The 946,249-nt window shown below is 47.3% G+C and overlaps 2 protein-coding genes across 3 annotated transcripts; one reads left to right on the forward strand and one right to left on the reverse strand.

Moving 5' to 3' along the window:
• The first annotated feature begins 17,043 nt into the window (after window positions 1-17,043).
• On the forward strand, window positions 17,044-63,751 carry LOC138514246 (carboxypeptidase A1-like). The gene is made up of 11 exons (XM_069629611.1): window positions 17,044-17,121; window positions 26,106-26,187; window positions 27,508-27,642; window positions 33,234-33,332; window positions 35,201-35,302; window positions 48,495-48,593; window positions 50,890-50,991; window positions 52,673-52,763; window positions 54,251-54,450; window positions 60,942-61,026; window positions 63,437-63,751. The coding sequence occupies exons 1-11, from the start codon at window positions 17,057-17,059 to the stop codon at window positions 63,622-63,624; spliced, it is 1,248 nt and encodes a 415-aa protein (XP_069485712.1). The 5' UTR covers window positions 17,044-17,056; the 3' UTR covers window positions 63,625-63,751.
• A 128,345-nt stretch (window positions 63,752-192,096) lies between these two features.
• On the reverse strand, window positions 192,097-754,878 carry CEP41 (centrosomal protein 41). Of its 2 annotated transcripts, none has more exons than XM_069629612.1 (11): window positions 754,532-754,878; window positions 590,554-590,617; window positions 526,165-526,212; window positions 516,518-516,579; window positions 461,817-461,886; window positions 364,444-364,606; window positions 331,216-331,385; window positions 289,048-289,115; window positions 248,864-248,978; window positions 247,402-247,623; window positions 192,097-192,317 (listed from the first exon to the last, which is right to left on the reverse strand). In XM_069629612.1, the coding sequence occupies exons 1-11, from the start codon at window positions 754,562-754,564 to the stop codon at window positions 192,178-192,180; spliced, it is 1,155 nt and encodes a 384-aa protein (XP_069485713.1). In that variant the 5' UTR covers window positions 754,565-754,878; the 3' UTR covers window positions 192,097-192,177. The 2 variants fall into 2 exon arrangements, with proteins under 2 accessions (XP_069485713.1, XP_069485714.1); XM_069629613.1 differs by lacking the exon at window positions 754,532-754,878 and adding an exon at window positions 664,407-664,529.
• Between the last annotated feature and the right edge of the window lie 191,371 nt (window positions 754,879-946,249).

The following is a 946,249-nucleotide window of genomic DNA, read 5'->3' on the forward strand; positions in this document are numbered from 1 at the left end:
AACCGGTGTCGGCTGATGTGTCCACCCAGACCGACACCCCCTTACCATCTGGTGTTGCCATCCAGGATTATGTGCTACCCCTGCTGGCTGGGTCGGCGAGGCAGACAGCTGTCCTTCGTGAGGATGTGCAGTGTTAGGCCCAAAGACTAAAATCAGAAGTGGTGGCTTGACACATCGTGAAGGAATTGAGTCTTTCTGACAATATACCCCTCAAGAGTATAAAAGGACAGATTGAGGTGAATATTGTCCGTAAATATTTGGTACACCCTGGTACCCACACAGCTGGCTGCAAAAGAAAAACCAAGGATTAATGACAGTTCAAAGCAATGATGGAACTTAGACATAAATAGTAGTCGTTACTCACAAGTAAAGAATGAGAGATTTGACTAAGGTTTTCCAAACTAGGATGATGAGTAACCTTGGGAAAGATAGAGGTAGCGATTACTGAGGGAAAACAAGGTATGGAATAAAAGAAGACTCAAACAGTAGTTTGCTTAGCAATAGAAGGATGTTATATGTCTTGGGGTGTTTCTTAAGGAAGATTGCAGCAATGGAATTCCGGGAATACAAAAGTCTTGTTTGCCTATTCCCGCCGGCAGGAGGATGCCTGAACAAAGTTTTTGATCCTTGCGCCGTTGTGCTAATGAGTTTAAGTCTTTAGGCTAGAGAAGAAGTGAAGATGTGATGAACAGTTGAAAGTTCCAGATTCGTGACGATCCGGTAAACATTTGCAGTCCAAAAAGCATTCCGAGTCAGCAGCAGATAGGCGAAGTGTAGCGTGCTTGAGCGGGTGCAGTCCAGTAAGCGTTCCGAGTTGGCAACAGGAAGGAGAAACGTAGCGGCCTTAAGCGAGTGCAGTCCAGTAAGCGTTCTGAGTCGGCAACAGGCAGGCTGAGAGTAGCGGGCTTAAGCGGGTGCAGTCCAGTAAGCGTTCTGAGTCGGCAACAGGCAGGCTCAGAGTAGCGGGTTCAGCGGATGCAGTCCAGTAAGCGTTCCGAGTCGGCAACAGACAAACAAGTTAAAGCAGAATCAGGAGACTAAAAAAGGGAAGTCGAAATGCAGGCCTGTGGATCAAAAAAACAGGAAACAAGGTAGCAACAAGACATGGGAGCTTTTAGAACAAAATTCAGAAGCAGCGTCATGCAGGGTTTATATTACAAACAGCTGACTGCGCGCACCACATGCCGCCGTACTCTTGATGGTATACGTGTATGCAATGGAAGCCAGCATTTCCACGGCAACCCATAGCGTTCTCTGATGGGACGCATGCTTCCTGACAAACGTGTTTTCTGAGGTTTTTGTAATTGGAGTTTGAGTCCCAAGTTCTTAGAAATACAGGCAGATTTGCTGGAGGCATGGAAATGGTTCCTGTTGTGTGTACCAGGTTCAGGACATGATGAGGAAGCTTGCTTGCAACATGCCTGTTCCTTGGTGTCCTCCATGGGATGTTCACTGCTGCAACCACCTCCTCATCTTTCTCCTCTGTGCACCAGTCATCCTCCGGGGTGCCTTCCGGCCCAGACACCGACAGGGCCCCCTGTACACCAGTCCCAACCACAATGCCCGTCTGGTGGAGATCACATCCCTGCACGAGTTGGAAGTCCAAGGCAAATCAGCTGAGGTGGTCACCGTGCCTACCTAGGCACCAACAGGGGCACCAGCAAAGGAGGGACAGCAGGCACCCATTAGCAGTGCAGGTGCCGTACCCCCCTGGGCATCATCATCTTCTCAGAGGGTGTACCCACATAGCAGGCACTGTGGCAGCAGGTGGTAATGAGGAGGAGGCAATTTGTTTCAGAGCAGACCACCATAAGGAGGCAGGTGCGAAATGTGAGGCAGGAGGCACACGTGGACCTGAGGGACAGGATGTCTTCTGTGTTCCGTGGATATGAAGTGCAGATCGGAGCAGAGAGGCAGCGGGCTCGGAAAGCGAGGGTTGTGATGGCCAGGGCTGAAATTGCGCTGTGTCGGACAAGGAGGCGGGCTGCCATCCTGGAGGCCACTTGCAGGGACGCCCGAGTGATAGAGACACAAATGCTGGAGACCCTGCAAGCCCTCAGCTAACAACAGAGGCCCGCCTGAGGGGTGAGGACGTGATGCTGGACTCAGCCTTGATGGAAAGGCTCAGTGAGATTGAAGAGGAGGACTGGCTCGCTGCCTTTGACATAGTTAATTAGGTGTAGATTTTCTTTTTTATTTATTATTTTCGCCAGAGTTTGAAGACTTTTCTTCCCTGTTTTTATTGTATATAGTTGTTTAGGCATAGGATATTTGTTTTATTTCAATTTTCCCCTGGACTACTTTGAGCTTGATTTCCCATTTATGTTTGTACATATTTATGTCCAGTACATTGTTCTGTTTGTTACATTCCACGCCTCACGCAGTTCATTTGTGTGTCTGCCTCTTTGATAGTTCTATTTTCAGCAAGTGCATCGCTGCATTGCAAGTCATGTGTCTTGTGGCGTGCTTGCTTGTGTGTTGTTGTTGCTGGGATGGTTGCGGATGGTAGGATGCACATGAGCCTGACATGTGGGTGTGGGTCCATCAGACGACTGGGTCTGCACTGTATGTGTACATTAGCATTTACCTGTGCAGCATAACTGTGTGTTTGGCATCAGTGTGGTTGGGGTGGAGGGTGGTGTGTTCACTGTGGTGGAGTTCCATGATCATGTTAATAGCAGGTTTCTTTGGCATTGTTGTGTAAAACCCATGTCGTTCAGACACGCCCACCAGAATGTGCAGTCATACACTGCCTTCTCTCATATGTCGCTCCACCTCTACCACTGGAATGCAGTAGTGTTATGTCATGTTATGTTATGTTATTTTGCATTTATATAGCGCCTTATATACCATATGGTATGGTATGGTCTGAAGGCGCTGGTAGGTTGAACACCCTTGGGAACCGAAGTTCAGGTCAGTAGAGAGAGTAGAGAGAGTCCAAAGGTGCGTGTGCGCACCAGGTATGTGTGCAGCTGGTGTGGAATTCGTGTGGTAGCTGCTTCTTAGCGGTAGGTGTGGTGGTTGAGAGATCAGGAGTATGTGTTCGCTCTGGCAGGATTTATCCAGACCGAGTGTGGCTGCGTTAGGCCTGAGGAGAACGCCTGGCTGGGGGTGTGAAGCCAGCAGTGTTTACTTAGAGTGATGGGGAGTGAGCGGGAGATGTTGATATGAGAACAGTTATACCGAATGGTGTCATAGTATCACTGTGTTCTAGTTGAGTGGTGGTGTAAAGAAGCGAGTAAGCGTGGGGTGTGGTATGATATATGCTCTTTCAAATGTTCCCTGCATTCCAAAGCATATTATGTGCGTCACGCAATTCTATGTGATCAGGTCCGTTCTATGCATTTTATTCATTTCAGGCGTTCAAGATTGCACTACACACTCCTGTCTGCTCGACACACCATGTTTGCTCTTCCGGAGTGGCTGCACAATTCTCCTGTCTCCATGAGTCATGCTCTCTCTGACTGCCCTACATACAGCCATGCATGTGATAGTTCCCTGAAAGGTATTTTGCCACCCATTCCACCCAGGTCACCGATGCTCAGGCTGTGACATGCGTTGCCATTGTTTGTGTATTTTGCAACATCTTTTGGTAGGTTTGCTTCTGTCGTGGGCACACGTTCAGTTACTGTGCTTTGATGCCTTGGCTATGTGCTATGGACAACATGCACATGGATTTGCATTCACTTATCACATGTGTGTGGGGGTGGCTGATGAAGGCCTGGAAGGGTGTGTGAGCAGATGCTCCACTCATGGATGGACCGCCAGTGCTTCCAGTTGATCTCTTTTGCAGTGTACATGTTGGTGTTGCCCTTCATGGTGCTGTCAGAACACGTAAGTTCAGGTGAGCTGCAGACATGCATTTCACTGATATTGTGGGAGACTGTGAGGGGGCTGCCTGGGAGGGGTGTCCAGTCTGGAGTGGGCTTCCTGTGGGGGTGTCCAGTCTGGAGGGGGTTGCCTGGGGGGGGTCCAGTCTGGAGTGAGCTGCCTGTGTGGGGTGTCCAGTCTGGACATAGGCTGCCTCTGACATAAACAGGGAGGAAGGCAATGACAGAGTCCATACAACATTTAGCCGAGTCTCAATGCAGCCAAGGGAAGCAGTCCGAGAGGAGCCGTACGTTGGGAGCCAAACAGGGATGAAGCAAAGGCATAGTCCGAAGCGAAAGCACAGGTCAGGATGAAGGAACCAAGCAAGCAGAACGAGGTTACAGAAACACAAGGCAGCTTAACCTTGTAAAAGCATTAACGGTTTAGGAGCACCAGCACCGAGTCAGTGCAGGCAAGCGTCTAAGTACTGTGCTTCTGGATGAGGCGTGGAACGCAGAAGACACAGGGGCACCAAGATTCATGGGGGATGTAGTTCCTGGTATACGCCGGGCACAGCGGTGTACCAATCGCCATGCCAACCTCCACTCTATGCCTTTTCGAAAACGGGTACGAACCGGGAGGCCGCGAGACATGACACTTCCCCAGGGCATTTGATGTACCAGTGGTTTAGCATTCTCCCTTTGCGCCAAGGTAGGTGCACCCACACATGTGATGGACCGTTTTCATTAGAACACCTGTGGGAAAGTGGGAAGGTAGGACATTTGTTGTTTTCTCTTGGTTTTGATAACATTTTCATACATTTGTAACCTACATTTAGTCGCTGCTTTAGGCACTGTACGCTTTTGTAACCTGCACAAGTCACCTGTCCTTCAAAAGGTCTGCCTGTGCTCTTTTAGAAAATGTATGCTTGCCATTCCTCACCACATTTGTTTTCCTTATTTTCACATGCTAAATTAATCCTTTTTTGGCCGTCAGCATAATAATCATGTGTATCATGGCCGAGTTTTCGGCTTGTGGTATTGCTTGTTTTGTGAAACATTATGAATAATGTGTGATTTCCTAACTAGGAGAGTTGGGGGAATGTAGCAGTGCATTGCTTTTCTCAATAGTCACAGAAGCCATTACCTTACAGGTCCAAACATGTCCAGTACAAACCTTATTTTCAGTTATTTTTCCAATTTTTCCCCAAACTATGTGAATTTTACCTACATAGTTGTTGCCTGACCTGTGCAAGTGACCCCTTCCTAAACTTGGGATTTTGTCTACTTTTCAGAAATGTATGCCTTTCTGTCTTCCCATTCAGCTTTCCTACCCTCCTCTTCCATTCCGTCCATGCATGTCTTATTGGAAAAAAAGGTAAAAACTGCCTACCTCTAACACAACTGATGGTAACCTTATAAAAATATGTTATTGTTGTTTCCCCTCAACCTGTTCTTGAAAACCTGGAAAATGGCAAATTCAGAACAGCAAACCATGTGTTCCTAGCTCTTACAAGGAAAAAAAACACAGGCTTATTTGTACATCATTTTATCGAAAGTTTCTGAAAAAACACAACATTTGCTCTCTTTTTTGCTATTTTCTCTCACCCCCATACAACAAACTAGGATTCCGTGGTGGCGTTATGACCGCTTACATGTGGGAAGAAAAGGGGCCAAATTTGGCCAAGATATCAGATGTAACAAAAACATTGCAAGAGATTGAATGGCGACATACCGAAATCACCAAAAAAGGGTTCAGCACTAGGAGGGAAAACCCTCAGCAGTTATGGGGTTAAAGAATAAAATGTGGCATCAGCACATGAAGGAGGTGGGGAGGAGAATGTCAGATGAAAGCTGCTACATGTGTTCTCTCATCCCTTATGCCATAAGCACAGCCAGAACATTAATTGCAAGAGAAATACCTATACATAATGCAAGGTGTCTCAGTCATCTAGCAGCTTGCACAACAAAAGGACAATTCCAAAGAAAATGGGCAACCCTACTATAGAGGTCAAAGAAGACATTCCCGTATGAAGATGAATACATAAAAACACTACAAATGGAAAAAGACCCAGCCTGGATAAACCGCATGCTCTTGTACACACTCAGTGCTATAACTGGAGACCAAATAAGGTTATGGAAAAAGAAAATATGAATTGTGCAAAAAACTGGGAAATGCCAGGGTTGCCATAATGCTGGGAGATACCTCAGCTATTGGTATATGGACGAGTAGCAACCAGCACACGATGGGAAGATGGAATGCTAGCCTGTCATGCACATTTATTGATGATAGCACTGGTGCAGATAGTGCAAATAGTGAATGATGAATGTCTAAAATCATGTGTTAATTAGGTGAAATTATTGACATGGATCAAGAATGAAGCAGGATCTGTATCCATACTTCCAAGGAAGAACGCCACATTGTGCTTCAGAAATAGGGGTGTGATTAAAGTTGGAGAAAACAAGGAATTCAAGCAAATAATTGATGTACCCGGATTGAATAGAGGAACTGCTATGAAAATGGACCACTATTGGGCCTGTGGATCCAGAGCTCAGATGCAGATGCCCAAAAATTGGGTAGGAATATGCTCTTTAGTGATCATATATGTTCTTGCATTGGTAACTCCCCAAAGTGATTTGCATATTGAAGATTTTCTGAAAATGGTTGCACACCAAAGAAAGAAGAGGTCTCTTAACTTCCTTCGGCTGAAGGGACAGAACTATTTCTCAGCAAAATCAATAGAAGCCTTTGATAATATTCCAGCTGAGCATAAACTGTTCAGTACAGCGACAGTGCTATTTACAGCTATATTCATGCCAGGAATGCAGACTGCAGTGAATGCCAAATGGTTACAAATAACTGTCATGATCCCGGTTAGCACACATAGGGCCTCATTACAGGTCGGGCGGTCCGGAAATAACAGTTGCGGTAAATCCGCCGCCACTGTTAATTCCGGACCGCCCGATCCCGACTCCTGCAGGCGGGAGGTGATGTTCCCGCCAGGTCTGACCTGGCGGGTTTAACACTGCCCGCCTGCAGGCGGACGTGGAAACACCAGCACCATCACGAGATGGTGCCGGTGTTTCCTCTTCCCCATTCCCATTGAGTCCTATCAGACTCAATGGGAATGGGGATTTACCGAATTCCGCCTCCGGAATTCCCAGGACACCAGGGTCGTAATGCCCTGGTATTTCCGGGAGTCACGGAGGCAGAATGGTAATACGAGTCAGGCGGTAACCAGATGGTTTTACCGCCTCGGGTTACCGCCGGACTCGTAATGAGGCCCACAGTCTTCACTCTGATATTCAGGCTGGGCAGAACCCATTACATCAATCAGCAGGTCAATGGTGGGTGTTAGCCTGCCACACATGGCATTTAGACCATTCACAGCATCCAATCCAATAGACTTCCATGGGTTTCATAGTAATGCCATACTCATAAGATGGCCCCCAGAGGATCCATTTACAAGCAGCAGCACAGGACTAATCATTTGCCATAGGAAGCTGCTTAATTCCTCCTCAGAGTTCCAAAACCCTGCAGAAAGTCCAAAGGGTATTTAATTATAAGAAATGAAATTTACAGATTCAAAGAGAAGACGTTTTTTAATGCGCTTACGTACCTGAAGTTTCATTGAGTTATCACCTCACAGTTGTTTCCATTCTCCATTCTTTTGTAGGTTGCAGTTATTCTGAATTGGCGAACTCACGTATCAAAATGTTCTCATCCTGAGTAACTCTGCAGCCATTCTGCATCCATAGTTCCTTCTTCACAAAGAAGACTCATCCTTAACAGTGCACATCATTTGTAGTTTGCGCTCCAAATACCTATAACCTGCAAAAGGGGGAAAAGACAAAAGTAATTAGTACGAGAGATCTCTTCAACGTATGAATCATTTAAAAACTCTTAAGGACTACAGCAACTTCATCTGCTTACCCACCCAAAGACTCATTCTTTAACAAGAAAAGCACTCTTCTTCAAAGGATTATCGTGTCCCTCGGCGTTCCAAATTTGCCTTTGTTTCGCCATCTCAATGCTCCCCTGTTAAAAGCAGGATGGAGAGCTCCACAATTACAAAACACAGGTGAGAAGGAAATTTAGCAATAGAGTTAGAGGGGAGTAAATGTCTAGGTGTTTATACACACCTCATCTAGTTATCACATTTAACAGTTTTTATAGCATATCTATTGTTGTTATCTGTCTGTCCTAACGGAAAAAGAATCCTAAAGGTTTCAAGGTACCTGGTCTACAGGCTGAAGGGATATTATGCTCCTGAGGAGTAAGCATTACAATAACCATGTGGGAGCTGTTGCAAACAATAAACACGACAATCAAAGGATGTAATGCGATTGAGAATAATTGAGGGCTATCAGACTCATGGCCCTCCAGAACAGGTATGTGTTGGACTTCATTACAGCACTTGAAGGTGATATGTGCGCCAAGATCGGGCCTTCCTGTTGCACATGCACACCTGCCCATGATGAAGAAAATTGAACCCTGACAAAGGCAATAACTATGCTGTCAACTCTGCATACGAAGGTGGTGGAAGAAGTAGACGAGACTGAAGAGGATGACTGGTTCTCGTCCCTGTTCTTGTGGATTCCAACCTGGATGGCACATGCATTCAAGTTGTTTGAAGCAATACTAGTGCTAGAATTGCTAGGATTCTGTCTTGTAAGAATAATTTTAGGGCAGCGCAAGAAGACAGCAAAGAAAGCTATTGGGATGAAGATAATGATCAATGGGAATGGCGAGGCTAGAGAGCACATACAGAGTGGAAGCACCACTGGTGAACACCTGAAAGGAGGTCCCCTGGCACCCCCAGGAATGATGAAGTCTTATTACCCAAAGGATCATAAGAACTATGTAGGACCTTGGGTATTCTGTCAACCAACTGGGAGTGTTCCATATGGCCTAGAGTGTGCACGAGCACATAAAGAATGCAGGTGACCTGATGGGGGTGACAAAGATATGGATTCAGAAGAAAGCAAAGTTTGAAGAACTTGTGGAAACATGTGGAAACTAGCCGCCACGTCTTGATGCACTGTAGTGTTCTAGAATTGCAGTATCACAAGGCCTATGCTGTTTTTGTGACGAAATGTGAAAATATATACACTGATCAATTTTGGAGTACTTTATATAGCGCAAATTCGCTTGTCATTACTGGCGCTGGGGTCTACGTCTGGAAGGAGGCTGTGAAGCGCTTGCTGGTAGGTGAATAATAGATGGCAGGCACCATACAGAGTGGGAATTTTACCTATTCCTTAGAATGTGAGTACTGCTTTGCATGCTGACCAATGGATATCTTGTAAAAGTCTAGCTAATTTATTTATGTTTTAAAATGTTAGGGTATGATTGTAATATGATAATCATGGAAACTGTTTAATTGTCATTTTCTTTTCATATTTTGATAAAAGTTTGTGTTTAAGGTTTGTGTTAACCAAAATGCACAATAGAAAACAAACTAAATAAGTTTGAAGAATAGATGAAGAAGATTTAGGAGGAGGTGGTCGAGGAGTCTACCAGAGGGGGGAATGCAGAGAGGCAGATTTACACATCATCTCTAGTTCCCACCCCTTCCACTCTGTCATATTGGAAGAACAGCAACAAATCACTGTGTGTGACACCAGGTATCGCCCAAATACTGCATCGAGGATACGAGAGACGTTATGAACTCAGACAACCGTATTGGAATGTACCCTCGCACTGACATGGTAGAAGGATGTCCGCATTCACCATTAGATATAGAAGAGCTACAAGTGAAAACTGACAAGAGTAAAGTGATGTCATAAAGAGAAGTCACAAGGACGCATGGAAATGATACACAAGTACTTATAGAATGAAGATATAACTAAAGTAACAAAGTAATTAAACATGTAAACACAAAGAAATCATATATGCTGAGAAGATAAGTGAGAAGAAACACAATAAATGTACAAATGCAGAAACGCAAGGTATGGAAGACATATAGAAGCTTGCTGCGGGAGAAACTATAACATGAGTAAAACAGCCATGTTGGAAAGATTGACATCGGAATTGTGTTAATTGTAAACAAATTACCTCAAAGACAGACCAGGTCTGTAGAGCTGAAAGGCACTGGAAAACAGCTTTGTGCGAGGAACAAAAAATATGTGTCTGGCTCAAGGTCAAGGATGAGATAATGAGAAATAATTGCAAGACACAAGGGGAGTCAAAGAGGATAAACTGAGAAACGTCTGCAGGTGCCATGTATTGGACAATTAAAGATGCAGAAAGCACTTGTAAAATGGAGCAACCAAGTCTGCAGAGGCCAAGAGGAGTAATAGCACCCAGTATAAGTGAATTAAATAGCACTAAATAGAAGGTCAAAATGGACAAATTAGTGGTCTCCTCACACGTGATTCAAGACTGGAAAACAGGGCCTATTCATTAAGCTGTAGACAAAGATTGCGATGTACCTACACTCCCTTAAAAGTCCAAGAGAAGAGAACAGTCAACAAGGTCCATTACAAAGACGAAGCCTTGGCTTGTGGCCTAACTGATGAGAGATGGTAGGCTAATTGATCAAGTGGGTAGTAGTCTGACCTTGTTCCGTGCACCTGGGTTTTGTTTTGCGTGCGTGTTGCTAATAAACTGAATGTCCAAGGTTGGGAGAGAATGCCAACCAATCATAAGTGTCTATGTAGCAGTGTACTATGCAATGTTGTAGAAGCCAATCCGCTGCTGTTATTCTGCTAATAATCTGTATTACACTTATTTAGAGGTAGTTCAACTCATGCCTATTAGACAATGGGCAGCCAATTATATCACTAACACCTAATCAAAGTATAGCTATATGTGCCCCCTTAACCAATCCCTTGTTTCGGTAGGTTTTTACTGTTTGCCCGTAGTATGACATCATAGCTGACGGACATCGAGGCATAAAGACTTTGTGTAATCGAAATGTAGATGAGAGTGCATGAGCTGCAATTTGTTTGTTCACCAGGTCTCCCTACTTTATTTGAGCTGATAATAAAGTAGAATTTTGCCGTATTCTTTGAGTCTGCCCAGTTAATTGGGTCTGAGATCGTTTATTGGTAATTCCATCTAGCACTTGGAATGCTCCAGGTGCTACTACACACCCCTGCGTCTACCTTACATCCTTCCTTGCTCTGGTTTGACTCTGACCTTCACCCTGCCCTTAATAAATCAGCTTTTGAGCTCCTAAAATTGATTTCTTTCTCAGACTTACCCCTTCCTTGTATCTGGGGGTCCTGTACTCCTTCCACTGGTGGCTGATTTACTTTCTCCTCCGTTATCTCCTTTTCCCATTTCTGCTTTTCCCTCTCTGCTTTCTACTTCCTCCTGGTCATTCTCCAGCTTCCATTTTCCTCTCTTTTGATATTCCATCTGCTCTCCCCTCTACCTCCTTAGTGCACATTCCCCCCCTCACTCTAAGCTCCCCTCTATCTATTTGCCTGCTGTGCTCTACGTCCCTCCCTGCCTGTGCTCGAACCTCTCCTTCCCCTCTCCTCCTTCTAGCACCCTGTCCATCTCCCGCAATAAATATCCATCTCCTAACACCAACACCTTTGTTCTGGCCTTCCCATTTTTAATTTGGGCTATTATGTGGCAAGGCCACCTATAAGCCGAAACGATTGCATTAACAGTGCAGCTAGGCATAAATGGCATCTCACGTGGAACACAAACTTGTAGGTGTTGTTTGGTTATTTAACTTGCCCATAGCCATTGCTGCCCGTTTCCTACCCCTCCCCCGACAAAACACTCCTCATGGGAACTCTTTGAGCTAGCTTTTTCAAGCCATACCATCAAACGATATTCTCAAAGTGCATGCCAGTGTTTTCAAAGCATTCTTCTGAGAGTTAATGACTTAATTGGTACTGGACGCCTGCTACTGGTGTAATAAAAATGGCTTGCCTTCCTCTAGCTTCAGCCAATTGATCTATGGGTGTCCTTCACTGAGGTCCTAATAAAAACCAACATTGGCAAAGCCAACAGTTTTTGCTTGAGTATACATATTTGGGCATTTGCCAGGGTCTGCTATTAGATGCCCAGGTACCCACAACAGTTTGCACCTACTACCATCAATGGCCAGTTAATACCACTACGGAAGTGCCTAGGAAGTGCCTTTCCCATGCCTGCACAAAAGCCCAAACTATTGGCATTGCCAATGCTTGTTAATATTCTTATGGGGCTGGTAATTTGCCCTGTCACAGTAGGTTGCATACCAGCAGTACAGGGGTTAGGAGGAGGGCTCTGGGTTTCCAAATCCATCACGTAAGCTAAATGGTACAGCGACCCAACTTTCTCTTTCACACAACTAAGTTATATAATCTCTGGTCACCCTTTGAAAAGGGATGCTTGTTCTTTCCCAGTTGTTCCACCACCCGAGCAGTCCCACTGAGTCTGCGGTAGCCCAACTCCTATTGTCCTACGATTCCATACCTGTCTGCGAACCATATCCTATGCCAATTATACGCATGGAGTCTGGCCAAATATCCATGAACACAATGGCAGCGTAGAGAAAATTGGCCTTGTATCGAAAATCTGTCAATCAAAAGATTGTTCACTTTATAATGACTCGAGACAGATTTATTAAAATAAAACCTCAATGACGGTTACTAGATGCATGTTTAAATGTGAAAGGATTATTTTAGACCTCGGAATATTATTCGTTATTGCTATTAATAACATTACTCTTGAAAAGGAAACTATGGGACTGAGATTGGAAGACTAATATTAGAATTGTCTCTAAATACCTAAGAGCATAAGAATACCTTAGGCTTCCATTACTCCGTGGTACGATTTAGAGTTATTTGGAAAGATTCCCTTCGAATTTGCATAGAAGTATATTTTTGAGATGGTGTTGGGATTTACCTCCCACTCATGAGGTTATGGGCCCTCGTCGAGGCCAACTAAAAGAAGTGCGTACATGTAGATTCTGTTCAATTGATGGAAAAATTGAAACTCTGAAATATTTGAGGATAGAATATAATGCTAGCGGAAGCCTGTGAAAAAACTATTTTTAGACGATACATACCTAACAAGGATTTTATAGCAATCAAACATTTTTGGTTTAGAATGTTGCAAAGGCATTGGGCCTCATTACGAGATGAGCGGTAGCCATGGTGCTATTGGAACCATGGCTACCTCCCATACCTCCCATACCTCCCATACCGTGTCCGAGTCCGGTGTTGTTCAATGGGGACTTACCAGTGCAGTCCGACCCTGGCAGGACCGGTAAGTTCCCATTGAACAAACCATTCCCTATTCCCATTTGAGCCCCCATAGGGCTCATAGGGAATGGGGAGGGCACTAATAACGGGCTTGCGAATGGAAAGCCCGTTTTTAGCGCCCTGGTCCCTTAGCGGGACCCGTAAGGGGCATGTGGTCTGACCACACGTTCCTTACGGTTCCCTCCAAGGGACCTCGGAATCGGGCAGTAAGGGATTACCGGCACCGGTCTCCTTACCGGTGCCCGGTATCCCTTACCGCCCAACTCGTAATGACCCCCATTAAAATGTAATTAACTATTGCTGTTACAAATGTTATGTTTAACTGATCTAAATTATTGAATGAATAATTGTATTTGGAATAATAGGGGAGGAAGGATAGCTCAGGGGCAACGCGTTTGTCTTGGAAGCAAGACAACGCAGCACAACACAGGTTAGAATCACAATCCTGCACTTAGTAACCACTCCTGGTATTAAGCGTGTTATAAAAGAACAATTATAATAATATAACTTTATTGTTTTCATGAGGGACCTCTTTTAATCTTCTCTACCTCTTTTTTGTATTCATTCATGTTATTGTGTGAGGTTTGTTTCAAACCAAATACATAAATAAATAATGAAAAAAGAATACCATTCATATGTCTGGCCTGGGTTAGTCTTTGAAACGAGGCTGGGGATGTGATGGGGGCTACAATGGTCCCACACACACCTTCTCTGGGACCAGCATTGTTGAGCGTATGGCAAACCCCGGCACGCAGGTTCTCTCAAGCCTCACCTCCCAGACTCCATCCACCTAACAGAAACTAGTACTTTAGCACCCCATACATCTGTCTTATCACTGGACAGGGAAGACCATCCTGTTAAGTGTTATTTCAATTGCTTTTAACCATTTCCTAATTTGCCTGCACAAACCTTCAATTCCTTGATCATTCAGCTGTTCTTTTTTTCTTTTAACTGATGTACTCTAAGCTCATTGCACAAGGACCTGGATATTAAAGGCATTCTTCTTTTGTTGGTTCTCTGTGAAGCATCCAGTGTCCACTGTCTATGACCTGCATCATAAAAAACAAAATACATATAAATAAAAATGGATCACAACATAGTTAATAATACATCATTTATTTGGCAATTTGCTAATCCTCTTGAAGTTTCCATCTCCATGTGTACTTAAAAGACCAGTCATTACCAGGTTGATAGTGCTGTGTTTTCAATATGCAAATTCGTTTTTTGTATGCCTCGTGAACGATGTACTGGAGCAGCAGAGACATTGGAAGGTATAGTGCCGACCAGAATAACACCTATTAAATCTATGAAATCCCGGATGAGCCCCCAAAATACAGCGTCAGATAGCAGCCACCAAAGAATTTAACATAGGCTATTGCTGGAAGAAGTCCAGATATTGCAACTCTATACACACATTTGTGATGATTGACAAATGTTCTTACTTGAAGCAGGCCCTGATGGTTCAGGAAATTTACACTATGGGTGGTAATGTCTCACGCCACAGTAAAACACATGAAAACTGCTATTTTCTGGATTGAAGACTTGTTAAGAATTGTCTCAAAAATGTCCTGTATGTCCAGTGATTGACAGACTGGATACAATGTTTATGAAGGTGTCCAGTCATTAAGCATGTCTCTAGTGAAAAGTTGGATCATCAAATAACATGTGGTTTAATCCAGGGATCATTTTAGTCACATGTCTCTAGATGCCTATCAGCCTGCCCCCATCTACCTGGTAATGTGCTTTCCACAATGGACTACAGGGCAGACCTCAACAAGGTTTTATGAAATGATGAAACAGCTTCTGCTGTCCTTCTGATGGCATGTAACCCTGTTAATGCCAGCACTGCATTTACTCTGCTACTATCCTCCGATGACACGTTGCATTCATGAACCAGGACAACCATTAACTATTTTTAATGTAGTTTGCAAATTCTATACTAAAAACGGATTCCTCTCAGTGCACAGACACCTTGCACGAAAAGTATAGATCGAGGATGGTGCATCACGCAGTAACATGCAGTTTAAGGGCTTTCATGAAAAAGGAATAAACAGAATCTGACTTTTGATGGGCAGATGGTACAATATAGTGTAGGCCTAAAATAAGTATCTGTTACTGCACCCCGTGAATTTCCTGGAGGGGATGCACATCACAAGTTAGTTGATGAATCCTAGTGGTCTTTTAGAAGTACAAATCAGAAAGTTTTAAAAGCACTTTGGTGATTGTCCTTGGTGCACACCAGTGAGGCACTAGCCCTTAGTAGGGGCCAACGGAATAAGCCAGTTCCAGATCAGAATCCAAGAAGGAGAAGAGTAGACAGTAAGCACCGTTCTCCTGGATTAGCATGACTACAAACTTCAGGTTGGATCCTTCCTTCCTGGCCTCCAGGAAGGAAACGAAAACCCTGCCCTACACTGAATGATGTTGACAGGCCACTTACAATGATGCCCCCTTCTGTACCCCCAGCCTTCTGCAATGTCTCCCTCCCTCTGCAACACTCTCTTGCTTTCTACCAGACTCTGGTCTAAATAAATACCCTACTAACATACATTCACACATTCATACAGACACCGTTTTTTAAACTGGTCCAGCTACTGTGTGTGAGGAAGGGTCTGCAGGAGTTCATGAGTTTAGACGTGTAGGACAGTAGGACATGGCTGAGGTGGTGGCGTTCACTTGTTTAGCTAAGTTGAGGGAGGAATCTAAGTAGAATCCTAAAGTTTTAACCTGGTTGGAAGTTGTGATAGTGTTGCCATCAATGGTGAAGGATTGAAATGCAGTGCTGAGTTTGGCAAGCGTGAGTTGAGAGCCTATGAGGAACAGCTCCGTCTTGTCGTCGTTGAGGCACAACCCGTGATGTGCCATCCATGCCTGTACTGTTAGATGGCATTGAATGTGAGGGTGTCAAAGGCATGGTCTCCTGTGATGGGTATGAGGACCTGGGTGTCGTCGGCGTAGTTTGTTTAGGTGACGGCCAGGCCATCAAGGTGGTCAAACAGGGGCTTTGTAAATATGTTATACAAAGTGAGAGACACGCATGAGCCTTGTGGTACTCCTCAGGTGACAAGGGAGCGTGCTGTTCTGCCTTAGGTGAGAAGACCTTCATAGTTCTTTCAGAGAGGTAAGACTTTATCCATTGGGTGGCGTTGGGTGAAAATTGTGCAGCTGTGGTTGGGTGGTTGCATAGAATACTATGGTCTACCAAATCGAAAGGCAGCCGAGAGGTCCAATAGGAGGAGCAGGGCAAGCTTTCCTTTCAAGTCGTCCATTGAGACTTTTAAATCTAATAGGGCCGTTTCGGTCCCATGTCTGGGGTGGAAGCCGGATTGTCTAAATCCCAGAATGGTGTTTTCTTCCAAGTATTTCTGAATTTGGAGGTAGGCAACTCTGTCAAAGATTTTTAGTAGGAATGGGACGGTTGTGATCGGGCGGTAATTTGTAATCTGGTCCACATGCACATCTGTGCATTGAGATTTCAACCCACTTCAAACAGGTATGCTGTTGTTTCACAGACTATCCGGTGGGACCACCATAACAAAAAACTGAAAAGGTCGAAAATATGTTGACCAAATTGTAGTTTATCAAGGGTATGTCGATAAATAAAATCCATCTGCTAACCCTTTGTGCTCAGATTTAAACAAATTGGTGGTCCCTCAGCACCACAACGTTTGGCATCAATGTACAGTGGGACTTATGGAAATATTGGCCCCAAACAAGAAGGTCGACTGTGTCCAAACCAGGGAAGGAAACTTGCTATGATAAGGAACGTGCACAGGGTTGATGCAATGCCGCAGCAGGTGCTTGCTTCCCACTCCCCGATGCCTACGGCGTGACCGTGGGCCCCTGGGCAGTGGGAAGCAGACCAGCTGTGGTCCCCAGGTCCTCCAGCCGCCACTCGTCCTGCCAGCACTGCTGCCAGCTTCCTCTGCTGACGGGGCAGGGGAAACCGCCAGCGTGAAGAGAGATAAGGGGTGGGGTGCTAGAGTATTTAAGCTGCCTGCAGAGGCCCCAGTGCACTTCCTGATCGGATCAGAATGAAGGGGCTGCTCGTCTTCTGCGCGCTTCTGGGCGCCGCGCTCGCCAAGGAGAATTTTGTCGGGTAAGCTGTTTCCCCGGGTCTTTCACTCTCCCCAACCCCAGCGTGGCTGCCTATAGAACGCTGGAGTCTGCATTTCTGTTCTCTCAAAATAAAAAGACCCCACGTATTGCAAAAACAACACACGTATATTTTGTTTGGAGGCAGCTGACGCAACCCCTAAGGTCACTGGCCAATTCTCGCACAATGTCGTCACTGCACCAGTGGGAGTTCCATAGAATCCGAGTCTTGTAGCAGCGTTTTGCAAATTGTGCGAATCCACCTTCCTCTCTAAATACTCGGCTTTCAGCGCTACCCTGCTGGAAATTGAAGTTGACTGTTCTAAGTGACTTCTACTGGATCCGGTTGTCGGTTTAAGGTTTTTTAGACATCCAGTATACTTCTCTATGAGGATAAGTCAAATCTTCTGTCCCATCCCACACAACAGCAGGTTGCATGTCTTTGCCAAACAATGACTACAAGTATGTTCCCATAGTACACTGCTTCTGTTGATGTGTGCCCTGAAGGTACAGTAGTAAAACTCAAAGGAGGTGGTTTTTTGGGCTCGCATCACTTTGTTTTCTGGTCCAATGGAAGTGGCATCTGGTTGTATTGTGTCTTTTAACGAGTTAATAGTATTCAATAGATTACAAAAGTGCAACATGTGGCCTGATCTGCGTGTGCATGCTAAGAAAATGCCCAGAAAATTTAGCATACATCATGTATTGGGTTAAGCTGCATGGACTCCTTCCCTGGGCCCACCTATATGATGTGCAGACCCTCCCTGGCAAGAAGTCCTGGCTGCACCAATATACACCCCCACAGGCCTGTTTTTTAACTCGGAGCATAGATAACCCAAATACACCTCTGCGCCTCTTTTCACGTTGGCACATCACTGCTGCATGTGGCATTGCCAGGCCACCGATGCCACTTCACCTCTCTTTGGCTGTAGAAGGTGATAAGGGGACACGTGGGAGATCCCCAAGTTTATTTGGAGTGTCGTAAACTAACCCAGCCCATCTCCATACCCACCATCTGGCTTGCAGGATGCCAATCCATTTGGGTGCAAGGAAGCAATCTAGTGACGGGTCACTTGGCAGTTGGGAGCATTTAAGTGCACAGCGAAGGGTCATGGTCCGGGGTACCCCTTGCTTTACATATAAAGAGGTAATGCTGCTTCAGGCCAGGTGGAGCAAATCTGGTCTAGTAGTGAATTTGCTGACTTTGGAGCCTGAAAACCTGGGGTCCAAATTTCAGCGTTTGGCACGTGTCCTAACACTGTGGGCCTCATTACGACCCTGGCGCTAAGGGGTCTGCGCCAGCGTTAGCTGCGCGGACCCCTTACCGCCAACTACGAGTTTCTGGAGCGCCATGGTCATTTTTCCGCCCGCTTTTTGCGGGCGGAAAAATCCATGGCGCTCTGGGACCTTGGTGTTAATTACGCCACCGTATTTTACGGTGGCGTAATTAACTCCTTCCCCACTCCCATTGAGCCCTATGGGGCCGAAATGGGAATGGGGAAGGGTAAATGGGTCAATGGGGACTTACCGCCCCGCCGACCTCGGAATGGGGCGGTAAGTCCGCCATCCGCCATGGCGTAAAGGGACTTTGCGCCATGGCCGGAAAGTCCGTCGATGGCGGTAAAAATCCGCCAGGGTCGTAATGAGGGCCTGTGTGTGATTTTGGGCAGATGCCTTTATCTACCTATGCCCTAACGTGTAAATATATATGCAATGTTAATATCTTAGAAGCAGCTGTAGAGTATGACCTTTGGTGACATCCCAATTACATGGCCTCTATCCGCAGCAGACCGACGTTCACATCCTGGTTTCTGCAGCCGGGTCTCAGCTGCCCGACTCACACTGATCCTTTGTAAAGTAGTACTCTGCTCCTTGTAAAGTGGCACTCTGCTCCTTGTAAAGTGGCACTCTTCTCCTTGTAAAGTAGTACTCTCCTCCTTCTAAAGTGGCACTCTGCTCCTTGTAAAGTAGTACTCTGCTCCTTGTAAAGTAGTACTCTGCTCCTTGTAAAGTGGCACTCTGCTCCTTGTAAAGTAGTACTCTGCTCCTTGTAAAGTGGCACTCTGCTCCTTGTAAAGTAGTACTCTGCTCCTTGTAAAGTGGTACTCTGCTCCTTGTAAAGTAGTACTCTGCTCCTTGTAAAGTGGTACTCTGCTCCTTGTAAAGTGGCTCTCTGCCACTTTGTAAAGTAGTACTCTGCTCCTTGTAAAGTGGTACTCTGCTCCTTGTAAAGTGGTTCACTGCCCCTTTGTAAAGTAGTACTCTACTCCTTGTAAAGAGGTACTCTGCTCCTTTGTAAAGTGGTACTCTGCTCCTTGTAAAGTGGCACTCTGCTCCTTGTAAAGTGGTACTCTGCTCCTTGTAAAGTGGCACTCTGCTCCTTGTAAAGTGGTATTCTGCTCTTTGTAAAGTGGTACTCTGCTGCTTGTAAAGTGGTATTCTGCTCCTTGTAAAGTGGTATTCTGCTCTTTGTAAAGTGGTACTCTGCTCCTTGTAAAGTGGTACTCTGCTCTTTGTAAAGTGGTTCACTGCCCCTTTGTAAAGTAGTACTCTGCTCCTTGTAAAGTGGTACTCTGCTCCTTGTAAAGTGGTATTCTGCTCTTTGAAAAGTGGTACTCTGCTGCTTGTAAAGTGGTATTCTGCTCCTTGTAAAGTGGTATTCTGCTCTTTGTAAAGTGGTACTCTGCTGCTTGTAAAGTGGTATTCTGCTCCTTGTAAAGTGGTACTCTGCTGCTTGTAAAGTGGTATTCTGCTCCTTGTAAAGTGGTATTCTGCTCCTTGTAAAGTGGTACTCTGCTCTTTGTAAAGTGGTACTCTGCTGCTTGTAAAGTGGTACTCTGCTCCTTGTAAAGTGGTATTCTGCTCCTTGTAAAGTGGTATTCTGCTCTTTGTAAAGTGGTATTCTGCTCTTTGTAAAGTGGTACTCTGCTGCTTGTAAAGTGGTATTCTGCTCCTTGTAAAGTGGTACTCTGCTGCTTGTAAAGTGGTATTCTGCTCCTTGTAAAGTGGTATTCTGCTCCTTGTAAAGTGGTACTCTGCTCTTTGTAAAGTGGTACTCTGCTGCTTGTAAAGTGGTACTCTGCTCCTTGTAAAGTGGTATTCTGCTCCTTGTAAAGTGGTATTCTGCTCTTTGTAAAGTGGTATTCTGCTCTTTGTAAAGTGGTACTCTGCTGCTTGTAAAGTGGTATTCTGCTCCTTGTAAAGTGGTATTCTGCTCTTTGTAAAGTGGTATTCTGCTCTTTGTAAAGTGGTACTCTGCTCCTTGTAAAGTGGTACTCTGCTCTTTGTAAAGTGGTTCACTGCCCCTTTGTACACTGTAGTGGCTCGAACTGAGTTGAGTGAGGTGTCTCAAGGTGATAAACAGGCTGTAACCTGCTTCTGAGCTGCAGAGTTACTGTGAGGCCCAGTCGAGGGTCTCCAGGGACAAGGTGAGTCGTTTGTTTCTCTGCTCCTTCTCCAGGTAGCGTCTGTGACATGCATGGGGTCCTTCACCTCCAGTGAGCAGGGCCCTGATTCCAGTGCCCAGGCATCAGAGAAGTCTTGTCCCTCAGCAAGTTCACCCCAAATGTTCCATTGAGATGGGTAGTGAGACAAGCTTTCCTCTTCCTTGGAGCCTTTTGTCTTCATCTCTATGGAGCAGGTCTTTGGAATAGACTGTATTGCCAACAGGATTCCAGTGATCCGTTGTGCCTTGAAGTCCCAAGATGAAACAACTAAGGGGAGGTTTCCCCCTTATAAAAGAAAAATGCTGGTTCAGAGCATGCCTGATGTCAAATGTCCAATCAAGGCTGCTGTAACAAGTGTCCTGATGTCATACCCAGAGTGCTTTGACTGAAGGAAGAGGGGAGGAGGAAGGAAGTTTGTGGAGCCCTAACAGAATCCAAGATGCAGGAAAGCCTCTCAGGGCTTAACCTAGCTTCCTGGCTACTCAAACTCCTCCCCTTCCTTTGTCTACCTACATCAAAAGGATTCCAGCAATCGACAACTGCGTCCAAGGGGGCTTTTATCAAGACAAGGATGTCTATGAAACACTGGTTTCCAGCCAAACCCCCCTGGACCCCAGGGAGTGTTCCAACAACAAGGAAGATGTGAATCAAAGAGAGGATTTTCCTTGGTGGGCCCTAAACTCTGTTGTGAGTTCAGCAACCATGACAAACTATATACACACCAGACATTGCCATGGATGAGTCACCTCACCAAGCTGAAAATAATATGGAACCCAAAAGCGTGTGGCTCTATAACTCTGCGATCCCAGGAGCCACCTTGTGAAACCAGGCATGCCTTTTATTTAATTATCATTGACTACCACCAGGCTGATGGGTGTACACAATTATTATATTTTGAATCAGTGGTGCTTGCAGTAAATAGGCCATCTCTGCATGTTGGAACTTTGGTATTCAGCAGCTGAGTTCAGGAATGTACTTAGGATCGATGAACCTGCCCTGTTGCCCGCGCAAGGCAGCTCCTGGTGGATGTCAGTAGGCAGTCACGCCAGGCACGTGGTACATTGTGCTTTTTGGCATACAGCATTTATGAAAGTGAGTCTGATTAGCAGAACTCGCTTTCAGAGACAGAATTACTTGCATCATTGTATTACTAAAAATCACCCAAAAGCTCTGTCTTTTCCACCCTCGCAAATGGCATTCCAATACAGAGCGGTTTTACAATTATTTTGCAGTAATACAAGGGATCAATGTACAAGTATGCCATCCTCTTGTATTAGTTTGTTGTACATGTGACTCCTGAAAGGTAGAACAAGTTAAACTTACTTATCCCCTATGGAAAGAGGACCTTAATCTAATCCAGCCAGAGAGGGACTAGTGGATATCCAAAATGTTGCGGTGCATATATGAGCAGGTAAGAGGGAGCTGGAGAGGATGGCATGGCCATATGAAAGGTGTTCCCCGCCTCATCTTCCTCAATACAAGCTGTGCTAAAAGTGATACCAGGCTGGTCTGTGCTGCCCACAGGTGGTGGCTTTGACGAAGGACAAGCTAGCCCATTGTAGACCACCACCCATCCCCTCTTGCTATACAGGGAGGTGGAGTAATTGGCATGTTAGTGGCACCGGGAACACTAAGTGGATATTCCCTTTTCAGGACGTATGCTGTGCCAGTGCCCAAAATGCAGTTTGTGTGTCTAGCTTGAAAACCCAGAGTGGGTTTGCGCTTCAAGATCTAACTTGGAGATTCTTGAGTAGGGAGTTAAAACAGGAAAAGTGTATGGACTTTGAGTGACAAGAAAGAGTTTTCTAGGGGTAAAAAAACAGGGCACAAGGAAGAGGGCATGAAGATTGGTGACACGAATGGAAGCAGAGAGTAGTGTGAGGAGTCAGAAATGAAGGTCGGATACAAAGGTTTTGGTTAAAGATTTTGTTAACAAAAATGGGTTAGGAAAATGCCCCTCTTACCCTGCTCTAAGAGGAATTTCCCTACCTAAAACCAAAAACTTAGGGTCTTCCCACGTCAGGATGTCAAAATCAAAACTGTCCTTGTGTCCAAAACGTTCTATCCTGACCCTCACACTACAAACCAAATCATAAGGTCAAAAGGGAAATGTCTTTAACCTGGTGACTGCAAAAAGAGTTCATAAAGGAAAAACAGAATAGCTCCAACATAAAAGTTCTCCAAGGTAAAAGAACCTTGGTTCCATAGGGTGATTCTATTCCCCGGGATTCTTCAATACTATGCCAATGACTCTTGGTCTAACCGTTTTTTGTGTCTTTCCTGGTGCACAACAATCCTTTTTGTTACAAAGCTCCTTGGCCTTGTGGTTCCTTCTTCCTAAAGTTCCTTCTTTGATTTAACAAACACAGTCCTTTCTTGGGATTTCCTGTAGATTTACATCTGCCTGGTATACTCCCATGCCAGGACTTCTTATGCACTTGTGACAGCCTGATGTACTCCCCTGCCAGGACTTCTTATGCACTTGTGACAGTCTGGTGTTCTCCCCTGACAGGAATTCTTATGCACTTGTGACAGCCTGGTGTACCCCCCTGCCAGGACTTCCTATGCACTTGTGACTGCCTGGTTTACTCCCCTGACAGGACTTCTTATGCATTTGTGACTGCCTGGTTTACTCACCTGACAGGACTTCTTATGTACTTGTGACAACCTGGTGTACTCCCCTGCCAGGACTTTGTGTGCACTTGTGGCTGCCTGGGTTACTCCCCTGACAGGACTTCTTATGCACTTGTGACTGCCTGGTTTACTCCCCTGACAGGACTTCTTATGCACTTTTGACTGCCTGGTTTATTCCCATGACAGGACTTTTTATGCACTTGTGATAGCCTGGTATACTCCCCTGCCAGGACTTCTTGTGCACTTGTGGCTGCCTGGTTTACTCCCCTAACAGGACTTCTTATGCATTTGTGACTGCCTGGTTTACTCACCTGACAGGACTTCTTATGTACTTGTGACAGCCTGGTGTACTCCCCTGCCAGGACTTCGTGTGCACTTGTGGCTGCCTGGTTTACTCCCCTAACAGGACTTCTTATGCATTTGTGACTGCCTGGTTTACTCACCTGACAGGACTTCTTATGCATTTGTGACTGCCTGGTTTATTCCCATGACAGGACTTCTTATGCACTTTTGACTGCCTGGTTTATTCCCATGACAGGACTTCTTATGCACTTGTGATAGCCTGGCATACTCCCCTGCCAGGACTTCTTGTGCACTTGTGGCTGCCTGGTTTACTCCCCTAACAGGACTTCTTATGCATTTGTGACTGCCTGGTTTACTCACCTGACAGGACTTCTTATGTACTTGTGACAGCCTGGTGTACTCCCCTGCCAGGACTTCGTGTGCACTTGTGGCTGCCTGGTTTACTCCCCTAACAGGACTTCTTATGCATTTGTGACTGCCTGGTTTACTCACCTGACAGGACTTCTTATGCACTTGTGATAGCCTAGTATACTCCCCTGCCAGGACTTCTTGTGCACTTGTGGCTGCCTGGTTTACTCCCCTAACAGGACTTCTTATGCATTTGTGACTGCCTGGTTTACTCACCTGACAGGACTTCTTATGTACTTGTGACAGCTTGGTGTACCCCCCTGCCAGGACTTCCTATGCACTTGTGACTGCCTGGTTTACTCCCCTGACAGGACTTCTTATGCATTTGTGACTGCCTGGTTTACTCACCTGACAGGACTTCTTATGTACTTGTGACAGCCTGGTGTACTCCCCTGCCAGGACTTCGTGTGCACTTGTGGCTGCCTGGTTTACTCCCCTAACAGGACTTCTTATGCATTTGTGACTGCCTGGTTTACTCACCTGACAGGACTTCTTATGTACTTGTGACAGCCTGGTGTACTCCCCTGCCAGGACTTCTTGTGCACTTGTGGCTGCCTGGTTTACTCCCCTAACAGGACTTCTCACATTCATAGGTAAACAGTTCCTCTTTTAATTCCACAATCGCATATATCTTCGTTGGTTCAGTATATCTGATTGTTTCAACATTCGCTCTTGGTTTTCCCCAAATCTACATTCCATATTCTCATGTATGGCTGGGGCTCGTATTTGCAATGTCCCTTCTTGATTTTCAAACAATCTATCCAATGTCTTTGTGGCTTTGAAGTTTACATGTTTGGCGCGATTGCCGAAATGCCCCGGGGTTCCCAATTTCCTTTGCTTGACTCACCGGCTCTGTGTGGCATCTTTGGTTGTCCCATTCGCGCTTACGCGTTAATGCTTTGACTCCCATTTTCCACTCTCGACTGCTTCCATGTAATTGCGGTTCCTCTCACCGCGTCCCTTCAGCACGCCTCCCTACCTTCAGTCCTGGTATTAAAGCATTGCTTTCTCTGACTGCCGAACGCTTAGGAGTCTTCCCTCTGTTCCTGGCGTGTCTGTGGCACATCCTGCCCGCGCAACATTTCTCAACCTCCTTGCTGGCGAGCCTATTGGCTCGCCACACTGGTCTGTGCTGCCAGGACCCACGTGCCTTGCAGAGGGGTATGACTTCTTCCAAACAGGAACCTCTTGCACTTGGTTTTCGATCTTTAAATGTCCCACACATAGATGCACTGTGAAAACAAATAGCATGCTCACTGTAATTGAGGCTCTTTCCGCTCTGTATTACTCCCTTCTTCCTCCTCCCAGTAATTGGGTAATTGTGGGAGATGAAGCCCATTGATGTTGACTGAGGCGAATGACTTGACAAATTACTTTCAATCTTTCTAAATGAAGAGCCAGTTCTACGTGATAATTAGAACTGGAAAAGATAGGCTTGGAGATTTGACCCTTTTGTCCCTGGATGGAAATTTGGTTAAAAAGGCTTTGGGAAAAGGTTTCTAAATGTTCCCTAAAAAGGGGTAGAGACACGTGGCGATAGGTCATTAGGGTATTGGGTATCAAGGGGTCTTCTTCATGGGAAAATAGGGATACCATGTCTCATCCAATTAAGCCATAACATCTCCCCGGTGGCTATCCTCTCCCATGTGTTCCTCCCTCATATAACCGTCCCCACGGTCAGGATGAGGTAGCGGCTGCCGTCCCCTGGCCACATGGGAAGAGGTTACCACCGGGGGATTCGTGATGACTCCATTGGACTCATCACAGTAGACAGGGAACCCTGAGGTCTGTCGACTACACTCATTGTTAGTGTTGTGTTTTATGTCAGTGGAACACCTGAGTGTGTTCAGCTGTAATATAGTCTTATTACTTAGGGCCCCTCATTGTGTTTGCACACTGTGAATACAAGGCCTACTTTCCAAGCCAGATATTATTAAGCTTTGTTGGTATTCAAACGTGTGACCTTCAGGTTGTCTCCAGGTCTGAACAGCTGGCACCATAACCAGCTGAGCGTGCATACATTCCTAACCAATGTATGTGGTAGATATTCTGTGGTCGAATACATCCTAGGACTAGAAGCATGCACATTTGATAGGACTAAGGATACTGGCAGTACACATATTGTTCCTATTTCCCTTTTGGTGCCACTTCCCAATTGTCACCAATTCCATCTCAACACGCCTCTTTCTTTCTACAGACACCAGGTCCTTCGAATTTTCCCGGCGGATGAGGCGCAGATGTCCCTGGTGCAGTCCCTGGAGGAGCTGGACCACTTGCAGGTACTGTGAAAGTTCTCGAGGCAGCTGCTCTGGCCTGATGCTTAGCTGCTGTCTTGGGAGCAGCAGACATTGGTTTGAATCCTGCTGTCGCCATTTTAGGTGTTCTCTCTGGTCACAGCCGTCTTTCTTACAGCCCACACCCGTGACCATTGGATCCAACAGATTTAACTAAAAGACCTTCACAGGTAGATTGCAGGGGCTACGTACCTTACACATAGTATGTATATAGAAGTGAAGAGATGGGTAACTATCAATAAAAGGAATATATTCCATAGAATGGTTCCACGTGATAACTTCTAGTCAACAGATAAAATTTGAGTTGTCTTTGATGTCGCTCAGTCGGAACCCCAAGGTGAAACAAGCCCTGATGCTGATTGGTGCCCAAATACAATTTTAAGTTGTGTATGCCCCCCCTCACCGTTCATTGTCCACCACTGCCCTGTTCCTAGGCACCATCACTAAGGGGGGAAATAAGACATGAAGGATACATAGGCAACATGGCCCAAAAGAGATTACCTAGGAGCTCCTCTTGCTCCTAATCGTAATTTGACAGTGGGGCCTGGTACGTTTGCACTCAGGCGTAGCCAGGTCCCCCCGCCAAATGTTTGCCATTTGCACGGCAGCACTCTGATGTGCAAAGTGAGTAAACGCTGCCTAGCTTGCTCACATAGCGGGCAGCATTTAATTCTAATTGTACACGTTGCCTAATGTGCAGGCATGTCAGGCAGCGTGTACAATGGATCCCAATGGGGTCCACCTGCTTTATGCTGCATCATAAACAGGTGGACCCCATAGGGATCCACAGCATTTGCGCCGGCATGAAAATCGGTGCCGGCGCAACTGCAAGAGCATTTGTCTGGCGGAGAGGAAGGAAGGTGGTGGAAATGGAGGCTGCGTTCCGCCCCTCCACTCCTCCTTACAAATGGTGGTAAATGAGCCGTGGCGTGACTGAAAGTCTTTCATTCACCTTACGTCGCTTTAGAACATGAGCTCCCTAGAGTCCTGCCACCCTCCCCCACCTCCCTCTACTTTTACCTTCCTTACCTCTCCACAAATCTGGAGACCTGGTAAGGCAGAGAACAGTCTGCATTCCCCTCGATATTCAATTGGTGTGATGTCATTGTAGTAGGATACAGCCTTTAGAAACATCTTTATGCCCTAATGGCCTCACACAGCAGAACAATCTTCTCCCACCCCTCCACCCCCGCTTGAGGTATCGCCCTCTGTCTTTTCCAAACATTTTTGATATTGTCTTTACTTCAGGTGCACAGTAATTAATCGCATTCTTTTTCCCTCCCACCCCTCTCTGTCCCTTTGTAGCTGGACTTTTGGAAGACCCTCACACAGCCTGGAAGTCCTGTGGATATTCGGGTTCCCTTCCCCAGTGTCCAAGCCGTCAAAATCTTCTTGGAGTCCAACAGCATCCAGTATGATATCATGATTGAGGACCTGCAGGTTAGTGCATGCATGGCTGAGTATTGCGGTGGCGCGCGGCACGTGGCGCGCTGCTGACTAGATCAGCGGAAGAGTGCAAATTCTAGGGCACTGAACAATGCACCTCGTGGCTGTTCCAAGGCCAGTGCAAAGGGAGTACTGCACAATGTTATGTCTTGCGGGGCCAATGGTAGCATGTAGAGGGCGCTATATGATGGGCGTACTGACTTGACCAACTGTAGTGCCATGGGAGTGCTGTGAAATGGGCCTAGTTGCTGAATCAAGCATAGAGTGCACTGCAGACGGTGCTGCACAGTGGAGCTTCGGCTGGACCAGTGCTAGTGAGCAGACAGGATTAAACAAGGGGACTTCTGACCAGTGGACAGGCAACACAGAGGTGCTGTGCAATGGGCTTGGTTGCTGGAGCAAGGGTAGGTCACGGTGGGTCCCATCTAATTGTCCTCATGTTCGGGCCAACGATAAGAGGGTCTTGGTCCAGGGCAAGATTGCAGCTGCATCCCTCTGCTGCACATCTGCAGCAGAATTGAATGCCTCTTGGCCACAGCAAACCTGCATCATTGAGCCTGGAAATTACTAGGGCATAGTTGGCTACAGTTCAGGATTCAAAAGAGGTGGTGGTTTCATTCAAGTACCAGTTCTCTGTGCTCCTCCCTTTGTGCATGTCTTTGTGTACCTCTGACTAGGATCTGTATGTTAAATCTGTGTGTGCATTAATTCATTTGATCTCTAGGGTTAACCCTGCGTATCGCTGTACACATCTCTATGCAGTTCTAATGCCTGTGGTCAGCTCTGGTTCCGAACTCACTACTGCCTGTGATGAGCTCTGCGCTTTCCAGGGTTTTTTGCTGACTCTATGTTCTCATGATCACGCCCATCATGCCCATGGGTAGCTGCATGTCTCCAGGCCCATGAATCTGTTGTCTATGGTTAACTCTTCATTTCTAGGCTCAATGCTCTAATGTCTATAGTTAGGTCTGTATTCCCAGGATGACTCCTGTAACGTGTATAGTTAGCCCTGGGTTTCCAGGCTCACTTACCTGATGTTTATAGTTAGCCCTGTGTTTCCAGGCTCACTTGTCTAATGTCTATAGATAGCTCTCAGTTTGCAGGCTCACTTACCTGATGTCTGTAGTTAACCCTGTGTTTTTCAGGCCCACTTATTTAATGTCTTTAGTTAGCCCTGGGTTTCCAGGCTCACTTTTCCTGGTGTCTATAGTTAACCCTGGGTTTTCAAGCTCAGTTACCTGATGTTTACAGTTAGCCCTGTGTTTCCAGGCTCACGTGTCTAATGTCTATAGTTAGCCCAGAGTTCACAGGCTCACTTACCCGATGTCTATAATTAACCATGCGTTTTCCAGGCTCACTTATCTGATGTCTATAGTTAACCCTATGTTTCCAGGCTCCCTTACCTGATGTCTATAGTTAGCCCTGGGCTATTAGGCTCACTTACCCGATGTCTATAGTTAGCCCTGGGTTTCAGGCTCAGTTACCTGATGTTTATAGTGAGCCCAGTGTTTCCAGGCTAACTTGTCTAATGCCTATAGTTAGCCCTGAGTTCTCAGGCTCACTTACCTGATGTCTATAGTTAACCCTGTGTTTTCCAGGCTCATTTATCTGATGTCTATAGTTACCCCTGTGTTTCCAGGCTCACTTACCCGATGTCTATGGTTAGCCATGGGTTTTCAGGCTCACTTACCTGATGTTTATAGTTAGCCCTGTGTTTCCAAGCTCACTTACCTGATGTCTATAGTTAGCCCTGGGTTTTCAGGCTCACTTACCTGATGTTTATAGTTAGCCCTGTGTTTCCAGGCTCACTTGACTAATGTCTATAGTTAGCCCTGAGTCTGCAGACTCACTTACCTGATGTCTATAGTTAACCTAACCCTGTGTTTCCAGGCTCACTTACCTGATGTCTATAGTTAACCCTGTGTTTCCAGGCTCACTTAGCTGATGGATATGGTAAGCTTTGCTTTCCCAGGAATATTCTCTAATTATCTCTACGTTTCCAAGCCCACACCTCAGTTGCCTATAGTTAAACCTTCATCTCCAGGTCACGCCACTAATGGCCACGGCCACGTCTGTATTTCAGGGATATTCCTCTAACGTCCATAGTTAGGTGTATGTTTCCAGGTGCACACATCGTGTGTGTCTAGCTAACTCTCTGTTTCCAGGCTCACTCATCTGCTGTCTATTGTTAGCTGTATCCAGGCTCACAGTGCTAATATCTATTTATAACTTTTGGTTTCCAAGGGACTCCTCTAACGTCTATAGCTAGGTCTATGTTTCCAGGTGCACACCTATGATGTGTACAGTAAACTCTGAATTTTCAGACCACCTCCTCTATTTTCTAGTGTTAGCTCTGTGTTTGCAGGGACAGCCCTTTAATATCCGTAGTCCTCACTGTGATTCCAAGTTCGGTCCTCTGATATCTATAGTTAAGTGCAGGCCCAAACTCCTAAGGGCAGATTCTCCAAATGGGCCATCTAAAAATGGGGCTGAGGATGTGCTGTTTTTCGATGCCGAATTTTGGGAAATGTGAAGGCCTACTTTTGCTCAAAGGTGACCTGCGCATTTCCAGGGGGCTGAGCTGCAGGGTAAATGATACGCTGGCCAGCCCACGTGCCTACATTAGTGTCAGAAGCACGCTCCCAACATTAATGGATTACAGGAGCCCATACGCATGTGGGTGGTGGGAGCGCTTCTGACCATGGTAGGCCCTTAAAGGGTCTGTCGCTATTAAATGTCAACCAAAAGAAAAACATTCCTATCAGTGTTTGAGGGATAGAAATGTAATTTGGAAAGCCAGTGGTGCAGACTACTGCTGTGACACTCAATAAATATGCATGTCAGGGTAAGAAAAGTCTTTGTCATGTAATTCACAACCACTGCGCCTGGTACAAACATGCGTGTTTTCTGCACATTTTAAAGTGCATCCAGTTTGTGAATGTGGGATGCACTTTAAAAAGCACAGAAATGCCCCATGATTTTCCCAAGTACGCAAAGGCGTATTCAAGGGTAATAGAATGTGCGCATGTTAACATTGCACATTCTGATGGCTTTTGTGAATTTGTGTACCTATCCTTAACTGTGTATTTCCATGCTCACTTATCTATTGTCTATGCTTAACTCTGCATTCATATGCCTTGCCATCTATTGTCTGTGCTTAGCTCTGCATTTTCAGGCTCACTCATCTAATACCTATTCTTAACTCTGTATTTCCATGCTCACTGATATATTGTCTATGCTTAACTCTGCATTTCTATGCTCTGTCATCTACTGTCTATGCTTAGTTCTGCAATACCAGGATCACTCATCTGTCCTCTATGCTTAGCTCTGCAATACCAGACTCACTCATCTATTGTCTATGCTTAGCTCTGCATTGCCATGCTCACTCATCTACTGTGTATGCTTACATCTCCATGTCCATACCCCCTCATCTAAAGTTTATGGTTAAATCTGCATTTCCATGCTCCCTCGTCTTAAGTCTATGCTTAGCTCTGCATTTCCACGATCCCTCCTCTGAGGTCTATGTTTAGCTCTGCATTGCCATGCTCCATCGCATAATATCTATGCTTAGCTCTGAATTTCCATGTTCCTTCATCTAAGGTTTATGCTTAACTATGCCTTCCCATGCCCCCTCAGCTAATGGCTATGTTTATCTCTGTATTTTCATGCTCACTCAGCTAATGTCTGTGCTTAGCTCTCCATTTCCAGGCCCCATCTTGGCGTCGTTCTGTGTTTCTAGGCTCACTCACTAATTTCTGTGCGTAACTCTGCAATTCCATAGTCCATCTTGTAAGGGATATGATTAGCTGTGCATTTACATGCTCCCTCATCTAAGGTCTATGCTTAGCTCTGTATTTATATGCTGCCTCATCTAAGGTCTATGCTTAACTATGCCTTGCCATGCTCCCTCAGATAATGTCTATGCTTAGCTCTGCCTCTGCATTTTAATGCTCACTCAGCTAATGCCTGTGCTTAGCTCTGCATTTCCAAGCTCATGTCTATGTCTATGTGTCGTTCTACATGTCCAAGCTCACTCGTCTAATTTGTGTGCATAACTCTGCATTTCAATGCTCCATCATCTAAGGTCTATGCTTAGCTGTGTATTTCCATACTCCCTTAGCAAATGTCTATGCTTAGCTCTACATTGTAATGCTCACTCAGCTAATGTTGATGCTTAGCTCTGCATTTCCAGGCTCACTCAGCTAATGTCTGTGTGTAGTTCTATGTTTCCAGGCTCACTCGTCTAATTTCTGTACATAACTCTGCATTCCCATGCTCAGTTATGTAATATGTATGCATAATTATACTTGTCTAGACTCACTTGTGTAATTTATGAGCATAATTCTGCATTTCAATGCTCCACAAGCTACGCTCTATACTTAGCCGTGAATTTCCATGCTCCACCATCTAAGGTCTGTAATTAACTATGCCTTTCCATGCTCCCTCAACTAATGTCTATCCTTGGCTCTGCATTTTAATGCTCACTCAGCTAATGTCTACGCATAGTTCTACGTTTCCTGGCTCACACATATGATTTGTGTGCATAACTCTGCATTTCCATACTGACTCATCTAATATATATGCTTAGCTCTGCATTTCCACGCGCCTTCATCTAAGGTCTATGCACAACTCTGCATTTCCATATTCCTTTATCTAAGGTTTATGATTAACGATGCCTTTCTATGCTCCCTCAGCTAATGGCTATGCTTCATTGTATTACTCACTCAGCTAAGATCTGTGCTTAGCTCTGCATTTCCAGGCTCACCTAGCTAATGTCTATGCTTAGATCTGCATTGTAATGCTCACTCAGCTAATGTCTATGCTTGGCTCTGCATTGTAATGCTCACTCAGCTAAGATCTGTGCTTAGCTCTGCATTTCCTGGCTCACTCAGCTAATGTCTATGCTTGGCTCTGAATATTAATGCTCACTCAGCTAAGATCTGTGCTTAGCTCTGTATTTCCAGGCTCACCTAGCTAATGTCTATGCTTAGATCTGCATTGTAATGCTCACTCAGCTAATGTTTATGCTTGGCTCTGAATATTAAATCCCACTCAGCTAAGATCTGTGCTTAGCTCTGCATTTCCTGGCTCACTCAGCTCATGTCTATGCTTGGCTCTGAATATTAATGCTCACTCAGCTAATGTCTATGCATCGCTCTGAATATTAATGCTCACTCAGCTAAAATCTGTGCTTAGCTCTGTATTTCCTGGCTCACTCAGCTAATGTCTAGGCTTAGCTCTGAATATTAATGCTCACTCAGCTAATGTCTGTTGTTAGCTCTACATTTCCGGGCTCACTCAGTACACGTCTATGCGTACTTGTACATTTCCAGGCTCACTCATCTAATTTATGCGCATAACTCTGCATTTCAATGCCAACTCATCTAAGGTCTGTGCTTAGCTCTGCGTTTACAGAATCAATCTTTGAATTTCCATAATAAGCTACGTTTTTCCCAGCTCGCTTAAGTATTGTCTGTGGTTTGCACTATGTTTCAGAGTTCACACATCCAATATCTATGATTAATCCATGTTACTTTGCTCATGTTTGACCATGGACAATTCCCTGATCTTACTGTGTTTTACAGACACTGCTGGACGAGGAAGCGAACGAGATGGTCTCGTCGCGGTGGCTGGACCGCTCCACGGCATCCTTTAACTATGCTGCTTATCATACCCTGAGTGAGGTAAGTTTCTTTATGTTGAAGCTACAGCAGGGGTGAGAAGGCAAAAGCTAGAGGAGGCCAGGGTCCATTCCAAAGAAAAACTGGGGACATCCAGGGGTTGCGATAAACCCACTGAGCAAGCGGAAACCATGCACCACTGACTCAGCCAACTGCAAAGCAGAAACAAACTGACTGAGAAGTTATGCATCTGAACGGTTGGTTGGGCTGGTCAACATCAAGCATGATACAAGCAGTAACAACCAGCATGAGGGCTTAGGAGCTCTTCCTGCAGGAATAAGGAAAAACACAAACAATGGAACCGATCGATTCACAGAGGGAAGGAAAATGATAAATGACTTGCGGGTAGAATGTGCTAAACCTGTATCAGTGATATGGGTCACCTATGGTATGATAGGTTATTTATAACGTGCTTAATACCCAGAGGTTTCTAAGCGCGGACCAGAGGATCGAACCTGTTGTGCTCCGTGTCATCCTGCTTCCAAGGTGAGCACGTTGCCCCTGAGCTTTCCTCCTGAGACTTGGGGATGGTGGGGATGTCCAGCTCCTAAATTATACTGGAAGATAGGGCATAACACTCCCCTAGGATCCCCTAATCATAAATTTGGGAGAGGCTGATGAAGATGGCCTGGTAGGATAGCATCCCTTATTACTCGTGTAATGTCTGCAGCCCAGATATCTTTAGGCCAACTCTGAAAGAATCCTAAAGTTTCTGTGGTTACTAACTGGTGGCTAAAAGTGTGGGAAATGTTTTCAATGGAAAGGATTTCAGCTATATTGGTGAATCAAACCACCAAGTTTGGAAACATAAGGAATCCATGTATCCCGTATGTGTGCATGCCAAAGTGCAGGTTTTCATTGACACAGTAGGACCATTATATATCCTAAACCAACAGTTTCCTCTAGCGGTGACCACACAAAGCTATGTGAATTGGACCACGGGATATCCTATTTTAAGGCAACAGCTCCCTCTAGCAGTGACAACAGGCAAAGCTACTGCATCGGACAAACATACATCTGGCCTTTTATTATATTGTTAGATCAGATTTTAAGGATCTCAAACATCTATTCTATAGCCTTCTCCCCCTGTTATAGATACTTATCTTGGACTTCTTTAGTAACGTTAAAGTAGGGTCTTTTACAGCTAATAATGAGTGATTTTTCTGGGAAGCAGCAGTAGCCCCATCGGTTACTCAGACTCTGAGTTATATGTTTTAGATTCCTTATTTGGAATGCAATTCTTGTAGTTTGGTCGTGTGCTATATTACTATGTTTGTTAAGTGCATGCTTAATTATTTTACAAGGAACATATTTACTCTTCTGTTATTTCGTTTGAATATTTGTATAACCCTAATATGAAAGAAATAAAGCTTGAAAAAAAGAATGGGCGGCACCTGGGCCCCATTATGTGCCTGCCCTTTAAAAGTGGTGCCATATCGAATACATTTAATACTAGATTTCTGTACATTGCTACTCGTAAAAGTTAGGGATTGTTTTCCTATAAAAAGTAATACAAAATGTCACTGATTTCTTTAAGCATGTCTATGTAAGGCTTTTGTGGTTACAAAGATATGCACCACCTTAGTCATGTTCCATTTCAGAAAATTGTCAGACTTGGTTTCATTTTGACATATTTTAAGCTGTGGGGAAAGGTGTGTTTTTAAATGAGTCGGCATTTGTTTCATGCCCACATGGCACTTCTTCAGGACTCACAATTACATTTAGTATCTGTGTATCAGAGGGTGGTGCTTGTGAATGCTGTCTCCTTGTGTCTCAGTTGGCTGCTATTTAGACGTTTAGAGGATTAAACGTTCCTAGTGTATGGAGTGTGCCATATCTACCTAATCCCAGGTCCTTCTCTCTATGCACAGATCTACGCTTTCATGGATTCGTTGACAGCAGAAAACCCAGGCTTGGTCAGTAAAATCCAGATTGGCAACAGCTATGAGGGGCGCCCAATTTACGTCTTGAAGGTAAGAGGCCACCAAGGAAGGATCCGCTGCTGCTCAGACAGCTAGCTACGACTTCTGGTTGAGCATACCCTGATTAGTTTTGACTATGATGTGTCACCATAAGCGCTGCCTATAAGTCAAACCTATTTTATTTGGACCTGAAAGTAGGTGATAGATGGCATCTGAGGAGAGACAGAAAGGGCCTCATTACAAGTTTGCCGGTGGTACCCGCAATTCCGCCACTTGGTCTGCCGGAATTACTGGCAGATTCCAAGTGGCGGAAATGCCGGTAAATCCCCATTCCATGGAGTGCGATACTCATGAACCTACCATCTGAGAACCTAAAAAATTCCTCTCAAAGCCTTATCCTAGGAGACTTCAATCTCGGATTCAGTGACCCGCTGGACCCTAATGCCTCACAAATCAATAACGCCCTCGTAGAACTAGGATTCACCCGAAAGATTACAGAACCCACACATATTAAAGGTAGGACCCTCGACTGGATCGCTGAACACAACTGCCCAATTACTATCACTTCCGTAATGCCTCAGTCCTGGTCCGATCATTACCTGATATCCTTTACCTTAGAAGTCACACCACACTTGAATACCAGCAACATAGCTCCTGCCGCTCCCACTAGAAATAAAATAAATATTACTCCTGAAAATCTCATTCCACTCATCCTCCCCACATTAAACTCCATCCCAGACCAGACTGACCCTGACACCATAGTGGAAACGTTCAACGAAATAATGCTCGCATCCCTAGATGCCATTGCACCACTTAAAATCAGAAAAACAAACCCCGTAAACATCTAAACACCTGGTATATGCCCCACTTGAAAGCTATCAGACATGAGAAACGTCTAAGCGAAACAATCTGGAGATCAGACCCTTCAGAGCTTAACAAAAACAAACTGAATAAACTAGCTACCCTTTACAAAAAAGAAATTATCCTAGCTAAACAAACTTCCTATAACTCCTGTATCTCTCAAGCTAAATCCAATACTAAAGAATTGTTCACCATCCTGAGAGAGGTAGAATCCCCCATTCAAGCTCCTGACTCTTGTCTTTAAGACAAGAATTGGTGCACAAGCGTACAAAATGCTTTGGCCAACAAGATAACAACGCTCCAGGCAAAGATTAACAATTAAAAAGATACCATTAGTGCATCTAAAACTGATATTAATGGTACCTACCCTATGACTGCCACAGATATCCCACCACTACAGCTTCCCACTGTAACACCTCCTTGAGCACAAGCCACTAGCTTCCACTTCCGCAAAGTATCTACCAAAGAAGTTGAGAAAGGTATCCTCATCCTCAAACCTTCTAACTGTCAAGGTGGCCCATGGCCAGCCCAAATTATAAAAGACGCTGCCCACAAACTCTCCCCCTTTATCACAAAGCTTATAAATGCCTCATTTACATCAGGCACCATACCTAGCAACCTGAAACATTCCTGGGTCCTCCCCCTCCTCAAAAAGCAAATCCTTGACCCCTCCATCCCAACCAATTACCGCCCCATAACTACAGTGCCATTCTTACTTAAAATCTTGGATAAAGTAGCTTACCTACAAATCCAGCACCATCTAGAAAAATACCACCTCCTAGGTGTTCGTCAGTCAGGCTTCAGACCCTAGCACGGGACCGAGATCGCACTCCTAGACCTTAAGGCACAAATAGACACCTTAAGAGACAAAGGTAAAACGGCACTCCTACTACTACTCGACCTCTCAGCTGCGTTTGATTTGGTGGACCACTCAATACTTTGCAACCATCTGGTTTCAGCCAGATGGTTGCAAAGTATCCAAGCAGCCTGCTTTTCTCAGGAGGCAGTCGCTTGGATCCAGTCTTTCCTTGACAACAGGACAATGCAAGTCTTCTCTCCCCCAGCAGCTGCGGACCGCATGCCCATATCATGTGGTGTACCCCAAGGCTCCGGCGTATCGCCCACACTGTACAACATCTTCACAAAGCCCCTTTTCGATGATCTAGATGGTCTAGCTATCACCTACACTAATTATGCTGATGATACACAGATCCTCATCCCGTTGCCGGGAGATTATGACAAGGATTTGGCCTTTGTGAACAGAGTTTACCCCATCATCCAGGCATGGATGGCCTCTCACGGTCTATGCCTGAATGACGACAAAACAGAACTCCTCATTCTAGGTACACCTTCCAACATTAAAAAACTAGGTCCTAACTACACCTCCCTCACAATCGACAATAATAACATCACCGTGGCTAAGGTAGTAAAGACTCTTGGTTTCTACTTAGACTCCACGCTCACTTTTGTCAAACAAGTAAATGCTATGGCTTCAGCCACATCCCACACCTGTAAACTAATGAGAGCAGCCAAACCATTCCTTTCATCCAACAACTGCATTACCATAGCGAGAGCCCTAATCATATCAAAACTGGACTATTGCAATGCCTTATACATAGGTAGTAACAAATACATTACATCTAAAATCCAGACTTTGCAAAACAATGCCCTGAGAGCTGCCTTAAGTCTTCCCAAAAACGCCCACATATCTGATATCAAGAGATCTGTCAACTGGCTCTCCACAACAGATAAAATCCTTTTAAAAACCGCATCTCTGACACACAAATGCCTGAATCACGCTGCCCCACAATACCTCATAGACAGATTCCTCAGGCAAACAGCTTTTCGCCCTCTTAGAAAAGCTAATTCGAACCTCCTACTAGTACCTAGATTTAAGCTCACCAAATTGGGTGGGAGTAGTTTGCCTGTCAAAGCAGCACAATATTGGAACTCCCTTCCCCCTGCTGTAAGGGAAGATCTACCCTACTTACAATTTAGATCTAGTCTCATTCACCGACTAAAAGAACACAACGTTTGACCCCACCTAACCTGCTTCAACCTGCTTCATCCTAGGATCTACTGTTTATACGAAACCTTACCGGCTTTTTATATTTATGTGCTATATTTATGTGCCTCATATTTTCTTGTCACCTATTGTATTTACCTGTTCGCTTCACTTGTTGTCTCATACATACAGCATTGTAACCTCAGCTGTACTCTTCCTGTCCACTCTGTAACTTAAGCTTAACATCCCTCTTTATGCTTTTGCGCCCGAATACCTCTGGGTCTGGTGCGCAATATAAATAAACAAACAAACAAACTCCATGGGGGGATTTGCCAGTATTACCCATACTGGTATTACCGGACAAATAATACCGGCAGTTTTTTGTTGGTAGGGTGGCAGATATACCTCCAACTTAGAGCTGGAGGTAAATCCACCAACCTACCAGCAAACCTGGAGTGTGCTGTTGCAGTAACGGGCCGGTATTCGATAATACCGGCACGTAATTACTGCACTGGCACACTCGTAATGAGGCCCAAAGTCTGTGGTGTTTGGGCTTCTACCCACCCATTGGCTGCCCGTGGCCATGCTAGGTCCTATGGCCATTGTAACTCACTAGTTGCCATTTCCCCCCAAAATATGTCCCCTGGGATTTCTTTGATCTAGCTCTGTGCTTTTAAGTGTTATTGCTAAGCAGTCTTCTGAAAGGTGATGGCTTAATTGAAGCTGTTGACCAGCTCCTGGTGTAATAAAACTGTCTTAACCAAGTGTATGTTCAGTCACTTGATTTATAAGCATCTCTTAAATTTGGCTTTTCTTTTCATTTTTATGCTCATGATACACAGTTCTCCCTCCCCTTTTCTGATTTTTATGACACTGTTCATACTTCTCTTACCACGTCTGACCACAATCCAAAAATTAGTGGATTCTCGATTTCTTCATCTGATTCGCTTCAAGACAGAGGTTCTTTTCTTCCTGGCTTCTTCTACTCTTTCACTTCCAGTTTCTTCCCTCTCTTTTCCTTTGGCAATCCAGGCATAACATTTGATTTCTCTCTCTCTTTTTCTCAACACATTAAATCTACTGACCTTAGTTACCGGTTCCATCTCTCTAAGATCTGCCCTTTATTTTCTTTGTCTGCTTCTAAAACCCTCACCTCTGCTTTCATTTTCTCTCGCCTTTTTTACTATTCTTCTACTGTCTGGTCCCCCTACCTATCAACTCACCCCACTTCATTCCATCTTCCATCTCTCAATTTGGACCTTGCTTTCACTTCCTCCACGTTCAACAATTTCCTCGGCTATTCTCTCACTGTCCTGGTTGTCTTTTAAATCACGGCTCCTCTTTCATTTTTCATGCATTGTATTTAAATCTCTCTATGGTCCTGTGCCATCTTATCTGTCTTCTATTATTTCCTGCTATTCACTGCCCTGTTCTCTCTGGTCTCAGTCTTTATTTCTTCTTGCCATGCCAAAGCCTCCTTGTGGTGCCTCCTCCCAGTTTCAATCATTCGCTCAACTTGGCTCCCAGTTTCAATCTTTCGCTCTTCTTGGCTGCAAGTACTGGAACTCCCTTCCTTGTCCAATTTGTTCTTCTCCCTTTTTACCTGTCTTCCGCTCTCGGCTTAAATCTTTTCTTTTGTCTGCTCCTCCATAATTTCATTTGCTTATCTTCTTGATCTGCATTTACAACTATTATTGTGCAGTTTTTCCTTTTGTTCAGCAATTAGGCGTAAGCGCTTTATAAATACATAAAAATACCATTACAAAAATGGCTAAAGGTAAATGGGAAAGGCCACCAAACCATGGATTGTTGCAACCGCAAGTCCTATAATGATAATGTAATTCTCATATAGAGATTATTATCTGACAGAGTAGGACTCAATTTATCGACCTCAGAAGGATGAAAGGCTGAGTTGACCCAGACAGGATTCGGACATGGCGCAGGACGCTGCAGACAAATTACAGGGGTACGTGATTAACTCACTGTGCTATCTGACAGGCTATTCGCAGAGTCTCGAGGACATTTGCCTGCAAGGTAGCACAGTGAGTTAAGCGCTTTCCCCACACATTGGTGTTTAGCCTGCAGAAGACAATTTCGAATCCCAGCAGGACTGACTCAGCCCTTCATCCTTCCAGGATTACTTGTAACTTGTAATTGGTTATTTATAACATGCTTGATAACCAGCGGTTTCTACGCGCAGACCCGGGGATCGAACTTGTGTTGCTCCGAGTAGTCTTGCTTTCAAGGCGAGCACGTTTCCCCTGAGCTAAATCCTATTTTGATATCAATTAGAGATCACCAAGATAGTTTTGTCTGATAGGGGCACATATTTATCAATCTTCCGTGCTTGAGCTGGGGAGCAGGGGGAGGTAAGGATGCAGTTGCTGCTCTTGTCCTTTCTCATGTCCTGGTGTGCCTCCTACCCCTCTGCCGCTCACTAGTGTGGTCTTGGTCCCTAGACTTTCATTTTAAAAAAGACATTTGAGAATAAAACAGTTCACCGCAGCTGTGACTTGAAGGGATGCTTCCTGCATCCTGGGCAGAGCTTGCTTGGCAGCCAAACTCAGATCTCCACTGTATGTTTATGAGGGCTAATGATACATGAATGTGTTTAGGAGGGTAGGGGGCTGCACCGGTATCATCAAAGTTAAGTATAGTTTCAATGACAGCATATATTTTGCACACAGCCTTATGAACGCAATTTACAATATGAATGTTGGCTTATTTTGTGGGCAGGACGCCATATTGATTGATAGTGAGAATGTTGACATTCATTGTGGGCACCGTATCATGAAAGGGATTTACAGTGTCACTAGACACAATGGCATATATTTTGGGCACTGCAACATCAACGTGATTTACAGTGGGATTGCAGGCATATATTGTGGGTGCAACAGATCACAAAAGTGATTTACAGTGGCAATGCTGGTACATATTTTGGGCGCATTATCATGAAAGTGAGTTGCAGTGGCAATACTGGCATATATTGTGGGCAAAGCATTGTGAAAGTAGTGCTGGAATATGCCTTGTGTTCCTTGGATTTGGAATCCAGCAAAAATCTTCTCCACCGATTTTGAATATAAGAGTACCAAAAGTCCTTTCCTAGGCCCAAGCTACCACACACTGTATGCACAATAATAAGCTGCTCCCAGTGCTCTGAGACATTCCAAACTCAAATGACCTTGGCACCAGCTTGTCTTTTCTACATTTTGTTTTGACCTTAAGCACATGAAAGTGCAATTAACTGTAGATGGTTACAAGCCAACAGACTGTGAATAATTCAGGGTGGCTGGTGGCTGATTAAAAATGGGTGACATGCATAAAGCTGCATGCTATGCAACACAATTTCCAGTGGGAACTTTTTTAGGATTGCCGTAGTTTATATACTGGTTATTCCATTCGGGATTGGGAAACTAAAGCTAAACCCATACTCTTGGTTTATTATGTTATTTATGCACATTTCAGGTAATATCTCTAAAATGTAGTGTTATTTTTTGTCTAGGTTGTATACATTTTACAAGATTGTCACTCAGGTACCATGACTCTGCACCTAGCTACATCTCCCATCCCTCTGCCACCAAGGTGGAATCCCAGATTTATTATTGGCATTCATTATGGCTGTGACATCAAAGTGATGTACAGTAAGAATGTTAGCATATACTATGGCCAGCAGATTGTGAAAGTGATCTACAGTGGTAATGCTGGCATATTATGGTGCAGCATCGTGAACATTTTTTAAGAAGGCAATTCTGGCATATATTGTGGGCACATCATATTGCCTTACAGCAAGTGAAACAAACTGTTGAGTGCCACTAACATTCCAGTGAGTGAAACTTCTAGAAAGAGAAACAATCTCGCAGTGAGTGAGGCAATCCTCCCGTTAGTGAGAGACCTTCTAGCAAGTGAAACAATGTCATAGCGGGTGACACCAACATTCCAGTGAGTGCGAGAAACGTCTAGAAAGAGAAACAATCTCCTAGTGAATGACACAATCTTCCAGTGATTGGGAGACCATCTAGTAAGTAAACAAATTGCCTAGTGAGTGATACCAACCTTCCAGTGAGTGATTTAAAATTGAAGTGCTGCCATATATTTTTGGCCAGCTTCATGAAAGTGATTTACAGTGCCATTGCTGGCCTTTATTGTGGGCATGACATCAAAGTAATTTACAGTAGGAATGCTGGCATACATGGATGCAGCATCTTGAAAGTGTTTTACCGTGCCAATGCTGGCGTATATTGTGGGTTCATCATGAAATAGATTTACATTGTGGATTCTGGCATTTATTGTGGGCATGACATCAAAGTGATTCACAGTGGAAAAGCTGGTTTATACAGTGGACACAGCAGTATGAAAGCAATTTACAGGGGCAGTACTGGCAGAAAATGTGGGTGCACCATCATGAAAGTGTTTTACAGTGGGAACGCTGTCATAAATTGTGGACACAGGCAACATGAAAATGTTATAAATGTTCCTGTTTACTGTTGGTGAATTAGCAATGTGTTACCCTAAAGATACAATTGGACATTTCATGACATTTCACTGAATATTTTTCTCAGAAATGGTGCTGTAAAATGCACAATTTCAACCAAATATTGAAACAGAATTCTAGGGGACAGAACACCACTGGACAGCCCTACATTACTTAGGGCCTCCTTGCAATACTCAGTCTTTTGTGCTAATTCGAATAAAATATGAATTCCCCTCCACTCTAAATATTTACCAGCGTCACCTTGATTCATTTTGAACAGAGGTCTGCAACCTTTGGCTGGCAAGATATTTGGGACTTATGAGAAACCTGAAGGTATTCTCACTCCTACTCCCCTTAGATTCTTTGCTCAGGTGGCCAGGGAAAGGCCATCACTCTTGGATTTTGCCCCTGGTGTTGGAGAAGCAAGGGAGGATCACCAGGGTGGAGGGTCCTTGGGGTTTGGGAGTGGGGTACACACAAGCGAGAAATGGTAACCTCCTTTTCCTGTAGAAGACCAACCTAACCCTCACCCGACCTTTATGGGTTACTGTAAAGCTGTTCCCCTTATTTCCCCATATATGACACTTGACAGTACTTGGAAAAGGAAGAGGCAACTAAGAGTAATGAAGACTATACCATTTCACCACTCTAATACTGCGACGAAGAAGATGCCCAGCAGAGTGCTGCAAGAGTCAGGCATGTCCTGCCCCCCAGTGAATTTTATAAAACTTATAGGCAGGAAGTACTTCCCCCCTGCTGACCATGCTAAACGAAGCGTTCAAAAGGGGAAGGCTGCCGGAATCCCTAAGAGAAGTGATGATTATCCCGCTTCTGAAACCCGGTAAATAAAGGACAGACTGCAGGTCATACAGACCCCTATCGATGTTAAACCAGGACAGCAAAATCCTTACGGCAGTGCTGGCAAATAGGCTAAAGAGGGTAATCAATAAACTCATACACCCCGATCAAACCGGATATGTCCCTGGAAGGAACATCACTGATAACCATAGGAGACTCCACCACATAATAGAACAGACAAGCTCGACGAAATGGCAATAGTCTCTCTGGATGCAGTAAAAGCCTTGGAATCTGTGAGGTGGCCTTGGATGATGGAGGCCCTAAAAGAATATGGGATAGGTCCTGGGTATCTGAGGTGGGTGAAGATGGTATACAGTTCCCCAGTAGCCAGGGTCAAAACGGGCGCAATTATCTCTGACAAATGGCAACTTAGCAGAGGCACAAGACAGGGCTGCCTTTGTCCCCCATGCTATATATACCGGCATTAGAACCATTAGCAATCTGCCTTAGACAACAATATGGGGAGATAGGCATCCATACGAAGGGGGGACCGCACTTGATATCACTATATGCTGATGATATGTTGCTATACTTACGCTACCCAGAAGAAAATTTGCAGTACGTCCTAGAAGTGATGAAACATTACGCAACCCTCTCCGGCATAGCAGTAAACCCTAAAAAATCCAGCATGTTTCCTTTGGGGAGATACAGAGGGTCCCCTCCGAGAGACCTGCCCGCCTTGCAAATACCCTGGCAGACCAAGACATTTAGATACCTGGGGATCGAAATATACCATAAGGCCACAGATGAATATAAAAATAACATAGAGAAGGCTGTGGAGGGCATCAAAAATAGCATGGGGTTTTGGGTGAAACTCCCCCTGGCCATGGTGGGTCGGGCGGTCTTGCTCAAGATGGTGGTTCTGCCCAGACGGTTACACTTCTTCACGAATATTCCATACATGCTCCCCAAATGTTTTTTCACGAAGCTCCAGAGCTTATACAGGGGCTTCATATGGCATAACTCCAGAAACAGGGTGGCCCTATGGAAGCTGCAGAACTCATATGATAGGGGAGGGCAAAAACCTGCCGAATTCCGAGATATATCACCTGGCAGGGCAGCTTCAGTACATGGCCAGATGGCTATCAGGAGAAGAGACAGCAGAATCAAGGTAGCTGAGTAAGGACTGCACCCCATACTTCCTAAAGGAGCTCATATGGCTACCTAAACCAGAGATGCAAGGACGAACGAGATTGCTGGAACTACGCTGGAAAGTATGGCACAAAGTGTGCTAGGTGCTGGGGAACCCGACCCTGTGCTCCCTGCAGGTACCCCTGGTAGCGCTATGCAGCGAGGGCATGCAAATGGTAAAAGGGATCCGTAAATTCTGGGAACCTATGGGCCTGGTGACGCTCGGGGACATATGGCAGGAAGGGGAGGCACTAGATTTTCAAGAGATAATGGAAGACACCGGGGTACACCCAGGACAACACATAATATATACCAGATTGATTAAACGAATAGGAAGGATGTGGCCCGTGGCAGTACTAACAGAACAACCCGATGCAGTCATTGAAACGATGTATGACATCTCAGAGGGCGGGCACGAAATATCCCAAATATACAAACTATTGATGACCAGAGTAGGCAAGGAGCTGTTCCAGTTGAGGCGGGATTGGGAGGAGATGGGAGAACCTATGCAGGATGGGCAGTGGGAGAGAGCCCAGAGGTATCACAAGAAAGTGTCCTGGAATGCACGGCTGCAGCAGATCCAGCTGTACATTACCCACAGGGCAAATATGACTCTGAGCAAAATCACCAGGTTTGGAAACACCGGGACGCAGAAATGCCCCAAGTGCCGGGAGGTGGATGCCGGGATGATTCACATGTTCTGGGCGTGCCCGGAGGTAGGTAGGTTCTGGGAGGAGGTCAAACAACACCTGGCCCAGAAGGAGATTAAGCTGGAGGTGGAATCAGCGTGGGCATGCATGTTGGGGGGATTTGCTAGACCACGTAATTTAAAACACATTAGCAAACTGAAAGACCTGGCGTATATACTGGCCAAAAGGAGAATAGCCATGGGCTGGAAAGCAGCCCATAGACCTAGGCTAAAAGTGTGGTGCAACAACCTCCTAAAGTGGGTAGAGGCAGAGACGATGGCATGATATGAAGCAGCCAGCAGGGGAGGGGAGGAGGAAACAGGGTCCCTGATGGCATGGAGGCAAATGATAGCCAGGATGTCGGGACTTCCCGAAGCTGAATCCAGTGAAGATGACATACCCGAAAACAATAATGATGATAAACCCTAAGCAATGAACTTTAAGGCATCGAATAAGGGGCTCAAGTTAAGGGAGAGTGAGGGGGGAGGACTGTAAAGCACAAAATGTGAATGTAACACAAGACGTGTATTGACGTGTCCTAAATGTTGGTTATTTTTGATGTGTTGTTTAAAACAATCAAAACATTTTTTTTTTTAAAAAGAGTCAGGCATGTCCCCTTAATCAAAGTCAGGCAGACCCAACTGAGAGAGCATACCTACAACCTTTTAATTGATTGCAGGTGTATAAAATGAGAGGGACAGAACACCAAAGGGAGCAACAGGGAGGCCTGTGTGGGAGACTCCAGCAGGGGACCCTTGTTAAGAGGATGCCGCTGTGGTGGGACTGGAGAAGGTGCCAGGAAACCAGCATATATCCCAGAGGACTTGTCAGACCCAGAACAAGTGGGCCTTGTGATTGCTGCAGGTCTGCAAGCCTCTGTAATAGAGGGAAGGCAGCAGGAGTTGCAGGAATGTCCAAAGGAGAGAGGAGGCTGCCCACGTCCGTGAAGAAGCATTCAGGTAGCCAGCGTGCTGAGAGAAACACCCAGCTGACAACCTGGGCTCGTAGCGGTAGACTTTCTGGTTTCTGAAGTGCAGAAGAAGCAGCAGGAGGCGCCAAGAAGAGACGCCTGAAGCTGTTGAGTGTCAGGGAGGGCACTCGAGCATCGGGGTGCACCTATGAGACCAAAATTAAGTAAAAGTCCATGCAAGTAAGTGAAACAAATGCATAAATAATGAATGCCGAACTGAATGGGAACTTTAAATTAAGCAAAACAAATACATATTGAATACTGAACTGAGTGTAAACTTTAAATTAAGGCATATTGAATACTGAATATATAGAACAACAAATTGAGTGACATCTTGAAAGTAAACATTTTAAGCATTGAATGGAATAAAACCTTATGGTAAAAGCAAATGACAGAGAACCGCCCAAGTGCCCATGTGAAGGTGAATGACAGAAAAGGGTGCAAGTGTGAAAGAGTGCCATAAAAGATGGGGTATGAACAAATCCCTCTCCCCCAAAGTGGACCTTTATGAGTGAATGTAGTGCAGCAAGGCCCAAGACTTGCAACCGGTGATTGACATGTGATGGCAGAACCACAAGGCTGACAAAGGGAAGCCAGAAGAGTGTAAAGCAGCGCATCAAGCCAGAAGGCAAGTAATAAGTGGCAGGCTATTATGCAAGCATAGGCTAAAGGACATACATACTCGTCCTTGGTACGTAAGGGGTTAAGGATGAAATACATTAAGGTGATTTAGTACACAGGAGCTAGTGCCAAAGAACCTTTGTGGGCTGAATAGCCCCAGGAACCTGGTTGCGCGACTTTTTATGGGTGGACAGTGTGGTCTGACAACTGCGCCTAGACCAGTGAGCCCGGAATGATAAAAACTAAAGACATTGTGAAACAACCCAATAAAAGCATTGTAAGTTAACTGGTGAGGCAAACCAGAAGGAGGTCAAGTGGACCCTAAGTTCGGTGAAACCTTTTGAAGAGACTGAAGCAAGTATAAGTGGTGAAGATAAAGGGCCTCATCACAAGTTGGGCGGTATCCCGGCACTATTACTGCCGGTATACCACCCGGGCTTATAGCATTACTGCCAACCGGTCTGGCGCTATTAGCGCCAGATCTAGGTTTGGGCGGTAATGGGTATTCCCCTTTGGTTCCATTGGACCAAATGGGGCATTTTTGGCGCAATTAACACACGCTAATAGCGCCCGAAAATGGGCATTACATTGGCACATTTACCCCAAGTTTAGAGCTAGGGGTAAATGCTGCCAGACTCGTGATTGGGTGGACCCTTAAATGTGGCAGTAATAGCGTTACCGCCACATTTAGGGGCTACCGTCCAACTCACAATGAGGCCCAAAGTCTTGTAGAAGGGAACCCTGAGACTTGAGAAACCACATGTATTGTCTTGAGAACAGAGCCTCAAGATCCTTTGGTTTTGAACTGTTCTGATTGGAACTTCTGGAAGGGAACCCCAAGGATTGTTTGGAACTGTATTGCCTTAAACCTAAGAGAGGTAATCTTGAGACTTTTTTATGGAGCTTTCTTACACTTGGGGAAGGGGAGCTGAAAGAGAGCTGGGAGCTGGAAGAAGCTCAGAACTTTGAGTTGAACACTATTTCTTTTATTATTGACATCCCTACACATTGTTTAGCTTGAGTTGTAAGGGCAAGAATCAGTTTTGGACACATACAGACTTTTAAGTTGAGTTCTTTGACTCAGACTTTCGTTAGTTTAATTCAGGTAGGGGAACCCCACCTTAGCATAGGGCAAGTTAGGCCTTCTACCATCCTGACATTTGATTTAATAAAGTATCTTTTTTGAACTTTAAGTCTGTTCTCTGTGTCCTGCTGCATGATGCCCTCACAGACTACAACCCTCATCAGTTGTAACCAGCATAGTCAATAGGGAGGGACGAGTAGTCTAAAACATCTGGAGAGCTGCAGGTTGCAGAACCCTGATTTAGAATGACATCCTCACTTTCCCTCAGTATGCACTCTCCCATGACCTGGCCCCAAACTCTCCCTCCATCACTGGCTCTTTTTCCTCCATCCCCTCTATGAAAGGTATTGTTTGTATTCACTTCCAATGCTTTACACATTCAGCATCTGCTATCTTGTGTGGAATTACGGGGTTGGTTCAATTGAGATATTTAGTAGCTCAGCTGGGCATTTTGGTGGCTTCATTTTTGGCTTTGATGGTTTCATCATATTAGATGCTCCCACTAGGCAATCCGCATCGCCTAAATCAAACAGGTTCTCCTTTTTCTCCACAGTTCAGCACTGGTGCCAACCGCCCAGCCTTCTGGATCGACACTGGCATTCACTCTCGAGAATGGGTCACACAAGCCAGTGGAATCTGGTTTGCCAAAAAGGTATGGTATGATGGGATGGCAGCAAGCTGGGTGGACACTATTTGGTCTACGAAAGAATGCACATCTACCGTATCTCATCCACTGAGTAAGAGTAGGAATCGCGAGGTTAGAACGTAACCTATGGATTGGCTAGTCGGGGAAATCAATTGTAAAAACGACCGTTGGTGATAAAGACATTCCAAAAGAGGATCAAGATGTTTGATGCAAAGTAAAATAATACATTTAGCATTGATTATTGTGGGTTATCGCTTTTCAGATGTTCTCAGAGCTAGAACTGTGGTGTAAAGTGAGGGTGGAAGGGAAAGGTTAGAAGGGGTGACCAGTAAACAGGAAGCCCACCTGTGCATTATGAGACAATGCAATGTATCATTGAGGGCCTCAATCATTTTGTGGATTTGTTAACTGGATTTTAGCTGTGCAGTAATCACTATTACCAAATGCGGTAATCTGGGAAGTCCACCTGATTTTAGTTATACCGCTGGTGACTGAGGTGCATTTCCTATTAGGAAATTCACGTGCAGCATTGTTCATTTTTTATATCCAATCCCACATTTGTTTTGAGGACAGAGATGCAGTGGGCACAGTGGCGGATCATAGAGGTACTGCACTATTTTTAATAATGCACACAATGATACGTGCGGATCCATCTGTGCCTTACATTGTAAATGGGGTGAGAGGGTAGGTATCTGGGATTCCCACTTTGTCATCCTCTTATAGGGTCCCCCTGCAGAGTTATTTATCCAGCAGTGAAGGCAAGTGAAAGCACATCATCATCACCATTTTTACATCTACCTTCATGGAGGTAAAAACTGGAGGATTATTCATGTAATATTTAATCTCATAATCATACAGTATCCACCAGTCAGGTGGTAAAAACAGATACTTGCAAATGAATCAAATTAGGTACCCTGGATGGCACTGATCACGATGCTGATAGCCTAAATCTTATTATAGACACAGACAACTCGAGTAGTGTGTATAGAAAGGTGCTTTTTATTTCATCAATGGGCCCCAATGGTGACACGTGTTTCGACCCTAACAAGGTCTTTCTCAAAGCAGGCCACTTGTGTGCAAACTGTTGAAGGCGATCCGTGCGAGAGGCTTAAAAGCTGTATGTAGGGTGAAGTACCCAAACCTTAATTGTCGTCCATGTGTCCCCGTCAGTACGGGATCACAGTGCCTATTGGCGCAACGTGGCCCGTTTGGTACCAGTGCAAATTCTTTGTGTCTATAATAAGATTTAGGCTATCAGCATCATCACTTGTGCGACGTGATCAGCACCATCCAGGATACCTAATTTGATTCAGTAGCACGGTGCTTAGACTTTGGGTATGCCTCCAAGGTTCCTCAGGCTGCTTATAATCAGAGGCTACATATTAGATTAGACTAATCCCAGGCACAATTTTTAATAAGTGTTTGACGCAGACAGCGCAGAATTGCCCAACCTTTTTTTCTCCTGGATACTTGCAAATGCTACCTTTTTTTTACCACTACCACCAAACTCAAAGGGCAACTTAAAAGCTAATTCCTTATACCCATAAAATGAATGCCATATGGAAGTTTTATTTGGTGGCATGATTCACTTTCATTGGTGTACATTCATTGACTGGGAAAGAGCCTGCCCTAGCCTTCTTGCAGATTCCCTGCGGAAGAAGAATCTGCCGACGAAGTCCTACAAAGATGCCAAGTTGCCCATGTCATCTGTGAGACCTTCACCCAGTCCTGACAGCAGCACTTTACATTCTGTAGCCTACATGTTAGCTTTTTCCATTCTAAACACGATGTTCAGGTCTCCACATGCAAAGTGCTGATGGTGGCAAAGCCAAGAATGTCTGAAAGAATCACCAGTGGAGTGGGGCCACTTGGCAATTGTGGTCTTTGATGACGTTGCATAACCATTAAACATGCCTTAGTAGTGCTTGAACACATGGTGCCTATGATCCTACTTGGAAGCCCCATTCCAAACAGATGGAACCCATATCATGGGATGATAGATGCCTATGGCAACTTCTCTGTTCTACCATTACGGTCAGTTAGGAACCACATTCTTTGATATTAGTTCATAGAAAGGTAGTGTATTGGGGGATTTTACATATAAATGAAACAATTTACAAGAGAAGTGTAAGAGGAGAGTTGTAAGTAACAACATGAGGGAGTAGGTAGAAAATACCCACAATAGCTATTGATGTCTATCACCGAGAGTTGGGCATTGAGGGAGGGCATGGAGTGGAATCTGGGTATTTAATGATGGCTTGACTGATGGCCTGCTGATGTGTGCTTGATCCCTTTCCTTCAGATTGTGGATGATCACGCCAAGAATCCATCTCTCCTGAACAGCATGGACATCTTCTTGGAGATCGTCACCAATCCTGATGGCTATGCCTTCACCCACTCCTCGGTAAGAGGCCTTGCAAGCAGCATGTTTCTGGTTGACATTATTCCTAAGGGAATTCTTTGGGTTACAGCTCATGTGGGCTGGAGGCATGGGCATCCATGACCTTAGTTTTCCACACTTACTGGCACAAGCATAGGTGACTGTGTAAGCATTTGACTGGGATGCAGTGGGAGAGAGAGGAAAGATATGCTTGTTTCCCATCCCTTGACACTGACATGTCCAGCTTTGTTGTTCAAAGACATGTCCTCCAATTGAAGAATGAACAGGCTGGAAATCACTTGAAGGTTGCTGCTTGAACACAAGGGGCGAGAAGAGTTTAACACTGCCCACTTCCATGTTTGATGCTCATTAACCGCAGGATCCAAATTTGCTCAGTGCATTAAAATGCCCGATCTGCTCATCTGCTTCGCCCACTAGACCTCTGGGTTCCAAATCCGGGACATGGTTAGTTTGGCATTCTATCCCTAATGTTTAGTTGTGCCCTCAAGCACAGAGGAATACTTGGACAAGGAGGGAGGTCTTAGATTTCTGAAGTGGAAACCAAAACATCACATCTTTGGCAGGTAAAATTCCTCTTTGGAGTATAATAGGTTTACTCAATGATGAGTCTGAGGCTAAGTGGTTTGGCACAATGCCAGAGAGAGTTTTGACTCTCATATTACATGATTACCGAACACATTCCTTAACATTTGCAACAAAGAATCTCTGAAGGACCGGTCACCAGCAGTGAGTTATGAGTATAGGGATAAATACAAGCAATGACTATCTGGAAACCCAACGTAGATCAGTTGGATCCTTCCTTGATACAATCCATCGCGCATCTTCATACCGCCTCCCCCAATCCAACGTACTATGGCTACCACACCAGACGATCAACACTGAGATCTTCCTGGACCCCACAAGAGGGACTAAGATCACACGCTTACCTTGTCCCAATGCACTGATGCAAATGGTCTCTAAGTTCATTACAAGTATTGAAATTATGTCTGTCATCTCCATAAGTACATGTTCAATGGTATGTCGATATGAACTATGACGCAACCTCGATCTGCTGAGAAAAGATTCTTTGAACCCTTCTGGCCCTCACACCACTTTTCTTCCACCTTACTAACTTTCCCATCTTTTCATCTCCTACTGTACCACAACAAAATTAAAATTAAATAAGACAACACTGACTGTTCGCTAGGCTCTGCTCTTCAACCTAATTTAATGTAAAATTAATTTAGGGAGACCAGGTGCACTCAGGTGTTTTCTTGTCTCAACCGTTTGTCCTGGCCAAAGATCACATATAGATTTGATAGGAAATCAATTTCTAGGTAGATTCACTTGTTAAGGTGTGCAACCACCTTAAATTTCCCAAAATTCAGTCAGGATTCTGAATGATGTAATATCTGCCATGACATTTACATGGATCGAAACATGTACATGCCGTGGGCGATATTATTTTAACATTCTACTTCAGTTACTGCATTCATGACAATAAAATCACACAAACTGGAAATCATATAAGAATCATGACAGAATTTTGGGACTATTAAAGGGGTTGCACCCCATAACAAGTGAATCGGCTCTTTGACTTTACTTGTGCCTGGGGGTATATGGGGAGGGGAAAAGCTAAAGGCAGAGGGATGTCCACACATTGTACAGGAGTAACACTGGTCATCTGCTCCACCGTTATTTACAGAACCGCATGTGGCGTAAAACTCGATCCATCAACGCCGGATCCTCTTGCATTGGCGTTGACCCCAACAGGAACTGGGATGCAGGTTTTGGAGGTAAAATGCACTTTAACAGTTTAATTGTATTGCATTCAAGCCTGTTATCTGAATGTGAAATGTAATACTGACCATTAGAACTGTATGGGCTCAGGGAGCCCAACGCAGGTATTGCTACTCACATTTGGAACAAGGTTCACAAAACAGCAAGGACAATGGTGATGTGTTCCAGGATTGAGCTCCAGTTTGAAAAATAGAGTTCTGGGAATGTTTTGGTCCCCCTCACTACCTACAGTGAGCACTGGCATGTGTCATTGTGACAATGGAGGGCCGAAAGTTAATGTTTGAACAGAAGCAACACAACAATTATGCACCAAACCTAGGTTATAACTAAACAATTGTGTATGTGGAAAATTGATAACACTGCCTTCCCGTGAGTGAGACAACCTTCCAGAGAGGGCCTCTGCCTTCCCATCCATAGCACCAACTCTTAATGATTGAAGAAAACCTCTAGGGAGTGAGATAACCTTCCAGTGAGTGAGACAACCTTCCAGTGAGTGTCCCCTTCCAGTTCATAGAACCAACTTTCTTGGGGAAGCAACCCTCCAGTAAGTGATGCCACCTTCCAGTTCATAGCACCAACTTTCAGTGGGCGAAGCACACTTCCAATAAGTGAGATAACAGTCCAGTAAGTGCCACCACCTTGCAATGTGTGACTGATCCTTCCAATTGTTGAGGTAACCTGCCAATGCGTGAGACAATCTTTCAGTGAATGCTATTTTCTTACGGCAAGTGAGACAACCTAGTGAGTGACATCAAAGTTCCAGTGAATGACAGAAACTTCTAGAAAGAGAAGCAATCTCCCAGCAAGTGAGACAATCCTCCAGTGAGTGAGATACCTTCTAGCAAGTGAAACAATCTTTGCATGAGTGACACTAACATTCCAGTGAGTGAGAGAACCTTCTATAAAGCGAATCATCTCCTAGTGAGTGAGACAATCTTCCAACAGTTGCAACTTATGACATTGCCTTCCAATGAATGAGACACATTTCCGACAAGGAAGGCAAATCACACAGAAATTAAGCAACCCTCCAGTGATGGCCATTGCCTTCAAATGTGAGGTGAACTCTCACTAAGTAGCAGCACCATCCAGTCAGTAATTCCAATAATTGACTTCTCATGCACACAACTACATTGCAGTAAGTGTTGCGGCTTTCAACTAAGCAGGGTATCGTTTTGGTAAGGGACACTGCCTACCATTAAGTGACCCGAAATTCCAATTCCACTGAGTAACAGTGAGGGTGCGGAGGGGAAAATGCCTCTCCAAGGGTGTTGTCACCTTCTCATAAGTAAGACAATCCACCAGAACAGCTCACAAGGTGTCGCCGGTTTCCTCATTAAGGTGACCTCACATGTGTTGGATTCCCCGTTTCCACATAAGCCTGTTTGTGCTCTAATCCAAATCAAGGAAAATCCCAAGTGATAAATTGTTGTTTGCACTCCATCGAGAGAACTCTTAAGGGCAACATACCATTTTTGATCCTCAGGTGCTGGTGCCAGCTCCAACCCCTGCACTGAGACCTACAGAGGCCCGAGGGCAAACTCCGAGCCCGAAGTGAAGGCCATTGTGGACTTTGTGAAGGCGCACGGCAAAATCAAGGGCTTTGTCTCCATCCACAGCTACTCCCAGCTGCTGCTGTACCCCTACGGGTACACCACCGCCCGCGCTGCTGACTACCAGGAGCTGGTAAGGCTTGCATGGTTATTTCCGCTTACCCGGTCTTTGTTTAGTGCCACTATGCCTCCCAAAACAGCTTCAGGGCACTATGAGCAACGTAAAAAGACTGGTCAGTAGTCAAATAAATGTTGGAATACAAGCAAGATGTCTGTTCTGCTAACAAACTCTAAAATTGCTGGGCTTCCAACTTCTCATAAGAGTATTAAGAATTTAAATAAGGGTTGTGAATTGTTGGGTGGGACCCAGATCACCTTAATAGCACTTCATTCCAGAATGAGGGCTGCAAAATCTAGGATCCAGCAAAAGGTTAGAGGGGTTTCAGTAGGAGGATGGCTTCTGGAGCAATACCCACTATACCTTCACATCGCTCCTCTAGAAACCATGCATGGACCCTTGCATTGAGATTGCCACATTGTGTTGGGATGGAGGGAGCTCGCATCAGATGGGAGAGGAACCGCAGACGATTTCTTGTAAAAAAAGAATGAAGTGTAATTTTCGTGTTTTGTTATGGGAACATATGTATATGTAAAGTGACATATAACCAGTAATTTAGCTTTTAGGGTGGGAAAGGATCTGCTCTACAGAAAATAGTTTATAGATCATGATTGAGCCAGAAATTAAATACACTTGTACCAGTGAAAGAACAAATGTAAATTGTGTCCATTGTGATGAATAGGGTATATTTCATGATGTAGGGGTCTATAGTAAATATTGCATGCCATAAAACGGTTCCATGTTATATTGTCCCTGCAAAAATGTCGTCTGACAAAAATGACACCAAATAAATGGCCATGGTTTACAGGGACATTATCACATTGAGCATATGGTGGATAGGCCCCAAACCCAAAACCGTTTTTTTTCTTTCAAGGGGAGCAGGGGACACCCCCACAACCTCTGCTCTCCTTGACCCTATATAAATGGTCACCATATATAATGTTGCCACAGCCTTTTCATGGCAAACATTTGCATGGTGACCATATCTATGGGAATAATATTACCGGATACCCATAAAACCAAGTTTCTTTGTCAAAAAGCGATCTTGGACAAATGAGTGGTTCCCACAGTAACTGTGACATGCACTTATAATGGTCAGGGCTAACCTCAAACCATTCTGAAAAGGTATAGCAACATTGGTTTGACTTCCATGTGCAGCTGTCAGCTCCCTACCCAAGGCATGTCTTTCCAGTACTCGCTATCACATGACTCTGCTCAGAAAGGGAGGGAAGTGTTCCCGGTACCGTTGATAATGCTGTTTAACACCATAGACACCACCAGTCTAGGGGCCTCATTATAAGGTTGGCACTCTTGGAATGAAGGGGGCCGGTACAGCATTGGCCCCCTTCATTCCGGGACTGTCGATTACAAGCTTCCCATCGCGGGACCCGGATCGCACGCCTGGTAAAACCAGGTGTGCTTTCCGGGTCCCACGAGGGGAAGAGGGAGGCAATAACGGATATAATCTGCCCGTTATTACCTCCCTCCCCATTCCCATTGAGCCCAGGGGATGGGTTCCTGCATGGAGGACTTACCGGGTCCTCCTATCTCGCAGTAACCCGGTAAGTCCCCATTGCAGGAACCCGGTAATGGAGCCGGGAACGGAGGCAGCCATGGAGCTAGTAGCTCCATGGCTACTTCCGTTCTCGTAATGAAGCCCTAGGTCCGAGGTGGACCAGGTGGATGAAAAAATGTTGATGCCTACTTGAACGCAGTGGGCCTACAAGAGGATAAATGTATCGTTGGATTGACATCAATTTTGAATTACCTGAAGATGTGGAGTATAAATATGAAGACATCAAGAAGATAGTGAAGGAGCATTTTGCCACCCACAGAAACGTTGATTATGAAAGACACATGTTGCACAACATGACAGAACTCCCAGGCGAAATCCTGGGCAGATTTGTAACATGCCTCAGATCCAACAACAACAAAGAGGCCATCAAGTCCCAGGTAATCGCTAGTTGTGAGTCCATGATACTAAAGAGAAAACTGCTACAGGTACTGCATACGCTAGCTGAGATTCTGGTCATGGCAAGAACGTTGTCTGCTATGGATTTCCAGGTATCCACGCTGAGCAAGACCCACATTTCGACAACACAAACCATCAAAGAAGAAAGGAGAGACAAACGTATGTCTCAACAACCCTCACACAAGACCCCCGGCTAGAAAAATGACAGTGTTTTCAGTGTGGGTATGATCTCCCTCACGATGGATCATGCCCGGCCATCAGCCAAATATGCTCTGCATGTGGGGGTGAAGACCATTTTTGCACCATGTGCCAGAACCAAAAGCAGCGAGAGCCAGCTCATCTGAAAGGAAACCTCAGCGGCACAAGTCACCACCCCATCATCACCTGGAAGGGCGAACGAGGATCCCTGAGAGAAGACATTATAGGGGGAGATGCCACATGAGATGAAAGAATTCTCTGTCACCAGATAATCACTGCAAGGGTAGAAGTCAGATCCACCACCGCCACACAAGCACGCCGCCCACAAGTGGGTCTGAATCATATTCTAGCACGAACAGGAAGAAAAGAGGATAGTTATACCCTGGGCAATCCCACTGCATCTGAACATAGTCCCAGTCTATCACTAGCCCTACTAGGTCAAGAATTTGAGTTCCTCGTTGACTCAGGGGAGACCATCAAAGTATCTGAAACTCACAAGCAAACCCAAACTGGAAAGAGCGCAAAAGGCCATTAATCCATATGGAGTCAAGGAACCTCTCCCGTGCCTGCGTGCCTTTAAAACCCCTTGCCTGCATATAGATAAATGAGATTGCATACTAGCCCACGAGCTAGCGACAGAAGCTGTAAGTGGATGTATGCTAAGTTTCAAGTCTGCTGTTCAAATGTGATTGATAAACATTATATATCAGATTATGGCAAAAAAAAAAAATCTCGCCCACGGCCAAGATAACAATGAGCTTTCCAAAACTTTTCAAAGGAATTGGGAAGCTGAAAGGGCAGAGAATCCGGCTGCACATTGACTCAAGAGTAAAACCCATCGTCCATCACTTCAGGGGTATCCCTTTCAATATTCAACACCAGGTGGAGAAAGAACATTTCGCTCTTGTGGAGACTGACATAATTGAACCTGCATCAGGACTCACACCCTGGGTCTCTCCGGTGGTGCCAGTATGCAAAAGGAGTCCGGAAGGCCAAATAAGGCTCGGTGTGGACATGAAGGCACCCAATCAAGCCATCCTCAGGGAGCACCAGCAGTCACTACGCATCACCGACTTGATGCATCTACTCAATGGGGCCACAGTCTTCTCTCGCCTGGACCTAAACAAGGGCTACCATCAGATTGAATTTAGTAAATAGTCGAGGTGCACCATGACCTTCAACACCCACATAGGACTATTCCGCTACAAACTCCTGAGTTTTGGGATTTCATCGACCATGGATATTTTCCAGGAAGAAATACGCAAAATCATCTGTCACATACCGCACTGCATAAACTACAGTGACAATATCTTGATATTCGGACACACCCAGGAAGCCCACGATGCCACACTGATCAAAGTCTGTGCAGCACTCAACGATGCCAACCTGACACTTAACAAGGACAAATGTGACGTTAACAAAAGCACACTAAACATTTTTTGCCACATCTTCTCTGAAAAAGGTATTCAACCCGATCCAGACAAGATCCATGCGTTGACAGAAGCCCCCCCGATGTAAGCTACTTATAGAATGTTTCCTGTAAAGGGTTATGTTTGCTTCTTTGTTATTTTACAGAAGCAAAGCAAAGGTCCTTCGACTTGAATGATCAATGATTACCTTGTAAATGGACCAGTCATGTGCTGGAGACTTGGTCACAAGCAGGACCAAGGACCATGTACCTGATGTTTTTTGCCATTTGTGTTTGTTTGGTCTGTCCTGGGGGTCAAGCCTCCGTTAGGCCATTATCTTCAAGTATGAATTATATTGCTGACTTTTTTTCTTTTTGGTACCCTTGCTTTTTTTAGGGTTTCAGATCCATTAATCTCAGGTTGATTTTAGGATTCAGACTCTTTGGGCCTCATTACGAGTATGGAGGCAGCCATGCCCTTAATAAGGGCATGGCTGCCTCCATACCGTGTTCCATTTCCAGGTTCCTTCAATGAGGAAAAACCAGGTCATTCCAACATTGGAGGACCCGGTAATTCCTCCTTGAATTAACCGATCCCCATTCCCATTTGAGCCCCCATAGGGCTCAATGGGAATGGGGATGGAGCTAATAACGGGCCCGTTAACAACCAGACGTCTGTTCCGGGTCCCGCAAGGGAACCTCGTAATTGCGCATCCCGTAATGAACGGTGCCGGTCCCCTACTGGCACCCTTCATTATGGGAGCGAAAGCCTCGTATGAGGCCCTTTGGGTCTTAATCTGCGGTAGTGAACTGCAGCCCTTTCTTCTGTGAATGGTATCTGTATTTATTTGGTACAAATGACTGGCATTGAGTAACTCGTTCAAGGCTTCTGCAGAGTATTGAGCGCAGGAGGTCTCCCGTTCATCCTGGGGTTCCGAATTGGGATCTCCCGCTAGTTCTTCAGGGCCTCCGCGGAGTTCTGTTCGAGCCACTCTCTGAGGTCCACTCCTCACAACCCTGGTGACCTTTTTGCTTGCCATTACCTTGAGTCAGGGAGTGGGAGACATTGGGGCCTTGTGTGGGGAAAACCTTACCTCCCCATTTTCAGAGATGGAGGTTTTCTGCACCTCCCCCCATCATTTCGACTGAAGTTGATGTCTTAATTTCATATGAAACTGGAGGTTGTCCTTCCAGCTTTGCAGCAAGCGTTTGGGGAGTCACATGCCACGGATTTAGCAGAGCTTTTGTCCATTAACACCCAGTGCACAGAGGAATTTCATCAGTGTCGGTCCTAGTTGGTTACTTCTCGATCGGCTAGACCAGCAGGTAAGTCATCTGTTTCCACTGCATGTCAGTGGATTACGCTCACAATTGCTTCCACATGTGGGCATGTAAGTCTTCTCCTTCCAGTGTCAATTGAGATTTCCTCCACCCCGGGAAGATCATTGCTGCCGCATTCTCTGAATCGGGTGGGGGAGACCTCCATTCAGGATATCTGCCGTACTGCGAACTGGGCTGTGCTCTCTATATTCTTCAAACAATACAAACTGCAATTTGGAGGACATGCTTGTATTCACTTTGGGGCAGTGGTTTGGTTGCCAATAATCACTGAAGTTTTTTATTGTTATTCAATAAAGGGGTATGCAACATCATTTGGTGTGATCCTCTTTTTTGGTCAGGGGAGCTTGGTAAGTCCTCTTTTGATTAGAAATCTGACAAGGAAGATGGACGAGAATGTAATGGCTAGTTTACTTACCGGTAATCTTCATTACTCCAGATCCTGGTTTCTTCGTCACAGACCCCAGTTAAATCCCACCCACCCACCCTGGGCTTGGGTCAGCATGACATCATAACAGGCAGAGTGGTGAGGGGAGGCGCCTTTTAAAATACATGTTATCAAACATGGAGAAGGGACTATAGATGCTGGTCCTCCATGCTTGATTGAGAACGGAATTATGGAAGGTCTACCTCGCAAGGCATAGCCTCATATGATTAGAACTCTGACAAGGAAGATGGACGAGAAGGAATGTCTAGTTTACTTACCAATAATCTTCATTACTCCGGATCCTGGTTTCCTCGTCACAGACCCCAGTTAAATCCCACCCACCCACCCTGGGCTTGGGTCAGCATGACATCATAACAGGCAGATTGGTGAGGGGAGGCGCCTTTTAAAATACAAGTTATCAAACATGGAGAAGGGACTATAGATGCTGGTCCTCCATGCTTGATTGGGAAGGGAATTATGGAAGGTCTACCTCGCAAGGCATAGCCTCATATGATTAGGACTGTGACGAGGAAGACCGTGACTCTGAGTATTGAAGATTAACAGCAAGCCATCAGGCCATTCTCACGCTACAAGGCAAGCACACATAGAATAGATATTGTCAGAGGCAGTGTTATGGGCACGGATGCAGTTTGAATGTAACCTCTGGCCTAACCAAAGAAAAAGTTACGCATAGCTTTACAAAGCTTTAAAATGGAATCGCCAAGAATGCATGCCATGAAGTGTCATTATGTGGCTGTGAAACACCTGAACACCAGGTCCATATTTTAGCCACCAATGTTAAAACTATGGTCAAGAGCTATGGGCTCTTGAGTCAGCAGCAATGCTCGTGGTGACATCACCGATGGGATTGAGAGTAGTATTTCTCCAATCTGGTGCTTGTTGGGAAAATACCTAATACCTTTAGCAAATCAACCCTTGGAATATAAATTCAGGAAAGAGGGTTAAAATAAGGCAAGTGCTTCAATCACTAAAATCCAGGAGCCACAAAGACACCAGATATTGTCAATGTTTTTGCAGAACGTTCGAAATGTGACCTAAGCAAATTAATCTGACGCTCCTGAAAGGGAAGTTGATTTTGGAAACTGCCAGATGAAATATGGAATAATATTGAATTCTAATTTGTTGTCTGGTTCTCTCTGCAGGATAATTTGGCTAAGTCTGCCGTTTCCGCCCTGTCAGCTGTATACGGGACAAGGTACCAATATGGCAGTATCATCACCACCATCTGTAAGTGTTTCCAAGTCATTGGAACATCATATTTTGGAGATTGGTCATTGGCAGGTCCCAACTGTCAGTGCTGGAAATGGAAATGATTTACTGTGGGATCCAACCAGCGACTGGAGTGTGTGTGGGGAATGGATGGATGGATGGCTCTGCTAACCCTCCCCCATCGCTGTTGGCCTCCCACAGTAAATAATGTTCTCATGACCTTGGTACCAATAGAAGTCATCACTCCCGCTTTAAATCATAGCCCCTAGCCTTGCCTCGGGCCAGGGCTCATCTTGCCATGCTTCCCTGACCCTGTGCACCTCCGCACAAACACACACGCACATATGTGTGCGTACATTCATTTACACGTTTACCCGCACACATGCAGATTCGTGCCCCTCTCACTCAGGCTCCCACATACACACGCGCACACACACACACACACACACACACACACACACACATACATACACACACACCAACACACACTTACCGAGGCCTGCACCTCTTACTCACCAGCTTACACATGCTCAATAGGAGGCAATCCAGCCAAGATCAGATTTGCGAAACCCAAGGTCCTGGAGAGCGAGGAGGAAAGAGGTGTGGTTGACAGCAGCAAAAGCGTCAGAAAGGTCCAAAAGGATGAGTAAAGAAGAGAGTTTGGAGTGTTGAGCATTAGAGAGAAAGTTGGAGACATGCACAAGTGCAGTCTCGTTGGAATGTTTACTACAGAAGCCTATTGAAATGTATCTCCAAGGCCATTATCCTCAAGGTACTTAGTTATCCGGTTGAAGACCGCCGGCTTAAGGACTTTTGAATAATGGGTAAGGAGAGAAACTGGGTAATAGTTTTCTGGGACTGGGCAATGCTCTTGGAGCACCTTTCTAGGGCTTTGTAATGTATTCTCTAAGACCTTGGTTTGGTTTGCAGCAATATCAGAATAAACACTTCTAATACAATGTGAATGAAATTGACTCTTGTTATAACAAACCATTTGTTTTTCCTTTCTAGTATTGCGGGTCTGCCTAGAGAGAACTCCAGGCTCTTTCTGTTGGGGAGCATTACTGAAGCAGGGATTTCTCAGACTGTTGAATACTGGCCTGCTGGGTAGAACTGGGGGGCAGGGTCTGGGAGGGGTTGAGTTCACCAGGTTTATCCTGCCCTGATGAACTGTGGGCTGGAGAGGGCTTAGGTCACCAAGAACATAATTTCCCGATTTCCCTGCAGGGCTAGGGAGGGTTAGGGTCACCTGAACTGTCATTCCATGATTCTCTGCGGTTGTCCCCTGGCCTCTGATTAGGGTCAAGGGAGAGGAAACCAGGAGATCCTCCCCTTGCTACCCCTGGGCCCATGATCCACTGGCTCTGGGAGGCACCTGGTCCCCTGAATGACCCCACTGTCTCTGCCCAGAACCAACCAGTGAACCTCATCACAATACCCTGTGGCTCCCCCCACAAATACACATCTCACTCAAAGCATCCACCACTGCAGTCACCAGCACCACATATCCAGGCATCCCAGCTCAACCCTGAACATGATAGGCAGCAAAGTATCAAACGACCCCACACATACAACACCCCTTGAAGCCTGGCCCCTCCCGCCATTGGACAACACATGCGCCTCTGCTTCCACCACCTTCAATACACTTTCCTTCTCCAGTGAGACTCCGGTCTCCATGAACCCCTGGAGCTAAGTGCGCATTCCAGACAGCCCACGGTAGTAAGACACCATGCCAATGGCAGGTGTGCCCTATACACTTATCAATGACATACATTAGACTGGTTGCCCGCTTACAAGCTTTCCCCCTTGTGGAACTTGATGGTACTTACATCTCACAGATCTAGCAAAGTTGAGTGTCCTTGCTCAACTGAAATGTGCCACCTACTCTGAACGAGAACCACCTTTCAATGTGCCACCTACTCTGAACGAGAACCACCTTTCAATGTGCCACCTACTCTGAACGAGAACCACCTTTCAATGTGCCACCTACTCTGAACGAGAACAACCTTTCAATGTGCCACCTACTCTGAACAGGAACCACCTTTCGATGTGCCACCTACTCTGAACGAGAACCACCTTTCATGTATTTTAATTATGACATAATGTTATAGGTTCAATCCAAGCAAAGTCAGATCGAGGAGCAACATTGACGCAGTTGAATTGTATTTAAGCTTTATAACACTACATCTAATGTAACTGATATGGGCACCAGAGCCGGGAGTAGGTGCTCTCTTTGATGTATGTAACTGATCCCTACTCATGATGCCTACGCAATCGTCGCACCTCAACCATCGGGGCATGTTGAGTTCCAACTGGCGTTGTCATGTCATGGCATTAGGCAAATCCCCAAAATGAATAGGCTCTGCTCATCATAACTACGCAGGTTTCTATAGGGAGATTAATACTTCTTGTTTTACTTCTAACCTAGATCAAGCAAGTGGAGGTACTATTGACTGGACGTACAACCAGGGCATCAAGTACTCGTACACCTTCGAGCTGCGCGACACCGGCCGCTACGGATTTGCCTTGCCAGCCAATCAGATCATCCCAACCGCAGTGGAGACCTGGGCGGCCCTTCTTAAGATCATCGAGTATACCCGGGACCACCCCTATTAAGCAAGAAGACTATCGCACCCTGGAGGCAGAGAATACAGCAGCAATTCAACCTCAGATAGAAAGTTACTTCTACTCTACCTAGTTGACTATTGTATTACAACAATTAAAAATCCCATCCAACATCACACTTTTATTGTATCTTTGCTTTGATGTTTGTTATATTAGCCTTACATGTGAAACATGTTGCATTGGGGTCAACCTCGTTCAAAATGGGTCAGAATCACCAAAACACAAGTGGAACTAAAAAAAACAACATGCAATTGTTTTTCTAATGCGTGGAAGTGACCACAAGAGAATTATGAATTTCTTTTTTTTTTGTTATACTTTATTTATAATTTTCATAAACATATTACAATCAATCATTGAAATCAAAGAATATAAAGAGTACAATAAAACAATAAAAGGAAAACAAAAAGTATCTAATACCACACAGAAGTAAATAATCACTCCCTCAAGAATCTTTAAAATATTATGAAACAATAAAGAACAACAAAACCACAAAACAAATCAAGACAAAGACAAGGCATAAAACACACACCCATCTCCCAACCAGCTCAGAATGAGAAAACACTCATACCTTGACTTATAATCATTCACTTCCATAAAATTCATTAAAAGGTTCCCAAAGTTCCTCATAAATTGTTCCTTTTTGCTGTTTACGTAATAAGCACTTCTCATATTTTGAAAGAATCCTCATATCACATAGCCAATTGTCCAGAATAGGTTTCTTCCTCGTTTTCCACACCTTTAACACCTGTTTAACAGCTACCAATAATCCTTTATTACTCCAATTCCTAACCACATAAGCAATATCACGCCCGCATCTTGGAGACAGCAGGAGCACAGACAATGGGCTCTGCGGGAAATCAATAGTCCAAATTGCATCAATCCTATCCAGCACATCCTTCCAATAGTCCCTCACCCTATCACAGTACCACAACATATGTAACAGAGAACCCTTCTCCTTCCGACACCCCCAACAAGCATCATTGTCTAGCAATCCAAGACTACACATACGAAGCAGAGTCCAGTAAATTTTACCCAATACCCTTTGATGAACATAACGCAAATTTAAGTCGATTCTCGCTTTAACTGGGACCCTCCAGATCTGTTCCCACTCCTCCATTGGAATGTCATTGCCCAACTCTTCAGACCAATTTGTTCTTAGTTTCTCCCATGAGGCCAACCAAGCATTCTCCAAAGGAAGAAAGTTCATAATATTCGACACCTTCAGTTACATCACAGAAAACAACCCACATATCTCTGGCCTAGCTACAAATCCAGAGTTTAACATCTGTCCCCGTTCAAAAAGCAAATCCTTCAGTATTCTATACCTTCCCTGTTCCCTCCTACTTAGTCCATATTTAAAACATAGATCATCAAAAGGAATCATTTCATCATTATCATTCCAAACATCTCCAATTTCCAGAACACCTCTATTACTCCAACTCTTCCAATGCAACAGCATATTATTAACCTGAAAACCAGGATTACACCATAAAGAAGCCTCTTTATACATATGCAATCCCTGACCATTAGTAGTAACCAACGAGATCAAAGTGTCCTTAGTAACAGCAATTGATCTCAGATTCATAGCCCAAGGAGGTAATCTCCCAAGGGAATACAAACTTCTTGCATTGTACGGTTTCAACATTTCTCTCTCAATTCTCACCCACCAGGGCACTAAGTCTACATCATCATTCAAGAAAATGAACAATTTTTTAAGTAAGAAGCCTTTACAATAGTTCCCCAAAACTGGATAACCAAACCCACCATCCGAGTCATAATATAACGTGGGATCCTAGCCCTTTTCCCAACACCCCACAAAAAGTCCTGAAAAACGTTATCAATACGTCCCAGTATTTTCTTCGTGAACCATAATGGAATGGACTGTAAGAGGTACAAAACCTTAGGAAGCAGCATCATTTTAATTGCATTAACTTTCGCCCAGATACTCAAGATCGTACATCGCCATTTCCTAATGTCTTTTTGGAGAACCTCTATTATTTTATTCACATTAAACTCAACCATTTTGTTAACATCCCTAACCAGATGAACACCCAAATATTTGACACAATCCCTTTCCCATTTGCAATACCAACCCAACAATCTATCACAATCAAGAGTAACACTCAGAGGAAAAACTACTGATTTTCCCCAATTGATTTTATAACCTGACAATCTCCCTACCTCCTCCACCATATTTCTCAAAATAGGTCCACCCTCCCTCGGATTATTCAGGATTACCACCACATCATCCGCATATGCCAAGACTTTGATTTCCTCACCCCCTACACGCAATCCTTTTAAAACAACATTTTGTCTGATATAGGCTAACAAGGGCTCCAGAACCAAAAGGAAAGGAGGCAGGGGACAGCCTTGTCTTGTGCCCCTAAATAAACGGAAGGGCCCCGAAAATCCCCCATTCACCGAAACCTTGACTGATATATCCGATTGCAGAGTCCCAATAGCATTGATAAATAGAGGCCCAAATCCCATTTTCTGAAGAGTATAATTAAGAAACGTCCAATTAACTCTATCGAAAGCCTTTTCGGCATCCAAAAAAATCAACAAAGTCTCATTAACTACAGGTTCTGGCAAGTGCATAATATCTAGAAGAGTCCTAATATTACCATATCCATGTATCTGTCTCATAAATCCCACCTGAGCCCTATCAATCAGCCTTCCCATTTGTTTATCTAACCTACTTGCCAAAATCTTAGAACATTTTTTAATATCCACATTTAGCAATAAGATAGGCCGATAATTGCAGCAATAAGCCGCATCTTTCCCAGGTTTTGGAACAACTGTTACAACAGCCTCCTTCATTGATGGGCACAGAACACCTTCCAATAAGAATCGATTATACAACTCACATAACTCTGGCGCTAGCTGTACATCAAAACATTTATAAAATTCGGTAGATAAACCATCCATACCTGGAGACTTCCCATCCTGCAATCCACCAATTGCAAACAACACATCTGACACAGTAATTGGTGTGTCAAGCAAATTTCTGCCTTCCTCAGACAAGGATGGAACATCAATTTTCCCAAAAAATTCATCCAGGTGTTGCAATTGCGGTGCAAGCTCATCAGTGTATAAACCAGTATAAAATAAACGAAAGCATTCACCTATCTCTTCCCTCGTTACCGTTACACCATCAGTACCCTTATCAATTTTACGTACATGGGATCTTTCTAAAAAACCCTTCAGTTTGTTTGCCAACAGTTTCCCTCCTCTATCTCCTCCCTCCCAATACCTTTGCCTCATATAAAACAAACCTTTCTCCATTTGTGACTCAGTCTCCAGTTTCAGAGCATTCTTCACCACATTCAATTCCATTCTATCCTTATTACTATTAGATAAAGCATACTTCTGTTGTAGATCACCTAAGGTAGTATGGAGTTCCAATATCTTTGTTTCCCCTTTCTTCCTTGCCCTAGCAGTCCAGCACATCTACTCCCCCCTAATAAAGGCCTTAAAGGAGTCCCAAACCACCAGACCATCTGATGAACCTTTATTATCTTCAAAAAAATTATTAATGGAAATACTCAACGCTTTGGAAGCATTCTCCTCTTTCAAAATAAAGGGCTTAAGACGCCATCTATAATTTCCTTTTCTCTCACTACCAAAATGTAGCTTAATTTTCACTATTGAGTGATCAGATAGATGGTGTTCCCCAATACTTGCTTCCACTACCGATTCCATCAAGACATCAGAGATTAGAACATAATCTAGTCTCGAAAATGAATCATGCACCGGGGAATACAAAGAATAACCAACATCTCTTGGATGGATGAAAGTTTCTCCAAGTGTCCACAAGGTCATGGACATCCAAAAAAATCATTAAATTCCGTGCTGGATTTCTGCCCAGAAAAACTACACGTAGAGGACCTATCCCTCCTATGATCTAATATACAATTAAAGTCCCCCCCACGATAATAGATTCTCCCCTCATATCACGTAACATTGTTTCCAAAGATTCAAAGAATTTACCACTACGAACACATGGACCATAAACAGAACCAATAGAAAGCACTAGCCCCAGGAACTTGTTTCAACCCCAAGGAACACACGTTTGGATCCAGACTAGGCCCACTCTGCACGTCACCCTTCTGAAGTAAAGAAATTGAGTACAATTGAATTGGTTAACAGAGCCTATTATTACAGCGCTTAGTAGTGGGAGGAATCCGGCATGAAGCGCTAGATGAAAAAGTGTCATGGTTAGTATTAAAGGCTCTTCTCCTGCCTGCCAGAGTACCGTAGTGTGTGCCTGCTTCCTGCACCATTTTACACTTCCTGCAGTTTCAGTCCTTTGCCCATCTGCACCCCTGTTCCCCCTCTCAACTCAATACTCCTGAACCTCGGTCATCCTCTGACCCGGCCCTCTCTTCTGTTCTCGTGTCGTTCAACCCTTTGCCCCCATCTATATGGTCTGTGATCCCCCTCCCCCTACGCGTTCACTCTTGCAATCCTATCTACTCTGCTCAAGGTTTTCTCATTACCTCCACGTCCACTCTTCCTCGTCCCAGTACTTACTTCATGAGGCACCTGCCTCCGACACAGGACCTTCTTCTATTTCTTTAAATCTCTATAACTCCTCCCCCACATCCATGTCACTCAGTTTAATTTTTCCTGCCTTCGGCAGGTTGGACTTTTTCTTCCCGGTGCGGGGCACCAGGGAGCACCGATTGCTGGCCCCCTGGTGGGGGCTGTGTGGCGGGGCCCTCGGCTCCCTCAGGTGCGGCGCTGCTCCTGGGCCCCCTGCGGGGCTTGGGGTCACAGTTGAGCTGGATTTCCTCACTCGGTTCTTTGCTGGGCTCCGGACCGCAGCGTGAGCATTGTGTCCCGGGTCCTGCACGGCCCTGGGAAGGTAAGGAGAGGGGAGGACTGGGCTTTATGTTTTTCCCCTCTCCTCCTGTTTTGGCCGTCTTGATTCGACTTGGCAGTATGGGCTAGCCTTCCCTTTTGTTGTGAGGCCTCTCTGCTTCTTGTCGTGGGGTGACAGTGGCAGAGAGTCTTTAGGAGTGCGGGGGCTCTGTTCTGTCGCAGGCATGTCACATACCACCTGCTCCTCAGACACACGGCCCAGGATGCACCGGATGTTAGCTGCATTATCTGGGGGAAGGTAAGGAGAGGGGAGGACTGTGCTTGACATTTTTCCCCTCTCCTGCTGGTATGGCCATCTTGACTCCTTCAACATGCCGTTTTCCTCATGCCTTGTGTGCACATCTTTATTGGAAATGATGGCAAGCACTTGGCAGTATGGGCTAAGCCTTCCCTTTTGTTGTGAGGCCTCTCTGCTTCTTGTCGTGGGGTGACTATGACAGAGTATTTGAAAGTGCGGGGGCTCTGTTCTGTCGCAGGCATGTCACATACCACCCGCTCCTCAGAGACACACGGCCCAGAATGCACCGGATGTTAGCTGCATTATCTGGGGGAAGGTAAGGAGAGGGGAGGACTGTGCTTGATGTTTTCCCCTCTCTTGCTGGTATGGCCATCTTGACTCCTTCGAAAGGCCGTTACCTCGTGCTCGGTGTACACATCTTCATTGGAAATGATGGCAAGCACTTGGCAGTATGGGCTAGCCTTCCCTTTTTGTTGTGAGGCCTCTCTGCTTCTTGTCGTGGGGTGTCTGTGACAGAGTATTTGAAAGTGTGGGGGCTCTGTACTGTCACAGGCATGTCACATACCACCCGCTCCTCAGACACACACAGCCCAGGATGCACCGGATGTTGGCTGCATTCCTTGCGTGCTGCCTGTGAATACGGCGCAGATTTGGACACGTCTGCAAGCGGCCGGAAGGGTACCGGCCTGGCATAGTCTACACTTCGGGTTCGAGTATCAGCGGTGCTGACTCGGTCCTTCAACCTTCCTAGACCGACGCATTGGAACGATCTAGAGCATGGGGCTACAAGCTACTGGATACAGGGCCCAAGCCACCTCTCAGTCATGTGGCGTGTTAGTGGTGTGTTTGGGTCTGTGCTAGCTATGGACGCAGACTCCTTGTCCTGTCCTCTTCCTCTAAACTGCGCGAGGGAAAGTCGAAGGAGTTGATTTGCTTTTCCCTTGTCCGGCATGGGATTATGGAAAATGCATCATGGAAGTAACGGCCATGCAGGGGGTTCCCACTGTCTCTTCTTTTAGGGCCTAGGTCCTCCGGTGCCGACATGTTGCTTTCACGCCTCCTCTCAGACTTGTGGGAAGTGATAGGGCACATGGTGGCACATGTCTGTGCTTAGAGGGGTTCTCAGAGCCCCTGGTGCCGGTGGAGGGGGATGTCACTTCAGTGGGTTTTCCAGTATAGGCATACCTCAGGTAGGGGGTTGCCTTTGATGTCGGCTATCCGGGATGGATTGCTTTGCCCCGCTTTGTGACAGTACTCTGCCCTTTTGACGCCAGCCTGGTGGCTCCTCTGTCAGCTGAGGGGGCCATAGTCTGCTGGACTTCTGGGCTGTCCAGTATCTTCCTTTTGATAGGTAAGATCTTTTTGTGGGCTGGCAAGCATGCTGTTATATTGTGGCGCAGGCCTGTTTTCAACGTCCTGTGATTTCCCTCTGGTGCAAGTGCAGTGACTGGCGGTTTTCCCTGGCTCCTCGTCTCTATCTTCTCGGAGGTGTATGGGACCGGTGGGGTTCGGCTTCCTGAGTAATGGGCTCCTTCTGGAGGGGGTATCAGTTGCCGTTCCTGTCTCCTCCTGTCCAGGTTTGCATGGTTAGGACTTTGGTACCCAGCTCACGGTCCAAGTAGTTGGCCATGGGATCCGTTCTCTCCGAACGGTTGTTGTGGGTTACCCTCTTGCCCGTTCCTCTCCCTGTTCAGGGTCAAGTTTTCTACTTGCGGGTGTTCCTGGTCCCTATGCCTTCTAGGATGTGTCACCTGCTTATGGGTCTCAAGACCCTGCACTGCTTGTCCGGACGTCTGGGGAGAGCGTACTCTGGATGTTGTGCAGGGGGGGCGCTTGCTGGCTGTTCTGGGTTGGGTTCTCAGAAGGCAGTATGTCTCGGCTCGCCTGTTGCTGAAGTTACGGGGCACGTGGCGTCTTGCATGTTTTCCAGTTGCTTGAGCCCGTCTTCGGTTACGTCTCCTGGTGTCTTATACTCTCTCCCACTGGCTCCCGGCATCTCAGCTTTCGTAGTTTTGTTTTCAGTGTCCCCAGCGCTGCGAGTGTCCCTGCTATGGTGGCGGGGGGTTTCAGGTCTACAGGCTGAGGTGTGCATGGTCCTTCCTCCTGTGGCCTCTCCTACTACCAACACCAGCAGAAAGGGTCTACATTGGGGGTCCTCTCAGCTCAAGGGTTGTGAGATCTGGGGAGAGCCGGCGATCATCCAATTGGCAAGAGTTGTGCCATTGTCCAAGCTCTGGTGTACTTCGATGAGTTGCTGGACGGTCGGCGGTTTTTGGTCCGATCGGACAATACGACGGCCTTGGCATATGTCAACTGCAAAAGGGGTTCCGGCCACTCCTTGAATGCTCTGGCAGCGCTGATGGGCACCTGGGAGGACTCTCATCTGGTGTCTCTGGTGGCCTCACGTATCAGAAGGGTGGACAATGTTCAAGCGGATCTTCTCAGACGCCGGTTTTCACTCCTCTGCGGAACTGGTCCTGTTGGCCCAGGTCTTTGCGGTGACCTGTGTCAGTTTAGGGTCCCTGGTTCTAGACCTGTTTGCATCCCCGGCCTCAGCAGAAGTTCCCCTCTTCTGCTCTAGGTTTCAGGCTGAGGGGATTGGGGGATGGACGCCCTCTCTGTACAGTGGCCTTGGGGTTTTCCTTTATGCCTTTCCGCCTATTCCCCTTCTGCCCCGGGTGGTTTGGCGCATCAGAGTGTCCAGGGTGACTGTGTTGTTGTTAGCTCCGTTCTGGTCCCGCCGGAGTTGGCTCCCCTCTCTGTTGGAGCTTCGGTCCTAGGAACCTTGGCTGGTTCCGAGGTGGCCGTGTCCCCTTCAAGGGGATCTGCGGTTGGAATTCCACCAGATGCAATGGGCGGTGTGGCTATTGCTCAGTCTAGGTTGATATCTCAGGGGTTCTCAGATCCTGTAGTTGGGTCCAAATGGATGCTCTTAGACCCTCCACTCTGAAGGTGTTAGGCAGACACTGGGGCCATTTCCGAGACTGGTATGGGCGGTCTGGGATCCCTCCCCTGCGTTCTGGCCTCTGCTATCCTTCAGTTCCTCCAGGAGGGGTTTTGACAGGGGCCTGGCAGTTTTTCCAGGCTTCGCTCTCAGTAGGCCTCCATGAAATTACTTTTGGGGGACTCTGACGGTCACTTGGATGGGGAGGTGTTGGTGGGGAAATTGATCCAGGGTTTTTCTTCTTCCCGTCCTTGTGCTGATAAAGGGCTTTCCTCTTGGGATCTCCCTCTTGTATTACGGTTCCTTCACGGGCCTCCTTTTGAGCCCATTTCCGAGATTGATATCAAACATCTTACACTGAAATCTGCTTTTCTTATTGCCCTCACTTCTGCCCGTAGGCTTGGGGAGATTGGGGCTCTCTTATGTCACGCTCCTTTCCTGAGGGTGCTGCCAGACTCGGTGGGGCCGGGGTGTGGTCCGATGTTTCTCCCTTCAGTTGTCTCTCGGTTTTCACACCTCTCAGGGTCTGGTTCTCCCTGACTTCTTTCATGATCCAAGAACGCCTGAGGAGGTGGCTCGGCTTAACATTGATGTCCGACGGGACGCGTTGGAGTATTTGGCTTGGTTTGCTTTTTCCACCAATCTGATAGTCTTCTGATTGCTTGTGGTCCGGCTGGGGCTGGGCATAACGCATCTGTGGTTTCCATTTTCCGGTGGTTCCGGGTTGTGATCTCTAGGGCCTATGTGGCTTCTGGCCTGCCTGTGCCTGCGCACAATCGGGGGCGGTCTGCCAGGGGTTTGGCGGCTTCCTGGGCCGATGCAAGGAGGGTTTTTCTCTGCAAGAGATTTGTATGGCTGCCGCCTTGGCTGGTCTAGGCATTTTCATCAACCGCTATGGGTTGAGTTTCTCCCACTCGGGGGTTGGTTCCTTCGTGGTTGGAGTTTTGTCTGTGGGGATGTGATTTAAGAGTTATTGTGGGTGTGTTTTGCTGCACTGTTTTTGGCTCTGTGTCTCATTGGGACCTTTTCCCCGTTGCTGCTTTGGTATACCTCATGAAGTAAGTACTGGGACGAGGAAGAGTGGACGTGGAGGTAATGCTCTGATTACTTATCAGTAATCTTCATTACTCCTAGTCCTACTCTTCCTCGTCACAGTACTGACGACCCTCCTCACCCTCCCTCCGGGGAAGGTCCCATGCTCCGGCTTGGTAATATGAAACTGAGTGACATGGATGTGGGGGAGGAGTTATAGACATTTAAAGAAATAGAAGAAGGTCCTGTGTCTGAGGCAGGTGCCTCATGAAGTAAGTACTGTGACGAGGAAGAGTAGGACTAGGAGTAATGAAGATTACCGGTAAGTAATCAGAGCAGTTCTGCTCACGCTACACTCCCCTCATACTGCAGCACATCTGAGGCTCAATTTTCTGCTTAGTGTTATTAGTTGTCTGTGTTCATCTCTCTCTTTTGCACCCCAGCGCCACTTTCATCCGTACTGCGCCCCTTCCCTGCCCTTCCCTCCCATGAATCCCTGTCTGCTCCTCTGCACACACCCTGGGACCTCATCCCTTTAACCTCCGCACTTCTCTCATCTCCTCTGGGCATCCCCCCTGCCTGCACACCCCCTTTGTCAGTGGTAGAAGGGTATAAAAAAAAGTAGTGGAGCTGTGACCCTGGCAGGAACAGAGGAGGCAGGAAAGGAGCAACCTGCAACGCATTTTCCAAGGGTTGCAGCCATGCTGGTTGACAGCCAATTGAGTAGAAACACTGCTATTGGGTGTTAAAGTGGAGAAGTGTGAAAAAGTAGTCGAACTGTTAACAGTAACAATTAAAAGTAGTGGAACAGCGGTCCCGACCGTTCTCGCTCACTTCAACCACTGCCCTTTGTTCTCCACTTTCAGTTTCTCTCTGCACCTCAGTCACTCCTCTGGATTGTCCTCAAACTCTCCCCGCCACTCCCCTATCTCTTGGTGGTCTCAAAGTAGGGATTTCTTTAGAAGCAATGTTTGGATGGTGCCTCAGGTGCCCACACAGTAGGGGACTAATAAATAAGGCGAGGGGCATCAGCTAACAATGACCAATTCTGAAGAATGGTTATATGTGCTTATTTGTAACACTTTTAAGGTGTACCATAGCATATGTTTAACTCATTAATGGTTATAGGTCCATGGCTTAGGCGCATGTCAACATGCAAGAGTCAAGAGACAATGGGCCTCATTACGTCTGTGGCGGTAAGGCAACAACAGCGCCGCATGCCGCCACATTACGAGTTCTGCTTGTAGGTGCCACTCTGCACGTGTGGTCAGACCAGGCGTGCAGAGCGGCACCCGCGAGCAGAACAGGATGGTAGCAACGGTACTGTTATGAACGGTCCCGCTGCTACCATCCTCTCCATTCCCATTGAGCCCTATGGGGGCGTACCAGCTCCGGTCCCGCGAAAGGGAATTACCGGGCCCTCCAAGGTCGGGAATGACCCGGTAATTCCCCTTTCGTGGGACCCAGAGCCGGACCCGGGTTTGGGGGTAGGCATGCCCTTATTAAGGGCATGGCTATCTCAAACCTCGTAATGAGGCCCAATTTACGGTATGGTATGTACGCTATGTTAGGGGTCCCTAAAACTCCCTGCATCACTCTTAGGGATAAAGGTTTATAGTTATACTTCATATGGTGTTGAATAAAACCCATATGTTGGTTTTGCAAAATACATTTAAAAAAATGTATTCACGATATTTCATTTCCTATTGCCAAATCGGGCTAGCGCCTCGAGGGTTTGCGGAAGCACTTCATGCAACTTTAAACTCATTCACACACTATGCCAGTCGTTAATGCAGAAACACTAGTCTGTTGGTCTGTACCTGAATTAAGCTTTTGTTTTTGCAAAGCGCATACTGCACAATCGTGAGTACGCGATTAATGACCGTAGAAAGCCAACATTCTACGCTCCAGTTTTCAACACCGCCATTCAGAGTTGGGTGGAAAGACTGGGGAGGAGGTGTCATGCTTTCGAGCTGTAAAACCTGCCAAAATCCCTCTTTAGTAGTGTCACTGCACGCATTTCTTAAAAAACTGCCACTTTTCTGATTCACAAAAGTGCCCTTAAGCTTTCAGTAAATTAGAACAATAGGTGCTGCAGTCTGGGAAATGCAAGGGCAAACATGAACAGTGGGTGTTAAGGGCACCTCACAGGAGTAGTATTTGAATTGCTGTTTTGTACATGCAAAGTAGGGCCCTGTCAGGAGAAGCCCCTTGTTGTCCCTTTCTCGCATTCCTGATGGTTACCAGGGCCTTATGAGGCCCTAAATCAGAGGCTTTCATGTCCTTCACCAAATTCATTCCGTGTCAAAATATGCACACTCATTCGGGGAGTGCCTTCGTAGAGTGCTGTTACGCTGCCGTCTTGCCTGAGGGTTATATCGTGTTTGAATTTGAAACGCAAGATCCAGCGTATGTTATTTATTCAGAACGAGACGGTACGGAATTACACACTACTGACTCTGGACTTTAAATTTAGCACTGTGGACTCTGAACAAACATCATGACAGTGCTTTCTAATAGCCACTCCCCCTGAGCAAAGAACGTCTCTATTTAAACAGCAGCGTGCGCGCATTCGCAGAGTGCCTTTGTAGATTGCTGTTCTGCTGTTTCACGTCTCACTACTAACATGCCGGACACAACTAGTTTGCTGGTAATCCCTCCCCAATCTACCCGTAAAATACAAATGCGAGCTTCTGGCCAACTTCAAGGAAAAAGACTGAAGGCATTAAGCGCGGACATGAGATACTTCTGTAATGCACATAAAGACCAGCCGTTATTACCAACAAGGTCTTTACTGGTACAGCCAGTCGATAGTATTGGGGAAAGGAGAATAGCCTCCGACCCCGAAAAGTCGCTTCAAGTACCTAAGCAATAAACTGTGGAGAGGGAGAAACAAATGACTAACATAACAGACAAAACCCTCCTTACCTGTGCTACCCAAATAACGGCAGATGGAGGAAAAGGTCCACAAAGCTCACTTGACATAGAAAGCCTGAGCAAAGAAGTGAGTCCTAGGGAAAACATGGTTCATGCCCCGGAACATCTAACATGTCCATTATTATACTCACAAGTTGCCAGTATCCCTAGTCAATCCAGTAGAATACAAATTGATTCTACTGAAATCTAATCTAGCAATTGTAACAAAGACACTCCAGAGAATGATACAGGCAAAGAAAGTGAAGTCGAACGTACTGTAATTAGCAACCCACCCACCCCCCAACACTGTACTTCACTGCAAGACACAGCAAATGAGGGGCAAGTGACGGAATCTCGAGCCGGGGCTTCCCAAGTGGAGGAACTCAATTACCAATTAGATTTGATCAAAAAAAGGCTCACATTTGGACAAACGAGCAGAACATAAGAAACAAACTTTAAATTTGATAATAACCAAGCTTGATTGGTTAGTACATAATGTAACCCAAATACCTAATAATGATGGAATAAACAGAATACTAATCCAAACACAAATCGAGCCAGAGGCTCAAACATGGGAACCAGAACCTGAAAGGATGGTACTGGAAGTTCTCCCTGCCGAGAGCATGCCATCATCACACACTCAGAAATTGAATGAAGGGATGGCCAGGGGTTCGAAAAAAGCAGAGGCTAATAAGGATAGCAACTTGAACTTGAATAACAGTATTTTAATGACTAATGAGCTTCAGGCGGAATTTGATGAACAACAATTGGAAGCTCCAGGCCAAATCCCGGTTTTTGATCTTTTCCATAAAAAAACAGTGCAAGAAAAGAAAAAAAACAAGAAAAACCCAATGAAGCAGCCAAGTAAACTGCTAAAAAAGACAAACTATCAGACTCAGTCAATAAGACAGAGCTCAAATAGAGCAAAAAAATGTACAGAAAACCTAACTACCCCTCCATTATCTCCCAAGGTTCTTCCTGCTAAAAAGAGAGAGAAAGAAACATCACAACCTCAAGAAGATAAACAGCGTCACCATAATCAGCGCCTTGGTGTAAGGCGCTCTATAAATAAATAAATAAATAAATAAATAATAGAAAACTCTGTAGAAGGTGTGAATATAATAAGAACTATTGATGATATTGATGATGAGCTTTTAAATCTATCTACCTACTCCACCAACACCTTGCCAAACTCTGGCTTTCAAACTAGTCCCGCTGGTCAAGTGGCACAGCGAGTACAGCGCTCGCTTTGACATCTGTGCAGAGCTTGCTAAAGCAGGTTTGAATCCCGGTAGGGCCAAACTCAGCCTTTCATCCTTCCGAGGTCGATAAATGAGCACCACACACCGGGACTGCGTGGCAGATAGACAGTTCAGGTTGATGGAGGATGCAAGAGGGTCAGCAGGAAGTTTGAAAAAGAGTTGTGTGTCATCTGCATAACACTGGAAGTTGGAGAAGAAGGAAGAAATAAGGATTGCCAGCTGAGCATGCTATGTGTTAAAGAGCCAGGGGGACAGGTTTGAACCCTGGGGGACACCACAGGTGGAGAAGGAGGTAGGTGAGGAGAAGTTGTCCAGAATGACCTGGGACGAACGGTTAGTTAGGAAGGTCAGCCAGTCCAGTGCCCGCACTGAGATAACCAGGGTCTCATGGAGTCGTTTTATGAGGGTGGAGTGGTTGACTGTGTCAAAGGCAGAAGAGAGATCTAGTAGAATGAGGTATCTAGTAGATACCACATAGTATCTTGAATATACTTCTTGATTTACTTGGGACAGAGGTACCCTTTCCATACTTCCCTTGCATAGAAGAATATTAGCTTCTTTCTTTAGGGTATCCAAATGTTTCTCCAGCCTGTGAACCAGTGGTTTTTGTTGGGGGGGGTTACACAAATGTCAGGATATGTCTGTATTTGAGCAATGTGAGCACCCAATGGTCTGTCTGAACTTATGCAGTCCCCCTAGGGAATGTCGTAGGACAAACACCCCATCACAGGCGTGCGTGGGAGTCATTTCTGCTTTAAAGCCTCACCTTAGACTGGGATGGCCGTCACTTCTTGGTGGTACCACAGTAACTGTGAGATCAGGACTGTATTATTGCCTTGCACCATAGGAGGACCTTCTATAACAGCAGGACCAGGGCTCTCCAGCAGAGTCCCTGTATCATACCATACAATTACTAAAGGCGTGACAGTGGCAATGTTGGTGAGAAGATCCCATTGAATGGGCTGTTTCAGTGTTCATTTTGTAGGTTTGAGTTTTTTTCAAAAAGCTTCTCAGCACCAAAAAACATATGAAATTCTTTTGCCTAAACATTATGCCTGAAATTAGAGGATTTTAGCCACCTTAGGCACTTAAGGAGTGCCCAATTTCCTGCCTCCATTTCATCCATGGCTAAAGATATGGCATGGCCCGATGGTGCTTTTCCTTGCTTCTTAACTTGGAGGTGGACAAGGATAGCACCCTACTAGTGCCACATTTCCCCATCGTATTGTGCAAGGATCCCTAGGGTGTTTGCAGCCTTCAATGTGGTGGCGGAAGTGGTAATAACCCTTTACCAAAGGCAAATTACTGCTTTCCATCTCTATCTGGTGATACTGAAAAGGGGGAATATGGGTTAGAAGAGAGCTTCCTAGCTGGCGCAGATGCAATGGAGTCAGGGATTGGCTAGCATGAAGGTATTTTGTTGAGTTGCTAGGGACATGTATGTTTCTCACTATAATCACACTTGGACAGGTATTCCCAGATGTTTGCACGAGAGGGATTGTCGAAACTGTTGTGTATGCCTTTTCCCTTCTCTTTTAGAGGAATCAGCACTTCTTCTCAATTGGCAAGAGGAATAACATGTTCTCAACCTAGACTATGGTACAGAGGCAAGCCTACTTTTCTGTGCATTTGGGATGCTCTTTTGGCTCAGCATCTTCTACAATGTAATAGTTTCATGCGAGTGATGGGGGGTTTCCAACCCACACACTATCGCCCCTCAAAGGACCGCCCAGTCTGCCTTTCTTGGTAATGTCATGTTAATGCAAATGTGTAAATTGTACCTGCAAATACTCGTCCTAGACCTTAAATGTTTATGTTCTGTCCCCTAGTCATGGATATGTTATGTTAATAATCTCTTATAGAGCGCAACACGCCCGTAGGCCTCAGTGCGCTAAAAGTAAAGAGTCCAGGGAACAAGATCAGAGGTCAGCAGAAGGAAGTGAGAGGGGCAGGAACAGGATCTAGTCATTAGAGTTAAACAGAAATGTCTTAACCGCCTTTTTAAATCCTGTGTTACATTATGCATGAGGCACAGATACAGGTAGTGTGTTCCATAGGATAGGAGCCTGAACAGCAAAGCAGTGGTCACCAAAGCTCTTAAGCGTGATCCGCGGCACGGAGAGCCTCAGTCCCTTGTCTATGCATCTCTACCTTACAACTTGTCAAGGCTGTGGGATCAACAGAGGCACTGAGACACAGGGAGGGTTCACAAATCGGTTTATTGGTTTCAGAGGATGCTATACTATAGTCAGGATAAGCATTCCTTTGAAGACGTACCACCTTCCCTCTACCCCCAACGGGTGACCCACAAACCTTAGTCCTCCTTTGACTCCTTTGATTGGTTTTGTTTCCTTTTAGTAAACAGTCACACCCCGATGTAGGGGTTGTAACTATTCCACACATTACCATCTGTCTGGTGTCGGAGCTTGATGTGAAAGTGTCTGTGGGGTTTATGACCCTCTTGAGGACACCACCAATGTTGTCCTGGAGTAGTTTTGGCAGGGGCAGATATCAGAGACTTCAGTTGTCATTGGACCCCAGGTTACTGGATCTTTTCCCAACCTTGTAGGTCCAGGAGTTCCATCTGCCTTAGGCACCACATACGTTTAGCTCCTGGGTGACCTAACACAGCATTTTCAGTAGAGCCACAGACGCATTAGCATATGCCAGGCCTAGGTTTCTTTTCAGTTATTGGTCTCATTCATCCTGTTGCTTGGCAGCTTCTTTTACTCTACCTCTTTGAGGGGTTCTTTACGTTTGTCTTCGGTCTTATACCCTGCCCAACCAGGGGTTCGTTTCAGCGTCCTCCTTATTCTATTTACTCCTCAGTGCTCCAATTATATCATTTAACATTCATCTCCTCTCTGTAGCTTTGCTCTGTACAACTTTTATTTCCCTTGGGTCATGCACCATTTTCTGTGATTTTAAGTCCCCTGTCTCTAAAAGTGATTCCCTTTCCTCCTATCACCAGGTTCTCTTCCTTCCCTAGTTATCCATCAGTCATTCCTTTTCCTGTGCTTGTTCTTCTGAACTTCCTTCTTACTGGGCCCGCTTCCTCTCCGGGATTTGTCTCTCATTCCCTATTATTCATGCATGTTTCCTGCTCTGGGAATTCGCTTTTGTCTTTTCTGTTTGTTCCCCCTTCTTTTTCCACCTCCTCCCTCCATTCCCTGATGTTGCCTTTGACTTTCATTCCTTGTCTCACTTTCTGTTCATTCTCTTTGCTATCCCACAATGTTCTCTCCCATACTTTTCCTTCTCCTACTTGACTCCTTCCTCACCCCCTCTCCTATTTCTTTCCTTCCTGTTGTGAGATTCCTCGTTACCACGACACCTACCTTCACCTTTGCACTTCTCCTGATTCTTTCCGTATTTGCAAAACCATTTCTCCCTCCTTGTTGCTCTGCAACATTCCCTCTTCCATTATTTGTGTTCTTCCTTTTCTTCTACTCTTTCATGTTTCTGTTTTTGCTTGACATTCTCTTTTCCTCCTTTTCTCCACTCCCCCTCTTACCCACCTGTCTCCCTACTAATTCCATTGCACTTTTTACTGCTGCACTTTGCCATTCTTTTACAAGCAGGGTGATCCCTACTTCTTTGAAGCATGCCATGGTGAGGCCACTTCTGAAGAAGTCCCAGTTGAATCCTTCGTCCACGGCTAGCTATCTCCCTATTTCCCTCTTGCCAGCCATGATGAAGCTGATGGAAACTATTATGACTTTACAACTTGCAAGGTTTCTCCAAACAAATATATTCTCCACTCATTTTGAATTGAGATTTAGGCTGCTTATAAAGACTGAGTCAATGATGATATCGATCTTGGATGATATGGCTTTAACTCCAGGACTGTTGGGAGGTTGGAGTGTTGATTCTCCTTGACCTCTCTGCGGCATTCGATACTGTTGACCACAAGATTTTGCTACAACGCTTGGAGCATGCAGGATTGATGGTCCTGGTTTTGGCATGGTTTTCCTGTTTCCTGTCAGACCGTATGCAAACTATATCATTTCCACCCTGTTGTGCCCCTTCCACTTCTACTCTATGTAGGGTCCCCAGGGTTCTTCTTTATCCTAAATACTTTTCAATCTCTATCTGCCTCTGCTGGCCGACCTTATTTCATCATCTGGTGTATGTGTCTATACCTATGCTGACGATACGCAATTTATCTTCAAGCTTAACTCCCCGTGTTAGAATCACCATTGAAGCTGAAATCCTGCCTGGAGAAGATAGGTCGCTGCACTGCCTAAAATTGGTTCAGTCTAAATGGCGGCAAACCTGAAATCCTAGTGGTCGGTCCTCCACAGGCCAGTTCACTTTGGCATGCTGATTTCTGGCCATAATCCTTAGGGCCCTCTGCAAGACCGTTTTTTTCAAATTGAGACTTAGGAAAGTGCTTCCTTTTGTTCCGTTGCAAATACGTGCCACAGTAATCACATCCTCCATAATGGGGGTATTCAACTACTGTAATAGTATCTACAACTCGGACAGCTGGATTTTTTGATCCAACAACTTCAGAAACTACAGAACTCTGTAGCACAACAGGCATTGAATGCGCCTAGACGGTCCTCTGCCTCACTTCTATTGACTAAACTCCACTGGATATCGGGTTTACTTTTTGATGAGGGACAGATTTTCTTCAGTCAAAACCTACTCGCTATGTGCCTTCTCCCACTTCACGCTCAGACTCTGCAAATTTGCTGCAAGTGCTGCATTTTTGTAAAGCTTGAGCAGGGGGTAGTTCTTTCTCGGTCTTGGTACCGACACTTTGGAATTCGCTACCAACATATCTGCTGGAGATTTTGGACCATTTCCGCTTTCGGAAGGCCCTTAAGACACTGTTGTTTTGAGGTGATGTGGCGTTATGTTTGGTCCTTCTTCATGGTTTGGCTTCTTAGCGCCCAGATGCCTTCTGGCCTTGTTGAGCTCAATACATTTTTATACATACATATATTCACCACTGTTGCATCCTGTTAGAGATGTTTTGGGGTTATATCTAGTTTTTGTGGTATTTTGTGGTATTTTTGCTATGGTAGTATTTTTATAGTGGTGAGACTAATTTCAGAATACTGCCTAATCATTATTTCACCACGGACACTAACCGTAAACAAGTACTGAACTTAATGCACTCTGAATAAATGGCTCATGCTCTCCTGTGATGTTTTATCTACAACATCACTTTTGTGCCCTTTTGGCTGTGTTTTGAAATATTTAAAGCATGCAAATGAAATACAAAACATTCATTCAGCCTCTCTAATTTTTTGTGACTAACTTTGCTTTGAGATTTTTCTTACCGCACGTTTATCTCTTTATGCACACCAAACCAATGAGACAGATTGCATAAAAATATAATTAGAGTAAATTACCTTTTCAAATTAATATTCTTTATCATAAATTAGAAGTATGAAAGTTACACAGAATGATACGTGCGCCCATGTTATGAATTCGAACATAAACACAGTTTTTCCTTCAATGGATTTTGACGCTCTATCTGTGATAATGTGCAAAGCTCTGCCTGTTATCAGCATTTATTTCGCAACAAAGGTTAGCAGGATAAATATACTCTGACTTGCAGCACATTTTAGAGAAATAGGAACACTATTTTACATGCATGTTTAACTTCTCATTGATAATGCAGCTCCTAAAAATGAACTGAATTATTTTAGCTATGCTACATAGTATCAAAATTCACTTCACACGCTCCTCAATTAACGTCGTAATTACCTAGGTTAAGCTGGCGATATTCCCCGACTCAGCTTGGCAGCAACCCAGGGTCATGAGGATCTGCTTGAAGCCCAAAGCCAAGTTCAATTCCTGGTACGACTCAGAACTCGTCACCCTTAAATGCAAGTGCAGGTGGCTGAGAGGAAATGGCATGCTTCCTGTATATCCTCTGACAAACTGGCCTGCCGCCTGCTCCAAAGGCAATACCGGCTCTCTGTCCACACCAAGAAGAGAGCCCTCATCCAATCCTGCGTCTCTGCAGCATCCAACAACTTGGCTGAACTCTTTCAAATCTGCAAGGAGCTGGCCAATACTGCTGCAACCTCTACCTCATCTGACCCCTCCCAGGCCGTCTGCACGGCCCTGGCTTCTCATTTCATCTCTAAAACTCAGGATATCCTGTCCTCTCTCTCTTCCTCTCCTCCTCCTACCTCTACTCTCGTCTCTTCCTCTGTCCCTTCTGTGGCCAACTCTCCTCCCTCCTTCTCTGCCTTTCCCCCGGTTCTCCCCAGACAAGGTTTCTAGACAACTGATCTATTAAAGTCTTGTCAAAACAGGTTCTCCCCTGTTCCTCTAGAACCATCAAGGACCACATTGACACCTTGGCTCCTGCTTTGGCTAACTTCGCAACCACTCCTTCGCCACTGGAGTCTTCCCTTCCACCCTGAAGCACTCCCTTGTGCACCCTCTTCTTAAGAAACACTCAGCCAACCCCTCCTGTCCTGCTAACTACCACCCAATCTCCATCACTCATTTCCTGGGCAAACTCCTGGAAAAGCTGGCCATCTCCCAGCCTAATCTTCACACTGAATTGGTTGGTTGTTTCCGTGATCATCAGTCTGGCTTCATAGCTGCCAGAAGCACGGAAACTGATCTCCTGAACATCTTTGAAAACCTGCTATCCAACCTTGACTCCAATACCCCTGGGTCCTCATCTTACTTGACTCTCTTCTGCCTTTGACACAGTAAACCATGCCATCCTGCTCAACCGGCTCTGTGATAACCTGGGTATCACCGATCAGGCCCTGGCTTGGCTGACCTCGTTCCTCTCAGATAGACCCTCCCAAGACCAACTTGGGTCCTTCCTCTCCTCTATCTCTGTCTCTACTTCTGGTGATTCCCAGCGCTCTAACCTTTCGCCGTGGCTGTTCAAACAATACCTGGCACTTCTTGCCCACTGCATTGACGCTCTCTGCCCCCAACCTTCAGTGCTATGCGGATGACACTAATCTTATTTTCAGGCTTCCTTTGGCCAACTCTTCTCCTTCTCTCATCTCTGACTGTCTGTCCGCTATCCAGGAGTTGTGTACCGCCAATGATCTCTGCCTTTATGCCAGTAAGACTGAGATTCTCCTCATCGGCACAGCTGCTCCCTCCTTTCATGTCTCTCTGGCCGGCCTCTCTAGGCCCTCTTCCTTCTGCCACCTGTCAGGCTAAAAACCTCAGGGTCATCTTCGACTCCCCTCTCTCCTTCTCTCCTCACATCTCTGACATCTCTAAGAAGCCACACTACCAGCTGCATCCCCTCAGAATTATTCTTCCTTTCCTCTCCTTCCCCCAGAAGCTCACTGTCTCCAGAGGTCTGGTTCTGTCTAGGCTGGTCTATTGCAACAGCCTCTTTTTAAATAAGCCTGCTTCTACTCTCCGCCCTCTGCAACTCATCCAGAACAGGACTGCGAGACTTGTCCTTGGCCTCAAGCCCAGGGATTGTATCTCTCCAGGACTGACATCTCTGCACTGGCTCCCAGTGGCTGCGAGGATTAAGTTCAAACCCCTCTGCATTGTCCACAAGGCCTTCTGGGGCCTGGGGCCTCAATACCTCCAACTCTCTCTTCCTAAATATCTTCCTTCTCGAGCCCTTCTCTCATCCGCCTCCAACTACCTCAGGGTCAGTCGCTTCTCCACGAGTTGGTGGTAGATCTCTTTCTTCGGCTGGGGCCTCCCTCTGGAACAGTGTCCCTGCCACCCTGAAACTTGAGTAGAACCATCTCCGGTTCCGGAAGCACCTCAAAACCTTCCTCTTTGCTTCTACTGTCTCTCCTCCTCTCCCCTGCTGAACTCCTTACTGAACCTGCACTGGTCACCTGGCTACCCTCTGATCTCAGGCCCAGGTGCCCCCCAACAGCTGCACACCTGCACTGCCTCCCAGGCAACCCCTGCACTTGGAGTCTGTTTCTGTATCCCTACAGTCCCCACCAGCTCTTCACACTTGATGTCTGCACTTACCCCTGCACTTGCCACTAGCTGGCCACACTTTTACCTGCTGTTTTTATTTATTATATTTATTTTTTACTGTTGATCCTATGTATTGCACTGCCCCTACCCGCACTTTCCCTTTCCCCCCTCCTCTGCACTTGCGCAATCTCAATGCCACCTGGCTTAGTCAGATCGTTGTCTCTGTCTTCCCTCTGTTCCCCCTTCCTTGCCTCGTCGCGCTTTGAAACACTTGTGTATAGGCGCGTTACAAATGCCATATCGTATCATTCACAGAGAAGGTCACTCGAGATGTCACAGCTCTTCTAAGGATTGCCAACCGATGAGAGAAACAGACTCCGCCCAGCAGACAGTCAGCCCAGGAACCAGCCTTCTGCTCCCTCCATCAGTGAGTGCAAGAATGAATGCCCAGCCCTCTCTCTTCAAACCTTTTTCACAAAACCCCCTGTCGCTCAAAACTACCTTCCTTCAACAAGATCTTCCCACTAAAACAGCATGTGATTTACTCTGTGCCTTTCTCATTGTGCAAACTGCATTGCTGAAGAGAAAATTATATATCTTTCTTGCACTTCCTGCACCAATACAATGTAATGCCTTTAGGAACTGATTTTCACATTCCTATCTTACAACATACCGCAGATTCAGCCTGCATGGTTAAAATGTATTTTTCTTTCCGGACCACCATGCATTTCCATTATTTGACATCCAGTTTATATAATGGATTGATTTGCACTACATGTTATTATGGGAATTATATGTTAAATGGGCAGGGGTAAATTAGTATATTAGTTTCATGTAAGTATTATTTTTTTAGTGAAACTCAGCCCATTAAAATGGCATCATGGAGCAAAGTGATAATTTTCAAGCATGTGTTCTGTGCATTGGCATCTATTTAGATTCAGCCTGAGACTCATACCTTTGAATTCGTCTATGAGTCTCACACCCTTGGCTCTAGTTAGAATTCAAACCTCCCCTTAAATGGGAATGATGAAATGCAGAGTCTGGATGTTGAAATGCAAAGCCTAATGATGAAATGCAGAGCCTACATTCCTACACTCCCCTCTCTCCTTCTGGCCTCTTTACCCAAACTTGCTCCCCCTAGTGCCCTCTTTGCCCATCACCCTGTGCCTCTTTCCCCAAACTTGCTCCCCCTAGTATCCTCTTTGCCCATCACCCTCTTTTACATGCCTCCTTCCATTCTCCCACTCTCTTCTTCCACTTGGCCTTGTTCATTTGATGTCTTTTTTATGCTTCAGACATCCTCAGCTTCTTTTTTCTTGTCCCCACTATCTCCTTCACTCCTTTGTCCTTCAGCTCCTTCACTTTACTCCCATGCTTCACCACCTCTCCTTTCCATCCTCACTGCGACCTGGTCATTCTTCCTCTCTCCACCTCCTTGCCAGGCTCTTGTGCCAACCGGCTTGATTTAGCGGCCTACCATGTTGTCCTGATCACCTTTTCAGGGTGGTGGCAGACACTTCTGATCTGCCTGTTGATTGGTTCATACAATTCACTCCAAACCCTGCCAGGAAGAAGCACCTGACTCGGGTGATGGGGACCTGTGGCGGATTAGATGGACACAGAGGTTGGGAAGACATTTTAAGTATGGGATTTATTCTAAAATAAAATAAGGCCTAACTCTCCCTATAGCTATGGGGTGTTCCCTGCTTTATTTATGAAGGTTCTCGTCAGTCAGGATGGATGCCCAAAAAACAAGTCTGTCCACTGCCCAAATCTAACCTATCTGATCCTACAACTAATGTAACTAACTTAGGCCAGGAGAATGACTCCCTTCCCCTGGTTGCAGTGTGTTGTCACAGGGTTTTCTTATGTTCTTTCGTTCCACTCAATAGACTATATGCAAATAGTCTCTTTTTATCCTCTGGATTAAGTTCTGTAATTCATGTAGGTGACTGATGGTTCTCCTCTCCCCTAATCTTCCTTTTGTACAAGTTCCTTCTCTCTTTCTTGTCAGGTTGTAGCCTCTCTTCCCAGAGTGTTGTTTCATGCATGAGCTTTGTCTATTTGGTTTCCTGGGTGTTTGTTTCCCAAATATCTTCATTATTTTCTCTCTGTCATCTTCGTGACCTGGGCTGCCTTTTCCCTTTTCCCAAGGCAACAAGTTTTCAACTCTACTCCTCTGCCACTTGGTGTGTTTCATGTAGCTCGGCCTTTCATGAACATAGTTCTCATTCCCCGGCTAATTTCCAATACCTTTCTCATTAATACTGGGAGGGGTGTTGCTTGAGTTATAAGGAGTCCCTCTTAACTTTGCGGTAATCCAGTTCCCTGTATCATTTTATATTCCAAGGGGTAACATCACCACTACCTGTAAGGCCTTGGATTATCTTTCTGCTTCTTCTTGCTTTGTGTCTCACTTGTCATGCCTTCTGTTTCACATGCATTTCATTCTCGTCTTTCAAGTCCAACTTGCGCTGTATCTTGGGTTGGAGTTGTTTTCTACCGTCAGTGGTATTGGCGCTGTTCTGCAGGCGGAATGCCCACCACTGTTGCTGTGTGATCACGCCACCACCAAACTCTCTCTTCCATTGCATTGCGTTTTCTTCCGTTCTCACACGCTTGTCACCCAGCATCTTTGACTCTGTGCCAGAGCTCGACTATCTTACGCGGGCTCTGTGTTCTGCGAGAGCTTTGCCTCCTTCCACGCTGCCAAGCAAAGGATGGCTACCCCTAATTCTCTCTGCTTATTGGCTTCTCTCGGCTTCTTAGTTTCCAGTTGTGGATAGCATAAATTCACTTAATCTTTATGGAATTGATAATGTTCCATTATTTTAGACAAATCCATATATTCCATCACTTTGAGGGCATCAGGGCATTCCACACTGGAACTGGAATCCTTGTCCCCAAGGGGAGAGTCTCTCCCAGTGAGGTCCCACTTGCCTCTAACCCTAGGGAGGGTGTTGCAGAGCGGGCTCACCTCCCTAGCCACACAAGGTGGGGGGCTTCCCCTTGGGGAGAAGGGACGAATTCCCTCAATTCATCACATAACTCAATTGGTTTTGCTGGAAAACCTTTCCTCTCCCTCTAGGGTATTGCAGGTCATGCAAAGGCCATCGCTATTAACACAAGCATCATGCATGGTGCCGCCATCTTGGAGCCAAGAAACTTGCATAAGAACAGTGCTTGACTCAAACAGGGAGACCCTCTTCCATAGAGCGCGAGGTCTGCTCTACCCAGCCTTCCAGGTTGTAAAAGCTTGCCCCTCTGTGGCCCAGGCTCCTCCTCCTACCTCCATGACACCCTGGGAAGGTCAGTCTAGTTATCAGGATTCTGTGGCCAGCTCACATAAAGGCTCCCTCAGTCACCATCCGCCTCAACAACTGCCATAGGATATTCCTCCGCCCAAGACAGCATGCCAGAGGTTAAGAGTCTGACTGGGGAGTGGGCCCCAAGAAAGGACCTGTATAGTCATTTATAGAGTTTTATCCTGGGCTCACCCTCAGGGGGAGGATAGCTAGAGTAGTTGATTTGCTCCATTTACCAGGCCCCTTGACCCCTTAACTCAGGTTTTCTACCTGACACTTTTATCACACACTCAACCACCGGGTTTTACTCCATCTATACAAGCACCGTAACTTGTAAGCGCACCCTATCTAGGGTCAGCCATATATAATGCAGCCTCTGAACATAATTTTTGCTACAAATGACATCCCTACTACCAATGAAATACAAACATAAATTGACAGAACCATCTAACTGCAATGGGGGTGTGAGCAAAGTCTGGGGAGGATCTGTCAAATCTTACAGACACTTAAGGCAGGCAGAGGTAATTCATAAGGTTGGTGGTTTTCTTAATCGGAGGGTATTGTGGGCTATGCCTTTATTACCTTACTTTGGTTCTGGTGAGAGGAGACACATGCTTGTGATCTGACCACCAGGCAGTATAGAAGTCTCTCATTATAGAACGGCTTCTCCTTCTCTGTCCATCCTGAGAGTAGGTTCTTAACTGCAGTCCTGTGGAATTCTGGCCTATCAGGGAGCACAATCGGTTTCTTGAATGTTCATCTTGAGCAAGTCCATAGGACAGGTACCTGGTCACGCTGTGGGGTGCAGTTTTAAGATGTTTGGGCTGCTAGTCTCTATCTGGATGAATAGAGTAGGGGTCAAGTAGCTTAATCTGACTGTTTTAGTGGTGAATGAAAAACTCTGCATGTGCAGAGACTATGCACTCATCTATGCAGTCTAAAGGGCAGCAGTGCGTCCCTGGCCTCTGACCTAGCAAAGACTGAAGTACTTCTGGGAGCACAGCAGCACCTATCCAGAATGCCAGACAGGGCACCCAAGTGAAGGGCGTGTTTCTACAGCCTTAGAGCGAGCATTGTAGTTTCTGTATGTACACTGCTGGTAAAAGAGGTGTAGTATTGCTTCAGGAGCCATTTACCACACAGCAACAGGTGTTGCCAATGCGCTCTCAGACCGAGGCTTCAAACACTGCATCACAACCCCTACACATCTAAAAGGCAGAACCCTGGACTGGATAGCCAACATGAACAGCCAAATCACCATCAACTCAAACAATCCTTGCCCGTGGTCGGACCATCACGTCATTGCCTTTACCTTCCCCTTACTCAAACAAGCTCCACCCTCCCCACCACCACCACCACCCACTTGGTCACGAAGCTCTAAAGAATTCCCCAAAAAATCTATCTCACCATACTTCACACCCCTAGCTCTGGAAAACCTAGCCTCAAAAACCCTAAACATTAAACTGAGATCTACACAAGCACCTTAACCAAAGCCATATCAGTAGCCCCACTCCTTCACAGAAAAACGAAACCCACAGACCACTGCAACGCCTGGTTCACCCCCGAGCTCCAAGAACTTTGCTCACAGAAAAGGCAAGCAGAAGCTCTCTGGAAAGAAACCCTGTAGAACACCCCAGACTGGCCTTCAATAAGGTTGCTAAAGAATATAAGCAAGCCATTACAGCAGCTAAAGCAGCAATCTGCAATGCCAGAATAGGCAAAGCGAATTCCAGATCCCAAGAACTGTTCAAAATACTTGAGAACTTGAGAACCCAGTATCACAACCCTCACCAATCAACAAAGATGAAACATGGTGCAGATGAACAAATCAAGACTAGTCCTATCACCCCTCCATCATCACTTCTCACACTACACCCTCCTTTTGCTTTAGAGAAGTCACTGAGTTTGAAACAGCCAATATCCTCAAATGCCTGAAACCAACCAAATGCAAAGGAGACATATGCCCAGCTTCAATCATAAAAAACTGCTCAGCAGCCTAGTCCCCTTCATCACAAAATTCATCAATGCCTCATTCGCCACAAATCTTGTCCCAACAGAATTCAAAGAATCCTGGGTCCTTCCACTACTGAAAAACCCTCACTAGACCCAACACTGCCCAACAACTACTGCCCCAACACCACAGTACCTTTCCTGCTAAAAATCCTAGACCAAGCGGCCTACAACCAGATCCAACATTACCTAGAATCCAATCACATCCTTGGGATGCAACAATCAGGATTACGTCCTGGCCATGGCACTGAAACCGCACTACTTGACCTTAAGATCCAAACGATGCCTTCAAGGATGAGAGCAAACCAGCACTCCTCCTTCTACTAGACCTGTCGGCCGCGTTCGACCTAGTGGACCACAAATGTCATCACCTTACCGCCTCAGCCAACTTCTCCAAGAAAGCCTCACTTTGGATCGTCTCCTTCCGAGAATGAAGAACCATGAGAGTTTTCTCTGACATGACTAGCGCCTCACCCATCCCCATACGAAACTGCACTTATCGATCTCTGAGAGATCTTGGAAAAACTGCCCTACTCCTCCTATTGGACCTCTCAGCGGCATTTGACTTGGTGGATCATGATGTACCTTGTACCCATTTGGAAACAGCAGCCAACTTCTCCACACAAGCCATTGCATGGACCAGGTCATTCCTAAGTGGCAGAACCATGAGGGTTTTCTCCACCTCCGCAGCGGCTGACCCAGTACCTATCACATGTGGCGTCCCCCAGGGATCCTGTGTCTCTCCGACTATGTATAACATCTTCACGAAGCCCCTGTTCGATGATCTGGACCTTCTGGGTGTCACCTACACAAACTATGCAGATGACACTCAGATTCTCATCCCACTTTCGGGGGATTATGAACAGGATTTGGCCTTGGTGAACAGGATATACCTTATCATCCAGGCATGGATGGCCTGTCATGCTCTATGCCTGAATGACGGCAAAACAGAACTCATCGTACTGGGGAACACACAAAATATCAAAAGACTGAACAATGACTACTCATCATTTGTCATAGATGACAACACCATTAAAGTAGCGAAAGAAGTAAAAACACTAGGTTTTTACCTCGACTCTTGCCTCTCCCTAACAAAGCAGGGGAATGCAATGGCCTCTAGCACCGCTTACACCTGCAAGCTGATTAGAGCAGCTAAACCATATCTATCCACCGCCAGCTGCCTCACCCTATCAAGAGCCCTGGTATTATCCAAATTGGACTATTGCAATGCACTATACATAGGGTCCAATAAACACACACTGCAAAATATCCAAACCCTGCAGAACAATGCCCTTAGAGCCGCCCTAGGAATCCCAAGAAGAGAGCATATCTCAGACGTCAGAAGACAATGTAACTGGCTCTCTACAGTTGATAAAATTAAACTCAAAACAGCATCATTGACTTTCAAAAGTATTAATGACCTAGCCCCCAAATACCTAACAGAAAGATTAAAAAAAAGAACCTCTAACAGACCTACCAGAGAAGCATACACCAACCAACTAGCTGTGCCCCCATTCAAGCTGAGCACAGCCGGAGGCACCAGCTTCCCTGTCAAAGCGGCCCAGCTGTGACACTCCCTCCCATTTTACTTAAGGTCTGACCAATCTTATCCACACTTCAGATTTCATTGCATTAAATGGCTAAAAAAAATGACCTATAACTGACTACACTAGGACCACTCACGCCTGACCCACCTGTTAATCTACAGCGAAACGCTTACTTCCTTGCTCATCACCCCCGCGTAATCCACCTCTGCTCCTCGACTCTCAATGTATACTGTGTATACACCCCTGTGTACAATCACCTGTGTACAATCACCCGTGTATGTAACCATGTATATTGTCATCACTTACTGTCAAATGCACCCTATAACTTTCCTGAAATGTGTAACCGTAATATGTAAGCTTAAAGTATTCTTGAACACGCGCCCGGATACCCTCGGGTCTGGGGCGCGCTATGAATAAATAAACAAACAAACAAACAAACAGACCATGCAGTGTCCCTCAAGGATCATGTGTTTCCCCATCCCTTTATAAGATATTCACCAAATCCTTATTTGACCTCCTGGACGATCTCGGCATATCCTACACAAACTACGCAGACGACACCCAAGTCCTTCTCCCCCTGACAGGCTTCTACGACAAAGACTCACTAATGCTCAACAGAGTTTACCTGACAATCCAGTCCTGGATGGCATCTAATTACTTGTGCCTAAACAACAACAAGACTGAGATCCTACTGGTAGGCTCCCCCGCAGTACTAAAGGAATTCAGTCCGCAATTCACATCCTTCCTAATAGATGGAATCCAAATCCCCGTCTCAGAAGCAATAAAAACCCTAGTCGTGTATCTAACGCATCCTTATCCCTAAACAGAAAAGTCAGTGCTATTGCCTCATCAGCAGCGTATACAGCAAAACAAATCGACGCAACCATCCAATTCCTCAATTCAGATAGCTGCATGACCATTGCCAGAGCAATCACGGGGATGAGACTGGACTACTGTAACATCCTTTTTGCAAGCACATCCAAAAGGAACTTAAATAAACTGCATGTAATACAGAATAATGCCCTCAAGGCAGCACTGAACATCCAGAGAAAGGACCGCATCACAGCCACCAGAATCAAAGGCTCAATGGCCCCCTATCAAACAAAGGATTATCTTCAAAACTCTCTCTGTCACCCACAAATGTTTGAGCAAGACTGCCCCCCAGTACCTGTCACAAAAAAACGAAAGAACAAAACCCAACAGACCAATAAAATCCATCCATGCCCACAAACTGACCATACCAAGAGTGAAAAGAGCCCAGGGGGAGGTAGGATAAGCTTCCCAACAGTCACGGTTAACCACTGGAACTCCCTCCCAGCAGATCTAAGAACAGAGAATTCATACTGGGCTTTCGACAAACCTTGACAACCTGGCTCTTTGCCTAAACTCTCGCCTGCCAGGATGTCACCCTGCATGCACCCCATATCCTGAATGCCCTTTTCTCTCCTAACTGTATGTCCGCTCTCAATGTACTACTGTTATACCCCCTGTTATGAATCAAGCTTGTGCATAAATGTAACTGGTCTGCGAGGGTTTAGGGGCTCTACAAATGAAATAAATAAATAACATTTAGAGGAAGCTGTCATGCTTAATCCTTCCTATTTACCAGTGACTGGGAAGAGCACTTGATGTCATGGGTGGAGCACATAGGCAGAAAGAAGGCGAGTAGCAACCGAAGCAGGTCTTGCGATGCTCCTGTTCCGCAGACTAGATGCATCGCCACCACCCTATGCAGTCTTGCGTGAGGCTGTAAATAAAACCAAAAGCATGAGCCTATAAGATCATTGTGGGAGAAGATTTCTTGAGAGCGCTTCACATTGCTGAACTTGTAAGAAAGGGGATGCTATGGGAGCCTCCCTGATTTCTATTCTGCAGAGAGAGCAATGATAGCACTCAATCACAATGGAAAATATTCAAGGGATTCAAAATCATATTAGAAGACACAGTACTGACTTAACAGTGAAATAACTTCAAACTTAATGAAAATTAGAATTATGTTAGTTTTCGAAGGGCTAGGAGAATTAGTGATCAAATGTGTAGCTATAGTTGTGTTTCATTTAAAAAGGAAGCAGGTTACATCTCAGAGTAATTTACATTATACGGATTCCTCATATTGCAAGAGGCTTCCCAGTGCAGTTTGAAGTTTGCTGTTGAATATTCATTAAAGAGAACTTTTCACACTGTACAAGTAACCTCCTAAAAAATAAGTGCATTAAGTGCATTTCTTCTGTAAGAGCTACATAATCCAGTGATCAAGCACTGGGAGGATAGCTCAGCGGCAACGTGCTCGCCTTGGAAGCAAGCCGATGCGGAGCAACACAGGTTTGATCCCCGGGTCCGCGCTTAGAAACCTCTGGGTATTAAGCACGTTATAAATACCCTACCCTATCATATTACCAGGGAAGAAGTCCCAATGAATTTTTAAATTTCCTTCTTTACTGATCTTGAAAAGCTGACCAATGTCTAGATTGTTATTTTGAGTGCCCTTACAGCCAAGGGTGTTAGGAGTGCTGAAGGATCATCAAGATTGATGCCCATGAGATGCTCACAATCCCTGCAGCTAGAAGCTCTTGCAGAATTGTCAGGACCGGGACTTGATCAGAAAATTTGCCTCAATGTTTATCTATCCTGTTCTTCTCATGAGATTATAATTATAATGGTTCTTTTATAACCAGCTTAATACCAACGAGTGGTTTTGGATTGTGATTTAAACCTGTGTTGCGCTGCGTTGCTTTCAAGACAAACGCATTGCCACTGAGCTATCCTTCCTCGGCAGGATGCAGATAACAAGTGATCCACTTCCCTTGTGCTGGTTCAGTCACATGGTGGAGGTGAATCTGAGATTCCCAGGCATTCTGGTGCTCATCTTGGCACTGGAAGATCACAGCAGAGCGCCGGGACACATCTGATACCCTACTCCGCAGTTCAGTGACATAAGTTCAACAAGTAATGTGCTTGTGGGTCTGCAGCAGCTGGTGGTGGTCTTGGTGTCAAAGGCCCTAGTAGCTCATAAAATGTGGCCTCCGCCCCCTTACCTGGAAAGAGATCCTCTCTGCATTCAAACTTAAAGTCTAGCTGATGCTCGAGGTTCCTATTGCAGAATACAGGGAACTTGAGGAATGCTGAACGTTCAATAAGGCACTAAAGAATAAAACCATGGGCCTCATTACGAGTTGCCCGGTAAAACCGGGTTCATTACCAGCATGACGGAATGAGCGGGTCTGTGCTCGTATGAACCCGCTAATAGCGGGCGATTACGAGTGCGCGAGCACGCTTGTCCCCCCATGCCGGTAGTGGCAATACCGCCATGCCGCTAAAGGGCCTCCAACTCCCCTATACTGGCATTGCGGGACCTGCCCATAGCGGTACCGCCTCATACCAACCCCTAAATACCGGCATGATAATACCAGCATGGTAATACCGTGTTCACCAAAAAACGGACCCGGAAATTACGTCATCGCGCAGGAACGGGAAATGGGCTGGCGACCATCTTTAAAAACACAATCCATTGCCATCCTCCATAACCACCAGCCGATACTCGGAGAGCACAGTGGAAATCCATAGAGGATGTCAAAGGCTACCAGGAAGACTACCCCCCGGCTGCGTAAACAGCGTTACTCAGACGCAGAGCTCACCATATTAGCGGACACTCTAGCTGCACATGCAGACACAATACAATCCCACGACAAGAAGCGGGAGGTGCAGCAACAAAAGAGGCAAATCTGGCAGGAGGTAGCCCGCAAGTTATCAGCCGTAGGTCCCACCCCGCGCAGTGTGAGGGACTGCAGGAAGAGGTGGGATGACCTCCGGTTGAGGGTACGCAATATCATGGCCACCAATCAGAGGGAGGCCATGGCCACAGGCGGGGATGCCCATCCCCCTGCCAAATTGATGCCCTGGGAGGAGACGGCCAGCAGATTCATCAGTCCTGAGTCCATCGAGGGATTATGCGAGATGGAGACGGGTGCGGCATCAACCGCGGAAGGAGGTGAGTGACCCTGCAGATCCCTGTAGGGGAGACCATGAAGCAGCACAAGTGAAGTGGTAGAGAGTCTAGGCAAGGCAATGCATGTCCCAACACCCACATGACCATACCCAAATACAGATGGCGGGCCAAACGCTGCCACACTGAAATGCATGCTGAGTGCCCATCCCTTAACTAACACACAACCAACATACCTGGAGCTTGCCCATGTGATACTTCACACAAACCCAAAATCAACGGCATGCCACCTGCCATGCAGTGAATGCTTACATGCCCCCTCTGAATACCCTGCGTGACACACCTGTAAGACATGAAAGCATGATCAAATGAATAATGAACAGCACCACCACTGCCATGTCACGCCATCACTGATGCCCTGCATCTCTTCTACCCCCCCAGGCACTGATGAGGAAGAAGCAACCCAGGAGACAACTGCGAGGGCATCCACCTCACACCGTAAGAAGAGGGCAACCACCACCTCCGCTGAAGACAAGCAGGCCACACCCACACCTCTCCAAGGGGAGTCCCTGGAAGCACCCGCCCCCACTGGTGAAGAACTTGATGCCAGTGTGGAGCCTGAAGGAGACACCGAGGTGACATGCCCGGCCACCCCGAGCCCCGTGCCCCAACACCTGCAGTCACCCACCTGCAGTGAAGTTGTTCCCTGCCTCCGTGACTGTGACCTGCCCACCTCTGAGGAGTCCAGTCCCGAAAATGCCATCCACGTGACTGCACAACCCACCACTCCCGCCCCCTCGAGAACCCTTGAGACACGATTGTCGATGGTGGAGGCCCAACAGGAGGCCATGTTAGACCTACTCCGCCAGTACATAACGGACGGGGAGGAAACCAGGCGGGGTATTGCCACAGCAATTGCAGGGACCACAGCGGCCATCGAAGCAAACACAGCCGCTGTCAATGCATTGGCTCGGCTAATGAGGCACTGCCTGGGGGCGGTGACACAGGTGCTGACCTCAATGCTGCTTCATATGCAGTGGCCACAGCTTGCAGGAGGTGTGGAACCTGCCAGCGAATCACCTACTACCTCCACACCAGCTTCATCTGTCCCCACCAGCCCAGTGCGCCACACACGTAGGAGTGCAAGGCACACTGAAATGCCGCCTCTGGACAGGAAGAAGTCCCGGAAGTAGTGTGGGGGGACAATGGTAGTGGGACACAAGGTTGGGGGTGAAGGGGTGCATCTTGTGGAGTCTATTGGGGGTGTTGGTGTTTGTTGGGGGGTCAGGGAGTTTGTTGGGGGGACTAGGAGTTTGTTGGGGGGTCAAGGAGGGGGGAGTGGGCACATTTTTGCTGTTGTAAATAATACACACGTTGTGATAAGACAAATCCATGGCTGGACATTGTTATTTTTGTGTGCATCCATTTAATGTGGTACGGTGTTCAGTGCCCAACTCCCAACATTCCCTGTGTGCATTTCCACATTGGCCCAGTGTCTGACTGACACAAGTCTTTCGTAGTCCCTGTGTTTCAGAAGTATTCGTGAATTAGTGCTTGGCGTACAGCATGGCCATCCCGTGCATCACGTACTGGCAGGGGGGCTACTTCACCTCCGTCTCCATCCTCATCATCCTCACCCGGCCCATGCATGCCAATGTCAGGTGGCAGTGGTACATTTCTCCAGACGCACATGTTGTGCAGCATGACAAAGGCCATGGCGATCTTTGCCACCTTCTCAGGCCTATATAGGAGTGCCCCACCAGACCTGCTGAGGCAGCGGAACTGCCCCTTCAACAGGCCAAAGGTCTGCTCAATCACAACACGGGTACGGGTGTGCACAGGATTGTACTCCTCCTCATGGATGTTCTGCGGGTTACGCACAGGGGTGAGTAGCCATAGCCTCAAGGGATATCCTCCATCACCTGCAAGCAGATTCAAATAGGTGTGTGTCACTCTGAACTGCCACATTCAGGGAGCACAGTCATGGCGGCAGCTATTTGGTGTGGCCATGCACATGTCCCTGTAAGCATGACATTTTTTTTATTTAGGTGCAATCTATACTGTCTTGAGGTGTGGTAGTCTGGTTGGCGTTCAATAGATGATGCAGGGTGCAATCATGCATGTTGAGGCAGATATGCTGTGGTAGTGCAACAATGTTTTGACTCCAATTCATGCTGTTCATTATTTACTATGCATGGTCACACTGCCCACATTGCCACACTTGCCATCCTGTTCATTCATGCATTGCTTGCCATCACCCTGGTGGCCTGGTTGTGCCTCTTACTTGTTCTCATCGATATGCATTATTTGTGATATGTGGCCCAGTGAAGTGTCATGTACCGTTTGACTGGTTCAGGTCAGCAGTGTTTGGCTCTGCATGCATTCTCCAATCACCGGCTATTCCCACCTAGGTGCAGTATTCCCCCCCTTTCCCACCCAGGTGCAGTATACCCCCACCCCTATGCATCCGTACACATCAGTACCCCAAAGCATTGCCATGGGACGGTTGTGCAACTCACCAAGCAGCCAGGCACGTGGTCCGGCATGCCGCTCCATTTGATGGGGTAGCATGGAATTACCCAGTAACATGGCATCATGTGTTGATCCAGAAAATCGGGCGCAGCAATGGGTGATGATCTTCCTGGAGTCACATACCATTTGCGCATTGATGGAGTGGTATTGCTTGCAATTGCGGCACACCGCCTCTATGGGATGGGGGACTACCAATTCCACATGGGTGCAGTCGATGGCACTGACACAATTGGGCATGCCTGCCAGTGCATGGAAGCCTACTTTGGTTTCGGTGTCATGATCTCTGCTTCCAAAAGATCAGGACTTGCCCGACTCCCTTTGAAGAAGACCCATAACCCCGGTTCCGAGTGGCAGCCAGTCCCAATTGGGACCTTTTGGACCCTGTCCTGGCGCCAGTGGCACCAGGCTCATAAAGATGCCCAGTCCCAGCGCTGGAAGCGCCGGGCTCATAATGCTTGGGTGGACTTACCTGCAGCAGACCATGCTGCTTACTTACCTGCCAGTTGAACCCCTGATCCTCTTCTGTTTGGGACTACTTTTCCTGTTGGGTCGGGCAGGAGCCACTCCCTAGGTTCAGAACACTGGAACTCTTCTGGAAAGCAGGAACTCTTTTCTTACCTAGGCGTGGCTGTGGAAGGAGACATCTAAGCACTACAGGAGGCTATTTAAACCACACCCGATGGATGAATCTTGCTTTGCGTTATTCTGCATTCTCTGCAGCAGAACGCTCATTGTGTCTTCTGCTTCTGATCCTGGGCCTAAGGGAACAAAGGCTTACCATCCTGGAATCCAGTCTTGAGAAGGACCTGTAAAGACAAAGAAAGAACAGGTTAGCACTACGGTCTTCAGTGGCAGCGCATCTCTTACCTGGTCCATCGGCTGTCACCAACACCTCGCGCTGCATTCCGGCATCTGAAAGACAAAGGCTTACCTACTCTTCGCATGCCCCGGAGGTCTTCGCACTGCATTCCGTCATCTGAAAGACAAAAGCTTACCAGCTCTTCGCACGCTCCGGAGGCCTTCGGCGCTGCATCTCGCATCTGAAAGACAAAAGAAGGTGCGTTTAAAGACATTGGGCAACTTTATTACTCACGTGCCATTACTCCTTCCCACGCCGAATCCAGTGGGTATTCCAGCACCCTTCCGCTTCTCTAAAGCTCCGAACTTGTACCTGCAAGATAAAAGGGACAGTTAGTGCGCATCGAGAAGCAGGCTACAAGCGCTTACTTACGTGCTTCCAGGCACTTCTATTCCTCACCCGGGTTCGATCCTCAACTCTCATCAGCCCACCATCCGCCATCGCCGGAACCCTGCAAAACAAGAGATATCATTACAAAAGACTTTTAAGACATTTGAAGTGCCCAGAACTTACCGTTCGTGCAGTTAACGACGGACAGCAGTCCTCTGAGGTCAAGAGGCCTGCACCCTTATCCAGTGAAGAAACTGGTTACGGCACCCTGCCCCGAGGCAGATGGAGAGCTCGGCGTTCACTTACCTAAGGTGAGGGTGTTAACCTTTGGGGTCCTACAGGAGAAGAGAAAGGGAAGAGGAGAGAGGCACCCAATAACCCCAGTTCATTAATCCCATATTTTCTATCTGCAGACATCTTACTCTTCGAGTCAGACATACAGTGCACAGAGGGCCAGCCCAAAGAGCCAACCGTGTGTTACACATCACCTTTGAAGATACGGCATTCACCCAGTCAAGACCGGCACCTCTGCAGGAATCAGGTGAGCGTTACATTCGGCTATCTCCTGGGCAGTCCGTGGTAGGGATATGTGGGTGCTTGAGTGCTTCAGGAGGGCATCCAGCACTTGGTTCAGCATGCGTGAAAATAGTGGTTGTGAAATGCCATGCAGCTGGCCCACTGTGTGTTGGTAAGTGCCTGTGGCCAGGAAGTGTAGCGCAGACACCAGCTTTAGTAGTGAGGGGATGGCAGTGCATATTCCTATGTGGCTGGCAATGTCGTTCTGTATCATGTCCACTATGGTGCTGATGGTGTCACAGTCCAACCGGTACAGGGTGTGGATCTGCTCAGGGGTTAGGTTGAATGGACTGGGTCTGGTGCGAGGGATTGGTGGGTGCCTACGAGGCACTGGTGGTTGCGCTGGTAGTAATTGCTGGGCCTGTCTCACCCTCATTCTCCTCCTGCGTCTCCTCTGTGCAGCCTGTTCTTGATGCTGTAGTTGTTGCTGTTGTTGCTGTTTTTGCTGTTGTTGCTGTAGTTGTAGCAGTATAGGCATGTCCTCCAGTGCCATGATTGCAACTGTTAGTGGTAGCATTTTGGTGTAGGAAGGGGTGTGGTGTGTAGCTGTGCTCCTTTTGTACTGGGCCACTCTACATTTCCTACACCTGTCGGGGGGGGGGTTGTGGTGTGTGGGTGTGCTCAGTTTATACTGGCACAGCCTCCATTGACTCCACCTGTGGGGATTGTGTGCACCTGTGGCAGCTGCCTTGTATCCTGCTTGCTGTTTGCGGGTGGTCTGAGATGCCTGTATGGCCGGCATCGTGCAGGCTGTGATTACCGGGTTTGCGATGCCGGTATTTGCATGTATGCGTGGGTTGGAATTACCCCCTATTACCGGCATGCCGGTATTTGCTCCCTGAAGGGGCGCGTGTACGCGCCTATGCCGCTATTAGTGGCACCGTTGTTTAGTGTGCCGCTAATACCGGGTTTGCGGGTCGGAATGCAACGGGACGGTAAACGATGCCGGTTACCACACCAGCATCGTTTTTGCCTTACCGGCATACCTCGTAATGAGGCGGTCTCAGGAGAAAGTACAGGATTAGAGGCAGGATGAGCAATGCTGACAAAGGGTGGTCCATCATCACCAATGACGCTGATTGTGGAACTGTAGATATGCTCATTGATTAGCTGCAGATGAAGGTGTAGTAGGCAGGACCTCTATAGCCCGTGACCATCAACAGTACTGTCAACAGATAGGACCCAATTGGCCAAGTGGGTGGAAGGGCCCACTGACTAGGATTTCATCAATGAATGTCTTGTATGCAGTGTAATGGAGGAGGCCGTTGTAGACTACAGGCTTGTTGACAAGGATCATTTATTAGGGATTATATATCGGCAGCGTTGCTGTTGGTGGGTTCGTCATCAAAGGTGTTAATTTCATTGACAAGGTCAAAGATGTAGGAGCCATGGAGGTGAAATGAAGGTCTCTGAAGTGTCTCTAGCCTCATTGAAAGGTGTAAACTCCTCACATGCTTATCCTAGCCTTTCAGCGATCATAATACCTCCCCCTCTTTTAGAAACCAGTTTCTGAAGCGCCTCCTGCACTCAAATCCAGACTCATCATCCTGGCCGAGATAGACCATCTCACACTCGGTCATGGTCTTTTCTGTACCAATATAAAAACAACAGGGTAGGTTCAAAGACACAAAGGGAGGTCAATTGCCTTTGCTTCCAGGCACTTCTATTCCTCACCCGGGTTCGATCCTCAACTCTCATCAGCCCACCATCCGCCATCGCCGGAACCCTGCAAAACAAGAGATATCATTACAAAAGACTTTTAAGACATTTGAAGTGCCCAGAACTTACCGTTCGTGCAGTTAACGACGGACAGCAGTCCTCTGAGGTCAAGAGGCCTGCACCCTTATCCAGTGAAGAAACTGGTTACGGCACCCTGCCCCGAGGCAGATGGAGAGCTCGGCGTTCACTTACCTAAGGTGAGGGTGTTAACCTTTGGGGTCCTACAGGAGAAGAGAAAGGGAAGAGGAGAGAGGCACCCAATAACCCCAGTTCATTAATCCCATATTTTCTATCTGCAGACATCTTACTCTTCGAGTCAGACATACAGTGCACAGAGGGCCAGCCCAAAGAGCCAACCGTGTGTTACACATCACCTTTGAAGATACGGCATTCACCCAGTCAAGACCGGCACCTCTGCAGGAATCAGGTGAGCGTTACATTCGGCTATCTCCTGGGCAGTCCGTGGTAGGGATATGTGGGTGCTTGAGTGCTTCAGGAGGGCATCCAGCACTTGGTTCAGCATGCGTGAAAATAGTGGTTGTGAAATGCCATGCAGCTGGCCCACTGTGTGTTGGTAAGTGCCTGTGGCCAGGAAGTGTAGCGCAGACACCAGCTTTAGTAGTGAGGGGATGGCAGTGCATATTCCTATGTGGCTGGCAATGTCGTTCTGTATCATGTCCACTATGGTGCTGATGGTGTCACAGTCCAACCGGTACAGGGTGTGGATCTGCTCAGGGGTTAGGTTGAATGGACTGGGTCTGGTGCGAGGGATTGGTGGGTGCCTACGAGGCACTGGTGGTTGCGCTGGTAGTAATTGCTGGGCCTGTCTCACCCTCCTTCTCCTCCTGCGTCTCCTCTGTGCAGCCTGTTCTTGATGCTGTAGTTGTTGCTGTTGTTGCTGTTTTTGCTGTTGTTGCTGTAGTTGTAGCAGTATAGGCATGTCCTCCAGTGCCATGATTGCAACTGTTAGTGGTAGCATTTTGGTGTAGGAAGGGGTGTGGTGTGTAGCTGTGCTCCTTTTGTACTGGGCCACTCTACATTTCCTACACCTGTCGGGGGGGGTTGTGGTGTGTGGGTGTGCTCAGTTTATACTGGCACAGCCTCCATTGACTCCACCTGTGGGGATTGTGTGCACCTGTGGCAGCTGCCTTGTATCCTGCTTGCTGTTTGCGGGTGGTCTGAGATGCCTGTATGGCCGGCATCGTGCAGGCTGTGATTACCGGGTTTGCGATGCCGGTATTTGCATGTATGCGTGGGTTGGAATTACCCCCTATTACCGGCATGCCGGTATTTGCTCCCTGAAGGGGCGCGTGTACGCGCCTATGCCGCTATTAGTGGCACCGTTGTTTAGTGTGCCGCTAATACCGGGTTTGCGGGTCGGAATGCAACGGGACGGTAAACGATGCCGGTTACCACACCAGCATCGTTTTTGCCTTACCGGCATACCTCGTAATGAGGCGGTCTCAGGAGAAAGTACAGGATTAGAGGCAGGATGAGCAATGCTGACAAAGGGTGGTCCATCATCACCAATGACGCTGATTGTGGAACTGTAGATATGCTCATTGATTAGCTGCAGATGAAGGTGTAGTAGGCAGGACCTCTATAGCCCGTGACCATCAACAGTACTGTCAACAGATAGGACCCAATTGGCCAAGTGGGTGGAAGGGCCCACTGACTAGGATTTCATCAATGAATGTCTTGTATGCAGTGTAATGGAGGAGGCCGTTGTAGACTACAGGCTTGTTGACAAGGATCATTTATTAGGGATTATATATCGGCAGCGTTGCTGTTGGTGGGTTCGTCATCAAAGGTGTTAATTTCATTGACAAGGTCAAAGATGTAGGAGCCATGGAGGTGAAATGAAGGTCTCTGAAGTGTCTCTAGCCTCATTGAAAGGTGTAAACTCCTCACATGCTTATCCTAGCCTTTCAGCGATCATAATACCTCCCCCTCTTTTAGAAACCAGTTTCTGAAGCGCCTCCTGCACTCAAATCCAGACTCATCATCCTGGCCGAGATAGACCATCTCACACTCGGTCATGGTCTTTTCTGTACCAATATAAAAACAACAGGGTAGGTTCAAAGACACAAAGGGAGGTCAATTGCCTTTCCAAACCGTTAAACAAATCTATGCATTTACACAAAAACAACGGTTCTTTGGGTCAAGAATGAATTACAATGCGCATATCAATCATAAGTGAACACTCAGTAATTAGAGAAACAATGTGCTAGGTGTCCCTAAAGGAAGTACACCCTATCCCTGACAGGAGTGCCTGGCCCTAGGTAGCGTGTGGTGTAACCCCTATCTAACAGGGATAGCTAAGAAGGTCTGTCCCTCAACGCTAATAATTGTAGCATGTGAATCCAGGAGAAAAACACAATTTATCTCTAGACAAGAGCACAACCGATCGGCTGTTAATACCGCAGCAGGACTGGTAATTAGATTATGCCGAAAAACAGCTCAGAATGCTGATGCAGCAGTTTTGTCACCTGGAGGATTGCGTACTTTAATCCACCCTTGGGTATTAGAATCACCAAGTGCGACCAGTGTGTTCCACAAAATATACTGTTTAAAAATGGGCATTGTTGTCCAACATGTTAAAAAAACATTCACTCTGCGTGTGTATGGGCTGTATTTGATCTATGGGATGTCCCTGTGTTGTTGTTCGGCATATCTATAGGGTCATGAGAGCCCTCTTGACCCGTGTGGTCGACTGGTTTCGATGGCAAGAGGAGTTAAGCCATCTTCTTCAGGACCGTTGTTGTACATGGGAACTGAATTCCGGTTTCCGCGCGCCTAAGCCTTAAGTGCCATGGGCGAACACCTTCAGCCCCTGCTGATCGAGTTATTGGAACGCAATGATGCGGCGGGGGGAAGTGGAGGACAAGCTCGAAAGTGTTGTCCATTGCTTGCCTGTTGCCCTGCTGGCCGTGAACGCCTGTACTGCAGTTCAGGGCGCTGGATGTGCAGGTTCTGTACCAAGACAGTATAGACTCTCCTCATGGCAGTCAACCACACACACATTTGTTAAGTGACATGTGGAGTTCACTCCCAGAGGAAAGCAACCTGTGAGAGACAAACATCCCACAACCCCTCCCTCCAACAACAAATGCCTTATCTGGACCAAATGTCATTTTGTTGAAGCTGAAAAGTCTGTTGGAAGGTGAACACATCAAATGAAGAAGAGATGTACTAATGACGCACACAACAGGCATTAAAGGAATCTGAAGATGATCTCTGGGGCTGGAGCTTAAGGGCTACCCTCATTGGCAGGAACACACAAGCCCAAAATGAGGTGGCTATAGCACTGAAATGAGTACAGTTTTTGGTTTACATGAATGTAAACTGCTTTTACTGAGTATTCCCATCCAGATAAAGGGTGATATTTAACAGCATGTAAAGCTATGCACAATCCAACAGTTCAATTCTGAAGACCGAACTTCATTATCCAACTGGTTATTTCCATTCTACTGATTTATTGCTGTTCCCCAGAATCTTCTAATCTATTGGTTAGATTAATGTCTCGTCTGCAGAACTTGCCTGCCTTCACCTGCACACGTACCTGCCTGCTGGGCTACTTGTCATGTGTGGTAAGTGAGAAATAGGAGACAGCGACAAAGACATGATTCAACCAACTCTTTATTGGGAAACGTAAAGAAAACCCTACTCTAGTCCCTAATACTAAAATGGATTCCCTATGCTACAAAATAATAAACATGTGCTCATCAGGATGTCGCAAAACAAAAACTGTCCCCAGTCCAAAACCTAAGCTGACCTATCACTAACTTACTCTAGTAGAAAGAAAATAGAAAACAACCCTAAGCGTGTGCTTAGTTTAGTGTTACTCCACCTGGGGAACTAATGGAGGCTAGTTTCTGACCCCTCCCCCACCTCATTGGTGCATTACCAGAAAGTTCATAAGTGGGATTTCTTCAAAATAACAGAAAATCTCTTAAAGTTCCAAAGAAAAAGGAAACTGTTTTTACACCCAAACAAAAAATGACGCTAAGAAGTTCCCTCAATAAGGTCTTAGATCAGTACCTGAGTTTTATCCTGTCCCCAAGGATAGTGCAACTGGAACAGGGTTGCTTGGTAAGTCAATTTCCAAGAATGCTGGTCTCTGAGCCTTCCTGGGGTCTCTGGTTCTTCAGTGTCTAAGTAGGCTGAAACAGCCCGATTCTCTCTCTCTCTCCCCTTCTCTCTTTTTGGCACTCCTGGGCTGTAGGTTTCTTGGTTTATCCATTTTTGGTTATGGGCTTCTCTCGCTTTTGTGGTTTCTCAGTTATCCCTTCGCAAGCTATTGTTGTATTCGGCCCAGGTGATTTCTCGGCTTGTCGCTTATGGATGATGGGCTTCTTCGCCATTATTTCTTGGCTTGCCTCTCATGGGCTGTAGGTTTGCATGCCTCTGCGGTTCTTTATTTGCCCCTTCTGGACTATGGGGCTTCTCTCCCCACTCTGGTTTCTCAATTCACCCCTTGTGGGCTATAGGCTTCTTCAGCAGTTGTGGTGTCTTGGTTCACCCCTCGTGGACTGTAGGCTTCACTCGCCTTCGTGGTTCTTCGTTTTGGGTGGTCAGGAAAGGTCCCCATGATGAAGAGGGGTTCATGTTGCACGCGCAATATTTAAAATGGGGGATGCGGCGAACTGGGCGCAATCTTGCCACTTCATATGTACCCAGTATAGTTAATTGTGAATGAGATATGTTACCTTAGTGTTACTTTTGGTTTAAATTAATACATATTAGATTTGCACGCTCGTAGAAAGATAAAATGCTAAAACCACCAAATTAAATATAAATACGATTCACACATGGTGTGCTACGAATTACTTAGAAACGGAGAGACAGGGACTTTTTTGATGCACATGCAAAGAAGGCACCTGTCCTGAAGAACCATTCTAAAGGAGAGATGATATTTATTAAACATGCATGCACACTGAGGAACATACATAGGGAATTTATAAATCTGCAAGTAGTGGGCTTTTTTATGAATTAATTCAGACTTTGCAGCCAACAGTTTGTGCGATGAATTTCAGGTGGCTGGGAAAATCTAGTTCTGCAGGATTGAAAGCTGGGAGGGGAACAATGATTAACCAAGCAGATGGGACAGCCGTTGAGCAGAACAATGTTTTTGGCTTAGTAGTTTCACAGGAGGCAGATGTAATCTCTTTCAGTGCATTGAAGTCTTGCAGATGGATCTGGCATTTGTTTTTCACCAGCAATAAAACACGGGGTGAAGTAACACTCAAGGCCAAAGTAATTGATACCTAAGGGTTTCCATTGTTTTTTCAGATGTCCTGTGTGTGTTGAAATGGTAAATATTTAGATTAGAATGTTTCAACCGAGCCAGTAAGCCAGGGTGGATGAGATAGGTATCGCCAGTTCAAAGAGAACCTGCTTACTCAGCTTTTCCTCATGTTGTTAAAGTATCCATGCAGACCATGTGCAATTATGTTTAAGGTTAAAGGGCTCAGGCCAGTTGTTACTAGTATTGAATTATGTTTGTATGTGAATATTTTATTACGTCATGATGTAACGACCTACCAAGGATGAATCCCAAGAAAGGGTGTGCTATGAATATGGTCTGAAGATGGTAGCTAAGATAACAAGTGGCCAATGAGAATGGAAGAATTGGAGAAAGATGGGATTTCTTTGTAGAGGTTTTGTCCAATCACATGTGGAGGGTGGATTGTAATAAAATATATGGGAGTGTTTTAACTGTTGGAAAAATGTATGTAATGTGTTAACTTTTGCGGTTCGATGAGACTTGGGTTAGTTTGACTCTACGGCGTCATCTAGATTCTCTCCCAGACCATTGTACAATAAACTTGCTTTACGTACAAACGTGCACTCCTTCCTTAAGTGGGGGGCACACTTTGGGTTAAGTTGATTAGGGGCCCTTCCTTACAAATTTGGTGACCAAGAAGAGACTCCAGGCTTACTGAAATGTTGGGGGTCTTCTGTCTGCACAACTCAGCTGCGGCACTTATCTGCGTGGACCAGTCGTCCATGCATGGTAAAAAAAAAAGAGAGGTTTGCGGATGCCATATTGGTTAAAGGCCCATCTGTTCCCAGTAGGTGTGGTACCATCCTATAGCTGTGCAGGACGGCTTAACGGAGCACCACATCTGATCGCTTCGGGTTCACATGAGTGCACTTTTGGGGGGTAAAGCAAGAGGGGAACTAGGGGTAAAAGAGGGTTGTTTCCTTGAATTAAGCGGTCTGGTAAGGGTAGAATTGGAGTGTGTGCATGGATTTAGTCTAGGTTGCAGGGATTGAAAGAGTGAATGCTTTGAATGAGTGAGTGAACTGTCTTACGTTGTAAGTCCTTGTATATATTTTTTACCTAGTTTGTTATTTTAGAGGTGTAAGGTGGTATCCTACCCAGCATGGCCATTGTGCGTTTTGTCTTGATACCCTTTAGTTTGCTTGTCTGGAGCCCTCACCTAGAGGTGGGGTGGCATCTTATGGTAAGTCCAACCATATATACCTTCCTGAAGTATACCCTTGGCATTCTTAATTCTGTATTGACTGTGCGGGCAGAGCCCTCACCTCGCTTTTCTTTGTTAGTCGAAGTAGTAAAGGGGAACCTTCCTGTAGTCAGAGAAAGACGGTTGTGTAGTAGAGAAGACTGTACTACTAATGAAGAGAGCGAGAGCAGCAGTATTGTAGTGAAAAGCATTGCGCTCCTTCTATGCTTAAGTGTAGGAGACATCTCGGAAATATTTGCTGGCGTTTTTTGATAAGATGATGACTTTTGTGTAAGAGTGAGAAGTAAAATTAAAGCAAGTAGCTGAGCTAAGTGATCGCAGTGAAAGCTAGTGCAGTGAGTGATTGTGGGTAATGACTAAGAAACCGGGAAGGGGAAAGAAGGTGGTTCCTTGGGTGGAAAATGTTTTGTGTGCTGCAGGTTCGGCTTCAGTGCTATTTTTGTGAAAACGGTTTGGGTAAATTCGGTTGGAGTATGGAGTCTCCGTTGAATCATTTGTGTCAGGTACTTCCTGGCTATAAGGCAACATTTTTAAAATACCATTGGGAATGGCTGAGGGAAACTAAGGGTAAAATGCTACATTCTTGGCCTATCGAGGGGACCTATGATACAGGGATGTTGGAGAACCTGCATACTTTTTTAACTACAAGGCACAAGGGCTCGAAACTAGAGAAGCGGATAAATATTTTAGAGCTATGGAGGATGTATGAAAAAGGCAGGAAGGGCCATAGTGTTAAAGTACACCATAGAGTCTTAGGATGCGCCAGGGTAGTCGCATGACTGTAGCAAGTAGCAGGAGAGAGATGAGGGAAGCCCCAGTAAGAGTGGGTGTAACTCAGTTTCCGTTACTCCAGAACGGTCAGGGAAGGGCGTATAATGTTCCATGGTCAAACATGGACTGCAATAACTTGATGAAGACACTCCCTTCGCTCACTGAAGGGGCGGGGAAGTGAATTTATGCATTGGAGAAACACATCACTGGTGTCATGTTGGCCATAGGGAATATGAAAAGGCTATTCACAGCTCTGATGGGGGAACGGTCAGACGAGCTTTGGAGGAGAGCGGGGTATCCGGGAGTTCAGTTAGATACAAATACCCACGATGGAGCAGCTTTTAATAATTACAGAGCACAGATTTGGGGGACCCTGCGGATTATGTATGCCAATATGCCGGATATAAATTCGATCTTAACAAAAACGATAAAATTGGATGATGATCCTGCTGCATGTAATACTGGGTATTGATAGACTGTCATAAACTGATTCAAAATTGAAGTTCACCTACCTGGATCAGAAGCAGCAGCTGGGATGTGTGGAGAATCCACCTGGTCACCCTATTCCACCTGAAATGCAATATCAAGAAGGAATTGGGTTTCCAGGGAAACCATCTAGGAAAGAAAACCCTGTTGTTGGTTCTTGCTGGGTTGTCACCTCCTGGCTATTCATTATGCTGCAGGACTGCTGTTTTGGATATACTGCAGAGTTTCTAGTAGTGGGGACTCACACTGTTCTTGCCTACTGGATCTGTTAATACAATGTGTCTGATTAGAAACAGAACTATAGCTGCGGGTCTGGACTAAACCTAAAAGAATTACGCTTACCCTTCGAGAAAGACTCAGAGGAAGAAAGGCTGAAGGGAGGAAAGTGCTGGCATCATGTAGGAACACCAGAGGAGATTGTATGCATGGCTGGGTTTAGAAAATTAATCGTTAGAACAAAAGAAGTGAACAGTGTGCACCAGAAATAATAAATGTCAGAAATGAATTTGGATTCGCAGTATGGGAGCGTTGTCGAGAAGCCTGCGGTAACGGCAGGGACCTTGCAGCCTTCCGGGTCTGCGGAAAATGATTCTGGCTGCTATGGAAACCGCATAGCATCAGCCGGTTGCTGCTGAGTGTTAGAAAGCAGAATATTAGCCAGAACGCGGATGGGTGACTAAGAATAGAAGTATGTAAGCTTTTGTCGAGAGATTGATAAAGATCACAACGTGCCCTTAACTGATATGAATTTAGAGAACAAGAGAGAGGCTCAGAGCTGTCACAGGAAACCAGATCGCCGCAGCGGATGGCAGAAATCACTAAAGGAGAGAGAATGAGATATTAGATCAGCAAAGGAATAGATGAGAAATTAGCATGAATTACTGGGAATACAAAGGCACGAAACTCACGGAGCGTAGCTACGGGGAGATTAGCAATGCAACGTTGCTTTGTGTCCAGTGCATGATATCTGTTCCTTGACAACGGAGGCGGAGTCAGCCAATGCGAAGTGCTGTGAGAAGCTAGAACACAGCTTATTCTCAGAAGCGCCATCTTGGGGGAACCACAGCTGACCAATCCAATCCTTTTCCACCGCTGCCACAAGGACTTACTGCGCCCGCGGGACATGACACACATCCAATTAATTCAGGAGATGTGGAGGGCAGAGATGGGAGAAGCGTGGGTCAAGAGTTTACCAACTTGTTAACCACATGCTAAAGAAGGGACTCCCCAAGGAAGTCCAGCATGATTTAGAGAAGGTGGTAGGTATGGAGGCCAATAGTTGGCTGGAAATTCAAGCACACATTGCGCATTTTTGTAAAAGGAGGAAAGAAATAGAAAAGGAGGGTATAGAATAGGCACATAAGGCAGTAGATGAGCTTGTTCAGAAAAAATAGATCTGTTTGTTTAGAAGGGGCAGTAATTACTAACTCTATGGAGGGACACCAGGGGCAATTGGTACACCAGGGACATGGTGAATCGGGTATGGCACAGTGGTGGATGGACGGGTATGCTCCCGGTCGAAGGCAAATAAAAAGGATTTCCAAGGAGCTGGGGAGGATTTCCACAAGGAAGCAGGTCATTTGGTGGGCTCAGAGGAATGAGGCCCTGGTTTAATGGACAAGTGGGAAATAATTATGGAGGATTTTACAGTATTCAGTGTTGGTCCTGCTTGTCATGATCTCTGCTTCCAAAAGGTCAGGGTTTTCCCAACTCCCTTGGAAGCAGATCCATAACCCAGGTTCCGAGTGCCAACCAGTCCCAATTGGGACCTTTTGGACCCAGTCCTGGCGCCAGTGGCACCAGGCTCATTAATATGCCCAGTCCCAGCGCTGGAAGCGCCGGGCTCATAATGCTTGGGTGGACTTACCTGCAGCAGACCATGCTGCTTACTTGCCTGCCAGTTGAGCCTCTGATCCTCTTCTGTTTGGAACTACTTTTCCTGTTGAGTGGGGCAGGAGCCACTCCCTAGGTTCAGAACACTGGAACTCTTCTGGAAGGCAGGAACTCTTTTCTTACCTAGGCGTGGCTGTGGAAGGAGACACCTAAGCACTACAGGAGGCTATTTAAACCACACCCTATGGATGAATCTTGCTTTGCGTTATTCTGCATCCTCTGCAGCAGAACGCTCATCGTGTCTTCTGCATCTGATCCTGGGCCTAAGGAAAAAGGCTTACCATCCTGAATCCAGTCTTCAGCAACACCTATAAAGACAAGAAAGAACAGGTTAGCATTACGGTCTTCAGTGACAGCTCTTCACTTACCTGGTCCATCGGCTGTCACCAACGCCTCGCGCTGCATTCCGACATCTGAAAGACAAAGGCTTACCTACTCTTCGTGCGCTCCGGAGGTCTTCACTCTGCATTCCGGCATCTGAAAGACAAAAGCTTACCAACTCTTCGCACGCTCCGGAGGCCTTGGGCGCTGCATCCCGCATCTGAAAGACAAAACAAGGTGCGTTTAAAGACATTGGGGAACTTTAATACTCACGTGCCATTACTCCTTTCCACATCTAACCCAGTGGGTATTCCGGCACCCTGCAGCCGCTCCGAACTTGTACCTGCAAAATAAAACGACAGTTAGAGCGCATCGTGAAGCAGGCAACAAGCGCTTACTTACGTGCTTCCAGGCGCTTCTATTCATCACACGGGCTCCATCTTCAACTCACTTCAGCCCGTCATCCACCATCGCCGGAACCCTGCAAAACAAGAGACATCATTACTAAAGACTTTAAAGACATTAGAATTACTCGAAACTTACCGTTCGTGCAGTAAACGACGGACAGCAGTCCTCTGAAGTCAAGAGGCCTGCTCCCCTTATCCAGTGAAGAAACTGGTTACAGCACCCTGCCCCGAGGCAGATGGAGAGCACGGCGTTCACTTACCTAAGGTGAGAGCGTTAACCTTCGGGGTTCTACAGGAGAAGAGAAAGGGAAGAAGAGAGAGACATTCAATAACCCAGTTCATTAATCCCATATTTTCTATCTGCAGACATCTTACCCTTCGAGTCAGACATACAGTGCACAGAGGTCCAGCCCAAAGAGCCAGCCGTGTGTTACACATCACCTTTGAAGATACGGTATACGCCCAGTCAAGACCGGCGCCTCTACGGGAATCAGGTGAGCGTTACAGAACGCAAAGCCTACCACAAAACTCCCCTCCAGGTGCTATGGAAACCTCGGATACCGACCAACTAGCCCAGTTACTTGGGGAACTAAGGGCAGAAGTGCATGCAGCCCGTCAGGAAACGAACGCTCTAAGAAGGGAACTGATTATTTCCAAGGAGCGAACAGATGATCTCGCTAGACAATTGCTACAGTCACAAGCCGGACAGACCCCGTTACCCGCATCTGGGGGAAATCTTCCTTCTACATCCTCTATGAATCCAGTGCAGATCAACCTACCTGGGAATGTACCTCTGGCTCCGCCCGAACGATTTTCTGGTGACCCAAAGAGGTTTGCAGTATTTATCAATCAGTGCCGGTTGCATTTCTTATGCCGGCCAGCAGCCTTTCCAACTGATCAAGCTAAAGTAGCTTTCGTGCTTTCGTACCTTAGTGGCAATGCGGCAGACTGGTCGATCCCTCTAGTAAATCAAGATGATCCGGTCCTCCATGATTTTCAAGCTTTTCAGCTCAGTATGGAAAAACTGTTCGCAAGACATTCACAGGGGCAGGCCTTGGACAATGAGCTTCTTTCGTTGCGACAAGGTAATCAAGACCTTTTGGCTTATATTGCGTCTTTCAACAGACTGATAGTGGAAACTCAATGGCCTGAGGACAAAAGGATTACGCTGTTTTATAGAGGTCTACATGGAGAGCTCAAAGATGTGTTAGCCCAAGTAGTGAATCCCCCACAAGATTGTTCGGACTATATAGACTTAGTCGTTCAAATAGATCACAGACTGCAGAACAGGAAGGCCGATCGTTCCAAGTTTGATGCTCGAGTATTTTCCAAACCTCCAACTCCTTCCAAAGGAGTAGACTCCGGGGAACCCATGCAAATAGGGGGTCTGAAAGGTCCTCTAACACAAAAGGAGCGGGAAAGGAGAAAACAGTTGCAATTATGCCTCTATTGCGGAAACTCAGGGCACTTTCTTCGAGACTGTCCGGTGAAACCTGCCAGGAAGGCAGTCGGAGCTGCAGTTACCAAAGTTACAAACTCTGAGCAGGGAAACGACCTCGCCCGACAAGAATAGAGGTCCTCTTGCCGAGCGTGAAAACCAGTTCCGTGACCTCGCATTTCGTGATACCTATGGTCCTCATTAGCCCTGATAATCCGGATCGGTTACATGCAATTGAAGCTTACGTCGACAGCGGTGCCATCGGCAATTATGTGGATCATTAAATGGTTTTGAGGATGAATCTAACTCTTTGTCCCAAGGCTGTAAAGGACGCCATTACTACGGTGGATGGTACGGAGATAGCCTCCGGGCCAGTAACGCATACCACTCAAGAAGTGACGCTAGTAAGTCAAGATGGACACCATGAGAAGATCGTGTTCGATGTGATCAAGGCCCCTCAGTTTCAGATTATTCTAGGAATACCTTGGTTAGAGAAACACAATCCTCTGATCGATTGGCGAGCAAGAACGGTCCAGTTTCCAGAATGTGTCTCCACTTGTCACCCTCCACCTGGTGTTGCACTGGCAGCAATTTCTTCAGAGACTCCCCAGTTACCTCCCGAATACCTAGAATACCAAGATGTTTTCCGGAAGGATCAGGCTAACTCTCTACCTCCTCATAGGTCTTATGACTGCCAGATAGACCTGATACCTGGATCTACTCCTCCTTGTAGTAGAATTTATGCCCTCACCGAGCCTGAGAACCTTCACCTTCGACAATACCTGGACCAATACCTGGCAAATGGGTTTATTCGTCCTTCCAAGTCCCCTGCTTCTTCAGCTTTGTTCTTCGTTCCAAAAAAGGAAGGAGACCTTAGAACTTGTATAGATTATCGCTCCCTGAACCAGATCACCGTTAAGAATAGATATCCGTTACCTTTGATCCCTGAACTCCTGGACCAAGTCAGAAAAGCATGCATATATACAAAGCTGGATCTTAGAGGAGCTTACCACTTGGTATGAGTAAAAGAGGGCGATGAATGGAAGACGGCCTTCCGCACCAAGTATGGGCTATTTGAATATCAGGTCATGCCCTTCGGACTTTGCAATGCCCCGGCCGCCTTTCAATATTTTATGAACGATGTCCTCAGAGAGCTCATAGATGTGTGTGTTGTTGTTTACATTGACGACATCCTCGTTTATTCTTCATCGGAATCTGAACATCGGAAACACGTGAAAATGGTCCTCGATAGATTGCTTCAAAACACAAACTTTTCGCTAAGTTGGAAAAATGTGTTTTCAACATGACTGAAGTTGAATTCTTGGGATTCATATTATCACCTGGCGGAGTGCGTATGGATTCAAAGAAGGTCGATGCAGTTCTCAAATGGCCATCACCATCCTCCGTAAAAGGTGTGCAAAGCATGTTAGGCTTCGCTAACTTTTACCGCAGGTTTATCCCCGAATTCTCTCGAATAGTCCAGCCCATCACTGCCTTGTTAAAGAAAAACAAACGTTTTGAATGGTCTACCGAGGTGGAACAAGCTTTCCAGGATTTGAAGACTAAATTTATCTCTGCACCAATCTTAAAACACCCTCGCCCCGAACTCCCCTACATCGTGGAAACTGATGCTTCAAGCCTTGCCATGGGGGCAGTTCTATCACAAAAGGACCCGGTAACCAATCAGTTGCATCCCGTGGCATTTTGGTCCCGCAAATTCTCGCCTCCTGAAATCAATTACACGATTACTGACAAGGAACTTCTGGCTATCAAGTCTGCCTTTAAGGCTTGGCGGCATTATCTGCTGGGGGCCCGACACACCGTTACTGTGATTACGGATCACCGAAACCTGGAATATTTGAAAACCGCAAAAGCCCAATCCTCTAGACAACTCCGTTGGGCATTATTCTTTGCCGAGTTTGACTTCATAATTACCTATCGACCTGGTACAAAAAACGGTAAAGCTGATGCCCTTTCTCGGATGGGAGTGGAAGAACACTTGATCAACCCTAAACCTGTACCAATCATTCCCGAACAAAGAATTCTGGGTGTAATCGCCACACAATCCATAGAGGAAGTTAAGGATAAATCCAGGCAACTTGTAACCCCAGCAGACATACAGAATTGGCATCTGCAGGGAAAGGACTTTGCAGTAAAGGACAACTTATTGTATTTCCAAGAACGATTATACCTACCCAGCACAGATTTACAGAAAAAAGTAATCTCTTGTTATCACGATTCTTTAATGGAAGGACATCCCGGTATAGCCAAGACCTCAGAAAAGATCAAGCGCTACTTCTGGTGGCCGTCTTGGAAAAAAGATATCAGAGACTTTATAATGTCCTGTGGAGTATGCGCCCAAAACAAGAGTCAAAAGGAAAGACCAGCAGGCCTCTTACGCCCTATTGACATCCCACCTCGCCCTTGGCATACGCTTTCTATGGACTTCATCACCGATCTACCTCCATGCTCCGGATACAATACGATTCTAGTAATCGTGGACTTATTCTCCAAGATGGCGCATTTCATTCCGCTCAAAGGCTTGCCAACAGCAGCAACTCTGGCCCGAGAATTTCTCGAAAACATCGTCCGACTGCACGGTTTTCCTTCGGTTCTAATTTCGGATCGAGGTAGTCAATTTATTTCTCATTTTTGGCAAAGTTGCTGTCGGTCGGCTCAAATTGATGTGAGACTATCGACCAGTCACCACCCTCAGACCGACGGACAAACCGAGAGGACCAATCAAACTCTGGAACAGTATTTACGCTGCATGCTGCAACAAACTGAAAAAACTTGGAAAGACATCCTTTGGATAGCCGAATATGCCTACAATAACTCTGTCCATTCGGGAACTGGGAAAACCCCGTTTTTTCTTTTGTACGGCAGTCACCCTCGAACCTCGGAGTTGGATCCCCTCCAAGATCTTGAAACACCAGCAGTAGACTACCTGCATTCTACAATCACCCAAGCCTTTAAGGAAGCTGTTTCTCACCTTCAAAGGGCTAAAGAACAATAGAAGAAAGGAGCAGATCAACATGGAAGGAAGCCCCTCAATATCAAGTAGGGGATCAAGTCTGGTTATCCACCAAATATCTACCTCTAAAAGGGCCACGCACATTCAACCCAAGATACCTTGGTCCCTATTCCATCACTACCATAGTAAACCCAGTAGGGGTCAAGTTGGACTTGCCCCCGCACATGAAGATACATCCGGTCTTCCACGTCTCTCTATTAAAACCCGTGCAACCTCAAACCCGACTAACTAAATCTCCAAAACCTATCCTAGTTGATGGAGAACTCGAGTTTGAAGTCAAAAGCATTCTGGACTCCAAGATCTCCAAATCTAAACTATTTTACCTAATTGACTGGAAAGGCTACGGCCCCCAAGAGAGATCCTGGGAACCTGCTGAATATGTCCATGCTCCTCGCCTAATCAAAAGATTTCACCGAACATTTCCTGACAAGCCAAAACCCCCGGAGAAGCCCGGTTTGGGAGGGGCCTTGAGGGGGGGTACTGTCATGATCTCTGCTTCCAAAAGGTCAGGGTTTTCCCAACTCCCTTGGAAGCAGATCCATAACCCAGGTTCCGAGTGCCAACCAGTCCCAATTGGGACCTTTTGGACCCAGTCCTGGCGCCAGTGGCACCAGGCTCATAAATATGCCCAGTCCCAGCGCTGGAAGCGCCGGGCTCATAATGCTTGGGTGGACTTACCTGCAGCAGACCATGCTGCTTACTTGCCTGCCAGTTGAGCCTCTGATCCTCTTCTGTTTGGAACTACTTTTCCTGTTGGGTGGGGCAGGAGCCACTCCCTAGGTTCAGAACACTGGAACTCTTCTGGAAGGCAGGAACTCTTTTCTTACCTAGGCGTGGCTGTGGAAGGAGACACCTAAGCACTACAGGAGGCTATTTAAACCACACCCGATGGATGAATCTTGCTTTGCGTTATTCTGCATCCTCTGCAGCAGAACGCTCATCGTGTCTTCTGCATCTGATCCTGGGCCTAAGGAAAAAGGCTTACCATCCTGAATCCAGTCTTCAGCAACACCTATAAAGACAAGAAAGAACAGGTTAGCATTACGGTCTTCAGTGACAGCTCTTCACTTACCTGGTCCATCGGCTGTCACCAACGCCTCGCGCTGCATTCCGACATCTGAAAGACAAAGGCTTACCTACTCTTCGTGCGCTCCGGAGGTCTTCACTCTGCATTCCGGCATCTGAAAGACAAAAGCTTACCAACTCTTCGCACGCTCCGGAGGCCTTCGGCGCTGCATCCCGCATCTGAAAGACAAAACAAGGTGCGTTTAAAGACACTGGGGAACTTTAATACTCACGTGCCATTACTCCTTTCCACATCTAACCCAGTGGGTATTCCGGCACCCTGCAGCCGCTCCGAACTTGTACCTGCAAAATAAAACGACAGTTAGAGCGCATCGTGAAGCAGGCAACAAGCGCTTACTTACGTGCTTCCAGGCGCTTCTATTCATCACACGGGCTCCATCTTCAACTCACTTCAGCCCGTCATCCACCATCGCCGGAACCCTGCAAAACAAGAGACATCATTACTAAAGACTTTAAAGACATTAGAATTACTCGAAACTTACCGTTCGTGCAGTAAACGACGAACAGCAGTCCTCTGAAGTCAAGAGGCCTGCTCCCCTTATCCAGTGAAGAAACTGGTTACAGCACCCTGCCCCGAGGCAGATGGAGAGCACGGCGTTCACTTACCTAAGGTGAGAGCGTTAACCTTCGGGGTTCTACAGGAGAAGAGAAAGGGAAGAAGAGAGAGACATTCAATAACCCAGTTCATTAATCCCATATTTTCTATCTGCAGACATCTTACCCTTCGAGTCAGACATACAGTGCACAGAGGTCCAGCCCAAAGAGCCAGCCGTGTGTTACACATCACCTTTGAAGATACGGTATACGCCCAGTCAAGACCGGCGCCTCTACGGGAATCAGGTGAGCGTTACATGCTGAAGGTTGGGACATGTGTCACGAGATTGTCAAAACAGAAACAGTATTTTAACATGGGAGCTCAGCAGATGCAATCTTCAACCCTGTCATATTCTCCAGGCTCTGTGCAACCGCAGCAGGCACGGGTTGAACAGAACCCAGCCACTGGGGCTGCACAGACCTATGGGATCCCACTGACCATGCCTGCACAAGCATCGGTACAGACATGGGAGAAAAATCCTTTACCCCAAGGAACACTGGAGCAAGTGTTTATGGAGGGAGCCCTTTTTTGCTGCCCGATGGCAATATGTAGCAATAGTAGGACAGCCCACAAGGGTCTCTGATATGTCTGGTCCTGTCCATTACCATCGATCCGGAAGAGGAACCCCAAATAGGTGTACAGGGAGGTGACTGAATGTGCTCATTCATGGTTGACACAGGGGCTACACAATATTGTATTAAGGACGGTGAGTTCCTCTTGTCAGGCAAAACGATGGGCACACAGGGATTCTCTGGGGCTATCCTGTTGGTTCCTTATACTGAAAATCTATGTATTAAGGTAGGTACTCAAAATGTATCTGCTCCTTTATTGTATTGTGCAGATACCCCATTGATTCTTCTGGGTAGAGACCTCTTGAACTAGTTGCGGATGTCAATTGCTTTCACTGAGAAAAGTATAGTATGCTCAACTACAGGTTTGTATCCGGGTAAGAGAAGCAGCGCATTTGCATGCATATTGTAGTGACAGCACGATCAGGGGGGTGCCTGTACATTCAGCTTTGTTTCTTTATGGGGTAATGGTTTTGTTGAGTTGTGTCCCGGGGATCAGAAATCAGACATGGCAGGTAACAATTGAGTTGTTGTTTTGGCCTGTTGTGCCGCAGGAAGTAAGACCAGGCACCATTGTTACGATTCTTTTAGAGGCAGTAATGATCAAGAAGAACAGGGTGGTTCTCTCAAGCACAGGTGAGGAAGGCGGAGATTGGTGCACAGTGCTGTGCATCGTTCCGACCTTATCGCTAAGGGACATGTCCGACGAGCTATTGTTCGAAAACACCTAAGACACAGGAGAGATGGTCTTTGAGATTGGGGTCCCTTGCCAGATAGCGATAGAGCAAAGGGAAGTACCACAGACTATGCTCATCGTTAGAAATACATCGCCACATTGAAAAGAGGATTTGGAAAAGGTGCAAGACCATTTATGGACAAGCAATCCTCATGACGTGGGGCTGCTAAAGGGTGTTGGAATAGTGCAAATAAAATTGAGACCTGGTCAGTATTACCACGGGCTAAGCAGTACCCCATATCTAGAGAGGTGGACAAAGGGATTTATGAGACCATTATGGCATTGCTGAAGCAAGGCATAATACATCATTCTGTGTCCCCATGCAACACGGCCATTTACCTTGTGAAGAAAGCAAAGGGAGCTCAGGACTTGCACCCCCTCAATAACATGTTGAGTCAAAATTTCCAGGGTTACCAAATCCTACCATTCTCTTTAACATCCCGAATGGGTCGACTTCAGGGACGTCATTTAGAGGGTTCAACTGCAACCCCTGTGGTCTCCCTTGCTATCCCTAAAGATTTGTTATTTTTTAACTTTTCTTTCTTTTTTTTTTTACAAACGGAAACTCCTGGGCTTTGGCCAGCACTATGTGGCTCTATGTTTCTGGAGTGGCTGGCTTTCTTGTTCAGGCCTCTGAAAAAAACAGAGTGTTCCACAGATGTAACAGTGACCCTAAATTAGAAAGAATAGGAATAGTAAATCATTTGTCTTTCTGAAATTCTACACAATAAATGCTAGACTCATTAAAGGCTTATTTTAGGCACACTTCAGGGGTTGAGTCACTGATTTAGTCTGTTGTTAAACACCTCAAATTCACAATGCAGACAAAAACTTCCAAAAAGTATTTAGAGTAGAATAAGCATCAATTTTGGACTATATCTTTTGCTTTTTGCAGGTTGCAGTTATAGCCTGTTTTTTTCTGCCGTTGTCTCCGTTACGATCATTACAAGACATTCTATTGCAGTGTCCTTGTTCACTTGAGAAAATCCTTGTGCCTAAAAGCCTGGGTATAGTGTAGAAATCTTTTACCATAGCTCAGAAAGTGGCCCTTGATTTCATTGTGCCACAATTATTGCTTAATTTTAATGTGTCTATCTTTCCTATCTCCCTGGCATGTTGTTCAGGATGTTTGTTTGTATCTATCAGGTATTGAGTGGCCAGAGTACGAGATGCCGTGTGAGTGCGCTGCTTTCCCTGCGCTACTCTAAATTCTTTAATACACAGTTATGAACACTCCCAACAGTATGTATTTTGCCAACCTATGAAGCCTGAAAAGTAGATCCACGCATGCATGACATGTGGCCAAATTTGCACCAGACCTGCAGATGACCTGGCCTGCTGTTCACAGTTACCAGCTTAATTGTATCCACTGAAGAGTGCAATTTGCTTTCTGACTTTGAGAACATTCACGCCTGTAACTGCTAATTTTACCATAGCCGGTAAGATAGCTAAGTGCTCACTTCTGCGATGTGTGTGTGATCTGCATGTTGCAGGTTGGAATCTTAGCAAGGCCAACTCAGCCTTTCATTCTTTTGAGGTCGATACAGGAGTACCAACACAGGTAGGGCGATATTGTATGTACATTTGTTCTATATAAAGCGCTTAAGCATAAGTGCTGTACAATAACACATCATTATCATTTGGCCTTGGATGTCTGCTTGCATTCACAGTAATTTAGTAATATGGGCCTTTACACACTGATATTAACGATACATGTGGTGATACATTCTTGTATGAAATGTATATCACATTGCAGTGATATCATAACCATATTTTTCGTAGTGTACTTAGGAACAATGCTGTGTGATGCCCGTTCCTTTTTTTGTCAAGAGGTCAAAGGTCATGTGCCATAGCATCCTGTGATGTCACTTTGGGGTGGGGTCAAATGACATCACTTCCGGTGATGTCATCAGAGGTCATGGGTTGTGTGATGTCACTTCCGCTACCCCTGGCATTTTGATTAAATGACGTCCCTGGTTGATTCACTTCACAGTGATTGACTTAAAAAATGCTCATACCCCTTAAACCCAGATTCTCAGTACCTCACAGCGTTTATGTATCGTGGTCAGAGATTTGAGCACACAAGGTTGCCTCAGGGGAACTGTGAATCTCTGAGTGTTTTTAACTGGGTGGTTTATATCATAGGGTGCAACGCACATAGACAAAACCTTATTTATGTTCACATCAAAAGGGCTGCAGCTTTCTCCTCCTTGATCAGTCATCAATTGTCTCAGTTCTAATGATAACATTCCAACCTGCTGTAGTTCTTACTGATGTCATAGCAGTGTTTTCCATTGAAGGTGTTACATGTGAGCTGCAGTATCTGTATACAGTGCATGCTGGAATAACTATCTACAACACAAAACACACCTCCTTCCCTTCCAAACAGAAAGAGAAAGGAAGGAAAATAAAATCTAAAAATGAAACAACAATTCTGTGAAAGAACAAACAGGAGGTTAAGCTGAACATGTGTAAGAAACAAACATTCAGCAACCAATATATGCAGGAAATGAAGCATGGCGATATGTTAATGAGATGATACAGAGGGTTTGTGAAAACAATGTATAAGCATTGCAAATTGATCTCTTCACTACCTCTCCTTATTCCAGCATACTCCTTCTAGCATTTGAGTATTTGAAATCAGTTTTTCTTGTCCATTTAGGAATTTAATCTTTACTTCATCACCTGTTCTGACATTCATCAATCTACATGCATGTTTCTTATCATACCACCTTTTTGATTCCTCACGTTCAATTTCATCTTGTCCTGACAAGTTTGACATCCACGTCTACCATATTTGAGTGACCCATCCACCCCGGCACTAGTAATGTGTTGGGTTTGCAACCTCGCCTTATTCAAAAGGAGTGACACCCCTCACCGGATGGGGAGTACTCCTACATTGGAATACTCTCCAAAGCAACTCCTTTGCCAGTCACCACCAACCTGCATGGACATTCATATCCCTTCCATAAGCGTTCTGTTAAATCGCTCAACGCTTCCATTTCTCTGTGGGTGGTATAGAGCTGTGCTTTTATGTTTAACATCATTTTCTAGTGCGCATGACTGGAACTCTCTAGAAATGAAATAGGGACCATTGGCACTCAACAATTCTGCTGGCCACCCTTTCCTCCAAAATATATTCTCAAGAAATCTGATCACATTCTTCGAACTGATATCTTTGATAACTCCAACTTACGGGCACTTCGTAAGCAGGTCCATGACAACCACAACATTAAAATCTTGTGTTCCTCGAAAATGTAAAGGTCCCACCAAAGCTATGGCAATTGTGTCCCAATGCACTTTGGGCACATCTGGTATCATCATGGGAGGGGTTCTCGTTTGCAACACTTTATCACTATGTTTGCACTGTTCACATTCTTTTACCCTCAACTCAATAGACGTATTCATCCCTGGCCAACAAAAATGTATTCTGATTAGGGCTTTGGTCCTACAAATTCCCATGTGCGCTTTGTGCCCCAAATCCACCACATTCTCACACATACCTTCTGGTACCAATAATTACTGACACCTACATAGTAGTCCATCAGCTATACACAAATCATCTTTGACCTTCCTATATTCTTTAAGCTGATCCCCTCGACTCTCATCAACACTACAATTCCACCCATCTTGTGTCATCCTCATCACCTGCTGATACAAACCATCCTCCTGACAGAGGATTGCTTCTGGGCAATCCCTCTCCTGAAGAGACTCCTCTACGATAAAAATGTCCTCGACACCTTTGTCTCCCTAAATTTCAAACTCATCATCATCCAACAATGTCCGCCTGGACAACGCACCTGCCACCACATTGTCCCTACCATTAACATGCCCTACAATGAATTATAATCCTTGCAACCTTGTAATCCATTTTGGAAATGCACCTAGAGACGCCATCCAACCCCTTTCTGTTAAATATCACAACCAAGGGTTTGTGGTCGGTGCGAACGGTACATTTCCTGCCAAACAAGAACACCCTGAATTTATATATTTTTATGAAGATATATGGTTTATGCATAAAAAACCTTTATCCACAATTGTCATTCCTTGTGAGTATCTAATATAGTTCAAAGAGGGAAACAGTAGAGAGGGGGAACACAATTGGAGTCAGAAATATTATAAAAGACAATGCATCAGAGTCTTTGAAGGTTTTAGGAGCACATTTCCATTATTAGCTCTTTACTATGTAGGTCCTGCCCCCAGACTCTAATTCTTTTCCCCAGTTAAAGGAACCTCCTTCATGAAGTTTATTTATTTATTTATTTATTTATTTATATATTTATAACGCGCCGCAGCTCGCGAGCATCAGGGCGCGACAAGAACACGAAAAGACAGAGGTCACAGGACTACGTAAAAAGAAAAAGGGGAGGACTCAGAGGAGTCCAGGCTGAAAAATTAACGAATTACCGGAAAAGTAACGTTTTCAGCTGCTTCCTGAATAAGGAGTGACTGCTTTCCAGTCTGAGGTTATCTGGAAGCTCGTTCCAGAGTGCAATAGCTTTGGTGGGAAAAGCTCTCCCAAGTCCAGTAGCTTTGATTCTGGTGTGGCTAACTTTAAGTAGCCCTTTTTTGGCTGATCTTAGGCAATGGCTTGGTTCATACCAGTGAAATTCCCTTTTGAGGTAGGATGGGGCCGTGCCGAATAGACAGCGGTGGACAAGAGTCAACGGTTTGAATTTAATACGCTCCTCTATGGCGAGCCAGTGGAGACCTATTCGATCGTGGGTGATGTGCTCGCGCTTGGATTTCCCGTGATAGTTCTAACAGCGTTGTTCTGGATTATCTGGCATTGTTTGATGCAGGAGTTGCTTGAACCAAGCATCAACGTATTCCCATAATCCAGACGGGACAAAATCGTGGCTCTAGCGATGGTGGCGCTGTTTTTGGCGTTGAGATATGGCCTAATACGGCGTAGTAATCTCTGGTAGTATTGGCAGTTCTTTTTAAGGTATGAGACCTGTGCGTCTGCTCCTAGTGAGGATTGCAGATATATGCCAAGTGTTTTCACTTTACTTGAGACCACAATGTTGGAGTCCTTTATAATGAATGACGAATAGACTGGGCCTAGATTGGATAAGGCTTTCGTAGATCCAAATGTCATGAGTTCTGTTTTTGAACCATTCAGACACATCCAGTGGGCCTTCATCCAGCATTCTATAGTATTATAGATTGCTGACAGCTTGTTGTTGTCTGTAGTGTGGTCTCCGCTGAGTTCTATAATCAGTTGTGTATCATCTGCGAAGTTGGTAAAGTAAATTCCCAACTGCGAGAGAAGGGCGCAGAGGCAACGAATGTATAGATTAAACAGAAGAGGGGAGAAGCTGGTGCCTTGTGGGACGCCGCAGTCCACAGGGTTCGTACTGGAGGAATAACCACCCCAGTTTGTCAAGGCATGAATTAGTTTAAAGTATTCCCCATGCAGATAGTTCTCCACCAATCTTCGGTGGTGTACCAATCTCTTGCCCTTATCATCGAGCCCAAGTAATTAGTTCTTAGGCGTGTGAGGCTTGTGCAACTTAAAGTTATATGTTTCAACAATTCTGAAAGGCCATTCACTTGACAAAATCTGCACGTGAGGTCAACTGTGAGTGTCGCAAATATTTTCGATTCCTGCGTTGAAGGGATATTCAGGCTGAATTTCAAGAAGATGTTCCGATGGGATCGGCTTGGGAATTTAACCAAGTACTTCAGTGGGTCATTTTATGCTCTGGGTTCTATCCAGGCCTTTTGATGCAGTCTATAGTGGGGTCTTGCTTGCTCTGTCCGGAGCCAGTCCTTCTGCCATAGCTTTCGTTTGGCTAGATCCAAGTTGGCAATCAGGGTCTCCTCCATGATTCCTATTGATGTCATAATTTCTTTTCACCCTTCCTTCCAATACATTAGCAAGGGATCTTCAGTCATATTGTGGTTTTTAAATATGAGACACGGACCTGGGATTTCGGGCATAATGCATTTCCTGTACAATGCCAAGGTTTTCCAGGCAGCTATTCCATGAATAGAAATGAAGGCCATTTAGTGTCGTATGGCCTCTGGTGACACTATTCTTGGTATTTTTAAGACCCATCTCCGGAATAGGACTTCTGATATTGTCCATTTTTTCCATTTGAATGACAGCTGCACCTCCGCCCCATATGTCAGTAGAGGGACCACTTTCGTCTTATAAAAATCTAAGACTGGTCGAATCATGAACTTACCATATTTCTTATCGATTGCCATGGCCTGCGTGGCAAGGGTTTTTACCCATGACCTCAGTTCTAACTGTCTGGCCTTGTCTTCCATAATTGGACTTATAGAGATTTCACAGATAGACCGTCTCATTACCTACTGGGAGCTCAACCTGTTTCAGAGTTTTTTTTGCCTTCCCCTCATTTATTTGAAGATCATAATATTGGATTTTCCCTCATTGATTTGTAGTCCATTTTTGAGGACATATTCCTGAAGACTGGCCACCATTCTCTGTAACCCGATTGGTGTCTGATCCATCAGCACCAGATCGTCAGCAAAGACAGCCCATGCAAAGGGGTCTCCATTGACTCTTGTGGGGGAAAAGCCCTAACGCTATTGAAGCATTCAGTAAGTCTGAGAGGAAAAGACTGAACAGTGTTGGGGCTAGAGGGCAGCCTTGTTTTAATCCTCTCAGTGTTGTAAGTTTTCATGATAGCATGCCCTCAGAGCACAGTCTTATCTGGGCATTGGTGTTCATATAAAGTGCTTTTATTGCACCTAGTAAATGAGGAGGGCAATTCCAGTTTGCCAATTTTTCCCAGAGACAATCTCTTTCGACGCTGTCAAATGCCTTTTTGAGGTCTATAAAGTCCACATATTTTTTGGTTTCATTTTTCATTGCCTTTAATTTTAAGAGATTGATCAGGAATAAGTTGAGGTCTGTTACAATGCCCTTGGTAAAGCCTGATTGTCGATGATCTTGTCTTTTTAACTCTATTATCCATGCCTGAAGAGGTTTCAATATCATGGTTGCAAAAAGCTTGCCTAGGAAGTCTAGCAAGGCAATTGGACGATAATTGTTTGGGGCCGATCTGTTTCCTTTCTTATAAATTGGGACTACTATGGCTTTTTCCCAAGAGTCTGGTATCTTGCTCTTCCTCAAGACATCCTCAGACAGTCTCGAAATGAATGGCATCCAAGCTGCAGGATCTGCTTTGATAGATATATAGGACACGGCGTCCGGGCCAGGGGCGGTCGCTCCATTTGCTTTTTTTATTAGGGCTTCCAAGTCCATCTCATCAAACGGTATGTTCCAGTTTCCGCCTGGTTCAGGCATGAGATCTTGTTTTGATGTTTCACTTGATCCAAATAGATTGTGGTAAAAGAGTACCCAGTTCTCTTCCATCACTGCATTTGTCAATATTGCATCCTGAGCTGTTGATGTCTTGTTTATTAGCTGCCATATGCGTCTGATGTTTCTTGATGCCATTGCTCTAAGCATTGACTCTGTGTCAGTCTGATTTAATTGTGCTCTATGCACAATTTGCCAATTTGTATACGTTTGCCTTCTTTTACTTAAGGCTTCTGTTTCCCGCTTGGGTCTACAGCTCGAATGTTTCGGAAATCCGATCTTAATAGCGATTTCTTTTCCGCAACAGCCTAATCCTGTATATGCTTTTGTATATTCTGCTTTTCCCAGATGTATTGGGGAAAACCTTGACGTCTAGCAGCAGGGGGAGATAGTTTACTCAATCCTGCTGCTCATTCTGCATAATGTATCTACGCAGCAGTTTGTTAGCACCATTCAAAGGAATGTAGCTTTTATTTCTTCCTTCAGATGTTGCTATGACCTTATGAGGAGAACTTTTTATTATTTGTGCCAGTTTTATGTCCATTGTCAGTTTCAAAAGTGAATGATTGCTTTTTGTTGTTTTGATTACTTTCAAGTATTTTACATGGTTTCTGGTGTCCTGGCAAACAAAGAAGTAGTCTAAAGTATTTGACTTAGTTCCGTTTGACCAGGTGGGTCTCCCTGGAGTGTCCCCACTTGTTTGTCGATTGAGCATATGGAGATTCCTAAATTCCATAGCCGCTGACCAAGCTGCTGCTCTTGCCTCGGTCATGCTATCAAAATATATTATGGAATTTCCCCTCTCATCCAAACAAGACATTTTTAAATCTCCACGAATTAATATTTGCAGGGGGGTTGGTTGGGTGATGTATTCATCTAAGATGCCAGTGATGCTTTGCATACATTTCTAAGCTTGGATTCCAATATAAATCTGGGTTCCAATATAAATTAAGTACTAGAATTCTTTGTTGGTGCATTTTTGAACTTTTGGGTAGTGACAGAAGGGTCCCTTCTATAATGGGATTCACATTCCTGGAGGACATAATCCCTATGCTGCTTGCTGATTTGATACAGGTTAGCAGGCCAGATGCAGGTCTCCCCTTTTCTCCCCTGTATGCAGGATTTAAGTACACTGTATAACCATCCACAAATGGGGGAATTGTGATCCAAGTCTTTTGTAAACACAGGATTGTATGTGTTTTCAGATTAATTTCACTAGGATTATACAGATGCTGAAATCCTCGTGTATTCCAAGAGATCTTTGTAAGCCGGTCCCTCCCATTTGAATTAATGAGCTATTTTCACTTTTCGTCAATTAGTTTTACTGATCGTGAGCTCCAATTTCCCTTATTTACTTTGCCTTGTTTATTCACAAATTCTTTCTCTGATCTAGTCTCCTTCCTGTTATAACTGAGGGTAATTCTTAGCGGCTGGAGTGTCTATTTTCCCATCCTCCTGGCTCAAAAGGATTACTTGGGGGGTTTGTTTGCTACATTTCTGAGCTCCGTACTGTTGGCTGGTTGGTTTTATTTCATTCTGATCCTACAGCATGCCATTTCTCAAGATATGCTTCCTTTTGGTTGGTAAGCTTAAGTCCAATGAGCTCTTGCATGTTTCCTCGTATAACTCAAACCCCAAAGGCAGAAGAAGGTTGGCCGTTTCCAGTTAAGAAGTTTTAACACCTTTTTAGTATAACTGAAGAATTACTTTGTACATTTTTTGTTTGGAAATTCCACAGTTATAATATCTGCTGTTTTCATAAAGCGGTATACCGGGATCTGATGTAATAATTTAAGAACATTGTAGCGGTTCCGAATCAGTCGATCATCTGCAGTGAGAAGGCGATTTAGCTGAAGGCAGTTTCTTCTTTCTTCAGTCTTCTTTTTCCTGTTGCCTGGTTTTGTATTATCGTATCTCAGGAATGCAAGGTTGTTATTCAGTTCTTTACAGTTGGGGTGTTCACGTCTTTGGGGTTTTCCAAGTCCCATCTCTGTCGTCATTCTGTGTTTATCTTCTGTTTCCATTTTTCCAGTTTATCAGGATTTAAAGTTATTTGTTTTTCATCATCTCTCTTCTTGGGTACAACTTCCTCCCTCTCATTATTGTAGCCAATTTTTGCCTTGGCTTGGAGTGATTCCTTTATCTTTTATTTATATATATTGTCTGTTATAATCTGCTTTTCTGCCATTGTCATAAAGGGTGTAGATGGTCCCGCAGATCTTTTTTCTTCCTCATAAGATTGTTCCCAAATTTCAGGAGTATTTTCCTTATGCACACTTTGATCAAAGGTTGGGATGCCTTCCCTTTCATCCACAACATCATCTGTCTAGTATGCTGAGAGGTTCGTTAAATCCATTTCTTCAGCATCATTTTGCTGCTCTGTTTTTCTCATATCCTGTGGATTTAGTAAAGGCATAGAGCCTGTAGCCAAAGCCTCATATTGTGGAGCCTTACTAGATGTTTTTATCTTCTGAAGCTCAGGATTTATGTCTTAGGGTGATATGATATGATATGGCATTTGTAACGCGCCTATACACAAGTGTTTCAAGGCGCGACGAGGCAGGGAGGGGGGATCAAGGGGAGACAGACAAACAATCCTACTAGGCCAGGTGTCATTCAGATCGCGCAAGTGCATGGGTAGGAGGGACGGGAAAAGTGCAAGGGGGAAAGGGAGAGGGGAAAGTGCAGTACAAAGTGATTAGTAAAATACAAGATAAATAATAAGGGCAAGCTGGTGGCAAGTGCAGGATAAGTGCAGACAAGTGCTGGGAAGGGGGACTGTAAGGATACAGAGACAGTCCCGCAGTGCAGGGGTTGCCAGGGAGGCAGTGAAGGGGAGAGTGGCTGGGCCAAGGGCCGAGATTGGTGAGTGGCCCAGTTGCTGATTCAGTACAGTTTCAATGATTTAGCAGGGGAGAGGGGGAGAGAAAGCAGAAGCAAAGAGGAAGGTTTTGAGGTGCTTCCGGAACCGGAGATGGTTCTCCTCAAGTTTCAGGGAGGCAGGAAGGCTGTTCCAGAGGGAGGCCCCTGCTGCGGAGAGAGATCTGCCCCCAACTCGTTGCCTGGAGAAGAGGCTGACCCTGAGGGAGTTGGAGGCGGATGAGCGAAGAGCTCGAGAAGGAAGATATTTAGGAAGAGAGAGTTGAAGGTATTTTGGCCCAAAGCCCCAGAAGGCCTTGTGGACAATGCAGAGGGTTTTGAACTTAATCCTCGCAGTCACAGGGAGCCAGTGTAGCGATTTCAGTCCTGGAGCGGTACGGTCCCTGGGCTTGAGGCCAAGGACAAGTCTCGCAGTCCTGTTCTGGATGAGTTGCAGTGGGCGGAGAGTAGAGGCAGGCAGATTTAGATAGAGGCTATTACAGTAGTTCAGCTTCGAGAGAAGCAGGGATCTGGAGACAGTGAGCTTCTGGGAGAAGGAGAGGAAAGGAAGGATACCTCTGAGGAGGTGCAGCTGGTAGTGTGACTTCTTAGAAACGTCAGAAATGTGAGGAGAGAAGGAGAGTGTGGAGTCGAAGATGACCCCGAGGTTTTTTGCCTTGCAGGTAGGAGCAGGAAGAGGGCCAAGATAGGCCGGCCAGAGAGCTGCAGGGAAGGAGGGAGTGGGTGTGCCGATGAGTAGAATCTCAGTCTTACTGGCATTAAGGCAGAGGTCGTTGGCGGCACACCATTCCTGGATAGCAGAAAGACAATCAGAGATGAGGGAAGGAGCAGAGGAGGCCGAGGGTAGCCTGAAAATGAACTGGGTATCATCAGCATAGCACTGAAAGTTGGGGCAGAGAGCAGCGATGCAGTGGGAAAGAAGTGCCAGATACTGGTTGAACAGCCAGGGAGAGAGGTTAGAACCCTGGGGGACACCACAGGTAGAGAAAAAGATGTCAGAGAGGAAAGACCCCAGTTGGACCTGGGAGGGTCGATTTGAGAGGAAAGAGGTCAGCCAAGCCAGAGCCTGTCCAGAGATACCCAGGTTATCACGGAGACAGTTGAGCAGGATGGTATGGTTGACAGTATCAAAGGCAGAAGAGAGATCAAGCAAGATGAGAACACATGGAATGTTAGAGTCAAGGTTCGAGAGTAGATCCTCACGGATGTTCAGGAGAGCAGTTTCCGTGCTTCTGGCAGCTCTGAAGCCAGACTGATGGTTATGAAGGCTACCAACAGATTCAGCATGGAGATTAAGCTGGGAGATGGCCAGTTTCTCCAGGAGCTTGCCCAGGAAGGGAGTGATAGAGATTGGGCGATAGTTAGCTGGGCAGGAAGGTTCGGAAGAGGGTTTCTTAAGAAGGGGGTGCACAAGGGAGTGCTTGAGAGGGGATGGGAAGACTCCAGAGGTGAAGGAGTGCTTGCAGAAGTCAGCAAGGGCAGGAGCCAAGGCATCAATGTGGTCCTTGATAGTTTTGGAGGAACAGGGGTGGACTTGTCTTGACGAGACTTTCATAGATCTGACTTGTCTCGAAACCTCGTCAGCAGAAAAAAGGGGAAAGGCAGAGAAGGAGAGAGGAGGGGTGGCTGCAGAGAGGCCAGAGGACGGGCAGGGAGTAGAGGGGGGGAGGTGATAGGAGGAGAGTGAGGACAGGATGTCCTGAGTTTTTGAAATGAAGTGGGAGGCCAGTGCCGTACAGAGGGCCTGGGAGGGGATAGGAGAGGTAGATACTGCAGGAGGATTGGCCAGCTACTTTCAGATTTTAAAGAGTTCGGCCGAATTGTTAGATGCTGCAGTGATGCGGGCTTGGATAAGGGCTCTCTTCTTGGTGAGAACGGAGAGCCGGTATTGCCTTTGGAGCAGGCGACAGGCCAGTTTGTCAGGGGATGAAGATGAAGCACGCCATTTCCTCTCTGCCACCCTGCACTTGCGTTTAAGGGTGACGAGATCAGAGTCATACCAAGAGTTGCATTTGGCTTTGGGCTTCAGGCGGATTCTCATGACAGGGGCAAGGATATCAAGAGTATCAGATATAGCAGAGTGGAGAGAGGAGAGGGCTCTGTCAGGATGGGAGTCAGCCGAGGGGGGAAGAGGGGGCGAGAAGGTGGCAGCAAAAGCCTCAACTGACACACGCTTCATGGGTCAGATGACCGAGAAAGAAGGTGGCAGTGATGAGGATGGCTTTGCCAGTGGTGTAGGGAGGGTGAGGTGGGAAGAAAGGAGAAAGTGATCACTCCAGGAGAGAGGAGTGGAGAGAGGGACAGAGAGGGGAAGGTCAGAAGAGATCAGGGCATCTAGAGTGTGCCCTGTAGAATGGGTCGGCCCAGACGGGAGAATAGAGAGTGAGAGAGAGTCGCAGAGGTCGCAAAAGAGTCCAGAGACAGGAGGCATCCAGGTGGATGTTGAAGTCTCCAAGAATGAGGAGTTGAGTGGTTGAGGACAGGAGTGAGGAGGAGGGGTCCGCCCACTCGGACAGGAAGGAGGAAATTTGACCAGGTGGCCGATAGATAGTAGCCACGGTGAGGGAATGGCTAGGAGAGAGAGAGAGTCGGCAGACAAGACATTTGCAAGAGGAGTAGGTCTGCGTGGGAATAGCCGTGGCAGGAATCCACTCTGGGAAGATAAGGGCCAAAACCCCCCAGCACGGCTGGGCCTGGGCACAGAGAAGATCTTGTAGCCGTCAGGTAGGAGTGTGTCAAAGCTGGTGACAGAGCTGGCTGTGAACCATGTCTCAGTGAGACCGTGTATGTCAACGTCCAGTTCCTCAAGAATGCGGCAGATATCAGAGGAATGTTTGACGGCAGAGCGAGAGTTAAGAGTGGCAATGTGGAGAAGGTTGCCATCTTTAAAGGACTTCTGGGGAGGGGTACAGATCAGAGGTACGCCCTGCGGAGGTGAAGAAGGAGCAAGGGAGGGGGCAGTGAGGGAGGGTAGAGGCAAGGTAGCCGAGGACAGAGAAGGGGGGACAGCAGGGGAGGAAAGGAAGTTGATGAGGCGCGGGAAGCGTCTATCAAAGAGGTGAAGGTTGGCCTGAGGGCCTTGGACCAAGACGGTCCCATTAGCGTAGACATTAATGATGGCCTTAGAGGAGTGGAAGGAGGCCAGGAGGACATCCCAACGGGTACCACCATTAATGGGAGAAGAGGAGAAAGGAGAGAGCAAAGAGACCATATGAAGGGTCCATAGGTCAGGTGAAGGCACGAAAAAGAGGATGTCAGTGAGAGTTTCCTTAGATGAGGCACTGGTGTAGGTGTCAGCGATAGGGAGGCCTGGGTTGGAGACCAGGATGTCCTTTTTAAACTTTTTCCTACCAGTTTTAGTGAGGAGAGCAGGATAGACAATGGAGAAGCAGTTAGAAAAAATAGGAGAGATAGAGAGCACCATGGGATAGGAGGGGGGGAGGACAGGACAAGCGCAAGCAGACAGAAAGAGAGCGACAAGCCCTGGTTTACCACAAATTCACGACACAGTGAACACAGTAAAGCATAACAGGTGGAGAGGCCACCTAAGTTTGAAAATCCTGCGAGGGGAGAAAAAGTCCCTAGTTTACCACAAATTCAGGACACACAGTGAACACAGTAAAGCATAACAGGTACCCGGTGGAGAGGCCATATGAGATGTTTTGAATGAAGGCTTGTGCCCCATTAGATTTTGATTTTTTTTAATTGTGAGAGGTTTTGATTTACTTACTGCCATTTAGTTTTCTTCATCAATTTAGTTTCCTTCATTCTTTCAGTAGGTTCCCCCTTCTCATTTTTTGCAACACAAGAAAATGGTTCAGCTCTATAATTTCTACGAATTCAGTCCCCCTTGAAGATGTTGTAGTTGAGTGTTTTTTTTGTGCCTTAGTACACCTTGGATCCTAAGGTAAGATTAATTTGCTGTTTTTATGTTTTCTTGGCAAAGAGGTTCTTTCAGGTTTGTCATTTATTTTTCACTAGGCACAACATGTGGGGATTGGCCAGATGTATTCAATCCCTGTCCTGTGGTGATCCCATCTGAGGTTTCCCTAGTTAAGTTGGTACTTTTCATGGTTGTCCATTTTGTCTGTTGGATGTCTATTTTCCTTTTTTCGAGATTTGTGTTTTCACGCTCCTTTAGAATTTCTAATAATGTACCCAGCAGAAGTTTCTTATAATTTCTCTCTATGTTGAGAGCTTCCTGTAGCTTGTTTTGCAATCGAGCTGAGATTGCTGCTTCCTGGTCACCTCTGGAATGTAATAATGTTATATAGGTCTCTATAAGTATTAACTTCGAATGGATCATTGCCAATAGAGTCGCTTGATCTTTAAAATTCTCATTGATCACCTCATACAACTTTATGAATGGGGCCAAGACGATGTTCAATGCCGCCATCATATTGCAGTGTGTTTGAAAGGGAGTTGAGTTTAATGGATTTCGACTATGGTTTACATTGCGTGCGGAGAAGACAGAGTCGTCAAGAGAAGATGGTGATGAAATGGAAACCATATTGTTACTATTCCTTTCCTTATTAAGGGATCCAAGTCCTTCCTTTACTTGTTCTTGTGTCATTAGCTTTTCCATGATATTGGGGTGTTTACATGTTGAGGTTTATTGACTGTGGTCATTGTGTTCCCTTTTTTCTTTGGCAGGTCAAAGTTCTCCAGGAAGCTATTTGTGCCTGGTGCCTCCTTCGATAGGTCCTGGATTTCAGTTACATTGTTCTTATTTTTGCTGGTATTAATAGTGCTATTTTGCTTTGGAATTGGGCATGAAGCCGGTTTCCTTGCAGCTGCTATCTGTATTTCATTCGCTTTTATTATAGCCAAGGTCTCCTTTTTCTCTCTGTGTTGTTCAATCAAGTTTGTCTTGAATTTTTTTGATTTGGGTCTGCACTGGGTCACTGAGTTCAAAGTTGCCCACCTTTCCCACACTATGTTTTTGTTCAGGCTTAAGTGGAAAGTTGTCCGCTGGGGCTGTGTCTGTCCATACGTGGGGCTTTGTTATTTGTTCTTTCTTGAGGGGGATTTAAAGCCCACTTTTCTTTTTTTTTCTCCTCCACTGATAGATCGAAGCCCAGAATTTCTGCATCCGTCAAATCATTGGGTCCGGAGATTGTGGTCTTGTTTGGAGGATTGCAGTCTGATGTTAATGCACCATCACTGCTCCTTCCGACTCCTTGCGTTGTTGTAAAATTTCATATATATATGCGTTAGATGCCTGCGGATGGACAGGGTTTGCCGATGTGTTTCCAGAGTCAGGTTTTTTGCTTTGAGAACTTTGCTCAGATTTTCACACTCAATTCTGTTATCCAAGTTTCCCTGCCATGCGGCTGCATCTTATACTGGGATTTTCATGAGATGTATCTGTCATCAAGCGTGCTTGACGTCTCGTGCGGGGGTTTGTCGACTTGACTTCCAAAGCCAAGTCTTGAGACATATTTATGCTATTTATTTGAAGCCCCCCCCTCTCTATAAATAAGCACTTTGCACCTCTCCATTAGCGGATCCATAGATACAATTTTCTGGTGGTGCCTATGTGTTTTTTCTTTCTTTGTGTCTTATAATGTAATTTTCTTTTCCCAGGAGTGCTTACTTACTTGCTTGCACATCTCTTCTTCCTGTGGAAAAACGTTGCTGTGCTACACTACCTGGCAGCTCGGGAGCACAGGGAGCACCAGGGAGCACCAGGGAACACAGAGCACACAGCCACTCACTGCACACATGGCACCAGCAATGTGCTTTTAAAGACTATGCTGACTGCGCCTTTCGGCACACTCCTCCTCAAGAAAGGAAGAAAAATTAGGAATGCTGGATGCCGATAAGTCTGGGGCACCAGTACGCACCAAGACACACTGTCGCTCCCCACCTTGAGGGAGCTGCTGATTAAAAACGTAATTTAAATGAAAACCAGCCAAATGCTGCTTTATGCGGATTGGGAAAAGGCCTAATCTAAACCTAAAACTAAGATGGGAGCAAGCTACGACCATCAAATAATAAGGCACTCCTATTGCCGTCTGGTCAAATAGAAAGGCCTATACTAAGAAAACCTATTGCCAATCCTTACAACTAAATACAAAAAGAGTGTAGGATAGGATTCACAAGCAAGAAAGAAGAGTTCGCAAATGATAAGTCAGAATGTGGTAGCAGGGGGTCTCCCTTACCGGCGTTTTGAGCACGGGACAAGGCGAGACTCCTAAGCACAGCACACGCTCAAGCTTCCCCAGCACGAGACAACAGTTCTGCTCTGAGATATCAGGACCTTCAGTGGTTACGTCTCTTTTCTTATAAAAAAGTCTCTTGCTCCGAGGACCTGATGTGTTCCAAAATAATAAACAAAAGCTCCTTTCTGCTTGCGCGTTGGGTGATGCCTTTTCATCCCTGGATCCCCCTTTTCCAGTCTCTGATCCACAAACAGTTCCTTTCTACAAAAATCATAAACAAAAGTTATTTTCTGATTGCACTTGGATGATGATTCTTCACCCCTGGGTCCTCCTCTTACGGGCTCAGACCCCCCTCAAATATCAGCCTTCCTCCGTCGTTCACTCTGGCTTGTATTCAAAAGATTTCTTCTATCGCATTCATATGTCAGTGGGGTGATGGTTTTTCACCCCTGCAACCCCCTCTTCCAGGCTCAGACTCTTCTCAAATGTTTGCCTCCCTCTGTCGGGTTCAATACAGCTTTTGTCAATTCACTTTTACTTAAGGCATTCACAAATATGAATGTCTTTTTAAACAGTTCACTGTGGGTTTCCCTCTGTCGGGTTCACCTGTGTCAACACACTATTAACTGGTACTTTAGGCTTCGCCCCTTTCCATCAGCTTCCTGCCATTAGGTTCACTCTTGCCAACGTTTGCCAATCACACAGTTCCTTCTACTTTCTTATGATGTGGGATTCACTTTGCTTAGCTTTACAATGATCTGCCTGTCAAAGACTTTCGACTGTACAAAGCATTTTGCTAGACCCCTGTATGACCACTTTGACTCATTCATAGCACCTTTCCCACAGCCTTCTGGTAATGGTAGTTTCAACAATAGGGTAATCGGCCACAGTTTCTCGAGTGAGCACCCACGTGGTGCCGGAATCCTCTGTAGCTGGTTTTCCCCTCTCGTAATAACAGTTCTTTGTACTTTCTTCAATTAGCAGTTTGCTAGTTTTGTTCAACACAGTTCGGTTTCTTACCATCTCTTCCTTCAACTCACCAGCTGTGATGACCCGCTTGGCTTTTCTTGTCTCTGGAGTCAAGGACAGTAACATGGTGGCAAGATTCTCTCCCTGGCTTGATAATCAGCGGAGGATGGATCTGTGTACCGTTGACATCTGCTGCAACACATGCTGGCTATTGTTCACAGTCTTACAATTCTTTCTCTGGAGGTTTCACGGGTCTGGGTCGGAAAGGGCAAGGTCACTTCTCTCCTTGTCACCCTTTCGGTTCTGGCCACCTTGCTCCTCCTCTTGAACTGCTGTACTTGGATAGCTGTGTCGTTGTTTGGTCTGCCTGGCCCGTATTGTGCTCCTGTGCTCCACCTTTTATCCCTGTGGGGAAAGGAAAGGGCCATCAGGTGTGTGCCATTCTGGTCAATTGCCTGACTTTACCTGACCCTTGGGTTGGGACAAGTCAGGTTAATGGCTTAATTGTTAGTCCATTGTGTTTCGTGTTGGGAGAAAGTGTTCGTGACGGAAAAGGGGGCGTCTCTAAGTATTTTATGTGGTAGGATGGGGAGGCGTTATAAGAAGGGGACATTATATTCTTTGTTCTCGGGGGGTAGGTGAATTTAGAAGGGTATGTTTGGTAGGGTTGGTGAAATGAACAGGGGGATTATGTGAACAGTAGTGTTTTGTTAATGATGACTGAGAGTTCGGAAAATAATAACCAGAGGGACTTGGAAAAGAATGCCCGGGAGTATTCGGGTAGGACATAGGAAAACAGGTATTCTAGGAGAGATCATTTCTGGGTGCAACCGGGTTTGGGATGCTAGGGGGTTGGCTATATACTGAGGGGTATTTGGATCTGGGCAAGAGAGATTCAATGGGAGGACGGGAGGCAGAGGTAGTACAGCCTACAAAGGCCTCATGGATTTCATCCTCCTGTTCTTCTTCCCTGGTATAATACTGTGTCGCACCTGGGGTATTTCCCCAAGCACAACTCCAGGCTTCCCCATACAGGTGATCCTCTCTCGCTCGTCCGTCCCTAGGGTTGGGGTCTGAGAGTGTCGTCTCTTCCCAGGCCACCTGAATAAGGGATTCTTGAGGTCTGCTTGGGAGAATACCTTCAGGTTTCACACATCACCCACTCTGAGGCTTCTGACCCCTCAATTATGCCTTCTTTGCACATCCTTTCAATTTCCAATTAAACATCCTGTTTGCATGCCCTTGGAACTGGCCGGCCTCAGTTTTGCAACAAATGGCACAGCAGATTGTTTTAGTTTTATCCTTTAAACATCCAACACCACTCTGGGATCCCATTTGGCCATGATAGACACACTCATCTCTATATTATTTCTCAACACTTCCTTGGGTTCCTCTACCACCAAATTGCATCCATTATATACTTGTTCTTTCTCTTTGGGGTCTAGTTTCCTACCGAGAGCAGCCTGGCAGCTCCAAGATAAAAAATTCCCCCAACATGTGTCACATATATCATGCTAGAAGTAGATTTACCTTTGAAAGACAATTCAACATCCAACCCACCAATTATCCTAATGGGGTTTTCACCATAGGCATTTGTCTTTAGCTTTGCCTCCTCTAACACACAATTTCCCAAATTCTCCTCCCACGACTTCTTGCTGATCAAGATATAATCTGTACCACTATCAACCAACATTTCATTTGGAATAGCATTGACATCAGTTAAGAGTTCTGGGTTTCTCAATCCTAATCTCGCAGACGGCATCCACCACCTGTATTACATTCAGTCCTTCATACTAATCTGCTACATCATCACCATCCTCTTCAATAGTTCCTACGTTGCCACCCCAAAACCTACAACATTTAGATACATGTCCCTTCCTCCCACAGCGTCCATATTCCACAAATATGGCTGTGCACTCTCTATCTCTTGCCAGATGGTCACTGTTTCCACATCTGTATCAACCCCTAAAGAATCTGTTAACTCCACGACCACCAGATGATTACATGCGATACGTTTGGAAAACTCTCGCTCTTGGCCTTCACTCCATAGGCCTCCACTCAGTATCTTTGTCTCTTCCTTTGTTCTTCCAGTCACTCTCTTTATTTCTGCCATAAGTATCTCCTTTTGCAGGTGCTTTGTTGCAAGACCTTTCTTTCCTCAGAAGGCTGGTCTCAGTCTGCGCAAGACCTTTCTTCGTATGGTTAGTAGCATTTACTGCTCTCCCTTCTTTGGCCAATTCTCTAATGCACGCTGTGGCATGTTCGGCATTCTCCGCCATCTCAACAGCCCTATCTCAATCTGGGTCCTTTTCTTTCCATAACTCTTCACGTACTTTGTCTTCAGTACATTTTATCATTAGTTGATACCTTAGATGTTCTTCTCGACAACATGGTTTGAATTGGCCCTTGACTGCTAAACCTTGCAACTCTGAAAGACATTCTTCAATGGTTTCTCCTCTCTTTTGATCCCTTGTGGCAAAGCGATATTTCGACAGTATCTTGTTCCCTTTAACCTCATAGTGTTGGTCCAGCTTTGATAAGATTATGTCAAATGTAGTTAAAATTGTTCCTTCTTCCACCGTTGGTTTTTAATAACTCCTGACCACCATGCCCCAAACAATGCAATAGGAGAGCATCCTTTCTCTCCATAGAGTAGTTTGGACCATAAACTGCAAGGATGAATTAAAAGAAATCTTCCTTCCACTCTTTCCATGTAACAACTGTCTCTCTGCAACCTTGAGGCAAGAAGAATGCTGGACCTGGTAGGTTTGCCATGACACTTTGTGTTTTCTTACTGACTTAAACAATGGCAGTGTGATACCAGGCAAAAAAGCACTCACTTCGCAAAATGTTTGGCTTTGAAGAGGTTTTAACTTGTCATTATACATGAGTGAGCATCTTCGCTTTAATCACTGTAGCTGCAGGCTGCTTGAGTGCTGCCTTGAGAACATGTGTGCCCCTTGTTGTGCTTCTTAAATTCAATAACTTTGTTTTGTGTGCATTTCTCACTAACTTTACATTGCATGCAACAGCACTTTATTTATTTCCATCACTTATAAATGTAACCAACTTTGCTTCATGCGCATCAACTTTCCTTTCTCTTTTGTCTTTATTTTTTTGAGGGCAGGGGGAGTTGCTCTAACTCTGTGTGCCCAAACAAAATAACTCTTCCTCTTCACTCAGTTCGAAGCGCTGCCGAGCGATGTGCCACTGTTTGCAACAATAGACTCCAATTAGCTTGTTTTGTGGATGCGTGATGCAACAATACCATGCCTGTCACTATGGAAACGGTAAACACATAACAAAATGGCTGGCACGCTAGTGCACATTCAAGGGTCCTTTCCTCCGACGATGCTTTCGCACGTACTTTTCAAGTTGGTGATGTTCGTCTCGAGGCAGGGCTAACGCCTCGAGCCTCATGCAGGAGCCACCACACTCACGCACCCGCAATGCATATATGATTATGGGCATGAATTGTAATCTTTTCGATATTAGTCCGGGGCCTGATCTATGTGCTCCAAACCATGCGCTCTGCTTTTCCTGCACTACGCATTGTTGGTGCGCTCCGGGTCAGCTCGGCTCATCTAAGAATGCTCGCGTTGCACCTCACCTGGAAGCATGAAGGCGTCAGACCTCTCCCAGCACGCCTTTCATAATCACATCAAAGAATAAGGTTCTGAGGCATTCACAGCTTCAGTACACAATGTGCATGAAAGTGAGACCTCTGGCTTGTCGTAGTCTGTATTTCAAACTGCAAGGTGGGTTAAGTTCAGCCACTTCCACCATCCATTGCAGCCCATGCAGTGGTTCGCCTCGTCGCCAATATTAAAAGGTGCAACACGCACACAGATGAAGGGTGCGTGAACAAAACTTTATTTATGTTCACATCAAAAGGGCTGCAGCCTCCCAGTCCTTGATCAGCCAACAACTGTCTCAGTTCTACTGATAACATTCCAACCGGCTGTAGTTCTTACTGATGTCATAGCAGTGTGTTCCATTGAAGGTGTAACATGTGAGCTGCAGTAACTGTATACAATGCATGCTGGAATAACTATGTACAATTCATAACAGTACAGTAATTCAGTATGTGGACGATTTGCTCATTTGTAGTACTTCAGAGAAGCAGTGTCAAGGAGATTCAATTACACTCCCCACCCTGCTTGCGAATAAGGTGGACAAAGAAAAATTGCAGTACCACCAGACAGAGGTAGTATATTTGGGGCAAGTGATATTGCCTGCAAGAAGGAAGGTAATGGCAGAGAGAGCCACTGCAGTTCAAAATACGTCTCAGCCAGTCACAGTGAAACAAATGCAGCAGTTTATCGCGCTCTGTAACTATTGTAAAACGTGGATCTTTGACTACTCTAGTTACGTGAAGCCCTTAGTGCAGGAACTTTAGGATGTGGAGAAGGTGAAGGGTCCAATAGAATGGTCTGAGGAAATGGTGACTTGCTTTCTGGAACTCAACACTGCGATCAACAAGGCTCCAGTCATGGCAACCACGAATTACTAGAAACCATTTTATTTGTTTTCTCTTTCAAATGGGCAGGTGATGGCAGTGGTCCTGTCTCAGCAAACATTGCTAGGCCACAAATCTTTAGCGTACTATAGTGGCCTCCTAGACCAAGTGATGCAGGGACAGTACCCTGGTGAGCAAGCTTTAGCAGCAGCAGCTTTTGCAATCCAAAACGTCTTCACCATTACCATGGGTTACCCGGTGACACTGTATGTGGAAGGAGAATGTTTCGTACCTGGAACGCCTGTTCTCCAGCATTGGTATCTTTCAAAGATTCACATGCTATGAATATTCCCTGGTTTCAGGCTGGGAATCCTCGGTTATCTTTTCTTTGACTTGCTAGAAGCAAGAAAAACCTTTAATTTGTCGCCTAACACCATTGTTATGTGTGGTTTTGGTCTCAGACCTCAAGTAGCTAGAGACTAGTCTTCCCTCCTATTCCCTTAAGATTCTAACGCTAGTTGAAGCTGAGGGAGTACTCTTTTTTTATCCACATAGAATCTAGGTCATATTTCTTGGAAATAGCATTTTCTTCTTATTCTAAAGATTTGGATCAACAGGTCTACAAGCAACAGTGTGTGGCAGATCTGTGGTGTGAGAAACCAGAAGGTGTCTCACCCACTAGTCCCTGGGGATCTGTCATCCAGGTGACCAGGACATGGCCATCACTTTTCGATCCAGTTCCTGGGGGTGAACCAGTGCAGGAGGATCACTTGGGTGAGGGATCTTCAGGGAGTGGGAGACTGGATTGTGAGGCACAGTATCCCTTTTCCATTAACCCTTTTACCCCATCGTACCACGTAGGATATTTAGGAACTCTACCCCCGACCCCCTTTACAATACAAACACTTTCTCACGACAGCCCACTATGAGAGAAAACGGACTAACACCTGAGCCGTATACCTAACATGTCCCAATACAATGGCTAGGCAAGGTCAGGCCATTATTGACCATCACACACACCTGACTTCCATTAAGATTCCCCACACGGATAAAAGGCGGCGCATGAGAGAAAACTCTCAGCGAGGCAAAACACACAAGGAAACAGCAGTTCCAAGATGGCAGTTTAACGAAAGAACAAAGACGGCAAAACAGAAGGGGACTGCAAGGAGGGAAGTTCCCTTGACCTTTTCAGGAGGGAAGTTCCCTTGACCTTTTCGACAAGGAACCATTGCTCTCATGAACCCTCAAGATTGGAACTTTGAAACCAGGAAACAATACCTTTGACAGAGTGGTCCAGCACCGCGTGTGTGCTCAATTGGAGGTCTCTGTAAGATGCCCAGCTGAAAAGTGGAAGAGCTGTAGAGAATTGTGAATCAAAGTGGTCCTGCGACGGGTAAAGCTAAAACCCACGCACAGTCAAACGTCTTCGATGTTGATACAGTAAAGAAAGTTTGTGACAAAGTAGATAAAGTTGGTCCGAGCCTGGCAAAGGGAGATCAATTGAAAGCTTTGTGTTAAAGTGGGTCTGAGCCGTGGGTCTGAGCCCGGCAGAGGGGGGAAACGGGGTGAAGCAAAAATCACCCAAGAAGGTTTTGTGTTAAAAGTGGGTCTGAGCCCGGCAGAGGGGCACCCGTGGTGAAGCAAAAATCACCCATGAAGGTTTTGTGTTAAAAGTGGGTATGAGCCTGGCAGAAGGGGACCTGGGGTGAACAGAAAATCAGCAGAGAATTTGTACATATGAAATCCTAAGAAGAAAGGAACTTTGATGTTTGTCGTGTTGCATCATGATGTAGAAGTTTTAAACTGCACCCTCGTGCTAGAGAAGCCAGAGACTGTGCTAAGCTCGAGTGTGCCGCCTTGTCCCGTGCTGAAAATGTGGGAAGAGAAGCCAACAGCTTGAATATCCTGACATATCAGTTCTTGAGCACTTTCCTTTTGTATAACATTGTTTCCTACATTATTTGTATTTAGAAGCAAGGATTGGCAATAGGTTTACTAGTATAGGCCCTTTTATTTTGACAAGACACCACTAGAACTGTGTTATTATTTGATGGTCGTAGCTTGCTCCCATCTTTAGTTTTATGATTAAATAGGCATTTTTCACACTGGATTGAAGTTCAAAAAACACCCTTCTATTGTGATCGCTTGTGTCTGTCTTACTGTTTGATACCATGCCTTTGTTACAGTGGGGATGGAGGGCAAAAGGGACCCCTTGGCAGGGCCTGTGCCACTTGTGGCCTAAAGAATGTAAATGAGGGAGATAAACACTCCGACTGCATATACTGCTTATACCCCCACCACACGGTTGACAATTGTAGAGGTCTTAGCTCCAAGACACTCAAAGATAGAAATCGGAGCCTCGTCTGTTGGCTCAACGAGGGGCACTACCTCGAATCGACCAGGGGCATGGACACCCCTGCAGAGAAACAACTGCGGTCAAGGGAAAGCGCCAGTTCAGAGGAAGGGCCGCTGAATAAGACCAAGCACTGGGTCGCCCAGGGCTACGAACCGTCAACGTTGGGTGAGTAGAGACCCTCCAAGGGGGGGAAAGGTCATCATCGCCTGGAGAGGAGTGGTTGTTACCAGGGCGAAAGTCGACGACGGAAGATGGAAACCGGAGAGCCGATGGAGAAACTGAAGCACAAGCATAGAGCCAGGTCAGTGGAGGAGGCTAAGGTGGCCTCATCTAAAACATTGCCCATCTAGTTGGGGGGTACGTAGGGAACATCCAAAACCACGGGGAAAGCCAGCTACAAGGTCCCTCCGGCATCGCCGTCAAACTACCATAACCGCAATACAAAATAAACACTGACTCTGAGTGCCAGTATCAGCAGCCAAAAGCATCAGACTCAGATGAGTCAGTCATAATGCAGGAGGAGGCCCCAAGTAGGCCACACACCTAAAGGCCCAGCAAAGAGAGGTGCTGGCACTGCTATCAAACCCAAAAGCCTGGTTGTCCAAGCAAGTGCTCTCTTCGTTGCAAAAGGTAATCACTCAACTTGACGCAGCACTAATGAGGACAGTAATACCAGCCTTACACCCTCCTCCCCAGCTACCTCCACCGCAGCCGGCTGCACTGCGGCCTTCACCGCCCAGGTCCAGATCTACTCCAGGGGAGGTTCACGATCCAGATCAGTCTCTCGATCTCCCCCAGCAGCCTCTACGGCCCGGCCAGGTCACAGGGGCAGCAGTACATCACCGGCGCTAACCTCGTCCTCATGTAAAAGGATCCTCTAGCGCGACCAGTCCCGGAAGAAATCTGACAAACAGAGATGTGCAGTAACTCTGGACAACGAGATGCGTAAACAAGATGTGCACGCCGAGGCAAGGACCGACAAGGACCACTCTGCCACGGATGCAGCTTCCTGAAGATTCCAGTTGTATGTCTCCAACCCCTTCTGGAAAGGTGATTCCTTCAAGGACATTTGTATAAATACATCTAGCATATATATCTGCTAACAGATACTTATATTTGTATATTTTCTTTGTTTTAGGCATTCATAATACTTTCACTAGCCATGCCCCTATTTGGCGCTTACTTTGCACGCACCAAGGCAAGGACCGACAAGGACCATTTGCCACTTCGCTGCGGCGTCGTGTGCGCGTGTGGCTTGCTGATAGTCCTCGTCTTGTGAAGAGACTAGCCTTGGTGTAGCATTGCATATATTCATTTTCTAATCCTACTTTAATTAATTACTGATGGCCCAATCCGTATGTTCACACGTATCTATTAACTGAAAACTGGTATGCCAGTGCATTTGAAGACACATCATAAAATGGCTGCGGCATCGGTTGATCGAGGTCTTGCTAGACGCACGTCACATAAGGTAATTGTACTTACCCCAATTGCTCATAGCCGTCCCCGGATTGTAAAGCATGACATTCGTGATTTTTTTTCCCGATAATGTACGTCAGACTCCACTCAACAACGCAAAAGTGAGGCGTACTGATGATGATAGTACACCATATTTAAAAACAACTAGCATGCCCCGCATACTATATCCATGCACGCCCACTCGATTGCCATCTATAGGTAGAACGACTCCAGTACACGTCGTATCAGACAAGACGTTGTTAGGAATAACCTTAGTACCTCCCTGCATACCTCTATCGAAGTTCCTATGCAGGGGGTAGTGGATGAGAACCCTAACACACGTTTTATCATTCCAGATATATCAATCCACGCTAGTGCTTGTGATCTGTCCATTAACCCGGAGATTACATCTGCCTCTACCCCAGGCATTAACTGCTCAAGAGACTCTACTGCACTGTCAATCTCCTATGTACAGCCAACGCTGCGCAAGCGAACCATGTCACAGGGTCTGCTCGAAATCACGCTAGCAGCAGTGAACATGACTATAACTAGTTTATTCAAACTATTCAAGTCACTTGACGCTAAGATTACCCTGTAGACAAAACAGATTCAGCAGATCTTGGACTGGATCGCCGATGAAATGAAAGCAAAAAAAAAAAAAAAGCAAACCTAATAACCAGTGCCACCACCCCAAATCCAATCCACACTCAAATCCAGTTGCAATTATACCTGTGACCCCAGTGTTGATGCCTCTGGCTGTGTCTTTATTTGAGCTTTTGATTCCACCGGCCAGTGACTTCGACAATAATGGGGGGAGGGATGGGGGAGGCGGAGATTGAAAGGCACAATTCTTGGATAAATATAGAGCAGACACCCAAGACAACATGATAATTTCTCAGTTATCTGAACATTTTGACAACTTTCTAGATAGAAATGTGCAGATAAAAACTGCCACTTCCTTGAATTCCAAAAATAAGCAGATTGGAGAGCAAAAACGGAAACACATTAAAAACATAAATCAGTCCCTGACTATAAGACTTAAAAAACGTATTCAAAAGCCAACACAAACAATTAACTTCCAATTAGATCAAAAGCATAACAACCACTGGTCACTAACCGAAAACATATAAGCTTGGCCTCTTGGAACACTTGTGGGCATTCCCATCTACAATCTGGTATAGAAAATACAATTGACAAATACGACATAGTGGCACTCCAGGAAACATGGTTAATTCACACGCGCGTTTGGAATGATCATGATATTGAACTATTACCAGCCAAGACTTTCCTGAAAACTAGACCAACTTCAGGACTTCTAGTAGCAGTAAAAAAAAAAGCATGGGAATGGCCATCGAACCTTGGGCTGCTCCAAATAATTTCTTACTAAAGGTTAAAATTAAACTTCAAGAAATAATATTGCATTGGTAAACAGGGATTCCCGATGAGACATTCTAAACTGCTCTCTCTCAACTCTTGGACTTAGCTATTGTCTCTTCTGACATTACAGCCACTATAAGTGTAGGGGACATTAACATGAACTGTCTCAAAACAACTCCTAGATCAAAATTGTAACATGTTAATAGGTGGATAGAGTTTATGGCTGAAAGGAACTTTAGACTAGCCAACGGCTCTCTACCGGGTGATGTACATCCCCAGAATACGTGGCATCGAGGTTTGTCGGGCAATATTATGACTATATATATGTGGATGAGAAATTAATTAATATTGCTGAGTTTTAAAATCATAAAACAAAGTTATAGTGATCATCACATGCTCACCATGTCATGGATATGGGACCTAAAAAACCCTCTCAATACATTACAATGGGCCACCCAGAACCTAACTGTTAATAACGAGAAAACCTGCTTCCGCTGGTCTGAAAATAAGTTACAAATGTAAATTCTGACCTGCAGGAAAAACTACTGCATAATAATCAATCATCTTATTCGATAATCTTGAACAAATATAAAAGCAATTTGATCAAGGTGGGCATGAAAGCTTTCAACCATAAACACCAATTTGATCCGGTGTCGAAACAACGTTAAACAGATTTCAGGTGGGACAAAAAATGCAATCTTAAAACTCCCAGGTTTGGAACGGTTTGGAGCACTTGCTAAAGCCAAATGCAAATTTAGGAATTGGACTAGAGGCAGACTATCTCTTATGTATCAAAGAGATAGCGAACGCATGTTACAATCATTACAAAATAAAAACACAGCACAAACCTGAACATTGATTAATAATACAGAATATGACAGGCAATATAGCTGTCAAATTAATGGTATGATGGAATGGCAATGGCTAAAACACTTCAATGAGCTATATACCGATCCCGAATTTGACACCTTAGAACATAATTATCCAGAGGCTGATTCGTGCGATATTAATGTATCATCAGAAATAATGGAAGACTTAATAAAAAGATCTAGCTGCTCGAGAGCTGGAGGTCCAGAAGGCCTGAGTAATAGTATGTTTAAGGCTCATAGGCTCATCCCAATCATTGGGCAATCATTTTGAATACCATCTTTCAATACATCGTACTAAATCGCCTTATACCAGCCTTGTGGTGCAAATCGATAATAGTACCAATTTTTAAAAAAGGTGATAGATCTGTTCCCAACAATTACAGGCCAATAGCATTGTTGGACGCACCAGGAAAGATCTTTGAGTAAATAATCCTGAGGGAATTCAATGCCTGGACTGACGCGCAGCAAAAACGTGACACAAATCAAACCAGCTTTTTCTCTGGCATTGTCATGATGCCTACCCCGGGGGAACCAGACCAGGTCTAGCAACCCTGGAAGCAGGCATCAGGTTATTTTGAGCAAGCCCAAAAACCCCTGCTAGGGACTGTTTGGGGCTCATAGAGTAGAACTTACCTGATGCAGACCTTGCTGCAAGCTTACCTGATGCAGACCATGCTGCAGAGCTCCAAGCCAAATGAGGCTTGGAAGGGACTATTTTACCTAGGGACTATTTTTTACTCGGGTGGGGCTCGGGAGGAATACTTACCTCGGACTACTTTGATGGTTATTTAAACCACGCCTGAAGAGCAGCACACGCTTCGCGTTATTCTGCATCCAGCAGCGTAACGCTCACTGTGTCTGCAAGCTTGCATCCAGTCTTCTGCCACGCCCGCCTTGAGTCTGCAGCTCCTAGAAAAAGGGAGGAACAGAAGGATAAGAGGTTAGAATAAGAGCAAAACCTTTGATCCTTACCTGAATTCCGGATCCACCGCGCCTTCGAGCTGGAAGAAAGAAGCATTTTACGCGCGCCGCCTCGCCTGCTGCAGCGCCGCGCTGAACTCACCGGCCTTCGCAGCATCCTCACGATCCACCGCATCCTTCTGCACGTTCCCGCCGCACTCTGGCACCTAAGGGGAACACAAGAACAGCAAAGGTGAGCCAAGGGAATAAACAGAGGCAATAGTAACTACCCCCATAGACTTACCTGATTACCACCGGGGGTACTATTCCTCTTCATGGGTCGGCGCAGTCTCCATTGCATCCTCGCCGTACCCCGGCCCCTAAGGGGAACAAAAGGACAACAAGGTGAGACGAAGGGACAAACAAGGGGAACTCTTCTCACCACAATAGACTTACCTAATTTTACCGCCGGAGGCATTATTCCACAAACTTCATATTTTCTCTCCATACCTGAATAAGGGAGCAAGGCACATGTTACATTCTGGCCTTATTTTATTGAACTGTGTAAGATAAGCCAAATCCTTACCTGAACTTCGTCAGCTACCACGAGGAACTCTTCGCTGGGGTCAAGCTGCAAACTGCAAGGAATCGGACAAGAGTGAAAGTCAGACATGTGAACTCTTACGAACTACATACTTTTCGGAGTCAATATTGTTCTGGAACTCACCAATTCCTTCGAGCCAGTGAAGCAACTGGTTATCAACGCGCCCCTGCGCTCAATGCAGGATGGAGAGCTCCTCTTTTCAAACCATCAGGTGAGACTATGAGAGGGGACATCAAAGGTGATCTGTGGGGAGAACAGCGGGGGTGGGGGGATTTACGCTCAACCCCACGGGTGGTTAATTCCCTTTCTCCATTTACAGAAGAATATTCCTACGGGCCAAGCAAACGAAGCTAGGTGGGCCAGTCCAGTCCGTCATCTCGGCACTACGCGTCACACTGGTGGAGACCGCAGCTGTCAAGTTCAGATCGACGCCTCTGTGGGAGCCAGGTGAGCATAACAGGCATGGGAACTACAATAAATCTTCTAAGTCTAAGTTCAATAAAAACGCAAGCATGTGTTAATAAACAACATATCTATTTCACCTTTGTAGATTTCAATTCGGCATTTGATTCTGTATCTCAAAAACTTCTTATGGCTAAGTTATCCATAGCAGGTTGTCCAGGCACTTATCATCTTTGCCTTTCATTTGGATACCTCTGTACAAATCAGACTTACAACAGAGGGACTTTGATCGTCATCAATCAAGACAGCGAAAGGTCTCAAGCAGAGGTGCATTCTTGTGTCTGCCTTATTCAGTTTCTTCATACATGACATCAAAAATGTGTTTGAAGCTCTGGTTACAGATGCCCCAAAATTGAATGACATATCAGTACCTACATTACTATATCCCGACGACGTAGTCCTCATATCTAAAACCCCAATAGGACTTCAAACTTTGCTATGTGCACTTACACAAAATATTGAAATCAACCAACGGAGTATACATTGGCAAAAGACAAAAATACTAATGTATTCCCCGAACCATCTGTCTCGTAACAAGACGGATTGGGCCATCAAGAATGCTAGTATAGAAGTTGTTTGCCAATATACTTACTTGGGGATTTTTGACATAGAACCCCAGAATATGTGCCATTTGCAAAAATTGGAGCAGAAAATAACAACAACTATATCCCAAACGAAAATCATTTTCAAAAGATAGGACACATTGTCCATCTTACCTGCGTGGACTTACTACACACAAAAATGCACCCGTGTCTTGCTGTATGGCATAGAAACTATGACACTACTACCAAATTGCTTCTTTGACAAACTAGAAGCGAAATATTGGAGACAAGTTCTGCAACTTCCCCAGTGTGTGCCAGTTTCGTGGTTGCGATATGAGCTGGGATTAATTTCCTTCACTGCATTATATGACTGGCGCATATGCGCCCTATTCAGAAAATGTCTGATGTCAAAAAACACTAAAACCCTTCTAAAGACATTGTCTAGCTATATGTTCTCTTCTAACCATGCCTTTGCTCGGGATTGGATAAGAAATACCTGTAGCCTCCTAGTTACTGCAGACATTACAATTGATCTTCTTGTTATGAATCTAGAAACAGCAAAACAAAAAATCTATATGACAGACTGGGTAGCAACCAGAAGACTTTGTCTCCAGTATAAACATTTTGATGGCAATTGCTTTATTGGCAAAAAGTTCTGAATAATGGCATCATATTTAGTAAGATGTCCTTCACCTGCTATTAGATCTGCGATCATGCGCCTAAGATTTAACTTATAGCCAACACGAGAGGTCTTAGCCGATCGAAGAATCATAAAGCCAATGAAAATGTTTGTCATTTTTGTCATGCACAAGCTGCAAAGGAAACGTTGCAGCATTTAATTATAGACTGTCCAAACCTGGTGTCCATCAGGAGGATTTATTTTGCCAATCATTACCAACATCTACGAGATGTGAATCCAGATTTGCGTTGGTGGGTAATTGTAGCCTCTCAGTTTATGGGTATCAGTATAGCTACTGTGATTTTTTTGTCTGCTCTTGAACCGCATAAAATCGAAGATACATAATATGAAACATCAATTTGTATACACTTGTGAACATGAACTCAAATGTAACATGTATACTGCATAATAGATTAACATGTTCCATTATGAAATAACTTATTACTGACAATAAAAACAAAGTTATTCACTAAATATGATAAACTATAAAATCTAACTGTTGAAGGATAATCAATGTATTTAACGATTATGAGGGTCTACAAAATCAGACATCAGGTCGCATTCTAGATCAATGGTTAGACATTGTGACATGTGATGAATGATTTGTACTGTAAATATGAGGAATTTCTTATGACTGATTTGTTAAATTTTGTGTGTATTTGGAGTCTTCCTTGACAACACAATTTTGATATAATAGAACTATCTCTCGATTCAATTTTCCTTTTTTATTTAAATTGTAAATGACTGATTTTATATGTTAACACTATGTAAAGGTATGTATTTGTCAATTATTTTATGTACTTGAATTTTTAATTTGTTATACTATTGAAAAGTTGAATATTTTGGCTAAATAAATAAAAATAAAATTTAAAAAAGATGCATTTGGGAAGAAGGTCCTGGTAATAGGGGCCACAACGGTGAAGGGAGCGAACTCCCTGGCTATTATCGCCAGGTTTGATAGGGAGATGTGGCACAAACTGACGATCTTAGAACATCTTCCGGAGGAAAAACGGAAGGAAGCAAAGGCAATCTTCAAAGAGGGGGAGGAAACCTCCAACTTGGGTATATACATGGCAGAGGACATTGCAGAAACAGGCTCCTAAGGAGGCAAGAATGGCTCAAATGCACAGACTTCCGCGCATACGTCCACCACAGAGTGGTGGACATGCCATTTGAGGGAGACAAGCTTTTTGGCCCAAAGATCGATGAAGCTCTCAAAGCCATATAAACGGACATGGAAACGGTCAGATTCTTGACGTCCCTGCAGAACCGCCAGCCTTCTCATCCATTCAGGGGAGCTGCTGGCAAAACATCCACATCGTCTTCGAACAGAAGAAGACAATACCCAAGCAGGTCTTCATATTATTCCCAGGGGTACAAAAGGGCACACCAAGAATACCATAATCCCAAGTACTATAGACAGAGTCAGCGCCGCAAGCAGCCCTCCGGATCCCAGAGAAGGCAAAGCCCAACAGTGACTACACACCGCGCAGCGCCATAGGAGGGATGATTTCCAGGTTTGCCCGGAACTGGAGACAGATAACAACAGCCAAATGGGTTCTAGATGTGGTGTCATGGAGGCATCTATTAGAATTTACGAGATCACCTCCTGCCATGCCTCCAGAGTACCGACCTCAAATGCACAAGAACACGCTCCTCATAGAAGTGCAGCTTATGCTGCGAAAAGGGCCATAGATAAAGACCTCAGGGGAAAGGGAGTATACTCCCGGTACTTCATCAACCGCAAACCAGGCAGAAAATGGAGGTCCATTCTAGACTTGCGGAAGCTAAATAAGTATATCAAGTGCCAAAGGTTCACCATGGTTACATTACAGCACGTAATAGAGGCAATGCAGCACCTAGCGTCCCTGGATCTCCAGGATGCATACTTCCACGTCCCCATCCCCCCAGGGCACCAGAAGTATCTCTGGTTCATGGTCGGCAAGTCGCACTACCAATTCAGAGTGCTTCCATTCAGCCTGAAATCGTCTCTCTGCACCTTTACAAAATGCCTGGCAATGGTGGCAGCCAATCTCCACAAACAGAGCCATCACGTCTATCCCTATTGAGACAACTTGCTAGTGCATGTCCCATCGCAGACAAGAGCAAAGCTCTCCATGGCAGCAGCAATGAGTCTCCTCCAAACCCTAGGCTTCGCCATCAATTACAGGAAATCCTTCTTGCAGCCATCAACTCATATTCCTTGGAGCAGAATTCTCAACCCAGGAACCCAAAGAGTACCCCTCGCAGGACAGAATAAACACCCTCGGGGCACTGCTGAAAATGTTCACACCGAACAAAATATAAACAGTGAGCCACTGCATGCAGCTGCTCAAGAGAATGGCACTGTGCATACCCCTAGTCCCTTTATGCAGGAATTGTTGGTGGTGAACTGATCCCAAGTATCCGGGTCATAGGGGGGACTAGGTACAAATCCCCATCAGACTGTACTCGCAGCTCCAATGATGGGCCAACAAGGCCAATGTCAGCAAGGGGAAAGACGTTCCAGGAACCTTCTCCCAAAAGAAGGCTGGTAACAGACGCCTCCCTGCAGGGATGGGGCTCACATGTGGATCAGCTACACATAAGAGGGCTATGGACCCCACCCCGCAATGTGTCCCTTTATATCAATGTACTCGAGCTCAGAGCGGTCCGGTGGGCACTCGGGTGGTTTCTTCCAATACTAAAGGTCCAGGCAGTCAAAGTCCTAACATACAATACCACCCTGAGGGACGATGTCCAAGACGCTGTCCAAGGAAGCCCGACTGACCAGGCATTGGGCCATTGCACACAACATCACCATACACATGTTCCACCTTCTAGGGGTACAGAACCAGACTGCAGGCAACCTCAGCAGGTGGACATCGCAAAACCACGAATGGGAGCTGAAACACTCAGCACTGCAATCACTAATCCGGCACTGGGGCCACCGATCAGTTCAACTATTCACCACAGTCCACAACAAAAGGTACACCAGGTACGCAAGCAGGATGCCCCAACAGGGCTCAATGGGAAACGTGTTCGCTTTTCCATGGGAAACGTGTTCGCTTTTCCATGGTTCGGCCTTTTTGCAAAAATTTTTCCTCCATTCCCAGTCCTTCACAGAACAATGCAGATGATCAAGAGACACCCATGCAAAATAATTCTCATTGCCCCAAATGGGCCACGCCAGACCTGGTACTCAGACCTGGTCCAGCTCTCCAGGGACAAACACATCTGGCTCAGCGATCGCACAGACCTCCTCACCCATGGCCAAGGGAAAATACTACATCATGACCTTCATTCACTCCGCCCAATGGCATGGTTCCTGTTTTCAGCGAGTTTGAAGGGTTAATTATATCGCAAGAATGCAGGGACATTTTGGCGGCAGCATGGGCGCCGTCCACCAATAAGTCTTATAGTCTGAAGTGGAAGCTGTTTTACAAGCGGTGGGAAAACCAATGTAGGGCAAACCAGCAGAGGCTTAACCCGTTCTGTGTGATGCCAGAGGACATACTGCCAGATTAGTCAAGCACTTCTTGAGAGGCTTGTTTAGGACTGTTCCCCCTGTCAAACTGATATTGCCAGTGTGGAGCCTTAACACCATACTTTCAGGGCTTATAAAGAATCAGTTTGAGTCGATGGCCACTACATCACTCAGATATCTGTCATGGAAAGTTTCTGGTGGGGATGACATCGGCCAGGAGGGTATCCGAGCTGCAGGCCCTTGCAGTCACCCAGCCTTACATGCGTTTTCTAAAGGGCAAAGTACTTTCGATGACAAACCCACAGTTTATTTCCAAAGTCCCCAAGAACACGACCATCACCTTTGCCAGTCTTCATCAGCAAGCCTATGTCCCCATCGGAGGTAGCTGTGCATTCACTGGACGTCAAGTGAGCATTCAAATACTACATTGCTCAAACTTGATCCTTCCGGAACTCAACATAGCTTTTTCTAGCATATGGTCCGACTAACAAAGGCAATGCACTCTCGAAGCAAAGCATAGCGAGATGGATTTCCTCTGCCATCGCATTCTGTCAGAAATCAGCGAGGAAGTCTCTCTAGGTGCCCCCACATGCACACTCCACAAGAGCAACGGCAGTCTCTGCAGCGTGGTGGTTGAGGGTTCCAATCCCAGACACCTGCGCAGCTACCTGGTCAGTGCCTCATACTTTCACAAGGCACTACTCCCCAGAGAAGCAGCACGCTGAGGATGTGGAAGCGGGGAGAGCAGTCCTGCAATGCCGGTTTCAATATGGTTTACTGACTGGTAACGTATTGGTTTCACCTTAATACATCTCCATCTACTGTGTACTGCTACATAATCTATTCATAGCATGTGAATCTTTAAAAGATCCAGTGCTGGAGGAGGAGAACGTTTCTTACCTGTAACTCCTGTTCTCCAGCATTGGTATTTTCATAGATTCACATGCGCCCTCCCTTCCACCCTGTCTGATAAAACCATATTCCATATTCACCATGTGGGCGGCGATCACCATGGGGTCTCAAGGTCCCACTGGCTGGGACCAAGACTACAAATTAAAGATTTTTCTTGCTTCTAGCAAGGGAAATCAAAAGGTATTGGAGGCTTCTCAGCCTGACACCGGGGAATATTCATAGCATGTGAATCTATGGAAGAACCAATGCTGGATAACATGCGATTTTAGAAACATCCAAGCTGACTTTGACGAACCAAAGAGTTTCGGGATACGAGGTAATTCTGTTAAATGCATCAATACATCCCGTGTGGTGTCACTTAGTCAATCCTGCGACATTTGTAGCCAATCCAGTGAAACCTGATGATATTGTTTGTGATTGCGTCACTTATGAGGGAGAAGAGGAAGAGAGGCTGAATATTAAAGAGGATGCCTTGGAGGGAGGATGAGGTACTTTTCGTTGATGGGTCTTCAACAATTAATCAGGACAATGGTGAAAGGCGTATGGGTGCAGGCGTTGTGGGCTTTGTGGACGGGGAAAACAGGGTCAGACTGAAGAGACGGTTGCATTTGCATTACTCTGTGTAAGCGGCAGAACTAGTGGCACTTATAGAGGTGCTAGAAATGAGTAAGAGGAAGGCAGTCACAATTTATTCTCACTCTGCGTATGCCATCTGCACTGTGCATTCAAGGTTATCAAGATGGCAGAGAAGAGGGTTTAGGAGATCTGACGGAACCCATGTCCAGCATGCTGCATTGTGATCCAGACTAATTGAAGTGTAGCCTTGTCCACAGCTACAGGCATGGCTGACTGCGCTGTGCACACTGACTGTACTAATCCAATAGCCCTCAGGAATGTTGCCTCAGGCAAGGCAGCAAAGGATGGAGAGTATTTACAATTCACACATTCCCTGAAAATGGAAACCCTTCCCCAATAGGTAGAGTTGCCAGCCCCATACACAGCAGTCCAGGTACTTCAAATCATAGAGATGCAAGGAAAAGCCCCTACAGAAGAACAGGAGCTCTGGAAAAAGAGAGGATGTGTCTTCTCACCTACAGGTTTTCTGTGGAGACCGGAGTTGACGGGTAAGGTAGTAATGCCTGCAGAGCTGCTCCTTGCAGCGATAGTGCAGCTACATTATCCGTTGCACACTTCTCTGCGACAAATTACAGCAGAGCTCGAGGAAGAATGGTTCATACCGAACCTCCAGGAACAGGTAAGTAGATTCGTAGGAAACTAGGTCGTTTGCAAAGAATTCAATCCTGGAAAAACCATGAGGTCAGTAAGGGGAGTCTTGCCTAAGTCCTCTGGGCCATTCAGGAAGCTCCATATAGATTTTGTGGACATGCTTACGAGATGTAACAACTACCAGTATCTGGTAGTAATTGTCCATTTGCCCGGTTGCTTGAGGTTGGTCCCTACGTACATCCTGATGCCAAGTCCGTAGCAAGATTCCTGGTGATTGAGGTATTTCCACAGTGGGGAATTTGCGAGGTCTTCCAACAATGTAAACATATTTTTGAATGCCTTTTTTGTAGAAATGAGTTTGCTTTTGTCAATCAAGCACAGGTTGTGCTCGGTATACCACCAGCTGGCCAACAGGATTGTAGAAAGATTAAATGGCGTCCTTAAGGCCCAGTTGGCGAAAATATGCAATGATTTTAAAAAGTCGTGGTACTGTTGTCTGGCCCTAGCACTTTTTATTTGAGAAATCATCCAAGAAAAGAGCACCACTTCAGCCCCCACGAGATTGTGATGGGCCGTAGGCTATACACACCTCTCTCACCTGGATACATTGTATCATCACACAAGACCACAGAGGTCCTAGGAGACTTGTTTAGGGAGTACCTTGGAGCTTTTATCAAGGGTGTCAAGATTATATCTTCACAGGTTGGTGTCTTCTTACCAACAGTTTACAAGAGAAAGAGTAAGGAAAGTGACCACCAGCACAAGCAGAAACTGCTCCCAGGAGACCAAATTCACACCCAGACCTTTGGACGCCATTAGAATGATCAGCGTTTCCATGGCCCGCACCAAGTTATTTACGCAACTCCTACTGCTGTGAAGGTGGAGGGCAACAAGAGTTGGATCCATGTCAGTGATACCCAAAGCGATACCAGCACCCCTCCACTAGCACAGGCTAAAAGTAAAGTATGCCCTTAGGATCTGCAGTTCATTCCAGTGGAAAAGGGGTGTGTGAATGGAAATCTGGGACTTGAATCTCTTGGTTTAAGAAAAGAAGAAAACATTTGAAGTCATGTTGTATGTTACATTGCCGGTCCGGAAACAACTGTGCCGGTAAAGCTGCCGCCACCATTGTCTCCGGACCGGCAGACTACAAGTTCTGCAGGCGGGTGGTGTCACTCCCGACAGGTGTAACCTGGAGGGAGTAATGTCACCCTCCTTCAGACAGAAATGGAAACACCAGCACCGTTATTTACGGTGCGATTTTTTCCATTGAGGAAATGGGTTTAATGGAATTAGGCCTCCGGAATTACCGGGTCACTGGGGATGTAATGCACCAGTGATTCTGGCAATCGCAGAGGCGGTAATTCATTCCGGGTCTGGCAGCAGCCTGCCGGTTTTTCCAGCATGACTACCGCCAGACTCGTAATGAAGCCCATTGAGTGTTTATATGTTCTTTGTGTTCCTTTTGTCATAATTTTCGAAGATGGTAACAAGTGTAAATGCAGAAGGTTTAAATGTTTCTTGTTTTATAGAATCTGAGGATGCATTATCAAGATTAAGACGAAGTATTGATGTTGATATTTTGGATAATGGGGATGACGAAATAGATCCTACAACAAATGCACATGATTTTGCAGTAGATAATGTATGGTACAGCTATAGGAGGAAGGTTGGGAGATAGAGATCAGTAGGATATTGCTACATTTCCTCTCTCATCCCCCTCGATTCGTATCCCTAGGGTGTTTATCCCAAACAAAGTAGAGGTAGCAGATGCACTATGTCTAGTGCATCTAGCATTGTGCAGGGTCCGAGGGCAGTATAAAGGACAATCAGTTACAGCATCCGTTTTGCCTATCGATGAAGAATGTTCAGTTGTAGATCGTAAAGAGCAGAAGAATGTCCGGTATACACAAAGAGCCCGATTGAGTTTAGAAGGGGCTATTTTTAGCAAAAATCGATGGGTGCAAGGGGTGAAAAGTTGCAGAGCTGGAGGAATGTGGGAATTCTCAGAAGGGGTGGCTGGTATAAACCAAGAATGTGGCAGGTTATTTACAGCATCTGATATGGCTCAAAGAGACAGAAAAACCTGCTAACATGCAGACACCAATTTTCCTCTGTGTTTTAAGGGCATGGCATGGTGCTGTTGGCACAAATGGGAACTGCAGTCGCCCGCTTCTCATCGCTGATCTGGCTGGAGGTACAGCTGCCCCTTTGGACATTTTTTAGACCTGTGGGTCATATGCCTATAGCCGGGCAGGGTGTGTGCAGTTTTGCTACACTGCACATGCCAATCCTTATAATCCCTAAGGAACACTGATCCTGGCCCGCCCAGTGTCTAAAGTTGCATGTGTGCCCTCTCTGTCCCTCTTGCGTCCCCTTCATCATCACATATGGACAAATCAATGACTTTTTTCGACAACAGGAAACAGGAACTATTGCAACGGACTAAGCGTTCCAACTATCTTTCAGCTGCATCATCAAAAGTCTTAATGGACATTCCTGAGTAGTACCGACTGTTTAGTCATACAGAGAAATGTTTCTCTTCTCTCCAGGCACCTAGTGTCCAAACTGTGGCAAATGTCAAGGGGGAGCTACGGGCCTTGAGGCTCATGACAATACAGAATCAGTACATCCTCAACCTCCTGATAGCTATGGAGGAGGGGGTGTGCCAGAAAATTGGGAGTGTGTGCTGCACAAGAGAATGGGACCTTGATGCAAACTATCGCTGCCTTGCATAAGCTCAGAGTGATCATGGAAAATGAGGCAGGAATTACAAATGATTCATGGTTAGATTTGCTTCTGTTCTTGCCAAATGCACTTACGATGTTGTTCTGCCCAGGTACCAAAAGCAGCTGCTATGAGGACTGTGACCCTGTCCAAAGCTAGAATCACTACCATTTCATCAAACATGGGTACTCACTGACTTTTATGTCCTCCAGCAAGTTGTGATGATTGGGTGGAGCAACGGGTAAATTGCAAAAATGGTGGTGGGACGAGTTGTGTTTGTTCAGCAGAGGAGTATGGCTGTCTCCTCTGGCTGTAAACTCCTTACTGGACCTTAGTCGCCAAGAGGAAGCTCTAACGCGTCAAAACGTGGTGAAACTGCTCAGAACAAGATTCCAACGTTTCCACTGCTCCATTGGTCTTGCCCCCCCTATCCCAACAAACCTACAACAGGTGTAGGCACGCAAAACTGTGCGGGCACCCAAAGTGACCACCAAGTGTGAGCTGTTTGGCTGTGTCCCCTGGCCGTGAACTCCTCGCCAGACCTTAGTGGCCAAAAGGAAGCTCTATTGCGTCAAAACACAGCGAAACTGCTCAGAACAAGATTCCAAGCAATTGTGGACTTTAATGTGATGTAGTCTTGGGACTCTGTTGGTACCGTGTTGGGACTCTGTAATAGTCTCATTCCACGCTCATACTGCTTTTGCTATCTAATTGCAGTGTTTCCACTGCTCCATTGGCCCCACCTCACCGCGTATCGATCTGGTTTGAATGAGCTCTCATGCTGTAGAGCAGCAGGTGGACAAGATACTTTTCTGTTAATATCTGATGCTTTTTTGATTATCTGTCTACAACCCTGCTTTTCTACATTGTACGTTACTCAAACTGCCACTAGGTACAGTGCCACTTTTTCTGTACTGCATTTTTTTCCACTATAATATGCAGAATAAGTCAAGCCCACGAACACGGAGTGTGAAGTTACAGGGGGCGCGGATGTATGATGATATCTTATCCGCGCCACTAGCCTTCACACCCATAAAAGGTACCATGCACAAGGCTCTCACTATGCAGCAATTACGGACTCATTGATGCTGGAATATGCGGATGGGTTGCGTTCACCCATTCTGGGGTACCAATGAATGGGGCGGAGGTTCCGCTACCCCGTGAGGTGTGTGACAAACAGATTAAAAATCCTAATCTTGACCTCATGGACCGCTCCTTTCTCAACACCCCTCGAGTATTCCAGGAAGGGGAGGTGTCTCTTTTGGCCCTCTCCCAATATCCATTGAGAACCGAAGAGATGGGTGACGATCTTTCCTAGGCTCAATCTCATGCAAACCTTTCCAGTGATCCTGGATTAACTGGAGACCCGATATTTCTAATAACGATTCTCACCGAACTGAGACTCCACACCTCCTGTTTGCAACATCTTACAACTTGTATGGGTGACCTCACAGTTCTAGTTAACACAATAGACAAAAGATTTACTGGTGCTAGTCTGTTAGCAACTTCCGAAGGGGGCAATCGGTCATTGAAATTCAACAAAGTCCTCCCATTGAAATTCCCGAACATGAAATCCCCCGTCATTGAACCTGTGCCTAATATCCTGGCCATGACAGCCCTGGAACCCTTTATTAAAAAAAACCTTAAAAAACAATAAGAAAAACCAACAACAATTACAAAATTGTCCTCCTTCATTATACAAAGGAGGGAAGAAAAACCCGAAGAAAAACTGTCGATCCTTTGTCACAGTGGAGGTGGAGGTTATCACATCATTCAGGTTGGGCTTGGACCTTGAATTAGAAGCCAAACGGAATACTGACCAGGGGGAGGGGTTTTTGGCAACTAATACTCTTACAGACGAAATGACCCACAAAGGATCAGTAAATAAAAAAAGGTTGCAAAAGCACCAATAAGGAAAATATTATTAACAAGAATAGGCTTCTTTACATAGAGGATGTAGTGACGAAGTGCAGGAACATTCCCTCATCTGTGACAACGGAAGGCCAGGTAACTGAGAAGGAAATCTATAAGTTATTTGCTAAAAAGCAGGGTAAACTTTCGGTCCCACAAACATCCAAACACCAAATCCATGATAAAGATGATTTGGGAAATGACATGAAACTAGGCCCTTCCACCTTTGCTGAGATATTTTGAGAACAGATAGATGCTGCCCAAATTCGGTTAGAGTGCCAGTCTCATAAGGGCCAAATCACAGCAAACCCCTTGTCATTCCCTGTAATCCTGGAAGACTCTCTGACTCCAAAGGGGAAGACTATTGTAATCTCTCCCGAGGTTACAATTAAGGTGCAGGGACGGATTTTAAATTTTATAATGAAGAGTTACAAATTGATAAACCTCTAGAGATTAACAGTGCATAAACGACTCTGATTCGATCTACCATTATGGAAATTCTGCAACTATAGTCAAGCCATAAAAAAATTTCCCAGTCATTTCCATCCGTCACTCTGAATACTCAGGCATTGCAGGTGGCGGTAACAACAGAGACCAAGATTACACCTGCTAATCGAATAGCTTCAGACATGAAAGATCCCGATTTAGAGAAGTGGGGACCGCCCAGTCGGGAGGTAAGCCTAGCGCCATTATCATAAATGATCAAGATCTAGGACCTCCATGTCCGGAACTAGCAGATAAGTGTCCTAATACGGTCTGTCCAGTGGCGTCAAACAGCCCTCACTGATAATCCCAGTATTCTTCTATATTACTTGTTTGATTACGGAGGACCCCCCTCATTGAACAGGGAGTGAGTACTGACCTTGTTCAACGAGAGTCCATCCCTTAGACTAAGCTCATCAGCCGACCTAAAGCTAAATCGACTTTATACATCCCACACATTACGACCACGTTAGATTGGTTTTTCACAATAGATCGGTCTATGAGGCAATCCTGAGGGAGGCCTCATAGTTCAATTGTATGGGATATGATATCTTGATCTTCAGCCCAGGCTTAGTGCAATCAAATTCCACAGAGACAGAGTATACATTTCCAACTGAACATCAAGGTGGGAGAGGACCTAGGAGTCCTGCTCGTAGATCGCCTAAGGTAGAAGACAAACAAAGCTGGAGATGGCTTGCTTTAACATTAAGGGATTCTATTACTCAGCTAAAATCCCTGAGAAAGGACCTTTAACATAAATGTCCAATTTAACAATCTATGTCTGGTTTCCTGGAATTCGAGGGGCATGTCACATCTTTCTTCTTCGGAAGCATGTTCAAAACAAAAAAAATATCAAGTGATATGCATCCAAGAATCTTGGAGACCTCAGAATAACAGATACATGGATTCCTGTGTGTTCATCAATTGGCTAAAAGGTTGCAATAAAGAACGGTGAAGGCATTCACATTTTGGAAGAAATACATATTACAATGGGCGCTCTGGCGGTAGTCCTGAAACTCCATACCGCAAATACACCTTCCTATATCCTAGTTCTATATATTTATTGGAATCCGGTCTTTGAATTTAGTTTCACTATAGAAAGAATGAATGCTTGTTTAATGAACCGGATGGTGATATTTTGTGGCCTACATATGGTTATAGTGGGCAACTTGAATGCGGAGATGCCATATGCTTTAGGAATACATAAAAATGTGGGATCAGCTACAGTCCTCAATAGCGATAACAATAAGACAATTGAGGGGGCACCAACTGGTATGTCTCGGAAATATATTCTGGGATATATCTGTTATAACTTTTTTATAGATTGGGGTCTTTTATACACCAACGTAATTCAGAATCATGAACTGGACTCTCATACTTGGTCAGATGGTATAAAGGCCTCCACTACTGACCACATATTTGTATTTCAAAGACTGTTTGAGGCCTGCCACACATTAATATTATATCCACAAACTTAAGTAACCATTCAATTCTGGAGGTTACTATTAGGATGGAATTGAGAAACACTATGACCAGCAGATACACTCACCAGCTAGTTGTAAATTCCTCCAGGATTACAATCAAATGGCATGATGGAAATGTGGAAAACTGAATGTTGTCTTTTTATCAGATTTCCATAAAAACTCTTTAGACAGCAGACGTCGGCTATTTACGCCTGCTGCCTCCCCACATATATGAATATATTGATTAATAACTCCATCACAGTAAGGGGTGGTCCCCCTCAGAACTATATACGTTTGCATGTCTTCGATCCCCAAGTTTCTCAACACAAAAATATAAATAAAAGAGATTTGCAGGGTCATGAACAGTTCATTATCCTGGGAAGAAAAGATCCCAAGAATACGTAGACTCAAAAAGTCTCTGAAAAACTGGATAAAAGGTCACAAGATACATATGCTTCAGGCTGACAATGAAGCCATGTTCTTAGCCCTTAAAGACTGCTCATCCAGAGACTTCTGGCATTTGATTAACCTAAAAGAGTCCTCTCAAATGTCGGCTCAATCAAACTGTATACCAGAGGGAGTGTGGGCTGACCATTTTGGCCACTTATACTCCAAAAAATTCCATAAATTCCACAAATTAACTTTATTAAGTGGACAAACATGTGAATTCAGTTCTTTACGATATCAGATATCAAAAATCAAATTAAAAAATCTAGTTTGTCTAGAGCATGTGGTCCGAATGGCCTGGCAAATGTCATCCTGAAGGCCAATCCCGAAGTTTGGGCAAAATCATTATTCATGCTGTTCTCTGAGATTACGACGACTATGCAAATCCCTAAATCCTGGCAAATCTCATAGGTTATTCCAATTTACAAAAAGGGGGATAGGAATGCACCCGAGAATCACCGTCCCTTCTCTCTGATGGACGCTGAGTCCATGATCTTAGTGGGCCTAGTTCTAAAATAACTTGTGGAATGGTTTGAGTACAATAAAATTCTCTTGTATAGACCGTTTGGCTTCCATAAGGCCATGAGAATGGAGATTGGGGGTTGCTGTGTACCTTAATCCAGGAAAAAGCTCGCAGGAAGGAGGCCGCTCCATTATATGTAGCCACCATTGATTTGTCATTAGCTTTCGACCTTGTTGATCGTTCCTTATTATGGTCGAAACATTTTTCCATGGGGATTCCACTAGGCATTTTTTCCATTTTGATCCATCTCCATGAAGACTGCGTAGTGCAAGTGAGACTAAATGCTGAGGGGCAATTATCTTCCCAGATAAAAACTATGAATGGTTTATACCAGGGGTGTATTTTTGCCCCTACACGTTTTAACTTGTGTGTATCGGATGCGGGACAGGGCCTCAATATCGCTGAATTGGTCTCTCCTAAAATTGAGGGTGCGAAAATCAATTGGTGTGCATACACCGACGATTTCCTCCTGATAGACAGCACCCCCATTGGCCTACAGTGGCAAATAAAAGCTTTCTCTGATTATGTCACCACAAACGGCCTTGAGATAAACGAGAGGAATCAAAAAAAAACTCATTGTTTAATTTGTTTTTGAAGAACCATAAACTCACGAAAATGAGATCTCTGCGATATCTCAGCTTTCACATCTTTGATACCCTGAAAAAGTATCTGAATTGTATTAAGGAGCGGACAAGTTATTTGATTTTACAAAATGCAAAAGGTTGCCCAGAAGTACTGCAAATACTCTATACTCCCTCCGATTCGCTTCTACAAGCTAAAGGTCATCCCCAAGTTATGCTATGGTTTAGAACTGTCTCCTTATCATCTGCAATTAGATCTGCAGAAAACGGAGGCCAAAATGGGGAGATCATTGTTGTTCTGTTTACCAAAATACATACCATTGGCTGCTTTGAGATACGAATTGGGTTTACAATCGTTGGGAAGTTTGGTAGAATGGAAGAGAATCTCCTTGTATAGAAATGTAATCTTGTCAGTAGAGAACAGTTTATATGCACATTTGAGAGCCACATTTAAAACTGGGAATGCAGATTCTCTCTGGTTGTCTTCCTTACAGGAAATCCTTTCCTTGGCCTTGAGAAATATTGCAGTATTGCTTGAAGATCTTCTGAATAATCCTTTGCGAGCAAGTAAAACAGTTTACTACAAAATCAATATTGGATAAACACCATGGAAGCCGTGCTCAATTCACCAATATATTTTCATCTGTTATCAAATTGGAAACACATGGGTAATCCAGAATCATATTTGATTAGATTTCCCGAGCCCCAAACGGCGAAATGCTGATATGTGTTTCCGCTTTAACGCTTTACTAACAAGTGAGATTATACAAATTAGGGATCCTAAAGGCAGGAGGACAGTGTCATGCCGCTTTTGCCAAAGTCTAGAACATAAGGAAACCCTGAGACATCTTCTCTTAGAATGTGACTCCATTAGTCTCAAATGTTTAGACTACTTTAGAACATTTGTATCAAACCCTGAGAGGGTGTTTCCTGACCTAGTATGGTGGGCCGAAGATGCATGGGAATTCTGGGGCCCTAAAGCTGGCATTGATCAGATTCCTTTCGGAAGTATGTGGCCCAATTACTTTATGATTCTGTATTTCACTCAGAGATAATATGTCACAGATGAATTAAAATGCATATGGGGCTCGTATTATCTATAAATAGGGTTGGGATTGGGCAACTCATCAGTTAAGGCACCTTCGATGTTTTGCTTTTTTTAATATTGATTAAATCTTTGTATAAGAATTGTTTTATTCATTTATTGTGCAATTCTTCTGTGGCTTAATTTTATTCAGAGATAATTTTAATTTTTGCTTTTTGTTAATTTTTTTCCAGTCATGAAACGTCTAATGAAATTCGTTATTGCTGAAGTTTTGCAGAGGGATCCAGCCATTTGTTTTTGACCGGCAATACAACATGAAGTGGCGCTCGAGGCCAAAGTATTTCATACCCTGGGGTTTCAATTGTATTTTCAGATGTGTTGTGCACATTGAAATGGTAATCATTTAGATTACGTTTCAATGGAGCCAGTAAGCTGGGGTGGATGAGATAGCTGTTGCCAGTTCAACGAGAACCTGCTTACTCAGCTTTTCCTCATGTTGTTAAAGTACCCATGCAGACCATGTGCAATTATGTTTACGGTTTAAGGGTTCAGGCCAGTTGTTACTAGTAAAGAATTATGTTTGTATGTGAATATTTTATTATGTTATGATGTCACGACCTACCATTGACGAATCCCAAGAAAGGGTGTGCTATGAATAGATATGATCTGAAGATGGTAGTTAAGATAACAAGTGGCAAATGAGAATGGAAGAATTGGTGAAAGATGGGATTTCTTTGTAAAGGTTTTTTCCAATCACATCTGGGGGGAGGATTGTAATAAAATATATGGGACATGATGATAGTTTATTTATATAGCGCCTATACACAATGTGTTTCAAAGCGCTTCAAGGCAAGGGAGGAAACAAGGGAAAATACAATGACATTCTTACAAGCCATGAACAGTAATGATGTGAAATTATGGGAGTGTTTTAACTGTTATAAAAATGTATATATTGTGTATGTGGTTCAATGAGACTTGGGTTTGTTTGACTGTACGGCGTCATCTATTATTATAATCATTATTATGGTATTTTGTGAGCCCAGGCCTAGCTTCAAGAAGTGACAGAGCGATTTACAGAGGTACCCACCAATACAGATATCAAACAGAGCGCTTTGCACAGGTGTGCAACATTACAGATGTTTAACGGAGCACTTTTCAGTGGTAACAACAGAACAGATATACAGAGGGGGGGTATGATACAGAGGGGCAGAGGAGGGGTACATCTGTACCGGTTGGCAGGGAGGAGAGGGTTGGGCGGGATGTAGCGATTCAAGTGGCGCAAGGGGCGACGTGATGGGCTAGGTGTTCAGGAGGAGAGACTCCTTGAAGAGGTGGGTCTTGAGTTCTCTGATTCATAGGAGTGCGGCGGCAAGTCTGATGTTGACAGAGAGGAGGTGCCAAAGTCTTGGGGCATAGGCAGAGAAGACTTCTTTTCTGGTCCTTTACTTTTTGCAGCAGCAGATTTCAAGTTTACCTTTGAGGTAGCTGGGTCACTTGAGGGCGACTACCTTATAGATGATGCAGCAAACATGAAGGTGATTCGTGCGTGCAGCGATAGTCTGTGAAGGTCGATCAGGACCGGGGTGATGTGGTCGTAGCTGCATAGACTCTTGAGGCATACAGCCGCATGTAGGACACTTCTCAGGGGCACAAGGGAGGCTGGCTGGAGGCCTTCGAGGAGTGCATCATCCCCATCCAGGTGGGATAGGACCAGTGCTTGAATGGTGGATACGGAGGAAGGGCTTGACCTTTCGCAGGAGAGAGAACCGATACCAAGCTGTCTGAGTTTTCTGAACTGTGTGTGTCTTGAAGGAGAGGTTTTTGTCGATGTGGAACCTGAGGGACTTGGCGCAGGAGGTGAGCTTGGATGTGAAGCCCTCAGAGTTCATGGTTGTTAGCCAGGTCTGTATGTCTGGGTGTTCGGTGTTGTTGGTGAGGAGTAGGAATTTGGTCTTGGAGGGGTTGAGCTTCAAGCACGCACTGGACATCCAAGAGGCAGGTATTAAGCCTATCAATGTCCTTGATGGAGTCTATCTTGAGGTATAGCTGTGTGTCGTTGGCGTATTGGTGGATGTTGTGTGTGGCTAGGAGGACTCCCAGCGGCTCCACGTATAGATTGAAGATCACTGGGCAGAGGATAGAACCCTGCGGGACTCCACAGGTGACGGGTAGCATTGGTGATCTAGGAGTCCACCTGAACTGTTTGTGGGTGCCGAGGTAGGACTTGAACCAGCATAGGACAAGGTTCCTGATCACCATGAACCGATGTAGGGTGTCCATAAGCGCCTGGTTGTCTACTGTGTCGATAGCGGCAGAGAGGTCGAGTAGAACCAGGAGGCAGGGGTGGCCATCATTAAGGATGTTGAGGGCATCGTCGACCACCTATATGGTTGCTGTCTCGTGCAGCATCTGGGTCTGAATCCGGATTGGTTAGGTTTGGAGATTGATGGTGTCGATATGTTGCTGCAGTTGTGCGGCTACAGCTTTCTCGATGATCTAACCTAGGAAGGGAAGCTGGGGCAATAGTTACATAGGTTGGTGGGATCCAGAGTGGGTTTCTTTAGCAGACGGAGGATTTGTCCTGTTTTTAGAGTGCATGGGAAGGTGTCTTCAGTTGGGGAGCTGTTAATACTCTCCAGGTAGGGACGGAGAGCTTCTGTGAGGAGGGGCTAGATGATGGATGCTGGGAGGATGTCATCTGTATACAATGTGGCTTTGTGGGCAGCCATGGTTCCTACCAGGCCCTCTGTCAAGAGTGTCTTGAATGTTGTCAAGGGTGTGGAGATTTCACAAGGAGGGACGTGAGGTGGGTCTGGGGATTGTGAGGGGACAACTGCTTGGGCTTTTCTCAAGATTAGACATTTGGTATAATTGTCAGGATGCTTCTCTTTGGGTTGTTGCTTTCCTCTTGACAACCACCCTTCTACTAATGTTACCGTGGAAAAAGCCTCCATCGTTCCACAGTATGCTACTACTTCAACCAACTTCAATGTGACATTCGCTGACAGTTTATACACCACCACAGTTCAGGAACTTCTGCTTCTTCTACAACTTTATACTTCAGAATTAATAGGCACATGAAGACAAGACACTTCCACGTCTAGGGTAGGCAAGGCACTCTTCTCCCCTATACTCCAAGAAAAGGGCAGCCTCTTTGCCTCTTCTGTCTGCCTCACTGCCCCAAGTATAACCTGCCTCTGCTCCAAGACTGACTTTCTATCAACTTCAGTAGTCTTCAGCATTACAGATTACCTTCTGCTGCACAACTCTTTTACATGCAACCAGCTCCCCTTCTCCAGCTTTGTTCACACCTTCTTGGTTCTCGTAATAACCCTGAAGCTGTATTGCAACTCTTCCAGCTTCAGGTAACAATGCCACACTTGTATCAGAGGACAATGGACCTTTAATAAAACCTTTAATAACCTCGGTTTCACTATGGAAAGGGTTTGCCTCTTGGCTTGGGTAATGTGTGTTCTTCGAGTCAGTACAGCAACTTCGGGATTTAAAGAATAAATGTTCTGAACACTACAAAGTTCAGTCTTCAAAGGAGAAATAGATTTAAGCACACACAGCCACTCTTTAGGATAGATCTTTAAGCTTAAAGCGATACCAGAGATTGTATTTGTATTCAATATCACAGAGACGGTTTCAGACTCCTTTAGGGAATACAATTGGCCACATGTGACCTTCCTGTGATGCTGCATTCATTCGTTACATTTGTGAAAGTCATTAGCTTTCGGAATGGTTTTTAACAGGTGTTGTCCTTTTAATAAGAGACATGCGACCACTTCGGCAACAGTTCATCGTTCAACAATGGAAATAATAGGTTTTTCTCCTTACGCAAGCACTATTGCTCCCACTAATAGTGCAAGTGTTACATTTCCATTAAAAGTAAGTTCCACAACGGCAAACAGTTTGTGCTCGCTTTTAAACACAAGTTACTTCTGAGTTGGTAACAGTTACTGGCAAGGCTTGCTGAGTGAACCTGAACACCGAGCTTCACTCACGGCTCCAGGAACTGCTTCACTTTCCAAACTTCAACTGCTACTACTGCTTTGGCACTCTTGGGACCCACACCCTTCTGCAGCATGAGTCCCTCCGGTCCGGCCCTGCCAATTGGGAATGTCCTTTACTCCTAAGTCCCTCGGCTTGCCTTCCGCTACAGGCCATGGGCTTCAGCGCAGTCACGGCTTTGCAATCCCAGCTACATGGCGGCATATGGGTAAAGCTCCACTCTCAGCACATCTTCCTCAGTGCAGCCACAGAAATGCAGGTTTTGAGACCACAGGACCCTCTCAGAACTTGCAGGTGAAATCTGCTGTCACCACGCTCTGGTGCCCTTTCAGTGATCACACTTCCTCATGAATTGCCAGACTTGTGCTCGTCTACTACCGCTACTTCTCCCAGCCTCATGCTCCAGCTCCTTCCTTTTCCCCTCTCCTGCTGCAGCCTTTTATGACTCACAGGTTTGGCAAGTGGCATCAGGTGTGAGCCATTGCTTTCAACTGCCTGACACTTGCAAAGGATGTTAGGCCTGATTGCCTGACTATTACATATAATACATGCTTCTTTAGGTCTCTTCTTCGTTTCAGTCCCTATAGGATTCTGGGACATGTAGTCAAAGTCAGGTTTTATAACAAAGGGGCTGTAGGTTTTTAACTTTGCTAGAGGAAAATGATTAAGAGATTTCCATCACTCCTTGTAGTGTACCTTTGCTATTGAATAGGACATTTAGGAACCAAACAGATTCTTTCTTTTGGTATAATATGCTTTGGTGTTACAACCTTACGCTTTACCATCTTAGATTTAATAGGGGGTTTAGAGACATTACCATGACAGTAAGCCATAACCTCTCCCAGTACAGTAGTGCGAGTCTCCCTGTTAGAGGAAGAGAACTGTCTCATCCCACAGACTCTCCCCACTATCGTGGGCCTGGCCTCCACACAGGTGATTCTCACGCAGTACACCACCCCAAGGTTGGGATCAGGAAGTGTCTGCCTTCCCCAGGCCACCTGGGAGGAGACCTTAGGCAGGGTTTAACTGAGGGATCTGCAGGAGTCTCCACAGGATGCAGAGCTGTGTCTGTGCTGCGGAATCTTGCTGATTCTGTTGATTGTGGTGGATTTTCCAATGGAATGTGGTATGGCAGGGTTGAGTAGCAGGTTGGTGCACTACCTGACCGCTTTAAGGGGGGAGGGGTCTGCTTTTGTTGTCTTCTACTATGGTATTCTTTTTTTTTTTTTTTTTTTTTACTTTTCTTTATTGCCAAGAAGCAGCAGCAGCAGGCACAAAACACAGTACATCGGCAATCAGCATTTCACAATTAAATGAATGCACGAAACGTGAAGGGGCATATTGGTGAGGCGGCAGATTGAGTCGAGCGGGTCTATACAAAGTCCAGGTTAAGTTTCCGCCTGTTCCGCCGGCGGAGGCGAGGATAACAGTTCCAAGTCAACTTTATTGTTGAAATAGCTACAGAACTCAGTCCACACATTTTATGGGCGGGAGTTCGTAGGTAAGGAGTTGATGTAGTCCTCCTCACACATTTGGGTCCAAGTGAGGGCCTTTAGCCACATCTTAAATGGGGGGGGGGGTTAGTGGCACTTCCAGCACTGTAAGATACATCTTTTGGCCACCATTGCCCCGACGTTTAAAAACTTGGCTACTTTCTTAGCCCCAGGCCCCTCCCAGAGCCCAAACAGCAAAGCAAGGGGACCAGGACCAATCTGGAACCCTACAATCTCCGAGAGGGCCTCCAACACGGTCTCCCAGAACGGGGCCAATGCCCTACAGGACCAGAACATATGGGTATGTTCAGCTTCTTCAGATCTGCACCTCGGGCATACATGGGGTTGGTTATGTGCAAATTTCCCTACTCTGTGGGGGGTGTAATACAAGCGGTTAAGGAGCTTATATTGCATGCATCTGAATCTGGAGTTGAGGGAGACCTTACATGTATGTGAGCACAGCTTGATCCACATGGCATCAGTGATCACCAATCCCAGTGCACTGCTCCATGTGTCCCGCAGTTTGTGGGGTAGGTCTGCCGATTTTGCCATCAGCGTTTTGTATAAGGCGGATGTTATGCCCTTACCTCTGGCAGCGTTAGATATATAGCAGATCTCGGGAGAGTCAGGGGGCTTGTCTGGGTATGAGGGCCACATGGCCAGAACTGCCGCTTTTAATCTAAAATATTGTAATAGCTCCAGGGCTGATCTCGAGTGTCCCAGTCACCATGTCTGCGGGGTAATAAATTCCCCTTCTGGGAATAGGTCAGAGAGCGCCAGATACCCTAGGTCTAGCCAGTGTCGCATGAGGAATTTGTCCTGTGTGGGGGCGAGGCCCGGAAATAGCCAAATGGGTAACCACTTGTAATACGGGTGGCATTCGGGATGGGATTGCAGGATTAGTTTCCATGCCATGATCATGGTGGCTACGGGATCAGCCGGGGCATCCGTCTGGTATGAGTGATAAAGGATCACGGACATAATATTCACCTCCTCACTTGCAAGGATCTCCAGCTTTACGTGGGGGGGGTCTTGGTGTTTATACCAGTGTGTAGCATGCTGGGCTTGAGCAGCGATCCAATAACGGGAGAGGTCCGGGGCATTGAAGCCCCCTTTCTCATAGGGTAGAGTAATGTGTTGACACTTCTTGCGAACGGCACCGGAGTGCCACAAGAATTGAGCGCACACAGAGTGCAGGTTTGTGAAGTACTGCTTCCTGGGCCAGATCTGGACATTTGTGAATATGTATAGGAGCTTAGGGACTATTATCATCTTGATTAGAGACAGCCTGCCCGATAAGGATAGCGGAAGGTTACGCCATCTAGACATCTTGGACTCCGCATATTGCGCGGTAGCAGTGTAGTTTTCAGACAGTATCTTAATATGGATACCTGGACCCTGAGGTATTTGATGCCTCCAGGAGACCAACGAAGTGGGAATTCGCATGACGGTTGGGGGCTGGGGGGGGTTGTAGCAGTAAGGGGGAATATCTCGGACTTGTTGTAGTTTATGGTAAAGCCCGAAAATGTGCCAATTTTATATCATGGATGATCATGTCTAGATGGGCGGAAGGGTCCTTGATGTATAGGAGTACATCATCCGCGTATAGCGATATTATTTCGGGTGTGTTGCGCATTTGTATCCCCTTGCGTGTATGTTTGCCCCTCACACTGTCCGCCATGGGCTCGATGGCGAACGCAAATAATATGGGGGACAATTGGCGCGTTCCCCTGTAGAGTGTGAAGGGAGACGACTTTAGGGAATTAATTGGGACTCTGGCCACAGGGTTTGTATACAACAGTTTGATTTAAGATAGCATGTGTGGACCAATTCCCATTTTTTCCAGTACCGCCCACATATATTGCCAGGAGACCATGTTGAATGCTTTTTGGGCATCTAGTGTGACTGCGACCGCGTTAGCCTTAGCATCAATTCCGGACATGCCGTTAAAAAGCCGGCAGATGTTGAGGGCAGTAGAGCAGGCATGGACGAAGCAGCTTTGGTCTGGGTGGACCAGGTGTGTCATTATGGGGAGGAATCTGTTCGCAATTACCTTGGCAAATATTTTGGTGTCTGTGTTTATAAGTGACAGGGGTCTATAGAAGCCACATTCGTCCGGGGGTTTGCCCGGCTTAGGGAGCACAGTTATAATGGCTTTGCGTAGGGATTGGGGCAGGGTGGCTAGGCGGAGTGATTCGGTCCAGACTTCGTGTAGGCGCAGGGTCGACAGGGCGACATGTTCCTGGTAAAATTCAGAGGTGAGGCCGTCCGGGCCGGAAGCCTTGCCCTTTGGTAGGGCTGAAATGACCTCAGCTATCTCCTCAGGGGTGATGGGGGCGTCGAGCTGCTCTTTAGTGGCGTGGAAGATGTAAGTCATGGGAATTTGGTCAAGCAGGAGGTTCATGTCATGGGGGTTGTGCTCACGCTGTGGACCATAAAGGGCTGCATAGACTTTCGGGAAGGTCTCCAGGATGAGCTGGCCAGACCTCCCTCATCCCTGATGCTGTCGATTCGTGTTCTGCACCCCTCAGTTCGGGCCTGTCAGGCCAGAGTGCAGCCTGGTCTTTCCCCCTTGCCGTATTTCCACGCCGCCATGGGTCGGGCATAATATTGTACCTCCCTGAGGGCATGCCACTCGAAAGATTCCAATTCTGACCTTATCTGTGCCAGTTTGGTTGGGGAGGGGGCAGAGATGTATTCCCGTTCTAGTTCCTTGAGTTTCGTCTCGGAACGTTGTAGGGAGTTCTTTATATCTTTTAGGACCCCAGCTTCCCTAGAGATGCACATACCTCTGATAAAAACCTTGAATGCCTCCCATCAAGTGTGTCATGACGCTTGTTGCATTTGAAAAACATGTTAATATCTGCCAGGATGTCAGCCTTGAAGACTATGTCATGCAGTGCCTCAGATTTGAAACACCAGGTGGAGTGGTGAGGAAGGGCGGGACGCAGTGTGATCGCCAGTATCACTGGGGAATGGTCCGAGAGCGTGCGTGCTAATATCTGTGTGTCCGAAGTTTTCCCCATTAGCCCAGCTGATATGAGGAATAGGTCAAATCTGGAATGGCTATCATGTACAGAGGAGTAAAATGTGTAGTCGCTGGTGAGTGGGTGGAGTGTTCTCCAGGCGTCGCGCAAGCCAAGTGTGGCCATGTGTGTATGGAGTCGGTGGGCAGCTCTGGACGTGGGTCTGCTAGCGGTGCCCGATCTGTCCAGGTTGTTATCTAGGATCAAGTTCATGCCCCCCCCCATATGATTGGGACCCCGATGTATCTCATGAGTACGGTGGTTACTTCACCGAAGAATTCAGGGGCATCTGTATTTGGGGCATAAGTATTCACCAGTAAACACTCGCTGTTAGCTAATAGGCAGTGGAGGATCATGTATCTACCCCCTGGGTCTGTATAGCTTTTGCGCAAAGAGAATTCCACTGACTTGTGGATCAGGGTCAGGACTCCCCTGGACTGGGAGGAGTAACTGGTGTAAAACCTGTTGGCGCCCCATGTCGCAGCCAAGGATGAGAGGTGGGCAAGGGCGTGCGTTTCTTGTAGGAGAAGTACTTTAACCCCATGCCTCTGGGCGAATGCAGTTATCCACCGGGCTTTTGTTAAGTTACTTAGCCCCCAGACGTTCAACGACATTAGTCTAATGGCCATGATACAGTTTTATGGAACGTACCAGCAGCGTATGTCAACCATTATCGGCCATGTATTGACTGCCGATGCACTGCAGTACCCATTCGCACCTACAACCGCCGCTGCCCTGCCATTTCTAACATAACATCCTCCAACTGTACCCCCCACCACCCTCACTGCCCACCCCAACCCAGCAGTGTAATAGTACCCACCCAAAAACCACACACAGGCGTGCCATACCCAACAAGGCAGCGCCTGCCCATCAGCCCAAATGGGGCATAACCAATAATAACCTGCCAGAATTGGCATTGCAACTGCAGCGGGGGTCGCAACTGCCGTGTACCCAACTTAGCTAGTAGATTGGTGCAAGGAGCACCATGACTCTGACCTAGATACACTTAAACGTAAGTGTAGGGCGGCTGAGAGGACATGGAGGTCTTCTTGCCCATCACCTGACAAACTGGCCTGTCGCCTGCTACAAAGGCAATACCGACTCTCTGTCCGCACTAAGAAGACAGCCCACATTCACGCCCGTGTCTCTGCAGCATCTAACAACTCGGCCGAACTCTTTAAAATCTGCAAGGAGCTTGCCAACCCTGCGGCAGTCTCCACCCCTCTGTCAGGCTGAGAGGTCCTGTGTCCGCGGAAGCTGCTGAACCCCCGACAATCCCTCTGAAATGTAATTCTCAGAACTAGATTTAAATTCAGCTCTGCAAACTACACCCCAAAGGGAAAGGGGGAAGTGGATAACAAAACAACACCAGGCAGACTGCGTCAAGGCTAACCAAAGCTGAACCTGCAGAGGATATAAGAAAAGCAGATACAAATCCTTTTATTACTTACTTAACCTTAAGAGTGGGAAAGACTTTAAATCCTTAACTAATAATTAAGAATCATACCTGGTCCTTCTCTTGAAATTTCTTAGAGAAGCTTGTAAAGAAGCTGAAAATCACTCTTACTTGAGTCTCTTGAAATTCACAGCAACTTCTTAATTTGGGCAAACCTGGAAAGTTTTGCTCTTTGACTTTTTTCCAAAATTCACTAATTGTCCAGTTAAATGGTCTTTACTTTTTCTTTCTTTTTCTTTCAAACTTTTCTTTTGTTTTTTCAAACTTTTTACAATTCAATACAGTTTGTGTATTCTTGAAGAAACACGTGCAAAACACACACGCGGATAATCTCAATTCAGAAGATTTGCACGTTAAAACTTCCTGCGTTGAAGAACACATGCACTGTAAGAAAAGACCACGCGCAAAAACACACGCGCTTGTAAAAACATGCGAAGCAGAATTCACGCGCAAAAGGAATCACGCGCAGATAACACGCGCACGCTTGTAAACTCCCCGCAGATGAATTTCCGCACCTATTCACACGCGCCTTATAACCCACGCGCAAAGAGTTCACACGCGGTCGAGTACACGCGTGAAAAAAGCACACGCGCGGATAATCACACGCGCAATTGAGTTCTCGCGCTGAAGCACACGCGGTTGAAAACACACGCGATGTAGAGTTCTCACGCGGCAAACAGATCCTCGCGCTTGGAAACACACGCACTAAGAAAACACACGCGCTATAGAGTTCTCGCGCTGAAGCACACGCGGTTGAAAACACACGCGCTGTAGAGTTCTCACGCGGTAAATAGATCCTCGCACTTGGAAACACACGCGCTAAGAAAACACACGCGCTATAGAGTTCTCACGCGGCTAGCCAATTCTCGCGCTAGGAATTACACGCGCTGGAAACACACACGCACTGTAGAGTTCTCACGCGGTGAGCCGATTCTCCCGCTAGGAATTACACGCGCTGGAAAACACACGCGCTATAGAATTCTCACGCGGTGAGCCGATTCTCGCGCTAGGAATTACACGCGCTGGAAAACACACGTGCTATAGAATTCTCACGCGGAGAACAGATTCTCGCGCCAGGAAGCACACGCGCTAGAAACACACACGCGCAAAGGTTCAACGGTTAGTTTCAGACTACACGCAGTACGCGTTTCTTTCAAATAGCGTTCAAGCGCACTCAGAAAGTTTCAAAAGAATATAAATTCAAAGGTAAAACTCCACGAGTTCTCACTTAAATGTCATTAAGATAAACAGAGCTGCAGTTAAAACAAAGTCACTTATCTCCAGAACAATTTCTTAAAGATCTTCAGAGTTTCCTGTCTTCAAAACGAATTCCTGACAGCTGATATCTTCTCCTGAAACCCCCAAGAAAGTAGCCGCTCAAGTGCTAACGCCTGAAGGATAAAATCCACCAGGCCCAAGTCTAAAGCAGGAGCAGCCACTAAACACGTCCTCTCAGCTGGGGTTTAGATGATGAAAGGCAAAGCGTGACAGTTTAGAATGTTCATTGTTGTTCAGCAGTGTTTTCTAACCAATCAGAGCTGTCACTGTGAAACTCCATTTTGCCTTGGGTCAGAACCAGGATTCTGAATCAGGAAGTTAAGGCCAAACCAACTACAATAGAAAACTTCCCACCCACACAAGGCTAATCTAAAAAGGATAATAAAAGAGAAATAATGGGAAAGAAACTTAAAGGAAAATAGCCTGAATAGGGGACGGAAACCTGACAGTACCCCCCTCCTAATGCCCAGTCTCTGGGCCTACCTTATGTGGATTTTTAGCATGAAACTTAGCGACTAAACGGGGAGCATGTACATCAACTGAATCTTCCCATGATCGTTCCTCAGGTCCATATCCCTCCCAATCAATTAAATACTGCAACCTTCCCCTCACTTTCCTGGAATCCAAAATTTGTTTAACCACAAATTCCTCAGATGAGTCCTCCAAAATCACAGGGGAAGGTGGTGTTCTAAATCTAGTTCCTGAACAAACCGGTTTTAAAAGGCTAACATGGAAAGTAGGATGTACCTTCAAATGCTTGGGTAGTTTCAATCGTACTGCCACAGGGCTGATTCTATCTACCTCGAATGGGCCTACAAATCGTGGACTGAATTTATTCTTCCCCTTAATTTTTAGGTACCGGGTAGAAAGCCAAACTAAGTCTCCCACCTTATACTCAGGACCAGCCTTCCTTCTCAAATCAGCACACCTTTTATATTTCAACTTTTTTTCTCCTAGCACCTTTTTTGCTCTATCCAAGTTATTCTTCATTACCAACAAACGATCTTCCACGCTAGGATTCCCGGAATCCTCCAACACCTCAAAACTCAGAAAGCGAGGATGAAACCCACGACCCAAAAATAAAGGGGATATAGAAGTAGCATCTTTACCACAATTGTTGTAATAGAATTCTGCCAACCATACCAAATCCACCCATTCCTCTCCAGCTTGTAAATAACACCTTAGAAACTTCTCCAATTCCTGATTTACTCTCTCCACTTGTCCATTAGTCTCCGGATGATACCCAGAAGTCAAACTAACGTCTACCCCAAGTTTCCTACAGAAGGCCCTCCAAAATTTTGAAATAAATTGAGATCCCCTATCAGAGATAACTTGACTTGTGAGTCCATGCAGTTGAAGCACACCTTGCAAAAAACTATGAGCCAGTTTTTCCGCGGTAACCCCTACCTCCATTGGTAAAAAATGCGCTTCTTTAGTAAGGAGATCCACCACAACAAGAATGGTAGTACAACCCTTATCTTGAGGGAGATCAACAATGAAATCCAAAGAAATAGTGTGCCAAGGACGAGGAGGAACAGGTAATGGCTCCAATAAACCATGCAGCTTCCCAACTTGACTTTTTGCTTGTGCACAGACTACACAAGTTTTAACAAAGTTCAATGTGTCTTGGCAAATTTTTTCCCACCAAAAGTTCCTTCCAACCAATTCCAGAGTTTTTCTGAAACCAGGATGTCCTGATAAAATGGATTCATGGCAATTTCTCAAAACCTTTTCTCTTAACTCTTCAGTAGGTAAATAAAGCTTGTTATCAAAAAATGGAAGACCGTATTTCAAACTTCTGGCTGGATCCAGTCTCACCCACTCCTCCATCTTCTGCAAGGACATATTCTGGCGAACTTCGTTCAAAAAATCCATTTCTTTAATGGCTCCTGCTAACAAAAAAACGTTCTGGAGCAATTAGAGGTTCTGGCTCCAGAATCTTTCTCTCCTCACTACCAGGATATTGGCGGGATAAGGCATCAGCTTTTTTGTTCTGACTTCCGGGTTTAAAAGTCACAACAAAATCATAATCGGCAAAGAATAAGGACCAACAAAGTTGTCGTGGAGTCAAGGTTCTTGCAGATTTTAAAAACAATACATTTTGATGATCAGTAAGAACCGTTACCGTATGTCTTGCCCCTTTCAGAAAATGCCTCCATTCTTCAAAAGCGGACTTTATTGCTAATAGTTCACGATCTGCAATTGTATAGTTCACTTCAGCAGCAGAAAACTTCCTAGAAAAGAATGCAACTGGATGTAGTTGACCAGTAGTTTCATTCCTTTGAGAAAGCACCGCCCCTAACGCTAAATTTGAAGCGTCCACCTCCACAAAAAAAGGTTTAGAGAGATCAGGATGAATTAGAATCGGACTAGAAGTAAATTTTTGTTTTAACTCTTGAAAAGCTTTTTCTGCTTCAAGGTCCCAGTCAAATTTCACTCCTTTTTTTCAAAAGTCTCGTTATAGGAGCAACCAGCCGAGAAAAACCTTCGATAAATCTCCTATAAAAATTGGCAAACCCTAAGAAACTTTGTATTTCCTTAACCTTAGTAGGAGAGGGCCATTCAAGAACTGCTTGCATTCTTTTAGGATTCATTTCTAAACCCTTAGGTGAAATTATAAAATCTAAAAACTCCACCGAATCTGTATGGAATTGACTTTTTTCCAATTTGGCAAACAAATGGTTTTCTCGCAGCTTTTGTAAGACTAAGCGAACATGTTTCTGATGTTGATCCTGGTCAGAAGAGAAAATCAAAATATCATCGATGTACACGACCATAAAAATATCCAGGTATTCTCTAAAAACCTCATCAATAAAAAATTGGAAAGCCGCTGGAGCATTAAATAAACCGAATGGCATAACTTGGTATTCAAACAGCCCAAACCTGGTCTTAAACGCTGTCTTCCATTCGTTCCCTTCCTGCACACGCACAAGATGGTAAGCTCCTCTGAAATCTAATTTAGAGAAAATATTTGCTCCTTGTATTTGATTAAGCATTTCCGAGATGAGAGGAAGAGGATACCGGTTCTTAACAGTGACTTTGTTAACTGCTCGATAATCTATGCAAGTTCGAAGTGTTCCATCCGGTTTTGGTACAAAAAATAAAGGAGAGGCCTCCGGTGACTTAGAGTGACGAATAAACCCTTTGGCCAAGTTTTCTGTCAAATATTCTTTTAAATAATCATTCTCTTTCTCTGTAAGAGCATATACTCTACTACTAGGCAAAATTGTTCCTGGCTCCAGCTCAATTTTACAATCAAAGGACCTATGGGGTGGTAATTCTCCTGCCACTTTCTCATCAAATAAGTCCCAAAAATCTTTATAACACTGGGGAAGTTGACCCACTACAGCTCCCACATCATGACATCCAATTCCAGTCTCAGCCAGAAAACTAGACACTGAATTACTTTGTTTGACATCTTCCTCAAAGAGACTTCCTGAAAAGCAATTCTCTTTACAGAAATCTGACTGCATGTCAATTGTCCTAGCTCTCCAATCAATCAGAGGATTATGGAGAGTAAGCCAAGGCATCCCCAAAATAATCTTTAACAAAGGAGCATCAATTAACTCGAACAAAATTATCTCTCTGTGACCTCCTGATAACTCCAAAGTTAAAGAACCAGTTCTGTGAGTAATAGGACCAGAAGATAGAGACGTACCATCAACAGCCCTAGCTTGCTCTACAACCTCTTTCTGAAGAATTGGAATTCCCAAAGATTTTGCCAGACCCCAATCCATGAAATTCCCGGTGGCACCTGAGTCAAGCATAACGGGACCATTTCCCTTACACTCCAACTCAAAGAACAAGGATACATTTACGGTTATATGGGGAACCGCTGTCTGCACAGTATTGGCGATCTGTTGTACCTTGACTGCTGAAGTAGAAGTCTTCTTGGGAGTGTAAGGACAGTTCCCTAAAAAGTGCCCATCTCTTCCACAATATAAACACAGAATGTTATCTCTCCTCCTAGCCTTTTCTTCCACAGTTAAAGGACCTCGGCCCCTGGGAGGTGGATTATTCCCTTTGGATCTACTCTCTACTTTAGATCTATCCACTCTAACTAGAGACTTTACGTCACTCTGACAATGACGCCTCTCTGCCTTCCTTTCACTCAAACGAAAGTCCAATTGAATAACCAAATCAATTAGACCTTCACAAGTAGAAGGGCGTTCAACCACTCCAGACAATGCATCCTTTAACTCACCTCTAAGGCCCCGATAAAACAACGAGGCCTGTTTATCCTCGGGCCACTTGCTTTCTAACACAAGGGACTTAAATTGTGTTATATAAGCAACCAAGGCTCTATTACCTTGTTTGAGTTCTAAAAGTTCACCATCCACTTCCAGAGATAACTGTCTTCTATCAAACATCTTTCGGAATATCTCTAAAAAACTGGTGCAATTTCCTAAAACCGTACTCTTTTCACTCACCAACAACCCAGCCCAAGCAGATGCCTCCCCAGAAAGATAGGACAACATAAAAGTTATCTTAGATGCATCCGAGGGAAATAATTCTGGTCTACTCATAAAATGTATAATTCACATTGCGTCAAAAACACCCTAAACCTCTTGGGGTCCCCATGATAACGTTCTGGAGGCGCCAAAGGAACTGGCATAATTAAACTCCTTACCCCTTCTGCCACTGGAGGGGCCCGTTGTATTTGTGGTAATTGATCTCCACCTTCCCTTTCTAACTCAGGTGGAGAACCAGCACCCCCTGAAACCTCATCCTCTCTCCTTTCTCCCCTCTGCTGAATTTGTGTTACTTTAACACTCAAGTCATCCACCTTTTGACTAAGTAATGCATTTTCATCTCGAGATATTTTTAGCTCCTCCCGTAACTCCCTGATCAAAGATCCTAACGCCTCCATGGATTCGTCGGGGTTCATGACAGCTCGGGCGGACAAAATTATTGGCCTTTCATTCTGTCAGGCTGAGAGGTCCTGTGTCCGCGGAAGCTGCTGAACCCCCGACAATACCCCTGAAATGTAATTCTCAGAACTAGATTTAAATTCAGCTCTGCAAACTACACCCCAAAGGGAAAGGGGGAAGTGGATAACAAAACAACACCAGGCAGACTGCGTCAAGGCTAACCAAAGCTGAACTTGCAGAGGATATAAGAAAAGCAGATACAAATCCTTTTATTACTTACTTAACCTTAAGAGTGGGAAAGACTTTAAATCCTTAACTAATAATTAAGAATCATACCTGGTCCTTCTCTTGAAATTTCTTAGAGAAGCTTGTAAAGAAGCTGAAAATCACTCTTACTTGAGTCTCTTGAAATTCACAGCAACTTCTTAATTTGGGCAAACCTGGAAAGTTTTGCTCTTTGCCTTTTTTCCAAAACTCGCTAGTTGTCCAGTTAAATAGTCTTTACTTTTTCTTTCTTTTTCTTTCAAACTTTTCTTTTGTTTTTTCAAACTTTTTACAATTCAATATAGTTTGTGTATTCTTGAAGAAACACGTGCAAAACACACACGCGGATAATCTCAATTCAGAAGATTTGCACGTTAAAACTTCCTGCGTTGAAGAACACATGCACTGTAAGAAAAGACCACGCGCAAAAACACACGCGCTTGTAAAAACATGCGAAGCAGAATTCACGCGCAAAAGGAATCACGCGCAGACAACACGCGCACGCTTGTAAACTCCCCGCAGACGAATTTCCGCGCCTATTCACACGCGTCTTATAACCCACGCGCAAAGAGTTCACACGCGGTCGAGTACACGCGTGAAAAAAGCACATGCGCGGATAATCACACACAGATAATCACTTGCGCTGAAGCACACGCGCTGTAGAGGTCTCACGCGGCAAACAGATCCTCGAGCTTGGAAACACACGCGCTATAGAGTTCTCACGCGGCTAGCCAATTCTCGCGCTAAGAATTACACGCGCTGGAAACACACACGCGCTATAGAGTTCTCACGCAGTGAGCCGATTCTCCCGCTAGGAATTACACGCGCTGGAAAACACACGCGCTATAGAATTCTCACACAGAGAACAGATTCTCGCGCCAGGAAGCACACGCGCTAGAAACACACACGCGCAAAGGTTCAACGGTTAGTTTCAGACTACACACAGTACGCGTTTCTTTCAAATAGCGTTCAAGCGCACTCAGAAAGTTTCAAAAGAATATAAATTCAAAGGTAAACTCCACGAGTTCTCACTTAAATGTCATTAAGATAAACAGAGCTGCAGTTAAAACAAAGTCACTTATCTCCAGAACAATTTCTTAAAGATCTTCAGAGTTTCCTGTCTTCAAAACGAATTCCTGACAGCTGATAGCTTCTCCTGAAACCCCCGAGAAAGTAGCCGCTCAACTGCTAACGCCTGAAGGATAAAATCCACCAGGCCCAAGTCTAAAGCAGGAGCAGCCACTAAACACGTCCTCTCAGCTGGGGTTTAGATGATGAAAGGCAAAGAGTGACAGTTTAGAATGTTCATTGTTGTTCAGCAGTGTTTTCTAACCAATCAGAGCTGTCACTGGGAAACTCCATTTTGCCTTGGGTCAGAACCAGGATTCTGAATCAGGGGGTTAAGGCCAAACCAACTACAATAGAAAACTTCCCACCCACACAAGGCTAATCTAAAAAGGATAATAAAAGAGAAATAATGGGAAAGAATTTTAAATAAAGGAAAATAGCCTGAATAGGGGAAGGAAACCTGATACCCTCCTCTTGACTCCCAGGCTCTCTGCAATGCCCTTGCATCACACTTTATCTCAAAAACCCAGGACATCCTGTCCTCCCGCTCCTCCCCTGACCCTCACAAACCCTCTCAGTCTGTGCTTGCAGACCCCCCCCCCCCTTAGCCACCCCCACCGTCCTTCTCCTGTTTCCCATTTTCTCCCCTGACGAGGTCGCTAGAGAAGTCCGATCTATGAAAGCCTCATCCAAACAGGTTCATCCCTGCTTCTCTAAAACCATCAAGGACCACACTGACACCCTCACCCCAGCCCTTGCTGATTTTTGCAACCACTCCTTTGCCTCAGGATCCTTCCCCTCCCCTCTGAAGCACTCCCTTGTGCAGCCTCTTCTCAAGAAACCCACAGCTGATCCTTCCTGTCCGACTAACTACCATCCAATTTCCATCCCCCCCTTTCTGGGCAAACCCCTGGAAAAGCTGGCCATCTCTCAGCTTAAACTTCACTCAGACTCTGTTGGCTGCCTTCATGACCACCAATCTGGCTTCAGAGCGGCCAGAAGCACGTAAACTGCTCTCCTGAACATCCGTGAAGATCTGCTCTCCAACCTGGACTCCTCTGTCCTCATTCTTCTTGATCTCTAATCTGCCTTCGACACAGTGAACCACACCATCCTGCTCGACCGTCTCCGTGATAACCTGGGTATCACTGATCAGCCTCTGGCCTGGCTGACCTCTTTCCTCTCTGATCGGCCCTCCCAGGTCCAACTGGGGTCCTTCCTATCATCTATCTTCCCCTCCACCTACGGGGTTCCCCAGGGGTCTAACCTCTCACCCTGGCTCTTCAACCAATACCTGGCAACTCTCGCCCACTGCATTTCCTTTTTCTGCTCAAATTTCCAGTGCTACGCTGATGACACGCAACTGATTTTCTGACTGCCCTCGGCCACCTCCTCGCCCTCTCTCATCTCTGACTGCCTAACTGCCATTCAAGATTGGTGTGCCGCAAATGACCTTTGTCTGAATACCAGCAAGACTGAGATCCTCCTCATCGGCACACCATCTGCATCCTTTTCCCTCACTCTCTGGCCGGCCTCCCTGGGCCCTCCTCCTACCCCTACCTGCGAGGCTAAGAACCTCGGGGTCATCTTCGAATCCACACTTTACTTCTCCACCCATATCTCTGAGGTCTCTAAAAAGTCTAACTTCCTACTGCACCTCCTCAGAGGTACTCTGCCTTTCCTCTCCTTCCCTCAGAAGCTCACTGTCTGCCAAGCCCTGGTTCTCTCTAAATTGGACTATTGTAACAGCCTCTTTCTAAATCTACCGGCCTCTAATCTCCGCCCTCTACAACTTATCCAGAACAGGACTGCGAGACTTGTCCCTGGCCTCAAGCCCTGGGATCGTATCTCTCCAGCTCTGAAATCACTCCATTGGCTCCCAGTGGATGCAAGGATTACATTCAAAACCCTCTGCATCGTCCACAAGGCTTTCTGGGTCCTGGGTCCAAAATACCTTCAGCTATCCCTCCGCAAATACCTCCCCTCTCAAGCTCCTCGCTCCTCTACCTCTAACTCCCTCTGGGTCAATCATTTTTCAAAGAAACGTGCTGGGGGTAGATCTCTATCTTCAGCTGGGGCCTCCCTCTGGAACAGCCTCCCTGCCACTCTAAAACTTGAGGAGAACCATCTCCGGTTCCGGAAGCACCTCAAGACCTTCCCTCTTTGCTTCTGCCTTCGCCCCCCTCTCCCCTGCTGATCTGCTCTCTCTTGGCACTGTGCACCTGGCCACCCTCTGTCCCCTAGGCCCAGGTACCTGCTCACCCTGCCACCCTCCTGCACTGCCTCCCAGCCACCCCTTGCACTGGGGACTGCATCTGTACCCATACAGCCCCCCCATTTTTCTTCTTTTTCTGCACTTATCAGACTACCCAGTCTGCTGCCTTAAACACAGCACTTGCCACTTGCCGGCTGCACTACCACGGTTTATTGCCTCTATTTATTATTTATTCTGCTCTCCTCTGCTCCAAACCTTCCACTCTCCCCCTTCCATGCACTTTTCCCTTTTTCCATTTCCCATGCACTTGCTTGTTCTCAATGTCACTGGGCCTAGTAAGATCGTTGTTGTGTTATGTTCTCCCGTGTTCCCCTCCCTTGCCAAGTCGCGCTCTGAAACAATTGTGTACGAGCGCGATACAAATAAAATATCATATCATATAACATGCAGCAGTAATTGATAACTCAATTGCAAGGAAACCATTATGATAAATTGTGACTGGCAAAGGGTGACAGAATATGAAGGCCACGTGAGTTGTAGTAGGGGTCTCCCGGGGAGCGAGGAGGCGATGTCTGCTTACGTCGCCGTATAATGTGACACAGTTGGTTTAACTAGATGCCGGCATATCAAGAAGGGAGACTTGTTGACATACTTGGTGGCGCCCGAAGGGGCCCACCCACGGGTGCCGGCACCCATCTCCTTAGTCGTTGTCCATTAGTTTGTCTACCGGGTTGGAGAGCGGGATCTGTGATTTGATAAATTTCACTGCTTCATCCGGGACCATGAAGAAGTATAGTTTATTGTGGTGGGTGAATTTCAATCGTGCCGGGAAGAGCCTTGCGTATTCAATTTTCCTTTCCCTAAGCATCTTATTCACACCGTTGAACTGCCTACGCTCCATCTGGGCCCCAACGGAGAAGTACAGGAAAATTTGGATGACTTGTGACTCCAGTCTCAGTTCCCCCTTCTCACGAGCCAGGCGCAGTATGTGGTCCCTGTCCCTGTAACTGAGGACCTTAGCAATAATTGGTCTGGGGAAGTCACCCGGCTTCGGGCAGGGAGCCAGTGCCCCGGTGAGCGCGCACAATCATGAAGAACGGCGAAAGCTGGGGGTTATCCAGGAGGTCCCTGAGGAGTTTTTCAACGGCCAGTACCATTTTATCACTAAGAGTGGACTCCAGAACCCCCACAATGCAGATGTTGTTCCTTTGGGATCTGGAATCTAAATCATTGCATTTCGCCTTAACTTGTTTCATATCGCGCACCAGGTCGGAGACTGTGTTCTGTAGAGAGTGCACCCCGTCCTTGTTGAGCCCGATTCTGTTCTCCGCCTCAGTCTAGTCCCGTATTGGTCTAGTTTAGTTCTCATGGAGGCCACGTTTGCATTGATGTCATCGAGCATCTCATGGAATGAGGCAAAGTTCTTTGGCATGGTCTCCATCATTGCTGTCAAGTCGGGCTGAGGAGGGTCAGGTAGTGGAACCGCGTCGTCGTGGGTCGAAGCGGAGCCCCCCCCGCTCAGGCCTTTGAAGAGTTTTGGCATACTTGTCCATTGCTCCCATTTTGTTGGTGCGGCGTGATCTGTATGACATATTCCAGGAGATTAGAGGAGTAAGCCGGAGCCAATCACGGTGGGCTGTGTAGTTGGAGAGAGTTGGATCTTCTGGCGACACTTGTGTATAACCGGTAGGGGGAGAAGGCTCTCCGTCTCACCAGGGGGCAGATCAGAGGTGTAGGGGCTCAGCGTTAGATAGTTTTCAGAGTTGCATTGCCATTAGGATGCCAGTTGTGTTGACAGGGATGGGTCACCGCTCTGGGTATCGTGAACAGGCGCCGAGGTGCAAGTGGGGACCAGGCCAGTCAGGGCGCAGTGTAGGGTGAGATGTGTCACGTACCAGTGGAGTCACCCGTTGCGGCGGTTGGGGAGATCCACCGGCTGTCTGTCTCCAAAGATGGAAGTTAATGTAGCACAGGGCGGCACATTGGAGAGAGCAGGAGGTTGCTGTGGTGCGGGGCTCCCCAGACGCTCGAGCAACTTGTGGAATGAAGGAGACAATCAGTCCCAGGTGGCGTAGCCTGATGGGGTGGAAAATGCACCCCTGCACAGTCTGAGGTGAAGTACCTGGCGCAGTACCTTGAATGCGGGGTTGTGGTCCAGAGAGAGCGGGCAGCTTGCACCTCCAATGTGCAAAGCCCATCCAGGGCGTGGAGGCCGTGGGAGGAGGACGTCGCTGTAGGGCGCCCTTGGCGTATGCTGGCGTTCAGGCCCAAAGTGGTCGCTCCAAGCAGGAGGGCCCCTGGGAAGTTGAGGCGGCGCAGGGATGCTGGCAAGGCAGCAGAGAGCAGTCCGGGCTGCCAGTGCAGAGTTTTATGTGGCCAGTAGGAGTGGAGGCACAGGCCAGGCCCAAGAGCGCTGAGAGGGGGGTGGGGGGTGAAGGGCGCACTGTAATTCTCTCCCCAGATCCTCACCTGCAGCAGGGATGGTGCAGGATCATGCATCCCGTTGAGTGCCCCCACCCATCTCCGGATTCCACCCCGAACCGCGGGGAGGATTGGCCCGGGTGTGCAAGGTGGCAAGGCTCAGGGCCGGGATCGCGATGGCCGGCCTCAAATGCGGTGACTGCTGCAGCAGGGTGTAGGAGGCCAATGGTGCAGACGGCTCTGGCTGCGATGTGATCAGTGGACCCAGGGGCTGCAACTGCAGCAGCGGGGGGGGGGCCGGGCTTGCAACACCAGTACGTGGCCCGGCGGAGAACCAGCAGCACAGGGCCGCCGGCGGGGAAACAGAAAAGCAGTCCCGATTTGGCCAGGGGGCACCGATTTTCATCAATGATGGGTCTATCTGCAGCCCTGAATCTTATCTTCATCAGGCGATGGGTTCAGTCACTGGATTAGGTGTAATGCCGCTGATGATGGCGGATGCGCAGCAGTTGGGCACGGAGCTCGAGGCTAGGCAGCCATCTTCCGGGCTGCTCAACAGCGCCCCCCTACTATGATAGTCTGATAGTAGGAGGCCTTGCTGTGTTGATTAGTTGTAGGCCGGTTGCTTGGAGTTCCTCAAGGACTGCCAGGTTGCATGCAGTCCTGGTGCAGCGGTAAGTTTCCTCTGGTTTCCTGTGGACTCTTTTGCTGAGGTTGAGTTCTTGCGTGTACCAGGCTGATGACAGCTTCAGTTTGCAGGTGCGTTGTTTCAGAGACACGTGTTGATCGATGGAGGCTAAGAGAGTGGCGTTGAGTGCTTCCAGAAGAGAGTTGCAGTACAGTTGGTGCTGTACGGTCCATGCAAGGTGTAGGTTGGGAAGGTATTCTGTGAGGGCTTCCACTGTGGAGTTCTTGAAGGCCCTGAAGGTTTGTCTGCTGGGAGGCGCTTGACTGGGGTGGTGAAGGATGTTGAAAGGCACATCTAGGTGGTGAGACCAGTCAAGCAGGAGAGGAGAGCTGTAGTGGACGGAAGACAGTGTGGTGATGATTAGGTTGAGGATGTTACCTTTCTCTTGGGTCTTTCGTGTGCTGTGTTAGGTGGAGGGTGTTGCGAAGACTGATGAGCGCTTCCTTCATCAGTTTGGTGGCCTTGTTGCTTGGGAGGTTGAAGTTTCCTAGGAAGAGGTTTGCGTGCATGAGGGACATGGTGGTGACCAGGTCGTGAAGTCTCCGATGAAGGCAGTGTTGGGTTTGGGTGGTTTGTAGATGAGATAGAAGGTGACTGTTCGTCAGGGAGAGCGGAAAGTGGTAGGAGAGGACTTTAAAGGAGCCAATGTTGTTGGTGTCAAGTCTGGTGCAGGGCCACAAGGTCTTGTGTATGACTGTACTTCTGCACATCTTGTTCAGCCGGTCTCTGTGTTGGATGCTGTACGCTGTCGTGGACAAGGACGTTTAGGATGTGGGTGTCAGCCAGGTCTCGTGATGAAGATGGCACCAAAGTCACGTGTAGTGGTAAAGTCGGCGATGTCTGCTGCATGGCTAATAGCTGAGCGGATGTTGGCGAGTATCAACTTCCATGCTGTGGACAGTGTTGATGGGCTTGAGACTGAGGTGGAAAACTTATGTCGGCGCATGCTTACCTACTGTCAGAGCAGGGGTTTGGGCACTGGGTCCTGCCGATCTGAACAGGTCCAAACAGGAATTTCCCTTTTCTTCGTCTGCCCTTCACATTTGATGCCCAGGCAAGAGACGCCCTTGATCTAAGAATTAAGAGCAGAAAGGAAGAGGCAGGGATCGGAAAGTAGGTGAGCTTAAGCCAGGTGACCTAGATCCACTTGCACCTGCTCACCAACTCATCATCTAGCTACTCCCCGGATGATTGTATAATACACTTGCTTTACGTACAAATGTGCACTCGTTCTTTAAGTGGGGGGCCTGCTTTGGTTTAAGGTGATTAGGGGCCCGCCCTTACACGGGCCATGGGCATCTCTCGCCCAGGTGGTTCCTCGGTACACCCCTCATGGGCTATAGGCTTCTTCATTCCTTGTAGTTTCACAGTTCACCCTTTGCGGGCTGTAGGCCTCCATCACCTCAGTGGTTCTTCATTTGGCCCCCTCACAGGCTACAACTTCCGTTGGCCTCCACGTGTGGGTAGCCTCAGTGTCAGTGTTTCCAGAATTTGGTTCTCTTCACCTTTGGTGGTGCTCCCTGCCTCAGCGGCACCTGTAGCACTTGTGGACTTCGCCTTCATCAGAGCTGCGGCCTTCTCCACCTACCTCGGCCTGTGTCCTGAACAGGATTCCTCTCTGGCACGGCTACGCTTCATGCTCCTCAGCGGATGCATCTCTCTCCTGTCATCCGGTTCGCTTTAGATCTCTTCCTGGGAAGGCAGGAACAATCTGGCTGGTCCTGTGTTCGGCAAAAGATGCCACCATATGAAGGTCGGAAACCCAGTCTCTCACCTTTAATGGACGCTGTAGATGATGGTCCTGATCAACCCCTATACCCCCCCCATGAACATGTCGGGCAGTGAGGAAAGGAGAGATGAGTTGTTGGTGTCATTGGGGCCTTCCTTGTCCTCAAAGCAGGTGGTCACCCCCAGTGGGATCCTGCTTGCCCGTCCCCTATGGAGGGTACTGTGTAGTGCGCTCACCACCATAGTTCCATAGGGGGTGGCTTGCCCTTTCGGAAGAAGGGTCAAACTCCCTGGATTCGTCATACTTGATTTAAGCTTTGTCAAGTACAGACAATAACGATTGGTGGAGTGCTCCTTATCAGAGGCAGGACTGTGCCAACCTGGTGCTTTCAAGAGACCTGGCACCCTGTGGAGTTCCCATCCAATCTCAGTCCACAACTCTGCTTCCAATGCACTGGTAACACAGTGTTCACCAACCCCTGACAGTAAATAAAAAGATACATCAGAAATGAACTTCTCCAAGTAAAATCACCCCTTCTTTAGATACAGTAATTGACAACTCTTACAGAGAGATCGCAGAAGACCTTGCCTTCCGACTCATACAGGACATTCAGTTAACCCTGCGCATAGGGCAGGCCTTGCTTGGACAACACATTATTCCAGAATGTGCCTTTGTGTTTACATTCTTAGCTGATGGATGGCAATGGGAGGAAGCTCATCAAGGAAAAACAACATACATCATTGGACTCACTAACAAAGGAATCAAATTAAATTGATGGGCAAATTGGCATGCTTCATAATTGTTACCAACTTTAAGAATCTTGCTGCCTCATTTAATTCCATCCTCTACCACAAACAACAGCTTAGTAAACAAAACATAAGCATGTGCCCACATTTCATACCAGGCACTTGATGATGTTCAAGTCATAAACACTTAGCTTTTTTTTATATACTTTATTGAAAACAGTTCATGACATAAAAAGGAATGTAACAGCGAAGGTTTTTAATTTAGAAGTGAATGTCTTGGCTGAGCCCGAGGGATGCCATCAGACAGGCTGTGCTGGCTTCGGCTCCCCGGCCGGTCAAGCTTGAGGCACTGCTGGAGAGGTACTTACCACTTCTGGGAAAGAGGAAGAGCCACATAACCAGGGATTCACAGCTACAGGAAAGACAACCATCAGTGCCTGAAGATCGTAGGAGACGTTCTATGAAGGAATATTATCAGAAATACTGTGGATTGCGTGGTGTGTGCATAAGTTGCTAAAATACCAAGAGTTTTGAAAGAAGCACCCATCAAGTCTATTTACATCAGCTCAACTGTCACAGGTATTACGTGTGTAGTCCAAAGAGATGCAAAAGAAACAGGACTGAACATGGAATTTTTGGGGCCCTTCACCACAAACATCTGCCCTGGAGAATTGACCAATAACCATGTGAAGCTGGTAGCCATGTTGAAATGGACATACGTCCAAAGAACAGAAAAGAGTGGACTCCAAGAACATGGCTCTGATTGGATGATACATTATATGAAGAACAGAGTATTGGATGCCCCCACCCAAGAAGTAGTAAGACAGTGTAAAACACGTTACTGAAAGAAGTTAAAGGAGAGAAGGTACTCAAACAAATTCACATGTATGTCCTTCAATTACACAGCGCAGTACCTCTTTTTCTTTATGTGCCATCAAGTCAATCATACTCTATTTACAATGGGGTCCAATACAACAACATTGTAACACCATGTGCATTGCTTGCTCAATGCATGGGAGTTCCATATGAGACAAGATTCCAGGTAGCATCATTGCTTTCTAAAATCAATTAGTGTTTCATAATACATAAGACAACATACAGTAAAGTGTTCCCAGGCACAATTAAAGTGCACACAAGGTCTGGACTTAAAAATAATAATAATAAAAAAAAAAAAAGGTAAACTAGACAAATACAGTACTCTATTGACACTAAAGGAGGATTCACTGCAAGGGACTGCAGTGGTCAAGTTCTGTTAAAAGCAAGTGGCATGCTTGTTGGCTCCAGTGTTAAGTGGTTGTTGGTCTGATCGCAGGAATCCCTCTGCAGCGATACCTGCATGATTGAAGCCAAAGCCTATTCCATTGGGTCACTGATATTTCATCTACTTGTATCCCAAAAAGAAAATAAATGAGTGATGGGTAAAAAATCTAAATAATTTATGGGCTATGATTCACAAAATACTATCACCATGTCTCATTAATTATCTTTTTTTCATGAAATAAACAATGTAATGCTGGGTATTTTGTAGCCTGCCCACCAACCCCACCATTTCAGAGAGTGGGAGGACTTCCTCTTAAATTTAAAATCGTTTTACTTGTCAATGTGAATTTCCAGATTGGGGAAGCATATTTATTCTGGTGATAACACATTCCTTCTATTTCCATGGTTTGGTTGGGAGTCCGGTGCTGACAAGCGAGCGGGCACTCATTGAGCTGGCGGAAGAGGGAGATTGGTTGGTCCACAAGTTGGAAGCCTTGGAGTCCTGCCTTCCTGATGAAAGTCGACTGAGGCGGCCTGAAAGTAAGAAAAACCAACACAGGTTTGTATAAATCTATCTTGAAACAAGGGAATGTCAATCGAGAAGGGCTACAAAATGTACAAAACATTCCCTTAAGCATAAATCTCCCAAACAACCCATCATAAATGCCATTCAACCCAATGCCTGCTCCTCACTACATGTAACAGAAAGGTCTGATCCTACAGAGTTGTTTTTTTAGGCCCTGCAAACATTGAACATGAATCCCATGTTGTTCTTTTTTACCTAAACTCATTTGTCTTCTAAGTAAAACCATTGTATTAACACCTCCCTGGTTTCCCAACTAAACCTACCCATTTGTCACCCTGTACTCTGGTGCTGTGGCTTTGGGGGTAGGTGAAAGTAAAAGGGGGTTATTTAAAATGTGCTTTTTCAACAACTCATTTATAAACACCATTACTTGTGGGCAATGCTGCAGGGCCTCCCAAAGCGAGGCAGGGTAACTGCTCGTACCATCCGGCAGGCCCAGGAGAGGGGCAGCTCCTTCCCCCCCAATGCCTGGCCCCCTCATCCGCTTACACAGAAACACACACTCTCTCCAATAGAAAGCAAGGGAAGGGTGAGGTGTGAACAATCACATCAACCTTCCACAAAGCAACAGGGTGCTAAGGACCCAGAGGAAACCACTAGTCAAAATCTGAAATCTTTCCACTCAGAAATTCTGAATAGATACAAAAGATGTTTAGCATGGAACATAGACAATACAATCAAAGAGGCCATATGTGCAAAATAATTCATCGAAATCTTTTCACTGATAGAAGCCCAACGAAAGGGGAGAGATGCCTTTAGGGACCCCAAGAAAATAGAGGAAAAGGCGATAGCGAGGAACGCACAGGTAGAGCAGAACTGGGACAACTGGGTGAAATCCTTCGCCATTTTAGCAACTATATATTTAGAAAAAGTTGCTGGGGCCGGTGCCAAGCTATGGGCTTACATGGCCAAAGTCAGAGAAGTAACAATCGCCCAAAAAGGCAGAATCTGGTTAGCATACAATATCAGATTCAGACTCAGTATGTCAGAGAGGCCAGCCATAGAATGGGGTGAGGTGCAGAATGACCTATACACATTAAACGCTGAGCTACCATCTGAGGAAGAAGTTACCCAAACAACAGCTAAATCCAATAACATTTCTGAAGGGGCCAGAAGCTCTGACAATGAGAAAAATAAGAAAGGGGAGCAGCCCTTTTGGAAAAACCAGCCCTGGGCGGCTAAGTCAAATGCCCACGGACAGAACAAAAATCACCCCGCTTCCAAAGCCAATATTCCATGCAGGAATTTTGGAAAAAACCTATGCACCTGGGGTAAGGAATGCTGGTATAAACACAGCTGTACAAACTGGAATGGCGACCACCCGGCAAGCAATTGCACCAGACTACCAGCCAAAAATACGAAAGATTAGCAACAGCAGTGTACAGCCAACACCAGAATACCACCCTAAACCACGCCAGAGTAGCAACAGCATGGACCAACCAGTGTTAGAACCAGGCAGAACCCCCATCAACCCCAACATCAGCAAAGCATTGCTGAACTACCCAGATAGCGAAACCAGCACTGCAATCCATCAAAGTTTCAGAACAGGTTTCATCATTCCTTTCAAGGGAACAGGGTCCCGCAAAATCCCAAAAAACCTGAAGTCTGCCAGGGACAACCCAAAAGTGGTAAAAAACGAATCAGAGAAAGAGTTAAGCCTGGGCAGGAACGCAGGCCCCTGGGACTCCGTGCCATTTGCAGACTACCTAGTATCACTGCCAGGCCTGGTTCCCAAAAGAGAACTAGGAAAAATAGGTTAATTCACCACCTTTCCTACCCAAAAGGCCAATCGCTGAATGGCGGCATTCCGCACACTGAATCGGCTGTTTACTACACACATTTCCAAGAAGCATTAAGACTTATACAGGAATGCCCTGATGGCCAAACTGGACATTGAATCTGCCTTTAGACTCTTACCAGTCCACCCAGAATCACAGCAATGGCTAGGGTTTACCTTTGAAAACAAATGTTATGTTGACAGATGCCTCCCTATTGGATACGCAGTTTCCTGCGCACTATTCGAGCAGTTCAGCTCATTTTTCCAATGGGCATTTCAAAAACAAACACCAGGGGTCAAAGTAGTACACTATCTCGACAACTTCATGGTGATGGGACCAGCAGAGTCAGGAGAAGGCAAGAGGGCACTGGCAGCGCTAGAAAAGATGGCCACAGAGAAGACAACCAAACCATCCACCAACATAATATTTTTGGGGATTGAGATAGATTCAGCGGAGGGCCTTTGCAGAATCCCTAAAACAAAGATAACAGAACTCCTGGAGAAAATACAAAACGTAAGTACTAAAAACAAGGACACAGTTTAGGAATTTCAATCACTGGCAGGCAGCCTTAACTTTGCAGCCAGAATCAACACGCAAGGGAAGGTATTTTCCAGGTTTAGAGTTTAAAACCAAATCATGCACCAAACCCCACCTACACATCTGGCTAGTCAAAGAAGTGAAAGAAGATCTGAAAGAATTTCAATGGGATCACACTTTGGTGCACGCCATTTAACACATGGGTAAAAAGGGTCCTCTTCACAGATGCAGCCGGGAGCAAGGGTTTTGGAGCCATTTTAGATACAGAATGAGTGGCTGGACATTGGCCCAAGACATGGCAAACAGAGGATGGACCAAAAACATTATGCTTTTAGAAATATTTCCCATCTGGCTAACCATACGCATCTGGGGCAGGCGGCTAGCTAACACGGAACTCTTGATTTGGTGCGACAACACAGCTGTGGTAGGCATCATAAACAGAAGAACTACCAAATGCCACTTGGTGCTAAAAGTACCAAGAGGCATTACAGCATTCCCACTGCAGGAAAACATAGTTGTTAAAGCCAAACACATCACTGGAAAGGTTAATAACATTGCAGATGCCTTATCTCGCTTTCAGTGGACAAGATTCCGGGAGCTAGCACCACACGCCCAAGAAAGGATGACGTTAATACCAGCGGACTGCTGGGCAATAATGGGAATGTAAAAGAAATTGCATCAACGCCAGCGACAGAGAGCCAAGGCTGGGATGTACACCGAAAACCAAGCACCTCAAATATAGGTTCCAACAGCATTTTACCCACAGAGATCATGAACCCTGGCACGGGGTTCCTTGCAGAGATGGCAGAGAAAGCATGGCAAGCACCACGGCTCAGTATGGGAAGTGCCTGCAAACAGTCTTTAGAGCAACAGGTGTAGATCACGTAGAACTAATAACTATAAAAGATATAGAAATATTTTTAAAAATGGACCCACGAGCAGGGTTTCAAGAAGGATTGGGCAAAAAGACACCTAGTAGCAATATCCTATGACTCAAAACTGCGGGGGGACTTAGATCCCACCCAGAGCACCCTTATCTCTTATGCCATGAAAGGCTGGGGCAAAATGGAGGGACCCCAGGTAGACACCCGCCGCCCGCTAGATTTTGACAAACTGATAAAGATAACAAGCCAGCTAGACAGCATATACTGTCACCCATATGAGACCATGTTATTTAAAATGGCATTTTTTGTGGCATATTTTGGGGCATTTCAAATAGGACGAACAGGAGAGCTCATTGCCTCATGCACCAAAGCCAACAATGGTTTAGGGATCATGGAGACCAGGGTCAGACATGACAGCGTCAGCATAGACATACAACAGTCCAAAACAGGGACCAAAAGAACCATCAACATTTGCTGCATCGACGATGCAACAAACTGCCCGGTGTGCATCACCAACCTTTATTACGCACAAAGGCCCAAAGTGGGGGCTGGGGGGTTTAATCCACAGGGATGCCACTGCATTAAGCCGCTATCAATTTAAAGGGGTGCTGACAAAAGCAATCAGCAAAGTAGGGTGGGACCCAAAGGAATTCGGCACCGACTCTTTTAGAATTGGGGCCGCAACCTCAGCATGGCAAGGGGGTTTCGCCCCCTAGCAATTAAAAAACATTGGGGGCTGGAAGTCATACTGTCACAGAAGATATATGAGACCAGAAATAATATAGTTCTCCCTGCCCCTGATGGGTGGAAGGCCTCACTCCGATCTGGGTGGATAGTTGGACATTCGTTCGTTTTCAGGACAGGGCGATGGGCAGAAGTAATCAAGGTGGGCCCCCCATTCAGGAACACTATTGCATCCTGGTGGAGATGCAGAGGCCTCCTTTGGGCAGACATCCATGATAAACTAGCGGAGCTAGTAGCATATAGAGATCCACAAGAATTCCTGATTATACACCTAGGTGGGCAACAACCTGGTGTCCACAGGAAGACGAAGCCTACTCTAAGAAATGTGCACCTCGTTAGCAGGCATCTCACACAACTGGAGTGACACTGAAATCTACTTCTCAGCAATCCTGCTTAGAAGAAAATGGCAGGGGGGCACCTGTTATAAATCAGTGGATATTTCCAGAAGGAAACTGAACAGAGGGCTAGAGAAATTCTGTATAGCAAGAGGCCTGGGTTTCATAAAACACCCGGCCATTATTCTGGGGGACCCCAACCTCCCCCCCCCCCCCCCAAGAACGGCACCCATCTATCAAGACATGGCATGGAACATTTATTTCAAGAAATCTTCACCTTAGCCACCAGGGGGTGCATATAACCAACTTTTGGTGGAACACAGACAGCCAATAACCTGTCCGTGTGTGGCGGCACGGGCCAGAGGGTGTTACCTCAGGACCCAGCGCCCAAAAGTATGGCATTATTAGGATATGCGATTATTGTTATTGTTTCCATAACCATATCTGTAACAATAAAATCCTACAGCCTTTTATTGCCAACACTTGAAAACTGTGTAGTCTAACTTTTCTCTTGGGGAGGGTAAGGGTCGGATACTGAACTTGCATGCATATGGATCCAGCAGTTATGGGCAATGCTGCAGGGCCTCTCAAAGCAAGGCAGGGTAACTGCTTGTACCATCCGGCAGGCCCAGGAGAGGGGCAGCTCCTTCCCCCAATGCCTGGCCCTCTCATCCACTTACACAGAGACATGCAGTCCCTCCAATACAAAGCAAAGGAAGGGTGAGGTGTGAACAATCACCTCACCCTTCCACAAATCAACAGGGTGCTAAGCACCCAGAGGAAACCACCAGTCAGGCAGGGAGAACACAATGACCTGCCCCCCACACGAGGGTACAGACAGTCGGCTGCAGCCGGCCTGAGGGTTGGGCCTCAGCCCCCACAGCCACACATCAAAGACGAAGCGCTACCCCTGGGTATTATAAAAAGAGCTGCCCAGCTCACAGAAAGTACAAACTGTTTGTGGACCCTGAACGGGGACCCAAACAGTCAGGAGGTATGCTGTTCACTCAGCGTCTTCCACTCTCTTTCTTCCTTTTCCACAACAACCTCCAACCCTAGAAAAGAAGGGAGAAGAACAAGGAAGAGAAGAACAGGGCACTGTACGGTGACCACAACAAGTCGTGGGACACCTCAGGACCCGGTGCCCAAAAGTATGATATTATTAGGATATGCGATTATTGTTATTGTTTCCATAACCATATCTGTAACAATAAAATCTTATGGCCTTTTATTCCCAACACTTGAAAACCGTGTTGTCTATCTTTTCTCTTGGGAGGGTAAGGGTCGGATATGGAACTTGCATGCATATGGGTCCAGCAGTTATAGGATCTCACTTAATTGATGAGATCTACTGATGTAGGTCACCTCGCAGTCTGAGGATTTAAGAGAAACCACAAGGAATACACCCTGCCAGTCCTCACCATGTAGCCCTGAAGACTGCCATGGCATCCCAAGTCATTCATGGCTCCTGTGGTCTGCCAGCCTCCTGCTGCTACACTAGTCATAGTCAACTCCCATGGTCTGCAGCCATCCTGCTTCTACCAGAGTCATAGTCTGCTTCAGTGGTCTGCCGTCATCCTGCTGCTACTCGTGTAATAGGCAGCTTCAGTGGGTTGCAGCCTCCTGCTGCTTGTCTAGTCATAGTCTGCTCCTGTGGTCTTCTGGCCTTCTGCTGATGCCCTAGTCAATAGTCGGCTCCTGTAGTCTGCCAGACTCCTGCTGCTACCCTAGTCATAGTCGCTCCTGTGGTCTGCCAGCCTTCTCTTGCTATCCTAGTTATAGCCAGCACCTGTGCTCTGCTAGCCTCCACTTGCTACCCTAATGATAGTCATCGGCTCCTGTGGTCTGCCAGCCTACTCTTGCTATCCTAGTTACAGTCAGCTCCTGTGGTCAGCCATCCCCCTGCTGCTACCCTAGTCATAGTTAACTCCCGTCATCTGCCACATCATGCTGCTACTTGAGTCATTCAGTGGTTTGTAGCTTCTTGCTGCTTGCCTAGTCACAGTCGGTTCCTGTGGTCTGCTGGCCTTCTGCTGCAGCCCTAGTCAGAGTTGTCTCGTATGGTCTGCCAGATTCCTGCTGCTACCCTAGTCATATTGTCAGCTACTGTGTTCTGCTAGCCTCCTCTTGCTACCCTAATCATAGTTGCTCCTGTGGTCTGCAATCCCCCACTTGCTACCCTAATCATAGTGAACTCCCGTGGTCTGCCGCCATCCTGCTGCTACCCGGGTCATAGGGGGCTTCAGAGGTTTGCAGCCTCCTACTTGCCTAGTCATAGTCGGCTCTTTTAGTCTGCTGCTGCCCTAGTTATAATCAGCTCCTGTGGTTTACCAGACTCCAGCTGCTACCCTAGTTAAAGGTCTACTCTTGTGCTCAGTCGGCCTCCTGCTTCTACTAGATTGAGGAAGACAGACTTCTCGAACCAACAACGGCCTCTACTTGTGCAATGCACTTGCTGATGCGTTACATTATTTGGTGTAGGAGAATGGCACGATTAATTAGTGAATATCGCTTGTATTGTCCTTCACACAGAAGAAAGCTGCCTTAAAACACACTGTCAGTGCAACTGTTGATTTCCCAAATCAGTTTACAGAATGTATTTCTGCTTGGAATCCACAGGGCCAGTGACCAGCGTTCAATTTCCCCGTTTGGGTGCATCACATTAAATGTCCTTTAACAGCAAACACAGGTTTAAAGATCAGTCATTCACTTACGACTTTTTGTTGTTACTTACATCCAGAAAAGGTCCAAGAGACGCCAGGCTACAAAGATTTCCATGTACTGCACTTGTTTAAAGTCAGACTTCCAGTTCTGGAGCCTGAGAAGTATTGTTCAACTTTCCAACTACTCGGTGTGCCCAGCATGAGATTCAATCAAATCTAATTGGCTACTTTATCTGTAGTTTTTTTCCCCCAAACATTAAAAACAGAAGACAGGACGATTCTATCAAGCTCCTTATCAAACACACTAACTTGCATTCATGTGTGCGTTGGGAATGTTTTATTACCAGCATTTTAAATCTGTGTATTTTGACTTCCTAAACATTAAAGAAGTTCCACTTTTTAGACATGAAACATTAGGAGTTCCTCACCAAATAAAGTGAATGAGACTCAGTTGTGATACATATGTGCTGGTGATGGATGAGCTGTGCATTGCCGAGAGATTTATTGCAATGCCTTTTCTCCAAAATGATCAGTCTACCTCTGCGACTGCAACTCTGCCTGTACTAGTGGAGATTGTGTGCTGTTGTCAAGAGGACTTGAGCTCTTCTTGGACGGAATTGAAGCCTTTTCACAAGGGCCTTAGCATATCATGAACGGGTTTCAAGTGAGCCAATAAGAAGGCATGGGGTGAATGTTCTTGAAAGTGTAGGAAAACCTAAAGACCTACATGTGATGGGTTGTAACGAGCTTTAAATAGCGCCCTGCTGGGTCAGGATATAAACAGCCTTGGTGCAGATAAAGATAATTTCAATGTTTGATGAATTAAAGGAAAGGGGGTTCACAAGTTTGACATCAGCCCCTATATCCGACATAAGTAGAGATATAAAATATTAGGCCGTACTGACATAGCAGTGTTTCCTATGTAAAATAGACTTATGCTAATAAATAATGACAAAATAGTAAGACTGGAGAATCTATGCTGTCAAAATGGTATCAGGTAATATTATCCCCATATATATGGTCGCCTTAAATAATATCGCCGGGAAAAGGTCGCAGCGATATTATATTATATGGGTGACGGGGGCAAAATTTTTTTTTACAAAAGTTTGGGGGTAGCGGGGGTGTCCCCACGCATGTTCCATGCAATAATGTCGCCACAAAAAATGGCAATTTTTCGGCAATATTTTTGCATGGCAAGATTTTTGTGGCAACATTATTACATGGAACCGTCAAAATGGTGAATAAACATGATCAATACATCAAAGAAATTAGCGACGTGCTTACCAATAATTACTGTGGATGTTTTAGTACAGCTCTATTTCAATGTACACTCTGCACATAAAATCCACATCTGATCAGTGGCAGTAAAACGGAAACGGGAGGGGAACAAACAGCCTACATAACTCGTTTTCATAACTTCATCCATTCATTAAAGTGCCTTCATGATGCATCATGAAGATTAACCCTACTTTAGTAAATGGAGATGCATGTTCCGTTAATCTGCTTTTATATTGTGCCAAATGACCACCGTTGTAGTTTCAAAGTGAATATCCTTGCCCATAATTTAGCATTTTGTGACCCCCACCTAGGCAAACTGGTTCTTAGTTTGATGGAAGAGAACATGACGAAGAATAGGGTCAGAGGGTGGGAAAGCGGGGAAAGAAGCTGCAGAAGGAGAGTATGCTGCGGGTAGAATGTTTGGTATTGGTGTTCGTTAGTCCAAAATATGACAACCAAATTCTAGAGAGAGGCAGTGGTATGTTGCGTGGGTTGTGAAGTACATAGATTTTGTTTCCAAGGAGGCTATGGAGAAGTATATGATCAAATAGTGTATGTTCAGTGAGTAGGCTCGGGCACTTAGCCCAGGTGATGAAAGGTAAATGATGTGAGTGTTGTTAATGTAAAGACGTATTATAATTTGCTCCCTTAATGAAGAGGGCCACAATTTAAATAAACATACAAACAATGTCAATCAGCATTGGAATGATTATCCAGATAATGTTTGGCATGCTGCTTATATTCCATTAGCTAGTCAATCATCTTCCTCTGATGGCGGACTTGAATGGGCAGTGAAAGCCCACGTTCGGAGGGAGCTGCTGGTTCCCCATGCTAAGAGCTCCATTGTCCCCCCACACCCTCCCACCGGGCCCGGCTCCACCATTCCCTGCCGCTTCCTCTCCATGTACCTTCCTGTCCTCCAGCCCATCTCCAGCTCCATCCACTTACCTTCTCCGCCAGCTGCTGCAGTATTCCACCTGCCAGGTGGCCACCGTAGAGAGCCACATAGGACTCATTCCTGAGCCCCCTCTTTTCTTGTAGAAACCTGCCCTTTCCTTAATGGGCGCTCAACCGCATGTGCCGCTTCATCAAATGTAATGTTTCTCTTTCGTTTATTTGTTTTACATTTATTTGTACAGAAAACATGCTTTCAGCACACCAGTACAAGGCCAGGGTGCTAATGGCGTAAAGACCCACATTTGTGGGTGCACTCTGTTAAAAACAACCTGCATTGGCTCGGGCTGGCAGGCTACTGATGGTCAAGCCCACCAGCAACGCGAGTATTAATGCCACAATAATGTGGAAAGGTAATAATACAGGATAAGGAGTCCAAAATACAATGGGAACAATGATGAATATTAAAATGACTTAATAGAAGAATTGCCAACTTGCTCTGGGTATATTGCACTGAAATGTATTGCACATGAAATTCAAATTCTAAATTAACTTCAATTACATCTCAATACATTTTATCTTCATCCAAGTTATTGCATGATTTTACAATTTGACATCCATCGTGAACAATCTGTTTGATCAGTCAGTCACTTTGCTTTATTCAGCGTTATACCATCAGCATACAATAAAATAATTACAGAGTACCCAATTTATATCATAAAAACCATTGCAACGCATAAATATTTAAGAGATATAAAATAAGAAAAAAAGCCCCAAGCAGATCAACCAGAGTGCAAATGCATGATACAAAAATTCCTAGGCTCGATGAATACATTGTGTGACAAAGTACACGTCATTAATCAGTACAGCTGATTTGCACAATACAACAATTTTCGTAGCACGGGTGACACCAGCTTTATTTTTTTATGAGTGGCTGTAAATACGCTCTCCTGAAGTCTTTATAGGCATCACAAAAAACAAAGTGGGTCACACACTGGCTACGCGCACCACAAAGCAGACAAAGTTCTGAATTCCCATGTTTCCAACCAAAGGTACATTTTGCCGTCCTAAGGGTGCCTGTTCTAAACTCCATAAAAAGAGTATGAGAATATGCTGGCGCAATCAAGTGCAAGTACTCCTCTGTACCTTTTGCCACTTTCATAAGTAAATAATCGGGCCCAGTTTTTACCTTTAAGCAGTTACTGATGAGTAACTCATACCAGAGTTGTTTGACAGCGGATTTCACCTTTTCCTTAGCGCTAGGTGGCAAGTTCACGGGACGCTGCCACAAGTTGCCAAAACCCAGTGCTTCCAACTGCCCCTTTTCATAAATCACCCCGGGGAATGCAAAGCCCCCAGGGTAAATCAGAAAGTTAAGGTAGGCGTCACGAAACTTTGCAAGCTACGGCATCACCCATAACCGGATCTAGTAGAAAACCGGATTCCAACCGGATCGTTAGACTATAGGCTCAAAGATGCATTCCATCAACAGAGGGGCATTTGGGAAACCTCGCAGAAGCGTCAGGAGCATTTTAAAAAACGTAGTCTCAGGAACCCCCAGTTTCTGACAGTTGACATGCCCCCATAGCTCAGCACCATAGACAGCTGCAGAAGCCGACTGCGTTCTATAAATGCTGATCGCAGGTAACACAGCCCATTCACTGCTATCCAAGAACAACTTCCTCAAACCACCACTGTTTTTCCCCAAACTAACCTGCGCTTTGTCCAACTGAGCAAGCCATGTCCCAGTGTCAGGGAATCTGACGTTGATATAGTCATAGTAGAAGACTTGTTCAAATTATGAGCCATGAACTTTCAGAGGGATTACACAGTACCTGGATCGCCTTGGCCTGAAAACGAGGACCTTTGTCTTGCTTTTATTTAATGTCAACCCTAGTGCTGTGCATTGGTTGAAAAAAATACTCCAAAGAGAGCCTAATCTCCATAGGAGATGTACCTAACAAAACAGCATCAATGGTGAAAAACAGTGCCACGTACACGTCACAGCCCAATTTCAGGGGATCAAACCTATCGACTTAACATCTCATCAACAGTTCTATGATTATCTCATTGATGTACAGGCAGAACAGGAGTGGAGCAAGGACACAGCCCTGTCTCACACCCATGTCCACCCTGAATTTACTCATAGTTTCACCTCCGAGAACCCATCTTCCAACTGCAGAGTTGCTTGTATATAATTCTCTCATTATTCTGACCAACTCTACAGGAACCCCTAGCTCAGATAAAACATGCCACAGTTGATCTTTGCATACGGAATCAAATGCGGTCTGGAGATCAACAAAGACTGCATACACTTTCATCCCCTTCTACACTGTATATTTATGAATGATCAAGGATAAACAAAAGCATTGATCTATAGTACTGATCCCAGTTTGAAACCCCGCCTGTAGATGAGTGATGAGATGCCCAAAATTCCCGCAATTCTGGAGCTGCTTTAGAACCACTTTGGCAAAAAGTTTACCGGTTGCATCGAGCAGAGATATAGGCCTGTAATTACTGGGCGTATCCCTACCCCCTTTGTTATATATCAGAACTATTTCAGCGGTTCTCCAGGAGTCGGGAACTGTATTAAGTTGGGCAATAGTTTGAAAGAGTTTGGTCAGAACGGGAGACCAATCATCCGGCTCATCTTTTAACAAGTTGGCGGGAATCCTATCTGGACCAGGCGCTTTCTGAGATTTATAACTCAGTATTGCACTTTTAACTTCCTGAAGTGTGATAATCATTGGGGGGCAAGCATGTTCAAGCAGCTCAACACCATTTGTGTATGCACCTTCTCCCCCCTCCATGTCCTTGTATAACCCCTGGAAGTGATCAAACCAATCCTCGGATGGATAAGACAATAAATCCCATTGTCATTACTGTTTTTATCCGCAACCAAGGCCCAAAAAGACATCTTTCATCAAGACCGCCTTTCAGAGTTCATCCCACTCAGCCTTCTAGTATTCCCCCCTTTTTGGCACAGATAATGCTCTTATATTTTAAACTACAGTGATGTAATTTCTCTCTGCTTATCGTACTGTTGGGATGGTTCTCTGGTATGCCAGAGGTCGTCTGGCCCGTCCGACTCCTAAGGTCCCACACCCTTCCCCAGAATAAACGGAGGGCTCAGCCAACGGCAAGTTAGAACTGTGGTTTATTACAAAAACCAACAGGGATCATAAAAGACAATCAGGAATCTCCAGTACATCCCAACTTTCCAATGCGTGCTCCTCAGTTTTGATGCGGTTTGTCGTCATCACTTGGGCCCTTCCCTAAAAACCTACCCCCATCACTGATTGGGTGCTGAGAGTGGTAACCCATATAGACATCCCCTATAGAGGTTATTCTACTGGTCTTCGCATGTCAGGTGGCGGACCTGCCCCATCCCTGAGAAACGATTACATTGTTACAGAGTAGTGGGCTTACCATTGATTCTTGCCCCTTGCCATTCCCAGCCCTGAATTTCTATCTCGTGATTGGCTGGAGCTGGTCTCCCCAGGCCTGGGACCGAGTTCGGTTCTCAGCCCTCGGTGCACTTCAAGGTGATGTGAAACCACTATGTGTCTGAATTGTATCTAGTAGTGTACCACCTTTGCCTATGAGAGTGCGCTCTCCGTTGCAACAATTGTTTCACTCTTTGTCTGGGTGGCTGGGACCAGCTCGTCTTCCCACAAGTGAATGCCCATTGTCTAGTTCGGCTGCATCACGTTTGTGGACCACAAAATCGAACTCTTGAGTTTGTATTTATAGGGATTTATTCAATTTTCCTGCAGCTGGTCCCCTTGTCTGGAGTTTGGAATGTGACCGTTTATCTCTGACCTTGGCTGTGAGCTTGCGCTGCGCTTCATGCAGCCTGAGCCAGCTCCCCTTGTCTTGTGTTCTGTGGCTGGAGGCCTGTAGGCTTTTGATGTGATTTCCACATGCTCTTACTGTGCCATGTTACCTATATGTTAGTCATATGTGGTCCTGCCAGGCTCCATATATACTCCTGTAGTCCCATAGGGTTATTTGCCATAAACATATGCAGCTTGCTCAGGATCTCTTGCTGCCTTGAGTTTCTGCGTTACCGCATTGGGCTAATGAGAAAAATAATAAAAGCTTTGACAGTATGTATATGTGTCCGTCCTCTACCCATAGAACTGTGTAAGCATGTTCTTTGTGTATGTGAGTGTGTTCGTGTAATGCTGTGCAGGGCTGCAAGTATTCTTCATGACGAACGGTGCTACGTTGTTGTGTCACTAGTGACGTCCGCAGAGTGGCTTCTTAGCGCTTAATCGAGGCAGTGCATTAGGGTATTTACATCCACAATCTCTGTGGAGTCCCCGGTTTCTGAAAGGACATGCACTGGATTAGGTCTGAATGGCTAACTGAGTGGATACCTTTGTGTATGTGTCAGCCAGTGGTGCACTTGGGGCTCTTCCGAAATAGGATGGGTGACTTCGAGCGTTCCTGGCCTTTCGGCCTGTCATGTTAATGGGAGTGAGGAGGGGAATCCCTGGGAGCCTCTCTTCAGTACCCACACCCTGGACTCAATCTAATACTGCTGTTTTGGCCTTCCTACACTCCATCAAACCGGGGATTCCAGACCACCATAATTCGCCTTAAATCCATTGCCGGTTTAAAAAATAAAGGGTCAATGCTCGCAACCAGAGGGTCATACTCTGTCAACACTTCTTCATCACTCAACCTCCCCCTACAGATATTCTTGAAGCCTGATAATGCTCCAAGATAGACTCCAGGCTTCATCCAGCTTCCTCAATTTTGTCCCATTTGATAGTATGTCTAGCGTTCCCAGTGATAGTCAACGGAACACTTGGTACTATGTTATTACAGTTCACGACACTTAGTCTCACTTCCAGAAGCAATGGTTTATGGTCACTGTCCTGTGATCAAGGATGGAGAACTCCTCTAACAGTTCCTCCCAATCACCAACTGCTACAACAACAAAATCAATCTTTGAGGAGCTAGTAGGGCCATAGATAGTATTCCTGGCCGGGCGATCCACGCCACTTCTCCCATTACAGCCCCTGAGATTAAGCCCAGACAAAAGACGTGCAGAGTCTCGGACATATTTATGTGCTCTTAACGTATAACCTGCATCCAGATCAGGAGTATCCCAAGCCTGGTCAACTTCATCCCACAGGCCCCTCAATTCCCTTAAGGGTTCAAACTGCAGGTTGAAGTCGCCCCCAACGAGAACATGCAACGTACCAGTTGCTGAAGAAGCATAACTAGAGATCAAATCCTGGAGGAGAACCAAAGTTCCTAGAAGCCAAATGCCATACGGCCTATTATATAGATTGAACAGGAGCAAAGTATGCCCATCCCTACTTCTGCCATTGACCATTTGCAGATCTAAACTGCTCTGGTCACTTAGCTCAGTCACCAAACCTCATTGGCAATTAGAGTTATAGGACCCCCACCTCACCCCATGGCACCCTTATGCCTTGAAACCTGGGATCTCAATTGTTGATAGGGCCCAGGTATCCTGGAAACAGACAATCGTGCTGGTGGATATGACATCCAACCAGTCCGTGTCATTCATATCCCAGTCAATCCCAGCGATATACCATGACAAGACTCTGGCTGCTTTTGGTTTGACCAGGGCCATGGGACTACGGGAGATATCCCATCTGTCAACCTCCTCAATCGGACAGGGGATTACTCACAAATTCACATCCCTGCTGCGGACGAGGGCCTAAACAACTTCCACTATTGGGAGAGGACTGCAAGGAAATTGCAGTCCCGGGGGTGGGGAAGTGGGGGGGCTATCTTTAAATGTTAGCTGGATGTAATGATTCAAACCATTGGACATGGATCCTCTGTTACACATAATAATGTCCTCCCTTATCACCGAGGTGCACCCTCTAACGTGGCACACCCAGTGAATACTCTTGTTAGTTAACATCTCTGTGGTTTCATATGACCCGACCTTAGCTTTGGGACATTACACATATAAATTCAATCTTCCCTGTCCATTCTCCCTGGAATAGACCCTACAGTCAAGGGGGCAGGTCGATTTACTTGTGGGGGATGGTTTCGACTACCGTTACCAATACTAACAGGGGGATGATTAGACTCATGTCTAAATAATATCAGTTATGGGTTTGACCCAATCAGCTACATCCCTCCCCATCCTGGACCCCCACAACCCTCTGCACTTCTCTCCCATAAGTGCCAGATACCTTCGGTCCAACTTAAAACAATCCTGGGTGCTCCCCCTTCTCAAAAAGCCGACACTTGATCCTCTCATCCCCACCAATTACCGCCCTATCACCACGGTACCCTTTCTACTGAAAGTCCTGGACAAAGTGGCCTACGTCCAAATCCAAAAATACTTAGAACTACACAAACTACTAGGCTCCAGACAATCAGGTTTCCGCCCTTTACACGGTACGGAAACAGCCCTCATTGACTTGAAGACCCAAATCGATGATCTGATGGACAAGGGTAAGACAGCACTCCTCCTCCTACTTGACCACTCAGCGGCATTCAATCTTGTCGACCACAAGGTCCTCTGCAGACACCTGGATTCAGCTGCTCATTTCTCCCCAGAAGCCATCAGATGGATTGAATCCTTTCTGAGTGAGAGAACAATGAGAGTCTTCTCCCCATCAGCAGCAGCAGACCCCTCTCCTATTACGTGCGGAATCCCGCAGGGCTCATGCGTCTCCCCCACATTATACAACATCTTCACCAAACCTCTGTTCGACGATTTGGATCTTCTGGGTGTCACCTACACTAACTATGCAGATGACACTCAGATTCTCCTCCCCCTTTCAGGGGATCACAGTAAGGACAGAGAGTTGGTGAATAGGGTGTATCTCATCATTCAGGCATGGATGGCATCTCATGGCCTATGCCTGAATGATGACAAGACAGAGCTCATTATCCTGGGTACCCCCGCCAACATCAACAAACTAGGCCTTGAATATGCCAAATTCAATATAGACGGCAATATCATCAAAGTATCCAGGGATGTAAAAACCCTCGGCTTTTACCTGGATGCCACTATGTCATTCACTAAACAGGTCAACTCACTAGCATCTAGCTCCCAGTATACCTGCAAATTAACAAGAGCAGGCAGACCTTTCCTATCCAATGATAGCTGTATGATCTTGGCAAGAGCACTCATACTTTCCAGGCTCGATTATTGTAATGCCCTATACAGTGGTGCTAACAAAGCTATAACCCATAGGCTACAAATCCTACAAAATAACGCCTTGAGAGCTGCCCTCGACATCAATAAAAGAGAACACATCTCCAGTACCAGACGCCAACACAAATGGCTCTCCACTGACAGTAAAATCAAACTAAAGGTGGCCTCCCTAACCCATAAAGCCCTCAAAAATGCTGCCCCGAGCTATCTGATGGATAAAGTAAAAAGAAAGTCATCCATCAGAGAAACAAGAACCATCAATTCCAACTGTCTGATAATTCCCAGATTCAAACTCTCCACCATCGGAGGTAACAGCTTCCCTGTGAAAGCTGCTACATTTTGGAATTCTTTGCCACACAACTTGAGAGCCGATCAACCTTACTTGCTTTTTAGAAAGAATCTCATCAGTCACTTGAACAATTCTTGTATTTAACTGTACATCTTAAACCTCTGTATAGATACTGATACTCTCTGCTTGCTTTCTTACTTTTCTGCAAACAGCATGTACATACATGTATATTTCACTCCTTTGTATAGATATTGATATTTATTATGTGTGAAGATTTTGCATATTTCTTATTCCTGTAATCCTTAATTTCATATATCTACAACTTTTACCTCAACTGTATATTTCTGTAACATTGTAAGCTTTGAATATTCTTCCGCCTGCGCCCTGCTGCCCCTGGGTATGGTGCGCCATATAAATAAACAAACAAACAAGGCAAAGGAGCTTTTGAAACCCCTACTGAATGCGTAGCTCGCCCACCAAAACCAGTGGGTGCTTTGGGGAAGTAGGGGGACACACCCTGTGCAACCTAGATAATTTTTCCCCCTGAGTGATGGTTATGTTAGTCAAGGTAATCACTAAACTTCCCTACTTCACACATCAAATCCTTCAGGTCAATACCAAAATTGCATTTAGATCCACTGCCAAAAGAACCATCCATCAAACCAGAAATCAAATTTGGCTTTTCCCAAATACTTGCCCCAGTGGTTTGAAATCCAAGGCAAGTCACATGGGGCTTACCTATGGGACTCTGTACCACCCCCAGGGGGTCTCTCGCAGTACATTTACAGCCCTTTCCTTACTCACATTGGACAGTACATTAGAGTCCTCGGCTCTGAAGACACTACCCGAGAGTCCTTGACCATTAATGGCAGAAACCTCTTGTTAAGGGGAATGTCTGATGAAACGGAAACCAACCCAAGCGATCCATCAGCGACTACTGGCTATCGCAGGCTGACTAAGTCAGCAGCCACACCCGCCATGAGAGTCCCCTCAGTAATACAAGAGGTTAAATCTATCAAACCAACCAATGGGTGCACAAGGATTTGACTATCCTGAGTCCTGGCTTGGTTACCATAGATTTCCACCCTATTCCCTGAGTGGAGCCCATGGACCTCAAGCTGTGGACTGGAATACAGTAGTTCTTTGCCCCACCTAGACCGGAGGGATTCACCACCAAAATCTGGTCTTAAGGGTTCTGGTTACCCTGTCTCTTAGAGCATATGGGATACTGGCCCCCGGGGGGCGTTGTCTAAGCTCATGCAGTAAGACTGACTGCTTGGAGCTCCCACTGCGATCCTTCACAGATCCTTCTAGCGGTGACTGGCTCTGTCTCCCTTTGCATCTGCTAATATCTACCTATAGAGGAGATTGGTGCTTGCTGATACAGCTTTTAGCCATTGAGAATCGGACCCAGGAACTTGGAGCACTTCGGTACGAAACTTGGGACTCGTGGAATCCAAGATGGCGGCTGCAGCGATTCCGTAAAGCCATTCTGGTGGCTTATAACACGGCAGCACGGTTTTTGACTGAAGGTGGGTAATTCCTCACTACCTTTTATCTTTGTGGGATAAAGCACCTAGTGGAGGCGACGACCGGTGCAGACAATTGGGCTAGTCCTGTGACTTTGCCTGCAGCACTGTCGGGTGCGCGGGCTGAAAAGTGTGCCCTGCCTCCATAGGAACGGAGGAGTGTGGCGAGAGCGGGTATTGGCCGCACCTCCGGTGCTGCAGCTTACCCAGGAGACCTGCCTGCATCTTGGATGCCTGTGCGCTGAGCGGGATTGCAGCTTGCTGCTTGTGCGCTGGGGCTGACTCATCTGGTCCTCTGTTGAGCTTGTGAGACACCGACCGCAGATGTTTTTTTTGGAGGAACGCGGCCCCTGCCTGGGGGGACTTCAGGTGTTGGCACCGATTACCACCTTGGGAGCTCTCGCTGGCATTGCCTGGCTGCCCTGTTGACCGTGACCACTCTGGCCACTTTTGCTAAACACACGCTGCCCTTGTGCCTTCTCTGGGAAGCACTGGGACACGGCATGGTGGGGGGACTCCCTGTGATCTACTGAGAGCCACCATCAGGCCCATACAGGCTCTTAAGATCCTTGTAAGGTACGTTCGCCTCATCCCTCGAAATTGCACGTATATGAGCATCTGGGAATTGAGTTGCACCTAACTTTGAAATGCCAGCAAATTAATTTCGTGGTGATAGCAACTGTGTTTGGGAATCCCTGACATTATTTCCCTGGCTTGTAGGGGACACATCCTGCACTGAAGTGGCAACAGGACAACTAATCTGTAATGAGTAGACAAGGCCTAATTATCCAATCCTTCATCAAACAGAGATATTGTGTCCACGCAGTGTGGCACTACACATCCTAATCTGTCCCTCTTACAGTCTTCCACAATGTCACTGACCAAGAATAAGGGCAAGTCAACCATTATGGACTAGTTTGCTGGCCAAAGTAAACATTGCAAAACTCGCCCAGTCTGAGGATACTACACAATATGGCCTGATCACCCCTGTAAAGAACCCTCAAGAGGATCTGGTTCTTGCTGCAATAGCTGCCCTGCAGTCCTCACTGGAGAATAAAATCGACAAGGTTAAGGTAGATGTCCAACTTCTCCAGTAAGACATCAGACAATTGGCAGGGAGGGTTACAACTGTGGAACCGGTTAAAAGAAACTGCAGGTGCCATTAAAGATCTTGTGACGCGGGTCAAAGAATTGTAAATGACAGATACCAAAATGGAATTATGCGCAGAGGACGCCGAGTGCAGATCCTGCAGGAACAATATACGCGTGCTCGGCTTACCGGAGAAGGCAGATTGCCCGGACCCAACCTCATACATTGAGAAAATGTTTTGCTACAAGAGATTGGGCCTGGCAAGCTGTCACAGGATTCTGCCATTGAAAGAGCTCACCAATCACTACAAAAAGACCACTGCCTGGATCCCACCCCAGACCGGTTATAGCCAGGATCCTGAATTTCCCTGATAGTAATCCTGAAATATTCGAGAGAAGGAGGTGAGATACAGAGGAACAGTTCTAAGGTAATTGAAGATCCTTTACAACAGCAAATCACACTTTGATAGTCCTGCGGTGGCGCAAAACAATTTGGCTAGCAAGAAAAGTGCTGACACCTAAATGACTGCATTATTTCACCAATTCCCACGATGCTACTTCAGAACTCTTTGCTTTGTTTTCACCTTGCTGCTGCAGGGAGGTTTTATGTGAAGCTGCGGGCCAACAGGGGACCCAGGTACTGTACAATCTGAAAGCCCATAAACAATGGTGTATTGATGATGGCCTGAAACCGCTTAAGGCACAGTTTCTTTCAGTGGGGGCAATGTCCAGTCACCCACTGTTGGTCTTATCCGTCCGCTCTAAGTTGATACTGGGAGCGAGCCTGTTGCTGGTTCCCCTACCTTGGACTCCATGGCCAAATTTGGCCTGGGGGGTACGGGAATGCCTGAGCAATATGTTTTTGTTGGGCAGTGTTACATAGTTATTATTCATTTTTTGTTTGTTTACTCCATGCATTGATCTCACAAGGTGCTACTTTTGGGTAAGCTGTGGGGCGATGAAGATGTGTTTATGGACTATTTGCAACCACACTGATTGCTTGGGTAACCAAGATACTGGTTCTACTATGCTGTTGGGAAGTGTGTTGCGTGTGGTTGTTTTGACAGGCTGAGGCCACTTGAGCTCTGTTGGGTTTACTTACCACTTTACACGACTATGGCCCTATTAGAATATTAACCTGGAATGTGCGCGGGTTGGGTTCTTACCTTCGCAGAAACAGAGTGAAATATTACCTAACGCGTAAAAGAATATCCATAGCTTTAATCCAAGAGACCCACCTGCTTGCTGACGAACAGACAGTTTTGAATCGCTGGGACGGGACGGGACGGGCTATGACGCCACACATTCCAAATTCGCCAGGTGAGTGCTCACATGGAAAGATGGTTCGCTACCCGTCCAACTATTAGAAGTGGAAAGAGACAGGGAGAGGTGGTTCTTAATCTTACAGGGTTGACCTCAAAGAAATGTGCATTGTGAACTCATTTTTCCGAATCACAATATCCCATTCCATGTACGTACATTATGTAGCTATGTTGCGTCAAGGTGCGAGCGATTTTTTTTCTATGCAGGGAGATTTTAACTGTCAGAGATGCTGCAATTGATAGATCCTCCTCTCCCCGCACGGGTCCATCCCCAGCTACCATTGCTTTGAATGCAGCACTAACCGATTTAGAGGACATCTGGAGGGAACGGCACCCAAACACTAGAGGTTATTCCTTTAACTCATCCCCCCACAAGCTACACGTCATAATTGACGATTTTGTCGCTGTGCTGGGACAAGTGGCTGAACTCTGTAGTGCTGAATATATGGGCACAACGATATCCGACCACTCCCCCTTGGTAATTGAATAGAACGTCGTGAGTCCTAGAGCCCCTTTCCCGCCGTGGCGCAGGCCTGTTGGCGCTTTGACTGATGAAGCTTTCAAGAAAGCGCTCGAAGGCTCTCTGATTTTTTAGAACATAATGTCGGAAGCGTGGATAAGTGGAGCACTATTTGGGAAACTATGAAGGTGGTGACCAGAGGCGAAGTTATAGTGAGTGCTGGCAGCATTCGCCGGAAACTACGGGAAGACTCAGAGGCTATGGAGGAAGACATTCAGACTCAGAAGGCCTGACACATGGGCCTGCGGTCGGCTGAGGAAAACACTAGCCGAGACCCGGTCCCGTTGCCTAGAGTCATGGGAGAGGCTGTCCAAATTTAACTACGTCACACGAACCACCTGGGCACATGTGGAGGGGGACAAGCCTGGGAGATCACAAACGCGCCTCGGCAAACGAGAATACCTAGACCCCTGGCCATGTTACTTTATGATGAATGCAGGGCCCAGTGGAGATCCCAACTTTCAATTAATTAGATCTTCACTGCATAGTTATACAGTCACGACAAACAGGTACCCCAGGGGGACGTGGCTGAGACGCTTTGCTAATTTCACTCCCGAAACGTATTGTTGAACAACATGCTCTTCTAGACCAGCCCATTACTGTGGAGGAATTAAGCGACGTAATTACCTCCCTCTCTACTAGTAAAATGCCTGGAAATGACTGACCCCCTCCACCAAACAGAAATTTACAAAACATACAGCTCCACCTTAGCCCCACTATTGCTTAAGGTCTTTGAGGAAGCTTATGAGAAGGGTGTGTACTCCCAGCTAGCATGAGGGAGATCTTGGTAATGCCCATTCCTAAACCTGGGAAACCAATGGACAGGTGCGACTCATATCACCCCCCTGGCTATGCTAAATTATGATGTGCATATACTTACACCGGTGTTGGCGGTGCAACTTCATAAAGTTATCATCTCCTTAATACATACGTAGTGTGTCTGGACGCAGCACCGCCCTGAATCTCTGTAGGCTGCAGCACATTATTGATCAGACCAACCCCTGCAAAGAGCATTATGTAGTGGGGTCTCTGGACGTAATCAAGGCCTTCGACTCAGTCTATTGGGAATTGTTGCGTGCCTCAATGCAGAGATTTGGGATGGGGGAAGAGTTGTACACTTCCCCACCTGCTAGGGTGAAATCAGGTGGACTGATATCTGGAGTGTGGAATAAATAGTGGGGCACTCGCCAGCGATGTACGTTGTCACCCATGCTATATATATTGTCTCTGGAGCCCTTGGTCACACCTACGCCAGGAGTACCTGGTTGCAGGTATCACGATTGATGGATCTAGATATTTAATATCGCTATATGCGGACAACGTTTTGCTGCATCTGTGTGAACCACAGCACAACCTATACATGGTGTTATACATACTGGACAATTTTGCAGCACTATCCGGGATTATTTTCAAAAGGCAGAAGTCCTGCCTTTTCCCCTTGGCTCGCCTTCATGGGGCGAGTGTGGCTACTTTGCCTGACTTGGGGCTCCCGTGGGAGGCGTACCTCTTTAAATATTTGGGAATTCACATTAAGCATACACCAAAAGGCATGCACACCAATAACACTCTGAGTGGTGGGGGCCTTAAGAAATCCATGTCCTTTTGGACCCAGTTGCCACCGTCGCTCAGGGGCATAATTGCAATTGTTAAAATAATTGTTCTCCCTAGATTTCTGTACTGTTTCATTATTGTATTGGGGCCCCTTTCTTTCGCCTTCTTGACACAATGATTCAAAATTTTCTGTGGGGCCCAAATTGACACAAGCTTGCGCTTAATGTGCTATGCCTACCATATAAGGACGGCCGAGCACAGCTACCAATGCTGGAACTTTACTATCTAGCTCCCCGGCTAAACTTTGTCTCGAAATGGTTATCCGACGACCCCACCTCTGAATCAATCCTGTTCCAACATCTGTCGAATTGCCATGTCCTGGAAGCTCACGGGGGGGGGGCCCGCAATACAAACTGTGGTATCGCGAACTTATTTGGTGTGATGCCAAAACGAAGGCATGAATTGGGTCACTACAATGCCTTGACGAGGTCCTTGTTGAAACCTACGAGTCCGGGAAAACACTTGTTTTCACCATGTTCCACCGTCCGATGATAAACCACTGTCAACATTTATTCAATTATAGATTATATTTAATATACATGAATGTGTATCCCCACTGCCCACTCCTGAGCCCCTTTTTTGGTTCACTAGTTTTGACTCCTTGGTTGCCCAACCCATTGTGCCCAAGACGACACCCGGCTTTCATAATAATGATAAGAGCACAGTTGCTATGCCTGGAGATTTGTTTTTTTTGTTGTTGAGAACAGCACATTAACGTCTATAATGGGCTCAAAAAGCATATAGACCCATTTGCAATCAATTCCAGGCAAAATATTACATTGAGCCTTGCGCTTTGCCATCTTAATGACTATGCCAACACTAAGCCTGCACCTCATGCTCGGATTCACACCGCCCCAGACCCAGTTTCTCAGCCAAAAAAACAATAGCGGGGGGAAAAGGAGTGTTGCTAAATACAAGAGTGTACACGATACACAAGGTAAACAAAGGTCCAGTAGAAAAAGAATCCCAAGTATGATGCAGCAGATAAAGGTACTGCTGCTACTACAAAGTGCAAAGTACAGAAATGCAAATGCAATCATGCAAGATCAAAATAGCAAGTGCAAACGCGCATTAATAAGATGCGAGTGTAGGGGTGCAAACACAAGTGCAAAAGTGCAAGTGCAGAAAAAATATATGCAGAAGGCAAGATGCACAGTGCAATACAAAATACAATTCCACAATTTAGAAAGGAAAGAGTTGAGTTAAATGAACGCAACTTAATAAGATGCCAGTTGGGGCTTAGTAAAAACCTGATAATACCCAGTAAACACCCGATCAATCCCAATAAGAAGCTGATAAAAATAATCCTAATTAAAAGGTATCATAATTAAAATCAGGATACACAGTTAACCATAAAATAGCCAAATAAATTAGGCTGCGATTGCCAAGAAATCATAGAGAGAGCAGGGAATGCCCGACTGCTCAGGGGGCATCCATAGACCGTCTTCCCTCCCCGCGGCACAAAAATAAGAGAAAAATAACTGTTTGGTTCATTAAGTTGACTTCAATTAGCATTGTTCATTTTGTTCATTTTGATGTAGTCCGTCCTCATACCATCCTAAAGAGACTTGGGATAGTATGAAAAAGTTGAAGATGGCTTGGAATGAGTTGTAGCAGACTTGTTACAGAGTCCAGCGGTACACGATAAACCCCACGTGATCTCAAAAAGGGGAGATTACAGATGTCGGCCAACTGTCATTGAGAGCCAATATCAGCCAATTAGCCAAACAGTTACAAGGTGGAATCTAGTAAACTAGACTGAACTATTGAGCTGGTCTAAATATAATCATGTAGTGCTGAAGGGTGTGTGCTGCTGGCTACAAGAGAACAATGGAGTTAAGTTTAAAGGTCACATGGAGGTTGATTTAGAGGACACGTTTTTGCCCCAGACTTCCCAAGATTTCAAAGGCCATAAAGCCAGGCCAGGCCAGGCCAAAACTCAGTTCCTCCACCGGCTCCGCCTGCTGGCCCAAACAGCCCTGCTGCACCTCCCACTCCAACACTAGCTCCAGTATCCCACTCAAGCTCCATGAGCAGCACAGAGCAGAATGTGAAACAGAAGCAATATGTTCACTTACTGTGCAGTGTGGCGAGTCTCTTCCCCAGCTCCCAAGGCCACTGCAACAGCTCAATTCACTCAACCGGCTTGATATACTCAATTAGTCACACCCCCAGCTGTCGTCACTCCAGCACTCCAGCTCTCTCTCTTCAACCCACAGAGACATGCGGGAGCAGCCCACCTCGCCCAAAAGAGTGATTTAAGGCAGCAGCAGGTGTGGTGTGGTGTTGAAGTCTCCTCCTCCCCTAATATGGCAACGTGATGAATGCAAAATAGAAAGCACAGATGGGAGCACACACAGCAGGAACCTTTATCAGAAAATCATGCTTTGTCTACACATATACCCTCATTACGAGTTCGGTGGTATCCCAGCGTTAATTCCGCTTGACAGAATTACTGTTACTGCTGTGTACGGCAGTATGCCCAGCGAATCATGAGTAGGTGCATGCGCGCACCACCCATCAACGGTAACGATAATTTCCTTGGCAGAATTACTGCTGAAAACCACAAACCCAATGGTAATACTGTTGAAATTGGTGGGCGGAATTATTATATTAGAGGCCCTAGCAGGAGTCAGGAACCTGTAGGAAGGCTGATGGGCTTCTGCTCCCAACGAAGACGTGATGGAAATCCCATCCTCAGTTAAATGTGCACATATTTTCTTCCAGTGTTTCCATATTTAGAACCTGGGCGTGCAGAGTTCAGGGGATTAAGTAGAAGGGCTTTGAACAGTGTGTATTCCTGGGAATGGTTTTCTACATACCTTGGATCACCATGACAAATTGGAAGGCCGGGGGCGTGGCCAAGCAGCCATGTAACAGTACGTGCATCTGGATGAGCTCCTGGTGATCCTGCAATGATTCTCTGAATAGACTGGCAAAGAATGATCCTAGACGGAAAGAAAAACAAGAAGCAGCCCATGACATACTAGGGCACAACTGGTAACGGTTATGAACAGAACGTTGGTGCGGCGCGTGAAGACACATCGAGAGAAACCTTCAAGCGGACAGTGCGCGGAGATCCCAAAATGGCAGACGCTGTGGATCAAAGGGACTGCCCGTGAGTGACAACTGGCTCACTTGAAGACGAGCACTTAGGGAGGCTGAAGTGCCTGAGGGATTGGAGACCTTGGGGAGTCGGATGCCGAAGAGCCGCGAGGTACAGGGGCTGGAAATTGCAAAAAGCGCCCTGTGCGAGCAGGGCAGTGGCGCAGTAACGAATGATCGAGCTCCAGAAGGAGCATTACGAACACAAAGCGAACCGTGCCACAAACGGATCGGAAGTAGAGGAGGCGTAGACAGGAGGACCGGGACTCATTGTAATGAACGAGCAGGGCGGCTACCAGGAGCTGTATTACGGCGAGATGCCGCACGCAGTATCAGGAAAACAAACAGTGCCTGCAATAGCGCTGCCTGAGTACGCAACCAGCAGGGACACAGAGCGCGCCCGAAACGACAAAGAACAGATGACGCTCGTCACTACCAGGACCTAACTGACCATAAAGCAGTGTATATAAGTGAACCAAGATTATAAAGAATAGACGCAATACACGTGTGACAATATACAATGCACAAGGGCTGCAACATTGAAGAGAGGGACCACAGATGGCTATATATGAACCTCATGAACATATCTAGGTGCATGCTATGTTAACCAGGTCAGGAAGTGAAATACAAAAACCCATGAGAGATGTTGGAAGCAGGCCATGCGAAAGCAGCTGATACATGGTAGAGCTGGGAAATCCTGGAAGCTCGCACAACGCCACTGGCAGAGGGAGAGAAAGTGGTGGCTGAGGCCCAACGCAAATATGCAAAGCTGCGCAGAAACTCCCTCAAGACAAGAGTGGAACGCTAGTCAGCACGCAGCTCCTTGATGAACCCGTGGGAAGGCTGGACACTGACCCACTGCACTGTGGAGCCCAGACGAGTCATCCAGGCTAAAAGGGACAGAACCACAAACACGGCTGAGGCGGTGATGTGAATGCAGGGCCGAAATAACGCAGCTCCACACTAGACAGCACGAAACCCGTATAGGGAGGCGAACTAAAGGATATAACAAGAAGCTGAGCCAGGAAGAAGCTGCAGAAAGAGAAGCCTACCAACGACAACCATAGATAAGGATTCTGGCTGCATTGGGACAACATAACATAGTGCGGTAGGTGATCAGGGCTAGTGAAGTGATGGGAGAGATGGCGCTCAAAAACAGCAAAACTAAAAGGGAAACAGCCCATGATGGACATCTTTGCCAAAACACCATTCTCCCTGAACATATCCTCACAAGCAAAGGTTGATACACAAGGGACGACCCGACCCCCCTGCCGTGTAACGGTCATCTGATCCTGGACGCCATAACAGAGCTGAAATCCTCATGGGGGAACAAGATCGATGCGGTCATGGTGGAACTAAAAACAGCACTGGAACTCAACATCGACGCAGTCGGAGTGGACATCAACCTCTTGAGATAGGATGTGAGAGCGTTGGCAGAACGCACAAGCGGCCTAGAAAGTGCAGTGAAAACCAACACAGACGTTAGCACGGCTAACGCCAAGGAGGTTCATATATTACAACAACAGGTACACAACTTGGAAAGCCGAGCAGAAGAGGCTGAAGGGCGGACAAGATGCAACAACATTCGAGTAGTGGGGCTGCAAGAAGGAAAGGAAGGCTCAGACCTGACAAATTATGTGAAAAACATGCTAATACAAGAGATAGGAGTAGGCGTGCTCACCCAAGGGTTCAAAGTTGAGGGGGTGCCCAGAGCCCAGACCATGAGGCCCCAACCGGGAGCTCCTCCTCAAGCAATCGTCACTAAGATATTGAGCTATAAAGATAGAGAAAAGATCCTGGAATATTTTCGCAAGGGTGGAACAATAAATAGAGCATCAGCGACAGTCACAGCGTACCCAGATTACACTATGCTGGTGCAGAGGCAATGTCTGAACTGGCTGTGAAAAGGCGGCTGAAGGCATCTGGCTTTAAATACATGCTCTTGTATCCTGCAAAACTCAAGGTCCTACACAAGGGCAAGGCATTCTTTTTTGAGACACCTGAGGAGAAGGCGAGCTGGTTGGATGCTCAAGGCTGCTCGGAGGATGCAGATGGCCGGGATAGGAGTGGACAGGATAAGTGAACCTGAGTCTCACTATTGAATAACCTGTAGATGTTCTTTTTGCGGCTCCGATATTGACATGGTAATGGGATAGCACTAAAACCCAGGGGGGTACACTGGGTATGTAAGTGGGAAGTGAATATTCACCGCTAAACATGCTCATCATGTGGACTTTTTGGACTGGAATATACACAAGGAAAATGTCCTGCATAAGTCAGGCGTGCCAGCATACTGGGGCATTATATCGGGAGTTACAAAGGAAGCGTGTTCTTACCTCCAATAGTTAGATTAGTTTATACACCAATAGGGTGCATAAACAAATGCACCCCCTGCTGTGTTCTGTACACTGGGTATGTAAGTGGGAAGTGAATATTCACCGCTAAATATGCTTATCATGTGGACTTTTTGGACTGGAATATACACAAGGAAAATGTCCTGCATAAGTCAGGCGTGCCAGCATACTGGGGCATTATATCGGGAGTTACAAAGGAAGCGTGTTCTTACCTCCAATAGTTAGATTAGTTTATACACCAATAGGGTGCATAAACAAATGCACCCCCTGCTGTGTTCTGAGTACCGGTGAAAGCCGAGAAAGGGTAAGATGCGGGGTAGCCTGAGATCCAGGGATGGAGCTGGGCATCAGTTGGGGCTTCGGGAAGGAGTTGGGGGAGTTTTGAAAGGGTGTTAAAGAGAACCGAGGAACGAGCCAACACCTATAATCCACTGCGCATGAGAAGGACAAATGGGGACAGGGGCGGAATGGAGTATGGATGAGATGGGGGACCTTAAGATAGCGACCTGGAATGTCAGGGGGCTCAATAGTTATTAAAAGAGGAATAAGGTCATGATGTATCTGAAGCGACAGAATAGATTTTGCTTTGTTGCAGGAAACTCACTTGACAAAAGAAAAACAAGAAGTGGTAGGGAGGAAATGGAGAGGGACCACCATAGGAGCAACTTATTCAGCGTATGCCAGAGGGGTGATTATATGGATCGCACCACACGTCCCTTTAAAGCTGCTACAGTCTACCATAGTGCCTGATGGGAGGATGGTGATCGTAAGAGGACTAGTAGAAAATAGAGAGCTGAGCATTATCAACACGTATGTCACGAACCAAGACGCCACTAGTCATTTCAGTACTCTATAAAGCAAGATTAGCCCATATGTTGGGGGGATAGTTATACGGGGAGGGGACTTCAACTGCACGTTAGACCCCAGAGTTGATAGATCAGATGAGAAGCTAGAGAAGCCTACCCCGGTAGCTAGAGCCCTGAGGACCATAATAAGTGACTTTCGTCTAGTAGGTGTCTGGAGGATGCACCATCCACAGGATAGGCAGTATTTGCACTACTCAGCCCCACAAAACCTACACACGCGGTTAGATTACGTATTTGCGACATCGGAGATGGTGTCGGAACTAGTACAGTCAGAGTATAAAGCCAGAGTCCTCTCAGACCACTCGCCATTGACTAACATGGCAGTACTTGCCACCCAGAGCACGGAACCCGACATGGAGACTTAGAGCCAAAGCCTTGAAAGGTACAGTTTTCAGGGAGGATTTGCAGAGGGAAATAGTGAAATACTTCAAACACAACACCGGGAGTGTAGAATCGGTTGGCACGCTATGGGAGGCATTCAAGGTGGTGATGAGGGGTGCAGCAATATCTAAATCTAAAGGCCTGCAATGCGGGATAACACACAAGCTACACGAAGCAGAAAAGAAACTAGAGACACTTACGCATACAAGTGGACATTCCCCTGAGGAGGTTGCAACCATAGTACAATTGCAAAAAGATTGTGGGGAGTATTGGGAGAGATTATGCAACCTTAATTATAAAAAATATGTGGAGAGACAACACGCAGAGGGAGATGAGCCGGGCAGGCTGTTAGCCTGGTTATATAAGAGTGAGACACCCAGACAAACAATTAGGGCAATACAGGGAATGAATGGACAAATACTAGATACTCAAGAAGGAGTGAAACAGAGGCTTTTCAGAGTTTTATCAACAACTATATGGAGATGTTGAAGGGCACGAAGAGATTGATGCGACGGAAACATTGGAGGATATCGGCCTTCCCAAATCAGGGACTGCAGAGAGAGAGAATTTAGAGGCTCCGATTACGCTAGAGGAACTAGAAGCAGTGATCAAGCTTCTACCTACTGGTAAAGCTCCGGGGGCGGATGGACTCCCTAGCGAGTTCTACAAAGCATACAAGGCGGAGCGTGTCCCTCCGCTACTAGCCATGTTAAATGAAGCGTTGTATAAGGGGAAGCTGCCGGAATCTCAGAGAGGCGATTATTATCCCGCTTCTTAAGGCCAACAAACCATGCATGGACTGCGGGTAGTATAGACTGCTATCCATGCTTAACCAAGATAGCAAAATACTCACAGCAGTTCTGGCGAACAAGCGGAGACTGGTCATCAACAAACTCATACATCCCCATCAGACCAGGTATGTTCCGGTTAGAAGCATATCTGACAATCTTAGATGTCTCCATCATGTTATAGAACAATCGGAAAAAAGGGCCCATACGAGATTGCAATAATTTTGTTGGATGCAGTGAAGGCCTTCGACTCTGTCAAATGGCCTTGGTTGATGACGGCCCTGAAGGAATATGGGGTTGGGCCCACGTATTTGAGGTGGGTACAGCTGCTGTACAGTACGCCACTAGCTCGAGTTAGGACGGGAGCAATCATCTCAGATAGATAGCAACTCAGTAGGGGTACTAGACAGGGGTGCCCGTGGTCCCCGATGCTGTTTATTTTAGCACTGGAACCCCATGCGATATACTTGAGGCAAAAATATGAAGAGGTGGGTATCAGCACGAGAGGGGGGGCAGCACCCGACATCGATGTATGCTGATGATATGTTGTTGTATTTAAGATACCCTGAGGAAAACCTACAATATATTTTGGAAGTAATGGGACGATACATGAGGTTGTCTGGTATAACAGTGAATCCCAAGAAATCATGTATGTTTCCGCTGGGTAGATATAAAGGGATACCACGAGAGAAATTACAGGTATTACAGATACAGTGGGAAACTAGGACCTTTATATACCTGGGAATTGATGTGTATCACACGGGCGAGGCCGAATACAAACAAAACACCGATACGGCGGTGGTTAACATTGAGAACAGTATGAGGTTCTGGGCCAGACTCCCCTTGACCATGATGGGGAGGGTGGCATTATTAAAGATGGTGGTGCTGCCTAGGTTATTGCACTTCTTTGGGAACATACCACACATGATACCCAAGCGATTCTTTATTAAACTTCAGAGTATATGTAGGGGGTTCATATGGCACAATACTAGAAACAGAATAGCACTATGGAAACTGCAAAACCCATATGACCAAGGGGGTATTAAATTACCCAACCTTGAAATCTACTATCTGGCCAGCCAACTACAATATGTGGCTAGGTGATTATCGGAAGACTCGACATCTGAGTCCAGATTGTTGAGGGCTGAAGTTTCCCGTTTTTTCTTAAGGACTGGATATGCGTGCCGAAACCACAGCAAGACGAGAGGACAAGAATGTTGGACTTGGGATTGAGGATTTGGCGAAGGGCTTACCGGGTCATGAAGAACCCGACCCAGTGATCCCCACAAATGCCACTAGTGGCACAGAATGGAGTAGACGGGCAATTGAGGAAGATAATCCGTAGGCATTGGGAACCGATTGGCATAGCAACGCTAGGGGATGTATGGAAAGACAGGAAGGCGACAGAGTTTGACACACTAGTGGAAGACACCGGTCTACACTGGGGACAATTTATCACTTATATTAGGTTGGTGCGGAAGATAAAAGACACTTCGTCAGAAATAGTGTTAGAGGATCAGTCCGACACGGCTATAGAAACATTTCATGATATATCAGACGGAGGCCACAAGGTCTCCCGAATTTACGAACTACTGATGTCAAAGGTGGGAAAGGAGGTGCTTCAGTTGAGAAGGGACTGGGAGGAAGAAGCCGGGGAAAGTATGAGTGACTGAGTGTGGGCGAGGGTTCAGAGATATCACAAGGTGTCTAGAAACGCAAGGTTGCAACAAATCCAGCTATATATTACCAAAAGGGCATACATGACCCCCTCAGAGGATTGGACGTTATAAGAATGCAGGAATACAGATATGTCCTAAATGTGGGGAGGTGAACGTAGGAATTGTTAGGGAGAATTCTCTGTTTAGGCTGAATTTCCTAACCTAGTGAGTCCCCCAGCAGCTTTGCTGGATTTTTTGGGTTTATTTTTTTCTCCTGCCAAGAGTGAGACTCTTTTACCCTCACTCTTGGACATGACTTGAGTGTTTCTGTGACTTGCTATGTGCTTATGGGCTATGGGGTATTTTTTCCCCATAGGCTATCATTGGTTTTTGAATGTGTGTTACACAGCACCCTCAGTGCAGTAACACAGGGGTGTCATAGAGACCCCCAAACATAGACTCCACACCCTGGGACTGACTACTGTCTCCCTGGGTCTGTAAAGCCACCATTGACTTTACTAGTCTTAACTTAGGAACTTAACCAGTACAAACCATCATAGTGTGGAAGTACTGGTAGGGGCAATTAGATTGCCCCTGGGTCTGTTGTCCAGGGGGTACTGTCCCGTCCCCCCTCGCCGAGTTCTGGCTGGTGGCAGTGGATACCACGGAAATATTCCACCGGAATATTTCCCAATGGGAGTTCCCATTGATTTTAATGCACCACTTTTTGGTGCGATGTTAAAGATACCGCCGGTTTATTTATTTAATATAAATTCACCGGTTGGGATTTTTTGCCAGAACTCGCTGCCAAAATGGCATCTAGGTTCACTTCAGTAACCCTGAACCCGAGTCGAGCCTTTGTTCCACTTTTGACGGGCTTCTGCACAGAAGCCCTCCAAAGTGGTGCCATTCTGTCTGGGTACTACAGGGGGTGTGGGAGGGGGTTTAGGCACCCTGGACTGAGTTGCCTTGCCAACTCATGTCGCACTCTGGTGTGATTGGCCCAAGTGGTGAGCCGCCCCGCTCACCACTTAGCATGTTTGAGTGACAGCTAGGCTGTATGAATGGGGGTTTGCTGTATAAAAGCAGGGTTTTTGGGACTGGTGCTTCAGAAGCCGCCACAGGACCTAAGAAGCCAAAGAGGGAGAAGCCGAGCCGACCTGCCAAGACGACACCACGGGTGGAGCCCTGCGGAACCGTCTCACCACTTTTCCCAACGACAGAGGAGATCTCCAGCCGGGAGAGTCTTCTTCCCTTGACTGGTGGGGACAACCAGTTTCTGCCTTCTTTTCACCGCCCTGAAGCATCTCGTGGCCGCCTTGCCTGTGCCAAGCACCCCGGCAACCGGGATACCACTTTTTACCTCAACCGCGAAAGAGGGGTAACATCCTTTTAACCGGAAAACTCCATGGCTGGTTTCTTCCCTGGTAGTGCAACGACCTTCAGCTTTCCTCCACGTCGAGATCTTCTCTTCCTCTGGACGACGCCGCAACTTGCACCCACTACCAGGAACAACTGCCACCGCTGGAGGATCCTTTCCATTTTAAAGGTACCGTGTTCCGCCCGGCTTCCCTTGCCACCGATTGTACGGGGTAGATTTAGCCCTCGGCTCTCGAACCTGGGTAAGCCTGGGACACCCTAACTAAACTTTTCTAAACTTAGTAAAACCTTTTCTACTCACCTGTAAAGACTTGTGACATTGTGTGATCTTGGACATATTTTCGCCTGGCTCTCCCTAGAGTGGGCCTGGCAACCGAACTTCCTTGCTCCACAATAGACTGCCTTTCTAAACTTACTGTGAATCTCTGAAAAGTGTTTTACCTTGCTGTTTTCCGTCCCTTTTTAACTAACTTGTTGGAGTGCCATTTAACGTTAAGCGCTCACCTCTGTTTAGAAATAAGTGGTGTTAACTTAGACTTGTCCAACAAATAACTAGGGATGTACATATAAGTAATAGTGACTGTGTTTTGACTTACTTACTTTTTCTGTGCTAGTGTAATTTATGAGTGTGTCTTTTAAATAAATAATTATATACTTTTACACCTAGCTCTGGTCAGTGTTTGCTTGTACTACTGTGCCTCTGTACCTATTATGTATGCTCTATATACTGCCTAACTCTTCTTGAGGGAAGTCTGATTGCTCAGCCACAGCTATACAGGTAAATCTGGGTGGTACAGACTGCTACCAAGTGGGTTTACTGCCAAACACCTGTAGTCTTAAATCTTTTGCAGTGGTCCCAGAGGGAACTGCACAGGTTTCTGCCTAACACTGGTGTACAGCGGTGGGATTTGTATTGAGCATACACGTTAGTGTACTTTTGAGATACCTTAGTGCAACTAACCACAAAGCTTAAAGCACAAAAAGAAAAAGTCATTTTCTAACATGTCTGCTATGGAAAGTTATAGTCAAGAGTCCCTTGCTACAAAAACTGCTGATTGTTTAAGAGTTCTCTGTAAGCATAAGAACCTCATGACTAAAGGCAAGAAAATGGAGCTAATAGAAAGGTTGTTAGAAAACCAAAGTCTGGATGATTGTTCAGAGGTACCTACCACTCCAGCAAACGTAGAGAACAGCAATGATATTGACATTGAACAAAGTATTGATGATCTTGGGTCAGAACCAGAAGAGGAAGATGAAACTGTTGTAGATGTCCCCTCTAGACCTCTGTCTGCTCTACCAGCTGTACCTACTGGGCCTTTGCCAGGTCCCACATTTAGTCCTCAGTACTATGAGCTGGAGAAAATGAAACTTGAATTAGAGTACAAGAAACTTAATGCTCAAACTGACAAACAACTAAGGCTAAGAGAAATGGAGCTCAAGTATGAGCTAGAATTGAAGAAATTGTCTGTTGAGAATGCTTCTCTCTCTGGCTCCTCTAGAAGTTCCAGTCCTAAAAGACCCCGGATGCCTAAAGAATTGATTGGTATGTATGAGTCTAGGTTGGATGTGTTTGATTGGTTGTCTATGTTTGAGTATAATTATGGGCTCCAGAACATCACAGGTAATGAGTTACTCACCTGGTTGTTCTCTCGGCTCCCCCCTGTTGCGACTGATGCAGTAATGGAGTTGGGGGAGGAGGATAGGAAAGAGTATGAATGTGTGAAACTAGCTTTGATAGCTAGGTTTGGGAAGACCCCTTCCCAGTATCTTAGGAGGTTTAGAAGCCTCAAAAAGCATGATGGTACCCCTTGGGCTACCTGGGTGTGTGAAGGGTTGAAAAACTTACAGGGATGGATTAAGGGTTACAAAGTGAACACTTATGAAGGAATGAGAAATCTTGTAATGATGGAGTCAATTTATGATGCCTGCTCTCCTGAGCTCAGACAGCACTTGGCTGATTCACAGGAATTAGATCCTAGAAAGCTAGCTAAGGCTGCTGACTTGTGGGTTGCCGACAGGGCTACTCACAAGGATTCTGGGGTAACTCAGAAGAAGGATGAGGGGAGACAGCCTAAGAAAGACTCCAAAGAGAATTCTAATAATTCCAATTCCAAAGAGGGCCCCAAACCACACCATAAGGGTAAGCCACCTGGGAAACCACAGCAGAGTAGTATACCTTCTGGTGCCAAACCAGAAGGAGGTCAGAACAAGCCTCCATTCCAAAGGACCTTTGGATCCTGTTATGTTTGTAAGGCTACTGACCATGTGAAAGGAGATCCCAGATGTAAGGGTAAACCTTCAGGGATCCAGCTTGTCTCCTTAGCCTTCGCTCCTGAGGAGGAAGTCCCTATGGCAAGTGGAAACTTTCTACTACTGGCTGATGAACCCACTGGAGTCTCAGCCAGTGTTTCTTTAGTCTCTCTGGGGTTGTGGGAACAACAGAATTTAGATGTCTATAATTCTATCCCAGATAATACTAAAGAGTATTATAAGGACAGTGTCCACGTGAATGGTCAGGAGACTCCTGCCATCAGGGACACTGGGGCCAGCATAACTGTGGTGGATGAATCATTTTTCAAGGCAGAGGATGTTGCTAAGGCACCCAAATGCCTCACCAAGTTAGCTGGAGGGCCTGTGCAGATGTGTCCCCAGTTACCAGTTCTCATCCAATGTAATGATATGGCTGTGAAGATACCTGTCAGTATACAATGTGAAGTACCAGGAAGGGTTCTGTTGGGTAATGACCTGAAAGCTCTTGGAGTTGTGTCACATACCCCCAGACCTCCTAGTAAAAGGTTACAGGAGCTCACAAAACCTGCAAGAGAGAAAACCTTGCAAGGTTTATCTCAGGAGATGATGACAGAAATCACTCCTCTCCCACTGGAGCAACTTACTGCAGTGACTACCAGATCAGGAGCTAAGGGGCACCCCAAGACTCCTAGGAAAAAGCCTACAACAAGCACTCCAGTGCTTCCAACAAGGACTTCCCCGAGGTTGTCCAAAGTTACACCTGTAACTCCACCTCTAGCTGAGGCTGAGAGGGAGGTACAACCCTGTCTGGTTGAACTAGACTCTGAAGAAGAGCTAGTAGGAGGCCCAGAACTTATTGGAGACCTGGACCCGGCTGACCATCCTGAGCTGCAGTCTTTACTGGCAGAAGGTGGACCCAGCAGGTCAGCTTTTCGTAAGGGACAAAGAATGTCCAACTCTGGAGGGCCTTCGCCAACAGGCAGCTTCTCAGGCTGATGGGCAAGAGCCTGGGAAGTATAGGTTACACTGGGAAGATGGCCTCTTCTACAGTGAACCAACTGGATCTGAACCTGGAGCCTACCAACGCCTGGTAGTGCCCCAAGAGAACAGACAACAGTTCTTGCAACTAGCCCACGAGATTCCTTTGGCTGGTCACTTGAGTTTCAAGAAGACCAAGGAAAGGCTCTCTCTCTACTTTTATTGGCCAAAGATGGGGGCTGAAGTAGATAGATATTGCAGGAGCTGCCATACCTGCCAGACTTCTGGTAAGGTGGGTTCCAAGAATGTGGCACCTTTAGTGCCTCTCCCAGTTGTGGGAGTCCCATTTGAGAGGGTAGGGATTGACATTGTTGGTCCCCTTGATCCTCCAACCTCCTCAGGCAACAGGTTTATCCTTGTTGTAGTAGACCATGCTACTAGGTACCCTGAGGCAATTCCTATGAGGACTGTTACAGCTGCAGCTGTAGCTAAGGCCCTCCTTGGTATTTTTACCCGGGTTGGGTTTCCTAAGGAGGTGATCTCTGACAGGGGGTCAAATTTTATGTCCCACTACATGAAAGCCATGTGGAAAACCTGCGGAGTTACCTACAAGTTCTCAACCGCATACCACCCTCGGACAAACGGGTTGGTAGAAATATTTAACAGAACCATGAAGAGCATGATAGGTGCTTTAGAAGAACCCCTTAAAAAGAAGTGGGACCTTCTACTGCCATGCCTTCTATTTGCTTATAGAGAAGTCCCTCAGGAGGGAGTAGGTTATTCTCCCTTTGAAATTCTCTATGGCCATCCAGTCAGAGGCCCCTTGGCCCTGATTAAGGAGGGGTTGGAGAGTGCTCCTTCCCCCAAGCCAGTCAGAGTGACTGACTATGTGATAGGTCTCCGAAGGAGAATGTCACACATGATGGCAGAAGCAAGTGACAACTTGAAAGCTGGACAAGCTCTGATCAAACATTGGCATGATCAGAAGGCTAACATGGTTGAGCTTACTCAAGACCAGCTAGTTCTAGTTATGCTTCCAACAAGGCAGAGGGCCTTGCAAGACAAATGGATGGGACCCTTCAAGGTTGTGGGAAAACTTGGAGAGGTCAACTATCTGGTGGATCTGGGCAAACCCAGGGAAGCTCCCAGAGTCTTCCACACCAACCGCCTCAAAGCCTATGTCTCTAGACCAGAAGTAGGAGCATTGCTTCTAGCTTCATCAGAAGAGGAGGAGGAGGAGAGTGAAGCTCTACCTGACCTCCTGAGAGGCTTACCTTTGGACGAAAAGGTTGAAGGAGTTAATCTCTCTTCAGATCTGACACCTGAGCAACAGGAGGAGTGCAAAGCTATGTTAAATCAGTTTGCACCTCTGTTCTCACTTTCACCAGGCTTGACCCCTTGGGGAGAGCATGATATACTCACTGGTGACTGTCTGCCAGTCAAAAGCAGAGGATACAGAATGTCAGAACATGTCAGAACCCACATCAAAGGTGAGGTCAAGAATATGCTTGATCTCGGGGTAATAGATCCCTCTACTAGTCCATGGTCTAGCCCAGTGGTGTTAGTACCAAAGGCAGGATCCAAAGAGTTGAGATTCTGTGTGGACTATAGAGCTCTGAATGCAGTCACCAAGACTGATGCCCACCCTTTGCCAAGGACAGATGAGTTGGTGGATAAACTTGGTGCAGCCAAGTACCTCAGCACACTGGACCTTACGTCAGGCTATTGGCAAATAGCCCTGACAGACCATGCCAAGGAGAAAACTGCATTTTCTACCCCAGTTGACCTATACCAATTCAAGGTTATGCCTTTTGGACTAAAAAATGCACCTGCAACATTCCAAAGGATGGTGAACCAAGTTCTAGCTGGGATGGAGGACTTCTGCATGTCATACTTGGATGACATTGCAGTCTTCAGCCACTCCTGGGAGGAACATGTGAACCACTTAGGACATGTTTTGCAGGCTCTTGAGCAGGCCAATCTGACCATAAAGGCAAGCAAATGCCAAATTGGACAGAGTAAAGTGGTCTACCTTGGACATGAGGTAGGAGGTGGAGAGATAAGGCCTTTGCTCAGCAAGATTGAAGCTGTGCAGAATTGGACAACACCTACTACTCAGACCCAGGTGAGAGCCTTCTTAGGCCTCACTGGGTATTACAGGAATGTCATTGAGAACTACGGGACCATTGCTTCTCCTCTGAATGTGATCTCCTCTCCAAAATTCCCTAAGAAGGTCAAATGGAATGAGGAATGCAATCAGGCCTTTGAAAACCTGAAGAAAGCTCTTTGCCAAGCTCCAGTACTCCGAGCTCCTGACTACCACCAAACTTTCATTGTACAAACTGATGCTTCCAATGTAGGTATAGGTGCAGTTCTTAGCCAACTGGATGAGAAGGGTAGGGAACACCCCATTTGCTTCATCAGTAGAAAACTGAAGGATCCTGAAACAAGGTGGGCAACAATAGAAAGAGAATGCTTTGCTATTGTGTGGGCACTGAAGAAGTTTAGGCCATACTTGTATGGTTCTACTTTTGTCATTCAGACTGACCACCAACCCTTGCGATGGTTAATGCAAATGAAAGGGGAAAATCCAAAACTATTGAGATGGTCAATCTGCCTCCAAGGGTTTGATTTCACCATTGAGCACAGGTCAGGGTGTCACCATCAAAATGCTGATGGACTCTCTAGGATGTATGTCATCGACTAGAGGTATGAGGTTCATCCAGGAGTGGATTAAATCCTCCTGTCCCTTAGTCTGGGGGAGAGCGAGTGTTAGGGAGAATTCTCTGTTCAGGCTGAATTTCCTAACCTAGTGAGTCCCCCAGCAGCTTTGCTGGATTTTTTGGGTTTATTTTTTTCTCCTGCCAAGAGTGAGACTCTTTTACCCTCACTCTTGGACATGACTTGAGAGTGTTTCTGTGACTTGCTATGTGCTTATGGGCTATGGGGTATTTTATCCCCATAGGCTATCATTGGTTTTTGAATGTGTGTTACACAGCACCCTCAGTGCAGTAACACAGGGGTGTCATAGAGACCCCCAAAGATAGACTCCACACCCTGGGACTGACTACTGTCTCCCTGGGTCTGTAAAGTCACCATTGACTTTACTAGTCTTAACTTAGGAACTTAACCAGTACAAACCATCATACTGTGGAAGTACTGGTAGGGGCAATTAGATTGCCCCTGGGTCTGTTGTCGAGGGGGTACTGTCCGGTCCCCCCTTGCAGAGTTCTGGCTGGTGGCAGTGGATACCACGGAAATATTCCACCGGAATATTTCCCAATGGGATTTCCCATTGATTTTAATGCACCACTTTTTGGTGCAATGTTAAAGATGCCGCCGGTTTATTTATTTAATATAAATTCACCGGTTGGTATTTTTTGCCAGAACTCGCCGCCAAAATGGCGTCTAGGTTCACTTCAGTAACCCTAAACCCGAGTCGAGCCTTTGTTCCACTTTTGGCGGGCTTCTGCACAGAAGCCCTCCAAAGTGGTGCCATTCTGTCTGGGTACTACAGGGGGTGTGGGAGGGGGTTTAGGCACGCTGGACTGAGTTGCCTTGCCAACTCATGTCGCACTCTGGTGTGATTGGCCCAAGTGGTGAGCCGCCCCGCTCACCACTTAGCATGTTTGAGTGACAGCTAGGCTGTATGAATGGGGGTTTGCTGCATAAAAGCAGGGTTTTTGGAACTGGTTCTTCAGAAGTCGCCACAGGACCTAAGAAGCTGAAGAGGGAGAAGCTGAGCCGACCTGCCAAGACGACACCACCGGTGGAGCCCTGCAGAACCGTCTCACCACTTTTCCCAACGACAGAGGAGATCTCCAGCCGGGAGAGTCTTCTTCCCTTGACTGGTGGGGACAACCAGTTTCTGCCTTCTTTTCGCCGCCCTGAAGCATCTCGTGGCCGCCTTGCCTGTGCCAAGCACCCCGGCAACCGGGATACCACTTTTTACCTCAACCGCGAAAGAGGGGTAACATCCTTTTAACCGGAAAACTCCACGGCTGGTTTCTTCCCTGGTAGTGCAACGACCTTCAGCTTTCCTCCACGTCGAGATCTTCTCTTCCTCTGGACGACGCCGCGACTTGCACCCACTACCAGGAACAACTCCCACCGCTGGAGGATCCTTTCCATTTTAAAGGTACCGTGTTCCGCCCGGCTTCCCTTACCACCGATTGTACGGGGTAGATTTAGCCCTCAGCTCTCGAACCTGGGTAAGCCTGGGACACCCTAACTAAACTTTTCTAAACTTAGTAAAACCTTTTCTACTCACCTGTAAAGACTTGTGACATTGTGTGATCTTGGACATATTTTCGCCTGGCTCTCCCTAGAGTGGGCCTGGCAACCGGACGTCCTTGCTCCACAATAGACTGCCTTTCTAAACTTACTGTGAATCTCTGAAAAGTGTTTTACCTTGCTGTTTTCATTACTTCTGCCTTTCCCCCCCCTTTTTAACTAACTTGTTGGAGTGCCATTTAACGTTAAGCGCTCACCTCTGTTTGGAAATAAGTGGTGTTAACTTAGACTTGTCCAACAAATAACTAGGGATGTACATAGTGACTGTGTTTTGACTTACTTATTTTTTCTGTGCTAGTGTAATTTATGAGTGTGTCTTTTAAATAAATAATTATATACTTTTACACCTAGCTCTGGTCAGTGTTTGCTTGTACTACTGTGCCTCTGTACCTATTATGTATGCTCTATATACTGCCTAACTCTTCTTGAGGGAAGTCTGACTGCTCAGCCACAGCTACCAGGTAAATCTGGGTGGTACAGACTGCTACCAAGTGGGTTTACTGCCAAACACCTGTAGTCTTAAATCTTTTGCAGTGGTCCCAGAGGGAACTGCACAGGTTTCTGCCTAACAGGAATGATACATATGTTTTTGGCGTGCCCGGCAGTGGGGAGATTCTGGAGGTGAAGAGGCCCACCTCTTGGCTCGAGAAGGGGATTAAGCTGGAAGTGGAATCTTTGTGGGCATGCATGGTGGGGGGGCGGGGGGGGGTGTGTTTCTAGGCCGCATAAATTGGAGCATGTAAGAAAACTCAAAGACCTTGCTTACATACTGCCCAAACGCAGAATAGCCATAGGCTGGAAAGCAAGCAATAGACCAAGGGCAGAAGTCTGGTGGCATGACCCTCAGAAATGGGTGAATGCGGAAACAGTGGTGTGGAGTGAAGCAGTTAACAGGGTGGTAAGATGATAAAGCAGAATAATTGACGGCCTGAAGACATTTAGTGGCTACACTGTCTGAGACTGTGCCAACACACGATGACTCCTTGGAGGGTGTGGAGATGAGAGTACCCCCGAATAGAGCAGTGGAAGGTGATGAGGTGAAGTAGGCTCGAGAAGGGGGCAGGGGTAACCGGGAAGCAGTGGACATGTCACGATACAGTACATAATCCTCAAAAGCATTGATTGATGTTCACTGTCTAGTTTTATTTTTTGGTTGTTTTGTTTGTTAAAACCAATTTTAAACATTTTTTAAAAAATACTAATTGGAAGGCCCAAAGTCTGGCCATAAACACTTGGCGCACAACCCTAGAGTTTTGGTAACCATGACATAAATGAGGAAAGCAAGAAATGGGAAGGGTTTTTGCTCACTTTTCAGGGAGCATTTGCAAAGTTGCCAAATTTGGATTTCTGACATACATACAACCCCCTCCCAGATGATATTGGGGGCCTAGGAAAATAAGCGTAAGTGCTTTGCCACATATGTTTTCTTTGGCATGGCTTCAACATGCCCAGGCTCACCATGCAGTCTGTAATTTTCAAACATATACCCCCCTTGCACAGAGAACACCACCTCATTAGCTATTCCTCCTCTTTGTGTAGCTTCCAATATAGTACAGTGGAGTCCCACTATAAATTCGGTCAAATTGTACACATAGCTCCTCTACCCTTTCCTTCTCATGCCTTACTGTGCATCTTATCTAACCCTTGCCCTCATCCCAACTATCTACCCAACTTTGCTTCTCCCTACCACTACTGAATGTTCTATCATACTCCTCCTTTGCCTCTCTGACGTGCAAACCGCTTCGAAGCCATAAACTCTGGCAGGTGGTGCTATACAAATGCAAGATACCACACATCATAAACATTGGATATTTTTCTCCCATGTCAACAACTACTCATTATTCCATAGCCTACACGTGTTTCTCTCCTAGGCCCCGACTACCAATCACAGGCCTTTAAATTAGCTTATTCAGGGCTTTCAGATGGTAACTTTCTTAGATGGTAACCCCCCTCCATTCAGCAATATCCCTCTGATGAGCCACTGCCCAGGTGGTAAACCTCCTGCTTCCAATAACTCTTTTTTAAGATGGTAACCCTTTCTCCTTCCAAGGAAACCTCTATCTCCCAACCTCCAACTATCGACACCAACCTTGCCACTTGTTAGTATTCCTTTTGCTCACTGCTCTCCTTCAAACGCTGAATTCCGGCTCTTACTCCAACACCCCACACCTAGACACTGGTTTGCAAAGCTTTTATATTCCCCTTCACACTCCCCTAGGGTGGGACCTCAGACAACCTGTTGACCTGGGTAGTGGGAGCTGGCCTTGAATGAGCCATGTACCTGGGCTAAGGCGGTCTCAGAGGGGCCTGGCTTGAGTTTACATTATGGCCTGTTGCCATTTTTGGATTTCACACTGAGCCAGGATGTGTGGGAGTTCTCGACTCCCGCGAGAACTCAGTGAGGCCCAAGTGAGGCAGTCTTCTTTTTCTTAAATTGCGGTCTTCCCTTAGCATCTTTAACAGCAGTTGATACATTGATACGAGTCAGGTGAGCCTTTCTGCGTCAGAAAGCTTCTGTTATAGGAGAATTGCCACTTCGTATCCCTCATGTTGCAGGTTTGACGTGTGGAACAATGGAGAAGAAAAAAGTATCAGTGTCGGACTACACAGAGCGTGTTTTTGTCTGGTTAGAAACTGAATCTATGCTGGTACTGTGGATAGGGCTGGTTTGTTTACTCTGTTCGAGTGATTTCTTCAGCAGTGTTGTGTAAGGAATGCATGGTACCAACAGAAAGACAGCCACAAGTGACCACAGTTCAAGGGTGTTTATTGACCTTCAACAAGGGTATGATAAATGCCTATCTAATCCTAAATCTACAGATGGGAGCAAGCTACAAGTGTCTTGTCAAAATAAAAGGGCCTATACTAAAAAAAAACTATTGCCAATCCTTACCTCTAAATACAAATGGTGTGGGGTAGTGTTTATGAAAAAGAAAGGAGTGTTCACAAAAATGATACGTCAGGATGTTCAGGCCGTTGGCCTCCCTTCCCCACGTTTTCAGCATGGGACAAGCCAGTTCACTCCAGCATAGCACAATCTCTGGCTTCTTCGGCACGAGCATACAGTTCAATCGCTAGCATCAGGACCTTTGGTGCCCAAGTTTCTTTACTTATCAAAGTCTCTTGATTCAGAGGGCCTGATGTACCAAAAAAAACAAAAAGTTATTATCTTCTTACAAGTACTCAATTCAGGTGATTCACACTTCACCCCAGATCCTGCTCAGCTGGGTTCAGATCCCTTTAATACAACCATCGATACTTTGGATCCCCCTGTTCCGGGCTCGAAATTCCCTTATACAATGTTCATAGAATATTCTTTCTAGGGTGAATCACAGTTCACCCTGGATCCCCCTCTGCCGGGCTCAGATCCTTCCTCTTACACAATAGTCTCCCTCAGCCAGGTTCGGAACAATTTCAGTTATTATCAACTATTGAAGACTTTCGAATGTGCACAGGATTTAGCTTGACCCGTTGCAGGACCACTTCGATTTCACAATTCCTTTTTACTTTTGCCACCTCTCAGTTTGATACCTAACATAGATCTTCGAATGAGCACCCATGTGGCGCTGGACCACTGTGTTTACGGTATCTGTCTTGGTTTCAAAAGTTCAGTCACTCATCTGCTGTTTAATTATTGACGTTGCTCGTCACATACTGTTCTCTTCACATTTCTCTATACAATGTTGCTGCTTGCAACCGTGGCTCTAATACAGCCCGGTCTGGTATCAGTCTCTCCGACACACCGGCAGTGCGGACTCTACTGGCGCTGCTTTGTTGTAGGAGCCAAGGACAGTACCACAACAGCAAACTATTCTCCCCGCCTTGACCATCGATGCAGGAGAGCCCCGGGTACCTCCGACACACAATGCAGGTTTCTTCAGCTTTAATTCCAGGTCTTATGTTTCTTACTCTATAAGGCTCATGAAAGTAACGGTCTTTCTCTGAAAAGGTCAAGGGCACTCCCTCCTTGCAACCCTCTCCGGTCTTGCTGTCTTTCTCCTCGTATTAAAGTGCCATCTTGGAACTGCTGCTTCCTTGTGTGCTTTGCTTTGCTCAGAGTGTGCTTTCATGCTCTGCCTTTTATCCGTGTTATGTTATGTTATTTTGCATTTATATAGCGCCTTATATACCATTGGTATGGTCTGAAGGCGCTGGTAGGTTGAACACCCTTGGGAACCGAAGTTCAGATCAGTAGAGGGAGTAGGGAGAGTCAAAGGTGCGTGTGAGCACCAGGTATGTGTGCAGCTTGAGCGTGTAATAGCTGCTTCTTAGCGATAGGTGTGGTGATTGAGGGGTCAGGAATATGTGTTCGTTCTGGCAGGATTTATCCAGACCGGATGTGGCTGCATTAGGCCTGAGGAGTACCGTTAGCTGGGGGTGTGAAACCAGCAGTGATGTGGAGTATGTGGGGGTTGTAGGTATGAGAACAGTTATACCGAATGGTGTCATAGTATCTCTGTGTTCTAGTTGAGTGGTGGTGTAAAGGAGAGAGTAAGCATATGGTGGGTTATGTGATCATTCGAACGTTTTCAGCATTCCAACTATCCTTTGTACTTCACAACATCCGTTCCATGCACGTAATCCACTCCATGCACCCAGTCTGTTCCCAACATTCCGGTCCGCTCCACGCACTCATGCATTCCAGTTCGCTCTGCGCGATCCAGTCCGTCCCGAGCGCTCCAGACTGTCCCGCGCTCACGAGTCTGGACCACGCAAGCCCAACGTCATCATCCATTCTACGCAACTCATCTGCTCTACGTGGCACATCGGTTTGTTCCAGGCACTCCTTTGCTCGAGGTACTGCACTCCTTCGCTCCAGGCACTCCATTGCCTTATGCCCTTACATGCACTACGCATTCATTCCCTCTCCGCACCCACCCGCTCCCCGCACCCACCGGCTCCCCGCACCCACCGGCTCCCCGCACTCATCAGCTCTATGCATCTATGCATCTGTTCCCATGCTCATCTGCTCCCCGTGCTCATCTCCGCCCCGTGCTCTTTTGCTCCCCGCGCTCATCCGCTTTATGTTCTCATCACTTTCCGGGCATTTAACAGCAATATCCCGTTCTACATTTCATCTCTACACTCATCCGCTCTACACACTCCTCTTCCCAGCGTTCTACACATTCTTTTGCAGTCACTCGGTCTACACACTCATCTGCTCTACGCACTTCTGCATTCTACGTACAACTCTGTACTTACGCACTTATCTGCTCTACGCATTCATCCATTCTGCACATCCAGCCGCTCTACACACTCATCCGTTCAACATATTCATCCGTTCTATACACTCCTCATATCTACACACTAATCCGATCTGCACACTCATCTGCTCGCCGCATTCATCCACTCAGCGCATTCATCCGTTTCACATGTTAAGGCAAAGAAGGTCAAGCTGATGGGACACATTAGGTTCTGGCAATCTATAGAGTGGGCCACCAGGGACAGAGTGTTTAGCAGGCCACCTTTCAGGCCTGCCGCAGGAGAGATGTTGGATTGGATAGGATGCTTAATAAAACCTATAGGGAAGATAGTATTGCACCAACTCTTAAGATACCCATACATCTTTGTGGCAGATTAAGATGTCCAAACTCTGACCTCAGAAGCCATGCTGCCAAGTTCATGGAGAGAGGTTGAGGGTGCACTGCAAGTCCCCCCCGCCCCCATGCTGAGTGAGCAGATTGTACGGGCAAAGGAGTTTGTTGGGATAGCACATTGCCAGTTGCACAGATGTGTATACCAGGGTTGTTTTGTCCACATAGGAGCAACTAGGATGAGCGTCACCTGTTCCTTGTGGATCTTGTTCACCACCTTCCTCATTAGAGGCATGGGGGTGTGGGGGTGGGGGAGCGTGAGCAAATTTCCCTGACCAGTTCATCCATAGGGCGTTCCCCTTGGAGCCTGGCTGGGGGAACCTGGACGCGAAGTCTGGGCATTTTCTGTTTTCGCTTGTAGTGAACAAGTCTGTTGTGGGGAACTCCACTGAGAGAAGAGGTGTTCTACTACCTCTGCATGTAGTTGCCACTCGTGTTATTGTGGTAGGGGATCTCTGCTCAATGAGTCTGCAAGAGAGTTGAGTTCCCCTGGAACGTGCTGGGACGATAGGAATATTTTCAGTTCGAGTGCCCATTTCCAAATTTGTTGCGCAAGCCTGAACAGATTTGGCGAATGTGTGCCCCCCCCCCCTGCTTGCTGATGTAAAACATCGCTGTAGTGCGGTCTATCAGGATTTGCACAGATTGGTTCGCTAGGTGAGATTCTTGGGGAAGTGTAATGGAAGTCAGGTGTGTGTAATGATCAGTAATTGCCTGACCATTGTGTTGGGACATGTCAGGTATACGGCTCGGACATTAGTCCGTTTTCTCTCACAGTGAGCTGTGAGAACGTTTTTGTGTCAGGAAAGGGGGATGGGGGAGTGTAGTTCCTAAATATCCTACCTGTTAGGAGGGGGAAAAGGTGTTGCAGGGAAGGGGATACCGTGTCTTGCCGTCCGGTGTCCCACTTCCACTCCCCGAAGACCCCTCATCCAGGTGATCCTCCCTCACTGGTCCACCCCAGGAACTGGTTCCAAAAGCGATGGCCGTGTCCTGCCCACTTGGATGACAGATCCCCAGGGGCTAGCGGATGAGACACCTTCAGGTTTCTCACAGTTGCCAGAGAAATACAAGCAAGAGAAACTTTAGTTTGAAGCTCATTCAGAAAAAGAAGAAAAAAATCAATATTACAGTCGGCAATCATCACTTATTCGTAACTGGTGCCGAGAGGAACATTGAATCTGTGTCGGTTTGTTTCTGAGAGGTGCTGCAGCCTGGATTAATCAAATGGACAAGCACCATCTTGGATATCAGGCTGTAAGCCTTGGTTATCAGGAAGAGGCCACCTCCCTGATGGCAGGGAAGTACAGCTAGAACTGCCGATACTGTAACCTCTCACCATATACATCAACCAAGCCTTGAAGGACCCATTATTGGTTGGGAGTAAAAACACTGGCCAATTTAACATACGGTTGTCAAGTGACTCCCTGTAAGGATGGACCCATATCCCAATACTGAGCATTCACTTCTATCAATTGCCTGCGGAGAGGTGTAGGATGGGGTCAGTTCAATTAGATCAAATTAGTTGAAGAAAAACTAAGGTAAAAGCAAAGCTCAGGAGTGGAGTAGGGTGTCCCACTTGACATGGAGTCAAGTGGCACCCTAGTTTAACTAAAATGTGACATGGGAAGATAAGATAGGATCACACTATTCTAGTTAAATTATGCCACCTAAAGAGTTCAGAAGTTGCTGTAAAAAGACATAGGCAGTTGCCATGCAGGCTACTTCCAACCTTGTAAAAAATAAAAAATTAAACATTTTTAAAAAAGGGGACTGTGCATGCATGCGCCGCGCATGGAGAGCTAACTGCATCGGCTCCAGGCGGCCGCGGTGATTATCCTGATCACCGGGACGCGGTGGTGTGCTTGATGGTGAAAGACGGCCGTGCTTCACCAGCGCAGCCGGACCGCCACCCAGGGTGTCTCCCACCCGCCTGATTCCTACATCCACACGTGCACTGGACGGGTGCTCTGGATACGAACGCTGCAGCTGACGCCATCCTGCATTAACGAGAAACAGCACGTTCTCCCTACGACAGATTCCAGGACCACGGTGCCCAAGATTGGGGGCCTGGAACCAACTTTTCAACAATTGGGACGCGGAGCCCCACTGACTGAAGCCGTGGACCTGAACGGGAAGGGAACAGCCCGGAACGTATACTGGACAGACATCCATAACGCCGCATCCTGAGGACCGGACCCTGGTGGTGGGCGCGTGGCAGCGAGGTGCCCGGGCTGCACAGGTGAGGTGGACATAAAGAGCCCCCCCTGCTGCCTGACCCAGCAACTGCAAAAGACGAGACCCCCCCACAGTCATCCGCAGACAAACCCGACCTGCAGCGGGGAGCTGAACTGGGGTGTGTCTCTCCCTGCCCCCACCAGCAAAACTACAGCACCCGGGGTCGAGATGCGGCAAGGTGAAGGGACCTAGGTGCCGCACTCCCCTGACGGCGTAGAGCACGGCAAAAGCAGGCCCAGCACCAACAAGGTACGTGCAGGGGAGGTGCCCCTCCCCCCCATCCCCTCCACAACCCTGTGCGAGATTAGACAATCAACAGGGTCCACGGGACCCGCATAGCGAACACGGCATAGCGAACATGACGCACCCCCCTGAAAAGAACTGTGGGACAGGGGAACAGTGCTGGATAACGCCTACCCTGCTGGGGACACTGACCGGGTTGGGTGGCCCGCTTGAACTGGTCCCGGTACGTCACAGAGCATTACCCTACAACAGTGGGGGTGACCCCCCCTCCGTGAAGACCACATACACTGGGGGTGGGGCGGAGTAGCAGTGACTGGGGACGCCTCTCCTCCCCCAGCCAACGTAAGCACGCTAGGCCCACGGCAGAGCCACAGACTTCCCCCTCCTCCGCCACGATGCTGGCTAGTGGCTGAGGGGACAACCAGCGGAACACCACCTGTGGGGCTCTACTATCAAGGGGACGGAGACTCCCAAGGCACAGACCACAGCTCCGGCAGGAAAAGACAGCCTCGGAGGAAGGACCCACGGGTGGCCCACATAAAAGAAATAGACACTGAGGCTACAACAAGCTTCCCCAGAACGGGGGTCGGGGTCGCAGAGGACAAACGCATGACAAATCTCGACTCTAGCACTAACCCTCTCTGGGACCCCGACACGACCTACCTTGACCCAACACTTCACTGGGATCACCGATTGCACTATGGGCAAGGACAAGGCCAGAAGAGAAACCCTACAAAGTAAAATGGACCTCTTCACAGTAGGGATCCCTCATCGCCTCGAGACACAGACCCTGGAGGAGGAAGACATCAGAGAAGAAGCCCATGATCCTACGATCTCACTGAGCGACTTAATGAAAGCAATTGGAGATCCAAGAACATCTCTGGAACTCAAAATTGGTGGGGTATCCACAGAAGTGTCCCTCCTTCGCCAAGACCTTCGCAACCTATTGTCTAAAGTCGGCGAAGCAGAATAAAGACTGTCAGATACAGAGAACACAGTTCACCGACTGGAACAGCAACTAGCGCTCAGAAGGTCAACCAACTTGAATACTGCGCCGAGGACAGCGAAGGAAAGGCGCGTCGCAACAACCTTAGGATTCTCGGGATCCCGGAAAGAGAAGAGGGCCCCAGTGTCAAACTCTTTCTGGAAGATGGTCTGGCCCACGTCTTCGCCCCTAAAAAACTGTCAAAGTTCTTCTCCATTGAAAGAGCAAACAGAGTGCCCACAGGGCAACCCACTCCTGGAGCCCCGCCAAGAACAATAATCGCACGCCTCCTGAACTTTTGAGACCGAGACGCTATCCTCCAGATGGCACGGGCCTCGGGCCTAATCACATACAACGGATACAGAGTGGGGTTCTACCCGGATTACACCAAGTAGTTTCAGAGGGCCCGCCAGTCGTTTGACTCGATCAAGAAGAAACTCCAAGCCCTCTCAATCAAGTACGCACTTTTCTTCCCATCAATGCTCAAAGTCCATCACAAGGGCACTACCCATCTATTCCACAACCCTAAGGAGGCATGGGAGTGGCTTGAAAGGCAAATCCTCAATGGTCCCGGAGCCCGACACTCGCCTTCTGGACCACCTGTATGGAAACCCAAGCCCGGACAGCTCTCGCCATCCTTAACTCCAGTAGGCCCGGAAGCTGAGACGCCACAGTGCCCCGCCAAAAGCACTACAGAGAATGGATGAGACCTCGGCATCATGGGGACAAACCCGCAATGTAACACTATGGGAACTCTACCTTAGCGGCCGCCACCCTCAAGGCGGTGCAGTCGCGTTTAAAGTCTGGGTCAACCCGAACGAGTTTTATAGTTAAAAGTTTAATGTTTTGGCGACAGGTGCTCCCAGTTGGAGGGAATGTACAGGGTGGGGGGGTGGGGGGTTCACGGTTGTAGGCAATCTGAAACACAGTACAAGATGGCAAGACATTCAATCCTATTGGCGCAGGAAACACAAACAGCCCACGTGTTGGGCCAGAGAGTCCCGCATTACGCATGCTCGATGTGCAGAGTCATATGACAACCCTGGGACAAATCCTTCCAAGATACACACCTGGATGCCCCGGGTGTACACCACGCATCCAGGGGCAACGAGGGATCCTGACAGGGGACACATCAGACAGAGCTCGAGAGAACACTACATACGACCCAGGAGGCTACTGAGTCATCAGATCCTACGTGATGCCCTACAACGAGACCCACGCAGTTAAAACAAACACAGACAGGCTATCCTTACTGACCTGGAATGTCAACGCCTTGGTTCCAGCGTAAAACGAAGATTGGTGCTCCAATATCTCAACCGATACTCACCAGACATAGCGTTCCTCACGGAAACACACCCGATTGGAACCGGTAACTGCTTCTTTCGAAGATCCAACTATCTGCATACTTACCAAGCTGGGTTTACAAAAGGAGCCAGGGGGACAATGATACTCATCCATAAACGAGTCCCCCTACAGGTTAAGAAAATACAGACCGACCCCAGGGGCCGAATCGTGATATTGCTTGCAGATATCTGGAGCGAAAAGTGGGGTCTTGTCGCGGTCTACGCTCCTCCCACACTCACGAAGGAACTACTGGGTGAACTGCAGAACATACTCCTAGAGGAGGATACCAACCTATGGGCTATAGGGGGGGGAACTTCAACGAAGTTATGGATGTCATTGCCGACAGGTCCCACAAAAGGGCAGGAACTCGACCCGCCCCGACAGCCTTGTATACGTTTGCCGAGACAATGGGACTATCGGACGCTTGGCGATCACTGCACAACAGCGAGGCTGGATTCTAATTTTTCTCCAGTGCGCACAAAACATTTTCTAGGATCGACTACGCCTTCATCCCCTGCAACATTTCCCACAGGCTTGTATCAGCGGAGTTCCTGCAAGAGGTATCTCGGACCACTCCCCGCTCCTCATAACCATGAAAAATGCTTGCCACTGCCCAGCCACCACCTGGCGACTGAATACATATCATGTGCGGCTTCCCAAAATTGCTGAAGAGTTCGAGAAAAAGACTACGGAATACTTTGAAATATACAAAGGCGCAGTGGAATGTCCGATTGTGTTATGGGAAGCATATAAAACGGTCCTCTGTGGGGAGGCCATCTCTGCGGTATTGGCCTATCGGAAGCGACACACAAATAATCGTGGAGGCCGAGAAGCAGGTACTGAGTGTAAGGGACACCTTCTCACACCCGGCACCCAAAGCGCGAAGGAAGCCCTGATAACAGCGCAAGAAGCCCTCAGTAACATAGACCTGGATAATGCACGGGCGGCGCATTGGTCAGTCCGGAGTCAAATTTATGAGAAAGGAGACAAAGCAAATAAAATCCTCGCCTGGTTGGAGCGACGTGAGCAAGCTAAAGGGCACGTGCGAGCCATCCGATCCCCGGAGGGAGTGCTGCTAATCGAAGATTCTGACATAGCGGAGACATTAGCTGCCTATTATGAGAATCTCTATGCCCCACCAACCGGGAACCCCACATTGCCGCCCTCCAGCTTCCTGGACAGGATTGAGATCCCGAAACTGTCCACACAACAAACAGATTTCTTAGACACTGAAATTACCGAAAACGAAGTTCAAGAAGAGCTTGGAAATGCTTAGGTGGAACACTAATGGGTCATATGCACCGAATGTTTCTCCGCAGCAAGGAACATGGCACACTCCCTCCGGACCTTAGAAGTGAGAGCATTGTGGTCATACAAAAAACTGGAAAGCCCCCGTAGGAATGTGCCTCTTACCGCCCTATTTCGCTAATTAATGGGGTAGCCAAGGTCCTTGCCAGGGTACTTGCTAACAGACTGCTCAAGGTGATAGAGGCAATCGTCCATCCAGATCAATGCGGATTTATGCCCAACAAATCTACCTGCATGAATCTACGCAGGATCCAACTTGCCCTTGTCAGAGCCTCGGAGATATCGGACCTGCTGGCCCTCCTGGCGGTGGACTTTGAGAAGGCGTTCGACTCTGTGGGACACGAGGCCCTATGGGAAATAATGGCTCAAATGAACTTTGGGCGGAGCTTCATCTCCTGGGTTAGACTCCTTTATGCATCCCCAGAGGCCACCGTGAGGGTGAATGGTAACTCCTCTAAATCATTTACCCTGAGCTGAGGCAGCAGACAGGGATGCCCCCAGTCCCCACTTTTGTTCCTGCTCGCCATCGAGCCACTAGCAATCGAACTTAGATCAAACAAAAGATGGTCCGGATTCACCTGGCCAGGGGGAGGAGAAGATCGGCTCCCGCTGTACGCGGACAACCTCCTCATATATCTTAGCAACCTGGCCACCTCATGCCCGATAGTATCCCTCATCCTCAAGGAATACCAAATCTTTGCCCGCCTGAAGGTAAACTAGTCCAAAACTATTTACTTTCCGATCCAAGACGGCGAAGCGGGAATTCCCGAGTCCTGCCCCTACCACGTTTGCATCAGGGAGTTTAAATACCTTGGCATACGCATTGGCCCGACCCCAGACGGTTTTCTCCAACTTAACCTACAACCTGTACTAGACAGGTTTATTAGGGACGTCTCCCACTGGCAATCGCTCCCCCTGTCATTAATGGGTAGGGCAGCCCTGTTTAAAATGATGACACTGCCTAGACTCCTGTACATTCTCCAAAATGCTCCACTCCCCATCCCCCACATCATAAATAGGAACCTCCGCACGTTGCTCTGGGGAGGCAAACAGGCCAGAATTGCCCTCACTACACTCGAGCGATCAGTGTGGGAGGGAGGCATTGGACTACCTTGCATACGCACATACTACCTCGCAACACAGATTGGGGTGGTGAATGATTGGCTACACGCTGACCCCACTCTTCCGCACATCCGCATTGAAACAGAGACTAGGCTCTCAGTCCCGCCCCTACAGGTCTTACACGCCGCCACCAACCAATTCCCTAGATTACCAAGAATGACACGTCACATCCATCTTGCCTGGCGGGACGCAGATAAGCTTGTTGGCTGGAAGGCAAAACCAACACTTGCCCAACCCATATGGCATAATGTACATCTCCCAGAAATAAGGAAAATGGACTGCTTTGGGAACTGGGGAACTAGAGGAATAACCACACTAGCTCATGTGATCCAAGAGGGACGCCTCCTAAGCTTTGATAACCTCCAAGGAAAATATAGTTTGGCACCTATAGACCGGTTTCGGTATGCACAGCTTGCTCACGCCATACATGTCCAATTTCCAGACATAACAATCATACCTCACTGCACCCCCATAGAGACCAACATCATCCCACAGCGTATCCCCTCCAAGGTCACCTCCACACTTTACCTAGGCCTCAACTCCTTCGGTGTCAAAGAATTAGATACGCTGAAAGAAAGGTGAGAAAGAGCCCTGGGGGATCTGGAACCAGAGGACTGGACAGATGCACTTCCCCCGAGAGATAGGCATTGAGGCCAAACTTGGACTGATACAACTCAGAATACTTCATCGCTCATACTACTCTCGTACCTCCCTGGCCAGGTGAGGAGGGACCAGAGATGAGATATGTATCCAGTGCAAACGGGAGGCGGCCACCTTCTTTCATATGATCTGGGACTGTCCGGTCTTCTGGGGTGGGTGTGTGGATAGGATCTCCACCATATTCGGACGCCAATTCCCAAGGGTCCCAAATTAGCACTTCTGGGAATCTGGGGCGAGGTTGACCTCACTAAACATGAAAAAACATTTACAGCTGTGGCACTGGGAGCTGTGAAGAGACTTATTGCTGCAAACTGGGGCTCAGTGGACCCAATAAGTCTGAACCGTTGGACCAACAAACTGAGTAGGTGCGCATCTCTGGAACGCTGCATCTACAATGCGCGGGGTTGCCCTGAAAATTTGAGACGATATGGGGGAATTGGTTGGATACTTGCAGAGACACACCCTCGCCCCACTCGCCCCCCCTCGCTCTCTCCATCACCCTCCTCCTACATTCCAAAGATTTGAGACATAACTAAAACCTCTAACTATTATCTGCTCTGCGGATGAAATATAGTTTTCTGTGCCTGCGCCACCTCTTTTCACTGACAATGCTGATGTGATTTCCTGATGATTGCCTACCTATGTTTGTGTTCATGTTGTTTTGTTGATAAAAATCCAAATAAAGTTTTTTTTAAAAAAAAAAGAAGAACAAAAAAAAACTGTCAGAATTTTGTAGTCATAATGAATCTGAAACGCATCAGCAGCCCAGATTAGAAAAAAAAGAAAAGAAAAAAAAAATACTTGTGATCTTGCACCCTGTATGCTGGAGTGGATGTTAGTGGCAACTTACTGGCACTGTCTGAGGGCATCAACATCTGTTCCAGCTGCTGTTCTATCTTTTGCAGATCCCCCGTAGAAAACCTCCACTTGTTCTCTGCAGGGGAGGCTGGCGGTCTTGGAGTTGGGCGTTTTCGAGCAGATGTCACCTGGGGTGGTGGCGGTGGCAGGCAAGATGTGGGGAAGGACCCTGTGTTAAGACCTTCTGGAAACTTCTGTGCAATGACCTTCAGACCTGCCAGAGGTAAGATTGTATTTCAGATATTGTTAAATTCATTGAGGTACTGCATTAGAAACACTGTTGTGATGAATTACATATAGTGTTGTCTCTTTGTCTACCTAAAGTAGACACACACACACATGCACACACACACAAGCCCTTAGCACTTGTGCCACTTAGACTGTAATAGAAGTGTGAAAAGCGTTCTATTAACAGTATCAAAGAAGTTGACTTAGATGTTGGAGGTCATGCTTACTGAGGAACCGTCTGTCATTCATGCTCCAAGAACATGGAAGCTGTTCAGATGACTCAGGAGCCACACTACCATTTGCAGCACCTCTCCCAAGAGTACCATGGAAGAGAAATCAATGGTCTTTGTAAAGTGTGAGACAAGGGTAGGCCTTACAACTTTGACTTATCAGGCACCATGGGTGTAAAGTTGAGCTATTTGTGTCAATAGAGGAGAGGGAGAGGCACAGAATTTCAGGATATCTATGATTTCCAAATAACAGTGAAAGAAGACACAGCTAAGCTAATAAATCTAAAGACTTAGTTGGGCGTCTAGGTGCGGAATACGGTGGGGAAATGAGCAGATAATAGTTATGGTCACAAGAGGACTTTGTCAGAAATCACTCTGCATGAATGCTGGTATATTGCAAGAGGATTTGAACATCCTTACAGCCTCAGATCTCTGCCTAGGTAATGCCCTTTGACGCACAGTGCTCCCTTACTATAACTGTTCTTTTTCAGACCATTTTTCAGGCCATTTTCTTTGCAATATTGCATATTTAAAATGCCTCAAATGGCCCCAAAGCTACCACAAAGCAGCAGGCTGGCACTATGCATAACACCTACCAAAGTAAATCAATGATCGTCCGAGTATGGGCTTAATAGGTGAACATGATGTTTTAGATAGTAATTTCTTGAACACCACTAAAAAAAATAATTAAAAAAAGAAATATATATATATATATATATATATATATATATATAGTTATCTTCCTGATAACCAAGGCTTACAGCCTGATATCCAAGATGGTGCTTCTCCATTTGATTAATCCAGGCTACAGCACCTCTCAGAAACATATATATATATATATATATACATATACATATACATATACATGCCTTTCCATTCAGCAATTCCTTAGTTAATTCCTCAGGAGAAGATAAAATTCACTTATTCCAGGGACACCCTGAATCACAACACTTAAGTATTACTGAGCAAAGCATAAAGAAAAAATAACAGTCTCACCTCCAGACAGCATGAAGACGTTCTCAAACCCTCGCTCGCACATAGTGGTGGCCGCTTGGCTGGATATCCGCTCATCTTCGTCGTACAGGATGATTATCTTGCCATGGGCATTTTTCTAAGACCAAGGGCATTAAGGATTTTCTTTTCCATAAAAAGAAAATTACATTTGAATCTGTGTGCGAATGAATACAAATTGTGCTGTACAGCTCCATGAACTACATCGCCTCGTGGAACAGCTCTAGATTCAGAAAAGCAGGGCTGGGAGGATAGCTCAGGGTTAACACCTTTGTCTTGGAAGCAGGACAAGGCAGAGGAACACAGTTTTGAATCCGGTTGCACACTTAGAGACTGATCTTCGGTATTGAGCGCGTTGTAAAACAATTAATGGCTAAAAAGAGCCTCACATTCCAAAGTATAATGCTTCTCAATAGATACAGCATTTTATAAATTCTTGGAGAGATTCAAATGCTGCAATATAAAGCCCTAGATGAAAGGATCTCCCAGCTGACTAAGCACAGAGTGCTTCGATCCATGTTTAGGGTGATACAGTCTATAGTCCAGAAGATCATTTGAAAAAAATCCAAAATTAAGAAGGAACAAACCCATTAAAGAAGAGCTATCATGTGCCTTTTTCTTTTCAAAACATTGAAGTAATCATCAATGGCACCTTGGAAAATTGCAAATGACCATAAGAAACTACACAAAATAGCCCCCAAAATGTGCCCAAATGTGGACTCCTGCGAGGAGTTGTGGGCAGCCATTTTAGAATTAATTGTTGCTACACTGCAGGAACTGTTCCAAAGTAGCAATGGTAGAGGGACGACTGGAAGTCTGACATTGATTAGCTGCGGCTACTTCCTGTCCGAAAGTAAACACTGAGCAGCACTTTATCATTGTGTGCAGTAGCACCTGGAGCGTATCAAGCGCTGGACGGGATTACCATAACAACTAATTACGGGCCAAAATAACCAGACAGATTCAAAGAATATGGCAAAGTACTACTTTATTATCAGTTCAATAAAGCAGGGAATCTGGCAGGCATAACAAATCGCTGCTTACCCACTCTCAAATACATTTCCATTACAGAAACGCTTTATACCTCAATATGCGTCAGCTATGATGTCATCCTATATGGCAAATAGTAAAAACCTAATGGGCGGAGGGATTGGTTAAGGGAACATATATACGTATAGCTTATTTAGGTGTTAGTAATATCATTGGCTACACTTTATCTGGTAGGCACACCTTAACAAACCTTTAACTACTTATAATACAGATAATAGTAGAATAACAACAGCGGATTGGCTTCTGCAACAATATATGGACCACCATTGCATAGGCCATTCTGATTGGTTGGCATCCTGTTCCAAACTTGGACATTTGGCTTGTTAGCAGCACGTAAGCAAAACAAAAACCAGGTGCAGGGAACAACATCAGACAACTGCCCACTTGGCCAATTAGGCTTACCATCTCGCATCAGTTAGGCCCTAAGCCAAGGCCTCTTTGTAGTTGACCTTGCCTACTGTTCTCTTCTCTGGAACTTTTAAGGGAGTGAGGGGTATATTGCTATCTTCGTATGGAGCGTTATGAATAGGCCTTGTTTTCTGGTCTTGCACCACGTTTGAGGAGACCACGATTTGTCCATTCTATCCTTTTATTTAGTGCTATTTGATTCAATTATACTGGGTGTTATTACTCTCTTGGGCCTCTGGAGACTTGGTTACTTCGTCTTCCATATGCTTTCATTTTGAATTGTACAATACTTGGCACTTGCAAATGTTTACTCCTTTGCATAATCTAATAGAAATATGTGTTATCTACATGGCTTTTCCTCCAAGACTCCTTTTGGACTTTGCAGTTGCTTCTCACTGTGGCATCCTTGATCCTTAGCCAAATTTTCTTTGTTCTTGCACAATTTTGTATTTCAGTGCCTGTCAGTTCTGCAGCTTTGGCCTCTCTCAAGTTTTAAGCTTACTATTACACAAAACCGACATCCATCTTCTCAATATGACTGCTTTACCCGCGTTATATTTTCTATTGTAGCAAGCTTCTATATTTTTCATCTACCTTGCGTTTCTGCATTTCTGCGTATGTACGTTTACTACATCTCTTCTTACTTCTCTTCTCAGTATACAGGATTTCTTCGTACTCGCATGTACATTCACTTTACTACTTCAGTTAAATCTTTGGGTATGTGTATGCTGTTTCAGTACGTCATTGTGTCTTCTCTTTATGACATCACTTTACACCTGTCAGACTTTACTTCTAATTCTTCTACATCTGGTGTTGTCTGCAGACTTCCTTCAACCACTTCAGTTCGAGGGTACTTTCGGTACGGTTGTCTGAGCGCATAACGTCCTTCATAGCTTCGATGCAGTATTGGTACAGTACCAGGTGTCATGCACAGTGCTATCCTACTGCTATTCCAATAGGACAGGGGTGAGAGGGCGGGCTTCATGAGTGACATGTACATCTCCTCTACTCCCCCTCCACCCCCTCTCGAGTCCTCAACCACATCCTCAATCATATTCCCTTTTTCTTCACACTGTGGTTTCTTTGGAATCCATTTCTTTGTCACACCAACAGGTCACCTGCATTCTTTATATGTTCATCCACACTAGAGGTCATGTGGCAACAGTCTCCAGTTGGTTGACAGAATACCCAACGTCCCCCATATTTATGATCCTTGGGATAATAAAACCTACTTCCTGGAGATGCCAAAGGCCTTCCTTTAAGGTGCTCACGGGTGGTGCCTTCAGTCTGTGTATGCTTACCAGTTACAGCATTCACATCAATCATTATCTTCATCCCAATAGCTTTGTTCGCTGTCTTCTTGCACTGTCCTATGATTATTCTTACAAGACAGAATCCTAGCAACACTAACACTAGTATTGCTCTCAATAATTTGAAGGCATTTGCTACCCAGGTTGGAACCAATGAAAACATGGATGAAAACCAATCTTCATCTTCGGTCTCATCTACTTCTTCCACCATTTTCGTATGCAGGTTCGACAGTATAGTTATTGTAGTTATTGCTTCTGTCAGGGTTCCATTTTCTCCATCATGGGCAGGTCGTGTAAGTACAGCAAGAAGGCCCGATCTTGGCGCAAACATCTCCTTCCATTGCTGTAATCCAGTCCAAGACATACCTGTTCTGGAGGGTCATGAGCTTAATGCCCTTCAATTCTTCTCTAACCGCATTAAATCCTTTTATTATTATGTTGATTGTCTGTACCAGTTCCCACCTAGTGATTAGTAACCGCTTGGCGTTCACTGAAGTTTGAACTCCTGGCATGAATATGGCTGTGAATGGTCACTGCTGTTTTACTAAACAATCTGTGCTCATTTGGAATATCATGATATGCTGCTACTGATTTTGCCGATAAATAGTTCTCTCTTCTGTTGGATGAGGTTGAGCGACCTCTTCTTCCTCTGGTGTGCACCCATTTTCAGAAATTCAGTGATATGGAGATCCCTTTGGGGAATCAGCAATGCAGGAACATGTATAATCACTATAGAGCATATGCCACCCCAATTCTTAGTTAGTGGCATATAAGCTTTGGCTCCACAGGGCCAATAATGATCCATTAGCACAGCACTTACTCCATTCATTTCTTGATCAATAATTTGCTTGCATCCTTTATTTGCTCCAACTGTGCTCAGTCCCCTGTTTCTGAAATACAGTTTTGCATTCTTCAAATGGTAGTATGGACACAGGCACTGCTTCATTTTCAACCAATGTTAATAATTTTGAATATATGGCCCATTACTTTAGGCATTCATCATTCACCATTTGCACTATAAGTGTGCGCTGTATGCTAACATTCCGTCTTCCCATCCTGTATTGGTAGCAACTCATCCATATACCAATAGATGAGGGCTCTCCCTGCATCCTGGTGTTTCCCATACATCTGCAAAACTCAGTCTCTTTTGTTCAACAGTCTTAATCTGTTCTCCAGTCATACCAGTGAATGAGTATTGGAGCATTCTACTTTTCCAAACCAGTTCTTTTTCAACTTTCTTCTTTTTTCTGTAATCATCTTCATACGGAAATGTTCTTTTCGACATTCATTGGGGGGTTGCCCATCTTCCTTCGAATTGTCCTCTTGCTGTGCATGCTGCTAGATGGCTGAGACACTTCACATTATGGATAGTTATTTCTCTTGTGTGACAAACCTGAAGATATTCTCCCACCTACTCCTCAGGATCCTCTGCTCGGGTGGCCAGGGCACGTCATTGCTGGTGGATCCAGAACCTGAGGGTAGACAAGCAAGGGAGGATCACTTGAGTGGAGGGTCCTGAGTTGGGAGAATATCCAAGGGCGAGACATGGTATTCCCCCTTTGTCAATAGTATACCAACCCACTCTCCCTCAGCCTTAATGGGGTATTTCCAAACACACCCCATTTCCCTCCCCCACATTTTCCCTCTGAAACCCCATCCTCAGCTCTCATGGGATATTTACAATGCCCACTCCCCAAGTTTAACTAGTACTGGGAAGAAGAAGAGACAGCCAAGAGCAGTGAGCATTACCCATGAGAAACATCTTAATAAACAGAGGAAAGACTAACACCAAATACCATTAGGTTGTCCATAAATAGAGTTTTTGTTTCCTGTTCTTTGTTTTGGCTCTTGGTAGCCGATCTCGTCTGTATGCGCAGAACTTCTTCTCTTGCTTCACTGTCAGCGGATGCAGGAGGGTTTAGGGTCTCTCCTTTGTAGAGCTTAACGTCATACAAATCTTCTTCCTCTGAGTTTCACAGCAGTAGGAGTGACCTCTACTAGGTACGGTCCCTCAAAGCAGGCTTATTCCAAGTGCGCACAAAACTCTTTAAAAGTATTTGGTCCCCTGGGTACAAACTAGGTTGCTTTAGCAAGTCAATAGGATAACTGTTTGCTGTCTTAATCAATTTTCTGCGGCCCTCCCCTCCAATGTTTGACCTGTTGAGGAATAAAAGAAACACTAGAGGCCATATTTGTTAAATAATCATGCAGCTCATCCCCTAATATCTTCGCTACACTATGGGCATCAGTTTTTATTCGAGTGGGAGGAGCAAGGGGTACTCTCATGCGGCTTCCAGTCACCAACTCATGAGGCGTCAGGTGGTTATCCGAGCCAGGCTGATTCCTCAGAGCAAGGGGTAGGCAATGAAGCCATCCCTTCTTTAAGGTAATTTTCATTTTTGCCAGTTTAGCCTCTCCAAAATAACATTTGACGGTGGGCGATACGCAGACTAAAACTCTTTTATTAGGCATAAAGCATAAGTTATTTGTTCGAACTATTAATTTACAAAATGCAGCCCATTATCAGTCTGCAGGACTTCTCACACACCTCATCTAGGAAATATCTGACATGCAACTTGGCAGCACATGCAGCATCGGGGTGTGTACATGGACCTGCCTCAATCCATCTGGAAAAGGGACATACTACTACTAACATTATCTGCAGCCATTGCATACTTGCAACATATCCACATAGTCTATATTATAAGAAGGGCATGGTATCAAAGCTAGACAGACACAAGTGATCTCAGTTCAAGAGTGTTTATTAAACTGTGTAAATGGGTGAGAAACGCCTAATCTAAACCTAAATCTAAGGTGGGAGCAGGCTACGACCATCAAATAATAATAATACAGTCCTAATGGAGTCTAAGATAACCTATTGCCAATCATTGCTGCTATGCTACAAAATAGTGTGGGATAATGTTCACAAGAAAAGAAAGAATTGTTCACAAATTGGTAAGTCAGGATGTTATGGCCGGGGTCTCCCTTCTCCACGTTTTTAGCACGGGACAAGGCAGGACTCTTGAGCACAGCACACTCCTAGGCTTCTCTGGAACAAGCTCATAGTTCCTTTTCTCCGATATCAGGGCCTTTTGTGCCCAAGTCTCTTCTCATGCAAAGTCTCTTGCTTCAGGGGGCATGATATGCCAAAACAACAAAACAAAGGTTCCTTCTGTTAACCTTCACATTTGGCGATTACCCTTCACCCTTGCATCCCCCTCCCCTGGCCTCCGATCCTTTTTTAATTCGTTATCCTCCCTCAACCGGACTCAGACCAACCACTCACTGTGGACATCCCTCAGTCGGGTACATACTTGTCATCACAATGTTGTTCACTTGGCTTCTTTGCACATTTCTCTTGACGTCCCTCAGTCGGGTTCACTACCACCTTTCACTCACAATCTCCATATTGTAATATTGAAAAGTCGCAATTTCTTTTTAAACAACCGCCTAGGTTTAGTTAGGTCCCCCTCATCCGACCTTCCACAGCACTTGCCAACTTTAAACAAAGACTTCCGAATGGCAATCACGTCTCGGTGGGTCACTCTGTTAGCCTGTGGCAAATGCGTGTTTATTCACAAAATCACAGTTTGCACGGCGTTCCCCTCCGCCAGGCGCAAATGCCTGTTTCCCAATTCCCTCAGTTGGGTTCACAGTTTTACCATCGTCAAAACGTCTGCAACGTGTCAAGGACTTTCGATTGTACAAGGGGTTTGGCTTGGTCCTTGTATGACCACCTTGACACCCGTCAGCCTTCCCTATGGCCTCTTGGTACTTGCAGTTTCTTTTCCCTTTTAGTTCAACACATTCTCTTTGTCCAGGAGAGGGGTACCAGCCAGAGACCTCCGTATGAGTGCCCACGTGGCACCCGTCCACTCTATCTCTGGTACCAAGTTTGTTAACAAAAGACTTCTGTATCTTAATCTTCTTAATTTTGCCAATGCAACCTTGAGCCTAACACAGTCTGGCCCACTATCAGGTTCTTCCGACTCCCCGGCTGGGCTGAACTCCTTGGCCTTTTTTGTCGCTGAAGTCAAGGACGGTACCTCAATGGCAACCGCGTCGCCCCACTCTGGCTATCCGTGCGGGAGGGTTCCATGTACCGCTGACATCCTCACACGATTTGCCAGCTGCGATTCCCATTCTTATGTTTCTTTTGTCTGAGGCTTCGCGGGTCTGGGTTCAAAAGGGAAAAGGCAACTCCCTCCTTGACATCCTTTCAGGTCTCACCGCCTTTCTCCTCTGCTTGAACTGCCGTCCTGGAATAGCGGTTTCCTTGTGCGTTCGGCCTTGCTCAGAGTGTGCTCTTGTGCTCTGCCTTTTCTCCCAATGGGGAAGGGAAAGGGCAGTCATGTGTGTGTAGTTGTCGGCAATTGCCTGACTCTGCCTGACCCTTATGTTGGGACATGCACAGGCCATCCTCACCTCTGGTCCCCACGTGATGTTCCGTTGTGCCACCCCTTCTCGCATACAGGTGTTGCCTGTTTTGCTTGATTCTTCCACCCTGCTTCCCCTTCCCCCTCCAGTTCTCCCGCCCCCCATACATCCTACCTTTGTAGGAGTGTGTCCTAATACATTCTGGTTTCACCATCAATGCCTTTTGCCAATGCTTGGATTTGACTTTTATGGACTACATTGCCTCACGGTGCGTCACCCTCTCTCAACTCTCATGCTGGAATTCCCCTGTATCTTGTACTCATGGTGTCCCTGAATCATGCTGTTCCATTTTCATCATGAATCCTGGCTTGCATTTGCTGTTCTCTCGCAACATTATGTGTTACTACTGACTTCTGCAATTGTATTCACTCTATCCTCTTGCTTCTCCACTTTTTCACTGCTCACTCTGTTCTCTCCTCCTCTCCCTTTCCTATCCTTTTCCCTTCCTCCGCTTACTTTCTTCTATGCACTTACTATATCAGTATTGTCCTTGACCTAACATGATAGCAACCTTGTTTGTCGCCTCCTCCTCGCCTACTTGTTTTCTCACCCCCCCCCCTCATCCAGCACTATCTGAAATGTCGTCAGGCCTAGTACATTAGTCGCTTGTTTTGTTCCTCCCCTCCTTTTTTGCACCCCTCTCCCTCACCTTTTGTTAATCCCTGGCTCTACCAGAAATGTCGTCAGGTCTAGTACGGTAGTCGCCTGTCTGTTTCCATTTTTGTCCCACTCTCCCCTTCCCTTCCTTATCTATGTCTTAGCTCTTGTACTATCTGAAATGTCGCCAGGCCGAGTACGATAGTTAATTTAACATTCTTATTGTTCATGGCCTGTAAGAATGGCATGTATTTTCCCTTGTTCCCTCCCTTGCCTTGAAGAGCTTTGAAACACATTGTGTATAGGCACTATATAAATAAACTATCATATCATGTTGTCAGGTCCCTGGGAAAATAGATCTCTGGTTTAGTTACTAATATGTTTTCATGTTTTATTTCTCATTTGGCTGTGCAGTACTTTATTCATTTTGAGCTTCATTGTTTATTTACTATTTGTAATTATTGAAGTTGCTTGTAGGAGTTGGTTAGGCCTTAACCTTTGCTCTCAGAATGCTGGTGAGAGCCCAAGCCAAAATGGAGGGAAGGAGCAGAATCGTGATTGGGTAAAGGCAGAACAAAGGATTGACTTGAACATTCTAAACTGCCTTTCATTGAGTAAATCCTGTGAGCAAGTCATGTTATCTGTTTTCGCCTGAGAATTTGGGCCTAGGAACTCCAGTGAAGATATCTGGTTTCAGAAATCTGATTTTGGTCAATAAGAAACTTTCAAGAAAGAAGAATGCTGGAAGTTAAAAGATTCATTTAAAAGCTTCAATATCCAAATCTGAGCCAAGTACTTTTCTATCTCTTCTGATGAAGGTTCCCCAGCTTGTAAATATTTTTTCCCCTTTAGTAGGAATGAAACCGGAGTCTCTGAAAAAGTTCAAGGATCCGGTTGTGAAAGAGTTAATGTTTTGACGAGTGAGTGCGCACGCGTTATTTCATGAGAGAATCGTGTTCAGACTATCTCTCACGTATTCCGCTTACCTCTTCAGGAGCCTTGTTCATTCTCTTCCTCGTTTCCGACTGACAGCAGCAGAGGCGTCGCATACGTGCAGAATCCTGTGAAGAAGTTATTGCGGACCGCAGAGGTTTTCAGCGCCAGCGGTGATTCGAGGTGAGAGAGGGGAGTTTCCTTACGGGCTGTTTCTTCAGGATACGAAGGTAAGCGGTGCACGTGTAATTGTTTTCCCTACGCTGTGCTTCTCGTATTCTAGTTCCGGACCGAGACACTCCATTTGAAGTTTTACTCCGCACACGTAGGTTTTCTTTTGTTTTTATTGCGCGGAGTGCGCAGTGACTGACACGTTGCACTGAGAATTGTTAATATAAGCCTGAGAACCTTTAAAAAGCATCTATTAAAAAGGGAACACTGCATACAATTTAACGGAAGCATCTGAAGTTTAAGTTCTTCCCATTTTTAAGTACGTAATTAGTATCAAGACTTTCTTTAAATAAACACATTTTCTTTATGTAATTTATGGCTAGAGAGCATGAATATCAATCCATGAGGGAGTAAAGACATTTGTTATGAAATGCTTACTTCATCCTAAAGCAGCAATAAGGGAGCCCATGTGTGAAAAGACACTTTTTGAAAGTCATTACTGAAGAAGTTAACTCAATTTTCTGCAATACTGAGTCTTGGGTCAATGTGCTCAAGTAGAAGAGATTAGTCAAAGACTGAGAATAAACTCTTGAATCCTCTGGCCTGAACTTATACTCATTCTGAATTAAAGGTTGCACACTAATTCAAAAAGTAAGGCAACAATTGAGTTTTGAACTATCAGCTACGGATCTCTTGAAAATAGCTGGAAGGTTAAACTCTTGTGTTACTCAAAAGACCTTTCCTCTAAGCTATTGCAGAGGAACTCTCAGGTATTTTCAGTTATGTTATTGGTAATTTAGTAGCCAATAGAAATGTTATGTATGAACAAAATCCTGTGAATCTCTCACCTATGCAGATACCACCTCAGAAGGAAGTAGCAGTTCCAGTGTCTGACTTTTTTAATGTTCTCCACTTCCCCTTTCCCTCCAGGGTGTCACAAACTCAACTGGTTTAATAGTTAGGTGAGGACGCTACGCTTTAGTGGGTCTGTGGGGTTCAGCAGCTCCTGCGTTGGATAGAAGACAAGACCTGACACATGTCAGGGGAACGGCTCTGGTATTAGTCAGTTGTCGCTCAAGTGTCGGAATAGGGGGTAGTTTCCAAATATCCTACTGGACAGGATGGGGATAAGGTGTCATAAAGAAGGGAAATACTGTCACCCTTTGGTGTCCCACTTCCACTCCCCGAAGACCCCCTCATCCAGGTGATCCTCTCGCACTGGTCCACCCCCAGGAACTGGATGCAATAGTAATGGCCATGTCCTGCCCACCTGGATGACAGATATCCGGGGACAAGTGAGTGAGACTCCTTCAGATTTCTCACAATATGTAGATGCAGAAAGGGACCACTGGGTCTGGATATTGCTTCTCTTACTGTTTGCAAGGTATGCCCTGCTGTGAACCTCTGGCAAACAATGTAGTTCACAATAAACTGTGCAACATGTTCTAATAAATTTGCTGAAAACAGTGTTCTGCAATCATGGCAACAAAATTCTCTCTGGTTGTATGCGCAGGACAGTGAAGCTGATTCAGCACAACTTTCAATAATGCTAGAGGCATAACTGGCTTTTCCGATGCTATTATGTCTCCATAGAGCCTTAGTGGGGGATTAAGAACACCCCTGTTGCTTCCATACATCCTCTTCTTCCTGTGGTGCTTGACTTTGCAACTCAATTAACTGTACAATGGATAACATTAAATCGTCCTTCAACATGCAGCGTTCTGACATTTGCTTAACATCATCTACTTCAAAATTTGAAATATTTGGAAAATATGCTGCTCCTTTGGCTTCTACATCTGCGGCTTTGTTACTGCGTCATGTCTGCCTTTTTAGTATGGGCTGTACATTTCACTACTGCTATAGCCAATGGGAGTTTTAGTACTTTAATAAGCTTGTCCAATAAAGGCGTGTGGTGTACTGCAGCCTGTGCTGAGCAGTGTGAAGGCAATCTTGCACTTGTCACTACTTCAAATTCACCATCACGGTTTAAATTCACTACTGCCGATCCTGTATGTCTTTCTACTGTTTGATCAGTTTTTGAAGAACCATCAATAAATAGATTTTCCCCTTTTCTGAGAGCATTTTCTCTAACATGGGGAATATCGTCATAACACTCAGTATACGTTGTACAGTCATGTACATATAGGTCCTTCTCTACTGGTTCAGCAATAAATGTAGCTCGATTCACTATTCTACATCTAAGAATTTTCATCGCTGGATTAAAAATAATCACTTTATACCCCGACACTCTTGGTGTAGTCAATGTACTTTTGGTTTTCTCCAAAATAGCAAATAAGGAATGCTTGACAAATAACATCATTGAACACCCATTGTAATATTTGCAGCTTTTCCAGTCGCGAAAGCAGCAGCAGCTAACATGCGTTTGCAAGGGTAATTTCATTACTGGGTATAAAATCCCACTATAGTAGGCAAATGGTTTATGTCCATGTCCTAACGTCATTTTCTGTGTGAGCACTGCTGTCATTACTTCCCCATTTGAATGTGAGAATAAGTAAAACTTCTCAATGTAGTCTGGAATTCCGAACACAGGGGCTGTAAAGATTGCCCTTTTTTATTCTTCGAATTCTTCAGTCATCTCATCTGTCTGTGTTATTGAACTTTGACCTATCTGTACTTCCTTAAGTCCTTTTCAAAGTGGTCGAATATATGTACTGTAATCAAAAGCCAAGGCCCTGCAATAATTTCACAGGCCTAAACATCTTTGCATTTCCCTCACTGTCTTGGGTGTTGAACTTTTCATGATCACTTCCGCTCTCTCAGGTATCACCTTTCCCCCCTCTTGAGAGATTAATTGTCCTATGTACAGCGCTTCTTCCTGGCAATATTGTAGCTTCTCTTTGTCTACCTTGGATCCTTTTGCTGCTAGTACTATCATTAGTTGAACCGAATCTTCTCTGCATCTTTCCTCTGTCTCATTGCACACTAATAGGTCATCTACATACTGAATTATTGTGCTCTCAAGTTGTACGTCACCTAGATACATCTGAAGAGGTGTTCAGTCAAATGGTCAACAGGACAAATGGTCGACACAATTTGGTCGACAGGTCAAATGGTCGATTTTTTTTATATATATATATATATATATATATATATATATATATATATATATATATATATATATATATATATATATATATATATATATATATATTTTAGGTTTTCGTTTAGGGAAAAAAGGGGTTTTTAGCAAAAAAAAAAAGGTTCGGGGGGACCCCCCCCCAAAAGAAAATAAAATGTGAATATACCAACAAACAAAAAAATTCAACCATTTGACCTGTCGACCTTTTGGTGTAGACCATTTGTCCTGTCGACCATTTATTTTCGACCAAATGACCTAGAACCCTATTAAAGATTGAGGGAGACTCACAGTACCCCCTGAGGTAATCTTGTACGTTTCCAGTGCTGTTTTCTATATGAAAACAAAATCAAATCTTGTGAGTCTTGATGAAGGGGAATTGAAAAAAAAGCGCTTTTTAAATCTATGACTGTTAAATATTTGGCTTTAGCTGCAATGTTACATAATATTGCAGTTGGATTCGGAACCAGCGGACACTCTGCTTCAACAATATTGGTTAGAGGGCTTAGATCCTGAATACATCTCTACAAGCCCCCTGTTGCTTTCTTCACCGGGGACACAGCCGTGTTACATGGACATTCTGATGGTACCAATATTCCCTGCTGTATTAAAACAGAAATGGTTTCCAATATGCCTTCATCTGCTTCTCTGGACATGGGATGCTGTTTTGCTTGTGGCAACATTGCTCCTGGTTTGAGTTTTATTTTAACTGCTGTTGCTCCCACATCATGGACTACTGGTCCATAAGATGCTTGGCACCTTTTCTAAATCTTCCTGAAAAAATGATGGTTTCTTTTTCAACAATGCCATTTTCTGTGGCATCACTCTATTCTCAACTTTAATCCAATAAATGAGACTTATAAAAAAGACTAATTCATCATCTGAATAATCACCTCTGAACAATTCTTCATCTGCCGCGTTTGTTAATCTGTATCCTTGACCAAGATTGTCCCATTAACAACCACCCTTTCCTCTCTTACCACTACTGCTTATAGTTCAAAGGGGATAGATAACCTGTCCTTCCTCGTCATCCATATGTATTTCTGGCCTAAACAAACATTTGTCAGGTATTCTTAACAATTTACCTACCAGTCTAGGCATCCATGTCAACAAAATATTTACTCTATACAAAAATACTTCTGGGTCTAAAGGAATCCCTCGTAATGCTTTATGGCCTGTGAATGCCAATATGAATTCTCATACATTTATGTAGCGTATGCCTGGAGTAGAACACACTATCCCTTTATCAGTGAAAGATATCGTCATGTTCAGGTTGGTCATCAAGTCACGCCCTAATATGTTAACTGGTGTCTGCCGAGAATACAATAGTAGCATAGACACATCATGTTCTCCTATGGAAAGTGGTAATTTGTCAGTAAAAGGAAACAAACTTGTAGCCCCAGAGAATCCCTGCGCATTTATGGGAATCCCAGATATTGGGTACTTTCCCTCTCGAAAACAGGAACAAGTTGCTCCTGTGTCTGGAGATGGGAGGCGAACATTTCTTGCCTTCCATTATTACCCTGACCATGGATTCCTCTTGTGGATCTGGTGTCACAGATACTACTGAAGACATCAAGTCGCTCTGCGGGCTCTCCTATTGTGGGTATAAATGCATCCCTTGCCTGTAAAAGGATTTTCTCCCACTACGGTCACACTCCCTATCCTAGGTAAGGGTACTTGTGGGACATCTGTATTCGCTTTTTATTATGGCACCAGTGGCTTGTTGCATCGGAGCAAACTGTGGTTGTTGCATCTGTACTTGTTGTGTTTGCATAGGCGCTTGCTGGGATACCCTAGTGACGATTGTGTTTGCAGCGGGACCTGCTGCGTTTGCTGTGTTGGTGGCACACCCGTCTAATACTGCATGTGATCTTGGGCAAAAAACTCCTGCGGTTCAGTACTATACTGTGGAGAATAGCCCATCCCCCCTCTTGCAGCTTGCCAACTCTGCTGCATGCCCCCTCTGCTTCTACACATGCAGGCTATATGTCCTGTCCTCTCACAGTTCCAACATTGCTGCAATTGTCCTCTATTAAATCCCCCTCCCCCTTGAGGGTTTTGAAATCCACCTTGTCCTATAGGTCCATTCCATCTACCTTGTGGCCAGAAATTGTACCCACCTTGATCTTTAGGGCAACCTGCATTACTTCGATGCGCTGGCTGTAACTCGTGTGGCCACGCCTTCACTGCTTGTCAATACTGCTCCTTCTATGGTGAACTTTGACATCTTTTACTCCTATGTCCCGTCCCCTTTCCTCCATATTGTATGGGCGTCCCTTGCTAGGGACGGGAGACAGAACCCATTTCACCAGAACAAAATCATCTACCCCTTTAAATTTAGATGCACGGGGGGGCGCGGTCCTAGGAGCATGCGCTCCCCTGAATCCACCCCCCCAGCGCCACTCCCCAGTCCTCTTTTCCACGTCGACAGGAACGGACCGCTTTCACCACCGCTCCTTTGTTACGCTTCCGGTCTAGTAATTCCACACGCTCTTCACTGGAGAAGTACTTGTGTCTTCTTTTTTCTTCTTTCCTTAATCAGATACCTCTGTCATCTGGCAGCACGCTCCTCCCTCGCGGAGGTCGACATCAGCAGGCTTCAGCAGGTGTCCAGCCTACGAGGGGCTCTTCCCTATGTCTGACCCCCATGCTCTCTGTCTGTGCTGCCTTGGCCCCGACCAACATTGGGGGGGCTGTACCGCGTGCAATGCACTGACACCACGCCCTCAGAAGAACAGGCTAGCTCAGTGGAGGGAGCTCTTCAGAAAGTTGCCTCCAGAGGACTTCAAGGAATTCATCAAGCCAAAGTCCAGGCCGAAGGTAGGGACAATTTTTTCATCCGCACCCTGCAAAGGTGACTCCTTCCCCAGGAAGCGAATGAGCGGGAGGGACCTATCAGGATCTAATACCAGTACGGGCAGAGGGGTTGCGAGATCCTACCGGTGACGCGGAGGGAACGCAATGTTCTATTACCGGGTTTCCAGCAGAGGGGCTACACCCTAGTACTAGACAGATGTCTGAGGGGGCGCCTGTACGCAGCACTACTGGCGACACAGCCGAGGGCAATTCGCCTACCAGGCCCTGTCCTGTGGTGCTGGGAAGGCCTCAACCTCCATAGCCAAGAGCCTTGGAAGAGGCCGGGCCGAGTGCAGCAATTGCCATGACACAGGCACGTGGCATGCAGCCTGACAAGATGGCCGCCGGGCCAGTCATAATGGCAGCTCGCCCGACACCATTCCCCTTCGGGAACCAGTTAGGGGAACGAGTTACACGGTGGGACTGGCCTTCACCGGGCACGTGGCCCACGGCATAACCAGCAACGTGGCAGGGAAGATACATCCCGCAGTCAGCAAGGCAGAGTGTGCCCAGGTCTCAGCACCCTCAGGGTTTGGCTCCCATGGCCGCACCACCAAGCGCTCCACCGGCCTGTGAGGACAGCCTTTTGAGAAATTCCTGACTCTTTGAGGTCTCCGCAGATGGGCATCATCCTCAAGGATGTGATCAGGGACATGCTCTCTCCAGTTCTGCCGCTTGCACCGACGGCCACTACACCCTTGGTTCCAGTGGCTCCAGCCCCCATGCAGCTCCAGCAGCCCACGCCAGTTCCCACTACACTGGCTCCCATGCCTCCGGCAGTCTTGGCAGCCCTGTATCCGCTTCCGCTGCTGCTGCTGCAGCAGCCGGCAGATCCTATCAGTATGCCACAGCCCCCAGCACTCCTCCACCTGCACCTAACCACAGCCGGTCAAGTGGCACAGCGAGTAGAGCGCTTGCTTTGACATCCGTGCAGAGCCTGCTAACACAGGTTTGAATCCCTGCAGGGCCAAACTCAGCCTTTCATCCTTCCGAGGTCGATAAATGAGCACCACACACCGTGGGTAATAATAAGCAGCACTCAGATACCTGAGGGTTCGTAGCGCTATATAAATGCAAAATTATTATTTATTATTTTAACCAACAGGGCACATTGGTGGACACTGATGAAGGGGAGAACCCCAACACACCTTCGACGGCCAAGGCCTTTCATGAGCAGCTTGAGGGCCTGGCCGAATACTTGGGGCTTCCACAGTGTGAGCTGGAACAACCAGAGGCAGGGCTCTTGGCAGCGGTCCTCATTCCACGCCCCACGGCTAGAACGGGGATTCTGATGCAAAAGGATGCAGTGGCTCTTGCCAAAAAGGGCTGGATTAAACCTAATTCTGCACAGTCTACCAAAAGGGGCCTCAACGCCAAGCTTAGGCAGATGGAGGGAGACCCCCTCTTGCTGTCGGCACACCAACAGCCACACTCCTCAGTGATCACTGCAGCTTCAATCTACTCCAAGCCACAATCGTCCTCAGCTACATTCGCTTTTGCACTCCTGGGTAAGCAGGAGAAGATCCTGGAAGCATATGGAATGAAGATCTATTCCAACACTTCCCTTCATCTTCGTCAGTCCAACACGTACGCTATGCTAGCTGTCAACCAAAGGCTCTGGTGGGAAATCGCTGACTTCCTTCCGGAACTTCCGGTGCAGATCCAGGCACTCTCCAAGGCGGGGCTGGCAGAAGCCAAGATTGTAGTGCAAGACATAATGGAGTCAGCGGTGGTGCACATTGACACCTCAGTGCGTGCCATTTGCATTGCTACAGACATGAGAAGGACGGCCTTGCTACGGGCGACCAAGTTTGTATTTGTATTTTATTATTCATATAACGCTTTACACCAAAGCGCTTTACAGCATAACAACCAGAAAACATTAAACATGGAATATAGAAGCAATAAAATATACATGAGTCAAACCAGAAAAACAGCATGTGGAACAATTTGCATTTGGGAAGGAAGAGAAGAGGAGAAGTATGGGAAGGAGGAAGTCAAAGGGGGAGAAAGGAAGAGAAAGAAACAGGAAGATGGAGTGGGGAGGAGTAAGAAGAGGAGGCAGGGGAGAGAAGTCAGGGAGGGGGGTGAATGAGTGTTTTTAAGGAGGAACGCAAGGCGAAATAAGTGGAAATGGAGCAGATAGAGAAGGGGAGAGAGTTCCAATGTAGGGGGGGCAAGGAGTTGGAAGGAGCGGAAACGAGAGGAGGCACAAGGAGGGGGGACAGTAAAAAGTGATCAGCAGAGCGTAGAGAGCGAGAGAGGGCATAGAAAGAGAAGAGAGGTAGGGAGGGGCAAGGTCATGAATAGATTTTAAAAAACTAGACAAAGGAAGTGGTATTTAAGTTGGGAGTGGAAGGGAAGCCAGCCTAGGTTGGCAAGTGAATTGGAGATGGAATCATAGGGAGAGAGAAGACAGAGGGTACGGACGGCAGAGTGGTAAAGGAATTTAAGGGGGCGAGATGGGAAGAGGGGATACCGAAAAAGAGAGAAGAGCAGTAGAAAACGCGAGAAAAGATGAGGGAAGAGATTAAGAGTTTAGTAGCATGGAAATTGAGACGAGCGGACTTTACGGATATTAAAGAGGTGATAGCGACAAGAGTGAGTAGTGAGGGAAATGTGGTGAGTGAAGGAAAGGGAAGAGTCAAAGTAGATTCCTAGATTCCTCGCATGAGCGGAAATTGGAAGATCGGCTGGGGGGAAATGAATGGAAGGGGGGGAGGGAGGAGGAAGTGTGTTTGAAGGGATGAAAAGGACTTCAGTTTTGTCTGTATTGAGAGAGTTCAACCCGGATGTCCAGGAGCGTATAGTGGACCTTCCCTTCGAGGGGAGCAATCTGTTCCATTCCACTACAGACGAGGAACTGGATAAGAAGAACAGTTTTCAGACTGCCAAATCATTATCCATCCCCACTAAGGCCACACCCAAGGCATATAGCCAGGCGCACCAGCATTCAGACAAGTGTCAGTCTTTTGTTGGTTTCCGAGGCTTCCAAGAAAGATGGTCCCAGGCAACCGGACAGATCGCCGAGCCAGCACCGGCGCAAGCAGCACAAGGTGGCGCACAAGGGCTTTTTGCAGTCCCCCTCCTCAGCCCCAACCCAGCCTCAACCTCAAAAGGCAAAAAGGTATGACACGGCCATCCAGATCCACGAGTCTCCGGTGGGGTGCAGGCTTGTCCTTCACTCCGAACGCTGGCATGCAAGGTTCGCTGAGCCCTGGATCCTCTCCGTAGAATGCACAGGCTTCCGGCTACCTATCCCTTCCTCTCCCCTCACCTCTCCTCCCCTCCTGCAGGCTGGGACAGCAACTCTGTTGGCGGCAATTCGCTCGCTCGTAGAGAGTCAGGCAGGAGAGGAAGTCCCAGCCTCCCAGCGTGTTCTAGGCTTCCATTCACAGATTTTTGCCACATAGAAGAACCAGCAGGCAGGCCTGAGAATTGTGTTGGACCTTTCCACCTTGAACCTTTCCCTTTCAAGATGGTTACCCCAGCGCTTATAGCAGATACATTGGTCATGGGAGACTGGAGGTGCTTCGTGGATCTGAAGGATGCTTACCTACACGTCCCGATCTGGCAACCCCATCGGTCCTTTCTGAGGTTCAGGATCATGAGTTTTCATTTCCAATATAAGGTTCTATGCTTTGGCCTCAATTCTGCCCCCAGGGTCAAGACTGATGAACGCGGTGGCAGCCCTGGTCAGGGCCCAGGGCCACCACGTCTATCCATACCTAGATGACTGGTTTGTCAGGGTAAGGACTCCGGAGGCAGTCCAACACCCCGCCTCCGCCCTCATTAATACACAACACGCGTTGGGATTTTCCATCCATCTCAAGAAGTCACAGCTGGAGCCCACACAGAGTCTAACGTTCCTGGGCCTCATCTGGAATGCAAGTTCAGAGCGGATTTTCCCCTCAGAGGACAAGATCACAGGCATCAAGAAGGCCACAGGGCATTTTCTCAGCAAAGCAGTAACCTAGGCATGGTGGTACCAACACCTCTTGGGCATCATGGTAGCTTGTCTCCTGGCAGTGTTGCATAAAAGGCTCAAAATGAGGTGATTGCAGTTGCACGTAACAGCATCCTGGAGTCAGGAGAAGGGTTCCCAAGCAGAGCTGGTCAGCATCCCACTTCATCTCCACCAGGACCTAGTCGGGTGGAGCACAGAAAGCAACCTGCGGATAGGCAGGCCCTTTCGGCAACCGGCACCTCAGGTTACTATCACCACTGACTCATCCCTAGAGGGCTGGGGAGCCACCTTGGACAGCCACAGTGTCCATGGGGTATGGTCCCGTCAGGAGCAGGTGGCCCACATCAACTGGCTCGAATTGATGGCCATCTGGTTCGCCCTCAAAGCCTTCCTCCCGATGGTCAGTGGCAAGTCGATCGCATTCAGACGGACAGCTCCACCAGCACGTATTACATCAACAAGCAGGGTGGCACCAGGTCTCCTCGCCTCTGCACTCTAGAAGTGGAGTGGGCTCTGGTGAACAACATGCACTTGGCAGCAATCCACCTCCCAGGGGAGTGCAACCTGGAGGCCGACAGGCTCAGCAAGTTAGGTGCGGGAAACTACAAATGGCAGTTGGACGAACAGGTCCTTCAGGGGATCTTCGATAGATAAGGTCATCCTCATCTAGATCTCTTTACCATATGGTCCAACAGGTGGTGCCCCCAGTTTGCATTCTGGCAGGGATAGGGCTGGGGCTTTCTGGGCGACGCGGTGCAGATCCAGTGGAACAACATGAACGCGTATGTCTGCCCTCCCACTCCCTCGGTCCACAGGGTAATCTGCAAGATTCGGGAGGCTAGGCACCTACGTATCATCCCGATAGCTCCATGGTGGCCAGCAAGACCATGGTTCTCAGAACTTCTCAGCCTGTCAGATCAGGCCCCGGTGCACTTTCCGCTGGGCCCAGCTCACCTACTCTCACAGCAGGGAGGCATGGTCATCCACCCCGACCCCGAGAAGTTACCCCTCACAGCATGGTTCCTGAACAGGTCACACTAAGGCATCTGCATCTGTCCCAAGCTAACTTAGACATTATACAAGGCGCTAGGAGCAATGCTACCGGAAGCCAGTACAAAAGCAAGTGGACTAGGTTTTGTCACTAGGCGGAATCAAAGACGGTCGATCTACTGACCTGCACGTTGGACGACGTGCTATCCTTCTCTGCACACCTCGCGCACTCAGGTGTGCAGGTAGACACATGCTGCACTTATCTGGCGGACATTAGAGCCTACCGGAACTCGAAGGAGGAGGTGTTTTCATCCTCTAATCTGGTGGTTAAAAGACACTTGGTGTGCCTGATCAGCCTTTACCCGCCTATCAAGAAGCCACGACCGGTGTGGGACCTCAATGTGGTCTTGGGCGCCTTGGTGCATAAACCATTCAAACCTATGGCATCCGCGGCAAGCCATCAGGCTAGTCACCATTAAGACAGCCCTCCTGGGGGGGGGGGGGGCTTTACATCTGCATGCAGGGTCAGTGAAATCCAGGCACTGGTGGCTTCAGAGCCTTACACTACTTTTCATTAGGACAACTCACTTCGCATTCTTACCCAAAGTGGTCTCCTCTTTTCGCCTGAATGAGATTGTGCTACCTACTTTCATTGCGGTCCGTAAGGATGACGTGCAGAGGGTACTGCACTGTCTAGATTTTAGGCGTGCGCTACAATTCTACCTGGAAAGAACCAAGAGCTTCCGCCAATCAGATGCTCTTTTTGCCACCTTTGGTGGGTCAAAGCCCGGCTATCAGGCATCCAAGGCCTCCATGGCAAGGTGGATGTTGTTAAGATGGATTTCTGAACTCTGACCTGGTGGGCAGAGGTTCAGGAGGCCAGCCTAGTTTCCTGAAACAGGGTAACCTTCTGGACAAGCCAGACCAATCAAGGTAGATTGGCGGCGGTCAAGACTAGGTTTCAGGAGGGGTGAGGGTGACTGAAAGACCTCAATGAGCACACAGAGTAAAAGACACTTATAAATCACTCCCAGTCAGGTGTAGATATATAAAAAATACTTATACATTTATTTCAAGGCCTTTGAGTTTCAACACACAAATCAAATCACAGTAATACTATTAAGCCAACACAATCCTATCTAAATACATATATAGAGGACCATTGGGGTCTAAAGGGTAAATGCACGAAATGGGTCCACAACCTAAAAGGGGAAGCAAACAGGCAGTGCAAATAGTCTTTAGTCCCTTCCACATCCAACACACTCCTAAGAGGCAGTCCAATCCCTAAGAAGAGTGGCGCCTACTGCTCAAATGTATATGCAATGCCAGCGCAGGCAGTAGTTAAAATGGGCAAAACGGGGTCTCTTAGGGTCTGTAGCAACTCAGGAAGGTGGATGAGGCAATGAAGAATAGGTTCGCACTATTCGAGGAAGGTCTCCACTTGAGGGCAGAGTCTATTCCAAGAGTTGGGAATAGTTTAGTTTGCTAGTTCGCACTAGCAGTGGAAAGGAGAGGACCCCAGGGGCCACTTGTGTGTAAAAATGGATGGAGGCGCTAGGGGCCACCAGTTAGGGTTGCGATTACTCACCGACTCCCAGCACACTCCAGACCAAACTTCAGCAGTCGAGTCCACTTCAGTTGCAGGTTCAAGTGCAGCAATTTGGCAGCTCTGTGGCTTTCATCGACGATGATACAGCGATGATTCCCAAACGGGACAGTGGCGATTTCTCCGCTCCTGGTGGATGGATCAGGCCAGTTTCACTGCAGCAGGCTTCAGGGGCAAGAAGGCAGAAATGCAGCGCACCCGCAAAGGTTGTCACCACAGCTGGGCGACACGGTAACCGCGTATACGCCGGTTCGGGCGCACTCGTCTCACTTCCGACATGGGAATGCCAAGTGTACAAAATTCGGTGTGAGGGTGCCGTGATCACAGAGCTAGCGATATGACAAGTCTCGAGGGCCTGGTATCGGGGCAAAGAGTCTGCGTAAGCTGGTCAGCCCACTGGTTGGCCCAGGGACACTTCCGTGAAGTCTTACTTGCAGGGTTTGATGAAGGTGTCGAGAATAGTTGGTCCCATTTTTCCAATGGGTCGAAGCGTCTTTGCAGACATTCTAGGACGACCATATACAGAGGGGTCCAATGGGACGACAGCGGGCTCAGGGTGCCAAACCTTCCAGCAGGTTACCAGTGGTTCCTCGATTCGGCTTCTTAGTTTCAGGATACTTGGATACTATCCTTCATTCAGTGAGAACTCCAGAGATCAACATGGTATGGGTGTTTGGGGCCTTCTCTTGTCCAGAATCTCCTTCACACCAAAACGAAGAGGACCCAATGGGAGATCTGATCACATACAGGCATACCATACGTGGACCACAGTGGTCCCAGGCATTCACAGCACTCCAGACTCTGGCACCCAGGTTGTATATTGGAACCAGACGTTCCAGCCCATATCCTGGAGGCTCACACACAAGGCATGCAGAAGTCAAGGTGAAGGGGCAAGATGGCCAATGAACCTCGTGGCATGGCCATTTTGGAGCCAGGCCACCTATTAGTGCCAAACGCGGTAATCATGGTTTAGCTGACAGGAAAGGGGTAAAAATATAGGAAATGATAAGCAGCCACCAGTCCTGTCCAAGTCACATCTGCACTTCGAGAGTATCTAGGGCATTTGGAAATGACTAATAGACCCAAGTGTACTGTACTGGAAGGTACACTGTACACTTGTTACATGTTGAGGAAAAGTTGCAACATTAGAAAAGATTAGGGGAAACAAAGTGTCCCAGTACTGACTGCCTTAAGGGCATGTCAGTTTCCACATAAGTGAGCGAAAATCCAGGAGTGCAGCAGAAGGCTGGGCTCCTCTGGTAAAGTCAGACTATGGTGTTAAACATCAGCAAAATGTTATAGGGGTTCACAACTGGAGGGAAATTTACACATAAATGGGAATCTTTCCTAACAGATGGTTACGGCCATCAAGGAGGTGTATGATGGGTAGCACAAACCCCTTCCAGCAAATATGCATGCCTATGCTATCGGAGCAAAGGCCACAGCGGTCGCTTTCCAGAGGCACATCCGTTAGCAGGTCAACAGTAAGGCGGCTACATGGGCTACGCCCTCGGCCTTCTGCAAACACTACTGCTTGGATGCCAGCTCCAAGTCGGACGCAGCATTTGGTCAGGCAGTGTTAAGGAACATGTTTTCTTAAGAGGGGCAACTTCCACCCTGGACGTACTTCTAGTCCCTAGTCCCCTTTCCTCCATACGTCCCACCATCCGCCCCCATAATAAAACTAGTGTCATTAGGCAATGGTAATATTGTTGACGTGTCAAAGGGGACTGAGGAGTGGTGCTGGTGGGCGGACTCAAAGGAGCGCATGCTCCCAGGGCTGCGCCCCTGCGCGCATGTAATTTGAAGGGGAAGATTATTTTTTCTGGTGAAAAAGGTTCAGTCTCCCGTCCCTAGCAAGGGACACCCATACAGTATGGAGGAAAGGGAACTATGGACTAGAAGTATGTTAGTCACTAAGGTGAGTAACTTAAAATTTCTGAACCAATTTTACATTCTCCTGATTTCCATTCTCAGTTTTCGTATTCTTCTCTTACAATAGTCGACAATGATGTACGACAGTCAACTGCATTTCTGGCCATGGCTTCGCTTCCATCCCTACATGTTTCTTCATCTGCCGTTGCAATGGCAGTCCCTGACATACAATATGATAAAATAATACTACTGTTTAATCCCATGGTTTTCTCGCCTCAAGACGTCAACGTTCTTGAATCTCCTGAATAAAAGCAACAAGATCTTCGTCCTCACCCCTTTTCCTGGTCATGATCGCACACATATCTGATCTATCGGGATATTGTACTCTGCGCGCCCTCCATGTGTCTGCTCTACGATTATTAAATGGTGCTCCATCATGTGTTGTGTTTCGTACTGTCACACTCGCATAACCCGATCGTCTCCAAATGTCGTAAGCTCTTTCCCCTAGGATAGCTGCTAGTAGCACTTTACGTCACCCAAAGTCTAACGTCATTCCAGCTGTCATTCTTTCCAACTCATAAATCCATTTCCCGCGCATCTGCAGTCAAACTATATAATTTGCATTTCAAATGTTATTTATCCATTTGTGACCACGGTTTAAATTGTGGTCGTCCTTCCCTTTTCTCTAATAATGGGAATTATGTTAATCCTGGTCCACAATCATATCCACCTATTCTCCTGGTCTTCCGGGTGGGGCTACCTTTGCCTGTTCGTCTTTGCAGTGACCTTAATCTACTTACATCAGGCAGGGATATTTCCCCTGCACTACGCGACCATGCTTGTGGTCATTCAGAATATGTCGTCGTTTCTGGTGTTTTTTCTTTTGGATCCTCTAAGTCGGACCACTTTACCCCCTTTTCCTACGTCTATATCTGTCAAAAAACCAAATGCGCCTTCCCTACGCGCGCTCCCATTTTGTTCCCTTTTTTTGTCGGACATCATTATACCCCAACTGGTATGACTGTTGTCCCTTTCCTCATCATAACCATCTAATCTGCTTAAGGGCAGCATTTTATACGTGTCCATCATTACGTCTTCTGATCGATCTCCCTTTAGTCTCGTAACCATCTTTCTCTCTAATTTGCCTATATAGGTCCCCAATCCTTTTCCCTATACCTTCTGCCTAATGCACATTAGCCCATGTCTGTGTTTTCGGTATCACCTGCAGCTCCCTACGAGGCTGCTGTGACCCTCTCTTCTTCCCATCATTCTCCTGGTTCAATTGGTATTATACATCTTTTTGACAATGTGACCTACTTGGTCATCCCTTTGTAACCTGCTACTTCTCATTTCTTCTTCCCTTCTCATCTCCCTTTTCTCTTCTTCCTTTCACCTTCTTTGCAACCTATGTTCTTACAATCTGTGTTTATTTCTTCACATTTCTTCTCCTCTGTTCTCTTTGTTCTTCATACCTTCATCTTTCTTCCTTTAGCTTCCTCTCTTTTTCCTTCTCTTTACAAAGCCTTTCTTGTTCATTTTCCTGTTCCTCTCTTTCTTTGACTTCATCAATACCCATTCCGTCTAATTTGAGTAGTATCTGTCCTCCCATCCACTCGTTCTGTATTATTGTCACTCCACTAGCTCCGTCTTTCTCACCTTTTTGTCTCATGGCTTCTTCTTCTATCTATCTGTATGCCCCTTCTATCAACACGCTCTTTATGTTCATCGCGTGTGGATATATATTTTATGCTCTTTTATTTTGCTCTCTTCTAGGTTAACCACACTACTAAAAGCAGGGGGCGCATATGTTGGATTAACATACCCCACAGCTGCCTTTAACTCCTTTAAGGGATAAATCCTCTGCTTATCTTCAATTGTACTATGATTTTTAGGAGGAGAAAGAGGAGCCGAAAGTGTGAAGTCCTCCTCTTTATGCTGATTAAGCATCCACTCCTTCTCAGGCGGGTCTTCTTTCTCACTCCGATACATCTTTCATAGCTCTAAAACAGCCAACCTTTTCTGTAACCTCTTTACTGAGTATGCAGCATGTAAGTATGTTGTCATGTGTTGTAATAATGTTCTTGATAGTGACCCTTCTTGACGCCAAGGCATGAACATTTTATCAGCTGTGTCTTTTAACCACCCGGCATAGTATTTCCTAATCTTAGGTGTGTATCTCAGTAATACTTTGCACAGATGTAAAAGGGGAGTGTCCCCCATGATGACAAGTTGTCTTTGACTGTCAGTACTTACCAGCTCTCTTATTCTGTTATTACTTTATTTAATTGCACCATAACAATCAAGTCGGGCAAGCACCATCAACTGCTGCCCATTTCCCACAAAAATTCTCCAAACAGTTTTCAAGCTTAAACGCCTGCGGGGTCCGGACAGGAATTTCTTCAAAGGGGCACCTGCCGACCGTCTCTGGTTACATGTGTATTTTTTGCTCGCTCTCCAAGGGAAACTCAGCCGTTTTCCGGCTGATGGTGGCAGACGGCAATAATTTGAGGTTTTGGATCTTGAACCATCCGCACTGCTACCAAAATGCACATTGGGCATATCAAGTACTGGATGAGATTTACCATAAATACTAATTTTGGGCCCAAAGAACCGGAGAGACTTAAAGAATATGGAAAAGTACTACTTTATTATTAGTTCAATAAAGCAGGGAAATCTGGCAAGCATAACAAATCATACCTTACTCACTCTCAAATACATTTCTTTACATAAAGGCTTTATGCCTCAATATGCGCCAGCTACGACGTCATCCTACGTGGCAAATAGTAAAAACCTATTGGGCGGAGGGATTGGTTAAGGGAAAATATATACCTATAGCTTATTTAGGTGTTATTAACATCATTGGCTGCACTTTATCTGGTAGGCACGCCCAGAACAACCTCTAACTACGTATAATACAGACATGTATATATGTAATATGATATATACTTATAAATTCAACATTATATTGATAAAAAAAAACACAAGTTCCTTCTAATCTCTTTGAAAGTGCCATGAGGCAATTAAGATTGCATTATTTCACATGAATTCAATCATTCAAAGTCTATATCACTAGAACCAGGTGTCATTAACACACATTTCATGATTAATCGGTTGAAGCTCGGTTATCCCTCCTTAACTACCTGCACTGCCCACCACTCAAACAGCAAACTATCACCCCTCAGTTGGAATGGGAAATTTGGGGCCATGAGGTGAACTTTCAGGATGGGGTGGGGAATGCCTACATTTTTGTGTGATTTCACTCCTCTTTTTAGGCTCAATGGTCATGCTGTCCTCTTCCAAGAACCTCACTTCTGCCAACAACGCCCCGCCAGTGAACGGTCTTATTCCTTTCACACCACCCCATACAACTACACCATCGATAGAAATGTCTGTTCATCCCAAACACAAGAATATGCAATTGAAACATTCCAATTCAGCAGAGGATAGTAACCACCTCTACTCCAACACCCAAGCCTAAAAGAGCAGGTTTCTGAATAAGATCATGTAAGGCCCTTGTGGGACCAATGTTCACTGCTGCACAGCAGGTTGGAAGAGGCTACATTATACAGGTGCAATCTTGCTTTGAGTATCCCCAGATGGTTAGTGGGATGTGCTAGGGCGCTGCCCTGTACAGGAGAGGGGTTGTCGTTACCAATAGTGGTGTACCATCTCAATCCTTTTGTAAAACAAAAACCCCATGGTGAGTTTACGGCATACCCCCCAACTTGGATTATTGAGGGCCTCTTTAAGTAACCCTTCAGCAAGACACAGAGGGCCTCATTAAGAGTTGGGCTGTATTCTGGCAGTAAATCCGCTGGAATACCGTCCAACTGAATTACTGTAAATGCCACTTGGTCCAACGGCATTTCCACAGGACTCCACGGGGCTTTTTTGGCATAGTTACTGTGGCAGTAATGCATTGCTCTGATTATGCCGATTTTGTCAATTTTTTAGCAGAGACTTGGAGGATTTACCTCCAGCACGATGCTGGAGGTAAATCCTCCACTCCAGGGCCGTACCTGTAGTTTGGCGGAGCGAGAATATTGGCAGTAATTTCGTTACCGCCAATTCTTTCCTGCTCTGCCATACTTCTAATGAGGCTCAGAGACTCCATGAATGACTCTTGCACATAATGCTGGTTTAAAAACATGTTTACAAAACAACCATACACAAGAAAAATGTAAAGCTGAACTATTAAAACACCAAGAAAGTTATGATGGGTTTAAAAAGGCTTGAAACAAAAACCCTTTCACCTGAGATGTGAAAGTAGGATAGTCCTTTTGAGCTAAGTCACACATTCCCCAACGCCACTTAGTAGCCATTGCTGGAAGTTCACCTCCAGTTCTGAGCCACATCAGCAAGGCATTGTGGTATGCCAATTAGGCAAAATGCAAGCCTTTTTCTCAAGGAAATTGTCTTCGTCATAGAGGGCAGTGCTACTTTATGCATAACTCCAGGAGGCACATTTTGCACCCTGGTTCTTGGATCCTACTAGGCAGTGAGGGCACTGCATCTCCACAACTTGTGCCGTGAGCATCTCTGCCACGTAATGAAGTTCCCTGCCTAACCATGGAGGTGGAGCCGCCAAAGTGGCCGGGTGCCGCCACAAACAAGATGATTCTGGGCAATGGGGAGACATGGCAGAGGATCCCCAAGATTCCCTCATAGTGCCACCTGCATGGAACCGCCAGGGTCTACCGTTCCTTTAAGGGTCAAGAGTTTGCATTCCACAGAAACTATGCATCTCACCTTTTGAAATCTAGGTGACAGGGAATAGTGAACACCTCAGTTTTGTAAACATGCACTCAATATTGTGGAGACTGCAATCCATACCGGACTGTAGAACAGGCAGCATGCGAGTAAAAGCAATCTCTGGTTCGCCTCATTAGTTTGCAAGAGCCGACATGTAGAAAGGTTTTTTTGCACGCTGCGCCAGAGTGAGGGAGAGATGGAGCTTATGTGAGCAGACCATGCAGTAACACCAGAAAAGGGAGAATCCAAGATGGTGGCCCAATACTTAGCAAATCTGTCCGCAAAACTGCAATGTGGGGGTCTGCAGAACCTTGCACCTGTGGAAAGTATGCACCCTCTTCCGCTCAGCCAATTTAGATATCCCACATTACAAGTGTCACGAAGATCAACAGCGCAATGTGGGTGGTTGGAGATGAAGCAGGAGAGTTTGGAGCAGGTTGTAGCAGTGCAAAGAAGCAGATAAGAGTTTGAGGAGGTGACCAGGAGAAGAAAGGAGGGGGGCGAGAGTTAGGAGCAGGTGTAGAACAACATCAAAAGGAGGGAGAACGAGGCTGACCATGTTCAGGAGCAGGTAGACAAAAACATCAGAAAGAAAGAGGAGGATGAGCATCAGGTGGAGGTGGAGGGAAACAGACGAAGAGAGGAGGAAGGTGAGCATGATCAAGAGGAGAAAATATGAGGGAGAGGGTTATATGGAGGATGACATCAGGTGGTGAGAGGAAGATTAGAGTTGACAAGAGGAGCTGAAGAGTATCAAACGAATAGAGAAAAAGGAGGAAGAACTTGTTGAAGAGGGGAAGTCGCGCCCTGATAGGTAGGAGGCAATTGGGGGAGTTGCAGAGGTGAATCCTGAAACTAACCAGGGGATGCCTGGGACTGGCGAAGGAATTAGCACATGGAGAAGCATGGAGACAATGAAGCCAGTAGACAGAGAGGAGGAGCAAAGGGGAGGTAAAGGAACGTCCTACAGGTGGAAGCATGTGGCAAGGAGGCATGAAGGAGATAAGGTAGACTGGTGGGCCAGTGTCAGAGTTCCCCACCATTCACATAGAAGACAGAGAGTCAGGGTATCTAGGAGGGTCAGGCTGTCTAAGGCTGGGGCTGGAAATAAAGGGTGTATTATTCGTTAAGTCTGTGGATCGCAAGGGGTGTATCTTTCTGTACACAGAATCGTTTCCTTAATACTCTTTGCAAGAAACTAGTGTTATCCCAAGACAAGTTGGAGACTTTGTTATTCAGCACTGATTGGCCTTCGGTAATTGTGAGGTAGTTTGGAATCTGAGCTGAGGTAATAAACTGCTTTTCATTCAACAGAATCCCCAGGCAGGTCACAGCAGTTAGGAGCTCCAGAAAGAATTAATCACAGAAAGCAAGCAACACGACTTCTTAGGCCATTTCCACTTTGAGCAGCTTCTTAGGAAATTCCAGTCATCAACCAGAGAATAGCTTCAGAGGAAAATTGAGAAAGTTCCTTCATGAGAAGCTTCATTGTCAAGTCAAGCAGTGAGAGAAAGTCAAATCAACTGCAGCAACTAAAGACTAAGTGAAGTTTTTCCTGAGAAAGAAATTTTAAAAAGGAGGAATTGATGTGCATTATATTTTATAAGTTTGCAGAAGTTATCTCCAACAAGTCACTTTGTGCGTTGGAGAGATTAATGTTTCCATAATTTGTGCATATGAACTTTCATTTGTGTGTGGTTAGATTTGAAAAGAAGCATAATTTTAGTGTGCGTGTTTACTGAACTAACATTGGCGCGCAGCCTAGTCGCTCATTAACTAACATATGTGCACGTCCCGGTCTGCAGAAAAAGTAAAGCTTACTCGCATGAAAGACTTATCAATCGCATTAGAGGTTCAGCGCGAGGAAGAGTTTCTTCGTTGGATTCAAGTTAAAGGAAAGGACTCATTTGTGTGTGTGTGCTTAATGCGGGTAATCATCCGAAGGCTTTTCCTGAGAGAAAAATCATTCTGCTTTCAACGTGGAGTGTCAGGCAACGAGCCTCAAGGATTCCAGCCCGTGCTTATGAAGTCAATAAGCGCAACGTAATTTGGGAAGTTTCCTTCATCTTCTCTGAAAGTGTAACGCAAGTTCATGTTATTTGAAAAAGAAAGCAAAGGAATTATTAGTAAACTTGTTTCATTTATAGGGATGGACAAATTAATAATTGACATTAGCAAATGATCCACTCAGTTCCCATCAGAGATGTAAATAGTTTGTATGAAAAACAAATAAAATAGAACTGAATTGAAAAATAATCCACTGGAGGCGTGGATTGCGTACAGCCAGACGAAAGTTGCAAAGTTATAAGATTTACAGTTACTTTTAAAGAAAAGGGTTACAGCAACACTAACAATGTTTGCATGAGCCAATCAGCAATACAGCTTAGACACAGGTACAGGAAAAGTTTCAAGGGAGATTCATTCAGTGAATTGCTAGAGCTGAGCTGAGTAAGGTGAAAAAGGCGTTCATTATTTCCTGTGTTCATTTCTAGGTCAGCTGAGGAACATAGCCCATATCAGTGAAGGTTCCAGAAGGCAAGGGCTATTGGCTGAGACCTGTTTGTAATTTTATCCACTTCCCCTTTCCCCATGGTTTGCCTGCCTAGCAATTGATATTTTCAGAATTGTTTGCCCACCAGATCACCAAAGCCTGCGCGCCAATCTGCACTCCTGCAGGAATGATGAGCCGGGACCCAATAGCCAGTGAGAGAGGACCCCCACAAAGGGAGGTGTGAGAGGCCTAGAGGGGAGAGGCCTAGAATGAAACCAGTGGTAGTTTTGTGGTGGCCTCCTGCCCGTCTACATTTCTGGGATTGTGAGACCAACAACTGACCACCAATCTAGACCAGAGAGGCCAGGACCTTGTGCAAGCTACACAAGACAAATACAAGAAAGCAGTAAGGAAAAGAGAATGTTTCCTTTTCTCGTCAAGGACCATGAGTGATGGAGAGAGACCTCAAAGTGTGAGATGTTCACCTTTGAGTTCCTTCAAGCTTTGTTATTGGCAAATCCACATAAATACAGACACAAGAAAGCCACATGAGGAAGTTGACCACAGACTTGGGAACTGTCAGGTTTCCCAATCTGATTTCCCATTCCCATTCTGAATTCTCATTCTGATTTATGTCAGGCTACTGTGACTATTAGCTGCATTCAATATTCTAACACTCTTTAGTTTTCTCTTATTTTCTTTGTGAGTCTATATTTGAACTTTAGTTGGTTTGGCCCTTAACGCTATTGTTTTAGAAGGAGAGTTCCCCAAGCCAACATGGTGCTGAGGAAGCTGGCAATTGATTGGAGAAGAAGAAACTGGAAGCTGATTGGAGGTTGTGGGTTCTAAGAAACAAAGGGCATTCTAAACTGCTGTTCATTGTCCTTCACCAAACAGGAAGGTCCCGTTACAGTAAACTCTTAATCTTAAGGCCTATTTGAGAGTTGCAGATATCTTGGTCAGGTATTTTGGGAAGTTCAAGTTCCCCTAGGAGCACGACGTGGGACAAGACGAGCTGATTGACAGCTGGCAGCGCAGCGCTCTAGTTTATTAACTGGACTAATTTCTGAAAGAGCAACTAAAGTGAAGAGAAGTTACAAATAATTTTCATTTAAAATAAGTTCAGGTATTTGGTGAAGCTTTAAAGGTTCTTTGTTTGTTTATCGTAAGGAGAGAGCATTTCACTACACTTCTTTGCTTGAAACTGTTTATTTGTGAAACTGAAGAGAAACCGTTACACACGCATACATATTATGTAACGACATGAAATAAGGAATTCTCATTCTACTGAACATTTTGAAGCTTTGTTTCCGTAAATGCAGTGACGTGCAACGAGCGTTTCAATGGGCCGCCGTGCCAATGCGGTGTTAGGGAGAATTCTCTGTTTAGGCTGAATTTCCTAACCTAGTGAGTCCCCCAGCAGCTTTGCTGGATTTTTGGGGTTTATTTTTTTTCTCCTGCCAAGAGTGAGACTCTTTTACCCTCACTCTTGGACATGATTTGAGTGTGTTTTTTTGAATCTAGATGTGTTTAATGGGTTATGGGGTCTTTTACTCCATAGGGCTTCATGTGTTTTTGTGATGTGTGTTGCACAGCACCCTCAGTGCAGCAACACAGGGGTGTCATAATGACCCCCCAGTATAGACTCCATACCCTGGGACTGACTACTGTCTCCCAGGGCATGTAAAGTCACCATTGACTTTACTAGTCTTAAATTCTGAACAAAACCAGTACAAACCATCATATTGTGGACGTACTGGCTGGGGCAATTCAATTGCCCTGGGGTCTGTTAGTCGAGGGGGCACGTCTCCGTCCCCCCCTGCTCGAGTTTTGGCTGGTGGCAGTGGATACTACTTTTTATATTCAACCGCGAATATTTTCCTATGGGATTTCCCATTGTTTTAGGCTACTATCTTTATTTAATTATTTACGGTAGCCTTGAACATACCACCAGTTTATTTAATTAATATTAATTGTCCGGTTGGTATTTTTTGCCAAAACTTGATTCTAAAATGGCATTTGTGTTCTCTTCTGTGACTCCAACCCAAGTCGAGCCCTTTGTTCCTCTTTTTGGCAGGCTTCTCCACAGAAGCCCTCCAAAGTGGTGCCACTCTGCCTAGGGTACTTAGGAGGGTGGAGGGGGATTTAGGCACCCTGGACTGAGATGCCTAGGCAACTCAAGTCGCACTCCGTCCTGATTGGCCCAAGTGGTGAGCCGGCCGGCTCACCACTTAGCATGTTTGACTGACAGCTAGGCTGAGTGAATGGGGGTTTTCTGCATAAAAGCAGGGCTTTGGGGACTGGAACTTCAGAAGTCGCCACAGGACCTAAGAATCCGACGAGGGAGAAGCTGAGCCGACCTGCCACGACGCCACCACCGGTGGAGCCCTGCTGGACCGTCTCACCACTTTTCCCAACGACAGAGGAGATCTCCCGCCGGAGAGTCTTCTTCCTTTGACTGGTGGGGATAACCAGTTTCACCGTCTTTTCACCTTCCCGACGTACCTCGTGGCCGCCTTGCCTGTGCCAAGCACCCCGGCAACCAGGATACCACATTTTACCATGACTGCGAACAAAGGTACCACCTTTAACCGGAAAACTCTGCGGCTGGTTTCTTCCCTGGTAGTGCAACGACCTTCATCTTTCCTCCAAGTCGAGATCTTCTCTTCCCCTGGACGACGACGCGGCTTGCACCCACTGCCAGGAACAACTGCCACCGCTGGAGGATCCTTCCCACTTAAGGTACCATGTCCCGCCAGGCTTCCCTTGCTACCGACTGTATTGGGTAGATTTAGCCCCCGGCTTTTGAACCTGGGTTAGCCTGGGACACCCTGGCTAAACTTTCCTAAGCCTCTCTAAACTCTTTTTGAACTCTCTGCAAGACTTTCTAAGCCTAGTGTAACTGTGTGATCTTGGGCGCATTTGTGCTCCGCTCTCTCTAAGAGTGGGCCCAGCCTTTGGACTTTGGCTCACCAGTAACTTGCTCTTCTGCCTTGCTAACAGTGTTCCTAAATCTTAGAGTGGTGTACCTTTCCATATTCTGTATTTTCCCTCCCTTTCTCACAAACTTAATGGAGTGCCATCTAGTTAAGCGCTCACCTCTGTATGAAAATAAGTGGTGTTTTACTAAGACTTATCTGATAAGGAAAAAGGAGTGTATATATTACAATAGTAACTGTGTTCAGAATATTTTACAACAAGAGTGTTGGAGTGTTTCAAACAGTGTGTTTTTAAATAAATAATTATATACTTTGATACCAAAGCTCTGGTCAGTGTTTGCTTGTATTGGTGTGTCTGAGTGCCTATTGTGTATACTTTGCATACTGCCTAACTCTTCTTGAGAGAAGTCTGACTGCTCAGCCACAGCTACCAGGTAAATCTGGGTGGTACAGACTCCTACCAAGTGGGTTTACTGCTAACACCTGTAGTCCTAAATCTTTTGCAGTGTTCCCTAAGGGAACTGCACAGGTTCTGCCTAACATGTGGTTCAAGACTAGTGCCTCCATTTTCAATGCACTTTCATAGGACATTAAGTTGGGCAAGCCTGGAGGGGAATAGTCTCTCTCTTAGACAATTGCCAACTGAACATGCGCTTGAGTGGTTTTTCAGTGCACTATCTAATGTAACAAGGTGCACACGCTTCAGACGCAGGAGGACAGAGCGCATAATAAGAGAAAGCACATTTGGAACACTAAGTAGTAAAAGACTTTGGCCTTCAAAATTCAATTTGAAAGAATTACATTTAAAACAATAAGAACGTTACATTCCTGCAGGAAAATAAAGGAGTTGGTAATAGCACTTTAAGGTCTCATGAAATGAACATTGCTCCGAAAGTCTACGCAATTTTATAGTATTCAGGGAAAAATCTCTTCAGTCTAAAGACACAGGGCCTCATTACGAGAATGGAGGTAACCATGCCGCTATTTGCAGCATGGCTACCTCCATTCCGGGTACTGGGTCCGGGTTCCCTGAATGGGAAAATACCGGGCCATTCCGACCTTGGAGGGCCCGGTATTTTTCCATTCAGGGAACCCGGACCCGGTACATTCCCATTCCCAGAGGGCTCAATGGGAATGGGGAGCATGCTAACAATGGGCCCGTTAATGACGGGCAGGTTGTTAGCATACTGGGCCACTCGCGAACGACCTCACCTCGTCAGGTGGAGACACCCTAGGCTGCGGGGATCCGCAGCCTGCTCCGACGATATTGTCACTGTCCATCTTCGTGGCCGTATCTGTCCCTGTACCTGTGTCCTGGTATGCTGGGGGAAATGGGACCAGAAGCGGGTGTAAAGGCTGAAAAGGGGGCATCGAATGACGCTTTCTTTTCTTCGTAGGCGGTTGATAGAAGCCTGGGGGACGTTGGAACAGGCCCTTGTGGCATCCTCTTCTGGATCTCCGACACCAAGGTGTGCAGGATTGATAGGATGTCCCATGACACATCCCTCGGAGGAACTGGCGTCATTGGAACACTGGGCCGTGCACCCTAGATGCCGTCGCCTTTGGCGTCATCCTCTTCCATATCCTTGTGGACCGTATTAAGGGACTCCATATCCTCGTCCTCCGTGGATGAAATTTCGATGGCTTGAGCCCCACCTGGGACTGATCCGGGACCTCCTTGCCCCCCCTTTTGGGCATCGTGAAGTGTGTTTTAAGATGGCATTGCTGGCCTATATTTTGAGCATTGTGAAAGTGCCCTTTACAGTGGAAATGATATCATGTATTGTAGGCGCAGGCATCATGAACATGTTTTGTAAAAACAATCCCAGCTACTGTTGGTGACCTGGTCTCTCTCTTCTATTCAGGTGTTAACAAACAGAACCAACTGCAAATTGTATTGCTCATTCCCTATTGTCCCGACCACTACCCCTCTTCCGTATAGCAAACCTTGGTGAGGGAACTACTCGGTGATGGCTGGAACGCTGGGGTGAGAGGGTCTCAGACTCTAGCGACACTACTGCTTGAAGGATCACCTGCAAAAACACAAAAGATATTACTGCGCTTTCCTTCTTCACTAGGATTGTCAGTTTTAATCTCCCTGATGCCAAAGGTCACCTGTTCTGAAATGTACAAAGGCTGTACCACATCAGGTTCCGGACGCCTTGGATCATTGTGCTGGTTCCGGGAATTCTCACTTCAGAAGGGAAAAGCTCCTAAAGTCTCTGGATAAAAACCTTATTAGAAATGGCAGGTACACAGAGGAGGGAATGCCCAGGCAAAACGCTGGGAGCATGACCTGAGCACCACACACCGTGGGTAATAATAAGAAGCGCTCAGATACCTGAGGGTTCGTAGCGCTATATAAATGCCTGATTATAATAATAATTATTATAATTATTATTATGAAATAACAGCAGCAGACACTGACAAAGGTGTCACAATATTACATCTATGTTCAGACCGACCACCAATAGGAATCCATAATGTGTGAACAGCAAGGGGCAAACTTAGGGGGTTGCAGATAACAAAACAAACTGGGCGGCGCAATGGCACCAGTCCTGCCCTCAACCACAGATGAAGGTACGAACTGTGCCGAAGAGCAGGAAAGCGGGACGCACCCCTTAAGAGGAGCACTGTGCGAGGAGGGGACCGGGCTAGACGAGGCCTGGGGCAAACAACATGTTGACAGAATGTGGGGCGGGGAGGAACAGAGACACAAAAGGTAATGGAAGTAAGCACACTGCAGGGGGAAGCACGGCCCGTGAAGGCCGCGATTGTCCATCTTTAACACATTTTGCACAGTAATGGGTACCAAGACCTTAGACTAGGGCTACGCTGCCAAGCAACCATTACCTGTCTTCTGACCTCCTTTAAACCCTCCCTTCTATAGTTTGCCCCGGCAGGACCCTTCACTTCCCATTTCATTGTGTCCCAAACCTCTGCCATCTTTAATAGGAATGAAAATGTCCCCATCTCCACCTATAATACAGTCTCCACTTCGTTAACCTTCCTTCCTTAAACCTGACAATCTTTTAGAAAACCTGTGCTGTAATAATGCACCTTTTCAATTAATTCATATTATGCCTCACGACTGAAATAAATACACCAACCACTAGTACACAGTACTCTTCATCTTCAATTAACTGTTTTGCTAAGTTTTTGCTTGGTTTTGATAATTGTTTGGTTATATTTGTTGCCTCAGTGTAACGTATATGCCAACATGTTCGATTCCATATTGGAGATGCCTGTTCAGTCCCGTTTGTTCTCTGTAATCTGCCACACGCTGAGGGGGGGATCAGTAGATGTTTTGAGGGGCAGTAGGTTGCAAAAAAGGTATACTTCAATTCAAAACAACATACAGGTTGGAGCAAGGATGTGGATTGAAACAAAGGAAGTCTAGATCTCCATCTAAGAATGTGAGGTTTAAGGAGAATGAGAGGTGAGAGGAAATTTCAAAGAAACCCATCCTAATCTACACTAGGACTGTGGTCCAAAGTTCAAATGCCTTAGTCTACAACAGCTTGTGTTCATGGTTAGCTTGCCTTGAAGGAATCGTTAAGTCACTCACCATTCTTTTGAGGTCCCCAAGGAGGACCCTTCCATAGAGGTTGTTGGTTAATCATGACCCTCCTGGGCTTTGGTTGCTTGGCATCCAGATGACGTATTTTTTACCTGCATATCCTGGGTGGATATTCAGTCCACAGTCATTATTGTTGCCCCTCCTGCCAGCTCAGAGCACTGTGCTCAAGCTTCTAGGTATGCCCTCCTGCCCTGAATTCTCAGAGATCCTTCTTGGCCCAGGGTCACAACGAGCTCAGCTGGCTCGTTTGGTCCACAAGCTAGTCTAATTTATCTTCTTTGGGTTTGTTAGCCCCAACAGAATCCAGATGTCGTCCGGCTAGCTTATATCTCTTCCTCTTTGTCTCCCTATCCGTGTTTCTCTGTAGCAAGCTTTCTTTTTTCCTTGATGGGCTTGCTAGTACCACCAGAGTAAGGACTAAGGCTCCCAGATAGCCTAGTGCTTACCCTTTCCTTTGCTCTCTTTCGCTTTTTCTGTCTCCCTCTCTCTTAGGGTCTTTTGGCACTGCCAATAATCAGTGTGTATGATCGGGCATAGGGACGGAGCACCAACAAACTAAGGTAGCATATGCAGGGGAGGTGGTTTATGTGCCTGCAAGCATTATTTTAAATAATGGGTTTGGACAGGGTGTGGGTTGTTGGGTTGTCTATCTTGAAAGGCATCAAGATGAACGATTGGCCTAGCAGCTCTGCAAGACTGATGATGATGTAATCATCCTCTGCAGGTTAAATTATCGTCTTCTTATTAATCAAGTCAGGGAACTTGATTAGGATGGCTTTTGGAGTAATAGGTGGTCTCTTGATTGGCACAGGTGGTGTAGGACGACCTCTGACTGTCAGGTCAGCTTAAGTCCCATCCAAGGCAAAATGGCAGCGTGTAGTAGGTGAGCTGTTGCAGCACAGTCATGAGTTTTCGACTGGGGTCCCCAACTGTAAAATTCTGATTGAGCCAGAGTAAATGACTGGTGAGGGGGAGAGGAGTTGAATTGGGGACTTACGGACATTGAAGGTCTCGACGGATGGAGGATTCCTATGCCTATATCTGCAACCCCCTAAGTTTGCCCCTTGCTGTTCACACATTATGGATTCCTATTGGTGGTCGGTCTGAACATCGATGTAATATTGTGACACCTTTGTCAGTGTCTGCTGCTGTTATTTCATAATAATAATTATAATAATTCTAATAATAATTATTATTATAATCAGGCATTTATATAGCGCTACGAACCCTCAGGTATCTGAGCGCTGCTTATTACCCACGGTGTGTGTTGCTCAGGTCATGCTCCCAGCGTTTTGCCTGGGCCTTCCCTCCTCTGTGTACCTGCCATTTCTAATAAGGTTTTTATCCAGAGACTTTAGGAGCTTTTCCCTTCTGAAGTGAGAATTCCCGGAACCAGCACAATGATCCAAGGCGTACGGAACCTGATGTGGTACAGCCTTTGTACATTTCAGAACAGGTGACCTTTGGCATCAGGGAGATTAAAACTGACAATCCTAGTGAAGAAGGAAAGCGCAGTAATATCTTTTGTGTTTTTGCAGGTGATCCTTCAAGCAGTAGTGTCGCTAGAGTCTGAGACCCTCTCACCCCAGCGTTCCAGCCATCACCGAGTAGTTCCCTCACCAAGGTTTGCTATACGGAAGAGGGGTAGTGGTCGGGACAATAGGGAATGAGCAATACAATTTGCAGTTGGTTCTGTTTGTTAACACCTGAATAGAAGATGATGCCTGCGCCTACAATACATGATATCATTGCCACTGTAAAGGGCACTTTCACAATGCTCAAAATATAGGCCTGCAATACCATCTTAAAACACACTTCACGATGCCCACAATAAATGGCAGCACTACAATAGCACATGCTCAAAAATGTCCACATTATATACAGACACACATTCACCAGCACGGACACGGAAAGACAAATTCATGATCCCTGCGAACACAAAATATGCCACCACTGCCACTTTAACATAACATTTATAATGTATGTGCTCCCAATGTATGTCAGTGCTGCCACAGTAAAGGACATGTTTATGATATGGGAGCACCCACAAAATAGGTGAGCATTGCCACTGTACAACACTTTTATGTTTGCACCTACAATAAATGCCAGCATAGCCCTATAAATCACATTTTCATGATGCCTGTGAATGCAAATATATGCTAGTACTGCAACTGTAAAACATATTCATGCTGCCTGTGCCCAATGTATAACAGTTTTGCGTCTGTAAAAAACAATTCAATGTGCCTGTGCCCAGAGGTACAAGTCAGCATTACCATAGTAAAAATGTGTTTCGTCAGAGGTCTGCCCACAAATGCCCAAACGAGAGACCAGGTATCCTACAACACCAGCGTGCCCAGGAGCACTCAGCTTAGCTGCTCCCTGGAGCTAAAGGAGCGCTCAGGGTGCACTGGGCCAGTCTTACTGGCTCCTCCATAATTGATGTCAGGGTACTGCCCTGTTGACATTATGGATGAGCAACCACTGGTACTATACATTGTTTATTGTTCTAGTGTGTAATCATTCACAAAACATCAATTAAAGAACTTGAATTGAAGTCTGTGACAAGGTGCTGTAAGGCAGCATGGGTGGGACTATACAAAATGAGAAAATGAAATACTCCAGTTAACAGTTTTTTGGATGCTTCACTTAATGTGGCTATGTGTTTCTAAAGGAGTGTGAGAACAGCAGGTTTCAAAACATTACAGAAAGGCTGTGCCGCCTTGTTGCTTCATACTCAAATGTGTCCTACTCTTGCTTTGCTCAGTTTTTGCAGTCATGCCATGTCAGTGCAAAATAGAACGATGGTGGGGGCAACACAGCAAATTTAGATTCTTTGTTCAGTCTTTTCTCCATGGGACTTGTGTGTGAAAAAGGATCACTTGCTGAATGTTGAAGGCAATGATCTCAGCAAAGTGCAGGTAGAAGGAAGCAATGATGAGACCACAGTGTAATGATTCAACCAGGTGCTCTAAACACGTGTGTAGAAGTCAGCTTCTGAACCATAGGTGAGGAGGATGAACATAGCCCACAAGGTGAGAACTACTCAAAGCTGCAGATGGTTTTACCATCAGGCAGACATGCAGTTATGAAACCAGTGTAAAGGATACAAACTCAAGGATTTCGTTTGAATAAGGATTCATAGTCCTGGACAGCATTGCAATTGGGTAATTGTGAGCTGCAGAAATAAGAAAGAACGAAAAGTTACCCTTGTGTATTCCTAGTTTTACATTGAGTATTTTCATTTATTGCACATACGTGGGCTCTCAGAACCCTGTTTGACAAAAGAATAAATGCTTGTTTATGCCGATCTGGCATTACTTTTAATAGGTTATCGATTTCACAACTTAAAATCCCACTAGTGCTGCATTTGCACCGATTTTCAGTTCTGTTGAACAGGGGAAAAAGAAAACATATATGCAGGCATGTTTAATGCGTACAAGAATGACTCACCTAAAAGGCAGCCAGGCTGATTCACAACCCAACAATGGCTTGCACTGTCAGAGTGCATTATGTCTTTAGCAAGGATTTTCACATTCAATCCAGGGAGTGAAGGAGGGGAAATTAGGAAAAAAGATACAGAAAGAGAAAACAAAAGAACACTCCCTTGACCTCCACTAAGCAAATGGGTGCATTTAAGAAGCTTGGGTGACATGAGCATCCACTACGGCATCCTGGGCGTCCAGCAAATCTGAGAACATACTCCCATGAAGTGGCTGCGCTGATTTATAAACAACTTGCTGGTATCTCCGGTCCTGCCCAAATAGTGCCAGAGAGCGGTTTTAACATCAACTGTGCCAAGCTCCGCTCTACCAGTTGGTACACACGTGAAATCAACGGACGATTCACAACCATATAAAAGTTCACAAGAAAAAGGTTTAATGGTGTCACACTTAGAAAGAATAGGGTTAAAAACTTCAGGTTTCGGGTCACCTGCAACCTCCTTCAGCCAGTCTTCCAACTCCTTCCATTACCTCCTGGTTCAAAGATGCCTCCTCAGTTGGAAAACAGTCACACATAATCCTTGGGATTCATAGGGTCCCCACACTTTTCTCATGCCCGTTGTGCCATCAGGATCCGGCATTGGTCTTCTTGGACTCTACAGGCACTACACCTGGGGCTCCTTTGTCTCCCAGCAGCTCAGGCTGTGAGGTTCTGTTGTTGCTTGGACGAGTCTATTGGTGTGCTGGGTGGTTATACCTCCATATACCTCCTTCGTAGCTTGCATCATGGAGCTGGAGGCAGTCTCAGACTCCCCGCCACGCCCCGTCACTTCAGTTAAATTCAATCCCTCAACCTCAAGCATTGGACTTTGTCCCACACTGTAGACGGGTTTGAGGAAGAAGATGGTAAAGAAATAATCCCAGGTATGTGAAAGGATGATAGTGCCTTAGGAAAGAAAGAATTAAGTATTCTCAATGCTCACTTGTTCTTGCGAAAATTGGGTAAAGCTCATTAAAACTGGATTTGGCTAACCCTTTCAGTGGATGACTTTATGTTTGTGCCCCAGTGCTCCAACCACAAGGACGTCAGACTAGAGACACACTAAGTTGGTCTGCTCGATTGTGTCCACCTTTGATTGTTATGTTACTTTGCATTTATATAGCCCCTTATGTACCATTGGTATGATCTCAAGGCGCTGGTAGGTTGAACGCCCTCGGGAACCGTAGTTCAAGTCAGAAGGGGGGGGGGAGAAGAGAGAGAGAGAGGGAGAGGGAGAGGGGGAGAGAGGGAGAGAGAGAGAGAGAGAGAGAGAGAGAGAGAGAGAGAGAGAGAGAGAGAGAGAGAGCTCGTATGATAGCTGCTCGATAGCGGTAGGTGTGGTGGTTGGGAGATCAGGAGTATGTGTTCGGTCTGGCAGGGTGATACCAGACTGATTTTGGCTGCATTACGCCTGAGGGAAACTCCTAGGCTGGTGGGTGTGCAGCCAGTTGTGTTTAGTTAGGATGATGGGGAGTATGTGGCAGGTGTTGATATGAGAACCACTATACCGAATGTGTCATAGTATCGCTGTGTTCTAGTTGAGTGGTGGTGGTATGGAAGAGAGTAAGCGTGGTGGTGATATGATGGTTTTCTGTAGGTGCTTGAGATCGAGCGCCTTTATGTTCCATGCACGCCAACCGTTCCATGCACTCCAAACCGTTCCACGCACTCCAAACCACCAGTCCACGCATTGTGTAGGCTGAATAGTTCTATAGTACCTCACAGATGGGTGTTTTAGAAATAGTTGCCTAGCATGTGCTGGTGTCTCCCCTCTCAGGTCCACCTCCTCTGATCTGGCTCCAGGCTACTATGCCACAAGCACATTCTTCCACAAATTTCTAATGCCTACCTTTGGCTAGCCTGGCGTTCTCATACATTTTTAGCCTGTCTGGTTAACGGGTCTCTGCATACCTTCTGTGCTATGTGATATCTGCTCTACCCCTAACATTCCTCTGCCTCCTGGTCACCTAAGACTTGATCCTTGCCGCCAACCTCTTGTTCAGCTCTGACTAGCTCCTCCTTTACCAACTCTGACCTCAAGATATTTCTCCTTCAAAACTTCAACTGTCTCCTGCCTTTCCTCTCCATTACTTGCAATATTTTCCAACACATTCCTTCTATGTGCTCCAACTTGCTTCGCCAAACGCTCACCCCCTGCAATGAACAGGAGCTTTTTATTCCCTAGTGCTCCCTCCTTCAAACCCAGGTTACTTGTAAGGGTCTGAAACTGTGGGAGCAAATAACTAGAGCAGTCTGACTGGTTAAGGGCAATTGTATCTTCTGAATGTGCTGGCAAAGTTGGGGTTGTGTAACTTTGTATATATGTGTTCCACCAGACTCTCACTTTACAATTCGACATGTCTAGTATGAGGGAATGCTGAGAGTGTCAGTTCTTCGGTCGAGTCTATGATAGGATATTTCAACAGAGTAATAGCAAGAGTTTTAAACGGAGTATAATACAAAGCGGAATCTCTACATTTTGGGGTGTTTGTCTATCCCTTCTGAGATTTTACACAGTCAACAGCCGTTTCCACATGGAGAAGGGGCTGGGTTTGTTGTTCCTTGTGACAGGAATCTGCCACACTGTGGGGACCAATGGAGGGTGTCCAGCGGATCCCCTCCACGCACTTCACTTTGGGTAAAGCTCATTAAAACTGGATTTGGCTAACCCTTACAGCGGATAACTTGTGCCCCAGTGCTCCAAACACAAGGACGCCAGACTAGAGAGACACTAAGTTGGTCTGCTCCATTGTGTTCGCATAGTTCTACAGCAGCTCACAGATGGGTTGTGAAGTGAAGCAGATCCCCCTCCACTGCCTCCGAATCCATCCTTAGCTAGCATGGGGTTGTACCGAGCCCTCTTTGTCAGTCCCCCCACCTTAGTATAACAGAACTTTCCCATTCCAGGATGGAGGGGAAAGTCCCGAGAATGGAACCGGCATGTAATGCAAGGCAGTATAGAACATCGACAAGAGTTCTAAAACTGCCCATCAACAACTGAGCCAGGAGCAGGACCTATAGCTGGACCTCTGTAAAAACTAGGGCCTAATGCAGAGGGCTTCAGTTGAATTACAAGCACCTCTGAAGGAAGAACATGGAGTTGATTTCCAGCTCTCCTCTGGAGCTAGTCTGTGATTCAGAGAGCGAGTTGGCAGTGCACCTGCACTGTTTAAAAATGTTGGTCAGTGCTCCCTGTATGGCAATGCCACCTGGCATCTGCAGCAACGACTTGATTATTTTGGGTACTGCGCAGGCTTCGCTCAATAATAGTGCACTAGCCTGAGGACAATCTAGGACCTGCGCAGTGAAGAGCAAGACGCTGCTCTTGCACTGTGATTAGTCCTCCTTCCTCCGGGTTCAACAGTGTCATTATTCAGTTAGTATTTGATCAGTTTCAAGATGGAGATACAGAGCAGTGTTCTCCAAATATCAGAGTAATGAAGCAAATGTAGACATTCCCTCTTTCTTTAAAGAATAGTTACATCAAGTCCTGCAAGACGTTATATAAAGCTAATAGCCATTGTAGAAGACAGACCTTTTAGAGTGGATTTACAAGTTATTCGGAGTGCAATTAGTTATATGGGCATAGGGCATGGTCAGTTGCATAGTGGGAGACACTGTTTTTTAGGTTCTGCATTTAGTGTAGTTTAAAAGAATAAAGTATCAAAAAAAAACAACAAGAGAATGATCTCTGCTAGAACTAACCAGAGTCTAAAAGAAGAGCTCATGCATGTTGAAAATGGCTAATCCCGATATAAACATTCTGGACTTTAAGCAAACAAGGCAGAACACCAGAGACAAAAGCACAGATCCTTGCTTCCTGGTTCTTAGTGGAGGCATTCAGATGTAGAGGAATTCAGGGAGGGGTAAGCAGTCCTAAGAAAGACAACTCGGGTAGTGATTACTGATCACAGTCGTTTTTTCTTTCCTTGCGGATCCCTAATGTTGGAGTGCCTGATTTGTTATTTTATCTACTTCCTCTTGCTATGTCAGGTCTCTGCCCAGAATTAAGAGGACTGTGCGTAAACTGGGGGGTGTACGTCAGGGAATTGAAAGGAATGTGTATTGAGTTGTTTTGATGGTGCCTGTGGTTGTTTGGGATTGTGTAGGGCTCCGTTATATTCCTTAACTTTAGTTCCTAGGATAATGGAGTCAATCCCATTCCAAGCTGGTGAGGGGGTAACTCCGTGATTGGCTATGGGGCAACCTGTGACTATTTGGAACACTCAACAGGGTTATAAACTGCCTGTCATCCTCTGAAGTTAACAAGGAAGGTCACAGCAACTGAAGTTCCTGAATCAAGCCAAGTGTTGTGAAACTTTAGGAGACTGCAATTAGCCGCTTTTTGTCTAGTAGTGTACATTTTTGAGAGAAGACTGCAGCGTTGAAGTGATTTCTTTAGTGCGATTGCTACATTCAACAGCGTTCAGCTGTTAAGGAAACCTGTGAGCCTGAAGCTTTTGTTAGCCTCTTGCGGCAAGACCAAATCCAGACTGCTTTTATAATTTGTTTTCAAGAGGTCAGCAGAGAATGTGCGCCACGCCCAGGTCAGTTTAAAGGAAAGAACCTGGATTCGTGAGAGTGTGGAATGTCATCATTAGGATTTGCCTGCATGTCCATGGCAACGGCACATAACGCGTGTCAGTGTCAGGAGCGTGGGAATGCAGTGACAAGGATTACATTTTAAGCGTGGGTGGCGCAGTGATTAAACTAAAGCATTCAATGCGCATCAACTGACCCTACCAAAAGTGAAAAGAGCCAAAGGAGGGGGACGAGGGGCAGGGGGTGGCAGTTTCCCTTCTGTAGCTGCTTCCCGTTGGAACTCCCTCCCCCCAGACCTAAGAGCAGAGAACTCCTACTGGTCCTTCGGCAAGGCCTTGAAAACCTGCCACTTTGACTAACGGACCTCCTCCTGCACATGCCATAAAAACGACTGTGTTATTGATGTTTTTTATTGGTTTGTCCATGGCACATTACACACTGCTGCTTTAAGTCTATATATCATGTAACTGGTTTCGCAACAGCGCCCTCGTGCCTCAGGGTTTGGGCATTTTACAAATGTAAAAATGAACATTAAAAGCATAGTGCGCTGGAACTACGGGTGTGCAGTGTTCTTTGGTGAAAAGAAGTAGTCTGCGCGTGAATGTGCTAAAGGAACCACATTTAAGGTTAAACGGACATTGTGCGCTACAGTTTGAATTTCAAAAAACTATTTATTTTCTAGAAAAGCCTCAACAGGAAGAAGCCAAGACAGAGCTTAGGGAAGATGTATTGCCTAACTAAAAGTAGTTTGCAGTCAATTTTCCCCAATAACTTTCTCTGAATTGATATTGAGGGATATTTAAACACAGCCTTCAAGCTTTTGGCGAAGGCAACCAGGTAAAGTGTTTAAAGGGAGATAGGCAGACACTAAAGTGTGTTTGTATTTATTCAGATTCAGCAGTCAGTCTTCAAAAGAGAACCTCCAGAGATCGTGAGAGAGTTGTGAGCCCGAGAATAGAGCTGAAGTCTGGAAGTTTGTTTTTTTGTCCAATTCCCCTTTCCTTTCGGAGGGGTTCAGTCTGAATTTGGTTGCTAAATCCTCAATCTGCACAGTCCGCAAGGGGTTGAGGGTACATCTCCAATCTCTGCAGGCCAGGTCATCTGGGACCTTATATGCTACCAGAGATGTTGTGAGTGTAACAGTTTAAATTGCCTGCTGCAGGCTAGATGCTCACAGGGGTTTGTGGGGCGAGCAGCTGCTGCGAAGTTCCGTTGATTGGGCCTGACACAGACACTCACTCCATCTGCCTGGCGGCCCACCAAAATGGTGGGCCACCGGGAAGATTCCTCAGCCCACAGAGAACAGGAGCAGTCTCAGGCAGTGAACACCACGTAGAAAGAAACTCTGACCAATAACAGGTCCAAGGTTCGGACACCGCACACCGGCAACTCGTCGTCCTAAAACCAACCCTGGGGGTGGGCTTTGGAGAGTATAAGAAGTGCATAAAGAAAACAAATAGTGTGGGAGTTTGAAGGAGAAGGAGCGTGTTGGAGAAGAAGGGTGCTTTGGAGGTTGGCTGGAGGAGAGGAGGGGGTAGAGGAGAGATGCGGAGAGTTGAGAAGAGTAGTTTGGGAGCAGAAAGGAGGAGAGGAAGAACAATGGAGGAAGGTGGAGGAGAGAGATAACCCAGAGGATGGGGTGAGAAATACCTTGGCAAGAGGTTAGAGAAAGACGCTAAAGCATGGGTGCAGTGGGTTTATTTAGCTATGTTGAATTGGCCCTGTGGTGTTAGAATATCAGACAACATTTGGAAGTATTGGCTGATTTACTATGAAGGCCTGAGTTCAATAAGCCAGTCAATCCAGCTAAGGAGAAACATGTTCTCTTTTGACACATGCACAGCTACTATCGCAATTCACTTTAAAAAGGCACGAAGGGCTCATTTTGGGACAAGCAACCAATAAAAAAGCGCAGTCGTCTTTCATCCTTTTGCGATTGCAGGGGGCTCATTTGTCAAACAGGATGCGTGGTGGCTGAGAAGAAAGCAGGGAAATCAAGTTTGATACCCGTTGATCGTTAATAATGACAAATCAAATCAAAAAGGGGCTACTTTTCCCTATCGCAACCGAAGATATTTTCTCCAGCTAGACACCCAAAGAAAAACTAAGTGGAAACAAAAAGCTATTTTCGTATTGTTGAAAAACAACATTTAATGCTTTGAAGAAAAGCAAAGTGGTGGCTCACAGAGGAGAAAAAAAAGAACGGACACTTGGTTGCAGTACAGGCCATTCTACAAATCGAAGGCAGCATAGCGTTAGTCAATTGCTTATCAGATTCCTTGTGTATTCTTCTATTTACACAAAGATGGAAAACCAGTTCTGAATTTGAACAATGTGCTTTTTTGGGGGTGAAATTGTAAAAGCAACGTAAAGCCACATAAAACAATAATTTACGGAATCCAGGCCCTTCCTCCAAAGTCCTACGCATAGAAGGCGCAAACAGCAGGCCATCTCCCGTGGGCACTCGTGAGGGAAGTCGGGATGGGGGTGAGGGCAACAGGGCGGAGGGAACACAGTGGAGAAGGATTGCGTGGGGGAGCGGACACTCCTTAAAACGCATTGGGAGGCTGCTGGAGACAAAGGGACAGCCTCGCAGATGGACTTTTTGGCCTGAAATCTGGAAGGGCAGCCTTGTCTCCATGCCCCTGATGGGCCACAGGTCAGGAAGATTCAGGGCATGGGTGGTGTGTGGGAGCGAGAGGCCAGCAAGCCCCTCGCTGACTTCAAGTCTCAGTACAAAGCTTGGACCAAGTGCCTCCAGTAGTGGGTTCGCCCCTTGCCCTTTCGTTGACTTTCGTGTAGATGGGACCACTGAGTAGGACACAGGGCATCCATCTTTTCTACCCCCTTTCAACTCCATCTTGGTGACCAGGCCTCACTGCGATAGTACAAAACGCTTCTCTCCCTCTTCTCACTGCGGTCAGGCACACAGAGCACATCGCCCCCACCTTCATTCCCACTCAGACTGGAAATATAATTAATAAATGTATCACATCAGTCTTCCTCTGAGATCACTGTCCCGCATGTGAACCAGCATGAACTAATCACATAGCTCGTTCATCTCCACAAACATGTCCTTGCACCCGCACCCTCACCGACGGAAACTTACTGCCATTCTGATCCTGTGTCCCTGCGAGATATTCCTTTCATGTGCCAGAGCACCGACCATGCCATGATGCCCACCCAGCAGACCCCCAAACAACATTAGACCCCTGCTGCAGTATATCGTGCCTAATACTAACAAATGCCACATACCTGAGGTTCTTGTGAGACTAACCCTACAGTTCAATGAGAGTATTATAGTGGTCAAGACCCTTAAACCTGTGACCTGTATAACCCAAATGTTATAGATGATAGACACCGGTGTGATTTGTATAGTGACATGATAAACTACTGAGAGTCTTTTGATCAATCATTATTTAGTGCATGCATTATTTAGAATGTATTCATTAGCTTAGATAGTGACCAACCTGCTTCACGGCGACCTGACCTTCACCCATTCGGAGCACAGATATCTGACGTCCATCCTCCCGCCAACCAAGCAAACAACCAACCAAGAGGAAGAGATGATGCCCACACCTAACACACTACCCTGGCTGATCAATCCGGGTCCAACGTAGCATCATATGTTAGACACGTTGTGTACCTATATAATGTACTGTAACATTAATTTTGGCAGAGCGCTCTCAGAGACCTAGATAAACTTTTCCTTGGACTCTCGCAGCCTGCTCTCCTTGCCTCATTCCCCGCCCGGGTATGTCTGTTTTATTTTCTTGCACATATAAGACGGGGAGGGCACAAACAATCGTTAGGCATAGGAGGATACGCATTGCTCTTCCGGGTTAGTGGGCGACAAGTTGGCGGCCTCTCCCCCGGCCCTTGTTGTATCTCTCTGCTCACGGAGTTCTGTGAGCCCCTCTGCCTGCGGACAAAGGTACACGGACACACTTGTCACTGGGTCGGGCTCCCCGGTCCCAACTGCAGCGGCAGGGAATGGCCACTTTCTTTATAGTGCACGCGGTGGAGTGCAACGTCACTCCGCCGCGTGCGTGTGCCCTTAAAGGGGCAGCACCACACCCACTTTTTCATAGCAAAACAAAGAACAAAGGATGGCTATCTACAAACCATCAAAACACAGGACACATCAAAATAACGGACCCCTTTAATCACAACCACCCCCATCCCGCATGTAAATTCCAGTCCACTGGGTGTTACTGCCAGTTCAGGGGTCCAAAATAGTCATTCAGGTGGGCAGGCTCCCCCCTCCCGACCCTCTGGGGATACCTCCTGCCCACCTCCCGGATAAGGCCCTCCTCACCTGAGCTCCCCCGGGAAGGGGAACTTGGCGGATGGATCAGGCCACCGCCCTCGTCCAGAACCTCCATCATGTCCCTTCTCTGCGCTGCTTCCGGCCTGGATTCTCCCAGTCTCAAAGAAACTAGCATTGCGAGTCACAGAAGCAGTCACATCCGACGTTGTTACCAATCAGTCCTGCACTGCTACCACGTCCAAGGGTCCAGGCTCAGCGACAGCTTGTCAGCGACAGCTTTCCTTGGGCATGACGGTTCGTGACCAGCACCTCATCGCGCGGGACGAACTGCTGGGGGCGAAGTCCCCTTCAGATGTTCTCCTGCTCAGTCCTCTCCCTTTTCACCTGCTCATCGTTGATGACTGCTGGCTCAAGCTCGCCCACTTCCGGGATGAGGCCTCTCTGGCACCTCCTGGACATAGCTTCAGCCGGCGCCACACCCGTGGAGGTGTGTGGGGTGGCACAGTACTCTCGTAGGAATTTATAGAGGGCCCTCTGCCGACTTTGACCCTGGCCCTGAGCAATGCTAAAGACCTTGTTCAGGGTCCTCATCACGCGTTCCGCTTCACCATTCGACCTGGGCCACAGCGGCGTGATCTTTCGGTGGTGGACCTCGTATTCCTCCATCATGTGGGAAAACTCTCTCCTTAGAAGGGCAGACCATTGTCCGAGCATAGTACCTGAGGCAGTCCGTGGGTGGCGAAGACTTTCTCGACTGAGACAGCAACATTGTCAAAAGCCAATCGACTCCTCAAACTCTACCTCTGGGTATCTAGACTTCTCATCCACGATGACCAGAAAATGGGTGTCCCGGCCAGTGAACCCAAAGTTGGCGTGGACCACTTCCCATGGCTTGGTGCCTCGCTGCATGGTCCCTATGACTGGCTCCCTCTGAGCTGGGGACGCCGCCTGGCACCACACACAGGCCGCCACAAACTCCTCAACCCTCTTCTCCAGGTCCGGGAACCATACCTTCTGGCGCAGGCGGGCCTTCGTCTTGGCAGTGTCATGATGTCCTTGGTGTGCCAGCTCAATCACCTTTGAGATCTTTATTTGCAGGATCACAATCTGGTCACCCCTGAGCAGCAGTCTGGCCTCTGAGAATGCCAGCTCATCCCTGACCCTTCGTAGCTGTTCTAACACTGCCTTCGCTTCCTGGGTCCTCAGCGCAAAGGTGTCCACGACAGACCTCCACGAGCCCTGTTGCAGGGCTGTTTTCAGGATGATGAAGCACTCATCCTCCGCTGCCGCTTGCTCCAGTTCACTGATCGGCACTGGTTTGGGTGTGGCCGCCTCCACCACCAGCCGGACATGCTCATCTGCCTCCTCCGCACTGATGTTCTGCGGCCCCTCTCGGGTGTCCGGATAGGTAGTCAGCTGCATTGTTGTTTCCGGGCCTGTAAACAAGGGATACACCGTACTCCAGCAGGGCCAGCATCCACCGCTCGATCCTTGCTGGCGGCTTCGAGAACAACCCCGTGAGTATGGGCAACAGGGGCTTGTGATCGGTGACCACTGTCACTGGCCTCCCCAAGACGTACAGCCAGAAGTGACGACAGTCCCACAGGACCGCCAAGGCCTCTCTCTCGATCTGAGAGTACCTCTGCTCTGTGCCTTGCTGGCGTACGCAACTGGCCGGACCACCACGTTGTCACAGATGTGAGTGAGCACAGCACCTAGTCCAAATGGGCTGGCATCCACTACAATCTCGGATTGAAGAGCCGGATTAAAGAAGGCCATGGGATCCTTGGCCGTCACAGCCCCTTTTAAGTCCTCAAAAGCGGCTTGCTCCAGCGGCCCCCACTGCCAGGTGACATCTTTCTTGGTCAGGGCTTGCAGCGGCACCGATCGGGACGCATGGTTCTTGATGAACCGGCCACAATAGGAGACCATTCCTAGAAAACTTCAAACTTCTGAAATGTTCTCCAGGGACGTGTCTCCATAATGTCCTTCACCTTCCTGGGGTCGGGTGACAGACCCCCTTCTTTGAAGACAAAACCGAAGAACCTGTTTTTCGTTTTCAGGTACTTACACTTGTCCGTGTAGTGTCAGACTAAGAGCTTGGAGCTGCTTGAAGGTCTTCGCCAGTCTGCCTCAGACCGTGCAAATACCAAGATGTCATCACTAATATTCAGTACCCCGTCCAGATCAGCAAGGGCAACGCGGATGATATTCTGGAAGACCTCAGCTGCTGAGGACACACCAAAACTCAGACATTTGTAGCGTAAGAGAGCATGGTGCGTGGTAAGCGTTGTGATGTACTGCGACTCGGGGTGCAGCACCACCTGATCGTATCCAGCACTGAAGTCCAGTTTTGAGAAGAACCTGGATCCTTGCAGTTCAGTTATGACATCATCAATGGTGGGGGTCAGATGGCATTCCCTTTTAATGGCTTTGTTTGGAAGCCTCATGTCCACACATATCTGCACAGAGTCTGGTTGTTTCGGCTTCGGGGGGGATGACTATCGGAGAGACCCAACGTGTCGGGCCTTCAACCTTCTCGATGTCCAAGGTGACGAGATTGTCCAACTCTTTGTCAACCAAGTCCTGTAGATAAAATGGGAGTCTGATGCTTTAGCACAATCTGTTGAATGGCCTCGTCGATGTGGAGCTTCACCGGGTCACCTGCCATGCATCTAATGCCCTCGAACAGACGGCTGTACTTCGCCAGTAGCTCTTGCACATCCTCCATGTACACAGAGTAGGTAAAACGTACTAAGCCCAGCGCCTACGTCGCCGCGCAGCTCAGCAAGGTGTTACTGCTGACAGTTGTCACGTAGAAACGGGCTCTGATTGATGCCTTACCATGTCCCACACTGGCCATGAATGCCCCATCCAACGGGATGGGTTGTGCCCCACAGAATGTAAAGATGCGAGTCAATCGCTTTGCCAGGCATTCCATGGTGTCAGTGTTCCCGCGCCATAGCATTCACTGAGGTCCCTGTGTCGACCAGCACCAGAACAGATGACCCGTTCACCTTCACCAGGCACTATGGCTGCCTCCTGGTCTTGGACTGCAGAAGAACACCCACGCTGGACACAAATAACACTTTCTCCTCGCTCTTCCTAGTCATCGTCTTTCAGAGGGGCACCTTCCTTCCCTTAATCTACCTGGGCAACGTTGGGCAGGCGTTGTCAGAAGAATCCTGTCCTGACTGGCCTCCGTGGGACCGCGACGGGCAATGGAGGCCTGCACATTTCGGGCGTAATGGTCTGACGCCCCACAGCGCCCACATGATTTCCCCTGCACAGGGCACTCTGCGGGGTGCAGGATGTCATATCTGCACTTCATGCATGAGTCCATTGTTCTATTGCCCTGGGCACATTGGTTTCCACCTGGACATCTAGCGCCTCTGCCGCCCTGGCCACGGCCCACTTCACAACATCTTCCCTGGGTGCACTCCCGCCTCCATTCTGGACGCTCTCACCTCTGACATTTCCTGACACCGTCCTAGCCCCGAGATGCGGGGCAGCGGGATCCCTGGCTCACGCAGCACCTGCCTGTGCAGCTTGCCTGACGCGCACCCTTGGATCAGTTGGTTCCGGATCATTGTGTCTGGATTGTCCCACACACACGGCAGAGCCAGCTGGCGCAGCCTGCCATAGAAAGTGTCCAAGGTCTCATCATCCTTCTGGCGAGTGGAGCCCATGACAATGGATTCGTAGTCCGCGTTAGCCAGCGGCAAGAAATATTCCTGCAGAGCAGCCTTCGCTGCATCATAGGAGGCATTGGGGGGTTGCAAAGACTGGAACCCCTCATGCACTGCAGGCCCAGCAGAATATAGCAGTGTCGCCATCATGCTGTCATCATAAGTCTCCTTTGTAGCTCTAAAGTACGTATCCAGCTGGTCATTCCACATATTCCAGCGTGGCCCCAGACTGGACGGAGCACCCACAATATCAAATTCAGGCATTGATTGAAGTGCCCCTTGTTGTCGCATCTCAAGTGGTGCCACCGGCACCGGGGCCAGGGGCAGCAGAGGTGCAGCTGCTGCTTGATCAGCCTGCATGATGCAGAGCGCACAGGCACCTCACCCAAGTTAGATGGGGCCACAACTCACCATACAGCACACAGAGGAGGAGTGTGACGATGTCGGTCAGGCAGTGATGACGTGGCAAACACAGGATGAGTGTGACAATGAAAATGAGCCCCTGCTCCTGGGATCTTCAGATGACTCCTTCCACCACAATGCAACCAGCAGGCCTGTGTAAAACTTCCAAAAAGATGAAAAATGGCACCAGGCATGTACTTTGTTCCACCAGTGCGCAGAGTGGGCAGATGTTGCTGCCAAGGGACTACCTAGCCCCTCCAGTGGCTCCAAAAATTGAGCAGCGTGGGTCCAGGGGAACAGAAAGGAAATTGCAGGCCAAGCTCCTCACCTCATACTCGACGTAGACACTGAAGAAAATGAATTCAAAAGCACAGCATGTGCATTATCAGCTGTTCCGCTATTATAATGTCCAAAAACTCTGGCAAGTTCGCGCCCAGGCACTCTACTAAAGAGCCGCGACCATTCCAAGTGCGTGATTCTAAATGGCAGCCAATCCGCGTGGCTCTTCCCCTCTCCGCGGCATTTAGAACAGTGAAACTAAGATCAAAGTATCAAAACAAAGAAAATAACTTCCAGCGCCTTCGCCGCCGTTCCTGGGTTAATGATCGCCTGCTTCGTCGCCACTGTTGTATCTTTCCGCTCACGGAGTACCGTTAGCCCCTTTCCCTGCGGACAAAGGCACATGGACACACTGGGTCGGATCTGCTGCGTGCGTGTGCCCTTAAAGGGGCAGCACCACAGCCCTGAGGAGATTCATCATGTCACAAGTAGAGGAGAACAAAAGCTAGGAAGAACGGGGGCAAAGTAGCAAAAACGAATATGAATAGGGGCAGGAGGGTGGCAGAATGGCTACGTACACCACCCAGGGGCTAAGTTGGATTTCAAAGGGGCAGAAAGCAGCCCGACAGAAGCAGGTTGATGACATGGGTGTTACATGTCAGCAGGGGGTTGGGAAGGGACCCCGGACCTGAAACCAAATCGGTTTCGACAGGAGTGAGGCCCCGACCCCAATAAAAGACAGATGTCGCAGCCATAGGGCATTGTAAAATGCAAGCTCACTCTGAACGGAGCAGGCTTGCAAAGGCGGCCGAAGCAGATTCTTGTCTTGTTTAGCAAACGCTTGGTGGGAACCAGCCTTTGGCATTTCCTTTTTCCTGTTGGCTGTCCAGGAGAAGACACTCTGCTGGATCGTTCCCAAAGCCAGGCCAGTGTTGGAGGGAACAAAGATCGTCTCTCAGAGGCTGCCGAACAGAGAGCATCAGTGAGCGACGAGCACTTGCACAAAAAACTGTTAACAGAGGCCGCCGAACAGAGAGAGACAACCGGTGTTGGTGGCGGCCGAGCTGCCCGGGTGTGGGACCTTCCCGTGAGCAAGCAAACCGAAGGTTGTGCAGGTGGAGCACTTACTAAAGAAAAAACTGGTGGAGAACCCGCCAAGCATTCCTGGAATCGCAGCCTCCACCCAAACAGCACGAAAATCGACCAGAAGCAGGCAAAGACGATATCAGAATAGGGAGCGAGGGAAAATGAATTATGCTCCTGGGTCAGCGTGGCCGAGGAGGAGTTTGCCTCAGAGTGGGTTAAAGAGATGATGCGGCACAGGGTGGAGCACAATGGAGAAAAGTCACCCACACTGATCGAAATGGCGGGCGAACGCGCCAGCGAAGGTGGCATGGTGGGCGCCGCCCCTTAGTGGGGGTTGCCCAGCCTACCTCCTCCCCCCACGACTCAAACAGGTCAGGGGGCAGGGATGGGTGGGGGAGGAACACATTAGCCCGCCCCCGGAAGCGGACGGGAGCGCGCGAAACGTGAGGGGCAGGGCAGGGAACAGAGGGAGAAGCAGGCCCCATAAAGGCACAGTCTTTTCTAGACACAATCACATTCTCCCTCAGTTTCCTGCCTGACCGGATCGTGGTTTTGTTTACTTTGTAATTTCCTCATTCCTGCCCCCAGAAGGAAGATGGGTTTGGTCCACTGTTCCGGTCCTAAGAGTCCAGCGTTCCTGCAGTCCTGCGAATCCAAGTTCCAGTCCCGCGAGTCTGGTAAGGGTGGAAGAGAAAGGAGGGAGCGGGTTCAAAGGTGGCGAGTAGTCGGGCGTTACAGGGAGCCTATGCGCGGTATAGGTGTGGGGGAGGCCGGTACTCGCCATGTGTGTAAGGTTGGGGGTCTGAGTAGTGGCGAGCGAGGGGCAGGGGGAACGCGGCAGAAGTGGGAAAGGCAGGGTCACGGTAGAGAGGCCACGAGTTGGTATGGGCGGCCGCGTGGGTAATGGCAGCATGCCAACGACGTAGGGAAAAGACTGGGAGAAGGAAAAATGCAATGTAAAGATGAGGGAGAAATAATGTGCAGCCCTGCATCATGCGAGGTAAGTTTAAACTTGTTACCAAGACGTGGGGGAAATAACGTCCAAAAGAGGGATGCACGTTTTGCAGAGACAGCATAACGGGACGCGGTTAGTTGGTGGGACATGAAGGAGACAGGTTGGCTCGGTGAGGGGACAGAAGTTAGCAGCACGAACATGGTGTGGACGACGGTGGGCCGAGTAATACAGTTCGGGGGGGGCGGGGGGAGGCGACAGGGACCAGGGTGTTAGAGTAGGTTTTGCAAGGAGGTGCGGGGAACATCAAAATGCTAAGGCCCAATGCTGATGGTTACGTTACTTTCCTTAGGGCGTGGATGGACAGGGGGGGCATTGTGTACTATTGGTGTGTCGAACGAACACTGCTGGGTACAATATGCATGCTTTGTTTGGAGAAACTTTAGTAAGGAAAAGGGGGGGAGGTGGGGGGGAGTGGCCGCCGTACCATGGGGGATATTGGAGTCATAGACGATAGGATAGTTTATTTATATAGCGCCTGTACAATGCGTTTCAAAGCGCTTACATAAGATAGGGGGTGTAGCGATGAGCTCATGGTTGGCCAAGGTGCCTTGGGGGCTGTGTTGATGGGGAGGGGCTGGTCCTAAAGGGGAATGCCTATTTCATTTATGTATGCCACCGTTTGGCAGTCCTGCCGGGGGGTGGCAGCAGGCCTGCAGGGGCGGTGAAACTGGATGTTGAATAAGCTCAGGGATACACGGTACAGGGCTGCTATCTGGGCTATCGCATTTACTGGAGGGGTTTTTCAGGAGGCATTATTTGGGAAGTAGATAGTTGGCAGCCATCACAATTACAAGGAGTTACCGGAATTTGAAGTAATGGCCAGTTAATTGCTTGTCTTTACAAAAAAATGTGAAGCGATGGAATCGCATTTGAAATGCTTTGTTTGTTCCGTCGGCGGTTTTCGGCGCATGGCCATGTTGTGTTACAGGGGTTAGTATGGCGCGATGCACAAAGGGCAGCGTCTCAGGGTGAGTCTAAGTTCTTTTCAACTATGCACCATATTGTGTTGGGAATCCAGTATGGCGTGCTCGTTGCTTTGTTAGACATGGTTGTCCCGGTTAATGGGTGAGGTAGTAAGGGGGCGGCAAAGTAGGGGAAGGGGTTTGTTGGGGTACCCAGTGTCGCTTAAGGTGGGAACCGAGCAGGCAGTGGGAATGACCCGGCGTGAGCATATGGCTGGTCGGTGGAAAAGCATGGGAGACGCGCTCGCTCAATTTACAGCATTCGAAGTTAAAAAGCGGACCAGATGGGCCATTATGTTCAAGTGGTAATGGAATTGGGTAGCAAAAGGCGTTGGTGGGATCAAATTGAAGGAAACCGGGGAGAACAGGGGGCAGCATTGTAAAACTCTGCACCGCATATGTAATGGCGGCGGTGGGTTGCGGGGAGGGGGTTTCAAATGCACGTAGTTAAGAGCGGCGGTGAGTTGGGGGGTGGGGTGGGGGTTTAAAATGGAAGGTAACCAAAAAAAAAAAAAAACGGATGGATACAGGCAAAGTTTGCATGCGGCCGAGATGGGCCATCGTTGGTAAATAGGATGGAAACAGGGGATGAACTTAGGATTGGTCCGCACGTAAGTCACACGCGGTTTGGCGAAGTGTTTAGGTACCACCGCGCAACTTTGCGGCCATAGGGCGGTCGCTGTGCCGCAGTTATGTTATCAGCTGTCAATTTTAAGGTCACAACGTGTTGGCCGCATGCATACAGGCAAAAGGTTCGGAGGGGTTGGGCCCCCACGGCACGCCTGTTTTGTGAAGGGGCCATGCATTTGAAATTCGCTGCCCTCGTTACCAAGATCACTGCGTGTTTGTCGAAGACCGCTGTGCATCATTGGCGGGTTTTATTACGGATAATGTTTTGTAGGAGCATGTGGGTGATAAAACGAGTGGGGAACAATTGTTTAGGCAGTTTCGTTCCGAGGACGCCCGCCGTAGTTATTTAACTAGTGGCAACAGTATGTTGCGGGTGTGGGCCTCACACGGCCCCCCAGAGTCAGGAACACGCTGCACAGGCTGTACGTGCGGGGGGGCCTGGTTCTCCATCAGACCCACCAGAGCTCACCGCACCAACATGATTGATGTCCCCACGTTTCAAAGATCCAGGGCGGGAGGAACCAGCTTCCAACACCTCGCACCTAAAAACTGGAACTCCTTACCTACCTCACTAAGGAACGAAAAATCATACCATACCTTCCGTAAAAACCTCAAAACCCTCCTATTCCGCTAAAGTCTTCCACATGCACTCTCATGCTTGCATTGTAACCACAGCATAGCATAACCTCTAAGCTCAATGTTTATTACCAATGTGAAATGTACTCGGTAACTCGGTTTACATCTGTAAACACATTCCTATGCTTGTGTTCATGACTAAGTCTGCTGTAACAGCGCCACGATGCCCCAGGGCAGTTCTGTGCGCTTTATAAATGCAAATAAAATAAAATAAATAAATAAATAAATAAAAATATGCAGTCATTTTGATTGTGAGTGGAGGAATGCAGCACGTTGTTTCTATTTCGATGGCCGCCGCGCCACGTGTTGTTTAAGCAAAGGCAGTATGTTTGTGTTTGAGGAATGCAGCATGCGGTTTCTATTTCGATGGCCGCTGCACCATGTGTAGTAATGTCGAGTAGGGGCGGGCTGCTTTTTTTTGTTTTACGGCTGCTGCGCCACCTTTTCATAGGCTCGAGTTAAAGCAGCATGTTTGTATCTAATGTAAGAAAGGAAGACAGCATGTGGGTTCCATTTCGATGGCTGCCGCGCCACGTGTTAGTAAGTTCAACGATAGGCAGAAGGTTTTCCTCAAATGTAAAAATGCAATGCAGCAGGTTTTTCCGTGTATTTATGGCCGCCGCGCCACGGGTAGGGAACGGGGCAAGGAAAGTAGAGGACCGTGGTATGCACGGGTCAACAAAGTCCACCCGCAACAAAGCTTGTGTCAGATGGCTGCACGTTCAGGGTGAAGGAGGGAGTTGGGGTTGGTCGGTTTAGGCAGCGTTATGGCATTCACAACGCTCCCCGAGGCACAAATGTGTTCTGGGTGGCAGCGCGCCTTTTGGTAAAACGAAACATGGTGGGTGCACAGCGGCAGGTCTGCAAGCAGGAGGTGTAACACGGGGTTGCTACGTACATCATGCACCGCTACCAATGCTGAGCTCGTAAAGTAGTAGGTCACCATTATGCACACACGAAAGAGGCCAAGCTTTGTATGGGCAGCGATTGCCAGGTTCAGTTATAAAGTTGCGGAAATCGGCATGCATGGGATAAGTTTAGGTGGGATAGTAGGGCATGCAGTTCCCTTACCACTGTTAGGGTTTCCAAGTTACGTTAAACAAGGGGATTGGTTGTGCATTACCACAGCTATGGAGCGGCACATTTCAAACGGCTCCGGGTTTAGTAGGAACAGTATGGTGGATATCGAATGCATGGGCTTGCTAAATGGTGTTTACACATGGCAACGTAGAGAGTTGGAGTATCATGTCACAAGTTTAAGGAATGTCTAATGGGGTCACTCTGGATGGGCAAATCAGATACTGAAGTGCAGGAGAACGTTAAGGCTTTATTAGGAGTTTTGCTTTATGCCCTGCGCTGGTTGGGCACCGCGTTGGGCCAAACCACGTTATAGCATTCACCCTTTTGCCCACTGGCCATAGCGCTGCCCCCATGCAACAAATAGAGGGAATGCGACATCGCCATTAATTAGCACCTCAATGTGAAATATGCACATTTCATTGAATTGAGATAGCATGACAAACCCAAAATGGCACGGGCTATGGGGGAAGGTGAACATGTTGCCCTCTTGGTAACCTATATACCACAGATCAATGGAGGCTGATGATGGTACACGCTTGCGTGCATACACACACACATGCAGTCTCTCTTTACGTTACAGGCTTTAGTTTACTTACGGGACCATAAGGTGTTCAGTAATCACAAACATGTTACCCTTTGGTATGGCAGCAGGGAATACCCACAGAGATGAGTGATTTTCGCGGTGTGACTTATTACATGTAAATTCAATGATAGAATCAGGGAAATCCTCCATTCCTATGTTTAAAAAACATTATCCATTACAAATATATAATCCCCAGAGCCGCCAACCCAAAAAAAACCATTTTCCTTCTTGGCACGTTATTTATTCTTCCTATTGCTAACATATTGATTTTGTGTCCGGCATGGGTGGTGTATGGAATGGCATTATAAACTGCGCTAACTGAAACTACTTGGCAGACGGCACATCCAACAGGGGAAGACAAGACTGGGCAGCACTTGCTTACTGCAGCCTTTCCAAATCAGATTGAAAAGCTCACTTAACGGTATGAACGGTATTATCAACATGACGGTTATTATTGTTCAATTAAGGGGTTCACAGTATCTTTAACGTTATACCGTTACATCCCTACGAGGGACCTGGGCAGCAGGCCCCGGATGGTAACCCGAAGCATCACATATTCGCTTTGAGCCCCCCCACCCTGAGCAGAGAGTTGCTGGGGAGTGGGGTGCTCGGTCCGGTGCAATGGGGAGCAAGGGAGAAAGTACCAGGCACAGCGAATTGGGGGTTCCAAGGGTTAGAGCGCAAATCATGCACGTGATGGGGTACAGATCGAAAGGGTGTGGGTGGGGGGTAAAGGGGAGGCAATTCCTCCTCTTACCACCCCCCATCTCCCAAACATCCACACGAATGAGCAGAAGTGGAGGCGCGGGGGCATGCTAAAGCAAAACGAATACTAGGAGGGGAGTGCCCTGTGCAGGCTGGGGGGAACTCGCCGCCGCCGGCAGCCAGCAGAGAGTCTTGGAGGGGTCACAGGTCAATCCCTTTAACGAAGCACTGGCAGACCCATAGGGGAATGATCAGCCAACAGATTAGACTTACGGCGCCCCAAGAGTAATAGGCTTGGGGGAGGCCCTGGGGAAAAGGGAAGGGACGTAGGGGACTTGGGAGCCAATTCCAAGCCCAAAATTGCGGGGGGGACGAATAACAAACTCACAAACAAGGCCATCAAGGGAAGTCGGTCGGGGGGGAACAAGAGGAGACTACGGGGGGTTCAGGTAACAGTGACAAAATAACAGCAAGGGGAAGTCTTCACGGAAGGAGGGGGGCATGAGGGGGAGGGAGGTGGGGGATCCAAGACAGGGCGGCAAGGCGAATAGAGGGAACAGGGGGGAGGAAGCCAGTCCCAAGGAAAGGGGGGGGGCAAGGACCAAAAGCTGGGGAGACAGGAGACGGGGTATGGAAGAACAGGGCTGGGAAGTCTGCCTCTGGGGGGAAATGGAGTTAGGATATGGAGGGGCAGAAACGACAGGGAGGGGGGGTTTGGCGGGACCCAAAAAACTGTGGACCTGGTGAGTTGAGGAGCAAGCATGGGAAAGGAAGGAAGGAGAAGGGATAGGGTACCGGGAAGAGATATTACACTGGCAGGGGGCCACTGGGTCAGACTTCACAGGGAGGCCTTGGGGGAGAGGGACTGGGAAGTTCTTAGGGGCTCGGCAAGACTGAAGGGAGGCATGGGGGGCAGCATAGATAGGATTGGGCTTCCAGTACAAGCGGCAATTGGGGGACGAAGGAGGGGACAGAGTAGAGTAGAAACGACTCAAAATAGACGGGCATCGCAAAGCGATGACCATATAGGCAGGCAGAAAGGTGTGGGCCGGCACCGGAGGGCGGTGTCGGCCTTAACAACGGATGTGGGATATGTGTAACTGTGAAGAGGGTCCCGTCGGGCGAAGGGAAATGGGGGAACATGGAGTACTGACAGTGGCCCACGAAGCTGCCCAGCCCTTACCTTGGTTCGCAGGGGTGGCCGTCACGGGTGCTGTCAGGGGCTCGGAGCTGCGGCCGGCCGCGGTGCGGAGACGCGCGCACCCCGGCGTGTTCCTCTCGCCGCCGGAGCAGACAAGAAGAGAAAGGCGGCGGGCCAGACGGAGCGGGTCGCTCTACGGGGGCAGTTCGCTCGGCGGGGGCGGGCGAGCAGGGACACCCAAGCAGGGGGAAGGAGGGGCCTCGGGACACACATGGGAACGTGGACGGGACTCCCCTGACAGGCGGGAGAATCAGGAAACACAATCCCAGACGGCAGCCTTTAAAGGAGGCGGGACGTGGCAGGAACAACCAATAGAAAGCCTGATAGACAGGGAAGGACCCTATTGGTGGGGAGACAAGTCACTCACGACTTATAAAAGACCGGGAGCTGATCAACGTGTTGTTGTTTCCTTTTCTAGTCATACGGAGAGGGCGAAGAGCGAAGGAACGACTGGTGGGCCTATCCGGAGTCCCAAGAGGCTTAGGAAAGAAGGTTATTTTCCTAGGAAGCGGCCAGAGAAGTGAAGTAACTCTCAACAGCCAAAAACAATTGACTATAATTTCATTTGGTTAAGTTTCAAGAATAAAGCACTATTTCAGCAACTAACCACTGGGTGTGACTCTTGATTCCTACAGTAACGTTGGGGCACTTGTGTGGTGCCGATATAGGAACCTGAACACTAGCGAGGCACCGCGTGGCTGCCGGTTTTATCTAGACCCAGACCCAGGACACGGGGTAAGTATCAGGGTAGGAGGGGGGGGCAGGGCATTCCCAACAAAGACCTAGAGCAAAAGGGGGGGGGGCATATGAAAAACCGCGGTCATAGGAAATCTACAAATGGCCGGGGGTAGAGAGAGGTTATTAGCAAGGGCCGGGCTCAACCTGAGGCGTCCACCGGACGAGGACGGTAAGGGAGAGGGGGGGGGGGCAAGGGATACCTAGGTAGCCGCACACAGAGTAGTATACCTGTGGTGGTGAATTACGGATCGCCTGTAAGATAACTCCCAAGACTTTATGCAAAATAAAGCTGCTGAAGCATTTTAATCTTTCAACTTTACAAAGTGTCTGAGTTGTTTTTTCCAACATGTGATGTATGACATATGCCGGGTTGCATGAGGGGAGGAGAGGGGGGGGGTGAGGGGCCAGGGCATGGAGGAGGGGGGAGGACAAGGCACTGGGATGCCCACGCTAAGAAGCAGTGACGGCGAGTCAGACGGAGCAGAGCATAGGAAGAGATCTTCCCGAGGGGACAGAAGAGGAAAGGTGAAGCAGAAGCCAGCACGTCAGCAGGGAATGCGACAAAGGTGCACTCTGGGAAGAGGAGCAGAAAAGAAAATCACACATACAGCAAAAGGGAGATGGAAAACATATATTAAAGCTGTTACGCTAGTGCAGATATGGGTTGGGAAACATGCACAGAAAGAGCTGCAAGAGCTCGAAGAATGAGGGAAGCAAAAAGGCCACAAAGGATGCCAGTTCTAGCTCATCTGACACGAATGAGAGCAAGCAGAGGTACAACACAGATTCTAGCGGAATGACGAGAGGAAGCACCCGAGGGCATGTGTAAGGAATAAAGTATAATAAAAAGGCAAAAAGAAGAATGGCATAAAAGTGGGAAAAGACAGGAAGAAGGGGGGTGCATTTAAAACCAAGTTTGGAAGAAACACTATGAGGAAGGATGTGCACAGGAGGATCAATAAGACCATGGCCCGGCACACTGAGAAAAAGGTAAAGAGGAAGATTTGGCACAAGGACTTCATAGAGATATTTTCACATTTGGAACAGGAGGGGATTTGCCATTTGGTTATCGGGCTTCCACATTCTAGTCACCATAATGATGCAGATACCCAGAGGAGGGTACATCATTGATAACCTAAGAGCAGAGGGCATATAATTTTCATAAAACATTTGGCGGGGAGGTGTGGCTCGACTATGATATAGAGTTTTGCATTCAGGTGGAAAGCTACCCGGATTTGGGTTGGGAAGAAGACGCCAACCTATACATGTTCAACGTACTAAAATCAATGGCTTCACAGTCATCTCGACACACCGCAAGCAGCCAGGCAGGGAAAACCTATTGGCAGGGCAATTACAAGCCATTGGACAGCAGCTATTAGCTGGCCTGGCGGCGGTCCTTTCGGAAGAAGCCGTTTGGGGAGGACCAGAGTTTGCAGCGCAACATTCCTCCTACAATGCAAAGGGGGGTGGGGGGTTCTAGCCCTGCTCAGGGAGCCTCTTACATAAAGTGGAAGTTCGAAATAAACGGTGTTTGCAATTTCGGGAAGGAATGTATATTTCGGCACCAATGCAGCGGGTGTGGCACAAAACATAGCAGCAGCATGTGTACCAAGGTGTCCACTGAACCACCCCAAACAGTTTGAGGTTAAACACTCATAAAGGGTTGTTCACGTTGGGCAGGACGCCAATGAAAGTGGAAGCAATGGAAAAACGGTTATAGTCCTTCCCAGACAGAAAAATGGGGAGTGTGATTAGGAATTGGTTCACACAGGGTTTCCGCATTCCCTTTAGAAGTCAGAGCTCACAGAACATATCCCGAAACCTGAAAACAGCTACGGCTAACCTGACAAAGACAGGGCAAAAATACATAAGGAAATTGAGCTGGGCAGGGTCGGGTCCCCTTTGGCAGAATCCCCTATCAAGAATACATCCGTCCACCCCCAAACCCCCTCGCATCCCACGCGGGCATAGTTCCCAAGAAGGAGAATGTAGACTAATAAACCACTTATCATACCCACTGGGCAAATCAGTGAACAATGGCATCTCAAGCATGGAGGCAGCAGTAGCATACACCGCATTTCAGGAAGCGGTGGACGTGGTTAAAAGCGCAGGAAGAGGGGCCTGGCTGGCAAAAGCAGACATTCAGTCAGCTTTTTGACTGCTGCCAGGACATGAGACATCACACCCTTGGCTATCCATCTACTTTGGAGGTCACATTTTATTTCCACAAATGTCTACCAATGTGGTGTGCAGTCACCTACACCTATATTGAGAAAGTATGTTCTTTCTTACAATGGACGCTGCAAAGGATCATGCCAGACACACTGATGGTGCATTACTTAGATGATTTATTGTTTGTAGGACCACAGGAGGCCAATCTATGCAAAAGAAGATTAGAAGGTTTCAAAGACTTAACTGAGGAGTGGGGCATCCCATCTGCACAAGGCAAAACAGTGAGTCCCACACAAGTTATTTCTGGGAATAGAGGTTGAATCAAGGAAAGTTGTTTGTCGGATCCCCAGCGAGAAGGTGGCAGATTTAGCAAATACTATCAGGTGCTTAAAAGCAAAATAAAAAGCCAACGGTTGGGAGCTACAATCGCTAGTGGGGAAACTAAATTTTGCTGGCAGATTGATACCCCAGGATCGTGTTTTCAAAGGAGCATGAAGATAAGGACCAGAGGGACACCACAGAAACACCACATAGTAAGGCTGGGTGGGAACAAAGACCTGGAGAGGTGGGAGATTTCTTGCATAATTTCAACGGCACAGTTATCTGGTGGGTGCCTATTAACTAAGAGAGCAAAAGGGTGCTATTTGCCAAAGCAGCAGGCGGGAGTGGTTTTGGTGTTCTTGGGCTAAAAGAACAAGTTACTTTCTTACCTGGTAACGTTCTTTCGATAGGATGGTCCGACGACATATTCCATATCTATGACAGTAATCACCACAGCTGTGCTGCTTCGGAAAATCTGTCTGCATTCTGCGTCGATGACGTCGATACGCCGTCCTCGAAGACGAGGATACGACCTCCTCTAACGGCCGACGTCACCAGATGTTACAAGTAGGACACACGATGCCCGTAGCCTCAGTTGTAGTTTTTTCTCAGAACGTGTGGCACCAATCTTCTGCCAGTATGACCACAGAAAGCCTTGTGGAAACTTAAGCTGCAATCGCATAAGAAATTTTGTAGTGGGGTAGGCAGGGAGGGAGCGTAATGGAATACGTTGTCGGACCATTCCATCGAAAGAACGTTACCAGGTAAGAAAGTAACTTGTTCGAGGGGATTGGGTCCTCTGACGTATTCCATATCTATGACAGACTCCCAAAGCAGTACCAACGTAAGGAGGAGGGAAAAAAATTTAAAATATACAAATTGAGAATGCCCAATCAAATTGAAGAGTAAAGGACCGCCTTGCCAAAGGAGAGATCCTGCCCCCGGATAGAATTGAGGGAGTAGTGACGTACAAAAGTATGGACCGAAGCCCAGGTGGCTGCATCACAGATGTTACGAATAGGAACACCCCTCTGCAGGGCAGTACAGGCAGCCATACCCCTGGTAGAATGGGCCCGTAAGCCTACAGGAGGGTCCGTACCCGCCAAGCGGTAACATTCGGAAATTGCCAAGATGATCCATCGAGACAAAGTCTGCTTAGTAACAGCTTGTCCCAAATGGCTTCCAGCGTAACCAATAAAGAGTTGATCATCCACTCTGACCAGGGACATGCATAAATGTAGAAGCTTAAAGCTCTCCTAGGATCCAGCCTATGGAGCCTCTCCTCTTCCTTACCAGGATGTGGAGGAGGATAAAATGCCGGAAGAATAACCTTCTGGCTTAAATGAAATTCAGACACCACCTTCGGAAGAAAGGAAGGACGAACTCTAAGGACAACCCTGTCCTTATGAAACACAGTGAAGGGTGGCTTAACTGAAAGTGCCTGTAACTCACTCACTCACTCACTCTGCCAGCAGAAGTGACCGCAACTAAAAACACAGTCTTAAGAGTTAACAGTCTCAAAGGAGAGGAATGCAAAGGCTCAAAGGGAGCACCCATTAGAAACTTGAGAACAAGGTTCAGATCCTAACCGGGCACCTGGAAAGGTGACAGAGGGAACACATTAGTGAGCCCTTTCAGAAACTGAGAAATTAAAGGGATTTTAAAATAAGAACACTCCCCAGACGAGCGCTTAAATATAGGCAGCGCTGCCAGGTAACCTTTAATGGTACCCACTTGTGGGCCAAAGAAATCAAAAAAGACAGAACTACAGGAATGTCACATGAAAAAAGGATCCACATTCGGAACCATGCACCCGTCGCAGAACTTTCCCCAAAGGCAACGGTACAGGGACTTTGCTGCCGGCCGTCTAGTCGAAAGCAACACCTCCATCACGTCTTCAGGGAGGTCCAAATCCTTATACCTCAACCTTTCAGAAGCCAAGCGTGAAGGTTGAGGGATCTGACCTCTGGATGGAGAACCTGACCCCCCTCCCGTGAGAGCAGATCATCTCGATAGGGAAGACGACGTGGAGGGGAGATGGACCAATCGAGAAGGTCCGGGTACCACGTCCTCCTGGCCCATGCCGGAGCAATGAGGATCATCCGGGAACCGAACCTCCGTAACCTCCGCAGCACTTGCAGGATGAGGGGGCTGGAGGAAACGCATACAGCAGTGGGAATGACCACTCCACCACAAACGCGTCTCCTAAGGCCCCTCTTGGAGGAAATTCCCGCGAGCAGAACCTTTCGCACTTCCGGTTGACACTGAAGGCGAAGAGATCCACTTAAGGGGTCCCCCAAAGGGCAAAGATCTCCAGGAGAATCTCCTGAGCCAACTCCCACTCGTGAGAGATCGCGCTCTGCCTGCTCAGAGCGTCCGCCGTCTCGTTTTTGTCTCCGGCCAGATGAACTGCCGAGATCGAAACTCCCTGCTGGATGGCCCAGAACCAGAGCTGCATCGCCTCCCTGCACAGAGGAATTGCCCCTGCCCCCCCCCCTTTTTGTTGCGGTAGTGCATGGCCACTGTGTTGTCCGTCAGAATCAGGACATTCTTTCCTCGCACGGTCGGCAGAAAAGCCTTCAGGGCAAGCCTGACGGCCCTCAGCTCCAACAGATTGATATGGAGTCTGGACTCCGACAGAGACCAACGACCGCTGACTGTCAACTCGTTGGCATGAGCTCCCCATCCCGTGAGGGATGCATCCGTCACGATAGTCACCTCCGGCCAGGGTAGCCAAAATGGAGCCCCCTCATCAGATTGCCTTCGACGGCCCACCACAGAAGATCCTGGGCGACCGAGGGCGGCACCTGAACATGGGTCCGACATCCTGCCGGAGGACTGTGACCACTGCATCTTGAGAGCCCATTGCAGAGATCTCATCCGCAACCTGGCCTTTGGCACCAGAAGAATGCAGGATGCCATGAGGCCGAGCAACCTCAAGAACTCGAACGCTGGGAGACTCTGGGCATGTTGAAACTTGTGCACCATCTGCTGAATGTGGTGAGCCCTCACCTGGGGAGGGAAACCCAGCCCCAGGGATGTGTCGAGCACCGCTCCGATGTACTGGAGCCGCTGTGTTGGCGTCAAGTGGGACTTCTGTAAGTTGAGGGAGAAGCACAGCTTGTGAAGGGAGTGGCAGGTGACGGACAGGTGATCCAGGACTTGCTCGGGAGAGCGTGCCCTGATCAACCAATCGTCCAGGTAGGGGTAGACGTGAATCCCCCTTTCCTGAGATACGCTGCCACCACCACCTGAGCTTGGTGAAAACCCTCGGGGTGGATGTCAATCCGAACGACAGGACCCGAAACTGAAAGTGCCAGTCGTCAAACGCGAACCTCAGGTACTTCTTGTGCTTGGGATGGATCGGCACATGAAAATAAGCGTCCTCGAGATCGAGAGACACCAACCAGTCCTGAAGTTGAAGGGCCTGGAGGACTTGAGAGAGAGTAACCATCTTGAACTTGTCCTTCCTGAGGAGCTTGTTCAAAGCGAGCAAGTCCATGATGGGTCTCAATCCCCCGTTTTTCTTCGAAATCAAAAAATAAGGGGAATACCATCTCTTGTTCCTCTCCGCTACAGGCACCAGCTCTATGGTGCCTTTCTCCAGCAGGGATTGAATTTCCTGCGCAAGGAGCAGATCCGGACTCTTCAAAGAGAGATTCCCTGGTGGATTGTCGTGAGGCCTCTGCCAGAAAAGAAGACAGTAGCCGTGGGCTATGATCTCCAGAACCCACACATCTGAAGTAATTGACGCCATTATACAAGATGCTGCGCCAGCCTTCCCCCAACCGGCGAAGCATGGGCCTCATGACTGAGGGCAAAGAGGCAACTGCTCGCTCGGCCTTGGCACCTTGCGTACCTGGTTTTCCACCTCTGGCACTCCTACAGTTGCCCCTTTGACTTGCAGCTCCTCTCGCTTTACTAAAGGTGGAGTAATAACGAAAGGAACCTCCCCTCCATTGCTGTCCCCTAGGACGAAAAGGCAGAGGTTGGCGGTCTGCAGCGCCCAACGACTTCACTGCAGCTTTGGAGGTCTGCAACCTCTCAAGGCTCTCGTCAGCCTTGCTGCCAAAAAGATGTTCACCATCAAAGGGCATGTTGAGGAGCCTGGCTTGCACATCAGGAGCAAACCCCAACTTCCTCAACCACGCAAACCTGCGTATTATGGTGCTCGCTGCCATGGACCGGCTGACACAGTCTGCCATGTCCAAACCCGACTGAACGGACTCGCACATGGCATCCTTGCCATCCTGAATAATAGCAAGAAAACCATCCCGTTCGTTCCCTTCGGGAATATGTTCGGCCGCTAAGTAAATACAGTTCCACAGAGTGTGCATGAAACGTGACAAGGCACATATGGAGTTGGCCGCCTGAAGAGCCATACCCCCTGAAGAAAACACTTTCTTCGCCCAGCCATCAAAACGCTTGTCGTCCCTATTAGGAGGGATGGTAGGACACAACGTCTGTTTTGCTGGGGTCGTAGCCACCTGCACCACCAAACTCTCCGGAGTGGGGTGCGTGGTCAAGTAGCAGGGGTCACTACTGGCTGGGCGGTATTTTCGTGGCAAAGACTTGCCCACTGCCGGGAGACTCTCCGGAGCAGTCCAAGCCGCTGCCACCCTTCTTTGCAGAGCCATATGGAATGGCAGTACCGGGTCATTGGGTGGACCTTGGTCAAGGATATCCGTCAGGTCATCCTGCACAAAATCATCTGGGGGCGCCAACCACCCCAAGTAGTCCGTGACCCTCGACATAAGGCGCCGGTACGATGACTCGGCATGGGTGCCAGGCTCAGGCCTACAGAACTTCACCTCCGGAGAGGTGTCCAGACCACTGGCATCATGCAGTGACGGACGCAGGTCCTCAATCTGGCTATGACCAGAAAGAATCTCATCTGGTACCGTGTCCGGAACCAACCCATCTTCAGAACCCTCTTCCACCTCGGAAATATCCTCCATAGGCTGGAAAGTGGGCATTGAATAAGGGAGAAAGACATGTTTAGCCTTGGCCAGAGCCTTTCTAGGGGGTACCCCCGTGCCACGGGGTACCTCCGACACCACAGCCCCGAAAGGCGTCGAGGGCGTTGTCAGGTTTCCTTCCCCTATTCAGGCTATTTTCCCTTATTCAAGTTTCTTTCCCATTATTTCTCTTTTATTATCCTTTTTTAGATTAGCCTTGTGTGGGTGGGAAGTTTTCTATTGTAGTTGGTTTGGCCTTAACTTCCTGATTCAGAATCCTGGTTCTGACCCACGGCAAAATGGAGTTTCACAGCGACAGCTCTGATTGGTTAGAAAACACTGCTGAACAACAATGAACATTCTAAACTGTCACTCTTTGCCTTTCATCATCTAAACCCCAGCTGAGAGGACGTGTGTAGTGGCTGCTCCTGCTTTAGACTTGGGCCTGGTGGATTTTATCCTTCAGGCGCTAGCAGTTGAGCGGCTACTTTCTTGGGGGTTTCAGGAGAAGTTATCAGCTGTCAGGAATACGTTTTTGAAGACTGGAAACTGAAGATCTTTAAGAAATCGTTCTGGAGATAAGTGACTTTGTTTAACTGCCGCTCTGTTTATCTTAAAGACATTTAAGTGAGAACTCGTAAAATGTTACCTTTGAATTTATATTTTGAACTTTTTGAGTGCGCTTGAAGTTTTGCGCGAGGTAAACGGGTGAACGCTATTTGTTAAACACGTACTACGTGTAATCTGAAACTAACCGTTGAACCTTTGCGCGTGCGAGGGAAAATTGCGCGTGCATGTGTGCTTTCTAGCGTGAGAATCTGTTCGCCGCGTGAGAACTCTATTGCGCGTGTGTTTTCCAGCGCATGTGCTTCCTAGCGCGAGAATCTGTTCACCGTGTGAGAACTCTATTGTGCGTGTGTTTTCAAGCGCGTGTGCTTCTGCGCGAGAACTCAATTGCGCGTGTGATTACCAGCGCGTGTGCTTTTTAATGCGTGAACTCGACCGCGTGTGAACTATTTTGCGCGTGGGTTATAAGGCGCGTGTGAATAGGCGCGGGTATTCACCAGCGCGGGAGTTTACAAGCGCGTGTGTTATCTGCGCGAGATTCCGTTTGCGCATGAATTCTGCTTCGCGTGTGTTTACAAGCGCGTGTGTTTTCTGCGCGAGGACTTTTCTTACAGTGCGCGTGTTCTTCAACGCAGGAAGTTTTCAACGTGCGAATCTTCAGTATTGAGATTATCTGCGTGAGCGTTTAGCACGTGTTTCTTCAAGAATTCACAAACTCAATAGAATTGTAAAAAGTTTGAAAACTAAAGAAAAGTTTGAAAGAAAAAGAAAGAAAAAAATTAAAGACAATTTAACTGGACAATTAGTGAATTTTGGAAAAAAGGCAAAGAGCAAAACTTTCCAGGTTTGCCCAAATTAAGAAGTTGCTGTGAATTTCAAGAGTCTCAAGTAAGAGAGATTTTCAGCTTCTTTACAAGCTTCTCTAAGAAATTTCAAGAGAAGAACCAGGTATGATTCTTAATTATTAGTTAAGGATTTAAAGTCTTTCCAACTCTAAAGGTTAAGTAAGTAATAAAAGGATTTGTATCTGCTTTTCTTATATCCTCTGCAGGTTCAGCTTTGGTTAGCCTTGACGCAGTCAGCCTGGTGTTGTTTTGTTATCCACTTCCCCCTTTCCCTTTGGGGTGTAGTTTGCAGAGCTGAATTAATATCTAGTTCTGGGAATTACATTTCAGGGGGATTGTCGGGGTTCAGCAGCTTCCGCGGACACAGAACCTCTCAGCCTGACAGGCGTCGAGTGAAACGGCGTTGACGTCGAGCGTGGTGTCGACAGCATCGACACAGGCCTCGAGTACGGAGCCCCGAGCGTGTCCTTCGACAGCCTGGACGCCGATGGCGTCGACGACTTCCTCGGAGGCAGAGCCTCGAGAGAGTCCATCGACGACCTCGGCACCACCGGCGTCGACGTGTTCTTCGAAGACTTCACAGGTGCACGCGGGCTTGAGCACGTCGAGGACCGGGACCTGGAACGGGCATGACTAGAACGATTTCCCTTGTCCGAGCGGGACCTCTCCTGCGAATCGTGCCGACCACCCGAGCCCGAAGGCGTACGAGCTGTGTCTCTAGTATGGTCACAACCGACCCCTCGGAGGCGCGGATGGACCGGAGCCCTGCGATTCAAGAATCGCCAACATTTTCTTCCAGAAAGAAGCCCATTCCTCCGGAGAGGAACGCTTGGTGGGATAAGAAACCTGCCGACGGGCAGAGTCTTCGGATGAGGACGGGGAAGGCGACCGATGACGGCGCTTCCGGGAGTGCCTCAAAGAGGCAGAGGAGTGGCGGGACCGAGACCCCCTAGACATACGACTACGATGCGGAGAGTCACCCCTCGAATCGTCCGTCGAAAGCCCAGTGCACCTCACCTTCTGGGGCTTGAACACCTTACCGACCGACAGCTTCTTCTTACGTTCCTGCAAGGCCTTGGACGTAAGCGACTGGCAATCGACACAATCATCCGTGTCGTGGGCCTCCATGAGGCACCAGAGGCAGGCGTTGTGCGTCACCGACAGCTTGGACCCGCAGTCCCCACACTTCTTGAAGCCTGGACGCGGGGTGGAAGAAGAGGAAGACATCTCGATAATACTTCACAAATGAACAGGTTCGAAGAAACGAAAGAACTGAAACTGCAAAGAGTCGAGGCACGCCGAGATCTCCGAAGCGAACACGTTCGTGGAAAAAACGGAACTGAGGCTACGGGCGTCGTGCATTCTACTTATACCATCTGGTGACGTCGGCCGTCGGAGGAGGTCCTCGAGGACAGCGTCTCGACGTCATTGACGCAGGACGCAGACGCCGAAAGATTTTCCGAAGCAGCACAGCTGTGGTGATTACTGTCATAGATATGGAATACGTCGGAGGACCCAATCCCCTCGAAATGGTGTGCAGGCTTGTGGCCTGTACAATGGCAGTTACATGGCTGTACCAGAAACATTGCACTGCTTGAGATTTTCCCCGATATGGGTTGCTATCTGTTTATGGGACAAAGAGTTCTGTAACAAAGAGATGAGTGCGATAACAATAACTAGATTGAGAAACAGTATGGTGCTGAAAGTCAGGCATATCGCCGGCAAGGTAAATGATGTGGCTGACGCCTTGTCTCGTTCACAGTGGGGAACTTTCAAGAGACTGAGACCGGACGCAGACCTGGTGATGACAGCAGCACCAGAAGACGCCTGAGCGGTGTTAGAAGATTAGATGAGGAAGCGTCAGACAGGACGGGGTACATGGCACGAAGCAGAACAGGGGCAGTGTTGGGGAAAAAAACAGAAGTATAATAATGGACCTTGCCGAGAATGCTTTGGCTCAGGAGATGGCTAGGCAGTACTGCAAGTACCTTCAAAATGTTAAGGATGTAATTAAAAATGAGAACTAATTGGAAATTAAAAATAAAGCGATGTCAATATATTTTTGGAATGGGCATTTGTGCATGACAAAGGGAAGGCCTGGGCAGCAACACATCAAGCAGAAGTAGAATATGCAGTGAAACTGACAGGGGGTCCGACCCAACAGGCAGCCCACTGGTAAAATATGCTCTCAAAGGTTGGGTCCAGCTAGAAGGGAACAGGCCAGATGCACTGTGGCCACTGAATTCTGATAAGTTGGTAAGGTTACTGGTTGGGCCAGGAAGCACATGCTTCAGCAGTTATGAAACAGTTTTATTTAGGGCTGCCTTTGCCCTGGCCTACTTTGGGGCTTTTAGAATAGGTGAGCTTGTGGCAAGGAACACAGCAGCAGGGACGAGCTGCTCACTGGTTGCTATGAAGATGATGCTAAATTGCTGAATGATATCTACCTCTACCAGGAAATACAAGCCTGGATGGCTTCACATAGTCTGTATTTCAAGGACGACAAGACGGAGCTCTTGATTATTGGGACTGAGACTCGCCTGAACAAACTTGACTATCGTTACTCGTCCTTCAACATTAACGGTAACATTATCAAGGTTGCTAAGGAAGTCAAGACCCTAGGAGTCTATCTAGACTCTTCCCCATCACTCAAAGGACAAGTGAATGTGATTGCTGCCACAACTGCCTACACTAATAAGCTTAGTAACGCATGCAAAATCCTACTTGTCCTCAAACAGCTGCATCACTTTAGCTAGAGCGCTAGTGTTATCCAAGTTGGATTACTGTAACTCTCTATTCTTAGGCTCCTCAGAACATAACCTGAAGAGATTACAGGTCCTTCAGAATAACGCTCTGAGGGCTGCGCTAGACATACCCAGGTCCCACCACATATCAAGCGTCAGACGGGACTTCCATTAGCTCCCGATTCGCGTCAGGATCCTGCTCAGCATGCTAGCTATTATGCATAAATGCACGCACAATACTGCCCCCAAATACCTTGCAGTCAAATTCACTAGAATTCCATCAGCCAGACACACCAGATCTATCTACACACATCGCCTGAGTATCCCCAGGTTAAACCTAAAAACCGCTGGAGGAGCCAGCTTCCCAGTTCAAGGTGCCGAATGCTGGAACTCTCTCGCACTTATGATCAGAGCCGAACAATCCTTCTAGCCCTTCAAAACCAAAGTAAAGAACTGGCTTACAGATAAGGCCACTTAATTAGCCTATGCCATATACCTGTGTTTTACAACTGTAACTTTCACTAATTGCTAGCACTTGCCTGTAATCACTTGTCCATCGACTACTCTAACCCTGAGTCGGCTTGTCGCTATTGTATTCTCTCTGTTTCTTACCACTGTTTTGTATTTTGTAACCTTTGTACCAAGTTTCATGCACCCAGTTACCTGAGGGTTAGGTGTACTTTACAAATAAATAAACTACACTAAACTGGAGGACATTAGCATAGGTAACCGGTGCATGATAATCTTGTTAAGGAAATCCAAAATAGATCAGCTAGGAAAAGGGAGGCTCATAACATTGCATTGCATTGAAGAAGAGACACTGCCCAATCTGCATCCCGAAAGTATTCCGGCAAATACAGCTACATTTGGGGAACCAACAGCTAATTCAAAAGGACAGCAGGTTCCCGTTTCCGGCGGTACTAAATAAAATGACTAAGGAGGAAGGCGGGAATCCGGCAGAGTATGGTAGTCAATCATTATGAATAGGAGCAGCCACATCCACTTGGGTCAGGGGTTTGGGTCCCAAGGGGGTGACGAGAATAGGTGGCAGGAGAACTAACTGTTTCAAGAAATACATTAGGAAGGAGCTGGTTTAACGCAACATGTCCCTCTCGCAGGTGATCGGCACGGCTGGATAGGTGGATAGAGGACGTACACCAAGGCCTTTATTTCCAAAAGGCAATCACTGGCTGGTGGGGGAACACTGGGAATGCAATGGGACGGCATATACACGATAAGTAATAAGATTTGATTGAATCCCGGGACGCCCCTGAATACCTGGTAATTCACCTAGGTGGGAGTTACCTAATAAAGCTGGGGAGAAAGCTTGTGCAAAAGGACATGAGAATCACTTGGCAGCGTAGCCCATTGCTGGAGGGATACTGAAATCTTTCTGTCAGAAATAGTGCCCAGCAGCCATTGGCATGGGGCCGTCTGCAGGGAGGTGGTAGAAACCTCAAGGATAAAATTAAACAGGACATTAATTAAGGACGGCCTGCACCTGTCAACTAAGGGCATTGAGATTTTCACAAGAAACATATTTAAGGCTTTGGCAGAAAGGGTCTGTAAGTAAGGGTACTTTTAGGTGGAACCTGAGCGGCCGTGGACCCACTTAGGTGTGGCGGCACGGGAGAGAGGAGAGAATGCCATCTGGACAAATAAGGGGGGGCCAGCCAGGAATAACCAGGTTACTCACCGTAGTGACCACCTTACTCCTAGTCCATAGTCCCCTTTCCTCCATACTTATGGGACATCTCTCCGTCCTGGGGGACGGGACCGGAACACTTTGTAAAAAGCATCCACAAAAAAAAAATTGCAAAAATGTGTCCTTCCTCTCTTTCAGTGCGGGCCCTTCACGCGGCCGTAACCCCGCCCACCTTGGCTCTGCCCCGTGCATCACCCATGAGTCCTTTTCCATCGCCAGGTCAGAGACCTATTAGCAATAACAGAGGAACCTTATTAGGGGCGACCGCGGACGGGCGTGCAGAGGAAAGGGGACTATTGACTAAGAGTAAGGTGGTCACTACGGTGAGTAACCTGGTTATACTCCTACGTCCCATCCCCTTTCCTCCATACTTATGGGAGATTCCAAAGCACTCCTAACTGGAACTACGGGTGGATGGAAATACCCCTTATTGAAAAAGGTTCTTCAGCACAGCCTGACCAAACTGATGGGGACCCCCAAGTAGCTGCCCTAGCGATGGACTCCCAGGGGACATACTTCTGAAAAGCAACCGCAGCTGCCTTGCCCCGCACCAGGTGTGCATGAATACACTTAGGAAGTTTCAGCCCTTGGATGGTGAAAGACTCCGTAATGCAGGCAGCGATCCACTGAGAAATAGTCGCCTTAGACGCCTGTTTACCCTGAGGGTTACCAAAAGTCACAAAAAGCTGAGAAGAACTCCTAAGCTCGGAAGTCCCATCAAGGTAGAACTTAAGAGCCCTTCTGACATCAAGATAGTGCAGAACCCTTTCCGCCTCTGAGGTAGGGTTCGGAAAAAAACCGGCAGGGAGATCGACTGATTCAGATGGAATTCAGTTACCACCTTCGGTAGAAAGACAGGGTTTGTCCGTAGGACCACCTTGTCCTTGTGAAAAACCAAGAAGGGATGCTCTACTGACAAGGCCTGGAGCTCACTCACTCACCTTGCTGAGGTAACGGCGACCAGAAAGGACACTTTCCATGATAGGTACTTGAGGTCCACCGTGGCCATGGGTTCAAAAGGCTTATGGCACAGCGCCGTCAGGACTACATTTAGGTCCCACGGCGGGTGCGGACTACGAACCGGAGGGTAGAGGCGTGTCAAGCCTGCAAAATGCCTCTTGACGACGGAATTACTCAGAGAGTAGGAACTTTGCTCTGTAGAAAGATAAGCGGAGACCGCTGAAAGGTAGGTTCTGCAGGACAGAATGTAAACACCCGACTCTGCTACGGAGGACACAAAGGACAGCACAGTGTCAATCGTAGCCACCCTCGGGTCCAACTGATTTTCCAAACACCAATGACAGAACCTGAGCCATTTTCTCCTGTATTGGGAACTGGTCGAGGGTTTCCTAACTGCCTGGATAATACGCCTGCTATCCATAGACAAATTAAGATGCTCTAAAGACCTGAACTCAGGCACCATGCTGCCAAGCTGAGCGATTGTGGGGAGGGGTGCCATATCTGCTGCTCCCCCTGATGAAGAAGATCGGGGGTCACTGGTAGCCTGTTGAAGTTCTGAGAACCAGAAGCTGGCCGGCCACCAGGGGGCTATGAGTAGAAGGGGGCAGTTCACGGAGTTCTTCATCCAAATTGCTCGATGGACTAGAGGCATCCCCCAGAGAGGAGGCTCCCAGCCCCCCTCTGGAAGCATACAGAGGAAGCTTCCTGTTCACCGCCGTAGCAAAGAGATCCACCTCCGGTGTGCCCCAACGTGAGAAGATTCATGAGAGGACCTCTGCCTTCAACTCCCACTTGTAGCTGACCACTGTCCGCCGGCTGAAGGCATGCGCTGTGACATTCAGCTGACCCGGAATGTGTACTGCAAGCAGCCAGACACCATGAAGCACGGCCCACTCCCAAATCTGGATGGACAGTTCCACGAGGGGGGGGGGGGACTTTGTTCCCCCTTGCTTGTTGATGTAATACATTGACACCACATTGTCCGTGCGTATGCGGACCACCTTGTCGGCAATGACTGGTCTGAACGCCTTGAGCGCAAGAAAAATCGCCAAAAGCTCCAAATGATTTATGTGCAGGAGCTTGTCCTGAGGCGACCAGAGGTCCGATACATGTAGAAAATCCAACGTCGCACCCCACCCCAGGAGGGAGGAGTCCGTCGTGATCGTCGCCATAGGAGACGGGTCCTGAAAACCCGCACCCACCCACAGGTTGCTGAGAGATGACCACCATTCCAGGTCCACTCTCATGGAATCCGGAATCATTATCAGCTTGGAATCCGGGTCCACCGCCCGACGCCAGGAACTCCGAAGAGCCATCTGGCTCTGTCTCATCTTGAGACGAGCAAGAGGAAGAGCCAGCACACACAAGGCCATGAGGCCCAGAAGCCTCTGGAACCACCAGGCCGACATGCTCTCCGACTGCGCAAACATCTGACACGTGGCTAACAGATCCGCCATTCTGACCCGGTCAGGTACACCCTGCAGTCGATCATGTTCCAGCGAAAACCGAAGAAAATCAGGTCCTGAGAGACCGTCATGGAAGATTTCCACCAGTTCACCGACAGCCTAAGATGGAACAGGAGCTGAAGGAGCAACTGGAGATTGCCCGCTGCTGCCAGCGGACAAGGGCTGCGTAAGAGCCAGTCGTCCAAATATGGATACACAAGAATACCCTGGAGACGAAGATGGGCCGCAATCACCGACATCATCTTTGTGAAGACACGCAGCGCCGAGTTGAAGCCAAAAGGAAGCACTAGAAACTGGAAGTGCTCCTCTCCCAAAGAGAAGCGGAGATATCTCCTGTGTGGGTTCCAAATCAGGATATGGATGTACGCATCGTGAAGATCCACCACGCTGAGCCAATCGCCCATCTGCAAGGAGGAGCGTATCTGGCTGGGCGTGATCATCTTGAATTTCTCTTGGGGTAGGAAAAGATTGAACTGGGAAAGGTCTAGGTGTGCAGGCCAGCCTGGTTGGGTTTGGGGACCGTAAACAGCCGGGAGTAGAAGCCCTCCCCTCGCTCCCCAAGGGGAACAGGTTCCACAGCTCTGAGGTGCAGAAGTTTCTGAACCTCGGCTTTGAGGGAGGGCGAGCCCGACAGCTGAAAAGGAGGGTTGAGGGGTGGGGTAGGGGATAGAGGTAAGCGGAAGCCCGCCCGAGCGACTGACAAGACCCATCTGTCTTCTGTGATGGTCTGCCGTGCCTACCAATGAGACGCAATGCGTCCTCCCACCAGGTTCTCGTGTGAGCGTGGAAAACCTTCATTTAGTAGGTTTATCGGTGGCGGTGCCACCTGAACCCGAGGAGGAGGCGGCTGAGGAGCGGGAGAAAAAACACATCCGTTGTTGCCTACGGCGGTTGTTCCCCGCAGGGTTATCCACTCTGCGAGATTTTCGGTCGAGGAAGCCCCTAAAGCCAGAGGAAGGTCGACTTTGTGACAACTGTCTCTGGGTTTTGAAAGGAGCCTTAACCAGGACAGACAAGTACTTAGCTGTCTGAGTGCTATCCTTCATCTTGGTGAGCTCTACCTCTGTTGTATAATGAAAGAGCTCCTTCCCATCGAACGGAAGGTCGAACACCTTGTCCTGCACTTCTTTTGAGAATTTAGTTGCATGCAGCCACGCCTGCCGTGAGGTATAAACCCCCAGCATAAGGCCCCGAGCCGAGGTGTCTACGTGATGAGCCGCAGCCTCCAGGAGATCCTGGGCCAAGACCCTGGCGTCGGATAGGCCTCCTTTAAAATCTCCCAGCTTCTCGACCGGGATAAACTCCTCAAACTCAGACAGACCTTTCCACATCCGCATGTTAGCTCCCGCTAATATCAATTCAGCGTTGGCCTGCCTGAGCTGCAAGGCCAAGTTGGCGAAGATTTTCCTCCCAAGGGAGTCGAGGAGCTTGTCCTCCTTTCCCAGAACCTGAGTAGCCGTTGTGGAAGAGGATGCTGCAGGCCTGGACTGCAAACTGGCCGCAGCCACTACTTTGGAGAAGGAGGGCGGACAAGACGACAGGGCCACCTCTTCCGAAGAATGCAGCCTGTATCTCGCGTCATTTTTGTTATTGACAAAAAGTCCAGAGTGTGGCTTTTCCCAAGCTCTGCAGACCTCGGCCAGAACAGCCTTTTGCAAGAACAGGCCGGTACGCTCCAAGGGAGACAGTGTGAACACCCCAGAAAGCATGCCCTCCTGCGGAGCGGGTGCCTCAGGCACTGGAACATCTAAGAAATTCATCATGTCCAGTACCCGGTCATGAAAAGCTCTGATAGAGCGGGGAAGGTCCTTGCTGTCCTGATCGCCTTGCGCGTCATCCGACAGGTCAGGATCCTGCTGAGCCCTGTCAGGTGCTGCCTTGTCCACAGGGGACAATGGAGGCAAAGGCGGAAGATTCGGGGAAGGCACCGTAGGCAAGGGAGGCGCGGGCGGAACCACCGGAGGAACGGGTGGAGCCGGAGGCGCGGGCGGACACATCTCCCTAAAAAGCCCTTTGAAATACTGCCTCATGGGGTCGGTACGCATGAGCGTCTGAAATTTACCAAAAAAAACGTCCTCCGGGGACTGTTTCGGAACCTGAGGACGCCTCTCATGAGGTAGACCAATATAGGGACGTAACGGGGAAGGGCGCCACACTGGCCCCTCCACCGACATATCCACATAAAACAAAGGGGCCGACACTGCAGGCAACGAAACATTGTGTGGAAGAGGCATCCGAGCGTTCCAGTCGTAAACTGGCCGATAAGGATGCGCACAAGGGACTCCTTTTCACCCAAGGGACCAAGCCCTACACCTGAGGCCGATGGTGTAGTTGTAGGGGTAGCACCCAAAATGGCCGCCGCGGTCATGGCGGGAACGGGCGCCATTTTGTCCTCATCTGAGGTGAACTGCGGCACGTGAGGAAGTGAGGCAGGGGTCCCTGTCGATGGATCAGGGGTCTTAAATTTAGCCTTAACATAAGGGACTTCGGCAGAGCCGGTACTGTGAGGCCTGGAATGTTTTTGTGACATACCAGCTGCCAAATTAGCCTTCGAAGGAAGGACCTTGGCACTGCCGGTAAAAGAAGAACTTTGCTTCTTTGCCCCCTCAACAGGTCTGGTGTCGCCGCAAGAGCGGGAACGGTGAGAAACAGCTTTCACCGACAAGGCCTCTCAGAACTGTTGGTAGCTTTAGCTTCTGGACGAGGGACCTTGGACCCGGGTCCGGTAAAAGCCTTATCTGCGCGGGCTTCGAACATCTGTACGGTGACAGCAAGCCCACCCAAGGCTTTGGGGCGCACCCCGGTCTTATTTTTGAGGGAAGCCGATAGAGAGGCCTCAGAGCTAGCTCCGGTACCCCACGACTCAGTAGAACTGGGTCCACAAACAGCCCCCATAGGAGGGGCCACGGAGCGTGCTCTGGTATCCACAGGCCCCTTACGGAGACCCTCAGAGAAAACTCTGGTATAATTATTAGGCCCAACTGGCACCTCAGGGCGAACCCCGGTGACTGAGCGATCAACGCCCCCCTGGCCCGAGAGGAACCTGGAAAGGTGCTCTGAAAAGTAAAGAACTTACCGGGCGTTTTTTCTTCTCGTCGATGAACGCCTGAAAATGTAAAGGAGGAGTTCGTCGGAACTCCTCCTCCCACCGCTCCAACCAACGTTGAAGTGCCCGGACCGAAAGGGAGTCGCAGTATAAACAGGAATCCCAACGGTGATCCGGACCCAAGCACTCTAAGCAAAGAGGATGGGGATCCGCCCTCGCGAAATGATGGTGACACGATGAGCAGTCTGGGAAGTCAAGTTTGAGCGACATAGACAGACTATTACACGATCGCTAGCGAGAGCCAGAGAGGAAAAAGGGAAGAAAAACTTCTGAGGATGCAAGTGCGTCCAACCCGAATGAGCGGAGAAAAGGACTGATGGGCGATGCGTGGGGCGGAGCCAAGGTGGGCGGGATTACAGCCGCGTGCCGGGCCCCGCGCAGAAAGAGAGGAAGGACAAATTTTTGAAAATGTTTTTTTTTAAATGCTTTTTACAAAGTGCTCCGGTCCCGTCCCACAGGACGGAGAGATGTCCCATAAGTATGGAGGAAAGGGGACGGGACGTAGGAGTATATAAGGTGATAGTAAAAGACTGAAGAAGCAAACGTCCCGCTTGCAGACGCAAAATGGGACATGGCAACAGAGCTCATGGATAGTGGAAAGACACTGTTTGGGAACAAAGAGGAGCTCTGGAAGATGGAACTGACCGGTGGAGGGCATCTCGCTCCTTGACCGCGAGATGCCCAAAATAAAACACCTTGAGTTAGTTAATTTAGTAATTTGTAAATAATAAAGCCTACGGCCAAATTTGTATTCCACACAAAACCTAGTGCAGCGTGGCTCATTCAGGTACATGGTGGTTTTCATAGAAATGTATTGTATACAATACTACTCAGCTTATTGTTCACTGCCTTCCGACAACACACCCAAAAATGTTTGTTGTAAAAACAGATATTTCAGTTATTTCACACTAGCAAATATATTTTTTCATGAATATCAATTAAAATCCCATTATGGAGAAATACATGACAGACTTTCACATACCTAAAGATCATTTTGGTAAGGGAACTGTTCTCATTCCTAACAAAGCTCCTGCATCAGCTGCACACTGATTTTTGTATTACGATTTCCTGTTGTGTAAATGGCATGCAGTGACATGTGATATGTGATATGGGTAATTGATCCATTTACTTACCTCCAATAAGGTGGCACTGCTCATAAGCATCACGGTCTCGCACATCCAGCAACAGAAATGGGCAGTCTGCATAAGGTTTGTCCAGTGTTCTGGGGCTCTGATTTGTTTCAGAATCAGTTTTGCCCTTCGTGCTTCTCCCAAGGTCCAACTCACCAACACCACTGATGACACTATTGGAAATCGTAGAAACAGGTTATGGAGCTTTACCATCAATGCAAACGTAAGCACGCATACAAACATCATTCGCCGAAGGCACCATCATCTGATTTGGGTTGCAACTAATAAAGATTGTATCCAATTTAAGTTTTCTTTTAGGTTTCGCCACCATCATGCTATGAGATTTTCAGACACAATACCTTAATTCAAAATATCATAAGACAAATCTCTGAAACCATGTAAAAACGCCTAAATATTTAAATGGTAAATTAAGCATCATGTTGTAGCATGATAATTCACAATGTTCACATCAGAGAACCTCTGTAGCCCCACTTTTCGTCTTATTTCTAACACAGCTCATCCAGTGTGAGATGGTGGCCGTTCACTAAACCCAGCAAGCATGTGGCAAATTACCCAAGGTGTGCAAGGGCTCTTGTGTAGCTACTGGAAAACGCAAGGTTGAGGATAGCTTGGATACTTTGGAAAGTTGCTGCACAATACAGGTGAACGACAGATCTATTTGCAGTCGGTAGCAGTGTACAAACATGGGAAACTGGCTGCAACCCAGTTATAAGTTATAGTCCTCATGGAAACAGAGACATTGCAATCTTCCTAGGTTTTAGTAAAATATCTCATGACAGAGTAACCATTCAGGGGTGGGGGGCTCTTGTCTTCATCACTCACTCACTCCTAAATGCCTGCCTCTTCATAATTTCTTACTTGGCTCCCCTCATCACCATCTCTAGCTTCTTTTAACACCTCCACTCTTCTCACAACCTTCTACAGAATTCCTCTTGTCCCCTCCTACTAGCCTCACTCACCACCTCCTTCTTCTAGATCATTCCCACCACCACCTGCTTAACTTCTTTTATCATCTCCTCCTCCTTAGACACAGTACAGGGCCCCCTTTTTATCCGCAGGGTCCTGTGCCTGTCTCTTTCAAATACCCTGGGTCTCTCTTCACCCACCCTCTTGTTTCTTTTGCTTCCCAGGAACATGAGGGGGTGGGGTCAGGGGTCACTCTCTCATGCTCTGAGTCTGAGACTCTCTCCCGCTTTATTTCCCCTTCCTTATCATAGCTACCTCAGCTCTTCTCTTCCCTGCTCCACATCATCCTAATGTAGCAGATATTTTAAACTCTGCTGGATGCAGGGTGTGCGACTAGAGCATACCGCAGATCACCCAGAGGATCAGTATGTTTCCTAAACAATTAGTCTCTTAAAGCATACTTCCTTAGCCCCATGTGGTGAGCCCCTGTCCTCCGAAGGTGGAATTGTGGGGCTAGCCGGGGTTCTTCCTCAACCAGCCCAGTGTTCCACATCACAATGCTCCTGGAGGCACATGCCTCCCCCTGCATCACCTCCACACCCCTCCCCCAACCCCCAGTGAACCCACCATCCACTAGCAATGTCAGGCAGGGGACTGTCACTGGTTGCAGTGAGAATCCAGGAGGCGGTCCCTCACAGGGTTTAAATCATTCTGAAAATGAAATTCCTAATTCCATCAAATTTTGAAAAACCTCAATATGGAACCATACCTTGCATGTCCTTTCTATTATCCATCCAGGATTAATTTTCTGACCTGCTCCAAAACATTGAAGCTTTCTAGCACACAGTACACATTGGTTGAAGGCAATGGAGGCTGAGGCCTAAGAGTGCTCGCATATCCTCCCTCATTGAGGCCTGGCGAGTACAGAGCAAGCACTCGCTGTTTTATCTTGGCATGGAAAAAATCCTTTGGAGGTGAGCTCATGTTCTCTCCTTCTCGGCTCGCTAAGTAAGCAATCATGCAGCTTGCTCTGGCTCTCCTGAAAGCCACAAAATCTCCCAAATAATAACTGACCTTTCCTGTTTGGGCTGGTTGGGAGACACGAGCTGTTCTCTAAGCACCACCAAGGACTTTTGTTGTGAGGATGCTGTAGGTATTTTTCTTAGCAACCTCCTCATGAGAATATGGAAGGAAGAGGTCCAACAAGTCAAAGAATGAACATAGCACCTTTCCTTTGCTTGATACAGTTTGGTAGCCCTCAGCAATGCTTACTTTTTTATTTCTGCCTCAATTCATATCTCTAGATGTTTATCAGAGTTATGGAGGGTCATCTCAACCAAATCCTTCGTCACCTTTTTAGCATCATGGAGGCCCAAGATAAAATGGGCCCGTTTCTCCTGAGGCAAGTATTCTGTAACATCTGCCAGCTCTTTTCAGAGTTTCCGGTTGTGCCCAGCTACAACATCTGCATCTGCTTGGCAAAGATGAGCTCTACTTTACCACTTTCCACACTGTCCAAATATGTTGCCTCCTTGCTGAACTTGTGGGCCCTTTGCCCATAACATTTTTACTTCTACCACTAGCAACTGGGCCTGTGGATGTGTGTCAAGGCAGTCCTTGGATTGTAATGGGCTGCACCTGGCACCAACTGTTCTTTACTACAGAGTTGTTGAGCAAGAATTTTCTCTGATTTGTAAAACCTCTTCGAGCACACCATACCAACTTTGAAAGCCTTGCAGGTCCCCACCTTTGCCCATTGTCACTGAGCGACACACAAATGGCCCATCACAAGAATGTGATTAACAAAACATTTCTTAGGGTCTGCGTATAAATTAAGGCCAAAATAATAAAAAGGCAAAAATAATTAACAGGGAGGGTTTGAACTTAACCGAAGTTGTTAGAATATAGTGACTAAGGACATCTTAAAACGAAAGGGATCGCTGGGAAGTTAAATAGTATCCAAACAATACTTTCTTCCGGTTCTCCACGAGTAGAGTCAAACCTGACAAGTTAACAATAATCCAAATGTTCATAATCTTAGGTTAAGGGGTACCCACACCCTTCTTGTCTTGTCTTCCTGGATCTCTTCTCCATGGTTGTCAGTGCTGGGTTTAAGGGATTACTGAACCCTTCTTTTACAGTGTTCTTGGGGGCTGGGAGTCTCTCTCCTCCTGATGCCTTTGGGTTTGGTGCACTACCCAAATGACAAAAATAAATAAATACTGTCCAGTTTAAGGGATTCCTGCACCCTTCTTCTATGGTCTTCTTGGGGTTTCTCCCACATGTGGGAGGTCAGAAGCTTTGGGTTAAAGGGATTCCCGCAACAGTCTCCTGGCTTCGATGAGGGACACTCTCCTCCCCAGAGTCGGCTTCATGCTGGATCCTATAAGCAGACTCTGCAACTGGGGACATGAGGAGTGGGTCTACTATCAAGGATCGGCGCCACAGGAAGAAAGGAGGATTCTCTAGTGTCTTGGCAGGGTTGTCATTGAGCCTCTCACTGCACCTCTCCATTTCCGTGCCTGGATTCTCTCGTCATCTGATCCAATCACCCTTTCCCCACTGTCATTTATCCTCCAGTGTTGTTCCTAAAGTCTCTGTACTAGGTCATTCTCTCTCGCCTTCTCTACTACATTTCTCCTGTCCCTACATAGCTCATAACCAAGTGCTTGTTCCTCTGCTCCTGCAAGATATATCTCTTTGGGCTTTCTGGTCCACCAACCTTTCTTCCTATGTAAAATCGTCATGCTCCTTAACAATATTCCCTTTCTTCTCCAGATGTCTATTATTAAACTATTGATGTTTCTCTAGTATTCATCTCCACTTCCTTCTACCACATGCTCCTTCATGTTTCTACCCGCCTTCACTTCACCACCAACTCCTTAGCCCTTTCCCCCAAATACCCTTTTGCTTCCAGCTCTACTTCTCTGACCACACTAACCAGTTTTCTGGCTTGTTCTCCCAGCTCTCAGGATCTTTCTCATCCCAACCCTGTAGGTCTCCTAATTCCCCATCTCGAGGGCCCCCCCACAGGCCTCATCATGAAGCTGCCCGACACCTTCTGACCCCAGCCTTTTGGGCGGCTCCTCTTCCTCCTCCTCTGCCATGCTCCGCCCCTTGAGATGGCCTTCAGCCCTGATGTGTGACATGGGATTGGCTCGTCCCTAACTTGGGTGGTCCTCACTCAGCGTGCCTAGACCATGCCTTCCAGCCCTTCTTTGGAGTGAGGAATCTAAAGTGTGTTTTTTCAGGCGGCTGATGTAGGGATTGGTGGTTGCCACTTGCATTTGACTAGTCCCTCGCCTAAAGTGGTCCACTCTGGTTGTCACATCCTGGCACTGCTCTAAGGGAGAACTCGCCTATCATAGCCTGTTCTTAAGTGTACTAGACCGACGACCTTGTGCTGCCAATTTCCATCCTAGTTTAGATCCCACTTTTTCAGTATATTTAGATGGATCTCTGCAACTAAGCGAGGGAATGAGTGTGCTGACGGCACTGTGGGACTGACACCCCTCAATTCCCTTAACGGGACAGGAGTATCTACGTTAGTAATTCGACAAGGCCATGTTTTGGCACATAGAATGTTGGGATTAACCGGGGGTCCACGGCACACTGCCCCCGGCTCAGTACCACCGGTTTTATGGTTCCTGGCAAGTGCTTTCTATGACTAGAACTGATTGAAAATGGGGTTAGGACTGCCTGGTCTGTATCCACATTTCTTAAAGTGGATGCCTTTTGCTGGTCAGATGTGGGTTAAGTGGCTGTCGATGACTGGACAGCACTAGCCTGTGCAGGTCTTTTCCGATGTTGGGGCTGGTCGTTTGGAATAAGTGGCAAGGTCCAGGGACCAATCAGGAGGTTGCCCATGGGAGCCAAGGAAAAATTATGTCTTTGAGACAGGCTGTAAGACTGCTGCCACGGGAACAAGTGTAACCAAAGCCAAGTGCCTGAGACTCTCGAATTCATCTTCTGTAAGCAGGAAAGACCATCATCTGAACCTTTCTCCCTTAGATTGTTGGACTCAACCAGCCCTGTGTCCGTGATTAATCGTCCGGCCATTAGTGGAGTGTCCTGTGGCTCGCATATGGACAAGTCACTGAACAGATCTCTACGGTCCAGCAGGCTTTAGTGAGAGAACCAGAGAAGCTGGGTCATCCTTTTGAGCCTGATTCATGGGTTTTCATAAAGAACCATCAGGGTAAAGACTCCTTCTTTTTTTTTTTTTTTTATTTTTATTTGTTGTTTTTCGATACCAATATCTTTACAACATTTTCCTAAAATTAATTCCTTAATTACAAAACTTGGAACAATACATTAAAATACTACATTTCAGTGCATTGTACCTAAAAATAGCAGAATACCATAAAACTCCAGTATATTGTCATAACTTTTAGTCTTTAAAGCTGATATGACTTAACAGCACCTATTAACAATGAAAGCACATAAAATATCATTATAAACACTCGATACCATCAAATCTAAAATCACATAAAAAGCCTGAATTTAGACATAATCATTTACATCAATACACACTACTCCTTTTGTAGTAAATTGACAACAATTATATGACTTGAACTTGATTTTGATTTGGCTTGAAGATCACATGACTTGTTCCCCACACCAGTTTCACAAGGAGTTTTTAAGCGATAAACTCTTCTCAATAATAAACAACAACTGTGTTAAGTCAATAATCAATGACATTCGATAGCCCCACATACATTGAGACCACAGCATTTCACTTTGGTATACAGGTGTTGAGCTTTGATATTTTAACAGACTGTTTTGTCGTGATTTTTCAAAATATGCACATTGTAAAACAAGATGCTTCAGCGTTTCTTTTTGCGAGTTATCGCAAAATCTGCAACCCCCATTTACCAAAACAGAACAATTTAGCCAATTTTTAGTTCGCTCTAGTGTTGGAATTAAATTAAATTTAAATCTCATGTACATAGTGCGCATCTTCTGACAAGGACACAATTTCAGATATATTGGTAGACATGACTGTTTATGCCGATATTTTGCATACTCCTTATATAGAAGATATCCCCCAATTTTATCTGAGTTAGTTGCCCAATCAAGTTGTATGAGTTTGAGCTTTACAATCTGAGGACGATTTATAAGGTCGTCGCTTACCATTCCTATTTTTACAAGCTCTTTATCGCACCTTTGACCTTCAATCGCCACTGACACAGGTTTGCCTTTTTTTATCATGTGTAGAAGGTCTTCATATAGTGAGTTTGGTAAAGGCTCCAGGATTTTAGCATAAGACACAAGCTTTCTCCATAGGTGTTTGGTAGCCAAGGAAGATAGACCTATTTCATGAATGATGATAGAATTCGGAAGTGACATAGGCAAGTGTAGAACCGTCTTCCAAATTTTCCCTTGTATTTTATTTAATGTGGGACCAATTTCAACATAACACAAGTCCAAGCCATATAAGATAATTGCTTCAACTTTAAGTTTATAAAATTCTAATAATGGAATTATAGAATATTTACAAATTCTTAGGTAGATTAGTTTCATTTGTGCAATCAAGGGCATTGCTTTAATAGAAATTTCTCTATTCCATTTAGCACATGAGTCGGAGTTATTCAAGTTATAACCCAAATAAATCATGCCTAAGGCACGAGGAATCAGATTACCATTTATTTTCCACTGGTATCTTACCAATTTTCTTCTGTTTGAGAATACCAGGATATGAGACTTATTAGGGTTTAATTGTAAATTACGTTTCTCACAAAAATCACTAAGACAAGCTAGTTTGTGTTGAAGCCCAAAGGGTGTAACGTCAAACATTACCAAGTCATCAGCGAACGCTAGCCAATCTAGGCAAAGGTCCCCTATTTTAAGCGCAAAAGAATTACACGTTGACCATATAGAAGCAATTTCAGACAAATATAAGTTAAACAGGGTTGCAGCAAGGTTACAACCCTGTTTCACCCCTATATATGTACTAATTGATGGGGTCAAAGATCCTTCTTTATCCAGCTTGATCCTGTAGCTTGTGTTCGTATGAAGCATGATAATCATTGCTATCAGGTGCAACGGAATTTGCATATCCTGCATCCTTAGCCACAACAGTTGTCTAATCACAGAGTCAAAGGCTCCTGATATATCTACTAGCGCCATATATACTGGCCCATGATCCTTCACTGTGGAAATTTTCAATATGTGAGCTAACAGCGTTGCATTTAGCTGTGTACCCATACCTTTACGAAAACCAGTCTGAAACCTCGAAAGGATTTCCTGTTTCGAGATAAACTCATTTAGATCCTTCAGAATTAGTGCTGAAAAGATTTTTGCAAAGGTGTCAATGAGGGCTATGGGTCTGAAGTTGGCTGGATCATTCAGAGGACCTTTTTTATGTAATGGAATTACAATCGCAGATACCCATGACTCAGGGATTGACTTTAATTTAAATACACAATCCAGCCTCCTTAGGATGATTTTTGCCCATAAGTTGGGATCATCCTTGATAACACATGGAGGAATACCATCAGGCCCAGCAGCTTTGGAATATTTTAACTTTGCAATTATCTCAATGATGTCACTCAATCCCCAGGGGCAAGTAGAGGGAAGATTACCAACTAAATCAGGAGAAGTTAGGCCACGGAATTTCACAGGCAGAGCATATTTTGCATCATAAATTTTGGACCAGACTTCTCCACTTACTCCTGAACACAGATCTGGTTTGCCATGCAGTAAGGGATCCTTCAGTGTCGCCCAAATTTCCCTCGAATTCTTTCCAACAAGGTTCTGGATCATCCTTTGATTAGTTTCAATGGAACTATGAATTTTAATATATTTGACATCATTCCTATAGTTAGCAAGGATTTTCTTTTTCTTACTTGCATAACCTACTATGTTATCAGATTCTTTCAGCAATTTACGAAGTTCACTATTCTTTTGTGTTTTCCTTCGAGCTATTTCAACATTATCTCTTTTCGTATGATCATGTATGCTAGCTACTGTGTGTTCTTTAGCCAAAGTATTGAGATGGCCACATATCATTCTAGCATTTTTCCTTTCCCAAAACAGGAGATCGTCGTTAGACAGTGATTCCACATTAACCTCTAATAAATCTCTGTTAACTAAGAAGTTCAGCTTCCTATATAAATTCACATTCCACCTAATAGAGAGTGCCTTTCGATCAATCTCCAATAGTACCAATGCTGGGCTAGTTTCATACATTGGGGTACTACTCACCAGCAGACACTCCAGAATACAATGATCACTTAGATATGTTTCAATGATCCTACAGCATGAGGTTAATTCAGCCAAAGAGTTTGAAATTACTAAGTAATCTATTGCGGTACTCCTTCTGAAATCTTGTTTATCACCTTTTAGCCACCAACATGGCATAATGCACTCCCCCCAACTCCGCACACCGGCGCCACTCCTCAGTCCCCTTTTCCGCGTTGAGAGGAACGGGCCGAATTCACCAGCACTCCTGGGTTTGGCTTCGGCCTTGTAAGAACACGCATTATTCCCCGGATACTTTCTTCTGTCTTTTTGCCTTCTTTTGATCAAATCAGGTACTCAGTCCTCTGGCGCCACGCTGTCCCGGGTGCATGTCGATGTCAGCGGGCTTCAGCAGGTGTCCAGCCTGCAAGGGGCTCTTCCCTAGGTCCGATCCCCACGGTCTTTGCCTCCGCTGCCTTGGCCCCGACCACGGCTGAGAGGGTTGACCCGCGTGCAACGTGCTTACACCGCATGCTCTGAAGAACAGGTTAGCTCGGTGGAGGGAGCTCTTCGAGAAGTAGCCTCCAGAGGACTAGAAGAACTTTGCCAGACATAAGTCGAGGCCCAAAGGAGGGCCGCTTTTTTTCCCAATCACACCGCGCAAGGGTGACTCCTTCCCAAGAAAGCTCCCGAGCGGAAGGAACCTTTCAGGTTCTCGCACCAGCACGGGTATCAAGGCTATATTAGCTAGTGGCCCCCAGGCTAAGGGGTCATTAGATCCTTCCGGAGACCGCAAGGTTCTTTGACCGGGTGTACACCTGAGGGCTACGCCTTAGTACCGGCCAGATGTCTGAGGGGGCGCCTGCACGCAGCACTACCAGCGATACTGCCGAGAGCAACACACCTACCAGGACCCGTCCTGAGGTGCAGGGTAGGTCTCATGCTCCACCGCCAAGGGTCCTGGAGGAGGCCAGGCCCAGTGAGCCAAGCACCACGACTATGGCACGTGGCACGCAGCTCGACAAGATGGCTGCCGCGCCAGACAAGATGGCCGCTCGTCCGATACCACCCCTTGGAACGGAGCAGGTGGGAGAGCGAGTTACAAGGTGGGACTGGTGTCAACCAGGTACGTGGCCTACAGCTTATCACATCAGCATCGCAGCCAGCTAGACAGAGTATGCACCAGCCCAAGCAGCCGCCTGCTACCCCGTCAACATCCCCTGCCACCCCACCGGCCTGTGAGGACAGGTTCTTTGAAAAGTTCCTCACACTCATGCGATCTTCTCAGATGGGGGCCATCCTCTGGGATGTGATCAGGGACATGCTCCCTCCAGCCCCTCCGCCTGCGCCTATAGTCATTCCTTCTTTGGCTCCAGTGCCGCAGGCCCCAGTGCAGCCCCTGCTGCCCTCACCAGCTTCTTCGATTCCGGCTCCCCTGCCTCGCACAGTTCAGGTGGTTCCAACCAGCCTCTGCTGCAGCCTCTGGTCTCCACACCAAAGAAATTAGCGCTGAGCACTCCTCCACCTTCTCCGGACCAGCCGGACACCCGGGGGGACACAGACGTGAAGGAAGACCCCAACAGGCCGTCGTCAGCCAAGGCATTCCATGAACGGCTCGCAGGTTTGGCAGAATACTTGGGGCTTCCTCAACCAGAGGTCGAACAACAGGAGACGGGTCCTAGAATAAGGATCCCGATGCAGAAGGACGTTGTTGCCTTGGCCAAAAAGGGGTGGTTTAAGCCCCACTCGGCCCAGGCTGTCAATTGGCGCCTCGGCACCAATTATAGGCAAATGGAGGGGGATCCACTCTTGCTGTCGGCACACCTTCAACCGCACTCTTCGGTGATCGCTGCAGCGTCACTCTCCTCAAAGCCTCAGTTGTCCTCGGCCACCTTGTCCTCAGCGCTGCTAAGCAAGGCGAAGGAGCCAGGAGATCTTAGAGGCTTACGGAAAGAAGCTTTATTCCAACGCCTCAGAGCACCTTCGTCAATTCAACGCGGATGCCATGTTGGCAGCCGTTAACTAGAGGCTTTGGCGGGAAATAGCCAACTTCCTTCCAGAATTTCCGGTGCAGAGCCAGGCACGTTTCAAGGAAGGACTGGCGGAGGCCAAACTGGTGGCACAAGACATCATGGAGTCCATTGAGGCCCACATCGATACCTCTGGGCAGGCCATAGGCATCGCAGTTGACATGAGGACTGCCTGGCTTTGGGCTACTAAATTCAACCCAGACGTCCAGGAATGCATATTGGACCTTCCTGGAAAAGAGGGTGGTGACCTCTTTCACTCCACCACCAACGAGGGGCTAGATAAAAAGAAAAATAGTTTGCAAACTGCGAAGTCTTTATCCTTACCAAGGCCACGCCCAAGGCAAACACCCAGTCGCATCAACGCTCCGATAAGGGGCAGACGTTCGGCAGGTTCCGGGACTTACAAGAATGGAAGTCTAAGCAGCCTGACTGTTCTCTAAGTCAGCACTGGTACAAACAACAAAAGGGGGGGAGCAACGGCTTCTTTCAGTCCCCCTCCTCTGCAACAGCCTCAGAGGGAAAGAAGGCATGACGCGCCCTTTCGGATCCATGGGTCTCCGGTGGGGGGCAGGCTTGTCCTTCACGCACATTTTTGGTGTCCAAAGTTTGTGGACACCTGGATCCTATCCGTAGTGTCTACGGGGTACTGCCTACCGATTCCTCCCTCTCCTCCCTCCTGCCCTCGACTCTTACAGATTGGGACAGCAACTTGTTGGCGGAAATTCGGTTGTTCGTCGAGAGGCAGGTAGTGGAAGAAGTCCCAGCCTCCCAGCGAGGCTTGGGCTTCTACTCCATGATTTTCACCACACATAAGGAGAACCAGGCTGGCCTGAGAGTTGTGTTGGAAGTCTGGATGTGCTCCCTGGATCTGAAGGGCGCTTATCTACATGTCCATATTTGGCAGCCTCATCAATCTTTTCTGCGGTTCAGGATCATAGGCTGCCATTTCCAATACAAGGTTCTATCCTTTGGCCACAACTCAGCCCCCAGTGTGTTTACCAGACTAATGAACGCAGTGATGGCTCTCCTCAGGGCTCTGGGCCACCATGTCTACCCATAGCTGGATGACTGGCTCGTCAGGGCGAGTGCATCTCACCTTTGCCGCTCTTATGACCACGCTTCACGAGCTGGGATTCTCTATCAACCTCAAGGAGTCTCAGCTGCAGCTTACTCAGAGCCTGACCTTTCTGGGCCTCATATGGGACACGAGCTCAGAGAGCGTGGGTGGTCCTCCGAGACAAGATCATGGCCATCAAGAGGGCCGTATGTCACTTCCTCAGCTGAGAGGTGACCTCAGCCTGGTGGTTACAGCATTTACTGGGGCTTATGGGGCGGTCCTGCTGGCCATCCCCCACACGAGGCTCAAGATGAGGAGATTACAGCTGCAGTTCGCAGCATCATGGAATCAGGAGAGGGGCTCCCAGGCAGAGCTGGTCAGCATTCCTCCCAATCTCCAACCGAGCCTCACCTGGTGGTCGAGGGCCTGCAACTTGCGGACTGGCAGGCCCTTCCGACAGGTGCCCCCTCAGGCCACCATCACCACGGATTCCTCCCTGGGAGGCAGGGTGGCTAGGCTGGACAACCAGAGTGTCCATTGAGTCTGGTCCCTGCAGGAGCAGGAATCCTATATCAACTGGCTGGAGCTGAAGGCTATCTGGCTAGCTCTCAAGGCTTCCCTTACGCTCATTGGGGGCAAGGGCGTCCTCATCCAGATGGACAACTCCACCAGCATGTATTATGTCAACAAGCTGGGTGGCACCAGGTCCCCTCCGATGTGCAGCCTACCGGTCAGCATGTGGGAATGAGCCCTGGAGAACATCATCTACCTAACTGCAATCCACCTGCCGGGAGAGTCTAACCTGGAAGCAGACAGGTTCAGCAGACTGGGAGCAGACAATTACGAATGGCAATTGAATGATCAGGTCCTGCTCTGGGTCTTCAGCAGATGAGGGCATCCGCAGGTGGACTTCTTTGCCTCCTGGTCCAACAGGAAGTGCCGGCAGTTCGCGTCCTGGCAGGGGCCCAGTCCCTGGGCGACGCACTCCGGATACAGTGGAATGGCATGACAGCGTATGCATTCCCTCCCACACCCCTGATCCACAGGGTGATCTGCAAGATAACAGAATCGTGTCACCTCTGCATCATTCTTATAGATCTGTGGTGGCCGTCAAGACACTGTTTCTCCGAGCTCCTCAGCCTCTCGGACAGACCCCCCCCCCCACTCACCTGCCGCTAGGCCCGGCTCCCCTCTTCTCGCAGCAGGGGGGTAGGGTCATCCACCCCGCTCCACAGAAATTAGTCCTCGCAGTGCGGTTCCTGAAACGGTCACACTGAAGTATCTGAGCCTGTCGCAGGCCAACCCGGACATCATTCAGGGCACTAGGAGAAAGCCTACTAGGAGCCAGTACAAGAGTAAATGGACCAGGTTCAGTCACTGGGTGGACTCTAAGGAGATTGGCCGCCTTACCTGCACATTGGATGATGTGCTCTCATTCTCGGCACACCTCGCTCACTCAGGGGTGAAAATCAACACCTGCCGCACCTACTTGGCAGCCATAGGGGCATACAGGAATTCCGAGGAGGAGGTCCTTTCCTCCTCCAACCCGCTGGTTAGACGGCATCTGGCGGACCCCATTAGGATCTACCTGCCCATCAAGAAGCCACACCCTGCTTGGGATCTCAATTTAATGTTAGGAACCCTGGCGCACAAACGTATCAAACCAATGGCATCGTCGGACATCAGATTGGTCACAATTAAACCAGCCATGTTGGTGGGTCTCACCTCTGCTCGCAGAGTCAGCGAGATCCAGGCTCTGGTGGCATCAGAATCCTATACTATTTTTCACAAGGATAATGTGGGCCTGAGAAGCAGTGCGCCTTCCTACCTAAGGTATTCTCTGCTTTCCTTCTGAACGAGGAGCTAGTTTTAACTATGTTTTTGCCGATTCTAAAGACGATGCTCAGAGGGTCTTACACTGGTTGGATGTCAGACGCGCTCTGAAATTCCATCTGGACAGGACAAAGAGCTTCTGTACATCAGACGCTCCGTTTGTCACCTTCGGGGGGTCAAGGCCAGGTTATCAGGCATCCAAGGCAAGGTGCATGGTATCAGCCATCAAGGAGGCCTATGAGAGGCAGCAAACCACTTCCAGCTAACTTGCACGCCCACGTTGTCAGAGTCAAAACCACGGCCGTCACATTCCAGCGGCAGGTTCCGTGGCAGGTCATCAGCAGGGCAGGCAACTGGGCCTACCCTTTGGCTTTCTGTAAGGATTACTGGTTGGACACCGGCTCTAATTCAGACACAGCTTTCGGACAGGCGGTTCTAAGGAACTTGTTCGCTTAAGGAGGGTCTCCTCTCTACCCTGAGGCTACATTCAGTTGTAATCGCCCATGCAGTATGGAGGAAAGGGGTGGTGACATACTCTTACATAGTCCATAGCCTCCTTTCCTCCATACGTCCCACCATCCTCCCCCTAATAATACTGGTGTCATTAGGCAATGTTAATATTGTCCACACGTCAGTGGGGACTGAGGAGTGGCGCCGGTGAGCGGAGTCAAGGGAGCACATGCTCCCAGGGCCGCGCCCCTGCCCGCCCCTAAATTTAAAGGGGAAGAAGGTTTTTTTCTGGTGAAAAAGGTTCCATCTCCCGTCCCTAGCGAAGGACGCCCATGCAGTATGGAGGAAAAGGGACTATGGACTAGGAGTACGTGAGTACCTATACATTTTTTCAATCTTAAGTTTCAAAGTGACATCTCAAGGAACACCAATAGAGTTGGCTCAGCAGGTGGACATAATAATGATCAAAGACAAAGTGCAGATGGATCTGAGAGGTTGTAGTGGGGACAATGTGAATTCTATAGAGAAAAACATGAGTAGAGATTAGGTCAACTAGAGAAAACAATAGGCTTGATAACAGGATCACAGCTGACCAACATAGACTTGAGTATGGGAGAACTTCATGGGATAGAAGACTTAAGCACCATCATACAAACCGTGCTAAAGGTTCTTATATCCAATATCCTATTTGCACGTCAGAGAATCGAATGGGATGTTGCGTGGGGAGAAGTGCAAAACTACCTAAACAACCAGCTGAAATTGATTCGAGAACATCAAACACCAGTCCTAGTCCGATGCGTTGGGCAAGGATTCTGTAATTCCATCCACATTGTGGCCCTGGAGAAACGCGTGCAAATTTACTAGCTGGCAGCGGGACTGAGGCAGCGAGATGGTCCTTCAATGCCTATGGGCCGGACCAAGAAATATGGGCCCAAATGTACCGAACAAAAAACAAGCTGCAAATGGGAGTGGGGTGGTCCTCCGAGATAAATGGAAGATACAAGAGCCAAGAGATCCCAGTTGCTACCTTCTGAGTGTCTCCGAAGTGAGATGAGATGTGGGGGGATGGGAATTGGGAACAACTGGATGTAATGGCCAAACGAACCGCTGCAGCTTCAGTGTAAAGAGAAAAACATTGTTATGTACAAACTGTCGAAGACGTCCAAATTTGATGTGAAGAGGTGGCTAAAAGCTTGACGCTGTACAGAACTTGAATGCTTATGGCACATTACAGTTGCATACACCTGAGAGAAAATCTACAGACTGACATGATTTTTGTGCCGATTATAAAAACTGAAATACATGATATTTCTTGGCTGGGATTATGAAGTACATTTAAAACAGACGGTCAGTTTGAATTGGTCCACTATAGTGCCGGATCAATATGACAATCTGTCAGAACTGTTGCAGTAAATGCGAAAAACATTACTAGAACATGAGAAAAATGCTTTTAAGTTCATGCATCAGACAGTAACGCTTTGCAAACAATTTGATATACTGTATCATGCCACCTGGATCTTCAAATTAGCTGATCCTCATATGTGAGCAATATTGATTGCAGTAATTATGGTATTGCCCAACTTGATCAAATTTAATTGATCGTTTAGTAAATTTGGCCGAATTCAGCCAGTACCATTTGATCGATAAAATTCAAACAAATTTTGTAATCAATACGAACATGGGGAGCTAGGGTTGCGGGGGTGTCCTCGCTCCCCATGTTTGGTGGTGACTGCCTTGGTGGGTAGCGGGGTGTCCCCCGCTTCCCGCGGACTAGAGGCGGGGGACGAAAAGGAAAAGAGAACAGCGTTCCCTGTGGCGTCGGATCCGGCCCGCTTAAGAGTTCTGACGCCACAGGGTCAGAAGGAAGCAGAGAAGCAAAAGATTAAGCAGATTTGGCCGCAGCAAAATTGTATTCGCAGCAAAATAGACCACTGTCAATTCCGCTGCGAAGAATTCTGCCACGGTCAAATCACGTATATCCGTAATTATTTCTGCTGTTTGTTTTCATTTTTCTTGCCTGTTGGTACGGCTGTCAAAAAGGCCTCAAGACCACTCTCCACATATACAGAGTATGATCCCAATATCCGTAGCTAGTATAGAGATTGTGTTAGTAGATGAAAAAGAAGAAACAGAAGGCTAAATACCAAAAATGTTGAATGAAAATTAATGGAAATATTACCAAGCATACACTAGGAAAGACAATAATAAAGTAAGCTCATAGGGAGGAATAGGGAAATAAGGTAAGCATGAGACCAAGGGAACCAGAGAAAGAAAAGAGTGCACATTTCAAATAAAAAAATAAAGTATGTCTAAGAGTTGTGCTGAGAGCACAAAGAGTGGTACTGTAGAAGCAGACAGTATTTTATATTTAGGTATACAGTCTTTAAAACGAAAATGTTAGAGACATGCACATAAACCGAAAAATTTACAACGACAAAATAGAACGAAAATGTATGTGGGGTTGGGGTAAAGGGTTACATCTTGTGGTGAAACAGCTGGGGTGGGCTTTTTTTGTTGTTGTAAAATTTTCGGTATAAGTGCATTCTACATAACGTGTCGTTATAAAGATATGTTACCTTATATTTATCATAGGTCGCTGGATTTACGTGAGCAGTAGGCTGAGTAGCACCACATATAAGAACAACAATATGGACCAGTGGATGAGAGATGACTAAGTGAGATAGCACTTTGTTTATCAATATATGTGAAATGATAAACTATTTCTTCAAAACAATTTCAGATTTTATTTTATATATATATATATATATATATAACAAACATCAATTTACAAAACAAAGTTCATACAAAAATTCTCAGCTCACACACACATTTCCACCATCCACTCACTCTCATTCCATCTTCACACACTTCCCACACTTCATACATATGTGACCATCTATATTGGTCACCTCTTTCGCTTTACAATATTTCACAATATCTGGTTCCCTTTGTCCATTATCAGGTAAACACAATCTGTATGTCACTATTACCACAGATTTTGTTGTCTACACGTGTTTCGGTTGTCGTAGTTGGACTCCATAAATAATGTCCATTAGATAATGCAACCTTTGTCAGGACAGAAAACAAATCTAAATATGTCCTATTTCAAATGGTAGGGTGAGCCACACCATCTATAAAAACAAATAAAATCCATAGTCATGTTCATATATGTCATCCCTCCTAAGTTATACAGTACTTTTAATGTATTATCAATGACTCTTAAGTAGTCACATGGTCTGACTCACCTCCACATAGCATTCTGTGGGGGTAAGCCAGATGTATGAACGGATCCAACCTTCACCTCTAGACTTGAGCCACAACCTTCCAGTCTTGCCTATCAAGCAAAGTAATAAACACTTTGTTGTCTACAATCTAAAGGGTACAGCTCAATTCCAATCACAAAATCAGATACTGCAGTCCATAATTAGAAACACACGTAGGTACTCACTTTTCTCGTGGCAAGCACTGTTGATAGCCTTAGCGTGATGTATTCTATGGCTTCTTGCTCTCACCTATTGTTAAGAACACAAGGGCATTTGTCCCCCTACAATACACATAAAATGTTTTTCAACATGTACTTTTACAGTATGTGTCATCCAACATTTTATGTTGGATAACACATATAGTAATATGGAGAGGAGGAAGGCCGAATATTATGTGCCCATATGAGAAATCTATGTTAGAAATATGGTGCATCCTAATTTGTGGACTAAGTTATTTCTATACTTATTGTCCCTTAGGATGCGATGTACAGAACATAGAGTCCCTCGTTTGATGCGCGAACAGTGAGAGAATAACCCATGAAGGGGAATATATTCAGTTGATCCAAGGGACAGCTGGCTAACATAAAATAATGGAGATCGTGAGAGTAAGTATATATTGTCTCACTCCTGTCAGGAGACACACTAACTATATATAAAGGATAAAAACTAAGAGTTTGTTCTAAATAAATGATGTGCATTGTAGGGGGACGAATGCCCTTGTGTTCTTAACAATACGTGAGAGCAAGAAGCCATTGGATACATCACTCTAAGACTATCAACAGTGCTTGGCACGGGAAAAGTGAGTACATACGTGTGTCTCTAATTAGGGACTGCAGTATCTGATTTTGCGATTGGGATTGAGCTGTACCCTTTAGATTGTAGACAACAAAGTGTTTATAACTTCGCTTTATAGGCAAGACCGGAAGGTTGTGGTTCAGGCCTAGAGGCGAAGTTTGGTAACGTCCATACATCTGGATTACCCCTACAGAATACTATGTGGAGGTGATGTAAAGACTGGAGGGGGTGTCTGTACTTCTCTCTATATGGTAGAGGAGAGGCACAGAGGACCCCAGCCAAGATTCTCTATTATTGGTATGTGGTCGAGCAATCAAGGCCTAGCTTCTCAGGAGGTGATGCAGGCTGGTTCCTAAGTACAGTGTGTCCCCAAGCCCCCACAAAGCAATGTCCACACACTGTATTATTAATATAATTAATATTCAAGGTTATTTACACTATCACAATAACTCACTTTGTACTCAGAAAATCAACAATGGTAAATATATACAGTTCTACATTGGTACAACCAATATTATTAGATCTCATTAAAGTGCATCAACTATACTGTCAAAATGTCACACAGATCAATAAAGAGGAAACCAACCGTAGAGAGAGGAAGGAAAGCAAGATGGTTGAAAAATTGGCAGATTACTGGCCCCTACCAATAGACACAGTTCCGTGTGGAGATCCCCCCCACCTCAGCAACCTGTAAACTAAAGATATAGCACAAGCCCAGTCCATATATAGATTAATAGTCTTATTCTCTCCTATAATGTCCCCCCCCCCCAATGTACCTGGTGGAGCAGAGTTCTTCGAAGAGGCTTCGAGGGATCCTTCTTGAGCGACTCCCTTTAAAGCAGGAGTCACGGATCATCAAGAGGCGCAGAAGAAGGCGAACTTGGCATCGACGATGAGAAGTTCGAGGGTGCCGAGACCAGGGCGTTGATCCAGGCGGTGCTTGTCGGCGACGTCCTGCGAGGATGAGGTGGCGGGGCACCTCGGCGTTTGATAGTTCTGGACCGCAAAGAGAGTTTCTGAAGAACTATAGCCCGGCAAGGGCGTCGAGTCGTCGAAGTCTTTGTGGTCGTCAGGTGGTTGGGAAACCCACCGGCGGATTCTCCTTGGCGCGTCGGCGTCCTCGACTTTCTCCGGCAGGATAAAGCTGTCGTCGGTGCGGACAAGGGAGTCCTTCGGTTCAACAGTCTTAGGCAAAGGAGCGGGCGGCTCCGGTCGTCATAGGCACAGCGTCAAGCAATCCCCTCTTCTGGGGCAACACGGCTTCGACGGGCTTCCAGCGGTTACGGCGATACTCTGAAACCTGGGCGACGGCAATGGACTTCAATGGCGGCGATGTCCGGGTGCTTCACTTCATTCTCCTCGGCGGTCCCCGTCTCCGGTCGGCCGCCTTTCGAGGGTCGGACTTCCAGGGATCTTCGGCGAAGGTTAGCGGTGCTCGATGGTCCCTCGGAGCACAGGAAGAGGGTGCCTTACCAGGCCCTCCCACGGATAAATCCTCGACGAACTAGGCAGCTTTCGGATCGGGTCGAAGCAAATGCAGCAGCAGTTCTTCCAGCTGGGCGTCGGTGATCAGCAGTTCCAGTTACTCTTCAAGTGTACACACAGCTTCTGAACACCTTCCAGTGGTGAGAGGTCCCCAGATATACTATTCTGTCTCTCATCCACACTGCTGGGTCACTCTCAGCAGCCAATCATACAGAAGGGCATTCATGCAGTCAGTCAGCCAATCAGGCATACAGTGCATTCAGGCCATACTCCTGCCTCTCAAGACACTCACAACAAGGAATGCGTATTGGGACAAGTACCCAGCCATTCAACACTACACACTGCATTCAGGCCAGTTTTGGGCAGGGCTGTCTCAGTCTTTGTCTCTCATACCAGAAACCAGACAGCCACAACAAGAAGTGCATATTGGTCACACACTCCATTCACCCAGGTCCCACCCACAGGGTGCACCCTCAACATACAGTCACTGGGAAGGCTCCAGCCAGTCTGGCCTGGACTTCACAACACCACCATATATGGAACTTCCACCCAACATCCAGTCAGGGAGAAAGACAGAGTCAGGGCTTCCCAGGACTTTGGGAAAGCTAGGTAACAGGCAATAGAAAACAAGAGGCCACAGTGGCCATCTTGTTTCCTAGCAGGAATCAATTGATTCCAATGGCAGGGCCTCAGTATCCCAAAATGGAGGATACTCAGAGCACCTGTCAAATTCAGCATTGAGCTGCCACCAGTCCATACCCTGCTCTGTGGGCCACACATGTGCCCAAAAACATACACTAGGGGCACATGGTTGCACCCCCACTCATGGGAGCCATAAGGGTATCCCATGGGTCTGTACACCAAACCAAAACCAGGAAGAGCTGCACTGCCACGAGTCCCACATGGACTCCTGGGCATAAAACAATACAGAACACAAATGAAAAAGGACTACAGGACAAGGACAGGGAGGCCCTGTCCCTCCAATGCATTTCCAGCATCACAGGTGAGACAGACCATGGGACTACTTAAGAGTCATTGATAATACATCAAAAGTACTGTATAACTTAGGAGGGATGACATATGAAAATGACTTTGGATTTTATTTGTTTTTATAGGTGGTGTGGCTTACCCTACCATTTGAAATAGGACATATTTAGATTCCCGTTTTCTGTCCTGGCGAAGGTTGCATTATCGAATGGACATTATTTATGGAGTCCAACTACGACAACCGAAACACGTGTTGACAAAAAAATCTGTGGCAATAGTGACATACAGATGGAACAAGTTACTTACCTGTAACTGTTGTTCTCCAGCATGGGTCTGGCATGGATTCACATGCTCATGAATATTCCCCGTCGTCAGGCTGGGAATCCTCGGTAAAGAAAAAAATCACTTTCAGTTTAGTTTCTGAACTGTCTTTCTCCTTTTAAACAATCACTGGTCTCTGGGTCATACTGCCCCCTGCTAATGACTGCCCTCTAGCTAAGCCCCTCCTTTGGCAGCCATCCTCAGATTTGGTAGCGCGTAAAGTGGCAGTAGGACCAAGTGAAGAGCCGCAGAGGGTTAGGAGGAAGGGTTTGCATGTAAATCCATGCCAGACCCATGCTGGAGAACAACAGTTACAGGTAAGTAACTTGTTCCTTCTCCAGCATGGGGTCTGGCATGGATTCACATGCTCATGAATACAAGAATACATAGCAGTACACACATGCACAACCACGGGAGGTGGCAAGACTCAACATTAAGCATTTCATCAACTCAACATTAAGCATCTCTTACCTCCTCACCAGGCCCACCTTCAGGCGAACAGGTTGCGCAGCACTGCTTGGCCGACCCTGGAATCCTGGTCGACGCAGTAGAATCTCGTGAAGGTGTGCGTCGACCTCCACATAGCAGCCCTGCAGATGTCCAGCAGGGGCACACCAGATAGGAATGCCGTGGTAGCAGCGATCGCTCTGGTCGAATGGGCACTCGGACGGCCGGGCAACGGTCGGTTTGCCAACCGGTGACAATGCATGATGCAGCCGCAGAGCCATCTGGAAATGGAAGCCTTCGAGAGGGCCTTCCCTTGGTTCACAGGTCCAAAGTTCACAAACAGCTGTGATGTCTTCCGAAAACTCTTTGTGCGGTCCACGTAGAACTTCAGCGCTCTAGCTACATCCAGCGAGTGCAGAGTCCTCTCGGTCGGCGACGAAGGCGACAGGAAGAAAACGGGCAACATCAAGGGCTCGTTGAGATGGAAGTCCGACGGCACCTTGGGCATGAAGGAGGGGTGCGTCCTCAGCACCACCCTCGTCTCGTGGAAAGTCCAGAAGGTCCGGGAACCAGATCGGTCTCGGCCACGCCGGTGCGACAAGGATCATCCTGCACCGGGGCTGTGAGTTGGTTGATGAGTCGCAGCAGCAATGGCGGGAACGCATACAGGTACAGGCCATCCCAGGGGAATGAGAAGGCATCGCCCATGCTCCCCGGCTGGGGAAACCTGCTGGCGAACCTCCGGCACTTGGTGTTCGTTGCCGTTGTGAATAGGTCGATCTGGGGATTGCCCCATCGCTGGAATAGCAGATCCACTTGATCCTGTCGCAGTTCCCACTCGTGGCACGAGCGCAGCTCCCTGCTGAGTGAGTCAGCAATGGTGTTCTTTATTCCTGCCAGGTGGAAGGGTACCAGAAACATTCCTTGGGCGACGGGCCAGTGCCAAAGATCCTGGGCCTCCTTGGATAGGGCTGGGGATCTGGTACCTCCCTGCTTCTGGATGTAGAACATTGTGGTGGTGTTGTTGGTGAAGATACTCATCACCTTGCCCTTGAGGGACGGAAGGAATAACCTCAGGGCCCAGAACACAGCTCAGAGCTCAAGGACATTGATGTGTAGTGACCGCTCCTCCGGGAGCCAAAGACCTCTTGCGTGGAGATCTCCGGTGTGCGCTCCCCATCCTTCCAGGAAGGCAGCCGTCGTCACCGTCTCCTGATGTGCCGGGTCTGGAAGTCCATACCCGCCACGAGAAGCGCACGGGTGCCCAACCACCGGATCGCTTGGCGGAAGGTCTTGTTGAAAGAGATCCTGTCTTCGAAGCTGCCCGCCGCTTGCATCCAACGGGCGTCGAGGAACTCTTTCAGTGGACGCATCCGCAGGCGCACGAGGTAGATGCACGAGGACATCATGCCGAGAAGGGACTTGATGGGCCTCACCCTGGCCACTTCCATGGTCGACAGCCGTTGCACCTTGCCCAGGATGGCCTTCGTCCTTTCCTCCGACGGAGAGGCCTATCGCCCCACTGTGTCGAGCCTGGCTCCCAGGAACAGTGTGACTTGCGATGGAACCAAGTGGGATTTCGCAAAGTTGATGGAAAATCCCAGATCCGTGAGCAGTTGGATGGTCTTCGCTGTGTGCTTGACGGCGAGTCCTCTTGTCCTTGCTCGGATGAGCCAATCATCTAGGTAGGGGTAGACGTGGATCCACTAGTGCTAGGCACTTGGTGAATACCCTGGGCGCCGACTTCAATCGGACAGGAAGGGCCTTGAACTGGTAGTGCCGCCCTTGGACTACGAACCTGAGAAACTTTCGGTGTCCTTTTAGAATGGGGATGTGCAAGTAGGCATCCTCCAAGTCCAGCGACGATAGGAAGTCGCCTTCCTCCAGCTGCCCCAGCACGTGCTGGAGGGTGACCATCCGGGAAACTTCTGGGACTTGATGTACTTGTTTAAACGACAAAGGTCCAGGATGGGTCGCCAGCCGCCGGTCTTCTTTCTTACGAGGAAGTATCGTGAGTACACTCCGGAACCCCTCGAGCCTCTTTGGGATGAGCTTGATGGCTCTTTTCTTCGGCATCACCCTTACTTCCAGCAGCAGTTGAGGGATGTGGTTTTCATTCCTGGCCACGGGTGGAATGCGGGGGCACATCTTTAGAAACTCGAGAGTGTGCCTGCGGGCCAGGGCATCCAGCACCCATTGGTCGGTGGAGATGGACTCCCACACGCTGACGAACTTCGCCAGCCGTCCTCCCACCGGGGTGCTCAGGTGGGGGCCCAACGCTACGGCCGGTTCAGTCCGGCTTGGTAGCGGCCTTGCTGCCTTGGCGACGACAAGATCCTCCTGACCTGCCGCGTCCTCTGTAGGCCTCCTGCGACGAGGAGCCTGTCGCCTGTTGGTACGTCGAGGAGCCGCCGCTGAATCCTTTGGCGGCACCTTGCTTGCCTCCGGAGTTCCGAAAGGGCGTCCATCGTTGCTGCAAAACTCCCAAGGCCCGAGCCGTCTCTGTGTCGGACTTGATGGCCTGCAGTGACTCGTCCACTGTCTTGCCAAACAGGTTGTTCCTGTCGAAAGGCATGTCCAAAACTCCGGTTTGCACGTCCTGGCGGAAATCGGATGCCTTGAGCCAACCACGGCGGCGAAGGCAAACACTGTTGCCCGTCTGGCAGAAGCCGGTGTCGGCAATGTCCGTGGCCACTGTTATGGCATGGTCCGACTCCACCTCACCTTCCTGTAGGATCTGCAGGGCCTCAGCCCTCTTGTCGTGCGGGAGGAAGTCCAGCAGGGGAGCGATCTTAAACCACAGCTCCCTGTCGTAGCGGACCACAATCGCGAGGACGTTGGCCGCTTCAATCGTCGTCACCGCCGACAAGATTACCCTTCGTCCCATGGCGTCCAGTTTCTTCCCTTTGCCGTCCAGTGGGGAGGTCGAAGTTGAAGCTGTTGTCCCCGCTGCTTTTTTCTTGGCCGCCGCCGAGACGACCGAATCCGGGATCGGCTGCGCCCTAAGGCACATGGGGGCGGAATCCGGGACCCAGTACTTCTCGTACCGGTCTCTCTTGGCAGCGGTCGTGGACGGGTTCTTCAGGAGCACCAGCCCCTCGTCCCAGATGTCAAGTAACGGGACCGAGAGGACTGTCTTCCTCATGGCCTCACGCCGTTGATAGACGAAACCTTCCTTCTTCTGTTCTTCGGGGGCAGAGCTGGAAGAGCTTGGATGCCCTGGCGGTCATGGCGTGGAAGGAGCCAATTCCGTCAGGCGGGGAAGCCCGGAGAAGTGGTGATCGAAGGCCCATCCCATCGTCACCACCGTCGTCATCCGTCCCAGTCGTGGCTGTCTCTGTTCCTGTGTCATCCCTCAGATCTGGGGAGGGAGATGAAGGCTGTGAGGGCCGCGAAGGGTGGGGGGGGATGAATTCTCCACTTGCTTGGAGGGCTTTCCGACGGTCCAGGGTCCGCTGGATCATCCGTTGGGGTTAAGGGCAACCTTGTCCTTATCTCCGTACACAAGAGCTGGATCGCCATCAAGATTGCTCCCGAGTTGTCCTGTGGCCCAGGTACCGGTTGCGATGGGCGCGATGGTTTGAGTGGAATCCTCCGCCTCCACGGGAACCTCATCGGCACCACCGTTGCTTTCTTTGTCCGCCTCGTCGGGATCCTGCCCGTGGGACCGGACCTCCTCGAACTTATTGTTCAGGATCTTCACAACTCCAGCCAGCTCCTATTCAGAGGCTGTATCCGTGTCCGTGATGGCCACCACCCCCCCCTCTTTTTCCACGGGGTTCTCACAGGGGTCTTATCAAGGGTTTAAAAGAGGATTCCCTCCGCGGTGGAAGGGAAACTCTGGGCCCTGAGGTCGCCTCCACTGGGGTAGCCTCTACAGGCTTAGCCAGGGCCGCCACGACTCCCTCGATAGAGGCCTTAGCCGGGTGAATTAAGGCCTTCACAACTTTGGACGCGCTTGAGGCCTTCACCTTGGGGGGAGGGCCGCCGCCTCACTCACCCCTGCCCCCCCGGCTGTCTCCGTCAGGATCAACCAGGACTTCTCCCGAAGCTTACCCGGGTTCTCCAATTTCCCCTTCCCCGAGCCAGAGCGTTGGCTCATGGTTGATGGCGTCGGTGAAGGAGCGCCCTGCCTGGCAGCCGAGGAGCCCCACTGCTCGGCGCTCCCCGTGCCTGCGGACTCACAGTGCTTTGCCTTTTGTTGAGCCCCCGTCGCCGGAGTGCCCTCAAAGGTCTTAGAAGACCGCTCGGATCTCTTCTCACCTGCTGCTGGGCCCTTCCCCCTCCAACCAGTTGGTGAGGCAGATACGCCGATCCTTCATGGTCCGCTCCGACGTGTTCTTGCAAAACGCACAGTCCTTCTCCACGTGCGTTTTGTCTTCGTGAAGGCAGTAGAGGCATCTAGAATGCTTGTCCTCAAAGACATTGTGTAATCCACATCCAGGGCAGCTCCTCAACAGCTTGGATCCGGGCGTCGTGCTCCCTTTGTCCTGGGCCATGTCCACGCGGGGTAGGCCTCAAAGATCTTCTGGAATCCTCCAAGAAGCGGAACTTGACGAAAACTTCACCATTCAGGGGCGTAGAAAATTCAGAAATGGGTCCCCGTTGATTGGAAGTAGAAACGGTGGAGCTTGAGGCTCGATTGACTGAAAAAATGAGATTAAAAATCGCAAAACGCAGTAAAAGCTCGAGAGCTATAACACGAGGACTCCCAACACTTGAACATGCGGTAAAAATCTGAGGATGGCTGCCAGAGGAGGGGCATAGGTAGAGGGCAGTCATTGGCTGGGGCAGTATGACCCAGAGACCAGTGATTGGTTATTAGAAGAAAGACAGTTCAGAAACGAAACTGAAACTGATTTTCTCTTTACCAAGGATTCCCAGCCTGACGACGGGGAATATTCATGAGCATGTGAATCCATACCAGACCCCATGCTGGTGAATGTGTTTACCTGATAATGGACAAAGGGAACCAGATATTGTGAAATATTGTAAAGTGAAAGAGGTGACCAATATAGATGGTCACATATGTATGAAGTGTGGGAAGTGTGTGAAGATAGAATGAGAGTGAACTGATGGTGGAAATGTGTGTGTGAGTCGAGATGTTTTTGTATCAACTGTTTTGTAAATTGATGTTTGTAAATTGATTTACTTAATGATTTATATAGAACAAAAACTATTGCTTCAAAACAATTTCAGCTTATCAATATATGTGAAATGATAAACTAAGTGCCAAGTGTCATCCCTCATCCACTGGTCCATATTGTTCTTATGTATGATGTATAGCCTGAGGGACCAGGGTTTTATAATTAGGCACCGCTTTTTGTTTTGATTTTGAGAGTAGCACCACAGCCACAACTGGGGATATGATATGGCGGGCATTATGAAATATTTTCATTGGCTGGCACACATTAAGAATCCCATAAAGCTAGAGCCAGCTTTGTTTCCATACAGCTGCGCAAAAATAAACAAGGAAACTGGCAGAGTAACCCGTCCTGAAAATTAACCTCCCCCCCCCCCGCCTCACCCCAAAGCACAGAAACCTCAGGTTTTTATACAGTTTTCTATAATACGGTTTATAATGTCGGGAAATGTAGTGCGGGGTTAGAGAGGGCGAGACGAGGGAGTGGGGAGGGAAGTGACGTGAAGAGGGGAAAGGGCAGACCTTGTAAGGAGACCGTGAATAAAGATGTGTGTAGCACCAGCTCATCTCTGTCTCTTTATTCCCCGCGGTGTTGTGCGCGCTCAGGCTGCCTGCCAACGGAGGTCCCGGTGAAGTGAGGCAAGAGCCTACATTGGTGACGAGGAACAATGGCCCACATGTGGGGCAGAGGAGCGCTGCAGAACACCCGCACAGCAGGCTGTAGTTGGGAGCCGACGTGGCTCCGTGGAGAGAAGCACTCTGGATGAGGCACATGGCCCGGGAAGCGTTTTGAACCCCGAGGCAGCGACGGTGAGTGCAGGCTTATCAGGCGTCTGGGGAGGGGCTTACCAGACAGCGGGTTCGTGCCTCCATAGGCGGCCGCTATACAGCTTGTCGCTGTGAGAAGGAAGAATATGAAAGCCCAGAGGTCGTGGCAGTGAAGTGTGACCGAGGGAAGGAGCCCAGGGGAGGGCCCGCAGGAGCGGTGCTTGTGCCTGACTCAGACGGCCGTCACACACGATAAGTACCGATCCATCCAGCTCAGACCAGTCACCAGGAGAACCATGGCCCTGGGGTTCCTTGCTATCATTTAAAGTTTGAAGAACAAGCCACAGAGGGAGGGAGACAAAGACAACCAAGATAAGTCACAAATCACATTACAGAATACAGAATGTCGGACCAAGACTACCAGCCACAGTACCAGTGACTCCACAGCAGCAAGGTCAGCATAGGGTGTCAGAATCGTTAGCAGTACAACTATTAGTATTTGATGTGGCGGATACCAGCAACATGGGACCGAGATCGGCCAGGTGGGTCCGGGACTTTGACCTATATGTGGGGGCACTAGGCCCAGTATATGACGCCCGTCAGCAATGTCTACTTAAGCTGGCAGCAGGTCCGGCCTCAAGGGACATAGACGAGTTCCGCGCCGACTCCATCGACACGATTCAAAGCCTAAAGACAGGTCTAACCACCTATTTCACACCACACACCAACGTGGATTACGAAAGACATCTATTTCACACTGCATAAAGAGCAACAGGAAAAACCAAGGATACCTTTGTAATGAGACTAGGCAGTAAAATGATGCACTGTGACTTTAAAAAAATGTCTAACACAGAGGCGTTAAGATCCCAATTATTGCAGGGTGCAAATCCCAAAATTTAAGGAGGAAACTAATACAAAAGGCAAGATCGCTAGAAGAGATACTCATGCTGGCAAAGGCAGAAATGGTGGTAGACTCACAAGTGAAGTTTTTTGACAGCCCGAAAGGACACTAGACACAAGTTACTAGGATCAGCAAGATCGCAGGGTGAGCCTTTCTGCTATCGGTGTGGATACGAATTTCTACACGAGGGTACATGCCCAGCGATTGGACAGAGATGCTCAGTGTGTGGTTAAGAAATCCATTTTAAGTCGGTATGTCGTCTGGCCAGAGGGTTAGTACGAGACAATGAAAGTGGCACGACCATTAGGCCACGACAGAGACCCACAGCAACGGAAACCTCCCACATGGCAGCGCAAGTCCACAACAGAGGAAAGGAGGGGAATAGACGAGATCACGGCTCAGGTGATGAGAGACAGTGAAGAGAACAGAAAGAGGACAGGTCGGGGAGGGATGGAAGATGATATCGCACGTCAATGAGGCGACCAGAACGGCGATCCAGGCGCCACGTACGATACTTAGTTGAACAGTCCCCGACAGACACGGAACCCAGTTCCTCGGAAGGGGAACAAAGACACAAGGACTATCTATATGCTTTGGGAAAGCAGCACACGATCAAACACAGCCCAACCCTTCTCATGCACCTAAATTAAACGCAAACTGAATTTCTTATTGACACAGGCGCTACCGTAAATGTAATCAGTGAACAGGTATACCAGGCCCTACAGCAGGTGCCCAGACTGTGCCCAGCAGAGGAGGATATTTACCCCTATGGCTGAAAACACTGCTTAAATGTCTGGGAAAATTTGAAGCAACGTGCCACTATAAGACACAGACAATGGACATCCCGATACATGTGTTCTCCACTCCTAGCGAATGTGGGTGCATCATGAGCTTCAAGATGGCTGTCGAAAGGGGACTCATTCATGTATTCTACAAACTGATGGTTCATAAATACGCAGAGTGGAAAGAATAGACCGGATTTAGCCGTCCCTATTTAAATGCATTGGAAAACTCCGGAATCGACAAATCAAGCTCCATATCAATGAAGATGTCCCGCCTGTAGCCCAACACTATTGAGGAATCCCTGTGAACATCCAACGGAAGGTGGAGGAGGAATTGCATAAGCTGGTAAGTCAGGACATCACAGAACCAGCAACAGGGCCCACTCCTTGGGTGTCCTCCATTGTACCCGTCCCGTCCCTCAGAGAGGGTCTGATGATATTCGGCCATGTGTCGACATGAGAAGACCGTATGAGACCATCAAAAGGGAGTCACCTTTGGCCCCCAACATTACATAACATTGAGAATTGCTTCCCTGAAAACAAAAACTTTGGGACTTTGCCCTGTATTTGTATAAACCCAACATTACCGACATGTTCATCTGCTCAATGGGGCCAACGTGTTTTCGAAGTTGGGCCTAAATAAAGGGTATCATCAGCTGATTCTGAGTCCACAGAGCAGGTACATTACCACATGTGTGACTCATCTGGGTTTATTCAGGTATAAGAGGTTGAGTTTTGGTGTCTCTTCGGCAGTGGAAATATTTCAGGCAGCAATACACAATGTCATAAAGCATATTCCCAAATGTATAAACTACAGCGATGACATCCTGCTATTTGGCTCAATGACTGCGAAACACGATGAACGTTTTGACCAGAGTATGTATGGTGTTAGAAGCGGCCAACCTCACATTAAACGGCGACAAAAGCGAATTCAGGAAAGACACTTAGTTTCTTTGGCCATATAATTTCAGCAAATGGAATGACACCGGTTCCAGAAAAAGTTCACGCTTTGAATGAGACTTCACTACCAACCAACGTCTCAGAGCTTCGGTCAATCGTAGGCCTGCCCAGTTATTGCGCTCGTTAGATCAAGGATTCTCCCACGCTCAGTGAACCGCTGAGGGCCTTGACCAAACACACACCCTTCCAGTTGTCGGACTGCCAGGCAGCGTTCATGTCCATCCGTGACAGGAGAGCAAAGGCTGAGAACATGACCTATTTCGATGCAGACAGGGAAACGGAATAGTAGATGCAAGCATGGTGGGCCTGGGGGCCATCCTTTTCCAGAAAGGTCCGGATAGCTCAGGCCAGCAACACATTGTCTCATATGCGAGCAGAAGCCTATCAAAGACAGCACAGGCCTAGTCCCATGCAGAGTAGGAAAGCCAGGTAGTCGTGTGGGTCTGCAAACACTCATTTATTCCTGTATGGCAAGCCTTTCACAATTGTAACAGACCATCAGGCCTTAGTCTTTTTATAAGGTAACCCACAAGTGAAGATGCCACCCTGCATAGCAAGATTGGGTCTGTGGTGGCAAGACTATGCATTTTGCATCATACATAGGCTGGGGAAGGAGGATAACCCGGCTGACTTCTCATCACGCCACCGCTGATTGGGAGTGCCCCGGAGCCATCGGTAGCGGATCGGTACTTTAGATATCTAATTCAACAGACCGTGTTGTAAGGCATAGACCCCCTGGAGTTGGCCTGAGAAGAAGATGGAGACATCGCATTTCAGATAATCACGGAAGGCATTCGGTCAGGAAAATGGTGGCGAGCAAAAGAGAGGTGTCGGGGTGATTCAGATGAAGTAAGAAAAGACATGGACAGCTTACTGATGGTTAAGGAGCAGTTATCCATGTCGGAAGACATTCTACTTCTAAAAAGAAACAAGATGTGATACGAAATCAACAGGTGTTAGCACATCGAAGAGAATGCTGAGACAAGAGGTGTGGTTCCTGATGCTCGACTCAATGGTGGGAGACCTGCATTGGGAATGTCCCATATGCTGCCTAATCACACCCACCCGACATCCTGAGAAACTAATTATGTCGCCACTACCTGATGGGGCATGGGAAGAAGTAGCAGTGGACTTCATTGGCTCAATGGAAGGGGGGAAATACGTGTTAGCCGTAACGGATGAGTACTCTCGGTATCCAGAAGCACAGTTCGTCTCCTCCACGGTAGCTCACCATGTGAACCTTGTGCTGGACAGAATCTATTGGCATATGGCATTCCCAAGCAGGTGAAATCAGACAATGTGCCACCATTCACGAGACAGGACTTTAAGGCTTTCTGGGAATACATGGGGCTCCAGCACAAGAAAGTAACCACCAGCGCTGCGCTGTATGAGGGGAGAGAAAGCTTATTAGAGATCATTGTGAGGCAGAGTCAAAAAATTAGTCTTCGTGCATCATACCTTGGCTTCCTTCCACTGTCGTCAGGGAAACACAAGGGGGATGTCTCCTAACGATGGGACGAGCAAATAGACTTCATTTCATGCGGAACGTACAGGGGGGGGCAAGAAAAACCTTCCTCCCTTACACCAATAGTATGATTAAACACTTTATGGCCAATCTGAAGGGGACATTGAAAATCTCACACTTAACGTGAAAGCCATAGGAACAAGTATTGCACAAACTACTACAAGATTGTAAGAGCACCCACATAGTTCGACAGGAAAGTGCCCAGCCGAAGTCATGTTTGGCCGAAATGTCAGTACTCGACTACCCCATTACAAAGCGGTCACAGAAACCCTCGGAGAGGATCAAGAGATGAGGGCCCGAGATGCGGAAGCCGAAGGAAAGATGAAAGGCCACACTGACCGCAGGAGGCAAGCAAGGCCATCCACCTTAAAGATAGGTGATGTAGTGGTTGTGAAACAAACCAGAATCAGCAAAAGTGACATCACTTTCCATGAAGATCTCCTCATCACCACACAAAGTCTCCATGATCACAGCCGAAGGCGACCAAGGCCAGGTAACCAGGAACTAATTGCATTTCAAAAGACTGTCAGGAAGGCATCAGTCATGACGACAAGGTTCACAAGATGAGGAATGGGCTTACTCAGTGGAAGAGTGCTACCAGGGAGATGGCAAGGACTCAGATGCAACTGGCCCCGACGAGCTGGTGTGGGATGACCAGAGTAGAAGGTCAGAAGTAAGGGACAGTGGTTCACAAAGGGCAAGAACCAGACCTCGCAGACTCATAGAAGAAATGGGGTGAAATGTGTTATCAGTGTTTACTTTGGGAGGATGGGGGGGTGTAATGTCGGGAAATGTAGTCTGGGAGGGCAGGACGAGGGAGTGGGGAGGGAAGCGACGTGAAGAGGGGAAAGGGCTGACCTTGTAAGGAGACCGTGAATAAAGATGTGTGTAGCACTGACTCAGTCGCTGTCCCTTTATTACCACGCATTGTTGCGCGCACCCCAGGCTGCCCGCCACCGGAGGTCCCGGTGACGGTAGGCAAGAACCTACACGGTTCATACATAAAATCCATCGATGGGGCCTGTGCTGGCTCTGTGACAACCTGGGATGCTCTGAACGGACAATCTCTTCTTTATGAGGCTGTGGAATAGGACTTTTGTACCTCAAGAGGGGCTTTGGACCTGCACAGGGTGCTTCCCAATTCCAGAAGGATGTATCCCTCCCAAGGCCGTGCTTCTCTGCCTCTGCGTGGGGGGACAGTGTTTTTGGTGCGGTCTTGGGGGCTTGCCCCCTCCCGGTCCATTGTGCCATTAGCTCAGAGCAGGCCCGTGCCCGGTATGACCCTTGGGTACGGGTGTGAGACAAAGTGTGGCACTAATCCCCAGGAGGATCATGTGCCCATGCCCAGTATGCCTCGCGATTGCAGGTTGGGGGGGTGAAGGGGGTAAGAGGGTCTATAGGACCCTACCTCTGCAGGAAGAGACCCTGCAAGGTGTCCCTTGCATTGGGTGCTCTGGAAAATAATGTAACCTGACTTACATTTACTCTTGCCACTGAGAACGCCTCATCCTCACCTGTGAGCTGCTCGCCAAAAGCAGCATGCCAGCAGATAGGCCGGCTCATCAGAGAACGAGTGCATAGGGAAGCACACGGCTACACGAGTGACACACATGCGACTTCCCCAAACACAGTAAACGCAGGGTGTGTGGGTCAGCAGAGGAGAAGCTGCATGGGCACCCAAAACACCTTTTAAACTCATTGGGCATGGCCCGCAGAGGTTAAATGTTAAGCGCAATGAGCGCAGCCACCGCTAGACACTCCGTCTCATTTGGCGACAAGAAAGGGACCGACATTTGGATCAGGCGTGCAGGAGAGTTACTGCACAGGGCATGTCAGGGCATGCACATATATAAAACTAATCTACTTTGCTTCTTAGCAACACACTCCGGCCCATCTCCCATTCCATGGGACATCCCAACAGAATGGAGGCAAGGGGACGGGAGGGAAGAGTACGTCAGTTATATGAACAATTAACTGCCTGCCTGCACATCCTCTCTCCTTCAGGAGCATGGCTTGATAGCACCAGATGCAGGCAGACCAAATGTACCCTAAGCTCTGCAAGTCAGTTTCTAGGACTTCTGTGATCAAAAGCATAGTGGTCTTTGTATCCGGAAAAAGGCATTGTTTCTCCAGGGGGCTAGGACACTTGGCCTGTGCTGTGGTATGCAAGTTGGTTGTAGAGGTGTTTTGTTCTGATGCTTCATGTCTCTTGGGAGACGTGTTCGATTGCTATGTGTGGGTAGCGTATTTGGTACACGCACTGAAATCAAGTACGATATATCACAGTGATACATTTAGGTTAAAACTGTACAATTAAACATAAGATGAGGTATTTTACATCATGGTAAAGAGGACCGATGCGGAGGATGGATTACCTCTGAAGCGTTGACCTTGATGTGTTTATAGATTCGCCTGCACCCAGATTATTGTTATCTATGAACTGGATTGGGCTGGATGGAGCTTCTTCAGGGCTCCCTTTGCCATTGGTCCTAACGGTCAGAAGTTCTGGATCTGTGTCAGACACAACGGAATTACTGTCTGAAAAAGGGAAAATAAAGATTTTTAGCCATTAACAGCAGTTCATACAACACTGATGCTTTTCGTCGCTCAATATGAAGATGCACATAACTAGGCATTTCTTTTCTTGCCGAACGTTCAAGTAATGCGACAGGGCTATGGTGCATTCAGTATTTTTACTAACAAAACAAACGCTGACAATAACTTCCACTAGCTCGTTACCAGCATTTCTTTTTTTATTTTATTTTTTAAATAATTTTTTCTTAACAGCATTCTATAAATTTCATGATTTATTATGAAAGGAGGCCCATACCGTACTGGATTTAGTCTGTCATTAAAAAAAATAACACTAACATTTTTACTGCAATTAATTATAATTTACCATGGTTAGAAAACCATTTTTACTCTAAAATCCATGATTTGTAGGTTCTTTTTGCAATTTTTATTTTGAATTTGGGCATTGCAACAGCTCATGGATGTGTAATCTTATTTTCCATGCCTTTTGATTTTTTTGACAGACTTAATTTCATATTTTTTTCAAGAGTTATTTCTGAAATTAAAAAATGACTATATTTGGCAAATGGTGCACTCGGCAAAATCGTCTGAGATTTTCAAGAATAATCGTGGAATCCCTTCAAGCCACAACTATTGTTTTTTCCACCTACAGCAAACTGACTAAGGTGGAGTGGATAAACTACTAATGACTTTGAATGTTACACTAAAAATCATAACTGATGCATATAACGCACAACACCAATCGCTACTCCTCCTGATGAACCGCATGAATCAACACAGGGAAAACCCGTGTCGAGGAAGTTAAGGATGTTACTTTAAGGAGCCTTTTTTTCATTAAAAAAGTGTAATTGGCGCAACACATGGATTACGACCCTCTTTGACATCTTAGTTTCATTCTACTGGGCAGCCCCAGTAGTAGGGATCCTTCATTGCTGCCTCTTACTTTATTGAGATACCAAACTGTTTCTTTCATTATCAAACCACAACAAGGGATTCGCCCACGGTTGCTTTAAGGCTGCTTCTTTTTCTTCATATGCACTGAAGGAGGGTAAGAGATTCACTCAATTTGCTCCCATGTGTCAGCCCCCACCCCACTGATGTTCTGATTCTCTTTAAAGGATATTTATGAATCTTATTCAATCAGATGCTTCTGCAGTCCCAAAGATGTTGGCATAAAATACATATTTTTTTACTAGATGGGGAACAAACTGTAGAACTTGACTGGACAGTAAACTTGTGTATTTAAAAGGTTATCTCTTAATTCAGTAATTTTTCCATTATGTTATTACAGATGTGTCATTTTTAAGTTGCATAAATCAAAGACAGTAATTTTACAACTGCATAACGTTATTTGTGTGAATTATGTTCACACAGGGAAGCAATTCTACATGAACGGACCACAATTTCTTTTTTCAAGAAAATAATGTGGTGGGATCCATCTTGCGCCCCACACCCCTCTACTAACAGTTATTTCTCCAATGACCAAAACATCCTCTAATCCACAGTTTAATGTTCCGAACCAGTCAGAAGAGCCAAGCCCTTTATCCAATGTGGGTGTTCCTAACTTTTCCTAAAAAAACACTTTTGCCCAATAATTTTTGCTACATTTAACACTTTTTTTCCTGCAGAAATGCAGATGGTAAGTTAGGGTGAGTTATATAGAAAGTGGAGGGAGTGGAAATAGGGGTGTGGGGGTGTCTGTCCCCCAGTATTTTGCAGTAAGAAGTGGTAAAAATCAGCAAAAGTGTATTTCAGTGGGGGAAATAATTTCGGGAAATCCTCATAGATTCCCAATCTGCACATTGCTGGCGCCCTGTATGAGGATCCAAGGAAATGTAAGCCCTAAACAATTTGTTTATTATCGCCTGTAATTCATTTAATGTTATAAGATCAAGGCAGAGTCCTCAATTTGCACTCAACTGTCAGTGTATCAAGCACAACACTACCAAATTACCTCTTGCTCTTTGTACGGCGCATCTCCAAACTTCGCATTGGCCTCATGCCCCATTTTGAACCAACACTAGTGATGGATGTAGATTCACATGGTACACTTCAAAACTACATTCATTTTGCCTCTACCCGGCTGCTAAAAATAACTGGAAAGCCTTAAGGTCGCCTCTTAATGCTGTAAATACTTCTCTTATGAATGAAATGTATGCTATCTTCCAGGCTGCAATCTAAAAGACATCCAGTTACGAGCAGCAATGCACTAACGAATGATCACTCACATGAGGCCACATCAGTTGCAGATTAGCGCTGTACCAATCCCATCATACTAAAACTGCTGGGAGAGGCTTACAAAAACCAAACTCAATTATGTCTCCTGCTTCTTGTGTCATGGCATTTCCATCAAGGGCAGTCAATGAGATTGGCGTCACAATTTAAAGGGAACATTTTCTCCCAATACACCAAACATTCTAATGATGGAAATGTCATAGGATTATGTAAGGATCTCCAGACTCTGAATGATACTGTAGATTACCATTAACCTTGCAATCCCTGGTGAGTGCAACGCAATATAAATGTAGCTCTATAACACCCATTGCAGAATTCTGCTTCTGAATCATCCTATAATCCTCCTGTGGCTTAATGTCTATTGCTTTTACTTGGACAACCCCACTATGATACTTTCTCTGTAAGCCTATATTTAAATGTGCTATTTGCACCTTTCACAGCCTGTCTTATGCAACATTATGTCTCACCTTATGTTACTTCTTTGCTGTCAATCTAGCTGGAGAAAACAAGTATTCTCCAGCAATGTCCATGGACTATGAAACACAACACTCACATCACACTTGCCTCCATGCTACTGTACTTCAAAAAAGAGATGTAGACTCTGCTCCTTAAACAACACCTGGTCAATTTCCGAACATAGACTGCCATGAAGACATGGTTAAAACATGAACAGCCACTAAGATAAAGCCAATAAGATATGTGGGGTTTTCACAACAAACGGGGCTCAATACAGATGAGGATTCTTAAGAGGTAGAACAAAGGAGCACACACTTGGGGATATGTTTCCTGGCCACCTTTTGTTGTACGGTTATATCAAGCCAGTTTAAATGGTGGTTTATTAGAATGGGAAATCCTTGCTCAGGTTCCCTTACATGGGTGGAAATGAGTCTTGGTGTCAAGGGGCCCGACAGGTTCACTGGACACTAGGCGATAATCTGGTCTGAAAGCGGGGTCCCTGGCTTACCCCACTGCCTTCCCTGGCGTGATTGTGATTGACAAAATCTCACATGTTTACCTCACAATTCTTCCTCTGGTTCTGCGAAGAAGTCCTTATCCACAATATTCTCTCTTTCAGGGTCTCTCCTCTGTCAATGAAAGCCTCTTGGGTGCATCTTGGCTTAATTGGATGGCGTCCCACTTACTGGTGGGCATCTATGTGTGGCCACAGGTTGGATAGCATTTCTCAGGTAAAACAAACACTATAATAACGTTCCAAGCTTTGTTGTATGAAGGTTCACAAAATCACCTAGAGGTGCTGCCGGCCAGGAGGGAATCCAAGTGCTTGGCCAGATGCTATAGTGCTTCCCTACCCCAGGGGCCTGAACATACTGCCCAAGCAAGTATCACTTTCCTCCACGTCAAGCCAATGCTTATTCGAGACTGGGGGCCTGTCTCTAATTCTCAGTTCTGACCACTCTCAAGCCTGGAGACCTGTCGCAAACTTTCACCTACTAAGATTGAGCCATCTGTTGTCGAACCTCCTTGCTGTTCCACCATAAACACATTCCTCCTCTCATTGTTGCCTGACAATGGATAGATGGACGCTGTCACCGAGGCTGACTACTTCTGTCCCTAAACCTCTGGAAACTTTCACCACCTTTCTGCCTGGCTCTTTGTTGCTGTTCTCCATCTAAGGACTTGACTGCCTAGACTGTCCTCCTGTTCTCAATCTCCAGTGGCTATCTCTTTTCTCTCAGTCTTTCTTCCCATCCTTTTCACTCTTCTTGGTTCTCTCTCCCCCCTTCTGACCTCGTCTTTCTCCAACCAATTCTCTTTTCTTAACTTTCTCTGCACTCTCTTGGCTTCCTTGATGTTTTCCTCAGATCTGTGCTTTACACTCTTCCCCTCCTCCAAGGCAGTTTGTAATCTACTCCTCTGTTTCTTCCTCTGAGCTATGTACTTTCCCGTCATCCTCAATGTTCTCATACACCAACCTCTATACTTTCCTCTCTCATTGATGCCATTCTCCAAGTTGTCCTCTTCTCCCCTCCCTCCTGCAGCCTCAACTCTCAATGCCTCCACCTACTCTCTCGACATCTCCAGCCCTGCACCTTCAGCTCTCTTTGCACCTCAACCTCCTCCCGCACCTTCAACTATGTTCACACCCTTTTCATCTACAACGTCAACACTCTCCACACATCCTCCTCCTGAACCTTCAACTCTTATGCACCTCCTACTCTAGATACAAATTCCATTCGCTCTGCACGTCCTCATCCTGCAGCTTCCCTTCTTAACACACCTACTGTTCCTCCACCTTTAATTCTTTAAAAACCTCTACCTCCTGCATCTAAACTCTTTCCACACCTCTCCCTCCTGCACCCTCAACCTTCCACAACTCCTCCTAAACCTTCTGCTCTCGCCACACATCTTTTACAAAGGCTTGATCCCTCTCCTTGGGCCTGGCGTTTGCCTATGGACTGCATGTGTGATTGGAAATTGTTCTGCACTTGTGATAGGTTGCATTGTGCTCCATGGACCAAGCCTTTAAAAGACAAGTTTGGAGGGTTGCAGGGTGAACGGCAACTGTGGAGTCTTTGAAGGAGCAACTGTGGGGAAGCTATCTGTTCTGTGTTCTGTTCGTGAGCTATGGCATCCGCAGGAACAAAATCACAATAGGTCTGATTACAGGTTTCACAGTAGTGGTAAAACATGCAGTGTTTTCAAATACTAAATGTCTTATGGCTGTGCCAAACTACGGGTTTCGGTACTGAAACACATTTTTGTCTAATTCTGTCTGGAGGAAATGTCCTCCACACAATCGCATGGGTTACCACATTTGTTCATATTGCATGCCCCTAATGGAGTCTTACGGACTCCAAAATGGGAAAAATTAGAAAGGGCTGTATTAATTGGTATCATTACGACCCTTCACATTAACTCATGTGTTAATAGTAATTGGGTATGGCAATTTCAGGGGCAATTTCCCCCAAACTCGTAATCAGGCCCATTAAAAACAAACTCAAGTCGGTAACCCTTACTCTCTTCACTATCAATACATAACTCCTGCTGGTCCACAAAGATGCGGGACACAGGATTTTCGTTGCCTTACATAAGAAACGATTTAAAAGGCTAGTAGCAGGAGCACAATTTACATGACTGTCCGCTGCCCCTGGATCCTAGTGTTGTGGGGGTGGACCCGGGGATTCCTCCCCAAACCACCACTGGGCCCCATGTCACTAGCAGGTGATAGGGTCTCGTCCCAGAATCACACCCACACACATCGCCAAAGACAAGGAGGGTTCTTTGATTCAAAATGAATGGTCTCCACCAACCCTTCATTCTGCTGGACTACCACTTCTGTTCATCATAATCTTCCTCTCCTTGTACATGGCTTTGCTGATGCCACGCAGGGTTCATGCTTTAATCCTTAATCTAGAAATGTTTTTTTTTATGTACCCTTCTTAAATCACCTTTTGTTATAAGTTGCAAACTATAAAAAAATAAATCATTTTATATGTTATGATATTTTATTTGTATCGCGCTCGTACTCAAGTGTTTCAGAGCGCGACTAGGCAAGGGAGGGGAACAAGGGAGAACACAGCACAACATAAAAACGATCTTACTAGGCCCAGTGACACTGAGAACGCGCAAGTGCATGGGAAAGGGAAAAGGGAAAAAGTGCATGGAAGGGGGAGAGTGGAAAGTGCAGAAGCCGAGGAGCGCAGATAAATAAAATAAATAGAAAATTGAGGCAAACTGTGGTAGTGCAGCCAGCAAGTGGCAAGTGCTGTGTTTAAGGCAACAGACTGGGTAAATCTGAATAAGTGCAGAAAAAGAAGAAAAAAACAGAGGGCGGGGGGCTGTATGGGTACAGATACAGTCCCCAGTGCAAGGGGTGGCCAGGAGGCAGTGCAGGAAGGTGGTGGGCCCAGGAGACAGAGGGTGGCCAGGTGCACAGTGCCAAGAGAACAGATCAGCAGGGGAGAAGGGGAGCAAAGGCAGAAGCAAAGAGGAAGGTTTTGAGGTGCTTCCGGAACCGGAGATGGTTCTCCTCAAGTTTTAGAGTGGCAGGGAGGGTGTTCCAGAGGGAACAAGTTACTTACTTGTAAAATAAATTATAAGGTTTCCGACCTAGACATTGTACGGAAACAGTGCTGCTGGATCTAGTGACACAAATGGAGGTAATCAACAATAAGGGTCACCTGGCACTCCTCCTGCTACTAGATCTATCGGCTGCCTTTGATTTGGTGGACCACAAAGTCCTCTGTAAGCACCTCTCCTCTGCTGCACACTTCTCGGTCGAAGCCACTGCTTGGATTCAGTCGTTCCTAGAAAATAGAACCACTACAGTCTTCTCTCGTTCTGCCTCGGCAACCCCAGTCCCTGTCACATGTGGAGTACCCCAAGGTTCTTGCACTTCACCCACCCTCTACAACATCTTCACAAAGCCCCTTTGACAACAGACCATTTGGGTGCCTCCTATACAAACTACACGGACGACACCCAAATCCTCATTAATATCTCAGGCAACTACGACATTGACTCCAAACGACTAAATGACATCTACCAAATCATCCAAGCCTGAATGGCTAAATATGGCCTATGTCTCAATGACGACAAGACGGAGTTGCCCCTAGTGGGAACTCAAGCCAGACTTAACAGACTCGACAAACCGTTCAACGCCGTCAACATTGATGGAAACATTATCACAGTCTCAAAAGATGTAAAAACCCTGGGTATTTACATCGACTCTCCATCTCCCTGACGAGACAAATCAACACGACGGCATCCACTACTGCTTAGACTTGCAAGCTTAGCAACGCCTGCAGAATGTTTCTGACTACTGCATCACCCTGGCCAGAGCCTTAGTTCTATCCAGGATAGACTACTGTAACGCGCGCTACCTCGGGAACCAACAAACACAACCTAAACCAGCTTCAGTCCTTCCAAGAGGCCACAGCTGTTTTTCTTTGCGATATAGTTCGCCTGCATGGCTTGCCCAGGACGAGTATATCAGACAGAGGCTTGCAGTTTACCTCGAATTTCTGGTCAACATTATGCCAACAGTTGTGTATTCACAGAGCTCTCACATCGGGCTATATATAACATTTTCGAATTTCCGGTAAAAGAGGTTTCTATAGAGTTAAATTAGAGCCTTTCTTGAAGCGAGAGGTTTTTGGAGTAGAAGTAAAGCTGAAACTGCTCCCTTTGGAATCTTTCACAAACATCTGGGACACGGCAGGATGTAAGCCCTTAGGCATGCTGGTTTTTAGAGTAGGGAACATGCAAAATGAAAGAAACGCTGTATAAAAGCATCAGAAGAAGCACACCGAGGTCCCGCACGCCGCGGCAAAGAGGGACTTCTCGGGGCTGCACTCGGTGTGCGCGTGATGGTGCGCGCAGACGGTCGCCTTTGTAGCCACGTCAACAGAAGGGGCGTGGTAAGGCCCAATAATGTGTTTTAACACTAAATAAAAGTTAAACAGAAAAGTATATTAGATACATGTGGTATGAGACTTCAAAAAAAGCGCTTCAAAGTGTAGAAAGTACCAAAGGTTGAATCTAAAAAGGAAATCCACTGAAGTGTCAACGAGGGCTCCGGGCAAAGAGGGACTTCTTGGGGGTTCACTCAGTGCGCGCGCGCTGGTGCGCGCGGACGGTCACCTTTATAGCGACGTCAACAGAAGGGGCGTGGTTAGGCACAATAATGCGTTTTAACACAAAGGTTGAATCCAAAAAGGAAATCCACTGAAGTGTCAACGAGGGCTGCGGGCAAAGAGGGACTTCTCGGGGCTTCACTCGGTGTTCAAAGCCCGAGCTAAAGTGGCTTTAAGAAACAAGTAACGAGGTGGAGGAGAGCCTCGCAAGATGTGCAGCCTGTTATTCTCATCTTTTCTTTAAGTGGACCACATCGGCATCACTTGCTCTACTTGCACATATCTTGTGCAATTGCGTAAATTGGATAAACCAAGTGTAGGCGGAGGTTTATTTAAGTATCCTCACAGGACGGTGACAGTGATTTAGGACTGTGGCCTAGCATTCTGAGTCTTTTAAACTGTGCACGATGCAAGTGCAACATGTTTCTATAACAACTTCAGACTTGAGATTGCACTTGGAAACGGTGACTGTGGGGTACCAATCATTGGCCTTGGAGCCGTGAGTGCTATTTTTTGTACACGGTGACTGCGGGGTATCCGCTCTTTCAGCCGTGAGGGTTTATTAAGGGTTTGTTATCGTTTCTACTGTCCATCAGACAGTTGCTTCTCAAGCACAGAGGCTTTTCTCTTTTTTCTATCTCTTATTCTTCCCTCATCTTTCATATATTTATAAAATAGTAATTGTTTATTTATTTTTCATCATTGGCTTTATTTTGTAGCCTAAAACCGAAAAAAGGCTTTGCTAGCAGTTCTCTGTAGTCAGACTGGAGTGCATATGTTGGAAATTGCTGGTGCTGCTATGAATGTGAATGATCTCACCGAGGACAGAGGCCCGGTCAAAGTTTCTACATATATATGAGCATACAACTTGGAGAAACTGAAATGGTGGAAGTTTTGATGAACAATCTGAGTGACAATCATCCCAGTACGCTTGCCACAGGGATTGGAAATGAGAAACAAGAGGAAAAGGCTTTGCGTATGGAGGCGTGTACCAAATACACAAACACATTAAACCATTCACTTAAACCGTTTTTGGGACACAGCTCATCGCCATATCCTACTATTTGCCCGATAGCTGGGCAAACAATTACTAATTTCTTTAAATCAATTGATGCTAACATAGTAAAAACAAGGGGCCAGGTCTGAAAGCCACTGCTGCTATTGATGTTCATGATCTCAGTTTGATCTAGCATGCAGATTTGATGATGGTTAACAAGTCATGTTTAACTGAAAATAATATAATACAACATGCATGTGACCCCTCCATTCAGGGTTCACCAACTGATCTTACAAATGTGATTGACAAAAGTGGTGCTATTAGCATAGATTCAAATTCCTTGTTGATGGAAGATGGGTACACTGAACAAAAATATCCATCATACACTTCGAGAGGTGGACAAACTTATCTGCATCACCTCTACAACATTATCCGATCTTAACATGGTTTCAAGCTTTTTCCATTACACTTTACGACAACATATGGGATGAGGTGAAATAACACCATCTTGCTCGCTAATATGAAAGCTAAGCTAGAGCACTTCTATACATTGGGTGGCAGACACCATTATGGCCTAACATCAGGTGGGGAAATCATGAATACTAACCACCCATTAAATCCAATGGTAATAACTTGGGACTCAGTTGGGGAAGTAGTTGTACCCAACCGGGAAAATGAAAAGGGGAAAAATATTATAGATGTTGAAGAAGTGGCATTGGAGGAGAGAGAATACTGCAGCCTCTATACCTCAGAGATATAAAACCCCAAAGTAAGAAAAGTTCAGCGTCCTACACTGTCAGAACAGCCCACAATCTGTTGGGGTATATGTGTCAGAGTAGGCAGTTTGAACTTGTTGTGTAGGAGAAATTCTTCCTGCCAATGTACCCCTCTGGTGTGAGTAAGAAAATCAACAGAGGGATCTATTAAACGGAAGAGGTGTTGGACGCACACAGGACACCACTGGCTGTGAAAATAAAGACACAGAAACAAAAACCAGGTTGTATAAACTAAAAGCAAATTATAATGGCAACACTCAGAGCTAACCTGGGAACTGTGGTAGTGGACGAACAGGGGCGTCCCTTGTGGCAACCCGGAGATGGTATTTCCCCTGAGGTTAATATGATAGGCTAAATGTAATACGAGAAAACAAAAAAAAGGCTGCAGGGGTTCTTAACAACAGGTGGTGTCCAAAGTAGAAGGAGAAAAGAATCCAGAAGACTTGGGAAGGTCCGTGAAGGTGTACAGGGAAAAAGTCTAGTCCAAGCACGATAATCCACCTGACTCGACGGCACAAGGACACCTACAAAGTCCTGGGGAGTGCTCTTGAAGAAAGTCTCTAGTCCGGGCACTTATCAATGAAGGTGGGAGTCCAAATCGTGATTGATATGAGTGGGCAATCCTAGTACCAATCTGAGTCGGCGTATCACGGGCGGTGAGGTACAGAGCGGGTGGCAAGGAATCCAGAAAGCAAAACCGAGTCAGCGTGTTGCAAGCAGCGTGGTACAGGACGTGAGGCAAGAAAATCCGGTAAGCAGTTCCGGGTCAATAAACCAGAAGTTCGAATACAGGACCAGTGATAAGGCAATACAATCCGATAAGCAGGCAAAGGTTTGGGAAACAAGGAGATGTATTAATGAGGTACTGGATACAGTAAGGAGCTACTCAGAGAACAAATTCAGAAGCACCGGAGCAGTGCTAAAGCAGTGCTTAAGTGGAGGAAGTCACCTGACCCGTGGCGACGCCATCGCTGCGTGCCTCGTAACACATCTGCAGCGTACCAGCAGTTCCAAGGTAACCCCCAATGCGCACAAAAGGACGTGCTGAAACCGCCAAGCATGGGAACTCTGCCATAGCGGTATTGGGAGGTTAGACGTATCTTGCTGTCACGTCCCGGACCATGAGAGGAACCATCCATGGGCCATAAGGACAATCTATGGATGCCAGTGCGGCGTGACAAGCACGTGGGTACGGATGGTTTCCTGGCAGCATCCTCCCCTAAAGAATCACACACCCTCCGTGAAGCATGAAAACGGGTGCAACCGATCCGCAGCGTGAATGTTAGCCTCCGATTCCCACGTTCAATCATCTGGACCAAAATCCTTCCAGTCAATGAGATACATGCAAACCCCCTGCAGACCTTGGTGTCAAGGACAGCATTTACCTCATACTCCTCCGATCCCTGCACTGAAACAGGAAGAGGACGAGAAGGAAGCCTAGTGGAGTCATTATACGGTTTCACCAGAGACACGTGAAACACAGGATGTATCTTCCAGGATACTGGCAGAGCCAACCTTACAGTCAATGGGTTGATCTCTGTGATAGTATATGGACCGATAAACCAGGGCAACAGAGACTTGCAGACGGTGATATGGAGATTCCTGGTGGACAGCCACACTCGCATACCTGCCTGGTAAGCTGGGACAGGAGTCCGATGCACATCCGCCAAGCCCTTAGACCGTTCTTGAGCCTTCGTCAAATGCTGCTTAACACCATGATGTAAAGTGGCCAAGTCACGGATGCAAGCGTGAGCGGCTGGGCTGTTAGTAGTGACCACTGGGTCCTGCTGCAGTGTTCGAGCATGTTGTCCATACAGGGCAAAAAACGGGGAAGAGCCAGTGGAAGTATGCACTGAGTTATTGTATGCAAATTCTGCCGTGAGCAAAACAGAAGAACAAGTTACTCTCTTACCTGGCAACGTTCTTTCGATGGGATGGTCCGATGACATATTCCAGATCTAGGACTGTAATCACCACAGCTCTGCTGCTTCGGAAAATCTTCAGCGTCTGCGTCGATGACGTCGATACGCAGTCCTCGAGGACCTCCTCCGACGGCCGACATCACTGGATGTTATAAGTAGGATGCACGACGCCCATAGCCTCAGTTGTAGTTTTTCCCCCAGAACGTGTGCCACCAGTCTTCTGCCAGTCTGACACACAAAGCCTTGCGGAAACGCAAGCTGCAATCGCATAAGAAATTCTGTAGCGGGGAAGGTAGGGAGGGAGCGATATGGAATACGTTGTCGGACCATCCCATCGAAAGAACGTTACCAGGTAAGAGAGTAACTTGTTCTTCGAGGGGATTGGGCCCTCCAACATATTCCATATCTATGACAGGCTCCCAAAGCAGTACCAATGAAAGGAGGTGGGAAAAGAATTTAGAAAAACAGAAATTTAGCATGCCCAATCAAATTGCGGAGTAAAGGACCACCTTGCCAAAGGCCAGATCCTGCCCTCGGATGGAATTGAGGGAATAGTGACGTACAAAAGTATGTACCGAAGCCCAGGTGGCTGCATCATAGATGTTGCGAATAGGAACACCCCTCCGCAGGGCAGTAGAGGCAGCAATACCCCTGGTAGAATGGGCCCGTAAGCCGACCGGTGGGTCCTTACCCGCCAAGCGGTAACACTCAGATGGCCAAAATAATCCAGCGAGACAAAGTCTGTTTCGTCACAGCCTGTCCCAAATGCTTACCAGCATAACCAATAAAGAGCTGATCATCCACTCTAACCCGGGACATGCGTGAAATATAAAAGCTTAACGCTCTCCTAGGATCAAGCCTATGGAGCCTCTCCTCTTCCTTACCAGGATGTGGAGGAGGATAAAATGCCGGAAGAATAACCTTCTGGCCTAAATGAAATTCCGACACCACCTTCGGAAGAAAAGGACGACGAACTCCATGGACAACCCTGTCCTTATGAAATGCAGTGAAGGGTGGCTTAACTGAAAGTGCCTGTAACTCACTCACTCTGCGAGCGGAATTTACCGCAACTAAAAATACAGTTTTCAGAGTTAACAGTCTCAAAGGGCATGAATGCAAAGGCTCAATTGGAGAACCCATCAGAAAGTTGAGAACAAGGTTCAAATCCCAACCGGGCACCAGGAAAGGTGACAGAGGGAAAACATTAGTGAGCCCTTTCAGAAACTGAGAAAAGGCATTTTAAAATAGGAACACTCTTCAGACGAGCGCTTAAATATGGACAGCGCCGCCAGGTAACCTTTAATGGTACCCACTTGAAGGCCCCTGTGGGCCAGAGAAAGCAAAAAAGACCGAACCATGGGAATTTCACATGCCAAAGGATCCACATTCTTAACCCTACACCAGTCGCAGAACTTCCTCGAATGGCAACGGTACAGGGACTTTGTTGCGGGCCTTCTGGCCGAAAGCAACACCGCCATCACGTCTTCAGGGAGGTCCCAATCCTTATACCGCAACCTTTCAGAAACTAAGCGTGAAGGTTGAGGTACCTGACTTCTGGATGGAGAACCTCACCCCCCTCCCGTGAGAGCAGATCGTCTCGGTAGGGAAGACGACGTGAAGGGCAGATGGGCAAGTCGAGAAGGTCCGGGTACCACGTCCTCCGGGCCCACGCCGGAGCAATGAGGATCATCCGGGAACCGAACCTCCGTAACCTCCGCAGTACTTGCGGGATGACGAGGACTGGAGGAAACGCGTACAGCAGTGGGAATGAACACTCCAACACAAACGCGTCTCCTAAGAAATTCCCGCGAGCAGAACCTCTCGCACTTCAGGTTGACACTGGAGGCGAAGCGATCCACTTGAGGGGTCCCCCAAAGGGCGAAGATCTCCAGGAGAATCTCCTGAGCCAACTCCCACTCGAGAGATCGCGCTCTGCCTGCTCAGAGCGTCTGCCGTCTCGTTTTCGTCTCCTGCCAGATGAACTGCCGAGATCGAAACTTCCTGCTGGATTGCCCAGAACCAGAGCTGCATCGCCTCCCTGCACAGAGGAAGTGACCCTGCCCCCCCCCCTTTTTGTTGAGGTAGTGCATGGCCACCGTGTTGTCCGTCAGGATCAGGACATTCTTTCCTCACACAGTCGGCAGAAAAACCTTCAGGGCTAGCCTGACGGCCCTCAGCTCCAACAGATTGATATGGAGTCTGGACTCCGACGGAGACCAACGACCACTGACTGTCAACTCGTTGGCATGAGCTCCCCATCCCATGAGGGATGCGTCCGACACGATCGTCACCTCCAGCCAGGGCAGCCAAAATGGAGCCCCCCCTCATCAGATTGCCTTTGTCGGCCAGCCACAGAAGATCCCGGGCGACCGAAGACGGCACCTGAACAGGGTCCGACATCCTGCCGGAAGACTAAGAACACTGGAGCTTGAGTGCCCACTGCAAAGATCTCATCCGCAACCTGGCCTCTGGCACCAGAAGAATGCAGGATGCCATGAGGCCGAGCAGTCTCAAGAACTCGAACGCCGGGAGAGTCTGGGCAAGTTGAAACTTGTGCACCATCTGTTGAATGTGATGAGCCCTCACCTGGGGAGGAAAACACTGCCCCAGGGACGTGTCGAGCACTGCTCCGATGTACTGGAGCCTCCGAGTTGGTGTCAAATGGGACTTCTTTAAGTTGAGGGAGAAGCCCAGCTTGTGGAGGGAGTGGCAGGTGCCTGGCAGATGATCCAGGACTTGCTTGGGAGAGCGCGCCCTGATCAACCAATCGCCCGGGTAGGGGTAGACGTGAATCCCCCCTTTCCTGAGGTGTGCTGCCACCACTACCATGAACTTGGTGAAGACCCTCGTGGCGGAGGTCAATCCGAATGGCAGGACCCGAAACTGAAAGTGTGAGTCGCCAACCGCAAACCTCAGGTACTTCTTGTGCTTCGGATGGATCGGCACATGAAAATAAGCGTCCTTGAGGTCGAGAGACACCAACCAGTCCTGAAGTTGAGGGCCTGGAGGACTTGAGAAAGAGTAACCATCTTGAACTTGTCCTTCCTGAGGAGTTTGTTCAAACCGCGCAAGTCCATGATGGGTCTCAATCCCCCGTCTTTCTTGGAAATCAAAACAAGGGGAATACCATCCCTTGTTCCTCTCCGCTACAGGCACCAGTTCTATGGCGCCTTTCTCCAGCAGGGATTGAATTTCCTGCGCAAGGAGCGGATCCAGACTCTTCAAAGAGAGATTCCCTGGTGGACTGTCTTGAGGCCTCTGCCGGCGAACCATGGGACATGGCCTCATGACTGAGCTGAAGCGGCTGCGGCGTTGCCCGAGGGCAAAGAGGCAACAGCCCGAGCGGCCTTGGCAGCTCGAGTACCTTGTTTTCCACCTCTGGCACAACTATGGTGGCCCTGTTGACTGGCAGCTCCTCTCGCTTTACCAAAGGATGAGTAATAACGAAAGGAACCTCCCCTCCATTGCTGTCCCCTAGGACGAAAAGGCGGAGGTTGTCGAACTGCAGCACCCAATGACTTTGCGGCAGCTTTGGAGATCTGCAACCTCTCAAGGCTCTCGTAATCAATGACCACCCATATGGTGTTGTAACCCCTGACTACCGAGAGTGCCACTATACAGTGCATAGAAAGCATGGTCCAGGGGCTTTTTGGAACCGGAAGAGGCTGTAATAGACCAATGGGCTTGGCAGCGGTGCTCTTACTCTGGGCACATATCGCACAGGAAGTAATATAATCTGCAACATCCTTGTGCATGGACGGCCACCAACACCAACGTCGAAGCAACTCGATTGGTCTTTCTCTGACTGGGATGGGCAGCCAAAAAGGAGTTGTGACACTACTTCAAGGCAATACGACGTGTGCTGGAGTCCGGAATGTAGACTCTGCCTTGAACGTAAGGAAAGTATTGAACAATATCCATGTTATAGTCCGTGATTTCTGATAGTTTCCTCAAGACCCATTCTTGGGTGGAAGACTTCAAAGAAGGCTGTAGGGTACATCCGCACACTTTACTTTATTCAATTTATATAGCGCAGGCCATGGAACCTGAGGCTTAAGGGTGCTTGCCATGATAAACAACATACAAAACATAGCTTCAGGGGAAGAGTCTGCCAGTCATCAATATCTGCAGTCATCTCTACCAGACACTAGGAAAACAAGAACGTCTTCAACTTTTTTTGGAAGATTATGTACTTCTTAACTCTGGAGGTAGATCGCTCCAGGCCATCGGTGCACTAAAATAAAAGGCTCCACACATGGCTTTATCAGTTCTACACTTCAGGGTTTTCAAATTAGCTTGCTTACTTGACCTTAATGTTCTGCTGTGAACTTTGTTCACAAGCAATGCTTCAAGATAGCCCGGCATCTTCCCCTGCCTACACTTTTTCGTAATAACCAAGAGATGGAAACACATTCTTGCTTCAATTGGCAACCAATGTAGTGCCCTTCTAGCCGAGGAGACATGATCTCTTCTTGAAAGACCCATAACCGCCCCAACGGCTCCATTTTGCGCTACCTGGAGTCTTTTGCAGAGTGTTTTGTTGATGCCAACAATCAGGCTGGAGCAGTAATCTATCCCAGATGCAACACTTACCAGAGTCTCGCTTTGGATTGTGAAATCAGAGGCTTAATATGTGCATGTAATTTTGTGTAGTAGGCGCACAAAGACACAATCCCATTAACATGCAGTTCCATAGTAAGATGTTGGTCGAAGGTGACCCCCAACATTTTGACTTTTTTTAGACGGGATAATTTTTATCCCACTAAACTCAAAGCTATCATACATGGGGACTCATTTCTGGATCATATGTGGAGAACCACCAGCTCTGTTTTACCCTTATTCAGGGCAAGTTTATTATACACCATCCAATCCTCAATCATGCCATAAATCCTATTAACCAGGATTTCATCCCGATTATGATTGCCAGACAAGAGGATAAGACACTGGCTTTCATCAGCATAGTTTGTGAACTTTACCCCCTCATGATCTAACATGGCAAAAAATGACCAGGTTACTCACCGTAGTGACCACCTTACTCCTAGTCCATAGTCCCCTTTCCTCCATACTTGTGGGACATCTCTCCGTTCTGTGGGACGGGACCAGAGCACTTTGTAAAAAAGCATCCACATTTTTTTCTAAAATGTGTTCGTCCTCTCTTTCCTGCGCGGGGCCTGGCACGCTGCCGTAACCCCGCCCACCTTGGCTCCGCCCCCGCACATCGCCCATCAGTCCTTTTCTATCTCAGGGTACAAGACCCATTAGCAATAACAGAGGAACCTTATTAGAGAGGACGGCGGGTGGGCATATGGAGGAAAGGGGACTATGGACTAGGAGTAAGGTGGTCACTACGGTGAGTAACCTGGTAATACTCCAACGTCCCGTACCCTTTCCTCCATACTTGTGGGAGATTCCCAAGCACTCCTTACAGGAACTATGGGTGGATGGAAATACCCCTTACTGAAACAGGTTCTTTAGCACTGAGCGTCAGCTCTAGAGCTCATATCGAGGCAGTAATGCTTACAGAAAGCAGATGGGGAGGCCCAAGTAGCTGCTTTAGCAATGGACTCCCAGTGAACATATTTCTGAAAAGCAACTGCGGCTGCCTTGCCCCGCACCAGGTGTGCATGGATACCTTTAGGAGGTTTCAGCTTTTGGGCGGTGAAAGACTCAGTGATACAGGCAGCAATCCATCTGGAAATAGATGCCTTAGACGCCGGCCTGCCCTGAGGGTTACCGAAAGTCACAAAAAGTTGAGAAGAACTCCGAAGCTTGGAAGTCCTGTCCAGGTAAAACTTAAGAGCTCTTCGGACGTCAAGACAGTGTAGAACCCTTTCAGCCTCCGAGGCAGGGTTCGGAAAAAAGACCAGAAGGGAGATCAACTGATTCAGATGGAATTCGGTCACTACCTTCGGTAGGAAAGCCGGGTTTGTCCGAAGGACTACCTTGTCCTTGTGAAAGACCAAGAAAGGATGCTCCACCGACAATGCCTGGAGCTCACTCACTCTCCTCGCTGACGTAACGGCGACCAGAAAGTACACTTTCCAGGACTCGTACTTGAGGTCAACCGTAGCCATTGGCTCAAAGGGTTTATGGCACAGCGCCGCCAGGACTACATTTAGGTATCAAGGCGGGTGCGGACTACGAACCGGAGGGTAGAGGCGTGTCAAGCCAGCAAAATGTCTCTTCACCACCAGGTTAGTGTCAGGTTTCCTTCTCTTATTCAAGTTTCCTTTTTATTATTATCCTTTTCAGATTAGCTTTGTGTGGGTGGGAAGTTTTCCATTATAGTTGGTTAGGCCTTAACTTGTTGATTCAGAATCCTGGTTCTGACCCAAGGCAAGATGGAGCCTCACAGTGACAGCTCTGATTGGCTAGAAGACAATGCTGAACAACAATGAACATTCTAAACTGTCACTCTGTGCCTTTCATCATCAAAACCCCATCTGAGAGGACGTGTTCAGTGGCTGCTCCTGCTTTAGTATTAGGCCTGGTGGATTTTATCCTTCAGATCTCAGCAGTTGAGCGGCTACTTTCTTGGGGGTTCAGGAGAAGTCTTCAGCTGGCAGGAATTCGTTTTGAAGATAGGAAAAGCAGGAAATCTTTGTGAATTCGCTCAGGAGATAAGTGACTTTATTTCTACTGTAAATCTGTTCATCTTAATAACAGTCTCCTTGAAAATTCGTTAAAAGTAGTGTTTCTACTAAAACTATTGAACTATCGGAGTGCGCTTGTGTTTCCAGTGCGGTGTTCCTTAGCGCGAGATTTTGACTGTCGCGTGCGTATTCAAGTGAGCGCGTGCTTTCTAGCGTGTGTATTCCGAGCGCGAGTAGAGGTTGGTCTCGTGCCATTTTAAACGCGTGTGTGTTTTATTGCGCGGGTGATCCTTTGCGCGAAAAGCTATACGCTGCGTGAGAACTACAAAGCGCGTGTGAAATACAAAGCGCGTGTGAAATACAAGGCGCGTGTGAAATACAAAGCGCGTGTGATTTTTAGCGCGAGTGTACAAAGCGCGTGTGAAATACAAAGCGCGTGTGAAATACAAAGCGCGTGTGATTTTTAGCGCGGATGTACAAAGCGCGTGTGAAATACAAAGCGCGTGTGATTTTTAGCGCGGGGGTATAAAGCGCGAGAATCTGTTCGTCGCGTGCCATGTGAGTGCGCGTGTGTTTTTTCCATCGCGAGTGATTTTGCGCGTGAGAATCACTTCGTTGCGTTTGAACTCAATAGCGCGGGTGTTCTTATTTCGCGTGTCTCGCAGGAGAACATTATTGCGCGTGTGGACTATTGCGCGTGTGAATTATTGCGCGTGTGGATTTTTTGCGCGTGTGGATTATTTTGATCGCGCGTCTTCATCCGTTTGCGCGTGTTCTTCAACCAGGAAGATTTCTATGTGAAGTTCATCGATAATTTTAATGGAAATAACCTGCGTGTGCAGTTAGCACGTGTTTCCTCTTTCTTCAAGGATTCAAAGACTCAAGATAATTATAAATAGTTTGAAAAGTTTTGAAAAGACAAGAAAGAACATTTTAAAGACAATCTAATTGAACTACCAGTGCATGTTGGAAAAAAGACAAACAAAGAACTAAGACTTCCAGTTTTGCCTAATGTAAGAAGTTGCTGGGAATTTCAAGTATCGCAAGTAAGAGAGATTTTCAGCTTCTTATCCGCTTCTCTAAGAAATTTCAAGAGAAGAACCAGGTAGGATTCTCAATTATTAGTTAAGGATTAATGACTTCCCATTCATAAGGTTAAGTAAGTGAATTAAGGAAGTGTATATGTTATTCTTTATCCTCTGCAGGTTCAGCACTGATTAGCCTTGACGCAGTCTGCCTGGTGTTGTTTTGTTGTCCCATTCCCCCTTTCCCTTTGGGGTGTAGTTTACAGAGCTGTATTGAAAACTAGTTCTGGGAAATACATCTCAGGGGGATTGTCGGGGGTTCAGCAGCTTCCGCGGATACAGGACCTCTCAGCCTGACAGTTAGTTAGAGAATAAGAACACAGGTCTGTAGAAAGATGAGCAGAAACCGCTGAGAGATAAGTCCTGCAAGACAGAACATGAACCCCTGACTCCGCTAGGGAAGATATGAAGGACAGCACCGTGTCAATCGTTGCCACCCTCGGATCCAACTCTTTCTCCAAACACCAATGACAGAACCGGAGCCATTTACTCTTGTATTGAGATCTGGTCGAGGGTTTCCTGGCTGCCTGGATAATGTGCATGTTATCTGCAGACAAACTCAAATGCTCTAAAAACTTGAACTCAAGCACCATGCCGCCAAGCTGAGCGATTGTGGGGAGGGGTGCCACATCTGTTGTTCCCCTTGGTGAAGAAGATCGGGAGTTACTGGTAACCTGATAGGCGGACACACCGACAGGTTTTTGAAGTTCTGAGAACCAAAACCTGGCCGGCCACCACGGGGCTATCAGTAGAAGAGAACAGTTCACAGAGTTCTTCAACTTCCAAATTGCTCGATGAACTAGGGGCAGAGGCGGGAAGGCGTAAGCTCTCATGTTGTGCCATGGAATCTCAAGAGCATCCCCCAGAGAGGAGGCTCCCAGCCCCACTCTGGAGGCATACTGAGGAAGCTTCTTGTTTACTGCCGTGGTGAAGAGGTCCACCTCCGGTGTGCCCCAACGCGAGAAAATCCATGAGAGGACTTCTGCCTTCAACTCCCACTCGTAGCTGACCACTGTCCGCCGGCTGAGGGCATCCGCTGTGACATTCAGCTGGCCCGGGATGTGCACTGCAAGCAGCCAGACCCCATGAAGCACGGCCCACTCCCAAATCTGGATGGGCTGGTCCACGAGAGGGAGAGAATTTGTTCCCCCTTGCTTGTTTATGTAATACATTGATACCACATTGTCCGTTCTTATGCGGACCACCTTGTTGACAATGAGCGGTCTGAACGCCTTGAGCGCCAGAAAGATCACCAGAAGTTCCAAATGATTTATGTGCAGGAGCTTGTCCTGAAGCGACCAGAGGTCTGAGACCTGAAGAAGATCTAACGTCGCACCCCACCCCAAAAGGGAGGAGTCCGTTGTGATCGTCACCATGGGGGCTGGGTCTTGAAACCCCGCGCCCACTGACAGGTTGCTGAGAGATGACCACCAGTCCAGGTCCACTCTCATGGAATCCAGAATCATTATCCGCTTGGAATCCGGGTCCACAGCCTGACGCCAGGAACTCCGAAGAGCCATCTGGGTCCATCTCATTTTGAGACGAGCAAGAGGAAGAGCCAGTACACACGAGGCCATGAGGCCCAGAAGCCTCTGGGACCACCAGGCCGACATGTTCTCCGACTGCGCAAACATCTGACACGTGGCCAACAGATCTGCCATTCTGTCCCCGGTCAGATACACTCGGCAGTCGATCGTGTTCCAACGAAAACCCAAGAAAGTCAGGTCCTGTGAGACCGTCATGGAGGATTTCCGCCAGTTCACCGACAGCCCAAGATGGAACAGGAGCTGAAGGAGAGACTGGAGTTTGCCCGTTGCTGCCAACGGACAAGGGTTGCGTAAGAGCCAGTCGTCCAAATAGGGATACACATGGATACCCTGGAGACGAAGATAGGCCGCAATCACCGACATCTTCGTGAAGACATGCGGCGCCGAGCTGAGGCCAAAAGGAAGCACCCGAAATTGGAAGTGCTCCTCTCCCAAAGAGAATCACAGGTATCTCCTGTGTGGATTCCAAATCAGGATATGCATGTACGCATCCTGAAGATCCACCACGCTGAGCCAATCGCCCATCTGCAAAGAGGAGCGAATCTGGCCGGGCGTGATCATCTTGAACTTCTCTTGGGGTAGGAAAAGATTGAACTGGGAATGGTCTAGGATGGTGCGCAGGCCAGCCTGGTTGGGTTTGGGCACCGTAAAGAGCCGGGAGTAAAAGCCCTCCCCTCGCTCCCCAAGGGGAACGGGTTCCACAGCTCTGAGGTGCAGAAGTTTCCGAACCTCGGCCTTGAGGGAGGGTGAGCCCGACAGCTGAAAAGGAGGGTTGAGGGGTGGGGTAGGGGTAAAGGTAAGCGGAAGCCCGCTCGAGTGACTGACAAGACCCATCTGTCTTCTGTGATGGTCTGCCATGCCTCCCAATGAGACGCAATGCGTTCTCCCACCGGGGTCTTGTGCGAGCGCGGAAAACCCTAATTTGGCAGGCTTATCGGTGGCAGTGCCACCTGAACCTGATGTGAAGGCTGAGGAGTGGGAGAAAAACCGCGTACGCTGTTGTCTACGGCGGTTATTCCCCGCAGGAGTATCCACTCTGCGAGATTTGCGGTCGAGGAAGCCCCTAAAACCAGAGGAAGATCGACTTTGCGACAACGGTCTCTGGGATTTGAAAGGAGCTTTAACCAGAACAGACAATGATTTAGCCGTCTGAGTGCTATCCTTGGTTTTGGTGAGCTCTACATCAGTAGAAGAGTGGAAAAGCTCCTTACCATCGAATGGAAGGTCCAGTACCTTGTCTTGCACTTCCTTCGAAAACTTAGTGGCATGCAGCCACGCTTGCCACGAGGTATCAACTCCAAGCATCAGGCCCGAGCTGAGGTGTCTACGTGATGAGCCGCAGCCTCCAGGAGATCCTGGGCCAAGACCCTGGCATCGGAAAGGCCACCTCTGAAATCTTCCAACTTCTCGACCGGAATGTGCTCCACAAACTCCGACAGACCTTTCCACATCCGCATGTTAGCTCCCGCCAAAATCAATTCTGCATTGGCCTGCCTGAGCTGCAAGGCCGAATTGGCAAAGATTTTCCTCCCTAGGGAGTCCAGGAGCTTGTTCTCCTTTCCCAAGACCTGAGTAGCCGTCGCAGAAGAGGATGCTGCAGTTCCGGATTGCAATGTAGCCGCAGCCACCACTGTGGAGGAGGGAGGCGGACAAGACGACAAGGCAACTTCTTCCGAAGAATGCAACCTGTACCTCGCGTCAATCTTTTAATTGACAAAAAGTCCCGAGTGTGGCTTTTCCCAAACTCTTTGGACCTCGGCCAGAACGTCCTTCTGCAGGAACAGGCCGGTACGCTCCAAGGGAGACAAGGTGAACGCCCCAGAAAGCATGCCCTCCTGCGGAGCGGGTGCCTCGGGCACCGGAACATCTAAGAAACTCATCATGTCCAGTACCCGGTCATGAAAAGCTCTGATAGAGCGGGGAAGGTCCTTGTTGTCCTGATTGCCTTGAGGGTCATCTGACAGGTCAGGATCCTGCTGAGCCGTGTCAGGTACTGCCTTGTCTACTGGGGACAATGGTGGCAAAGGCGGAAGAGCAGGGGGAGGCACCACGGGCAAGGGAGGTGCCGGCGGAACCACCGGAGGAGCCCGAGGCGCAGGTGGACATGTCTCCTTGAAAAGCCCTTTGAAATATTCCCTCATGGGGTCGGTGCGCATAAGCGCTTGAAATTTACCGAAAAAGGCGTCTTCAGGAGATTGCTTCGGAACCCGAGGAGACCTCTCATGAGGTGGACAAATCCAGGGACGTAACGGAGAAGGGTGCCACACCGGGCCCTCGACCGACGTATCCACATAAATCAAGGGAGCCGCCCCCGCAGGCAACGACACATTGTGCCGAAGAGGCATGCAGGCATTCCAATCATAAACCGGCCGGTAAGGATGTGCACAAAGGACCTTGGGTTCACCCAAAGGACCGAACCCTACACCAGGGGCCGATGGCTTAGTTGTAGGGGTAGTACCTAAAATGGCTGCCTTGGTCGTAAAATGGCTGCCGTGGTCGTGGCGGGAACGGCCGCCATTTTGACCTCATCTGAGGGGAACTGCCGCACGTGAGGAAGTTAGGCAGAGGTCCCCGTCGATGGGTCAGGGGTCTTATTTTTAGCCTTAACGTAAGGAACCTCGGCCGAGCCGGTACTATGAGGCCTGGAATGTTTCTGCGACATACCAACCGCCAACTGAGCCTTCGAAGGAAGGGCCTCGGCACTGCCGGTAAAAGAAGAACCTTTCTTCTTTGCCCCCTCAACAGATCTGGTGTCACCACAAGAGCGGGAACGGTGAGCAACCGCTTTCCCCGACAGGGCCTTGCCCGGCCCCTCAGAACTGTTGGTAGCCTTAGCCTCTGTACGAGGGACCTCGGACCTAGGCCCGGTAAAAGCCTTATCGGCACGGGCCACGAACATCCGTTCGGTAACCACATGTCCAGCCAAGGCCTCGGGGCGCACCCTGTTTTTTTTGTTTGAGGGAAGCCGAAAGAGAGGCCTCAGAGCAAGCTCCGGTACCCCACGACTCAGTAGAACTGGGCCTACAAACAGCCCCCACAGGAGGGGCCTCGGAGCGTACTCTGGTGTACACAGGCCTCTTACGGAGACCCTTGGAGAAAACTCCGGTAGAATTATTAGGCCAGACAGGCAGCTCAGGGCGAACCCCGGTAACAGAGCGATCAACGCCCATCCCAGCCCGAGAGGAGCCTGGGAAGGTATCCCCCGGTCGGAGTGCTCTGAAAAGTAAAGAACTTACCGGGCGTTTCTTCTTCTCGTCGATGAACTCCTGAAAATGAGGAGGAGGAGTTCGTCGGAACACCTCCTCCCACCGCTCCAACCGACGTTGAAGTGCCGGACCGAAAGGGAGTCACAGTAAAAACAGGAGTCTCAGCGGTGTTCCGGACCCAAACACTCTAAGCAAAGAGGATGGGGATCCGCCCTCGCGAAGCGACGGTGACACGATGAACAGTCTGGAAAATGTAGTTTAGAAGACAGACAGACTAGTAAACGAACGCTAGCGAGAGCCAGAGAGGAAAACGGGGGAGAAAATCTTCCGAGGATGCAAGTGCGTCCAGCCCCGATCGCGCGGAGAAAAGGACTGATGGGCGATGCGCGGGGCGGAGCCACGGTGGGCGGGGTTACGGCCGCGTGCCGGGCCCCACGCAGGAAAGAGAGGGACACATTTTTGAAAAAAATGTGGATGCTTTTTACAAAGTGCTCCGGTCCCGTCCCACAGGATGCAGAGATGTCCCACAAGTATGGAGGAAAGGGGACGGGACGTAGGAGTAAGGGCCAGTGAACAGATTATATATATATATATATATATATATATATACTGTCAGGTTTCCTTCCCCTATTCAGGCTATTTTTGTTTATTTAAGTTCCTTTCCCATTATTTCTCTTTTATTATCCTTTTTACATTAGCCTTGTGTGGGTGGGAAGTTTTCTATTGTAGTTGGTTTGGCCTTAACTTCCTGATTCAGAATCCTGGTTCTGACCCAAGGCAAAATGGAGTTTCACAGTGACAGCTCTGATTGGTTAGAAAACACTGCTGAACAACAATGAACATTCTAAACTGTCACTCTTTGCCTTTCATCATCTAAACCCCAGCTGAGAGGACGTGTTTAGTGGCTGCTCCTGCTTTAGACTTGGGCCTGGTGGATTTTATCCTTCAGGCGTTAGCAGTTGAGCGGCTACTTTCTTGGGGGTTTCAGGAGAAGCTATCAGCTGTCAGGAATTCGCTTTGAAGACAGGAAACTCTGAAGATCTTTAAGAAATTGTTCTGGAGATAAGTGAATTTGTTTTAACTGCAGCTCTGCTTATCTTAATGACATTTAAGTGAGAACTCGTGGAGTTTTACCTTTGAATTTATTTTCTTTTGAAACTTTCTGAGTGCGCTTGAACGCTATTTGAAAGAAACGCGTACTGCGTGTAGTCCGAAAACTAACCGTGGAACCTTTGCGCATGTGTGTTTCTAGCGCGTGAGCTTCCTGGCGTGAGATTCGGCTCACCGCGTGAGAACTCTAGAGCGCGTGTGTTTTCCAGCGCGTGTAATTCCTAGCGCGAGAATCGGCTCACCGCGTGAGAACTCTAGAGCGCGTGTGTTTTTCAGCGCGTGGAATTCCTAGCGCGAGAATTGGCTTGCCGCGTGTGAACTCTACAGCGCGTGTTTTCAAGCGCGTGTGCTTCAGCGCGAGAACTCAATTGCGCGTGTGATTATCCGCGCGTGTGCCTTTTTCACGCGTTTACTCGACAGCGTGTGAACTCATTGCGCGTGGGATATAAGGCGCGTGTGAAAAGGCGCGGAAATTCGTCTGCAGGGAGTTTACAAGCGTGCGCGTGTTATCTGCGCGTGTTTCCTTTGCGCGTGAATTCTGCTTCGCGTGTTTTTTCAAGCGCGTGTGTTTTTGCACGTGTTTCTTCAAGAATACACAAACTATATATTGAATTGTAAAACGTTTGAAAAAAACAACAAAAGAAAAGTTGGAAAGAAAAAGAAAGAAAAAGTAAAGACTATTTAACTGGACAACTAGTGAATATTGGAAAAAAGGCAAAGAGCAAAACTTTCCAGGTTTGCCCAAATTAAGAAGTTGCTGTGAATTTAAGAGACTCGAGTAAGAGTGATTTTCAGCTTCTTTACAAGCTTCTCTAAGAAATTTCAAGAGAAGGACCAGGTATGATTCTTAATTATTAGTTAAGTATTTAAAGTCTTTCCAACTCTTAAGGTTAAGTAAGTAATAAAAGGATTTGTATCTGCTTTTCTTATATCCTCTGCAGGTTCAGCTTTGGTTAGCCTTGACACAGTCAGCCTGGTGTTGTTTTGTTATCCACTTCCCCCTTTCCCTTTGGGGTGTAGTTTGCAGAGCTGAAATTAAATCTAGTTCTGAGAATTACATTTCAGGGGGATTGTCGGGGGTTCAGCAGCTTCCGCGGACACAGGACTTTTTCAGCCTGACATACATATACAATATATATATATATATATATATATATATATATATATATATATAATATATATGGTGAGGTGCATGTTCCCTGTGGGACCTCACAATTAATGTGGGTTTTGAAACTGCTTCTTGATAGAAGACTGTTCTCACCCGATCTTTCAGAAAGGAGGAGGTTCATTGGACTGCTCCTGGTGAGAAATTGGCTACTTCCTTCAACCTGGTGGACAGGATGTTATGGTCCACCAGGTCGAAGGCGGCATATAAATCCAATAACATCAACAGTGAGGTTTTCTTAGCATCCATACTGTTTAACAGCCTTGATTTAAGTTTCAACAAGGCTGTCTCCGTACCAAACCCAGCCCTAAAACCAGATAGATGTTCATGTAAAATTGGATATTTCCTCAAGTGTTCGGCTATCTGTCTGTAATCCTGATGGGGAAGGAGAGAACCATCCATGCCACACTGCAAAGGTATGCCACGTAAGTGTGATAGCGCATCTGCCTTAGAATGTAACGGACAGGGCGGTAAGTTAGAACAAAATTAAACATAGAAAAAGAATTCATGCCATCAGGCATGACGGGCCATGGACAGATTGCAACGCTAAGAGGTTTAGATGGTCAGTCTAGACTTGTATCGGAAAAGCCGTCCCCAAGAGGTGGCATCTCCAGACCATGAAAGCATCACGTACGGCCAGTAGTTCTAGCTCAGTAATGGTGTAGTTCTGCTCATACAGTGACAGTGTTAGCTTCCCAGAGTGGTAGGCCACTGGGCGCAGGAGACCTGAATCAGCACATTGTTGGGATAAAACTGTCCCTGCAGCCACATCAGAGTCATCCGCCTCTACAAAGAAAGGCACAGATGAATCTGGTGTTGAAGCACTGGTGCCGTTGTGAAAGCAGCCTTGAGTAATTCGAAAGCCTGTTGCTCTTCCGTATTCCACATGAATGCCCGTTTACTGTTGGTGAGAGCGCCAGTCGCCGAAAAGGAGCAAATGAATCACCTATAAAAATTATCGAAGCCAAGAAACAATTGCAGGGCTTTCAGAGTGGCAGGGACAGGACATTCCAGAACCGCTTTCACCTTAAACTGACTCATCTTAACCCCCTTACTGGTGATATCATAACCTAGGAACTCCACCTCAGAGCCATGGAATATGCACTTTGACTTTCGCATACTAGTGATTCTGCCTTAAACGTTGCAAGACTGCAGATACATGTTTGAGATGAGACTCAAAGGAAGGAGAATATATCAATATGTCATCCAAGTACACTATAACAAACTGATACAGCATCTCCCGAAACACATCGTTCATAAAGTTTTGGAACGTTGCAGGGGCGTTACATAACCCAAAGGGCATGACACGATACTCAAATAGACCGTATCTGGTCTTAAAGGCTGTCTTCCATTCGTCCCCCTTGCGTATCCATACCAGGTTGTAGGCCCCACGTAGATCTAGTTTCGGGACGATTACCGAGGTCCCAAGGTGATCCAACAACACGGAAATCAGTTGTATTGGGTATTGATTGCGCACTGTAACTGCATTAAAGTCCCGATAATCTATGCAGGGCTGCAGATCCCCCTCCTTCTTTGGTAAAAAGAATAAAGGGAATGCAGCCAGGGAGCGGGAAAGCCGAATGAAAACCGTTTCAAGGGCCTTGTCGATATACTCCTCCAGGATGGTATCTTCATTCTGGGTAATAGAGTAGACCCGTCCGGAAGGTATCTTGACCCCCTGCACTAGATCAATCGGACAGTCGTAGAGCCTGTGAGGGGGTAGCACATCCGCCCCACCCTCGTCGAAGACATCCTTGTATTCTTTGTACTCCTTAGGCAGTGGTACGACCGACACTCCTCACCACGGAGGCAGTATCAAAAAGCGGGTGACAAGGGCTGCATTTCTTAATGTCTGAAACCAGACACAGACTCACAATAAGGCGAGTTTGTTTGTTTTGTTTGTTTTTATTACTTGTATTGCGCACCAGACCCAGGGGTAACTGGGTGCATTTTTATAAGACAGCTTACAGCTTAGTTACAGGAAAAACACATGGCAAAAAGAAACAAGAAATATACAAGGAATATACGTACACAAAATACACAGCAACGTATTTACAGTTCCACATGAACAGGCAGTAACTGCTGGACAGTGGGTGTGTGCAGAGTGCAGAAGTGGAGAGGGCTGCAGGATACATCCAGGCGGGATGGTGGTCTGTTATTTGTCTGCGTCTTTAATCCACTTTATAAGGTTGTGTCGGAAGGTGAAGTATGGTTGGTTTGTCCGCAGGGTGGGTGGTAGGGAGTTCCAAAGTTGAGCTGCTTTAACCTGGAAGCTACAGCCACCGACTCTGGCTAATTTAAATCTGGGAGTTGAAACGTTGTTAGAGTTAACAGATCTGGTGAGTCTTGTAGGTTTTGTTCTCATAGATCTTGCAGAGAGGTAGCATGGTGCGGCATTGTTTAGGCATTTGTAAACAAGTGAGGCCACTTTTAGCTGGATTTTCTCCTGAGTAGAAAGCCAGTTGTTGGCCCTTCTGAGTTCGGTGATGTGGGCTCTCCTGGGAATGCCTAATGCTGCTCTAAGCGTGTTTTTCTGTAAGATTTGAATGTTTTTGATAACTTCCTTGTTGGCCCCAATATAGAGCGAGTTGCAATAGTCCAACTTTGATAACACGAGCGCTCTCGCAAGTGTGATGCAGCTATTGTTGGACAAGAAGGGTTTGCCTGCTCTTATCAATTTGCAGGTGTAGGCGGTGGCCGAAACCATCGCGTTCACCTGCTTGTTGAATGAGAGGGTGGAGTCCAGGTAGAAACCCAGGGTTTTTACCTTGTGAGCTGTTGTGATTTGGTTATTATCTATGTTAAAAGAGGAGTAGTTGGGGCCTAGTTTTTTGAGGGTGGCGGGTGTGCCAAGGATAATGATCTCAGTTTTGTCATCATTCAGGCATAGTCCATGAGTGGCTATCCATGCCTGGATGATGAGATACACCCTGTTCACCAAGGCCAAATCCTTATCCTAATCACCAGTAAGTGGTAGGAGAATCTGAGTATCGTCTGCATAGTTAGTGTAGGTGATACCAAGAAGGTCCAGATCATCGAAAAGGGGCTTCGTGAAGATGTTGTAGAGTGTAGGGGAGACGCACGATCCCTGGGGCACGCCGCATGTAATGGGGATAGGGTCTGCTGCCGCAGTGGTGGAGAAGACTCTCATGGTCCTATTATTGAGGAAGGATTAGATCCAGTCTATGGCTTCTTCCGAGAAGTGCGCAGCCATGTCCAAATGCCTACAAAGGACCTTGTGGTCAACAATGTCAAATGCAGCTGATAGGTCCAGAAGGAGGAGTAAAGCTGGTTTTTCTTGATCCCTTAGCTCGTCAATTTGTGCTTTTAGATCTAAGAGGGCTGTTTCGGTTCCGTGCTGGGGACGGAAACCAGACTGCCGTTCTCCCAGCAGGTTATTAGTTTCGAGGTGTTTCTGAATTTGAGAGTATGCCACTTTATCTATGATTTTTAGGAGGAATGGCACAGTGGTGATTGGGCGGTAATTAGTGGGTATGGCTGGGTCTAGCATCTGTTTTTTAAGTAGTGGGAGAACGCAAGATTCTTTTAAGTTACTTGGTATAGATCCTGTAGTGAAAGAGGCGTTAATGAGTTTTGAGATAAAGGGAGCTAGGTCTCTGGCTGCGTCCTTTATCAGTTGGGCTGGACATTGGTCCCCCTGACAGTTTGATGGTTTTAGTGACAGATAGATTTTTTCAGTCTCAATAATAGAAACTTTGGAGAACTTGAAGCGAGGAGTGTCAGTGTTATTTTTTGGGGGGGGGTGGTAGACATTTTAGGCTTTGCATCCAAGCTGAGTGATGCTTTTTTCTTGGCAATTTTAGATTGGAGAGTTGACACTTTGTTAGCTAGGGCTAGCTGAATATTGGTGCACCATGGTTTGTCTTTGACACAATTGTCTGGCACCGGGATAGGAGATTCTATTTCTTTAGGATGATAAAGAGTTCCTTCATGCTGGAGTTGGCTTGGGCTATTCTAGTGTTTCTCGTTTTGCCGACAATATTTCCTTTTTGTAGAGGGTGAATATATCTCTCAGAGTGCTTTTATTTTCTTCAGAGGGTTGTAGTTTCCATGCAACCTCAGATTGTCTTTTTTTGGTGCGAAGTGTTTTCAAGTGGGGGGTGTACCAGGAGTTGAGGTGGGCTTTAGGTTTACTTTCTCTCATTTTAAGCGGTGCAATTGAGTCCAATGCAGAGGCCATACTTTTGTTATACTCATTCACTAGAGTTTCGGGGTCCAGGTTGTCTGGTGGTGAATTGAGTGTGGGGAGGATAAGCGGAAGTAGGTTATCTGTGGTGATGTTTTTCTTATTCCTTGTCGGGATGGACGGAGCTGGCTGAGCTAAGGTAGAAGTCGGTCTGTCCGTTTCTAGAACAAATGTTATCAGGTGGTGGTCTGTCCAGATTTGGGGGGAGATCGATAGGATGGAGGCGTTGCAGTTATGGTCTGCCACCCAATCAAGTATTCTGCCTTTGTTATGGGTAGGGTGAAGTACTTTTTGTGTGAAGCCTAGTTCAGAGAGTAGGTTAACCACTCTACTTGCATGTGGGTCGTTTTGGTCATTGAAACCCAGGTTAATGTCCCCAAGAGGATGACCTGTGATGAGTTTTTTAGGTTATGAGATAGAGTGGTGGAGATATCTTCCTCGAAGGTTCCGATAGGGCCTGGGGGTCTATAAATCAAGTGGATGGTGAGGGTTTGGGAGTTGTTAATAGCTAATTTGGCTGTTAGGCTTTCACAGGATTTAGTGTCATTAGCTGGGACTATCCTGGTAGATAAGTTGGATTTGACGATAAGGGCTATGCCTCCTCCACAGGCTTCATTTCTGTCTGATCTCAGAATGGTGTAACCATTGGGGATCTCTAACATGATAGCAGGTCCTGCAGCGGCATGGAGCCAGGATTCCGTAAGGGCCAAGAAGTCGAGGTTTTCGGTCTGAATGAGCTCAGCAATCTCAATGGCATGAGCAATCATGGATCTGGCGTTAATTAAAGCACCTTTAAGGTGGGGGGTGGTGGATAGAGGTGTGCGTATCTTTTCATGGGTCGTGGCAGGAGGGTGCATACGCACATTCTGTGTTTTGGGGTTAGGGTTGTGAGGTTTTTCTGTACTCCTGTTAAATGTAGGCTTGCTACGGTTGGACGAAGTCAACGTTCTAGCGAGAGGTTCATATATTTCAGCAAGTCTGGCTCGGAGTCTATCATTTCTGGATGTGGTATTACGTGGTTTGGACTTGATAGAGCAAGGCTGTTGGTGTGCTTCAAGTTGGTCATTGTGATTTGTTAGTGGTAAAGGTTGTGACTGAGTAATGGTGGGAGAGAGGGCCCAGAATTGAAGGGTAGTGTAATCAGTGGCAGGTACTGGAGCGATCCTGAGTTTGTGAACTAGGAGTGCTGTTAGTGTGAAGAGGGCTAGTGTGGCTCGTAAAGTTTGCATCTTGTGGTGATGTCGTGGTAGGGTAGGCAAATCACGGTGTAACAGTGCTATGTAAGTCAGCCCACTGTGGAAGTTAAATTCCAATAAGCACAGTGAGCTGGGGAGGCTTCTTCAAATGGGTACATTGGGCAGAATATAGCATAGGCACAGTAGGACGCAGTGACTAAGGCTCAAGGTTCAGTGGGTATCAAAGACTGAGTTATACAAAGGCACAGTGGGCAGAGTTCAGCTTAGGCTACAATGTGGGCAAAGTTCAGCATAGGCTACATAGGCTACAATGACTACAATACTCGTAGGCACAGTGGGTAAAGTCCAGCATAGGCTACAATGTCTAAAATACTCATAGGCCCAGTGGGCAAAGTTCAGCATAGGCTACAATGTCTAAAATACTCATAAGCACAGTGGGCAAAGTTCAGCATAGGCTACAAAGTCTAAAATACTCGGGCACAGTGAGCAAAGTTCAGCATAGGCTGTAATGACTAAAGTACTCATAGGCACAGTGGGCAAAGTTCAGCATAGGCTACAATGTGGGCAAAGTTCAGCATAGGCTACATAGGCTACAATGGCTACAATACTCATAGGCACAGTGGGCAAGGTCCAGCATAGGCTACAATGTCTAAAATACTCATAGGCACAGTGGGCAAGGTCCAGCATAGGCTACAATGTCTAAAATACTCATAGGCACAGTGGGCAGAGTTCAGCGTAGGTACAGTGGGCTACAGTGACTAGGTTCGAGTAGCAAGGCACAATGGTCTATAATGATTGCATTTCAAATGGCATAGGCACAATGTAGGCAGCAAGGTAAAAGCAAGTGACCATATCACTAGCTGGGCCGGAAGGATAACACATTATAGCTCCCTATTGAACTGTGGTGGGCAATTCTGAGCTGCCATGTAGTGGCTAGTTTCAACACATGTGGGGAGCACCTTTGTGAAGTACGGCGGCCATAGTGAATGACGAGCTTCATGCTTTGGGACTGTATGCGCTGCACGATAGTGGGCAAAGTTATATCTGCACAGCTCACAGTGGCGCAAAAAGTGTTACAGAAAGGCTCTATTTCATTAAGTAGAAGCTGGATACTACATCGCAATTGTTAAGATTTACCGCTTCCCTGCTAAAGGTGCAAAATAAAGCCCCAAGGCTTACCGTGGTGGTGGGGCCCGTAATAAATGAGGGCAAAGCTCCCTCCAACGTGTTTTAGAAAACAGGATGAAGGAGTGGTCACTTCCACGCCTCTCATTCGCCAAACAGGCGCAAAACAGGGCCTTTGCCTGGCCTTTGTCGCTGGCCGGCGTATCCGCCTACCGGCGGATGTGGTGGATTATGTAGGTGCGTTGCTTAGGAGCGAGGGGCAGCCTCGCTTTCATCCCGCGTTGCGCCCGCCATGCGTGGTTCAGGCGGAATATGAAGACAGGATCAGGCAGGACGAGCCGATCCGAACAATAGTATGGAATGGGAGAATTAGGTTGCTGCTGCTCAAGAGTGAGGGGGCAGATAGAGCTTTTGAAAGCGCAAGAATTTAGATGAATGCCTCACCCTTAGCAAGGAGAGGGCGTCTAAGGTGCGGGTGGCACGGCGGATCAGGGTTTCGTTGCAGCTTCTCTTCGCTGCACGCTGGGCTTGCGCTGCAGACAATATGAAGCTCCTGGAATGAGGTGAGAGGGCTCCTGCCCTGTTCCCATGAGGGAGACTGATGCACTCACATGGAGTTGAACTCACTTTTCCCAGACTGCCAGTGTACGACTGGGTTATGTAGCGTAAGCCATGGTAACCCAAGGATGTTTTTGGACTGAAGTGCAGCAATCACATCAAGGGTTATGGTCTCGGAGTGCCCAGATTCTATAGTCATGTACAGTCCTATGGTACGTTCCGTTACAAGATCAGAGAGCAAGGTGGTGCAATCAACCGCGTTGACCAATTCTGGACAGTCCTTTGGAACAACTGGTATACCTCACTCGCGTGCTTAGTGTACATCGACATAGTTTCCGGTTGCTCCGGAATCCAAGATGGCCTCAGTAGTCCAGGGTGCACCAGAAGGATACCTGAGGGTGGCGGAAATTGTATAAGGGGCAAGAACTCAGAGCCTGGGGTGTAACGCTCACCTGACTCCCACGGAGGCGCTGGCCTGGTTCGCGCTGCTGTGACCTCTTCTAAGGAGATGCGCAGGGTTCGGAAGACGGACTGGACCGGTCCCCCAAATCTGGCTTGTATGGCTCGCAGAAGTATCCTTCTGTAGGCGAAAATAGGGGATTAACTGTCTGCGGGGTAATGCAATCGGCTTCCCACTTCCCCCTCTCACCCTCCTCGAAACCCTTCTGTGATTCCTCGTAGCGACTCACCTTAGGATCTGGAAGGACGAGCTCTCCATCCTGCTTCTGATGCAGGGGCGCGTTGGTATCCAGTTACTTCACTGGATTTTCGGATTGGTGAGAACCAAACTTGCTTGGCTTCCAGGTAAGTTTTTTGATAAGAGGTTCCCCTTGTGTCCATGCATTAATGTACTAATGCTGGTGTCTTTTTCCCCATAGGGGCCGGGGTACGGAATGCCGGGGAACAGGCACCGACCCGAGATGAGAGGTGAAATCCTTGTAGAAATCGGGTAAGTCTTTAATGAGCGTTTTTTGGTAATGTCTTTTCATTCACTCATTAATGCTGATGTCTCTTTTTCCCCTTAGGGGCCGGGGGCCGGAAATGCCAGGATGCGGCGCGGACCTGAAATGGAGAGGGAATGAATCAGCAGGCAAGTCTTAACATGGAGATTTAGCTTTCCTTATTCCCTTCTCTCTCTCACCTTTTGTTCTGGTCTTTTTCTCCCTAGGCGCTGGGGCGTGACTGCGAATCCGGATGATCGCTGCTCAACATGGAGGCGCCCTGTAAAGGTGAGTGGAATGCGGCGCTGCAGCGATCGACGCGATGAGCTTTTAAATAAAAGTCTTCCTTTTCAGGATTGTCGGCAAGATGTCTCCGGGATGCGGTTTTAGCAGGTAAGGACTTTTCCTTCTTCTGTTCTCTTCTTCTCTTCCTTTGCAGGTGATTCAGTATGCTGGCAGGCGTGGCAGAAGTCAGGATGCAGGAGCAGACACGGTGAGCGTCCAGCTGCTAGATGCAGAACAACGCGAAGCACGTGTGGCTGTTCGGGTGGGGTTTAAATAGTCTTGGAAGAAGTTCCAGGTATGTATCCTTCCTCCAATCAGGTATCTATCCTTCCCCGACCACGCCCGGATGGTAAATTAGTCCCACAGGAAAAGTTGTTCCTTTCAGGCCTCAAGGAGGCCGGGATCCTGCAGCATGGTCTGCATCAGGTAAGTGCACCCACGCACTCCCATAATGAGCCTGGCGCCTATGGCGCCAGGACTCATGTCTTTTATGAGCCTGGCGCCATAGGCGCCAGGACACTGTCCAAAGGGCCCCTATATGGGATTGCTGGGTCCTTCCTTGGGACTGGATGTCCGCTTTTGGGGACGCAGGGCTTGAACCGGCTCCCCGGGAGCAGGCATCATGACATGGGGATTGATTGCTCGACTGAAAGGGGCCCCTAGGGGTCCCTAACATCTATGGAAACAAGGCGAGTCACCACACACGATAGATAAGCCAGACACGAGGTTGTATTCCCAAAGCTAGGGTTTATTGCAAAGCAAAAGTCTCAGTTGGCCAACTCGGCCTCACGCCCCGCGACGTGTATCTCTAGACCTCGAGGGACGCAAGAGAGTGAATTACGTACATCAGTTACATATATACAAAATGCATATCAAACAATCAGCTATGACATGTTTAACACCCCCCTTTTATAGGGTTTCTTTGAACTTGGTGTGATGATGGACATCTCCGACAACTATGACACCTTCAAACATCTATTCTAGTAACAATTTGCAATTTGTGAGTGCGGAGGCATCTTTCAGTTGTTGAATAGAACACAGCGCTTCTGTTCTTGGAAGCGAGCTACATACGGGGGTGGGAGGAAGAGTTGCATTCCAGACCTTGCTATCTATTAGGTGCTATTCGTGTCCTGGGAGCCGACACGCTCTAGCAGGGCTCAGCAAAGGGGGGCCTTAAGAAAAGCATAATTCAAGCCTTAGGCTGTATTATTCTAACATATTCTACCATATAACAAGACTGGCTGGCAGCTGTGAAATGATTAAATGCCCTGCAGCTCTACATTCGGGAGGGAGCCTCGCGTTTTTCCTGGCGCTGCCTACGTTATTTTTCAACAAACTCTTGTTATCCTCACGGCCCTGCGGCCTTGTCCTTTTAACGTGCAGACAACAATGTTTTACAGTCGAGCAGTGTAATCAGAAAATGTACTGCGAAGCAATAGGAACAGAAAGCAATGAGCAATGAATGGTTAGAAAACAAAATGGCGATTCTTGTTACATCAAAATGGCCGTTCATTGGCAAACTCGAAAACCTATATTCTGTCATATCGTGCATAAAACGGTTGGCCCACGGCCACCAAAATACGTTTGTGGTCACAAAGTAGAGGTATCCATTTTTCTAGACTGACACAACAACGGGGCTACGTCTATTGTTGGGCTTTGGCATTTCCCTGTTTTTTTGTCGGTTTCTTGGGACATAACCGTAAGAAGTGACTGGGGACCCACAGTAAAAACACAGGTTGTTTTTCTTCCAATGTTCCCTCTCACCGGAAGACAATATGCCACGGACTGCCTCAATCTGAATGGGCTCACCGTTCCCAGTGGACTGGGCCGTTAGACTAGAAGGAATCGGTGGCAGGCCCTTTCTCCCTTTATTTCAGCCTTGTAAGCATCTATTTGGAGAACCAGGTCTAGCAACTCTGGGAAGGCCGTAGGAACAACCAGTACTGTGGCTAGGATGTCCGTTAATGGGTCTGACAACCCCTTGTGGAACAGGGCCACCTTCTTCTCCTCTGGCCAACCTGTCTTGGCCTCCAGTTGGTTAAACTTTGCAAGGTACGCCAAAAGGGGTGCGTCCCCCTGCTCCAAACCCAGCAACTCCAAATCAGTAGCCTGCAACTTGTAAAGCGTGTTGAAGACACGACTCAAGGCTGTAATTAGGGCATCGCAGTCATACAGCAAATGACTGCCTTGTTCCAATAGTGGGTTAGCCCAAACAGCTGCTGTGCCACCCAAAAAGGACAACACAAAGGCTGCTTTAGTCGTGGAATCAGGGAAGGAAGTAGGACGACACAAGAAGTGAAGTGTACATTGGTTGATAAGTCAGAAAGGACTTTGGATCCCCACTAAACCATTACAGGGGTTGCAGGGGGAACTGGGCAGCCATGTAAACAGGAACGGAGTCCTGTCTGGGCATGGAGGTGCCAGAAGCTGGTACAGAAAAAGAGGCCTCTGCTCTTCCTGACCGGATACAGGCCTGAATCTCATCAATGCGACATCGAGTGGAGTCATGAACCGCCACCATATCAGAGCGTAATTCTGCCACCATCTGAACCAAGTTAGACAGGGTGTCACTGGTGTCCATTTTGTAAGGTTTCTGAATATGTCAGAACAGCCCACACTCTGTTGGGGTATATGTATCAGAGTAGGCAGTTGAACTCGTCGTGTAGGAGACAAATTCTTCCTGCCAATGTACCCCTCTGGTGCGAGTAAGAAAACCAACAGAGGGATCAATTAACCGGAAGAGGTGTTAGATGCACACGGGACACCACTGGCTGTGAAAATGAAGACACAGAATCCAAAACCAGGTTGTATAAACTACAAGCAAATTATAATGGTAACACTCAGAGCTAACCTGGGGACTGTGGTAGTGGACGAACAGGGGCGTCCCTTGTGGCAACCCGGTGTAGGGGAGGATTGGTCCAAAAGACCCCCCTCGCCTACATCCCTTCCCCAGGTGAGGGCCATGGCTCATCGGGCGTCCCCTCATACCACCAGGGCCCAGGTGGTGGAGGGCTCACCTTCTTAAGACATTGCCCACACGTATTGAATTCAGCCAGGCCTCAGAAACCATTTTGTCTAATAAAGATGGTGTGAGCTTAGCGCACTATAGCGCGGCCCCCACCGTCGGAGAGTTTCAATTATCCCTGTGGCCGCAGCTCCATGCAAGATCCGCTGTGAGCCCGTTCCCACGAACAAGACGGACATGAGCTAGTGTAAGATACCAACACTGTAACATTTCACCTTCCGCAGTGTATCATTGCTCCCAGCATGACCCAGCCAGCAAGGCCTGGGTGAAAAAGAGAACTGTAAAATGATCCTCGGATAAAAGCAAAAGTTCTCAAATATTGATGCCAAGACTACTTACAAAGCGTGCATTCTCTCCACAAAACCTCTTCTATTAAGGAAACCTGTAAAATGTATAAACATGATAGAATGAATGTTCACATGACACGAGCAATGAATAACCCACACCACTGCAGTTGTGTGCAAATAACAAAAAGCGTTCCGGGGGAATATTCATTATGTGTATCATTGAAAAGCATACACCCCATGGGCCCGCGCCATAACTGAACTAATGCTGCTAGAGTACAAGGGAAGACGAATGTAACCATACAGAGGGCTCATGTGAAGGACGCGTGAGAATGCACCCGTCATGTGTGTATATCTAAGCCCCTCATGTGCCACTACCGTCACGTACGGTGGCGAGTAATTTTCTATGTGCTCTACTAACCTCACTATTACCTCACTTTCTGCAAATGTATATGCATATAACTAAATGTTGTAGTTGTTAAAACATAGTGTACTAACAACGTGTTCGGACTGGCTGCATTAGAGAGGCAGTAGCAATGTTAAGATGTGAGATTTGAAATGACTCGATTAGTAATGTATATTATTTGAATGTTTATGATGCAATGCACCCCAAATCGGCAACACACGAGGAAGATGCCCCCCCTTTCAAGGTGCATTCCTCCTGTGTTGCATTAACCTGTAGAATAACCTATTGAAAGATTTACTAAAAAAGATAAATATTGCAATGACTGAATGACTGTGGCATGCATGGTCTAGGGCAGATAAGTCAGGGGAAGACATTCATCTCTGACACTGGCCACAATGGCACAACAACACCGTCCGGATGAACCCAGCGGCCCTGCCAGGCCCAGCCCAACCCATGAGGCGAACCAGTGACGTCCTTCAGCCAAGGCCAACCACATCGCAGCAGCACCTATAGCTAGTCGTCGCCACCCAATCCCATTGAACTTGTGCCCCTTATAGTATGTAGGTTCTGATGATGTGTTTTGTAAATATATACGCCTGTCTTTGCTATTGTCAGACAGAGCGCTCTCGGAGTTTGCAGAGTTCTTTGCATGCCCAATTCTTATTTGATAAACTCCCATTTACGCTCACCCGCACTCTGTCTTGGCCTTATTCCCATTCCGGGAGAGTTCTTCATTGTCTCTCATTGTGGGGAGGATCGTGCTGGTTGGGGACGCTTGCCTTCAGTGGTGACCACGAAAGCGTGATTATTATTATTTTCTCCCAACCTATCATTACCGTCCCCTTTTGGCACGAAAATCTCCGGTCGAAAAGGGATACGCACGGTGAGCCGGCTCCGGGAGGCTGCCCGCCAACGGCGACCGGTACGCTCAGAAGTGCGCACTCAACAGAGAGAGGGTACGGGATCCATGTTGAAAAATCCCCTTTGAGTACCGCTCGCCGGAGCCGGGGCTGACTGTTGAGCGGACAGCAACACTGCCTGGACGGACCCAGTTTCGGAGACTATCGGTTCAAGACGGGCACGTGAGTATTGAGTGCGAGCGATCATAAAGGGAGGAGAAGAGGGAATTTAGGACAGGAAACGAAGCAGGGTAACAAAGGGGGCACGTGGGTCTACTAAGGACCATCTTAAACTTTCTTTACTTTTTCTTTGCATATGGCCATTAGGGTTAAGAGGTGAATAAAGAGATAAAAGTGACGGGAACCTAGCTCTGAAAGGGGGTGGAAGGCGGCGCCGCATAGTGCTATCTTGACTAGTACTGGGAATATATGAAGAAGTGGATAATAAGATAAAAGTGTCTGGCAAAGGGAGACACAGACAATATATTAGTGACTGCTATTATTTCTATTCTTTTCTTTAGGGTGGGGGGGGAAATAAAAGTGAGAGTAGTACAAGACCATAGAGATAAAATAAGAGACAGGGAGTTGTACTGTAAGAGTGAAGATCAAACCAATAAATATATATATACATATATCTGAATAAGACGGACAGGGACAGCCGGCCAGGGAGGAAAGAGAGGGCAAACTGAATTGTGAATAGAGTGGTACCGAAAGATGTGTGCACATCGTCTCCGTCAGAAGAAAATTGGGTGTGATGAGTGAAAAAAGAGTGGTCATAAATGAATAGTCATCGAGTGGTCCTGGTAAGTGGGACCAGGCAAAGTTTTATACAGACGAGTGAAATAAGGTAAAGTGTGTATGGAACTTTCTAATTTCTGGGTTAACATTGTCAAGATTACTGATGGTTTGCTCTTGTATGTGCCCCCCAAAGAGAATAGAATAAAGACTGTGTACAGCAATTGTTATGGTATGCAGGTAGGGGGAGGAACACAAAGGCCCCCACTATTGAATAAGACATAGAATACGACGACTCACGTGGTGATAGGTTTACATTGTAATATTGAGATACATAGAGACACACGAGTACCAGGAGGGCACAAAGTATGGGGGCAGAAACACCCTGTAAGAACCTACCGGGATACGCGGAGCGAATCAAGAAATATCATGACCAATGGATCACAGAGTTGAAGGGAGAGGGGTTGCCCCAGATATGGCCCGAAGGGGATCATTTGACAAAAGTGTCCTAGATATGGTAGCCACATGCATTTGTTTGAAATACAAGGGGAAGCAGTTGCAAAATAGGAGAGAAATATTAGATCTCTAGAGGTTGTTTGAAGAGATACCGCCGCCTATTGCACCAGAATTAACTCCTAACCTACCATCTACCACTGACAATCCACTAATGATACAGAAGTATGCTAAAGAATCGCCAGATGCAGAGCCACCAATAGAGGTAATAAGTTTATACCCGATACTGAACAAGCCTGTGCCCGCAGAGGGGTACAGTGACCCCGCTTATGTGCCTCCCCCGACAACTACCACACCCCAGAGGCCAACGGCACCCCCGCCATACGAGAGTACTAGGGAGCGAGCCCAGGTGAGCACGCCAAGGGTGGACATAGAAAAGCTAACAGACGATTTAGAGTCAAGACTCTCGATCGCCAAGGATGAGCTCTCGAGGATAAAAAGTATATGTGAGCGAACAGCACTTAAAACAGCGAGATCAGAGCACGCGTCTAGAGCACAGAGCGAGGGTAGACCACTTGAAGAAGGGTGGAAAAAAGGTGAGATACTGTTCAGAATTCAAGAAGAGCCAACACGAATAATTGAACTAGGGACAAGAGAGGGATGTACTGACAATGAAGAGAGGCCTACAGGGGACAGGGAGGAGCTACTATGCGATATAAGGGACGATTTGGAGGAAAGCGACAGGTTAAGTATGGCAATGGGAGGGGGAAGCGAAGGGTTGGATGGTGCATGTTCAATGAGAACACTGGATGATGAGTGGACGGGGCGATTAAGAAACAGGGTGGGGAAAATGGCATCATTAGGAATATCAGGAGTGAAAACAGGTACAGATGCCACAATGAAAGGAAAGTTGCAGCTCCCGCTAATACATAGGGGAGGAGGGAGGCCGAATTACATACCGTGGGCTCAGATGGATAAGGCCAATTTACTAAAGTTATTGCCCCCGTTATCGGGAGGGGCAAGCAAGTGGATATTCGCCTTTGAGAAACATACTGCCGGGGTGCCCCTAGCAATTGGAGATGTGAAGCTCTTACTTGTATCAGCAGTGGGGGATCAGGCTGATAGAGTATGGGTAAAGGCTGGTTTCCCAGGAGTAACATTAGACTGCGACCGCCATGATGGTGCCTCCTTTAATACAGTGCGCGCGAGAGTGTGGGATGCTTTGCGGGAAACGTTTCCAGACACCCCAGACTTACAGTCAGTAATGCAGTGCACAATGAATGACGGGGAAGATGCTATGGATTACATTTTTCGGGTCCAAGAGATGTGGAGAGCGGAAACGGGCACGCCCTGGTATCAATCAACATCACTATTCTACTTCATAATAAAGAGAGGGTTGCCAAAAGAGGTGCAAAAGGCGCTTGACAAGATAGCAGGTATTGAAGCGAAAGGATGGCCAGAGATTCAGAGCATAATAGTGCACCACTGTAAGCGAATAAAAGAAAGAGAAAAGGAGGTGGCACAGAAAAGATTGGCAGACAAAGCGAAACTAGTGCAGAAAAAGTTGGTGAAGGTCGCAGCCACAGTAGCCGCGCTCCCACACAACAGGGAGGGAGATGAGGAGCAGGAGGGGCTGGTAGCAATACCAGGAAGGATGGCAACTAATTGGGCGGGAGCAGGACAGCGGCAGTGGAACGAGCAGGAGCAAGGCGGAGGTCTGCAGTGGCAAGAGTGGGCCCCTCGAGGGGGACGAGGTGGGTACAGGGGCCGAAGAGGAGGTGGACCGGGGTACGGGGGTATGGGAGGAAATGGATGGCAGGGTCCCAGAGGAGCGCAAGGGAGCTGTTGGAACTGCGGGAGATGGGGACATTACTCTAGGGAGTGCAGAAGCAGACCCAACAACGGTTTTCCAGAGGTAGAACATTATGGCCATCCCCATCCGGGGAGCCCATATGGTCTCTCAATGAGACAACAACAAAGAAACCCAGGTCAGGGGTACAATGAGCAACAACAGGGGCATCAGTACAGAACACAGAACCACCCACAAAACAATGACACTATGCAATACACGCCAGGCAACCCTTTTGCGACAACAGCAAACGGAGCCCCCGCACCAGCCCCCTATAGTGGCGTGTCGGTGGTTTCAGGGAGCGTGTTCAACCAAGGGGGGGCAATGAGACACCCCGCATAGGACAGCCCACAGAGAACACTTGCGTGTCCAGTCCTATCTACCACCTACGATGCATCAGAGGAACCATTGGTAGGGGCGCAGATAGGAGACAAGCAGTTCATATTCAAGGTGGATTCGGGAGCGGAGAAATCATGTATTAGGGAGGGCCGGTTCCCGTTATCTAACCGGAAGTTAGAGACGCAGTGGTTCTCTGGGGCTGTAATTGAAGTTCCTTACACAGAAGCATTGGATGTAACAGTGGGGGGCAAAACTGTAAAGACACCCTTAGTGTATTACGAACACTCGCCAGTAACTTTACTGGGGAGGGATCTCCTTAGCAAACTTAACATGACAATTTCCTTCACTGAGAGAGGTATAGTGTGTTCAACACCCGGAATATGCCCATTACGTGTAATGTTGGTAGTCCAGGCTCACACAACCACGCAAGAAATACGAGGTTTGCCAGTAAACGAGGAAATGTTTATTGAAGGACTAAAAACACTGGCCCTCATAATTCCTGAGCTAAGAAGAATGGATTGGAGGATTCCAGCGGAGTTCCTCTTCCGCCCAATAGTGAGCCCTGACACGGCACCAGGGTCAGTGATATCATTAGATTTGCATGCTGTACAGGTATCTGCAAAAAGGATTTCTGTGATTGGCATAGATATAGAAGGATGTGAATGGCGTACAGTATTGTGTACGAATGCCAATATTGCCCTAAGAGACTTAACTGATGAGGATCTCTTCTCAGATTCAGAGGGGGATGGTGAAATAGTAATGGAAATAGCAATGCCGTGTGACATTTTGATTCAAGCTAGGGAAATCCCTGTTCAGCTGATGGCAGTGGTGGGAGCACCACCGTCATTCTTCGATAATGACATGAGGCTTGTACCGAATAATTTGTGGACAACAGGCCCCCATGATGTAGGGTTGTTGCATGGAGTACAACCTGTGATAATAAAGCTAAAACAAGGAGCAATTCTACCCCTAGTGAAACAGTATCCATTGTCCCGTGAAGCTGAAGAAGGGATAAAAGAGACAATAAATGCACTACTGGCACAAGGGATAATAGTACCTTCAAACTCCCCATGTAACACATGTATTTATCCAATCAAAAAAGCAAAAGGAGGGTCTTGGAGGATGATACAGGATTTACGCCCCCTAAATGATGTAATTCAGAAAGAGTTCCCTTTGGTCCCGAACCCTGCATCAATATTATGCAGCATCCCAAAAACGGCATCACATTTCACGGTGGTCGACTTGAAAAACGCATTTTTCTCCATCCCCCTGGCTGAAGAAAGCAGATACCTGACAGCATTTACACTAGGGGAAAGAGATATGAACACTGTAGATTACCGCAGGGATACTGTGAGAACCCGAGCATATTCAACCGCATACTACATGAAGACTTAGGAAACCTATCAGTTGAGAGTACAATCATTCAGTACGTAGACAATTTACTGGTCTGTGCACAAGATGAAGAAACATGCAGAAAGGATTCAATAACACTCCTGACTCTATTGGCCCATAAGGGGTACAAAGTAGACAAGGGAAAGCTACAGTACTGCCTGACAGAAGTTCTATACCTGGGACAGCTAATATCAAAAGATGAATAAAGAATAATCCCCGACAGGGTAGAAGCAATAAGATCAGTAGGAGAACCCACAACAGTGAAAGACATGCAGAAATTCCTGGGAATGTGCAACTATTGTCGAGCATGGATATTAGATTATGCGGCATACACCAGACCCTTACTACAGGCACTCAAGGAGGAACAACAGAAGAACAAAAAAATAGAGTGGTCAGAAGAAATGAGCGCCTCCTTTAAATCATTAAAAGAGTTCATTTCAAGTGCTCCAGTGCTCGCAAATCCTGATTATGGACGAGAGTTTTACCTGTTCTCACACTGCAAGGGAACACTCATGACAGCCGTACTGACACAGAAGACGTCCCTAGGACACAAACCCTTGGCTTACTATAGTGGCACTTTAGATGCTGCGATGCAAGGACATTTCACGTGCGAGCAATCGCTCGCTGCAGCCGCGTTCGCAATTGAGAAAAGTGCCACAATAGTAATGGGGTGCCCTGTGACATTGTTTGTGGAACATTCACTATTTGCAATACTTGAGAGGTCAAAAAGCACACTGACAACGCAGCGAGCAACCGCCTATGAAATAATATTGTCCAGCGCCAACATCCATGTGGTGCGATGCAAGACAGTAAACCCAGCAACATTCATTACAGAAGCGTGCACACTAGAGGACATGCAGGAACACGATTGTGCAACTTACACAGGAGAAAGAGGGGAGGACACAGTGGTGTGTGAGAATGCTCTGAACGAGGGGGAAGTGTACTTCGTAGATGGGTCAGCATCAATTGATGTGGACACGGGAGAAAAACATGTGGGCATGGCAGTGGTGAGGTTAGAAGACGGTGAGTATGAGACACTAGTGCAGTACCGCCTCCCATCACATTATTCTGCTCAAGCAGCAGAACTGATTGCCCTTATAGAAGCACTACACGCAGCTAAGGGTTGTGCAGTGACAATATACACAGACTCAGCTTACATGACGACAACAGTACATGGGGGTCTAGCAAGATGGGACGGAGGGGGTTTCGACGAGTAGATGGAACTCCAGTGCAGCATGCAGAATTGCTAAAGGAGTTGATTGAGGCCCTACAAGATCCCACAGCGGTAGCAATAGTGAAGTGCCAAGCACATACATCCAACAGAGATGTTGTGTCTTTGGGAAACGCGGCAGCGGACGCTGCCGCTAAGGAAGCTTCCTATTTTCAAAAATATGAAGCAGGTGAGTACATGCTGCAGCACAAGGTAACCGAAGAGCTCCCAGACGGCTACAATATGATGCCTATATCACAAATACTAGAATTACAGGAAGGAGCAAGTGCAGATGAAAAATTGATGTGGACGAAACAAGGGTGTAGCCAATCGGCGACAGACTTACTGTGGCGAGAAAATAACTCAGGAAAAGTGGTAATGCCAGTAAAGCTATTGGAAATTGCGTTCCAACAACTACACTTCCCAGCACACAATACGAAACAACACATTGCCGCGGAGATACAGGAGGATTGGTTCGTGCCCTGTCTTCAGGAGCACCTATCACGATTAACATTGGAATGCACAACATGTCAGATATATAATTCAGGAATGACATTACGTACGCTCCGGGGAACAATTCCAAAACCAATTGGGCCATTCAGAGAGCTACACATCGACTACGCAGACATGGGAGAAAGGTGTAATGGGGCACGTTACATGATCGTAGTTGTATGCCCATTTTCAAGGTGGGTAGAAGCAGGCCCATGTGCACGACCTGATGCTAAAAGCGCTGCAAAGTTCCTAGTGAGGGAAGTGTTCCCACGCTGGGGAATTTGTGACGTCATTCGCTCGGACAACGGCACTCACTTTGTAAACGAACTCTTCAAGGAAGTAACTACATTGTTAGGAATAAAGCATAAATTGTGCTCGATTTATCATCCTCAAAGCAATGGCGTGGTGGAAAAGATGAACGGACTGTTAAAAGGAAGGTTATCAAAACTATGCTTTTCATTAAAAAAGAACTGGGTTTACTGTTTGCCCCTTGCGCTATTTGAGCTAAGAAATCAGCCAAGCAAGGACCACCATTTGTCCCCGCACAAGATGGTGACTGGGAGACGAATGCACACAGCACACTCCCCACTACGCGAACACTCAGATGCACACAAAAGCGCTGCGATATTGGGAGAGGAGTTCACAGACTATTTGAAGAAATTAGCAAGGGCAGCGCGTGCAATATCAAAGCAACTCTCTCCACCTTTCACGAGAGAGGAAGGAAACACAACAGGGTCTGCTACGGAGCCCGAACCACAGCTACAGCTGATGCCAGGTGAATTAATTTATGTCAGGAGTTTTGTGCGTCGGTGGAATGCACCGCGGTTCCATGGCCCATACGAGGTAGTGTTTTGCACACCCACGGCAGTAAAAGTAAAGGGCCTGAAGTATTGGGTGCATTTGACAGACGTACGAAGAGCATATAATAATGTGCAGGAAGAGATAGATGAGGAGGCACAGACAACAGCAAACACTGCAAATGAGCAGAATGTCTGAATATGAACTTGTGTGTGTGTGACAGGAATGCACCTGAATGAAAAAGTGTTTGACAAGTATACTTGCATTTTAAGGATATTACGAAAAAAAAAAAAATGTGTTTCCCGTGTGAACTTATATGTAACTAATGATGTGATCAAATTATGAAGTGTTTACTCCCTTGTTTGTGCATCCCCATCCCGACAACCCTACCCACTTCCATTCCCCTTCAATATATATTGGCACTGGTAGTGCCAACAAAATGTTTACATTCATGTACTTAATGCACTTTTATATCTCAAACAGGAGCTACCATGGCATCTAACGGGCAGCCTGCAATGGATAGATTTACTAGATTTAGAGAGTGGTTAACTGAGAGATGCAGATATTCTTATGAGTGTGGATTATCTGTGTGTATTACACTGTTTTTTACAATAATGTTTGGTCTGGTTACATATTGGTTCATAGCGTTCATCTCTATCGAGATGAACGAGGGGGGAGGGATTAACAGCACTACTGTGATCAATGCAACCACAAGTGTAATTGCTAGGGAAGGTGACTTTTTGGTATGGGACGGAACTAAACTTGTATGGGGGTATTATACCACACCATCCAATGCTGTCATCTCAAAACATGAAGAGCTACAAGGTGAAATGCAAAATAACACAGTGTCTCCGCCAAAGGTATCTAGTTACAATGCTCGCAGTTTAAACGACCGGAACCTGTCCGCTATATCCTGGTTGTATAACACCCCCACCAGCCAGCCTGCCCCCATAGCAAAAAGCACACTGACAGATAACGTCAAGGAAGAAAAGGAAAGGATGAGGGCAACACACAAAATATTATATGATTATTGGGCAAAGGGGGGCGAGAACGAGAAAGGGGGGCCCATTTTGTCCATTGCCCATGAGGCTGGGAAATACATGAGGAACAAAAGTAACAGACGAAAAAGGGAAGCGGGGAGGAGGAAGTATGATGAGTACTATGGGTTAGGACTAGATAAAATGGAAGACCCACGACACCCCCACCAGACGAATAAATGGTATGCGGATATGAGCGCGACAGCTAAGCAAACGACAAACGAGAGCTGCTATGTCTGCTCCCTCATTCCTCATGCTTCAGGTACACCCAAGGTATTGTTACCCAAAGAGTTGCCTATTGTAGATGCCCAATGTCTCCTTCATCTCACGTTGTGCAGGATTAAGAACACCTTCCAGGCACATGAAGTTACTTTTAGAATGCTGCAGAACGAGAAAACTTGCTACCAGAAGACGGTAGGAGTGGTATGTCTGGAAGAACCATTTTTTGTGATACAAGGGACACTTTTTTCGGACAACAAGTGGAAGGATGAAGAAGTAAGGTGTAAAGCTGAAGCGCTGAGGGGTGTGGCACCAGAGAAATTGCAATGGATAGAAGAAACGTGCACACCAGTATGGAAGGAACACATTTCAAAACTAACTTTGGTAACAGCCATTGAAAAACCCTTCAAGCTGCAAAACGAAATAGACTATGAACTAGACTATGAACTATGTTTCAAAGGAGAGGGGAAAACCTCCATGGGGACAAACAAGAACTGTAACAAGACCCTTACCATCCCACATCTGAGAAAAGGGACAGCGGCCCTGATGGACACGTATTGGGTATGCGGCAACCAGGCATACCTGCACCTCCCCCAATCATGGAGTGGCAGCTGCTCAATGGCCACTCTGCACTCAGCCCTAATGGTAATCCCAGAAAGCCACGTTAGTGGGAGTAAAAGGACACGAGAAAACACTCAACAGAGTGCGACCCAGCCGACTGCAGAGTCACAAATATATGTCCTGTCCTCCGGGAACAAGGAAGAGGTGCTGTCCCGAAACAGACGAGCATCAAACTACATATCGAAGGCATCGTCAGAGTTGCTGGCACAGATCCCAGACAAATATCGATTATTCAGCTCGGCAGAAACATTCTTTGCCTCACTCATCCCAAGTATCCAGGCCAGAGCAAATGCAAAATGGCTCCAGATACAACGTTGGGAGCTGATCCAGCTGGCAAATGACACTGAAGAAGGGTTCAATGTAATAAAAGTGGAACTAAGAGCTTTACGGCTGATGACCATGCAAAACAGGTATGTCTTGGACCTGTTCACAGCGATGGATGGAGGTGTTTGCCGAAAAATCGGAAGTGCCTGCTGCACTTTCGTACCTTCTGAAGATGCAGACAACGGCTCCCTGTCCCATGTGATCGAAGCAGTACACAACCTAGGAGAAAGGATGAAAATGGAAGGTGGAGCAGAAGAAAGCACATGGTTCGACGATATCTTCTCCTGGGTTCCCTCATGGCTGGGAATGACTGAAATTTTTGATGCCAGCTGTGGTGTTCCTCCTCTTTATTTTTTGCCTGTGCCAGGTGGGTCTTCGATGTTGTGCTAACGCAGTACCCAATGGTGCAATGATGATGGTGACAATGGGCAATACCCGTGGTACAATACAAACTATGCAGGAAGCACAGGTACAAACAGGAACTGATGACACACCCAGGTATCAGCTAGTGCCCAGGTATCATGACAAGGATATCGTAGACAAATTGTGGCATACAACCATCAGAGAACCCCGTGTACTAGAATGGTACCAGGAGGTGTGGGTAGACTTGGGATGAGAGGGCGGATGTATATACTTAATCTGTACCCCAGATGAATATGCCAGGAGGGGTGAGAGCTTAAGGGGGGTGTGCAGAGCGTGGATGCCCATAAAAGGCACACCAGCATGGGATGAGGCAATCATTGACGAAGAAGAGTGTAGGAGATTGGAAGAGTTAAAGAATTTGTTACTTAAGTAACGAGAGGGGGGAAATGTAGGGGAGGATTGGTCCAAAAGACCCCCTCGCCTACATCCCTTCCCCAGGTGAGGGCCATGGCTCATCGGGCGTCCCCTCATAACACCAGGGCCCAGGTGGTGGAGGGCTCACCTGCTGAAGACATTTCCCACACGTATTGAATTCAGCCAGGCCTCAGAAACCATTTTGTCTAATAAAGATGGTGTGAGCTTAGCGCACTGTAGCGCGGCCCCCACCCTCGGAGAGTTTCAATTATCCCCGTGGCCGCAGCTCCCTGGCAGATCCGCTGTGAGCCCGTTCCCACGAACAAGACGGACATGAGCTAGTGTAAGATACCAACACCAACATTTCACCTTCCGCAGTGTATCATTGCTCCCAGCATGACCCAGCCAGCAAGGCCTGGGTGAAAAAGAGAACTGTAAAATGATCCTCGGATAAAAGCAAAAGTTCTCAAATATTGATGCCAAGACGACTTACAAAGCGTGCATTCTCTCCACAAAACCTCTTCTATTAAGGAAACCTGTAAAATGTATAAACATGATAGAATGCATGTTCACATGACATGAGCAATGAACAACCCACACCACTGCAGTTGTGTGCAAATAACAAAAAGCGTTCCGGGGGAATATTCATTATGTGTATCATTGAAAAGCATACACCCCATGTGCCCGCGCCATAACTGAACTAATGCTGCTAGAGTACAAGGGAAGACGAATGTAACCATACAGAGGGCTCATGTGAAGGACGCGTGAGAATGCACCTGTCATGTGTGTATATCTAAGCCCCTCATGTGCCACTACCGTCACGTACGGTGGCGAGTAATTTTCTATGTGCTCTACTAACCTCACTATTACCTCACTTTCTGCAAATGTATATGCATATAACTAAATGTTGTAGTTGTTAAAACATAGTGTACTAACAACGTGTTCGGACTGGCTGCATTAGAGAGGCAGTAGCAATGTTAAGATGTGAGATTTGAAATGACTCGATTAGTAATGTAAATTATTTGAATGTTTATGATGCAATGCACCCCAAATCGGCAACACACGAGGAAGATGCCTTTGTGAGTTCATGTAAGACCATTCTCCCTCCCACCCAGTAGAGCCTGCCAGATGAAAGAGCAGATGCCTCCCCCAACTAGGCTGGAGCCGCTTCAAAGATTTGCAGTACCCTCTGCAGCACCCAAGGCCACGGCCCGCCACCTGCGTTATTTACAGCCCAGCAGTAAACCTCTGCCTGAATACACAAATCCAAGGCGCCCTCTCTTAAACCCCACAACCCACCAGATCACCTTAAGTTCATGGCCCTTATAAAACCAGGATACCCAATACTATGGCAACATACTGCAGCACATACATAACGACTTCTAACAAGACAGGGAGACGTGTACCGCCTGTCCCATGCCTCGAGGCTTAGCCCCACGACCTATGATACTTGGTCAACAGGACACTGGTAACTAGGTATTGATGAATCGCTATCAAACCCCTTTCAAGGTGCATTCCTCCTGTGTTGCATTAACCTGTAGAATAACCTATTGAAAGATTTACTAAAAAAGATAAATATTGCAATGACTGAATGACTGTGGCATGCATGGTCTAGGGCAGATAAGTCAGGGGAAGACATTCATCTCTGACACTGGCCACAATGGCACAACAACACCGTCCGGATGAACCCAGCGGCCCTGCCAGGCCCAGCCCAACCCATGAGGCGAACCAGTGACGTCCTTCAGCCAAGGCCAACCACATCGCAGCAGCACCTATAGCTAGTCGTCGCCACCCAATCCCATTGAACTTGTGCCCCTTATAGTATGTAGGTTCTGATGACGTGTTTTGTAAATATATACGCCTGTCTTTGCTATTGACAGACAGAGCGCTCTCGGAGTTTGCAGAGTTCTTTGCATGCCCAATTCTTATTTGATAAACTCCCATTTACGCTCACCCGCACTCTGTCTTGGCCTTATTCCCATTCCGGAGAGTCCTTCATTGTCTCTCATTGTGGGGAGGATCGTGCTGGTTGGGGACGCTTGCCTTCAGTGGTGACCACGAAAGCGTGATTATTATTATTTTCTCCCAACCTATCATTACCGTCCCCTTTTGGCACGAAAGTCTCCGGTCGAAAAGGGATACGCACGGTGAGCAGGCTCCGGGAGGCTGCCCGCCAACGGCGACCTGTACGCTCAGAAGTGCGCACTCAACAGAGAGAGGGTACGGGATCCCGGTTGAAAAATCCCCTTTGAGTACCGCTCGCCGGGGCTGACTGTTGAGCGGACAGCAACACTGCCTGGACGGACCCAGTTTCGGAGACTATCGGTTCAAGACGGGCACGTGAGTATTGAGTGCGAGCGATCATAAAGGGAGGAGAAGAGGGAATTTAGGACAGGAAACGAAACAGGGTAACAAAGGGGGCACGTGGGTCTACTAAGGACCATCTTAAACTTTCTTTACTTTTTCTTTGCATATGGCCATTAGGGTTAAGAGGTGAATAAAGAGATAAAAGTGACGGGAACCTAGCTCTGAAAGGGGGTGGAAGGCGGCGCCGCATAGTGCTATCTTGACTAGTACTGGGAATATATGAAGAAGTGGATAATAAGATAAAAGTGTCTGGCAAAGGGAGACAGAGACAATATATTAGTGACTGCTATTCTTTCTATTCTTTTCTTTAGGGTGGGGGGGGAAATAAAAGTGAGAGTAGTACAAGACCATAGAGATAAAATAAGAGACAGGGAGTTGTACTGTAAGAGTCAAGATCAAACCAATAAATATATATATACATATATCTGAATAAGACGGACAGGGACAGCCGGCCAGGGAGGAAAGAGAGGGCAAACTGAATTGTGAATAGAGTGGTACCGAAAGATGTGTGCACATCGTCTCCGTCAGGAGATAATTGGGTGTGATGAGTGTGAAAAAAGAGTGGTCATAAATGAATAGTCATCGAGTGGTCCTGATAAGTGGGACCAGGCAAAGTTTTATACAGACGAGTGAAATAAGGTAAAGTGTGTGTGGACCCTTCTAATTTCTGGGTTAACATTGTCGAGATTACTGATGGTTTGCTCTTGTATGTGCCCCCCAAAGAGAATAGAATAAAGACTGTGTACAGCAATTGTTATGGTATGCAGGCAGGGGGAGGAACACAAAGGCCCCCACTATTGAATAAGACATAGAATACGACGACTCACGTGGTAATAGGTTTACATTGTAATATTGAGATACATAGAGACACACGAGTACCAGGAGGGCACAAAGTATGGGGGCAGAAACACCCTGTAAGAACCTACCGGGATAAGCGGAGCGAATCAAGAAATATCATGACCAATGGATCACAGAGTTGAAGGGAGAGGGGTTGCCCCAGATATGGCCCGAAGGGGATCATTTGACAAAAGTGTCCTAGATATGGTAGCCACATGCATTTGTTTGAAATACAAGGGGAAGCAGTTGCAAAATAGGAGAGAAATATTAGATCTCTGGAGGTTGTTTGAAGAGATACCGCCGCCTAAGGCACCAGAATTAACTCCTAACCTACCATCTACCACTGACAATCCACTAATGATACAGAAGTATGCTAAAGAATCGCCAGATGCAGAGCCACCAATAGAGGTAATAAGTTTATACCCGATACTGAACAAGCCTGTGCCCGCAGAGGGGTACAGTGACCCCGCTATGTGCCTCCCCCGACAACTACCACACCCCAGAGGCCAACGGCACCCCCGCCATACGAGAGTACTAGGGAGCGAGCCCAGGTGAGCATGCCAAGGGTGGACATAGAAAAGCTAACAGACGATTTAGAGTCAAGACTCTCGATCGCCAAGGATGAGCTCTCGAGGATAAAAAGTATATGTGAGCGAACAGCACTTAACACAGCGAGATCAGAGCACGCGTCTAGAGCACAGAGCGAGGGTAGACCACTTGAAGAAGGGTGGAAAAAAGGTGAGATACTGTTCAGAATTCAAGAAGAGCCAACACGAATAATTGAACTAGGGACAAGAGAGGGATGTACTGACAATGAAGAGAGGCCTACAGGGGACAGGGAGGAGCTACTATGCGATATAAGGGACAATTTGGAGGAAAGCGACAGGTTAAGTATGGCAATGTGAGGGGGAAGCGAAGGGTTGGATGGTGCATGTTCAATGAGAACACTGGATGATGAGTGGACGGGGCGATTAAGAAACAGGGTGGGGAAAATGGCATCATTAGGAATATCAGGAGTGAAAACAGGTACAGATACCACAATGAAAGGAAAGTTGCAGCTCCCGCTAATACATAGGGGAGGAGGGAGGCCGAATTACATACCGTGGGCTCAGATGGATAAGGCCAATTTACTAAAGTTATTGCCCCCGTTATCGGGAGGGGCAAGCAAGTGGATATATGCCTTTGAGAAACATACTGCCGGGGTGCCCCTAGCAATTGGAGATGTGAAGAGCTTACTTGTATCAGCAGTGGGGGATCAGGCTGATAGAGTATGGGTAAAGGCTGGTTTCCCAGGAGTAACATTAGACTGCGACCGCCATGATGGTGCCTCCTTTAATACAGTGCGCGCGAGAGTGTGGGATGCTTTGCGGGAAACGTTTCCAGACACCCCAGACTTTACAGTCAGTAATGCAGTGCACAATGAATGACGGGAAAGATGGAGGCAGTGTCGGGATTGCACAGGGGTCAATATGTAACATATCACAGGATAGTGCAGGAGATCCGGAGTAGGTGGCCTGAAACTACCTTGGCCGATGAACCGGACGCCATGGTGGAGATACTATAGGACACATCGGAGGGCGGGCATGAGGTCTCTAGGTTGTATGAGATGTTGATGACAAAGGTTGGGAGTGATTTAGTGCACTTGAGACTGGAATGGGAAACAGAGATGGGGGCCCCGATGGCAGATGGGTTGTGGGAGCGTGCCTTGGGGTATCATAAAAAAGTATCGAGGAATGCCAGGTTTAAGCAAATACAGCTTTATATAACGCACAGGGCATACATGACCCCCTTGAGAATATCCAAATTTCGTGCCCCAAGTGTGACGAGGAGAATGCAGACATGATACACATGTTCTGGGCGTGCCCAGTAATTGCAGGCTACTGGGGTGAAGTGGCGCAGAAGCTGGCAGGGAAGGGTATCACGCTCAAAGTGGATTCAGCCTGGGCCTGCTTACTGGGGGGATATCCCAGAGCGCGTAAACTCAGACATGTTGAGAAATTGAAAGATTTGGCTTATGTGCTTGCTAAACATAGGATTGCCATGGGATGGAAGGAGTGTCATAAGCCACGAGTGGAGGTCTGGTGGAGGGATCTCCAAAAATGGGCAGAGGCCCAGACGGCGGTGTGGCGGGATACCAGTATTGCAGGGGAGCAGGAGGAAATGTGCTCCCTCGCGGCATGGAAATTGATGATAGCCGAACTGTTTGGAACGGGGTCGGCTCCAATTGAATCTGAGAGCGATGACGCCCCTCCGTTCACAGCGGATAGCGATGGCGGACACCATACAGGCTCATAGGGGGGAGGGATGGGGATTGCAGTGCTTTTGTTGTTAAATGTGTTTATTTATGTTCTGTTGTATTGTTGTTTGGTTTATATAAAAAATAAAAATATATTTAAAAAAAAAAAAAAATGACGGGGAAGATGCTATGGATTACATTTTTCGGGTCCAAGAGATGTGGAGAGCGGAAACGGGCACGCCCTGGTATCAATCAACATCAATATTCTACTTCATAATAAAGAGGGGGTTGCCAAAAGAGGTGCAAAAGGCGCTTGACAAGATAGCAGGTATTGAAGCGAAAGGATGGCCAAAGATTCAGAGCATAATAGTGCACCACTGTAAGCGAATAAAAGAAAGAGAAAAGGAGGTGGCACAGAAAAGATTGGCAGACAAAGCGAAACTAGTGCAGACAAAGTTGGTGAAGGTCGCAGCCGCAGTAGCCGCGCTCCCACACAACAGGGAGGGAGATGAGGAGCAGGAGGGGCTGGTAGCAATACAAGGAAGGATGGCAACTAATTGGGCGGGAGCAGGACAGCGGCAGTGGAACGAGCAGGAGCAAGGCGGAGGTCCGCAGTGGCAAGAGTGGGCCCCTCGAGGGGGACGAGGTTGGTACAGAGGCCGAAGAGGAGGTGGACCGGGGTACGGGGGTATGGGAGGAAATGGATGGCAGGGTCCCAGAGGAGCGCAAGGGAGCTGTTGGAACTGCGGGAGATGGGGACATTACTCTAGGGAGTGCAGAAGCAGACCCAACAACGGTTTTCCAGAGGTAGAACATTATGGCCATCCCCATCCGGGGAGCCCATATGGTCTCTCAATGGGACAACAACAAAGAAACCCAGGTCAGGGGGTACAATGAGCAACAACAGGGGCATCAGCACAGAACCACCCACAAAACAATGACACTATGCAATACACGCCAGGCAACCCTTTTGCGACAACAGCAAACGGAGCCCCCGCACCAGCCCCCTATAGTGGCGTGACGGTGGTTTCAGGGAGCGTGTTAAACCAAGGGGGGGGGCAATGAGACACCCCGCATAGGACAGCCCACAGAGAACACTTGCGTGTCCAGTCCTATCTACCACCTACGATGCATCAGAGGAACCATTGGTAGGGGCGCAGATAGGAGACAAGCAGTTCATATTCATGGTGGATTCGGGAGCGGAGAAATCATGTATTAGGGAGGGCCGGTTCCCGTTATCTAACCGGAAGTTAGAGACGCAGGGGTTCTCTGGGGCTGTAATTGAAGTTCCTTACACAGAAGCATTGGATGTAACAGTGGGGGGCAAAACTGTAAAGACACCCTTAGTGTATTACGAACACTCGCCAGTAACTTTACTGGGGAGGGATCTCCTTAGCAAACTTAACATGACAATTTCCTTCACTGAGAGAGGTATAGTGTGTTCAACACCCGGAATATGCCCATTACGTGTAATGTTGGTAGTCCAGGCTCACACAACCACGCAAGAAATACGAGGTTTGCCAGTAAACAAGGAAATGTTTATTGAAGAACTAAAGACACTGGCCCTCATAATTCCTGAGCTAAGAAGAATGGATTGGAGGATTCCAGCGGAGTTCCTCTTCCGCCCAATAGTGAGCCCTGACACGGCACCAGGGTCAGTGATATCATTAGATTTGCATGCTGTACAGGTATCTGCGAAAAGGATTTCTGTGATTGGCATAGATATAGAAGGATGTGAATGGCGTACAGTATTGTGTACGAATGCCAATATTGCCCTAAGAGACTTAACTGATGAGGATCTCTTCTCAGATTCAGAGGGGAATGGTGAAATAGTAATGGAAATAGCAATGCCGTGTGACATTTTGATTCAAGCTAGGGAAATCCCTGTTTAGCTGATGGCAGTGGTGGGAGCACCACCGTCATTCTTCGATAATGACATGAGGCTTGTACCGAATAATTTGTGGACAACAGGCCCCCATGATGTAGGGTTGTTGCATGGAGTACAACCTGTGATAATAAAGCTAAAACAAGGAGCAATTCTACCCCTAGTGAAACAGTATCCATTGTCCCGTGAAGCTGAAGAAGGGATAAAAGAGACAATAAATGCACTACTGGCACAAGGGATAATAGTACCTTCAAACTCCCCATGTAACACATGTATTTATCCAATCAAAAAAGCAAAAGGAGGGTCTTGGAGGATGATACAGGATTTACGCCCCCTAAATGATGTAATTCAGAAAGAGTTCCCTTTGGTCCCGAACCCTGCATCAATATTATGCAGCATCCCAAAAACGGCATCACATTTCACGGTGGTCGACTTGAAAAACGCATTTTTCTCCATCCCCCTGGCTGAAGAAAGCAGATACCTGACAGCATTTACACTAGGGGAAAGAGATATGAACACTGTAGATTACCGCAGGGATACTGTGAGAGCCCGAGCATATTCAACCGCATACTACATGAAGACTTAGGAAACCTATCAGTTGAGAGTACAATCATTCAGTACGTAGACAATTTACTGGTCTGTGCACAAGATGAAGAAACATGCAGAAAGGATTCAATAACACTCCTGACTCTATTGGCCCATAAGGGGTACAAAGTAGACAAGGGAAAGCTACAGTACTGCCTGACAGAGGTTCTATACCTGGGACAGCTAATATCAAAAGATGGAAAAAGAATAATCCCCGACAGGGTAGAAGCAATAAGATCAGTAGGAGAACCCACAACAGTGAAAGACATGCAGAAATTCCTGGGAATGTGCAACTATTGTCGAGCATGGATATTAGATTATGCGGCATACACCAGACCCTTACTACAGGCACTCAAGGAGGAACAACAGAAGAACAAAAAAATAGAGTGGTCAGAAGAAATGAGCGCCTCCTTTAAATCATTAAAAGAGTTCATTTCAAGTGCTCCAGTGCTCGCAAATCCTGATTATGGACGAGAGTTTTACCTGTTCTCACACTGCAAGGGAACACTCATGACAGCCGTACTGACACAGAAGACGTCCCTAGGACACAAACCCTTGGCTTACTATAGTGGCACTTTAGATGCTGCGATGCAAGGACATTTCACGTGCGAGCAATCGCTCGCTGCAGCCGCGTTTGCAATTGAGAAAAGTGCCACAATAGTAATGGGGTGCCCTGTGACATTGTTTGTGGAACATTCACTATTTGCAATACTTGAGAGGTCAAAAAGCACACTGACAACGCAGCGAGCAACCGCCTATGAAATAATATTGTCCAGCGCCAACATCCATGTGGTGCGATGCAAGACAGTAAACCCAGCAACATTCATTACAGAAGCGTGCACACTAGAGGACATGCAGGAACACGATTGTGCAACTTACACAGGAGAAAGAGGGGAGGACACAGTGGTGTGTGAGAATGCTCTGAACGAGGGGGAAGTGTACTTCGTAGATGGGTCAGCATCAATTGATGTGGACACGGGAGAAAAACATGTGGGCATGGCAGTGGTGAGGTTAGAAGACGGTGAGTATGAGACACTAGTGCAGTACCGCCTCCCATCACATTATTCTGCTCAAGCAGCAGAACTGATTGCCCTTATAGAAGCACTACACGCAGCTAAGGGTTGTGCAGTGACAATATACACAGACTCAGCTTACATGACGACAACAGTACATGGGGGTCTAGCAAGATGGGGCGGAGGGGGTTTTCGACGAGTAGATGGAACTCCAGTGCAGCATGCAGAATTGCTAAAGGAGTTGATTGAGGCCCTACAAGATCCCACAGCGGTAGCAATAGTGAAGTGCCAAGCACATACATCCAACAGAGATGTTGTGTCTTTGGGAAATGCGGCAGCGGACGCTGCCGCTAAGGAAGCTTCCTATTTTCAAAAATATGAAGCAGGCGAGTACATGCTGCAGCACAAGGTAACCGAAGAGCTCCCAGACGGCTACAATATGATGCCTATATCACAAATACTAGAATTACAGGAAGGAGCAAGTGCAGATGAAAAATTGATGTGGACGAAACAAGGGTGTAGCCAATCGGCGACAGACTTACTGTGGCGAGAAAATAACTCAGGAAAAGTGGTAATGCCAGTAAAGCTATTGGAAATTGCGTTCCAACAACTACACTTCCCAGCACACAATACGAAACAACACATTGCCGCGGAGATACAGGAGGAGTGGTTCGTGCCCTGTCTTCAGGAGCACCTATCACGATTAACATTGGAATGCACAACATGTCAGATATATAATTCAGGAATGACATTACGTACGCTCCGGGGAACAATTCCAAAACCAATTGGGCCATTCAGAGAGCTACACATCGACTACGCAGACATGGGAGAAAGGTGTAATGGGGCACGTTACATGATCGTAGTTGTATGCCCATTTTCAAGGTGGGTAGAAGCAGGCCCATGTGCACGACCTGATGCTAAAAGCGCTGCAAAGTTCCTAGTGAGGGAAGTGTTCCCACGCTGGGGAATTTGTGACGTGATTCGCTCGGACAACGGCACTCACTTTGTATACAAACTCTTCAAGGAAGTAACTACATTGTTAGGAATAAAGCATAAATTGTGCTCGATTTATCATCCTCAAAGCAATGGCGTGGTGGAAAAGATGAACGGACTGTTAAAAGGAAGGTTATCAAAACTATGCTTTTCATTAAAAAAGAACTGGGTTTACTGTTTGCCCCTTGCACTATTTGAGCTAAGAAATCAGCCAAGCAAGGACCACCATTTGTCCCCGCACAAGATGGTGACTGGGAGACGAATGCACACAGCACACTCCCCCTACGCGAACACTCAGATGCACACAAAAGCGCTGCGATATTGGGAGAGGAGTTCACAGACTATTTGAAGAAATTAGCAAGGGCAGCGCGTGCAATATCAAAGCAACTCTCTCCACCTTTCACGAGAGAGGAAGGAAACACAACAGGGTCTGCTACGGAGCCCGAACCACAGCTACAGCTGATGCCAGGTGAATTCATTTATGTCAGGAGTTTTGTGCGTCGGTGGAATGCACCACGGTTCCATGGCCCATACGAGGTAGTGTTTTGCACACCCACGGCAGTAAAAGTAAAGGGCCTGAAGTATTGGGTGCACTTTCGTACCTTCTGAAGATGCAGACAACGGCTCCCTGTCCCATGTGATCGAAGCAGTACACAACCTAGGAGAAAGGATGAAAATGGAAGGTGGAGCAGAAGAAAGCACATGGTTCGACGATATCTTCTCCTGGGTTCCCTCATGGCTGGGAATGACTGAAATTTTTGATGCCAGCAGTGGTGTTCCTCCTCTTTATTTTTTGCCTGTGCCAGGTGGGTCTTCGATGTTGTGCTAACGCAGTACCCAATGGTGCAATGATGATGGTGACAATGGGCAATACCCGTGGTACAATACAAACTATGCAGGAAGCACAGGTACAAACAGGAACTGATGACACACCCAGGTATCAGCTAGTGCCCAGGTATCATGACAAGGATATCGTAGACAAATTGTGGCATACAACCATCAGAGATCCCCGTGTACTAGAATGGTACCAGGAGGTGTGGGTAGACTTGGGAGGAGAGGGCGGATGTATATACTTAATCTGTACCCCAGATGAATATGCCAGGAGGGGTGAGAGCTTAAGGGGGGTGTGCAGAGCGTGGATGCCCATAAAAGGCACACCAGCATGGGATGAGGCAATCATTGACGAAGAAGAGTGTAGGAGATTGGAAGAGTTAAAGAATTTGTTACTTAAGTAACGAAAGGGGGGAAATGTAGGGGAGGATTGGTCCAAAAGACCCCCTCGCCTACATCCCTTCCCCAGGTGAGGGCCATGGCTCATCGGGCGTCCCCTCATACCACCAGGGCCCAGGTGGTGGAGGGCTCACCTGCTGAAGACATTGCCCAGACGTATTGAATTCAGCCAGGCCTCAGAAACCATTTTGTCTAATAAAGATGGTGTGAGCTTAGCGCACTGTAGCGCGGCCCCCACTCTCGGAGAGTTTCAATTATCCCTGTGACCGCAGCTCCCTGGCAGATCCGCTGTGAGCCCGTTCCCACGAACAAGACGGACATGAGCTAGTGTAAGATACCAACACTAACATTTCACCTTCCGCAGTGTATCATTGCTCCCAGCATGACCCAGCCAGCAAGGCCTGGGTGAAAAAGAGAACTGTAAAATGATCCTCGGATAAAAGCAAAAGTTCTCAAATATTGATGCCAAGACGACTTACAAAGCGTGCATTCTCTCCACAAAACCTCTTCTATTAAGGAAACCTGTAAAATGTATAAACATGATAGAATGCATGTTCACATGACATGAGCAATGAACAACCCACACCACTGCAGTTGTGTGCAAATAACAAAAAGCGTTCCGGGGGAATATTCATTATGTGTATCATTGAAAAGCATACACCCCATGGGCCCGCGCCATAACTGAACTAATGCTGCTAGAGTACAAGGGAAGACGAATGTAACCATACAGAGGGCTCATGTGAAGGACGCGCGAGAATGCACCCGTCATGTGTGTATATCTAAGCCCCTCATGTGTGTAACGCTCACCTGATTCCCGCAGAGGCGCCGGTCTTGACTGGGTGAATGCCGTATCTTCAAAGGTGATGTGTAACACACGGTTGGCTCTTTGGGCTGGACCTCTGTGCACTGTATGTCTGACTCGAAGAGTAATATGTCTGCAGATAGAAAATATGGGATTAATGAACTGGGGTTATTGGGTGCCTCTCTCCTCTTCCCTTTCTCTTCTCCTGTAGAACCCCAAAGGTTAACACCCTCACCTTAGGTAAGTTAACGCCGAGCTCTCCATCTGCCTCGGGGCAGGGTGCCGTAACCAGTTTCTTCACTGGATAAGGGTGCAGGCCTCTTGACCTCAGAGGACTGCTGTCCGTCGTTAACTGCACGAACGGTAAGTTCTGGGCACTTCAAATGTCTTAAAAGTCTTTTGTAATGATATCTCTTGTTTTGCAGAGTTCCGGCGATGGCGGATGGCGGGCTGATGAGAGTTGAGGATCGAACCCGCGTGAGGAATAGAAGCGCCTGGAAGCACGTAAGTAAGCGCTTGTAGCTTGCTTCACGATGCGCACTAACTGTCCCTTTTATCTTGCAGGTACAAGTTCGGAGCTTTAGAGAAGCTGAAGGGTGCTGGAATACCCACTGGATTCGGCGTGGGAAGGAGCAATGGCACGTGAGTAATAAAGTTGCCCAATGTCTTTAAACGCACCTTCTTTTGTCTTTCAGATGCGGGATGCAGCGCCGAAGGCCTCCGGAGCGTGTAAAGAGCTGGTAAGCTTTTGTCTTTCAGATGCCGGAATGCAGTGCGAAGACCTCCAGAGCATGCGAAGAGTAGGGAAGCCTTTGTCTTTCAGATGCCGGAATGCAGCGCGAGGCGTTGGTGACAGCCGATGGACCAGGTAAGAGATGCGCTGCCACTGAAGACCGTAGTGCTAACCTGTTCTTTCTTTGTCTTTACAGGTGCTGCTGAAGACTGGATTCCAGGATGGTAAGCCTTTGTTCCCTTAGGCCCAGGATCAGAAGCAGAAGACACGATGAGCGTTCTGCTGCAGAGAATGCAGAATAACGCAAAGCAAGATTCATCCATCGGGTGTGGTTTAAATAGCCTCCTGTAGTGCTTAGGGGTCTCCTTCCACAGCCACGCCTAGGTAAGAAAAGAGTTCCTGCTTTCCAGAAGAGTTCCAGTGTTCTGAACCTAGGGAGTGGCTCCAGCCCCACCCAACAGGAAAAGTAGTCCCAAACAGAAGAGGATCAGGGGTTCAACTGGCAGGTAAGTAAGCAGCATGGTCTGCTGCAGGTAAGTCCACCCAAGCATTATGAGCCCGGCGCTTCCAGCGCTGGGACTGGGCATCTTTATGAGCCTGGTGCCACTGGCGCCAGGACAGGGTCCAAAAGGTCCCAATTGGGACTGGCTGGCACTCGGAACCGGGGTTATGGGTCTGCTTCCAAGGGAGTCGGGCAAGTCCTGATCTTTTGGAAGCAGAGATCATGACAATGTGCCACTACCGTCACGTACGGTGGCGAGTAATTTTCAATGTGCTCCACTAACCTCACTATTACCTCACTTTCTGCAAATGTATATGCATATAACTAAATGTTGTAGTTGTTAAAACATAGTGTACTAACAACGTGTTCGGACTGGCTGCATTAGACAGGCAGTAGCAATGTTAAGATGTGAGATTTGAAATGACTCGATTAGTAATGTATATTATTTGAATGTTTATGATGCAATGCACCCCAAATCGGCAACACACGAGGAAGATGCCTTTGCGAGTTCATGTAAGACCATTCACCCTCCCACCCAGTAGAGCCTGCCAGATGAAAGAGCAGAGGCCTGCGCCGCGCTGCTCCACCTCCCTCAACTAGGCTGGAGCCGCTTCAAAGATTTGTAGTACCCTCTGCAGCACCCAAGGCCACGGCCCGCCACCTGCGTTATTTACAGCCCAGCAGTAAACCTCCGCCTGAATACACAAATCCAAGGCGCCCTCTCTTAAACCCCACAACCCACCAGATCACCTTAGATTCATGGCCCTTATAAAGCCAGGATACCCAATACTATGGCAACATACTGCAGCACATACATAACGACTTCTAACAAGACAGGGAGACGTGCACCGCCTGTCCCATTCCTCGAGGCTTAGCCCCACGACCTATGATACTTGGTCAACAGGACACTGGTAACTAGGTATTGATGAATCGCTATCAAACCCCTTTCAAGGTGCATTCCTCCTGTGTTGCATTAACCTGTAGAATAACCTATTGAAAGATTTACTAAAAAAGATAAATATTGCAATGACTGAATGACTGCGGCATGCATGGTCTAGGGCAGATAAGTCAGGGGAAGACATTCATCTCTGACACTGGCCACAATGGCACAACAACACTGTCCGGATGAACCCAGCGGCCCTGCCAGGCCCAGCCCAACCCATGAGGCGAACCAGTGACGTCCTTCAGCCAAGGCCAACCACATCGCAGCAGCACCTATAGCTAGTCGTCGCCACCCAATCCCATTGAACTTGTGCCCCCTATAGTATGTAGGTTCTGATGACGTGTTTTGTAAATATATACGCCTGTCTTTGCTATTGTCAGACAGAGCGCTCTCGGAGTTTGCAGAGTTCTTTGCATGCCCAATTCTTATTTGATAAACTCCCATTTACGCTCACCCGCACTCTGTCTTGGCCTTATTCCCATTCCGGGAGAGTCCTTCATTTTCTCTCATTGCGGGGAGGATCGTGCTGGTTGGGGACGCTTGCCTTCACCGGAGATGGTATTTCTCCTGTAACAAACAGTGAGGTTAATATGATAGGCTAAATGTAATACGAGAAAACAATTAAAGGGGCTGCAGGGGTTCTTACCAACAGGTGCTGTCCAAAGTAGAAGGAGAAAAGAATCCAGAAGACTTGGGAAGGTCTGTGAAGGTGTACAAGGAAAAGGTCCAAGCACGATAATCCACTTGACCCGACGGCACGAGGACGCCTACAAAGTCCTGGGAAGTGCTCTTGAAGGAAGTCTCTAGTCCGGGCACTATCACTGACGGTGGGAGTCCAAAATCGTGATTGATATAAGTGGGTAATCCTGTGACAAGTCTGAGTTGGCGTATTGCGGGCGGTGAGGTACAGAACGGGCAGCAAGGAATCCAGAAAGCAAGTCAGAGTCAGCGTGTTGCAAGCAGCGTGTTACAGGGCGTGAAGCAAGACAATACAGTAAGCAGTTGCTGTTACGTCTCAGTAGACCATGGGAGGAAGCATACATGGGCAATAAGGATAATCTATGGACGCCAGTGCGGGGCGTGACAAGAACGTGGGTACGGATGGTTTCCTGAGATCCACTAGTGGTATTAAAAAAAACAAAAATTAAAAAATATTGAAGAAAGAAAAAGTGTTCCCATGCGGACCTCCATGAAAAGGTTAACGATTTGGGTATCGTTTAAAAGGTAGGAAAAAAGACCGAAATGCTTTCAAGGATTCCGGTTCTCTATCCTCACTATGTGAGAAGGCAGGGTCGGAGCATACTAACATGAAAGCGGGGAGTGCACTGGGTGGGTAGAAGCAAAAAAGACTGGTTGAAATTAATGGTAAAGTTGTGGTTATGCCACAAATGAATGAACTAAACAAAACATGGGGTGCAGGCACGACAGTAAATGGAGATAAGCTCACTGCTGAGAAGTTTTGGGGATTAAACGTAGTATCACAGACTGGACATGAGAGGGGAAGTCAACTTGGTCGATCATCCAGTGGGAAACTGAGCAGATCCATGGGTACTGAAAAAGAGAGATCCCGATTACCATTGCCTCATTTCCTAGCCCTAAATTTTGTAATGCGAGCACACAGATGAAAGCAAGTGAGTCAACTGAAATAAGTGTCGCAAAAACAAAAACCGAAAATATATTTGGGTCGCTGGCAGGTGCTGATTTCCTGCAAAAGGCGAGGGGCGGCAAAAGTGAATTTTCTGTACAGTGCAACTTGGAAGCTAGACAAACCCTTGAGAGTGAGCATATGAGTCCTACATCCAGGGTAGAATTTGACCCTCTGCCCTCCAAATGGGAGATCGTGAATGTAAACTGTAAAGGCCTTTGGGATTGCATGTACAAACCCTGGCAATGGTTGAGAATATGCAAGGGCCAAATAGAGAGCGGAATATGGGCCTACACTTGCTGATTGCAAACAGATTGGGAAATGAAACAAGAACATGTTTGAATAGGAGCAATTTTCTGTTGATATTCTCAGAATTGCTTAACCTGCGGGCCATACCGTCCTTTGAAATCGAAAGGGTGGAATTGCCAGACAAGAAAAATGTTGGCCGTTGTATCCTCCATTTCAGATCCAAGTTGGTGTTTCACTTAATACATTCAGAAAGGCAAAATATAATCAAACCTGGGGTTTTGCGTGGATTTGGCTAATGAGGGGGATGTGACAACGTACAGCAGGAGTGACAACGTACAGCGGGAGTGACAATGTGAAAGGAGATCGAAACCACCTATTCAAAAGGAGGGGCCCACTAGAGAGGCAAAATGCGGCCATATCGTAACAGTGCGCCTCCCTTTCAAGGGCATCTGTCACAATGGTGACTACAGACTGCATTTGGGCCAAATAAGAAGGCTCTTGGTCCAAGGGAGGAAAGGCAAGGAAAAGGAGTTACAGGTAACTCTGGGAGGGAATCACTATCCCTCGGTAGCCTCATGGAACTCTCAGGGAAGTATACATCTACTCTCAAATTCGGGAGTAATGGCCGGCTTGAGCGATTCTACGTGTATCCTTTTACAGGAAACATGGATGTATGAGGCCCCAATATTGTATGGCTATGAAAATCTTTTGCCAACCCACCAAATATAGCGGTAAGGTAAGGCCAGCAGGGTGTTTGGTTAGGGCAGTCGGATCTGGCCCAGGCCTGGTTTGTTCCAAGCTCTTGCATCTACCCTATAGCCTACTAGCTGTGGTTATTTCCAGTGCTGAAAATAAACTTGATGTTCTGATTATTAAATGTCTATTGGCACAGTGGGGTATGCGAGTTAAATGACTTCTTGGAACGTTTAACGGCCAATATAATGAATTGGCGTTTGGAGGTTCCCAATGGCATAGCACTCCTGGTAGGAGACTTAAATGCAACCTGCGTAACTCCAGAAGGTGCTGGCCAAATATGGGATATTACAGCTGACTCTAGCACGACTAATAAAAAAAAACAGGGCGGGCATGGATATGGATTGGATTATTTCGCTTTCTTCAGTGGGCTTAGCTGTGCTGAATGGGGAGGGTAAAGGGCAGCAAAGGGGCAGAGCACATGGCACCGGGGGAAGAGCGATTCCACTTTGGATTATTTCTTTGCAGACCTTGTTCTAGTTCCAAGGTGTACAAGCTTCGACATAGTAGAAAATACGTGGAGTGACCAGTGCATATTGAAAGCTAATTTTGAGAACAATATGTTTGAGGCGCACCCATCAACAGTGCTAGGGACAAAAGTCAATGAGGGGCGAAATAGCATTAGTTGTAATCAGAACAACATCAACAGGCTTATGTTTTCCTGCTAATGGATTCCTCAAGTCTGGAATGGAAATGTGCACAATTTAATGTGGTAAAATATGACAACACAGTAAATGAACCAATGCAGGGTTGGGGAACAATATGGGTGATTGGTCGCAGAAAGATGGGCTCACTTCATAGGCACGCGTTTGATGAAGCATTGGCCAATAGGAAAAATGGCCTAAAGAAATCAATAAGGGAGATAAATAGGTCAATTGTAGATCCGGTCATAAAAGTGGCGATGCGGAGAAAAGTTAAACAGGCCTTTAGGAATTATTACAAGATGCGCTGAGCGAATATAATGCAAAAGGACACTCAATATTTGTATAAAAAGAGAAGTGTCTGCTTTTTGGGGACTGGTAAATAGTTTAGAGGGGTCGAAAGAATAGGTGCAGGTAACTCCAGTTCCAGAGCATGTTTGGGTGGAAAATATCAGAAATGAATACTCAGTAAATGAAGAAATTGGTCTCCAATCAAAATCATTAGAACCAATAAATAGAGTAGACTCATGGGTACTGAATGTAAAAGTGGAATTTGTGAAATAATATGAAATGTAATCCATCAAGAGCAGCCGGCCCCAATGGTCTCACAAACAACACACTAAAGAGCGCCCCTAAGAACTGGGCTGTGGCTCTATCAAGTTTATCTAACAGCTTTGCACTTAATTTCGAATATCCACCCTCTTGGCAGACTGTCTTTGTTGTCCCAATTTAGAAAAAAGGGGTTTAGAAGTGTAGCGTCTAGTTACCGTCCTATCTCGCTACTAGACACAGATAGTAAGGTTTTTGTTGCACTGCTACTGAAGCACTCAGAGGACTAAGCTAAGGAAATTGGCAGCTTATCTCATTTGCAAACAGGCTTCAGACGCGGCCACCTGACCAATGTGAATGGCCTTGTGACCAGGCTTCTACAAGAAGATGCCTGGCCTGATTCCGCTAAGTGCACCTATATGGCTTCGGTAAATCGGACTACAACTTTCGACTTGGTCGATCGAAATTGCCTTTGGTCGAAATTAGATTCATGGGGCATACCTTCAGGTCTGCTGAAGCCAATTAAGGGTTTGCATGAGTAATCCAGAGTCAGAATAAGGCTTAATAGAGCAGGGGATATGTCTAGGCAAATACAAGCCAATTCCGGCTTAAGTTAGGGCTGTGTATTGGCGCCCGCTCTGTGCAATCTTTGTGTCCAATGCATTTGAATTCCTTGCTCGTCGATCGTTTGTTCCTCCAAGAGTGGGTCAGTTGACTATTCCAATGTTGGGGTATATTGAGGATTTTATGCTTGTAGACACCACAAAGATTGGGTTGCAAAGACTGCTAAATGGCTCTTCAGAATATGTAAACCTAAATGGACTGACAATCAACCAGATATAAACAAAACTCCTGCCGCTTGAGAAAAGCAGGAAAAAAGGGAAAAAGACCTTGGCCTTTGAGAAAACAATAGTAAAATGGAGCCCAAGTATTAAGGCAGAAGGCAAAAATATTAGGAAATCAGCTTCGAAAAATTGATAGAACATATAGAAGATACTCACTAAAGCCGGCACTAGACTTTTATGAGGGAAAGATGATACCCAAAATTACATATGGGATGGAGCTATGGTTTGATAGTGTACTTCCCACTCTCTAATCCATTGAAGCATGGGTTTGGAGAAAGATTCTGAAGGTCCCCAATGCGATTCCGGTGGCGGACATCAGATTCAAGTTGGGTATGCTTTCAATAAGAGTATGAATATTGTTGAAATTACTTTTGATGTATAGACGTATTGCCAGCCCCAAAAAGAATATATTATATTCAGAACTGTCAAAAAAAATCTGGACATGCACGGTGGTATGGGTCCTGGAAAATGTTTGTATTGTTTTAGGAAAAATGCACTTCTATACTGAATGAACTTCATTTCAAAACCGAGGACTTAATCATGAGACCAAATCAAGTTAAGTTAGCTTTGTATGATGCAGACTGGATTATAACCACAGAGAGTGTACACAATTATGCCTCTCTAAGTCACTTGGGTCATGAGCATAAGAAAAGAGGTGTAATGGCTCCTTGCTTAAAGGTATTTCCTAATAAGTACTACCGTACAAGAGATTTACGGTTTTGTTGGAACTTGATTCCAACAAGAAGTCTGCAACTAAGTAGGGGTTCAATAAAGGAGGAGGAAGCAATATGTTGTTTCTGTAATAACAGAGTCCATCGAAACTACAAAACACCTAATTCTGTATTGTACTGCACTTGACTCAGTAAGAAATAAATATTTGGTGCCCAGGTTTTAAAAGATCGTACGTGCAAATGAGTATAATCTATTGAAATTATGCCTCGGGTGCTCTGTGAATGAAGATGGAATAGCAATAGCAGCCTTTCTGATGCAGTTAAATTGTAAAAGGTGACAAATGATTTAAGGATTAGTAAGGGCAATGAATTTTAAAACAAATTTGATCGTATATAATGGTGGCTTTGTACTGGATGTGTTGGTCCTACACATGGTGTCATTGGTTTTAGAACTAATGGAAAATAAAGATTTAATAAGTTTGATCACACAAACTAGGTCCCTAATATTGGTGAGTGGGTGGCTGGAGGAAAAAGAGGGCCTCTTTGTTTTACCGAGGCTTCCATGACGATATGACAGATACTTTGTCTGTAGTTGTGGATCGGCCAACATCCTGCAATGCGTTAATTGACTTGGTCATGCAGGTGGATTATCGTTTGGGAGAGAGAAAGAGTGAGCATCGAAAGGCCTGGAGTGCGGTTAAGATTTCCCCGCGTTTCGATAGATCCAAGGTGGATGGGGTGAATAAGGAGGAGAGAGTAAAGGCAATGGAGCAGGGTGGAAGAGTGCGTGGGCCATTATCCAAGGAAAAGGATAGGTGAAGAGCCAACAATTGTGTTTGCACTGTGGGAAAAGTGGTAATTTTCTGGGGAATTGTCCCTATACCCCCAAAAGAATACAATCGTCCAACAACAGATTCTAGCAGGTTGCTAACACTCTTCAGGCAGCAATTACAGTTAACGTATCCTTGCAGTTTCAGGGTAAGTTGAAGGGGTCATGGCTGGCGATGACTGAATCTGGTGTAACAGGACATTTTATGGATTGGGGATTAGCAAAGTCTTTGGGAATTCCACTTGTTCAGCAGGGTGTTGTGGGCCAGGTGAGGGCTGTGGATGGTTCCCGGTTCAATTCTGGACCTATCACTCAAGAGACAGTTCCGTTGTTAAAATGTCTATGGTGGGAAATTATAGGGAGATCATTGCCTTTGGGTTCATTGATGCACCCCAATTACAGATTACCCTGGGAATGCCATGGTTAACTTTCCATAATCCTGTGATTGATTGGAGTAAAAGAGAACTGGATTTTAAGTCTGAATTTTGTAAAGAACACTGTATTCATTTTGATCGAGAAGACGAGGCAGAGTGAAGATGAGAAGAGAATTTCAGCCCTGGCAGATGGTTGTGGAGTTGTACATTCCATTGGAGCTGTTTTGGGGATGTTACCGGAGTGTTACAGTGAAGTTGTGGATGTCTTTCATGAAGTTGAGGCAGGAGAGTTGGCACCACATATGTCTAAGATTGAGTTAGAGGATGGAGATATTTTGCCAAGTAGTAGAGTGTAAGCATTGACGAAAAAGAGAAGTACTTAAAAGAGTATATTGATAAAAATCTGAAAAGAGGTTTTATCAGGCATTCACAGTCCCCAGCTGCCTCGCCCCTATTCTTTGCTCCTAAGAAGGAAGGGAGGTTGAGAGCATGTATTGATTATCGCTCTTTGAACAAGGTGACCATAAATAAAACGATACCCATTGCCATTGATTTCTGAGATGTTGGGTCGAATTCAAAGATCGACTAGCTTTACCAAATTGGATGTGAGGGGAGCCTACCATATGGTTAGAGTCAGGCAGGGGGATGAACGGAAAACAGCTTTCAAAACTATATTCAGGTGGCATCTTTTCAATTCTTTATTAATGACGTCCTCAAATAATTTTGGGATATTTTCCTTGTAGTTTACATAGATGACATTTTGATTTTTTCCCACGATCTGGAACAGCATCACGATCACGTCAGGCAAGTGAAAGTTGCAAGATCATCATCTCTTTGCTAAGCTGGAAAAGAGCCAGTTCCATACAGAAATCGTTGCGTTCCTAGGCTTTGTTATATCTCTGCGAGGGCTTGAGATGGACAACAAGAAGGTGCAGGCTGCGAAGAATTGGCCAACCCTTACCCGGATTAAGGAGGTCCAAAGTTTCTTGGGATTCACCAATTTCTACAGAAGATTCATAAAAGACTTCTCTCCTTGATTATTCCACCCATCACTAGACTTCGTAAGAAGGGAGTGAAATTCATCTGGCGTCTGGAGGCAGAAGACGCTTTTAGATCCTTGAAAGAGAAGTATGTCTCTGGGCCAATTTTGTTACATCCTGATCCATCTAAAACTATTTTTGTTGAAGCAGGCACATCCAATCTAGCTATGGGAGCAATTACATCTCAAAAGTATGGAGAGAAGGGCCAGTTGCATCCTGTGGCTTATTTTTCAAAGATGTTTTCAGCGGTTTAGTGTAATTACACAATTATGGATAGAGAGTTGGTAGCAATAAAGGAGGCCTTTGTAGAGTGGCAGCATTATTTGATGGGTGCTCGGCATACCGTTACAGTCCTCTATGACTATAGGGTGTACTTTTCCTTAAGTCAACCAAAACATGAACTCCTATACAACTATGGAGGTCTTTGTCTTTCGCGGATTTTAATTTTGTTGTTACCTCTAGACCAGGCAGGCAGATGCTCTATCCAGACAATTCCCTGGGAGTAAGCAAGAACTGGAAATAAGTCAAAAACCTTTAATTTCAGACGAACATTTCATGTCAGCCAATACTTCAAGTGATGAAATCTTGTTCCGGGAGATTCAGCAGAGTTTGTCTTTGATCAGATGGACGACTGGGTATGTCAAGATCCTGCACGGTCTATCTCTGAAGGTTTGCCATACTTTGGTGCCAGATGGTTTCTTCCTAACGAAGCTCTGTGTGAAAAAATCCACAAAGAATGTCATGAATGTTTTGGCAGGTCTTACTGGTTTCCGGAAGACAGAGTTAGCTGTAAGGAACTCATGGTGGCAACTGTAAAGACAGACACAAGTGATCACAGTTCAAGGGTATTTAATAAACTGTTTGTGCAGGTTGGAAAAACACCTAATCAAACCTAAATCTAAGGGAGTAAGCTACGACCATCAAATAATAATAAGGCAGTCCAAGCGGCGTCTTGTCAAATAAAAGGGCCTACACTGAGAAAAATCTATTGCCAATCCTTATAACTAAATACAAAAAGAGCGTGGGATAAGATTCACAAGAAAGAAAGAAGTGTTCACAAATGATAAGTCAGGATATGGTAGCGTTTTGAGCTCGGGACTCTTGAGCACAGCACACACTCTAGCTTTCTCAGCATGAGACGACAGTTCCAGCTTCAGCTATCAGTGGTTAAGTCTCTTTTCTACCAAAGGTCACGTGCCTCCGAGGACCTGGTGTGGTCAAGATAACAAACAAAAAGTTCCTATCCGTATGATCACCCCTGGATCCCCCTCTTCCGGGCTCAGATCCACAAACGGCTCTTAGCAATATCAGGACCTTTGTAGTTAACCTTCGTGCTTCCGAATCAAAATATCAAAAAAAGTTCCTTTCGGATTGTATTTCAGGTGAGGATTCTTCACCCCTAGATCCCCCTCTTCCGGGCTCAGACCCCCCTCGAATATCAACCTTCCTCCCTCATGTCAGGTTCACCCTGGCTTGTATTCAAAACAATGTCTCGGTTGCATTCACGTGTCATTGGGGTGATGGCTTCTCACCCCTGGATCCCCCTCTTCTGGCCCCAGAGCCTCCCTCAGTCAGGGTCACTATGGCCTTTTTTGGTGGGTGATGATTCCACCCCTGGATTGCCCTCTTCCGGGCTCAGACCCCTCTCGAATGTCAGCCTCCCTCCGTCGGGTTCACTATGGCTTGCATGCAAAGATATTTCCATCTTTCACATTCAAAAATCTTAATGGCTTTTTAAACAGTTCACTGTGGACCTCCCTCTGCCGGGTTCACTCGTGTCAACACAATGTTCATTGGGACTTTAGAGTTTGCCCCTTTCCATCGGGTTCACTCTTGCCAATCACACACAATTTCTTCCACTTTCTAATGATGCAGGATTCACTTCCCTTAGCTTTACAATTGTCTGCCAGTCAAAGACTTTTGACTGTACAGAGGATTGTACTAGACCCCTGTATGACCACTTTGACCCCTTTCTCATCTCGTTCCCAGGGCCTCTTGGCAATGGTAGTTTCAACAATAAGGTAATTGCCCAGGGTTTATCAAATTAACCGCCTGGCTTTTCTTGTCTCTGGAGTCAAGGACTGTACCACAGTGGCAAGCAGCTCTCCATAGATTGGTTATCAGCGGAGGAGGGCCCTGTGTATTATTGACATCTGCAGTAACACACGCTGGCTATTGTTTGCAGCCTTAGGATTCCTTCCACTGAGGTTTTGCGGGCTTGGATCGAAAAGGGCAAGGTTGCTTCTCTCCTTGACACTCTTTCGGTTCTCGCCGCCTTTCTCCTCCTCTTGAACTTCCGTACTTGGGCAGCTGAGTCACTGTGTGCTCTGGTGTGCCAACTTTTATACCTGTAGGGAAGGGAAAGGGCCGTCAGGTGGGTGAGGTTCCGGTCAATTGCCTGACCTTTGTGTTGGGACATGTCAGGTAAATGGCCCTAGTGTTAGTCCGTTGTCTTTCTTGGTGTAAGAAAGTGTTTCTGTCGGAAAGGGGAGGGGGTTACTGTGTCTGAATATCCTACGTGGTAGGCTGGGGAAAAAGTTATAAAAAGGGGATACCGCGTCTCACCCGTCGGTGTCCCACTTCTACTCCCTGAAGACCCTTCCAGGTGATCCTCTCGCACTGGTCCACCCCCAGGAATTGGATCCAATAGGGATGGCCGTGTCCTGGCCACCTGGATGACAGATCCCCGGGGACTAGTCAGGGAGACACCTTCAGGTTTCTCACATAGTACAGAGGCATTTTTGGTGGGAGAATTTGAGGGAGAACACAGAGTTTGTGAAAACCTGTGAAACATGCGCAAAATCTAAAGTTGCCGTAGATAAACCTGTTGCGCTGTTAGACCCTTTACTAAGCCCTCCAATGCCGTGGCATACTGTTTCGTTAGATTTTATTGTAGAGAGAGAAGCGTTAGTTTCTCGCAGCGCGTGCGCTGCAGTAGCAATTATTTCCTTTGACAGCGCTGTCCACGTGCACGCTCCAGAGGCTAGTGTCATCTTTTCAGAAAGGAGGGCAGGCCCAGTAGTGTTTATATAAAAACGCATGAGTGGCGGCGGCAGCAAGCATTCTCTTCATTTCGCTGCAACCGCGCTTGAGCAGCAGACTAGTGCCTCCCTTTGGGACACACAGCAAACTGTTCAGGTTAAACTGTGTGATGTTCAAAGCGGATCATTCGTTGGAAACGGACAAAAGATTTCAGTACAGGAACTCTACGAACTAGTAATTCCTGCGCATGCTCCATAGACTCATTTCTGGGTGGTAAGGAGCAGTGCGCAGATACTCATTCTGGTACTTGGAAAGTGACTAATGGAATGAACTCAGCTCAATTCTAAAGAAGAGCACTTTGATAAAGGGAATGTTTTAAAGGACGCTGTAAGAAGCGAGAGGTTCATTTCAAATGGGAAAACTCAACATTAAAGCATAAGGGCAGTTTTTACAACTTTAAGGAAAGCAGCATTCTATTCAAGGGGACAGTTTTTCAGCCTGCTACGTGGATAGTTATGAACTCAAATCCTTAAAAGAAGAATAGTTCAGATTCTTTAAAAGAAAACTAAAACTTCCAAGGAAGTTCCCTTTCAAGTTAAGAGGAGTTTCTGAAGTCACGCCTTCCAGCTATTCAGGGAGGCATCACAGGTACTGCAAGCTACAGGGGAATCATTGTGGGGCAATTTGTTTGAAAGGAAATAATACCTGCAACTTTCTCGTCCTCTGCAGGTGCTCAGCAAGTTAGAGAGTGACCTGTGTTCTGATCTTTATTTTATCCACTTCGCCTTTCCCTCAGGGGTGTTGAGACTTCTGCTGTTATCTAGTAGTTGACTGCACATTTTAGAGGGACTATGGGGCTCAGCAGCTCATGCGGACCAAGATTCATGACCGGACAGAATGAAAGGCCAATGATTGAATCTGCCTGAGCTGATGAACCCACTTTGAGACCATGGCTGAAATGGGGGAATTAATTAGAGAATTGAGGGAGGAGCTTTGGATTTCCCACCAGGAGAATGAAAAATAAAGCAGAAGAGTAGAGGAGTTGGGAGAAGCTGCGTCTCAGATACAAGTATCTTTTAGATGGCAGAGTTTGGAGGCAGGAGACTTAGGGGAGCAACCTCCGTTGTTGGTTAGGGAGGACTCGGGATCTAGTGGGAGCGTCGTTAGGGGAAAGGAGGTAACCACAGTTCCAGTTCCTCTGGCTCCTCCAGAACGTTTTAGTGGGGACCCTAAAAGGTTTAAAACTTTCTCAACTCAATGCGAGTTAAACTTCCTTTGTAGACCTGGAAGTTTCCCTACAGAAGAGGCTAGGGTAGCGTTTGTTTTATCTTATCTGTCAGGGGAGGCTGCCGCTTGGTCAGCTTTATTAGTTAGGCAGAAGGGCCCAGTTTTAAAGAATGTTGCTCTATTTCAGATGGAATTTAAGAAGATGTTTGGGAAGAGATAACTTTCGTTATAAATTGATGGCGAGTTATTGAAACTTAGACAGGGGAGTAGAGATCTGGTGAGTTCCATCACTCAGTTCAAATCTTTGGTAACTGAAAGTCAATGGACTGAGGAAAAAAGAACACTGTTTTACCATGGTCTTCGAGATGACCTAAAGGATGCTTTGGCCAATATTGTGGATCGTCTCTCTACTTGTGACGCTCTCATGGACTTGGTCATGCAAGTTGATTTTAGATTAAGTGAGAGATGGAGGCTGGGGGGAAGTGAAGTTGGTTCAGCATGTAGATAGATCAAAGGATTTGTCCAATAAGGATGAGAAAGGGAAGGTAGTAGAATTAGGAAGGAATAGGGGCCCTTTGTCCAAGGAAGAGAAGGATAGGCAAAGGCAAAATAATGTAGGTTTATAATGTGGAAGGTGTGGATATTTTCTAGGAAATTGTATACTCTCGAGAGGTCCCAGTCGGCAAGTCTCAGAACACAGGTTGCTGCAAATACTCTTCAAAGTGCTGTGCCGCACATTACCATCAATGTATCCCAATATAATTTGGGTGCTTTGAAAGGATCTGGTCCAGCCATGATTGACTCGGGGCTACAGCGAAATTCATGGACAGAGGGCTCGCTGAGCCGTTTAGGATTCTCTTAGTACAGAAGGAGATGTTAGAACAAGTCAGAGCGGTGGATGGGTCAGGTCCAATCACTCATGATACCGTTCCTTTGCATTTATTTGTGAGAGGAGATCATGGGGAGGAAATTGTTTAATTAATTGATGCTCCTCAGCTAAAGATTATCGTGGGTATGGCTTGGTTGACTTCTCACAATCCTGTAATTGCTGGGGAAGAACAGTTGTGGATTTCAGTTCAACCTTCTGTAAGGAACATTGTTTTAATTTTTTGTGTTCAGAAGTTGTGTGGAAAATGAGGATAGAATTAGAACTTTGTCTTTGGCAGATGGAGGAGGAGTCAGTCATTCAATTGGAGCGGTAATCGGAAGTTTACGAGAGTGTGTGATGGTTGAGCTAAAACATGGCGCTGGTGCGCAGTGCATTCTGGGAGCACTCAGAGCCATAATGGATATTTATCCATGCCTCAGTGGAAAGCTACACTTGCTTTGCGAAACAACATGTTTTCAACGTTATTCGCTGATGGGCTTGGAATGCAGGTCTTCCCAGCCAAGGACACGGCACTGGGAAAGCTAAGATCCGCAGGTGCCGGCTGGTACCTGATAGCGAAGTTTGTTTTGGTTTGCTATGCCTGCGCCAAGGTTTTGAGATGAGTTATGGAATTGTTTCCCGGGGCGTTTAGGAGAGAGAAGGTTCTTGAGGTTACTGTCGGTTGACCCAGCTGACAACCAACGGTCACCCATCAATGCGCAATTGCCAGAAGGTTCGAGAAGTTGCCACCCCTTGTTGAGGAGGGCATATATGCGGAAGCCCTCAACAGTCAGACGGGATAAGCACAAAGACCTCAGTCGGAGGGGGGACGCTTCGGTCCGACACTCCTGCGGGTTGTTGTGCTCTCGGCCTGGCTGTTATCGGGGTCTTTCAGACGCTTCTGGCGAGATGACGTTTTGTTAAGTTACGCCCACGGTGATGTATTTCTTTCTTTGATTTCTTTATGTTTTCTGTGATCTATGTCCATGTTATTTGTATGAGTTATTTCTATGTACCTGTAAGCTTTGAATAAATAGCCGTAAAGAGCTGATTATCTTCTAAAGTGTGCGTGGCTGTGAATTATTGTGTCTGTTTTTGGGTTGAAGTATTTGCTCTATAATTGCACTGGTGATTTATGGTAGTTCCGTGCACTTTGCAGAGGAGAGCAATACAGAGTGCTATAACGATTTAGAGGATGTGTTTGATGAGTTTGAAGCTGGGGGGTTACCACCACACAGGTCTTATGATTGTAAGATATATTTGGAGGATGGAGCAATGTTGCCCTGTAGTAGAGTGTATGCACCGACTCAGAAAGAGAATGATTATTTAAAGGAACACTTGGAAGAGAATCTAGCTAAGGGCTTCATTAGGCATTCTCAGTCCCCCGCAGAATCTCCCTTATTTTTTGTTCCAAAGAAGGATGGGAAGTTAAGGACTTGTATTGACTATCTGTCATGATCTCTGCTTCCAAAAGGTCAGGGTTTTCCCAACTCCCTTGGAAGCAGATCCATAACCCAGGTTCCGAGTGCCAGCCAGTCCCAATTGGGACCTTTTGGACCCAGTCCTGGCGCCAGTGGCACCAGGCTCATAAATATGCCCAGTCCCAGCGCTGGAAGCGCCGGGCTCATAATGCTTGGGTGGACTTACCTGCAGCAGACCATGCTGCTTACTTGCCTGCCAGTTGAGCCTCTGATCCTCTTCTGTTTGGAACTACTTTTCCTGTTGGGTGGGGCTGGAGCCACTCCCTAGATTCAGAACACTGGAACTCTTCTGGAAGGCAGGAACTCTTTTTTTACCAGGAACTCTTTTCTTACTTAGGCGTGGCTGTGGAAGGAGACACCTAAGCACTACAGGAGGCTATTTAAACCACACCCGGTGGATGAATCTTGCTTTGCGTTATTCTGCACCCTCTGCAGCAGAACGCTCATCGTGTCTTCTGCATCCGGTCCTGGGACTAAGGAAAAAGGCTTACCATCCTGAATCCAGTCTTCAGCAACACCTATAAAGACAAGAAAGAACAGGTTAGCATTCCGGCATCTGAAAGGCAAAGGCTTACCTACTCTTCGTGCGCTCCGGAGGTCTTCACACTGCATTCCGGCATCTGAAAGACAAAAGCTTACCAACTCTTCGCACGCTCCGGAGGCCATCGGCGTTGCATCCCGCATCTGAAAGACAAAACAAGGTGCGTTTAAAGACATTGGGGAACTTTAATACTCACGTGCCATTACTCCTTTCCACATCTAACCCAGTGGGTATCCCAGCACCTTGCAGCCGCTCCGAACTTGTACCTGCAAAATAAAAAGACAGTTAGAGCGCTTCGTGAAGCTGGCAACAAGCGCTTACTTACGTGCTTCCAGGCGCTTCTATTCATCACACGGGCTCCATCTTCAACTCACTTCAGCCCGTCATCCGCCATCGCCGGAACCCTGCAAAACAAGCGACATCATTATTAAAGACTTTAAAGACATTTAAGTTACTCGAAACTTACCGTTCGTGCAGTAAACGACGGACAGCGGTCCTCTGAAGTCAAGAGGCCTGCGCTACCTATCCAGTGAAGAAACTGGTTACAGCACCCTGCCCCAAGGCAGATGGAGCGCTCGGCATTCACTTACCTAAGGTGAGAGCGTTAACCTGTGGGGGTCTACAGGAGAGGAGAAGAGGAAAGAGATCGGGACACCCCAATAACCCCAGTTCATTAACCCCGTATTTTCTATCTGCAGACATCTTACTCTGCACGTCAGGCATACAGGGCACAGAGGTCCAGCCCAAAGAGCCAACCGGGTGCTGCACATCACCTTTGAAGATACGGTAGTCGCCCAGTCAAGACCGGCGCCTCTGCGAGAATCAGGTGAGCGTTACAGAACGCAAAGACTACCGCAAAACTCTCGCCCAGGCGCTATGGAAACCTCGGATACTGACCACCTAGCCCGGTTACTTGGGGAACTAAGGGCTGAAGTGCATGCAGCTCGTCAGGAAACGAACGCTCTAAGAAGGGAACTAATTATTTCCAAGGAGAGAACGGATGATCTTGCTAGACAATTGCTACAGTCACAAGCCGGACAGACCCCGCTACCCGCATCAGGGGCAAATCTTCCTTCAACATCCTCTATGAATCCAGTGCAGATCAACCTACCTGGGAATGTACCTCTGGCTCCGCCCGAACGATTTTCTGGTGACCCAAAGAGGTTTGCGGTATTTATCAATCAGTGCCGGTTGCACTTCTTATGCCGGCCAGCAGCCTTTCCAACTGATCAAGCTAAAGTAGCTTTTGTACTTTCGTACCTTAGTGGCAATGCGGCAGACTGGTCGATCCCTCTAGTTAATCAAGATGATCCGGTTCTCCATGATTTTCAAGCCTTTCAGCTTAGTATGGAAAAACTGTTCGCAAGACATGCACAGGGGCAGGCCTTGGACAATGAGATTCTTTCGTTGCGACAGGGTAATCAAGACCTTTTGGCTTATATTGCATCTTTCAATAGACTAATAGTGGAAACTCAATGGCCTGAGGACAAAAGGATTACGCTGTTTTATAGAGGTCTACGTGGAGAGCTCAAAGACGTTTTAGCCCAAGTAGTGAATCCCCCACAAGACTGTTCGGATTATATAGACTTGGTCGTTCAAATAGATCACAGACTGCAGAACAGGAAGGCCGATCGTTCCAAGTTTGATGCTCGAGTATTTTCCAAACCGCCAACTCCTTCCAAAGGAGTAGACTCCAGGGAACCCATGCAAATAGGGGGTCTGAAAGGTCCTCTAACACAAAGGGAGCGGGAAAGGAGAAAACAGTTGCAATTATGCCTATATTGCGGAAACTCAGGGCACTTTCTTCGAGACTGTCCGGTGAAACCTGCCAAGAAGGCAGTAGGAGCAGCAGTTACCACAGTTACAAACTCTGAGCAGGGAAACAACCTCGCCCGACAAGAATAGAGGTCCTCTTGCCGAGCGTGAAAACCAGTTCCGTGACCTCGCATTTCGTGATACCTATGGTCCTCATTAGCCCTGATAATCCGAGTCGATTACATGCAATTGAAGCTTACGTCGACAGCGGTGCCATCGGCAATTATGTGGATCATGAAATGGTTTTGAGGATGAATCTAACTCTTTGTCCCAAGGCTGTAAAGGACGTCATTACTACGGTGGATGGTACGGAGATAGCCTCCGGGCCAGTAACGCATACCACTCAAGAGGTGACGCTAGTAAGTCAAGATGGACACCATGAGAAGATCGTGTTCGATGTGATCAAGGCCCCTCAGTTCCAGATTATTCTAGGAATACCTTGGTTAGAGAAACACAATCCTCTGATCGATTGGCGAGCAAGAACGGTCCAGTTTCCAGAATGTGTCTCTACGTGTCACCCTCCACCTGGTGTTGCACTGGCAGCAATTTCTTCAGAGACTCCCCAGTTACCTCCCGAATACCTAGAATACCAAGATGTTTTCCGGAAGGAGCAGGCTAACTCTCTACCTCCTCATAGGTCTTATGACTGCCAGATAGACCTGATACCTGGATCTACTCCTCCTTGTAGTAGAATTTATGCCCTCACCGAGCCTGAGAACCTTCACCTTCGACAATACCTGGATCAATACCTGGCAAATGGGTTTATTCGTCCCTCCAAGTCCCCTGCCTCTTCAGCTTTGTTCTTCGTTCCAAAAAAGGAAGGAGACCTTAGAACTTGTATCGATTATCGCTCCCTGAACCAGATCACCGTTAAGAATAGATATCCGTTACCTTTGATCCCTGAACTCCTGGACCAAGTCAGAAAAGCATGCATATATACAAAGCTGGATCTTAGAGGAGCTTACCACTTGGTACGAGTAAAAGAGGGCGATGAATGGAAGACGGCCTTCCGCACCAAGTATGGGCTATTTGAATATCAGGTCATGCCCTTCGGACTTTGCAATGCCCCGGCCGCCTTTCAATATTTTATGAACGATGTCCTCAGAGAGCTCATAGATGTGTGTGTTGTTGTTTACATCGACGACATTCTCGTTTATTCGTCATCGGAATCTGAACATCGGAAACACGTGAAAATGGTCCTCGAAAGATTGCGTCAACACAAACTTTTCGCTAAGTTGGAAAAATGTGTTTTCAACGTGACTGAAGTTGAATTCTTGGGATTCATATTATCACCTGGCGGAGTGCGTATGGATTCAAAGAAGGTCGATGCAGTTCTCAAATGGCCATCACCATCCTCCGTAAAAGGTGTGCAAAGCATGTTAGGCTTCGCTAACTTTTACCGCAGGTTTATCCCCGAGTTCTCTCGAATAGTCCAGCCCATCACTGCCTTGTTAAAGAAAAACAAACGTTTTGAATGGTCTAGCGAGGCGGAACAAGCTTTCCAGGATTTGAAGACTAAATTTATCTCTGCACCAATCTTAAAACACCCTCGCCCCGAACTCCCCTACATCGTGGAAACTGATGCTTCAAGCCTTGCCATGGGGGCAGTTCTATCACAAAAGGACCCGGTAACCAATCAGTTGCATCCCGTGGCATTTTGGTCCCGCAAATTCTCGCCTCCTGAAGTCAATTACACGATTACTGACAAGGAACTTCTGGCTATCAAGTCTGCCTTTAAGGCTTGGCGGCATTATCTGCTGGGGGCCCGACACACCGTTACTGTGATTACGGATCACCGAAACCTGCAATATTTGAAAACCGCAAAAGCCCAATCCTCTAGACAACTCCGTTGGGCATTATTCTTTGCCGAGTTTGACTTCATAATTACCTATCGACCTGGTACCAAGAACGGTAAAGCCGATGCCCTTTCTCGGATGGGAGTGGAAGAACACTTGATCAACCCTAAACCTGTACCAATCATTCCCGAACAAAGAATTCTGGGTGTAATCACCACAGAATCCATAGAGGAAGTTAAGGATAAAGCCAGGCAACTGGTAACTCCAGCAGACATACAGAATTGGCATCTGCAGGGAAAGGACTTTGCAGTAAAGGACAACTTATTGTATTTCCAAGAACGATTATACCTACCCAGCACAGATTTACAGAAAAAAGTAATCTCTTGTTATCACGACTCTTTAATGGAAGGTCATCCCGGTATAGCCAAGACCTCAGAAAAGATCAAGCGCTACTTCTGGTGGCCGTCTTGGAAAAAGTCATCAGAGACTTTATAATGTCCTGTGGAGTATGCGCCCAAAACAAGAGTCAAAAGGAAAGACCAGCAGGCCTCTTACGCCCTATTGACATCCCACCTCGCCCTTGGCATACGCTTTCTATGGACTTCATCACCGATCTACCTCCATGCTCCGGATACAATACGATTCTAGTAATCGTGGACTTATTCTCCAAGATGGCGCATTTCATTCCGCTCAAAGGCTTGCCAACAGCTGCAACTCTGGCCCGAGAATTTCTCAAAAACATCGTCCGACTGCACGGTTTTCCTTCGGTTCTAATTTCGGATCGAGGTAGTCAATTTATTTCTCATTTTTGGCGAAGTTGCTGTCGGTCGGCTCAAATTGATGTGAGACTATCGACCAGTCCCCACCCTCAGACCGACGGACAAACCGAGAGGACCAATCAAACTCTGGAACAGTATTTACGCTGCATGCTGCAACAAACTGAAAAAACTTGGAAAGATATCCTTTGGATAGCCGAGTATGCCTACAATAACTCTGTCCATTCGGGAACTGGGAAAACCCCGTTTTTTCTTTTGTACGGCAGTCACCCTCGAACCTCGGAGTTGGATCCCCTCCAAGATCTTGAAACACCAGCAGTAGACTACCTGCATTCTACAATCACCCACGCCTTTAAGGAAGCTGTTTCTCACCTTCAAAGGGCTAAAGAACAATACAAGAAAGGAGCAGATCAACATCGGAAGGAAGCCCCTCACTATCAAGTAGGGGATCAAGTCTGGTTATCCACCAAATATCTATCTCTAAAAGGGCCACGCACATTCAACCCAAGATACCTTGGTCCCTATTCCATCACTACCATAGTAAACCCAGTAGCGGTCAAGTTGGACTTGCCCCCGCACATGAAGATACATCCGGTCTTCCACGTCTCTCTATTAAAACCCGTGCAACCTCAAACCCGACTAACCAAATCTCCAAAACCTATCCTAGTTGATGGAGAACTCCAGTTTGAAGTCAAAAGCATTCTGGACTCCAAGATCTCCAAATCTAAACTATTCTACCTAATTGACTGGAAAGGCTACGGCCCCCAAGAGAGATCCTGGGAACCTGCTGAATATGTCCACGCTCCTCGCCTAATCAAAAGATTTCACCGAACATTTCCTGACAAGCCAAAACCCCCGGAGAAGCCCGGTTTGGGAGGGGCCTTGAGGGGGGGTACTGTCATGATCTCTGCTTCCAAAAGGTCAGGGTTTTCCCAACTCCCTTGGAAGCAGATCCATAACCCAGGTTCCGAGTGCCAACCAGTCCCAATTGGGACCTTTTGGACCCAGTCCTGGCGCCAGTGGCACCAGGCTCATAAATATGCCCAGTCCCAGCGCTGGAAGCGCCGGGCTCATAATGCTTGGGTGGACTTACCTGCAGCAGACCATGCTGCTTACTTGCCTGCCAGTTGAGCCTCTGATCCTCTTCTGTTTGGAACTACTTTTCCTGTTGGGTGGGGCTGGAGCCACTCCCTAGATTCAGAACACTGGAACTCTTCTGGAAGGCAGGAACTCTTTTTTTACCAGGAACTCTTTTCTTACTTAGGCGTGGCTGTGGAAGGAGACACCTAAGCACTACAGGAGGCTATTTAAACCACACCCGGTGGATGAATCTTGCTTTGCGTTATTCTGCACCCTCTGCAGCAGAACGCTCATCGTGTCTTCTGCATCCGGTCCTGGGCCTAAGGAAAAAGGCTTACCATCCTGAATCCAGTCTTCAGCAACACCTATAAAGACAAGAAAGAACAAGTTAGCATTCCGGCATCTGAAAGGCAAAGGCTTACCTACTCTTCGTGCGCTCCGGAGGTCTTCACACTGCATTCCGGCATCTGAAAGACAAAAGCTTACCAACTCTTCGCACGCTCCGGAGCCCGTCGGCGCTGCATCCCGCATCTGAAAGACAAAACAAGGTGCGTTTAAAGACATTGGGGAACTTTAATACTCACGTGCCATTACTCCTTTCCACATCTAACCCAGTGGGTATCCCGGCACCCTGCAGCCGCTCCGAACTTGTACCTGCAAAATAAAAAGACAGTTAGAGCGCTTCGTGAAGCTGGCAACAAGCGCTTACTTACGTGCTTCCAGGCGCTTCTATTCATCACACGGGCTCCATCTTCAACTCACTTCAGCCCGTCATCCGCCATCGCCGGAACCCTGCAAAACAAGAGACATCATTATTAAAGACTTTAAAGACATTTGAGTTACTCGAAACTTACCGTTCGTGCAGTAAACGACGGACAGCGGTCCTCTGAAGTCAAGAGGCCTGCGCTACCTATCCAGTGAAGAAACTGGTTACAGCACCCTGCCCCAAGGCAGATGGAGAGCTCGGCATTCACTTACCTAAGGTGAGAGCGTTAACCTGTGGGGGTCTACAGGAGAGGAGAAGAGGAAAGAGATAGGGACACCCCAATAACCCCAGTTCATTAACCCCGTATTTTCTATCTGCAGACATCTTACTCTGCACGTCAGGCATACAGGGCACAGAGGTCCAGCCCAAAGAGCCAACCGGGTGCTGCACATCACCTTTGAAGATACGGTAGTCGCCCAGTCAAGACCGGCGCCTCTGCGAGAATCAGGTGAGCGTTACACTATCGCTCCTTGAATAGAGTTACTAGTAAGAATCGATATCCTGTTTTATGTTACCCCTGTATTAGGCTCACTTTGATCTCTTGTAATTTGGCCAGGGTGGAGAAGAAGCAGGTTTGAGTCCAGAGCTATGTGGGACAAGACAAGCAGAGAAGCTGGTGGGAGCGCTGCACTCTAGTTTCTTCAGAAAAGCCATAAGATCAATGGCAATTCAAAAGGTTATCTGCGCAATTACTCACAGTCGCTTACAGCGTTATTTGCTGTTTTTCAGTAGGTAGTTTAGGTATTTAGTTAGTTAGCTTCAACATCTTTTTGAAGGCATCTTTGATCCTGTAAATACGTGGATTGGTGAGACAGTGTTTACGCTCACACAGATCAGAACTTAATGCTGTTTAAACTGAAACGCTAGCGAAGCGTTCACTTTAACCCTGGGGCGAGCGTTTGCCAGCACGAATTTCGTGTGAAAACACATTTAAATAATTGTGAAGAGAAGTGTTAGTTTCTTGGTGCGCACGCACGCTGGCAGCAATTATTTCCTTTGAAAGAGGCGTCTGCGTGCACGGTCCAGAGGCTGGTGTCACCTTATAGAAACGAGGGCAGGCCGAGTAGTGTTTATTTAAAAAAGCATGCGTGGCGGCGGCAGCAAGCATTTTCTTCATTTCGCTGCCACCGCGCATGAGCAGTAGATTAGTGCCTCCCATCAAGGCACACAGCAAATTGCCCAGGTTAAACTGAGTGAAGTTCAAAGCGGATCATCTGTTCGAATTGGACAGTGGATTTCAGTACAGGAACTGAAGCTACGAACTAGTCATTCCCGTGATTGCTCCATAGACTCATTTCTGGGAGGAAAGAAGTAGTGCGCAGATACTAATGCTTGTACTTGGAAAGTGACTACTGGAGTGAACTTCGCTCCATTCTAAAGAAGAGCGCTTTGATGAAGGGAATGTTTTAAAGGAGGCTGTAAGAAGCGAGAGATTCATTTCAAATGGGAAAACGCAACATTAAAGCAGAAGGGCAGTTTTTACATCTTTAAGCAGTGATTTTTTAAGCATGTTTAGAGAACTCGATTTCTTCGAAGGAAAGCAGCATTCCATTCAAGGGGACAGATTGTCAGGCTGCTACTTGGATAGTTATGAGCTCAAATCCTTAAAAGTAGAATAGTTCAGATTCTTTAAAAGAAAACTACAAATTGCAAGGAAGTTCCCTTTGAAGTTAAGAGGAGCTTCTAAAGTCACACCTTCCAGCTATTCAGGGAGGCATCAAAGTTACTGAAAGCTACAGGGGAATAATTGTGGGGCAACTTGTTTGAAAGGAAATAATACCTGTAACTTTCTCGTCCCCTGCATTTAGTGCCTTCCAATATGTTTGTACTAAGATGCAGGATGGCGCTATTCTCTTCCACATTAGTGGTCGCAAGCTCCAATACTAAAGGGCGATGATCACTTAGTACATTCTCTAGAAAATAGAAATCCTTAATCAGGTTCCAAAAACGGTTTGGGAGGCAACAATAATCAATTGTTGTGCATCCATTAGACCCTATAAAGGTTTCTTTTCCCGGTCTATCACCCTTAGTACGACCAATGGTTGATCTCAGGTTCCATCAGTGCAACCAAGATGTTAACCTAAGTCCATCCCCACATGTTCTGGGATCCATCAATTCCGGGTTGGCAACTCCCAGCAAGAGATCCTTTGTATTATCCAATAGGTCTGGCGGGTTTGGGCATAAAGTTCAATATGATAGCATTCATACAGGGTCTTCACACAAATTGCCATCCAGGCTTCCTGGAAAAAAATGAATTAAAATTGCTGCATTAGATCTCTTATGTCCTTCCTTTCAAATGTGGACCTCGCCCCTGCTATATTCCAAGATAGTAGAGAGAATATGTCACCATTAGGGGCATCTCCACCCCAAGTAATTACCTGCTTCAATAGGGGAGTATAACCAGGTTACTCACCGCAGGGACCACCTTACTCCTAGTCCATAGTCCCCTTTCCTCCATACTTATGGGACATTCCTCCGTCCTGTGGGATGGGACCGGAGCACTTTGTAAAAAGCATCCAAAAATGTTGGAATTTTTTTTTTAGACCTTCCTCTCTTTCTGAGCGGGGTCCATCTCAGTTCCGCCCCGCGCATCGCTCATCAGTTGTTTTCTATCGCCAGGTCAGAGACCCCTTAGCAATAACAGAGGAACCTTATTAGAGGGGACGGCGGTCGGGGGTATGGAGGAAAGGGGACTATGGACTAGGAGTAAGGTGGTCACTAGGGAGAGTAACCTGGTTATACTCCCACGTCCCGTCCCCTTTCCTCCATACTTATGGGAGATTCCCAAGCACTCCTTACAGGAACTATGGGTGGATGGAAAAAAAACCCATACTGAAAAAGGTTCTTCAGCACAGCCTGACCAAACTGAGCATCAGATCTTGAGCACATGTCTAGACAATAAGGCTTACGGGGAGGCCCAAGTAACCGCCTTTGCGATGGTCTCCCAGGGGACATATTTCTAAAAGGCAACCGAGACTGCCTTGCCCCACACCAGGTGTGTATGAATACCTTGAGGAGGCTTCAGCCCTTGGACGGTGTAAGACTCCGTAATGCAGGCAGCGATCCATCGAGATATAGTCGCCTTAGAGGCCCGCTTACCTTGCGGATTACCAAAGGTCACAAACAGTTGAGAAGAACTCCTAAACTTGGATGTTCTGTCCAGATAGAACTTAAGATCCCTTCTAACATCCAGGCAATGCATAACCCTTTCTGCCTCTGAGGCGGGGTTCGGAAAAAAGACCGGCAGGCAGATTGACTGGCTCAGATGGAACTCAGAGACCACCTTCGGCAGGAAAGCAGGATTTGTCCATAGGACCACCTTATCCTTGTGAAAGACCACAAAGGGATGCACCACCGACAAAGCCTGGAGCTCACTCACGCGCCTTGCTGAAGTAACAGCGACTAAAAAGGACACCTTCCACGACAGGTGCTTGAGGTCCACCGTGGCCATTGGTTCGAAAGGTTTATGGCACAACGCCGTCAGGACGAGGCGGGTGCGGACTACAAATCGGAGCATAAAGGCGCGTCAAGCCTGCAAAATGCCTCTTAACCACTGGGTTAGACAGAGAGTAAGAGCATTGGTCAGTAGATTGGTAAGCGGAAACCGCCGAAAGATAAGTTCTGCATGACAGAACGTGAACACCCGACTCTGCTAAGTGGGATACAAAAGACAGTACTGTAAAGACTGGTAGGGGGTGTCTGTACTTCTGCTCTCTATATGGTAGAGGAGAGGCACAGAAGACCCCAGACAAGATTCTCTATAAGGTAGCAATGGACGAGCAATCAAGGCCTAGCTTCTCAGGAGGTGATGCAGGCTGGTTCTTAAGTACAGTGTAGTCCCCGAACCCCCACAAAGGAATGTCCACACACTTTATTACTGAAAACACAGTCTTTATATAATTAATATTCAAAGGTATGTACACGATCACAATAACGCACTTTGTACTCGGAAGTCAATAATGATAAATATATACAATTCTAAAGTGGTACCACTAATGTTATCGAATCTCATTAAAGTGCATCAACTGTACGGTTAAAATGTCACACAGATTAATAACGAGGAAACCAGCAATAGAGATAGGCAGGAACGTAAGATGGTTAAAACAATAGGCAGAATGCTGGCCCTGTTACCTAGACACAGTTCTGTGTGGAGATCCCCCCCCCCCCCACCTGGGCAACCTGTAAAATAAAGATATATCGCACAAGCCCAGTCCATATGTTATCACTTCTTCCTATTAAGGTTTTACCCCCCCCCCAATGTACCTGGTGGAGTAGAGTTCTCCGACGATGCGTCGACCGATCCTTCTTGAGTGCCTCCCTTTCAGGCGGGAGCCACGGATCGTCGAGAGGTGTCGGGGAACTTGGCGTTCTGTGTCGGGAATCGACGCCCCTTCTTGAGTGCCCTCCCTTTAAGGCAGGAGTCACGAGTCGTCAAACGTACGACGGTGAACAGGGTGAACTACGGCAGGGAAGTGGCAGCTTCGTTCCCAGCGGTGCTCGTCGACGACAGAGCGTTGGCGTCCTGCAAGGAAGAGGCGTGCGGGGCACCTCGGTGACGATAGTTCTGGACCGCAAAGAGATGATGAAGAACTGTGGCCCAGCAAGGGTGTCGAGTTGTCGGCGTCTCTGTGGTCTTTAGGTGGCAGGAAACCCACCGGTGGATGATCGTCGACGGTCGGGCCTTCTCCAGCGGGAGACAAGGGGATGACGATGCAGGCGAGAGCGTCCAATGATCAATGGAAGTTCTTAGGCAAACAGGAGCATGGCGGCTCCGGTCGGCGACGGCGGTCGTCGACAGTGGCAGACAACAGTCCGAGTGCTTCTCCTTGGAGTTCCGCAGCAGTCCCCGTATCGGGTCGGCAGCCTGTCAAAGGTCTGTCTACCAGGGAGCGTTGGCAAAGATCAGCTGTGCACGATGGTCCCTCGTAGCTCGGGAAGAGGGCGCCTTACCAAGTCCTCTCTGGGTCAGTCCTTGGAAACACAGCAGCTTTCAGATTGCGAAGGAGAGCAACAGCAATTCTTCTCGTCCAGCAGGGCTTCAAGGTCAAGCGTCAGTTACTCCAGTTATTCATCGTAGTGGACTTCAGCTTCTGAACACGATTCCTAGCAGTGAGAGGTCCCCATATATACTGTTGATCTCCCATTCATTCCGCTGGGTCAAACTCAAGCATCCAATCACGACAACGGCATTCATGCATGCAGGCAGGCAGCCAGCCAATCAGGCACACGAGGTATTCAGGCCATTCACTTCTCTCCAGACACTTGCAACAAGTTGTGTGTATTGGGACAAGTACCGAGCCATTCAAAACTCCAAGCTGCATTCATACCGGGTTCGGGCAGGGCTGTCTCAGTCATTGTGTCAACCACCACATACCAGCCATCCACAACACAGAATGCATATTCGTCACACACTCTATTCACCCAGGTCCCACCCACAGGAGCTACCCACAACATACAGGACTTTGGGAAAACAAGGTAATGGGTAATAGAAAGCAAGAGGCCACCGGGGCCATCTTGTTTTCCATCAGGAATCAACTGATCCCAATGGCAGGGCCGGGGTATCCCAAAGTGGAGGATACTCCGCGTACCTGTCAAATTCAGCATGGAGCTGCCACCAGCCCATACCCTGTTCTGCGGGCCACCCAGAGGTACCCAAAAACATACTAGGGGCACAGGGTTGTACCCCCACCCACGGGTGCCATAAGGGTATCCCACGGGTCCGTTCACCAAACCAAAAGAGAGAGAGCTGCTCCCACTTGAACTCCTGCACGGAAAACACAACAGAACACACGATAAAAAACAGTAAAGGACAAGGATACGGAGGCCCTGTCCCTCCGATGCATTTCCAGCATCACAAGTACCATGTCAATCGTAGCCCACCCTTGGGTCCAACTGCTTGTTTAAACACCAATGACAGAACCTAAGCCATTTGCTTCTGTTCTGGGACCTAGTGGAGGGTTTACTGGCTGCTTGGATAATACGCATGTTATCCGCAGACAGGCTAAGATGTTCTAAAGACTTGAACTCAGGCACCATGCCGCCAAGCTGAGCGATTGTGGGGAGGGGTGCCACAGCTGCTGTTCCCCCTTGTGAAGAAGATCAGGGGTCACCGGTAACCTGATTGGCGGATACACCGACAGGTGTTGAAGTTCTGAGAACCAAAACCTGGCCGGCCACCACGGGGCTACAAGTAGAAGAGAACAGTTCACGAGTTCCTCAATTTGCAAATCGTCCGATGAACTAGAGGCAGAGGCGGGAAGGCATAAGCCCTCATGTTGTGCCATGGAATTTTGAGAGCATCCCCCAGAGAAAAAGCTCCCAGCCCACTTCTGGAGGCATACAGAGGAAGCTTCTTGTTTGCCGTCGTAACAAAGAGGTCCACTTCCGGTGTGCCCCAATGCAGGAAAATCCATGAGAGGACCTCCGCCTTCAACTCCCACTCGTAGCTGACCATCGTCCGCCGGCTGAGGGCATCTGCCGTGACATTCAGCTGGCCCGGGATGTGTACTGCAAGAAGCCAGACACCCTGAAGAACCGCCCACTCCCAAATCTGGATGGACAGGTCCACGAGGGGGGGGGGGGGTAGACTTGGTTCCCCCTTGCTTGTTGATGTAATACATCGACACTACATTGTCCGTGCGGATACGGACCACTTTGTTGGCAATGATTGGTCTGAACGCCTTGAGCGCTAGGAAAATCGCCAGAAGCTCCAGATGATTTATGTGAAGGAGCTTGTCCTGAGGCAACCAAAGATCCGAAACCAGAAGAAGATCCAATGTCGCACCCCACCCCAGAAGGGAGGAGTCCGTCATGACCGTTACCATCGGGGCTGGGTCCTGAAACCCCGCCCCTACCTACAGGTTGCTGAGAGACGACCACCAGTCCAGGTCTGCTGTCATGAAAGCCGGAATCGTTATCAACTTGGAATCTGGATCCACAGCCTGAAGCCAAGAACTCCGAAGAGTCATCTGAGTCCGCCTCATTTTGAGACGGGCAAGAGGAACAGCCAACACGCACGAGGCCATGAGGCCCAGAAGCCTCTGGAACCACCAGGCCGACATGCTCTCCGACTGCGCAAACATCTGACACGTGGCCAACAGATCCGCCATCCTGTCCCCGGTCAGGTACACTCTGCAGTCGATCGTGTTCCAGCGAAAACCCAGGAAAATCAAGTCCTGAGAGACCGTCATGGAAGATTTCCACCAGTTCACCGACAGCCCAAGGTGGAACAGGAGTGACTGAAGATTGCAGGCGGCTTTCAAAGGGCACGGGCTGCGTAAGAGCCAGTCGTCCAGACGGAGATGGGCCGCGATCACCGACGTCTACTTCGTGAAGACACGCGGCGCCGAGCTGAGGCCAAAAGGAAGCACTCAAAACTGGAAGTGCTCCTCTCCCACAGAGAAGCAGAGATATCTCCTGTGTGGATTCCAAATCAGAATATGCATGTACGCATCCTGAAGGTCCACCACGCTGAGCCAATCGCCCATCTGCAAGGAGGACCTTATCTGGCCGGGCGTGATCATCTTGAATTTCTCTTGGGATAGGAAAAAATTGAACTGGGAAAGGTCTAGGATGGTGCGCCGGCCAGCCTGGTTGGGTTTGGGCACCGTAAACAGCCGGGAGTAGAAGCCCTCCCCTCGTTACCCAAGGGGAACGGGTTCCACAGCTCTGAGATCCAGAAGTTTTTGAATCTCGGCTTTTAGGGAGGTTGACCCCGACTACTGGAAAGGAGGGTTGAAGGGTGGGGTAAGCGGAAGCCCACCCGAGCGACTGACAAGAACCACCTGTCCTCGGTCTGCCACGCCTCCCAATGAGACGCAATGCGTCCTCCCACCGGGGTCTCGTGCGAGCGCGGAGAACCCTCATTTTGCAGGCTTTTCAGTGGCGTTACCACCTGAACCTGAGGAGGAGGCTGAGGAGCGAGAGAAAAACCGAGTCCGTTGCTGCCTACGGCGGTTATTACCCGAAGGGGTATCCACTCTACGAGATTTCCGGGCTTGAAAACCTCTAAACCCAGAAGAGGGCCGGCTTTGCGACAACTGTCTCTGGGTCTTAAAAGGAGTTTTAACCAGGACGGACAAGGACTTAGCTGTCTGGGTGCTGTCCTTCGTTTTGGTCAGTTCCACATCCGTTGTAGAATGGAAAAGCTCCTTACCGTCAAACGGAAGGTCCAACACCTTGTCCTGCACCTCCTTTGAGAATTTGGTGGTATGCAATCACGCCTGTCGGGAGGTATCAACTCCCAGCATAAGGCCCCAAGCCGAAGTGTCTACGTGATGAACCGCGGACTCCAGCAGATCCTGGGCTAAGACCCTGGCATAGGACAATCCGCCTTAAAGTCTTCCAGCTTCTCGACAGGAATGAACTCCTCGAACTTCGACAGACCTTTCCACATCCTCATATTTGCCCCTGCTAACACCAGTTCTGCATTGGCCTGCCGGAGCTACAGGGCCGAGTTAACGAAAATCTTCCTCCCAAGGGTGTCAAGGAGCTTGTCTTCCTTCCCCAGAACCCGAGTAGCTGTCGTAGAAGAGGATGCTGCAGGCCTGGACTGTAAAGTGGCAGCAGCCACCACTGTGGAGGAGGGGGGCGGAAAAGATGACAGGGCCACCTCTTCCGAAGAATGCAGACTGTACCGCGCGTCAATTTTCTTATTGACGAAAAGTCCAGAGTGTGGCTTTTCCCAGACCCTATGGACCTCGGCGAAAACATCCTTCTGCAAGAACAGGCCGGTACGCTCCAAAGGAGACAGGGTGAATGCCCCAGAAAGCACACCCTCCTCTGGAGCGGGTGCCTCGGGCACCAGAACATCCAAAAAGCACATCATGTCCAGTACCCGGTCATGAAAAGCTCTAATAGAGCGGGGCTGGTCCTCGTTGTCCTGATCGCCCTGCGCATCATCCGACAGGTCAGGATTCTGCTGAACTGTGTCAGGTACTGCCTTGTCCACAGGGGACAATGGTGGAAGGGTTGGGGGAGGCACCGTAGGCAAGGGCGGAGCTGGCAGAGCCACCGGGTGGAGCCAGAGGCGCAGGTGGGCATATCTACCTAAAAAGACCCTTTTAATACTTCCTTATGGGGTCGGTATGCATGAGCGTTTGAGATTTGCCGAAAAAAGTGTCCTCCGGAGACGGTTTTGGAACTACCGGAGGAGGCCTCTCATGAGGATAATTCCAGGGACGCAAAGGGGATGGTTGCCACACAGGCCGATCCCCCGAAGTGTCCACAAAAATCAAAGGTGCCGACCCCACAGGCAACAAACATTGTGCGGACGGGGCATCTAAGCGTTCCAGTCGTAAACTGGGCGAAACGGATGCGCACAAGGAATTTTATGTTCACCCACAGAACCAAGCCCTACACCTGAGGCCGATGGCGTAGTTGTAGGGGAAGTGCCCAAAATGGCCGCCGTGGTCATGGCGGGAACGGCCGCCATTTTGCCATCACCTGAGGGGAACTGCGGCACGTGATTAAGTGAGGCAGGGGTCTTAACTTTAGCCTTTACGTAAGGAACCTCGGCCGAGCCGGTACTATGAGGCTTGGAATGTTTCTGCGACATACCAATAGCCAAATTAGCCTTCTCAGGAAGGACCTCAGCACTGCCGGTAAAGGAAGAACTTTCCTTCTTTGCCCCCACAACAGTTCAGGCATCGCCACAAGAGCAGGAATAGTGAGAAATAACTTTCACCAATACGGCCTTGCCAGGCCTCTCAGAAATGTCGGTAACTTTAGCCTCTGTACGAGGGACCTCGGACCCATGTCCGGTAACAGCCTTACAAACGTGGGCCTCGAACATCCGTTCAGTAACACCAGGCCTAACCAAGGCCTCAGGGCCCACCCCAGTACATTTGAGGGAAGCCGATAAAGAGGCCTCAGAGCAAGCCTCGGTACCCCATAACTCAGTAGAACTACGTCTACAAGCAGCCCCACAGGAGGGGCCTTGGAGTGTACTCCGGTATCCACAAGCCCCTTACGGAGACCGTCGGAGAAAACTCTGGTACAATTATTAGAAGGCACCTCGGGGCAATCCCCGGTGACAGAGCGGCTAAGCTCTTCCCGGCTCGGGAAGAGCCCGGAAAGGTATCTCCTGGCCGGGGTGCTCTTAAAAGTAAAGAACTTACCGGGCATTTCTTCTTTTCGTCGATAAAAGCTTGAAAATGCAAAGGAGGAGTAAGTCGAAACACCCCCTCCCAGCACTCCAACCGATGTTGGAATCACAGTAAAAACAGGAGTCCCAACGGTGGTCTAGACCCAAATACTCGAGACAAAGAGGATGGGCGTCCGCCCTTGCGAAGCGCCAGTGACACGATGAACAATCTGGAAAGTCTAGTTTGAACGACAGACAGACCAGTACACGATCTCTAGCGAGAGCCAGAGAGGAAAAAAGGGAAGAAAATCTTCCACGGATGCAAGTGCGTTCATTCCCGAACGAGCAGAGAAAAGGACTGATGGGCGATGCGCAGAGCGGAGCAGAGATGGTCAGGGTTACAGCTGCGTGTCGGGCCCCGCACAGAAAGAGTGAGGACTAAAAAATGTTGCAACATTTTTGGATGCTTTTTACAAAGTGCTCGGGTCCCATCCCACAGGACGGAGGAATGTCCCATAAGTATGGATAAAGGGGACGGGACGTAGGAGTATGGCCAATCGGATCGTAACCTCGGGTCCCTTCCCATAGGGTCTCATTATCCTAACCCTTTGGACTTTGGGCTCATGCGCCCCTAGAGCTGCTTTAGTGGTGGTGTCCGTCACAAATGCACAAATCTCGTGCCTGCTTAGAGACTTGATAATCCCCAATGGTAGCCTACCTGAGCCTCTGCTCTAATTCCAGTCTGGTCAGATCAATAATTGGTCGACTAGGATCAACAGGCATTTCTTTTTTGCTCAATTAACCCAACAGTCAAGTGGCTAGTTGCAACTTGTCTAGAAGGCCACCCTCTACATGCCAGGAATACCAAGAATCATGAAGGCGATATATTTTTGCCTGGATGTCCTCAAAAACCTCGATCCCCTTTGTCGCTAGAGCATCTCAACAATTCAATATACACATGTGAAAATTTGAATTCACAAAACAAAAGCAAACATGGCACCCCTTGTAAAACATACAGTCTGATAGAATACGGATGTTTGGGAACAAATTAAACGAGATGGCATTCACACCTAGGGCCTCTGATAAAGCTTTCGCGAATGCTCTTGTAACCATTTTTAGTAAATTAAGCTACTTTTTACAAATTCCTGGGCTGGCCCTGTGCATTTATCTGATATTTGCATCTAGTCTTGAAAGAAGCCCACATTGTTAACTAGCCACTTTCCAGTGCTGCTTGGGTTCATAACATTTCCCCAATGAAGCAGAAATGGCAGAGATCACCAAAAAGGCGAAACATCTTATTGCAGCACTGACGCAGGTTTGCATAATCCCAATGTCAATGGAAAGGAGGGGTTTAGGGCTGCAGAGACTCCAGAAGAGGGACCTGCATCCAGGAGAGACAGCATTTCCATCTCACCTTGCAGTTAGACTTTGAGTGATGCGAGATTGTAGTACAGTGTACCTTTCAGTGACATGGATCAACATGCGGTGTGACCTTTACAGACTTATGGCTTAGCCATGCAGTGACATGTGTTCATGTGTGATTGTGAAGTAACATGAACTGGAAGTGAAGTGACGTGCATAATAAAAGCTGGGACTGCAACGCAGCCTTCATGGTCACATGTGTAAGTGGCGCAGTGCGGCCTTCAAAGTGGCAAACGTTAGTTGCTGAGTCTCACCTTCATAGTAACCTGCGCAAGAAATGCATTGTTGGTAGTGCAGTGTGGCCTTTACGGTAAGAGTACACGAATAACATTTGCCACTTCAAAAAGGTCAGAATGCACTAATAACAAGGTCACACTGTACCGGTTGAAGGTGTCTCTGCAAAGGTCGCACTGGATATGTAAACAGCTCTCTGCAAAGGTCACACTGCAATACTCACTCATGCTACTGGAAGGTAGTAGAGTAATACTAAGCGGAGCCACTGACACTTTGTTACTTGTTCATTTCACTGAAAAGGTTGCACTGCACTATTAGCTGATCAGCACGAAGGTCACAGACTCTTCTAACCATTGTCATTGCACATGTAATGATCCACTAGTAGCACTGTCTTGCAACCCAACGCCGTTATGCTGGATTACTGACTCGTGTAAATTACACGAGTGACATGAGCTAGTGTTGCAGTGTGACCTGGTTTAGATATCCAGTGTGATCTTTGTAGATACACCTACACCTAGTGCAGTGTGACCTTTGCAGTTACATTGGTTAGTAGTGCAGTGTGACCCTTACATGGTTAGTGCTTTGGCAGTGCAGTTTGATAAGAGTGCTGTGACCATCAAGAGGCATGGATTAGTCATGCAGTGCGACGGTCACCAGGAGATCAGATAGTCCGGCAATCTGACTTTTTATTAACATGGGTTAAAAGTGCAATGCAACCTCCGACCTCCACAGTTACAAGAGGTCAGTAAAGTAGCATGGCGTTCGCATGGACAGGATTGCAGTGTGTCTTTCAAAGTGACATGAGTTAGTCGTGTATTGTGATCGTGGAGAGACATGGGCCAATAGTCCAGTTTAAGTGTCGCAAGTGTTGCAGGGGCATGTGTTAATTCTCCTGTATGTTTGCAGTAGGGACCTAGTGTGGCCACTCCAGTGACATGAAAGTATTTGCAGTGGCACAGTTTACTAGGGCAGTGTAAACTTTGTAGTGAGCCTAGGTCCCAGTGCGTCTCTTAGTACCTTCCAGTCTTCGCAGCTCCTCGTCGGTCATCTCTTGAAGTTCATCTGATACAGAGGCAACTTGCAGGGCCTGTTTAAAGACACACAAACACATCCTGTTAAATAGCAACAGTGAAAGGGGAACATTATTTTGGTAGAGGTCTAACTCCTCACAGCGGGAGATACACAACCAGATATTTGGGACAATCCTAGGTGGAACTGGCTGCACTCAATTCACAAGAGACATTGTAGAAACCGGAAGGGTATCCAGTGAATAAGTTGTCAGCAAAAATGTAGTCAATGAAAAAGTTGCAGTGAAAATACTTCTGCCTTGAAAAAGCTCCCAAGCAAAATGTATTAACAAAACTCTGTTGAAAATGTAGTGCTGCTAGGATAATTGTTAGGGTTAACGAAGGCTTTGTGGACTTGTGATTGCCTGGCTTAGGGTTAAAATAAGGGCTAGGGTAAGGATAGGGGTTAGGCTTAAAGTAAAGATTTCGTTTTAACTACGGTAAGATGATTAGGGTAGATATTGCAGGGCTGGTGATGTTTGGGTTTGGTTCGTCGTTAGGGTAGATTAAGAGTCAGGGTAAAAACTAGGCATGGGGTTATGGTAAGGTTAGGGCTAATAGAGTATTGGTTTGGGTAAGTATTAAAGAAAGGGAAGGGAAATTGTAGGGATGGTGAATTTGGCATAGGATAGGGAATAGGATACACCTAATGGTTACAGCAAAGTAAGCATTATGGTAAGTGTTAGAGTTGCAGTTAGGGTAAGGCGAAGTGTTAGGATCGGAGCAAAGGTTTAGATTAGGGCAAGGGCTATGCCATTTGTTGCAAGATGGTGATGAGGTTGGAATTGCGGTCACAGTTAATTTTCTATTGATTTTGTATTGAGTAACAATGCTTTAGTGCACTGAAGTGTTAGTGCTCTGTAAAAGTTCAGGGTAGTAATTAGAATTAGGGGAATGTTTAGGAATGGAGTTAGGATGATTGTGCAGGTTTTATTAAACATTTGGGTCATTGTTAGGGTTACAGCTTTGTACTTTAGTGTATTTAAAAATATCTTTTTACTGGCAACATTTTAGCACTGTGTACTGAATGACGAAATATTTTAAAAACACATTTTTGCTGGCTTCATTTTCACATAGGACCACAGGAAGCAGCCCCTTGCAGAGCTAACTTGAAATACGAGTGCAAGGGGTTGTCTGCAGTGTGATTTAACAGACACACAGTTCATACTGCTTGACTGGCAGTAACACCTGCTAATAATGTATATTTCTGTTAATTCGTACCTAATCAACTAATATAATAGAGCCTAGGTTGAGCATTCACACATATTTGGTTACTGTGCCAGGGCACAGCAAAAGATACTTTCAATGAAGCTTCTTTGCAAGTGCCGAATTTCCACTACTTTCTCCCAGAACCCGTTAGGCATCTTTCAAAACTTATAATTTACATATCAAAAGACACAAAAGTAAAGGCTAACAAGGAGACTGCACATTTACAAATGTCCAGGAACGGATATCATCTTCTTACCAATGGATGAAGCAATGTCATTACATGAGGCAATTCAATAAAGGAAGCCACTATCCCAATAACAAAGTTGTTCCCAATCTCCTCTCGCATGATGCTTTTGCTTTGGGTGAAAGAACAGTTCAGTTATGAACCCAGTCTTCAATCTAAGGTTTCATCTTTTGTTTCCATAGATGTACAATATACTTCTTGGCCACAATCAATGCTCTATAAATACCCTAGAATTGTGTAGAGGCGGTGGTTTAAGAGGCCTTTGTGTTGGGATTTCTAACACCAAGATACCTATGGCGACTGTTGCGCTTTATAAAAAATAATAACATAACAATAACAGAGACACCAGACAATCATGGAATCGGGCACAACACAAACACGAAAAAGCAAACCGAGTTACCATATGAAGTTTTGTAATAACTTCCCCCAGTGCTGTTGAACCCTTTCACACTACCAGAATCAGAGCAAACTGTACCTTAGTATTTACTATATGAACACCCTTCCTCATACAATATTACAGACTAAATGCTTTCCAGGGGCCAATAGGTCTTGAATAATCCTTTGTTGAACACATGCAAGATCTAGGTACAAGTGTGTTTGATTGGGTTTTCCAGAAATCATGTTTTAATTAAGGTCCTTTATAATAAAATGCAGCTCTCTACTTCATGCGCCCTCTTCATAAAACAGGTTTCCTCAATAAACGTCTGCCGCCATGCTTATGCCATGAACATTGAAGCCTGGGAATCACCGAATTTGAAAACCCCATGAAGGAGTAGGAGGATTTGAAATGTAATATTTATGTTTATTCCCAACGCTTTTCCTCTAGTTCTTGGTCAAAACTAGTTCTTTGTCAGTTCTCGGATTGCTCTGATCATGGTATAATAAACAGAAAGTAAAGTTGTTCTTCATTTTTAAAAAAAACATTTCTGTTGGATTTGTCATATCTTCTAGTGCATCATCCACTACATAATTGCAGAGATTAGAATTGGAATAAAGTTGAACATAGAGAACTCTGTTTATCAGTCAAAATAAAAGCTTGAACAAAAGAAAGCAGGAAAGAAAAATAAGAAGTATCGAAGAAAGGGGTGGATGAATGGAAAGAAAGGCGACATAGGATACAGAGGAAAAGGAGGAAAGAAGGCAAAAAGACACATTAAAGAAACAAGAAATGTATAGAAAGGATAAAGGAGGAAAGGAAAAGGGAAAAGTGGCAGGAACGACAGACATTAAGAAAAGATGTTATGGATGAAAGAAGGGAATTAGAAAGGAAAAAGGAAATATAGAATGAAAGGGGGAAAGGAAAGAAAGACAGCTAGGGAATGATGAACAAAATGGTGGAAACAATGAAGGGAGGAAACAGTGATGAAAAGAATAATAGCAGGAAAGAAAGAAAAGTAATGAAGGAAAGAGGACAGCAAAGGAACATAGATTGGAAGGAAAAATGAAGAAAAGAAGGGATGGAAGAATGAGGAAGTGGTGGAAGGCGGAGAGAAAGAACAATGAAATCAACAGGGGAAAGGAGAACTATGGACAGAAAGAAAAATAGTACGAAATACCAAAAGAGACCAGGAAAGAGAAAGAGTGCCAGAAGGAAGGAAAGACAAGAAGGAAGAAAGAAAACACAATGAAGAATGGATGCAATGGAGGAAAGGAAAGCATGCAACAAAGAAGGAAAGTATGCAATAAAGAAAGTATGAATGAAATAAGGATGTCATTAAGGAAAGAAAAAACATCAAAATGAAGGAAATATGCAATAAAGGAAAGAATGAATGCAGAAGAAAAGAAAAGAAAGCGAGAAAGGACGACAAAGAAAGAAGGGAAGGAGGAAAGAAAGAAGGCAATAAAGAAAGAAGGGAAGAAAAAAGGGAAGATTTGTAGTGGAGCAGGTAGACACGTCATCCCTGGCTCTCGCCCCCTCACCTCCATCATACTGCAACAGCAGGAGAAGAGCCCTATGTGGGACACTAGGTATTATCCCCAATACGCACTGTGTGTATGAGAGACGATATGCACTCAGGCAACCATACCGAATGTACCCACGTGCTGTAAGGGTGGAAGGATATCTGCACACACCATTGGGCATCATGGAGCAATAAGTGAAATATGACGGGGGCCAGAGTGACGTCACGAAGGAGACATACGAAGACGTACTGAAATGATAGAAAAATACTTAAGAAAAAAGATTTAACTGAAGAAACAAAAGTAAGCATACGTACAAGTAAGAAAAAAATCATATATAGAAAGATAAAGTAACCTGCTGACAAATAAGTGTATATAAGCAGAAACGCAAGTTAGATGAAAAATATAGAAGCTTGCTGCAGAGGAAAACATAACTTGGCTAGGACGGCCATGATATGATAGGATATATGATATGGCATTTATAACGCTCCTACACACAAGTGTTTCATGATGGAAAGATGGGCAGCGGACTCAATCAAGCTACCACAGAGACAGACCAGGGCTAAAGAGTCAGGAGACGGTGGAAAAACAGCTTTGTGTGAGAAATAAATACGTGTCTATTTGTCCTGGGATCAAGGATGCTATTTCAAGAAATAATTGCAAGGCACAAGGGGAGTCAAAAGGATAGGCCATGTACGTAAGACATATTTCTCTTTGATTAAGGAAAGAAGAAAACATCTGCAAGAGCCAAGTATTGGACAGTTAAAGATGCGTAAACCCTATACAAGGTGGAATGAGCAAGTCTCCAGAGACCAAGAGGAGTAATGACATCCAGTATAATTTAATCAAATAGCAGTAAATAAAAGGTCGAGATAGACAAATTTGCGGTCTCCTCACACGTGATTCGGAAGTCGAAAACAAGGGCTATTGTCAGATCCAGGGGTAGAACGGTTTGAGGCTCTCCTGTGAGCTTAGGGGCATGTTTGGATCAATTTACATTTTCAATGCATTTCATTTCTTTGCTTCTTTGGGTTGGGCCTGAACTCAGGTGCACGGGGAAGCTATCCCTAGCCAAAATGGAGAGCGAGAGACACTGCACCCCGATTGGCTTCTGTCAGTATTAAGACGCTGTGGCCAACATTCTAAACTGTCTTTCATTACTTTTAGTTCAAGAGGCAGGCTGTGGTTTCTAAGCATTCTTCCCAAGTTAGGCCCAAGTGTTCCTGCTTCTAGAAGTGGCAGATTGAAGGACAAGAGAAATCTTCCAGGAGATCAGGAGTCAGGAAAGAAGAGGGATTTCAGAAATATTCAGTTTCAGTCAGCAGCTAAGCGCCAGATACATTTTCCGGAGATTAAATTGACTTATTTAGAACTGTTTATTAAGAATTTCCTTTGAAAGCAAAGGGGAACAGTGTGTGGAAATAATTTATTTTACAATTACTGTAATTGTTCGGCAGCGTGTCTGTAATTTTGGGCTGCAGCAATATTTGGTGAGGCGAGTGTTTGAAACTGTGCGCACAAGGTCTGCAGCAATCATACCTGCGTCACTTCACGAAAGCTACCGATGTGCTTTCGTTGCATTTCCTTAGATGCGAAAGGGGCAAGAGGGCGGTTAATGCGGCAACTGTTTACATAGCAGGAAGTACGCTCTGTTTAACTGCCATGGGTTTCCCCCCTAGTGCCAAGGCCTTTTTTGGTGATTTCAGTATTTCACCATGCAAAGCCTTCTAAAATTTTCTCCTACATTAACCCCTTAAGTGCCAATCCCAAGGACAAGATACCTCGTCCTTGGCACTTAAAACGGTTAAGAAGATCCTTCGGAGACTCAAAGCGTGGCTTGCGCGGTGGCAGAGCTTCTCCTGAAGCAAACAGGAAAACTGAGCCCTCCAGCGGGCATTTCGGAAAACTGCACGAGTGCAGATTAAACATTTGTTTGTTGACATTTTCATTTATCTGAATGCGCTGTAATAAAGAGAACATTCCTTTCAAGTGCGAGTTACCTAAGAAGGCTTTTTTTTGTGGAGTTTTATCTTGCAATCTGAACACTGGAACTTCATGTATCACAGAGGCCGAGCAAATGCATAAGAACTGTTGAAGTTCAGTTTGAAATCTCTCAAGTTTTAAAACTTCAAAGGCAATTTGGTGAAGACTTCTTTATGTTGAAATCTTGCTATTTCCTTAAGACTTTGAAAAGAAGACAAACAACCAAGAAGTCTTGCTAGAAATAATCCCTGAGGCAGTTAGAGAGGTAAATTCAGGTACGGTGCGCGTATACAAGAGGAAAGAGTAGGAGGAGGGTGGTAGGTTAATAAAGAATGTTTAACTAACATGTAAATCTTTCCCATCCCAATGCAGATATCCTCCAGAGTCAAGGCCGAGAAACCGATCTGCTTGTTATTTTATCCACTTCCCCTTTCCGATGGGGGTGTTTCAGACTCAAACATATTAGAATCAACTTGAGGGTGAAACACCTTTGAGGGACTGTGGGGTACAGCAGCCCCTGAGGACATCTGGTGAGAACACAGATCTGACAGAATGAAAGGCCACATACTAAGTCCTCCTGTGCTGTCTTGAACCCACACAGTTCACTATGGCTGTCCTGGGGGAAATGATTATGGATTTGAGAGAGTAATTGAGGGAGATGATTAGTGAGAATCTTGGTTTAGGGAAGAAAGCGGAAGAGTTGAGCGAAAAGGTGGCTCAGTTACAGGAGGCATCTAGGTCCAGGTCTTTTAATGCTAGGTTTTGATATGTGGGAAGATTTTACAAGAAATGAGGCAGAGGATAAGGGAGCGGTGGGGGGTTTAAGGGCGCTCCTAATGCCAGTGCCTCCGGCTCCTCCAGAACGGTTCAGGGGGGATCCCAAGAAGTTTACAACTTTTTTATTTTGAGCAGGCCAGAAGTGTTCACATCAGATACTGATAAGTTTACTTTTATCCTGCCCTATTTGTCTGGAGAAGTGGCCACATGGGCAGGGCTATTAGTCCAACAGACACATGCAGCACTAAAGGATTTTCATTTTTTAAAGGTGGAGTTTGAGAAGATGTTAGACTGGAGAAAGCTAATGTTGGAGGTGGATGGGGAGCTTTTAGAGTTGAAGCAAGGGAATAGAGAGCTGGTCAGTTACATCACTCAGTTTAAATCATTTGTTTTAGAAAGTGGATGTCCCCGTTTTAATGGCAGCTTGCAGGAGGAGCTAGAAGATGCTTTATCAGCGGTTGTTAACCGAATGACTTCTTGTGAGGCTCTAATTGAACTTGTTATCCAGTTGGACTCTCGTCTCAGTGAAAGGAGGGGGGGGGGGGTGTAGGCGAGTTTTGGGAGATGTGAAAACATAACCTTGTGGGGAAAGACCCAGATAGGACTTTTTCAATAAAGAAACTAAATCTGGGGCTCAATAGGTTGGAAGGGTTAGAGGATCCCGATCTAAGGAAGAGAAGGGTAGGCGTAGGGAAAACAATTTGTGTTTGTACTGTGTCAAGAGTGGGCACTACTGCGGCCATTGTCCAAACACCCCCAAGCAATGCCCGGCTCCAGTGGTATTCATTATCCGAAGCCTAAAGATATTGGTGTGTCTACACTCCCTTAAAAGTCCCAGAACAGGCTGCAAGGTCAACTACAAATGAGAAATCTTAGCTTGGGGCCGGACCGAGGAGACGATGGACTAATTGGAAGTAGGGTGTAGTCTGACGCTAATCTTAGCACTTGGGGTCCATTCTGCTTACGTACTGCTAATGAGCGAAAGTCCAAGGTTGGGACAGTGTTCCAACCAATCAGAGGGCCTATGAAGCAATGTGCTATACAATATGGCATGGGCCAACCCACTGCCATTGTTCTGCTATAATCAGTATTACACGTATTTAGAGGTGGTTCGAGGCGGCCTAACAGATAAGGGACAGCCAATACTTTCATTAACACTTAAGTACACTATAGGTAGATAGGTTCCTGTAACCAATCCTTCATTAGGTTTCATAGTTTGCCACATAGGATGACGATGTATAAAACTCTGTATAAACAAGTTTGTGTGTGAGTGTGTGGCCTACAGCCCGTTGTTTCGCCAGATAGCCCTACTTTATTCTATGTTAACAATAAAGTAATACTTTGCCATATTCTTTGAGTCTGTACGGTTATTTGGGTCTGAGATCTTTATTGGCAATTCCATCTACCACAAGAGACGCTTCAAGGTGCTAGAACACAGATAGGCATGAAACATCAGAAACTCTGTGGTACAGAATAATATCGGGGCACGAAGTGCTCCTGACAGCAGCAGTTGTAGACATTCTAGTACCCTAAATATGCTAAGTTAAGATAAAGAAAGCATTAAGAAAGGGAGGTGCTGTGGGATATGAGCTGTAAACATTAATAATTATCCCATTATCTGGTTAATGAAATATTCGGGACAGTGAAGAATTTTAAATGAACCTGAGACACAAGGTCTATGGAAGAAGAATGGGGAGGGAACACCGTGTAAAATCTGAAGGGAAGGGGCAGGTGCCATTGGTTTTAATGTTAGGCACTTGCATCTCCCTTCTTTCTAGCTTCCCCCCACTTACTGTGTTGATTGGCATATGGCACTGGTATTTCACTGTAGAAATGAAATGTGAATATACTCTTTTTGTATCAAATTGTAAAGGTTCTAACCAAATACAATAAAAATACTTTTTTTAAAAGAGAAATATAAAAGAAAAGAGCAAAAGAAAGAAGAGAAAGAATGAGAAAGAAAAGGATACACAAAAGAAAAGTGAAGAAAGGAATGATAGAAAGGAAGAAAGAAAATAAGGCTGATGAAAAAGGGTCTACACATCATTAAAAAAGCATCACAGGGGCACTTTTTGCACATTAGTCCATTTCCGAACAATTGGATCATTGTATTTGCACTACAGAGTATACAAATGTTTCCGGCAGTCAGATCCACTATTGCTACTTTGCAACAGCAGATGGTGGCCGTGAGGGCTGTAGAAGGGTCCTGAAGTGATCAGTCAAGTCTATTATTGATATTTTAAACAGGAGCAAGGGTCTTCTGCGAGGCACTGGAAAGGATGCCCAACTGCATGGCTCATTTGGGGACTTTTCAACGTCAATTTTACAAGTCTGTTGCTCTCTGAGGTGCAACTGGCGATTACTTAAATGCTTTAAATTCTAATGATTCTGGACAGTGATGTGCAGTAGGATTAATATACAAATTCATAGAAAGGAGGCTGTCCTACGGTTCTAGAAACAAATGCGATTTGTTCTCCTAATTGGCATTTCTAAGCAACCTGATTTTTCACTGGTCGTTCGGCAAGTCTAGTACTTTTGCAACTTAGGCTCCCACAGCTGTCCAAAAAAAAAGTCACATTATTGTTTTTAAACAAAACACTTTGTCAGAGGAAGCCGCAAGGCACTAAACAGATCAAACGTTTTGAAAGGAAAATATTTTCAACAGCGCCATTCTTCCTTGACAGATGCAGACTAGAAGAAAAACAAATGAACAGTCTGGAATAATCAAAGAATGACGTAATCATAGCACTAATATATGGTTTACCAATGTGCGTTGTGTGGCAACTGTTTCTGAAGTTACTACAAATAGGGTTCTTCCCTTTGTTCCCCACTGTGCACATCATACCAATAGAAAATGCACTTCCTATGATACGGGAGTGGGATTTATTGCCTTTTTCTAGGCTTTGAAGTCACTGCAGGGTGTGCTTATATTCCAATTGTAGAGTGGCGTGGGTGGGAGTGAAGATGGGTGTGTTGGGCCCAGGCTCAATGTGAAGGAGTGTACAAGCAGGGACCAAGGAAAGTCAGACGTGGTGGGTGAGCGGTTGGACCTGGATGGCAAAGCAATGTTTTTAGGAGTCTGTGGCTGTACTGGGTAGAAGGGAGCTAGCGGATGGGACACAACTGGTGGGTGTTGGGAAGAAGGGCTGGCGCAGCTTGGTTTGGAAGAGTGTAATGGTTAAGGGGAGCTCACTATTCGACCGGATGACTAAATCTAGTGACACTAAATATTGTGGTGGTTATAACGTTGTTTGAGCAATATGGTTTGTGGGACCTGCACAGGAAAGTATATTGTCGAAGCAAGTCCTAAGAAATGGGCAGTGATTTTGCTCCAGCTGTTTACTGGTATATGGGAGACAGGCCGCATACCAGATAGCTGGAGGAAAGCCATAGTGGTCCCTATTTTTAAAAAGGGAGATAGAAAACTGCCTGATAACTATAGATTGCTGGCCATGGCAGATAGCAGTTGTAAGATCTTCTGCTCCCTTTTAGTGGAGAGGTTAAACATTTGGATAGAGGAAAAGGGACTGCTATCTACTCTTCAAACTGGATTTCGGAAAGGGTACAGTACCACCGATAACCTAACAATGCTGAATTACATTATAGCAGGGTCAAAAGATAAGGGGGAAAAACTGTATGTGTGCTTTGTAGACTATTCGAAAGCCTTTGATAGTGTTAATAGGGGGCTTCTGTGGAAGAAATTAAGTGAGAAAAATATCTGTCCCAAAATATTGCACTTTCTAAGGGAAATGTATAGGGAAACTACTGTCTCCATCTGTTTGGGCAAAGGAGGGATGATATCTCCAGAGATCGCCACTAACACTGGTCTAAAGCAGGGCTGTGTGACATCTCCCATACTGTACAATTTGTATGTCTCAGATATGTGGGAAAGTCTCTCGACTATAAATAACTTTCCACCAATAGTAGCGGGAAAACCCATTTGTGGCCTGATGTATGCGGATGATACCGTCCTCTTGGATAAAACTCCAGTAGGGTTGCAAAGAATGTTGAATGGTCTATTATTGTATTCCGAAAAGAATAACCTAAGTATCAATATAAACAAAACTAAGGTTATGGTATTTGGAGTCACCAGGCTCGAAAAGAAAAGGCTTTTTACTAGGTGGCAGATAAACTCGATAAAACTAGAGGTAGTGGAGGCCTACCCTTATTTGGGGATGCCTATTCTGAGCAATCCCTGCATACATTTTTTCCAAGAGGCGGTAAGTTTAAAAATAGTAAAGAAATGGAAAGTTATAAGAAAATATATCACCAGTAAAGGAGGTCACTCTGTCGAAGGTCTACTCGAGATATATAAAAGTTGTATTATTCCTGGAATTTTGTATGCATTGGAAACTGTAGAAAGCAAATATTTGAGTAAGCTGCATCTACTTGAAGGGAAGATTTGGAGACCAGCTTTAGGACTCCCAAATTCGGTACCAATACAAGCGATAAGATGCGAATTGGGGCTAATATCCCTTTCGACCCTATGGAAAATAGAATGTTGCAAACTTTATTTAAGAATAATATTGGGGGATGGGGATGAAGGTAACATGCTCAACCTTATAGGTAAAAATAAAAGTGAAGGCAGATTTAAGAATCCCTATTTTTTAAGTTTACAGAAAATAGTATTAACATTTCTTGAAGTCCTTGGATATAATGTACATATGGGAAAAGATAACATTATGTACATCAAGAAAAGCCTTAAAGATAAGGCCTTTATCTGGGATTTATGCGAAAACCAGTCCTATTTATACAAAAAGTCTAGATATTCCTCTTATGCTCTCCAAGGCCTCAAGCCTGCTACACCAAGACAGTATCTGCTTAACACGGGAAATAAAGCTATGAGAAGATTCATACTACAATTACGGCTGAACATTCTCCCGTGTAATGAAATTATCGGGGCAAGAACAAAAACTCCTCGTGCAGAAAGATTGTGTAGATACTGTAATATCGAGGTGGAGACTGTAAGACATATTTTAACTTTCTGCCCAAACTTAAAAGAATACTACATTAAAGGGTATTCAAATTTAGTAGGGGACATGCAAAGAATTGAATCAGACCAATTTTGGTCAGTTATTTATGATGGAGAAATTAAGGTTTTTATTGGGGCAGCCTTTTATATTTGGAAGCGTGTAATGGGATGTATTTTGTAAATGTGTTTTTTAGAATCTAGTCTGTAAACAAGAATTAATTATTAAATGTGTTGGCTAATGTTTTTCTATGTGAAATATGTAATTATGTATGGTTAATGTAAAAATTCTGTAGTGTATAAGGTTTTAATTAACCAAAAGCACTTTAAAATAAATAAAAAAAAAAATATTGTCGAAGCTAGAAAGAGAGTAGGGAAAGAAAAAAGGGGGAATGAGGTGGTATTTGTGGCCAGTGAAGCAACAATAAAGGTGGGGAAATGATGTCAGAGCTGTGATAATTAGGGCAGGGATGAGAGCTCAGACGCAACGCAAAGCAAGACAACCCATAGCAACAGAGGTTTGAATCCCGGGCTTGCGCTTAGAAACTGGCCACCAGTATGAAACGCGTTATGAAAGAATAATTATTATTATAATTATTAGTGCCACTTTATTTGGAGTCACCATATAGTGACATGGAACAGAAATTGTTTCTAAACAAATTGAATGAACAATGTGTTAAAAACAAATGTAACAAGATTCACTTGCCAATGTTACACCTTGAGGAGGACCCAGACGGGTCGGAACACGTGTTGGCTAGGGCAAGTATCGGCTAGGGCAAGAATCCATTCTGATTTATTACTCTTCATATTAAACTAATTTGTCATTTATTTCTCTTGTTCCGATATTGGTTAGGTATGCGCTGCGTTATTGGTGTTTGCATTTTTTTAAGCCTTATTAAATAGGCGCTGGGCATAGCCTTTCACACATTGAACACGCAGCACACGATCAATTTGCCTCGCTGTCATATGTGACGGGGCACCCCGCCACAAAGACCCACGCTGACTCGTATGCCAAGGGTGTTTATTGGACCTTTAAAATAAACTTATGCTAGGGACTTTTGGATAATTCTCAGGGCTAAGCGTTCCTTGGGGAATCGGGGCTACTTCTGCCGGTCTTGCCCACCTCCCTAGCTCAAGCATCTTTACCGGGACCTTAGCACTAGTCAACGGTAACACCCGTCAGTCTGTTTCTGACTTAAGCTTATAGTGAGTTTTCCCTGATTCGATGGCTGGCTCCTGGGCCTTTAACATAGCCCGCTCTGTAGTCAAAGGGGAGATGGGTATGGTGGCTTCTTCCGCCCGGTGTCACTCATTTCACTCACACCGACTCGTACCCAACCCTTCACTATACTGTTCTCTTCAATTGTTCTCTTCCCACCGTGTCACTGTCCCTCCGATCACTCACTGCACCTTTCCACCTCCACCCTTTGATCTTACTTCTTTTCTTACTACTGTTCTTATCATCGTTCGTACCTTCAACTACCCTGGTACCTCCGTTATCTTCTCTTAACTCCTTACGCTCACTCTACTTCCTTGCCGCTTGTTATTCTTGTTGTTGCATCCTCTTCTTTACCAGGATGTGGAGGATGATAAAATGCCGGAAGAATAACCTTCTGGCTTAAATGAAATTCCGACACCAGTTTCGAAAGAAAAGAAGGACAAACTGTAAGGACACCCCTGTCCTTATGAAACACAGTGAAGGGTGGCTTAACTGAAAGGGCCTGCAACTCCCTCACACTGCGAGCGGAAGTGACCACAACTGAAAATACAGTTTTAAGGGTTAACAGTCTCAAAGGACAGGAATGTAAAGGCTCAAATGGAGCACCCATTAGAAATTTTAGAACAAGGTTCAAAATCCCAACCAGGCACCTGGAAAGGTGACGGTGGAAACACATTAGTGAGCCCTTTGAGAAACTGAGAAATTAAAGGAATTTTGAAATAAGAACACTCCTCAGACGAGCACTTAAATATGGACAGTGCCGCCAGGTAACCTTTAATGGTACCCACTTGCAGGCCCTTATGGGCTAACGAAAGCAAAAAAGACAGAACCACATGAATGTCACGTGAAAAAGGATCCACATTCTTAACCCTGCACCAGTCGCAGAACTTTCTCCAATGGCAACGGTACAGGGACTTTGTTGCCGACCGTCTGGCCGAAAGCAACATCTCCATCACGTCTTCAGGGAGGTCCCAATCCTTATACCTCAACCTTTCAGAAGCCAACCGTGAAGGTTGATGGATCTGACCTCTGGATGGAGAACCTGACCCCCCCCCCCCTCCCATGAGAGCAGATCGTCTCGGTAGGGAAGACGACGTGGAGGGCAGATGGACAAGTCGAGAAGGTCCGGGTACCACGTCCTCCGGGCCCATGCCGGAGCAATGAGGATCATCCGGGAACCGAACCTCTGTAACCTCCGCAGCACTTGCGGGATGACGGGGAATGGAGGTAACGCGTACAGCAGTGGGAAGGACCACTCCACCACGAACACGTCTCCTAAGGCTCCTCTTGGAGGAAATTCCTGCGAGCTGAACCTCTCGCACTTCTGGTTCACACTGGAGGTGAAGAGATCCACTTGAGGGGTGCCCCAAAGGGCGAAGATCTCCAGGAGAATCTCCTGAGCCAGCTCCAACTCGTGAGAGATCGCGCTCTGCCTGCTCAGAGCGTCCGCTATCTCGTTTTCGTCTCCGGCCAGATGAACTGCCGAGATCGAAGATTCCTGCTGGATGGACCAGAACCAGAGCTGCATCGCCTCCCTGCACAGAGGAAGTGACTCTGCCCCACCCCCTTTTTGTTGTGGTAGTGCATGGCCACTGTGTTGTCTGTCAGAATCAGAACATTCTTCCCTCACACAGTAGGCAGAAAAGCCTTCAGGGCAAGCCTGACGGCCCTCAGCTTCAACAGATTAATATGGAGTCTGGACGACCGCTGACTGTCAACTCGTTGGCATTAGCTCCCCATCCCGTGAGGGATGCTTCCGTCATGATCGTCACCTCCGGCCAGGGCAGCCAAAATGGAGCCCACCCACACCAGATTGCCTTTGACGGCCCACCACAGAAGGTCCTGGGCGACCAAGGGCGGCACCTGAACGGGCTCCGTCATCCTGCCGGAGGACTGTGACCACTGCATCTTGAGAGCCCATTGCAGAGATCTCATCCGCAACCTGGCCTCTGGCACCGGAAGCATGCAGGATGCCATGAGGCCGAGCAACCTCAAGAACTCGAACACTGGGAGACTCTGGGCATGTTGAAACTTGTGCACCATCTGCTGAATGTGACGAGCCCTCACCTGGGGAGGGAAACACTGCCCCAGGGATGTGGCGAGCACTGCTCCAATGTACTGGAGCCGCTGAGTTGGCGTCAAGTGGGACTTCAAGTTGAGGGAGAAGCCCAGCTTGTGAAGGGAGTGGCAGGTGACTGACAGATGATCCAGGACTTGCTCGGGAGAGTGCGCCCGATCAACCAATCGTCCAGGTACCGGTAGACGTGAATCCCCATTTCCTGAGATATGCTGCCACCACCACCATGAGCTTGGTGAGGACCCTCGGGCGGAGGTCAATCCGAATGGCAGGACCCGAAACTGAAAGTACAAGTCGCCAACCGCAAACCTTGGGTACTTCTTGTGCTTGGGATGGATCAGCACATGAAAGTAAGCGTCCTTGAGGTCGAGAGACACCAACCAGTCCTGAAGTTGAAGGGCCTGGAGAACTTGAGAAAGAGTAACCATCTTGAACTTGTCCTTCCTGAGGAGCATGTTCAAACCGTGCAAGTTCATGATGGGTCTCAATCCCCCGTCTTTCTTCGAAATCAAAAAATAAGGGGAATACCATCCCTTGATCCTCTCTGCTACAGGCACCAGTTCTATGATGCCTTTCTCCAGCAGGGACTGTATTTCCTGCGCAAGGAGCGGATCCAGACTCTTCAAAGAGAGATGCCCTGGTGGATTGTCGTGAGGCCTCTGCCGGAAAGGAAGACAGTAGCCATGGGCTATGATCTCCAGAACCCACACATCTGAAGTAATGGCACGCCACTCTACAAGATGATGCGCCAGCCTTCCCCCAACCGGCGAACCATGGGACATGGCCTCATGACTGAGCTGAAGCGGCTGCGGCAGTGCCTGAGGGCAAAGAGGCAACTGCCTGAGCGGCTTTGGCACCTCGAATACCCTGTTTTCCACCTCTGGTACTCCTACGGTGGCCCCTTTGACTTGCAGCTCCTCCCGATTTATCAAAGGAGGAGTAATATCGAAAGGAACCTCCCCTCCATTGCTGTCCCCTAGGGCGAAAAGGCGGAGGTTGGCAAACTGCAGCACTCAACGACTTCGCTGCAGCTTTGGAGGTCTTCAACCTCTCAAGGCTCTCGTCAGCCCTACTGCCAAAAAGATGTTCACCATCAAAGGGCATGTTGAGGAGCCGGGGTTGCACATAAGGAGAAAACCCCGACTTCTGCAACCACGCAAACCTTCGTATTATGGTGCTCGCCACCATGGACCCGCTGGCACAATCTGCCATGTCCAGACCCGACTGAACAGACTCACACATGGGATCCTTGCCATCCTGCACAATAGCAAGAAAACCATCCCGTTCCTCCCCTTCGGGAATATGTTCAGCTCCTAATGAAATACAGTTCCACAGAGTGTGCGTGAAACGTGACAAGGCACACACAGAGTTGGCTGCCTCTAAAGCCATACCCCCTGAAGAAAACACTTTCTTCGCCCAGCCATCAAAACGCTTGTCGTCCCTATCAGGAGGGATGGTAGGGTACGACGCCTGCTTTGCTGGGGCCTTAGCCGCCTGCACCACTAAACTCTCCGGAGTGGGGTGCGTGGTCAAGTAGCAGGGGTCGCTACTGGCTGGATAGTATTTTCGCGGCAAAGACTTGCTCACTGCCGGGAGACTCTCCGGAACAGTCCAAGCCGCTGTCACCCTTCTTTGCAAGGCCATATGGAATGGCAGTACTGGGTCAGTTGGTGGACCTTGGTCGAGGATATCCGTCAGGTCATCCTGCAGAAAACCCACTGGTGGCGCAGACCCCCCCCCTCCCAAGTATTCTGTTACCCTTGACATAAGGCACCGGTACGAGGACTCGGCATGGGTGCCAGGCTCAGGCCTACAGAACTCCACCTCCGGAGAGGTGTCCAGAACACTGGCGTCGTGCAGCGACTGACGCAGGTCTTAAATCTGGCTAGGACCAGACAAAATCTCGTCAGGTACCTCATCAGGAACCATCCCTTCCTCAGACCCTTCATGCACCTCAGAAATATAATCCAGAGGCTGGAATGAGGGCACAGAAAAAGGGACACAGAAATTTTTAGCCTTGGCCAGAGCCTTTCTAGAGGGTTCCACCGTGCCACAGGGTACCTCCGACAAAGCAGCCTCGAAAGGCGTTGATGGAATCGGCATTGGCGACGGCTTCGATACAGTCCTTCTACATCCTCGGAAGTGGAGCCTCGAGAGAGTCCCTCGACGACCTCGGCGCCGAAGGCGTCGATGTCTTCTTCGAAGACCTCACAGGCTCCGACGGTCTCGAGGGCGTCGAGGACCGGGGTCTGGAACGGGCATGTCTAGAGCGACCATCCTTGTCCGACCGGGACCTCGAAGGCGCCCGGTGATCGCGACGACCGCTCGAGCCCGAAGGCGTGCGAGTGGGGTCTCTAGCACGATCACGGCCAGCGTCTTTTGACTGCGCGGATGGAACAGAGCCCTGTGACTGAAAAATCGACATCTCCTGCCGAAATGAATCCTATTCCGCAGGAGTGGAATGCTTGTTGGGACAAGCAACCCGCCGATGGGAAGAGTACTCGGATGAGGATGGGGAAGCGGACCGGTGACAACGGTTCCGTGAGTACCTGGAAGAGGCAGAGGAATGACGGGACCCTCTCCGGGACCGAGACCCTCCCGGACCGACGACGACGACGATGCAGAGAATCGCCCCTCGAATCGTCAGTCGAATGCCCAGCGGACCTCGACTTCCGAGGCTTGGCCACCTTACCGACAGAAAGCTTCTTCTTATGCTCCCACAAGGCCTTCGACGTAATAGACTGGCAGTCTACATAATCATCCGTGTCGTGGCCCTCACTGAGGCACCAGAGGCAGGCGTTGTGCGAGTCCGTCAACGACATCTTGGACCCACAGTCCCAACACTTCCTAAAACCCAGCCGCGGGGTGGAAGAAGATGAAGACATCATGGAAATCTGCACAACGAACAGGTTCGAAGAACCGAAAGAACAGAACTCAGAAGAACCAAGGCGTGCCGAGATCTCTGAAGCGAACACGTTTGCGGAAAAAACGGAACTGAGGCTACAGGCGTTGTGCGTCCTACTTATAACATCCGGTGACGTCGGCTCGACGGAGGCCCTCGAGGACAGCGTATCAACGTTATTGACGCAGGACGCAGAAAACTTTACAAAGCAGCACAGCTGTGGTGATTACTGTCAGATATGGAATACGTCGGAGGACCCAATCCCCTCGAAAAAAGAGTTTATGGCGAGGTTCGTGAATGCGCCACGCAACCTCCAAGTAGAAAGGATAACATGTAGAATCATTGATGTAGTGATCAAAAAAGTGCACTATAGCTTGTTATGGTATGAAATATACATACTGCTGCCACCAAGTGATGACCAGGAGCTCAAGCAGAAATTAGGATTGCTGAACAGCCGAAACGCAGAATCGCTGTTGATGATCAAAGTGGTTGTCGAAAAGCAGTCTTCGGCATCTTTTTAATTGTTGAAGTGTGATACCGTCAGGTTTATCTGCCTATTGAAGCCTAATGGAGATGGTTTCACTGTAATTATTTTGTATATTTTATTACTACCACAATACAGACCTTAACTCCTATTGTTCAGAGGGAGAGTTCCCCAAGCCATCATGGTGGTGAGGAGGCAGGGAATTGATTGGACATGAATATTCCGCAAGTTGATTGGAGGCCGAGTGTGCTTGGAAAAAAGAAAGGGAATTCTAAAATGCCTTGCATTGTCCTCACCTTAACAGGGAGGTCCTGTTTTTTTAATCTCTTGAGTTAGGCCCATTTTAATCTTTTGAAACCAGTCCAGGTTGGTCAAGAAGCAGGTTTGAGTCCAGGTCCACGTGGGACAAGACAGGCAGTTAAACTGGTAGGAGCGCAGCGCTCCGATTCCTTGAGAAAAGTCCTCAATTACAATAATCTACTAAGAAGTAATCTGCACTAATGTAAACATTTAAGAAGTGACTGCTATGTTAAAAGCCGATTCTCTGTAGATAGTTTAGGTAATTAGCCAGTTAGTAATGTGCCTTGGAAGCATTTCTGTTCACATTAAGAGCAGCGTAAGGTTGAGAACCTGTTACATTTAAGTAGACTGCTGTGAAATCTGAAACACTTGAAACGTTAATTTTTTCCTGAAGTGAGCTCCTGGCCAGCACGAATTTTGTGTGTAAATTAAAAGCAGTAGTTTTGAGAGAACGCGTTGGTCATACAACACGCTTGCGGCTGCTAACTTAACTTCAAGCGGCCGCTCGCACGCATACTTCAGTGAATATTGTCACATATTCCATGAGTTGGGTACTAGCAGAAAGTTGCACAGTGGCAAGCGGTTTCTTTATTTACCGTGACTGCGCATGAACGAAGGATTAAGGTTCCAGTAAGAAACACTACGTATACTTTAGGGCTACAACTGAGTAGCTTCCAGAGCGCGACGATCGCGCATGCTCAAAAGACTAACGTTCCTCTGAAAGAAACAGTTGAAATTTTCCAGATCATTTCCAAGTTGTTTTTATGGTGTATCGATCGCTAGCGTCTGGGAACATTAGAATAGACGGTAGGCAAGTTACGGACAGTGCTTTCAGGCACATGCTCTCAGGACTAGTGTTGTGCAAAGGCAGAGAGCAGTGCGCAGCATTCATTCCCCTTCAGGATTAGTTACCTTTGGAGTTAGGCAGTACTATCCCTTTGAAGAGAGCCAGCAAAGGAAAGAACCATAAAAGACACTGATTGCAGTAAAGACTCTTTTCTTTGGGAAAAATCTAGCATTAAAGATTCAAGATCCTTTCCATATGTTTTGAAGCAGGGACTTCAAGTTAGTTTAGGAAATAAGTCTTCTTAGTAGAGCTACTTTCAATTCAAGGGGACAGCTTTCCTGCTTGCAACTTGAATAATAATAAACACGCATCCTGACCGAGGAAGGATTCAGAATCTGTTTAAAACTGCATTTTCAATAAAAGGTCTCCTATTCAAGAAGAGGCTGTTTAAGGTCCTGCAGGAAGCTTCAGAAACCCAGCTTCCCAGCTCCCAAGGGAGGCAAAACAGGCATAAACAATCACAGGGAAATTCAGGTCGGTTGTTTTGGCTCGAAAGGTATGAACCTCTCTTGTTTTCTCATCCTCTGCAGGTGCTCGGCTGGTTGGAGAGAGTGACCAGTGTTCCGTTTTTTTATTGTATCCACTTCCCCTTTCCCTTAGGGGTGTTGAGACTTCTGCTGTTACTATCATTAATTGACTACACATCTTAGAGGGACTGTGGGGCCCAGCAGCTCCTGCAGATCAAGATTCAGCACCGGACAGATACTTTTCTGAGAATTATTGAATTCTAAAGTTAGGTGTTAAATAAATGAATGAGCTACATTCTATGTGAATTCTGTAACAGTATGGTTCCTCCAGTTGAAGAATCGCAGAAGATCTTAGCATTATTGAAGAAATACAGAGCTGGCCACATATGAAGGTAAAGCCAAGCCCGTGGTATACCTTATGAGCCACGAATATAGCCTAGAATACAACAGAGGATAAGACTACGCGCCAGTGTTATAATCAAAAGGTAAATGTCTTTATAAATAAGGTTTATGATGTGTATTCAACCCACTAATGAACATCATGAACAACTTAGAAAGAAAGACTATTTGCAAACCATCCTGAACACAAAATATATCTATGTGATATTTGCCTTCATTTCGGTTAAGGTAATAAGAAGGTCCCTAAACACTATAAGCATGATAAACAACATGGTCATAGTCGAGCCTCGAAAACACGGACATCAGAGTGGCTGCAATCTTATATTCTTGGTCTAGAGGAGCAAAGTTAATTCCAGCAACCTGAAGTACCGTAGGGTATCATGGATAGTTTGCAATCCATAATGACCAACAAGCCCGCCACCGCTTATGGTTCCTCTTCTCTCCCAAGTAGCTGGGTGCAGTAATTTGCCTACTTCCGCTAGCCAGAGCGATGTCTACACCAATGCACTCTGATTAGGATTGATTTCCTTTCCCATTTTCACCACTCCATTTGATGACAGCGAGTAGAGATGCAGAAAGATGATCAGTTTTAGAAGAGGCAAAAAGTATAGATTAAAGAGACGTGGGGAAAGTACAGAGCCCTGAGGCACGCCACAAGATACACGTACACATTTTCATCTGATGGGAGGGGATGAATACCTGTCACGACTCGCTCCCTTCGCTCCCGTTCCCACCACTTGGGGGCATGATTTGGGGTTTATTCCCTACTGGACTTTTCCTCCGAACCTTATGCTACAGTGCTGTGATGAATGGGGAGCGCTAAATCCCTATTTTCCAAGCTACTTCCCTTCCGGATCCATTCCAGGTTTTTGGCAGCCAGCATGCTTCTTTAACCAAATGACTATGCTTCCCAGAATGCCTGGCCCACTGCTTCACCTCCACCCTTGCAGGACAAGGTTGGGTGGAGGATAGGCAACACCTGTGGCTGCAGGTGCAGCAATCAGCACACCTGAGGCGTGTGCTCGTTAAGCAGCTTTAAAAGCCTCAGTCTTACTTCAGTCCAGCGCTGGTCATCGTTTGCAGTGTTCCTGTTGTGACTAGTCCCTTGTTCCTTGCCTTTGTACCTAGTTCCTAGTTCCTGTTTTCTTGTTCCTCCGCCCTGAGTCTCGGATTCATGCGCTAATTGATTTCTGCTCCCTTGATTCCCTTTTTGTCTTCCTCTGTTTGCAGGCAGCATTTCTCAGTGCTTTCCCCTTTTAGATGCAGCCCAGTTTGTCTGTGTTCTATATTACTTTGACTCTGTCCTTTGCTGCTGTAAACCCGTATGCCTTAGCCTTCCTCTTAGATTAGCTTCCTGTCTTTTCCTTGGAGGGGTAGGGAGAAGTTTGCATTGGTTATTTCGTTTTTCCCTGCTCCTGATCCTTACTTTCTATTGGGATCCATTCCATGTTTTCCATTGCACTTCTGCATTTATTTCCCATTTGATTATTAGGTGTGGTGTGCTGTTGTAGCTAGCTCCTGTGTGAATGCTTATGTTTTCCTCACTAATTTGTAATCACTATTCCAACTTAGGTATTTAGTTTTCCTCCCATTGCTGTTATAGCCTTTCTGGGTCCCAGTTTCATCAACAGGATTCGTGGGCTAGCTGACATTCAAGAGGTTTATCTCGTCCTCATGAGTACTGTTCTTTAGTTCCCTTATTTAATACCATCAAGAGTGTTAGTTCACAGATCCTGTCATTGCTTGCCCTCCACGTGGGTTTAGCGCTGTCAGTACCTGTAACAGCAATTGGGGGTAAGTCGCTTGCCGACTTTCCTCGCGGTCAGGTGCTTACCCCACATCCCTTTTCATAGATTGGTTTTGTTGTCACACTCTATTTTGCACTCCTGGGTTCTAGCATACATGAGTCGTTGTTCCTGTGTGCACGTAGTTTAATTTGAAGCTATTCACTGTGTGATTTAGTGCACATTTCCCTTGCCATATTCGCTGCCTTTGTACTCGCCTGACTAAACCTGACAGAATGACCAGCCCAAAATTCCCATTGCATATGGCAAGTTTAAGAAAGAAAGGCAGCAAGGCCTCTAACAAGTTTGTACAGAAAGCTTCCCCTACATTTACCTGTGACAATCAAATCACTAGTCCTGACTTAAATGAACTCCTTGTCACGAATGGGCATTTACGTGCTAAGTATTTTTCCCATAGTATGGCACATCCTACATTGCCTGATCCTAGTTCTATCTTTTGTTTTGATCCAGATTCTATGTCAGCGCAAGCCTTAGCCGCAGAAAACAACACACTGTTAGACTTATTATACAAGAGTACCTCTGTTGTTGAACCCCATGATTCCAGTTGTGCTTCACCTCAGATAGAACAGTTTCATGGTACAAACATACAGAATGGAGGGGTTCCCTGCATAACTTCTGTTTTCTACGCTCAGTCTAAAGCATACTCCTTTGCACAGGTACATACTGTAGTCCCTAATGCCAAGAGGTCTAATGCCAATAGTTTGCTTAAGGGAAACACAGACCAAGTTAGTAAGAGAAAGTATAAATCTCAGAACCTGAAAGCAGTAGAGGACAATGCACAATCGGTGCACATCCAGATTGCTAGTGCAGGATCCAGCCCTGATGCCACTATGCCTCCCCCTGTGCCTACTGATAGTGATGTACAGTTAATGCAGGGCATGCTAAGAGCTAAGCTTGAGGAGTTAAGACAAGAATTCATTTCTTTACAAGAGGAGAATAAGACCTTGCACTCTTTACTGAATACACCTCAGACTTTATCCGTTGATGTTGATGAAGTGAACACGGTTCAGCCCCTGAGTGCAGAGACTTTGGTAAACCATGATATTTGTCAATATGTTAGATCTATTGGGAGTGAAAGTCTTTCTTCTAGCACAGCGCTTAATCTGGGCACAGTTTCTAACAATGGTTCTGCTGTTTGTCAGGGATTGCAGTTAGCTGAAGATTTACAAGCCACTCCTTTACCTAAAATTTCCCGTGTAGCAGTTTGTCATAATTCTGAGCTAGCACACATACAAGCTTCTGATTTCCAAACACAATCCACAATGGTGGCAAACACAGATTCAGTCACTACAGTAGGCTTAGGCCCTGCTCTCGATACAGCTGCTGAGACTGAAGTAGATGTTCAAGCTGATGTGGAAAACGATGTTACCTCTGGGTTCACTCTTCCTTCTGCCAATTCTGATCAATACGAACAGTCAGAAATAGTACAGATTTCATCTTCTGATGGTCTCATTCCACATTATACAGAACCAAAAGACCGGCAGGCGATTCCTGAACTGTTGATTGTAAATCTGCCTCTTTCAGAAGCTAAGACAGAGGAATGGACAATTGACGAAATCCTGATTAACAGAGACTTTACTATGGTAATTCCACTGGTTGATTTTGACTTCTACAAAGAAAAAGACTCTGTGTCACCCACTAAAGAGAAGGACTGCAAGGTTACAGCTCAGTCTTTGGCTACTGGTGCCAAGGAGTCTACTGCCCTAAAGGTGCCCTCCATTCCTGAGCCACCAATGTGTCTGTCAACTTCTGAGACTTCTGTCTGTCCTCCTACAACCATTGACTCTTCTATGATCCAACCCACAGCCCTGCAGTAATCTTTGGCACACATGTCTTCACCCAATGAACCGCTGCCATGTCTGCCATTTATTCAAGAGCCAGTCCCAAAGACCTGGACATGTTTGTATCCAGCAACCGAGATTGCTCCAGCTTGCATGCCTTCAGCCTCAAGGTTTCCTCTGGCCTGCCTGTCTTCAGCTACAGTGACTCATCCTGCAGATCATCCTTCAGCTATAGAGCCTCCGGTAGTCCATCTTAAGTGCATGTCTTCAGTCCCGGAGTATACTGAGTATTTGCCTTCAGTTCATGAGACGCCTGTATCCTGCTTAGCCTCGCTGCCAATATCAGAGGTATACCTGTCTACGCCATCAGATCCTGCTGTATTTTCTTCTGCTCCAGTGATTCCTCCTGAATCCCAACCATTTACTGTCGATGAACGTCTAGCCTGCCTTTCTTTTGCTTCAGGAGGAGCACCAGAATGCCTGCCTTTTCCACAAGACGATTCTCCCAACTGCTTCACTTTAGCATCAGAGCCTCCTAAAAATGCAGCATCAGAGTTTGAGACTTTTGCCAGCTCCCGCTTCAGAGTCATCAAGCTGGACCAAGTGATGAGTCAGAACCACTCACCTGGGTGTGCACAGGGGGTGGTGCAGACCGGCGTATTACCTACAGGACTTGTGCAACAGAATTCTGCTAAGAAGCACCAGTTGGGTGCTAGTAGCCAAAGGAAGGGAATGACTGCTGCAGTTCAAAATGTGTCTGTTATTGCTCCTTCTGCGAGTGTGCCTGAAATACCAAGTACTGCGTATATCACTCCTATCAGTATGCCAAACGTCCCTGCTGTTGTATCCCACGTGCAACAAAGTGGCGACACGACTGTCACCAGGAGTACCAGCCTTGTACAACCCATTGGACTTTCAGGTCTCCAAGGCGTAGAACATGTGCAGTCAAACCTTAGTCACTTTCAACCACAAGCCTTTTCCCAGATGAATGACAGAAGAAAATCTGAACCTCTACCTCAGCCGCCACCTTCTCTAATGGCTGAACATAAACCTTTCATGAAGCCAGCAATTTCCTCACCTCCCGCATGTCCACTCTCGGCAGAAAGGCTAACAGGGTTTCTACCATTGTCTAAGGCATGTTGCACCAGCCTGCCTCCCTCCTCAAAGACTTATAAGGGTCCACTCCCAGTGACTGAGCTTCCTGGACCTTCCAACTCTGCTTCAGGTCCTGCAAGTTCTTCATGCCTTTCTTCGAACCATGAGTCTCTTCCTCACCAGAAGCCACCATTTCCATCAGTGCCATCTCCAAAGAAAAAGCACTCCCATCATGGAAAGAAGAAGTCTTGTGCGGGTGGCGGGCCCCCGAAGACGGCCGTGGGAGGGGGTATACTGTCACGACTCGCTCCCTTCGCTCCCGTTCCCACCACTTGGGGGCATGATTTGGGGTTTATTCCCTACTGGACTTTTCCTCCGAACCTTATGCTACAGTGCTGTGATGAATGGGGAGCGCTAAATCCCTATTTTCCAAGCTACTTCCCTTCCAGATCCATTCCAGGTTTTTGGCAGCCAGCATGCTTCTTTAACCAAATGACTATGCTTCCCAGAATGCCTGGCCCACTGCTTCACCTCCACCCTTGCAGGACAAGGTTGGGTGGAGGATAGGCAACACCTGTGGCTGCAGGTGCAGCAATCAGCACACCTGAGGCGTGTGCTCGTTAAGCAGCTTTAAAAGCCTCAGTCTTACTTCAGTCCAGCGCTGGTCATCGTTTGCAGTGTTCCTGTTGTGACTAGTCCCTTGTTCCTTGTTCCTTGCCTCTGTACCTAGTTCCTAGTTCCTGTTTTCTTGTTCCTCCGCCCTGAATCTCGGATTCATGCGCTAATTGATTTCTGCTCCCTTGATTCCCTTTTTGTCTTCCTCTGTTTGCAGGCAGCATTTCTCAGTGTTTTCCCCTTTTAGATGCAGCCCAGTTTGTCTGTGTTCTATATTACTTTGACTCTGTCCTTTGCTGCTGTAAACCCGTATGCCTTAGCCTTCCTCTTAGATTAGCTTCCTTGGGATCCATTCCATGTTTTCCATTGCACTTCTGCATTTATTTCCCATTTGATTATTAGGTGTGGTGTGCTGTTGTAGCTAGCTCCTGTGTGAATGCTTATGTTTTCCTCACTAATTTGTAATCACTATTCCAACTTAGGTATTTAGTTTTCCTCCCATTGCTGTTATAGCCTTTCTGGGTCCCAGTTTCATCAACAGGATTCGTGGGCTAGCTGACATTCAAGAGGTTTATCTCGTCCTCGTGAGTACTGTTCTTTAGTTCCCTTATTTAATACCATCAAGAGTGTTAGTTCACAGATCCTGTCATTGCTTGCCCTCCACGTGGGTTTAGCGCTGTCAGTACCTGTAACAGCAATTGGGGGTAAGGCGCTTGCCGACTTTCCTCGCGGTCAGGTGCTTACCCCACATCCCTTTTCATATATTGGTTTTGTTGTCACACTCTATTTTGCACTCCTGGGTTCTAGCATACATGAGTCGTTGTTCCTGTGTGCACGTAGTTTAATTCGAAGCTATTCACTGTGTGATTTAGTGCACATTTCCCTTGCCATATTCGCTGCCTTTGTACTCGCCTGACTAAACCTGACAATACCCAAGAATCATTAGCTCAATAAGGCTGAAACTCATTGTAACGCATAATCCTAGAGTCCCGGACTTTCCAGCATATGCAATAAGATGTTATGACTCGCTGTGTCAAAGGCAGAGGACATCTCCTTTGGAATTACCTACATGGTTTTATCCCTTGTTTAGGCTCTTGAAAGTATTGATGTTTTGTTTTGTCTTGTAAGCGCCCTTACGCCTTTGGGTCCCATGGCACACTATATAAATTAAATAAAAGTAAAGTAAAGATCTTGGAGGGCCAAAGCGGTCATATTTCCAGAGTCCATCTGTGTCGGAAGTTCCTCCAAGACTGATCAGAACAGGCTCCTCTGGCATGCCTGAAACCCACTAGGAAAAGATCTAAAAAAGGTTAGAGGTTACAATAAAGATTTGCAATTGTGATGTCACTATCCTTCCAATGAGCTTTCCTTGGTATCAGATTAGAAATCAGCCAAAAGATGAATCCCAAACATCAGCCACAGCTGAACAGGGGTTGTTTGTGGGCTCAAACCCAAGAGAGCAGACATAGGATGGGTGATTACAAAACATGGGCCAAAAGACCAGAACGACACCAGAAAAAGAAGCATTGGAGTGCTGTAAACACGCATCTTTTTTATGAACCCAGGGTATTGAAGACATGAACTGTATTCATCTAGAACTTGGAACCGGACTTCGACTCAAACCCTAGAGCCCCTTTGTTTAGGTCCACTTTCAACACTTTTTCACACTGTGTTTCAAAAGCTTTTCCCTTTTAGGTTTTAGTTTACAACCGTAGATCCTGTCCGAGTTCTCTCAACCCACATTCCTCGGATGTAGACTTGAAGGCTGAGGGAATCCCAAGGACAAGGACAAAACTAGACATTCCTTCTGCTGAACTACTATCCTTTAAACTCCCTTTGTCTAACTCCAGGAATATATTTGCCTACCTGATATACAGACCCCCAGGAGTAATCACTTCCTTTGAGTAGGACATCTGCCTCCTATTAACAACCAATACAAAACCTAGCTCACAAATTATAGTAATGGGCGATTTCAACCTAGGCCTTCAGGACCCGAATGACTCAAAAGCATCCTTGATCAACGATATCATCACACAATCAGGCCTGACACAACGCATCAACAAGCCCACACATACTAAAGGCAGAACATTAAACTGGCTAGCCGATGCCAACTGTGATATCTCTGTGACTGAAATCACCCCCTGCGCGTGGACTGACCACCATCTAATTTGCTACACTATTCCCATTATCACACATAAAACCTACCACACGCCACTCCACTACGAGCGCTAGCCAGGAATAAACGCAACATCACTATAGAGAATCTTAGACCCCTACTACACCCCATCACCTCTATGGCCAACACCACCCCCCACTCCAACCCCACGTCCCTAGTCCAACTCTACAATGACACACTAGAACTAGCCTTGAACCAAGTACCACCCCTAAAACTAAGAAAAATCAAACCAACGGCACACATCAATTAATGGTTCTCGGCAGGACTCAAAGCACTCCGCAACCTCAAAAGGACAGCTGAATCTAGCTGGAGAAAAGCCCCCTCTCTCTCCACAAAAGAAACATTCTCACAGACAGCAGCCACTTACAAAGTAGCTATCATGAACGCAAAAAAAGAGATCTTTAATACGAGAATTAACAATGCCAAATCTGGCTCAAAAGAGCTATTCTCTATCCTGCTTGAGCTAGAATCTCCTGTACCACCTACTGATGACTGCATCAAGGACAAATCGTGGTGCAATAACATCCAACAAGCACTCTCCAATAAAATTGCCCTCATGTAAGCTAAGATTGAATCTAAAAAAGCCAACATCGCCTCCAAAGCTCGCCTCCAAAGACTAGACAAGCAATACTCCTAGGCCATCCCACCCTCATTGTCCCCTCTTCCACTTCTCACCAGTCACAGAAGAGGAAGTACTCAAGATAATCACCAGCCTAACACCATCCAACTGTCTTGACGACTTATGCCCTGCATCAGTCATCAAGAACGGAGCCAAAGATCTAGCCCCCTTTATCACCTTCCTGATCAACTTGTCGTTCTAAAACTCGGTAGTGCCAAACAATCTCAAAGAGGCCCGAGTCCTACCCCTACTCAAAAAACCTAACCTCAATCCCAACACACCCATGAATTATAGGCCCATCATGACTGTCCCCTTTCTCCTAAAAATCATAAACAGAGTAGCATATCTTCAAATTCAACAACATTTGGAAGAAAACAATCGCCTAGGTATGCGACAATCGGGCTTTAGACCCAGGCATGGGACTGAAACAGACCTCCTGGATCTAAAAATCCAAATGGACGAAGCCAAAGACAAGTGCAATCTGGCCATCCTGCTCTTGTTAGATTTGTCAGCAGCCTTCTACCTAGTCGACCACCAAATACTTACCAAACACCTCTCTTTGGCTGCTGCATTCTCCCAGGATGCCACCAATTGGATCCGGTCCTTCCTATCAGATAGAACTAGGGTCTTCGCCGCCACAGGCAATGTTGCGGCAGACCCTGTCCCGATCCAATGTGGACTTGGGAGTCACATATACCAAATATGCTGACCACCCAGGACCTCATTGCGCTCACGGGGAACTATGGGGAAGATGTTGCTAAACTTATTGAGCTCTACCTTGTAATCCAAGCATGGATGGCCACCCACAGCCTCTGCTTGACCGATGACAACAAAGAACTGCTGATAGTTGGCTCACAGGCCCGTCTCAACAAACTTGTCCCAAGACACCAATCCATCATCGATGGCAACATCATAAAAGTTTTACACATTAGGTGTGTATCTTGACTCAACTCTTTCCTTCCAAAAACAACGCCACCATCTCCTCCACAGCCTACACCAATAAACTTATCAATGCATGCAAACCCTTCTTATCTACCATCAGCCGCCTCACACTGGCCAGAGCACTAATTCTATTCAAACTCGATTACTGCAACACACTCTTCCTAGGTTCCACTAACCATAACCTGAACAGATTATAGATACTCCAAAATAAGGCACTCAGATGCACCCTGAATCTCCCTCACAAGGCCCACATCTCCACAACCAGGAAGGAAGTCCACTGGCTCCCCATCCACGATTGGATTAAACTACGAGCACTTGTCATTACGCACAAATGCCTATACCAGACAGCCCCTTGATATTTATCTGACAAATTCACAAAACTGAACTCCTCCAGACCTACTAGATCCCCATACCTACACCAACTCAACGTCCCAAGGTTCAACCTTCAAACAGCCGTTGGAGCCAGCTTTCCCGTGCTAGCAGCCAAATTCTGGAATGCCTTACCCATGACAATCAGAGCTGATACAGCATTCTGGTTGTTCTGTGCGAAAGTAAAGATTCTACTGTCTACTCAACTATAGTCAGCTTACTGCTCCTAACCTAATCCTGCACAATGCACTTATTTATGGAAATCCTGCATGCTCTAAGACGGTTCTCTCCTCGGACCTCTATGTAACCCGGTCCTCTCTGCCACCTATTACGCTGTACTATCTTATGCTATACCTTGTATGTGCAACGAAAGTTATCCACGCAATGTGTGGGAGCGAGGGGCCAATGGGCTCCCCTCTACCATCAATTCTCAGTACAAAATTCGGACCAAGTGCCTCTAGTGGTGGGTACGCCCCTTGCCCTTATGCAATGCTAACTTTTGGTTACATTCGCATAGATGGGACCACCAAGCAGGACACAGGGCATTCATTTTTTGGACCCCCTTTTGACTCCATCTTGGTAACCAGGTCTCACTGCGATAGTACAAAATGCATCTCTCCCTAGTGCCCGCCGCAGTAGCTCGGAGCACATGGCCCCCACCCTCTTCCCCACTCCAACTGGAAAACTCTGCAGATCCATTCTCACGATGAAGCCGGAGCTGCTTGCAACAAATAATAAATGTAACGCAACCCTTTTCCTCTGAGATCATTGTCCTGCATGTGAACCGACATGAGCCAAGCACATAGCTCGTCCATCTCCACAAAAGTGTCCTTGCCCTCTTACCCCCGCCAGTTGAAACTTATTGCCATTCTAAACCTGTGTCCTTGCAAGGCATTCCTTTCATGTGCCAGACTGCCAACCATGCTATGAAGCCCACCCAACAGACCCCCAACTATCATTAGACCCCTGCTGCAGTATATCGTGTCCAATACTAACAAGTGCCACATACCCGAGATTCCTGTGAGACTAACCCTATAGTTCAATGACAGTATCACAGTGGCCAAGGCCCATAAACCTGTGACCTGTATAACCCAAATGTTATAGATAATATAACCTCTTGAGCGATTTGTTTAATGACAAGATACACTAGTAAGGGTCTTTTGATCAATTATTATTTAGTGCATGCATTACTCAGAATGTATTTTCTTAGCTTAGATAGTGACCACTGTGTTTCACAGCGACCTGACCTTCACCCTTCCAGAGCACAGATATCTGACATCAATCCTCCCGCCAACCAAGCGGCCAACCCGGAGAAAGAGATGATGCCCACACTTAAGACACCACCACAGCTGACCAATCCAGGTCCAACGTAGCATCATATGTTAAAGATGTCAATGTACTATATAAATATGTTATAACCTTGATGTGGTCAGAGCGCTCTCAGAGATCTAGATAAACTTTTCCTTAAACTCTCACAGCCTGCTCTATTGTGCCTTATTCCCTGTCCAGGGAGTGTCTGCTTTATTCATTTTACACGTGTGAGACAGGGAGGGCACAAACATTTGGTGACCCCCTGCGACGTGATCGGAGAGGTGCCTCAAGGCCGGCGCCGAGCGGCAAGATCCCGGACGCCCCCAGCAAGACCATTGCCTCCGCGGCCGGTCAGCCTGTGCGCACTACGAAGAAGGGTCAAGGGTTCCCGGTTGACGAATACCCGACTGAAAAAGCTGCTCGCCGAGGCGGGCCACGGCTTGGTTGGGGTGCGAGCCTGACTGGGGTCAGACTGCGAGCGGCGACCCTCGGGTCACCTGACTGAACACGTGAGTGCCGGTTGCGATGGTTACGAAGGAAAGGTAAGGGGGAAATAGGGGAGACAGGTGGTAACGGGTAATAGGGAAGAGTAGGGCCTGTGTGAGTGATGATGAGGCTTTTCTGATCTCTCCTTTATATGGCCAAAAGGTTTTGTAAGAAGTGAAGAGAAAAAAAAACAGAAGTGGTATCCTAGCCCGAATGGGGTAGAAGGCGGTGCCGCGTAGCATTGTCTCGTCCAGTGCAGAATAAATAAGTGAAGATACAGAGAAAATAGTAGGAGTCTCGTATATTGAGTAGACTCGGAGTAGTTATTTAGAACATTCTTTTTCTGGGTACGAAAGGATTCTTGGAAAAGAGTAAGAGGGCGTAAGAGGTGGGGAGTGAATGAGAAGAGTATGCGAAACGGGAAAGGGGTGGAAAAAAGAGCAACAAGGAGAAAACGCACGCAGGTAGTGCATGTGCATGATAAGTGTTATATGTGCTTTTGTGTTCTGTCCATTTTTCGTCAAGGATATCCAAGTACTGTGATTAATTTGTGGTTAAAGTGGCAAAACATGCAAAAAAAACTGTTAGATTTGAACATGCAACAACTATAAGGTTAACGTTGACAAGTGATTGATATATTTATATTGATACATATATGTGTATACCAATTACAAGTAACTGAGAAGACTTGTGGTATATTATCCAACTAGAAGGAAAAAGGACTAGTGAAGAAGCGATTAAGGGGAACGGGAGGTCGAAAAGTAAGTACAGACAAAGAGAGGAAAGGACACACATCGTCATTGGGGGGAATAACACTACTAGCACATATTTGTCAGCACCTTCCGTTATACAGTGAGAAAATACAAAAATACCACGACCAATGGTTGACGGAGATAAAAGGGGACAGTGTGACGCCAATTTGGCCAGAAGGTGGGTCATTCGAGAAAAGAGTATTAGATTTAGTATCCACACACTTGTTAGCAAGGTATAAGGGGAAACGACTGCAAAACAGAAAGTAAGTACTAGACTTGTGGCGAATGTTTGAAGTTATGCCTACAGCAGAGGTAAATAAAGAAAGAACAAACGAAACACAGAAAACGCAGGAAGAGGTAAGCGGAACGCCAAAGGGCGAGTGCACAACCACTACAGCTGAAGGCGATACGACTAAAATATATCCTTTAATGTCAAGGCCAGCAGTAGGATATAGTGAGCCCCTGTACATACCAGCATGTCCAAATCCCGCACCCACAACCGGAGCAGTCCTACAGCACCACCACCCTATGGTAAAGGAGGTTTGTATGGCCCAACAAGCGCACCCCCCGTGAATTTGGCACACTTCACTGGGGAATTAGACCGTCAGCTAGCGCATGCACAGATGGAAATAACGCGGCTAAGAGCATTGTGCGATAGAGGCCAAATGCTGCCAGGGGAGGAGAAGTGCCACCATTATCCATAGCGGATCTAACGCCAACATCGAACACAGCAGGGGAAGTGGCGTACGCGATCTCAGAGCCAGCGCGATCAGTATCACCACAAGGAACACGCACACCACAAGGGCAAGAAAAAGAGTGGCGGTCAGGGGAGTTCCTGTTCCATCTAAATGACAAACCTGTGAGGATTATACGCCCATCCACCCCAGAAAGTGAGAGAGGAGAAGGATGTGAACGGAACAATGAGCAAGAATCAGAAATAGAAGAAGTGTGGAGTGACTTAGACGAATATGAAGAGGCTGCTGCAGAGACTGGGTCCCCACTGCCAAACCGCCGGTACCCAGATACACCATCGCCACCACTATATCAGGGTAGATTAAGACAGCGAGGGGGAAATATGATGGTAAGTAAAATAAAGAAAGGTGCGGTAAGTAAGGTAGGAAAGAAACACAAGTTACAAATGCCATTGATACATAAAGGAGCAGGTAGGCCACACTACATTCCATGGGCTCAAATGGATAAAAACAACTTGCTAAAGGTCCTCTCCCCACTGTCGGGAGGGGCTGGGAAATGGATACACGCCTTTGAGAAAGACACAGCAGGAGTGCCGCTAGCAATAGGGGATGTGAAGAGCTTATTAGTGTCAGCAATTGGTGACCAAGCAGACGCAGTGTGGGAAAAGGCCGGATTCCCCAGAGTCACGATGAGTTGTGACCGCCACGATGGATCGGCGTTCAATAACGTTCGAGCACAAGCATGGGATGCATTGAGGTGCACGTTTCCAGATATTCCAGATTTACATTTAGTGATGCAGTGCACAATGGAGGAGAACGAGGATCATACGCAATTCATACTGCGGGTGCAGGATTTATGGAGAAGCGAAACTGTCCACCGCCCTGTTTTATTTTATCATCAAAAAGGGGCTCCCGAAGGAGGTGCAGAAGGCCTTCTAGCTGGGATAGAAGCCAAGGGCTGGCCTGAAATACAGAGTATAATTGTGCACCACTGTAGGAGGATCAAAGAGAGAAAAGGAGATAGCACAAAAAAGGCTGGCAGACGAAGCGAAGCAGGTACAGAACAAATTAGTGAAGGTCGCTGCCGTCAATGCCAGCGCAGTCACAGACCGAGAAAGCGACGGGGAAGAAGGAGCGGGAAACAGACCAGTAACAATAGCGGCACTGCGGGCCACAGGAGAACAAGGGCAGTGGAACGGGGAAGAGCAATACGGTGGACAACAGTTTCAAGAAAGACCAGCAAGAGGAAGAGTTGGGTACCGTGGCCAAAGAGGGGGGATTGGAGGTATGGGAAATAGAGGATTTGGCGGTCAGGGAATGAGAGGCGGACCACAAGGGTCATGCTGGAACTGTGGGAGATGGGGACACTACTCCAGAGATTGTAGAATGCGGCCTTCAGGGTATTTCCAGGGGCAACAGCCCATGGAGAACGAACAAGGTTGAGGGTGCCCACACCCAGGTAGCCCCTATGGACTACCGATGGGAAGTGGGAGACAGCAAGACCAATGCTATAACGAGCATCAAGAACAGCAAGGACAGCAACCACCACCACAACCAATGGCAAGACAAAATGCAGTGGGAAGCGCAAACAATAATTGCTATGCAACATCTGCGAACGGTGCGACCGCACCGTACCGTGGCGTGACAATGATTGGAGACAATGTCTTCTCAGTGCCAGGGCAAGAAAGACATTCAGATTAAGACAGCCCACAGGGAACACTTGCGTGTCCAGTCCTATCCACCACCCTATGTGCAGAAGAGGAACCACTAGTGGGGGCAGAGATAGGAAACAAGCAGTTTATCTTTATGGTAGACTCGGGAGCGGAGAAATCATGTCTTATGGAAGGGCGTTTTCCGCTCTCAGGCAGGAATTTAGAGACTCAGGCATTTTAAAAGTTCCTTACACCAAAGATCTTGATAGAACGGTGGGGGGAAAGACTGTACTGTATCACGAAGACGCGCCAATCAATTTGCTGGGGAGAGATTTGTTAAGCAAATTAAATATGACCATCTCGTTTACCGAGCGAGGAATAGTGTGTTCAACACCAGGAGTATGCCCAGTACGAGCCATGTTGATGATCAGCACAGTAATGAACGAAGTTGTGGTGCGAGGAATACCCATTGATATAAGCATGTTCATTTATGGCATTAAGGTGTTAGCACGAGCGGTGCCAGAGATAACCAGAAAAGAATGGAGAACACTGTCAGATTTCATATTCCACCCAATTGCACACACAGACGTCGTGCCAGGCACGATAATGTCCATAGACATCGAGGCAGTTCAAGTATCCAGCAAACGTATTGTGGTCATAGTACTGGACGCGCATGGGTGCGAGTGGAGAACTGTGTTATGCATAGACCCAAACATAATGCTACGAGATATAACAGACAAGGAATTATTCACCGATGGTGAGAATGATGGAGAAATAATAATGGAAATAAGCATACCATGTGACATTATGATCCAGTACAGAGAGGTACATAACCCACTGATGGTTAGCATCAAGGCCCCACTGACTAGATTTGAGGAAGACATGGCAAAAGTAGCACCTGAAATTTGGACTACAGGGCCCCACGATGTAGGGCTACTACATGAGGTGACACCAATAAAAATAAAACTCAAGCCAGGTGCAATACTGCCGAGAGTAAAACAATATCCCATATCAAGAGAAGCGGAGGAGGGAATTAGGGAAACCATAAATGCACTGCTGAAACAAGGTATCATAGTGCCATCAAACTCCCCATGTAATACAGCGATTTTCCCGATCAAAAAAGCAAAGTGAGGGGCGTGGAGGATGATCCAAGATCTCCACCCACTAAATGACGTCATTCAAAAAGAGTTCCCATTAGTGCCTAACCTGGCATCAATATTGTGCAGTGTGCCAAAAGAATCAACATGTTTCACTGTAATTGACTTGAAGAATGCTTTCTTCTCCATATCACTCGACCCAGGATCCCAGTACCTGACAGCGTTGATACAAGGTAGACAAAGGGAAATTGCAATACTGTCTCGCTGTGGTTGTATACCTCGGACAGCTACTATCAAAAGATGGGAAGCGAATACTCCCTGACAGAGCAGCTGCTATACGTAACATAATAATCCCAAAAACTGTGAAAGACATGCAAAAGTTTCTTGGCATTTGAACTATTGCCGAGCATGGATCCTTGATTACGCGGCATACACACGCCCCTTACTACAAGCATTAAAGGAGGCACAGAAAAATAGAGCGGCAATAAAATGGACGCAGGAAATGATAAAACAGTATTTGAAATTAAAAGACCTCATTGCTGATGCCCCAGTCCTTGCGAACCCAGATTATGAGAGGGAATTTTTCTCGTTTTCACACTGCAATGGGACACTGATGACAGCAGTACTGACATAGGAAACATCACTAGGTCACAAACCATTGGCCTACTACAGTGGGACACTAGATCTAGTAATGCAAGGTCATTTCGCTTGCGAACAGGCTCTCGCAGATGTGGCCTTTGCGATTGAAAAGAGTGCCACCATTGTCATGGGATGTTCAGTAACGCTATACGCGGAGCATTCCCTGTTCGCCATCCTTGAGCGATCAAAATCAACACTAACTGGAGTGTGGCCAGCAGCCATCCGATGAGGACGTGAGCCCGTGCTGCTCCTGCGCCACTGGCCTTATCCTGCTGAAATCCTGCTAAAATATATATCCAAGCTGAACCCCTGAAATACTCCAGCGGTGTGTGAGACTCTCCTGCACCAAATCGCGGTGCTCCGACGCAAATCCGTAAAAGGAATCGCCGTCCAGATCGAGTGGAAGTTGCAGGAACCGTGACAAGTGCGGAGCCCAAGATGGCCACCATAACTGCGAGCGCGCACTAACGGCCGGGAACAGCTCCACCGGGCTCTGCAGTCAACATCCTGACCGCAGTGGCGGGGCGGTGCAGCGATCGCAGGTCCAGCCTGCCTGCCGAACGCCTCTGCCTGCGCGAGAACCCCTTCGAACCGGGGGCCTGAAGAGGGCCCAGAGCGGGAAGCTTGGCGTGTCAGTGTTGGCGCGGAGGAAGACGCACGGCGCACGGGCTGGTGATCCGACTAGCGCACACCCTACAACCGAGGCCTGGAACATCCGGCGATGTGGTAAGGAGTGAGGAAGGTGGGATAGAGAGCGCTAGCGAACCGCCTTCCCTCCCCCCACGGGCGAAGGACCTCCAGACGCAGCTGCGATCCCTACCGGCGCCTGCTGACAACTTGGGCTGTGAACCCCCTCTCATTTCTGGGACACAACAGGCGCCCCCACAGCGACGTGCAGCCCAGTGCGTGTGGCCGCTACCAGGGGATAGAACCACAGGGCCCCGGTGGGTGCTATAAAGTGTTGACCGACTCGCACATCACGCACCCACACCGTCTTGGCCCACAGAGCTGCTGAAAGTGTGGCTAATAGACATTGTTTGGACAAGGGAACTGTAAAGCTAGCACAAGCATAAATACCCGCCGGTCGCAACGGGCCCGGCACCACCAATAGTGCCTACCCCCAGCACCTGCCGGACCCCCCACCCCCGGGACCAGACATCAGCACACTGCAACAGTACCACAACAATGGGTAAGGAGAAGCCCAGGAAAACATCTGCACAGAGCAGGATCGAGCAGTATGCAGCTATGCCAGTACCCCGCTCACCAGAGGCCACCGTCGGTCGACCCGGATCATGTGGACATTATTTCTCTAAGAGATATCATGAGCGCCATCACCAACTCCAGGACCTCGATGGAAAAAAAGATGGACAGTATTGTTGCAGACGTGTCCCTGCTACGCCATGATCTGCAAAAGCGGGGCACGAATCTCTGAAACCGAGGATGGCCTGCGAGGTGTAAATCGGCAAGCGGCGAGTATGCTAGCACGGATAAAGACCCTGGAAGCAAGAGTGGACGATAGCGAGGGTAGATCCCGGCGCAATAATATCCGCATAATCGGCCTGCCGGAAAAAGCCGAAGGGGAATGCATGGAACTCTTCCTTGAGGACTGGTTGACGAATATCTATGACGGAGAGGCATTCTCTAAATTCTTCTCTATCGAGCAGGCCCACCGCATCCCAGCTGGCAAAGTGACACCAGGAGCTCCACCACGCACAGTAATTGCCAAATTTTTGAACTATAGAGATAGGGACACGGTACTCCAACTGGCAAGATCGAAGGGCATGGTCACATTCAACGGATCCAAAATAGCCTTCTTCCCCGATTTCACCAGGGAGGTACAGAAAGCACGACAGTCATTTGACCCGCTCAAGAAACGTCTACAATCAATGGGTGTCAAATATGGACTGCTCTTCCCTGCCTAACTCAAGATATTCCATGGGGGCACGACCGTGCATTTCACCGACCCCAGAGAGGCGTGGAACTGGGCCGAACGGCACATAGAAGGGGACTGGAACACGGAGGGAAGAAGGAGAGATAGACGCAATAGTCCTCGCCCAGAACGTCCGCCAGAGCAGGGCCAACAGCAGCAGCCACAACCAGGAAATCCGGTGCGGGAAGAAATATGAATTGGGAGCAGTTTTGGGCGGAATGCCAAAGCTACTAAGCCTAGGAGCACCACAAATCTCTCACCCCCCATGCCGTTCTACGCACGGAATACAACCAGGCCAGTGGCCGAACAGCCACCCGCCCCATGAGCTAAGACTAAACCCAAAGAAGTCCGCGACAGCACCCCGGACAGGTGCTGTGAAATCTACGAAGTTCATGTGCCACTGAGGGTGGCTTAGTTAAGGTTTACTTGTTCTGTTCAAATTTCGGGCGACAGATACTCCAGGTTGGGTGGGAGTATAGGGAGGGGGGGTTAGGTAACACTAGAGGGCGGTAGATGCCTCCAGGGGAACGAGGGATGGAGTTGGGGGGAGGCGGAGTTCTTATTCTTGCTCTGGGTTTTGTCTTTATGTTTGTTCATGTATGGTCCGACAACACTAAATATTCACAACTACGAACCCGCATCACACGGCGAAAAAACAGACCGTGCATCTTCCCGGAATCCTACATATACTGCCCAACAGTAACCCGCCCCCCAACCAGATGACGAATGCTACATCTGATACAAAATCATTACGTCTCCTGACATGGAATGTCAATGGGCTGGGTAGTGGGATAAAATGCAGACTAGTCACCCAAGCGTTAAACAGGCAAGCGCCGGATGTGGCGTTGCTCACAGAAACACACCTGGCGGGCACCACATGCAACCTATTTAAACGTGGTAACTATCGCACAGCACTGCACTCGGGTTTTACTTCAGGTTCCAGAGGGGTCCTCATACTGATCCATAAGAAGCTGCCGCTCACACTTTCCAGTGTGTTGCAGGACACAGGAGGCAGATTTGTGCATATGACAGGAACCCTATGGAATCAAACCATAACAATACTAGCTGTTTATGCACCACCCGCGCTGTTGCCAAATCTCAGAAGAGATAACTCCCCTGATAGTACAGGATTCCTCAGACACACTAATCCTTGGTGGTAACTTTAATGAGGTTATGAACCTGGGTATGGACCGTACACACCTAAGGGGCAGGAATCCCGACACGCACACAAGGCTAGCCACCTTCACATCAGCACTGGGACTGAGGGATGTATGGCGTGACCTTCACCCCGAGAAGCGAGAATACTCTTTCCACTCGGGCACCCATGCATCCCTCTCTAGACTGGACTATTTTTTCGTTCCAACCACGGAGGTGCATAGAGTACTTAACGCCATCCTACTCCCGCGCGGCATCTCTGACCACTCGCCCCTACTAATAGAACTATCAACGTCAAGGCCAATCCCTCCACCTTCATGGCGCCTTAACAACTATTACTTAGGCTTCCCGGAGCGTATTCAAGAAACCACAACCAATTACTTTGAACTAAACACAGGGTCAATTGATAACCCAGGATTGTTGTGGGAAGCGTATAAGCCGGTATTGCAGGGAGAGATTATCTCCTGGACAACGGCGCACAAAAAGGCTCAAATGCAAAAAGTAAAAGAGGCTGAAGAACAGGTGGAACGTGCAGAGCGCGCACATCTGGCGCGAGACCTGCCTGAAACGAACCGAGCACTGGTCCTTGCCCAAAAAAAAATGCACAATGTAGCCCTAGATAACGCTAAACAGGCGCACACCACCATGCGCGCCAGATTATATGAGACTGGAGATAAGGCGGGTAAATTGTTAGCCTGGCTGGAGCGCAGGGATGAAGGGCACAAACAGGTCAGGATGATCAAACCCGACAATTCGGAACCGCGGAGGACAGATCAGGCTATTGCAGAAGGCTTTGCAGCTTACTATGCAACACTCTATGGGTCACCGGAAGCCCCCACTAACCTCTCCGTGTTAAACGGGATCACCCTTCCTAGCCTAACGGACACACAGAGAGATCTACTGGAGGCAACCATTACTGAAGAGGAACTAGGGTTGGCCATGTTACAATTACATCCCGGGAAAACACACGGGGCCGAACGGCTTCCCGGTGGAGACATGGAAAAGGATAGAACCAAGTGCGATACTCCCATATCTCCTGCAGATGTACACACACTCGAGGGAGCAAGGACAGCTCCCCCCAGACCTAAGGAGGGCAACTATAATAGTGATCCCCAAACCAGATAGGCCTCCAGAGAAATGTAGTTCGTTCAGGCCGATTTCGCTAATCAACACTGAAACCAAAATCCTGGCGAAAGCATTAGTAAATCGACTGCAGAAAGTTATCCTGTCACTTATACATCCAGACCAGTGCGGCTTTATGCCCCAGAGGTCTACGCGTATGAACATACACAGACTGCACGCTGCACTCGAAAAATCCTCCCTCCTGCGGGGTCCCTTGGCGCTTTTAGCAATAGACTTTGAGAAAGCCTTCGACTCAGTGCACTGGCCAGCACTGTGGGAAATAATGCGTTGAATGGGTTTCGGTGACCAATTCCTGGGTTGGGTGCAGTTGCTATGCAAGTCCCCAGAGGCCATGACCAGAGTAAATGGGTGGCTCTCGCAGCCATTTAAATTGGGCAAGGGGACACGACAGGGCTGCCCCTTGTCTGCAATGCTTTTTGCGCTTGCCATAGAGCCGTTGGCGATTCTGCTAAGAGAATCACAAATGTGGAAGGGCTTCCGGTGGACAGATGATTGGGAGGATAAGGTCTCACTATATGCGGACGACCTGCTCCTGTATCTATCAGACCCCATAACCGCTTGTCCTGCAGTGATACGCTTACTGAAGGAATACAAATCCTTTAGTGGTTTGAAGGTAAACTGGTCGAAATCCACACTGTTTCCACTGAGAGAGATGGGTAGCGTAGGGATACAGAATTGCCCCTTTCGTATAGAAGTTGACCAGTTTCGCTACCTGGGGGTTCAGATAACAACGAACTTAAACGATTACGTAGAAAAAAACCTCCACCCAATCATAAACCGCTTTGCAGAGGACGTCAAACACTGGAACGCCCTGCCACTGACCCTACTGGGGAGGGCAGCACTATTTAAGATGATGGCACTACCTAGATTCCTGTATATACTCCAAATTGCCCCGTTACACATCCCCAGACAGGCGTTTCACAAAATCGACAGAATCCTCCGGAAACTCCTGTGGAACAATGGACACCCGAGAATAGCGCTCCACATCCTGCAGCGCTCCATCTGGGAGGGAGGCATAGGATTGCCGCGTATACAGACGTACTATTGGGCGAGTCAGATGGCAGTAATAAACGACCTATTACACGGCAACCCCTCGCTACCTCACATTAAATCTGATACCCTGGATGGAGCGAGCATAACCCCACTAGAGTCCCTATACCAGAAAACTAATATCAACACTACCAAAACAATGGCTGCTCACCGGGCATTAATCTGGGCAGAGGCGCATAAACATATAAACGGGGAAGAGAAAACCACACCGGTACAGCCACTATGGGTAAATAAACACATCCCTGAGCTGGACAGGCTCCCAAAATGGCGGAACTGGATAACCGCGGGAATAACAAAAGTGGGGGATGTGATTCGGGACGGGGGAATTGTGCCATTTGAGAGGTTGGTGGAGGAGTTCAACCTCCCTGTCACTGACCGATACCAGCATATGCAATTAAGTCATGCCCTACAGCGGTACTTGCCTGACCTGCGGGACATGGCAGACTGCACCCCCATAGAGAGGAACCTGGTCTTAGATAGCATAGATGCCAAAATCACCTCGGTGATGTATAATGTTCTCACCTCGTTTGCCACACCGGAGCTATCGAGTCTAAAGTCTAAATGGGAAAGGGATGTGGGAGAAATACTGCCTGAAGACTGGATAACAATCCTAATGTACCCGAGGGAAAGCGCCATTTCGGCCAGATTACGCCTTGTCCAGCTCAAAATCCTGCATAGAGTCTACTATCCAAGGGTCGCATTGTACCGATGGGGTAAAACCACAGACCCGAATTGCCTGCGCTGCCACCAGGAAGAGGGCACCTTTTTCCACATTATATGGGGCTGTCCGCACATCACGCTATACTGGCAACGCTGCTGCGACACACTTAGTAAGGTACTGGATCGGACTGTGCCCAGAGATCCGAAATTGATTTTGCTGGGTGTCGAGGACGAGGGTGAGATGTCTCGCACTGATAAGCTACTGTTTGCAACCACCACGGCACTGATCAAGCGCAACATTGCCAAGCTATGGGGTTCGGATGTAACCCCTGAGCATGCACAATGGATAGGTGATGTAGATGCATGCATTGCGATGGAGCGAAGAGTATATGCGGCCAGAGGATGTCATGGGAAAGCGGGGAAAATATGGGAAAAGTGGGAGAACCCACAATAAGACTATTGTATGACACAGGCCAGTGGCCAGAATGTAATTGCAATGCAAGAGTGTACAAGTAATTGTTAACATATCCTTAAGTTGTTGAAAGACGGACCTTATATTCTTTTGTGATGTTATTGGTTGTTGGACCCCTTCAGGGTCATTGTTCCTTTTTGTGCATTATGCAATAAAATCAATAAAAGTGTTTAATCAAAAAAAGTATCAACACTAACGACACAAAGAGCCACAGCATATGAAGTAATAATCTCAAGCCCCAACGTACATGTTGTGAGGCGCAAAACAGTGAACCCAGCAACATTTATTACAGAGCCATGCACGACAGAAGACATACAGGAACACGATTGTGCCACATATGAGGGGGAAGGTGAGGACATCCCGAAAGCAAGTGAAAATGCCCTAAAGGAGGGAGAAATATATTTTATAGATGGGTCAGCATCAATAAACCCCGAAACAGGGGTAAAACACGTTGGAATGGCGGTAGTGCGCATGGAAGAAGATGAATATGAGACAATAGTGCAAAAGCGCCTCCCATCCCATTATTCAGCACATGCAGCAGAATTAACTGCCCTGATTGAAGCCCTGCACACAGCCAAAGGCTGTGCGGTGACAATATACTGAGACTCAGCCTATGCAACTACCACGGTGCACTCAGGGTTGTCACGGTGGCGTAGACGAGGATTCAGGAGGGCAGACGGTTCTCCAGTACAGCATGCAACATTGTTCAATGAGCTAATAGATGCATTAGCAGTACCAATCGGTAGTGGCAGTGGTGAAATGCCAAGCCCATACCAACAACACAGATGCATTCTAATTGGGAAACGTGGCAGCCGACGTGGCAGCGAAGGAGGCCTTGTATTTCAATGTGACACCAACACTCGAATGCATTGCAAAAGAAGCCACCACAGATCCACAAGAAGAAGCATACAATAATACCCCAATAGCGCAGATAATAGAGTTACAAAGAAGAGCATCCCAAGAGGAGCAAGAACTGCGGAGCAAACGGGGATGAAAACAATCAGCCACAGATCTCATTTGGAGGCAAGAGACAACAGGAAAGGTTGTAATGCCCATAGAGTTACTAGAAATAGCACTCCAACAGCTGCATTTCCCCGGCCATGTAACCAAACAACACATTACTGCAGACATCCAGGAACACTGGTTCGTCCCCAAAGAGCACCTGTCAAAATTCATTGTAGAATGTATAACATGCCAAACATATAATTCAGGAATGACATTGAGAACACTGCGCGGTACCCTGCCCCGACCAACATGACCATTTAAAGAGCTCCACATAGGCTATGCTGATATGGGAGACCGGTGTAATGGAGCAAGATATTCGATTGTGGTGGTGTGCCCCTTTTCAAGGTGGGTGGAAGCGGGCCCATGTCCCCACCCAGACGCGAAATGGGCGGCCAAGTTCCTCATGCGGGAGGTGTTTTCACGGTGGGGAATATGCGATGTGATTAGATCAGACAATGGTACGCACTTTGTGAATGACCTCTTTAAGGAAGTGACATCACTCTTGGGGGTAAAACACAAATTATGCTCAATTTATCATCCAATGGCGAATGGAGAGGTAGTAAAGATCAACGGATTATTAAAGAGTAAGTTATCTAAGTTGTGTAACACATTAAAGAAAAATTGGGTGTATTGCTTGCCCCTAGCACTGTTCCAACTCAGGACGCAACCATGTAAAGACCACCATCTAAACCCCCACAAAATTGTGACTGGGAGGCAAATACACACGCCAATATCCCCGATTAGAAGAGCCTCGGATGCGCACAGGGATGCCACAGTGCTGGGGGCAGAGTTCAAGGAATACCTAACCCAGTTAACACGCGCAGTATGCAGCATAGCGCAACAAATAGCAACGCCTTTTACTGAAAATGTGGCGACTGATACTACCACACCGGCCACAGACATCTCAAGCGGGCCACTAATGCCAGGAGCGCATGTGTATGTCCGCAGCTTTGTGAGAAGGTGGAATTCACCCAGGTTTCACGGCCCTTATGAGGTCATTTATAGTACACCCACCGCGGTGAAGGTAAAGGGATTGAAGTATTGGGTGCACTTATCCGATGTGAGGAGGGCACACAATAGTACAATCCCCCAGGAGGTGCAAGATAGCACCACTGGAACAACAAATGAGGGTGAAAACAAATAACAAAATTGTCAGTAAAGAGAATATACAGAGATAAAAGTCATGATATGTATTTTGTTCTGCACGGCTTATCTCCTCCGTCCTTCTTTTCTGTCTTTTCCTCCTCTCCTCTTTAATTGGCTGACATATTGTCTATACACCTCAACTATCTCTCCCTCTCTATCTCCCACCTTCATTCCGACTACTATCTCTATAGCAAAAGTACATGAGCAATAGAGAAAAAGAACAAGCATGACTGAAAATGATGATTAAACATGAAGTTGAACAAGAATGTAAATATATGTATATATTATGGTGACTTAACGAATTTATATCGCCCCTCCAGGTGAAAAATGGCCCAACGACCTACAATCGCGGAGAACAAATTAATGCTAGATAGTGGTAGGGTCGCCATTAGGGCTAAAAGGTTCAGTAACGTTAAATGCGTTTTGAAATGTGATGCAATTTTGATGTCAGTAATGTTGTTTTTCGCAACTTGGTATTATACCCTTTTATCTTTTGTTAATGACATGCAAAGAGGAGGAAGCGGGGCTAACATGATACAAGAAGGATCGCAAATGAACAGGAGATTAATGTCAACAAAACGTGTGTGATACAATCCTCAGAATACATCACTGTAGGATCAACAAATGTGCCAGTGTTACATTTCAATGTAAACATGAGTAATGCTTATGGATATAACGAATATGATGGAGATTATTATTGGTCAAAATGATTTAACTAACACTAGTATTAATGCACAAACAACCATGCACCCTACCTCACACAACATTGCAGTTACTAATGACGATACACATCCCATATTGAATAATAATGATACAAACTGGGCCGAAATGTTTCCAATTCATTACAAAAGGGTGAAAAACAATAACCAGGTAGGGAGGAGGAGGAGAAGAAAAATGCTGGCGGAAGTGAAAAGATACATCTATCACGACCTGGGGTTAGACGAGATTGAAGATCCCCCGCCACCCTGATCAATCAAAAAAAATGGTATTCGGACATGAGTGCCACGGCGAAGAAAGCAACAAATGAAAGATGCTACGTCTGTTCACTCATTTCGCACGCATCAGGAACACCGAAAATGTTAGTACCACAGGAAGTGCCCTTGCCGGAGGCCCAATGTTTAATTCATCTGGTTTTATGCAGAATAAAGAGCATGTTCCAGGCGCACACCGTCACATTGAAAAAGCTGGAGAATGAGAAAACATGCACAAGCAGGCGCCAAGGAGTAATTTGCCTCAAGGAACCATTTCTTGTCATCAAGGGGACGCGATATGCAGAAAATAAATGGCACGAAGAAACAATCGAATGCAAAGCAGAAGCACTTCGAGGCCTACCAAATGACACTTTCCAATGGATAAAAGAGGTATGTGACCCCAACTGGTCGCAACATGTCGCAAGGCTAACGTGGGTCACAGCATTAGAGAAACCTATCAAAATACAAAAAGAAGTGCCACATGAACTGTGTTTCCATGGGGAAGGAAAAGTGAACATGGGGGAGGCAAGGAGATGTAACAAAACAGTAATAATACCCGACATGAAGAAAGGCACAGCTGCACGAATGGACATGTATTGGGTTTGCAGCAAACAAGCTTACCTGCACCTTCCTACATCATGGAAAGGAACTTGTGCTCTAGTGACCCTCCACACAGCCCTGATGGTAATACCAGAAAGCCACATCCAGGGGTCAGCAGAACAATCGGCTGGCATATCGGCAGCAGGGCAATCGGCTGGCATATCGGCAGCAGGGCAATCGGCTGAACCATCGACAACGCCCCAACTAATAAGAACAGAAGCTCCAGCATATGCACTATTGTCAGAATATGAACTAAAGAAAAGATTCACACAGAATAAAAGGTCTTCCAATTACATCTCATCCGAATCATCGAAACTCCTTGCTGAGATCCCGCAAAAATACAAGCTCTTTTCATCAGCAGAGACATTCTTTGCCTCACTTCTTGCCCCGGGACTACAAGCACGAGCGAAGGCCAAATGGTTGCAGATAGTGCGCTGGGAGCTCATTCAACTGGCCAACGACACTGAAGAGGGGTTCAACGTGATAAAAATAGAGCTCCTCGCGCTGCGCCTAATGACAATGCAAACAGATATGTCCTAGATATCCTCACGGCGATGGACGGCGGTGTTTGACGAAATATTGGGGGGGGTGTTGCACATTCGTGCCAACTGAAGATGCTGATAATGGGACACTCTCCCATGTGATAAACGCAGTGCACAACCTAGGGGAGAGAATGAGAGCGGAAGGAGGAGCAGAAGAAGGCACATGGTTCGACAATTTGTTCAGTTGGATACCAGCATGGGTAAATGTGGCAATGAAAATACTGATCCCCATCATCGTCTTTGTGCTCCTGTTCTTTTGAGTGTGCCAACTGGACTACGGTGTTGTGAGAAAAGCATGCCGACCTCAGCTATGATGATGGTGACAATGGGCCGGCCGACAACGGTAGCTACCATGATAGATGCACAAATGCAAACAGGGGAATACACTACACCACAATATAGGATGACAGCAATTTACAGGCAATATGGGGATATAGTTCATAATTTGCATCATACAACGATAAAAGAACCAAGAGAGTTGCAATGGTACCAAGAAGTATGGGTAGATCTAGATGGGGATGGAGGTATTTACTTGATGTGCACTTCAGATGAATATGCCAGAAGAGGAAACAGCCTGAGAAGTGTATGTAGAGCATGGATGCCCTTAAAAGGCACCCCCGCGTGGGACGAGGCTGTGGCAGAGGCTGAGTACTACCGAAGGGAGAATGAAAAGAATAAAAAGTAGAAGTATTCGTTACTTTAGATGTAACGAAAGGGGGGGAATGTGTGGGAGCGAGGGGCCAATGTGCCCCTCTCTACCATCACTTCTCAGTACAAAACTCAGACCAGGTGCCTCTAGTGGTGGGTACGCCCCTCGCCCTTATGCAATGCTAACTTTTGGTTACATTCGCGTAGATGGGACCAACAAGCAGGACACAGGGCATTCATTTTTTGTACCCCCTTTCGACTCCATCTTCGTAACCAGGTCTCACTGCGATAGTACAAAATGCATCTCTTCCTTGTGCCCGCCGCAGTAGCTCGGAGCACATGGCCCCCACCCTCTTCCCCACTCCAACTGGAAAACTCTGCAGATCCATTCTCACGCTGAAGCCGGAGCTGCTTGCAACAAATAATAAATGTAACGCAACCCTTTTCCTCTGAGATCACCGTCCTGCATGTGAACCGACATGAGCCAAGCACATAGCTCGTCCATCTCCACAAAAGTGTCCTTGCCCTCTTACCCCCACCAGTTGAAACGTCTTGCCATTCTAACCCTGTGTCCTTGCAAGGCATTCCTTTCATGTGCCAGACTGCCAACCATGCTATGAAGCCCAACCAACAGACCCCCAACTAACATTAGACCCCTGCTGCAGTATATCGTGTCCAATACTAACAAGTGCCACATACCTGAGATTCTTGTGAGACTAACGCTATAGTTCAATGACAGTATCACAGTGGCCAAGGCCCATAAACCTGTGACCTGTATAACCCAAATGTTGTAGATAATATAACCTCTTGAGTGATTTGTATAATGACAAGATACACTACTAAGGGTCTTTTGATCAATTATTATTTAGTGCATGCATTACTCAGAATGTATTTTCTTAGCTTAGATAGTGACCACCATGTTTCACAGCGACCTGACCTTCACCCATCCGGAGCACAGATATCCGACGTCAATCCTCCCGCCAACCAAGCAACCAACCCGGAGGAAGAGATGATGCCCACACCTAAGACACCACCACGGCTGACCAATCCAGGTCCAACGTAGCATCATATGTTAAAGATGTCAATGTACTATATAAATGTGTTGTAACCTTGATGTGATCAGAGCGCTCTCAGAGATCTAAATAAAGTTTTCCTTGAACTCTCGCAGCCTGCTCTATTGTGCCTTATTCCCTGTCCAGGGAGTGTCTGCTTTATTCAGTTTACACGTGTGAGACAGGGAGGGCACAAACAGTACCAATATGTAACCTGGTCCTTCCGCCACCTATTTACGATGTACTATCCTATGTTATACCTTGGATGTGCAATACTATGTAACTCTGTTGATCTCAAGACAATGCGCCCAGTTACCCTTGGGATTACTGCGCTATATAAATAAACAAACTAAACTAAGGGTTAAAGGTCCTAGTACAGGAAGAGTCAAGACTAAGAATATCCTCCCTGTACTAGTGTTTGCTTCCATCCCGGCCTATTCACAGTGAAAGCTACATCAAGTGGTCTGTCTTGTTTCTCTCCCTGCTATTCGTGTATGCATTCATCAACCCTTCACTGTGATAAAAGCAAAGGTGTTGAACCTTGTATACCGTAAAAGAGTATTTTCTTGGTCTAGCCCAAATCTTAACTATATACTGTAAGTGTATGGCTTTCTGCTGGCAGATGAACCTTCCAAGAGGTAGCATACCTTTGGAACACTCACAGACTGACTGAGCTGGGATGGTTACGGTAAGGAGAAACTGCTTTAACGCGGCTCATGCTCTAAAGTCAGAGTAGGTTTTAGAGACAGTTTTCAAAGTACACAGGTTTACAATGCATTGCATAAAAATAGTACTTTGGTGCCTGATTTCTTCCAATTGGGGTAGTGGTCCAACGGCTACACCAAATTCCCTAAGATTTAGCCATTTATTTATGTTTAGATTTATTAAATCTAAGTTTGGGATTCTGAGCTCTCACCCACTCTTGAATATTACCCTCCAAATGATGTTTGGAGCGTAAGTGCTGCTTTACACTTATGGTTCAGTGCCACACAGGTCATCGTTAGCAGAGTCTGTGGAGCACCAAAGCAATACACCAGTGTCAATATTGCGTACTACACAGGGTGAGGAGCCAGGAATGAGACGCGGATACAGGTTTGTGGTTGTACACTTTTATTAATAGAAACAGGAGTTGGAAAATAACTTGCTATCTCTAATGTAGGAGAAATTTCCCAACCTCAACCAAACTAATGAATCTGTCCCATGTCGGTTACCCTATTCTTGCACTCACATTCTAAATGAACACTATTGAATTTTTTTTTTATAACGTGCCCAATACCGTACCCAAGTCTGGTTTCTAAGCACGAATCCGGGATTCAAACCTCTGTTGCTCTGCGTGGTCTTGCTTCTAAGACCAGCATGTTGCCCCTGTGCTATCCCCCACATTAATAAGTAAGGGTATCGTATTGACTGTTGAAATTTTTAAGTGTTCAAATGTTCAAGCGCAACACAAAAGTTCCAATCCAACAAAGGTTTCCAATGAACAATGTTCACAGTTCCAGGCATCAGTTTCCTTCCAGAGATTGTTTCACCAACTCAAAAGAATAATCAGTTCCAAGAGGATTACTCTCTCACCTCGGTGTATTGAATTATCTTGGGGTATCAGCTCCCTTCCCCAAGCTCTTTCTTCCTCTTTTACACCTTGTAAATCCGAAGGGTATTGCTCTTCCTAAGGACTCTCTTTCTCTCTGTACAATTTCATAATAGTTAATTAACTGAAGGATATGGCTTTCCTTAAAGTTCTTTGCTATAGGTATTTAATCCTCGCCTGAGAAACTCTCCCCTCAGGCCTTGTCACACAAATGCCTAACTTTCACTTCCCTTGGTGCACTTTCCTACTTGGACTTTACTTCATAAACTTCAATCACTCTCTACATGCGGCATTCCTCAAGGCTCTATCATCTTGGCTCTTCATCATCTACCTTGCCTCTCTGACCCATCTGATCTCCTCCTTCTCTTCTCACTTTCAGGGTTATAAAGAAGACACGCAGCTCTCCTTCAAGCTTACCTCTACGTCCTCTTCCTCCTCTCTCACCCCCGATAGTTGGACTGATATTCGGGCATGGTGTACTGCCAATGATCTCTGCCTAATGCCAGTAGGACTGAGATCCCCAGCTCCCTCCTAACCTCCTACCCTATGGCCGCCCTCTATGGGTCCCCTCCCCTCTTGTGAGGCAAAACACCCTGGTGTCATCTTTGACTACTCTCTCTCTACTCACATTACGGACCTTGACAAGAAGGCCCACTATCGGCTGCACCGCCTCAGAGGCATTCTCCCTTTCCTCACCTTCCCCCAGAAACGCATTGTCTCCAGAGTTCTGGTCCTCTCTAGGCTGGACTACTGCAACATGTTTGTCGTCAATCTTCCTTTATCCTCCCTTTGCCCCCTCCAACAAATCAGAATAGGACTGGAGGATTATCCTTGGCCTCAAGCTCAGGGACCACATCTCTCTAGGCATATAATCTCTCCACTGGCTCCTGGTAGTTGCTAGGATCAAATTCAAGACCCTCTGTATCATCCAGGAGACTTTCTGGGGCCTGGGACCCGCTTCATCCAACCCTCTCTCCCTAAATGCCTCTCTGCTAGAGCCCTCCAGTCCTCTGGCACCAACTCTCTGCAGATCAGATGCTTCTTTACACAGAGTGGGGGGTAGATCGTTCTTCTCTGCAGGAGCCTCCCTCTGGAATGGTCTCCCTGCCCCTCTGAGGCTTGACCCGGACCTTCTTAAGTTCCAGAAGCTCCTCAAGACCCTCCTTTTCCCCTTCTTCCTTCCCTCTATGCCTCCCACGCTAAACACCTCCATCCGCCACAGTGACTGGCAGCCTGGTTCCCCATGAGTTCTACAGAGCACCAGGGCCCCCTGCCCAGTCCCCCCCCTAGCACTTAGCATTGGACCCTCTCCGCCTGTACCCTTCCATTACCTGCCACTTGCCCGTCTGGCCACCTTAACACTTGTCGAGAACCTGTTGCCCTCCCCCCCTCCCATCCCCGTCCCTCTTCACTTGCACTCTCTCCTCTTTACTTCCCTTCCCACCTTGCACTTTGCATTGCCAAGATAGGCACTTCCCACCTCCCACGCCCTCTCTTGAACTTCCTGTTAATGCACTTGCACGATCCAAATGTCACAAGGCCTAATAGGACCGTTATTGTTATCTTCTCCCTTGTTCCTCCTCCCCTTTTTTGTCTTGTGGCTCCTTGAAACACCATTCTATTGTATAGACGCCTTTCAAATAACCAATAAAATAAAATTAAAAATCTTCACCAAGTATAATTGTTTGTTAGGACTTTGCTATACCAGCCACCCTTTTTCAACTTGGGGTTTAGTAACCCATGGATAACTTGGTTTGCTAATAATCTCACTTCTTTAACAGTGCTGTTTCCCTCGCACTGTGTTCTCAAGAAGCAATTTACTTTGACCACCCGGTAACCCACTTGTTCCTTTTAAGTTCACTAGTTGCTTCTGCGGAACGAAATACACTTCCCGGGAACCTGCTACCCCTTTCTCCTTCCCAGGGCTTACTGGTTGTCTCTAGCATTTCTCTGCTCTCTTCCGCTTCAGCATACTGCCTTTGTGCACGGCCTTTCAAGTGCTGCACTCTCGTATCAGCTTTCACGATGCGCAGTTCCCACTGCCCTCCAACTTTCAGCAGCAGTATTGTATTTCTTAAAATAAGCGGGTACACCAACAGCTCCTTTGCTACTGATCTCTTGCTCATGCTGATTCAATAGATCTTCCTGTTGTTGGAAGGTGGCATACATGTAGAATTTGTTTGGTACAAAAAACGCACCAATGCAATAGAACGTTGTTTAGTGGATTCGTGTTAATATGTAGGGATTCCTGATGTCCTTAACTGAACTCCAACAGTGCACTGAATAAACAGATGTAGGTCTATTGATTGCAAACAAAATGTTGCTCTCCATCTTCCCCCTCTCCCTTCGCCACTTTCAGCCCCCGCCCCACCGCATCCAGTTTAGCACACTCGCATGCCCCACCCCCTGCTGCTGCAACACTGGACATCATACAACACGTTGTGATGTCCAGGAGGCTTTCAGGTCACAATCGATATACACTTACTAGCACGAATGTCTCCTTATTTCTCAATTAATGACTCTGAATGGACCAAAATATATATATATATATATATATATATATATATATATATATATATATATATATATATATATATATATATATATTTTATTTAAAGCAATCTGAAAAGATAGTGAATGCTTTGAGTGTTTTAGTGGCAGCTGGAATTCTGCTTAGCACTGCTTTTCACACTGCCTGCTGGCTCTGGCGATAGGAATTTCAACATCACAACTCAAATTGAAGGAGTAGTGTAATTTTCTTATTATAGGCCTACAAGGTACTAAAGCAATATCTGTACAAGTTGTCTACATAGATTGCAGACTTTCATGTAGTTCGTATGGTGTAAAGTATCCCTGAGCATATGTTATAAGGACGCTGCAAGTCACAGAGGGGTTTGATAACCTTAAAGAGGCATGGGGCATCATGCCAAATAATGTGATGACCGAGGGACCACCAACTTCATTATCCATTTGATTCATTCTTATTATAAAATATATTCGGGTAGACAGAAATAATATGGAAAGGCTAGAGCAAGGGGTATAGCCACCCAACCAGATCCTCAGTTCAAGGTCACTTCCTATGCAGTCAAATAGTTACTCCCAAGGCTTTGGGATTTTATAGTGTCCTGACCGTTTTATTCTTGGCCCTTTGTCTTTCTTTACTGGTGCAAGGGTAGTCCGGCTCTCGCACTGGTCCTTCCCGGCTGCGTTACCCGGCACCACTACTCAGCACAAGGGGCGCTCTGTCTGATGGAGCTCAGGTGTCGGACAAGGCATAAATGGTTTGACCTAAGGGTAGCTCAACCTTTCCCCTCCTAATGGGTCTCAGCACTCTACCTTCCATCCTAAAGGTCACTTCACTTAGACTCTTGCCCCTGGCTTAAATCTGGCCAACAATCAAGCCCGCCTCCCCGTCCCCACATCATAGGGGCACCCTCTTGGCCCAGGAGGATCAAGGTCCCTTGGCCTTCCCTCCATAGCTTGCTCTCCCTTCTCCCATATTCACCCTCCTCCATTTATTGATATTTCGCCTTTTCTCCGTCTCACACTCTCCCAACTCATTCCCTTCTATCCTCCTCTCGGTGTTCTCCCTTTTGTTGCCCTACCCCCTCCTCTCGCCGTTAGTGTGCCACATCTATACCCTCTTCTTTGCACACCTCCCCCACTCTATCTTTCCACATGCCACACTTCTCTCTCCTCATTCAGACAGTCGTGCTCTGCCTCACTCCACTCCCTTCCCCTCTCCTCTGATGTTCCTCCTTCACCTCTCCTTTCCTTTCCTGAGCTTCTTCTCCTCTCCTTCCACCATTTCACTTCCTCCTCCACTGACTCTCCCTTACTCTGCTCGGACCTCTTCCTCGTCCTTCCTTCGTATCTTACTCCACGCCCCTGTTCCAGTGCTCACAATGTGTCTCCTAACCCCCACACCACCTCTGGCAAGCTCTCTCTTTACATTCTAGCAGGGCTAGTCAATGTCCTTGTGAGATGTGAGGCAGCAGCGGGCTGTGGCTGGTCTGGAGCTGTGGAAACCACAATTTCCATGTGCGAGGTCGATGACGAGGCAGACCGCGCTGTTGCTCAGCACAGCCGGGTTGGGAAATGGCCAACTGCTACGTTTGAGACAAACAGTGCTTTCTTCTCAGCCACCCGACTCCAGGATGATCTCATTGAGGTCTTCTGTTTAGTCCCCCTTCCTGCTTTATGGTTTTTAGTCTTGCCTGATAAACCGCCAGCTCTTGCGCTTGCTGCAAGATGGACTAAAGCAACATCCCATCAGCGTCCCTTCCATAACCCACAGTCACGGGCCCATGACTTTAGGTCACATTTCTTAGGCTACACTAGGGTTTTTGGAGCAGCTAAGATATCAGACCCCAGGATCATGGTCGGGGTCTTGGTGTGGTCTGAGATACAGGACATACAAGCCTTGAAATGGGAGGAGGGTCTGGGGAATCCCCCCTATACCACCTGTGGAGGGAACATTGCAGAGTGAAGGCCGGTCCCCGGCCCCCAGAGTCTCCCAGGCCTTAACCCCCAGGATCTCTCTTGTGACTTTGTCAAAGTCCCATTGTAAAGTCACACAAATCTGATGTCACAGCTAGCTTATGATGCGAATACTACATACAGATTTGAATAGGTCTAATTAGAGTGACACTGGCATCATACGTATAGAACATTTGTCGCTTGTACTTGGTAGCAGGAGGTTTAATGTGATTTCGACAATTCCCACTAGTACACAGGGAAAGAGTCTCTAGATTTCAACTGTGAAGATAAACAGTGTGACACAGCACTGCCCACTGGTCCATACATCTGTTGGATGTAAATACTTTGAACAAAAAACCTTTTACAATGAAGAAAGGCGAAGTAAAGTGCTCCCAAGACTCACCAGCTGGGCAAAGGTTGTAACTTTAAGTCTTTTGAAGAGTTCATCTTTTTTGTACCTGTAATCTGGAAAATAAATGCACATGTTTTAGACGTGTTAATTATTGACCTTCCAAAAGATCTGTCGACAAACAAAGCTCAATCTTCTATCGAAACCCAAAAGGAACAGTCAACCTTCCTGGCTGCTTCCTTTCCTCATTTAGACCCCTTTTTGGAATGTGCAAAAGATTACAAGTGTGTTACTGCCCCCCGACCACAGAGTCACTGACCCTAAGTCCTGCTGCCAAAAAAATATTTCAGACATTCGGGCAGGATGACATGGACAGACCACCTAGAACCAAGTTAGGATTCAAGGCCAACTTATTTCAGGCTGTTTTTGGAATAATACCAACTTCTATACAACAACCTTGTGTAGTTGAAACATCTGTCGGAGAATGAAGGATTTGCAGGGGCAGAGTCAGATAAGATTTCGTTCTAATTTCACCAAGAAATGAGGACACAGCTGGCCTGACATGGCTGGCCCCGAAGCCTTAGAGTGTGGGAGATCTCACTCCAAAATCTCTGTGCTTAGTATTCAAAGCTCTCTTTCAGTGCCATGTGAATGTTAAAGGTATTTGTATCACGCACCGTCACCAACGGAGTTGGTCCCCAGGCGGGTCTGTAAACGAGAAGGCGACGTGGGTTAGTAAGGTGAAGAGGGAGTAGGATAGTGAGAGAAGTGGTGTCCTGTTGGCGGCTTCAGATCGGTATACACCGTGCGCTGAGCTTCGGATCGATGTCAGGCCTTGTGTGCTGTTGGTGCGGCTTATGTGTTTTTTGTTGTTGCGGTGTGGTGAAGTGCGTGCGGCTTGCTGTGCGAGAAGGGGTTATGCAGATTTTTGTATCGGTATCAACTACTCTACTGTCCAAAGGAAGGACACCTCCATCCCGCCCCCAAGGTCTCTAGATAACATTTTGAGGTGGGAGTAATTTGATCCCTACTGCTTAAGGGAGTAGATACGTAATTCCAATATTAATGCATAAAACATTTTGGGTATTCAATATAAATATGAAATGTAAAACCAATATCTTTCTATAATTCATACATCGTTACACCTAGTCATTCGTGTAAAACGACCTTAAAGGTTCCTGATGTGATCAGTCAATTAAAACACTAGCGCCTCTTCCTGTGCGCTTGCCTGCTGGTGCCACTGATCCAAACACACACACATCTCCATGGGGGTATGTGTGGGAGGGCTAGGGGTGATGAGGAGCAGAGTCATATTGCTCCATTGTATGACATCTTTTGCTGTGGCATTAGTCTCTTGTGCTTTTTGTCCTTTTTTTTTAATCGATAAAGCTTCTGAAAAAGTTATCCTGTGCAAGGACTTGGGAATGTAGGTATTATCCAGACCGATGCTCAATTTATTGGCCAGACATATACTGCACCCTTTCCTTGGTTGGAAAAATCCATTACAGCGTACAGGAAACCTTCTCAGAAGCACACCTCATCGAACCTAGACTCTTAGGGGAACCCCATCATTAAATGCAGGATGGGATCTTGGGTGGATTGGACCTACTCAGGGCTGCCAAAGGGATTCCTTTCCGATTAGTTAGGTGCAAGAAAAGGAAGCAATGTGACTGGCCAATAAATCATCCATCTTTCAAAACACAGGATAACTTTTTGCGAATCGATTTTTTACACCCGCTTCCAAGAACAAGATGAGGCTGTGGGTGATGGAACTTCTGGTATCTGTGTGGCGGTAGATCTGTAAGCGACTGTCCATCTCATATAAAATAAATACCCTGCCATAAACTGAGCATTCAATGCCTGTCTCCTGCAAAAGCAGTACCCACTCCATCACTGTATTACCAATCTGTCTCTTGTGACAATAGTGTTTCACTGTAAATGACCTCTTGTGGCAGTGATGTCCAGGTCACTTATCTTTCCTGCTCAGCTCTTGTAACATCATTGCATTCTTCTGCGTGTCTCTTCTAACATTCGTTTTCACACTGTGCGTCCCTTTTGTGAGATCAATACACACTCTTCCCTCTAAGCCATGAACTCCCACACCATTAGTGCACTGTTCTGCCTGTGCCTTGTGACAGCAACTCTCATTCCCTCCTTGTCATTTGTGACATTAACTGACTGTCTTGTCACATCACAGCATAACCCTGCCTGTGTCATTTGGCTTGAAGTGCCCACTCGTATCAGTGCATACATTCATTGAACACTGACATTTATTTCATTAATGCTGGCATGTGCACACTTAAAGATACGGACCTAAAACTTTGCAAATGCTGCAAAATACATCTGCTTTGATTTCTCGGAGCAAGGAACCAGACGCAAGCGCACATCAAAGATCAAAGCAGAACAATGCTGTGCCCTCTCCGGTCATACATACCTGGCTCTGCTTGACCACTCGATTCATCCAAGCTCTGGGACATGACTAAAGGCAATTTTCTAAATGCACAGGATCCGAAGATATTGGATCTTCGCTGCTCTGCTGGTCTCAATCAATGGCAGAAATAACCTGGAGCGCACGGAGGACGCTGTTAAAACTCTGCCCACCCCACCGACACAACAGCGTCTAGAATGCCCCTTCCATCAGTTCTGCACTGCAGCATCTGATGTCCCACACTCTGGTGTTCACGTTACAACAAGGAGACAGAGCAGCGCTTGTACGGAGCTTAATGTGGACACACTATCCACGAGAAATCAAGGAGGGCTTTGTGCAGTACCAGGAGTCACAAAGTGCCCGTTCTCGCAGGTACAGCAAAGTGCACATTGCCAACCAATCCCGAGAACAAAAGGCCTTCTGTGCTTCAACAAACCGAAGCAAACAGGAGCGTGAAGACAAAGTGAAACTCGATGCTCTTGGATGGGTTTGAACCGAAGGAATCAACATGGCATCCATCATTTGTAGGAGTGATGTTTCTGGATGAGGTCGCGGCTGATCCAAAGGAAGTTTCGAGTTTTGAAACCTGTAGAGTAAAAGCAGGCTTGCACACTGTCCATCGGTGCATCGGGTGCTTGTGGCATGCAGTGGGGCTGAGCAGAAAAGAGGGACACTTTGTCTAGCAGTCACCCCTTAGGGATGCAAATCTAGAAGATTTGCTAGTCTCATTCCTAGTCACCTGCAGATACTGCCCGATTTGCTCATCTGGTCCTGAATGGGCTGGCCAAAAAGTACTAGTGCTTGCATTCACTGCAGGCGCTGCAGAGGCTACTGCACAAGCGGGTAATGCTGCAGATGAACTGATTGCTGGGGCCATTAAGCTTTTCTACTGTTTTTGGAAAAAAACGAATTAAAAAATAGCATTGGTTTGCAACCTTTGCCTCTCCAGAACTTTTGCACTACAAATCCCATCATCTCCAGGCAGCATAGTCAAGGGTAAAGGATCATGGGAATCTTAGTCCAAAACATCTGGAGAGATAGGGGTTGCAGATCCCTGGTCGGGAGGATAGCTCAGCAGCAACGTGCTCGTCTTGGAAGCAAGACGACACTGAGCAACACAGGTTCAAGCCCCGAGTCTGCGCTTAGAAACCTCTGGGTATTAAGCGTGTTATAAATAACCTATCCTATCATATCATATATAGTGTCTGTGGGAAGCAATTAGTATGACGGTTAGGCACAATGCAGCTGTGAGATGTGTTTATGCTTCACACTTGAGACATACATTTGGCTATTTTTTTTTAAACAAAACAGACATCTATTCTATTCCAATGTCTTATCTGTACATTTGCTAAACTATAACTTTTCTATGACTGTAAGGTTATATTTTGCAGATAACCAGTGTGAGATGGGAATCAATGCAACACATCAGGACAAAGGAAAGTGGCACTGTTTTATTAGACTTAACACGGGGTTTGGGATCACTCCCATATGGTCTAGGGAAATGGTGCTAGAAGCAATATAGGATACTTGTGTTATGGGTGTCAGGATTGGATAGCTCCATATTTTTTTTCTTAACTGTAAACTACTTTTCCACTACAGAGCACACGGGTCCACCAAGCACAGGTTTGGCCATTAGCACTACGAAAAGCAAAACAAAACGTGTAAAACTGGTGGAAAAGGGTTAAAACGTTTCATTTAAACTACGTAGTGCAAAGTGAAAAGGCCACCCCCCTCTCCCTTATGCTTGTGGGAGGCATTTACAATGGATTCCTATGGATTTTGTTTAAAATCCATATTGATATATTTGGTTTATACAAACCTTTTATAGGGCGCACCATTTGCACTAGCCACTGGCTTGTGAGAATGAGCTTGGTGGGTGAGAAATGGTGTGAGGTGTGTATTTATAGAATTGAGGTGGCGAAGGCTAGTAGCTTGCAACTTACATTTTTGCCTTTTGACTTTTATATACAAAAAGATACCTGTATATCTAATACATAAAGATATTTAATAAGCAACCATAAACAAATTCCATAATGCACCGTGAATCTCCCTACATCCCCTATTATATGTCACTTATGCTCTTTCCTATGTTAAATCACCGTTTTCTATCAAAGTGATTATGATTCGATCTCAACAAATCTCATACTAGCCCAAATTATTTTTTAAATCCTCCCCCCACATTATATAGTCTTGCACATTATAGGGCTCATTCCGAGTCTGCCGGTCTGGTAAAAAAGTGCTGGTCTCCAAGGAGACCGGCACTTTACAGAACCGCCCGAGTGCCGGTGTAGCTATATGCTGGAGGTAACCCAGGTGTCACACCGGCCAAAAAAGGCCTTTTTAACAAAGACGGCAAATCCCCTCATGAAGTCCAATGGGACTCCATGAATGTGGATTAAAACCACTCTGCTGGCACCCGTAATCCGGCGGCAATGCCGCCGGACCAGGTACTGGTAACAGTAACAGCCTTTGCCAGTATCCTGGCGGCCCTACCGCCAGGATACCGGCAAGGATGTAATGAGGCCCTATCTTCTCTCTGCCTGGACCATGCATATTAATATCTTTAAAGCAGTTTTATGCAAGGGGGCTGCCAGTGTGCCATTAAATGGAATAAAAATCCCAAACATTCTTTTTCCACAATCTACATGTTTAATTATCGGATGAAATCTTCAGCCACACCATTATCTAAAAACAGGCAGCGCTCAAAGGAATCCACTGGTTTTATGCCAGTCTGAAAATGTCACAGTGGAGTAAAACTATTCCTTTTTTGCAGGCAGAGCAGTAATTCAAGGCTGAAATGATACTATCCTTCCATGCAGTCACTGGCAAAAAGAGTTTAAATCCCCCTGAGCATAAAAAAGGTGTTAAGATATGAGACACTCGTAGGCCTTTGTCATCCTATTTTACACTCCCAGGACTTGAAAACGAGGCCTTCTGTGCTCCAAGGGCCTACCTGTGGGAATAAATGATCTTACCCAACTAATACATAGTCTGGAGGATACCGCACCCAACTCACTTCTTGCCTACATAATTCAGAAAGATAGCTGTATCAGTCCAACTTCAACTACAAATAAGTACGCCACACCGTTACCTTACGGTACATATCCAGCTTCAGAAATTCCTACCTTCTAGGCATGGTTCACCCTCCTGTTTAAAAATCAATGAGATTTCATCCTACACTTGTCTGGAGGTTCTCAGGCTGTGTTATATTAACCCAGCAGCCACGCTCACCCTCCTGAGCCCAGGTTTTCTCTGTTCATGGTCTGCGTCTGGACACTTCCCAGCAACTAACTGGGAGGAAGCCCTCCACTTTCTGCCCTCTAGCCCACTCTGCCTTTGGTTATTGCAAGTGTCTGAGATATATACTTAAGTGGGAATTTAACTTTCTCTCATTCTCTGCCTCTGGTCTTTACCAGTGTCTGAGCTATAGCTCTCAACAGGACAGGCTTCTCCTTAGTTTCTGGGCCTGGACTCAGCAATTCACGCTGGAGACCAAGTAATAATACTGGGTCACACAACCGCTCTCATATGGGGCCCAAGATGGGCACGTATTTATATCTGATTCACGACAATATGTTCAAGTATCCATAATATACCATACTTCTTAGAGAAAGGAAGATAAGTCTTTCTGATTCATATCAAAAATGATTTATCCATAGTAGTTCAAACAAAAAGCTATCACTAATAATCCTTAGTGAGGAAGCAGTTGCCACAATCCACATGTATTAGACTAAAAAAGCCAATGCATTTCGGAAATTATTTCCTTCATCAGGGCGAGTCTCATTGGTGTGGTCAGTGGTGAAAAACAGAACGTCCTGCGTTCATGCCCACTCAGCAGTGGGTAGTAAATGACATTATGCACAAAGGCATGGAGAAAATCCACTCGTGCTTACAAGGAAACCAATCTTGTAATACACAGAAACGATCCTCCACTGTGCAGCTGCAGGGCAGTGACTCAGAAATTGTCTGAGATATAGCCATCAGCAGGCTATTAGTGTTCTCTACAGTGGTAGAGCTAAGGCAGGGCCGGGGGTAGTTGCTGTCACTTGGCATCCTCCTCCATGCCCCCCTTCTCTCCCTGGGTTGAAGCTTGCGCCAATTCTGTCAGAGTGCAACAGCCCTACCACACTGCGATCCTTGCCCACAGCTGGTACATGCACCAGAATGGAGACTCCATTGGAGGCTTGGTGATCACCGGCGGGGACTATACTCTCCATTGCTCCATGCAGTGACGTCAGGGCAGTGTGGCCCCGGCGTGGGCCCAATCACAAGACGTGGCTCTGTAACAAGGAGGTAAAAGCCAAGCAAACCCACGGCTTGGTGGTTCTCAACTGGCTCCCACTTCTTTTTTCGACCTTGGGTTCTAGTGGACCTGCCTCTGCTTCTTCCTTGTTTTTACCTAGATGTCTGGATTCCAATCTGGACCTGTTGCGATGATCTTCCCTTGGATTGGCCCTGTACCTTGATGACTAGAACTGGAGTAGTTTTCTATGGAATAGGATCTGGGACTGTTTATATGGATTGCCCTATGGATTGTTGAACAGGAACGGTTTCCCTTGTTTCAGAACATGATTGGGTTGCCAGCACTGCTACTGGATTATTTCGTGGATTTGTGACCTTGAACTTCTGTAATGGAGGCATGGTATCACATGTATGACACTGACTCAAGAGCTACAAGTTTCAAAACATTTATTACATTCTTGGGGTTTGGCAAAACTCCTACTTTGCTCTATAGCTATGATGGGCATAGTGTCTGCCATCAAATAATAAAGAAAACAGTGCTAGTCAGTCTATGTCAAATGAAAGTGGCCTATACTAACAAAACATAATGCCTGCCCTATATCTTAGACAGAAAGTGAGTAAAGGTGAATGTGCATGCATCGGAAAGTCGGTGTTAAAACATGAAGGATCAAAGTGGCTGAGTCAGCTCTCCTCCCCACGTTGGACAGCACCGAGTAAGGTGGTCCCCGTAAACAGGATGACACACTCCGGCTCAGGTTATCAAAAACAGGCAATTCAAAAAGTGGGTCGAGGCCCGCTTGTCCTTCCACATTAAAGTCACTTATTCCAGTTTTCCAAAAGTTCTTTCACAGTTCAACAGAAGTTCACGTAGGTCTCCCTCAGCTGGGCTCGGACCTCTCAACATTAAGTACCCGATTCCACATAGATCTCACTCAGCCATACTCGGACCTCGCAATCACAGCACTTGCAGGGGTTGCCTTCCCCAAGCTTCATTCACATTCGTTATGGGTTCCCTGCCTCTAACGTATTTCATGTTCCCGGTCTCCCTCAGTCAGGCTAAGACCTTTCAATGATGTCAAAAACCTTTGAGTGTGCAAGGTTTTTTCCATAGACCTCTGCAGGACCACTTTCACTTCAGCTCTCCCTTATGTCATTTGCCCCAGTGTCTCTTGGTCTTGGTCGTTCCATAACACAATCAGCAGAGTTCAAAGAGATCTTTCTCTTAAGGCAATCACCTTTAACTTCCCCTGTCGACAGGATTAATCTTTACCATTGCGCATTTCAGAGTTCGTTCACTTGCGGCTTTATAACAAGACATCAAACATTTTGCGGAGACTTTTGAGTGGGCTACTTCCTTTCGCCGGACCACTCCGCTACTCTGTATCACTGGCTTCACAGTTATCGGTAACTTTTAAGTTTACGATTAGTTTGCTTTCTTTTGCGTCTCATCAGCATGCGTGCAACCTTCAATTGTGAGATACACTGTTGCGGCTTCAATCTTTCCTCGACAGAAACCGGCCTTTCATGTCTTTAGCTAACTCACAGAGTGTGTGCATTTCATCTTGTCTCTGCAGCCTTGATTCACGAGTCAAGGTTGATTTCGCAGGGTTGGCCTCGCCTCCCCAACTCTGTTGTTCACTTGGGAGGGTCGCTGGTGTCCTTGACACACAATTCAGGCTTCTTCTTGTCTGGGATTTGGCTTTCACTGTGCATCCTTTACGGTTTCGTGGAGGCAACAACCTCCTCCAGAGATCTTCAGGGTTTCCCTACCGTTCGCTCTGGCCCCTCGGTCGGTCGTCCTGCTCCAGTGGGTTCACCTTTGCACCGGAAGGTCTGCTCCTTCTCGGGTCTCACCTTGCTCAGAGTGTGTCTCTATGTGCCGCCTTTTATCTGTGTGGGGGGAGCTAATGGGTTTCAGATGTATCTGATTAAGGTCAAGTGCCTGACCTAACGGGAAATATCCCGCACTCGTCCACCCCCAGGTTCTGGATCCAAGAGGCGATGCCCGTGCCCTGGCCACCTGAGAGAGAGAAACCCAGCGACAAGCAAGTGAGACACCCGTTGGTTTCTCACACTGCTTACTGTGTTTTTTGGGGAGTATGGATTGGCGTCACCTCGTAGCCCTCCTGGTGTCTCGCTCTTCCAAAACCTTTTATGTGCAACTCTAAAGAACTGACCGAATAGTATATCATTACTTCATTCTTTTTTTTAAAAAAAGGATGCAAAATGAATGATTTCAATGTTTTATTTCCAAGATTTACCTGGGATCGGTGAGGAGAGGGGCATAACCCATTAAGGGCGCTGACACTACTCAGTCAGTGCTTACACTAATTTGGGAGGGGAGATGTGAATGCTACTCCACTGAAAATATGCACTTGCCAACAGTGACTTTGAATCATTATATAAAACTGGTGTCCCCTCTGGCCCACCAAGCTGCATTTGCCACTAGTTCGCTCTAAACCTGGCTCCACCCCTTTTCTGCGATGTAGCCCTCACAGCCTTTTAACTATTTTACTCTTCATGGTCTCTCCCAGTTTTTGGGTTACATCACTCAGTAAGCTCATATGTCCAAAACTGCTGTTTCCCAAGTTTTTGATCTTGGGCTCCTTCTCCTGCTTTCTCTGACATTCGGTATGTGACACTCTCTGCATGGCTCTGTGCCCGTTTATACTTCTACTGATAATCTTGTTCACCCAACGACTGCCATTATTGGTTATTCCCCTACTGAACGTGTTATGGGAAGCAAATGTAATGTACAAATGTGAAGTCCACTTTCTGAGAGCATTAAATGTTGACTGGGTGAAAGTGATGGTTTTAGCTGACACAAACTCTACCTTGGGTGAATTTTGGTTCACAGTTTGCCCAAGTGTACTTCGCGACATATATCCTTAATCTCTAGAACAAGGCTGTGAAATAAGTGAGAGCCTGTCTTCCCTGCGGAGTGCTGCCCACGGTGCTTGTTGTGGCATATACCACCACTGAGAAGGTTATGCCAGTCCTCCCATCACAGAGATGTAAACGGTCTACTTACTTCTCTTGATTTCCTCTAGTTTTTCAATGTACTTCGTCATGCTGTTACCTGGGAAGAAAAACAAATGTTAGTACCCATAAACAACACTGCAGGAAACTATCCTAAACCTTACCAAGAACGAAAAAAACATAACGTAGATAGTACGGCAAGCATATCAGGGTGTTGAAGCTGTACATGGGAACTATGTAAAGTTCCATAAACTGATGGAATTAATTCTTGGAAGGAAACCTAATCTGTTCCTTGAGAAGGAAAGTGGGAAAATGGTGCAACTGCCGTTAATGGAGGTAACTCCTATGCAGGTCACTGGAGCAAGTATCACTCACCTCAGGAATTCCCTCCTGTGAGCACCACAAGTAATTTCTTCTCTTAAGCAACATTAGGACTAACACCAGTGTTCAAAAAGGGGGCCATTATCCACAGTTTACCACACACTGTTCCCAATTGATTGCTTCCATATTGACATTGCAAGAATCGAAATAAGGATTGGAGGAGCAGGCTCTAAAAAAAGCTCCTGGGGATAGAGCATCATTCAGTAAGCAGGACCTACCTCTGGGAAACAAAAGCGAGTCACAAATCTAACTTTCACAATAGAATGTTTTGTCCATGGTCAATTACCCATTACACGTGAACAGTCTTCTACATGTGTCCAAACTCTCAACACATTGACAAACACAGAGAGTTAATGTCAGGTAGGTGTGCGCATATGTCAGCAATTGGCCTACAGAGTCAAAAGGCTAGGCTTTTAGGCTACAAACAGGAGCCATTTACCTGCTGGCAATTTCAAATGCTCCTTTCATACCATTCTTTAGCTTCAGAGTGTGCGGGTCTCCATACAGAAAGGCTGAATACTGTCCCAGGAGGGACATTTGGCACGGTGGTGCACAATGGCATGAACAGATTCAGCACCTAGGCCTTATTAATATGCATTTAAACACCACCTCCAAAATGCCATAGATCAGCTCCCCCTCAAAAAGATGTATCCACATGGTCTTCTCCCCACCAACCCGCATCTGGTCATTGTTCCGCACCAAGATACATTTGGTCAATTCTCTGCACCAAAATGCATCTCCCACTCTACGCCAAGGTACATCTCAGCATCTTCCCCACTAAAGAATCTAAACATATCCCCATAAAAATCTCACACTAAGATGCATCTTAAGACCTTCACCACTATGATAAATTCCTCCCCCTCATAATGATCCCCCTCTCCCCAGTAAGATACAGCTCAGAATCTTTCCTCAAGGTATATCTCCTCACTTCCCATAAAACGAAGGTGCAATCAACAGCCCCAATAATAATCTCTGAATCTACCGCCACCTGGGAACTCAGCATGTCCCCCAAATGAAAATTCAAGTGGGCATCTTCTCCACCAATTGGCAGGTCAGCATTTGCATGTATCCCTCTTAATAGGGTACAAAATAGGAGCATTCCACAGACTTCATGTTAGCCCCTCCCAGTATCGGTTATAGGTTAAAGGATCGAAAAAAAGGGTCGAATGGTCAAAGGATCAACTCAAAAGTACCGAAAACAAAAAGGATCACTTTTTTTAACCTTTTTTTTGGGGTGGGGGGATCCCCCCATCCCGTTTTTTTGGTAAAAACCATTTTTTTTTACCTATACGAAAACCAAAAAATATATATAAGAAAATAAATAAATAAATAGATCCTTTTGTTTGCGGCCCTATTGTGTCGATCCTTTTGCATTCGATCCTTTTTCATTTGATGCTTTAACTGGACAGCCATCTTAAGCAACATATCCAACCAGGAAACAGCACATCACACCCCCGCCTATGATAAAGCATAGCATATCACCAATTAAGAGACTTCTGAGAATCTCTGCTCATCAAGAAACATTTTAGCATCTTTTCAAACCAAAAAACATCGCAGCATCTTTCCTGCCAGAAAGGCAGCTCATCAATTGGGCTCATTATGCTGCATCCCCCCACACCATAATACATCAGCACCCTTTTCCACACTAAGATTTAGATCAACACTGTATGCCACCAAGATGCAGGTCATCATGTCCAACCGCCAACACTCTCAATACCACCTTCCACACCCAAGATGCATCCTAGTATCTCATGGCATTTGGATGCAGCTCATCATGTCCCACCTCCCACATTTACAATGCATAGTAGCATCTTTCCTGCCAGAAAGGCAGCTCAGCAATTGAGCTCACTATGCTGCATCTCCCCTGCTCAGCAGCATCCCCCCACACCATAATACAGCAGTACCCTTTCCCCAACTAAGATGTAGATCAACACTGTATGCCATCAAGATGCAAGTCATCATTTACAACCACCAACACACTCAATACCAACGTCCACACCAAAGATGCATCTAGTATCTCACCGCACTAGGATGCAGCTCATCATGTCCCACCACCAACAGTCATCGTACCAGCTCCCACGTTTACAATTCATCCTAATGTCTAACTGCATTGAATGCAGCTCATCATTTCACCTCTAGCACTACAAAGATACAGCTAGTCACTCTGTCCACCAACTCAGCAACTCTCTCCTTTAACATGCAACACAGTCATCATGAACCATTGTTTCTTTCAAACCATTTTAGCATCTGCATAGTTTACCTTTAGAGAAACATATTTTCAGGTCCCCAACATTCCACAGTAAATACTATGGACACTCTTCTTTGACACAGGACATCTGTAACCCTATTATTTAACTGGCTAGATATTTTAACATTGCTTCTTTCCTGAGATCAGCCAATTTTTAAACAATCCCAATCATTGGCAGCTATAGGAACCGATGCACGGGGCAATCCAGTGGTTTGACCAGAATCACACAATGAGGTGAAACTGGGCTCGTGAGATTAAAACCCAAGTTTCTAGGATCGAAGAACAGCAATGTAGTCACTAAAATGGAATGAAGGATAACCTTTAACTTATTCCACCATTTTCTGGAATTGCAAAGTAGCCCTGAATGGCACAGGTTAGGCACAGAGGGGCGTCCATTGCTCACTATGCTGAGGGAAACCAGCTGCCCCTCACTGATGAGGCCCGACAAGCCTGAAACATGTAAGTGTTTATCTAACCAGGTGGGATTTGGCAAAGCAGTTTGGGATGAACAGATCCCATTATTGGCAGTGGCAGGAATGATTTGCATATGGATAGTTCTTGTTCTCTAGAGGTCTAGATGGGATAAAAGAGAATAAACTGAAGCTGCAAAGAGTTGTTGCCACTGGTTATGATTAATTCAAGGCTTTCCAGCCATCACTTTTTAGTGTGTTCAATCTTTCAAAATGTATCAGTAGTCTCAAAGGTCTGAGCAAGAGAAAATGAGTGAGAACGAGAGACAAGGAGGGGAAAGAAAGAAACAGAGAGAGGGCGAGAGACAAGATAAATACAAGGTATGTATACTTCCTGCAAATCTATGACATAACATCTAAATAACACTATCCGAATACAAAAAACAGGACCTAAAAAGAATCCACAATAGAGGATCCTTGTACAACAGCCTTTCTCTATATACAATCCCCATGCATTTAATTGTGAAGTGGACCACATCCTGGGGGCAGCACCCGTGAAACCACTACCAAGTCCTGGATAACCTCACATCCCATAATTGTAAATATACAGTCTTTTTTCCTTTAGATCAAATTGTTTAGATGTCATAAATGATAACTCTGTGGATGGTCATGAAGTGGAGGTAACTATTGTACAACCTGTGCAAACTCTAAATTGGCAAAAATTAAATCCCAACTTGCCTTCATCTGTCTGAGAAAGGTAAATTGAGCACTTGACATCTAACTCTTACTCCCTCATTGACTTTTCATGCTCATCTTTAAGAGACTGGTCACCAGAGAATCTGCTAACTAAATATTTCTCACCCCACCCTTCTGCCTCTACCACCTCTGACACCCCACTTTCTTGACCACTGATTGTCTGACAAAGCGCAACTTGGCCTTTTACCAAAACAACCACACACCTTCACCTTGGTACAGTTAAAACTTTACTGCTAGCAGACACACCTCCCCTTGTCTCTACCCCAAGAACTGCATGCAACCGGCTTCATCGCTAGCATGTACACTCTCCCTTGCTTACCCCTTAGGCTTGTCTTGCCTTCTTGTACCAATGAATTCTTTCATGGGCCTCTCCTACTAGCCTATATCACTCCTATGATCGATGGATCCAAAATGTATGCCTTATAGTTAGTGCTTACCCAGACTTCCTTCTACCTTTACTGCTGCTTTCAACACTCCTGTCTATATGAGGCCGTGTAGTTATGGGTAAGTTGCTAAACCCATAGGAAGACCACTTTTTCGGCGGCTAACTTCGCTCCCCCTGGAGGAATCTTCACCAAACTGTCAGTATATGGGGCCCACTGAATTTTTATGGAAAGTTGGGTGAGGTTTCGTGGAGGGGTGGCGTTTGGGGGGCAAAGTTATAAGGAGCGTCCCAAACATTTCTTTTCTCCATAGACTGAATGGGGAAAACTTTGCGCACGGCTACAGGCAGAACGGCTGGATGGATTTTAACCAAATTTGCGGCAGGAGAGGGGGCTTGGTTAAGAAAGTGTGCTTTTGTGTGTTGTGGAAATCCGACCAGTAATTTTGTTGCAAAGAACTGAAATGTATGTCTAAAAAAAAAAATTGTGATATCTGGCTCTGCTCCACGAACAAAAGTCACATTGGCTTGCAGTACGCCGTGATGTCGGCGAACATTGGATGCGGCCGGTGGTTGACTAGAGGGAAGCGTGCTGTGCGTCAACATTTTTTGGGAAACGCCACCATGGTGTATCGGAGGATAGTGTTGTGGTGTTTGTGCCAAGCCCCTAAGGCATTGTGTGCATGGCTTGGGCTCTTGTACGTAACAGTGTGCCCACTAAAATTAGTCATATCTGGCTCCGCTCCGGCATCCCATTTCCCTGTTTGCTGCGCAGTCAAAAGTTTGAATGCACTGCAGTGTGCGGTGATGTGATGTGTGTCATACGTTTTCGAGAACGCCAGCATGTTGCATCAGAGGACATTGCGGCGGCAAAAGGGTCTGGAAAACATACTTTACGGCATCTGGTGGTGGGAAGAAGGGAAGGAAAGGGTGGGGGTGTGAGAAGTGGTTCATCTGATATATCTCAGAAGAAGAAAGTGGTGTGCCAGCGGTATCCGTGCCTACTACGCCAATTTGCAGTTACCTCAACAGGCAACAACATTGTGTGGTGATTGCAAGCAGCCTTAGTTATGGCATGACAGCTCCAGCAGCAATCTCCTTCTGTGATGAGTGGTGGAAGGCTGAATTGTAGAAGGGTAGTGCTTTCCACACGACCTGAACATTTAAACACAGCGTGTACTATGGTGTGTTGTGTGTGGCAAGTCCATTTCCCCTTCAATGCGTCGCTGTAGCCCTTGCACGGAAAAGTATGTCCACTGGTTGCAGGTAAGTTTTACATTGTTGCTTTGTGTGTGTGTGGTTTGGCTGCAAAATTAGTGGAAAGGGAAGGACTGCTCCTGCTTTACTGGGGCACAGCACTCGTGGTACTTGGGGAAGCGCACATGCCACATTATGTGCTTCTCAGCATGCTGGCCAATGGAAATTGGACTGTGGGGATTGTCCAATCAGGTGCTCAGGGTGTGCATCACAGGAAAGGGTGGCAATTTTTTATTCATTAATTGGTGTAGTGAGGCTGGCAGAGATGAAGAGAAGCACAGTTTTCATTGTAGGTGATGCCCTTCTGCAAGATCTGTTCCAGTATGCTGTCGAAAGAGGCTTTGTGGTGCGGTGTCGATGTCTGCAGTTTCAGCGTTGTGCTTGCAGAATGTCGACGAGTGGCCACTTTCACAACTGTACGTGTTGTGGTTATGCACCGTTACGCTCACCTGGACCCCACAGGGGTGTCGATCGGACACGGACAGCTGCGGTCTCCTTCAACGTGATGCGTAGTGCAGAGATGACTGTCTGGACTGGCCCGCCTAGTCTTGTCTGCTGGACCCGAAGAAGTATTTTCCTGCAAGTGGAGACAGGGATTAACTACCTGTGGGTTTTAGCGATGGCCTCCCAACTGTTCTCTCTCTCCCCCACTAATCACCTCCGATATCTCCTTAGTAACCTCACCTTATGTTCGTAAAAGAGGAGCTCTCCATCCTGCGTGTCTTGCAGGGGCGCGTAGATACCAGTTACTTCACTGGTTTGAAGGCATTGGGAGAGTTCCGGTAAGTATTGACTCTGAAGTCCCTGGCGGGATTGATAAGTATCAAGTCCAAAGAGTTCAATGTGCCTGATGTTCACTCTTGTCCCCTTCCTTCCTTAAGTTGCAACTGAGTTCGTGAGAAGAAGGTCTCTTAGCTGCTGCTGGCGTTCAGGTAAGAGTCTGTGTTACCCAACGCTGTCCGGTAACTATTGCATGCGTTAACGTGTTGTTTTTCTCCCTCTTTACAGATGCGGCATATGAAAATGTGGAGAGTTATGGAATAATACCGCCGGTGGTAAATCAGGTAAGTCTATGGTGGTAAGAGGTTGTATTTGTTGATGCCCTTGGCTCACCTTGTTTTTTCTTGTGTCCCCTAGGTGCCGGATTACGGCGAAGAAATGATGGAGACAGTGCCGGATCGAAAGATGCTGTGAGAACTGGTGAGTATGGTGCTGTGCTGGAGTTGGCGAAGCGACACGTGCAGGAATGATGTACTTTCCAGGTCGGGAGATGAAATGGTTCCGGAATTAGGTGAGAAATTTGAAATAAGTTTGTTTTCTAACCTTGTCCTTTTCTTCTTTATTCTAGGAGCTCCGGATTCGAGGCGGGCGTGGCAGAAGTCTGGATGCTGGCTGCAGGCATGGTGAGCGTCACGCTGCTGGATGCAGAATAACGCGAAGCATGTGCTGCTGTTCGGGTGTGGTTTATATAGCCTCCAAAGTAGTTCCAGGTAAGAAGTTCCCTAGAGCCACGCCCGTGTAAAAAATTGTCCCTGTAACAAAATAGTCCCATCCAGGCCTCATGTAGGCTTGGGCTCTTTTGCAGCATGGTCTGCATCAAGTAAGTAAAGTCTCTGAGCCTGGCGCCTATGGGGCCAGGACTGATTTCTATGATGAGCCTGGCGCCTAAGGCGCCAGGACTGAACCCAGACAGCCCCTAGCCGGGGCTGCTGAGGTTTAAACAAATGTCTGGATGCCTGCTCCCGGAGCTGAGGGCCTTGGTCCTGATGCCCGGGGGTAGGCATCATGACAGCATTATGGAGCCTCACATTTGGGTACCATGGCTTGCTCACGTGTATACCGTCAACTGAAGAAGTCGATGAAAGCAGTGAAGCTCATTTTTACCACTGCAAAGGTGCTTTTCTCATGTATACCACCAAGAATAGTATGGGGCTATTCCAATGAATGTTGTTGCCAGCCACAGGTCAGAAGTGGTCTTATCAGCAGAAGCATGTGTGACTTCTTGAGTGCTGCTGGGATGTTCTCCTGTGAGAATGACAACATTGGGTCTCGATATGTGCACCTTTTCAATGCAAATGGCATTTCTTTGACGACCAGTGGCAATGATATTTTGTTTTACAATCTACAGACTGCACTGAAGACAATTTACAGGCTGCACTGAAGACGCTATTGCAAGAATGTGAGGCGCACTACAAAAACACTTATAAAAACCGGAAAAAAGGTGTTTCTATGGAAGCAGCTTTAAAAATAAAAAAATAAAAATTTAAAATGCTCTTTTCAGAGCCACCACTACAAATGAAATCCCCTACCCTGGTTGAAATTTAGTACCCCACTCCCGCACACACAGCACGATAAATCCGCAGACATAGCAATATTTGCAGGGTTGCACGTGTCACATCCGGGCCTTTTGCAGATGGCAGACATAGAAATGGCCCTGTGGAGGCGACGGGATTGCTCAATAAGGTTTCTGGGTCTGGTTTGTACGCACAGACTGTGGTACACAGTGGCCCTCATTACGACCCTGGCGGAAATCGAAAAACGATGGCGGAAATGCAATACCGCCATCGAATAGCGCTCGGTGCGACTATGACCCGTCACCGCAAAGTACGAAGCCATTAGCGACACCGTAGTGAACGCCAACGCTAACTGCACCAAGCACGCGCGCGCGCGCCATGCCAAACCGCAAACACCACCATGGCGCAAGGGTACGCCAATTCCGACCCTAGCGGACATGTACCTAACGCCATCAGGCATGGCGTAATGTACCATTCCGCCATGGCGAGAAGTACGGCATCGCGAATCAACCGTAAACGGCCCCACTGAGTGCCTGTACACCGCTCCCTGCCCACAAAGTACAACTCCCCGTAGGTGCAATGAAGTCACAATGCAACCATTGAAATGTACAAGTCACCCATGCATGCCAACGAACAAAAGAAACACAACAGGGGCCAATGGGAGCTGCAGGGCACAGATGGCACGAATACAGAAGCCATCCCAATGGACATGACCACAGTCCCCCACCAAGAAACGCACGCAAACACAGGCACCTGTGACCAGCAATATTCCGAAAATCACATAATTCCACCAGTCCACCTGGCTGACCGGCATCTGTTACACAAAACCCAATCCCCCGCCCCTGAGCATGACAACATTCAAACAGTCATATTGGCAGCCCCCATCCCTGACCTCACTGGGCTTCGTAGGCAAACGCGCCCAGCACAGTACCACGCAACTAAACCCCGAAGCTGGAACCCAATGCAGATCTCCTCACAATACATCGCCCCCCAAATAGGCATATGCCACATCACTTGCAAAGAAAAACGCTACACGGGCCAAATCAGAATAGAAATTTTATGCACATCAAAGTCACCAAGCCCATACAGCCATCAGGCCATGAACTCCAAAACACAAATCACCATTGTGGGCTGCATCCGCAAGAAATGACCAGCCACTACCTGTGTGTCGCCCTGTTCCCCCATGGTACACAGAGCCACATTCACGTACGAAAAGGCAACATGGAAGCGCACAGAACCGCAGGGCCGACCCAATGGGGAGGCACTAGTCCAGCTGAAAGGCCGAAATGTTGCTCCGAGCCACCAGTACTGCGTAAGGGCATGTGGGCCATTGGCGATCGTCCCATAAGATCGTAATGCTGCTCCACTGATTAACACGAAGCAGCAGGTGTCGGGAGTAAAATCCATCTGCAGGAGTGGCATACAGATGGCAGTGGCAAAAGGGGAGGAGATACCTGTCAACCAAAAGAAAAGAACAAGAACAGAATGGCCATCAGAACTACATTCGAACAACTCACTTCAATGATCACACGAAATCCACAGCCATATGAAGGCTAGCCCACTCAAAAGGATCATCACCACCCCAAAACCACTTGCGACTCATAACCATCTATATCGAGGTGCAAACACCATCACAAACGAGTGTACCTGTGCATGCGTCTGTCAAAACAGAATCCATCAGATGGGAATGTTAACGTGCATGGACACAAGTGTCTGAGGGCGCCTCGAGACAGGGAGGGCTCAACAAGGCCAGATAGACGATGGTCCCACTATGGCAGCCCTGCATCACATAGCGTAGGGGAGGCGGATAGATCCCAAGAAGCCCTGTACATGGCAAACTGTATCAAATCACCTGCCCATGCATCCATTCATCATTCCCTCATCCCGGGATCAAAACGCCTGAATAATTACTCACATAAAATTAGAAACATCCATTGAGTCTGTGCGTTATGCAGCCTGCTAAATCCACAGTGCCCCAGCCCGTAATTCCAGTGTTGTGAAGTAACATGTATTTGGGAACGGCCGGCCTCATCGCCCACGTAGCTATTGCGCATCCCAAACTATTCATATCAATCATTGCTCCCTCGCCATGGGCCCTGTCTCAAGGACATTGAACAATAGAACGTTATATTTGCAGTCAGACCTGTGGGCATCTCCTCGCCGCTAGCTGGAAACCGAAAGCGCCGCCCTTCGAATTCCTCATTTGCAACATCACGTCGAAAAGGCATCTGTGGCCGTTTGAAATCACTAATTATTCCATCGAGTGCGGCTGTGTGTGAAAATGGCAACTGCCTTCACCCACAAATGGGACGCCCCGCCCGTCGTTGCAACTCGGTACAGTGATGAATGAGGGCCCACCGTTACTCGAGTACTACGTTCCACTGACCCTTCACAAGTCTGTTCGCGACTGCACAGATAGTATGGGAAACAATGGGACCACAGCAGAATGAACATATCAACCAATCTTACACGGCTATCGGGTACAAATACATGATTGCAATAGCAAGATACCATTCCCCGAATTGCAGCGTTGTGCGCGGGACGTGCTCGGCCAAAGGGGAGAGCAGTTTGCACAGGTGGAATTAATCACCACAGGTGGAGGCCATACAGCCTGGAAACACATAAATTGCACAGCCAGTCTCCTCCCACAACCACACCGAAATGCTACCGGCAGGACTCGCGATGTTGGCCCTGGGGGACCTGATAGCACTGCAAGTGCTCCGACTCCAAGAAGAAGACGAACACCAACTACAACCAGCCGCACGGAGGAGACGCAGGAGGAGGAGGAGGCCAAGGCAGGGCCAGCAAGGCCCACCAGCACAGCCACTACCACCACGCAGGCAGCCCGCAATACCACGCCTCCGAGCACATCCGTTCAACCTCACTGATGAGCAGATCCACACCCTCTACCGTCTGGACCGGGACACCATAGCCGCCATTGTGGACATGACACAGGCTGACCTTGTCAGCATGATAGATAGCCCAACCGCCATCCCACCCCTACTGAAGGTGGTGTCTGTACTCCACTTCCTGGCCACAGGCACCTACCAGCACACAGTCGGACAGTTGCATGGCATTTCTCAGCCACTGTTCTCACGGACACTATTGCAAGTGCTCGATGCCCTCCTGCAGCACGCAGACGACTACATCTCTCTACCACGCTCGGAGCAGGAAATTACCAACACAAAAGTGGGATTCCATGCACTTGCCGGCATACCGGGTTGCATTGGTGCCATCGACTGCACCCATGTGGAATTGGTCGTCCCACATGCCATGGAGGCCCAGTACCGCAACCGAAAACAATTTCATTCCCTGAATGTACAAATGGTGTGTGACTCCAACAGGATCATTACACATTGTTGTGCCCGATTCCCTGGATCAACCCATGATTCTATGGTCTTGAGGAACTCTACAATACCACGCTACATGGAGCGACACGCAGGGAACAGATCCTGGCTACTCGGTGAGTCTCATTACATGCATGATGATGTGGGGTATGTGAATTGGCAATGACCTGGCAGGAAGGGGGGGGGGGTGTGCGTACGTATCAATGGCATTCCACATCATCCGTTTCTCGTCCACATACAGGTGATGCTGGATATCCACTGAAGAGATGGCTCCTCACACCAGTCCGGAACCCACGGGACCAGCATGAGGAGGACTACAACCATGCCCACTCACGTACCCGTGTAGTCATAGAACAGGCATTCGGCCTACTGAAGGGCCGTTTCCGCTGCCTCAGCAGGTCTGGCGGGGCACTCCTGTACCGCCATGAGAAGGTTGCAAAGATGGTCATGGCATGTGTCATGCTCCACAACATGTGCGTACGTAGAAATGTGCCCATGCCCCCTGACGCAGAACTGCAAGCACCTGATGATGGTCATGATGAGGGTGGGGATGTGGCAGCACCTCATGGAGTCTGCGAGGCACCGGAGGCCCGTGACATTCGTCAGCATCTCATTGATGTATGCTTCTAGCACTCACGCCTGGTGGCTGATACATGGACACGGGACTCGTGGCACTGCGTGTGTCTGGGACATGCACAATATGGACTCTACGCCTATGATGGCCTATTACACAAAGATCAATGTCCACACATCTCATTGGTTTATCGTGCACTTTTTATGGCATATGTGATGTCATGTTGAACACCCTATCGACCCGCCACCCAAGTGAGCCCAACACACCCCCTCCACCCTCCTACCTCCCCCCCGAACACCAGTGTCCAAAGATGCTCATTGTCAGTGGGCTGTCGCTATTGCAAGTCCCCTCTGCGGGTATCAGGGGCACCCCTGCCTGTGGAGCGCAGGTTCCTTCCAGATCTACGTTGGGGGCTGCCCTGGACGGAACTTGCAACGGATGATGTGTCTGCCTGCTCACGTCCATGCATGTCCCTAAGGGTTTGCGAGAGCTCAGTGAGCACACGGCGCACTGCGGCAAGTTCGGCACATACGTCTTTGGACGTCGCATGCAGTTCCCCCCTCAGGCTCTCGGTGCTTCTCTCAATTTGTGCCCTTAGCGTCTCTGTACCTCTCTCCATTTCTGCCCTAAGTGTCTCAGTTGATGTTTCTATGTCTGCCTTAGTGCCCCCACATTCATCGGCATGGTCCTTGAGGAGTGTGGCCAGTTGCTGCTGTTGTTTGATCAACTGGTCGAGGGACTGTTGCCTCTGCTGGGCCATGGCCATTTGCGGGGGTGTCACAGAGGGGCTGTTGTCCTCATGCTGCCTTGCCACAGGGCTTGTGGGGGATGGCCAGTCGTCGTCTTGTGGGTGCCCCTGCGTGGTATCCTCATGTTGTACGGGATGGGACAGACAGGGGGATTGGGACAGGTCATGGATGGATCTGACTTCGGCATCCCCGTTTTCTGTGTCCGAGCATGCTGCCATCAATGGGGTGTCACCTATGGTGCTGCTGCCACCAGAGGCAGTGCCTTCTGTGGCATCCATTGGGGGGACCTGTGGTGGTGGTGTTGTGGGCATGCTGGCTGCTGGGGTGCCTGTTGATGTTCCCTCCTCTGTGCTGCCACCTGATTTGTGCTGCTGCCGTGTCTTGATGCGTGCAGCTGAGGTGGAGGGTCTCTGGCCGTTGGTCTTGGCCCTCTTTGCAGGTGTGCTGGTAGGGGTGTCCTGTAGCTCGTCGTTTGGATCGGACCCTGTGGTGGAGTAAAGGAGGGCGAGGGTTATTGATGGGTCTGTGGGAATTGGAATGGCATTGTATCACATGCTTTGGGGTGGTACCTGAGGGTGATTTGGGTCGGGGCCTTGGAGGTGCTTTGATTTGTGTGTGGAGTGAGGGTGCAGTTGTTTGGCAGCCTGCAGTTAGGGTGTGCCTGCTGCACGTGTAGTGCGTGTATTAGGGGTTTTTAATTATTTATGTATTTATTGTGGGTTTTAACGTGCGCTATCAGGCCGATGTGTGTGGACGTTCTCCTGGACATGTGTTTCTGTTGCACTATGTGGACGCATGGTACTTCACATGGATGGACTGTGTGGATTTGGCATTGTTTTATCTGGCCCACCTACCTGAATCTTCGGATGTCTGCACTCCTTTCTCCATCCCTCCGACTCCCTCTATGCTCTCCATTCCGATGGTGGAGGCACAGATTTCTTCCCAGGGGGTCAACTTGATGGGTGATTCAGGACCTCCCCCGGTGGCTGTGGCAATGTTGCGGTTGGCAGAGAGTATGCTGCGGACGCGTATCCGCAGGTCGTCCCATCGCTTGCGGCATTGCTGTGGGGTGCGGTCCCCACCGCACTTACCCGCTGTGCCACCAGAGCCCATATGGCCTTCTTGTTTGCAAGTGCCGTCCTGGTCATTTGCGTGCAGAAGACGACGGCAGCATTCTCCTGGAGGGTCTCTGTTAGCACGGTGAGTTCCTCACGGGAGAAGTGGACCTGCCGCTTGCGGTCGCACGCTTTCTTCGCTACTTTTCCCATTTTTCTTGGTTTCGCTAGGGTGGTTGACGGGTTGGGGTGTGTTTCAGGGTAGTGATTTTAGTGGTTGTGTGGTTTTAGTGTTTTTATAGGTGTACGCCGGGATGTTTCCCGTTCCGGGCCCATGTTTTAACTTCCGTTTCCGTATATTTCCGGTCACCGTACTTTCCGGTAGGCGCACACTGCGGTGACCGCTAAGAGGGGTGGCGGTATTGCACCTAGGGCGCCGTACGGCGGCGGTGTGGGCCGTTTTGGGGTCATTTCCGCCATCGCGGACTTTGCACTTCCGCCGTGGCGTGGTGCTCGTGCCCGATGGGTCGGAATGGGCCGCACTTTGCTCCTTCGTGCAATGGCGGAAACGCTATTTACGCTGTGGCGCTCCGGTCAGTCGCTTTCCGCCAGGGTCGTAATGAGGGCCAGTGTAATTGTCGACAAAAATGCAGAATCTGCGGTTATGGCTGTGTGTTTCACAAGTCACAGTGTATGGTTTTTGGGTGAGTTCTGGATACATTAAAAGTGAATGGAAATCACTGCGCAGTGGCTGCTCATTTTGGATTCTATTATATGGATTTAGTGGTATGGAGTACCTGCAATGAAGTGACTGATTTTGGTTTATTTTTGTAAGACTTTGGTGACGCACGATCATGCCGACATTATTGTTCTTCATTGTGGAGGGAAAAGTGCCCAATATGTTACCGTAGTTTCAGTGCCGTTTGCGATGAAAGAGGCACTTGACCAGGTAATGCGTATATTTCCGATCTCCTGCATACTTTTTTACAGCATTACGCAGACTCAGATGTGGCTGCGTTATTTTTCATTTGGTTCTGATATGGAGAAAGCGCGGTACATTGTGAAAAAGTCTATTTGTGCCTTTTTACAACATGTGACAATATCGTACTTCCGAAATGGGAATATGACGTTTCACAGCACGAAGAGTTTTTCCCACAAATAGAGTTCATCTTACTATTCCTGCCATTCCAATTTTTGCACGACCTATCCAAAATACATTAATGCCCTTCTTGGAAGTACAGGAAGAATTTATTGTAGTAGTTGTTGCGCACTTAAACGCTTCAAAACATACAGCAACCCGGAAAAAAACCTCTTTTTACGGCCAGCCCCTTCTACCCGATTCCACTAGTGTTTTTCACAGAGCCACGCCTCCCTTTATTTAGCGCACATTCTGTGGAGCGTATACGGTGCGCGGAGCCCTGCAGCCGTTCATTGGCAATTCCATTTTTGAACTCTGAAAGGAGCTTTTTTCATTAAACCTTTTTCCTTTTCAAGTTGGTTTCTATTTATGTTGGTCTTTTAACACACAACACAGAAGGAAAGGAAAGGAAAGCAAGGGCCGCTACGGAAGGGGCACCACCTACAGGGATAACGAAGCACATGCAGAGAGAGGGAAATGTTGGGTGGCCCTCACTTAAATAGGCGTCAGTCATTGTCATGCTCCCGGACCGACCCTTCCCAAGCACTTCCAAGTAGCTTCCCTCTGTAGAGCAGACCGTCGAAGTACATGCACAATACAATGCCCTTTGCCAGGTAAGGGTCTGCAGCGCAGCAAATGGTCTGCAAGGATGTTTTAAGGATCCGCTGCCCTACAGGCGTGTCCCTGTTGTTGGCAGGAGCAGAAGTGGAGAATGCTGTACATGAATGTAACCTACTGCATTGTTGGAAGGGAAGTACCCTGCCCACTGGTGTCTCGTGTTTCGATTTCAGTTCTCGTCACATGCAGTACAGACACTTCATGGTACAGCATTAGCCGTAGGACCAGCGTCAACGGAAATTAATACATTCTGAAATACAAGAATGCTTACAACAAGGAGAAACGCAGCTTCATTATGTGGAGCAGGAAGATAATTATTCAGCACCCCCCATACGGCTACAATACTTTTCAAACCACCACTGATATTCTTTGCAATCCGAATAATCTGCTGTTTGCTTACTTGTCTTCACATGCACTTGTATGTGAGTGACCAAGCCGCACAAGCTTTGCCATTTTGCACACTCACTACAGACTGTCACACCTGCAGTTAAACGTTTTCTCCAACTTTACGACCCGCAGGCGAACCCTTGACACTTTCCATTATGGTGCTCACTGCAGAGGCCGTGTGTCTGTTTCATGAGTCATGGAAAGGCAAGCAGCACATCAATCAAATTAATGCAACATTTAACACGCCCAGCGTACACTGGATGTTGCTGTTCTTTGTTTCCAGTGGGCCTCATACAGCCAGCCGTGCTGCAGCCATAAATTGGTAGGTTTGCACAGCAAACCACGTAGTCGCCAGGACTGCTTGAAATGCGGTAGCCTACCGTATGAATTCGTATAGCTGGCGACATGGGCGCATAGCTGTGGAACGGACAGACATGAGCTACCACAACTAATTAAAAGTGCATTAGAAGATGCGCCCATATGGCCAGTACTGGAGTCCTACGGATACCTGCATTGTAATTGCACATACGTCGGCGAGGTGCAGTCTCCCTAGGAAACCTCCATATTGCTTACCTGCAGCCATCTTGGACAGTAATGTGTGCTACAGACTCACCATGCAATGTTAACACAAAAAGAAAAACCACTCACACACGCACGCACCAACGCTTAACATGTACACCTTTAATTTCTAGGATATACAGACACTATTAGTAAAGGGAAGGGGTAGCACACATGGATACATACACAGGGGAATTTGGGCTTTCCACAAGTACGTCATGAGGGCAGGCAAGGATTCAGTGACAAAACAGTTAACGGGACGTTATGATTCAGTTGCGCTACCAAAAACCTATCACCTTTACAGAAAACACTATGCTAAAGCAACGTTCTATTACAGTGCCCTACTAAAAACCGATCAAATTCACTGCCGAAAAACGTTGTTACAGGGATGCTTTATTTTGATAATAAAGCTTGGTTTTGCCTTACACTTTGTCTATTTCCGTTATTGGGGCAAGTTTGAACTGGCTCCAGATGTAATGCTTACCTCTGGGGCCCTGCAGGAGCGCCTGGTATGGACTGTGGGACGCATGACCCTCAGTGATGGGATGTGCTATCCAAGCCACTCCCTTCCCGCTGTTTTACTGAATAGCAATTGCCCAGTCTGCAGTGCGGTTGGGAGTGGTTTGGTGGATTCCCAATATTGCTGGAATGGTGATGGAACCACTGGTAACTCAGGCTTGTTACAACCTGTGGGCAGCAAGGGAGTAATATCAGTGTCTGCCCTTCGGCTCTCCCCACATCCCTCCAATGTCCACCAAGATTTGCTGGCTGGCTGTCAGGCTGTGCAAGCAATCTGGCTCACCTTAGATTCTGTGGTTGTGCACCCAAGTGCCAAGCTATGCATCTGGTCCAGTTCATTCACTGGGGGTAGGTGGTCCAGGCCAGCTGCGACGCACAGGTACGTTTTCTGCTGCACTAGATGCACAGGTAAGTGTCTCTGGAGTGTTGTTAAAGTCCTTCTTGTCTTGAGGCCACTGCGATGCAAAGCGCGGTCGCAGTTCAAAGTTTCATGTCTTTGTTTTGTCTTTCTTTGCACGTTCAGGAATGCTGTGTCCAGCTGAAGAGCAAGGGATGTGCCTGAGAGTAGGAGCGCGACTGTTCGCAGTCCCCAGCCAGGGGTAAGCGGGTTTGCAAGGGGGGGGGCACGAGGGCGCCTGGTGAAAGTCACTGGATGTCTGCTTACTGTGTCTTCCTTCGTTAGAGGACCGGATCGAAGCTGCGATGCTGGAGCGGTAAGAAAACATTCCTCCAACTGGTCCGTGTACGTATTGAAGTGAAAATGAAGACCGGAGCTTGCGCCCAATGCTGAAGTTGGAATAAGGTAAGAAAAGGACCCAGAGCGCAAAACAGGTAAGCGAAGGTCCCGGCAACTGCCGGAATGCCAAAACTGGAGAATGCAGCGCAAGTGGAGTCAATGAACTGGAGCGGTAAGCATTACACTGCTTGCTGAGTAGCAGAAGAAACGCCAAGCACAGGGTGTGGCCCGGGGTGTGGTTTTGTAGCCCTGGACTGCACCCTGCCACAAGACCACCAGGATTACTGAAGCTGTGAGCCATCTGGGGGCCATCTTGGGTTCCTGCTTGCATCCAAACCTGCCGACCATCATGGTGGGGGTGATCAGAGTGAATAACTAGATGCTTGCACCAACCAGCAACCTTTAACGTCCACACCTTCCCTATGTCACCTTTCCTATGCCACTCAGGTCTCTATGTTAGGGTGCACCCCTTATTCTGCTGTGCATCCTGCTGGGGGTCATGACACCAGATTGTTTCCAAGCCATCTTAACACACCAATTGTCCAGTACTTTGCAATGTTTTCTCACATTCATTTTGGATGAACCCCACATAAAAGAGAACCTGTCCCCTACGATGCAGCCCTCAATGCTAGCTAGCAGTGTCAGAGCAAGACAATTAAGCAACACCAACATTCCCTTATTAAAACCAGGTCATGTTAACAGGAATAGAGTTCCTTTGCTTGGCTCAGATATCCAAATGCCAATGAACCTGGCTCTTTTTTTGTAATCATTTGCTCCATCCCCTATGGCTTAACTGTAAGCATATCCACCTGCTTTCTGCCCTTATCCTGTTAACTGCCACTTTCCCTGTTCCCATCTTCCCATCTTCCCATTTCAGCTCCGACACTCCACACTATGGGTCATCCAAAACACTTTCTCCTCATCATCCCTAGAAATGAACACCCCTCTATAAAAAGATACTAACCACTCTTGATATATCGGATACTAGTAGTCCAGATTTATGTAGTTATTGATTGACATTAATAATTGGCCCTTCTAGTACATGTTAAATTTATCTTCTGTGTACCCAAATGGGTCTTGTCCACAAACCTCCTACAGAAAATTGCTATATGGCTCTGATACTACTTGTACAATTCTCAGATTACCCAACAGGGCTTGGACTGCGCAGTAGAAAACTGTATAATAAAAAAGACAGTAAATGGGTAGTCATACCAGAACCAGACGACTCTGTCTACGCTCCAAGACTCTGGGACCTCCCCCCGTCAATATCAAACCTGCCCCATCACTTCTAAGTTCAGAAAAGAGCTAAAGACCTTCCTCTTCAAGTAATGGCTCCTCCTTAGCACCTTGGTCCACGCAGCCTGCACTCCCTCACCCTACCTGAGACTATGATCTGCTCCCCACTGTCTTCCCCCATCCTTCCAATTGCCCACCCTCCTGTTATCTCCCTGCTCCTTTTTTCTCTGCTTCCCTCACAAGGTTCTTACCTCTATGATTGTAAAGCGCTCTGTGGCTTCCCGAAGCTAGCTCTGCTCTCAATAAATACCCTAATATTAATAATAAATCAAATATTTAATTTGGTGTAAAGCCATAGAGTAAAAATAATGCATATTCAGAAAAAACAAAATCATTTTCCATTCTCAAAGATTTCAAAACAAATGATTTTACAATAGCCCTTTTCCGCCTATTCATCCCTTAAATATCTAAACAGATAAAACAAGTTAAGATAAAACAGGCCATTAACAATTCATATCGAGAGGAGAGCAAGCTTGCTGCCTCATTTTGTTTTAAATAAGACGGCATCTTAATCCCATCATTTTCAATCTTAGTAACTAGGCCCTACGGACATAACCGGCTACTGAGAAGAAAACATGATTCACGGTTGAGTTCCTACATAATTTCACTGCTTCACTAGTGGAGCGTAACCTGGCCTCCAGAAGTAACAGTCTAAAATAATGGCTTCGCATATCTATCAATTTTACACAGAAAAACAAAAGGTGTGTAATAGTTTCCAGACCGGAATCACAGAGAGGACACATCCCATTCCACCCAAACCCCAAGATTTGGTAAGGGTAGACAGAGGTAGTATCCCCGCCCTAAATCGAGTATACAAAGATATTTCAGATGGAATATAGGTACAATCTAGATACCTCTCAAAACCAAAATGTTTTTAACCTAGAGATGCCCAGGTTAAGAACAGCCGCAGCCTCAATCATGCTTTCTTGTTTGCTTGCTGCTGCTTTCTTAATCCTGGGTAGAACTGATTTGTCTATAGTATAGGATTCCCATAATGCGCACCCGTTCAATCACGTACATTTTTCTTTGACGGGATACTCCCTCCCCCCCACCAAACTTAATGTTTTGAGCGCATCTCTGTACTTCCTGAGGCCATCTGTGCTCCACAATCTTATCCAGTAAAAAACTAGCTTCAGGGCCACCAAATCACCTACTGAACCAATGTCATATTCCAGATGCAGTAATACTGCGGGTAAGCTTTGCGGCAACTGAAGCAAGGTTTAAAAGAAATGTATTTTCAATTATATTGAGGGGCTGTAGGCATAGGCATATGTATCCCAAGATTTCTATAGAAGCTGGGATTGCCTGCCTTTGGTACAATTCAACTGCTGGCAATGAATGTGTGGCCCCACTGTACTTTCCTAAATTGCAGCAGGCTTTGGCAACCTGTGGGGACCATCCACAGTTTTCATGGAATCTAATTCCTAAGTAATTGTAGAACAAAGTCTGTTCTAATTTACTTGTATGTACATAGATGACCATTTGGCTGTGCTTCGAGGACTGTGGCCTAAAAATCATGGTTTTTGTTTTTCCAATATTATGCTGCAATCCCAGCTTCTCACATTGCTATAGGAATACATTCAAATTATTTTTTAGACCCTGAGGAGTGATAGATAAAATAACAGCGTCATCGGCAGTAAATAATGCAGGGTAATTGTCTTGGCCCATCTTAGGACTATCCTTACTCCTCTCTACCTGTGTTCTAATTATCTCATCTATATATATATCTATATATATATCTATATATATATCTATATATATATCTATATATATATCTATATATATATCTATATATATATATATAAAAAGGTAAGGGGGCAAGAACACAACCTTGTCTTACCCCCTTCACCACCTCAAAAGGGGCTGTTAACTCCCCAGCTAGGCCAAAGCGCACAGAAGCTGTATTCACATTATACAAGGACTGAATGGGTGAAATCAATTCCACAGAACACCTCTGCCACTCAGGATCTGCCAGAGTAATGCCTGTAGCATCATGTCAAAAGCAGTCCCGAGATCCACAAATACAGCGTACAACATCTTGAAGAGCACAGTGTACTTCTAGATCACCAGGAACAAATGAAAACTCCGGTTGAAGGCGCTTTTTTGTTTTTGGAATCCTGCCTGAAGATCATTTATAGTATCATTCTCATCGGGCCATGTCTGTAAGTGGGACAAAATAGTTTTTGCAAATATTGCAGGCCCTAAGTTCCATATCGTATAAAATACGGGCAGTATCAATGGCTCAATGGTGAGCCCTCTGAGGGGGAGCTGCTACCAGGGTGGGGATAACCCAGGCACCATCCTGGTCATCCCAAAATCCCTCCACTTCCCCTAGAAGTTCCGTTTGCAAATTTAAAACACCTACCAGAACTATAGGAATTACCCAATCTGATTGTTTCAAATTGGTCATATGGTACATCAGGCTGAATTCGGCCAGTACCATGATAGATTCGAAACAATCAGCATAGGTAATCACTACGAAGCATGGGGAGTGGGGGTTGCAGGGTGTCCCCCGCTCCACATGTTTGGTAGTGATGGCCTTTGGGGGTAGCAGGGGAGTCGCCCGCCTCCGGAGGTTTGGAGGTGGGGGATGGAAAAAAAAAAAGAAAAGCGGCCCTGCGGCGTCAGATCTGACCCGTGTAGGAAGGCCGGAACTGACGCTGCAGGGTGAGAAGATAAGCGGTCGTCAAAAAAGTAAGTAGGGGGTCAGTGGGGGGATGTATTGGGGGCTGTGGGGGTTTTAAGCTTAGCCGGATTTGGCTTTGGCAAAATTGTCTTCATTGCAAAATTGACTATGGTCAATTCGGCCGCAAAGAATTCTGCCATGGCCAAATCGTATACATCCAAACTATATAGGCTTACATGGAGTTAGAACCCCCCGCCCCCATGAATTTATCAATTCCGGAATTTTCGCTACCACGGCCAAACCGTTGGCTTCCGATGGTCTATTAGAACAATGAAGAGGATCCAGAAATAAACCCCTGTACATATAGCCAAGTTTTGGAGCTCTTCTGAACCAGTTGGGCAGACCGTCACCTTCCATTCTAGTACTGTCACCATCAAAATGAGGCGACCCCCCCACCCAATCGGTCTACCCCTAAGGCCTGGAAGACTTGATTTCCCTGAATAGTGATTTCCTGTATAGCCCAAGTTTCCTGGAAAGGAATCAACTGGAAGTCTTTTAGGAAATCCGTCCAATTATGATCATCAAGATTTATTTTAATTTCTGCCATTTTCCAGACTAGGAGGTGACAGCCAATGTCTGATCCAGAACTATCAAACTCCAGGCCAAGTCAATCACTTCTTCTAAGTTTCCCTCACTGCATCGTTCGTCCCTACCCTCACCCCGTCTTGTCAATGGGATAGATAAAACCAGAGATTGGGAAAATGTTAGAAGTCCGGATTCCCCATTTATTGCCCATCCCTCGGGTAATGAATACAAGGGCATGAGATCTAATACAAATAGCAATACACTATGGCAGAAATGCCCTATAGTCAATTGCCAGCATTCAAATCGACTAGATCCCGGGTCCTAAAAAAAAATAAAAAAAAAAAAAAGAAAAAAAACAGAATATATTCGAGAGGAACAAGTTACTTTCTTACCTGGTAACGTTCTTTTCAATGGGATGTTCCGACGACGTATTCCACATCTATGACAGGTAATCACCACAGCTGTGCTGCTTTGGAACATTTTCGGCGTCTGCGGCCTGCGTCGATACGCTGTCTTCGAGGGCCTCAGTCGAGCCGATGTCACCGGATGTTATAAGTAGGACGCACAACACCATAGCCTCAGTTGTAGTTTTTCCCCCAGAACGTGTGGCACCAATCTTCTGCTAGTATAACTACAGAAAGCCTTGTGGAAACATAAGCTGCAGTCGCATAAGAAATTCTGTAGAGGGGCAGGCTAGGAGGGTACGATGTGGAATACGTCGTCGGAACATCCCATCGAAAGAACGTTACCAGGATAGAAAGTAACTTGTTCTTCGAGGGGAGTGGTTCCTCCGACGTATTCCACGTCTATGACAGACTCCCAAAACAGTACCAACTTATGGCGGTGGGAAAAGAATTTTGAATTTTAGAATGCCCAATTAAATTGCAGAATAGAGGACCGCCTTGCCAAAGGCCAAATCTGTCCCATGGATAGACTCCAGGGAGTAGTGTTTGACAAAAGTATGGACAGAGGCCCCTGTGGCTGCTTCACAAATGTTACGAATGGGAAACCCCCTCTGCAGAGCAGTAGAGGCAGCCACACCCCTAGTAGAATGGGCCCGTAAGCCTACCGTGGGTCCTTGCCCGCCAAGCTGTAACATTCAGAAATTGTCAAGATAATCCATCTAGACAAAGTCTGCTTAGTAACAGCTTGTCCCAAACGCCTTCTAGCGTATCCTACAAAGAGCTGATTGTCTACTCTGAACCGGGACATGCGTGAGATTTAGAAACTTAAAGCTCTCCTAGGATCCAACCTATGGAGCCTCTCCTCTTCCTTACCAGGATGCGGAGGAGGATAGAACGCCAGAGGAATGACCTTCTGGCTTAAATGAAATTCCGACAACTTTCGGAAGAAAAGAAGGACAAAACCTAAGGACAACCCTGTCCTTATGGAACACCGTGAAAGGCGGACGTAACTGCAACTAAAAATACAGTTTTCAAGGTCAACAGTCTAAAAGGACAAGAATGTAAAGGCTCAAACGGAGCTCCCATTAGGAATTTTAGAACCAGGTTCAAATCCCAACCGGGCACCTGGAAAGGTGACGATGGGAACACATTAGTGATCCCTTTCAGAAAATGAGAAATCAAAGGAATCTTAAAATAAGAACACTGCTCAGACGAGTGCTTAAATATGGACAGCGCCGCCAGGTAACCTTTAATGGTACCCACTTGCAGGCCCTTGTTGGCTAACAAAAGCAAAAAAGAAAGAACCACAGGAATGGCACATGTAAAAGGATCCACGTTTCTTAACCATGCACCAGTCGCAGAACTTTCTCCAATGGCAACGGTACAGGGACTTTGTTGCAGGCCTTCTGGCCGAAAGCAACGCCTCCATCACGTCTTCAGGGAGGTCCCAATCCTCATACCTCAACCTTTCAGAAGCCAAGCATGAAGGGTGAGGGACTTGACCTCTGGATGGAGAACCTGACCCTCCCCTCCCCTCCCGTGAGAGCAGATCGTCTTGGTAGGGAAGACGGCGTGGAGGGCAGATGGACAGGTCGAGAAGGTCCGGGTACCACGTTCTCCTGGCCCATGCCGGAGCAATGAGGATCATTCGGGAACCAAACCTCCGTAACCTCCTCAGCACTTGCGGAATGACGGGGACTGAGGAAAGAGTGGGAAGGACCACTCCACTACGAACGCATCCCTTAAGGCTCTTCTTGGAGGAAATTCCCGCGAGCAGAGGCTTTTCGCACTTCTGGTTGACACTGGCGGCAAAGAGATCCACTTGTGGGGTCCCCCAATGGGTGAAGATCTCCAGGAGAATCTCCTGAGCCAGCTCCCAATCGTGAGAGACTGCTCGGCCTGCTCAGAGCGTCCGCCGCCTTGTTTTCGTCTCCGGCCAGATGAACTGCTGAGATCGAAATTTCCTGCTGGATGGCCCAGAACCAGAGCTGCACCACCTCTCTGCACAGAGGGAGAGACCCTGCCCTCCCCCTTTTTGTTTAGGTAGAGCATGGCCACTGTATTGTCCGTCAGAATCGGGACATTCTTCCCCCGCACAGACGGCAGAAGAGACTTCAGGGCTAGCCTAATGGCCCTTAGCTCCAACAGATTGATATGGAGTCTGGACTCCTACAGAGACCAACGACCGGTGACTCAACTCGTTGGCATGAGCTCCCCATCCCATGAGGGATGCGTCCATCATGATCGTCACCTCCGGCCAGGGTAGCCAAAATGGAGCCCCTTTCATCAGTTTGCCTTCGATGGTCCACCACAGAAGATCCTGGGCGACCGAGGGCGGCACCTGAACAGGATCCGACAACCTGCCAGAGGACTGTGACCACTGCATCTTGAGAGCCCACTGCAGAGATCTCATCTGCAGCCTGGCCTCTGACACCAGGAGAATGCAGGATGCCATGAGGCCGAGTAACCTCAAGAACTCGAATGCCGGGAGACTCTGGGCATGTTGAAACTTGTTCACCATCTGCAGAATGTGAGATGCCCTCACTTGGGGAGGAAAACACAGCCCCAGGGATCTGTCGAGCACTGCTCCGATGTACTGGAGCCGCTGGGTAGGTGTCAAGTGGGACTTCTTTAAGTTGAGGAAGAAGCCCAGCCTGTGAAGGGAGTGGCAGGTGACTGACAGATGATCCAGGACTTGCTCGGGAGAGCGCGCCCTGATCAAGCAATCGTCCAGGTAGGGGTAGACGTGAATCCCACCTTTCCCCCCTTTCCTGAGATACGCTGCCATCACCACTATGAGCTTGGTGAAGACCCTCGAGGCAGAGGTCAATCCGAACAGCAGGACCCGAAACTGAAAGAGAGTCGCCAACCGCGAACCTCAGGTACTTCTTGTGCCTGGGATGAATCGGCACATGAAAGTAAGCGTCCTTGAGGTCGAGAGACACCAACCAGTCCTGAAGTTGAAGGGCCTGGAGGACTTGAGAGAGAGTACCCATCTTGAACTTGTCCTTCGTGAGGAGCTTGGTCAAACCACGCAAATCCATGATGGGTCTCAAAAAATATGGGGAATACCATCCCTTGTTCCTCTCCGCTACAGGCACCAATTCTATGGCGCCTTTCTCCAGCAGGGATTGGATTTCCTGCGCAAGGAGCAGATCCAGACTCTTCAAAGAGGGATTCCCTGGTGGATTGTCGTGAAGCCGCTGCCGGAAAGGAAGACAGTGGCCGTGGGCTATGATCTCCAGAACCCACACATCTGAAGTAATAGCACGCCACTCTACAAGATGCTGCGCCAGCCTTCCCCCAACAGGCGAACCATGGGACATGGTTTCATCACTGAGCTGAAGCGGCTGCGGCAGTGCCTGAGGGCAAAGAGGCAACTGCCCGAGCGGCCTTGGCACCTCGAGTACCCCGTTTTCCACCTCTGGTACTCCTACGTTGGCCCCTTTGACTTGCAGCTCCCCTCGATCTACCAAAGGTAAACTAGTATCGAAAGGAACCTCCCCTCCATTGCTGTCCCCTAGGACGAAAAGGCAGAGGTTGGCGAACTGCAGCGCTCAACGACTTTGCTGCAGCTTTGGAGGTCTGCAACCTCTCAAGGCTCTCGTCAGCCTTGCTGACAAAAAGATGTTCACCATCAAAGGGCATGTTGAGAAGCTGGGCTTGTACAACAGGAGAAAAACCCCGACTTCCGGAACCACGCAAGTCTGTGCATCACGGTGCTCGCCGCCATGGACCGGCTGACACAGTCGGCCACGTCCAGACCAGATTGAGAGGATTCACACATGGCATTCTTGCCATCCTGTACAAGGGCAAGAAAGCCATCCCGTTCCTCCCCTTCAGGAATATGTTCAGCCGCCAACTAAACAATTCCACAGAGTGTGAGTGAAACGGGCTAAGGCACACACGGAGTTGACTGCTTTCAAAGCCATACACCCTGAAGAACATACTTTCTTCTCCCAACCGTTAAAACGTTTGTCGTCCCTATCAGGAGGAGGGTAGGGTGGACGCCAGCTTTGCTGGGGCCGTAGCCGCCTGCACCACCAAACTCTCCGGAATAGGGTGCATGGACAAGTAGCCGGGTTCGCCACTAGCTGGACGGTATTTTTTTCGGCAATGACTTACCCACTGCCGGGAGACTCTCCGGAGCAGTCCAAGTCGCCGCCACCCTTCTTTGCAAGGCCAAATGAAATGGCAGTACCGGGTCAGTTGGTGGACCTTGGTCCAAGATATCTGTCAGGTCATCCTGCAGAAAATCCACTGGTGGCGCAGACTACCCCAAGTACTCTGTCACCCTCGACATGAGAGCCAGTATGAAGACTCGGCATGCGTGCCAGGCTCAGGCCTACCGAACTCAACCTCCGGAGAGGTGTCCAGACCACTGGCGTCACGCAAAGACTGCCGGAGGTCTTCCATCAGGCTATGACCAGACAATACTTCGTCAGGAACCTCATCAGGAACCAAACCTTCATCAGACCCTTCATCCATCTCGGAGATGTGATCCAGAGGCTGGAATAAATCCCTGGATGAGGGCACCGAAAAAGGCTCAAATACAGGCCTCACTGACTTCTTCAGGGCCTTCCTCTGAGTTTCCACTGATGCCCGGTGTACCTCCGGTAAAGCCTCCACAAAAGGCGTTGACTGAATCGGCGTCGACGTTGAGCGTGGTGCCGATGGCTTCGACACAGGCCTCGAGGGCGGTGCCCCGAGCGTGTCCCTCGACGGACATGGCGCCGACGGCATCGATGTCTCCTTAAAGACCTCACAGGCTCTGACGGGCTTGAGGGCGTCGAGGACCGGGACCTGGGGCAGGCATGGCTAGAGCGATCCACCTTGTCCGATCGGGACCTCGAAGGCTCCCGAAGATCGCGCTGACCGCCCAAGCCTGAAGGCTTGCGAGCGGTGGTCCTAGCACGTTCCCTGTTGGCTTCTCTCAAAGGCGCGGACGGAACGGAGCCCTGCGATTCAAAAATTGCCATCATTTCCTTATGAAATGAATCCCATTCTGCAGGAGAAGAATGCTTGTTGGGACAAGCAACCCGCCTGGCTGTGTCCTCGGACGAGGACGGAGAAGGCGACCGGTGACTGCGCTTCTGCGAGTATCTCAAAGAGGCAGAGGAATGGCGGCACCCACTCCGGGACCAAGACCCCCTGGACTTTCCGGGACCAAGACCCCCCCCTGGACTTACGCCGACGTTGGAGAGTCAACCCTCGAATCGTTGGTCGAAAGCCCCGCAGATTTCGACTTTCGGGGTTTGGAAACCCTACCTACAGATAGCTTCTTCTTCCGCTCCCGCAAGGCCTTTGCCGTTAACGACTGGCAATCGTCACAGTCATCGGTGGCATGGTCCTGGCCGAGGCACCAAAGGCAGACGCCGTGCGGGTCTGTAAGCAACATCTTGGAACCGCAGTCCCGACACTTCTTGGATCCTGACCGCGGGGTAGAAGACGACGAAGACATGATGTCTTCACAAAACACCAAGTTCGAAGAACCGATAGAATTCAGAAGAACTGAGGTGCGCCAAGATGTCCGAAGCAAACACGTTCGCGGAAAAAACAGAACTGAGGCTACGGGCGTCGTGCATCCTACTTATAACATCTGGTGACGTCGGCTCGATGGAGGCCCTCGAGGAAAGCGTATCGACGCCGAAAATTTTACGAAGCAGCACAGCTGTGGTGATTACATGTCATAGATGTGGAGTACGTCGGAGGAACCAATCCCTTCGAAATGAGTTTTGCATGGGAATCCTGGTGAATCTTAAAATGTCAGATCTAATAATAGAAAGCCAACCCTTAACATGCCTTATCCAGCGGATTCATTTGTTTTTCAAAGCATCCTCATCATCAAAAGAATTGCATGAGGGTCTTGGGACATTCACCATTGTAACAAAAGGCGGACTCCTCAAGCGCTTCCTAGACCAGATTGCAGACCTTTCGCCGTTAGATCTGCCACTATTCTCACCCGCGGGCTTGATATTAATCATGTAACAGGCATCCGGGCGAGACACTGGTTGGGCAAATATGTTTCTCGGGTCCAATCTTGAAGTAGTGGCAAGTGTCCTATCGGATGCAGCGTGTTCCTTGGAAGCTAACGCCTGTTTAGTGACAGACATATCATGCAGAATTGGAGTCGGGGTTCCTTCCTCTTAGCAATTTATGATTCAAAGCAGGCGCAAATTCTTTTGGGGGATCACTAACCTTGATCTTCGATAACAATGCATTAACATTGTCTTTCGGGGCTTTGATTTCACCTACCAATTTCCGCAGACAACTACATTTAACAGGTCCTTAATTTGAGTTATAAGTGTTTTCACCTCTGTAATTTGCTTAAACATTCAGGTGCTTTTTTAATGTCTTACTTCCGAGGAAGTAGAAGTAGCAGCTTTCCTTTTGCACATCATTTACATTTTAAAAATATACAAAAATACCAGTGCAGTCAGTCCATACAATGCACTACATACAGTACAAAAAACACGAAAAGAATATGAACATGCTACAAGCGGAAAATACCAAATTAGTCAATAATAATAATAATAGTAGTCCTAATCCTATATAATTCTCTAGGGATGTCTGTGCATTGAGGCTTGGCCATGCTCACACAGAGAACCAGCCCCTCCCTCTTCTACAATTCTGCAAAAACAAGAAGACAGTCCTCGGACGCTAATGGAGTGACATGTCGGTCATTTTCACTCAAAATTCTAGTACTTAGGCTGCCTGAGTATATAATGTTCATGGTTACAAAAATTTGAATGTTGAGGTGTAAGAAATAAAATGAGCACCAAGCCCAGTTTTTATTATGTGCCGATTAATTCAACCCTACAATCCTTTGATTATAGATATATTTGTCAAATATAAAGTTCTCTGGTATGCTTTTTGATTTGATGTAGTTACTTCTATGTATCCCGTCGGTCACAGGGCTAGTACAATACATAAAAATGTACAATAGGAGTGCACCGAGCTGTCCATCATGGAATTATATAATCTATAATAACCTGATAGAATGCGATGTGGTTTGCTTAGTGTAACCTTATCAAGACTACAAAGTGCTGGAAGTAATCATTAGACATGAACACTGTCATTTTTAAACAGCCATTTTATAATGTTAGTGCAATTAAATAATGTCCCTTTTAAATATGTTCTCTTGCAAGACCTAAACACCTTCAAGACATCTGTGTTTCTTATGTGGTTGCACTGATTTCAGCAACGGCTGGGGTGGCACTTGCAAACAGCCACCTGACAACGAGATTGATATCAGATTGAGAGAGAGCGAGAAAGGGAGCGCAGAGAAAAAAAGGGAGTGCCGAGAGATAGCAAGAGAGGGAGAGAGAAACAGTGAGAGAGGTAAAGTGTGTGCACTTAATTGGCACATGATACATATGGTACAGCTAGTGCAATTTAGAATCCTACTAGTAAAGTGGCTTGGTTAATGTTACTACAGGGTTGGAAACTGAGGAGAGCTGGGAGCTATTGATCTCCTGCTTGTGGCCTAGAAGAGCCTGGTTAGCGTGACACCAACAGCTACCAGGAGTTACTTTTGGTTCCCCAGGCCAACTGATACCGAACAAACACATCTATGTGTATTTAAGTCTGCGTTTTCTACAATCGATAAATATGCATTAGGACACATCTATACGACATTAAAAGCATAAGGGGTCACAAATAATGTACAAAGTGATATGGCTGTATCTTATGTGGAAGTTAGATTTGCGGAACGCTATGTACTAGCTCCTGGTTCCCCAGTGATAGCTCCTGGTCACTGGTTAATGCTGAATACCCAGGTGCTGCTTTTAGCTCCTGCTTATCAAATCTGAATTATGATCCCTGTACTATACAGGAACTAAGAACAAAGACAATGGAGCAGAGGTTCAATCTATAAAACTGAGCCCTCCTTGGGCACCTGGTGCTGTAGAAGTGATTTACGCATAATGAATTTACTAGAGGAATATTGCTTCTAACCCTCCACGCATTAATATTCCCCTTTGAGATCTTGCAGAACTTCAACATAGTTGCTCCACCCTAGACATTTGCAGTGTACTTTAACTACATTTTTGGCAACACAATCCAATATCACAAATAGACCAAAGATTCTAGAACTGGCGGTTGAAGCGATGGTAGCTTGACAGTTCAGCTCCTGCCCTCGAAATCCTTTTGATATAACATGGCAGTTCCAATAGACATGGTGGATCCCCAGTCTTCAAGAAGGTCCAGGTTGGGAGATGATGAAGATGGGTCTAGTGAGGCTTTGCAAGGTGATTCTCAGCCTTCTATGAGAATCCAAGAGGAAGGGTTGGTTGCCTCCTGTGTAGAGGGGCAACCTGCTGAGGACTATCTAACTGAGAACATGGATGGAGTTGTATTAGCCTTTGGAAAGATCGAACAGTCCGTGTTGGAGATGGAAAAGGATCAGGCTTTGGTTAAGAAGTGTACTGAAGAACTGGAAACTAGGGTCTCTGGTTCAGAAGGTCAACTTCAAACCCTGGCTAACTAGCACAATTGGGCTAAATGCGAGATATGGCGGACTAGCACAACTGGGCTAAATGCGCGATATTGGCTGACTGGCATTAGTGGTCTATGTTGTATTAAGTAATAAGAGTGGGGTGGTTTACTGGAGTACCGTAATAGCTGTACTCCTCACCCAGACCACACTTACCTTATGTGTCGCTGCTGGTTGACTGTGGCAGGCTTTCCAGGCAAACACAGAATGGTGCTACTTCTTTGGGTGTCGTCCTTTGCCTTGTGGCCCTTAACCATTGGCTGATCGGGCAGAGGCTGCACTGGGGGCTGTCTTAAAAAGAGTATCAGCCATCCAATAAGAGGGTGGTGGGCAGGCAGGGAGGGAGGGAGGCGGGTTGCGCAGGAGGCCAGGCAAATCGAGAGTGATAAATAATTAAATAATGTTGCATTGAAACTGAAGTGCCGGAGAGCGCAGAGAATAAATAATGCTGTGATGGAGGCGTATAAGCTGCAGCAGAGGTCCTACCTTCCAAAGCTGCAGGAGGCAAAGAAATGCGGCCTTGGGTGGTGGGAGAATGGACTAGCCCCTCATTGACCTCCTTCCAGTGCTGGTCAACCCTCAACCTCCTCCCTGTGTGCCTTCTTAGTGAAGCTTTTGAGGTTCCCGGTAAAGGAAATGCTGATTAAGAAAGCTAGTGACCTTCGTGAGAAGAAAGGGGGAGATACATGCAAAATTATGTTCTTCAATGATTCTATCAGGGAGGTCATTGCACAAAAGAAATGGTTTTCAGACTCAAAGCGAATGACAAGAGACAAACATCTCTCATACTATATGGTTTATCCTGCGATATTCAAGATTGTTTTGGATGGCAACACACGCTGCTTTACAGATCATCTGAAAGCTCATTTATGTTTGGAGGACTTGCAGTCTGCGAGCACGAGTAGTGCACAGCCCAGGAGACCCAAACACTGATCTATGTCTGGTAGTAACTTTGACTTCCTTTTTTTAATTATTCATTTGTGATTCTGTGGTGTGCTTTTGTGGTACTTTTATGCACAGAAAATAGAAACAAATGGCAGTGTTTTTTTAATGTCTTTTGTCCATTACAATAGTTCAGTTGCTTCAGGATACCGGATCATAACATGCTTGCAGTGTTTAATGGCTCCCTGTCAGGAATCACATGGGTTGTGGTAGTCTAGGATTCTCTCTTGAACATCCATGAAGACCTGCTCTCCAACCTTGATTCTAACACCCCCTGTGTCCTCATCCTACTTGATCTCTCTTCTGCTTTGACATCGGCACACCTGCTCCCTCCTTTCCTGTCACTCTCCGGCCGGCCTCTCATGGCCCTCTTCCTGCTCCCACCTGTGAAGCTAAAATACTGTGGGTCATCTTTGACTCCACCCTTTCCTTCTCTCCTCATATCTCTGATGTCTCTAAGAAGTCACACTACCAGCTGCGCCTCCTCAGAGGTATTCTTCCTTTCCTCTCCTTCCCCCAGAAGCTCACTGTCTCCAGAGCTCTGGTTCTCTCTAGGCTGGACTACTGCAACAACCTCTTTCTAAATCTGCCTGCCTCTAACCTCCGCCCTCTGCAACTCATCCAAAGCAGGACTGCGAGACTTGTCCTTTGCCTCAAGCCCAGGGTTCGTATCTCTCCAGGAATTAAATCTCTGCACTGGCTCCCAGTAGCGGCGAGGATTAAGTTCAAACCCCTCTGCATTGTCCACAAGGCTTTCTGGGGCCTCAATACCTTCAACTCTATCTTCATAAATGGGGCGTGGCTTGATGGCTACGTGAGAGGACGTTCCTTGGAGGAGCTCCCGATGATCCGATCTTGATCCTGGGAAGAAGTGATGGTTATTGGCGGACTTTCGAGCCCACGGTGCATCCAAGGGCGCATGAAAGTGGGGGGCACATGGTGAGTGCCCTCCCCACTAGCGAGACTGCATATCCACGGAACTAGACTTCGAAGAAGGTGGTGGTGGTCGTGCAATGGAAGGGCAGCTCCCAAGATGGCCGCCTGCGGACAAAGGGCCATAAATGGTCCGTGGAGCTGAGGAAGACAAAGTTGGTCGGAATGTGGGCGAGCCCAACCAGATAGACGTGCCGCATGCGCCTCTGGCTGAAGGCAAGAACATAAGGGTGAGCCCCCACTGAGGAGGCCCTGGATCGTGGCGGGCCAGCAAAGTGAACCCGGTTTCAGCAGAACCTCGCTGTGAAGGGGCCGGCGAGTGAACCCCGTGAGGTACTCTGCAGCGCCAAAGATACAGCTGGGCGCGCGGGCCCAACCAACGCAGCAGGATGTCGCCCAAGGTGCGACCCCGGATCAAACAGCCCACGATGGAGGCCTATGCTAGGTCGCCCTCGGGCGCGGAAGGGGGCAAGAGCAAAGACACCCCCGCAGCGGCGATGAACCCACCGGGTACTATCCAGGAGGTGCTGGCGGCAATTGCCGACTTGAAGGTGGCCTGGGAGACGAAGCTGGGCCTGGCCATGAAAGAGCTGCAAGAGGGCCTAAACTTTAAGATCGGAGCGGTCCGAGAAGAGGTGAACCTGTTGCGCCAGGACGTGCAACGATCACGGAGTGCACTGGGGAACTGGAGAAGGAGTTGGCCCGACCACGGAGGCGTGCAATACTCACGCCAATGAGCTTCATGCCCTTGTGCAACGAGTGGGCAATTTTCAGGACAGAGCAGAGCAGGCAGAGGGGCGCGCCAGGCGCAACAACATTCGCATAGTGGGGGTTCCGGAAGGAATGGAAGGATCGAACCCCACGGATTTCGTTGAAACTATGCTCTTGCAGGAGATTACAGGCGGGGAGCTGACCCAGGGGTTCGCGGTCGAAAGGGCGCATAGGGCCCTGACCAGCAGACCGGCCCCAGGAGCCCCCCCGCGGCCGTTGATCGCGAAGATCCTGAACTATCGTGACCGCGAGAAGATTCTCAAATTTTTCCGGAAAGGAGGCACGATAGAAAGGGGGTCAGCGAATAGAACGGCATACCCGGATTATACGCTGCTCGTACAACGGAGTCGAATGAACTTTGGAACGGTGAAGAGGAGGCTTAGAGAAGCAGGCCACCGCTACATGTTGCTCTACCCCGCCAGGTTAAAGGTGTTTCATAAGAACAGATCCCTCTTCTTTGAGACGCCGACTGAAGCGATGGAATGGTTGGATATGCAAGGTCAACCTCAGGAATTGGATGCCCAGACAGAAGCGGCTGGAGATAAGTAGCACGTTGCAGAGGCGCCCGTGAGGCCATAGTTATGACATTGGGACTGGAATATAGTATGATATTGTGCTTGTGGGGGGGGGGGGGGAGTCACGGTATCTGCCGGCGGGTCCCGTTGAATTCACTTCTCCTAAATAGACGACTGGGAGCTCCTGGGGAGCAACCTCTGCACCCAATAGTATATATTTAGTTGGTCACTGTTAGAGTGGTGACACCCCGCAGGGTCCTCGTTCTCAGACACAAGACGGGTCCAGACGTGGGTAGGCCTGAGATCCAGGGATGGAGCTGGGCTATTGTTGGGGGTTGGCAGGGAGGTGGGGGGGGAGTTGTGTGCAATGGTGTGAAGTTGGGGAAGGGGAGGAAGGAGGGCACTGTTCGTGAATAGAAGGGAAAGAGCCAGGGAACGACCCTACGTAGGGAGCATTATGGGAAGGGATGGGATGGAGATAGACTGTCCGGATGGCATCGGGTAATCTCAGAATTGCGACCTGGAATGTACGGGGCCTCAACAGCTACCTTAAACATAACAAAGTGATGTTGGATTTAAAGAGGATGCGCGTAGACATAGCCCTGCTGCAAGAGACCCACCTCACTAGGGAAAGGCTGGAGGTGGTCAGGAGGAAATGGAAGGGCACTGTTGTGGTGGCGGCATACTCGGCGTATGCTAGAGGAGTTATTACTTGGGTGGCGCCCCATGTGCCGTTTCGGGTGCTTGATTCTACGGTGGACCCGGAGGGTAGAATGGTGGTGGTAACGGGTCTCTTGTAAAACAGAGAAGTACACATCATAAATGTGTACGCCCCCAATAATGATACAGCGGCTTACTTTAGGACCCTCTACGGTAAACTTGGCTCCCTGGCAGGGAGTACGGTAGTGTGGGGGGGGGGGGACTTTAACTGTACCGTAGATCCCAGAATGGACAGGTCGTAGGACAGGGCAGGAAAAACGGCACTGGCGGCTAAAGCGCTGAGTACCTTACTGAAAGACTTAGGCCTAGAGGATGCGTGGCGAAGGCTGCATCCCACGGATAGACAGTACTCACACTACGCAGCGCCACATGATTTGCACACAAGGTTAGATTACATGTTTGCAACAGCCGAGATGGTGAGAGACATAGAAGGGGCGGAATACAAGGCCCAAGTACTATCGGACCACTCGCCCTTGGTGGTAGACTGGCGACACCAGCCCCCACGACCGCGGATCCGCACATGGAGAATTAGGACCGAAGCTCTGCAGGACGAGGGTTTTCGGGAGGGCCTGAGGGATTGAGTACTTTGATATAAATACGGGAAGCGTAAGCTCTGTGGGCACACTGTGGGAAGCGTTTAAGGTGGTGGTGCGTGGGGTAGCGATTTCCCAAGCTAAGGGGCTACAGGGGGGGGGGGCGAAAGGGAACTCCAGGAGGTGGAAAGGGAGCTAGAGGATCTCACGCGTTGCGAGAGCACCGCTCATGGTAATAGAATCAAAGTAGAGGAGCTACAGTTGTCCTGCAGCGCACTCTGGGATAGACTGTGCAGGCTCAACTACAGGAAATATACGGAGAGGATACACGCAGGGGGCGACATGCCATGCAGACTGCTGGCCTGGCTGTACAAGAGTGAGACCCCCCCGCTCGGTGATTAGTGAGATTCAGGACGAGAGAGGTTGCATATGCAACACCCAGAAAGAGGTAAATGAGGAATTCCTTAAGTTTTACAGACACTTGTATGAGGACACGGGGGAGGATATGTGTCAAGACATACTGGACACATTGGGGGACATTGAGCTGCCCACCTTGGATGATCTAGAACGCACTGAGTTAGACGCACCCGTCACCTCGGATGAGCTGGAGGTGGTGATTCGGAACTTGCCCACTTGCAAGGCGCCGGGTTCGGATGGGCTGCCCAGCGAGTTCTACAAAACATACCAGCAAGAGTTGCTTCAGCCACTGCTTGCCACTTTCAACGAGGCCTATGAGCAGGGAGAACTCCCACTGTCCCTCCGTGAGGCTGTAATCATCCCACTCCTGCCGTGTAGTGTGGGTCTTACAGACCGTTGTCCATGCTTAACCAGGACAGCAAAATACTCACGGCGGTGCTGGCTAATAGACTGAAGAGGGTGATTAAGAAACTGATACACCCAGATCAGACGGGATATGTTCCAGGTAGGAACATCACCGATAATCACAGGAGGCTACACCATGTCATAGACCAAACTGAGGAAGACACGGGCGAGCTGGCTATAGTGTCGTTAGACGCGGTCAAGGCCTTCGACTCGGTACGATGGCCCTGGCTGAAAGCGGTCCTGAAGGGGTACGGAATGGGACCTGGATAGCTCAGATGGGTCCAGTTTTATAGCACCCGTGAAGGCGAGGGTCAAGACAGGGTCCACAGTCTCAGATTCTTGGCAACTGTGCAGGGGGACCAGACAAGGATGCCCCTGGTCACCCATGCTATATATACTGGCATTAGAGCCGCTGGCAATATGCCTACGACAACAATATGGGGAGGTGGGTATAAGCACTGCCAGCGGAGAGCCTCTGATATCATTATATGCGGATGATATGCTCCTTTATTTGCGTTACCCAGAGGAAAACCTACAGTATGTGCTAGAGGTAATAGAACGGTACGCTACCCTCTCGGGCATATCGGTGAACCCTGGAAAGTCCAGTCTGTTCCCTTTGGGCAGATATAGGAATGTCCCGGTGCAGAGGCTGCCTGTCCTGCCAATACCATGGCAGCCCGTGAAATTCAGGTATTTGGGAATAAACATTACCACAAGGTCGAGGCAAATCACAAGCACAACACGGAAAAGGCGATAGAGGGGATCAAGAACAGCATGGTATTTTGGTCCAGATTGCCACTGACCATGATAAGGAGGCAGGCCTTTGCTCAAGATGGTGTTCCTGCCTAGACTTTTGCACTTCTTCGTAAACGTCCCGTTTCTGATACCTAGGAGCCTATTTGCGAAACTTCATAGCGTGTGCAGGGGTTTCGTGTGGGGCAGCTCTAGGAATAGGGTTGCTCTGTGGAAGCTCCAGAACCCATGTGACAGGGGGGAGGGGGAATAGGCCTGCCTAATTTTGAACTCTATGTCAGGCTGAGAGGTCCTGCATCCGCGGAAGCTGCTGAACCCCCGACAATCCCCCTGAGATGTATTTCCCAGAACTAGATTTCAATTCAGCTCTGTAAACTACACCCCAAAGGGAAAGGGGGAAATGGGATAACAAAACAACACCAGGCAGACTGCGTCAAGGCTAACCAGAGCTGAACCTGCAGAGGATAAAAGAATAGCAGATACACTTCCTTAATTCACTTAACCTTATGAATGGGAAGACATTAATCCTTAACTAATAATTAAGAATCATACCTGGTTCTTCTCTTGAAATTTCTTAGAGAAGCTGATAAAGAAGCTGAAAATCTCTCTTACTTGAGACACTTGAAATTCACAGCAACTTCTTACTTTAGGCAAAACTGGAAGTCTTAGTTCATTGTCTTTTTTCCAAAATGCTCTGAATGTTCAGTTAGATTGTCTTTAAAATATTCTTTATTGTTCTTTCAAACTTTTCAAACTATTTATAATTGTATTGAGTTTTTGAATCCTTGAAGAAAAAACACGTGCTAAATGCACACGCAGGTTATTTCCATTCAGATTAACGATGAACTTCACATAGAAATCTTCCTGGTTGAAGAACACGCGCAAACGAATGAAGACGCGCGATCAAAATAATCCACACGCGCAAAAAATCCACACGCGCAATAATCCACACGCGCAATAATCCACACGCGCAATAATGTTCTCCTGCGAAACACGCGAAATAAAAACACCCGCGCTCTTGAGTTCAAACGCGGCGAATTGATTCTCACGCGCAAAATCACTCGCGCTGGAAATACACGCGCACTTACATCGCAAGCGACAAACAGATTCTCGCGCTCTGAACTCCCGCGCTAGAAATCACATGCGCTCTTTAGTTCTCACACGGCGTATAGTTTCTCGCGCTAAGGATCACCCGCGCTATGAAATCGCACGCGCTCTTTAGTTCTCACGCGGCGTATAGTTTCTCGCGCTAAGGATCACCCGCGCTATAAAATCGCACGCGCTCTTTAGTTCTCACGCGGCGTATAGCTTCTCGCGTTAAGGATCACCCGCGCTATAAAATACACGCGCATTTAAAATTGCACGAGACCAACATCTACTCGCGCTCGGAACACCCACGCTAGAAAGCACACGCGCACTTGAATTCGCACGCGACAGTCAAATTCTCGCGCTATGGAACACTGGAAACACACGCACACTCCGGGAGTTCGATAGTTTTAGTAGAAACACAACTTTTCACGAAATTTCAAGGAGAATGTTATTATGATGAACAGAGTTACAGTAAAAATAAAGTCACTTATCTCCTGAGCGAATTCATAAGGATTTCCTGCTTTTCCTGTCTTCAAAAACGAATTCCTGCCAGCTGATGACTTCTCCTGTAACCCCCAAGAAAGTAGCCGCTCAACTGCTGATGTCTGAAGGATAAAATCCACCAGGCCTAAGACTAAAGCAGGAGCAGCCACTAAACACGTCCTCTCAGATGGGGTTTTGATGATGAAACGCACAGAGTGACAGTTTAGAATGTTCATTGTTGTTCAGCATTGTCTTCTAACCAATCAGAGCTGTCACTGTGAGGCTCCATCTTGCCTTGGGTCAGAACCAGGATTCTGAATCAGCAAGTTAAGGCCAAACCAACTATAATGGAAAACTTCCCACCCACACAAAGCTAATCTGAAAAGGATAAATAAAGAGAAATAATGAAAAGGAAACTTGAATAAGGGAAGGAAACCTGACAAATAAGGGAAGGAAACCTGACACTCTATTACCTGGCGGGGCAGCTGCAGTACGTGGCCAGGTGGCTCTCGGCTGAAGACTCGGCGGAAGCCAGGCTCCTGCGTGGAGATACAGCCCCATACTTTCTGATGGAAGTGGTGTGGTTGTGCAGAGACAAACTGGTGGGCAAGGGGCGGCTACTGAGGCTGGGCTGGGCGATCTGGCACAGGACATGGAAGATTGGGGGGGACTCGGAGCCGTACTCCCAGCAGGCCCCTTTGGCGGCGCTGTGCGGGAGTGACTCTCAACTACTTGAATCGGTCCGCAGATACTGGGAACAGGTAGGCTTAGCCACCCTCGGGGACATATGGCAGGAAAGGGAGGCAGTGGACTTTCAGAGGTTGCAGGAAGAGACGGGAGTACATGGTGGCCAATATATAACCTACACTAGGCTTGTGAAAAAGACTAGAGAAAGATGGCCTGAGACAGTGCTAGCGGAAGCCCCAGACGCCTCCCTGGAAACCATGTATGATGTATCAGAGGGCGGGCACGAAATATCGAGGATATATGAGCTCCTGCGAGTAAGGGCAGGGAAGGAGTTGCTCCAATTGAGACAAGATTGGGAGGAGGAGGTGAGAGGACCCATGACGGATGGGCAGTGGGAACGGGCCCAGAGGTACCACAAAAAGGTGTCCCGAAACGTGAGATTCCCACAGCTTCAATTGTACGTTACCCACAGGGCTTATTTAACCCCCGGGAAGATTGCAAAGTTTGGGGGACCAACTACGCAGCAATGCAGCAGGTGTGGGGAGGTGAATGCGGGACTGCTACACATGTTTTGGGCTTGCCCGGAGGTGCATAGATTTTGGGACGAGGTCAAGACGAAACTGGCAGGTGGGGGGGTGGTGCTGGATGTGGAATCGGCCTGGTCATGCATGCTTAGGCTTTTTCCTAGACCCCGGCATTTGAAACACATAAGCAAGATGAAGGACCTGGCTTATGTTTTGGCCAAACGTAGGATCGCCATGGGCTGGAAGGCGGCCCACAGACCTAGGGTGGAGTTATGGTGGACGGACCTCTTGAGGTGGGCGGAAGCTGAATCTGTAGTCTGGTTTGAAGCGGTCACCAGGGGGGGGTGAGGAGGAAGTAGGGCCCTTGCTGGCCTGGCGGCAACTGGTGGCCTCGTTGGCAAACCCTCACCAGGGTGACAACGAAACAAAGGACCCGGATGATGAGTATTGTGCTACCCAATGATGCTCCCGTAAACGACATGTGAGAATCGGCTCTAGTTTGAGGGGGAGTTTTTATGAAAATGTGCTGGAATATGATGCTTTCTATGTTTTGAAACAGTTGTAGTATGTTTGTTTGATTTTAAAATAAAATAAAAATATTTTAAAAAAAACTATCTTCATAAATATCTTCCTTCTCAAGCTCTTCGCTCATCCACCTCCAACTCCCTCAGGGTTAGTCGCTTCTCCAAGTAGCAAGTTGGTGGTAGATCTCTTTTTGCTGGGGCCTCCCTCTGGAACAGCCTCCCTGCCGCACTGAATCTTGAGGAGAACCATCTCTGGTTCTGGAAGCACCTCAAGACCTTCTTTGTTTCTGCTTTCTCTGCTCCTCTCCCCTGCTGATCTCCTGGCTGAATCTGAAACTACAATGGTTACCTGGCTACCCTCTGATCTTGGGCCCAGGTCTCCTCCCCGCCAGTTGCACACCTGCACTGCCCCCTGGCAACCCTTGCACTCGTGGACTGTTTCTGTATCCCTACAGGCCCTACTAGCACTTGACACCTGATGTCTGCATATACCCCTGCACTCGCCACCAGCTGGCTGCACTTTCATCTATTATTTATTTATTGTCTTTATTTTACTGTTGTCCTATGTACTGCACTGCCCCCTCCCCTTTCCCAAGCACTTTTCCCCTTCTCCCCTCCCCTGCACTTGCGCGATCTCAAGGTCACTTGGCCTAGTGGCCATCTCGGTCTTTCCTTTGTTTCCTCTCCCTTGCCTCGTCGCACCTTGAAACACTTGTGCATAGGCGCGTTATAAATGCCATATATCATATATCATATGTATAGGTTTCCTTTGGACTAGATTCAATTGGGTTTGGTCCTTAACAATTCCCTTGCAGGGAGAAAGTTCCTCAAACCATCATGGAGGTGAAGATTCTGGCAGTTGATTGGATAAGATTGCACCCAGTTGCTGATTGGTGGTCAGACTTACATGGCACCTGAGAAACCATTCTAAACTGCCTTTCATTGTCCTTCATTGAACAGGGAGATCCTGTTTTCTGTAACTCTTTACAACTGTAACTCTCAAAGTTTGGCCTTTGCAAAATTAAGCAGTTTGGTTTTAGTCCAGAGAACTATTTGAGCAATTACCTGAACAGCATGGGACAAGACAAGCTGTTAGCTGGTGGGAGCGCAGCGAAATAAGCACTGAGGAACAGCATCTTCCAGTTATTTAATGAATAGCATTTGTAGTTAATGTATATAGTTTAGGTAGTTAGCATTAGCATTCAAAGCGACAATTGTTTAAGCAAAGCGGCAAGCCAAGCAAAAATAATTACTCCGCACCATGCACGAGCATAAGCAACCTTTTGTTAAAGCTCTGTTTGAACTGGGCAAGTTCAACGTAATTTCAAATGATCCTTTGAACCTTGTGAGCGGAGAAATACATGTGCGTAGTTAGAGACACTTGATATAGGTTAGTTTGAGCCTGCATATCTCGCAAGCATAATTCACTCAGTGCTTTGCGTAGTGCGCAGTCTCAAATCATTGAAATTGTAGTGTTTTCTTGTCTCAAGGTATGCATGTGCACAAGTTAAACGCTCGTACAGCTTAAGGACCCACTCTTGCCTGAATGAGATTAGCGTTTGCAAGAGACAGTTGCGTTACAGACTTGCGCATGAAGCGTTTCAGAAGGTTCTTTTATGACAAAGGAGAGCAGTAACACAGGCAGATCGTTTTTAAAAGAAAGGCTAAAGCGGAGCAAATGAACTGTACTTACATTCTGAGACGCAAGACAAAGGTTTCATTTTTATTTTCAAAAGCTCTGGATAAATAAGAGTGAAGTAAAGACAAGCAAATATACTGAAACCAATTTAAAGTAAAAACTGTCATTAAAGTCAAGTTCTAAGTTGATAATCCACTTTCAAGTTCTTGCTGATTCAGACTTCCTCTGCACAGTTAGAGGGAAGCACAGGTACCAATTGGTCCTTGGGAGATATTTGAGGGAGAGGTTTGTTGATTTAAAAATAACTTCTCACCTTTCTCAGCCCCCGCAGATTAAGTCAAGTAAGAAGACAGGAATCATGTGCCTTTTGTTTTATCCACTTCCCCTTTCCCCCAGGAATGTTTGGACTTCAGTAGTTCTCCTATCTGTTGTTGACCACACATTTCGGGGGGTCTGTGGAGTCCAGCAGCTCCTGCTTACAAGGAGAAACAGGACCCAACACTCCCTTCCTGTAACCCGGACTAACGTTACGTCCCTTGGTTACTGGGCTGTCATGGCATTGTTGGTGTGTGATGTGCAGAGAGGTCTGCGCTGCAGACTACACTGCAGACATGCAGACTCTTTCCCTACAGGTAGGCTCCTGAAACCCGATGCTGTGCCGGTGCGTCCCACAACTGTCTCATTTGCTTTTCCGCTATCGTAGATGTCCTCGATTGGCCATAGATCTGTATCTGGATAATATTGGCTGCCTGCCTCCCTGTTATGCTCAGAGGAACTTATAGCGTGGGTGTCGTCAGCGCGCAATCAAACATTTACTGCGGATATCAGGACATAATATCAGTGATTGAGTAGCAGGGCGTGGATGCAGGTATCTGCTTTCCCGCGGTGTATCCAGCAGGGCGTCCTGGCCTACATAACATTTGCCCGTACGTCTTGATTTGGGTTTTGTGGACTCTGTCTAATCACAAACTACAGGGCTCAGGAGAGCGTTAATGGTTTGCGCTTTCACCAGCGAGTCAACGTTGCAGTTTGTCTGCTGCCTCTATGAGCGAGTAACCAGATTCTGTTTTCAACACTGTGAGCTGGAGTTCTTGTTCTCCTGCAATTGATTTCTTTTTTACAATGAGCAAACGGGCATGGTTTATGTCTTTTTGTGTTTAGCCCCTACTCAGTACTGTTTGTTGCCACCTCCTTCCCCTATGCTTTATTTAATGTTTAATGTTTTTTTTTTATTTTAATAATTTTTTTTTATTAAGGTATGTAATATACAATCATAAAGTCATAACTTCATAAACATAATGCAGTGAAACTTTTACATGAGAATAGATTAAACAATGGTAAAGTGGAAGTGTTCCAGTAGAGCAATTAATTAAATACACTGTGTGCAATGTGAAATTGAGCATATAAGGAACAAATTGTCAATATAATTGAAAACTTACACATAAGAACTATAGCACAGTGTTGTGCACAACTTAGTATGGAACAAATTCTGCATTATGATGTCTAAGTGGGGGGGGAGGATGTTTAATGGTTTTTATTGCAGTGTAGATGCGCCTTTTGTCAATTCCTTTTAGTGCTTATCCTAATAGTGTTAACAACCTTTGTAAGCTGTGCCTCAGGTTGGATTGGGTTGGTTTAGTCCAGGATAGGCTGGGCTAGAGAAAAGTGCATCAATTAACCTGCTCTTCTTTTTCTTTTAGTTTCATAGAAGCGGTTTAATGTAGGCAATGTTGGGCCCTGAGAGGTTCCCCCTTATTTTCCTTCTATTAGACTGTTTATGCTTTATTTTGCATCAGTTAAACAAATTAAAAAACTCAAGAAACTTTAGAAATGTCACTCCTGCCAAATTCACAGTGCATCTCATCTGGTCTAGAGCCTCCTACAAGCTTCTCTAACTCCACTCAATTGGTGGAACATCTTACTACCAGCATAAAACATGTAATTACAGCTCTAGCACCGCTAAAAAACAAAATAACTAAACCCGAGGCCTAAAAAACTATGTGGTTTACTGACAACATCATTATAGTCAGGCAGACAAAAAGGGCATGTGAAAGAGCTTGGCGTAAGAATCCCAGCCCCCACACATTAGCCCAATATTAACAGGCAGTGAAGGAATTCAAAACCGCTATTATTTCCACCAAATCCAACAACTTTAACAATCAGATCAATAATGCTTGATCTAGCACAAGTGAACTTTTTAAAATCTTGATTGATTTCAAGATCCCCCTCTTCTAACCATGACCTGTTCAAGGATTCCACATGGTGTCAATTATCGACCAATCACAAACGTCCCTTTTATTCTTAAGATTATGACCAAACTGGCACACATGCAGTTACAGAGACACATCCAAGATCAGTACATCTTGGGGTCACATCAATCTGGCTTCACAGCTCAGCATGGGACAGAAACCGCTATGCTGGATCTTAAATCCACCCTGGACAGCATAGTGGATACGGGTCATCCCGCCCTTTTGATGCTCCTAGATCTCTCTGCGGACTTTGATCAAGTGGACCATTTTCTTCTGGTGACAAGGCTCAAGGATTTAACACATTGCTCTGAGCTGGCGACACAATGAATCTATTTGTTCCTTGGCCCTCGGTCTGTTCTGGTAGCAGTGGGAGAAGCAAGCTCCTTCCCTGTTCTTCAAAGATGTGGTGTCCCTCAGGACTCATGTATTTCACCAACCTGTTCAATGTCTATATGAGGCCCCTGCTTGACTTACTGGACGCTCTGGGTGTACAGTATATAAATTAAGCTGATGACACTTAGGCCGTTCTTGAGCAGAGTGGGAAGCATAAACAGGACTCAGCTGCCAGAAGTAAAATCTATGATGCAGTCCAGGCTTGGATGGCAGGCAACTCACTTGCCTTGAACTGAGAAAAAACAGAGCTCTTGATCGTAGCATCCAGCTCTCGTCTTAAAAACGGAACCCGGCCTACGCCAACTTTTGTATTGCCGGCAACATCATCAACAAAGTCAAAACACTAGGGTTATTCTTGATGCTGAACTGACCATAAGACCAAACATCTTTTACATTCGATCCTCCAGTGGCCTCATCTCCAAGTTACTTAACTACAATCGCCCATTTCTTTCAGTCAAGAACTACGCGCTGCTACCTTCAGCATTAATTAATCCTAGACTTGATTACTGTAATAGCCTGATGGCTGGCACCACACTTTCAAACACGCAATCGTTACAAGGTTGCACAGAACAGCGCAATTCGGGCCATTCATGGCATGTCCAAACGTGCCCATGTATCAGATGCACGGAGGGCATTACACTGGTTACCAGTAAAGCATAGCATCACCCACAAGATTCTCATGCTGTCATTTAAATGCCAGTCTAATGTCAGTCCAACGTACTTAAAGGACGGTGTGAAGGCTCCCACATTAGGGAGACAATGTAGGTCCTCTGCCTACCCCACCCTCACGCAGCCCAGGTACAAGCTGGCACGTTTCGGGGGGACATCCTTTGACATCCAGGATCCCTTACATTGGAATGTGCTTTCTGGGTCCATTCACCTGGCCAACAACCTTGCACTGATCAAGAAACAAGTCAAAACTCACTTGTTCAATCTTACCCCAGGTTAAGTACGGTGCTGCCCCTCTTACACCCTCTGGCTACTGACTCTTGTCCTTCCTTGTCTTGTCTCCTTCGTGTGCGCTCTGAGGCCCATGGGCATGTGGCGCGTTATAAATATTAAAATAAATATAGGGTGGCTGATGGTTACTCTTTTGCCATTCTCGATTATCGATCCAGTTTGTGTGGTGTATTTTTTTTCCTTCTGGTTTCTTCTCGCTCTTCTTTCTCAATCTTCCCCGATATATGTGCGCAATTCTACAGTGTTTTATTTCACCAATGCTACTGAGTACCGTGTGTACTCCAATAGAGGGGTTCATGCTCGTTTGTATTGACTACTTGACTTTATGCATAGTATGTTGTGATGTGGGTGATTTGGGCGAGTTGGCATGCTGTTTGTTTGCACTTTCTAAGTTGGAATGTGAAGGTTGTTAATAGTCCTATTAAAAAGGAAGAAAATACTTACTTTTCTGAATATGAAGCAGCCAGATAGAAGGGCCTCATTACGAGTTTGGTAGTATCTGGCCGGTAAATCCGCCCAGATACCACCAAACTGTATTACTGTTAGCACCACTTGGTCCGGATTACAAATGGGGGCAACGTTTGTAAATCCCCATTCCATGGAGTCTGGGGGAATTGCCGGTATTACCAGCACCATTAATACTGGTGCTGGTAATACTGGCGATTTCTGCTAGTAAGGCGTCTGACTTAACTTCAGCTCTTAGCTAGAGGTAAATCAGGTGGCCCACTGGTAAATGTGTAGTTGGCCGGTGCGGTAACGTGCTAGTAAACGTCATTACTGCCACAGTATTACCGCACTGGACAACATATGAGGCCCATACGTCTTTCTGCAGGAGACTCAATTACAATTAGTGCAGGTGAATTATATATTAAATAATACATATGTCAAAGTTTAAGTACTTTTGCCAGTAACTCCACAGGTGTGGCCATTTTGCTCAAGAGGGATTTAAGATACACTGTAGAAGGAGTGGATGTTGGTTTAAATGGTTGATATATTGCAATTAAACTACATGGGGAAATTAGGTTTTTGGTGCTTTCTTTTCCTTTTTATTCTTGAATAAAGGTTTATAGCAAAAACTATCACCTCTCTGTGTCAGAGTCTTACTTCTGCACCCTTGCACTCCCCAAACGTTAACTATTAGATGTCACTTTAGCACCACCTACAAGCCGAAACTATTTATTTGGAGTACAGATAGGCGGGAGATGGGATGTGAGGAGGGACATAGTCTGTCCGCGTAGCTTGATCATTTAGCCAACCATTGACCACCCATGGCCATTCCCACCCACCTCTTCCTCTTTCTCCTTCCCCTTCCCCTTCCCCTTCCGGCCCAACAGACATCCTCCTGGGATATTCTTGAGCTAGGTCTATCGGGAAGTAGCATCAAACTTTGCGTTCTTGTAGAGGGAAAATGGGACGACCCCTTCCCCCGATTCTCATCCAGACCATGGCCTAGGACGTCACAACCAAAGCACCCTCTGAGAGAAGAATTCAACCTGCTCACCGCCGCACCAGATGTCAAGATTCACTGTGGCCAAGCCTCACATAGCCAGGGAACCTGCCTGTCAATGAAACCACGTGCGGGAACCTCAGGTGGAACTGACATCGACCATATGGATCAACTTGATTAGACAGTAACCACAAAATACCGCCATTGTTAGAGATGCCATGACGACATAGCCAACTGACAAGAACACACATGCCACCAAGCACATTGGACACCCACACACCAACCCACACGAAGAACATACTCAGTGCTATGACGTAGAGGACCACTTACACCCACACATGCATCGTTGTTATGTTTCACATAGGCCACCTACAGCACCGCAGAAACGCAAGACGCCAGAAGAGCTCATTTACATGCTTGCAGATGCTTCCTCGCCACCAAAACCATGAAGATGTAGCCTTACATATGGCCTAATGCACATGGAACTCTGTCGCCCCTCGCGACCCCCATATTATGGACTATGTACCGCCACCCATAAGCCAGGCCAAGGTAGGCCACAAAGCAAGAGTCCCCAGGCCGGAGCATCTAAGACAAAGCTGCAAGGTGCTGATCACGCAGAACGAGCCCCGACGAGAGCCCACATCCAAAGCCGCCATGTTGCAATCTGCATGCCGTGCTCCCCGCGCCAAGGTTACACCTGCCACTGCTAAACGCTCCTCAGAGCAGAAATACAAATCAAATGCTCATATTTCTGCTCCAGCCACAGTCTCACAAAATGTGACCGAGCCGACCTGATATGATGCCAAGCCCTACGGGACAGAGAAGCGCGAGGGTCTCACGTCTGGGACACAGACTGCAACAATGAAGTGACAAATTGAACATCTACAGCGATGGGAAAGACATGCACACCAGCTAATAGTCAGACCTGTCCATTTTCCGCCACTGACACATAGTCATACTTTGTTGCCAGCACCAGGTACACCGCAAGCTGGGAACAGCGATGGTCCCAGGCTTGGGGGCTCGTGGATGAACCAATCAGAATACGAGGGGCTCACCATGACGCCACTATAGTTTAGCCAATCACTTATTGTCCCATTGTAACAACTTTCATGTAACAATTATTAGGGACGGCCCAAACGTACCACCTGACCCTTTCTCCACCACTAACCATCTTCCCTATATGTGTCTATACTCACCCTACCACTCGGGGAGCCAACCCGAGATGGCGTTAGGTTTTGGGGCCAGTCTTCCTGGGTGACGCATGTAGCCGCTTCATACGGCTAGAAAAAGGGCCTGCAAGCCCACCATGATCGAGAGGTCCCTCGGATGCCTATGACCTCTGAGCTCGTCCCTGCCTATTTCATGTAATAAAAAGCAGTAACTCTTTTGCTCTTGTGTGTGTCTCATACTCTGTTGGGACGCAGGAGGAGTTGGGGCCTCCTCAACCCCAGAGGTCAGCGGACAGCCCTGCAGGCCCTCAGGAAATTACCCTGACAGGTTGGAGGCACTGCTGAGATCTGCTGAGATTGAGCGAGATCACAGTGAGGCCGCTTGCATCAAGGTGGCCCGGCAACACACCCCCCCCCCGCCGTTAACCCCTTTGGAGGACTACAGGACCATTGCGGAACTGCGAGGCGACCGGACAGCGCAATCCGGAGATTGGCCATCGGGAGCCGAATTGAGAAGTATCCCGCCTGCGGTTGGCGAGTGTCCAGGCGTGGTCCAGACGAGGGGAGGCGACGAGCTGATTGGGAGGGCTGTCCGCAGTCGAGCGACACCGGCAGGCGAGAGCTCGATGTGGGTATGGCACACACAACCAGCAATACAATGTTGTGCGGGAGGGGGGAGGAAGTGTAATTTGGGTGGCGAGCGGTTGTTAAAGGGTGTTAAAGAGAGAGTGCTACAGAGCAGACAGGGTGGAGCTTTAAGCATCCACGTGTGATTGACGGATCACGCCGATTGGTCTAGATCGCGGCACCTGTATAAGGGAGTGTGGCATTCCTATGAGTTGGCGTTGTAGATCAATAGATAAAGAAGATTGCAACATGGCGGCTTTGGATGTGGGCTCTCGTCGGGGCTCGTTCTGCGTGATCAGCACCTTGCAGCTTTGTCTTAGATGCTCCGGCCTGGGGAATAGATGAATAGATAAAGATTCCTATTAATTGAGTGTTTTAGCTCTATGAATAGATGACGTATTCCTGCAGGAGGTAGCTAGATTGTTTCTCAGTGCGGAAGACATTTGGCTGGTTAAGCTCCCCTAGAGAGGGGGCGTATCACACGTGAGGCGACGCAGCGTGCGCAGTACAATTGTAATAACGAAGTCATTGATGAATACTCCACTCCAGACGTGGTGGGAAGACAGATATAGGGGCAACGGGGAACAAGGTTGTCAAATGTGGCGCGCATTGATTATTTGCTGAAATTGTACGTACCGGTAAAACTTCTTGTAGTGGTTGGTGACGTTTCCCATAGGGCTTGCATAGGACACTGCAGTCTTTTTTTTCCTCCAAAAGTAATAGGGACAGGGACGCACGGTAGGGGAGGGCTGAAGGGGGAGAGGTGGCCGCGCACGGAGAACGCCGGCACATACTCTACAACTGGGTCCACACAAGGAGGTGGTGTGGGAGGGGGATCAGAAGAGCCTACGCTGCGCAGGCAGTGAGGGCAAAAGTGAAGGAGGAGGAGTTAGAAGTATGTTGTAGGTGCGCAAAGTAGTTGTGGCTTAGGAAAGGCGGGGTAACTTAAAGCATGTCTCATGGGGCATGCAGCCGCAGGGGGCTCCGTGCGCCACGGGTCGAAGGGGGCCCTAGCCACAGAAGGAGAAGCACAAAAGACGGAGACATTGTTGTAAGGATCGAGAGGGCGGTGGCATTGAGCACCAGTTATTGTAATAATAAATTGCTTTCCTTGCAGTGGAAAGTCAGAAGACCCCAACTTACGGGGCCAGGTAACGGTGGTATTAAGAAATTGAAGTTATAAAATGTCTACATACTACGGGATAGGGACAGGATCAGGGCTGGGCCCAGGGCCAGCGCCTTAACTACACCACTCCCAACACATCTGCGCAACACTAATACCACACAGAGATAAAATAGTAAAGTACAGTATTGAATGGGCATAAGGGACAGACAACAAAATAAGGATACCATGGCCGTCCAACAGCAGTTTTGATATGTGCACCCAACTTTCGCTGTTAGCATATTTACATAACACATACAAGGGGAAGAAACTAGCAGGTCACTTGGAAGTTTTCAACCTCTGGAAAATGTTCCAGGGGTGCGCAGCCGGGGTACCAGGGATGTTCACCATGCAGGGAATAAAGGCGGAAAAGGTGAGCGGATAGGGCCCCCCAGAATCCACCCAGTGCTGAGGAAAGCGAAGAAAAATCAGAAGGATCATTCACAGTTGCAGAGGTAAAAAAGGAAGGTGAAGGAGAGATACCCATAACTAAAGAAGTGAAGAAGGAGGCAGAAGGGCTGTATCCAATGAGGGAATTGAGGGAAGCTACCCGATCGCAATTAACAGCTGCAGAGGGATATTCCAACCCTGCATACAGCCCACCACCATACGTGCCAGCAGACAGCTACCAAAAGGGGGTGGGCGCGAGGAGTGCAGCAGATACAAAACAAACACAGGTAAGCACCGGAGGCGGAAAAAAGGTGCAGCTATACCTAGCAAGTATAGGACCAGACGAATGGATAGCAGCACAGGTGCTACTGAAGCTTCGAGGGACATTAACAGGGGAGGAGGAAGAGGCGGTAAAGAAGGTAAGTAGAGACAGAATACACACAGAGGGGGTGCAAGGTAAGTAGAGAGGAGGAAGGGAGAATGACACAGGAGGAAGAGGAGATGTAAGAGGTAAGATTAGCGGAATTGAGGGAAGCATGGAGCGCGTTGATCAAACAGTTCGAGCAGGAAGAGCGGGAAAGAAAGGAGAGGAAGAAGGGAAGCAAGGGGGACAAGGTAGGGTTAAACCGGCAAGAGGAAGAACAGAGGAAACGAGAAGAGGACCGCATAAGGGTGATCCCAGAAAGGGTGGCACGCATGGAGCAGCGGGAGGTTAGGAGAAAAGAAGAGGAACGAGAAGAAAATGACAGAGAAATGGGTCTATGGAGGAAGAAGATTATATCAGAAAGCGCACGAAAATATGAAGAGGGGAAGGTTATAGGAAGTATACTAGCAAAGGAGGGCGGAATATGGGGTAACAAGGAGGAAGAAGAAAAGATATTAGAACAGGTAAGTGACGCAATAATGAATGAGCTTTGCAGAGTACGAACGGAAGTAGGTATGAAGTGGGCAAGCAAAACAATACAGCGCAAGGAGAGGTGCGCAAGGAACGCGGGGCCAAGACGTACACGTGTAGCAATAAGGAGGCAGCCACGTACACGCGTAGCAATAAGGAGGTAGCGACAACACCGCAAGAGGGGGGCACGGAGAAGAAAGGTGAGTACACAGACATAGACCTAGGGACAGTTGCAGTGGGAGGAAATCGCCCAGGCCAAGGATTGACATTTTCTGATGGATTCTGCAGTGAGCAGGAGGAGGGATTGTGTGCAGGACGAAGTGATGGAAGCGGGTAGGGGTTAAGCAAATTACACATAACACGCACAGACTGCGGGTCATCCTGGGAATGTGAGATGCGGGAAGAAGAAAACACAGGGAAGGAAAAGAAAAGGCAACTAAGTGGAAGAACGCCACGGCCACTGACACCGCCAGCACAGCACGCACCATATGTTAACAGACTCAGAGACCTCATAGGACGCAGAATGGAAGAATTAGCTGATACACGCAGGAAGAGTAAAGTGTGCAAACATAGGAGGAGCAAGAGCATAGGGGGTGATAGAGTAACACAACACATTACTAACTTAATTGAAGAACTTTCTGACATGGAAGAGGACAGCGAATACACTCACACATCCCTGCACAGACGAAGTGAAGGAGTACACTCTAATGCCATTACTAGAGAGAGGGGGAGCAAAGCCACAATATGTCCCATGGAAACATGCAGAAAAGGAAAATATCAAATGCAGACTCCCATCACTGAGCGGAGGGGCCGGGAAGTGGATATATGAAATGGAAAAAACACACTGCAGGCCAAAAACTAGCGGTTGTTGACGTAAATGGGTTGTTAATATCAATATAAGGTGACGCAGCAGATGACATTTGGAAGAGGGCGGGATTCCCGGGGTAACTATAAGTGACACATCACATGATGGGGCGCCATTCGCAAATTGCAGACACACGCTATGGCAGGCGCTGAGGGTGCAATAGCCAGACACTTCAGACATAGGAGCAATAACGTCACGCAAAATGCGTGAGAATGAAGAGTCTGTTGATTACATCCAGGAGATACAAGAGAAGTGGCGCATGGAAACACGAGAACCGTGGGACAAAACACTAGCCATTTTTTATCACATACTGATCCAAGGACTCCCAGAACCAGTGCAGAGACAATTAAAGAAATTAGTAGGGATGGAAGCAAAGGCATGGCCCAAGATACAGCTGACAATAGTACACCATTATAGACTATGGCAAAAAAAGATGAAACAGAAACAGAAAGAGGAAGACAGAAAGGCAGAGGAAGCAAAATTGGTCCAAAAGAAACTGTACAAATATGCCATGGAAGGGGCACTGATAACAGGCCCCACCCAGGCCACACCGACACCAGACACTACACAACAACAAACAGCATCACTGCAGCAAGCACAAATGACGACAAATCAAATGTCACCACCCCCACCAATCACAGCACAATACACAACACAGATGGGAGGTGGATACACAAACAACTACCGGGGGAGGGGTGGGCACACAAGAGGGAGGGGATTTGGCCCAGCAGCACCACCGCAAGGAGGAGGGTTCCGGGGACCGAACCAATATGGGCAACAGGGATATTCAGACAACACTGGGGGGTACCCATGGCAAGCACGGGAGCCACCAACCTGTTGGATATGTGGGCTGATAGGACACATGTCACACACATGCAGAGCAAGACCGGCACAGGCAGGCTGGGGAGAACAAAGGGAACAGGGTTACAATGAGGGACAACAATTCTACCAACAACAACAGCAGCAGCAGGGGACAGGAGCACTAATACAACAGCAAGCACCACCTCTCATACAACAGCAAGCACCACTACCACCTCCTCAGCAACAATTACAAACATACACACCACAACAACCGCAAGTACAGTACCAACAACCACAACAGGCACAACAGCAAGTGGCAACAGCACAACCACACGTCCAGGCAGTACAACAGCTCACACAAATACAGGACGACAAATTACTACCCACGGACACACCAATACAACAGACACAATTGGGGAGGGTGGCAATACTAGGTCACAAATAGGACAGCCCACATATGTCTTTGATGTGTCCCATCCCGTCGATAACAACTAACCCTGCGGAGGAACCATCCATAAAGGTGGCGATAAGTGACAAAACATTTTCTTTCCTAGTTGACACAGGAGCCACAAGGTCCTGTATTAGGGAGGGGAAGTTCAAATTTGTCAGGCGAAGCTATGCACACTCAAGGATTTTCTGGGGCTCGAGGACTGGTTCCTTTTACTGATAACATCTCCTTATCTGTTGGAGATCACGACCTGTCTCTACCACTGCTATACTCAAAGCAATCGCCAGTAAACATACTCAGGAGAGACATCATGAGGAAGTTGAACATGACTATATCCTTTACTGATAAGGGAATAGTGTGCTCCTCACCAGGCATCAACATGCTCACAGCACGCCACATACTTCAGGCTTACTATGGCAAAACAGTAGCGAGGGCAGAGCCAGTAGATGGGGACCTCTTCCAATACGGGATGGACATGGCACTAGCATGGCTACCAGGAATTGAGGGCAAAGTGTGGAGGAGACCAGCAGCTTACCTTTTCAGACCAGAAACACTGACAAGTGAAGGAGAAAGGGCTATAATTTAAGTGGACATAGAAAGCAGTGTGGCAACCACAGACTACATTGCAGTTCACGCACAGGATGGAGAGGGGAAAGCATTGAGAGCAGTAATAGCACTGGCTGTAGGATGCAGGCTAAACTAGAACAAGAGACTCCACACTGCTGTGGGTTTGATTACTAATTAGTTCAAGTAACAAGTTATTTGTCAAGGTGTACTGCAAAGGTATCACTCAAATTTTTAGGCTGTAGCAGACTCTGAAAGCAAGCAGGATAGTCTGATGATTGAAAAACCATATAGAATATGTTTATTCAACAAAGAAACAGTTGTGTAAATACATAAACAACTAAACATAAAGCAATATAACAAACATATCAATGCATTTGTTCAATGGTTGGAAGGTTAATAGTAAAAAAAGAAACACCAAACGCAAAACACAAAAACTTAAACATAGCTTTTTGAACAAAGAAAACAAAAGAGAATTCTAAAAGAAACTGGACAACAAGCTGCCAATTGTATGGTGGCCTAGATCCCAGCCAATATTCTTATTTATGGCTTGTATTGGGCCACTGCAAGAACAAGTTGTTCTCAAAAGAGTTGACAGGAGTAGAATTTGTTCTATGTCCTATGATTTTCTGACAGGTCTGCAGACTTGGCAGCTTGTTGTACAGTTTCCTTTGCAACTACTGCAGGGCATGGGTATTTGACTACAGCTCATACATAGGACCACTCCTCGAGGCCCTTAGAGAAACACAGAGGGGGGAAAGGAAGTTGGGATGGACAAGAGAAATGACAGAGGCATTCAACGAACTAAAACACGCCATTTCAACTGCACCAGTACTAGCCACCCCCAACGATGAAGAGCACTTTTACATATTTTCACATTGTGATACTGCAGTAATGAAAGCAGTACTGACACAAAAAAACAAGCATGGGCCACAAACCAGTGGCATTTTACAGTGGCCATTTGGATCCTGTAATGATGGGTCACTTCCCGTGCGAACAGAGCCTTGCCGCAGCAGCATTTGCGGTAGAAAAATCCTCAATCACCATGGGATGCCCCACCACACTATCCATGGAGCATGCCCTTTTTGCAATATTGAACAAGCCAAAATCCACATTCACTACTCAAAGAGCTACAGGCTATGATATTATACTGTCCAGACCAGAACTGAAAATAGTAAGGTGCAGTAACGTTAACCCAGCACGATTTATAGCAGAAGAAGTGGAAGAAGGAGAGCACTCACATGACTGCACACAGGCAATTGAAATTTACTCAAGTACCAGGAGAGTGGAAGAAAATGCCCTACAGGGGGGGTGGGGAGGAGAAGAGATACTGTACATAGATGGGTCATCAACAATTGATCAAAGCAATGGGATAAGAAGGACAGGAGCAGCAGTAGTACGATTGAGGGAAGACTGGACTTACGTTCCAGTAAAATGTGTACAATTACCTACTAGTAGCACTCATTTTGGCCTTAGAAGAAAGCAATGAGAAAAGAGTAACAATATACTCTGACAGTGCATGTTGCATCAACAGTACATTCAGGATTAATAAAATGGCAAAGAAGAGGATTTAGAAGAGCAGACAGTACTCCGGGACAACATGCTCTCCTACTGGCTGAACTAATTGAAGTAATTACCCGGAAGAGGTAGCACTGGTAAAATGTCAGGCCCACACTAATGCGGATGACCCAATATCAAGAGGTAACGAAACAGCAGACGCACATATGAAACATGCTGCGTACTTTGGCGAGACATGGGCCCTCCCAGAAAAATAAAAAGATAAGGGGGGCTAGACAGATGTTGATGAAGGATGGGTACACACACATCCCTGAGACACAGATCATGGAATTACAGGCAGCAGCACCAATGGCAGAAAAGGAACTATGGCTTAAAAGAGGATGCACCATGTCCCCCACATATGCATTATGGCGACAGAATAATACAGGGAAAGTTGGGATGCCGCTGGCCCTATTGAAAACAGCCCTGACCCAATTACACTGTCCCACGCATACAGGGAAAGTAATTGCTGCATGAATAAAAGAATCATGGTTCTGTCCCGAGCTGAACTCGCATGTTGCAAATTTCATTAGCAAGTGCCTCAGATGCCAACAATTTACAGCCGATCTCACACTGCAAGTGATCAAAGGTACAATACCCCGGCCTGAAGGACCCTTCCTGCACCTACACATTGACTACGTTGACATGAACAATGTATGTCAAGGTTACAGATACATGATTGTAGTGGTGTGCCCATTTTCAAGGTGGATCGAGGCCGGTCCCTGCTCCCATGCAGATGCGTTCAGAGCAGCCAAATTCTTGGTGAGGGAGGTGTTCCCAAGGTGGAGGTTATGCGAAGTGTTGCGGTCGGACAATGGCCCATACTTTGTCAATGAACTGTTCCAGAACGAAACTGCACTTTTGGGAATCAAACCTAAGTTTGCATGCGCGTATCACCCACAAGCAAATGGTGTCTGCGAATGCCTTAATGGCCTCCTAAAAGAAGAGATAGCAAAGATCCAACAAACAACCAAAAAGAGTTGGCTGTACTGCCTCCTTTTGGCCTTATTTGAGTTGAGAAATAAGCCAGGGTCAGACTACCACCTCACACCCCATGAGGTGGTGACCGGGCGTCAGATGCACCTCCCACTCACACCACCATCAAGGGCTACAACTGTTTTTGGTGAAGAAATGCATGAGTATGTCTCTTCCTTGGTTACTAGTGCCTCTTTTATCTCTCAACAGATCGAACGGACGCAGGGCGGGTCGAAGAACAAGGAGAAGCAACCAACGAGGAACAGGAACAACTAGCACAGTGGACAGTCAAAGAGGGAGACCAGGTTCTCCTCAAAAATTATAGACTAACTTGGAACAATCCTAGATTTACAGGCCCGCATTTGATGGAAAAAATAGCCCATAGGGCTATTAAGCTAAAAGGCAAAGACGTGTGGACCCACATCCACGACATCAAGCCCTACAAAGCACAGAGCCTCCCTCACCTCAGCGAAGGGGCCAACGCTTCAGCAACGACAAGTGATAGCAATAAAGACACAGTACAGACACCGGATACCGCAAAGAACATAAACAACCAACCACCCACCCACCCATAACCCACCCTATGGTCACGAGATCCCAGGCAAAATAAATAAATGAGCACAAATTAACCCCCACCAGCCCCACCGGCCACCATTTAATAAAGAACATTTTCAAACAATCTGCAATATACACCACACTGTGTAAACACGTGCATGCTCTCCTCTTTTTTGTCTCGCACACGCACGTATTGCGTATTGCTATTGTATATGTAACAAAAGAAAAGGAATATACGTCACTGCCCAGGAGTAAATGCTATAATAACACCTCAGACGCACTGCCACACCAGTTTGTATACGTTTTAAAAAGGCCAAAACACTTAGAGAAGAAGAATACGTGTATATTATAACACGTTACTTATGATAATAGCTCAATCATTTCCACATCTCCACGCAGCATTACCCGCCCTGAGAGATAGGACGGTAAGGAAAGCGTGGGAACAGTTTTTCACCTGGGCATTGAACGATTAGGGGGTAAGCTGGGCTTGACTAAAAGATACTAACAAAATAACGCATATTTTTAAAGATTTTCCAGGCGGGCATCTGTATCATCTAAAAATAAAGTAGCTGCAGGACCGCAGCAAAGGTAAGAGAGACATGCCAGTGGTATTAGCAACTGTAATAAAAATGATAGGGATATTTTTTACCACTGGTCTGATTACTGCTGCTGTCTGGCAGGCCTGCTATGTTTTCTATGTGATGGCATCCCCCTCTACTAACATCTTCCCTACCATGGCTGCAACGAGCATGGTGTCAGGAGGTACAAGTAGTACGGGGCCCAACATAAAGAGGGCTAAACGTAGTGTTTCTATTGATGTACATGGGGTGGACACATACATTACGGAATCTACACACGTCTCCAACAACATGTGGTACAAGCACATGTCCAAAATTGTAAGGACACAATTAAGGACAACTGCTTTGTGTGCTCGTTGATCCCATACACCATGAGCACATCAAGAACATTTGTGGCAACTGAGGTACCTGCAACATCGGTGGATTGCCTGATATACTTAGCGTTGTTCCAAACACGAGGGCTATTTCAAGGGGGAAAAGCAATACTAAGATGGAAATCAAGGTCAACATACCCCTATGAAGACAACTTCATCAAAACGCTACCAATGTATGACAACTACTGCCAGCTGACGCAAGGGCTCCAGTACATAACAGATGGACCAGACAAAGGAGAGACAAAGGAGGTTACATTGAACAGCCTAACACGTGAGTGGCACGCAAAAGAAGTTACTGGTGAACCAGGATGCTGGGAAAGAACACTAATATTAATATATGGCAAAGTATACCCTAAAGAAGGGTGGGTGGACGGAGTTGTAGGAAGTAAAATGCTGACTTTGGCGAAGTCATCGGTGATGACAGTTCAAGAAGAAAACGACAAATGTTACAATGAATGGACAAGCAGTGCAGCACTGGTCACATGGTTAGATAAGGAGGAGGAACCAATAACAATACTCCCACTCACTGCACCAACACTGTGTTACCAGCATGACGGAGAAGTTGATATTGTGAGGAATGATGATTGCAAAAGAACAATAAAGATTCCTGAGGGGTGGTGCAGGAACAGCAGTTCTGATGGATCACTATTGGGCCTGCGGAGCGAAGGCATACCACCGCTTGCCACCGTTGTGGAATGGAATATGCACTATGGTACACATCAAACAAGTCAACCTGGAGAACCTCCCCAAGATGGACGAAGGGAATGAAAAGGAAGAAAAGGTCACTAAAGATGGGAGGGTGCAAGCAACGGAATGACACTACCCGCCTGTCCAGAGTGAAAAGACAAGGAGAACCACTGATGGGATACTACCTGTGGGGAAGGTCAGAAACAGCTCCGAGTGACATCCCACCAGCACACAGGTTGTTTAGCAGAGTGGCGATGTTCTTTTCCTCCATCGTACATCCAGGTGTACAGGCATATGCAAATGCAAAGTGGCTCCAGATAACAAGATGGGAGCTAATGATGACAAACTCTACAGTTAACGGATTCAACGCGATAAATGAAGAACTGAGGGCAATAAGGATGGTGGTCCTACAGAACAGATATGTGCTGGACCTTCTAACGGCAATGGAAGGAGGTGTTTGCGCAAAATTGTAAGCTTGTGTTGCAGGTTCGTCCCTGCCAACGACGAGGACAACGGCAGGCTGTCTGAGGCAGTATCACAACTGGCCAAGATGCACACCAAGATGGAAGAAGTGAAGGGAGTGACGAAGGACGGTAGCTGGTTCTCTTACATCTGGTCCTGGATGCCATCATGGCTCTCAGATGGTATCAAGATTGTGACAGGATGCATAAAATTGGGAATGGCTTTTATGATGGGGATAAAGGTATGAAAGGAAAGATCAAGGCGTACTGCTGAAGAAATGATATGTATGCACGTCCTAATGCCAGCTGAAGACGACCAACACACAGACATCATTATTAAGGAACGTGAACGGCTGCGCCAGCAGATAGTGGAAGCAGACTTGTATCCACCATCGATAGAGGTCGAGAACCCAAGGAACCCAAAAAGCTATGTCGGAAAATGGGTTTATTGCAAACCCAGCGGCGGATGCGTTTATATGTACTTGTCATTTGAAGACCATGTGGACCGGTACAGGCACTTGGCAGGAATAACGAAGGTATGGCGAGTACGAGGAGACAGAGTGGATAATTTTGTGGTGACAAGTCGACCAGAGGGGGGACTGAAGAGGGAAAATGGGATGACCTCTTCCCCAGATTCTCATCCAGACCATGGCCTAGGACGTCACGAACCAAGCACCCCCCCCGAAAGAAGAATTCGACCTGCTCACCGCTGTCCCAGATGTCAAGATTCACTGTGGCCACGCCCCACATAGCCAGTCAATGAAACCACATGCAGGAACCTCAGGTGGAACGGACATCGACCATATCAACTCGATTAGACAGTAACCACAAAACACCGCCATCGTTAGAGATGCCAAGACGATATAGCCAACAGTCAAGAACACACGTGCCACCAAGCACATTGGACACCCACACACCAACACACACGAAGAACATACTCAGAGCTATGACGTAGAGGACCACTTACACCCACCTACAGCACCGCAGAAACGCAAGACACCAGAAGAGCTTGTGTACATGCTTGCAGACGCTTCCTCGCCACCAAAACCATGAAGAAGTAGCCTTACATATGGACTAATGCACATGGAACTCTGTCACCCCTCGCGACCCCCATATTATGGACTATGTACCGCCACTCATAAGCCAGCCCAAAGTATGCCGCAAAGCAAGATTCCCCAGGCCGGAGCATCTCAAAGCTGCAAGGTGCTGATGACGCAGAACGAGCCCCGACGAGAGCCCACAGCCAAGGCCGCAATGTTGCAATCTGCATGCCGCGCTCCCTGCGCCAAGGTTACACCTGCCACTGCTAAACGCTCCTCAGAGCCGAAATACAAATCAAATGCTCATATTTCTGCTCCAGCCACAGTCTCACATCACGTGACTGAGCTGACCTGATACGATGCCAAGCCCTACGGGACAGAGAAGCAATGGGGTCTCAAGTCTGGGACACAGACTGCAACAATGAAGTGACAAATTGGACACCTACAGCAATGGGAAAGACATGCACACCAGCTAATAGTCAGGCCTGTCCATTGTCCGCCACTGACACATAGTCATACTTTGTTGCCAGCACCAGGTACACCGCGAGCTGGGAACAGCGATGGTCCCAGGCTTGGGGGCTTGCAGATGAACCAATGAGAATACGAGGGGCTCCATGACACCACTATAGTTTAGCCAATCCCTAATTGTCCCCTTGTAACAGCTTTCGTGTAAACAATTATTAGGGACGGCCCAAGCGTACCACCTGACCCTTTCTCCACCACTAACCATCTTCCCTATATGTGTCTATACAGACCCTACCACTCGGGGAGCCAACACGAGATGGCGTTAGGTTTTGGGGCCAGTCTTCCTGGGTGACGCATGTAGCCGCGTCATACTGCTAGAAAAAGGGCCTGTGAGCCCACCATGATCGAGAGGTCCCTCGGATGTCTATGACCTGTGAGCCCGTCCCTGCCTGTTTCATGTAATAAACAGCAGTAACTCTTTTGTTCTTGTGTGTGTCTAATACTCTGTTGGGACGCGGGAGGAGTTGGGGCCTCCCCAACCCCGGAGGTCCGTGGACGGCCCTGCCGGCCCCCGGGAAATTACCCTGACACTCTATTTCGCCTTGCAGTGTTTTTTCTAAGTAATCTTCTTAGAGTAAATGGCCTAATTGCAGCTGTAAATGTACTCCTGGTGTGATAAAACAATTTTACCAAAGCGTACCTTAAGCCACTTGATTTATAAGCAGTATGTGTGTCCACGCATTGTTTGTTCCATTTAAATGTTAAAGATACACATCGACAAAGCCAAAAGATTTGGTTTGTCTATAGGTGTTAAATAGGCATTTTATAGCAATGACATAACATGCCAAGGTACTCGCACCATTTTCCAGCTAATAGCATTTTAAGGCCATGTTACTATGGCCGTACATTTCAAATGCCTATGCTATGCCTACACAAAAGTCAAAACTACTGCCTTGTCAAAGCTTGTTAACTAATGTTCAGTGTATTAGGATTTCTTTCATAGAGGCTCCCATTATCACAAAGCAAATCCTTGTAGCATTCATTAATACCAAGTTTGAAGTGAATCATGCTTTAGTAACAGTGATTTCAAATTAAAGCGCAGCAGAAATTAATTCCCTGTGAATAGAAATCTTTTACACTACTAGCGAAAAGATTAAACCAGTTCAGGTTCTAGTTACATTCCCAGTAGCAGATCTAACTCTTCCTAAATGCAGGCGAGAATGAAACAGAACTGACTGTACAAAGGATTGTGGTTGTGTAAATAGTGTTAATTAGATAGTTGAGTAGGTATCCTGCTCTAGCCCTGGCTACACTTCCACCTCCCTATAGGGGGCGAGGGCACTTAAAATGGACAGATTAAGGGTCCCACAGATATTACATGCAGAAAGAGGTCAAATGTTAGTGGTAAATGACTGTGCCTAATTCATGCAGTTGGAAACGAATGCCACCTCCAACACGGCCTTTCAGTGTGAGAATTCTTAGCTATGCAGAAATGAAGCGTGTGCGTGTAAACTAAAGGCATCAACTACAAGCTCTTGTGGTGTCCAACCATTTCATCCAAAATAAGCGTCCACGTATAAGCATGGACTCCTGTTCGAAGCAGTAGGAAAGGGTCTACTCTAGTGCGGGCCGTGTTTTGTAAAACAGCACGGATTGCCGCATCCCACCACCTTTAAACACCCCTCAGAAACGATGTGGCTCACAAATGCGTTCACGCAAACATTAAATATTGCACACAGGGAACAATAACTAGGAGGGAACATCGAGCGAGGAATAGGCGCAGTGCTCTGGGTGAAAAGGCAGAATGGCAGCTATGGGTCTTTTGTAACTACGGGTGCAGAGGCAGGACTCAAGGTAGGAGTTGTGTTGCGGGGGGATGAGGGCAGCAAGACACCAGATATGGGTCTCATGTTGTGGGAGAAGGGGGGGCAGCACTGCACGGATGGTGGTTGAGGCTCAGCTCGTGTTTGGCTCCGATAGCAATGTCAGGAGCCTCCGGCTCACCCCTAGTTCGCCTCCAACCGTGAACTCTAGGTCTCCCCCACTTAAACCTCTGGACACATTTTATTTTAAACACTATAACACTGAGGCCCCATCTCTTGCCCATCTACTAACTTGGTTGACCCCTCCCTCCTCCTCCTTTCCTTGTAGCCAAGTTTATTTATTAATTTTTTCTCACAAGGGTGGGTTTGGCTTCCTGTATGAGGGACAAACGGAGGGTATAGTTAGTGGGCTTGTAACTAGCTTTCTGGCATTCGTGGGGGGGATCGAAAAATAAGCCAGGCGCACCATCAGAGGCACATCTGGTGATGGATCCTCCCTAACACATAGATCCATTCACTGTCCACTCCCCACCTAAGCCGAGACAGGGCAATCTCATCCCCACTGTTTCCTCCGCTGGTTACTTGTAGATCCATTGCTGACTAGTGCCCCCGCCTTTGTTAGATCCCCACGCCCTGGTTTCTCTGCTCCTTAACCTTGTTCTTCCTCATACGATTGTAAAGTGCTTAGTTGCTTCCTGAAGCTCGGTCCACGCTCAATACATTCCCTAATAACAATCCTTGCTTATCTAAGCCCACGTTTAAGCAATACCTGCAAAGACTGCCCAGCATTCGAATTCTTAGCTTGGAGATCAGGCGGTGTGTCAGCTGGGGCATGTAACAGCTGCTAAATAGTAATAATGATAATAAACCTGCCACCAACCAGGCTTGTCCAACTCCAGGCCTCGAGGGCCGGAAACATGTTGGGTTTTCAGGATACCCCTCATTGAATGTATGCACGTTTCTGCTCATGAATATGAATTCAGGATAGCCTGAAAATGTCAGGATTGCGGCCCTCGAGGCCTGGAGTTGGACTTCCCTGTGCTAAAGTCAAATGCTAAGAACACATTTCAATTGGGAAATGGTGTCTCTTTGTGAATACACTATGCCACCCTTGATCATCTACTGCAGATGACTCAGATTAAGTAAACTGACCATAATAACAAGCATTGCTAAAGCCAATAGTTATACCTCTGGAAATGGGCTGTTGGGGGACTACATTTTTTCCTTTGCACAGACATTTTCCTTTTTATTGGGATGATTTATAGAAGGTTCAATATATGAAAGCTGTAATGTTAAACATATGAATGGGGGCGGGGGTGGGCATACCTGCTCATGGAAAAGTCAAATACTGTTGGCATCACCAATGCTTGTGTTAAAAGCTCTTGCGTATTATAATAGAGGGGAATCCCTCATCGCTCCCTGAAACCACTTGCCTACTTCATCCCGTTTTATTTCCTAGTCGTTCAGTCTTTTATTCAAACGTAAACCTTTTTTTCTGGATTAGCCCCAAGTGAGCACATTTATGTAGCCTTTTATATGGCCGCGACTAGAATGTTTATAGGTGTCAGTGAGAGTTGGAGATCTGTATGCAAGCAAGACACTGGGAAATGGAGTCCGCTACTATGGTGCAAGCCTTCTCCATCTGCATCTCTGGTGTGCACGAACACAAGGAACGCAAACAAAAGTGGTAGGGACAGCTCTGATTAATCAGAACTAATGGCGATTACTAAAATGTAGCTTCCATTCGTTTCTGCTTTGGCTTATGTGTGCCATTACAGAAAGGGACCAACTAAATGCAGTCTTGGTCCTGACACCCATGGGACCAGTCCACCCCGAATTCCAAGGCCATAAACACTTCTTCGCAGGAAGCCAAGCAAGGTCAGACACATTGCAGAGTTGTTGGGCCTCATGGCTGAGTTCCAGCTTGATATCCTAAGTACAGCGGGAAAAGGACCACACATTGCCTCCAACTTAGGGGGACTCGCTGCAAACGCCAAAAAGCGATGGCTACAACACTTAGATTTAACCACAACCATTGGCAGTTGTCCTCTGCAGCTTCCATTCCCTCCATCTGTTTTACGGCGTCTGTGCCATTACAGACCGGGCAAACCATATGCAAATCACAATTGAAAATCCCACCAAACAGCAATAGAAATGCAAGAAAACAGGGCTGGGATGCTAGTCCAACCAAGCCGTGACTCGGGTACCTGTATCCAGTCTTGTCCTGACGTGCTGATACTTGGGATTGTTGGGAATTCTCTTCTTCAAATACTGAAAAGAAAGGAAAACAACATTTAATCAAAACGAATGCATCATCTCCAACTAGGCCCATGCAGGCCCTGGCCGTGTGAACAGTTCGACAGCGACATGCCTGCGCACTGGGACTCAAACCCAGTCGAATACAGTGGCAGCCTGACTGGTCGGCGCACAGGTGAGTGCAAGGTAAAGTCTTGTGGGGCTGGGCCTGGGTCAGAGTCACTCACTTGTCGGCAGGGATGGTCACTAGGCTGGTTTTCTCGGATCCCACAAATAAAGTGGCCCTGGATCCGGGAAATACATTTGCACCCTTCAAGTGTTTGTGATTTTGATCAGCCAGGATTCGAACCCACATCATTAAGAGAAGGGTTGAGACTATTACCTACAAGACCACTTGAAAGTCTGGTCAGGATGCCTGTGAAATTGCTAGTCGGGAGTACACTCAAGAAAAACTAACACAGCTGTGTAGGTTTAAAAGGTGTGCACCTTGAATACTTTGCAGGCAACATTATAGGAAACGCGCAGTCCCCTTTTGGGTTATTTTCCAGGTCTTTAAGATTAATCTCCTGAAAGGAAAATAGTTATGGGAAAGGCCCGAGAAAAAAAAAAAACTCGAGCTGCTGCCGGCATCACCATTCCCCCCCAAACCTCCCCCCTCTCTAAATGTCCAGGTCCAGCGCTGCTTGCCGGGCATCACATCCCGTCTCCTCCCTCGGATGCAGTCTACATGGGCGACTCTCGGTCGTGATATCACCAGTGCAGTCCGAGTCTTCTAAAGTGTGCGTAGGGCACAGTCAAACATTACACTAAAGGAATATCTTGATCAACTTCTTAATAGGGATGGCCATTACATATGTTCTATGTGTAATGCCCATCCCTATTAACAAGATAATCAAGATATACGTTCCCCAAATCTTCTAGGAGGGGTATGATTTTATATAAAAAATTCCAATCCCAGAATATTTGGGGAAAGGGTTTGATTTTACTGCGGCTGCATTTCTTGGGAAACGTCGCCCCCTGGCGGCCATTTCCCAAGCGACTTTATCACCGGACACTGTTCCACATAGTATGGGGAATTGTCGAGGGCATATTAGACTTTTATTACATATTGCTCCTCGTCTCCTGTGAGAAATGTGATGGCATTCTCACACTTATTCCTTGGGGATCCTCTATTCAGGTGGCCAGCGAAGGGCCATTGCTTGTGGATCCCGACCCTCGGGGTGGACAAGCGAGGGAGAATCACCTGATTGGAGGGTTTCAGGGGATTAGGAGGAGCATGTCATAGGGCGAGATGTGGTATCCCAACGGTATGGGTGAGGAGGAAGAAATCCCAGAGGCCTTCATGGGATATGCAGGCCCCATTGTCCCTAATCCAAAGGAGAGACGTAAGAGGTAAAAGTTCATGAAACTGGTAAGGAAGGAAGATCAAAGGAGACAGAGACATGGCATTACCATTAATATCCCTTTTTATCCCATTAACCCAGACTCGTGCTGGCAGAACAAGATGTCAGGGGTAAGGAGTAATCTACCACAAAAAGGAAGCCAGTCCACTGAGTAAACACAAGACTAGGGGAATCCCCCCTCTCCTCTGTCAATCATACAATTTGTATTTGTATTTGTTTTATTTGTAACGCGCACCATCCGGCCCGGAGGCATAAGGCCGCAATTTAGACAGTACATAGTATACAAGGCATACAGCAATATACATATTTACAGAAGGTAGATTAGAGCAGGAGTTTCCTAGGGCTGGTCCGGACATCATGGCTGGTTGGAGAGCCAGGATTTGGTTTTAGCTTTAAAGGCACTAAAGCGTTCTTCGGATCGGATGGTGAGAGGGAGGGCATTGCAAAGCTTAAGAGGCTAGGACGGGGAAGCTAGATCCACCCGCCTTTTGTAGTTTGAACCTAGGGATGGTTAGGCAGTGGGTCTGAGCCGTTCTTTGCGGACGGGTGGGAGCGTGTCGGGATAGCCGGCTACAGAGGTATGGTGGGGCTTGGTTAGCTAGGCATTTGTGGGTGAGGCCTAAGGCTTTCAGTGAAATTCTCTGTTTGACCGGTAGCCAGTATTAAGTTAGATCTAGATTCCGAGATGTGGTGGTTTCGTGGGATGTTTAGGGCTGCTCTGATAGCGTTATTCTGGGTAATTTGCAGTTTGTTCAGATTCTCTTGGCTCGTTCCAAGGTAGAGGGCGCTCGCATAGTCAATTTTGGCCATGATAAGAGTTCTGGCCAGAGTGACCGCGTTGGGGGTGGTCAGGAATGGCCTGCAAGCTGCAATGAGTTTGCAGGTGTATGCTGAAGAGGATCTGACTGCATTTGTTTGTCTGGATAGGGATAGGGTGGCGTCAAGATAGACACCTAGGGTTTTGGTGTCTTTCGAGACTTGGATGGTGTTGTCATCGATGACAAATGATTGGTAGGATGGCTCAAGTTTACTAAGGCGTTGCGTAGTGCCCAAGATGAGGAGCTCAGTCTTGTCATCATTGAGGCATAACTGGTGTTGTGCCATCCAAGCTTGGATAACCAGGTAGACCTCGTTCAAGGCCTTACTGTCAGCCAGGTAGTCGTCAGTGATGGGAATGAGTATCTGGGTGTCGTCAGCGTAGTTCGTATAGGAGACACCCAGATAGTCAAGTACATCAAAAAGTGGTTTTGTAAAGACGTTATAGAGCGTTGGCGACACACAAGAGCCCTGGGGGACGCCGCAATGAATCGGGGAAGGATCTGCAGCTGCAGATTGAGAGAAGACCCGCATAGATCTATTACTCAAGGATGATTTGATCCAGGCCGTGGCTGATGGAGAGAAAAGGGCGGCCGAGTGAAGATGCTTGCATAGGATTTGGTGACTGACCAAGTCGAAGGCCGCAGAGAGGTCGAGTAGGAGTAATAAGGCAAGTTTGCCGCTGTCCTTTAACACTTCGATTTGGGTTTTTAAGTAGTAGAGCTGTCTCTGTTCCATGTTTGGGTCGGAAACCAGATTGTCTAAGGCCTAGAAGATTGTTGGCTTCCAAGTGCTCTTGGATTTGCAGGTATGCTGCACGGTCTAGGATTTTTAGCAGGAGCGGGACAGTGGTGATGGGTCGGTAGTTGGTGGGTATGCTAGGGTCGAGGGAAGGTTTTTTGAGCAAGGGGATCACCCAAGCATCCTTAAGGTTGTCGGGGACAGTTCCTGTTTTGAAGGATGCGTTGATGAAGGATGTGATAAATGGGGCCAGGTCGTCGGCGGATTCCTTAATAATTGGGGAAGGGCAGGGGTCGCCCTGGCAGTTGGACGGTTTGATCCTCAGGATAATGTTTTCTACCTCCGCAATGGTGAGCGGTGAGAAGGCAAATCGTTTGCAGTTGGGGACGTCAGGAGGGAGGGCCCCTGCTGGGATGGGAGCGCGATTGTCCAGTTTCAGGCCAGCATGTTTGGCTGTGATTTTAGATTGAAGCATGGTGATTTTATTCAGCAACGCTGCCTGAATGTTGGCACACCATTTGCTGTCTTTAATGCAGGTGTCAGGGGGAGTAACGGGGGTTTCAAGCTCTTTTAAAATCTTATGTAGTTCCTTGGAGTTGGAATCAGCATGCAAAATGCGATTTTTGCCTCTATAATGGCTGCTTTGTAAGTGAGCGAGGCCAGGAGGAAGCCGTCTTTATGCACGTCAGAAGGGTGGCTTTTCCATCGGTTTTCGGCGCAGCGTTTGGTTTTACGGAGTATTCTTAGCTGTGAGGTGAACCAAGAGTTCAGGTGAGCACGTGGTTTGGCCTTCCTCAGTTTGATGGGGGCCAAAGAATCTATAGCTGTCAGCATGCTACAGTTATAGATGTCAGCTAAGGCAGTCGGGTCGTTACAGGAATCAGTAGCTGCTTTAAGTGTGGGGAGTAGCAGAGGGAGGAGTTTCTCTTTGGTTATGTCCTTTTTGTTTCTGGTCGGGAGAGCCGGCGCTATCGCGGTTGGGATGCGGCGGGCGGCTTCAATATTAAAGTTGATAATGTGGTGGTCTGACCAGAGGCAGCGGGTAATGGCCAGGACATTGATATTACAATTAGAGCTGGCTAGCCAGTCAAGGGTCCTGCCTTTAGAATGTGTAGGCTCTTGGATGTGCGAGGTGAAGCCGGAATTGGAGAGGGAGTTTTCCAGATCAAGTGCAATAGGATCTTTAGGGTCACCTAGTCCCAAGTTGAGGTCGCCCAGGATGATGATGATTTGTGAATTGGTTTTAGCGTTGTCAAGGTGGAGGGTGGATATGTCGCGGACAAAGGAAGGTGCGGGGCCTGGGGCCGGTAAATTAGGTGGAGGGTGGCTGTTTGGTTGGGTGTTAACGTGAGTTTGACTGACAATAGCTCAGCTGATTCAAGTTTGGTATTGGTCGTTGCTCTTAGGTCCAGAGTGATTTTATGGATGATGGCAAGGCCCCCGCCTCTAGAGTGGGAGGCAGAGGAACGGTCACATCTCAATATGCTAAAGCCAGGTGGTATAGCAAGGGACAGTGAAGGACCGGAGGCAGCATGTAGCCAGGTTTCAGCTATGGCAATGAAATCAAGATCTGACAATGTTATAAGGTCTGCTATGTCTAAAGCGTGAGATGGGAGGGATCTAGCGTTGATAAGGGCGCCTTTGATGACAGGCGGTTTCGCCTCTGTAGAGGGGGGTTTGCTGTTGAGGGCCGAGGGTTGGCCCGGGAGTGTGTGTCATGTTTGTTTGGAGAGGTTGCAGCGGGTAGGGCGTATGCGGAATCTGATGCCTAATCTTTTATTTCTAAGAGATGAAGGGCACGGTTGGTTCGGCGTAGGTTTGCTAGCAAAGTGTTTCAACCAAAGGGCTGGGTCATTGAGGTAGGGATTGAGGTCAGTAGTGAGGTGTTAGAGGCCTGACGTGGGTGTCATAGCGGAGGTCGCCATGCGCAGGGTCTGTGAGCCAAGACTGAGGCGGGACATAGTGTCAGGTGGCCGAGGGTGAATCAGCCGTGTCGGGAACGTGCGTGGCTGAGTGAGGATTGTTGTTTCAGATGGCAGAGAGTGGAACAGTAAAAGGAGGAGCGCCCTAAGGAGCATGGTAGATGAACACCAAGGGGGTAAGCTTCTTAGCTATGGGCAAGTGCAATTGCCACTAGGGCGATGCAAAATCAACAATAGGCAGGTTCGATTTTAGCTAGGGCAATGCAAAGTCAACAATAGGCAGGATCGAATTTAGCTATGGCAATGCAAAATCAATAATAGGCAGGATCGATATTAGCTACGGCAATGCAAAATCAACAATAGGCAGGATCAATATTAGCTAGGGCAATGCAAAATCAACAATAGGCAGGATCGAAATTAGCTAAGGCAATGCAAAATCAACAATAGGCAGGATCGATATTAGCTAGGGCAATGCAAAATCAACAATAGGCAGGATCGATATTAGCTAAGGCAATGCAAAATCAACAATAGGCAGGATCGATATTAGCTAAGGCAATGCAAAATCAACAATAGGCAGGATCGATATTAGCTAGGGCAATGTAGAATCAACATTACTAAATTTGACAGTTCCCGCACTCCAAGTGCAGTAGTAAAAACAGTTGAGCAGAATCAAGAATACTATGAGTGTGGATCACTGCTATGACCAAAATCAAGACAGTTTCAAATCATCTAGATATAGTTACTAGGAAGGCATTCTATGGGCAATTTTAAAATAGTCCAGCAGTGAGCAAAGTATATGGACTATGCCGTTTTCTGATGTCCCACAGGCAGCTGAGGGAGTGGCAATGTGCTCATAAAGATGCGGTTGGCACAGGAGCACCTATAGTGGGGCACAGGCAAATGAGGCTAAGTGGGCTGTAGTGTACATACACATGCATTATGGCAAGGATCGTGCTAATAGCATGTTCATGGGCACGAGCTGAATGAGTAAGGCTGAAGGCGAATGGGAAGTATGCATATGGTTTACAAGCACAGTTTTGACATTGTACACATACTAGACAAAGGCTGTGGGTAGTGCTTAGAACGGGGGCTGGCACTATGTTAGTAGTCAGAGAGAGCAAAAGTTCATGGTGCTGGAGATCTTACCCGGTGGCAGCTGTGGAGCGAGGCTGAGGAATGGGCCCTGGTGGGCTGAAATCCGGCATGGAGCTTGGCCCTGGGCTCTGTACGGCTCGTGACAGGCTTGGGAAAGGAGGCTGCCTTGTTGGGTAGCCTTTGTGGGTGGGCCAGCGTTCGCCTGCCGGCAAAAAGTGATTGGCTAAGAGGATTTCGTTGGCCAATCACGGCAAGACCAGCCTGCAGCGGCTGTGATTCCTGGGCCAAAATTCACGGGCGGCCATCTTTGAGTGCTCTCTGCCTCGTGGAGCCTAATGGAGGCAGAGAGGTAAATGCTATTTTCTTTAGCATTAGAGTCAAATTCGGGCCAACGCTGCCTCAATGCAGCTTGCAGGGAATTATCAGGGCAATGTTGTACAATAACAATAATGTTTCAGTGCATAGACCTACCCTCCAATCTCATTCCACCTACCCCTCGCCATTTTCAACTAATACTGGAACGAAGAAGCGGCAACCGAGTGTAGCGAGGATTACCTATGGAAAACCCATTGAGAAACAAGGGAAAGACTACTACCAACTACCATTGAATTGTCCCACTATTAGAGCCCGGCAGAGTCAGGCACTCTACTATAATCCTTTACACCTGACTCCACTGACTACCACAAAAGGTAAGGTTCTGCACAGGTGAATGAGCGAGCTGGAGTTTCTGACTGGACCAGCAGAGCCAAGGAACAGGGAGCTGCAGAAGAAGAAGCCTGGAGAGTCCTTAGGAGAGCGGCAAGTTGAGACACTGGCCAGGTGTGTTTGAAGAGCTGCAGCGTGGATAGGGAGCCGTGTCGCCAGAGAGCCGGAGTGAGGCAGACTGCGACCTGCTGTCCGAGTCCAGATTGATGCTCGTTCCCTCGGGACGTGTGCCGGTCGCAACGGTGTCTGAGGGACAGGTGGTGAGATCCTGACATCGACCCAGTGTATCAAAAGGAAACAGCTCACCAGCGCTGCGCTTCCCAGTGAGTTTCGTGAAAGTGAAGAGAGAAACTTTGGAGTGTGCGGGTGGCTGGAGCGGGAGTGGAAACAGACAGGAACCACAAAGGTAAAGAAAGCAGAAAGCAAGAGAGAAAGCAAAAAGAAAGATGTGCTAGCTGCGCATAAGTAAAGAGACAAGAGGAAAGTGAACTTTAATGAATATAAACAAAGAGGGAAAGGGGGTCTGAGCAACCCGACAGACCCAAAAGTGAGCGAGATAAAGCAAAGACAGGGTGCAAGCGACCCAAAACAAGAAAGAGGGTGCAAACAACCCTAAAGCAGGAAAAGAGGGTACGAGCAACCCAAAGGCAAGAGGGAAGACAAAGAGAAAGGAAGGTGCAAGGGTGCACAACTAAAGGAACAGAGTGTGTCAGAGGCACGATAAAGACAAGGGGAGCGTGCAAGAGGCACAGTATACTGAGAAGAGGGTGCAGGTGTGCACAGAAAAATGAAGGAAAGGTGAAAGAGACGAAACACAAGAGTGGAAAGGGCACAGTAGGGAAATGTGCCAGAAGAAAGATCGAGAGTAAACAGAGAGGGGTCAGAAGTCAGAGTGGTCGCGCAGAGGAGGAGCCAAAGCCTGGCGTTTTCAAAAGTCTGACAATACCCCATTAGAGAGGAACTGTATATAAAATAAAGGTACATCCTGACAAGCTGAACTTGTGTTTGAAACATAAAGGGCCCAAGCGTGGGGAAGGGAACCCTGAAAGGCCTAACAAAGCTGAATACTAATTTTGAAACAAAGAGGCATAAGCTTGGGGAAGGAAATCCCAAGGAACCACACACATTGGAAGTTGCTTGAAAATATTACAAGAACCCTGTGGAAGAACTGTGTGTTAAAATGGTGCATCATGACAAGGTGAACCTTTGTCTGAAGCTAGAGGGGACTAGGCTTGGGAAAGGGAACCCTAAGAGGCCAACAAGAGACATTGGGGGTCATTACGAGTTTGGAGGTAGCCATGGCGCTGTTAGCGCCATGGCTGCCTCCAAACACAGGTCCTGGTCCGGTCTGACTGAATGGGGACTTACCGGGACATTCCGACCTATGCGGACCCGGTAAGTCCCCATTCAGTAAACCATTCCCCATTCCCATTTGAGCCCCCATAGGGCTCAATGGGAATGGGGAAGGCGATAACGGGCCCGCAAATTGCAGGCCCGTTATTAGCTCCAAGGTCCCTTAACGGGTCCCGCAGAGAACGGTTGGTCACACCAGCCGTTCCTGCTGGGACCCACTAAGGGACCTCGGAATAGGGTGGTAAGGGTTTAACGGCACCGGCATCCTTAACGGTGCCGGTAAACCCTTACCGCTCCACTCGTAATGACCCCCACTGTTGAACTTTGTGAAGAGACGCCTAAACTTGGGGAAAGGAATCCTGAGAGGCCTAACAAGAACTGTTCAAGAGATATTGTTAAGGTAATAAACTCCGAGACTGCGGGCCATAACTGCACAAGGTAATGACCCCTGGGCCCATAGCTACAGGCCCGAGCGTAGTAAGGGCCTTACCGAAGACCACAGGGGCATTACCTTATGTGTTAATGGACCGCAGTCTCGTGGGCTTATTGCCATTAGTACCCCAGCCCGTTAGACCGGGGTAATAATGGCGTTTTTTTTTTCCGGCTGAGAGACACGTTGCGTTTCGCAGCCGGAAAAAAAGGCTACAAAATGGCCGCCATGGACAAACATAGTCCGTGTTTTCTTTCTGTGGCGGCCATAGTAAACAAAGACAATTACACGCAGTCCCTTCTCCCCTTCTATGGTGGCCAGAAAAAAGAAAAAAAAACAGTGCCAGGGTCATGCAAAGGCATAGGCGGGCTTACCATCGGGTAAGGCTCGCGAACAAACCAATCGGTCCGTTTGTAGGGGAATGAGAAACCCATGCCAGGTACTAATGAACTTTACAGGAGAGGCCTAGACTTGGGGAAGGAAACCTGAGGGGCCTAACAGGAACTGTGTCCTTTTTGTTTTAGAATTGGAAGGGAACCCCAAGAGATCCAGAGACTTGTGAACTTTATTGACCTGCTGCAAGAGACCTACATTGACTGTTCCAAGGGCAACCCTTTTGAGTTTACCCATTTCTGAACTGGCAGAACTACACCTATTGGTAAGACTACCTGAAACCAGCTGTAGTTTACATTTCCATTTGAGTCACCATTTTTCCTTTACGAAGACCCCCTATCACATTTGGTATAAGAGTGAGGGCAAGCATAGGTTTGGAAACAGACTAACTTTGGTTTTTGACTTACGGACATTGATGGCCCTTAGAAGCATCAGTTGAGGGAACAACCCCCTTCGGGCTAGGGCAAGTTAGGCATTACACCAACCCCACAAGGTTTGAAAATAAAGGTTGGAAACAGTTACTTTTGAGTCAATGTCTCTCCTGATACCATGCTTGTCTCACACAATATATTCCATAACAGGAGCTTTTTCTATTCACATCGTAGCGAGAGAAAAAATGAAAGTAAAATACCTAGAGGGTTGGCAGTATTCCCATAAGAACACTGCCAACAGTTATTAGAATTACTTCAAGTGTTACAGGAGGGGATCGCACAGGTTAGTTTTCTCCACCTTTAGGGCAGTCAAACCATTCTGCACGCCAGGAATGAGCAGAGGCATTAGCATGGGTAGTTAATGGGTGGATAAACAACCAAACCCCCTCAAGCTGTATTCTCTCCTCACGTCAACTCCCACCAAGATGTACACCAATTAATTAGCTTCCGTGTATAGATGGCGCTTAGTTGCCACTTATTAGCCAAAACTAAGAAAACAAATTGTTACATTCTACTTCCGATAATGTAGAATGGCAGCTGGAGTACGCATGCAGCTTGATGTATTACAAAGAAGCTATTTAGCATCAGCCAGGAGTGAGGATTTGATTTCCTCCCAGTAGCAAGCAGTTTTCTCACCTATTCTAAGACTGGAGTTTGTTTAAATAACTATACCAGTCCTAGAATATTTTGGGAAGGCGGTATAGTGAGGTTTAAAAAAACATTGTTTCAAGTATTTGTGAGGGGCACACAGCCACAACATCCCTTACCTGGGTTTGAGCCAGCAGTTTTCTTCAGCTCCTCTCAGCTCTAAAAGCTGAGAAGTGCAAGGACTTTCCAATGCTACCTGCACAACAGGAAGTCCAGCCTGCAGTCTTGGAGCTCCATGGTTAATGTCAATTTCGAACCTTGTAACAATTAAACCTAGATTGCTTCTTTATGAAAACCTTCATGGGCATTTGGTCACAATGGTGCCCAAAAAACACAAGGACATGCATAATATATGTTCTTGTAAAAAGGACATGCCTCTCTCTCGCTCTTGCTATCGGGATGTTCAGTATATCCAGGGACACTATACCTTTAAGTATAATTTGTCCACTTACATCTAAAGCATAAAAAGAATGAGTGATCCTCCAGGCCTATGTGGCGTCTACCTCTTATGCCACTGCTTTGGCTCAATATGCAGATATAGATTACCTAAATATTGAACTCCCTGAGCACTAAACTCCCTTATCAATGATTTAACAAGATAATCCCCTCCCGTCTGGTGGCATGATACAATACCAAAGAAGTTCATACGGTTGCCACCTTGGCTTCTGTTCCTAAGAAATATTACAGTTTTGCTAACGTGTTTGCGAAACAAAGGGACACGTTATTGGCACCTCAGTGTTCTTAATTGTGGCATAGACTTGCTACTGGGATCTCTAGTCCCATATTCCTTGACGGAGAAGGGGAATAAGACGTAAAAAGAGTACTTGCACAAACACATACAAAGCGGCTGCCCGTTCCCATAAAGTCACTAGCAGGGCTTGGTTGTTTTTTCGTGCCTAGGAAAACTCTGGACCTTCAGCCATGCATAGGTTTCAGAGGCCTCAATGCAGTGGCAATAAAGGACAGCTATCATTTGCCTTACAAAGACGACGTGTTGACGTGCCTACGAGGACCTGTGTGTTCACCAACTTAGATCTGAATAACTTATACCACCCCCTTTGAATAAGAACCAGAAGACAAATGGAAAACCGATTCCAGGAACACCTTTGGCTTATTCGAGTATCGGGCTATGCCTTTTAGGTTAGCCAATGCTCCAGCTATTTTCCAATAGTTCCTAGACACCGTCCTAACCGATATGTTGGAAGTATTTCTAACAGTATAACTGGATGGCATTCTGGTGTTCTGTTACTCAAGAAGAACACAATAGACATGTGCATTGGATGTTACAACGCATACGTGAACACAAGCTAGCCAATAAACCAGAAAAAAACGAATTTGGCTAAACCAAAGAGGACTATCTAGGTTTCCTAATCTCTGCCAATAGTATTTGCATGGACCAAATGAAGTCAAGGCCATACTGGATTAGCGCGCACCCACTACAGCAAAAAAGGTACAACGATTTGCAAATTTATATTGCTGTTTCATACCGTTAATCACAGAAAACACTTCACTTGTCTCACATACTGAACAAAGGAGTGCCTTTCACAGGCGACACCAATGCTAATTCAGATTTTCTGGCATTGTAGGCAGCCTTCACATCCGCACCTTTCGACCATGCTATAGGTGCGGTCCTCCGACAGGTCCAACAATTTGACTCTTTGGAACATCCTATATATTATTTCTCCTGGACGTTGACCAAGAGTGAGACTTAACTACTCTACCTTAGAGAAGGGGATTTTGGCTATTCGGGAAACATGTATCACTTGGAGATACCTGCTTTTGGGCGCTAGCCACCCTTTCAAGGTGTGCACAGATCATCAAAACCTGTGAGCCCTAAGGAACATGTACTGCAAAACCAGCCAACCAGCAAGATGGGTGTACCATTTCTCACAGTTGACTTTCCACATAACAATCGTACCAGGCATATGGAACATTGTAGCGGATGCCCTCTCCAGATCCCAGGAACCACCTGCTGCAGTACATCACACAGAACAATTTGTTTACACCTAAGAATTTAATCCATGTCATGCACAGTTTTCTTGATGGGCGTGGCCTGCGCTTATGGAGGACGTGCTGTAACTAAGCTCCCGTCCTTATCCTGCTGCTGATCCTCTGAACATAAGTCAAGGGTCCAATAAAGACAGAAAGAACAGGTGTCCGTTCAGAACAACCAATCCTGCACACCACCAGAGAAAATCTGCTGAAAATCGGAGCCTGCATCCTCGCAAAAGGAACATGCAAACTCAGACCCCCAGGTAACCAAGATGGCGGGCGCCGCAGCGCTCTGAGAGGGATAGGAGTGTCCGCAAGCTGTGTGGAGAAGTTGCCTGGACAGCGCGAGAGCAAGGTGACAGCCACGGATACCGGCACACAATACGCATAATCGGTGTGGTACCCTGCCGTCGCTGGCTGCGAAATTAGCCTTGGGGCCCTGCCAACGCGCGGTCTGCAACCAACAACAACCCCGGACCGGAGGTGTGGACGCGCAACAGGGGCTGGAGACATCGTGAACAGTGCCCGACAACTACGCGGAGCGGATCCGGGGGAGTAACATCGCAACACCCTTGAAGAGGTCAGTGAAGCATACAGTCCGACTGGCAAGACTGAGACGGGCACTGTGAATGCCCCGCTGACTAGTCTGCAAGGACAAGGTCCGCACGGACTGCTGCAGGCGGGGTGTGTGGAGCGCTGACCCCCGGGATGATTGCTTGATGCACCGCAACGAAATCTGTACCTGCTAAATCACAAGCGGGAGAAGTGAACACTATGAGGGGTGAGGCCCAACAGTCCGGACACCAACGCTGTAACTAGACCGCTGAGAGGGACGCCTTGAAAGCTAACAAGCTGACCCAACTCTGATCGCGGCAACATCAGTCGTCTGCTCCGGAGAAGAACAGCGCACAAACCCAGCAAACACTCACTCAGAGGTGAGCAGAAGCGTGGCAAGCTATCCCGACACAGTTGTCACACATCACCCCCCACACATGGAAGCACTTGGCGGGAACGCCTCGGTGGTGCGATCCGGTGCACTGGCTGGGAGGTAAGGCCCAAGAGGCGAATGTTACGCTGCAGTAGCAACTGAGGATGCAAAATTAGCACTGGGCACGTGGCTTGCAACGCACTGCTGGAGGCACATTGATCACCACGGGCGATAAGGCCAGTTCAGGGAAGGCACTTACTGGGAGCCCCACGGGCAGAGTGTAATCTAGAGGAACGCTAGCCTGCAAGAAGCACCCAGCACACCCCTTAACCTGCTGCGTGCGCGCAGAACTAGCTAACACACCGTCACCCAGGGAGACAGCCGGCCTTGAGTAAGTGGCTGCAGCGATTTACCACACTGAAGGTTGCGGTCTGCACAAACACGCACAGTGGTGGGCCGCAGAGGTTGTACAGCACAGGGCTGGGGAGGCAGTCTGCGATAGACCATGCCGCCAGACGCCTGCACTTATCCGGCTACAAAGCACTGGCCTAGACCAGTGGGCTGAATAACAACACAGAAAGGCGCACCTCCTCCGACAGCGCACAGCTCCCCCCTAGGTGCAGGGATGCTGAATAGTCGCATTGGTGATAGCGCACGCTGATGAAGGGGAGCAGGGCAGCCGGCTGAGGCTGCCTGGCCCAATGTGCCCATAGGAAACGACAAAAGAAGGAGAAAGGCCATTGCCACCGGCACATGACAAGTGGCCTGGCTGAGTAGCGCACAGACGGGGCGGCCTGTCTCCGTTGAACCCCATCCACAGCGACAACCACTGGAAGCCAACAACCAACATAGGCCCACCAGCTGAGCAAAAAGAAGGCATAAAATAGCAACTATCAGCGAAGCAGTGCTGGTGCAGACTGCTAAACTAGCCAGATCCCAAGCAACACAAGGCAAGGCCCCGGTTAGCAGTTCAACACGGCCCTGGCCTGCCGTTGATGGCTATGTCACCTACCAAAGGAAAGAATAAGACCTCCATCATGGAGTACTTCGCAGCAACCAGACCAAAGGAACCGAGGCAGGGAGCTAAAGGGGCCAGCTCAGAACCACCGACATCAGACGAAAATAACGAAGACAAGCAGGTACTAGAGGCCATTGCCGGGCTACGCTCTTTCATAGACACTAAAATAGAAGAGGTGAAATCAAATATGCTATTAATGCGCCAACACATGCGCAACCTCACAGAGCAAGTGACCACCAGTGCAACATGAAACAGCAGAAGCCTTGAAAGATATACAGAGCAGAGTGTAAGAACTGGAAAGACGCAGTAAGGTCCTAGAGGAAAGGGCGGAGGACGCAGAGTGGCGGTCCAGGCGCAACAACGTGCGTCTGCTCGAAATTCCTGAGGGGATGGAGGGCCCCAACCAAACCAATTTTATAGAGTCCCACTACAACAAGAAATAGGTGCCGGCCGCCTCTCACAGGGATTCGCTGTTGAAAGGGCTCCCAGGTCCTTGCAGAAGAAGCCGCCACCTGGATCACACTCTTGCCCGATGAAAGTAAGAATCTTTAATTTCCAAGACCAGGAGATCATCATGCGCTACTAATGGGAAGATGGGCGAAATTGAGAGACAACGCCAGGATTGCTATATATCCGGATTACACCTGCCGGTACAAAGGGCAAGATACTCCTTCGTCCCAATTAAAGCTAGGCTGCAGCAACTAAATTTCATGCATATGCTGATGTCCCCCCTCCAGACTCAAAGTGCTATATAAAGGCAGAGGGACTTTCCTAGAGACACCTGCTGTGGTTAACATGTGGCTGTTACGCTCACCTGGTTCCACGGGGGTGCCACCCAGCAATCGGGGTCCAGGTATCCCTCCCTGCAATGCCCAGTAGTGACCAGCGGAAGAATCCTGTCAGAAATACAGGCAAACAATGTTTAGGACCGGGCAACTGGGATTAACAGCCTCCCGCCACCCGGTATGTCTGCGGCACCTCTGGGCTTCCTCTCACCTTGTTCTTGATGTTGGCGGGTTCTCCGTCCTGCTGTCTCAGCAGAGGCGCAGAGTGCTTTGCGGGCAATGGCGGTCGAGTTACTTCACTGATGCCGGCCCGACGTGAGTCTTTCAGGTAGGTCTTATTGCTATGGTGTTTTGCTGTCCTAGCATGCCTTTCTGGAAGTAACAATGTCTTTTTCCTCTTCCTTAGGTACGTGGAAGTCCAATTCGTGGTAAACAGTGGATTCGGGATTCGCTGTTAAGTATTATCGTTTTTGGAGCGCCTGGAAGCGGCGAGTAGGCACTTTACGCAGCGCTAAGGTGTCTTGCCTTTGCTAACCTGTTATCTTTTGTCTTCACAGGTCGCGGTGCTTCGCCGGAGTGTAGAATTCCAGAGGTGTTGCTGAATGAAGTGCGAGTGGCAAGGTAAGCCTTTTGGCGGAATTCGTTAATTGTGCACAATGTCTAATGCTTTGTCTTTCCCTTTCTGCAGGTCCGTCGATCCAAAGGAGGGCTGGTTCCAGGATACCGGTCGGAAGAGCTGAGGACCGCTAACGATGAAATTCAGGTAAGCTGCAACCTTTTCTAACAATGTCTTTTCCTCTTTTGCAGATGCTGTTCTTCCGAGGTTCGTGGCTGAAGCTTAACACGGTGAGCGTCACGTTGCAGGGTTGCAAACTAACGCAAAGCGTGTACCGGAGTTCGGGTGTGGTTTATATAGCCTGCATGCATCCCAGGTATCACTGGGCCTGCCACACCCAAAATGCTAGACCGCATGGTTCAGTTTAGGAACTGAGCCATGTGGAGGCATCCATGTTGTTGCGCAATGCTCTTATGGGCCCCGATTACTGCTCTAGCATATGAGCCTGGCGCCAAAGGCACCAGGACTGACTCCAAGAGAGTCTGGGGGCAAATGTCAAAGCCCTTGAGGGCCTGATGGGGGTAGAAGTAGCCCACCTGACCTGGCTATCCAGGCTTAGGGCAGGGATCGCGACAGTGGCTGCAACATAACAATATGGCCGATGGAGAGGGCGATACCATAGACCGGGCACCGAAGTCAATACAGGGAAACACCCCGACGGTCATGCATGGACACACCAACCTGAAATGACCGAGCCACAGTTCACACAAAGGACAGGAAGCTGTTGAGCCACCTGGCCTGAGCCAGAAGACACTCCCCCCGCAAATGGACTAGTGCCAGCCTGTTGACGCACTGCACCTGCACAAGATGACCTGGAAGGGCCGAGAAGGAGTGGGGGCACCCAAGCACTGCCCGTATTGTGCAACTGCTGGGTGCAGTTGGTTAAGTTTACTCTGTTTTTGGGAACAAGGGGCATCGGGTAGGGAGAACTGGGAATCACTGAATAGCAATAGCGGCAGATATTATGGCTGCTTCTCCCCCCCCTTCCATCCTCTTTCCCCCCTTCTCATCTCCCCTTCTCTGGCTCTGCCCGCATTTTATGCCTCCACTTTGATTCTAACCTCTCCTTTACTCACCACATCTCTCTAACCTCCCGTGCTTGTCATTTCCATCTCTACAATGTTCGTAGAATTCACTCCTCCCTCACCTTCCATGCCACCAAACTTCTAATTTCCTCTCTCATCTTTTCTTGTCTATTCTACTGTTCAGCTCTCCTCTTTGGTCTCCCTATCTCTCACCTGGCCCCCCTCAAATCCCTCTACCAATCTGCAATCCATACTCTTTGCTCCATCTGTCCACATGATTCCATCTCGGCTTCACTTTCTGCTCTCAGTTGGCTCTCCTTTCACTCCCAACTTAAATTCAACTTCCTCTGCCTCGTCTTTAAATCTCTTTACAATCTTGCCCCTCCCTACCTTTCCTCCCTCCTTTCCATCTACTCTCCCTCTCGCCCCCTCCGATCAGCTGACCACTTCCTACTCAATGTTCCTCCTCCTCCTTGCGCCCCTTCTGGATTCAGTACTTTCCAGCTCCTCGCCCCCCCTCCATTGGAACTCTCTAGCTCTACTTATTCGCTCCATCTCCTCTTACTCTTCCTTCTGCTCTTCCTTAAAATCCCACCACCTTCCCTCCTGACTGCACTTACTTCCTCCCTGCTCCCCGAACCCAGATTCTTAATCTAATGTACTCTGCAAATTGTTCCACATACTGTTCCCGTTGTTTTGACTCGTGACTTGTTCATATTGCTTCTATTGTATCTTTGTTGTTTTTATGTGAAGCACTTTGGATTAAAGCACTATAGAAAATGTAATAAAATACAAATATTAAAATAATGACATGGAACGTCAGGGGGATGGGCACCTGCCTGCGCAGGAATAGGATAAAATCCTTCCTGAAGAGGAAATGAGTCTCCATTGCACTTCTACAGGAAACACACCTCACTGCTGAAGTTAACTCAAAAGGTAGTGGAATGGTGGGGAGGGCAAGGCTTCAGAGCGACATACTCTAAATACTCTCGGGGTGTATACACATGGATAAACACCGTACCTTTTAAACTTCTGTCGAAGGAGGTGGATCAGGAGGGAAGGTACTTGGTACTCCGGGGAAGCATAGAACAATGTGAAATCTATCTAGTTAACACTAACCTCCCCAACTGCGGAACCGTGGCGTACCAGACTAAACAAGGTGCGAGGCTGGCTTCTTACAGGGACTGCATTTTTATATCGGGAGGCGATTTTATCTGTACACAAGACCACATCTTCGATAGATCAAGCCCCCCGACGCAATTGGCCAACCCGACCCACTCATTAGATAAGGTGATAAAAGACCTGGACCTGGCAGAGGTGTGGAGGGAGCTACACCCGGGAGGTAGGGAATTCTCCTTCTACTCATCCCCACACAAGCTTTACACTAGAATAGACTACCTGTTGATAGACAGGCTGCACTTGCCCCAAGTGGAATCGGTGTCCTCCCTGGGTAGAACCATATCGGATCACTCTCCGCTTCTCATGGAGTTTACAATGTCTCTGGATCTCTTGTGGTTCCCTTTACCAAGCTTCAAACTTTCCAGTTCCAAACAAAAAGACACATTTCCTGTTAGGCCTGTCAGGATTCCCTTCCCTAAATCTACTCCTCTCTTCACAAAGTTCAACAATGTCTTTAGTAGGCCTCTCAGGGTTCCCTTCCCCAAGCTTAGGCCCCTGTAGTTTCAAACACAAGTTGCGCGTGTCAGGATGTACCTTTTCCTTACATACAGTTCCTTTCACATACAATCCTTTCAAGGCGTAGAATCAGACTTTTCAAAACGCCAGGCTCTTTGCTCCTCCTAAGCGTGACCACTCTGATCTTTCGCCCCTCTCTTTATTTCTTGTACTCATTTTCCTTTTAACCTTTTATTTTCAGGTGCTTCTTGCACCCCTTTTATCTCTGTTTCTTTGCACCTTATTTTGCTTTACTGTCTCGTTTTTGTGCCTCTTCTACACTTCCCTCTTTCTATCTTCCACACTTGCACCTGTCTGTTTCCTTATCGTGCCTCTTGCACACTTTCACTCTTCTGTGCATACTTTCAACTTTCAGGTCGTTTGTACCCTTTTCTTCATTCTATATTTCTTTAAATATCTTTACTCTGGACTTCGCTCTGCACTGCTAGCGCGCTTTCTCCTTTCCACTTTCCTTGTTCCTTCTTTCTGTCCTTTTATGCTTTCATTCTTGCTTTCTGTTCCAGGCTGCTTTACAAAGTCTTGTCTTTCTTGCCTTCCGCTCCAGCCAACCGCATGCTCCCATGTTGCTCTCTCTCATTTGTTTGAAACTAACCGGATAGCGTAGCATTAGCGAGCAGTGTTTCCTGGATGCACTGGGTCGAGGTCAGGGTCTCACCACCTGCCCCTCAGACACCCTTGGCACCGGCACACGTCCCAAGGTAACAAGCATTTCCCTTAACACTGCCAGCAGGATACAAGCGGCCTCACTACAGCTCCCTAGAGACACGGCTCCCTAGCCACGCTTCAGCCAGTCATGAACAATGGTCCATCGTCTCGGCAAGCCGTTCCCTTCAGGCTTTTCTTCCTGCAGCTACCTGCTCCTTGGCTCCTCTGGTCCAGTCAGCATCCCCAGCTTGCTCAATGATTCTGGAAGAACCACCCTTTTTATACTGCAGGTGAGAGTCAATTGGAGTCAGGTGTGCACGGTTGGGGAAAAATGCCCGATAGATTAGATGGTAACCCTCACTTTGTATCCCTGATGTTTCTATGGGTAATCTTCATTGCTCCCAATCACCTTTTCCTCGTCCCAGTACTTATTGAAAAGGGGAGACACAGTGTGACTGGAAATACTCCATTAAGGCTGAGGGAGAGTGTTTTGGTGCATATTTGGGGTGGGGGAATACCATGTCTCACTCTTAGGTATATTTATGTGGTGAGTCCCAGTGTAGCACACCTGTCTACATAATCATAGCCATAATAAATTCACAGTGCAGTAAACATCTATGGAGAAACGCGTCTTTCAAAAAAACAAATACTGAGTAGAAGCAAATTGAATTCGACACAGTAGACGCTCCAACACAATTCAATATTTATTATTAACATATATGGATCAAAAAATTGCTTTCATGAATATAAAAACATCCAATGATAGGAGTATCAATAAATTAATTAGTCAATCCATCAAATTCAATTGGACTGACAAGATACATCGTTCCCATCTAAAACCACAACAAACCACACTTCAACCATAATGCATTCACACTCAAACAATTCATCAAATCACTCAAATATAACAAATATTTCATCAGTAAAAACAAGCATACTAAAAACGCAAATATCACTAAAAACTGTTTATAAATAACAGTACATTCCCCGACCCGACATGTTTCTTTCTGTATAATTCTTGGTAGACAAATTCTTCAGGGGCACTAAGGTCCAGCGGTGTCGCGTGGAATGTAGATGGAAAAATGGAGAACAAGTGTACTACACCGGCAGGGCTCACCCAAATACAAACATAAAAACACAACTTCAATCAGGCTAAATGCTTAAGTTACTAGATTGAACATTACTACCACCGTGCTATGAATAAACGGGGTGTAGAAAAAGGTTACCAATACCTTACGTCTACCTCTAACACTAGGGAAAAACATGTGGACCGAGATCCAGAACCATGTTGGGAAACACCATATTGATTAGTGCATCCAAAATCTTACCACCATCACCAACACCTCGTGACATTTTAAGACTTCCAGAACCACTACAGTCACACCTCAAAATGAGGTATAACCTACCATGACCCTCCTGTGTACCATGCATCAAAAACAGGAAAGCAAGAGTGAGAATAATATCATTTCAGGCCAGATACTCACGATCGATCTAGTATCACCAAGTTAAGTGATAATACTGATGTAAACCGGGCTAGGTCGTAGAAAATCACCGGAGAATAAAGTGATACTGAGCACCTAATCAAGTGAAGGAGCCCAGTCTCGTAGACTCTGTATCTGTAGTGCAGCAGATTCTCGCCCACCTGTGAATACAGAGGCAATGACTCATCAGTTACCACCCATTATGGAACTGAAAAAGAAGAAAACCTATATTGTACCCCACAGATACACACTATGTAAGAGAAAAGCCTGTGTGAACATTCACAGTTCGTGGTGATAACCCACGGCATAAAACGATCTTTCACGTGAATAAGCTTGAGTCACCCGAGCTTACCTTTATCACAAAGGTCTTTCACTATCCAGTATGTGCACTGATTGAGACTGCCAACTAGCCAGGCTCTTCCCATAAGGCAGTGACAGTTGCACCCTCTGTATAGGTCGTGACCGTAAGGATTAACAATACTGTAACGGGAACAGAGAGAAGGGAAAAGGCTGGAGCTAATTAAACACTGAATCGTCACTGTCAGAGTGCTAGATTGATAAGTAATTCATTAGCACAAGATATCTAGTCATTCCCCACCCATCCGAGAAAGGAAGAACGTGGCGGTTAACAAACTTGTATCCGACACGGGGAATAAAAGAAACAGCAAGTACCCCCTTCTATCAACATCTTCATAATAGCGGTCCTAGGACCGGAACCAAGACTACGGTGAAAACATACCCGTGTCCCTCTAATTCCAAGAACACCGTAAACCGGAAACAAACCGCAGCCCATCTTACCTGTATAACTCTTAATCGTTCGACGTGGGTTGCCGCGGACATTAAATCAGCCGACATGTCCAAAGATCGAGTTGAACACTCCCGGCTAATATACGTGCTCACGTGAACACGTGACCAGCACGTAACGTCAAGTATCATTAGAATGCACCTCCTCAGTCACCGTATGAGCCCTGCAGCCCTCCTTAATAATGAGGCTTATTGTTGTCAGCTGGCGAACAAGAATGAAAATAAGTGGAGTCCGTTGTGCTAAATCAAAAGAAGTATTATAATTGATCACGCAAAAACCTCCATCGTGATCGGCACAGCCGTACGAGAATACTGACATATGAACACTCGTGTGTCAATACGTAAAGAACAAAACTACATAAGTCCCCAGTAATTTGAGGCATGGGATGTCTGTCAGTCCATCGACCTGGCCATATTAAAGGGAAACAAATCTAGGACCTTAACTAAACAATGCAGAATGCCCAATACATTTCTCACAATTAAGGCTCCGACTATGGGGTGGTCTGTAGTGTGCTGCAGCACCAGCTAAAAATTCCAATCAATCGCCTCGTTTAAGCCAACCTCATGGCTTTTACTCAGAAAGATAAGTTTAGTCTCCTCCTTCGATAAAGTTTGTTTATCCACAGAAATGTTATTAGTGACTGCAATCTTTTAAGTATTGTCCATCTTAAGTCATCACATCCATGATTCCGCATTATAAAATGCCCCACCATGGGTGCTGTTAGGTTCCTTAATCTGATGCAACTTTTGTGTTCACTGATACGGACTTTAATTTTCCGTTCTGTTTTACCAATGTAAATTTTATGGCATGGACACCAGATAGCATATATAACAAACCTTGAATTGCAATTCGTGAACCCTCTTTGCTCCCAAAGTCTTGGGAGCCCAATGTCAACCTCGGTGGTTCGTTTAGTAAGGGGACAACAGATACACATACCACAAGGGGCATGTCCCCTTAATTTTGGTAACCCCCACTGTTGGGTGATGGTGGCTTGTATATCAGATTTGTTGCTAATGTCATTCCTACACACCAATTTCTTGAAATTGCGCCCCCTTTTGAAAGCACACCGTGGAACAACCACGGGTGTCTTTGCTTGTGCTAAAAGATGCCAATGTTTCTGGACAATCCCAACCACATAGTTAGAAAGATGATTGAAGGTACTGACAAAAACCAGTGGGTCAGATTTAGAAGAACTGGATTTGGGTCTGTATTCAAGCAACGCCTCCCGATGATTATTGGAGGCTCTCTTCAATGATCTCTTCACGATTTTATTGGGATAACCAATAAACCAGGTTACGACTCAAAATGGAGGCCTCCGACTCAAACCTCTCTTTCTCACTGCTATTCCGTTTGAGTCGAAAAAACTGCCCAAACGGTATATTATCCCTTAAAGCCTTGGGGTGAAAGCTGTCATATCTGAGAAGAGAATTCCTATCAGTGGTTTTATGGAATGGTTTCAATCCCAACAAATTAGTGGAAGGATTAGAAAAGATGGTTAAATCCAAAAAATCTATCTGTTCCTTATGAAAATTCATAGTGAACTTCAGAAAAGGATTAATCCCGCTTAACCACTGAAAAAAGGCTAATAGAGTTGTTTCATCACCATGCCAAATTAACAGTACATCATCAATGTACCTACGCCACAATGAAATATGTTCTCTGAAAATGTTATGTTCACTATAAACACTCATGTGTTCCACATAAAGATTGGCCAAGGAAGGTGCCACGGCCGAACCCATGGCGGTGCCATGGACCTGTTGATAAAAACAGGCCATCAAATTGAAAATAATTTTCAGTAAGAGCCAGCTCCGTGCACCATAAGATAAACGAAGTCGGTGTCATGCCGGAGCCGCGTTTAGATAGTAACAACTCTTCAATTACATCTAATGTGGATGACTGGGGAATTTTCATGTATAAAGAGACAATATCCATAGTGACAAGAATATCCTCCTGTGGGTTGAAATGTAGATTCTCAATCAGCTTGATCACTGCCATAGAATCTTGGACATAGGACATCATTTTGCTGACAAACCCGTTTAAAAAAGAATCAGAAAAAGGGCACTACACAAGGTTGAGGACTATGCAAGTGATGTGTTGTAAAAGTAGGAAGAGAAAAAAGCAGGCCCGCATCAGCATCGATCTTAGTTTTGGGAAGATGTAATCTAACAATATTCATGGGACTGCGCATGCGCGCGCGACGCATGTGGACCTAAACATTTCGGCTCCCGGCGGCCGCTACGTTTATCCTAAAATATAACCCCTTTCTGCGGTACGAAACTACCCCATCTGCTCACAAACAGCGGCGGACACACTAGTGCAGCCGTCACTGCATTTTGGGGACGAAACGGACCGGGGGACTCCAATACTAGCCTGAAGACTGCCGGCAGGTGATTCGCGGCCAGTCCAGCATGAGCGGAAGAGACCGCCCATCCCTCCCCCTCCGAGACACTCCGACAACGAAGAGCCCGGGCAAAGGGACGTGCCTGAGAAACGCCGGCAGACCGACAGGAGGAAACCCCCGTGGCGCTCCACCGGCACCATCAGTCACAACTGTGGTCCCTCCCTCCTGCCTGATCCTGGAGACACCGCAGGGCGCCGGGACGGAACGGCTGCAGCCGTCGATACACCGCATCCCCCCCCCGCCCCTGGCGGTGCAACCCACTCGAGGAGCCCCCTCTCTCCTTCCAGAACTTGCAGAGGACCATGAGGGAAACGTTCCACCTTTCCCCACGCACAGACCCGCAAACTACCCGGAGCGCTCGCCCCAGGCCCGGGTCCACGCTGCACACCTTCCCCCAGTAATCTCCCCCCTCCCCACCCATCAGCGAGACTGCATCGCCCAGGGTCGAGTTGCGGCACGACTAGGAATATCGAGTGCTGCGCTCCCCTGCTGGTGGACAACACGAGGGCAACGGACCCAGCTACAGCGAGGTAGGAGTGTGTGTGGGACCGGGAGCTCGCCCGGTTTCTCCCCCCCTATACCTGGACCGGCGACAGGGCATGTGAAGCCCATGAACAGAACTGCAAGGGGCAGGGATAGGTACTTGCTAGTGCTACGCCAGGGAACAATACAGCGGCACGATCCCGCACTTCCTCGAAAGACTGTTTTCTCTCCCCCCCCTCCCTAAGCAAGGCCTCAGCACACTTGGACTGCGGTGGGGGACAACCCGCAGAACAGCCTCTACAGGGCAGCACTACTGCGGGGGCGAGCTCTCCCCTACTCATACGGCATCACTCCCAAGCACCTAGCACCCCGGAAGGAGGGGGCCACACTCCGGAGGAACATGCTTCAAAGTCTTCGACACCGCCCTTGCGTGGACACACCGTGGGCGCTCCGTATTGCCGCGGCCTAACAATCTGACCCACGCAGGGCCCCTCCAGGCCTCATCATCCATCCTACTTGCCCGACAACGGGGAATACTCGGCGACATGGGGAAAGAAAAATCCAAAAGGCAAACTCTTCAAAGTAAAATGGACTTCTACACAACAGGGCCCCCGCTAGGGGACTCGGACTCCAGAAGAGGAAGGTGCCACCGAAGAGCCCCATGACCCCCCAATCTCTCTGACAGACCTCATGGGGGACTCGAGAACTTCACTGGAACTCAAAATGGGAGGCCTATCCACAGAGGTGTCCCTTATACGCCAAGACCTCTGCAATTTATTGGCCAGGGTTGGCGAGGCGGAACAGAAAATTTCAAACACAGAAGACACAGTGTACCGTTTAGAGCAACAACTTACGATCACTCAGAAAGTAGCCCAACTGGAATACCGCGCGGAGGACAGTGAGGGGAGGGCGCGGCGCAATAACCTCAGGATCCTTGGAATACCGGAGAGGGAGGAAGGCCCCCAGCGCCGAACTCTTTCTTGAGGACTGGCTGGCTCATATCTTTGCACCCAAAAAACTGTCCAAATTCTTCTCCATAGAAAGGGCGCATAGAGTCCCCACTGGTCCACCAACTCCGGGCGCTCCGCCCAGAACAATAATCGCACGCCTGCTGAATTACCGGGACCGAGATGCGATCCTACAAATGGCAAGGGCCTCTGGCCCGATAACATAACCGCTACAGGATCGGGTTCTACCCCGACTACACTAAGGACGTCCAGAAGGCCCGCCAATCCTTTGACTCGGTCAAGAAGAAACTTCACTCGCTCTCTATCAAATACGCTTTATTCTTCCCAGCATCGCTTAAAGTCCACTATGAGGGCACAACTCATCTGTTCTACACACCCAAAGATGCATGGGACTGGCTGGAAACCCAAGTTCTCCCGGATTCCAGAGCGAGGCGCACGCCACCGGGATCGCCCACACAGAGGCCCCGGTCCGATCGACCCTCGCCCCTCAATCCCCGAACAACGCAGACAAGGACGTGACGGGGACCCTCTCCGAAAAGGGGTAAGGACCACGCAACGGGGGGACTAATCTGCAACGTAATAACATGGGAGCGATCAACTAGCGGCCGCTGCCCGGACGCTTCGCGGACACTATCACAGTCATGGTTACCCCGAGGAAGTTCACCAAGTTATAAGTTTGTTCACCAAGTTATAAGTTCAATGTTTGGGCGACAGGTGCTCCCAGTTTTTGGGGGGGGAGGGAACGGGGTGGAGGGAGTTTTGGGGACTCAAGGAAACGGAATCACGAGACAAGAGGGCCGGAAACCGATGAGTACGGGCAATGTAAACGAACACTGTTTTTGGCCAGGACCATGGACGCAACTGTCTGCCAGTCGTCAGGCACTTCAATGTGAGGCAACCCCTGGATGTCTCCTCTGAGAAGAAACCGACACATGCTCCCAAGAAAGGCACAACTGCCACTAATCCTCCCAGACATCCCAACAAGAGGACTCACGCAGACAGGATGAACTCCAGCAAGGTGACAATACTGTCATGGAACGTCAACGGCCTCGGCTCCAGCATAAAACGGAGACTGGTGCTCCAGTACCTAAACCGACACTCGCCGGACATTGCCCTCTTAAATGAAACACACTTGATAGGCACTAACACCAAGTTTCTCAAAAGATCCAACTACTCTAATGTTTACCATGCTGGATTCAAGAAAGGTGCTAGGGGCACGATGATACTCGTTCACAAGAGAGTCCCTCTCCAGGTTAGGAAGATCAGAGCGGACCCCCGGGGCCGCTATGTACTGTTGCAAGCAGACATCTGAGGCGAGAAGTGGGGCCTGGCAGCGATCTATGCCCCCCCCCCTCACGCTGACGAAAGAACTACTCTCCGAACTACAGAGCTTGCTCCTGGAAGAAGAGGCTGATACGTGGGTGCTTGATGGGGACTTTAATGAAGTCATGAATATCGCACTCGATAGAACCTAGAGGAGATCTGGAACTCGCCCCACCTCCACACCGCTCGCCGCGTTCGCCGAGGCCATGGGATTGTCAGACACATGGCGCTCACTCCATGGAGACGAGGCAGGGTTCTCCTTCTATTCGGGTGTCCACAAATCGTTCTCCAGGATTGATTACGCCTTCATCCCCCGCAATATGACCCATAGGCTTCTCGACGCTGAATTCCTCGCGAGAGGAATTTCGGACCACTCCCCGCTCCTTCTAACGTTTAAAAACTCCTGCCGCCGCCCAGATCGTAACTGGCGCCTCAACGCATACCATCTTAGTCTTCCTGAAATTGCTGAGGAACTGGAAAGGAAGACAACTGAATATTTCGAGCTCAATGAAGGCTCCGTGGACTGTCCGATTTCGATCTGGGAGGCGTACAAAACAGTCCTGAGGGGAGGCTCTGCGGTTTCCGCCTACCAACAACGCCAAGTCCAGAAGGTCAGAGAAGCAGAAGCCCGCGTCTTGGAGTGTGAATGACAAATCCTAATACACAACACCCAAGAAGCAAAGGAGGCGATGCTCACGGCGCAAGACGCCCTCAGCAACCTATCTCTAGACAATGCACGAATCGCCCACCAATTAGTCCGGAGCCAAATATACGAACGGGGCGACAAGGCTAACAAGACTTTGGCCTGGTTGGAGAAACGCTAACTAAGCAGAAGACACATAAGGGCAATTAGATCTCCAGATGGAACACTGTTGACAGAAGACTCTGATATTGTCGAGGCATTCGCAACCTACTACCAAAACCTCTATACCCCACCCACTGGGAACCCACCAATTGAACCCTCACGCTACCTCGATCAAATCGAGCTCCCGATACTTCCACAGCACCAATCAGATCTCCTGAATGCTGATATCACCGACACCGAGGTGAAAGAGGCGCTAGCACAACTCCAACCCGGGAAAACCCCCGGACCCCAATGGGTTCCCGAGAGAGACATGGAAATACCTCGGCGACATGTTACCTACCCACATGCATCACATGTTCCTACGCAGCAGAGAACTGGGAGCTCTCCCCCCAGACCTAAGGAAGGCATGCATAGTTGTCATACACAAGCCTGGGAAACCCCCAGAGGAATGCGCCTCCTATTGTCCGATATCCCCGAGTATCCCCGATTAATGGCGAAGCAAAGGTCCTCGGCCGAACACTAGCTAACCGACTACTGAAGGTGATTGAGACCCTCGTCCACCCAGACCAATGTGGTTTCATGCCTAACAAATCAACTCGAATGAACTTACGAAGAGTCCAATTGGCACTGTCCAGGGCAAAGGAAATTCCAGCCCCAATGGCCCTCCTGCCGGTGGACTTTGAAAAGGCATTCGACTCTGTGGGGTGGGATGCCCTGTGGGAGATCATGGCTAGGATGAATCTGGGGCAGACATTTATATCATGGGTAAAACTCCTATATGCATCCTCGGAGGCCACGTGAGAGTGAACGGCAGGTCCTCCAAAACATTTCCCTTGGGTCAATGCATGAAACAGGGATGCCCACTTTCCCCACTCCTCTTCCTCCTGGCCATCGAACCACTAGCGATTGAGCTTAGAGCTAATACCACCTGGAATGGTTTCGTTTGGCCGGGTGGGGGTGAAGACCGCCTTTCGCTCTATGCGGATGACCTGCTACTATACCTCAGTAACCCGAGTACTTCGTGCCCAGCTGTCTCCCTCATTCTCAGGGAATATCAGTACTTTGCGGGCCTAAAGGTTAATGATGCCAAGACCATATTCTTCCCGATTCAGGGTGGTTATTCTGCGATCCCGGAGACCTGCCCATACCATGTCTCTATCAGGGATTTTAAATACCTGGGTATACGGCTTGACCCGACGCTCGATGGGTTGCTCCGACTTAATCTACAACCAGTAATTGAGCGGTTCAACAGAGACACCCCCCATTGGCAATCACTTCCCCTATCGCTAATGGGCTGAGCTGCGTTATTCAAAATGAGGACCCTCCCCAGACTGTTGTACGTTCTCCAGAATGTTCCACTCCCCATCCCCCATGAAACCTTTGCACTCATTGACAAGAACCTGCGCACACTGCTATGGGGTGGGAAACAATCCAGGATCGCCCTTGATACGCTCCAGAGATCGGTGTGGGAGGGGGGCATTGGTTTACCCTGCATACGCACCTATTACCTTGCCACACAGATAGGTGTAGTGAATGACTGGATGCACGCGGACCCCACACTACCACATACCAGTATATAACTGGAGACCATGGCCCCGCTAACACAGCTACAAATCCTCTATGCCACCCATGATCAACTCCCGGCGCTGCCCAAAATGACCCACCACATCCGTTGTGCCTGGCGGGACGCACATAAACTAATAGGCTGGAAAGGACAGCCAACACTGACAACCCATATGGCACAATGCGCTCCTCCCGGAACTAGTGAAAATGGGCTCCTTTAGCCACTGGCAAGCAAAAGGGATGCACACACTAGCACAAGTGATAGAAGGGGGGTCGCCTCCTGAGTTTTGAGACCATGTGAGAGCAATTCGACCTGGCACCCATGGACCGGTTTCGGCATGCGCAACTGTCCCACGCCATCCACACCCAATTCCCTGACACGACGATCATACCCCCCTGCTCTCCCATTGAGACCAATATTGTCCCGCACCGCATCTCTTCTAAGGTCACCTCCACTCTCTATCAGGCCCTTAATTCGTTTGGGGCTGTGCAGCTCGATGGGCTCAAGGCAAAGTGGGAAAGAGATGTAGGTCCCCTGGAACCTGAAGATTGGGTGGAGGCATTAATGTCCCCCAGAGAAATTGGTATAGAATCTAAGCTTAGACTAATTCAGCCGAGGATCCTTCATCGCTCATACCACTCACGCACTGTAATGGCCAGATGGGGTGGAATAGAAGACGGGACATGTGTTCGATGCAAAAATGAACCCGCCACCTTCTACCATATGATATGGGACTGCCAGGTGATACAGGCCTTCTGGGTGGACTGTGTTAACACAATCTCAGCTGCTCTGGTGACACCAATCTCTACGGATCCCAAGATGGTACTCCTGGGCATCGGGGGTGAAGTAGACCTGTCTAAATACGAGAAGATGTTTTTGACAATTGCGCTGGGGGCAGGCAAAAGACTTATTGCGGCCAATTGGGGATCAGCCGACCCACTGTGCTTGAACCGTTGGAGTAATGAGTTGGACAGGTGCACAGCCTCAGAGCGCCGGATCTATAACGCACGGGGCTGTCCCCGCAAATTTGAAAAAATATGGGGTAAATGGCTCGACGCTAGCTGAGACCTGCGTGTGGGGGTGCATCAGCAGCACTGTTAGCATTGTTTGCCTGCCTTGGCCTATTTCTGTCTTACGGTCCTCGTGGGCCCATGCGAGCTGTTATTAATGCAAAATTGCCTTCGTCATATATATGCCGCTGATTCAGGTCTCATTTATGTTCATTCCTTTATGTTATGTTGTTTAAACTCAATAAACAGAGTTATAAAAAAAAACAATATTCATGGACTGTCAATGCTTCAGCCAGCAACTAGCAAGTGGGACAGCACCTATAATACGTTTTTTGGGTGGGTTTGGACCAACTTGTGCAAAGTAGCATAATATCCATTGCCACATGAAAAATACATTCATCTTTTGTCTCTACAGCATTTTGTGCTGTGAAGATGCTTTTATTTACAAAGTAAAACACGTTAATGTGTCAAAAACAAACATTGCATGAAAATATATTCCGATTACTGAAGATAGTTTTCAAGGCGAAGGCATAAGTGGTGCGACATCTCTGATGTATATGTAAGGTGTAGATAACCCCACCCTTCTTCTATCTGCCTGGCAGTGGAAACAAGTTTGACCCCTTAGCTTCACTGGAAGAAATAGATTGACTAATGGAGGAATCCATGCTATGGACATAGCAGGGGCAAACGGAAAGCTGGTAGATACAGATGTGAACTTCCTTCTGGATGCCTATTCAATCATTATGTTACAGGAAACGTGGGAGGAGTGGGATTTAATTAATGATGGGTTTATGATTTACCACATTAAGGCAAACAAAAGGTAGAAAAGGGAGGTTGTACGCAGGCCTAGAGATCCTCTTCAAGGGATCTCTTGATTGTAAGATAACAGAATTGGGTAGACATCCGGATGTTGTAATGCAACTGTGAGAAATTTGACAAACAGATATATATTCTGAATATATATAATAGCCCCGCCTCGTTAAACCTGTTGGATTGAATTACCGTGATCAAATACGAAATTGAAAAACTTTCCGAAAGACTCCAGGACAAAGATGTTGGGATTATAGATGATTGGGGACTTAAACATTACGTTGGGCAGTGGTCCATTGGAGAGTTTACTTGATCCCGAGGAAGACTTTATGTTGGGTATATCTGGACTTTTTATGATGGTTCCAAGAACCTGTAGAGAGGGTTTAAAATTCTGGTACTGGCTGGAAAAGATGGAGATGAGATCAACTAATGGTAGACTACCTGATGATATTCCTGGTTCTTTAATTTATAGGAGCACTAGCGGTACCTCCACTACTGACTATTGTTTGGTGACTGTTATTCTCTGGGATAAGATTAAGTTGTTCAAGGTGCAGAAAGGTCTTTAGGGACCATTAAGGGTTAGTACTGACCATTTGATGGGGTGGGAGTCCTCAGAGAGGAAACGCCATTCAACATCTGTCGCAGGCTATCTGTAGGGGTCAAACGAACAGGAGGCTAAGATAGGACGCGGCCAATAAAGTCTCATTGAAGCACAAATACTCAAATGGAATTTCACAACATTACTGAACAATGGGAAACACCCAGAGGTAAATCTATCAACCCACAGGGAACTCATTGTGGATGTTAAGGAGTTATTTGTGATCAAAAGAGTGACTAGTAACAAAAGAAAGAGGAAAGGAAGGGTTGGTTTGTTACTCAATGTAGAACAGCGAAAAGGGTACTTCTAACCCTACTGAAGAAAAAAATAATAATAATTAGGACGAACCCAATGGTGATATAATATCAGCCAGAGCTAAATATAAATGTGCCCTTGTGAATTGAACATGAGTAGGTACATGAACTCCAATAGATTATGGGAGGCTGTCAACAAGGCTCCAGCATACATGGTGCAAGCATCTGGGATGGAAACAATGATTCCAGATACTAATTGGGTGGTGCATTTTTCAGAATTGTATAAGGGTTTGGATGAGGTGACGGTAGGAGTGAGCACACAGAACCAATTAACCCCGAGAAGATATTCCTGACGGTTGGAGAACTGATAATAATGGTGCATTACGGTTTACATATAACGTGGTCTCAAAGGCCATTAAGTCATCCATACGTAATCGAGCACCCGGAACCGATGGGATTCCAGTTTTTTGTTACCAGGACTACATTTAAGTCTTGGACCCCCTCCTAATGATACTGTTTAACGTTATATTAGAGACCAATACAGACCCATCTGCCTCTTAAATACAAGCTTTACATTATTTTTTTGTTATTGATCTAGTTGACTGAATCAACTTTTCAATATATTTCATGTTACAAAACAGAAGATGCATAACATTTTGCTTTAAAAAACATGACATGTTCTGTGGTCACTAAAAATTATTCATTATACAAATAATTATAATACATCAAGCATCAAATACTGACTCTAAAATTCATTATCATCTACGTCCCTTCCAAATTCAGTGAAAGTAAATAATTCACTATCACAAGTCTTACTGAAGTCCTTTCATCATTATATAAAGCATTACATAATATTTCCGGTGTTAAATTAAATTGTTCGGTCTATGTTTCTTCAGCGTTGGAAACAGAGGGGAGCTGGGAACCATTTGGCTCCTGCTTCTAGCCTAGGAGAGCCTGTTAGCTTAAAACCAACAGCTACTTTTCCCCAGGCCACTTGCTGCCTTACAAACAATGCATATGTGCCATTAACTTTGACTATTTGAGAATGCTTCTAAAGAAGAATTATGGCACATCTAGTACACATTTAAACATCATGAATACTACAAAGTGGACAAAACGTTAATGTGTGCATATCATGTGGTAGTTAGATTTGCCGTGCGCTGGGTACTCCGGGTTCGCCACCAGTAGCTCCTGCTTACTGGGTGATGCCAGGCACCCAAGAGCTGGTTTTAGCTCCTGCTCAATGAATCTTAATTTCAAACCCTGGATGGGACGCAACTCACGCAATCCTTGCCCTGATTCCTTTAGGGTTCTTTCTGTCCATCATTAGGAACTATGGAGCAAGGGCTACATTTGTACATGATAGTAGCACATATACCAAATAAAATAAACATTTACTTTAAAAAAAAAAATCTATATATTTGGCATTTATGAACCGAAGCATCGCTTTTGGCAACGTAAATAGAAGTTATGGCAGGTGCTTAGGTCCTATAACTCTCCGGAAAGCATACTGAATATTCTTTCTTTCTATCTTGCATACCAAAAATGAGGCCTGTGTCAGAGCCGTAGAAAGGGGCATTTTACACCATGGTTCCCGATTAATGCAGGTGTCAGACAGGGCTGCGTTCTAGCTCCATTATTCGTTTCCCTATATATTAATAGCTTCTACAATTGATGGTCTGCCTGTGAAGATGATGTACCCAAGATAGGTGGCATTGGCATACTAATTAGTTTTAGATTATGAAGACGATTCTGTGTTAATTGCCCGTACCCCCAGAGCCCTGCAAATTCTGATTAACTGGTATGGAACTCGAGTAAACCAGTGATTTAAATGTGTCTGTACTTTAAAAATAAATTTAAAAAATAAAAAATAAAAAGGTGAATTTCCCCACAATGAAGTGTAAAGCTAATTCCATTCCGTGTGTCACTTCGATTGATTATTTGGGGATTCGCTTGTCGGAAAAATTCACACCAGAGGCCTATTCTGCACAGCAGCTGCTCTTAATGCGATCCTCCATAAGGGGCATATTCCGCTTCATCAAGCAAGATAAACAACTAACCCTTAAACATGATAAAGGAAATCTATGTTGCTATAACGTGAGGGGCACTGGTGTATGGTTTTGTAGATCAAATGATAAAAACAGCGAGAAGAGAACGCCTTTTTAAAAGAAGTTGCTGGCGTTACTATGCTCTGCGCCGACTACGCAACCCATAATGAGATGGGCCTAACCTATATTCAGTATTAACTAGCATTAGAGCCCGCCCTTTTATGGATTAAGGTATGAACAAACCAAAAAGCTACATTAACTCATCACACTTTGAGAAACCGGTTCACTAAATCTGGAGTGGAGAACATTAAATGGTTTTCGAACATAAACAAATGTTAGGCAACATTAATGATTTTTTCTATTTTCACAATCCATCTTTATTAGATAATCAAACGTGTCATGAAAACTTGGATTTTTGATAAAAGGGAGACTGTGGAAATAGTGAAACCAGTCAACAGGCATTTTGTGATCCGAACAACTAATAGAATAAAAGACTACTTGGTCTGGACCAACAAACAGTAAATATCAAAAAGGTGTAGGGTACCAGATTTCCAAAACGAAAAACCGGGACCATCAACAACATAAAAAGAGGGACTAACCCATCGCAGCCCACCAATTGCCGCCCATCCCCCAACACGCCCCCACAACCCCCACCTAATCATATTTCCAGCACTTCTCCTTTCTATAAAGTGTATACATTTGTGCAGTTTTGTCTGAATTTTGGCATGCTAATTCAAAACAAGCTTTTGCTCTAATTGATATTACATGGCTTGCTGTACAGCCATTGCCAAGCCAGTCTCTTTGGCACAGTCAGTAAGTGTTGTGACGTGTACCTGAAAGGTTGGGGGTTCGAGCCAATCCTCCAACTTAAAATTCTGAAAGTGTTGTGAAAAATAATTACAATTTTAATTACCGCAGCTGGGGACGTCTGGTCACCCTAAAAAGGTGTCCCATCACAGGAGCACGCTTTCATTGTTTACCGCTGGGTGAAGTGCTATCTAACAGGTCAGGATTGAGTATTCAGACCAGGGGCCTCATCACGAGTTGGGCGCGAACACCAGCGCTATTAAGCGCTGGATCACGGGTTTGGCGGAACGGTAAGTCCACATTCCACATTGGGCCCATTCCCCATTAGGTCCAAAGGGGAATGTTCAGCCTATCATCACCAGCGGTATTACCGCCGGTGATGATAGTGCTGAAAATCGTCAACATGGCGGCTGATTTGCCCCCAGGTCAGAGCTGGGGCAAAATCTGCCAGGCCCGTGATTTGGCAGACCCTTAAATGCGGCGGTAATAGCGTTACAGCCGCATTTAAGGGTTACCGCCAAACTCGTGATGAGGCCCCAGGTGCCTTATGTTTGATGCAGAGGTGGAGGTTCTTCTGACCCGCGTATCCAACTTGGAGGAAAAGGTTATTGGTACCTGTTTTTAAAAGATAATAGCTTGAGCAGTATCGTCTGTCTCAATACTTCCTACTAAGTGTGGAAGGCTCTGCCTGTGGCCCAGCAGAGATAGGTTGAAACTTTAAGCCTGCGTATTCAACTCTGCGGATGGAGTTGTATTTTACACACAGTAACCGCAACAGACAGGGTTCTTTTTGTACCAAATATAAAAGACGGCCTGGTGTTGCTTCAAGATTATATTCCCCATGTAGCGTTTGCATTTGGCACTTCAGTTTTTATATTTATTCTAGGATGGGTAATTGGAGGATAAGACAGATTGCAAATGATAATACTGTTTCGAAAATAGATGCATTTGAAAATATACATTTGTATTTTTGCTTCCTAGTTGCAAAAAAGGTGACATTTGCATGTATTTGTTCGGATTTTTCCATTGTACAGGTTCTTGAATTTGTCTTTCTAATTGTAATGATGTTTATATATGTGTTTTGTATAAATTGTGTTTGTGGTTGCTTTTATGGATATGTCTATCCGAATAAAGTATTTTTTTGACTGACTAGTTAGCCATTGATAGACTTGCAATCAATGGATCTAATCTTGTGTTACTGAAACTATATATAAATGCTCCCACCTCCAAAAAAGGTAAAAGTATAGCAAGCTTGATTCCAAGACGGCCACCTACTAGTAAATATACGTCCAGTCGAGCTCAGTCACCAAAGAAGCCCAGCTCGGCGCAGAGGACTTCGGAGTCCACCCTGAGCAACAAAAACAGCACTATAACTGAGGGTCCCGTGGCAAGGCTACTGCTTACCCTAGAACACTTCTGACGCAGTTGCGTCACAGACTTTTCATCTACTACGAAGCACGCAGTGAAGGCCAGAGAACCTGGACCGCCAAAGAGCGGCGGTTCGGGACAGTTGTGTGCCCACATCTGGCAGTCTCTGAGGCACCCTCCAATGCTCGGGAGAGCCCCCTGCCCTGCCGGTGATTGCATAAACAATCTGGTTGCATGCCATAAGGAGCCTGGTCAAGAACCGCTCCAGAAATGACCCGGCAAGCAGAAGCAGACAAACGACGAGGAAGCCGGGGAGAACGCTGGGCCACACAATCGCAAGGGGAGCAGCCAGGGAGCCGAAGGAACGCCCGCTAAACCCCCCGCTAAAAACCCCGTCTTGGCCAGCACGCACACAGGAGCGGCTGCCCTTCTCCCCTTGGGTGGGTCCGGACCGCATCCAAAGGAGGGGTGAGCCTCTGGCCCCTGAGCGGGGAGGGGCTGGTAACACTGCTCAGCTAGCACAACTGGGGGAGACAAAATGGGAAGGTCACCCCACCCCCTGGTAATGGAGAGCAGTGGAGTGAGCACACACCAGAGTCGGCATCCCTAGCGAGCCCCGGACCATCCCATAATAGGCCAACAGAACAAGGGGCAGTGGCGACCCGCCAGCGGAGAGAACGATCAATGCCAGGAACCAATGGGAAAAAGACATTGCGGAAGCCCACACAACAGTCCACCCAAAGCAAACCCAATTCGAAATTGATGGTTAAGGTCAGAAAGGGTACACTTAAGCTCAGACTGCACACAAGACAAGGTGACATACTAAATAAATACAACAGATACCAACATGGCAGCCTACAAAGAAGATGTAGAGCGCTGCTTCCTTGATTTCCAGGACAGATTCTCCACCTCTCTGCAGGCGCAATTTAATACTTTCACCAGCGAATTCAAGTCTGCACTGTCAGAAATGAGAAAATACATTTCTTCCCTCGAAGAAAGAAAGACACAGGAACGAAAAGGCACTTCAAGTTCTGGCCCTCGACTCCACAAAGTCTAAGGAACTACTAGAACACCTGGCCAGGAAAGCACACAACATCGAACTGCACTATGAGGACCTAGAAAATAGATCGCTGAGGTCCAACATATATATCAGAAATCTCCCAGAAACAGTGCAGGAAACAGACGCGAAAGACGAAGCGACAGGTATTTTCAGGGATCTATTGAACGCGGATGGAGTGGTGGACATCCCAATAGACAGGATACACAGAGTTGGTCCAAAACGCCAGGACCCAGGTGCACGCCCCAGAGATACCCTGGCCGCATGTCAGGTCCCAGTGTAACAGAAGGTGTCAGCTTAGGCATCATTACTAATTTTGTAGTTGTTTGTGTGGGAAAGACATTTCCTTAATCTGATCAGCCAGCAACAATTGTCCCAATACTTGATGGAGCACTTCCTGGTCAGCAGTGATTGGACTGGGATTACTGTGATGCAGTCTGGAACCTCAGGAGAGGTTCTAAACTGCCTTTCATTCACAAGATCTGTTCAAGGGTGGTCACAGTGCTTAAGAGCTCCTGAAAAAGCAGAAGAAACAGCAAAATACCTGTAACCAATCATCTGAAAGAGCCCGAGTTGTGAAAGTTCAGATAAGTGACAGAAGTTCTCAAAAGCAAAGTTTAAAGAAAGTGTTTTCTTTCTATCATATCATTTAAAGCAAGTTCTGTTTGGAAAGTTATTAAATTGCAGGCACTAAAGAAAAGTCAAAGACTGTGTTCCAGCAACCAATGTAATTAAGGTTTGGTGATAGTAAAAACGTTAGTTCAAATATAAATGAACATTGTTCTTTGCGCGCGCGCCCGCATTGAGGCAGTGATTGCAATCAGCTTGCGCGTGACTCTGTCGTGTGAGTAAAACTGTTTATGAACCCATCGACTGCGTTCGAGGAAAGGACCTAGTTACGTGAGGCGTCGCATCCAGGCGGTCCGTTTCAGCCGCGTATATTACGGATTCTCATCGGATCTGAGGAGATTTGTTTCGGCGGTGTCGGAGAGCAGCTGTGCGCGAAGACGACAGCGGCTGCCTCAATCTGCACGATCCAGCGGCAGAGTGCTAAATCAGGTAGCGCAAGATCTAGTATAGTGAAAATAGATTCAGCAACGTTCAAAGAAAATAATGCGCATGTAAATAGTTTCGAAAAAGATTGAAAGCATCCTAGTTTCAAGTTACGTTCTCACAAGGCAACAGAGTATTATTAAGCACAGAGAGACTATGAAGATTCACCTGAGGAGCGTTTTTTGGGAAACCCAAAGCAAGCCAATAGAACTTCAAGAAAGCACAGTAAAAGCTTTATAGAATAAGCTGAGTTTAGTTATATTTCATGTAAGCAGTTGAAGCATCACTAGATAAGGATAATAACCATACAGTGGAGTTCTGCAAGCACTCAATTGATGTTCAAGAGTTCTTATTTACAGAAGTAGTCCGCAACACAGAAGTTATCCAGATAGCCAAAGAGGAGTTTGAAGTCATTGAGAATTCAGCAGAGAAAAGCAAAAGTAAACTATAAGGACAAAACCCTTTTCAAGAGTCTCTCAGTAAAGAAACAGAGGCCGTCAGATACTGAAGGTCCAGGGAAGGTACATGTTGGGAATGATTAGTGGGTTCCAGTAGAGAAGCTAACTATTGCTGTGTCATTTGCAGGTATCCTGAGTTCCAAGGCGTCTAGAAGTGAAGGACTCCAGTGTTATCCTGACCGTTTGTTATTTTCTCCACTTCCCCTTTTCCCCTGGTCTGGTTAACTCAACCTGTAGTATAATTTACAGTTGGGTGCACTGGTTTGGGGGATCTGGAGGGCTATTCGTCTGCTCCCGCAGGACTTCGGCACTGGGACCTGAAACTGCACTAGCATGCTACCCACAAAAAGTGTCGAGCCTAAGGGCTGCCAGACGGGCAGCACTGATCAATTTCAATGGTAAAGGAATCCAACTCTTTCAAGATCTTTGCTAACTGACGCTGCAGAAGCGAAGGGAAGGTAAGGTAAGGGATATGCGTGGGCTGCTGGAACGCCTGCAATCCAAGAAGATAACATACAGGTGGACCTTTCCATTTGGCCTCTGGTTCAACTGGGAAGGCAGACAACACAAGGTGACAACAAAGGAGGAAGGGGCTTGGATACTGCACATTGAGCTGGACGATCATCCTGGACCCAACACAAGCAGACCATATACCCCCCGGTGGCCCCGCTCCTGGGAATGAACATCAACGGAACAAGGCCGCAGCAAAAATCAGAAAGGCCCCCTGGGCCAAGCAACTTTGAGCAACCTGACCGCTAAGGACACACCCGAAAAAGGACGATTTGGCTGATATAGGTAACGTTCGCCAAGCGGGACTACAAAAGACTTATGGATGGGGTTTTAGGATACCCCGCACAGGTTCCTGGTTCTATCAGTAGGACACCTCTGATGAGGTAGTCCGGGAGAGATTAGGGAGGGTGTTCTACACCAGGGAGAGACGGAATGGGTGTTTTGTTTCAGGAGAGGGCACAGTTGGGGAGGTGGGATAGGGATTAGTAGGACGTTTTGAGAAATATGTTGGGGGAGCTGTAGAGTACACGGGGGACATTAAAAGATGTCCAAATGTTGCCTCGACATCCAGGATATCCCCAAGCAGGAATACCATACAATGGAAACACATTCCAGTGTCTGACACTTACATAAGGGGATGAAACACCCCTGTCAAAAGGAGGAAACTAGAACAACTTCTCTCCACACACCAATCTGATCTAATCGCACTACAAGAAACGCACATTAAATTCCAGGACCGGCACCATTAAACAGACCAGGTCATCTGTGACATCTTAGAAAGCAAAATTATAGAATACTTTGACAACAACATCAGCAGGGAAACAGGAACGGATGTAATCTGGGATGCATATAAAAGCAACATTTTGGAGGGGGAGATCATAGGGCAGAAGCACACAGGGGGAAACTCAAGAGAAAAATAGAATTAGACCTGGAAGCCGAAGTTAAAGATACACTGAAGCAGATGGAGACAGATCCCAGTCCAGGTCATAGGACCGCAAAGGGCAAACTGGACCTCTTTCACATGAAACAAGCCAAAAGGAGCCTAATATACCTAAAGCAGAAATACTATATCAAGGCAAACAAAGCAGAGAGATAACTAGCACGACAATTAAAAAAGAAAAATGCATCCCAAACAATTCTGGAGGTGGAAGACTCTACAGGGAAAAGAGTGATGATGAAAGAAAACATTGCTTCACAATTTCAGGCTTTCTACTCAGCCCTACATGAGTCAGATCACCCCAATCAAATATCCCAGCACAAACACTTACAGGCAATCTCACTAAACAAGATCCCCAGACCGGACAGGGAGAGGCTTCAAGAGGACTTCACGTGGGAGGACGTTCTACACATGATAGCGAACCGTCCGGTGAAGTCGCCAGGCCCGGACGGGTACCCAGCCTCCTTCTATAAAAAATTTAGTACGACGCTAGCCCCCAAATTAACCGGCCTCTTGAATTAATTCATCACCTCTGGCAAAATAACCGTCACCATGGAGGAAGCCAAAATAATTCTCTTCCCCAAACCAGGGAAAGATCCAGATAAATGTGGATCATATTGTCCGATTGCACTCATAAACAAAGATTTACACCAAAATTCATGTGAATCGGCTGGAAAATCTAATGACCACACTAATCCACCCTGACCAAACGGGGTACATAAAAAAAAAACACCAAACCCATGATATCAGGACAGCGTGCCATCTATTGGGAAAAAGTGTCCAAGAAGGGGGATGCTGCAGTATTTTTGTCACCTAACAGTCATTCGACAGGGTTGAATGATCCCTCCTCTAATACCCTACAAGCAATGGGCTTCAACCCCTAAGTTATTGCCATGATACAAGCCAACTATGTCAACCCTACGACCAGACTACTAATACATGGTAGCTGCCCCACCCTGTCTCCTTTCAAAGGGGCACGAAACAGGGATGTCCCCTCTCCCCTCTACTTTACATGTTACACCTGGAACCATTACTTTCACAATTACGTCAATCAGAGGCAATTAAGGGAATACCATTTGGGCGAGACGCTCACAAACTGATGGCCTATGCGGTTGTCTCGCTCCCTGCAGCACTACACAAATTGGAAATGTTTGGTACGGTTGCCAGATTAAAAATTAACATCACTAAATCTGAAATTTTAGACGGTCAAACAAGATGAATAAAAGCCAAAGAGGCGACACAGTTTTGAGGGGTCCCCAAGGGCATCCAAATTCTAGGGGCGACTATCACACACACACTCAGGGAAATATGCATAGCTAATTTTCAGCCACTCATAGCAGGGATCTAGAAACAACTGCAGACATGGAGTCACTCTCAATCTCATGGCTGGTGCTGATTGACACTACAACAATGGGCATTCTGCCACCAGTGCCCTATCTGTTTCAAGCCCTCTCGGTCCCAATCTCATTCTTATGGAACCCTACATAAGACGATATCCAACTATATTTGGAAAAATAAACCCCCTGCATTGCGCTGAAAACCCTAATGCTTCCTCCAAACAGAGGGGTGTAGGTCTCCCAAACTTTCGAGAATACTACCGGGCAGCTCAACTGCGCGTGATAAAGGACTGGTTCGGCGAGGACACAAGGGATGGGGGCAGATGGAAAAAGCTACAGTAGGCCCAGAAATGGGAGAAAAACTAAGGCTACCAAGATCAGATAGGCCACGAAATCTACACCGTAGTGAAACCACAAAAGTATTTGAGGACTCGTGGGATCAAGCAATACGACAACATCCTATCACAAAGTTTCCCTCGCCCTTTACTCTGCTTTTCACGAGCACACAATTCACCCCGGGCTTAGACGCCAATTCATTTTCACATTGAAAAACAGCGAGATGTACAAGATGTCACAATACATTTCTGGGAAAGACATTAAACCATTTAACCTATGCAAAGAAGAATTAATACTAAAAGAGAATCAGCAGTTCCAATATTCCTAACTGATGAACCCCCGCAGAAAACACTAACGTACATAGCTAGATGGGAAAAAACACTTGGTCTACACCCTCGGAGGAAATGTGGTCAAACCTTTGGTGGAATATCCCCCGACTGACTAGATCTCTCCAGATTAGGGCATTCTGGCTCAAACTGGTGTTTCAATGGCACTATACCCCTGAACGATTGCACAAGATAAATCTGACCATTCCAGACTCCTATTGGAGAGTCTGTGGGGGGACCGGGGAATGGCTACACGTCTGGTGGTCCTGTCCCAAATTACAACCGTTCTGGGAATAGGTAAATAGACATATGCAGGCAATGTATGAGTCTAAATCCGAGGCAACACATAGGTCAATGCCTTCTGGGCATGGCTGGACAATAGACTATGGCAGAAACACAGAAGAAAAGCATACTGCATTTGTCAGATGACAGCCTTATTTGTGGTAGCCCAGAAATGGAAATCTAAAGACCCTCCACATATCAAGGACTGGTACTACAAACTCTGGAACTTTATGTCCATCGAATGGGTCACTTACGCGATTCAAGGGGAGCAGACCAAGTTCTCGGTAGAATGGGCATCGATTCTGGATTTTCTTCATGGAGACTTTGTTGAGCAATACTGTCCACACACATTACGGCTACTGGGCGTATCCTGAGCTCTGAACGTTGTTGTATGATAGCATACCTGTGTAATGGGAGGGATGAAAGTAGGGGGTGGCAGTGAGGGGGGGGGAAGAGGGGAGTTTATCTTGCAAAAGTATTCTTGATAACTCATGTTATATTTGAAAACCCAATAAACATTTTTTTTTTAAAAGTATAGCAATTAGAACTCAGGTGCAAGGCTCTCCCGTCCGAGAGATCAACAGATGACTCCAGATCAACTAAAGGTTCACTATCAGTCTCATTGCAGTCACACAATAAAAGACGTACGGTTGACTGAGCCCACATGGAAGGTGATAGGAAATGTGAAATCAGAACCTGGATTCTTACCAACGCTCTTTACTTTTGTTAGGAGCATGGTGCTTAGTTCTTTCCTCTTTTCCTCAACTCTGAACTGCCTTTTTGGCAGGTTGCACTGTCACTCGAAGGGCCTGGGGTTTTATGGCATCCCAAGACTCCTTTCTTGGCTCTGCGTCCCTCTTGGGTGCTGCGTATACTGGCAGAGCCCTGCATTGGTCATCCTGGACTCTCCTACAAGGTAGCCCCATCCATTACCCATAGGTCTTTCAAAAGATGTCAAGCATCGGGCAATGCTTAAGTATTTGGGCTACAGGGCAATTTCCACTTCCTCAACCCTTTTAGTCTTGGCCAACTAATCCAAATTGACTTGTCTCTGCCAAGTGGCCCCTCTCCCGAAAACTTGAGAGCCTTTTCAAATCAGGTTGTGAAAGTTTCAGACGTGTGGCGTACTCTTACTTCCTATGTTTTGAGAGCCTCTCTTGCCTCAGCCTGCCCTAGGTCTGTCTCCTGTTCATCTCGCCCTCACACCTCGTGTTCTTTGCCCTTTCTTTATTGAGGAAGGGAAGGAGGAGAGGAAAATATTCTGTGCTCTTCCTCTTCTCAAGTCCTGAATGAATCGCCTCCAACCCATCTCACTTATTTGCTTCATCCTTCTCCAACTAAGCCTGTTTCGCTTCACACTTTCTTCTTCCCTCCGCTTCTTTCTTCTCGTCTTCTCTCCTTTTGTACTTCTTTTCCTCTATTTGCTCTTGGCTCACGCCTTCCCCTCTCTTACTCCTTCTCTCCTCACCACATTCTACTCTGTATTCTTCTGCACCTCTGTCATCGGACTCTTTTCCCACACTTTTTGGCCGATGTGTTCCCAATTCATATCCTATCCGGGATGTGCACTTGTGCATTAGGTGTGAAAAGCCCAGCAGCTCTGAGCAGGCTGCGAAAGGGCCATTTGATTAGGGGAGACTGGGAGGTGGAATATAAACTCTCCAGAAGAACTCTATTCATCGAAGCCAGCACTGCATCTCTGACCACAAAAACTATTTAAGGGCCAGCTGCCATCTTGGAATTATTTGTTGGTCTCTGTTGCTGGGTTGTGCGAGGCTTGCTGCCTGACAAAAAAAAAAAACACGGTACCAGGTCGGACCCTCCTTATTCAACTGAAACATCCTGCAGTCTGTAGGTGGAGGGGTTTGTGGTGGCACTTGCGAGCCACATCTGCGAACTTGACTATGTCTCTCTTGGCATGTATCCTCCGTGTCAGTATCATTTTGTCCACAGAGCCTCATGAATGCGGACAGTGGGAAAGGGGTTTAGACTTCTGCAAAATTTGCCTTTTATAAAACTTTGGCCACCTTTCAGGGCCACAGTGTGCCTCCTAGGAACAAGCATAATGATTTATGTGCCAAGCATGATTAGAGTCTAGGGCAAAAAGGAGAGTCCTTGCAAACAAGAAATGAAATGGGTACAGATACAGAACCTCTGAAATTGCCTGTACACCACTAAAAGGTGAGAGTGGGTGGCGGGTTCTGGCCCCCGGTGCTCCACAATCATCATCTCATCTGCTAGCCTTCTGCATGCCAGTTTGCTATAGGGCACCCACATTTTCCTACTTTACTTGCTTTCTCAGAAACATTTCCTGGAAGATTGTGGTATGGGGGTTGAGTTAGAAAACAAACTGTGTGGAGACGTGTGTCTCCAGAACCATACCACTGTATTATTCTCATTAGAAATGTAGGATTCACCACAATCTGAAAAGTGGCTGCCGCTCCAGCATAAGGAATGGCAATTTAACACTGCAATCCTTAGACGGTCATCTCTTGGTTATAATCAGACCCACAGCCAGGAACAACCTCCCAGTTAAGTGGAGGGATAACATCACCCTGTATACAGAAAGGGCACCTAAAGATCTCACAGACATCCCAGCTTTTTAAGCAAAGCAGCCACAGCATGGATGCTTTACGGCAACCTAATCAAACTATTGGCCTAGCATCTCCCTTGGGTTATCATGCTTGTAAATATCAATCCAATTTAGAAACAAATATAGTAGTCGCCAATGCCATTGCCAGTAGTACGAAACGTTTGCAGGGAGCATCTGCGCCAATAATTGAGGAGTTGCATACACCCTCACAAAGAGGTCATCCAGAATCAGGCACAGAATAGCAGTAATGCTTCGCTTAGCCTGATGAAAAAAGGCACTGCACATGCCCAGCATAAGGCTCCGGGCAAGGTAAAGGGCAGCAGTCCCATTCTTAAAAGGTTAAATGAAAGCAATGTTGTACATTTGAATAGTCTTCTCCTGAGTTAAAGGATCTCAGAATACACAAAACAAAACGTTTTTATACATGGAAACAAAGTCTCAATTAGAATTAGATAAAAGGACGTATAGCATGGCCGCCAAAAAGTATATATACCCTCACAATGATACAAGCAAAAAAAGATACCTTTGAATCAAGAATAGAAAAGGCACATCATGACTCACAAGAGGGTCCAGTTAAAGACACTGCCTGGTGCACATCAATCCAGGATGCAAAGATAAAGAAACTGGAGTTAATAAAACAGAACATACAGAAGTGTAGGTCTGTGAATGCCTCTAGAGATTCACAGCAATGTGATAGGTGGAAATCCATGACAGATTCCCCACAAAGGCAGGCAATACCCATTTTTAACTTTAGAGCGGTTACTGAAGCAGAACGCATTATCATCCTACGCAAGCTCAAACCGAGAGTTGTAAGGGATTTGTCCAGCCATGATGATTAAATCATGCTCTGAATCACTCATCAGCACTCTCAAAAACAATTTTCAACACTTCACTGATGAAATGCCATGTGCCATTGGATCTAAAAAGTGCATGGATGTGGCAAGAGGGGAAAGTACTGGAATTTGAGGAGCTGGTGGATCAAACGTGGTTGCGCACTGGGCAATATATTACATACCATGGGATGGTACAACAAATTAAAGATACCTGGTCCGAAGTGGAACTTGCAGAGGAACCGGACACCACATTAGATGTGATATATGATATAGCAGAAGGTGGGCATGAAACGTCTAGAGTGTACGAGATGATGATGACTCAAGTGGGCAAGGAGGCGATGCCACTTAGACTGACCTGGGAGGAGGAAGTAGGAGATGTGATGAGTGACGGGATGTGGGAAAGGGCTCAGGGGTATCATAAGAAAGTGTCGAGAAATGCTAGGCTGCAACAAATACAGTTGTATATAACGCACAGAGCATATCTGACGCCACTGAAGGTAGCTAAATTTAAGAATGCTGGAAGCCAGATGTGTCCCAAATGCAATGAGGAAAACGCAGGAATGGTGCATATGTTCTGGGCATGTCCACAAATAGCGGAATATTGGAGAGATATAGCACAGAAAATGGAAGACGAGGGAATCCGTATGAAGGTGGATACGGCGTGGGCTTGTTTGTTGGGAGGGTTCCCCAGACCGCGGAAGCTTAAACATGTGAGCAAATTGAAAGATCTGGCATATGTATTGGCGAAGAGAAGGATTGCAATGGGATGGAAAGCGTGCCACAAGCCCAAAGTGGAGACGTGGTGGAGGGACTTGCAGAAGTGGGCGGAGGCAGAAACAGTGGCATGGCAGGAAGCGTGCAAAGGGGACAGAGGGTGAAGCCAGAGCCCTAGAGGGTTGGAGACAGCTAAAAGCAGAGCTATTTGGGCCCACGTATGATGGACCAAGTGATGATGATTCAATAAGCATGGCGGGAGAGGTCTCCCCACCACAAGAGGTGGAGACTAACAATGGGAGAAAGTAGGCTTGGGTGGGGGGTGGGACGGGAAATACAGTGGGCGAAAAATTAACAATGTATGTTTATCTACAAGCAAGATATGTAACCACTGTAAGTTGAGTTGGGTTTGTTATTTGTTTGAATAAAATCAATAAAAATTGTTTAAAAAAAAAAAAGTGCATGGATAACGCAGTTACTGAAAAAAACAGGACTAGATTCAGGAATGCCAGGGAATTACAGACCAATCATCACACTCCACTTTTGTGTTAAATATCCTGGATAGGGTGGCTTATCACAAAATACTAGGCCACGTGACGAAGCATAATATCCCCAATAAGTGGCAGACAGATTTCAGACCGAGCTTTAGTAATGAATCTGCCCACTTAGACCTAAAGTCAAACATGATGCGAAACATGAACAATGGTCAAGCAATGCTGTTGATGGTATTGGACCCATTAGCTACGTTTGATTTGATGGAACACCCATTATTGCTACAGAGACTGGAGGAAGTGGGGAATGTCTGTAAAGATGCGATAGCCTGGGTACGCTCCTTTCTGGACAATATATCCATTAGGGTTTGTAGTGGCATTGAGGAGGCTAGCCCAGCACCACTGCCATATGGTGTCCTCAGGGAGCATGTTTGTCACCTTCTTTATACAAAGCTTTTACTGCCCCCTTGTTCCAAATATTATAAAAGGAAGGATATATGTTTCTCCAACTATGCAAGCGATACGCAGTGTATTATTCCTTTAACTCGGATTCATAGGGATAATATGCTTGCTATCAACAAGATATACAATCTCATTCAGCACTGGATGAGGGAAATTGAGCTTACGTTAAACTACAACAAAACTGAACTTCTGAGACTAGTCCTGATGATCAGAATATCAAAAGTGGGTAGCGAGTACCTTGAGTTTCAAATAGAGTGCCAAATTGCTACCAAACAGAATATCAAAACCCTGGGAGTATTCCTTGATCAAAACCAGAATATGAAAGCGCAAATTAACAGCCTTGTGGCAACCTCCTCCTATTAAATCAGACTACTCTCCACCATCCGCCCATACCTTTCCAAAAAGAGCTGCAAGACGGTCGCTAGAGCCATCATATGCTCTAAGATAGATTTTTGTAGCAGCCTTCTGACAGGAGTCAACAAAGGTGAAGGTTTAAGTTAATTACCTGTAACTATTGTTCTCCAGAATGGGTCTGGCATGGATTCACATGCTCCTGAATATTCCCAGTCCTCAGGATGCGAATCCTCAGTAAAAGAAAAAACATTTTCACTTTAAAAGTGTATTTCGCCCCATCCAATGACCGTCCTCTCCCAAAGCCCCAACTTTGGCAGCCAATGTCAGATTTAGTAAGCACGTAAAGTGGCAGTATGACCAAGAAGAGATACAGGGGCTGAGGGAGGGTACACATGTAAATCCATGCCAGACCCATGTAGGAGAACAATAGTTACATGTAAGTAACTTAAACCTTCTACAGCACGGGGTCTGGCATGGATTCACATGCTCATGAATAACTAATACACAGCAGCACACATTGCACAACCACGGGACGTGGTAAGGCTTAACAGAAGCAATTAACACTTACCCCTGGAACGGACTCACCTCAAGTGAACAGGTTGCATAGCACTGCCTGGCCGGCTCTAGACTCCTCCCTGGAAACCCTGTCAACGCAGTAGAACCATGTGAAGGCATACGTGGACCTCCACTTTGCAGCTCTGCAGATGTCGAGCAGGGACACAACAGAAAGGAATGCCATGATCGCAGCGATCGCTCTGGTGGAGTGGGCCTTCGGACGCACAGGCGAGGCTGGTTAGCCAGCCGATGACAGTGCATGATGCAGCCGGAGAGCCATCTTGCGATGGAAGCCTTGGACAAGGCCTTCCCATGATTCCCAGGTCCAAAGTTAACAAACAATTGAGAAGCCTTCCGAAAACTCTGTGTGTGTGCCATGTAGAACTTTAAGGCACGAGCAACATCTAGCGAATGCAAGGTCCCCTCCGTCGGCGACAAAGGTTTTGGGAAGAAAACCGGTAACAACAAAGGCTTATTGAGGTGTAATTCCGACGGAACCTTCGGCATGAAAGTGGGGTATGTACTGGGAGAAACCAGAAGGTCTCTGTCTCTGTCTCTCTCGTATGGCCAACGCCATTGGATCCAGACCCTGGGGGTGGACCAGTGCGGGAGGATCACCTGGGTGAGGGTCTTTGGGGTTCGGGAACACCTGATGGCGAGACAGTATCCCCCTCCCTGCCTCACCTTTACCCCATCCTACCCGATAGGATAATTGGGAACTCAACCCCCACAACCCCTTTTTCTTCAGAAAAACTTTCACCAGCGCAACCCCTTCTTGGAGAAAACAGATTCACACCCGAGCATTGTACCCGACATGTGCCATTACTATGGTCAGGAAAGGTCAGGCAATTACTGGTAATCACTTACATTTTCCCACACGGACAAAAGGCAGGGCACGAAAGCACACTCTGAGTGAGGCAAAGCACACAAAGGAACAGTACTTTTCCGACGGCAGCTGAACGAGGGAAGAAAGATGGCAAACCATGAAGGGTACGCAAGGAGGGAGATACCCAATGGCGATTTCGGCGAGAAACCGTCACTTTCTAGAACCCTTCAAATTGGAAAGCATAAGGCCCGGAAACCAAACTGAAGAATCCTGTATTGTTTGTCAGATACCCAGGGCGCTCCTGCATGGCTGACCGAGTCGGGGAGGATCAGTAGCCACCGTGGTCACCGTCCTTGGCTAGAAGATTAAAGCAGTGCCTGAGAGAACAACACAGCCGATGAGTTGGGGAGACTGGTACAAGACCAGTGTGTACTGAAGTCAAGGTTGCAAGCAGCAACATTGTATAAAGAGCGCAAGAACAAAGACTGAAGCGCGTGTGATGAAAAACGCTAGGAAAGCTTAATTGCTGATGGATGTTTGAAAATTTGCGGAAGAAAGTGTCAACCTCACAGGGTTTGTCACTAACGTCAGACAGGATTTCCTCTTCCTCACCCGATTCGCTGCAGCTGGTGTGAGCTTCCTTCCTTCTTCCCCTTCTCCTGAAGTCTTTTTTTTGGTTGTAGAGGTAGTCTACCTTGGAGGAAAGCCACTATGCCTGCCTAAAATACCTGTGAGCTAGTGGCCTCTTCCCCCAAGCAGCCACAAAGGGGAAAAAGCCATTGAAGGCAGAAAACCCCCCTGGTTGGTCTCTTGGGCTGTGCAGGTCTTGTTAACTTCTTGGGAAGTGAGGATGTCCAATAGCCACATTGAAATGCTCCAAAGTGGTAGGACAGGTCCCTGAGTCTGGCAGGGGGGTGACGTTAGCACCAGATATAAGTGGAACAGAAGTCACCCTGAGGTAGAGGAAGTATGCTCAAAGGAATAGTCACTGGCAGGTTAAGCCGTGGAAAGGAACTTCCAATCGGGGGAGCCGAGAGGCAATCCTAGCAGAGGAGGGAGAATGGAGCTGCACGTAGCAGAGAGCTACGAGAGGCGCTGTAGCACGAGGAGCCCAGAAAAAGGCACCGGAACCCAGGGAAAGAAAGAAGAGAAACCCCGGGAGAGGAGAGAACCGGAGGGAAGAGAGAAGTGAAGCTAGAATGGGGAGAGAGGAGGGAGATGCGGCGAAGTCGCAGAGAAGGAGGGGCCAACCAGCACCGCGGTAGGTACAGCAAGCGAAACAGGCAGGGTGAAAAAAGGCAGCAGCAGAGAGGGAAAGGCAGGAGAAGGCAGCTAGTAGACTGATCGGAGGGAATAAACCAAGCGGCTTACCCAAAGAGGAGGCAAAGTGGGTTGCAACGTGCCAGCCATCGGGAGAGCACTGCCCAAGTACGTGCGGCAGCGGACATATTGAAATAAACTAGAATGTGACAGCACAGTGGGAGAAAACGTAATGTGCAAAGTTAAACGAGGTGTGACCTCCACCTATTCCATAAGCGCCACCTATTGGAAAGCGTGAGAGAAAGATACAATACCAGTGACAGAGTGGTCCGGCGCTGCGTGGGTACTCAAAGGTCTCTGTAAAAGGTATCTAGTCAAGAAGTGGCATAAATGAAACTAAGAACATTGTGTGAAGTTAATTGAAATCGTCCTGCGACGGTTTAAGCAAAGCCCATTGCAAATTCGAAAGTCTTCGATCTTTGATATCAAGAGGAAAACGTAGAAAGTGAGATTACATGGTACGAGTCCGAACAAGGGGGACAAATGTGAATATTGTGCTAAAGAGATCAGAGCCCGAACGAGGGAGATCCATGGTCCGAGCCTGAAGGGGGGAGACCCATGATGAATACCGGAAGCGACAACTTGTGCATGCGAAAATCCTGATAAGGAAGGAACTTTGGTGCTTGTTTGTTATGACAGGTCCTCTGCAGTAAGAGACTGTTATTGGAAAGAAGGCTTCGACAAAAGGCCCTGATACCTATGCTTGGAACTGTATCCTCGTGGCAGAGAAGCCAGAGTGTGTGCAAAGCTCTAACGTGCTGGCTTGCCCCGTGCTGAAAGGTGGGGGAAGAGAAGCCAACTGCTGAACTATCCTGACATCTTATTTCTTCAACACTTTCGATTTTGCATACACTATTGTCCCACAACATTTTGTATTTAGAAGAAAGGATTGGCAATCGGTTTATTAGTGTAGGCCCTTTTATTTCGACAAGACACCACTAACACTGCGTTTTTTGATGGTTGTAGCTTGCTCTCATCCATAGATTTAGGTTAAGATAGGCGGTCAACCAACCCATTGAAGTTCAATAAACACCTTTGAACTATGATCACTTGTGTCTGACTGTTTGATACCATGCCTTCCTTATAGTACGCAGCACCACCCTCGATTTCTGGAAAGTCAGATACGGCTGCTTGCAGGACAAGACCTGGATTTCACCCACTTGTCTGGCAGTGGTGTGGCCACAAGGAACGCAGTCTTCTACGAGAGAAACTTGAGTTCGGCCTGATGCAGAGGTTTGAAAGGAGCACCCATGAGTCTTGTCAGGACTAAGTTGAGTTCCCATGTCGTGGCAGGTGCCTTCACCGGCGGGAAAGACTGAAAAATAAAACCTTTACTTGATGAGTCTGTGGCACCACAAGGATCTTCACGGGGATTTGGTGTAACGTGAGATGGCCGCCAGGTGTATCTTGATGGGCGCGTAAGACAGACCAGCTTTGCCAAGGAAAGCAAGTATGGAAGAATCTGTGGGGCCATGACCCTCAGAGGGGTAATCTTATGCAACCGGCACCAAGTAGAAAAAAAATGATTCACTTATGGCTGTAGCACTTTAGTGGCCACTAGTCCCTGCCTTTGGTGAGGACCTGCCTGCAGGCCACTGGCAGCTCAAAACCTCAGAACTCTAAGGCTGCAGGAGCCCTGCCCTCAGGTTCAGAGATCCTGAGTCGTGATAAAGGATTGCGCCTCTCTCTCTGGTGAGTAGATCCGAAGTACCAGCAACTTGACTGGAGGCGACACTGACAGGCTAAGTAGGTATGAGATACCAAATCTGCTTCGGGCACGCAGGGCGATGAGTATCACCTTGCACCGACACCAAGTGTGTTGATCACACATAGCAGGAGAGGAAATGGGCGAAAAACATACAGTAACAGACCTTCCCAGGGGAAGGAGGACACATCCCCCATGCTCCTCAGTTGGTGGAATATGCTGGCAGACTTCTGGCATTTTGAAGTTCACTGCTGTGGCAAAAAGATCGATCGGAGGTCTGCCCCATTTGACAAACAGACAGTCCACCTGATCCTGACGAAGTTCCCATTCATGGCAGGAGCGCAGTTCCCTACTGAGGGATTCAACAATGGTGTACTTGATGCCTGCCAGGTGGAACGAGACAAAAACATCCCCTGTCCGATGGCCCAATGCCAGAAGCCCTGAGTTTCCTTGGAGAGCGCTGGGGATTGAGTGCCCCCCCTTACTTCCTGATGTAGAACATGGTGGTGTTGTTGTCCGTGAAGATCCCCACCACCTTGCCTCTCAAGAGACGGTAGAACATTCTTGAGGGCACAGAAAATTGCCTGTAGCTCCAGGATGTTGATGTGCAGATCCTTCTCCGGAAGTCTCTGGCGTGTAGACGTCCGGTGTGAGCTCCCCAAACTTCTAGAGAGGCATCTGTGGTGACCATCTCCTGGTATGATAGGGTTTGAAATCCAATCCTCTGGGCAATGTGGGAGCGTACCCCCACCACTCTATCATCCGCCGGAACTCCTCGTTAAGGGGGGAGATATTGTCCGCAAAATTCATGGACACTTGTATCCAACGTGCATCCAAGAATTCCTGTAGGGGTCTCATCTGCAACCTGCAGAGGCAAACGATATAGATGCAGGAGGACATCATGCCCAGCAACGACTTGGTGGCCCGAACCATGGCAGTCTACGCCGACGACAGTCGCTGCACCTTCCCTTGAATGGCCGTTAGCCTCTCCTCCGAGGGGGATGCCAGGCAAGCCACTGTGTTGAGTTTGGCGCAGAGTAACAGCGTGTTCTGCGATGGCATTAAGCAGGACATGTTTCCTGTGGATGGGGACATGGAAGTACACATCCTCTAGGGGGACATGAAAGTACACATCCTCTAGGTCCAACGACATCAAGAAATCCCCTTCCTTTAGTTGGCCAACCACGTGTTGCAACGTGACCATCCTGAATTTTTGTGACTTCATGTACTTCCTCTGGCGGCGTAGGTCTAGGATGGGTCTCTAACTCCCAGTCTTCTTTATGACCAGAAAGGACTCCGGAGCCCCGGAGTCATTGGCAAACGAGTGCCCCTTTCCGTAACATGGCTCGCACTTCTTCTAGGAGCTGAGGGATGTGGTGCTGCCGACGGGGAACCGGTGGAATACGAGGGCACCTATGTTAGAACTCTAAGGTGTGTCCCTAAGCAAGAGCATCCTGCGCCCATTTGTCGGTGGTGATCTTCCATTCGCTGACGAACCTCATCAGCCGGCCTCCCACCGGAGTGCACGAGTGGGGGTCCGGCATCTTGGCCGGTTCAAGCTTGCTGGGTGTCAGCGCCCTGCCCTGCCGGCAACACCGACCTCCTCTACCGTAGGCCTGGGAGCGACTCCTGTAGGCTTCCTGCGTGGAAGATCAGGGACGTTTCCTGTACAATGTGGAGTATCCCTTGGATGATCTGCTTGATTTTCCCTTGGAGGAGCGTAAAGACGACGAGCGATGCTGTTGCAGAGTGCCAAGGGTACGGGCCGTCTCTGCCTTTATGGCTTAAAGGGAATCGTCGACCGCCTTCCCAAACAGATATTTGCCGTCAAAAAGGCAAGTCTAGCACCTTTGCATTAATGTCCTGGCGAAAGTTAGTGGCCTTCAACCATCCCTGCCGACGAAGGCAAGCACTGTTCCCCATCTGTCTAAATTCTGTTTCTGCGATGTCCACTGCAACTGTAAGGGCATGGTCCTACGCCACCTCCCCTTCCTGGAAGAGGGCGATAGCCTCGATTTTCTGGTCGTCAGGAAGGAATTCCAGGATAGGGCCCAGCTTGTAGCAAAGCTCCCAGTCATATCGGGACAAGATAGCCAGAGCATTGACCGCTTTGATCGTGGATGCCACCGTGTAGATGACACTCTTCCCCATGGCATCTTCTTCCCCTCGTTGTCCGGGGGGACTGATGATGCGGATGCCAGGTTGGCTGAACGTTTTCTTGCACGGCCGTCACTACCAAGTCAGTCAACGGTTGTGACCTAAAGCACTTTGGTGCTGAATCCGGCACCCTGTACTTCTACAACTTGTCTCGTTTGGGTGGAGCCGTGCATGGGTTTTTCATGAGCGCCAGGCCTTCCTCCCAAATGTCGTCCAAAAAGAGTAACGGCATGATCGTCTTCCTCTTGTACTCCCGTTGCTGGTATAGGAAGTCCTCCTTTTTGGTTTCCTGGGGCACCAGCTGGAACAGTTTAGAGGCCCAGGAGATTGAGTGGAAAGATCCCAACTCATCTGGTGGAGTGCCTCTAAGAGGTGTGTACAGGTGCGGTGATTCGTTGTGCGCCGACACCAAGTACTCATCTGGGTCGGTTCACGAAGCCGTCATAGGCGTGGACGTACCAGTGTCCATGTGTTTACCCGGGTCCGCTGGTGGAGTCGGGTCCCGACGTGGAAGAGGCTGATGCAGTGGCATTGGGTGACGCTTCCTCTCCTTACATGGAGGCTAGTCAGGGGCCTGCCATACATCAGGTGCCAGTGTTGGAGGAAACCTTTGCTGAATCTCCGTCACTACGGTGTGGAGAGTTTACACAATGTCCATGGATATGTCCCTTGGCTGTGGAGGGCTTGATGAAGTGTCAGGCTCTGCGCTGCCGTCCTCCTCCTCCTCCTCCTCCTCCTCCTCCTCCTCGTCATGCACTGTATGGACGGACACTTAGTTGTCGCCCATGGAGTATATGTCCGTTGGCTGATTGTATAAAACCTTGGTGGGCTGCTTTGGGGGCTCCTCGCGCCCCCTTTTTCCCTCCTGAGGGTTGTGTACCGGTGTCTCCCCCGCACCTTCAGGGGTGCCCGCAGCCTTCACTGCTGCCTCAGTGCCCATGTCGTGCCTGGGAGGCAGGGAAACTCTGATGTAGGGACCACCCTCATTTTGCCGGTACCACATGCCGTAACGGACGCCACAGAGGAGGTTGACGAAGCATTCGACTGTCTTTGACTGCGCCGGGTGAGTCTGGTGCAAGGCCTTCTTTTCATCCGGCCTTTGTTTCTCAGATTTCTCCCGTAACTTGGCCGGGGTGGAGGAACTCGATGGCAGACTGCCTGAGGTGGCGGACGGCGATGGTGATCGCGGTGGATCCAGACTAGGACCTGCATCGCAGCGAACCATGCTGAATCGACCTTGCAGTTCTTGGCCTCGTCTTGGACCCCTCACCCCCCCACCGCCCTACAGATGTGGCGTCCTCAAAGGACTTCGACCTCCTCCCGGAGGGAGAGCACTCCACGAACCGAACAGTCCTGGGTGAGGCATGACCTTGCTCAGAGGAGAGGTCAGGGGCCTTGTTCGACTTCAGCCATGTGCTTTGCTTCTGCTTAGCCAGGTGGGGAGAACGTTAGGCTTACCTTTCCCCTGCCCCTGGCAAAACTACTAATTGGACTCATACAGGCAAAGATCACACATAGACCATGAATTATAGTAAAAAATTTAAATGGCTCATTATAGGCCCTTTATTCACTCCTTATATATGGACACATCATACACAAAATAAACATATAGTCAGTTGTACAGAAACATAGAAAAAGAGAACATCACCGTTATCAATGTTGCAGAAGACACCTTCATCTTTGCCACTACAACACTGCTTAGTCCCAAAGCAGGTAGGCGAAGAGATCACACGTGATAACAGGGTCTGGAGCTGAGCCCTCCCTCGCCTGCATCACCCGGAGGTCCAGATTCTAACTGCTTTTCACAGAGGAAAAACGACTTCTCTTTATGGGGGCATGTCCCTGCCCTTTTCAGTTATAACTGCCCTCAGCCAAAGAGCAGATCACAAGTGGAAGGTGGCAAAGAGTGGAAAACCCCAGATTTCCTCTCCTTGCATTCTCCCAGGACCCCTTATGACTGCACCTGCAGAGTGGTCCAACTCACTCTTTGGCTCGTCCTTCAGCGGACAATACAATAAACAATTCTCCACATAAGTCCACTCAGCAACAATATTTATGTGTCCTTGCTTTGCCTTCACGGCCGGGATGCACGTTTACTCGGCTGAGCCCATGAAAAACATAGGTTCTCATTACGGTGATGGGAGATGAGTGTCCAAGATGGCTGCACACCGGCGCCATGTTATTTTAGCTCTGTTTTCGAATAAGCATTACACCATGCCACCAGCCTGTCATACCGGTCTTTCTTCATTTTCTTCAAGAATCCCAGGCATATCTCGCTCCCGTCATTGTGGTCCGGTGCAGGAAGTACAGACACATTTGAGGTTGTCCTCCACAAAGACGTTCCTTAGCCCGCATTGGGCGCAGGGCCTGAAAATGGTCCTTCCCTCCTTTTTCTACTCCGTCATGGTCGGAGTGCGCGAAGTAGGCTCAAGTCGGCCTTCCAGGAACTTTGACGAACAACTTTCCTTCACAGACAACGCATCCCTGTTGCCGGCCGATGAAGACAGGAGCACAAGGACTGCGGTGGAACAAAAATAGACAGTTTCCTGCAAAAAATGTGTAAAAAAAAAGTACTGAAGGACTCCCAACACTAAATCGTGCAGTAAAAATATGCAGATGGCTGCCAGAGGCGGGGCGTAGGGAGAGGACTGTCAATGGATGAGGGCAGTATGACCCAGAGGACAGCGATTGGTTTGGAGGAGAAATACAGTTTTAAAGTGAAAGTGAAACTGTTTTTTCTTTTACCAAGGATTCCCAGCCTGACAACAGGGAACATTCATGACAATGTGAATCGATGCCAGTCCCCAAGCTGGAGAAATCGCAAGACTCCAAGTCATACAACACAGTGCTATTAGAGCTATTGTAGGGATGAAAAAATATAAACATGTCTCAGAGGCTCGCAAGGGTTTACACTGGCTCCCTGTGGATGCTAGAATACACTTGACTGTTAACAATAGTGTATAAATGCCTGAGGGGGGGGGATCCAATCCACACTTCCTGGCAGAAAGGTTAGTTAAGAAGCCCGTCAAACAGACATCCGAGATCAGACAACACCAACATGGTTGTTGTGCCAAGAGCCAAGTTATACCAAGTCAATAAAAGTGTGCTTTGTATAGCAACACCCAGACTTTGGAACTCTATCCTGCTCGATCTCAGAAGTGTAAAATCATTATGCATGTTCAAGAAGAAAGTGAAGACCTTTCTCTTTAAGTAATCTTGATATCTAACAACCCTTGCCTCGCAGGATTTCAGGCACTACCCACTGGAGGATGGTTTGTTCTATGATGTATGTCTAGTTTAATTCTTGGTATGATTTTCTCCTCCAGCGCCCGTATGCCTCCGGGCCTTTCTGGGTTGCGCCGTATACATACATTAAAGTAAAGTAAATTAAAGTCTGTGAATGAACTTAAAGCAAGCACACTTTCAGCAACATGTTTTCTACTCATAATTTGATCACATTTTAGGAATGTTTCAGAGTGTCATGCTGAGAACCTGGTGTCTGCAGAAGCTGCTGAACCCCCGACAATCCACCCAAAATGTGGCACTCTGAGCTGACATAAATATAACTGCTCAGTTTACCTCACTTTCAGGGGAAAGGGGGAAGGGACAAAGAAACAAACACCAGACTGGAAGCTATCAACTCGCTGGTTCTTCACCTGTAGTTAAAACATAAACATGCAATATACCTCATTACTCATGGGTTACTATACTAACCTTAAACTCTAAATCCTTTATCAAAATAGTTTAAAAACCATACCTGGTTCTTCTCTTCAGAATGCCCAGAGAAGAGAAAAGCAGACAAGACTTCCTTACTTGTGGACCAGAATCTTATAGATAATTCAGCCTTCTCAGTAGGTCCATGAATGTAAATTAACTTTGTAGTTAGTCTGCTCAACTCTAAGATTCTTGAACAAGGTCTTCAAGTAAGATTTAGGAAGTTCTTTTAAGTTCTTGTATTTGTTTTTAATATTTTCTTTGTAGAGTGTCTTTTTCTCAGGAACAAATTTAACTTGCGATGGAATCTTCACGTGGAAAAAACGCACTCGCGCTAAAGTCCAACTCACGAATAAATACGTACACGCGCAAAATACACACGCGCTATTTTCTCACGCAGAAAAAACCCTTGAGTAAACGAACAGTAAATGCTAGTCCAAAGTACACGCTCGCGCTTCACTCTCACGCGCAGAGACAAATGCGCGGGCGCAAAGTAACGGACAAAAAACTCACGCGCTAGTTTGAATTGACACGTAGCGATAAAAACAAATGTACGCGCTTCAATCTTTTTAGATACAGATTTGCGATTTCAATCCCTTAGATAAATATAACCTTTTTACAAAGTTCAACAAAACTGGAAGGTCACTTATCTTGTGAATAAGACTTGAAAACTTCTTTTCTCAGAAAAAATTGAAGTTTCTGACTCCTGTCCTGTGTCTCCACCAAACTCCAAACACGACTCCAGTTATACTTTCAGATCTTCTGCTCAACTGCAAGAAACTTGTCACCCTTGACAAAGTTAAGCAGGAGCAACAAGGCACACAACCTCTCAGCTGGGCAAGGACGATGAAAGGCAGTTTAGAATGTTCATTGTCCTCCCTATAAACAATCTCCAGCCAATCAGAATTCAGACTGAGAACCTCCATCTTGGCTTGGGGCAATCTCCATAGACTGCAATGAAGGTTAAGGGCAAAATTGGCTGTTTAAAAATATAACCCATAATAACTTCCTAAAACCTTTCTATACTAAATATGTGTCTCCCCTGACCCAATGTAAATGAGTATATGATACTGTATGTAAAGAATATGTCACTCCAACCTGACAGTACCTGACAGTACCCCCCCTCCTAACGCCCAGTTCCTGGGCCACTCTTCAATGGAAATTTTTTATGGAATCTTTCTACCAAACGAGGAGCATGCACATCACTTGCTTTCTCCCAAGTGCGCTCTTCAGGACCAAAGCCCTCCCAATCAATGAGATACTGTAGCTTTCCTCTTACTCTTCTAGAGTCCGGAATTCTCTTAACCAGAAATTCTTCGGAAGCATCTTCCTCAAATCACAACTGCCAAAAGAGTAGGTGTTAATCTAGTTCCTTTAACCACAGGTTTTAATAAACTAACATGGAACGTTGGATGAGTTTTCATATGACTGGGTAATTTAAGACGAACAGCCACTGGATTAATCACCTTTTCAACAACAAACGGTCCTACGAAACAAGGACAAAACTTATTTCTTCCTTTAATTCTCAAAAACTTGGCTGATAACCACACCAAATCTCCTTCACTATATTGAGGACTAATCTTCCTTTTACGGTCAGCAAACCCTTTGTATTTTTGTTTACTCTCCACCAACACCCCTTTTGCCTTTTCCAAATTTCTTTTCATAACTTCTAGTCTCCTTTCGACTTCTGGGTTTTCTGAATCATTATTAATCTCAATACTAAGAAAACGAGGATGAAAACCTCGTCCCAAATAAAACGGAGACATAGAGGTGGCATCCTTACTACAGTTGTTATATGCGAATTCTGCAACCCACAACAAATCTACCCACTCTTCACCTGTCTGCAGATAACACCTCAAATATTTTTCCAACTCCTGATTTATCCTTTCTACCTGCCCATTGGTTTCTGGATGGTAACCTGATGATAAACATACCTCCACTCCAAATCTCTTACAAGAAGCTCTCCAAAACTTAGAAATAAATTGAGAACCTCTATCTGAGATGACCTGACTGGGAATTCCATGTAATCTTACCACTTCTTGCAAGAAACTATGAGCTAAACTATCAGCGGTAACCTCTCCCTTCATTGGAATGAAATGTGCTTCTTTAGTGAGTAAATCAACTACAACCAATACCGAAGTACAACCTTTATCTTGTGGAAGATTTGTGATGAAATCTAAAGACACAGAGTACCAAGGCCGCGGTGGAACTGGTAACGGCTCCAATAACCCAGAAGGCTTTCCGATGAGATTCTTAGATCTAGCACAAATTTCACAGGTCTTAACAAAATTAAGGGTATCTTGTCGAATTCGTTCCCACCAAAAATGTCTTCTGATCAACTCAAGAGTCTTCCGATACCCTGGATGTCCTGCCAAGACTGATTCGTGACACTCCTTCAACATTTTTTCTCTAAGTTCAATAGATGGTAAATAGAGTCTGTCATCTAAATAAGGTAAACCATCTTTAATTTTGTGAGCTGGATCCAAAGGAACCCAATCTTCAAGTTGTGTCTCAGAAATGGATTCCCTTACTTTCTTGAAGATTTCGTTCTCCTTTTCAACCCCAGCAAGAACAAAACGTTCTGGAGCGATCAATGGAAGAGGCTCACAGACCGACTTAACCTCACTTTCTGGAAACTGCCGTGACAGAGCATCTGCCTTTTTATTTTGATTACCTGGCTTGAAAGTAACTAACTATAAAGTCATAATCCGCAAAAAATAATGACCACCTAAGTTGTCGAGGTGTCAGAGTTTTTGCTGTCTTCAAAAAGAGTAAATTTTGGTGGTCAGTTAATACAGTCACAGTGTGAAGTGCTCCTTTTAAAAAATTTCGCCATTCTTCAAATGCTGCTTTGATAGCAAGAAGCTCTCGGTCTGAAATGGTGTAATTTTCTTCTGCAGTTGAAAATCTCTTAGAAAAGTAAGCCACTGGATGCAATTGTCCTGTAACATTATGCCTCTGAGACAACACTGCTCCCATTGCCACATTGGAAGCATCAGCCTCTACAAAAAATGGTTTGGAAGTATCAGGATGAATCAAAATAGGAGAGGTAATGAATTTCTCCTTCAAAATTTGAAAAGCCTCATCAGCCTTAGCTTCCCAAACAAATGGAACTCCTTTTCTTAAAAGTCGAGTAATTGGAGCTGCTAAACTGGAGAAGCCTTCAATGAATCTTCGGTAAAAATTGGCAAATCCCAAAAAGCTCTGGATCTCCTTCACCTTAGTTGGAGTAGGCCAATCACGAATGGCTTCCACCTTTTTTGGATTCATTTCCAGACCACAAGGAGTAATCACAAATCCTAAAAATTCTACCGAATCCGTATGGAACTGACTCTTCTCCAATTTAGCGAAAAGATTATTCTCTCTCAATTTCCTCAAGACCTGTCGAACGTGAATTTTGTATTTCTCCAAATTCTGTGAAAAAATCAAAATGTCATCAATATAGACGAAAACAAAAACATCAAGAAATTCCTGAAGAACCTCATCGATAAAAAATTGAAAAGCCGCTGGGGCATTGCAAAGACCGAAAGGCATCACTTGGTACTCGTACAGGCCAAATCTGGTTTTAAATGCCATCTTCCACTCATCCCCCTCTTGGACCCTTGCAAGATAAGCTCCACGTAAATCCAACTTAGAAAATATGGTCGCACCTTGGATTTGATTTAACATTTCTGAAATGAGAGGGAGAGGATACCGATTTTTCACTGTCATTCTATTTACTGCCCTGTAATCTATACAAGTTCTGAGAGAACCATCAGCTTTAGGCACAAAGAACAATGGTGAGGCTGCCGGCGATTGAGAGTGCCGAATAAATCCCTTAGCCAAATTTTCCTTTAAATATTCTTTCAAATAATCATTCTCTTTTTCAGTTAAGGCATAAACCCTACTGCTTGATAAAATAGCTCCAGGCTCCAACTCCATCTTGCAGTCAAAAGGCCTATGAGGAGGCAAATCTCCAGCTTCCTTTTCATCAAAAACATCCCAAAAATCTTGATAACAAGTTGGAAGTTCACCCACAACTGCTCCAATGTCAAAACCTATTTCCCCTCTTTCTGCAAGCGAGAATGAAACGGAATTCACAACTTTTTCTTTCTCTTCAAAAGATTTTCCTGAAAGACAATGGTCCTGACAAAAGGTTGATTCTAAGGATACAATTCTTGCACTCCAATCAATTCTGGGATTATGAAGTGTAAGCCAGGGCATACCCAAAATAATTTTCAAGATTGGAGCGTCAATTAACTCAAAAGAGATATTTTCTTTATGACCTCCAGTCATCTCCATCTCAAGTAACTCTGTATTATGAGTGATTGGACCTGAAGAAAGAGATGTCCCATCAACTGCTCTGACCTGCTCCATTTCTTTCTTAGCAACTATAGGAACACCTAGAGTTTTAGCCAATCCTCTATCCATAAAATTACCTGTAGCTCCTGAATCAACAATAATTGGCCCAGAACCTAAAAATACCTTTTCAAACATCAAGGATATGTTCACCGTTATGTGAGGAACCGCTGTCTGTATTTTGTTTGCCACTTGTTGTACTCTGCCTGAAGATTTGGAGATCTTCTTGGGGGTAAAAGGACAGGTTTCAAGAAAATGACCACTCCTACCACAGTATAAGCACAAATTATTCTCCCTTCTTCTTGCCTTCTCTTCCTTGGACAACGGACCTCTCACCCGGCTCTGCTGGTCAATTATCTTTGACTTCACTTCTCTGTTCACCACCTCAACTTTAGGCCTCTCCATTCTTCCCGGAAACCTAACCTCTCCCTGAGTATGTCTACGCTCAGAAAGTCTTTCTGTTAAACGAAAATCCAACTGTACCACCAAATCAATTAAGGCATCTAAAGTATTTGGTGGCTCCAAAACTCCAGCCAGAGCATCTTTTAACTCATCCTTTAAGCCCCTATAAAATAAGGAAGCCCTCTTCTCCTCTGGCCATTTACTTTCTAAAATTAAAGTTCTAAATTGAGTGATATAAGAAATCAACTCCTTTCCTCCCTGGCGCAGTTCCAGTAATTCTCCATCAACCTCTAAAGATAACTGTCTCTTATCAAACATTTTCTTAAATTCTGTCTGGAAAAGGGAATAATTATTCAAAGCCAAATTCTTTTGACTAACCAATAGACTTCCCGACGCAGAAGCTTCTCCAGATAAATACACGTCGAGTACAGCGAGTGCTGTTTGCTGGAGGAAGACTTCGCGTGGATCGCCTGCGCTGTCGGAGGGAGACTGCGTGTGGATTGCCTGCGCTCGTCTGCGCTGCAGTAAACGCTGAACTTTTTTCTGCCAGGAGGACGTCTTTAACAGTTGCACCTAGTGTGCCTGACCAAGGTCCTTTCCTGTCTGTGAGGCCGCCCCTCACTAACTCCGCCCTTCCCACCATCCATAACTATCACGCCTTCCGCGCACAGGCGCCGCGCACACGTCGAGTACAGAGAGTGCTGTTTGCTGGAGGAAGACTTCGCTTGGATCGCCTGCGCTGTCGGAGGGAGACTGCGTGTGGATTGCCTGCGCTCGTCTGCGCTGCAGTAAACGCTGAACTTTTTTCTGCCAGGAGGACATCTTTAACAGTTGCACCTAGTGTGCCTGACCAAGGTCCTTTCCTGTCTGTGAGGCCGCCCCTCACTAACTCCGCCCTTCCCACCATCCATAACTATCACGCCTTTCGCGCACAGGCGCCGCGCACACGTCGAGTACAGCGAGTGCTGTTTGCTGGAGGAAGACTTCACTTGGATCGCCTGCGCTGTCGGAGGGAGACTGCGTGTGGATTGCCTGCGCTCGTCTGCGCTGCAGTAAACGCTGAACTTTTTTCTGCCAGGAGGACGTCTTTAACAGTTGCACCTAGTGTGCCTGACCAAGGTGACTGTGTTCTTGGGGGCTCACCATACATATCCAGGGGAGGGGCAGTGCTTGCGTGTGCACTCCCAGGAGCTGCCTGTGTCCCAAAGGGAAAAAGGGTGGTTCTATTGTGACTCGTGTACACTCTTAGGAGTCTCCCAGTGTTTCAAAGGGAAAAAGGGTGGTCCTATTGTGACACGTCATAAACTATGTTCCCTCCCTCTTCATGATCACAATGTTGGTCGCAAGTGTTTATTGTGTTCTTTGTTTGTTTTACTTTTAAAGGTCCTTTCCTGTCTGTGAGGCCGCCCCTCACTAACTCCGCCCTTCCCACCATCCATAACTATCACGCCTTCCGCGCACAGGCGCCGCGCACACGTCGAGTACAGCGAGTGCTGTTTGCTGTTCGCGGTGCGCGGAGCGGCGGGGCGGAATCCTTTTCCCTGTGGGGGTCCACCACGGTAGATTTTCCTTCTCCCAGGTTAAACAAGAAGAGGTGGGTTACCTGACTATTATTACTATATTACGCAGAGCGCGGAGTGGTTAAGAGGGGAGAAAAAAAAGAAGAAAAAAAAAAAAATGTCCTACCGCCTTACAACAAATATGCCCCCTCACAGTACCGATATTTATCTTCTACCTAAAACCTGCTCTACTTCCTGTATGGTCGTGGAAACAGATCCTGGTCCGCAATTTTTACCTAAAACCGGCTCTACTTCCTGTATGGTCGTGGAAACAGATCCTGGACCTCAACCTTTTTACTCGGCACACTCTGCCATTGATTCGGGGAAATTATTTCAAGTCGAGCCTATTTTCTCATTTGAACACGATGTGCATGACCCTATAGTTTCGATTTCTGCCATGTCAACATCGAACTTGAGAACCTCTGGTATTGGATCACAGAGGCAACATACGGAATTTCCAAGCCATTTTAAAACTCCTAGTGTAACTAATAATCCTTGTCCACTATCAGATATCACCATGTTGGCCTCGACGCGAAATGTTTCACGCCTTTCCTCATCCCATATTGGCATTTCACCAATTCCCTTTCCACCCTTACTACAAGATCGCTCCAATCCATTGACGGAATCAACACAAAATGAGTCTATCATGGATGGGAGCATGTCGATTTATCCACCTGCTAATTCATTAGGAACCATGTCTCTTAAAAATGATTGGTTTCGTTCCCATTCCCCTCAATCTTTGTTACCTTCTTTTGTTTTACCGACCCCAAGAGCTCTTAAAGAAGTATCGACAGATACACGATTACATGATATGGTTATGACACAACCAGCTATGTCTGCTATCAATACCACCCTCATGAGCTTGTGTAAGCTATTTGAATCTCTAGATACAAAGGTCTCTCATCAATCTAAACAGTTTGACGATTTAATGAGATGGTTGTCGGTTCATTATGTCTCTGTTGCTGCCAAAAACATCACCTAGCCAAGTAAGCAAAGTATGACCGATCCCGCGCAACAACGTGAGGATCTAATAACATCTTTATCACCAGTAGCCAAATCTGTCCATACTGCTAATGCACCCATTGCTGGATTTTGTGCCCTTCCTCTGATTCCTGGTATCATTTGCCCTTGTGAGGCTTCTTATGACATAACATCAGCACCTCAAAAGTGTTCTGCACAGATAAAAAATCAGATTCCATCAGATAACAAAATACCCAGTCCAGCTCTGACAAGATCTGATATTAGAAAAAATGGTCAGGGCCGCAGTCATCTGGACGCCTTGAACGTTCGGAACCCAAAGGTCATGCCAAAAAAACCCTTGGCACTAAAAAAGACCAAAAACATGGTTGGTCTGAAACAAACCAAAAAAACATTGAATTCCTTTTTTAAAGCCCTGGGTAAGTCGACAGCGCAACAAGAAAGGGAATTTGTACCCCCAGGGCCTCCCCATGTTTTGACACACACCACTAAGAACGCACCAGTTCCGGGGAGAGATGGCGAGAGCTGGTCAATGAAACTCCAACAGAGTGAGCAACCCCACGTTTTGCCTTTCACCTTTACAAACGTGTCGGCCTCGGGGAGTGCCCCCTTAGACTTTCAACCATCGAAGAAGATTGCTCAGGAGTATCCTTTGAACTTTGGACAGAGTAGGCCGATGACACACCAACAGACGGAGATACCGTTTATAGCAAACAAGATCCTTAAGTCATCATTTCCAATGCCGGCCATGCTGTCAGAAGAACATTTGTTGACCTCCACGTCCGTCTTTAATTGCGACAAAAGGTATTCTATCTCCTTTGTCCCAATTAATATCTGCCATAGACCGGAATATAGAGGCTGACAGACAACTGGTGACACTAAAAGCACAAAATGAAGCACATCATAGACTTTTTGTGCCCAAAGGTGTCCCAAACACAAGAGAGCCAAGTCAGACCATTATACCTCTTCATAGAGATTCCTTAAGCTCCTCTACTACTAATGGGCCGCTGATGAACATGGACTCTAATATTACTGACTTCGGCCACCAAAAGAAAGCCAAAATGCCAGTTCCCCCAGCTGATCTGGTTTCTTCTGTACAGTTGCATACTCTCAAACAACAAATAGATGCCTATCTGGCCAATAGTTTAGCTCAAGCACAAAATGTTTTGAGGTCATCGACAGTAGCTGCTGAAACTCAACATCCATTGCAGCCTACTATAAGTCAACACCCAACAAGTGCATGTGTTCATGGAAATCATGAGTCTAATCATCCTGATATGCCCCACTTGCAGTGGGCTCCAGAGAAAAATTCGAGTCAGATAATATCACGTCATTTACATCCACGTCGTGCTTCCTTTTTCACACTCATTCTGAAATGTAGAGAGGGAAATTTCCCCAGCTATGATTTAAATCGCAATAGCGTTCTCAACATTTTTAGAGACATTGAGGATTTGAAAAAGGTGGCATCACATGATATTGACCAAATTGAATTTGTTTCTGATTTAACAAATTCAATTGTGAGGCTATGGATACCATCTGCTCTAGTTCATGATGCCATCTGGCAATGTAAAATGTCATTATTCAGTATGGGTTTTCTCCTTGCAGAAGATCCAGCTAAGGAGCGCTTGCCAATTCAACAGCTTAGGCATAAACCCAATATATACAGTGGCGCTCAACGTCCTTCGGGTAATGTACAGAACGATGATATTTCCCACCTGTAACCATCAACGTCAGAAGTGACAGAGGTCGCTTATTTTCTGAGTTGGAACACAAGAGGACACTCTCACTTACCTTCCACTTTTGCACAATTTACTGTCAAATATCATCTAATTGCCTTACAAGAAACCTGGCTAACCGCCTGTCCTGTTTGGGATGGCTATGAAATCTCCCTTCTTCCTGCCAAGTCTAGCAAAGGCCGTCCGTCATCAGGCTTATTAGTGGGGGTACATCATGCCAGTGGTTTTTGCATTGCCCCGTGGGCCTCAGTTGATGTCCAGATTCAGTTGGTCCTCATCTGGGATCATTCTCAAGAATTAGCACTCATAAATGTTTATCGTAATCCGTCCATGATGGATGATGAGGCTTTTTTTGAAGGTATGAATAAAATGCTTAACCTGATATTAACTAGGAAATCTGTATCCCACATTATTGTTGCGGGGGACCTTAACTTGGATTGTCGAGATTTACTAACACCTTCTTCAGTGGCCTTAAAATGGACAACTCTGATGACTGAAAGGAACCTACATAGATTAAATGGGTCCATAAAGGGTGACACCCAATCTCACTACACCTGGCATCGAGGTTCAACCACGAGCACTCTAGATTATATATACACGAACTCTTTTCTGTTTCAAAGAGCGCAAGAGCTCACCATTTGTCCACATCCTAATAGTGATCATTGTCTTTTAATTGTGAAATTTGCATGGATATTTGAACATGAATCCCATCGCCAGGTCCATCGTGACGTAGCATCTATTAATACGGCACGAAATCGTCTCAGATGGACCTCGCAGAAATTACATTCATTCATTCATGTTCACTCTAGAAGCAAATGATTGGCATACCAATGGGGTATCTTATAATGATCTGTTAAAGCCCCACAGACAAAACATCACAATCTTACGCCACAATCGCATTTATCATTCACATACTTTTGACCCTGCAATCAAGAAATTAAAAGCTGAATATAGGAACATTAAGAAACAGATTATTGCTCAACATGGTCCATTTTGTTATCAGCTATTAAAGACTGCCAAATGCCGCTATAAAAACTGGCTCAAACAGAGGAAATCCTTACAGTTTCACCATGACAGTGTCTCTTGGCTTGGTGCAGTGAGGAAAAAAAATGCGGCACAGATGTGGCAAATGCTGAATAATGCCAAAATCAACTTACAGGGTGACGCTCAGATCAACGGCGTCACCGAAAAAGAATGGATCTCACACTGCTCGACATTATATGCTGATCCGATCTATGACAAATTGCTTTATACATCAGCTTCACGATCACCCTGGCAACTTTGTTTGTCAGAAGACTTAATTCTAGCTTCCCTCAAACAAATCAGTTCATCGAAAGCCCAAGGACCAGATGGGTTGTCTAACTATATGTTTAAGGCTTCTCCACATGAATGGGCTCGTATTTTGTTTCTAATTTTTAATAAAGTTCTGGCCATCCGTAAAATTCCTGCTTCTTGGAAGACCTCGATCATCATCCCCATTTTCAAGAAGGGCGATCGTACCATCCCTGCCAATTATCGGCCGATCGCTCTTCTTGATGCTCTGGGGAAGGTATTCGCAAAGATTGTTTTGGCCGAATTCAATGCGTGGACTTGCCGTGCTCTGCTGCGTGATCCAAATCAAACGGGATTCGTAGCGGGCATGGGCACATCCATAAACTTATTTACTCTCAATGCCATCAAATTACATTGCATTCACCAAAAGCAAACCGTTTATTTTGCTTTTATTGATCTCAATTCAGCTTTCGATTCAGTTAGTCGGGTGCTTCTGTTGGCCAAATTGCGCAGAGATCAGTGTCCCGAGACATTGTTAGACATCATACATCAGTTCCATTACAATACTTCAATTACAGTTCGTCTAACCTTAGACGGTATGCTATCTGGAAAAATTCCTACATCACGAGGCCTAAAGCAAGGTTGTTTATTGGCATCTGCCATTTTTAATTATTTCATTCAAGATTTAAGATTTGATTTAGTGAAAACCATTTCAGATTCACCGAAATTGAATGGTTACACAATTCAGTCCCTCCTCTACGCTGATGATTTGGTTTTGGTTTCAAAGACTCAAGTAGGGCTCCAACGACTTTTGGATACATTTTACTCTTATACTGTGCATAATGAACTCAAAGTCAATTTTACTAAAACTCAAATTGTGGCCGTTTGTCCAAAAAGGCGTTGTTTCTCTTCTTATATTTGGCACATGAACCAAGTTCAGATTAGCAGAGTACCCTCATATACTTATTTGGGAATTGTATTTGAGAATGTACAATCTCCCGCAAGTCATCTGGCATGTTTGACATGCAGGCTAACTGGCTTCATATCTCAGGCAACTATTTTAATGCACAAATTTGGTAAATTTTCAGTCCTTCCTCCATGGCAGTTCTGGACTGCAAAAATAGTCCCGGCCCTACTGTATGGCTTGGAAACCTCTCAAGAAATTTCACCCAAGCATTTGGCCAAATGGGAGGCGCGTTATTGGCGTCACATTTTGCATCTGCCTAACTGTATCCCGGTGAGTTGGCTGAGATATGAGCTTGGCCTGATTTCATTACATGCTATCCTGAATTGGCACAAATGTGCCTTTTTTAGAAAATGCATTATGTCAACCACATCACGAATCTTGCTGCAATATTTATCATCTTATATGTTTTCAACAAATCACGATTTTGTTAAGACATGGCTAATGTCTGTCTATGTGGTACTAATTAAAGCCGAAGTATCCATTGAGCTATTAACTTGCAATCCAGACACAGCCAAAAGCAAAATTTATGCCATAGACTGGATTACAACTCGACAGAGTTGTCTTATGTATCAGGATGCTGACGCTAATAGATTTCCGCATAAGAAAATGCGAACCCTGCCTTCATATTTAGTACGTTGCCCTTCTCCGAATTACCGTCATCATATTTTAAAATTACGTTTCAATTTATGGGGCACCAGAGAACTACTCTATAAAAGGAATCAACTGCAGGGAGTTGGAAATTTTTGTCGTTTTTGCACAACATACAACACTCCCGAAACCATGAGGCATCTTATCACAGAATGCACAGTTCTGCGTCCCCTGCGCGAAATTTATTTTGCGCGACATTGCAACTACCTCCAACTTGCTACACAAGAGTTGTCATGGTTTCTTGTTTTGGGCTCGGGATATCAGCCATTACAAATTACAACTGTTAATTTTCTTTTGAGTTTAAAGTTGGAACCGATAGTGACTTTGAGTCAGTAAAAGTTAGTGAAATAATAAGTCATGAATTTATCAAATAACAATGAAATGTATATTTGTCAGTTGTGTTCTATTTATTGGTTTTATTGTCTTTTTTCTAAATACATTTGGATTATGTATATTTGAAAGGTTGATTAATTTCAACTATAACAAATAAAAAAAAAAAAAAAAAAAAGAAAAATATGATAAGATGAATGTTACCTTTGAAGCATCTGTGGAAAACAACTCTGGACAACTTAGAAAATGCAATTCACACTGAGTCTGAAAAATGTGAAACTTTCTAGAATCTCCTAAGAAACGTTCTGGAGCTGCCAAAGGAACAGGCATAACTAAAGTTCCTAAACCTCTCTCTGCCCCCTGGGAGGCCTAGGTTCTTTTTCTTCTCCTACTCTTACCAACTCAGGTGGGTTTCCTGCACCTTCCGAAACTTCACCTTCTCTTTCTTGTATTTGGCTTACCTTTAAATTTAACTCATCCATTCTTTGACAAAGACTTGAATACTCCTGATGAGCCACCCATAACTCTTCTCTCATTTCCCTAACCATTACTCCCAATGCCTCCATGGTTGTCTCGTCGGGGTTCATAACAGCTTGGGCAGACACTTTTTTTATTGGCCTTTCATACTGTCATGCTGAGAACCTGGTGTCTGCAGAAGCTGCTGTACCCCCGACAATCCACCCAAAATGTGACACTCTGAGCTGACATAAATATAACTGCTCAGTTTACCTCACTTTCAGGGGAAAAGGGGAAGGGACAAAGAAACAAACACCAGGCTGGAAGCGATCAACTCGCTGGTTCTTCATCTGTAGTTAAAACATAAACATGCAATATACCTCATTACTCATGGGTTACCATACTAACCTTAAACTCTAAATCCTTTACAAAAATAGTTTAAAAACCATACCTGGTTCTTCTCTTCAGAATGCCCAGAGAAGTGAAAAGCAGACAAGACTTCCTTACTTGTGGACCAGAATATTATAGATAATTCAGCCTTCTCAGTAGGTCCATGAATGTAATTTAACTTTGTAGTTAGTCTGCTCAACTCTAAGATTCTTGAACAAGGTCTTCAAGTAAGATTTAGGAAGTTCTTTTAAGTTCTTGTATTTGTTTTTAATATTTTCTTTGTAGAGTGTCTTTTTCTCAGGAACGAATTTAACTTGCGATGGAATCTTCACGTGGAAAGCCAGAAACCGCGGGAAGAAAAAAATCACGCGCTTTTACTCCAGATAGCGGGAAATACGCACACGCATTAACAATCAAGTTCGCGGGAAAAAACGCACTTGCGCTAAAGTCCAAGACGCGATAAAAATTACACGCGCTTTCCTCAAAGTCGCAGGAAATACGCACACGCACTTACAATTCAATTCGCGGGTAAAACACACTCGCGCTAAAGTCCAAGACGCGATAAAAATTACACGCGCTTTCCTCAAAGTCGCGGAAAATACGCTCACGCGCTGACAATTCAATTCGCGGGCAAAACGCACTCGCGCTAAAGTCCAACTCACGAATAAATACGTACACGCGCAAAATACACACGCGCTTATTGTATCACGCAGAAAAAACCCTTGCGTAAACGGACAGTAAATGCGAGTTCAAAGTACACGCTCGCGCTTCACTCTCACGCGCAGAGACACTAGCGCGGGCGCAAAGTAACGGACAAAAAACTCACGCGCTAGTTTGAATTGACACGTAGCGATAAAAACAAACGTACGCGCTTCAATCTTTTTAGATACAGATTTGCGATTTCAATCCCTTAAATAAATATAACCTTTTTACAAAGTTCAACAAAACTGGAAGGTCACTTCTCTTGTGAATAAGACTTGAAAACTTCTTTTCTCAGAAAAATGGAAGTTTCTGACTCCTGTCCTGTGTCTCCACCAAACTCCAAACACGACTCCTGTTATACTTTCGGATCTTCTGCTCAACTGCAAGAAACTTGTCACCCTTGACAAAGTTAAGCAGGAGCAACAAGGCACATGACCTCTCAGCTGGGCAAGGACGATGAAAGGCAGTTAGAATGTTCATTGTCCTCCCTATAAACAATCTCCAGCCAATCAGAATTCAGACTGAGAACCTCCATCTTGGCTTGGGGCAATCTAGACTGCAATGAAGGTTAAGGGCAAAATTGGCTGTTTAAAAATATAACCCATAATAACTTCCTAAAACCTTTCTATACTAAATATGTGTCTCCCCTGACCCAATGTAAATGAGTATATGATACTGTATGTAAAGAATATGTCACTCCAACCTGACAGTACCTGACACAGAGAAACTGTAAAGGGTCATGAACTACGCTTGGAAGTAAAAAGTAATGCCACATATGAATAGATCTGTACACAGATCGTATGATAGGGACAAAAGAACGAGGGTCATGTTCTGCTGTTATTGGCACAAAACACTAGCAGACACATTTGTTGAATGTGACAATCGAAAATAACCAAGTTACTCACCGTAGTGACCACCTTACTCCTAGTCCATAGTCCCCTTTCCTCCATACTTATGGGACATTCCTCCGTCCTGTGGGATGGGACGGTCCTGTCCCACAGGAAAGAGGAATGTCCCATAAGTATGGAGGAAAGGGGACTATGGACTAGGAGTAAGATTTGAATAAAATACATTAATGCTTCTCAGTTTCTTCTATCTGAATGATTTATTCCATGTGTTATTTTTCAATATTTTATTTTGAATAATTACTTTTGGATTTCCTTTCATTTGCCTTTTGTAGTTTTGGGGCTTTTTAAAGTTGTATTTTTTGTGTGATTTGATGTCGGAGGACACCCTACTGAAGCCAGCAGTTTACCTCTAAGTTTCGCAATTCACTCAGTATTTAATGAAGTGGGGTGTTGATCAAAAACAACATCAAATGTGTGAGAAAAAAAATCCAATGCACTAACCAAAGGCACACCATATTTCTGTAGTATACCATTTCAAATCAATACTAACCATCAGGTTTAGCCCTCTCAGTGAAGAATGGATTGATCCGCTTTACCCTACAACAAAAAAGGAAACTCTTGACAACGTGACCCCAAGAATGAATACGAACCACTGCGTAAACTGGGGAGCCAAAATTCATGAACAAAGAAATAATATGGGGTCTGTATTTGGGCATTGTTCAAGAGTGAGATTACTCACAAGATTCAGATAAAATCTGCTTCATCTAGAGGCGAGTATAGGCACTTGTAAATTGAATCCAATTGGGAGATTTTTTTAATTACTGTTAAAGTGGTGAACTCTCAGAGGAAAGGCTGCTCTTTTTATTCATTGTCAATCCACAGTTTATCGTTTTAGGAAACAGTGGACAATGCCCGACAGTGAACAGTAGCAAAATCAAGGTGATGGTTCATTTTCTAGTCAACAAAAAAAACTCCTAGTTAAAGCAACTCTTTATAAATTCGGTCTTCAACCTGGATCAAGTTTATATGGATATCTTGACTAGCAGGGCAGATTATTACCATAGCCCAACTGAGCGGTTATAATTGCTGTTAGTTTTTTTCTAAACGTTTGCTAAGGATATAAAATGTTTCTAAGGACATAAAATGTTTCTAAGGACTTTATTGCAGTATATGAAATATTAGCATATTTTAGTTACTTAAACAACATTTGTATGCTGCAAGCAAACAGATGTATCTTTCTGGTAAAATCGAAACACAGTTTAAGATAGACTGAAGGATTAGATGATAGGACTATACTGCACATGACAAGGAACAATCTGAAGCCTGTTGTCTACTGTGGACCAGAATAGGGTTTCAAACCCGAATTTCCCTCTTGACCAAGGCACTCAGGTCGCCAAATCACTTGGTCCCCTAGTGCCATATCTCCAAATCTTGTGAAAGCTTTTAGAAAACACATGTTACGATATATGCAAAACTGGATTGAAAAAAAGAGAAACAACACTAGTGGATCTTTTCCAATTACTTTTTCCCAGCATTTGTGATGGGATTTTACAAAAGCAAACCAAGATATAGACACTCTCCCTGGTGAAAGAATAATACTTCCCTGCTCCTCCAGACGGGGGCTGGGTAAGACTCAACTTTGCTTACACACTCTGTGGCCAAGAATCTTCTTCTGTACCAGGTAAGAATGGGTACTTTTTGACCACACAGGATTACCTTTTGAGAAGCATGGTGAGAAATGGTATCAAACGATATATGGAAATTCAAACTAACTTCAGTAATAAAATCTCACCAGATGGAAGTTTTGGGTCCCTGCAGAACACCAGCAAGGGCAATATATTCTAGGTGCCTTGGAGCGTCAATGAAGCCCTTGGCACCTTCTGTATCTAGCCCACAGGTTTACTTCAGCTGAATTACCCATATAGGACAACCCTAGACAACAGGAGGGCTGTATTCACAATGAACAATGACATCACAATGCTGCAACAGCACCTCAAACTGAAACTGTTGAAGATGTTGAATCCCTGTATTAAGGCACTTCTCATGTAAAAGCTGTACCTCCACCAACAGAGACCCTTCATTCTGCTCTGCCTTGTTCTATTGGCATTCTAACCCCAGCTCAAAAGATTGTCATGGTATTTCACTTAAAAAACTTGCAGGACTAGTAACTCAGAACCTTCGAGTCCACAGGAAATTCACAAAAGGTCCACATTCTCAGAAACTACATTCTGGTGCTCTTAGGACAAGATATTGTTTGTCATCTGCAAAGGGATGTGAGGGTAAGATTTGATGCAGGGCTGCGCTCGGCTGGGGAAGTGCAGTGTTAGTTTTATCGGTAAGGGGAGGGCATGCCAGACTTGCATGCCTCTAAATGAACACAATGAAAACCTTCCGAAAGTAAAACACAACAAATACTGAGAACGATTCTGATTGTGTGCAGATGAAAGGCAGTAACTAAGCCAAGGACGGACGTAAGACAAAAGGGAAGACACAAACGTCAGTACATGTCTTTCATCAGGCCAGGAGGGAGCCAGTGAGAAAGCATTAGATAGGGCAGATAGCAGGCAGAACAGCATTTAGACCCATGGGTGCAATAGATACAAGCAATGGAACACATGGGCGCTCTAGAGACTGGAAGGCATCAGATCAGAACAGATCTGGTCTTCTAAACATTAAAATGTGAACATTAAGAAGGCTAGATGTTAGCAAATTAACACTCTGCTCAGATGTCATTACAATCATTCTTTGTAAGTCATATACCCCGGAAATATCCCTCTGGGGGAATCAAGCCATTGGCTCCTACATGTGACAAGGATATAGAGTGTTCTTGGTTCAGCTTGGGTATACAGTGCCTATACAATGTGTATCGAGATGTCATGTTAGTCTCCAAAGCTCAGTTTATCGGTAAAATGAGTAGCAATTTAAGATCGATATTTCAATGCTAACGCATGCGTACAGCATTTGGAGGCTGGAGCCCTCAGTTCCTGCAAGAATACCTTCACTGCCCAATTCTTACATTTATAGTTTCGACCTCTATTACATGCGATCACATTTCCACTTTCTACAAACGTCTTCAACAAGAAACCCCTTTGGACAGTCCCAGAAGCAAACTTAATTGGAAACGGGACCTAGAGACACCAATAGACGAATGTATGTGGTCAAGTTTAAGTGAATATACCCAAAGAATGTCTCTTAATACTAATTATAAACTAATTCAATATGAGATTCTACACAAGGCATATATTACCCGGGGCAGTCTAAAGACATTTGACCCAACACATACTGGACAATGCCCTATATACCATTCAGAGAGCACAGATTGTCCACATTTCATCTCATCATGTCCAAAGTTGTCCGAGTTCTGCAAAGAAATCTTGGCTACGATACGGATACTAATATTCCAACTTTGACCTGCCTGTTTGGGAGAGTGCCTGGCTTATCCAAAGCAAATCGTAAGCTTTTTTCAATATGCTCAATGATTGCCAAGCACTGTATTGTCAAAACCGGGATTACCCCTTCTGTTCCAACTGTCTGAAAGACTTGACCTCGGCTTCTGCAATGGACTCTGCTTACCGAGACCCAACAGCGGTTGCTATTCGCCCGATTGACATTTGAGGCCCGTTTTTCATCAGTTCCTCATGCACCCGTCAGTTGATCCAGAAATCTCATAACTAGCTTTTGTGGGGTTTTACTGGAAATACTGGCGATTGTGATGCAAAATGTACTTGGTGTTGAAGGGCCTTCCTAGCTGTTTTTATTGAAGTGCGTGAGATATTAAGGTATTGTTAGTAATGTATGCTCCCGTGTATGCTCCGATGAGCCTAAAAAAATAAAAATAAATCTTTATTAAGTGCAACAATCCAATGACAGTAAAAAAAAGACTTTGAAAGACGTGGATTGAGTAATCCAAAAGGTCAGAACAGTACTGAAGGGGAGAAGACAAAAAGGCATTTAGACTAGAATAAGAGAATCACTTCACAAAAAGTTTACATCTTGGAAGGCTGTACCTAGAAATGATGAACAAATCTACATTCTATGTGTATCTTGAGGTTTGTAGGATAGGTAGGATCTGTATACCATTGCCCACACTGAAATAGGGTGCAAAGGGCGCTGCAGTTGGAATATACACATAGCAGGAAATGTATTATTCGCAAAGGAGAGCTTAAGACAGGCCGCAGAGTTGCTCTTAGTGTAAAACAGCAGTGGGGAGAGGTGGAGGAGGAGGGAAGATTGTAGAGGGTTCATATGCAAAGGTTAAGGACTTTGACAAGGGGAGCAAAGGACTAGCCAGGAGTGCCCAAGGGGAGATATCAAACAGTACTCAAGGAGGCTAAGGAGGGTGTGGGGAGTTGGATATAGGTTTTTGCAGAGAGGCAGATGAGGAAAGGGAAGATCATGCAGATGTTAAGAAGGTTGATACTTGTTGCAGTGGTAGTCGAGGTTATGAAGTTCTGAAACTTGAGATCACTGTCAAAGAGGACTCCAGCATTGAGAGCTTTGGGGTGGGGGGTGGGTTGGGGAAAGGAAATAAGGAAGAGGGGGAGAAGAGTAGCATTAGAGCCCAGAAAATAGAGGACTTCACTTTAGGAAGAGTAGAGCAGCAGACAGCCAAGACCCATTCAGTGGATGATGGTGGAGAGGCAGTTTGAGATCATCAAATAGAGGCCAAAGGTGAAGGGGGGTGGGACAATGGAGAAGAAAATTTACATACCACCTGCAAAGTGGCGGTAGGGGGACTCAAAAGAGGAGATCAACTTTACCCAGGGTGAAGGTGTAGCACATGGAAAGGAAAGGGCCAAGGATTGAGCCTTACGTGGTACCTATTGGGAGACTGTTAGGATGAGAGGTGCCAATGTTCACTGAAAAAATGAACTGGCCAAATCAAGCTAAACGGAAGTCAGAGGTTTGCAAGCCTCCATGACTAAAGTTATCTACCCTCCATTATTGGAATCATGGATGGTCTTCCGTGCTCAGCCTGAAATGTTGAACTGCACTTACCAATTAAAAATGCTATGACTCAAACTGTTGGTGCACTTTTCTCATTTATAAAGTCATAGTTATATTGCACTCTGGCTTATGTATCCCTTCCCCCTTTCTGTTCTCCCTTTTTCCTATACTCCCATGTCCTTGTGGCAAGTTGGGTCGTTTGGAAGGAAGGCAGACATTTGCTTGTGAGGACCTGGGTGGAAGCTGGAGCTGATTCTGTGTGGATTTGTTTGCGAGCAGTGGTTGTGCCACTGAATGGCAGATACATGCATCATACGTATCAATAATAAGGATACCCGTCAACCAAGCGATCCTTCAGGTAGGTAATATAATATAATTATATTTAAAAAAAAGGATCTTGGTGGTGAGGTTGGCGCAACACACTACATACAAATTCAGTTGTAATTCATCAGTTTAATACACAAATTGGATCACAAAGTTAAAAACCACACAACTACTATACATAATCAGTCATGTTTTTGGACATCTACCATTTCCCACCTTTCATACTCATTCATACTATCATGCCTTCAATGTTAAACACAATACATTCGATACACGGGAAAGTTCAACTACCATTAAAGTCTTTCTTGTAATCATACACAAAATATATTCTTTCTACTGCACCCTTGATTCCTGATGGTGTGCATGTAAATCCAATAGTAGTCCTTATAGACTGCATCTACATATGTTAAGGTCGGTTACCACTATGCATGGAGTTATAGCCCAAGGTAGTTCCGACCTTCTTCAGGACAAGAACGAGGGTGGAACTTCCCTCACACTCGTAGCAAATATTGGTGGAAGATGTCTTCAACAATTTCACAGTTTCTTTCTACAGGAAACAAACACAAACAACCATTTACAATCCAACCTCATTTCTTTTTAGCAGCATATCAACTTATGCATGTCAACCCTCAATGGTTGTAAAAGCCTGCACTCACCTCCAATTTTTAAATGTTGGGGGTGGTGCAAGCCGAAGGAGTGGATCCGAAGTGCTCGAGAGAGCAGTGCACCGTGGAGCCTGTAAAACAATTAGGCCCAGAGTCAATCTGTTTCTAGCCCAGTGAAGTAAGTCCAACCTAGAAAAATGGCAAAAATTACAGGACTTGCTTGTTAGAGTTGTGTGTATAAATCACACCATCATCCAAGGTGCATTACTCGGCTAGACCACTAGTCCATAAATCTTCACAATGATGTACGTAGTACAAATCCTGACGTCTATATTACCTGTAAAACTGTGTTATACAGCTTGGTATCAACAGAGGTTCACATATAATCACTCGTGAAACTCCAAAAATGTACCCACAGTCATGCCAGAGGCATACTGAAAATAATGATAAAACAAACTCCTGGCCAATGAAGCGAACTATCAAGAATCTGACCGTGGGGACTGGCGGTGTATTAGCCAGTGATGTTATCCGCTCCGTGATCACATCAATGTCCCAGCGGCATCTGCACAACAAAACATGTATACTACCCCAACAGCCGTCTACGTAGTACTAGTCCCTAAGAGGTACTTCATAACTGACGTAAACAAGCAGTCTGATTAATCCATTGGCAACTACGCTTGCCAACTAGTAGTACGCCACAGTATTGTGCACAACGCATAGCGAATAGCGTCAGCGATGTCATCTCAAATGATTAGCTCAGTCGATCGATACAAACAACTTAATGACCCGTTTCAAATATTAGTTCTAATCGGGTGCGGATAACAACAATGTTATACGTTGCGATATCCGTGATAGTTAGTAGCTCACGTGTGTCAGCATTTTTAACATTTTGAACATGTTGGCGAGGATGCCAGATGCAATGCAAACAACTTACTGACCCGTGTCCAATATTAGTTCTGATAGGGTACGGATAACAACAAAGATATAAGTTGTGACATCCGCAGTAAACGGTAGCTCATGGATGCCAGCAATCTTAACATTTTAAACATGTAGGCGAGGATGCCAGATGCGGAATTAAATGCCAGACTTACCCGCGGTGCACCCCTTTCTGCGTGCTTCGACTTGCGTATTAGAAAACGGGCGCCCAAATGGACGCCCTACTTATAGTTGCCGCCTCCATTCATGGTATTAGAAATAGGACTAATACAGCTACATGTGTAGGTGTATGCTGTATCAGTCTGCAGGTTCAGCCAATTGTAAATAAAAATAATTCTATTCATACCCAACCAGTGGCATAGTCATAAATATTCAATGATGTAACTCCAGTGCATAACAAACTAATGATAGTAGTGCTAAAACCACGGCCAAAGCTGCAGGTTTTCACGACTATCAGTACAGATCAATGTACATCAATATGAGAAATCTATGCATGCCCAACCCGTGGCAGTCATAAATACATATCATAGACTAATGATAGTTGTAGTGCTCAACCCGCGGTAAGAGCTGCATGTTTTCACGACTATCAATACATGTTGATTCAGTAATCGCACACAGATTACTTAGATGGTAATAACAAAAAATGACGCCCACACTTTCCGAATACTCTAAATCTTCACCACAGCCAACCTTGTTTTGGCTTTATGTATGCACTCCGGTTTTGTCACATAGTGCCAAGCTGGAATATGTATCAGATGTCACAGTGGCCACCTCACTGAATCAACAGTTGTGCAGCCCCAACTGTGCATATATATCGGATCAATCTATTCCATTGGACGGCAATGTTCTTAACCAGGTTTTACTGAGTCTAGAGAATAGATCCATCGCTGCTCTAGTCTATGCAACATGGTACTTGTTAGGGAGAATTCTCATAAATGGCTGATTTCCCTTACCTAATGAGTCCCTGAGCAGCTTTGCTGGATTTCTATTTTTTTTTTTTTCAACTGATAAGAGGGAGAGCCTTTTTTCCACTCTTACATGTGTTTTGCTGTGTGTGTTTTCACTCTTTGTGTGATCTTGGGCACTGGAGCCCCACCTACTCCATGGCCTCATGTTTGTCATGTGTGTTACACAGCACCATCAGTGCAGTGACAGAGTTGTCTTTAAGACTTCCCCCTGACTCCATTTTCTGGGGCCGACTACTGTCCCCCAGAAAAGGTAAAGGTGCCATTAACTTTACTTTAGTCACTTTAAACCACAGACCCAATACACCCCATCTTGCATGGAGCAATGGAAAGGGTTAATTCTTATCCCTTTTTGTCTGTCTCTTGGAGCATTGTTTCGCTCCCTTTACACTAAGACTTGGCTGGTGGCAGTGGTAACTACCCTATTTTCGTACCGCGATTATCTTATATAAACATGGTATTGTTTTAGGCTATTATATTGGTCTCGAACATAAACCCGCTTGACCATATATATTTTATTTCGGTTCCGGCTGGGTTTATTCGCCTATTTCTTTTAGTAAATGTCTTTCTCGTGAACCAGGTTTGGTCCCTTGTTTTCTGTCTTTTCACGGGCTTCAGCACAGAAGCCCTCCTTAAGGTGCCTGAAAGTCTGGGTAGGCAGGATGTGAGGGAGGGGTCTTAGGACCCCTGCCATGGGTTCCCTTGGTAACCCAAGTCGCACTCCTGTTTGATTGGCTGGGTGACTGTCCTTGCCAGGACAGCCACCCTGCTGTGTGATTGACAGCCAGGCTGTATGAATGGAGGAAAACTGCATAAAAAGCAGGTCTCTGGGACTGGAAAGGCAGAGTCGCCACTGGAACAAAATAACCTACGAGGAGCTGATGGAAGAGGACCATTACCACAACTGAACTGCCCGGTGAAGCCCTGCTGCAGGTCCAAATCTCCAGAATCCGACGACAGAAGATCCTCCAGGAAACCTCTTCCCTTGTGCTGGGGGGACCAACCAGTTTGCCCAAACTGCAAGCCAGGACCCCTCTGGTCGAATTCGCTGTACAGAGCTACAGTGGGCCGGATAGCCAGGAAGGTCAGACCCTGCTTGCATTTTAAGGAGCGCACCTTTTATTTGTTGCTTTGGTCTGCTGCTGCTTTCTTCCCTGGGTAGTGCAGGATCCTCCAGCCTTCCTACTTCTTGTCAGTCCGACAGTCGATTCAGGAACCTTGAGCCTGCAGGAACTACCAGGAACGTCAGCCTCAGCTACAACTCCCTCTCAGTTTTAAGGTACTGTGCAAATCCAGTTGTTTGTTTCGTTCAGCCGCAGTGAAAGTGTTTGAAATCTCTCTTCCAAACCGAGGGCTTGTCCTTCTCTTCGAACTAACTTTTATACCAACCAACCTCGTCCGGGTTCCATGGCACGAACTTTACCGCGAACTACCCTGAACTGTATTATCTTGAGCAAAAGACTTTTGACCCATTGACTTTGGCCCTAAGCCTTTTCTATATGATTTTATCATTGTAGTTCCTATTGCTTACTTGCCCTGAGTACTTACCTGTTGGTGTGGTTCAATTTCTATTAATTTTGTTTTTATCCCTCCCTTTTAAATTGATGGGGTGCCATTTTGCGCCCACTTCATTTTGTGAGCTTAACTTGTCTGAAATTTAAGGGAAGTGGTGTGGTGTATTAAGAGTGTGATTTTTAACTTGCTTATAATAGTGAAATGTTATACAACTGAAGAGTGAAATAAAGGTATATTCTTTTACTTGAAAACCTTGAGTCAGTGTTTGCCTGAATCATAGTAATTGCTGTCCTTTGTGTAACAATCAGATACTGCTCACCTGCTCTTGAGATAAATCTGGCTGCTCAGCCATTGCTACCACTTTAACTGTGTAGTACAGGCTAGTACCAAAGGTGAATTTGTACTGTCACTTGTAGTCTTAATTGTGTGTGGTGTTCCCAAAGGGTACTGCATATTATTCTGCATAACAGTACTCATGTCGCCACCACGGGACGGAACACTGATTGTTTGCAGAACAAACCATCTGATATCGTTTTCAGTAAGACTAGCCTTCATGAAAGCATTTCATAATGTACCATAATTTGATAAGTGTATCATACATGTGTGTGAAACAATGGAGTTTGTGTCTGAGGTTTTGGATATAGGTCTGTGCTATGCCCATGTGGGTGTTAATGGTGAGGATGGAACAAACTCTGGGGAAGTGGGTGTAGTTTGGAACAGGTCTGAAGTGGTGGTTTAGATTGTGTACAGAGATGTGCTATGATAGTTGGGCAGACTATGAGGAAGTAAATGACACTCAAATTGTCTACACCTCACGATTGACCAAACAATGGACCTCAATGCCTGTCTCCCACTAGTGAACTCCTGGATGACTGCTGACAGACTACGGCTCAACCCTTCCAAAACAGAACATATAATCAGCAACATAAAGTCAGCAGCACTGCACCATCAAACACCACAAAAATTATCTGTTTGGACGTAATGGAGCCTTGCCCACTCCCTACTCCTACTGTGAAATGTCTGGGAGCAGGGACCTTTCAGTAGAACCATAGAGCAAATCCACCACAGGGAGCGGTTTCTTCCAAACTTTGACTGTACAACATATCAGGCCCTACCTGACCATCATGCACAGGATTATGGCAGTTATCTCTCTGGGATGGACCAGAGGGCAAAGATTCAAGTTGCATTGTACTAGCCAGTCATAACAGGTAACTTGCCAGCGAAATTCTTTACATACACACAACACACCATTTCCTACTCGCCAAGAGTACAATATCACTAGCAAATGGCTAGTGGAAAGTTCAAATGTTATGCTTTGTTCCCTGCCTTGGACTGCAAGACTATCTACTCAAGATTAGAATCCTCCCGTCCCCTGCAAACTGTATTGTGTTGGATAAACCAACTACTATAGTCTATAGAGAAAATCTCAAAAGGTTCAAGCGTTGATAATGATTTTTGCACACAAAGATCTGCTTAGTGATGAGGGAACATACATGAAACTAGACAATGATCCCATCCTCAAGATTAAATCATTAATCATTAAGACCTTAGAGAAAGCTAAACTAAATCAATGGATTAGTGATAAGACATTTGAATACCTGATTAATAAATACCAGATTACACCTGTATTTTATGTACTGCCAAAGATACATAAGGATCGTCTGAATCCACCACTTAGGCCAATAGTTGCTGGGACTGAAAGCATTTTTGATCCTTTATCAGTCTATGTTGACATGTTACTTCAACCCCTGGTCCAAGTAACTTCTACCTATTTAAAGGACACTACCGACGCCCTTAATTGTTTGAAAGAAATCACGGCCATTAACTCAGACTGTATTTTGTTCAGTCTTGATGTATGCAGTCTTTACACCTCAATACCTCATGGTGAAGGCCTTGAAGCGGTCGAATGGCTACTTCTTAATACAACTAACCTCAGGGGTGAGGCTCAATTTGTTATTGAACTACTGAACATCATACTATATAATAGTTATTTCCGTTTCTTAGGTAAATACTATTTACAGATCTCGGGAACTTCCATGGGGTCCTCCATGGTGCGTATTTATGCAAATACCTTCATGTTCAAATTTGAGAGTGATCATGTACTAAATCACCCCAAGTGGTCATCGTACATACTGATTTGGAAACGTTTCATTGATGACATTTTCGGAATATGGTGTGGTACACATGAAGAGCTTGAATCATTTTTTACATATATAAACTCGGTCCACTCCAGGATTAAGTTTACTATGGAAATTGGTAACACATCCTTGCCTTTTTTAGATGTTAGTTTGGAGATTGTCAATGGAAACATCACGACTAAGATCTACCACAAACCGACAGATGCTAACAATCTATTACACTTTTCCAGCTTCCATCCAAAAGCCATGCTACAAAGTCTTCCGTTTATCCAAATTCTGAAGCTTAACAGAATTCTCAGAACCTGAGGGCCTGGATACGGAGTGCTCTACACTCATTGCAAAATTTAAACAAAGAGGTTATCCAGATGAAGTACTGAATGATGGCAAGACCAGATCTCTCAATGTCACAAGAACTGACCTATTGAAACTTAAAACTCGAGAGAAAGACATCCCTCTACTATTCATATCCAAATTTTCACGGCAGAGTTTTCAAATCAGTAAGAGCATCAAGAAACACTGGGAAATTCTACATAATGACCCATCACTCTTTAGATTGTTCCCCAAGGCCCCAATGATGTGCTTCAAGAGAGGAAAGAATCTTAGGGACAAACTTATTAAGGCTGAAAGACCATCCAAGGAGAATCAGCAGTTTCTAACTACTCAGAAAAAGGGCACTTATCCATGACTGTGTTGCACACACTGTAATAATATCACTAAGGGAAATGTGCTTTCTCATCCTCAGACGGGTAAAAAAATTAAAATGTGCGACTACTCTACCTGCATGACAACGGGTGTAATTTACACAATTAAATGTCCTTGTGGTAAATTTTATGTAGGCCAAACAACGAGACCGGCCAAGGAACGTTGGTCAGAACATAAATCTAACATACGCTGTAATAACCAACATTCACCTGTAGCAAGACATTTTAATACCCAACATCACACAATTGCACAGATGAGATTTCAGATTCTCTAAGTCATCAAAAAAAACAAAGAGGGAGTGACTATCACTCCATGCTCCTCCGGAGAGAATTGTTTTGGATTAATTTCCTTGATACCGTTCAACCCTAAGGGGCTGAACGAAGAGCACTCATTAAATTGTGATTTGTTGCTTTGGGTACTCCTATACACCAACCATTGATGTAAAGTAAATCAATGTCCTGCTCTCTTTTTGTGTAATATATCAGAATTTGTGAACTACATAATGTTTTTTGTTATTTTCTCTACACCAATGATCCTTCTTTCATTGTCTGATTGTATTTTCATTTTAAAAAAAAAACAAAAAAAAAATGAATATTATGCTTACTCCTAACAATCATGAATATTAGTATTAATGTTCCATTCAAATTGTTTCACTGAATAAGGAACATATCCTAATGATATATCCATTATGGAGGTAGCCTCTGTAATACCCTGGACAACTCTTCTAGAATTCGCTCCTCGCGCAGTCTTTTGGGCCACGCTATCACTTCATATCTTTTAATATATATCTTGTTTTTTTATGTTCTATTTATATTTTATTATTGCCTATCTGCTTTCTATTCTTTTCACTATATGACTAAAACTCCAATATACTGTGATTTTTTCACTATATACTTCATTTGCTTTCCCTTTGTTGGGATTTGTCATCTGTTTACACTTCCACTACAATATGGCCCCCTGTTGAATATCGAGTAGGACATTCGTGTCCCTTCTTTATTTCGCCGGGTCTCCTAGGTTGTATTTTCAGCGGATACTATGTATTACGTGCTTCGTTTTTACCTTTCTAAAATGGCCACCGGCGTCACCATGGAGATGCACACCGATGATTTCCTGTGAGCCCCGGACAGCGTTCCAGAGCAATCCGCTGCAGGTAGGCTCCTCCGTGTGTACTCTTTCACGCTAGGGACCCTCTACAAAGTTGTGTGTAACCATGTCTAATTACGTTTTCTCCGTCTTGTTTCAGCCGCCGCGATAGGTGAATTTTCTCTAATCCAGCTGCTTATTTGAAGTTTTCTCGTAGCAGTGAGCACAGATCTTACGGCACTCTGTGATTTTATGATTTTCCTGATTTAAACATTTCCTGACACATTGTCATCAGGGTATGCAGTTACTCTGTCATATTACCCCCCGTATTCTTTGGTCACCTTACATTATTAAGATCATTTTTTATTTTCCCCATAAAAATTTTGTTTTTTCCTTGACTCTTGGGAATTATGATGGGCTCTCCTTACCATTGCTCATTGAAGCATTTAGATGAAGACACTCCATGTTGAATGACATGGTGTTTATCCACGTTTGGTACAGCGTAAGCCATCTCCCAATTTTATTCTCTTTTTATTAGCCACCCTTTCCTGTTTTCTTTACTGGCTTCGATATTCGTTTCTATTTATTATTTATTTTTTTATCCACCGCTTTATCTTGTCTTCTGTTTTTGACTTCAAGGTCAGCGGCCTCTGTATCTGTTCTTCATACTCTACTAACTCACTTACCTTTTCTTGAGACTGATCATGGCCCCTATGGACTACCATATCCTCTTGTAGAATATTCTCGGATGAACCTTTCCTTTTATCCTTGGTGCATGTTTTAGTCAAGGTTTTTCCCTATACAGACAATGGGTGGATATTTTGGCTCTGCTTTGCAGTTTCCTACTCAGTAGTAGAATTGACTGCATGGATCGATTTGTAATTACTAATTTATCCATGGTTCCTTTTAATCACTTGACATTAGTGTCTTGTTTACTTCATCTTTTACAGATATAGCAGACTTATTAGCTATATTTATCTTTGTAATTGGTACAACACGGCTGAATTACAGCATTTACTTTGAAGTTGTATTTCCAGAATCTCTGCACCCACTTTTCTGGGATGTTGTCCCCTTCACATTCCTGCATTTTAGCGCCAACAGGTAATCTTTACTTTTGAGTTCTGCTTGCTTGGGTTGTCTTGGTTTTTTGCGAGACTCCTCCCCATTGAAGATGTCCCCTAGGGCGATTCACAATTCGTCATACCTGATTAAGAATGGATTTAGTTGTTTCATTAACAATATCATTGTACTTATGCATTATTTTTTGCGAAATTATTTTGGTGGAACCATTTAAGAATTAGTTTGGTATATAACTCTAAAGGCTAAAAACTGTTTAACTATATGTATGGATAATTTAGTACCTCTGTAGTAGTGTACAACAAGACTTTGAGCATATGTTATGTAAATTCTTTTATAGTCTGTCTAGGCCTATGAAGAAGAGGTTTTCTCCTCGAAACGCGTCGCCATTGAAAACGGACTACTGCCAACACCTTCTCCATTTATTTCCTTTCTGTAAAAAAAATTGTGTGTTTTTTTGAATTTGTACCTTGTGAAAATATATCAATACAATTTTGTTTTACAAGACTCTGTGTGTGAAAATCATTATCAATGCTTGAATCTTTTGAGATTTTGACTATAGTAGTTGGTTTATCCAACGCAATACAGTGTGCAGCGGACAGGAGGATTCAAATGTTTAATCTTCTCTTCTTTCTATGTTATCTATAGAGGTCTTGTGCCAGGATCTCAGTTCCTCCACCGCACCTTAAAAATTTCTTTAGATATTTACCACCTATATTTAACAATCTATCATGCCAGGAGTGCACCAATATTGGAATCCTTAGACTATCTACTCAAGCCAAAAACGTGGAAGCCAGATTACGGCTTAGGCTGAAAAGAAACAAACACATCACTCCATTTATTTCACTACTACCCAACAAAAAAAAAAAAGATACAATTTCGAACCCTATCAATCAATCATCGCTGCCGCTACGGCAAGGGCCCGAAATCCAAAAGAAGGAAATTCTGACATTGCATACCCCTGAGAACGCTAAGATCTAGCAAAATGTGCTAGTAATGATGGCACATTAAAATGACATGGAGCCTCCACTTTCTGCCTCCTAGCAACAAACTCTGGAATTCATTACCCAAACACCTCATATGGAGGACGATCACCAAACCTTCAAAAAGGAGCTCATAACATGGCTCTTCCACTAACTCTCCCACAAGATCATCGTTCAGAACCCACCCTCCCACCACAATCTATAAAGCTGCTTGCTTCATACCCATCCAACACATTCTCAACGCCAGTTCACCTCACCGACAACCTATAATGAACCTTACGTGGAGTGGACCCCATGTAACCAAAAGGAGAATCCAATAACTACCACTAAAAACATTAACAAGCCATCTACCCACTTGACCAGCAGGTACATACTACCCTTGATACACGTCTACGTTTAGTTTATGCCTAAGCCTCGGGTTCCGCTAACATTACTCTGCATGTCTACTTCCAGCTAACCAAACACCCCCCTAAAACCTCACCCTTCCACCATAGACCACACTTAAACTTCTCCAATCGATGGCAACCACAGCCCTGGTCAATAATAGCATAGGAATTCCAACAAGCTTTGACTGAAGACTCCCATCTTCAGCTCTATCACACTCTACCACATTAGGAAAAACCACCTTAAAGCATTCTTTACAGTCTTTGGAAGAACTGGATACTTCTAACCTGCACTCATCAACTCACAGGTTTTGCATCGGCCTCTCATGCTATCTCACGAACAACTCCCCTTTTCTTATAGAGCCATGTGCAATGAGGCCAGTACACATTAGGGAAGGACAATATACACTTTATTATTATTTCTACCTCTCTGGAGGTGGGTAGCTGTCACTTAAGCATCAATGATAATGCCCATAAAGGCTGGGGCACGCCCCGGGGATCCTGAGGCCCATGTTGTTAAACCGGACAAGGGGATCCTGCTCTTAGGCGAAGACAGTGGACTCTAGCTGGAGAGCTCTAATGCAGAAGTCGTCATGGGTTAACAGGAGACGGACAGGAGATCTCAGTTGCAAGTGGGCCCATATTTCTGTGTTAAATAATTACTGACATAGTAGATTTGAGTAACACTCTGTTGCTCAATGTTGGGTGGAAATTCATTAGATTCTTTATAGATTAATGACGTTTGGGAAATCTTTGTCAAGATCTATTTTGTACTTTGGGTTCACCTGACCTGATAAGTCAATGTATTGATGTCAAATCAAACTGCAACAAAGCTGTTTTTTTGCTTTATGAATTACAAATAAAAAGGGGAGTACCCACGTCCAGGTAAAAGGAGGAATAGTCCGAAGTAGGCTTCCACCCAGGTGAGAGGAAAACTCTGTATGTAGAGGTTAGAAAGGGTTAGCAGAGGGGAAGCATACTCAACTCTATCAAAGGAAACGGCTAGATCCAGATGAATTAGGATTGTGTTTTATTGTAGTCATTTATATAGCGCCATTTCCCCCATTTGTATGGCCTCAATGCGCTGTGGTTGGAAAGCCCTCGGGGACCAAAGTCCATGTATGGGTGATTCTAAGAGTTCATTTTAAGATGCGTGTGCATTCTGCCAGGTTAGGAGTTAGGAGGGCTGGCTGGGTCCCAGTAAGCAACCCAAAGGTCAGGCACGTGGGAAGGTGCCGTTGGCGGTTTAAGATAGAGTGCTAGTGCAGGAGATGCAATGTGTGCCCAGCTAGACCAAATTTCTACATAGGTTGGCGCTGTATACTAATGGCAGAGGTTTTGAGGCACGTCAGGAGTTTGTGTGGACGGCTATGCAAGCTGCTAGACTGGATTTGCCATAGCTACATTCTAGAGTGCATGGATGGGCAGCCGTGCCTGCCGCATGTGCCCTCAGACTATGTGCGATTTATACATACCATAGACATATTTATTTTTCTTCTGTGTCGTTTTCTTCAGCCTTTCAAGACGATAGACTGGTCGTTTGAGTGCGTCGTCTGGTGGGGTTAGCATACTACATTTGAGAACGACCTGGCTGGTAGCAGTCGAGTGCAATAGGAAATACATTAAATAGATCTTGCCACCTAGGGCCTAAGAGCAATGGTATTGTTCTTGTCCCCAACGGAAAGAACCGTCTAGTGCGTCTTTGTGAAGAGAGTTTGGAGTGGTTAGCTGAGGACAAGACGTTAGTAACATGGTTTTGAGTCATCTCAAGGGAGTGAGGGATGTGGAAACCAAATTAAAGAAGGCCAAACAGATTAGTAGGTTCTAGTAGTTAGTGATCTGATCAAGACTACCCACTCCACTCAAGGATTTTAGACTAGTGGGGCAGGTGAGAAATAGGTCTGTAACTGACAGGGCAATTCGAATTTGCAGAGGGCTTTTTAAGGATATGTAATGCTGTGGTTACCATGAAGCATGCAGAAAGAGTGAGATATGAGAAGGTTATTGGTGCAAAGTCTTTGACCTTTCGTCTCACAAACTATCAATCACAGTGTACAAGGGTTGGAAGTCCTGAGGAGTTGAACCAATTCAGAAGGTGAGGTGGTGGAACAAGAGGAGGCAGGAGGAATTAGAGGGGATAGGATGGTGCGAAAGAAGAGGAAAGGATGTGCAAGATCTTTGACATTTTACAGGAGAAATAGAGGGCAAAATCATTGACTGTGGTGGAGGATATTTTACAGGGGGGTGGGAGGGCAGCTGTGCCTGGAAAGTAGAGGTGAGTCTACAATAGTGACAGCAGAAAGACTTGATATGATAGGTGGAGTAGTGTGGGGGTGCAGGATTGAAGCCAATGGTAGGGGTGAAGTTACACAGTGGGTCCGAGTAGACAAGTCTCTGGGGTAATAAAGAGTTGACGCAAGAGGATCAGGGTGGCAATGTGCGAGAAGGACAGTGGTGTTGAAAAGGGGAGCTCAGATCCAAGTTAAAGGGATTGAATGCTTGCTCAATAGAGGAGTTCTGGGAAGACAGATGTTCTTGCTGCACAGAACCTGCATCAACTTTCGGTGATCCAGCTTAATATGAGAGCTGCAAAGTTACTGTAGATTCATCAAAATGGTTTCTGTCGTGCAAGAAAATAAAAGCAAAAGGTGGAAAATATAGTGGTGCAGCAGGTAATGGTAACTCATCTCAGAGATGCAAGGAATTACAGCAGCATGCAAACAGAGAAGCATATTCTGGGTAGGGCTGTAAGATACTAAACCTGTGCACATTTAATTTACAGGTTGAAGCAATACAGCTGTCTATTTATGAATACATTTTAGGTCAGGGAAAGAAGGACAGCGCATCAATCACACTAACTGAGTAAAGCTGCATAATGGGGCTTTGGAAAAATGCCCGAAGAACCCTGGCGATACCGAATCCAGTAAAGCATTGAAAAGCCGTTTGTAAACTGCTGCCTGCAACTTCAAAGGCATAGCGAACTGAACTGTCATTTGTATAAAACCCTGCATGCTGAGAAAGCGAGTCTTGAAGCTCTCATGTGTCTTAAACACACCATGCTGGAAAAGTAGAAGCGCGAAATGAACCAACATTTGTCCAAAATAGGGATACTGGGAAAGCGAGCCTTACACGACTAGAGGCAACTGAAGGGTCATTTGACTAAAACATTTCATGCAGGGAAAGCACATTTGGAAGCCCAGAGCGTAATTGGTCTTAAACACTGTATACTGGGAAAGTGAATCAAAGTCCAGAGTGAACTGAGGCGTCATTGGTCTAAAACACTGCATGCCTGGAAAGTGAATCTTAAAGCCTCACTACAACCAATAGTCACTATACAACAGACCAGAGGAAACTGGAGACAAAGACCAGAGGCAACTCTGGCATCCCGAGACTTTGTTATACACAAATAAAAGTGTGTTTAGCCTTTCACCTTCATAGTCCATCTTAGGCGACACAATTTACTTAAGTCGATTGTGTCACAGTACCAACTTCCAATTACTGATGTAAAATTCAGCATCTCCTTTAGACAGGCAGGAGGAAAAGGGCAGAGGAGTCGGTTGCAAAGAGCAATTGGTCTTAGAGGCCATCTGAAACGGCAGTTTTGAATCTGAAGCAAGTCTCTAGTCACAAGGCCTTTTGTACCACCCCCTTCTTGTTGTTTGCTTTGTTTAGGTAGCACAAGAAAGTTCTGGTTCCTGCATACCTGCTTTGCCCTTTCTTTTTTTGTTAGATAACATTTTATTGTTTTAAAATAAGAACATAACAGACAAACAAATGTCATTGCTTGGCTGAAGGTCATCACAAGAAGATCATCAACATCAAAAGCACAGCAACAGAGAGAAAACCCGATAAATAACAATTCATCATTATACTCGGTACAGAGCAAGGGCAAAACATATACGATAACATACCTCAACCCTCCATCTCCCACCAAATCCACACCTTATGACATTTTTGGGGGAACCACCTAGCATTATACGACCGGCTCTCAAGGGGGACATACCCGTCTACCTCAGCAGCCATGGGCAATCCGCTGATCCCCCACATTGCCCAATCATCCTCTTTGTCAGCCCTAGAGTTACAGACAAAAACACTGTCATGCTTTGTGAATCGTGCCTCTCCCCAAATCCCTAGCAGAGCCAGCTTCAGATCACAGGCACCCGAGACCCCAGTAGTGAGGTTAGCCTGCGAATACACTTCCCCCACAAAACGTGGATTTATTTGCATTCCCATAGCATATCGAAGAAGGAGCCCCCCTCTCTCCCGCATCTCAGACAGGTATCACTATCTGCAATACCCCAGTGAACCAATGTCGTCCGCGAGTAATCCGCAATGCAATATTTTGTATTGGATAAGGCAGAGTCTGGCAGCAATTCCGACCTCCCGTTGGAACATGAGCGCCTCTACCCCTCAATCAGGGTCCAGTGGTCCGACATCCCTATCCCATTTATCCTTCAGTCGGGACAGCTCCTGGGCCGCGAATGCCGTTAGTACCCGATACAGCATCCAGGTGACCCTAGTAACAATGTGGTCAGGGAAGGAACAAGTTAATTACCTGTCACTGTTGTTCTCCAGCATGGGTCTGGCATGGATTCACATGCTCATGAATATTCCCCGTCGTCAGGCTGGGAATCCTCGGTATAGAAAAAAATCAGTATCAATTTCGTTTCTGATCTGTCTTTCTTAGTAGTAACCAATCACTGGTCTCTGGGTCATACTGCCCTCAGCCAATGACGGCCCTCTCCCTAAGCCCCGCCTCTGGCAGCCATCCTCAGATTTGGTAGCACGTAAAGTGGCAGTATGACCAAGTGAAGAGCCGCAGAGGGGTAGGCGGGAGGGTTCGCATGTAAATCCATGCCAGACCCATGCTGAAGAACAGCAGTTACAGGTAAGTAACTTGTTCCTTCTCCAGCATGGGGTCTGGCATGGATTCACATGCTCATGAATAAGAGAATACATAGCAGTACACACATGCACAACCACGGGAGGTGGCAACAGGTTCAACATTAAGCAATACAACAACTCAACATTAAGCATCTCTTACCTCCTCACCAGGCTCACCTTAAGCAAACAGGTTGCGCAGCACTGCTTGGCCGACCCTGGACTCCTCCTTGGAGTCTCCATCGACGCAGTAGAATCTTGTGAAGGTGTGCATCGACCTCCACGTTGCAGCCCTGCAGATGTCCAGCAGGAGCACATCAGACAGGAACGCCGTGGTAGCAGCGATACCTCTGGTCCAATGGGCTCTCGGACGGCCAGGCAGCGGTCGGTTTGCCAACCGGTGACAGTGCATGATGCAGCCGGAGAGCCATCTGGAAATGGAAGTCTTCAAGAGAGCCTTCCCTTGATTCACAGTCCCAAAGTTCAAACAGCTGTGATGTCTTCCGAAAACTCTTCGTGCGGTCCACGTAGAACTTCAGCGTTCTAGCTACGTCCAGCGAGTGCAGAGTCCTTTCAGCCGGCGACAAAGGAGACAGGAAGAAAACTAGCAACACTAAGGGTTCGTTGAGGTGGAAGTCCGACGGCACCTTGGGCATGAAGGAGGGGTGCGTCCTCAGCACCACCCTCGTGTCGTGAAACGTCAAGTATGGCGGCTTGCAAGATACAGCCTGGATCTCTCCCACTCGTCGTGCGGAGGTGATGGCCACGAGAAATGTCTTCCACGACAGAAACTTCAACGGTGCCGAATGCATAGGCTCAAATGGGGGCCCCCATGAGCCTGGTCAGCACCACGTTGAGCTCCCACGCCGGGGCAGGGGCCTTCACCGGCAGGAATGATCGGAACAATCCTTTCATAAATTCCTTCACCAGTCGATGACACCACAAGGACGCCGTCCCGTAGTTCTGGTGTATCGTGAGATGGCGGCCAGATGTATCTTGATGGAAGCGTGAGCTAGTCCAGCCTTGGCCAATGACAGAAGGTACGGCAATACTTGAGGGGCCGTAATCCGCAGAGGGTTAATCTTCTGTGCACGGCACCAGACAGAGAACCTCTTCCATTTATGTCCGTAGCACTTGAGAGTTGAGGACGGTCTGGCCTTTGCAAGAACCTCTCTGCAGTCGGCCGGGATGTGATACCCTCCGAACTCTAGTGCTGCAGGAGCAAGGCCTGCAAGTTCAGCGACTCCGGGTTGTGGTGAAGAATGGCGCCTCCTTCTCTTGAGAGAAGATCTGCGTCCGTCGGCAGCTTGACTGGTGTGGACGTTGACAAGTCCAGAAGGTCCGGGAACCAGATCTGTCTCGGCCACGCCGGTGCGACGAGGATCATCCTGCACCGGGACCTCTTGAGCTGGTTGATGAGCCGGAGCAGCAACGGCAGCGGAGGGAACGCATAAAGGAATAGGCCGTCCCAGTGGAACGAGAAAGCATCGCCCATGCTCCTCGGCGGGGGGAACCTGCTGGCGAACCTCCGGCACTTGGAATTCGTCGCGAAGAGATCGATTTAGGGTTCGTCCCATCGTCGGAAGAGTCGATCCACTTGATCCTGGCGTAGTTCCCACTCGTGGCACGAGCGCAGCTCTCTGCTGAGTGAGTCGGCGATCGTGTTTGCCCTCAAAACTGCAGAAATAGTAGGCAAAGCTTCACCTCACTGATGATGCCCAACTAGGCTGAAACACGTGTATGGGGTTGCTGTGGTACTCTTGTTCAGAGGAGAATTGCCTAGCATGTCAGTGCTGGACTGACCCAGGGCAGGACAAAGACTGATATGTGGAAAAATGTCTTCTCTGTGAAAAGAACAGTGAGCTAAAGACTTGGCTGAGACTCTCGCAGGGGCCATCCACCCAAGAACAAGTCAATGGGCTGCGTTCGTGCTCGTGCTGGTAGAGAGTTTCCCAGACCCCCCCCTCTGTTAAGCAAACATAGAAGAGGATAGTGGAGTACACTTTCTAGAAAGTGCTGTTTTGTACTTAAAAATCCCAATATGGGAGAGAAAGATCTTGTGAGGGCACGCTTTTGTTCTTGGTAGCACGTCCAGATGTACATTGGATTGGGAAGTCCTGTTTAGATGACATATGGGTTTTTAGATGACTAAAAGCGTGTTGTATGATGTCATTAGCCCCAACAGGGGAGCTGAAGCCATGTGGATGGATTTGGGGGGAGGGGTGATTAACTCCATATCTGGGTTTACAGTCGAGCATCAGGGGATTTCGATATAGCGAAAAGAAATGCGATTTTGAAGGCTAGGTGTCGAGTTGGGCCATAGGGTTGAGGGGGTGGGGTGGAGAGCATGGCTGGTGATGTGCGAGTTACATTCCCAGAGCAACATTCAAGCGGCACAGCCTCAGGTGTTGATGGACTGGACACAGGTGACACATTGGGTGCATTTGAAGCAGAGAATAACGGGACAGCAATTGTCAAACAAATCTGATAAGATGTCAAGATCTCAATAACCGAGTAACATACTAGTAGTAGCTAAATGTATTCTGAATATTGTAATCCATTAGACAACACGTATAAAAGCAATAGTACCAGATGGGGTATAAAAACATGTCCATCAACTTGAAGATATTAACAACACAATCAAAATGTATCCAAATACGCCATTTAAAATTCATGAAACACCACCACTGGTCAGTGAAAACACAAATTCCAATAAAATCGACTGTACAAAAATGAAGTAAAACAGCAACTAGTTTGTGAAAATAAATGGCAAATCATACAAAAGGCATACAGTAAAATTCATTGTACAGCGCCACTAATCAATAACAGTCGGTATATCCAACAGCATATAGTACAGACAGTAAAAAATATATAATGGTATGCGCACGGGGCAGGCTAAAAAGCAAAAGAGGACTATTAGCTAAAGAGCTTGGATCTGCAAACCCAAGGGCCTTTCAAGTAGCTGGCATGGACAAAGGCAATTTCCACATCAGGAAGGGACAGTAGCCTGATAAATGCAGGGCGTCAGTGAGGGAGTCCAGATTCATAGTGGAAATTTAAAAGGAAACGTTTGTGGATGTCGTTATAGAATGGGCATAACAGGACAAAATTTCAAGTGATTCCACTCTCCGCAGAAACAGATATCATTCCCATTTTGCTCCCCAGACCACTTACAAGTCACAGACTTAAGGTGGAGGCCCTTTAACCTGGCCTTGGTTAGCATGAACCGATGAAAAATGTTAGGAACCTTAGCCAAATAAACAGCTGGACCCCCTGCTGGGGAGATCAGGAGGTAACGTCTGAGGCCTTACACATATTTACATCCTCTCTCATAGAATTCCACAGTGTCCCAAATCTCTCCTTTTTGAGCCTGTTGGGAATCCTAGAAATTGATTCTGTGTTCTTAAAACAGTTGCCTTTCCCCAATCGGCTCAATATATTTTAAATAAAGGCAAGCCATTCAATGTTCTGATAATTCCCCAATGTTAAAAACATTCCTTAGCAGCAGTTTTGTTGATGACCTTTCTGCATTTGTCCACATGGCCCGCCAGAACAGAATTGGCCGCAATGAGAGCGAGTCTGTCAAGAGATCCATTCCAAGCTCTAAATGCAGGATATATGATGGTGTTGAGGCCGATAGCCCTAAAAAGGTGAGCAAAGAATATAATCTCAGCACTCTATTCAAATTTGCACAGGCCCAGAGCTCACTGCCATATTCCCCTGTGACCAGAGCTTTCCCTCTATACACTTCCAGCATATGCTTTACTGAATGCTGCCCCATATTTTTTGCAAATCTAAAAAGGGCACCTTTAACCTGGTTCATCAAACACCTCTGGCCTTCTACATTTGCCCTCCAGGTAAATCTCTGATTAAACCGGATGCCCAGATACAAGAAATCTGTACAATCCGCTAAACCGAGATCATTCAGCAGAATGGGAGGGATCTTACGAGGGCAGTTGGCAAAGCACATGATGTAGCACTTCCCAGCATTTGCTTAGAGGCCACAACTTGACATTTAGTCACCCTAGGTATTCACAAGTGTCTGGAAGATCTAGGCATCCAGGCCAACAACACTGCATCATTTATGTAGCTTAAGATCGGGAACTTCCAACCATGGCAACGAGGGACATCCACACTAGACGCAACTAGAGTCGAGACAAGGGAGTTTGCAGAGGTTAAACAGAAGTGGGGCAAGAATGCAGCCCTGCCTCACTCCCTTCTCCACTCCATCTAATAGGGTCATTTAATTCACCACCTGCCTCATAGCGAACCCTGACGCAAGTACTAATATGCAAAACCTGCAGCATACATATCAGGGGCTTCAAAATACCCATTCCATCCAGCTAAGGTCCATGAAGGCCACGTAGACAGCAGAGCTCAAAAGGTTTGGCGCTCCTGACAAGAATCAGGTAACGGTTTAGGCACTGATGGGCCGTGTCCACACCCACTCTAAAGGCCAGTTGAGTAGCCAATAAGAGGCCATGAGTCCTTACCCATTTACATAGTGCACCATGCAATCTGCAAAGAGGCTAATAAGCACCAAAAGTTAATTATTTTTCCAACTACTTTCACACCAATTTTAGAAAATCCCTGTTTTACGCACAGACTGGACTCAAAAAGGTTTGAGAGGTGGTCACGTGGAGGATGCTCAAAGTCAGGGATTTGTTTAGGGAATGTAAGGGAGGCATGGTATCACATGTAGACACCGACACAAAAGTTGCACGTTTTAAAACCTTTATTGTGAAATTCAAGGGGTTTGGAAAAACTCTTGCCTGGCCCTATAACTAAGATGGGAGTAATCTCGACCATCAAATAATTAAGAAACAGTCCTAGTTAGTCTTAGTCGAACAATAAACGGCTATACTAACAAAATCCTAATGCCTGCCCTCACTCCAATACCCTCTAATGTGATATAGGAATATACATCTACAAAAGGAAAAAATAAGAATGGCAATAAAATGATGTATTAATTTTCGTCCCCACGTTGTATAGCACAGGGTTAGGTGAACACTTGATGGATGAGCACACTGTGGCTTGCAAACACAGTTAGGTGGCTGGCTCTGCCCTCCAGAGCCTTCTTGGCCATTGAAGTCCGAGTCACAAGTTCACGGGTTTAACCTCTCGGGCTCCTTTCACCCAAGTCCAAGTCCAAGTCATCCGTTAAGCTTCAACACAGTTTCAGCTAAACAGTTTCCAAGTATAGTATTTGACCAGCGTTTAACTATAGGTTCTCCTCAATCGGGCTCAAACCTTTACGCCTTGGTGGGGTTCCCTTCCCTAAGCTTTCTTCACATTCCATACTATAGGTTCCCCTCAGTTGGGCTCAAACCTTCTTTCGTATTTTGATTCCGCTGTCAAAGACTCCTAACTGGGAGGATTTTCGCTCTCACCTACACATGACCGCTCCGAGCCTCCTTTCTTTGTATACTTCCACTTTACATATTTTCCTTCAATCCTATTGTCTTTTGGAAAATGTACTCGTTACGTGACTTGCGTTTCAAATGGATCTCCCTCCGTCAGACACTCCTTTAGTTCTCTTGCCAAATTCAACAAAACAAAGTTCAACAGTTTGTGAGCTTTTCACTGAACGCTCATCTCTCGCTTCCCTCTGTAAAATGTTTTAAATCCGTAGAGGCAGAGACTTTCGATTGGGTAATCTCACTTTGCCGGACCACTCTGCTACTTTGTATACTATATTCACAGTTCTTAACAATGGATTCACTTTCTATCGCAGCTTATCAGCGCTTGCGTAACCTTCATCCCTCGATAATGTCGCAAGCATTTAAATGAAATACAGACCTGGCTTGCTTTGCTTCCCTCAACTCACTGTTCGTGTTAAGATGCTTGCCGTCTTTCGCGCCTTTAATGAAGGAGTCAAGGTTGTTACCACTGCCCCTTCTGCGCCTCCCCAACTCTGCCGTTCATCCGGGAGGGTGACTGGTAACCTTGTAGAACTTGGAAGACTCTTTCTCCCTTCTAGCTGGACTGTTTTGTGCAATATTAACGGCCTTTCCGAAATAACGATCTCCGGCCGGAGGGGTTTCTGGCTTCCTGCCCCTTTCGGATGAACCCCTCAGTTTGTCGCTCTCCTTCGCCTGGTTCGCCATAGCCCTGGAGTGACTGCTCCTTCTCGTGCACCCCCTTGCTCAAATGTTCAAACAAAAAGCTTTGGACTTCAAGTCCTACAATGCAGCTTTTTTAATTCACTACCACTTTGCCAGATCCCTACAACAGCATTCTGAAGGTTCTGGGAGCTGCAGGGGTTAAATGGGATGTTCCCTGAGGTCAGGGTCTCACCACCTGCCCCTCGAAAGCCTGGGCTTTCCAGTTTGGCCCAGGGGGAAGAGCTCTGGCATGGGCACTGCCAGGTAAAACCAGATGCCCCTGGTTTGGCTCCCTTGAGTCAGAACTCCCTCGCTATAATGCAGCCTCCCCTGTACTCACAGGCTCAGTAATTTGGCAGTGCTCTTAGCTCCAGGCCTTGTTTTTGGCCTCTGTGCTTCCTCCTACAACAAAAATGGTACCAGGAGATAAGGGAGACAACTGACGAAGGGAGGCAAGGGAATGTAAAGATCAAATCATTATTTTCATTTGATTTAGATTTGTATAAAAAACATGAAATAATTTAAACAATTCTTAAAAAAACATTTTGCTACTCAGACATTCAAACATTCATTCACTAATTGAACATCTAAAAATTATATAAATGTGCTAAGGTGTCACACAAAGTGCTATTTATTTCATTAATACACTTCTTTTCCATTATATTATTAATGGTTCCAAAAATAACAATCGTTACTGATAATAGTTCATTCCAGGACAAAATATCTTTGTCCTAGAATTAACTATTATCAATAACGATTGGTTTGTTTGGTTTAATATAATGGAAAAGAAGTGTATTAATGAAATAAATAGCACTTTGTGTGACACCTCGGGGGGTTTGGGGGAGCCTTTCCAGGTGAGGCTAGGGAGGAGAGCGGAGAGCATCCTAGGTGATACCCTCCCTTGGGGGTAGAGGCAAGCAGGACCTTACTGGGAGAGACTACTCTCCACCCCCTTGGGGACAAGGGCTACCGCTCCGATGAGGAACTCCCTAAATCGCTCATCTATTATCCATCAGTAATAAAGGAGCCAAGAAGAACAAGCTGATCTTTGCTATTGTCATACAGAAAGTCAAAGCCATAATGAAAAAATGTGTTTAATACTGAGACGAAGATCGCACGAGTAATACAATGTGCTCAAACAGAGAAGAGGGACCTTGACAATCTGCCGGGAAAGACCCAGCAACGCGTCACAGGTCAAGGAGGAGTATCAAGTCAGCTATGTGAGGAGAGCTGAAGGGGATCACAACACACAGTTCCTGAGATTGGAGGGAAGCTGGCAAGGGAATGCTACACAGGGAACCCAAAATGAGAGGAACTGAGGAAAGGAAACCTCAGAGAAGGAGACCAAGGTGCTGCGTGATCGAGAGTCAGTGGACTGGGGAGTCCAACGACGATGCCCAAACCACTTACCCGACCACAACACTGAACGGGTGCAACGGAGGAGAGAAGTACAGCAGAAAACAAGTAGGCAGCCTGACAAACCGAAGAAAGGTTCCCATCCTGAACATTCAGACAATATTTCTAACTGTCCCAGCCAGGATAAAGAATGGACATGAGTAGAGAAAAAGTGACAAGTATACTAAACAAGAAAGGAGAAGAAAAATATCAGAAGGAGAAGCAAAGTATCAAGGACTCCGTAGAGAAAGAGAAGAGCCCATTATATGAACTGATCAAAGTAGTTGCCAAGAACTACCTACGAATAAGTTGCTGGAAAGCAGACCACAGGAGAAGGGAGTTATTCTCCTGCGCCTTTGATATTTTTGATTGTCCAAAACTAATCTAACCTGTCCATGCACTGAGGACTGAACCTCATTTTGGAATCACCGACGAGCACCTTAGTTAGTGTTAGGTAGGGAAACCCATAGCATAGGGAAAGTTAGGAGTTTCTACCTTTTTTGTTTAATAAAGAAAGTTCCAAAATGACAGACCTTGTCCCATATCTGACCAACCAAAATACCTGGAAAAAAGATATTGACAAATGTGGCAAGCTTCTCCTGTAGCCCACAGACACTAGAGGTACTTGTTAAAACCATATACAGGCAGCACTACACGCCAGAAACATGCATAGACTGACACAGTCTTATAGATGCTAGAAATGTGGCGCCAAGGGCAATCTTTTCCCCTGTCTGGTGAGGTTGTCCAAAGCCACAGTACTACTGACTAGATTACAGGGGCTGCTGTCTTTGGCACTGCAGATGTTACTCCCATCAGCCCTACAGATAAGGGGTTCATCAGCCAGTTTTACTCCCTAAAAATGGGCAAATACGCCCCAAAAATAAAAATTGAGAGGAAAAATACTCCCAACAAAAAATAGGAAATAGAGTCGGGGGACTTTCACCCACACAGCTCCATGGATATGCTTGGACCAGTAGTGCATGTAGCACCACAGGAAGAAACTACTTTATTACTGCCTGATCTGAAGCAATACACATGTATCTTTTAATGTGTATGAGTAACTAGGTGCAATGGAATACGTATTACAAGAACATTTCTGTTTTTCAGTTGAAACATTTTTACTCACTTATACAATACTGCTATTGGGAATTGAACTTATGTTTTTAATCCCTAAAAAATCGTTTTACTCCCAACTTTACAAAATGGGGAGTAAAATACTCCCACTTCAAAATCTTATCTGGAGCACTGACTCCAATCCACCCTTTCCAGTATAGCCAATGTTAAAGGATCATGGGAACATTTGGTGAACCTCAGGTTGCAGACCTCTGGGTTAGAAGTAGGATAAATGATAGGGGAGATCTTGAAGGTCTCAATCAGACGATCCAATACCACCTTAGCTGCTACATGGTGTGTTCTAACTGTATAGAGAAGGTCAAAGCAGTCCTTAATCACACCCTGATGGCACAACGCGTAACCCTTGTTAGCTATGGAGAAGATGACATACATTAAATGAAATGGTGCCCAAATGTATTTGTGTTTGCACCCCCATTTCTGGAGTTTGCTACTAAAGACAGTAACAAACCCATATGCCCACAAAGACAGAGCACTTAACCTGTTCAAGAACTATGAACCTACCGTCATAGCTATGTAAGATGTCTGTTCTTTAGCTTCAATATCTAAGGGAGGAAAGAAGGTGGAGGGAGGAGACCTGGTGTTTTAACTGTTGCATGGGAGATCTGAGCATTTATAATGTAGTACTATACTTTTTCATCTCTAAAGATATAGTAAGCAGTGTTAAAGTTATGTTGTATAGTTGCATTTCTTTTTATGAAAAAACATTATATATTTAAGAATAAACCAAATAGTATAGATTCCTTTAAAATGGGGCAGCAGAACCCCCAAAATGAAATCCTATCCCAACACATGTCTTAAGGACCAGAAGCAGTCTAGCTATACAATTTGGTACCAGGCAAAGTTGGTGGTGTTTGTATTTTGGTATGGCCTAGATAAATTCTGTTACAATAATCCAGAGATAAAACTAGTTCTGCTTTTGTAGCATTTCAAGAAACAGATAGATGTATTTGGTAAGTTCAGTAAGTGTATTTGGAAGTGGAACTTCCCGACTAAATTCTCGATGTGAGTTGAACAAGACCAGGTTTCATCAAAAAAGAAGCCTAAGTTCCAGACCGTCTTGAGGTCAAAATGCTCGGACCCTGCACCTTTACCCAAAGGAAAGGGGTGGAACTAGGGGTTTCAGTGTTGAAGAGTAGAATGTCAGTCTTCCTCAGATTCAAGCAAAGGTTGTTGTATGTCATCCACTCCTGTACTGCAACGAGGGAATTAGACATGCTACTCTGGTAGTTGGTCAGTAACTTTGAACAGGATTGGAGAATTGCTCACATACATCTGAAATGATGCAGCAAATGTGTACAGTACGGAAGCCAATGGTTTAAAATAGATATTGAACTTCCCGGGGGTACATGGGAGATTCTTGGAGAACCCTAATATAAAACGCAACTGTTTTGGATGTGACCTCACCTAGCTTGAGCTAGCTTGACCATGCTGCTGCAATCCTTAAATAAAGAAGATAACAGATAAGGCGCTTCCCACATATGTTGGAGTCTGTTTAGTGGGATGGAGTGGTCTACTGTGTTGTAGGCAGCTGAACCTCAAGAATGTCTTCACTCATGAATAGGGGAGTCGTCTCAATGCTCCTGAAAGGTCTGCAACCTGAAGGAATAGCATGGGATTCACTGTATTCCGTTAATTGACTAGTGACATATTTTCTAATATTTTAGCCATGAAAGGGGTTGCAGAGATTGAGCAGTAGTTTTCAAAGATGTTTGGTTCTGCAGGCACCTTCTTGAGGAATGGAGTCATTGTCGCATGATTAAAGGCAGAGGTATTTGCCCCATGATAAGGGCAACGTTGATTCTGGCAATGGGAACAGCTACAGTCAGGATGGACTGATTGAAAAAGGATGCTGGGCCAGGTTCCGATAAGGCTCACAATGTTTCCAGAGATTTTGTGGTTTTTACGATATTTTACGGAGAACATAGACTAAAGTCTTTAAAGTAGGATTTTTTGCACATTTCAGTGACCTTGTCTGCTTGTTTACTGGAATCAATAGAGATTTTTAATGTTTGCATTTTTCCCTGAAGGAACAAATAAAACATATCCACCAATTCTTATGAGGGTGTTAGTTGTTCCAAATTCTGGCATGGCATGCTAAGCTACCTAAACACTTTGAATGTGTCGACTGTACTATAAGCTACCCCAGCCAAGCCGTTCTGGAAATATAATTTATTTTTTCTAATAAAAAGGGCCTGGGCACATCTTGATTGCATCCTGAAAAATAAATTGTCTCTCGTAATATTTTTCGCCACTTTTTTTCCAGGGTCTTGCTTTTCTTTGTGTTCAGTTCTTCATCAATCCATCTGTTGGCCCTCTTATGGGAGTGGGGTTGAGTTATTTGCTAGTTTTTGGAGCGAGAAAGTGAAGAGTTCATGAAATGTCATGTTCCAGTTCATTCACCAGATGGTCAGGAGACATTGATAACATGCATTCGCCACTAGCCAGTGGCTAGTGACGATTGACTCTTTGCACGCAAGAAACTTTCTGCCGTGTGTATGTGGAGAATTTACCGGTCGAGTAACTCTGTATGCCCGGCTAGCAGTATGAAACATGGCATTTTTACCCCTGCTGATAGATCCTCTGGTATGCCTTGGCACCAACGCTTTTCTGGAAATTAGAAGAGTTTCCTCCGTTTCGGATGTCTGATGGTCTCCTAACATGTGTTGGAGTTCTGTTTGGTCTGAGGAGATCAGGCAGCCAGTAAAGGCTGATGGTCTGACCATGGCAAATGAATGTGCAAAGTCTCCTTCAGGGTAATGTTTGTGGTTATCGGGATGTCTGCAACATGTCCCTCTCCAATAGTGATAGTCTATGAGAATTGAGACGCTAGATCATCTGCTTTAGACTCAAGTTAAAGGTTGAGGTCTCCTAAAATAATGATTGACTCAGAAGTGTCAAGAATACATACTGTTCAGTACATCAGATCATTCCTGGAATACTTCCAGTGACCTGAATCAAGGTAGTAGTCATCCGCGAAACCCAGGGTAAATTTGTAGAAAACCGTAACCTCAAGCAATCGCACATAAGAAGCATTTCCAAGGGATTATTGTTTAATTTCCCACAATAGATGGCACCGGTTTATAGTGAAAAAGTCGAAAAAAATAATGTTGGAAAAAAAAAACGTTTTTTTTTTTAAAATGGGGTGTTCCCCGGGGAGTCCCCCCAACCCCCAGTTTATTTTTAATAGCTAAACCCAAAAAACATACAAATAACAAAACACATTCGATATTTTTTTCCAACTTTTTTTTTTTGACATTTTTGTTTTCGACTTTTTGCAGTCGACATTATAACTGCACACCGATGGCATCCATCACCTTAGTTTTCAGGATATTTGTCATTAACTGGTCTTTTTTCTCGCAATAAGAGGAGTCAACAATAGGGAATGGAAAGTCTTCTCCTTCTTTGCCAACATCATGCATCATCCTCATAAGAGGAACAGGTACTTCGTTCAGCAACAACATCCAATTTTAAAAACTGAGGATATATATCAAAATCATTAAAAAACATGTTAAAAAGGAAAGGGTCAAAAGCTCATCCTTGGTGTACTGCTGATCACACAAAGCATAGAACAGATTTAAAACCACATCCTAAACACTCTCCGATTTCAATTCACCCCATGGAATCAACAGTCAAATGCTAGTAAATGCTGTTTTCAAATAAAAATACATCTTAAATAATGCCATCTCTGATCGGCCACCAGGGGGCGCACGGATGAGCTTGCTCTTCGTGTGAGCTCCGTGCCCGAGGTCTGAAAAGTGGTCCTGAGCCCCCACTTTGCGACCCCCCCAGAGCTGGTAACGGAGCACAAGATGTGTGAGGGTGGCCCCCCCATCCAGGGAAAAACCTGTGGAAAATCGGAGGTGTATTTCTTAAGAAAATGGCGAAAACGTGAGGCCCCAGCCACAACGTGCGCAGCAGCAAGGCGAAAGCGAAACCCCCGTGGACATACAGGCAACCGGGGGGGGGGAGGGAGTGCTGACCCACGCGGCTTGAACTTTGGATAAGGGGCCCCGCCCCTGACTTTTGTCCTACGCGACTGGAAGGACTTCACTGGTGGCCCTGCTCGTCTGCGCGCGTCGGACTCCGCTGGCCAGGGCCAGTCTCTGCGCTGTTGGCCGCGCAGTCAGAGACCCGGAGCAGGCCTCCGCCAGCAAATAAGGTAGGCAGCTGCCCCTCTCCTTCCACCCACAGGACTGCGCCTGGCATGGGACTGTCCCGCACAGCAGCACGACCCCCGGCGGCCTAAAACCAAGGCACCAGCACACCGGAGCTTCCCCCTCCAGCTCCCCCCGTTCCCGCTGAAGACCGCGTAACACGCGCGGCGCACACATAGCCTCTCCCGACACGGAGCCAGGGGCCAGCGCCTACAACATAAGGATTGTCCATGCACCCGAAGGTGCGTCGCCCTCCTCGGAGGGCCCCCAAAGCGCCTGCACGTCGCAACAGTGCAGCTAAGAGGAGGGAGGAGAAGAAAGGGAGGCAAAAACCAAAGACAATAAAGAAGGGCATAAGGACAGAGTGGGGAGGAACCTAAACACACAGGCCTCACACTGTGCAATCCCCAGTGACCACAAGTGCATCAGGGCCACACTCACTGGATATTGCGCACTGGGATCAACAAAGGTGAGGTCCTCTTGGCGCCGCTGACAAGCCACTCCCCCCCCTCAACCAGCACCTGGGGGCACCCGCCACGGTCCCCACATTCTGGACTGCTGCCCCCCCCCCATGGACAGACACTGGGATAGTACATGACCCCCTTGAGGAGCTCTCACAACTTCCACTACAGAACACCCCCTATAAAGCATCTCTATTCAGCCAGAGTAAGAGACCATGCGCCAAACCCACTAGCACACCGAAAGTCTACCAGGACTGAGGGTTGGGCCCCCGTAACAGGGGCGTGTACCTCCTCAAGTGATCCTGCATATAAATGTACAGACACTGAGGGGACATTTTGCAATCTCTCCCCCTAAAACAAAGATTCAGCAAGTCGCACAGACCACTCACGATTGGAAAAGTGCAACAAGTCAGTTCTCTGAGAACAGAAAGTGTAGCCTGCGCATAGCAACGAGTAAGCCACCTGTGAGTACACAGCGCAACCAGAGGGTGCATCTCCTACACCCCACCCCCGCTACACTCAGAACTGAAGCAGTGGAAAAGGCTTCAGAATATATGCAAGCAAGAGAAAAGCTAGCCACCTACGCCTACGCGCCCCTCCCCCACAAAATTATCACCCCTAAAATGGCAACTGAGGCGGCAACACACAGCGAAACAGCGGCCACGAAAGATGATACGGCAGCCCTACTAGCGGAGGTAAAGAATATGGGGGCCAATATAGGCGGCAAAATCGACAAGATCACCCAACGGATGGACAATATTGAGGACAGGCTGGATGGAGTGGAAAACAACCAAGCCTCGATAGACACCCTGGAAACGCAGCTGGAACATAGAATAACAAACTCGAGCAATGAGAGGAAGAATACAGGTTAAAAATGCACAATTTGGAAAATCGAGAGAGACGGAATAACCTTCGTTTCTTCGGAATTCCGGAACAGGATGGGGAGACAGAAGAGGGCTTAAAATCAACACTTCATGACATCATTAAGATCCTGGCTGCTGACGACGAGATCGACAAACCAAGGACTGAGCGGATCCATAGGGCGGGAGGCCCATCGGGAGACACGAGATCGTTCCTCGTCCGCTTACACAGATACCAGGACAAGGCCAAGATCCTTGAGAAAGCAAGACGCGGAGGTGCCATCTCTTTTAATGGAGCACAAATAACTATATACCAAGATCTGTCTGCCATGACACTAGCCCTATGGAGGATGTGTGGCCCCCGGACGAAATGGCTGAAGGAACGAGACACTCGATACAGGTGGGGATACCCTTTCTCCCTCTCTTTTGCACATGATGGCACGAAGATCAGGCTGCGATCAGAGCGAGAAATAAAGGCATGCATATCTGAACTCGTGGAGGCGAATGAAATGAGGAACGATGGAGATGCACCAAGGGGCGAAGGGAGAGAATGGAGACTTCAAGGCCCTAAGAGACAGAAAGTCAAGGGATCGGCAAATGAACCAAATGTACCAGATCAGCATTGAAGGACCTTACATTATACTAATGTTTAAAATGGGGCCCGTTTACGGTCCGGTACAAAACCTAAGCTCAACTGTTGTAAGTTAAGGTTTAAATGGGGAGGGGGGGGATGTAGTGAGGGCTCAGAGTCATGTGATAGTTATTTTTAGCAAAAGGACCGTGGGGTAACGGTTCCTGCTGGTGGTTCGTTGCTGGTTCAGTGCGTTTAACTGGACCCGCTCGGTCACCACCATATGTGGGGAGGGGGGCAGAGGGAGGGAAGGGGGGGAAGGGTTGCAAGACACGGAGTGATAAAGACAAACAGATTTTTTGACCACTGCTGAGGAGGGTAAAGTATTAATGCTGGTAGAAGAGGCGATGCACAGGGAACGGTGGCTTATTATCACAAATATCTCAATGTCAACCCTGAAGGCAACATGCGAGGCCCCTTGAGAGTGGGGACACTTAATGTTAAGGGACTTAACTCACCGACCAAGAGATCGTTGGTATCAAGGGAATTCCGGAGAGCCAAAATTGATATCCTGTTCCTACAAGAAACTAAATACATGAGGGGGGGAAGAGAGACCTATCCTGGGGAAAAATTGCGGCATAAAGTTCTGGGGCTCTGGGGCATTGCGCAAGGGGGAAGTGGGGATTCTTATTAAAAAGGGGATCGAATTCCAAGTCACCAAAACCTGGTCGGATGAGGATGGTCGAGCCCTGTTGGTGACCGGAACCATTGGGAAGGCTGAAGTAACGTTGGCCACAATTTACTCTCCCAATCTGGGACAGCTCAGATTTCTCTCTAGAACCATCCCCAAAATAATGCTGGAGGCTACTGGACACATTGTGCTGGGTGGAGACTTTAACCTCTGGGCAGATCGTGACTTAGATCGGAAGGCGGGTAACCCAACCGCTAATCATGAAATAAAAGGGATCGTAATGACTATGAGAGTATGATGCAAGTATATGCGCTGGTTGATGTGTGGAGGGGAATGCACCCTGAGGAAAGAGGATATACATTTTACTCAGCCCCTCACAACACTTTCACTCGAATAGACTATATTTACCTCTCACGGGAACTGTACAACATCACATCGCACTCAGAGATCATCCCAATAACATGCTCCGATCACGACATGGTTATAACTGACATTCACTGGGAACACTTGCCAACCAGGGGTGGGAAATGGAGATGTAACGAGAGACTTGGTCTTTAAAGACGAACTGGAAACAGAGATCAGAGAATATTTCAATACCAACAACACTGGGGAGGTCTCCAAATAGGGAGTGTGGAGGCGGCTAAGGAAACTTGGAGGGGGATCCTCATACGGGAGGGAGCAAGGAAGAAAAGAGAAAGGGTGCTCATTGAAAACAGGCACTGGGGTGAAATATGCCAATTAGATAAAGAAGCCAGAGAGGGGCACACCACAGGCCGCAATAAGATGCAAGAGGCCAAAAAAAAAAAAAACGGGAAGAACTCAGTCATTTAGAGCATGGCCAGACAGAGTGCAAGCTGCACTTATTGAAACAAAAATGTTATGAAAAAGGAGATAAAGCCAACGCACTACTAGCAGGTAGGCTTAGGATGCAACGGGGAGAGCGTAAGGTAACAGAGTTAACATATAATACCTCCGATCAGGAGCAAACTAAACCCTCTATTCCCGAAATGTTTGCCGATTTTTACGAATCCTTATATACTTCAGAAATAGATCCAAACTCGGGAGAGACAGACGACTACTTAGCTGGCATCGGTCTTCCTAGAGTGGCGGCCACAGACTCGGCCCACCTCGAGTCCCCCATAACAGAGAAAGAAATACAGGAAGCAATCAAAAGACTAACATTGGGCAAATCCCCTGGAGAAGACGGATACACAGCCGGCTTCTACAAAACCTTCAGTGCCCTCCTTACCCCATTCCTGGCCTAATTATTCAATGAAGTCCTCGAAACAGGAGTTGCTCCTGACTCCTTAGTCTGTGCACTTATAACCGTCATCCCCAAGGAGGGAAGAGACCCCAGGCAATGTGGGTCGTATTGCCGCATATCCCTACTTAATCTGGATGTCAAAATCTATACAAGGGTACTGGCAGCCAGATTAGAGACCCATATGCCCCATCTTATTCACTCTGATCAAGTCGGATTCATAAATCGGGTGACAAGGAGCAGATACCATGAGGAAGACGCGCCATTTGATTGAAGCTTCCCAAACCATGTGCGATGAGCCCGCCTTACTCTCCATTGACGCTGAAAAAGCCTTTGACAGAGTAGAATGGGGCTTCCTGGCTGCAGTCCTCCGCACAGTGGGAATAGGACAAAAATTCAGAAGGGGTATAGAGGCAGTCTATACTTCACCTAAAGCCTCAGTATTGGTCAACGAGGAGTACTCGAGATGGTTTGAGCTGAAACGCGGCACCTGGCAGGGAGGCCCCCTCACAGCCATTCTCTTCGCCCTATCGTTCGCGCCCCTGGCCCAAAAAATGAGAAAAGACACCAAAGTAGAGGGAATGCGATTAGGGCAAATGGAATATAAGGTAGCGCTGTACGCTGACGATTTACACCTCCCTGTGACAAACCCCAACACATCCATCCCCAGGGCACTCTACCTCCTGGAAGAATACGGCCACATATCGGGGTTTAAAGTCAATAAATCCAAGTCAATACACTTTCCCCTACAGGGCTTGGTAGAAACAAACAATGATAGATATTTGCCATTAGGCCTCAAGAAAGAACATCAAAAACTAAAGTACCTAGGGATACAAGTCACAAGATCATTCCGAGAGCTTTATGACACCAACTTCCCAGCGCTTCTTCAAAAATTCCACGCGGACCTCGCCCGGTGGGACAACCTGACCATATCCTGGTTAGGATGCCTTAATGCAATCAAAATGACCTGTCTCCCGAGATTCCTATACCCCCTTCAAATGCTCCCCATTCAGATGCCACAACAATTCTTTATGGAGGTCAGGAAGGCGATTATGAAGTTCCTATGGCAGGGGAAAAAAGCTAGAATTGCATACTCCAACCTGATATTGCCTAGCGATAAAGGTGGGGTAGGCCTCCCTGATATTCAAAAGTATTATGAAGCAGCCCAACTACGAGTCCTCATTCCTCATCTCCGCAACCAAAAAACACCCCAGTGGATTGTCATGGGCAATCACTATCTGTCCCAGGCAACAGTCTCTGAATGGCTATGGTCCCCTAGGAGAAGAGTATTAAGGAAAACCAAAGCACACCCAATGTTCGAAACCATATGGGAAATATGGCGAGAAGGCAGGGGCATGGCGAACATCACCACGTGGACGTCACCGTTGAGTCACCCATGGTCGCCCGGCATCAATGACCAGATTCCCAACGTGGAGAGATTCCAATCCTGGTATGAAGCGTGCCTAGAGAGGGTGAGGCAACTCCTCAAAAAAGACTCATTCACCTCGCTTCCTGAGCTGGAGGAAGCACTGGGAGTGGGCACACTGTCCGTATTCCACTTCCTGTAGATCAAAGGTGTCCTGACGAGACCCGAGTCGAAAGACAAGCTGAGAAGGGAACTCGCCCCATTTGAAACCATATTAGACTCTAGGACAGAAACGAAGGGATTGATCGCGGCCCTATACAAGGTATTAATAGAGGCAGGAAATGGCTCCACGGAACCCCTCAGACTAAAATGGGAAAAGCACATAGAGGATGATATTGACCCAGAGACTTGGGAAAAGATATTTCGGGCAGCACCCAAAGTTTCGATCTCATGCCAATATAAATTAAAACGCAATTAAACTACTAAACAGATGGCAATATGATCCGCACAGGCTCTCCAAAATGTACTAATCATCCGTCCGTTGTGTTGGCGTGGTTGTGGATGCACGGCAGACTATTGGCATATGTGGTGGAGTTGCCCTCAAGTTAAAATATATTGAAACGAAGTACTGAGGTGGATCAGGGATCTAGATGCGATCCAGAGAACAGCAGACCCCTATCTTGTCTTGTTTGGGTTTGAAAAGATCGATGATGAATGGAGGAGGGTCAAAGATATAGTTGTGCAGCTGTTATTAGACGCGAGGGCTTTGATAGCCATAAAATGGAAATCCCCTACAGTCCCAACCGAAAAAGAGTGGGTCAACGTAACTTCCAATATGTGCACCATGGAAAAGATCACATCCTCCATACAAGGGAAATCCACACAATGCGATATCCTATGGATGGAGTTCCTTAACAAGTACATGCCAGGAACAATACACTAATACCAGACAGCAGACCAGTCCCACAACCCCAAACTATAAGAGAACCCCTCGTTAACAGAACACACAACTCACGGAAGGGAAATACCACGATAATTTCTCCAACAAGGTGGCCTCCAACACCTACTGAACAGCTCGCCAAACATTGCATAACACAATCCTCAGCGGAAGTGTCTAAAGTCTTGCGGGGTGGTGGGGAGGCAAAGAGGAGGGGGGAAAGAAGGCGGAAGAATTGCTGAAGTACACCGACACATCAAATTGGGACTACTTAGGAATGGAAAGTTCATAAAATCAATGCTGAAACGTGGGATTGGATTGCAATAGATTATGCTTGCCAGTGATACAAGTTTGAATGCCAGTTAATTTCCTGTGTAATGCTGTGACCTTGTTTGCAACAAATTCTAATAAAAACAAGTTTTAAAAAAAAATAATGCTATCTGTTTTGCTATCACATACTTAGCAATAAGCAACGAAGGCCTGACACGCTGCACATTCGTGCCAATGCCCTGCTTAAAACCTACTTGAGCAAGAGTTGTAACCTCAGACCAGGGTTCAAAACTAAGATTTAATGAGCAGGTCCTGGATGTCAGGCATCAACCAGTAAGCAGGAGCTACCGCTGGGAAACCAGAAGCGAGTACCCAGCGCACAACAATCTCACTTCCACGTGCGATGCACATTTTGTCCATTTTGTATGATTCATTATGTTGAAATGTGTAGTAGATGTGCCCTAATTCTACTTTAACTTTGGTTATTTGAGAATGTTTATATGTCATAAATGCAGGTTTGTAAGGCACCAACTGGCCTGGGGAGCCACAAGTAGCTCCTGGTAGCTGTTGGTGCCAAGCTAACAAGGCTCCCCTATGCTACAAGCAGGGGCTAAATGGCTCCCAGCTCCGTCAATTTCGAACCCTGTCATACTCTTCTCCCAAGCCAAATTCTGGGATAACAAAACAAAAAGGTTTTGCGACGGCAGCGAAAAGGAAGATCGTGAGACAATTAGACAATTAGCTGGGTCACCCCATCTCCATTTTTATAAATGGGAACTATTAAAAGAGTATCCACAACTAGGGGCCCTGCCCTGGTAGCATTGAATACTCCAAGCAAGAGAGCAGCCTAAATATCCGTATTTTGCTTATACATATTATGGGGAATCCAATCAGCAGTGTGGGGCTGGTGTTTCTGTTGCTCCTTCAATGCAGCCAGAACTTCAATAAAGGGAATCAGTGAGGACTTTGGAGCCCTCCTAACCTGCTTGGCTAGCTCAAGTACACGAAAGTCCACATTTCTCTTGAAATCAGGAGAGACCTTCAAATGAGGGACGTTCATATATAATGTGGGCAAATGTGGAACCATAAATCTTTAGTGATGTTAGAGTCCACCTTGGGGATCAATCCTCTCATTCCACAGGCAAGACGTCATCAAAAACGCCAGTATATAGCTTGCGTTTAGCTTAATTGAAGTGAATACAAATTCTCAAAAAATGTAACCCTTGTTCCACACAGGTGCAAGTTGGAAGAGTTGTGCCCCCATAGCAAAAAGAAACTATGTAAAAATGTCCAGGCAAAAAAGTCCACAGCCCTACTGCACACTACAAAGGGGAACCAAAAAGGTTTGTATTTTTACACCCTTGTAGTATTTCTGAAAGAATGATAAATAAGATACAATTACGTTTTGACCATTCATTACCTAAAAAGGTGAAATATGTTTTTTTGCACTAATGGATGCTCAAAACTTATTGCATCTTATTTATCATTCTTTCAGCAATACTACGAGAGTGTACCACTGAAGCGACAATTGTCCTGAAACGCGTAGGGTAGCTTATGTTTGAGGTGAGGGAAAAGGTGGGCTCTAGGATAGAACGCTCCTGTGCTGAGCTTTATTTATTTATTTATTTATTTTCTGGTTATCTCTAATTATTCTGTGCAAGGTCACAGGTGTGGAAAGGGGAACCCAACACCTTACACAATGAGAAAGTAGAGCTTCCTGGATACCTTGATGCAATTGGTTTTTGAAGAATTTTGTGTTGACAAGAATTTACACGAGATGCAATGTCTGAAATAGTGTTTTTTAATATAGATAGGGTAGACATATAGTCTAGAAAGTGGTCAGCCGACACGTGTTCTGAACCCTAAGGTTCCTTCTCAAAGCAAAGGGTAATCTGTGTACGGAATGTAGACAGAATGTCGAATATTGTGGCCGTATGGTTGATTGCAGTAATGCTCGAATTCCAAGGATGTTGCCTGCGTCAGCACGAATGGATACTGGAGCCGAATACGGTGCACCCCATTCGGCTCCAGTATCCATTCGCGCTGACGCAGGCAACAGCCTTGGAATTCGAGCATTACTGCAATTCAACCATACAGCCACAATATTCGACATTCTGTCTACATTCCGAGTTGTTTCTTAACGTTAAGTAACCTCTATAGGCTATAATTTTTACTTCAGAGGTTCTGTGAATATAGTTGTGTTTTAAACGGTCACTGGTTGTGACAGTAATCGGTTTTACTTTGTAGACACTACACCCACCCTACACCCACTCTCTCTACACCCAACCCGCTCTATACCCCCACCCACTCTACCCCACTAACTCACCCTATCCCCTCTCTCCACCCCCACACACCCTAACCCTACTCTCTCTCCTGGAGATGTCTCACTTACTAGGCCCTAGAGATCCGTCATCCAGGTGGCCAGGACACGGCCATCGCTACTGGATCCAGTTCCTGAGGGTGGACCAGTGCAAGAGGATCACCTGGATGGCGGATCCTCGGGGAGAGGAAGTGGGGCACAGACGGGTGAGACGTGGTATTCCCCTTCCTAGAATACCTTTTCCCCATCCTACCACCTTCCGACACAAACACTTTCTCACACCACGGAAGACAACGGATTAACACCAGAGCTGTTAACCTGACATGTCCCAACACAAGGGTCAGGCAAAGCCAGGCAATTGACCAGAACCACACACCTCTGACGGCCCTTTCCCTTACCCACAGGGATAAAAGCTGGAGCACGAGAGCACACTACGAGCAAGGCAAACCACACAACAAGACAGCTATCCCAGGGCAGCAGTTCAAGAGGAGGAGAAAAGGTACGAGAACCGAAGGGGCGACAAGGAGAGACACGACCTTGCGCTTTTTGACCCAGACCCACAAAGCCTCTGTGAAAGGAATCATAAGAACGTGAACAATAGCCAGCGTGTGTTGCAGCAGATGTCAACGATTCACTCTGAACCCTCCTACATTGATAAACAGGACAGGGAGAGACGCTGGTTACTGTGGTACCGTCCTTGACTCCAGAGACAAGAAAAGGCAAGCGGTTCATCACAGCCGGTGAATCGAAGTAAGAACCTATAAGAAACCGAACTGCGTTGAAAGTTGCGAATAGCAAATTAAGGGGAAAAACCAGCCGCAGACGAATCCAGCACCACGTGGGTACTCACTCGAAAGACTCTGGTTGATTACCCTATCCGAGAAACTACTGATACCAAAAAGGCTTAAGAGAGCCACAGGGAAAGGTCAAAGTGGTCATACAGGGGTCTAGCAAAACCCCCTGTACAGTCAAAAGTCTTTGACCGGTAAGTAATTGGAAAGCCAAGGGAAATGAATCCCACTTAATGAGAAAGTAGAAGGAACTATGTGTTGACAAGAGTGACCCCGACGGAGGGATGTCCACGATGGATTGTGTAAAAAGGCATTAAGACTTGTGAATGCACCAGGTGAAATCTCTTTGAGTAAAAGCCGTAGCGAACCTGACGGAGGGAGGCTGCTATTCGAGAGGGGTTTGCGTTAGGAAAGATTTCATAATTGTATGTCATTTTTCCTCGATGTGTCAACCCCCACACTTTTTGCTGCTGTTTAGACACCATTGACTGACTTTGCCAGAGAAGCACAGCCTTCAGCTGCACTCCTCTGGTCTTTTGCTCACTTTTTATGGGGAAACTAACATGCCCTTAAAACAGTCAGTAATGGGAAACTTTGTTTCCCTTAGTCCTTTTCTCATGTTGCAACTTTTGTGCAACATGTAACAAGTGTGCAATGTATCTTACCATACAGCACCCTTGGGTCTATTGTCATTTCCAAAGGCCCTAGATACTCTTGCTGGACTTTTTATGAACTGTGCAGATGTGTCATGGACAGGACTGGTGTCAGCTACCTTTTCGTATTCTTTTTAACCCTTTCCTGCCATGTTAACTGCGTTTGGCACAAATAGGTGGCCTGGCTCCAAAATGGTCATGTTCCTTAAAGGTGACAAACACACATGGGTATCCTATCTAGTGGTTAAGTAATACTCTAATACTCAAAAAATACAAATTTTATTAGTCATACACAGTCAGTAAAAAAATCATCATAAAAATGATCATATCACATAAAACATTCAATCAACCTTAAAACAACACAAGTTAGATTAGATGTTAATGGCTATTGCGTATTTTGAATTTGTAGATTCCCAACTTGTACAAGTTTCTGTCCCATTTAGCTACGGAGAATTGACTACGGAGAATCCATCAGCGCCGTCTCCGAAGTAATCCCTGTTGAAAAAACCACAGCTAACCAAACAGGGATTGGGTCAGCCCTAACAGGGACAGACTGTGTATGTGTATATATATTATATATATATATATAAAACATCTAACCAACAAACGATATATGTATCGTCTACACATCATTCTCCAAACACCGTATTTTTGTGGTAAAAACGTAATTCCTTAATGGCTGGAAAGTAACAAGGACAAATGGTCCAAATCCAATAAGCCCTTGGTGTGCTTCTGCCCGATTAGAGATACATTTGTGGGTGATGCATGAAGTTTTAAAGATAATTCTGGCTTTAATGGGAAGCCAGCGAGCTTCTCTCCTCGTATTGGTTATGTGGTTAGATAGTTTTAAGCCAAGGGCTGCTAGCAGAGCTTTATTTTGAGCCATATTTGCATTTGAAGATCCTAGCAGTAGGACATTGCAATAGTCTAATATAGACAAAATAAGAGCACATGCAAGAGTTATACAATTTTGTGGGGTAAAAAACTGACGGCTTAAAGCAATACGTTTGGAAGTATAGGAAGTGGCTGTTAAGAGCGTTGACATGTTTGGTCATTGTTAGATTAGCATCTAGGTGGACGCCCAGTGTTTGACCATCTTAGGGACTGGGATGGGTGTTCCATCAACGGTGATAGGTGCATAATCAGAGTGGAGAGATTTAATTTTGGCAGGAGAGCCTAAGATGAGGAGCTCCGTCTTTTCATCGTTGAGACATAAACTGTTCGTGGCCATCCAATTTTGGATTATAGCGTAGATCTTATGGTTTATGGTAATAGAGTCTTGCTCATGGTTGCCGGTGATGGGAATGAGGATCTGGGTGTCATTAGCGAAATTCGTGTAGATGACACCCATTGCATCAAGGGATGCAAATAGCAGCTGGGTGTAAGCGTTATAGAGGGTGGGCTAGAGGCATGAACCTTGCGATACCCCTATAGGGGCTGCCATGTGGTTGGCGGCTTCCATTCCAATGGTAACTCTTGAGGTGTGTTCTGCAAGGAAGGATTTAACCCCAAGGGTAGCTTCATGCGAGAATTGGAAGTTATCTGACAGGGTGATGCATAATTTGTCTTGATCCACCAGATCAAATGCGGCAGACAAGTCTAATAGGAGTAGAATACGGAGATTGCCGGAATCTCTTATGGAATCCATCTGGATTTTGAGGTCCAATGGGGCCGTTTCAGTACTGTGATAGGCCAGAAGCCAGATTGTCTGGCTCCAAGGAGTTGGTTCTGTTCAAGATGGTTTTGTATTTTAGAGTAGTCTATTTTATCTATTATTTTTAGCAATAACGGCACTGTAGTTATGGGGTGGTAGTTGGTGGGTACTGTAGGGTCCAAATAAGCTTTTTTAATGAGTGGGGTAACCCATGATTCTTGAATACTAGCAGGGACGACGTTAGTGCTGAAAGAAGCATTAACACATTTGGTGATGATGGGAGTTAGCATAGGTGTGCAAAGTTTAACTATGTGGACAGAGAAGCAATCTCCTTTGCAGTTAGAAGGTTTTAAAGTGGAGATGGTGTCCAGAACCTTGGCTGACCAAAGAAAATTTGAATTGCCTAGCTATTTTTTTCACAGTCTCTATCTGCAGGGGGGTACGCTTTTGCTTTCCAAAAGCTTTCTTTTGGCTAAGATTTTGTCTTGGAGCATGCTTCTTTTTGAAGCAAGTGCATTCTGTATAGTAGTACACCAGGCTTTACTAGTGTTGACAGAGGCAGTCGATGGGAGGGGGTTTTCCAATTCCCTGAGTATCTCAGAGTTCTTTGGAGTTTGATGCAGCATTGTTTATCCTGGAGTTCAGGGCGTTAGGTTTATGAGCTATTATGGCAGATTTATCGAGTTAGCTTCCTGAAAGGACTTGGCTGAGTCAGCCGAGAGGGACTTTCTATGAATATGTTCCAGAGATCTCTTTTTGCGCCAAAGTGCCACCAGTTCATTGTTGAACCAGAAGTTAAAGCGCTTGGCCAAACATGGTGTTTTACTTATAAGTGGGGCTAAAGTGTCAATGGTAGTTTTAAGACATTTGTGACAGGTAGCAGCAAGGTAGCTGGGGTTGGTTTTGGTGGAGGTGTGGGTTGAGAGGACCTCCAGCAAGACAGGGGTGAGGCTATCAACTGTAAGATTCTGGGTATTTCTTATTTCAATAGGATCAAGTATAGCAGGTACAAAGATGGGTTTTTTTTGTGTCATTAGTTTGAAGCTTGATGTAGCCAGGTTTTGGTAACAACTAGAAAATCTAGTTGCTCGTCTATGATGAGGTCCTGTGTCTCGATTGCATGGGCTCCTAGTGATCGCACATTGAGGAGGGCGCCTTTCAGGATAGAAGAGGCTTCTAGCAGGGGATGTAGGGGTAGGGGGGTTGTAGCCTGGGGCCCTAGGGGTCTGGGCAGTTTAGTAATTTGACTTGTAATCGTGCCCTGTTGTAATGTGGGCATAGCAGGGTTTGACTCTTGGAATGTGGGGTTGTGTGCAATTTCTGCGCATGTGGGTGGTGAGTTTTCCAGGAGGTGACGCTCTGGTGGCTGCAGTGACTAGTTGGAGAGGCTAGTCTTATTAGCCTAACGGTACCTGTGATAGGGCGCGTAGCGGGCATGAGTGGTATGGGCAGTTTAGAGCTAGCGCGTGTACAACCAAGTGTTCCAGGGCTGGAAGTGGTGTTGCAATATGGGAGTTTGGGGCTTTTAGTGAAAGCTTTGGGTTTAGTTATGGCTTTAGATATGGAGGTGCCTATAGGTTTTCTATGGATGGCTATGTAAGGCTTTGTGGGTGGACAAGGAAAGGGGGACGTTTTGGGTAGGAGCGGGGTGGAGCTGGGGAGCTGGTGGTAACAAGTGCAACCCAGTTTGGCAAGGTCATTGCCCACAGGGGTGAATGCACCTCCGGTACAACATGCTGTAACATCCACAGTGAGGTATGGCTTCATGCTAGAACGGTAGTGGAAGTGAGGGAAAGAAGGAGGTAGAGCGATGGGGGATGGAGGGGAGAGCCTGGTTATGGCACACAGGAGAGTGCACAATTATCAGCTTTGGGACACAGTCAGGATGCAATTATCAGCTAATATCACATGCAGCGAGCAATTATCAGATTTGGGGCACAGGCTAAAGGCCTATACCTGCGGTCCCTGCCGGCTAGGGAACACGTTGTGGGCGCAGCTATCTGGAGTGGTCCCACCCTGTGGTAGCTGGAAATCAAAATGAAGGACACGTGTGATTGGGTAGGGGCGGCTTGAAGGCAGTGTTGGCCTAAATCATGCCAGAAGGGTTATGCAACAATGGAAGCATACTGCAACAGTATAAGGGTGAGTGTTCATGGTGGGTCACGGGGCAATGAGTCAAAGGTTCTGCAGTGGTGAAGCACAGCTGTAGTAGTGTTCAACATTGTAGAAATGAGGGAAGCGCTTATTTTGAGTACCGCATGGTACCATGCAGGTTAGGGATAGTTGGAGGGTGCAGGGGCTTACCTCCGTAATGGTATAGTCAGGAGGTCAGGTCTCCAGGCTCCACAACGACACTAACAGGCACAAACAGGGGCTTTGAGTGTGGGCCTTTGGTATGGGGGCTGGCAGCGTTCGCCTGCCGGCTCCCGATTGGCTTCTTTTATGTGCACAGGTAAAAATCAGTACAGCCGAATGCTGCAGAGAGAAAGCGAAGCAGGCACTCCAGTGCCAAATGGCGGCGCAGCCATTTTAGATGGTCTGAAACAGATGCTGCAGCATAGGCACGGCGATCGATTGTGCTGCAAAGTATACAGCTCATTTCAGTCAGCTAGCTCGTGTAGAACGTTGCGCCCATTAAATATGGCTTTTACAGCGCATCTTGCTTTTTCGGTGCGGATTGCAAAAGCATAATACAAATCACCCATCATCCCACACTCTTTGTATTTAGTGTAAGGATTGGCAATCGTTTATTTAGTACTGGCCCTTTTATTTGACAAGACGCCACTAGGACTGCCTTATTATTAGATGGTCGTAGCTTGCTCCATCTTAGATTTAGGTTTAGATTAGTCATTTTTACCCACCTTACTATACAGTTTAATAAACACCCTTGAACTGTGATCTGTCTTTACTGTTGCCACTAGGAGTTCCTTACACCACCCACACTACTCCCACTCCCTCTACCCCTACCCAAACTCCCACTACCCAAACTCCCACCACCCCCACTCTCTTCCCCCACCCATCCACCATACCCCACTCGTTCTACCCTACCTACCCACCCTACCCCACCCCACCCAACTCTCTTTAAATACCCATCCCTTTCTGCCCCCACCCTCCCTCACTCACTCTCACCCGTTCTCGCTCATATTTCCTCTTGCTCATCCTCAATGGCACACTCTATCAATGGCTTCCTCCTATGCTCTATTCCCCTTCTAATTCTATTGCACACCGGCACCCTTTATCGCATCCTGCTTTGAAAATGTACACTTTCCTCCTTGCACCTGTTGCCTATAAATGCAAAATGCAAATAACTACAGTAAACGCCAAAACTATTGCCATTGCCAATACTGGTCTTACTTGACGCAGCTTTGTCAGCACCTTCAGTACTCTTCATCAAAGCAACCTTGCCTGCGAGTTTGGTGGGGTCTGAGCTATTTGTCAGTACAAAAGGATTAAGGCCTGCCTCCAGTCCTAAGAGATTACAGCCTGTAGCAGAGGGTAACATGGGGAGAAAAAAACACTTGGATTTTGCTCTTTTCTGAGTCAAAGTAGGAGAGCATCTGTTTTATGTTTGTGATTGCTCTTGTTCCCCTCCTCCCCCGACCCCCCGTGGTGTTGTGTCTGCTGAGGTAGTCTTACAATTAGCTGCAGCCGGAACGCGCATGGGGGTCTGTGGTGTTGGCAGCTCCTACAGAACGCTATTTTTTGGTACTGGACTCCCATTTGACAGGTTACGTGGTGATCGTTTAAGTCAGTCACTAGCTCCACCTGGCAAAGGGCAAAAAAGGAATGGACTGGGCAGCCTGCTGCGGTCTGGCTCTTCCGCACCCAGCATTGAAGCACACTGCAATAATTACAAGGGAGGGTGCGATCACCCTTCTTGTGAATTGGCACTATGATGGAGGTTTTCCATGAATTGGGAATGCTCCGAGAAGCAATGATCTGTTGGAAAATATTGTTCAAGATTTTTGCCCACATGGGGGGGTTAGATATAAACATGAAATTACTGAGGCCATCAGGGCCCATAGCTCAGGAAGGACTAATGTGTTTGACGTTACCTTCAAGAATAGTTTGGGAACATTCAAGAAACCAGGTTTGCGGACCTTCAAATCGGTAGGCAAGATTAGAGAAAGTCGGATCCGCAACAGATTGGGTCCGGTTAGCACACTTATTGAATATAGCCCAGGCTTCAGCAGTGTTTTTATTTGCTATTAGCCTGAGCATATGCTCGCCATCAAGCTGTAAAATGCGGGCTTGATTTTGCCGCATCCGATTGCGATATCTGCATTTAGGAGATCTCAGCTGTTGGTTGCGGCTTGGCTGATTTAATTTAAAGACGAGTCTTTTTTCACGTTGGTACTCAGTCTTTCTAGCTTTAACTAAAGGGTTAAAGGAATGTTTGTAGGACGACTCTTGGTGCATCAAATTTTTTACTGAGTTCTTGAATGTAATTAGAAGATTAGTATACTGGGTGGGGTGATAGGACTTATTATTGCAAATGACCAACTGTGACAAGGCTGATTAGTTGGTATCAGACCATCGAAAACAAGATTTGGCATTGTTAACCAGATTCTACAAGAAAAAGGAGTTATTAGATGATACACAATTCCAGGTTATTGTTAGTACAAGCAAGTGATGGTCACTATGGACCTGTGGGATGACTTGAAAAGTTTGTATCTGCCCATTTAAATTAGAATGAGTATACATATAATCGATAGTGGTACATAGGTTTTCTCTTTGCCATGTTGGGCGAGCTGGAATGTCGCCTCGTATAGAGCCATTAGTCATGTGAAAATTACGTTCCAACATAAATGCAGACCAACGCTTAACCTTTGCAATTGTGGTTTTGCCTTTAGGGTGCAGACAATCTAAGTTGAGGTCTCCAACAATAATTGTGTCTGTGATTCCCGGGGTCAGAATTACCAGATCAAGGATGCTAGTAAGGTCAGCATAAAAGGCAGTATCGGTTAACCAGAGGGGGTTGCGATATATGTTGATCAAAGCAATAGTGTGGGAAGGGCATGAAATCTTCACAAGCTGTATAAAGGCAGACACTGAGGCCCAAGACAGAACAAAGAATCCCCTTGACATCTTTACCCACACCAAAAGGCCCGATGACGGACGACCCTTGAGGCCAGCAATAGCTGGAAGTAGTGCAACCTCATAGTTACTCCATGCAGGAGATTGCAAGATCCAAGTTTCTTGCAAGGCTATAATGTCGTATGCTGCCTGAAAACTAGAAATAGATGCCTGTAAGTGCGAGTGGCCTCGTGTATTCCAACTAGCAATGGTAAAATTATATTCTATGGGTGTAACTAATGGTTGACATGTGAGGCTGTTCGCGATAGGCATCTTTCACTGTTTCATTCGTGTAGGTATTGGAAACCAATTGTTTTACATCATTTTCTGCATGCATACGCGCTGGGTCTTTGGCTAGTAAAAAGCCCATGTTGAACAACTGCATTTTGGATTTCCAGACAGTATTTATCACAATTCCCGAGGGAATCCACAAGCGCACCACCGAACAAGTGGACTCGGAAATGAATTCAATTTGTTCGATGTCACTAGAACAAATATCTTCGAGTTCCACTAGTTCTGGAAAAATGCTTAACACACTGCGTCTGTTAAGATCATAGGTGCCAAAACTACCTCCGACATTTTAGGATTAAAGAATGACATTTCCGGGTGTCTAAAGAATGAGGTCTGGTGGTCGGAAGATGAGCAGCTTGTGGCTTGATATTTGTAGTTTGATCAACATCATTCAAAGGATGGGAAGCAGGTTCCATGGGCCGAAATGCCTGGGATGGGCCAGGGTAGGAGGTCGAGAAGAGTGACAGGGGCTATCTGTGTACATTGGAACGGTATTTGGAAGGAGCCATTGGAGCAAGTTGGAGTTCGAGTCTCAGGGCTTTTGAATCGATGTGGGTGCGGGGGTCTGAATGCAAGAAGCTAGATAAGAGTCCCCTGCCTTGCGTATATGGATCGTTGCAAGTGCACAGGCCTCTTGTCCACTGACAGAGGTAACGGGGGGCACAAATTTTGATTGATCTACCTGCCCGAGCTATTTTTGACAGCATCAGGAGATCTTTCGATGTTTGCATGGTCCAATTCTCGAATAAGGGCGTCCAGTGGCGGATAAGATGCTATTGAAGATGGAATAGTCATTGCAGGCACCACAGGATTTTGAGGTTTAGAAATTAGCTCTAGGGAGACATGCTTAGGTGGCAAAGCAGTCGGAATCAAGGGCACTGCTAACTCCTGCACAGAAGAGGCAGACTCTTGTGAGTTGTGGCTAAGTGGCAAGACAGCCGGGGGTTCTTCAAGGGGTAACAATGATGGACTGTTACTCACCACACCAAGATTCGGAGGATTGAAACCGGACCTCGAAGATAGAAGTGATGGAACTCTCGGAGCAACCAGTCTCGATCTCAGCTACCCTGATTTTAGTAATCAGGCTTCCTCAAAAGAGGGGCTCTTTTCTATGATGTATCCCTCTGCTGTGTTGATAAGACAGTCAGAGGTATCAATCAAATAAAAGAGCGGGGTAGACACACATACACCGCTAGACCAACAGCTGAAAAGAAACCACAGAAAGGGTTACAAGCGGTAAGGATTAGAATGATAATTGTAAGACAATTAACTATTAATTAATACCTGAATAACAAGTTGGTTGGAACAGCAGAGTAGATACAGAGCCTAAAAGAACAATGCAAAGGACAATAAGGAACTGGTTGACTGAGTTAACAACTCCCCTTGAACCCCTAGGGAATGCACAACTGACCTGGAAGGAGATGTTGAGGAGCCAAGAGGGAAATCCAGTTCAAAAGGATACAACGACAGGAGAAAATAATAAACAGGAAGGTTAGTGAGGGAGGAAACTCCCGAACGGCACGAGGGACGCACTAGGTACGGGTTTGTGCAGGTAACTGGAAAGCGTCGTCGACTGCACTTGCAAGATAAGAGTACAAATCCAGCACAATGTCCAAGGAAAGTAATTTTCTTCATAGCGGAGTAGGCAGAGTTTATCCAAAAGGCAAATCACAGAAAAGTATGACAACTAGAAATGAAGAGACACTTACTGAAAGCAATTAGTGTCAGGTGATGATTGTTTCGATGCAGCCCTTGTGGAAGGAACCAAAAAGCTACAGAGCATAGGAAAACGACTTCTAAAAGCCGTCAACAATCCAGGAAACGTTCAGAGTCGTAACAGCGCGTAGGACCAAAATAAACAGGGCAATCCGTGAACAGTCCGTGTGGAAGGCCAAGTCGAAAACCAAGGAAACTAAGTTGGAAGGTTTGAAGAAGGAATTAGCTCGAGGGCTAAACACGTAAGGGTACGTGTAGACTACAATTAGCAGCACCGAGCCCTGAGAGGAACCGGATTAAGAAAGCAAGGGGCGGGGCATCGGTTTACGCGTAGTGCGTAATGCGCGTGTCAGCTGACACGGCCGATACTGATGCCGACGTCCATACAGTCTCCATGGAAACCGATAACGCTGCCACAGCGATGTCTTTCCCCGGACGGTGTGAGCCGGTGTAACTGCCGAGGGAGACTGGCGAACAGCGCTGCCGTAGCGTAACATGGACATGTTACTACTTCAACAGAGTTATTTGTCTCTGAACTTGGTTTCAATGTTTGAAAAAAGGATTTCATCGTTTGTTTATGTAATGTGATTCGCATTCTTTTTGGTTGGAGGGCGAGACACTTTTGAAATTGTTTTTTCTTTCTGGTAGCAGTTGGAATGAACGTGGAGCCCCCTTCCTTGGTAGAGCTCGTGGCTGACAGAAGGACTGGAATTAGGGTAGGATCAGGGCCAACTGGAGATGCCGGAAGACTAGCCCACGATTCGTTGGAAGGGGCAATGCCGGCAGGAGGGTTAATTCCTACCTCAGGGGTAATGATGTTTGCAATTGCTGGTAGGACAGAGGTAGGTGGTGAAGGGGGACACAGGGATCCAGCAGAGCAAACAGTGATGATGGAGATATCATCAGTTGTGACAGTATCTACATTCAAAGCATCATGGGGCGGCGACTTGGAGTACTGTACAAGTGTTTCCAACAGAGAGAGCACTTGATGGGATTGAATAGATTGTTCTGAAATTTTTCCATCTAGCCTTTCATATAATTTGAAGAGACTTTATAAGTTTAGATGCATAGCAGCTAGGGTAACATCAAGCATATGGGGCAGGGAAGATATGGCTGCTATGGTAGAATCAAACATAAGAGGAGGGGGTTGAATATTCGGGGTTGGAGAGATAGAATCTTCATCCTGGATCGGGGGAGAGGGAGGATGAGTAGCCAATGCACGTGCCCTTCGCGGTGTGGGATACACGAAGGAAATGGTTGGGGAACTTGTAGGTGATGCCGAGTCTGATGTAAGTTCCATGACATCATTGGGGGCAGTAAACATGGAAGTTGGTGATTCACACTGACTAGCGTATAGGGAGAGGTTGGGGTCGGTACAAGGCAAAGAGGTTTGTGGCACTACTATGTTCGTGGCTCCTTTCTTCGGGAGAGAGAAAGGAGGAAGGGGTGTGCGAAGCATGGTGTTATCCGATAGGGGAAGCGCTGAGAAGTTCGCACCGAGCTCTTGTTGGGGGAGAGCTATTGGTGCACACGGAAAGAATACTCATGGGGTGTTCGCAATCTCAGTGCTTATGAATGGCGGAGCGGACAAGATCACTCCTTTGGTGATGGCTGCCGCTCTCACGGGGGACAGGGAAATGGTCTTATGGGACCGGCATGAAGCGCGTGTAAGCGGAGTGGACGGACCTTTCTGTTGTAACGAGACAGGCATGCCAGTTTTTAAAGAGTACGCCATGAAGCGTTGGAAGAGAAGAGACACCCAATAAGGCACTCCAAAAAATAAAATTATATATATATATATATTCAAAATCGGGTTACACACAACAGTTAAATTATAAATTTATATTTTGTTTTTTTTTGTCCAATTCTCAACTTTCCAATAAAAATAAACAAAAGTAAATACAAGGGACACCTCGCCCGCTGGCTGCACAGCTAAACAGCTAATCAGTACTTAATCAGTACTTGCGTCGAGTGCGCAAGCACGTTGTTTAAATACAGTTGACCAATCTGGTCGGAGAAGAGGTGGGACTCTGACAAAAAATAGAAAGGAAACGAGGGTCAGAAAATGGCAAAGTCCACAAAGTCCACAAACAAAGTCCACAGAATCCGCTCATAGTATGTTCACCTTCTGAAAGGGTCCACAGCCCGCAACAGCACCGCAGCACAGTAGGGCACAGCGCGGCAAAGTCGCAATCACAGAAGGGCAGCAGAGCACCGTGGCAGCCAAGCAGTACTTGCGTTAGTATATAGTAAATGGTGGAACCATCATCACGTCACTAGCCTTCGTAATGCATTACTTTGTGTCACAATCATCAAGGCATTTCGTGGCATCAGACGGCCTGGTGGCGTTTGAGGGGCACGGGTGCTTGTCCGAGAGGTGGAAGCTAGCATCGTTGTTGGTCACGTGAGCTTGGGCGTAGTGGGGTACGCTGGGCAGTTTGATTGCCCGTTCTAAAAGGTCTTCTGTGAACTCAATCCCTGCTTGCTTTGCATACCTAACAGTTGTACGTTTCCAAAACTATCATGGAGGTTCTGCACTTCCTCCCAGTCAGGTGGTTCTTCTGCAGTATATACTCAGGCGGCCACATGGAAGGATATAGTATTGCAAGTCTTTTCGGCGCCTTGCCTCATTATCGTGCCGCTTGTCTCATTATCTACAGAAGTGCAGTCATTGAAAGGCACAAATCCATATTTGAAAACGACTGCTCAGGATGCCCACGGGTAGCCTTCAAAATATTTTGGATTAATTTGGATTCATTTTATTTGCCTGGAGCTAAGATTTACAGCGACCCGTATAACTCATGAGGGCTAGTACAGAGATGGCACAGTGGCATCAGGAATGGGTCTCCTGTATGTATGCACGCATGCATTAAGAAGGTTAGAGAGGAGCACGTGGTGTGAGATGTGAGTCTTCGTAGCTGTGTGGTGCCCGGTGCAATCACATTCTGTGTTTTGTTTTCGGAGCCCTGAAAATATTGGTGGACCTGCTCAGGGAGCGGTTGTACCACTCAGGCGCCCATCTGTGCTTGGGAAGACCTCAGCAGAGTCCTCCCCAATCCCCACTGGTGATCTAGACGAGGAGAACATGGCGGACCTCAGCAATGCAATGCAGATCCGCTAGAAGGCATGATCTGGAGAGGAGGTGGAGCCCAGTCGAAGGATGAAAGTGTAGCTAGTAACAGGTGGACTAGAGGGAGAGGACAGGTAGTTTGGACAGCTGCAGTGAGTTCCCCCCTTAGGGGATGGGGTGGATCTCTGCAGGGTCGGTGGGAGCCATCCCAGTCTTTGGATCCGGTCCTCCTGTCCTCCTTGTTGTTCCTGAGGGGAGCCGGGGCGGAATGCAATGTGCGCAATGAGCCGTCTCCCAGCTATTGGCCATCTAAGGGGCTGATAGCAGATAAATAGCGGAGTCAGGTGAAAAGAACTCTGGACCCAAGGAGGTACCAATTGGACGAATTGAGGTTGCTCACATTAGTACCAGTAACTAGTCATGCATACACACTGTGCATTTTGGCACTGAGGCACTTCAGTGGATCAGGTGTGCTGTATGATATTTGGGTGAGATCTGCAGCAGACAGTATTGCACATATATTCCATGGTGTCTGTAATCCAGTGCGGTCCTTGTGAATTGACAGCAGATGACTTGATAGGTTATGGCACAGAGCAAATCCCTTAGGAAAGTCCAATGTTGGATTGGACTTCCAGAACAGAACTTCCCATTTAAGCAAAGAGTGACTCGCGCTATGAATCTCGTCCTGCCGGAATTCAGACCATGATGGATGTGATTGGGGCTGCTCAAATATGATCTATAGAAAATAAGGTTCCATGTGTTAAAAACGCAGCAAAAATGGCCATGAACACAAAATATTGCTGCAAAAAGGCAGTGGTTTTGCCGCCGCAATCCGTGTTAAGGATGCGGGGGACACCCCCGCAATCCCCGTACCTATTATACCATTTAAGGGGAGCAGGGGATACCCTCACATCCCCAATCCCCTTAAAAATGGTGTAATGGGGTACACCATTAACGCGGCAAACCATGGCATTTTGGACGCAATTTTTTGTAAAGGCGACATTTTTGTCACAATGTTATCACTGCATACTGAAAATAGCCACCAGGTTGTACGAAGTGGGGCCGTAAGTGCTGGATTGAGAAGAAGAGTGCTGCCCACAAACTAAATTCCATTTCATTCACCCATGCTATGCCGTTCCCACAATGCACAAAGTCTCTATGCGCACGCGTAGTACCACCAATCCCCTTCCCATCCACACTCCGAGCTGGAAAGGACTCCTCTACGCACAATCCCTGCTACACCTCTAAGGCTTGTCTAGGTGCCTCTCGGCGCCCCTGCCTCGATGCGCACCGTCATCCTTCAGCAAGCCCCACGCTCTAATCACCGACCTCATGGTCACCCCAAGCCAAAAAACCCCCATGGCTAAACTTCTCGGCTGTGCAAGATTATGGCGCACCCCTGCGCACTCTGCGTGTGTGTTACCTAACTCGTCCTCTCACCAAAAATTAACCAAACCGGTGCTCCTGGCACCCCTCTCAAATCCCCCCTCCACACCTGGAATACAGGCCCAGCAAAAAAAGACCCTATCTGCACTGCGCCAAACACTGGCGTCAACCCAACCTACACCCTAACCACACCTACTAGTCCCATTTTCAACCTCATACATGTCTCTGGGGATGCAAATCATGTTTTAACTAACTGGCTGCCTCCAAGCTCACTGCCTGTCATGAATGAAATAACCACTCTACTTATACCAGTGCCTCCCATAGTTAGACACTGCAACATTGCCATTACGCAGCCTAGCTCATTCACTAATACCCCATCACATCTGCACGAGACTTCCCCCTGTGACCATCCCAAGAGACATACCATAGGCCTCAGGCTCACCTAGCCCATCCGAGGTCACCTACAATGACAGCAGGACCAGCTTCATGTGCGCCACTGCTTGTGCCCCCCCACAACCTCTCAGGAAACACTTCCATATTGTCACAGACTCTCCCCTTCAACACTTTGTCCACTCACCCACTAGCCAACTGAGTCAAACCCACTACGCCAGATCCATCACCTGCCCCCCCTCTTGAAATTGCCGACCTAATCACAGTCAACAATCTTGACATACTAGCCATCTCAGAATCATGGCTCCACGCTCTTACCCATCTCTAACAATACCACCCAACTACACAATATATCGCAAAGACAGAGGGGAATCAAGAGGTGGCGGGGTCACTATCATAGCTAGAGATTCTCTACCTTTAGAGAAAATTGTAACACCCCTTTCTCTACTAGCGAACTCTTGACCCCCAAGCTTAATATTTCTCACACCTCTACGGTAACTATCCACTTGGTTTAACGTGATCCAGGTCCTATCGTCTCCTTCATGGAGGACATCCTTCCCCTTCTCTCCAATTCCAAACCTACATCCAAAATCCTTCTCCTTGGCAACCTTAACCTCGACTTTAACGACCAATATGACCCTAACATGCTTTCCCTAGCCAGCTCCCTCAGTGAGCTTGGCTTATAACAACTTATCCTCAACCCCACACACTCCAAAGGCTTGCCGACACGTACTGTAACATTTCTGTTACTTCCAATCAGCCGTGCCCGTGGACTGACCACAATATCATTTCATTCACGCTACCAAAAGCCAAACCCCCGCCCCACGGCAGCCCTTCCTCGTACAGCTACTCGGAGTACTGGAAACATCACTAAAGCCTGCATCCTGCCGCCTTCGCTGGATGAGCTTCTTTTCGCACCCACGCTTGTCAACAACCAAGCCATGCTGGTAGATAGTTACAAAACTATACTCACTCACGCCATCAACACAGTGGCTCCTCTTACCCAGAGGAAAAACAAAGTAGTCCTGCAACGTAATTCCTGGTTTTCTTAAATGCCAGGCTGAAACCAAGTGGAATCTCCACCCTTCTGTGCAGAACAAAGCCTGCTGTACTCTGTTAGCCAGCACCTACAAAAAAGAAATCCTTGCAAAGAATAAGGCCAGAACACAAGGATTGAATAGGCGACCTCCAGCTCCATGTGCCATCATGCGCAAACTTGACTACTAAGTACCAACGCCCACTAACTACATACAGGATAATACCTGGTGCACTACAAGGCATACATTAGTATTCAAAAATGGATTGGCAGAGTTTGCTAATTAAAAATGTCTTGATTAGCAAACCAACCCATTTGATTAGCAATGATGTAATAACATTTTTTTTTTTAAATGCTATACAGACGTCTTGTTCATTTTCAAGTGACCACTCATTAGTATGAATCTTCCCCAACAAAATGAAATATAGTTGACACAATGAGATTTAGATACACTAACCCAAACTTTACTGTAAAGCATGTAGACAATGCAAAGTTTTACAGTATTAACACTGTAATTATGCATTATGTAACAACTTACATTTTAGAAAGAATTGAATGACTGTCTTTTTTAAAATAAAGTTAAGACATTGCCAGACAGGATATAGTTCGCTTAATAAACGCTTTATTCTCATGAACAAGCAAAAAATGTATCTTTAGACTTGCCGACCCTGATGCCTCCCTTACAGGAGCCCAAGCCACCCCCTCCAATTCCCCACCCCGTTCTGCTTTTAACCCATCTCCAAATTGGAGGTCATTCAAATCATCAAAGGCCTCAAACCTTCCCGGTGCGAGAGATATATTTGCCCAGCAGCAGGCATTAAGGACTGTGCTGAACCACTGGCACCTTTCTTGGCTACCCTTATCAACAGATCTGCACAAGAAAGATGATTAGAGCACAAATCCAAAATCCACAGTCAGAATCTTAAATCACCAGTGTCCAGGCATTTCAGGGACACAGACACAATCTGGCCCAGATCAAGTTTGTTATCCTGTGAGTGGTACGGACGTCAAGAAGGTGAGAAAATTAAAAATGATTGCAAAGAGAGATGCATTGGATTAATCTCCTAGATGCAGTTTATCCTAAAGGAATGAATGGGGGCTTTAATCTTCATTGCTTTCTATAGAGATGAGACTGCAGTTTCTCTTTTGACCAAATCAAATCATAGCATAGCCATTTTATTAACCTTTGTCATGACCGCAGCCTCCAAGGAGTCAGGTTTAGCCCAACTGCCTCGGAAGCTGGGTCACAACTTCATTTCCAGGCACCCATCGGCTCCCATAGGGTCCTTATGGACCTTGTCCTGGCGCCAGTGGCGCCAGGCTCATAAGGGGACCCAGTCCCGGCACAGGACGTGCCGGGCTCATGATGTAAGGAATGGTGCTTGGGTGGACCTACCTGCTGCAGACCATGCTGCTCACTCACCTGCAGGATGAAATCCTCATCCATCCATGGCTGGAACTACTTTACCTTCTGGGTGTGGCCAGCACCACTCCCTGGGACTGGATACTGGAACTATTCTGGAAGCTGGGACTTCTTACCTGGGCGAGGCTGCTGTGGAAGGAGACACCTAAGCACTCCAGTAAGCTATTTAAACCACGCCCGATCAGAGCAACGTGCTTCGCGTTATTCTGCAATAGCAGCAGGACGCTCACCGTGTCAGCTCCAGAGAATCTTCAACTTCAGCATCTGGGGAAGAGAAATCCGCAATCTTACCTTCCGAAATACCATCTTCGTCTTCAGCAGCATCTGAAAAGGGAAAAGAACACCAGGTTAGCACGAGATAAAAACCAGCGCAGCACTTACCCAGTCCATCGGTGCATCTCAAGCCACGGGCTGCAGCTTTCCATTTTTTCCGGCACCCTGTGGAAGCAAAGACATTGGTTAGTAAACCTCCGTGAAACTTTCCTTACCTGCGCTGCATTCTTCTCGCCTCCGCCGACGCTGCTACTCGCATCTGCAAAACAAAAGGACATCATTAAGAAATACAAAACTCCATCTATACGCACGTGTTTTGGGCAGCGCTCATCTTTCTCACTCCTCGGTGCATTCCTCGACATCCATTTTTCTACCCAGCTGCTTCTGCGACCTGAAAAAGGAAAAGAGACATTAAGAAGTGCTTTTAACTTCAAATTGACATTTTCTACTTACTTGCCTGCAATACCTTCACCATTCCATCGCTCTCCGGACCTCCATATTCAAGCAACCGCCGTTCGTGCTGCTAACAACGGCCTAGCTCCAAATCTTCATCCTCTGCAACCAAGAGGCTGGACAATTAACCAGTGAAGTAACTGGCTTCGGCGCCCCTGCACAGACGCAGGATGGAGAGCTCCGCTTTCACCTACATAAGGTGAGCACATTTAGCCTACGAACTACTTGGGAGTACCAGGAAGGGGAGGCAGCTTACCCAGTCAGGCTTATATATCCATATTAACCCCTTGCTCTCATAATTGCAGACACCTCACCCTTCAGATCAAGATCTCAGTGAGGAAAGGGCCTTTCCAGGGTGGCATTCGAGGCCTGCGCGTGACCCTAGAAGACTCAGAGAACCCCCAGACCTGCGCCTCCGAGGGATTCAGGTGAGCGTTACAACCTTATCAGATTGGGTACTGATCCATTCTACACATGTTTATGAACACTGAACCATGTGTATATATTTCATGTAATTTTGTTGCACTTTTATGTGTTTAGTTTACAATCGATAAGATAATTATTTCTACATAGTATGTTCTCTCAAGATTTACCACTCTATGTGCCAGTAGATATACCTTATTTCATGTTACGTCATGTAATATTGTATTCCACTATAGCGTATTGCATCAACACTCCGATTACAGTTATAAATCCGATGTACAAATTAAATGTACTGTGGATTTCCACATTAACGCTTTCAGTTTGTTAATATAAGTTATTTTGTTTGAGGCCAATTCCTGTGAACAATTTCTGATTTATGGATTTAGAATGCAAGATAATTTGAATATCATGACTGCTCCTCGTTTTTGTAGTCACAAATATTAAACATGTAACAACCTTTCAGTGTCGTTTTATGAATCTCATAAAGCAATTGTCCTGTTCATACAGAATGGGCCTCCTTTGCCCCTTCCTTTCTGAATCTTTCAGATTTCGGGGGTCTCTTAGGTGACTATCTCTACCTCTATACTCCAGCACTTTCCATTCTTTACTGTGCTCTTGACTAATCCATGGAGCATTTCAGCTCTGTAGACTACAATTCTCAGGATCCCTAGCGGGTTCTCATCTCAAAAAATACACAGTAACTGTTTTACTTATCCGTTAAGTTGAGATTTATTCCATCACGTCAGACAAAGTATGCTTACGAGTCACACCTTCTAAACTGTATTCCTCAAGCCTATGCTTGTTCGCCTTTCTCTTTGCATAAACTGGGAACATTTCAGTGTTCTTGGACACTATTTACACAAGTCCTTTGTTCTTTTTTATTACTTGTTACCGCGGCTACCACTGTCACCATACTCACGCTGTACGAGGGGGATATACCATTGTCCTTCCTTAGTTTCTGCACTCTTTACCAAGGCGACCGTATAAACTTAAGGAGCGATTCTCTCGTTTTCCAAAGCTGATCCGCGCAATCGAGAACTGCCATTGCCGGAGCAGGTATCCCTTTAATCCATGCCACCCGGTGGTCACATTTATACATAATTGCCCCATTACAAAGGCAATAGCCTTACACTCCCATTATATGCTTAATTTTAGGATCTCAACCATATAAAGAGAATCTACACAAAATTCTGAATTCAAGTTTTGAAGTAGGTACTACTGAACTGAGGTTTTTCTTAAAATAACTTTCATTAATTCATGCTCTTAATTAGCGTTTCCCTATTTCAAGTGCCTCAATTCCATACAGGTATTTACTTAGGCATTGCTTATGGCTATATCTATCCATCTCACTTAATACACCTTCACTTTTCTTACAATGTATATCCCAAGGCATTTTAAATAGCAGGCTCTTCCACAATCACAAATAAAAAAGGAGGTAAAAGGGAAGAAAATCCCATAATTGACCACCCTCATGAAGGTCAACAACCTTTAGTACTTAACAATGAAATCAAACAGGCATCTTGTTTGCTTTTCACACAGGTAACCAAAGTATCAACAACGTGGTTGTGAACTACCCAATTTCATTAAATTAGCAGGCAGTTTCTAGAAAAAATATAAATACTTTTTTATTGATAAGAGAAAAGTCAATCATAAAAATATATACGCAAAGACAAACAATGATAAAAATCGAGGAAGAATATCAGTGTAACAACATAGAAAAAACAACAACCAGTTAGTCTAGGGTGTGGGGGGCAGAACAGGGTAACTGTCCTCCAAAGTTTGAGGTATTTTGTACTCAAAGTGTCTTAGTGCAAGTGCAAAATACGCAATGATTTTGGCAACACAGGGTTAACTCAAACAAAATGGCATTCTATCATTCAACATTTCACACACACACCCTTCTCAACATACAATCATCCAACATGTTTCATTCCGTCAATCACACCAAAAAGGAAGGTGTGAAAACACAGTCAAGGGAAATTCGTCAGGGAACTGTCGTGTCGATGTCTACAGATAGTGCACTGTATAGCGTCTCAGGGCGCTATTTAAGTTAAAACCTAAAGACCAACACATTAATTGGGTCTCTAATATTTCAGCTCTAGCTACACAAAACTATACAAAATGGCGAGAAATCAATGTGCCACTTATAGCATTTCAATGGAATATGAATCCAAACAAAACAACCATTTAGTTGAATCCACTTGATACCTATGGAAAAAGAAAAAACAAGAAGGGACGATTAGAACAGTTGTCCTAATGTCCTAGCCAACATAAACCAGTATGCAATTTACCAGTAGCGAGTGCAATTGCTAACTCAATTTGGTCAATTTCAACGTGTCCGTTAAATCAACACATAAAGCCAGCGTAAAGGCAGTCTCAGGGGTCCAAAAACAAACAGCTTAACCATCCCCCATCTATAGCTATATCAACTCATAGCTTCTGAGGACAAGTCTCTGTCCCTCTTTGGCGGAACGTAGCACAATCAGATGGGGTTTGCAAGGTGCTAATTAACACACATTTGCTTACCATCCATAGGATGGTCCAGGAGGTCCAAGAAGCCAGAACACCAAATTTGCTCAGGGGGCAAGGAGATGCAGAGAGTTGGAATCCTCACCGCGGGCTGTTAGTCCATCCGAACCCCATGTGGGGAGCGAAAGATTATTCTGAAAAACAGAATAAAAACATGCAACATCGCGTTAGGCCTAGTCTGAAAGTAACCACAGGGCTTCCATTGCTCTTCAAAGACTGCTAGGCGATTACCTCAGAACGAAAAAAATTCTCATTTGGTTATGCACGGGTAACCTCCGTGCGGGATCCAATGTTTATCCGGGAATCCCTGAGGCCAAAGGTTGTTCCTCTCTTCGTGCTTCTAACTGCACGGTTTATCATGCGCAGAGGTATTATGACAACGAAACGCTGGAGGAAAATAGGCAGAAAAAGGCGGTTACCTCCGAGCTAACTGAATGCCCTTAAGTTCAAGGTCTTACGGCTGGAAGCCGCCGTTTACCTTAACGCGGTCTCTCCTCTCCTTGTTCGGCGCCGTCTTTCTGATGCGAACGCAGGTGTGGCTGGATGCATGCATTCGAGCACATCCTATGCTCGTTTAAATACGGGAAATGCCACTACGTTCCTATAGCGATTGGAGCGCGTACATCATGAGATTTATCACATGGTGAAAAGCGTGTCGGCGCTAAATTCTATGTCTTCCACAATCACGACTGATCTGTATTTTCACCATTCATCCCAGTGAGGTTTGTACGCTATACTTGTATCTAGACTGGGAGTGGTTTATATTCAGGACTCTGCTAATACAAGGCCGGTGGCCATTTGATATATTTCAGCTAACCCTAGGAGGCATGTCAAATGCATTTGAAAAATACACAATAGACTGGCCATTAGATGAGAATTTTTCAACATGTGGAATCATATTGTAAGTCACTGCATTATGACAATTCACCACATATGAAACCAATCTATTGTTAGTTACTTTATTGAACTTTGAATTTGCACCCGATGAATGGATTCTTCCGTGTGAGCTCTGGGCCTGAGGTCCAAGAAGAGGATTAAGCCCCCGCTTCTAGAACTCTCCCGGGAAAGAAATAAGAAATATGCACCAGTGTCGTGTGAAGGTCCCCTCCCCACACAGGAGACAATTCGGACGAAATTGGCAGTGGCAACCCATTGTTATCGTCGTGTAACTGCTACGATGCCAGACGCTGTCTCTAAAATGGAAACGAAACCAGGACCGGCTCCGAACATGGTTTAAAGTTAGACCGCCAAGGACAGCCACTGAACAGCTAACCTAACGAACATCCAAGGCTGCGCCCCCACACTGGCCCAACATCACCTATAAGCACAGTGAGTGGTATCGGCAGTGAACGGATGCAAGCGCGGAGAGGTTGGGAGGGAACTCTGGTGGTTTTTCGTGCCCGCACCGCTGTGAGCGCGAGAACGCACCCGAGGCCCTGATGTACAGTGACCGGTTACGCTTGGAAGAGACAGACACGGAAGATCTGCCCCCTCCGATGCCAAGAGAGGGGCTCTGCAATAGGACCAATGGTCCTGAACCAGTGGAACGAACCACGCCGGACTGCAGGCACTACCTTCGGAACATAAGAAGCGGCGTGAACGCATCTTAAGTGGATCCTAGCAGCTCTCATCCACCAGCGCATAATACGGAGTGTTACTGAACTGATCTCTAACTAGAGTCACGCTCGCACCGCACCATTTCAACTACAAGGACCGAACAACACCCTCAATGGTAGGCGGTCTGGGGTATATAACATAACATTAGAAACCTGATACTAGCCGTACAGAGGCCTCTCCGACAAGGGACACACTGCTTCATGCGAACTGACAGCGCCACCTGGGTGACAGATAAATACGCCCCCGGCTCTGGATAAACACAGTGTGTACTCCGCACGGAGGGACCAAGGGATACACTTTCACCGACAAGCCGATATTACGCTAGGCGACCGTACTATGGAAGGCCTCCTGGGTGGAAAAAGGGACACGGCCAGTCGTGCACACCTGCCAAACCCAGCTCGCGGAGACCACGCATACTCTCGCACTACTGCTGTTGTGTAGAGAACAATGAAGTGACCCGCCCATCACTCATATCCTAGAAAGAGTGCAAAGTCGCCTCAAGGAGCACATATAACCCCCCCCCCCCCCCATTAAAACATCTTCCACAAGATACCACCACCCATCGAGAAATAGAGGACTCCATTCTGGAGCCAACAAGCCAGTAAAGGGCATCAAGACTGAGGGTTGGGCCCCGGCAATAGGAGTGTGGACCTCCTCAGGTGAACCACCACAAGACACTTGGAGAGCCCCAGGTAACCCCGCCCACTGGACTGCCCATAGGAGTCGACCACTGCCAAGTCCGACCCAACTCTAACCAAAACAAAAGACAATCTACTACACCGCGGGTTGGGCCACCGAAAATAAATACATGAATAAATAAAAAGGGGCGTGTGCCTCCTCGTTGATAGCATCGACCGTAAAATCTCCACCACCCAAAACCCCGAAGGGAACGCCGAAGGGAGTGAACCAGGTGTATGAACGCGCGATAGAAGCTCGCCATCTACGCATATGACCCGACTCTTCACCCCGTCGGCCCCAAGATGGCATCAACACTAAGCACGAATGCAGAAACTGCCGCCACGAAAGGAGATTTGCTGCTTTATTGACAAAAATAAAAAAAACATGGGAGCCAATATAGGCGAGAAAATTGACAAACTCACGCAACGGCTAGATAATATAGAGGACAGGGTCGAAGGAGTTGAGAATAACCAAGCTTCAATAGATACAACACAACTAGCCCACAGAATAACTGAATTGGAACAGAGAGAAGAGGAGTTCAAACTTAAAATGGACGATTTGGAAAAATCGGGAAAGGAGAAACAACTTGCGCTTTTTTGGGATTCCAGAACAAGAAGGGGAAACGGAGGAGGATCTCAAAACAACAATCCACGACATCATCAAACTGCTAGTTGCGGACGAAGACATTGATGAACCCAAAACGGAACGCATCCATAGAGCCGCAGGCCCACCTGGAGACCCAAGATCAGTCCTGGCACGGTTTCATCTGTACCAAGATAAAGCCAGAGTGTTGGAGGAGGCGAGGAATGGGGGTGCCATTACCTTAGGGGGGGAGCACAAATAACGATATATCAGGACCTCTCTTCCCTGACTTTGGCCCTTAGGAGAATGTGTAGGCCCCTCACGACATGGCTGAAAACACGAGACACTCACTACAGATGGGGATACCCCTTCTCCCTCTCCTTCGAACACGAAGGCACAAAGATCAGATTGAGTTCGGAGAAAGATTGAGTTCGGAGAAAGAAATCAAAGCGTGCATATCGGACTTGTGGGTTCACAAGGACACGAGGAAGAGAGATGAATCTGCGAAAGATGGGAAAGAATGGTGTATTCAAGGCCCAAAGAGAAGAAAGGTGAAGGGTTCAAGGAAATATCGTAGAGGCAACATCTCCCCGGACGGGGGCAACTAACCCCCCGACAAGCATGGTACATTTAACTTAATTGTCACTTGATAACAATGGACATGGGTACCGATTGTTGAAATGCGATAGAGACTTATATCTGATTTGAAACTACATGGTCATCCCAAAAGGGGGTTGGTGGGGGCTCATTTATTATGTTGATTTTATTTTAGCAAAAGGACCGTGAGGCAACGGTCTCCACTGGTGGTTCGGTCCTGGGCCAGTGCGGTCAACTGGGCTCGATCGGACGCCACCAAAAAAGGGGGGGGGGGGAACAGGGGCAAGGGAAAACGTTAAGAGAAGGGCTAGTGCGGAATATTGAAATAACAGAAACGTAACGTGGTCAATTGAAAGAAGGACATGTTGGTGCAAACAGTCGAATACTATGTATAACCATAGATGCCATAATTATGATGACTGCTGAATCTTACAGCAGCGGCTCCATAAGGGTGGGAGCGCTTAATGTTAAGGACCTTAACTCACCAACCAAGAGATTGCTCGTGTTCAGAGAATTCCGTAGAGCAAAAATTGACATTTTCCTCTTGTAAGAGACTAAATATATGAAAGGCGATGCGAGATCAATACTGGAGAAACGAAGCGGAATAGAATTCTGGGGCTCTGGCCCACTGAGAAAAGGAGGGGTGGGAATCCTCATCAGAAAGGGGATAGACTTCAAGATTAGCAAAACGTGGTCAGACACAGAAGGCCGAGCCTTATTGGTTTCAGGATCCAATGGGAATGTGTCTACCACAATCGCCACAATATATTCCCCCAATGCAAGTCAAGCTAGATTCCTGCCCAAGACAATTCCCAAAATCATGTTAGAATCCTCTGGTCATGTCATCGTAGGAGGAGACTTCAATATAAGGGCCGACCCCACACTAGACCGAATAGCTGGTAATCCGGAGACACGAGACAGAACTAGAGATGAACATACCAACTTCACGGAGATGATGGATTTGTATGGAATGAATGATGTGTGGAGACGAATGCATCCTAATGATAGAGGTTACACCTTCTTTTCAACCCCACACAACACTCTTACTCGCATTGATTATATCTACGTTTCTAAAGATTTATACAACACAACGACACACACTAAGATCACCCCAATCACATGGTCCGATCACGATATGGTGATCGCTGACATACAATGGGGGCATTTGCCAGTTAGAGGTGGGAAATGGAGGTGTAACGAGACTTTATGGAAAGACCCCGTCTTCAAGACCGAGATGGAAACCGAAATCACTGAATATTTTAGATTGAATGATACCGGGGAGGTCTCTAAACAGAGGGTATGAGATGCGGGAAAGGCAACCTGGAGGGGGTTTCTTATGAGAGAGGGAGCCAGCAAAAAAAGAGAGGGAGCCCTGATCGAAAACAGAATCCGGGGGGAAATCAGTCGGCTAGATAAGGAGGTTAAGGAAGGAGACACACTAGATCCCGCCAAAGTTAGCAAAGCAAGGAGAAAGAGGGAAGAACTCCGCCTCCTAGAACACGAGCAGATAGTCCGCAAACTGCTATTATTGAAACAAATATTTTACGAGAAAGGAGACAAAGCGGACGCACTACTTGCTGCTAGGTTAAGGGAACAGCGAGCAGAACGTAGGGTCCAAGAAATAGCAGATGGAGGGCCCAATACAGAGAAGTAAAACCACCATCTCCAAAGCCTTCGCAGACTTCTATGAAGCATTGTACACCCCAGAGACAGACCCAGACCTGCCCAACATCGAGTCATATTTAGCTGATATCAACATGCCCAAAATCACGTGTACTGAATCGGCCTACCTGGACGCTCCCATAACAGGGGAAGAGATACAGAACGCAATAAAAAGATTAACCCAAGGCAAGTCCCCAGGAGACAATGGATATACAGCTGGTTTCTATAGTACACAGCTCACCCCCTTCCTAGTTGAACTGTTCAATGAGATCCTGGAAACAGGAAAACCCCCAGACTCCTTTGTGGGAGCCCTCTTAACAGTGATCCCAAAAGAGGGAAGAGACCCCAAAAGATGCGGATCATATCGCCCCATATCCCTGCTTAACGTGGATGCTAAAATCTACACAAGAGTCCTGGCCGCTAGAATCGAATCATTTATGCCCCATCTTATCCACCCTGACCAAGTGGGCTTTATATTAGGCCGACAGGGAGCCAACACTATGCACAAGACTCTACACCTGGTCCACGCTACTCAAAATATGAATAATGACCCCTCCTTGCTTTCTATTGACGCAGAAAAAGCCTTTGACAGGGTTGACTGGGATTTTCTGATGTGTGTCTTGCGCAAGATCGGAATAGGGCCCAAATTCAGAAGAGGAATTCAGGCAGTTTATACGGCACCCAAAGCCTCGGTATTTGTAAATGGGGAATACTCCAAGTGGTTCGAACTAAAGCGAGGTACCAGGCAGGGATGCCCCGTCAGCCATTCTGTTTGCCCTCTCACTGGAACCATTAGCATCGAGTATGAGAGCAGACACCCAAGTTGAGGGAATGCACCTAGGCCAGACCGAGTATAAAGTGGCACTCTATGCCGACGACATACTTCTGCACATGGTCAATCCAGAAATGTCCATCAATAGAGCCATACGCCTCCTTGAGGAATATGGCCTGCTATCAGGATTTAAAATTAATCAAACTAAATCAATCTTGCTCCCTCTACAAGGGTCCCCAGAAGTAAATTAAACCAAATACTCTTCTCTTGGCCTAACGCTTGAACATAACACGTTACAATATTTGGGAATACGAATCACGAAACAAATAGGAACCCTATATGAAGCCAATTTCCCGAAACTCCTTGAAAGTTCCATGCGGACCTGGTCAGATGGAGCAAATTGACAATATCCTGGCTAGGACGCCTCAACGCGATTAAAATGGTCTGTCTCCCGAGGTTTTTATACCCCTTCCAAATGCTCCCTATTAAAATACCAGGACACTATTTCTTAGAGGTCAAGAATGCAATTCTAAAATTCCTGTGGCAGGGGAAAAAGTCCAGAATTGCCTACGATGCCTTGACATTGCCTAAAGACAGGGGCGGGGTAGGCCTTCCAGATCTCAAGAGATATTATGAAGCAGCCCAATTACGAGTACTCATTCCTCCCCTGCGCAATCAGAAAGAACCACAGTGGATTGCAATGGATAACCATTATCTGAACCCAGCAACGGTCTCAGAGTGGCTATGAGCTCCACGGAATAGAATACGGAATAGGTCAAAGCACATCCAATCCTAGCAACTACATGGGAAATATGGAGAGAGGGCACAGAGATGAGGAAGATCACCACATGGCCGTCACCATTGAACCCCTTATGGTCCCCGAGCATTAACAATCACATCCCCAATGTGGAGAGATTTCATGCTTGGTACGAAGCGGGGTTGGAACGGATAGGCCAACTCCTGCAAAGCGACTCCATCACACTCCCAGAACTAACAGATGCCTTAGGAATAGGAGTACTGTCAACATTCCATTATTTACAAATTAAAGGAGTCCTGACAAAACCAGAATGGAAAGATAAATTGAGTAGAGAACTCACCCCCTTTGAAATGTTGCTTGACTCCAGAACTGACCGGAGGGGCCCCGATATCCGCCATGTATAAAACACTGATAGAAGCAGGTAGAGGAAATACGGAATATCTTAGAGCACGATGGGATAAAGATTTGGGGGCAGATATCGACAAAGAAACATGGGATAAAATGTGCCGAGCAGCATCCCGAATTTCCATATCATGCCAATATAAACTCCACGCCATCAAGCTCTTACATCGGTGGCAGTGTGAGCCATACAAATTATCCAAAATGTACCAGTCAAGTAGCCCCTCGTGTTGGCGTGAATGTGGAGAAACAGCAGACTATTGGCACATGTGGTGGGGCTGCCCCGAATCAAGATCTATTGGGATGAAGTCCTGGGGTGGATCAGGGACCTAGATGGTATCCAGAGATTAGCAGACCCCCACCTTGTCCTGTTTGAATTCGAGAAACTTGAGGATGAATGAAGGAGAGTGTAGGGCCTGGCTCTGCATCCTTTGCTCGCCCCCCGAGCTCTCCTAGCTGTGAAGTGGAAACCCATAACAACCTCGACTGAGAAAGAATGGGTCAATGTGGCAATGAGCATATGCACCATGGAAAAAATGACATCATCCCTACATGGCAAAGCGACACAATGCGATATTCTGTGGATAAACTTTCTAAACAAACACATGCCGGAGACAACACATTAATAGAATGCAACACAGAGAGCTCAAACACGAATGCCCCCAGTCATACGAACATCCCCTCCAACGCGTGACAGAGCTTCCCGGATACTCCAAAAATATGTCAAAAAAACATATAGAAGTACCCCCTAACAAAAGGAGACCCCGAGAATGTTAAAATGCTAAAAGGGAATCCACCAACCCACAAGATTTCAAACAAGCACATAAAACCACATTATTCCTGTGAGACAAAAGCCCAGCCCTAGGGAGGAGGGAGGGTGGAGGTGGTGGGGGAAATCAAAGAAAGGGGAGCGTGAAAAGTAATTTTTTGATCCTTTTTGAATATGTTTGAAAGAGTGATATCAGCTGATGTAAAATGATGTTACTGAATCATTTGGAGTTGCAATTATTTTTATATATAACCAAAGCATATATGTATGTTTTCTTTTCTCTCTCGTCTTTGAGAGAACTGTTATGTATGAAAACCTAATAAAACTAAATGTAAAAAAAATAAATATGAAGGACTACATGTTCTACAAAATTGAACTGCGTTTGAATCAAATTATCGGAACTACATTCTCAAATCAATGCATAACATTAGAATGTAATAATTATAATATCATTGTCTACATTGTGGCGGATTTATTTAGCAATAAGGTGTGCAGGGGATGGGAGTGCTCGATAACTTTGGATACTTTTCATTTGCGGCCTGTTTTTTCCAAACTTGTGTCAAGGTTGCATTACCTCCTCTGCACCCAAACTTACCACTTATGACCATTTGTGACTAACTCTTCTAAGAAGAGGGTGTACACTTACACTATACAATATACACATTTCCCTTATCAACTCTTAATTCACCTCATGCCCCATGCCCTCCAGCCTCAAGGATGCATGGGTCATTCCACTACTACAAAAATAAAAAATACCATGGACCCCAACATCCCCAACTAATTGACCCATCACCACCGTCCCCTTTCTGCTGAAAATCCTAGACCGTGCAGCGGATCTTCAGATCCAGAGATTCCTGGAAACCCACAATCTCTTGGGCCTGCACCAGTCTGGTTTTCGTCCAAGCTATGGCACTGAATTAGCCTTGCTGGATCTAAAGATCCAACTAGACGAGATGAAAGGCGCAGGCAAGTCAGTCCTCCTCCTGCTTCTAGACTTGTCTGCAGCCTTTGCCCTTGTGGATCCTCAAATCCTGTGTCGAAACCTGGCCTCAGCTGCACACTTCTCAGACGCTATCTCTTGGATGTCATCCATCCTTTCCAAGAGAACCATGAGGGCGTTTTAAACCACTGCTGCTGCTCTTCCTGCCCTTGTCCCGGTTACATGTGGAGTCCCGCAAGGTTCGTGTGTCTCCCCAACACCTTACAACATATTCACAGAGCCACTTTACCTGCTTGAGGATAAAGGAATTGCCTACATGAACTACGCGGACGACACGCAGGTCTTGCTCACACCGACTGGAAACTATGCCACTGACTCTCAATCGTCACTCAAAGAAGCCATCAATGATACCCATCAACCAAAGTGTACTCTTAGATCCTTCAAAAGATCAGCACAGTGTATGATTCTTCTCGGTAGAGAACGGGTCTATCACCCACTTCAAGAGGGCCCTTCTTTCTTGCTGCTTGTAGAATGCAAGCTTGCAGGCTCTATCCTGGAAATTCAATACTCTGGATCTAATTGTACATGGAAGGAGCAGGGGGTGGCAAGAGGCAACCTTGTGGGCTCATATCACTGAGAACAGCCAAGACAAATCCAAAGGGCCCACTATGTCTTGGAACCACTTCACCAAGTACAAATCTGCATAAGGACCCTCAGTTTGTTCTGGCAGGCCAACAACGCACACATTTGCATCTAGAGCATGCCTCTGCTTCCTCCGTCTTGGCCTCTATCAATTTAGTGAGCCTTGGATGGCCTCCCACCACCTTTACCTCAATGATGAAAAGACAGAAATCCTATTAGTCGGCTAACACACCTCCCTCAACAAGTTTGGGCCATCCCACAAATATTTCATCAGTGATGACAACACCATCCAAGTATCCAGCAAAGTCAAGACTCTAGGTGTCTACCTGGATGCTACTTTGACCCTCTCAAGGCAGGTCAACGCAATCGCCTCATCGGCTGCCCACACCACTAAACTTATAAATGCATGCAGACCCTTCCTGTAGCCGAAAGCTGTGTCCCCATTGCTAGAACACTCATAGGCTCAAGACTAGACTACTGCAATGCCCTATTTGCAGGGACTTCTTCCCAGATTGTTCCAAATAACGCCCTTAAGAGCGGCACTCAAAACCCCAAAGCTCAAGCACATTTCCGCAGCAACAAAAAATGCTCACTGGCTACCCATCAAGGAGTGCATAATCTTAAATCCTTAGCCATCACACACACACAACGCAGCACCAAAGGATTTCTCGCAAAAGTTCTCAAAATCTCAACCCACCGGACCCATTCGTTCTCCGTATTCCCACCAGCTGACTATGCCTAGATTCAGGAGGAAGAGATTGGGGAAGGGCAGTTTTACAGTAATCGCCTCCAAGAACTGGAACGCTCTTCCTTTGCATCTGAGATCAGAACAATCATACTGGTCTTTCAGGAAACATCTCAAGACAACTCTTCTCCTCTAACTTGCCACTCATCGGAGCATCTGAATACCTGATTCTCCCTGAAATGGTTTAAATGTGCCCTTACTGTGATCCTACAGTTAGTTTAAGCTCCTCGATATGCATGTAACCACTGGTCTACTTAATTTGCAACCAGCAAATAGGCGCGGCTAGAATGCAGTAGCAGTCTATATGTTAGGGTTGATAAATCAGGTAAAGTGTTGGCCTGCTCAAACAAAGGGATGAAGCCTCTAGGTATATAAGCTGGTTATTGCTGGAGATGGCCAACGGAGGGTGCTAAAACAGCGAATGCTTTTGCTGACTTTTACTCTTCTTTGTGCAGTAGAAAAGACTGTCTTTAGAGAGTTCAGAGCTACCATGAACGACATTATGATGGCTCATCTCACCGAATCCCAAAGGTTGGGCATGGAGCAACCCCTAAGAGTCTCAGAGATATATAAGGCGATAGCCGAGTTACAGCCGGGCAAAACTCCTGGTTCCAATAGGAATAGGCTCCCTACTGATTTATAAAAGTGGTTAGGTACTAACGTCACCAAATAGATGCTAAATATGTTCAATGCCAGCCAATCACAGGGCACTTTGTCCGTGGACCTCCTTAGGGCAGATATTGTCCTCATAAAACAACAGTACACCCCTGTTCTTGTTACTGACCCAGCTCACTGCTCAATGCAGAGTCTTACATACACGCAAATGTTCTGACCAATTGGCTGTGATCAATCATCTCCTACCCACGGAAGTGTGGTTTCCTCCCGGGCAAGTCTACCCATATGAATTTGTGGAGATTGTTTAATGCAGGAGCAAAGCAGCTTTAATCCGGGAAACCCCAACTAGTATGGCATTGGACTTTGAAAAAGCCTTTGATTCCATCAGTTGGGCACTTCTGTGGGGCAATTTGAAGAGGCTGGGTTTTTCAGGGAAACCTTCACAACATGGTTAGACTTTTATATGCAGGGCAGGTGGCCAAGGTGAGGGTCAACAGCCAATTGTGTATGGACTTTTACACTGCAAAGAGGTACATGTCAAGGTTGCCCTTCGTCACCCTTGTAATTTATACTAGCAATAGATCCTTTGGCATGGTGGATTAAAGTAGATGGTCAGGTCTACTTAACATTTTTTGCTAGTCGTGGTGTTTGGAGGACTGTATCTTTGTATGCGGAAGACCTTTTAATTTACCGGGGCGACCCCTAGGTTTCAGTCTTGCACCGAATAGAGATACTGCAAGTATTTGGTCGCTTTATGGGAATGAAGATAAACTGGGAGGAATCCACACTGTTTACTGTGCAGGTTGGAGAACCAACAATTCTTCTCATTGCTTGATGCAGATTGCTTATAACTCATTGTTTTTGGGTATGTAGGTCGCATGCACCAAACAAGATATTTTTTTAACACTAAACCTGGACCCATTGATTCAGGTTTGCACGCAATATTTAACTCTCATTTCTCGCATAGTGATGTTTAAAATTATGACATTAACCCGCTATTTTGGTAAGTTTGAATCTGTGCTCTGTAAGTTCTTATGGCATAATAAATACACAGATGGTTGTATCCCATACTTTGTGTATTTCTATCTGATAAGGAGGACCGGAGTTGCCCAATATTAGAAAGTATTACTGGGTATCCCACTCGTTGATAAATAAATGGCCCTGGTCCCCAACAAAAGGTCCACTACCAAGGCCCCGGTCTGGTCTGTCCGGCCATAACCACTGGTTCACACGCCGCCGGTGCTGCCTCCCTGATGTTCTTCACCGATAAAACGTGTGGCGCTGTGGCACATTTGACAACATGGTGAGCGTTGCCTCCTGTCACCACCTTCCATGTCCAACTTTCCGTTTTACACCAGGAAGCAGGCACCTGGGGCCATTCTTCCCCCTTCCCGGCCACACAGATACTATCTTGACTGCAATTTCCCTCCAGATGGCTTCCGTCTATCTCACAGCTGCAATCTGAACTTTGAGATCTCACCAGATCACCCAACTTTTGTAGCTCCTCTTCTCACTGTGTTATTTGGCTCTCTGGCTCTGGGACATCTTACTGTACCAAATGATTCTTCAATTTGGGAATTTTAGTGTGCTAAATGATTTTTAAATGTGGGCTCCCTCTTGCTCTTGATGCCTATTACTTTCCTGTAACTCATATCTGCTGGGCCGCTTGGTGAGTTCTGTCATGCACCGTGCAGTTCTGTCCCTCTCCCTCCCCTGTTATCCTCTTGACTCCCCCCATCCGCATGGGGCTCTCCGTCTCTCCTATCTATTCTAACTGCTTCTCCATCACCTATCCTCCCCCTCTCTCTGGAACAAAGAAATTTAAGAAGGCTCTCCTGGTCTCCAACCCTGGTCTGCCCATTGCCGACACCTATATCAATGCTTCCTCCAAACAGACTATCACTGACATTCTCTTTGCTGTTCCTTGACCTGACCCAAGGACTCCCCACATGGTTTCTGTCCTCTCCTCTTTTTCTTCCCCACCCATTAATGGTGGTACCAGATGGGAAGTGCCCTTTGCACAGTTATCAATGTATCGTAAAGGCACTATCATGGCCCAAGGATCTCAGCCCAACCTCCTCCTTCTTGACAGACATCCTATATCTCTTTAAAACTTCCCCCCCCCTCTCCTGCCACCCCATCGTCTCCCAACCCCACCGTCTCCCCCCCTCCTAACTACCCCCATCCAGTGGTGGCAGCCTACCCCTGTACTCCTCCTTGGAAAACATTTAAAGTGGGCAACCAGCTTCACTTAGCTACCCTCAACTCTCGCCCCGCTGTCAATCACTCCTCAGACATCGGTCTCTCCCTTGATGTCCTTGCTCTCACCGATACATGGTTCAAGGCCAGCTCCATCACTGCTTTTGACACTCTTCTCCCCGAGGGCTACAAGACCCTGCACAATCCCAGGCCCTCCCAGTCTGGGGGCAGAGTGGTTCTGATTTTCCAGGCAGCGTTTCTAACCCATCAGCTTGTTAGGGTTTTTAAATGTACTGCACCTATTATGCGCTCACAACTACTAGAGCGCCTCTTGTGCTTCTCGCCTTTACTGATCCTCAGTACTCCATCCTCACTACTCCATTCAGATTTCTCGTTGCAGTACTTTCACATGCATTGAAATGGCAGTGAGTTCTTGGTAACTTATGTATAGGACAATGAAAGGTATAATGAGTACCTTCCATGGGTGGTTGAAGGGAGCCATGACAATATGCCATAAAAAGGTATGCGGAATGGAAGGGGTATCCCTAAAAGGAAAAAGGAGGATACCATGTCTCATCCGAGGATGTCTCATCACCCCTCTGAGAGTCACCTCCCTCCCATGTGGTCCTCCCTCATATAGCCGTCCACAGGGTCAGGATCACATAGCAGCTCCCATCCCTCTAGCCACATGGAGAGAGGCTACCAATGGGAAAGGAGTGATGACATCATCAGATCCATCACAGTGGTGAGACAAAATGGCGGCCGCTAGCTGATGCAGTAAAGAAACCCATGCCCAATTGCCCGCCGGGCAGGCTTTGCAGCTGCCGATGACTCCAGTGTGCAGCGCCGGAAGCACAGACACTACACCTGCCCATAAGCCTCAGACGGCTTCATTGGATATTGGGATGCAGCGGCTCTCTTCAGGCTCCCATTCTTCCCTGTGCCTGTCGGGCAGACGTAACGGTGAGGCGGTTGCCCATCGGGACATAGGCCCCGTGACCACCAGCCAGATTAGCACCCGCAAGCCGGGCTCACCTCAGCAGAAGAGGGCAGAGGCTGCCGGTACGGACCGCCACCCCATTACATCCAGGGGAAAGTGGGGAACGAGGGACAACTGCGGGCAGATGGGCAGAGCCTGTGTGAAATCCGCCAACATCTCAGAGGGAGAGGGACCTCCGCAACTGAGACTGCAGCGGTCAAGTGATGCACGCTACACCCACCATGACAGAATCAGGCTCCCCTGCTCCTTCCCCCTTCCAGAGAAGTCTCCTTGTAGTGTAATTGCAGAAACTGGGGGTCAGGGTAAGGGGGACACTAGTTGCTGCTGCTGCTGAGAGCAAATATGGTGGCCCACTACGTCCAGGATCCACATCTACAAGACCCTGGACCCCAACCCAGGAGAGAGAAGCATACGCCTGTCCCCACTAGCGGGTTGGTCATAAAGGATTACGGGCCTTGTGGCCTTTTGCTGAGGAGCTACTCTGCAATTGGAGCTGGAGCCACACTTGGAGTTGGGCGTCAGCCCGGGAATGTGCTAGGACACTCGGATGCGCTGAAAACTGGCAAAACTGCGAATTCCCTGCAGCCACGACCCCATGCTGCGCATTTGGGCCCAGACTATACAGAAGATCTGCAATATTGGTGAACAAGTCCTCCCTGGAGCCATCACCCCTGTGGCCAAGCTCACTTGCAAAACCCTGTGGGGGGACAGCGGAGAGCAGAAACGGACCCCTGTGCATAGTCATGGCGAAAACCCCTGCAAAGGCCAAACAGGGAGATATCAAAACAATGTTATCTTCGCAAGACACCAGAGAGAAACACCAGCAGACTGCTACTGCGCAGATCAATGGTTCGCAGATGGCTGTTGAACAGGAAGGTGCATTAGCTACCAAGTCGGACCCGAGGCTCCTGTTGGCGAATCTTAAACAAGAACTCAAACAAGAAATCCAGAGTTTAGGGTGCAGACTCTCAGAGTCAACAGCAGAGCTGGATGACTACGTATGCTCAGCAAAAAAAGAGGCTGGATGATCAGAAACTGCACAATGTGAACATGCGCAAGATCAAATGGAGCTCCAGCAACATCTGCTTACAGTGGAAGATCAAGTGAGCAGCTCTGGATCAGGCAAGAGGATACTGAGAGCCACTCCAGATGAAACAGCATCTGTATACGAGGGATTCCCCGGCACATGAAAGACCAAAACATGGAAGACTTTAGCGAGGGCACTCTGTCGTAAGTTGTTAGACCTGGTAAAAGTATACTCTTCCGCCCAAATCCAGAGAAACCTTATCCCAGATGTGCTGACCAAAATACACTTCTACCAGCAAAAAGAGTGCATCCTAGCAGCGGCAAGAGCCAAGGGACCCCTCTCCTTTCATGAAGCGGACCATCAAATATTCCCAGATATGGCCCCAGGGACCCTGGTCAGATGAAGAAGTGAAACCCTCTTACAACTTGGCTGCAGGCACGCGAGATCCGCTACAAGTGGGGTTTCTCTGGCAAATTGATCTTGGATTATCAGGGGCGATGGTGTACAGTATCGTCAGAGAATGAAGCGGAAGAATTTGTCGAGAGGGCAGACGATGAAGGGCAGAGGACCCTGAATGAAGGGACATCTCTCATAAGGGAGGCAGACGGTGAAGTAGAGCAAGGCTGACCCAACAAACCGTGGAGAGGCCCAAGGGCCCGAGGATGAAAGCCCTATGCCTGCAAGATGATCGCCGAACAGCAAGCGACTGCTAGCCACGGACAAAATTGCTTCCCCTTCTCTCAGAGGGGGGAGAATAAGGTACGAGGGTGAGGGCTAAGGCAGCAATTAAGTAAAATGGAGGTGAGAGCTTAAAGTTGCTACACCTAAAGACCAGTCAGGTATCTGAAGTTTCTGGGTTACATATAAAGTTAAAACCACACTTAGGGCATGTGTTGTAAGCTGGGAAAACCGGCGGGGATGCCACCCCAGTATAGCGCCCAGTGACGAGTAAGAGTTGGGAGGTTTTGAAATGGAAGTTTTTCCTTTGGGTTTTTAAAGTATGTGGGGTTATATACACTTGGCAAATCGGTTTGACCGATGTTAACCTTTGGTATCTAGACAGGTTGCATCACCTCACGCGTAGCAATGATGAACATAAGGTGGTTTGTTGATCACATGCCTCATTACCGGGTGACATATACCACCCACCCAGTATAACTTTGCTAATGTTGACACAAGGGAAGCCCCCCAATTCCTCCTGCCTGACCCTGAACTCCCCAGTCAAACGGAAGCCCATTCTCCAGAGACTCGAGTCCCTCTCACCTGAGGTGATGTTCCTTCAGGAAACTCACCTGCTCCTGCAAGATGAGGCATGCATGGTCCATATGTCCTTCCCCAAAGCCTTCTTTGCTACAAGCAGCACCAAGATAAAAGGGGTGGACATTCTAATCAAGAAGGGATGCCCACTGAAAGTCTGGGGGGTGCTTATGGACCATGGGGGGTGGGGGGGGGGATTTTTGGCCCTGAATGCTAAACTGCGCGATCATAGGGTGACCATGGTCTCACTTTACGGCCCGAACATAGGACAGGAGGCCTTATTTGATTCTCTGACCTCACTAACAGGCTTCTCTGTAGGGAAGCTAGTAGTAGCAGGTGACTTGAACTGTGTGGTAGACCCTACAAAAGATAACGCTCCCCTTCACAAATGCAGGTAAGAGTAACTTTCTGGTCTGGATGAAATTCCCAAGAGATCTCTCATGATAGAGACCTGGAGATGCTTTCACCCGGATGAAAGGGATTACACATTTTACTTCACAGTGCATAAGGGGTTTTAATGATTAAATATGGTAGTGACCTCCAGCACTCTCATGCCAACAGACCGGAAATGCAGAATTCTGACAAAGGTTCTCTCTGACCATGCCTCAGTTAGGGTCTCACTGAATTAGGGGGGGTGGGGGAGGGGGGCGGGCGGGTGTTCTCCCATTCCAGCGGAGGGAACCATGGTGTTGAATTGATTTTTTTACTGAAGGATGTGGCCATGAAATCCCTCACTACTGAAACATTAACCAACTACTTTGCAGAGAACGACTCGGGCGATATCGACTCTCGAGTAGTGTAGGATGCGGCCAAAAGCTGTGCGAAGAGGGGCCATCATCAGCCACACTGAAGCCTATATGAGGGCCCGAAAGGTCATGGGGTTAGAACTAGAGGGAGAGGTTAGCCAGCTAGAAGAAGCCGACAAAAGGGCGAGTACGTGCAGATCCCCGAGGGAGCTGCGAGCAGCTCATAAGTTGCTGGAAGCACATTTAACAGATAATGCAGCACAGGCCATTAGTGCACAAGAGTTCTACTACGTCAAAGGCAATAAAGCCAATAGGCTACTCGCCGGCAAACTCCACAAGCAAGCCGAGAGCAATTACATACAGGTTCTGAGAGCCGATCAGTGAAACAGGGTTACCCAGGAGGAGGCCAAGCTATCCCTAATGGAAGATTTATTTAGGGAAATAGGAGCCAAGGTTCCGAGGCACCAGGGTCATAGCAGTTTATAGACCAGGCAGGGCTCCTGAAGCTCCCCGCAGAGGACAGCGTAGCGCTTGAAAGGAACATAACAGAGCAGGAGGTTCTGGGAGCCATTCGTGGCCTCTCATCAGGGAAGGCTCCCGGCCCGGATGGCTTTTCCGCCCAGTTCTATAAAGGTGTTCACGTAAGTAGTAGCTCCTCACTTAGCCTAGGTCTTCATAAGTTTTCCAGAGAAGGGTATGGTCTCTGAATCAATGTCCTAGTCCATTACAATGCTCATCCTGAAACCTGGAAAAGATGGAGCAGATCACTCGGCGTATAGGCCGATAGCATTACTCAATGTTGCTGCCAAGATTTATGGGAAGATCCTAGCCCACAAGCGGATTGAAATCCTACCTATATTAATTGACCAGATCGAACAGGTCTGATAGCGGAGCAGGGATTGCATGATAACATTTGCAGGGTCACCAATTTGAGCGGTGCTAAAGAGGAGATACCGGAACGCTTTGTGTTACTGTCTCTAGATGCCCAGTAGGCATTTGATAGCATGGATTGGTGCTACCTGGAAGAGGTTCTGTGAGGCTACAACTTTGGCACAATTCTTAGGCAGCTCATCATGGACACTACAACTCCCCAAGAACTAGGTTGAATGTCAATAGGCAGTGGTCCCAACCAATTCAGATGTAGAAGGGCACGTGACTGGGCTGCCTGCTCTCGCCCTCAATATTCGCCCTGGCAATGGAACCCCTAACCCAGCATATCCGGAGTGGCACAACAATCTGTGGGGTGACCTTTAGGGGATTAACACATAAGTTGCCACTGTACACAAATGATATGCTGTATTTCCTCTCTGACCCCTTGGTGTCCCTACCGGTACTCACCAAAACTCTTGATGAATTTGGGGAGTATCTTAGTTACGAATTAACAAGGATAAATCAATGGGCCGGAACATCACTGAGACTCACACAATTCTGTGGTTTCTTCGTGAGCAATCTACCTACCAGTGGACAGCTGACAAGATAGCCTATGGGAGTCAAAATTAAGGCCTCCTATGACTTAGCGTCGAGTGCAGATATCTGAGATTTAATAAAAGAATTTAAAGAACAACTGTTGCAGTGGGACCAGAAGGAAATCTCCTGGCTGGGCAGAATTCAAGAAGTAAAGAGGACCTTACTCCTTAGACTGTTATATGTCTTTCAAGCGCTGCTGATACACATACACACCAAAGATCTAGATGCACTTCAGAAGCTTATCACTATGTTTGTCTGTGCAGCTAAACGACCTAGGATCCCGAGAAAAGTTATACAGAAATCCCCAAACGCAGGTGGGCTGGGGGTACCGTCAATTCAGAATTACTTCCTGGCGGCGCCACTGGCCCCGATACTAGACTGGCAGACAAACATGAGAGCCCCAAAATGGAAAGACATTGAGAAGGCAGGATTGACTCCCCCATTACACTTACTCCCATTTATATCGAAGAAGCTAGAAGGCATGTACGGGGTGTCCTGCCAACAACAGCAGGGGACTGGAGCACGGGATAGGGCTGGTCGACTCCCTGGGATTCCAGCGCCCAGTCCACTCACACCCATTATAAATAACTCAGAATGCTCTCCAGGCATGAACACAGTGGCTTTTTCAATGTGGTAAAGGGACTCCCCGCATAGACTTAGTGGTTCATATAAAGAAGGGAATACTTAACATTCAACGAGTGTAAGGCCAAATATGAACTTTGTTAATCAGAGCAATTTCGCTATTAACAGGTCAGATACTGGATCACCAAACCAGCAATTCAAAGAGCAGCCCTAGATCACCCATGGGAATTTAACTCACGACACAGGAGCGGGAGGGTCTCCCAATTATATAGGCTTCTTGAGAACCCAGAAAGAGAGGGAAAACACCGCTGCATGCTTAAATGGGAACAGAATATTGGACAGGAAATCTTAGAGAAAGAGTGGGGTAAGATCTGGCACCGAACCTATAAAGGTCTGAGATGCACGCAAATAAATGAGGGGGCTATTAAGCTCTGCTACCAATGGTTTCTCCCACCAGCAAGGCTTCACAGAATATTTCCAAATACCTCTGACCGTTGTTGATACCGATGTGGGGCTGATGGAGACATGATGCACATGTGATGGCCCTGCCTGGTAATACAAGTGTACTGGAAAGAGGTCCTGGCACAGATTCAAGAAATTACTGGGAACCAGCTCCCCCTGGGTCCATTGGGGGAACACTCTAGATGATGGGTCATTCCCGCCATCGGGCCCGCAAGCTATTCTTATTACCCAATTACTGTTAGCAGCCAAAATAAATAGAGCTTGGTTTTGGAAGCATCTGGAGGCCACCCCCATTACCTTACTGGTGTACCAAGGTATAGGAGATCCTAGCCATGGGAAGAATCACAGCACCGGTGCCCATTTCGATCCCCAAGTACATCAGGATTTAGTCTCCCTTTGTAGAACATGTTAGAGATAGGGAGGCCTCTGTATTTCGACTGCACCTCATGCAAAACCTATGCCTCACATAGCATAATTGGAGGACAGGGCTGAGGGGCTTGATTGGGTAGGCTCCAGGGCTGCCGGGGAAATGGACAGACAAATAGAGACTGCCAGCATTATTGAACGTCTTGCTGGCAGAGCTACATCAAAGTATAAGGTAACTGGAATGGCTATGTGAGAACTCAAGTGTTTATGTTGCTGTCTTTTGGACGGGGAGGGTTGTTTGATTTGGGGGGGCGGGGAGGTGGAAATAACTAACTTGTTTATCATAAAAGTTCTCTTGTTAAGCTGAACAAAGTATCCATCCAATGTGATGATTAAAAATAAACGTTGACGCAAAAGTCTCCAGAACTGTATATTGTACGGCCATGAAAAAAACAGCAGCAATCATTTTACATGCCAAGGTGACTTTTAAAGTGATCCAGTATTCATTATCCTAGCATCCCCTGATCCGGGAACGAGGTCCTTTCCCGTCGTCACATGCATGCTTAAACACACCTAACTAAAAGACACTGACCCCAAAATAAATTGACCTTTCCCAAATGACAGACAAGCAACACCAAAAAAACACTGGTATGCCACATTTAGCACAAGGGAAGTTTACCACCAACTTTGGAAACGATTTGAGAAGGATCCCTTCCCCATCAATCTGGGAAATACTCACCTTGACATCCTGCCCCACCCCAGAGTCATTTTGTCAAGCAATGTTCGGTTAAAAGATCAATATAATCCTTCTCGATTCATTGGGAGGACCTTCCGGGGCAATTCTTGATCATTGGCCCCTGCCTAACACCAGGGACCGAAACTGCATATGCAATGTGACCAAACCCATTAACCCTGTAGTTCAGTGCAGCACTGTATCTGTCCCTGGAAGGACTAGGGCCAAGTCAAAGAAGGCAATACTGCCAAAGGTATGAAGGCCGATCAAACTCCACCACTGACCCTGGTTGCCCTAGGCTAAGACCATTGAAAGGAGTTCTGACCAGAGTGCCTCACTGATCCATCATAGGCTTAGCTGTAACTCCAGGCGGTGACCCTGTAGAGCGCGCACAGTGTCAAAAACACCCCCATTCATTTGGAGAACCCGAGTGCAGGGTCTACTGTATGTATAGCAAGGCAATGGTATTCACCTCACTTATAAACAACGAAGTTGCCCCAAGATTTTCATTGGTTCCAGATAACCACAAGGCACCGCGAAACAAAGCATGGATTCTGCAGTGCTACTATCACCCCAGGAAAACCATCCCCTGCAGTGACTTGCGAGTAAGGGCTAACTAGGCCCGTTGAAGTATGGCTGTTGATCCACTGACTGCATGCAATATTTATGTCCCAATACACACAGGGATGGACAATATAGGCCAGCTGCAGTTGTTAACCAGCACCAGTGTGAACACTATAGTCTTCTCATTGTAGATTACATTACCATTCACAAAGCAGGCTGAGATGGTGGCACCCTGGTTCCTTGCAGCCAAATGAGTGCATTAACTGACATTACATGCCTGGGATTCCACAGTATCGTGATTCACCACTAGGGCTTAGGTTAATGAGAGCATTACTAGGTAGTCTTACACAAGCGTGGAGTATAGCCCATCAAACGCAGAAATTACCACCCTGAGGCCAACAGCATCTGCGACTGATTCAATAGGGCTGTTCACCTACAAGGTTGTTCCCCAGAAAGGATCTAGGTACAACTCCATTAACCTTTTCAGCTGAGAACGAATCAGTGGCATTTTCAGGCTCATCTGAGAGGGATAATCAGCGTTTGCAAGTAAATTGCGATAAAACCAGATCCTAGATATCAGGCATCACGCGGTAAGCAGGAGCTACCTTAGGGGAACTAGGAGCTCGTACTTAGCACGCCACAAAGCTAACTTCCACATGAGATGCAATGTTTACATTTTCGCCATTTATGGAGAGTCATCCTGTATGCGTTAATTTAAATGTCTTCTAAAGGTGCCCTAATTCCTCTTTATACACATTGGACCGGGAGGATAGCTCACGGTCAATAAGCTTGTCTTGGCGGCAAGACAACACTGAGCAACATGGGTTCGATACCCGGTCCCGTGTTTAGAGCTCGGACACCAACATGAACGGCGATATAAAAGCCTAATTTCATTCCAAAACAAACAAAGCTCATGACACATACATGTGTTTGTATGGTACCAGTTGAGTTGGGGAGCCAAACAGTAGGTGTTGGCGTCAAGCTGACCAGGCTCTACTAGCATAGCAACTTAGAACCCTGCAAAATAGTTTTACATCGGTGCGCCTTTGTATTTGTGTAAGGGAAACAGTTTATTTTTTTTCACAACAAAAGACTAATAGACAAAAGCGGACAGAGGAACAATCAGATAGAAAACCAATCAAATATCTTGTTGAAAAAACTCACTGGAAAATGAGTGAACACAATCAGTGTCCTCCTCCACAATCATATTTTGAGAGTGCAGCTAAATCCCAATGTGAATGGGGATATGGTGAAAGAAGTTAAAACCCAACTAACTGACTGCGGATGAAGGCAACAGTAAGGGAGTAACTAGAAAGTAGGTAGAACAGCAAGCCGTTTTCTCTGCTCGTTTTCCTAAAAACATCAAAAGCGTGCAAAAGCCTAGGGTAACTCATCAGGGAGCAGCAACGATTTGAGTAAACACTGGTGTGTCTAACAAACACCTCTGCATGTCATAAGCTTGCCCATTCATCACCTTTCAAACAATTGCATACCAGTACTCATATTGAAATGACATGGGTTTTCTGGATGCCTCTAGAACCCAAGTCCCAGTAGACCCCTTCGTTGCCCAGAGCCACATGCTAGACCTGTGGCAGTTGCCTTGAAGTTGTAGTCCTGCTAAACTCATTGCACCATGCTATTAGACTAACCTAGCAAATTCGATGCTTATGCTTAAGCTTAAACCAGCCTAACCACACTTCTGATGCTACCTTTAGACATGCCACAAATTAGCATGAGTGGGAGCATTTTCTTAACAACCATGTCTATATATGAAAAGGCATGGGCGTTGAGAGAAAATAACTATTCAGTACCAAACACTAATTAAACCGGTCAAAATATCCATCACACCCTAGTCCCAGCATTCACTTCAACCCAGGTCAACACATTTCAACCCTGCCAGGAACCCTTGGCCCAAGCTGCTCAACCCACTTGGATCCATCATAAAACCCAGGCCCACCAACCCTGGAGCCATGTGTGCTCCTGTCGCTTAAGGCTGGACGCCTTTACTACGTCCACGTTCACTGAGCCAGTCCTTCACTTTGTCACGTTTACCTCTTCTTACCTTTACTTCTTATGTCGTTCACAATTCACGTCATTACAGAGGGTAACCCTTCTTTTCTAACCGATATTCTTCCCAGTACCCCACACTTAACTCTGCTCTTACAGCCAACCAGAACCATATCCTTAGTCATAAGCTTACACCTAACCCTATCCTTGCGATCTTCCCATCCCCCCCTCTTATCCCAACTGTAACCGTGATCCTAGCCCTAACCCACCACCCTCTTCTTCTAAAACGCATGCTGTTATTACAAAGGAGAGCCCTGGAAGCCCCTTTCATTTCTTATCCATATCCTCCCGCCTAACCCAAAACAAACCCTTGCCACAGCCCTCATCCTAGCCTTAACTCGAGGATGTGAAGATGCAGTAAAAGCAAGAAGTAAATATGTGAATGTAGAAGAGGTAAGTGTTGAAGACGTTTTTGGGTGCCGTAAAGGGGTTACCCCTGTTAAGCCACCCAGGCCACTGGTCCTTACGTCAGCTCTCTTCAGCATTACACAAAACATCAGGGTACGCAACTACCCCTGCCACTCAATCCAACCAGGCCCATTCCCCTTGAGCCACTCACTTGTGTTTACTGCTCCTCAAAAGACTAGGGTCCACCGCCCTTCAAGTCAATCCTTTCCTTTGCCTCGCAAGCCACTTCTTCGTACCCGTCCCACTCATGCATAATACATTAAAATTGCCCTTGTTGATTACAACATGGCCACCAGCAACCGAGTTCCTCATCTCTCTCAGCACTGAGGCTGCTGGGATTGTCCCATTTCTCACATCCGTGAGCTGACAGGCGGGAGAGCCGGCCCACCAACCCAAGGCCTCATCTAATGCCCGTCTGGCTCTGTCTGGGGCTGGAGGGAGCCTCCCTCCATGCCAATGCTCCTGCAACTTTCCCCCACCCCATGTTGCTCACCATTCAGATTAACAGTTACCCGTGCATTTAAAGACCATTAAAAAACTGCTTCTACATTGCACCAGTAAGCACCCCGGTTCGCCCTGTCCTGGACTAAACCCCTTCTGCTTGGTTGCTTACCGAGTCTTGCCTCTCTTCCCCTCTAACCTACCTTCATATTGTTATTTCTCACTAACTTGATATGTGTATCTACCTTTAACTCATATTTCTCGCCTGCCGCTGCTTGTTAGTGCCATACTTAATGTTCCTCCTCAAGTGTGCTTTTAAAACTGTGCATCTTCCATTTTGTGCTGTTCTTAGTGCTTATTGGGCAATTCGAATTTAGGAGTGCTTCTAAAACTATGCACGGATTGTCTTCCATTGTACAACTGCACCTCTGTGCCTGCTAGGCCACTTGGTGAGTTTCTGTGCACTGTGCAGCACCCCTGCTTACATCTCCCTCTGCTGCACTACTCCCATGGCACTCTCTATCCCTCCTATCTATTCCAATTGTTATTCGATCCTACCTCCCTCACGAAGTATGGAAAAAAGAAGCTCTCCTGGACTCTAGTCCAGGCCTCCCTATTGCTGACACCTACGTCAATGCCACTTCCAGGCAGACTATTACTGACATCCTCTTCTCTGTCCACTCTCCTGGTCTCCACTCTTTCCCCTCCTCACCCGTTAAAGGTGGCATTAGATGGGAAGTACTCCTGGCATACTTCTCATCCTCTAGGTGCATCATTAACGTCTATCACAATTGCACTATCATAGGCCAAGGTTCTCAGCCTACTCTTCTCGATCGGCGCCTGCCCTCCCTCATCAACATTCTCCCTTCTCCTTCCACCCCTTTCCACCACCACTGATTTTTTTTTCTTACATTTTATTATACGCCCAAACCCTTGGGTATCACGGAATAGGTTACAGGATTACAGTAAAGCTTTCTGGTTACAGAGCAAAAGATGTCATGTGATAGCGGACAGCGGCATGATAGTTCCAGAAAATATTAGATAACAGCAGTGTACACTTACAGTAATGATGGGAGTACCACGCCCCTGTAGCCCAACCATTCTGGAAACCTTCAAAAAGGTGCCAATCATCTTCACTTAGCTACTCTGAATGCTTGCTCTGCTGTCAAACACACCTCTGACATCGGTCTCCTTCTCGAAGACCTTGAGCTACACCTCCTCAATCTTACCGAGACATTGTTCAATGCTAGCTCTGTCACTGCTCTTGACACTCTCCTTCCTGAGGACTACCAAATCCTTTCCAAACCCAGACCCAACAGGTCCCTACCTCCATCATACCTACTCAATCCTACTCCTCTTTTGAATGCCTTGTCTGTAAGACTTGGTCGTCTCACCTACCATCTACTCACCCTTGCCACTATCTACAGGCCCCCTGGCTCCATCCCTCTCTTCAGACCTTGCCCCCAGCCTCTTAACCTCTTCTTAGAAACACCTCCCCTTTGGTGGCTTTAGCATCCACCTCGACTCCCTTGAATCCTCCACCTTCCAGTTCTTCTTCTTCGTCTTCTTCCTCCTCTTTCTCTTTCTCTCTCTCTCTCTCTCTCTCTCTCTCCTGATTTCCTCCTTCTCTCCTCATGTCCAGTGTTATGCTGATGACAAACAACTTTCCTTCAAACTGCCCTAAAATTCCAGACTGTCTGCCAGTCAGGCATGGTGTGCAGCTAATGATGTTTGCCTTAATTCTAGTAAGACAGAGATCGTCCTGATCGGGACACCTCTGCCATCCTTTTCTCCAACCCTCTGGCCACCCTCTTTGGGACCTCTTTCCCCCCACCATCCTGCGAGGCCAAAAACCCTGGGGTCAACTTAGACTCTGCTCCCTCCTTCATCCCTCACATCACAGATCGTACTAAGAAGTCCCACTTACAGCTCCACCTCCTCAGAGGCATTCTTCCTTTCCTCGCCTTCCCCCAGGAGCTCAATGTCTCCAGAACTCTTGTCCTCGCCAGGCTGGACTAGTGCAACAGCCTCTGTCTCAATCTCCTTCTTTCCTCCTGAGACTTATCCTTGGCCTCAAAGCCAAGCACCGTAACTCTACAGCCCTAAAATCTCTCCATTGGCTCCCAGCGGCTGCAAGGATCTGGCGCCTGGGGCCACGCTATCTCCAACATTCCCTCCCTAAATACTTCCCTGCTCCTCCCAACTCTAACTCTTTGACTGTCAAACGCTTCTCCAAATAGAGAGTGGTGGGCAGGTCTCTCTCCTGGGCTGGTTCCTCCCTTTGAACAGCCTCTCTGCCCCTCAAGTTCCGGAAATTGCTAAAAACTCTGCTGCTCTCTACCCCTTTCCCATCACTGCTAAGCACCCCACTGATGCTGCAACTGGTGGCATGAACCTCACAAATCACAGAGGATCCTAGACCCTCTTTCCAGTCTATACCAGCACCCCTCCCCACTGCACTGCCCTTGCAGGCCTCTGCCTGGCGGCTAATCATCCCAGCCTTGGGATTCGCCTGCACTAGCACTAAGCCAAGGCTCTCCCTTGGCTGCCCTTGTACTTCTTTCCTGGGCCCCCCACTGCACTTCCACAACCGAATACCACAAGACCTAGTAGGAACATGACTGTATACTGTTGTTATTATTCCCTTGTTCCCTTCCCATTTAGCCTTGTGGTGCTTTGAAATGCTATTCAATTGTATAAGCGCCTAACAAATCTTTATATATAAAGCTGAATGTATGTATGTTTGTCCAGCTATACAAATCCACACCGTTGAACCCACTGCTACCAAGTTTTGCACGGATTTCTTATTTGTCTGGGGCAAGATTATAGTGTATGTTTGGAGGCAAAACATTCGCTCTGTAGACACCCTCATTTACTGATGCTCACCCCGATTCACTACAGTAAGTACTAGAAGGAGGCAAAATTTGGAAAAGTGTCTGAAGCTAAATGTTCGATGTGTTGGTTATTCCTTTGAAATGTATAACTACTGTATACAGTTTGAAAGTGTTTATTAAAGCAAATAAAAATACAATGTAATTTTTTTTATCACGCCATTTCAAATGTGGGAAATGGCAAGGTAACAGTTTACTTAAGTTCATTCACAAGAAAAGAGCACAATCAATCAATCTTTCTTGGACATTTTCTCAAATGTGCTAAAGCCATTGAGTTAATGAAACATGCCGCACACAAAACGAACATCACTTGCCAAAGCTCCATCTGATGCAAAGCGAAAATCAATATCAAGAGCTTCTGAAACACAACAGCAGCACAACTTGCCGACCAGATGACAAGAGCAACTTTCTCCAGGGCAAATGAAATGCCAGTGCAAACTGAAGAAAGACTTGCCGACAAGAGCAACATCATCCAGCACCAAGGCCTCATCATGGGTTGGGGTGGAGTGGCAGAAATGCGGCGGTAACGCTATTACCGCTCCACCCAATCCCGAGTTTGGGCAGAAAGCTGGAGATTTACCTCCAACTTTGAGCTGAAAGTAAAACCAGCTTTCTGCCCGTTTTCAGTGCTATTAGCACCGAAAAGCCCCATAGAGTCCTTAGGACTCTTAACAAAATGGGGAATTACAGCCTGACCACAACTCGAGATTTGGTGCTAATAGTGCCGTACTAAGTTGTGGTAACGCTATTTGCGTTGGCAGCACACCAGCACAATTACTGCCAGGATATCGCCATGGCTGTGATGAGGCCCTAAATATCAAGCCACAAGAAGAACCATTAATTCACAAGAGAACTACCAACCCTCACGGCCACAGGTCATCCACCTGTGAAGTCACAATTGGTCCATAACTCTTTAAGTTGCATGGGGTCGACCACCCCAGAAACCACTGGATCCATCGTCCCACAAGGGGTTCATTACCAATTACAATAGAAGTCCACTACCCTTTAATCCACCATGGGCCATCGCCTCTCATAACTGGGTTCCAAAGTCACTGGGGTCCAACACTCCTCAAGCGACAGCACAACCTGGCCACATCAGTCATTAAGCCGCAGGGTGTCCCCCCAAACCTCCTGCCATGTGGATCTATCGCCCCATGAGGGCTCACTGCCAACCCACAAGAAACCCACTACCCATATATCCAACAGGACACATCAATGCCTGTCCAGCATCCACTTGGTCCCCCACCCTGTTGTGGGGTCGGCGGTGGTCACACAGCCTGCCTCATTGGTGCTGGGGGGCCCAGCACCATGCTGGTTTGCAGGGGTCACCCGGTCTTACAGAGGTGTTGCAGAGCAGGGCCCTGAGAGGCTGTGGGGCACAGTCTGGGTGCTGGAGCATCCAGGATGGTGGGTACCTGGGCTGGACCCAGGACACCAGGATGGTCTGGGGGCCCAGACCAGCAAGGACCTGCAGGGGTCATACATAACACATCTCTCAAGCCAAATAATCCTAGGTCATCGCACATCAACCCATTGGGGTTCTCAACATACCTGGATAGACCATTCATCAACCACATCACCCCTCCTCCCTTGCAGGCACGTTCATAATCCAATCCACTGTTACCTCACCTATTAATCCCACCACCCCCGCCCCCCGGCCGACACGTCCCACTAATCCCCCATTACTCTGAACTACGGGTTTTACCTCTGGGTCCCCGATGTTCCTCTTGCCGGACATGGTTTTTCCGCCCCAGCTTGCAGAACCCTGGTTTCTACTCAGCCGCAGCACACAACTTTCAATAAACCCCACAGCTATTGGCGCAGCGCGCCGGGTCAGACAGTCTCGCGGGTGCTAGTCGGGGCTGGAGGAGGGGCTCAGCGCGCCCCTGACAGTTCGAAGCAGTTGCCAGGCAACAGCAGACGCCACAGTGTTTGATTCGCTCTAGCGCTCTTCCTACCACTGAGCGCGCGTTGTTCCAGCGAGTAAAAGGCACCGGATTGCAGATCACGCGTGCGCGAGACGTGACGCTTCATTTCAAAAGACATAAAAAACGGACGACAACATAGAAAAACTTGCCAGGACAATGGTTTGATGTAATGATGAAAGTATATTTTTGTTGGGTTTTCAGGGTCAGTTTCTCGCTAACACAGTGCTTTTGTTGATATGTATTTATTCAGCTCTCGTTGTCACACAGACAACATCTATCGTGGGCTCTTTTTATGTAAGCACCGCTTTTAAGGTATGGCTAGAAAGACCTTAACCAGGCCAGTTTAGGGTAGCCAACATTAGTTCTAAGCAAAAAACCGGACTTGATGCCACGCCCACATAGAATTCCCTGCCCTTGACAGCCCCTTTTTATAGATGGAAAAACTGTAGTACAATACTAAGGGGGGAGAAAAAAACATGCTAGCAGTTATTTTCCTTGTTTTAAATAAATAAGCTGCATTATTACAATAAAAAAAACTGTTCGGTGAGGCATACAAATTTGTAGGGCGTACATTTTTTAACTTGAAAGAGGAAAAGCTGAGTTGGTTCTGACAAAAAAAGATAAAAATGATGTCAAGACCTTCACAGATGAAATCGAAACATCTGAAATTTCTGCTGTAGGCGGGGGTGCCTAACACCACTCCTTAGTTTTACAAATTCTGTCATTGCCCCACCTGAGGGTAAAAAAAAGTGTGTATAATACTGATTTTCCATACTAACGTTATAGAAAGTCAAGATTCTATTAAAGACACAGAAGCAAAGGATTCTATGAGGCTCCGATTATGCGACTGTTTCTATTTTACTACTCAAGCAGCAATGAATAACCAATAATATGAACATTAACAAAGATCAAACTACAACTTCCAGTTAAGAGTCTTTGGTAGTCCCAGAAGTGATAGTTCCGTGTTCTAGTCACGTGACAGTTGAGGCCTTGTGGCCTCTGGGCAATGAAGGACGCACACCAAGGGGATAACGTCCTCCTTATTGAACAACCTGTAACATACTGCCTAACTCCCCACAGACCTCCTCCCACCACCCACGTCATGGCCCATGTGCCCTAAACCATGTGGGCCTGTTTGTCTCTTAAAGAGACGTAAGCCTACTAACAACACCCCCGGACAAATGTCCTTGCATCAGCTCAGCATTCTTCAACAAGTCGCAGGGGCTTCCTGATGGTCCTTTGCGGGCAACCACTGGACCCTGCACTTGGACCCGCCTCAGGACTATCAGCCGCTTCTGCCAGGTGTCATGACAGGGACCCCAGAGGGATCCACAGCTCATCTCTTGCCTCTCGAGGCTTGGGGTCCGGATCAGGAGGTGGAGGTCTTTCATCCTCTTCCTTTATGACATGCTTGAATAATTAACTGTTTTGCGTCATCTCCTTTTCAGAGTTCACAGTGGTCACCATCGTTCCTTTGACAGCGGTGACCTGAAGAGGCTTTGGGGCAAACCGAGAGTCGTTTTTTCTGACGACGGCTTGCTGAATCAGCACTTCATCCCCAACATGGAATTCTTTTGGTCGGGCTCCTCTTCTTTCATCAGTCTCTCCACAAGCCCTTTCTTTCCGTTCAGTGTATCTCCTTATGACTCCCTGATCTCCTTCCGGTTGGCCCATAGGGTGCCTTACAATGCGAGTGCGAACTTGATACTTCATCATCAGCTCCGCAGGGGTCTTATTTGTGGCCTCGTGGGGTGTGTTGCGGTAGTCTTGTAGCGGTCGACAAATCGCTTGATGTGGGTCAGCGCCTTCAATGCAGGCCCTCTTTATGGTTTTCTTGATCAAGGCCATGAACCTCTCTGCCATCCCATTGGCTTGCGGCTAACAAGCTGTCATTTCTTGATGAGTAAACCCCATGTGTTTTGCAAAGGCCGCAAACTCATGGCCGCTGAACAGTGGAGCATTGTCTGACTTGATGGTCTCTGGTATTCCCCATTCATTTGTGACTTCATCGAAGAAGGCTGCCACTTGTGCGAATGCGGTGGACGTTGTCTTCTTTTCAATCGGGAATCTCGAATGTTCATCAATGAAGAGTAAGAAATACTCTCCCAATTCAAGGGGGCCATAGAAGTCCACAGCGACTTTCTCCCAGGAGTGTACTGGGATCCCTGTAGGTTGAAGTGGTATCAGCGCCTCAGCCCTGGCCGTACACTGACATGCCACACAATTTCTCACCCACCGGTCTATCATCGCATCCAAGAAAGGGAACCACACGTGGCACCTTAGCTGTCTTTTGATGTTGTCCGTGCCCCTTTGGCCTTCATGTGCTGTCTTGATGACCTCTGCCCAGAGGGTCGCTGGAATGACGAGCCTGCACCCCCTCAGAAGAATTGTCTTGTCCTTGGCAGCCAGCTCGGCATTTACCTTGGCTAAAGTCTCTCCAGCTCGTCTCTGCAAGCACCCGGGTGAGTCAATACGGCCCGGTGATAGTCTTTCCATCTGTTGTTCTCCATGAAGCTAATCGCCAAGGCCATGGAGGGGTCCGCCGCTGAGGCAGCAGCGACCGTTTCGAGCGAGACAACAGGGGAAAGTGCATTTGCTGTCACATAGCTGATGTATTCGGCATCACCAGGTCTAGGCACAAGCTTGCCTGTGGGGTGTCTTGATAGGTAATCAGCTGGGTTGTTCTCACCCCCAGGACAGTGGATGCTTTTGAAGTCATATTGCTGGAGCCTAATGCCCCACCGCTCAATCCTGGGGGGCATCTTTGTCCTTGGATCCCCAAAGAGCGATAGCAGGGCCTGGTGGTCTGTGATCAGGGTGAACCTCTTCCCAAGCACAAAATTGTGGAAATGTTCACACCCCCACACAGCTGCGAGACTCTCCTTCTCGGCCTGCGAGTAGGCAGACTCAGATGGGGCCAATGCCCTGCTGGCGTATGCTACGAGGTGTCTCGGGAGGGCATCAATCCTATTTGTCTGTGCCAGCATGGCGCCCAGCCCTACTGGACTAGCATCCACAATGATTTCCGTGTGCCACTCCGGATCGAAGTAGGTCAGCCTCCTGGCTTCAGCCAAAGCCTGTTTGATGGAGTCAAACGCTGCCTGGCAGTCAGCAGACGACTTAAATGGAACGTCCTTCTGCAGCAGACACCTTAGCGGCTCCATGATGGTGGCGTAGTGCGGGATATATCTGGCGCAGAAGCCTGCCATCCCCAGAAACAATCTCACATCAGCTGCCTGACCTGGCTCTTGAAGGTTGAATATGGTGGAGACTTTGTCTGGGTCTGGTGTCATGCCATCAGCCGAGAAAATGTGTCCAAAGAATTTCAATTTGGTTTTGCTGAAACAGCATTTGTCAACATTAAGGGTCAGCCCCGCATCTTGAACCGCAGCACAGTTTGTACGCAGGGCCGTGTCATGTTCCTCACAAGACTTTCCAAACACCAGGATGTCGTCACTGTAGTTTAATGCTCCTCGGACCGGTCTGATGGCCTGCCTGATGGCCTCATGGAAAATCTCAGCCGCCGACGAGATGCCCAAGTTTTGGCGCTTGTAGCGGAAGAGGCTGTCATGGGCAGCAAAGGTGGTAATGCCTCTTGACGCCAGATGAATCTCCATCTGATGGTATCCCTGGTTGAGGTCAAGTTTGGAGAAGAGGAGAGCTTTGTTGAGTTGGACAATCATGTCCTCTATCCGAGGTCCAGGGTGTCACTCTTTCTGAATGGCGGTGTTGGCCATCCTCATGTCCACGCAGAGTCTCAGACGACCCTCTTCCTTTGGCACAATCACTAGTGGCGAGACCCATGGGGTTGGACCTGTGCCATGGTCGATAATTCCGTCCTCCAGGAGTTGATTAAGTTCCTTTGACACCGCAGCCTGCAGATGGAACCTCCTTGGGTGTTGGGGAACTGGCCTAACTGCTAAATATATGTGCAATTTGACAGGGGGACCTTTCATCTTGCCTAGTCCTTTGCACAGGAGCGGCAATGCGTTCACAATGGTGTCTCTCGTGATGGTGTTCTTGGGTGATGGATTGTTCCAGAGGCTGCAGACTTGGTCTTTTTGCTCATTTGCTGGGGCTTTTGATTGAATGGTGTCCCCTCCCCGTACGTGGATGTCAATAAGGCCCAGGCAGGAGGCTGTCTGATAGCTCAAAAGGCACCTTCCCTTGGTTGGGCTTTGGATGACATGGATGACTGTTGTCGTGGACCGGTCGCCGTGGGTGAGCTGGCGCCCAAAGGATCCGATGGAGTGCAGAGGGACATCAGCTCCCCACTGAAAGATCTTGGAAACTGTCCGGGCTAGCGTCGGTCTTTTGGCGATCTGGTGAAATTCTTTCTCGCCCATGATATTGACAGTGGCCCTTGAGTTGACCAAAAAGCAGAAATGTTTGCCACAGATCTTCACTGGTATCCTGGGTGCTTCTCTGGCTTCTTTGTTCGTGGATTCTGGTCCTGGGTCTCGAGTTCTTGGGTGTCTTCTTCAGAGTAGAGGTCTTCTACAACCCTCACATACTTTCTCGGGGCTTGCTGATATGGGCGCATTTGGTGCGTCTGGTTCTGCGGGGTCCGGTTGTATGACTTGTATTGCGGTGACAGCGACATGTGCAGTGTGGGGAAGGGTCTGCCTTCCCTGCAGACAGACTGGAAGTGGCCTTCTCTGCCACAATTTCCGCACCTCTGGGTGAGTGTGGGGCTGCCCCTGGGTGGGGAAAAGACATCCCGCACGGGTAGCACTGCCGCTGCCTCCTTGGAGTCGTCGGGTATCCAGGTCACATGCTCTTGTCCCCTGCTCTTGTGTTGCTTGATTGGATCGCCGCAATCAGCTCACCTCTATCGTGCTTGGGCGTGGTGGTTCCCGACATCTTAGTGGCCTGTATATCATCTCTCTCGAAAGTCTTGGCCATTTCACTGACCTCATCAATGGTGAGCGATTTCTTGAACAGTTGTTTCTTGACCGTCTGTGATACGCGCCCCTCAATCACCCGCAGGCGAATGGCTTCATCCAACGAAAAGGCGTGGAACTGGCAGTGAGCTCCTTTGACTCGCAGACGCGTGAAGAATTCATCTACAGTCTCATCAGCCCTCTGGATAAACTAATTGAACATGTACCTTTCATAGTCCCTGTTGGGCTCGATGACCAGTCTCTTGTTGAGGGCCGTGAGCAGCGTTGCGAAATCAGGATGTTCGGCTGCCAGGATGGTCTTGATTAGCGTCTTTATTTCGTTGCCAGCTATGTTGAGGAACATGTTGCTTTGTTTCGGGGAGTTTTCCTCTCCCGCTGCTGCAATGAAGTTGTTAAAGTCGTCCAACCCTTCTACCCACCGCAGGCCTTTATCAACTTGTGGTGTCATCGAGAAGGGCAGTGGCATATGCCTGTTACGCTCACCTGGTTTCTGCGGAGGCGTTGGGGCACAGTTGCAGCCCTCCCGGGGGTGAGGTCGCTCGGGTCCGACTTCGCCCTCTGCGCTTATGTGGTGACTGGTGGTAATAGGTAATTGTTGCGTAGTGAGCTACGCAGTATACGCATGCGCGGCCCATAACAAGGCTCGCGCATGCGCAGTTCTAATAAAGACGGCCCAGTAGCCAGTTGCAGACCACACGCATCCCGTGTGGTTCTTTCGTGTGAGTGTGTTTGTGCACGTGTGCCTGCCAGCGGGGGCCTCGGAGGTCCCCCGCACCCCACAACAGTGATGCTGCTTGGAACTGCTCCTGTTGATTAGTTTTGGCGAGAACTCCATCCTGCTGCTTCTGGCAGGGGCGCTTGTATGATCTGGACCGAGTTCCTTCACTGGTCCCTTGCACTTCGTAGTCCAGTCCTGCTGCGACTAAGCGTTCCTGTTTGCCTTTGTCTTTCTTCATCTGTTTTTGTTGTATTGTAAAGTTTGTTGTCTTGTATTGCTGTCCGTTCCGCTTTTGATGTTTGCTCTTTTTCTTTCTTCCCTTGCAGGTGATGTTGCCGGCCCGGCAGAAGCTGCGGATCTCGAGGCGGCAGCCGGAGGGAATGAGGAACGAAGCTGCAGTGGTACAGTAGATGGTAAGTTGTTAACTAGGGGGCGAGCGGGGTTCAAATGCAGCGTGGCCCTAGAACGGATGTTCTAACCTTGTCTTTCTTCTTCTTCACAGGGTCCGAGTTCGTGGATGCGGAGCGCGGTGCTGCAGCGTCGGGATCAAGATCACTGGATGTCAGGAGAAGAGTCTGCATATGAAGCGATGAAGCACCGGTTCCTTGAGGTGAGTATGCAGGAGAACGCCTGGTTTCAAAGGTAAGTAAACTGGTCCAAGTGGCAGTGAGCATCACATTGCACGCGAGTGCACAGTAACGCGAAGCACCGGCCTTAAGGATGGAGCAGCTTATATAGCTGAGCTTCTGAAGCCATGCCCACCAGGTTCAGCCTGCCTGCCACACCCTGCCACACCCGATGAGTCAGCACATGAAGACAGGCCTAGGGAGCCACACCCGATGAGTCAGCACATGAGGATGTTCTCTGGAATAAAGGCTTTCAGCTCCTGGAAAGTTCTTGTAAAATAAAAGCACTCCTGCACTGAAATAAAGTAAAAGCACCCCTGCACTGAAATAAAGTGTTCCTGCTCACATCTCTATATGAGCCTAGTGCCAAAGGTGCCAGGACTGAGTCCAGCCAGGACCCCTTTGTTTATGGGTCCCAATGGGACATAAGTGAGTCAAGTGACCCATTTCCCCCATCACTAGATGGTGTGGTTTTTGTGTTCTGGGACCTGTGGCCATGACAACGCCACGCAGTAGCAGTGGACCTCACTGGAGGGACTTGCACCGCCTGGGGCTGTCCTGCTTAAGCAGGGGGTGGACTCATTGTGGTGGTGGTGGACTTGTTTGCGCCGCTATGAAGGTGGTCCTGGCCATGCCACGTGCAAGGCGCTTCTGTGCAGGCACCGGTGGGCCACCCCACTCACTGGCAGTTGCAGGCGGGTGCTAGTTCAATTAGGCCTGCCCGCAGAGGAGACAAGGAAAATGGGGCCCAGTAGGAGGAGGTGAGTTAACCCAGTTGGGGCCCAGTGTAGGCTGGTTTGGCCTTGTTGACAGTTTAGGCTGGATTAGGGCCCGGCTGGGCAATTTGGGGCCCAGTTTGGCACTGGATAGGCCCAGTTCAGTGTGCGGGATTGGGGCCTGGTTGGGCAATTTGGGGCCCAGTTTGGTGCTGGCTAGGCCCAGCTCATGCAGTGGGCTTGCTCTCGTGTGAAAATAGCGGCCGTTGTGCTGCGAGAGCAGTGGGGGAGGGGCAGCCACCCACCTGCAGGAACACGTGGACACCGATAATTGAAGGCCGGCCCGTTGGCGGATTGGCACGCAGTGGTGGGACCATGCACTCTCTTTGCTGCGCTGTCCCGGAGGCCCACACGTAGCAGTAGCAGGCAGAGGAGGAGTCGGGCCCAGGAACAGGTTCCTCGGCAGATGATAGCCGTCTTGCCCACACTCAGCAAACGTAGGAGGAGGAAGGCGGGGCCTGGCATCGGGACATCAGGATACTGTAAAGCTGCTCTGTCAGGCCGTGGACGCGGTCTGAAATGCGGCCGCAACAGGAGACACAACGTGGCGGGATCGCACGCCTGTGCACTAGAGGAGGACCTTGCCGTGCAAGGGACAGCCTCATCGCCAGTTTTTAAAACGTTGTGGCCTCCAGACAATGAAGGGCGCACACCAAGGGGATCAAGGTTAACATCCTCTTTATTGAACAACCTGTAACGTACTGCCTAACTCCCCACAGACCTCCTCCCACCACCCACGTCATGGCCCACGTGCCCTAAACCACGTGGGCCTGTCTATCTCTTAAAGAGATATAAGCCTGCCTGCTAACAGTGATACCAAAGGACGTAGCCGTAAGAGACCATGTGTGAAAGTAAATAAAAGGGAGCCGGAAAGCCTGCAAGGACACTGCTGCTCCGAGACTGCAAGCAGTGTGTGTCCCTTATTCCATGTGTTGCGCGCCTGGGCCTGCCTAGCCCAAGTGTGCCCCCCGCGCAACATCACATTGTTGACAAGGCGGAGAAATGGCTCCACTGCAATCCGCACCTCAGCCCAGGTCACGCGACGCTGCGCTGGCCTGCAAAAATCACCCCAGACACCCACAGGCCTGCTGAATAACCCCCCGAGTCGCTCCTGTTCAACACCCTTTCTGGGTGTCGGAGACCGCAGCAGAACACACCGGAGCTGGCCGTGAGTAACATTAAAGCGTGAGCGCTGCCCCCATCATACCACACTGTCGGCACCTGTGCCTCTCACGAGAAGCGCCCCGGAGCCAGCTGTACCCTGCTGGGTCCCCCACATATCAAGTGGCCACGCAGGACCCAGCACTCACATCCGGTGCTCGCCAGAGATCACGAAAGCACGCACAACGTGAGAGACGGGGATAAGAAGGTGCAACACCTCCCCCTACTCACAACTGGGTTCAACAAAGCACGCACAAGCGCCCACACATAAACAACCCTACAGCCACGTGAAGCACACGCCCAGGGCCCCTACAGGAGCCCCTTGGCCCACCCAATACAACCAGCACTAGCGTGAACCTCATGGTGGCTGACCCTACCGCGTCACCAGCCAGGACAGAACGCCAGAACCTGGACTCCAGCTCATGGCTAGATACCACACAGGGCACCTTTATGAAACCTTTTGAGCCATTCGGTCTCAGAACTGCGTTTCCGCTGCCAACTGTGGGTCCAACAGTTCGAACTGAGTTTGAAGTCAGGGAAAGTCACAGATGATGAAGAGAAAAGGACACTGCTAATGCTCAACCTCGAGACAATGGCATTGAGACTCTTGAACACACTCCGAAACAGAGGCACTGAGGATGACTATGACACAGCGAAAGCTGTATTGACAAAGAAGTTCAAACCCCAGCTGAGCCCAGATTTTGAATGTTTCAAAATGAGCCAAACGACAGCACCCGCAAGAAAACATTGACCATTTCCATGGCTACCTTTGAGAAATGGTCATTGGATGTGATTTCCCTGATGAGGAATTTGTAGTCAGACAACAAGTCATACATGGCCTCTCCTCTGAGAAACTTCGCAGAATGATACTGTCTGAAACCAATCTCCTGCCGCTCGACACCGAAGCCCCGAACAATAGCATGACCACTATCAACGCACTGCGACAAAACAAATCTCAACACGTGCCCACACCAAACAGACCCAAAGACTGCCTATTGTGTGGTGGCCAACAACACAAGGGGGAATCATGCCCAGCATATGGCACCACATGATACAAATGTGGGAAGATAAACCACTAAGCGTCTGTATGCCTCAACTCCAGGAGAGCGAGAGAACAACCACTGCAAGAAAGGGCCTGAGAATGGAAAAGTGACCCATGGTTCAAGAACGCACAGCCATTTTGCCTATGGCAGCCAGACCAATGCCCACAAAAACAGTCCACAAGGACCCGTGACAGGCCCAGAGGGCGAGCTCGAGCAGTCAAAGGAGACAATGCTGACAGCAGCAGCGATGCCAATGACCAATTGAGCAGAGAGCCCTCCCCAAGCCTCACAAACCACTACCAAAGGTCGAGAAGGGAAAAGGCACATATGATCTCGGCAGTCAAGCCAGCAAACAGCAACCAACCACACAATACCAAATCGCACCGCAACTGCGTGGTAGCAGTCAGAGACATCCTGGTGAAGGTGATGATTGACACTGATGCCACCGTAAACGTAATGCCCAAATTCGACAAGCTTCACCCCAGACCAAGCCTACGGTGAGAAAACCTGTACAGCAATTTTCCTATGGGTGTAAGAAACCCCTACAAGTTATAGGCTTGAAGACAAGCCTCAACTATGGTGAAAGGAGCTGCAAAACATGCATCTATGTAGTGGACGCAGAGATTGAGACGATACTCAGCTGGACAATGGCTGAAAAACTACAGCTATTCCTGTTCACCTTCGCAATCCACTCCAGGGAAATCGATCACATGCTGAACAAACACAAGAAGCTGTTCCAAGGTATCGGATGCCTGAAGTGGAGAACCATGAAACTCCACATCGACCCCACAGTGGAGCCCAGAGCTGTCTGACACCGACAGGTTCCGTTTTACATCAGAGTAGCAGTAGAGGCTGAACTCAACCGGCTGGAAGACCACAGGATAATCAAAAAGACCACAGGCACCACCCCATGGGTGTCCCCCATGGTCATAACAGAGAACTCCAAGCAACCATAAGCCATACGAATCTGCATTGCCATGCGCTTACCCAACTTTGCCATTGGGCGGGAAAGGCACATTACCCCGACGTTGGATAAGCTAATCGTAGACCTAACAGGAGCCACAGTGTTCAACAAGCTGGACCTAAGATCGGGTTACCACCAGATCCGCTTAGCGAAAGAGTTGAGGTACATCACAACCTTCTCGTCACACCTAGCACTGAGAAGATACTGCCGGCTCAACTTTGGAATCTCCTCCGCGACAGAGGTATTCCAAAATGAAATAAGGATGGTGTGAGTTCGGGAAGTCAACCCTAATCTTTTTTGGATATGTATTTAATGAAAAAGGAGTGGCTCCAGATCCCTGCAAAGTCGCCGACATCAAAAATGCCTGAGCTCCCACCAACGCAACAGAAGTCTGCAGCTTCTTAGGAATGGCGACATACTTCAGGCGATTCATCCCTGACCTAGCTACCATCGCCACTCCACTGTGAGAACTCACTAAGACAAAGTCGAGGTGGGAGTGGAATGAAATGCAGGAAGCAGCATTTCAGAAAATAAAAGACTCCCTGTCCAGGGACGCCACCATGGCCTTCTTTGACACGTCACGTAAGAGGGACGACGGAGCTGCTGGTTGACGCCAGTCCGGTTGGCCTAGGAGCAGTACTAACACAAGACGGAACAGTAGTGCCCATGGCATTTGCTAGCTGTGCACTCACCCCAATGGAAAGGAATTATGTGCACATAGAGTAGGAACCTCTTGCCATCATATGGGGATGCCGGCACTTTCATGTATACATTGTGGGTCACTCGGTGAAAGTACTAACAGACCACAAACCCCTGGTCCCAATATTTAAAGGGTCGGCACCACACACCCTTTCCAGGATAGAGCGCTGGATATTCCAACTGCAACAGTTTGATCTGGAAATACAGTACAGTGCAAGAGCTGATAACCTTGCAGACTTCCTGTCATGGCACCCAAGACCATTCCACTGTCATGGAAAGCGAGGCAGCAAAAGAAACAGATGAGCATGTATGCCACAACATCGCGTGCGCCAGGCCCAAAGCGATGAGTCTAGGTGAGATAGTCTCAGAAACAAACAACAACACTTGCCTTCAAATTGCCAAAGAAGCCATACTGACAGGCAAATGGAAAACCTTTCTCACAGCAGTCGACCCATTTGAACGCCACAAGCACAAGAACTGATGCAAGTACTGTTTGGGATCAGACATGAACTGTCCGTCTCCCTGGAAAGGACTGATCCTCAAAGGACACTGCATTGTAGTGCCCTCCAGCGTACATGACCGGGTGCTCCAACTCGCGCATGAAGGGAACCAGGGGATCGTGACGACACAGGCATTGCTCAAGTCACGAGTATGGATGCCACAAATACAGCAAAAGGTCATATCCCTTGTAGAAACATGCTCATCATGACAAGCCACCCACTGGCCAGGACCACCAAAGCCCATGACCTGCCCACCCAGAAATGAACGCAGATGGGACGCTCTGAGTGTGGACTTTTGCACAATCGCCAATGAGGCATACCTCTTGGTAGCAGTGGAGGAATACACACAATACCCAGAAGTTGAACCAGTAAAGTCCAGTGATGCAGTCTCTGTGAGAATGGCACTGGAGATCAATGTTTGCCGTCCATGGCATCCCCTCTTCGCTCAAGAGCGACAATGGCCCACCGTTCAGAAGTAAGAGTTCCAGCGATTCCTCGACAATATGGGAGACCACGACCACCACATCACACCATACTAGCCCCAAGCCAATGGAGACACCGAGAAATTCATGGCATCCATCAATAAATTCATACGAATCGCCAAAGACAGAGGACGACCATGGCTGCCAGAACTGTACCGATTTCTCCGGTCATACTGACAGACACCCCAGTCGGCCACGCAAGTGAGCCCCACGGCTCTCATGTTCGGGGTGCCCATGCAGGCAGGGCTCCCCCTCTACCACTCCTGGTGCCCCACTCCCAAACAGACCTAGAGTGGACTGAACAGAGGAAGAGAGAACACAATGCAAAAGAAGATCGCACAAGGAGAGCATCACCGAACCACTTACAAGTAGGGGACACAGCACTAATCAAGAACCGGGCCCCTCCCAGAAAGATCGACTCCCCTACGAATCACTACACTGGACGATCACCCATCAGAGACAGTCACACCGAATGTGTCTCATACCAAGCACCACCTAGCACGAGACACAAGAAGGAGAAGCCCCCATGAGAGCAGGCCCCATGACAACAGAGCAGACACCCCAGACAGAAGACCAAAAAGAGCCACCAAGAACACCACCAGGAGAAAGTCCAGGTGTAGAGGAAACTCAGACGAACCCCACCGGGCATGCCACACAATGGAGAGAAGACGGGGGACGCTACTGTGTGGATTCATTCATTATGAGGCAACGATTATGATGTTTGAAAATGTTCTTTCTGTTATCCAAGTTAGAGAGGGATGTGATGTGATAGTCAAGTGTTGTAGTCATGTGACACCAAAGGATGTGGCCATGAGAGAACACGTGAGAAAGTAAATAAAAGGGAGTCGGAAAGCCCGCAAGGACACTGCCGCTCCGAGACTGGGAGCAGCATGTGTGTCCCTTATTCCATGTGTTGCGCACCGGGCCTGCCTTGCCCAAGCGCGCCCCCTGTGCAATATCACACCAATATTATTGGTCTCTGAACTGACCACGTGACCACCATAGCCAAACAACACAGTCATTGTCCATAAACACACTGAACAACCTCCATCACTTCCTTTTTCCTTGCTGCTCGGCAGCAAGTTAAGTACACATTTATTCCCTTATAATTTTATGAGAGAAACTGTCATATTGCTGTGATAGGTTTAGCAGGCGGAGCATATCTGCAGATGTGTGGGCAGAAGTCGCTGGGGCTGCGACAGGGCTGTAGCTCCAGCAACCGCAACGACTAGGTGTAGCCACAGAGGGCCGCACGGTCATGGAAGGAGTGCGAAGGGGCCGTGTAGTTCTGGCGCTTCCTTCTCTTCGGTGACCATGCCAATTACTACACGGAAAGAGAATAGGAGTAGATACATCCCTTTTATCAATGACGACTAACTATAGTGGATGAAGCGCTTGCACTACGAAGTGCACTGAGACACCCAGCATCATGATCGTGGTTCGCGAGTGCTGAGAACAGCGCCCCTTCAGGCACTAAAGCCACCGCAGCTCTTCCTTATGACAGGCACAGTCCCAGGTCAAACCTGCTACTTATACATATAATTGAAGCCTGGCTGACTTGAAACTAGTCATATATTTGCTAATTTTATGCGTTTCACCCAATTAAACCTTGTGACTATATATATATAATTCCCAGTGTCTGTGCTAACGATGTGCTCCTCCAGTGATGACGCTAAGGCTAGTATTAGCCAAAAGAGGAGCCACACAGAAATGAATCAGGTCCTGCAGAAAGCTCTGGGAGCCTTGTTGGGGCAGGGACCTTAGCAAATTGCTCTGATGGAGGATTGGCTTAAATTCTCACAAGGTCTGGAAGAGCTCAAAGGGATTAAAGCACAAGGGAGCGTAAAAGGGGCAGAAAAACAGCCCATAGGGCAGGTGAGGCCCATACACGCCAGGCACTCCACCAAAAAAGAAGGGTGGTAAAAAAAAAGGTGAGAGCCAGAGCAAGGCCTAGCAGGTGGCAAGATGGATCATCGGATACCTCGGATGCGGAGGATGACTGTTGGGAGGGTGATTACTCTGAGGAGGAGAATTTCTCAATATCATCCTCGGAGGAAGAAGGCTGTAAAGCGCCAAAGAAAAAGAAAGTGGATAACGATGAGGACGAGGCAGGTGATGACTTTGACCCTGAAGCATTGATACACCCCCGATTTTCTGAATGGGAACTGTCAAAAAAGATAGCAGACTATCTTAAAAACCACCTCAGGGCACCGCTGGCGAAAGAAGTCAGAAGCTAATTGAGGGGGGTATGCCTGAGACCACACCTCCCTGAAGGGGCAGCTGGGACTTCCGAAATAGACAAGAAAATTGTCACATTTGTGAAGGATGTGAGGAAAAGTCTGGATAGGTGCTGGCACTCCTGCTAGGACAAGATGTTGGATATAGTAGGGCCCCTCACTAAGATATTGCAAACGGGCAAAGAGGCCAGAGAAAGGAGCGAACATGTGGGCCCGATCATACTGATCGGTGGGCCTAGAGGGCCATTTGTATGTTGGGGAACGCAAATTGTGCTATTACCACAGAAAGGAGGAGATCCCTACTAGTGAAAATAGACCCCAAATTGAGCGAGTTAACCTCTTTGGTGACAGCGACCGCAACGAAGGGGAAATTCTTCGGGGATTCGTTCATCAAAGAACTATCAAAATTCGCAAATTCCTATGCGGCACTGGATAAGGCACAAGCGTCACTAAAGAGAGTGTTCGGGAGACACATTTTTGGGAAGGCCGGCAGAGGAAGGGGTCGTTCTTCTGGCCCTTTCCCATACAAGAGGCCCTAAAATGATAGAACACACTGGAGAGGCCAAAAGGAACAGAGACAGACCCCTTTCTTCCCGTCCCGGGGTAGAGGAAGGGGCAGAGGCTGGTGACAAACAGATTGTCAACGAAATTCCACAGGTGAGGGCAAGCGACCTGTGCATAATTACCCCAGCAGTAGTGGGGAGACTAGCAGATCATATAGAAAGCTGACAGATTATATCCAGAGATACCTGGGTTCTAGAGGCGGTTCAGGGCTTCCACATAGATTTTTACATGATACCACACCAGATGAACCGCCCAAGGTGCTTAGGTCTAAGCATGGAGGACCTACAGTTGTTAGAGGAAGAACTGAGGGGGCTGGAAGGCAAAAAAGCTATAAGACAGGTGACAGACTCCTCAGTAGGTTTCATAAGCAACATGTTTCTGGTGAGGGGGAAGCACAAAGTAAGACCAATCATAAACCCGTGGGGTTTGAACAAATGTGTGATATGTAGACATTTCAAAATGGAAGGGATCCACATGCTAACTGATACTTTAATTCAAGGCGAGTGGCTTGCCAGGATAGACTTGAAAGACGCCTATCTGACAGTGCCCATATGGACAGAACACCAGAAATGTCTAAGATTTATCTGGGGGGAGTCAACATGGGAGTTTCGGTGCCTACCTTTTGGGCTGGCATCCGCACCATGGTGTTTCACAAAAGTAATGAAACCAGTAGTGACCCATCTGAGGGGTCAAGGGATCCGACTCATAATCTCCCTGGACGATATATGCATAACGTGCCAGGGCAGAGATATGCTCTAAATACAAGTGCAGATGCCAGTAGATCTACTGCAGAATCTAGACTTCCTGATAAATTCGGAGAAATCCAAAGTACAGCCAGAACAGACCATGGAATTTCTGGGTTTCATAGTAGCCTCGATACAGAGATCTCTCAGCTTACCAATTACCAAACTAAATGACATCAAGAAACAGATAAGACATACTTTATCAAGGAGAGAGTTGTCGCTGAGTGACATTGCGAGGCTAGAAAAACAATTAGCATCATTGATTAAAGCTATATTCCTGGGGCCTCTACATTACACAGCCCTACAAAGATTAAAGATCCAACACCTCAGGAGGGGCGCATTTTACGAATCAAGCGTTACAATCTCCCAGGATCTAAGGGTGGAGTTGGAATTGTGGCTGCATCACATGGATGCCTAGAACGGGAGAGATATATATTTGGCTTGGGCCCGGACCTGGTCATTGAATCCAACACCAGCAGAAGGGGCCAGGGGGTCTGATGCAGGAACCTGTCAACAGGGGGCAGGTGGTCGGAACAAGAGACATCACTGCACATCAACTGTCTGGAACTGCTAGCAGGGTCCTTCGCTGTGAGATGCTGGACTCAGGAGAGAACACAATGTTGTGTTCTTCTCAAGATGGACAATGTCTCAGCAGTCAGATATATAAACAGGCTGGGAGGGATGAGGTCCAGGTTGTTGCCACTAATCGCGAAGAATTCTGGGAACTTTTCCTTCAGAGGCAGGTTTCGGTAACAGCAGAGTACTTACCGGGGTGTCAGAACAAAGTGGCCGACTGGAACCCAAGATATCTCAGAGACGCCAGTGATTGGAAGCTGGGCGAAGAAGTAGTCAGAGGCTTGATGGTCCTGTGGGGCCCATGCCAAATCGATCTCTTTGCATCGAGATTTAACAGCCAACTACCTCGGTTCTTCAGCTGGAGCTGAAGCAACAGATGCTTTCCTCCAAGCATGGGGTCAGCAAATCAACTATGCGTTCCCCCCTTCTCCATGATTGCAAGGATGCTAGCCCAAGTGAGGAGGCAGAAAGCATCCCTAGGTCTGATTACTACAGACTACAGGGGCCAGGTCTGGTTCCCCACCCTCCTGGAACTATCATATCATGACCTGGGGTCTCTACCCAAACACAAACACATCGTACAGGATCCCAGAGGCCTCAGTCATCCACTAGTGAGGACAGACAGACTCAACCTGACCGCATGACCGATTTCAGGGGAGCTTGGGTTAGGTCAGGATTATCGAATGAGGCTGAGCTCTTCATTAATGAATCCTAGGCACCAGGAACACACAGGGCTTACAAATCTGCATGGGCTAACTGGAATAGCTGGTGTATGGAAAGAGACATTCATCCCGATGGAACAGATGTGGTCCATGCAGCCAATTTCTTAGCCCAGATGGCAGCCCAGGGGAAGCATATAGGACCATCAATACGATGCTTTGGAATCACAGATGGATATGAGGCTCTCAGAACTGGAAAGGAGAGAGAACGAAGTAAAATTAAAAATGGACGACTTTGAAAATAGGGAATGAAGGAACAACCTCTGTTTCTTTGGGTTCCCCGAAAGAGAGGGAGAAACCGAGGGAGATATCAAGAGGTCGATCATGGAGGTACTGAGAATCCTGTTAGGCTCGATTGCGATTGACAAGCCCACGATTAACCGAGCGCACCGAGCAGGTGGTGGAGTGGGGGGACCGAGAACTGTGTTGGCGAGGTTCCACTAGTTGCCTGAAAGGTGAAGATACTTGAGAAGGCGAGGAAGACAGGTCCCGTGACTTACAGGCCCGCAAAGATCTTACAGGATCTGTCAGTCTTTACATTGACTAGGAGTAAGCAATGTGGTCCCCTGATGAAATGGCTCACTGACAAGGGAGTGAGGTACCAATGGGGCTTCCCCTTCTCATTATCCTTTGAGCATGAGGGCTACTCTTACAGACTGATAACGAAAGATGACATTCAAAGAGCGATCACCGAAGCCCCTCCCAAGGGGCCCTGGCGAAGCGATGGAAGGAGCTTGGTGCAGTGGCCCACCGAAGGATAGATAGAAGATCTCTAAGTCACAGAAATTCAGAAAACTCAACACTCCCCCTGGAGGAAGGGGAAACCGATGAGTACTTTGGGCAAGGGCATCTCTGGGGTTGTTGTTATGGAAGGAAAGAGTGGTGGGACCCGTGGGGTAGGACGCCGGTGGGGGTGGGAGAGGAGGTGTGATGAGTAGGAGGGAGAGAGGTGACTGGAGGTATTCGGAGATGAGGGGCCCAGGGAAAAGTGCTTGATTAATAGCTGGTCCTGGGTTTGGGAGGACCACTGGTGATTTTATCCTGTCTAAGGTGACAAATCTAGACAGGGTTGGATGCCGAGGGGGGCAGGAAGGGGAAGGAGGAGTTGGGCTTGTTATGCAAAGTTCAGTGTGCATGGTTTTAAGGTTTGTTAAAGGTTTCATGGGTTCCGGGGACGGAGGCCCATTGAGGGAAATGTCTCGGGGAGGGGGAGTCATGTGGTGCACCGACGGCGGAGTTATGTCTGGATCAGGTGAAATGAGCATTGGCTTTCTCAATATGCGAGGCCAAATAAGAGATCGATAGTGCCCCGGTAGTGTCCCGTGAGTTCAAGCAGGCAATATTTGATTTGATGTGCCTTCAGGAAACGCAGTGGCCCAGGGGCAAAGAACCCCGACTGCGATCCTGAAAGGTGGGAGAAGTGATTATAGCTTCTGATCTGGAGAAGCGGCGGGGGTGGCGATCCTGATCTCAACCCGATTGGGAATTGTTGTGGAATCGGTTCTAGCTGATGCCATAGGGAGATATGTGTTCATAAAGAGTTTATGGCGCAACACTCGCCTCACACTGGGCTCGGTTTATGCTCCAAATGTGACTCAGGGTGACTTCTGGGAGGGGGTTCGGGATAAACTGATACATTTTGCGGAAGGTTAGTTGATAGTTGATAGCCGCTAGACCCAGAGAAGGGCCACAAGAGGATGGGGAAGGGACCAGAGGTGAGGGCAAGGGCAGGGGAATCGGAACGCTTTAGACAAATAAATGAATTTTTGGGCTTGGTTGATTCCCTCTCGACCCCCTGGAAGGGGATAGGCCGTGAACCTTTTATTTGAGGTACACAATTCATTCTCACGCATTGACCTGATCCTGGTGGATGCAACCCTGAGAGTGCAGGTTCTGGAATCTCATATCGCCCCAATTGCATGGTTAGATCACAATATGGTTAGATCTCGGTCGATGTAGGGTGGGGAGGGGACCCTGAGGGGAGCTGGAGATGTAAAAAGATAGGGAGGTGCAACAGAAGCTGCTCGCGGGAATTAAAGAATATTTTCCCTTTAATGACACAGAGGAGGTGGGATCCAATCGGTGTGGGAGGGCTTGAAGGCAACAATACGGGAAGTGGTGATCAGGATAGGCTCCCAAAAGAAAAAAGAGAAGGGAAAGAAGGAAAGCATTCAGCACTCAGAGTTTTCCCTTGCAAGTTTTCCCTGTTCTAACTTTCTACTATCTCTCTACAATCAGAACCCTGGAATTACATCTGTGATTCCGCCGCTTCCCGATCCAGTCTCAACAACATCCCAGCATTCACACAGAACAACTTATCAGTACGTTGCCATTCTCTCGTTTTTACAACCATACATTCAGATCGCCCGATCTAATAGTCTTGTTCTTTTAGAGAAGACTACTTGCTTACCGTCATCTCCAAGGCAGCGAGTATCGCTTCCTCTGAACCCGGAAGCTTGCGTCCCCTCCTCTGCAGTCACAGCCGCAGCACCACTTGTACACCATGTGAGAAACTACACTGAAAGGTTTCATCTCTCTCCTTTCCTTTCCCTCCTTCTGCAGTATCACAGATATTACTCATGTAACAGTACGATCATTACAGACTTCTCCACCTTGTCAGAACGAAATCCAGACAGAAATTCAGACGCTGCTCTCCATTCACACGCAGCGTTGCCTCCCATGTTCCTTACTTTAAGGGTAATCAGTCTTTCAAGAATCTTGAACCACAAAGACCTTCTAACACTCCATATCGAATCCTTTTTCGTTGCATTAACAGTTTAATTAAGAAGAGATTGCACATCTTTACGCTACAAGACGTACTCCAGAACCTACACCTAGAAGGGCACTGCTCCAGCGAGAACAGAATCAGGGTTTTCTTCCCCAGAGGGTTTCCCTGGAATTCCAATTCTGTCCTGGCAGACAGTGCCTCAGGCAGGAATAGGGTAACCAGGTGGATTCTCATTTCTTCCAGACTGCTGCCTCTGGTACAGGTTAGTGTTCTTTGTATGGCCATCTATCTGATATTGTGCCATCCTGACATACAAATATCACAATCTCTCCACCATAAGTGAAGGAGCTGCGGTGCTATAAAACAGAGGCGAAGACCATTATGACCCAAGACACGGAAAAGAAGCTTCTTGTCCTGAAACAGAAATACAATGAGAGGGGGGATAAAAGGGACAAGATTCTGGCATGGAGATTGAGGGAAGAGAGGAAGCGGAGAACGATTGGCAATATAAGGACTGAGAAGGGTGGGTTGCAAAGTACTGCAACCTCTACACGTCGGAATGGAAGGGGCAGGAGTCACAAATAGATGCTTTCCTGAGGGGTCTACCCATTCCGGGGCTTCCCCAGGATGGAATGGAGAACCTTGAGTGCCCTATAAGTGTGTAGGCAGTCTTGACGGCCATTAAGGATATGAAGGCAGGAACAGCTTTGGGGGAAGATGGTTTCACCTTTAAGTTCTATAAGCTATTCAGGTCGCTGTTGGCCATATGCTTAGTGAAGGTGTACAACGCATGTGTACAATGGGAGGCTCTGCCTTCGACGATGTTGTTGACGATGATAGTAGCAATTCCGAAAGAGCGGAAGGACCCAAGCACGTGCGCCTTCTATAGACCCATCTCCCTCCTAAACAGTGACATAAAGATCCTGGTGAAAGTCCTGCGAATGAGACAAGAGGGGAGAATGCCAAAACTGGTACACGGAGACCAGGTGGGATTCATCAGAGGGAGACAGGGCTCCAACAACATATGGAAGACTATACATTTGATTCATGGTGCGCAGGAGTGTGATCTGGACGTTTGTTTGGTATCGCTAGACTCTGAGAAGGCCTTCGACAGAGTTGAATGGCTCTTCATGATGAAGGTCTTGAAGAAGATGGGGTTCAGTCCGAACTTCCTGAGATGGGTAGCAGAGCTCTATAATAAGGACAGACCTAGAGTCAGTATCAATAGGGGGCTTTCAGATGTTTTTACACTGAACAGAGGAACAAGACAGGGGTGCCCCCTCTCTCCGGTACTCTGTGCCTTAACGATGGAGCAGCTGGTGATTGATATCCGTTCTAATGGGCAGATCAAGGGCATATTCAGTGGGGATCTTGAGTGCAGGTTACTGCTTTTCCTGGACGACATACTGGGATACCCAACCAACATCCAGCATTCACTCCAAGCGCTCATGACACAGATCTCAGAATATGGCAGCCTCTCGGGGCTAAAAATTAATGTAGGGAAATCATGCATTATGCTGATGCTCAAGCACAGTCCCCTTATCGACTCCAAGAAACAATACTAGGGCATGAGAGTTGACGACAAGGGCATAAGGTACCTGAGTATTCTGGTGACTAGGGACCTAGAGGAGATGGTATCTGCTAACTCTGATCCATTCTGTACACGGCTGATGGCGGGCCTGAAAAGATGGGACCCCCTTATATTGACCTGGTAGGGACGGATGACATCTATTAAGATGAATGTACTCCCCCCGACTGCTATACTTATTCACAGCTATCCCGAGACGGCTCCCAGAGTGGTTCTTTCTAGAAGTCACAGGAGAACTCCAGAGATTTATCTGGGGGTAATAAGAGGGTGAAGATGGCAACCCTGACTCTCCCAAGGGGTAGGGAGCAATTTGGGTTTCCCAACGTGCAACTGTACTACAAGGGGGCCCAGTTGAGGGTGATTCTCGAGCATATGAGGGACGATCTGGGGACCTATTTGGAAGATGTGGTAGCTCACCCACCGAAGGTGAAGGACTACTTCTGGTCCCCACCTGGGGCCATCATGGAACATCTCAGATCCCACCCTACCTTGGGGGTGTTTTGGTCCATCTAGTACGACAACGAGGGTAACCACAGTTTTTCGACGTGGCCCTCCTCGAAGTCCTTGGTGTGGGGCCCCCGTTCCACCTCGGGTGTCGGGGGTTTGCCTGCTTGGTCAGACGGGGACTGGAACAGGTGGGACAAATGTTTAAGGATGGGGTCTTTCTGGACCTGGAAATGATCCGTGAGGCACTGGGAAAGGAAGTGGTTTCAGTGTTTGGGTATCTCTGCATCAAGGGCCTATCAATAGATCCAAAGCGGGGAGGCTCAGTGGCAAGAGGGCTTACTACCGGTGAGAAGGTCGTAGATGTCTCTATCACAAGAAGGGGCATCTTGTCTAGACTATATAAAGCCATGAACAAGGCCTGCTTGGAGGGGAGGCAAACATTCCAGAGGTATTGGGTGGACCTGTACGGGGAGGAGATCCGGAGAAGCTAAGGGCACGAATCTACAAGGTGGCCTTTCAGGGTGGTTTGTTCACCTCCACCGTGGAGCCTAATTTTAAGATGTTGATGGGCTGGCAGAGGGACCTTTTGAGGTTACCCAGGATGTTCGAGGGAGCCTCTCCCATGTGTCCCAGGGGATGTGGGCAGTGGGGCTCTCTAGCCCCTATGTGGTGGTGGTGTCCCAAGGTGCAGGTGTTCTGGATGGAGGTGCTTTGCTGGATGGAGGAGGTCACAGGAGTCCCATTGGGCTTGGACTCTTTGCAAATGCTATTGGGGTCCTGACAGGGAGGAACATAGGCTCCCCAGGTTGTGGGAAGCAATGCCGAGAGAGGGGTGACTGGCCATAGTGCAGAGCTGGAAAAGTGAAACACTCCCATCGAAAGAAGTTTGGGAGGGGAAGGTACATAGTATGATGGTAATGGCGAAGCTAACAGCGATAGTGCACGACAGGCTGAGTGAGTTTGAAAAGGAGTGAAGTGCGCTACTGCTGAAATGGGGGCTGAAAGAGGAGAACCCAACAGGTGATAAAGGCACTTGAGCAGTGGTGGTGTCAGGGAGGGAGCCGATGCAAGCTAGTGGAGACCCAAAACGGACAGCTCCTCTGATACATAGGTAAATGGGTTTCTGCATTACGAGACACATTTTAGAGATAGAGTTTGGGGGGTGCGGAGGGGTTATTGGGGTTCTAGTATGCAGGGGGAAAGGGAGTTGCGGTGAGCACCATGGAGGATGCAGAGGGGGAGGAGGACAGGGGGGGAAGGATGGGGACCAAGAATGTCGATTATTATGTGGTTTGGAATATGAATACAACACTGTTCTGTCTTGTTCCCTTAACAAATGCTAATAAAAAACTAAAGTTAAAAAAACCTCTGCAGGTTTATCACTGGTTTCTGTTTCCTTTAACCCTTTACCAAGAGCATATTGCTTATAAACCCGACCGAGGAGTTGGATGCCTGAGCGATGGCCCTTTTCCTCTCTAGATCTAAAAGGTAGTCTGTTTGTACTAGTTCTTGATAGAATTCTAGTTCGAAACCCTGTATAGTCTGTTTGACCCATGCATTTCCTCTCTCTACTTTTCTAAGAATAGTGCCGTCCTCCCCCTTATCTATGGGGAATCTGGCTTTGCTGGCCGATTCAGCACTTCTGCGGTTATTTTCACCTGTGTCTGTTTGTTGGCCTCTGCTGTTACCTCTCCGGCCTCTGCCTCTACCCCTTTCTCTCGAGGGTTGGGCTTGTTCTCCTCCTGATCTCTCCAGTTACTCCTATTATTTTAATTGGACCTGTATGATGATTAGCGACTGGCCGAGTGGCCCCTTCCTCTGCTAAACCTTCCGAAAACCTTCTATCCAAACACTCTTTTCAGCAAGGCCTGCGCTTTGTCGATAGCGGCATAAGTATTGGCGAATTTCTTTAATGACGACATCCCCAAAGAGCTTGCCTTTACTGTCTGATGCTGACTCTGAGGTGGCCAGTTCACTCATCTTGGGGTCTATTTTGACCAAGATAGATCTGCGCCTTTCTGTTGTTAGGGCACTGTTGGCGTTGCCTAGTAGGCATATTGTCCTCTGTGCCCATCCAGCTAGGATCTCAGGATCTACTTTATGCTCCGCCTGTTTCGCCTCTTCAGCCATTTGCCTGATCTTTGATAGAGGGCCTAGAATATCTAATACTTTATACTGGCATGAATGGCAGGATCTTTCTATGTCGTTCTAATGTCCCTGCCGTACCATCCCATGAAGGATAAAACATGCTTGTGAATCTCTGGCATTTCCGCCGCGCTGTCTGGCACCTGTGGTCTGAGGCATTCCACCCGGAGTTTGCTCCGGCATCATTTGACTGAGGATTTCGAATCCTCTTAATATAATTGGCAGTGTTGGCGGGGGCTCCCACTCCGCTGACCTGGGTTGGATGAGAGAGTCTGGGTCAAACACCTCACCCATCTCTTCCTCCTCCCTTTGCCTTTTCCTTTTCTTGGCAGCTTTATGGTTTTTAGGAGAGCTCGGGATGACAACTCTCGCTACTCAGAGCTTTCTTCTGACATTTTGTCCCACTCTTCCTCGTCCAGTTCCTTATAACTGGACTCCTCATCAGTCTAACCTCTACCTCTCCTTCCCCATGACCTAAATCTTTTCTCATGACTCCTTTTTCTGTGTGGTGTCTCCGTGGGGCGGTGGGGGTGTCTGGCTGCTGTGGGCCTTTAGGGCTTTATTTCTTCCCACTCGCCCCTCGTGATATCTCTCTGGGGCTTCTCCGCTCAGGGCTTGCATACCCTGGGAGAATGAGATTAAATCCTCCACCAAGCTCCTGCCTTGGGCCAATGAACCCAGGCCTGCACTCAGCACTCTTTGTACTGCCTGTACCCTTCTGGGGTCTGCCCACATTCTGCTGGCATGGGGCGCCTCATATTCATTGCTGGAGCCGTGCATCTTTGACACTCTGGTGGGTCACTACAGGAATCTTGGTCCTGTCCCTGTCAATATGCATCTCAATGTGGGTCTAAGGTATCACCTTCAGGTTCAGTTTGGCTTGGGTATGCGCCCATCTGTGCACACTCACTGTTTTTCTCTCTGCTGCCGTCTCCCTGCTCTTAATGCAGGCAATATGTTTCCTTAAATGATGTATTAATCTCCGCCACTAGGTGGCCCTAGCTTGCTTCCAACTGAGCTCTCTTCACTGCAATGCGGGTTAAGTCTGGCTGGCCGTACCCTAGCTTTGTAACGCAGGGCCTCCGGTCCTGTAGCCGACACCCTGTTATGTCGCCAAGTGAATATTCACATTATTTCATTTGCTGCTCCGACTCTCTGTTATGTTTTCCTAAGGCGCTCTTCCAACGTGGAATCCTGTCACGCCTCCATGTGTTCCATGCAAATGAGCCCTCTCTTATTGAAGATCTCGGTGCAGGGCCTTCTCTCAGCCCGTCACGCCTTCTGTCCTCTGGGGCTACAGGGATATATTTTGTCGCAAGCCCCCGCAGATAGATTCACGCTTGCTCCTAAAGTATATCAGTAAATCAAGCAAACGTGTCAATAACAAAACACAAAGAAAGAGGAAGGACAAGAGAAAGAAGAGAAGGTTATGGACTATCTGGGAAAGGATTGGTTAAGGGTATTAAGGTAGCTAGACTCAGCTTTGTTTATTTGATTATTTAGCAGGAATGTAATATAAGGCAGCAGGATCCAGAGACAATCAAGAGGAAGACACACTTATGTTTCAGCGTCTACCGGTTGGGGCACATGACTTAACATTTGAGACAGACAAAGAAAGAGGAAGGACAAGAGAAAGAAGAAAAGGTTATGGACTAGCAGAGAAAGGATTTGTTGAGGATATCACATGTTTCAAGTTAATATATCAAAAATGGACTACAAAAAAAAAGATTATTTCTTGGGAAATGTTGTTCTTTTATTGTGTTGATTTTTTATATATTGGTGATTGTTATAATGCTGCTTGAGTTTGAAGTAAAGGAAGAAGATCATAGAATAACATGCACACATGCACCTGCCAGCATTCTTAAGGATCTAGAAAAAGATGTAACGATTGTACTTATAATCATCATTTTAGTTCATTCATCTGGGCAACTCTAAATATGTATACATATGATATATATGTATAGTCTTGCTCTATTTGATGCAAACACACGCTTTATGTAGTTCACATTAGATGTGCCAAAGATAAGGCACAGAAGGATAAACTGATTGGTCCAGAATAGCACACTTAAACAGTTAAAAGATGAAGCTTTGATTTGAGACCAGTCCACCACTTAGGGACTTAACCTAATGTTCTTCCTACAAGATAGGAAAATTCATCTCACTTAGCTGACGACACTGTGCAGTGCACAGGTTTGATTCCCGGTCGGGGATCCAAGCTTTTGTATCCGGTCGTTTTGCCGACAGACATTGCTTCGAAGTCATTTACTTCGAAGGAATTCTGCTGAAAAACTAATTGAATTATATAGAGGGGTGGAGGTAAGCAGATAAAAGGGGTGGGGAGACTTGGGGTAGGGAGTATGGGGGACACCCCCAAATAAAAAATAAAAATAAAAAAATGAAAAAAAGTTTTTTAAGCAGAATTCCTTCGAAGTAAATTACTTTGAAGGAATTCCTGTCGGTAAAACGACATGGAACCCACGCTTTATACCTATATTCCACCGCCCCCACTGAGACGGCTGTGCGTGCCAGAAATCTGTAGGTTTCCCTTTCTCTCTGGAGAAAGTCCCAAAAACCCAGAGTCTTAGGTTAGGTAGTTTTGTATCAAGCTGCTCAGATTTGATTAACATGTGCATTAACCCACTTGTCGATCTTGCCAGATCAAAAGATGAAACTGATCATTTAATTTCTAAAAATGTTATTAGTAATAAAAGCTGCTGTGAAATCATCCGTAAAAGCTTTTTTTTAAGCTTTGAAAGTCAGTAAATCCCTGGAATAGTGATCCATGGCTGGGAAATAGTGAACCTTGGTTGGGAAATAGTGAAGCATGGTCCTTTCTATAAATATAAAACCCAGGGGCTTGATACCGTGGTTTCATTTCAGGCCTTGGTTGAGCATTTGTCACGCTTTTATAACAAGGAATCTGTTGTGGACCTTTTGGAGTTGGCTCCTCTAAAGAAGTCTTCCAGGCCATGTTTTCCCACAGCTGTGGATGTTCTGCCCCCTTTTTCGGATGAGGAAATATTAGCCATCACAAATCACAATGCGAATTGGGCCCAGATAACATCCCGGCTGATCTGTTTCTATATGAGGTCAACCAGTGGGCCCCCATATTGATCCTGAGTTTTAATGCCATCAATGCAGGGGGCGCAGTCCACTCCTCATGGTTCAGTCTATTTATGAGAAGGGGTGGAGGGATTTACCAGCTTCCTATAGGCCCATATCCCTCCTGGATTCCCTTTTTAAAATGTATGGATGTGCCATCCTTGCTAGGTTAGATGCCTGGTCTACTCAGAACAATGTATTGTCCCCAATTCAGGTGGGATTTTGAGCAGGTCTAGGCACCTCAGAGCAATCCCTAAATCTCTACCTAATAGTGGTCCATTCCTTATACATTAAGGAAGAACCGATCTTCCTGGCCTTCATGAACCTGAATACCGCTTCGACAAAGTGAATCAAATTAGTTGTGGCAGGTACTCAGGTCCATAAACTGTCCAGAGGGGTTGATTGGGCCATTGGCGAGGCTTCACCAGCATATCCATGCTTGCGTTAGAAGCGGGACAAAGGGGCGTTGTACAGATTTTTTTTCCAGTAGAGTTGGGTGTTCGCCAGGACTGCGTCCTGGCGCTACCTCCTCTTTAGTTTGTACATAAACGGCCTATACGCATATTTGTTAAACTCAAAATCTGATATCCAAAGGATGGGAAACAAAGTGTTACCGCTGCTTGCATAAGCAGGTGACCCTGTTCTCATCACACGTATGCCGCAAGCCCTTCAGAATTTCACTTGTGATTATATGGCTTTATGGCTGACCTGGCCCTGATGGTAAATGCCCAGAAATCTGTGATATTGGTTTGTTATGAAGGGAAACAGATTCCAGAATTCTCCTCCATGCATAGCAACAGTATTGTGATCCAGAAAGTTAACTTCTTTGACTATCTTGGAGTTAGCTTTACTTCAAACTTTACTTCCAAATTGCATGTGAAGAAACAGTCCATGAAGTTTAGACAAGCTTTGGGTGGGCTGCAAAGATCCCTGTCATCGTTTAAAGCAAAGCCCTTGGACCTGATTTTAAAAATGTATGATATCAATGCTGTGTCGGTAGCCAGGCACGGCATGGAGGTATGGGGTTTAAGAATGTGAGCATTCTTCAGACAATTGAAAAAGATTTCTTTAAATGATTATTGGGCCGACCACGGTCAGCCTCCAACTAGTGAGTACATGTCGAATTGGGATGTGGTTTTATTGGTGATAGCTTGTCTATACAGCCCTTATGCCATTGGCTTCCAGTAGCAATGACAAGGCTTTACTGACACAGAATCTAATTAAGACCCTAATTCTGAAAAATACTGATACTAATTTTCGTATTCCGTGGCATGCCTGAAATCTGAGCTTGAGCTAATCATTGCTGCTTGGTCATACGATTCAAATGGTATTTTAACATCTAAAATGGCAAAAGCACTAAAAACTCAAGCAAATGTACTCGAGACGGAGAATAGAGAATTAAAGGAGTTGTCTGTACAATAGTTCTAATTAGAACTATTAGGGCTTAATTAGACGGGTTTAGAGGAGTGGGACAGATTAGGGATAGTTACATTCAAATTAACATTATAATCCGCACAGGTAAAAATTGAAATCTCCACATACCACAATGTTATTGTCATGACCATCTCCCAACCAGGTATAAATAATGTCAGTAGGAGCGTTATGAATGGTAAGTAGCGGAGTGTTTTCTGGGTTCCAATAGATTTTTATTAAGGGGGCTTCAAACTTGAACTTCTTGGGGTTCTCATTCTGTATACTAGCCAGCCAGCAAGGAGTCACTAAAGGTCTCAATTAGCATTGCTGGAATATCAAGTTTTTGATCAATTGCAAAGGCTAAGCCTCCATGTGGATGACCTTGAGGACCCTTTAAAGCCTCCAGAGTAAATCTATATACATAAAAGAAGAAGTCCTGACTGACTCACTGACTGACTGACTCATCAATGCCCAGTTTTAAACATTTAGCCTATGTACGTGAAATTTGGAAGGTACATTGTTTTCATGACGTAGGCACCCACTGAGGAAAGATTTTAGGAAATTACGTCCCTAAATAGGTGAAAAGGGGGGCGGGGGATTTTTGACTGAGTCATCAACGCCCACCTCAAACCGTTTAACCTAGGAACGTGAAATTTAGAAGGTACATTGTTTTCATGACTTAGGCGCCCACCAAGGAAGGGTTTTTAAGGGGTGAAACGAGGGGCTTTTTTATGAGGATACCTATATCTCAAAAACTGAAGATGTTACAGATGTGAAAATTGGTATTTAGATTCTTCTTCAAAAATATAGAAACACGTGTTTTATCAAAATCCAGTTAATGGAGGTGGAAAAGGGGGTTGAATTGTTTTTGAAGGATACCCATATCTCACAAACCGAAGATGTTAGAAACGTAAAAATTCACATTTTTCACATTTAAATCTTCATTATAAAGTACATTTCTGAACTGCTTCTTAAAATTGGTAACAGAGAGTATCCCATATTTGAGAGCAAAATTGTCATCCCTTCCGACCTAGACACAGTCGTCAATTCCCTACCAGACCTCACATCCAAAATGTACCCTGACATAAAAAATCTAATGGAGAAATCTACAGAATGGTTATGTGAGCATGCCATTTTATTGCTAAAGAACAGCATGTCTGCCGTAGTCAATAAGATACTTATTAATTCATTCAGAGGAGGTCAAATGGAGTACAAATCTGGAAACTCAGCGGTTCAAAAATGACTCATTCCACAACCCTGTTCAGTTCTTGAACAATTTAAATCATCCTGGTCTTTCCGAACACAAACATCTTCTCAAAGTGGGGGCACTTGTGATATATATTATTGCAACCTCAACCCACACACCTAAGCACTGTAAAGGCACCAGATTGCGAGTGAAAGCTCTCCACAGAAATGCAATTGAGGCTGCAGTGCTAACCGGTTCTGGCCAGGAGGATTCCATGTTCATACCACAAATACCTCTTATACCTCCAGAACATCCATTTGAATTCAAAAGACTTGAGTTCCCCTTAAAAGTTTGTTTCACCATTACCATTAACAAATCTTAGGGGCAGACTTTAAAGGTAGCGGGGATTGACCTAAGGGAAGACTGCTTCTTGCATGGGTACTTTTACGTGGCCTGTTCCAGTGTGAGCTCACCTAACTCTCTTGTAATCCTAGCACCTGAAGGGAGAACCACTAATGTAGTTTACAAAGAAGTACTCAAATCGTTTATCTTTGTAGGTTGCAGATGCCAAATAAGTAATTTTTATTTTTTTGCCTGTCTCATTATCTGTTTGAAATTACAACACGAAAAGATTTCTGGACATGCATCAGTGGAACAACTATCTTTGTTTTGTAGCCAATATGTCCCAACTAACGTCTGCAATGAACATTGCTTATTACGCTAAAACATCAAACATCAACCTGTAAATAATATTTCGTACAGTTTGAACAAAAAACTCATGTGTCTTTTGAAAACAATTGTACCAAAATCCGAACACCCACATGAACAAATCCGCGGGCAACAGCTAGTGTGTTATAATGGAGGGGAGTGGTCAACATGGTTTCCTGTACCATTATTATTTCATATCCCAAAAATACAGACTTTCGATTGGCAGCCTTTACAATGTTTGAATAACCGCAACTGTTCCATGAAAAAATGTTTATATAACTAGTGCTAAAGATGAAAGTTAGCACCATTAATAGAATGTGTGTTTTTGTTAAGGGGAGCTGATAGCCAAGACCAGTCTTCTAGTGTATCCACATGGTTAGAAGATCTCAAAGCAGTCGTAACTGTTCTTGTGTTGTTGGTATGATCTATTCTTATCAGTAGTGAGGAGATATAACAGATTTTGGATGAGTTAACCTGTGAGAGGTTCTTAACACTGAAAACGTTGAGGCCCCTTGACCTAGAGTCATCAGCTTATTTCCAGACTAGACGTGCCACAATATATGAGAAGAAATGAGCCACCAATCTGTCACCTCGAGCCTCTAGAATTTCCACAAAATTGATAGCCTCTGAGTGTGAGAGGCGAAGGGCAGTTATCATAGAGAATATGTGTAACAGTCTAGAATGGTTAAGATGTAGGTTGTCATTTCTCTGTCTAATGTTTTCAAAGCCGATCACTCTTATATCAAAATTCAAAGGAACACCGGATCATAGGTTATATTGAGAAATAGACTGACATGATACCCCCTTTCCCACTTTATTGACCAGCTTGGTGTTCAAGGTCAGATTCTAAGGCATTAGTGACAAGCGATATAAAGGAAGGGCTATCATTATCCGGAGACCCAAGCCTGTGTGAAAAACATGCAGTTGACATCGTCTTTTCTGCAGGCAGGAGGAATGTTGTTCTTTTATTTTGAGAGTTAGTCTTATTTTTGTTTTTCCCCTTAGAGTTCTTTCTAGATTTCTTGGTACTTATTGCTTCATGAAAGGGAGATGTAGGTATTGTATAGTCACCAATTTCCTCTAGGATAACAGGTTGAGTATTTAAATCAAATTATGTCATCTTCCAGAGGCATGGACCTCAACAACTTCTTTGAAGATCTTTTTTTATTTTGGTTAGAGTTAGGAAGGTTCTTCGTTGTCTTCTGTTTTTTGGAAGGAACCACTTTTGATTTTCTAGGCTTTGTCATGTGTTGGGCGGGAGGAACCTGTGTTTCTTTGCAGGTCCTAGTTTCTGATAATGTCTTCATCCTTGACTCCAACCAAGCCTGCAGAAAATAAGTCTGAAGATGCACTTGATCTCTCAGAACGTCCAGACTAAGATCGTCAGTCATGCAACGAGCTGGGTGGCTGACAGAAAGCCTTCCTCCATTAGAAGCATCAAGGTTAAATTCATTCACAGTTGGGCCACCCCTAGGTGTCTTACTTGTACATTCATTGTTGCTCTCCTCCTCTCTCCTTGCCTCTACCTCTCAACTTCTCCTCCTTGGAGACCTCAACATCCATCTGGATGCTTCCAACACCTCCTCTGGGCTCTTTTGCAATCTCTGCGACTCTCTCTCTCTCTTTCTATTCTACCCTCTGGTCCAACACACTCTGCCATGTCAGTGGAGGCTTTCACTGCTACTTTCTCGCCTCTTCCTACGCCTGCGGCTGGCTTACACTCTGACACAGCCCTCTCTAAACTGCATCTCTCTATCACTAGCACTCATGATGTCCTTGCCCCTGACATGAGGATCCATTTGAAGCCCACCTCCAAGTGCAACTCTTGGTATGACTCCGACCTCGCCACCCTTAAACACAAGTAAAGGTTGGCCAAAAGGAAGTGGAGGGCATCAGACGCACCCTCTGACAAACTGGCCTGTTCCAAAGGTAATACAGACTCTCAGTTCTGTCCAAGAAGAGAGCCTACATCTAAGCTTGCGTCTCTTCCGCCTCTAACAACACGGTCAAACTCTTCAACATCTTCAAGGTGCTGGCCAATCCTGCTGCACTGTCCACCTATCCTGTCCTCTCCCAGGCCCTCCGCACGGCACTAACTTCTCACTTCAACACTAAAACTCAGGACATCCTGACCTCTTTCTCCTCTTCCTCGCCCTGTACCTCTCTCGGCCTGCTCTGGCCGCCTCTCCCTCTCCTCCTCCATTCTCCTCTTTACCTGTGTTCACCCCTGATGATTTTACTAGACAAGTCCAATCAATGAAAGTAGCGTCCAAGCAGGTGCTCCTCTGCTCCCCCAGAACCCTCAAGGACCGCATTCACACCCTCGCTCCAGCCCAGGCCGATTTCAGCACTCACTCTTTTGACACAAGAACCTTCTCCTCCCCCCTAAAGCACTCCCTTGTGCACCTCCTCCTGAAGAAGCCTTCTGCCCATACTTCATCTCTGACAAATTACCACCAGATCGCTATCACTCCTTTCCTTGGCAATCTCCTGGAAAAGATGGCCATTTCCCAGCTTACTGTTCTATCGAATCGGTTGGTTGTCTCCATGACCATCAGTCTGGGTTTAGAGCAGCCAGAAGCACGGAAACTGCTCTCCTATACACCCGTGAAGACCTGCTCTCAAATCTCGACTCTAGCCTTCCTTCTGTCCTCATCCTCCTTGATCATGCCTCTGCTTTCAACACGGTCAACCACACCATCCTGATCAATCGTCTCTGTGACAACCTTGGCATCACAGATCAGGCCCTAGCCTGGTTGACCTCCTTCCTCCTGGATCAACCCTCCCAGGTCCAACTGGGGTCCTTTCTCTCCACCACCTCCTCCTCCACATGTGGTGTTCCCCATGGCTCTAACCTCTCACCCTGGCTCTTCAACCTTTACTTGGCACCTCTGGCCCATCTTATCTCTACCTTTTCTCTTAACTTTCAGTATTATGCAGATGACGCTCAGCTCTCCTTCAGGCTCCCCTCAGCCTCCTCTCTCTCATTCCTGATTGTCTATCCGTGATTCAGGAATGGTGTGCCTCTCACCATCTCAGCATGAACACCAATAAGACTGAGATCCTTCTCATTGGGTCCCCTGCTCCCGCTTTCCCTCTTTCGCTCTTGCCGCCCTCCTTGGGCCCTCCACCTGCGCCTTCCTGCAAGGTCAAAAAACCTTGTTGTCGTCTTCAACTCCACCCTCTCCTTCTCTCCTCACATCACAGACGTCTCTAAGAAGGCCCACTACCAGCTGCACCTACTCAGAGATATTCTTCATTTTCTCACTTTCCCCCAGAAGCTCACTGTCTCTAGAGCCCTGGTTCTCTCTAGGCCGGACTATTGCAACAGCCTCTTTCTAAATCTGCCTGCCTCTACGCTTCGCCCTGTGCAACTAATCCAGAACAGGACTGCAAGATTGTATCTCTCCAGCCCTGAAATCTCTCAACTGGCTCCTGGGGGCTGCAAGGATCAAGTTCAAGACCCTCTCCATTGTCCAGAAGGCTTTCTGGGGCCAGGGACCACACTACATCCTATGAACCTTCTTGAGTCCACCGCTCATCCACTTCCAACTCTCTGAGGGTCAGACGCTTCTCCAGGCTGAGAGTGCGAGTTAGATGTCTCTCCTCGGTTGGTGGCTCCCTCTGGAACAGCCTCCCTGGCTCTCTCAAACTTGAGCAGGACCACCTCAGGTTCTGGAAGCAACTCAAGACCTTCCTTTTCGCTTCTGCTTTCTCTCTCTCTCTCCCCTGCTGATGTTCTTGTCTACTGCACTAAATAGTTACCTGGCCTCCCTCTGAACCTTATGCGGACCATGCTCCTTCATGACCAGTAGCCCCATGCACTACGGGCTTACCTGTAAGTGACTCCGATCAAGCAATCCCACTAAGTCAGTGCCTTGTCTGGGATGCCCAAGGGAAGCCCTTATTTATGTATATGTATTTTTATGGCAAGTTATAATCTGGATGATGAACCCTTGTATAACACCCCTCTCTTAGAATCCCCCTTGACCCCACTGAGCCAAGAAGTAGGCTTGTTTTGCAAATTTACAAAGGTTTATTTGAAAAATTAAACAATATATATATATCACACTTCTATAAATAAATTGATAATGGATAGTACACTTGTGACTATGAGCAGTAATCAGCAAGAGGTAATCCTACCGTAGCACAGTTCTTGGTTACTTATGAATAGGAACAGAAGAATAAGGTGGGAAAGAATGCTTTATATGGTTCAAGGAAACGCAATGATGAATGAAATGCAGTACAGAAAATAACTTGATATGGCTTCAACAAAAGACAATGTAATCACTTTTCCTTGACAATTCTCTCCCCCCCTTTATGCAATATAAGGAGATGGAAAGAAGAGCACACAGTTCTCAGGAATGCAATCAAATACAATACGAAATTCAGTTCCCCCCCAGCAAGCTTAGAGGAAAACAGGTAGAAGTTTGAAACACAGGCCCAAAATGCTTTGAATGTGGTGGCAATGAAGTGAAATGATGCTAAAATTGATTTTAATTCCCTGTAGAGGTTCAGGGTGAGTGATAGCTAGTTGGTATTAGTTCAGGCTCACTTTAGCAATGATCTATGAGTAATTAGCAGGTTAAGAAACGAATTTCAAGGATGAAAGCAAAGGCAAATATTTTCACATGTGGCTGGAATGATTGCAAATGTCAAATCGCGGCAAATTTAATCGCGTGCGTCGAGCGTAATTACGGAGGCCCTATAAGGAGTAGCAAGTCGGTTCTAGGTTCGTTGGAAAGCCTCGAATCTTAAATTTCGCTCCTAGCACAAACGGTTCCGGAGATACGGACGATTTTGTGAAGGTAGTTTTTCGGATTTGAAATTTAAAAGTTCAAAATGACAGGTGACAGTTTTCAGCTTTAAAAAGGACAGAATGACACACACGATTCCTATGAGGTAGTTCTAAATAGGTTAAAATAGTTTTAATTTGATTATTTTACACTAAGAGATTGGTTTTGGCACAGTGCTAGCTGGGTACTCACACTAGATTTTGGACAGGAATGGGCCTCGTCACGGATCTGGTCAACAGGTTGAACGGGACTTCTGGCGGTTCTGCTCACAGCGTCTGGTCTCTGGTTCTCTCTGGTTCCGGATACAGCACTGCTTTCTGGATACTGCTACAGGTTCTTGCAAAAGTTCTTGGCAAAGAATTCAAACAGCTTGCCCGGCTGTTGAATAGTTTGGTTGGTTTTGAGGCCTGCTGAAGAGGATTCAGCTTGTGGATTCAGGCCTCTCTGCTACAAATTCTGGAGTTAATTTCTGGTCTCTGGAGATTGATGGATTTGAAGTCTGGATCTCTGGATGTGAAGTCTGAAGTCTCCCGGCAAAGCGTCCCGCAAGAAAGTGGAAAGTGAATGTCCCTCTACCTGGGTTTCAATGCTCCTTTTATGTGTTTTGAAAATGGGTGTGTGCCTGGGCCTAGCTAAGCCTGCCCCTCTCACTTGTCATTGGCCAAGCTTTCCTTTCTCCCTTGATTGGGGAGCTCGGTTGTGTGTCATCTTTATGGCTTACAGAAAGACATTCCCCTTGTCAATGTGCACACAAATCTATTTCTGATCCAAATACATATTTCCTAGATACACAATTTGTTGAAATTACATGTACATATTACAGATTCCTTATGGTCCATGCTTGTCCGACTCTGATCTTCCTGGGGCCTTGCATTAAAAAATGACAACTTAATTTCGTTTTTAATTGGTTTACCAATGTTAAATCTGTCTCAAAAATTACACCAATGTACAACCTCCTTCTACACACATTCCAGCTATTTACTAGGTTTCTAGCATAAACCCGGTGTCTGTAATATCAATAAATAGCGGGGTTTGGCCCTAGAACACCGTAGAAATTGGAGTTTGGACTCAAATCGTGAGGGCATTTTTCATACTAAGAATCTCAAAGTTGTACATTCCTGTCATTTGGTTACACTAAGTTATCAATGTTTCTATAAAATATATATTTGCTGCAATAGGAATCCACACTCAAGTCTGGCCCGCCCCTTGAAGCTGGGTGGGTCAGGGATCACATGTCTCTGCTCCCAGGCAGAGCTCTGTTTACAGTCAACATTCAAAATTAACATACCCGATTCAACTGAAAGGGGCTATTGTCTCTCTCCTCCAGGCTGAAGGGGAAACCCCCTCCCTCTCACTCAGAAGGGCCATGTGATATCCTGCCTCCTGTTGTGAGTCTCTGGGGTGTTAAGAGTTCTCAGCCTCTTGGTCTCTGGGAACAGCAGGTGGCTAAGATGTTTAATTAACCAACAGGCTTTGAAGTCCCAGTTAGGCTGGATCCTCTTGCACTCCTGAGATACAGTCCTACTGTCAGAGTTTAGACCGCTAGCGCCGGTTTGTGGATAAAGCTGGTACTGCACCCATTTTTGCGATCTGTCTTGAATTAATGCATTTCAATAGAGTGGTCTTTTGCTTGATAGTATAGGACCCTTGCTTAACATTGTTTTGATGGCATCCTTACAGTAGAGTGGTGATGTGGAACACCCCACAAGAAGGTTGTATCTTTAGAGTGGTCTTGTGCCCATGATTTTAGCAACTTTTTGAGATGAAAAAAAAACAGATTTTGAACAGAACCACCTTTCTTTGCACTGGTGGGTGGCAGATTAGGTGACCATTTTGGTGTGCGCAAACTGTGCAGTTCTCCTGGATTCTGGCGTGAATGTGGGCGGCGACAGCTCATCCCCACATCCACCCAGTCTATTGATTTAGTTTGTTCTGGGATAGAATAATGGGCGGCGACAGCTCATCCCCACATCTACCCAGTCTATTGATTCAACATGGGTCAAAACCCTTGACAAGCCCCCCCGCCCGACTGCGCTTTGATTTCTAGTCGAGGGGGAGTCGGGTGCAAAGGATGTTTTGATCCACGCGCTGGTATGTCCGCATCATCTTCTTCCAATTCCGTAGGTGGCACAGTTGAGCATCTTTTCCTCCATCCGGTTGGATCGATCGGTTCTCCTCGCCTGTCCTGATGGGAATATTGGGCGGTACCCCGGGCCCCCGGTCGTCCTCCTTGGTCAGTCTCCATGGTTTCCTCTCTCCTAGGATGATAAAGCAAAAGCGGCAATACCTATTCATAGACATTTTTCCACCACTATTGATCTAGTGGGGTGGCATGTACATTTTATAACTCAAGAGACATAGCATTCTTATTTTGAAAAACAAGATATAATATGAAACATTTTTTTTTTCAAATCATAATATTTTAGAGACTATATGTGGGATATTTTAGGATGGGAACTGAATTAATTTGGAGCGGTCCCCTCTGGTATTGCAGAGGACTCCTCCAGTTGTTGCAGAGTGTGCCTGGGATGGCAACACTTTAGCTGATTAACCCTTTAAGTGCCATGGGTATTTCTCCCCAGTGCCAGAGCCTTTTTTGGTGATTTTGGTATGTGGCCATTCAATGGCTTGTAACTTTTTTGTTACATGAGATATCTCGGCCAAATTTGGCTCCTTTTTTTCCCACATGTAGGCGGTCGTAACGCCACCCAGGAATCCCAGGTTGCTGTAGGGGGGGGAGAGAAAATAAGGAAAAAGTGCAAAAATTTTGGGTTTTTTCAAAAAATGCCAATAAAATGATGTACAAAGAAGCCTGTGGTTTTTTCCTTGTAAGAGCTAGAAACAAATGGTTTGCTGTGCTGAGTTCCCCAATGTGTTGGCTTTCAGGAACAGGTTGAGTGGAAATGGAAAAAAAATATTTTGATGGGGTTATCAACCGTTTTGTGAGAGGTAGGCGATTTTTGCCATTTTTGCCAATTGGACATGCATGGACGGAATGGAAGAAAAGGGCAGGAAAGCCAAAGTTTAGGAAGGGGTGATTTGTATAGGTCAGGCAACAACTAGGTAGGGGAAACTGCCATCGAATGGGGGAAAAGCGGGAAAATGACTGAAAAAAAAGGTATGTGTTGGACATGGTTGGCTTGGTACGGCAATGGCTTCTATGAATTCTGAGAAAAGCAATGCTCCGCTACATTCCCCCGACTCTTGCAGTTAGGAGAGCATACCATTTTTGTAGTGTTTGTACAAAACAAGCAATACCACAAGCCAAACACTGAGCCATGGTACACAGGAGTTTTACGCTCACGGCCTGACCAGACGCACTTAGCATGTGTAAATTGGGAAAACCAATGTGGTGAGGAATGGCAGCCATACATTTTTTGAAAGAGCACAGGCAGACCTTTTCAAGGGTAGGTGACTTGTGCAGGTTACAAAAGTGTATGGTGGCTAAAGCAGCGACTAAATGTAGGTCACATTTGGGAAAAGAAAGGGTTGTGAGACAAAGGGCTCCAGCAAATGGGTCAAAACGTTATGAAAACCACACAAACACAACACACGGCCTACCGTCCCGCGTTCCCACAGGTGTCCCGATGAAAACGGTACCCCACATGTGTGGGTGCACCTACCTGGCCGGCAAGGGGAAAGCCTAAAACACAAGTAATCCCAAGTCTGTTTTCACACCGGAAATGTCACACTCTCACATCATACAGATATGGGCCTCGGGTGTCCAAGCCACCGAGGAAAACAGGGAACCCCATGCATTTTCGAAAAGAGGACACCCGTGGGAATCCGCAGAGGTGTGATTTGCGCCCATCGCCCCAGATTTTTTTACCCAGACAGCCCTGCAAAGTCGGAAATGTGGGGAAAAAAACGCTTTTTCCGCACATTTTGCTCGCCGCACCCATCAAAACACGCCCCCCACAACACATGGCCTACCGTCCCGCGTTCCCACAGGTGTCCCGATGAAAACGGTACCCCACATGTGTGGGTGCACCTACCTGGCCGCCAAGGGGAAAGCCTAAAACACAAGTAACCCCAAGTCTGTTTTCACACCGGAAATGTCACACTCTAACATCATACAGATATGGGCCTCGGGTGTCCAAGCCACCGAGGAAAACAGGGAACCCCATGCATTTTCGAAAAGAGGACACCCGTGGGAATCCGCAGAGGTGTGATTTGCGCCCATCGCCCCAGATTTTTTTACCCAGACAGCCCTGCAAAGTCGGAAATGTGGCGAAAAAAATGCTTTTTCCGCACATTTCGCTCGCCGCACCCATCGAAACACGCCCCCCACAACACATGGCCTACCGTCCCGCGTTCCCACAGGTGTCCAGATGAAAACGGTACCTCACATGTGTGGGTGCACCTACCTGGCCGCCAAGGGGAAAGCCTAAAACACAAGTAACCCCAAGTCTGTTGGCAGAGGGAAATCTCAGACATTCTGCCGAGCGGCGCAACTTACAGATATGGGCCTCGGGTGTCCAAGCCACCGAGGAAAACAGGGAACCCCAGGCATTTTCGAAAAGAGGACACCCGTGGGAATCCGCAGAGGTTTGATTTGCGCCCATCGCCCCAGATTTTTTTACCCAGACAGCCCTGCAAAGTCGGAAATGTGGGGAAAAAAACGCTTTTTCCGCACATTTCGCTCGCCGCACCCATCGAAACACGCCCCCCACAACACATGGCCTACCGTCCTGCGTTCCCACAGGTGTCCCGATGAAAACGGTACCTCACATGTGTGGGTGCACCTACCTGGCCGCCAAGGGGAAAGCCTAAAACACAAGTAACCCCAAGTCTGTTTTCACACCGGAAATGTCACTCAATCACATCATACAGATATGGGCCTCGGGTGTCCAAGCCACCGAGGAAAACAGGGAACCCCAGGCATTTTCGAAAAGAGGACACCCGTGGGAATCCGCAGAGGTGTGATTTGCGCCCATCGCCCCAGAATCTTTTACCCAGACAGCCCTGCAAAGTCGGAAATGTGGGGAAAAAAACGCTTTTTCCGCACATTTCGCTCGCCGCACCCATCGAAACACGCCCCCCACAACACATGGCCTACCGTCCCGCGTTCCCACAGGTGTCCCGATGAAAACGGTACCCCACATGTGTGGGTGCACCTACCTGGCCGCCAAGGGGAAAGCCTAAAACACAAGTAACCCCAAGTCTGTTTTCACACCGGAAATGTCACACAATCACATCATACAGATATGGGCCTCGGGTGTCCAAGCCACCGAGGAAAACAGGGAACCCCAGGCATTTTCGAAAAGAGGACACCCGTGGGAATCTGCAGAGGTGTGATTTGCGCCCATCGCCCCAGATTTTTTTACCCAGAAAGCCCTGCAAAGTCGGAAATGTGGGGAAAAAAACGCTTTTTCCGCACATTTCGCTCGCCGCACCCATCGAAACACGCCCCCCACAACACATGGCCTACCTTCCCGCGTTCCCACAGGTGTCCCGATGAAAACGGTACCTCACATGTGTGGGTGCACCTACCTGGCCGCCAAGGGGAAAGCCTAAAACACAAGTAACCCCAAGTCTGTTGGCAGAGGGAAATCTCAGACATTCTGCCGAGCGGCACAACTTACAGATATGGCCTCGGGTGTCCAAGCCACCGAGGAAAACAGGGAACCCCATGCATTTTCGAAAAGAGGACACCCGTGGGAATCCGCAGAGGTGTGATTTGCGCCCATCGCCCCAGATTTTTTTACCCAGACAGCCCTGCAAAGTCGGAAATGTGGGGAAAAAAAACGCTTTTTCCGCACATTTCGCTCGCCGCACCCATCAAAACACGCCCTCCACAACACATGGCCTACCGTCCCGCGTTCCCACAGGTGTCCCGATGAAAACGGTACCCCACATGTGTGGGTGCACCTACCTGGCCGCCAAGGGGAAAGCCTAAAACACAAGTAACCCCAAGTCTGTTTTCACACCGGAAATGTCACACTCTAACATCATACAGATATGGGCCTCGGGTGTCCAAGCCACCGAGGAAAACAGGGAACCCCATGCATTTTCGAAAAGAGGACACCCGTGGGAATCCGCAGAGGTGTGATTTGCGCCCATCGCCCCAGATTTTTTTACCCAGACAGCCCTGCAAAGTCGGAAATGTGGCGAAAAAAATGCTTTTTCCGCACATTTCGCTCGCCGCACCCATCGAAACACGCCCCCCACAACACATGGCCTACCGTCCCGCGTTCCCACAGGTGTCCCGATGAAAACGGTACCTCACATGTGTGGGTGCACCTACCTGGCCGCCAAGGGGAAAGCCTAAAACACAAGTAACCCCAAGTCTGTTGGCAGAGGGAAATCTCAGACATTCTGCCGAGCGGCGCAACTTACAGATATGGGCCTCGGGTGTCCAAGCCACCGAGGAAAACAGGGAACCCCAGGCATTTTCGAAAAGAGGACACCCGTGGGAATCCGCAGAGGTGTGATTTGCGCCCATCGCCCCAGATTTCTTTACCGAGACAGCCCTGCAAAGTCGGAAATGTGGCGAAAAAAACCCTTTTTCCGCACATTTCGCTCGCCGCACCCATCGAAACATGCCCCCCACAACACATGGCCTACCGTCCCGCGTTCCCACAGGTGTCCCGATGAAAACGGTACCTCACATGTGTGGGTGCACCTACCTGGCCGCCAAGGGGAAAGCCTAAAACACAAGTAACCCCAAGTCTGTTTTCACACCGGAAATGTCACTCAATCACATCATACAGATATGGGCCTCGGGTGTCCAAGCCACCGAGGAAAACAGGGAACCCCAGGCATTTTCGAAAAGAGGACACCCGTGGGAATCCGCAGAGGTGTGATTTGCGCCCATCGCCCCAGAATCTTTTACCCAGACAGCCCTGCAAAGTCGGAAATGTGGGGAAAAAAACGCTTTTTCCGCACATTTCGCTCGCCGCACCCATCGAAACACGCCCCCCACAACACATGGCCTACCGTCCCGCGTTCCCACAGGTGTCCCGATGAAAACGGTACCCCACATGTGTGGGTGCACCTACCTGGCCGCCAAGGGGAAAGCCTAAAACACAAGTAACCCCAAGTCTGTTTTCACACCGGAAATGTCACACAATCACATCATACAGATATGGGCCTCGGGTGTCCAAGCCACCGAGGAAAACAGGGAACCCCATGCATTTTCGAAAAGAGGACACCCGTGGGAATCCGCAGAGGTGTGATTTGCGCCCATCGCCCCAGATTTTTTTACCCAGACAGCCCTGCAAATTCGGAAATGTGGGGAAAAAAAACGCTTTTTCCGCACATTTCGCTCGCCGCACCCATCGAAACACGCCCCCCACAACACATGGCCTACCGTCCCGCGTTCCCACAGGTGTCCCGATGAAAATGGTACCTCACATGTGTGGGTGCACCTACCTGGCTGCCAAGGGGAAAGCCTAAAACACAAGTAACCCCAAGTCTGTTGGCAGAGGGAAATCTCAGACATTCTGCCGAGCGGCGCAATTTACAGATATGGGCCTCGGGTGTCCAAGCCACCGAGGAAAACAGGGAACCCCAGGCATTTCCCAAAAGAGGACACCCGTGGGAATCCGCAGAGGTGTGATTTGCGCCCATCGCCCCAGATTTTTTTACCCAGACAGCCCTGCAAAATCAGAAATGTGGGGAAAAAAACCCTTTTTCTGCACATTTCGCTCGCCGCACCCATCGAAACACGCCCCCCACAACACATGGCCTACCGTCCCGCGTTCCCACAGGTGTCCCGATGAAAACTGTACCTCACATGTGTGGGTGCACCTACCTGGCCGCCAAGGGGAAAGCCTAAAACACAAGTAACCCCAAGTCTGTTGGCAGAGGGAAATCTCAGACATTCTGCCGAGCGGCGCAACTTACAGATATGGGCCTCGGGTGTCCAAGCCACCGAGGAAAACAGGGAACCCCAGGCATTTTCGAAAAGAGGACACCCGTGGGAATCCGCAGAGGTGTGATTTGCGCCCATCGCCCCAGATTTTTTTACCCAGACAGCCCTGCAAAGTCGGAAATGTGGGGAAAAAAACGCTTTTTCCGCACATTTCGCTCGCCGCACCCATCGAAACACGCCCCCCACAACACATGGCCTACCTTCCCGCATTCCCACAGGTGTCCCGATGAAAACGGTACCTCACATGTGTGGGTGCACCTACCTGGCCGCCAAGGGGAAAGCCTAAAACACAAGTAACCCCAAGTCTGTTGGCAGAGGGAAATCTCAGACATTCTGCCGAGCGGCGCAACTTACAGATATGGGCCTCGGGTGTCCAAGCCACCGAGGAAAACAGGGAACCCCAGGCATTTTCGAAAAGAGGACACCCGTGGGAATCCGCAGAGGTGTGATTTGCGCCCATCGCCCCAGATTTTTTTACCCAGACAGCCCTGCAAAGTCGGAAATGTGGGGAAAAAAACGCTTTTTCCGCACATTTCGCTCGCCGCACCCATCGAAACACGCCCCCCACAACACATGGCCTACCGTCCTGCGTTCCCACAGGTGTCCCGATGAAAACGGTACCTCACATGTGTGGGTGCACCTACCTGGCCGCCAAGGGGAAAGCCTAAAACACAAGTAACCCCAAGTCTGTTGGCAGAGGGAAATCTCAGACATTCTGCCGAGCGGCGCAACTTACAGATATGGGCCTCGGGTGTCCAAGCCACCGAGGAAAACAGGGAACCCCAGGCATTTTCGAAAAGAGGACACCCGTGGGAATCCGCAGAGGTTTGATTTGCGCCCATCGCCCCAGATTTTTTTACCCAGACAGCCCTGCAAAGTCGGAAATGTGGGGAAAAAAACGCTTTTTCCGCACATTTCGCTCGCCGTACCCATCGAAACACGCCCCCCACAACACATGGCCTACCGTCCCGCGTTCCCACAGGTGTCCCGATGAAAACGGTACCTCACATGTGTGGGTGCACCTACCTGGCCGCCAAGGGGAAAGCCTAAAACACAAGTAACCCCAAGTCTGTTGGCAGAGGGAAATCTCAGACATTCTGCCGAGCGGCGCAACTTACAGATATGGGCCTCGGGTGTCCAAGCCACCGAGGAAAACAGGGAACCCCATGCATTTTCGAAAAGAGGACACCCGTGGGAATCCGCAGAGGTGTGATTTGCGCCCATCGCCCCAGATTTTTTTACCCAGACAGCCCTGCAAAGTCGGAAATGTGGGGAAAAAAACGCTTTTTCCGCACATTTCGCTCGCCGCACCCATCGAAACACGCCCCCCACAACACATGGCCTACCGTCCCGCGTTCCCACAGGTGTCCCGATGAAAACGGTACCTCACATGTGTGGGTGCACCTACCTGGCCGCCAAGGGGAAAGCCTAAAACACAAGTAACCCCAAGTCTGTTGGCAGAGGGAAATCTCAGACATTCTGCCGAGCGGCGCAACTTACAGATATGGGCCTCGGGTGTCCAAGCCACCGAGGAAAACAGGGAACCCCAGGCATTTTCGAAAAGAGGACACCCGTGGGAATCCGCAGAGGTGTGATTTGCGCCCATCGCCCCAGATTTTTTTACCCAGACAGCCCTGCAAATTCGGAAATGTGGGGAAAAAAACGCTTTTTCCGCACATTTTGCTCGCCGCACCCATCGAAACACGCCCCCCACAACACATGGCCTACCGTCCCGCGTTCCCACAGGTGTCCCGATGAAAACGGTACCTCACATGTGTGGGTGCACCTACCTGGCCGCCAAGGGGAAAGCCTAAAACACAAGTAACCCCAAGTCTGTTGGCAGAGGGAAATCTCAGACATTCTGCCGAGCGGCGCAACTTACAGATATGGGCCTCGGGTGTCCAAGCCACCGAGGAAAACAGGGAACCCCAGGCATTTTCAAAAAGAGGACACCCGTGGGAATCCGCAGAGGTGTGATTTGCGCCCATCGCCCCAGATTTTTTTACCCAGACAGCCCTGCAAAGTCGGAAATGTGGGGAAAAAAACGCTTTTTCCGCACATTTCGCTCGCCGCACCCATCGAAACACGCCCCCCACAACACATGGCCTACCGTCCCGCGTTCCCACAGGTGTCCCGATGAAAACGGTACCTCACATGTGTGGGTGCACCTACCTGGCCGCCAAGGGGAAAGCCTAAAACACAAGTAACCCCAAGTCTGTTGGCAGAGGGAAATCTCAGACATTCTGCCGAGCGGCGCAACTTACAGATATGGGCCTCGGGTGTCCAAGCCACCGAGGAAAACAGGGAACCCCATGCATTTTCGAAAAGAGGACACCCGTGGGAATCCGCAGAGGTGTGATTTGCGCCCATCGCCCCAGATTTTTTTACCCAGACAGCCCTGCAAAGTCGGAAATGTGGGGAAAAAAACGCTTTTTCGGCACATTTCGCTCACCGCACCCATCGAAACACACCCCCCACAACACATGGCCTACCGTCCCGCGTTCCCACAGGTGTCCCGATGAAAACGGTACCTCACATGTGTGGGTGCACCTACCTGGCCGCCAAGGGGAAAGCCTAAAACACAAGTAACCCCAAGTCTGTTGGCAGAGGGAAATCTCAGACATTCTGCCGAGCGGCGCAACTTACAGATATGGGCCTCGGGTGTCCAAGCCACCGAGGAAAACAGGGAACCCCAGGCATTTTCGAAAAGAGGACACCCGTGGGAATCCGCAGAGGTGTGATTTGCGCCCATCGCCCCAGATTTTTTTACCCAGACAGCCCTGCAAAGTCGGAAATGTGGGGAAAAAAAAGCTTTTTCCGCAGATTGCGCTCGCCGCACCCATCGAAACACGCCCCCCACAACACATGGCCTACCGTCCCGCGTTCCCACAGGTGTCCCGATGAAAACGGTACCTCACATGTGTGGGTGCACCTACCTGGCCGCCAAGGGGAAAGCCTAAAACACAAGTAACCCCAAGTCTGTTGGCAGAGGGAAATCTCAGACATTCTGCCGAGCGGCGCAACTTACAGATATGGGCCTCGGGTGTCGAAGCCACCGAGGAAAACAGGGAACCCCAGGCATTTTCGAAAAGAGGACACCCGTGGGAATCCGCAGAGGTGTGATTTGAGCCCATCGCCCCAGATTTTTTTACCCAGACAGCCCTGCAAAGTCGGAAATGTGGGGAAAAAAACGCTTTTTCCGCACATTTCGCTCGCCGCACCCATCGAAACATGCCCCCCACAACACATGGCCTACCGTCCCGCGTTCCCACAGGTGTCCCGATGAAAACGGTACCTCACATGTGTGGGTGCACCTACCTGGCCGCCAAGGGGAAAGCCTAAAACACAAGTAACCCCAAGTCTGTTGGCAGAGGGAAATCTCAGACATTCTGCCGAGCGGCGCAACTTACAGATATGGGCCTCGGGTGTCCAAGCCACCGAGGAAAACAGGGAACCCCAGGCATTTTCGAAAAGAGGACAACCATGGGAATCCGCAGAGGTGTGATTTGCGCCCATCGCCCCAGATTTTTTTACCCAGACAGCCCTGCAAAGTCGGAAATGTGGGGAAAAAAAACGCTTTTTCCGCACATTTCGCTCGCCGCACCCATCGAAACACGCCCCCCACAACACATGGCCTACCGTCCCGCGTTCCCACAGGTGTCCCGATGAAAATGGTACCTCACATGTGTGGGTGCACCTACCTGGCCGCCAAGGGGAAAGCCTAAAACACAAGTAACCCCAAGTCTGTTGGCAGAGGGAAATCTCAGACATTCTGCCGAGCGGCGCAATTTACAGATATGGGCCTCGGGTGTCCAAGCCACCGAGGAAAACAGGGAACCCCAGGCATTTTCGAAAAGAGGACACCCGTGGGAATCCGCAGAGGTGTGATTTGCGCCCATCGCCCCAGATTTTTTTACCCAGACAGCCCTGCAAAATCGGAAATGTGGGGAAAAAAACCCTTTTTCCGCACATTTCGCTCGCCGCACCCATCGAAACACGCCCCCCACAACACATGGCCTACCGTCCCGCGTTCCCACAGGTGTCCCGATGAAAACTGTACCTCACATGTGTGGGTGCACCTACCTGGCCGCCAAGGGGAAAGCCTAAAACACAAGTAACCCCAAGTCTGTTGGCAGAGGGAAATCTCAGACATTCTGCCGAGCGGCGCAACTTACAGATATGGGCCTCGGGTGTCCAAGCCACCGAGGAAAACAGGGAACCCCAGGCATTTTCGAAAAGAGGACACCCGTGGGAATCCGCAGAGGTGTGATTTGCGCCCATCGCCCCAGATTTTTTTACCCAGACAGCCCTGCAAAGTCGGAAATGTGGGGAAAAAAACACTTTTTCCGCACATTTCGCTCGCCGCACCCATCGAAACACGCCCCCCACAACACATGGCCTACCTTCCCGCGTTCCCACAGGTGTCCCGATGAAAACGGTACCTCACATGTGTGGGTGCACCTACCTGGCCGCCAAGGGGAAAGCCTAAAACACAAGTAACCCCAAGTCTGTTGGCAGAGGGAAATCTCAGACATTCTGCCGAGCGGCGCAACTTACAGATATGGGCCTCGGGTGTCCAAGCCACCGAGGAAAACAGGGAACCCCAGGCATTTTCGAAAAGAGGACACCCGTGGGAATCCGCAGAGGTGTGATTTGCGCCCATCGCCCCAGATTTTTTTACCCAGACAGCCCTGCAAAGTCGGAAATGTGGGGAAAAAAACGCTTTTTCCGCACATTTCGCTCGCCGCACCCATCGAAACACGCCCCCCACAACACATGGCCTACCGTCCTGCATTCCCACAGGTGTCCCGATGAAAACGGTACCTCACATGTGTGGGTGCACCTACCTGGCCGCCAAGGGGAAAGCCTAAAACACAAGTAACCCCAAGTCTGTTGGCAGAGGGAAATCTCAGACATTCTGCCGAGCGGCGCAACTTACAGATATGGGCCTCGGGTGTCCAAGCCACCGAGGAAAACAGGGAACCCCAGGCATTTTCGAAAAGAGGACACCCGTGGGAATCCGCAGAGGTTTGATTTGCGCCCATCGCCCCAGATTTTTTTACCCAGACAGCCCTGCAAAGTCGGAAATGTGGGGAAAAAAACGCTTTTTCCGCACATTTCGCTCGCCGCACCCATCGAAACACGCCCCCCACAACACATGGCCTACCGTCCCGCGTTCCCACAGGTGTCCCGATGAAAACGGTACCTCACATGTGTGGGTGCACCTACCTGGCCGCCAAGGGGAAAGCCTAAAACACAAGTAACCCCAAGTCTGTTGGCAGAGGGAAATCTCAGACATTCTGCCGAGCGGCGCAACTTACAGATATGGGCCTCGGGTGTCCAAGCCACCGAGGAAAACAGGGAACCCCATGCATTTTCGAAAAGAGGACACCCGTGGGAATCCGCAGAGGTGTGATTTGCGCCCATCGCCCCAGATTTTTTTACCCAGACAGCCCTGCAAAGTCGGAAATGTGGGGAAAAAAACGCTTTTTCCGCACATTTCGCTCGCCGCACCCATCGAAACACGCCCCCCACAACACATGGCCTACCGTCCCGCGTTCCCACAGGTGTCCCGATGAAAACGGTACCTCACATGTGTGGGTGCACCTACCTGGCCGCCAAGGGGAAAGCCTAAAACACAAGTAACCCCAAGTCTGTTGTCAGAGGGAAATCTCCGACATTCTGCCGAGCGGCGCAACTTACAGATATGGGCCTCGGGTGTCCAAGCCACCGAGGAAAACAGGGAACCCCATGCATTTTCGAAAAGAGGACACCCGTGGGAATCCGCAGAGGTGTGATTTGCGCCCATCGCCCCAGATTTTTTTACCCAGACAGCCCTGCAAAGTCGGAAATGTGGGGAAAAAAACGCTTTTTCCGCACATTTCGCTCGCCGCACCCATCGAAACACGCCCCCCACAACACATGGCCTACCGTCCCGCGTTCCCACAGGTGTCCCGATGAAAACGGTACCTCACATGTGTGGGTGGACCTACCTGGCCGCCAAGGGGAAAGCCTAAAACACAAGTAACCCCAAGTCTGTTGTCCATTCTGCCGACCGGCGCAACTTACAGATATGGGCCTCGGGTGTCCAAGCCACCGAGGAAAACAGGGAACCCCATGCCTTTTCGAAAAGAGGACACCCGTGGGAATCCGCAGAGGTGTGATTTGCGCCCATCGCCCCAGATTTTTTTACCCAGACAGCCCTGCAAAGTCGGAAATGTGGGGAAAAAAACGCTTTTTCCGCACATTTCGCTCGCCGCACCCATTGAAACACGCCCCCCACAACACATGGCCTACCGTCCCGCGTTCCCACAGGTGTCCCGATGAAAACGGTACCTCACATGTGTGGGTGCACCTACCTGGCCGCCAAGGGGAAAGCCTAAAACACAAGTAACCCCAAGTCTGTTGTCCATTCTGCCGACCGGCGCAACTTACAGATATGGGCCTCGGGTGTCCAAGCCACCGAGGAAAACAGGGAACCCCATGCATTTTCGAAAAGAGGACACCCGTGGGAATCCGCAGAGGTGTGATTTGCGCCCATCGCCCCAGATTTCTTTACCCAGACAGCCCTGCAAAGTCGGAAATGTGGGGAAAAAAACGCTTTTTCCGCACATTTCGCTCGCCGCACCCATCGAAACATGCGCCCCACAACACATGGCCTACCGTCCCGCGTTCCCACAGGTGTCCCGATGAAAACGGTACCTCACATGTGTGGGTGCACCTACCTGGCCGCCAAGGGGAAAGCCTAAAACACAAGTAACCCCAAGTCTGTTGTCAGAGGGAAATCTCCGACATTCTGCCGACCGGCGCAACTTACAGATATGGGCCTCGGGTGTCCAAGCCACCGAGGAAAACAGGGAACCCCATGCATTTTCGAAAAGAGGACACCCGTGGGAATCCGCAGAGGTGTGATTTGCGCCCATCGCCCCAGATTGTTTTACCCAGACAGCCCTGCAAAGTCGGAAATGTGGGGAAAAAAACGCTTTTTCCGCACATTTCGCTCGCCGCACCCATCGAAACACGCCCCCCACAACACATGGCCTACCGTCCCGCGTTCCCACAGGTGTCCCGATGAAAACGGTACCTCACATGTGTGGGTGCACCTACCTGGCCGTCAAGGGGAAAGCCTAAAACACAAGTAACCCCAAGTCTGTTGTCCATTCTGCCGACCGGCGCAACTTACAGATATGGGCCTCGGGTGTCCAAGCCACCGAGGAAAACAGGGAACCCCATGCATTTTCGAAAAGAGGACACCCGTGGGAATCCGCAGAGGTGTGATTTGCGCCCATCGCCCCAGATTTTTTTACCCAGACAGCCCTGCAAAGTCGGAAATGTGGGGAAAAAAACGCTTTTTCCGCACATTTCGCTCGCCGCACCCATCGAAACACGCCCCCCACAACACATGGCCTACCGTCCCACGTTCCCACAGGTGTCCCGATGAAAACGGTTCCTCACATGTGTGGGTGCACCTACCTGGCCGCCAAGGGGAAAGCCTAAAACACAAGTAACCCCAAGTCTGTTGTCCATTCTGCCGACCGGCGCAACTTACAGATATGGGCCTCGGGTGTCCAAGCCACCGAGGAAAACAGGGAACCCCATGCATTTTCGAAAAGAGGACACCCGTGGGAATCCGCAGAGGTGTGATTTGCGCCCATCGCCCCAGATTTTTTTACCCAGACAGCCCTGCAAAGTCGGAAATGTGGGGAAAAAAACGCTTTTTCCGCACATTTCGCTCGCCGCACCCATCGAAACACGCCCCCCACAACACATGGCCTACCGTCCCGCGTTCCCACAGGTGTCCCGATGAAAACGGTACCTCACATGTGTGGGTGCACCTACCTGGCCGCCAAGGGGAAAGCCTAAAACACAAGTAACCCCAAGTCTGTTGGCAGAGGGAAATCTCAGACATTCTGCCGAGCGGCGCAACTTACAGATATGGGCCTCGGGTGTCCAAGCCACCGAGGAAAACAGGGAACCCCAGGCATTTTCGAAAAGAGGACACCCGTGGGAATCCGCAGAGGTGTGATTTGCGCCCATCGCCCCAGATTTTTTTACCCAGACAGCCCTGCAAAGTCGGAAATGTGGGGAAAAAAACGCTTTTTCCGCACATTTCGCTCGCCGCACCCATCGAAACACGCCCCCCACAACACATGGCCTACCGTCCCGCGTTCCCACAGGTGTCCCGAAGAAAACGGTACCTCACATGTGTGGGTGCACCTACCTGGCCGCCATGGGGAAAGCCTAAAACACAAGTAACCCCAAGTCTGTTGTCAGAGGGAAATCTCCGACATTCTGCCGACCGGCGCAACTTACAGATATGGGCCTCGGGTGTCCAAGCCACCGAGGAAAACAGGGAACCCCATGCATTTTCGAAAAGAGGACACCCGTGGGAATCCGCAGAGGTGTGATTTGCGCCCATCGCCCCAGATTTTTTTACCCAGACAGCCCTGCAAAGTCGGAAATGTGGGGAAAAAAACGCTTTTTCCGCACATTTCGCTCGCCGCACCCATCGAAACACGCCCCCCACAACACATGGCCTACCGTCCTGCGTTCCCACAGGTGTCCCGATGAAAACGGTACCTCACATGTGTGGGTGCACCTACCTGGCCGCCAAGGGGAAAGCCTAAAACACAAGTAACCCCAAGTCTGTTGGCAGAGGGAAATCTCAGACATTCTGCCGAGCGGCGCAACTTACAGATATGGGCCTCGGGTGTCCAAGCCACCGAGGAAAACAGGGAACCCCAGGCATTTTCGAAAAGAGGACACCCGTGGGAATCCGCAGAGGTTTGATTTGCGCCCATCGCCCCAGATTTTTTTACCCAGACAGCCCTGCAAAGTCGGAAATGTGGGGAAAAAAACGCTTTTTCCGCACATTTCGCTCGCCGTACCCATCGAAACACGCCCCCCACAACACATGGCCTACCGTCCCGCGTTCCCACAGGTGTCCCGATGAAAACGGTACCTCACATGTGTGGGTGCACCTACCTGGCCGCCAAGGGGAAAGCCTAAAACACAAGTAACCCCAAGTCTGTTGGCAGAGGGAAATCTCAGACATTCTGCCGAGCGGCGCAACTTACAGATATGGGCCTCGGGTGTCCAAGCCACCGAGGAAAACAGGGAACCCCATGCATTTTCGAAAAGAGGACACCCGTGGGAATCCGCAGAGGTGTGATTTGCGCCCATCGCCCCAGATTTTTTTACCCAGACAGCCCTGCAAAGTCGGAAATGTGGGGAAAAAAACGCTTTTTCCGCACATTTCGCTCGCCGCATCCCATCGAAACACGCCCCCCACAACACATGGCCTACCGTCCCGCGTTCCCACAGGTGTCCCGATGAAAACGGTACCTCACATGTGTGGGTGCACCTACCTGGCCGCCAAGGGGAAAGCCTAAAACACAAGTAACCCCAAGTCTGTTGGCAGAGGGAAATCTCAGACATTCTGCCGAGCGGCGCAACTTACAGATATGGGCCTCGGGTGTCCAAGCCACCGAGGAAAACAGGGAACCCCAGGCATTTTCGAAAAGAGGACACCCGTGGGAATCCGCAGAGGTGTGATTTGCGCCCATCGCCCCTGATTTTTTTACCCAGACAGCCCTGCAAATTCGGAAATGTGGGGAAAAAAACGCTTTTTCCGCACATTTTGCTCGCCGCACCCATCGAAACACGCCCCCCACAACACATGGCCTACCGTCCCGCGTTCCCACAGGTGTCCCGATGAAAACGGTACCTCACATGTGTGGGTGCACCTACCTGGCCGCCAAGGGGAAAGCCTAAAACACAAGTAACCCCAAGTCTGTTGGCAGAGGGAAATCTCAGACATTCTGCCGAGCGGCGCAACTTACAGATATGGGCCTCGGGTGTCCAAGCCACCGAGGAAAACAGGGAACCCCAGGCATTTTCAAAAAGAGGACACCCGTGGGAATCCGCAGAGGTGTGATTTGCGCCCATCGCCCCAGATTTTTTTACCCAGACAGCCCTGCAAAGTCGGAAATGTGGGGAAAAAAACGCTTTTTCCGCACATTTCGCTCGCCGCACCCATCGAAACACGCCCCCCACAACACATGGCCTACCGTCCCGCGTTCCCACAGGTGTCCCGATGAAAACGGTACCTCACATGTGTGGGTGCACCTACCTGGCCGCCAAGGGGAAAGCCTAAAACACAAGTAACCCCAAGTCTGTTGGCAGAGGGAAATCTCAGACATTCTGCCGAGCGGCGCAACTTACAGATATGGGCCTCGGGTGTCCAAGCCACCGAGGAAAACAGGGAACCCCATGCATTTTCGAAAAGAGGACACCCGTGGGAATCCGCAGAGGTGTGATTTGCGCCCATCGCCCCAGATTTTTTTACCCAGACAGCCCTGCAAAGTCGGAAATGTGGGGAAAAAAACGCTTTTTCGGCACATTTCGCTCACCGCACCCATCGAAACACACCCCCCACAACACATGGCCTACCGTCCCGCGTTCCCACAGGTGTCCCGATGAAAACGGTACCTCACATGTGTGGGTGCACCTACCTGGCCGCCAAGGGGAAAGCCTAAAACACAAGTAACCCCAAGTCTGTTGGCAGAGGGAAATCTCAGACATTCTGCCGAGCGGCGCAACTTACAGATATGGGCCTCGGGTGTCCAAGCCACCGAGGAAAACAGGGAACCCCAGGCATTTTCGAAAAGAGGACACCCGTGGGAATCCGCAGAGGTGTGATTTGCGCCCATCGCCCCAGATTTTTTTACCCAGACAGCCCTGTAAAGTCGGAAATGTGGGGAAAAAAACGCTTTTTCCGCAGATTTCGCTCGCCGCACCCATCGAAACACGCCCCCCACAACACATGGCCTACCGTCCCGCGTTCCCACAGGTGTCCCGATGAAAACGGTACCTCACATGTGTGGGTGCACCTACCTGGCCGCCAAGGGGAAAGCCTAAAACACAAGTAACCCCAAGTCTGTTGGCAGAGGGAAATCTCAGACATTCTGCCGAGCGGCGCAACTTACAGATATGGGCCTCGGGTGTCGAAGCCACCGAGGAAAACAGGGAACCCCAGGCATTTTCGAAAAGAGGACACCCGTGGGAATCCGCAGAGGTGTGATTTGAGCCCATCGCCCCAGATTTTTTTTACCCAGACAGCCCTGCAAAGTCGGAAATGTGGGGAAAAAAACGCTTTTTCCGCACATTTCGCTCGCCGCACCCATCGAAACATGCCCCCCACAACACATGGCCTACCGTCCCGCGTTCCCACAGGTGTCCCGATGAAAACGGTACCTCACATGTGTGGGTGCACCTACCTGGCCGCCAAGGGGAAAGCCTAAAACACAAGTAACCCCAAGTCTGTTGGCAGAGGGAAATCTCAGACATTCTGCCGAGCGGCGCAACTTACAGATATGGGCCTCGGGTGTCCAAGCCACCGAGGAAAACAGGGAACCCCAGGCATTTTCGAAAAGAGGACAACCATGGGAATCCGCAGAGGTGTGATTTGCGCCCATCGCCCCAGATTTTTTTACCCAGACAGCCCTGCAAAGTCGGAAATGTGGGGAAAAAAAACGCTTTTTCCGCACATTTCGCTCGCCGCACCCATCGAAACACGCCCCCCACAACACATGGCCTACCGTCCCGCGTTCCCACAGGTGTCCCGATGAAAATGGTACCTCACATGTGTGGGTGCACCTACCTGGCCGCCAAGGGGAAAGCCTAAAACACAAGTAACCCCAAGTCTGTTGGCAGAGGGAAATCTCAGACATTCTGCCGAGCGGCGCAACTTACAGATATGGGCCTCGGGTGTCCAAGCCACCGAGGAAAACAGGGAACCCCAGGCATTTTCGAAAAGAGGACACCCGTGGGAATCCGCAGAGGTGTGATTTGCGCCCATCGCCCCAGATTTTTTTACCCAGACAGCCCTGCAAAGTCGGAAATGTGGGGAAAAAAACGCTTTTTCCGCACATTTCGCTCGCCGCACCCATCGAAACACGCCCCCCACAACACATGGCCTACCGTCCCGCGTTCCCACAGGTGTCCCGAAGAAAACGGTACCTCACATGTGTGGGTGCACCTACCTGGCCGCCATGGGGAAAGCCTAAAACACAAGTAACCCCAAGTCTGTTGTCAGAGGGAAATCTCCGACATTCTGCCGACCGGCGCAACTTACAGATATGGGCCTCGGGTGTCCAAGCCACCGAGGAAAACAGGGAACCCCATGCATTTTCGAAAAGAGGACACCCGTGGGAATCCGCAGAGGTGTGATTTGCGCCCATCGCCCCAGATTTTTTTACCCAGACAGCCCTGCAAAGTCGGAAATGTGGGGAAAAAAACGCTTTTTCCGCACATTTCGCTCGCCGCACCCATCGAAACACGCCCCCCACAACACATGGCCTACCTTCCCGCGTTCCCACAGGTGTCCCGATGAAAACGGTACCTCACATGTGTGGGTGCACCTACCTGGCCGCCAAGGGGAAAGCCTAAAACACAAGTAACCCCAAGTCTGTTGGCAGAGGGAAATCTCAGACATTCTGCCGAGCGGCGCAACTTACAGATATGGGCCTCGGGTGTCCAAGCCACCGAGGAAAACAGGGAACCCCAGGCATTTTCGAAAAGAGGACACCCGTGGGAATCCGCAGAGGTGTGATTTGCGCCCATCGCCCCAGATTTTTTTACCCAGACAGCCCTGCAAAGTCGGAAATGTGGGGAAAAAAACGCTTTTTCCGCACATTTCGCTCGCCGCACCCATCGAAACACGCCCCCCACAACACATGGCCTACCGTCCTGCGTTCCCACAGGTGTCCCGATGAAAACGGTACCTCACATGTGTGGGTGCACCTACCTGGCCGCCAAGGGGAAAGCCTAAAACACAAGTAACCCCAAGTCTGTTGGCAGAGGGAAATCTCAGACATTCTGCCGAGCGGCGCAACTTACAGATATGGGCCTCGGGTGTCCAAGCCACCGAGGAAAACAGGGAACCCCATGCATTTTCGAAAAGAGGACACCCGTGGGAATCCGCAGAGGTGTGATTTGCGCCCATCGCCCCAGATTTTTTTACCCAGACAGCCCTGCAAAGTCGGAAATGTGGGGAAAAAAACGCTTTTTCCGCACATTTCGCTCGCCGCACCCATCGAAACACGCCCCCCACAACACATGGCCTACCGTCCCGCGTTCCCACAGGTGTCCCGATGAAAACGGTACCTCACATGTGTGGGTGCACCTACCTGGCCGCCAAGGGGAAAGCCTAAAACACAAGTAACCCCAAGTCTGTTGGCAGAGGGAAATCTCAGACATTCTGCCGAGCGGCGCAACTTACAGATATGGGCCTCGGGTGTCCAAGCCACCGAGGAAAACAGGGAACCCCAGGCATTTTCGAAAAGAGGACACCCGTGGGAATCCGCAGAGGTGTGATTTGCGCCCATCGCCCCAGATTTTTTTACCCAGACAGCCCTGCAAATTCGGAAATGTGGGGAAAAAAACGCTTTTTCCGCACATTTTGCTCGCCGCACCCATCGAAACACGCCCCCCACAACACATGGCCTACCGTCCCGCGTTCCCACAGGTGTCCCGATGAAAACGGTACCTCACATGTGTGGGTGCACCTACCTGGCCGCCAAGGGGAAAGCCTAAAACACAAGTAACCCCAAGTCTGTTGGCAGAGGGAAATCTCAGACATTCTGCCGAGCGGCGCAACTTACAGATATGGGCCTCGGGTGTCCAAGCCACCGAGGAAAACAGGGAACCCCAGGCATTTTCGAAAAGAGGACACCCGTGGGAATCCGCAGAGGTGTGATTTGCGCCCATCGCCCCAGATTTTTTTACCCAGACAGCCCTGCAAAGTCGGAAATGTGGGGAAAAAAACGCTTTTTCCGCACATTTCGCTCGCCGCACCCATCGAAACACGCCCCCCACAACACATGGCCTACCGTCCTGCGTTCCCACAGGTGTCCCGATGAAAACGGTACCTCACATGTGTGGGTGCACCTACCTGGCCGCCAAGGGGAAAGCCTAAAACACAAGTAACCCCAAGTCTGTTGGCAGAGGGAAATCTCAGACATTCTGCCGAGCGGCGCAACTTACAGATATGGGCCTCGGGTGTCCAAGCCACCGAGGAAAACAGGGAACCCCAGGCATTTTCGAAAAGAGGACACCCGTGGGAATCCGCAGAGGTTTGATTTGCGCCCATCGCCCCAGATTTTTTTACCCAGACAGCCCTGCAAAGTCGGAAATGTGGGGAAAAAAACGCTTTTTCCGCACATTTCGCTCGCCGTACCCATCGAAACACGCCCCCCACAACACATGGCCTACCGTCCCGCGTTCCCACAGGTGTCCCGATGAAAACGGTACCTCACATGTGTGGGTGCACCTACCTGGCCGCCAAGGGGAAAGCCTAAAACACAAGTAACCCCAAGTCTGTTGGCAGAGGGAAATCTCAGACATTCTGCCGAGCGGCGCAACTTACAGATATGGGCCTCGGGTGTCCAAGCCACCGAGGAAAACAGGGAACCCCATGCATTTTCGAAAAGAGGACACCCGTGGGAATCCGCAGAGGTGTGATTTGCGCCCATCGCCCCAGATTTTTTTACCCAGACAGCCCTGCAAAGTCGGAAATGTGGGGAAAAAAACGCTTTTTCCGCACATTTCGCTCGCCGCACCCATCGAAACACGCCCCCCACAACACATGGCCTACCGTCCCGCGTTCCCACAGGTGTCCCGATGAAAACGGTACCTCACATGTGTGGGTGCACCTACCTGGCCGCCAAGGGGAAAGCCTAAAACACAAGTAACCCCAAGTCTGTTGGCAGAGGGAAATCTCAGACATTCTGCCGAGCGGCGCAACTTACAGATATGGGCCTCGGGTGTCCAAGCCACCGAGGAAAACAGGGAACCCCAGGCATTTTCGAAAAGAGGACACCCGTGGGAATCCGCAGAGGTGTGATTTGCGCCCATCGCCCCAGATTTTTTTACCCAGACAGCCCTGCAAATTCGGAAATGTGGGGAAAAAAACGCTTTTTCCGCACATTTTGCTCGCCGCACCCATCGAAACACGCCCCCCACAACACATGGCCTACCGTCCCGCGTTCCCACAGGTGTCCCGATGAAAACGGTACCTCACATGTGTGGGTGCACCTACCTGGCCGCCAAGGGGAAAGCCTAAAACACAAGTAACCCCAAGTCTGTTGGCAGAGGGAAATCTCAGACATTCTGCCGAGCGGCGCAACTTACAGATATGGGCCTCGGGTGTCCAAGCCACCGAGGAAAACAGGGAACCCCAGGCATTTTCAAAAAGAGGACACCCGTGGGAATCCGCAGAGGTGTGATTTGCGCCCATCGCCCCAGATTTTTTTACCCAGACAGCCCTGCAAAGTCGGAAATGTGGGGAAAAAAACGCTTTTTCCGCACATTTCGCTCGCCGCACCCATCGAAACACGCCCCCCACAACACATGGCCTACCGTCCCGCGTTCCCACAGGTGTCCCGATGAAAACGGTACCTCACATGTGTGGGTGCACCTACCTGGCCGCCAAGGGGAAAGCCTAAAACACAAGTAACCCCAAGTCTGTTGGCAGAGGGAAATCTCAGACATTCTGCCGAGCGGCGCAACTTACAGATATGGGCCTCGGGTGTCCAAGCCACCGAGGAAAACAGGGAACCCCATGCATTTTCGAAAAGAGGACACCCGTGGGAATCCGCAGAGGTGTGATTTGCGCCCATCGCCCCAGATTTTTTTACCCAGACAGCCCTGCAAAGTCGGAAATGTGGGGAAAAAAACGCTTTTTCGGCACATTTCGCTCACCGCACCCATCGAAACACACCCCCCACAACACATGGCCTACCGTCCCGCGTTCCCACAGGTGTCCCTATGAAAACGGTACCTCACATGTGTGGGTGCACCTACCTGGCCGCCAAGGGGAAAGCCTAAAACACAAGTAACCCCAAGTCTGTTGGCAGAGGGAAATCTCAGACATTCTGCCGAGCGGCGCAACTTACAGATATGGGCCTCGGGTGTCCAAGCCACCGAGGAAAACAGGGAACCCCAGGCATTTTCGAAAAGAGGACACCCGTGGGAATCCGCAGAGGTGTGATTTGCGCCCATCGCCCCAGATTTTTTTACCCAGACAGCCCTGCAAAGTCGGAAATGTGGGGAAAAAAACGCTTTTTCCGCAGATTTCGCTCGCCGCACCCATCGAAACACGCCCCCCACAACACATGGCCTACCGTCCCGCGTTCCCACAGGTGTCCCGATGAAAACGGTACCTCACATGTGTGGGTGCACCTACCTGGCCGCCAAGGGGAAAGCCTAAAACACAAGTAACCCCAAGTCTGTTGGCAGAGGGAAATCTCAGACATTCTGCCGAGCGGCGCAACTTACAGATATGGGCCTCGGGTGTCGAAGCCACCGAGGAAAACAGGGAACCCCAGGCATTTTCGAAAAGAGGACACCCGTGGGAATCCGCAGAGGTGTGATTTGCGCCCATCGCCCCAGATTTTTTTACCCAGACAGCCCTGCAAAATCGGAAATGTGGGGAAAAAAACCCTTTTTCCGCACATTTCGCTCCCCGCACCCATCGAAACACGCCCCCCACAACACATGGCCTACCGTCCCGCGTTCCCACAGGTGTCCCGATGAAAACTGTACCTCACATGTGTGGGTGCACCTACCTGGCCGCCAAGGGGAAAGCCTAAAACACAAGTAACCCCAAGTCTGTTGGCAGAGGGAAATCTCAGACATTCTGCCGAGCGGCGCAACTTACAGATATGGGCCTCGGGTGTCCAAGCCACCGAGGAAAACAGGGAACCCCAGGCATTTTCGAAAAGAGGACACCCGTGGGAATCCGCAGAGGTGTGATTTGCGCCCATCGCCCCAGATTTTTTTACCCAGACAGCCCTGCAAAGTCGGAAATGTGGGGAAAAAAACACTTTTTCCGCACATTTCGCTCGCCGCACCCATCGAAACACGCCCCCCACAACACATGGCCTACCTTCCCGCGTTCCCACAGGTGTCCCGATGAAAACGGTACCTCACATGTGTGGGTGCACCTACCTGGCCGCCAAGGGGAAAGCCTAAAACACAAGTAACCCCAAGTCTGTTGGCAGAGGGAAATCTCAGACATTCTGCCGAGCGGCGCAACTTACAGATATGGGCCTCGGGTGTCCAAGCCACCGAGGAAAACAGGGAACCCCAGGCATTTTCGAAAAGAGGACACCCGTGGGAATCCGCAGAGGTGTGATTTGCGCCCATCGCCCCAGATTTTTTTACCCAGACAGCCCTGCAAAGTCGGAAATGTGGGGAAAAAAACGCTTTTTCCGCACATTTCGCTCGCCGCACCCATCGAAACACGCCCCCCACAACACATGGCCTACCGTCCTGCGTTCCCACAGGTGTCCCGATGAAAACGGTACCTCACATGTGTGGGTGCACCTACCTGGCCGCCAAGGGGAAAGCCTAAAACACAAGTAACCCCAAGTCTGTTGGCAGAGGGAAATCTCAGACATTCTGCCGAGCGGCGCAACTTACAGATATGGGCCTCGGGTGTCCAAGCCACCGAGGAAAACAGGGAACCCCAGGCATTTTCGAAAAGAGGACACCCGTGGGAATCCGCAGAGGTTTGATTTGCGCCCATCGCCCCAGATTTTTTTACCCAGACAGCCCTGCAAAGTCGGAAATGTGGGGAAAAAAACGCTTTTTCCGCACATTTCGCTCGCCGCACCCATCGAAACACGCCCCCCACAACACATGGCCTACCGTCCCGCGTTCCCACAGGTGTCCCGATGAAAACGGTACCTCACATGTGTGGGTGCACCTACCTGGCCGCCAAGGGGAAAGCCTAAAACACAAGTAACCCCAAGTCTGTTGGCAGAGGGAAATCTCAGACATTCTGCCGAGCGGCGCAACTTACAGATATGGGCCTCGGGTGTCCAAGCCACCGAGGAAAACAGGGAACCCCAGGCATTTTCGAAAAGAGGACACCCGTGGGAATCCGCAGAGGTGTGATTTGCGCCCATCGCCCCAGATTTTTTTACCCAGACAGCCCTGCAAAGTCGGAAATGTGGGGAAAAAAACGCTTTTTCCGCACATTTCGCTCGCCGCACCCATCGAAACACGCCCCCCACAACACATGGCCTACCGTCCCGCGTTCCCACAGGTGTCCCGAAGAAAACGGTACCTCACATGTGTGGGTGCACCTACCTGGCCGCCATGGGGAAAGCCTAAAACACAAGTAACCCCAAGTCTGTTGTCAGAGGGAAATCTCCGACATTCTGCCGACCGGCGCAACTTACAGATATGGGCCTCGGGTGTCCAAGCCACCGAGGAAAACAGGGAACCCCATGCATTTTCGAAAAGAGGACACCCGTGGGAATCCGCAGAGGTGTGATTTGCGCCCATCGCCCCAGATTTTTTTACCCAGACAGCCCTGCAAAGTCGGAAATGTGGGGAAAAAAACGCTTTTTCCGCACATTTCGCTCGCCGCACCCATCGAAACACGCCCCCCACAACACATGGCCTACCTTCCCGCGTTCCCACAGGTGTCCCGATGAAAACGGTACCTCACATGTGTGGGTGCACCTACCTGGCCGCCAAGGGGAAAGCCTAAAACACAAGTAACCCCAAGTCTGTTGGCAGAGGGAAATCTCAGACATTCTGCCGAGCGGCGCAACTTACAGATATGGGCCTCGGGTGTCCAAGCCACCGAGGAAAACAGGGAACCCCAGGCATTTTCGAAAAGAGGACACCCGTGGGAATCCGCAGAGGTGTGATTTGCGCCCATCGCCCCAGATTTTTTTACCCAGACAGCCCTGCAAAGTCGGAAATGTGGGGAAAAAAACGCTTTTTCCGCACATTTCGCTCGCCGCACCCATCGAAACACGCCCCCCACAACACATGGCCTACCGTCCTGCGTTCCCACAGGTGTCCCGATGAAAACGGTACCTCACATGTGTGGGTGCACCTACCTGGCCGCCAAGGGGAAAGCCTAAAACACAAGTAACCCCAAGTCTGTTGGCAGAGGGAAATCTCAGACATTCTGCCGAGCGGCGCAACTTACAGATATGGGCCTCGGGTGTCCAAGCCACCGAGGAAAACAGGGAACCCCATGCATTTTCGAAAAGAGGACACCCGTGGGAATCCGCAGAGGTGTGATTTGCGCCCATCGCCCCAGATTTTTTTACCCAGACAGCCCTGCAAAGTCGGAAATGTGGGGAAAAAAACGCTTTTTCCGCACATTTCGCTCGCCGCACCCATCGAAACACGCCCCCCACAACACATGGCCTACCGTCCCGCGTTCCCACAGGTGTCCCGATGAAAACGGTACCTCACATGTGTGGGTGCACCTACCTGGCCGCCAAGGGGAAAGCCTAAAACACAAGTAACCCCAAGTCTGTTGGCAGAGGGAAATCTCAGACATTCTGCCGAGCGGCGCAACTTACAGATATGGGCCTCGGGTGTCCAAGCCACCGAGGAAAACAGGGAACCCCAGGCATTTTCGAAAAGAGGACACCCGTGGGAATCCGCAGAGGTGTGATTTGCGCCCATCGCCCCAGATTTTTTTACCCAGACAGCCCTGCAAATTCGGAAATGTGGGGAAAAAAACGCTTTTTCCGCACATTTTGCTCGCCGCACCCATCGAAACACGCCCCCCACAACACATGGCCTACCGTCCCGCGTTCCCACAGGTGTCCCGATGAAAACGGTACCTCACATGTGTGGGTGCACCTACCTGGCCGCCAAGGGGAAAGCCTAAAACACAAGTAACCCCAAGTCTGTTGGCAGAGGGAAATCTCAGACATTCTGCCGAGCGGCGCAACTTACAGATATGGGCCTCGGGTGTCCAAGCCACCGAGGAAAACAGGGAACCCCAGGCATTTTCGAAAAGAGGACACCCGTGGGAATCCGCAGAGGTGTGATTTGCGCCCATCGCCCCAGATTTTTTTACCCAGACAGCCCTGCAAAGTCGGAAATGTGGGGAAAAAAACGCTTTTTCCGCACATTTCGCTCGCCGCACCCATCGAAACACGCCCCCCACAACACATGGCCTACCGTCCTGCGTTCCCACAGGTGTCCCGATGAAAACGGTACCTCACATGTGTGGGTGCACCTACCTGGCCGCCAAGGGGAAAGCCTAAAACACAAGTAACCCCAAGTCTGTTGGCAGAGGGAAATCTCAGACATTCTGCCGAGCGGCGCAACTTACAGATATGGGCCTCGGGTGTCCAAGCCACCGAGGAAAACAGGGAACCCCAGGCATTTTCGAAAAGAGGACACCCGTGGGAATCCGCAGAGGTTTGATTTGCGCCCATCGCCCCAGATTTTTTTACCCAGACAGCCCTGCAAAGTCGGAAATGTGGGGAAAAAAACGCTTTTTCCGCACATTTCGCTCGCCGTACCCATCGAAACACGCCCCCCACAACACATGGCCTACCGTCCCGCGTTCCCACAGGTGTCCCGATGAAAACGGTACCTCACATGTGTGGGTGCACCTACCTGGCCGCCAAGGGGAAAGCCTAAAACACAAGTAACCCCAAGTCTGTTGGCAGAGGGAAATCTCAGACATTCTGCCGAGCGGCGCAACTTACAGATATGGGCCTCGGGTGTCCAAGCCACCGAGGAAAACAGGGAACCCCATGCATTTTCGAAAAGAGGACACCCGTGGGAATCCGCAGAGGTGTGATTTGCGCCCATCGCCCCAGATTTTTTTACCCAGACAGCCCTGCAAAGTCGGAAATGTGGGGAAAAAAACGCTTTTTCCGCACATTTCGCTCGCCGCACCCATCGAAACACGCCCCCCACAACACATGGCCTACCGTCCCGCGTTCCCACAGGTGTCCCGATGAAAACGGTACCTCACATGTGTGGGTGCACCTACCTGGCCGCCAAGGGGAAAGCCTAAAACACAAGTAACCCCAAGTCTGTTGGCAGAGGGAAATCTCAGACATTCTGCCGAGCGGCGCAACTTACAGATATGGGCCTCGGGTGTCCAAGCCACCGAGGAAAACAGGGAACCCCAGGCATTTTCGAAAAGAGGACACCCGTGGGAATCCGCAGAGGTGTGATTTGCGCCCATCGCCCCAGATTTTTTTACCCAGACAGCCCTGCAAATTCGGAAATGTGGGGAAAAAAACGCTTTTTCCGCACATTTTGCTCGCCGCACCCATCGAAACACGCCCCCCACAACACATGGCCTACCGTCCCGCGTTCCCACAGGTGTCCCGATGAAAACGGTACCTCACATGTGTGGGTGCACCTACCTGGCCGCCAAGGGGAAAGCCTAAAACACAAGTAACCCCAAGTCTGTTGGCAGAGGGAAATCTCAGACATTCTGCCGAGCGGCGCAACTTACAGATATGGGCCTCGGGTGTCCAAGCCACCGAGGAAAACAGGGAACCCCAGGCATTTTCAAAAAGAGGACACCCGTGGGAATCCGCAGAGGTGTGATTTGCGCCCATCGCCCCAGATTTTTTTACCCAGACAGCCCTGCAAAGTCGGAAATGTGGGGAAAAAAACGCTTTTTCCGCACATTTCGCTCGCCGCACCCATCGAAACACGCCCCCCACAACACATGGCCTACCGTCCCGCGTTCCCACAGGTGTCCCGATGAAAACGGTACCTCACATGTGTGGGTGCACCTACCTGGCCGCCAAGGGGAAAGCCTAAAACACAAGTAACCCCAAGTCTGTTGGCAGAGGGAAATCTCAGACATTCTGCCGAGCGGCGCAACTTACAGATATGGGCCTCGGGTGTCCAAGCCACCGAGGAAAACAGGGAACCCCATGCATTTTCGAAAAGAGGACACCCGTGGGAATCCGCAGAGGTGTGATTTGCGCCCATCGCCCCAGATTTTTTTACCCAGACAGCCCTGCAAAGTCGGAAATGTGGGGAAAAAAACGCTTTTTCGGCACATTTCGCTCACCGCACCCATCGAAACACACCCCCCACAACACATGGCCTACCGTCCCGCGTTCCCACAGGTGTCCCGATGAAAACGGTACCTCACATGTGTGGGTGCACCTACCTGGCCGCCAAGGGGAAAGCCTAAAACACAAGTAACCCCAAGTCTGTTGGCAGAGGGAAATCTCAGACATTCTGCCGAGCGGCGCAACTTACAGATATGGGCCTCGGGTGTCCAAGCCACCGAGGAAAACAGGGAACCCCAGGCATTTTCGAAAAGAGGACACCCGTGGGAATCCGCAGAGGTGTGATTTGCGCCCATCGCCCCAGATTTTTTTACCCAGACAGCCCTGCAAAGTCGGAAATGTGGGGAAAAAAACGCTTTTTCCGCAGATTTCGCTCGCCGCACCCATCGAAACACGCCCCCCACAACACATGGCCTACCGTCCCGCGTTCCCACAGGTGTCCCGATGAAAACGGTACCTCACATGTGTGGGTGCACCTACCTGGCCGCCAAGGGGAAAGCCTAAAACACAAGTAACCCCAAGTCTGTTGGCAGAGGGAAATCTCAGACATTCTGCCGAGCGGCGCAACTTACAGATATGGGCCTCGGGTGTCGAAGCCACCGAGGAAAACAGGGAACCCCAGGCATTTTCGAAAAGAGGACACCCGTGGGAATCCGCAGAGGTGTGATTTGCGCCCATCGCCCCAGATTTTTTTACCCAGACAGCCCTGCAAAATCGGAAATGTGGGGAAAAAAACCCTTTTTCCGCACATTTCGCTCCCCGCACCCATCGAAACACGCCCCCCACAACACATGGCCTACCGTCCCGCGTTCCCACAGGTGTCCCGATGAAAACTGTACCTCACATGTGTGGGTGCACCTACCTGGCCGCCAAGGGGAAAGCCTAAAACACAAGTAACCCCAAGTCTGTTGGCAGAGGGAAATCTCAGACATTCTGCCGAGCGGCGCAACTTACAGATATGGGCCTTGGGTGTCCAAGCCACCGAGGAAAACAGGGAACCCCAGGCATTTTCGAAAAGAGGACACCCGTGGGAATCCGCAGAGGTGTGATTTGCGCCCATCGCCCCAGATTTTTTTACCCAGACAGCCCTGCAAAGTCGGAAATGTGGGGAAAAAAACACTTTTTCCGCACATTTCGCTCGCCGCACCCATCGAAACACGCCCCCCACAACACATGGCCTACCTTCCCGCGTTCCCACAGGTGTCCCGATGAAAACGGTACCTCACATGTGTGGGTGCACCTACCTGGCCGCCAAGGGGAAAGCCTAAAACACAAGTAACCCCAAGTCTGTTGGCAGAGGGAAATCTCAGACATTCTGCCGAGCGGCGCAACTTACAGATATGGGCCTCGGGTGTCCAAGCCACCGAGGAAAACAGGGAACCCCAGGCATTTTCGAAAAGAGGACACCCGTGGGAATCCGCAGAGGTGTGATTTGCGCCCATCGCCCCAGATTTTTTTACCCAGACAGCCCTGCAAAGTCGGAAATGTGGGGAAAAAAACGCTTTTTCCGCACATTTCGCTCGCCGCACCCATCGAAACACGCCCCCCACAACACATGGCCTACCGTCCTGCGTTCCCACAGGTGTCCCGATGAAAACGGTACCTCACATGTGTGGGTGCACCTACCTGGCCGCCAAGGGGAAAGCCTAAAACACAAGTAACCCCAAGTCTGTTGGCAGAGGGAAATCTCAGACATTCTGCCGAGCGGCGCAACTTACAGATATGGGCCTCGGGTGTCCAAGCCACCGAGGAAAACAGGGAACCCCAGGCATTTTCGAAAAGAGGACACCCGTGGGAATCCGCAGAGGTTTGATTTGCGCCCATCGCCCCAGATTTTTTTACCCAGACAGCCCTGCAAAGTCGGAAATGTGGGGAAAAAAACGCTTTTTCCGCACATTTCGCTCGCCGCACCCATCGAAACACGCCCCCCACAACACATGGCCTACCGTCCCGCGTTCCCACAGGTGTCCCGATGAAAACGGTACCTCACATGTGTGGGTGCACCTACCTGGCCGCCAAGGGGAAAGCCTAAAACACAAGTAACCCCAAGTCTGTTGGCAGAGGGAAATCTCAGACATTCTGCCGAGCGGCGCAACTTACAGATATGGGCCTCGGGTGTCCAAGCCACCGAGGAAAACAGGGAACCCCATGCATTTTCGAAAAGAGGACACCCGTGGGAATCCGCAGAGGTGTGATTTGCGCCCATCGCCCCAGATTTTTTTACCCAGACAGCCCTGCAAAGTCGGAAATGTGGGGAAAAAAACGCTTTTTCCGCACATTTCGCTCGCCGCACCCATCGAAACACGCCCCCCACAACACATGGCCTACCGTCCCGCGTTCCCACAGGTGTCCCGATGAAAATGGTACCTCACATGTGTGGGTGCACCTACCTGGCCGCCAAGGGGAAAGCCTAAAACACAAGTAACCCCAAGTCTGTTGTCAGAGGGAAATCTCCGACATTCTGCCGAGCGGCGCAACTTACAGATATGGGCCTCGGGTGTCCAAGCCACCGAGGAAAACAGGGAACCCCATGCATTTTCGAAAAGAGGACACCCGTGGGAATCCGCAGAGGTGTGATTTGCGCCCATCGCCCCAGATTTTTTTACCCAGACAGCCCTGCAAAGTCGGAAATGTGGGGAAAAAAACGCTTTTTCCGCACATTTCGCTCGCCGCACCCATCGAAACACGCCCCCCACAACACATGGCCTACCGTCCCGCGTTCCCACAGGTGTCCCGATGAAAACGGTACCTCACATGTGTGGGTGGACCTACCTGGCCGCCAAGGGGAAAGCCTAAAACACAAGTAACCCCAAGTCTGTTGTCCATTCTGCCGACCGGCGCAACTTACAGATATGGGCCTCGGGTGTCCAAGCCACCGAGGAAAACAGGGAACCCCATGCATTTTCGAAAAGAGGACACCCGTGGGAATCCGCAGAGGTGTGATTTGCGCCCATCGCCCCAGATTTTTTTACCCAGACAGCCCTGCAAAGTCGGAAATGTGGGGAAAAAAACACTTTTTCCGCACATTTCGCTCGCCGCACCCATCGAAACACGCCCCCCACAACACATGGCCTACCGTCCCGCGTTCCCACAGGTGTCCCGATGAAAACGGTACCTCACATGTGTGGGTGCACCTACCTGGCCGCCAAGGGGAAAGCCTAAAACACAAGTAACCCCAAGTCTGTTGTCCATTCTGCCGACCGGCGCAACTTACAGATATGGGCCTCGGGTGTCCAAGCCACCGAGGAAAACAGGGAACCCCATGCATTTTCGAAAAGAGGACACCCGTGGGAATCCGCAGAGGTGTGATTTGCGCCCATCGCCCCAGATTTTTTTACCCAGACAGCCCTGCAAAGTCGGAAATGTGGGGAAAAAAACGCTTTTTCCGCACATTTCGCTCGCAGCACCCATCGAAACACGCCCCCCACAACACATGGCCTACCGTCCCGCGTTCCCACAGGTGTCCCGATGAAAACGGTACCTCACATGTGTGGGTGCACCTACCTGGCGCCAAGGGGAAAGCCTAAAACACAAGTAACCCCAATTCTGTTGTCAGAGGGAAATCTCCGACATTCTGCCGACCGGCGCAACTTACAGATATGGGCCTCGGGTGTCCAAGCCACCGAGGAAAACAGGGAACCCCATGCATTTTCGAAAAGAAGACACCCGTGGGAATCCGCAGAGGTGTGATTTGCGCCCATCGCCCCAGATTTTTTTACCCAGACAGCCCTGCAAAGTCGGAAATGTGGGGAAAAAAACGCTTTTTCCGCACATTTCGCTCGCCGCACCCATCGAAACACACCCCCCACAACACATGGCCTACCGTCCCGCGTTCCCACAGGTGTCCCGATGAAAACGGTACCTCACATGTGTGGGTGCACCTACCTGGCCGCCAAGGGGAAAGCCTAAAACACAAGTAACCCCAAGTCTGTTGTCCATTCTGCCGACCGGCGCAACTTACAGATATGGGCCTCGGGTGTCCAAGCCACCGAGGAAAACAGGGAACCCCATGCATTTTCGAAAAGAGGACACCCGTGGGAATCCGCAGAGGTGTGATTTGCGCCCATCGCCCCAGATTTTTTTACCCAGACAGCCCTGCAAAGTCGGAAATGTGGGGAAAAAAACGCTTTTTCCGCACATTTCGCTCGCCGCACCCATCGAAACATGCCCCCCACAACACATGGCCTACCGTCCCGCGTTCCCACAGGTGTCCCGATGAAAACGGTACCTCACATGTGTGGGTGCACCTACCTGGCCGCCAAGGGGAAAGCCTAAAACACAAGTAACCCCAAGTCTGTTGTCAGAGGGAAATCTCCGACATTCTGCCGACCGGCGCAACTTACAGATATGGGCCTCGGGTGTCCAAGCCACCGAGGAAAACAGGGAACCCCATGCATTTTCGAAAAGAGGACACCCGTGGGAATCCGCAGAGGTGTGAATTGCGCCCATCGCCCCAGATTTTTTTACCCAGACAGCCCTGCAAAGTCGGAAATGTGGGGAAAAAAACGCTTTTTCCGCACATTTCGCTCGCCGCACCCATTGAAACACGCCCCCCACAACACATGGCCTACCGTCCCGCGTTCCCACAGGTGTCCCGATGAAAACGGTACCTCACATGTGTGGGTGCACCTACCTGGCCGCCAAGGGGAAAGCCTAAAACACAAGTAACCCCAAGTCTGTTGTCCATTCTGCCGACCGGCGCAACTTACAGATATGGGCCTCGGGTGTCCAAGCCACCGAGGAAAACAGGGAACCCCATGCATTTTCGAAAAGAGGACACCCGTGGGAATCCGCAGAGGTGTGATTTGCGCCCATCGCCCCAGATTTCTTTACCCAGACAGCCCTGCAAAGTCGGAAATGTGGGGAAAAAAACGCTTTTTCCGCACATTTCGCTCGCCGCACCCATCGAAACATGCGCCCCACAACACATGGCCTACCGTCCCGCGTTCCCACAGGTGTCCCGATGAAAACGGTACCTCACATGTGTGGGTGCACCTACCTGGCCGCCAAGGGGAAAGCCTAAAACACAAGTAACCCCAAGTCTGTTGTCAGAGGGAAATCTCCGACATTCTGCCGACCGGCGCAACTTACAGATATGGGCCTCGGGTGTCCAAGCCACCGAGGAAAACAGGGAACCCCATGCATTTTCGAAAAGAGGACACCCGTGGGAATCCGCATAGGTGTGATTTGCGCCCATCGCCCCAGATTTTTTTACCCAGACAGCCCTGCAAAGTCGGAAATGTGGGGAAAAAAACGCTTTTTCCGCACATTTCGCTCGCCGCACCCATCGAAACACGCCCCCCACAACACATGGCCTACCGTCCCGCGTTCCCACAGGTGTCCCGATGAAAACGGTACCTCACATGTGTGGGTGCACCTACCTGGCCGTCAAGGGGAAAGCCTAAAACACAAGTAACCCCAAGTCTGTTGTCCATTCTGCCGACCGGCGCAACTTACAGATATGGGCCTCGGGTGTCCAAGCCACCGAGGAAAACAGGGAACCCCATGCATTTTCGAAAAGAGGACACCCGTGGGAATCCGCAGAGGTGTGATTTGCGCCCATCGCCCCAGATTTTTTTACCCAGACAGCCCTGCAAAGTCGGAAATGTGGGGAAAAAAACGCTTTTTCCGCACATTTCGCTCGCCGCACCCATCGAAACACGCCCCCCACAACACATGGCCTACCGTCCCACGTTCCCACAGGTGTCCCGATGAAAACGGTTCCTCACATGTGTGGGTGCACCTACCTGGCCGCCAAGGGGAAAGCCTAAAACACAAGTAACCCCAAGTCTGTTGTCCATTCTGCCGACCGGCGCAACTTACAGATATGGGCCTCGGGTGTCCAAGCCACCGAGGAAAACAGGGAACCCCATGCATTTTCGAAAAGAGGACACCCGTGGGAATCCGCAGAGGTGTGATTTGCGCCCATCGCCCCAGATGTTTTTACCCAGACAGCCCTGCAAAGTCGGAAATGTGGGGAAAAAAACGCTTTTTCCGCACATTTCGCTCGCCGCACCCATCGAAACACGCCCCCCACAACACATGGCCTACCGTCCCGCGTTCCCACAGGTGTCCCGATGAAAACGGTACCTCACATGTGTGGGTGCACCTACCTGGCCGCCAAGGGGAAAGCCTAAAACACAAGTAACCCCAAGTCTGTTGGCAGAGGGAAATCTCAGACATTCTGCCGAGCGGCGCAACTTACAGATATGGGCCTCGGGTGTCCAAGCCACCGAGGAAAACAGGGAACCCCAGGCATTTTCGAAAAGAGGACACCCGTGGGAATCCGCAGAGGTGTGATTTGCGCCCATCGCCCCAGATTTTTTTACCCAGACAGCCCTGCAAAGTCGGAAATGTGGGGAAAAAAACGCTTTTTCCGCACATTTCGCTCGCCGCACCCATCGAAACACGCCCCCCACAACACATGGCCTACCGTCCCGCGTTCCCACAGGTGTCCCGAAGAAAACGGTACCTCACATGTGTGGGTGCACCTACCTGGCCGCCATGGGGAAAGCCTAAAACACAAGTAACCCCAAGTCTGTTGTCAGAGGGAAATCTCCGACATTCTGCCGACCGGCGCAACTTACAGATATGGGCCTCGGGTGTCCAAGCCACCGAGGAAAACAGGGAACCCCATGCATTTTCGAAAAGAGGACACCCGTGGGAATCCGCAGAGGTGTGATTTGCGCCCATCGCCCCAGATTTTTTTACCCAGACAGCCCTGCAAAGTCGGAAATGTGGGGAAAAAAACGCTTTTTCCGCACATTTCGCTCGCCGCACCCATCGAAACACGCCCCCCACAACACATGGCCTACCGTCCTGCGTTCCCACAGGTGTCCCGATGAAAACGGTACCTCACATGTGTGGGTGCACCTACCTGGCCGCCAAGGGGAAAGCCTAAAACACAAGTAACCCCAAGTCTGTTGGCAGAGGGAAATCTCAGACATTCTGCCGAGCGGCGCAACTTACAGATATGGGCCTCGGGTGTCCAAGCCACCGAGGAAAACAGGGAACCCCAGGCATTTTCGAAAAGAGGACACCCGTGGGAATCCGCAGAGGTTTGATTTGCGCCCATCGCCCCAGATTTTTTTACCCAGACAGCCCTGCAAAGTCGGAAATGTGGGGAAAAAAACGCTTTTTCCGCACATTTCGCTCGCCGTACCCATCGAAACACGCCCCCACAACACATGGCCTACCGTCCCGCGTTCCCACAGGTGTCCCGATGAAAACGGTACCTCACATGTGTGGGTGCACCTACCTGGCCGCCAAGGGGAAAGCCTAAAACACAAGTAACCCCAAGTCTGTTGGCAGAGGGAAATCTCAGACATTCTGCCGAGCGGCGCAACTTACAGATATGGGCCTCGGGTGTCCAAGCCACCGAGGAAAACAGGGAACCCCATGCATTTTCGAAAAGAGGACACCCGTGGGAATCCGCAGAGGTGTGATTTGCGCCCATCGCCCCAGATTTTTTTACCCAGACAGCCCTGCAAAGTCGGAAATGTGGGGAAAAAAACGCTTTTTCCGCACATTTCGCTCGCCGCACCCATCGAAACACGCCCCCCACAACACATGGCCTACCGTCCCGCGTTCCCACAGGTGTCCCGATGAAAACGGTACCTCACATGTGTGGGTGCACCTACCTGGCCGCCAAGGGGAAAGCCTAAAACACAAGTAACCCCAAGTCTGTTGGCAGAGGGAAATCTCAGACATTCTGCCGAGCGGCGCAACTTACAGATATGGGCCTCGGGTGTCCAAGCCACCGAGGAAAACAGGGAACCCCAGGCATTTTCGAAAAGAGGACACCCGTGGGAATCCGCAGAGGTGTGATTTGCGCCCATCGCCCCAGATTTTTTTACCCAGACAGCCCTGCAAATTCGGAAATGTGGGGAAAAAAACGCTTTTTCCGCACATTTTGCTCGCCGCACCCATCGAAACACGCCCCCCACAACACATGGCCTACCGTCCCGCGTTCCCACAGGTGTCCCGATGAAAACGGTACCTCACATGTGTGGGTGCACCTACCTGGCCGCCAAGGGGAAAGCCTAAAACACAAGTAACCCCAAGTCTGTTGGCAGAGGGAAATCTCAGACATTCTGCCGAGCGGCGCAACTTACAGATATGGGCCTCGGGTGTCCAAGCCACCGAGGAAAACAGGGAACCCCAGGCATTTTCAAAAAGAGGACACCCGTGGGAATCCGCAGAGGTGTGATTTGCGCCCATCGCCCCAGATTTTTTTACCCAGACAGCCCTGCAAAGTCGGAAATGTGGGGAAAAAAACGCTTTTTCCGCACATTTCGCTCGCCGCACCCATCGAAACACGCCCCCCACAACACATGGCCTACCGTCCCGCGTTCCCACAGGTGTCCCGATGAAAACGGTACCTCACATGTGTGGGTGCACCTACCTGGCCGCCAAGGGGAAAGCCTAAAACACAAGTAACCCCAAGTCTGTTGGCAGAGGGAAATCTCAGACATTCTGCCGAGCGGCGCAACTTACAGATATGGGCCTCGGGTGTCCAAGCCACCGAGGAAAACAGGGAACCCCATGCATTTTCGAAAAGAGGACACCCGTGGGAATCCGCAGAGGTGTGATTTGCGCCCATCGCCCCAGATTTTTTTACCCAGACAGCCCTGCAAAGTCGGAAATGTGGGGAAAAAAACGCTTTTTCGGCACATTTCGCTCACCGCACCCATCGAAACACACCCCCCACAACACATGGCCTACCGTCCCGCGTTCCCACAGGTGTCCCGATGAAAACGGTACCTCACATGTGTGGGTGCACCTACCTGGCCGCCAAGGGGAAAGCCTAAAACACAAGTAACCCCAAGTCTGTTGGCAGAGGGAAATCTCAGACATTCTGCCGAGCGGCGCAACTTACAGATATGGGCCTCGGGTGTCCAAGCCACCGAGGAAAACAGGGAACCCCAGGCATTTTCGAAAAGAGGACACCCGTGGGAATCCGCAGAGGTGTGATTTGCGCCCATCGCCCCAGATTTTTTTACCCAGACAGCCCTGCAAAGTCGGAAATGTGGGGAAAAAAACGCTTTTTCCGCAGATTTCGCTCGCCGCACCCATCGAAACACGCCCCCCACAACACATGGCCTACCGTCCCGCGTTCCCACAGGTGTCCCGATGAAAACGGTACCTCACATGTGTGGGTGCACCTACCTGGCCGCCAAGGGGAAAGCCTAAAACACAAGTAACCCCAAGTCTGTTGGCAGAGGGAAATCTCAGACATTCTGCCGAGCGGCGCAACTTACAGATATGGGCCTCGGGTGTCGAAGCCACCGAGGAAAACAGGGAACCCCAGGCATTTTCGAAAAGAGGACACCCGTGGGAATCCGCAGAGGTGTGATTTGAGCCCATCGCCCCAGATTTTTTTTACCCAGACAGCCCTGCAAAGTCGGAAATGTGGGGAAAAAAACGCTTTTTCCGCACATTTCGCTCGCCGCACCCATCGAAACATGCCCCCCACAACACATGGCCTACCGTCCCGCGTTCCCACAGGTGTCCCGATGAAAACGGTACCTCACATGTGTGGGTGCACCTACCTGGCCGCCAAGGGGAAAGCCTAAAACACAAGTAACCCCAAGTCTGTTGGCAGAGGGAAATCTCAGACATTCTGCCGAGCGGCGCAACTTACAGATATGGGCCTCGGGTGTCCAAGCCACCGAGGAAAACAGGGAACCCCAGGCATTTTCGAAAAGAGGACAACCATGGGAATCCGCAGAGGTGTGATTTGCGCCCATCGCCCCAGATTTTTTTACCCAGACAGCCCTGCAAAGTCGGAAATGTGGGGAAAAAAAACGCTTTTTCCGCACATTTCGCTCGCCGCACCCATCGAAACACGCCCCCCACAACACATGGCCTACCGTCCCGCGTTCCCACAGGTGTCCCGATGAAAATGGTACCTCACATGTGTGGGTGCACCTACCTGGCCGCCAAGGGGAAAGCCTAAAACACAAGTAACCCCAAGTCTGTTGGCAGAGGGAAATCTCAGACATTCTGCCGAGCGGCGCAATTTACAGATATGGGCCTCGGGTGTCCAAGCCACCGAGGAAAACAGGGAACCCCAGGCATTTTCGAAAAGAGGACACCCGTGGGAATCCGCAGAGGTGTGATTTGCGCCCATCGCCCCAGATTTTTTTACCCAGACAGCCCTGCAAAATCGGAAATGTGGGGAAAAAAACCCTTTTTCCGCACATTTCGCTCGCCGCACCCATCGAAACACGCCCCCCACAACACATGGCCTACCGTCCCGCGTTCCCACAGGTGTCCCGATGAAAACTGTACCTCACATGTGTGGGTGCACCTACCTGGCCGCCAAGGGGAAAGCCTAAAACACAAGTAACCCCAAGTCTGTTGGCAGAGGGAAATCTCAGACATTCTGCCGAGCGGCGCAACTTACAGATATGGGCCTCGGGTGTCCAAGCCACCGAGGAAAACAGGGAACCCCAGGCATTTTCGAAAAGAGGACACCCGTGGGAATCCGCAGAGGTGTGATTTGCGCCCATCGCCCCAGATTTTTTTACCCAGACAGCCCTGCAAAGTCGGAAATGTGGGGAAAAAAACACTTTTTCCGCACATTTCGCTCGCCGCACCCATCGAAACACGCCCCCCACAACACATGGCCTACCTTCCCGCGTTCCCACAGGTGTCCCAATGAAAACGGTACCTCACATGTGTGGGTGCACCTACCTGGCCGCCAAGGGGAAAGCCTAAAACACAAGTAACCCCAAGTCTGTTGGCAGAGGGAAATCTCAGACATTCTGCCGAGCGGCGCAACTTACAGATATGGGCCTCGGGTGTCCAAGCCACCGAGGAAAACAGGGAACCCCAGGCATTTTCGAAAAGAGGACACCCGTGGGAATCCGCAGAGGTGTGATTTGCGCCCATCGCCCCAGATTTTTTTACCCAGACAGCCCTGCAAAGTCGGAAATGTGGGGAAAAAAACGCTTTTTCCGCACATTTCGCTCGCCGCACCCATCGAAACACGCCCCCCACAACACATGGCCTACCGTCCTGCGTTCCCACAGGTGTCCCGATGAAAACGGTACCTCACATGTGTGGGTGCACCTACCTGGCCGCCAAGGGGAAAGCCTAAAACACAAGTAACCCCAAGTCTGTTGGCAGAGGGAAATCTCAGACATTCTGCCGAGCGGCGCAACTTACAGATATGGGCCTCGGGTGTCCAAGCCACCGAGGAAAACAGGGAACCCCAGGCATTTTCGAAAAGAGGACACCCGTGGGAATCCGCAGAGGTTTGATTTGCGCCCATCGCCCCAGATTTTTTTACCCAGACAGCCCTGCAAAGTCGGAAATGTGGGGAAAAAAACGCTTTTTCCGCACATTTCGCTCGCCGCACCCATCGAAACACGCCCCCCACAACACATGGCCTACCGTCCCGCGTTCCCACAGGTGTCCCGATGAAAACGGTACCTCACATGTGTGGGTGCACCTACCTGGCCGCCAAGGGGAAAGCCTAAAACACAAGTAACCCCAAGTCTGTTGGCAGAGGGAAATCTCAGACATTCTGCCGAGCGGCGCAACTTACAGATATGGGCCTCGGGTGTCCAAGCCACCGAGGAAAACAGGGAACCCCATGCATTTTCGAAAAGAGGACACCCGTGGGAATCCGCAGAGGTGTGATTTGCGCCCATCGCCCCAGATTTTTTTACCCAGACAGCCCTGCAAAGTCGGAAATGTGGGGAAAAAAACGCTTTTTCCGCACATTTCGCTCGCCGCACCCATCGAAACACGCCCCCCACAACACATGGCCTACCGTCCCGCGTTCCCACAGGTGTCCCGATGAAAACGGTACCTCACATGTGTGGGTGCACCTACCTGGCCGCCAAGGGGAAAGCCTAAAACACAAGTAACCCCAAGTCTGTTGTCAGAGGGAAATCTCCGACATTCTGCCGAGCGGCGCAACTTACAGATATGGGCCTCGGGTGTCCAAGCCACCGAGGAAAACAGGGAACCCCATGCATTTTCGAAAAGAGGACACCCGTGGGAATCCGCAGAGGTGTGATTTGCGCCCATCGCCCCAGATTTTTTTACCCAGACAGCCCTGCAAAGTCGGAAATGTGGGGAAAAAAACGCTTTTTCCGCACATTTCGCTCGCCGCACCCATCGAAACACGCCCCCCACAACACATGGCCTACCGTCCCGCGTTCCCACAGGTGTCCCGATGAAAACGGTACCTCACATGTGTGGGTGGACCTACCTGGCCGCCAAGGGGAAAGCCTAAAACACAAGTAACCCCAAGTCTGTTGTCCATTCTGCCGACCGGCGCAACTTACAGATATGGGCCTCGGGTGTCCAAGCCACCGAGGAAAACAGGGAACCCCATGCATTTTCGAAAAGAGGACACCCGTGGGAATCCGCAGAGGTGTGATTTGCGCCCATCGCCCCAGATTTTTTTACCCAGACAGCCCTGCAAAGTCGGAAATGTGGGGAAAAAAACGCTTTTTCCGCACATTTCGCTCGCCGCACCCATCGAAACACGCCCCCCACAACACATGGCCTACCGTCCCGCGTTCCCACAGGTGTCCCGATGAAAACGGTACCTCACATGTGTGGGTGCACCTACCTGGCCGCCAAGGGGAAAGCCTAAAACACAAGTAACCCCAAGTCTGTTGTCCATTCTGCCGACCGGCGCAACTTACAGATATGGGCCTCGGGTGTCCAAGCCACCGAGGAAAACAGGGAACCCCATGCATTTTCGAAAAGAGGACACCCGTGGGAATCCGCAGAGGTGTGATTTGCGCCCATCGCCCCAGATTTTTTTACCCAGACAGCCCTGCAAAGTCGGAAATGTGGGGAAAAAAACGCTTTTTCCGCACATTTCGCTCGCAGCACCCATCGAAACACGCCCCCCACAACACATGGCCTACCGTCCCGCGTTCCCACAGGTGTCCCGATGAAAACGGTACCTCACATGTGTGGGTGCACCTACCTGGCGCCAAGGGGAAAGCCTAAAACACAAGTAACCCCAATTCTGTTGTCAGAGGGAAATCTCCGACATTCTGCCGACCGGCGCAACTTACAGATATGGGCCTCGGGTGTCCAAGCCACCGAGGAAAACAGGGAACCCCATGCATTTTCGAAAAGAGGACACCCGTGGGAATCCGCAGAGGTGTGATTTGCGCCCATCGCCCCAGATTTTTTTACCCAGACAGCCCTGCAAAGTCGGAAATGTGGGGAAAAAAACGCTTTTTCCGCACATTTCGCTCGCCGCACCCATCGAAACACACCCCCCACAACACATGGCCTACCGTCCCGCGTTCCCACAGGTGTCCCGATGAAAACGGTACCTCACATGTGTGGGTGCACCTACCTGGCCGCCAAGGGGAAAGCCTAAAACACAAGTAACCCCAAGTCTGTTGTCCATTCTGCCGACCGGCGCAACTTACAGATATGGGCCTCGGGTGTCCAAGCCACCGAGGAAAACAGGGAACCCCATGCATTTTCGAAAAGAGGACACCCGTGGGAATCCGCAGAGGTGTGATTTGCGCCCATCGCCCCAGATTTTTTTACCCAGACAGCCCTGCAAAGTCGGAAATGTGGGGAAAAAAACGCTTTTTCCGCACATTTCGCTCGCCGCACCCATCGAAACACGCCCCCCACAACACATGGCCTACCGTCCCGCGTTCCCACAGGTGTCCCGATGAAAACGGTACCTCACATGTGTGGGTGCACCTACCTGGCCGCCAAGGGGAAAGCCTAAAACACAAGTAACCCCAAGTCTGTTGTCAGAGGGAAATCTCCGACATTCTGCCGACCGGCGCAACTTACAGATATGGGCCTCGGGTGTCCAAGCCACCGAGGAAAACAGGGAACCCCATGCATTTTCGAAAAGAAGACACCCGTGGGAATCCGCAGAGGTGTGATTTGCGCCCATCGCCCCAGATTTTTTTACCCAGACAGCCCTGCAAAGTCGGAAATGTGGGGAAAAAAACGCTTTTTCCGCACATTTCGCTCGCCGCACCCATTGAAACACGCCCCCCACAACACATGGCCTACCGTCCCGCGTTCCCACAGGTGTCCCGATGAAAACGGTACCTCACATGTGTGGGTGCACCTACCTGGCCGCCAAGGGGAAAGCCTAAAACACAAGTAACCCCAAGTCTGTTGTCCATTCTGCCGACCGGCGCAACTTACAGATATGGGCCTCGGGTGTCCAAGCCACCGAGGAAAACAGGGAACCCCATGCATTTTCGAAAAGAGGACACCCGTGGGAATCCGCAGAGGTGTGATTTGCGCCCATCGCCCCAGATTTCTTTACCCAGACAGCCCTGCAAAGTCGGAAATGTGGGGAAAAAAACGCTTTTTCCGCACATTTCGCTCGCCGCACCCATCGAAACATGCGCCCCACAACACATGGCCTACCGTCCCGCGTTCCCACAGGTGTCCCGATGAAAACGGTACCTCACATGTGTGGGTGCACCTACCTGGCCGCCAAGGGGAAAGCCTAAAACACAAGTAACCCCAAGTCTGTTGTCAGAGGGAAATCTCCGACATTCTGCCGACCGGCGCAACTTACAGATATGGGCCTCGGGTGTCCAAGCCACCGAGGAAAACAGGGAACCCCATGCATTTTCGAAAAGAGGACACCCGTGGGAATCCGCAGAGGTGTGATTTGCGCCCATCGCCCCAGATTTTTTTACCCAGACAGCCCTGCAAAGTCGGAAATGTGGGGAAAAAAACGCTTTTTCCGCACATTTCGCTCGCCGCACCCATCGAAACACGCCCCCCACAACACATGGCCTACCGTCCCGCGTTCCCACAGGTGTCCCGATGAAAACGGTACCTCACATGTGTGGGTGCACCTACCTGGCCGTCAAGGGGAAAGCCTAAAACACAAGTAACCCCAAGTCTGTTGTCCATTCTGCCGACCGGCGCAACTTACAGATATGGGCCTCGGGTGTCCAAGCCACCGAGGAAAACAGGGAACCCCATGCATTTTCGAAAAGAGGACACCCGTGGGAATCCGCAGAGGTGTGATTTGCGCCCATCGCCCCAGATTTTTTTACCCAGACAGCCCTGCAAAGTCGGAAATGTGGGGAAAAAAACGCTTTTTCCGCACATTTCGCTCGCCGCACCCATCGAAACACGCCCCCCACAACACATGGCCTACCGTCCCGCGTTCCCACAGGTGTCCCGATGAAAACGGTACCTCACATGTGTGGGTGCACCTACCTGGCCGCCAAGGGGAAAGCCTAAAACACAAGTAACCCCAAGTCTGTTGTCCATTCTGCCGACCGGCGCAACTTACAGATATGGGCCTCGGGTGTCCAAGCCACCGAGGAAAACAGGGAACCCCATGCATTTTCGAAAAGAGGACACCCGTGGGAATCCGCAGAGGTGTGATTTGCGCCCATCGCCCCAGATTTTTTTACCCAGACAGCCCTGCAAAGTTGGAAATGTGGGGAAAAAAACGCTTTTTCCGCACATTTCGCTCGCCGCACCCATCGAAACACGCCCCCCACAACACATGGCCTACCGTCCCGCGTTCCCACAGGTGTCCCGATGAAAACGGTACCTCACATGTGTGGGTGCACCTACCTGGCCGCCAAGGGGAAAGCCTAAAACACAAGTAACCCCAAGTCTGTTGGCAGAGGGAAATCTCAGACATTCTGCCGAGCGGCGCAACTTACAGATATGGGCCTCGGGTGTCCAAGCCACCGAGGAAAACAGGGAACCCCATGCATTTTCGAAAAGAGGACACCCGTGGGAATCCGCAGAGGTGTGATTTGCGCCCATCGCCCCAGATTTTTTTACCCAGACAGCCCTGCAAAGTCGGAAATGTGGGGAAAAAAACGCTTTTTCCGCACATTTCGCTCGCCGCACCCATCGAAACACGCCCCCCACAACACATGGCCTACCGTCCCGCTTTCCCACAGGTGTCCCGATGAAAACGGTACCTCACATGTGTGGGTGCACCTACCTGGCCGCCAAGGGGAAAGCCTAAAACACAAGTAACCCCAAGTCTGTTGGCAGAGGGAAATCTCAGACATTCTGCCGAGCGGCGCAACTTACAGATATGGGCCTCGGGTGTCCAAGCCACCGAGGAAAACAGGGAACCCCATGCATTTTCGAAAAGAGGACACCCGTGGGAATCCGCAGAGGTGTGATTTGCGCCCATCGCCCCAGATTTTTTTACCCAGACAGCCCTGCAAAGTCGGAAATGTGGGGAAAAAAACGCTTTTTCCGCACATTTCGCTCGCCGCACCCATCGAAACACGCCCCCCACAACACATGGCCTACCGTCCCGCGTTCCCACAGGTGTCCCGATGAAAACGGTACCTCACATGTGTGGGTGCACCTACCTGGCCGCCAAGGGGAAAGCCTAAAACACAAGTAACCCCAATTCTGTTGTCAGAGGGAAATCTCCGACATTCTGCCGACCGGCGCAACTTACAGATATGGGCCTCGGGTGTCCAGGCCACCGAGGAAAACAGGGAACCCCATGCATTTTCGAAAAGAGGACACCCGTGGGAATCCGCAGAGGTGTGATTTGCGCCCATCGCCCCAGATTTTTTTACCCAGACAGCCCTGCAAAGTCGGAAATGTGGGGAAAAAAACGCTTTTTCCGCACATTTCGCTCGCCGCACCCATCGAAACACGCCCCCCACAACACATGGCCTACCGTCCCGCGTTCCCACAGGTGTCCCGATGAAAACGGTACCTCACATGTGTGGGTGCACCTACCTGGCCGCCAAGGGGAAAGCCTAAAACACAAGTAACCCCAAGTCTGTTGGCAGAGGGAAATCTCCGACATTCTGCCGAGCGGCGCAACTTACAGATATGGGCCTCGGGTGTCCAAGCCACCGAGGAAAACAGGGAACCCCATGCATTTTCGAAAAGAGGACACCCGTGGGAATCCGCAGAGGTGTGATTTGCGCCCATCGCCCCAGATTTTTTTACCCAGACAGCCCTGCAAAGTCGGAAATGTGGGGAAAAAACGCTTTTTCCGCACATTTCGCTCGCCGCACCCATCGAAACACGCCCCCCACAACACATGGCCTACCGTCCCGCGTTCCCACAGGTGTCCCGATGAAAACGGTACCTCACATGTGTGGGTGCACCTACCTGGCCGCCAAGGGGAAAGCCTAAAACACAAGTAACCCCAAGTCTGTTGTCAGAGGGAAATCTCCGACATTCTGCCGACCGGCGCAACTTACAGATATGGGCCTCGGGTGTCCAAGCCACCGAGGAAAACAGGGAACCCCATGCATTTTCGAAAAGAGGACACCCGTGGGAATCCGCAGAGGTGTGATTTGCGCCCATCGCCCCAGATTTTTTTACCCAGACAGCCCTGCAAAGTCGGAAATGTGGGGAAAAAAACGCTTTTTCCGCACATTTCGCTCGCCGCACCCACCGAAACACACCGCCAACAACACGTGGCCTACCTTCCCGTGTCCCCACACGTGTCCCGATGAAAACGGTACCTCACATGTGTGGGTGCACCTACCGGGGGCGCAAAAGGAAAAGGGTAACCGACTGGGAACCCCAAGCCATTCGCCACTGCCCATTTTGTTCATGTGGGCAACCTACAGATTTGGGCCTAGGGTGTCGCAGCCAGCAAGGGAAACAGGGAACCCCATGCATTTCCCAAAAGAGGACACCCGTGGGAATCCACAGAGGTCTGACTTACGCAAATCGGCCCAGAATGTAATACCCAGAACCACCAGCAAAGACCCACATGGGAGAAGGGTGCCCAAGGCCAGGGATTTTACCGCCGACTTTGCTGGAGCCCTGGCTGCCCTGCGTTACAGCTTCTCCCCACCAAGGAGTCTCGGCAGTGTGCCAATACCTCCCCGAAGGGAAAAGCTGTAATGCAGCCGGGCCGCAACTCCAGGACAGTTGGAGGTGATCTGCCCAGACGGGCCATTCCCACCCACACCACCAACAATCCAGCCCCAGTCTCACCCACCCCACTGACAGTGGGCCCTAACCATAGAATAATAAAAAACAGTACTCACATAACGTTGCAGCTGCTCGGGTAGAAAAAGCTGTAAACAAAACAAAGAAAATGTGTTACCTACGGTCACACCAGCAAAATGTAGCCCTCCCCGGGGGCAGATAGGGGGGGGGTTGTCCTGCACTCCTCCCTGGGCTCAGGCGTCCGTTCCTAGGAGCAGATATCTGGTCCCAGGAAGGGCTGCATGACTTGGCACCCACTCCATTGCGGGTGGGGGGGAGGGGGTCAACGGCCCATCCCATTAGAAAATTCCCTGACCCTTTGGGGTGCCCCACCGCCCCCCCTAAAAAGCGTTCCACCATTTTCATTTTTTTCCTTTGGTAACCCAACTCCCCTTGGTGCAGAGGGTCACATTGGTGTGCCAATCTGGCGCCGGGGTGCCCAAACCTTACTGCCCCACCCACTGGGGGGGGCCTGTCCCACCATTTTTGGGGGCCCTCTCCCCCCTCACCCCAAATGGCTGGGGGACACACCTCATGCAGGCCTCCCTGGGCCTCCTCCAAACGGCTGCGTGAGGTACACCCCACCTCCATTTGGGGTGAGGGGGGAGAGGGCCACCCCAAAAGGTGGGGCAGGACCCCCAATAGATGGGGCAGTAGGGTTTGGGCACCCTGGGGGCAGATAGCCACACTAATGTGGCCATCTGCACCAAGCAAAGTTGGGTAAACAAAAAAAAATATACAAAACCACAGGCTGCTTTTTAGGGGGGGCTGAGGGCCACCCTAAATTGGCAGCGCATGATGTACCGCAACGGGGGGTGGCCCTCAACCCCCCCACCCGAAATGGAGGGCCCCACCTCATGCAACCCTCCCTGGGGGCAGATATCTGCTCCTAGGAAGGGGCATCTGACCCCAGGGAGGGATGCATGAGGTGAGGCCCCCCCTATCTGCGCCCAGGGAGGGTTGCATGAGGTGGGGCCCTCCATTTGGGGTGGGGGGGGGGTTGAGGGCCACCCCCCGTTGCGGTACATCATGCGCTGCCAATTCAGGGTGGCCCTCAGCCCCCCCTAAAAAGCAGCCTGTGATTTTGTATATTTTTTTTTGTTTACCCAACTTGGCTTGGTGCAGATGGGCCCATTAGTGTGGCTATCTGCCCCCAGGGTGCCCAAACCCTACTGCCCCATCTATTGGGGGTCCTGCCCCACCTTTTGGGGTGCCCCCCCCACCCCCAATGGCTGGGGGACACACCTCATGCAGGCCTCCCTGGGCCTCCTCCAAACGGCTGCGTGAGGTACACCCCACCTCCATTTGGGGTGAGGGGGGAGAGGGCCACCCCAAAAGGTGGGGCAGGACCCCCAATAGATGGGGCAGTAGGGTTTGGGCACCCTGGGGGCAGATAGCCACACTAATGTGGCCATCTGCACCAAGCAAAGTTGGGTAAACAAAAAGAAATATACAAAACCACAGGCTGCTTTTTAGGGGGGGCTGAGGGCCACCCTAAATTGGCAGCGCATGATGTACCGCAACGGGGGGTGGCCCTCAACCCCCCCCCACCCCAAATGGAGGGCCCCACCTCATGCAACCCTCCCTGGGGGCAGATATCTGCTCCTAGGAAGGGGCATCTGACCCCAGGGAGGGATGCATGAGGTGAGGCCTCCCCTATCTGCGCCCAGGGAGGGTTGCATGAGGTGGGGCCCTCCATTTGGGGTGGGGGGGGTTGAGGGCCACCCCCCGTTGCGGTACATCATTCGCTGCCAATTCAGGGTGGCCCTCAGCCCCCCCTAAAAAGCAGCCTGTGATTTTGTATATTTTTTTTTGTTTACCCAACTTGGCTTGGTGCAGATGGGCCCATTAGTGTGGCTATCTGCCCCCAGGGTGCCCAAACCCTACTGCCCCATCTATTGGGGGTCCTGCCCCACCTTTTGGGGTGCCCCCCCCCACCCCACCCCCAATGGCTGGGGGACACACCTCATGCAGGCCTCCCTGGGCCTCCTCCAAACGGCTGCGTGAGGTACACCCCACCTCCATTTGGGGTGAGGGGGGAGAGGGCCACCCCAAAAGGTAGGGCAGGACCCCCAATAGATGGGGCAGTAGGGTTTGGGCACCCTGGGGGCAGATAGCCACACTAATGTGGCCATCTGCACCAAGCAAAGTTGGGTAAACAAAAAAAAATATACAAAACCACAGGCTGCTTTTTAGGGGGGGCTGAGGTCCACCCTAAATTGGCAGCGCATGATGTACCGCAACGGGGGGTGGCCCTCAACCCCCCCCACCCCAAATGGAGGGCCCCACCTCATGCAACCCTCCCTGGGGGCAGATATCTGCTCCTAGGAAGGGGCATCTGACCCCAGGGAGGGATGCATGAGGTGAGGCCCCCCCTATCTGCGCCCAGGGAGGGTTGCATGAGGTGGGGCCCTCCATTTGGGGTGGGGGGGGGTTGAGGGCCACCCCCCGTTGCGGTACATCATGCGCTGCCAATTCAGGGTGGCCCTCAGCCCCCCCTAAAAAGCAGCCTGTGATTTTGTATATTTTTTTTTGTTTACCCAACTTGGCTTGGTGCAGATGGGCCCATTAGTGTGGCTATCTGCCCCCAGGGTGCCCAAACCCTACTGCCCCATCTATTGGGGGTCCTGTCCCACCTTTTGGGGTGCCCCCCCCCCACCCCACCCCCAATGGCTGGGGGACACACCTCATGCAGGCCTCCCTGGGCCTCCTCCAAACGGCTGTGTGAGGTACACCCCACCTCCATTTGGGGTGAGGGGGGAGAGGGCCACCCCAAAAGGTAGGGCAGGACCCCCAATAGATGGGGCAGTAGGATTTGGGCACCCTGGGGGCAGATAGCCACACTAATGTGGCCATCTGCACCAAGCAAAGTTGGGTAAACAAAAAAAAATATACAAAACCACAGGCTGCTTTTTAGGGGGGGCTGAGGGCCACCCTAAATTGGCAGCGCATGATGTACCGCAACGGGGGGTGGCCCTCAACCCCCCCCCACCCGAAATGGAGGGCCCCACCTCATGCAACCCTCCCTGGGGGCAGATATCTGCTCCTAGGAAGGGGCATCTGACCCTAGGGAGGGATGCATGAGGTGAGGCTCCCCCTATCTGCGCCCAGGGAGGGTTGCATGAGGTGGGGCCCTCCATTTGGGGTGGGGGGGGGTTGAGGGCCACCCCCCGTTGCGGTACATCAGGCGCTGCCAATTTAGGGTGGCCCTCAGCCCCCCCTAAAAAGCAGCCTGTGATTTTGTATATTTTTTTTTTTGTTTACCCAACTTGGCTTGGTGCAGATGGGCCCATTAGTGTGGCTATCTGCCCCCAGGGTGCCCAAACCTTACTGCCCCATCTATTGGGGGTCCTGCCCCACCTTTTGGGGTGCCCCCCCCGCCCCACCCCCAATGGCTGGGGGACACACCTCATGCAGGCCTCCCTGGGCCTCCTCCAAACGGCTGCGTGAGGTACACCCCACCTCCATTTGGGGTGAGGGGAGAGAGGGCCACCCCAAAAGGTGGGGCAGGACCCCCAATAGATGGGCCAGTAGGGTTTGGGCACCCTGGGGGCAGATAGCCACACTAATGGGCCCATCTGCAGCAAGCAAAGTTGGGTAAACAAAAAACAAAATGCAAAATCAGGCTGCTTTTTAGGGGGGGCTGGGGGCCACCCTAAATTGGCAGCGCCTGATGTACCGCAACGGGGGTGGCCCTCAACCCCCCCCACCCCAAATGGAGGGCCCCACCTCATGCAACCCTCCCTGGGGGCAGATATCTGCTCCTAGGAAGGGGCATCTGACCCCAGGGAGGGATGCATGAGGTGAGGCCCCCCCTATCTGCGCCCAGGGAGGGTTGCATGAGGTGGAGCCCTCCATTTGGGGTGGGGGGGGGGTTGAGGGCCACCCCCCGTTGCGGTACATCATGCGCTGCCAATTCAGGGTGGCCCTCAGCCCCCCCTAAAAAGCAGCCTGTGATTTTGTATATTTTTTTTTGTTTACCCAACTTGGCTTGGTGCAGATGGGCCCATTAGTGTGGCTATCTGCCCCCAGGGTGCCCAAACCCTACTGCCCCATCTATTGGGGGTCCTGTACCACCTTTTGGGGTGCCCCCCCCCACCCCACCCCCAATGGCTGGGGGACACACCTCATGCAGGCCTCCCTGGGCCTCCTCCAAACGGCTGCGTGAGGTACACCCCACCTCCATTTGGGGTGAGGGGGGAGAGGGCCACCCCAAAAGGTAGGGCAGGACCCCCAATAGATGGGGCAGTAGGGTTTGGGCACCCTGGGGGCAGATAGCCACACTAATGTGGCCATCTGCACCAAGCAAAGTTGGGTAAACAAAAAAAAATATACAAAACCACAGGCTGCTTTTTAGGGGGGGCTGAGGTCCACCCTAAATTGGCAGCGCATGATGTACCGCAACGGGGGGTGGCCCTCAACCCCCCCCCACCCCAAATGGAGGGCCCCACCTCATGCATCCCTCCCTGGGGGCAGATATCTGCTCCTAGGAAAGGGCATCTGACCCCAGGGAGGGATGCATGAGGTGAGGCCCCCCTATCTGCGCCCAGGGAGGGTTGCATGAGGTGGGGCCCTCCATTTGGGGTGGGGGGGGTTGAGGGCCACCCCCCGTTGCGGTACATCATGCGCTGCCAATTCAGGGTGGCCCTCAGCCCCCCCTAAAAAGCAGCCTGTGATTTTGTATATTTTTCTTTGTTTACCCAACTTGGCTTGGTGCAGATGGGCCCATTAGTGTGGCTATCTGCCCCCAGGGTGCCCAAGCCCTACTGCCCCATCTATTGGGGGTCCTGCCCCACCTTTTGGGGTGCCCCCCCCACCCCACCCCCAATGGCTGGGGGACACACCTCATGCAGGCCTCCCTGGGCCTCCTCCAAACGGCTGCGTGAGGTACACCCCACCTCCATTTGGGGTGAGGGGGAGAGGGCCACCCCAAAAGGTGGGGCAGGACCCCCAATAGATGGGCCAGTAGGGTTTGGGCACCCTGGGGGCAGATAGCCACACTAATGGGCCCATCTGCAGCAAGCAAAGTTGGGTAAACAAAAAACAAAATGCAAAATCACAGGCTGCTTTTTAGGGGGGGCTGGGGGCCACCCTAAATTGGCAGCGCCTGATGTACCGCAACGGGGGGTGGCCCTCAACCCCCCCCACCCCAAATGGAGGGCCCCACCTCATGCAACCCTCCCTGGGGGCAGATAGGGGGGGCACCACCTCATGCATCCCTCCCTGGGGTCAGATGCCCCTTCCTAGGAGCAGATATCTGCCCCCAGGGAGGGTTGCATGAGGTGGGGCCCTCCATTTGGGGTGGGGGGGGTTGAGGGCCACCCCCTGTTGCGGTACATCAGGCGCTGCCAATTTAGGGTGGCCCTCAGCCCCCCCTAAAAAGCAGCCTGTGATTTTGTATATTTTTTTTTGTTTACCCAACTTGGCTTGGTGCAGATGGGCCCATTAGTGTGGCTATCTGCCCCCAGGGTGCCCAAACCTTACTGCCCCATCTATTGGGGGTCCTGCCCCACCTTTTGGGGTGCCCCCCGCCCCACCCCCAATGGCTGGGGGACACACCTCATGCAGGCCTCCCTGGGCCTCCTCCAAACGGCTGCGTGAGGTACACCCCACCTCCATTTGGGGTGAGGGGGGAGAGGGCCACCCCAAAAGGTGGGGCAGGACCCCCAATAGATGGGCCAGTAGGGTTTGGGCACCCTGGGGGCAGATAGCCACACTAATGGGCCCATCTGCACCAAGCAAAGTTGGGTAAACAAAAAACAAAATGCTAAATCACAGGCTGCTTTTTAGGGGGGGCTGGGGGCCACCCTAAATTGGCAGCGCCTGATGTACCGCAACGGGGGGTGGCCCTCAACCCCCCCCCCCACCCCAAATGGAGGGCCCCACCTCATGCAACCCTCCCTGGGGGCAGATATCTGCTCCTAGGAAGGGGCATCTGACCCCAGGGAGGGATGCATGAGGTGGTGCCCCCCTATCTGCCCCCAGGGAGGGTTGCAAGAGGTGGGGCCCTCCATTTGGGGTGGGGGGGGTTGAGGGCCACCCCCCGTTGCGGTACATCATGCGCTGCCAATTTAGGGTGGCCCTCAGCCCCCCCTAAAAAGCAGCCTGTGATTTTGTATATTTTTTTTTGTTTACCCAACTTGGCTTGGTGCAGATGGGCCCATTAGTGTGGCTATCTGCCCCCAGGGTGCCCAAACCTTACTGACCCATCTATTGGGGGTCCTGCCCCACCTTTTGGGGTGCCCCCCCCCACCCCACCCCCAATGGCTGGGGGACACACCTCATGCAGGCCTCCCTGGGCCTCCTCCAAACGGCTGCGTGAGGTACACCCCACCTCCATTTGGGGTGAGGGGGGAGAGGGCCACCCCAAAAGGTGGGGCAGGACCCCCAATAGATGGGGCAGTAAGGTTTGGGCACCCTGGGGGCAGATAGCCACACTAATGTGGCCATCTGCACCAAGCCAAGTTGGGTAAACAAAAAACAAAATGCAAAATCACAGGCTGCTTTTTAGGGGGGGCTGAGGGCCACCCTAAATTGGCAGCGCCTGATGTACCGCAACGGGGGGTGACCCTCAACCCCCCCACCCCAAATGGAGGGCCCCACCTCATGCAACCCTCCCTGGGGGCAGATAGGGGGGGGGCACCTCATGCAACCCTCCCTGGGGTCAGATGCCCCTTCCTAGGAGCAGATATCTGCCCCCAGGGAGGGTTACAAGGGGTGCCCCCTTTCTACTTCGGTTGGGGGGGGCACCCTCCCATGGGGGGACACCCCCCTTTCATTCAGTAAAAAAATCCATGGTGGCTAGTGGCCCCCACCCCTTCCCCCACCCCTGTTTCCCATCATTTCAATTTTTTTTTTTTCATTTTACATTCCCTTGGGGCAGATGGTCAGCCATCTGCCCCAGGGTTCACATGCACGTGCCCCCATGCTTTGGGGTCGGGAGGGGGGAGAGGGCTGCTGACTTGAAGCAGCCCCCTTCCCCCCCACCTCACAAAGAGATCCATGGTAGTCTAGTGGGTTGCTGGTCACGGATCGAGCGCTCTGCGCCGATCCGTGACCAGCAATGCCTCATATGTGGTGTCCTTGGAAAGGGGAGAAAGTCCCCTTTCCAGGGACACCATTTTCTGTTCAATCCCTGGTGGCCTAGTGGGCCCCAGGACCCCAAACCCCCTCCCACCTCCCCCCATCCCTCAGATTATTATTATTTTTTTTTATATATTTCCCTGGGGGCAGATGGCCAGCCATCTGCCCCCAGGGTACATTTTCATGTGTCCCCATGCTTTGGGGGCCGGGGGGGGGGAAGAGGGCTGCTTACCTGAAGCAGCCCCCCTCCCCCCCAACTCACAAACAGATCCATGGTGGTTCAGTGGGTTGCTGGTCACGGATCAGCGCTCTGCGCTGATCCCTGACCAGCAATGCGGCATATGAGTGGTGTCCCTGGAAAGGGGAGAAAGTCCCCTTTCCAGGGACACCACTTTTAGCTCAATCCCTGGTGGCCCAGTGGGCCCCAGGGCCCAAAACCCCCTCCCACCGCCCTCCTTCCCTCGATTTTTTTTTTCCCCCCCACCCCTGGGGGCAGTGATCATCTGCCCCCAGGGGTCCCTGGCGCTGTGGCCCCATGCTTTGGGGCCACGGGGGAAGGGGGCCGCTTACCTAGTAAGCAGCCCCCCCTCCCCCACGCGTCACCAAAGGATCTGCTTTGATCCGTGACGTTGCTGCCCGCGGATCGAGGCGCCCTGCGCCCAATCCGCGGGCAGCAAAGCCACACAATGGGTACCGTTGGAAAGGGGAGAATCTCCCCTTTCCAACGGTACCCGCCTCGATCTCCGGCTTGAAATACAGCCGGAGATCGAGGCGGAAGAAGAAGGGGACTCACCTTCTCTCTCCAACGCAGCAGCCGAAAATGGCTGCTGCGTTGGAAATACTTTCCGTTTCACGCCGACGTGCGTAACGCACGTCGGCGTGAAACTGAAGGAAATCCAACCCCCGGGCAGTGAGGGGGGACCTCCCCCTCACATAGCCCGGGGGTTGGATTACAGTTTTAAGCGATCCCTGCTTTGCAGGGATCGCTCAAAACAAGGTGCCAAAAAGGACGAGCTATCTCGTCCTTGGCACTGCGTGTGCACTTCCAAGGACGAGATACCTCGTCCTTGGCACTTAAAGGGTTAATATGGACCCACTTGTCTTCCCCTTCCGCCAGACTACCTTTGGGGATGTGGATCTTATAGGCTCCAGGGGAGATTTTGTCTATTATTTCAAACGGTCCCTTCCACGTAGGCAAAAATTTTCGCTGTTTGGCCTGGTTTCTTTGGAAATTGTATAGATAAACCCGGTCCCCCACAGTATATTCCTTCCTGGTGGTCTTCAGGTCGTAGTGGGTTTTCATGCTATCAGCTGATCTTTCTAGATTCCGCTGAGCATAGGCAAAAGCATGCTGAAGGTGTTTCCTTAAATTCTCCACATACTCATGAGTTGTGGAGGCATTTATCAGTGTCTGCTCTTGGGTCCTGTAGAGCAAATGCTGGGGAAGCACCATCTTGCGTCTGGTCATCAACTCAAATGGTGACATTTTAGTAGCAGATGAAGGGGTAGATCTGATGGCCATTAGGACCAGAGGTAATCGGATATCCCAACTTGGCCCAGAATCTGCCACAAACTTTTTTAAGATGCTCACAATGGTTCGGTTGTATCTCTCTACTGCTCCAGAAGAAGCTGGCCTGTAAGCAATGTGTAGCTTCCTTCTAACCCCCAGTATCTCCCACATCTTTGTCATTACCTCGCTGGTGAAATGGCTACCTCTGTCTGACTCAATCCTTTGAGGTAGACCAAAACGGGAAAAGATGTGGTTAATCATCAGGGCAGCTGCTGTTTCTGCCTTGCAATTGGGGGCCGGGAGACATTCCACCCACTTGGTAAACAAGCATGTAACGGTCAACATGTACTTGTTTCCTCTAGACGAGCGAATTACAGGGCCTACAAAGTCGATTTGCAAATCTGACCATGGCAGTGTCATCCCCCTCTTTTGGAGAGGCGCACGGTGTGTGAGGGTTGATGGCTGAAACTGTGCACACACAAGACACCCCTTCAAGTATTGGTTGAGGTCCTGCCCCATGTGTGGCCAGTATGCAATCTCTCTTAAGATCTCAAGTGTTGTGTGAAACCCCCTATGACCGGCGGTGTTCGCATCATGGGCGTGACTTAACATCAGGTTTCGGAATGAGGTAGGAACCACCCACTGATCATGGCCAGCTTGGGATTTCCTTACCAACAAACCGTCTTGGATTCAGAACCTTTTTGGACATTTCATCAACACTCTTAGGTCCTCTTTTCCAATGTAATCGGTATCCGTCAGAGGAAAGTTCTCAGGGTCCTCAATGTGTTGGTAAAACTTACCAATTATTGGATCCCCCTTCTGAGCTGTAATCAAATCAGCATCAGGGGTCTCCTTACTCCATTGTGCAGTTGAAATATCATTGTGAGCGTTTGTCTGGGACCTAGTGATAGCAGTGACCTGGATTTCCCCCAACAGGGACTCTATTTCTATTAGATCCCCTTGGATGGCCCCGGTATTGGCCAGCTGATCAGCTAAGTCATTTCCAGTTTTGTCTGGTCCCTCTACTTTGGAATGACCCTTGATCTTGTTCCAGTAGATGGTCATCCCATTCGATGTGACCAGATCATCAATATTTTGGATTAGCTTCCCATGTTTCAGGGGTTGTTTCAGGGGTTTGTTATTAGCACATAACATGCCTCTGGTTTTCCATTGACCAGGTGCTCCACGAACCCGTTCCGTACATAATCCGAATCTGTGATTATGACCAGTTCGTGGAGTTGATGTTGGACAGCAGTGAGGATGGCCTGCTGTACAGCCATCAATTCTGCCACCTGACTACTTCGGGGACCAATTTTGTATCCAGCGGAGGGTTCTGGAAACTCCTTCACCCATGCATTCCCTGCGCCGGCCACCAGTTCTTTCTCCCCGTTGTTGTCAACATGGTAAAAGCATCCATCCACATAGACAGTGGGCATTCCCTCACACTTGTCTTCTTCAAAGACTTTGTGTGGGGAATTAAGGTATGCCTCCATGTTGTCCTTGATTTTTAGACTTTCGTCCTCGAGACAGTTTTCTCTGGCACAATCATGCAAGTCAGCCAGACCTTGCGCGAGGGGACTCTTCTTGTTTTGGCCATATCTGACCTCTACAGGAAAGGCTTGCATTGACAGAATCCAGGAAGTAATTCGTGAATTACTCACATTTCCGGCCCGGATACTGTCACTTTGGAGGTATTGCAGAGCCTGGTGTGGAGTCTCCACTATGATGTGTTCCCCCTGGATGAACGGGCGGTAATTCTTCAATGCCCACACCGTTGCCAGGAGTGCCTTCTCACAATCGTTGAATTTTTCCTCCACAGAGGATAAAGTTTTGCTTGCATAGGAGATTACTTTATTGACCTTGTCATGCTTTTGGTATAATATTGCCGTCAAGCACGTATTAGAGAACCCTGTCTCCAGGAAGAACTCCTTGTTTCTGACAGAGTAAGCTAGGCAAGGCGCTTGTGAGAGGCTTCTCTTGAGTTGCCTTACTGCCTCGGATTGTTCTGGACCCCATTCCCACTTGACCCCCCCCTTCAAGAGATGAATCAGGGGTCTAGTGATCTCTGCGTAGCCTTCAATGAACTTTCTGCTGTAATTAGTCAGTCCAAGGAGGCTCCTTAGTTCCCGCAGAGTTGTGGGATCCTTCAGTTTCTGAAGTGCTTCCACTTTCTTTTCTTGGGGATAGAGACCCTGAGGAGTAATCTCATGCCCCAAGAAATTAACACGGGTTCTACACCACTGTGCTTTCTGAAAGGAAAGTTTTGCTCCGGCGGCTCTCAACTGTGTCAGAACATAACGGATCTCCGCTATGTGTTCCTCCACAGATGAACTTTTGATGAGGACATCATCTACATAAGCCAGGGTACCCCTCGCACCCAGGTCGGGCATGGCCTTATGTAGGAAAATGTTGACTTCATTGCCGGAGTTGAGGTATCCGAAGGGAGTCCGGGTCCATGTGTACTGCTGGCCCCCAAAGGTAAAAGCCAGTTTGTATTAGTCCTCCCTACTGACAGGCACAGTCCAGTATCCATTGGTCAGGTCTATTGCTGTGAATACCTGTGACCCCTGAATCTGGGCCAGCCCTTGGTCAATGTAGGGCAGAGGCCATCGGGAAGTATGGACCCGTTTGTTGAGCTCCCTAAGGTCGCACAGAGTCTCCACTGGCTGTTTGGCTTCAATATTCCCAGCACCAGATTATTGAAGGTGCTGTGTACTAGACGGATTATTCCCCAGGACTCAAGGTTCTTAATTATTTCAGTAAGGGACTCCATGGATGTGAGAGGCAAGCAATATTGCTTCACAAACACTGGAGTCATGCCAGGGTCCGTGGGAATTGTTGTTGTGTGGATGTTGGTGCGACCACAGTCATATGAGTCTACCGCAAAGAGATCTTGGAAATCCAAGAAAACTTGTTTCAACTTTTGCTTCTGTTCCATAGTCACGCAGGCATCAGCTAGGTTGACTCTCTCTTCCACCATCTGCCAGAAGCCTGGAAAGACTTCTGGTATTGCTATCTCAGCGGCCTCCTCCAGCTGGGTGGAGAAGTCCCTGGTCAGAGTGCTGATTTGGACCGGAGGCTTCAGGTGGGAAAGGCAGCCCTCATGGACCTGGAAAATCACCTCATCCCTCCTGAAGTCACAAGTCACATCTTCCTTACCATAAGGGCAAGAAGTGTACACCAGGAACTTCCCCCCATGCCGGGTGAAAATCCTGTCTGGTGTTGTATTGTCCTCACTGTCACTGTCAAAACAGTCCTTGGGGATTGGTCCTAACAGTTCATTTCCTAAATCAATGGAGAAATGTCGGTCATCAACCGCCATTCCAATAATGGTGCCTGCGGCTAGAGTAATACTCTTTAAGTCGCTGTTATCCACCTCTATTGGAATGGTGTCATGTTCTATGTTGACTAATGGTGTTGGGATTACCCCTAACCCTTGCTGTTGGAGAGAAGCATTTAGATGAATATAAGCATCAGGGTTTTTCAATTTTTGTCCTCTTTTAACTTTCACTTCCAGGGAGAATTGTCGGGTCCTTTCTGGGATGGTGACTTCCTCTTTAATCTGAATTTCAACTGCATAAGGTAGCAATTGAGCTGACCTAAATGCTTTTCTGGATCATCAAAGCCCATTGGATTATCCGCTAATCGGGACCAAGCTTTGAAGTTTATTGGGTCCAAACTAATGGCAAAGCGATTGAGAATGTCACTGCCTAAGTAAAAGGCGGCTGTGACGTCTCGCACGACCCAACAATTATGGACTATGCTCTTGCTGCCAATGGAGATTTTGAGCATACACCTGCTTGGCAGGAGATGTTTGGAATTAGGTGCTTCCAGGTCCATTTCCCATTTGTCTATCAGTTTGAATATGCGAATGGCTGGATCTTTTGGGAGTTGGCGGAACATGGCTTCGCTGATGAAGCTCTTACCGTTGTTCACACACACACGAGCGAGAACAGAGTCCTTCCCATCATTTAACTGAACAGGGATGAACAACTGCTCTCCAATTTGCTGAATATCAGCCAGGCTCTGAGCTGATTTCACATCTTTCTGGACTATAGGAGTGGGAGTGTCTGAATTTGGATTGGTAAAGAATTTCAGAGTGTTTCCTTGCAGTGTGGAATACCACCTTAAACTGGAAGGAAGGTTGATTTTCAGAAATAGAGAGGACCCCCCCATCACCAGTCTGTTGTCCTACTGCTATTACTGTCACGTCTGGAATTTGGTTGTTCTGGAAGTGAAATTCTACTTGGTCAGATTTTTGTTCAACCATGTGGCAGGTGCCATTTAAACTAACATGGTTGACACACAATTTTATTGGTCGGCTAGTCTGGGTCCAGAGGACCTTGTTTACACAATCTATTAGGGGTGACAACCTTCTCAGGAGGTCGTTCCCTAGTAAACAAGGGGTGCCCTCTGGAGTCACTACTATGACCGGGTGTTTCACCTTGTGTCGCCCAATTTTGATGTCCAAATCTGCAGTCCCCTCAACAGGAATTTCCTTCCCGTCAAAGTTCTGCAGTTGTCCAGGAAGAGAGGTGAGAGGAATACGGTAATTCTCCCCCTTCCTGCATTTAGTTCATCAAAGGCCCTTTTGGACAGAAGGGTAGCTTGGGATCCAGTGTCCACCAGTGCCAAAATTGTACCCTACCCCTGCACTTGTACCGGGGCATAGTATCTTCCCTCCTTCTCCTCAAGGGGGCACAGATAATGCACATTTTTGGACAACTGGTGGGCTAATTTTCTGGTTTTGGACATTGCTAGCGAAGAGATTTGGGCAGAATTCTGTGGAGAGCCTGGGGAATCTGAGAGAAAAAGTTGGCAACTGGAAATGGTTTCGGGTTCTGGGCCGCCCCCCCCCTTTTTGGAGGCAGTCATCAGGATGGGTTTGACCCATGGGATTTTGGTATTGTTGGTTCTGGGATAGAATGATGGGCGGCGACAGCTCAATCCCAACATCTACCCAGTCTGTTGATTCGGTTTTAGGTTCCCCTGGTTCCGGTTCTGGGACGCCCCTGCCTTTTGGGAGGCAGTCACCAGGATGGGTTTGAATCAGGGGTTTTTGGTTTTGTTTGTTCTGGGATAGAATGATGGGCAGCGACAGCTCAATCCCCACATCTACCCAGTCTGGATTGGAATCTCTTGGGACCCATTTTTCCTTGGGAGGAGTTCCCCCATCTCTGAAGGAGAAGATCCTATTCCCAGGATCTTCCGAGGATCCCTCTCCCTCAAATTGGAAGACCTGGAGCTCCTCCACAAAGTGGGTCTGTTTGGGTCTTTTGTTTCTCCTACCTCCTCTCTGCTCTTTGGGTGGCAGACTTTCAGGGGTAGGAGATTTTGTTTCCGGTTCCTGGTTTTCCAGGGGCTGTTTACAAGTTGGGAAGGAAGCTTCCTCCAAGGCTTTACACCCCCCATCCCCTTGTGCCTCCTCCCTGGGAACCGATGGGTTATCGGGGTGCTGCCCCCATCATTGTTCTGGAGCACCAGGCCCAGAGTTTGGGGCATTATTCTGTGGTGGCATGCTCATCTGAGGGTTCTGTTGAGCCCTCAGTATGTGACCCAGATCCCGTGCCATATTTTGGACCTGGCGCTCAAGTTGTGAAATCCACTCAGGCTGATACGGGGCTCTATTTTCTCCGCTGGGCTGATCCCGGGAAGGGTAGCTATCCCTTCTCTGGTAATACCCAGAATTGGGAAGATTTGGGTATCCCTCCACCCTTGGCCTCCCCTCTCCCGGATTAGGTGGTCTGGGCTCAGGGAATTGGGGAAAGAAGGATGGATGGTTTTGGGGTTGGAAATTGGGTGGATAGCTGGGAAAAAAGTTCTGCCCAGTGTTTGGGGAGTTTCTGCCCTCCTGTGGGAAGTTAGGAGGGAAGTTCCCTGGGTCAGGTGCTTGGCTGGATCCCCCCCTTGGGCTGGGGGAGTCCACACATAACCCAGGATTGGTCTGTTTCCCTTGTAGCAGGGACTTACATAGTCAGGGGAGCGGGGGACCCCATTTGTGGGACTAACTCCTCGACTCCCTGTCTGTGACTGGCCAGAGGGCCTTCTGGGCTGTGAATTATTTGGCGCAGGCAGGTTTTCAGGCCCCCCCCATCTCCAAATCTAAAACGGGGGCAACCTTTACCTCTGCCACCTTGGCAGCAGCAGGCGTGCTGTTGGTTTTGGGGTTTTTCTGCGCATTACTTTTATTTTCGATGGGCTTCTGCACCTCATAGATCCGGGTGGCTTGCTCAATGACCCAGTCTAAAGATCTTTTCTCGTGAAAATCTCTCACGAGCTGGGTCATTATGTACTTGGGAAGAGCATGGAAAAATGTGTTGATGAATTCTCTGCTGTCCGTGCACACCCTTCTGGTGGTCTGCACAAAGGCACGCTTCAATTCTTGCATGAATTCTTGTGGGGCCTGATCCTCTCCACATTGCAAATTGTAGGCCGCCTTGCAAGCCTCTTGGGGATTTCTATGTACAGAAAAATGTTTCAAGATGGCCGCCCTATATGTGGACCATCTTGAATGGTTTTGGTCCTCCAGCCCCGCAAAGAAACTGGAGTATTCAGGGGAGAATGTCCATTTGACGTACTGGATGCAGCTACTGCTGTCCTTCAAATGGAAAGTCTCCATCATTTGCTCATAGAGCTCCAAGTGTTCCCAAACAGAATCCTTGGCGTTCTTATGATAAGGCGTGATAACACTCCTGATTGCCCTAATCTGTTTTAAGGGGTCCTTAAGCAAGGCCCGTTTCACCTTATTGGCCTTTTTGGTTCGGGTAACCCTGGTCCATTCATCCTCTGATTCAGAAGCACTGCTCCCAGAGGTGCCCGTCTGATCTTCCAGGTTTTCCCGGATTCTGCGAGCCTGGGAATAGCTGGCAGAATGTGGGGACCTGGTCTCCTGTGTCCTGTGACGCTCAGAGGAGTCTTCAGATCCCTCCTTGCTACCAGGATTTGATGGGTACCCCCCCAGTGACCTAACTGGGCAGAGGTTTTTAGGATGCCCATAGGGGGCCTGATTTCCTGGGGTTCCCCACTAAATTGCACTGTACTTAGGTGCCCATACCCAGGTGCCCACCCATCCATTCCTGGGTGATACTGGCCCATGAGCCCCACACTTTTGGCTGGATAGTAATCTGCCATTCCTGTGGCCCTGTGCTCATGCGCGCCAGGGGACATGGGGGTGGCAGAGTCCAGGGACTGAGAGAGATGAAGGCCTCTGGTAGTAGGGCTTCTGCGGTTATGCTCAGGTGTTTCCCTTTCCCAGCGAACTTCATCTCTGTCAGCCCCTGCTCCCTGTTGCAATGCAAGAGCCTGCGCTTTCAGTTCCTCAGTTAAGGCCTTACTAGACTCTATCAGTCTCTCCTGCATGGCTACCTGTTGCTGGAGCCTATCATTATGCTGACAGAGAGCCTAATTTTCTCTCTGTGCCTCCTGATTGGTCCTGGAGTACTGGGCCAGTCTCTGCTGCAGGAGGGTTACTTCCTCAGTTCCATCTCTACTGGCCTGCTCCTTTCTTGCCAGAGCCTCCTCCACCCTGCTGGTGTGATCTAGCAAGCCCTGATGCTCTTTTTGGAGGTCACCCAGTCCCTGGAGGGCCAAGTGGTTTTCTTCAACTTTTCTTTTTAAATGGCAGACTTCCTGGCCTAAGGTATCCTTTTCCTGACCAAGAGCCTGCATTTGTGACGCCAGGTCGTCCCTCTGCCTTTGAAAGGCACCAGCTTTCTGGCGTTCTTCATCAAACTCTGCCTGGGTATCCAGGTCTTTCAAAATCAATTTATTGCTTTCCTCTTTCTCTCTGTCTAGTTGGATTTGCAGGGTGGCTACCTGCTCTGTGCATGCCCTGTTGAAATTGATCTGTTGCTCCAGCTTTTTCTGGCACTGCAGTAAGGAGTCCAAACTGTCTTGGCGCTCCTTCTGCAAAGCCAGAATTCTGGTATCCTGGTCAGCCTTTTCCTGTTGCAGGATATCCATATCCTCCTTTATTTTAATTATGTACTGTCTACTTTCATTTTCTGACTCCTGGCTCCTGTGCAGCCTCTGCTCAGAAGAGTCCAGGTCAGATTGGGCCTTCTCTAATGCCATCAGTTGCCTATTTGCCAGATCTTGGCCTTCAGCACATTTGTCCTGCATGGCTCCCATATATAGATACAAATATGCTGCTATCCTGGTAATCTTATTGTGTTCATCTTTGGCCTTAGGAGTCATATATAGTTCACCCAGGGCCACATGTAAGGGACCCTGATCTCTCCAGTTATCTGACCCAGTTGCAGTGACCTGTTGTGTGATCGCCTGCAACCATACATTTTGGTCCTGTTCAGACCATTCGCCTCTCACAAACAGTTTATGTAAGAGGTGCTCCCTAGCTATCTTCATATCTACCAAGGTCGTCATTCTGGAACTTGATTTCCTTCCTGACTTACAGAAGTTTGTATTTCATTTTGCAAAACAAAACGTTTCCTTAGAGCGTTCCTTTGAGGAGTGCTTTACAGCGTAACACAGCGTGGTGATCTAACCGGATGTGTGTATCCGGTCAGTTGGCACACTGTATTAAGCTGCACAAGTGGTAAATCTAACCCAGAATATCCCGGCTCCGAGCCCCCACTCTGTAAGTGACTCCGATCAAGCAATCCCACTAATTCAGTGCCTTGTCTGGGATGCCCAAGGGAAGCCCTTATTTATGTATTTTTATGGCAAGTTATAATCTGGATTGGTTAACACCCCTCTCCTGGAATCCCCCTTGACCCCACTGAGCCAAGAAGTAGGCTTGTTTTGCAAATTTAAAAGGTTTATTTGAAATATTAAACAATATATATATATCACACTTCTATAAATAAATTGATAATGGATAGTACACTTGTGACTATGAGCAGTAATCAGCAAGAGGTAATCCTACCGTAGCACAGTTCTTGGTTACTTATGAATAGGAACAGAAGAATAAGGTGGGAAAGAATGCTTTATATGGTTCAAGGAAACGCAATGATGAATGAAATGCAGTACAGAAAATAACTTAATATGGCTTCAACAAAAGACAATGTAATCACTTTTCCTTGACAATTCACTCCCCCCCTTTATGCAATATAAGGAGATGGAAAGAAGAGCACACAGTTCTCAGGAATGCAATCAAATAGAATACGAAATTCAGATCCCCCCCAGCAAGCTTAGAGGAAAGCAGGTAGAAGTTTGAAACACAGGCCCAAAATGCTTTGAATGTGGTGGCAATGAAGTGAAATGATGCTAAAACTGATTTTAATTCCCTGTAGAGGTTCAGGGTGAGTGATAGCTAGTTGGTATTAGTTCAGGCTCACTTTAGCAATGCTCTATGAGTAATTAGCAGGTTAAGAAACGAATTTCAAGGATGAAAGCAAAGGCAAATATTTTCACACGTGGCTGGAATGATTGCAAATGTCAAATCGCGGCAAATTTAATCGCATGCGTCGAGGGTAATTACAGAGGCCCTATAAGGAGTAGCAAGTCGGTTCTAGGTTCGTTGGAAAGCCTTGAATCTTAAATTTTGCTCTTAGCACAAACGGTTCCGGAGATACGGACGATTTTGTGAAGGTAGTTTTTTGGATTTGAAATTTAAAAGTTCAAAATGACAGGTGACAGTTTTCAGCTTTAAAAAGGACAGAATGACACACGATTCCCATGAGGTAGTTCTAAATAGGTTAAAATAGTTTTAATTAGATTATTTTACACTAAGAGATTGGTTTTGGCACAGTGCTAGCTGGGTACTCACACTAGATTTTGGACAGGAATGGGCCTCGTCACGGATCTGGTCAACAGGTTGAACGGGACTTCTGGCGGTTCTGCTCACAGCGTCTCGTCTCTGGTTCTCTCTGGTTCCGGATACAGCACTGCTTTCTGGATACTACTACAGGTTCTTGCAAAAGTTCTTGGCAAAGAATTCAAACAGCTCGCCCGGCTGTTGAATAGTTTGGTTGGTTTTGAGGCCTGCTGAAGAGGATTCAGCTTGTGGATTCAGGCCTCTCTGCTACAAATTCTGGAGTTAATTTCTGGTCTCTGGAAATTGATGGATTTGAAGTCTGGATCTCTGGATGTGAAGTCTGAAGTCTCCCGGCAAAGCGTCCCGCAAGAAAGTGGAAAGTGAATGTCCCTCTACCTGGGTTTCAATGCTCCTTTTATGTGTTTTGAAAATGGGTGTGTGCCTGGGCCAAGCTAAGCCTGCCCCTCTCACTTGTCATTGGCCAAGCTTTCCTCTCTCCCTTGATTGGGGAGCTGGGTTGTGTGTCATCTTTATGGCTTACAGAAAGGCACTCCCCTTGTCAATGTGCACACAAATCTATTTCCGATCCAAATACATATTTCCTAGATACACAATTTGTTGAAATTACATGTACATATTACAGATTCCTTATGGTCCATGCTTGTCCGACTCTGATCTTCCTGGGGGCTTGCATTAAAAAATGACAACTTAATTTCATTTTTAATTGGTTTACCAATGTTAAATCTGTATCAAAAATTACACCAATGTACACCCTCCTTCTACACAAATTCCAGCTATTTACTAGGTTTCTAGCATAAACCGGTGTCTGTAATATAAATAAATAGTGGGGTTTGGTCCTAGAACACCGTAGAAATTGGAGTTTGGACTCAAATTGTGAGGGCATTTTTCATACTAAGAATCTCAAAGTTGTACATTCCTGTCATTTGGTTGCACTAAGTTATCAATGTTTCTATAAAATATATATTTGCTGCAATAGGAATCCACACTCAAGTCTGGCCCGCCCCTTGAAGCTGGGTGGGTCAGGGATCACATGTCTCTGCTCCCATGTAGAGCTCTGTTTACAGTCAACATTAAAAATTAACATACCCCATTCAACTGAAAGGGGCTATTGTCTCTCTCCTCCAGGCTGAAGGGGAAACCCCCTCCCTCTCACTCAGAAGGGCCATGTGATATCCTGTCTCTGGGGTGTTAAGAGTTCTCAGCCTCTTGGCCTCTGGGAACAGCAGGTGGCTAAGATTTTTAATTAACCAACAGGCTTTGAAGTCCCAGTTAGGCTGGATCCTCTTGCACTCCTGAGATACAGTCCTACTGTCATAGTTTAGACACCTAGCGCTGGTTTGTGGACAAAGCTGGTACTGCACCCATTTTTGGGATCTGTCTTGAATTAATGCATTTCAATAGAGTGGTCTTTTGCTTGATAGTATACGACCCTTGCTTAACATTGTTTTGATGGCATCCTTACAGTAGAGTGGTGATGTGGAACCCCCCCACAAGAAGGTTGTATCTTTAGAGTGGTCTGGTGCCCATGATTTTAGCAACTTTTTGACATGAAAAAAAACAGATTTTGAACAGAACCACCTTTCTTTGCACTGGTGGGTGGCAGATTAGGTGACCATTTTGGTGTGCGCAAACTGCGCAGTTCTCCTGGATTCTGGCGTGAATGTGGGCGGCGACAGCTCATCCCCACATCCACCCAGTCTATTGATTTAGTTTGTTCTGGGATAGAATAATGGGCGGCGACAGCTCATCCCCACATCTACCCAGTCTATTGATTCAACATGGGTCAAAACCCTTGACATACCGCACACTTGGGACTGTTTCTGCAACCCTACTGTCCCCTGCCTCCCTGCACTTACTTAGAACCAGCCACCCTGGCGGCACTTGCTTGAGCTTTGATTATGGCACTCTCCGTTTCCCTCCCCCTGGCACTTCTCCTCTCCCTTCCCCCTGCACTTGCACGATCTGAATGACATAAGGCCTATTAAGATCATTTGTTTTGTCCTTCCTTTGTCTCCCCTTCCTTGTCTTGTCACGCCTAGAAACACATGTGTAGAGGCGCTTTATAACTGACTTATCATATCATAGTGAACCTTTAGTTTTCTTACTATAATAGTTAATAAGGAAGAGTTATGTTGAACAGTGTCCTTTATGTTGTCGTACAATCTAACAATGGATTGATGCACAAGATGCAAGGCCGAGATGGAAGAAGGGCCCAATGTATCAAAGGGATGGGGAGCAGTAAAACGTAGCCCTTCTTTAGAGTTAATAGGTGTATTAGATAGGTTGTCTGCATTGTGTGTGTGCGTGACCGAGTTGGAAATGACCATAGTTGTTAAGGAAGGTGAGTTGATGGTGGGATATCCTCGTTAGCCCTTGATGAAAAAGAGCCCTTGTGTAACTGGTGACACATTCTTATAAAGGATTTGTCCAATACGATGGAATCAGTTTGGTTCAGACCGACTGTGGGAGGTAGCATAAGATGGCACAATTAATACATTTTAACTTGATTTGTAGAACCGTGTTTCAGAGCCCCCGGGTTAGTATTGCACGGGTATGGTATCCTTGGAACTGTAGGGAACATGGTCCAAAACATTGTTGTTTTGAGAGACTTACCTGTTCTGACTTGAGTGTCGTGTAGACCGATGAGACCTCCGTCCCCAAGTGACGTACAGGGAAACTAAAGAAACCCGATGTACGACCTTTGAGGCCACAGGTGGGAGATGACTTCCCAGATCCACGGAACCTCTGGAACACCGATGCTGCTGTCAAAAAGGAACAAGGTTAAGTACCAGGCAACTACAATACATATACAGTAAACCAAGGATCTAAAAGGTCTTACCTATCGGGTGTTAGGAAAACCCAGGAAACCTAGTAGAGGTTCGAGACTCTGATGATGCGGCAGTCCCTGAAGTAGTATGACCGCAAGAAAGCGTGGATGTAGGTAAAAGCCACCTGTGGGAATGAAGGCGTGACTTGAATCCCCAGAAGGGAAATGGCGTAGGAGTTCAGTGAAGTACCAAGGATGATCCAAAGACAAGTCAGGAAGTAGTCCAAAGTCCGGCAACAGGTAAACAGTTCCAAGCAAAGGTACAAGGGGTATCCGAAGGAGTCCGAGGTAGAGTTCCGTGATCAAAGGCAACAGTGGAGCAATGCGTAACGCCAAACAGAGTCTGAAGACAGCTGAGAAGCAATGAGTGTTCTGTCTCTCAGATCTTTATACTGTGCGTCTCTGGGTCATGTGACGTCTCTGGGTCACGTGACATCCACCAAGGTCACGTGAGGAACGCCACTCTGGATCACGTGATGGACGTGGAGACGTAACACCGCCCCTTCTGCTGTACGTTCTCCAAGGCAATTGCCAATGCAGAAAGGGTTGCAATCGAGCCCGTACACCATAGCTGGTACGGAGTTTCCGGTCCTTTGTGTTCACCGAATCACCTGAGCCTCGAACCGTGGGAGGAGATGTTGGGGAAATGTGAGCAGTGTTCTGGTGTGTAGCGGACTGGTGCGCAGAGGATCGCCTAACATAGCCCCTCCCCAACGGCCCACGACCCCGTGGGCAGGACGGATGATCCCTATGGAAGCGGGCCACCAACCGAGGGGCGTCTAGATCCAAGGTGGAAACCCAAGAACGCTCCTCCGGGCCGTAACCCTTCCAATCCACTAGATACTGGAGCCTACCCCATAACCATCGGGACCCCAAAATGGCCGACACCTCAAAGACATCAGGAGAGGCTAGGGACACCGGCGCAACAGGGGTACGGAGACGGACAGAGTCGGGACAAGGCTTGAGGAGGGAGACATGAAATACAGGATGGATACGCCAAGAACTAGGAAGCACTAGACGAAACGCCACTGGGTTAACAACCTGAGAAATCACATACGGGCCGACAAAACGAGGCAGCAATTTCCTGCAACCCACTAGGCGAAGATGACGTGAAGACAACCAGACCCGAGAACCCACCACCAAAGGAGGAGCAGCTAGACGTTTCCCATCCACACGGGCCTTCATAGAAGCCTTTGCTTCAGTGAGATGGACCACAGTACTAGCATGTATAGCAGACAGATCCCTAAGACATGTCGTGGCCGCAGGATTCGAAGAAAGAGAAGCATCGGGGACCGGCAAGACCTTGGGATGTTGGCCGTAGAGGGCGTAGAAAGGCGAATAACCTGTAGCTGAATGAGCCGCGTTATTGTATGCGAACTCAGCAAGCCGTAAAACGGCCAACCAGGAGGTCTGGTGTTGCAATATAAGGCAGCGAAGATACTGCTCCATGGATTGATTCGTCCTTTCAGTCTGCCCATCAGTCTCAGGATGATAGGCCGAAGAATACCTGGTATCAATGCCCAACAATTTAGTCAACGACCTCCAAAAACGAGAGGTGAACTGTGATCCTCGATCGGATATAATGACCGAAGGGAGTCCAAATAACATGAACACGTGTTCAAAAAACAAGTCCGCCAAGACCGGAGCCGAAGGAATACCCTTACAAGGAACAAAACGAGCCATTTTAGTGAACGTGTCCACCACTACCCAGATGGAGTCAAGACCTTGTGACTTGGGGAGGTCGGTAACAAAATCCATAGACAGTGTATGCCAAGGTCTGGGAGGTACCGGAAGCGGAAGTAGCAACCCAACCGGTCGGCCTCTCCGATGTTTAGCCTGAGCACACACTGCGCACGAATTGACATAACACTCCACGTCGCGCTTCATAGAGGGCCACCAACACCAGCGCTTGAGAAGATCTAAAGTGCGCTCCTGACCAGGATGGGCATTAAAAGGAGCATCATGAGACCACTCAAGGGCCAGATTACGAGTTTCAGGTGTGGGAAGGAACAGACGTTCATGCACGAAAGGCAAACCATCAGAATACACGGGGTCCCATTCTCGCAACTGTTCGGAATGAATGCTAGTCCAGGATCGGATCGAGTCTAATAATGACAATGAGGGTGTACAGAGGCAAATTACATGACTCTTTCCGAGAACAGTGTCGGGGAATGTTGGCAACTGGACCCCACCTGGGGAACGTGACAAGGCGTCTGCTTTACCATGTGAAGTTCCAGGACGATGCGTAATATGAAAATCAAAAGAGGAAAAGAAAAGATGCCACCGAACCTGTCTGCTATTAATGCACTTCAATGAAGCCAGATCCTGTAAATTACGATGATCTGAGTATACAGTGATGGGATGTTTAGCCCCCAGAAGATGATGGCGCCAAACACGAAAGGCGTCCATGACAGCCAGGAGTTCCTTCTCCGTAACGGTGTAGTGTGTCTCAGTACTGGTGAACTTACGGGAATGGTATGCCATTGGGTGTAATTTGCCTGTTGTAGGACATGATTGGGACAATACCGCACCGAGAGCAAAAGAAGAGGCATCCGCCTCAACTATGAATGGAAGATCAGGATTGGGGTGTTGGAGCACCGGTGCGGTAGTGAAAGCGTTTTTCAAAGCCTCAAAAGCCTCCTGATGTTCTCTTTGCCAACGGTAGGGTACCTGAGGGCTGGTCAGGGCCGTGAGCGGGGCAACGATTGTGGAAAAGGAGGAAATGAAACACCTATAGAAATTGGCGAAGCCCAAAAAGGACTGCAATGACTTGAGTGTTTGAGGTACTGGCCACTCTAAGACTGCTCTGACCTTGGAATCGTTCATGGATAATGCTCCCGGAGTAATGTGAAATACCAGAAACTCAACAGACGCTTTATGAAACTGACATTTCTCAGGTTTGGCAAATAAGGAATGTTCTCTGAGACGGGATAATACCTCTCGGACATGTTTTACATGGTCATCAAGATTACGGGAAAAGATCAAGATGTCGTCCAGGTACACAACCATGTATACATCCAAAATATCCCTGAATATGTCATTCATAAAGCGTTGGAATGTGGCCGGGGCATTACACAGACCAAAGGGCATGACTAGGTATTCATACAAGCCGTAACGAGTACAGAAAGCAGTTTTCCACTCATCGCCCTCGCGAACCCGTACTAGATTGTATGCGCCGCGCAGATCAAGCTTGGTGAAAACAGAAGCATGTGATAAGTGGTCCAGAAGGGGTGTGATTAACGGAATTGGATACCTATCCTTTTTTGTGATGGAATTAAGACGTCGATAATCCACACAAGGACGTAAATCCCCCTCTTTCTTAGGTACAAAAAATATAGGGCTTGCCGCTGGTGAAGTAGAGGGGCGGATGTGTCCTAAACGAAGGGCGTTCTGTACATACTCTTTCAATGCTAGTTCCTCCGAAGGAGATAAAGAATAAATCCTGCCCGAAGGAATAGAGGAATCAGGGATTAATTCGATTGGGCAGTCGTATGGTCTATGCGGAGGTAGTACCTCAGCAGAGCCACAATCAAAAACTGATTTGAATGCTTTGTACTCCGATGGTATCCCAGACACCAACCCCCCAACTGTATGTGGAGTCACAAGCTCAGATCCATCAACACTCAGCGTGAGTTGAGCTAAGGCTCCCAAAGCCCGAGAAGGAGTATCAGTTGTTTGATGGGTCGGGAGACAATAATTCTGACAGATCTCGGATTCGAATAGCACAGTGCCTGATTGCCAATTAATCAATGGATTGTGTTCACGTAACCATGGTATCCCTAATATGATACCGAATTGAGGTGTGGTGATTAAGTCAAAACTTAAGGTCTCTGTGTGAATATCTTGTATGGTCAACAAGAGAGGTGCAGTTTGGTATCTAACAGGACCAGAAACTAACTCAGAACCATCTACGGCTTGAACAGGTTCAGGTCGGGTTTTTACCACTAAAGGTAGATTGAGGGAATGGGCTAACGCAATGTCTATGTAATTTCCAGTGGCACCTGAATCAATGATGATTGTGACTGCATGAAGAAGACCTGTAGAGGGACATAGAGTAGCGTTTACAGAGACGGGTTGATCCCGAGCAAAGGCAAGAGAGGTACCCGGAGATGGAGACTGAACACTCGACCTGCTCTCCGGATCTAAGGTCGAGCTGTCCGAAAAACCTGACTCTTCTTGGGACGTCGAGGATACTCTTTCACATAATGTCCCGTGGTGCCACAATAAAAGCAGGCATTATCCACCCTTCTACGTTCCCTCTCCGATGTTGTAATAGGGCTACGTAAACCTCCCACTTGCATAGGTTCTTCCGTACTGGAAGCAGGAGTACTGGCAAGTGTAGGATGGGAAGAAACCCCCAACTCGGCTCTACGCTCCGATCGCCGTGCATCTACTTGTAGTGCAAGATCAACTAGTTCCTGATACTGAGTGGGCATAGAAGGGATCACTGCTAAAGCGTCTTTCATTATGTTACTCAACCCTCTATAAAAGACAACTGCCCGCTTGTTTTCTGGCCATGATGTTTCAGCTACTAATTGATTGAACCGGGTGATGTATTCTATCAAGGTCCTTCTACCCTGGGTTAGTTCTAACAACTCCAAATCCCTAGACTGTGCCTTGTGTCGGGTATCAAATACTCGAGACATTTCTAGAACCAACAGATCAAAGTCATAAAGGACTGGGTTATTATTCTCCAACAGAGGATTAGCCCAAGGGGCAGCTGTCCCGGCTAAATGGGAAAGGGCAAAGGCGGCTTTAGCAGTGGAAGTAGGAAAGGACAAAGGTCTGCACAAAAAATGGAACTTGCACTGGTTAATGAAGGTCCTGAACTTCTTGGGGTCACCTTGAAAACGTTCAGGAGCGGCCAGGGGGGGAAGGGGTTGGGAGAATCACCGGAGTTGGGATTGTAGTATTAGTCAAGGGAGGAGGTGTGGTTGAGGAACTAGCGTCTCCGAACTCAGGGTCTGCAGGAAGGGAATGCTGAACACTCTGTATGGAGTCTAACCTTTGGTGGATCACCGTATTCGCGGCGGCCATATCTGCCCTTAATACTGTAATCGCCTGGACTAAAGCAGCTATGGGTTCTTCCGTGGATCCCTGCATTGTCTGACACGACTATATGGCTTCTCAGTCTGTTCTGACTTGAGTGTCGTGTAGACCGATGAGACCTCCGTCCCCAAGTGACGTACAGGGAAACTAAAGAAACCCGCTGTACGACCTTTGAGGCCACAGGTGGGAGATGACTTCCCAGATCCACGGAACCTCTGGAACACCGATGCTGCTGTCAAAAAGGAACGAGGTTAAGTACCAGGCAACTACAATACATATACAGTAAACCAAGGATCTAAAAGGTCTTACCTATCGGGTCTTAGGAAAACCCAGGAAACCTAGTAGAGGTTCGAGACTCTGATGATGCGGCAGTCCCTGAAGTAGTAGGACCGCAAGGTAGCGTGGATGTAGGAACAGCCACCTGTAGGAGTGAAGGCGTGACTTGAATCCCCAGAAGGGAAATGGCGTAGGAGTTCAGTGAAGTACCAAGGATGATCCAAAGACAAGTCAGGAAGTAGTCCAAAGTCCGGCAACAGGTAAACAGTTCCAAGCAAAGGTACAAGGGGTATCCGAAGGAGTCCGAGGTAGAGTTCCGTGATCAAAGGCAACAGTGGAGCAATGCGTAACGCCAAACATAGTCTGAAGACAGCTGAGAAGCAATGAGTGTTCTGTCTCTCAGATCTTTATACTGTGCGTCTCTGGGTCATGTGACGTCTCTGGGTCACGTGACGTCCACCAAGGTCACGTGAGGAACGCCACTCTGGATCACGTGATGGACGTGGAGACATAACACCGCCCCTTCTGCTGTACGTTCTCCAAGGCAATTGCCAATGCAGAAAGGGTTGCAATCGAGCCCGTACACCATAGCTGGTACGGAGTTTCCGGTCCTTTGGGTTCACCGAATCACCTGAGCCTCAGACCGTGGGAGGAGATGGTGGGGAAATGTGAGCAGTGTTCTGGTGTGTAGCGGACTGGTGCGCAGAGGATCGCCTAACATTACCCCATAATGGAGTCCATGGTTTCTAAGACCGTATGCGAGAGTGAATTAGTGTTGCTCCTTCAATTGTTTTTGGGTGCCACAGATGAGGGCATAAGGAAGTCACAAGGTGGAAATTACTTTTCAAGTAGAATTTGGTGGTAGCTCACCTTATTTGCCCATCTTGAATCTTCTAATGAGCCTCTGTAATAGAAGCTTGTGTCCATTCATCCTCCGGCAGACCACAGCAGACCACATACTTTCTCCCCACCTCAGCACGGCATACTGGTTTAAGTACAAGCTGCTTCCTGCAGGTGTCACCAACAAAGGGGCTCCTCTGCAAGGACCGCTAGGCTCAACCACGGCAGAACACACACTTTCGCGCCACTTCCGCGCCACCAAATACTGAAATCCACCAAATACTGTAATTTCCCCTTCAACCTCCTAGAGTCCAATGTGGCCTGCACCTCATATTCCCCTCTTGATTCTCTTTAATAACCGGGGAAGGGGGACATCTAACCTTGTGACTTTGTGGCATGGTATTATCAGACTAAAATGGAAGGTTGGGTGAATTCTCAAATTTAAGGGCAATGTGTGAGGAACCTTAGGACATCCTCACTTCCTTCTCCCCAACATCCTCTACTGAGTTGGCCCGGGAAGGGCCATCGCTTTTGGATCCCGGCCCTGGGGGTGGAGATGCGAGGGAGGATCACCTGGGTAGCGGAGATTTAGGTAATGGTAGGGAGATGTCCTTGTGTGAGATGCAGTATTCCCCATTTCCATTGTAAGGAAAAAGGTTTCAGTGCATGTGAAAAGGCAGCTAGAAAGATCTGCTGGCTGGAAAAGGAATGGAAAACTACATTTCCCATGGACACCTTTGTCAGTTGACACAGGTGCAGATAATTTACAGGGGCACTTAAGCCTCTCTCCGGCCCATGCTGCTTGTTGATGATTTTGGTATGCAGGCACGGGTCAGAGGAGGCAGGCGCTGACATTCAGGAGCAGTGAAGGAACTACGGCCCCGGCGTGTAGCTGCTCTCTCATGGGGATCATCCCGTTACGCTGGAGCTGAGGAGGATGTGCCCGAGCACTGAATGGTGTTCCCTTCTATGGTATCCGGAGGCATGGAAACACACGCGGCGGCAAGGCCACCAACGCTGGAACTTGCTTCGCCTGGGAGGTGCTGGCAAGCCCCCCAGGCATCAGTTAAGTGCGCGTGATTTTATGTTTGAAATGCAGTCTGTTCTGATTTACAGAAGCAAAAGGCGCTGTTGCTCATATTTATTTTTGGGCGCTATGAATATGCCGTGCTGAGAGTGCAGAGGAATTTTGTTAAACCCTTATTTGTGGTGCAATAAGCCACATTGACAGTGCAGAGACTTTTCAGGCTCAAGGAAGTTTCCGGAGTATGAAACGTTGCTCGTATTGATTATATGTTGGCAGACTGGGCTCTGCTCATTGGCACGCTTCATAAGACTCACAATAGTTGAACTGAAGCATAAATAGATGGGGCATCAGCTATTGTTTGTTGCTTGCTGGCTTGCTTATTGTTTTTGGTGAAGACCTCCTTCTTTACAGTTTACATGTACCTTCTTTAAAATGGCACAGCAGAAGGGTTGTATGGAGATTTCCTTTGCTCCCTGAGCTTAGGTACCACACTGTGTTCAGAGTTATGTTTGATGCTTTCCATGTTGCTGCTACACGTTATCCATGGCCATAAATAACGTTCTATGTGCTTATGTTTGTTGCTATAGCAGGGGGGATTTAGGAATACAGGAGACAGGGTGAATCCTAATTAAGAAGGGTTCGAAATTCAGGTTGTGCAAAGTTTATGTTTTGCAAGAAATACATTCATGTATGTTTCTTCTCTTTCACCCTATTCCCTATCCTTATGCAAGTTTCCTAACCCTCTATTCAGTGACTCTAATACCCCCTACCTATCCACAACCCCTCCCTAGCCCTCTTCCCCCCTTCGGCTGCCTCATGGTAACTGTATTTATCAAGACCAGGACCCCGTGCCAACCAAGGTGGGAGGGGTCTACTTCATTTGGCTTCCATGGCTAGGAAGGAGTTGTGTGATACTCCAGCGGTGTGACATCCATTCCACGAAGAGCCCTCAGTCCCAGCCGAATGTATGGGATATTGTTCCCCCTTTCCCTATCCCCTGAATAACACCAAAAGACATCATCCTTCTAGAAACACTAGGAAGAGGTTAAAGAAGAGGAAGTCCACGGGTGAGACATGGTATTCCTGGTTTCCTAGTGAGAACTAACCACACCCTGCCCCTGCCTTTATAGGCTATTGCAAACCCTACACCCTCATTTCCTCTAATTCATACCACTCCAGTACTGAGACAAGGAAGAGGCCTACAGACTGGTGTAAGGGTCAGGCATGTCCAGAGTACTCCACTAACGGTGGTGAAGCAATTTAGCCTGAGGACTCACACCTACCTGCAATCTGTCAAACAATTGCAGGTGTATAAAAAGGTGGAGCCGACAAGGAGAACCAAAAAACCAGCAGGAGAGAAGCCGGGCTGAGCACTGCAGGCCTGAAGAGGGAGAAATCCTGCAGGGAAGGAGGTGGCCAAGAAGGGTCCTGTCAGGAAACCAGGATGCCGGCAAGAAACCAAAAGGAACTGTGGCGCTGAGGCCTGGAGAGGCCGTGCAAGGGCCATATTGGTGGGAGCCTGGTCAGTGGCCACAACAGGAGCTGCGGGCCGTGGAAGAAATCTGATAGCTTTAAGCTACCGGCAGCATCCACGGGAAGTGAGCAGAGCTACCAGCAACCCACAGAGAGAGAGATGCAAACTGCGAACGGGGCTCGCAATCCATCGGGAACGTGTATGTGGAGCTGAGCAAGAGAAGACAGCCACCTGGAGGAGATGCCAGGGACCGATGAGTGAGCAGAAGGGAACACTCGAACCGGGCGATCCTGGGGGCTGATACGTGGCAAAAGTCAATGCTGAATAAACAAAAGATGATATGCAAGATACGGTGAACCAAAGTAAAGCGTTGTGTTAAATACTATGAGCAAACAGATAACTTTGATTTCAACTATTGAATACTGAACTAAAAGATGGCTTTTTACAAGCATATGAAAGCTTTTGATAAACCTATGACCCGATGACAAGTTGGTGTGAAGTACATGTACAATATATTGAAAGCAAATAATGAAAACAATATACTGAAAGCAAGGAACGAAGCTTATGAAATGCAATGTGAAGCAAGAATGGAACATTGCTGAGGATTGTGAGAGCGATGTGGCAAAGGGAAAAGAGCACCATGAAGTGAACTGTATGAAAGACCTAATTTTGGCAAAGTCCAGAGACTGGCAAAGAGGAAAGCATGTTGTGGAAAAGCCAAAAGACTGGCAAAGGGAAAGCCAAGTGAGTATCAACCAGAACACAGGTGCAGTTACAGAATAACCTGTGTGGGCAAGCAAGCCTAGGGTGACCGTTTGTGTGACCTGTAGTCGGTGGACCTTGTGGTCATACAACTGCGCCCAGACCGGGGATACCCCATCTATGAAAGCCAAAGAAACATACAGAGAGCGAATACAAGAGCATGAAAGAGATTGCTAAAGTGAAGCAGAAGAAAACAATCTGTATGAACTGTCAAAAACAAAAAGGAGTGTAAATTGCCCTGGAATTGGTTTTGAATATTGAGAGACTGAACTTAAGTACAAGTTGGCAAGCTGAGCAAGCTGATGTCTTGGGGAAGGGAAACCTGAGACCGTGTATGTAAGCTTTGGTGAGGCCTTAGGAGAAGAGAACCCTGAGGCCATTTTGGAACTGTGTTGTCTTCTTAGGGAAGGGAACCCCCGAGACTTTGTGGAACTGTCTTGAACTTGGGGAAAGGGAGCTGGAAAGCAAGCCCTGAGCTGGAAGAAGCTCAGAACTTTATTTTGAACACTGCTTCTTTTATTACCAACATCCCTACACATCGTTTAGCTTGAATTGTGAGGGTAAGTATAGGTTTAGGACACAGACAGACTTTTAAGTTGAATTTACTGACTCAGACGCTCTTTAGCTTTGTTAGGTAGGGAAATCCCACCTTAGGATAGGGCAAGTTAGGTCTTCAAACATCCTGACATTTAAGTTAATAAATTACTTTTGTTTGAACTTTGAATCTGTTGTCTGTGTCTTGCTTCATGATACTTTCCCCAATGTCAATTTCACAGTTTCCAGTGTTATTACACTTTCTATCCCAAAAGGTCACAAAAAACAAGGACCAACCTTATTTTTTCCTTTAATTATGATATTCTTTGTCGATAACCAAACTTGATCTCCCTCTTGATAAATTGGGCTGGGCTTCAAAGACAGTCTGAAAATCATTTATAGCTAAATGTACTTTTAACACTTTAATAGCTGTAGGTATATTCTCTCTCATTACTCTTAATCTGTCTTCAACCTCGGAACATGTGACTCAACTACCACAGAATCCTTACAAAAGCGTGGGTAGTATCCCATGTTACAAAAAAAGTAGATAAGGGAGTAGAATCCTTGGCTGAATTATTGTAACTAAATTCTGCAAGACAGATAAGATTCACTGACATTTTCCCTGTTTTAAGATAACATCTGGGCTATTGTTACAATTATGTATTAATCCTTTCCGTCAGTCCATTTGCTTGTTGATGATAACTCGCAGGTAGGCTGATTTAATTTCCCAAAAATCGAACTTGGACACAAACTGTAACCCTGTATCAGAGAAGACGTCCCACAGAAGGCCAGGCTATGCAAACACATAATTTGTTTCCAAAACCTTTGCACAAGACTAGTAGCAGTAACATGTCCCTAAAAGGAATAAATTGCCCTACCTTAGCCAACACATCCACCGCTATTAGAATTGTATGCCAATGTGGAGGTGGAGAAGGAATTGCTCTTAAAAAACCATGCAGCCTGTTGATCCTCTGGTTTTGTAAATGCAAAAATAACTCTCGTGTATCTGTTCTCATGTTTTCCCACAAGGGATTTCTCCTTAACAGCTCTAGCATCTTTGAATACCCTGAATGCCCTGCTAAAGGTGAATCATGGCATTGCTTTACCATCGTTTGCCTCAAATTTTCAAAAGGTAAAAACAATCCTCTGTCAGGATAAGGTAGAACCTCTCTAATTTGTCTAATTGGATCCACACACGACCAACTCTGCATCTGTTCGGGAGATAGTTTAAGTTGAATTTCCTGTCAAAAATCAAATTCTTTTTGTGTTTCACCGATGATAATTTTTCTGTCTACAAATAAAGTAACTGGAAACTGTGGATCCAACTTCTCGCTTCCAGGAAGACACATTGATAATGCATCCGCCTTGCCCTTCTGTTGGCCCAGTTTAAATGCAATTACAAAATCGTAATTGCCAAGAAACAATGACAAGCAAAGTTGTCTTGGTGTTAAGGTCTTAGTTGATGTCAGAAGCAATAGATTTCTGTGGTCTGTAAGGACTGAAACTGTGTTTCAGCCCCCTAATAGATGATGTCATCATTCAGCAAAAGCAGATTTAATTGTCAAAATGTCGCGATCAGAGAATGGGTAATTTATCTCCACATTGCAAGGTTGGACATGTATGCTTCCACAAAGAAAGTTTGAGAATGGTCAGGATGCAAAAGAATTGGTCTTGACGTAAAGCTTCTCTTAAAAAGCTCAAACAGCTTCATTATTGCAGGCACATTTCACCCTTTCTTGAGTAACTTTGTGATAGGTGAAATTATCTGCGAGAGGTCATGAATACATCTATGATAGAAGTTAGAAAAAAACAGGAAGCTGTACTTCAATCCAGTTGGGATCGGCCAATCCTTTACTGCTTGTATCTTCCTATAATCCATTGCCAGCCCTTTAGGGGAAATCACAAAGCCCAAAAATTCAACCTCTTTAGAATGAAATTGTCACTTCCCAAGTTTGGTAAAAAGATGGTTTTCACGAAGGAGCTACAAAGTCTGGAGAACATACTCTATGGCCCTCATTACAACCCAGGAGTTAAGGGGTTAACGGCACCGTAAAAGGTGGCGGCTCCGTTAAACCCTTAACGCCTGATTACGAGGTCCCTTTGCAGGTGGCACTTTAACGCCTGCTTTTAGCAGGCGTTAAAAAACCAACCTGCAAAGGGACCTAGGAGCTAATTACGGCACCGTAATTTATGGTGCCGTAATTAGCGCCTTCCCCAGTCCCATTGAGCCCTATGGGGCAAAAATGGGAATGGGGAAGGGCCATGGCGGCATGGGGAATTACCGCCCGCCAGCCTCGGAATGGGGCGGTAATTCACCATTCCGCCATGGCGGAGTCGGTAAGTTACCGGCATGGACCATGGTGCTATTAGCACCATGGTCCAACGCCGGGGTCGTAATGAGGGCCTATATGTTGTGTTAGACTATGGGAAAACATCAAGATGTCCTCTATGTAAATGATAAATACATCCAGGAATTCCCTCTACACTTAATTTATGAAAATCTGAAAGGCTGCTGGAGCATTGCACAAACCCAAAGGCATGATCTCATAGTATTACAACTCAAATGTAGTCCTAAAGGTAGTATTCCACTCATCTCCCTCCCTAACTCTCTGTTACGCTCACCTGGTATCCACAGGGACGCCACCCAGCCGGGTTACTCGCTGGAATGCTTCTCAGCTTTGCCCTGATGTGGTCTGTGGGGAAGGCTCTGCCAGAAAATACAGGAGGACTGTGTTCAAGACTGACCGGCTGGGGTAAGTATCCTCCCTCCACCCCCGTATGATTTCAGTCCCTCTGGTGCCCTCTCCTCACCTTGTGGTAGAATTAGGCATGCTCTCCGTCCTGCCTTCTTTGCAGGGGCGCGCTGTCTTTCATGGGCGAGTGCGGTCCAGTTACTTCACTGACGCCGGCCTGTTTGATATTGTTCAGGTAGGTCTTATTGCTGTTCTTTAGTTTTGTTGCTATCCTGCATGCCTTTCTTTGTTTAAAATGTCTCTTTTTTCTCCCTTGGGTATGCAGAGCTTCAGCACGGTGAACTGGCTTGGTTGAGCCCTGCTGGTAAATGATGGCGCATTAAGAGCGCTATGATGCAGTAAGTAAGCGCTATGCGCAGTGCTGCAAAGTCTTGCCTTTGCTAACCTGTGTTTTCCTTCCTTGTAGGTCGCGGTGCTCTTCAGCGGGAGTGGAATGTCTGGAGTGGTGCCAGCTGAGAGGCGAGCAGCCAGGTAAGCCTTTTGAGCAGTTCGTAATTTGTAAATGTCTCTACTGCTTTCTTTAATGTTGCCTCTATCTTCCTCTTTCAGGTCGTTCTGTCCGGGAGGCGTGCAGATTCGAGGAAGCTGTTCTCAGTAGATGCGAGTGTTTAAAGATGAAGACTGCAGGTAAGATGCTAGTGCTAATGATGTTCCTTTTGACTCCTTGCAGGTTCTGCTTCTCCGAGGTTCGAGGGAATAGCTGGACATGGGGAGTGTCACGTTGCAAGCTGCAAAGTAACGCAAAGCGTGTTGTCTTGCTCGGGTGTGGTTTAAATAGCCCCAACAAAATAGTCCAGGTAAAGTAGTCCCTAGGCTACCACACCCAAAACACTAGGCCGCATAGCTTGGTTCTTAGGAACCAAGCTATGTGGATGCCTCCATGTTGGCTGACAATACAATAAAGTAGTTCCCAAGCACATTGTTTTTCATGGTGTATGAGCATGGCGCCAAAGGCGCCAGGAATGGCCCAATGAGGGCTTTTGAAGAAGATGACAGGCTCTAGAGGCCCGAGTCCTGACTCCACCTGACCAATGGGTTTGCCAGAGGGGGTTTTGGGCAAGGGTCGTGACAGCACTCCCCCCTAAGGCCCCTCCCATGGTGTCCCTTCTGTCTGGCCCAGGTGTGGTTGGGAAGTTCCGATGGAATTTCCTGATTAGACGTGGTGCGTGGATATTCTCACTGGGCTCCCAGGATCTATCTTGTGGTCCAAATCCTTTCCAATCAACGAGATAATATAGCTTGGTCCTAGAGTATTTAGAGTCCAAGATATCTTTGACTACAAATTCTGGTTCTCCATCAACAAGTATGGGCTTAGGTGGTGTCCCAATCCGTGTGCCGGGTTGCATTGGTTTCAGGAGGGACACATGGAATACAGGGTGGATGTGTAGATTAGGTGGTAAATCCAGTTTCACGGCTGCTGGGTTGATAATTGCCTTAATGGTATAGGGTCCTAAGAGTCTGGGATGAAAGGTCCGGGTTCCCTTGATGGGTACGAATTTAGCGGCTAACCAAACTTTGTCTCCTACTTGATAATCAGGGGTCTTTTTCCGGTGTTGGTCGGCGAATCTCTTTTGTTTTTCTTTGGCATGAATAAGGTGTTACTGTGCCCTTTTGAAAGCCTGAGTAATGGTTGTGTGTAGAGTCTTTACCGCTGGCATTTCCAAGCTGGCTGGAAGGTCTAGTTCAGAGGTACGCTAAATGTCTGCCATAAAGGGTATAGAAAGGCGTTTGTCCCGTGCTTTAATGCAAAGAATTGTTATATACATATTCTGCTATCCATAGTAGGTCTTTCCAATTCCTTTGTTCGTGGTGCAGCATGCACCGTAAATATTGCTTAAGTGTCTGATTGGTTCTCTTGGTTTGGCCGTCCATTTGGGGATGGTGACTAGTAGATAGCCGAACCTCGATCTGCGCCATTGCACAACATTTTTTGCAGAAGTTTGAAACAAACTGGCTGCCTCGATCAGAGACCAGAACCGAAGGGAAGCCATGTAGCTTAACCAGGCTCTCCAGGAACACTTTTGCTAAAGTGGCTGCATCTGGGAGGCCTTTGAGAGGAATAAAATGCACCATCTCCGAGAATAAGTCCACAACTACAAGGATGGTGTTGAACCCTTGGCTTGGAGGTAGATCAGTGATGAAGTCAAGGGAAAGATTGTACCATGGAACTGGAGGAATGTCCAATGGTTGTAGGAGACCAGATGGTTTTTGTTTCTGTGATTTATTTTGTGTGCAGACACCGCAGGACTGAATATACTGAATGATGTCCTTACGCCAGGTAGGCCACCAAAAGTTCTCTTTCACCTTAGCTAGGGTTTTGGCGAGCCCAGGATGCCCTTCGATCAGTGAATCGTGATAGTTTGAAATAATACGCTGTTGTAATTCCTTCTTGGGCACATATAGGCGATCCCTGAAAAAGGGTAGATGGTCCTTGATGGTATATTGTTCTCCTTGAGTTTGCCATGCGAGGTAGGCATCAGGATTCATTGTCCGTTGGATTTCTTTTCGTAGTTCTGCTTGTTTTAAGGCTGTCATGATACCCAAGAGTTTGTCTTCAGGTATAATAGGTACTGGGTCTGGAGTTGTATATACCATTTCATCTATGCCTATGCGAGATAAGGCATCCGCCTTTCCGTTTCTGACTCCTGGTCGAAATGTGATTACATAATCATATTCGGCGAAGAAAAGGGCCCACCATAATTGGTGCGAGGACTGGGCCTTGGCTGTTTTGAGATATTGCAGGTTTTGGTGGTCTGTGATGACTGTAATGATGTGTCTGGCCCCCAGAAGGTAGTGTCTCCAGGCTTTAAAGGCGGATTTTATAGCCAGGAGTTCCTTGTCCATGATGGCATAATTAATCTCTGGAGGTGATAACTTCTTCGACCAGAAGGCCACAGGATGTAGCTGGCCGGTTTCCGTGTCTCTCTGTGAAAGGACAGCCCCTATTGCGAGACTGGACGCATCAGTTTCAACAACATAAGGGAGGTCTGGACGAGGATGTCACAGGATTGCAACGGAGGTAAACCTTTGTTTAAGTTCCTGAAAGGCTTCATCTGCTTCTTCGGTCCAAGCAAACCTTTTATTGTTTTTTCGTAATAGCACTGTGATTCGGTGCACAACCTGAGAGAAGTCTGGGATGAACCGGCGGTAGAAGTTCACAAAGCCCAGCATGCTTTTTACCCCTTTCAGAGACGTCGGTGAAGGCCATTTCAGAATGGCATCTACCTTGTGCACGTCCATTCTGATGCCTCCTGGAGTAAGGATAAAACCAAGAAATTCTACTTCGGTGACGTGAAAAAAGCATTTTTCAAGCTTTGCAAACAAGCGATGTTGACGAAGCTTGGTGAGGAGTGAACGAACGTGCCTGACATGATCTTGTTCCGAGGCTGAGTATACTAAGATGTTGTCTATGTACACTAAGGCGCACATATCAATTAACTCCCTTAAGACCTCATTCATGAAATACTGGAATGCTGCAGGAGCGTTGCATAACCCGAAGGGCATGACTTAATATTCAAACAAGCCGTACTTAGTACGGAAGGCGGTTTTCCATTCATCTCCTTTTCTGACTCGGACCAGGTGGTACGCTCCTCGAAGGTGCAATTCGGTATAAATCTGGGCATCTTTAACTTGGTCTAGCATCTCAGGGATAAGTGGCAAGGGGTAGCGGTTCTTCACAGTGATCTGGTTCAATGCGCGGTAGTCAATACAGGTCCTCAAGTCTCCTTCCTTTTTCGGTACGAAGAACAAAGGACTGGCTGTGGGGGACTTCGAAGGACGGATAAATCCGTTTGCAAGGTACTGGTCTAAATAGGATTTCAGATTAAGGTTTTTTGGTTCTGTGAGAGCGTAGATCCTGCCGCAAGGTATTTGTGCACCAGAAACAAGGTCGATCTGACAGTCATAGGGCCTGTGTGGCGGCAATGTATTGGCTTGGTCCTTTCGGAAAACATCCTGGAAATCATGGTATTCACTTGGCAAGGTATTAGTTGCACCCAGGGTTGATACTGTCGCTCCGGGAGTCATGGGGATACAGACGTCGGGTTTCTTCTCTTGGTAATAGCAAGCAGGGGAGCAGTCACAGAGGAAGGTTAATTTTCGTGCCCGCCAGTCTATCAAAGGGTTGTGAGCAACCAACCATGTCATCCCTAGTATTAGCCTGAACTGAGGTGCCTTGATGAGATCGAATGAAATAGACTCCCGATGTCCGTCCTGGCACAGCAAGGTTACCCTGGCTGTGCACTGGGTTACTGGTCCGGAAGCGATTTCTGTCCCATCCACGGTGGTTACCCTGTCCATAGTTGGCTTAGAACACAAAGGAAGCCCCATCTCTGCTGCCAGTTCTTGATCAATATAATTTCCAACTGCTCTGCTATCGATGTATGGTTCAACGGCATGCATTCTTGACGACTGTTGGTGGTTAATTAAGATCACTGGTATTGCAAAGTGCGAGGTCAGCAACTCTTTCTTCTCACTCAACAAACTGACCTCTACGTTTGTCGAGCTTGGTAGTTTTCTGATTCCTTAGCTTCATCCTTCTCTGTGGCCCCGACTGTTCTTCTTGGGGGTTTTACTGGACAGTCCTTCAGGAAATGTCCTGGTTTCCCACAATACAAACAAAGCTGTTGTTGTCTTCTTTTGTCCCGCTCTTGTTTTGTTAATAGAGGCCATATCCCTCCAATCTGCATGGGTTCTACAGCATTTTCAGGTACACGGGGTGTGTTTTCCTTGGGTCGAACATAGACGGTCCGAGGGTCCGTTTTAGAACAGTCTGCCTTTCGGTCCTGCAACCGGTGGTCTAGCTGCACGACCAGATTTATGAATTCTGCACAGTCTCTGGGTGGATCAACCACCTGGGCTAAGACGTCCTTTAATTCGCCTTGTAAGCCTCGATGGAATAACGTGGTTCTATTGTTTTCTGGCCACCCAGCTTCCGCAACCAGTCTGTTGAAGGTAGCAATGTACGTTAACAAGTCCTGATTCCCCTGTCGGAGGGACAAGAGTTCATTGTCTACTGCTTGTTCCTGTGTATGGCGAGCAAAATGTTTTTCCATTTCTCTCTGGAACCCCCCAAAGTCATGTAATAGAGGATTGTCATGGGTTACCAACGGCACCGACCAATCTGCTGCACTACCACTCAGGTATGATAAGACAAAAGCTACCCGAGCTTGGTCGTTTGGAAATGCTCCAGGCCTACAAAGAAAATGAAGGCGGCACTGATTGATGAATGCCTGTTAGAACTCACCACCAGGTAACAAGGACGGTAGGAGCTTGATAGCAGACGATTCCGGAGTCGCTGAAGAATTCTTCCTACAATTGTAACCCTTTGCTGTGTAAGGTTTACAGACAGAGGGATCTAATAGTCGGAAGAGGAGACACACACACCCGATTGCACCGACTAGGAGCAATAGAAAGAATATCAGAATCAGTATAGTTGTGGTCTTAGTAAAACTGAAAGTACCAGAATACCAACTACACCAACCTGAATGATGGTACACGGCGTTGATGTTATAGACGGGAAGTGAAGGTTCCTCAGTAGCCTGGGAGTTCCTAAGCCAATCAACACAAGAACAAAGCAAGAACTAATGAGGAATCTAAGCAAAGGGAGGGTTTAGGTAATAGAACATGAAAGTAGAAATGGTTCTTACCATTCTGTGTTTTGAAGTTTATCAGAAGTCCCAGTTGATGATCCAGGTCCAAGGTTCTATCCCGACGGCACGAGGACGCCTAGAAGTCCCAACAATCCAATTTCCAAGACTACCCCGACGGCACGAGGACGCCTAAAACAAAGGAAGTCTCTAGTCCTTGAGATCCCAAGCGGTGGAGTTCGAGGAGTTCCTATAGGGAGTCCGGATGGAAATGTTCTTCTGTAGACAGGATGGTGCTGGGAAGGCAGAAGGACCAACTTCGTAGGATGTACGAGCAGGCAGGATACAACTAAATCGCAAAGCAGAGACAGTCCATTGCACAAGACAGGTTTGGCAACATGCAGGCAAAGCAGACAGAATCACTAGGCAAAGACAGTCCGGGGTGCAAAACAGGTTCAGCAGCGTGCAGGCTAGCCAAACAAATTCACGAGGCAGAGGCAATCGAGGAAAAGCATGTTCGGCAATGTGCAGGGTGCAGGCAGTGTAAGATCAAATCATGAGTTGAAAGTAGTCCAAGGTGCAGAGTAGGTTCGGCAATGAACAGGAGAAGCAAAAGTACGAAAAGCAAGACAAAAAGCAACAAGAGCGCAGTCCAGAAACAGGAACGGAAGTAAGCAGGAAGGCGAGATGCGGGGACAAGGAAGAATCAAGAAGCAAGAGGCAAAACACGGGTTCAGAAAACAAGAGTTCCAAGATACGCGGCAAATTCCAAAACACTTCAATCAGAAGCGTTGTGCCGTAGTCTGTGGGCTGGCTTTCTTCTGTGTATGTCACGTGCCAAGTCACGTGACGTGGTGACGGCTGCGTGCCTAAGCCAGAAGCGTTCTCTTCGTTGCCAGGGTAACCGGTAACGAACGAGAAACGAAGCTCGCTGTTGCAGCCTAGGGTGCCGTCGGGCGTGTAACAACCGAAGTCCCAGGGATTTCCTTTTGGGCGTCGAACGTGTCGGCACAATTCTCTCCGCAGGTATTTTGGAACTGGACATTGTAGCGCCATGATTCCTAACAATGACGCATACTTCCGTGGGTTGCCTGAGAACCTTTCTGGTGGTGCCAGGGGCACTGTTCCAGGTAATGTGATCTGTACCAGAGTGGGTGGTATGGCGGGGTTTTGCATCGTTGGAGTGCTTCCAGGAAGAGGCGTCTATCCTGCCTGTGATTGCAAGTATTGCCTGCTAATCTCTTCAGTGCGTTCTTTGGTCACTATTAGGTCTCTCCGGAGGGCATTAGTCTCTTGTCGGGCAGAACCTCAGCACGAAGCTCTCCTAGTAATTGGGCCAATAGGTCCATTTCTGATGTCTCCATGGCGCCCAGGTGGATTTGTTATGGAAGGCTTAGCGTTCTGTTACACTCACAGGGCATCCACAGGGACGCCACCCAGCCGGGTTACTCGCTGGTATGCTTCTCAGCTTTGCCCTGATGTGGTCTGCGGGGAAGGTTCTGCCTGAAAATACAGGAGAACTGTGTTCAAGACTGACCGACTGGGGTAAGTATCCTCCCTAAATAATATCAAAGGGCTCCTTGTGGAAGCAACCCTATTATGCTCAGGAAGGCTAAAGTTACTAGAACAAAAATGAATGGGTTGGAAAACAATCTTACTATGTATCCTCCTCCCTTCTATTTTCATTCCCAAGACAGCAAATATAAGTGTATAGAATCACACTCAGAGAATTCCAAAAAGTTTTATATTTGAAAAGATTTTTTGAATTTCTATTTTTACGTAATGAACATCGCATCAAAGACAAAACACATAAGCAAACACAATTTGCATGGTCAGAGCAAAACAGAAACCTGTATTCACAGGGTAATATAGTTAGATAAACATTAATGCAATTACTACTGTCGCTACTGCAAGTATACGACAGGCGTCAAACACAAAGTGAACAAATAAACAAAAATAAATCAATCGTACAACTTTCCAAAGAACACAAACAATTGACATTGATAGTGTTTGTGTTTTTGGTACAAAAGCGTCTACACCAGGTGTTTCAGCCCTATAACGGGGCAAGGTGAGCCATTTCTTCCTAGGGTCTTCGTCAGGACGAAGGGAAAACTGTGTGGTCAGGATGTTCAGGGAATGCTGTAACAGGAATGGGGAAATTTGATAAGGGGAGGCTCAAAACTTATTGAGTTTAGGCGTGACATAAATCACTAATGTCTAACTTAGAAGTAGAAAAGACATGGCTTACCTATGGGGACAGATGTCTCACCAAAGGTGAAGGTGACGTAGATAACCTAGTAAAAGAATAGACAATACCCATTGAATACATCAGGTATTGTACGGCTCAATAATAGAGGAAAGAGTGGAAAGTAAGGGCCACATGCTTGTTGGATGGATCTTACCTATTAATGGTGGCTGTGCGTCCAAGAGTCAGCCTGCTATGGCATCTACCTCTTCACATATAGTACTAAAAACAAGGAGATATATGTGTTCATTCTAAATATGAAATCTATGTAGTGCAGTGTTCACTCAGAGAGAATGAATCAAAGGGCCATGTTGACATGCTTAGCCAGTTCAGAGGGGGGATTTCTCATACACGCAACTGCTTAGCCTCGGAAAAAAAACATCTAATGGAGTCCCGGGCGTGGATTCTAAACAAATTGGTGAAAAAACGTGAAGTCACAATTCTTTACTAACAAAAGGGTTGGCACAAGTGCTGAGCTATTTAAGACACTAGCGTTCTGTTAATTACCTGTGTCCGTGCTCCACAATAGGGAGCAATGGGCAGCCGGCTGATGCGCGATCAAGGTTTACGCGCTATTGCCGACGGGAGAGCTCCCACAGATGTGCTCTCTGCGGTGTCTGTACGGGTCTGGAGGACACACGCTTACGGCGGAGGACGCCGTTGCTAAGGGCCGATGGTCGTTTAGCGGGCGCCATCTTGAATCGGGACTGGTTAACTAATAGCGCCGAAAGTCCCAAATTCTCAAAACCAAATGTGCTAAAGAGGCACATATTAGTCGGAGTCATAGGGCAGTGCATGCTGCCGGGTTTAATTAAAAAAGGCGCTGTATTCATGAGCGTTGCCATGGCAACCCGAACGTTGTTTACATGAGTGGGGGAGTTGCCCTCGGTGCGATCAAAAAAGGAAAAAATACCTAGACCTAACACAGTGTTGCGTGGTTCCCTGCTGGAAGAGTATAAAAGGGTGAGTATTGAATCAAAACAACGAGGTGGTGGTATCACCTCCTGAGCCAAAGGCGATAAGTGAAATGTGTAACAACATATCCCAAAAAATAAAACAGGAAAACGAGATAAATGTGTACATTTGCTTTCAATACATAATGTCATAATGCCACTTGCAATACATGATGTCATAGTCCACCACTTGCTTTGAATAAAACAGCAGCTTACAAGGTATTCCTGACTCCCCCAGTGCAAAATCATGATCTGGTTGGTATCATAGATCTGGTTGGTATCATTAATAAATAATCAGCCCCTATTTAAGTAGTAGTCATTCACAAACTTGTGGATAGTCGTGTACTTCAGTCTACAATACAGACACAATAGGGGGTTATCTGTAATAAGTGTATTTAAGAAAGTAAGTTAAAAGGTGCATCCTACAAAAAAGATTTCCATTCGACAGAAATATTTAACCCTGTCTTTACCGTATCTAATCTGTGCACCCATCTCTGCTCAAGTTGTGTAAGAGCTCGATTAGGGTCACCCCTCTAATCGTAGGTTCAAGTTGCTGGATGATGAACCATCTGAGGTCCACATCTTTATGTTTTAGGAGTCCACAGTGCTCAACTAGAGGTTTGTCCGGAACATTGTTTCGGATGCAGGACCAAAGTTCAGAAATGCGCATTTTTATGGGTCGAACGGTTTTGGCAACATATAAAAGGCTGCATGGGTACTTGATGATGTAGATGACTCCTTTTGAGTTGCAGTTGGTATGTGTCGTGAGTGTCCATTTCAAGTTCTTATGCTCAAAGACTTTTTTTTGTAAGGTTAGAGGGCATGCCACGCATTGACCATGTTTGTAGTGTCCTACTACAGCTGGTAAATTCCATAGTGTATTTTCTATTGGTGGTACTGGTTCTACAAAAGTGTGGACAAGAGTGTCCCTTAGATTCTTGTTCTTCTGGTAAGCAAAACATGGGACTTTACTGAGTGTTCCTTCTTGTTTGACTAAATGCCAGTTCTTCTTGACCGCTTTTTGAATGACATCACTCAACGGGCTGAACATAGTAACACAGACCGATCTGTCTAGATCTTTTTTCGGTTTTGTCTCCCTTGGGGTGTATGTTGCTCTTTTCTTGGCATCTCTTATAGCTTTGCGGGAGTATCCTCTTGCAGTCAGTCTTTCATGTAGATCTTCTGAATGTTTTTTGAACTTCTCTGTCTCTGTGCAATTTCTTCGGATTCTCAAAAACTGTCCATACGGTAAGTTGTATTTTAGACCGTGTGGGTGGTAGCTATCAAAATGGAGTAAACTATTCCAATCTGTGGGTTTTCGGAATAATTCCATTTTTAGTAGATCTCCAGTCCTGTAGATGTGTACATCGAGAAAATCAATCTGATGATGATCCCACTGTATGGTGAACTTGATGAATGAATTGCGTTGATTAATCCAGAGGTGAAAGTCCAGAAGGGCGGCTGATGTACCGTTCCAGATCAGGATGACGTCGTCGATATAGCGTTTCCACAGGGCTATTTGCCCGAGGAATGGATTTTCCGTACAGTAGATGTTGTCCTTTTCATACTGTGCCATGTAAAGATTTGCAATGTCGGGGGCAAAAGTGGCCCTCATGCTTACTCCCTGAATCTGTTTATATATCTGCTTGTGGAAAAGGAAATAATGTTCAGACATTGCTAGCCTTGTACACTCCAGAATTAAATTAGTGGGAGTTGTGGTGATGTCATTTCTTTGGTCTAAAATCATTCGGATGGCTTCTAAACCTTCAGCTTGGGGGATGGAGGTATACAGCGCCTCTACATCCATGGTCACGAGGAGGCTGTTATGTTGTAGGTTGATGTGATTGAGTAGATTGATGGTACTGGTAGTGTCCTTAAGATAAGAAGGCATCTTGATGATGAAAGGCCTAAGAAAGAAATCTGTGTAAAGGGACAGAGGCACCAGGAGTGAATCACAAGTGGACACAATAGGTCTTCCAGGGGGTTGAGAGGGATTCTTATGGATCTTTGGTAGAATGTAAAATGCTGGAGTACGGGGTGTGTTTTGTTGAGGAAGCGTTGTTCATCCTCGCAGTTCCATCCTTCCTCCAATGCGTGAGCTGTTAGACTTTTGATTTCTTCTTGCAAGATGAAGGTTGGGTTGTAATTCAGTGGTCTGTAAGCTTTTAGATTGTCAAGCAAGCGTAAGCATTCTTTGTCATAATATGCAGTATCCATGATGACTATTCCACCGCCTTTGTCAGCCGGTTTTATGGTTATGCTGGTATCTAGGCGTAAGGTCTGTAAGGCACTTCTTTCTTCTTGTTCTAAGTCATTCTTGTAAAAATTCTGCTTGTGGAATCCAGTCATCACTGTCTTCAGCACTGTTTTCTCAAAGGCCTCCACCTCACAGGGGATGGTGTGAGGAGGAGGATAGAAGGTAGATTTGGGTTTTAACCCAGTAGTGTTATCTTTTTTCTCATGCTCAAATTTTTCAGTGGGTCCTTGATTGGATGGAAGATAGACCTCAAAGAAAAATTTGAGGCGGATGTTTCTGAAAAATCTACGTAATTCCAGTTCTGTTTCGAAAGGTTGAGCTTTTTGGGCAGGTCCAAACGATAAACCTTTGCCAAGGAGTCTCTCTTTGTCAGCCGAGATTAGACGTTTGGATATGTTAAAGATGGGTATCCCACCTGCTGCCCCTGATTTTGGTATCATTGCCTGGTGCGCATCTGCTGATTTGATTGTATGGGTCTTCTCTTGGGCCTCCCTCTCTGTCCCCCTCTGGGAAAAAACAGTTGCTGGGGCTGAAAGAATGGTTGTGATTGTCTGGACGTGCCGGTTTAGGCTTGGGTTGCTCCCACTGCCACTCGAGGAAGTGCCAGAGAAGTTAACACCCCTGTTTCTACGATTGTACCCTTGGTTTTGTTGGAGGTCGGTGTAGTATGTGCTTCGCAGGTAGGGATAAGTTCTTTCGTCCGAATAACTGGCCAGATCTTTTTTAAATTTGGTGACCTTTCTATCAATAGTGATGTTCCTAAATTTCTCGACTTCAATCCCTAGTTTTTCCAATTTTTCTTTTGCCTCCTTGATAGATTTGTCCTCGAGGAATTTCTTCTCGAGTTCGGCAAGTTCTGTGCCTTGTTTGTCGCACTCTTCTTTTGCTGTATCTATTACCAAAATCAGCCAGTCCCTGCTGCACTTATTGCCTACTCCACTGAAGTTTTTAATAAACTTAGGATTGTCAGTGAATACTCTGGGGATGTTGCGAACTTGTAACCCCTCCGGAATAATTCCAGCTTTTAAATTTTCAGGCATGAACTTTCCATGCATTTCAGTCCTAATGATTTTCTTTCTCTTTTGGTTCAGGATCTCAAGCTGATCGTCTGCAAGGCCTTGTGTAATTAGGCCTTCCTCATTACTCAGGGTAGAGGTGACCCCCAGTAATTTTTTAAAATATTCATCCGTGAAAGACACGATGTTGACGTTCTCCATCTACGTGGAGTCTCTAGTCCGAGTAATCGGAGCAGGTAAGGTATTAATAGTCGAAGTAATGATTTGTGAAACAATGCCCACAGCCACGGGCTGCGCTAGCTAAATAATATCAAAGGGCTCCTGGTGGAAGCAACCCTATTCTGCCCAGGAAGGCTAAAGTTACTAGAACAAAAATGAATGGGTTGGAAAACAATCTTACTATGTATCCTCTTCCCTTCTATTTTCATTCCCAAGACAGCAAATATAAGTGTATAGAATCACACTCAGAGAATTCCAAAAAGTTTTATATTTGAAAAGATTTTTTGAATTTTTATTTTTACGTAATGAACATCGCATCAAAGACAAAACACATAAGCAAACACAATTTGCATGGTCAGAGCAAAACAGAAACCTGTATTCACAGGGTAATATAGTTAGACAAACATTAATGCAATTACTACTGTCGCTACTGCTACTGCAAGAAAGCGTTGTCTTTCATGGGCGAGTGCGGTCCAGTTACTTCACTGACGCCGGCCCGTTTGATACTGTTCAGGTAGGTCTTATTGCTGTTCTTTAGTTTTGTTGCTATCCTGCATGCCTTTCTTTGTTTAAATTGTCTCCTTTTTCTCCCTTAGGTATGCAGAACTTCAGCGCGGCGAACTGGCTTGGTTGAGCCCCGCTGGTAAATGATGGCGCATTAAGAGCGCTATGATGCAGTAAGTAAGCGCTATGCGCAGTGCTGCAAAGTCTTGCCTTTGCTAACCTGTGTTTTCCTTCCTTGTAGGTCACAGTGTTCTTCAGCACGAGTGGAATGTCCGGAGTGGTGCCAGCCGAGAGGTGAGCAGCCAGGTAAGCCTTTTGAGCAGTTCATAATTTGTAAATGTCTCTACTGCTTTCTTTAATGTTGCCTCTATCTTCCTCTTTCAGGTCGTTCTGTCCGGGAGGCGTGCAGATTCAAGGAAGCTGTTCTCAGTAGCTGCGAGTGTTTAAAGATGAAGACTGCATGTAAGATGCTGCTGCTAATGGTTAGGCTAACAAGCTATGTGGATTCCTCCATGTTGGCTGACAATACAATAAAGTAGTTCCCAAGCACATTGTTTTTCATGGTGTATGAGCCTGGCGCCATAGGCGCCAGGACTGGCCCCATGAGGACTTTTGAAGAGGATGCCAGGCTCTACAGGCCCGAGTCCTGACTCTACCTGGCCAATGGGTTTGCCAGAGGGGGTTTTGGGCAAGGGTCATGACACTCTCCCAAGATGCTAAGCCCCTCCAAGATCTAATTTAGTGAATATTCTGGCCCTCTGAATTTGATCAAACAACTCTTGAATCAATGGATTCGGATAGTGATTCTTAATCATGATCTTATTTAGCGCTCTGTAATCAGTGCAAGTGTGTAAAGTATCATTCTTCTAAGGAACAAAAAACAGCAGAGAGGCTGCAGAGAATGTCGAACCAATCCTTTTGTCAAGTTCTCTTCCAGATAGTCCTTCAAATGTTCATTCTGCTTCTCAGTAAGTGAAATAAGTAGAACATCATTAGTGAGAATAATGTTCGCATTGTGGGGGCCCCTGAGAATGCGCTGTCTGGGGGAGTGGAACTTGCGGTGGAGGCTTGCTTAGGGAACTCCTAGATGATCCACAACTCTCGCCATACTTCGCTGTGGAACGGACGCACCAAACACTCACTCCAAGACCAAAGCCTGGGGACTTTCCCACCTGATCATAGCTAAAATCTTGAGCTTTTGTGACAGGGACCAAATACTCTGGCTTGCCAGAGACAAAAAAGAACTGCGACTGGCGTCTCAAATCATCCAGATCTTCCCAGACTTTTCTGTTCCATTCCAGCAAGAGCACTGTCTGTTCATTTGCATCAAGAAAATGCTGAGAGACCGCAATATTCAATGCACAATGTTATTCCCGGCCAGTCTGCGCTTTCAGTTCCGAGGGAAGTTATACTTCTTTACTGTTCCGGAGTAAGCAGAGAAATGTATTGAATCTCAGATTCCGGCAGACAATCCTGAGGATGCCCCTCACGAAGAACAGCATCCTGGTTGAAGTATCCTCGTACTTGCTCAATATGTGAAGTCATGTATCCTTCTTGGGTGCAAAACACATTTGATTGTTCCGTCACAATGTTTAATATGCTTATAGTAACTTGTTAATGTGCCGACATGGGGACAGCTTACCCCTTAGCAACTGCTCTGTATTTGTTAACGTTAAGGGGTCTGTCCACCAGATGCTCGTGGGCCGACAAGGGGTGGGGAGTGGGTGGGAGGGGAGAAGGGGAAGGTCAAAACACTGCTGTTTGGGGGGTGGCAGTGAGGGTAGGTGAGGGGCGAGAATCTTGCTGCTGTTTGGGGATGTTTATTCTGGGGAGAAATGGTTTAAACAGTTAAAACCTCTTGGCGAGTGGGCGATGTGGCACGTGCAGGTTTGGGGGCAAAGATAAGACAAGAATTAATGAGAAATACACACTGGTCAACAATGTGGCCTGATGGGTGAAAAGCGCATCACTCTAATGAGCTGGAACATTAGGGGATTAGGAAACTACACTAAATCAAGAAAAATAATGGCCTATGCGGTTAGGCACAGGGTTAATGTTCTTATGTTACAAGAAACCCATGTTAGGGCCGACCTCTGTCGTTGTATTGCTCCCACATGGGGAGGGAACAGGTACTTCACCTCTTACTCGACCCAGTCCTGCTGAGTGTTGTTACTAGTGCATAAAACCGTTACATTTGTGGAGGGAAAAAGCACACATTGACCCGGCTGGGCAACATGTCATTGTACACTGTATTCTGTATTCTTGAGGGGGTGGAAACCCTGCTGGTAAATACGTATTGCCCCAACATTGACTCCCCTGAATACTTTGAAGGGATTGTAGCGATATTGTCATCATATGTTGGGGTTCCCATCTGATGGGGAGGTGATATGAACCTTATTATCGACCTCAAACATGACAGCCTGGCATGGCCCCAAGACCCCCTTCGACGGTGGCTCGCCGCCTTATACTGCATATGAATGCACTGTCACTAAGGGATGCTTGGAGGCTCAAACATCCGCAGACACATGAATAAATGTTTTATTCCACAGTACATAATGTGGACTCCTGCATTGACCTGTTGCTGGTATCCAGCTCACTCTTGGGCAGGGTGCTCAGGGTTCAGATCCAACTTTGCACACTATCTGATCACTCCCCAGTGATTTTAAACATGAGAACTGATAGACCCCCATCCCCATGTCTACCTGAAAATTCAAGTCGGAAGCTCTGAAAGACATAGCGTTTAAAGCTGATATTACGTCTGACATAGAAACCTACTTTGCCTGTAACGCTGCTGGAGACACGTCTTGGGGAACTAGGTGGCAGGACTTTAAAGTCTTCATAAGAGGGATGTCTATATCCAGGGAGGCAGGGGTCCTAAAGACCATCGGAAATGACCTTTGCCTTAGTGAAGCCCGACTCAAGGCCTTGGAGACCGAACATACCCGCTCACCTGAGCCGAAAACGCTAGCTCTAACATGTACCGAGCTGGAGCAGTTCCGTGCACAGGCCACGCACGAGGTGCAGCTTTTAGCTAGGAAATATGGGGAGGGAGAAAGACCCGGCAGGACACTTGCTGTTACGGATCTGGATATGGCCCCCCGTGCCCGTATTAAGGATTTGAGATTCTGTGTGCCATCCTCCATTATACAGAAGACACAGCGCTTCACTGCCCCGTTCTTTAGACGTTGGAAATGCAGTGCTGGTCGCAGTATGGTGAGTTGAACTGTATGGTGTTCTTGGTCCAGTTGATATCTGGATTATGCCTATGCAGCCACAGCATTCCTAGAATCACAGCGAGGTGGGCTGCGCGGATGACATCGAACACCAAGAATCCCTGATGGGAGAACAACGATACCTTGATGACTTCGTTCTCCATGACTATGGGTCCAGATGCCAAAGGAGTACTGTCAACCCCTTCCACAGGCATGGGGCTTTCTTCTTCGTGTAGAGTTATGTGGAGATCTTGAGCCCACTGTATGTCCACGAAGTTGCCAGCTGCCCCGCAATCCAGCATGGCCAAGATTTCTAATGGACGGGAAGTTCCAACTTGCAACATGACTTGAAACACCATGAGTCGGTTGTCTTCTGTAGAACGGGTGTTGTACAGGCACTGCTTTTTGCATTCGTTACCAGTGACCCAAGAGGGTACTAAGACATCAATCACTGCTGCTGCAGTACAGTCCATTCCGGTGCACTACCAGGACTTTTCCTATGTCTTCCAAGATGCCCTACCCTGCTCCTTGTCACCTCATCGGAGTGAAGATTGTGCCATCGAACTACTTTCTGACTCTTCAGTGCCTTTCGGTAAAGGAGGACTTTAAAGGATTACCTTGAGGCTCATCTCCAGAACGGGCTTATCAGAGAGTCAAGATCACCTGGAGGAGCATCATTATTCTTTGTGCCCAAAAAAGACACCCAAGAGCTTCGCCCTTGCATAGACTTTCACGCCTCAACCGCACTACAGTGTGGGATAGGTATCCCATGCCTCTTATCAAAGATATTTTGGAAGCTGTACAGGGTTCCATAGTTTTTTCCAAGCTCGACCTAATTAGGCGCCTACCATTTGCTACGTATAAAAAGCGGGGATGAATGGGAAACTGCCTTTCAAACACTGTTATGCCTTTTGGTCTTGTCAACGCCCCAGGAGTATTCCAACAGTTTATGGACAAGGTATTCTCCGACATTCTCTACAACTACGTCGTTTTTTACTTAGACTACATCCTCATATTCTCTTCCACACTACATGAACACAGGAATAATGTTCGAGAGGTGCTCGGTCGTCTGCGTTACCACCAACTGCTTGCCAAGCCAGAAAAACGCAGTTTCGAGACACCAACAGTTGCCTATCTGGGCTATATCCTTTCCCAGGACAGCATCCAAATGGATCAGAGGAAGGTGAAGGCGGTATTGGACTGGCACAAACCCCGGAATATCAAAGACATGCAGCGCTTCCTAGGGCTGGCAAACTTTTATCAGTGCTTTATTCCCAGGTTCTCAGAGTTACTGATAACCTCTTTGCTCAAGAAGGGGGGGTCAAGTTCGAATGGACAAAGGAAACCGACTCTGCATTTTGTGCTCTTAAGAAAGCATTTACTTCAGCTCCTATCCTAGAACAACCTGACCTGTCATTACCTTTTGTTGTGGAGACTGATTCCTCTGAGAGAGACTGGAGCAGCTTTGTTACAAACAACTCTGGATGGCTTGGAACATCCTATCGCTTATTATTCACGGACTCTCACACCTAGCGAGTGCAACTATTCTGTCCTCGAGAAGGAGTTACTTGCCATAAGACATGCCTGCCTAGAATGGAGATATCTACTACAGAGTGCCACCCACCGCTTTCTAGTACAATCCGACCCTAACAATCTGAAAGTCCTCCAACAAATGGAGGGTAAGAATTCTCGTCATGCTCCTTGGGTGTACTATTTTTCCCAGTTTGATTTTGATATAACATACCTTCCAGGAAAGGACAACATTCTTGCTGATGCCCTATCACAAAGCCTAGAAAACAACACGGGTGAGTCCGACTAGCATGAGAAGCAGTTAACCGGCAAGAGAATCCTGGCTACAGTTACCACTTTTCTTCAGGTCAAGGAAGAGTTTGTACGGGTGACAGATAAACATCACCTGCAGGAGGCTAACAGGCTTTACTTTAAGAATCAGGCTTTGTTCCTACCTTCCAAAGAGCTACAGACTCGGGTTATGTCCTGGTGTCATGACCTACCCCTAGCTGGCCATAAAGGTGCTGGCAACTCCGACCGGAAGATCTGATCTACAGGCTTGCAAAATATTACACCAGTGATGAATGAGAGACGTTTTGCCGCCCCTACGACCTTTCTAACGCCAAGAAAGACACCTATTAATTGAAAAAAGTGGCACAAGTCAGATGCCAGCACTGGCGCATTTGCTGAGAAAGTGCTTCTCATCGACATCATGCTGAATAAAGAGGCACAACAAGAAAGAATAAGACGTTCCTTCGGCTAGCAAACACAAGTTCCTCTGGATAATTCAAGTTCCAAGGGGACAATACCGCTCACACCGGTGGTGGAAAAACCTGTGAAATAGGTCTGGGGTACAAGACAGTATAAATTACTGAATCGAAGAAATCAGTTTGTCCTGAAGAAGGCCTGAAATATTAAAGTTTGAAGTGATACTAGAGATAGTGTCTAATACAACCGTAATGGCCAAAACATGTTGACAATCTGAAAAGATCTCTATTTGTTAGAAGTCTTTGTTAATCCAGTAAAACTGACCCATGTATGAATTTTATTTTTAACTGATACATTGACGCTATTAATCATTTTGCTTCTATGTTTGGTTTGTTTATGATTTGTTTCTTGAATTCCCCTGTGCTTTTAATGATGTATTAATAAATTGTAATTTTTCTATAGTAATGCAGGTGGTCTCACTGTGTTGTGATATACTGCGTATTTAAAATGTTGCTTTGTAAAAGCACCACCAACCCTACCCTCACTGGTATCGAGAGAGGGGTAATCTTTTTCTCATTCTTATAGTATACTCATAATTTCCTCCCACCACGAGAAATTGATCCCCCTGAAAAAATTGGGAGTTTACCTTGAGTAGGTCTCCTTCTCAAGGTTATACAGCCGTGATGTGGACTGTGGATTCCTACAGCAAGTTGGCTCATTTCTCTCTCCTTCATGGTGTTCCATCTGCTCCCGAGACAGCTAAGGTTTTTCTCAGAGACATCATCCACTTACATGGCATACCTCAAACTGAGATGTCGGACAGCTATTCACAGTTTACCTCATCTTTCTGGTCCTCCTTATGCAAGAAACTAGGGATGCAGAGAGCTCTCTTGTCTGGCTACCACCCCCAAAGCAACAGGCAGGCATAGCGGCTCAACACAACTATGGAGAAAGATTTACGCTGTTTTTGTAACCAGACACAAGATGACTAAGGCGAATTTCTTCCTATGGCAGAATTTGCGTACAATAACACTAAGCATACTGCCATAGGAATGAGACCCTTCTTTTGTACATATGGTTACAACCCTCGTCATCTACTCACAGGATCGTCATCATCTACCAAGACCCCTGCAGTGGATAAACTGCTATACAGCCTTAAGGAGATCCAAAAAAACACCTTACAGTCACTAGAGGACAGCAAGAAGACGTATAAAAATCAGGCTGACAAGAAAAGAAGCGAAAAACCCTCTGTGGACACCAGGAACCCAGGTCTGGTTGTCTATGAAATACTTAACGGATGGGTGCACACTGGGAAGTTTGCACCTACGTTCCTTGAACCCTTTTCCATAGCATCAAAGGTCAATCCGGTTGCCTTTCGTCTCAGTCTCGCACCGTTTCTCAGAAGAGTCTACCCGGTTTTTCACTCTTCGCTTTTTAAACAATATCATCCTGATCCCTACCGGCATAAGATACCTAAGCTTAAGTCTCTGAAGCATCCGGAATCCCAGGAGTACGAGGTATCTAAGCTTATTGACTCCAGATACAGAAAAGGAACACTCCAATACGGGTACATTGGAAAGGATATTCAGAAGCAGAGAGAACCTGGGAACCAAAGAGGCACCTCAAAGCACCTCCACTGATCAGTAAGTTCCACCGACTCCATCCGGGCAAGCCTGGGGGTCCACCAAGGCGAAGGGGTCATACTGTCATGCCTTGCCCCTGGAAGAAGTAGCAGCAATGGTGGTTCCTGAAGTAGCCACTACATTTCCCCACATTTAACTAGACCGGTTTAGTTGTTGTTGTCCAAGATGACCGCCGCTTCAATCCCATCAGCCTGCTACGCAATGCCTTGCAACCTCATTTGTTTCTGACCAAGATTAGACGCTTCATAGTTTTCCTGTGTTCCCTTTTTGCCCTCTTATATTCCTCTTGTGTCTCTGTTCCTTTGCTTGCTGCCGTGCCGTTCGTTTCCTTTTTACCAAACGGTCACGGGCACTCTCTCTCCTGGCGGGTGCAGCAGAGTAGGATACGGGGCGCTGGTATCCACTGGGCAGGGCGGTTTAAACAGCATTCCTGCTACTTACCATCATCTGCTACTTGTTATTGTTCAGAGACTCTATTCTCTACGCTCTAGTTCCTTTTTATCACAGCTTCTCAGGAAGTGCAGGACATTCTACAGTCCGCCAAAGGAGTATTTTAGCTACATTGGATTCTACCCTTCTGGAATACAACATCGCAGGGTTTTTTCAAGTCGAAGGGCATTTTGCCCTGAAAGGGGTATGCTCCTCGGAGTTCCCCTTGCTTGGGGCTCACATACCCGGTCAAGGTGGCCTCTGGGGGAGCACGTCCTTACCTCTTCCAGAATAGGAAGGACCACAAGACAGAGAAGGCAAGAAGGTCCGACAAGAAGAAGAAAAAGGCTTCCGAAAGTACTACAGAAGACTCCGGTGAGGAGCAGGAGAAGGGGGAGGACATTTTCATGCCTGAGACCCAATTCAAGGTCATCCTGGGTCTCCCATGGCTGCAATACTACAATCCTGCTATTGATTGGGCATCACAGGCGGTACAGTTCTCTTCACCAGTCTGCAAAGACAAATGTTTATAGTCTCAGGGTGTCCCCATTAGGGCACCATGCCAGGCTATGGTTGCCACATTGTTGCTTATTGGTGCAGTATCAGCCACATCAGGGTGCTGCATTCCACCCGAGGATTCTTTGTTTCAGGACGAATGTGAGAACCCAAGTCGACAATATTTTCAATGCGCAACGGGAACTCAAATGGGAAGAGCTAGATGTTCTGAGAGGTGTTCCGGCGCTACTACGGGCCCCTATATGAAGCATACCCATGATATGAACCCATTGCCATCACTGCCTGGTTGGAGGAAGTGCCCCTGTAAAGCTGAGTCCACAAACTACTGAAAACCTTAACCCTCCGCTTACTGTAGATGAAATCTTAACCAAGAGACCTCCCACGGGGAAAAGACCCGGGGCCCGACGGAGCTCTCTTGTCTCTATATCTTATTGAAGTCTGGGAGGAATCATTAGCCAACACCCTCTTATGCGAATACATTCGCGAGGCCGTCATAATGTATTACTCAAACTGGGCCAAGCTAGTAATGAGCGCGGTTCCTATTGCCTGCTATCACTCATGAATGTCGATACAAAAATCTTTGCTAAGGCTCAGGCGAACCTTTTGTTACCATTAATGCCCCACATTGTCCATCAAGATCAGGCGCGCTTCATGCCTGGCAGAGCGACCTCTCTCAACGTCTGTCATCTGTTTGATGTGATGGCTAGAATAAACCCTAAAATAGAGGCTGTTGCTGTGACTATCGTTGGGCAGAAAGCATTCAACATGGTGTCATGGAAATATCTTGTATTGAGAAAAATGGGGTTGGGGCCTGAGATTCTTAAATACATCAAATGTATGCTAGACCCCTGGCACGTGTCCTTGTTCACTCCAGGGTATCCAACCAATTTGAATTGGGTAGAAGCACCGCCTTGGGTGCCTCTTGTCCCCTATCCTATTTGCACTTGCGATTGAGCCAATGGCAGACTTTATCCGCTTGCATCATAGCAGACGCGGGCTGCGACTCAGCCCCCCCCTGAAATAATCTCGTTATACTCGGATGATGTCCTGCTCTATATCCACGATCCGATCCACAAGTTAATTTGGACCCCATCTTCTGGGACATTACTCTCTTGACGAACATTCAGGTTTTGTTATCAATTATACCAAGTCAGAGATCTTCCCACTGAAGCCCTGCACAAAAGACCCCCGTAGGGACTTCCCCTTTTATGGGCTCCAAATGGCATTAAATACCTGGTGTGAAGGTGTCCTGTGAGAGTGCCTCCCTCCTCCGAGATAACTACACGGCCCTCGAAGAATACGTCAGAGAGAAAACCACTAAGTGGAGGTCGTTTCCAATATCATTGGCAGGTAGGCTTGCCCTAGTTATGATGATTCTACTTCCCAAATTACTCTACACATTTGTTAATGTCCCCCTATAGCCTGGAAAACATTTTTTTTATTAAACTACATGGGATGCTATCACAAAACCTATGGCACTCAGGGGCAGTTCGAAAAAAGTGGTTAGACCTGACATACCTATATTTGGCCGGCGAACTGACGGCCCCAAATTTTGAATTTTACTGGCTAGCTTCCCAAGCCCAATTTGCATCCTACTGGTACGTGGAAGACTCATCCCCCCCCACATGCGAGGCTGAAGAACCTGGCTTTGGGGAAGAATAATCTTCAATCACTAATACTAGAGGATAAATACACTGATGACTGCCCTTATGACGACCCGGTGAGGACAACCTTGACTGTGTGCGCTCAATCTTTGTAAAAACATGGATCAAACACTGGTACTATAAACAGCTTCCACTATGAAAATTCCCCAGGCTGGGCCCCACATGGGACAAGTCACTGAGTTTACGCTGGGAAGGACTGGGCTACCGGGTGTTGGCTGACCTGTATCCAAATGGATCCTTTATCACTACACAAACCAGGAGGCAAGGCCACCGGGACTCAGCCATTGAGCAGATGCAATACTATAGGATATGCGTGGCTGTCACTGCGTGGTGGCCGAATTACCCTAACTTACCCCTGAAAATGCAGATTTGGCATGCATAGTAAACGCCACAAACTGTTGTGGCCAACTTTCCATACTATATAAGATGATATTGAATAAAACATATGCGACCACGCCAGCAATCATGTTGAAATGGGTGGCAGGCCAAAATGTGCAACCCAATGGAAAAACATGTCTCTACATACACGCAATGTATCCCTGAAATCCAGATTTAGGGTCATGCAATTTAAATTGTTAAACAAACTTTATTATATGCCCAGGAAACTGGATAAAAAGCAAAAGTCTCGGGAACAGCTATGCCCAAGGTGCCATGCAGATGGGGTCGGCCACGTTCACATGTTCTGGAGTTGTCCCTCCCTGGCAGAGTTTTGGGAATCTGTTTGAAGACGCTGTTGGAAATAGCGGAGATCGTGCTGGAACGGTCTCCCTTGGGCACTCTATTTGGAGGATGGTCCACACCTATGCCAAAACGCCTTAGACCGTTTGTAAATATGGGGTGCATGATAGCTAATAGATGCATACTGCTTAAGTTGAAGGACAGAAACCCTCCTACAAAAGACGTGGCTGTTGACCTTACTTGGGCTCAGAACTGGAAAGAAACCTATATTGATACCCTTCCTATCTCCTCTAGACCTAGAGACACCTGGGTGGAATTCCGAATATATCTAGCCAACACTACCCCTAACTATCGGCATACCCCGCTGAACTACCCGATTCCCTAATGCCATCCATCTACAAACGCTGTGATCGCCAATTGTAAACTCTCACTATACGTGAGCTCATATTTGTACGATTATAATATTAAGCAGGTCAACATCTGTATGCTCAAATGTATCCTCATTTGCTGCTCTTTTTCCACTACGTGTGCCTTTTGCTTTACCTGCCAAGAGTTAATAAATAAAGATTTTAAAATTGCCAACATTGTCCTAATGGAGCATGTGCTTCTGTTTCACCCAATCCTGGGCGCTTTCAGGGCAAAACCTGTACAATTAGCATCTAAAATTATGATTTGCAAATCAAAACCTATATAAAATTGTGATATCAAATTCAGTATCTTTTCAATTCATATAATTATTGCTCAACTGTACAAATTTCCCACATATTCAACAGTTTCCATTCACTGTTTTACACAACATATTATTCATGGGTGTCCTATATATCTACATCTTAGTAAAGCTCCCACTATTTTCCACAATGTTTTGACCACTGCCTGTATGTTTCATAGGGGGGGAGGGGCGAAAAGAAAAGAAAAAGGATATTTAAATTACCATGGTATCCATTATATTGGAATACAGTTTATTTTATGCAAAGATACATTCTTGGCTTAGAAAATATCTATACTGTTCCTCATTTGTTTCCTTGTGATATCTGCTTGGCAGATTAATGTGTCATAGTCCTCATATTATATCTTCATTTGTAGAGTCACTGTGAAGAAACCATATATATATATATATATATATGAGAATCCCTTTTTTTTTATAAAAAAAACATTTTTCAGATTACTCTCACTTAATTGACAATCTCATTTCACCAAATAAGCGTTAATAAACATACAAATTACCGGATTATCAATGTTGCAATTGTGATGCGAGATTTTCTCTTCATTTCAGTAGTCATTCATTCCTAATTTATTAAGCGGCTCTGAGCCACGCTCAGTATTCCTGGATGGGTATCCTACAAGTGAAAGCATTGTGTCTGCAAATAAGGGAGTCAATTTCAATGCATGTTCAGTTTCCTATTTGCTAACCTAATTCATCCGTGTTCTTACCGTTTTGCTAATTCTTTCAGGATGGCAGTGTTCAGCGTGTTCAGAGGAGCGCCGCCATCTTGAAAGTGATTAATAAGGCCCCTAACGTAGTGACATCACGTTTTCTTGGCCTTGTGACTTCATAGGTAAACAAAGACCATTCCGTAAAGGTCTCATTGCTGCTTTTTTGTTATTAACCGTGCTGGCTGAGCCACATGTTAATAGTTGAGTGTTGCATTGCACACAAAATCCTGGTGTATAATATTAAATTCATGATTTCAATTACATTTCTATATATGGCATGTTAGATTATGCTTTTTCTGCAAATATGTACACTAATGTTACTGCAAGTTTATAATCTAGTTCTACTTGTGTTATTTTAACAACAGGCTGTCTAAGCTAATATTGATACAAGTTTGCAATGTACTTATACTTGTGTTAATATAATGACACTTAGTCAGTAAGGGAGATTCTCTTTTCACAAATGAGATGAAATAGACATATTAGTGTCCAATAAACATGTTAGTGACTTTTCTCTATCGAGTAAAATGTATTAAGTTTAAAGTCTAGAATGTGTGTAATGCTGTATTTTGTTATATATATATATATATATATATTATTTTTTTTTTTTAAGTTTTAATTTTATTAATTTAACAACACAACCAAAAATACAAACCAAACACACAGTGCAATTCACAACTATCACATTAACATCAATTAATCTTTGCCCACTGCCCCCCTAATCCCACCCCCCTTTACGAGCCTGTTTGTCCTTCACCCTCAGTATCTGCTACACGTGGCAGGGCGTCACTTTCCTCGGATCCCTCTGGATCCGATATCGTTCCAAATAGTCCAGCTATTAATGTTTTCCATGCCATCAGGGTATCCACTTCTTCTTCCCCACTCACGCTACTTGCCTCCTGCCATACCACCGTTTCAGCCTCCGCCCATTTCTGTAATTCCTTCCACCACACCTCCACCCGTGGCCTGTGACACTTTTTCCATCCCATAGCAATTCTCCGCTTTGCAAGCACATATGCCAAGTCTTTCAGTTTCCCCACATGATTCAGTTTTCGTGGCCTGGGGAACCCTCCCAGCAGGCAGGCCTAGGCCGTGTCTATGATGAGCGTGACCCCTTTCTCTGATAGTTTTTGCGCCACTTCTCTCCAGAAACACTCAATTACTGGGCATGACCAAAACATGTGTGTCATATCAGCGGTCTCCTCATCGCACTTAGGGCACGCCTGTCGCCCAGCATTTCTGAACTTAGATATCCTCAGAGGGGTCATATACGCTCTATGCGTTACATACAGCTGTATTTGCTTCAATCTGGCATTCCTAGGTACCTTCTTGTGGTATCCCAGGGCACGCTCCCACCTCTGCTTCCCAATCCAATCTCAAATGTGTCAATTCCTTCCCAACCTTAGTAATTACCATCTCATACCCCCCTTCAGCTATGTCCTATATCATCCCCATAATGGCATCTGGTTCCTCCGCCAATACTGTCTCAGGCCACGTTTTCTGAATTTTCCGCACCAACCTGTGGTACGTAACATATTGGCCCCCATGCAATCCCGCCTCTTCCCCTAGTCCTTTGAAATCTCTTATGGTCCCTTCTTGCCAAATGTCCCCCAACGTTACTAGCCCGACCGACTCCCAGTAGGTTATGATAATCACCCTCAGTTGCTTATCTCCTTCTGCCAAGGCAACCAGCGGTACCTGTGGGGAATACGGGAGCGGATCCCCCATCATCCTACATGCTCGACGCCACATTTTCCACCCCAACATCATCATCCCCGGGCGCTCTTCCATCTCTGACTCAGGCAACCATACAATTTCCTTCAGGTAAAACGGGGTACAGTCCCGCCCAAACAATCTAAATTCAGGGGTCGCTTCATCAGAGAGCCATTTGGCCACATATTGTAGTTGACCCGCTACATAATAAACCTTAAAATTAGGTAGTTTGATGCCCCCTTTCTCATGGAAATTCTGCAACTTCCATAGCGCCACTCTATTCCGAGTACCATGCCACAGGAAGTCTCTACACATACCATTCAATTGAACAAAAAACCTCTTCGGAATCACATGTGGAATATTACTAAAATAATGTAGGAGCCGAGGCAGGACCACCATCTTAAGCATTGCCCCTCGTCCCATCATTGCTAAGGGCAACTTCTCCCAAAACCTTATACATTTACGGATCTTTCCAATGGCCATCTCGGTGTTATGCCTATGTTCCTCTGCCGCCGTATGATACACATCTATTCCAAGGTAGCGGAAGGAACTAACAGTCCATGGAACTGGCAACACTGGTAACCTTTCTACGGGGGTTCCCTTATAACTACCCAGCGGGAATATGCTAGATTTCTGAGGATTCACGGCGATGCCGGACAGCCTCGCATACCTTTCCATCACCTCTAAAATATACTGAAGATTTTCTTCCGGGTATCTCAAATATAATAACAAATCGTCCGCATATAGGGATATCACGTGTCTTTCCCCTCTCACCTCAATACCTATCGTGTCATATTGTTGCCTGAGGTATACTGCCAGGGGCTCCAGAGCCAGAATGTACAACATCGGGGACCAGGGGCACCCCTGTCTAGTGCCCCTACTGAGTTGCCAGATATCACTGCTCCTGTTCGAACCCTGGCTAGCGGCTCACTATACAACATCTCCGCCCACCTGATGTACCCCGGCCCCACCCCATACCCTCCCAGGGCCACCAGCAGCCACGGCCACCTAACCGAGTCGAAAGCTTTCACTGCGTCTAAAGACACGACTGCCATTTCTCCCTCATTGTCACTTCCCCATTCGACCACCCGATGGAGTCGCCTGTGGTTGTGAGTTATATTCCTGTTTGGGACATAGCCTGTTTGGTCTGGGTGTATTAATTTGCTAATTACTTTCCACAATCTATTCGCCAGGACAGCCGTCAATATCTTGCCGTCCTGGTTCAGCATCGACAACGGCCTAAATGAGCCACAGCTATGCCCTGGTTTATTATGATCGCTTCTCTGAGCGACTCCGGCAACCGTCCCACGTCAAACGCCTCATTAAGCATTTCTAGCATTGGGGAGGGGGTGTACTTCTTCCCTATACGCTTTATAAAATTCACTAGGGAACCCATCTGCTCCTGGGGTCTTACTGGTAGGCAGCTGCCTAACAACCTCCTCCAACTCCTCCAAAGTAATTGGTGTGTCAAGTTCTTCTCGTTCTTCTGCACTGATCTTGGGCAATCCTATATCCTCCAAAGTTTCAAGTATCTCATCCTGGCTGCCCACCCCTCTGTCCTCGTATAGGTCCCTGTAAAAATCCACAAATTCCCTATTGACTCCCTCTTGGGTGTCCGCTACCTCACCATCTTCTCTGGTTATTGTCCTAATCCGGGGCATAGGGGTTTCACTCTTGTATAGCCACGCTAAGAAGCGGCCCGTTTTATCCCCACCCGCATGCTGTCTCTCAACGTACTTTTTGTAATTAAGGTTGCAGAGCCTTTCCCAGTGTTCCACACACTGTTGCTGTAGTTTAAGTACTAGCTCCATGTCTACACTTCTACTCTTTAGTTCTCTCTCGAATTCATCTTCCGCTCTTTGTAAGTCAGCCAGGACCCCGCCCTGCAGGCCTTTCGATTTAGCGATGGCTACACCCCGCATCACCACCTTGAAGGCCTCCCATAGTGTACCCGCCGAGTCAACACTGCCTGTGTTCTCCTCAAAGTAGTTGATAATCTCCTCTCTGACATCCTCTCTAAAAACTGGATCTTTGAGCGCCTCTGCACGGAGGCGCCATGTCGGAATCCGCGCCCTAGGGCGGCAATATTGCCACCCCAGGACGAAGGGCGAGTGATCCGACAGGACCCTCGCTTCATATTCTATGTGAACAATCTCTATCATTACATCTGGTGTGGCAAAAACATAATCAAGTCTTGTGTGCAGCTGCTGCGGGGCTGAGTAATGCGAATATTGCCTCTTGTTAGAATGCTTTGTTCTCCACACGTCTACCAATCCAAAATCATCTAGCAACGTCTGCAATGCCCTAGCTGCTGGGGCGGGCCTGTCAATCTAGGTATCCGATCTGTCTACTTTTGGGTTCAGTACACAATTGAAATCCCCTCCCCAGATCACCGCGCTACCCACGCACAAACCTAGGTTGGTGCGCATAGTCCTGAAGTATGTTGCCGTGTTTTGATTGGGGGCGTACGTGTTTACAATGCACACCTCTTTATTCTCTACCAATCCTCTCACTATGACCAAACGCCCCTCTGTTTCCACCACTTCCTGTATTAGCTGGAACGGGACGTGCGACGCCACCCAGACCAGTACTCCCCTAGCATAGGCTGAGTACGAGGACCCCACTACTATACGTTTCCATTTTTTCCCCACCAGTTCGAACTTTTCGCGCGTTAGATGCGTCTCTTGTAACAATGCAATATCTATCTTTTGTCTTTTCAAATACAGCATGACCTTGTTCCTCTTCAAGTAACTGTTAAGTCCCCTGACATTCCACGTCACTATCTTAAGATCTCCCATAGCTCGTTAGTACCCATCTCCCTTCCTCCCAGCCACTCACACCCGCCCAGGCAATACAGATACAATTCTTGGACTATTCCATGCAGGCTCATGTTTGAACTTAAAGGCATGGTCTAGTAAAAAATGTTATTTAAAAAATAGATAGGCAACATAAAAAAAAAATACTAGCATTCTCTTTTTTAAAACTTCCTATGTAAAGTTTTGAGCTATTCAAGCTCAGAATTCGCAAAAGCAAGCACATGGGCGCATCCATTTTGTGAAATGGATGCCCTCCTGTAGTGGCTTTTGCTTTTGCAGCACTAATTAAGGAAAAGCCAGCCAGCTGTAGTAAACAAAAGCTACCGCTGGGTGGCTTTCCCTTCATTAGTGCTGTACGCGGAGGACGGGGACCGGAGACCAGAGCAGGAAAGCTGCAGCTGAATCTCGGTAAGTGCTATTTATTTTTTTTTAAAAATAAGCACTAGCTGGAGGAGCCCGGAAAACTAAGAAATAAAAACGCAGCTTTAAAAACGTTGTATTTATGTTTGCGGTCGCTTTTGAAGCGACCGCAAACATAAATACAACGTTATTGTGTTGGAAAACGCTGCAGTTTTTCTTTCCAAGTTTCTCAGGCTCCTCCGGGTCAGAGGAGCCTGAGAAACTCGGAAAGAAAAACCGCAGCCTGTCCTGGGCAGCCTGCGATGGCTCGCCAGTCCACTTCTGCCCTCCTACTTTGTTATTCGGGCAGCACCAGGATGTTAGAGGTGGTTATACGGCAAGTCAGAGCGTTTGGACCTTTGGGTGTGCCCACGTTTGTGCCAGGGAGTATTGCGGCGCGGTGCAGTACATCATTGAGTTCCCAAGCAGAGCGTCCCAACTATAGTGTCCGCAACCGCAGCACTGCAAGTCCGACTGGATGGCCTGCACGGGGCACTCCCTCCTCTCCCACAGCGTCCGATTGCTTCCTCTCTCTGGCTCACCTCCAACACCTCCGTCGCGCGACCCCCAAGAACACTCGGGTCGCAGCCGCCTCACACGCAATCCCGCCAGTGAACACAGCCAGATGAAGGATCCAGCTACCGCATCCACGAGAGCACAGTATTCGATGCCTTATTCAATTACATGGCCATCCGGGCAGCATCGCCTCCTCCAGACACCCACCAAGCACCGCGGCTATAATACCGCTCTGTGTCAGCTTCTGTCGTCCTCCAGTTCATGCGAGCGGGTGCCGTCGCCTTCACTTGCAGTTGTCTCGGCGGCCCGCGACCACCAAGGAAGCTTCTGCCCCTAAGCCGGTTCCACTCACAGCAACATCCATTTCAGGTCGGGTGTGCAAATCATGTCAAAAAGCACTGTTAAATGAGCGGCCGATTCCGTTTCCAGTCCACAGCGGCCGTCTCACCATCTTGCGGCTGGCAAAGCCCTTTGTTTTGCCCCTCAGTCGGCCATCGTTCTTCCACTTTCCTCCCCACGCTCGCAAACTTGTTTTGTAAAAAGTTCTGTCACCGCTCATCTCTTAAGTCTGCAAAGTTCAGCGGGCACGGCCGCCACATTCATAATCCTGCATGAGGAATTGCAGCCGTCATAAGCATCGGTTATCACACTGTTTAGCAGGATCGTTGCAGGATCACAGGAGCACCGACAGAACACGTCCTTCTACATGGCCCTCTTGGCCACGCCCCCTTTATATATATATATTATTATATTTAAATGAATGATATTAATTGGACATGTGTAGGTGTCCGGTGTGCAATATATACTGAGCATGCATTGCCAGGATTTGTCCCTTTCACTCTCAATACGAATGTCACTCTGTTGAGTTTGGTATAGAGACAATATTCCTTTTATGGTCCGCAAGATGTATTGTGAAATATTTTATAAAGAGATACTGTTTGTAAGGTCTGCTGTTTTTCTCAATTCAAATCAATTGGGCAAGTTGGTAAGATTATCTGAATTCTTTTACCCACTTGATGAATTCATCCTTCGATCAATAATTGTTTTAGGACACATTTGTGGTTTGGTTACCTTCTAGCTTAGAACATTTCATCTGGTGTTACAAATGCATATTTCAGCATAGAGTTCTTCAGTATTCATTATTTTACTGTTAGCTGGATAATGTTACAGATTCCATTAATATCCTTAAAGGATAGAAATCCATCTCATCATCACAGTCAAGTCCCTCTATTATGGTTCTCAAGTTTTAAATAATTTTGGCTTCTTCCTGGCGTAGGGTTCTCTCTCTGTCACCCATTCTCAGATGCATTTGGATATGTTTGACCCAAAGAATGTTAAATCCCTGTTCATGTCCATTGAGTGTTTCTTGAACCAATGTTCTGCCAGTGGTGTCTTTCGGTCTGAAGCGGTCAGACTGCTGCGATGTTCCCCCGATTCTCACTTTCATTTCCCTGATAGTACTTCCCACATATAATCTATTGCAAATACAAACCATTATATATATCACAAATGTTACTCTGCAATTAATTAACTCATGAATAGGGCCACCAGTGGTAATACATGTTTGTACTTTCTTCTTACTATTGTCCATGAAGCTTGGCCAGAATTTGGTTCTTACTGTAGAAGTTTTAGCGACAGGCCTTACCTGAGATGCATCTCTGGATGGAGCTGTGAAGATTTATATCTGAGAAGCAGCTTTGCCTCTCGGAATAGAGATAGAGGGCACAGCCCAAAAACAAGGAGGAAAAACCGTGGCAGGAAAAAGCCTCCTTGGTAAGGATCCTGGAGGATGTAGTCCGGAGCAGATGAAGGACTAAACACAGGATCAAAGTGCCCACAGGTGGAATGGAGTAGCCCAAATGGGATCAAAGAATTCAGGATTGCAAAGAGCAGCAACAGAGAGTACCAAGCAATAGGGGCAATGCGTTCCAAGAACACAATGAGGCTAAAGGTCTCAGAAAAAGTAAGCAGAGAGAGTACAAGATGGATCAGGGAAAACTGTGTAGACATCTGATAAGACTGACAAGAAGTAGCCAGGGAGACACGGAGCAAACAGAGGGTCAGAAATTATCAGGCAAAGTGAGAAGGACAGGAAGGTACAGAGAAAAAAGGAGTAGCAGGGGAACAGAGTATAATGCAACCTATAGAGCAGAGTTGCGATGCACCGAGTACCTGCTGGCTGCTGCCTTTATGGAGCCATGACTCCTCTCTGCACCGATCCGGATGGCGGCAGCCATCTGGACGCCATGACATCCATGTTGCGAGTGCTCTGCTTCATGTGACGGCGCCATCTTGGGATGGGACCATTTCAATGGGAATGCCAATGAGTCCATGCAGAGGAAGAAGTGGAGAGTTTCCATGCCGCAGTATGCCCCCTTACAGACCAGACTCCACCGGGTTTACCTGGGTTTCTTCTTTGGAAGTAGCGGACCAGTAGTGGTGCATGGACGTCGTTTGCGGATTCCCAAGATCTTTTAGAAATACTGCATCCTTTCCAATGGATCAGATATTGCAAGGAGTTTCTGCGGTATCTTGAATCACAAAACTTCATATTCCTGTTGATCCCCCAGCAACACTGGTGGAGGAACTGAGACATGGAAGAACCTTGATAGGGTTTCAACATGGCAACATGGAAAACAGGTGCATGCAATGCCATATTCTGGGTGGAAGCAGACAAAAGGCAACAGGTTTGATCTTTTTTATGACACAAAATGGTCCAAAGTACTTGGGAGAGAACTTTGTGGGAGTCAAATGTAAAGGCAGATATTTTGCGGATAGTCACACCTGGTCTCCTACCTGTTATTCTGGGGCAGGTTTTCTTTTGCGGTCCCCAAATTGTTTGGTCATTTCCTGTGCTAGTTCAGGGGGTGTCTTTGGCTCAATCTTGCACATCGTGCAAGTTTTGTATGATGTCTTCAATCGCAGGGGTCACAGAACTATGTGAAGTTATAGAAGGAATCCAATGGAGATGGTAACCAAAAGTGCAATAGAATGGACTAATCCTGATTGCTTCAGGCACAGAATTGTTGTTGCATTGGTAAACCGTCTGAAATATTGCTCCAAGGACTGATTTAGTCTCTCTGTCTGACCGTTAGTTTCAGGAGGATAGCCAGAAAAGAGAGCCCTGATGATTCCTAATTGTTTGCACAAAGCAGTGCAGAACTTTGACATATATTGTGTACCACGAGCGGACACAATGGACATCATTATGAACCCGGCGAAAGCCGTGCCGGTAAAAATGGCACGGCTGTCGCCAGAGTCTTTTTTTTCAGGCGCCCGGCAATGGTAAAGGTAGCATTACAGCCCCGGCGATCCTGGTAATTCCCCATTGCCGGGAAAAATTTCTCCCCATTCGAGTCCCATTGGACTCCATGGTAGTGGGAAGGACAGATGCAGCGGCACTGTGTGCAACAGTGCCGGAGCAACCGTCAAGGTCTGCGAGCGGGTGCAGTTCCACCCACCAGGTCACATCTGGTGGGATAGAAAAAGGCACCCGCTCGCAGAACTCGGAGTATGCCGATCCGGTAACAACAGTACCAGTAGTTTACCGGTATCGTTGTTACCGGACCGGCATACTCATAATGAGGCCCAATGACTTCAGGTAACCCATGCAAATGGAAGATATCTATTACAAAGATGTGACAAATTTCTTGTGCAGTAGGTAATTTAGACAAAGGTGATGAATGTGCCATCTTGGTGAGCATATCTACAGTGACCATTATAGTTGTATATCCTTTAGATTAAGATAGGTCTGTGAGGAAATCCATGGAGATTCTTTGCCAGGGTTTGGTGGGGAAAGGTGCTTGGGCTAGCTGTCCCACTGGAAAGGTGCGAGGCATATTGTTTTGAGCACAGACCGTGCATTGAAGAACATACTCAAGTACTCATTTACGCAGGCCTGGCATCCAAAAATACCTGGCAATAAGATCTTGTGTGGTTCTTCCGCCTCAGTGCCCAGCAACTCGAGTATCATGAGTCAACTGAAGAATTCTACCCTGTAAAACCTTGGTAGGTATGTAAATACAGTATTTATACTTCAGGCAGGAGATCACCTTGGAGTACGAATTTATTTCTCGTCACCTGGTAAAGAGGGTAGTTTGCAGGGACTTTTCTAACAAGGATATTTGAGTCAGACTTCCTTTAACGTTCTCCAAACAATGCTGCACACAAGTTTCCGAATCCAAAAACAATGTGTGCGCTGCCCATTTGATGAAGGGGTTGTGGTGTGTCAACCAGGGTATTCCCAGAATTATGGAAAAATAAGCTGCAGTGATCAAATCAAAAGACAAGGTTTCTTTATGTTGCTGTATTCTCATCTGCATCTGTGGGGCGTTCACAGTGATGGGACCGCAAGAAAGAGGCCTGCCATCAACCTCTTCTACTGATAATGCTTTTTTCTTACATATTCCAGGTATTCCCATTTTACGGGCCTATTCCGGGTCCATAAATATGCCAGCCACTCCTGAGTCCACTAAGGCGACGGTTTGCACCGACACAGAATCAGACAGACAGCTGTAACCTGAGTACCAAAAGAAGGGTGGTATTGGACTCTGTCATTGTTCCAAGTGAAGTGATTGTAGGGTGACTGGGGGATTAGTAGGTTTCTCCTGAACATTTGTCCCGTCTATGGACAGGAGCTGGCATTTCCCCCTCTCTTGGGAGGTGCAATATGACAAAAGGTGTACTAAATGATTGGCGGACCCACAATACATGCACAGGCCCTTGGTTCTCCGTCTTGTGCATTCATCTTCTGATAACGGTCCCCACGCAACACCGATCTGCATAGGTTCATTCCGAGATCTTCGGTTACTGTAGGATTTATGGATGGATTTGGAGGACATGGAAGATAGGCTCATTGCTTCCTTTTCTCTTGTTTCCTATCCTGTAACCTATAATCCATTTGCAGGACCAACCGTATTAAATCATTAAAGTTGGTGGGACAGGGGAACACAGGCTAGCTCATCCTTGAGTGTGTCACACAAATCCCGACAATACAATTTGAAACCGGCCACTTCAGGCCAAGCGGTTTCTTGTGCCACGTGCTGGAATTTTGTAGTATATGTAACTACGTCCAAGGCTCCTCGCACAAAATTTAAGAGCTGTGGGCGAGTTCCGGCTGCGAAAATATGCATGCAAATACCGTAAAAAAAAAACCATTGCAGTCATCCAGCAACGTGCCTCCTGCTGTTACCAGAGGGTTAGCCCAAGCCAGGGCACTTCAAGCCAAATGAGAGACCAAGAACCCCTACATGGCTGTATTGGTAGGGAAGGCATTTTGGCGGAAAGAAAACAATACTGTGCAAGCATCCACAAACGTTTAAAAAAATGGCAGATCACCAAGATATTGGTCTATGGTTGGCCCTGCTGGTATTGCGATGCTTCCATCAGCATTTCCTGGTTTACCATAGACTGACATAGAACAGCATTCTGCATTTTAAGGTTCTGTACTTCTTGGGTCAACGACTGTACTGCAGCAGTCTGTTCCTGTATCAGAGCCATCTCTTCTTTCTGCAGGTGGTGTTGCAATCACTCAGTGATAGGCCTTACCTGAGAAACATCTCTGGATGGAGATGGGAAGAGATAAGGTCTGTCTACCATGAGAAGCCACTTAGCCATACTGAATAGAGACAGAGGGCCTCATTACAAGTGTGGCGGTCCGGAAACAATGTGCTGGTAATTCCAATTACCAGCACGCTTTCCGGACCGCGGCACTACAAGAGGGAATACCTGTAAAAACGGTGATGGTAACAGAGTACACTGTGCTACCGTGGGAGGTAGCACAGTGAACTGAAACAGCAGGACCCTCCAGAAGCAGTGCCAGAAACATTGGCACCATGGAAATAAGGTGGTATGAAAATGCTGGTGCCACCAGGAAAACCTCACTGGAAACACCAACACTACGCAGCAGACGGTAACCAGGCCTGGGTGTGGGGGAACAGGCCACAGGTGCATCCAATGTACCCAGCTGCACACAATGAGCACAGGGACTGCTGAAAAGGACCACACCCACACCACACACTTTCCAACACAACCATGCTGCCTCTCGTAGCAGTAGTCATGGACCTGTAGGTGCTGCAAGCTGGAGTGCAGCTCTATGAGCAGGAGCTGCATAAGTGGCAACAGGCTAACAAGCAGTGGAGGAGGAAGATAAGGGGAATGCAGATGAACAATGGCATGCAAGTTGCACCCCAAAGGCATGCACCTATACCCCACACAAGGGCCACACCCTGGACTATGACTGACAGGCAGATCCACACACTATACCGCCCGAAAAGGGAGACCATCCTGGAAATTGTGGAGCTCATCCAGGATGACATCCAGAGAATTACAGGCAACTGGACTGCCACCCCCCCCCCCCCTATTGACGGTGGTGTCAGTGCTGCACTTTCTTGCCACAGGCACATTCCAGAACTCAGTCTGCGAGCTGCATGGCATCTCGCAGCCAGTATTCTGAAATGTACTGCTGCAGGTCCTGGATGCCCTCCTGTGCCATGGGTCCCAGCACATCACTCTACTAACCACACATGCACAGGTCAACGCTACCAAGGTTTGCTTCCATGCACTTGCAGGAATGCCCAATGTATTAGGAGCAGTGGACTGCACACATATAGAGCTAGTGGCTGCCCACACCTCAGAGGTCTATAGAAACCGAAAGCTGTACCACTCATTGAATGTGCAGGTCCTCTGTGTTGCAGACCTGACAATCAACCACTGCTGCGCCCGCTTCCTGGGATCACTCCATGGTCCTGTCAGAAGAGCACCTTGCCTGCGTACATGGTGCTTTCTGGGGGGGGGGGGGGGGGGGGGGGAGCGAATCTGGCAAGTAAAAGGACACACACACACACACACACACACACACACACACACACACACACACACACCACCCCCCCCCCTCCCCCCCCCCCACCTCTTTGCATGTGCAACAGGGCACGGGGGAATTCATTGGCACTAGTGCATGGCCCACAGTCGCCATGCCAATGCAGGGACACAATCGGCATGCAAGAGTGGGTGGCCATGACTGGCATCTACATGTGGCACTACAGGTACCAGAATGCATCACTGCCATGCCACAATACCCACCACTACCAACCCAGTCCCACCCACCACCAACCCATCCGTGGGAGTCAGACCCTACACATGAGCAGCATTGCCTGTCACAGAGTGCATCAAGGTGCAGGAGGGCCTGCACATGCATAGACCCAGATGCATGAGTCACTGAACAGCCACTTCAATCTAATGGCCCTTCCTATGTCTCATTCCATGAAGGTGATTCCGGTTATCCTTTACTACCATAGCCGATTACCCCTGGGCATGCTGTTATTCACCTATGTGGCATCCTACGGCATTGCAACATGCAGTTTATACATTGTGAGACATGATGTCTGTGCATGGAGCTATGATGTCAAGGCGGCTTTGATGGGTGCATGCATGTGAATGTGTTATAGGGTACATTGCTTGTGGTGCATGCATGCCACCTTGGTCTGGTGTGTGCCTAGTGTATGTGTTGCTTCTCATGTCCGCACTTTGTGCACATGACCAGTACTTATGTGGAAATATGTGTGTGTGGATGTTTGGGGCAATGCTTGCGTACCCCTAACCAACGGCCATGGTTTATTGGCCACTCTATGGGTTGGATGTGGTTTGGTGGCATGCAGTTGGACATGTCTCCATGTAGTGTGCAATGCATTTCCCTGTCCAATGTGTATAGTTGTTTTGGTGTGGAAAGTTGTACTCAGCGCCCTCTCCTGAAACGGCCTCTGGTGCTCCACTCCCTTGATCCCTTTGAGGTGCAACACACTGCTGCATTTCTCCTCCAAAGGCATAAGCTTTATTGGGGAGACCATCCAACTTCCAGTGGCCAGGCACTCCATCCTGTGGGCCGACAGCAGGCTGCGGACCCTCAGGCGGAGGTCAACCCACCACTTATGGGACTCTTTTTGGGTGCATGGGACAGGACCCACAGCCAACACCTTCTGCGCCACTTCCTCCCAGGTGGCATTTTTGCAGAAGTGGGTACTTCGCTTGTTGTCAGTGGCAAACAGTTCCCCAGCATGTTCAACTATGGTCTCCGTCAGCAGTCAGTTTTTGCTCTGTGAAGCATAGCTTTCGCTGCCACACATCAGGGATTCTAGATGTCACTCCTGTCAGGATGTTGGTATCAACGTGTTCGGATGGCAACAGGAAGTAGGTGATTTTATGTGGATTGTGTTTTTAAAAATGGCCACTGGCGAGCTACCAGTTCCTGCAATGACGTTTTCATTGCCAGGGTTTCTGTCTGGTACACGCCGGTAGGGGTGCCACTGAAATTTTTGATGCTTGCGATGGTGAACATGATTTCGTCATGCCAGTCACACCTTGACCAGCATGCTGGACTGCGTGCTCCCGCACGGTTGTGATGTGCCAGTGATGCTGTGGTTGTCGGAAACTGCAGGTGTTTCCACGGAATCACTGGCACATTACCAGCAAACTCGTAACGAGGGCCAGGGGGCTGGGGGAACTCTCAGGAGCTGTGAAGGCATCATGAAGTAAGACAGACAACCGATTCACTTTTCTACAAAAATGATTTATTTTGCAATGTGTAGGGATGTCAGCAATGAAAGAAACAGTGTTCTAACATAGAAACAGTGCTCTAACAAAGTTTCTAGCTTCTTCCAGCTCCTGGCTTGTTTTCAGATTGCCCTTCCCCAAGTTCAAACAGTTCCACAAAAGGCCTCAGGCATCCCATCCCCAAGAATGCAGCTCTTCTAGCTTCAAAACCAGTTAGTTTAAATCTCTCAGCTTTAAACAATGATTCCAAATCAACTTTGAAACCCTTCAGGCTTTTCAACAGTTTACGTAGATTGCTCTTTTCTTCAATCACTTCAGCACCTATTATTTAACAGTTTCTGTATCTTGACTTTCCTTGGTTCTTTCCAAGTAGGGGTTTCTCCGTCTAGGCACAGTTGTCGGACCCCGCGGTCCACCCATTACAGGTCACACAACCAATAACCCTTGGCACTTTGCTATATTCATATGTTCTTATTGGACGTCCTAGCCAACACAGGTTTTTCCCTCTGAACCCGGGCCATTAGTCCACATTAATTCTGTTTCTCCTTGGCAGTCTCTTGACCATGCCAAAATGTGACTTCCACACAACTCATTTCATGGCGTTTATTCCTTGTTACCACCTTGCTTCCATGGGATATAGTTTGGACTATGGTACCAAAAGCCACATAAACAAGGAAGCATTTTTAAAAATGTCATATATTACTAAGTACCTGGGAAAAACACGTCACAGGGCATTGTGACGAATCTAGCAACATCATCACTGTTGCTCTGGAGAGGAGCTTCTCTTACATGGCCAGGGAAAGGCAGAAACTACCCGACTGATCCTGTGGGTGGCTATCTGCGGGAGGAGGGACAAGAAAATACTGGACCAAAATAATCTTGCCACCATTTCTAATGACATCAAGGTACCTTTACAACATACCTATACGGCTTATTGTAATGTAGAGGAAGAACATCCAGGTATTCCCAGTCAACCACCATATTTGCCTGCCCCCGCCCCTCTTAGTACTGAAACGAGGAAGAGAGCAATGAAGATGACCAGAAGTAGTAAGCCAACGCTGCGGCCTACTCTCTGGAAATTGTTCAGAAATGCTGGGAAGTTTAAAACTGACAGACAATTGAGAGAGGCAGAGCAGACTGGTTTGGCAACTTGTTCCAACGCCGGTCAGAAAGCTGGAAACTAGAAAACCATAAGAAGCAGCATTGAGGCAACCCCAAACGGAGTGCAGAGAAGCTTGAATGAAAGAAGCTCCCTTCTTGAGACGAAGCTCCATTCTTGAGACGGAAGCAGCGGGAGCCGTGCACAGCAGAGGAAGGCAAAGTGAGGGATAACCAGATAACGGGATGCATGACGAGTCAGAAAACCAAAGAGCACAGAGACGGAGAGACGCAAAAAACACCAAAGCTGTCTGGCAAGCCCAGGGAAAGAGGCTGGGTTACTGGGTGCCTGAAATGCAGTGTCAGAGAAACTGCATGAGAGAGACCAAGTGAAGAAGACAGAGACGCGAGACACAAACCGCCCGGTAAGCCCAGGGAAAGCAGATGGGTTATCAGGGCGCCTGAAAGTGTATGCTGTGTCACAGAAAAAGCACGAGAGGGACAAGAAGTCGATACATTTGTGAACGATACCAAATGGTCGATGACCCAATGCCTCAAAAGAGAAATCAATGCGAATAGTATTGGAAAAAGGCCAGAGACACAATGTTTGAAAGTAAGAGTGAATATTGGAACAAAGTGTGCTAAACAAGAGTCAGTGACCCTGTATTGGACAAATATTATTTCATGGATAAGAGGAAAAGTGATGAAAGAATGGAAAAGCCCTGGCAGGTTAGTGAACCAGGCAAGCCGTGAGTCTGGGACTCACATTCAAGAAAGAGAAATAAAGAGAGTCCCTAATGTGATACCATGACAGGATAGTAAACCAGGAGTGGGAAGAGAAACAAACTTGACTTTGTCGAACAGTGGTGAGACATCCTGGCAGGAGAGCAAACTCGGAGTGTGAAACGAATATAAAGGGAATAATCATACCCCTTCTTAGAGGATTGTTGAGAAAGTGGCAAATACCATACAAGGGGTATAAGGAAGAATAACAATGGAAAAGGGTAGAACCATGCCCCTTTAAAGTCAATGGAAATATAGACAGGTAAGAATATTGAGTATGCCCGACTTTCAGTACGCTCCAGTCCTAGAATTCTGGTGTTTGGCATGCAGCGTAGCAAGTACAGTGAGGTCCTACTCTTGACCACATGAAATACAGGAATTAAGAGGTTGTGCTAGTTAGTCGTGCTCACCACAACAGATTGTTGCAAGTGAATATATCCAATATTCTTTTTCAGTATTCTTGGTTTATTGCAGTCCACTCTTCGAAAATACAGCCAACACGTATTTTGACATTTTTAAGTATTTTCAAGGCTGTATCAATGCACAGTAAAATAAAGCAATTTTAACATGTTTCAAATAATAACAGTAAGCAAAGTTACAGATCAGAATCCAAAACAAAAATCAAAGAAATTACAAAGAATATACATACCAGAGTTAATGGATTTGGCTTGTGAACCAAGGGAGAAAAAGGGTAATCCAGACAAAGTCAGGAGTGGGCAGACACAAATCACAATAGTAACCATTCTTTTACATTATTGTCAAATGATAATCTCGAAATCGAGACGTAAAGGCGATTTTCTTGGGTTGGGATTGCAGGTGATTAGTGAGTTAAATAAATGACTGATATCGAAGGTGGATCGGAAATGAAGCACCCAAAATACTCTCATGTAATGTCATAAAGGGACTTCATTCCCATGGGTGGTGAATTAGAATCAGTCAGTCATGTGGTTGACAATACGTGTTTACACCAGTGATTTCCAAGCATGCAAGTGTATCAAAATAAGTTGCCAGTTGCTTAGTACTGTAAGTATAACGTTAGGCATGGTGTTGCCACTCACCATTGAACACTAAATGGATGCACCTGTGGAGTGAAGCAAAGGATAGATTCATAATAAGTTATGGCTATTAGGAAACCTGATTCTAGTCAAGACACTGTTGTATACTAGATGATATTTTGAGAGGCACCTACCCATGTGCCTTGGCAAATTCTTCTAGTTGTGGCGGCAGTCAGAATTGCCCAAGCTGGCGAATGGTTTGTCTGCTGAGAAAATCATTGAATTACTATTTCTAGAAAACATTTGCTTGATGCACTAGCATATTGTATGGGTTCACAAGATACTCTGTACTCACCTTATATATTTGTTTCAATAAGTGGTGCTAGTGTTTGCGCAGATCAGTAGAAGTATATGATCCTGCAAAAAACAGGACATTATGTAATATGATAGTACCCACGTCCTGTCAGTGGTGGCTAGAAAGGCAATAAGTAGGAGCGAGTATGTAGCATCTCTAATTGATGACTCAAAGTTAGTATGGCAAAGCAGTAAATAACAGGAACGAGAATATGGCACCTCTGATGGTTAGTAAAGTCACCATTTAGCATTTGTTAACATTATAATAACAAGTTCCTACCTTAAATGGACTGGATTCCTGATTACGGAGACCCTTGCACGAGATCTGCGTGTCTGAACCATGCATGCGCCATTTTGTGGCTATTATTTATGTTAGTAGCATGCATGCGTGACGTCACAGCCGCGGCTCAAAATGTAAACAAACTGCCTCAAATTAGATGCCGGTTTGTGACATGAACATAATGGATTTTGCCAAATAAACAAACTGTTAGAATAGAGTGTTGTAAATCCAAGTATTGATATATCAAACGTGGTTGGAGTAAGTTGTCCCACAAGATAAAAGGGCTACTAAACCCTTAATGACCGGCTCGTCAAAAGTGATACTGGTCAAACCTTGCTTGTCATATAAGGTTCTATCATTGTTATCCTCATAAATCGGTGTGCATAGTTCTTAATAAGATTAAGCAACTAAGGTGATGTAGTCACCAATCATTAAATGTATATTGACCAGTAATGTGTTTGGGGAGTATGTGAGCGAAACAGAAATGTTCCAAATTGGGATCATTAACATGCTATAAGTGGCACGATGTCCAGTTATACCCCAAAATAGGAAGGCTGGTATGCTTCATCCATCCCGTACTGTAATGTTATAATCACATATTTTCTTTATGGTGGGTAGTAAGTGCTGACTTAGTACTCCAAAGTTGGTGCTACGGTCTACATGCCCTATACTTGCATAATAAATACACTGAAATGTAGTAATTCAGAACCCTAAACATGAATACACATCTCCTGTAGTGGTATCATTAATATTGAATTATTGTAGTTCTTTCTCAAGTTACTGACATCGTACTATGCAAACAACATGATGGATTGTATATCAGTTAGTGCATTTGCACAGGAGATAAAACCATGAATGTGTCAGACAATTAAATACAGCTCAGATTAGAGAAAAACTTTCATCTCATGTTCTGTTTAGTTCTCTTGTAGAGCAACGCAGTTTGCAAATGCATTTAGATTCCATATGCCTTAGAGTCAATGTGAGATTTGCCCCACGTTTGCCACACTTGGCTTTCATGAAGCCAAGAAATTTGAGTTCTCTTGTCATACATTTGGTGAATACTTTGCCAGTGCTGTGCCAAGGGTAACCTGGGATCTTGGCTACTAAGACTGGCGAGATGCTCTCTAATTCGTATTCTCAGTTGCCTGATGGTGCTCCCAATGTACAGTTTGTGGCATACACATATAATAGCATATACTACACGTGTCGCTTTGCAATTGATGAAGTCTCTGATAATGATCTCTCTACCAGGTTTGTAGGAGAATTTGTCACAATCTGGGTGTGCAAATTTGTACACACTGCAAGTCCCACATCGATGAAAGCCCGACAGGGTTTTCAGCCAGTTACGACCCCTGCTAAGATTCGGGCTTGGGAATCAATTATGCTGTTGTAGATCAGTATCCATATAAAGGAGGTGCCAACGTTTCTGCACTATTTTGTACAGGGTATGAGAGTCCCTGGAGTACTGTGTGATGATATCCAGAGTATTCCTCTTGTTAATATTTGTCTTAGGAATGGATGTACGAGATCAGCTCTGTCCAACTTTTTGCTCTTATCGTTAAAACATTTGGAACACAGGAGGCGAACATCCTCTCGCCTGAAACCTTGTTGACAGCCTCTATCAAAGTAGGCGTCCTCACTGCAGTTCCTTCGAGCCCGATGGAACTCCCCTGCAGGTATGTTATCTATAGTAGCTTTTCGACGGCAACTGGTGGGGTGGAGAGTCGAGTTCACTTCAGTTGTTTTATGAAAAGTGGTAGTTTTGATTTTACCATGGTTCAATGTAGATGTGGATATCTTAAAAAAATAAAAAAATCAATAGATGTGTCATCACAATTCCCTATCAGGCAAAGACCAAATTCATTATTGTTCAGATATTGAGTGAAATCATTGAATAGCTGTGATGTGTAATAAGAACCATGTACACTGACTTATGAGGGACAACAATGATAGAACCTTATATGACAAGAAACGTTTGACCAGTATCACTTTTGACCAGCCGGTCCTTAAGGGCTCAGTAGCCCTTTTATATCGTGGGACAACTCACTCCAACCAAGTTTGATGGATCAATACAAAACTCTATTCTAACAGTTTGTATATTTGGCAATATCACTTATGTTCATGTCACAAACCAGCATCTAATTTGAGGCGGTTTATTTAGATTTTGAGCCGTGGCTGTGACATCACGCATGTAATACATGTGACGTCACACACACACGCTACTAACATAAATAATAGCCACAAAAAGGCGCAAGCGTGGCTCAGACACGCGGATCTCCTGAAAGGGTCCCCTTAATCGGGAATCTAATCCATTTAAGGTAGGAACTTCTTAATGTTAATATGCTAAGTGGTGAGTTTACTAACAATCCGAGGCGCAATATACCTGTTCCTGTTATTTACTGCATTACCATACTAACTTTGAGTAAGCAATTAGAGATGCTACATACTCGCTTCTGCTACTTATTGCCTTGACATACCAATTTTGAGTCAGCTACTAGCCACCACTGACAGGACGCGGATACTATCATATTACATAATGTCCTGTTTTTTGCAGGATCATATACTTTTGCAAGTCTGCGCAAACATTAGCACCACTTATTGAAACTACAAGTATATAAGGTGAGTGCAGAGTATCTTGTGACCCCATACAATATACTAATGCATCAAGCAAAGCTTTTCTAGAAATAGTAATTCAATGATTTTCTCAGCAGACAAACCATTCGCCAATGCAGGCAATTCTGACTGCCGCTACAACTAGAATTCGCCAAAGGCACATGGGTAGGCGCCTCTCAAAATTGTATCTAGTATACAACAGTGTATTGACTAGAATCATGTTTCTTAGTAGTCAGAACTTTGCTTCACTCCACAGTGACATCCATTTACTGATCAATGTGAGTGGCAAAACCATGTCTAACGTTATACTTACAGCACTAAGCAACTGGCAACTTATTTCGATACACTTGCATGCTTGCCGATCATTGGCGTGCACACATATAGTCAACCACATGACTGACTGATTCCAAATCCCCACCCATGGGAATAAAGTCCCTTTATCACATTGCATGAGAGTATTTTGGGTGCTTCATTTTCGATCCACCTTAGATATAGGTAAATGTTTATGTAATTCACTAGTCACCTGCAAACGCAACCCAAGAAAATCCCATTTACTTCTCGATTTCGAGATATTATTTGACAATCATGAGGGCGCTAGAGCGCAACCAAGATGGCCACTCTTATGTGAGCTCCAGCAGCGCACCCTGATAAACCCTGTTAAAAACAACGAATCCGGGGCCATCCTACCCCCAACGGTGTGGCAGACATCGCAGGGCGAGGCGCACCAGCTACTGCACTCTGGCGTCAGGAACACCTGAGACCACCTTTTCGGGCTCGGGGCCTGGAGGAGGTGGAGCCCGCACCGGTTGCATCCCGCGGTGGCATCCGCGTAACAGCAGCGCCGCGGTGGGGCGAGCCGGTGCTGCCCTGTGGCCTGGGTGACAACACGCAGGATCGCGGCCACAAAGTCCCGCGGTCTTCCTGGAGCCCGCCGAGGGGGCCGACAACAACCGCACAGCCGCCCGAGACGACCGCGCAGGAGAGCGGGTCCCGAGGGCAGACCCAGCGAAGATCGGCCCACATACCAGCCCGCAGAAAAGATCACGCAGAGCATCCCCCGCCTGCGGAATTCCAGCAAAATACTCTGGGGCGGAGGCCCTGGGGGATCCAGGTGGCGGGTCCGCCCGCCACCCCACAATCATCCGCCAGCCGAGGCCCCCCCCTGATTCGGCGCTTGTGGACGCAGGCAGGAGGCAGCAGCAACCAAGCACCTCAGGTGAGCCCCCCTGCCTCCCTCCCACCCGGCGGCGGTTTATGAGACACGGAGCACTGCGCCCCCAGGCAAGGCGCAGTGCACATCAGCAGGGCTGGAAGCCACCAGTGATCTCCCCTCCAACCACAGTCATACAGCTCTCACGGAGGGGGACAGACATCAAAGGCACATTAGGGCCCGGTTGAAACCTTGCAACCGCAGCAGCCAAGAGGCCCCAAAAATTACGCCCAGGACAAGCGGGACCTCCCGTGTTGCCCGGTAATCCCCAACGAGAGTAAGGCACAAGGGGAGTGAGAACGAATACCCCCTACAGTCCCGAAAATCAGGCGAGGGCCAACAGAACAGCGGGTGACTACCCCCACTCAAGGCGGTTCCACAGGACACGAGAACCTTCACAAGACCCACAAACCGCAAATCTTGCCAATTACCCCCTAGGAGGGAAACAGCTAAGGGGAGAAAGACTATAGTTAATACATACACTTGACCCAGGCACAGCGACACCGCCAAGATGGAAAAATCAGATAAAGCTCAGAGGAAGCTGACTTTTGAGACGGGTGCCATCGTCAAAACCCCCAAGACAAACGAGAGACAGGAGAGCCCAGGAGGGTCCATGCCCCAAGACGAAGGCCCATTCCCAGGACAGCCCCTCGCCCAATAATAGCGAAACTGTTCAATTTCAAAGACAGGGACACGATCCTCCGCCTTGCAAGGGAGAAAAATAATCTACACCATGACGCAGACTACATCCCCGACTTTTCCCCTTTAGTCCAGGCATAACGCAGAACATTCACTGGAGTAAAACGCCAGCTACAGGACAACAAATTACTATACTCCATGCTTTACCTGGCCAAACTGCAAATTCAATATGACGGCAAATCACAATTCTTCAACACACCCGAAGAGGCAAACTCGTTCCTTGACAAACTGGGGTTTAAACAAAATACCGGCAACCCAAGACCACAGAGGAGAGACCGAGTAGACAGAGAATCGCCATGATGCCCACTCACGCCCAACACCAGGCCCCTCCACACCTTCCAAAATGATCCTCTGGATTCTACAACCACGCCAGACCCCAGGGTGCACTGGACCTTGGAAGTTCCCTAGCGCCCCAAGCTCAGCTTTGTTATGTTTCGGGACTTTGGGTGGGGAAATTCGATGGGCGAGTTGGTGATTGTCCGCGTTTGGAAGGGAATTGGTTTAATGTTATGGAAGCGTGCTTATCAGGGGTCCACGCCCCCCCCCGCCACCACCCGGGACCGCCCAGTGGATGCGCCAAAGTCAGCTCTCACCTGGAAAAGCAAGAACCCAGGCACAGTTCTGCTGGGATGTGCCCCAACACGATGGGACGACATCTCGCCCCAAATCCGACCAAACAGTCAATTACCTACAAAATTCAAGTTAGCTACCTGGAATATTAAAGTATGCGTCATCTTTCTTGTTTTGGTCGTGTTACAAAACAAGAAAGATGACGCAATACCTTCAGCGACACAAAGTGGACATTGCTCTGATTCAAGAAACTCATCTTCTACCAGGAACAGAGAATCATTGGGCCCGAGACTGGGGCTGTCATAGATACTTTATATCATACTCAACATACGCCAGAGGAGTGGCAATCCTAATACATAAATCCCTGAAATTCAAACTACTCGCAGTCATAAATGATGAAGAGGGGAGGTCACTTCTGGTACGTGGGGTCCTGGAAAATACAGAAATCATCATAAACTCCCACGGACGGATAAAACAATTTCGACTGGGTAATGACACACCTGGGAGAAGCAGGACCCACAACAATCGTATGGGCAGGAGACATGAACACCGCACTTGACCCACAGAAGGATAGATCTCACCCGACGTCCACAACCACCTCTAAAACAGCTCTCCAGATTCTAGAGCATACGATTTGGTGGATGTCTGGAGACGCCAACACTGCGAGTCCCGAGACTATTCATTCCATTCCTGGGTCCACAAAACCAGCTCCCGCCTGGATTACATATTGGTCTCCGCACATAGCCAGGTGCAATGGACAAACAGCCAAGTACTGCCTAGATCCCTATCAGACCACTCAGCGGTCACAGTCGAGTGTATCCCACAAGACCCATCAGAAGGGAGAAGACACTGGAGATTCAAGCCGGATCCCTACAAGACCAAGTATTCGCTGACGAACTCCGTACAGAGATCGTAACCTTCCTTGAAATCAACTAGGGCTCGGTGTCATCAGCTGGAACCCTGTGGGAATCCCTGAAATGTTACATCAGAGGGATCTGTTTAACCAAAGAACAAGGAATTCTGAAACTCATTAGACGAGAACTGTCCTCGTGCAAGTCCCGTCTGAAAGAGCTCGAACACTTACAGACCACCTCACCAGAGCCACAGGTGCTAGTGTCATTGAAGGTAGAGCTTGACAAGTTCAGAGCGGCAGCGGACCGCAAACTAAAATTCCTATCACATGGCCACCGCATCCGTCAATACGGAGAGGGGCAGAAGCCGGGCATCCTCCTGGCGAGGCTGATAGTGGCAGATCGAAAACCTACACAGATTGAGCAGATCTGGAACCTCCAGGGCACCCTAGAGTACACCGATAAGGAAATAGCTGAAGTATTCCGCACCTATTTTCAAAAGCTATACAAAACCAACTTCACCGTCACCCAGGAGGAACTGGTACACTACCTAGCTGATATAGAACTGTACTGGGTGGAAGCCATGCTAAGGGAACCCCTAAATGCACCCATCACTTCAGAGGAGATCCTCCAGGCCATCAAGGACCTACCAAGCACTAAGGCGCCTGGTCCCGACGGGCTAATAGGCAAGTTCTACAAAGCTATCGCACCCATCCTCGCCCCACTACTGCTGCAAGTCTTCGAGGAGGCAGTAGAAGCCGGGTCATTTCCCCTGACCCTTCGAGAGGCAAACATGATACTACTGCACAAAGCCAACAAACCTCCAGAAGAATGCGGCTCGTACAGACCAATATCACTGATTAATCTGGACAATAAAATAGTGCCCAATATCCTGGCCTCCAGACTCATTCCCGTGATGCCAGTGCTGGTACTAGCAGACCAAGCCGGATTTGTACCAGGCCGCAACACAACATTCGGCCTCAGACACATGTTCGGAGTCATGGAGGCTTTAGACCCCTCACACCAAGCAGTGGCAGTCCTCCTCGACGCCGAGAAGGCTTTCGACTCCATCGAATGGCCCTTTCTCTTTGAGATCCTTCACCGAATGGGCCTGGGAAAGAGATTCCTCCAGCTAACAGCCCTCTAGTATAACCAACCCTGCTCACACATCATTCTGGGGAAAACCAGATCGACAGGGATAGATCTCCAGCGAGGAACAAGACAAGGGTGCCCTCTATCCGCCTTGCTCTTTGCTCTAGTGATGGACCCCCTCGCCTCAGACCTCCGATCCAGACACATACACAGAGGCCTGACCTTTGGCCCCCACAAGTTAAAAATCTCCCCGTATGCAGATGACATCACCCTTTACATACGTGACCCGACAACAAACATAAATCCAGTAATACGGGATATAATAAAATTTGGTAATTTCTCCGGTTTAAAGATCAACCACAGCAAGTCAATTATATTCCCACTCACCCCAGAGACCCAAGAATTCCAAGATGACTATGGCTTCAAATGGCAAAACTCAAATGTTCGCTATTTAGTTTTCCAAATGGCCAGGGACCACCAAACCCTCTTCCAAGATAATTATAGTAAAGTAATCCAATCACTACAGGGGAAAATCGACAGATGGAAAACACTGCCACTCACTATATGGGGCAGGGTGTCGATAGCAAAAATGGTAATACTCCCAAAGCTCCTCTATATCTTTGTAAATCTCCACCTATTGGTACCCCAAAAACATCTCCAACACCTGAAGAGCATAATCCTGGAACTTCTTTGGGGGGGGGCAAACCAGCCAGAATCGCCTATAAGTCACTAATCCAGCCAGTAAAAAAAGGCGGAATGGCACTCCCAGAAGTAGAGCGCTATTACTGGGCGGCTCATGCCCAATTCCTGGGTCATTTATACACCACGCACTTCATTCGTCCCCATGTCCAGCTGGAGCGAGCTCTCGCATCCCCTAACCTGCTCAGAGCAGCCATCTTTGGCCTGACACACACCCCACACAACACTCTAAACACGGTCCTGTCCGCCATAGCAATATGGAAAAAAATTGCATTGAAATGTAATAATCAGACTAGGTTCTCCCCCATACTTCCGATAAAATTAATTCCTTGTATTCCTCTGACCGCAGAGAAAGTCTACTTGAATTGGGTCGACAAGCTAAAATTAAAAACCATGGGTGATCTTTTTATCGAAGGGAACTTCCTCACTCCCCAACAGGCCAAAACCTGTGGAGCCTCCACTGCCCTAGACACTTTTATCTACTTCCGACTTAAAGGCTCCCTGCAAGCCAGATTACCCTCGTTCCCACAACAACCCGCAACATGGCAACTGCTACATGGGGTCATCCAGTCACAAGGGAAGGGTGAACTAGTTTCGATGCTATACAAATCGCTACTAATGGAAACAGCCCCGAATCTGACAAAACCTAAAGCGAGATGGGAAAGGGCCCTCCAGATCCCAATCTCAGATGAACAATGGGAATACATTCTAGAACAAACCCAGAATGTATCACTAAATACAAGATACAAACTAATACACCTAAAATTCATTCACCAAGCATACCACACCCCCGCTAAAATCCACCACTACCACCCCTCGACCCCTTCACTGTGCGGTTGCTGTGTTATGCCATCGGCAGACTTCGTCCACCTCCTGCCCATCAATACAACAATTCTGGGAAATGATACTGGAAAAGACAGCCACACTGGTAAGCATGCCCATAGAACCTGACCCCAAGATCACACTCCTGGGACTCACCAAACACTTTCCCATCTCAACACGCAAACTAGGAGGGCTGCTACTACTAGTGGCACACAGGAGAATCTCAATGTCATGGGGAAAAGGACCCACACCAACTGTACAGCAGTGGTTGAAAGTCATAGCATACTGTCAGGACACAGAATCAAACTTCATGAAGTTGTTACCCTTGCACGCTCGACCACCCGACATATGGGGCCCATACATCGCTTATTTGTTGTCCACAGGAACAGCGACTCCTCAAGAGACACATCCCCGGAACCCCAACAGAATCATGCGGGCACACACCCCAGCCTGAGATCACTAATCAATGGATAACCACCACTAATAGGACACGGGGCGTCCTGGAGGGGGTCAGGACAGGGGATGGGGGGCAGGATATGAAGCACATGCTACTTCCATACTTATTGTTATGTTGTAATTTCGTTTGTCTACTGTATCTATACCAAAAATAAAGTTTTAAAAAAAGAAAATCATTTGAGAATCATGTAAAAGATTGGTTATTATTGTGATTTGTATCTGCCCACTTCCAACTGTCTAGATTAACCTTTTTCTCCCTTGGTTCACATGCCAAATCCATTAACTCTGGTATGTATATTCTTTGTAACTTTTTTTATTTTGTTTTTGATTCTGATCTGTAACTTTGCTTCCTGTTATTATTTAAAACGTATCAATGCTGCTTTATTTTTAATGTGCATCGATACAGCCTTGAAAAAGACTTAATGTCGAAACACGTGTTGGCTGTATTGAGAGTGGGCTGCAATAAACCAAGAATACTTAAAAAAAGAATACTGTATATTTCACTTGCTAAAATCTGTTGGGGCAAGTACGAAGTACGACTAACTAGCACAACCTCTTAATTAACGGAAATATAGAGGATGACAATCTGAACATTGGTGAAAACTGTGTTTAGAGGAGGCTCAAGGTTCATGCCACTTGAAACAATCGTCAACTGTGATAAAGCCATCTTTCAATTACCAGAAGAAATCTAGGGGAAAGGAGACCCCTTTCCTGGTGGAACTTTATTGCTTTCTACACCTTAAATCTTTCTCTTTTTGGATGTCTGAGGAAAGGCTACAAGTGTATAGCTCGCAGAAATCACCTTGTGCACATTGTATTGAGTTTGGAGTATAAGGGTGAGTTCAGAGTTTGGATACAGGACGCTCTTGTTTACTATCCTGGCACAGACATTCCTTTGTTTTGTTGTGGCAGGGAAACCCCTCTTAGAGTTTAGGGCTAGATAGCCCCAACCTTCTTACTTTGTTGAATAAACATTTATAACCACTATCTAATATGCCACTGTGTCTACGTCTTACTCTTGAACCCTTAAAGGAGGCTATTGTGACAGGAGGGCAGGTCATGGGTCTCTTGTAGCTAGGGATGGTTGACCTGGAGGTGGTGCCAGGGACCCCTTGGTGCTTCAAAATGCGTCTCCCCGTCAATTGCTAACAGACACATGAAGGAATTGTAGTTCCAACAGGAGCCAGTCAGTGGGGAGACCCAATCCCTTTGCCAACTCCGCTGCTCCCAATTTGGCAGTCAATGTCCCATTTACAACCCAGGGAGGAGTATAAAAGTCCTCATGACATGAAATGGGGTGGGAGGTAAGAATAGGTTGGCAATAGTGCTCAAGAGCAAGAATTGGGGGAAGGGAGAGCAGAGAGAAAGGAAAGGACAGAGTGGGGCAAAAGAGGGGAGAGAGAGAAAAGATGGGAGAGGAGAAATGAAGGCAGGGGAAAAAGAGAAAGGAAAACATAGAGGGAGGTGAGTAAGAAGAGAAAGGTGAACACTTGGCATGAGTCAGAAGAGAGTGAATACATCTAGAGGGAGCGAGAGAGTAGAGGAGGGAAAACAGCACTTAAATGAGGGTGCAAGTGCATGGGAGAAAAGGAGGAAGTAGAGTATCTAAAAGGAGTAGAAAAGAAGACAAGAAAATACATGGAAGGGGCATAAGAAAAACCAAGTGAGGAGAGGATGCAAGAAACTTCCTGGAGGGAGAAGAGGAGCAGGACAGGTGGGTGGAACACATGGAGTGGTAAAAGAGAGAACAGGTGGGAAATGAACATAGGAGGAAAATAGAGGATGCTGAGATCAGTTCAAAGAAGTGTTAAGGAACTGCCAGAACCCAAACAAAGGCTCTTTATGGGCAATGCAGCCCAGCAAGGAGGTGAACAAAATACTACCCTTGTAGGTTCCATCTACATTTAAGAGTGATGACTGAGCCTGGTTGCTAAAGCACCTGGGTGGTGGTACTATGAAGCAGCAAATCCTGGAGGGGGATCAACTTGACGAAAGATCTCAGGAATCCAAGAAGCATCATAGCAGAATCCTGACAAAGAAAGATCTCAGTGTTGAAAAAATAAAAGTAGTAACTGGGAACACTTTAAACATCACAGGAGCTATGACTGGTTGACAGTCACAGAGTGACAGACCCGATCTGACCAAGACTGCGGCCAATAAGAGAAAAGAGAAGCCACATGAAACATCACTATTTTTATTTTACTCCCAAACTCTTACCACATTTTCTTTAGTGGAGTCCACCTTGTATTTTACTACGTACAGAGACCTCCAGAGGCCTTACTCCCTTGTTTCTGCTGGGATAGAAATAAACACACAAGTAAATCAGGAAATCAGTTTTGCATGTTCCGTTAATCCGTTGGCTATTACAGTACTCCCCTTTCCCTCAAAGGGGAGAAAAGGGCTTAAGTGATCTGGATATGCAAGGCATTCTTTGGGTCGAGGACGCCTTACGTGGCCAATGTAAGAGTTCCCCTTCCCTCAATGTGGAGAACAAAGGTTCAGTGGTATGCAACAGCACGGTATTCTGCATGGAGGGTACACGCAATTGTTGGTTTAAATTCTAAGCATTAACTGCCAGGGCATCTGGTCTAGGTAGGAAGAACACTACAGAGGACAAAAAGGCAACATTCTAATAAGAAGAAAGAAATATCACACAATAGTAGTTGAACTATTGTAAACAGACTTCCTTCTATCATTTATTTCAACATGGAAAGCAGAGTGTGCAACAAATGTTGCTAGTATGAATTGAAACAATGATATTTTTGCCCAGCACAAAAGTGACTGAGTAAAAATTGTGCATTGTCTACTAAACACAATGGCCCTCATTACGACCCTGGCGGAAATCAACTGACATGACCGCCATAGCGTAAATAGCGTTTCCGCCACTGCACGATGGAGGAAAGTGCGGCTAATTCTGACCCATCGGGCACGAGCATTACGCCATGGCGGAAGTGCAAAGTCCGCGATGGCGGAAATGACCCCAAAACGCCCCTTACCGCCGTCGTACGTCGCCCTAGGTGCAATTCCGCCACCCATATTAGCGGTCACCGTAATGAGCGGTCAGCGCAGAATACGGTGACCGTAAATATACAGAAACGGAAGTAAAAACATGGGGCCGGAATGGGAAACAGCACGCCGTACACCTATAAAATCAGAATCCCAACACAACCATTAAAAATCCGACCCTGAGACACATCCCAACCCGTTAGCCACCCCAGTTAAAAAAATTAATATGGGAAAAGTTGCTAAAAAAGCGTGCTACCGCAAGCGGCAGGTCCACTTCTCCCACGAGGAACTCACCGTGCTCACAGAGACCCTCCAGGAGAACGCTGCCGTCGTCTTCTCGACGCAAATGACCAGGACGGCACTTGCGAACAAGAAGGCCATATGGGCGCTGGTGGCACAGCGGGTAAGTGCGGTGGGGACCGCACCCCGCAACCCACAGCAATGCAGAAAGCGATGGGACGACCTACGGATACGCGTCCGGAGCATACTCTCTGCCAACCGGAACATTGCCACAGCTACCGGGGGAGGATCGGAATCACCCATCAAGTTGACCCCCTGGGAAGAAATCTGTGCCTCCACCATTGGAATGGAGAGCATAGAGGGAGTCGGAGGGATGGAGAAAGGAGTGTAGACATCAGAAGAATCAGGTAGGTGGCCCAAATGAAACTATGCCAAATCCACAATTACCAACCATGTGAAGTACCATGTGTCCCCATAGTACACTAGAAACACATGTCCAGGAGAACGACCACATACATTGCCATGACAGCGCCCCTTAAAAGTCAGATTAAATAAATAAATATTTAAAAATCCAAAAAACACACTCTACATGTGCAGCATGCACACCCTAACTGCAGACTGCAAAATAACTGCATCCCCAATGCACACAAAAATGAGACCACCTCCAAGGCCCTGACCCAAATCACCCCCAGGTACCACCCCAATGCATGTGATACAATTGCCATTACAATTACCACAGACCCATGAATAACGCTCGCCCTCCTTTACTCCACCACAGGGTCCGATTCCAACGACGAGCTTCAAGACACCCCTACCAGCACACCTGCAAAGAGGGCCAAGACCAACGGCCAAAGACCCTCCACCTCAGCTGCACGGATCAAGACACGGCAGCAGCACAAATCGAGTGGCAGCACACTGGAGGGGACATCAACAGGCACCCCAGCAGCCAGCATGTCCACAACAGCAGCACCACAGGTCCCCCCAATGGATGCCACAGAAGGCACTGCTTCTGGTGGCAGCAGCACCACAGGTGACACTGCATACATGCCAGCATGCTCCGACACAGAAAACGGTGCTGCCGAAGTAGGACACATCCATGACCTGTCTCAATCCCCCTGTTTGTATCATCCCGTACACCATGAGGAAACCACACAGGGGCACCCACAAGACGACGACTGGCCAACCCCCACAAGGCCTGTTGCAAGGCAACATGAGGCGTCCAGCCCCTCTGTGACACCACCGCAAATGGGCATGGCCCAGCAGAGGCAACAGTCCCTCGAGCAGATGATAGTGCAACAGCAGCAAATGGCCACGCTCCTCAAGGAGCATGCTGATGAATGTGGGGGTTCTAAGGCAGCCATTGAAACATCTACTGAGACACTTAGGGCAGAAATGGAGAGAAGTACCGAGAGCCTGAGGGGACAAATGGAGAGAAGTACCGAGAGCCTGAGGGGACAAATGGAGAGAAGCACCGAGAGCCTGAGGGGGGAACTGCATGCGACGTCCAAAGACGTATGTGGTGAACTTGCCGCTGTGCGCCGTGTGCTCACTGAGCTCTCACAAACCCTTAGGGACATGCATGGACGTGAGCAGGCAGAGACATCATCCGTTGCAAGTTCCGTCCAGGGCAGCCCCCAACATAGATCTGGGAGGAACCGGCGCTCCACAGGCAGGGGTGCCCCTGATACCCGGAGAGGGGGCTTGCAATAGCGTCTGCCCACTGACAATGAGCGTCATTGGACACTGGTGTTCGTGGGGGGGGTAGGAGGGTGGAGGGGGTGTGTTGTGCTTCTTTGGGTGGCGGTTCGATTGGGTGTGTAATGTCATTTCACATCTGCAATACAATTCTTCATATTCATCCAATGAGATGTGTGGACATTGATCTCTGTGTACGAGGCCTATCTTGGCTTACAGTCCACATTGTGCATGTTCCAGACACACACAGTGCCACAAGTCCCGTGTCCATGTAACAGCCACCAGGCGTGAGTGCTAGAAGCATGCATCTATGAGATTCTGACGTAATTCACGGGCCTCCTTTGCCTCGCGGACCCCTTGAGGTGCTGCCACATCCCCACCCTCATCATGACCATCTTCACGTGCTAGCAGTTCTGCGTCGGGGGGCATGGCCACATTCCTACGTACGCACATGTTGTGTAGCATGACACATGCCATGACCATCTTTGCCACCTTCTCATGGCGGTACAGGAGTGCCCCGCCAGACCTGCTGAGGCAGCGGAAACGAGCCTTCAGTAGGCCGAATGCCTGTTCTATGACCACACGGGTACGTGAGTGGGCATGGTTGTAGTCCTCCTCATGCTGGTCCTGTGGGTTCCGGATTGGTGTGAGGAGCCATCTCTTCAGTGGATACCCGCAATCACCTGTATGTGGACAAGAAAGGATGTTTGTGGAATGTCATTGCTACGTACGCACCCCCCCCCTTCCTGCCAGGTCATTCACGCATCACCTACCCCACATACTCATGCATTAAATGAGACTCACCGAGTAGCCAGGATCGGCGCCCTGCGTGTCGCTCCATGTAGCGTGGTATTCTAGAGTTCCGCAAGACCATAGAATCATGTGTTGATCCTGGAAATCGGGCAGAACAATGTGTAAAGATCCTGTTGGAGTCACACACCATTTGTACATTGATAGAATGATATTGTTTCCGGTTGCGGTACTGGGCCTCCATGGCATGTGGGACAACCAATTCCACATGGGTGCAGTCGATGGCACCAATGCAACCCGATATGCCGCCAAGTGCATGGAATCCCACTTTTGTGTTTGTAAGCTCCTGCTCCGAGCGTGGTAAAGTGATGTAGTCGTCTGAGTGCTTCAGGAGGGCATCAAGCACTTGGAATAGTGTCCGTGAGAATAGGGGCTGTGAAATGCCATGCAACTGTCCGACTGTGTGCTGGTAGGTGCCTGTGGCCAGGAAGTGGAGTACAGACACCACCTTCAGTAGGGGTGGGATGGCGGTTGGGCTATCTATCATGCTGACAAGGTCAGCGTGTGTCATGTCAACAATGGCGGTTATGGTGTCCCGGTCCAAACGGTAGAGGGTGTGGATCTGCTCAGCTGTGAGGTTGAACGGATTAGCTCAGAGGCGTGGGATTGCGGGCTGCCTGCGTGGTGGTAGTGGCTGTGCTGGTGGGGCTTGCTGGCCATGCCTTGCCCTCCTCCTCCTGCGTCTCCTCTGTGCGGCCGGTTGTTGTAGTAGTTGGCGTTCGTCTTCTTCTTGAAGTTGGAGTACTTGCAGTGCAATCAGGTCCCCCAGGCCCAACATCGCTAGTCCTGCCGGTAGCATTCTGGAGTGGGTGTGGTTGTGGGAGGGGTTTGGGTATGCAATTTATGTGTTTTCAGGCTGTATAGCCTTCACCTGTGGTGATTCATTCCACCTGTGTCAGCTGCAATGCCTTTCGTGCGAGCACGTCCCGCACACGACGCTGCAATTCGACGCATGGCATCTTGCATTTGCATTCATGTTCTTAATCCCGAAGGCTGTGGAATATTGGTTTATATGTTAATTCTGCTATGGTCCCATTGTTGCACATACGATATTTGCATTCGCGAGCAGACTTGTGAAGGGTCAGTGGAATGTAGTGCTCGATCAACGGTGGACCCTCATGCAGCACTGTACCGACGTTCACCGACGGCGGGGAGTCCCATCAGTGATTGAGGGCAGTTACCATTTTCACACACAGCCGCACTGCATAGATGTATTTGTGAATACAAGCGTTCACAGATGCCTTTTCAACGTGATGTTGCAAATTAGGAATTCGAAGGACAGCGCTTTCGGTTTTCAACTAGCGGCGTGGAGACGCCCACAGGTCTGACTGGAAATGTAACGTTCTATTGTTGAATGTCCTTGGGACAGGGCCCATGACGGGAATGCAATGATTGATATGATTTGAATGGGATGCGCTATAGCGTAGTGGACGATAAGGCAGGACGTTCCCAAATACATGTGACTTCACTACACAAGGAATCCGGGCAGGAGCACAGTGGATTTTGAAGGCTGCATTACGCACAGACTCAATGGAAATTTCGAATGTTATGTGAGTGAATATTCAGGCGTTTTCATTACGGGATGAGGGAATGATGAATGGATGCATGGAAAGATGATTTAATTGGGAGTCTGCCATGTCCATGGCTATTTGGAATGTATCCCCTTCCCCTGCGCTATGTGATGCAAGGCTGCCATAGTGGGACCATCGTCTGTCTGCCCTTGTTGAACCCTCCCTGTCTCGACTCGCCTTCAATCACTTGTGTCTATGCACGTTGATGATCCCATCTGATGGATCCTGTTCTGACAGGCACATGCACACAGACACTCGTTTGAAATAGTGTATTCACCTCGATTTGTGTCGTAATGATTCGCAAGTGATTTTTGGGTGCAATTGATCCTTATGAGTGGGCTAGCATGCATATGGTTGTAGGTTTGGTGTGTTGAATGTAGTGAGTAATACATATGAAGTTCGGATTCCCATACTATCTTTTTTTTCATTTGGGTGACAGGTATCTCCTCCCCTTCTGCCGCTGCCATCTGTACGCCACTCCTGCAGATGGCTTCTACAGTCGACACCTGCAGCTTCGAGTTAATCAGTGGAGCACCATTACGATCTTATGGGACGATCGCCAATGGCCCACATGCCCTTACGCAGTACTAGTGGCTAGGTGCAGCATACCTAGCTTCCAGCTGGACTAGTGCCTACTTCATGGGACGGGCCTGCGGTCCTAGGCGCTTCCATGTTGCCTTTTTGGACGTGGATGTAGCCCCTGTGTGCCATGAAGGTACAGGGCGTCACACATGGGGAAGCTGGTCATTTATTGCGGATGCAGCCCACAGTAATGCTGATCATTTGTGAGTTTATGCTCAAATGGCTGTATGGGCTTGGTGATTTTGATGTGCATTAAATTTATATTCAGATATTAACCGTGTAGCGTTATTCTTTGCTAGTAATGTGGCATATTCTGATTTGTGGCGCGATGTATTGTGAGGTGTTCTGCATTGGGTTCCGGCTTCTGGGTACAGTTGTGTGGTACGTGCTTATGCTGATGGTTGGTTTGACTACTGCCATGTGTACAGGGCTGGTGCAGTCTCCCTCAGGTTACTGCTTTGACTGTTGGTTTACACTGGTGGCAAGCGATGGGGGACTGTTGTTGTTTTGTGTCATGGAATTTTCAGTTCATTTTGATGTACTTGCACCTTCAGATGCCTGTGCTGCAGCAGTACGGCAATGGTGTGTTGCCAATTGGGGATGGCCACTCACAGGGCACTTGGGGCCCCTGCATGCATTTGTTCGTTGGCATGCATGGGTGACTTGTACATTTCACTGGTTGCATGGTGTGACTGCATTGCGCCTACGAGGAGTTGTGCAATGTGGCCAGGGAGTGGAGTACAGGCACTCAGTAGGGCCATTACGGTTGGTTCGCGATGCCGTAGTTCTCGCCATGGCGGAATGGTACTTTCCGCCATGCTTGATGGCGTTAGGTGAATGTCCGCTGGGGTCAGCATTCGCGTACCGTTGCGCCATGGCGGATATTGCGGTTTTGCACGGCGCGCGTGCGCGTACTTGGTGCAGTTAGCGTTGGCGTTCATTAAGGTGTCGCTAATCGCATCGTACTTTACGGTGACGGGTCATAATCATAACGGGCGGTATTCGATGGCGGTATTACATTTCCGCCATCGTTTTTCGTATTCCGCCAGGGTCGTAGCGAGGGCCAATATCTGCTATTCTTCAAAACATTCACGGTGTCTAGGTGTGAGCAAGCCCCCTGCCTGTCCCTGCTTACCTGAACAGATGGCGGCGTCCCTGCCACAATGATAGTCAGACCCTAGACACCAACGAAGAGGAGTACTGCCGGGTTCAGGGCAACCCAAGCAGCACCGGGTGGGAGTGCTGTGACTACTTCCCTGCCAGAGAAGACCTCGGTGGAGACCACAAAGGATCCAGGAACCAGAGGAAGGCGTTTCATGATGAATCTGTGATGGGTTGTGTTTCGGTGCGGCGAGCACAACCGCACCGAACACAAACAGGAAAAGGAAAGCACGGCTCCAGCTGACATGGTCAGCTGGAGCCAGAGTGGGTAAAGCAAACCACTAACCCCTCAGGGATTCATTTTTATGGATTAATGGCGTAATAGATCCCACTAAACCAACAGGGAAATACAAATAAAGGTCTTTAAAACAGCCTCATTGAAACCTCCAGTAACCCACCAGGGAATCTACATTAATTATAAATGAACGCCTTCATACAGGCAATGATGACCCACTATGCCAGCAGAGATATTTAGGGGCGGAGATAGGGGTTGCCCAAGGACCAGTACATGGTGCAGGTTGAAATGCAACAAGACTTCCTGGAGAAAGTGGGCACGGCTTTCAAGCCCTCATCAGCCCTTACCGAGCCTTTCCCCTAGCACACCCTCTGGAGCAAGGTAGGTGATTTCGCTAGAAGAAGTAACCAGTCATGGGAGAAGGTGGAGTATTTACAATGGTGTATGAATGGTTTAGTGTGGGTAAGTTGAGTGAGAAAAGGGAGGCAGAAGAGAACGTCAGAGAGTATGAAGGCTGTTGGAGAGAGAGGGTCTATGGAGTGTGTGCGAGATTTGACAAATCCAGGGAACTCAACCCTTCTCAAGTGGAGCCTCCCCCTGACCCCCATGTGAAGCTAGGGAGGTATGATATGATAGGTTGTTTATAACGCGCTTAATACCCAGAGGTTTCTAAGCGCGGACCCGGGAATCGAATCTGTGTTGCTCCGTGTCGTCTTGCTTCCAAGGCAAGCACGTTGCAGTTGAGCTATCCTCCCGAGACAAGGTGAGCCCACTATGCAAGACGCTCCCTAGGAGTCACCGGGAGAGACTCCCCCATTGGGGACAAGGACTCCTGTCCCTGTGAGGAACTCCCTAGGCCACTCCCCTGGCATTTATGGGACTGTTGGATATAAACAACATAATGGAATCCAAAGACTTGGTAAAGGCAAACCCATAATATGGCACTACGAGCCAGAAAGAGGCTCTGTCTCTAAGGGGAAGATGCCGGCGAGTGCCGAAACAGAGTAAGCAGGGGAAACCCCCTGACAGCGTCATAGCTGAGGGAGGTGGAGCCAAGGAGCCAGCAGATTTCAGAAGTATTCCAAACGCAGAACTGAAACGCTGCAGGCCCAGTGTTTACTAGCACGGAAAAACCGAGGAGACAGGCAGCCAAATCCTGGTGGTGGTGTGAGCGCCACAGTTTTGTGGCGGGCAGTGTGCCCGCCCAATGACGTGACCACCATGTTGGAGAAACAGCAAAGTATCTGGTGGCCCGGCGCTGAACCAGGTCGAGAAGTAGACCGAGAGCCGGATGCCGGCAGTGTTCAAGCAGGAGCAAACCGGAGACAAGGAGAAGAACCAGAGCGAGCCCCGGTCCAGAGGGCGTTCCCCAACTGACCCAGAGGTAACAGGGAGGACGAGAGAACCAGGAGGCCACCAGGGAGTCGTTATACATCAGGACAAACGTGTCCCAGTGAAATGGAGGAGATAGGAATAGAAAAGCGATAACATAGAACTGTAACAATGTGAGAAAGAGAATCCAGAGTAACCCTGTAAGAGACAAATAGGAATTGGGTACAAATAACCTGGGAAGAGGGTAAAATATCCCATAGGACAAGTGCAGCATGAAACAAATCAGAAAGGGAAACATATGAATGCAAAGTGAAGGCTACTAGATCCTATATGAGAGAACGGCCAAGTAAGCTACCTCAGGAGAGGAAGAATGCTAATTACCAAGAAACTCTATCCAACTTAAGAAAGTATATGTCACAGGAGTCCAAAAGGCATAACCGCCTTGATCAAAGAATAAGAGATCATTTGAACAATGACCAGGGAAAAGAGAGTAAATCAAAACCTCTACTGAAGGAGTTACAAGATCGGGTATAGAAGGTGACAAGTGATTATCTAAAAATATTCTATCAAAAGAACTTTGCTGCGAAGAAGAAAGTCTTTGAGAAGTCACAGTCAGGAGAAGGGAGTCATTCTCCTGACTTCATTTCCTTTGGTTAGAATATTGGTAGGGGCAAATTGAATTATTTTTTGGGACAGCAATCAATTTTTTGTTTCGAGATTCGCAACGATGGACGAGTACCTTATTTATATAGGGAGGGAACACTTGCATAGCAATAGGGATAGATGGGAATTATCCTTATAGTTTGATAAAACATTCTCTAGAAAGGTCAATATCATATCTTCATTCTTCTGGCCCAGCACAGAGAGTAAAGAGTATGTGGATTTGTGATTGATTAGCAGTAGTTGGGACAGGAGATAGAAGTAGCTGTAGCCGCTGTGAAGAATAAGACTAGAGGGAAGATGGGTAGTAGAGCGACAGTATAAATAACAGAGCAGGAATAATAGAAGAGGGAGAATAGTAAGAGTGACAGGGAACGGGAGAATCAAATTGGTGGTAGGAGCTTAGAGAGTTTATAACAGAAGAATAGCAAGAGGCAAGGAAGCAGAGTGAGAGGAAGGTGGGAAGAGGAGATAACAGCAGAGGTAGATGTGGAGTGGAAGTTTGAGGTAAGATCGATAGAACAGAAGTAAGATCACAAAGGTTGGAGGTGGAAAGGGGGAGTGAGAGGTCAGAGGGATTGGAACATGGTGGGAGGAGGACATTGTGACACTCAGTGTAGAGGGGCTTAGGTGAGACTGTGCGTTCAAGGATGCAAGTGACACTGACTGGAAGAAGGCACCATCCCCAACTCCCCAGAACACTAAGCAGGATAGGACAGGGGAAGACTAGAAGGCCCCTACGGAGTCAGTCAGCTCTCACACAGTCATGCACGCACACATACCTTCAATAGACGTTACATGTGGTGCCCGGCCGAACGTCTTTATCCTCACTGGCGTCTGCACCCAGCAAGGCCCAGGAGGTTGGCTACCCACGGACGCAGATCTCCCCTGGGCACCGCCTTGATCATTTCACTGCGCATGTGCGGTGGCCCAGCTCCTGGGTTCCGTGCATGCACAGTGTATGCCAACTTCAGGGTCTCCATGGTAAATCTGTGCTGTCGGCCTCGTTTCAGAGAGGAAGGGGTATTAAAAACCCTCTCTCCCTCCGCTGAGTGCATATTAATGGGCCCAGCCAGTTCCCTTCTTGCAGTGTCCAGACTTCTCCTTTGTCAATTCCAGCCTTACTTTTTGTCCTTTCCTGTTTGCCTTGACTAGTCTCCCTTCTTCATCTATTCCCGCCTGGCCTCCTCCTATACCCTCCTCTACTGCCACCTGGCTCGCACTTGCATCTTGCCCCTTCCTTGTCCTGTATCCATCCCTGCTTCTTGTTCGTACTAGTTCCTTTCCACATCCTTATTGTTGCATGTCTGCTGCTGCTTCAGTTGGATTCCTGCTACCATCCCTCAGAGCCTCCACCCCAAGAACGCAAGAACATTCTGCTTCCCCAGTCAGTGTTCGCACTGTCCTTGCATCACAGTAACCAGGGGAGCAACCACATTGTGTGGGAAGTTGGTCCGGTATCACCAGGTAGCTATGTTCTTGGGGCTGCCGTACCAGCTTCCTGTGTCGCCAGCTCATTTCTGGAACCGCCCCAAAAAACACGACAGACCAAAGACGTGTAACGGGTACGCAGTCAAGGTGAGCACGGTTATTGAAAAGTACTACTGTTGGGTAGTGGTTTGAGAGATGCCAGGCGTAAGGGTGCAGAAGGAGACTGACACAAAGGTGGCATGATTAGGTCTAAAGACTTTTATTCAAGTAAAAGGAAAGAGAAAACCCGACTATCCTTAGATTTGGAGGGGTGCGGGATGGGGACTTCCCTACCTCAACAAAAGAGAAAAGGTGACTGTCAGAGTGTCTGTCAAATCAAAAGTGTCCACCGTCCTGTGCCAAGAAAAATCTTACTCCTATCCCTTACACTACAAACTATAAAATATAGCATCTGTGTTCTTGTCCCAGGAGAATTAATCCCTTCTCCTGGATTTAGGGTCCATGGCTTGTCAAAACGAAATATCAGTCGTGTCTCAGACGTTATCAGGGGGAATGCCTCCCTTCCCCGTGCTTGTTAAACGTTCTCAACACAATCTTTATACTCCTTCTGGATGTACCACAAGAATATCTCCCTTCTCCTGGTGTTCGGTTTCACACAAAGTCTGGGGGAATGGCTCCCTTCCCCAGACTTCTGGACTTTCCTACTAGTACAGTTTACCAAGAGAATGGCTCCATTTTCCTGGCATCACTTACAACCAGGGGGAATGATTTCCTTCCCCATGTCTTCTTTTTCTTCAGCTTCACTCTTAATCCCTAAGCTTTTGGAGGGGTCCACGACCCTTGCTACTCTCCTTCTTTAGTTTGCCTTTCTTGTAACAATTCCCTTCCAAGAACTGCAACGAGGAAGAGGACTTGTGATGCCCTCTTATTTTAGGTTCCAGACCCTGGCTTCTTTTTCTTTGCGCTGGCCGACTTGGCTCACTCTCCTGCCAAGTACTGCCACGAGGAAGATAACTCGTAGTTTGGGGAGGCTGTCTAACCCCCCATTGGTCGTCAGTGTGCTTCCCTCTACCCACGGCGTGAGGGAATTCTCCCACCCTACGTCTCTTAAATATGCTTGGGTCTTCACCCCTTCTCTGGAGGTCCCGCTCAGATTCTCTCTCTCTTGGTTAGGGTATCTAGCCCTCCTTTGGTTATCAGTTGGCTCCTCTCCGCCACTGTTTTGAGGGTTTCTCCCTCCCTGGGTCTCTTTAATGTGCTCGGGTCTTCACCCATTCTCTGGATGTCAGCAGGATTTATTCTGCCACAGTGACGATGAAGAGGGGATTTGTATGCCTCCTACCCTTGCTGTGCAACCCAAGCGTAGTGCTTGCCCAGAGGCTGCGGGACAACTGATTGCACCCTCTTATTGAGCTGCCCAGCATTCCCTGCAGATCTCCTGCACCACCCCTTACCCCGTCTGGGCCTCCACTCAGACCCATTAGAGACCCCACAAAGATGCCCCTTTTGCCATTCCATACACCAAGATGCCCCAACACTCCCTCTAGATCAGAGGTATTCAAACTGTGGGACACACCCCTCCAGGGAAGTTCTTTTCTTTAATGGCAGAAAAAGGGCAGGGGGAGCCCTGGGCAGAGGTGGCTCATCCAGATTCACTGTGATTGTACCTAAATATTTTTTCTGATGTTTATTTGCTGAAAAAATTGAGTTTTTTATTGTTTATCTGGTCCCCGCCAAAGCCCACCGTCCCCTGTGTTTTTAGCCCCAAACCAACACCTACCCACCCGTTATAACCCCTTAAGCCCCATATATTTTTTAAAGGTTGTGTTTTTTCGATGGATTTCTTTTGGTTAAAAAAAATCCATTGAAAATTCATTTTCGGTAAAATCCCTGGATAGCTCTCGTTCATAATGAGCGAAGGGGCGTCAAACCAGTGGCCCCCTCACCCATTATGGATGGAGCTAGCCCAGTGAAACACTGAGCACTCTCTAAGCTGCTTTTCCCAGCTGAATGGAGTGCTCCTGGGCTGGCTAAGCTGTCACGGTTTCCCATTGACAGTTCAGTTCACCAGCCGTACATGCTCAATGTGTATCTCAATATATAGTATTTGTTTAGCTACTATTCATGCAACATTGGCATTTATGAACTCTGCTAAATTTTGTCAGACAGGGTCAGCAGTACAGGATGTAGTTCCTCTACTTGTGTCAACTAGATTACCTCAAAAATATAGCCATTCCTGTGTTGCGATATTGTGTCTCTGACTTGTGATTTATAAAATGTGTTTTTTCTACAAAAAAAGTCCAAATTGCATACAAATGTTCTGGCCTGTAAAATAGGCCACCTTACATGTATTATTTGTTTTGATTCACCAGTCTGAGATGTGGTTTTATTATTTTTCTATTCATTTATTGCATCCGTGCCATTTGAAGCAGATGTTATTACAATTTTGATATGTATTGTTTTAGGACCCATGGGCCTACTGAATAAATAATGTATTTTATATTCAATTGTGTCCCATATGGTAGATTTACTCAAATATAATTGATGATAGCCACGTGCTCTAGCAGGAGTGCGGCTCCACAGAATTAAATTTTGAATTTGTTCATTGAAGGGTCCCGATTTTTGTGTGACAGTTCTTCAACTCATTTGTCCCCTCTGTGCTCTTGAGTTTTTCCCTTTCGTTTAGCGTACATGCTCAATGAGCCAAGCAAGGCTGGGGGTGTTTTGCTTTGCCAGCCATGCATAGCTCATTGGAAATGCCGGCTGGGGAACTGCATGTCTGCATGTGCAAGACTGGAGCGGGACATTTCAGCACCCACGCGCAGGTGTGCAGGAACCTCTTTCTTCCCGATTCCTGTTCATAATGCAGGAGCTGGACAGCTGGGGAGGAAACTTCAGGACCGGGCCAGAAGCTAAGCTTATGTTCATTTATTTGTTATTTAAACGTGTATGCAAGGCATAAAATAAGCAGTGTCACTTAGCAATTTGCTATGCAATTTTGTAGGTTTGCTAATCAAATTGATACTTGTGTAACAAAGCTTTCCATTTAAGTTGCCATGTTCAACCAAAGCACAGCTAGCCCTGCATTCCTCTCAGTGATCTCTTCCCTCTCTTTTCTCTGTTCCCTTCAAGTGCTAATGGAGAGAAAGTGCAGCAGTAATCATCTCCTCCATTCTTAAGTGCCAAAGCCTGTGTAGGAGTTCTAGGCAAAAATTTCATTTTTCTTTTTCAAATAAGTGCAACCCAGAAGTAATCAGGATGATAGTTTCTGTGATACTTTGATTAAGATAACTACATCTGGTGTGGCAAAGACCAGTATGTGTTAACTTTATATTTTTTTTTAAGAGATAGTCATGCAATTACATTCTTAAAAATGTAAGTTGTTACATAATGCATAATTAGAGTATTGGCATTGTAAAACACTGCATTGTCTCCATGCATTACAGTAAAGATTAGGTTAGTGTATCTAAATCTCATTGAATTTTGTTGATGAAGAAGCATCAAATGGACAAGTGAACGCTTTTGAAAATGTACATGATCACACAATCAAATGCTTTTGATGGCAAACCTAGTTCTGTAACTGGCTGGTGCATACATCTGTGCAATTGGTGCTCGACCCATGAGCTGACACCATAATCATTGACTTTCCATCATATCAACCTTTCGCTTTATACTAGCTACCACGGAAGCGAGATTACCACAAACTATAATATTAGACCTAGTCTGGCCAGATTTTTACTTTCTACGTCATCCATTCTGGGTACTCTCCTACTTTCTTTCCTCTTACGTAATGAATATACAAAGCTAATTAGATGTTTATGCAAATTAGTGATCAATAGTTCCATCCAGTTACTACATCTACAGATCTACTGCACTACCATACACTGTAATAAGCTTCCAGAGCTCAATGTGCTGTTTGCATTATATATTAGCACCTGCAGGAGAGAGCTGGCCAAGCTGTCCTCAGAACTAATCATATTCATTTGTGTCCCTTCCTGCAGCTACGTCTCGCAAAGTCTTTTCGCCCACCTGCATAGTCGAGTAGATTTTATGAAGGACGCATACTATTTATAAGGGATGTTTGAAACCTTTATTTAACATTTACTTTGTTTGCAGTAAACATCAAATAAAAGTTTCACTGTGCATAGGTGGCCTCTGGTTGGCAGCAGTGTGTCAACCATAAAGAGGGTTTGTAGTGTCATGCCCCATTTTACCATTTTTGTTGCCATCCGTTGCTATGGGTGGAGTGCATTTCTCTTAGGTTGAATAGGTAAACTAAGTTACCCAACCTGCAGGTCTAGCAGAATTTTTATGAATTTGCAAGTCCTAACTGTTCTCACTAATTTATTTCAGCTGTATGCAAAAATGCTGTATTTTTGCTCATTTCATGTATGTAGTACAAATAACTTTTGGCAATATTAACAATAGTAGTACTAGATTAGCAAACACCCCTTTCATTCGCAATCAATACAATTTTAATTAGCAGATTCTGTTAATCAATTTTTGAAAACTAATGTATGCCTTGGTATGGATGCGTGTATGCTTGTGTTATGAGTGAGTGTATGGTGATGGGTGCTCATATGAATGACAGAGTGCTTGCTGTGTGAATGTATGTGTGTTGGTCTGTTGAGCTGATTTTGACGAGTGGGGGGCGTTGTACAACAAAGGCATTTTAAATAGGGCTTTGTTGCACAATCCCTCTACCCACCTGCCAAAATCAGCTCTCCTTCTGAGGCGCTGTGGAGCCCAGAGGACTGGGATGGTATTTTTTTTACTGGACATCTATCATAGAAGTCCAGTCAAAAACACCATGCTTCCCCTCTGGGTCCCCGACACTGTGCATACACCAAAATCACGCTGATTGTGAGAGTGCGTTAGCTGCTGTGGGGCCCAGGGGACAGGGATGATATCTTTTTACTGGACATCTATCATAGATGTCCAGTCAAAAATAGCATGCCTGCCCCCCCGTGCCAATTGCACACTGTTTGGCTTTTTACTCCATTTTTATATTTAAGTATGCTCTAAAATGCAACATTGAATATGGACTTCTCCAAAAGTATCCCATATGTAATAAACACCATCTCAGGCGACATATGGGAATCGCATTTTTCTTTGGTATTCCAAAACTCAAATGGTAATGATGTGATAACATTGAGCTCTGTGGACACTCAATGGGACGTGCTAATGGAATACGACGATCTTATTATTGCTATCAAGGCGCTAAAGAACTCACGCGCTGCTGGGCCAGATTTGATTTCAAATATCGACTTAAAACGACATCCAAATGAGTGGGCAGCTTTCATTGGAAATCTTTTCAGAAAAATCAGCTTGGCAAAAAAATTGCCTGATTCCTGGAAGACTGTGATTATCGTTCCAATTCATAAGCGAGGAAGTTGGGACGACCCAAACAACTATCGCCCAATTGCCCTGCTAGATACGATCGGTAAAATATTTGGCTCAAACTTGCGTATCAAACTTGCCAAATGGGCGGAAACCGTGAAAATAAATGATATACGGCAAACCGGGTTCACAAAAGGTGTTGGGGTTGATGTCAATTTACTCATCCTAACAATCTTAAAATTGGAAACCATGAAATCAAATGGCAAATTACATCTTGCCTTTATCGATTTGAAACAAGCTTTCGATGGTGTAAATCGCAACCTGTTGTGGGCAAAACTACGGAAATGGTGCTGTCCTGCATCTATCTTGGAACCAATAATGGCGTTACATACTCATACCTCAATCAAAGTGAGGCTGAATAACAATGGGCTGCTCACCAATTCAATCATGACCCAAAAAGGTGTCAAGCAAGGATGCCCCTTAGCCGCAGAGCTATTTAAGTTGTTCCTGGCAGACCTACCAACTTTTCTCATGCAAATTCCATGCTTCTCGCCCAAAATAAATCAAACCGCAATTAAATGTATCGTATACGCGGACGATTTGGTACTGCTGGACCGAACGCAAATTGAGCTGCAGAGGCTACTAACAGGCCTGCAAAAATATATGGATCTAAATGAACTAACCATAAACACCACAGAAACAAAGATTGTTTCAATTGGAAATGTCAAAGGAAAAAAGGATAAATCCTTTAGGTGGAAAATTGCAGAAGCAATTATTTCATCGGTTGATTCAATAAGATACTTGGGTATACAATTCAACAACTCTATCAGAGAACAGCAATGGGTAACAGATCTAACTTCTAAAATGAAGAAACTATCACTACAAGCCGTACAAATCAACAGGATCTATGGCAAATTTTCTCTGGAACCTGTAATTAAATTCTACCAGCAAAAAGTGGTGCCAGTAATGATCTTCGGGGCTATTGCAGGTTGGAACATAAGTGAGCAAACCTGGCATGTTTTAGAAGGTCATTTTGGCGGAAGGTTTTGAAGCTCCCACAGTCCACTTCTATTTCTATTGTGAGATATGAATTAGCCACCAACTCTCTACACATGCATATGGTGTGGAACTCAATAGCAACGCTGCGTAAAATGTGCTTGGAAGCGCCGGAACCGGCATACAAATTGTTTGCTTTCCACCAGATGCCAAAAAAGTTCGAGCTTCTTAATATCTGGTTTGGCAAACTAGTGGCGTATCTGTCTGCAGCAAATATCAGCAATAAAGAACTCCTACTTCGTCCACAACACGCAAAAAAGAAATTTGATCATTGGGCATGGAGCATCAATAATGACGAAAGAAAAAAGCTGAAGTCAACCAAAGTGATGGATCATGACTGTCGAAAACTTAACGAACCAGCTCGCTACCTTTTGCATTGCCCATCCCGTTATCATAGAGCTCAATTCTTACGGTTGCGAGCAAACATCCTAAAAACCAAGGAACTTTTATGGCAAAGAAAGGATCCATCCTTAAAAGATAATCTGTGTCGTTTCTGTGAATCTTCGATAGAAACCACCAAACATCTATTAGTGGAATGTCAGCGAACAACTACCCAGCGATCGTTGCATCTTTGTCAGTTTGCACCTCTGGATGATGACATGGAGACGTGGTGGACCAGGATTATCACTGGTCACAGTACACAACTTGTTTGTGCAACCGTGAACTATTTTGATATGATTTTGAAAACAGATATCTGACATCAAATTTTTGGATTGTTTTGATTCGCCTAATTCTGATTTGATTTGTTGGATCTGGTTCGTTGGTGATTCGGCTGATGTGAAACAAAAGTTTGTAATTTCAAACTGTAGTTTTTCAATAAAAAAAAAATAAAAAAATGCAACATTTGAACCCATTAAACCCATTATTTTGAACATTCCTGGGGTAGAACTTTGCCCTCCCGCAGGTCCCATTGATTGGTTTGGGCTCCCTCGCTACGCACGGTCGCTATAGCATATCTGGGGGAAATATTTATGCCCCTCCACTTAAAAAATTTACCAGCTGCCACAGGCCCTGGAACTGTGCTGGGAACCGGGTAGGGAGAAGCCATGGGGATTAGTGGTGGGAGCAGTGTGGGGAGAGCCCAGCATCTGTGGTGGGGTGGGGAGAGCCTTAGGACCGGGTAGGAGTGGGATGAGGGAGCCCAGAGACTGATGGAAGCAGGTGAGGGAGCCCAGGGACTGTTAGGGAGAATTCTCCAGAATGGCTAATTTTCCTTACCTGTTGAGTCCCTCAGCAGCTTTGCTGGATTTCTATAGGTTTAATTGTTTTTACCTGGGAAGAGTGTGAGCCTTTTTTACCACTCTAACATGTGTTTTTGCTATGTGTTGTACATTTTTTGTGCACTCGGACTATGGAGTCTCACCCACTCCATAGGCATCATCTTTTTACTGTGTGTCACACAGCACCTTTAGTGCAGTAACACAGGGTTGTCTTTTCAAACTCCCCACTTTAAACTCCATTTTCTGGGACTGACTAGTGTCTCCCAGAACATGTAAAGTTGCCATTGACTTTACTAGTCCTTTTAAATTTACAGACCCAGTACAACCCATCTTTCAATAGAATACTGTAAGGGTTAATAGTTATCCCTTTTTGTCTTATTCTCATGGAACATTATTTCGTTCCCCTTTCTCTAAGATTTGGCTGGTGGCAGTGGTATCTACCATTTTTATTCTATCGCGAGTTATCAAAATAGCCTCGGTAACGTTAGAGGCTATGGTAGTAGCATCAAACTCTAACCCACTGGACCCCTTTTATTTTGATTTGGTTCCGGTTGGGTTTATTCGCCATTTCTTTTTGTAAAGGTCTTTCTCATGTTTTACTCTGCATGTCCAACCAGGTTTGGTTCCTTTGTTCGCTGTCCTTTGGGGGGCTTCTGCACAGAAGCCCTCCTTAGGTGCCCGAGTGTCTGGGTGGACAGGATGCAAGGGAGGGGTTTGAGGCCCCTGCACAGGGTCTCCTTGGAGACCGAAGTCACACTCTAGTTTGATTGGCTAGATGTCTGTCCTGCCAGGACAGCCACCCTGCTCTGTGCTTGACAGCCAGGCAGTGTGAATGGGGGAAAACTGCTTAATAGCAGGTCTCTGGGACTTGGAAGGCAGAGTCGCCACTGAAACGAGAGAACCAACGAGGAGCTGAAGGAAGACGATTGCTGCAACTACTGGACATCCCAGTGAAGCCCTGCTGCCGGGCTGAATCACCCGAAACTCCGGCAACAGAGAAGATTTGCAAGGAATCTTCTTCCCTTGAGCTTGGCTGGACCAACCCGCTCGACAAACACCAAACGCCGGCCTTCCTCTCCTGGGTGAATTTGCTGTGCATCGCTGCAGTGAACCGGATAGCCAGTAGGAACGAAACCTGTTTGGGTTTTAAGGAGCGCACCTTTTATTCAACGCTTTACTCTGCTGCTGGCTTCTTCCCTGGGCAGTGCAGGACCCTCCAGTCTTCCTCCTTCTTGTCACCACGACAGTCGCTTCGGGAACCGTGAGCCTGCAGGAACTGCCAGGAACAACAGCCTCAGCTACAGCATTCTTCTTCATTTAAGGTACTCTGTTCGTTCCGTCCGACCGCAGTGAAAGTGTTTGAAATCTTTCACCTCTCCGAAGGCTTGTCCTTCTCTTCTCCTTTAAATAACTTTTCCTCCAAGCAACTTTTTTTGAACTCTTGGCAAAGACTTAACGGCGAACTACTCTGAACTGCGTGACCCTCTGCAAAGACTCTGAACCATTAACATTGGCCCAGGCCTATTGACTTGAATCATAGTTGTAGTAAGCCTTTTCTAGATTGCCCTGCCTATCACTTGTTGGTGGTGTTGATTTTGGATAACCTTGTCTTTTCCTCCCTTTTAAATTGTGGAGTGCCATTTTGCTCACACTTCATTTGAGCTTAACTTGTCCAGAATTGATTGGGGGTTATTGTAGTGTATTAAGATTGCGATTTTCCACTGCTTTATAATAGTGAACTGTTTTATAACTATGGCGTAAATAAATGTATATTCGTTTACTCAGAAACCTTGAATCCGTGTTTGCTTGAATCATAGTAATTGTTGTCCTTTGTGTAACTTCTGGTATTGCTCACTTTACTCTTGCGCTAAGGCTGGCTGCTCAGCAATCGCTACCACTTTACTGTGCAGTAAAGGCTTGTACCAAAGGTGAACTTGTACTTACACTTGTAGTCTTAATTGTGTTTGGTGTTCCCAAAGGGTACTGCATATGATTCTGCCTAACAGGGACTATACTGAGAGTAGGGTGTAGTGACGGCACGTGAAAGTCATAGCCATTTGGACTTATACTGTCCATTTAGCATTTTTTGGGGGCAAAGCCTGCCCACATTTTGCTCAGGGGGGCCCAGGACAAAAATGTTTGAAGACCACTGCTCTAGACCCATAAGATGATGTCCCCATCCCTTGAGACCCACACCAATGATTCCTCCTTCTAGACCTCAAGATGTCCCACCCTTACAGATATCACCATGATGCCCCCTCCCTCCAATCCAGACCCCACCAGTATGCCCCATACCACCCTTGCAGACCACCCATACCACGATACCCCCTCCCTCCACACCCCATCCTACGCTCCACTCACCCCTAGATGCCCCAACACTAGTCACACACCAAGCCCTATGCCACCCTTCGTACCCACACCAAGATGCGCCATCTCAAGGTGTAGACCCATACTATAATGCCCCCCTCCCTCCACACCCAGATGCCGCATCCTGCCCTCAAGACGCAAACCAAGATACCCCACCGTCCCTCCATTCAAGAGCCCACCCAGATGCCGTCCCTCTGATCCAGACCCAACCTGGATGCTCCCACCACTCTCCACACACCAAGAAGCTCTGTGCCATTCTTCATACCCACGCCAAGATGCCCCATTCCAGATCCCACCAAGATACCTCCATGCCACCCTTCAGACCGATACAATGATTGCCCATCTCTTCCTCCACACACCACCCTGCCCTTCACCCACACCTAGATGACAAACACCAATGCGCCCCATCCCTCCCTCCAGACCCACAGCGATGTGCTCTCCTCCCTCTATTCAGACCCCACCAAGATGCCCCATCCCTCCATTCCAGACACAAAGGTGGCAACCCTCCCAGCCAGACCCCACCAAGATGCTCCCATCTCTCCCTCTCGGATCCGGCCAGAGTCAACCGCCCCAAACCCGTGCTCTGCGCTGGGGAGAAGGGGAAAAATAAAGCCCCTGCGAGCAAACTGTAACTTTCTCTGGTAATCCCATGCAAGAGGTCACAAGAGGAAGTTAGTCTTCAGCCACGACCCGGTTTATTTATGCAATGTTTGTCGGATACATGGACCGGACTATTTATTTATGCAATGTTGTACCCGACAAACATTGTATAAATAAATATACAGGTATCCGACAAACATTTCATAAATAAATACCCCTATTTATTAAAACGATCACACACGATGCAGCCACCCAACTGCTTTAAGAGGGGAGCTGCAGGTGCTGTACCGGGTGAGGTTCAAGTAAAAGAAAACCTTGCTTATGACGAACAGAAATCACCCTGTTTGAATAGTACCGATGGGGACTTTTTTTTATAAAATGGGATGCAAATTGTGCACTTTAAAGAATATTTACTCAGCAACACTGGTCAAACTATTATCCGCATAGTGAAGTAACACATCACCAGTTCCATGGAAGTGGAATCGATATATAGTTTGGAAAAGCAGCAGCATGAAAGAAATAGTGTTTAAACTATTATTTTGGTCATTTGCCCCCTTAACCCCGCCTCCTCAGGCACCGCCCCCCACAACCCAACCCTTGTGGGATCCCCCACCAATTTTTTCCTATGTCCACCACTGAAGTCAAGTGCTTATGAACACTTATGACAGCCTCCATTCACTATCTATTTCTGCACAACTTACACTATCCTAGTGTCCAGCACCTGTG

The sequence above is a fragment of the Ambystoma mexicanum genome, chromosome 12 (genome assembly GCF_040938575.1).
Source record: "Ambystoma mexicanum isolate Mex_15411 chromosome 12, UKY_AmexF1_1, whole genome shotgun sequence".
Classification (NCBI taxonomy): domain Eukaryota; kingdom Metazoa; phylum Chordata; class Amphibia; order Caudata; family Ambystomatidae; genus Ambystoma; species Ambystoma mexicanum.

What these genes read in the sequence shown, in the direction of transcription:
- CEP41 (XM_069629612.1), bottom strand. Translation starts at nt 754,564, where the DNA reads ATGTCCGGCAAGAGGAACATCGGGGACCCAGAG. An exon ending in CAGGACAAGACTGGATACAG is followed by an intron (nt 526,213 to 590,553) that starts GTACCCGAGTCA and finishes TTTTCTTCCCAG; the next exon opens with GTAACAGCATGACGAAGTAC. An exon ending in ACTAGAGGAAATCAAGAGAA is followed by an intron (nt 516,580 to 526,164) that starts GTAAGTAGACCG and finishes TTTATTTTCCAG; the next exon opens with ATTACAGGTACAAAAAAGAT.
- LOC138514246 (XM_069629611.1), top strand. Translation starts at nt 17,057, where the DNA reads ATGAAGGGGCTGCTCGTCTTCTGCGCGCTTCTGGGCGCCGCGCTCGCC. An exon ending in GCCAAGGAGAATTTTGTCGG is followed by an intron (nt 17,122 to 26,105) that starts GTAAGCTGTTTC and finishes TTCTTTCTACAG; the next exon opens with ACACCAGGTCCTTCGAATTT. An exon ending in GCCCAATTTACGTCTTGAAG is followed by an intron (nt 35,303 to 48,494) that starts GTAAGAGGCCAC and finishes TTTTCTCCACAG; the next exon opens with TTCAGCACTGGTGCCAACCG.